At 42.3% G+C, this 1,080,539-nt stretch overlaps 2 protein-coding genes and 1 long non-coding RNA gene across 3 annotated transcripts; 2 read left to right on the top strand and 1 right to left on the bottom strand.

Annotated features, from left to right (window-relative positions):
- The first annotated feature begins 238,639 nt into the window (after nucleotides 1-238,639).
- On the top strand, nucleotides 238,640-261,441 carry LOC120515973. Its single transcript, XR_005630742.1, has 3 exons — nucleotides 238,640-238,745; nucleotides 239,494-239,599; nucleotides 260,381-261,441. It is a non-coding gene; the product is annotated as an uncharacterized LOC120515973 (long non-coding RNA).
- A 144,984-nt stretch (nucleotides 261,442-406,425) lies between these two features.
- Nucleotides 406,426-1,029,562, top strand: LOC120515751 (adenylate cyclase type 2-like). The gene is made up of 25 exons (XM_039737035.1): nucleotides 406,426-407,240; nucleotides 461,907-462,104; nucleotides 654,116-654,277; nucleotides 797,231-797,380; nucleotides 874,194-874,342; nucleotides 877,562-877,673; nucleotides 878,131-878,258; nucleotides 888,195-888,353; nucleotides 903,829-903,961; nucleotides 912,061-912,237; nucleotides 912,337-912,380; nucleotides 914,602-914,682; nucleotides 921,738-921,807; nucleotides 936,596-936,693; nucleotides 941,068-941,152; nucleotides 948,260-948,397; nucleotides 950,252-950,371; nucleotides 960,023-960,207; nucleotides 973,634-973,718; nucleotides 980,596-980,754; nucleotides 985,234-985,380; nucleotides 988,379-988,486; nucleotides 998,272-998,386; nucleotides 1,011,593-1,011,717; nucleotides 1,029,111-1,029,562. The coding sequence occupies exons 1-25, from the start codon at nucleotides 406,941-406,943 to the stop codon at nucleotides 1,029,261-1,029,263; spliced, it is 3,381 nt and encodes a 1,126-aa protein (XP_039592969.1). The 5' UTR covers nucleotides 406,426-406,940; the 3' UTR covers nucleotides 1,029,264-1,029,562.
- A 13,891-nt stretch (nucleotides 1,029,563-1,043,453) lies between these two features.
- c15h5orf49 (chromosome 15 C5orf49 homolog) lies at nucleotides 1,043,454-1,058,967 on the bottom strand. Its single transcript, XM_039737083.1, has 3 exons — nucleotides 1,058,756-1,058,967; nucleotides 1,048,482-1,048,598; nucleotides 1,043,454-1,044,239 (listed from the first exon to the last, which is right to left on the bottom strand). Exons 1-3 carry the CDS (start codon nucleotides 1,058,882-1,058,884, stop codon nucleotides 1,044,060-1,044,062), a joined length of 426 nt encoding a protein of 141 aa, XP_039593017.1. The 5' UTR covers nucleotides 1,058,885-1,058,967; the 3' UTR covers nucleotides 1,043,454-1,044,059.
- Between the last annotated feature and the right edge of the window lie 21,572 nt (nucleotides 1,058,968-1,080,539).

The following is a 1,080,539-nucleotide window of genomic DNA, read 5'->3' as shown; positions in this document are numbered from 1 at the left end:
ATTGTTCGGTTGTCGCTTTCAAGTGTACCGAAATGGCCAAATATTTTACACCTTTCGACAACCGCCAATGCCTCTTAAACATCTTAGATTCACAGGTGACGATTTCAGTAGTGGACACTTTGATGTTTATGAATGTTTAAACTCTCAAAAGCTGGATGTGATTTTATCGATGAAACCGGTTGTGTGCTTACAACGCTTGACAGATGCCAAATGTCACTTCAACACAACAAATCCTGCAAATACTGTCGTAATTGAAACCATGAAACTCAAACCGATTATGACAGCAGCAATCCAAGCTGTGAGATTTGAGACAAGATTACTGTTCACATGGCCGACTGTAAGTTACATGGTCAAGAGTAGGCTCAGCGCACAGCTTGGTCATGTTACAACCGGAGGGCCGAACTGACCACATGGTATACAAAGAGATCCTTAACAAATAATTATTGGCATATTGTCCCACAGTTTAAAAAGGTTTAATTTTCTTCTTAATAAAAATTTGAATGCAGTACTTCACCGCTGCGAAGCGCGGGTATTTTGCTAGTGCTCTATAACTGTGTGGGGAATATTTATAAACAGTGTGGGAGAGTTTATAAGGGCTTAAAATATATAAAAATAGCCATACAAACATATGGTTTCTATTTTGGATTTTCACCTATCGTGGGGGTTCTGGAACGCAACCCCCGCGATCGAGGAGGGATTACTGTAAAGCCTTAAATGGCCAAGGTCCGGCTTACTCGTCTGAACTTATCATGATTTACAAACCAGAGCGCACATTAAGATCTCAAGATGGCGGTCTGCTTATGATTCCAAGGATTCATAAAATAACAGTGGGAGGTCGAGCTTTTAGTTGCAGGGCCCCTAAACTATCTGCCTGCTACTATAAGAGATGCCCCTTCGGTCTCAGCTTTCAAATCCCGGCTAAAGATTCACAACTTCAGTTTAGCACACCCTGACTAGAGCTGCTGATTAACTGTACAGACTGCATCTCTGTTGTTAGTCATTAGCACTAAGACATAAGTAATATGATAGTTCTAATTTGTTACTAACCCTCACCTATTCTGTTTCTCTTCTCGGTACTCGAATGTGCCACTTGGTGCCATTGCCCACCTGCCAAGTTGTTCTACCTGCCTAAGGAAAAGTCATCTCTGATGGAGAATCGCAGGAATCATCGGTTAGAGGAGTCCTTCCATCGGGTTAGCTGGCCCAGTGCTGACTCAGCTGTGGAATGGCCAACAGGAGGAGGCAGCTTGATGGCTGAGGTCTCCAGGTCTCTGAACAAATCTGAATAGTATTATGTGATATCATCGACTGTTGAATTCTGCTCTGTACTTGTAATATTTCTATTGTATTGAGGAGGACTTGTGTTCTGTTCTTTATGGAGTGTTGTATTTACGCCCTATTTTTTTTTTTTACATCCTCTGCACGCCCAACCTACCTGGAAAGGGGTCTCTCTTGCAATTGTCTTTCCCCAGGTTTCTTTCATTTTTTCACTACAAGGGTTTTTTGGGAGTTTTTCTAGTTATCTTAGAGAGTCAAGGCTAGGGGGCTGTCAAAAGGCAGGGCCTGTTAAAGGCCATTCCGGCATTCTTTGTGTGATTTTGGGCTATACAAGAAATACATTGTATTGCATTGTATGTTTGCTACTACAATGCAGTTTGCACCCATGATAACATGTGTGTTCATACTGGGATATCGCTTGCGCGTTTGTGCTCATCAACATTTCGGCCGTCAGTCACACCAACAACTCCAGACCAACCTGCGACTTTCATGAATGCAGCTTGCTTTAACATTACCTCATGTGGAGTGATGCTGGAGAAATCTGTGTATTACTGTACCTCACGCATTGTAAGGGCATTCAAAATTTGGTGCAAAAATCAAGAAATTAGTGAGTTGAGACATATGCAATTCATTTTCTCTTGGTCAAAAAATTTATTTAAGATTTATCACAATTTTTATTCCACCTCTGTCAAAGGGATCTTTTCTGTCCAGAGTTTCAAAAGCATTCCACTTCCCCTGCATTGTGAGTGCCAGTCTCTTTCTTAACGCCATCTTCTGGCACCTCCTAGAGGGTTAGGACATTACACGAGCTCTCCTAAATCCTGGAGAAGTTTGGAGTAATTTTCTAAATTAGGAAAACTGATAAAATTAGTTTATTCCTACGCCTAAGCGTACAGCCAAATTTGCATTACTCTGAGATTTTTGAGCCAATTAGGACCGTGTTCCTTCTCTGATGTGCTTGATAAATACGGGCACTGGAGCCAAAAACCAGCATTCTGTAATTCAGCAACACCAAAACAATAGTTTATAGACATAGCCAAAGGGTGGTAACCAGAAAAAAAATCAAATCAAAAGAAAACGTGAGAAAGTCTTTGAGGTTTTATCCGTCAAAGTCAGATTTGGAATGGCTGCCTTGGATGATCTTTTAGTGCCTTTTTGAAATTAATGCTGGGGTTATGACTCCTGAAGCCACGCCCCTTGTTTCCTGACTCCTGTCATAAGAGCAGAAATACCAAAATGATGGCTTCCCAGTCCTGTCCAAAATGCCATTCAAAACACTGCCAAAATAATTAGCACATTGAGAAATATAAATTCTGATCACGAAATAATTGTGAAATTCCTCATAACCCCTAAAACAAAACTCTAAAGACAAGTAAATAAAAATCAAATTCCGTAAACACTCATAATAGACTTTTGGTCATTCTGCATATTTATGACCTGGCTGTGTGACGATGTGGGTTCTGGCTCCACACTCCCATTGCTGTTGGAAGCACTTGAACCCAACACCGTCGGTAATGTCACCGATGAGCTAGTCAATGGAGGCAAATTACTGAGCAAGGGGAAGGTATACAAAAGGTGCAGCAGTGCTTTTATTAAAAACCGTCAACAAAAAAAACAGTGTTCCATGTAAAGTGCAGTGCTCCAAATTCTTCATTAAATAATCCATAAAAGGTAAAACGTGGAGGTTAAAATAATAATAAGAAAAAGCAATCCTTTAAAACGAGGTAAAATGTTTCTTACAGGAAGCAGTTTTTTTAAAACAACAACAAGGACGACAAGCCTGGTGCATCTTTCCTGTTGGCGTTAGCGTCTCACCTGCTTATCCCGTTTGGGCTTAGCAGCAGGCAAGACGGTCTCTGCAGCTGCCCTCCTGAAACACACGCATGAGACTGGAGACCTCCCGAACCCTGGCTTCGTATGGCACTCATCCCAGTCTCGGAGAACTTGGTTTCCAACCAACGGCCAGGTCGCCCACGTTGGGGATTCCAGAACCAAGTCTCCCGACTTCCGCTGCCTTTCCGCGGCTTCTCTGCGGCCAGTCGCCTTCCCTCGGTCACTCCTGCTACATAATTGCTCAGCTGAAGCGACATCCAAATCAATCGCCTGGGTGTAGGCCCAACACCCCAGCTTCCTTACAGCTGCCCTCGATCAAGCGCCACCACACGCACGCACCGCCTGTCCGTCTCTCTTGCACCGCATGCTTCCTCGCTCCCTGTAACCTCCGTCCTCTTTTCCTTTCTTTCCTTTTTCTTTTCATCCCCCCACAACCGACTCGCGCTTCTTTATAAATAACGTGAGGGGCCATCACAGCTGTAGCATTAGCCACGGGAGCAATCACGAATGTGGGCAGTTCCTCACCTGTGCACACGGTGAGACACACCCACATCGACGACTGCCCTGCGGCTCGCTACAACATCGCCCCTCACGAAGCCGCCTCGGTGCGGTGATTATTTAAAAATGGCTTTTGCTCAGTGAGCTGTGGACCCTTAACACCACAGGCTGTAATGCCATAAGGGCAAATGGAAAGACCGGGAGATAAGCAGGAGTCAAAACAAACCAATGATCAAAGCCAGGAGGACAGGAGATCAAAGCAACAAAACCCAAAATGATCACCAAACCTGTAGTCAGAAACCAAAAAGAAAAAAAAAAAACAATCAGAGATACTAGAAACCATAATCAAATATTTACATTGAGAAATCCACAAACTAGGACACTTTAGTTCACATCAGGAAGTGAACTTTATACCTCATGACCCCTAGCAACTCCTGGAGTGGTGAGCTGTGAGGACCTTCTGATTAACCATCATAGAGAAGAGGAAAATTAATCTCCAAGGAACCATGTGACATGGAGGTAGTTTCTGGAGTCGAGTGCTTAGCTGTGAGGACCTTCTGTGTAACCCTGGTAGAGAACATTGAGTTGTTGGGGAAAACTGATCTCCAAGGAACCCTGAAGAGTGGAGGTTGTTTCTTGAGTGGTAAGCAGTGAGAACTTTCTGATTAACCCTCATAAAGAGTTGCTGGAGGTGAGCTGCGAGAACCTTTTGATTACACCTGGTAGAAAAGATTGTGTAGTGTTAGGAAAAGAGACCTCTGAGGAACCCTGAAGAGTTGGAGGAAGCTTCTGGTGTCAAGTATGAGCTGCAAGGACCTTCCGATTGACCCATATAGAGATTTTCTGGAGTTGAGTGGTGAGCTCTGAGCACTTTCTGATTACTCCTGGTAGAGAAGGTTGTGTAGTGTAACAAAAATCAACCTCCAAGGAACTATAAAGAGTGGAGGTGAGCTGGGAAGACCTTCTGATTAATGCTGATGAAGGAGGTTGTGCAGTGTCAGGAAAAGGGAGCTCCAAGGAGTACTGAAGAGCAGAGGTCGTTTCTGGAGTTGAGTGGTGAGTTGTGAGAACCTTCTGATTACCCCTAATAGAGAAGGTTGTGTAGTGGAACAAAAATTGACCTCCAGGAAACAATGAAGAGTGAAGGTAGCTTTTGCTGTCTACCAGTTAACTGTGAGGACCTGGTGAATAACCCTCATAGAGAAGATTAAAAAGTCAGAAAATTTGATCTTCAAGAAGCCGTGAAGAGTGGTGAGCTGTGAGGACCTTCTGATTAACTCTGGTAGAGAAGGTTGTGTAATGTTAGGAAAAGGGAGCTCCAAGAAAATATGAAGAGTGGAGGTAGCTTTTGGTGTCAAGCTGTGAGGAACTTCTGATTGACCCTCATAGAGAGTTTCTGGAGTTGAGTGGTGAGTTGTGAGAACCTTATGATTACCCCGGTAGAGAAGGTTGTGTAATTGTTTTGTCTTGGTAGAGTATTATTTTACTCTCCTTTCCCCTTTTGTATTATTAATGTGTAGACTTTGTCATAATGTCTCAAATCTCACAGACTTACCTCTGTTTATAAGGTATTATAGTATAGAATTTTTCCCCACCTTCCCTTCTACATCTATAACCTCAGGAAAGTTAGATATAGTAAAAGACAAGCAGGAGTTAAGTTACAATTTAAATAATGTATTATTGATAATATTCATAAATAATAACAATATGCAAAGTACATTGGAATATTGGCAAACATACAACCTGATAAATAGTGATGTGTAGCTTCACGTGGCACACAGACTTGTTAGTTACTTAAAATGTCTCTAGTTAAGGCATCATTTCTAGTCAGCTTTCTTCAGAACAGGCTGCATTGCCTGTCTCAATATGGCTGCCGAGCTGTGTTCTTCATTGTGTTGTCCTTTTCAGTTCATGGTGTGAGATGGTCATTCAGCAGTTTGGTAAGAGAGAGAGATTGAGGGAGTGAGCAAATTTATAGATTTTCTGTCCAACCCCTACAGCCAATAGGGCGTTGTGGTACTTAAAGGCTTCTGATACAAGCCAGGTCCAAACAGCCATACTTCAGACCATTGGGGTGATAGAATCCTTCACCCCTGCCATCCCCCAAAACTGTATGTTAAGGTAAAGCTTGGCAGTTAGGCAGCCTGGCTTTCCTATGGGGGTTGACTGAGAAACAGCAGAGAAACACTTGCCAAACTGGTTTCAGGCACTTCCCCCAAATCTATCTTGTCGTAAAATTCAAAAACACTTATTCCTAAAAGGGGGGATTGTAAACATGAATGCTTCTCACTAATGTAACACTAATATTGCATTGCTTTGCCTAAGTTACAAATAAAGATATACAAAATATTTATCAACTTATATGCGAAATCTCACATCACAACAGTAGTGTAACAAAAATTGACCTCCAGGAAACAATGAAAAGTGATGGTAGCTTTTGCTGTCTATCAGTGAGCTGTGAGGACCTAGTGAATAACCCTTGTAGAGAAGATTAAGAAGTCAGAAAATTTCATCTTCAATTAGCCCTGAAGAATGGAGGTAGCTTCTGTCGTAGAGTGGGGAGCTGTGAGGACCTTCTGATTTACCCTGGTAGAGAAGGTTGTGTAATGTCAACAAAAGGGACCTCCAAGAAAATTTGAAGAGTGGAGGTAGTTTTTGGTGTCAAGTGACGAGCCGTGAAGACCTTCTGATTGACCCTCTTTGAGAGTTTCTGGAATTGAGTGGTGAGTTGTGAGAATCTTATAATTACCCCTGGTAGAGATGGTTGTGTAGTGTAAAAAAAAAAAAGGACCTCCAGGGAACTATGAAGAGTGCAGGTAGCTTTTGACATTGAGTGGTGAGCTGCGAGGACCTTCTGATTACCCCTGGTAGAGAATGTTGTGTAGTGTTAGGTAAAGCGAAATCCAAGGAGTCCTGACGAGTGGAGGTAGTTTCTGGAGATGAGTGGTGAGCTGTGAGGACCTTCTAATTGACCCTCATTGAGAGTTTCTGGAATTGAATGGTGAGTTGTGAGACCCTTATGATTACCTCTGGTAGAGAAGGTTGTGTAGTGTTGGAGAAAGACACATCCTCTGAGAAGAGTGGTGAACTCTGGGATGATATGTTTGATTATTTTTACTTTTGTCGAATTGTTTTTCTTTGGAGATTGTCTTTTGTAGACTTGTCTTTCAGGAAGAACGATGGAAAGTAATCTGGAGGCTTTAAGTCTTTCTGTATTATGGTTTCATTGTGTCATAGCACATGAACTGTTTTTCGGAATGATTGCTTGCTTGGCAGAGAACTGTTAATATTTTGAGCACTAAAAAAAATCAAATTTTTATATTTTTCTATACTTTTTTTGTTTGTGATTCTCTCTACCACCCTGGGTTATCCTCAGTGCCAAAACTACAAGATGCCCAAATCAGCCATGCTAAACTTCTTTGCTGCACGGGACATTGTGAGAACTGATTTTTCTAATTTTCAGCTTTTGCACATTCCTAGCTATAGATCCACATCTTCTTCTGACCCGTCACTATTTGCCCATGTGGCAGTCACTTTGGATTAGAGTCAGTTAATGCAATGCTACCAGACTGTCTGCTATTTCTGGGTCAACTACTTGTTCTGTCCTCTTTTTTTTTTCTTCTTCTTCTTCTTTTTTCCTCACAGAAGTACAGTAAATCATTACACAGAGAATTGAAGCTGAAGGAATCCGCCTCAGACGGTCATTAAGAGAGTCGCGTTTCATCGTTTTCATAGTCTCCAACAGCCCTAATTTACGGCTAGGGGAGTCCAAAAAATCGCCGCTACCCGCCGCTGCCCACTTTAAATGATGACACAGGTAAGACACTGGAGATTTGTTAACCGCGTAGCCAAGCGGCCCTGCAATCTATCACTCTGACAGGCTCCTTAAAATGCCCCTTCTGTCTTTATCAGTGGATATGAAAAAATGGAAATTTAAACGGCTCATACTGTAGATGACATGGAAATCAAACAAGGGGACATGGAACAGATAATTCATAAAACTCCTTGATGTTCAGTTTCCTGTTTTACACAATTTTGTTTTTGTATGTACGGTACAAAAATAACTTTGCTTGACAGTTCAGTCCCAGATAGCAGACTGTTGTGGGCCAAATGTGATTGAGTTTGGGCATTTAAGGTTCAGTTATGGCAAATGTGTTTTGGCCCAGATGTATTAACGGTTTTCATGTCGTATGGATTGCAGGCCAAACACAGCCCAGACACAATCGCTCACATGTCAAGTATGGCTAACATTACTGTTATGGGCCAATTATGGCCCACTGGTAATCAGCCACATTTAGGAGTGTTCATGCAGTTTGCATACTGCACCAAATGTGGCCCATAAGCAACCAAGGGTATGTCATATATTTTATACTAGCTGCGCGTGGTCTACGGGACAAACAAAAACCCCACAGCTAACTCTTGGTAATATATTCCTCTACTTTCCCCTTTTGTATTATTAATATGTAGCTTTTGTCAGAATGCCTCAAATCTCACAGACTTACCACTGTTTATAAGGTGAGGAACTTCTGATTGACCCTCATAGAGAGTTTCTGGAGTTGAGTGGTGAGTTGTGAGAACCTTATGGTTACCCCGGTAGAGAAGGTTGTGTAATTGTTTTGTCTTGGTAGAGTATTATTTTACTCTCCTTTCCCCTTTTGTATTATTAATGTGTAGACCTTGTCAGAATGCCTCAAATCTCACAGACTTACCTCTATTTATAAGGTGTTGTACTTTAGAACTTCTCCCCACCTTCCCTTCTACATTTATAACCTCAGGCAATTAGGTGTAGTAAAAGACAAGCAGGAGTTAAGTTAAAATTTAAATAATGTATTATTGATCTTCTTCTTCTTTCGGCTTCTCCTGTTAGGGGTTGCCACAGCGGATCATCTTCTTCCATATCCTCCTGTCCTTGTTTTCTTGCTCTGTCACCCCCACCACCTACATGTCCTCTGTCACCACATCCATAAACCTTCTCTTAGGCCTTCCTCTTCTCCTCTTGCCTGGCAGCTCTATCTTTAGCATCTTTTTCCCAATATACCCAGGATCTCTCCTCTGCACATGTCAAAACCAACACAACCTCATCTCTTCCAACCTTCCAACTTGAGCTGACCTTCTAATGTCCTCATTTCTAATCCTGTCCATCCTCATCACACCCAATGCAAATCTTAACATCTTTAACTCTGCCACCTCCAGCTCTGTCTCCTGCTTTCTGGTCAGTGCCACCGTCTCCAGCCCATATAACATAGCTGGTCTCACTGCCGTCCTGTAGATCTTCCCTTTCACTCTTGCTGATACCCGTCTGTCACAAATCACTCCTGACACTCTTCTCCACCCTGCCTGCTTTCTCTTTTTCACTTCTCCTTCACAATCACCGTTACTCTGTACTGTTGATCCCAAGTATTTAAACTCATCCACCTTCACCAACTCTACTCCCTTCATCCTCACCATTCCACTGACCTCCCTCTCATTCACACACATGTATTCTGTCTTGGTGTTCCTACTGACCTTCATTCCTCTCCTCTTTAGAGCAGATCTCCACCTCTCCAGGGTCTCCCTAACCTGCTCCCTACTCTTGCTACAGATCACAATGTCATCAGCAAACATCACAGTCCACGGGGACTCCTGTCTAATCTCGTCTGTCAACCTGTGCATCACCATTACAAATACGAAAAGGGCTCAGAGCCGATCCCTGAAGTACTCCAACCTCCACCTTGAATGTATCCGTCACTCCTACATCAGAACTCACCACTGTCACACTTCCTTCATACTTATCCAATACAACTCTTACATACTTCTCTGCCACTCCTGACTTCCTCATACAATACCACAGCTCCTCTCAGTCACCCTGTCATCTGCTTTCTCCAGTTCCACAAAGATGCAGTGCAACTCCTTCTGGCCTTCTCTCTACTTCTCCATCAACACCCTCAGAGCAAACATCACATCTGTGGTGCTCTTTCTTGGCATGAAACCACCCTGCTGCTCACTAATCATCAATAATAATAATAATATTCATAATATTCATAAATAATAACAATAAGCAGAGTACAAGTGAACACTGGCAACCATACAACCTGATAAATGCTGATATGGAGTTTCAGGCGGCACACAGACTTGTTAGTTACTTAAAATGTCTCTAGTTAAGTCCTCATTTGTGGTCAGCTTTCTTCAGCGCAGGCCTGTCTCAATATGACTGCCGAGCTGTGCTCTTCATTGTGTTGTCCTTCTCAGTTCATGGTGTGAGATGGTCTTTCATCAGTTGGTAAGAGAGAGAGGGGGGTAAAGCAAGCAAATTTATGGGCTTTCTGTCCAAACCCTACAGCGAATAGGGCGTCGTGGTGGCTTCAAGCAACTTTAGACCAGTAGAATTCTGGTGCAACACAAATGGTTTCACAGCAGCCCCCAAAACCATTTGTTAAGGTGAAGCTTGCCAGCTAGATAGTTGGCCTCCATGCGGGGGCTGACTGAGTGAGTCCTGCAGAGAATCACTTGCCAAACTGGTTTGAGGCACTTCCCCCAAACCTGTCGTAAAATTACAAAGAGACTCAATCCTAAAAGGGGGGTCTTAACACCCAGTGGAGAGGACGTGGACCCTCCTGTGCTGGCTTTCGTAAGAAGACACTGGCGATACCATATCTTAGCCGTGTCGCTGGCATTTGAGTCCTATTAATCTTTGTCTGAAGAAAATACTTTCAGTAAATGATGGTTTTTAGTGAAAACTTCAAGCCTGGCCCTCCATTGCTGAGGTGTTTCACTTGCACGTTGTTGAGCCATGAGCCTCGTTTCGACGTTGAGTCTCTTCATCTGTGTCATTAGCACGATGTGCTGCTTGTTGTGTGGTGGCATTTGAGGCACACACACGTCTTTCGTAGTGAAAAGTGAGGTGAATACAAGCTCAGAAAAAATGTAAAAAGTGAATGCTTGCGCCATCTAGTGGCTGTGGCTGAGCGTGAGTGGAGCGGACTGCTCCAAATACACACAGCTCTTACCTTATGTACTGTATGTCTAATAGTAGGTCGAGTCCAGTGGCGGTTTGTAATGCAGGGTGCTAGGGCAGATATTTTAAAAACTCTACTTGAATTAATTGGGTAATGTGAAACAATCATGAAATAAATTTGTTTATTTGTACAATGTGCCGGGTGTCAGTGCATGTCAACTTCCATTAAAAATTGGTTCAAACTTGTGGGCAGTGTGACGTAGTGCTTAAAGCCTTGAACTCTAAACCCCGAGGTTGTGGGTTCAAATCCTGCTAGTGACACTGTGTGACCCTAAGCAAGTCACTTCACCTGCCTGGGCTCCAAAGGGAAAACCAAAAAATAAATTTCAGAAATAATAAATGTTGTAAGTCGCCTTGGAAAAAGGTGTCAGCCAAATAATTAAATGCAATTTGATTAATTTCTGTGTGGAAAAAAAAAATTCTGTGTAAATACCTATATTTGCAGAGTGAAGGATGTCAGATCTTTTGCCAAGCAGGTGACCTGAAGCTGCCCTTTAATTGGTTACTTTCAGATTTTTCCAGGGGCGCAGCTTTCTCCACCCTTCACACGCCCACATGTATTGTCAGCAAATCAGTATTGTTTCAGGTTTTTTTTTTTTTAATCTAATATGACTGGACAATCGTCAACACGCTATTTCAAGTTCACGTATTGAGAACCGGAAATGATGTCAGAAGGAGGTGGGGCCTTGAGAACCAGAAGAGGAAGTGATGTTGGCTTTAGGTTGAGGGTTCGTCAGCTGGTCTGCAGGGAAAGGGGAGAAAGAGATAGAGGGCAGCGCCAACCCCTGGTCTGGTGGGAATATACTGTATATACTCGCATATAAGAATCTTGTGTAAAAATCGATCATGAAATCAGACCACGACGTATAGGCCTGTTCAAAAATGCGACACTTAATTTTTTTTTTTTTAACATCTTCCTGCCTCCTCTAATCTCGCACCAGTTTCTCCGACACATCGAATTTTGTTGCAGCAGCGCAGTTACCAATTTCTTTTGCCATTTCAATGACATTTCTTTTAAATTTCTTCTGATCCACGCATCAAAAGAGCGACCTTACAAAGACAAAAGGCAGAAGGCGGCATGGCTCTACCTAACTTCCAGTTTTATTACTGGGCAGCAAATATACAGGCGATAAGAACCTGGACACAAATAGAAGAACATACACAGGCTTGGACCACAATAGAAGTAAAATCCTGCAGTACTTCTTTGTATTCCCTGCTATGCGCTCCAATAAACACACGTTATCGGCAATATACTAATAACCCAATTGTGCTCCACTCACTTAGAATCTGGAACCAATGTAGAAAGCATTTTAAGACGGAGAAGCTTCTTTCTGTGGCACCCCTGCAAAAGAACCACCTCTTTCAACCAACCCTCACAAACATATGCAGTTTTTAATATCTGGAAAAAATTTGGAATTAACTTGCTTAGAGATCTTTATGTAGATGTCTTTGCATCCTATGAACAATTACATTCCAAATTTAACATTCCAGCTACACATTTCTTTCACTATCTTCAAATGAGGAACTTTGTTAAACAGAACTTTCCAGATTTTCCTCATCTTGCACCCTCATCCATGCTGGAAAAAATATCGCTCAATCTCAAGGACTTAGACTCCATCTCTGCAATATATAAAATCATTTTACAATCCCTCCCTTTCAAAGATCCAAGAGGACACTGGGAAAAAGATCTCTCAATTAATATATCAGAAGAGGAGTGGAAAGTAGCAATGCAGAGAATTCACTCGAGCTCCATATGCGCAAAGCATACAATTATACAACTCAAAATTATATATCGAGCACATCTGTCTCGACTAAAAGTCTCCAAAATGTTTCCAGGGCATGATCCAGCCTCACTGGGTCACATGTTCTGGGCCTGCACCAAATTAACATTATTCTTAACAAACATTTTTAATTACCTCTCAGACAGCCTTGGACTCACAATCCCTCCTAACCCTTTAACAGCTGTGTTTGGGGTTCTTCCAGAGGGGCTTAAAGTGGAGAAAGACAAACAAACTGTGATTGCATTCACTACACTGTTGGCACGCAGACTTATTCTGATAAACTGGAAGAACCCAAACTCTCCTCTTTTAAGTCAGTGGGAAACCGAAGTATTATACTATTTGAAATTGGAAAAAATCAAATACTCAGTTAGAGGATCCGTACAGATGTTTTTCAAAACATGGCAGGATCTAATCAGTAATATTTTAAAATAAGTTCATGAAGCATAGAGAATTTATTAATTTAGGTATGTTTAAAAGCTGTAAAATTTTTATGCCGTTTGGCTTGCTCTCTCTCTCAAGGGTGGGGATCGATCTGATCTTAACTCATTTTTTCTTTTTGTAAAAACTTGATTGCTTTGTATGGAGTGAAATAAAATTAATAAAAAAAAAAAATTTCTTCTGATCGAATGCTTCATCGTAGATGAGGAACGCTCTTATGAAAAAGGTGTATGAGGGTGTGAAAACACAAAACAGTGCAAACATCACTTCACAATAGTTCAGGTATTACTGTCATGTAGGCTCAATACATAGAAATAAAAGGCCGTGTGCTCCGTGGTTACTCTCTCAGGTGGGCGTTAGCATATCATAATCTCTTGGACCAATAGCGGGAGTTTTCCGCTTTCAACTTATACGACCAACATTATAAAATATCTGGAAATTATACGGTAAAATCAAGCCCCGACTTATCAACGGGAGAACTTAAGCGTGAGTATATACGGTCCCTTTATTCAAGCCCATAAACTGTCTAACAAGTGCATGTGTGTGACAGCAGGTATAGAGGGCAGACAGGAACTGGAAGTGACATCATGCTGCATCTTCTTTGGAGAGTCTTTGGAGAGAGAGAGAGAGAGAGAGAGAGAGAGAGAGAGAGAGAGTACACATCGCCACCTCCTGGCCTGGCATAGAAGTACAAAGTGCCTTGAGTATGGGAAAGGTGCTATATAAATAAAATGTATTATTATTATTATTACTAATCACTTAATTACTTTGATTGCCTCCTAAGTCTTGAAAGAGATGTCACAAGGTATCAAGTGTGTTTTGAAGCAAATTCTCCATTTTGACTACTTTTACTTCAGTTGTGTCTCATTTGTCCTTCTTCTCTGAAGCTATGTCCCCTCTAAGGGATTTTAGGTGAGACATCTGTGACAACGTTGACTCTTAAAAGAAACATATAATAATAAGAATCTCTTTTAAGTTTTGTGAGCCATCAAAGATCAACCTTTGAGAAGTAAAATGGGATGGGACCCTCACAGAGTTCCTTTGCTTGCTCTTGTGCCCACGTCACATTTGATGACTGTACTTGGACTTTTAAGAAGAGAGATGCTGATACACCAGATTTATTATCCTGCAGCTACAGCTACGAGACCAGAACTAATGACTGGAATTTATGGATTTGCTTTTCCGTGGAGATGGAAAATGTGAGCATAATAAACTGTTGAGCAAGAAATGTCATTAATCTTACTGATGTTGTTCTTTTTCTGAAGTTGTTTTTGATTTGTTACTCATGATAGTGACACCATGCTGTAGATCTTTATTCACCGGGACATCACCAAAGCAAAGTATAGAAAGATCGTCAATAGCTGAAGACCAGTGGAGCAACAAGAACATTTTTTCTTACATTAAATGAGAAAAGCATCAACTGACTTCCACACCCACTTAAGCAGGTATTGAGCTGGAAAATAATAATAATATTAATTCTTTACATTTAAATAGAATTTTTCTCACTACTCAAAGTGCTTCAGTGAGTGGGGAGCCACCACTAATGTGCAGCAGGCACCTGGGTAGCCATTGTTTGTTGACAGTACGCTCACCACACTTGAGCTGTTAGGTGGTGAGAGACAGGGAATGATTAGGGGGCCAGAATGACCAGGACAAGGTAGGCAATGTGACCAGGACATCGAGATTCACCCTGCTCTTTAAAAACGATGCCCAGGGACCTCAGTTTTACATCTCTTATGTCTCGGGTTCTGGGCTCAGTTTTACCCTCTACTGGTTACAATACATACGTAAATATGTTTGTGTTTGTCTATATTTGTATATCTCTATCTATAATCTTCATTTGGATCTTGATCTTTGTTTGTCCGTGAATGAATTAGCAGAAGAAGCACTAGATGGCAGTAGAGAGACAGCTAAAACATAGGCATTGCATTAAGAATCTCCTCCAGGCTTATACTACTGAAGACTGTAGTACGCCAGTCACACCTCAAAAGACAGACATTCAAACTAAACAAATTGTTGTGCTTTAAATTAACTAAAGAGATCTTCATTTAGATCTTGATCTTTGTTTGTCCGCGAATTCCACGCATGCGTAGACCACCTTCCAGTTTAGTACGTTGTTGTTATTCACGGATGTCAACAATGTGCTGGAATAACGAAAGGGGTGGTGGACAGTGTTACGCTGGTTAGCTCCTGAAGAGAATGAGATTGCCGAAGATAAAAGGTACGTGCCTACGTAACATATGAATGAAAGAAAGACAGTGGGTACAATGAATGACAACGTAACAGCACGTTCCGGAAATTATTATTGTTACATTGTAGCCGGCGAGTGCTGCGCGTCTCACAGTTGTACCGTGGCTTGCTCACATGTCAGTGAAGTGATCTCTATTTATGCTTTAAAGAGCCTGGATACCTATGTGTCCCCCTTTAATAACCATTGCTCCGTGTATATTGCCTTACTCTTTGGATTGCCACAAAGCAACCTGCGAGATTGGAGAAAGGTTGAGAATGAGAGGAAATGATAGCATCGTGAAAATGAGACGGACTGTGAACGGACAGAAGCAGAAATGCTGCTACACCACCACATAATTACGATTCGGACAGTGATTCTGAGTAGGCCGTTCCTATCAAATCAATATCCAAGGGTTTTCTTTTGTAATTTTGTTTTCCTTATAAAAAATCATAATGCTGTGCGACGAAGGGCCCAGTTCACGACTGGCAGCCGCGTTTAAACAGGGAACTCTTCACAGACAACTTTAACACGTGCAACATAGTTGGGTGCACATGGCTAGTACATATATGTAATTCTTAGGTTTGAAACACAATCTGACTAATTGGGTGGTTACTTACAAGGCAAAAAATAAGCAAACCATCCAGCATGGCATAATGTCTGAGGTTTTGCCTCCGGTGCTGACGTCCAGGGTTTGATCCCCATAAGGGAATGCAAAAGTGCGTATGCCTTATGAACCTCAATTTACTGTATATATGTATGTATGTGTGTGTGTGTGTCTGTGTATTGTGGACGCAAGGGGGCACTACGGCTCTCCAAACACCTGACACAAAGGCTCGGACACAAGTATAAAATGAATGAAAGAGTTTTATTGTGGGAAACTCTTGTTGCAACCACATCAAAAGACACAAGCAGCACACAGCAATTCTTTGTTGTCCTCTTTCTTTCATCACTGCCTCCTTCCTCCCAATTCTGGCTCTTCAAACAGTGGCAGGTGGCTCCTTTTATGTGAGACCTAGCAGTATGTCTGGTGGTCCATAATTATAGTCCGGGCGCATTCCCGGGTTAGGCTGGGGCCTGGCAAGGTAGGGCTTGTTAGTGCCCAGTGCCCACAGAACTCTATAGAGCTGAGTCCAAGAACTCCAGCTCTCATGATGTCAGGATAATGTCCTATGTTTGCTGTCTTCTCTGGTCTTTCCTGGTTGAGGGCATCCCAGTCAGGCCAGGCCATCCCTCACAAATATATACACTCACCTAAAGGATTATTAGGAACACCTGTTCAATTTCTCATTAATACAATTATCTAATCAACCAATCACATGGCAGTTGCTTCAATGTATTTAGGGGTGTGGTCCTGGTCAAGACAATCTCCTGAACTCCAAACTGAATGTCAGAATGGGAAAGAAAGGTGATTTAAGCAATTTGGAGCGTGGCATGGTTGTTGGTGCCAGACGGGCCGGTCTGAGTATTTCATAATCTGCTCAGTTACTGGGATTTTACGCACAACCATTTCTACGGTTTACAAAGAATGGTGTGAAAAGGGAAAAACATCCAGTATGCGGCAGTCCTGTGGGCGAAAATGCCTTGTTGATGCTAGAGGTCAGAGGAGAATGGGCCGACTGATTCAAGCTGACAGAAGAGCAACTTTGATTGAAATAACGACTCGTTACAACCGAGGTATGCAGCAAAGCATTTGTGAAGCCACAACACGCACAACCATGAGGCGGATGGGCTACAACAGCAGAAGGCCCCACCGGGTACCACTCATCTCCACTACAAATAGGAAAAAGAGGCTACAATTTGCACGAGCTCACCAAAATTGGACAGTTGAAGACTGGAAAAATGTTGCCTGGTCTGATGAGTCTCGATTTCTGTTGAGACATTCAAATGGTAGAGTCAGAATTTGGTGTAAACAGAATGAGAACATGGATCCATCATGCCTTGTTACCACTGTGCAGGCTGGTGGTGGTGGTGGTGTAATGGTGTGGGGGATGTTTTCTTGGCACACTTTAGGCCCCTTAGTGCCAATTGGGCATCGTTTAAATGCCACAGGCTACCTGAGCATTGTTTCTGACCATGTCCATCCCTTCATGACCACCATGTACCTACCCATCCTCTGATGGCTACTTCCAGCAGGATAATGCACCATGTCACAAAGCTCGAATCATTTCAAATTGGTTTCTTGAACATGACAATGAGTTCACTGTACTAAAATGGCCCCCACAGTCACCAGATCTCAACCCAATAGAGCATCTTTGGGATGTGGTGGAACGGGAGCTTCGTATCCTGGATGTGCATCCCACAAATCTCCATCAACTGCAAGATGCTATCCTATCAATATGGGCCAACATTTCTAAAGAATGCTTTCAGCACCTTGTTGAATCAATGCCACGTAGAATTAAGGCAGTTCTGAAGGTCAAACACCGTATTAGTATGGTGGTCCTAATAATCCTTTAGGTGAGTGTATATAAATATTCTGTTGAATCAAAATTCTAAATCATTTTGTTAAATACAGAATAAACAGTGATGGGTGCCAGTTAGTGATGGTGTGAGCAGACTTTGATGGACATCAACCTTGGAGCTCAGCTTGTATCTCTTTGGAAGTTGTCCTTGGATTTTTTTGTCTGCCATTCTCGTTATCCTTCTGCTCATTCTTAGGTCGATTTTCCTCTTGTGGCCACATCTAGGGAGGTTGGCTACAGTCCTATGGACCTTCAACTTCTTCATAATAATTGCAGCTCTTGCCACTTGGAGGTGGTCTTCTAGCCTTTGCTTTTCACATGCTGGTCTATTGTTTTTTCTTTCTGATCTACTCAGATGACTCCTTTACTTTCTCTGGTCCATGTTCAGTGTGGGACACACGATGACACCAAACAGCAGAGTGGCGACTTTTCTCCATTTCAATTTGATCCCCCTGGTGTCTCTGTTTTTCCTTGTCCCTGCCCTTTTTGGTTTCTTCCCCTTCCTCCATGTCTCTGTCCTGAATGGCCTCATTTGAGACTAGACCATGCCCTGTAACACTCTGGTAGAGGCCTCACCCCTGGTCACCTGACATAATTGTCTTTATCTATTGTGCTGCAGTACACTTTATCATAATAATCAACACAAATGCAAAATAAGAAAAACAAATCCCAAACAAAGAGCTGCTGCCAGAGCCAGAAGAAGAATGCTAGTCAGAAGTGAGTCGTTTCCGATCTCGATCTGGGGGTTGATTTAGTCGCGAATGCCACTGCAGATCCTTCAGCTTGTAAGTCAGCTCAGAAATTGAATCAGAAATATTCATGTGTTTGACTGCCTGGGGAAAAGCAGGTCTTGGAAAAGCTTCTGACGTAACTAACGCGTTAGGATTTAATACTCCGGCTTGTCAGCAGCATCTTGACGCCGGCTCTGTTGGTGCTTATGGAGTATCGTTTAATGAATATCGTTAGCTTAATGGATGATTTATATTGAATTTGATTTCAATATTCAACAGGGGGAGAAAGCAAAATGAAATGGAAAGCAAATGGAAAAGCTCTCAAAAGTGACAGCTTGCAATCTCGCGTCCCAGACGGAGTGCTTCCTTCATGCGGCGACCTCGCCGTGATTAGAGGTCAGGAAAAGCCACCGCTAAAAAAAGAACTGAGAATGAAGTGCTGCTGCGGAGACATCGGTGAATGACGAAGGAGAAGGCTGGCAGCAGAAAGCTTTTAAAGGGAGCCTCGTTATTAGTTGGTGTCTGGCTTTGGGGGCCTCCAATCTTCGTTTCCTGATAAATTCAACTGCAAAGATTGTTTTCTATGGTGGCATCCATCTTTGGGTTAATGAAGTGAGCGCCCTGAGGCCCACCCTGGCAGCAGGAGGTGCATGGAAGGAAACAACTAAGGGTGGCATAATACACTCCTAATGGTGAGATTAGAGGCAGACAAGTCTGGGAGAAGTGGGAGAAAACCAGCAAAGAGACGGGGCAGACCCCTCATCAAAAGTGTCTTGAGCGACACGAACCTACATATGTGGAGGCAGCAGAAAAATACCTGGGCCGCCCTGCCACCCACCTACGGTAACATCCGTCCATCCATTTACTGAGTCTATCCATCCACTTATCCATCCATCTATCCTTCCTTCCATTTATATATCCATTTATTAAACACATCCATCCATCCATTTACAGAACCCATCCATCCATTTACAGAACCCATCCATCCATTTACTGAACCTGTCCATCCATCTGTCCATCTATCCATCTGTCCTTCCATCCATCCATCCATCCATTTATTGAACCCATCCGTCCATTAATCTATCCATTTATAGAACCCACCCATCCATCCATCCATTTACTGAATCCATCCATTCATCCATCCATCCAAACATTTGCTGAATCCATCCATTTATTCATCTATCCATTTGTTGAACCCATCCATCCAACCAACCATCCATCCATTTGCTGAACCCATCCATCCAGCCACCCATCCATCCATCCATTCATTAATTTATTGAACCCATCCATCCATTCATTTACTTAACACATCCATTCGTCCATTTACCGTACCTATGCATCCATCCATCAATCCATCCATACAACCATTTAGTGAACCGATCCATCCATCCCCTCCATCCATCCATTTACTCAACCCATCCATCCATCCATCCATCCACCTATCCATTTACTGAGCCTATCCATCATCCTATCCATCTATCCTCCCATTAATCCATCTATCCATTTATTGAACCTGTCCATCCATCCATTGACTGAACCTATGCATCCACTTATCCATCCATCCATCCATCCCCTCCATCCAACCATTTACTGAACCCATCCATCCATCTATCTATCCATCTTCTGCTGCTTATCTAGGACCAGATCATGGGGGCAGCGGACTAAGTAAAGATGCCCAGATGATCCTTTTTTCCACCACCATCTCCAACTCCTGTTTGCAGGCCAGCTGGGAGGTCTAATCCAGCATGTCCCAGGTCTTCCCACAGTTTCCTTTTGGTTTGGCCTGCCCGAAACACCTCGTCAAGGAGGCATCCTAAATGAGAAGTCTGACCCACCTCGACTGGCTGCTTTTGGTGCATTCTGAAAACTGGAAAAAGAAAAAAAGAAAAATGGACTCACCACGGAGCCGTTATTAATGTTCATGGTGCTCATTCACAGCAGACTGAAGGTTGCATTTGCATATTATGAATCAGTTAATCTAACAGATATGTCGAAAAAATTGGGGTATAAATGATGTTTTATGTTCTGTGGGAAATAAATGTCTAGTGGAAGAATGTGAATAGAAAATCCAGAAATGCATCCGCTCTGTCTACAGTGGATTCAGAAAGTATTCAGACAACACACTAACAAATCCCATACCAAATCCACCTTAATGAAAGGATAAGTGTCTGTCCATCTCTCTGTCTGTCTGGTTGCTATGTCTCTGTCATTCCAACAGATGGTGTATTACAAACATTTGTAGAAATGAAATTCTTTGCTTTGCAATTCCAACAGATGGCACATCACAAACATTTGTAGTAGCACAATGCATTTTTCATTCCAACAGATAGGTCATAAAAACATTTGTAGAAATAAAATTCTTTGCATTTGTCATTCCAACAGTTGGTGCATTACAGTCCTTAGCACTGCTTTTAGTAATTCCATACCAAGTTCACCTTAATGAAAAGATAATTGTCTGCGTGACTGTCTGTATATCCATCTGGTTGCTGTGTCTCTGTCATTCCAACAAATGGTGCATTACAAACATGTGCAATGGCATAATGCACTGCATTTATGAATCCCCTACCAAATTCACCTTAGTGAAGGGATACCTGTCAGTGCATCTATGTGTATGTCTGGTTGCTATGTCTTTGTCATTCCAACAAATGGTGCATCACAAACATTTGTAGTAATAAAATTGATTACATTTGTCATTTCTACACGTGGTGCATTTCATCCCTTAACTTTTCTTTATGAATCCCCTACCAAAGCCACCTTTACAAAAGGATAAGTGTCTTTGTGTCTGTGTACCATTTGGTCACTGTGTCTTTGTCATTCCAACAGATGGCGCATCACAAACATTTCATGCATCAATTCATGTATTAATAAAATGTATCACTATGTTGCATCGCAAACATTTGTAGTGATGCATTTTATTAATACAAATGTTTGTGATGAGCCATTTGTTGGAAAATGAAAGTGCAATGCGTTTTATTAAGACATGAATTAGAAAATCCATTCCCATAGATGGTGCACTGTAAATGTTAATGTTGAGGTCTACATTGATTACTTAGAGCAGGTAGCAGAGCTACAGGTGGCGCAGTGGTAGTGCTGCTGCTTTGCAGTAAGGAGATTGTGGGTTTGCTTCCTGTGTGGAGAGCACTTTGAGTAGTGAGAAAGGCGCTATATAAATGTAAAGAATTATTATCATTATTAGTGTGGGGGTATTGGCCGGGATGAATGGCCGGCAATATACCACAGACCTTATAAACCTATAAAATGATAGTATTAGAAAGAGGGGGCACTTACTTCTTCACACATCTGTAAAAGAAAATCCTCAGCTGAGAAATTTGATACCATCAAGAAAAAACTGAAAGATGGACCCAAAACATTAAAATCTGGGACATCCAGCAAGTGGAGAGTCAGTGTGGTAACCTGGTAAGAAGAAAATCACGAGACAAAGTGGGAGCGCAGAAGAAATGGACGCTAATGAAGAGGGACGTGGGTGCCGATGTTATCAGCATGGCAGGTGAGGAGGCGGGGTGGTGAGTTTTATTAAATTTCTCCAAAGCGTATTGCATCAGATTTCAAAACCACTGCATGGGAAGAAACTGATTCAAAGATAACTGGGGTACTTCAAATATACCCAACAAGTCTGATTTTTATATTTCAAGACTTGGCGACTCAAAGTTATTCTGTTAGTGAAGTTATCACACCTAATGGCAGCAGACAGGAAATCGCAGGTAATTTTCTTCTATTAAAAGCGCCGCTCATTTCAGGTATGTCAGAAAAATGACTAACTACCTGCTGCCATGGCTTGCTGTCCATTACTTCTTCATTAATGTCATGAACTTCTTCAGTTGGCTTAGTCCAAGTCAGATTCAGAAATACGTTTAATCGCCAGGGCTGAATGTGCCAGAATTTAAGTTGGTGGCTTTTGGACCCATCCACAACGTCACATACGAATCACATAAATGACCCAAGTTAAACAGCACACATTGTACACCGTTCTTTAATTAATCACAATTCCGCCTCCTGAAGTACAAGGTCCGAACGCCACAATCCCAAGTAGTACACGGTCGTTTTCTTTCACCTTTTGTTCCTCCAGGTGAGTGTTACCCTCCCGCCTCCCGACACACCTGGGTGGGTATGGCAGAGTTGGCAGCATTGGGGAAAAGAGAGTGGATGAGCCAGCCCGTTGAATGAGAGAGGTCAACGCGGTCAGGGGTCCCGCGTTAGAGCGAGTGATCGGCGCTCGAGGGACAGGATCGCGCCCACTGATTATTTTGAGGAGTGGGTTCAGTCGAGGTGGCGTCCTGCCTAGGGATTTGAGGGACAACTGCATGTGTGAGAAGTGAAGGTGGCGGACAACTGACCCCGAGGGGTCTGGCAGACACTGGAGAAGGCAGCCAAGATGGGGGCCGGTAGCTAGAGGAAGAGAAGTCTCTTCAGCTGAGCAAACCTTGGGTGAGCTGGAGAGATTGGCTGATTTGCCCTTATGTCTGCTGCAAGTGTTTTAGCCTTGTTTTAGATTTTTTTACTTATTTATGGATTATCTATTCAACTTTCAGCACTGCAATATTTATTTGGAAGCTGGTTTTGATTTTGGTTTTTAATAAAAGCACGGTTGCACCTTTCTGCACCATCCCCTTGCTCAGTTTGATTTGTCCCCATCAGACCAGCTCATCCGGCTCCAATACTGACGGTGTTGGGTTTGAGGGAGCATGGAGCAGGACCTGCACCGTCAAATGCTGACCTCCCAGTGCGGTCGTGCCGGACAAGAACGCTCTACCTGATGGAGTCTACTCTGAATGAAAAGTTAACAGGTATGGCGAGTTCAACCGCAGTCTCTGCCTTTTTCCATTCTGTCGTGGTACATAAAACACGTGACTTCGGGCAGATGAGCCCCTTTTCTGTTTGTGAGGTCCCAACGTCTCGCACTACTTACTGCCCATCACACAGCCCACCGCCACAACCAAAGACAAAGTCAAACCCGTGAGTCACAGACGTGTTGGGGTGAGTCGCCGGCTAGGTCACATTACTTGACCGACTTCACCGGCTTGTGTCGTCGATTGCCTCTTTTGTGGTTTGATATGTTGCATACAAGTTGATAAATATTTTCTTTCTTTGTAGAATTATCTATTTTACTTGTTGTAATGTTTAAAGAACAATGGAAGTTTTCTCTACCCCTAAAAACTTCAGGAATGTCGGTCCTTTATGATTGAATTGCTGGATGCCTCTAACAGAAAGGGCAAGTTTTATTGGTTTCTTGGTTGTTGTTTTTGAAGGATGCTGACAAGTTGGGGGGCTGTGCCTGAGCTACTCCATTGGTGAATGGTCTAGGAAGGTGTGTGTGTGTGTGTGTGTGTGTGTGTGTGTGTGTGTCGGGAGCTACACACAAGTGAGAGGCTTGCAAAGGCATGCTATCTCTGCCATGTTGTATCCTGATGAAAGCAGACCAGATGATGACCTGAAGAAGATGGATGTGCAGATGAGGAGCTGACCGAGGAGAACTGAGTGCAACTGTAAGTTAATGCACCATGTGTAGCGTTATCAGGTTTGTTAAGTCTTGGTTTACAAAGCCACATTCTATTTCTATGACAGTAGTTATAATAAAATGTATTACCTGTAATACACAGTGTAACCACCAGACACAGTAATGCCCAGCACAATTCTGGGATCAAATAAAAGATATTTATTTCTCTGCCACACTTTTCCAATAATCACACATCAAAAGATCAATAGCAAATACGATATTTTATTAAATTCTTCTGCCAAGAGTGTCACCTTCTGTCCCCTGATTCTATTTCCACAATGTGGGGTGGTGGGCTTCTTTTCAAGCAGGACCCAGGATTGCATCCACTGTCACCATACTACATGTTGCGAGAACTTCTGGGTAGCATGGAGACCAGCATTGTCCTCCACTGGCAGTGCCCTCTGGTGGCACCTGAGGACCCTGATGGGGCTGCAATCCAATCCCCTTGCAACGCTGTGGGTGTCCTGCTTGGAATGACCCTTGAGGATAGCTGCCACCTTCTGAGTGAGCGGGAATGAACTGCTCCTGGTGTCCACATTTACCTACTCCATTTATTACAGTTCGATCTCAGCCAGGATGAAGATCATAGGGTTGTTCTGGCTGGATTGTATCTCCAGTCCTGCAATCCTCCCGTTATGGCATCCTGTTAGGGCAAAAACTCAGTCCCCATTCTGGTCAGGATGCCTGTATGTTCTCCATTGCACTGACAATAGTTAAAAGTGTAGCTCTTTCTCTCCAAGTGCCTGAGGTTATATTGATAAAGAAGGGATGGGGAAGTGCTGCACTGAAGTAACACCCGAGGACCCTGATGGCTCCGCACTCCAAACCCCATGCAATGCTGCAGATGTCCTCCTTGGGATGACCCTTGAGGAACACTGCCACCTTCTGAGTTAAGAGTGGTGTTCCACAGGGGTCAGTGCTAGGGCCATTGCTATTTTTAATATATATAAATGATTTAGATAGGAATATAAGTAACAAGCTGGTTAAGTTTGCAGATGATACCAAGATAGGTGGATTAGCAGATAATTTGAAATCCGTTATATCATCACAGAAGGACTTGGATAGCATACAGGCTTGGGCAGATTTGTGGCAGATGAAATTTAATGTCAGTAAATGTAAAGAATTACACATAGGAAGTAAAAATATTAGGTTTGAATACACAATGGGCGGTCGGAAAATCGAGAGTCCACCTTATGAGAAGGATTTAGGAGTCATAGTGGACTCAAAGCTTTCAACTTCCCAACAGTGTTCAGAAGCCATTAAGAAGGCTAACAGAATGTCAGGTTATATAGCGCCTTGATCTGTGGAGTACAAGTCACAGGAGGTTCTGCTCAACCTTTATAATGCACTGGTGAGGCCTCATCTGGAGTCCTGTGTACAGTTTTGGTCTCCAGGCTACAAAAAGGACATAGCAGCACTAGAAAAGGTCCAGAGAAGAGCGACTAGGCTGATTCCAGGTCTACAGGGGTTGAATTATGAGGAAAGATTAAAAGAGCTGAGCCTTTACAGTTTAAGCAAAAGAAGATTAAGAGGTGACATGATTGAAGTGTTTAAAATTATGAAGGGAATCAGTACAGTGGATCGAGACTTGTATTTTAAATTGAGTTCATCAAGAACACGGGGACACAGTTGGAAACTTGTGAAGGGTAAATTTCACACAAACATTAGGAAGTTTTTCTTTACACAAAGAACGATAGACACTTGGAATAAGCTACCAAGTAGTGTGGTAGACAGTAAGACGTTAGGGACTTTCAAAACTCGACTTGATGTTTTCTTGAAGGAAACAAGTGGATAAGACTGGCGAGCTTTGTTGGGCTGAATGGCCTGTTCTCGTCTAGATTGTTCTAAATCGTAACCTGAGTGAGAGAATGAACTGCACCCAGTGTCCACATTTACTCATTCCATTTATTACAGTTTGATCTCAGCCGGGATGAAGATCATAGGGTGTTCTGGCTGGATTGTATCTCCAATCCTGCAATCCTCCCATTATGTCATCCTGTTAGGGCAAAAACTCAGTCCCCATACTGGTCGGGATGCCTGTATGTCCTCCACAGCACTTACAATAGTTAAAAGTGTAGCTCTATCTGCTGCCTGTTCTTTCTGTCCAAGAGCCTGAGGTTATACTGATAAAGAAGGGAAGGGGAGGGAGGAAGTGCTGCACTGAAGTAGCATATCTGACTGACCACAGAGCAGTAAGTGCATTTTAGTCAAGTCTACACATTAAAGCGGAAAATAAGGTCACCAAAGAAGCCTACAAGACATACAGTAAAGGCCTCTGACTCGCTAAGATAATTTAAATGAAGGCTACCACAGAAGACTGCAGGAGAAGTCACCCAATGTGACCTAGCCTTTTCTCATCGAGATTAATTCAGTTCAACATTATTCCTCTCTTTACTTTATACCGTCTTTTCTACGCTAGCACTTTATTCCCTGAAGAGACCACTAGGCTTCAGGATTTGCAAAAATTGTTTATCAGCTTACAAAGCCATCACCTGAATTTAAAATACGTTTTTTTTTTTTTTTATTATTTTTAATGAAGATACGTTATGAAAATTTCACCCTGCAACCCCTGAACTGGATTACGCCAGTTTGATCATGATTAGACGGGTAGATAAAATTGCAAATTATCCTCAACAGATGAGCCAAACACCAACAGTGGATGCCGCACGGAAAGTTGTTACATTTCCTAGAAGAAACTGCAGGAGAGGGTTTGTCTTTAAAAGCCGTGACCGACATTTATCTCACAACGAGCTGCCCAAAGACAGCAGCTCAGAACTCGGAATTGTGAGGGAAATGGGCTTATTTATAATGGCATCTGGAAGAGCCCTGGGACTCTGTTAGCAAATGATAAACAGCTTTCACAAAGCAGTGCCCAGGAGGTCTGGGTGTGCTGTTCATACAGATAAGGAGCCCTGCATGTGTAATGCGATCAAACTGGCGCCCCCCCCCCCACTCCCCCTGACGGATCAGCGGCATGGGCCGCCTTACCGGAGCATCGAGCTGTCACACTGCCTTTGCTGTTCTCGTGTTGTGTGTAATTAAAAGATTCAACCTCTTCTCTCCATTCTGTTTCTGACCTGTTTATCTAATTCAGAGTCATCACGAGTAACAAGGCAGCAGCCAGCCTTCCATTGGAAGCCTTCTTTACTTGAATTCACGGCGTGTATCAGAAAGATCTGAATTTGTATCATCCTCACTGCATTATATTTCCAATAGATGATGTCATCAGTGGCTTCACTAGGGGAGTGCTGGGTGTGAGGACCACCCCGGGTGACAACATCACAGAGAAATGGCTGTCTGTAAAATTTTGGCTGAAATCATCAAGGCCCCCATACCCCTCTCTACTTGATGAAATGATCGAATGTCTGCGGACTGAAATTTAAAAGACAGAGCCCTTCCCTAATTGATGAAATGATCAAGTGTCCATGGGCCATGGGTATGAAAGGGGAACTGATAAAACAATCAAGTGCCTTGGGTTAAAGTCTCCAAGGTGGAGACCCTTCCATCTCCCTGATTGATGAAGCAAGTTATTTTCTGCAGGAGATCGCGAAGGGTGGAATTACAAAATGACTGAGTGGCGCTGGGCTAAAAATCATCAAGATGGAGACCTCCCCATTCCAGGTGTCCATGGTCAGAATTCAACATGATGGAGGTCCCCAACTGCTCGATGAAACAATTGAGTGGCTACAGGCTGAAATCACAAAGGGAGACCCCAACAACACACCCAGAACCCCATACCCCAGATCCCACACCCCCCGCCACCGACTGAATCACACGATATCCAATGGGAAGTAAAAACTCGATAAAACAATGGATCGTCCACAGGCTGAAATCACTCCTGCTGCTAGATAATAATTGAGTTGCCTTGGGTTAAAGTCACCAGCTCTCCCAGCTCCTCCATCTCGATGAAACAAGTTATTTTCTGCCAGAAGTCCCAAAAGAGGTAATGACGAAATGACTGAGTGGCCTTGGGCTAAAAATCACCAAATTGGAGACCTCCCCATTCCAGGTGTCCATGGTCAGAATTCAATAAGATGGAGGTCCCCAACTGCTCGATGAAACAATCAAGCGGCCACAGGCTGAAATCACAAAGGGAGACCCCCTCCCTGCCACTGACTGAATCAAACGATCTCTAATGGGAAGTAAGAATTCGATAAAATGATGGATCATCCACAGGCTGAAACTGTCCCTGCTGCTTGATTAAAACAATTGAGTGGCGTTGGGCTGAAATCACCAAGATGGAGATCTCCCCGCTCGATGAAATGATCAAGTGTCCATGGGCTGAAATCACCAAAATGAAGGACTAACCTTTGCTTGATGAAACAATCAATTGTCTGCAGGCCGTCACAAATGGGGAATGATCACATAATTGAGTGGCCTTGTGCTAAAGTCACCAAGTCGGAGACCTTCCCATTCCTGTCTCAATGAAATGATCAGGTGTCCATGGTCAGAATTCAACAAGATGGAGAACCCAACTGCTCAATGAAACAATTGAGTGGCCACAGGCTGAAATCAGAAAGCGAGATCCCTCCACTGACTGAATAAAACAATCTCCAATGGCAACACACCCCCACATCCCCCAACTCGATAAAACAATTGGTCGTCTGCAGGCTGAAATCGCCCCCGCTGCTTGATAAAATAATTGAGTGGAATGGGGCTGAAATCACCAAGATGGAGCCCTCCCCACTCCCTGCTCAATGAGACGTTCAGGTGGCGCTGGTCTGAATTCAACAAGATGGTGGACCCAACCACTCGATGAAACGAATGAGTGGCCATGGGCTGAAATCATGAAGGAGGAATGATGGAATGATGAAATGATAGAGGCCTTTGTTTAAAATCACCAAGGTGGAGACCTCCCTGCTCGATGCTCGATGAAATGATCAGGCATCCATGGGCTGAAATCAGCAAAGTGAAGGACTGGCCCTTGCTTGATGAAACAATCGATTGTCTGCAGTCAATCACAAATGAGGAATAATAAAATAATTGAGTGGCCTTGTGCTAAAGTCACCAAGGTGGAGACCTCCCCACTCAATGAAATGATCAGGTGTCCATGGTCAGAATTCAACAAGATGGAGGACCCAACTGCTCGATGAAACAATTGAGTGGCCAAAGGCTGAAATCAAAAAGGAGATCCCCCCACTGACTGAATTAAAACAATCTCCAATGGGAAGACCCCAATTCAATAAAACAATTGATTGTCCTCTGGCTGAAATCACCAAGGTGGACCCAGCCACTCGATGAAATGATTGAGTGGTCATGGGCTGAAATCACAAAGGAAGAATGATGGAATGATGAAATGACAGAGAGGCCTTTGGATAAAATCACCAAGGTTGGGACCTCCCCAACTTCCTCTCAATGAAATGGGCCCAAAGGCAATGATTGGATACTGAAAGTCCTTCTGGTTTAGGTTGAAAAGGGAGAGCTCCACGAAGCCCAAGATTCAGACTTGGGAGGAGCTGGCCTGGTAGGAGTGGAAAATGAATGGACAAATTATGTATGGATTTTGATTAAAACAAACTTATGTGCATCCATCCATCCATTCATTTTCTACCACTTTTCCAATCTGTGTTGCAGGGGCAACAGTCTAGGCAAAGATGTCCAGACTTCCATTTTCTCCGCCACCTCACTCCAACTCCATAAATTCTCTCCAGTGTTTCCTAGGTGTGTGCTCTGAGATCTCCTCCTGGTTGGACATGACCGAAACACATCCATAGGGAGGAGTCCAGGTGGCACCCTAACCCTATTTTCTGCTCCATCTCAGCTGGCTCATTTTGATGAAGAGGAACAGTAGCTCTACTATGTGCTCCTCACCCTATCTCTAAGGCTGAACCTTATCATGGTGGAGGGAGTTTGTGTGTCACAATGACCCGAGGAGTTACAGTATGTCGTCTGGGGAAATTCCTTGTGGTAGGTTTCATCTAAAGCAAGTTGACCTTATTAGTAATAAAAAAATAGATTTTATTGCATTTAGTGAAACGTGGCTTAGCTCAGACGGCGCGGCTGTTTTAATCGAATCTGCGCCTCCGGATTACAGTTTCTCGTGCAGACCGCCAGGGAAAAAGGGGTGGCGGATTGGCGAAAATTTACTTGAGCCGGTTAAAATGTAAAGATGTCAGTTTTGGTAAGTTCAAGTCCTTTGAGTATCTCGCCGTTGTTATCCATGGAGATTCTCAAGTTCTAGTACTATCCGTGTATAGACCTCCTAAATATAACGCGTCTTTTTTTGAGGAATTCTCTGACTTAATGTCAATTTTAATTACTAACTATGACACACTCCTAATAGTTGGCGACTTTAATTTTCATATAGATAATCAGTGTGATCTAAAAGTAAAAGAATTTATGAACCTCCTGGATTCTTTTGATTTGAGACAACTCATAAATCAGCCTACACATAAAGCAGGTCATACGTTAGACTTAGTGATTACTAAAGGACTGAAAGTTGATATAAAACAGATCATTGATATTGGTCTATCAGACCATTTTCTTCTACTTTTTAATATAGAAATAATGATAAAAAACACTCATGAGAAGCATATTGTTAAAAACGCTTCTTTGACTCGGCAGCAGCTTTAAAACTTACAAACATTCTAAGCAATCAGTCCGTTTATAGTGCCAGCTATAATAGCGAGGACAATGTAAATAGTAAGGTGGAAAGATTTAATTCTAAAGTGAGAGCTGCTGTTGACATAGTTGCACCTGAAAAGACAGTGAAAAAATCTTCTAGCATTGTTATACCATGGAAGACCCAAAGAGTGTCTGATTTAAAGAGAACATGCCGTAGAGCTGAGCGTCAATGGAGGAAGACTAAACTTACTATCCACCATGAAATATTAAAAGTCAAAATAACAGAATACAATAACACTGTCCGTCTTGAGAGACGCTGCTATTTCTCTAAGATTATAAATAACAATGCTAGTAATCCCAGAGTCTTATTTTCTACAATTGATCGCCTACTAAACCCAGGTAACTCAAAGGAATGCCTCCTAAGTGCTTCCAGTGAAACCTGTGAGGCTGTCGCTGTATTTTCAATCAAAAATTAATGATATTAGAAATAACATAGTATATCCCTCCAACACTAAGGATCCTCCTAAACCCCAGCATCCTGTTATAAACAAATTAAACTCTTTCACTAGGATAGATTTACCTGATTTACAAAAATAATATCTCAATTAAAACCCTCCACCTGCGTCCTTGACCCAATACCAACAAGGTTTTTCAAAGGCGTGCTAATTGATAATGTTCTTGACATAGTAAATTCGTCATTAGATACGGGGGTCTTCCCAGACTGTCTTAAGACTGCTGTAGTTAAACCCCTACTTAAGAAACATAATCTTGACCCTCAGCTCTTGAAAATTTTAGACCCATCTCTAACCTGCCTTCTTAAGTAAAGTTCTGGAGAAGGCAGTCATTATGCAGTTAAATGACCACCTAAATAAACATGCTATTCTTGATAAATTTCAGTCGGTTTTAGAACAAATCACAGCACAGAAACTGCACTCGTTAAAGTAGTAAATGACTTGCGGGTAAATGCAGACAGAGGCCATTTATCTGTTCTCATCCTCTTAGATCTGAGTGCTGCATTTGACACCATTGATCACAACATTCTTAGAAATCGCCTTAGTCAATGGGTGGGCCTCTCTGGCAGTGTCTTAAATTGGTTTGAATCCTACCTGACAGGGAGAAAATATTTTGTTAGTTGTGGGAATTACAACTCAAGACACATGATATCCAATATGGTGTTCCACAAGGCTCTATCCTGGGTCCGCTGTTATTCTCAATCTACATGCTTCCGTTAGGTCAGATTATCTCAGGGCACAACGTGAGCTACCACAGCTATGCTGATGACACACAGCTGTACTTATCAATAGCACCTGATGACCCGATTCTATTGATTCACTAACACAATGTCTGACTTGTATCTCAGAATGGATGAATAGTAATTTTCTCAAGTTAAATAAAGAGAAAACTGAAATGTAGTGATCAGCAATAATGGATACAATGAGGCTATTAGAAATAAACTGGATACATTAGGATTAAAAGTCAAGACGGAGGTAAAAAGCTTAGGGGTGATTGTTGACTGTAATCTGAATTTTAAATCACATATTAATCAGATCATTAGGACAGCATTTTTCACTTAAGAAACATAAGTAAAGTTAGACCTCTTATATCACTGAAAGATGCTGAGAAATTAGTTCACGTTTGTTTTCAGTCGACTAGATTACTGTAATGCACTCCTCTCAGGACTACCCAAAAAAGACAGAAATCGTTTGCAACGAGTGCAGAATGCAGCTGCTAGAATCCTAACTAGGAAAAGAAAATCGAACACATTTCTCCAGTTTTGATGTCACTACACTGGTTACCTGTGTCATTCAGGATTGACTTTAAAATTCTGCTTATGGTTTATAAAGCCTTAAATAATCGCCCCATCTTATATATCGGAATGTCTGACACCTTATATTCCAAATCGTAACCTCAGATCCTCAAATGAGTGTCTCCTTAGAATTCCAAGAACAAAACTTAAAAGAAGTGGTGAGGCGGCCTTCTGCTGCTATGCACCTAAAATCTGGAATAGCCTGCCAATAGGAATTCGCCAGGCTGATACAGTAGAGCACTTTAAAACACTGCTGAAAACACATTACTTTAACATGGCCTTTTATAACTTCATTTAATTAATTTAACTTAATCCTGATACTCTGTATGTTCAATTCCTCATAATAATTACTCTTGGTGGCTCTAAAATCCGTACTGACCCCTACTCTCTTTTCTGTTTCTTTTTCCTACTCAAAGCTTCATGATGCTCCAACAATGATGGACGGATTAAAAGGCAGAAGTCTACGTGACCATCATCATCATCAAGCCCTTCCGTGAGAATCCTAAATCCAAAGAGGACTGTTTCATTTATGTTAGGTAGAATGCCCAGAGGGGACTGGGCGGTCTCATGGTCTGGAATCCCTACAGATTTTATTTTTTCTCCAGCCGTCTGGAGTATTTTTGTTTTTTCTGTCCCCTGGCCATTGGACCTTACTCTTATTCGATGTTAATTAATGTTGATTTATTTTGTTTTCTTATTGTGTCTTTTATTTTTCTATTCTTTATTATGTAAAGCACTTTGAGCTACTGTTTGTATGACAATGTGCTATATAAATAAATGTTGTTGTTGAGGTGAGGGTTCAGACAAAGCGCAGGTCACATGACCTTTAGGAGAAGAATTACCAAGGACCCCGTAACATTGCCTGGAAAAGAGATACTGGAGCCAGGCCGGAGCAGTGACGCTCATAAGTGGGTGCCTGGTGGCCGGACCTTAATTAAAGAGGGGCCCATCCAGGTACAGTTCAAATGAGCAACATGGGACCCTCCTTCAGTGGGCCCATCACCTGCAGGAAGAGCCATAAGGATCTGGGGCATTGTGGTTTGGGTGGCAGTCACGTGCAAGTGACTCTTTGCTCCTCTGCAACTCTGAGAAGCCACCCGTTGAGAGCACTTAAGCCCTGCCATTATCATTGGATCCCCGATCTTCTGGGTGAAGCCATACAAACCTAAAGATAAAAGTCATTTATGATTGAGATGTTGGATTTACACTCAAGAAAGCTGAAACTTTAGAAAAGGTTTGGAAGACATCTGATATGCCTCCTCCTTTCTGTTGGGCCACTGCACACTCACCTTTGTTCATGTCTTGGACCATTGCAGTAGACGCGGTGGCCAACGATTCTTAGGGACTCCTTTGTCTCATTTGCCCTTGAGAATTTTTAATACATTTGTAAATAAAATGCTGTTTTTGCTTTGCCATTATGGGATCCTGAGTGTTGATGGATTTGATGGGGAGCACAGCTGCAACATAACACAATGTGTAAAATGTGAAAAGGTCCGAGTATGGTCTGAAGACCACCATTATGGAGCGCTGTTATCTGGCTGTTCTCACTAAGAGAACTTCCACTCACTAAATGTTTTTATTTTCCACCCACTTTCTCTGTAACCTCTAGAGACCTGATAAGAAGGCAGCTGGGAGCACCACATCTGACACCAACATGGTGTCACGCGTGGGTGCCTGAGGATCTCCTTCCAGGATCAGTTAAGGTTTGCATTAACTTGCTTGGACAAGAGGGGGTGCCAATGCTAACAATACCATCTCTGTTCTCAGGCTACAGAGCCACGCCTCCCACCTGTCCCCACTCAGCTAAGCCACGCCTCTTCCAGGTGGGCAGATATAAATCCGAGGACTCCCAGAAGATGGCATCTCAATCACAGGAACTATGTCCTGTATGACTGATCCCCCAGACTCGGACCTGCTTGAGAGACCCAATAATTTAGAGAAGCCGCTGATGTTTAAGAGGCAGATATTGCATCTGTTTTCCATTGCACCACCGCAAGCTCATTTCTGCTCTTTGTTTTGGACACTGGCATTAAATAGGATGACCTGGTTGGCACCCCAACTTTTCTTTGGCTCTCCTCTCCCTGACTTGTCTTTCACAATGGTCGTCATCACTTAGACTGTGGAGTAAGTGCTAAGATCAGTCAGTAAAAACAAGCAGAAGCTGAGCTTTCAATTGAATTTGCACCTAAGTAAGTCTTCAATCACACATCTCATCCATCTTGGTGTTTGGATGAACCACAACTGAAGCTCCTGACCAGCTCTGCATGCTGTAGAGACGGAGGTGCAGCCTTGTGATTGGCTGTTTGGAAGGAGCAGGTGATTTGCATTGATAGGCAGGTGAACCTGATAAAGTGGGCATAGAGTGCATGTACTGCAAAGAAGGGAACAACAAAAATGAATCAGATCACGGAAAGATATAAGACGCATTGAGAGAAAAAGAAAACGCTCAGCGCATTCAATACACGCTGCCGTTGTTGACCTTTAAACAGGCAAACTGCTGAAAGGAGAAATGAATAAAGCGTGAGATGCTGTTGGCAAATAATGCAAAAATCTCCAATTCTTTCTAACACGTTAATTAAGAGTTTAGACGAGACCACTGATGTGCTGTTAATGTTTGAGTTACATAATAAGAGGAGGAAATTTTATGGAACAGCAAAACAAAATATTAAGGAGCGTATCATACAGACTACTTCTCCCTCAGGCTAAAACTCGGTATAAGCGCTCCTCTTAAATTACTTTTCACATATTCTCTGTAATCTTTTCATAAGGGTCTTTTCCGAAGACTGCAGAATCTTAATTTATTGCTTTTTAATTTTGTTAATCATAACTAATTGGGTAAAACTGACTCAGTGCTTTGAACTTGCGATGCACAATCACTTGATGATAGCAGAGGAGCCGTTCAGTGGAAATGCGTGGCTGTGTCTGTGTATGTGGACGGGGTGGTGACGACTCACATGTTAGACAGACAGATAGATAGACAGATAGATATGAAAGGCACTATATAATAGATAGATATGAAAGGTGCTATATAATAGACAGATATGAAAGGTGCTATATAATAGACAGATAGATATGAAAGGCACTATATAATAGATAGATATGAAAGGTGCTATATAATAGACAGATATGAAAGGTGCTATATAATAGACAGATATGAAAGGTGCTATATAATAGATAGACAGATAGATATGAAAGGCACTATATAAAAGATGTGAAAGGTGCTATATAATAGATTGATATGAAAGGCACTATATAATGGATAGATAGATAGATGTAAAAAGGCACTATATAACGAATGGATAGATTTAGATAGATATCTCTCACTCTCCAGTCTTTTACTTTTCTCTTCTCTCCTCTTCCACCTCGCGCTTCTCCTATTTATTATGGGGACGTGGCTCAGGTGTGGTGATTAGCAGCTCCGGCATCAATTACGGATACAGACGACTCCTCACCTGTGCACTTAAGTGAACCGCTCTGGCCACACTGCCATGCCCCTCGCAATGATTATTTATTTAAAAACTGGTCTTTTGATCCAAGCTGTGGACCCTGCTGGCGTCTGGATAAGTTGCCCCCAACATTTGGCCCCGGTAATTTTCAACCCATCTCCCCCCATCCAGATTTTGCCACCAGTATATTTTGCCCTGGTATTTATGTACTTATTTACAATTGCAATTAAAAATTTTATAAACCTTACCCAACATTGAAAATACAAAACGTTCTCTCAGGTAGTGTTCTTATACGACTCACAGATCAAGGTGTTCCACTGAAAATAGTAGGCGTGATTGCCTCCATAAAAGGTGAGTATTGTACTTAAAATTGAATCCGTGTTATGTGATATAGTATTGTACGATTGTACTGGATTTCGCACGTTTTTTTTGCCAGCACTACGGCCGTTTGAAGACGTGTGTTTCCGATTTTCGACGCCTGATTATCGGTGGTGCGTGGCCATGCTGAAGAACCATCAACACCTCGCAGACAGCACAATATCTAAATTGTTGCATCACCTCTCACCACATCGTGTATTACATTCTCACAGTAGTGTTAATTTTGCATTGTGACTAAACCTAATTGCTGGTAAACCAGGCAATCACAGAAACAAGAAGTATGCTGCTATTTCTCCTAGAATCAAAGGAATAGCCCAAAATTTTGAAAATCGTAATGTAATTGATTACCTTAGAGCAGGGGCGTCGAACTCCAGGCCTGGAGGGCTGCAGTGGCTGCAGGGTTTTCATTCTAATCCTTTTCCTAATCAGTGACCAGTTTTCACTGCTAATTAATTCCTTTTAATTAACTCCTTGTCCCCAGTTTTTAAGGATTCAGTCCTCTCCGTTGATTCATTTCTTCATTAAATGACAGCCAAACAGAAATTAGATGTTAAACAAGGCAACAGATGAGCAGCTAAATCGGGGCTTCAAACTCCAGCCAATTTCACTCCAACCAGTTTCTTAATGAGAAGCCGAGTCTTGTTGTTAATTAAGCCTGTTATTTAATTCCATGGCTTATTGCTGCTCTCATTCTGCCACTGCAGACATTCCCAAAACTGTTGATTTTCTGCTTTATCCAAAGAACATCCTCACAGTGTTTTGGTGACCTGAGAGATCAACCTTACTGAGGTTATCTTCACCTTTCTTCATTTTCAGATACTGTGGTTAGCTGGTCATGTGGCAGCTCGTTTTGTGTCTCATTATTGTTTGGCAGCTAATTAAGGTAAAAGAAGCAACTAAGGGGCCTGAGTCAAGTGAATTAAAACAAAAGAAGTTAATTAGCAGCAAAGAACTGGGGCCTCATGTATAAACGGTGCGTACGCACAGAAATGTTGCGTAAGAACTTTTCCACGTTCAAATCGCGATGTATAAAACCTACACTTGGCGTAAAGCCACGCACTTTTCCACGGTACCTCATGTCTTGTTGTACGCAAGTTCTCCGCTCGGTTTTGCAGACTGGTGGCACCCAGCATCAAAGCAGTGCTACTGTTCTTGTGTGATTACTCATTATTTTCATGATGCGGCTTTATAAATACACTGAAACTAACCGCATATTGTTTATTAGTGTAACGCATCTGATTGTAATTAACTCGTAACAATATAATGGTCCAGGGAACAGCCATAGTATTCCAAATACCATAACTGCTTTAGCGTTGTTACTCTCACTTCTTCTTCTTCTTCTTCTTCTTTCAGCTCCTCCCGTTAGGAGTTGCCACAGCCGATCATCTTTTTCCATATTACTCTCACTGCACCACTCGGAGTATTTATATCACTGTATCTGAGTGTGAATCACAGCAGCAGCTGATCGGAAAGAGAATTATCGATATACAGCTTTAAGGACACGCTGTCTCAGCCACTGCAAAACGTTTTAAAGTCTTTCCTGTACGGACCTCGCGGTTCAAAACAGTTTCATCCCAAGAACTTTAAACGCACTCAATCAATTGCTCCTTGTAGAACTGTTAGTACTTATAAGTACAATCACCCCACTGTAAACTTGCACTACAGTTATAATATCACACAACCTGAGACACTTTATAAAGCGCGTATTTACATATGATGACGATATCATTTTTAAGGTGAAATGCAGCAAAATATGTTTGTTAAATTATACACATAAAACTTTAACTTCATTTAAATAATCTATATTCTTCACTTGGAGTGTCTTTAAGGATAGAATAATTAAACATGTACTACGAAGATATTTCAATGTTCTTTAAACGTTTTGAAGAATCGGCGCTAAGCTTACAGATGGCTTAACGTCTATTACAGAGCTGATTGTATGGCGATTGGTTACTTGGGGAAAGAAAAGCAAGGACTGCAGTGACGGCTACGCCAATATATATTGAATATAAAACAGAAAGAGAAAATAACAACACAGCTAAAAACGCAGAGACAAATTTTGACAAAAGATAAATGCTTGTCATGAGCACGAGGCTCATGAAACTCATGTTTAATAATGTGCTTTAACTCCTATCATCATGAAAATGACATCACGTATACATCTCAGTATTTTAGTTATTCAGAGAGCTGTAATATCACAAATGTAATGGACTCTGTGTCCAGTTGGAGGAAGAGAGCCGGTTTAAGAAGCAAGTAGTGATTCACACACATAGACACATACGAGTAGAAGATCAAATACAAAACAAAGCATTTAACGTGCTACTTTAATTACGATGTGATTTGAGAAACTGGTTAATTAAACGATTTTAAGATGAAGTTTATAATGTTCTACTAAATGACAAAATAAACTACGTGATTAAAGTGGAAATGTCGAGATTGAAGTTGACATTTCGTGCTTTTTCCCCACCGTGTGCCTTTTTTCTCTGTACCCTAATAAGCTTTCATATGACACTCAGACGGTGGGCTACAACTCGGCTTTTCACGGCGACTTTGATATGCGACTTCTTTTTATTTCCGGCACTGTGCGATTTTGTGAATGTGAGCTTTCAAGTTTCTCCAACACGCTATGTCACTCGATCAACTTCATTTTGTTGATTACACCACGGCTTATTTGAACAAATAGTATGTTTTTCCTTTGCCTCCACTTGGTATTCGCTGAAATTCTTATATTTTCCCCCGTGCTTTTCCCATTGTCTTTTCACAGAAGGCTGCGCTTAAGGGCGATTTATATTGATTTGCATATTCAAAGAGGCGTAATTCTGGGAGGATTTGGGGCGTTACATAATGCGCGTGCACGGCGTTAGTTTTCACGCTGATCGGGATTTATGTAACGGAAGAACGTGGAAGTTGGAGTACGCACAGATTCCTGCATCTGGATTTTTCTGTGCGTAAGCACATTTCGGCTTTTGTGCTTACGCCATATTATAGTGTGAGTTCTACGAACAGCGTTATACATGAGGCCCCTGGTCACTAATGAAGAAGATGGTCAGAACGAAAACCTGCAGCCACTGCGGCCCTCCAGGACCAGAGTTCAACACCCCAGACTTAGAGGCATCGCATACAACTTCATCCATCCATATATCCTAACTACAGGGTCACGGGGGTCTGCTGGAGCCAAGCCCAGCCAACACAGGGCGTAAGGCAGGAAACAAACCCCGGGCAGGGTGCCAACCCACCGCATGGTACACGCGCACACACACACACGGGACAATTTAGGATCGCCGGTGCACCTAATCTGCACGTCTTTGGACTGTGGGATGAAACCCACGCAGACACGGGGAGAACATGCAAACTCCACGCAGGGAGGACCCGGGAGGCGAACCCAAGTCTCCTAACTGCGAGGCAGCAGCGCTACCCACTGTGCCACCCCGCATACAACTTTCTAATCAATAATTTTAGAAATGCAAATTATTTTTTGTGAACATTAAAATTACAAAGATATTAATGTAGTACATAATTATATTTCACGTATTTTTTCTGGCAACGGTATGTGATATTCATTGTTGTAAAATTGTTTGGATTCATTTAATCGAAATATATAAAATGTATATATGTATACGGAGCATTTCATTTAAGTGATGCTAACTTTTTTATCATTTTGCTACAAAAATGTTTAAGTTAGGAAAGTCAGTTTTGAACACTGAGAGCGATTATTCACTTTATTTTTCCTAGAAACTTCCAACACTCAACACGTCTGGGTGTGGGTATTAGAAGTTACTGGGGTGGGGGAGAAATATCATGGGGGCGAAATGTTGGGGGCGAAATTTCCATACACCGGACCCACTATACCACAAAGACCTACATTTGCTTGTGCTTGTGTCCCATTTGGAGGTATTTAAAATAGAAACCTTCTATTATTTGAACTCGGGACTGTACAGGTGTGTTCGTGTTGGGGTTTGGGGCTCACAACTGCTGATCTCAACACAGTCAATGATGAACCTGTGGGAAAGGCTTCACCGTGATGGAAACGAGGCAGCGGTGCAAACAGAAAGAATCGAAGATGGTTGACTATTGTAGGACACTAAAACGAGAGGCATGAGATGCTGAATACGAGCAGCAAGACATTTCAAGCTCAAATAAACAAATGCAACGCGTCAGAATTGTTAAATGATTAAACGAGCTAAACTCAATAAAAGTTCATTTCACATTTCTCCACATACCTATGTGACGTACACCATCTGAAATGATATTGGAGTTCAACTTCCATCCATCCATTATCCAACCCACTATATCCCAACCACAGGGTCACGGGGTCTGCTGGAGCCAAGCCCAGCCAACACAGGGTGCAAGGCAGGAAACAAACCCCGGGCAGGGCGCCAGCCCACCGCACTGGATTTCAACATGAAACTGTCAATTGCATTCACCTAACATTTTCAGGAAGCAAAAAAAACTTCCACTGTTGCCATCGAGAGACACTTGTGACAGTCGGTGAGCTGCTCACTTTATCGTGCTGTAGATTGAATTTGAAATGGATACGTTTGTGATTTTTACTCACCCGTCTACACTCCCTAACCCATTAAGTGAAAACGTGATCTCAGAAAGGTTTGTAAGTGGATTAAAAATTCAAAAAGTGAAACCTCTCAAGGGTGGCACAGTGGCGCAGTAGGTAGCTCTGCTACCTTGCAGTTCACTTCCCTGGGTCCACCCTGAGTGGAGTTTGCATGTTCTCCCCGTGTCTGCATGGGTTTCCCCCCCTCAGTCCAAAGACATGAAGGTTAGGTGCCTTGGTGATTGTAAATTGTCCCTAGTGTGTGCTTGGTGTGTGTGTGTGTGTGTGCCCTGCAGTGGGCTGGTGCCCTGCCCAGGGTTTGTTTCCTGCCTTGCGTCCTGTGTTGGCTGGGATTGGCTCCAGCAGACCCACCGTGACCCTGTAGTTAGGATATAGTGGGTTGAATAATGGATGGATGGATGATATCTCTCATTCCAAGAAATATTCAGACCCTCTGCTCTGGAGCTCCAAATTGTGTTCCTGTTTGCTTTAATTCTCCTTGAGATGTTTCTAGAACTGACTTGGAGTCCACCTGGGATTGACGGGACATCGTTAAGAGTGTCCCTGTGTGTAGAGGAGAGGTTGGGAGCAGGCGCTGATAGGGCGTTGCTGCACCACACTTGAACGGGGTGAGGCTTCTACCAGTGGCTGGAGTGCCAATCCTGCCACCAACCCTCAAGTTTTCCCTATAAATTGGAGGACCTACTGTACTTGCAGGGCTGGACGCAGATTAACGTCATACCCAGGACGGAGCAATGGCAGGTTCAGGGCCTCGCTCAAGGGCCCAGCAGAGTAGAGTCACTTTTAGCATTTACAGGATTTGAACTGACAACCTTCTGATCCCTAGCCTTCGAGCCACCGCTCCACCCTGTGTAGAAGGCCCCACAATTCACACTGCAAGTCAAACACTCAGCCGTGAAGTCCAAGGAACTCTCTGTAGACCTCTGTGATCAAATTGTGGTCATCCACAGGAACACAGTGGCCTGAAGATTTGTACAGCAATGGCCAAAGATTTTGTCAGTGACACAAATGTTGTGTTTTGCAACCTTTGCTGCTTCAGCATTTTCAGATTTTTTTTTTGTTGACATATTTCTATGGTATACTGAAGAACAATTATAAACATTTCAGAAGTTTCAAAGGCTTTTATTGGCAAATTCATCAAATTTATGTAAAGAGTCAATATTGGCAGTGTTGTCCCTTCTCTGGCGATCCTAAATTGTCCCTACTGTGTGCTTGATGTGTGTGTGCCCTGCGGTGGGATTGGCTCCAGCAGACCCCCGCGAGCCTGTAGTTAGGATATAACGGGTTGGATAATGACTGACCGGCTGACTGTCTGTCCCTTCTTCTTCATAACTCCTGCAGTTCACTCTGGCATGCTGGATATCCACTTCTGGATCAAATCCTGACTGATGGTGACCCATTCTTGCCTTTTTAGTGCTTGGAGTCGATCACAATTTGTGGGCTTCTGCTTGTCTTTTTGAGACTTGACCACAGGTTCTCAATGGGATTAACATCTGGGAAGTTTCCTGGCCATGGGTCCAAACTTTCAGCATTAAGACCTCCGAGGCACTTTGCTATCACTTTTTGCCCTGTGACATGGAGGCTCCATCATGCTGGAAAATACACAGATCATCGACACCAAACTGCGCCTGGATTGTTGGGAGAAGTTGCTCTTGGAGGACGTTTTGATCCCATTCTTTATTCATGGCGGTTGTCTTGGGCAGAGTTGTGAGTGAGTCCACCCTCTTGGATGAGAAGCAACCGCGCACGTGAATTGTCTCAGGATGCTTCACTGTTGGCAGAGTGACACAGGACTCATGGTAGCGTTCAGCTTAATGATAATGATAATAGATTTTCCAAATGTCCCAAATAGTTGTAAGGAGGATTGTGTTATCGTGGTATTTCCCTCTACTTACCCTTTACCTGTTTTCCTTAAAGGTAAGTGTACTCGTCAAGTTCGTTACCGGGTTGGTCTACTGTCGCACCTTAATAGTAACACACACATACCTAGATATACCCATACACACAGACCCTAACCACAACAGTACAGTACGAAAGACGTGTACATGGCACGTTATTCCCTAACACTTCAACCCACACAAGTCCTGTATAAATAACACAAGCACAGTCCGCTTTACCCTAGTACTCCAAGAGACTTACTTATCATAGGCTTGAACAACGTGCGATGTCTTAGATATATCTCAGACCTAAATATTACCTTTGGTCTCCAAGAATATATTCAAACATGCAAAGGCTCAACATTCCTGGCTAGAGGCCATTTATCAACCAGTGAATGTCTTACTCTAACGTGCTGTTCATTACTGGACAGAGCTCTTCATCTGCAGCTCAATAAACCTCGTGGCTTGGATCATATGGCACTTCCACACTGCTCCAGGTGCTCAAAGAAATTTACCTTATTACGTCAATCACTCTGAATATGAAGACAAAGAATAGAAAGTTAAAAGCAGCATGGTATTTATTACATGAATAATAAAACCAGTAGAGAAAAGCATAAAAGAAAATGTCGATAGCGAAGTCTGGCTATGTACAGTATATAGTCTTTAGAAAAAGCTTACGAAAGAGTAAAGATGACGAGGATGAATGTCGCAGGCGGCTTGTGATCTCGCAGTTGTTCATTAGATGTTTTTTTGAAGATCAGATGGTAATGGCTGCATGTTGCCGGTGTCCTCTGCTAATGTCGCACCGTCCTCTCCTGACGTTGCTCGATTCTCTTATGATGCCATTCTGTCCTCTCCTGAGGTCACTCTGTCCTCTTCTGACACTGCTCGGTCCTCTTCTGACGTCACTCTGTCCTTTCCTCATGTCGCTCTGTCCTCTCCTGACATTGCTCTGTCCTCTCCTGACGTCGCTCTATCCTTTCCTGACGTTGCTCTGTCCTCTCCTGACATTGCTCGGTCCTCTTCTGACGTCACTCTGTCCTTTCCTCATGTTGCTCTGACCTTTTCTGATGTCACTCAGTCCTCTCCTGACGTTGCTCTATCCTTTCCTGATGTCACTCTGACCTCTTCTGATGTCACTCAGTCCTCTCCTGACGTTGCTCTATCCTTTCCTGATGTCACTCTGTCCTTTCCTGATGTTGCTCTGCCCTCTCCTGACATCGCTCTGTCCTCTCCTAACGTCGCTCTGTCCTCTTCTGACGTCGCTCTGTCCTCTTTTGATGTCGCTCAGGGAGGTGACCAAGAACCTGACTCACATTCTGACAGAGCATTCAGGAGTTCTTCGCCTAGACAGGAAAACCTGTCAGAAAGACCACCATCTCAGCAGCATTCCATCACTCAGGGGTTTATGGCAGAGTGACTGGATGGAAGCTGCTCTTGAGTAAGACACATATAATAGCACTGAAAGAGCTCTGAGAGCAGGAAGAAGAATGATTTTCTGGTCTGATGAGACAAAATTGAACCCTTTGGGCTGAGCTCCAAGCACTATGCTCATCACATGCTGTGGTGGTGGTGGTGGTGATGGTGTAGGGACAGGGAGACTGGTCAGAACTGAGGGGTGGATGAATGCAGCCAAATACTGAGAGGTCCTTGAAGAGCACCTGCTGCATGGTGCACACCACCTCAGATTGAAGGTGATGGTCCACTTTTCAGGATGACAATGATCCAAAGTGTACAGCCAAGACAACGCTGGAGTGGCTTCAGGACGAGTCTCTGAGTGTCCTTGAGTGGCTCAGACTTAAACCTCATAGAACATCAGTGGAGAGACCTGAAGATGGCCATTCACAGACATTTCCCATCCAAAATAAATGAGATTGAGAAGATCTGCCTGGCAGAATGGGCACATCGAGGGATTAAGGATCCATACTTTGTTGTGTCACTTGTGTTTTGGTAATGACTCCTGTTCCATCTCGGCTGCAAAGCTTGTCCATCTATTTTCCTTCATTGTGACATCCTGGCTGGGTGAGGAATCATCCTCCATCCCCTTTGGGACGCATGTCCATCCCTTGTGGTGCTCACAAGAAGAACCCACATTATAAAGGGACGATCAGAAATTAGGACTGGATTACAGCTTTGACCGCTGACCCTCCAGCTCCAAGCCAGTTGCTCTTCTCTTTCATGATACGGCAGACGGTTGACCCACTGATTCAGGCTGCAAAAATGTAAACACAACAAGGGCAAAAATAAAAAGAAAAACTTTCAGTGAATTTAAAAGACAGAATCAGAGGATTTCCAGCACGAGGCCAGGACTGATCTAGCAGCATTTGTGCCCCGGGAAATGGATTTGAGGGAAGCAGCAGAACGATGAGGGGCAGGGAAGATGTGAGACAGGGAGAGAATATTAATAACGAAAGAAGACAGAGAGTCAGAAAAGGTGGATCAGATAGGAGATAGCAGAGGACATGTAAAGAAAAGCGTCAAGGCTGTTAAAGGGACAAAGAGGACAGCAGGGATTTGGGATTGGCAGCCGGGCCCATGGGATGCCACGTGCTGGGGGAGCTGTAGGCAATGCACAGATTTAAATGGAGCTGAAAGATTTCTTTAGAGGATGAGATGAAGTATTTTTTTAAAAATGGAGCTGCTGAATTTGGGCTGCAATGCAGAAAGATTGCACTGCCAGATTGGGCATAATAAAGTACAGTAGTTTACGCAGAGCTGCACATAGGGCTGCCATCATTTAGGACCTTAATTCAATTTCTGACCCAGACAGAGTTTTTTTTGCTAGGATATTTGTTTCTCCAACACTACATGAAGCCTCAAAAAATGTAAAAAATAAGAAAATAATCAGATCATCAAGTTCTTTGGGGTCTACTGATTAGTCTACATCCCCATAATCACCCATGGTCACAAGCTGTGGGTAATGACTGAAAGAACAAGAGTTGGGATGTGATGAGATGAGGGTCTTATGGTTAGCTAATAGTGCATTAGACTCAGTGTTTCATCTGCATCAACACTGGCTCAGGAGCGCAGTACAATTAGTGGCCATCCCTGTCAGAGTTCACGCCTGCCGTCTGCTCAGTCTGGTCAGGATAGGCTTTGTCCCCCTGTCATACAGACCATGGATGAGTGCTGGGGAGTATGTGAGTGAACTGCTAGAAAAGGATAATAATACAACGACTAAAATGAAACATGAAGTGCAGCATGGTGACACAGTGGCTAGATCTGCTTCCTCACAGCTCTTATGTAGCATTCCATCTGAATTGTCAACTTCCTAGTCAGAAGCAGTCCATGTGGAATGTCCCCAAAAGTCAGAATTCCTACTTGGAACTTCAGATTATGACATCAATCCAAATAAAGTGCTATCTGTCTATCTATCTATCTATTATATAGTGCCATTCATATCTATCTATCTATCTATCTATCTATCTATCTATCTATCTATCTATCTATCTATCTATCTATCTATCTATCTATCTATCTATCATATAGTGCCATTCATATCTATCTATCTATCTATCTATCTATCTATCTATCTATCTATCTATCTATCAATCAATTGTAGGAGATTAAGCTCTTAAGAGACACAAAAAAGAGTCGGGAAATTGTCCCATTATAATGTCTGGTGATCTTGCCTGAAAAAACGATTGCAAGAAGTGATCAAAAACATAACATTTGATGATAAATAGTAGTTGAAGGAGAGTATATATAGAAAATGGCGACTAGAAGGAAGTAATGGTGGAAATAACATCATGACTGTGCAACCAGAAGTGACATCATCGTGAGGTGACTGGAAGTGATGTCATCGAGGGGTTGACGGCATCTGATTGGGTCAAAGTGATGTCATCATAGGGTGAATGGAAAGTGACATCGTCTTCAGGAGTTGGAGGTGGAAGTGATGGAATGGAACAGGAGCCATTTTGGGAATCCAGGACTGTCGATGGTGAGTGAGTTAATTTATCGTTTTGGGAGGCATTAAAACCGGATATTACCCCCCTATCTCACAATCATTCACTCAACTCAGGGCTTGTTGGCTGCCTACTAAGTGCCAGTGTGTGACACTATCTATCTATCTATCTATCTATCTATCTATCTATCTATCTATCTATCTATCTATCTATCTATCTATCTATCTATCTATCTATCTATCTATCTATCTATCTATCTATCTATCTATCTATCTATCTATCTATCTATCTATCTATCCAGCATGGGTGTGGTGCCATCTAGTCAGTTTATTAGGTGCTCATACAGTGTCTATGTGTGAGGTGACAGTGCTAACCAGTGTGGCACAGCTTGTCACATCTTGTCTTTGCCCCAGAGCTAACAGTCATTTATAATTACTTTTTGCTGTAATCTGACTATGTAGCCTACACATAACAAGAACTCTGATGACACAACACTCTCTATCAAAGTGTTTCTTAAAGCTGAATGAATCAACTTTGAGTCATCTTTATAACATTTTTGAAGATGCCAGCTGGTGGTCTCTCCTGTAATGTTACAGAGACCTGCAGTGATGTCTGTGCACCCCAGACCCACCTATGCCCCCTTACAAGTAAATGTCTTCCACGATTCAGTTATTCAACACACCATCCAGTTTATTCATGTGGGATTAAACATCCATTCGTTAGACCAGGAAAATCAAAGAAGCATTCAAAAAATGGAATCTAATCAGACACAAAAAGGACAAACTCTGGACTCCTGAGAGCAGAGAAAGTGATGGAGAAGTAGTGGAGGGGACAGATGGGACAGGCGTTAACGTCAAAAGTGTTAATAATTATAGAAGACAAATAAATCTGGGAAACGGCCAGGCACTTCAACTAGTGTTACCTTCATCATCACCATCATCATTATCATCATAATTATTTCTAGGAACTATGATGTCTGGCAATAAGGTTCAAATAAAAACAGGTAATAAACAAAAACAACAATAATAATAATAACAATCATCACCATTTCTAGAAATTATGTTATCTAGCAATAAAGGTCAAATCAATAATAATAATCATCATCATCATTATCATAATTATTTCCAGGAACTATGTTGTCTGGCAATAAAAGTCAAGTAAAAATAAAAAATAAATAAACAAACAACAATAACCATCATAATAAAAATCATCATCATTTCTGAAAACTACCGTATGTTGTCTAAAATTAAAGTTCAGGTCAATAACAACAACAACAACAACAATAATAATAATCCTCATCACCATCATTTCTAGAAACTATGTTGTATTGCAATAATATTATTAGAAAATAGTAATAATTATTATCATCATTATTATCATCCCCATCTTCATCATTTCTGCAAACAATGTTGTCTGGCAATAATAAGAATAATAACAATAAAAATAATAAATCACCATCATCATCATAATTTCTTGAAACTATGGTAATGAAGTTTAAATTAATTAATTAAATTAACAACAACAACATCATCAGTCAGTCCTCATCCAACCTGCTATGTCCTAACCACAGGATCACAGGGGTCTACTGGAGCCAATCCCAGCCAGCACAGAGCACAAGGCAGGAACAAATCCCAGGGCAGGGCGCCAGCCCACCATAGGACACACACACACACACACACACACACCAGGGACAATTTACAATCACCAATGCACCTAACCTGCATGTCTTTGGACTGTGGGAGGAAATCCACGCAGACAACATGCAAACTCCACGCAGGGAGGAACCGGGAAGCGAACCCAGGACTCCTTACTGCGAGGCAGCAGCGCTACCACTGCGCCTCCTCATCATCATAATATTCCATCCATCCATTTTCTAACCCGCTGAATCCGAATACAGGGTCACGGGGGTCTGCTGGAGCCAATCCCAGCCAACACAGGGCACAAGGCAGGAACCAATCCTGGGCAGGGTGCCAACCCACCGCAGGACACACACAAACACACCCACACACCAAGCACACACCAGGGCCAATTTAGAATCGCCAATCCACCTAACCTGCATGTCTTTGGATTGTGGGAGGAAACCGAGCGCCGGAGGAAACGCACGCAGACACGGGAGAACATGCAACTCCACGCAGGGAGGACCCGGCAAGCGAACCCGGGTCTCCTAACTGCGAGGCAGCAGCGCTACCACTGCGCCACCGTGCCGCCCCATCATCATAATATTAAACAATAATAATCAGTAATTATTATCATAATTATCATCTCCACCATTATCAGTTCTGGAAACAATGTTGTCTGGCAAAATGAATAATAATAATAATCATCATCATTATTATCATCATCATTTTATTTTTTCATTTTTTCTCCAGCCGTCTGGAGTTTTTTTTCTGTCCACCCTGGCAATCAGACCTTACTCCTTGTCTATGTTAACAAATGTTGTCTTATTTTAATTTCTTATTTTGTCTTTTATTTTTCTTTTTTTTGTTATGTAAAGCACTTTGAGCTACTTTTTGTATGAAAATGCACTATATAAATAAATGTTGTTGTTATCATCATCATCATCATTTCTCAAAACTATGTTAATAAAGTTCAAATCAGTAACAACAACAACAACAAACAATAATGATCATCACCATCATCATCATCAACATCATTTCTAGGATCTGTATTTGTCTAGCAGTAAAGTTCAATCTGATAATGACAATGACGATGACGATGAAGTGGACCATGTAAGTGCGGCTCAGTGGCCTCGTGGTCCTCCTGCCATTGGTGCAGTGCCTCAGTTCCTGGCCCAGACGTTCTCTGTATTATTTTTTTAAAGATTTTATATAAAGAAAACAACATTCCATACAATCACATCAAACTTAACAAACCTGAGGTGCCATTTTTTCCTCGTGGTGTTTTTCTTCCTTCCCAAACACTCAGACAGCCTTGGTAAGCTGGCAGTCTGAGTGATGTCATCTTAAGAGTTTACTCCAGTCATGAGGGTCTTTTGGTTAGTTACTGTAATGGTTCGGTGGTCTCAGTGTTTCATTCCACTTTAAACTGGTGAAGTGTGGGATGATATACTGGCACCCTAACCTAGGTTGGTTGCTACCTGAAAGTGAATTTTGCCAACAAGGGTCCCTGTTACTGAGTTTATAATCATGAATGTTTCTGTGTATGTGCACACGTGTGTGTGTGTGTGTGCGCGTGTGTGTGTCTGTGTGTGCGTGTGTGTGTCTGTATTTCTGTGTGTGTGTCTGTATTTCTGTGTGTGTGTGTGCCCTGTGATAGACTGGCAGCTTGTCGTGAGTTGGTCCCTGCTTTACTGCAGAAGCCTCTGGTGTAGGCTCTGTCTTCCAAGTAGATGTGTTAATAAATGGACATGTTACTTGATAAATTAAAAATATTGAATAAAACAAAAAAAAGAAAAGGTCAGGTCAGAAGTTTGAGCCCCAGCTTGACAGCCTCAGTTTGTAGGGTTGAAGTCCTGATTTCTGTGTTCAGCTCGTGTCTGTGCAGGGTGCTCCCCTGGTTACCTGGTTTGACTGGTGATTTGGCACTTACCCCTAACCCCTGATGGACTGGCACCACCACCCCCCTCCCCTCCACCCATCCACAACTGGTTCATGCCTTGCACTTTATACCAGGATAGGCTCCAACCTACTCGACTTTAAAGTGGCTGGGTAAAGGAGGCGACATAATAAATGTCCCCTGCTTGAGAAAAGCTCAGTGCCAATTTATCAATTTCTCCACACTTCATCCCTGAGGGTTTTGTCGCATTTGCTGACTTGGCACCCCGGCGTCCTGCTCCAAATAAGAAAAAGCAGGAGGCAACTGAGCACCGGGGGCTTGTGTCTTGTTTTGTTTCTGGACTGCTAATTTTAGCCACCGGATCAATCTTTTTTTCCTTTCAGTCTTCAGCAGAAATATTTGCCTACCAGTTTTCAATGGCTTTTGTTGTGAATGATGACAAAACATTGAGTGTGTCTGAAACAATGAAGCCGTTTCCAAAAAAGAATTCTAGACGGCTGGAAATAGAAAATAATAATTAAACACAATTGGCATAATAAAATGTTCAAAAGTGATAATTGCTGCTGTCAGCTACGCATTTTTTCTTATAAAAAAAATTGTTAGATGAGAACAACTAATTATTTTTGTGGCCCTGTTTCAGCTTTGCACCAGAAGAACTCACTCTTGCAGACACAGGGAGCCACCTTACCCAGCTGCCTAGCCTTTTGGTTGGCACATATTGCTCTTATTTTCTTGATGTAGCCACTTAGTTTTGGCCATTCCTGAACCCAGAATTAAACTTTGGGACTGCCAAGCAAGTGACCTTGTGACAGATACCGGGGCATCAGCGAGCCCCAAATAGAAACACACAAAGAGTCCTGGGTTCAAATAATGGAAGGGTTTCTTATAGCTACCTCCAAAAGTAACAAAAGCACACATACACACACAGGTCTTCCTCTCCATAATACTTTCCTTCCCTCTACCGCACTCAAGTGTTGCTCCACACCCTCCCAGCTCCGACTCTTCTGGGTAAGGGAGTGCGGCCCCTTTAATTACAGACCGGGAGTACTTCCGGTGCCAGGGCGATTGCCCCGATGGAAGCACTTCCAGGTCACACAGAAGTCCATTATAACAGGGAGCTTGTCTCCCTTCAGCGTCCTCTCATGGCACCCAGTGACCACAGCATGGCTGCCCTGCCGGACTACATTTCCCAGCATGTCCTGCTGGCTTCCCACTGGGCATGGATATCTAGTGTGCTGGGGGAGAAAACAGAACCCAGTGACATCTTTCCTTTTTAGTGGACTGTCCATCCATCTCTTCCAGTCTTTCCTTTCTGGGTCTGATCCCTTTCTCCTCCCTATCTATTATATAGTGCCTTTCACATCTATCTATCTATCTATCTATCTATCTATCTATCTATCTATCTATCTATCTATCTATCTATCTATCTATCTATCTATTATGTAGTGACTTTCACATCTATCTATCTATCTATCTATCTATCTATCTATCTATCTATCTATCTATTATATAGTGCCTTTCACATCTATCTAGCTATCTATTGTCAGGGATGCCAGGGGCAACGACCCAGCCGGGACGCCATGAGGGACTGGAAGAGGGTCAGAGCCCACCTTGGATCACGTGGAGGTTGCCTTCCGGGTTGCTTTGGGGGCCACGGGTACAGGGCATGGAAGCTCCACCCTGTAGGGGCCCGTGGTCACTGCCAGGAGGCGCCCCGATGCCTTGGGGACCTGTTACCCCAGCACTTCCGCCACACCAGGAAGTGCTGGGGGGGAAGATTTAGGACGGCACCCAGAGAGCTGCCGGGAGGACAGCCGGCACTTCCGCCACGCTGGGGCTTGGCCAGAGGAGGAATGCAGGAAGCACCTGGGGCTCATCCGGGGGCCGTCTCCATTCATTCAGCGCTAGAGTCGGGTGGAAGGAGGACAAGGCACGAGGAGAGTGTGGAGGCGGCCCGAAGAGAAGGCATATTGTGGCCAGGACTTGTGTTTTTGGGGTTTGTGCACTATTTGGACTGAACTGGTCTGTGTGACCATTACTATTGTTGTAAATATTGTAAATAAACGTGTGGTGGTTTGATGAACAACGTGTCCGCCTGTCTGTGTCTGGGCCGCGTCCACACTATCCATCTATCTATCTGATAGGAACCTCCTGTCTGGGTAAGGAGCCATCCCCTCTTATGGCCAGGATGCCCATCCATCCCCTGTGGCATCTACAACCTGCTTCATTGAACAGAATAGCCAGAGTAATCAGCTGTGCTCATACCCACAACACAAACAGATTTTGTGGGTGGTTCCCTCAGGAGGCGGGGCCACCTATCCATCACCATTGAGGGACTACTTCAACCCTGTAAAGCCTTATGGGAAATGCAGTCCCTCGCCATTCATTGTGAATGTGCCCAGTGGTTTGGTGAGTTCTCATTTAGATTATTTGCTTCTTTGTATTTTCTGTTTTTTTGCTGCTGCTTTTTTCGATTTCTGGTTTTTGTGTTGGGACTTTCTTTTTGGATATTAGTTTGAGTATTTTGGGACTTGTCTCTGTTCGAGCCGGAGTTCCACGGTGCTCGCTCTTGTGAGACATATTTGGAGATATTTCAGACTCTCAGCCAGGCAGAGGAAGGCCTAAGAGGAGGTTAATGGATGTGGTGAGAGATGACATGCAGGTGGTGGGTGTGACAGAACAAGATGGAGAGGACAGAAAGATATGGAAGAAGATGATCTGCTGTGGCAGCCCCTAACGGGAGCAGCTGAAAGAAGGAGTCAGTCATTTTCTAAACTGAGTTGTCCTGAAGGGTTCTGGGGCCTATCCGAGGTACCACAGGGTGCAAGGCAGGAGCAAACTATCGTATAGGGTGCCAGTCCATTGCAGGGTGAACACACCCACCCCAACCAAGCACTTGAGCCAATTTAGTTTTTAGATTGTGGGAGGACACAGGGAGAACATGCAGACTCCATACAGGGAGGACACCAGATGTAAACACTGGTCCCCTTACTGCGAGGCAGCAGTGCTACTGTTGAGGTTCAGATCAAGGATCAATATGCCTATTAATTGATTTTAGAACTACTGGTTATTAGAAGGAGTTGCTTGACATCTTTTTAAGTGGCTTAGTGAGGAACTATTAATTATAGGCCTCTGCTTTTGTTGTTAATGTGGCCTGCTGCTTGCTTTTCATTTGCCTTGTTTTTTAAGAACCAAGGACGCCGTGTTTTTGAGGAAACTGAGAAAACAAATTGTTTGTTTTGGGACATGGCAGCTCTGCTGGGTCCTTTGACTCACTAAAGTCTAAAAAAGATTTCTGGAAAAACCTTCAACACCCCAGACTTAAAGAGAATTAAGTAAACTTGCATGCTAATGCATAAACACTTTAAACATATAAAGATTTTTTGCATTTAAATTTGTATATTAAGGCTCATAAACATTTCAGATAGGCAGATTGCAAGCACACTGTTTTGTGTTAGTTAGGAAGAATTATACAGGAGTTTTAAGAATTGATTATCAAAGTTAGCCCCCTGTGTTGGTAAGTCAGACCGTATGTGGCTGCATGTCACTGGCTGATGACGCAGCTGTCTTTGCTCACAGGCTGCAACATAGACATGTATACATACATTCTAGATATCATATACAGTAAGTTCCTATGTCAATGCTTCCTCATACATCAATATATTAATTAATCAAGGTAAAAAAAACATGCACTATCTCCGCTGGCGTTGAGCAATATAAAAATTTAAGGATTCATTAATAAAGGCTTTAGCACTGTGCTTGTTGACTCAAGGCCTCTCGCCTGCTTCCAGTTCCAGCAGCTTAGGTCTTATTAGTAAAGCTGTGTGCTGCACTTAACAGCACAGCTGCCTATGATTTTAGTCTTACTAGATGCTGGTGCATTGAACAGTTTAGTTTTTCATACAGTCATATGAAAAAGTTTGGGAACCCCTCTCAGCCTGCATAATAATTGACTCTCCTTTCAACAAAAAAGATAACAGTGGCATGTCTTTCATTTCCTAGGAACATCTGAGTACTGCGGTGTTTTCTGAACAAATATTTTTAGCGAAGCAGTATTTAGTTGTGTGAAATTAAATCAAATGTGAAATTCTGCTGATTTGAATGCCTGTCACTGCTCAATCCTGATTACTTGTAACACCAAATTGGTTGGATGAGCTCACTAAGCCTTGAACTTCATAGATCACAAGTGGTCAAAGGTATTTAAGGAGGTCAATCGCAAGTTGTGCTTCCTTCCCTTTGACTCTCCTCTGAAGAGTGACAGACAGCATGAGATCTTCAAAGCAACTCTCAAAAGATCTGAAAACAAAGATTGTTCATTCTCGTGGTTTATGGGAAGGCTACAAAAAGCGATCTCAGAGGTTTAAACTGTCAGTTTCAAGTGTAAGGAATGGAATCAGGAAATGGAAGGCCACAGGCACAGTTGCTGTTAAACCAACCCAGCAGGTGTGGCAGGCCAAGAAAAATACAGGAGCGGCATATGATCAGGATTGTGAGAATGGTTACAGACAACCACAGATCACCTCCAAAGACCTGCAAGGACATCTCACTGAAGATGGTGTATCTGTACATCGTTCTACAATTCAGAGCAATTTGCACAAAGAACATCTGTATGGCAGGGTGATGAGAAAGAAGCCCTTTCTGCACTCACACCACAAACAGAGTCGCTTGTTGTATGCCAATGCTCATTTAGACAAGCCAGATTCATTTTGGAACAAAGTGCTTTGGACTGATGAGACAAAAATGGAGTTATTTGGTCAGAACAAAAAGTGCTTTGCATGGCGGAAGAAGAACACCGTAGTCCAAGTAAAACACCGGCTACCTTCTGTCAAATGTGGTGGAGGCTCCATCATGCTGTGGTGCTGTGTGGCCAGTTCAGGGACTGGGGCCCTTGTTAAAGTCGAGGGTCGGATGAATTCAACCCAATTTCAACAAATTCTTCAGGATAATGTTCAAGCATCAGACACAAAGTTGAAGTTACGCAGGGGTTGGATATTCAAACAAGACAATAACCCAAAACACAGTTCGAAATCTACAAAGGCATTCATGCAGAGGGAGAAGTCCAATGTTCTGGAATGGCCGTCACAGTCCCCTGACTTGAATATCTTCGAAAATCTATGGGATGATTTGAAGCAGGCTGTCCATGTTTGGCAGCCATCAAATTTAACTGAACTGGAGAGATTTTGTATGGAAGAACAGTCAGAAATGCCTCAGTCCGGAATCCAGACACTCATCAAAGGCTATAAGAGGCACCTAGAGGCTGTTAGATTTGCAAAAGGAGGCTCAACTAAGTATTGATGTCCTATCTATGTTGCCCAAATGTATGCACCTGTCTAATTTTGTTATGATGCATACTGCATATTTTCTGTTAATCTAATAAACTTAATAGCACTGCTGAAATACTAGTTTCCATAAGGCATGTCATTTATTAAAAGGAAGTTGCTACTTTGAAAGCTCGGGGGTCTGCTGGAGCCAATCCGAGCCAACACAGGAAAAAAATCCCTGAGCAGGGTGTCAGCCCACCTCAGGACACACACACACACACACCAAGCACACACTAGGGACAATTTAGGCAATGCAATTTAACCTGCAAGTCTTTGGACTGTGGGAGAAAACCCACGCAGACACGAGGAGAACATGCAAACTCCACGCAGGGAGGATCCGGGAAGCAAACCCGGGTCTCCTACCTGCGAGGCAGCAGCACTACCCACTGCACCATCATGCCCAAAACTTAGAAGCAATAAGAATTTTAAAGAAATTTAAGAAAACTCTGAGGTAGATAAACAGGAACCTTAAATTGAAGTTACAAAGGAAAAAATAAGCTGTATGAGACGTAGTTAACTCCAGCACTAATGTGTATGAGAGGAAAGGTTAGAAAGGAAATTGGGAAAGTTAAAAGAGAGTGGGAGAGAAATATTGCAGAAAAGGTGAAGGATGACCCAAAGAATCAATAAAGTTAGGTCCATAAATATTTGGGCAGTGACACAATGTTCCTAAATTTGGCTCTGTATGCCACCACAATTGATTTGACATAAAGCAATCATAACCCTAACCTAACCTAACCTTATGTGATTGAAATGTACACTTTCAGCTTTAATTTAAGGGGTTTACCAGGCAGTCATTGACCGTAAAAGATTTTGAACCAAGTATTGAATATGATCATTATATGAATGGTTATGTTAGCTTGTCCAAATATGTTTGAGCCCCTGAAAATGGGGGTACCAGGTATAAAAATGGCTGTCTTTTCTAAGTGGCTCATACAATGTTTTTGTTAACCCCTTGAACTGAAACTGAACGTCTACACTTCAATCAACAACAACAACATTTATTTCTATAGCACATTTTTATGCAATGTAGCTCAAAGTGCTTTACATGATGAAGAAAGAGAAAAAAGACAAAATAAATCATTAAAATTAGGGAACACTAATTAACATAGAATAAAAGTAAGGTCACATAATGATTGTTTTATTTCAAATCCATTGTGGTGCTGCACAGAGCCAAAATTATGAAAATTGTGTCACTGTCCAAATACTTATGGACCTAACTATATTTTAGTACTAAAAGAGCAGGCAAAGCATTGTCTTGCACCAGGAGGAACCCAGGAGCAACTGCACCAGCATAGGGTCTGACAATGAGTCCAAGGATTTCATCCCGATATTTAATGGCAGTCAAGGTGCCGTTGTCTAGCCTGTAGAGGTCTGTGCGTCCCTCCATGGATATGCCTCCCCCTCCCCAGATATACCATCACTGACCCACCACCAAACTGGTCATGCTGAACGATGTTACAGGCAGCATAACGTTCTCCACGGCTTCTCCAGACCCTTTCACGTCTATCACATGTGCTCAGGGTGAACCTGCTCTCATCTGTGAAAACACCAGTGGTGGACCTGCCAATTCTGGTATTCTATGGCAAATGCCAATCGAGCTCCACAGTGCCCACTAGAAGACATTGGGCCCTCAGGCCACCCTCATGAAGTCTGTTTCAGATTTCAGTGGCCTGCCTGCCTGCTGCAGGTCATTTTGTAGGCTCTGGCAGTGCTCATCCAGTTCCTCGTTGCCCAAAGGAGCAGATACTGGTGGGACCTGCTGATGGGTTAAGGACCTTCTACGAGGGGCCCTGTCCAGCTCTCCTAGAGTAACTGCCTGTCTCCTGGGATCTCCTCCATGCCCCTGAGACTGTGCTGGGAGACATAGCAAACCTTCTGGCAATGGGAGGAACGTATTGATGTGCCATCCTGGAGAAGTTGAACTACCTGTGCCAGCTCTGTAGGGTCCAGGTATGGCCTCATGCTACCAGTAGCCAAATGCAAAAACGAGTGACAAAACAGATGAGGAGGGAAAAATGTCAGTGGCCTCCCAGCACCTGTTAAACCATTCATTCCTGTTTAGGGGGTCGTCTCATTGTTGCCCCTCTAGTGCACCAAAGCAGCTGCAACTGATTAACGAGCCCCTCTGCTACTTCACTGACCACATCAATAGCCCAGACGGTTCATTGACTTGATGCTATACTCGGATTAAAAAGAGTTCCTTTAATTTTTTGGAGCAGTATATAAACCCATGACACATATTTTTTAAACTGTCTGCACAATAGGGAATATCCAAGATGAGAGGTTAGCAAATATTATCTTGTTCTATAAAAAAAATGGATATAAGGCTGATGTAAGTATCAGTGAGCCAGCAAGTTTAACTTGCGTCACAGGTAATTAACGGAAGGAATTATTAAGGGTAAAGATTGAACAGCACATGTCTAGTACAGGAGTGTTAGCAAATAGTCAGCATGGGTTTAAGATGAAGAAGGTCGTGTTTCACTAATATACCGTCATTCTATAAAGAAACAACAAAGCATACGATAAAAGACGTGTCTATGATTTTATGTATCTTGGTTTTCAGAAGGCTTTTAATTAGTTACCACATAAAAGGTTAGTGATCAAATTAAAAGAAGGGTGAGGCAGCAGGGCTAACCACTGCACCAACGTGCTACCCTTACTGATTTATATGAGACCCCTAAGACACATAGCCCCCTGGCACACACAGTCATTATATAGAATATCTTTCCTTCCTGCTTGAAGTACATTTATTGTTTTTGTTGTTTCGCTTAATGTGCATTTGTTACTTCCCTACTCAATTCTGCATTCGCACGGTGTCCATGTCTATCGATTTAACTGCCTTCAGGGCATATCTGCTAACCCACTGACTTCAGCATCATCTACTGTATGTCTCTTTATATAAATCTTAAACAGCAATGAATTATTGAGTGACCGCCAGTCTGACATCTACCAAAGAAAAGACAAGAAAAAAAGAAAAGAAAGCTGAGTCTTATGCTTTGGGAGAGCTGGAAACCGCAGCTTGCAGTCAGATCATCTTTTATTGTTAAGGGACATCATCTTAGAATGGTGTCATGCGGCCTACTTAAGGAGGACATTCCCCGTCTAAACCCTCTCTCTGATTGTTGGTTAGACCAGATTGTGGCTTTTTGACTTCTTTGATAAGCTTGACCAGTCTGGTAAGGGGTAGCCAGGGGATCAGATACGGTGTTCTGGTGATTTGGTACCCCAGCCAGGAAAGAAGACATTAGGTGGTAAAGTGCTATGAGAGAGAGAGGGACAATCAGAGACAGGGAATGATTAGGGGGTCAGAAGGACTATTCCATGGGGGGCAATTTAGCCAGGAAATCGGGAATCACCCTACTCTATATGAAGCCTACTCAGGGAGCTTTTCGGACCTCAGTTTAACATCACATCCAAAGGACAGCAGCCATTTTTACAGCACTGTGTCCCTATTACTGCATCGGGACATTAGGATCCACATTAAGCACCCCCTTCTGGCCTCACCAACACCTTTTCCAGCAGCACCCCAAGCATTTCCTAGGTGGTCTTTCATCCAAGTACTGACCGGACTCGAAGATGCTTAGCTTCAGGAAGATGACTTGTTCTGAACTGCAAAGGACATTTTGGGGATCTTGTCTAAAGTGGACCCTTCACTGATAAGAAGGAAATGGAACTCTGAACTATTGGATATAAGGTCCAAGGGGATGGTTAAAACAACAGACTGCTCCATTGATCCCTCAGCTTTGCCTTGAAGGCATATGAAGGCATATGATTTCACTAAACAATGTTTTATTTGATGACATAGAAATAAGTATTAGTTCCCCAATTAACACTTTCAGGTCTGTTGTTGATTTTTGTCGAAATTCAGGGGTAGAGGATGATAACCGGCTGTAAACTGTGACAAAACTCGCCCTTATGTTTAGTTCGACTCTCTTTGCTTGAAGTAAAGTTACGTAGCTTTGTTGATTTGACCTCAATTCTCTGCACGTGTATGCAATACAATACAATACAGTTTATTTTTGCATAGCCCAAAATCACACAGGAAGTGCCGCAATGGGCTTTAACAGGCCCTGCCTCTTGACAGCCCCACAGCCTTGACTCTCTGAGAAGACAAGGAAAAACTCCCAAAAAAACCTTGTAGGGAAAAATGGAAGAAACCTCGGGAAAGGCAGTTCAAAGAGAGACCCCTTTCCAGGTAGGTTTGGCGTGCAGTGGGTATCAAAAGTAGGGGGTCAATACAATACACAGAACAGAACAAATCCTTAATACAGCATAATAATAATAATTTTAGAAGCACGGAGCAGAATTTAACTGTAGATGATATCACATAATAAGATTTGGATATTTTTAGAGTCCTGGAGACCTCATCCATCAAGCTGCCTCCCCATTTGGCCATTCCACGGCTGAAACGTTGCTCGCCAGCCAATCGATGAAAGGACCCTCTTTCCCATGATTCCTGTGATCCTCCATCAGGGATGACTTTACCATAGGCAGGCAAACAACTTGGCAAGTGGGCCGTGGCACCAATTGCCACATTTGAGTACCGAGAAAAGAAACAGAATAGGTGAGGGTTAGTGTTCAATTCTAACTATCATGTTACTTGTGTTTTAGTGCTAATGACTAACAACAGAGATGCAGTCTGTACAGTTAATCAGCAGCTCTAGTCAGGGTGGTCTAAACTGAAGTAGTGAGTCTTCAGCCGAGATTTAAACACTGAGACCGAGGGGGCATCTCTTATAGAAGCAGGCAGATCAGTCCACAGTTTAGGGGCCCTGTAACTAAAAGCTCGACCTCCCACTGTTATTTTATTAATCCTTGGAATCCTAAGCAGACCGGCATCTTGAGATCTTAATGTGTGCTCAGGTTTGTAAGTCATGATAAGTTCAGACAAGTAAGCCGGACCTTGGCCATTTAATGCTTTATATGTTAAAAGGAGGATTTTGAAATCTGCCCTAAACTTAACCGGGAGCCAGTGTAAGGATTTAAGAACTGGAGTTATGTGTTCATATTTTCTTGTTCTTGTAATAATTCTTGCAGCGCATTTTGGATTAACTGGAGGCTGTATAGAGAACAGTTTGACCAGCCAGTGAACACCGCATTGCAGTAGTCAATCCTACTAGAGATAAATGCATGAATTAATTTCTCAGAATCCTGTTTATTTAGAAAGCGCCTTAATTTCCTAACATTTTTAAGATGGAAGAAACATGTTTTGGACAACTTTGTAATATGTGCTTTAAATGACATGCTAGAGTCAAAGAGAACTCCTAGATTGTGGGCTGATTCAGTAAAATTAATGGTGATTCCAACTGAGTTAAATGACGACAGAATATTGTTGTGATCAGCGTCATTCCCTCCAACAATTAACATCTCTGTTTTATCTGTATTTAAAGACAAGTAGTTCTCATTCATCCACTCCTTTAATTCACTAACACAACTAATTAAAGACAACATCGGAGAAACTTCATTTGATTTAAATGAAAGGTATAACTGGGTGTCATCTGCATACGAGTGAAAATTAACATTATGTTTCCTAATGAGAGATCCCAGTGGAAGCATGTAAAGTGAAAACAGTAAAGGTCCCAGTACTGAACCCTGCGGGACACCATATTGAACTTCTGTGTATAATGATGGAGTACTGTCAGCACATTTCTGTACATATTGGAATCGATTTGATAAATAAGAACTAAACCAAGCGAGCATGGGGCCTGTAAGCCCAACATCATTTTCTAGCCTGTGCAGTAAAATAGAATGGTCAATGGTGTCAAATGCTGCACTTAAGTCCAACAACATAATTACAGTGGAGTTTCCTTCATCAGAGGATATCAGAATGTCATTTACAACCCATGTTAGTGCGTTTCTGTACTATGACCAGTGCGAAAACCAGACTGGAATTTCTCAAATAAATTGTAATGCGTAAGGTGTGACTGAAGCTGACTGGCGACTACTTTTTGATATTTTAGAGAGAAATGGCAAATTTGAAATAGGCCTATAATTATTTAGTATGTGTGGGTCTACCCCTCCTTGAACCGTCACCTTATCGTGTTGGAGGGGTTTGCGTGTCCCAATGATCCTAGGAGCTATGTTGTCCGGGGCTTTATGCCCTGGTAGGCCACCCAAGGCAAACTGGTCCTAGGTGAGGGATGAGACAAAGAGCGGTTCAACAAACCTCTGATGAAGAATAAAAACCTTGGACGACGTTTTCCCTTGCCCGGACGCGGGTCACCGGGGCCCCCCTCTGGAGCCAGGCCTGGAGGTGGGGCTCGATGGCGGCGCCTGGTGGCCGGGCCTGCACCCATGGGGCTCGCCGGGCACAGCCCAAAGAGGTACGTGGGTCCTCCTCCCCATGGGCTCACCACCTATGGGAGGGGCCAAGGAGGTTGGGTGCAGTGTGAGTTGGGTGGTGGCGAGGCGGGACCTTGGCGGTCTGATCCTCGGCTACAGAAACTGGCTCTTGGGACGTGGAATGTCACCTCTCTGAAGGGAAGGAGCCTGAGCTAGTGCGCGAGGTCGAGAGGTTCCGCTAGATATAGTCGGACTCACCTCGACGCACAGCTTGGACTCTGGAACCAATCTCCTTGAGAGGGGCTGGACTCTCTACCACTCTGGAGTTGCCCCGGTGAGAGACGCCGAGCAGGTGTGGGCATACTTATTGCCCCCACTCGGAGCCTGTGCATTGGGGTTTACCCCGGTGGACGAGAGGGTGGCCTCCCTCCGCCTTCGGGTGGGGGGAAGGGTCCTGACTGTTGTTTGTGCGTATGCACCGAACAGCAGTTTGGAGTATCCACCCTTTTTGGAGTCTCTGGAGGGGTTGCTAGAGGGCATACCTTCTGGGATTCCCTCGTTTTGCTGGGAGACTTCAATGCTCACGTGGGCAATGACAGTGAGACCTGGAAGGGCGTGATTGGGAGGAATGGCCCCCCCGATCTGAACCCGAGCGGTGTTTTGTTATTGGACTTCTGTGCTCGCCACGGATTGTCCATAACGAACACCATGTTCAAGCATAAGGGTGTTCATATGTGCACTTGGCACCAGGACACCCTAGGCCTCAGGTCGATGATGACTTTGTGGTCGTGTCGCCGGACTTGCGCCATATGTCTTGGACACTCGGGTGAAGAGAGGGGCGGAGCTGTCAACTGATCACCACCTGGTGGTGAGTTGGCTTCGATGGTGGGGAAGATGCTGGTAGGCCCAAACGTGTTGTGAGGGTCTGCTGGGAACGGCTGGCAGAGTCCCCTGTCAGAAGTAGCTTCAACTCCCACCTCCGCAGAACTTCAACCACGCCCCGAGGGAGGTGGGGACATTGAGTCCGAATGGGCCATGTTCCGTGCCTCTATTGTTGAGGCGGCTGACCGGAGCTGTGGCCGCAAGGTGGTCGGTGCCTGTCGTGGCGGCAATCCCCGAACCCGTTGGTGGACACCGCGGTGAGGGATGCCGTCAAGCTGAAGAAGGAGTCCTATAGGACTTTTTTGTCCTGTGGGTCTCTGGAGGCAGCTGATAGGTACCGGCAGGCCAAGCGAACGCGGCGGTTGTTGCTGAGGCAAAACTCGGGCATGGGAGGAGTTTGGAGAGGCCATGGAGAACGACTTTGGACGGCTTGAGGAGATTCTGGTCCACCGTCCGGCGTCTCAGGAGGGGAAGCAGTGCAGTGTCAACACCGTATATGGTGGGGATGGTGCGCTGCTGACCTCACTCGGGACGTTGTGGGTCGGTGGGGGGAGTACTTCGAAGACCTCCTCAATCCCACTAACATGCCTTCCAATGAGGAAGCAGAGCCTGGGGACTCTGAGGTGGGCTCTCCCATCTCTGGGACTGAAGTCACCGAGGTGGTCAAAAAACTCCTTGGTGGCAGGGCCCCGGGGTGGATGAGATACCGAGTTCCTTAAGGCTCTGGATGTTGTAGGACTGTCTTGGTTGACACGCCTCTGCAACATCGCATGGACATCGGGACAGTGCCTCTGGATTGGCAGACCGGGGTGGTGGTCCCCCTCTTTAAAAAGGGGACCGGAGGGTGTGTTCCAACTATAGAGGGATCACACTCCTCAGCCTCCCTGGAAAAGTCTATTCGGGGTTCTGGAGAGGAGGGTCCGTTGGATAGTCGAACCTCGGATTCAGGAGGAACAGTGTGGTTTTCGTCCTGGTCGCGGAACAGTGGACCAGCTCTTCACCCTTAGCAGAGTCCTGGAGGGTGCATGGGAGTTTGCCCGACCAGTCTACATGTGTTTTGTGGACTTGAAAAAGGCGTTCGACCGTGTCCCTCGGGGAATCCTGTGGGGGGGTGCTCTGGGAGTATGGGGTACCGGACCCCCTGATAAGAGCTGCAGTAAATCGAGCCCGTTTCCAGTGAGAGTTGGACTCCGCCAGGGCTGCCCTTTGTCACCGATTCTGTTCATAACTTTTATGGACAGAATTTCTAGGCGCAGCCAGGGTGTTGAAGGGGTCCGGTTTGGTGGACTCAGGATTGGGTCACTGCTTTTTGCAGATGATGTTGTCCTGTTTGCTTCATCAGGCCATGATCTTCAGGTCTCTCGGTTCGCAGCTGAGTGTGAAGCGGCTGGGATGAGAATCAGCACCTCCAAATCCGAGAGCATGGTCCTCAGCCGGAAAAGGGTGGAGTGCCCTCTCAGGGTTGGGGGAGAGATCCTGCCCCAAGTGGAGGAGTTCAAGTATCTCGGGGTCTTGTTCACGAGTGAGGGAAGAATGGAGCGTGAGATCGACAGGCGGATCGGTGCGGCGTCCGCAGTGATGCGGGCTCTGCATCGGTCTGTCGTGGTGAAAAAGGAGCTGAGCCGTAAGGCAAAGCTCTCAATTTACCAGTCAATCTACGTTCCTACCCTCACCTATGGTCATGAGCTATGGGTTACGACCGAAAGAACGAGATCGCGAATACAAGCGGCTGAAATGAGTTTCCTCCGCAGGGTGTCTGGGCTTTCCCTTAAAGATAGAAGCTCAGTCATCCGGGAGGGGCTCAGAGTAGAGCCACTGCTCCTCCGCATCGAGAGGAGTCAGATGAGGTGGCTCGGGCATCTGATTAGGATGCCTCCTGGACACCTCCCTGGTGAGGTGTTCCGGGCACGTCCAACTGGGAGGAGGCCCCGGGGAAGACCCAGGACACGCTGGAGGGACTATGTCTCCCGGCTGGCCTGGGAACGCCTTTGGGATTCTCCCGGAAGAGCTGGAAGAAGTGGCCGGGGAGCGGGAAGTCTGGGTCTCTCTGCTTAAGCTGCTGCCCCCGCGACCTGACCTCGGATAAGCGGAAGAGGATGGATGGATGGATGGATGTGTGGGTCTAAGTCCGACTTTTTAAGTAAAGGTTTAATGACTGACACTTTTAGTGCATCAGGTACGGTGCCATGCAGTAATGAACTATTGATAACGGCTAAAATAGGTGGTGCAAGAATATCCATGGCACTTTTTACTAGTTTTGTTGGCACTGGATCTAGGGAACAAGTAGTGGGCTTCATTTTAGTAATTAAAGTTAAGACTTCCTGCTCAGTTACAGGATTAAAATTACTAAAGTGCTGAATGCAATGTGAGGCAGGGTCTGCTAAGCTAGTATTTGGTTTGTACTGTGATGCTGAGATCTGGGATCTTATATTTTTAATTTTCTCATTGAAGAAGTTCATAAAGTCTGTACTGCTAATGTCTGTTGGTATTTTACACTGTTGATCTGAATTCCCATTTGTTAATTTAGCCACTGCTCTAAAAGTACCCGAGGATTTTTTATTATTGCTATCTATTAATGTAGAATAGTATTCTGAGCGAGCTTTAAAGAGGGCTTTTTATATTTATTAACACTCTCTGTCCATGCAATTTGAAAGACATGTAGCTTTGTTGTTCTCCATCTGCGCTCCAGTTTTCGACACTCTAATTTAAGAGCTCGAGTATTTTCATTAAACCAAGGAGAGTTTCTATGTGCTTTGATCACTTTTGTTTTAAGGGGAGCCACTGTGTCCAGAGCATCTCTCAAGGTCACATTATAATGTGATGTTAGCTGATCTAAATTGTTTTCCACGTTTACATTTGATGTTAACTGATCTAAATGGTTTTCCACAATTACACTCGACTTACTCAAGGTATCTATAAATTTTGAAGCAGAATTACAATCTAGATGTCGCACTGTCTTTGTTTTAATCTAGTGTGTTGGCATGGGCAGAACTAAATCAAATGTAATTAAGAAGTGATCGGAAATAACTACATTTAATGGAGTAATATTTAAATTTTGAATTTCAACTTTGTAAGTTATAATTAAATCTAATGTGGTTATGATTATGAGTTGGACCTTTGACAATCTGACAAAATCCTACTGAATTTAACAAATAAGTAAAACATTTGCTAAAAGTGTCAGTTTCCACATCAATGTGTACATTAAAATCCCCATCAGAACTACGTGATCATAATTTATAGCCAAATCAGACAGAAGGTTGCTAAATTCAGTCATGAACAATGAATATGGCCCTGGTGGTCTGTAGACTAGCACTATAATTGTGTTGGAATCTGTTTTAATATTTAAAATGAATGCCTCAAAGGATGTAAAGTTGCCTAAATTTTTAGGAGTGATTTGCATTTTGTTACAATGAATTATTCCAAGGCCTCCTCCTCGACCAGAATCTCTAGACTTATGAAGGAACGAGTATCCATCTGGTGACGCCTCAGCTAGGGGAACAGTGTCATATTTACTAAGCCAGGTTTCAGTAAGAAGACACAGATCAGATTTTGTACTTAATATGATATCATTTACCAAAACAGCTTTAGTGCCAAGAGAGCGAATGTTCAATAAACAGCATTTAAAACTGCATGTTTTTTTTCTGAACTGCTGATATATTTTTTGTTTTAATTTGAAGTAAATTTCTATTACAGATGCCCTGGTGGAGGGTCTGGTTTTATCCCTTGGTCTAATTATACACCTTATTTTTTGGTTATCAATTAATTTAAGGTTTGTATTAAGACTAAATTTACTGGATGCCCCACAACAGGGATTATGGGTAACAGCTTCAGGAAAATAACAGGTGGGATAAACAACAGCCTGTGATTTAAGATCACATAACTGCGGCCTGGATGGTGCTCTAATCAGTCAACCAGGCAGTTTTGCTGCCATATTTTGGGATAATAAATAAGATCCCCTCCAGTTAGGATGAAGACCATCTCTTTTGAAAAATCCAGGCCTTTCCCAAAAATCATCCCAATTGTTCACAAAACAGTGTATGAACAGTGAAGAGCAAACAGCCTCTAAAATGGCAGAGACACCTGGCAAGACTAAAGCAAATGTGCAACGCAAAATACTCCGTGGATGTTTTACGTGTTATTGCTGAATCAGGCTCTGACTTTTCAGACTCTGGAGTTTGATGCAAGTTATTTGGAGACGGAAAACGAAAGTGAAGTACCAGCATCAGCCTATCGGTCCCCAGCTAATTGTGGTGCTAAACACGTTCGTGTAGCGGAAACACCTACAGCAGCGTTGGCATAGGAGGACCACCACTTATGATGACAAGAGGTACAAACTATATTGCGTCAAACTGCAACTGCCACCGTCACCCACCTGCTGTGCGAAGACAGAGAGGTAGCCGCCCTGCCATGCATTCCTATTGACCATCAAGCTGCCCCTGCTGACAGAGATGCCGAACAGGCACCAACAGCAGCCACAGCACGTAGCAACAGATGTTTTATTTTAATTTATGTGTGAAACCAGTGCATTATGAGGTTTTTAGAAAAAATATTCAGCCCTGTATTTGTGATATACTTGAACATGAGTTTAAGATGCTAAGATTTGCATTAGGCGTGACAAGGATGGACAGGATTAGGAATGAGGACATTTAGAGGGTTAGCTCAGTTGGGACAGTTCGGAGACAAAGTCAGAGAGGCGAGTCTAAACGTTGGTTTAGACATGTGCAGAGGAGAGATGCTGGGTATATTGGGAGAAGGGTGCTAAGGATAGATCACAGAGAACAGAGGAAGGTCTAAGAGAAGGTTTATGGATGTGGTGAGAGAGGACATGCAGGTGATGGGTGTGACAGAGCAAGATGACAAGGACAGAAAGATATGTGCTATAATATGAAGTTTAATGTCTCTGTCTTTATGCACGCTGTTATGGATCCATTCATACAGGCAGACCAAGTATGGTACACAGGGACTAGGCTGCATTTAGAAACCATTAGCGTAGCAGTTTGGAGAATGGGACAAACTGCAGTGGGAGCATTGTGCTTTTCTTGTTGGAGGTGGGGTTTGAGTTTTCTGTCCTTGTTTGGAGACCAGAGAGGGGCATTGTACTATTCCTGAGATGAAACTGAATCCTTACTTTCCTTGTTTGGAGACCGGAGAGGGCCCTGCACGTGGAGAAGACAGTATAAATACATGGAACAAGCAGTCAAACCCTTTGAAGCTGTTGGGCGGAAGATTATGTCATCCGTCCAGAAAACCCTTTCAGCGTGGTGATGATAGATAGATAGATAGATAGATAGATAGATAGATAGATAGATAGATAGATAGATAGATAGATGTGAAAGGCACTATACTGTATAAGAGATAGATGGATAGATAGATAGATAGATAGATAGATAGATAGATAGATAGATAGATAGATAGATAGATAGATAGATAGATACTTTATTAATCCCAAGGGGAGATGGCAGACTGCGCAGATCAAGACTCCCACACCTTGATAAAGTCTGTCATAAGCTTCCCGTCTGTAACCGTCAGTAAAGTAAGCTAAAATGTATCTTTGTCTCTCATGTGATGTCTGTACCACCGTAATCACGATGGGAGGGATATTGCCTTTTATGCCATATTTCTATATTTTTTGGTTACTTAACATGCCACAATTTCAAAAAAACACATTTCTGGAGAGCTAATGCCTCCTAAGGAAACAATATGGAAGAAGAACCCCTAATGGGAGCAGCTGAAAGAAGAAGAAGATATACCTGAACATATTAAATAATTAGGTATAATACACAAACATCCCCAAAGTAATGTGAAAGGACAAATTTCCCCTCAGGGATCAATTAAGTATTTATTATTATTATTAAAAATTGTCAACCAATTCAAGCAGTGCAAGCAATTTGCTGTGGTTTTAGCGGTAAGTTAATCGTCACATTATTTAAACAAGATCAACCCGCATTCATTAAACACAATAGGTCCACTACCTCTACATTAGTTGCAACACATAGTTTTTTGGGGTTTTTTATCAACCTTTGGTCAGAGCCACATTAATATGAAATAATGTAGAAATGCGTCTTTAAAAAATGTAAATCTCCACACGTCCAAAAACTGTGCATCAAGGCATCATAACTTATGTGAAATAAACTAATATTACTTAGATGTTACCCTGGTTCCAAGCCCATGAACTGTAATGATGTAACGACATATTAACAGGTCATTTAAACAGAAGACAGCAGAAAGAAACTCTTTGTAAAATGTTGTCATACGTGTGCACATAGGAGGCAGTTAAAGAGCTTAACTGAGGGTAAGATGTCAGTTCAGTGCACTAACCTCTTTTCTCCATCTTCTACAGATCAACAGAAGGGAAATTCAGTTAAACCGGCACCAACTTCCACATTCCTGTCCAGACCACGCCCTCCTACTGACCTCACCTCTGCCACTCCCCTACCGGTCCTGCCTCTTCCTGCACACCACCTATAAAAGCCCACACCACTCCTCCCCTTCCAGTCTATTGGGACTCAGTCTTTTTTTTGAGCACTCAATTGCTTATTTGTTTTACCTTACAATATACGGGGTGGATCCCTAAACCTTTTTCTTTCTCTTTGTGTTCTTGTAACAGCGAGTAACAACTTAATATTTTGGAGCTTACGCAGCATTTTATGAACCAATCATTTTGAGATGTGAAATAATTCAGCCTCGGACAGCCACCCATATATTTTACTTGGCTGCAATGGTTTTTAAATAAACACCGAAGTGCAGAGGTTCAACTGAATCATTTAGTTAAAATGGCATCTTTATAGACCAGGTCCCAGAAATGATGTCGTCTTGGATGCCTGGACCGGAAGTAATGTTTCCTGATGGCGCTGGAGCCAAAAGCGATGCCTTTCGGGGCGCCGGAGCCAGAAGTGACATCTTTTGGGGTGCCGGAACCAGAAGTGACATCTTTTGGGGTGCCAGAACTGGAAGTGATGTCTTTGCAGAGAAATCAGGCAAGTTTTCCCATATCTGGTCTGCAGAGGAAGCAAATGAGAATTTATTGCACCCCACCACCCCTTGGCCTGGCGTGAAATTACCTTCTTTCGGTCCACTCAGCGTCCTCCTATTAGCACATGTGTGACAGGGAGGAAAACAAAGAAGTGCCTTGGCAGATCGAGTTAATCTCACAGGATGGGATGGGGCGACAAACTCCGAGACTCTCACTTCTAAATATGCAGATGCTGATAATGTTACTTGGACGGGATTGAAATCCTAACCCCACCTATTTATGTACACACCCCTCTGAGCTCTGCACCCCCATGATAGTTTGTTCATGCTTGACAATTTTCCTTTTGGGGTAACAAACTGTGGATCTAAGAACGAATTCAAAATAAAACGTCTCCACCTAAATACTGGGATCCCACAAATTCCAAATGTAGATTTAGGAGGTCAGGACACGCACTGTATGTTGAATTCCAAAAAGAAAATGTATCCTGTAAATGGATCAGGACTACATTTTTCATCGTTTTTTGGAATTGTTTTGGTTCTTCGGAGTTGTGTGGCACGTGGAGACTGGGCGGTTTTTTGAAAAACGCACAAAGCAATATTTTTCACATAAATCAACACAAAATGTCTGTTGCTGATTCTGTGGCCACTCTCACTTCATGTTCGCTGTCTGTGGCAGCACCAGCCAGTGGCGGGCAGAGGAGGCGGACCGCTCCGGGTAGCACATTTTTGGGGTGCGGTATTATTAGCCAAAAGGCTCAGTACAATTTGTGTGTAAGCTGCAGGGTTCGGAAAAATATCATTCATGAATGAAAAAAGTTAAATTCTCCGCCTTTTATCCACAAATGCTTCAATAATAATTCTGTGACGGCATCAGACACAGCAGTTGAAATTTATGAGGCAATAAGAAAAATAAACATAAACATTATACCGATAATAATTTCTAGGAAGACAAACAGCTAATTTACAATTTATAATTTCATTTTGTTATCAATCCGAAAGCATTCGTGCTCTGTGCAGAAAACATCCCCACCTATCACTCGTACACTCCACTGATTCTGGAGTTTAAACTAATAAGTCTAATAATTAGAACACGGCTTATCAGTGCGTCTATACTATATTCAATTCTAGTTGATGCTTATAAATAATTATATTTGAAAAATTATTGCTATTTCTCTATATATGAATAAATCTGTGCAAAATTGATCTTCATTTTTCTCTATACGTCATTTTAATTTTCTATTTAAATAGCTTAACATATTCAGATATGTTGGAGGGCGGCAAATTGAAGCAAAGCCCTGCCCCGAGTGGCACGAACTCGAGCTACGCCACAGGCAGCGGGTGTGCGGTGGGAGGCTGCAGTGCAAGGCAATCTGGTTTGTTCCTCTTGCCGGGCCATCTTAACGGCATTATAGGCCCCCATGCTAAGTACCGTGCTGGGGCCCCTGTTGTTTCTGATGTCCATTTATGTTTCTGTTTTACTGTCACATTGTGAGCCCCTATGCTCCTGGGGCCCTCCAAGTGCCCATATGTTAAGATGGCCCTGTCCTCTTATCATTGTAAGTTTTCCTCTCCTTTCCTTTGCTTTCTTATATTCTTGATGGCAGAGAGGACAGCGTTTTGTGGGAGAATAAACAGGTGTCGTCAAAAGAAGGTAATGATGGTGACATTTATTACGATGGCATCTGTGACAATAGCATTGACTCGACAGCACAAGACGTGAGCTTCTCACTAGGAACAGTGATGACGACTGTTCTTCCGGTTAGGTATACCTTTAGAGTTACATATTTTTTGATTGGGTAATAATTATTACCTATAGGTAGAGTTTAAAAACAAATTTATGCAATTTAAAATAAAATCTTGCAGATTATAAGTAGGGTGGCGCAGTGGTAGCGTTGCTGCCTCGCAGTAAAGAGACCTGGGTTCGCTTCCTGGGTCCTCCCTGCGTGGAATTTGCATGTTCACCCCGTGTTTGCGTCAGTTTCCTCCCACAGTCCAAAGACATTTGGGTTAGGTGCACCGGTGGTCCTAAATTGTCCCTAGGGTGTGCTTGGTATGTGGGTGTGTGCACCCTGCGGTGGGCTGGTGCCCTGCCTGCGGTTTGTTTCCCCCTTGTGCCCTGTGCTGGCTGGGATTGGCTCCAGAAGACCCCTGTAGTTAGGATATAGCGGGTTGGATAATGGATAGATGAAGATTATAAGCATCGTTGAAAATTGAATGCACCTGTTTACCTAATTTAAATAAAAACTGATTATCCATCCATTATTCAAGCCGCTATATCCTAACTACAGGGTCACGGGGGTCTGCTGGAACCAATCCCAGCCAGCACAGGGCCTACATTAGTTGCAACACATAGTTTTTTTGGGGTTTTTATCAACCTTTGGTCAGAGCCACATTAATATGAAATAATGTAGAAATGCGTCTTTAAAAAATGTAAATCTCCACACGTCCAAAAACTGTGCATCAAGGCATCATAACTTATGTGAAATAAACTAATATTACTTAGATGTTACCCTGGTTCCAAGCCCATGAACTGTAATGATGTAACGACATATTAACAGGTCATTTAAACAGAAGACAGCAGAAAGAAACTCTTTGTAAAATGTTGTCATACGTGTGCACATAGGAGGCAGTTAAAGAGCTTAACTGAGGGTAAGATGTCAGTTCAGTGCACTAACCTCTTTTCTCCATCTTCTACAGATCAACAGAAGGGAAATTCAGTTAAACCGGCACCAACTTCCACATTCCACACACAAGGGGGAAACAAATCCCGGGCAGGACGCCAGCCCACCGCAGTGCACACACACATCAAGCACACACAAGAGACAGTTTAGGATCGCCAGAGAAGGGACAACACTGTCAATATTGACTCTTTACATAAATTTGATGTATTTGCCAATAAAAGTCTTTCAATCTTATGAAATGTTTATAATTGTTCTTCAGTATACCATAGAAACGTGTCAAAAAATAATATGAGGGCGCACACACACACACACCAAGGACAATTAAGAATCGCCAATGCATCTAACCTGCATGTCTTTGGACTGTGGGAAGAAACCGGAGCACCTTGAAGAAACCCACGCGGACACGGGGGAGAACATGCAAACTCCACGCAGGGAGGACTTGGGAAGCGAACCCGGATCTCCTAACTTAGAGGCAGCAGTGCTATCCACTGTGCCACCGTGTCGCCTTCGATTATAATAATTATTACTTTGAATTTTGTTTGAAAAAAATGTCTGCAATTTTAAATAAAATCTTAAAGTTAAGGGTGTGCATTGTTTATGATTTTTTTTTTTACCTGACAATTGTGGGTTAAATCAGCATGTGTATTATACACAAGTGCGCATTATATACAAGATTTAACGGTATTCACAAAAGAGCAGCTCTCGTTTGCTAACATTAACACTTGTAGCGCCATACTAGTTGGATCTAATAGTGAACTTAATAGTTAGCCTCTCGCCATCACTCTGGTGAGGTTCATCGTTGTCTCTTCTGCCCACAAGACCTTTTCCCAGAATTCTGCAGGCTCTTTCAAGTCCTTAATCGCAAACTGTCATCTGGCCGTCCTGTTCTTGTGATTTGAATCTTGCAGTTTGGCCTCTGTGTTTGTGTTCATGAAGTCTTCTGCTGATAGTCATCTCTGACACGTCCACATCGGCCCCCTGAAGACTGTGTATGATCTGTCAGATGGGCTTTTTCTTGACCATAGGGAGGATTCTTCGGTGAGGTCTTGGCCTACCAGTCTCTTTGTGATCTCTGAGCTCACCAGTGCATCCTTTCTTCTTCATGATATTCCAAACAGTTGATTTCGGTCATTGTAAGGTTTCACCGATGTCTCCAATGGTTTTATTTTCATAAAGGTTTCTTTGACTTTCATTAGCACAACTCTTGTCCTCATCTTGAACAATGGCAACTGCATACTCCACAGGGTAGAAGCAGGCCGAGGAATCTTATGACGCAACGAAACCCACCTGAGGAATCAAAAACACTACGGTGCCCTGACATGGAGGGACCATGTAGTAAAACTGGCTGTGTGACTGAAATGTCTGCAAATCTTCTTCCATGAAATTCTGTCAATGTGCACTTTAATCACAAGGTCTGAATGGTTTGATTTGTCATATTAAACTGTGGAATGAACAGGAAATCGACGAAAAATGGGTCTTTGTCCCAAACATTATGGAGGGCAGGGTAGATACTATAGATGTCTTAAATTGTCTCAAGCATCGCCATAAAGAACATGTCACACATGTGTGCATGGGAAACAGCTAAAGAGCCTAAATAATAGTAATTCTATGCCAGACCAGGGGGCGACAGAGTGTGCTAACCGTCTCTCTCAGTCTCTTGTAGACCATTCTTGGGAAATCCTGCTGGGCTCAGGCGCCGACGATGACGACACTTCTGGAGCTTGAAGATGATGTCACTTCCGGTCACGAAGATGTCACTTCCAGTTCCGGTGCTGCTGAAGTCATTTCCCCGCCTATCTGTTAAAACTGCCATCTCGTCTCAATGCAAGTCAGTTCTGTTTTGGACTGTGAACATCGCTCATACTGTATAAGATCAACTTTTGCAGCCTGGAAAACAATATACGGGTGGCTGCCCCAAATCATCATGATGTCTGTGACTCGCTTGTTTGACAAACAACACTCGAATGCTTTTAAAAGTGTGACTGACTGACATTTCTCTCAAACATACACAAAGGTGACAAATTGATGTTTATTATGAGTCAAGGAAAAAAATTTGTCTTTGAGGCTTAGGAACAAAAAGCTACAGCTGAGCCAGCTGAATGAATTATAGAATTGTGACTCTATTTTTCTGAGGAAAAAGGGTGACATGTCTGCTCTCTGTGGATATGTTTGTTCAGGTGAGACTAAGCCTTGTGGAGCAGATTGATGATTGCATCCTCCACTGTAGTCTTTGTCAGATAGGAAACTGCAGTGGGTGCAGGTGGTCTACCACAAGAGGACTCAAACAGTTCAGGACCAGCCTCTCAAAGGTCCCCGTGATGTTAATTTTTGTGTTGACGTCTTTTGTAAGTCTCACAAGCTGCATTCTGCCCGACGGATAGTCCATCTTTCAGGACACCAGAGTCTCACACACCTGCATATCACTTACCAGGGATGGCTGGATAGTATTGAAGATACTGGAGACACCAAAACCCATCATCCTCACAGTGTGAATATGTTTGTCCAGGTGAGACTAAGTATAGTGGAGCAGATTGATGATTGCATCCTCCACTGTAGTCTTTGTCAGTCAGTCCAGGACCAGCCTCTCAAAGGTCTTCATGATGATGTTGAAGATTACGTTGACCTCTGTTCAAATAAATGTAGATTTCTATCATAGTGGCTGTTCATTTTCTTGTAGTACTGCAGACAGAATGAGGATTTCACTCCTGATCAGCTTTTCAGTGGATTGACACTTTTCTAATTTTTTGTTTCTACTTTGGTTGCCCTCATTCTAAATCTATAATCATTTTCTTCTGTTTGCTGCAATAAGGTCAATCTGATACTATAAATCAGCCATCTATTTTTAGTCACGTGTCACAGTCTTTTTGGATTATTTTTAATTGAAAGCATAAAGAAAGCCCTTTTTATCCCGTCTTCCGGTGTGCAGGATTCTTTTTTTTGGCTCCTAATTATCATCTAATACGTATTCTGATCACTAGCAAGTTAAATCAGCATTGTCTGTGTCCTACCGTGTTTGCATCCAAAAAAGCCAATTGACGTACTAATTGAATTACACTTACTGAAAAGTAGATTACGAGAGATGTACGCCGCAGTGAAAAATAAGCTGCATGTAGAGTCGGGTCACTGGAAAATAAGAATGTGTAATGAGAATATTTTTTATTTGTGAAAGGCTGAAAAATCAGATTGAAAAACTTTCCAAATTAGATTGAAGTGCTCTAGTGATACGGAAAAGAACTATGAATATATATGACAGTCGACAAACAGCAACATATTAAACAATACAAAACAGATTTTGTTTTTTACTGTTGCCGTTTTAAGGCTGTAAGGCCTGTAGTTCTCCTCTTGGGTTTGGCTTCATTAATTCATTCATTAAACTTAATCTTTAATTGTCCTCATTAAACCGTAGCTCTTATCAAGTAATTTTTAAATTTACTTTGGAAGGAAGAAAAGAGAAATGGGTTTTTCCGAGTTGTAATCCTTTAATCTGACTGGCTGTAGATTAATGATATTGATGTAGTGTTGTTCGGGGTGAGGAGGTTGTGTATGTGATGATGCCGGTCTCCTCACGACTCCCTCTTCTCACATAGGAGTCTGTAGAAACAACACCGTCGATAGTGTCACACACGTGTGCATGGGAGGCAGCTAAAGGGCTTGAGTAAGTGCAGTTCCGAGTCAGACCAGGTGGTGGCAGTGCACTGACTCTTTTTCATGCTTTCCTGCAGACCATCCATGGGAGATTCCACCTGGCCCTGTTGACGTCACTTCAGGGTCCGAGCCTATGGAGGAAGACCTTGTCGGCTCCGACCCCTTTGATGTCACGTCCAGGCTCGAGCTTATGGCTGAAGACCCTTATGAGCCCGACCCCTCTGACTTCACTTCCTGTCTTTTCCTTTAAAAGCCTCCACCTTTTCCTTATTCCCTCAGTTCTTTTTTGGACTCAGTTATGTGAACATCAGTAGTTTTCAGTGGTAGCGCTGCTGCCTCGCAGTTAGGAGACCCGGGTTCGCTTCCCGGGTCCTCCCTGCGTGGAGTTTGCATGTTGTCTGCGTGGGTTTCCTCCGGGCGCTCCGGTTTCCTCCCACAGTCCGAAGACATGCAGGTTAGGTGGATTGGCGATTCTAAATTGGCCCTAGTGTGTGCTTTGTGTTTGTGTGTGTCCTGCGGTGGGTTGGCTGGGATTGGCTCCAGCAGACCCCCATGACCCTGTGTTCGGATTCAGCGGGTTGGATAATGGATGGATGTCCCAAACCTTGCTATGGCTCTTTGTGGAGTTTGTGACAATAGTTATGACCGAAATGAGCTGACAAATGAGGACAAATCTCATTGAAGCCAGGGGAGGGTGGAAAGTGCTTGAGTGCTTTTATTAAAAACAGTCAAAAGTAAAGCCAGAAGTGTCCACTGTGCAGTACATAAATAAATCCATAAAACCAGGTGAAAAGTGGGGATAAAAATCAATAAATCAATCCATTAAAATAGAGGTTAAAATCTCGATCTCAGCTCACCTCCTTCTTTGTCTACCCGGCTCTGCCAGCGGAGACTCAGCAGCCACAAATTCCTTTCAGCCGTCTGAGGTTGGCTGTCCTCCCGTCTTCCCTCACAATCAATCGGTTGCCCCCCTGATCCATAGGGAGGTCTTCTGTTCTGCTCGCCCCACTCCATGCAAATATTTAGCGAGGCAAACCAGCCCCTAAGAGCAGAGGTGCCCAATGCGTCGATCACGATCAACCGGTAGATCGGAAAGGTAGTGCAGGTAGATCGCATTGCATTCGAAAATTTTTTTTTTAAATGTTAGTCTATCTTTAAATTGCACCACGGCGTGTGGTTTGTTTATTTGACAGCATGTAGATCGGGGTAATTACATTTATGGCATTCATAGTCTAAATCACAATCTGATTGTATGGGTGGTTATGTACCAACACTTGTGGTTGGTCTGCAAGTTGGCAAACATCCGCCACGGTGCCCTCTTCAGTTGCGAGACCAACCACAAGCGATACCTGGTAGGTAACCACACATATAATCAGATTGTGATTCAGACTACGAATGCCCTGAATACATATATACATATATATATATATTGTCACACATGTGCGATTAGGAGGCAGTCAAAGAGCCTAAAGGTGAGTGAAACATCGCGAGATAGAGGGTTGTCACGTGGTACTTACCCAAATCTATTTTGATCAACAGAAAACCTGAAGAAAAATAATCCTCCACTTCAGGGTTCCAAAATGGCCGCGACGACGTCACTTCCAGTCAACCATGATGACGTCACTTCCGGCTCCATCAATTTACCTCACTTCCGTCCAATCATAATGACGTTGTTTCCGGTTCCTGTTTTCAACGCCACTTCCTGCCAACCATTTCCTGTACCATAATCCTTTTCTGTATAAAGCCGGCATTTTGGTTAAAGAAAACTGTTCACTGTTTTGTTTTTGAGACTCTGAATCACTTACATTCATTATTGTCTGGGCGACAATATATGGGGACGGTCCCCAAAACTTTGTTTTTGTTTATGCTGTATTCTTTGGGGAAGAATAATCACCACAATATATATACCAAATACCAAATTTACAGGGTATGTTCCAAATTATGTGTTTATTTCTCAACATAATCACCGTCAACTTCGATGCACTTCTTCAGCCTGGGCACCAGCTTTTTTATACCTTCGTCGAATACGCTCCGCTCCACCTTCAAAAGCCACTTCTCCACTGTCTCCTTCACCTCCTCATCGTTGGAAAAATGTTTCCTACCCAATAATTCTTTCCATAAGTTTCCACAAGCTGACGATGGATCTCGGCCGCGGATTCACGACGCAAAGTGAGGAACTTGATGGCCGAACGAATCTCGCATGTGGAGCAAACGGCCTCAGCAGAGGTTGACGAACTCGCTTGCTGTGATGACATTTCACAACTGACTGACGCGGTCCCGGGCTTATTTTGACCGTTAGGACCACCCTACACGCAGGTATGCCAACCTTCGAAAAAAAAATTCCCTGCATCCTCCACGGGACTTGTAACCTTTTTTTCTGGATATCCCTTGTATATATATACATTATATATATAGCTTTTTTAATGTAGGTAGATAATTTCGACCTGGTCATTTTAAAAGTAGCTCGCAAGCCAAAAAAGTGTGGGCACCCCTGCCCTAGAGCACCACAGCTCGTGCTGCCTTCACCATCCAGGTGGCCAGATCGTCCGCCCATGACTGCCTATAACACCATTTAAACTCCTCTTCCTCAATCTCTTTATGTTTCTTTCACCTTTCTTCCCCCTTGTGACGGCCCATGGGCGCAGTACTTTAATTGCATGCCGCAGGAAGCCGATGAAGCAAATGAGAATGATCTCAACCACACATGCAGGTGTGACTCGCCCCAATTACCCGATTAACTCCCCATGGCTGTGCAATCGTGCCCATGGAGACAGACATGACTTTCTGGATTTAAAACTGGCCATATATTTTTGAAGCCGCCGACCCGCTATACTACAGTATGGTGCCCTGTGAGGAAAGAAAACACGCCAGATAACGTTTTGTCGATGCAGGAAAAAACTACTAACTTTTTATTGAACACGATGAATCTATATACAACTGTTGCGTATTCACTCATCACCCCACTTCCTCCCACACTGCAGTACGTGTGGATTGTGTCTTTATAGAGGTGGAGCGCTTCCTGCCGCTACACAGGCCGCCCCAGAATTCACATACACAAGCGATGCTAACTTTGTTGGGGTGCACACTATACTCCTCGTCTGAGTGCGGTTAGACAGGGTTGTGACCAGACCTGGAGAACTAGCATCTTCATGCCCGGTAGGTACAGGTGCGTTAGGGGAAGCAGGGGTCAGGTCACTGAGAGGTGCCGGAAAAGAGTCAAAAACCTCAGAGGAATCCAAATGTGCAGGTTTGAGGCGATCCACCGAGGCCGTCTGCTGTTTGCCACAGATGTCAAGACCGGATGTTTTGTCTCTGCGTTCCAGGACTCAAAAAGGGCCATCATAAGGTGGTTTCAGTGGGCCGCGATGTGCCTCATGCTGGACAAACATGAACTTTGCTGATTGTAGATGGTATGTGTATCCAGCAGGGGGCACTAGCTACCTTGTTGGAATAAGTTCTTTTGTAATTGTGGCATGTTACATAACCTAAAACTAAATGGATATAATATAAGAAGACAATACCCCTCCCATAGTGATACGGCGGTAAGAAAGCACATAGGAGAAATAACTTCGCTTTTTTTAATGACGGCTTACGCAGCATAACAGACAAAGGAAGCCATGACAAGAACTCAGTTTGGGAGTGGGGGCTTTATGTACAGAGTCTGCCATTTTCGTTGCTGCATTGGAAGGATTTTCCGGATCGGATGATGTTATTTCCCATTCGTCCGTCCGCTTCAATGGTGTTCCGGGCAATGGTCCAAGGCTTTATACTGTTTCTTCATGTGCTGACCTCCACTTAGGTGAATCATGCCATTCCAAACAAGGCAAAGAGAGGATACAACGTCATGCCGAGTTTGACATACAGAAATAGTATGCAATGGTCTTCAGTCTGACTGAACATTTTGCTGTTGTCCCTGTCTTGTCTTAAAATGCTTGCCTAGCAGTACTAAATGATGAGCCCCTGTGCTAAATCTGGCTTTGTGTTAGCTGTACATATGTGTAGAAAGAAAAGTAGATTTATAAAATATTTTGGTACAGAGCACAGTGATATGTTAAGCATATACACTTATTACAGCATGGGAACCAGGAGTGAGGAGAGCCATGCTGGACAGAAGGTACCAGCTGGAAGGTGACTGCTGTGTCCAGGAGCAGAGATTGGTATCAGGATACAGACCAGGGGACAGAACTCTGAGGGATAAAATCCCCGGGCACATGGAGAGGCTGGCCAAACACCAGTTCAGCGGAAGAGACCTGCAGATCCTCTTTCGGAGCTGTATTTAACCCCAACAGCACCCATAGCAGACTGTCGTTGGTAAGGGAGGCCTTGAGGAGTGACTTTAACGACCGGTGAAATCGCTCACAAAGGCCATTAGCCAATACTCCCGGAGCACCCCTCACAGGATTCCCCGAGGGACATGGTCGAACGCCTTTTCCAAGTCCACAAAACACATGTAGACTGGTTGGGCAAGCTCCCATGCACCCTCCAGGACCCTGCCAAGGGTGTAGAGCTGGTCCACTGTTCCACGACTAGGACGAAAACCACACTGTTCCTCCTGAATCCGAGGTTCAACTATCTGATGGACCCTCCTCTCCAGGACCCCCAAATAGACTTTTCCAGGGAGGCTGATGAGTGTGATCCCTCTGTAATTGAAACACACCCTCCGGTCGCCCTTCTTAAAGAGGGGGACTACCACCCGGTCTGTCAATCCAGACGCACTACCCCCGATGTCCATGTGATGTTGCAGAGGCGTGTCAACCAAGACAGTCCTACAACATCCAGAGCCCTGAGGAACTCCGGGTGTATCTCATCCACCCCCGGGACCCTGCCACCAAGGAGTTTTTTGACCACCTCAGTGACCTCAGTCCCAGAGATGGGAGGGCCCAACTCCGAGTCCCCAGGCTCTGCTTCCTCATTGGAAGGCATGTTAGTGGGATTGAGGAGGTCTTCGAAGTACTCCCCACAACATCCCGAGTCGAGGTCAGCAGCGCACCATCCCCACCATACTTAGTGTTGACACTGCACCGCTTTCCCCTCCTGAGACGCCGGATGGTGGACCAGAATCTCCTTGAAGCCGTCTGGAAGTCGTTCTATATGGCCTCCCCAAACTCCTCCACCACCCTCCAAACACCCAAGTTTTTGCCTAAACAACCACCAAAGCCGCATTACGCTTAGCCTGACGATACCTATTAGCTGCATCCAGAGTCCCAAAGGACAAAGGGTCCCGTAAGACTCTTTCTTCAGCTTGACGGCATCCCTCACCGCCGGTGTCCACCAGCGTCAAAAAACGTCAAAATCTCCACTTGCTGCAGGGACATCGAACTGTTGGCCGTAAGTCTGCGTTCCTATTACTTGCCAGAGAGTTTGGACACGTCATTGTTGTTATTGTTTTCATCAGTCCTCGTGCGGACGTGGAGATAGCGAGTGACGTCATCTATTCCGCTGTTGCTGAACTACAAACACAGCACCCTGAGGTGCTTGTTCTAATTGCTGGAGACTTTAACCATGTGATGCTGGACAAAACATTACCTGCCTTCTCCCAGTATGTGGACTGTAACACCCGGGGAAACAGGACTATCGACTTACTGTATTCAAACGTTAAAGACGTATACAGCATCACCCCGCTGCCTGCGCTTGGGAAAGCAGATCATAACCTGGTTCTGCTTCAGCCTCACTACAAACCAAGAGTGAAGGCACTACCTACAACCACACATTCATTAAGGAAGTGGTCCCCTGAGGCAGAGCCGGCTCTGAGAGACTGGAACTACAGACTGGGATATCCTACAGGGATAATATACAGTAGTGAGAACATTGAGGAGGTTGTTGACTGCACTACTGATTACATCAACTTCTGTATGGACATTGTAGTTCCAGTAAGAACAGTATGCTGCTATGCTAACAACAAGCCATGGATTACAAGTGACATCAAGGGCCTTTTGAACCAGAAGGAAAGGGCTTTTAAAGGCAGTGATCAGCATGAGCTCAAGCGCGTGCAGAAAGAACTCCGAGTCCAGCTCAGGGTGGCGAAGGAGCAGTACAGGAGAAAGCTGGAGCAGAAGCTGCAGAATAACAACATGAAGGAAGTTTGGGATGGGATGAAGATCATCACTGACTGCAGCTTGAAGCGGGGTGCCAACATCGAGAGAGATGTGGAGAGAGCAAACCAAATGAACAACTTCTTTAAGAGGTTTGATCACAGTAAACAACTCTCACCTCAGTGTACTGCACCCTCCACCCATCCTTCTGCTGACACCAGCATATGTGAGACATCCCCACCCACAATTACAGCAGCCCAGGTAAGCAGAGCACTGAGGAGACTTCATGCCAGCAAAGCAGTGGGTCCAGATGGAGTATTGCCACGACTGCTGAAGGCCTGTGCATTGGAGCTGGGGAGTCCTCTACAGCGCATCTACAACCTGAGCCTGGTACAGGGGAGAGTCCTGAGGCTTTGGAAAACATCTTGCATCACCTCAGTCCCAAAGGTATCACGTCCTAGTGAGCTGAATGACTTCTGGCCTATTGCTCTGACATCACATGTAATGAAGACCATGGAGCGGCTGCTGCTTCACCACCTGAGGCCACAGGTCCGCCACACCCTTGACCCTCTGCAGTTCGCATACCAGGAGAAGGTAGGAGCGGAGGATGCCATCATCTATATGCTACACCGATCCCTCTCCCATCTGGACAGAGGCAGTGGTGCTGTAAGAATTATGTTTCTGGACTTCTCTAGCGCCTTCAACACCATCCAACCTCTGCTCCTTAGGGACAAGCTGACTGAGATGGGAGTAGACTCACACCTGGTGGCATGGATCATGGACTATCTTACAGACAGACCTCAATATGTGCGTCTTGGGAACTGCAGGTCTGACATTGTGTTCAGCAATACAGGGGCGCCGAGGGGACTGTACTTTCTCCGGTCCTGTTCAATCTATATACATCAGACTTCCAATATGACTCGGAGTCCTGCCACGTGCAAAAGTTCGCTAATGACACTGCTATTGTGGGCTGCATCAGGAGTGGGCAGGAGGAGGAGTACAGAAAGTTAATCAAAGACTTTGTTAAATGGTGCGACTCAAACCACTTGTGGTGGATTTTAGCAGGCCTAGGCCCCTCATGGACCCTGTGATCATCAGAGGTGACTGTGTGCAGAGGGTGCAGACCTTTAAATATCTGAGAGTGCAGCTGGATGACAAATTGGACTGGACTGCCAATACTGATGCTCTAAGTAAGAAAGGTCAGAGCAGACTATACTTTCTGAGAAGGTTGGCATCCTTCAACATCTGCAATAAGATGCTGCAGATGTTCTACTAGACGGTTGTGGTGAGTGCCCTCTTCTACGCGGTGGTGTGCTGGGGTGGCAGCATAAAGATGAAGGATGCCTCACGCCTGGACAAACTTGTTAAGAAGTCAGGCTGTATTGTAGAAGTAAAGTTGGACAGTTTTAACATCTGTGGCAGAGCGACGGGCACTAAGCAAACTCCTGTCAATCATGAAGAATCCACTGCATCCACTGAACAGTGTCATCTCCAGGCAGAAGAGTAGCTTCAGTGACAGACTTTTGTCACCGTCCTGCTCCACTGACAGACTGAGGAGATCGTTCCTCCCCCACACTGTGCGACTCTTCAATTCCACCCGGGGGAGTAAATGCTAACATTAATTTTATTTTTATTTTTTCATTTTTTTCATTTTTATTACTATTTAATTTAATATTGTTTCTTTGTATCAGTATACTGCTGCTGGATTATATGAATTTCCCCTTGGGATTAATAAAGTATCTATCTATCTATCTAGAGGCACACCTGGTGCCATGGATCGTGGACTATCTTACAGACAGACCTCAGTATGTGCGTCTCGGGAACTGCAGGTCTGACATTGTGGTCAGCAGCACAGGAGCACCGTAGAGGACTGTACCTTCTCCGGTCCTGTTCAGCCAACATACATCGGACTTCCAATGCAACTTGGAGTCCTGCAAAGTGCAAAAGTTCACTGACGACACTGCTATCGTGGGCTGCATTAGGAGTGGGCAGGAGGAGGAGTATAGGAACCTAATCAAGGACTTTGTTAAATGATGCGGCTCAAACCACTTACACCTCAACACCAGCAAAACCAAGGAGCTGGTGGTGGATTTTAGGAGGCCCAGGCCCCTCATGGACCCCGTGATCATCAGAGGTGACTGTGCAGAGGGTACAGACCTATAAATACCTGGGAGAGCAGCTGGATGACAAATTGGACTGGACTGCCAATACTGATGCTCTGTGCAAGAGAGGACAGAGCCGACTATACTTCCTTAGAAGGCTGGCGTCTTTCAACATCTGCAATAAGATGCTGCAGATGTTCTACCAGATGGTTGTGGCGAGCGCCCTGTTCTACGCGGTGGTGTGCTGGGGAGGCAGCATAAAGAAGAGGGACGCCTCACGCCTGGACAAACTGGTGAGAAAGGCAGGCTCTATTGTAGGCACAGAGCTGGACAGTCTGACATCCGTGGCAGAGCGACGGGCGCTGAGCAGACTCCTGTCAATCATGGAGAATCCACTGCATCCACTGAACAGGATCATCTCCAGACAGAGGAGCAGCTTCAGCGACAGACTGAGGAGACCCCACACTATGCGACTCTTCAATTCCACCTTGGGGCGGGGGGCTAAACGTTAACATTGTACAATAACATAAATTATTGTCTGTTATACCGGCATTGTTATCACTCTTTCATTTATTGTTTTTTATCAGTATGCTGCTGCTGGAGTATGTGAATTTACCCTTTGGGATTAATAAAGTATCTATCTATCTATCTATCTATCTATCTATCTATCTATCTATCTATCTATCTATCTATCTATCTATCTATCTATCTATCTATCTATCTATCTATCTATCTATCTAAATTCGAGGGACGGATGAATTCAACCCAATATCAGCAAATTCTTCAGGATAATGTTCAAGCATCAGTCACAAAGTTGAAGTTACGCAGGGGTTGGATATTCCATCAAGACGATGACCCAAAACACAGTTGGAAATCTACAAAGGCATTCTTGTAGAGGGAGAAGTACAATGTCCTGGAATGGCCGTCACAGTCCCCTGACTTGAATATCATCGGAAATCCATGGGATGATTTGAAGCAGGCTGTCCATGCTCGGCAGCCATCATATTGAACTGAACTGGAGAGATTTTGTATGGAAGAACAGTCAGAAATACCTCAGTCCAGCAGCCAGACACTCATCAAAGGCTATAGGAGGACAGCGTCGAGAGGCTCAAAGGAGCAAAAGGAGGCTCAACTAAGTATTGATGTCATATCTCTGTTGGGGTGCCCATATTTATGCACCTGTCTAATTTTGTTATGATGCATATTGCATATTTTCTGTTAATCCAATTCTGTTAATCTTAATTCAAAGAATTAAGAGGGGTTCCCAAACTTTTCAGAGGGAGAAGTACAATGTTCTGGAATGGCCGTCACAGTCCCCTGACTTGAATATCATCGAAAATCTATGGGATGATTTGAAGCAGGCTGTCCATGATTAGCAGCCATCAAATTGAACTGAACTGGAGAGATTTTGTATAAAGAATAGTCAACAATACCTCCATCCAGAATCCAGACATTCGTCAAAGGCTATAGGAGGCGTCTAGAAGCTGTTAGATTACCAAAAGGAGGCTCAGCTAAGTATTGATGTCACATCTCTTTTGGGGTGCCCAAATTTATGCACCTGTCTAATTTTGTTATGATGCATATTTCATATTTTCTGTTAATCCAATAAACTTAATGTCACTGCTGAAATCCTACTGTTTCCATAAGGCATGTCGTGTATTAAAAGGCAGTTGCTACTTTGAAAGCTCAGCCAATGATAAACAAAAATCCAAAGAATTAAGAGGGGTTCCCAAACTTTGTCATATGACTGTACTTTTGACAACTAGTTTGATTCTTGAAAATCTGATCCTTTGCGGGTGACTGGCTGAAAAGAAATTGCAAAAGTTCAAAAAAACAACTTCTGCTGTGATTTCTTTATTTTTACTTACTTCTTTATCATGTACCCAAAAATCCTCACACGCTATTCCATACAATTAATTTATCTTAAATCCCAACTCGAATTGCAGCGTTAGGGGAGGAATTGCAGAGGGTAATTAAGTCCCTGGTGCAGCGCGCGGCTGCACAGCTCCTCGGGGTTCCTTTTCCTTTTATTATCTGTATTCCATCATTTTTTGTTTTTCTTACTCATTTAATTGGACAGGCTGCTGTAGATTTCATGCTGATCGAACAGACTGTTTCTTTTAGATTGTTACAAGCTAGTGACATCGATTCTACTGAAGCCTTTTTTTTTCCATTAATGGCCAGATCCGATGTTTCACAAAGTCTTTTTCTTGTATCTGTCTCGTGGTTACTAATTACAAGAAGCTAATTAGTCCTACACCATGAGCTGTTACACTTCAGTATGAGAATTCCTTTTTGTAGCTACATATACACCATGCTTATAAAATGTGATCACCACCTATGATTACATAGCTGCCAGAATGTCTTCTGTCACCTAATGAGTCTGTCCCTAAGGCTCCAGAAAAATGACTGAAGACCAAGTGAGGAAGCAACTGAGGAAGCTACGCTCAGGAAAAGCTGTGGGACCAGATGGAGTCAGTCTTTGAGTTCTTAAGGCCTGTGCTGACCAGCTTTGTGGTGTCATCTGTTCAGTCTGTCCCTAAGGCTCCAGAAAGGACCACTGCTGTGGAAAACCTAAAGTGTTCCTGTCCTGAAGAAGGCAGATGCCTCTTCACCTAAAGACTACACACCAGTGACACTTACCGCCCATACTCACGTACTTGAAACCCAAAAAATCAATCATAAAATCATCCCCTGACTTATACGCCTGTTCAAAAATACGACACTTAAATATTTTTTAATATTGCCTTCCAATCTCACACCAGTTTCTCAGACATATCGAATTTTGTTGCGGCAGCACAGTTACCAATTTCTTTCGCCACTTCAACAACTTTTAATTTAAAACCAGCTTCATATTTTCTTCTGATCGAATGCTCCATCGTAGGTAAGGGATGCTCTAACGATAAAGGTGTGTGAAGGTGTGAGTCGCAAAAAACACAAATCAGTGCAAACATCACTTCGGAATAGTTTGGATATTACCGTGTGGTCACGTGGGCAGAACAGAGAGAGAGAGGTTAGGAGCACACGCTGACACAGCGCATTGCCGCACCCACACTAAAGATAAAGGCCGTGTGCTCCGTGGTTACTCTCTCAGGTGGATGTTAACATATCATAATCTCTTGGATCAATAGCGTGAGTTTTCCACATCCATCCATCCATCCATTTTCTAACCCGCTGAATCCGAATACAGGGTCACGGGGGTCTGCTGGAGCCAATCCCAGTCAACACAGGGCACAAGGCAGGAACCAATCCTGGGCAGGGTGCCAACCCACCACAGGACACACACAAACACACCAAGCACACACTAGGGCCAATTTAGAAACGCCAATCCACCTAGTCTGCATATCTTTGGATTGTGGGAGGAAACCGGAGCGCCCGGAGGAAACCCACGCAGACACGGGGAGAACATGCAAACTCCATGCAGGGAGGACCCGGGAAGCGAACCCGGGAGTTTTCCACATTCGACATTGAAAAATACTGAAAATTATATGGTAAAACTTATCCACGGGAGAAGTTAAATGCGAGTATATATGGTCCCTTTATTCGAGCCCATAAACTGTTGTGGTGTATGGCCGGCCGTTCATCCCGGCCAATATCCCCAAGCCACCAGGTGGAACCCTCCTTGTAGTTTGGAGGTCCCCCGAAGACCAGCAGGGCATCACAGACATTGGAATTTTTATACACAGCCCTGCTGGCTACCATGGGGACCACTAGGGAGGAACGATGGGCATTTGCCTTATGCCCCGGAAGTACGTCCGAGTCACATGGACAAGGGGAATGATGTGCTTCCGGGGTGAAGAAAAGGACTTGTACCTGACCCGGAAGTGTTAAAGAATCACATGGACTGGGGATTGGGAACACTTCCGGGTCAGGGAATACAAAAGGACTGTGGCAGCTCCCAGACGGCGAGCTGAGCTGGGTGGTAGGAAGCCAATGCGTCTGGGAGTGGTGGAGAGTATTATTGTTATTATTATTGGTTTGTTTATGAGTATTGTGGAGGAGAGGGTTCTTTGTGCACTGTGCAGAATTAATAAAGTCAACATTTGGACTTTTATTTGGTGTCTGGAGTTCTGGACAGGGGTTCAAGAGAGCGATAGCGCCTCCTAACTGTCACACTGTCTAACAAGTACATGTGTGTGACAGCAGGCATAGAGGGCAGACAGGAAAGGTGTGCTTGAAGGGCAGGAACCAGAAGTGAAATCATGCTGGATCTTCTTTGGAGGTTCTGCAGAAGAGGGAAGAGAAAGAGAGAGAGAGAGAGTCAGTACACATCGCCACCTCCAGGCCCGGCATAGAAGTACAATCACTTAAGCCCTTCGACTGCCTCCCATGTGCATGTGTGTGACCAAGTGTTGAAAGAGATGTCACAAAGTATCACGTGTGTTTCAAGGCAAATTCTCCATTTTGACTCCTTTTACTTCAGTTGTGTCTCATTTGTCCTTTTTGTAGGAAGGTATTCCTCCCCTAAGGGATTTTAGGTGAAACATCTGTGACATTATAAAATACCAGAAATTATATGGTAAAATCAAGTCCTTATCTGTGGGAGAACTTATCTGCGAGTATATACGATACATCTCACATCATGAAGACCTTTGACAGACTGGTTCGGGACTATATGACTGCTCTTGTGGTAGACCACCTGCACCCACTGCAGCTTGCCTATTGGGCAAAGATTGGAATGGAGGATGCAATTATCTATCTGCTCCACAATGCTTATTCTCACCTGGACCAAGCTGGCAGCACTGTGAGGATTATGTGTTTTGACTTCTTCAGTGCCTTCAGCACCATCCATCCCTGTTTAAGGGGTCAGCTCAGAGATTTTCAGGTGGGTGAGCCTGTGGTGTCCTGGATGATGAACATGGTATCTGTCAGGCAGACCACAGTTTGTGAGACTGAAGGACTGTACACTGGAGCACCACCCGGAACCGTCCTGTCTCCTTTTCTCTTCACTCTGTATATTTCAGACTATAAATATAAAAGCAGGATATGTCACTGGTAGAAACTCTCAGATGATTCAGAACTTATGGGGAGTATTGATAAGGGGGATGAGGCAGAGGAGTAGAGTCAGGGGGAGAAGGTTGTTTCTTGGTGTAAAGAGAACGGTTTGCAACTTAACATCAGCAAAGCCACGGAACTGCTTATTGACTTTCACCACACCAAAGAGCCTCCATGTCCAAACACTCTTCAAAGATTGGATGTAGTGGTGGTCCACTCCTACAAGTACTTTTGGGTCCACATCACTGACAGCCCTGACTGATCTCAGAACACAGAGGAACTACAGAAGAAAGGGCAGAGCAATGAAAAGAGAAGTAGAGTAAAAGGTGAGCTTTGTCCTCCTTTCTCCTGACTCCGACTTGCCTGGATGTGGCAAAGTGGCTCCTTTCATCTTGGACATAGCCAGATGAAAAGTACTTTCAGATCATTTGGAAGTCTCAAAAACTGCAGAGCACAGCTCCTAGCAGCACCTCCTGGTGGAACCCAGGGACCTTATTAGGGCTGCCATACAGCACAACAACTCCCAGCATGCCCTGTGGGTGTCCATTGCTGTACCTGCCTCCTGGGTTGCTGTCACCTAGAAGTTTGGGGGAGCATGTAGCTTGAATAAATCCCCTGTCTTTCCTTCAAACTGGCCTCCCAGCCTTCCATCTAAACCTCCCACGTTGCCAGTGTACCCATTCTTCAGATGGCATCCATTGCCCAGATGCTTGTGTAGGTAGGGAGCCTCCTGCCTCTTTCCATGTCTATTTGGGTCTCCCAGGCAGGCACAGAAACGGAGTCCATTCTGGCAGAGATGCCAGTCCCTGCCTGCCATCCAGCACACATGCTTGGCAGTGAATTTTCAGTTTCCATTTAATATGTTGACATTTCTCTTTATATTTCTTGTCATATTTCCTGCGATTCTCTTTATTCTGTAGTACAGCATGAATATTTATTCCAAAATGTTCTTTGCCACCTACGAAGGAAATTGGCACTCCAATGCATTTAATTTTCCTGCTGTTACACTTTAATAAAAACTAAGAATCAGAAGCTGGAGTCAACCATTGAGAAACTGAAGGGTTCAGCCTTAAATATGAGTCAACCAAGGGGCTTTATTATATTTAAAAATCAGATGCTTGATCCATGAATAACCCGTTCAACATGCTGAAATGAAAGAATGAAGACACATTATACACGTCTGTAAGGCCTGATGAGATGTTACGCATTGGATCACATAGACTTGCAAACAGATAGGTTTTCAGATTGGAAAACCTTTCTTTTAGAGCATTTTTAGGAAGTTGAGTGTTTATGGACCTTGAATGCATAATATAGAGGCAACTCATGGTTGACGAACTTTCAGTTCCATTGCATTACGCACTGAAACCTCCATCAATCACCAGGGACCCGATGTATAAATGGTGTGTACGCAAAAAAATGTTGCATACACCTGTTTCCATGCAAACATCGAGATGTATAAAAACGAAACTTGAAACATTTTCACAGCAGCCTCACACCACGCGTACGCACATTTCTGTTTGGTTTTGGAAACGGGCGACACCCAGCATCAAAGCACTGCTACTGTTTCTCTGTGGTTTCCCTTTCTGTTTTAGATTCACATCAGTAAACCCCCCGATTCTTTAAAGCACAGGTGTCGAACTCCAGGCCTGGAGGTTCACTGCTAATTCACATTTTAATAGCCCTGTTAGAAGGATTCAGTCTTCTGAATTAATTCGTTTCCTCATTAAAATGCAGAAATGAGACGTGAAACTGGGGTTTCAAACTCCAATCAGTTTCTTAATGAGAAGTCAAGTCTTGCTGTTAATTAAACCCGTTATTTAATTCCATGGCTTGTTGTTGCTCTCGTTCTACCACAGCTGACATTTCCAAAACTGTTGATTTTCTGTTTTTCATAAGTACATCGTCAAAGTGTTTTGGTGAGTTGAGAGATCAACCTTACTGAGACCTTCACCTTTCTTTATTTTCAGATTTTGTGTGATGTGGCTTGTTTTGTGTTTCATTATTGTTTGGCTGCTAATTAAGGAAAAAGAAACAACTAAAGGGCCTGAGTCAAGTTAATTAAAAGAAGTAATTAGCAGCAGAAACTGGTCACTAATTAAGAAGATGGTTAGAATGAAAACCGGCAGCCACTGTGGCCCTCCAGGACTAGAGTTTGACACCCCTGCTCTAAAGAATCACAAATCCAAGAATGGCAATCACTTTTTGTTCCCTCCGATCATTGGAGGGATGAAAAATCATGGAGGGTGGGAGTGTCCTGGGAAAGTTTACATTTAATTAAATAAATGTGAATTCCGCTTCCTCCTCCAGTGTGGTTGGTGGGCTGCGATGTGCCTTTTCATGTTGACTTTGATATCTGACCACTTCTTTTTAATTTCGGGCACAGTGTGACTTTGTGAACTTAAACTTTTGAGTGCCTCCGTCACGCTGCGCCACTCCATCAGTTTCTTTTTGTTGCTTATACCACTGCTTAAGCCACCAAATAGTACATTTTTCCTTGCCTTCACTACACTGAGCAGGACCTCCATTTCACATTTGCTGAAATTCTTTTTTTACACATGCTTTTGCCATTTTCTTTTAACACTGAATGAATGGGGCTATTCACATTAATTTGCATATTCAAATAGGCAAAATTCTGGGTGGAGTCAGGGTGGGGCAGTTGGCTCGTGAATGTGTGTTACAGCTCACGTTGATTGGGATTTATAAAGTGAAAGTGCATAGAACTTTGCTTATGTACAGTTTTATGCATTTGAATTTTTTTGTGCATACGCACATTTCTAGTTTTCTCCATATGCTATGTGTAGCCGCCGATGTATAAGGCGAAATCAGGCACGGGTAAGACGCGTGACAAAAAAATCTCACAGTCCAAAAGTTTGTTTTTAGTTATTTAGTGAAAGTTAAAAGCAAATAATCCACACAAGAATAAAAAGAAAAATAGTTACACACATAGAATAAAGGCAAAGAAAAAAAGGAAAAAATGTATCTTCTATAAACTTAGCTTTTCTTAAGAAACTTTGGTTATTTCTATACTTAAAGGTTCTTAATTTCTTCTTCTGTATGCCTTAAACATACGGTTCAACACTTAAATCTTTTATTTTACAAGTTACTTCACACTCAAAAGGCCCATAGGCCGTTGGCACATAGACATGTGCCCAGGCACGGTCACGTGCGCAAACACGAACGCGGGCACAAACAAGAACACGGTTAAAAACCGTATGCCTCTGTACCTTACACAAGGCGAGGCTAGACACTAACTGTGGAACATTGTTCACTCGATATTGTTAGAAAATGACAGGAAAATACCAACTCAATTCTATTCGCGGGGGTTATAGGAACCTCCCATATTTTATGCATTATCATCTAGTAAAATATTCATGAATCTTATAGAACTAGGAAAATGGCTCTTACACTATGTTTTAGTGTGAATTCTATGCAAGGTGTTGTACATGAGGCCCCAGATCACAAACTTTAGACGGCCCATTCAATCTGCTGTTACTCCTTGGTAATGTTGGAATAAAATGGCTGCTCCAGAGCACAACTTGATTTGAACAGATTTGAACCAGCAACCTTCCAGATGCCAGCGTAGATCCTTCGCCACCACTCCTTCTATACACAGGTACACACGTGTGCCTTTCCAACTCCAATCAAGTTTAGAAACACGTCATGGAGAACGAAAGCAAACAGGAGGTATGGAATTTTTAATTTATATATAATCTTTTATATATAATCTTTTACAATCTATTACAAGTATTTAGCTGAATGATTAATAATAATATCTAATTTTTTAATTTAAATTATAATTATTATTAATAAATGTATTAAAACATAAGTTAAAGGACTGAATGTAACTGAAGAGTTAACTAAACATTTTTTAAGCTTAGGCACATGAGATCTGCCTCATCTTAGAGGAGCCACCAGCATAATTACTAAGGTTAAAATGAAGTAAATGAGTAATGAACACCCCCTTAAAAACTAGTGAGAAGGTCCAAACAAACCTATTTTGAAGCGGTGAGAAAATCAATGGGAAAACCCGCAGGACACCCCAGTTAACGAAGTGATGTTTAAAATAATGGAAGACTCGACATGTGTAATATGAATAAATCACACAGAAAACTGCCAAAAGAGTTTGGGAATTGCCCCGTGTAATATCCATGAAAAAAGCAAAAAAAAAAAAACCAAAACTTTTGACAGAATACAGGAGTGGAACAATCGTTTATATACAAAATGGCTGCAAGAAATGAGTTTTGAGGAAATGACGATAAAACTGGAAGTAACGTCATCAGAGATGGACCGGAAGTGATGATATCTTGGGGAGTTGGAAGTAACATCATCTTGACGAGCCGAAAAGTGATGTCATCACTGAGGGACCAAAACTGACGTCATCATGATGAGCCAGAAGTGACGTCATTTTGGGGAGCTGGAAGTGACATCATCTTGAGGAGCCATAAGTAACGTCATCAGAGATGGACCGGAAAAGTGACGTCATCACAGATGGAGTTGTCTGTAGGGAGCCATTTTCAGAGACTGGAAGTGTTGTCAGTGAGTGAGTGTATTTACTGTTTATCTTCTTTTGTTCTGTAGAGACAGAGAGAGAGGCATCAGTACCCCAAATCAACTGTTATCTTGTATTATATCACTCACCTTAGGGCTTGTTGACTGCCTCCTAAGCACACGTATGTGACACCTGTATAGGTAATTACTGGTGGCTGTAGTTGATTGGTTAAGATGATAGAATTCTTCATATTAAGAGCCAGATGACATGATGCCCAGAGGACACTGGGCGGTCTAATGGTCTGGAATCCCTGCAGATTTTATTTTTTTTCTCCAGCCGTCTGGAGTTTTTTTTTTGTTTTTCCTGTCCACCCTGGCCATCGGACCTTACTTATTCTATGTTAATTAATGTTGACTTATTTTATTTTCTTACTGTGTCTTTTATTTTTCTATTCTTCATTTTGTAAAGCACTTTGAGCTACATTTTTTGTATGAAAATGTGCTACAGTATATAAATAAATGTTGTTGTTGTTGTTGATGATATATTAAATAAGGTAATGATAACAGAAAAGTATTAAAGGGAATGAATCGTTTAATTAACTGCTCACTCCATGGACTGGGACATTTGCGCATTTCTATGTGCAAATACAGAATTGTTCTGGGTTCTCATCTGGTCTCCAAGAATGACTTCTTTGAAAATGGAGGAACGTTTTTTCCATAAAAGAGGCACCGGAGCACAATCTGTGGTGGCACAGCAAAGGATCTGAATACATCTAGGAATGTGGGATTTCCAATTTTGATTTGGGGATCATTTGCAAGCCTGTCTGAAAACATGTTTTCACTTCATCATTATAGGTTAAGGGTCCCCAACTCCGGTCCTAGAGGGCCACAGTGGCTGCAGGTTTTCATTCTAACCCCTTTTCTTAATTGTTGACCTGGTTTGGCTGCTAATTAACTTCTTTTGAATTCAGGACTGGAGTTGGGGACCCCTGTTATAGGTTATTGGTTGGAGGCTGATGGTCAAAAATGGCAAATGTATCCATTGTCACACGGGGATATTGGAGGACTCCTCCTCTTGTTCAATTCAGGTATGTAATACCCCAACAAGACAAGAGGGGGTCTACCACTAACTTTGTCGTTGTCTTCTTCTTCCTTCAACGCACTGAGAAACCGCCCAGAATGGGCACCTAGCCCCGCCCCCTTCTGTCCAACTACCATAAAACCCAGAAGTCCCAGAAGAAGGCGTCTTTAGTGAAGACCAGAGACTGCTGCAGGACAGAGCACCATCTTACTTTACTAAAAGAAGGTAACACTTTGGTTGTGTATGAGAAGTCCCAGTTTGGGGAGCAGTGCTAAGCTGCACATTTTCTTCCCATTCTTTCATACTTTTGGTTTTGTCTGGAGATGGATAAAAATTAGGGTGACCTGGTTGGCGTCCCAGAAAATCTTTTTGAGACTGCTTTCACCGCCTGACTACACCATTTATAATGAAATATACAACACAATAAAGTCTGTAGAAAGTGAAGGGGGCTGAAAATGTTCCGAATCTGCTGTAGGCCACCCTTCTCAAATACACTCGGCCTGTTTACAGTTGACAGTCAACCTGACAGAAGAAAGATGGACAGTGGATCAGGCGAAAAGCAAGAAAAATATATCAACCTCATCCAGGCAGCACCCAGATCTGAGATCCAAATGGGGTTCAAGTGGTACCTGCTGCCTTATTGTGGCGCATGGAAAAGGGAAGCAACAGCCACTTGTCATCTTAAAATCTAATCATCCTAAAGCTACAGGGCTTAAAAAGTCCATCACTGGAATAAAGAGCTCACGGAGACCTACTGCCTCGGCGCACTCAAAAGCCTAACAATTGTCACAAGGAAATTGTCAGCACTTGCGTCCATCTCTTTGAGAAATTGCCTACTTAGTGAGCACTTTCAGAATGAAGAAATGACCCAGGGTGCTTACTATTAGGTATTGTGGATTGATTGCTCCTCGACATAACGCATCCTGGTGGTGTAATCTTACTGGGCCTTGTAAGCAATAGAAAGAGAAGAAAGAAAAAAAACTGAAAAGCTGTAGAAAAAGAACTACACTGGCTATTGGAATACTGACATTTACAGTTTTATTTCAAATATGTGGCTCCTTGCGTTTTCTATTAAGTGTAATTTCATCTCAAATTGGCCTATCAATTTATGAATGCAAGCTGAAATTGTCTTTAATATTTATTGCACACACCCTAAGGCATCTGGAGTAAACGGCACCATACATGCTACGGCGTTTCAATGAACTCAAATTGCACTCCCAAAGTGATCATCAGGGCATAAACTGAGATGTTCTCCTTGTAAATGAACATCCATGCCATAACACTTACATTAATTCATTCACAAAGCTGGGCGCATTTGGGAGGATTATGTCGTTTGATTTCTTCAGTGCCTTCAATGCCATCCAGCCATCTCTGTTAAGCGGTGATCTCATTGTGACCCTGTGGTGTCCTGGATAATGGACTCTCTCTCTCGGGCAGATCGCAGTTGGTGAGGCTCAAGGACTGTGTCTCCAATCCACTAAACTAATTCCCTTCATAATTTTGAACACTTCACTCAGGTCTCCTCTTAATCTTCTTTTTACCTAAACTGAAAAGACTCAACTCTTTCAATTTTTCCTCATAACTCATCCCGTGTTGCCCTGGAATCAGCTGAGTCGCTCTTCTCTCTACTTTCTCTAGTGCTGCTATGTCTGGTGGGCCTAAAACTGCACCCAGCACTCCAGATGAGGCTTCACCAGTGTGTTATAAAGCTTGAGCAGAACCTTTTAGGACTTGTACTGTATACATCAAGGCACAATATAAGCTGATATTCTTACAAAATAAGATCAAATTGAGTTTTGAAGGTCCATAAAGTCCTACTGTCTACCACACTACTTGGACCTTCTCTAGAGCTGCTTTGTCCTTTTTGTAGTCTGGAGATCAAAACTGCACACAGGACTCCAGATGAGGCCTCACCAATCTAATATATAAAGGAGAGTCGATGGATGTACAGTTAGGTCCATAAATATTTGGACAGAGACAACTTTTTTCTCATTTTGGTTCTGTACATTACCACAATGAATTTTAAATGAAACAACTCAGATGCAGTTGAAGTGCAGACTTTCAGCTTTAATTCAGTGGGTTGAACAAAACGATTGCATAATAATGTGAGCCAACTAAAGCATTTTTTAACACAGTCCCTTCATTTGAGGAGCTCAAAAGTAATTGGAAAAATTAAATAACTGGAAATAAAATGTTCATTTCTAATACTTGGTTGAAAACCCTTTGCTGGCAATGCCAGCCTGAAGTCTTGAACTCATGGGCATCACCTCCTTTTAAATGCTCTGCTAGGCCTTTACTTTCAGTTGCTGTTTGTTTGTGGGCCTTTCTGTCTGAAGTTTAGTCTTCAACAAGTGAAATGCCTGCTCAGTTGGGTTAAGATCAGGTGACTGACTTGGCCATTCAAGAATTTTCCACGTCTTTGCTTTAATAAACTCCTGGGTTGCTTTGGCTGTATGTTTTGGGTCATTGTCCATCTGTATCATGAAACACCCACCGCCCAAACAATTTGACGTCATTTAGCTGGATTTGAGCAGACAGTATGTCTCTGAACACCTCAGAATTCATTCAGCTGCTTCTGTCCTGTGTCACATCATCAATAAACACTAGTGTCCCAGTGCCACTGGCAGCCATGCACGTCCAAGCCATCACACTGCCTGACTCCACCGTGTTTTACAGATGATGTGCTATGCTTTGGATAATGAGCTGTTCCACGCCTTCTCCATACTTTTTTCTTGCCATCATTCTGGTAGAGGTTGATCTTGGTTTCATCTGTCCAAAGAATGTTTTTCCAGAACTGTGCTGGCTTTTTTAGATGTTCTTTAGCAAAGTCCAATCTAGCCTTTCTATTCTTGAGGCTTATGAGTGGCTTGCACCTTGCAGTGCACCCTCTGTATTTACTTTCATGCAGTCTTCTCTTTATGGTAGACTTGGATATCGATATGCCGACCAAGCCCTGGAGAGTGTTGTTCACTTGGTTGGCTGTTGTGAAGGGGTTTCTCTTCACCATGGAAATGATTCTGCAATCATCCACCACTGTTGTCTTCCGTGGACGTCCAGGTCTTTGTGTGTTGCTGAGTTCACCAGTGCTTGCTTTCTTTCTCAGGATGTACCAAACTGTAGATTTTGCCACTCGTAATATTGTAGCAATTTCTCAGATGGGTTTTTTCTGTTTTCGCAGCTTAAGGATGGCTTCTTTCACCTGCATGGAGAGCTCCTTTGACTGCATGTTGTCTGTTCACAGCAAAATCTTCCACATGCAAGCACCACACCTCAAATCAACTCCAGGCCTTTTATCTGCTTAATTGATAAGACATAACGACGGACTTGAACACACCTGCCCATGAAATAGCCAATAGTCAATTGTCCAATTACTTTTGAGCCCCTGAAATGAAGGGATTGTGTTAATAATGCTTTAGTTGCCTCACATTTTTATGCAATCGTTTTGTTCAACCCACTGAATTAAAGCTGAAAGTCTGCACTTCAACTGCATCTGAGTTGTTTCATTTAAAATTCATTGTGGTAATGTACAGAACCAAAATTAGAAAAAAGTTGTCTCTCTCCAAATATTTATGGACCTAACTGTATGTGTGTGTATGTATGTATGTTTGTTTGTCCGCCATACAAATCTGCACCGGGTGTCCAATCGTCACCAAACTGGGGATGGGGCTCCTTTGTGACTAGGAGAAGGTCATGGGGTATGTTTGGTTGGGAAAAATGAAGCGCAGGGCACCTTTTCACTGACACAACATTCAACACACATCCCGTACTTATCATCAACAAGATGGCTGCACGTTGCAACAGAACTTCACTGTGGCGCCATCTAGCAGCAGCTTTGGCCCCTGTGCGTCGCTCTTTACCCATGTTTCTTTAAAAGGCTTACTGCTTTGAGCGGGTGAAGGGGAACTGCCGTATGGATGTAAAACGTGAACGATCTAGTGTGGGTGACTGGCTGACACACCCGCGTTTCCGCAGGTCACACTCCCACACGCACTGATAGTGCTGTATTTAATTCGCCAACGTCCATTATATGTAAGCATGTTTGAACAGAGACTCAGCTTAAAAAGACAGCATCCTTCCCCCACCATTTTGCCCAGACACAGCACCAGTTGTATGTCACTTCTCTCTGTAGTTACCATTGCCCACATCCGTTAGATTGCAGTGTGGTCCGACACAGATGCTCCTTACAAACGCTTTCCGACATATTGTAAATAAGGTAAATTCATCTCACTGTGGTGCTTATTCCATGCGTAATTACTATGTAACACAATATAATTGTCCTGCTTTTCACTAATATACCCATGCCACCGAAAAAAAGACGTAGAATTGGAAGGTCCACTTCAGATGCCAGAAGAAAGTCTATTTCAAAGTCGTCTGAAATGCCACAGCAGCGCAGTGACAGTGCAGGAACGTACAATAAAATCTGAATCAGAAAACTGCTTGTTCTATTTCTATGTTCTGTTTGTTTCATTTGGGAAATTCACCAGTTATACATTCCCGGGCAATGCCAGGTACTCCTGCTAGTGTGTTATAAAGACTTGAGTGGAACCTCCTGTGACTTGTACTCCACACATCAAGGCGCTATATAACCTGACATTCTGTTAGTTTTCTTAATGGCTTCTGAACACTGTCGGGAAGTCTATAGCTTAGAGTCCACTATGACTTTCTCATAAGGTGGACTCTCGACTTTCTGACCGCCCATTGTGTATTCAAACCTAACATTTTTACTTCCTATGTGTAATTCTTTAAATTTACTGACATTAAATTTTGTCTGCCACAGATCTGCCCAGGCCAGTCTGCTGTCAAGTGATAATTCAAAAGATTCTTGACTACCTGCTAATCCATCTATCTTGGTATCATCTGCAAACTTAACTAGTGTGAAAGGCGCCATATAGCGCCCGACCCGGCACAGACTTACTCAAAGGCACGTGTAAAATAAACAGTCTTTTTATTTTTCTTCAGCTGGAGGGCACGTCTTCCCCGTAATCCCTCCAGCCACAACACAGTCCCATAAGCACTTAATACAGCACAAACACTCTTTTCTCTCCACCTTGGCACCACCACTCCTCCCAGGCAACCTTGTCCTCTTCCTCCTGATTCTGGCTCCTGAGTGGTGGATTCTTGCCCTTTTTATAGCCCACCCGGAAGTGCCCTAGGTGCTTGATCACCTGTGGCTAATTGCACCTCCGGGTGGGGCTGCAGAGATGTCCAGGTGGGTTCCTGGCTCCATGCAGCACCCCCTGGCGGCCACCCCAGCTCCTCCACAGGGTTGTGGAGAACTCCATCTCCCATGAAACCCTGCGGGAAACAGAGGCACCATCGTCAGCCAGGGAGGCTGCCACCAAGCGTCCCGGGGGAGGTATTGAGATGTCCATAGCTGCTTCCCCGGAACATATACAGAAGGGGCGTCCCGGCTGGGCATGGGATCTGGCCGCCGGTCACACCAGCTTGTAATTTATATTCTTATCCAAATCATTTATAACTATTAAAAACAGCAGTGGCCCCTGCACTGCCCCCTGCTGGTCACCTCTCTTAACATCGGCCAATTCTGATGGGGCTCCTCACACCATCACCCTCTGCTTCCTGTGTCTGAGCCAATTCTGCACCCACCTAAAAACAACACCCTGAACTCCCACTTCTTTTAGTTTGATGCCCAACCTCTCATATGGCACCTTATCAAATGCTTTCTGAAAGTTTAGATAAATAATATCATATTTTTCACTTTGATTGTACCCTTTCGTTTCTTCCTCATAGAGTTCCAGCATGATAGTAAAACCTGACCTCCTCGCCTGAATCCATGCTGACTGCTCAGTAAAACTCCTGTTTTTGCCATTTGCTTCTCAATCTCATCCTCCTTAATAATTCCTTCCATGAATTTTCTTGTGATGCATGTTAAGCTTACTGGCCTACAGTTGCTCGGATCTTCTGTTCTGCATGAACACATGAGATTACATGTTTTTCTCTGCCTTCACTTGAAACTACATGAGGTAAGTAACATATGAAAACAATATTGTTTTTTGATTATTCCTGTAATATCTGTAAAAATGTTCAGGAAAACAAAAAGAAGAATTGTGGCCCGAGCGGGTAACCCATTTACTGCTCGTTGTTAAAGGACTGAAAAGCCTACAGTATATTTTTCATGTGTTAACTGTACAGTTTTTCTGCACCTTCAGTATAAATGTTAAAATTTCATCATTTTCTTCTGTTTTTAGTTATTAATTGAAGGACTTTGGCTGGTTATTGGTTTCCATTAGGAGATAATAGATCTTGAATGTAAGCCTAAAAAAACAGGTTAAAAATTAGCAATGGAAAGATCTAGGAGCGGAGAGATTAACTGCGCATCCGGTAGGATCTCTTTTACTTCAGACATACTGTAAATAAAGGCTCCGTTTGCAGCCATAGTAACATTTAGCAGTCATTATTTTGTTTTTAAGGGAAGAAGAACGTGTTTTGACATGCAGTCCTATTCACATTCAAACTGCCACCGTATTATCAGGTGCCATTTGTCACTGAAACATTTCAGTAGAATCCACTCACTCAGTGTGAGGCGTATTCGGCACATTTCTGAGGGGTTACAACAGCTTTATAATCTGAAATCGTAAAGAACTTCACAAGGTCACCTCCTCATTTGACGGATTGCCACATTAGTCAGCGGAGTGTGTAACAATAGATATTTTGATTCCTCTAGCTGCAAAATTTCCCTTAAAGATAGGGTGAGAAGCTCAGTCATCTGGGAGAGGCTCAGAGTAGAGCTGCTGCTCCTCCGCATCGAGAGGAGTCAGATGAGGTGGCTCGGGCATGTGATCAGGATGCCTCCTGGACGCCTCCCTGGTGAGGTGTTCCAGGCAGGTCCAACCGGGAGGAGGCCCCGGACACGCTGGCTGGCCTGGGAACACCTCGGGATTCCCCCGGAAGAGCTAGAAGAAGTGGCCAATGAGAGGGAAGTCTGGGCATCTCTGCTCAAGCTGCTGCCCCCGCGACCCGACCTCGGATAAGCGGAAGAGGATGGATGAATGGATGGATGGATAGCTGCAAAATTTCAACATTATCAGTTCTACCCTGTGTTATTTGGAGGCTCTCTACTGGTAACTGGTAACCACAATCTTACCTTTCTAATGTCTCTCAGTGTGAAGTCTTCTGTTTGGTTTCTTCTGCTCACTCCCCGTCTTTCCATTTTTACTTTACCTATTTGTCTAATACGAGAGTAGAAATGGGACACTGCAACCCCGGGCGCAGTTTACAGTGCACAGACTGGAGAATACTGGGGGTGGGTTTTATGTAAGAAAACCACTGGGTGTGGCCTTTTCAGCAGAGGATATTGCCTCTATCTTCTACAGACTTTCTAGTGTAAAGAATGACAAAACAGAAGGCATAAAGTTTTGGGGTTGTGAGCCCCGTATACAGTCAAAAAAAAAGTTTCACAGAAATAAATCATGAACCAAATACAAGACAAAATGGAGGGTTTGAGGGACAGTTTTAAAGGGAGGGACCGGAAAATCAGGCGTGATGGCTGCTGGGTAGGCATGGTGGTGCATGGAAAATTGATGTCACCATCGGGGGACCAGAGGGAAGAAGGGAATCCAGAAGTGCTGTTCTGTTTTCACGCTGGTTTATGGCAGCGTCGCTTCATCTTTTCTATGAGACAAGAGAGAGAAAGGTTAGTACGCCACCTTCATCCCCCGGCCGGCTGTTCGGCAATGCGCGTCAAATCCGTCAACTGCTCCCGATGCGCTCGTGCGTGACACTAGCGAGATGTCCCCAGATGGGTGTTTTCATTTGAGAATCACATGTGGTCACATGAGGCTAAATTTTGGTATGACAGATATTCTATTTTTTATTTTTTTCCTAAATGAACATTAGGCCCACTTGTGACAAATCTGGGCTCACCCTTTTATGAAACCAGTCATACTACTGGTGCCAGAGTCTGCATTCAGGCCCCCACTGGTTGTGCATGGTGTGAGTATTAAAACATCCTTTTACGGGAGGTGATTGCAAGTCAAATAATCTTTAAACATAAATAGAGGTTTAATTTAAAATCATCACCAAATGGGGAGATGGCTTGTAAAGAAGATACAGTCTCAGAAAAATAATAAAAGGAGCCATCGAGAGAATAATAGATTTATCACTTAATTAGTTAACCTCTCCCTTATGACGGCAAATCTGCTGCTCTTGCTTGAGTAGGGAATTTTCATTCTCAACATGACAACTGAAAATGAAAATTGGTTATTGGTTTTATGAAGTGGTTTCCTTCTTAGGCACACTGAGGGATTATTTAATATTGCTGTTAAATGTCTTGTTTAGTCTTATTAAAATGAAGATGTCAAAAATGTGGTGGTTAGCGAATTAGAGCCATTTGGGCACAAAGCACAGTTTTTGCATATTAAAGTTTTCCTCGTTCCTCTGCTGCTTAGCGATACCAAGATAATATGAAATAATTTAAAGAGTATTAAGTTGCTTTTATTCAAACATTACTGAGACAATGCGAAGTTGTAAATACACTTATCCATCAGTCCATTATGTTTGTGGTGGAAAACAGAAAGTTGTGGGGTGCTGCACCCTAATGTCCCCAAATGAGGACATTGAAGTACAAACTTGACCAAATCATGTAGGCAAAATGCATACAGAACATGAGGTTGACATACTGTTTGTGCCTGAATGTAGGTCCTCTCCATATCCCACTTCTGACACCAATGTAGCATCGGTGCAGAGTGCCACAATGGCTGGATTCTCTGCTCTTTACATGGCTCTTTGAGGTGACTCAGTATTCTTAAAAGGACTGCTTGCCTTTGCCACACTAGTTGGAAAAGTCAGGGCGACTGTGCAGCGCTGCCATTTTTATAGGCTCTCCTGCAATAGATGATGTAATGTCAGCTCATTCTTTCGGTGACTCATCCCAGGCTGTTTTAACTTGTCCAGCGCTAATACAATATTACAAATTTATTTGCAGTCATATGAAATCTTTTCTAAATCCCTCTCAGTCTGCATAATAATTGACTCTCCTTTCAACAAAAAAGATAACAGTGGTATGTCTTTCATTTCCTAGGAACATCTGAGTACTGGGGTGTTTTCCGAACAAAGATTTCTAGTGAAGCCGTATTTAGTTGTATGAAATTAAATCAAATGTGAAAAACTGGCTGTGCAAAAATGTGGGTCCCCTTGTCATTTTGCTGATTTGAATGCCTGTCACTGCTCAATGCTGATTACTTGTAACACCAAATTGGCTGGATGCGCTCGTTAAGCCTTGAACGTCATAGACCGGTGTGTCCAATCAGAGAAAAGGTATTTATGGTGGTCAATTGCAAGTTGTGCTTCCCTTTGACTCTCCTCTGAAGAGTGACAGACAGCATGGGATCCTCAAAGCAACTCTCAAAAGATCTGAAAACAAAGATTGTTCCGTCTCCTAGTTTAGGGGAAGGCTACAAAAAGTGATCTCAGAGGTCTAAACTGTCAGTTTCAACTGTAAGGAATGGAATCAGGAAATGGAAGGCCACAGGCACAGTTGTTGTTAAACCAAACAAGCAGGTCTGGCAGGCCAAGACAAATACAGGAGTGGCATATGAGCAGGATTGTGAGAATGGTTACAGACAACCACAGATCACCTCCAAAGACCTGCAAGAACATCTCGCTGCAGATGGTGTATCTGGACATCGTTCTACAATTCAGCGCAATTTGCAGAGAGATCATCTGTATGGCAGGGTGATGAGAAAGAAGCCCTTTCTGCATTCACACCACAAACAGAGTCGCTTGTTGTATGCAAATGCTCATTGAGACAAGCCAGATTCATTTGGGATCAAAGTGCTTTGGACTGATGAGACAAAAATGGAGTTATTTGGTCAGAACAAAAAGTACTTTGCATGGCGGAAGAAGAACACCACAGTCCAAGAAGAACACCTGCTACCTACTGTCAAATGTGGTGGAGGTTCCATCATGCTGTGGGGCTGTGTGGCTAGTTCAGGGACTGGGGTCCTTGTAAAAGTCGAGTTTAAACCCTTCAACCCAATATCAACAAATTCTTCAGGATAATGTTCAAGCATCAGTCACAAAGTTGAAGTCACGTAGGGATTGGATATTCCAACAAGACAATGACCCAAAACACAGTTGGAAATCTACATAGGCATTCATGTAGAGGGAGAAGTACAATGTTCTAGAATGGCCGTCACAGTCCCCTGACTTGAATATCATCGAAAATCTATGGGAGGATTTGAAGCAGGCTGTCCATGTTTGGCAGCCATCAAATTTACTGAACTGGAGAGATTTTGTATGGAAGAATAGTCAGAAATACCTCCATCCAGAATCCAGACACTCATCAAAGGCTATAAGAGGCATTTAGAGGCTGTTAGATTTGCAAAAGGAGGCTTAACTAAGTATTGATGTCATATCTCTGTTGGGGTGCCAAAATTTATGCACCTGTCTAATTTTATTATGATGCATATTGCATATTTTCTGTTAATCCAATAAACTTAATGTCATTGCTGAAATCCTACTGTTTCCATAAGGCATGTCATATATTAAAAGGAAGTTGCTACTTTGAAAGCTCAGCCAATGATAAATAAAAATCCAAAGAATTAAGAGGGGCTCCCAAACTTTTTCATATGACTGTATTATAGCTTTATCATTTTCCAGGGTAAAAGGTACTCAAATAAAAGATATTGTGGCGGACGGCCAGCTGCTCAACCCAGCCAGGACACCCAAAGAAGAGAAGGATGGGGAAGGCAGTTACTGTGGGACACTGCCTCCCCCAAGACAGCAGATGGCAAGTTCCCTGCAGCATTGCGATTCCCACAGAGCACCATGGGATTTGGAGTTTGGCTTCTCAGCCCTGCTGGATACCGTGGGTGCCGCCAGGAGACGCTGCCAGGGGACCTGGGGACTTGTATCTTTTCCATAGCTCGGAAGTACTATCGAGTGACGGAGACAGAAGCCCCAAAGTACTTCTGGGCCGAAGAAGAAGTTCAAGTTTAAGTTCACCATCTGACCCAGAAGTTCTGGCAAGTCGCATGAACAGGAGAGGATAAGCACTTCCGGGTCAAGGACTATATAAAGGACTGCTGGAGACCCAGCAAGCAAGCCGCAGTTGGGAGGTAGTAGGACAGAGCTTGCTGGGAAGAGTGGAGAGATTTGTGTGGATTTGTAGTATTTCTATTATAGCTTTTGCCTGTGTATGGTGGTGGAGGTGCTTTTGGGCACTACTACAAGAAGAAAAAGAATTAAAGACCTTCTTGGTGATTTTACCCTGTGTTCAGTGTGTCTGTCGGGTTGAAAGGGGCAACAGCGACCCTTAGCGTCTTACAATATATAATTCAAAAATGAAATACCGAAAAAAGGCCTAATTGCAAAGGATAGTTTAAGGCAGGGGTTCCTACACTTTTTCGGCTTGTGAGCTACTTTTAAAATGACCAGGTCGAAATGATGTATCTACATTAAAAATTATATATATATAATATATATATATATATATATTGTGATGGATGTCTGGCAAGAGCTTCCGGTCCTCACCCCCAGGCCGCCAGGAGCAGCTCTCCCGACAGCATGGACGTGCCCCGAGTGCCAGCAGGGCCTCATGGACTTTGTAGTTTTTTTACACAGCCCTGCTGGATACCTTGGGGACCACAAGGAGTCACTATAAGGAGGCTTGTGGACTCATATGTGCCCTATAACCTGGAAGTGCGTCATAATCCCATGACAGGAAGAAACGACGTGCTTCCAGGGTGAAGATATGGACTATTTACCCTGACCCGGAAGGGATAAGGACTTGTGGACTGTGGGGCTGGAACACTTCCGGGTCAAGGGGTATAAAAAGACTCTGGGAACGCCCAGACACTTAGCTGAGCTGAGCTGGGAGGAAGGGTAGCTAAGTGTCTGGGAGAGGAGGATTGTTTGATTATTGCTTAATTACTGTATGAATAGTGTAGAGGGGAAGGTGCTTGGTGCACTGTGTATTAAGAAAATAAAAGAGTCTTCGACTTTTACTTGGTGTTTGAAGTGGTACCTGAGGGTTCAAGAGAGGGATCAGAACCTCTACTGCTACAATATATATATATATATATATATATATATATATATATATATATATATATATATATATATATATACATATACTGAGTATATATGGGGTGCCAAACAGGCAAATATTATGATTTTTGGAATATACAAAGTCAGTCTTCGGAATACAGTATATAACACCAAAACCTGATTATATAAAGTCAGCGTCGGAATATATAAAGTCAAGTAAAGCTGACAGACAGTTTTCAATCTGCTCTGTGTAGCGTATGCTGTCAAATTGCGCACACACCTTCCATTGTGTCTCCAGCTCTGACGCCAGGTTTTGGATGTTCCCCAAATCAAGGCGCTGCAGCTTTGAGGACAGATGTTGTATTTTTCGTTTGAAAGCATTAACTGAGCTAATCATATTGACCATATTGGTTTTCTCTTGTCCTTACAGCTGTAAATTAAGCTCATTCAACATGTTGGTCAGATTGGAAAAAAATGCCAAGTCTAGCGGCCATTGATTGTTATTAAGTTGCTTGTATTCTGCATGTTTAATGACAACGAGAAACTCCTTTTTCTCCGGCTTCGGCTCTCGAAATCTCAGCAGGAATTTCTCCCTAGCCATCTGTCTCAATGAAGGCATCTTTTATCATCTCTCCATCTTGGAAGGACTTCTTATGCTTAATGATCGAGTGACTCAGCCAGAACGATGCTTCGGTGTGTCTGCCTTTGCTTTTGAATTCAGTCGAGTGAAAAATGACGGCTGTCCGACTAAGTGCGATTTGAGTTCCCTCTCCTTTCTCTTTCTCAGATCGCTTTTCGGAAGGAAGTCAGTTTCATAGTTATTATGAACAGTTCGAAAGTACCTTTCCACATTTTCCTTCTTTGGAATAGCAATGATAGATTGACAGATCAGACAAACGCACTTCGATTGTGACATTGTGAGAAGAAAAATCCTCTTCTAATTCCACATCCAGCCCATACCCTCCCCAAACAATTTTTTTTTTAAATCCCTTTAGTTGATATAAATTGGAAGGCTAACTAGATCACAGCCGGAGTTTTGCAGTAGATCGTGCGTGCGGGATGAGGAGTGTGTTAGAAGAAAAGAGATATCACTGCCACAGTAGATATTTCCCAATCTGCTTATTTTATTTTTTCTTATGAAAATCATGAAAATGTTTTGTAGACCTGAGCGGATGAACATCACTCTTCTTTATTTTCAGATATTGTACGATGGACACAGTTTTTTTTTTGCTGATGAAGTTGTGTGGTGTAGCACAAGAAAAGGGAAAGTGGAGAGGAAGTTGGAAAAATGGAGAAGAGCTTCGGAATTTTGAGGACTGAAGATAAACATGAAGAAGACGGAATGTATGAACATTAGAACACTCTGGACGAGAACTGGCCATTCAGCCCAACAAAGCTCACCAGTCCTATCCATTTATTTCTTCCAAAAAAAACAAGTTTCCAACAATTCACTCAGGTCTCCTCTTAATCTTCTTTTGCTTAAACTGTAAAGGCTCAGCTCTTTTTATCTTTCCTCAAAATTCAACCCCTGTAGTCCTGCAGTCAGCCTAGTCGCTCTTCTCTGGACCTTTTCTAGTGCTGTTATGTCCTTTTTGTAGCCTGGAGACCAAAACTGAACACATGACTCCAGATGAGGCCTCACCAGTGCATTATAAAGGTTGAGCAGAACCTCCTGTGACTTGTACTCCACACATCAAGACGCTATATAACCTGACATTCTGTTAGCCTTCTTAATGGCTTCTGAACATTGTCTGGCAGTCGATAGCTTAGAGTCCACTATGACTCCTAAATAAGTTTCATAAGGTGGACTCTTTATTTTAAGACCTCTCATTGTGTAATCAAACCTCACAATTTTACTTCCTATGTGTAATTCTTTACATTTACTGACAATAAATTTCATCTTCCACAAATCTGCCCAAGCCTGTATGCTATTCAAGTCCTTCTGTGATGATATAATAGATTCCAAATTATCTGCCAATCCACCTGTCTTGGTATCATCTGCAAACTTAACCAGCTTGTTACTTACATTCCTATCTAAATCATTTCTATATATTAAAAATAGCAGCAGCCCCACACTACCCCCTGCTGGTCACCACTCTTAACATCGGCCAGTTCTGATGAGGTTCCTCGCACCATCACCCTCTGCTTCATGTGCCTGAGCCAATTCTGCACCCATCTAAAAACATCACCCTGAGCTGCCACTTCTTTTATTTTGATGCCCACCCTCTCATGTGGCACCTTATCAAATGCTTTCTGAAAGTCAAGATAAATAATATTATCTGCTCCACTTTGATCGTATCCTTTTGTTGCCCCCTCATAGAATTCCAGCATGTTAATAAAACACAACCTCTCTCTTCGGAACCCACATTGACTGTTCCTAATAACTCCTGTCCTTGCCATGTGTTGCTCAATCTTATCCTTAATAATTCCTCCCATTAATATTTCTGTGATGCACGTTAAGCTTACTGGCCTATAGTTGCTTGGATCAGCCCTGTCACCCATTTTATATAATGGGATGATATTTGCCATTTTCCAGTCCTTCAGAATCTCTCCAGCGCGCAGTGACTTCCTAAAAATATGTGTCCAGGGTTTATATCTGTACTCACAGGTCTCCTTAAGAACTTGAGGGTAAATATTATCTGCTCCAGGGGCCTCATGTATAAACGGTGCATACGCACAGAAATGTTGCGTAAGAACTTTTCCATGTTCAAATCGCGATGTATAAAACCTACACTTGGCGTAAAGCCACGCACTTTTCCACCGTACCTGATGCCTTGCTGTACGCAAGTTCTCCGCTCAGTTTTGCAGACTGGCGGCACCCAGCGTCAAAGCAGTGCTACTGTTCCTGTGTGATTACTCCTTATTTTCCTGATGCGGCTTTATAAACACACAGAAACTAACCGCATATTGTTTTTAGTGTAACGCATCTGATTGTAATTAACTTGTAACAATATAATGGTCCAGGGAACAGCCATAGTATTCCAAATACCATAACTGCTTTAGCGTTGTTACTCTCACTTCTTCTTCTTCTTCTTTCAGCTCCTCCCGTTAGGAGTTGCCACAGCCGATCATCTTTTTCCATATTACTCTCATTGCACCACTCGGAGTATTTATATCACTGTATCTGAGTGTGAATCACAGCAGCAGCTGATCGGAAAGAGAATTATCGGTATACGGCATTAAGGACACGCTGTCTCAGCCACTGCAAAACGTTTTAAAGCCTTTCCTGTACGGACCTCGCGGTTCAGAAACAGTTTAATCCCAAGAACTTTAAATGCACTCAATCAATAGCACCTTGTAGAACTGTTAGTACTTATAAGTACAATCACCCCACTGTAAACTTGCACTACAGTTATAATATTGCACAACCTGAGACACTTTATAAAGCGCGTATTTACATATGATGACGATATCATTTTTAAGGTGAAATGCAGCAAAATATGTTTATTAAATTATACAGATAAAACTTTAACTTCATTTAAATAATACATATTCTTCACTGGGACTGACGTGAAGGATAGAATAATTAAACATGTACTACGAAGATATTTCAATGTTCCTTAAACGTTTTGAAGAATTGGCGCTAAGCTTACAGATGGCTTAACGTTTATTACAGAGCTGATTGTATAGCGATCGGTTACTTGGGGAAAGAAAAGCAAGGACTGCAGTGGCGGCTACGCCAATATATATCTATACTAATAAAAGGCAAAGCCCTCACTCACTCACTCACTCACTCACTCACTCACTGACTCATCACTAATTCTCCAACTTCCCGTGTGGGTGGAAGGCTGAAATTTGGCAGGTTCATTCCTTACAGCTTCCTTACAAAAGTTGGGCAGGTTTTATATCGAAATTCTACGCGTAATGGTCATAACTGGAAGCAGTTTTTCTCCATTTACTGTAATGGAGAGGAGCTTCAACGCCGTGGGGGCGGAGTTTCGTGTGACATCATCACGCCTCCCACGTAATCACGCAGTACATAGAAAACCAGGAAGACCTCAAAAAGCGCTCAAGAAAACATGCATTATATAATTGAGAAGGCAGCGAAACAATAAGAAGCGAGCGAGTGACATATACAACCATATTCATGAGTTCTGCTACTTGAAACAAAGCACGATGTAAACCTACACTTTAAATTAAGTTCATAGACAGGCTGCCGCTGGCGTTTGTAATTTAGTGCCTGCCCATATAAAGCCGTCCGTCAGTGGCAATCCAATAGCAAACTGCCACTGGTAAATATTCACGGGTGAAGGACTGTGCTTATGGAGAGGAAGATGAGATGGTCAGGGTGGTGTTTGACACAAACTCAGCGAAACTGCGAGAGAAAGTTTTAAGTGCCAGGACTAAGGTAACATTAAATACAGCCATGGACATAGCACGAGATGGCACCAGCACAGCTGGGAACCTTCGATGCATGTACACCGAGTGGCTCACGTGAACTGACGCAGTGCACAGATAAAAGCAACAGTTCCAAAGAGCTGAACAAAACCGAATTACACAATTGAAAAGGCAGCAAAAATATGAAGCGCCTGATAAGCATATTCATAAATGCAGCTACTGCGGAAACAAAGCACACGGTGGAAAAAGTCAATGTCCCGCTAAAGGAAGACAGTGTAAAAACCCGTGCATGCAGTGTGTCAGGTCTCAGATAAAGAAGAAGACGAGCTGTTTATTGATGCAGTAAGAAACGAATCGATGAATGAAACCTGTCATCTTTACAACGATTGACAAACACGGAATGTAACTTGAACACAACACATCCTACAAATACGAACCTGATTGAAAGAAATAATGATAATCAAATCCTTGATGACAGCAACACTCAGTAACACTCACAAAACAAATACTGTATATTGACAGTCATGTTACGTTATTTTTAAAATGTTACCTTTTCTTTTCTACCTTTTTAACACACTACTTCTCGCTGCGATACGCGGGTATATATATATGTATATATATATACCGATCTACATACTCGAATAATGGATACTTTATTCGCCATCAATGATTGTTTTGGTAAAGCCATACTCAGTGTATTCATTAGATGAACGGTAAAAAGTAAGAGCGAGGGAGGATGACTCATTGAGGCATGCAGGCTGTAGTCTTGCGTCAACTCTATCTGAATTGCGCGATCACATTTGAAAAATATATCTTTTCAAGTTCTATTTAGTCCATATGTGTCAAACTCAAGGGCGCGGGCCACATCCGCCCGCGTGTAATTATATCCGCCCCGAGATCATTTTATATACTGTATTATTGTTATTAATGGCCCAGGCATATGAAGCGCTGGTAACACAATAAACTACAGATCCCATAATGCAGCGCTTCAGCTGCCTTGCCAACACTTACCGCGTTAATCAAGTCTACCTTATGATGCTGCAAGTTATTGCGGCTAGAGTTATTGCGCACTGAGTTTGCACGGCGCTTTGGTGACTTTGAAGAACAAAAAAAGTCCGTCTACATACGGCTCGAACCTTGTGCATGTTTGGTAGCACATATCTGTGTGAGAAGCTCTTCTCAGTGATAAAGACTAACAAAACAGCACACAGGAGTCGCCTCACTGATGAGCACCTGCAATCCATCCTGAGAATCTCCACAACACAGAACCTCACACCAAACAGAAACGAACTTGTGGCCAAAAAGATGCCAGGCGTCCAGCTCTAAAATGACATATGAGCAAAGACAACTGAATGATTTGATTTGTTATTGCACGTAAGAGCGGGAGTCAACCGTTTTAACAAACAGCGTATTGCACTGATCTGAAATAGCTGTGTGTGTATATATGTAGATATGTATGTATATGTATATATATGTTTATATATGTGTGTGTGTATGTATGTATATATATATATATATATATATGTATTTGTGTGTGTATATATGTGTGTGTATATATGTAGATATATATGTATGTATATATGTGTATATGTATAGATATGTATATATATATATGTTTGTGTGTGTGTGTAAATATATATATATATATATATATATATATGACAACAACACTCATCACTCACAACAGTGACAAAACAATTACATTGACAATCAGGTTACGTTATTTTCAAAATGTTTCCTTTTCTTTTCATTGCTTCTTTAATACACTACTTCTCCGCTGCGAAGCGCGGGTATTTTGCTAGTTGAATATAAAACAGAAAGAGAAAATAGCAACACAGCTAAAAACGCAGCGACAAAGTTCGGCAAAAGTTAAATGCTTGTGTCATGAGCACGAGGCGGCTATGCAGTGTCTGCAACGGACGTGGCCATCCACCGTGCATAAGCTGCCTTACTGACATTGGCGGGCGAAGGAGCCACCGATTCTTCCTCTGCCCAGTGCCACCACAAGCCTAGAGCCGCCCCTGAGTACTGCTGCAATAAATTATTTCATCAAAGTGAAACATGTTTAATAACGTGCTATAACTCCTATCATCATGAAAATTATATCACGTATACATCTCAGTGTTTGAGTTATTCAGAGAGCTGTAATATCACGAATGTAATGGACTCTGTGTCCAGTTGGAGGAAGAGAGCCGGTTTAAGAAGCACGTAGTGATTCACACACATAGGCACATAGAAGATCACATACAAAACAAAGCATTTAACGTGCTACTTTAATTACGATGTGATTTGAGAAACTGGTTAATTAAATGATTTTAAGATGAAGTTTATGATGTTCTACTTTAATGACAAAATAAACTACGTGATTAAAGTGGAAATGTCGAGATTGAAGTTGACATTTCGTGCTTTTTCCCCACCGTGTGCCTTTTTTCTCTGTACCCTAATAAGCTTTCATATGACACTCAGACGGTGGGCTACAACTCGGCTTTTCACGGCGACTTTGATATGTGACTTCTTTTTAATTTCCGGCACTGTGCGATTTTGTGAACGTGAGCTTTCAAGTTTCTCCAACACGCTATGTCACTCGATCAACTTCCTTTTGTTGATTATACCACGGTTTATTTGAACAAATGGTATGTTTCTCCTTTGCCTCCACTTGGTATTCGCTGAAATTCTTATATTTTCTCCGTGCTTTTCCCATTGTCTTTTCACAGAAGGCTGAGCTTAAGGGTGATTTATATAGATTTGCATATTCAAAGAGGCGTAATTCTGGGAGGATTTGGGGCGTTACATAAAGCGCGTGCACGAGCGTTAGTTTTCACTCTGATCAGGATTTATGTAGCGGAAGAATGTGGAAGTTGGAGTACGCACAGATTCCTGCATCTGGATTTTTCTGTGCGTAAGCACATTTTGGCTTTTGTGCTTACGCCATGTTATAGTGCAAGTTCTACGCACGGCGTTATACATGAGGCCCCTGGTGATTTGTTTGATTTCAGCTTATTTAATCTGAGCACCTTTCTCCCTCTACAATTTCCAAATCCCTCAGTACCTCCTTAGTAGTCCCTGTTACCACTCGGAGGTTATCCACTTGTTCACTTGTAAACACCTCAGAAAAATGTAAGTTTAGGGCATCCGCTATTTCACTGTCCGTATCTTTTAATACCTCTTTCTGATGCACTTGACCTCCTCCTTGACTATTCTTTTACTACTAAAATACTGAAAGAATCTCTTAGGGTTGTCTTTCGCCTTATCTGCTATATTCCTCTACAACTGTCTTTTAGCCTCCCTGATATCCTTCTTAATGGTTGCCCTCATGTTCTCTTACGCTCAACTATTCACTTACAGTTATTAGTCTTGTATGCCTTATACGTCTGTTTTTTTCCTTTGCAACTTCTTTTTTAAATCTTTATTAATCCACTGTGGAGTTTTTCTTATTTCCTATTAATTCCAAATGTAGGTATGTACCTCTCCTGCATTACATGTAACACATTTTTAAAGCTGTTCCACTGCTCCTCGACTGTCTCCACACTTTAAAGCGTATCCCAGTCGATCCTCCTTAGACTTTACCCAACCAAAGTTCAACTTAACAATTTTAGTCTTTGCATCCATACTCTTACAAAATACTGAGAATTGTATTATATTATGGTAACTTAACCCTAGTGGTCCCAATACTTCCACACCCTCAATTCTCTCCTGATTATTCCAGAATCCTAAATCCAGACAAGCTTCACTCCATGAGGTTTATCAATGAGCAGGATTCAGAAGTTAGCCTACAGGGTTAAAGAGTGGAGATGTTTAGATATCTCGGTTCAGTGGTAGCCCAAGATGGATAGCCCATAGAGAGAAGTGTGGATGGAAAATGTGGAAGAAGGTATCAGGAGTATTGTGTGATCAAAGAATTAAGGTGCAGGATAAAGGTCAGGTATTTAAGATTGTGGTAAGAGCAGCCATGATGACATGAGAGAGAAGAACTTGGATTTGGCAGAAAGGAGAAGGCTGAGATGGATGTGTTGAGTTACAAAAAAGGAAAAGAATAAGAAATGAGACATTCAGAGGTACAATTAAAATGGGAGATATCTAAGAAAGTACAGGAAAGGAGGTTGAAATGTTATTGACTTGTGATGAGGAGAGACGAGGAATATGTGGACAAAAGAGTGGTGGGAATGGAATGACAGGGGAAGGGAAAGCATAAAATTTTTTGAACAACCTCCCAGCGTGGGGACGAGAAATGGCAGGCTGTGTTGATGCAGATTCCCACCTGGATAAAAAGTCTGTACATTTGCCTCCCGTCTGTAACTGCGTTATCCGTCAGTCAATGTAAGCTAAAAGATATTTTTTCTCATGTGATTCTTGTACCGCCGTAATCACGATGGGAGGGATATCACCTTTTCTGGTATATTACGATATTGTTTAGTTATTTAATATGCCACAATTTCAAAAGAACACATTTCCAAGAGAGCTAATGCCTCTTCAGGAAACAGTCACTCTGATCAATCCAAGCATCTCATTCAGCCTCGTAGTCTCTTTATCTCTCTTATGATGAGATCAGATCAGTTGACCATGTTAAAAGAAAAAAGGTGTAGATTCACTTGTGATTGGGGAGATTGAACCAACCACATACAGAGTTGGTGAGATGAAAGGCCATTTGCAACCGACGATCAAACCCCATAATCTTACTCTACAAGAGTGACACACACAGGTGAGGTGTCCCGTCAATGCGAATGCTCTTCTGGCACGATAGGGACACTGGAAGCGCATTAACTTCGATACTATATACAGTAGTGTCTCCTTTCATTTTGTTAGCGGTTGTTTTTCTAGTTGGCGGGTGACGTACATGGCTGGATAAAGTGAGATGATAGACAGTAGTTCAGGTTCCTATGGCGTTTGGACAGTGTGGCGACTCGTCTGCATTCTTATTCAGTGAGTTGTTACAAGGTCATGTGACTTGTCGAAATTCTCCAATGATTCTGCGTTTGTACATTGATAAGGAGGAAGAGAGGGAGAACAGTCCCTGAGTGGAGAATTTCGAGAATTGTTTGCAGCTCAACATCAGCAAAACTAAGGAACTGCTTATTGACTTCTGCTGCACCAGCAGCCTCAAAGTCTGGCCATTGTTCAGGGAGTGAATGTGAAGGTGGGCATCTGCTGCAAGTACTTGGAGGTCTACATCAATGACAGGCTGGATTGGTCTTGGAACACAGAGGAACTAGAGAAGAAAGGCCAGAGAAGACTGTTTTTATCTTAGGAGACTGAGCTCCTTTAATGCGGGAAGTGACATCCTGCACATCTTCTACAACTCTTCTCATGGTCATGCTGTGGTGCACTAAGCTGGTAATATCACTGAAAGAGAGGCCCACCAAATCATAAGATAATTAAAAGGGCAAGCTCAGTTATGAGACACACTCTGGACCCCAGTGGAAGACGTGGAAAAGGAGAGAATGGAAACAAAGCTGAGTGCCATTCTGAACAATGCTGCACATCCTCCCTGTGACACTCCAACACAAGGTCTTTCAGACAACAAATTATTCAGCAGAAGTGGGTCAAAAAACAAGATGGGGGCTTCTTTATACCCATAACAATATGCCTGTAATGTGCCTCACTACAAATATGACTGCCCTTTTTATCTTTAGCCAAGTCTAAAATTTTCTTTCCTTTTAGTAATTGTGGTGTGTATTTGAGAGGGATTGGTTTGCTTATATGTTTCTATAATATTTATCTATTTATTGAACTATTGTAAAAAGTAAAATTTCCCCCTTAGGACAAATATCAATCTATCTATCTATCATATTATATAGTGCCTTTCATATCTATCTATCTATCTATCTATCTATCTATCTATCTATCTATCTATCTATCTATCTATCTATCTATCTATCTATCATATAGTCCCTTTCACATCTATCTATGTATAGTGTGTGATAGATGGCCAGGGCCATTACCTGGCTGTGACACCGAGGGAGAGGCAAAACTTGTGAGGAGGAGTGGAGGTGACAGAAGAAGAGATAGAGAGATATAGAAAGAAAAGGAAGAAGGGCTGTATTATATTGTCTTGTGTTGGGTACTTTTTGAACTGTGCTGTGAAGTGGAGAGCAACAGACAACACATCCCCACATGAATAAAGTGTGTGCTGCATTGAACTTGGGTCTCAGCCTGTCTGTGTCAGGGTTTGGGGAGCGGTACGCCTCCTGGTGATTCACAAGTGCCATTCATATCTATCTATCTATCTATCTATCTATCTATCTATCTATCTATCTATCTATCTATCTATCTATCTATCTATCTATCTATCTATCTATCTATCTATCTGTTTATGTGTCCATGAGGAATGCAGGATTATCTTGCCTCTGTGGTTTCCCTGTCCTGCTGTTTGGTTTCCTCACACTGCCTCGAGGTCCCGGCAGCTCATCTTTTCAAAGGTGTATCTGCACACGAACAGAGCGTTTATTTTTTTGATCCCATCCATGTTTAATGTATTGGACTTTGTGATTGTTCACCGTCTGCTCCTGTGCAGAGCCCGACCGAACTGATTTTACAGAGTTACCCTACATATTCTAATCTAATTACACCACGCCATATTCTTCAAGAAACCTGATAGTCCTTGATTCACAATGACATTTGTCTTAAGGTGTTTTACTGGAAACATAATCATCTGATCATAATATAAAATGTACCAAAAGCCGCTAGTGCACTTAGAGGCTGACTGAACAGATTTCATGTGCCTTAGATTAAATTTAACTATTTCAAAAAGGCAACATTAAAGAGATGATCACACAAACACTTAGGAATATGGAAAGATGTCTACTTTCCTTTAGAAAATGAATTGGGCTTTGAGTCCAGGATTTTTTAAAAAACGAGCATGTCAGCATTAAGGCAACATTAAAAGCAAAGTTTGCTGCCTTTTGCAGCAAATTGCAAATTATGGATTAGTGCATTAAGTGCAGTTTCAGCTACTTTTTTAATGGCTGGCAGACATATTCTAGTCTGGTTATGTTTTGGCCAGGTTTCCTTCCTTGGCTTACGTTTATGTTCCTTTTTCTTGTCTTGTTCGTTCTTTTTTCAATATAAATTATTATTATTTCTGTTAGTATCCTTCTGTTATTTTCTCATGTAATCAATATGTTTAATTTATTATTGTATTTGTTATGTTTAAAAATATTTATGTACATACTGTATGAGTAAAGTGTTTTTTTAATTCCTTTATGTTTCATATATTTTGTGGGTGGGGCCACCTGTCAATCAGCCACTGAGGGACTGCCCCCAGTGTTACAAAGGCTCATGGGAAATGCAGTTCCTCTGCGGTACCTTTAGTATATGCTGGTGGTTTGGTGAGTTTCCTCTATTTTACCGTTGCTAATCATTTTGTTTACTATCTGTTTGACATTTTTTGCTCTGTTTATGGATTTTGACTTGTGATTTATGCATTTAGACTTGGTTTCGGTGCATTGTTTTTTTTTTTGTCTGTGAATTGATTTTTTTTTCAGATTATTGGCCTTTTTGAGAAACCTGACTATCGAAGGTAGATTCCTCCACGAAGAACCTGATTATCTGGCCATTATTGTTGTTATATTTGTTAAAGATTTTGTAGTTTGTGCCAGTTGTATTCTAGTAGTTTGGCAACCTCTTGTGGTTGTGCAAAAAACACGGTGTGTTTGTTCCCTCTGACTATCTGCTGCCATCCTTCTTAGTTTGCCATTGTGAAGACCTTCCCTGTAAGTTATTGTATTTTTTTGTCATATATCTTGTCACACACGTGCACTTAGGAGGCAGCCAACAAACCCTGAGATGAGTGAACTATCACGAGACAAAGGGATAATATCGGGTATTAACGCCTCTTTCCTTTTTTCACTAGAATTAATGAAGAAAAACAATAATGAATTCACTCATTGACAGTCCTGGATTCCCAAAATGGCTCCTCTTCTGTTACATCACTTCTGTCTCCGACTTCTGAAGACGACGTCACATCCAAATGCTCCCTGAAGACATCACTTCTGACCCTACCTGATGATGTCCCTTCTGCCCACATCAGTTCCAGTGACATCACTTCTGGTTGCTCCTTGATGACACTACTTCCAGTCACCTTATGATGATGTCACTAACAGTTGCTCCTTGGTGGCATTGCTTCCGGTTGCACAGTCATGACGTCATTTCCACCATTACTTCCTTGCGGTCACCATTTTTTATATGTACTCACCTTCAAATGCTCTGTATTGTCAACTGTTATGGTTTTGATCACTTTTTGCAACTCCAATTTTCTCAAGATCGCCGGACATTATACAGGGACAATTCCCCAACTCTTTACTTGTGTCTCTTGCAAAATTGATTTCCTACAATCTTTTATTTGAATAACCTTTAGTCAGGGAAATGTTAACACTAGAATCCCTGAAGCCTACGAAAAAAGTTGTAATCCAAGGCCCTTTTAAATTCCTTCACACCTCTCCACCAGCGTCTTTTGTTTTGTAAATGTGTCGATCAGCACAAGCAGCAAGCAGCCTGCTATCCCATCCACCCACCGCTGCAGCTCAAGTCGGACAAAAAGTTCTCAAGTCTGTTTATTTGGGTGTGAGGTGCATGGAGTTGTAGAGGGTAAATAATATATTGTTATTTGGAACACTAGGGGGCTCTGCCCCCTGCTTCCTTTGCTCGCCAACCCCTGGGTGGGTGCTAGGTGCCAGCCACTTAGCATCTCTGCTGCTCGCGTTTGTGGATTTCACTTTCACCAAACATCAACTCTTTTAATTCAGATTCATGTTGCCATCAGGGAAAAAAATTTGTGTTTCTTCCCAGTGAAAAGGCATATCCACGAGAATTTAAAGATTCCAATAGCATTGGCGCGGTACACATGCAGAGCAGGTTAGAGATAATGGAAGTACGAAAATATGAAAGACTCAAAAAAAGGATAGTAAAGATCGCATTAGAGCAAGCAAACGGAAATTATTACTCAGTGAAATAACGGAACAGCGAAAAGAGATTGAATATATTGTTGGGAGACTTGTAGATCGACTAATTTGTGTTGCCAGCGAGAATGAAAAGATTAGAAAAACGTTGACGCTGTATTTAGTCCCGTGAAAGGGAGACTTTTAACATGAGATTCTTTCAAGTCACGTCCTCTTTACAACTATTTTTAAACAAGACCACGGTAATCTAATTTCAGTCATGTGAATGCTTTTGGCAGACACAATCCCTGCGCTCCCAGCTCTAATAAATTTTATCAGAACAAGAATTTTATATATTCTAGATGACATGTCAATGACGAAGCGAAAATGAAAGAGCATGGACAAACATTAGAGAAAATCGTTTTATTTATCAGAGAGAAATTATTTATCATTATTTATTAAGCCCTACTTCTTCTTCTTTCAGCTGCTCCCATTTAGGGGTCGCCACAGCGGATCATCCTTCTATATCTCTCCCTGTCTTTCACATCATTTTCTGCCACACCAACTGCCTTCATGTCCTCCCTCACCTCCTCTTTGGCCTTCCTCTTTTCCTGTTGTTTGACGGTTCCATCCTCAACATTCTTTTCCCGATGTACCCCTCATCTCTCCTCTGCCTGTGCCCTGACCATCTCGATGTAGCCTCTGTCACTTGGTTACCAAGCTGTCATACCTGTGTTGTCCCTCTAATATCCTCATTTCTAATCCTGTCTACCCTCATTACTCAGAACGAAAATCATAGCATCTTCAACTGTAGCACTTCCAGCTCTGCCTCTTGTTTTTTAGTCAGGGCCACCATTTCCAACCCGTACACCATAGCTGGTCTCACTCCCGTTTTATAGACCTTTCCTTCACTCTTGCAGTTACTCTTCTATAACAAATCACTCCTGCCACTCTTCTTCTCCCATGTCCACTCTACCTGCATTCTCTTCTTCACCTCTCTGGTTCTCTCTCCGTTGCTTTGTATTGTTGAACCCAAGTATTTAAATGTGTCTTCCTTCACCACCTCTGCTCCTTGCAGTCACACCCCTTCATTCATGCACATGTATTCAGTTTTACTCCTACTGGTTTTCATTCTCTTTCTCTTCAGTGCGTATCTCCACCTCTCCAGGTTCACCTCCACCTGCTGTCAACTCTCCGTACAGATCACAATGTCATCCACGAACATCATAGTCCAAGGAGACTCCTGTCTGACCTCATCTGTCAACAGGAAAGGGTTTAGAGACGATGCTCGATGTAATCCCACTCTCATCTTTGACCAGGCTGTTATTCCTACTGCACACCTCACCTCAGTCACACTTACCTAATACAAATCCTGCACCACCCTCACATACTTTTCTGCCACTCCAGACTTCCTCATGCAGGACCATAACTCCTTCTCATGGCGTCCTGTCATACACTTTTTCCAGTCCACAATGACACACAATGCAGTTCCTTCTGACCTTAAGACAAACATCACGTCTGTAGTACTCTTTCCTGGTATGAAACATATTGCCGCTCACAGATTGCCATGTCTCCTCTCAGCCTAGCAATCATCAACTTTTCCCATATTTTCATGGTGTGGCTAATATCCGAATAATACCAATAAGAACAGTTTATTTACCTCCAACTAAATTAATAATACAAGACACCAGCATATAAACATCCCCCAAATGCACGTTCTTCTACTTTCTTCATCTCTTTCTGTCCACATCATCTTGTTCTGTTATGCCCGTCACCTGCATGTCCTCTCTCATCCCATCCATAAACCTCCTCTTAGTCCTTCCTCTTCTCCTCTTCCCTGGCAGCTCTATCCTTAGCACCCTTCTCTCATTATACCCAGCATCTCTCCTCTGCACATGTCCAAACCAACATGTCTGGCTTTGTCTCCCAACCGTCCCATCTGAGCTGACCCTCTAATGTCCTCATTTCTAATCCTGTCCATCCTTGTCACACCCAATGCAAATCTTAGCATCTATTAACTCTGCCACCCCCAACTCTGCCTCCTGTCTTTTTGTCTCCAAACCATACAGCATAGCTGGTCTCACTCCCATTTTATAGACCTTCCATTTCACTCTTGCAGGTACTCTTCTATCACAAATCACTCCTGCCACTCTTCTACACACAGTCCAGCCAGCCTGCACTCTCTTCATCACCTTTCTGCCGCTCTCTCCATTGCTTTGGATTGTTGAGCCCAAGTATTTAAATGTGTCTACCTTCACCACCTCTGCTCCTTCCAGTCGCACCCTTGCACCACCTTCCTTCTCAGTCACACATGTGTACTCCGTCTTACGCATGATGACTTTCATTTCCCTTCCCTCCAGTATGTACTCCAACTCTCTGCTGTCTACTGATCACAATGTCATCCGTGAACATCACAGTCCATGGAGACTCCTGTCTGACCTCATCTTTTCAACCTGCACTTTACCATTGCAAACAGGAAAGGACTCAGAGCTGATTCCTGATGTTATCCCACTCTCACCTTGAGTGAGACTGTCATTCCTACCACACGCCACCCCACAGTCACAGTGTCCTCATACAAATCCTGCACCACCCTCACATACTTTTCTGCCACTCCCGACTTCCTCATACAGGACCATCACTCCTTCTTGGCGCCCTGTCATACGCTTTCTCTAAGCCCACAACCACACAATGCCATTCCTTCTCTGTACTTCACTATCAACACTCTCAAATGGCCTAGCAGTCAAAGTGTTAAGGTGGATGTTAACATCTCGTATAATGAGATCGATATAAAAAAAAGACTTCACACCATCTCTTTTTACTCTATAAAGGTTTACATCTTCACCAGTGTAACATCTGAGGCCGTTTGTTCAGTGACCTTTTAAGAAAAGCAAGGAACTTTAATTTCATCAAGCCGTCTAATTGAGCTCTAGACAAATGATGGTTTTCCTAATGATCGGCCTAAAGGCTGCCTTATTATTAAATTGTCAGCTTGCTCTGCCGCTGTCAAAGAAAAGTAAAGATGCAGTGGGTCATTTAAAATGTAAGCTTAACACCTATGACATTTTATCAGTTTCTAATCATTTTTACTAATTGAGTTTCTCATGGAAGTGACATGCATTTACTTAAATGTAAGGCCTTGCAATGATCTTCTAATGCTCGAAATTCCCGTCATTTAGGTGACAATTGTGTAATAAAAGTAGGCGCTGAAACAACAGTTTTTTTTAAGCTTATAATCCAGATGGTGGTGTTTGTACTCTCTAACACACTGACTGCTGGACCATTTATTACCAGGGCTGGATTAACCACTAAGCACAATAAGCGCGCGCTTAGGGCATCAAGGGAAGGGAAATTCTCCATTTGCTGGATTTACCAAATGGTGCAAAACTGCAAATGGTGGAGCTGAACCAAGTTCTACAAAAAGGGGCTCCAACTTACTGTAAATTTTGTTTATTTGTAAAAAAGAAAATGTTATTTTACGGTTTATTATTGTTTAAATTCTGAATTAGATATACAGTCAGGTCTATAAGTATTGTGATAGACGGCTGCACAGTCAGGATGCCCAGAACGTGGAAGGGCCGGGAGAGTGCCAATACCTCCCCCAGGATGCAAGAGGGCTGCCGTCCTGGGGAGCAGGGGAACTACAAGATTGGAGCTGGGAGGCTCCACCCTGTTGGGGCATGTAGCCACCACCAGGGGGCGCCCAAACATTCCACGAAGCATGGACTGCAGCACTTCCACCACCGAACCAGAAGACAGATACACCTGGTGTGCTTCCGGGTGCTCATGCAGCACTTCCGCCACAACCGGAAGTGCTGTGGGAAGTTTGTCAAGAAGCACCTGGAGCACATCCGGGTACTGGATAAAAGGGGCCGCCTCATTCCATTCCGAGAGCCGGAATTGGGAGGTAGTGTGATGGAGCTTTACGAGAGAGGAGTGGAGGCGACCTGAAGAGAAGAAAAAGGACTGTGAGTGATTTGTGCATTGTGCTGTGTGTTTGTATAGAGAAAGCATGATAAACGTGTGTGTTTTTGGACTTAGCTGTCTTGGTGTCTGTTCGTGGTTGAGGCCGGCTTTCACAGTATCTAAACAGTGACATAATTTTCATAATTTTGGCTCAGTACCGCAGAGAAAGCATATGACAGGGTGCCTCAAGAGGAGTTGTGGTATTGTATGAGGAAGCTGGGAGTGGCAGAGAAGTATGTAAGAGTTGTATAGGATATGTGTAAGAGCCATTTTCCTAGTTCTATAAGATTTATGAATATTTTGCTAGATGACAATACATAATCTATGGGAAGTTCCTATAACCCCCGTAAATAGAATTGTATTGGTATATTCCTGCCATTTCTAACAGCTTTGAGTAAACAATATTCTTCAGTTAGTGACAGCCTTGCCATGTATAAGGTATAGTGGCATACGGTTTTAAACCGTGCCCATGATCATGCTCGTGCATGATGGCCTACGGGCTCTTTGAATGTGTGAAGTAACACGTAAAGATAACATGCTTATTTAAGCACGAAGCCGTGCACCTATAGCGTACAGAAGAAGAACTTTTAAGTTTAGAAATAACTAAAGATCCTCAAGAAAAGCTAAGTTTAGACAAGATAAATTTTTACGTGTGTAACTATTTTGTCTTTTATTCTTGCGTGGATTATCTGCTTTTAAATTTCACTAAATATTTTTAAAACAAACTTTTGGACTGAGAGATTTTGCCTTACGCTTCGATGGCTACAATATGTACGAGGGACATGTGACAGTGGTGAGGTCTGATGTAGGAGTGACGGATGAATTCAAGGTGGAGGTGGGATTACATCAGGGATCGGCTCTGCGCCCTTTCTTATTTGTAATGGTGATGGACAGGCTGACAGATGAGATTAGACAGGAGTCCCCGTGGACTGTGATGTTTGATGATGACATTGTGATCTGTAGCGATAGTAGGGAGCAGGCTGAGGAGACCCTGGAGAGGAGGAGATATGAGAAAATAGGAATGAAGGTCAGTAGGACCACCAAGACAGAAAACATGTGTGTGAATGAGAGGGAGGTCAGTGGAATGGTGAGGATGCAACAGTACAGAGTAACGGTGAGTGTGAAGGAGAGGTGAAAAAGAGAGCACAGGCAGGGTGGAGTGGGTGCCAGAGCCTACAGGTTCCACATTATCCAACTGATTGTCACTATCTCGATCACTATTATTATAATCAAAATATTCATCTTGTAATAAGCCTAGTTGTCTTAAAACTTCAGCAGCTTTTCTACCTTTTTGGCAAAATAACTACAGACTGTCTAATTATAGCACTACTCTCTGCAAGGTGTTGCTTCTATCGGGTGTCCCAAAATTCACGCAAGATTTGAATTTGGCGCCATTTGTGCGGTAAAGTGTTGGCAACAAAAAAAAAAGGCAGTGTGACAGCTCACACTTCAGGGTTATTAAAAATGGAGCGCTACACGAAAGAAAAACGCGTTTTCATTGTTGAGCAGGATTTTAAAAATAATGAAGGTTTCACAATTTTCGTACAAAATATGGTCGGAATAATTATTTAACTTCATCAACTTTTTCGAACAAATCATCTTCAGCGATGAGGCTCATTTTCATCTTAATGGCTTCGTTAATCGTCAAAATTGTCGCATTTGGGGTTCAGAAAATCCACGAGGGATTGTTGAGAAACAAATACATCCACAACGTATCACTGTTTGGTGTGGATTTTGGGCTGGAGGCATCATCGGACCATTCTTCTTCGAAAATGCGGCTGGTCAGGCAATAACAGTTAATGCTGCTCGCTATCGCAACATGATAATCCAGCTTTTTGTGCCTAAATTGCAAGATATGGATGTGGACGACATGTGGTTTCAACAAGACGGTGCCACATGCCATACAGCCTGAGAAACAATTCAATTACTGCATGAGTCATTTCCTGGTCGTGTAATTTCCCGTTTTGGTGATCAGAATTGGCCGCCCAGATCATGCGATTGGACTTTTTTTCTTTGGGATTTTTTGAAGTCTAAGGTTTATGCCAACAAGCCCATGACCACCCACGCCTTGAAGGAGGAAATTGAGCGCTGTATCAACGAAATTCAGCCACATTTATGTAAAACGGTCATGGAAAAGAGTGCGAATGTGCCAGCAAAGCCATGGAGGCCATTTACACGATATGCTATTCCATACATAACCCTATACTGTATACTTTATGAATCAATCAAAAATTTACAATTTTTAATTAAAAACCTGTGTTCTCTATCAAAATTTCTTCTTGCATGAATTTTGGGACACCCTTTAAATAAAAAAGAAAAGAAATTCTATGACTCTCCACTAGATGGCAGCACTAGAGTCAGTAACAGAGACTGTGGCAGCAAGCTGGCTGTGCAGTTAGTGGCTGTACACTGAGATACGAGTTCTGTTGTGTCCCGCAACCTTTCAGGCTCAATGAGATAAGAGTTAACTCGTACCTCGTGTTCAAAGTATTAACAGAATACTCCACCGAAAAATTATGTTTTTAAAATATTACTTCATGTAGTTTGTTCTGCTGACTGAGAAAAAAAAAAATTGATCTCAAGTTTTCATGCAAAACCAAGATGAAAAAAGTTTCTGATGCTATACAGCATAAGTGAATGTTAACCACAGTTGGAGAACAGAAACCAAAAACATCCATGAAAAAAATATTTCATTTTGCTCGAATCCAGATGTGAAGGCGTCCAGTTGTGTGCTCACAACATCCCAAACACATGCATTTTAACTAAAATTTTGTTAACATGTAGCACTGCCATATAAGGAGTTTTACCTGTGTGTGTGTTGTATTGTGTCCTGTCTGTCTTTTGTGTGCTTTTCATCACTACCAGGGTGGCTTCCACTCAGATTCAGGTGGTGGAGCCTTTCATGGTTCAGGATCGGGAACTGCGAGGCAGTAATTGACGGCAATACCTCCACGGGCAGGATCTGGAAGTCCGACAAACAACACTGTTCCAGTTGGACAGCCAATGAAGGGTTGGAGCAGCAAAATTAAAATCAGCAAGAAGGAAGTGATCAAGAAAGGAAAAGTCGCTTTTACGTAACAAGGGAGATAAGATGGATGCTATCGACGTTGAAGGAAAATAAAAAAAAAACAGAAATGTCTCACCTCAAACACTGGGGAAAGGTTAGTGAGGTGGCCACCAGCATACCTTTTTTGTCCTTTCTTTCTTCAAACTGTCCATTGGCTTTGGATTGCCGATTTTCGGAGGGTGAGATCTGTGACCTTTTTATTGTTTCGGGATAGCACCGTCATCCATCCTTCCTCGATCCTTCACAATCGCATTGGCGTTTACAGTGCACCATCTACTGGAATGTATTTTGCAATTCATTTTAAAAATAGTCAAAACAAGATGAAAATGAGTTGGGGTGCCAAAACAATCCCTTTATATTGAAATTGGCAAAGTAAATTGAAAGTAAACGCGAGTACGTCTTTTCCTAGTACAAGTCAAAAATGTGACTGATTGAATATGGAAGATGCGATGGTTTAAAGGGCTGCAGACAGCAGACCTGACTGAATATGACACTGTGAGAGTGCTGCTGTTAATGATTCTGTATGCAATAGGAAAACAAGGAGAGGAGTTAATTGACAGCGCCAACCCCTGCCCAGGAATAGAATTACAGTTGGCTGAGCCCTGGAGTTGTTTTCCCTATCATATGTGTGTGACAGTAAGAAGTAATAAAATGCATTGCATTTGTCATTCCAACAGATGGTGCTTTACTAAGAGAGAGAGAGGTTGGGAGCAGGTGCTGAAACACCACATGACAAACCAACTCAGGATCCCAGATTAGGGCTCGAGTACAGCTATGCAACGGGCGACACCTCAGTACCACACTAGATAGATAGATAGATAGATAGATATGAAAGGCACTATATAATAGATAGATAGATAGATAGATAGATAGATAGATAGATAGATAGAAGAGTAATAAAAATGCATGTAAAAGCAGACAATAACTTTGAATAATGTTAGCATTTACTCCCGTGGGTGGAATTGAAGAGTCGCATAGTGTGGGGTCTCCTCAGTCTGTCAGTGGAGCAGGATGGTGACAGCAGTCTGTCACTGAAGCTACTCCTCTGTCTGGAGATGATCCTGTTCAGTGGATGCAGTGGATTCTCCATGATTGACAGGAGTCTGCTCAGTGCCCGTCGCTCTGCTACAGATGTCAAACTGTCCAGCTTTATTCCTACAATAGAACCTGCCTTCTTAACAAGTTTGTCCAGGCATGAGACATCCTTCTTCTTTATGCTGCCACCCCAGCACAGAAGAGGGTGCTCGCCACAATGGTCTGGTAGAACATCTGCAGCATCTTATTGCAGATGTTGAAGGATGCCAACCTTCTAATGAAGTATAGTCAGCTCTGACCTTTCTTACACAGAGCATCAGTATTGGCAGTCCAGTCCAATTTATCATCCAGCTGCACTCCCAGGTATTTATAGGTCTGTACCCTCTGCACAGTCACCTCTGATGATCACGGGGTCCATGAGGGGCCTGGTCCTCCTAAAATCCATCACCAGTTCCTTGGTGTTGCTGGTGTTCAGGTGTAAGTGGTTTGAGTCGCACCATTTAAGAAAGTCTTTGATTAGCTTCCTGTACTCCTCCTCCTGCCCACTCCTGATGCAGCCCACAATAGCAGTGTCATCAGCAAACTTTTGCACATGGCAGGATTCCGAATCGTATTATCAATTAATCGTACTAGTTCAGATGGATGGAACACTGGGGTTTTTTTATGGTGGCTGGAGTGCCACCCAGGAATAGTCCTTCCCTGTCTTCTTCTGTTGTGGCCAGGAAAGGTATAAAGTTTATATCCATTTATTAGGGGCCTCCTGTCTGGGTATAGGATCATCTGGACTCCTGACTGAGCATCTCATCCATCCTGTGTGCCTCCTACACTTGGGTAAGTGCAGAATTTGCACAAATTCAAAGGAAGAACCATAGACACATGGAATACATGACCAAGTAGCGTGGTCGAGAGAAGGACCTTCATATCCCAACTTGATGTTATTTTGGACAATAGGTGAATAGGAACGATAAGCTTTGTTGGGCTGAATAGCCTGTTCTCGCCATATTTGTTCTAATTTTCTAATGTTGTGTCATAACAGAACTACAATCGTGAGTCTGAAGCTTCTTGATGATCTTGAATGAGGACCAGACAGCCATAGCAGAAGAAGAAGAAGCATCAGACAACCGTGCCAGCTCTTAACTCAGAGTGGAATTAATATTTGATGAGCCCACAAGTTGTGTCCCAATCACATGCATGTGACAATGGCAACAGAGTACTGCCCTGACCGTAATTAATGATGTACATCAGATCATAACAGCTAATTCCAAGACACACTCGGGATTAACCATTTTTACATATAACCTCAAGCCTGAGAAAGGCTCGGGGGTTAATGCCAAGGAGGTTCAAAATTCCAGTAATTTTTGAGTTCCCCTTCATTTGCTAGCATTTTCAAAAGGGATGTGTTCTTTCTCATTGATGGTATAGGCTTTGCCAGGATGGACCCCAGCTGTCTGTGAATGCTTGAAACTGGATGGAGAGATAAGTTATGATTCACTTCATTAAGCACTTATGCACTCCCACCAGCCAAGTGAGGCATTGCCTACTGAATATGGGGAAATGTGGGTGAAATGACTACATACCAGATCAAATGAACTGCTTTTATTAGTGAGAGATCACCACCATAGAGGTATACTTCATCATTGTGCTAGACAGACTCAGGAGATCTGAATAACTTGTGTCCTATTTAATTAGCACAGTTTTTTAAACATTGTTATGCATGTACATTCCTGGATCTGAGAAGGTAAACGATACCACCTGGGCACAAGAGGAGGTGCTGGCGCTAACCATTTCTTTTCTCTCCATGGCAGCACCAGAAGACATTTCAGCATGACTTTGAGTACACAATGGAAGTTCTGAAAATCAAAAGTATACCTTATGAGAAGGATTTAGGCGTTGTAGTGGACTTGACACTGTCGCCTGCCAGACAGTGTTCAGAAGCCATTAAGAAGGCTAACAGAATGCCAGGTTATATAGCGCCTTGATGTGTGGAGTGCAAGTCACAGGAGGTTCTGCTCAAGCTTTATAACACACTGGTGAGGCCTCATCTGGAGTCCTGTGTGCAGGTTTGGTCTCCAGGCTACAAAAAGGACATAACAGCGCTAGAGAAGGTCCAGAGAAGAGCAGCTAGGCTGATTCAGGGCTACAGGGGTTGAATTATGAGGAAAGATTAAAAGAGCTGAGCCTTTACAGGAATGAACCCTAAACCTAACCCTGACTGAAATGTTTAAAACTATGAACGGAATTAGTGCAGTGGATCGAGACGGTGACTTTAAAATGAGTTCATCAAGAACGCAGGGACGCCTTTGGAAACTTGTGATGGGTCAATGTGACACAAACATTAGGAAGTTTTTCTTTACACAGAAGACCACAGACACCTGGAATAAGAGACCAAGTAGTGTGGTAGACAGTAAGACTTTAGGGACTTTCAAAACTCGACTTGATGTTATTTTAGAAGAATTAAGTGGGTAGGACTGGCGAGTTTTGTTGGGCTGAATGGCCTGTTCTCATCCACATTATTCTAATGACTCCGAGCCCCACCCACGTCATCCCATGAAAGCTCCACCCTTCCAGCTGGGACACCATAAGAATGGGTGGTCCTCAGAAGAAGGTGTTCATTCTGGACCTGGAGCTTCTGCTGAAGTGTGGGCTGCTGCATGTCTCTGCATTTTTAAGCTACTAGTTTTCTGTATTTTCTGGTAAATAATTAGACAGGGATGCCTGGTTTGAACCCCAACCTTTCATCTGGCATCTCCTTGGTCTCTTTGCCCAGACATAGCTTGCACCCTTACATTAGCTAATCTGTTGATCTTTATTTAATTTTTTACTCAAGGTACACAATGTGGTGTTTGATTTAACATTCAAGTAGAATTAGAACAAAAAAAACAAAAACAAACAGATATATTGTAATTGGCACCTTTAGCTGGCACCATCACCAGTGATTGATGTGTGCTCTTAAGCCAATCACAGGACCTATTAAATTTGTTCAGTCACTCATGACTGGCAAATCGGCTGTCAGACCTAATTAGGCTGTTTGTTAAGGAAAGCAAGGCATCCAAAGGCAAACTGATCTTCAGATTTGTCATAATGTAAGTCACACAAAAGGAAACAAACGATGGCCATTCTTTAAGTTGGGGGCTTGCAGTTTGTGAAAGATTCCTGTATATGCTTTACATTGGAATAGTGGATTGTTTTCATTTGCTACTTCATGACCTGAAATTGGAGAAACTGGACTCACTAAATGGATGGATGGATGGATATTTTCTTTTAAATTGTTGAAATGTTATAAGTTCATCTGTCATCTTTACCTGCTTGGTCTAAGTCAGGATCACTAGGGGGTGTCGCAGTAGGGGGCAGTAGTGCTCCCTTGAACCCTCAGGTACCACGCCAAACACCTGGTAAAATTGCCACAATAATTATATTTATTATAATAATGTGCACCAAGCACCCTCCACTCCACTATATTCATCAAACACAATAACAATAATAAATCAGTAATAATCACAATCCTCCACTCCCAGACGCGTTGCCCTCCTACCACCCAGCTCAGCTCGGTGTCTGGGAGTTCCCAGAGTCCTTTTATTCCTCCTGACCCGGAAGTCTTTCTGCCCAACAGTTCCACAAGTCCTTACTCCTTCCGGGTCAGGGTAAACAGTACTTTTCTTCACCCCGGAAGCCCGTCGCTCTTCCTGTGACGAACTTCCGGGTCATGGTGCCCAAATGAGTCCATTGGCCTCCCGACAGCGACTCCCAGTGGCCCCCAAGGTATCCAGCAGGGCTGTGTATAAAAACTACATAGTCCATGAGGCCCTGCTGGAATTCGGGGCCCGTATATGCTCTCGGGAGAGCTCCTCCTAGCAGCCAGGGGGTGAGGGCCGGAGTAAAATGCCGGCAATCCACCACAGGGGGTGGGGGGCTTATTTGGGGAGCATTGAGTAGAACAAGGCAGAAAATAATCCAGGATGTCACATCATTCCATTACACAGCAGAGTCCCACTCACACCTTGAAATGGTAAGGAAGTTTTGGAAAGCCGATAGGTATGCTTACTACTAATAATAATAAACATTTTGACAATAATAATAATAATAATAATAATAATAAAGATCCAGAGTAAGGACTTAAAAAAAATGAATGAATAACTACATTATAATACACAGGCTGTAGCTAATGGTGCTTTACAAGATGTCAAAGAAAACCAAAACAAATTAAAATTAAATATGAATTATAATGAAAAATCAACATACAGAAAATAAATCAATACACACTTACATAAAACAAATATCTCTCTATTATAATAAAAAAAATCTTGGGACGACACATGACTTTCTGAAGAGACTTTTTGAAATGAAGTATAACAGGAGATTCTTTCAAGTCACGTCATACTTACAACCTTTGGAATCACGTCTCGGTCATCTCACCTCTTAGTCGTGTGAATGCTTTTGGCAGACACACTTCCTGCACTCTCAGCTCTTATAAATTTTACCAGGAGAATAATTTTATACGTTCTAGATGACACATCAACAACTAAGCGAAGAAGAAAGGGCAGTGCGTCGAAAAGAGACCCAAATGCGTTGAAGAGAAAAGAATGCAAAAAAGAAAGATAATAATCTATGTGCAAATTCAGAAAATAAGGAAAGTAATAGTCAGCCTGGACCAAGTGGAATTGAAAACCTCGCAGGTCCAATCGGGGTCAGAAATAAAAGACAAAAAGTAGAAGACAAAGTAGAACTTCATAAAGATGTTCAAAGACGTCAGTGCGATGCATGTGCAGAGCAGGTTAGAGATTATGAAAGCAGTGGAATTCGAAAGGCTCAAAAAAAAGTTGGAGCGATACACACGCAGAGCAAGTTACAGATTATGAATTAACATGAAAATTGTTGATCGGTTACATGGCAGATTGATTCAATGCATATCAATAGACTATGCTGAAGCAGTTGGTGGTGACTGTACGGAAGATGAAAACATCAATTTACAATATCACGAAGAATGTCTACAAACGTTAACACCGCCCGATCTCCCACCTGCTGAATTACTGTTAACAGAAGCATGTAGTGTAATGTTATTTTGTAATTTATGTCTGAGTGATGAACTATGCAATAGAATGAGACTAGTTGTATTCAAAATTTGTTGAAAACAATTCTAACATATAAAAGTTTAACAGGCGACATGAAAGGTAATGTAGTACATTAGACACCAAAGGAGATCTTGATATGCCATTTGTAACTTCTGCAAAGACAATTAACAAATCACAGGGACAAACATTTATTTTATTGATTTTATTGTAATCTTTCCATACAAATAGATCAATTTTTACAAAAAAATAGGATTTAAAACAAATCAACCCCCACCCCTGAGAAAGAGAGCATGGCCAACGGAGTAAAACTTAAAGCTAGTAAAAATAAATAAATTGATGAGTTTAATAAGCGGATAAAGATAAATGGAGAAAAAGTCGGTTTATTTATTAGAGAGAAAGAAATGATATTCACTCACGGCCAGTTATACGTTGCGTTGTCACAATCTAAGTCCAAACACGGAATCAAAATTCAATGCGATCTTGAAGAAAAGTTAATTTAAAGTTTAAATTGTATATTCGGGTAACAAAACCCTGGGGTTGTCGAGCGAAGCGAGCAGGGGGCAGAGCCCCCTCGTATAATTAATAGTAAAGTAGAGTCCTTATACATAGAATTATTTTTTAAGTCTCTAAAGATGAGTTTGATGAGGACATCAAAAGACCACTCAGCCCCAACGGGGCATTCTATCCAACAAAAATGTACTTAAGGTTTTCCTTATTTATTTTTGGGTAAATTTCTAGAAAAAGTCATTTTTCATCAGTTAAATGGTTATTCCAATGAAAATTCACTTCTTGATAGGTTTCAGTAGGTTTGAGAACAAATCAAAGCACAGAAGCTGTGCTGGTTGAAGCAGTAAACGACATGCAGTTTAATGCAGACAGAGACCACCGATCTGCTCTTGTTCTCCTTGGCCAGTGTGCAAAATTTGACACCCCAGACCACAGACAGTGTTCTTATAAATCACCGTAGACAATGGGTGGTCCTCTCGGGCAGCATCTTAAACTGGTTTCAGTTTTATGTAACAGGTAGAACATTCTTTGTTAGTTTTGCTGATTGTAGTTCATGGTTCCATGATATTGAATGATCCACTTATGTTGGTTCCTACTTTTCAGCTAATGCTGTCAGAACAGTCTCCATTACCTAGTACAATGGAAAAATACAATTAAATAATAGATCAAATTAAAAATTATTAATTAACTAATTAAAAATGGATGAATATATTAATATAATCTATACTAATAAAAGGCAAAGCCCTCACTGACTGACTGACTGACTCACTGACTGACTCACTCATCACTAATTCTCCAACTTCCCGTGTAGGTAGAAGGCTGAAATTTGGCAGGCTCATTCCTTACAGCTTACTTACAAAAGTTAAGCAGGTTTCATTTCGATATTTTACGCGTAACGGTCATAACTGAATCCTATTTACGTACATATATACATCCATAGCCTGCAGTTCAGTCGCCATGTGAGGCAGCATTGCGTCCCCCACCGTAATTGACTGCCTGCCCATATAAGGCTGTCCGTCGCTCCGGTCTCTTCTTTCCCTTCTTTGCTTCGCCACGGTATTTACGTCTCCCTGCTAATCACTGCAGCCTTTTTATTTAATCCACGGCTTCTCCACTGTTTTATTGTTCGTTTATTACGATGCAAAGTTATCGATGAAGCCGGCTGTATGCTTGTAACGCTTGACAGATGCCGAATGTCACTTCAACACAAGTCCTGCAAATACTAACGTAATTCTAACAAACCATGAAACTCAAACCGATTATGACAGCAGCAATCCAAGCTGTGAGAAAACAGTAAAAAGGAGGCGAGGCAGACGTCATGGTACATTTTCTGATGCAGCTAGACGAAAACAACTTCGTGACGCTGCCACCAAATACTCGCAGAAAAATTCACAAGTTAATAGACACGCTGTCGCTTAATACTCGCAGGCAAATCCACAAGTTCATAGAGACGCTGTCGCTAAATACTCACAGGCAAATCCTCAACTTAATACCGGGAATGCCTGTTAACCATCTTAGATTCACGAGTAGCGATTTTGGTAGTGAACACTTCGATGAATGAAACCTGTTATCTTTACAACGGTTGACAAACAGGCAATGTAACTTGAACACAACACGTCCTCCAAATGCGAACCTGATTGAAAGAAATAATGATAATCAAATCCTTGATGACAGCAACACTCATAACAGTGACAAAACAATTACATTGACAATCATGTTACGTTTTTTTTTAAATGTTTCCTTTTCTTTTTCATAACTTATTTAACACACTACTCTCTCCACTGCGAAGCGCGGGCATTTTGCTTGTAATAATAATAAAAGGATTTCGAACACTCGGCACCGACAGGAGTGTATCATAGGCACACCAGTCAACAGCAAATGCCATTTTGCGTGGTGAAGCTGAAGAGACCATGTGGTAGAAATTGACATCTTAATTAAAGAAAGAAATGTATCCTCTACCTAGATGAGTCTGATAAAAACCTTTTTGAGTCAGTAATCAGGCAGGAGAAAGCTTTTCCATCTGCTTCATTTATTAACACAGGCAGCACCACGCTGAAGAGAGAGCATCCATGACAGCAGTTACAGGTTGATCAGAATGAGCAGAGAAATAAGAGCAGAAGTCAATTTTATAACAAATGAGTTTGTGTAACAGTGCTGAATTAATGTTTCCATATCATACTCTGATTGGTTAAAACTCATGAGGTGTTTTTGGGGGTTATATTTATAGGCAAATGAATTTGCATAACACTGGTGAATTAATGCTTACATATTCTACTCTGATTGGTTAAAAGACATGAGGTGTTTTAGCACAGAGCACTGCCAGCTTAAAATAAAAGTCTTTCTCCATTATATCCTTGTATCATATTCTGTTATGAAGACTGTATATGTGCCAACTAGCAAGTCTTACGAGGTGCCTGAAAGAACGTTACATTAGCCAATGTTTTTTGAACTGTCCCCCTGCAACATTCTGTGTGTTTATTTGACCATTTCATTAATCTCTTTATGACATTCCTCAATAAATGCTTATATATCTGTGGTGGGCTGGCACCCTTCCCGGGATTTGTTCCTGCCTTGTGCCCTGTGTTGGCTGGGATTGGCTTCAGCAGACCCCCGTGACCCTGTGTTAGGATATAGCGGGTTGGGTAATGACTGACTGATTGCTTATATATTTCAAAATGCACTACAGACAAAAATACTTAACTACTGTTACCTCTAAATTATTCTCTCACAACCATCAAGCACATACAGTCTGGATGCCGTGTACTGGCGCTGAAGAAATATCTTGAATGTCACAACAAGGTCGGTATGTACCTGCACCAGAGAGTTTGCCAACAGCCTGGTGTTCCTGAAGATGGAAAAGTGATACAAACATACAGTACATCAGACGCGGCCGTTGACACTGGAGACTGTCATCATACAGGACAAGACCATTCCCTCAGACTGTACCATCACTACCAACATTGTGAATATACCGACATTGTGCTCTATGACAAGAAGAGCAAGTTGTGCATCTTCATCAATGTGACGATCACCAGATGACAACATGAGTTTAGATAGATAGATAGATAAATAGATAGATAGATAAATAGATAGATAGATAGATAGATAGATAGATAGATAGATAGATAGATATGAAAGGCACAATATAATAGATAGATAGATAGATAGATAGATAGATAGATAGATAGATAGATAGATAGATAGATAGATAGATAGATAATTCACATAATCCAGCAGCAGCATACTGATACAAAAAACAATATTAAATTAAATAGTGATAGAAATGCAGGTATAACAGACAATAACTTTGTATAATGTTAACGTTTACCCCCCGGGTGGAATTGAAGAGTCGCATAGTGTGGGGTCTCCTCAGTCTGTCAGTGGAGCAGGATGGTGACAACAGTCTGTCGCTGAAGCTGCTCCTCTGTCTGGAGATGATCCTGTTCAGTGGATGCAGTGGATGCTTCATGATTGACAGGAGTCTGCTCAGCGCCCGTCTCTCTGAAATGGATTTCAAACCGTCCAGCTCCGTGCCTACAATAGAGCCTGTCTTCCTCACGCCTGGACAATTTAATGTAGAAAAGAGCAAAGTGCCACGCGTGGGCAAAAAGAAAATCAGTTATAAACACAAGAAGGGAGACACTGAGCCACAGCCAGCAACCTCTGAAAAGGATTTGGGACCTAGGTTGACACAATATTTTTATTGTCTAAACGAGGGGTTCTCACACTTGGTCCTAGGGGCCCACTGTGGATTCAGGTTCTTGTTTCAACCAGATTCCTAATCAGTGTCAACAACTGATAACACTCTTCTTCTTCTTCCTTTTCTTTCGGCTGCTCCTGTTAGCAGATTATTTTATTCCACATCTTTCTGTCCTCATCATCTTGCTCTGACACATCCATCACCTCCATGTCCTCTCTCACCACATCCATAAACCTCCTCTTAGGCCTTCCTCTTCTCCTCTTCCCTGACAGCTCTGTCCTTAGCATCCTTCTCCCAGTATACCCAGCATCTCTCCTCTGCACATGTCTAAACCAACACAATCTCGCCTCTCTGACTTTATCTCATTTAATTAGCTAATATTTTTTTCTATTCTCTTATTCTACATTCAGAAAAGCACAGCAGCATGATTTTAATATTTATAAGACATTTAGAAATATTTCTATTTTTGCTATAGATTTAAATGCTTAACTCTCTTTTGTGATTTCATTATATATTTATTATATCTTAATAATGACAATTAAAAATGAACTGAGCAGACACCCAGGCAAACAACACAGAATCATGAAAGGCTGTATCTACTTTAGCTACTTTAGCATCAGATCCATTAATCTTTATATATAATACACTCCCGCCTTGGCTGTTTGTTTGTCTGTCCAGGATTTTAAAACACTTGTAGCTCACAAACCATTTGAACTATTGAAATTTGGTATATACTGTATATACCAAATGATTTTTATTCCTCTTTTTATTTTTATTTTATTTTATTGTAGAATCAATTCTCTTCAGTGGGCAGCCGGGCGACGCATGCTTACGGGCGTCGTTCTCATTCCTCTACCACCTTCGCTGTCTCTACCCCTACCTCTTCATATCTTAAATCATTCTTAAAGCAGATTGAAGACTTAAGTGCCAGCTTAAGTGAAAAATTTAGGAAAACGTATTAAGTAATTGCAACACAAACACTGAATTAATCAGTTTTAGCGTGAAAAGAGGCCGACGAAAGAAGAGAAGAAGCGGGCTGCTAGGGTGGAGAAAAGAACAGCTGCTCAGGAAGCAGCAAGCACATCAACCTCTGAGCAAACGAATGCTAAACGTACAGAGAAAGAGGATGAAAACTAGGAATACTCGAGTCAAGTGGATTCACTGCACGTTATCATGCAGTGCGCCGTTACTGGTTAGTAAATAATGCATTAATTAAACAATTAGAACACCTAGAAAAGTAGAATGAAAAGCAAGATGAAAATAGTGTTAGAAAGAAAAGAATTGCTACTTGTTACATTTCAATCATTTTTCTTACCAAACATAGTTTTCTAATTTCTATATTGTTCCCAAAATACAGAAATAACAGTTCACTTAATTAGCCCAGGAGTCCAATTAAAAACAGAAGCTGGTTGGAACAAAAACTTGCAGCCACAGGGGGGGCCACAGGACCGAGGTTGGGAAACACTGGGGTAAACAACTAGGGGGTTTTGCCTCCTGCTCGCTTCACTCACAATCACCCCCCATGCCCAGGACCTGTGCTACGTGCCAGCCACTTTGTGTCTCTGTCGCTCGCGTATGTGGGTGTCACTTTCACCAAACAACAAATCTTTTCATTCTCGCGGATACGCCTCTACATTGGGAAGAAACACTACTTTTCCCTGATGGCAACAAGATTTGGACGATCTACAAGTCTCCGACTTTAAGTTTAAATCTGAACAATATATTCAATCTCTTTTTGCTGTTCTGTTATTTCACCGAGTAATAATTTCCATTTGTAAGCGTTAATGCGATCTTTACTATCCTTTTTTTGAGACTTTTGAATTTTTGTACTTCCTTTATCTCTAACCTGCTCTGCATGTGTACCGCGCCAACGTTTTTGAATTCTTTTTCTTGTCCCTCTCTGTTTAACTTTCTCTCTCTCTGTGGTGAGTGAATTGGAGCTAAGAATGGCTGCTGTCACATCATCCATAGTCAGTGGTGGTTGAAGTGGCTCCCCACTCTCTGTGTAAGATGCTTTGAGTAGTAAAAAAGGTGCTACATAAATGTAATGTTGTTGTAGTCTTCTTCTTCTTCTTTTCTAGCTATCATGTAAAGTGTCTTATCTATCTAGCTCAGCGTTTCTCAACCTTTAAGTATTTGCGACCCGAGTTTTCATAGCAGTTTTAATCACGCCCCCCCCCAACATTTTTTTTGAAATTTAGATGTATATTTTCTTATACCTACTTAACTTTTATCGACATTTATCTAACTCTATACAGTATTTGTTGTTCTAGTATCAGAATGTAGTTTAAGTTAATTTGTTTTGGTTTCAACAGATGTTTTTTTCATATTTTTGATTCTTGTTTTCTTTTTTCACATCTTCGCACCCCCCTTTTTGTTACTTCATGCCCCCCTAGGGGTTGAGAATCACTAATCTATCTATCTATCTATCTATCTATCTATCTATCTATCTATCTATCTATCTATCTATCTATCTAATCCTACTAACTATGCTAAGTTATCTATCTATCTATCTCTCTGTCTATTGTGAAGGATGGCCCTGTGAATGAGCATCCTGGCCGGGACCAAACATGGATTTTCACCTGTCCAGGAGGCCATTATAATGGAAGAATAAGGGAAGACTGGTTATTCAGGTTAATGTCTTCCCCAGTACACCAGGTGGCAGCCCGCTTGGGTTACGGCACCGCTGTGGGTACCCACAGGTCATCAAATTGCTTTGTGTAATCCCCGTTGGGTTCTGTGCGTGCCTCCATGGGGCGCTAAGGGCATTTGTAAGCCCTGCTTTTGTGGGCTCCTGGCCTACCCAAAAGCACTCCTGAGCTACAGCGGTGGGACATTGGAAGTGTTTTCGGTATGTGCATAAAAGGAGTAGCCTTACTTCAATTATATAGGCAGAGTCGGGAGGAGGAGGACAACACTTGCTGTGAGGAGTGGAGGTGCTGAATGGAGAATCACAGGGATGCTTATTGTGGTTGTGCTTGTGTTGCATGAAACACTTCCTTGAAGAGTTTCACACAAATTAACCTTTGATTCTCATTGGAACTTGTGTCTGAACTATGTGTCAGGTGTTAGGGGAGCTGCAGTGCCCTTGGTGGCCACACTATCTATCTATCTATCTATCTATCTATCTATCTATCTATCTATCTATCTATCTATCTATCTATCTATCTATCTATCTAGCTATCATATAGTGCCTTTCATATCTATCTATCTATCTATCTATCTATCTATCTATCTATCTATCTATCTATCTATCTATTATATAGTGCCTTTCATACCTATCTATCTATCTATCTATCTATCTATCTATCTAGCTATCATATAGTGCCTTTCATATCTATCTATCTATCTATCTATCTATCTATCTATCTATCTATCTATCTATCTATCTATCTATCTATCTATCTATCTATCTAACGACAAAGAGACATCACAAAGGTTTGGGGCAGTCACCCATAAAATATGCCTTGGCTTCAAAATAGTAAGGTTGAGATATGTTCACAGGATAGAGTCCAAAATAGAACTGATGGTATGGAGGCAAGATGGCGGCTTTAAATGCCAGTACAGAAAGTGATGTCTTTGGGACCAGAAGTGATGTCATGAATAGCTCCGGACCCAGAAGTGATGTCTTCAATGGCGCCCGAACCTAGCGGAATTTCCCATGGATGGTCTGCAGAGGATTGAGAGAGAGAGTTAGTGCAGCTCGCCACCCTCTGGTCTGATGTGGTATTTCTATTCCTCAGGCCCTCTAGCTGCCTCCCAATCGCATGTGTGTGACACTATCTATCTATATAGTGCCTATCATGCATGCACGCACAATTGCTTCTCAGCCAGTGGATGAAGTGTTTTTGAGACGTTCTTTGCTAAGTTTCACTGGTGGCATCTTTGGCGTGGCACACTTTTAACCCCCTACTTTCAGTCTGGGCTTGTTTGCTTGATTTCTTACTAAAGATGGATTAGTTTTAATCCTGGTCTCCTTCCTTCACTGCACAGGTTAATTGCTCTCTGGGGAGTAAGACGCCAACCTTAAATTAAAGTGCTCGGATTTTTTCTCCCTTTTGTTTCTGTGTACGCATTCAGCTGTGTATGCTGTCCAATTAAAAACTCTCTAAATTCAGAATGCAATCCCTCCCAGTGGGATTTATATTTGACCAGCATGTGATACGCATGGCCACACCGATAAATACGGGGCACACTGTGCTGGAATATTTGAAACACAGACAGATTTGTTGGTGTTGTTAAATTTTGGAAGAACACGGTCATTAAAGTGCACAAAAAAGCTGCAGTGTTAGAAACTGATGAGGACTGGACATGCTAAAAAGGTGGAAAAATAGAAAAGTAAAGAGTGTGTGTATGTGTAAACAGTTTTCATCAATCTTCTTTTACATGAAAAGTTATATTTCTGTGTAAATTCTAGTTGGTTGAGTTTTATAGTTTGGTGTGTAAGTGTTGCGGCCTCATGTTAAGACATCTTTCACACTCATTATTTGTGGAAAAGACGTCAAGAGCATGAAACTTACACTGCAAGGCAAAAAATTCTCTAATTCCTATAAAAAGTATTCACTCCATTGGAATTGCAAACTTTATTTCCTGTACATTTTGTGACAGTGATGAGCAGAGGAAGACTCTTTAATTTCAAAGTGAAAACAGATCTCTGCAAAGTGGTCTAAATGAATTAAAAATTTAAATAAGACCATTAATTGACCTAATACATCCAGTTCATCCTCTTTAATATGAAACCCACTGGTGCAGCCCACTGGTTCCATTTAGTCAATGGAGCCCACCTGTCTGGGGTTTCACTTCACCGCAGTAGAAATGTACCTGAATGTGGACGGGCTTGTGGTGAGACAGTACAGTATGATGGGCTAAACTACAGTCGCGGCCAAACGTTTGGAGAAGGACACAAGTGTTGATTTTCACCAAGTTTGCTGCTTCAGTGTTTGTAGATCTTTTTGTCAGATGTTTCAAAGGTGTACTGATGAAGAATTACAAGCATTTCAGAAGTTTCAATGGCTTTCATTGACAATGACATGAAGTTTATGCGCAGAGTCCATATTTGCTGTGTTGGCCTTTCTTTCTTTTTCAAGACCCCTCTCTGCAGTTTACCCTGGCAGGCTGGCAATCAAGTTCTTGGCCCAATCCTGATTGATGGCTGCCCGTTCTTGCATAATCAGAATTGGTGGGTTTTTGTTTGTCCACCCGCCTCTTGACCACAAGTCTCAATGGGGAGTTTCCTGGCCATGGACCCCAAATTTTGATGTCGTGTTCCCCCGAGCCACTTAGTTCTCTCTTTCGCTTTATGGCCAGGTGCTCCATCATGTTGGTCACCAAACTGTTCTTGGATGGTTGGGAGAAGTTGCTCTCGGAGGATGTTTTGGTCCCATTCTTTATTCCTGGCTGTGCTCTTAGGCCAAATTGTGAGTGAGCCCACTGCCTTGGCTGACATGAATGGTCTCGGGATTCTTTACTGTTGGTGTGACACAGGACTGATGGTAGCATCGCTCACCTTTTTTTTTACAGTCAATTGGAAAGGGGATTCATCAGAGACTTGACCCCAGCAGTCCTCAGCGGTCCAATCCCAGAATCTTGGCTTCTTTGCTGCCCTTCTTGACACCCACCAGGCCATCCTCCAGAAGTCTTCACCTCACTCACACCTGCCTACTGCCATTACTGAGCCAGCTCTTACCTGCCGGTGCCCTCAGCTGAATCACCTTTAGGAGACGGTCCTGGTGCTTGCTGGACTTTCTTGGGCCCCTGAAGCCTTCTTCACCTCTTTGTTCTAACTCAGTCAGCATGACAGAGTGACCTCCAGCCTTGTCCTCATCGACACTCTCACCCGTGGATCACTGCAGTGATGTCAGCATGTCCTTTAGTGGCAGGGCTGACATGCAGTGGTTATTTGGGAATAAGTTCACTTTCATGGCAAAGAGGGACTTGGTAATTCATTGTAATTTATCTGATCCCTCTTAAGAACATTCTGGAGTCGATGCAAATTGCCATCATAAAAAGGCAGCAAACTTTGTGAAAATTAATATCTGCGTCATTCTCAAAACATTTGGCCACGACCTTTGGTACACAAAGACGACACAAGAACATGTCAAGCATCTCTGTGAAAAGGAGAAGATGGGATGGAGTCAAGAAAATATTCAAGACCCTCAACATCCCGTTAAATCGGTGCGTCAGGGCTGGAAACCTACCTAGAGCAGACCACCTACCAAAACTGAAGGAGACGACTAAGGGAGGCCACCAAGAGAGCTATGAAGGAGTTACAAGCTACACTGACAAGGCTGTGCCCAGAATCCCTCACCAGTTGCAGTTTTATGTAAGAGTAGCAAAAAGTACAAAATGCACATGTGAGACTCTGGAGTCAGCTGAAAGAAGGTTCTATGGTCTGATGAGACCAAAATCGAGCTTTTTGGTCAAGAGACTAAATGCCATGCTTGAACTCTGCACATTATTAAAAACACACCATCCCCAGCATGAAGCATGGTGGTGGCAGCATCACGCTCTAGGCATGCTTCTCTGCAGTTGGCCCTAAAACTGAACGAAGCAAAATATGGAAGAAAAGCTTGAGGCAGTCTACAAAAACCCTACGCCTTGGGAGAGAGAAGACTTGTTTTCCAATAAGACAACGAGTCCAAAGAATGGCTTAAAAAAATAAAAGATTGAAGGTTATTTCCATGCTGAGAAGGAAAGAAGGTTAAAGCCACAAAGTTTCGTCTGTCTAACCTTCATGAGGAGGCAACTGAAAAGTAAAGAGCAGATAACATAGAAAGCCAGGGCATGTGAATGGAGAAAGGGTGAAAGTAGGTGAGATAAAGCTGCCATTAGAGAAGATAAAGGGAGATTGGTTTGGACATGTGCAGAGGAGAGATGCAGAGTATATTGGGAGAAGGATGCTAAGGATAGAGCTGCCAGGGAAGAGGACAAGAGGAAGACCTAAGAGATGTGACAGAGCAAGATGACGAGGACAGAAAGATATGGAGAGAGATGATCTGCTGTGATGACTCCTAATGGGAGCAGCAGAAAGAAGAGGAAAAAGAAGAAGAGAAGATAAAGGGAGAGATTAGAATGTTAGTTGGTCATTGACACCTGGAGAAATCTGCGATTCCAGGCTGAGAATGGACTTAGCCTCTTCTGTTTTTCTTTGGAAAGTGTCTTTGAAGCCCTGTGAAAGAACACAAACAGAGAGGTCAGTGTGGCTGTGATCAAGGGATGTGTCAAGTGTTTGACAGTAGACTTGGTAAGGGCTTTGGTTTTAATGGCTCAGATGTTCTCCCTGAATCAGTCTGCTACCCATCTCCCTGCTTCAGCCATATACTGTAGATGGCTGGACACTTCCTACATGAAATTCCATAAATAGGATGGTTAGACTGTCAGGAGGCCTGTTATTCAATATTGAATTTATGAGAGGGTCCAGATACAAGGGTATTAGAACATTAGAACAATCTAGATGAGAACAGGCCATTCAGCTCAATCAAGCTCACCAGTCCTGTACATTTAAATCTTCTAAAAAAACATTGAGTTTTGAAGATTCCCTAAAGTTCTGTTGTCTACCACACTACTTATTTCAAATGTCTGAGGTTCTCAGTGTAAAGAAACACTTCCTAATGTTTGTTCAAAATTTATCCTTAACAAGTTTCCAACTGTGTCCCCGTGTTCTTGATGAACTCATTTTAAAGTCACCGTCTCGATGCACTGGACTCATTCCCTTCATAATTTTAAACACTTCAATCATGTCTCTTCTTAATCTTCTTTAAAGGCTCAGTTCTTATCATTTCTCCTCATAACTCATCACCCTGTAGCCCTGTAATCAGCCTTGTCGCTCTTCTCTGGACCTTTTCTTGTGCTGTTGTGTTATTTTTTGTATCATGGAGACCAAAACTGCACACAGGACTCCAGATGAGGCCTCACCAACTTGTTATAAAGCTTGAGCAGAACCTTCTGTGACTTGTACTCCACACATCAAGGCGCTATATAGCCGGACATTCTGTTAGCCTTCTTAATGGCTTGTCGGGAAGTTGGTAGCATAGAGTCCACTATGACTCCTAAATCCTTCTCATAAGGTGTACTCATAAGACCTCCCATTGTGTATTCAGACCTGACATTTTTACTCCATCCATCCATCATCCAGCCTGCTATATCCTAACTACAGGGTCACAGGGGTCTGCTGATGTCAATCCCAGCCAACAACAACAACATTTATTTATATAGCACATTTTCATACAAATAATGTAGCTCAAAGTGCTTTACATGATGAAGAAAACAGAAATAAAATACAAAGTAAGAATTAAAATAAGACAACACTAATTAACATATAATAAGAGTAATGTCCGATGACCAGGGAGGACAGAAAAACCAAAAAAAAAAAAAAACTGGAGAGAAAAAATGAAATCTGCAGGGGTTCTCTTTGTATTTAGGGTTCTCATGTTAACACAGGGCGCAAGGCAGGAAACAAACCCCGGGCAGGGTGCCATCCCACCGCAGGGCACACACACACCCACCTGCACACCAAGCACACACTTTAGACAATTTAGAATCGCCAATCCACCTAACCTGCATGTCTTTGGACTGTGGGAGGAAACCCACACAGACACGGGGAGAACATACAGACTCTACGCAGGGAGGAGCTACCCACTGCGCCATCATGCCGCCCCAACATTTGTACTTCCTATGTGTAATACTTTACATTCACTAACATTAAATGTGGATTGCTGGTGACATATCTGCAAACAACACAGTGGCTCCTCTCATAGCTCAGAGTACCTGCTGGGGAATGCGGCTGTATTCTGTGAAGTGAGCAGCAGACGAGAAGTTTGTGTATTTGAGGTGGTCAATGGGAAGGAGATGAAGGAAGGCTTAGGAAAGAAGGATCCTTCTGCAACATGAAGAAAGTTTGCTTGATGACCCATGGGAGAGACAGTGTTAGGGTGGAATGGGAAGACCAGCGGGGTGTAGGTTGTATGATTGGGGTTCCTCTTAGAATGGATGGCACAAGGTCTGATTGATTAATTCTGGTTGGACCCTAACTTGGCGGGGTGGATTGTGGACTTTTTAGCAAACTGAACACAAACTGTAAAATGCTAATGGCTAGTTTTTCTGATAGCTTAACTATATATCTATCAGAACCCCACCCCAAGGCTGCTGTTTATCACCTCCTTTGTTTATCGTATACACAAATGATGGCAGAACTTCACACAACGAAAGACAAATCCCAAAACCTACAGACGACTCTGTCATTTTGAGGCTCTTACATGATAAGGAAGACAGCCATGGAGCTTGCTGTCAGTGAGTTTGTTGCGATCGTTCTCTAAATTATGGGATTGGGACTTTGCTATTGGATTGCCTTTGTTATCGGCAACTTCTTTTGCCATGTATGCTCTATGGAGTTTTCTTTTGCTGCAGAGCAAATGCTCTTCAAAGAAAGTCAGCAATGTGCACTTTAATCACAATGCCTGAATTGTTTGATTTGCAATTTTAAACTGTCGCACAGAGGGGAGAAGCAAAGAAAAAAAAGTGTCTTTGTGTTAAACATTATGGGGGGCACTGCATCTTAATATTCATTTTGCTAATTATCTACTTTGGCTTCCGTGCTTCTGTTATGTGCCTTGCACCATGTAGGTAGTTCCCCAAGGGGTGGAGCCACCTGCCATCACCGCTAGGGACAGCCCCATGCCTGGGATTGGGACTTTGCTATTGGATTGCTTTTGTTATCGGCAACTTCTTTTGCCTTTTGTGCTCTATGGAGTTTTCTTTTGCTGCTTCTGTGCTTCTGTTATGTGCCTTGTGTCTGTGGTATAGCGGGTCCACAGTTCACGTCAAGAGGCCAATTTTAAATAAATAATCACCGCACTCGCGGTTTAGTGAGGGGGCGTGGTGGTTGTGTGGCTGAAGCAGTTCGTGATGTGGGCATTTCTCACCTAAGTGCACAGGTGAGAAATCGTCTGCATCCGTGATTTTGCTCAGGGCTGCTGATTTGCCACAGCTGCCATGTCCTCTTCATAAATAGAAGCGTGAGGCGGCTTAGAAGAAAAAGAAAAGAAAGAATGGAGGTTGCAGGAAGCAGCAAGGAGAAAAAGCCGGTGTGAGTGAGTGAGTGAATGAGTGAGTGTGTGAGCGAGTGAGTGAGTGAGCAAGCGAAGGCTCGCAGGCAGGCAGCTGAACAGTGAGCCCTAGCAGGGGTGTTTGGCCAACAACTAGGGCAGGTGGAAGTGGTCGCTCCCGCCGAGCATTTTAGGAAGGCATAGGAGTGACTGGCAGAAGGACGACTGGCCAAGTAAGGCCGAGAAGGCAGCAGGAGTCAGGAGGCTTGGGCAGTGAATTTCCTGACATGGCCGTCCTGGTCGCCAGGGAAGCCTAGTCTCGATGTATGTGTCCTGAACCAGAGCCAGGGATCGGAAGGCCATCAGATCAGTTGAGTGAGTAAGAAGGTCAGCTGCAGTTATGGCGTCTCTCCTATTGCAAAGCCCGATGGGAGAAGCAGGGGAGCCGCCAGGTAAAAAGGCACCGGGCTGTGTTTTTGAAAGAGACTGTTTCCAGCATTGTTTTAACCTCGCTGTTTTTAAAAGACTTTTTTTCTATTGGATTTTAACCTCCACTTCACTTCTGTTTTTATCGATTATTTATTTAATGAAGACTTTTTGAAACACTGCACCATTTATTTGAACACTGGTTTTTTTTGTTGTTGGTTTTAAATAAAAGCACTTTGCACTTTTGCACCATCCCTTTGCTCAGTTTGTTGTGCTTCACTGCCGTGCTCATCGGTAACATTACCGATGGTGTCAGGTTCAGGGCTCCTGGAAGTGAGATGGGAGCATGCAGCGAGCCCACTTCATCACATGCGTCATGTGGGTAGTTCCCCAAAGGGATGGAGCCACCTGCCCATCACCGCTAGGGACAGCCCCCTGATTGGGACTTTGCAATTGGATTGCTTTTGTTATCGGCAACTTCTTTTGCCTTTTGTGCTCTATGGAGTTTTCTTTTGCTGCAGAGCAAATCCTCTTCAATGAAAGTCTGCAATGTGCACTTTAATCACAATGCCCGAATTGTTTGATTTGTAATTTTAAACTGTCGCACAGAGGGGAGAATCAAGGAAGAAAAAGTGTCTTTGTGTTAAACATTATGGAGGGCACTGTATCTTAATATTCATTTTGCTAATTATCTACTTTGTCTTCTGTGCTTCTGTTATGTGCCTTGCATCATGTGGGTAGTTCCCCAAGGGGTGGAGCCACCTGCCCATCACCGCTAGGGACAGCCCCCTGCCTGGCATTGGGACTTTGCTATTGGATTGCTTTTGTTATCGGCAACGTCTTTTGCCTTTTGTGCTCTATGGAGTTTTCTTTTGCTGCAAAGCAAATTCTCTTCAATGAAAGTCTGCAATGTGCACTTTAATCACAATGCCCGAATTATTTGATTTGTAATTTTAAACTGTCGCGCAGAGGGGAGAAGCAAAGAAGAAAAAGTGTCTTTGTGTTAAACATTATGGGTTGGGGGGGCACTGTAGATACTCTAACATGAAATCATACTGACAGAAACTATAATGAGCACTGAGGAAACATTTAAATTCTACACTATAGCCATGAACATATAAAATATGAAAATGAGGTTTGGGTGCTAAAGCGTTTATTTGCCAATTATTACAACAGCATTAGCACGTTTTCATACACGAGATGGAGCTCAAACTGCTTTACACAATGTTAAATTAAAAGTTGCAAGAAATGAAAAACAAATTACTCTAAATGAGATACCAAAAATAGTAAATAAAAATAAATTAATCTGCACTTACAGTCCATAGCACAGACACACAAGTAATAGATAGAGTCCTTATTTCTAGATTTGTTTTAAACTCTCTAATGGTGACTCCAGTACAGTATGTACTAAAACGTTGTCATTACTGCAGATCCCACAGAAGAAACAGTTTCACGATTTATTATTAAAAAAGAAACCAGACCTCTTTTGAAAATATTGTGCGCTTTTGATTTTGCAGAAGCCCGCTGATTAGGCTCAGATATTTGGTAAGACGCTCAATATGGAACCTCTTTATAAAGCTGATTGCCTTCTATCAAAGTTTTCTCTCAGCCTGGCTCTAATTTAAAAGATGGAAAAGAAAATTAAACTTAAGAAATGTTTGCTGGCTCTGATCCTGTGTTCATTATTTGTGAAATATTTTTTTGAAAGCACTGAGAGGAAGCTGAGAACAAAGGTAACACGTTTTGCATCGTTGAATGATGTCGTGTCAGACGTTCAAAAAACAGAAAGCGTACAGCAGCCACCGCAGCCTTCAAAAGGCTTCTCTTCTTTTTAAAGTGAACATTTGAGAATTTAACTGTTCCATTTCTCTTACCCAGTCACATTGGAGTTGAGGAGTAGCCTCCTCAGCGTTATGTTTACCCCCAGAAAAATGAGCCAAAAGCATGGAATTGTTCACAACAACAAAAAATCTTATTAAGTGCAATCGGAAACCTGCAAATACAACAACGACGTTTATTTCTACAGCACATTTTCATAAAAATGATGTAACTCAAAGTGCTTTACAAGATGAAGAAAGAAAAGTTTATAAAAAAATAAAAATATAAAATTAGGCAATACTAAATAACAAAGAATAAAATAAGGTCTGAAGGCAGGGAGGACAGGAAAAAAACAAAATCTGCAGGGGTTCAGAGGCCACGAGACCACCCAGCCCCCCTAACATAGCATAGGAATATATAGGAATATAAGTAACAAGCTGGTTAAGTTTGCAGATGATACCAAGATAGGTAGATTAGCAGATAATTTGGAATCCGTTATATCATCACAGAAGGACTTGGATAGCATACAGAATTGGGCAGATTTGTGGCAGATGAAATTTAATGTCAGTAAATGTAAAGAATTACACATAGGAAGTAAAAATATTAGGTTTGAATACACAATGGGCGGTCGGAAAATCGAGAGTACACCTTATGAGAAGGATTTAGGAGTCATAGTGGACTCCAAGCTATCAACTTCCAAACAGTGTTCAGAAGCCATTAAGAAGGCTAACAGAATGTCAGGTTATATAGCACGATCTGTGGAGTACAAGTCACAGGAGGTTCTGCTCAACCTTTATAATGCACTGGTGAGGCCTCATCCTGAGTACTGTGTGCAGGTTTGGTCTCCAGGCTACAAAAAGGACATAACAGCACAAGAAAAGGTCCAGAGAAGAGCGACTAGGCTGATTCCAGGTCTACAGGGGTTGAATTATGAGGAAAGATTAAAAGAGCTGAGCCTTTACAGTTTAAGCAAAAGAAGATTAAGAGGTGACATGATTGAAGTGTTTAAAATTATGAAGGGAATTAGTACAGTGGATCGAGTCAGGTATTTTAAAATGAGCTCATCAAGAACACGGGGACACAGTTGGAAACTTGTTAAAGGTAAATTTCGCACAAACATTAGGAAGTTTTTCTTTACACAAAGAACGATAGACACTTGGAATAAGCTACCAAGTAGTGTGGTAGACAGTAAGACTTTAGGGACTTTCAAAACTCGACTTGATGTTTTTTTGGAAGAAATAAGTGGAGAGGACTGGCAAGCTTTGTTGGGCTGAATGGCCTGTTCTCGTCTAGATTGTTCTAATGTTCTAATGTTCTAATAAATGATCTCAATCAGTCCTCGTAGATTCCAGTCTTCCTGTGAAAGAATTTGACGATGATGATGGTTCTGTGGACCTCTGGCCTTCAATCCATCAATGTAAGGAGTGCATGGTGCCCTGATCAGGTGGTGGTGCCGCAGATCGCAGGCAAAAGAACAGCAGAGAATGTAGGGGTGAGTGTGGATTGCGAAGCAACCATGAATGATATTTAAATGCATATACAGAATATCAGGGTTATACTAAGATGAAGCTGTGAGAAAGCCATGTTAAAATAATGAGTCTGTATCAGTTTTGTAAAGAGCTCCACCGTATTAGCCTGGTGATTTTCTATTGGTCAGCTATTCCAGATTTGAGGTGCATAACAGGGGAAGGCCGTCCGCCTCACCACTTCTTTTAAGTTTAGCTCTTGGAATTCTAAGCAGTCCCTCATTTGAAGATCTAAGGATACGATTTGGAGTGTAAGGTGAGAGGCATTCCACAATATAGGATGAAACAGATTATTGAAGGCTTTGTAAACCATAAGCAGGATTTTAAAGTCAATTCTAAATGGCACTGGTAACCAGTGTAGTGACGCTAAGACTGGGGTGATGTGCTCAGATTTTCTTTTCCTAGTTAAGATTCTGGCAGCTCCATTCTGCACTCATTGTAATCGACTGATGTCTTTTTTGGGTGGTCCTGAGAGGAGTGCGTTACAGTAATCTAGTCAACTGAAAAAAAAAGTGTGAACTTATTTTTCAGCATCTTTCAAAGTTATAAGGGATCTAACTTTTGCTATATTTCTTAAGTGAAAAAATTAAATCTGATTAATATTTGATTTAAAATTTAGGTCAGAGTCAATAATTACCCATAAATTCTTTACTTCTGTCTTGACTTTGAAGCCTAGTGGCTTAAATACCAAAACTTCAACGTAATCAAAGTAGGAGAGTCCTGTCTGGTGTCCACCGTGTCAGGGACCACCATTGTGTATTCAACACTCAATTGTTGACTAGACCCCCTCTAGACGTTTCATAACTGAGATGGACCCGCGACTAGTGAGGAAACAAACAGTTTCTTAGTGTCAAAAGAACATAAGAAATTTGACAATCGAGAGGAGGCCATTCAATCCAATTGTCACCCGATTGTTTAGCTAATAGCCAAGCTGTCCCAACATCTCAGCCAGGTCCTTCTTAAAGGTTCTCAAGGTTTCTGCTTCAACTCCATGTCTCTGGACTTTGTTCCAGAGTCCCACAACTCTTTGCGTACAGAAGTACTTTCTGGCTTCAGTTTTAAGTCCACTTCCCCTTAATTACCTCTGATGCCCTCGAGTACTCAATTCACCCTTTCGTTGAATGAATGTTGGTGGATCTTCTTTATCAATGCCTTTCAGGATTTTACAGTAAATACCTGGATGAGGTCCCCACAATGTCTCTTAAACAGGTTGAATTCTCTGAGTTTGTCATGATAGGACCATGATGCTCTGCACAGCTGTGAGTGCTGCTATGTTGTATCATGGAGATCAGTACAGCACACAGAACTCTAGATGTGGTCTCACCAGTACATTATATTGTTTCAGCATATTGTCCATTGACTTCAATTCAATTTTATTACATAACCTGACATAACATTTTATTTGACTTTTTAATTGCTTCTGTACATTGCTTAGTCAATGAATACATTGCGTCAACATCAATCCCCAAAACCTTTTCAGAGACTGCATTCCTGTAGCTCAGTGTCTCCCATCTTGTATTTATATCTGATGTTTCTTTTGTCCACGTGTAGCACTTGGCACTCTTCCCCTTATCATTCGGGGTCATTTTTGCTAAATCGCTTGTAATTTGACCTCTCCAAATTAGAATCATTGCTGTTATTGAACTATCTGGAGTATAAACACATGTTTGGTCTCTTTGTAAAGGTAACATTCTCTAGTTTCACCCTTAGTAGTCAGAATCACTGTAGGTGTGACTGACCAAAGGTTATGCACATTAGAACTCACAAAAAAAACGAATTTTTTTGTTCTCGCCTAAGTTTTTTTATGAAAATAAAGGAAAATAAAGCTGCAGTAGGTAGGTGGGGACAGAAACACACTATGTACCAACAGAATAACTTGTTGACTACTCAAATTTCAAATTTGAAAAGAATACCTGTAAAATGACATTTTTACACCAGTTTTTATGTGGGCATGCCCAGGGGCTTTTTAGAGGGACCATTATCCACATTTTGGAACGTATGGAAAAAGTGTAATAACTTTGAATGCTTCAACCCACAGATATCAATGAGGGCTCTACTGAAAGCTTACACCTAAAGGAATCTATATCTACACACAGTGTCACTCTATTAGTTATGGAAATTCATGTTCCATAATAAAAACAATAAAAAATACACATTTCTATGTAAAAATAGTCAATACAAGTTATGGGCCAAAAATATATTTATATTTTTATTTTTACTTTTTTTATAAAATGCACACAAACTATATATATTTCTTTTACAAACTGTTACAACACAGCTCAGCGTTTTCCATGTGCCACTTGATGGCAGCAATCACTAGCAAGCAGAAAGCACAAGGGCGTGGCACGTCACTCTCCGCCATTACATGTCTCCTGGGCGGTTGAATACTTTCGCAACGCGTACATGCATCTATTATTTAATCGAGCGTTTATTTACGTTTAAACTTCTACTTTTATTCATATTTAAACTGCGAAAAAACTTGGCGAAATCACAATAAACAACCACGCACCAACTCTGCAGACTGGCACAAATGCCACCTTCACGCAGCTCCGCTCGTTTTATTTACAAGTTAACATAGCAAGTTACATATCAAAATGCTCGGCTGCTCATTGGCTGTAAGTTTTGAGTGTCAGTCACAGTGTCCAATCAAACTGGTAGATTCTACCAGAGTTCAGAGCTATACGTCACCCTGCAAGCTTTCTGTGACACTGGTTGGCTATACGAGGTGCCAGTCAACCCCAGACCCGTCGTAATTGGCCAACTTAGGTGTCTTTCGAAAGCTAACACTTCCGTGTTTCATGCGGTAGCATGGTTATCGCCGACAGAAACAAATTACATCTAATATGAGCAATATAAGTGAAAAAAAATTACTTAGGTGGTCTCAAGTTATGAAACGTTTTCTGGAGTTTTTGTCCCTTTGAGAATATATCGTGTGTTTTGGACCTAAATCGTTTTACTGGATTATATTCGCTGGAGCCTTACGGACACAATGGGATCAATACTGCTCGGAAATATTGATGTTTGACTTGCAGGGAGTCTTCAAAGGTAGGCACAGTCAACTCTTAAAAGTATGTACTTCTCTGTAAAAAAGGCTTTAGTGTCAGTGCTGTGGTTGTTGTGTGTCAAAATGGTTTATATCATCGGTAAGACGAGACTTTGAAGTTTCATTTGATGGGTAGGGTGTCGAGATGCATGGCAGATGGGCATGCACACATTACTGTAACGTTTTTGAACCGCTGTTTGTCCCGGGACCGGTACGTGTGCGCGTTAAGAGGCTAATTAAACTCCATTTTCCAGATGTTCACCCAGTCCTGAAGGTTTTTCAGGTTATTTTGGACCCTTTGCTGCCTCTTCAGTGTCTGCCATCTAACCAATTTAGTGTCATCTGCAAAGTAGACAAGTTTACTAATTACACCATAATCAACATCATTAATATTAATCAGAAAAAGTAACAGTCAAGGACAGACCCCCGAGGGGCTCCACTGATAATGTCACTCCATTCTCCTCTTATCTGCTCTCTTTGTCTCCTGCTATTCACCGACTTCACATGCAGTTCTGTAGGTCACCTCTGGTGCCTACAGCTTCTAATTTCAGAATTAAAATAATAAATGCCAGATTTATAACAAATAAAGTGACAAAGTGCACTTTATATAAAGCTTCATAGTGGATACTGTCATTAACAGCAGAATCAGTGTTATGAGGTCAATAATAAGTAATAATAAAATCAATCCAGTAAAATCAAGAATGATCAGAGTTCACAGTCCTCCCCCCACAACGAATACAAGTGTCCTCTTCATAAATGTTGTCACGTCACCACTATTGCCCACATTCCAGTGAAAAGCCAGGTGACAACTCCATTGCAGCATTTAGACCATATCATACAAGTTTACTCACGTAACCCCTGAGCCCATCATGCCATCCCCACCGATCTTCACATGCTGGCTGCCTTCAGCTACAATCCTCAACACTCACTGCGTACCAACAGTACAAGAGTTTGAAGCACTTCTCAGACAAAGTGTATGCCATTTTGATTATTAAAAGGCCCACCCTATGAAAAAAGCATCAGTTGTTAACAGTGTGTACCCATAACTCCAAAGTCTGTGTCCATAAACACTAAAGTTATAGTGAGCCCATAAGTCTAAATTTATAGTGTGCCCATAAGTCTAAATTTATAGTGTGCCCATGCCTCCAAAGTTACAGAGTGCCCATAACTCTAAATTTTTAGCATGCCCATAACTCCAAAATTATAGTGTGCCCATACCTCTAAAGTTATAGTATGCAAATAACTCTACATTTATAGTGTGCCCAAAACTCTAAAGTCATAGTATCACACATGCGCACATGGCAGGCAGCTAAAGGGCTCAAAAGAAGTTAATTCCATGCTGGACCAGGGGGTGGCAGTGTGCACTAATCCTTTCTCTTTTGTCTCTGTAGACCAACCACAGGAAGTTCCACCTGTGCTCCATGACGTCATTTCCAGTTCCTGCCCAGATGACGTCACTTCCGGCTTCAGGACCGATGACATCACTTCCAGTTCCTGCCCAGATAACGTCCTTTCCCCTGTTCATCTTTAAAACCCGTCATATTCCTTCTGTTATCTCAGTTCTTCTTTGGACTCTTGTTTGTAAAGACTGATTGCTCATTTTTGTCTTTTTTCAGCCAAACTTCAAGTATACGGGGTGGCTGCCCCAAACCTTTTTGTGGTGTCAAGGCATTTCATTTTAAACCATACTTCCAAAGTTATAAATTTATAGTGTGCCCATACCTCCAAAGTTACAGTGTGCCCATAGCTCCAAATTTATAGTGTGCCCATACCTCCAAAGTTATAGTGTGCCCATAGCTCCAAATTTATAGTGTGCCCATACCTCCAAAGTTATAATATGCCTGTAACTTTAAAGTTATAGTGTGCTCATACATCTAAAGTTATAGTGTGCCCATAACTCTAAATTTATAGTGTGCCCATAACTCTAAATTTATAGTGTGCCCATAACTCCAGTATATTAATTGTTGGTAACGTTCTATTGTGAATACCCCTTCCAGAGCATGTATTTATATGGATTATGTCATGTCTTATTGCAACATGTAATTTATTTATTTTTACTTCCCATTTTCTCTGGCGCTGGTGAAGGGGCAGAGTCCTAAAATGCGATGGCTGGATGGACAACAGTGTGAATATTCACAGACAGAAGTTTATGCCCTGGATACTATGGCTATATTGACCCTCTGGATTTGTTGCTTACAACACATACTGATGTGGTCCGCTTACAGGCCATTGAAAAAGTGCTGTGTGCCTCCTGAAAAGGAGTGACGTTAAAAGCAATTGTCTCATGTCTGCCTCCATGCCTTTGATACTGCAGGTCACTGAGTAAAGCAAAATAAGTGTGAGGCTGCTTTGTGGCGTCTGGCACAAGGCACCTCGAGTCTGTGCAGGGAAAAATGAAATCTCAAGACCATCTGTTTCATGTGTTGCATTTACCCCATTTTTTTGACATCCATTGCATACCCAATCTACTTGGAAGAGGGTCTTTCTCTATTTCTCTCTCTCTCTCTCTGAATTACCGCTCCCAAATTTGTTTCCTTTTTTTATTTTCCCAGTAAATTTTTATTTTGGGAGTTCTTTCTTGTCTTCTTAGGGAATCAGAGGTGGGGGGCTGACAAAAAAAACAGGGCCTGTTAAAACTCATTGAGGTATTCCTTGTGTGATTTTTGGCTTTACAAGAAATATATTGTTGCTGTTGTTATAAAGCCTTTTCATAGAATAAAAAAAAATACTTCACAAAGATCCTGCATTTGTACTTATATCCAGATAGGGTTTGATGGTAAATCAAATGCCTAGTGGGCATTTTTAGGAGTGCTTTGGAGCTCTTTAGATTAGATACAACTTTATTAATTCACGGGGAGATGCAAATGCATACAGCAGCAGGAACATAAAAATGAGAATACAGACTCACTGGACAGATAATACAGCCAATCAATCAATTGATCAATCGATTGATCGATCAATCAGTCAATCAATCAATCAATAAATAAATAAACAAACACTCAACAAGTCCATCATGTGGAAGCATTGAATTTCCTGATAGCAGTGAGCAGAAAAGACCCCCAAAGATGCTTCTTAGCTCACCGTGGTGGAACAAGCCCATGGCTAAAAGGGCACTGAGAGAGAGAGCGCTTCCTGGAGGGGAGTTTTCATGATGGCTCTCAATTTTGCCCCCATCCTCTTTTTCCACAGCAGCTTCAAGTGTGTCCAGGGTTGGCCCTCTGTGATGGCGCAGGCTTTCCTTATAAGTTTGTTCAGACATTGTGCTTCTTTTGAGTTCAGGTTGCCACCCCAGCAGATTACAGCCCAGAACACCACGCGGGCTACTATGGACTGGTAGAACATCTCCATCAGCTTGCTGCACACATCAAAAGCCCTTAGTCTCTTTAGCAAGTCCAGTCGGCTCAGGCCCTTCTGGTCCAGCACTACTGTGTTGTGGGACCAGTCCAGTTTGTTGGTCATGTAGATCCCCAGTTACTTGTAGCTCTGCACCACTTCTATGTCCTCTCCCTGAATGGTAACTAGTCTCAGAAGTTCCTTGGCATGCTGGTAGGCAGCCTCCAGCTCTTTTGAGTTGCTGATGTTGAGTTGCAGGTTGTTGTCCCTGAACCACAAGACAAAGTCCTCCACAACTTTCCTGTACTCTGAATCATCTCCAATTATTAATGCAGCCAGTGATGGAGGAGTCCTCTGAAAACCTCTGTAGCTGGCATGGGCTGGTATTGTGCTGGAAGTCTGTTATTTACAGGGTGAACAAGATGGGCAACAGGATAGTTTTCTACACACCACCATTTCTGACACATAGAAGTCCAAGTTCATAACACATCAGGTATCTCCACGGTTCTTATCACTTTACTAAGTAGGCCTGTACGTTTTGCACTTCCAGTGCACGTCTAGCTTGGGGGTGACAAAACTGATTGTCCTCAAATTAACCTGTCATCCCAAGAGAGACTGCTTGCTATGCCAAGCTAAGATGGTGACAATGTGGATGTGGCAGGTTTGTTTTTTTACTGCCTGCCATTGTGTCTGGCATGGCAGCAGTCATTTGAACAGAAGTCGGCCCCCTCAAGCCGCTACATTTTCTTGCCTTGATGTCACCTCTTATCACATTTCCTATCTTTCCCACCGCTGCTGCTAGAGCTGGCGCCCAATATAATATAATTTTTTTTATGGCTGAATGAGTGAATTTTCATTGTAATTCATAGGCCATGCCCTCTTATATTCATTTCAATGTGATCTGAATCGAACCTGACCCCAAACATGGGTTCGTTTTAGGAAGAATAACCGTAATTTATCGATGATGTTGGCTGTCTCTTGGCCACCCTTCATCATTAAATAATATAATCAAAGAACTCCAAGCATCAAGAGGAGTCAAGTAGACCCAGGCAAGTGTCATTTTCCCCTTGCAAAAAGCTTGCTGTTTCTCCAGAGGGATCAGATAATCTCATTAATTCAAAGTAAAAAATATTTAAAGCCAGTCAAAGCGTGGCTTTAGGCGAACATTCACGCAAGTTAAATTACATTAAACATCTTTACTTCAAAAGCTTGTCTGCCGCAATAAATTCTGCTCATTTGCAAACTTAAAATGAATTATCCTGGATTGGATTAAATGGTAGGGCTCGGAGTCAAAGCATTAAAAAATAAAGAAAGAAAGAAAAATCAGGGATTTATTTTAAAGACCACTGGGCCAGTAAGCGTTAATCATTCATTCTTTTCCCATCGTTTGTTCAGTTCTGGATGGGGCGTCAGTCCATTGAAGCTCTGTAGCTTAAAAACATTTGGGTTAGCAAAAAGGTATTTTAAAGAAGTGCACAACGTCCAGCTTCATCAGTTACTGAGACACAAACAACAGCGGAATATGCTGTAAGTGGGATGAATTTACACCCAAACAGGAACTGCCAAAACACCTTGCCCACACAGTACTTCAATTATGTTATTTCATTTATTGAATTAAATTAGAAATTCCAACTCAAAAAGAAAAACTGGCAATATTAATGAAATAAACTGAAGGAATTAAGAAAAGAAGTCAAGAAACTAAATATTTCACAAAGGACTGAAAGGAATACTCCACCCAGATACAATTGAAATATATACTGTATATATATATAATATTTGGCACCCCCCGGCTCGCTTAGCTCACCAACTACCAGTGCTACATGCCAGCTACTTCATATCTCTGCTGCTCGTGTTGTGAAGAGGGGGGCTGAACGCACCCCAAGGAGACGCAGCTGCTCTTCTGAAGCCCCCTTTTAAACGATGATTGAATGGGAAACAATAGTTTTTTTTTCTACCTCCTTTTTGCTCAATCAGCTGCTAGCTTGCTGATGCTGCCGTGTCGCATGATCTGCATCTCGCACAGTGCTTTGAACGTTTAAAAGACTGTACAGCAGCTGTACTACTCTTTGTCTTTTATTTCCGGCCCCTCGTGTGGTTAAATCTCTTGGCACTCTTGATTAAGTCTCGTCTCGCGGGACGTGAGTTCTTAATATTTTTTAGTTTTCAATTTAAAAACGGAATAAGAATCTGAAAATCTAACAACATCACATTAAAGTTTGATAAATTCTGAAAAGAATGATACCAAACATATATATGTAGGTTTTAAAATAAGCCCAACTTAAAGCGTGACATAAAAACGTACCATAAAATTGTTTCACTTTTAGGCTTAGGATTTTATATATATAGAGTATATATATATATATATACATACAGTGGAACCTCTAGATACAATCACCTCTGTATATGAGAAATTCAAGATAAGAGGAAAGTATGAGCGAAAAATTCGGATCTAAATACGAGCATTGGCTCGCGTAATGAGCCACAAGCCAGGCTGTGGTTCTGCATGACACACTTCCCGATCCACCTCGACTCAGGGATTCACCCAAGTTGACTCTGCCAGCCCGTCAGCTCACTCAGTGTTCCTTGTTCTCCCGTAGCGTGAGGATCTACGCGTTTGTGCGCTTGTGATTTCATTGTTTCGCTGTAGCAGTTCGCTGTATAAGCATATCCGAAAATATCGTGGACATTTAGACAGAGAATAGGAGACAATTTCCCTCAAGAGGAGAGAGAGAGAGAGAGAATGCTGCAAGCAGCGAAGCGAGATAAGGAGAGAGAGATGCGCACGAGAGAGAAGAACCATCAGCTCAGTTATGCTCACATGACGCTCAGCAGACAAATTGTATCCATACTACTCGTATTGCAAGACATCGCTCGTTTTATCAAGTCAAAATTAATTAAAAAATTTAGTTTGTCTTGCAAAACACTCGGAAACCAAGTTACTTGCAAACCGAGGTTCCACTTGTATATATTATTTATCAGTGTTATTTGTTAGGAAAATTGATTTTTATGTTGATATTTTTGGGGGTGCGGAACGGATTAACTGGATTTCCATTATTTTCAAAGGGGAAGTTTGTTCTAGAGACGAGAAATTTGCTATACAAGCTCAGTGCTGGAACGAATTAAACTCGTATCTCGAGGTTCCACTGTACAGTGGTGTGAAAAACTATTTGCCCCCTTCTTGATTTCTTATTCTTTTGCATGTTTGTCACACAAAATGTTTCTGATCATCAAACACATTTAACCATTAGTCAAATATAACACAAGTAAACACAAAATGCAGTTTTAAATGTTTGTTTTTATTATTTAGGGAGAAAAAAAATCCAAACCTACATGGCCCTGTGTGAAAAAGTAATTGCCCCCTTGTTTAAAAATAACCTAACTGTGGTGTATCACACCGAGTTCAATTTCCGTAGCCATCCCCAAGCCTGATTACTGCCACACCTTTTCAATCAAGAAATCACTTAAATAGGAGCTGCCTGACACAGAGAAGTAGACCAAAAGCACCTCAAAAGCTAGACATCATGCCAAGATCCAAAGAAATTCAGGAACAAATGAGAACAGAAGTAATTGAGATCTATCAGTCTGGTAAAGGTTATAAAGCCATTTCTAAAGCTTTGGGACTCCAGCGAACCACAGTGAGAGCCATTAACCACAAATGGCAAAAACATGGAACAGTGGTGAACCTTCCCAGGAGTGGCCGGCCGACCAAAATTACCCCAAGGCGCAGAGGCGACTCATCCGAGAGGTCACAAAGACCCCAGGACAACGTCTAAAGAACTGCAGGCCTCACTTGCCTCAATTAAGGTCAGTGTTCACGACTCCACCATAAGAAAGAGACTGGGCAAAAACGGCCTGCATGGCAGATTTCCAAGACGCAAACCACTGTTAAGCAAAAAGAACATTAGGGCTCGTCTCAATTTTGCTAAGAAACATCTCAATGATTGCCAAGACTTTTGGGAAAATACCTTGTGGACTGATGAGACAAAAGTTGAACTTATTGGAAGGCAAATGTCCCGTTACATCTGGCGTAAAAGGAACACAGCATTTCAGAAAAAGAACATCATACCAACAGTAAAATATGGTGGTGGTAGTGTGTTGGTCTGGGGTTGTTTTGCTGCTTCAGGACCTGGAAGGCTTGCTGTGATAGATGGAACCATGAATTCTACTGTCTACCAAAAAATCCTGAAGGAGAATGTCTGGCCATCTGTTCGTCAGCTCAAGCTGAAGCGATCTTGGGTGCTGCAACAGGACAATGACCCAAAACACACCAGCAAATCCACCTCTGAATGACTGAAGAAAAACAAAATGAAGACTTTGGAGTGGCCTAGTCAAAGTCCTGACCTGAATCCAATTGAGATGCTATGGCATGACCTTAAAAAGGTGGTTCATGCTAGAAAACCCTCAAATAAAGCTGAATTACAACAATTCTGCAAAGATGAGTGGGCCAAAATTCCTCCAGAGCTGTAAAAACTCATTGCAAGTTATCGCAAAGCGCTTGATTGCAGTTATTGCTGCTAAGGGTGGCCCAACCAGTTATTAGGTTCAGGGGGCAATTACCTTTTCACACAGCGCCATGTAGGTTTGGATTTTTTTTCTCCCTAAATAATAAAACCATCATTTAAAAACAGCATTTTGTGTTTACTTGTGTTATATTTGACTAATGGTTAAATGTGTTTGATGATCAGAAACATTTTGTGTGACAAACATGCAAAAGAATAAGAAATCAGGAAGGGGGCAAATAGTTTTTCACACCACTGTATATATATACTATACCTGTATATACAGTATATATATATATATATATATATATGTATTGTGAGACATGCCTGAAAAAGAGAACTGAGTAACTCTAACTAACTTTCTCTCTTTCTTTCCTAGGTGACGAAGCGGAAGCGGAAGTAGAAGCAGACAATGACCGACAGTGAGATGAATCGCGTTGCCGTGGTCGTCGAAGAACTCCAGGCACTCGACAAACAGATTCAGAAACTCCTGTCCAGACGAAGGTACCTCAGAGACTTGAAGACTCGGCTGCTGGACAAACCACACCAAACAACTGAAGTCGGCGTAACATCAACCCCACCTCGTGCCGCTCAAGTCCAAGGGCAAGTAAGCTTCACCCCCGGCCTCGTAGGAACAACGACAACGCTGATGAAGACCTCGACGGGTTTCAGCTTTGCAGGCGGGGGTTCAAGGCTAGAACACCTCCATCGGCACAGGCGAGCATTCAAATCCAGAACCGATTCGACCCTCTCCGCATCCCCAGTCTGCCTTCAACCCCTGGTGATATAATCGTGGTAGGTGATTCGATTGTACGAAACCTGAATATCACGTGCCCTAATCGAAAATCCTTTGTTTCTTGTTTTCCCGGTGCTCGAGTTCGAGATGTGATGAGGCGGGCGCCGACCTTCTACCAGAAGCACAAGAGGGCAATTGGATCCATCATTCTACGCCGCGTAAAACGACATAAGGCACCGAGAGTCGGAGGTTCTTAAGGCTGACTTCGCAGCACTAGTTGAAGACACGAAGGAGAGGACCCCATCCGCAAAAATCTTCATCTCGGGTCCACTACCACTCGTCAGATGATCGAATGAATACACAGTCGTCTGCTGGGTTTAAACAACTGGCTGAGAGGCTTCTGTGAGAATCAAGACATCGGGTTTATAGACAACTGGGATCTTTTTTGGGAAAGGCCGCGCTTCTTCAAGCGGGATGGACTGCATCCAAATAGATTTGGCGCCCGGGTCCTCTCCGAAAACATCGCTAAGGTAATTCGTCTATCTTGACTGTCTACTTCTACTGTTAACCCCTTCCATAATGCTACTGCTTTGATAGGACATAATGGCTTAACAGAGTCTTCCGTTAAAGTGCATATCATTAATAATCTAATAACAAATCTTAATGCACGTAAAAAATCTAGGCAGTGCGGCAAAAACACCAAAAATTTAATTGAAATTACTACTTCAGATCAACACTGCATTAAGACTATAAAAACAGATTGTAGATTACATAAAAAGTACACACAGAGCGGCGTTAACAAAAATAACTTAATTTTTGTTCCGATTACCTATAACACGCATAAAATTCAGCTCTGCCCTTCAGAAACATTAAATATGGCACTATTAAATGTTAGAGCTTTAACTAACAAGACATTTTTTATAAACGATCTTATTAGTGATAGAAAGATTGATTTTATTGCGCTAAATGAAACATGGCTTAACTCAATGGGGCGGCAGTTTTAATCGAATCTGCCTCGGATTACAGTTTTACTCGTGCAGACCGCCAGGGGAAAAAGGGGGGCGGATTGGCAAACATTTACTCGAGCCGATTAAAATGTAAAGATGTTAGTTTTGGTAAATTTAAGTCCTTTGAGTATCTCGCTGTTGTTATTCATGGAGATTCTCACGTTCTCGTATTATCCGTGTATAGACCTCCTAAATATAACGCGTCTTTCCTTGAGGAATTCTCTGACTTAATGTCAATTTTAGTTACAAACTATGACACTCTTAATAGTCGGCGACTTTAACTTTCATGTCGACAATCAGTGTGACCAAAAGGTAAAGGAATTCATGAACCTCCTGGACTCTTTTGATTTGAGGCAGCTCGTTAATCAGCCTACACATAAAGCAGGTCATACGTTAGACTTAGTGATTACTAAAGGACTTAAAGTTGATATAAAGCAGGTCACTGATATCGGTCTATCAGACCATTTCCTTCTACTATTTAATATAGAAATAAAGATAGAAAACGCTCATGAGAAGCATTTTCTTAAAAAACGCTTCTTTGACTCATCAGCAGCTTTAAAGCTTACAACTATTCTAAGCAATCAGTCCATTTATAATGCCAACTATAATACCGAGGATAATGTAAATAGTAAAGTGGAAAACTTTAATTCTAAAGTAAGAACTGCTGTTGACATAGTTGCACCTGAAAAGACAGTTAAAAAATCCTCTAGTATTGTTATTCCATGGAAGACCCAAAGAGTGTCTGATTTAAAAAGAACATGTTGTAGAGCGGGGCAGCATGGTGGCGCAGTGGTAGCGCTACTGCCTCACAGTTAGGAGACCTGGGTTTGCTTCCCGGAGGAGTTTGCATGTTCTTCCCGTGTCTGCGTGGGTTTCCTCCGGGCGCTCCGGTTTCCTCCCACAATCCAAAGACATACAGGTTAGGTGGATTGGCGATTCTAAATTGGCCCTAGTGTGTGCTTGGTGTGTGGGTGTGTTTGTGTGTGTCCTGCATTGGGTTGGCACCCTGCCGAGGATTGGTTCCTGCCTTGTGCCCTGTGTTGGCTGGGATTGGCTCCAGCAGACCCCCGTGACCCTGTATTCGGATTCAGCGGGTTAGAAAATGGATGGATGGATGTTGTAGAGCTGAGCGTAAATGGAGAAAATCTAAACTAACTATCCATTATGAGATATTGAAGGTTAAAATAACAGAATACAATAACACAGTCCGTCTTGAGAGGCGCTGCTATTTCTCTAATATTATAAATAACAATGCTAATAATCCCAGAGTCTTATTTTCTACAATTGATCATCTGTTAAACCAGGTAACACAAAGGAATGCCCCCAGAATACTTCCAGTGAAACTTGTGAGAACATTGCTGTATTTTTCAATCAAAAAATTAATGATATTAGAGATAACATAGTATATCTCCCCAACACTGCAGAACCACCAAAGCCCCGGTACTCCATTATAAACAAATTAAATGCTTTCACCAGGATAGATTTACCTGAATTACATAGTATAATAACCATGGATGTTCTTGCAGCGCCTATTCTAACCATTATCAATAGTTCATTACTGCATGGCACCGTACCTGATGCACTAAAAGTGTCAGTTATTAAACCTTTACTTAAAAAGTCAGACCTAGACCCACACATACTAAATAACTATAGGCCTATTTCAAATTTACCATTTCTCTCTAAAATACTAGAAAAAGTAGTCGCCAGTCAGCTTCAGTCACACCTTACGCATTACAATTTATTTGAGAAATTCCAGTCTGGCTTTCGCACTGGTCATAGTACAGAAACGGCACTAACACGGGTTGTAAATGACATTCTGATATCCTCTGATGAAGGAAACTCCACTGTAATTATGTTGTTGGACTTAAGTGCAGCATTTGACACCATTGACCATTCTATTTTACTGCACAGGCTAGAAAATGATGTTGAGCTTACAGGCCCCGTGCTCGCTTGGTTCAGTTCTTATTTATCAAATCGATTCCAATATGTACAGAAATGTGCTGACAGTACTCCATCATTATACACAGAAGTTCAATATGGTGTCCCAGGGCTCAGTACTGGACCTTTACTGTTTTCACTTTACATGCTTCCACTGGGATCTCTCATTAGGAAACATAATGTTAATTTTCACTTGTATGCAGATGACACCCAGTTATACCTTTCATTTAAATCAAATGAAGTTTCTCCGATGTTGTCTTTAATTAGTTGTGTTAGTGAATTAAAGGAATGGATGAATGAGAACTACTTGTCTTTAAATACAGATAAAACAGAGATGTTAATTGTTGGAGGGAATGACGCTGATCACAGCAATATTTTGTCGTCATTTAACTCAGTTGGAATCCCAATTAATTTTACTGAATCAGCCCGCAATCTAGGAGTTATCTTTGACTCTAGCATGTCATTTAAAGCGCATATTACAAAGTCGTCCAAAACATGTTTTTTCCATCTTAAAAATGTTAGGAAATTAAGGCGCTTTCTAAATAAACAGGATTGTGAGAAATTAATTCATGCATTTATCTCTAGTAGGATTGACTACTGCAATGCGGTGTTCACTGGCTGTTCAAACTGTTCTCTATACAGCCTCCAGTTAATCCAAAATGCTGCTGCAAGAATTATTACAAGAACAAGAAAATATGAACACATAACCCCAGTTCTTAAATCTTTACACTGGCTCCCAGTTAAGTTTAGGGCAGATTTCAAAATCCTCCTTTTAACATATAAAGCATTAAATGGCCAAGGTCCGCTTACTTGTCTGAACTTATCATGACTTACAAACCTGAGCACATTAAGATCTCAAGATGCCGGTCTGCTTAGGATTCCAAGGATTAATAAAATAACAGTGGGAGGTCGAGCTTTTAGTTACAGGGCCCCTAAACTGTGGAATGGTCTTCCTGCTTCCATAAGAGATGCCCCTTCAGTCTCAGCCTTTAAATCCCGGCTGAAGACTCACTACTTCAGTTTAGCATATCCTGACTAGAGCTGCTGATTAACTGTACAGACTGCATCTCTGTTGTTAGTCATTAGCACTATAACATAAGTAACATGATAATTATATTTGAATACTAACCCTCACCTATTCTGTTTCTTTTCTCGGTACCCAAATGTGGCCATTGTTGTCACGGCCCACCTGCCAAGTTGTTTGCCTGCCTATGGTAAAGTCATCCCTGATGGAGGATCACAGGAATCATGGGAAAGAGGGGTCCTTTCATCAGAGCAACATTTCAGCCGTGGCATGGCCAAATGGGGAGGCAGCTTAATGGATGAGGTCTCCAGGACTCTAAAAATATCCAAACCTAACTATGTCATATCATCTACTGTTAAACCGTACTTCTAAAATTTTTATTATTATGCTGTCTTAAGGAATTGTTCTGTTGTGTATATTGTATTGTATTGACCCCCTACTTTTGACACCCACTGCATGCCCAACCTACCTGGAAAGGGGTCTCTCTTTGAACTTCCTTTCCAGAGGTTTCTTCCATTTTCCCTACAAGGTTTTATTGGGAGTTTTTCCTTGTCTTCTCAGAGAGTCAAGGCTGGGGGGCTGTCAAAAGGCAGGGCCTGTTAAAGCCCATTGCGGCACTTCCTGTGTGATTTTGGGCTACACAAAAATAAACTGTATTGTATTGTAATCTCTCAAATGAAACCCTCCACCTGCGTCCTTGACCCAATACCAACCAAGTTTTTTAAAGAAATATCAGGCGTGCTAATTGACAATATTCTGGACATAGTTCATTCGTCATTAGATACGGGGGTCTTCCCAGACTGTTTTAAGACTGCTGTAGTTAAACCCCTGCTCAAGAAAAATAACCTTGACGCCTCTGCTTTTGAAAATTTTAGACCCATCTCTAACCTGCCCTTCTTAAGTAAAATTCTAGAGAAGGCAGTCATTTTGAAATTAAATGACCACCTCAATAAACCTGCTATTCTTGATAAATTTCAGTCAGGCTTCAGAACAAATCACAGCACAGAAACTGCACTCATTAAAGTAGTAAATGATTTGCGAGTGAATGCAGACAGAGGCCATTTATCTGTTCTCATCCTCTTAGATCTGAGTGCTGCATTTGACACCATTGATCACAACATTCTTAGAAATCGCCGTAGTCAATGGGTGGGCCTCTCTGGCAGTGTCTTAAATTGGTTTGAATCCCACCTGACAGGGAGAAAAATTTTTGTTAGTTGTGGGAATTACAACTCGAAGACACATGATATCCAATATGGTGTTCCACAAGGCTCTATCCTGGGTCCGCTGCTCTTCTCAATCTACATGCTTCCGTTAGGTCAGATTATCTCAGGGCACAACGTGAGTTACCACAGCTATGCTGATGACACACAGCTGTACTTATCAATAGCACCTGATGACTCTGACTCTTTCGATACACTAACACAATGTCTTACTGGTATTTCTGAATGGATGAATAGTAATTTTCTCAAACTAAATAAAGAGAAAACTGAAATTTTAGTAATTGGCAATAATGGATTCAATGAGGTTATCAGAAATAAACTTGATGCACTAGGATTGAAAGTTAAGACGGAAGTAAAAAATTTAGGGGTAACCGTTGACTGTAATCTGAATTTTAAATCACATATTCATCAGACCACTAGGACAGCATTTTTTCACTTAAGAATCATAGCAAAAGTTAGACCTCTTATATCATTGAAAGATGCGGAGAAATTAATTCACGCTTTTGTTTTCAGTAGACTAGATTACTGTAACGCACTCCTCTCAGGACTACCCAAAAAAGACATCAATCACTTGCAACGAGTGCAGAATGCAGCTGCTAGAATCCTAACTGGGAAAAGAAAATCCGAACACATTTCTCCAGTTTTGGTGTCACTACACTGGTTGCCTGTGTCATTCAAGATTGACTTTAAAATACTGCTTATGGTTATAAAGCCTTAAATAATCTCGCTCCATCTTACAGTATATATCGGAATGCCTGACACGTTATATTCCAAATAGTAACCTTAGATCTTCAAATGAGTGTCTCCTTAGAATTCCAAAAGCTAAACTTAAAAGAAGTGGTGAGGCGGCCTTCTGCTGTTATGCACCTAAAATCTGGAATAGCCTGCCAATAGGAATTCACCAGGCTAATACAGTAGAGCACTTTAAAACACTGCTGAAAACACATTACTTTAACATGGCCTTTTTATAACTTCTATTTAACTTAATCCTGATACTCCATCCATCCATCCATTTTCTAACCCGCTGAATCTGAATACAGGGTCACGGGGGTCTGCTGGAGCCAAACCCAACCAACACAGGAACCAATCCTGGGCAGGGTGCCAACCCACCGCAGGACACACACAAACACACCCGGGCCAATTTAGAATCGCCAATCCACCTAACCTGCATGTCTTTGGATTGCGGGAGGAAACCGGAGCGCCCGGAGGAAACCCACGAACACGGGAGAACATGCAAACTCCACGCAGGGAGGACCCGGGAAGCGAACCCGGGTCTCCTAACTGCGAGGCAGCAGCGCTACCACTGTGCCGCCCTCCTGATACTCTGTATGTTCAATTCTTCATAATAACTATTCACAGTGGCTCCAAAATCCATACTGACCCCTACTCTCTCTTCTGTTTCTTTTTCCGGTTTCTCTGTGGTGGCCCACCACCACCTACTTAAAGCATCATGAGGCACCAACATTGATGGACTGAAAGCCAGAAGTCTACGTGACCATCATCATCAGGTCCTTCCATGAGAACCCTAAATAAAAGAGGACTGTTTGACTTATGTTAGGTAGATTGCCCAGAGGGGACTGGGCGGTCTCGTGGTCTGGAACCCCTACAGATTTTATTTTTTTTCTCCAGCCTTTGGAATTTTTTTGTTTTTTCTGTCCACCCTGGCCATCAGACCTTACTTATTCTATGTTAATTAATGTTGACTTATGTTTATTTTTTATTGTGTCTTCTAATTTTCTATTCATTTTGTAAAGCACTTCGAGCTACATTTTTTTTGTATGAATATGTGCTATATAAATAAATGTTGATTGATTGATTGATGCCTGGACACCATCAGACTGAGACCACATCTTTATAAACCACAATGGCGCCCGAACAGGGACAGGCCGCTCCACCCAACGGGTCTTTGCTGGCAATGGGGCAGTGTCGCAAACGGTTGGGGGCCAGACCCACCCGGGACACCTGGAAGGACTGGCAGGTGGTATGTACGTCCTCTGGGCCACACGGCGGAGCCGCGCGACCCTGGAATCTCTAGCTGGAGGATTGTGGCGGTACAGGTGAGTGAGACTGGCACCGTACAGGAAAAAGGAGAAACGAGCGAATGTTTTCCGATATCGTGTGGTTCCGGTGAACGAGTCCCAGTGGCCTAATGGAGAAGGCATTGGCCTCCTAAACCAGGGATTGAGGGTGATTAGTGCTGGGAGCACTGTGTGCTGTGTGGGACTGTGCATTTTGGTTCTGAATAAAAGTGTGGCTTATAAAGATGTGGTGTCAGTCTGATGGTGTCCGGGCATGTCTCACAATGGCGCCCCCTGACGTGGCGCGATCCCTGAGTCATTTCTACAGGTAATACACGACCTTCGAGACTGTTTAGTCGAGCTGAAGAGGACGGGGATCGCGGTGGAGACTTTTAAATGTCAGGACAGGAAATGACATCAAAGGGGCCAGGATCATAAGGGTCTTCAGTCAGAGACTTGAGCCTGGACATGACATCAAAAGGGGCCGGAGCTGACAAGTTCTTCCATAGGTTCAGGCCCGGAAGTGACGTCAACAGAGCCTGGTGGAATCTCCCGTTAATGGTCTGCAGGAAAGCATGAAAAAGAGTCAGTGCACTCTGCCACATCCTGGTCTGACTTGGAACTGCCCTTACACAAGCCCTTTAGTTGCCTCCCATGCGCACGTATGTGACAAGGTCCCCCACTCAGCCCAGACCCATCGTATCAGGCGACCCTGACCGAGAAGTCGTGAACCTGAGAAAGACCATCGGCGCTGGCATGAAGAAAGCCCCAACGATAAACGAGGAAAATCTTGTACGGCTGGAGGTCTAGAAACCACCGGGTGACTCCTTGTGCAGGGCCATCCACTGTAAAGTTGCATAGTCCAATTCCCAGCCCAACAGGTAGTACCTCAGCTGCGTAATCACCCATTTAATCACCAAAGCCGTCCCTCTCACTGCCGCATGCCTGGTATCTCATTCTAACAGTTTCCGGCACAGGAACATGATGGGGTGTTCCACGCCATCGACACTTTGGCTCACCTATGTCCGAAGCATCCGTCTTATCAGTGCATGAGGGCCACAATGTTTGGGGCCCTCTTCTTCGTCAAATCAGTCAAGGGCTCCTCTCTCTCCGAAAATCAGGGCACAAACTGGCGGTAGCACCTCGCTAACCCGAGAAAGGCTTGTACCTGCCACTTGGTTCGCGGATGGGGCCATTTCAAAATGGCATCTACTTTGGAGCACTCTGGCTTCATGGTACCCCAACCCACCAGGTAGCCTAAATACTTGGCTTTGTTTAATCTAAAGAAACATTTCTTCGGATTAGCCTAAAGTCTGACTTCACCAAGTGTCCGCAATACTGCTTTTATCTGCTGTAGGTGTTCCATCCTTGTGCTGAAATAGATAACCACGTCATCCAGGTAGACAGCACTATATGAGTTTTGAAGCTTAAGCACTTTGTCCACCAGACGCTGGAAAGTTGTCAGAGCCCCGTGTAAACCAAATGGAAGGACACGATACTGCCAGTGTCCACTAGGGGTACTAAACACAGTCTTAACCTTTGTGGACTCTGTTAAAGGAACCTGCTAGTACCCCTTTATCATATCCAACATGGTCAAATATCTAGCTTGTCTTAGCCTCTCGAGGAGGTCGTCCACTCGTGGCATGGGATAAGCATCGAATTGGGAGACTTGATTAAGTTGACGGAAGTCTTGGTGTCTGTCCCCGTCGAGGGTGGTTCTCACAATATATATACATATATAAGAGAAAGAGTAACCATGATAAAGAGTTGGGGTACCACCCCAATAACCACATATAATTAAATGATTGCAAAACAAAAGAAAACCCGGCATAATTGGTAATTCATCATAAAACTGACTCAAGACAGCCGATCTTCCAGCTTTGGGTCCTTTCAGCAGGAAGAGGTGGATCCAGGTGGACAGACAGCGGAAGAAACAGAAAAGCCATATAACTTCTGATCTGCAGAGTAAGGAAGAGAAAAGGCAAATGCACACGGCGCCATCTCCTGGAACAGTGGGGAATTACAATCACTAGACACTCTCTCTCTTTTTCTCTCTCTCTATATATCTTTATATATAATACGCTACCGTGACTGTTCGTTTGTCTGTCCAGGGTTTTAAATCACCTGTAGCTCGCAAATCATTTGAACTATTGACCTGTAATTTGTTACACATATACTACGTGATGTCTACTATCTGCTTTCAGTTGATGATTGACCTCCAAAGTTATTCCTCTTTTTATTTCATTGTAGAATCAACTCTCGGCAGCAAGGAGCCATGCAATGCATGCATATGGGTGCCGTTCTCATCCCTACCACCTTTACCGTCACTTCCCCTACCTCTTCATATCTCAAATCATTCTTCAGGCAGATTGAAGACTAGTGCCAGCTTACTGAAAAATTAAAGGAACGTACTAAGTAATTGCAACACAAACACTGAATTAATCAGTTTTAATGCGAAAAGATGCCGACAAACAAAGAGAAGAAGTAGGCTGCTAGGATGGAGAAAAGAAGAGCTGCTCAGGAGCAGCAAGCGCATCAACCTCTGAGCACATGAATGCTAAACGTACAGAGAAAGAATGAGGATGAAAACTAGGAATGCTCAAGTCAAGGGTATTCACTGCATGGTGTTGTTGCTGGTATACAAGAAAAGCTGCGAATTGCATTTACAGGTTCACCTTCAGTAAACTGGAGCACAAATAATCAAGATCCAGCTGTGTGTATATTGTCACACACGTGTGCATGGGAGGCCACTAAAAGGCTGAAAAGCAGGTAATTCCTGATCAGACCAGGGGGTGGCAGAGTGTACTAATCCTTTCTCTTATCTCCCTGCAATCCAAATAGGGAAATTCCACTTCACTCCCCTGGCATTACTTCTGGTTCCATCCCAGAAGATGTAACTTCCAGAAAAGCAGAAGAGCCCACCTCCTAATGACATCATTTCCACATCCCAGCAAGTTGCTGCTTGATGACCTAATTTCCAGTTCCGGTTCCAAGACCCCTCCTCTTCCTGTTTTTCAACTAAATATTCGTCATGTTTCCAAACAGTGCAGTTCTGTTTTGGACTCTTAACTGTAAAGACAATTTTTCTCAACTCTTGCATCTGCAGCCATATATATATATATATTGTGATGGACGGCCAGCATTTCAGTCCAGCTGGAACATCCCTCAAATGAAGGCAGCAGCAATTACAGGACAATACATCCCCCAGGACGCTAGATGGATCCTCCCCTAGATGGAAATGGTTCCCCGGACTCCTGCAGGGCAGCACGGGACATGGAGTCCAGTTCTTCAGCCCTGTGGGGTGCCATGGGTGCCACCTGGTGGAGCTCACCAAGAACCTATTACGGTGACGTTAACCCGGAAGTACTTAAGAATCAGGAGGACGGAAACCCGCAGTACTTCCGGGACAACTAAAAAAGGTGTTTGACCTGGAGATGGAATACTTCGGCGTCAGAGATTTTAAAAAAGACTATGGGAAACCCAGCAGCTCGAATCAGAGTTGGGTGGTAGAGGACGGAGCTGCTGGGAGTGGAGGATTGTGTTAGTGACTATTGACAGTGTATTTATTGAAGAATGGTGGAATGTGTGGTGCTTTGTGCACTATTATTGAAGAAAATTATTAAAGAATCTTCTTGGCGTTTTACAAGTGTGTCTGGGACGTCTGTCTGGTGGGTTCAATGGGGCAACAGCGCCTCTAGCGTCCACAATATCTATATATTGTGAATGTTAGGTGGTACTGTTGCCCCTTTAAACCCAACAGACAATGAAGACACAGGGTAAAAGCACTAAAAAGTGTTTTAATTACTTTTCCTTCTTTAAACAGTGCCCTCAAAGCACCACAATCACAATAACACAAGTAAATACTATAATAAATGGAATTCTCTCTCTGTCTCCTCTACACCTCCCAGCAAGCTTCGTCCACCATCCGCCCGAATCTGGCTTCTTTTTATAATGTCTGACCCAGAAGTGCTTCTGCCCTTCCATCCACATGACTTTCCAACACTTCCGGGTCAGATGGAGAACTTGAGTTTTCTTCAGGCCAGAAATACTTCTTGATATCCCTCCTTGTGACTCACTACTACTTCTAGGCTAGGAGGAAAGTACGACTCCCCAGGTCCATTCAAAGCACCCCCTGGCGGCATCCACATCACCCAACAGAGCTGAGATACTGAACTCCAAGTCCTAGGATGCCCTGTGGGAATCCATGGCACTGCTACACTTCAAGGCAGATGACATCTAGCATCTTGGGGGAGGCAAGGTCCTAAAAAATCTGCTTTCCCCCATCCTTCCATCTCAGGGGCATCCCGGCCAGGTTGCGCTGTCAACCTCCTCGTAAAATATCTATCTATGAGGCAGGCCCCCCCCTAGGGGTCACGAAGTAGTGAAAAGGGGGCGCAAAGATGTGAAAAAAAGAAAACAAGAATAATATGAATATGAAAATATGAAAACAATCTGTTGAAACCAAAACAAATTAACTTAAACTACATTCTGATACTAGAACAATAAATATAGAGTTAGATAAATGTTGATAAAAGTTAAGTAGGTATAATAAAATGTTAGGGGGGGCGCGATTAAAACTGTTATGAAAACTCGGGTCACAAATACTTAAAGGTTGAGAAACGCTGAGCTAACGGGCTCGAAAGAATGTAGTTCCCGGTCAGACCAGGGGGTGGCAGAGTGCACTGACACTTTCTCTTTTTTCCCCGCAGACCAAATGCAGGAAATTCTGCCTGGGCCCTTGAACGTCACTTCCTGTTCCACCCCTGAAGATGTCACTTCCTCCTTCCATCTTTAAAACCCACCATGTCTGTACCAAACCTCAGTTCTGTTTTGGGCTCTTGTCTGTAAAGACCATTTGTTTTACACAACATGTTTTTTGAGCTTCTTTAATGTATTAATTACCCCTTGGGGACAAAATATACTAAAATGTAATCTAATCTATTGTAAATGGATGGACTGCTCCCAAGCAGGGACACCAAGATGTGGGATGTTCACAAATTACTGGGTATCATTCCCTTCCCCCAGTCAGGTGGCAGACATGGAACACCACAGTGTCAGCTGTGACGTTGGGACTGCTGTCCCAGCTACTATGAATGGGACTCTTTTAGCTGATGGATGGATGACCTCAAGGAAGAGGCATACTGGCCAGAGTGCTTGTTGGTCACCCCTTCCTGGGTGGGAGGACAGAAGGAAAGTTAGCCCCGTGGGAAACTGCTTATCCTGTGCAGGTTGTTCCCCCCATACACTAGGGGTCAGTACTAAGAACAGCAGGAGTGTTTCTTGTATCTTTTGTCTGATGTTGGTTTTATGTTCTGATGCTTTCTTTGTTGTCTGTTGTTTCCTATTGTGCCCCCGTCACTTGAACTTGAATTAATCTTGAATGGATATTAAATGGACAGGCTTGTAGACCAGCCTGCTGGTGGCCTGTCCACTAAACTGGGAAGCAGACTTCCACTCTCCAGTGAGTTGTGCCACCCTTCTTCCAGTCCTTCACTCTAATGCCCACTAAACTTTTATTTCATTCAGTGCAACAGGTCACACCCTCAGTGGCTCTTGCCTACTCACATTCGGCTACAAAACAGCTCTTCTTGTGCCAGCATGGGTTTCTATCCTTAAACCTATTTTGCTGTTTCTGAACAAGCTGATACAACTCACTATCATATCAAAAAGCCATTTCCGCCATTTTACCACCAGCAGCCTTACAACCTGCACTTCAGAACAGGTCACCCACCTGAAGCTAAGCATATTCAGGTCTGGCCAGTACTTGAGACACCATCCAAGCTTGGGTTGCTGCTGGAGGAGGTGTCGGTGAGGCCAGCAGGGGGTGCTTACCTTGTATTCTGAATGCGGATGCCAATGCCCCAATGCAGTGACAGGGGACATTGTGCTGTTAAAATGGCACCGTCCTTCTGATGAGAAGTAAAACCGAGGTCCTGACTCTCTGTGGTCATTAAAGATCCCTGGGCATCCTTCATAAAGAGTAGAGTGTATCACGACGTCCAGGCTAAATTGCCCACCACAGTCTGGTTGTTCTGGCCCCCTTCTCAGCCCTTATCTCTAATTGGCTATCTCTCTCACCATTTTACTACCTAATAGCTAATGTGTGCTGTGTATACTGGTGCAAAAAATCATCCAAGAGGGTGCTACATATTAGTGCTGGTTGAAGTGGCTCCTCATTCACTGAAGCGCTTTCAGCTGTGAGAAAAGTGCTATATAAATTGTTGCAGATGGACGGTACCCTTACCTAGCCGGGATGCCTTTGTGATGGTAGGACTTGGGGAGAAAGCATGTTCAGGGCATTATCTCCCCTGGATCACTAGATGGCACCAACCCTGGCTTGCTACATCACCCTGGAGTCTTACAGGGCACACTGGGACTTGGAGTTTTTGTTGGCTCAGCCCTGTTGGGTTCCAGGATGCCACCCGGGCGGGTGCAACACTGACTTCAGAGCCCTGCTTCGTTGGGCTCCCACCTTACCCAGAAGTGCTTCCGGACCAAGCCTATGGGACACTGGAAGTACTGTACTCCTGGGTATTACATAAAGGGAGAGGGAGAAGACTGAGCTTGCTGAAAGAGGAGTAGAGAGGTGGAAAGGGAGAGAGAGAAAGACAAAGACAAAGAAAGAAGAAAATCTGCTATACTGTGCTGTGCAGGTGGGAAGCAAGAGGGAAGAGTTTCCCACAGCTAAATAAAAGCCTTTGTGCTGTGCTGAACTTGTGTTTTGTGTCTGTCTGTGTTGGGTTTGGGGAGCTCAAGCAGCCCCTGCAGGCCACCAAAGGTAAAGAATTATTATTATTATTGTTATTATTATTATCAGGTGGGTTCACATTTGGTCAGAGGCATGTAATCTCTCAGACTTTATGACAAACAAGTCTGGCGAAATCCCACAACAGCTTAATTTATGTTGCATTTTCAGTAGACGTAGGGAAGCATAAGGACAGTCAGGACATCTTTGTAAACACAGCATCTGAAGCATTGTAATCAAAGGACAGATGGCCCTAATCCTTGGCAAAATAGGAACAGATATTTTAAAACTTCCATTTTTTTTCCTCTAGAGAAAATGGAAAATAAAATCAAGCAATGTGTGAGCTAGCTTTGTAGTCAATTGTGCATATATAGCGTTAGTCTTTGTTGATCTTGACATAAAAAACGAAACCTTTTCAAACGCACTTAACCCCATTTACTTTACCGCATCTGGAGCTTATGCAGGTGGCATTGAGGCTGAAGCAGGAATAAACACTGGATAGTGTGCCAGCCAATCATGGGCCTCACTCGCACATACGGAGCCATACAGGGTCAGATTAGCATTGTCATTAAAAAAGCCTGCACATTTTTGAGGAATGTCACAGAAGGTCGGCAGCATCAACCCGGCTGGGACACCCCTGAGATGGAAGGTTGGGGGAAGGCAGCTTTTTTAGGACACTGCCTCCCCCAAGACACTAGATGGCGGCTTCCCTGGAATTCAGCAGTGCCCCAGATTCCCTAACACCTATGGGACATGTAGTTTAATACCACAGCCCTGATGGGTACCGTGGGTGCCGCCAGGGGATGCTGCAGAAGAACCTGAGGAGTCATGTCTCACCCATAGCCCGGAAGTACTACCAAGTCACGGGGACGAAAACCCAGACGTACTTCCGACCTAAAAAACTTGAGTTCTTCTTCTGACATGGAAGTGCTAGTAAGTCACGTGAAAGGAAGGACAGAAGCACTTCGGGGTCGAGGACTATAAAAAGGACTGCTGAAGACCCAGCAAGGGAGCCAGAGTCGGGTGGAGGTGGACGAAGCTTGCTGGGAGGTGAGGACGAGATTTAGAGAGAGAATCGTGTTTATTAATATTGTGCTTTGTGATTACTTGCCTGTTTATTGGTGGCTTTGGTGCTTAGGGCACTATTTATAGAAGAAAGAAGAATAAAAATACTTCTCAGTGCTTTTACCTTGTGTCTTGAGTGTCTGTCGGTTGCAGGAGGAAACATCTGGAAAATGTGTTGTCACAAGAACAACCAAAAGACATTGAGAAGTTTTGGGGCACCCACCCGTATAATTTTTCCCGGCTGCAAAACTGATTCAAAAGAACAGACATGTTCACACGACTGAGTCCAAAACAGAACTGATTTAGTAGAAACAAGATGGCGGCTTTAAAGGCCAATAAGGGAAGTGATGTCATCAGGACCAGATCCGGAAGTGACAACAACAACAACAGTTATTTCTATAGCACATTTTCATACAAATAATGTAGCTCTTTACATGATGAAGAAAAAGAAAAAAGACAAAGTAAGAATTAAAATCAGAGAACACTAATTAACATAGAATAAGAGTAAGGTCCGATGGCCAGGGAGGACAGAAAAAACAAAAAAAACTCCAGACGGCTGGAAAAAAAATAAAATCTGCAGGGGGTCCGAGGCCATGAGACCACCCAGCCCCCTTTAGGGCATTCTACCCAACATAAGTGATCAGTCCTCATTGTATTCAGGGTTCTCATGGAAGGACTTGATGACGATGGTCACGTAGACTTCTGGCCTTTAATCCATCAATGTAGGGACATCACGGTGCTTTGATCATGTGGTGGTGGTATTGTAGGTCGCCACCACAGAAAACCGGAAAAAGAACAGAAGAGAGAGTAGGGGTCAGTACGGATTTTGGAGCCACCATGGATAATTATGATAATTAATTGAATATGCAGAGCATCAGGATTAAATTAAAATGAAGTTATGAGAAAGCCATGTTAAAGTAATGAGTTTTAGCAGTTTTTTGAAGTGCTCCACTGTACCAGCCTGGTGAATTCCTAATGGCAGGGGCATAGCAGCAGAAGGCCGCCCGCCTCACCACTTCTTTTAAGTTTAGCTCTTGGAATTCTAAGGAGACACTCATTTTAGGATCTAAGGTTATGATTTGGAATATAAGGTGTCAGACATTCCGATATATAAGATGGGGCGAGATTATTTAAGGCTTTGTAAACCATAAGCAGCATTTTAAAGTCAATCCTGAATGACACAGGTAACCAGTGTAGTGACATCAAAACTGGAGAAATGTGCTCAGATTTTCTTTTCCTAGTTAAGATTCTAGCAGCTCCATTCTGCACTCGTTGCAGTCGATTGATGTCTTTTTTGGATGGTCCTGAGAGGAGAGCGTTACAGTAATCTAGACGACTAAAAACAAAAGCGTGAACTCATTTCTCAGCATCTTGCAATGTTATAAGAGGTCTAACTTTTGCTATATTTCTTAAGTGAAAAAATGCTGTCCTAGTAATCTGATTAATATGTGATTTAAAATTCAGGTCCGAGTCAATAGTTACCCCTAAATTCTTTACCTCCTTGTTGTCTTTTAATCCTAATGCATCAAGTTTATTTCTAATAACCTCATTATATCCATTATTGCCAATCACTGAAATTTCAAGTTTTTCTTTATTTACAGTGCATCTAGAAAGTATTCACAGCGCGTCACTTTTTCCACATTTTGTTATGTTACAGCCTTATTCCAAAATGGATTAAATTCATTTTTTTCCTCAGAATTCTACACACAACACCCCATAATGACAATGTGAAAAACGTTTACTTGAGGTTTTTGCAAATTTATTAAAAATAAAAAAAACTGAGAAATCACATGCACTTAAGTATTCACAGCCTTTGCTCAGTACTTTGTCGATGCACCTTTGGCAGCAATTCCAGCCTCAAGTCTTTTTGAATATGATGCCACAAGCTTGGCACACCTATCCAAGGCCAGTTTCGCCCATTCATCTTTGCAGCACCTCTCAAGCTCCATTTTATGAAGGAATTAATAACCAGCCAGTTCTGACATGAATTCTATGAATATGTAATTATGTGAGTGTTTATAATGATGAGATCCTCATCATTCCTAGCTTCTGGATGGGACATCTGATTTGTCAGCATTCTCCCACTTGGCTGAGATGTCCCAATGCTTCTCTCCGGCCTAAATATGTATGTATACAGGGTCATGTGTTATATTTCTGGGAATGAATGTTACCTGTTAAAGCAAGTTAAGTACATATATCACTTTTTGTACCACATTTCTCTCTCTTGTAATTATCTTCTGCCTGGATACAAAGAGTATTTGGGTTCTTGTCAGTTCTGCATCAAGAAACACATTCCAGGGAGAAAGAGCGCTCTGTGCTGGATACAGAAGGGTGGTTTCTAAAATAGTAAGGTGAGTGTCCACTTGGGCCCTGTGGGTTTGCCTGTCACCGAGTCCAAAGCAGAGGAACCTGTAGCAGAATTTCATCAAGGCTGTGGTATCCCTCAGTGCATTGGTGCCATGGATGCATTTTTTGCATTTTCATGCGGATGGAGGCTTTTTAAAAAACAGTGTTTGTGTGGATGGGATTTTTTTTAAGAATGAAGGAATAAAACTGCCATTTTTAAAAATACCCAGTGCATTTGGGAGACAGGCTTACAGGCTTAAATAGATGCAGTTACCTGCCAAACCAGGAGTTGGCACTGCCCTCTAACTCTTCTTTGATCTCTCCCAGCAGAACTACTGAAGAATCCATCCAATAGCATCACTTCCAGTTCCCATCCTCAAGACCAGTGTTTCCCAATCTCAGTCCTGGGGACCCCCTGTGGCTGCAGGTTTTTGTTTCAACCAGATTCAACCAGACTCCTGGGCTAATTAAGTGATGTGTTATTTCAGTTCTGTGTTTTAGGAACAATATAGAAATCAGAAAACTAAGTGTATATATATATATATATATATATATATATATATATATTGTGATGGATGGCCGGCCATTTATCCCGGCCAATACCCCAAGTCGCCAGGTGGAGCCCTCCTTGCAGCGTGGAGGTCCCCAGAAGACCAGCAGGGCATCATGGACAATGGAGTTTTTATGCAAAGCCCTGCTGGATGCCGTGGGGACCACAGGAGGGAGTTGCAGGGAGGACCAAGGGCTTCTTTGTGCCCTGTGACCTGGAGGTTCGTCCTAGGAAGAGTGACGGACTTCCGGGTTGAAGAAAAGAACTTTTACCTGACCCGGAAGTGATTGAGGATCACATGGACTGGAGATTGAGAACACTTCCGGGTCAGGGATTATAAAAGGACTATGGGAACTCACAGACAATGAGCTGAGCTGGGTGGAAGGGTGGCAACGCGTCTGGGAGCTGGAGGATTGATTTATTGTGTAGTATTGGTGATTTATATGAGTATTGTGGTGGAGAGTGTGCTTTGTGCATTGTGGCGACAAAATAAAGTCAACTTGAGGACTTTTACCTGATGTCTGGAGTCGTGGACAGGGGTTCAAGGGAGCGAGAGCGCCCCCTATCGTTCACAATATATATTTATATATATATACTGTATATATATATATATATATATATATATATATATATATATATATATATATATACTGCTCAAAAGAATTAAAGGAACACTTTTAATCAGAGTATAGCATAAAGTCAATGAAACTTATGGGATATTAATCTGGTCAGTTAAGTAGCAGAGGGGGTTGTTAATCAGTTTCAGCTGCTGTGGTGTTAATGAAATGAACAACAGATGCACTAGAGGGGCAACAATGAGATGACCCCCAAAACAGGAATGGTTTAACAGGTGGAGGCCACTGACATGTTTCCCTCCTCATCTTTTCTGACTGTTTCTTCACTAGTTTTGCATTTGGCTACAGTCAGTGTCACTACTGGTAGCATGAGGCGATACCTGGACCCTACAGAGGTTGCACAGGTAGTCCAACTTCTCCAGGATGGCACATCAACACGTGTCATTGCCAGAAGGTTTGCTGTGTCTCCTGCACAGTCTCAAGGGCATGGAGGAGATTCTAGGAGACAAGCAGTTACTCTAGGAGAGCTGGAGAGGGCCATAGAAGGTCCATAACCCATCAGCAGGACCAGTATCTGCTCCTTTGGGCAAGGAGGAACAGGATGAGCACTGCCAGAGCCCTATAAAATGACCTCCAGCAGGCCACTGGTGTGAATGTCTCTGACCAAACAACCAGAAAGACTTCATGAGGGTGACCCAAGGGCCCCATGTCCTCTAATGGGCCCTGAGCTCACTGCCCAGCAGCATGCAGCTCGATTGGCAGTCGCCATAGAATACCAGAATTGGCAGATGCACCACTGGTGCCTTGTGCTTTTTACAGATGAGAGCAGGTTCACCCTGAGCACGTGACAGAAGTGAAAGGGTCTGGAGAAGCCATGGATAACATTATGCTGCCTGTAACATCATTCAGCTTGAGCAGTTTGGTGGTGAGTTAATGATTGTCTGGGGAGGCATATCCATGAAGGGTCACACAGACCGCTACAGGCTTGACAAAAGCACCTTGGCTGCCATTAGGTATCAGGATGAAATCCTTGGACCCATTGTCAGACCCTATGCTGGTACAGTGGCTCCTGGTGCACGACAATTCCTGGCCTCATGTGGTGAGAGTATGCAGGCAGTTCCTGGAGGATGAAGGAATTGATACCATTGACTGGCCACCACACTTTCCTGACCTAAATCCAATAGAACACCTCTGGGACATTATGTTTTGGTCCATCCAATGCCACCAGGTTGAACCTCAGACTGTCCAGGAGCTCAGTGATGCCCTGGTCCAGATCTGGGAGGAGATCCCCCACAACACCATCTGTCATCTCATTAGAAGCATGCACCGATGTTGTCAGGCATGTATACAAGAACACAGGGGCCATACAAAGTGCTGCGTACAATTTTGAGTTGCTGCAATTCAATTTGGGCAAAATGGACTAGCCTGCCACATCATTGTTTCACTCTGATTTTTGGGGCGTCTTTGAATTCAGGACTCTGTAGGTTGATCATTTTCATTTCCATCAAACAATGTGGCATCCTTTCGTTCCTAACACATTACCCAGTCTATATCAGTATAGATATCCAGGAGGATTTCTTTTTCCCATTGAGATCTGATGTGTTTTCAAAGTGTTCCTTTAATTTTTTTGAGCAGTTTGTATATTTATATATATTAAAATGTACCAAGCAAGTAGTTATATGGGAATAATGTATTTTTTTTTCTTTTTAGCAATATTTTCATCTTGATTTTCATTCTACTTTTCTAGGTGTTCTTATTGTTTAATTAATCCATTAATTTGTAATTAGTGGGTCTGAAGCTAAAGTATACCGTTTACAATAGAGTTTATTTTTGTATAGCCCAAAATCACACAGGAAGTGCCGCAATGGGCTTTAACAGGCCCTGCCTCTTGGCTGCAGCCTTTGACTATTCAGTGTTGTTTGCCAGCGTGTCTGCTCTGCTCATTTTTAATTGTCATTAATAAGATACAACGAAGGGGAAAAACTGCACAGCGAAAGGGCAGAATATAATGAAATCAACAAAAGAGAGTTACGCATTTAAATCGATGGCAAAAGCAGAAATATTTCTAAATGTCTTATAAATGTAGAAATCATGCTGCTGTGCTTTTCTGAATGTAGAATAAAAGAAAAATAATCCCAGCTAATTAAATGAGATCAGTGCTATCAGGTGTTGTCACTGATTAGGAATCTGATTGGAACAAAAACCTGCAGCCACAGGGGGTCCCCAGGACCGAGGCTGGGAAACACTGCTCAAGACCCACCTCTTCATGACGTCACTTTAGGTTCCAACCCTCAAGATCCCGCCTCTTCATAAGATCATTTCCTGCAAATCCGACTGTATATACCCCCCTCATTTTCTTTTGTATCGGTTCCGTTTGGAACTCAGTCTGTAAAGACGTCATTTCTTTTTCTCTGTGCGACAGTATATGGGGGAATCCCCCCAAACCTTTGATGGTGTTCTTGTGCTTATTTTATGTGCGTACTAGGCCTGGCAAACAAGGGGGCAAAGAGGGCAGTGGCGAGAGTCAAGGGACAGGCTTTGGAGGCGGTGTATGAAAAATTGGAGACAAAAAAAGAAGAGAGAGGAGGATTTGTAGAAGAGAGAAGGCTGGGATCAAAGTGGGGAAGGATTTTCATCAGAGAAAGCAGATGAAAGATGAGCAAGGTCTGGTTGTTAGTGAACATGATAAGCCATCGGACCTTACTTATTCTATGTTAATTAATGTTGACTTATGTTTATTTTTTATTGTGTCTTCTATTTTTCTATTCATTTTGTAAAGCACTTTGAGCTACATTTTTTTGTATGAATATGTGCTATATAAATAAATGTTGATTGATTGATTGATTGATTGATTGATTGATTGATCAAGAAGAGATTTAAGAGGTTATAAGTGATTTGACAGACCATGTTAAAAAGTTGGGTCACTACCCAGTGACCCTGTATAACTGAAGAGCAGAAAATAAGTAATAATTGCAAATAATGTCTTTTCAGACGCGAGTTCCACAGTGAAAATGGCCGTACGTCTGGTAATATGTCCTCCTGGCAGGAAAAGGCGAGTCCAGGTGGACGAACACCAGAAGTGACACCAGAGGTGTTACAGCTGTCAGTCATCCGGTCTGCAGAGGGAGGACGTGAGCAGACATTAGAACACAGCGCCAACCCCTGGAGTGGAGGGTAATCACAATCACCATTGCCGTCCCCTACATGCACGCAAGGTACTTTGAAAAGCCTTTGAATGAAGAAAATCCAAAGGTAGTATTTGTAGTATTCACCAAAAAGAAATCCCCTCGCCACATTTCAGTTAAGAGCAAAAAGCTGCTGAGATAATCATTTTCCTGGGATTTCTTCACAAAAGCAAAGCCCACCTGCCCAAGGGGTTCATTTGCAGGCACTAATTTCTGAAATGGGCTCAAATGGAATGTTTCTCTGTCAATACGGCCTTTGAGAATTTTATCGGCCTAGATAATACCTCTCCACTTTTGCTTTTTAGACATTTTCTAACCTCTTAGTCATTCTCTGATTTGACCTTTTTTCTAACGTCTCCAGGAGAATAAGAAGGCTGCCGAAGGATAAAACATAACGCCAATTATTGACAAAAGATTTCATTTTTCATCTTGTCCAGCAGCTCTTATACATTTAAAATGAGGAGTTTTTTTTTTTTCCAAACGGATCATGAAATAACAAAAACAGTAAGAGAAAAAGTACGAATGGGAAATAAATGGAGACATGCAGCGCCTTATCATAATCAGTCGTGCCAGTGCACACGTCTCAAACTCGCTTCTGAAGTGTCGCTCTTACTGCCATTGCAACTCATTTATTAGTTACAATCTGATTTGGGTGTTTTATAGAATAAACTAAAACTCCTTCAAATTCTTCAAGGTGTTGATAACACTGTGCACTTCTTTTATCTAAATAGTGTGTGTGATGGAAGTGATGGGTAGAGTGGAATCCCAACTTTGAGGAAGAGTGGTTCCTAACTCTGCCAGGAGGCCATTATGTAAGGACAGTGTGGACTGGGATGCTTTTGATTCTCTGTCCCAGTCCGGGGCGTAGATATAAAGGATGGACAGGAGGGGACTGACTGCCCAGAACAGTTCATCCTCGACTATGATAGGTGGCAGTACTCTGATCTATGCCTCACTGCAATAAGTGGTCTCCCAACTTTAAGTAGGAGTGGTCCCTATCCCAGTCCAGGAGGCCATTATGTAAGGACAACATGGACTGGGATGCTTTCTATTCTCTGACCCAGTCCTGGTAATAGATATAAAGGATGGCCTGCCCAGAGCAGTTCACCCCCCAGTATGACAGGTGGCAGTACTCTGATCTATGCCTCACTGCAAGAGGTGGTATCCCAACTTTAAGGAGGCATGGTCCCTATCCCGGTCCAGGAGGCCATTATGTAAGGACAGCGTGGACTGAGATGCTTTCTCTTCCCTCTCCCAGTCCTTGGCGTAGATAAAAAGAATGGACTGGAGGAGATTGCCTTCCCCGAACAGTTCATCCCCGAATATGATAGGTGACAGTACTCTGATCTATGACTCTCTGCAAGTGGTGGTATCTCAACTTTAAGAAGGAGTGGCCCCTATCCCAGTCCAGGAGACCATTATGTAAGGACAACAGGGACTGGGATGCTTTCTCTTCCCTCTCCCAGTCAGGGAGTAGATATAAAAAATGGACTGGAGGAGACTGCCAGGCCAGAACAGTTCATCCCCGAATATGATAGGTGGCAGTACTCTGATCTATGCCTCACTGCAATAGATGGTCTCCCAACTTTCAGGAGGAGTGGTCCCTAACCCAGTCCAGGAGACCATTATTTAAGGACAGCGTGGACTGGAATGCTTTCTATTCTCTGTCCCAATCCGGGAGGTAGATATAGAGGATGGACTGGAGGGGACTGCCCACCCAGAACAGTTCATCCCCCAGTATGATAGGTGGCTCTGGATTGAATACCCGCAGGACTGCATGTGAAACGTGGTTCTAATCGGCAGCCCTGTTCGATTCCCTGGGTGCCACCAGGAACCGCTGCCAGGAGAGAACTCCGTTGTTTTATTATAGGAAGTACTTCTGGGTCCAGCATAAAAGGGGCTGCTTCACTAAGATGAATGCAAAGACCCTTAAGTGAAAGTCTTCAATGTGCACTTTAGTCAAATATGAAGTGTTGGATTTGTTATTTTGAACAGTGGAGCAGAGGGGCACATTAAAGAAAAATGCTTCTTTGTCTCTAACATTATGGAGGGCTCTGTAGATGCCCTAGGCTGCCACCTGTTGGACTGGAGGACCTCTAACCCTTAACTAAGCCTTACCTTACCTTACTGATCCGATGTAAGTCATTCACTGTAAATATTCATATTAGTACCCTTCTGATAATATCAACCATATTTTGCTACCATAGTAACATACACTGTTTTCCCCTTTCACCATAATTCTACTTTCCATCCTGATCTTAGAAGGGTCATTCCCTGTCTCGTAGTGCCCCCTGTTGCCTGCAATTCCAGTCCCCATCCGACATTTTAAATTTCATTAATCATCCAAGAATGATTTTTTTGGTTTCATGCTGCTCCTGTTTCAGAGGGCTTATCAGAAGCACATTGTGCAGAACTATTTTCGGCTCACAGATTTTCTTGTTTTTCTCACCCTTTCTTGAATCTAAATCAGCTGGTTATCTTTTCCGCAGTTCACGTCACAAGTCTTTCTTGCACATCCTCAATTTGATATGAACTTAACCCCCAAATTAAAGAGTGAAGTAGATTATACTAAGTTGTCTACCTTAAAAATGTAAATGATGCAGAAAATCCTTTGTGTAGCCATTCGACAGATTACTGCTGACACTCATACAGGTTTCATTCGGATTCCTGCCAGATCTAGCTGTTTTAAATGTATTATTAGTAACCGAAGACCACCCTGTGGCACATGTTTAGCAATGTGACCACACAGGTAGGTCCAGGCATATGAATTCCCACCATCTCAGTCTGGTCAAAGTTTGAATGCAGTCTTTGTGTTCTCACCATCACTGTCCTCCCAAATACATTGAAACAATTTGAATTTCCCATGAAACTGGCACCAGTATGGTTGTGAACGTGAGTGTGCCTTGTAAGGTTAGTGACTATTGCAATGTTTTTTGGTCACACTGTTCAAATTGCTCACTTATTACACAACAATGAATTTCAAACACAACAGCAAAGGTCGTGACTAGAATTGGTAAGTATGACCATACAGTATAACCCCACTCCCTAAGTCACTGCACTTGCTTCCAGTTAAGTTTAGAGCTAATTTTATTCATGGATGTGCAGCCAACAGATCTGCAGCAACTGCATGATGCTATCATGTCAATATGGACCAAAATCTGAGGAATGTTTCCAGCACCTTGTTGAATCTACTCCATGAAGAATTACAGCAGTTCTGAAGGAAAAGAGGGTCCAACCTGCTGCTAGCACGGTGTACCTAATAAAGTGGCTAGTGAGTGTACATGTATATGGTAATCCTATTTACCCAGGAAACTTTCATTCACTATCGGTATCCTCACCTCGCCAACACATTAATAACACTTTAATTTCACTGCAGCTGCTGTCTTCCATCCTGCCCTGAGGGGCATGTGGGTGTCATGTGGCACTCCATTACCTCCCCTTGTGTGTTCTTCTAGCTTCAACGCTGTCAGCTTACCAGAGTCTTCCTCTCTCCACTTTCTAACTGTGTAAAAAGATCAAGTGCAGTTATAAATTAAATAAGAACAAAACCCAGAAAGCTCATGAAGGTTTGGGGCATCAAAGTAATCCACGTATAATAGTAAGAACTCAATTCAAAATTCTTCTTCTTTTGGCTGCTCCCATTAGTGGTTACCACAGAAGATCATCTTCTTCCATACCTTTCTCTCCTCTGCATCTTGTTCTGTCACACCCATCACCTGCATGTCCTCTGTCACCACATCCATAAACCTTCTCTTAGGCCTTCCTCTTTTCCTCTTTCCTGTCAGCTCTATCCTTAGCACCATTCTCCCAATATACCCAGTGTCTCTGCTCTGCACACGTCCAAACCAACGCAATCTCGCCTCTCTGAATTTGTCTCTCAAACGTTCAACCTGAGCTGATCCTCTAATGTCCTCATTTCTTTTTTATAGAAATTTTATTCATTTTATTGCAATCATTCCATACAAATCAATCATTTTTTACAAAAAGTAGGATTGAGAACAAGTCGACCCCCACCCCTGAGAGAGAGCATGGCCAACGGAGTAAAACTTAGGGCTTGTAAACACACCTGAATTGATGAGTCTGATAAACCAATAGAGATGAATGGAGAAGAAAAAGAAATACAGAAATAATTGCTTCCTCTGTGCTTTAAGAGCTTATTCTAAAATATTACTGATTAGATCCTGCCATGTTTTAAAAACTCCTCTACCTCTAACTGAGTATTTGATTTTTTCCAATTTCAAATAGTATAATACTTCGGTTTCCCACTGACTTAATTTTTTATCTTAATATTAATTAATATTTAATATTTTTGACTTAATTTTTTTTCATTTTTCATTTTTATTACTATTTAATTTAATATTGTTTTTTGTATTAGTATACTGCTGCTGGATTATGTGAATTTCCCCTTGGGATTAATAAAGTATCTATCTATCTATCTATCTATCTATCTATCTATCTATCTATCTATCTATCTATCTATTATATAGTGACTTTTTCTATCTATCTATCTATCTATATATCTATGTATCTTTCTATCTATCTATCTATCTATCTATCTATCTATTATATAGTGACTTTTTCTATCTATCTATCTATCTATCTATCTATCTATCTATCTATCTATCTATCTATCTATCTATCTATCTATCTATCTATCTATTATATAGTGACTTTTTCTATCTATCTATCTATATATCTTAAAAGAGGATAATTATGATTCTTCCAGTTCAGCAGAATAAGTCTGTATGCCAAAAGTGTAGTGAATGCAATCACAATTTGTTTGTCCTTCTCCACTTTAAGCCCCTCTGGAAGAACCCCAAACACAGCTGTTAATGGGTTAGGAGGGATTGTGAGACCAAGGCTGTCTGAAAGGTAGTTAAAAATTTTGGTCCAGAATAATGTTAATTTGGTGCAGGCCCAGAACATGTGACCCAGTGAGGCTGGGACTTGATTGCAGTGTTCACAGGTTGGATCTTGACCTGGAAACATTTTGGAGAGTTTTAGGCAAGACAGATGTAATGAGCTGACCCTCTAATGTCCTCATTTCTAGTCCTGTTCATCCTCGTCACACCCAATGCAAACCTTAACATCTTTAACTCTGCCACCTCCAGCTCTGTCTCCTGCTTTCTGGTCAGTGCCACCGTCTCCAGCCCATATAACATAGCTGGTCTCACTACCATCCTGTAGACCTTCCCTTTCATTCCTACTGATATCCGTCTGTCACAAATCACTCCTGACACTCTTCTTCACCCACTCCACCCTGCCTGCACTCTCCTCTTCACTTCTCTTCCACACTCCCCGTTACTCTGCACTGTTGATCTCAAGTATTTAAACTCATCCACCTTCACCAACTCTACTCCTTGCATCCTCACCATTCCACTGACCTCCCTCTCATTCACAAACATGTATTCTGTCTTGGTGGTCCTACTGACCTTCATTACTCTCATCTCATATGTCCCCCTCTCCAGGGTCTCCTAAACCTGCTCCCTACTCTTGCTACAAATCACAATGTCATCAGCAAACATCATAGTTTGCATTGTGTCTTTGTAGACCCGGAGAAAGCATATGACAGGGTGCCTCAAGAGGAGTTGTGGTATTGTATGAGGAAGTCAGGAGTGGCAGAGAAGTACGTAAGATTTGTACAGGATATGTATGAGGGAAGTGTGACAGTGGTGAGGTCTGTGGTAGGAGTGACGGATACATTCAAGGTGGAGATGGGATTACATCAGGGATCGGCTCTGAGCCCTTTCTTATTTGCAATGGTGATGGACAGGTTGACAGACAAGATTAGACAGGAATCCCCATGGACTATGAAAATCTCAAATTATAATGCAAAACAAAAAAGAAACACAAGTAATCTTCTTCAGACTTGAGTTGAGAACTGACTCTTCTCAAGAGATGGGAGGAGCCCTGGGAAGCAAAAGAGGTGTTTGGCTGGAAACAGGAAGTGACATCATTGGTGGGATGTCTATCAGTCATCCTTTTGGAAGTGAGAGAAGGAGAAGTTGTATTAAGGTACAGCACCAACTCCTGGCTCGGAGTGAAATTACACTCAGTTAATTCCCCTAATCGCACGTGAGTGGCAATAGTTTGAACTTACCCTCAAACAAATCTTGTGATGTGACCCGTCAAAGATCCTTTAAATGATAAAGACCTACATAAAAAAAGCAATTTGAAAAGCAAAAACCCCATTGGGAACTTTGTGCTGGCACTATAATGGTTATATCCATGCATTTTCGGAGTTAATTATTGATTTAAGTGTTGGTAGAATCTTAAAGTGGTTTCCACACCTTTTCACACATAGCACAAGGTGACAAGGGGTGGCAGTCTAGGCAAGGCACCGTCATACACACCCACACTGGGCAAATATGGAAGCAGTAATTAAACGAACACACTTGTATTTGGAATGTGGGAATGAATAGCTATCTGTTTAAAATAATAAAGCTTTAACTGTCAAAGGAAAACATGCAGAAACATTACACTCTTAATTATGCCTGATTCTATTGTGTGTGCATCTATACACATAGCAGCCAGACTTGGGGTGTTAAAAGAGGTTGAACGAGCCCAAGGAACACAGAAGCTATAATTAACAAAAGAGTTTTTATATTTTTGTCTTTCAGAGCCTTTTCACAGTCTTCTTCTTTTCAATGTTTTCAAAGGCTTTCAGCAGCACACGCATGATGTAACTTTATATTTCTGTATGTGCTTCCGTTCAGAGCGAGGATGGTCTTCACTTCTACCTTTACCATCTTGGTAATAGAAAAGAACAAAATTGGACTCTTTGTTATTCAGAAGAGAAAGTACAGGGTTCATAATTAGCAAACGCAGAATGTTCCATGAAGGATTCTTCAATGAGCGAGTGAAATAATTATATAACCAACTCCTTTATGGAGAACATGTATTTATTTTTTAAACCTGAGTAGAATATTTAATCCCCACTATCTATCCTTGTGTTGAGGACTTAGCCAACCAACTGATAGATAGATAGATAGATAGATAGATAGATAGATAGATAGATAGATAGGAAAGGCACTATGATAGATAGATAGATAGATAGATAGATAGATAGATAGATAGATAGATAGATAGATGAAAGGTGTTATACAATAGATAGATAGATAGATAGATAGACAGATAGATAGCTAGATAGATAGATAGATAGATAGATAGATAGATAGATAGATAGATAGATAGATAGATAGATAGATAGATAGATAGATAGAACCTTATTTATCCAGGGGGTAATTTATTTTTTTTACACCAGCTCATTAAATAAACAGATAAATAAATAAACTTCTGTCTTAAAAGACCCAGATCCAGTGAGGTGTGGTATCATTTCATGACCCACCTCTGCTGAATAATTTGTTGGCTGAAAGTCCTCACTTGTACTGTTTTAGAAAGAAGATGTGCAGGGTTGTTCATAATGGCACTCGGTTTTATTTTCATTCTCTCATTGTCTACTATGTCAAGGGAGTTCAGAGTGTGCACCATAACTTAGCCTGCCCTTTCATTAGCGTATTGATTCGGTGGTCCTCTCCTGATGTGATGTTACCTGCCCAGCACACCACAGCAAAGAAAATCGCACTGACCATCAGAAGAGTTGTAGAAGATGTGAAGGATGTCAGTACCCATATTAAAAGATCTTAGTCTCTTAAGAACTGTGGTGGGCTTGCACCCTGCCTGGGGTTTGTTTCCTGCCTAGTGCCCTGTGTTGGCTGGGAATGGCTCCAGCAGACCCCCGTGACCCTGTAGTTGGGATATAGCAGGTTGGAAAATGGATGAATGGATAGTCTCTTAAGAAATAAAGCATCTGCTCTGCCCTTTCTTCTATCGTTCCTCTGTGTTCTGAGACCAGTCCATCTTGTCATTGATGAGGACCACCAAGTACATGAAGGAGTGGACCACCTTTACTGTACATCTCCTCTCTGAATAGTAACCAGACACTTTGGTGCAGTTAAAGTCAATAAGCTAATTTTAAGTTGCAAACAGTTCTCAAAGTTCTCCCCCTGACTCCTCTCCTCTGTCTCATCCCCCTTATCAATACACCCCATAAGTGCAGAATTATCTGTGAATTTCTACAAATGACCTGACCTGCTGTTATATTTCTAGTCTGCGGTGTGCAGAGTGAGCAGTAAAGCAGACAGGCCTTTTCCTTGTGGTCCTCCAGTGTTGGTCACACAGTCCTTGAGTCTCACAAGCTGTGCTCTGCCTGACAGATACTCCATTATCAGGACACCATAAGCTCATCCACCTGCATATCTCTAAATTAACCCCTTAGCAGGAATGGCTCCATTTTTATACACGATACAGTAGCCACCCACCATTGTGATTCCAATGATACACTGTTTAGCATTCAACTAGCTGTGCTACCCGTCTAGGATGAGTTGAAATCTAAGTAATCAACATACAGTAGACCTCAGCATTAACAGTGTTGCAGTTCACCATCTGTTGGAATAGATTTCGTAATTCATGTAGTAGTGAAATGCATTGCATTTATCATTCCCACAGATGGCACATTACAAACATTTGTAGTACTGCTTTTTATTGCTTCATTTGTCGGATAACAGAGACATAGCAACTGGATGGCCACATAGATACACAGACACTCGTCCTTTTGTTAAAGTGGATAGGCTCTATTGGATGTATTCTGTGTTAGCGTCTGCAGTGCAGTGTGTTCATCTGGTTGCTATGTTTCTGTTACGTGCATTTGGCACAGGATTTGTAAAAGCAGAGCTAATGTATGTGATGCGCCATCTGTTGGATAGCAGAGACACAACAACCGGACAGACACACACTTATCCTGTTATTAAGGTGGACTAAGGAAAACAAGGATGACATATTTTTGCAACAAATAGTTTCATCCATCCATCCATCCATCCATCCATCCATCAGCACAGTTTAAACATACAATTTAATGACTGTTTAGATAGCACATTTGAATTGTAATAACTTGCAAAAACTATAACAAACATTTAAAGAATACTTAGGCTTCTGATACTGAATTCTAACGTGTGCTCCACAAGCCGTGCCAGTGCATTTTAGCCTTGGCCTTTCCATTTTGAATTATTTATTAGATATCCTAGGGCAATGAACAAATTTAAATAAACTTTAAATTCATATTTGTATGTAAAGTACAATAGGTACTAAAGGAAAAGAGGCTGTATATTCAAGATATCATTAATAACAGGTTGGAATAAACTGATGCCGTAGTCTGCTTCTGCTCTTTTTCCTCAAAACGCTTTGTTTCCCAAACCAGCCCTCCAGTTAGAGCACAGATCATGAATTAAATTATGTAAATCCTCATCAGCTTGGTCATTTATCGTATTCAGCAGTCTTATTTTACCAGAAATACCCCAAAAGCAACACAATGCATTGAACTGTCTACATTTGAATGATTTACATTTATTCACTGCTGAGTGTATGGTGTCTTTTGTAAACTAAAGAAGAACTGTGCAATGGTAGATGCGTATGTTCAAATAAGTTTATTTCTTGCTCCTAAACACGAGTATATATACACTGTGACCACAAGGGGGAGCCACGGAGCCCCAAATCCCAGACACAATCCGACCTGACACAATTCCAAGTTTAAATAAAAGTTCTTTTATTAGTAAGTCACTCACTGCCTTCTCCGTAGGCACAGCCACAAAACACAAACACAAGAAATACTCCGTTCCCTTCCCTCTCCTTCTGCTCATCCAGGTGAGTGTTGTTCGCCTTCTCCTGACTTTGACTCGAGACGATGTGGAAAGCAGGAGTACATCTGGTGCTATAACACTGCACAATAACAGAAGCAAGTCCAGGTCATGGGGAAGCTCTCCAAAACAGGGAGGTCTTGTGCCTGCAGTGCCTTCTGGCAGCAACCAGGGACCCCCAAAAAGACTGCTCATCAGAACTACAGCACTCAGGCAACCTTGAAGGTATCCAATCTAGGGCCATGCCTGAGAAGCACTGCCACCTATAGTACTGGAGGGTGAATTGTCTTTGGTAGACAAACTTCTCCAGGCCATCTATTAGACTTAATTATTAGATGTCCCTGATTAGAATTAGACATCATCCCGGCCAGGATGTCCTGCCATCCGTGTTGTCCTTCCATTATAGCCTCCCAGTCAGGTAAGATATTGTTCTTCCTCCCATTCAAAATACCTGTCATCTACTATATATATATATATACATACTAGGGAGCTTTGCCCCCTGCTTGCTTCGTTCACCAACCCGCTATGCGCTAGCCACTTTGAGGTTCAGCCACTCACGTATGGGGATGCGGATGTACAACTTAAATAGATTAATTAATGTTATTTTCATGGGAATTGTTACATATGCATAATAGAACTAACTATTTTACATTACAGCGAGTAATTAACCATATTAAAAAATAGTAAAACTTAATAATTTGAAAGTAAATTATGTTTCATATTGCGTTACAGTTATTCATTGCGTTATATGATTTTCTTCTGTTTGGCTTTGAAATTAACACAATAATACTTTTTAAACTTACAATTTTACTTTAAAACTTCAGTAAAAATAATTTTTTTGTTAAATTTTCGTCAATAGCAGCACAATGTATAACTGCCCGTGACTGAATTTTGTTTCTTTCTCTCTAATAAATATAATGACTTTTTCGAATGTTTGTCCCTGTGATTTGTTAATTGTCTTTGCAAAAGCTGTTCTAACAGGAAACTGTAAATGTTTTAATATGAATGGCATATCAAAATAAACTTTGTTGTGTAATGTTATCCTCTGAAGATGTACTACATAACCTTTCTTGGATACATCCTTCTTTCAACAGTAATTCGGCTGGACGGTGTAAGTTGATGTTTTCATCTTCCGCATGTTCACCACTAACTGTTTCAGTGTAGTCTATTGATATTCATTTAACCAATTTGCTATGTAAACAATCGACAATTTTCGCTTTAATTTGTTTGACTTCATTATTTCTCGGTGCTAGGATCGGTGCTCATTTCTTCTGTTGATAACCCTTCAGGATGAAATTCTTCAATAAGATTTGGACATAATACATCTTCTTTTATTGGGAACTTAAAGTGAGGAAAAAGTAAATAATTTATAAGAGCTGAGAGCACAGGAACTGTGTCTGTCAAAAGCATTCACAAGACTGAGAGGTAAGAGGACCTTGTGCGTGGTTGAATATGGTTGAGAGGAGAGTGTGATTTGAATAAAACTCATGGCCAAAGTCTCGTCTTGCGGGACTTGAAATTATTTCTTTGAAAAAGTCTTGTCTCAGGATTTCCTTTTATCCAACCATCCATTATCCAACCCGCTATATCCTAACTATAGGGTCACAGGGGGTCTGCTGGAGCCAATCCCAGCCAACACAGGGCACAAGGCAGGAAACAAACCCCAGGCAGGGCGCCAGCCCACCGCAGATTTCCTTTTATAATATATATATATATATATATACACACTGTGAGTGGAAAAAAAACACACCAAAATGTTTTTCATCACATCTTCAACAATAGTCGGCCGATTTTGATAAAATTTGGAACATTGTATAAACTTGTGAGTAATTAATACAACTGTTGTTGGAAAACATATTACATACACTTTGTATCAAACATTAAGTAAATCAGCCGATTATTGTTGAAGATGTGATGAAAAACATTTTGGTGTGTTTTTTTTCCACTCACAGTGTATATCCATCCATCCATTTTCCAACCCGCTGAATCCAAACACAGGGTCACGGGGGTCTGCTGGAGACAATCCCAGCCAACACAGGGAGCAAGGCAGGAACCAATCCCGGGCAGGGCGCCAACCCACCGCAGTATATATATATTGTCACACACGCGTGTTTAGGAGGCAACTAATGGGCTCGAATACATGTAATTCCATGCCGGACCAGGGGGTGGCGAAGTGCAGTAATTCTCTCTCTCGATCTCTTACAGACCATTCTAGGGAAATTCCGCCCGGCTCTGGGGCAGCCAATGACGCCACTTCCGGTTCCGGTCCTGATGACATCACTTCCTTTAATGGCCTTTAAAGCCTCCATCTTGTTAATACTGAGTTACTTCTGTCTTGGACTGAGTTGTGTGAACATGGATTTAATTATTAAGAAGTTTTGCAGCTGGGAACAATTATGCAGGTGGCTGCCCCGAGCCTTTGCAATGTCTTGTGGTCATTATTGTTACAGTGGCATAGTCGGCAGGATGGGAGCTTCCCGGGCGGTGGTGTAGGGGTTGCACCTCAGATTTCGGAAAGAACCGGTGCAGACTCCGCTCCCTTTTTCTAGTTCCGGGCCACATAAATAGGGAGAGTGTCAATGGGACACACAGACTTGGGCTGGTCTCTATGGGGGAAGTGAAAGGGACCTATTATGCTCTCTCGGAGGAGAGAGCTGTCCTCCCCACAGGGACCAACACCCCAGAACAAGATGGGGGATTCCTCAGACCAGCAGGTGAAGTCTTTGCAAGCTTGGAAGATAGATCCTGAGCAATCTACCCAAGAGCAGGTTGAGGCTCTATGGGGAAAAGTACTGACCTTTCCTAAAACGAAATTGGGCCTAGTAACAGACAGGAATTCTCCATCACAGGTTGTCTCCACACCATGTGCTCAGCCAGCAGAGAGACATAGGAGGGGCCAAGAGGAGGACGGGGAGCTTCCTGGGCCGTCGCAAACTGTTACGTCATCTGTCCGTGTCTCAGTGGAACGGGATGACTCTCCGCCCCTTGAGGTCACTCCTGACCCATTCTCAGATTTAAATTTCCAATTTAAACAAACACCAGCCTTGTTTAAAAGGGAACAATGGAATGATGATTCCCTTAAATTTGCTAAGAATACAGTTGTCCTAGTCAATGGCCAACGCACTCATCAGCCCATGCCACAGGGGCCCCACTTTGTAATTGAAAATGAGTTATTATATCAGGTTATTGAACACAAGGGGGGAGTGCAGAAGCTGTTGCTAATCCCACGAACTTTCCGGCGGCAGGATGGTGAGTTAGCACACGCCCACCTCCTAGGAGGCCACCTGGGCACCAAAAAAACATTAAAGCGTATCAAGCTCCAATTTTATTGGCTGGGAATTAACAAGGAGGTTCGTTGCTTCTGTATCTTGTGTCCTGAGTGTCAGCTGCGGCAAATTCCTAGGAAGGCCCATGCTCTTCTTGTTCCCCTTCCCTTAATAGAAGTCCCATTCGAAAGAATAGGGGTCAATATAGTGGGACTCCTGGAACCCTCGGCCCGAGGACATAAATATATATTAGTCCTAGTGGATTATGCAACCCGATATCCAGAAGCTGTTCCGTTGCGTTCAGCTAACTCTAAAGCTATTGCACGGGAACTAGTAGGAGTATTTGCGCATGTTGGAATTCCTAAAGAAGTTCTTACGGACCAAGGGACGCCGTTTACCTCCGAGATGTTCAAGGAAACAGCTAAGTTACTTAAAATAAAGCACTTAAAGACGGCTGTGTTTCATCCTCAAACCAATGGGCTAGTGGGGAGGTTTAATCAGACTCAAACAGATGCTTCGCAAGGTGGTCTGCAGGGATGGAAATATTTGGACCAACTCCTCCCCCTCGTACTCTTTGTCTACCAAGAGGTCCCCCAAGCTTCGACAGGGTTCTCACCCTTTGAATTATTATATGGATGACAACCCCGGGGCATATTGGACATTCTAAAGGAAGGTTGGGAAAGAGAGGCTCTTCCCTCAACTAATATTTTGGAATATATCGCTCAATTACGCGTTAGATTTGAGAAAATTCGATCCATATTAAAAAGTCACATGGAAAAGGCGCAAGCAGCTCAGGCCCGCTCGATGCTCCGGGAGTTCCAACTGGGGGATCGGGATAAGGTGTTGGTTCCCACCTCACATTCTAAATTACTTGCCCATTGGCAAGGACCATACAAAGTTAAGGAGAGGAAAATGCTCGTCGACTATTTGGTGAAACATCCCAATCATCGGCCATGCCCATATATCATGTCCATATATCATGTGAATCTGCTGAAACCGTGGAAGGAATGGGACCCTGATCCCTCTTTGCTCGGACCAACACACTTAACTTCGACCCTAATCTGAGTACCCGACAGAGGCGAGAGCTCGAAGCAGTTGTCTTGTCCATCCAGGAGGTGGTTGATGAAAAACCTGCAAGGACCTCTCTAATTGCCAACGACATTGTGACCAAACCTGGGGTGATAGTTCGAGAATGCCCATATTGGCTTCCTGAGGCAAAGAAGGCAGAAGTGGAACTTGAAATCAAGAGCATGCTGGACTTAGGAATCACAGAGGAAAGTTATAGTCCCTGGTCCAGCCCAATAGTCTTGGTTAGTAAGCCTGATGGAAGTTGGAGGTTTTGCAATGACTTCCACCGACTTAATCAGGTTTCACAATTTGATGCTTATCCTATGCCTCGAGTGGACGACCTCATTGAGAGGCTTGGACAGGAAGAATTTTTGACCACACTTGACATGACCAAGCGGTACTGGCAGGTTCCTTTAATGGACTCCGCAAAGGTGAAAACCGCGTTTTGCACCCCTAGCGGGCACTGGCAGTATTGTGTACTTCCATTTGGGTTACATGGGGCTCCAGCAACTTTCCAGCGTCTGGTGGACAAAGTGCTCTGACCCCATAACACGTATAGTACTGCCTACCTGGATGACGTCGTCATCTATTCCAGCACATGGAGGGAACACCTACAGCATGTCCGAGCGGTATTATGGACGCTGGGTGAGGCCGGTCTTCGAATAAATCCAAAAAAATGCTTTTTTGGGTAGAAAGAAGCCAAATATTTGCGCTACCTGGTGGGTCGTGGTACTGTAAAACCACAGTGCTCTAAAACAGATGACATTTTGAAATGGCCTCGTCCACGAACCAAGCAGCATGTCGAAGCATTTCTCGGTCTAGAGGGTACTACCGCCAGTTTGTGCCATGCTTTTCAGAGAGAGCTGTGCCCTTGAGTGATTTAACAAAGAAGAGGGCTCCTAACATTGTGGTATGAACTGATACGACGGAAGCTGCATTCAGTGACTTAAAAAAGGCTCTGACGTCAGCACCTGTTTTGAAAGCACCTGACTTTTATCCTCCAGATGAATGCTTCAGACACAGGCTTGGGAGCAGTGCTGAGCCAAAGCGTTAATGGTGCTGAACATCCCGTCATGTTCCTGAGCTGTAAACTGCTGGATCGAGAAACCAGGTATGGGGTGGAGGAGAGAGAGGCTTTTGTGATTAAATGGGTGATTACATAGTTGAGGTATTACCTCTTGGGTCGTGAGTTTAAACTTGTCACGGACCATGTACCTTTACAGTGGATGGCCCTGCATAAGGAGTCGAACCTGCGAGTCACTAGGTGGTTCCTTGATCTGCAACCTTATAAGTTCTCGTTCGTTCATCGGAAGGGTTCTCTCCATTCCAACACCGATGCTCTTTCTCACATTCACGACCTTTCGGTGCAGGATGCCCAACCCAACAGGTCTGGGCTGAGTGGGGGTTACTGTCACACACGCGTGTTTAGGAGGCAACTAAAGGGCTTGAATAAATGTAATTCCACGCTGGACCAGGGGGTGGCGAAGTGCACTAATTATCTCTCTCAATCTCTTACAGACAATTCTAGGGAAATCCTCCCCGGCTCTGGAGCAGCCAACAACGTCACTTCCGGTTCCGGTCCTGATGACATCACTTTCTTTAATGGCCTTTAAAGCCGCCATCTTGTTAAAACTGAGTTAGTTCTGTTTTGGACTGAGTCGTGTGATCATGGATTTAATTATTAAGAAGTTTTACAGCCGGGAACAATTATACGGGTGGCTGCCTCAAACCTTCGCAATGTCTTGTGGTCATTATTGTTACAATATATATATATATATATATATAGTAAATAAGAAGAGAAGGAGACTCAAAAGGAGGGTTCAGAGAAGGAAGGTGTCATCAGTTAAGGATGGAAGTGACATCATCAGGTGGAGGATTGGTGGTGATGTCACTGTTTAGCTCGTTCTTCTGCTGGTCTGCAGAGGGACTATGCACTGGGACAAAATGAGAGAGAGTCAGATGACTGTGCCAACCCCTGGCCCAGCTGAGAAACAACATTATTTGAGCCTAGCAACCTTCTCCCAAGCGCATAACTATATATATATATATATATATATATATATATATATAATATGAAGCATTTTATTTATATAGCACATTTCCCATGCTCAAGTCACTTAATTATTTTGATGAATTGCTCCGCTCTAACAATTAGTGTCTAGTTTTGAGCTGCAAGACTCTGTAAAGTAAACGTATCTTGATGGTGTCGCCTCAGTGACAGACGTAAAATCCCCCCCAAAAAAACCTTCGTTAGGAAAAAAATGGAAGAAACCACTGGTTCAAAGAGAGACCCTTTTCCAGGTAGGTTGGGCGTGCAGTGTGTGTCCAAAAAAGGAGGTAAACACAATACAATAAACAGAAGAAAACACAAGTCATCCTCAATACAATACAAAAGAACAATAGTAATATTACAAGTACAGAGCAAAATTCAACAGTAGACGATATCACATAATATGATTTGGATGCACAGATTATACTGTATATAAACTGCCTAATATCACATAGGTCCCCTAACTGCTGCTAAATCAGTTCTGATCAGTCCAGGCATGGATTCCATAAGACCCCAGAAGGTGTCTTGTGATGTCTGCCACCAAGTCATTAGCAGCAAGTCTTTAAGTCCAATGAGTTACAAGGTGAGCCTCTGTGGATTGGATTTGTTTTTCCAGCACATCCCACAGACGCTTGATCGGTTTGAGATCTGGGGAATTTGGAGGTCAAGCCAACACCTTGACCCCTTTGTCGTGTTCTTCATGTCATTCTTAAACACTTGTACTGTGGCAGAGCACATTATCCTGCTGAAAGAGGCCACTGTCATCAGGGAATGCTGTTGCCATAAAGGGGGTAGATGTGATGTGCATCAATCTTTATGCTGGTGGTACGTGTCAAAGTAGCATTGACATGAATGCCAGAAGCCAAGGTTTCCCAACAGAGCATTGCCCAGAGCATCACCCTGCTTCCATTGGGTTTGCTGTCTTCCCATACTGCGTCCTGATTCCATCTCTTCCCTGGGTAAACAACACACATACACCACATAATCCAAAAGAAAATGTGATTCATCAGACTAGGCCACCATCTTCCATTGCTCCATGGTCCAGTAAGGACACTCGCATGGCCATTGTAGGTACTTCCAGCGATGGACAGGGTTAGCATGGGCACTCTGAGTGGTCTGGGGCTACACCTCAAGCCGTGATGCATCTCTGTCTTCTTCTGACACTTTTCTCTCATGCACAACATTGTTTTTCAGAAATTTGTGCTACAGTAGCTCTTCTGTGGGATCGGACCAGACAGACTAGCCTTGGGCACCCATGATCCTGTCTTTGGTACACCAGCTGTCCTTCCCTGGATCACTTTTGGTAGGTAGAAGCCACTGCATACCTGGAATACCCCACCAGCACTGTCATTTTGGAGATTCCCTGACCCAGTCAACTAGCTATCACAGTTTGGCCCTCCCCAAAAGTCTCCCAGATCCTCATGTTTGCCCATCTTTCCTGCTTCTAACACATCACCGTTAAGACCTGACTGTTATCTTACTGCCTCATACATGCCATCTCTTGACAGGTGCCATTGTAATGAGTTAATCCATATCATTCACTTGACCTGTCAGTGGTTTGAGTGTTGTGGCTGATTGATATGTGTGTATATCATATATATATGTATAAGCAGTAATGTGGAAGCTTAATGATGAATATGTATGAGACTCTGTAACTGCGAATATAAATAATGCATTTCAAATCTCAATAGCTCAAATTCAGCATTTCACCTGTAAATGGAAAATTGTTAAAACTGAGATACAGAATCCGATGAAGTGCCAGTTACAAATGCCAATGCAAATGAAAAGGAGAAGTAGGTTATCTGGCTTCTTGTACTCACCTTCATTGCAATATTTGATTTTTTATTTTTTTCAAAGAAAGGAGGCACGGTGGCACTGTGTTTAGTGATGATGGATGCAAATCCAGAACTTGAGTCCTTGTCTGTGTTGGACTTATCCTGGTATCTCTTTGGCCAGCTGCTGCTCAGGTTTTCCTTCTGAATATCAGAGAAATGAGTGCCAAGTTCAGTGCCATCTCACTCACTCTACCCCATATCTGTATGGGTCTTCGCCGTTTACTTCACTTTCTTTCTAAATTCCACAGATACGTACACTGGGTTCAATTGAAACCTTTGGATTAGCTGTGGTGAATTCTGATGTGGACTGCATGCTCATATCGCTGGGTAGAGAGCTTTGGTAATGTTTACAGTGGATTTAGAAAATCTTGAGACCTCATTCACTTTCTGCAGACTTTATTGGGTTTTCAATGTAATTTTAAATGGATGCATTTGTCATCTGTGCCCAACAATCTGCACAACATGTTTTCAGAAAGGTATTAAAAATAAAAAACTGAAATCTCTCATTCCTATAAGTATTCAGACCCTTAATCCAGTACTTTGTAGTCTTGGCACCAGTTCCAGCTCTTAAATCTTCAACTCTCTACGAGCTTTGCACAACAGGATTTGGGCCGTTTATCCCATAATCTTCCTGGCAGATCCTCTCAAGCTCTTTTAGATTGAAGTGAATCTATATATATAATTCACTAAGGCAAGACAACCATGGAAAGCACGCCGGAAGGGGCGTGAATTCACTAAGCCGCCGACAAGTGAGACACCTATGGCGCACGCAGGAAGGAGCCACGCCCACCAACTCCAAGACCATTGGATACGACGACAACTCACAGAGCCACGCCCACCAACTTGGACGCGACGACACAGAAAAACCGGCGTCATTTATATTCGTCTGTCGTAGAGGTCACATGCAGCTCCGACCTACGTTGACTGTTAATAGAGGCATGTTTCTCGCGGAGGTGAATTGCCATATGCGGCGTGTAGAATGGTTTGCGAGGGGTATCCCATGGGGTCCTTAAAACAATCCTTTAAAACTGAGGTTAAAACACAATGAAGTGAGCAGTCTTTAAAAAACGAGTTTTCGGTTACAACGCATGACCGCGTGCACCATAGCAAACTGTTTTACACGCTACATACAGCAATTCGCATCCGCGACAAACATGCGTCTTCTTAGATACTCCTGCACTTTGTACACACCCCCCTCCCACCGTGGTCGGGTGTCTTGGTGGATTATATATAGAAAGGCAGCCAAAACCACACAGAGCAATGAAAAGTCTACGTGAGTCACAGGTGCATCTGGACTGTACAAAGACGACAACGACTCGAGCGATGAGTTGGAGGTGGGCACATGAGCAGGCAGTGTATACTGAACGAGAAATCAGCAGACTAGCATGACGGAGGGAGCGGAGTGGATGTCCTTCTCCTCTCCTCCCGTTCCACCCTGAGCGCCGCACGGACGATTGTGTGTTGGTTCGTTCCGTGCATTGGTTAAAACCCAATGAAGGAAGCAGTCTTTAAAAACCAATAAGCCCTGTGCCTCTGTTTCATTACCGTCTCACCTGCTTCACCAATGCAGGCCCCGCAACAGGCGATCCAACCGGGTAACCAAAGTCTTTGGGTTCAGGGGGGAGTATGGTTACAAAGCTGAAACTTAAAGGAATTGGCGGAAGGGCACCACCAGGTGTGGAGCCTTTTGCTTCATTTGACTCAACACAGGAAACCTCACCCGGCCCGGACACGGACAGGATTGACAGATTGATAACTCTTTCTCGATGGGTGGGTGGTGGTGCATGGCAGTTCTTAGTTGGTGGAGCGATTTGGCTGGTTATTTCCGAAAACGAACGAGACTCCCGCCTGCTAAATAGTTACACGACCCAACAGCGGTCGGCGTCCAAATTCTTAGAGGGACAAATGGCTTTCAGCCACGTGAGATTGAGCATTAACAGGTCTGTGATGCACTTGTATGTCCGGTACTGCACGCGCGCTACACTGAATGGATCAACGTGTGTCTACCCGGCGGGGGGAGGCGTGGGTAAGCCGTTGAACCCCATTCGTGATGGAGACCGTGGCTTCCAATTGTTCCCCACAAACGAGAAATTCCCAGTACGTGCGGGTCATACGCTCGCACTGATTACGTCCCCGCCCTTTGTAAAGCCCCCATGGTCGGGTGACTTGGTGGATTATATATAAAAAAGCAGCCAGAACCGCAAAGAACAATGAAAAATCAACGTGGAAACCGACTGAGGCGGTGTTTGGAAAATTAACAGTCAACGTGACTCACAGGTGTGTGTGTACTGTACACAGACGAAAGCGATTCAGGTAGAGAGTTGGGGGCGGGCAGTGCGTACTGAACGAGCGCCGTTCAACCCCGTCCTTCGCTTTGGAAGGAGAAAGCGCGACGGCGCTCCTCCGGTTTTCAGTCACGGACAATTGTATGTTGGTTCGTAGCGTGCATTGTTGCAATGTTACTTTTCTTGGTAGTTTATTAAATTACGGATTTTTCAAATATTTATTTTTTCCTCTGTGCTTAAAAATCATTTAAAAAGCGGCCTGATTATGCGGTGTATGCTACGCTGCGGGTTGGCTAGTGTGTCTGTAAACTGCCATCTTCGGGTCTCTCCGTTGATGTTCGATGGGGTTTAAGTCCGGGCTTTGGCTGGCCCACTCAAGAACACTCAGAGGCTTGTCCTGAAGCCACTTCAGCATTGTCTTGGCTGTATTTTTCAGGTCATCGTCATGCTGAAAGCGGACCCGTTTCCCCAGTCTGAGTCTGTGTGAACCCTGGAGTGGGTTGTCTTTATGAACGTCTCTGGATTTGGCTGAATTCATCCACCCCTCAGTTCTAACCAGTCTCCCTGCCCCTGCACCCTCAAAGCACGATGCTGCCAATACCGTGCTTCACTGTAGTCAGGTGATGAGCAGTGCCTGGTCTCCGTCAGACATAGTGCTTGGAGTTTTGCCCAAAGAGTTCAATTTTTATCTTTCAATCTTTTCTCTCATGTTCTCAGACTCCAAACGGGCTTTCATATTCTTAGTGGCATTCATCTACGCACTCTACCATAACCAAATGATTTATTGGTCTTTTATACACTGCACCAAATTATTTGGACAATGGACTTGTGTCTTTTTTTTTGGATTGATTGTTTTAATAAAAGCACTGATCACTTTTGCACCCACGCCTTACTATGTCTGTGTGTTGCGTCCTCCTCCACTGGCTCATCCCTTTGGTACGTTATCGGTGGTAGTGGGTTCAAGAGGCTCCTGGAAGGAATTGGAGGTGTTGAGCCATCCCGCACTGTTGCACTGTGGGACAGTGTTGCTTTCTGTGGGTGTGCTTGTCCATCACTACATTCTGATGTGTTTCTTCTCCGGACATGAGGGGCGGCTTCAAGATTCCTCTTCACTTTGAATGATTGGCTGCAAAGCCTTCCTGGGACTCTGTGCTAATGGCCAGGGCCTTCCTGTCCCACTTGCAGTCGTCCCTGTAGAGCGGTTGACGTCTTTGGGGATGTGACTGTCATTCTTGTGGTGGATGTGACCAAGCCAGTGCATTCTGCATTGCCTAAGCAGGGTGTACATGCATTAGATTGAATAGAAAATATCTGTAAACTGGCATCTTTACAGAACAGAACCTCAGTGTCAGTCACTTCGCCCTCCTGGGAGATGCCCTGTATGCGGCAGAGGCATCACAGATGGAAGGCGTTAAGTCTTTTCTCCTGCCTGGCATATGCTGTTCAGGTCTCGCTGCCATACAGGAGTGTGCTGATCACACAAGTGCTCTAGACAAGTGATGTCGAACTCCATGCCTGGAGGGCCGCAGTGGCTGCAGGTTTTCATTCTAACCATCTTCTTAATTAGTGGCCAGTTTTTGCTGCTAATTAACTTCTTTAGCCTTAGTTATGTGAATTTCCCCTTGGGATTAATAAAGTATCTATCTATCTATCTATCTATCTATCTATCTATCTATCTATCTATCTATCTATCTATCTATCTAGTTTTAATTAACAAGACTCAGGCCCCTTAGTTGTTTCTTTTTCTTTAATTAGCAGCCAAACAATACTGAGACACAAAACAAACCGTCACATGACCAGCTCACCTGTGCCCATCACACAGTATCTGAAAATAAAGAAAGGTGACAGTCTCAGTAAGGTTGATCTCTCAGGTCACCAAAACGTTTTGATGCTATTCTTAGAAAAAACAGAAAAATCAACAGTTCTGGAAATGTCTGCTGTGGCAGAATGAGAGTAGCAACAAGCCATGGTATTAAATAACGGGCTTAATTAACAGCAAGAATAATCAGCTTCTCATTGAGAGATTGGTTGGAGTAAAATTGGTTGGAGTTTAAAGACCAAGTTTAGCTGGTCATCTGTTGGATCATTTCACATCTCATTTCTGTTATTTAATGAAGAAAGGAATCAATTCAGAGGACTGAATCCTTAAAAACAGGGCTATTAAAATGATGGGAAAAGAAGTTAATTGGTAGTGAAAACTGGTCACTGATTAGGAAAAGGGTTAGAATGAAAACCTGCAGCCACTGAGGCCCTCCAGGCATGGAGTTTGACACCCCTGCTTGTAGACAGTCATCTTGGTCTGGATTGTCTTCTCCCAGAAACGTGTAGTGAGGCGGTCAAGAGTTGTTGTGACCTTCCCAATGTGTTTGTTGATTTCATCATCCAGGGAGAGGTTGTTGCTGATGGCGGAGTCCCAATAGATGAACTGATGAACAACCTCCAGTTTGTAATTGTTGATCGTGTCACACAAGTGTGCATGGGAGGCAACTAGAAGGACCAAAAAAGAGGGTGGTGTGGTGCACTAAACATCTATAGACCAAAACAGGAAATGCTACCTGATTCTGAGAATGTCATTTCTGGTCCCGGCCCTGAGGAAGTCACTTCTGGTCCCAGATCCCGAGGACATCTCTTCCAATTCCGGATCCCAATGACATCACTTCCGGTTCCAGACCTGATGACTTCACTTCCTCTGACCAACCTTAAAAACCTGCCATCTCCCTCTCTGTTAATCATCTCTGTCTTGGACTCAGTTCTTTACACAACTCTTGTCACACACGTGCGATTAGGGGACAACTAAAGGGATGAATAAAAGTAATTCCATGCCTGAGTGGGGGCAGCGAAGTGTACTGATTCTCTCTCTCAATTCCTTGCAGACGATTCTCGGTAAATCCCATCTGATTCTAGGGCAACCAATGACATCACTCCCGGTTCCGGCCCTGATGACATCACTATCTCTACTTGCAGCTAAAGGCCGCCATTTTAAGGCAGCAAGTCAGTTCTGTTTTGGACTCAGTTGATCAATTTTGCAGCTGGGAAATATATGCAGGGCCATTTGAAGGAATTTGGGGGCCCCAAGCAAAATGGACATGGAGGCCCCCCGCACGCACGCGTGTGCTTTTGTGCTTTTAAATATGCCGAGCACCGCAATAAAGCAGCATTTTTTTTAGAGGAGCGTCAGTATCTTTTAAGCAAACAGCCCCTGTGCAAACAGCCCCTCCATCGGGCGCAGAGAATGTCAGAGAGGGTGAGAGAGAGGCAGAGACAAGCAAACAATCGAGCTCCGCACGGGATGCATATCTTATAGCATTGAGGAGTTTTAGTTAATACTTAATACATGCTCTGATTGGGTAGCTTCTAAGCCATCCGCCAATAGCGTCCCTTGTATGAAATCAACAGGGTTAACAAACTGAGGAAGCGTGTAGCATAAATTAAAAGACCCACTGTCTGCAGAAATCAGTGAACCAGCGAAAAATCTGTGATATATATTTAGATGTGCTTACATTTAAAATCCGCGATAGAGTGAAACCGCGAAAGTCGAAGCGCGATATAGCGAGGGATTGCAGTACATATTTCTGTTAGCCTATCTGCTGCAAAATTGCACCATTTGTACAAGACAAGTAGAGCTATTTTATGTGTGTAATTTATCACTTACCACTGTCTTGTTTTTTCTTATCCTCCACTTCCTTTCTCTTCTTTCTTTTTTGGCTTCCTGAAGCATAATTCCGCTTCATGACTGCCGAGGAAGTTTTGTATTTTGCCGGCAGCAGAGATCGCGTGGTTGGCTGGCTGCTGTCAGCGAGGGGGGCCCCCTTGAGGGGGATCCTGATAACAGTGTCATTGCACTTTACTGCATTCACTATCAATGGGGCGCTCACACAGTTTGTCGCTGCATTTTATTCTTAACCAGTCGTTGTCTTGGGGCCCCAGGCCAGCTCGGGGCCCCAAGCAATTGCTTGGTTTGCCTGCCTTGTCGCGACAGGCCTGAATATATGGGTAGCTGCCCCAAACCTTTCCAATGACTCTTTGTTGTTCTTGTGACACTCTGTTTTATATTTGCCTTTTGCAGCTAGGAATTAAGTATACGGGTGGCTGCCCCAAACCGTTTTTCATGTGTTAAGGCTGTTCATTTTCACAATGGTTAATGACTGGTGGTACCTCAGCCATCCTGCACCATCACATTGGTCTTTTTCAGACTGATGGTACCAATCAGAGTTCTTGCAGGCCTGGGCAAACCAATCCATCTGGTTCTGGAGGGTCTGCTGCATCATCAGCGAACCGCATGTCTCTGATGATGGAAGGGACGTGTGGTCAGGGGAGGCAGGGGAGGCAGAGCCTCACCTTTCATCATGAAAAGTAAAAAAAATAATTATGACATAAAGTCAATGTGTCCACTGGTCTGTGCTATAAATTTGTTTTCTGTATGATTCCAATTATTTTGATCATTTTTATAGTCAAAATTGCAGAATTTGTGCATTTACTGTTCAAGTACAGGGGGGTTATTGTATTATTATGGTATTTCCCTCTACTTACCCTTTACCTATTTTCTTTAAGGGTAAGTGTACTCGTCAAGTTCATTAGTGGGTTGCCGTGAACATTCAGCCAGACTACAGACATACACCAGGATACATGGAATTCCAAACACATGCTTTTAATTTGTTTACTCCTTTACAGCATCTCACACAGTCAGCTATAATAATAACTCAGTCATTTTCTTTCTTTTCTTCTTCTTCCCTTTTGTTCTGCTGCCTCCACTCCTCTCTCGCAAGCTCTGTTCCCTGCCACCCAACTCCTGCTCCCTGAATGGAGTGAGGTGGCCCCTTTTATCATGCACCTGGATGTGCTCCAGGTGCTACCTGATGACCTTTCTGCAGCACTTCCGCCACACCATGGGTCCAGAACCATCCAGGTATCCCTTGCCGGTAGCCACGGGCCCCCACAAGGTTGAGCTTCCAAGCTCTGTGGCCCCCATGCAATCTTGCTTCCCGGGGAAGGAATTTCCCCTCTCCTGGGGCCTCATGTATAACGCCGTGCGTAGAACTCGCACTATAACATGGCGTAAGCACAAAAGCCGAAATGTGCTTACGCACAGAAAAATCCAGATGCAGGAATCTGTGCGTACTCCAACTTCCACGTTCTTCCGCTACATAAATCCCGATCAGCGTGAAAACTAACGCCCCAAATCCTCCCAGAATTACGCCTATTTGAATATGCAAATCAATATAAATCGCCCTTAAGCGCAGCCTTCTGTGAAAAGACAATGAGAAAAGCACGGGGAAAATATAAGAATTTCAGCGAATACCAAGTGCAAGCAAAGGAAAAACATACTATTTGTCCAAATAAGCCGTGGTGTAATCAACAAAATGAAGTTGATCGAGTGACATAGCGTGTTGGAGAAACTTGAAAGCTCACATCCACAAAATCGCTCAGTGCCGGAAATAAAAAAGAAGTCGCATATCAAAGTCGCCGTGGAAAGCCGAGTTGTAAGCCCACCGTCTGAGTGTCATATGAAAGCTTATTAGGGTACAGAGAAAAAAGGCACACGGTGGGGAAAAAGCACGAAATGTCAACTTCAATCTCGACATTTCCACTTTAATCACGTAGTTTATTTTGTCATTAAAGTAGAACATCATAAACTTCATCTTAAAATCGTTTAATTAACCAGTTTCTCAAATCACATCGTAATTAAAGTAGCACGTTAAATGCTTTGTTTTGTATTTGATTTTCTATGTGCTCTATGTGTGTGAATCACTACTTGTTTCTTAAACTGGCTCTCTTCCTCCAACTGGAAACAGAGTCCATTACATTCGTGATATTACAGCTCTCTGAATAACTAAAATACTGAGATGTATACGTGATGTCATTTTCATGATGATAGGAGTTAAAGAACGTTTGTGCTCATGACACAAGCATTTAACTTTTGCCGAAATTTGTTGCTGCGTTTTTAGCTGTGTTGTTATTTTATCTTTCTGTTTTATATTCAATATATATTGGCGTAGCCGTCATTGCAGTCAGTGCTTTTCTTTCCCCAAGTAACCGATCGCCATACAATCAGCTCTGTAATAGACGTTAAGCCATCTGTAAGCTTAGCGCCGATTCTTCAAAACGTTTAAAGAACATTGAAATATCTTCGTAGTACATGTTTAATTAGTCTGTCCTTAAAGACACTCCCAGTGAAGAATATAGATTATTTAAATGAAGTTAAAGTTTTATCTGTATAATTTAACAAACATATTTTGCTGCATTTCACCTTAAAATGATATCGTCATCATATGTAAATACGCGCTTTATAAAGTGGCTAAGGTTGTGTAATATTATAACTGTAGTGCAAGTTTGCAGTGAGGTGATTGTACTTATAAGTACAAACAGTTCTACAAGGAGCACTTGATTGGCTGCATTTAAAGTTCTTGGGATTAAACTGTTTTGAACCGCGAGGTCCATACAGAAAAGGCTTTAAAACGTTTTGCCGTGGCAGAGACAGCGTATCCTTAATGCCGTATACCGATAATTCTCTTTCCGATCAGCTGCTGCTGTGATTCACACTCAGATACAGTGATATAAATACTCCGAGTGGTGCAGTGAGAGAAATATGGAAAAAGATGATCCGCTGTGGCAACTCCTAACGGGAGGACCTGAAAGAAGAAGAAGAAGAAGAAGAAGTGAGAGTAACAACGCTAAAGCAGTTATGGCATTTGGAATACTATGGCTGTTCCCTGGACCATTATAATGTTACGAGTTAATTACAATCAGATGCATTACACTAATAAACAATATGCGGTTAGTTTCTGTGTATTTATAAAGCCGCGTCATGAAAATAATGAGTAATCACACAAGAACAGTAGCATTGCTTTGACGCTGGGTGCCGCCAGTTTGCAAAACCGAGCGGAGAACTTGCGTACGACAAGGCATGAGGTACCGTGGAAAAGTGCGTGGCTTTACGCCAAGTGTAGGTTTTATACATCGCGATTTGAACGTGGAAAAGTTCTTACGCAACATTTCTGTGCGTACGCACTGTTTATACATGAGGCCCCTGGTCCCCTGCTTCTCCAGGCCTCCTGGTGGGGCAAGGTCCCCAGTCAACTGTCAAAATGCACACACACAGACCCTAACCACTAAAGTACCGTATGAAAGACGTGTACACAGCACGTTATTCCCTAGCACTTTAACGTCCACAAGTACCATATGAGCAACAAAAGCACAGTCTGCTTTCCCTAGTACTCCAAGAGACTTACTTATCATAGGCTTGAACAACGTGCGATGTCTTAGATACCGTATATACTCGTGTATAAGTTGGGCCTTGAAGTCCAAAAAATCAGCCCAGCTGTACGAGTCTTCAGCCCCACCCGGAAGTGCAATTGGGAACAGGTGGTCAAGCACCTGGAACACTTCTGGGTGGGCTATAAAAGGGGCCAGCCGCCACCACTCGGAAGCCAGAGTCGGGAGGAGGAGGACTAAGCTTGAGAAGGAGTGGTGGTAAACGAGAAGAGAGTGTTTTGTGTTGTAATTGTGCTTTGGGACTGTGTTGGGCTATGTGGCACAGGGAAGACATGTCCCACAGCTGAAGAGCAATAAAAGCCTTTGTTAATCTTGTACGTGCCTCTACATCAGTCTGTGCCTATAAAGCGTCCTTATTCCTTATTACACATATCATTATCTCTTGGACCAATAGCGTGAGTTTTCCGCATTCGACTTATACGACCGACATTATAAAATACCAGAAATTATACGATAAAATCAAGCCACTTATCAATGGGAGAACTTATCTGTGAGTATATACGGTATATCTCAGACCTAAATATTACCTTTGGTCTCCAAGAATATATTCAAACATACAAAGACTTAACATCCCTGGCTAGAGGCCATTTATCAACCAGGGAATGTCTTACTCTAACGCTCTGTTCATTACTGGACAGAGCTCTTCGTCCGCAGCTCAATAAACCTTGCAGCTTGGATCATATGGCACTTCCACACTGCTCCAGGTGCTCAAAGAAATTTACCTTATTACATCAATCACTTGGAATATGAAGACAAAGTATTGAAAGTTAAAAGCAGCGTTGTATTTATTACATGAATAATAAAACCAGTGAAGAAAAGCATAAAAGAAAATGTCGATAGTGAAGTCTGGGTATATATAGTCTTTAGAAAAAGCTTACAAAACAGTAAAGATGACAAGGATAAATGTCGCAGGTGTCTTGTGATCGAGCACTCACAGAGATCTGTCAATAATAAGATGGAAGCAGACGCAAGTTGCTGGCACCCTCTAATGATGTTGCTCAAACCCTCCTCTGATGTTCTGTTCTCCTCTTCTTCTCCATCTTCTTCTGATGTCGCTCTTCACACGAGGCATATTTATTATAAAATTCTACCAGGGGGTTTCACAAGATGTGATTATTAGATATTCCGATTGAATGGCTGATGATATGAAGAATGAATTCACTCGTCCATTTTCCCAAATAATAAAACTTTCTGACGTTGCTTAGTACCTACTGCCACATCTTCCTTTCCCAGGCTGTAAACCCATTTAGCAACTTTTTTTCCCTGACGCCCATCCTTTTTTCAGGTTATAAAGTAATTGATAGCCTGCGGCATCGTCATGTCTTCCTCTTTTTGTCTGAACAGCTGTTTTAAAAGTGAGGTACAATTGGGAAGAGGATATGCTTTGATGTGTCCTGTTCTTAAGTTCATCTAATGTTGTCTTGAGCAAAATATAATGAAAATATAGACCAACATTTACAGATTTTGTACCCCACAACACAAGAGTGCAGGTTGATGGGCCAAAACGTCAAATGCATTCATTTAGAATTAAATCAATGGAACTATAGCGGGTGCAGAGCGTGAAGGGGTCCAAAGACTCTCTGAGTCCACTGTAGGTGAGTGCCTGAGCTTGTCCTGTCCATCTTGGATTAGTTCCTGCCTTACACCCAGTCCCACTGGGATAGGCGTCATTCCCTACAACCCTCGTAAATGTGAGTGTTTATTTTGTCTTTTGATTTCATTTTAGAGTTTGTTTGAAGTGTTTTATTGACAGCTTTTCTCTCATTTGAAAGGGTTTTGTTTTTTTTTCTCTTCTGCCCTGGAGCTACGCTTAAATTAAAATGTCCATGTAAGCGTGCCAAATGGTACTTGTGTTACTCCTTCTGCGGGTACTGAGTGACAACAGACAGGTGATAGAGCGGCTGATGAAACTGTTCATTAATTCAATAAAGAGAACAAAACATTCTCAAATTAATTCAGTGTCGGCAGCATTTAACTCAAAGTGACTACCAACCACTGTCCATGGCAGTGCCGACACTCACTCAGAGAGGGCCTGTTTGGAACTGACCACTGTCATTTGAGTGTGCTTGGGGAACAACTTGCAGGCTTAGTTGGTGACAATTTTACACCGGGACCACCTGAGGGCACTAAGCAATAGCAGTATTTCTTTTTCTTTCCCCTCAGTAGAAAGGAAGATTGACGTGCCACCATCTATGAAGTCACTTCTGGAAACAACCCAGCTGTATCCACTTCTTCCTCCCAGAAAACCTTATAACTGGAGCCACTGCCATCTTGGGGCAGACTCAATCACCACTACGGGATTACTCACAGTTTAAGAGCCTCCCGTGCGATTTCTTTTGCACCTTTTGTGTCTTTTTCAATACAGTCATATGAAAAAGTTTGGGAACCCCACTTAATTCTTTGGATTTTTGTTTATCATTGGCTGAGCTTTCAAAGTAGCAACTTCCTTTTAATATATGACATGCCTTACGGAAACAGTAGTATTTCAGCAGTGACATTAAGTTTATTGGATTAACAGAAAATATACAATATGCATCATAATAAAATTAGACAGGTGTATAAATTTGAGTACCCCAACAGAGATATGACACCAATACTTAGTTGAGCCTCATTTTGCAAATCTAACAGCCTCTAGACACCTCCTATAGCCTTTGACGGATGTCTGGATTCTGGATGGAGGTATTTCAGACTATTCTTCCATACAAAATCTCTCCAGTTCAGTTCAATTTGATGGCTGCCAAGCAAGGACAGCCTGCTTCAAATCATCCCATAGATTTTCGATGATATTCAAGTCAGGGGACTGTGACGGCCATTCCAGAACATTGTACTTCTCCCTCTGCATGAATGCCTTTGTAGATTTCGAACTGTGTTTTGGGTCATTGTCTTGTTGGAATATCCAACCCCTGCATAACTTCAACTTTGTGACTGATGCTTGAACATTATCCTGAAGAATTTGTTGATATTGAGTTGAATTCATCCGACCCTCGACTTTAACAAGGGCCCCAGTCCCTGAACTAGCCATACAGCCCCACAGCATGATGGAACCTCCACCACATTTGACAGTAGGTAGCAGGTGTTTTTCTTGGAATGCGGTGTTCTTTTTCTGCCATGCAAAGCGCTTTTTCTTATGACCAAATAACTCAATTTTTGTCTCATCAGTCCAAAGCACTTTGTTCCAAAATTAATCTGGCTTGTCTAAATGAGCATTGGCATACAACAGGCGACTCTGTTTGTGACATGAGTGCAGAAAGGGCTTCTTTCTCATCACCCTGCCATACAGATGTTCTTTGTGCCAATTGCTCTGAATTGTAGAACGATGTACAGATGCACCATCTGCAGCGAGATGTGCTTGCAGGTCTTTAGAGGTGATCTGTGGGTTGTCTCTAACCATTCTCACAGTCCTGCTCATGTGCCACTCCTGTATTTTTCTTGGCCTGCCAGACCTGCTGGGTTTAACAGCAACTGTGCCTGTGGCCTTCCATTTCCTGATTCCATTCCTTACAGTTGAAGCTGACAGTTTAAACCACTGAGATAGCTTTATGTAGCCTTCCCCTAAACCAAGATACTGAACAATCTTTGTTTTCAGATATTTTGAGAGTTGCTTTGAGGATCCCATGCTGTCTGTCACTCTTCAGAGGAGAGTCAAAGGGAAGCACAACTTGCAATGGACCACCTTAAATACCTTTTACCACTCATGATTGGACACTCCTGTCTATGAAATTCAAGGCTTAACAAGCTCATCCAACCAATTTGGTGTTGTAAGTAATCAGGATTGAGCATTGACATGCATTTACATCAGCACAATGACAAGGGGATCCACATTTGTGCACAGTCAGTTTTTCACATTTGATTTAATTTCATACAACTAAATACTGCTTCACTAAAAATCTTTGTTTGGAAAACACCGCAGTACTCTGATGTTCCTAGGAAATGAAAGACATACCACTGTTATCTTTTTTGTTGAAAGGAGAGTCAATTATTATGCAGGCTGAGAGGAGTTCCCAAACTTTTTCATATGACTGTATATGAGTGCCCCAGACTCTTTATAAACCTCTTTGTGTTCACTTTACACCATCAATCTAATAATTATACTCATGTTGGGGTATGTGAGTGGAAAGCCAACAGAGATGGGGAGAACATGCAGACTCCACTCACACAATGTCTGGGCACGGGATTTGAACCAAGGGCACTGGATCAGGGAGATGACTTTCACGACCAGGCTGTTCAGTTTTGATTTTATAGAATTTTCTTTTTGACCTCGATAAAATAATTTTCAACTGGGAAGAGATGACTCCAAGCTGAAGGTCTGAAAAGTCGAGTGGCAATAAGAAAGCCATTGCTATAATCCTCAAATGTGTTAGAAAGGACCCCATTTGTCCAGTTTGTATTGACATCTATGGAGTTTAATGCCTCAATGTACTCTGAAAAGGAAGCACAGAGAGTGATGTTTGCTTACTTGTACCACTGCTAAGCTGTTGTCCTGTGAAAGTGGTCAGTGGCGTAGCTTTAGTTCGTGCCGCTCGGGGCGGGGCGGGGCTTCAATTTGCCGCCCTCCAACATATCTGAATATGTTAAACTACGTATTTAAATAGAAAATTAAAATGACATATAGGGAAAAATTGAGGTAGATTTTGCATAAATTTATTCATATATAAAGAAACAGCAATCATTTTTATATATATTTATAAGCATCAACTAGACAAGAATATAGTATAGACGCACTGATAAGCCGTGTTCTAATTATTAGTTTAATATAATTATGCTACGAAAACCAGAACCAAAGTAAGGTACAAGTGATTGGTGGGGATGTTTTCTGCGCAGAGCAAGAACGCATTCAGATTGATAACGAAACGAAATTATAAATTGTAAATTAGTGGTTTATCTTCCTAGAAATTATTATCGGTGTAATTTTTTTTATTTTTGTTATTGCCTCATAAATTTCAATTGTTGTGTCTGATGCCGTCACAGGAGGACAGTCTGAACATTACTTTTCAAGCATTTGTGGTTAAAAATCAGAGAATTTGACCATTTTCATTTATGAGTGATATTTTTTCCGAACCCTGCTGCTTACACACGAATTGTACTGAGCCTTTTGCCCAATAATGCCCCCGCCAAATATGTGCCACCTGGGGCGGACCGCCCCCTCCTCCCCCCCCAGCTACGCCACTGAAAGTGGCCATCATGCAAGAAACTCGTCTTCTGATTCTGTTGTGGCTTCAGCTCTACCAGTCCTGGTCCTGTCAGAGTTTCTTCCAGTTTCCAAGGTCCTTTTGAAGGTGTAGTCAACCACACTCCCTGACATCTTAGCTTTCTTTCCAGTTTCTCTAAAAGAAAGGCCTGCACATTTAAGGATTGTAATGGTCTGCCTGTCTTCCTTTGTTAATTGCCTTTTTCTCACCATTATAATAGCACTATACTGTGCAATTATGTCAAAATGATGGTGGCAGCACCATGCTGTGGGCGAGCTTCCCAGTGCAAGAGTGAGAAAGGCAGGTCAGAACTGAGGGAAAGATGAATACAGTCAAATACAGAGAGGTCCTTGAAGAAAACCTGCTCCAAATTGCATGCCACCTCAAACTGGAGTAATGGTTCACCTTCCAGCACAACAGCATACGGTAAAGACAACACTGGAATGGCTTGGCGACAACCCTCTGAGGGTACTTTCGTAGCCCAGTGTTGTGCAAGTTCACACCTGACAGGAACTCGCTCAAAGTTCAGTTCACACAGATTAAAAGGAATAAATTCATGTTTATAGTTCACCATTTCAATTCTGAGCTACAGTAGTTCATGTTCAATTCATTTTGTATTTTTCAAGGAGTGAGAATAAATGACCCATGAGTTTAACTTTTTCAATCTTGCATACCTTATATTAGGCTATTACAGTGTTCTTGAATAAAATACAATAATTATGAAGAGTTTTTTATTTATATACACTTTATTGAGTTATACCAAAAAACAAACACGTAAAACCATTGTAAGAAAGAACAGACACAATTGTGAAGGTTTGGGGTTTTTTAGGCCCCGTATACTGTAAATCAAAAAGAAAGTTCGTCAGTGTTTTCAAATCTCAGATGGGAAAAAAATGGCTGCGTGGACAATTTATAATGGAGGACAGGAAGTGATGAAACAATGGGGAAGCCGTGGTGATCGATGGGTAAATGACGTCATCAGGACAGGACCAAAGGTAAGAAAGGAACCTGGAAGTGGGTGGAATCAACAGTCTTCCGGGAATAGTTATGGTGGCGGTGCTTCATTCTTTCTGGAGAAGCAGAAAAAGAGAGGTTAGTACCCCACCATTGTCCCCAGGCACGACTTGCCGCGGCGCCCATCGGGTCCTTAAGTCGCTCCTCATGCGTGACACCATATATACTAATATCCTCCCGGTCAAAAAATAAATGAAATCGATGCAAGTATATATATAAATTACCCCTCTATTTGCAACCATGTGACGCAAATGGTGACTGTGGGACCAGCGTGTAGGTGAACTAACCGATTACGCTGCCGGTCAAAATTCTCTTTACATATTGCATGTCCAACAGGGAAAAACATAAAGTGAAGTCCAACATTTTCCTAAAAGCGAAAGTGGAGCTTCACCGCGTGCTTGTGTCAGCGGGGGTTCAGCTTAAGCACAAACAGGCAAACACAGACAGGCCCTATTTGATTTGACGTAATTTTTTCCGAATACAAATAAATGGCGAAACATTCGTATGAAATAAATATTCGTAAAAATACATTTGTAGCTGCGTTTTCCCAAAATGACCAAAGTTCTGCAGCTTCAACTCAAAAAATGGGATTCAACAAAAGCCTGACGCGCAGAAATGATTCCACAGACAAAATATCTTCATTTTTGAAAGTTTAGTTAAGTTTTAAAGTAAGACAGATCATACAAAAAAAAAGAAAATTAAAATAGCAAAAAAGGAAAAATGAATGTTAAGAAAAGTTGAATTCTAAGCTTTAATCTTGTTACATCTCAAATCGTTACTATTTACTTAACATTTCTGAACCATTTCAAAACGGTCAGAAAACTGTATGCTTATCCCATTTCTAAGCTTAAAATGGATCTTTCAAGTCCCTCTTTAATGGGACCTGTTCCAAACAAACTGAGCTTACTATTACACTGTTATTCAGTTATAGTAAGAAGGTTCTATATCTTGTTAACTATAGGGGGAAAAGACTATACCATAAGCTATGACTATGAAAGACATTAATATTCTATTCAAATTAAGCAAACTTCAATATGAGTTTAACTCAAAACTTTAACTTTCTAAGATTGGCTCTTACAACATTATTTGTGCTTATCCAAATACTGTATTCGGATTTGGCTCCACCCCTACATTACACGGTAAGTCAAAACGCTTCATCTGGACACCAGAATGTCACCTAAAATTGAATTTGCTCCTGTTCGAGTTCTTCACTTGAAAATATGTTACGTTAAGTTGACCGTTCTTAGAAAAATGAACTTGTTCAATGAAGGCGCGCTTTTGAATTAGTTCATGCACAACACTGCGTAGCCCAGCCAAAACCCATAGCGCAACTGTAGAGAAACCTGAAGACGGAAGTTTGCACACACTTCCTGTCCAATCTAATAGAACTTGAGAAGCTCTGACAGGAACAATGAGATCGATTGCCCAAATCCTAGTGTGCAAAGTGTGTAGAGGCCTACCCAAGAAGACTCAAAACTGTATTTAATCCCACTTGGCTTCTATAAAGTAATGAATTAAGGGTCTGTATACTTCAGTGTTTTATTTTTATTTTTTTTTTTATAAATTTGCAAAAATTTCTGAAAACTTCCTTTCACTTTATCAGTATGGGTTATGGAATGTAACCTGATGGGTAAAAATGCCAAAAAACAACACAAAAAAGTAGGCAGAAAGTGAAGGGGTCTGAGTACTTTCTGAATCCATTGTAGGTTAGTGCGTGAATTTGTGCTGCCATGGACTTATATGCCATCCAGGGTTAGTTCCTGCCTTACACCCAGTCCTTCTGAGATAAGCATCATTCCCTACACCCCTTAAACAGATTAAGGGGGGGTTGTTAACAGATGGATGTTTTGAGTCCCTATTGTCAGATTTAATAGAATGCTGGCAGTTACCCAAAGACAAAGACAGCCGTGTACCGCTCACAAGTTCTAATAGCCACCGAGTTTCTGCTTCAATTCCGAATGAACGCCTAGAATTTCCCATTTGCGTGAAATCAACCGCTGACAAGTGGCAGCTTGCCCGTACTTGTTAGTAAACAGATCATCTTCTTCAAAATGTTATATACTTCAGTCAAAAAGAATGATAAGGATCTAACAGCGAAGCCCATATAAAGTAAACACTCTAAGAACTTCACAATGAGATTTTATTGAGATGGGGATGACACATAAAGTTCAACCTCAGAGGAGGTAAAATTAGACAAGCCGTGACTATATTTATATCATGATATTATTTATCTGGACTCTCAGAAAGCATTTGATAAAATGCCACATGAGAGGTTGGGCATCAAACTAAAAGAAGTGGCAGGTTCAGGGTGTGGTGTGTAGATGGGTGCAGAATTGACTCAGACACAGAAAGCAGAGGGTGGTGAGGTGACAAACTTCATCAGAATTGGTTGAAGCTAAGATTGGTGTCCAGCAGGGGGCAGCACAGGGGCTGCTCCTATTTTTCTGCTTCTTCTTTCGGCTGCTCCCGTTAGGGGTCGCCACAGCAGATCATCTTGTTCCATATCTTCCTGTCCTCTCAATCTTCCTCTGTTACACCCATTACCAGCATGTCCTCTCTCACCACATCCATAAACCTTATCTTAGGCCTTCCTCTTTTTTTATATATAAATGATTTGGATAGGAATATAATTAACAAGCTGGTTAAGTTTGCAGATGATACCAAGCTTGGGGGACCAGCAGATCATCTAGAACCTGGTGAATCATCACAGAGGGATTTGGACGGCATATGAAATTTAATGTCAAGAAATGTAAAGTATTACACATAGGAAGTAAAAAATATGAAACTTGGATACACAATGGGAGGTCTGAAAAACTGAAAGTCCACCTTATTAGAAGGATTTAGTAGTCATAGTGGACTGCACACTTTCAACTGACAGACAGTGTTGAGAAGAAATGAAGAAGGCTAACAGAATGACAGTTTATATAGCACCCTGATGTCTGGAATACAAGTCCAAGGAGGTTCTGCTCAAGGTTGATAACACACTGCTGAGGCCTCATCTGGAGTACTGTGTGCAGTTTTGGTTTGGTTTATTTATATAGCACATTTAAAACAATTTAAAGTTGACCAAAGTGCTATACATAGAATAAAGCTAATAACAGAAATAAAAGCCAGATACAAAAATGATAAAATATACACACTGTGGAAACGACCCGGACACAGACAGGTGGACATGTTGTAATTCACCACCACACGTTTATTTACACAATTATTTACAAATGATATGGTCACACAGACCCAGTCCAAAGTGCACAAACCCCAATAATCACACTCAGTCCTGGCCACAAATGCCTTCTTCGGGCCGCCTCCACACCTCTTAAGCCTTGTCCTCCTTCCACCCGACTCTAGCCCTGAATGAATGGAGACGGCCCCTTTTAAACAGTCCCCGGATGAGCCCCAGGTGTTCCCGGCATTCCTCCTCTGGCCACATCCCAGCGTGGCGGAAGTGCCGGCTGTCTTCCCGGCAGCTCTCCGGGTGCCGTCCTAAATCTTCCCCCCAGCACTTCCGCCACACCAGGTAACAGGTCCCCAAGGCATTGGGGCGCCTCCTGGCGGTGACCACGGCCCCTACAGGGTGGAGCTTCCATGCCCTGTACCTGTGGCCCCCAGAGCAACCAGGAAGGCGGCCCCCACGTGATCCAGGGTGGGCTCTGACCCTCTTCCGGTCCCTCACGGCGTCCCGGCTGGTTCGTTGCCCCTGGCACCCCTGACAACACACACACACAAATATTTATATACAGAGTGAGTCAAAATTATATTAACACTAATGGTACTGCTATGTATATAAAATTTTTGTGGGCAATTTATGTACCACTTATGGTACATGTGTTGAACATGATGGCGAACAGGCTGAGACATTCTTGTAAATCATCTTGCACATATGAAGTATGTTTTGTGAATAAATTGTTTCCACCAGTCAAATGTTTGACACACCCTTTATATATATATATATATATATATATATATATATATATTGTGATGTTTCATAACTTTTTTTGGACCCTCAACAGGATGGCATGCCGAAGCACGACTGACACATCTGTGGAGGACTGCTTATCCATTGCCGAGGCAACCACAGGTTTGCAGAGCAACAGCAGGGTGCCACAGAAACAACTACCAGCCAATTGAAATCGTGCTATACGCTCCTGGCACCGATGGGTGATGCATTATAAATTCAGGGAACAGCATAACTTGGCCATTGACCTGGCCCCGACTAGGTCTGTTTGCTGTGTCTGTGTATAGGAGTGGTATCTCCCCTTGCGATTAATAACCCTGAGGTTCCTGTTTTAAGTTGAATAAAGCTGGTTTTGTTAAAAGACTGAAACTCAGCCTCGTGTTTTGAGGTGCAAGACAGTAACTTATGTGTCACTATATATATAAGCTGTAAGTTGAAAAGAAAAAAAATGTAAACACAAGCATAAATAACTAATACATACATGCGTGAGGAATAAAATGGAATCAGCATAAACAATATAAAGAGAAAGATATAAACACTCAAACTCCTAAGCTAAAAATCAAGTGAATATATTTGCTTTTTTAGTAAAAATTTAAAACCATAAATTATGGGACCTGACCTTATTGCAAGGGGCAAACTGTTCCACAGATTAGGACCAGTGACTGCAAAACTTCGCATGTGGACAGTACAGTAGGCAAAAGCTGATCTGAAGACCTCAGCTGCCTGGCTGATGAGTATGGATAGAGAAGATCAGTAAGCATGGCAGAGCTGACCCATGTAAGGCTTTAAACACAAACACTAAATCTTAAAATTGTCTCTGTAACTAATAGGGAATCGACAAAGAGAAGCCAACACCAGAGCCATGTGATCCCTTTTTTTTGCTGCTGGTCAAAACTCTAGCAGCTGCATTCTGCACCAGGTGCAGGCAGGACAATGTCATATGTGATACCCAAACATGCAGGGCATTAGAATAATCCAGATGAGATGTGACAAAAGCATGAATGAGCTTCTGTAGGTCATTTAAACACAAAAAAGGCTTGACTTTGTTAATCGCCCTGAGGTAGAAAAAGCTACATTTTACCACAGCATTGATCTTTGTCAGTTTTAAAATCTGAATCCAAAATCACCCAGAGATGTTTAGCACATGGCTCTAAGTACATGACAAGTGGACCCAATGTGCTAGCAATATTTAGGTAACAGTGGGTTGGAAATAGAATGACTTCAGTGTTTTGACTCATTTCACTGCCAGAAGTTAAGTGCTATCCAGTGTTTTAAATTGTATAAGCAGTTAAAAAGCTTTGTCACAGACTCCATTTCACCTGATTGCAATGGAAAATAAATTTGGGTATCATATAACAATGAAACTGAATGTTATACAGTGGTGTCTCGGTATATGTCCTTAATCCGTTCCAGATCCTTTGACTTATACCAAACACGACGTATACCAAACAAATTTTTCCCATAAGAAATAAAGGGAAAATGATTAATCCGTTCCCATGAAAAAAACTCCTATTGTTATTGGCATATTATACATTGATAGGGTTGTATAAAATAATTTAAACACTGCTTAATACTAAAATACATAAATACAAAAGCAATTAGATGAAATAAATGAAAATTTAACCTCACTTTACTTTTTAATAACGTCTTTGTTTTTCACAATTGTAGATACCGTCGTTCTTGGCATACGGTATACAGCAGCCAAGTACCGGATACGCATGCCACCTACTTTTCGACAATCAATTCAAATCTACGTGAAAAAACACAAAATCACGTGAAAATTCACAGAGAGTTATAGCGCAGGTTGTTCACTGAATGCTAGCAACTGGCGTACTGACGCTCACGGGCAGTCATGGCTTTGTCTCGAGAGAGGTAAACAAGCGAGGCGTGCGGTGTTCTAGCACGCAAGTCGTATTCCAAACAAAGGTCGTATACCAAGCAAAAGTTTTCGCATCCAAACAAGACGTATACCAAGTTGGACTTATTCCAAAGCGGACTTATACTGAGGTATTGTATTTGTTTAGTACAGAGCAGAACGGTAACATACAGAATATAAAGAGAAGAGGACTGGACCTAACAGAGAGCTCTAGGATACCCACAGTAGCAAAGTTTTGGTCTTCAGGTTACAAAAAGGACATAGCAGCACCAGAAAAAGTCCAGAGAAGAGCGACTAGGCTGACTACGGGGCTACAGGGGATGAGCTATGAGGAAAGATTAAAAGAGCTGAGCCTTTACAGGAGATGAAGAGGAGACCTGAGTGAAGTGTTTAACATGATGAAGTGAATTAGTCCAGTGGATCGAGACGGAGAATTTAAAATGAGTTCATCAAGAACACAGGGACACAGTTGGAAACTTGTGAAGGGAAATTTTAGACAAATGTTAGGAAGTTTTTCTTCACACAGAGAACCACAGACCAGGGGTCTTCAACCGTTTTTCACCTGAGAGCTACTTTTACAAAATGAAAATGGCCGAGAGCTACTCATGTTTTCTAATGTTTATTCTCATAGCTTATTTCAACACAAACAAACTAAATAAGCTTCTTTTGCCTGAACATTTACAAAATGTCGGTGTCCACAACTCAAATCTTGAATAAAAACATCACAAAAAATATTTAGTTCACCTGCAAGTGCATTTTGTATGTCTGTATGCATTTTCTAGTGTATCTCACGCTATTGACTCAAAACATGAATGCTGTCAAAACAAAACAGTGCAATTCCAAATATACAGATATGACTTCTTCATTTGCATTTTGATCCATGTCAGTGTTTCACTTTATTCACAGGTCCAGTTGCATGTGTGATGTGTTTTTTAGTTAGTCAGATGACTGGCACTGAGGTGTATGGTGGAGTGGAGCCACTCAGGTTCACTCTTATGGAGTCATTTAAATGTTCGTCTGTCAGTTGTGTTCTGAACTTTGATTTCATGACATTCATGTCAGACTCATAGAGGTATGGAGACCCAAACAAAGCAGACATTTTCACAGCTGCTTGGTGAAGATTCATATAGTTATCTGACTCTACTAAGCTGCAGAAATGCTGAGAATGCTGTTGAGACTTTAACTGCACATTATTTTGAAGGTTTACTAATATATAACATATAAAAGCCAATGTCTGTCTGTATGTATGTCTGTCCGCTTTTCACGAGGGAACTACTTAACGGAATTTAGACGGGTTTTCTTCTATAATTTGCTTCAACATTCCGGCTGATTTTGTGACTTCTCTCATTCGCTGTGTATCAGAGTTCGTTTGCAGTACCGATGTATTTGTGAGAATCCGAAAAACACGCAACGAGTCGAGGGGAGGGGCCCTCCTCACTCACTCGCCAGCTTTGTGGGCGTGGTCCTTAACTTCGCTTAGCTAGTGAACGAGAGAACAATTGAATTCAACTTTGTTTGATATTTAAAATAAAGTGTTACTTAGGTCTTGATGAGTTTGAGTCCGGATATTCTCTTAAGTGTATGCCACATTGAAAAGAGAGATTGCAATTCAGATTGTGGATCGTGATTTTGTGTTAAAAGGATCGTGTTATGATTTTTTGGAAAGATCGTCCACCCCTAATTTGACCAATCAAGTTTTCAAATTTATGTAGGATTCATTAACCCTTTGGTGAGCTACTTGGAAAGGTGTGGCAAGCTACCGGTAGCTCCGTGAGCAACATGTTGGAGACCCCGACCATAGACACATGGAATAAGTGACCATTACTTGGCAGACGCCTTTATCCAAGGCGAGTTACAGCAATTATGATACAATTGTTTGCATTTCCAATTGGAGCACAGGCACATCAGGTGACTTGCTGATGGTTGGTCACGCAGTGTCAGCAGCAGGATTTGAACCCACAATCTCAGGGAGTGAGGCCCAATGCCTTAACCAGTACACCACACGGCCCAAGTTTTTTAAAACTCGACTTGATGCTATTTTAAAAGAATTAAATGGATAGGAGCTGCAAGTTTTCTTGGGCTGAATGGCTTGTTCTTGCCCAGATTGTTCTAATGTTCTAATAAAAATAAAATTCAAATAAATGGGACTTTTCCATATTTTATTGTATTCCAATACTAGCAGACCACGTGTGCTTCGCTGCAGTCGCTGTAGTTGGAAAAATTATGTATCTACATGCGACTTATAGAGCTTCTTTATATACAACACTAGCAAAATACCAGCGCTTCGCAGCGGAGAAGTAGTGTGTTAAAGAAGCAATGAAAAAGAAAAGGAAACATTTTGAAAGTAACATAACATGATTGTCAATGTTCGGATTCAGCGGGTTAGAAAATGGATGGATGGATGGATGGATGGATGATTGTCAATGTAATTGTTTTGTCACTGTTGTGAGTGATGAGTGTTGCTTTCATATATATATATATATATATATATACACACACACACACATATAAACATATATATATATTGTCAGGGATGCCAAGGGCAACGACCCGGCCGGGACGCCGTGAGGGACCGGAAGAGGGTCAGAGCCCACCCTGGATCACGTGGGGGCCGCCTTCCTGGTTGCCTTGGGGACCTGTTTCCCCAGCACTTCCGTCAAACCAGGAAGTACTGGGGGGAAGATTTAGGACGCAACCCGGAGAGCTGCCGGGAGGACAGCCGGCACTTCCGCCACGCTGGGGTGTGGGCAGAGGAGGAATCCTGGTAACACCTGGGGCTCATCCGGGGACTGTTTAAAAGGGGCCGTCTCCATTCATTCAGGGCTAGAGTCGGGTGGAAAGAGGACAAGGCAGAAGAGAGTGTGGAGGTGGCCCGAAGAGAAGGCATTACGAGTGTCACTGTGATATATATATATAGCAAAATACCCGCGCTTCGCAGCGATGTCGTGTGTTAAAGAAGTTATGAAAAAGAAAAGGAAACATTTTAAAAATAATGTAACATGATTGTCAAAGTAATTGTTTTGTGTATTTGGCGGCAGCGTGACAAAGTTGTTTTCGTGTAGCTGCATCAGAAAATGTACCACGACGTCTAACACGCCTCCTTTTTACTGTTTTCTCACAGCTTGGATTGCTGCTGTCATAATGGGTTTGAGTCTACATATATATATATATATATATATATATATATATATATATATATATATATATATATAGTGAACGCTGGCCTGGACACACACAGACGGACATCATATTGTTCATCACCACACACTATTTATTTACAATAATTATTTACACAAGTGCACAAAACCCCAGTGCCTTCTGCACCGATTCCCCAAAGTCCAAGCTCACAGTTCCTGTGCCTTTCTTTCCTGGCCGCCTGCAGTCCTCTCTCCAGCTCTGTCCACTTCCACCCGACATCCGCCAATGACTGGAGGGAGGCGGCCCTCTTATAGGAACCCAGATTGGCTCCAGCTGCTTCCCGGCACTCAGTCTTAGCCACACCCCAGTGTGGCGGAAGTGCCGGCTGCGCACCCGAAAGCCGTCCGGGTGTCCCCTGTCGTCTTCCCCAGCACTTCCTGGTGTGGCGGAAGTGCTGGGCTCCAGGGTTCCTCAGGCACCTGGGCGCCGCCTGGCGGTGGCCACGGGCCCCTACAGGGTTGGGCTTCCAAGCCCCCAACATAACCAGGACGGACGCCCCCTCGTGGTCTGGAGGAAGCACAAGCCCTCCTCTGGTCCTCCTGGGCGTCCCGGCCGGGCTCCTGCCCCGGTCGGGGACCACACGGGACATTCCGGCATCGGGGTGCCGCCTGGCGGTGGCCATGGGTCCCTACAGGGCTGGGCTTCCAAGCCCCGTACCCGAGGCCCCCAACATAACCAGGACGGACGCCACCTCGCGGTCTGGAGGAGGCACAAGCCCTCCTCTGGTCCTCCTGGGTGTCCCATCCGGGGACCACAATATATATATATATATATATATATATATATATATATATATATATATATATATACATATATACATACATATATATATACATACATATCTACATCATATATACACACACATACATACATACACACACACAAATTATATATGTGTGTGTGTGTGTGTATATATATATAATGTAGATAGGTGTGTGTGTGTATATATATATATATATATACACATACATACATATATATCACACATATATACAAACATACACACAGGTATATATATGTGTATATGTTTGTATGTGTCTATATGTGTGTGTATAGCTTTGGTCACTGAGTGCAAGGGAAAAATAATAAAATATAGTCTATAAGTTATTAAACAGTAAAACATTAACGTTTTAAGAAGTACAGGTACATTGAGCACTACTGGAGTGGTTGCGGGTAAACTACATTTTAAAGACGGTGTAACACAACAGGTAAGTAGTACTAACAGCAGCTAAAATGTATATGGATCATCTCTCGGTAGTAGATCCCTTTTGAAAGGCGCTACACGACGGCTGTGGTATAGAAATTACATTTTCTATGTGAACGTTCAAATTTCTGTCTCTGGTAATGTGCCTTACTGGCATTACCAGCAATTAAAGAAAAATAGTTTTGTGTTCTCTGCAGTGTTAAGAGAGAAAGGCTTTGGTTTGGGATAAAAGGTGTAAAGAAAGGAAAGTTGCCTTTTTCTTTTATATAGTATAGAGAGATGTGTTCGCTGACGTTATGATCGCCTTTTGGGGACAGTCGCGGTGGGTCTTGTGTAGACTGGTTAGACGTCCCTGGCATTAATCAGTTGTGATGGCACTGTCAGTCCTCCACTTGTGTGCGTGTCTTCATAATCCGAGCTGACAACCTCATAATCGTATACGTTGAAAAGAAAGTGCGAATCGCCTTAATATTAGTTTGCAGCGGTGTAGAAAAGGGGTCCCGTGTTTGCACTTGTCTGGGCTATAGCTCAGGGGGAGGATGAAAAAAATTAAAAGGGCTCACTTTGACTTAAGGCAGAAGCGCAATCAGCGTCTCAAAGGCCGGCACAGCTATGCGCGCGCGTCGGCTGCTCGACTTTTGCTGGGCAGGAGACCACAGTTTTTGCAGACACGTTCACGATATCAAAAGTCTCAGCGCTCTTTGGAGGTCATTCATATATACTGTATATATTTATATAGTAAAATACCTGCGCCTCGCAGCGGAGAAGTAGTGTGTTAAAGAAGTAATGAAAAAGAAACATTGTAATAATAACGTAACATGATTGACATTGTCATGAGTGTTGCTGTCATATATATGCCTGCCTAAATAAGTCACCCTCGCTTCGCTCTTACTTTTTTACTGTTCATTTAATCATGGCTAGTGGCGGAAAAATTATTAAATGGAAGGAGGATTACACTTACCTTTTGTAAGTAGTGCCTGGAGGATTCAGTGTGGAGAAACTCTACAGACAGCGTGTGTATTAACTTGTGGATTTTTCTGTGAGTATTTGGTGGCAGTGTGACGAAGTTGCTTCGAAAGACGGCGTTAGCCGCGGAGCTCAGCTAAGAGTGAAATGAGGTGAATGGGAGGGGAGATGATGACGTGACTCCCCCACCCGCCTTAACTGTCAATCCCCCACAAACACAGTCTCTCGGAATTTGCATAAGCACACCCCTTCACCTACTATTTTAACTTAGTTACAAAGTGATCAAAACTCTCGTTTATATCCTGCGTCCTCTCATTAAACTTGTATCCCGCATTACCCGTGGGCATGAGAAACGCCAGCGGCAGCCTGTCTATGAACTTAATTTAAACTTTAGGTTTACACCGTGCTTTCTTTCCGAAGTAGCAGCACTCATGAATATGGTAGTATATGTCACTCGCTCGCTTCTTATTGTTTCGCTGCCTTCTCAATTATATAATGCATGTTTTCTTCAGCGCTTTTTGGAGGTCTTCCTGGTTTTCTACGCATTGCATTGACAGTCAGTTCACGCGATTACGTGGGAGGCGTGATGATGTCACACGAAACACCGCCCCCCACGGCTTTCGAGCTCAACTCCATTACAGTAAATGGAGAAAAATATCTTCCATTTATGACCATTACACGTAGAATTTCGAAATGAAACCTGCCCAACTTTTGTAAGTAAGCTGTAAGGAATGAGCCTGCCAAATTTCAGCCTTCTACCTACATGGGAAGTTGGAGAATTAGTGATGAGTCAGTGAGTGAGTCAGTCAGTCAGTCAGTCAGTCAGTGAGGGCTTTGCCTTTTATTAGCATAGATTTTTGTTTTGTCCTCCTGGAGCCAAAATATATACATTTTCTCTATGACTAATTTCTGAACATGCTACATAAAAAATAGAAATGGGAAAAACGGCAACACCGCTGGGAACAACAGTAAATGAGATAAAGTAAAAGTCTACCAAACACTAAATGAGATAAAGTGAAAAAGGGCAACAGCGCCGGGAACAACAGTAAAAAACAACAGGAAATTAGATAAAGTAAAAGTCTACTAAACACTAAAGTACAAAAACGAAGTAGAAGGTAACAGTAAACTGCAACACCGCCGGGAACACCAGCACACCATGTCTACACTAAGAAACACTAAGTAGAAACACTAAAGGAAAAAATACTATTCAGTAAGTACTGCATCTAGTAAACAGTAAATCAGTAAAGGAGAGAGGACTAAACACTAAGGAAAAAGAACAGACCGCGTCAACTGCGGAGCTCAGCTCGGAGCGAAATGAAGTGAATGAAATGAGGTGAATGGGAGGGGAGATGATCACGTGACTCCCCTACCCGCCTTAACTCTCCATCCGTCCACAAAGACAATCTCTCGGATCTCAACTCTCCTTTATATAAATCCGTAAAGGAGAGAGGACTAAACACTAAGGAAAAAGAACAGCAAGACTGCGTCAACTGCGGAGCTCAGCTCGGAGCAAAATGAAGTGAATGAAATGAGGTGAATGGGAGGGGAGATGATCACGTGACTCCCACATCCGCCTTAACTCTCCGTCCCTCCACAAAGACAATCTCTCGGATCTCAACTCTCCTTTATATAAATCCGTAAAGGAGAGAGGACTAAACACTAAGGAAAAAGAACAGCAAGACTGCGTCAACTGCGGAGCTCAGCTCGGAGCAAAATGAAGTGAATGAAATGAGGTGAACGGGACGGGAGATGATCACGTGACTCCCCCACCCACCTTAACTCTCCATCCCTCCTCAAACACACAAACACAGTCTCTTGGATCCCAGCTCTCCTTTATATGTATAGATGAACATTATCTGGGATTTTCTTGCTTGCAATTTGTCTCAATACAAAAATACTAAAAACAAAGACAAATCAGAATTTGAGAGACCTTTTTATAAAATCCTTCAAATTTTCAGACTTTTGCAGGACATGGCTTGATCGAGGGAAGAACTGCAAGTCCCACAAAGAAATGTTTACGCACCAATCTTGTTGTCTCCGTCAAATCAAAATGAAAATAATCAAAACAAAAGAAGCCCCTCTTGGCGCAAAAAACAAAACACAAAAATTAAATAAAGGAGCCGTCGGTCTTTGCAGTGCGGTCTCTGAGTCACCAGGCAGGAGCTCTCCATTCACAGTGTGACGCCTCCTCTCAGTGGCTTCGAGATTTATAGGTGGGGGACCAGAAGAGGCGGGGTCACTTGCCCTCACTAGGTGTCTTCTGTAAGAGTTGGTCCAATGTGCATCTAGCATGTGTCTGAGTCTCATATCCTTCTGAGCTTATGCTTAAAAGCTTAGGCTCTTATTTTGTTATTCACTATGATAAATGCATTTTTTGTTATTTTTAAATAACCCTTAAGAGAAAATGTTATAAAGGGTGGCGCACAAAAAACCAAACCGTATACTAGCGGCTCGCTCGAACTAATAGACAGGTGGGTGCCGTCGCAATCCTGGAACCTCGTTGTCGCAACGGGGTCGGCAGCCCCAGCTGTGCAATAGTAAGAAAGCTGTGATCCAGTGGGTACAGACGTGTGTAAAAGAGATCCAGAAGAAGTATTCTCTGCAACAGAGGATTGGAATAGTGGAGGCGTATGTGTCTACCGGTTCTTTTAAGGAAATGCGGGACATTTTCGCACAGAGGTTTCCTGGTGTAAACCTACCAGCAAAGAGCAGTATTCATGAGCTGGTGAAGAAGTGCCGTAAGACTGGGTCAGCTGCAAACTGCAAAAAGAATTGGGCTCCGTTGCTTGCTTCGTGTATGGGCTAAGAAACATACGTCTATACGTGTATACGTTTCATGCACCACCCTGTATTTTAGGATATAATTGTTGTACTTTTTTATGTGCTAAAAGTTTCCTGTTGATGGAAAAACGAATGAACAAATGAAGCGAACGTGTTTCCTCTTACATGCACTGCACTTTTTCTCCTGGGAAGTCACGCACTCCCAAATCAACCTAGTGGACAGGGTTAAATTGTGGTCATTTAAAGTATCAACGTTTGTCATGTCCCGTTAGCAACTCTGTGTAACCAATCATGTTAAAAGTTTTCTGAATATTTTTTTGAGTAGTGACCTAACCAATGAATTGTATAAATATAGCGCAGAGGACACTTATTTCTTCGTGACACTTGATGATATGTTGTTTACCTCTTGCAAGATTTAGATAAAGAATAATGATTGGTCTGCGGTGGGCTGGCGCCCTGTCCAGGGTTTCTTTCCTGCCTTGCGCCCTGTGTTGGCTGGGGTTGGCTCCAGCAGACCCCCGTGACCCTGTAGTTAGGATATAGTGGGTTGGATAATGGATGGATGGATGGATAATGATTGGTGCTTTCTCCTGCCTGTGTTTTATTGCTTAAATTAGGGCATTCCAGTGAGGGGGGGTGTCCGTTTAAAAAATGTTCTTCTACACTTCTCTGTACTGTAGTGGGAACACAAGTGGACATAGTTAGTACCAGCTCCCCCTCTCGACCCAGGGAGGAAGTGCATGATGAGCCCAGAGAGTGGTCTACTAACATGAGAATGTGACAGCGGGCATTACCCATTTTGCTAGGCTTTTAGTGGAAAACGGGTCCTGCCAGCAATGTTGTAAGCTTCATTCCGTCAGCTTACCAAAACAGAAACTTAAAAAAAGAAATGTAAAATGCAACTGAATGGTTTTGATTGCATTAACATCATCAGTTACATCACATCTGCTAGTTCTTTCCCAACAACAGTGAATGTGATAACAGATTTGTCACGTATTGCCATATTTTTTAAAATGTCATTATTGAAAGCTTTTCAGAGAAAATGCTTGTCATCAACTCAGTGATTCTTAAAAATCAATGAAAATGAGAGCATTTGAGGCAGCCTGCTTAGTGTTAAGTTTGAGGTACTTAAGCAGCGTCATTAGGGAGATTATCTTGTTTTCCTGTCTATCAATGTCTGATGCTGTACCAGTCGTAAAGTGCCATTCTTTTTTTCACCTGCTCTTCTATTTTAATACTTAAAAACAAAACTGGACAGACAATTCTCCCAGTACCAGGCCCGATCTACAATTACATGTTGCAGCTTGCTTACTTCAGTCCAGGGTTGTTATGGTGGTTAGAACATTCAAACTGAGACGAGCCCAAAAAGCTTGCCAACTGCATTCACCCAATCTCTCCAGAATAAGATAGAGTGGAGATTTGAAGGTCCCTAAAATTGTACCCTCTATAACACTGCTTGTGTGTATTGTTGTGTGAAGAAAAATGATCTAACGTTTTTGAAAACTTTGGTTTTAGTAAGTTTGCCCCAGCTTGTTTTTTTGAAGGACACGGTTTAAAGTAACAGCTGAGGTCCCTTTCATAATTTTAAACACTTCAATCATGTCACCTCTTGGGGCTTCACCACATGTACCCAGTGTGGCGGATGGCCGGGGCCCTTGCCTGGCCGGGACACCTCTTCTTTATAGTGTCCGGGGGAACAAGCAGGGACTGAACAGTACCTACCCCGGGACGCTAGAAGGCAGCCCCATTGGGTGGCAGTGGTGCATTGGATTCCCGTAGGCCTCCATGGAAGATGGAGTTCTCTACAACCCTGTTGGGATCCGGGGGTGCTGCTAGGGGACACTGCAGTGGTTCCTGAGCCCATGTGGGCGGCTTTTCCGCCAAACCCGGAAGTGCAACCTGAAATAGGTCGTCAAACACCTGGAGCACTTCTGGGTGTGTTATAAAAGAAGCCAGCAGCCACCACTCTGGGAGCCAGAGTCGGGAGGAGAGAGACGAAGTTTGCCTTAGAGGAGTGGAGGAGAAAGAGAAGAAGAATTGTGTGGGCTTGTGCTTTTTGGGACTGTGTTGTGCCTGTGGGAATGGGGAAGGCATTGCCCACAGGCGAAGAAAAGAAAATAAAAACATTGATTTGTTTTATCAGTATGCCTCCTACGTCAGTCTGTGCCGGGTTGAGCGATGCTATAGTGGCTTTTGTTACACTGGAAATTTTTTAAAACGGGAGTTTTCTTCCTTCATTCTTAAAAAAAATCCTGTCCACACACGTACTGCTCTTTAAAACAAAAAATCTCTATCCACATGAAAACGCAAATATCTGCTGTCAAGAGCATGCCAAAACAACAGGAAGATATAACCTTAACCGTGACATCATCTAGGCCAATTAGAAGCATGAAAAAGGTTATTATTGGTTGAAGAAGGCTAACAGCAATGGCGCATTGAGGTAAGGGGAAATCGTATGTGTGGACTGAGAGTGAAGTGGAGTTATTTCTCAGTATCACACTCGAATATAAAGTTAGCAAAACTCTGGAAAACCTAGGGCCTCATGTATAAACAGAGCATATGCAGAATAATGTTGCGTACACCAGTTCCCACGCACATTTCGAGATGTACAAAAATGAAATTTTGCGTAAAGCCACGCACATTTTCACAGCAGCCTCAGACCATGCGTACGCACGTTTCTACTCTGTTTTGTAACACTCAACATTAAAGCAGTGCTACTGTTTCTGTGTCATTTCCCTTCTTTTTCAGATTTGCATCCCTGACACGGGATTTATCAAATATCATCAAATTAACTGCATATCGTTTTCAAATTTAATTACTTGATTGTAATCATTCTGTCACAATATAATGGTGCACAGAATGGCCAAACTATTCCAAATACCATAACTGATTTAGCGTTTTTAGAAGAAATGGAAGAATTAGAAGAGAGCGCGCATTTATAGATGATGATGAATGGCTTCTAAGTTGATTTCGATTTCTAAGAGCTATCCTCTTGGAGCTGTGTGCTGAACTGGCACTGGCTTTACAAAGGTAGACTTTGAGGAATTTTTCTGCCTGCTACTTTTCAAGTTCTGTCCACCTTTGGGTTTTTAGCCACATGAGCTTTTCAACATGAACTTGCTGACCAATCAGGTAGTTCACAATCATTGCTGTGTTGCTCCATGCCAGATGTATAAGACGGTATTATCCGCTTGTCATCCAGATATATAAGATTTCCGTACACAGTGGTTGAGCTGGGAAACATCAAAGTGCAATTCGCACCAACATCCAGTTTTCCAAATGCATTCGGAGCAGTCAACGGCACACAACATTGTTATTGCAACAACGTTTTTTTCCGAACTAGTGCGGCAAAAGGCAAGCAGTCCTTTTAAAGATAGTGAGTCACCTCAAAGAGCCATCTAAAGACCAGAGAATCTATCTGTTGTGGCGCTTGGTGCCAATGATACACCATAAAGGCATTTGCTTATGTAAATAGAAAGCATTCCTACTCTATTAATGTGCTGCTCTATTGTCCACAGAAAGTGTGTCACAGTGTGCAAGCATGTAATGTGCTGCATAATGTGGCACACAATTATGGCTTAAACTTGACCCTGACCCACCAAACGATCAGCGAAATCGCACAGCGTTACAACTTTGTTTGAATGTAATTAGCAGAATTTAAAAATAGGTAATCAGATGCAGCATTTATCCATCCATCCAACTATATACTAACACAGGGTCATGGGGGTCTGCTGGAGCCAATCCTAGGGCACAAGTCAGGAACAATCCCTGGGCAGGGAGCCAGTCCACCGCAGGGCACACACACACAGCAAGCACACACTAGGGACAATTTGGGATCACCAATGCACCTAACCTGCATGTCTGTGGACTGTGGGAGCAAACCAGAGCACCCAGAGGAAACCCACACAGACACGGGGAGAACATGCAAACTCCACACAGGGAGGACCCAGGAAGCAAACCCAGGTCTCCTTACTGCGAGGCAACAGCGCTACCACTGTGCCACCATGCCACCTGCAGCATTTGTTTTTTAACCAATTCATTTAATTTGTGGTTAGTTCACATAATGTAGCCTTTATATTCCTTAGCTCACTGGCCACATCTCTTACAGCATCACTGCGTGGATTCATGCTGGCATGGGAGTCAGCGTTTGTAATATTGTCTGAAACAGAATAAACAGATGGTGGGCTGCAACTGGCCTTTTCATGTCAACTTTGACATCTGAAAACTTTTTTATTTCATTTCATTTTTTATTTCATTTCATTGTGCGACTTCCTGAAGTTGAACTTTACAGTGTCTCTGCCACTCTGTATCACTCGATCAACTTCCTTTTGTTGCGTATACCAATGCTTAAGCCAACAAATAAGTTTGTTTTTCCTTGCCTCAATTTTGCATTCACTGAAATTCATCTTTCTTCCACGTACTTTTGCCATTGTCTTTTTACAAAGCACTGAACGGAAGGGGCTATTTAAATTTATTTGCATATTCAAATATATGAAATTTTGGAAGGAGTCGGGTTGGGACTGTTGGCGTGTGTATGTGCGTTAAGGGGAAATATGTGGAACTTGGCTTACACGCAGTTTTATGCATCTGGATTTTTTTCTGCGTATACATATTTCCGGTTTTGTCCATACATTATATTTTAGTGTGAGTTTTATGCATGGCATTATACATGAGGCCCCTAGACTGGGATTCTTGCCAATCATGCTGCAAGTTCCTCTACTTTGGACTCAGTGACAGGTAATTGTATATACACAGCATCCATGTGGACTGTAATTGCTTCACACATTCTCCTTACTATTTTAGAAACCACCTACCTTGACAACCCAAAGGCATCTGCCATCTTGTATAATCTTCCATTGTCTACTAAATTGTAGAGTGTGCAGACAACTTTTTCTGACAACACTGACAGGTGATCTCATTACAGTTGTCTTTCTTCGATGTGCGGGCAAAGCAGCTAACACAAAAACCACAGCAATGTTCTTGACTAACGAAAATTCTCTTGCCCTTCTTCATCCAGAACCACTTTGTTCTTAAAGTTGTCCCACCAACTAGAGGTCTGAACAAGTCTTGTCCAAAACTGGTGATGTTGGCGGCTGGGTCTGTGTCGTCAGATTGTTCAATGTAGCAGTGACCTTCGTAGTGCATTCTGACGCCTCTGTTGCTCATTATAGTGAAAAAGTAATTGTATGTTTAAATGTACTCATGTAAAAAGCTCCAGTTAACAAGGTTAACAACAGCACAACTTTAGCTATGACCGCCATTGCATGAAACTGCCTCATGTAAACAAAACAGATAATAAGGCACACACTGACGTCAAGCAAAGAAGATCCCGGGGCACACTCTGATGTTACAAGCCGAAAACTCTGTTTGGAATTTCTAAGCATTTTCAGTATGGAATGAATTTTTCAAAAGATCTGTTTTCAGGGATTTAAAATGCAGTTTGCATACGGACAAAAGGCCAAAACGCATACAAAAAGTTATGTTTTAAAAAATACCCAGGTACATGTGGACTAGGCTTTAATCTTCTTTTGTGTTAACCGAAAATCGTGAGCTCCTTCAGTCTCTCCTTAGAGCTCAAACTTCAGCCTAGTCATGCCGACTTTCTGTAGGTCCTTCTCATAAGGCGTACTTTCAAGTTTCAGACCTACCATTATATTTTCAAATCTAACATTTTAACTTTCTATATGTAATTCTTTACATTTACTTACTTTCAATTTCATCTGCCATAAATCTGCCCAAGCCTGTATGCTGTCCAATCCCCTTTGTAATACAGTAATTCAGCTGACATTACTTTATCTTCCCTTCCACCTAGTTTATGTATGTAATGAACGGAGCTTATCAACCAGCAACTGGCAGACGTTTAATGCGATTGTCTGCATGAGAATGGGGTATCTCCCCATGGGGCTCATGTACAGTAACTGGGACAAATTAATGCAGGTACTGAACAGGATATAGGAGGACAGCTGGAATCAAGAAGGACAGAGAGCTGGATTAGAAGAAAGAGAGCAGAGTAAGCCTGAATCTGAAGTGCTCCTGAAGGGTAGGGGAGCAGGCTACATGCGGTAAAGACTGAGTCAGGGTTTACGGTTTCCACCGTGCATGAAGAGTTGCTAGTGCGGAACACATGTAATAAGGACTGGGTTTGGGCTTGGGGTTTTAACCGTGCTTGAAGAGCCACTGGATTGAGCCTATAGGTGGCTGCCAGACACAGTGACGTGTGTCTCTAACCCCAGCTTCTCAGGGTGCCGGAAAGATGGCCGCTCTTTTGTGGTGACGAGTTGGACTTGCAACCAATTTGTTAAATGCTGTCTTTGGTTTCCCCATTGAAGCACAAAGATTCAAGCTCATTTCATATAGTTTATTATATTTAGATTTTTTTAAATAAACTTGGGGTTTTATTTTATTTTCTGTTTTAGTTGGGGAAATTAGTGCAGTTAATGCAATCCTCACCCCACTCCTCCCAGCTTTTGCATGGGTTGTTAAATATCTTGTTCACTTTATTTTAAGTTTTTTAATTTGCAGTGTTATCTACTCTATCTCTCTATTATAAAAAAAATCTTGGAAGGAGACAAGACGTGATTGTCTCAGAGACACTTTCATATCCCGCGAGACGAGTCTTTGTGCCAAGTGATGTAACCACATCCGGAGCAAAAAAAAGTTCTACGAGACAAGAGCTTATGCAAAGAAATGTCCTGCGTGGTTATGTTAGACACATTTCTTGCAGAGAGAAAGAAACGATATTCACTCACAGGCAGTTATACGTTGTGTTGTCACAATGTAATTCCAAGCGCAAGTCGCTTTTAAGGCGGGCTGTTTGTGCTCACACGCCAATCGGAAGTCACTTTCAAGGCGGGCAGCTTGAGCGGGCGCACCAATCGGAAGTCGTTTTCAAGGCGGGCTGCTTGCGATCCACAGCCAGACCCTTCTCTTGCGATCGCGCGCCAATCGGAAGTCATTTTCAAGGCGGGATGCTTGAGCGCGCGCGCGCGCGCCAATCGGAAGTTGCTTTCAAGGCGGGCTGTTTCAGCTTGTGCGGCTCGGCATTTCTTCCATGAGTAAGACTTAATGAGGCGCGAGCAGAAGCTGCTGCATGCATTCTTCCTCCTCCTCCTCACCTTTTAATCAATACCATGTAAGTCAAATGATCTTACTAGTTGTAAAAGTGTAAAATGCAAGCAAGTAAAACAAATAGTTATCTACAGTACATATGATTGAAGTAGCCTGTGGCGTGTAAGCCGCTGTGCACAGAGGAAGTAAATCATTTGTCTGTACTGTTTATCTTACACCACTGATTCCCAAACTCGGTCCTGGAGACCTCCTGGGGCTGCAGGTTTTTATACCAACCAAGTCTTTTGTTTTTATTGGACTCCTAGCCTAATTAAGTGAGCTGTTATTGTCCAGTTCTGTGTTTTGGGGTCAATGAAGAATACTTCATTGACTTACTTTTTAATAAAAATTAAGCAGTTATTGTGGATAATTTATTATTATTATTTAATTTGTATTTATGTTCATCCTGATTTCCATTCTGCCTTTCCATTATTGACTAATTAGTGAGTCTGAAACTGAAGCAGTTTCAGCCTTTCATTATTTAGTGTTGTTAGCCGGGGTGCCTGCTTTGCTTGGTTTAAATTGTCACTATTAGGATACAATGAAGGAAGAAGACTACACAGAATAAAGAAAAAAAGAGTTAAGTATTTAAAACTATAGCAAAAAAATACAACATATTTCTAAATGTCATATAATGTAAATGTCATACTGCTGTGGTTTTCTGAGAAGAGAAACAAAACCCATGCTTTGATGTTATTTTTATTAGATTTGTTTGATTTTTGTTATTTGTATGCTGTGAGTCTATGCTTTGTGTTCTCTGGGTGATACCCTAGGATGTGAGGCCACCCCGATGTCACCACTACTGAGACCTCCCCTTGCCTATTTAAGAGTCAGGGAAAAGAATCGTGGTGTGTTGCATTTAAACTATAGGAATTAATTGTAAGTATTTGTGTGTGTTTGTTTGGGGGTTGTTACTGGTTGTTTAAATGTTCTTTTGTTCTGTTCATTGGAGTTTAGCTTTATACAACAAATTGGGACTTGTTTTCCTAAGATTACCTTTTAGGCAACTCCTTTTTCTCTTTTTAGGTTTTTTTTTGTCATTTTCTTTATTTTTGAAGAAATATTTGCTGAATCAATTGGAAAAACTTAACTCTTGCAATGTTACTGTATTTATTCTCTCCTTTCATGTCATTTTCTAACCTGCGTAATCCAGACCAGGGTCACATAAGGTGCAGGAGCCTATCCCAGTTAGCATAGGGCAAGGAAAGAACACACATACATGGGCCATCGTTAGCTCTGTCTATGCAACTAACCTGAATGTCCTAGGATAGATGAAGAAAACCAGATCACGCAGAGGAAATCCGCACAGGGGAGAATATGCAGACTCCAAGCAGGGAGGACCCGGGAAGGGAACCCTGGTCTCCTTATTCCGAGGCAACAGCACTACCACTGCACCATGCTGCCCTCTTCTCCTTTCAATTATCTCTGTTATCAAGGTCTAGAAGTCTAAAGTCTTATTGTTAATAACTTTTGTACTACCATGAGGGTTTTGTGTTTCTGAATGGATCATTCTATTGTAAATAAGAGTCTTAGGCATGGTGGAAAGATTGTGATGCCTCTAAAAAGAGTCTAAAAGCAGACCAGGACTTTCACTAGCCTTTCCAGAAGAAGTTGTCCCAAAGTCGGCCAGTCCCAAACTACTACCTCTGGGCTGCTGCACACAAGGATGACTTTTGTAACCTTGGTAAGGCTTAACATAAGACATATGGTAAGAAAAGCCTCAATAAACAAAATCAAACTAAATGGACATCTTAAATATGAATGTCATCTTTTTCTAAGGCCTGGAAGTACAGTATAAACACTTTTGTTAAGCTGTTGTATTACAGCCAGAAGTTTATTTGTGAATGGATCGTGGTATTTTAAATACAATTATGGATGTGGTGCAAAGTGTACGAGGCCTCCAAAAGGAGCTACAAAGCAGGGCAGAACCTTCACTGTCTAGAAGAGTTTCTCTGAAAGCCAGCCAGTCCTCAACTGCTATCTTCAGGCTGCAGCCTGCAATGGTGATTTTCTAACCTGGGTAAGAGTTAGCTTAAGGCCTATGATAGCCTCAGAAACTACGTCAAACTAAATGGCCATCTAAAGTATGAATGAGTCAGCTTTTTAGAGTGGAAAAATACAAACTGATCCTGAAATCCTGAAACCTTTAAGAAACCCTTACTATGTTGCTGCAGTTCTCTTCTCATTTCAGTTATCTCTTTCATTAAGGCCTTAAAGTATAAACTCTTATTTCTAATATTTTTGCAAAGATCTGTTCTCAAAATAAATGCAGTCTGGTTGCATCCTAGGATATTTAATTCCTTTTTTTTGGTACAAATGTGTGTTTTACACAATTTCACACTGCAAATGCCTTTAGGTACTAAATTTGAGTATGATTATCCTTTTAATCTCAGTGAATGTATGAGCTGTTCAAATTTCATTCTACTTAATGTCAGGCATATTATGTTTTTAAATTAGCACTCTAAAACACATATTAATCAAGCAACTCTCTGTTTTGCCTTTAACCAGTTATTAGAAGCACATTTCTGAGATAAAATGTTTGTTGTTTTTGTGGAGATATTATTTTAATAATTATTGCTAGTGGGTGGCAAAATGTTATATTAAAGATTATTTATTCCAGTCAGTTACTGCAAAGTTAATAGCTTTATTATGTTGTCTGCATGTGACATATAATTTTATTAGAACAAATACAGTAGCAATAAGGACTATTCACCCATTAATTTTCAAAGCAGATTGGTCCAGTTAGAGGGTTCTAGAGCTTATCCTGGTAGCATCACGATCAAAGTCAAAAGCAGTCATAGATGGGCACCTGTCCATCTCAGAGCATATTTCACATGTGGTTACCAAAAGGGTCTAAAGTGCGTAAGGAAAGGAAGCTTACAGAGCTTAAACAGATTCATGCAGAATACCATAATAGATGTTTGGAATGGAATGAGAATAATTAGGCAACTCAAGAAATCCAGGGCTCGGGGAATATGGACAACGCTAATGCTCTTAACCGTGCTTGCTTTTAAATAGATCTTCTTTCCTTCTACCACTGCCATCTTTCTGCAATGGCCATTTTCTCCACACCATCTCTTCTACTTCAACAACTTCTTCCACTTCAGCTGGCATGGCCAGTTATGAGTCCCCCTCTGATCATCAGTGTGGGCTATACATAACTAATAAACCCATGAGGAAACAGCTAAAGAGGCTACCCGGGAAAAACCATGAGTCTGGATGGAGTCAGCCCTCAAATTTTTATTGGCCAGTGCTGACCAACTATGTGATATCCTGTGTCACCTGTTCAGTTTGTCACTGAAGCTCCATAGTACAGATGCTGTGGAAAACATCCTGGATTGTAAAGTGAGCACCTTTTAACTTAATGACTACAGGCCAGTGGCACTTATGTCTCATATTATGAAGACCTTTAAGAGTGTGATCCTGGACTATATGAGCCCTCTTGTGGTTAGACCAACTGGACCCACAACAGTTTCCCGATTGGACTGCTGGATGCAATTATCAATCTCCACAGGGCTTATTAACCATCTAGACAAAGCTGGATTATGTTCTTTGATTTCTCCAGTGATTCCATTGCCAACCTTCTAAGGAGTAAATTTAGGGATATGCAGATGGAAAAACCTATGGTGTCCTGCATAATGGACTATCTTTTGGGCAGTTTGTGAGACTCGGAGACTGTCTGTGATACCGATGTGAGCAACACTGGAACCCCACAAGGAATAGTCCTTTCCTCTTTTTCTGTTCACCCTGAACACCTCAGACTATAAGAAGAATCCTTTACTTGTTCTACAACTCTCAAGGCCAGTACAGTTTTCCACATTGTGGCATGATGGGCTGATAAAATCACTTCAAAAGAGGGCCACTGAATCAACAAGTTAACACTAGAATTACCAAAGCTTACAAAAAAAACTCGTAACTCTGGCCCACCTTAAATTCGCTCTCACCTTTCCATCAGTGTCGTTTGTCTTGTAAATGTGTCGATAAGCCTAAGCAGCCTACTATCCCATCCTCCCATCGCCACAGAAAGTGCAAATACCTCTCCTCGCTCAAGTTTATCAGGGAGTCAGTAACCTAGAGCTGTATAGGCTAAAAAATATATTGTTATTTGAAACACGTGCATTTCACGTGTGTTCTGTGTCTGTAAAGATCTATCATACCTCAAAGACAAACTTTATTCTTTGTTTGACATGAAGTGTATAATGTGTGAAGACTGAAGTCCAAATATCAAATACGCACTTTCTCAAAAGGTACAAATATAACAGAACAAGTGAGCTTTTATTCAAGACTATAACCGAAGAAAAAGAAATCGTTGTCACGACTGCTTTGGTAGTACAGCGGTAAGAACTGCTGACTCCTATTCAAAAGATCGCCGGTTCGAGCCATCCCACATGAGTAGTGAGCTGCTCGTATTGTTACTATTATACAATAACATAAATTTGATTTGAGTCAGTAACAGCCGGTGTAAATGTATGGTACTTATAAACGTTAGCATTTTATTTTTTTGGTTTTATTCTCTGTCACGCTCGCGCACACCTGACCTCAATCGAAGCAACTCAGCTTACAGAGCTTGCCAACATATCATGCAAAGACCTGTTTGTGATTATGTTTGGTGGTGGTCTTTACATAAGAAACATTTATATGTTACTTATATAAAAGCCAGATCAAATGTTATTTACCTTGATTTATTTACTTGTCTTCCTACACTGTAAAGTCTCAAGTAAACTGCCGAGCTTCCTGTGTTTGATAGACACTGGCACGCTGACAAACTACATTTGTACTGAAGTGACTTCAACTTCAGGTGGACGCTCCACGCAACTGTCTTTATGGTCCTGCCTTTGTCCAAAACGGTTTCATAAGCTTTATGACCTTAGTCTCGGAAAGTCTTTTTCCCATGGGGCGACTGGGATCTTTCCCTGAATAAGATCAACCACAGTTGTGTAGGGTGCATCAGGAGCTTCCACCTGCAGCTGAAGTCACTTCAGTGCACATGTACTTTGTCAGCGTGCCCGTGTGACTTTACGCTGTAGGAAGATAAGTAAATAAATCAAGGTAAATAACATTTGCCCTGGCTTTTATATACAAAGTACAGTGACGGCAAACGTGCGACGGCAGCTTCTACCTGCAGCTGTAGACTCTTCAGTACGCAAGCGACTCTCCACGCTAATGTTTAGATCTGGACGGTGTATGTGCCCAAAAAAGAAGTCTGACTGCATTCTCGTACCATTGCTCGCGTACTGAAGTGTCCGCAGGCATTTTTCATGGGATTGCACATGTAATTTGTGAGCATGCCCTTGTCGATCAAGCACAGGAATTTCTGCAGTCTACTTGTGACTTGATGCTGTAGGAAGACAAGTAAATAAATCAAGGTAAATACAATTCGGTCTGGCTTTTAATTTAAGTAAAATATAAAAGTTTCTTATATAAAGACCATCACAAAGCATAATCACAAACGGGACTTTGCACGATACGTTGTTGAGCTCTGTAAGCCATGCTGCTTCAATGGAGGACAGGTGTGGGGCAGACTGGCAGGATGATGCCCGACCTGTTGCTGAATCCTAACGTTGCCATCTTTAGCCTTTACGCCTGGTGCAGCTGAGTTGTTTTTATGTGTCCGTGGACGTTTCTCGTGGTGAGGTCTTCTGTTCTCTTTCTCCGATGTAGAACCCTCGTCCTCATTTGAGTTCTCCTCTGTTATAGCACATCTTTATTTGAAAACAGCAGTGTCAGATCAGGGGGAGCGTGAATGTGACTGGGAGAGTAAAATTGAATACAAAAGAACATTTACACCGACTGTTAGTGACTCAGATCAAATGTATGTTTTTATTGTATAATCGTAACAATAAGAGATGCTCTTTTTATGTTTGGATATCTATCTAGCTATCTAAGCTCTAAAAAATACATTTGAAAAGCCAAATAGTAAAATATAATGTGGTTGTAGTTGTTCCTTTTTTTTTTTTTTTTTTAAATGATTTACACCAGCAGTTCATTCTTTTAATAAAAGTTTTCCATCTGCTATAGAAGTGAAGTTTATCTAATTAACTATTGTTTTTCGTCTTTATATCTAGTGCATCTTTAAAAATGTACTCTGGAAATTTATTTTCACACTTTTTGTGGATCTCCATAATTAGCAGCCTTGATGACGACGGCTTTGGTTTATTAGCACAATTTTTGCAAGAGCGTTGCAGACACGTTGGCATTCTACGTTGTAAGTTTAGTTCATTTACACGATGCTAAGCCGCATGCTGATTACTGTCAAATTTGTGCCGCTGCAACACTCAGAGTCCTTAATTAAAGTCAAAAACACTGAGTTCTTCTGACAAAAGTCTCTGTTAAAGTTTTTTCTAAGTAACAGTAAAAGGCTTTACTTGTGGATACTACTGAGGTAACAAAGTCTTATTGATCGCAGAAATGCTTACTAAATGCTGTAATGAAGTATAGTACCTATAAAAAGCATTCACCCACTTGGAAATGATCATTTTTAATTGTTATATAAAACTTAATCACAGTGGCTTAAATTTAGCTTTTTTGACAATAATCAACAGAAAAAAAAAAGACTTTTTAATGTCAAGGTGAAAACGGATCTCTGCAAAGTGGTCTAAAATAACTGCAATTATAAACCAGAAACTAACTGATTTAAGTATTCACACCCTTCAAGTCACTATATCATTAATGTGCCTTTGGCGGCCATGACTGCCTTGAGTCTGTGTGGTTTTAGGTCGAGAGAGAGAGAGAGGAGATATTGTGGCATGTGGCTGGGGGTGGTACCCAGCCGGGACGCCCAAGAGGACCGGAGGAGGGCTTGCGCCTCCTCCAGACCATAACGGGGCGACTGCCCTGGTTGTGTTTGAGACCACGGGTGCAGGGCTTGGAAGCTCAACCATGTAGGGGCCTGTGGTCACCGCCCGGTGGCGCCCCGGTGCCTGGAGAGCCCTAGACCTCAGCACTTCCGCCACACCTGGAAGTGCTGGGGGGAAGAAGACCGGGGACACCTGGAGTGCTTCCGGGTGCCCAGCCGCCACTTCCGCCACACAGGGGAGTGTCAGTGGAGGAGTGTTGGGAAGCACCTGGAGCCCATCCGGGCATGTATAAAAGGGGCCGTCTCCCTCCATATAATGACTGGAGTCGGGCAGAAGTGGACAAGAGTCTTGCTGAAGGAGTGGAGGCGGCCTGAAGAAGGCAGGCCTGGAGAGAGAGAGGCCTGGACTTTGGGGGATTGGTGCAGAGGCACTGGGTTGTGCACTGAACTGTAAACTGTTTGACTGTTTCATTTATGTTAGGTAGAATGCCCAGAGGGGACTGGGCGGTCTCATGGTCTGGAATCCATACAGATTTTATTTTTTTCTCCAGCCATCTGGAGTTTTTTTTTTCTGCCCCCCCTGGCCATTGGACCTTACTCTTATTCTATGTTAATTAATGTGGACTTATTTTGTTTTCCCATTGTGTCTTTTATTTTTCTGTTCTTTATTATGTAAAGCACTTTGAGCTACTGTTTGTATGAAAATGTGCTATATAAATAAATGTTGTTGTTGTAAATATTATTGTAAATAAATGTGTGTATTAGGTGACAAAACGATGTCTGTCTGTCTGTCTGTGTCCAGGGCTCGTTCCACTATATATATATATATATATATATATATATATATATATATATATATATATATACACATACAGTCATGGCTGAAATTATCGGCACCCCTGGAATTTTCCCAGCAAGTGCACCATTTCTCCCAGAAAATTGTTGCAATTACAAATGTTTTGGTATGCACATGTTTATTTCCTTTATGTGCATTGGAACAACACAAAAAACAGAAAAAGAGCCAAATCTGATATCATTTCACACAAAACTCAAAAACGGGGCTGGACAAAATTATTGGCACCCTCAACTTAATATTTGGTTGCATGCCCTTTGGAAAAAATAACTGAAATCAAGCGCTTCCTATAACCATCAACAAGCTTGTTACACCTCTCAACTGGAATTTCCGACTACTCTTCTTTTGCAAACTGCTGAAGGTCTCTCAGATTTGAAGGGCGCCTTCTCCCAACAGCAATTTTGAGGTCTCTCCATAAGTGTTCAATCGGATTTAGATCCGGACTCTTTGCGGGCCACTTCAGAACTCTCCAGCACTTTGTCTTCAACCATTTCTGGGTGCTTTTCGAGGTATGTTTGGGGTCATTGTCCTACTGGAACACCCATGACCTCTCACGCAGACCCAGCTTTCTGACACTGGGCCCTACATTGTGCCCCAATATCTTTTGGTAGACTTCAGATTTCATGATGCCTTGCACACAGTCAAGGCATCCAGTGCCAGAGGCAGCAAAACATCCCCAAACATCTTAGAACCTCCACCATGTTTGACTGTAGGTACTGTGTTGTTCTTTTCTTCGTAGGCCTCATTCTGTTTTCTGTTAACAGTAGAATGATCAGCTTTACCAAAAAGCTCTACCTTGGTCTCATCTGTCCACAAGACGTTCACCCAGAAGGATTTTGGCTTCCTCAAGTACATTTTGGCAAACTCCAGTCTGGCTTTATGTTTCTCTGTTTTTTTTGTGTTGTTCCAATGCACATAAAGGAAATAAACACGTGTATACCAAAACATTTGTAATTGCAGCACTTTTCTGGGAGAAATGGTGCATTTTCTGGGAAAATTCCAGGGGTGCCGATAATTTCGGCCATGACTGTGTGTGTGTGTGTGAGTGTGTAGATATATACTATAGAGATATATAGATATATATCTGTCAGGTGTCATGGGAATTGTGAGTGATCAGCAATCCTTCCTCTCAATTATATGACACTCGGATCCTCATTCAAAAAAAAATGTTCATTGTAGGAACTTAATTCATTTAGGAGTAAAATTTCCTTTTAAATCTATCAAGTAGTTTAAATTCCATTTAAATTAGTTACTCTAACCAGACTGGAAGGAATTAGGTGACTGCGATTTATTTGAGTTACTCAGACTTATTGAAAACTTTAAAGTAAAACAGTTTTGTTAAACCAAATTACTGTTATCAAAATTTAAATATGTTGATTGCACACTTATACACTACATGATAATTATCAAGCAATTAAATCTTCTTCTTCTTTCAGCTGCTCCCTAAACCCCCGAAAAAAATCTTTGATTTTAGAAATGTTATTTTCTCATTTTAATTAAACTGGCAAGTCATCTAATCACTTCCCACAACCACATTATTATTAAATGACATTTCCAAGTAGCCAATCACACTTAAGTAATTAACACATTAAATCACCTCCTGTCGTCACAAGGAGAAAAGCCTGCTCATGTCATTAAGGGTGTGCAATAGATTTGAACCATCAATTGAAGACAATCTCACCCGAAGCCACTTTCATACCCGCACAAATCTTTGGCACTTAAATTACTGTTATGTTTAGTCTTTGTCTTTCCCTAATGCTAGACAGATGGATGAAATTTTCTAACACTGCACAATATCTTTACAAAAAAGGTGATCATTCAATGCAAATTAACTCAGCTTATGCTAACAAGACATTTTTGTCACCCAAAATGACCTGAAACTGCTCAAACATTCTGGAAAATGTGAAATCCTCTATTTCCCTCCACTGGAAATTTATCAAAAGAAAATCACCTGAATCTGCAATATTGCTTCCTAATATGATTGTCAGTCAGTGCTGGTTGAAGCCCATATGGAGCTCTAGATGGGGTTGACGGATGTTGCCCCTCATTCTTCATAACAGGGAGTTGGTATTGTTAGACTACTATGTTCTGTGTGTGTGTGCCCCTATATCAAATGGCAGCCCTTTGTGTATATACCTTGGACGTTGAGGTGCATGCGCCCCTTGACATACAAGACAGAAAAATAATTGGATTGGTAAAGAAATATATATATTTCTTGATAACTTACAGCATTCTAAACATTGTCACCTTCTATATACTCCCCCTCGTGATCTCTACACCGCTCCAGACATATCTTCCATTGATTGAAACAGTGCTGGAAGACTTCTTGCTTGAGGCTCTTCAACAGGCTTTTGTCTTCACTTCATCCATTGAAGAAAAATATGTTCCCATTAGATCACTTTTGATTTTCGGGAACAAGTAAAAAGGAATGTTTTTGTCATTCAAAGACTGCTTTACGGAAAAACAGAAAATTCGTGAGAAATTTGATGTTGATTCGCTGTTTTTGTTTTTGTTTTTTTTTTCCTGACATTATCGCGGCAACTTGTGTAGTGATTGTTGTGCAGATACTGACTGGGCTATTCACAGAATACACCTAGCCAGTTGGTGGTTTGAGAGGACGTGTAGAAGGGGATTTAGTTCTGTGATTCACGTTCAGCCGATCTCCAAACGGTTTTCCAAGAAAGCCCCAAGCCCAGTCTGGTTATTTTTGCATCTCGCCTCGTACACAGTGTGTACACTTTTACTTTCATAAACCTTGCCCAGTGGATAATGAAGCCCACTAAGTGTCATCAGAGTTTAATGACCCTGCCTTCCCTCGGGTTTACTTTTAAATAATGGTAATCACTGATTATCATCCTAGTATGTCGAGAGGGGTGGGAGGGGGTTGGCATCCCCCTCAGTGTCTGGACTGCACTCTCCTTCAGAAACACAAACAGTGTCCCTTTGTGGATATTATTTACATAGTTCTACACAGTGCTGATTTAAGCCCATTTGGTGCCCTAGGAAGAGTGGACAGATGTGGTCCCTCATTGTCCATAGAGGGTAGTTGATATTATTAGACTTAAACAACCTCCCTCTCGATGTCTGGCGTACATGCCCCTTAGCCTTCATAAATGGCACCCTTCTGATGATGGCGCCCTGGCTCTGTTGCCAGTAAAATTCATTTGGCTTTTATACACATAAATAAACCGAGTTCTAATGACAACCACATTATTTAACTCAGTTGTACTAGAAATAGAAATGTAAAGTCTACAACACATGCTCATTATAGGTTGAATCAACATGAAGCAGCTGCATGAGAACATATTCTTCTAGATTAAAGTCAACATAAAATGATTGAGCTATGGGAGTATACCCTAAAGATGATTTCTGTAAATGGTGCTCATAATTAAAGCACTGAAAGCCATTCATAATATTTGGGAACAAATTGTACTTCTGACACCCAATAAATTTGAGTCAGTTGTACTAGAAATGGACACTCCAAATACAAAAAGAGGCAGGCAAGATGAAATGTTGGGCTACCAAATGGTGAACCCCTTGTAATTGGCAAGACTGTTGAAGAAAAGGTTTTGGAAAAAAAACCAGCTTGGCTGTTGAGTAATGTCTTTGCATACGCGAGTCCAAATTGTGACTGCTGATTTATGGTGGTGATGCCCTACTTGAGAAGTCCCAGCAGGAAAAGGTGGGTTCGGAATCACCGGAACTGGAAGGGACATCAGCAGTCCTCATGCCATAGATTTTCTGGTCTGCAGATGGAAGGAAAAGAGAGGCAGTAAGTGAGAGCGCCAACCCTGGATTTGGGGTGGAATTACTGTATGATGAGCCTCGAGGTTATCTCATGTGTGGCAATATGAAACACCTTAAAACCTGTACATTCTGAGAAAAGTCCATTTGAGTTGGCTGATTAATAGCAACGTACCCAGAGAAAAAAAAAAATTTGTGCTGTCTGCATGGTTTTCTGTGGTGGACAAATGGTTAGGAGGTTCTTCTTCAAGGTTGTGATTGTCCTGTCAGAGGCCAAAAACAAAAATCGGTAAGTCATCTTGTTGTTGTTAAATTCATCCCCAAGTGCTCCCTGTTTGTATTGTGAAATTTTGCATACAAGTTGATAAATATTTTGTATGTTTTTATCTGTAGCTTAAGCAAAGCAATGTAATACTAGTATTTCACTAGTGAGAAGCACTCATGTTTACCCCCCTAGGACTAAGTCAGGATAGTGCATTTTATGACAGGGTTGGGGAAAGTGCCTCGAACAAGTTTGGCACATGATTTCTCTGCTGAAGTCTCTCAGTCAATCCCCACAGGAAAACCAGACTGCCCAACTGGCAAACTTCAGCTCAACAAATGGTTTTGGGGGAAAGTGTTGAAGATATTCTCTGCCCCATTGGTCTAAAGTATGGGTGTTTGGAATTGGCTTGTATCAGAAGCCTTTAAGTACCATGACCCCCTATTAGATGTAGGGTGTGGATAGAGAATCTATAAATTTGCTTGCTTTACTCCTCCCTAGTTCTCTCTCTCTCCCTCTCAAACATCAATGAAGAAGCATCTCATTGACACCCCATGAACTGAAAAGGACAACACAATGAAGGACACAGCTTAGCAGCCATATTGAGAAAGGCAATGCGGCCTGTTCTGAAGAAAGCTGACCAAAAATGAGGACTTAACTAGAGACATTTTAAGTAACTAACAAGTCTGTGTATCACCTGAAACTTCACATCAGCATTTATCAGGTTGTACGGTTGCCAATATTCAAATGTACTTTGCATATTGTTATTATTTATGAATATCTCTGTATAATAAAAAAAAAAAAAAACTTGGGACGACACTGCAACAAGACGTGATCTTCTGAAGAGAAATCTTTGAGAGACAGTGACAGACACTTTCACTTTCTGACAGGCAAGTCATGTCATACTTACAACCTTTGGAACCAAGTCCCGTGATACACATGCAGAGCAGGTTAGAGATAATGGAAGAATGAAAATTCGAAAGTCTCAAGAAAATGAGAGTAAAGCTCACATTAGCGCAAACAAACGGAAAAAAAATACTCTGTGACATAACGGAACAGCAAAAAGAGATCAAATAGTATTTGAGGAGTTCTGGGGGACAAGAGAGACAAAGGAGTGACTTTAAAACATTCAAAGCGCCGTAAGAAATGCAGATCACGCTGCACAGGAGCAGCAGCAAGCCAGCAGCTGATCGAGCAAAGAGAAGGTAAAAAAAAAACAACTGTTATTTGCTTCCCATTGTATCACCGTTTAAGAGGGGGTTTCGGAGGAGCAACTGCTTCTCCTTGGGGTACGTTCAGCCCCTCTGTTCACAACGGCATGTAGCCCCCTACTTATCAATAATACATTATTTAAAGTTGTAACTTGACTCCTGTTTGTCTTTTACTACACCTAATTGCCTGAAGTTATAGATGTAGAAGGGAAGGTGGAGAGAAGTTATAAAGTACAAGTAAGTCTGTAAGATTTGAGGCATAATGACAAAGGTTACATAATAATAATACAAAAGGGGAAAGTAGAGTCATATAATACTCTACCAAGACAAAACACCCTCTTAAAAATCTTACTGATGAGACACAGATTTAAACTGCGTGTTTCAAACCCTGCATCGCCATCACACTGACTGCAATGCTAGCATAAGCGCACAACTCACAAAGAATAGAGCCAACAATAAACTTTGAATCTTGTTTATAAATATTGTTCAAGCGTCACAGAAACATCCTTTTGAGATTTCTGAAAAAAATGAATATGCAAATTCATGTCCATGGACACCAACAAACGTTATCATAACTTTCAGAAAGCATTTCGTAAGGTGCCACATCTGAGGTTGGGCATCAGACTGTAAGAATTGGGAGTTCAGGGTGTTGTGTACTGATGGGTACAGAAGTGATTCAGAAACAAGAAGCAGAGCTTTTAAACTTTTCTCACTGTCCAAAATAAGAATATGCACTTGCCAAACATGAAAGTCAATATTTGCTAGCACAGTTCAGTTTTAAATAGCGCGCAGTAACAGCGGACCATTAATTAACCATCACCAAACAAGGAGCATGCCTGCCTGAGATATTCCATTTTTCTGTCCTTATTTCTGTTTCACCCTCTTCCTGTCAGCTCACTTTTGTTGCTTTCTCTCAATGAGAAAGTGAAAACAGGATTTTAGATACTTTTAACAATTTAGTAAAATTAAAAAACCAAAATACCCCATGTGGTGGGCTGGCGCCCCGCCCAAGGTTTGTTTCCTGCCTTGTGCCCTGTGTTGGCTGGGATTGGCTCCAGCAGACCCCCGTGACCCTGTAATTAGGATTTAGCGGGTTGGATGATGCATAGATGGGTGAAATACCCCATTGACAAGCCAACAAATACATTTCACTATAATTCCATAAAACGTCTTTCTGGGAAGGTGGTGGTTTTAGATTTTAGCCAAGTCTGCGCCCATCCATCCAGTGCTCCTCGATTTTAGGGTTTTTGTAGTCTGATCACTAACCTACCGTATCATATTTTATCAAATTTTTTTTGAAAAGGTAATATTTTGCGCTTCACTATAATAAATTGCTTTTTGCTGCTTCCTCATAAAACTTTACCACATTCAAGATAAGGTCTTGTAGCGTTTCAAATGAATTTTTCATGCTTGACTCACGTGGATTTCTCCCATACTTCCTCGAAGTTTAATATCACATTGCAGATGTCTTTTAGTTGTGTGACTAATCTTGAGCTTATCCCACAATAGAGGCCATTTTCTTTGGTAAAGCAGCGAGTATCTTTTGATTATCCTGAATGTCAATGAAACGAGGAGGGTACTGAGTGAATATAAAGTTGACAGACTTCATGTCTCGAAACAGAAAATTAAAATTCATACCGTAGAGGACATCAATACTTGATTTTCGTCTCTTTTGCAGCCTCATTACATGCTGTTTGTTTCACTACAATTCTCTCACCGTCACTACTCAGTATGCAGAGGTTTCAGTATGCTGCATTCGTCAAAGTGGGTTCAGCGGCTTATGAGGATGTGCTTCTCTAAATTCACAACTTAAAAAACGAGTGCAGTGTTCGGCGTGAGGTAATAACATTTCGATGTGTACAATATCTATGACACGCAATAAATTAGAATGGCATGATGCTCTCAATGTTTACTTTCCTTCAGAGTGTCAGCTTGCCTTTGTTTGCTTTATTTCAGGCTTTATGCACTCCATGCTGCATGAGTGATTCCTACTCCTAAATAAAACCTGTCCTATAAACCACAATCTAATGGTAGTAGGTTTTCATGACAAACTTTATTAAAATATGCTCTATTTGCTATGCGATCATAAAAAGATAATTGCATCATATATAATGCAGTTTATGTCCCCATTCCAATTATAACCCTTTTGTTATGTCTTTTTTTCTTAAAAAATGAACTATTTTCTGTTTATTCACAGAAAAGAAATGAGTCACCTTTGGTAAACACATTTTGGAATTGAAAAACAGTGAAATAGAGAAATGAGCTCCTTCAGTCGCTGAACAATTTTTTGGAGAGCACCTTGTTCATGCAATTATTATCTAATCAACCAATTGTGTGGCAGCAGTGCAGTGCATACAGTCCTGCAGGTACAGGTCAGGAGCCTCAGTGAATGTTCACATCAAACACCAGAATGGAGACAAAATGTGATCTCAGCGATTTTGACTGTGCCATGTGCAACAGAAAGAGATAGCAAAAAAGAGTCGGGGTGCCTGGAGATCATTTACCATGGCCTGAAGTAGGTCCGCCATGTTCTGTTGCTTCATCATCCTAGCAACTAATCCTGCCGACTGCACCATTGTAACAGAAAGTGAGGACAACAGTAAAGAGTTGGGGTGCAAACCTTTAGTGCCTGGAGTTCAGTTGCCATGGCTTGAAGTTATTCTGCCTTGTTCTGTTGCTCCATCAACCTAACAACTAATCCTGCCAACTATACCACAGTAACAGAAAGGAAGGACAACAATAAAAAGTTGGGGTGCCAACCTTTAGTACCCGGAGTTGAGTTGCCATGGTTTGAAGTAAGTCTGCCATGTTCTGTTGCTTCATCATCCTAGCAACTAATCCTGCTGACTACACCATTGTAACAGAAAGTGAGGACAACAGTAAAGAGTTGGGGTGCAAACCTTTAGTGCCTGGAGTTCACTTACCATGGCTTGAAGTTATTCCACCATGTTCTGTTGCTCCATCAACCTAACAACTAATCCTGCCAACTATACCACAGTAACAGAACGGAAGGACAATGATAAAAAGTTGGGGTGCCAACCTTAAGTACCCGGAGTTGAGTTGCCATGGTTTGAAGTAAGTCTGCCATGTTCTGTTGCTTCATCATCCTAGCAACTAATCCTGCCGACTGCACCACTGTAACAGAAAGAGAGGACAACAATAAAGAGTTGGGGTGCCAGGCTGGTCACTCTGTAAAATTGGTTGCAGCAAAATTTTAAAAATAAATAAAACAAGCAGTAGTGTTGATCAGCAAATTTCACCAAAATATTATTTGCAGAGAATTTGCTGCATTTGCCCTTGTTCGTCAAATAATTTACTGATAATTTGGCCGGCTTAGGAGAAGTTTTTGTTTTCAGTGTCCCATAATGCTTTGCAAGGCCAGTGTAACATCCCCCAGAATTGTAACAGCCAACACTGGATGGGACTGCCCCCCAGGGTCTATAATGCTGATCATTTGCACTACAGACTGGTTGCTAAGCTTGCGCATCTCTCACTACATTCTTTCCTGTTTGATCTCATGGAGGCCCAGTTATGCAGTGGTTGGCACTATAAAGAGCACACGAGAGCGCTCACAGGTAGTATTGCTAGTCTGTTGGCTGACACACTGCAGATGTGAACACTGGGAGAAGCACAAGGTTAGCAGAGAAAACTCCTGCAGATATAAACAGAACATGCAGACGTCATGGAAACCAGAGGTGCTAAGGCAGCTGGTGAGCTACTATAGCATCGGTGTTCAGGCCAGTTTTTTACATTTTCCATTAAAAAAAATGCTATAAAATGTAAAGCCATAAAGGCACATTAATACTGTGTATAATAGGTGAACTCAATTTAACACTAGAATCCCTGAAGCCTATGAAAAAACTCGTAAGACTTGTTTTTTGGGATGTTTCTTGCGGGGAGGGCTTCTATTCTCCTTATCTAATGTGGAACCCTCGTCCACATGTGAGTTCACCTCTGTTATAGCACGTGCTTATTTGAAAACTACAGTCTTATATCGGGGGAGTGTGAACGTGACTGAGAGAATAAAACTGAATTTAAAAAAAAAAAAAGATACCATAAATTTACACAATCTGTTACAGACTCAAATCAAATGTATGTTTTTATTCTATAATAGTAACAATAAGAGCAGCTCACTACTCAAAATGCTCGGTATCGCACCGGCGACCTCTTGATTATACGTCAGTACTTCTTACTGCTGCACCAGCCAAACTGTCTTGTTGTGTGGTGTTAGTGTCATACCCTAACCGGATTTCTTTTTCTATGGTTATATTCTTGAATAAAAGAACACTTGTTTTGTTATAGTTATATTTTTTGTGAAAGTGTTTATTTGATATTTGCACTTCAGTCTTCACACATTATACACTTCATGTCTATATTTTGCCAATTATTACCAAAATATGAAAAATGGTACTTTTTTAGTTATGTGTTCAATAATTCCAGCGTTGCATTCTTCCTACACTTACTCAGATGTTTGTAGACACGGAACAAACATGAAATGCATGTATTCCAAATAACGATATACTGTATTTTTTACCCTATACAACTCCAGGCACCTCGCATGCAGATAAGGAGCCTTGGCTTGAGGTGGGAGAACGTTTTGGCTGAGTTGAGCTTCGTCAAGAGTGCGGATGGTATAGCAGGCTGCTTGCTGCTTGTGCTGATTGACACATCTACAAAACAAAAGATGCTGAGAGGTGCAAAGGTTACGAGTTCTTTCGTAGGCTTCAGGGATTCTAGTGTTAAGGAGCTTAACAGATATGGATGGATTAAAGGCCAGAAGTCCACATGACCGTCATCATCAAGTTCTTCCATGAGAACCCTGAATACAATGAGGACTGATTGAGGTAATTTATGTTAGGTAGAATTCCTAAAGGGGGCTGGGTGGTCTCATGTCCTGGAATCCCTGCAGATTTGATTTATTTTCTCCAGCCGTCTGGAGTTTGTTTTTTTTTCTGTCCTCCCTGGCCATCGGACCATACTTTTATTCTATGTTAATTAGTGTTCCCTTATTTTAATTCATATTTATCTTGTCTTTTTTCTCTTTCTTCATAATGTAAAGCACTTTGAGCTACATTGCTTGTATGAAAATGTGCTATATAAATAAATGTTGTTGTTGATAAGTAAATAATGCAGGTTCTCAAATTTTATTTTTATGAAACATATGCAGAATAAATAGAGTTATTTCCAGTCATCACCAAATTTGCAGGTCGATTTTTGAGTTCCACGTCAGTATAAGAGAAGGATGCGCGTGGCCTATGTATGTGTAATTGGCCTATCTATGTGTAATTAGCCACATGGGGAATGAAATCAAACCTTGAAAGTACCTGATCCTAAAACATAGGAGGCTCTATGAAATAATAATAACAATAGCGAAAGATATATTACTATTCACAATACGTTTTTACCTTTTTGATGGAAGAAAAAGTTCAAAGCATCAGCACAGACAGTTTGGAGAGCCTTTAGTGTGTCTTCAAAAAAACAGAATGAGTCAGCGGCTTCAATCATGACACGCCACTTTGAATTTTCTGCCTTTTAACTCTTTTTCTTCCTTTTCTCCAAAGACTGAATGTTTTTACAAAAAATTTCAGTTTTCTGAAAAGCAAACAAAACAATAGTTTCTCACATAAATCAACATAAAACATCTCTTGCTGCGTGCATTGCTCTGTGCGCTACTTTAGCAGTGTGGGCTTTGAATGGTGAGCTGCTGCCCTGCTGTTTTCTGAAAAGCACACACAGCAATATTTTCTCACATAAATCGACCTATGTATTTTTTCTGTCTGTTGACTATGACTTGGGCATTTCTGCTTTGTTTTGATAAAATGTATTTTTTGTGTAACTGTGTTCTTCCTTGATCTCACTGAGGTACAGTGGTTAGCACTGCTGCTGCACAGCTCAGGTCACCTTTTTTGCCACAATAATCAGTCCAGTACAGTTGGCAGATGTTTCCCTAGCCCTCAGGGACACTTTAAAGATGATTGCACTTTGAAGATGAATGCACCTTTATAACCGAGTCAAATCAAGTTCAGTTAGTCCATCCCTATTGACTTCAATGCATTTCACCGAATTCGGCAATATTTACAAACACTTCTGTGATTTCTCCAAAGTTGAGGTGAAAAAAACACCATGGAGTTTGTGAATCAGTATTGCAGAGTTGTCCCTGCAAATGCGAGTTTGAAACAGAACTGTCCCAACCTGGAGGCAGGTCCAGGTTGATTGTCACCGGTGGTGATGTCAGAGGTGCTCTAGTCGTCAATCAGTTGGTCTGCAGAGGGAGGAAGAAAGAAAGGCATGAGGACACAATGCCAACCCCTGGAGCGGCAGTAGAATTTCAGTTAATAGAGCCCTTCAGTTGTCCTCTATGCACACACACATGATACATGATTGTTGAGATCTCAAGGTGATGGTTTACCTCATTAGTGGGAGTTGAAGTGGCTCCCCACTCACTATGTAATTCACTTTGAGTAGTGATAAAAGCACTATTTAAAAATAAAGAATTATTGTTGTTATTAATGCTCTAAAGATACTTAAGATTCCAAGGATTAATAAAATAACAGTGGAAGGTCGAGCTTTTAGTTACAGGGCCCTGAAGCTGTGGAATAGTCTGCATGCTAATGTAAGAGGTGCCCCTTCAGTCTCCGCTTTTAAATCCTGACTGAAGACTCACAACTTTTGTCTGGCCCACCCTGACTAGAGCTGATGATTAGCTGTGAATACTGCATTTACAGTGCATCCGGAAAGTATTCACAGCGCATCACTTTTTCCACATTTTGTTATGTTACAGCCTTATTCCAAAATGGATTAAATTCATTTTTTTCCTCAGAATTCTACACACAACACCCCATAATGACAACGTGAAAAAGTTTACTTGAGATTTTTGCAAATTTATTAAAAATAAAAAAATTGAGAAATCACAGGTACATAAGTATTCACAGCTTTTGCCATTAAGCTCCAAATTGAGCTTGGGTGCATCCTGTTTCCCCTGATCATCCTTGAGATGTTTCTGCAGCTTAATTGGAGTCCACCTGTGGTCAATTCAGTTGATGGGACATGATTTGGAAAGGCACACACCTGTCTATAGAGGGTCCCACAGTTGACAGTTCATGTCAGAGCACAAACCAAGCATGAAGTCAAAGGAATTGTCTCGAGGCACAAATCTGGGGAAGGTTACAGAAAAATGTCTGCTGCTTTGAAGGTCCCAATGAGCACAGTGGCCTCCATCATCCGTAAGTGTAAGAAGTTCAACACCACCAAGACTCTTCCTAGAGCTGGCCGGCCATCTAAACTGAGCGATCGGGGGAGAAGGGCCTTAGTCAGGGAGGTGACCAAGAACCCGATGGTCACTCTGTCAGAGCTCCAGAGGTCCTCTGTGGAGAGAGGAGAACCTTCCAGAAGGACAACCATCTCTGCAGCAATCCACCAATCAGGCCTGTATAGAGTGGCCAGATGGAAGCCACTCCTTAGTAAAAGGCACATGGCAGCCCGCCTGGAGTTTGCCAAAAGGCACCTTAAGGACTCTCAGACCATGAGAAACAAAATTCTCTGGTCTGATGAGACAAAGATTGAACTCTTTGGTGTGAATTCCAGGTGTCACGTTTGGAGGAAACCAGGCACCACTCATCACCAGGCCAATACCATCCCTACAGTGAAGCATGGTGGTGACAGCATCGTGCTCTGGGGATGTTTTTCAGTGTCAGAAACTGGGAGACTAGTCAGGATAAAGAGAAAGATGACTGCAGCAATGTACAGAGACATCCTGGATGAAAACCTGCTCCAGATCGCTCTTGACCTCAGACTGGGGCGACGGTTCATCTTTCAGCAGGACAACGACCCTAAGCACACAGCCAAGATGTCAAAGGAGTGGCTTCAGGACAACTCTGTGAATGTCCTTGAGTGGCCCAGCCAGAGCCCAGACTTGAATCCGATTGAACATCTCTGGAGAGATCTTAAAATGGCTGTGCACCGACACTTCCCATCCAACCTGATGGAGCTTGAGAGGTGCTGCAAAGAGGAATGGGCGAAACTGGCCAAGGATAGGTGTGCCAAGCTTGTGGCATCATATTCAAAAAGATTTGAGGCTGTAATTGCTGCCAAAGGCGCATCGACAAAGTATTGAGCAAAGGCTGTGAGTACTTATGTACATGTGATTTCTCAGCTTTTTTATTTTTAATAAATTTGCAAAAACCTCAAGTAAACTTTTTTCACGTTGTCATTATGGGGGGTTGTGTGTAGAATTCTGAGGAAAAAAATTAATTGAATCCATTTTGGAATAAGGCTGTAACATAACACAATGTGGAAAAAGTGATACGCTGTGAATACTTTCCGGATGCTCTGTATGTTTGTTGGTCGTTTGTACAGAAATATAAGTTTCATAATATTGTTTTTGGGCAGCATGGTGGCGCAGTGGTAGCGCTGCTGCCTCGCAGTTAGGAGACCCGGGTTCGCTTCCCGGGTCCTCCCTGCGTGGAGTTTGCATGTTCTCCCGTGTCTGCGTGGGTTTCCTCCGGGCGCTCCGGTTTCCTCCCACAATCCAAAGACATGCAGGTTAGGTGGATTGGCGATTCTGAATTGGCCCTAGTGTGTGTTTGTGTGTGTCCTGCAGTGGGTTGGCACCCTGCCCAGGATTGGTTCCTGCCTTGTGCCCTGTGTTGGCTGGGATTGGCTCCAGCAGACCCCCGTGACCCTGTATTTGGATTCAGTGGGTTAGAAAATGGATGGATGGATAATATTGTTTTTAAAAAGTTACTAACCCTCCTCTATTCTATTTCTTTTCTCCGTTCTCATGCTTATGGAAAAGTCATCTCAGATGAAGGAGCTTTGGAATCATCAGATGGAAAGATTCTCCCATCTGATTGGACAGCCTGCACAGACTTCACTATTTAAAACCCGGTTGGTGTACGTATGTGGCTGTTTGGCCAAGGTCTCCAGGACATTTTTCTTGACTTTCTTTTAGAATTTTCATCTCTCTTCCATTGTCAACTGCCCCTTTCTTTCATCAATTAATTAATAGAGCTGTTGACCGAGGGAACACACTGCTCACAGAAGACCAACCAGGTTGCCACTTTTAAGCTTTTGCGAAGTCCAAACAACTTAAACAGGCACTTTTCTTGTAGAATACCAACAAATGTAAAACAGTACTGTAAACCATTTAGTCATTTTCATTTCTTTGTAGTCTGGTCCATACTCGGATGTGAGCTCCATTCTGCGGTCTGCTCTCTCGGCAGATGATCCACGCTAAAAGCATGGAGGGATTGGAAGGGGCAAAGACAGTTGCCCTCAGTGGGCAGCTTCTCAGGACTGTGGGAGAAAAAGGAGATGATACTGTAAGAGACAGTGCCCTCTTGTATCCAGGAGTGGTAGTGCTAACCTCTGATGAGCCCAGGAGGCAAACCTCAGACATGCATCCGTGACAACAGATATTGTTCGTTTCAATTGATGTATAAATTTCTACCTTGTTTTCCTTGTGTTTTAACATATCTGTGTTTATGTACAGTATGTCAGTTCTGTATGTAGTACTGAGTACTGTGTGACTGAGGATTGATTGCTCTACACCTGCACTTAATGAAGGGTGCTATACAGAAAATGAGTTGTTATGTGTTGTATTTCTGTAAACGCCGATCCCCTAGGATTTTCATGCACAACAGTCTACAATTTACTCAGAAAGGTCTGATGAAAAAAACAAAAACATCTATGGAGCTCCAATTCCCCAGTCGGAAGTGCCTTGTTGATGAGAGAGGTCAAGGAGAATGGTCAGACTGGTTTGAGCTGACAGAAAAGTGATGGTAACTCAGATAACCAATCTATAAAGCTGTGGAGAGCAGAAAAACATCTCGGAATGCACAACAGGCCGAACCTTGAGGCAGATGGTCCACAACAGCAGAAGCCCACGTCGGGTTCCACTCCTGTCAGCCAAGAACAGAAAGCTGAGTATGCAGTGGACACAAATTCACCAAAAGTGGACATTTGAAGTCTGACGAATCTTGATTTCAGCTGCGGCACACACAGATGGTAGGGTCAAAATTTGTCAACAACAGCATGAATCCGTACACCCAAACGTTTTTGCGTCAACAGTCCAGGTTGGTAGTGGTGGCAGTTTAATAGCATGGGGAAAGTTTTCTTAGCTGTTAATAACAATCAGTCATTACTTAAAAGCCAATGCCTTTTTGAGTATTGTTGCTGGTCGTGTGCATCCCATAATGACCACAAATTACACAAATTCTAATGGCAACTTCCAGCATGGTGATGCACCATCTCACAAAGTACTTTCTTGAACATAACAATGGGTACAGTGTTCTTCAGTGGCCTTCACAATAACTGGATCTAAATAAAACAGAATAACTTTAGGATGTAGTGGAACAGGAGATTGATGGAATGAATGTGCAATCTACAAGAAACTGTGTGATACAATCATTCCAACATGGACCAGAATCTCAAAAGAATGTTTCCAACATTGTGGATTCCATACCTCCAAGAACTGAAGCTGTTTTGAGAGCAAAAAGGAGGCCATACTCGGTATTTGTATAGTGGTCCTAAGAATTTGCTCAGTGTGTGTATATTGGTGTTATGGTGCTGTAAAAGGGTTACTCTGTGACCCTGTATAGAATGGAATGAGAAAAACAAAGAAAACACACAGTAAATGCAGAGTAATCTTTTCAGACTGGATTTACAAATAAGAACCGAATCAAGATGGCCGATTTCCGGGTTATGAGTTCAAGTGGCAGGAAGGGAAGGGTCCAGATGAACAGACACGAAAGTGATTTCAGAGACGGACTGGCTGTCAATCTTCTGTTCTGCAGAGGGAGAGTTAGAGAAGGCATTAGTACACAGTATCCACCCCTGGTATGTCAGATAATTACCATCACCAAAGCCCATAAGCTATATTCCATGCGCACACACATAAATGCTCGATCAGCCAAGCATCTCAATCAGCCTCAAAAGCGGTTCGTGCATGTTCCCACATTCAGACAGCACCTGCCTTGAGCCTGTGCACCCTGGGACTTCCAATTACTTATTTAAAATGTATAGCATTTTCTTCAGTGAACCTTAAACTCTCACACCTTCCTAAAGGTCAGATCACGTCATGTCGGAGAGCAGGCACTGGTACAATGCATTGCCATTACCCACCACACAATGAAACAGCTTGGGATCCTAGTTGGAAAACAACTTCCAGACACGCAGTCCAGTCCTACCCTCCAGAAATGACCATCTATCTGCCACAGCCAGGTGTTACATGGGCATCCCCTTGGCCTGGACCAGCCACTCAGATCCTCAGAATTTAGGATCCTACAAGGGGAATTGTACCACATGTCCATAGTGCTGTAACTGACACTCTGATGCAGTGCAGGTAATGTGCCTTTTTTGAGACTCCATGAGCAACCTTTCAGTAGACACAAAGTCAAACCATTGGTACTCAAGAATTCTCTGAAGAGACACAGTACTGAAGGAGTCCAGTCTTCATCTCAGGTCACTGGAGAGCGTCCATGTCTCACTAACAGAAAACACCAGGAATCTAAAGACTTGGATCTTCGTCCTTTTGCAAAGATATCAGGAGCGCCGCACACCCCTTTCCAGAGACCTCATGACCCCCCACTGCTCTCCCAATCCATCTGCTGACTTCATAAGAATAGTCACCAGAGACTTGAGATAAGTAAACCTCTTGACGAGGTCCACACTCTCTCCGCAGACAGACACACTACTGACGGCCGTGGCCAAGACATCATTAAAGGCCTGGATCTTTGGTTTTTATCAGGACACTCGCAAGCCCAGACACTCAGACTTCTCACTCAGTCTCTTGAACAGAGCCTCCATTGACTCAACGAAGATCATAGCATTGTCGGAAAAGTCAAGATCAGTGAATTTCTCTTCCCCAACAGATGCCTCACAGCCCTGTCCAACACCTGGTCCATGCAAGTACTGAATAGGGTAGGAGCAGAACACACCCCTGACGAACCCCAGAATCAACTGGGAAAATTTCCTAAAGATAAAGATGGAAATGTTCAGTTGAATACAAATTGCAGTCTCTGTGGTCCTTATTTCTCTAATGCTGGTTGGTAAAATTGCATATGTGGACGGAGAATTTATGGTTAGGAGAAACCATGCAGAGTAGACTTGAAGACATAATTATGTCGCTTGCTAATTACATTCTTATTCAGCCCGGCATTAAATGATTATATAGTTGTATTAAAGGTCCTTCAAGGTTACTTTTGGTCTGTGTGTAGTTTGCATTAAATAAAAAGAGCAGTTTCATGTGAGCGTGACACAGAAAGCACTGGTCAGTATGATAGAGGATGAGGATAGCAGCTTATGTCAAAGGAATGTCAAACAACAACAACATTTATTTATATAGCACATTTTCATACAAATAATGTAGCTCAAAGTGCTTTACATGATGAAGAAAAGAGAAATAAAAGACAAAGTAAGAATTACAATAAGACAACACTAATCAACATAGAATAAGAGTGGCCAGGGAGGACAGAAAAAAAACTCCAGACAGCTGGAGAGAAAAAATAAAATCTGCAGGGATTCCAGGCCACAGGACCGCCCAGTCCCCTCTGGGCATTCTACCTAACATAAATGAAACAGTTCTCTTGGAAGGACTTGATGATGAAGAAAGGATGAAAGAAGAAAAGAGTTGAAATGTATAGCACCGTACCGTACATCTCTGCACTGAGCAGCACAATGTCACTGCAAAATAAGAGAGCAGATAGTCTCATTTCTGCAGCTCTGCAGGGATCGAGATGATGTATTGTTTCATCCATTTCCCTTTTTCTGGGTACTTTAGGGAACAGTTTTAAGTTAATATTTTATATGTCCTGTCACTCCTCCGATCAGTAAGCCTGAATGAACTAAAGCAGTTTTTTTTGTAAATTATTTGCAATATTTTTTCATACAGTTTTTTGTTAAAAACCTCTGAACCTGGTTTCAAGGAAAAAAAAGAATTGGTTTTGCTGCAGTTTTGACTGTTTTGAAGCAGGGCTGATTTCTTACGAATCTTCGTCTGTATAAAAGGAGCATTGGAACAAATGACGTCGCTACACCCTCTGAAGCAGGGGTCTCCAACACGTCGCTCGCAAGCTACCGGTAGCTCACAGCCCCTTTCCAAGTAGATCGCCAAAGGGTTAATGAATCCTACATAAATTTGAAAACTTGATTGGTCAAATTAGGGGTGGGCGATCTTTCCAAAAAAATCATATCACAATCCTTTTAACACAAAATCACGATCCACAATCTGAATTGCAATCTCTCTTTTCAATGTGGCATACACTTAAGAGAGTATCCGGACTAAAACTCATCAAGACCAAAGTAACACTTTATTTTTAATATCAAACAAAGTTGAATTAAATTGTTCTCTCGTTCGCTAGCTAAGCAAAGTTAAGGACCACGCCTCGAAGCTAGCGAATGACTGAGGAAGGCCCCTTCCCTCTGCATCTCACTTCGATTTGCGCTAATAAATCGGTACCGCAAGTGAACTGTGATACATAGCGAAGTGAGAGAAGTCACAAAATCAACTGGAATGTTCAAGCAAATTATAGAAAAAACCCGATCTGAATCTGTTAAGTAGTTCTCTCATGAAAAGCGGACAGACAGAGAGACATTGGATTTTATATATTTATATATATTAGTAACCCTTCCAAATAATGTGCAGTTAAAGTCTCAACAGCATTCCCAGCATTTCTGGAGCTTAGTAGAGCCAGATAACTACCTGTATAAGAATCTCCACCAAGCAGCTCTGAAAATCTCTGCTTTGTTTGGGTCTCCATACCTCTGTGACTCTGATATGAATGTCATGAAATCAAAGTTCAGAATGAGACTGACAGATGAAGATTTAAAGGACTCCATAAGAGAGAACCTAAGTGGCTCCACTCCACCAGACACCTTCCTCTCTTGTTGACAAACTAAAAAACACATCACACATGCAACTGGACCTGTGAATAAAGTGACACAGTGACATGTGACAAAATGACAAATGAATAAGTCATATCTGTGTATTTGGAATTGCATTGTTTTGTTTTGACAGCATTCCTGTTTTAATTCAATAGTTTGAGATACACTAGAAAATGCACACAGACATACAAAATGCACTTGCAGGTGAACTAAATTGTGTTTTAATGCAAAATGTGAGTTGTGGACACCAACATTTTGTAAATGTTCAGCCAAAACATGCTTATTCAGTTTGTTTGGGTTGAAATAAGCTACGAGAATAAACGTTAGAAAACATGAGTAGCTCTCGGCCATTTTCATTTTGTAAAAGTAGTATCCGGTGTGGCAGTAGGGGGCGCTAGTGCTCCCTTGAACCCTCAGGTACCACGCCAGACACCAGGTAAAAGTCCCAGACTGTTTATTATTTTTAAGCACAATGTACCAAGCACCTTCCACTCTACTCATAAATTATACAATCACTCAATACACTAACCAATCCTCCAACTCCCAGACACTTAGCTACCCTTCCTCCCAGCTCAGCTCAGTGTCTGGACTGAGCCATAGTCCTTTTATAGCCCCTGACCCGGAGGTTTTCCTGTCCCAGCAGCCCACAGTTCCTTATTCCTTCCGGGTCAGGGCAATCAGTCCTTTACTTCAACCCGGGAGCACGTTGTTCCTTCCCGTCACGTGACCGTGACGTACTCCCGGGTCATAAGGCATAAAAGAGCCCATAAGCCCCCCCACAGTGACTCCTGGTGGCCCCCAAGGTATCCAGCAGGGCTGTTTATAAATACTACAAAGTCCATAAGGCCCTGCTGGACCTCGGGGCACGATCCTGCCGTCGGGAGAGCTCCTCCTGGCGGCCTGGGGGTGAGGACCGGCATGAGAAGCCGGCAGTTCTCCACACCGGGTAGATATAAAAGGGGCTGCTAACCTCCATTCGATAGCTGGAGTTGGGTGGAAGAGTACGGAGCTCAGAGGAGAGCAGTGGAGGCGGCCAGAAGAGTGAAAGGCATTATTCAGAATCCTGGACTTTGATGATTGGTATGGGGTACTGGGTTGTGTGCACTGTAAATACTGTAAAATATGATTAAACGTGTGTTGGTTGGGGAACCATCGGTGTCCGTCTGTCTGTGTCCGGGCCAGCTTCCACAAGATATAGATAGATATAGATATATTGTCACAAAACTCACAATGAGACATAGCAAGGTTTGGGGCAGCCACCCGTATAATTTGGTATCCTGGCTGCTAATCGTCTTTTAAATGATAGCACTGCTGTGCTCAAAACAGAGTCCAATACAGAACTGAGGGAACAGGGAAAAGGTGGAGGCTTTTTAAGGGGAAGACAGGAAGGGTAGTCAAAGAGGTCAGGCTCATGTAGGTCTCCTGTCATTGGTGTGAACCCGGACGTGACATCACAGTGGCTGGAGCCGGCAAGTTCTCCTTCCATTGGCTCGGCCCCGGAAGTGATGTCAAGAGGACCAGGTGGAATCTCCCGTGAATGGTCTGCAGGCAAGGGAGAAAAAGAGTCAGTGCACTCTGCCACATCCCGGTATGTCTCGGAACTGTCCTTACTCAAGCCCTTTAGCTGCCTCCCATTCACACGTGTGTGACAATATATATATATACTGTAGATAGATATATATAGATAGATAGATATAATATAATAATATAACCCTTTCTTCTATAGGTACTGTGGCTAGTTTTAATAAATTAGCAGTAAATGTTTTGAACGAACCAAGACGTCTTTCCATGGTGTGTCTTGCAAATGCATTGTCAAAAAAAAAAAAGACAAAAGGCAGAGTGTGTGACAGAGCAGATTGAAGCACCACAAACCAGTAGAGCAAATCAATCCATTAGGAGACACAGGTGGCCACCTAGGGCAATTGTCACCAAAGGGGGGGTTGCACATTTCTCTAGATTTCTATCCTATGCTATATAGGCCGAGGGGTCTCCCCTTCCAAAAACCCGCCAGCTAGGTCTTCATAAGAACTTCGACTGGCACTGCAATCTAGTTGTCAATTTTTTTTTTTATAACAATAGGATAATAAAACAACTGCGCACAATGTTTTTGAATGTGTAAATTTACTGACACTGATGCCAGTCAGTCAGTAAATCTGTTTCTTTTTTTAAACACATTTGCAGAGGATGCCAAGGTGTCAGTGAGCGCCATCTCCTATAACATCAAGAGAAACCCTGGAAACTGCAAGAAACTTTTGACAGGAGTAGGTCTGGCAGACCCAAAGCCACAACTGAAGCTGAAGACGAGTTTGTAAGGGTGAGTGAGAATTAACAATATGTGTAGCAATTTAAAAGAAATGTTATTTTTATTTCAGTTTTCAGGTTTAGAAACAAAAATGATGATAAAACACATTGGAATGATTAGCACTGGTTGGAAATTGGGACCTCTGACTGATTCAGTTCTAGGCATTGTGCTGTATATTCAGGTATCTGCTTGATTTTCTGATCTGTATTGTAACACTATGGTAACTCACAGTATGTGGAACTTTAAGAGGTACTTTTTTATTTATTTAAGCTAAAAAAAACACCTTTTAACAAACTAATTAACGCTATTGAAAACCTTCTCATCTTTAATAAAGGGCAAGCTTAAGTTAAGAAAATGCTCAGGCCACAGAAAGACAGCGGACCTAATTAAAGAGGAAAGAGCTGTGCAGATGCCCTGCTGTTCCTGGCAATACACTTCACTGTTTCATGGACTTGGCTGCCAGTCACAGTAACACATTTACCAATCAGGAGGGTGTCCTGAAGGAGGCACTTGGGTTGGGGGGTTCATTCGAGGCATGACAGAGGGTTGCTGGCGGGAGGTAGATTACAGGTCAATTAACCAGCTCAGGCATGGCCAGGTTATTTTAACTGTAAAAAAAAAAATAAATAAATAACTGTCCTCACCTGGTGCTCAAAATGTATTTTTCTCTTTTTTGATCTATCAGTTACAAGTAATAAACACAACAGTAAGTCGTATTAAAATTTACATTTGATCGGTGCAGCAGGTATAAATTATTAGAATTAACTGTGTTTGTACAGTTGCTGTTATTTGCACTGTTTCATGGTGTGAGAGGGTGCCCAGCTGGTATGAGGTTGCCAGGGGCAAGGGCATCATGTAGATAGGACATGGTGGGTTTATGTAACACAGCAGACCACTGTGAATGAGTTGTGTGATATCTACCTTATGCCAGTGTGGGAACAGGGAATTGCAAGCCCTGCGTGGCATGTGGCAGAAACACCAGCCTGGGTCTCGTCGTTAGGATTCAGTGTATCTTACATTTTAATAAGCGCTCCTTTCAGGTTTTTTTTATGGCCGCAGTAGGGGTTTTATGTGGTGCTGCATCATATTCTGAAGACATTTGTTATTATTAATATTCCGAGGTAGGGTGGCACAGCGGTAGTGCTGTTGCCTCACAGCAAGGAGATCAGGGTTCATGTCCCAAGTACTGCCTGTGTGGAGTCTGCATGTTCTCCCTGTGCTTGAGTGGGTGTTCTTCTGGATGCTCTGTTTTCCACCCTCATTCCAAAGACATCTAAGTTAAGTGGATTAGCTAAACTGACACTGGTGTGCGTGTATGTGTGTGTTTGTGAGTGTGTTCCCCTTGCGATTGGCTGGCGCCCTGTCCAGGGATTGTTCCTGCTTTGTGCCCAATGCTTGCTACGTTAGACTTCATCTCCCATGCAACCCTGCTCAGGATTAGGTTGTCTTAAAAAATGATATGGTGTGGTATATTCCCAGGTGCAAGCCCATATGGCTACCAAATGGGTCCAAATTTAGGTCCCATGTGGGTTGACCCATATGAGAAGCATCAAAGTGTGCACCCACATGCGTTAGTACACTGTTACTGATTGCCGGGGAATGAGCAAAAACCTGGACAGTTTTGGTATCCCTGAGGACTGGGTTGGGAACCCCTAGTCCAGATAACATGTTCCTAAGTTTGTAGTACTAGGGTGCCGTACCATGTTAGCCATTATGAATGTAGCGAAAAGTCAAGCAAAATGACACCTTTTATTGGCAATGGGCTGTCGGAAAGATTTTATGTCAATGTGCATCTTAAAACCAATGTTGTATCTCCGTTACATAGATGACATCTTCATAATTTGGACTGCCAGTGAGAAGGACCTCCTCCATTTTCATAATGAATTTAATTCTTTTCACCCCAACATAAAGCTGAAGTTGAATTACTCAAAAACAGAAGTCGGCTTCCTTGACACCACCGTTCATCTGAAAGACAACACCCCTATAACTTCTATTTTTCACAAACCAACAGACAGACGGACCTACCTGATAAGTGCTTCCACCCCAAGCATATAAGGCACTCCATTATTTTTAGCCAACCAATATGATTCAATCATATTTGCTCAGACCCGATAGAGCCGGATAAACAACTGCAGGAGCTCAGACAAGATTTCATCAGACAAGGTTATACCCCCAAAACAACAGACACTCAAATAAGAAGAGCTACTGCCATACCCAGAGACAACCTTCTGGAATATAAAAACAAAGACAACAAGAACCACATCCCCCTTGTTGTCACCTACAACCCACATCTTGAAGCACTTCAAAAAATTATAAAAGAACTTCAGCCAATGCTAAACAATGACCAAACACTGAAAGATTGATGTCCTGATCCTCCTCTCCTAGCATACAGACAACCACCAAACCTGCAGCAACTAATTGTCCCAAGCTCCCTAAGTGAACCGAAAGAAAAGGGCACATCTCCCTGCCTACAGAAAAAATGTCAAACGTATGCCCACATTTATAATACAGACCGTATAGTTATAACACACTGTCGACTAGAACATCACATAAAGGGATCATTTTCCAGCAGATCATCTAATGTGGTCTACCTAATTCTCTGCATGAAATGTCCCGACACTGCAATCTATGTGGGAGAAACTGGACAAACACTCCGCCAGCGAATTAATTTCCACAGGTTCCACATTAAACGTGGCAACACAGATATCCCTGTAGTGGCCCACTTCAATAGCCATGGACACTGTGAGAGGGACGTTAAAGTCACAGGGCTTATGGGCAACTTCAGAACACAGCAAGAGAGAAAAGAATAGGAAGTGAAACTCATGCTAAACTTTAATACAGTGGTGTGAAAAATTATTTGCCCCCTTCCTGATTTCTTATTCTTTTGCATGTTTGTCACACAAAATATTTCTGATCATCAAACACATTTAACCATTAGTCAAATGTAACACAAGTAAACACAAAATGCAGTTTTTAAATGATGGTTTTTATTATTTAGGGAGAAAAAAACCAAACCTACATAGCCCTGTGTGAAAAAGTAATTGCCCCCTTGTTAAAAAATAACCTAACTGTGGTGTATCACACCTGAGTTCAATTTCCGTAGCCACCCCCAGGCCTGATTACTGCCACACCTGTTTCAATCAAGAAATCACTTAAATAGGAGCTGCCTGACACAGAGAAGTAGATCAAAAGCACCTCAAAAGCTAGACATCATGCCAAGATCCAAAGAAATTCAGGAACAAATGAGAACAGAAGTAATTGAGATCTATCAGTCTGGTAAAGGTTATAAAGCCATTTCTAAAGCTTTGGGACTCCAGCGAACCACAGTGAGAGCCATTATCCACAAATGGCAAAAACATGGAACAGTGGTGAACCTTCCCAGGAGTGGCCGGCTGACCAAAATTACCCCAAGAGCGCAGAGACGACTCATCCGAGAGGTCACAAAGACCCCAGGACAACGTCTAAAGAACTGCAGGCCTCACTTGCCTCAATTAAGGTCAGTGTTCACGACTCCACCATAAGAAAGAGACTGGGCAAAAACGGCCTGCATGGCAGATTTCCAAGACGCAATCCACTGTTAAGCAAAAAGAACATTAGGGCTCATCTCAATTTTGCTAAGAAACATCTCAATGATTGCCAAGACTTTTGGGAAAATACCTTGTGGACGATGAGACAAAAGTTGAACTTTTGGAAGGCAAATGTCCCGTTACATCTGGCGTAAAAGGAACACAGCATTTCAGAAAAGAACATCATACCAACAGTAAAATATGGTGGTGGTAGTGTGATGGTCTGGGGTTGTTTTGCTGCTTCAGGACCCGGAAGGCTTGCTGTGATAGATGGAACCATGAATTCTACTGTCTATCAAAAAATCCTGAAGGAGAATGTCCGGCCATCTGTTCGTCAACTCAAGCTGAAGCGATCTTGGGTGCTGCAACAGGACAATGACCCAAAACACACCAGCAAATCCACCTCTGAATGGCTGAAGAAAAACAAAATGAAGACTTTGGAGTGGCCTAGTCAAAGTCCTGACCTGAATCCAATTGAGATGCTATGACATGACCTTAAAAAGGTGGTTCATGCTAGAAAACCCTTAAATAAAGCTGAATTACAACAATTCTGCAAAGATGAGTGGGCCAAAATTCCTCCGGAGCGCTGTAAAAGACTCATTGCAAGTTATCGCAAACGCTTGATTGCAGTTATTGCTGCTAAGGGTGGCCCAACCAGTTATTAGGTTCAGGGGGCAATTACTTTTTCACACAGGGCCATGTAGGTTTGGATTTTTTTTCTCCCTAAATAATAAAAAACATCATTTAAAAACTGCATTTTGTGTTTACTTGTGTTATATTTGACTAATGGTTAAATGTGTTTGATGATCAGAAACATTTTGTGTGACAAACATGCAAAAGAATAAGAAATCAGGAAGGGGGCAAATAGTTTTTCACACCACTGTACATCACAACATGGTGTAAATAGAGACATGGGTCTTATGGCCAGATTTGAGGATTGTTTGCATCTCTCAGACTGACGCAGACAGCCTGACTATAGATCCGCATTGTATGGAAAAACTCAGAAACTTCAAAAGACTTTGTTGGACAGTTTTCTTATCCAAAGATCTTGACCATCCATTGTTCTTCTCTCTTGTTAAATGAATCTTAGCCTGAAGAGGTCTATACATTTTTTATATTTAAGATTTCTCAAATTCTCAAATCAGATTTCTTTCTTTAAATGGCGCGATTCACATTTCTCATACTGATAGCTGTAAAGCGTCTGCTTCTCCCAAAAGCTGAATGGAGTCTGCGCCAAGCCAGTAGAGGCGATTTCTTTTATATCATTGACTGGCTGGCTATTTTATCAAGTGACGGATGTTAAACAATGGCGTACTGTTCAGATGACTGAAGTTAGCTGATCTGAAAGATCTGGAGCATTTCATCTTTTTTATTTACTTCATCCAAGAGTCAGTCATTACATTTTTATTTATTAAGTAGTTTTGTAACAATGAGTCGTATTTAGAAGTAGTAATGATACAGAATGCAATTCCACGTGTTAGTAGACAACATTAAATCTGTGCTTTCGAACAGCACTTTACAATGGAGTTCAAAATTGGAGTACAGAGTGGTGGCTCAATGACTTTCGTACATAGCAGACAGAAATTCAAGTGACGTGATGGAGGGGCTGGTCTGTGACTAATTGATGATCAATTTTCTTAAACATAACATTTTTGAAAACATACCCAATAGAGCAGTATTCAATAATCAGCAGTTGAAAAATAACTATATTAATATAAATATGAAATCAAAGTCAAATTAAAAATCAAAATGAGCAATACCAGTATAAGATCAGGATCACTGTTACACTATGAAAGAAGAAATGGAACGTAGATTAGTTCCCCATCTACCTGTTAATATTAGTTAAAACCCAACAATGCGTTAAACTTACATCCTCTTTAATAAAACCCCTGTGTGCGTCCAGGTGTCCGTGTGTGTGTGTCTTCTGGTGAACTGCGCATGCGCGGGGCCACACGGCACGTGTTCAGTCTCTTCCTGTGCATTCCCTGTGTGTGCAGAGAGAGAGAGAGAGACACACACAGGTGCATGTGCGCGAGAGACAGACAGACAGACAGACACACAGGCGCACGCGAGACAGACAGACACACACACACACACACACACACACATACACATACGAGACAGACAGACACACACAGACGCATGCACGCACACACGCGAGACACACACACACACTCACACAGGTGCGCAACAGACAGACACACAGGCGCTAGAAAGACACACACACAGGCGCGAGAGAGACAGACAGACACACACACACACACACACAGGCGTGCGCGTGCATTGTTGCAATGTTACTTTTCTTGGTTGTTTGTTAAATTACGGATTTTTCAAATGTTCATTTTTTTCTCCTATGCTTAAAACTCATTAAAAAAAGTGTTTTTAGCAAGCGGGTAGTTAAGGCTATAGCGCGAACTCTTGCAGTGTTAGTTTTCTCTGTTGTTCAAGGTTTTCTTAGTGTTATTCAATGTTTTTACATTTAGTTTACTATTACGCTGTGCATTCTATGGTATAATTAAACTTAAAAAATAAATATTTACATACAGTTCATACGGTCTGGAACGGATTAATTGTATTTACATACAATCCTATGGGGGAAATTACTCTTCGATTCACGAACAAATTGGTTTACAACCAGAGTTTTGGAACGAATTATGGTCGTGAACCGAGGTTCCACTGTATTACTGTCAGATAAAATTACAGGCATTTTACGGAAATACAAACCAGTATTACTGAGAGAGAAAATTAAAGGCACACAATACAGTGACGCATATTACAGCCACATACAAGGCCCTTTGCCATTTAATATAGACTGTTCATACTAATGTTTATGCACTACTGTACTAGTGCCCGTTATTGTAACGGGCTTAATGTCTAGTAAATAAATAAGAACTTGGAATGGAACTGATTTATTGTATCATGGAATACAATTTCTACGCAATGGGCAAGAATATTAGAGGCTCGCCGTGACTGTTCATGTATATCTGGGACTGAAATATTAGGGGCTTTTTTTAACCCTATCCTATATTTATATCAGTTGCACCTTTCCTGTGTCATTAATTACTTCAAACTCCATTTAGCTGCAGGTCAATAATGTTGTTATTTTTAAAATAACTAGGGGACTTCGCCCCCTGCTCGCTTCACTTGCCTACGGGGGTTGGGGTTGGCTGTGCTATGCGTCGTTGTGGAGAGGGGATGAACGCACCCTAAGGAGACGCGGTCGCTCCTCCGAAACCCCCTCTTAAACGGTGATACAATGGGAAACAAATTCAGTTGTTTTTTTATCTCATCTTTGCTTGATCAGCTGCTGGCTTGCTGCTGCTGCGGTGTCGTGTGATCCGCAACTCATGCGGCGCTTTGAACATTTAAAAGCCTGTACAGCAGCTGTCCTTTTGTCTCACTGCCTTGTCTCCCTTCTCCCCCAGACATTCTCAAACACTATTCGATCTCTTTTCACTGTTCCGTTATTTCACAGAGTAATGTTTTCTGATTGTTTTGCGCTAATGCGATCTTTCGAGACTTTCAAATTTTTCTACTTCCATTATCTCTAACCTGCTCTGCATGTGTATCACCCCAATGTTACTGAACTCTTTAAGACGTTCTACTTTGTCTTTTTCCAGCCCTGGGCGTGGTTAAATCTCTTGGCACAAAGTTTTCATGGGACGGTCTGATTATTACTTTCCTTATTTTCAGAATTTGCACTTAGATTATTTTTGTTCTTTTTTGCATTCTTTTCTCTTCAACGCTTTTGGGTCTCTTTTCAACAACCTGCCCTTTCTTCTTCGCTTAGTCGTTGACGTGTCATCTAGAACGTATAAAATTTTTAAGAGCTGAGAGCACAGGAAGTGTGTCTGCCAAAAGCATTGCAACAACTGAGGGGTTAGATGACCGTGGTCTTGCTTGAAAATGGTTGTAAGTAAGGCGTGACTTGCAAAAGTCACCGTCTCATGGGAGTTGCTTCCAAAGGTTGTACAGTATGACGTGACTTGACCGTCTCGCGGGACGTGAAAGTGTCTCTCTGTCTCTCTTCAAAAGATCACGTCTCATCGCCAGAAAAAATGTCTTGTCTCGTCCCAAGATTTTTTTTTATAATAGAGAGATAATTTGCAGATAATATTAGTTCAATCATATTAAATGTTATACATGCTTATTTAATTGTTACCCCATCCATTTATTTCCAGAGAAGCAACCTTTTTTGTGCTTGATTAGTTAACTTACCTAAAGCACCAGGAGAGGGAGCTGCTCTGTTAGCTGTTTGCCTGGCATCTGATTGACTTGCCTTGGGCATCCGAGTGGCTGTCAGATGGATGAGTAAAAGAGGACAATATGAAAAATATACAAGTTCAAATTCAAGCAACCACTCTCAAGGTCAGATTGAAACAGTAAACTAATTTGCAATTAAAGTCGCAGAGAATGTTTCTACATTTTAAGGTGGATGAGTTTGCAAATTTGCCAATGATTTTGAAATTTTAAAACTTCATACAGCAACACTCTGTTTGAGGTATCTGAATGAGAATTGAAGTGTCTGAACAAATGTAATCAAAGAATAAGTGTGCTGCACCTCAACAAGAATATTCTATGGGTTACCGAGTTGTTTTTGTGCGGACAGGCAAACAGAGATGGGCCTTTGTGTATTCTGCGTGATCACATTTTAAAAACAGATGACCGAGAATATCCTTTGGTTTTACTACCTGTGATTTAAAGCTGATAGTGAGATACTGAAAAAGAATATGAGATGTGAAAAAGTAAGTGCACACTGTGGAAATTGTTGACTTTTCAACAATCAGCAGTTTTGGAAATGTCTGCTGCAGCAGAGTGAGAGCAGCAGCAAGTCATGGAATTAAATAACAACTGTAATTAATAGCAAAAATCGCCTTCTCATTAAGAAACTATATGGAGCAAATTTGGTTGGAGTTTGAAGCCCCAATTTAGATGGTCATATGTTGGCTCATGTTGCATCTCATTTCTAATAATGAAGAAAAGAATTCAGATGAATGAATCCTTTAAAACAGGGCTATTAAATGAAGGAGAAAGAAGTTAATTAGCAGTGAAAACTGGTCACTGATTAGGAAAAGGGTTAGAATGAAAATCTGCAGCCACTGCAGCCCTCCAGGCCTGGAGTTCGATACCCGTTTTAGGTGCTTAGGGCCTCTAAAGATCTTAATCCAGTCCTGGTAATGCCTTATTGTATGGTCTTCCAAACTCTGCTCTTAACAAACTGCAGTATGTTCAGAACTCTGCTGCCAAGTGTGGCCACCGGGGGGCATACCAGCTCCCCACACCCATCACAGACAGACACCAGGCACAAGTCCATCAACACACAAGGCTTTATTTCAGTGGGAAATGCTTTTCATCTGTTTCCCACAAGCACCAAGCATAGAACAATAAGCACAGCACTTTCTTCTTTCTATCTGTCTCTGTTGCTCCTTCTGCCTCCACTCCTCCTCTGACAAGCAGTGTCATCTTCCTCATCCTCCTGACTCTGGCTCCCTGATTGAAGGCAGGTGGCTCCTTATATGCTGCACTTTGGAGTTAATGAGGTCTAAAAGCACTCCCAGGTGTGATGGAAGCCCAATGAAGTAGGGTTCTGCAGCTCCCCCTGGTGGCCCCCACAGAACCCAATAGGGCTGTACCAACTTCCAATTCTCATGGAGCCCAGTGGGAATATGAGTGACCACTGCAACAACGGGTGGGGGTGCGGAGATGCCATCTAGTGCTCCAGGAAAGGCAGTGTCCTATGCACATCTGCACCCACGGTCCATTCTTCACAATGGCATCCCAACTGGGGAAATGGCCCCAGCAGTCCATCACACAAGGTTCTCACTTACATGACCAAGCCCCCTGGGAACACGTCACACCACATTGGCTCCCAAATGAATCTCATATTCATTGCAAAATACTTCTGTTAACTTACAAAGTCTTAAATGATCTAGCTCCATCTGATCTCTGTGACCTTCTACTGTACAACTCCAATCATCTCAGACGGGTCCACTGCTTACCATTCCTAGAACTCGGAAGAGTAAAATGAGTGATGGAGCCTTCTGTGTTTCAGCTCCAAACTTTTGGGATGCTCTTTCTCTGAAGCTCAGAGAAGTCAAGTCACTACCAGTTTTTAAAAGTACACTTAAAAATGTGTCGGTTTACTAAATCCTTTGTATAAGTCAGTTTTGTTATCCTTTATTAGTACCTTTTTATGTGTTTTTAACTAGTTTTGAGAACACAGAAGACTCTAGTTACGTCAAGTCCCCGTCGACCCAGTATGAATGAGCCGAAGCTCCTTTCTGGTTGGTCCCTTAATTGTACCCCCTCCTGAATAAATGGATGATGGAGCTCCTATTTATTGCAGGTAGTTCAGACATTTGTCATTAAATATACAGATATATTCACATTGTGGCACACAGTTCTCCTGCCAGAGAATTAAATTGGACCACCAGAAAACATTTTAATAACCTCATCAGTCTGGTGACAATGCAGTACGATACGCATAATAAATAAAATGAGAACATATAATAAAAACGACCTTTCTGATAAAATGGCAACCTTTCCACATTTCTGCTCAGGGTTCACTGAGGGCATCGACTGCTGCCCAGTGTAAAGCCTTTTATTCTCGTCGTATTTGTTAAGTGGACCTGAAAGCAGCAAAGCAAATGTATTCCTGTTTTCCAGTCCTTTTAGAAAAAATAAAAAAATAAATACAATTTGAAAAATACAGTCAGGCAGGCAAATTATATATGTGGCAGCAGCTAATTCTTCACACATACTGAAAAATCACTTGAAGAAGCTTTTAGGAAGTGTTGATGACTTCATAACTACAAGTTAAATGGTCGTCTGCACTTTTTGGAGATGCGTCTGTCAATAATAGCAGACGGGCTCTGGTTTTTAATGACTGCAAGGAAGAAGAAAAAAATCCTACAGATATAAAAAAAAAAAAATAGAATCTGTTAATGAAATTGTGAGTGGTAATGCTTGAGGTTCAGCCATTGTGAACGGAGACGCATTAAATGAGACGTGAGAGGGAGTCAGGTCTGAAACACACCAGGCAGAATTGGCGTATGCCATCAAAGACTTTATGCTGCCAACTGGGATAATCTTTCGAAATAAGCGGAAAGCCACATTCATAATATAACATGACATTCAACAACTCATCTAATCCACTTTAAGGGGTGCCAGGGGGTCTAGAGCCGATTCTGGTTGCATTGGTCCTGAAAAAGTGTGCTAGTGCATTGCAGTGCCTGCTCACATACACACATTTATTTCAGTTCCGTTTAGTTTTGCATGGCATGCTTCATGGAGTGCTGGTGCAGGGATCTGTGACAAGTTATCAGGGAAAATGCAAGTATAGATATTACAAATTATTAAATACAGAATTATTTCTGCATCGGTGCTGAGCCGCTCAATCCATTAGGCAACATAGGTGGCCCCCTAGGGTGCTGTCATCTGAAGGGCGTCATTTGTGAAAGTTAAGGAGCACATGCTTCAAATGCTACATCTGTGAAACTCAAGCAGTGTGCCATGCTATGGTCACCAAGGGGGTCTGTTTTGGTAACTCAAGGGACACATAAACCTGACACCAAGGGGAACTGGGAAGTGCGAAAAATGATATCAAAGCAAGTGGAATTTATTTATTTCATGACATTAAATCTGGTTTTCCTTATTGTGAGAATTATTGAACTATCCAAAAATTTGTATTTACGATTTCTTTGCTTACTTTAAGAAATCTTGTCAAGCAAATTTTGCTTACCTCATTGGAAGATATTTTTGCTAAATAAGAAGCAAAGCAACTCCTATTTAAAGTTTTGTTTTTCTAGTTTTTGTATTTGCATTTTTTCCAGTGTACTGAATGTGCGCAGTGCATACCAAGGTGTGCCATTTATGAAACCCAAGTGGTGCGTGTGCCATAATCCTCCAAATGCTACTGACACCAAGGGGTGTTATTTTTTGGCTATTCAAGGGGCATGTGATCTGAACACTAAGTGGACCCCCGCTGAGCTTTATCAAGAATACTGCATGTGCACCAAGGAGGGCCACTTATGAATCTCAAAGGGCGTGCACTCTGGACTTGACTGGCACTGCATCATTGTCATTATTTTTAAGCTTTAGCATGTTTGTCACATCAACACGCATTATTAACAGCTTGATGGTACAAATTCTTGTATTTGTTAGTCGTCATTTAGCTTCTTTAGCTGGATTTCCCTACTTTGTTAAAGGTGCCGTCGTTTCTCACTTTCTCCATAATGTTACGTACAGAAGAGTCGGAGTTCCCATAAATATATGCAAGTTTTCCCATCAAGTTTTCTTTTATAAATCCCAACTGTTGCGTGGAAAGTTGTGTACGCACATTTCCTGCCTCTTTTTAGTGCATACACTAGTTTTCTAAGTCTGACCACAACTGCAACTGTGTCAGACAGAATATATGAGGTTTAACAATGATCAGAATTCAGAAGTTAGGCAACAGAGAGAGCCACTGAAAAGTGTGGATATGTTTATTAATTATCTAGGATCAGTGGTAGCCCATGATGGAGAATTAGATGCAGAGATAACCCGTAGAGAACAGTGTCGATGAAGGCATCAGAAGAATTAATTTAAAGGTTCAACGTCAGGTTTTTAAGACATGGGGGTGAGACATGGACAGTGAAGAGGGTGCAGGAGAAGAAGTGAAGAGTTGTGTTCAAAAAAGCAGCAGTGCATTAAAGAAGAGTGAATAAAGGGAAATATTTTGTTTAATAACTTTTATTTCCATATTTCAAATGTAGTGGAAACATTTGCTTTCCTTCTTCTTTCATAAAGGACACCTGCTTTTTCACAGAATGAATGAATTTTGTAATTCATCTCCACACTTCTATTATTTTGAACAGTGAATGTTGAACAATCAGTTACTCAGAACAAGCAGCGTGCCAGTCGTGACAGGTGGGTGTGTTGGTTTTCTGTTATACTACTACATCAACAAGTGCCATACACAAATATCACTACTATAAATAATGGTGGTTCACCAGATTACTGATCTTGAACTTCTATGTTTTTAAACACAACTGTAGATGTGGCAGAAATGAGAAGGTCAAGATGGATATGTGGAGTTACAAAAAATGACAGAATAAGAAAAGAGACCACCAGAAGTACAACAAAAGTGGAAGAAAATCTACAGGAGGGGAAGTTGAAGTAGTATGGACATGTGATGAGGAGAGCAAAAGAGTGATGGGAAATAAAGGGGAAGAGAAAGTGAGGGAGGCCAAAGTAGAGGTGGACAGATAAAGTCAAAGAAGACCTGAAGGAAAAGGGCCTGACTGGCGTGGAGGTGCAGGATTGAGCTGTTTGGAGAAGATTGATCAATCACATCGACCCCTTTTAGAACTAGGGAAAGATGAAGAAGAAGAAAAAGATCTTCATCAGTCAACAGTTAGATAAGCTGGTTGAGGTTTGTGGATGTGTGATAAGGAGAGACAATGAAGATGTGAGAAAAAGAGTGATGGGAATGGAAGTCCAGGTGAAGTGAAAGTGAGAGAGGTCAAAGTAGAGGTGGATGGATAAAGTCAAAGAGGATCTGAAGGGAAAGGGCCTGAATGGCAAGGATGTGCAGGAAAGATCTTTATTGAGAAGGTTAATCAAGCACATTGACCCCTCAATTTAGTCTGAAAAGAAGAATAAGAAGATCTTCATCAGTCCACAGTTACATAAGCTGGTTGAAGTGTGTGCATGTGTGATGAGGGGAGACAATGAAGATGTGGGAAAAAGAGAGATGGGAATGGCAGTGCAGGGGAAGTGAAAGTGAGAGAGGCCAAAGTAGAGGTGGATGGATGAAGTAAAAGAAGATGTGAAGGAAAAAGGGCTTGACTGGTGAGGAGGTGCAGGACTGAGCTGTTTGGAGAAGGTTGATTAAGCGCATTGACCCCTCATAGAAGTGGGAAAAGATGAAGTGGAAGAAGAAGAAGTAGAGTGAAATGTCACAACACCTTATTTGGAATCCATCTTTGATGAAACTAATCGATTAGACTGTTAGGAAAGGGACACACAGGTCTATAGAACGTCCCAAAGGTGAGCAAAAACTAATAGATAATATCCAGACTGGAATGGGTCGGGGTGTGTCCCACCATTTCCATTACAAAACAGTGACATATGGCAATAAATCCTCTAAACGTTTATTTTAAGGTCGTTAGCCCCCTATGCTGCAGTGTGCAATGAAAGTAAAGGCGTTTTCATGCTTCGAGTATGTTAGCTTTGTTCCAAATCAGTAGATGATCTGCTCCTTTGGTTCAGTTTCCACTCAGTTTGGTTGCATTTTGTACTGTAAACTTTTTAAATGAACTAAACATGTCGGTAAGCATCGTGTGGGCATGATGAGGACTTCCTTCATTGGGCAGAAAAAAATCGGGAGGTTTCAGCAGCAATTTTTTAAGTATTTGTACACCGCTGTGTTTTCTATAATTGTGACTTAAAAATGATTTGCTGCAATGTTTTTGAAGTCAATCGACAAATGAACTCGGATGTCCTTTGGAAAAGTTGGGGTACCAGATGGGGCACCCTGTTTAATGTCAAAGTCCAAAAAGGGGAGCTTAATTAGGTGTTCGGTGGAGGAAGAACATAAGGTACACAAAGTCCTTAAGTTTCTATCAAGCTATTTAATGTCAGGGATGCGGGAGGTCTCCTTCCCATTCCTTCTGGGGAAGTTGATATTTATAAGGCTTGACCGGAAAGGGGCAGGGCTCAGTTGCCCATACTATGCATTTTGTTGGCACTACAGAGGGAAAAAGAAATAATAAAGTTAGAGACAGTGCCCCTTCTCACCTTGGGGTGGTACTGCAAGCATCAGCAGTATCTGAAAGGTGATCCTCTGATGTCCGTGCATGGCAATGCCCTAAAAAGACGTTTCAAATAGTCAAGTCTACAACAGAAGGCTGACAGTATACACTGATGTAAACTTATTGTGTACTTGTTTTTTAACTGAATGATGTTGTGTATTTACTCTCCACAAGCCACCATAAAAATGTAACCTCAGTTTAAGTTCATCTCAAATGGCATGTCTTTTGTGCATATTTGGTAATGACTTTAATTTGGAATGCTGATTACATATGTCAAGTATGTATGTACATTAAAAAGATGCCCCACCTGAGCATATCAAGTTTGCGTTCTGAGAATCGAGCTTTTGATGCTGCTGCTATTCGTTTCTCGTCGCCTCTGAATGTGTTTTGATTGAGCCGATCACAAATTAATTTGAACTTTGTTTTTTCTTAAGGGCCAATTGTTTCAAGGCTATAAGCCAGAATCAGGTGCTGCTCTGAATGGCAGTTAATTGTATAAGTCGTTTGTGCTTGCACAATTTCACCCATAATGCATAGTATTTCATGTAGTTTGATCGGTTCCATGCCGGATTACGTTCATAACTAAGGCAAACTGCTCCAGAGTTAGGTTAGGGTTAGGTCTGTTCACATCTGCCTAAACAAACCGAGCATTCAGGAAATCACACCAGAGTTGAAAACACCTCAACAAAGCAAACTAGGTGTCAATATGCTGTAAGTCCATCTGGAGTCCCCCATTCACTTTGTAGACCAAAAGGAAAAACTCACAACCTCAACAGGTGATTGTAATAAGAATATAAGTTTAATGTCACTGTGCTCTGTACAAAAAATATTTTATAAATCCACTCACATGTACAGGCCAGATTTAGCACAGAGGGGCTAAATTTAGAGCTGATAGGCAAGCATTTGAAGAGGGAAAGGGAAAACTACGAAAATGGGCATTGTACTATTTCTGTGTGCATGAAATTGAATCCTCTCTTTGCCTTGTTTGGAATGGCATGATGTACCTAAGTAGGGGTCTGCACATGGAGAAATAGTATAAAGCCTTGGAACATTGCCTGGCACACCGGGGAGCCCGGACGGATGGGAGGTAATATTGTCCAATCGTGAAAAGCCTTCCATCGCAGCGACGAAAATGGCAGACTGTATACATTGAACTTCCACTTTGGTAATTGTCTTGCCATTGGCTTCCTTTCGTCTGTTATGCCGCGTAAATCATCATTAAAGAAAGCTAAGTTCTTTTCTCTTATGTGATTTCTCTGTATCACTATAGGAGGGATATCGCCTCATTATATATCTCCTTAGGTTCAGGTTACTTAAAAGGCCACAATTAAACTTATTCCAACCAGGGAGTTATCACCCACTAGAGGAAAACAGTGAGCCATCCAGGCGGGCAGTACAACCAGAGTCCAGTTAGTTGCTGAGCCACTCTACCACCCGAAATTATGAAGATTAAAATAAAATTGCTCTTTAGGAGGGCCGTCTAGTTGACAGACAAAGGAATTAAGGTTCGTCTCAACGGTGATTTACAACTTTACTTACAATATCTAACACTTGGACATAAAGCAGATGATTTATCCACACCCTAAAGACTGTAATGTCTGCTATTCAACACATTATTCTTATCCTCATGTAGATTTATCTCTGCTCTTCACCTGCCTTTCCTTTTATGATAATTAATCGCTACCTAATTACTTTTTCTAACTCTGATCTTTCTGGAGTGAAGGAAACTTTAAATCAAAGCAGCATGAGGGCCACTAGATACCAATTTATGTCCCTGCACCCGCATGAAGAATTCTGATCAAGTAATAAAGAGAAGCCGTATGAATTTCTGTCAGTCACTTATGGCTCAGCTGGAGGTCCCAGCACTCGGTAGAAGGCAGTCAAGCATTTTATCTAAGATTGAGCTTTAGCTATTGTATTGATGTTGAGTTTTCGATTTTGGCCTCTATGTATTTTAAGTTTTATTGTGCCTCTCTCTCTCTCCATACATACATATATATATATATATATATATATATATATAAATATATATACAGTATATATGAACCCCACCCTGTGGTTCTTTACATAATAAGCTCACCATAATAATACACAGAGTTTTTCAATTTAAAGCAGGAGCTCATTACATCAAGTGCACCAGGGATGGGAATTGAGCCCCCCCACCTTTACCTTGTCTGGTTCAATTTCTTTGTCATCAGATCACACTTGGGAGCACTTCATCAGTCTGTTTGCTTCCAAGACCCGGTATACATTCTCACCTCACGTTAGTCTTTTCATTAAAATCGAGCAGTAAGGCAGATGTCCTGATTTGTGCCAGAGTGATGGCTTACTGCTGCTAAATGTGAGCACAATGCATGCTTCTGTACTTTAATCAGACCAGCAGAGCTTCACAGAAGGGTACTTCATGCAAAATTATGACAAGCAGCTCTTCTTAAACTTGGTGTTGGGGGCAAAAATATGTCTTTGAAAAGAGTAGGTACAGTACCTTGGTGGAAAATCAAATTTAAGCTTATCTTAAAAGGTATTGTAATGAGTGACCCATTTAAAAAATATTCAGTTACTGTATATAAATAGATATATAGCATGTACATTTATGGGAGAATTAGGAAGTATTCATACCCCTTTATTTTATTGCGTATTGTGTTAATTTTAAATTAGCTGTGAATTTCATTTGTCATTCCAACAGATGGCACATCACATTGGTGGTAAGAAAACACATGGCTACAAATGTTTGTGAAGCATTATCTGACATATGCAATGATTATGTTTCTGCCACATGCCATTTGGTATGGGATTTGTAACAGCAGTTTTAATGTTTGTGAAGCACCATCTTTTGAAATGAAAAGTACAATGCACATGTCTGTGTTATATGCCATTTGGTACAGAATTTGTAAAAGCAGTTTTATTCTTTGTGAAGCACCTTCTGTTGGAATGATAAATGCAATGCATATGTCTCTATTATATGTCATTTGGTATGGGATTATTAAAACCACTTTTAACACTAGAATTACCAGAGCCTACGAAAAAACTTGTAGATCCATCCCACCTTAAATCGCTTCGCACCTCTCCGTCAGCGTCTTAATTGTCCTGTAAATGTATTGATAAGCAGCAAACAGTAAGCAGTCTGCTATCACATCCCCCACCGGCGGACAGTTTTCTCAGCTCAAGTCTCTTTACCTGCGTGTCAGTTGCTTGGATTTGTATAGAGTGAGAAGTCAAGCAAAATCACACCTTGTATAAATACTATATCGTTATTTGGAACACATGCATTTTTATGTGTGTTCCGTGTCTACAACAATCTATGTACAGTAAACACATTGTTAAAACAGAAACGTTTTTCATGTTTTAGTAATAATTGACAAAATGTAGACATGAAGTGTATAATGTGTGAAGTCTGAGGTCCAAATATCAAAGAAACACTTTCACAAAAGATACAAATATAACAGAACAATTGCGCTTCTATTCAAGAATATAACTGCCGAAAAAGAACCCGCGTTAGGGTGCGACACTGACACACCTTTACTACGACCCCTTTCGGTGGCGCATCAGTATCAAATGTTGACTGGTAAACTAAACTTCACGTGTTCGATCCCAGACAAGTCAGTTTTGAGAAGTGAGTTGCTCTTATTCTTACTATTCTAGAATAAAAACATACATTTGATTTCAGTCTGTAATAGCTAGTGTAAATCTATGATACTCGTAAAGGTTAGCTTTGTTTTTTTTTATTTTCAGTTTTATTCTCTCGGTAGCATTCACAATCCTTAACCCCCCACCCCACCCCGCATCTGACACTGCTGTTTTCACATAAAGACGCGCTATAGCTCTGCAATGTACTTGTGACTTTACGCTGTAGGAAGTAAGTAAATAAACTAAGGTAAATAAGTAAATAACATTCAATCTGGCTCTTATATACAAAGTACAGCGATGGCAGCTTCCACCTTCAGCTATAGACTGCCCACTCTAGTGTTTAGATCTGGATGGTGCATGTGCCCAAATCATTAACATTTATAGGTAACTTACATCTTGCCTGAAGAAGGGGCCTGAGTTGCCTTGAAAGCTTGCATATTGAAATCGTTTTAGTTAACCAATAAAAGTGGTCATTTTGCTTGACTTTTCACTATGTTACTTGCATAAAAGCCAGATCGAATATTATTTACTACACGGCTGTTCTCAAATAAAGAAGCGCTATAACAGAGGTGAACTCAGATCGGAGAAAGAGAACAGAAGCCCTCCCCGCAAGAAACGTCCCACTCACATATAAGAACAACGCAGCTGCACCAGGCGTAAAGATGAAAGATGGCACCGTTTGGATACAGGACAAAATCCAGCGTCATCCTGCCAATCACCTGTCCTTTAAAGACACAGCACTTAACGGGTTGTTGCTCTGGGTCAGGGTATGGTGCCCTTTTAGCGTACGTCCATACACCAAGCCGTGAGCAAATAACCACAAACATGCGCATTTACTGTGCCTGACAACCAAGATAACTCACCACGTGTCACCCTGAACATAAGAGTAGTTAAAACCACAGCCCTTATATTTTTCTGGTTGCTACAATATTTAAGCAAGAAGAGAACTGCTGAAATGGTTAAGTAAATAAAAAAGAAGAATGTACTGTACTTGGAGAATGATTGATGTCACACATAAAATGTTCTAAGGGATAAGTAAGAGACCAGCAGATGTCCTGGATCAGCAGATTTCAGGGATAATAGTTGAAACTAAGAGAAATGAGAAGAACTAGAATGCACTTATTTCAGTAAGTTATTTGGGTGTAAGCCAACGAACCAATCTGAGTAAATGTATGCATTAATCTGCACTGTTATGCAAATTCACTTGTTTATAATAATATACCTCTGCATTCAATCCAAAATCCTAAACATATAAAAAATATTACAAGAACAAGACAATACAAACACATCACTCCAGTTGTTACATCCTTACACTGGCTCCCGGTTAAGTTTAGGGCTGATTTCTAAATCCTCCTTTTAACATTGTTTAGTGACCAGAAACAGTTCAGGGCTGTTGTTTTAACTACTCCAATGTTCAGGGTGACTTTGACATGTAGTGAGTTATGTTGTTGTTATGCAAAGTAAAAGAGCGTGTTTTTTGGCTGTTGTTTGCTCACAGGCTTGGTGTATGGACGCACACTTACAGCGATCCGTACTCTGAGCTAGAGCAACGACCTGTTAAGCAGCATCTTTTTCATTAAATTCAATGCAAATGCATTGCTGAATAATTCTGGATAACGTTTAGTTAATTATTAAAGGCTTCCTGACGGAAATCTTTGTCATGGACCAGTTTTTTTACCCACAGCGCACAGACAGCATGACAATATAAAGTCTTAAATGACCAAGATCCGGCTTACTTATCTGAACTTATCATGACTTACAAACCAGAGCGCACATTAAGATCTCAAGATGCGGTCTGCTTATGATTCCAAGGATTAATAAAATAACAGTGGGAGGTCGAGCTTTTAGTTACAGGGCCCCTAAACTGTGGACTGGTCTGCCTGCTACTATAAGAGATGCCCCTTCAGTCTCGGCTTTCAAATCCCGGCTGAAGACTCACAACTTCAATTTAGCACACCCTGACTTGAGCTGCTGATTAACTGTACAGACTGCATCTCTGTTGTTAGTCATTAGAACTAAAATATAAGTAACATGATACTTATAATTTGTTATTAACCCTCAACTATTCTGTTTCTCGTCTCGGTACTCAAATGTGGCACTCGGCGCCACGGCCCACCTGCCAGGTTGTTTTGCCTGCCTAAAGAAAAGTCATCTCTGATGGAGGATCACAGGAATCGTGGGGTAGAGGGGCCCTTTCATCAGATTGGCTGTCCTAGTGCTGAATGGCCAATAGAGGGATGCAGCTTGATGGACGAGGTCTCCAGGACTCTGAACAAATCTAAATCCTCTTATATGATATCATCTACTGTTGAATTCTGTTCTGTACTTGTAATATTTCTATTGTATTGAGGAGGACTTGTGTTCTGTTCTGTGTATTGTGTTGGATTTACCACTTTTTTGACACCCACTGCACGCCCAGCCAACCTGGAAAGGGGTCTCTCTTTGAAATGCCTTTCCCAAGGTTTCTTCCATTTTTGTCCTACTAGGGTTTTTTTGGGAGTTTTTCTTGTCTTCTTATAGAGTCAAAGCTGGGGGGGTGGGGGTCTGTCAATTTTGTGCTATACAAAAATAAATTGTATTGTATTATATTGCTCTTGTTTTTTATTTTATTAACTAGCAAAATACCCGCGCTTCGCAGCGGAAAAGTAGTGTGTTAAAGAAGTTATGAGAAAGAAAAGGAAACATTTTAAAAATAATATAACATGATTGTCAAAGTAACTGTTATGAGTGTTGCTATCACATATATATATATATATATCACATATATATACACACACACACACATAAACATATATATATATGTATACACATATACATATATACATACATATCTACATATACACATATATATATATACATACACACATCTACATATATACACATATGTATGTATGTATGTGTGTATATACACTCACCTAAACGATTATTAGGACCACCATACTAATACGGTGTTTGACCCCCTTTCGCCTTCAGAACTGCCTTAATTCTACGTGGCATTGATTCAACAAGGTGCTGAAAGCATTCTTTAGAAATGTTGGCCCATATTGATAGGATAGCATCTTGCAGTTGATGGAGATTTGTGGGATGCACATCCAGGGCACGAAGCTCCCGTTCCACCACATCCCAAAGATGCTCTATTGGGTTGAGATCTGGTGACTGTGGGGCCATTTTAGTACAGTGAACTCATTGTCATGTTCAAGAAACCAATTTGAAATGATTCGAGCTTTGTGACATGGTGCATTATCATGCTGGAAGTAGCCATCAGAGGATGGGTAGGTACATGGTGGTCATGAAGGGATGGACATGGTCAGAAACAATGCTCAGGTAGCCCGTGGCATTTAAACGATGCCCAATTGGCACTAAGGGGCCTAAAGTGTGCCAAGAAAACATCCCCACACCATTACACCACCACCACCAGCCTGCACAGTGGTAACAAGGCATGATGGATCCATGTTCTCATTCTGTTTACGCCAAATTCTGACTCTACCATTTGAATGTCTCAACAGAAATCGAGACTCATCAGACCAGGCAACATTTTTCCAGTCTTCAACTGTCCAATTTTGGTGAGCTTGTGCAAATTGTAGCCTCTTTTTCCTATTTGTAGTGGAGATGAGTGGTAACCGGTGGGGTCTTCTGCTGTTGTAGCCCATCCTCCTTAAGGTTGTGCGTGTTGTGGCTTCACAAATGCTTTGCTGCATACCTCGGTTGTAAAGAGTGGTTATTTCAGTCAAATTTGCTCTTCTATCAGCTTGAATCAGTCGGCCCATTCTCCTCTGACCTCTAGCATCAACAAGGCATTTTCGCCCACAGGACTGCCGTATACTGGATGTTTTTCCCTTTTCACACCATTCTTTGTAAACCCTAGAAATGGTTGTGCGTGAAAATCCCAGTAACTGAGCAGATTGTGAAATACTCAGACCGGCCCGTCTGGCACCAACAACCATGCCACGCTCAAAATTGCTTAAATCACCTTTCTTTACCATTCTGATATTCAGTTTGGAGTTCAGGAGATTGTCTTGACCAGGACCACACCCCTAAATGCATTGAAGCAACTGCCATGTGATTGGTTGATTAGATAATTGCATTAATGAGAAATTGAACAGGTGTTCCTAATAATCCTTTAGGTGAGTGTGTATATATATATATATATATATATATATATATATATATATATATATATATATATATATATATATATATATATATATATATATACACACACACATATCTACATTATACACACACATACATACATACATACATACCCTATTGCTCTTATTTTATTGGATTCTTCTGTAACAGACTGCTGTGATGAATGCTCCCTCTTCAGCATTTACTGTGGAGTCAATAAAAGACGCAATGGACAAGTTTCCTCCTGCCTGGTTCCTGACTCAAAGAGGTTTGGTTCAAGCTTGTCCTAGTATTTAATTAACATGTCAGTTTCTTCCACTGTAGTGCTGCAGGATAACAGTGGAGTTCACATTTCCGGGCCTGCCCTGTGTGGAGTTTACATGTTCTCCCCGTGTCTGCATACGTTTCCTCTGGGTGTTCTGGTTTTCTGGTGTCCAAAGACACACAGGTTAGGTTAATTGGTGACACTAAATTGTCCCTGGTGAGTGTTTGGTGTGTGTGTTTGTTGTTCATGCAATGAAATGGTGTCCTGTCCAGGGTTTACTCCTGCCTTGTGCCCTATGCTAGCTGGGATTGGCTCCAGCCACCCTCATGCCCCTCATCTAGATTAAGTGGGTTAGAAAATTAAATGGCATGATGTGACTGTTCTTGACTTTGGTCTAATGCAGTTTAGACAAGTTCTGGCTCGCATACAAAAGAAAAGAGTTAATAAACTTGGATACATGTACAGTATATTAACTGCTTTATGTAAGCCTTTTATAATAATTAGGTGCAGCCTATGGACCCAGATATGGCATCATCGTCATTAGGCTTTTCAGAGTAAAGCTTATATCCCCCTGAGTTTTTGTCTACATTCATCCTAAAAAGCGTATTCTTTTTTTATTCTTCTTTTCTGAGCAGAACATTATGTGGGTCTTTTCTCCATTTCTCTTTGTTTAGCTGTGATTGCTAACCTGCTGAATCTTCTGTATGTCAATAAATCATTCTCCGCACATGCATCCCTTCCTGAACAAACACCGCTTCTCTATTTACTAGTAACTCAAGTGCTTCCAAAGGGCAGGTAATTAAACAAGGCAACTAAAGGCCATTCAGAGTTTTTTAAATTAACATTGAAAAGTAGACCAAATAAATTGACATGTGACTGTAAAACAAAATTGAGAAGGACAGGCTGGCTGAAATGAAAAGGCCGTCTTTCACTTTTAATTATAACTTTCTTGGGGTCCTAAATTTTAGTAATTAAAATATCTCAAGGCTGTGACCACATGCCTTTTTATTTTTACTAATTACATCTTATCTTAAACTGTATAGTCACTACTGCCGCAGAAATTCTAAAGTGTATTTCCTTCCAGCTGGGATTCTTTGTGCAGTCAGTCAGTCAGTCATTATCCAACCCGCTATATCCTAACAGAGGTTCAAAGGGGTCTGCTGGAGCCAATCCCAGCCAACCCAGGAACAAATCTCTGGGCCGGGCACCAAACACACACTAGGGACAATGTAGAATCGCCAATGCACCTAACCTGCATGTCTTTGGACTGTGGGAGGAAACCGAAGCAGACATGGGGAGAAGATGAGAACTCCACGCAGGGAGGACCCGGGAAGCGAACCCAGGTCTCCTTACTGCGAGGCAGCAGCGCTACCACTGCACCACCTTGTTTTAATGGATCTTTAATTGACTTGTTTTTAACCTTTGCCTTCACTGTTTTATTGGATTATGTATTTATTGAATAACATTTTGTAACAAGTTTAACAAGAGACAAAAACAAGATGAAGATTTGGGGATTCTACCCCATATAGTGTAGGTTTCTCAAACAAAACGAGTAGAAATTCAAGACTGAGTCCTAACAAAAGACTTCTAAAGAAGAGGAATGCTCAGGTTTTACAGATGAAGGGGAGGAAGTGGCGGGTCTTCAGGCGGAAGTGAAGTCGGTAGGGGTGGGAACTGTTGCTGGAAGTGGGAGAAGTTTTAGGTGGACTTTCCTCCTGGAGGTTAGTGCAATGAATCAACCCCAGACTCTGCGTTTTACTCCCACCTACGCCCTTAGACTGCTTCCCATACGCACGTGTGTGACACAAGGCACACTATTTTTCGAACACTGTTTTGTAATGATTTTAATAAAAGCTCTTGCACACTTTTGTACCTACCCTTTTGTTGCATGTGTGTGTCCTCATTTGCCCGGCTCATCTTGGTTCATGACTGTTGACGGCTCAAGTTCAAGAGGCTCTCAGAGCAAGATGTGAGTATAGATCCGTCCCGGACAGTCACATGTTGGGGTCCTTCAGTGCCGCAGATATTTCCCCAGATCTGTGTTTCGACAGGTGTAGTGGCTTTAAAATGGTTGCTGATGCTTTGAAGAAAGACAGAGAGACACACCAATATCCTGATTCTGCCATTTATTCTGCAACAGCGTCATCCAGCTATAAGACAAGCAGTAAGGGGCACGGTCAACACATGCAGCGACAGTCTCCTCCAACAGTGTTGTCCGGCTTTTATATATATATATATATATATATATATATATATATATATATATATATATATATATATATATTGTAAAAAGGCGCTATATAAGCACCCGACCCGACACAGATTCACACTGGAGGCACATATAAAATAAAAAGACTTTTATTTTTCTTCCCCTGTGAGGCACATCTTCTCCGTAATCCCCCCAGGCACAACACAGTCCCAAGTGTGCAAGCACCACCAAACACACTACACTAATTCTTTTCTCTTCTCTTCTCTTCTCTTCCACCACCACTCCTCTTCCAAGCTTTGTCCTCCTCCTCCCGACTCTGGCCATCGAGTGGTGGCTGCTGGCCCCTTTTATAGTTCACCTGGAAGTGCTCCAGATGCTTGATCGCTGAGTTCCAGCTGCACTTCCGGGTGTGATGAAAACACTGCCCATACGGGCTCAGGAGTTCCAGCTTCAGCCCCCCCCGGTGGCGCCTGCGGGACCCAACAGGGCTGCCCCCAACTCCAATTCCCATGGAGCCCTGCGGGAAACCGAGGCACCGCTCCGACCCTGAGGGGGGTGGCCATCTAGTGTCCAGGGGGAGGTATTGCACCGTACCTGGCCGCTCCTCCTGAGCATATAACGAAGGGGCGTCCCGGCCGGTCATGGACCCCAGCCGTATGCCACAATATATAAATACAATGAAAACAAAATTACACAAAATAAATAATGAAATTAACACCAAATGAAACAAATGCATTTTGACAGAAATCAAATCCTGGTCAAACAAGTGCAAAATATCTCCTAAACAAAATTAATGTTCCATTAAAAGAAATACTTTTTTGTTATCCAAATTAACCTTTTTAAAACCATATAAATTTAACAAATGCATATGAACAATAACAATGTAGGACAAAGTATAATTAACGTAACGTAACTATAAGACAAGCAGTAAGGGGCACAGTCAGCACACGCAGCGACTGGCGCTCTCTCAGGCTCCTGTAACAAGCCAAACAATATGCTAATGAGGCCGGATCTCCGTCAAATTAAACACTTTTAAAATCCCTTTCTGCCGACCAAACGTGACAACAGAACCTCAAGATTCATCAATAACCACATGACGTGATGTTTCTATGCAATTTGAGACAGAATACTCTTTTTCAAAACTTGTTAGCTTACATGAGAGATGGAGAGCATTGAGAAGCGTCTTACCTGCAACAGCGTCGTCCAGCATTTGCCAGGAGTCTGCTGTTACGCTGCGTGTGCGCCCGATGGTGTTTCATTAATTAAAGCCCCCCTGCTACAACAGGTAAACAAGAACTATAATACAAAAGATACACTAATTGCATTCATATTAACTCTTTAAGTGCTGATAGATAGATAGATAGATAGATAGATAGATACATAAATAGATAGATACTTCATTAATCCCAAGGGGAAATTCACATACTCCAGCAGCAGCATACTGATAAAGAACAATATTAAATTAAAGAGTGATAAATGTCGACTTTTGTTAAAATTTAGGAGTTAATGTTAATTAATTTATGTTAATTAGTGTTCCCTAATTCTATTTTCTTATTTATTTTGTCTTTTTTTTCTTCATCATGTAAAGCACTTTGAGCTACATCACTTGTAACAAAATGTGCTATAGAAATAAATGTTGTTGCTGTTGTTCATTAACTCTTTGAAATTATATGTTGACTTTTGTCAAAATTCAGAGGAAGAGGATTGTAATCAGCTTTAAACTAAGGCTGTGTATTAGCAAGAATTTTACGATACGTATCATAATACAGGGGTTACGATTCAATATATTGCGATATATTGCAATACTGTAAGCAAGGTGATATATAGTGATCCCTCGCTATAATGCACTTCGACTTTCGCGGCTTCACTCCATCGCAGATTTTAAATGTAAGCATAGCTAAATATATATAACGGATTTTCCGCTGGTTTGTGGATTTCTGCGGACAATGGGTCTTTTAATTTAATGTACATGCTTCCTCAGTTTGTTTGCCCAGTTGATTTCATACAAGGGACGCTATTGGCGGATGGCTTAGAAGCTACCCAATCAGAGCAGGTATTAAATATTAACTAAAACTCCTCAATGATATACGATGTGCTTCCCTGAGCGGATTGTTTGCTTTTCTCGGTCTTTCTCTGACATTCTCTGCGCCTGACGGAGGGGCTGTTTGTACAGAGGCTGTTTGTTTAGAAGATACGGAGGCTACTAAAAAATGCTGAAAGACTACCTTCACATTGCTCCCTTCTTTGTGGCTGCTTTATCGCGGTGATCATACTTAAAAGCCCAACAGCACGTATTGATTTTTTGATTGTTTCTTTTTCTGTCACGCTCTCTCTATCTCTCTGATATTCTCTGCTCCTGACGGCGCTCGTTTGAAGAGAAGATACGTTTGCATTCTTTTAATTGTGAGAAAGAACTGTCATCTCTGTCTTGTCATGGAGCACAGTTTAAAGTTTTGACTAAAGGGTGTTATTTCATGTCTAGAGGGCTCTAATAATGTTAACAGTGTGGGAGAGTTTATAAGGGCTTAAAATATATAAAAATAACCATACAAACATATGGTTTCTACTTCGCGGATTTTCACCTATCGCGCGGTCTGGAACGCAACCCCCGCGATCGAGGAGGGATTACTGTATTGCAATTTTTTTAAAACTAATTTTTGGAAAACTATCATAGTACGAAGAACACACCACTATATACACAAAATCTGAGTAAAAAAAAAAAGTTTACTTTTGTATGCAATCAGAACAGTGGGATCTGCAACTGCATTTATCACAGTCCTTATAACTTCAGACGTCATAGCTATACCTTTGGTGCAATCTGAGGAAAGGAATTAACATGTTCCTATATCACTAAAAAAATTCACTGTACTTATTAATCCTGCTTTAAAGGTTCACAGTATGCCACACTACGTTTCAAGTAGTTTATAAGAAAATGCACAACATCATAGCACTGTAATCTGAACAAAGGAATAAACAGTATATCAGTAAAAAAAATGAAAGTGCTTGCAGGATTGTTTAGGTAAAGAAATTGAGAAAATAAAAAAATCAAACAGTGTTACATATAAATTCCGACAGTATGCATATTAAATTCTGCTTTAAAGGTTCACATTCTATTGTATGTAGGCCATTTTTTAATTTTTCAATCTGAAGTGGTTAATAAATGAAAATGCATTGTCCCTGTAACATCCAGTATCATAACACTATATTTTCTGCAATCTGTAAAAAGGAACTATATTTGCCTATATTAGTGAAAATTAAAAGTGCTTACAGAATTCCTAAAGAAAATATTAAACAAATGTAAGAAAATGCGAATATATTGATTGTGAACATTTTCAGATCTTGAACTTCCACATGTTATTACAGTTTTTATGTATGTCCGTGCTTATTTTTTAACGTCAAGGTTTTTGTGGAGAAAGATGAGCTGGTCAACATGCCCAGCTTTCAGAACACTTCTCTGCGGTAACAATGTCTCCTGCGGTGGACTGCGGTACTCAAATGTGGCAATTGGTGCCACGGCCCACCTGCCAAGTTGTTTGCCTGCCTGTGGTAAAGTCATCCCTGATGGAGGATCGCAGGAATCATGGGAAAGAGGGGTCCTTTCATTGGATTGGCTGGCCCAGCACTGTTTCAGCCGTGGAATGGCCAAATTGGGGAGGCCGCTTGATGGATGAGGTCTCCAGGACTCTAAAAATATCCAAATCTTATTATATGATATCATCTACTGTTAAATTCTGCTCCGTACTTCTAAATTTTTTATTTTTATGCTGTATTGAGGATTTGTTCTGTGTATTGTATTGTATTGTATTGACCCCCTTCTTTTTTGACACCCACTGCACGCCCAACCTACCTGTAAGGGGTCTCTCTTTGAACTGCCTTTCCCAAGGTTTCTTCCATTTTTCCCTACAAAGGTTTTTTTGGGAGTTTTTTCTTGTCTTCTTAGAGAGTCAAGGCTGGGGGGCTGTCAAGAGGCAGGGCCTGTTAAAGCCCATTGCGGCACTTCCTGTGTGATTTTGGGCTACACAAAAATAAACTGTATTGTGTTGTATATTCCAGTACCTTCATTTTTACCTCCTCGTACAACTTGGGCGCAGCGATGGCAGTGATGTGTTTGTCAGGAGGGTATGGTGTAACGAGGCTCCATATTTCAGAAGCCTTCACTCTCTACAACACTCAGAGGGCTCATATCTTTGCAAATGAAATAGCGTATTGACTTGTGTTATTTTGTTTGCATGAGTTGAGGTCTGTTTGCTGACTTCGGTGTGTGAACTTGTGCCATTAGTGAGTTCAGAGGGACCCACTTTAACGCTTGCCGTTTGCTGCTCCTTTATCTGTACATCAGAATCTTGCTAAGTGTGCTCTCAGATTCGTTGTGTTTCCCGAATATTTGATTTTGGCTTGGCACAATTTGCAGATGGCATGGCTCTTGTCAATCTCCCTAGTGCCTTCTTTATTGTGAACGCCAAAATGAGCCCACACTTCCCCTTTGTTACGCATGCAGGAGCCGCTCTAACTCCTCTGGATTCAGCCATTGGTTGTCGTGTTACTAGTCAGCTCGGTTTGTCACTGATGATGATGATCCGCACGCATGAGTATTGAAAGCCTACATACGTCAACCCTTACGCTATTTCCTGACTCAATTTATGCTGTTACGTTAGCTGCTATCTTGCAATCGGGGGGTTTAAACACAACGCAAAATGAACCGTTTGCCTTAAATCTTTGCATGTAAACTAGTCATTAAAAATCGATACTGCATAATATTGCAATACTCAGGTGTATCGATATTTTTTTACACCACTACTGTAAACTGCAGCAAAACTCACTCTTACGTTTTAGTTTGACTCTCTTTGCTAGAAGGAAAGTGGCATAGCTTTGTTGATTTCACCTCGATTCCCTACGCATGCATGAGTAGCGAAGAGCAAACAAGCTCTAAAATGGCACAGACATCTGGTGAGACACCAAAGCGAATGTGCAAAGCAAAATACCCCATACTCCGTTTTACGTCATTTCGTTGAACAGGACTCTGACTTGTCAGAATCTGAGTTTGATGCAAGTGATCTGGAGATGGATATCAAAAACAAAAGTGAGGTGCCAGCATCATCTGATCGGTCCCCCGCTGATCGTAGTGCTGAACACTTTTGTGAAGCTGATGCCTACACAAATGTTTGCCTGGTAGATGATGTTAAGAGGTACAAACCACATTGCAACTACCACCTCCACCCACCTGCTGTGGTAAGACAGCCAGGCAGCTGGCCCACTGTGCATTCCTTCTGACCGTTAAGGTGCCCCCACACACCTAATGCCACCAAAGAGGTGCTGAACATGCACCAACATAGGCCACAGCACATAGCAACAGACGTTTTATGTTGACGTATGTGTGAAACCATTGCTTTGTGTGCTTTTCAGAAAATTGAGTTGTTTGGGCCCTCAAAGAGTTAAACAAAACTCACAATGTATAAGACAGAAGCATTTCATACCTCCATCCATCATCCAACCCATTACATCCCAACTACAGGGTCACGAGAGTCTGCTGGAGCCAATCTCAGCCAACGCAGGGCGCAAGGCAGGAACAAATCCCGGGCAGGGCACCAGCCCACCACAGGGCACACACACACACACACCCATGAGACAATTTCAGATCACCAATTCACCTGACCTACATGTCTTTGGACTGTGGGAGGAAACCCATGCGGACACTTCAGAACATGAACACTCCACACAGGGAGGACTCGGGAAGTGAACCCAGGTCTCCTTACTGCGAGGCAGCGGCGCTACCCACTGTGCCACCGTGCCGCCAGAAGCATAGTTTTCAGAATGTTCAGTAAAATAAAACATCATAAACCGACTCAATTCTTTCAACCTCATGCTTTGGTGTTTTGCTCACGTGTGGGACCTCCTAAAGACAGGTGTGTGGCTTCTCAGTCAACTGAATGGACCACAGGTGAACTCCAAGCAAAGCGCAGAAACATCTTAATGACGATCAAAAGAATGGAACGCACCCGAGAAATTTTTGTGTGTCATAGCAAAGGGTCTGATTACCTTGTTGTTATTTTTAATACATTTGCAAAAAATTCCTAAAATCCTGTGCTGCTGGATGAGGGAAAAAATGAATTGAAATGATTTTAGCACAAGGCTGCAACATGAAAAAAATGTGAGAAAAGTGAAGAGGTCGGAATACTGCCTGAGGGCACTGAGTATTTTTTTGCAGTCATTATGGTAATATTTAATATTCTTCTTCCTGGGTTCTTGTACGGTTACCAGTGTTCCTATTTGGGTCCTCAGAGTTAAAAGTTTAGGACCCCCCTGAGTTAGTTGGTGAGCTGCTGCCTCCTTTGTCATTTGCATTTCATTATTAATTTGCAGCTGCTTAAAACTGCAAGAAGCAATTAAAACAGAGAATGCAGCTGCTTCTACTAAAGAAAGCAATTAAGGGAATTTTATAAAAGTGAGTTAACTGAAATGAAGCACGAAAAATCCGTTGGGGTAACAATTGGCTTCAGTAGCAACAATAGCCTCTAATTAAGCAAATGTGTTGGAACAAAAACCGCAGCCAACGTGGCTCCCCAGAACCGAACTTAAGGGTTTCTGGCTTACAGCCTCCCGAGGTGCCGTAAGGACCAGTTTGTGGCATTTGGAGCACAAGAGGGCTAAGTGACTTGTATGGGATTGTGGCAGTGCAGGTCCTGCTCTATGTTCCCTCTTCTCAGTTATGGGAACTTCTTGAACCTGACACCGTCGATAGTCATAACCGGGATGAGCTATACAAAGAGGACACCACACGAAACAAGGGGAAGGTGCAAACCGAACAGTGTTCAAATAAAGAGTGCAGTGGGTCAAACTTCAAATCCATAAATAAATAATCCTTAAAAATGAAGTGACAAGTGGAGGTTTATACGGAAGCCGAGAGAGGACATGCAATATTATTTTTTAAAATTGTTTCCTCAAGATAATGGACTAATTTGATAGAGATTTCAAGAAAACGACCTTTGTTTTCTTGAGATAACGGAATAATTTTATCAAGATCTCAATAGAACAAAAGATCTTGTTTTCTCAAAATTATGAAATAATTGTATCGAATATTTAATGTTTAGCTTATTGAAGCCACATCCTGTTTGAAATGGCAGAAGAGCAGAACTGTATTGATCAGCGCGTCACATTTTTGTTCAATCAAGGGCTGACGCTGGCTGAAGTATGTTTGTGCCTTAGTTTAGAAAATAATAACGTTAGTGTCCGTCATTTAAGAAGACGGTTAGCAAGGCTTAAGCTGTTTAGGCGTCGCAATCTAAGTGAGCCTGATGCCAGGAGCGATAAAATGAATCTGTTATCTCAAGAAAACAAATTTTCGTTTTCTTGACATCTCGATAAAATTATTCCATTATCTCGAGAAAACAAAGTTCGTTTTCTTGAGATCTCAATAAAATTAGTCTGTAATCTTGAGGAGACAATTTTAAAAAATAACGATATTGCACATCCTCTCTCGGCATCCATAGGATTAAAATCCAATAAACGAGGTTAAAATCTGACAGGCTACAAACGGTCCCTTTTTCGAAAAACCCAATGCCTTCTCCATTCAATTGGTGGCTCCCCTGCTTCTTTCATAAGTGCCCCACAACAATGGAGTTGTCCTATCTGCAGGTACAGCTGACCTGACTTGTGGCCCGGTTGCCTTCCATCCCCTATTTAAGTTCAACTCCCTTGCTGGACCAAGATTCGGGTCTGGCTCCGTGCTCCCTCTTCTGATTTGGTTGCCTCTTGAACCCGACACAGTCGGTAATGTAACTGAGGGAGCTGTGCAATGAAGACAAATCAAACTGAGCAAAGGGATGGTGCAAAAGGTGCAAGAGTGCTTTAATTAAAAATAAACAATCACAACAGTGTCCATAGTGCAGTGCTCAAAAATCCATTAATAAATAATCCATAAAAACAGAGTGATCGAAATTAGATATCCCTGTGGGACACCCTGAGGGTTCGCAGGATCTCCTCAAGATTGATGGACATCATGGTCGCCTGTACACTGGTACTGTGAATGCTGTGCAGAGTGGAGGCAGGACCTCTGTGTTTTTCCCAGTTGATTCTGGGGTTCATCAGTGGTGTGTTCTGCTCCTACTCTGTTCAATGCTTGTATGGACTGGGTAGTGGACATGATCGTGGGGTCCAGTGGCTGGGGGGGCATCTGTTGGTGGAGAAAGACTCACTGATCTTGACTTTGCTGACGATGCTGTGATCTTAGCGGAGTCAATGGAAGCTCTGATCGTGGCGCTCAAGGGACTGAGTGAGGAGTCAGAGTGTCTGGGCTTGTGAGTGTCCTGATAAAAAACAAACATCCAGACCTTTAATGACCTCTTGGGCATGGCCATCAGCAGTATGTCTGTCTGCGGAGAGAGTGTCGACCTCGTCGAGAGGTTTACTTACCTCGGCAGTGACATTCATGTGACTCATCCTGTGAAGCCAGTTGATGGATTAGGAGAGCATGGGGTCATGAAGTTGCTGAAAACGGGTGTGTGGCACTCCCGATAACTATGCAAAAGGACAAAGGTCCAAGTCTTTAGAGTCCTGGTGCATCCTGTCTTGCTATTTGGTTGGGAGACATAGACGCTATCCAGTGACCTGAGACGAAGACTGGACTCCTTTAGTACTGTGTCTCTCTGGAAAATCCTTGGGTACCATTAGTTTGACTTTGTGTTGCTCATGGAGTCCCGAATGAGGTACATGACCTGCATTGTGAGTGTCAGTTACGGCACTACAGCCATGTGGTGCATTTCCCTAAGGATGATCCAACTCATAAGATCCTCATTGTTGGGGACCCGAATGGCTGGACCAGGCCAAAGGGTCGCTCATGTAACATGTGGCTGTGTCAGATAGAGGGTCATTTCCGGAGGGTGGGACTGGACTGTGTGTCTTCCTGGGAGGTTGCAAACTGGGATCCTGAGTTGTTTCTTCATGTAGTGGGTTTGGCAATGCACTGTACCAGTGCATGCTCCCCAACTTGACTTGATCGAAAGTGGAGGTTAAAATGATCTAAATAAAATGAGGTTAAAAAACAATGACTGGAAACTGTCCTCTCAAATCCCGGTACTTTCTTCCTGTAGCTGGCAGCCCCCCTGCTTCTCCCATACAGGCCATGCATCACTGGAGTCGCCCTACTTAACTTACTGGTCCGGTAGCCTTCTCTCCCCTGGCTACATACAACCGTCATACCAGAATAAGACTCGGGTTCCCCAGCGACCAGGGGCTCTCCTTCCCAAGCCTCTTTAACTCCCACTGCCTTCCGCGGCGAGTCATCCACACTGCCGGTCACTCCAACTCCTTGAAAGCACTCAGCTGGGGTGACCACTTCCGACTAATACCGAATGTCAGCCACATACTGCTCTTTAGGGGCTCTCCTTCCAGCTGCCTGCATTCTTCAGCGATCCTGCTCTCTCATGCTCGCTCGCGCCACACCGGCTCTTAATGTCTCCAGCAATTCTTCTCCCTTAACCTCCGTCCTGTCCATTTTCTTTTTTCTCTCCTTCCGCACTTGCGCTTCTCCTTGTTTTATATGGGGACGTGGCACAGGTGTGGCGATTAGCATCTCCAGGCATTCGTTACGGCCACGGGTGATTCCTCACCTGTGTACTTAAATGCGGAAAAGCCAGTGTCGTGCCCAGGGACCACTCCTGCCACGCTACCCCATGGCGATTAATTATTTCAAAAGGCAATCAGCCGCAGACCTCACTTTACCACAGGGGTCACAAGGTGAGTCAGACTTGGGGTTGATTTAATAAAGGTTGTAAAAGAATACACAAACACAGCATTAAGTTTTGGGGATCCATACCCATATAGTGAAGGTTGTGCAAGGTTCAACAGAAGTATCAAAACTGTAAACATCTACAAGCCGCCTTCTAATGGACAGGCAGCGTATTTATGGAGGAGGGGACTGCGCAGAGGCTGCCGGGAGGAGCGGGGTATTCTGGAATGGTGGTGATGTCATCAGGGATGGAAATGTGGAAGTAGCCCGGCCGTCTGAATGGAAGGCTGGAGGTGAACTCACGGTCCCGGGCTCTTTTGTGGTTCGTCTTTCCTATGAGAGAATAAAGAGAGTGGTTAGTTCACTGTTCCTTTCCCCTGTCTTGCGGGTTCACGAGGCACATTGAGTCCTTTGGCTGACCCCTAATCGCTCGTGTGTGGCACAGTGTATTTGTGCTTAGCATCAAGCCTACTGTATCCAAGATGGTGCCAATAAGATCATATGATCACCTGAAAGCTTTTAACTCCTTCATTAACTATATTATCCATTGTGATGGATGGCCGGGGATATTGCTCGGTCAGGACACCCTTTTCAGGAGAAGACCGGGATAGTGGACATATCACCAGCAGTATCTCCCCTGGGACACGAGAGGGCAGCCCCGCTGGTTTACAACTGGAACTATGAAGCTCAACCCTGCGGGGGTCCATGTTCACCACCAGGGGGCACCTGGACAGCTCCGGAGCTTTGGTATGCAGTACTTCCTCAACACCCGAAAGTGCTGATGGATGTTGATCAGGAAGCACCTGGAGCACTTCTGGGTGAGGTATAAAGGAAACCGCGTCACTCCACTCAGGGAGCCAGAGTCGGGTAGAAGAGGACAGAGCTTATGAGTGAAGAGTGGAGGTGGCAAAAGAAAAGAGTAAAAGAACAGAACAGCATTTATTTATATAGCACATTTCCATACAAAAAGTAGCTCAAAGTGCTTTACATAATGAAGAAAAGAAAAATAAAAGACAAAATAAGAAATTAAAATAAGACAACATTAGTTAACAGAAAAGGAGTAAGGTCCGATGGCCAGGGTGGACAGAAAAAAACAAAAAAAACTCCAGACGGCTGGAGAAAAAAAATAAAATCTATAAGGGTTCCAGGCCACGGGACCGCTCAGTCCCCTCTGGGCATTCTACCTAAAATAAATGAAACAGTCCTCTTTGTAGTTTGGGTTCTCATGGAGTCACTTGATGTTGATGGTCATACAGACTTCTGGCTTTTAATCCATCCATCATTGTTGGAACATCACGGGGCTATGAGTAGATGGTGGTGGTGCGAGCCACCACCAAAAGGATACCAGAAAAGGAAACAGAACAGAGAGTAGGGGTTAGTACAGATTTTAGAGCCACCATGAATAGTTATTATAATGAGTTGGATATACGGAGTATCAGGATTTTAATTACAGTGAAGTTATGAGAAGGCCATGTTAAAGTAATGTGTTTTCAGCAATTTTATAAAGTGCTCAGAAGGGACTTAGAGCTTCATTGGTGGTGATTTGTGCACGGTTTTCATTGTGTTGTGCAGAGAAGGAATTAAAAGTGGCGTTTGTGCCCATCTGTGTCCGGCTTCAAGTTCACACCATACAAGGGTAGCTCCAACCCAAACCAGGTATTGTTGTAATTCTTCTGGCAATATAAAATAGAAAAAGGGTCAGGCCTCCAAAACAGTCCATAAAACAAGTCTCGCCCCAGGGCAGCCTGAACCTAAGAAAAGGTCCGGCTAAATCTCAGAAGGAAACTCAGGCTTTTAAATTCAAAAAGAGTCTCAAAGTCTTGAAATATCTGCCAGCCAGAGGGAGAACTGTGAAAACTCTGGCTGGAGCAGAGACAAGTCCGGACAAAAATTTTCATAAATGAGGTTTATTAACAAAACACCAAAAAAAAAGAGGGCAACAAAGGAAATCCAAAGCAAAAGATATTCAAAAAAGCACAATCCGTCACAGAATCTGAAAGAGAGCAAAAAGGTCAAAAACCAATACAGTAATCCCTTGTTTATCGCGGGAGATAGGTTCCAAGGCCGGCCGCAATGATTGAATTTCCGTGAAGTAGGGACACCATATTTAATTACTTAACGTGTATTTGGACGTTTTTAAACCTTCCCTGTTCTGTTTACAACCCACCCTTTACTCTATTAATAACAGGAACAACTGTTAAGCAATATGAAATCGGTAGATAAGTTTACAGTTACTTTATAGCGAAGTACGCGTACTTATATATGACGTGATGATGGTGATGAATATGCTGTGCAGTAAAAATGATGACGATGAAGGTGATGATGACATTTACTGCGCAGCTGATGACTGTATTTTACGTCTCTTCAGACGCCGGTGCCATTTCCTGGGGCACCTCTTCCACGGTTTCCGAAGGTGTATCCGTAGTAGTAGTAGGAACTGGCTCTTTTTTGCGAGGCTGCAAAAACATTGTGATCGGCAGTTGCTGCCGCTGCTTCTTTTTCCGGTCGAAGAGCAGCTTGTAGGCAGTCATGACGTCGTCAACCTTGTTTCAAAATTGGACCGATTGAATCATATCGTCATCCCATTCCTGTGACCGCTCTTGCAGATCCTTAGCCAGTCTGCAGCCACAGCCGCGAACGTTCTCCCTTCCTTCAACATATCCAGAAGTTTCACCTTCTCAGCGATCGTCATCATTCTTCGTTGCCGTTTAGGCTCAGCACCAGCCTTGGAAGAAGGAGCATGTTTGGGAGCCATTTCAGGGGCTGAAAATTGAAGCAAAGTTCAACACAAAAAAACCACAAAAAAATGACACACAGTACAGTGTAAAGTAAACCGCTTGGCGAGAAAGCTTGAATCGAAATGGCCGCTAAAGAGAGACAAGGGGAGGTGCTGTGCGATCTGGGCATCAGTCAAAGCACCAATCACGGGCCCGATTAGAAAGCGGGAAGCTGTGATTTGTCGTCTCCCTCCCATGTACCAATCACAGCCCGTGTTACAACGCACTTAGTTTTGTTGTTCTTAGACTAGGAACTACTACTACTATATTTAAAAATCCGCAAAGTCGTGAATCTGCGAAAAGTGAACCGCGAAGTAGCAAGGGATTACTGTAATCGAAATTCAGAAGATAAAGAGTAAGATGCTTGCAAAAACCACCAATACCAGGGCACATTCAAAATGTGCTATCAAGTCACTGCAGATGGTCCAGAATGCAGCAGCCTGTCTTTATTTAACCAGCCGAGGTGGGCACAGGTCACTTCTCTCTTCAGGTCGCCACATTGGCTCTCTGTAGGAGCACACATTACGTTCAATGAGTTATGTTTATCTTTTATTGTGTCTTCTATTACTCTATTCATTTTGTAAAGCACTTTGAGCTACATTTTTTTTTGTATGAATATGTGCTATATAAATAAATGTTGATTGATTGATTGATTGATTGGTTCAGAGTAGTCCTTGGGTCAGCACCTGAGCATATGGAGACAGAGGCGGCCTTAGGGGTGTGTGGGGGCCTCGAGCTGACCAAACCCACACGGGCCGGTTACGCCAACGCCAGTGGCCCCGGCCGGGCTGGAGCCCGGCGGACGCCCAGGAGGACGTGAGGAGGGCTTGTGCCTCCTCCAGACCGCGAAGGGGTGTCCGTCCTGGTTCTGTTGGGGCCACGGGTTGAGGGCATGGAAGCCCTTCCCTGTAGGGGCCCGTGGTCACCGCCAGGCGGCGCCGATGCCGGTTTATCCCGCGCGGTTGCCGGTTGGGGCTGGAGCCCGGCCGGGACGCTTGGAGGACCGGAGGAGGGCGAGTGCCTCCTCCAGACGGAGTGGGGGCGTCCGTCCTGGTTAGGCAAGGGGCCTCGGGTACAGGGCTTTGAAGCCCAGCCCTAGGGACCCGTGGCCACCGCCAGGCGGCGCCCGGTGCCTAATTATCCGGGAGCCCGGCACTTCCGCCACACCAGGAAGTGCCGGGGGGAAGACTTTGTGTGGCACCCGGAGAGCTGCCAGGAAGACAGCCGACACTTCCGCCACGCTTGGGCGTGGCTAGAGGCAGAAGCACCTGGGGCTCATCCGGGGCATTATTTAAGGGGCCGCCTCCCTCCAGTGATTGGTGGAAGTCGGGAGGAAGAAGGACTGAGCTGGAGAGCGAGGACAGGAGGCGGCCAGGAAGGCACAAGAGACTGTGGGCCTGGACTTTGGGGAAATCGGTGCAGAGGCACTGGGGTTGCGTGAGTGCACTGAACTGTAAATAGTGTCAATAAACAGTGTGTGGAGCAAAATATGCTGTCCGTCTGTCTGTGCCGGGGCCAGCCTTCACAGCTGTTACCGGTATGTGTGGACTGTATAAACTGGCACGGAAATTTCATAAAAATAATGTTAACATACACCGGATTTTCTCATTACAGTATTTAGCTAAACTTTTGCAAGATAACACGTGGACTTTATCAAAATATATGGATGTAATCTATTAAGAAAGTGCAATTTATAATTTATGAAAATGCCACAACAATGCGACATGCAGAAATTAGCATGGCCTCTTCTAGAAAAGGACCAGTTATCATGTTTTTGTGCATTCATATTCGGACATGTTTATGGCCTACAGATAAAATGTGAGTTTCAGTGTTTCGACAGGAAGTGTGAAATTAACGTAGAGGTATCGACAGGCGGATCGGTGCGGCATCCGCAGTGATGCGGGCTCTGCATCGGTCTGTAGTGGTGAAAAAGGAGTTGAGCCGTAAGGCAAAGCTCTCAATTTACCAGTCGATCTACACTCCTACCCTCACCTATGGTCATGAGCTATGGGTAGTGACCGAAAGAACGAGATCGCGAATACAAGCGGCTGAAATGAGTTTCCTCCGCAGGGTGTCTGGGCTTTCCCTTAAAGATAGGGTGAGAAGCTCAGTCATCCGGGAGGGGCTCAGAGTAGAGCCGCTGGTCCTCCGCATCGAGAGGAGTCAGATGAGGTGGCTCGGGCATCTGATCAGGATGCCTCCTGGACGCCTCCCTGGTGAGGTGTTCCGGGCACGTCCAACCGGGAGGAGGCCCAGGGAAAACCCAGGACATGCTGGAGGGACTATGTCTCCCGGCTGGCCTGGGAACGCCTTGGGATTCTCCCGGAAGAGCTGGAAGAAGTGGCCGGGGAGAGGGAAGTCTGGGCCTCTCTGCTTAAGCTGCTGCCCCCGCGACCCGACCTCGGATAAGCGGAAGAGGATGGATGGATGGATGGATGTCGTCATGAAATCTCTTACCAGTTTCCAGGTTCAGAGACGAAAATCCACTTTTCTTGCCTCCCAGTTGGAAAAGTCGTTGATGACATCTGCGTAGTCTAATCAGGATCTGCAATGTCTTTTTCTATAGATAGGAGAAGCCAACCCAGCAACTAATGGGCTAGACCTATTTTAGGAAGGGATTATACTGGCACCCGGATCCTCCCTGCGTGGAGTTTGCATGTTCTCCCCGTGTCTGCGTGGGTTTCCTCCGGGTGCTCTGGTTTCCTCCTACAGTCCAAAGACTGCAGGTTAGGTGCTTTGGCAATTCTAAATTGTCCCTAGTGTGTGCTTGGTGTGTGTGTGTGGGTGTGCGCACCCTGCGGTGGGCTGGCGCCCTGCCCGGGGTTTGTTTCCTGCCTTGCGCTCTGTTTTAGCTGGGATTGGCTCCAGCAGACCTCCGTGACCCTGTAGTTAGGATATAGCGGAATGGATAATGGATTGATGGATCATACTGGCAACCCTTTTCGGGCGATGAAATATTTTCAAAGACATACATGTATAGTATTTGATCTTGAAGATGGATTTTAAAAGGGTTCCTCTTAGAAATATCTCAAATATAACATATACTGGAGAATGTAACTTGACAAATCCGCTCGAACGGGACACACAAACCTCAAAAGTGGGGCCCCCTCAGGCACAGGGCCTGGGGGGGGTCGCCCCACTTGCCATCCCCAAATGCCACTCTTGTATGGAGACACGGGTGAGGTGCTTTGCACCTTCTCGCCCACTGCCTGGTGATGCCACCTCTGCATGGTATCAAGTCTCCAGACTTGTGTAGCTTTTGGTGAAGAGGTGCCCACCTCCATCCAAACTGCTGACTTCCTCATTGTTGAACTGGTTGAAAAAATCTTTTGCTCTGTGATCTTTCCTTTTGTGGGTTAATTTGTTGTTTAAGTGTAATTGCTTTATCGATTATAATCTATGATTGTAAGTAATTAGTTATTACATCTCTTCACTTGTAACAATCAACTTTTATCCCACTACACTTGCTGAACAGACACACCCAAACCTAATTTTACTTGATTGTTTACATCTTTTGTAAGTCACTTTGGATAAAAAGCGTCTGCTAAGCAAATAAATGGCAATGTAATTGTAAAATAAGCTGCACTGGACTTCAGTTCCCAACCTGGCATTATAGGGCTAGGGGCAGTCCTTAAACGGTGATGGACAGGTAGCTCCGCCTTTTGGGAGATCAACACACGAAATAAAAGGAAAATGAGAGAACTGCAAAACATGGACAGATACAAAATAATCAAATAGAAGGAAAACAAAAGATAATTCAACAAATAATAAATTAACAGGACATTATTATAAAAAGTAATAGAAAACAATGAACATGAATTAATTTAGGACAGAGATTGTAGAAAGAAACACTTTAAACAAGAGCCAAGTGAGGAAACCTGGCTTTGCCATGACAGTAATATGGTGCGAGATGGACAATACTATTCTCTTTATCTTGATTGGTATAATATGATGTAATGTGAATTATTCCATTTTAATGATTTAAATGCACAAAAAAGGCAAAGATGTGCGAGTCCTTTTAAAGACCCATAAAGCAGACTTGGGCCTTCCCTACCCTGCCTGAACCTAAAACCTGTTAGAATTTTTGCAATTCCAATGTGTTAGATAAACATTTAATTAAACTGTATGTTTATTCTGTGAATGACAAATGGATCTATATGTTGCTGAAAGATGTCTTTCTGCCTCTTCCTTAGTTGCCTGCTAAGCAATTTATCATTGAAATCATAACGGTGGACGGTCAGTGTGTGAAATCCCAATTTGTAATCGGTTGCCTCTTTGGTGTTCCAGTATTGGCTGAATACTGAAGTCTTACTCTGTGATTGAGGAATATAGTATTTCTTCTTCATCTTCTATATGGAGTTGATGTGCCTGATCAACCTTCTTCATCCAACTTGGTCCTGAAATCCTTTCCCTTCAGATCTCCTTTTACGTTTTCCATCCACCTCTGTTTTGGCCTCACTCACTTTCTCTTCACCTGTACTTCCATTCCCATCACTCTGTTTCCTACATATTCCAGTTCTCTCCTCGTCACATGCCCATACCACTAGGTGGAGTAAAAGACAAGCAGGAGTTAAGTTACAACTTTAAATAATGTATTATTGGTAATATTCATAAAATAACAATAAGCAAAGTACAAGTGAACACTGGCAGCCATACAACCTGATAAATGTTGATGTGGAGTTTTAGGCGACACACAAACTTGTCAGTTACTTAAAATGTCTCTAATTTAAGGCATCATTTCTAGACAGCTTTTTTCAGAACAGGCCGCATACCTGTTTCAATATGGCGCCGATCTGTGCTCTTCATTGTGTTGTCATGGTTCATGGTGTATGAGATGCTCCTTCATCATGACGGTGTGAGAGAGAGAGAGGGAGGGGTAAAGCAACCAAATGTATAGACTCTCTGTCCAAACCCTACAGCCAATGGGGCGTCACAGAGATACAAGCCAATTCCACTGTGTTCTTGGAAACCATTAGTGCTGCATTAGATATCCTCTAGTCTTGTTAGGGGTCCCACTCCCGAGGCGTGCCCATAAGAAGAGAAAGATTTTCTATTCTTTTAATTGAGAGATGACATTGTCCCCTCCGACTACACATGGAGCTAAATTCACTCCTGAAAGAGACTTATGGTTGTTTGAAATGCCTGAATAACGTTTCTGTTGCTAAAATCTCCTATGTATCTCCGCCACTCTGTGACCCAAGCATGACAGCATATGTGGATTTCATTTTCACCAAATAACAAATCTTATAATTCTCGCCAATACGTCTCTTCATTGAGAAGTAACACTACTTTTCCTTGATGGCAACACGAATTAGACAATCTGCAAGTCTCTGACTTAAAGTTTAAATGCGAACAATACATCCGATCTCTTTTCGCTGTTCCGTTATTTCACCGAGTAATAATTTTCATTTGTTTGTGTTAATGCAATCTTTACTATCATTTTTGGAGACTTTCGAATTTTCATACTTCTGTTACCTCTAACCTGCTCTGCATATGTATCATGCCAAAGTTTTTGAATTCTATAGGACATTCTACTTTGTCATCAACTGTTTGTCTTTTTTTTCCGACCCCAGGCATGGTTAAATCTCTTGGCATAAAGTCTCATCTCACAGGAAGTGAAAGTGTCTATCCTAGAAAGTCACGTCTTGTCTCTCTTCCTAAGATAATTTTATTATAATCTTTATATATAATAAGCTACCGTGGCTGTTCATTTGTCTGTCCAGGATTTTTAAAATCACCTGTAGCTCACAAACCTTTTGAACTATTGATCTGAAATTTGGTACACATTATCTACGTGACGTCTACTATCCACTTTTGGGGTGATGATTGACCTCCAAGGTTATTCCTCTTTTTATTTTTATTTTATTTTGGCAGCGGCCAGCAGGGCGGCTGTTCAGTGCATGCGTACGGGTGCCGTTCTCATTCCTCTACCACCTTCGCCATCACTTCCCCTACCTCTTCATATCTTAAACCATTCTTGAGGCAGATTGAAGACTTAAGTGCCAGCTTAAGTGAAAAATTAAAGAAAACATACTAAGTAATTGCAACACAAACACTGACTTAATCAGTTTTAATGTGAAAGACGCCAACGGAAGAAGAAGAAGAAGAGAAGAAGCAGGCCGCTAGGGTGGAAAGAAGAAGAGCTGCTCAGGAAGCAGCAAGCGCATCAACCTCTGAGCAAACGAATGATAAACGTACAGAGAAAGAGGAGGAAAACTAGGAATACTCGAGTCAAGTGTATTCATGGCACGATATCGTTCAGTGTGCTGTTACTGGTTTATTTCTAGAGCACGTTTTCATACAAATGATGTAGCTCAAAGTGCTTTACAGGATGAAGAAAGAGAAAAAATATAAAAATAAAATTAGGCAATATTAATTAGCATAGAATAAAAGTAAGTTCTGATGGGCAGGGAGGACATAAAAAAAATAATCCGGACAGCTGGAGGAAAAAAAAACAAAATCTGCAGGGGTTCCAAGGCCACAAGACCACCCGGCCCCCTACTAGGCATTCTACTTAACATAAATGATCTCAATCAGTCCTCATGGTCTTCACGCTCCACATGGAAGTATTAGATGATGATGGTCATACTGTAGGCAAGTCCTTTGACCTTGTGGGTTAGTTTGTGCTAAACTATGGGACCTTCTATAGACGGATGTGTGACTTTCCTAATCAGTCCAAGTCATTGAATGGATTACAGGTGGACTCCAAACAAGGTGCAGAAACATCTCAATGACGGTCAGCGGAATGGGATGCACCTGAGCCACATTTCAAGTGTCATAGCAAAGGGTTTGATTACTTGTGTCAATGTGCCATTTCAGTTTTTTATTTTTAATACAAACTCCATTTTTGCTTTGTCATTCTCTTGTTTGTTGAGAGCAAAGGTAATTTAAATGATTTTTGAACAAGGCTGCAACATAACCAAATGAGAAAAAGTGACGGAGTCTGAAGACTTTCTGAAGGCATTTTTATTACTTGAATTTTTTATTTATTTTCAACCAGCCGAGGCAGACTGCCATCAGCCACGTTCGTTCTGCATGATGTGCTCTGGCTGGTTGATTCCCATCTTATAAGCAAGCATACTTGATAGATAATTAAATATTGAAAAGCTTATATATAAATGCATAAAGTGTGAGAAAAAGAGCATCTGACAGTCTGAAGCAAGCAGCAATTCCTGTGAGATGTGCCAAGAAAACAAACCCAGCCTCTGCATTGGCAAGTCACATTCGGCTGTGTCTACACAGGCAGCTACTTCAAACAGATCCTAGCGAAACTTCAGAACGCTTCCAGTCGCTTCAAGATGGATCCGCCAGCAATGTTTCTGCAGCTGCTTCGGGAGTCACGATGAGTCACTTGTATCTAAAGTCAATGTGAAAAAGACTGACTGCAAGGGCAGAGTTGACGTCCCAGAGATCAGTGTCTGAGATGGCTTTGAAATATTCAGCGGGATGGTATAAAACTCCGGACTGGAACTTTCACTTTTAATTTTCCCCGGAGGGACTTCATCCTGCTTTCATAGATTTGAAAAGATTTTTTCTTTCTTTTTTATCTATCTCTCTATATATATTAAAAAAAATCATCTAGCAGAAAAGAAATATTAAGGCTTGCAACGTGTCCGTGAGTGAGGAATTTGATATATCTTTAAAATGGGGAGCAGCGTCACGGGCTGCTTATACATTCATTATAAGTCATCAGGTTTCAAAAGCAGGAATAGACGTCTGGACTGGCAGGAAATGGAAGGCCCACAAAGAGCTGGAATTGGCAGGGACTCGGTTGAGGCACTACTGGGAGCATTGGCAGCTGGGTAGTTCCCCAAGGCCTCAGTATGAGAAGACCCGGGTTAAAGAAAGGGGGCAACTCATCCAGGAGGAAGTGAGAGTGGGCGTGGAGGAGACACGCATAAGTAGAATGGTTGGGATGAGGCAGCAGGGGGCTTGGACTAGGTGGGAGAGTGTGCTAGAGTGGAAGGTGACCTGGTCTTGACGTCTGGTAAGCAGACCCCTAGCGCATAAAATTCCTATTCCAAGCAGTGTATGATGTCTTACCAAATTCCAGCTGACCTTCTGCTGTTATGCACCTAGAATCTGGAACAGTTTGCCAATAGAAATTCGCCAGGCTAATACGGTGGAGCACTTTAAAGCACTGCTAAAAACTCATTACTTTAACATGGCTTTTTCATAGCTTCATCTTAGTTTAATCCTGATGCTCTGTATATTCAATTAATTATTATTATTATTATTCATGGTGGCTCCAAAATCCATACCAACCCCTCCTTTCTCTTCTGTTCTTTTTCCATTTTTCTGTGGTGGTGATCTGTGCCACCACCACCTGATCAAAGCACCGTGATGTCCCTACATTGATGGATTAAAGGCCAGAACTCCACATGACCGTCATCATCAAGTTATTCCATGAAAACCCTGAATACAATGAGAACTGATTGAGGTCATTGATGTTAGGTAGAATGCCTAGAGGAGGCTGGGTGGTCTCGTGGCCTCAGAGCCCCTGCAGATTTTATTTTTTTCCAGCCGTCTGGATTTTTTTTTTTTTTTTTCTGTCCTCCCTGGCCATCGGACCTTACTTTTATTCTATGTTAATTAGTGTTCCCTAATTTTAATTCTTATTTATGTTGTCTTTTTCCTCTTTTTTCTTCATGTAAAGCACTTTGAGCTCCATTGTTTGTATGAAAATGTGCTATAGAAACAAATGTTGTTGTTGTTCACTCCTTGGTCAAGAGTGAGACACCTACAGTACTTGCTCCTTATGCTCAGGAAGGGGGTTGTTAAAACACAATGCTCAACGACTGCCCAAAAGCCCTGAGAGACAGACGCTATTGTTGGCCACATAACTAGGAGTTAAGAGCAGCGACAAATACTGTGTTCTCTGCCATCCTCGCCAGTAAGCATCACTTATTATTACTTACGTATAAACTGGAGCATGCATTAAGATCTCAAGATGCTGTATCTACTAAAAAGTCAAAGAATTAATTAAAAAACAATGGGAGGCCAGTCCTTCAGTTAGAGTTTCCCGATGACATGGAATGATCTGCCTGCTAATGTAAGAGATGCCCCTTCAGTCTGACGGCAGAAGACTCCTGACTTTAGTCTGGCATACCCTGACTAGAGCTGCTGATTAGCTGTACATGCTGCATCTCTGTTTGTTAGTCATTTCTGTAAAAATATTAGTACACTCGTCTCTTGTAATCTATAGGGGGCTGGTTCCAGATAAAACACACACACACACATATACTGAAATCCAAAGTGCTCAAGTCCCTTATATACAATGGTGTGGATTTTGCATATAACTTACGCACATCCATTTCTTGATTACTTATAATACCTAAAACAATATAAATACTATTTGAATAGTTGTTATACTTTATTGTTTAGGCAATAATGTTAAGAAACATTTTCTGTACATTTTCAGTACAGTCGAATCCATCATAACCTACCAACACAGTAAACATCAACAACTTTCTTTTAACTTTCAAATTTTCTTTCTTTCATTACTTACAGATTACTTTACTTTATTGACCTGAAAGAGAATTACACATAGAAAAACACAGAATATATGACAGCAGTTCTCAAACTGTGGTGCGCGCCCCCTGGGGGGTGTCGAATAAATGAACAAGACATTAAAATTAATTTTTTACATTTTTATTTCAAATTTAAATCTCCAAGCGTATAATCACAACCAATGCATTGTAACTAAAATTAAAATAAAACATTTGTAAGGCATAGATCTAATGACTAACTGACGAGCGGCGCCGCTGCTGCTGCTTTTCTAGTCGCGTATTTTCAATCCAGAAAGTTCGAGACGTATCGGTATCTATCGCGAACATTCGGGTAACAGTAGATCTGGTGATAATGCGGCGCAACTGCACCACATTGGCAGCGTAGCCAATATTGCTAAATTGAGTTAAATAATTTACTGCGTATTGAGTTATTTTCATGATACAACATCCATCCATCCATTATCCAACCCACTATATCCTAACTACAGGGTCGTGGGGGTCTGCTGGAGCCAAATCCAGCCAACACAGGGCTCAGGGCAGGAAAGAAACCCAGGGCAGGGCGCCAGCCCACCGCAGATGATACAACTAACAGCGGTATAATATTTGTCAGATGAAAATACGTTCGTCTTGCGCAGAATGACTTCATTGGTGTCCTCGTTTATGAGATTTTTAAAAATTAAAACATATTTAATCATTTCTTTACATAAAAAAATAATTAAATAAGAAGAAATAATTTATTCTTTGTTTTTGGGATTAGAATTACTACCAAAAACCACACAAGGCACTTGAAAAAAAAAAAAAAAATGCAAATATTTCATCGAAGTTAGCCAAACAGGTGCAAATCTTACGGAAATAAAAATGATCGGATACCGCGACACCGCACGAGTATCATACCTTTGTTAGTTATATCATGGGCTATTCTCATCTATCTTATATTATGCAGGGGGCGCAGAATTATTCCAGGTAGAAAAGGGGGGGCATGAAATACGAAAGTTTTAGAACCGCTGATATATGAAATATAATTACGTTTAGAAAATATACATTCACAAGCTACTTTATTAGGTAAACCTTACAAGTATCAGGTTGGACCCCTTTTAGCCTTTAGAACTGCCGTAATTCTTCATAGCATAGAATCCACAAGGTGCTGGAAACATTCCTCAAGTATTGTGGTCCATATTGACATGATAGCATCATGCAGTTGCTGCAAATTTGTCAGCTGCACATCGAAGATGAGAATCTCCCATTTTAGCACATCCCAAAGGTGCACTACTGGATTAAGATCTGGTGACCATGGAGGCCAATTGAGTCCAGTGAACTCCTTGTCAGGTTTAACAAACCAGTTTGAGATGATCTGAGCTTTGTGACATGGCATGTTAGCCTGCTGGAAGGAGCCATCAGATGATGGCGGTCATAAAGAGATGGACATGATCAGCAACAATACTCAGGTAGACTGTGGCATTTAAACGATGCACAACTGGTACTAAGGGGCCCAAAGTGTGACAAGAAAATATCCCCTACACCATCACACCACGAGCCTGAACTGTTGATATAAGGCAGGATGGATCTCTGCTTTAATGTTGTTGGTACAAAATTCTGACCCCAGCATCTGAATGTTGCAGCAAAAATCGAGACTCAGCAGACCAAGCAACATTTTTCCAATCTTCTATTGTCCAATTTTGCTGAGTCCATTCGAATTGTAGCCTCAGTTGCCTGTTCTTAGCTGACAGGGGTGTCATCCGGTGTGGTGGTCTGCTGCTGTAGCCCACCTGTTTCAAAGTTTGACATGTTGTGTGTTCAGAGATGCTCTTCTGCACACCTCAGTTGTAACAAGTGCTTATTTGAGTTCCTGTTGCCTTTCTATCAGCTCAAACCAGTCTGGCCATTCACCTTTGACCTCTGGTATCAACAAAGCATTTTTGCCCAGAGAACTGACGCTCACTCACTGGATATTTTCCCTTTTTCAGATTATTCTCTGTAAACCCTAGAGATGATTGTGCGTAAAAATCCCAGTAGATCAGCAGTTTCTGAAATCCTCAGTCCAGCCCATCTGGCACTAACAGCCATGCCACGTTCAGAGTTACTTCAGTCAGCTTTCTTCTTCCCCATTCTGATGCTCAGTTTGAACTTCAGCAGGTCGTCTTGATAATGTCTAGAAGGCCGAAATGCATTAGGCTGCTGACGTGATTGGCTGATTAGATGATTTGTGTTAACAAGCAGTTGGACAGGTGTGCCTAATCAAGTGTCCGGTAACTGTAATTACAAATAGAGTAAATATAAATTCTTTTTCTCTCTCTCGTTCACATACACACAATGTGTTAATACTCACCTAACCCTGGTTCTTCTGTCTTGGTAACCCTCGTATGATGATGATGATGAAGAAAATGATTATTGCTGTATGGTACCTACCTGTATAGTGCGAGGGTGGTGTGGCAGTGAGATGTGTGGCACTGCAGGATGTCAACATTGGCGTCTATTTTGGAAGAACCAGTGTTCAATTGCAGATGTTGATGCTTTGGGGAGGCTACAGCAGGGTATGCCTACACATCATTTAATTCACGGGGATTCAGAGTCGTACTCCGCACGCTGCAAATTTAAGTTTTGCTTTTTGGAAATTTTTGGATGTTTGTTTTTTCTTTTTTAGAATATTTTTGTATCCTCTGTTGCCTGAATCTGCAGCTGCAGAACCTACGCCTCTCTTGTGTTCTTAAGAATTACTTTGCAATGCTTTGAAATCACTTTTTTGTCGGGCACAACCTGACTCACCAGAATGAGAAAACACTTATGGTGTATCATTTGACTTCCATTCATCTCTAGTCCTGTAAAACTTCAAGCTTTTGAGGCCCCTCTTATTTTTGACCATTTAGACCCCCCCAAAATAAAACTTCATTTTTAGGCAATTTCTGCCAAAGATTACACTCCTGTGATAAAGTGTAAACCAATAGGTGACTTCAGCAAAAGGGTAGGCAGGCCACATCAGCTGACCACAGCGGGTCAAAGGTACTCCTTTTCACAAAACTTTAAAAATGGCAATTAGTAATATGGGCATGTGGAGTGTCATTTCTTGCTATTTTGAGGTTGCTGAACAAGAATTTTTAATATCTGATTCTTTACCGGTGGACTTAGCCCTCTGAGAGACACTCCCAGAAGGCTAGAAATAACAAATGTCAAATTCAAGCATGTGGGGTATGTGAGACTGTTTTTAAATATTTGATTTGTCTGTGATTATGAATAGGATTTTATTTTTGATTCTTTACTAGGGAGCTACCCCTCTATAGACCACTTTTTATTTTACGAGTGATGTATGAGAGACTTATTTTTTACTTTTTAGTACACTTTTTAACTTAATATAAGCGTGTTTTTTAAAAAGTATTTTATTATATATATGTTATTTTCATTTTAATCCTTGTATATACCAGTTGTTTTTGTTTTTGAATGGAAATCTTAAATTTGAAGTAACACGTTATGTTACGTATGTCTGTATTTTCTATATTTTTTTGTGTCTGTCTGATGCTATTTTGTTTTCATATTGGGCACAGTGCTACATGGTTTATGATTTCTTACGGGAGCCAACAATAGAAGTGCGATGAGTGACGTCAAAAAGACGAACATACTAAGGTCGGGCCATTTGATTTCTTGATCATCCAAGATTACGGATTAAGGATTGAGCCCTGTGCTTGCTGGGATGGGCTCCAGACCCCCTTACCCTGCTTGGGAGTAGGCAGTGCTTGGAAAACGTTAAGGTATGGTAAGGTACAATGAACATGAACTACACGACTATTAAACCAACAAATACCAATATACAATCAGAGCAGCAGTGTGTATTATATTAATATTGTAAAAATGCATATACAGTAAAAATGATAAATTAATAATAATATGCATGCATATACATGACATGAGAATTGACAATAGGGAATCATGTAGCTCTACACCCTTAAAAATAAAGGGGCCACAGTGGCTCTTTAGGGCAATGCCATATGGCAGGGGTCCGCAGCCCACTAGATGGCCATGGCCATCTGACTGCCTGCGACGGAGACTCGCTCAGTGAAAGGCTTGAGCAAAATGGCTGCCTTCTTCACTGAGGACACTTTTCAGAACGCTAGGCGTGCGGGGCTTTGCAGTGGTGCAGAGAGAGGAGAGAGACCGAGCTGAGGAGAGATACGAGCACATACTACAGGTAAAATCCCGTTACAACGAATATCTTTACAACAAAGTATTTTTATGGTCCCGACAGTATCCCCATATGACACGAGTCTATAGAAATCTTGTTACTACAAAGTACATTCAGCTGATACTTTCATTACAACGAAGTGACCTTGAAATGCCTGAATGAATCATCCACAGAGCAGTTAGTTCTGTGGCCGTAGCTCAGTTGTGCACAACGATCCCCAAACACAAACACTGTAAAAAAAAACGTTCCTCGTACTGTTTTTTTGCTGTTTTGTTTTCGGTGGTTTTCAGTGATACCTTTTGCTTATTGCTCGTCAACATTTGAAAAACATCCATTGGAATTTAACCCTGCCTTGCGCCCTGTGTTGGCTGGGATTGGCTCCAGCAGTCCCCCGTGACCCTGTAGTTAGGATATAGCGAGTTGGATGATAGATGGATGAATGAAATTTAACTCATCGTCACCCTCCTATTGAAACATCAGACACGAAAAAACGATAACAGTTCATATTAGAAAAAAAAATCAGCTCTCGATTGCGGCAAAAGAAAAAGACGTTGCCAGTGAATTTGGAATTTTGCCATCGACACTGTCAACTTTCTTGAAAGACCGAGCAAAAAAAGAAGAAAAATATTGGGTTGCAAACGTATGCGAACTGCAAAAAAGCGTTTTTTTAATGTGGTTCAGTGACGCTCGCTCAAGAAACATTCCTATTAATGCGGCACTCATTCAAGAAAATGTGAGGTTTGTAAAGTCTCTTGGGACCTCCGTCAACTGGATAACACGGCGAAGAACGTCCCGCAGTGCGATCACCACGTCTGTGGAAGACTGTTTATCTGTTGCCAGGGCAACAGCAGGCTCACAGCTCAGCTGCGTCTCTCCGCCAAAGCAAACAGAAAAGATCTCGATGGGTGATGCAAAGAACATTGTAAATGAAGGGAACAGGATTACTTGGCCACTAACCTGGTCATGACCCTGTCCGACTGCTGTGTCTGTGTATAGGACAGCGGCAGATCACGCTACAATAAATAACCCTGCTGTTCCTGTTTCAAGCTGAATAAAGCTGGCTTTGCTAAAGTACTGAGACTCAGCCTCGTGTTTTGGGATGTAAGACAGGGACTTATAGTGTGACCCTGATCTTTTAGGATTCGCTTCTGTCGCACTTCACTGCACTGCTGTTAGCCTGCTGTTGCCCTGCCCTGGCAACGGACAAAGAATTTTCCACAGACCTGGCAATCGCGCTTCAGGACACAATTCGGCGTTTCACCCCATTGGGTATGGGGTGGATCCCAAAAGAGTTCAGAAACCTCACAATATGAAGAAGAAGAAAAGGATGATTTGGCTTCTGATTGATAACTGTGCTGCCCACAACATGCATCCACATTTAGATAATGTTCGTGTTGAGTTCCTCCCACCCTATTGCACAGCAGTGCTTCAGCCATTGGAGTTGGGCATCATTCGTACCCTGAAAGTGTATTATTGCAAGGAAATGCTGAGAAAAATCCTCGTCAGCATAACTTGTAGACGGTAGAAGATTAAAATTAATGCGAAAGAAGCTATTGAAATGATTACAAATGCCTGGACACAAGTTAAAGAAAGCACTATAATGAAAAATGCAGAATTTCATTTCAACAAAATATTTTTACGTCCCTGGCAGTTTGTTGTAATGTCATTTTCCTGTATTTGCACTACAGGCACTATTGGGCACCCCACCTTTACCCACTCTGCAGACTCAGTATCCGGCACATGGGGTAGAGGCAGAAGATACCCGTTGTTCAAGTTGGCAGATAAAGTGACTGCATTCAAAGCCAAACTTGATTTATGGTGGCCGACGAGTGAACATTGGGATTTTTGATATGTTTCAAACATTAGCAGAGGTTGTTAAAGATACCAAGCCAGGGCCTTCTTTCTCCCAGCTGGTCTATAATCACCAATCTCAGCTTTCAATAGAATTTGAGCATTATTCCCAATTAAAAAAGACACCCAAAATGGGAAGGAATGGATCCATGACCCATTTGTGAATAAGCCAGGTGAATCAACTTTGTCTGTGCTTGAAGAGGATCAACTGCTTGAGGTTGCAAATGATGGTGGCCTTAAAAGTATGTTTGAGACAACTTCGAATCTCCATACGTTTTGCATTAAAGTCAAGGCGGAATATCCTGAGGTTGCCACAAAAGCACTGAAAAGTCTTCTTCCATTTCCAACATCCTATCTTTGTGAGGCAGAGATTTTCTGCAGTGGCAGAAACCAAAACGAGATTACGGTGTAGACTGAACATAAGCAACACACTTCACGTGTAACTGTCTTCCATCATCTCCAGATGGGATCTTCTGGTTGCAGAAAAACAAGCTCGGGGCTCCCACTGATTCTGCATTATGGTAAGTTGTATCGTTTCTATTACGATATTATAGCTTAATAGAAATGTAATGTAAATTGTGTATAAAACTGCCCTGGAAGAATTTGCTTCTATAAAAGAGGTCCTTGGTGTCAAAAAGGTTGGGGACCACTGCCATATGGCATAGGTTCTTGAAAATTGGGTGCATCACATGTTGTCTGAATTTGGGTCAAATTTGAGTTTGCTTTTGGAATAATAAGCAGGATCTAAGGTTATGACTTGGGGTGCAGGGAGACGGGAGCTCCAACATATAGGAAGGAGCAGGATTATTTAAGGCTTTGTACACCATTCTAAAAGTCACGCAGTAACCAGTGTAATGATGCTAGCACTGGTGTGATGTGCTTTGGTTTTCTTTTTCTGATTACAATTCCTGCTCCTGCATTCTGAACTACCTGCAACTGATTGATCGACCAGTTAGGAGTGCACTACATTAATCTAGTCGACTAAACACAAATGCGTGATGTGAAAGATACCCGGACACAGACAGACACTGAGACCGCCAAATGTCCAAACACACGCTATTTATTTCAGTTCTTCACAACACATCCACCATAACTCACACGGCTCAGTCCTTTTCCTTTTCTTTCCTTCTGCCTCCTCCTTTCTTCTTTCGCAAGCTCTGTCCACTACTATCTGAGGCGGCCCTTTTATACTGCGCCGGATTTGCCCCAGGTGCTTCCTAATTAACCTCCTGCAGCACTTCTGGGTGTGGCGGAAGTGCTCTATACCAAGGCTCCGGAGCTGTCCAGGCGCCCCCTGGTGGTGGCCACGGAACCCCACAAGGTTATCCGTGGTCCTGATGCTATCCAGGGGTGCTGCCCTCTTGCGTCCCAGGGAAGATATTGCCCTCTCCCGGTCCTTCCCTTCTCTAAGTGTCCCGGTGGGGCAAGGTCCCTGGTCGTCTGCCACAGTGAATTAATTTAGCATCTTGCGGTGTTATATAAAGTTAAATGGAAAATGCAGTTTGGTTAATATGTGATTTAATGTCCAAGACTACATCTAAACTCTTTACTTCTGCCTTGACTTTTAATGCTAAGAGGTCAAGATTATTTCTAATTCCCTACTTATTTCCATTTTAATAACAACTAAGATTTCTGTTTTTTTTTTCCTTATTCAGCTTGAGAAAATTACTACTCATCCATTCAAACCACACTTGATGATCATTATTCCATTTAGGTGGACCTTTCAGGGTGCTCTTTAGTTCTTTTCTAGCCTCTGTGACTTAAAGCGTTCGTCTCCCATGATACAATGCAGAGCACATGCTACATTGGTTCATTCGTGATGGACACCTGATACATCTCCGGTTATCAGACTTTCAGCCTGGGCTGTTATCCAATCAGCTTTACTCATCTTCACACTTGGCTGTTTTATTTTGTTTATCGCTTTCTGCACATCCCTCTGCAGTCCCTCAGCATGGAGATTTAGATAAGACAAAGGCATCGCATCAGCGAGGCACCCGGGGGTTTGGGATTCTGACATGTCTGCCTCTACTTTCTGATATTGAAAAAAGAGAAATGGATATTATCTTCATTTTGAGTATACTATATCACATTATATATTAGATGATATTTTGTTTAAAAAATATCAAAAAAAAAAAAAAAAGAGAATAAAGCAAAAAAGGTTTTTGCTCTTTTACTTTTACTCTGGCTCAAGTTTCTTTTAATTTCATCTTTTTGTGCCTGTCGATTTATTATTTAATTTTTAAAATTATTTTATCACTTGATTATGTCATACATTGTTATTATTGCAGTTTATTTCATTTTTCTGGTTAGGGTCCCTCAATTCATGGTACATTTTAAAGTAAGGAATTTGAGGAGGACACAGACCGTGCCATGTGATTAGCAGACCGGGGGTACTCAAAATATTCTGGTTGAGTTGGAGAACGTGCTTTGTGGTCTGCTTATTTACAAATATTAGAATTCTGTTGTGTTTTTGAGTTATTTATTCTGTTCTAATATATAATATGCCTTGTGAGTGTAACCGCTCAGCCAATGGACACCCAAGGGCTCATATATGCTGGGCTTAGTGTTAGTGTCCCTCGTGTCACACCTCGTGACACTCCTGTGATTTATTTAGGTGCAGATTTTTCTCGTAAGAGCTTTTTTTTGGATTATTTCTTGTTTTAGACTTTGGCTCTTGTTTAGAGTAGTGATGGGTGGGCCAAACCCTGTACAGCTTTTGTGGATATATATATCTATCTTTCATGCCTATCTAATCTGCCTCTGCGATTTGCTTGATGCTCAGCAGATTATGGTGTTCTTCATCATATAATCAGCCTCTGTAATTTTCTTGGTGATCAGCAGATGCTGCTGCTCTTCTTCTTCTTCTTCTTTTTCCTCCTATTATGGTGTTCTTCATCATATAAACAGCCTCTGTAATTTTCTTGATGCTCAGTAGATGATGTTCTTCTTCTTATTATTATAGTATTCTTCACCACATAATCAGCCTCTGCTATTTGCTTAATGCTCAGCAGATGTTGCAGCTCTTCTTCTTCTTCCTATTAAGGTGTTCTTCATCATATAATCAGCCTCTGTGGTTTTCTTGATGCTTAGCAAATGGTCATGTTCTTCTTCTTATTGTTATTATAGTGTTCTTCATCACATAATCAGCCTCTGCAATTTGCTTGATGCTCAGAAGATGCTGCTGCTCTTCTTCTTCTTCTCCTTCCTATTATGGTGTTCTTCATCATATTAACAGCCTCTGTGATTTTCTTGATGTTCAGCAGACAGTGATGCTCTTCTTCTTCGTATTATTATGGTGTTCTTTGTCGTGTTATCAGCCTCTGCGATTTGCTTGATGCTCAGCAGATGTCACTGCTCTTCTTTTTCTTTCCTCCATGCCATTTAATTTTGCAATCACCTTGCCATAATAAACCCACGGCCAGCGGTCACTTTGCCAAGGTTGCTACTACTTCAGATTTTTTTGAGTTCCCAGAACATATCAGGTCATAAGCTTTTTAGTTAAGACTAATATCAAGGTTTTAGCCTCAGTAGTTCATCAGTAGATGGACAGACCTTAGCATTTTCATACATGGATTATTTAATAGTGTAGATTTTGGTTCAGAAAAAAAAATCAACTAGCAATAAATATTTTCTCCAAGTTTTAAAATAGCGATTTCAGTGTTACTTCCAATAGCAGATTCTGTTCCTCTTGTCAGACATATTTATTTATATGCTGCGGTAGTGGCATGTTGAGCAGTCCTTTCTGGAGATCATCACCTTACACAGAACATACCCTTGTCAAGATCTACCTTTAACATTTCCCCATGTAAAGTAGAAATTTGTTGCACCTAAAATAGTCCTGTCAGGGTTCATTTTCTCTGTGCTTATTCTTGTGATGAAAGCAAGCAGCAGAGGTCATTGTTACATTATCATATTCATCCAAGAGTGCACAGTTCTGTCCTGGATGACTGACCTTACAAGTCCAGGTGGGCTGATAATTATTTGATTATGAAGAGTATGAAGCTCAAGGGAATCTAATTCTGGATTCAAGTTACGTTGCTGTACAGTTAAATGTAGTCTTGTCTGACCTTAAAAAATGTCTTTTGATTGGAATCACTGTGAAAATCACCAAGCTGAGTGGTGATGATCAGGCTTAGAAGGTGAAGCAGTCGCCATCTGACTGATGCTCTTTCAATGGGGTGGGGCCTCCACACTCACATCTGATTGGCTCCAAATTGATGATTTCTCTCCCGTGTCAGCCAGCATTTCTCCCATTGGTCGGGATTCACAATTGTGTTTCCTGTTGTCTTTGTGTTTATTTGTAACTAGAAAATGTCTGGGTTACGTCCCTTGTGTTTTGTGGGTGGTCCTTCTAATCACCGCCAGGAACAGCCCAACCCCACCCATAAATTGGAGGGCCTTCCATAGTTCCTGGCAGTTCATTTCGAATGCGCTAGGGCAGCGGTGGGCAAAGTCAGTCCTGGTAGGCCGCAGTGGTTACAGCTTTTTGTTCCAACCCAGTTGCTTAATTACAAAAACAATCCTGTCCAATGATTTCATTTCATGGCTTGTTAGCTCTGCCATGTCAAGTCATTCTCATATCCTGGATTTTGTTTTTCCTTTCTAAGGATATCATCCAAATGATCTGAAGTCTAAAACAGATGAGTAATTCTCGGTCCTTCACTTTATTCTCTTCACTCTCCTTCCAAGTATTTAATTAAACCAAATAGTGCACGATAAATACACACAGGTGTAAATGGAAACACGCTAAATGGAGAACTGCTGGTGTCTTTGGTCATTTGCATCTTATTACTAATAAGGAGCCATTACAAGCCAAGAATACAGCTGTTTAAGACTAAAATAAGTAATGAGGGTTCAAAATCTTAATGAGCAAGAGAACTAAAATGAACCACAATAAGCGCTTCTTATTAAGCAGTTGGGTTGGAACAAAAACCTACAGCCACTGCGGCCCTCCAGGACTGACTTTGCCCAGCCCAGCGCTAGGGAGTTTAGTGTGTTGCTTTGCCTTATTGTGCTTTCCTGGATTTTTGAATGTGTGCTCTTTTTTGACTTTACAATACAATATAATCCATCCATCCATTATCCAACCCGCTATATCCTAACTACAGGGTCACGGGGGTCTGCCGGAGCCAATCCCAGCCAACACAGGGTGCAAGGCAGGAAACAAACCCCAGGCAGGGCACCAGCCCACCGCAGGGCACACACACACACACCAAACACACACTAGGGACAATTTAGGATCACCAATGCACCTAACCTGCATGTCTTTGGACTGTGGGAGGAAACCGGAGCACCCGGAGAAAACCCACACAGTCACGGGGAGAACACATGCGGGCGGAGCGGTGGCTCTGAGGATAAGGATCTGCACTGGTATCCCGAAGGTTGCCGGTTCGAATCCCTGTCACTGCCAAAAGAGATCCTACTCTGCTGGGCCCTTGAACAAGGCCCTTAACCTTCAATTGCTCCAGGGGCGCTGTACAATGGCTGACCCTGTGCTCTGACCCCAAGGGGTATGTGAAAACTAACAAATTCCTAATACGAGAAATTGTATAAGGCGAAATAAAGAACAAAAAAAAAAAACATGAAAACTCTACACAGGGAGGACCCAGGAAACGAACCCGGGTCTCCTAACTGTGAGGCTGCAGCGTTACCCACTGCGCAACCGTGCCGCCCATAATACAATACAATTTATTTTTGTATAGCCCAAAATCACACAAGAAGTGCCGCAATGGGCTTTAACTTGTCTCTTGACAGCCCCCCAGCCTTGACTCTCTAAGAAGACAAGAAAAAAACTCCTAAAAAAACCCTTATAGGGTAAAAAACAGAAGAAACCTTGAAAAAAGGCAGTTCAAAAAGAGACCCCTTACCAGGTAGGCTGGGCGTGCAGTGGGTGTCAAAAAGAACGGGGTCAGTACCTTTGCTTTGGGATTCTGTGTTGGGACAGTGTTCACTATGGGCTGTTTCCTTTTATGCTCTTAATAGCTTCTTGGACTGCAGAGCCTTTTGTTTAAATACATTTTTCTTTTAATGAAGACTCTTCTACACCCCTTTTGTATCTAGCCGGGGTTTGGATAAGGGTAAGGGTTTTGTTTAAGTCAGTCATTGTCCAACCTGCTATATCCTAACACAGGGTCACAGGGATCTGCTGGAGTCAATCCCAGCCAACACAGGGCGCAAGGCAGGAACAAACCCTGGACAGGGCGCCAACCCACCACAGGGTTTTGTTTTATTTCCTAGTAAATGGAAATTCGGTGATGAGCTCACAAATTGGTTATCGAGTTAAGTTCAGATTCTGATTCTACGATGTTCAAAATGTCGTAAAAAGTTGATTTCAACATGGTGTCTGTGTGCTGAGGTTAGGGATCGGCAGCTGCACTCACAAGGTTGCCGGTTGGAATCCTGTAAATGACAGAAGTGTCTCTACTCCTAGAAGTGTACGCCCTTAACCTGCCATTGCTCCATGCCTGATATGACGTTAATCTGAGTCCTGATCTGCAAGCAGGTCCTCCAATTTACAGGGAAAACTTGGGGCTGACCACAGGATTGGCACTTCAGCCACCATAAAAGAAATCCTCACAATGTCCCAGTGCACAAGTCCAGCACACAACACACGTTTATTATTTACACCTCGCTTCTCACCACTCCAGCACAGTACCATCGAGCACCAATACACCAAATACATCGTCCCTTTCTTCTTCTTGTCTCTTCCCTCTCTTTCTTCCTCCTCCACCCCTCCTTCAAGCTTCATCCACTTCCTCCCAACTCTGGCTCCCCAAATGGAGTGAGGAAGCCCCTTTTATAAAGCAATCGGAAGTGCTTCAGGTGTTCCACAATCTACTTCCGGGTGTGGCGGCAGCCCTGCAAAGGAGGGTTCAGCCATTCTCTATGCGCCCCCTGTTGGTGGGGAGGCCCCATGCTCCCACCAGGGGGGCTGCCCTCGGTCATCTCGGGGTAAGTATTATCCCATGCCAGCTCCTTCCTCCAGTTCTTCTGTTATAAAGACATCCTGGCCGAGTAGGAGTACCGGCAACCCATCATATTAACAAATGTAATGAAGCTGAACAGACACAACATGAAATATCTTGGAGTCACCCTGTCTGCAATGAAGTAAAAGTCAAAGTAAATTTAAGAATTGCGGCATTGGCAGGCAGAGTGGTGTCGTGATTAAGGCTTTGGACCTCAAAATATGAGGTTGTGGGTTCAAATCCTAACACTGTGTGACCCTGAGCAAGTCATATGACCTGCCTGTGCTCCAGTTGGAAAACCAAAAAGAAATGTAATCAAATTGTATCATAAATGTTGGAAGTCACTTTGGATTAAGGGGTCAGCCCAATAAATAAATGTACTTATTATTATTATTATTATTATTATTTGCATTTTCCATACCATCCCAACTTTTTTCTGATTTGGGGTCGTAATCAAGAATAAAACCTGCAGCCTGTGCAGCCCTGCAGGGACCTGAGTTCGACACCCTGGCTCATACCATTCTTAATGGAGTGACTTTAGAGAAATCGTAAACCACACAAAGTTTGTTTAAATTTAGGAGATTATAGAAAGTATTCCCAATTAAGAGTGGAAATGGTGCCTTTAACGTCAGGCGTTTTTAAATAGAAGTGAGATCGGATTTCAGCCTGTGATTAGACCTTTTAAAAGGCTCTTTTTATTTAAATTTGCGTTTCTTGACCTAAAGCGTTGTATTTTTTGTCTTTCTTGCTCTTTAACTCAATCACAAAGTGCTTAATAGCGGTAATGACCATCAAAACAAACCTGCAATGAAAAGTTGTATTGATTCCTGGCGTGAGAGTTGATAAACGAGCCATCACTTCCAGCCCCTCTCAGATACGCCTTTTAGGATCCACTTAGTAAAAGACAGTGCGGACTTTTTTTCCGTTTCAAATTCTACTAATAATGACAGCAGACGTGTAATCTGAGCGCGTCAAAGCACCGGGGCGCGTCACTTCTGCCTGCCCATCACCAATGTCGCTGTGCGCGGGAGTCTATAAATAGGTGGGCTTCTAAAGGATTGTGTTTCTCCACACTAATTTGCAGCTATTAGTGTCTGAAAAGGATAATTCTTGGACGAGGTTAGGCATACAATGGGTGTCGTTTACCGCTTTCATTATTAAGAGCTGCTGCGCTTGAAACTGTTTAAAAGCTCCCACCACAGCTGCGACGCTGCAGCACCCGGCCAGTTGACTTTGGCTCCACTGTGTGTTGTGTACAGCCGATCCATTTTACTTTCCAGAATGTTATAAGAGCCGCACCACCGTCTCACCGCATTAAAAAATTCATATTAGTACTTCAAATAGAATAATTAAACATTAAAATAAGCAATAACTGTTTTAAGTTTATGTCTTGTGGACTGATGGAGGGAGTGCAGGATGCCCGTAGTGTTGTTGGAGGGGGTGTGTGCGGTCATCCGGGTCCGCCCTTTTCATTTGTGGAAAATAAAAAACAAAACATGCGCTCATGGATTAATTAATTAATTAATTTATTAATTAATTAATTACACGGTGGCGCAGTGGTAGCGCTGCTGCCTCGCAGTTAGGAGACCCCGGGTTCGCTTCCCGAGTCCTCCCTGCGTGGAGCTTGCATGTTGACCCCGTGTCTGCCCGATTTCCTCCGAGTACACCGGTTTCCTACCACAGCCCAAAGACATGCACGTTAGGTGCATTGGCGATTCTAAATTGTCCCTAGTGTATGTGGGTGTGTGAATGCCCTGCATTGGGCTGGCGCCCTGCCCGGGATTTGTTTCCTGCTGGGATTGGCTCCAGCAGACCCCCGTGAACCTGTAGTTAGGATATAGCGGGATGGATGATTGGATAATAATAATAACATTTAACAAAACACAGATTGCCTCTCTGGTTCTTATAACACGCATGAATATCGGAGCTCCGTCCTAAAGCCGTCGGGCTTTTATAGCTGTCCGGGTGAGTCTTCCCGCTGCTGAGGAAGAGAAAAAAAAGACAACACTGTTAGTGGTCCCCCCACCCCCGCCATTCGCCCCCACGGGGCATCGCATACCTTGCATGAGCTGAAGGTGTCCCTCAGATTCGGGTGCTTGACTGTGTTATACTCATGTACAGTAACTTCAGAAGATAGCCAGACCCCATAATTTTTTTTTCACAATTGGATACATTGCAGCGATTTTTCAGTCGTAGCCTTCATTTGCATAATTTTAGCCAGCTTGGGGGGCAGTCGGTGGCACGATGCCTCGAAGACAAAATGCCTAATGTGACATACCTAACGACTGACTCCGTCTAGTCTGTGACTGGCTACAGTACAATCCAACAGGTTTAATTGGCTCTTTGTTCGGAGGGGCGGGCCCTCTGAATGCGCAAGAGAGCTGACAACCAATGAACGCACAGACGGTAGTGAAGAAGAGTAAGAACCCGCGCATCTCGAACCTCACGAACAGAAGAGCAGCGGGTCTCTCTCTATTTCGATTGTTGTTTTTGAACTCAACCCTGTGAATAAAGAATCTGCAGTTGTTTCATGTTTAGAACCTTCCATTTGTGTCTTGGTCCAGGCTAAAGAACTCACCACTCCACTGACCTCACTCTCTTACATATATGTATTCTGTCTTGGTGGTCCTACTGACCTTCATTCTTCTCCTCTCCTCTCATATCTCCACGTCTCCAGCGTCTCCTCAACCTTCTCTCTACTATCGCTACAGATCACAATGTCATTAGCAAGCTCTTGAAGACTCAAACCCCTTATTTTTTTCTTTTTCTATAATTAGCAGCCAAACAATAACGAGGTACAAAATGAGCCAAAACATGAGCAGCAAACTGTGACCATCATACAATATCTGAAAATAAAGAAAGATGAAGGTCTCAGGAATGATGATCTGCTCAGGTCCACAAAGCGTTTCAGTGGTGCTCTTAGAAATGTGAAAATCACAATTCTGGAAATGTCTGCGATTACACAATGAGAGCAGAAACAAGTTGTGGAGTTAAAGAACAACAGGTCTCGCCGCCTAATTAAGCAACTGGTTGGAGTTTGAGGCCCTGACTTAGGTGGTCTTCTACTGGCTCACTCACCTCACATTTCACTTCTGTTTGGGTGCCATTTTAGGAAAGAAATGAAGCAAATCATAAGAATGATGAAGCAATTCAGAGGAACAATGAAACTGAAATGAAATTCAGGGGAGCAAATCTTGAAAAACAAGTCAATTGAAATGAAAACAAAAGGAGTGAATTAGCAGCAAAAACAGGTCACTGATTAAGAAAAGGGTTAGAATGAAAACCTGCAGCCACTGCGGCCCTCCAGCACTGGAGTTGGGGACCCCTGGTTTAGACCATTTCACAAAAATCTCTTTTCTCTTTGACATTAAAAAGTTTGTTTCTTTTGACTGAGGTGGGCTGGCGCCCTGCCCAGGGTTTGTTTCCTGCCTTGCGCCCTGTGTTGGCTGGGATTGACTCCAGCAGACCCCCGTGACCCTGAAGTTAGGATATAGCGGGTTGGATGATGGATGGATGGATGTTTCTGTTGATCAATGCTCAAAGAAGCCAAATGAATTGCTGGGTTGGCAAATATTTTTATTAAAGGCACTATAATCCCAGAAGCTCTGTCTTGAAGCTGGGTACTTCACCATCAGAAGAGTTGCTCTGGTAATCACCACAAATAGTTTAATCGTGTAATAAAGGACCGGGTAGAGGGATGCTGACCTTCAGGTCTCTCGAATGAGATTTTGCATTTAAATTCGTATTCGTGTTTATGAAAGCGACAAAATGACAACAGCATTGTTCTTGCACATTCAAAACACTCAAGTAGAAGAAGTCTTCAAGAGCAAGTTAGATAAAATACATTCAAAAGGAGTTGATTAGCAGCAAAAACTGGTCACTAATTAAGAAAAGGGTTAGAATGAAAACCTGCAGCCACTGCAGCCCTCCAGAACCGGAGTTGGGGACCCCTAATCGGTAACACCGATGGCTGCTGGCACAGGTCATCACACAGACACACACAAGTCCATTCACAGCCGGAAATCTCAAGAAACTAAAAATCTTCTCTGCGTTTCTCCAGGCAGAACCCGGGTAGTCATTTTGCTGAGAATCCTGGAACACGATAATGAAAACGAAAGGCGAGCGGCGTATAATGATAAAGGCAAAGCAAGCACTGCAGCACCATGAGGACGGTAATAATAAAGAGTTTATGAAAGAGCACTGTGTCAGAAGCAGCCTATTTATATGAGTTCAAGGCTTATTGAGTACGCAGACCACCGCGACCCACTCGTCACTACAGAATGCCCAGCCAGTGCCATGTCTGCCACTCTTTGGCCTCAGCGTACCTAATAAAGTGTCCGCACTGATTTACATTAGCAGTACGCCATTAAAGTGTCCAGTAGTATAAAATAATATTTCATTTCACCACACTGATGCGTTGTTTTTAAAAACATTAATAAGGATGTGCGACTGCATTGATTTCCAGACTCGTCATACTGAAGCTCAGAATAGCAGAACGCCTGTACCTGCGACATTAAACCCAATCTGAGCAGATTTGTTGATTTAATAATGGCCATATCTTGTAGTAGACACAATCTGCCGTGTTTATTTAGACAGAGAACAAACTCGGTGTTGTCATAGTAATGATCATTCACCGAAAAGCACTGACCGCATGCTCAGGAGACTTTATTGCTGCAAAATCATTAACTGTTTTTGCAAGGACCAGTAAAGAAGGCCCGTTCATGTTAGTTTTTGTCAATTCAGCTTCCCCCTAAGGTAGTTGTGATTATGGAGTCAGTGCCTGCGGCGTATTCTCCATAATGCACAGACACTTTACATATTTATTACTATGCAGTATGCCTTGTTAACCATGGACTCGGCCATTGATGTGCAAGGCTGAATCCTCATCATTAATTCACTGTGTGACCCTGACTAAGTCACTGAATCACTCCGTGTCCCCTAAGTCACTGAATCACTCCGTTTCCCCTGTCACTGAATCAGTCCGTGTCCCCTAAGTCACTGAATCAGTCCGTGTCCCCTAAGTCACTTAGTCACTCCATATCCACTAAGTCACTCCGTGTCCCCTAAGTGACTGAATCACTCTGCGTCCCCTAAGTCACTGAATCACTCCATGTCCTCTAAATCACTGAATAACTCCATGTCCCTTAGGCCACTGAATCACTCCATGTCTCCTAAGTCACTGAATCAGTCCATGTCACCTAAGTCACTGAATCACTATGTTTCCCTAAGTCACTAAGCAACACACTTCACGTGTAACTGTCTTCCATCATCTCCAGATGGGATCTTCTGGTTGCAGAAAAACAAGCTCGGGGCTCCCACTGATTCTGCATTATGGTAAGTTGTATCGTTTCTATTACGATATTATAGCTTAATAGAAATGTAATGTAAATTGTGTATAAAACTGCCCTGGAAGAATTTGCTTCTATAAAAGAGGTCCTTGGTGTCAAAAAGGTTGGGGACCACTGCCATATGGCATAGGTTCTTGAAAATTGGGTGCATCACATGTTGTCTGAATTTGGGTCAAATTTGAGTTTGCTTTTGGAATAATAAGCAGGATCTAAGGTTATGACTTGGGGTGCAGGGAGACGGGAGCTCCAACATATAGGAAGGAGCAGGATTATTTAAGGCTTTGTACACCATTCTAAAAGTCACGCAGTAACCAGTGTAATGATGCTAGCACTGGTGTGATGTGCTTTGGTTTTCTTTTTCTGATTACAATTCCTGCTCCTGCATTCTGAACTACCTGCAACTGATTGATCGACCAGTTAGGAGTGCACTACATTAATCTAGTCGACTAAACACAAATGCGTGATGTGAAAGATACCCGGACACAGACAGACACTGAGACCGCCAAATGTCCAAACACACGCTATTTATTTCAGTTCTTCACAACACATCCACCATAACTCACACGGCTCAGTCCTTTTCCTTTTCTTTCCTTCTGCCTCCTCCTTTCTTCTTTCGCAAGCTCTGTCCACTACTATCTGAGGCGGCCCTTTTATACTGCGCCCGGATTTGCCCCAGGTGCTTCCTAATTAACCTCCTGCAGCACTTCTGGGTGTGGCGGAAGTGCTCTATACCAAGGCTCCGGAGCTGTCCAGGCGCCCCCTGGTGGTGGCCACGGAACCCCACAAGGTTATCCGTGGTCCTGATGCTATCCAGGGGTGCTGCCCTCTTGCGTCCCAGGGAAGATATTGCCCCTCTCCCGGTCCTTCCCTTCTCTAAGTGTCCCGGTGGGGCAAGGTCCCTGGTCGTCTGCCACAGTGAATTAATTTAGCATCTTGCGGTGTTATATAAAGTTAAATGGAAAATGCAGTTTGGTTAATATGTGATTTAATGTCCAAGACTACATCTAAACTCTTTACTTCTGCCTTGACTTTTAATGCTAAGAGGTCAAGATTATTTCTAATTCCCTACTTATTTCCATTTTTAATAACAACTAAGATTTCTGTTTTTTTTTTCCTTATTCAGCTTGAGAAAATTACTACTCATCCATTCAAACCACACTTGATGATCATTATTCCATTTAGGTGGACCTTTCAGGGTGCTCTTTAGTTCTTTTCTAGCCTCTGTGACTTAAAGCGTTCGTCTCCCATGATACAATGCAGAGCACATGCTACATTGGTTCATTCGTGATGGACACCTGATACATCTCCGGTTATCAGACTTTCAGCCTGGGCTGTTATCCAATCAGCTTTACTCATCTTCACACTTGGCTGTTTTATTTTGTTTATCGCTTTCTGCACATCCCTCTGCAGTCCCTCAGCATGGAGATTTAGATAAGACAAAGGCATCGCATCAGCGAGGCACCCGGGGGTTTGGGATTCTGACATGTCTGCCTCTACTTTCTGATATTGAAAAAAGAGAAATGGATATTATCTTCATTTTGAGTATACTATATCACATTATATATTAGATGATATTTTGTTTAAAAAATATCAAAAAAAAAAATAATAATAAGAGAATAAAGCAAAAAAGGTTTTTGCTCTTTTACTTTTACTCTGGCTCAAGTTTCTTTTAATTTCATCTTTTTGTGCCTGTCGATTTATTATTTAATTTTTAAAATTATTTTATCACTTGATTATGTCATACATTGTTATTATTGCAGTTTATTTCATTTTTCTGGTTAGGGTCCCTCAATTCATGGTACATTTTAAAGTAAGGAATTTGAGGAGGACACAGACCGTGCCATGTGATTAGCAGACCGGGGGTACTCAAAATATTCTGGTTGAGTTGGAGAACGTGCTTTGTGGTCTGCTTATTTACAAATATTAGAATTCTGTTGTGTTTTGAGTTATTTATTCTGTTCTAATATATAATATGCCTTGTGAGTGTAACCGCTCAGCCAATGGACACCCAAGGGCTCATATATGCTGGGCTTAGTGTTAGTGTCCCTCGTGTCACACCTCGTGACACTCCTGTGATTTATTTAGGTGCAGATTTTTCTCGTAAGAGCTTTTTTTTGGATTATTTCTTGTTTTTAGACTTTGGCTCTTGTTTAGAGTAGTGATGGGTGGGCCAAACCCTGTACAGCTTTTGTGGATATATATATCTATCTTTCATGCCTATCTAATCTGCCTCTGCGATTTGCTTGATGCTCAGCAGATTATGGTGTTCTTCATCATATAATCAGCCTCTGTAATTTTCTTGGTGATCAGCAGATGGCGATGTTCTTCTCATTATTATTATAGTGTTTTTCATCACATAATCAGCCTCTGTGATTTGCTTGATGCTCAGCAGATGATGTTCTTCTTCTTATTATTATAGTATTCTTCACCACATAATCAGCCTCTGCTATTTGCTTAATGCTCAGCAGATGTTGCAGCTCTTCTTCTTCTTCCTATTAAGGTGTTCTTCATCATATAATCAGCCTCTGTGGTTTTCTTGATGCTTAGCAAATGGTCATGTTCTTCTTCTTATTGTTATTATAGTGTTCTTCATCACATAATCAGCCTCTGCAATTTGCTTGATGCTCAGAAGATGCTGCTGCTCTTCTTCTTCTTCTCCTTCCTATTATGGTGTTCTTCATCATATTAACAGCCTCTGTGATTTTCTTGATGTTCAGCAGACAGTGATGCTCTTCTTCTTCGTATTATTATGGTGTTCTTTGTCGTGTTATCAGCCTCTGCGATTTGCTTGATGCTCAGCAGATGTCACTGCTCTTCTTTTTCTTTCCTCCATGCCATTTAATTTTGCAATCACCTTGCCATAATAAACCCACGGCCAGCGGTCACTTTGCCAAGGTTGCTACTACTTCAGATTTTTTTGAGTTCCCAGAACATATCAGGTCATAAGCTTTTTAGTTAAGACTAATATCAAGGTTTTAGCCTCAGTAGTTCATCAGTAGATGGACAGACCTTAGCATTTTCATACATGGATTATTTAATAGTGTAGATTTTGGTTCAGAAAAAAAAATCAACTAGCAATAAATATTTTCTCCAAGTTTTAAAATAGCGATTTCAGTGTTACTTCCAATAGCAGATTCTGTTCCTCTTGTCAGACATATTTATTTATATGCTGCGGTAGTGGCATGTTGAGCAGTCCTTTCTGGAGATCATCACCTTACACAGAACATACCCTTGTCAAGATCTACCTTTAACATTTCCCCATGTAAAGTAGAAATTTGTTGCACCTAAAATAGTCCTGTCAGGGTTCATTTTCTCTGTGCTTATTCTTGTGATGAAAGCAAGCAGCAGAGGTCATTGTTACATTATCATATTCATCCAAGAGTGCACAGTTCTGTCCTGGATGACTGACCTTACAAGTCCAGGTGGGCTGATAATTATTTGATTATGAAGAGTATGAAGCTCAAGGGAATCTAATTCTGGATTCAAGTTACGTTGCTGTACAGTTAAATGTAGTCTTGTCTGACCTTAAAAAATGTCTTTTGATTGGAATCACTGTGAAAATCACCAAGCTGAGTGGTGATGATCAGGCTTAGAAGGTGAAGCAGTCGCCATCTGACTGATGCTCTTTCAATGGGGTGGGGCCTCCACACTCACATCTGATTGGCTCCAAATTGATGATTTATCTCCGTGTCAGCCAGCATTTCTCCCATTGGTCGGGATTCACAATTGTGTTTCCTGTTGTCTTTGTGTTTATTTGTAACTAGAAAATGTCTGGGTTACGTCCCTTGTGTTTTGTGGGTGGTCCTTCTAATCACCGCCAGGAACAGCCCAACCCACCCATAAATTGGAGGGCCTTCCATAGTTCCTGGCAGTTCATTTCGAATGCGCTAGGGCAGCGGTGGGCAAAGTCAGTCCTGGTAGGCCGCAGTGGTTACAGCTTTTTGTTCCAACCCAGTTGCTTAATTACAAAAATAATCCTGTCCAATGATTTTATTTCATGGCTTGTTAGCTCTGCCATGTCAAGTCATTCTCATATCCTGGATTTTGTTTTTCCTTTCTAAGGATATCATCCAAATGATCTGAAGTCTAAAACAGATGAGTAATTCTCGGTCCTTCACTTTATTCTCTTCACTCTCCTTCCAAGTATTTAATTAAACCAAATAGTGCACGATAAATACACACAGGTGTAAATGGAAACACGCTAAATGGAGAACTGCTGGTGTCTTTGGTCATTTGCATCTTATTACTAATAAGGAGCCATTACAAGCCAAGAATACAGCTGTTTAAGACTAAAATAAGTAATGAGGGTTCAAAATCTTAATGAGCAAGAGAACTAAAATGAACCACAATAAGCGCTTCTTATTAAGCAGTTGGGTTGGAACAAAAACCTACAGCCACTGCGGCCCTCCAGGACTGACTTTGCCCAGCCCAGCGCTAGGGAGTTTAGTGTGTTGCTTTGCCTTATTGTGCTTTCCTGGATTTTTGAATGTGTGCTCTTTTTTGACTTTACAATACAATATAATCCATCCATCCATTATCCAACCCGCTATATCCTAACTACAGGGTCACGGGGGTCTGCCGGAGCCAATCCCAGCCAACACAGGGTGCAAGGCAGGAAACAAACCCCAGGCAGGGCACCAGCCCACCGCAGGGCACACACACACACACCAAGCACACACTAGGGACAATTTAGGATCACCAATGCACCTAACCTGCATGTCTTTGGACTGTGGGAGGAAACCGGAGCACCCGGAGAAAACCCACACAGTCACGGGGAGAACACATGCGGCGGAGCGGTGGCTCTGAGGATAAGGATCTGCACTGGTATCCCGAAGGTTGCGGTTCGAATCCCTGTCACTGCCAAAGAGATCCTACTCTGCTGGGCCCTTGAACAAGGCCCTTAACCTTCAATTGCTCCAGGGGCGCTGTACAATGGCTGACCCTGTGCTCTGACCCCAAGGGGTATGTGAAAACTAACAAATTCCTAATACGAGAAATTGTATAAGCGAAATAAAGAACAAAAAAAAAACATGAAAACTCTACACAGGAGGACCCAGGAAACGAACCCGGGTCTCCTAACTGTGAGGCTGCAGCGTTACCCACTGCGCAACCGTGCCGCCCATAATACAATACAATTTATTTTTGTATAGCCCAAAATCACACAAGAAGTGCCGCAATGGGCTTTAACTTGTCTCTTGACAGCCCCCCAGCCTTGACTCTCTAAGAAGACAAGAAAAAAACTCCTAAAAAAACCCTTATAGGGTAAAAAACAGAAGAAACCTTGAAAAAAGGCAGTTCAAAAAGAGACCCCTTACCAGGTAGGCTGGGCGTGCAGTGGGTGTCAAAAAGAACGGGGTCAGTACCTTTGCTTTGGGATTCTGTGTTGGGACAGTGTTCACTATGGGCTGTTTCCTTTTATGCTCTTAATAGCTTCTTGGACTGCAGAGCCTTTTGTTTAAATACATTTTTCTTTTAATGAAGACTCTTCTACACCCCTTTTGTATCTAGCCGGGGTTTGGATAAGGGTAAGGGTTTTGTTTAAGTCAGTCATTGTCCAACCTGCTATATCCTAACACAGGGTCACAGGGATCTGCTGGAGTCAATCCCAGCCAACACAGGGCGCAAGGCAGGAACAAACCCTGGACAGGGCGCCAACCCACCACAGGGTTTTGTTTTATTTCCTAGTAAATGGAAATTCGGTGATGAGCTCACAAATTGGTTATCGAGTTAAGTTCAGATTCTGATTCTACGATGTTCAAAATGTCGTAAAAAGTTGATTTCAACATGGTGTCTGTGTGCTGAGGTTAGGGATCGGCAGCTGCACTCACAAGGTTGCCGGTTGGAATCCTGTAAATGACAGAAGTGTCTCTACTCCTAGAAGTGTACGCCCTTAACCTGCCATTGCTCCATGCCTGATATGACGTTAATCTGAGTCCTGATCTGCAAGCAGGTCCTCCAATTTACAGGGAAAACTTGGGGGCTGACCACAGGATTGGCACTTCAGCCACCATAAAAGAAATCCTCACAATGTCCCAGTGCACAAGTCCAGCACACAACACACGTTTATTATTTACACCTCGCTTCTCACCACTCCAGCACAGTACCATCGAGCACCAATACACCAAATACATCGTCCCTTTCTTCTTCTTGTCTCTTCCTCTCTTTCTTCCTCCTCCACCCCTCCTTCAAGCTTCATCCACTTCCTCCCAACTCTGGCTCCCCAAATGGAGTGAGGAAGCCCCTTTTATAAAGCAATCGGAAGTGCTTCAGGTGTTCCACAATCTACTTCCGGGTGTGGCGGCAGCCCTGCAAAGGAGGGTTCAGCCATTCTCTATGCGCCCCCTGTTGGTGGGGAGGCCCCATGCTCCCACCAGGGGGGCTGCCCTCGGTCATCTCGGGGTAAGTATTATCCCATGCCAGCTCCTTCCTCCAGTTCTTCTGTTATAAAGACATCCTGGCCGAGTAGGAGTACCGGCAACCCATCATATTAACAAATGTAATGAAGCTGAACAGACACAACATGAAATATCTTGGAGTCACCCTGTCTGCAATGAAGTAAAAGTCAAAGTAAATTTAAGAATTGCGGCATTGGCAGGCAGAGTGGTGTCGTGATTAAGGCTTTGGACCTCAAAATATGAGGTTGTGGGTTCAAATCCTAACACTGTGTGACCCTGAGCAAGTCATATGACCTGCCTGTGCTCCAGTTGGAAAACCAAAAAGAAATGTAATCAAATTGTATCATAAATGTTGGAAGTCACTTTGGATTAAGGGGTCAGCCCAATAAATAAATGTACTTATTATTATTATTATTATTATTATTTGCATTTTCCATACCATCCCAACTTTTTTCTGATTTGGGGTCGTAATCAAGAATAAAAACCTGCAGCCTGTGCAGCCCCCTGCAGGGACCTGAGTTCGACACCCCTGGCTCATACCATTCTTAATGGAGTGACTTTAGAGAAATCGTAAACCACACAAAGTTTGTTTAAATTTAGGAGATTATAGAAAGTATTCCCAATTAAGAGTGGAAATGGTGCCTTTAACGTCAGGCGTTTTTAAATAGAAGTGAGATCGGATTTCAGCCTGTGATTAGACCTTTTAAAAGGCTCTTTTTTTATTTAAATTTGCGTTTCTTGACCTAAAGCGTTGTATTTTTTGTCTTTCTTGCTCTTTAACTCAATCACAAAGTGCTTAATAGCGGTAATGACCATCAAAACAAACCTGCAATGAAAAGTTGTATTGATTCCTGGCGTGAGAGTTGATAAACGAGCCATCACTTCCAGCCCCTCTCAGATACGCCTTTTAGGATCCACTTAGTAAAAGACAGTGCGGACTTTTTTTCCGTTTCAAATTCTACTAATAATGACAGCAGACGTGTAATCTGAGCGCGTCAAAGCACCGGGGCGCGTCACTTCTGCCTGCCCATCACCAATGTCGCTGTGCGCGGGAGTCTATAAATAGGTGGGCTTCTAAAGGATTGTGTTTCTCCACACTAATTTGCAGCTATTAGTGTCTGAAAAGGATAATTCTTGGACGAGGTTAGGCATACAATGGGTGTCGTTTACCGCTTTCATTATTAAGAGCTGCTGCGCTTGAAACTGTTTAAAAGCTCCCACCACAGCTGCGACGCTGCAGCACCCGGCCAGTTGACTTTGGCTCCACTGTGTGTTGTGTACAGCCGATCCATTTTACTTTCCAGAATGTTATAAGAGCCGCACCACCGTCTCACCGCATTAAAAAATTCATATTAGTACTTCAAATAGAATAATTAAACATTAAAATAAGCAATAACTGTTTTAAGTTTATGTCTTGTGGACTGATGGAGGGAGTGCAGGATGCCCGTAGTGTTGTTGGAGGGGGTGTGTGCGGTCATCCGGGTCCGCCCTTTTCATTTGTGGAAAATAAAAAACAAAACATGCGCTCATGGATTAATTAATTAATTAATTTATTAATTAATTAATTACACGGTGGCGCAGTGGTAGCGCTGCTGCCTCGCAGTTAGGAGACCCCGGGTTCGCTTCCCGAGTCCTCCCTGCGTGGAGCTTGCATGTTGACCCCGTGTCTGCCCGATTTCCTCCGAGTACACCGGTTTCCTACCACAGCCCAAAGACATGCACGTTAGGTGCATTGGCGATTCTAAATTGTCCCTAGTGTATGTGGGTGTGTGAATGCCCTGCATTGGGCTGGCGCCCTGCCCGGGATTTGTTTCCTGCTGGGATTGGCTCCAGCAGACCCCCGTGAACCTGTAGTTAGGATATAGCGGGATGGATGATTGGATAATAATAATAACATTTAACAAAACACAGATTGCCTCTCTGGTTCTTATAACACGCATGAATATCGGAGCTCCGTCCTAAAGCCGTCGGGCTTTTATAGCTGTCCGGGTGAGTCTTCCCGCTGCTGAGGAAGAGAAAAAAGACAACACTGTTAGTGGTCCCCCCACCCCCGCCATTCGCCCCCACGGGGCATCGCATACCTGCATGAGCTGAAGGTGTCCCTCAGATTCGGGTGCTTGACTGTGTTATACTCATGTACAGTAACTTCAGAAGATAGCCAGACCCCATAATTTTTTTTTCACAATTGGATACATTGCAGCGATTTTTCAGTCGTAGCCTTCATTTGCATAATTTTAGCCAGCTTGGGGGGCAGTCGGTGGCACGATGCCTCGAAGACAAAATGCCTAATGTGACATACCTAACGACTGACTCCGTCTAGTCTGTGACTGGCTACAGTACAATCCAACAGGTTTAATTGGCTCTTTGTTCGGAGGGGCGGGCCCTCTGAATGCGCAAGAGAGCTGACAACCAATGAACGCACAGACGGTAGTGAAGAAGAGTAAGAACCCGCGCATCTCGAACCTCACGAACAGAAGAGCAGCGGGTCTCTCTCTATTTCGATTGTTGTTTTTGAACTCAACCCTGTGAATAAAGAATCTGCAGTTGTTTCATGTTTAGAACCTTCCATTTGTGTCTTGGTCCAGGCTAAAGAACTCTTTCTTTCCCAAAGCCATTAGACTCCTAAATAACTGACTGGAGTTTATAACCCTGGGCCACCTCATTCTGTCTACCTCACACAACTGTATTTGACTTGTCCATCACACACTTACCTGCACAATTACACTTTATACTTCTATTCTGATTTTATACTTTATGCTGCCTCTGTTACTTTTTATTGTTTCTAAATTATTGTGAATTTCCCCTTGGGATTAATAAAGTATCTATCTATCTATCTATCTATCTATCTATCTATCTATCTATCTATCTATCTATCTATCTATCTATCTATCTATCTATCTATCTATCTATCTATCTGTCTGCTACTTATTATTTATGTTTATCTTTATATGTTGGTTTTGTCATTTGGTGTGGACAGCAAAGAAAATATTTCATTGTACAGGGAAACGTGTTTCCTTACTGTGCACATGACAATAAACTTGAACTTGTACTTGTTCCCCCTCTCTTTCTCTCTCTCTCACTGGTTTGATCTGCATGGTGCCCAGTATTCAAAGTGGCACCATTGTCTGTTACCATAGAGGATTTCTGTTTTCTTTTTATGAATAGTTTTCTTTTCTTGTTATTGTTGTTGAACTGAACACAGTAATCTGCAATGTTTTCAATGATATCTTTTTTTGGTTTGTGTCTCAGTCTCTGCATCACTGGTTGATCTTGGTTATGATCTGCCCGATGCCCAGCGTTCAAGGTGGTATCATTTGCTGTGATATAGATGTATTGGTTTTTTTTTTTTTTCTTTTTGTGAATGTTTGTCCTTTTTTGTTGAATTGAGCCCTGTAAATAAAGAAGTCATGATTTTTCATTTTTAGAATGTTTGACTTCTGTCTCTGTCACTCTCTATCACCAGTCCGTCTTGCTTATGATACGCTTGGCGCCCAGGGTTCAAGGTGCTACCATTGGCTGTGTCATAGACGATTTGTGTTTTCTTTTGGTGAATATTCTTCTTTTATTGTTGTCATTGAACTGAACCCTGTAAGTAAAGAATCCACAATTCTTAAATTTTTAGTCTGTGGCTCTGTCTCTCTATCACCAGTCGATTATGAACTGCATGGTGCCCGAGGTCCAAGAGGGTACCACTGGCTGTGTCATATAGATGATCTGTGTTTTTCTTTTTGCCAGTATTTTTCTTTTTCATTGCTGCTGAACTGAACACTGTAAGTAAAGTATTGACATTTTTTTCAGTTTTATAATTTTTAGTTTGTTTCTCGGTCTTTCTATTGATGGCCAGTCTTAGTCATGATCTACATAGTGCCCAGGATTCAAGGTGGCACCTGTGTCTGTGTCGCAGAGGATTTCTGTTTTTTTTTTTTTTTGTGAATATTTTTTGTTTTTTTTGTTGATGTTGAATCGAACACTTTAAATAAAGAATCCGCAATTTTTCAATTTTAGAATTTTTGATTTGAGTTTTGGTCTTTCTACCACTGGTCGATCTTAATTATGATATGCTTGGTGCCCAGGGTTCAAGGTGGTACCATCGGCTTCATCATAGACAATTTGTATTTTTCTTTTTCACTGTTGCTGAACTGAACACTGTAAGTTAAGAATTCACATTTCAACTTTATAATTTTTCATTTGTATCTCGGTCTTTCTATCACTGGTCAGCCTTCGTCATGATCTACATAGTGGCCAGGATTCAAAGTGGCACCATTGGCTGTGTCACAGAGAATTTGTGTTTTTCTTTTTTGTAACTGGTTTTTGTTCTTGCTTATTGAACAGTGTAAATAAAGAATCCGTGATTTTTCATTTTTATTCTTTTTAGTCTGTGTCTTGGTCTCTCTTTCCCTAGTCAATCTTGTTATATGATCTGCAGGTGCCCAGTATTCAAGGTGGCACCATTGGCTGCATGTGAGATGATTTTTGTTTTTTCTTATTTTTGACAATATTTTCCTTTTTCGTTGTTGGTGAACTGAACAATTTAAGTAAAGACTCCAAGTTTTTTCGCTTTTATAATTTTTAGTTTGTTTCTCTGTCTTTCTGTCACTGGTCAGTCTTACCCATGATCTACATAATGCTCAGGATTCAAGGTGGCACCACTTACTGAGTCACAGAGGGTTTGTATTTTTCTTTTTGTCAATATTTTTTATTTTTGTTGTTGCTGAACTGAACAGTGTAACTAAAGAATCTGCTATTTTTCATTTTAATCATTAATCATCATCAATTCTTTTTATTTGTGTCTCAGTCTCTCTATCACTGGTCGTTCTTGGCATATGATCTGCATGGTGTCCTGTGCTCAAGGTGGTACGACCAGCTGCATCACAGAGCATTTGTGTTTTCCTTTTTGTGAATATTTTCTCTTGTTTGTTGTTGCTGAAATGAACACTGCAAATAAAGAATCTGCAATTTTTCATTTGAATCTTTGATTTGTGTATCTGTCTGATTATCACCAGTCAATCTTGATATATGATCTATACCAGTGGTCTCAAAGTCTGGTCCTGAAGGGCTGCAGTGGCTGCAGGTTTTCATTCTAACCCTTTTCTTAATCAGTGACCTGTTTTTGCTGCTAATTAACTTCTTTTGAATTCATTTTATCTAACTTGCTCTTGAAGACTTCTTCTTCTTCTTCTTTCGGCTGCTCCTGTTAGGGGTCACCACAGCGGATCATCTTCTTCCATATCTTCCTGTCCTCGTCATCTTGCTCTGTCACACCCATCACATGCATATCCTCTCTCACCTCATACATAAACCTTCTCTTAGGCCTTCCTCTTCTCCTCCTACCTGGCTGTTCTATCCTTAACATCCTTCTCTCATTATGCCCAGCATCTCTCCTCTGCACATGTCCAAACCAACACAATCTCGCCTCTCTGACTTTGTATCCCAACCGTCCCACCTGAGCTGACCCTCTAATGTCCTCATTTCTAATCCTGTCCATCCTCGTCCCCCCAATGCAAATCTTAGCATCTTTAACTCTGCCACCTGTAGCTCTGTCTCCTGTGCCACTGTCTCCAGCCTACATAACATAGCTGGTGCCATTACCATTTTGTAGACCTTCCCTTTCACTCTTGCTGATACCCGTCTGTCACCAATCACTCCTGACACTCTTCTCCACCCACTCCACCCTGCCTGCACTCTCTTTTTCACTTCTCTGCGACAATCCCCATTACTCTGTACTGTTGATCCCAAGTATTTAAACTCATCCACCTTCGCCAACTCTACTCCGTCCATCCTCACCACTCCACTGACCTCACTCTCATTCACATATATGTATTCTGTCTTGGTGGTCCTACTGACCTTCATTCTTCTCCTCTCCTCTCATATCTCCACGTCTCCAGCGTCTCCTCAACCTTCTCTCTACTATCGCTACAGATCACAATGTCATTAGCAAGCTCTTGAAGACTCAAACCCCTTATTTTTTTCTTTTTCTATAATTAGCAGCCAAACAATAACGAGGTACAAAATGAGCCAAAACATGAGCAGCAAACTGTGACCATCATACAATATCTGAAAATAAAGAAAGATGAAGGTCTCAGGAATGATGATCTGCTCAGGTCCACAAAGCGTTTCAGTGGTGCTCTTAGAAATGTGAAAATCACAATTCTGGAAATGTCTGCGATTACACAATGAGAGCAGAAACAAGTTGTGGAGTTAAAGAACAACAGGTCTCGCCGCCTAATTAAGCAACTGGTTGGAGTTTGAGGCCCTGACTTAGGTGGTCTTCTACTGGCTCACTCACCTCACATTTCACTTCTGTTTGGGTGCCATTTTAGGAAAGAAATGAAGCAAATCATAAGAATGATGAAGCAATTCAGAGGAACAATGAAACTGAAATGAAATTCAGGGGAGCAAATCTTGAAAAACAAGTCAATTGAAATGAAAACAAAAGGAGTGAATTAGCAGCAAAAACAGGTCACTGATTAAGAAAAGGGTTAGAATGAAAACCTGCAGCCACTGCGGCCCTCCAGCACTGGAGTTGGGGACCCCTGGTTTAGACCATTTCACAAAAATCTCTTTTCTCTTTGACATTAAAAAGTTTGTTTCTTTTGACTGAGGTGGGCTGGCGCCTGCAAAGGGTTTGTTTCCTGCCTTGCGCCCTGTGTTGGCTGGGATTGACTCCAGCAGACCCCCGTGACCCTGAAGTTAGGATATAGCGGGTTGGATGATGGATGGATGGATGTTTCTGTTGATCAATGCTCAAAGAAGCCAAATGAATTGCTGGGTTGGCAAATATTTTTATTAAAGGCACTATAATCCCAGAAGCTCTGTCTTGAAGCTGGGTACTTCACCATCAGAAGAGTTGCTCTGGTAATCACCACAAATAGTTTAATCGTGTAATAAAGGACCGGGTAGAGGGATGCTGACCTTCAGGTCTCTCGAATGAGATTTTTGCATTTAAATTCGTATTCGTGTTTATGAAAGCGACAAAATGACAACAGCATTGTTCTTGCACATTCAAAACACTCAAGTAGAAGAAGTCTTCAAGAGCAAGTTAGATAAAATACATTCAAAAGGAGTTGATTAGCAGCAAAAACTGGTCACTAATTAAGAAAAGGGTTAGAATGAAAACCTGCAGCCACTGCAGCCCTCCAGAACCGGAGTTGGGGACCCCTAATCGGTAACACCGATGGCTGCTGGCACAGGTCATCACACAGACACACACAAGTCCATTCACAGCCGGAAATCTCAAGAAACTAAAATCTTCTCTGCGTTTCTCCAGGCAGAACCCGGGTAGTCATTTTGCTGAGAATCCTGGAACACGATAATGAAAACGAAAGGCGAGCGGCGTATAATGATAAAGGCAAAGCAAGCACTGCAGCACCATGAGGACGGTAATAATAAAGAGTTTATGAAAGAGCACTGTGTCAGAAGCAGCCTATTTATATGAGTTCAAGGCTTATTGAGTACGCAGACCACCGCGACCCACTCGTCACTACAGAATGCCCAGCCAGTGCCATGTCTGCCACTCTTTGGCCTCAGCGTACCTAATAAAGTGTCCGCACTGATTTACATTAGCAGTACGCCATTAAAGTGTCCAGTAGTATAAAATAATATTTCATTTCACCACACTGATGCGTTGTTTTTAAAAACATTAATAAGGATGTGCGACTGCATTGATTTCCAGACTCGTCATACTGAAGCTCAGAATAGCAGAACGCCTGTACCTGCGACATTAAACCCAATCTGAGCAGATTTGTTGATTTAATAATGGCCATATCTTGTAGTAGACACAATCTGCCGTGTTTATTTAGACAGAGAACAAACTCGGTGTTGTCATAGTAATGATCATTCACCGAAAAGCACTGACCGCATGCTCAGGAGACTTTATTGCTGCAAAATCATTAACTGTTTTTGCAAGGACCAGTAAAGAAGGCCCGTTCATGTTAGTTTTTGTCAATTCAGCTTCCCCCTAAGGTAGTTGTGATTATGGAGTCAGTGCCTGCGGCGTATTCTCCATAATGCACAGACACTTTACATATTTATTACTATGCAGTATGCCTTGTTAACCATGGACTCGGCCATTGATGTGCAAGGCTGAATCCTCATCATTAATTCACTGTGTGACCCTGACTAAGTCACTGAATCACTCCGTGTCCCCTAAGTCACTGAATCACTCCGTTTCCCCTGTCACTGAATCAGTCCGTGTCCCCTAAGTCACTGAATCAGTCCGTGTCCCCTAAGTCACTTAGTCACTCCATATCCACTAAGTCACTCCGTGTCCCCTAAGTGACTGAATCACTCCATGTCACCTAAGTCACTGAATCACTATGTTTCCCCTAAGTCACTGAGTCACTCAGTGTCCCTTAGGCCACTGAATCACTCCGTGTCCCCTAAGTCACTGAATCATTCCCTGTCCTCTAAATCACTGAATAACTCCATGTCCCCTAAGCTACTGAATCACTCCATGTCTCCTAAGTCACTGAATCACCCCACATCCCCTAAGTCACTGAATCAGTCCGTGTCCCCTAAGTCACTAAGTCACTCCACGTCTCTTAAGTCACTGAATCAGTCCGTGTTCAGGGCAGGTTCAGGAGGGCAGAAACCCGGAAGTGATGTCAGAGATGGCGGAGCTGTCAGTCATTCTTTCTACAGAGTGGAGAAGAGAGAAGGCCTTAGACAACAGCGCCACCCTCTGGCTAAGAGTATAATTGTTACTAAATGAGCCCTAAGGTTGTCTCCCAGACGCGCACATCTGTGACAACAGGTTTCCCCCACTGTTTTCAGAAATAGAGCATTCCTATGAAATCTGCAAAAAATACCCATAAACCAAAAATAATACTAACATAGAGATGTGGTTTTGAGAACAACACAACTATTGCTTTTCACAAAATTTGCTGCTTCAGTGTTTTGAGATCTTTTTGTCAGATGTTTGAAGTTGAATTACAAGCACTTCATAAGTTTCAAAGGCTTTTATTGACAATGACATTGAGTTTATGCAAAGAGTCAATATCTGAAGTGTTGGCCCTTTTTTCTTTTTCAAGACCCCTCTCTGCAATTCGCCCTGACAGGCTGTCTGTCAATCAACTTCTGGGCCCAAATCTGATTGATGGCAGCCCATTCTTGTATAATCAATGCTTGGAGTTTGTCAGAATTGGTGGCTTTTTGTTTGTCCGCCCGCCTCTTGAGGATTTGACCACAAGTTCTCAACGGGGAGTTTCCTGGCCATGGACCCCAGATTTCGATGTTGTGTTCCTTGGGCCACTTAGTTCTCACTTTTGCCTTATGGCCCGGTGCTCAATCATGCTGGAAAAGGCATTGTTGGTCACCAAATTAAAACTGTTATGAAAACTCGGGTCGCAAATACTTAAAGGTTGAGAAACGCTGCGCTATTACATTCTGTTTCGGTTAGCAATTTGAATTGCATCAACTCTTCATCTCTCAATTCTTAGTTGATGCCAGAACCTCTTCAGCATCATCTTCATCACCTACCATAAAATGAATCGAGATACTGTGTCACGTACGTGCGAGTAGGAGGACGTTGTATGGACCAAGTGAAGGTAATTCCACACCAGGCCAGGGGCCTACGATGACGTCACTTCTGGTTACGGGGCCTACGATGACGTCAGACAAAGGTCACTTTCGGGTCCCCTACGTTACTTCCGGTCTTGTCAGTTAAAACCGCCATCTTCTCAGACCTCAAGCAGTTCGTGTCTGGACTCCATCAGAAACATTTCTGTCTACAATAAAACAAACCCATTTCAGCCAGAGATAATATACAGGTGGCTGCCCCAAACCTCTTTAAGTGTGTCGAGTCTGATCCTTTCACAACTGTAAAGCACAGATGTTCACAAACAGTGTTCAGCACTATGGTGGATTGAGGCCAAGATGCTGAGTCTCCTTCCAGGGCAAAGGAGTTTGACGCACATCTGTGTGTCCGCCGAGGTCCAGTTTCGCTGCTCAAGGTACGCGGGACCTTTTTCCGTAAAAGCAAAAATCCTCTTCGTTTCGTAAAAACAGGTAATTAATGGTGGTCTTTCTGTAAAGCGAAAAGGTGTATGGAGAACCTTCGAAAAGTGAGGGATACCTGTAATAAAGACTTCATTTGTATTTGTTTTATGGCCTTATGCTTTAATAAATTAATGCCCTCCATCTGTGCATCTGCTAATGTCTTTGAAATCTTCTTGAGTGGGCAAAAAAAAGTTACTTAATGACATGATCTTTGACAATGTTTTAAAAATAACACCTAATGGGCTTTTAGATGAATTGTATGAGTAACACAGGCTGATATACAAAACCTGTTATGGATCGTCGGTGCATTCAGATGAAATAATCCACCATTAGAGTCATTATTGCCATCGACTTTATGAATGATATCAGTAAGCACTCAAATTCTGCTAATAGTTACTCACTTAAACTGTTCTCTTTTTCTTTTTTTAATGTGATCAATTTATCAATTAATCATTTCATTAAGGATCTGGTAACAGACTCTCATCTTTTTCTTTCAGATTTATTGAGAATAAATGATTTGTGATACAAGGGCTGTTCTCAAAGATTGTCTTGTTCAATCCAAATGGACAGAGGAGTGCGGCACCCTGGGAAACGCTGGCTCAGGTAATCCGGGGGACCTGCGGGGGGCTACACATGTAAAATAAGAATCTCTTGGCAGTTTGCATGAAATTTCCAATGAAAAATAAAAACTTTGTACATGTCTGTTTAGTGTACGGCATGAATCTGTTTGGTTTTCCACCTGGAGGTTGGCACAGTTGTTCTTTGAATGTTTTTCTTGGGTTAATTGCTTTCACATTCAATTGCCTTAGCATTCTACCTGTCTTCTTCTTCTTCTTCTTCTTCATTCAGCTGCTCCCATTAGGAGTCACCACAGCGGATCATCTTCTTCCATATCTTTCTGTCCTCTGCATCTTGTTCTGTTACACCCACCACCTTCATGTCCTCTCTCAGCACATCTATAAACCTTCTCTTAGGCCTTCCTCTTCTCCTCTTACCTGACAGCTCTATCCTTAGCATCCTTCTTTCAATATACCCAGCATCTCTCCTCTGCACATGTCCAAACCAATGCAATCTCGCCTCTCTGACTTTGTCTCCTAACCGTCTAACTTGAGCTGACCCTCTAATGTCCTCATTTCTAATCCTATCCATCCTCATCACACCCAATGCAAATCTTAGCATCTTTAACTCTGCCACCTCCAGCTCTGTCTCCTGCTTTCAGGTCAATGCCACCGTCTCCAGCCCATATAACATAGCTGGTCTCACTACCGTTCTGTAGACGTTCCCTTTCACTCTTGTTGATACCCGTCTGTCACAAATCACTCCTGACACTCTTCTCCACCATTCCTGCACTCTCCTTCTCACTTCTCTTCCACACTCCCCATTACTCTGTACTGTTGATCCCAAATATTTAAACTCTGCCACCTTCGCCAACTCTACTCTCTGCATCCTCACCATTCCTCTGAGCTCTGTCTCATTCACACACATGTATTCTGTCTTGGTGTTCCTACTGACCTTAATTCGTCTCCTCTCCAGAGCAGATCTCCACCTCTCCAGGGTCTCCTCAACCTGCTCCCTACTCTCGCTACAGATCACAATGTCATCAGCAAACATCATAGTCCATGGGGACTCCTGTCTAATCTCGTCTGTTAACCTGTCCATCACTATTGCAAATAAAATTCACTCCCTCACGTACTGACTCATTATTCACTGACTCACCCCCTAACTCACTCCCACCCTCGATCATTATTACCTCTTTAGTTAAACAGCTGACTTGTCAGGAATGTGCAGTGTATCTGGGGTACTTGGTATCCACTGAAAAAGAATGTTTTCATATATCAATATTTAGGGTGTCACACACGTGCGATTGGATGGCAGCTAGAGGGCCTGAATAATAGTAGTACCACACAAGACCAGGAGGTGGCGAGCTGCACTAATTCTCTCTCTCAATCCTCTACAGACCATTCAAGGGATATCCCGCTAGGTTCTGGTGCCATTTAAGACGTCACTTCCAGTACCTGCGCCATTGAAGATGTCACTTCTGGGCCTGGCACTATCAATGACATCACTTCCAACCAGGGGGGAACCCCCTAGTAATATAATAATAATATAATAAACATCAGTAAAACATCAGTAACATGATAGTTATAATTTGTTTCTAACCCTCACCTATTCTGTTTCTCTTCTCGGTACTCAAATGTGGCACTTGGTGCCAAGGCCCACCTGCCAAGTTGTTTTGCATGCCTAAGGTAAAGTCATCCCTGATGGAGGATCGCAGGACTCGTGGGCTAGAGGGGTTCTTTCATCAGATTGGCTAGCCCAGCGCTGTTTCAGCTGTGGGATGGCCAATAGGAGGAGGCAGCTTGATGGCCGAGGTCTCCAGGACTCTGAACAAATCCAAATCATATTATGTGATATCATCTACTGTAAAATTCTGCTCTGTACTTGTGATTATTTTATTTTTATACTGTATTGAGGATTTGTTCTGTTCTGTGTATTGTATTGTATTGACCCCCTTCTTTTTGACACCCACTTCACGCCCAACCTGCCTGCCTTTGAACTGCCTTTCCCGAGGTTTCTTCCATTTTTTCCCTATTCGGGTTTTTTTTTGAAGTTTTTCCTCGTCTTCTTAGATAGTCAAGGCTGAAGGGGCTGTCAAGAGGCAGGGTCTGTTAAAGCCCACTGCGGCACTTCTTGTGTGATTTTGGGCTATACAAAAAATAAATTGTATTGTATTGTATTGTGTATAATGATAATGAATAATAGTATTTCCACGGCAGACCAGGGGGTGGCGAGCTGCACTTACTTTCTCTCTCAGTCCTCTGCAGACCATCCATAGGAAATCCTGCACGGTTCCGGCGCCATTGATGATGTCACTTCCGGTTAAAGTCCCAATGACGTCACTTCCTGTACTGGTCTTTAAAGCCGCCATCCTGCCTCCATACCATTAGTTCTGTTCTGGACTCTAACCTGTGAATATTTCACAACAATTTACCCATTTTGCAGCCAAGGCATATTATATGGGTGGCTGCCCCAAACCTTTTTTGATGTCTCTTGGTCGTTTTTGTGCCCCCTTTACAGTAGAAAACTAAATATCTCAAAAATGCCTTGACAGATTTGCTTAAAATTTGTTGATGCTACAAAAAACATATGTATATACAGTATATATTTTAAATCTGTCAACATTTGTTGATTATAATGTTGTAGTGAGGGGGCCCTACGTTACTTTTTTTGTTACAGCGCTGAGAGGGGAGCTCCCAGAGAAATGGGCCTTGCCTCCTGAATCATTTTTGGGTCAAATGGAAACCAGGAAGGTTCTTCCCTGACAGCTCCCTCTAATGACACTCAGGGAGTCCGACAGGGCTGCACTTTCAGACACCAATTCCCATCTACCCCTGCGGCAGTCCAAACTGGAACACCACGAGAGGAGCACTGCCCCATGTCTCATGGCGGATGTTACTGCCCCTGGCCTCTCTGGCTTCTGCTGGTCCATCAATTATATGATTACAGCTTGGTAAAAAGCCATGCCAGCTGGTGTGCTCATCTCTCCTTCCACTGTGGCCTCCTTTTTGGGCAAGAAGTTATCCTCCACCCTCGGGGTGCCTGTCCTTCCTCTTGGACACTTACTCCAGTTTATTGGTTATATTCCTATCCAGATCATTAATTTACACTAAAGAGAGCAGCAGTCCCAGCAATGACCCCAGATGGGCACCTTAAGGTTCCTATTGTCTTAACCTTTTGCTTCCTTTGCTTGAGTCAATAAATTTTTTGCCCACCTAATGCTATGTCTCAGTGTATTCAAAAATGGCAAAGGAGCGAGGACTCCAAAATCAAGCCAAAAACACAGGCCACAAACCCATCCGACAAACCTAAAAAAGCAAGTCGCACCCTAATGAAACTGGGAGTCTTCGGTCTACTAGACCCCAGATAATTAGAGATTGGAAAGTGATTAGAAGTGTCCCAAAATACAAATATATCTTACTATGGAGAGAAAACTGCAAAAAATACAACTCTGGATGTGTGAGATAAATCCAAAACAAGATATTTTTTGCTTTGTGCACACACACAGTAACCTATCGTCTATAGGGAAGAAGAAGAGCTAAAGCTTTAGATTCATAAAAAATTTCAAACTTCAGTTTTCGACAGATCTCGACATTTTAGGGTCCTCTGATACTGAAAACATTGCTATCTCGATTATGGGTCTGTGTGTCTGTCTGTGTGTCACAGTTTCTTGAGGACGGTCGAGAGGAGAAACGGCTGGACAATAAAATACCAAACTCGAAACTTAAGCCTTGTGATATAAAGAGAATTTCCACAACGGAAAAGAGTTGGGGACCATCCCTGTACAATGTCCAACGGACAAAATGAAAACGAGTGGTCAAAACTGGTGATCAAAACACTTTACAGCACATCACACAGAAGTTTTACAAACAGTGGCATTTATATACAACAAAAATGGTGGAACGGATATGAGTTGGCAGGAAATGACGTCGAAACAGGCAGACGGATACGACTTCATCAAAAAGGGACCGGAAGTGACGTAGTGAGGAAGTGACGTCATCTTCGGGAGACCGGAAGAGTCGTCACGGGTCGGAGCCGGAAGCGACATCATCAGAGAATGCTGGAGGTGACGCTTCGGTGGCCATTTTGGAACCCGGAAGTAAGGTGTGCATTTTGGTTTTCTTCTTTTTGGCTGAAGAAAGAGAGAGAGAGGCGTTAGTATCGCAGATTAACCCTTTGTCTTGCGATCGTTGACTGCCTCCTAATCACACGTGTGTGACAGCCTGTTATGAGATGATGATGTGCTGATGTATTTTTGAGCCAAATGGTGCAAGAGTAAGAGGAACCCTCAAATACTGTAATTCTGCAATTAATTATACATTTTTCTCATTGATTGATATCGTAATGACCTATTTTATGATCAGAAAGATCAGCATGATCAGCAAGATTGCAAAAAAATCAATAGTGCCAATGTGACAGCAAAGTCCCAAAACAAAATTGTTAATCAGTCATTTTCTACCCCGTTTAGTCCTGAACAGGGTTATGGTGGTCTGCTGAAGCCTATCCCACCTAGCATAGGGTGCAAGGCAGGAACAAAACTTTGCAGGGTGAACACACACACACCCCAGTCACACACCAGGGCCAATTTCGGACCACCAGTTCACCTAACCTGCATGTCTTTGGACTGTGGTAGGAAACTGGAGCACCCAGAGAAAAAACCCATACAGACACAGGGAGAACATATAAACTCCATGCAGGGAGGACCTGAGATGAAAGCAAAGTCCCAAAACAAAATCCTTTATCGACATCTTAAAAAAAGAGGCAAAAAGAGTCAATAGAACCAGTAAATCCAAAGGAACAAAGCAATACTCACCAAGAAGATCCAACGCTCCACCAAAGAGCATTCAATGAACCACAAGGAACGAGTTTCACGCAGTGAGGTGTTGACAGCCCTTAGCAGTCCACCCATAAGTTCCAAAACATAAGATGTATTCGTTGGTTCTGTCCAATTGTGTTCTTTGTTCTTTGCTTAAGTTCCTTTTTTCTATATTCTTTGTGCAAATTAAACTATGTTTCATTTGTTTTATTATGTATAGTTATGTTTCGTTTATAAAATTTCGTTTTTGCATACTTAAGCTTCCATATCTGGTCACTTATTCTGTTATGTCCTTTCTGCTTTTGTCTCATTTCTTACTCTGCCCCTTTCTTTTAACTCCACACATCCATCTCAACCTTCTCATGTCTGCCACATCCATGTTTTTCTCCCGCTGTGTACCCTTTACTGCCCATGTCTCAGCTCTGTACATCATTTTTGATCTCACCACTGTCTTTAAAACCTCACTTTTAACCTTCACCTTAATTCTTTGCTCACACAACACTCCTGATAACTTCTTCTAATTGTTCCATCCACACTGCACTCTGTGGGTTATCTCTCCATGTAATTCTCCATCTTGGACTACCACTGATCCTAAATACGTAAATATCTCCACTCTTTTCAGTAGCTCTCCCTGTAGGCTAACATCTGAATCCTGATCATCATTATATCTCATCTATTCTGTCTTCTTCATCTTCTTCCTATTTATCTTCAACCCTCTATCTTCCAGAGCCCTTCTCCATTCTTCCAACTTCCTCTCCACATCCTCTTTTCTGGTGCAGCACAACACAACGATATCAGCACAAAGCAACACCAGGGGGATTGGTCTTGTATTCCTTGACTCAACACATTCATGACCATTTCGAGGAGATAAGGACTTCAAGATGACCCCTGGTGCAGACCTCCTATAACTGGAATCTTCTCTGTTACCCCAACACTCCTCTTTCAAACCAAGTCCTCATTCCCTCATACGTATCCTGGACAATCCTCACATACTCCTTTCTCTCTTGTGCATCTCCAGACATTTTGACGTCTTCTCTAAATTGATAAACACCATATGCAAACCTTTCTGTTTTTCTCAGTGCTTCTCTATGACTGTATCTAAATGCAAAGACTGCATTGGTTGTTAATCTCCCTGTCATAAAACTGAACTGCTCCTCCTCTATGGTGGTCTCCTCCCAAAGCCTTACATTGTGTGTGACTTCAGCTTTTCCTCCCATAGTTTCCACAATCCTGAATATTGCCCTTCTCCTTATAAAAGGGTACAATCAGGCTGTTCCTCCACTGCTCTGGTCTTCTTTCCTGTCCATAGATGTTCTGCATTTGATCCCACAATACTCTACATCTACTCCCTCTTTCTCTAATCTCTCCCACACTTCCGCTTGTATTTCATCCAGTCCTGATGCCTTTCCATTCTTCATTCTTTTCACTGCCTCTTTTACTTCATCCCTTTTCGTTCTTGGTACTCGCCCTTCATTTCAGACTCCCTCCCCAAACACTACTCTCGGATGTTCTTCTTTTAATTCCAAAAGATCACAAGTTCGTTATATTGAACACAACCCGATAAAACGAGGGAGTAAGTCATCGCCCAACATAACACAGATTGATCGAGTGTTTCAGAGTCGTGATCTTGGTAGAGTTCTCTATTCCTCTATTTTCAACAAAAAAGATAACAGTGGTATGTCTTTCATTTCCTAGGAACATCTGAGTCCTGGGGTGTTTTCCAAAATAAGATTTTTAGTGACGCAGTATTTAGTTGTACGAAGTTAAATCAAATGTGAAAAACTGGCTGTGCAGAAATGTGGGTCCCCTTGTCATTTTGCTGATTTGAATGCCTGTCACTGCTCAATGCTGATTATGTGTAACACCAAATTGGTTGGATTAACCTGTTAAGCCTTGAACTTCATAGACAGGAGTGTCCAATCATGAGTGGTAAAAGGTATTTAAGGTGGTCCATTGCAAGTTGTGCTTCCCTTTGACTCTCCTCTGAAGAGTGACAGACAGCATGGGATCCTCAAAGCAACTCTCAAAAGATCTAAAAACAAAGATTGTTCAGTCTTGTGGTTTAGGGGAAGGCTACAAAAAGTGATCTCAGAGGTTTAACCTGTCAGCTTCAACTGTAAGGAATGGAATCAGGAAATGGAAGGCCACAGGCACAGTTGCTGTTAAACCCAGCAGGTCTGGCAGGCCAAGAAAAATACAGGAGCGGCATATGCGCAGGATTGTGAGAATGGTTACAGACAACCCACAGATCACCTCCAAAGACCTGCAAGAACATCTCGCTGCAGATGGTGTATCTGTACATCGTTCTACAATTCAGCGCAATTTGCACAAAGAACATCTGTATGGCAGGGTGATGAGAAGAAGCCCTTTCTGCACTCGAGCCACAAACAGAGTTGTCTGTTCTATGCAAATGCTCATTGAGACAAGCCAGATTCATTTTGGAACAAAGTGCTTTGGACTGAGAAGTCAACAATGGAGTTATTTGGTCATAACAAAAATCTCTTTGCATGGCGGAAGAAGAACACTGCACTCCAAGAAAAACACCTGCTACCTACTGTCAAAAGTGGTGGAGGTTCCATCATGCTGTGGGGCTGTGTGGCTAGTTCAGGGACTGGAGTCGGATGAATTCAACCCAATAGCAACAATTCTTCATGATAATGTTCAAGCATCAGTCACAAAGTTGAAGTTACGTTGGGGTTGGATATTCCAACAAGACAATGACCCAAAACACAGTTCGAAATCTACAAAGGCATTCATGCAGAGGGAGAAGTACAATGTTCTGGAATGGCCGTCACAGACCCCTGACTTGAATATCATCGGAAATCTATGGGATGATTTGAAGCAGGCTGTCCATCAAATTGAACTGAACTGGAGAGATTTTGTATGAAGAATAGTCAGAAATACCTCCATCCAGAATCCAGACACTCATCAAAGGCTACAGGAGGACAGCGTCTAGAGGCTTAACTAAGTATTGATGTCATATCTCTGTTGGAGTGCCCAAATTTATGCACTTGTCTAATATTGTTATGATGAATATTGCATATTTTCTGTTAATCCAATAAACTTAATGTCACTGCTGAAATCCTACTGTTTCCATAAGGCATGTCGTGTATTAAAAGGAAGTTGCTACTTTGAAAGCTCAGCCAATGATAAACAAAAATACAAAGAATTAAGAGGGGTTCCCAAACTTTTTCATACGACTGTATGTGTATATTTTAAAATAAGCCCTGATTTAAAGTGTGACAAAAAAATCATCACATAAAATCGCTGCACTTTAAGGCTTATGATTTTATATATAGACAGTAGATAATATTATTCCTTTAGCTGCCTCCCAATCGCACGTGTGTGATAAGGATGACTTGTGTTCTGTTCCATGTATTGTGTTGTATTGTCCCCTTTTTTTTGACACCCACTGTATGCCCATCCTACCTGGAGAGGGGTCTCTCTCTCTCTCTGAATTGCCTTTCCAGAGGTTTCTTCAATTTTCTTTTCCCTACAAGGTTACTTTTCTTGCCTTCTTAGAGAGTCCAGGCCGGTGGGCTATCCAAAAGCAGTGTCTGTTAAAGCCCATTGCGGCACTCTTTGTGTCATTTTGGGCTCTACAAAAAAAAATAAATTGCAATTGCAATTGTAAGTGGTATTTATTTTTAATCCTTTTTATCGTCTCTCTGCCTGAAGAGACGCTCCAGTCATAACCAAGCGCATTGTCTGTCCTAAGAGCACTTTACGACAAATAACCGAGGGTTCGGGGTTCAAGAGCAAACTCAAGCCATCGTCAGCCCTGCTGTCATTAATTTGTTGCCTGTTTTGCAACAGGAATTTAAAATGCTGTCGAAAAACTCTTAAAATAGTTCAGTGTTTGTTATTAGTAGGTGCACTGTAGGAGTTTAAAAATTCTGATGATGTGTGACCCCGGGCCCATTCTGTATGGATGTTTGTTTTTCCTCCTTGAATGAATATTAGCCATTAAAGCACTTCAAACAAATGTGTTCCTACCTGACAAAAGTGTTACATTCAGGAATGCGCTTAAAGGTTACTCTCATTGTTCTACCTCTTTTATTCCATCACAAGTGAAATGAGTGATTTTGATTTTCAACACAATGTGCTCATCAACAACTGACTGAAAATTCCTCTTTCATAGACTCGCTTGGCACAAAGCTGAGAGCACAAAGTTTTCTGAACTAATTCAGTTTCAGCTTATATAATAATAATAGGACTATACAGAGCCCCCATAATGTTTGGGACAAAGACACTTTTCTCCTTGATGTCCCCCTCTGCTCCACAGTTTAAAACGACAAATCCAACAATTCAGACATTAAAGTGATTAAAGTGCACAGTGCAGACTTTCATTGAAGGGGATTTGCAGACATTTCAGAAACGCCACACTTTTTCTACACGTTCCCCCCTTTCAGGGCACCATAATGTTTAGGACAGTTGGTGTCCCAGGTGTTTGTGATTCCCCAGGTAGGTTTCATGGCTTCATAAAACACTTCGGCCTGCTTCTACCCTGTGGAGTCTGTAGCTGCCATTGATCGACATGAGGACAAGAGCTGTGACGATGAAAGTCAAAGAAGCCATTAGGAGACTGAAAAACAAGAAGAACACCATCAGAGAAACCTTAGGATGACCAAAATCAACTGTCTGGAATATCATGAAGAAGAAAGAACACACTGGTGGGCTCAGTAATCACAAAGGGACTGGTAGGCCAAGGAAGACCACCACTGCTGACTGATAGTCAAGAAAAAGCCCCCAACGCCTGTGTGACAGACTAGAAACAGTCTTCAGGGGGACGATGTGGACGTGTCAGAGACGACAATCAGCAGAGGACTTCATAAATACAAACACAGAGGACACACTTCAAGATGTGAACCACAAGAACAGGGCGGCCAGATTACAGTTTGTGAAAAAAGGACTTCAAAGAGCCTGCAGAAATCTGGGAAAAGGACTTGTGGACAGACAAGACAAATATGAACATCATCAGAGTGACGACAAGAGCAAAGTGTGGAGATGACAAGGAACTGCCCGAGATCCACAGCAGACCACCTCATCTGTTAAAAATGGCGGTGTTGGGGGTGTTCTGGCTTGGGCATGTATGGCTGGCACAGTGACTGGCACGCTTCTCTTCATGGCACTGCTGATGGCACAATGAATTCTGAGGTGTGTAGAAACATCTGATCTGCTCAAGTTCAAGTAAAGGCCTCCAAACTCAAAGGACAGCACTTCATTCTACAACAAGATAAAGAGCCAAACACACTGCTGAGGACACACAGGAGTTGATCAAAGATACAAAATGGAAAACTCTTGAATAGCCAAGCCAGTCACCCAATTTAACTCCAACTGAGCAGACCTTCCATATGCTGAAGAGACAACTTAAGGGGGCCAAGCCCCCCGAAACAAGCAAGATCTGAAGATGGCTTCATTAGTGGAGTAGCAGAGCACCACCAGAGAAGACCCTCAGCACCTGCTGATGTCAGTGAATGGCAGGCATCAAGCAGTCACTGCATGTCAGGGACATGCGACAAAGTCCTAAATTTGACAATGGCTTTAACAGACCTGCCATTGCTGCATCACAAACATTGTGGTGCCCTGAAATGTATGAAACCTAGAAAACACTGCACAGAAATAACTGTAGGTGTTCTGCTTTTAATATCTTTTGCTGGAGCATTAAAAGAATGGTGTGAGTCTCAAAATCACTTCCAAAAAAGCCTACTAGAGGTGAATATCAACATCAACCTCCAACTAGTAATACGACAAATACAGGGTCTTAATAAATAAATAGATTTATTCTTCACAAAACTACTTGTGATGAGAAAGAAGTTCCATAGGAGCCCAAATGGCAAAATAAGGAGTTGTCTGTAACACCAAATGTAATCTAAAGCAAACAAGGCCCAATACAGATACTCAAAGATAGACAGATAGATAGATATGAAAGGCACTATATTATAGATAGATAGATAGATAGATAGATAGATAGATAGATAGATAGATATAAAAGGCACTATATAATAGATAGATAGATAGATAGATAGATAGATAGATAGATAGATAGATAGATAGATAGATAGATAGATATGAAAGGCACTATATAATAGATAGATAGATAGATAGATAGATAGATAGATAGATAGATAGATAGATAGATATGAAAGGCACTATATAATAGATAGATAGATAGATAGATAGATAGATAGATAGATAGATAGATAGATAGATAGGAAAGGCACTATATAATAGATAGATAGATAGATAGATAGATAGATAGATAGATAGATAGATAGATAGATAGATAGATAGATAGATAGATAGATAGAACTTTAAGTAGCCAAAGTCTTTTAAATCACATGCCTCAGGATATGTCATTGCATTTCAATCTTTGAAAAAATGTAAATTCTTTTAAAAAATTCCAACAGAAGTGTACGGTGATAACACAGCAGTGTCAAGTGTGTCTTGTTATCTCTGATCTTCAGCCTCAGGTAGGCCTGCTGTGTTGGTTTCAGACAAAAAGAGAAGTCTGAAGAAAGAAATCAAGTCGCTAGTGTTAACTTTACTTTTTTTTGGCATGTTGACCCTGAGGCAAAAAAAATATCCTGTCGACCTTGAGGGATCCTTGAAGATCTTCCGAATCGACAGTTCTGCCTTTGAAGAACAGCATCATCTTTTTATGAACCGCCTTTTGAAGGAGTTTTATTTTCATGTTTCATTAAATGGTGTAGGCTGGTGCAGTTCTGTTTTTGGAGGTACTTTGGTAAAGAGCAAGAAGGGAGAACACAAAGGTTTGTGGTCCCAAGTGGACTCTGAAAAAAATAAATCCCTGTTTCAATTGTAGCCAAACTAACGTTTTACCATTTGAGACTCCATTTATATTCATTTCTGCTGTCCTTGGACTTATTTTTTTCTGTTTTTCATAATTTTTTCTTATTGTTATTCTGGTAATGCTATTTTGTAATCTTTCTTTTGATCTTGCATAGCTGTGGCATATTGTTTTCGGTTGCCTGTAACATGAGGATTAAACTGACTGGGAGATTTTGTAGGTTTAGATTGAATGCTCAGGTAGATTAACACCAAGTATTCTGTTAATGACAATCTACTAAATCATTACACACTAGCGACTTATCTCTAGGGGACGTTGTTCTCAAAGTGCTGGATTACTGACTGACGCATCTGTTGGCAAAGTGACGAGCCTCAGCCCATTCTTGCTCAATCTTCTCCCATCTTAGCTTTGAACCCAACCTCCTCACCTGCCTCACGTCACCTTTTTATTTCAACTTCCCACACCGGTGTTCATCCTGTTCCAAGTCTTTTGGAACATCAATTTCAGAATAAATGTACATCTTCCATAAGCAATAATTGGGTAAAAATCCCCTGTCTTTATACTGTTTTTAAAAGAAATCAAGCTCAGTTTGTTTTTATGAGCATTTTCCATACTTTCCTTACTTTTTCTGGAGTTGGGGTTAGAAGTTGTCGTGATATCTCATCCTGACACGGGCAGGGGTCAGGCCTTTATTATGCGCCAGTTGGTTGCATGGCACACAAAGCACAGCGCAGGCACAGGAAGAACATGAAATCTCCACACCAACTGTGCCTGGGCTGATGGGAACCCGGTCAGCTGAAACTGTGAAGCAGCAGCACTAACCCCTGAGCCACCAGACCACCCTATTTAATACTTAATGATCCAATCTGAAACAGTGTTTGAAATCTCAAAAAAAGTCAAGGCACCTTTGTGCCATTATTCTCTTTTCACATGTCTCTTTCTGTCTTTGATCAATACCGCCGGCTGTGTCTTCGCCCTCAGATGTTTCTTGCCATTTAAAAACCTCTTCCTGACAACGTGCTGTTTTTCTCAATTTGCGCCTTGCGTTGGGGGGAGTGGGGGGCTCGCCGCACTTGACACAAGGCAAATTTAGCTCATTCTAAACAAAAAAAAGGCACCAGTCGAGAAGTGCCTCAGATGTGTAAGTCTGGGACAGCAGGTGGACCCAAAAGGCTGTAAAAATGTGGGCAATTTTTGTCATTAGCAAATCTGAAATTTGACTTAAAGGGTAAAGAAAAGAAGTTTTGCAATATTTACCCATCTATCCGTTATATGCTGTGGTGGGCTTGTGCCCTGCCCGGGGTTTGTTTCCTGCCTTACGCCCTGTGTAGGCTGGGATTGGCCCCTGTGACCCTGTAGTTAGGATATAGTGGGTTGGTTAATGGATGGATGGATCCGTTGTATGCACCTCTTATTTTATTACAGGATCGCAATTAAACTAAAGCCATCCCAGTTGCACTGGGTACAAAGCTAAAGCCAGCCTTGAATGCGATGGCAGCCACAAGGGGGTCTTTTAGTCACAAAAAGAGACTTGAAATGTGTGCAAGTAACGTCTTACTGTACATAAACGTGAGGATTTATAAAAAAAAACTTAATGGGGGAAACGTGTGTATATTTACAGCAACTCCGACCCATGCGTACGCAACTTTTTGGGGAAACTGGGAAGAGATGACCCCCTTCGATCAAAGTAGCTAAATGATGACTCAAATGCATAATAATTCATGTCACCAAGCCGTTATTATAAATGTGCATTGATGTGACAAACAAATTACAATTCAAAAAAGATGAATATGATGCCCAGACTCTATTCTAGTTCCATCTTAAGAGGGCCAATGCTACGTATTTGCACTGAAGAACTGGTCAGTTTATATCGACTACTTCTTGTCACTTCTCAGGGAACCCGGTCAATAGGTCAGGAATAAATCAGCCAACCTTCACTCCATCAGGCCCGCTGTGCTGGAAGCCATTAACAGAGGTTCTACATCCAGTTTTCATGTGGTGTTGGCCAGGGTCGCTTCTGGGCACAGGTGGGCTAGTCAAGCTCCCTCTAGTGGTCAGGGTGCATTCCTGCATCCCCGTGTAGAGATTCCTGTCTTTATTTTGTTCAGAAAACTTTGTCCAGACCGGACTGGAACACAAAGAAATGTTTAAGCTGCACTGTCTGCACTCTGCACAGAACAATCTGCTGCCCAGAAATGGCCCTGAGCGACACAACATTACCGACCTACAAACACTAGCACTCAAAGCGAATGTCAACAACAAAACAACAGAAAAATTTAACTGAAAAAATGAACTTAGCAACAAAAAATAGACTACGCTCATGCTCACAACTTGTAATTCTTGTTGCCGACTGATGCGTTTTTTTTGGGGGGGTTTTTTGCGGTGGGACATTGGATATTACAGAATGTTGGATAAGCGAAGGTTGGATAAGCGAGACTCTACTGTACCGGAAACATTTAGTTGCAGTTATTGCTGCAAAGGGGGGGTCACACCAGATACTGAAAGGAAGGGTTCACATGCTTTTGCCACTCACAAATATGTAATATTCAATCATTTTCTTCAATAAATAAATGACCAAGTATAATATTTTTGTCTCATTTGTTTAACTGGTTTCTCTTTATCTACTTTTAGGACTTGAGTGAAAATCTGATGATGTTTTAGGTCATATTTAGGTAGAAATATAGAAAGTTCTAAAAGGTTCACAAACTTTCAAGCACAACTGTATGTGTATATTATAAAGTGCCGGTGTCTGTCTGATGGAGTTCGGACCAGTGCACACAATGGCATCCCAGATGGGACTCTCCGCCTGTTCCAAGGCAGGGACCCATCCTAAAAATAATTTTGTGAGTGGTCCGGCACCTTAGACCACCGCACCCACACGCCGCATGGAAGCGGCCCGCACACACACCGCAGATGGGCTGCGACTCACCCTGTGACCGCCAGTGGTTCATCACAGCGCTGTCTCCAACCTGATGGGGAAGAGGAATGCCAGTCGAGGCAGGAGAGCTGCGGACTTTCTAGTGTCTAGTAGTGAAGACCACGGTTGGCCCATCCATGGATGCGGCCGGTAGGAGGCGAGGAGCTCCAAGAGACGGGATCCAGGAGTTGAGTCCCAGGCCCTATGGCAGTCGGCCCTCAGGCGTCGCTTGTGCCAGGCGCTGTATTTATATTGAAGGAGGGGACTGCCTGGATCCACGTCGCTTCCATATAGCGAAGTTGTGGTGGTGATGCTAAGAGAAAGGTAAGATCCGCTGTGTCTTGAGAAGCCGCGGCAGAGGAGCTGCCATGAGTCTCACCACCCACTCGAGAGAAGGAAGACGACGACGGCGGTGAACCAGAGGTCCCTCCCTGTGACAGGCGAGGGACTGGACGGTGTGTGTTGTGTTCCCGTCGATGATTGGTCAGAGGCGGGACCGGCAAACGTCCATCCCGAACTGGGGGAGGGCCCGACAAAACATGGAAGAAAGCTTCACGGTGCGTAGCCGGCGTGTATGACCAATCAACAGGTAAATCCTCCGCCGGCTGATGCTCTGTTTGTGTGTGCAGCTCGGCGCAGCCCAGAGGTTTCCCTTTGTTTTGCTGAGTCGATTTTGCAGGTGTTACACGGCCTTCCAAACTGGATAGTTGAGCTGGAGGGGAAGGCGATCGCGCCTCTGAAAACGCCATGAGAGTATCTGAATCTGAATGGATTCAAGTAGCATGGGCTCCGATAATGGATGCAATGTGGAGGGCGTATGGTGACAGGCAGTCCTCTGCGGTGGCATTGGGAAGCCCCGAGGTTAGCGGGGAAGACGATAGTGCGATCAGTCGCATTGGACAACGCGAGGAATGGGGCACAGAGGCAGTGGAGAAGGGTGGCAAGGTTTCGGCTGCCAGGGTGTTGGCCGAATAGGGGAGCGTTGGCCCTTTGGCTTGAAAGAGGACTCCAGGCAGTGGCGTCAGGGCAACGTCTCTGCCCCTGTGTCTGCATTATGCGACAAGCATGATTTAGACCCGCTTCGTGGGAGATCTGCCCTCGCAGGACGGGCCGCTGTGCCCGACGGGTTTCCGCTGTCGATGGGGCAGTGTCACAGGAGGCTAGGGGGCCACACTCAGCCGGGATGCCTGGAAGGACGGGGAGGCAGTCAGTACGTCCTCCGGGCCATGAGGGGGCAACCACCCTGGATAAGCAGGGGACCACGGGGATGAAGCAAGGAGGCACAAACCTGTGGGGGCCCGTGGCTTCCGCCTGGGAGCTCTGCACTTCTGCCACACCTGGGAAGGTAGGGGAAGATCCTTCCAGCGACTCCTGTAGTGCATCCAGGTGCTCATGTGGCACTTCCACCACACCACGAAGTGCCACCGGAAGAAAGTCATCAAGCACCTGGAGCACATCCGGGTGAATATAAAAGGGGCCGCCTTCCTACAGTAAAAGAGCTAGAATCGGAAGCTGGAGGTGGATGAAGCACCAGAGGCAGGTGGAAGAAAGGCGGCCCACGGACACTGAGAGAAACCTGTGATGGGGGTGTTTGGTGCAGGAGCACTGTGTGCTGTGTAAACTTTATTATTAATAAACGTGTGTTTTATAAAGTGCTGGTATTCGTCTGATGGTGTTCGGACCAGCGCTCACTATATCTATACTAATAAAAGGCAAAGCCCTCACTGACTCACTCACTCACTCACTGACTGACTCACTTATCACTAATTCTCCAACTTCCCGTGTAGGTAGAAGGCTGAAATTTGGCAGGCTCATTCCTTACAGCTTACTTACAAAAGTTGGGCAAGTTTCATTTCGAAATTCTACGTGTAATGGTCATAACTGGAACCTATTTTTCGTCCATATACTATAATAGACTTCTGCTTTCGATGGCGTGGGAGGCGGAGTTACACCTCCCACGTAATTTAGTGCCTGTCCATATAAGGCCGTCCGTCAGCGGCAATCCAATAGAAACTCTGAAGCTAAATATTCACGAGTGAAGGACTGTGCTATTGCAGAGGAAGATGAGATGGTCAAGGAGGTGTTTGGCACAAACTCAGCGAAACTGCGAGAGAAACTTTTAAGTGCCGGGTCTCAGCTGACATTACATACAGCTGTGGACATCGCGAGATGGCACCAGCACAGCTGGGAACCTTCGATGCATGTACACCGAAGCGGCTCACGTGAACAGGCGCAGTGCACAGACAAAAAGCAACAGTTCCAAAGAGTGCTGAACAAAACCGAATTACACAATTGAGAAGGCAGCAAAAAATATGAAGCGTGTGACACATACAAGAATATTCATAAGTGCAGCTACTGCGGAAACAAAGCACACGGTGGAAAAAGTCAATGTCTAGCTAAAGTAAGACAGTGAAAAAACCCGTGCATGCAGTGTGTCACATCTCAGATAAAGAGGAAGACACTAATCGATGAATGAAACCTGTCACCTTTACAACGATTGACAAACACGGAATGTAACTTGAACACATCCTACAAATATGACCCTGATTGAAACAAATAATGATAATCAAATCCTTGATGACAGCAACACTCATAACACTCACAAAACAATTACTGTATATTGACAATCATGTTACGTTATTTTTAAAATGTTCCCTCTTCTTTTTCATAACTTCTTTAACACACTACTTACATACTCTCAAATAGACAAACCACACGCCATGGCGCAATGGAAGAGGCTTCGCCTCTAGCTCCGACGTCTGAGGTTCGATACCCGAGATGGGCTGCACTGAGTATGTACGCCTGATGACCCCAAAATTAGGACGAAACACGTGTCGTGTACTCTGCATTTTTTCACATAAAACTATTTCAATATATACACATACATATATATCAGCGCTGCCTGATTCATTTTACCCTCGCATCCCCTTGGTTTGAGACGTATGAAACAATATGCGGTTAATGCAGAAAGACAGATCGCCAATTGAAGCTTCATGAATAATGGATACTTTATTCACCATCAATGATTGTTTTGCTAAAGCCATACTCAGTGTAATCATTAGATGAACGGCAAAAAAGTAAGAGCGAGGGGAGGGTGACTTATTGAGGCACGCAGGCGAAACCACAATAGCACATGGGCTTGATGTAGTGCGCATCAACTCAATCTGAATGGCGCGATCACATTCGAAAAAATATATCTTTTCAAGTTCAATTTAATCGACACAAATATCTTTGGTTGGAATGTAAGGCGAATTTACTCTTTACATTTCTATGGTGAAGAAAAATGTATGCAATGATGCCTACATTTAACTTACATTCCTAACAAAGATATTTCTGTCGACTAAATAAAAATTCCTTCTATTTAAAATTTAAATAGAACTTGAACAGATACGATAGTTCATAATATCCACGCAGACTTGCACGTAAGAGCGGGAGTCATCCGTTTTAACAAGCAGTTTATTGCACTGATACGAAATAGCCTGCCCATTTAATTATTTAAGAATCCTTCTATATAAAAGCGGTCGGGATTGTCCTTCCATCCCGTGAGTGCTACGCAGGCGTGGAGTTTCACACACGCCCCGTCCATTTTGCAATGCGATGGGATTTTTAGTTTTGTTTTTCCAGGTAAAAGATGATTTTCTACTCCAGACTGTGCGATATCTTCTTCTTCTTTCTTACTATATAAAAGCGGTCGGGACTGTCCTTCCATCCCATGAGTGGAAAGCGTAGCGGTATTCCGCTTATCACAGACTTACTACTTGCAGCTTGCGATACGAAGCGACATGATGTGAGCAGAGTTCTGGTGCTCCCATCATTCCCTTGTTTTTGTGCGCGATGCGCTGGAAAAATAGACAAAATGATGTCTCTGGAAATAATTAATGTTGATGGAGTAGAAATGCCTCACCGCGTAGTAAATATCAGGGGTTCAAAGGGCAACCTCAATATAGAAAAAAGTTTAAATTTCATCACAAAAATAACAGAAACTACGAGTATTAAAGTAATACCGCTCAAATGCAATATAACCAAATGAATGAGTTTGTATAAAATATCAAATTGATCTGTATATTGAATTGCCTTAAGAAGTGGTCAACTTAAAAGTCGGTCGCCTTAAAAGGCGGGTCAGCCTAGTGGATAAATAAATTAAGATTTTGTACAAATAATGTTTTTCATTTTTCTTCCTTGATGGATTCTGGCACCCCCAGCAACAGTTGTTGCTCGCACCCCAAATGGTATATATATTTATTGTCACACACGCGCATGGGAGGCAGCTAAAGGGCTCGAGTGAAGGCAGTTCTGAGCCATGCCGGGATGTGGCAGAGCGCACTAACTCTCTTTCTCACTTCCCTGTAGACCTAACCCGGGAGGTTCCACCTGTCTCTCTGGACGTCACTTCTGGGACCGAGCCAATGGAGACAGACCTTGCCAGCTCCGGCCCCCCTGATGTCACATCCGGGACTAAACCAATGAACAATGAACACGTGCCCGACCCTTATGACCTCACTTCCTGTCTCCCCCTTTAAAAGCCTTCCCTTTTCCCTTCTGTGTCAGTCTTGTTTTGGACTCTGTTGTAAGCACTTCAGTGCTGGTATTTGAAAGAAAACGAAGTTGCAGCCAGGATACCAAATTACATGGGTGGCTGCCCCAAACCTTTTTCTGTCTTTGACTCGTTTTGTGACAGTGGCGTAGTCGGCAGGATGGAGAAGTCCCAGAAGAGAAGGGGACAGGACCTGCAAAACACCCAGGTGGGAGCGTACCGGGGCCGAGTATTCAGGCGGGGAGGGTGCCCCGTGGTTCGGCGAGACCCGGTGCGGGCTCCGCTCCCAGCACGCAGAACTAGGCCGTCTAGAGAGGCCAGGGAGTGTGCGGGTGGGGCTCACCAAGTGGGCTGCCCTGGAGGGGGTAGACAAGAGGGACTCAGTATGCTCTCTTGGGGGAGAGTGCCTGCCCCCCAGTGAAACCACAGCCCCTTTACCACCTTGGGGTGCCCCAGACTGGCAGGTGAGTAAAATAACAAGTGGAGGTTGGACCCTGAGAGGCCGACCAGTAAACAAGCCTGGTCCTTATGGGCAAAAGTATGGCAGTGGCTACGGCCCTTGGAAAACAAGCCCCACCAGGTCATTGAGCAGGTAGCGTGCTATCTGCTCCTGAAAGCACTTCCCCAGGGCTTCACCCAGCCGGTCTGGGGCGTGCAGTTTAAGAACATGTCTGAGCTCATAGAGCTTCTGGAAACACAGAGGGCGGCCTCACACTCTGGGAGAGCAGAACCGTCCTTCTGCCAAACTCAGCCGGGGTATGTCCCAAGACCTAGCCCCTCCCTGGATAACCCGGAGCTTGCATCGGCGTCGCGGCGCTGGCACGCAAAACCGCTTGGAGGCGAGGAGGAATGCAGGTGGAGGGGAGGAGGGCTTGGTGTGCTCTGACAAACCCGTTGGACGGTCCCGCATACAGGCGTGGTGATCGTTAACGGGTTTAAAACTTCCGCTCTGCTCGATTCCCGCAGCAACATTTCCATTGTTGCCCGCCGCTTTGTGCTACGCGACAATGGCTAAAATTCAAGACCAGTATAACCTGTGTCCACGGGGAAACCCGCTGGTACAGCACCGCCGCTTGTGTCATTAGCTACGGAGGATCAGTCCAGAAAGTAACCGTGGCAATCCTTCCTGATCCTCCGCACCCGGTGATACTAGGGCGGGACTGGTCTGACATTAAAAGCGGTGAGACACATACCACTCCGGGGTTAAGTGGGGCCTCGTTATGGACTGGAGATGAACCGTCCCAAGCTGCCCCCACGCCGTGTAATCAGCCGGCAGAGAGGTGAAGCAGCCGTCCTGGCTGGCGTGGCAACTCCCGGGCGTCGCAGGCTGACACGTCATCCACCAACGCCGCGCGGAGCGGAGGAAACCACGCCCATTGAGGTCGGCGCTGACCCTCTCTCCGTGTTGCGGTTTCAATTTAAAAGACGCCGGCTTCTTTCAAAGGGAGCAATGGAATGACGACTCCCTGAAGTTTGTAAAAAATGCAGTGGTCCTTGTCAATGGCCAGCGCACTAGTCAGTCGATGCCACAGGGCCCCTACTTTGTGTTAGATAATGACCTCCTTTACCGTGTAGCAATGCATGACGGGCAGGAGACGAGGCTGCTGCTAGTGCCGCGTACCTTCCGGCGGCAGGTCTGCGAGCTAGCACGCCCACCTCCTAAAGCGCCACCTGGGCACCGAAAAACTCTGGAGCGGATCAAGCTCGGTTTTACTGGCCAGGAATTAATGAGGAGGTTCGCCGCTTTTGCGCTTCCTGCCCGGAGTGTCAACTGCGACAGATTCCTAGGAGGGACCGTGCTCCTCTTGTTCCTATTCCCTTGATTGGCGTTCCCTTCCACAGAATCGGGTCGACCTGGTGGGACCTCTAGAGCCCTCAGCCGAGGACACAAGTACATTTTAGTCCTCGTGGATTATGCTACACGATACCCGAAGCTGTTCCGTTGCGCTCAGCTACCTCTAAAGCCATCGCGGGAATTACTAGGGTATTCGCGTGGGGATCCCCAAAGAAGTCTTGACAGACCAGGGGACCCCTTCACCTCGGAGACGTTCAAGGAGACTGCCAGATTACTGAAAATAAAGCATTTAAAAACCTCGGTGTATCATCCTCAAACCGACGGATTAGTAGAGAGGTTTAATCAAACTCTCAAGCAAATGCTACGTAAGGTGGTCAGCGAGGATGGAAGGAACTGGGATCAGCTCCTCCCCTCGTCCTTTTGCCTATCGGAAGTCCCACAAGCCTCCACGGGGTTCTCCCCCTTTGAACTACTGTATGGGCGACAACCTCGGGGCATATTGGATATTTTGAAAGAAGGCTGGGAAGAAGAGGCTCTTCCCACCACTAACATACTGGAGTATATCGCGCAGTTACTGCGATAGATTTGGAAAGATTCGCCTGTCCTTAAAAGTCACATGGAGGAGGCTCAAGCAGCACAGGTTCGCTACTACAACCGCTGCACGTCTCTTGGGAGTTCCACCCGGAGATCGGGTCATGGTCCTAGTGCCTACCTCCCACTCTAAGTTGCTTGCCCACTGGCAGGGCCCCTACGAAGTTAAGGAGAGGAAGGGACTGGTCGACTATTTGGTGAGTCAACCCAATCGTCGGCCAAAGGAGCGGGTATATCATGTGAACCTGCTGAAACCGTGGAAGGACAGGGACCCTGATCCCTCCTCCGCCAGCCCGCGCCACTCTTCGCTCACACACACGACCTTAACTTTGGCGCAGACTTGAGACCCAGGCAACGGCAGGAGCTGGAAACAGTTATCCGGACCGCTCGAGAGGTAGTCAGTGAACACCCGGAAGGACCTCTCTGATTGAGCACAACATTGTGACAGAGCCGGGGTTGTTGTCCGAGAACGCCTGCACCGTCTTCCCGAGGCAAAAAGGCTGAAGTGGAACTGAGATCAAGCGCATGCTGGAACTAGGTGTAATTGAGGAGAGTTATAGTCCCTGGTCCAGCCCCATTGTGCTCGTCGGTAAGCCTGACGGGAGTTGGAGGTTCTGCAATGACTTCCGCCGGCTTAACCAAGTCTCCCAATTTGATGCCTATCCAATGCCACGCGTGGACGACCTCCTCGAGAGGCTTGGACAGGCTCAATACCTGACCACACTTGACATGACAAAGGGTACTGGCAGGTTCCTTTAACGGACTCCGAAGGAAAAACACGTTTAGTACCCCTAGCGGACACTGGCAGTATCGTGTCCTTCCATTTGGGTTACACGGGCTCCAGCAACCTTTCAGCGTCTGGTGGACAAAGTGCTTGCCTCATAACTCATACAGTGCTGCCTACCTAGATGGCGTGGTCATCTATTCCAGCACATGGAAGGAACACCTACAGCATGTCCAAGCGGTATTACGGACACTTGGTGAGGCCGGGCTCCGGATTAATCCCAAGAAATGTTTCTTTGGATTAAGCGAGGCCAAATATTTAGGCTACCTGGTGGGTCGGGGTACCGTAAGGCCACAGTGCTCCAAAATTGATGCCATTCTGAAATGGCCCGTCCATGAACCAAGCGGCAGGTCCAAGCCTTTCGGGTTAGCGGGTACTACCGCCGGTTTGTACCCCGGTTTTCGGAGAAAGCGGCGCCCTTGACTGATTTAACAAAGAAGAGGGCCCCGAACATTGTGGTATGGACTGCAAAACAGGCGCTGCATTTGGTGACTTGAAGAAGGCCCTTACGTCCGCACCTATTTTGATGGCACCTAACTTTTCTTTGCCTTTCATCCTCCAGACGGACGCTTCGGACACAGGCCTGGGAGCCGTGCTGAGCCAAAGTGTCGATGGTGTGAACACCCGTCATGTTCCTGAGCCGGAAACTGTTGGACCGGGAGACCAGGTATGCGGCGGTGGAGAGGGAGGCTCTGGCGATTAAATGGGCGATCACTCAGCTGAGGTACTACCTGTTGGGCGTGAGTTCACCCTTGTCACGGACCATGCACCTCTACAGTGGATGGCCCTGCACAAGGAGTCGAATCCGCGGGTCACCCGGTGGTTCTTGACCTGCAGCCCGTACAAGTTTTCGCCGTTCATCGTCGGGTGCTCTCCATGCCAACGCCGATGCTCTCTCGGGTTTACGACCTCTCGGTTAAGGTCGCCCGACCCGACGGGTCTGGGCTGAGGGGGCCTTGTCACACACGCCGCATGGGAGGCAGCTAAAGGGCTCGAGTGAAGGCAGTTCTGAGCCATGCCGGGATGTGGCAGAGCGCACTAACTCTCTTTCTCACTTCCCTGTAGACCTAACCCGGAGGTTCCACCTGTCTCTCTGGACGTCACTTCTGGGACCGAGCCAATGGAGACAGACCTTGCCAGCTCCGGCCCCCCTGATGTCACATCCGGGACTAAACCAATGAACAATGAACACGTGTCCGACCCTTATGACCTCACTTCCTGTCTCCCCCTTTAAAAGCCTTCCCTTTTCCCTTCTGTGTCAGTCTTGTTTTGGACTCTGTTGTAAGCACTTCAGTGCTGGTATTTGAAAGAAAACGAAGTTGCAGCCAGGATACCAAATTACATGGGTGGCTGCCCCAAACCTTTTTCTGTCTTTGACTCGTTTTGTGACAATATATATATATATATATATATATATATATATATATATATATATACTAGCAAAATACCCCCCTGCAGCGAAGAAGTAGTGTGTTAAAGAAGCAATGAAAAGAAAAGGAAACATTTTGAAAATAACGTAACATGATTGTCAATGTTATTGTTTTGTCACTGTTGTGAGTGATGAGTGTTGTTGTCATATATATATATATATATATAAATATAAATATAAATATATATATATATTTACACACACACACAAACATATATCTATACATATCTATACATATACACATATATACATACATATATATATCTACATATATACACATACATATACATACACACATAAATAGATACACACATACATACATACACACACATATATACACACAAATACATATATATATATATATACATACACACACACATATATAAACATATATATACATATACATACATATCTACATATATACACACACAGCTATTTCAGATCAGTGCAATACGCTGTTTGTTAAAACGGATGACACCCGCTCTTACGCAAGTCTGCGTGGATATTATGAACTATCGTATTTGTTCAAGTTCTATTTAAATTTTAAATAGAAGGAATTTTTATTTAGTCGACAGAAATATCTTTGGTAGGAATGGTAAAAACAGACAGGAATATTATTCCTGAATAAATCAACTCAAACCTTAAACAACTTATAATATTTTGCTCTCCATAAAAATATATCCTGTCTAAATTATACAAGTTAGAAATAAAGTAAACGTTAAAAGAACAAACATTCAAATTTCTTTACTCTTATGTAATTTTATATTTTATAAAAAATAAACTTAGATTTTAAATATCCCAAAAGATTTTGCTCTCCATAAAAATATATCCTGTCAAAATTATACAAATTCAAATATGAACATGCTGCATAACAAAACCTGGAAATATAAATGAAATGTGTTCCTTTCAGCAATAACAAATCAAATCATTCAGTTGTCTTTGCTCATATGTCATTTTAGAGCTGGACGCCTGGCATCTTTTTGGCCACAAGTTCGTTTCTGTTTGGTGTGAGGTTCTGTGTTGTGGAGATTCTCAGGATGGATTGCAGGTGCTCATCAGTGAGGCGACTCCTGTGTGCTGTTTTGTTAGTCTTTATCACTGAGAAGAGCTTCTCACACAGATATGTGCTACCAAACATGCACAAGGTTCGAGCCGCATGTAGACGGACTTTTTTTGTTCTTCAAAGTCACCAAAGCGCCGTGCAAACTCAGTGCGCTCAGTTTATCAGCAAAGTGCGTATTTGGGAACACCGTAGTGACGACTTGGTTTAACATTACTTGGTAATAGGGAAAGTGGGGCAAGGTGAACTGGTGCATTTGTGTCTCCCATAAAAGCAGCTTCACTTGAAATCACTTTGTGATTGTGCACGGGTAAAACGTCCGCTGAAGTGTCAGATTCTTATTTAATTCTTCTTCTTTCTGTATCTTCTGCATTGCATTCAGGTCTTTCAGGTTACCCTGATGTTTTGTTTTATAGTGCCGTCTTAGATTAAATTCTGTAATTACAGCCACATTAGCTCCACAAATGAGACACACGGGTTCAGTAAACATATACTCAGCCTCCCATCGGTTTTTAAAGGCTCTATTTTCAGAATCAACTTTTCTCTTCAGCATCGTGTGAGCTAGCTTCGCAATAACTTGCAGCATCTTAAGGTAGACTTGATTAACGGTAACTGTTCGGCAAGGCAGCTGAAGCGCTGCATTATGGGATCTGTAGTTTATTGTGTTACCAGCACTTCATATACCCGGGCTTTAATAACAATAATACAGTATATAAAATGATCTCGGGGCGGATATAATTACGCGCCGGGCCGGATGTGGCCGCGCCCTTGAGTTTGACACATATGGACTAAATAGAACTTGAAAAGATATATTTTTCAAATGTGATCGCAATTCAGATAGAGTTGACGCCAAGACTACAGCCTGCATCCTCCCCTCGCTCTTACTTTTTTACCGTTCATCTAATGAATACACTGAGTATGGCTTTACCAAAACAATCACTGATGGCGAATAAAGTATCCATTATTCGAGTATGTAGATCGGGTTTTATATATATATATACATATATATATATATACCGCCGTATCGCAGCGAGAAGTAGTGTGTTAAAAAGCTAGAAAAGAAAAGGGAACATTTTAAAAATAACGTAACATGACTGTCAATATACAGTATTTGTTTTGTGAGTGTTACTGAGTGTTGCTGTCATCAAGGATTTGATTATCATTATTTCTTTCAATCAGGTTCGTATTTGTAGGATGTGATGTGTTCAAGTTACATTCCGTGTTTGTCAATCGTTGTAAAGATGACAGGTTTCATTCATCGATTCGTTTCTTACTGCATCAATAAACAGCTCGTCTTCTTCTTTATCTGAGACCTGACACACTGCATGCACGGGTTTTTTTTACACTGTCTTCCTTTAGCGGGACATTGACTTTTTCCAACGTGTGCTTTGTTTCCGCAGTAGTTGGATTTATGAATATGCTTGTATGTATGAGCGCTTCATATTTTTGCTGCCTTTTCAATTGTGTAATTGGTTTTGTTCAGCTCTTTGGAACTGTTGCTTTTATCTGTGCACTGCGCCAGTTCACGTGAGCCGCTCGGTGTACATGCATCGAAGGTTCCCAGCTGTGCTGGTGCCATCTGGTGCTATGTCCATGGCTGTATTTAATGTTACCTTAGTCCTGGCACTTAAAACTTTCTCTCGCAGTTTCGCTGAGTTTGTGTCAAACACCACCCTGACCATCTCATCTTCCTCTCCATAAGCACAGTCCTTCACCCGTGAATATTTAGTGGCAGTTTGCTATTGGATTGCCGCTGACGGACGGCCTTATATGGGCAGGCACTAAATTACAAACGCCAGCGCAGCCTGTCTATGAACTTAATTTAAAGTGTAGGTTTACACGTGCTTTGTTTCAGTAGCAGAACTCATGAATATGGTTGTATATGTCACTTTCGCCGCTTCTTATTGTTTCGCTGCCTTCTCAATTATATAATGCATGTTTTCTTCAGCTTTTGAGGTCTTCCTGGTTTTCTATGTACTGCGTGATTACGTGGGAGGCGTGATGATGTCACACGAAACTCCCCACGGCGTTGAAGCTCATCTCCATTACAGTAAATGGAGAAAACTGCTTCCAGTTATGACCATTACGCGTAGAATTTCGATATAAAACCTGCCCAACTTTTGTAAGGAAGCTGTAAGGAATGAACCTGCCAAATTTCAGCCTTCCACCCACACGGGAAGTTGGAGAATTAGTGATGAGTCAGTGAGTGAGTGAGTGAGTGAGTGAGTGAGTGAGGGCTTTGCCTTTTATTAGTATAGATATATATATATATATGTGTGTGTGTGTGTATATGTATATATGTAGATATGTATGTATATGTACACTGCTCACAAAAATTTAAAGGAACACTTTAAAGAAACACATTAGATACATCAGATCTCAATATGAAGTTGCATATCTATACAAATAACGACAGGGCAATGTCTTAGGAACAAAAGGATGCCAAGTCTTTTAATGGAAATAAAACTTTTCTGCCCACAGAGGGCTCAATTGTGTAGACACCCTAAAATCAGAGTGAAATGAAGATGTGGCAGGCTAGTCCATTTTTTCAAAAACTTAATTTCTGCTACTCAAAATGCTTTTCAGTATCTTGTGTGGCCCCACGAGCTTGTATGCATGCTTGACAGCGTCGGGGCATGCTCCTAATGAGACGACGGATGGTGTCTTGTGGCATTTCCTCCCAGATCTGTATGAGGGCATCCCTGAGCTGTTGTACAGTCTGAGGAGCAACCTGGCGGCGCCTAATGGACCGAAATATAATGTCCCACAGATGTTCTATTGGGTTTAAGTCAGGGGATCGTGAAGGCCATTCAATTGTTTCAATTCCTTCATCCTCCAGGTACTGCCTGCATACTCTTGCCACATGAGGCCGGGCATTGTCATGCATTAGGAGGAAACCAGGACCTACTGCACCAGCGTAGGGTCTGACAATGGGTCCAAGGATTTCATCCTGATACCTAATGGCAGTAAAGATACGTTGTCTAGCCTGTAGAGGTCTGTGAGTCGCCCCATGGATATGCCTCCAAGATCATCACTGACCCACCACCAAACCAGTCATGCTAAACGATGTTACAGGCAGCATAATATTCTCCACGGCTTCTCCTGACCCTTTCATGTCTTTCACATATACTCAGGGTGAACCTGCTCTCATCTGTGAAAAGCACAGGACGCCAGTGGTGGACCTGCCAATTCTGGTATTTTATGGCAAATGCCAATTGAGCTCCCGGTGCTGTACAGTGAGCACAGGGCAGTAGACATTTGGGCCCTCAGGCAACCCTCATGAAGTCTGTTTCTGATTGTTTGGTCAGAGACATTCACACCAGTGGCCTGCTGGAGGTCATTTTGTAGGGCTCTGGCAGTGCTCATCCTGTTCCTCCTTGCCCAAAGGAGCAGATACCAGTCCTGCTGATGGGTTATGGACCTTCTATGGCCCTCTCCAGCTCTCCTAGAGTAACTGCTTGTCTCCTAGAATCTCCTCCATACCCTTGAGACTGTGCAGGAGACACAGCAAACCTTCTGGCAATGACACGTATTGATGTGCAATCCTGGAGAAGTTGGACTACCTGTGCAACCTCTGTAGGGTCCAGGTATCGCCTCATGCTACCAGTAGTGCCACTGACTGTAGCCAAATGCAAAACTAGTGAAGAAACAGTCAGAAAAGATGAGGAGGGAAAAATGTCAGTGGCCTCCACCTGTTAAACCATTCCTGTTTTGGGGGTCATCTCATTGTTGCCCCTCTAGTGCATCTGTTGTTAATTTCATTAACACCACAGCAGCTGAAACTGATTAACAACCCCTCTGCTACTTAACTGACCAGATTAATATCCCATAAGTTTCATTGACTTTATGCTATACTCTGATTAAAAAGTGTTCCTTTAATTCTTTTGAGCAGTATATATATATATATGTGTGTATGTATATATATATGTATTTGTGTGTATATATATGTGTGTATGTATGTATGTGTGTATAGTATATGTAGATATGTATATATATGTATATATGTGGATGTATGTGTATATATGTATATATATATATATGTTTATATGTGTGTGTGTGTATATATATATATATATATATATATATATATATATATATATATATATATATATCACAGCAACACTCATCACTCACAACAGTGACAAAACAATTACATTGACAATCATGCTACGTTATTTTCAAAATGTTTCCTTTTCTTTTTCATTACTTCTTTAACACACTACTTCTCCGCTGCGAAGTGCGGGTATTTTGCTAGTATATATATATTGTGAACGCTGGCCCCAGCACAGACAGACGGACAACATTTTAGCACCCAACACACTTTTATTTACACTATGTACAATAATATAAAAGTCTCGTGCACTCACACACCCCAGTGCTGCTGGCACTGATTCCCCAAGTCCAGGGCCCACAGTCCCTGTGCCTTCCTGGCGCCTCCAGTCCTTCCACAAGCTCAGTCCTTCTGCCTCCCGACTTCCACCGCTGACTGGAGGGAGGCGGCTATGGGGAGCGGATGGGCTCCAGCTGCTTCCGGCACTTAGCGGCCACACCCCGTGTGGTGGAAGTGCCGGCCGTGCACCTGGAAGCCATCTGTATCTCCCGTCGTCTTCCCCGGCACTTCCTGGTGTGGCGGAAGTGCCGGGCTCCCGGATAAACAGGGACTGGCCACGGGTCCCTACAGGGCTGGGCTTCAAAGCCCCTACCGAGGCCCCCTGCATAACCAGGACGGCGCCCCACTCGGTCTGGAGGAGGCACTCGCCCTCCTCTGGTCCTCCAAAGCGCCCCGGCGGGCTCCAGCCCCAGCCGAGGACCGTGCGGGATAAACCGGCATCGGGGCGCCGCCTGGCGGTGACCACGGGCCCCTACAGGGTAGGGCTTCCATGCCCTCGACCCGTGGCTCCCCACAGAACCAGGACGGACGCCCCCTCGCGGTCTGGAGGAGGCACAAGCCCTCCTCACGTCCTCCTGGGCGTCCCGGCCGGGCTCCAGCCCCGGCCGGGGACCACAATATATATATATATATATATACTCAGCAAAAAGAAACGTTCCTTTTTCAGGACTGTGTATTTCAACAATAATGTTTTAAAATCCAAATAACTTTACAGATCTTCATTATAAAGGGTTTAAACAATGTTTTCCATGCACGTTCAATTAACCTAATCAATTAATTAACATGCACCTGTGGAATGGTCGTTAAGACCTTAACAGCTTACAGAAAGTAGGCATTTAAGGTCACAGTTCTAAAAACGCAGGACACTAAAGAGACTTGTCTACCGACTGTGAAAGACACCCAAAGAAAGATGCCCAGGGTCCCTGCTCATCTGCGTGAACGTGCATTAGGCATGCTGCAGGGAGGCATGAGGACTGCTGATGTGGCTAGGACAATAAATTGCCATGTCCGCACTGTGAGACGCCTAAGACAGCTACAGGGGAGACAGGAAGGACAGCTGATCATCCTCGCAGTGGAAGAGCCCGGATCTCAATCCCATTGAGCACGTCTGGGACCTGTTGGATCGCAGGGTGAGGGCTAGGGCCATTCCCCCCAGAAATGTCCAGGAACTTGCAGGTGCCTTGGTGGAAGAGTGGGGTAACATCTCACAGCAAGAACTGACAAATCTGGTCCAGTCCATGAGGAGGAGATGCACTGCAGTACTTCAAGCAGCTGGTGGCCACACCACATACTGACTGGTACTTTTGATTTTGAGCCTCCCTTCATTCAGGGACACATTGTGAAACATTTTTAGTTTATGTCTTATGGTGTTGACTCTTTTAGTGTTCATACAAATATTTACACATTAAGTTTACTGAAAGTAAAAACAGTTGAAAGTCAGAGGACATTTCTTTTGTTGCTCCCCCGGAAGATTTGTTAGGCAGAATGTGAAGTGGGGACTGGGTGGTCTTCTGTCCTGGAACCCCTTTCAGATTTTGTTTGTTTTTTTTTTTCTCCAGGTTAACTAGAGTTTTTTTGGGGTTTTTTTGTTCTTCTCTCCACCCTGGTCATCTGACCTTATCATTGGGCCATCATTTGGTGACTTAAAAAGTCTCATTATATTCCTCTTAATTATGTCAGGTCAAGGTCAGGTTAGGGAGCATGCACTGGTACAGCACGTTGTTGCACCCACCTTATGATGAAATACCACACTTGGCAACCACCATGGCAGACACACGGTCCAGTCCCACTACCTGGAAATGACCCTCTATCTGTCACAGCCAGGTGTTGCGTGGTGCGTCCCCTTGGCCTGGTCCAGCCGCTTGGGCCCTCAACAATGAGGATCACGTTAGCCTGATCATCCTCGGGGAATCACACCACATGGCCATTGTGCCATAACTGTGTTCCCTAACAATATAATGTGCCTCATTTGGGACTCCGTGAGCAACACAAAGTGAAACCAGTGGTACCCAAGGATTGTCCAGTCTTCATCTCAGGTCACTGGAGAGCATCCATGTCTCACAAAACAGGAAGCACCAGGACTCTAAAGACTTGGACCTTCGTTCTTTTACATAGATATTGGGAGCACCACACACCCCTTTCCAGTGACCTCATGACCCCCTAGGCTCTCCTAATCTGTCTACTGACTTCATAGGAAGAGTCACCAGAGGCACGAATGTCACTACTGAGGTAAGTAAACCACTCGAGGAGGTCGACACTCTCTCCGCAGACAGACACACTGCTGATGGCCATGTCCAGGAGGTCACTGAAAGTCTTCTGTAAGTGTGTATTATTTTTTTATATGCGTTATTATTCTTATCTGATTTTAATTTGTTTTTCTTTACATGTAGATACTGTCTCAAAACTCACACAGAGTCATAGAAAGGTTTGGGCCAGCCACCTGTATAATTTGGTTTCCTGGCTGCAAAAGTTAAATGAATATTGCACTGATGTGCATACAACTAAGTCCAAGACAGAACTGGGGGACTAGGGAGAAGGTGTAGGTTTTTAAAGGGGAAGACAGGAAGTGAGATCATAGGGATCGGGCTCATGGTCTTCAGCTATTGGTTCGAGTCCAGACGTGACATCACAGGGGCCGGCAAGGTCTTCTTCCATTGGTTCGGTCCCGGGAGTGACATCAAGAGAGCCAGGTGGGATCTCCCGTGAATGGTCTACAGGTAAGGGAGAAAAAGAGTCAGTGCACTCTGCCACATCCCAGCATGCTTCAGAACCTCCCTTACTCAAGCCCTTTAGCTGCTTCCCATGCGCACGTGTGTGACACTACTTCTTCGAGATCTTCATGCTTTGTAGGAAAATGTGCTCTAGAAGTACGCGTTGTCATTGAGTAAATAAGCAACATCTTCATACACATTTAGAAACTTTCTTTGGAAATGTGTTATTTATTTTTCTTACATAATGGTATGCCTACATAGACAGCAGGACTTTTACTGTTGTGTAGCATTAAAGACACACCTACAAGAATGAAAGTTGGCGTGACCTCCTACCAGAGGGACCAGAGAGTCTAAATGTGGAGCGAAATAAACTCCTACAGTATGATCCATCATGGGTTTCAGAGGTCGTTGACCAGCATCATGAGACCTCGGCTGTGACACAAAAGATATCAGTGTGTGAAAAAAGGACTTTATTCAGAATGGCTTTAGAATCTCCACTGTAACATAAAGAAAAGGAAATCGAAATGGAAGTGGGAAGTTGTCCTACTGTGGCAGTCATGTGCCATCACTCCACTGAACTTGTTATATCATTTACTTCATTGCTCAGCTTGCATAACAAGCCATTCACATTTTTAAGGATTAGGCCTTGAACTCACATGTTGCTGCCCCTTCTGAGAGTTATCTTCAGCTAACTGATATTTCATGGATTCCAATATAAACTTCTAAGGAAAAGCCCAGCGCAAATTCAACAAAAGCATAGGGGCGGTCGAGTTCATTTATGAGAATTAAAAAAATTGGGAGACCTTAACGTAACTTGAAGGTAACACTTCGCTGTTTAGGGTGGCAGCCCAGGGAATGGCACTGTTGCCACATGAATTCTGCACCCAAGTTATTGCTTGAGTGGAGTCTGCACGTTCTCCTTGTGTCCGCACAATGAAGGTGCCAATGTTGTTCTTCAGAATGATGCCATACGGGAAATGTGGAAGGAAAATGAGACTAAGGGGTCATGTAGTCAATTAGGGGTGTGGCAGAAGACCAGGGATCCTGCCCCACCAGGACACCTGGAAGAAGAACGGACCAGGAGAGGGGCACTATCTTACCCTGGGTGCAAGAGGGCAGCCCCCCTGGATTCCATCAGGGCCATGGATATGGAGCTGGACTGTCCTAGAGCCCTGAAGGACAGCATTTCGGCCACACCAGGAAGTGCTGCCAAACCAGGAACTGTGTACACACGGAGTGCTTCCAGGTGCAAAGGCAGCACTTCCACCACACTAGGAAGTGCTGCCGGAAGACCATCACCAAGCACCTGGAGCACATCTGGGGCAGGATAAAAGGGGCCGCCTCACTCCATTCGAAGTGCTTATGAGGAGGAATGGAGGCGGCCTGAAGAAAGAGAAAGGACCGAATAGAGTGTGGTATTTTTGGGCACTGTGTTGCCGTTGTGTGTTGGGGTGCATGTTTTGTACATTTGGAGTCCGCGTCTGTCTGTGCCAAGGATGATCTTTCACATGGGTAATATAGTTATCTCTATTGTGAGAGAATAAATTCAACTCCAAGTCGTAAGAAAGATTTGGGGAATCGCCCCGTATAATGTCCAATGGACAGGTCAAAAATAAACGCTAAAACAAAAATGGTTCAACCAACATTCGACAATCAAATAATAAACAGGGGCGGTATTTATACAAAAAGAAACAAAGATGGCTGCAGGAAGTGGCGTCATGTCCACAGGCTTGGAGGTGACGTCATCATGTAAGGGACGGAAGCTGCGAGTCGGCCATTTTGGCTTCTGGACTGCAGTGCGTGGCTTTTATTTCTCATCTTTGCTTCTGAGAAAAAACAGAGAGAGAGACATTAGTACCCTTCCGTAACCCTTCATCACGCGATCTTTTACTCACTGTAGGGTTTGTTGACTGCCTCCAAAGTGCGTGTGCATGACACTATATATATAAAATCCAACGTCTGTCTGTCCACTTTTCACGAGAGAACTACTTAACGGATTTAGATTGGGTTTTTTTCTATAATTTGTTTGAACATTCCGGTTGTTTTTGTGACTTCTCTCATCGTGCTAAGTATCATAGTTCACTTGTGGAACTGATTTATTCGTTCGATTCTGAGAGACATGCAGTGGGCTGAGGGGAGGAGGAGGCGGGTACCTCAGGAGTAGGGGGCTGAGTGTGGCCCTCCTCACTCACATGCCAGCCTCCGTTTGACTCATTCTACCTCTCGCCATGTGTTGGAGCGTATCTCGCCTCTGCTTAGCTAGTGATACCTGTTTGTTCAGCAGACATTATCATCTAGAGATTGTTAAGGAGTAACGTTTGACATTTATGAGAGAGAGATCGCAGCTACGTGTGTTTTAGAGGGTAGCTGCTCATTGGCAGAGATATCACGGCCACGTGCTCTTCTCCCCACACGGTGGACGCTCTCCCGTCAGAGTTGAACACGATCAGATACGGTGCCAGCATGTGACGATGGAGCGTACCTACCTTCCGTTTGTCCAGAGATACCTTGCCAACCATTTACATTTTAGGCAAAGAGATCACAGCTACATTCTCGCCTCTGATAGCAAAACCAAAAATATTGTATATCAAGAGGCCCTCGGATATGAAAGCTATCAATATAAATTCTTCTCAATACAAATTATTATATCCATCCATCCATCCATTATCCAACCCGCTATATCCTTACTACAGGGCCATGGGGGTCTGCTGGAGCCAATCTCAGCCAACACAGGGTCCAAGGCAGGAAATAAACCCCGGGCAGGGCACCAGCCCACCGCAGAAATTATTATTTATTTTTTAAAATTTTTTAATTGATTTTTAGAGTTTGTCCTGTTTCACTACTATGCGGGTGGAGCCGCGGGACGGGTTGCAGCTAGTTGTGTATAAAGTGTTTTGATATGCTTTCCATATTAAAATATAGCATCTAACTTAGAAGTAGTATAAAAGGGTTAATAAATAGCAGGAGCCAGATAAACAGTCAAGTGAACAACAAAGAAGAAGAAGGTTCTGGGAGATGGTTCAAGAAAGATGGCTGACTATCTTGTACCCATTAAGACTTGACAGTTCACAGGAACTCAAAAAGTACTGAAGAGTATTGTAAGGACCAAGAATGTACCAGAAATAAGACTTTTAATTTGGGGTGTGGAAGCTGGTTATACTCTGTGCTGGCAACATCTCGTGTCTTTTAACCATCCAGAGTAAATATTCAGATGGTGCAAGCCAACGAACCAATCAGAGTCAATGTCAGATGAATATCTCAGCATTAATTTAGCAGTTTATGTAAATTCGGTTATCTATAAATCCAGCTCTCTGTCTTTACTTTGTGGCCATTCTGTCTGCTGACATGGAGTGTATCTCCCCCTTCATGATGAGAAATAAAAGACGCAATGGACAAGCTTCCTCCTGCCTGGTTCTTCAGGGTGATTATTAATAGATACCATATATACTCGTGGATAAGTCGGTACTTGAATTTATCGTATAATTTCTGGTATTTTATAATGTCGATCATATAAGTTGAATTTGGAAAACTCACACTATTGGTCCAAGAGATTACGATATGCTAACGCCCACCCTTTTTTTGTATGTATTGTGCCTACTTGACCACACGGTAATACCCGGGCTATTACGAAGCAATGTTTGCACTGTTTAACAGCTTCATGAATCCTTTCTTTGTCTGGGTTATTTTACGCCATCAGTGTTCGCCTTACCGAGTGTTCATTATGTTAACTGTGAGACGAGGAATTGTAACAGCAGAGTTTGAGTTCTCATATGTTTTCTGTTTTAACTTGAGTCTACAAGTCACAATGCCGACGTTTTGGAGGTTAACCAGATTCGAAACCAGAGCGCAGCAGTACAGTGCATGTGGTTAACACCGGTTACAAAGGGATAACTTAAAGTTACATGCAACCGCATCCACTTTCTTTCCTCCCTCATACTGCTTGATTAACTTAATTTTTGTTTTGAGATCAATTGCCTTTTTTCCTGTAACTGTAAGACAAATATATCTGTCAAAACTGCCGCATGTAATAAACTGAGAAGTAGCGTGATGAAACTTCAAATAGTCGTAAGACACATAGGCTGTAAGTCGACGACTACAACATTGGAATACAAATAATATTGCCATAACACACTAAATAAAGGAAAATACAGAATATACAATGCATGGAATAAGAATAAGTGACAATAACAAAATAAAGCTACAAAATACTACAAGAAATCTCTAAACACATAGCATAATTTATGATACAAAAGCTTGCTTATGCCAAGAAAGGTTCATGGAAAGCTAAAGCTTACCCTGGCAACATTTGGCACAAGGCAACCTTGGATGGAATGCCATTCTACCACAGGGCACCCTCTTTCACAAGCCCCAAATCTCTCAGAACTATTTCACTTTAGTATCACTAATGTTCCAATGGTGCATGGTTGTACAGTACATGTATTTTGCATTATTTTCTTTTTACCATGAGGAATCTATTTATGGAGATTTCTAGCCATTGCAAAGAATTTTGGAAAAACGGATGGATGGAAGGATGGATTACTGTATATACTCGCGTTTAAGTTCTCTCGTGTATAAGTCGGGGCTTGATTTTACCGTATAATTTCCGGTGTTTTAGAATATTGGTCGTATAAGTCGAATGCAGAAAACTCATGTTATTGGACCAAGAGATTAGGAGAGAGAGTAACCACAGAGCACACAGCCTTTTTTTAATATGTATTGTGCCTACGTGACCACAAGGTAATACCCAAACTATTCCGAAGTGATGTTTGCACTGTTTTGTGTTTTTTTGTATCTCACACCCTCATACACCTTTATCGTAAAAGCATCCCTTATCTACAATGGAGCGTTCGATCAGAAGAAAATATGAAGCTGCTTTTAAATTAAAAGCTGTTGAAGTGGCGAAAGAAATTGGTAACTGCGCTGCTGCAACAAAACTCAATGTGTCTGAGAAACTGGTGCGAGACTGGAGGAGGCAAAAAGAAATAAAAAAAAACTAAAAAATGAAGTGTTGTATTTTTGAATGGGTGTATAAGTCGGGGTCTGATTTTATGATCAATTTTTCGGGTTTCAAGACCTGACTTATATACGAGTATATACTATATATATTTAAGGTAACAATTTCTACCACAGGCAGTAGAGATTTTTGATATGGGCGACATGGGCCGTTGCCCAGGGTGGCATTGTGGTGGGGGCGGCATCTTGGGAATCTGCAAAAAAATTTTGTTTTTTGCACACGCCCATGCTGCCCAGACATCATGCCAGCGCATTTTTGGGATTGAATGGGCACCGATCGGTTTTTCTATTGCCCATTTGTGGGGAGTAAGGGCGCCCTCCATTTGCGAGGTGCGCCTGCTGCTTGCTGCTTGATGCACAGGGAGGAGAGGGGCGGGGGATTCTCCAGCTGGCTGGCGCGGCATCTAATAACCAGCTCGCAAAATAAAACAAAATAAAAACAAACAAACAAACAAACACAAAAGCACCAGACATTACGATACAGACTTATAATTTGCACCGATGTGTTTTCTAAATTCTGTCATACCCATATATGCGGGAAGTGAGCGCGAGGGCCAACCGAGCGCCTGCTTGCTGCTGTTGCTGTGCTGAAGTCTCACACACAACCTGTCGAAAGGAGAGGGGGGCGGGGTGCTTCCAAATAAAGCACATTTCATTCATAATACAGTGGAACCTCGGGTCACGAACGTCTCTGAACACGTACAAATCGGTTTACGACTAAAAAGTTCGCCAGACTTTTGCATCTGTTCACGACCGCACACTCGGTATACGAACAAGCCAATTTCCATTTTGGTTTGAGCGCACCGATGATTTCCGCACGTGTTCAGTCTCTCCCTGTGCAGTGAGAGAGAGCGAGAGTAAGAGAGAGACACACACACATGCGAGAGAGAGAGAGAGACACACACACATGCGAGAGAGAGAGAGACACACACACACGAGAGAGAGACACACACACGAGAGAGAGAGAGAGAGAGAGAGAGACACACACACACGAGAGAGAGAGAGACACACACACACGCGAGAGAGAGAGAGACACACACACACGCGAGAGAGAGAGAGACACACACACACGTGAGAGAGAGAGACACACACACACACACGAGAGAGAGAGACACACACACACGCGAGAGAGAGAGAGACACACACACACATGAGAGAGAGAGACACACACACGTGAGAGAGAGAGACACACACACACGCGAGAGAGAGAGAGAGAAGGCTGGACACATAAAGTAGAGAAGGCAGTTAATGAACGCACTGGGCTTGTTTTTGTTTTCACTTCTGTGTACAGCGATCGGTTCGTAGCGTGCATTGTTGCAATGTTACTTTTCTTGGTGGTTTATTAAATTATGGATTTTTCAAATGTTCATTTTTTTTCCCTGTAATTAAAACTCATTAAAAAAAGAGTTTTTAGCGAGTGGTTCCTAGCGCTATAGCGCGAACTCTCGCAATTTTAGTTTTCTCTGTTGTTCAAGGTTTTCTCAGTGTTATTCAATGTTTATACATTTAGTTTACTATTACGCTGTGCATTCTATGGTATAATTAACTATGTTTGTGCTTAAAAACTTTAAAAAAATATATTTACATACAGTTCGTACAGTCTGGAACAGATTAATTGTAGTTACATACAATACTATGGGGGAAATGACTTCGGTTCACGACCAAATTGGGTTACAACCAGAGTTTTGGAACGAACTATGGTTGTGACCCGAGGTTCCACTATATTTTCAATCCAAGCCCATTCTGTCACGATTCATTTTTCCTGGGTTGTGCGAAATCGCAGAAATCGTTAGATTGGCGCTCCTTGCACGAGCAGCATAGAGCAGACTACAGCAAACAGGAAGAATAAATCCTCCTGTGTGAAGCTGACGCCACCTCAATGCGTGTGCTTTCTCTATTCTTTATCAAAGGTTAGTAAATTCGCCATAATTGGAGTGCACATTACAGGCTTTAAAACGGTAAAATATCATCAATGAGATTTTGAACATGTTGATAAAATGATTTGAATTAGTAAGAGTTTTTTTGTATGGATATATATGTTTGCATGGTAACTTACTAATGCAATTGACTCGCGTAGTGGAGAGCGGTAGGCGGGGAAGGTTAAAATAATAGGCCCGAAATAATAAACTGACTGCAGCTCTGAGATAAAAGGTTTATGTAGTTGTTAGTGACCTGGGGCCTCATGTATAACGCCGTGCGTAGAACTCGCACTATAACATGGCGTAAGCACAAAAGACGAAATGTGCTTACGCACAGAAAAATCCAGATGCAGGAATCTGTGCGTACTCCAACTTCCACGTTCTTCCGCTACATAAATCCCGATCAGCGTGAAAACTAACGCTCGTGCACGCGCATTATGTAACGCCCCAAATCCTCCCAGAATTACGCCTCTTTGAATATGCAAATCAATATAAATCGCCCTTAAACTCAGCCTTCTGTGAAAAGACAATGGGAAAAGCACGGGGAAAATATAAGAATTTCAGCGAATACCAAGTGGAGGCAAAGGAAAAACATACTATTTGTTCAAATAAACCGTGGTATAATCAACAAAAGGAAGCTGATCGAGTGACATAGCGTGTTGGAGAAACTTGAAAGCTCACATCCACAAAATCGCACAGTGCCGGAAATAAAAAAGAAGTCACATATCAAAGTCGCCGTGGAAAGAAGAGTTGTAGCCCACTGTCTGAGTGTCATATGAAAGTTTATTAGGGTACAGAGAAAAAGCACACGGTGGGGAAAAAACACGAAATGTCCACTTCAATCTCGACATTTCCACTTTAATCTCGTAGTTTATTTTGTCATTAAAGTAGAACATCATAAACTTCATCTTAAAATCGTTTAATTAACCAGTGTCTCAAATCACATCGTAATTAAAGTAGCACGTTAAATGCTTTGTTTTGTATTTGATCTTCTATGTGCTCTATGTGTGTGAATCACTACTTGCTTCTTAAACCGGCTCTCTTCCTCCAACTGGACACAGAGTCCATTACATTCGTGATATTACAGCTCTCTGAATAACTCAAATACTGAGATGTATACGTGATGTCATTTTCATGATGATAGGAGTTAAAGCACGTTTTTAAACATGTTTCACTTCGATGAAATAATTTATTGCAGCAGTACTCAGGGGCGGCTCTAGGCTTGTGGTGGCACTGGGCAGAGGAAGAATCGGTGGCTCCTTCGCCCGCCCGTCAGTAAGGTAGCTTATGCTGAGTAGAATGAGATTTTAATTTGGGTGTGTAAGTCAATGGACCAATCATAGTGGAGGAAAGCTAGTGAACCAATCAGAATAAACAATAATTCAGCACTGTTATGCAAATGTAGTTATCTGTAAGAAGAACTCTCTGTCTTTGCTCTGTGACCCTTTGCTGACTCCTCTGTCCAGGGCACCATCCCTTAGTAGACTGCTTCCAAAGGATGCTCCACCTTCAGCATTTTCAGCTGAGAAAATAAAAGACGTAATGGACAAGCTTCCTCCTGCCTGGATCCTGACTCAAAGAGGTCCTAGATTTGTTTCTTTGATATATTTCCAATTTATTTCTTCCACAAATTTTCTCAAAAGAGTGTTTTATCTATTTCGATCCATAACAGGCCCCATAAGTAACTATTAACATTCTGGTCCATATTGACGTGATAGCATCACACAGTTGCTGCAGATTTGTCGGCTGCATGTTCGTGATGCGAATCTCCTGTTGCAGCACATCCCAAAGGTGATCTGTTGGATCGAGATCTGGTGACTGTGGAGGCCACTTGAGGCCAGTGAACTCCTTGTCATTTTTGAGATGATCTTAGCTTTCTGACGTGGCACGTTATCCTGCTGGAAGGAATCGTCAGAAGATGGCGGTCATAAAGGGATGGACATGGTCAGCAACAATACTCAGGTAGGCTGTGGCATTTAAATGATGCTCAGTTGGTACTAAGAGGCCCAAAGTTTGCCAGGAAAATCTCCCCCATACCATTACACCCCAATCAGCATCAGTCTGAACTGTTGATACAAGGCAGGATGGATCCCTGCTTTCATGTTGTTGATGCCAAATTCTGAGCTGGAATGTCGCAGCAGAAATCGAGGCTCTAGCAGGTTTACAGCTCTGCCATACTCCTTCTATCTCTTCACGATTGATTTAACTGGTGTAAAAAAAAAATGGGCAGCAGACAGAAAAAGGTTTGGGGATGGCCACCCCGTTTACTGAAAAATCAGCAAAGTAAAGAAAACACTTTTTTATAAACCCAACTAACTAACTAACAGGATGGGTCTGAGCTATAAATACGGTGCATTAGAGGAAGGGGTGGAGTCAGGGAGGCCGGAACAGGAACTGATGTCACAGGTAGGTGGGATTTGAGTATCACAAGTGACATCATCAGAAGGTGCCGGAAGTGATGTCATCAGGGGGTGGACCGGTGGTGATATCACTGAGTGGCACACAAGATAAGAAGAGAAAGGATCAGATGACAGCGCCAACCCCTGGTCTGGCTGAGCAATAACACTATTTGAGCCTGTAAACCGTCTCCTGTACACAAATGTCTGACACTGGATGCTCAATCACATGGATGTTTTCTTCTCTCCATCTCTTTGACTTGTGCTTTTCATGGAGTTTCTTGTGTTCTTTTGTCTTCATTGTGTAGGTTAGTCCACCATATTGACTCACAGGTTGGTCCTTTCACCTTCAGGTGAATTTACAGGACAATCAAGTGAAACCCCAAACAGGTGACCTCCATTGAATTCATTCTCATGGGATCAATTATTTTGTGTTTTATATTTGTAATTCATGTAGACCACTTTGCAGAGTTGGCACTTTGACATTAAAAAGTCTTCATCTCTTGACCTGTGTTAAAAAGTCAAATTATATTCATTGTGATTCAACATCGGTGCCAGGCTGTGTCACTTAGCTAATGGTTTACAGTATAATTTCCCACATTTCTTTATTTATAGCCTGAGAATTACTTTGTAAGTAGGTAAAGGAAGGCATTTATCTGTAGAAATGGGAACAGCAGGGTTTCTTGTGTTTCATTGCAAGCGGCTCCTTTGTGGCATTAGGAAGTGCTTTGGATCTACAAACACACGCATGCCTCTGGGTAAAATGGGACAGACACCCCGGCAGTAATCTGCCCTTATGGAGGAGAGAGTGTGAATGGCTGTTAGCACACATGGAGTAACGTCCTACGTAGTAGATAAGACTCAGGAGAGATAATCCTCCCACAACTCTAATTGTAACTGTAGGGTGACAGGACATTCTATCGGTGTTTCATGGCGGACATTGTGGGCATTACGTGACTGACCTCATAGGTACTGCAGGCTGCAAATAGATCCATCTCAACATATGTAGTAATAAAATGCATTACTATAAAAGTTTATTGATGCGCTGTCCGCTGAAATGACAAATGTAGTGCATTTTCTTACCACAAATAGTTGTTATGCAGTATCCATTGAAATTACAAAGACATAGCAACCAGGCGGCACACAGATAGTCAGACACTTTTTCGTTTATTAAGATGGACAGCTCATATGTCTCTGTTGTACACCATTTGGTATGGGATTCATTAAAGAAGCATTAATGTTTGTAATGCACCATCTGTTGGAATGACAAGTGCAATGCATTTCATTTTGACACGTGTTCGTGATGCACCATCTGTTAGAATGACAAATGCAATGTACAAATCTCTGTTTTATGCTGTTTGGTATGGGATTTTTAAAACACTGTTAATGTTTATGATGCACCATCTATTGGAATGGCAAATGCAGTGCATTTTATTACAACACGTGTTTGTGAGGCACCATCTGTTTGAATGTCAAATACAATGCAATAAATCTCTGTTTTATGCCATTTGGTATGGGATTTGGAAAGGCAGTGTTCATGTTTGTGATTTGCCATCTGTTGGAATGACAAATGCAATTCATTTTGTTGCTATAAATGTTTACGATGCGCCATCTGTTGGAATGACAGAAACTTAACTCGTTGAACACACATACACCGATATTTTTCATTTCATTAATATGAACAGCTCCTATGTCTCTGTTATATGTCATTTGGTATGGGATTTATTAAAGAAGTGTTAATTTCACTTTTATTTATTTGGCGGACATGTCAAAGTTGACATAAAATATTTATGATACAATTGGTTACATTTCTTTTGGTTTTCCAGTTGGAGCACTGACAGGTCAAGTGACTTGCTCATGGTCACACAGTTTCAGTAGCAGGATTTGCACCCACACCATCAGGGTCTAAAGTCCAAAGCCTTAACCAGTACTCCACACTGCTTGCCATTGTTTGCACCACAATGCACCATTTGTTGGAATGGCAAATGCAGTGCATTTTATTATGAGACATGTTTGTGATGCGCCATCTGTTGGAATGACAAATGCAATATTTTATATCTCGGTTATATGCAATTTGGCTTGGGCTTCATAAAAGCATTGTTAATGTTTGTAATGCACCATCTGTTGGAATGAACAATGCAATTCATTTTGTTACTACAAATGTTTTTGATGTCCCATCTGTTGGAATAACAGAGACATAGCAACTGGATAAAAACACAGACAGACACCCAGACACTTTCCCTTTTACTTTGTATTAAGATGGATAGCTACTGGAAGGTGCAAATAGTCCTTTATTGTTCATTTTTGCATGTCATTGCTAATTTGACTGTATTTGAAAGTAGTGCAGGGCACTGGTTTTTGATAACTGTTGTGTTGGCTCTTGATGCAACAAGGTATAGCTAACTTTTGGCACCTTATTTCTCGTCTGTGTCCGTCCCTCACTATTGGTTTCCTATCAGTCAAGAACTACAAGATGTCCAGGGCTTAATCTGGGCAGGTGTTCAAATGCAGGGGGCATCAACTGTACTTCTGTCGGCTGGCTTTGCATGCCCCTATGGCCGATCAGGTCAGCTCGGAGTATTGCTCACCAGATATAAAGGAGAATTCTAATGATGATAAAGATTTTTTTTTTTAATGTATACAATAATTTTCAAGAGACTTCACATTTTAAGCAGACGAAACTGTCAAAGGGCCTGACTGTAAACCTTTTCGGCTAATGTAACCCAAGCACAATTTCCTTGAGCAATTTCGACCTGACGCTTTTCAGCGCAGCACCTCTCTTGCAATAATTCATGTTGCCTTAGGGGGTCTGCGTGTTAAAAAATACAAGTCGTTAGATCCGTGAGGCACACATGGCAGCTCACCCTCGCTACACGCCTCGCACGAATGGGAATATAAGACAAGCAATCAAAGAGTTTAAAATACCGAGAAAGATCCGAAGCCACGCCCCTCAACCCCAAGGCACACCACGCTTCCGACAATTGGCAGATAGAAGAGAGAAAAATGGGAAATCGTCCACAACTCTTTAGCGCAGAGTATGCCCATGGCACAGGAGAAGCTGGCACCCAGGAGCAGAACTGTAGATTTAACCCGAGTTTCCTGCTCCGTCTATTCTCACTCACTGCCTTTCAACAGCTGTTCATAACTGGGTCTGGCTGTGACGAATGCCGGCCAGATGTATAAAGAAACGCACCTCACTAAAATAAAACGGCAAGCGCGGATCACGAGCGTGCGGCTTGTGAAAAGAAATTAATTAAAGCTCCAGCACTACATTTAATTGGCACTCTGGAGACGGCAGTCACATATGCTGTCTTTCTCCCAAAAGGAATGACGCCCTTTTTTTTTTTTTTTTTGGATAAATCCTTTGGGCATGGAATTAATAGTATCAGGTGCTCACATTAATTAGCGAGGAGGGAAACGTTTGGCTCTGCCATGCTTCAGAGTAATAAAAGCACAATTTAAATGCATTGTTTCTACAAAGTCTTTGTTTTTAGATGAACTTTGAAAAAGACGGTCCAGTATCCAGTCGCCAAGAATAATGAATTCAGGAGAACTTGAGTAAATAATTACCTAATACCCACTGTGGAGTATCAAGATGGACTCCAGGGAGAAGAGAAGAGAAGAGAAGAGAAGAGGGGCATCCTCCTAAGTTGTCTTTCCTTGGCCTCCATGCCTGCTCCATGTAATGTGTACGGTAGGCCCATGAACAGAGATGTTCACCCCTTCCATTCATTCCTTCGCGCCTTCCACTTTTAGTTTTACTTCATTGTGCCTTTCGAGTCTACTCTGTTGGGTATTCACTTCTAGGAAGAGGTGCAAAAGTATTAAATCATTTCTATTAATACACATTTTGTCCAACTGTGGACTGTTGAGTATTTAAACTCTTTGAAATTACTCTGGAACTCTTTCCAGCTTTGTGTAAATCAGCAATTCTTGCTCATAATCTTTTGAGCAGGAACGTGCGGTCAGGAGAGGCTCTTCCTCATCTGTCATCATAAAAAGTAAAAAAAAAAAAAATCTTCTTCTTCTTCTTTCTGTCAGGGTTTGCCGCAGTGGATCATCTTGTTGCATATCTTCCTGTCTTCTGCATCTTGCTCTGTCACACCCATTACCTTGCAGACCTTGCATGCTACTGGCATGTGCCTGCTGCTGTCTCTCTGTATATAATGTTTGCAGACACGTTTATTACACACCCTAACTTTCCACAGTCTGGCTAATATCTTTAATGAATGTGTGAGACATATTTAGTCTTGCTGGTCGGACATTAAACTGCAGTGAAAAGGCCCAATGTGAGTGAGGCATGCAGTACCGTGCTGCCCTGAAGGGGGCGCATGTGAGCTCAACTGGTGCTCGTTGCTTCTGTTCTTCCACGCCACGGGTGTCAAACTCCAAGCCTGGAGGGTCGCAGTGGCTGCAGGTTTTCATTCTAACCCTTTTCCTAATCAGTGACCAGTTTTAACTGCTAATTCACTTTTTTTCCCTTCAATTGAATAGCCTTGTTAGAAGGATTCAGTCTTCTGAATTGATTCGTTTCCTCATTAAATGACAGCCAAACAGAAATAAGGCATGAAACGAGCCAACAGATGACCAGCTAAACTGGGGCTTCAAAGTCCAACCAGTTCCTTAATGAGAAGCTGATTCTTGCTGTTAATTAAACCCATTATTTAATTCCATGGCTTGTTGCTTCTCTCGTTCTGCCACAGCAGACATTTCTAAATCTGTTGATTTTCTGTTATTAATAAAAACACTGTCAAAGATGTTTTGGTGAGTTGACAGATCAGCCATACTAAGACCTTCTTTATTTTCAGATATTGTGTGATGTGGTGGCTTGTTTTGTGTCTCATTATTGTTTGGCTGCTAATGAAGGAAAAAGAAATAACTAAGGGGCCTGAGTCAAGTTAATTAAAAGAAGTCAGTAGCAGCAAAACTGGTCACTAATTAAGAAGATGGTTAGAATGAAAACCTGCAGCCACTGTGGCCCTCCAGGACTGGAGTTCGACACCCCTGCTCTACGCAGAGGCGTTAATAAGTTAGCGAGATCAGAAAGTCAAGTGCACTTCCACAGTCTGTTTATTTTTATTTTTTGATCTGACTGATTGCCAAAATGGAAGATTAAAATTTTTAAAACTAAAGGAAAATAAGGAGGACTTGAACAAGAAAGTGATGGAGATTTTCGTGGAGAAGGGTAGTGCATGGACTTTTACAATTACAAATAAAGGTAAGACCATAAACGGTTTTCAATTTTATACAAAATGGGATCAGACTAAGAAAAAAAAACTATCCAATATTTTAAAAATTAAATTTTGAACTTAAATAAAATATTCTTTTGTTTTTCTTGTTATCCTTCTGTTGAACAGTCTGAATTAAAATTGATTAAAGCATCCAAATTGAAAGTTTTTAAAAACAACCAAATATTTCAACTAAAGTCAAAATTGAAATCTTTTCAATTTGTATTGAATGAGTGTGAATTGTGGAATTGCAACTGCAAATTTAGAACACATGGAGGGTGAGCAGCACACGCGCTCTCTCTGCTCTCGCCGTAATAAACGTAACGTTCTTTCTTAGCCAAATATAAACCTCACCTGGCTATGTGTGTGTAAAGAATGCCGACGAGATATGAAACATAAGCAGTAGTCAGTGTGCATGCTGGCTGCCATTTGAATGGTGAATCAGCTAATCTTTTGGGTTCATATATTTGTAAATCTGACTCTGAAGGAGTCACCAGCCATGAACCTCACCGCACGTCACAGCTTTCAGATCTGATTTTAGTGAGACATGGTTGACACCCGAAGATGCTTCTAAACAGCAAGCTCAAAATGTCTGAGTCTTTTTTATTGGCCAAATAATCTCCAAAACCACACCTCCAATCTCGTTTCATTGGTTGGACTCTGCGAAACTCCTGACTCTGATTAGCTTTTCTTCAAATCATCAGCTTATATTTTACACTTTTGTTTTTCAACCTACACTGTGAATTTTGTTTCAATCTTCTTTTTTGCTCTTCATCTTTTCCCACTTCTATGTGGGGTCAATGTGCCTGATCAACCTTCTCCAAACAGCTTGGTCCTGCACCTCCGCACCTGTCAAGTCCTTTTCCTTCAGATATTCTTATTCTTTATTCATCCACCTCCGCTTTGGCGTCCATCACTTTCTCTTTGCCTGGACTTCCACTCCCATCATTCTTTTACCCACATCTTCATTGTCTCTCCTCATCACATGCCCATACCACTTCATCCTCCTGTCGTCTACTTTTAGATATCTCTCCCACTTTTGTTGGACCTCCAGTCATCTCATTTCTTATAACTCCACACATCCATCTCAACCTTCTCATGTCTGCCACAACCAACATCTTCTCCTGCTGTGCTCTCTTTACTGCCAGTGCATTCGCTCCAGACACCATTGCTGGTCTTACCACCATCTTAAAAACCTGACTTTACACCTTCTTTGCTCACATAAAACTCCTGGCACCTTCTTCTAATTGTTACAATACAATACAATTTATTTTTGTATAGGCCAAAATCACACAAGAAGTGCCGCAATGGGCTTTAACAGGCCCTGCCTCTTGACAGCCCCCCAGCCTTGACTCTCTAAGAAGATAAGAAAAAACTCCCTAAAAAAACCTTGTAGGGGAAACAGAAATGGAAGAAACCTTAGGAAAGGCAATTCAGTGAGGGACCACTTGTTCGGTATGTTGGACGTGCAGTGGGTGTCAAAAAAACTGGGTCAATACAACACAATGCATGGAACAGAACACAAGTCATCCTCAATACCATACGATAGGACAATAGAAATATTAAAGAGCAAAATGCAAGAGTAGATGATATCAGATTTGTTCAGAGTCCTGGAGACCTCGGCCATCAAGCTGCCTCTCCCTATTGACCATTTCACAGCTGAGTCAGTACTGGACTGGCCAATCAGATGAAAAGACCCTTCAACTCAAAGATTCCACGGCTCCTCCATCAGAGGTGCCATCCACACTAAGTTTCCATTTTGGGCTACCACTGATCCTAGATACTTAAATGTCTCCACTCTTTTCAGTAGCACACCCTGCAGGCTAACTTCTGAATTCTGATCATCATTAACCCTCGTCTCTTCTTCTTCTTCTCCTTCCTATTTATCTTCAGCCCCCTTTGTTCCAACGCCCTCCTCCATTCTTCCCACTTCTTCTCCTCTTCTACTTTTACAGTGCAACACAACACAATGTCATCAATAAAATGCCTGCACCCGAGGGATTGCTCTTTCATCCCACAACTCAACACGTCCATAACCACATCACAGAGGTTAGATAGATAGATACTGTATGAAGGGTACTATATAATAAATAGATATGAAAGGCACTATATTATAGATAGATAGATAGATAGATAGATAGATAGATAGATAGATAGATAGATAGATAGATAGATAGATAGATAGATAGATGATAGATAGATAGATAGATAGATAGATAGATAGATATGAAAGGCACTACATTATAGATAGATAGATATAAAAGGCACTATATAATAGATAGATAGATAGATAGATAGATAAGGCACTATATAATAGATAGATAGGTATGAAAGGCACTATATAATAGATAGATAGATGGATAGATAGATATGAAAGGCACTATATAACAGATAGATAGCTGGATAGATAGGAAAGGCACTGTATAATAGATAGATAGATGGATAGATATGAAAGGCACTCTATAATAGATAGATAGATAGATGGATAGATACTTTATTAATCCCTAAGGGGAAATTCACAAGGACTTTAGTGAGAAGTCCCCTGGTGCAGACCTCCTCCAACTGGGATCTTCTCCGCTACCCCAACACTGCTCTATTAACCCGAGTCCACACTCCCTCATACGTATCTTGGATGATCCTCAACCAATTCTGTGGTCCTTCTTTTTCTTTCCTGACATCTTGACTTGTGAATGTCTCAATGATGTAGTCAACATTTACAGGAATTTGTGCATTTTAAGTGAAAACAGATTTTCTCAGTTCATGATTATAATTTACATAAAGATCACATCATATGTTAAGACACATTTACACATAAATGTCTGTTCCTAAACTTTTTCTTGCCATTGCTGTCTCTCATGGTGACCTTGACTGAGTTAATTGACCCAACGAGGCCGATGTTGTAAAATACAAAATCAATTGTACTCTACCTGTAAAGTGACTGTGGTCACCGTGAAAGGCACTATATAACACACTGAAAGTATGCAGACGCCCTTCCAAATGATTGAGTTCAGGTGTTTCAGTGTTAACAGGCTCATCAAATCCAACACACAGCCTTGCAATCTCCATTGGCAAACACTGGGGTTGTACTGAAGAGCTCGGTGACTTTAAAGATGGCACGGGCATGGGAATGCCACCTTGGTCACAAGTCGGTATGTGACATTTCTGTGGTGATTTTACTGTGAATGGAAGTATTGAGGAGCAACCACAGCTCAGCTATGAAGAGATGAAGCACACAGCACATAACAATCGCCCATCTCCTGCTGCTTCACCCGCCACAGAGTTCCAAACTGCCTCTGGATGCCACATCAGGACATGAATTGTGTGTCGGAAGCTTCATGAAGTGCTATTCCTTTTTCATCTTTTTAACATTTTACTGAATTAATGAAAAGCAAGTAACATTCCATACAAGTAAGTGAAACTTGACAAAACAAGTTCAGATCATGAGAAAGAGAGCAAGACCAACAGCCATAGGAAAAAAGGGGGAGAAAATCCTTCTCCCCAATTTAAATGCTTATTCTAACATGTTATTTATCAGATCCTGCCAGGTTTTATGAAAATAATAATTTGCACAGATCCTCTAAGTGAGAATTTGATTTTTTTTCCAGCTTCAAATAATATATGAGGGGTCCTCAAACTTGGTCCTGGGACCCTGTCTGGCTGCAGGTTGTCGTTCCAACCATCCATCCATCCATTACCCAACCCGCTATATCCTAACTACAGGGTCACGGGGGTCTGCTGGAGTCAATCCCAGCCAACACAGGGCGCAAGGCAGGCAACAAACCCCAGGCAGGGCGCCAGCCCACTGCAGCATACACACCCACACACCAAGCACACACACCCCAATTCAGGATCGCCAATCCACCTAACCTGCATGTCTTTGGACTGTGGGAGGAAACCCACACAGACACGGGGAGAACATGCAAACCCCATGCAGTGAGGACCCAGGAAGCAAACCCAGGTCTCCTAACTGCGAGGCAGAACCGCTACCCACTGTGCCACCGTGCCGCCCTTTAAAAAGCTATGTATGTTGTAAATAGTTCTCTCTGGAAAATCTGCGTAATTTTTTGTAAATAGTTTAATATGTAATGTGTTTATTGTGTCATTAAAGAAACGAGAGGCACGGTAGATGTTGTTGGGGTCATAGGGGAGAAGCCGCTTACGTGACGCCCTGTTCTTTTTTCCCCGTTTTGTTTTCTTGGAAAGGAAAATAAAAACTTCTGTGTCGACCCTACGTGCCTCAGACTTGGCTGTCGTTTATAAGACACAGAGAAAGTCAAATTGCAATCGGCTACGTGTTCAGTATCGATGACAATACAATAATCTGTCAAAACCGATGCAATTACGTAACAGATTTCGCCGTAATTAATGGATATGCGATTCCAATTAACGCACACACAACACGGCACGGTGGCGCAGTGGCAGCGCTGCTGCCTCGCAGTAAGGAGACCTGTGTTCGTGGGTGTGTGTATGTGCCCTGCGGTGGGCTGGCATCCTGCCCGGGAATTTGTTCCTTCCTTGCGCCCTGTGCTGTCTGGGATTGGCTCAAGCAGACCCCCGTGACCCTGTGTAAGGCTATAGCCGGTTGGGAAATGACTGACTGACTGACTGACAACAATGACGGTGAGATAACAGAGCGTGACATAGGAGCATACAAGTGAGAGACGCAGCCGATTGCCCGCACTTGCCTCTTCCAGTGAGTGGAGTCGGTAAATATGCGCGCTCACTTTATTTGCTTACTCTTGTGAAGGAGCCGCCTTGATGATCGCGGTGACGAAGTATTGTCGTACGCGTGCCGTTCTGTCGCCGATATTTTTTTTTTTCGTAGCCACCGAGCGCTATTCCCGTAAGAGACTGAATAGAAAAATACAGGGTGGTCCAGATCTAATTATGCAGATCCAGATCGTTTGGATGATTTTGATTTATGTGGGGACGATTCCAGTTCGGCGCGAAGACGATTCTTCATGTTGTCAGTTCGCACACATTTCTCGATGGTCCGGGATTTTTCGGGTGATTTTCTATGTAATAAACTTAATAAGTTATAGCGTAATGAAAATTGCATAATTAGATCTGGACCACCCTTTAGAGACCAAAATATAATCGTTTTCAGTATTCAGATAAATCTGCAAAGAACATATATTATATCTAATACTTTTAAAGAAGCTTCCCGTTCATACAAAATGTTTAAAGAAAAATCATTTGAGAAATACTCAAAAACTAACAAGCAAAAAGTAAAATATATACAATTTTTTTTAAGTAAAACGGTTTTATGTAATTTAGTTATAAATGCACTAAAACCGAAACACAAGTTTTTTCTTTAACCACAATTTTCGTTGTTATTTGTGGCTAAATAAAATCGTGGGGCGCACATAAATTAATTAATTCATTCAATCAATTAATAGAATAGCTACTTTCATCATAAAACAAGTATATATATAAAAAACAACAACAACAACATTTTAATTCCGCACCATGCTAAACAAGTTTCAAAATTTGTTTGAATCAATTAACGTATGTGCGTTGTTTGGACATCGTTTAGAAAGGCACACGTGTGTATGAAGCTCCCAGAATTCACACTGCATATTAAAAGAAAAATAAAGCCATGAAGTCCAAGGAGCTCTCTGTGAGTCAAGTCAGTTTTATTTATAGAGCACATTGAAAAACAAGAGAGGTTGACAGAAGTGCTGTACAGCTTCCATAACTACACACACACACACACATATTATATATATATATATATAGGTCTGATCATAATCTAATATTTAGTGGTTACCTACCAGTTAAGACACGTGATTGGTCAGCCACCCAGCAGACATTCGCCATATTGTCTCAGTTGCGAGACGCAGATCTTTGGCATGTTATAGAGTACCTGCCAAATAATACAAAGAGTTCACGATACGTGTTTCACCCTTATTGGGGCTCACCAGGCTTCCTCTTGCAGGGATCGAACCTCGGACAAGATTGTGAGCTGACCTATGCATGTAATACTCCGAACTTCACTATGTCAGTTAAGCAAACCAGCTGCCATGTTGCAACATCCGAGGCTTCACCTTAGGCGCTGACGTCTGAGGTTCGACCCCCACAAGGGGAAGCAAAAGTGTGTACACCTGATGAGCCCCAATAAGGGTGAAACACGTGTCGTGAACTCTTTGTATTATTTGGCAGGTATATATATATATATATATATATATATATATATATATATATATACTAGACATTAAGCCTGTTACAATAACGGGTGCTAGAACAGTAGTGCATAAACATTAGTAGGAACAGTCTATATTAAATGGCAAGGGACCTTGTATGTGGCTGTAATATACGTCACTGTATTGTGTGCCTTTAATTTTCTCTCTCAGTAATACTGGTTTGTATTTCCGTGGAATGCCTGTAATTTTGTCGGACAGTAATACAGTGGAACCTCGTTTCACGACCATAATCCGTTCCAGACCGTATGAACTGTATGTAAATATATATATTTTTTTTAAGTTTTTAAGCACAAATATAGTCAACTATACCATAGAAAGCACAGCGTAATAGTAAACTAAATGTAAAAACATTGAGTAACACTAAGAAAACCTTGAACAACAGAGAAAACTAAGACTGGAAGAATATTCGCTATAGCCTTACGACCCGCTCGCTAAAAACACTTTTTTTAAATGAGTTTTAAGCACAGGGGAAAAAATGAACATTTGAAAAATCTGTAATTTAATAAACAATCAAGAAAAGTAACATTGTAACAATGCACGCGCGTGCCTGTGTGTGTGTGTCTCTCTCTTGCGCGCCTTTGTGTCTGTCTGTCTCTTGCCTGTGTGTGTGTATGTCTGTCGCGCGTGCCTGTTTGTCTCGCGTGTGTGTGACTCGTGTATGTATGTGTATGTGTGTGACTCGCACGCGCCTGTGTGTGTGTGTGTGTATCTGTCTCTCTCTGCACAGGAAGGCCCCGCGCATGCGCACTTCTCCAGAAGACACACACGGACTGTGCGCGCCTGTGTGTGTGTGTGTGTGTGACTCGCGCGCGCCTGTGTGTGTGTGTGATTGTGTGTGTGTGTGTGTGTGTGTGAGAGTGAGTGAGACTCGCGCGCGCCTGTATATGTACATATACACACATACACAAGGTGAGTCAAAATTATGTTAACACTAATGACACTGCTATGTGTATACTTATATACAATTTTTGTGGACAATTTATATGCCACTTATGGTACATGTTTTGAACATGAAGGCAAGCAGGTTGAGACATTCCTGTAAATCATCTTGCACATATGAACTATGTTTTGTGAATAAATTGTTTCTACCATTCAAATGTTAACATAATTTTGACTCACCCTGTATATTGTGGCAAGTGTCTGGGGCTGGTACCCAGCCGGGATGCACAGGAGGACCAGAGGAGGGCTTATGCCTCCTCCAGACAATGAGGGGGTGACCGCCCTGGTGGTTTTGGGGACCACAGGAATGGAACTTAGAAGCTCAACCCTATAGGGGCCCGCGGGCACTGCCAGGGGACGCCCCAATGCCTGTGAAGCCCTGGCCCTCAGCGCTTCCACCACACCCAGAAGTGCTGAGGGGATGAAGACCAGGGACACCCGGAGTGCTCCCGGGTGTGCAGTCGGTACTTCCGCCACACCAGGAAGGGGCAGTGGAAGCTCATCAGGAGGCACCTGGAGCACGTCCGGGTGTGTATAAAATGGGGCGCCTCCCTCCATTCAATGGCTGGAGTCGGGTGGAAGAAGAACAGAGCTCAGGAGGAGAGGAGTGGAGGCGGACCTGAGAGGCAAAGGCATTATTGAGAGGCCTGGACTTTGGGGGAGTATTGGGTTGTGTGCTGCCCTGTAAATAGAATATGTACAATAAATGTGGGTTGGGTGTTCAACCTCTGGTGTCTGCCTTTCTGTGCCCGGGCTGCTTCCCACTATATATATATATATATATATATATATATATATATATATATATATATATATATATATATATATATATATATATATATATATATATATATATATATCTCCACAATCAAACTGTGGTTAGACACAGACCAAAAGAACAATAGAATAAAACCATTTGTAAAGCACTGAGTGTTCTCTGGAGCACAGTGGCCTCAAGAATTGTGGGTTGGTGGAAGTTTGGAACTACTGGCACCCTTCCTAGAGGTGACCATCCCATCAAACTGAATAACCTGGGCAAGAATGGCTTAATTACAGAGGTGAGAAAATACCCAATAAGTCACCTGAACAGAGATTCACAAGTCTTGAGTCGTCCTCCTAACAGGTCCTTCCATGTCAGCAGCACTCCATCAATCGTTTGTTTGTGTTTGAGTGGCTAGATGGAAGTCACTCTTGCCAATTGGTATTTGAAGGGCTCTGAGCTGGAGGAGAAAGATTCTGTGGCTGGATGAGAGAAAAACTGAATTATTATGACGCCATAACTTCTAGCAATATGTCTAGTGAAGACAAGACACTGCTGATCACTTGCCTCATAGATAGATAGATAGATAGATAGAAAAGGCACTATATAATAGATAGACAGATAGAAAAGGCGCTATATAATAGATAGATAAATAGACAGACAGACAAGTTGCTGTGAACACTCAGCAGAGTGAGTGAGTAAAAATAAACAAAATTAAAAAGAAAGAGTTGATGGTCCCAGTCCCAGTGAAGCTCTATACTGGCATATTGCTGTTGGTATAAAGGAGCCCCAGTAACGATTCCTAACATACTTCTGGTGAAGAGTAATCAGGGTCATCTTAACACATGGGCATGCTGGGTAGTTGCCCGGAGGTCCCATGCTAATCTATGTATGCTGTGACTTGCTGTCAATAAATAAATACTACACTATACTAAACTAAAAATAATTGTTATTGTGTCACAAGTGGACATTCGCCTCTGATTTAGTATCATGGCCACCTCTGCCACCTCACATGTCTGTATGTGTACGGATCTCACACACTACATAACGTAAAAGCGTATATGTTAACTTCAGCTCAATTCTCTGCAAAGAAATTTCACAAATATTTGTGTTGAACACTTGATTAATAATAAATAATTCATAGTAATTTCATACTGGGCCATCTCCATCTGAGTATGATTTATATGTTGAAATTTGTGTTTTTCAAGGCTCATGTTATATTGTTCAAACTTTTGTGTTGATTAATCTTTGCTGTACAACACGTTTTTTAATGTTTAAACGCTGACTTTGTTGGAAGTACCAATACAATAAATATATGTTTAATTTTATCAACAATTTACATTTTTATTCCTGTGAGTGGTTGTGTAGATAGGGGCTCCAGTGCACTGCTTTGCCCGGGGGCCTATAATGCTATTAAGACGGCTCTTATAATAATGCCAACCCAAGGATGAAGCAATGGTGGTCAAAGATGTGACCAGTAATCCAATGGTCACGCAGTGAGCGATTCACAAGTCCTCTGGTGAGACTGAAGACCTTGTCAGAAACGCAAGCATCCTAGCAGCACTCGTGAATCATCCGCTGAATGGATGAATTTGGTTTGCTTGTCTCAATGAATTCTGGTTTTCTTGAATTAAAGTCTTCGCAGGTTTTTCTTGCACTCGCGTCCGATACGCACAATTAAGACTCTGGGCATGCGCATGAGCCACACGCTTCCCAAGTTCGGCAAAGCGGATATACCCGCTTCAAGGACTATTCACCAATCAAAGCACAGTACTCGCTAGAAGCCGCCCTCTCAACTTTGACGAGTCAAAGTGACAGTTCTACTTACAGGGCTTAGTGCATATTGAGTGCAATGGCACTGAAATAAATACATGAAGAATTAAATAAACACACGAAGAAATACACAATACAATTACATTTGGGACATATTTATTAATACTCAAATTTCATATAGATACAGAGGACAAAAAGATATGGAAGAAGATGATCTGCTGTGGCATCCCCTAACGGTAGCAGCCGAAAGAAGAAGAAGAAGACTTAATGAATTAATTTTGTCCGAAATAGCCCTTTCTAAGTGAAGAGCGCTCTACAAAAATAAACTGAATTGAAAACCAGGTCAGGTTTGACACGATGACGTTGTAAGTTTTAAGAAAACAAAGCTCTAGCTTGTTGTAAATATTTCATAATAAGTTCAATAACCGAGGGGTGCGACTCACTTTTTTTGCCCCACCGGCTCTTACCGCTCAAACGCCACCGCTGCCCACTTCTTGCCGCGCCGCTCACTGGCCCACGACGACCCCGCACAGACGGGCATGTCGCCACTACCTTTGCCTGCCATCTCTTGGCGTTAATTACACAGTCGTCATTCCGTTTGTCCGTTTCACCTCGGGGTTAGGAGACGGTTAGCTCAGCTAATTTACGTGCTTTGCAATTACACCTCTCAGTGGGTGGTGGCGGGCTACATGTTTATTAATTTATTACTCTGTTTTGCTTCATTCATTCCGGGTGGCGGGGTTGGGATTTGGGTATTACTTCTTGGCTTTGTATAGGCAAGGCAACGGAATGAAGAAGGAGACGCCGAGGTGGAAGTCAATAGCAGCGGTGGTCCCTCAGGAGCTTGTGCCCGGTAATTAAAACTGAAAGAGTGGCGAACTGTATGGTAGACGCGCGCTTGCGCGCGCACGCACAGAAACACGCGCGCACACACACACACACACACACACACACACTCAGAGCCAGTCCTCCAAGTCCGCCGAGCGGCGCACACACGTGTCCGCAGTTTGCCGGTTGTCTCGCTCGCTCGCTCCTGCCGACTGGTATGACTTAAACAGCGCTGGAGAGGACTTTCTACTGCCTGATGCATTAGGGCTGCTAAAACTCCCTCCCTCCCTCTCCCTCTCCGTCTCCGTCTACCCCTCCCTCCCTCTCTCCGTCTTCGTCACTCACTTTATTCCAGTCCAACATGTTTCCTGAACGATGCTACAGCCTACATGCCAAGCTCTTCTCCCAGTACATCGGCTGCGTGCAGCTTCTGTGAATTTCAAAGAGGAGCTACGGACGAGGAGCGGGCACAGCAGTCCCACTCCGATTCCATGTGGCGAGGGGCAATGCGAGGGAGACGCTATCTGCAGAACAGGACTGAGAGCGCGGCCGGGAAACAGAAGTCTACGGACTGGCTCTACGAGTCGTACTACTGCATGAGCCAGCAGCATCCCCTGATTGTGTTCCTGCTTTTGATTGTGATGGGTGCCTGCTTGGCTTTACTGGCGGTGTTCTTTGCGTCTGGACTGGTAAGAACCTTAAAGCTGTCATAAAATCGCAGAAGTGAATTTGTGATGACCGCTGAGGTGTGCCTGCCGGGCTTTGGATCGTGTATGTAGAAGTGTTGAGTCCAGAGTGTCATGAAAGTGGAAGGTCAGCAAACGGAGAGATTAAAAAAAACGGGGTCTGAGGGGGTGAGCTGTACCTACAAATGCGGGACTCCTTAAACAGTTAAATGATAACCTGTTCCTGCTCCAGGTGTGCACACACTGAACAAATACAATGAAGAAAAGCACCACCCGACCCGTGGGTGACATGTCTAATCGTAAAGGGCGGAGGGGTGAACAAGTTCTTGGAACTTTCAGACTGGACACGTTGTATGGTGGTGTCCTCCCTTCCGTCTTTTTCAGGACATTTTTTGCAGGGTCTTCTCAGAGTGCTTGTCATTCATCTTGGGCTTTCTTTTTCCTGTTGTCTTGAGTAGCCTTCTGTTACTTGTTCTTTCTTATTTTATGTTGGTTTTTTTATTATTATTTATTTACTTGACTGACGCTTTTAGCCAAGGTGATTTGCAACATCTGAGATGCAAGTGGATCCATTTCTTTTGTTTTTATCCAGTTATAGCAGAGAGAAGTGAAGTGAGCTCATCATGGTCATATTGTGTCAGTGGCAGGATTGGAACCCACGACTTGGTGGGTTTAAAGTCCAATGTGTTCACCACAATACCACCCTGCCTGTTATGAAGGGCATTCAAATAGTGGAAGACTGATGAGAACACCTGGATGGAAACACTTGTAGTGGGTGATCTTTACAGGGCAACGTCTTCTACCCATCCATCCATTATCCAACCCGCTATATCCTAACTACAGGGTCACGGCGGTCTGCTGGAGTCAATCCCAGCCAACACAGGGCACACGGCAGGAAACAAACCCAGGGCAGGGTGCCAGCCCACCACAGGGCGTGCGCGCACACACACACACACACACACACCCCAAGCACACACTAGGGACCAAGTAGAATCACCAACTGAATGTCTTTGGACTGTGGGAGGAGACCCACGCAGACACGGGGAGAACATGCAAACTCCACGTAGGGAGGACCCACGAAGCGAACCCGGGTCTCCTAACTGCGAGGCAGAAGTGCTACCCACTGCGCCAGCGTGCCGCCCTTTCAGACTTCTTGTATTCATGAAATGACAAACTTCTCCTAATATAAAACAGTTTACAATGTGTACAACATTCTAGAACTACTGGAAAAGTTTATATATAAACATATATTGGTAGCACTTTAGAAAAGAGGCTTTATGGGCCACCTATACTGTATCTTTTAGTCATGTTTTGTTGTGCTGCCCAAGCAGAGCCTTTGATAAATACTGTAGATAACAAGTGGATATATACTCTGTGTGTGTGTGTGTGTATTTATTATGAGTTTCAATCCAGCTTTCTGGCTGCCTGTGTGGACTTTGCATGTGCTCCCCATGTCTTTCGTGTATTTTGACTGTTCTCCTTGTGTCTGATGGTATTTTTCTTCAAGGATTTCTTTTTGCTTTCCTGCCATATCCCTAAGGTGTGTGTGTTAGTGTGTGTGTGACATATGTCACCTGGCGATTCTAAATTGGCACCTGTGTGAGCACGGGCAAGTACAGTTGAGTGGGCCTGTGCAGGAACTGTCCCCCTGTCCAGAGCCAGTTCCTGCCTGATATGCGCTGCTGCTGGGATGAGCTGCTGCACTCTGTCAGCCCTAAACTCGATTAAGCTGGGCTGCTTATACCACGTTGTATGTTGTATTTTTTGCGAGCATAGGGTGACATGACGACCCATTTGTTTGCAGTCAGCATGCTGGTATCAAATCCTGTCGCCCAGTTGTTGCTTGTGTGGAGTCAGCCTGTTCTTCTCGTGTCTCTGTGAAGTTTCCTCTGGGTACTTGGGTTTTTGTTAAAAATTGTACATGATGGGTTATTTGGGAGTTAAATGGCATTTGGATAGGTATGAGTGGACTGGCACCCTCTCCGTGTCCGTTTCCTGTCTTATGCCCAAGTTTAAAGAATTTGTTGTGATGAAGAAGGTCTACAAGTAATGTACTATACAGAAAAACATATATAATATGCATGAACATGTATATAGTGTGTGTGTGTGTGTGCGCGTGTGTGTGTTCAGCTCAGTTTGTTTTTCTATAGCACTCTCCACCGAGCGCAGGCTCCGAGCTAACCCAATGGCTCATTGATAATATATCTCATTCAAATAAACACAGGGCTGGGCAAAAGTAGGTTGACAGTTGTTTGAATGGAAAAATGACGCGCAGGTTAAGATGAGTACAGTAGCTTTATTAACTTTATTAACTCAAAAGAATACACTTGTAATCTTAGGTGCCATCTTTTAAGGGCTCATATTGCCGGTTTTCATTATTTACACATTCTTGTAGTCTCCTTGCTACACTCAAGCACACCTTAATAGCAAGAAGATAATACAAATAAATAATACAATAATAAATAAATAATAATACAAGAATAAACAATGCATTTCACATACTCACCATTTGTAAACCTACTTTTGCCCACCCCTACACTATATACACTGTATCTCTACATACCTATCATTAAAAACTCGGGTCAGTTTTTAGAAGCCCAGCCCTGTAGGGACCCGTGGCCACCGCCAGGCGGCGCCCCAGTGCCAGAATATCACGTGTGGTCCCTGGCCAGGACGCCCAGGAGGACCAGAGGAGGGCTTGTGCCTCCTCCAGACCGCAAGGGGGCAATTGCCCTGGTTGTATTGGGGGCCACGGGTAGAGGGCTTGGAAGCCCAACCCTGTAGGGGCCCATGGCCACCGCCAGGCGGCGCACAGGTGCCTGAGGAATCCTGGAGCCCAGCACTTCCACCACACCTGGAAGTGCTGGGGGGAAGAGAACAGGGGAAACCCGGACGGTTTCCGGGTGCGCAGCCGGCACTTCCGCCACACTGGGATGTGGCCATGACTGATTGCCGGGAAGCAGCTGGAGCCCATCCGGGTTCCCATATAAGGGGCCGTCTCCCTCCAGTCAGCAGTGGATGTCGGGTGGAAGAGGACAGAGCTGGAGTGAGGACGGGAGGCGGCCAAAAGAAAGGCATAAGGACTGTGGGGCCTGGACAATTGGGGGAACGGTGCTGGAGGCACTGGGAAGTGCACTGAGTTAAAATATTGTAATAATATTGTAAATAAAAGAGTTTGTGGGTGAACTTACGATGTCCATCTGCCTGTGTCCGGGTCCCAGTTCACAGTGGCGTAGTCGGCAGGATGCTCCGCCTGGTACAAGGCGGGGACCTGCATTCAACAAAATGTCTGTGGACGACCCGGCGCAGCAGCGGACCCCACACACTCGCCACGGGAGCGGCTTGTACACAACCCCGCGGGAGCGGTTAGCCCCGGCCAGGGACCACAATATATATAACAGCGCTGACGTGCACAAAACTGAGTCCAAAACAGAACTGAGGAAATAGGGGGAAAGGTGGAGGCTTTTAAAGGGGAAGACAGGAAGTGAAGTCAGATGGGTTGGGCTTATAAGGGTCTTCAGCCATAGGCTCGAGCCCGGACGTGGCATCAAAGGGGCCGGAGCCGACAAGGTCTTCTTCCATAGGATCGGACCCGGAAGTGACGTCAACATGGCCAGGTGGAATCTCCCATGGATGGTCTGCAGGGAAGCATGAAAAAGAGTCAGTGCACTCTGCCACATCCCGGTCTGACTCAGAACTGCACTTACTCAAGCCCTTTAGCTGCCTCCCATGTGTACGTGTGTGACAGTATATATATTTATATAATATATATACTAGCTGTCCCCCGCGGCTCCGCCCTTGTAATAGTGAAACAGCACAGTGAGGAGGGCCTGCCCAGCTGCTCACTCCTGACGTCACGCTTCCCTCTCCCCTCGGCCCGCCGCCTCTGTCTCAGATTAGCGGGAATATATCACTCCTGCAAGTGAACTATGATTCTTAGCGCGATGAGAGAAGTCACAAAATCAACTGCAATGTTCTAGCAAATTCTAGAAAAAAACTTGATCTAAACCCATTAAGTGGTTCTCTTGTTCGCTGGCTAAGAGAAGGTAAGGTACATGACCCGAGGCTGGCCTTCAGTGACGATGTTACTAACCCCCCCCACCCCACCCCGGGCCACTGTGTGTCTCTTGGATTTGTGCAAATAAATCGGTACCACAAGCGAACTATGATACATCACGCGATGAGAGAAGTCACAAAATCAACCGGAATGTTCAAGCAAATTAAAGAAAAAAATCCGATCTAAATCCATTAAGTAGTTCTCTTGTGAAAAGCAGACAGATAGACATTGGATTATATATTATTCTATATATATAGATATAGATAGAGATATATATATATATATATATATATATATATACAGTATAGATAGTTATAGGGTGGTGCAGTGGTAGCGCTGCTGCCTCGCAGTTAGGAGACCCGGGTTCTCTTCCTGGGTCCTCCCTGCGTGGAGTTTGCATGTTCTCTGTCGGAAGGATTGGTGGCGCCAGTGTTCGGCAGCCTCGCCTCTGTCAGTGCGCCCCAGGGCAGCTGTGGCTACAAAGTAGCTTATCATCACCAGCGTGTGAATGTGTGTGTGAATGGGTGAATGACTGTTGTGTTGTGAAGCGCCTAGGGGGGTTCTTGAACTCTGCTATATCAAATACAGGCCATTTCTCCCCGTGTCTGTGTGGGTTTCCTCCCACAGTCCAAAGACATGCAGGTTAGGTGGATTGGCGATTCTAAATTGGCCCTAGTGTGTGCTTGGTGTGTGGGTGTGTTTGTGTGTGTCCTGCGGTGGGTTGGCACCCTGCACAGGATTGGTTCCTGTCTTGTGCCCTGTGTTGGCTGGGATTGACCCCCATGATCCTGTGTTCGGATTCAGCGGGTTGGAAAATGAATGGATAGATCGCTAGTTATATAATTCAAAATTCCATTTTTTTTATTTTTCTTTAGACAGGTAAGATAGTTGTCCACCTTAATCATGGTGCCACATGCTGAATTAGCACATTCAAGTAAGAGTTTCACTATACTGCATATGTAATCCACCTTACTAAAAGGACAAGTGTTTGTGCATCTGTCATGTGTCCATTCTGGTTGCTATATCTTTGGTATCCAACAGATGGTACATCACAAACGTTTGTAGTAATACAATGCATTGTGTATATCATTCCAACAGATGGCGCATCACAAATATTAGTATTGCTTTTATGAATCCCATACCAGATGGCGTACAACAGACACACTGCACTGCAAATGTTAGTGCTGAATCCATCCAACAGAGAGTAACTGCCAGATGGACAGAAATCAGCTTATTCACCTTAATAAGTGGACAAGCGTCAGTGTGTGTGTGTGGGTATCTGTCTGGGACTATGTCTTTGTTATTTTCCATTTGGTATGGGATTTGTAAAGACTGTGCTAATATTTGTGATGCACTATCTGTTGCAATGAGAACCACAATTAATTTTGTTCCTACATACAATATAAAATAAATTCCAATAGATGGTGCACTATACGTATTAACTCTGAAGCCTATAGTGATTATGTAGATTTCAACCTGTCATAGATGGGTAGCACAGCTAGTGACTCTTTAATGTATTACCTAGCATAATCAAACCAAATTCAATCTAGTCCTGCCATGTTTATATACATTCAGTACAATACATGTACAGTATATGCAGTATACTCATGAGTGTGTGTATATTTTTATATGTGTATAGACTATATATTGTAGAAACCAAAAAAGATGATCAAAACAAATAGTTGGGGTACTAAGATGGCAACCCCATTTAATGATGGTGATAATAAAGGCCTAGAAGAAAAATGGTGCAAAATATGCAAGGAGCCACTATATAGATATATATACATAGATAGATAGATATACAGTATATATATATATATATTGTTATATAGTTTTGAATGTAATTACTCCGATCTCCAGGCTGTCAAATAAATGAACGACATGCCATGGCGCAGCGTAAAGGGGCTTTGTCTCTAACGCCCGTGTCCGAGGTTCGACCCCCGTGGAGTGTGTACCCCTGATGAGCCCAAGTAAACTGTGTAACATTCTACGATCTGCTTCTCGCAACTGAGAGGGCCCGTGGCAGATGTTTGCCAACTTGCAGACCAACCACATGTGTTAGCTGGTAGGTAACCACCCATACAATCAGATCGTGTTTCAGACTACGAATGTTATGAAAATATAATATATATATATGTGTATATACATATGTGTGTATATATATATATGTGTATATACATATATATGTGTGTGTGTATATTTATAATATATATATATGTGTACACTAGGGGGCTTCGCCCCTTGCTCACTTTACTCGCCAAACCCCCTGCCTGCGCTACGTGCCAGCAAATTCACATCTCTGCTACTCGTAAACAACAAAACGTTTCATTGGGAAGAAACACTGCTTTTCCCTGATGGCAGCACGAAGTAGACTTAAAGTTTAAATTCGAACGATATATTCAATCTCTTTTTGCTGTTTTGTTGTTGTTGTTCACTTTGTCTGTTTGTTTGCACTAATGTGATCTTTACTATCATTTTTTTGAGACTTTCTTATTTTCATACTTCCATTATCTCTAACCTGCTCTGCATGTTTATTGCACCAACACTTTTGAATTCTTTACAACGTTCTACTTTGTCATCTACTCTTTGTCTTTTATTTCCAGCCCCGGGCCTGGTTAAATCTCTTGGCACAAAGTCTCGTCTAGCTGGACGTGAAAGTGTCTTTCTGAGAAAATCACGTCTCATCGCAAGCTTTGGGACTTCTGTGTGCCCTGGTGTCTGCCTGTGATCCGGGCTGGAATGTTCACAATATCTATTGTGTGGGTTTATATATATATATATATATATATATATATATATATATATATATATATATATATATATATGAGGTGTCTCTTTAATCTGTGATCACAAGAAAAAATACAAAATAAATGGCATCACTTAGTTATTGGCTAAATCTTGTGCCAGCCTCTCTGTAACTGCAGTTTCTATAAGAGAACTGATTCACAGTCCTTCCTCTTTGTTTGAAGTGGGGTCTCCAGCTCTGGTCCTGGTGTGCTGCAGCGACTGCAGGTTTTTAAGTCAAACCCTTTTCTAAATTAGTGACCACTTTTAGCTGCTAATTAACTCTTTTCCCCTTCATTTTAATTGCCTTTTTTATGATTCAGTGCCTCATTTTTCCTTACTTGGCACCCAAACAGAACTGCGATGTGAAGTGAGTGAGCCCACAGATGACCAGCTAAGCCAGGACCTCAAACTCCAACCGGTTTCACTTTAACCAGTTTCTTGATGGGAAGCCGATTCTCATTGTTAATTAAGACAGTTTTATTTAATTCCATGGCTTGTTGCTGCTCTCATTCAGCCAAAGCAGACATTTCCAGAACTGCTGAGACCACCGTCAAAATGTTTTATGATCCTGAGCAGATCAGCATTACAAAGACCTTCACCTGTCTTGACTTTCAGATATTGTGTGATGGACGCCGGTCAGCTGGTGATGTGTTGGCTCTTTTTGTATCTCGTTATTGTTTGGTTGCTAATTAAGAAAACAAGAAATAATTAAAGGGGTCTCAGTCTTAAGCAGCAAGTCAATTACAATTAAAGCAATGGAAGTTAATTAGAATCCACTTTTCACTGCTAATTAAGAAAAGGGTTAGAATGAAAACCTTGGGCCACAGTAGTGCTCCATGACCGCATGTCGGAGACCCCCTGGCTTACAGACATCTTAATAAGTCTGTGGAATTTGTATTTTTTTATGCCATCCGGTTGCAGGTGTGTTAGAAAGCCAGTGTCGGTCTGTGAGTGGGCATTGTGATGCATTGGCATTGTTGGGCGGTGCCCGGTCACTCGTGACGTTCTGCCATCTCCCTGTAATGTTCTGTCTCGACTTTCTTTTTTCCCTGGCGTTGTAGTAGCATGGCGGTTGTTAGCTCTGTTGTCTGCCAGCCTTCAGAAGCCTGGGGTTTCCACGCCAGCCTGGCCACCCTCCTTTGTGAAGAATTTGTCCATCCTCCGGGTGGATCTTCTTTTTTTCCTTCTATCGATTGGGTTAAATTAGCCACTGGAAGTGACGGTTGGCTGCTGTGCGCACCTCATGTTGCTGAGATTTGCTCCGATCCTTGGGACGTCTGAACTGGATTCAGTGGTTTTGATGCTGGGTTTGAATTTCTTGTTTATCATGTGAAGATACTTCTTGTACATGCGACCATTTAACATAAAAAAAATTGAAGTTTGTTTTATTTTTTACCCGAGAATTGTAATGCAGTTAGGGTAGTCTGCTATTTTTAGGAAGCCCCTCTTATATTGCAGGCCATTCCAAAGTCTTTTATCCAGAAGCTGATGTGGACACAATGACTTAGCACTGCTGCCTGGGTGATCAGGGTTCAGTTTCAAGGCAGATGGTGGTCACCAGGCAGTTTGCGTGTTCTCGCTGTGTCACAGGGGATCCCCCTCTTGGTTAGTAAAGACCTAAGTGTCTCTGCGTTTGTCCAAGTAGGAGCGAGTTGAAGGATGGTCCCATTTTTTGTCCAAGACTGGTTTATGTTTTGCGTCCATCGCTGTCATCATAGGCTTTATTGTCTAAGAGTTCTTTGTAAAATGAGTGAATGAGTAGGCCTTGTAGGATCATTCAGTGCTGCACGCTCTCCATCTGCACTGAACATCCAACAAAGGAAAGCGGCAACTGTTAAAAAAGAGCAGCAGACACACATGTGAGACTTAATATAAATTTAAGAAACCTCCTCAACTTATGGTACCATCAATAAATCAACCAAGCTTTACATCCTTTACTGCAAGCATCTTTATGAACGGCTTAAAGGAATGAAGAATTACACTCACCGGCCACTTTATTAGGTACAACTGCTTGTCTCATCAGCCAATCACATGGCAACAACTCCATGCATTTTGACCTGTAGACATCGTTAAGAGGACCTGCTGAAGTTCATACTGTGCATCAAAATGGGGAAGAAGAAAGGGGACTGAAGTGACTCTGAAGGTGGCATGGCTGTTAGTACCTGATGGGCTGGTCTGAGTGTTTCAGAAACTGCTGATCTACTGGGATTGTCACACACAACCATGTCTATGGTCTGAAAAAGGGAAAATATCCGTTGAGCGGCAGGTCTCTGGGAGAAAATGTCTTGTTGATGCCAGAGGTCAGAGGAGAATGGCCAGACTGGTTTAATAGAAAGGCGACAGGAACTCAAATAAGCACTTGCTACAACCGAGGTGTGTAGAAGAGCATCTCTGAACACACCACACGTCAAACCTTGAAGCAGGTGGGCTACAGCAGCAGGAGACCACACCGGGTGACCCTCCTGTCAGCTCAGAACAGGAAACTGAGACTACAAATCACACGGGCTCACCAAAATTGGACAGTAAAATGTCACATCCTCCAGGTGGATGCTACACATTGTTGCGGGTTAAAGTGACTCCTCACTGTCTGTTAAAGGCGCTATATAAATGTAATCGATTATTATGATTAGAATTTAGCATTGACAATGAACGTCGCAGGCATGTCTTTGGTTTGTGAGATGCTGGTGGGACATCAGTACTCTGAGGATGACATGACGTTTAACTTCAGAAGACCAATAATAGGCTTTTCGGAAAGTGGGCTTTACTCGCTTCAGATGGAAACTCCAACGATTCAGTATCTCAGCATAATCTCCATTGACTGTGTCCGCTGATGTTTACTCTTCTTATCCTAATTAGATCCGCTAGGGGGCGCAAACACCCATCCAGCCACTCCTTGGCTTCTTTTTGCTTTTTGAGTCACTCGTCCTTCTTTTTGTTTTCTTCATTTATTATTTATGGAGACCTTCAAGTCCGACAGCTTGGGCTTTCTTTTCAGCTCGGATATCCCACCTACGTAGTGAATCTGTTTCATTAGCTTGATAGGCTGGTCCGAGTATTTCAGAAACTGCTGATCTACTGGGATTGTCACACACAACCATGTCTATGGTCTGAAAAAGGGAAAATATCCGTTGAGCGGCAGGTCTCTGGGAGAAAATGTCTTGTTGATGCCAGAGGTCAGAGGAGAATGGCCAGACTAGTTTAATAGAAAGGCGACAGGAACTCAAATAAGCACTCGCTACAACCGAGGTGTGTAGAAGAGCATCTCTGAACACACCACACGTAAAAACCTTGAAGCAGGTGGGCTACAGCAGCAGGAGACCACACCGGGTGACCCTCCTGTCAACTAAGAACAGGCGACTGAGACTACAAATCACACAGGCTCACCAAAATTGGACAGTAGAAGATTGTAATATCATTGCCTGGTCTGCTGAGTTTCGATTTCTGCTGCTGGGGTCAGAATTTGGTGTCAACAACATGAAAGCAGGGATCCATCCTGCCTTGTAGCAACAGTTCAGGCTGGTGTTTGGGGTGTAATGGTGTGTGTGCGAGGGGGTATTTTCTTGTCACACTTTGTGCCCCTTAGTACCAACTGAGCATCGTTTAAATGCCACAGCCTACCTGAGTATTGCTGCTGACCATGTCCATGGATACCAACTGAACATCGTTTAAATGCCACAGCCTACCTGAGTATTGCTGCTGACCATGTCCATCCCTTTATGACTGCCATCTTCTGAATGCTCCTTCCGGCAGGATAACACGCCATGACAGAAAGCTCAGATCATCTCACACTGGTTTCTTGAACATGACAATGAGTTCACGGGACTCAAATGGCCTCCACAGTCACCAGATCTCAATCCATTAGGGCACCTCTAGGATGTGCTGGAGCGGGAGATTCGCAACATGGGTGTTTAGCCGACAAATCTGCGACAACTGCACGATGCTATCATGTCAATACGGACCAAAATCTGAAGAATGGTTTCAGCACCTTGTTGAATCGATGATCTTAAAAAAAGTTCTGAAGGCAAAAGGGGGTCCAGCCTGGTACTAGCAAGATGTACCTAATAAAGTGGCCGGTGAGTGTATAGAATACTAGCCACGACAGGTAATTGAATAAACTTATGCATATTTGCTATCTCTTGCTCTATGTGTAACTTCAGCGCCATCCCTTGGTATTCATGCCCTGTGTTGACTGGCCTTCCCTTTCTCATGCGTGTTTCCGTAAAGCCTGCTTCTCCGACTCGCCCATTTTGCTCGCCTCCTGTCTGCTTTTGCACTTTCTGTCCCCCTCAGTGTGGCTCCTGCACCTTTACTCCTTCCCGTGTGTCTCACTCTCACACTTCCTCTTTCGAATGTGTCACCAAAGCATTTCATTAGCTTGCTGGAGTTCTAATTCCACACACAGTCGTGTGAAAAAGTAAGTACACCCCACTAAATGCATTTTTGTTTTTCTTTTTAACATACACTCACCTAAAGGATTATTAGGAACACCTGTTCAATTTCTCATGAATGCAATTATCTAATCAACCAATCACATGGCAGTTGCTTCAATGCATTTAGGGGTGTGGTCCTGGTCAAGACAATCTCCTGAACTCCAAACTGAATGTCAGAATGGGAAAGAGAGGTGATTTAAGCAATTTTGAGCGTGGCATGGTTGTTGGTGCCAGACGGGCGGTCTGAGGATTTCACAATCTGCTCAGTTACTGGGATTTTCACGCACAACCATTTCTAGGGTTTACAAAGAATGGTGTGAAAAGGGAAAAACATCCAGTATGCGGCAGTCCTGTGGGCGAAAATGCCTTGTTGATGCTAGAGGTCAGAGGAGAATGGGCCGACTGATTCAAGCTGATAGAAGAGCAACTTTGACTGAAATAACCACTCGTTACAACCGAGGTATGCAGCAAAGCATCTGTGAAGCCACAACACGCACAACCTTGAGGCGGATGGGCTACAACAGCAGAAGACCCCACCGGGTACCACTCATCTCCACTACAAATAGGAAAAAGAGGCTACAATTTGCACAAGCTCACCACAATTGGACAGTTGAAGACTGGAAAAATGTTGCCTGGTCTGATGAGTCTCGATTTCTGTTGAGACATTCAAATGGTAGAGTCAGAATTTGGTGTAAACAGAATGAGAACATGGATCCATCATGCCTTGTTACCACTGTGCAGGCTGGTGGTGGTGGTGGTGTAATGGTGTGGGGGATGTTTTCTTGGCACACTTTAGGCCCCTTAGTGCCAATTGGGCATCGTTTAAATGCCACAGGCTACCTGAGCATTGTTTCTGACCATGTCCATCCCTTCATGACCACCATGTACCTACCCATCCTCTGATGGCTACTTCCAGCAGGATAATGCACCATGTCACAAAGCTCGAATCATTTCAAATTGGTTTCTTGAACATGACAATGAGTTCACTGTACTAAAATGGCCCTCACAGTCACCAGATCTCAACCCAATAGAGCATCTTTGGGATGTGGTGGAACGGGAGCTTCATGCCCTGGATGTGCATCCCACAAATCTCCATCAACTGCAAGATGCTATCCTATCAATATGGGCCAACATTTCTAAAGAATGCTTTCAGCACCTTGTTGAATCAATGCCAAGTAGAATTAAGGCAGTTCTGAAGGTCAAACACCGTATTAGTATGGTGGTCCTAATAATCCTTTAGGTGAGTGTATGTGGACATGTCAAGAGGTGGTATCTATAGGTAAAGGTGATACAATCTAGAAAACATCCGGCCACACTTCCATTTTGTAATGCATTGCAGAATGAAGTTTAAGACAATCAGCTTAATGTGTAGGTACCATCCTGGTTTGTGAGACGCTGGTGGGACGTCAGTACTCCGAGGATGACGTGGGGAGAACATTCAACTGATACTTAGTGTTTTGTGGTCCAACGTTTAATTAAAATGAACTAAAATGTAAACATATAAATGGATCTCAATGCCCCCCCCCAGTGCTGTGATGGGAACCCTGTGCTGTAAACAATGGTGACATAAAACTGAAGTCCGGACTATCTGTGGTCATAAAATGGGCATCTTTCAAAAGAGAACTACCCAACATGGCCCCGTCACTCTGACCCCCTAATCCTCCCATGACCGTCTCTGTCACCGTCTAATAGTTAATGTGTGGTGGGCGTATTGGCGCAAGCGTGGCTGGCGTCATATCCTCCAGGTGGATGCTACACATTGGTGCTGGTTGAAGTGGCTGCCCACTGTCTGTGAAAGGCGCTATATAAATGTAATCAATTATTATGAGTATAATTGAACTTTGACAAACAACTTCACAGAGGGGACTGGGTGGTCTCATGGTCTGGAATCCCTACAGATTTTATTTTTTTTTCTCCAGCCGTCTGGAGTTTTTTTTTGTTTTTTCTGTCCCCCCTGGCCATTGAACCTTACTCTTATTCGATGTTAATGTTGATTTATTTTGTTTTATAATTGTATCTTTCATTTTTCTATTCTTTAATATGTAAAGCACTTTGAGCTACTGTTTGTATGAAAATGTGCTATATAAATAAATGTTGTTGTTGTTGTTATTAATCTCTTTGGTTTGTGACATACTGGTGGGACTCCGAGGATGACATTGGGGAGAAGACCTAGCGTTTTGTAGTTTATTGTTTAATTAAAATAACCAAAAATGTGAATTTGTGGGAAAAAGTAAGTCCACCCCTCCATTGATCACTACCTTAAATTAGCAGGTGGTGCAGGTGATTAGAACACCACTCCTCTGCACCCGTCTTATGCAAACGTCAGACATTTTGTTTGGTCTGAAGTGTGTGTGTTCTCACCGTGTATAGGTCAATGGAGCTCACTGACCCATCACAAAGAAAGTTCTAGATGCCTATGATGCTGGCAAAGGATTTAACAAGATCTCCAAACATTCAGGTATCTGGAAGATCATCTACAAATGGAGAAGATTTCAAACAACTCCCGTCTTTTTCAGGCTGGGACATTACAGCAATTTCACGATGAGAGCAGAACACGAGAAGCTGAAAGAAGTCGCTAAGGAGCTCAGAATGTCGTCACTGGACCTGCAGGTAGCTCTTGCCACTGATGACGTCAAAGTACAGGTGTCTACCGGTCACACAAGTTGAATGGTGCCAGGTGGAAGCCTCTGTTGCCTGGGTCAAGACCAACGTTGACATATGAACATTGTCACCCACGTGCGTTTTGGAGGCAGCTAAAGGACCTGAATGGTGACAATTCCACACCAGACCAGGGGGTGGTGAAGTGCACTAATCCTTTCTCTCTTTCCACTGCAGACCACTTACAGGAAATTCCACCTGGTCCTGGTGATGTAACTTCCAAGGACGTCTCTTCCTGTTCCAGGAACGACGGCGTCACTTACTCAGCAATTCAGTTCTGGTTTGGACTCTAACCCTTTCACATCTGTAAATGAATTCAATCCATTTTGCAGCCAGGAACAATATACAGGTGGCTGCCCCAAACCTTTCTGTGGCTCCTTTTGTTCGTCTTTGACAACATCTAAGCAAAGTTTGAAACTGCTGGAACAATGAGCTCTGTGGAGATGAGATAAAGAAAGAGCTGTCTGACCCCACAGTACAAGTAGACCTGTTTGGTGATGGTGCTCGACCAGAACATCCTGATACCAACTGTAAAGCAAGCTGGTTTGGAGAGTGGGCAGCTCACCATCTTAGAATCCAATAGGAAATCTTCATTATAGCAGAGGGTGCTTGAGGATCAGCTGAGACCATCTGACAGAAGTTTGAAGCTCAACTGGAAATGGACCCCCGTAACACAATGCCCTCCAGAAATACAACTGTGGGTGTCAAAACAGGAGCTACGCCCGAAGTCACATACTTGAAGTATTTTTTCTTTTTGATAGTGAGTATTCTGATAGGCACTATATAACATAAAAATGAGTTAATCTTTCTACTGACTGATTGCTAATTTAGGTCACATGAGTATTTTTTTTTACCAGTTTGGTAGTCGGCATTCTGAAAGGCGCTATATGACATAAAGGCTGGTTAATCGTTCCATTGGCCGATATCTAATCTGAAGTTACATGCTCGATTTTTTTTTTGCAGCGTCCATTGTGTAAGGCGCTATATGACCTAAAGTCTGATTAATCATTCAGTGTTGGGCTAATCTGAAGTTACACAAGTACTTTTTCAGCAAGGTAATTATATTGGTTTTGTAGAATTCATTTTGCAAAGGTATTATATGACAAAGATTGATTCCTCATTTGAATGGTTGCAAGGTGCTATATGACACAAAGATTGATTTCTTATTTGAATGGTTGCAAGGCGCTATATGACACAAAGATTGATTTCTTATTTGAATGGTTGCAAGGCGCTATATGACACAAAGATTGATTTCTCATTTGAATCATAACAAGGCACTATATGGCACAAAGATTAATTTCTTATTTGAATGGTTGCAAGGCACTATATGACACAAAGATTGATTTCTCATTTGAATCGTTACAAGGCGCTATATGACACAAAGATTGATTTCTCATTTGAATGGTTGATGGCTTACCTGAAGCTACATACTTGAAGCACTTTTTATTTTTGGTAGTGGGTATTCTGAAGGGCGCTATATGACATAACCATGAATTAATTGTTCTACTGACGGATTGCTAATTTAGGTTACATGAGTGTTTTTTTTCTGTTTGGTGGTGTGCGTTTTGAAGACGCTATATGACATAAAGACTGATTAATCATTCCGTTGGCTGATACTGTATCTAATCTGAAGTTACATACTTAAAGTACTGTTTTCTCTGTGATACTTGCTTTTGAAGTGTCCATTCTGTAAGGCGCTATATGGCATGAAGGTTGATGAATCCATGCTGGCTGAAGGTTAATTTAGGTTGCACGAGGACTTTGGCAGCATCCTTAAGACGCTATATAACATGAAAACTGATCAGTCATTCAATGTCTGGCTAATCTGAAGTTACACGAGTACTTTTTCAGCACGGTGCTTTTTTAGTTTAGTAGTGTCTATTTTGCAAGGCGCTATATAACATACAAATTTAATCAGTTGATGGCTTGACTGAATTTACATACTTGAATTACGTTTTCGTGTGGTAGGTGGTATTCTGAAAGGCGCTATATGACATAAAGGCTGGTTTATCGTCCCATTGGCTGATCGCTCAGTTTTTGTTTTGCGCCCGTCCACCCCCCATCATAACGTATCGTCTATGGCGGAAGAGCGAAATCTTTAGCTGCGACAAAAATGACGATCTCCGGTTTTCGACGGATCTCGATGTTTTAGGGTCCCCTGATACCGAAACCATCGATGTCTCGATGATGGGTGTGTATCCGTCTGTCTGGATGTCACAGTTTCTTGAGGATGGACTCGGGCTAAAAAAAATTCCCAAACTCGAAACTTAAACCTGTTATGAGAAGACGATGTTCTGATTAGTTTTTGTGCCAAATCGTGCAAGAGAAAGAGGCACTCGGGAAACCCTCAAATACCGAAATTCTGCAATAAGTTAGGAATTCTTCTCGCCAATTGCTATCGTAACGACCTATTTCATAATCAGAAAGATCAGCATCAGAGTGGTAAATAATGACTGGAATGTTCGAGAAGAGGTCGGGTAACTTGGTTCCTGCTTACTGATGCTCAAGTCCGATTTTTTTTTTTTTCCTCTATGATATTTTTTAGCTTGGCGATTCTAAATTGGCCCTAGTGTGTGCTTGGTGTGTGGGTGTGTTTGTGTGTGTGTCCTGCGGTGGGTTGGCAACCTGCCCAGGATTGGTTCCTGCCTTGTGCCCTGTGTTGGCTGGGAATTGGCTCCAGCAGACCCCCGTGACCCTGTATTTGGATTCAGCGGGTTAGAAAATGGATGGATGGATGGATATTTTTTAGCTTTTGCAGCGTTCATTCTGTAAGGCGCTATATGACTTCATGGTTGACTAATCATTCTACTAACTGAAGGCTAATTTAGGTTAGTTACTGTTTTGTATTGTCCTTTCTGTAAGGCGCTATATGACATAAAAACTGATTACACTGGTCAACAAAAAAAATAATTTGTTTGCTACTGGGAACTTCGGAGCAGCACTTTATTATTTTTTTTTTTACAGAATTAAGCTAGCACGTCAGGTTTTTGAAATACACATCATTGACGTTTTGACACTTTTGAATATCAATCTAATATATCAACACGACATCTGGAGTTTGGACTCTGTCCCACCAAAATTGTTTTGATGTGTTTATTCTGAAAACAAACCAGAGGACGATACCAGAGACACGTTATTGTATATTTATGTCAATTTACCTCAATATAAAAGTGAGGTCAGCGTGCCCAAAGATGTTGGAGGCACTCGCTTTTGCGCTTGTACTGCACAATCGTCTCTCTTTGCAAAAACCAGCAATCGTCACCCATCATGCTCGGAGTGAATTTTCCCCGATATCGTTTTTCCATCACCTTTATATCTTGATGAAATCTTTCCCTGTGCTCATCACTGACATCGCTTAGATTTGGTGGGAAAAAGTCGAGATGAGAATGTAAAAATGCGTCTTCGGTGACATTCTGGCTCCCGTAAGCTGATACGCTTTCAGCAGGTTCTCCACAAGCTCAGTATTATTCTCTGCTCTGTGACTGCCAAGAAAATTCTGGACACCCCGCACGAACGAGGGTGCTGATTCAGTGGGCTTCAGTTTCCTTTTGAACTCATCGTCAAGCATCAATTCACGGATTTCAGGGCCAACAAAAACACCTTCCTTAATTTTGGCTTCACTTTTCTCGAGACCAAACTTATTTCTTAAATGCTGAAACGCTTTACTGTCCAGTCGCCCTAGTTGTCCAAGATCTGGAACATCATAACTAAAAAATGGGATTTGCTGGACGAAAACGGTTTTCAGATTTGGAATCAGCAAGAAAAATTCGTTTAGGTACAGATGAAAGAATCCCAGTAGTAGAATGCTTGTTGACCAGTGAATTATTCATTCAGTGTTTGGCTAAGCGGGCGGCACGGTGGCGCAGTGGTTCGCTTCCCGGGTCCTCCCTGCGTGGAGTTTGCATGTTTCCTCCGTGCGCTCCGGTTTCCTCCCACAGTCCAAACACATGCAGGTTAGCTGCATTGGAGATCCTAAATTGTCCCTAGTGTGTGTGTGTGTGTGCCTGCGCCCTGCCCGGGGTTTTATTCCTGCCTTGCGCCCTGTGTTGGCTGGGATTGGCTCCAGCAGACCCGTCAACAGCAGCAGAATGTCATGTTTTCTAAATTTGGGGTCACAGGGTGACCTTCTAAATGACAATGATATATGAGATATGGCACAATGCAGTGGGAGAAAAACTGGCAGACCAGTGTATAGAAAGATAGATATGAAAGGCACTATAAATGAGGCCAATAGATAGATAGGTAGGTAGATAGATGGACTGATGTGAATGGCACTATATAAGGCACACCAATAAATTGGCAGATATGAATGGCACCATACAATCAGACCAATGAAAAGATTGATAGACTGATGGATATGAAAGGCACTATATGATAGGTAGCTAGAGAGATATGAAAGGCACTATATAAGGCAGACCAATCGATAGAATGATAAATATGAGGAGCACATGATGCCACTATACTGTATAATCAAGACATCTGTCTTTCTATGTAATCACACCAAAACGGTGAATAGATACGAAAGGCACTATATGATAAAAAGGTAGATAGATATGAAGGGCATTATATAAGGCAGACCAATAAATAGACAGAGATGAAAGGCACCATATAAAGGAAATCCATAGATATTGCTTTTTACATCTAACATTCTATGTAATCAGAACAGAAGAACTGAATAGATATGAAAGGCACTATATGATAGATGGGTAGATAGATATGATAAGTGCTATCAAAGGCTGATCAATAGATGGAAAATAGATATGAAAGGCACTTTATGATCCATAAGAAGACAGGTATGAAACAATTAATAAGGGAAATCAAAAAATTGATTGAAATACAAAGCACTACATGGATGGTAGACAGGTACTACATGAAAGGCACTAAAAATAGAAAGATATGAAAGACATTGTGTAATAGATTTGAAAGGCACTATATTGAAAATGGGCAGCACGGTGGCGCAGTGGTAGCTCGCAGTAAGGAGACCTGAGTTCGCGAGTTTACAGGTTTCTTCCCGTGTCTGCGTGGGTTTCCTCCCACAGTCCAAACACATGCAGGTTAGGTGCATTGGTGATCCTAAATTGTCCCTAGTGTGTGTGTGTGTGTTTGTGTGTGTGCCTGCGCCCTGCCCGGGGTTTTATTCCTGCCTTGCGCCCTGTGTTGGCTGGGATTGACTCCAGCAGACCCCCGTGACCCTGTAGTTCGGATGTAGCGGGTTGAATAATGGATGGATGGATGGATGGATGTTTAGCTAAGCTGAAGGTGCACGAGTACTTTTTCAATAAGGTGCACTTTAGGTTTTGTAGTTTCCATTTTGGAAAGCGCTATATGGCATGGCGGTTGATTGGTTCATTAATTGGGCGATGGTTTTTCTGAATTGTGTTCTGTTTAGTAATATGCGAACTGTAAGGCGCTATATGATAAGGAGTCATGTGCTTACAGTGACTGATGTGAAGTTCCTGTACACGAGGATGAATCACGCAGGTTAGGACGCACATCGAGATGCTTAAAATGCATTAACGGGGAGGCGCAGATAATAAGGTCGCCAAACGCTCCACTGAGCAGCACAGCGTAAACGTCTTTTTTTTTTTTTTACATTTAGTGGTTCATTGAGCTGAACTGAATAGAGCAGCACTGGTTTTAAAAGCATGTTTGCTCTTGAGTGATACAGTCGTGTGGGAAATCCATGTGCCGTGTGGGGCTCTTATCATAAAAACTGCACGTGTATCTGAGCAAGTTTGGGATCGTTAACTCTTAGAGGTGCCTGTTGGAAATGTTTAAGTGCCTTGAAATTTGTATCATTTTTTTTTTTTGTTTGCCTGCGAGTCTGGTTGTGAAGCATCTATCTGTTTTTGAAAAGAAAAAGAAAATGGTGTTCAAATGCAAAACTTCATCTGAATAAACAGAGAACACCAAGTGTGTCTTACCTGACGAACTCCAAACGCAACACGCACCTGCGCTCCGTTCCGACAGAGTCTTTCAAATTTGCCAGTCCAGCGATCCCATTGTTTAGAGAGGGACTGCAGTGACAACGGATGTGCAGGTGACTAGAATGAGCCGATGTACCTTCAAGCACGACATTCACTGCATGACCTTCTAGAAACGAACGAAGCAATAACCGGAAATATCAGTTTGAGGAAAATTAGAATCCATTGAAAAACCGCCTTCCATAGCCCTAGATATTGCGTTCACCACATCACATTCTAGCAACGAATAAATCAGCAGTCAGAAATGCAATGATGATGGTGGTGCAGTGGTCGCTGACCGGGATTGGGGTTTGCGTCTTGGCAGCTCCCAGCGAGCAGTTTGCACCTCCGGGTGCTTCAGTTTCCTCTCACAAGCCATCAACGTGCAGGTTACGTGAACTGGTGACGCCAAACTGGCCCCTAATGTGTGTGCGTTCGCCCTGCGGTGGACTGGCGCCCACTCCTACTGGTGTTCCTGCCTTTCACCTCGAGGTTGCTGGGTTTGGCTGCGGCTGCCGCACAAACAAAACCCTGGATGAACGTATCAATGATGATGATGGTTATGATGATACGTTTTAATTGTATGTATAAACGTTACACTCAGTGCCTTGCGCAAGGGAACGGCGCTATATAAATGAAATGTATTGTTATTACATTCTACAATGAATACAGCAATAAGTGAGAATATAATTTATTTATAGGGCACCTATGTATAAACATTATATTCTAGCAATGAGTAAAGCAAGAATAAAGAATATAATGATGACATTTTATGTATATAGTGCCTTTCCGGTCTATACTACATACGTTCTATCAATGAATAAAGCTGTAATCAGGCATTTAAGTATTGTGATAATGATGATACAGTTTATGTACGATATGTAGTGCTTTACCAATCTACAAATATTACATTTACTACAATTGTATTCTAACAATAAATTAGGAAGGGATCAGGAATAAAATGATGATACATTTTATTTACATAGCGCTTTTCCCATCTGTCAATATTATGCTCACTTTACATTCTATAAAACGGTAATCAGGAGTATAATGATAATGATACATTTTATTCATATAGTGCCTTTCATAAATAGCCAGTACGTTTCATTATATTACCTTCTGTTACAGTAAATTACACTGTACCAATAAATAAAGCAGTCATCCAGAATATAATGATGCTGATGATGATTTTTATGCGGCATCGTTCCTATCTCTAATATCTCATCCAGCACATTGTACTGCAGCAGTAATCCTTCCATCCCTCCATCCTCCTCCTAACTCAGATATCCAGCGCAGGGGCCGCTGGAGCGACACCTGCACAAGGGCGCCGGTCTACCGCAGTAATCAGGAACGCAATGGCGGAGAAGCCATCTGAGATCATGTAGCGAGTGCAGACGAGGAAGGCTGACATTAATAATCCTAACAACAATACCCCCACATTTGACTATATTACATTCTAGCAACGAATAAAGCAATAGTCAGGAATGTGAATAATGCATTTTTATATAGTGCCTTTCCAATCTATAAACATTGCGTTGAATTACATTCTAACAATGAATAAAGCGATCATCTGGAACTTAATAATAATACGCTTGGTTTATATAGCGCCTTTCCCATCCATAAATGTTCACTAAATTACATTCTAGCAGCGGGTATGGCAGGAATATGAATGGATGGATGGATGGATGATGTATTATTTATTTAGTGCCTTTCCAATCAATAAATATTACATTCACTTACACTACATAAGTGGAGTGGTGGCTCAGAGGCTAGGGATCTGCGCCAGCAATCGGAAGGTTGTCGGTTTGAATCCCGTAAACGTCACAAGTGATTCCACGCCTGCGACTGCTCCGTCCTGGCTAGGACGTTAATCTGCAAGCAGGTCCTCCAATTTACAGGGGGGTTGGTGGCAGGACTGGCACTCCAGCCACTGTCAAAAACCTCACACGGTCCCATGTGGTGCTGAGGTGTCACTCGGGTCCCAATCCAGGTGGCTCGGCATGCGGTGGGTGCGGCAACGAGCGCTGTTATCCGCGCGTGCTTCCAACCTTACACTACATTATATTATAGGAAAGAATAAAGCAGTAATCGGCAATGTAATGCTAATGATGATACATTTTATTTATATGGTGCCTTTCCCATAACTATTACATTTCTCTATATTATATTATACCAATGAATTATATTATAGCAATGAATCTGTAATTTTAATAATGAAGATAATGGTAATGCATTTTATTTATGTAGCACCTTTTCCCTCTAAGGGCGGCACAGTGGCGCAGTGGTAGCGCTGCTGCCTTGCAGTTAGGAGACTTGGGTTCGTTTCCTAAATCCTCCCTGTGTGGAGTTTTCATGTTCTCCCCATGTCTGCATGGGTTTCCTTCCTCAGTCCAAAGACATGATGGTTAGGTGCAAATGCAATCCTAAATTGTGCTTGGTGTGCGTGTTCCCTGCCCGGGGTTTGTTTCCTGCCTTGCGCCCTGTGTTTTCTGGGATTGGCTCCAACAGACCCTGTGACCCTGTGTTAGGATATAGCGGTTGGCTAATGACTGACTGACTGTCTTTTCCATCTATAAAACTACATTTTGCTAAATGATATTCTAGCAGTCAATATGAAAATTATCGGGAATATGATAATTCATTTGTATATAGCGCCTTTCCAATCAAAAACATTGCATTCACTTACACTACTTTAAATTCTAGCAGTGAAAAAAGCAATAATCAGGAATATAACAATAAATGTTGATATGTTTTACTTATATAGTGCCTTTCCCATCTATAACCATTACATTTCATTATATTACATTCTAGCAATGAATAAAGCAATAATTAGGAATATAACAATAATGGTAAGTTTGTACTGCAATGAAATAATACTACTAATAATAATTCTATATATTTATATTGAAATTTTCTCACTACTCAAGGCACTCACTTTACACAGTGAGTGGGGATCCACTTGAACCACCCATGTGCAGCACCCACCTGGATGATGCGACGGCAGCCATTTTTGCACCAGTAAGCTCACCACACATTAACTGTTATGTGGTGAAGTGGTGAGAGAGAGTTAGCCAATTAGAGACAAGGAATGATTAGGGGGCCAAAATGATGTATTATTTTATATAGTGCCTTTCCCATCAAAAATTACATTCATCACATTACATTCTAGGAATGACTATGGCAATTATCCGGAATTTTTTATATATTTATATAGTGCCTTTCTCATCTATGACCATTACATTTAATTTTATTACTTTCTATTACAGTACATTACATTGTACCATTAAATAAAACAGTAATCAGGGAATATAATGGTGATGATAAGGATAATACTTTTTATTTATATAGTGCCTCATTACATTCCATTATATTACAGTTTGTTACATTATATCAATAAATAAACCAGCAATCTGGAATATAATGATGATGATAATGATGGTGCTCTTTATTTGTGTGGCTTCGTTCCCATCTCTAATATCCCATCCAGCACATTGTGCTGCAGCAGTAATCCTTCCATCCCTCCATCCTCCTCCTAACCCAGTTATCCAGAACAGGGGCCGCTGGAGCGACACCTGCACAAGGGTGCCGGTCTTACCGCAGTAATCAGGAACGTCAGGACGGAGAAGCCATCTGAGATCATGCAGCGAGTGCAGACGAGGAAGGCTGACATTAATAATCCTAACAATAACTCTAACCGTAGTTTTCCCCCACTGCTCAGTGTTCATGGTGGGGGCGCCTGCTCTTGACATTGGTCACAGCGCCCCCTAGAGGTTTTCCTTCTATTCCCTTAGCTTTCTGTTTGCCTGTTGCTGGTCTTTCCTCAGGTTTTCTTTGGGACAGGAGAGGGTAGGATGTGCTCTGATGGCGAGTGGACTGCCTGACCTCAATGCTCACTTCAAACTCTGACGGGACGCCATGACTGATGAACTGCACACGTAGCGAGTCTGTCTTTGGCTCAAGAGCACCCTAAAGGCTCCAATTAGAGGTGTGAAATAATCCCATCCTATCCGAAAAATATAGTGTGTGTGTGTGTGTGTGTGAAGTGGCGCCTCTCGGGTGCCTTGTAATCTTACTAATCCAGTGACGGTGGCCTGAGAGACACAAACAGCCAGCTCTGCAGTCAAATGTCCCCTCTCAGTGAAGATGCAGGTTTGTGTGACGTTTTATATGACACAGTCAGTAGGTACAGTTGACATGGTTTACCCATAGAAGATCAAGGCTCTGGACTTTAAACCCCCAAAACTGCTGGTTCAATTCCCTCCTCTGCATCTTTGTGTGGGCAAGTCCCTTAACGTGTCCGTCCTCCAACTGGCAGTAAACTTGTCGTGACTGTGGACACGAGGCAGATGATACCCAGGTGGCACAGTGGTTAGCACTGCTGTCCTGGGTTCAAATCTGTCCTGAATGAAGTGTGCCCGTTCTCCCCGTCACTCATCTCAAAGATTGGCGGGCCCCATGATGGACTGGCCTCCCACTCAGGATTGGTTCCTGCCTTGCACTCAGAGCTGCATGGATTGGTCCTGGTCTCCTACCACCATGCTTTGTAATAAATAGTCTGAGAATGTCATGTTTTCTAAATTTGGGGTCACAGGGTGACCTTCTAAATGACAATGATATATGAGATATGGCACAATGCAGTGGGAGAAAAACTGGCAGACCAGTGTATAGAAAGATAGATATGAAAGGCACTATAAATGAGGCCAATAGATAGATAGGTAGGTAGATAGATGGACTGATGTGAATGGCACTATATAAGGCACACCAATAAGTTGGCAGATATGAATGGCACCATACAATCAGACCAATGAAAAGATTGATAGACTGATGGATATGAAAGGCACTATATGATAGGTAGCTAGAGAGATATGAAAGGCACTATATAAGGCAGACCAATCGATAGAATGATAAATATGAGGAGCACATGATGCCACTATACTGTATAATCAAGACATCTGTCTTTCTATGTAATCACACCAAAACGGTGAATAGATACGAAAGGCACTATATGATAAAAAGGTAGATAGATATGAAGGGCATTATATAAGGCAGACCAATAAATAGACAGAGATGAAAGGCACCATATAAAGGAAATCCATAGATATTGCTTTTTACATCTAACATTCTATGTAATCAGAACAGAAGAACTGAATAGATATGAAAGGCACTATATGATAGATGGGTAGATAGATATGATAAGTGCTATCAAAGGCTGATCAATAGATGGAAAATAGATATGAAAGGCACTTTATGATCCATAAGAAGACAGGTATGAAACAATTAATAAGGGAAATCAAAAAATTGATTGAAATACAAAGCACTATATGGATGGTAGACAGGTACTGCATGAAAGGCACTAAAAATAGAAAGATATGAAAGACATTGTGTAATAGATTTGAAAGGCACTATATTGAAAATGGGCAGCACGGTGGCGCAGTGGTAGCTCGCAGTAAGGAGACCTGAGTTCGCGAGTTTACAGGTTTCTTCCCGTGTCTGCGTGGGTTTACTCCCACAGTCCAAACACTTGCAGGTTAGGTGCATTGGAGATCCTAAATTGTCCCTAGTGTGTGTGTGGGTGTGTGTGCCCTGCAGTGGGCTGGCCCCCTACCCGGGGTTTATTCCTGCCTTGTGCCCTGTGGATTAGCTCCAGCAGACCACTGTGACTCTGTGTTAGGATATAGCGAGAATGACTGACTGACTACACTGAAAACAGCTGGGAAAGGTCCTATATAAAAGACAGATAGATGGATAGATTGGAAAGGCACTATATAGACGATAAAGACTCTATGACAGGTGCTATGCAGAGATAAATAGAGAGATACACAAATGCAGTAAATGGATAAGTAGATGGAGAAAATGAACTATATAGAGATTATGAATGTGAAAAATGATCTATAGAAAGAAGGTGGATGTAAAAGGCATTATTAAACAATGAAAGATATGAAGTAACAGATAGATGGACCTGAAATGCAATATTTAAAAGACAAGAAGATAAATGTGACAAAAGAAGAAAAGAGTGCACTGTGATAGGTAGAGATGTAAATTGATTTTGTTATATGTAAGAAGTTGAGTGGGATGGCAACGTCCAAAAATAAAAGAAAAAAGTCAGGTGTAGAATTTGACCCAAAGAGACATTCCCATCATAGTCTGATGTTTGATCACCTCTTATTGGACCAATCAGGTGGCAATCGCATATGTGTGCTTTAGAAACGAGCCAAAGAAATGTGGACAGTGTCTGTGTGTGACACATTTATCTATCTATCTATCTATCTATCTATCTATCTATCTATCTATCTATTATATAGTGCCTTTCATCTATCTATCTATCTATCTATCTATCTATCTATCTATCTATCTATCTATCTATCTATCTATCTATCTATCTATCTATCTATCTATTATATAGTGCCTTTCATCTATCTATCTATCTATCTATCTATCTATCTATCTATCTATCTATCTATCTATCTATCTATCATATAGTGCCTTTCATCCATCTATCTATCTATCTATCTATCTATCTATCTATCTATCTATCTATCTATCTATCATATAGTGCCTTTCATCTATCTATCTATCTATCTATCTATCTATCTATCTATCTATCTATCTATCTATCTATCTATTATATAGTGCCTTCATATATCTATCTATCTATCTATCTATCTATCTATCTATCTATCTATCTATCTATCTATCTATCTATCATATAGTGCCTTTCATCTATCTATCTATCTATCTATCTATCTATCTATCTATCTATCTATCTATTATATAGTGCCTATATCATCTGTCCACCTGTCTGTCTGGTCCCCCCCCATAGACCCCCCAACCTCACACATCTGTGACTGTACGTTCTTTTCGTGTCCTAATGGGTTCCAGTTTTTCTGATCTTGTTTTAAATTCTGAAGCTCTTTGTTCATTTTTGCACGACCAGTAAATCCGCTTTTTATTTTCATTCAATGTGATTTTTAGTTTGGTGGGAGTTAGCGGACTTTGCCCCCTGTTTTTGTGCGTTAGGCCTTTAATTTGTCTTTTGGAGCTTATGGACACATTAGTTAATCTCTCATGTTTCATTAAATATATTTTTTTGTTTTTTTTGGGACTCTTTTTAGCCACTTATTCCCAGGCTGAATCATCCTCTTGGAACTGCTCTGTTACATAATGAAAATGTTTTAATTGGAAGATAAAATCTTATTTTCAGGTGTTATTTGTTTTTCACATTCACAGGCTAGCTTCCTATTTTTAATATTTAATTTAAAAATAAATCTGCTTTATATCACAGTTGTTCCAGTATTCAGTGCATCTGTTAAAGGCCGCCTGTCTGCCAAGTGTTAAAGAAAGAGTTTTTAAAAGATGCCGTTTCACAATTTGGTGAATTAGTAGTGAATGTGTTTCAAAGACACGTTCAAAGATGGATGTAAAATGTCTTAATTTAACATGGGTGGGATTCCAGTCGACCTCGAGGCTCTCACCTACATTTTCTTGAAGTGGGAAGTTGTGAATTATCAACTAATTAAAGGAGCATATGGAGGAAAATCCATGGGGAGAAAGAACATGCAGACGCTACCCCGTCAGGTTTTGATCCCCCCGTTCTTGGAGCTCTGGGGCAGCAGTTTGCCTCTTCAAAGAAAAAAGAAAGAAAGAAAGAAAAGTCAGATTAGAAAAACTTTGTTAATCCCAAAGGGAAATGTAAAGTGTAAAGTGAGGGCCGTCAGGCATACAAGTCGATCAACAGGCACTCCAAAGAGGGGCGGGGCTACAGGGCTGATTGACAGCCAAGATGTTCACAGCTGTGACAGCCAAGATGTTCACAGCTGTGCTGAGCTCTGCATTCCAGGAACTTCTGGAACTTTCTCACTTTACCTTACAAGGAGTGTTATACCTGTTAATTAAACTAAAACCTAAAATGACGTTAACGAGAAAGTAATCATCTCATTAACTAAGTAAAAAGGAAGAATTATTTAAAGAATTAGAATGAAATGAAAACAGGAAAATTAAATAAGAAAATCAAACTAGATTTTGTCATTTTAATTTTGATTTTCACTCCACTAGTCCTTGGGCATAATGGACATGTGAGCATGCAGTTGCTGGTCGTGTCCACCAGGCGGTGTTGCAGCATCCTGGACACCCAACATAACAACACAGACAAGTTTTGGTGGATTCCATTTCAACTCTTTACAAAAGACTTGCACAATAATGCGCACTCCAATCGCTCGGCACTCCTTCCTTCTCTATTCTTCACTCCTCCGCCAAGCTTTGTTTTCTTCCTCCCGACTATATAAAATCCAGGAGCATGACAGTGTGGCTTGAGAGTATTTCCAGGTGAGGCTGAAGCCCCACAATTTAGGGATCACCAATCCCCTCAGCGCCCCCTGGTGGCCACCATGGAAGCCAACAGGGCTGAGCCACAGGAACTACAACTCCCGTGAAGCCCTGTGGGTATCTGTAAGGGTACTGTAACCCAGGCAGGCTGCCACCTACTGCGTGGCAGAAGACAGTGACCTGAATACACTGTTCTTACCCTGTCCTTCCATTGTACTGGCGTCCCGGATGGGTAAGGATCCTGGTACAACTACGACTGGGACGCCAGTCCCGATCGCGATGTCTGTCACATGGTATATTTATATATTATTGAAAATGGTTCACTCGTAAATTTGGTTAGGAGCGAGCATTGATTTGTGCGCATGTGTGAGTACCCCTCACTGTTGGCATCTGAATCTGTGGCTTTCATTGGTCACTTCATCTCCCAGTCAGCTTTCCCCTCTAAAATGGAGATTGAATACCAAAGCCTCGTCACTTGTGTGTTGACCATCAATCACAAATATTCTGTTGTCAGCAAATGGCAGGCAACTCTCACTAAACTTCAATGAGAGGGCGCTTGAATTAAAACGTGCCACCTGTTTATTTGCAGAATAAGGCTAATTAGTTTCAAAATTAGAGCATTTAGAGCTGAAATAGAAATGCTGTCTCTCTACACCAAAGAAGGGTAGGAATTTCTGCCCTTTAACTTTTCTTCACACAGATATTGCTCGTTTATTGACGGTACCTTTACAATACAATACAATCCAATTTATTTTTGTTTAGCCCAAAATCACACAAGAAGTGCCGCAGTGCCGCAGAAGAGGCTCTTGACAGCCCCCCAGCCTTGACTCTCTACGAAGGTGAGGAAAAACTCCCCAAAAAAACCCTTCTAGGGATAAGAATGGAAGAAACCTCGGGAAAGGCAGTTCAAAGAGAGACCCCTTACCAGATAGTTTGGGCGTGCAGTGGGTGTCAAAAAGAAGGGGGTCAATACAATACAATACACAGAACAGAACAAATCCTCAATACAATATAAAAATAAAAAATATTACAAGTACGGAGCAGAATTTAACAGTAGATGATATCACATAATATGATTTGGATTTGTTTCGAGTCCTGGAGACCTCAGCCATCAAGCCGCCTCCTCCTATTGGCTATTCCACAGCTAACATAGCGCTGGGCCAGCTAATCCGATGAAAGGACCCATCAATCAATCAATCAATCAATCAATCAATCAATCAACATTTATTTCTATAGCACATATTCATACAAAAAAATGTAGCTCAAAGTGCTTTACAAAATGAATAGAAAAATAGAAGACGCAATAAAAAATAAACATAAGTCAACATTAATTAACATAGAATAAGTAAGGTCCGATGGCCAGGGTGGACAGAAAAAACAAAAAAAAATCCCAAAAGCTGGAGAAAAAAAAATAAAATCTGTAGGGGTTCCAGACTACGAGACCGCCCAGTCCCCTTTGGGCAATCTACCTAACATAAGTCAAACAGTCCTCTTTGTATTTAGGGTTTTCATGGAAGGACCTGATGATGATGGTCACGTAGACTTCTGGCTTTCAGTCCATCTACCTTTACATTAGGCAGGTAAAACAACTTGGTAGGTGGGCAGTTGCACCAAGTGCCACATTTGAGTACCAAGAAGAGAAACAGAATAGGTGAGGGTTAGTAACTAATTATAAATATCATGTTACTTGTGTTTTAGTGCTAATGACTAACAACAGAGATGCAGTCTGTACAGTTAATCAGCAGCTCTAGTCAGGGTGTGCTAAACTGAAGTAGTGAGTCTTCAGCCGAGATTTAAACGCTGAGACCAAGGGGGCATCTCTTATAGAAGCAGGCAGATCAGTCCACAGTTTAGGGGCCCTGTAACTAAAGGCTCGACCTCCCACAGTTATTTTATTAATCTTTGGAATCCTAAGCAGACCGGCATCTTGAGATCTTAATGTACGTTCTGGTTTCTAAGTCATGATAAGTTCAGATAAGTAAGCCGGACCTTGGCCATTTAAGGCTTTACAGTGATCCCTCGCTATATCGCACTTCGACTTTCGCGGCTTCACTCCATCGCGGATTTTAAATGTAAGCATATCTAAATATATATCACAGATTTTTCAAGGGATTTGTGGATTTCTGCGGACAATGGGTCTTCTAATTTATGGTACATGCTTCCTCAGCTTGTTTGCCCAGTTGATTTCATACAAGGGACAGTATTGGCGGATGGCTTAGAAGCTACCCATTCACAACATGTATTACATATTAACTAAAACTCCTCAACGATATACGATATGCTTCCCGCGCGGTGCTTGATTGTTTGCTTTTCTCTGTCTCTCTCACTCTCTCTGCGCCTGACGAAGGGGGTGTGAGCAGAGGGGCTGTTTGCCTAGAGGATACGGACGCTCGCTCCTCTACAAAATGCCGCTTTATCGCGGTGCTTCGGCATACTTAAAAGCACAAAAGCACGTATTGATTTTTTGATTGTTTGCTTTTCTCTCACTTTCTCTCTCTCTCTCTGACATTCTCTGCTCCTGACACGCATTCTTTGAAGATAAGATATATTTGCATTCTTTTAATTGTGAGAAAGAACTGTCATCTCTGTCTTGTCATGGAGCACAGTTTAAACGTTTGACTAAAGGGTGTTATTTCATGTCTAGGGGGCTCTAATAATGTTAACAGGGTGGGAGAGTTTATAAGGGCTTAAAATATATGAAAATAACCATACAAACATATGATTTCTACTTCACTGATTTTCATCCCATCGAGGAGGGATTACTCTATATGTTGAAAGGAGGATTTAGAATTCGTCCCTAAACTTAACCAGGAGCCAGTGTAAGGATTTAAGAAATGGGGTTGTGTGTTCGTATTTTCTTGTTCTTGTAATAATTCTTGCAGCAGCATTTTGGATTAATTGGAGGCTGTATAAAGAACAGTTTGAACATCCAGTGAACACCACATTGCAGTAGTCAATCCTACTAGAAATAAATGCATAAATTAATTTCTCAGCACTCCACATAGTTAAAAAGACAGCTTAAATTCTCCTCTTGAGGGCAATTGTCTCCTATTCTCCGTCTAAGTCTACGTGCCTATATAGTGCATATAGTCATCATCCGTACGAGCGTATACTGTTTACTACAGCATTGTGACTGTGTGTGTGTGTGCGTGCGCACACGTGTGTGCTGTGAAGTGCGAGTCCCCGTCTTGCACCCCAAAACACGAAGCTGAGTCTCAGTACTTTAACAACACCAGCTTTATTCAGCTTGAAACAGCAACAGCGCAGTTATTTATTGTAGCGGGATCTTTATAATGTTCCTTGTATCACCCATCGACAGCAGGCGCTTATAGCATGTCCGCGATCTTTTTGGATACGCTTATACGGCGAACTGCTACAGCGCTGGGAGACTGCGATTACTTTGGGACGCTCTTCCGCATGTCGTCCCGTTGGGTGGAATCCCACAAGAGTTTAGAAACTCACTCACACCAGCCATGATTCTTTTTAAAGGTAAAGTGCAGGTTAATTTGTTTTTACTTTATATTTTGTATTAATCATTTTTATATGAATAGTTTTGGGTTGTGGAACAAATCATCTGAGTTTCCATTATTTCTTATGGGGAATTCACTTTGATATACGAGTGCTTTGGGCTGCGAGCACGTTTCCGGAACGAAATATGCTCTCAAACCGAGGTTCCACTGTATACAGAGAGAGGAAATTGCGAAACCCAGGGTCCCCAGCATAACAACATGAAGTGCAAATAAAAAATTAAAATTAAAAATAGAATTAAAATTTAAATTTAAAATTAAAAATTAAAATTAAAGATTACATTTAAAACACAAACAAGAAAAAGACATTGTGCAAAGACAAGACTGATGCAATGTATGGTATTATGCAATCCAGATACATAAATATAGTCAATAAATATGTAATATAATAAATAAATATTTATTTTTTATAACAATAGGCCGAGCCGGGTCTAGGATTTCTGCTGTCCTAGGTGAAGTTGTAAATGGTGACCCGTCACCCCCTTTGCTTTGAGAGGAATCATCACTGCCAGAGCTGTACATTGAGACCTCGATATCACAATTTCAAAATGTCAAGTTATAGCAACGTCTGTTTACAAGACTGTCTCAGACAAATACGCTCTTGATGAGTGCCATTTCAGAAAATAAGTAGTCTTGATTTGTTGCTTTTAACATTTTTAAATTAACAAAAGTTAAACTACACTCTGGCTATTGCTACATCTATACTTGCCTATTTAAACCATCAGCTAAGTGTTCATCCTTTGATGATGGTGACATTCTAAATATAATTATTTTGTGTAACTAACACACATACATGTCATTTAATTTAATAAAATAAATTGAAAACTTAGCATATTGACAACATTCAGTGAAACTGAGAATATAATGATTATCTTTAAACAGGAATCTGTACCCACAATTCCTATTCACTGTATGCAAATAATGTAAACTACTGATCCAAAAAAACGCACATCTGCTTTATTGTACCCAGAGCGACTCTCACAAATGGTGGTGAATAACAGAGGGCAAAATTAGCTAAATTTTAACATCGAGTTTTAATGGATGTACATTTGGGTCAGTTTAGCACGATCGTAGTTTGGGTTAAATCAGCTTTTAGCAATTTACTCAAGAGCTACAGTCCTGTTACCGTTTTGATTGTTTAATTTTATTTCACCAAGCCTGTCTCTTCTATGCAACAGTTTGAGGATTATTAATATTATTATTATTGGCATCATCATCATTGTTTTTGTTCGTGTTATTTTTGTACTGTGTAGGTCATCAGATGTTAAGACCAAACAGGGAGATTCACTTGAAGGAAGCCCTGAATATTCTGTAGTAACTCTCGCCAGGACAAAGCAATCAGAATGAAACAACGTGCAATGTGCTCCTCAGTATATGGAGCGTCAAACATCGCTTCGGTGCGATGATGTGGGCGTCGGACAGCCAGTGCGACCTTTAACCTCCGTTTGCAACTTCTGGGTGCCTATCGCCCGTACCCCTTCACACAGTCACTCGCCTTCTCATCAAGTTGGTGGTCTACAGTATTGAGCAGCACATCTTCATCAAGCGAACCTATTGGGTCACCAATTCGTTTAAGCGATGTCAGAATCAACTGGATGATCGCGAGTTAACGGAAGGTTACTTCCAACAAGATGGAGCAACGTGTCACACATCAAGGAGCATGGCAGACATTGAGTCCTTCTTTGCCAACAGGGTCATTTCAAAGGGGCTTTGGCCACCACGGTCACCGGATCTGAGGCCACTAGATGTCTTCTTTTGGGGTCTGTTCAAAGGTAAAGTCTATCGGAAACAAACCTCTCACTGTGGAAGATTTGAAGGAAAAAATCTAACGTGAAGTTGCTGCTATTCCTCCCCGAGACTTTCAGGAACATGGAGAGTGCTGCGTCGAAATGTGTCTGGCAGACAAAACAGAAACCACTTCCAGCATCTCATGTAATGCAATTGATTACACATACGTCAAGGGATAGAGCGTATTTGTTTGGTTCAGCTTGCAGAATATTCGGGGTGTCTTTCGAGTGAATCTTCCTGTAGAAAACAATATAATCAGACATTTGCTTTGAATCCAAGTGTTCGTAGGTCTGTATCGTTTACAAAAAAATGTTGCGCCATCCAGAGCCGTTTCAGTGCGAGCCAGGTTGGACCCCAAATCTTTTTCATTGTCTTGTCAAACTCCTTCAGTGTTATATGTTGTGGCCTGCAGGGGGTGCTCCAGCCCCCCCAAACCCGACTCAGACAGACACAGACACAAGGGGCTTTATGAATGTACCTCTGATGAGTCCTGGAGGAGACCCTCCAATGCGCAAGTGTGACACCACACAGATACATGGAAAAGGGGCAAAATCTTCAAAGGCAGTGTCTATTATTGCCTTATATTATTACCTTAAAAAATACATAGAAGATTTAGTTTACAACAACAAAGATAACATTTATTTCTATAACATATTTTCATACAAATGATGGAGCTCAAAGTGCTTTACAGGATGAAGAAAGAGAAAAAGAAAAGGCAATACTAATTAAAATAGAATAAAAGTAAGGTCTGATGGCCAGGGAGGGAAAAAAAAAAAAACTCCAGACGACTAAAGAAAGAAAAAAAAAATCAAATCTGCAGGGGTTCCAAGGCCACGAGACCACCCAGCCCCCTCTAGGCATTCTACCTAACATCAGTGACCTCAATCAGTCCTCATGGTATTCAGGGTTCACATGGGAGAACTTGATGATGACGGTCATTGGACTTCTGGCCTTTAGTCCACCAATGTAGGGACATCACGGTGCTTTGATCAGGTGGCGGGGGCGCAGATCGGCACCTCAGAAAAACGGAAAAAGAACAAAAGAGAAAGTAGGGGTTGGTATGGATTACGGAGTCACCATGAATGATAATAATAATTAAATGAATATACAGATCATCAGGGTTACACTAAAATGAAGTCATGAGAAAGCCATGTTACAGTAATGTGTTTTCAGCAGATTTTTAAAGAGCTCCACCATATTAGCCTGGTGACTTTCTGTCGGTCAGCTATTCCAGATTTGAGGTGCATAACAGCAGAAGGCCTCGCCACTTCTTGTAAGATTAGCTCTTGGAATTCTAAGCAAACAAACATTTGAAGCTTTAAGGTTAAGATTTGGAGTGTAAGGTGTAAGACATTGCACATCATGTTAATTTTCACTCGTATGCAGATGACACCCAGTTGTACCTTTCATTTAAATCAAATTAAGTTTCTCCGATGTTGTCTTTAATTAGTTGTGTTAGTGAATTAAAGGAGTGGATGGATGAGAACTACTTGTCTTTAAACACTGATAAAACAGAGATGTTAATTGTTGGAGGGAATGACGCTGATCACAGCAATATTTTGTCGTCATTTAACTCAGTTGGAATCACCATTAATTTTACTGAATCAGCCCACAATGTAGGAGTTCTCTTTGACTCTAGCATGTCATTTAAAGCACATATTGTCCAAAACATGTTTCTTCCATCTTAAGTTAGGAAATTAAGGTGCTTTCTAAATAAACAGGATTCTGAGAAATTAGTTCATGCATTTATCTCTAGTAGGATTGACTACTGCAATGCGGTGTTCACTGGCTGTTCAAACTGTTCTTTATACAGCCTCCAGTTAATCCAAAATGCTGCTGCAAGAATTCTTACAAGAACATGAAAATACAAACACAACTCCAGTTCTTAAATCCTTACACTGGCTCCCGGTTAAGTTCAGGGCAGATTTCAAAATCCTCCTTTTAACATATAAAGCATTAAATGTCTGAGGTCCGGCTTACTTCTCAGAACTTATCCTGACTTACAAACCTGAGCGCACATTAAGATCTCAGCGGGAGGTCGAGCTTTTAGTTACAGGGCCCCTAAACTGTGGACTGGTCTGCCTGCTACTATAAGAGATGCCCCTTCAGTCTCAGCTTTCAAATCCCAGCTGAAGACTCACTACTTCAGTTTAGACCACCCTGACTAGAGCTGCTGATTAACTGTGCAGACTGCATCTCTGTTGGTAGTCATTAGCACTAAAACATAAGTAATATGATAGTTATAATTGAATTCTAACCTTCACCTATTCCGTTTCTGTTCTCGGTACTCAAATGTGGAACTTGGTGCCACGACCCACCTGCCAAGTTGTTCTGCCTGCCTATGGTAAAGTCATCTCTGATAGAGGATCACGGGAATGATGGGAAAAAGGGGTCCTTTCATCGGATTGGATGGCCCAGCACTGTTTCAGCCGTGGAATGGCCAAATGTGGAGGCCGCTTGATGGATGAGGTCTGCAGGACTCTAAAAATATCCAAATCTTATTATGTGATATCATTTACAGTTAAATTCTGCTCCGTACTTCTAAAATGTTTATTTTTATGCTGTATTGAGAATTCGTTCTGTTCTGTGTATTGTATTGTATTGACCCCCTTCTTTTGACACCCATTGCACGCCCAACCTACCTGGAAAGGGGTCTCTCTTTGAACTGCCTTTCCCAAGGTTTCTTCCATTTTTCCCTACAAGGTTTTTTTTGGGAGTTTTTTTTTTGTCTTCTCAGAGAGTCAAGGCTGGGGGGCTGGGGGGCTGTCAAGAGGCAGGGCCTGTTAAAGCCCATTGCGGCACTTCCTGTGTGATTTTGGGCTACACAAAAATAAACTGTATTGTATTGTATTGTACTGTATTCTGAATTATAGGATGGAGCAGATTATTGAAGGCTTTGTAAACCATAAGCAGAATTTTAAAGTCAATTCTAAATGGCACAGGTAACCAGTGTAGTGATGCTAAGACTGGGGTGATGTGCTTGGATTTTCTTTTCCTAGTTAAGATTCTAGCAGCTCCATTCTGCACTCGTAATCAATTGATGTCTTTTTTTGGGTGGTCCTGAGAGGAGTGCGTTACAGTAATCTAGACGACTGAAAACAAAAGCTTGAACTAATTTCTTATCATCTTGCAGAGTTATATGTGGTCTAACTTTTGCTATATTTCTTAAGTGAAAAAATGTATGTTTAGTATGACAGAAAATGTCTTTAATTTTTAAATCTCAAAAAAGAGTATCCTTTTACACTTGTCCCTCTGTGTATTTTAATGTAAACGGGATTTCTGGTATTAAATACGGTGAGATATGTAAAGTCTGCTATTTGCAATGTAGGATCATTTCTATGGCAGTACTCTTCTTGCAGAAGATTAAACTGTCAGCCAGATGTTGAGGAAGCAACACCATCTGGCAATGGAAGCTGAGGGGTTAGTGTGGGTGATTCAGGCAGCTCGCTGATCGAAATGTCTGCCAGTGTAAGCCATGTCAATATTTACAAAGCTTCAAATGAGGGTCCAAAGAGCTGCTAAGGAGGCCCTGCAGACCTGGAAGTGAAGGCACAAGTGGCTACGTTTGAGATCAGCTGCAACCCTTGAAATATCTGCAGATATCTGTCATTTTCTAACCTGCTTAGTCCAAAGCTGGGTCACGGGGGTCTGCTGAAGCCTATCCCACCCAGCATAGGGTGCAAGGCAGGAACAAACCCTGGACAGGGTGCTAGTCCATCACAGAGAAAAACAAATTCTCAGGTAAAATACCACTGTAGATTACACTGATGATTAAATACAGAATTAGTACATATAAGAGATAGAGATTTGCTAAAACACACAGAAAACAAAGTAGACGTAAATGGAAACTAAACAGCATCGGTTGTGGACCACCAGGGGGTGTACATCCGCCCTAACCCGACACAGACAGGCAGAGAGATGAGTTCAGCCCAGCACACATTTATTTACAGCTGGAGAAGTGCATCTTCCTCACTCCCCAAAGCACAGCACAGTACATACAGCACAATTCCCAGTCCTTCCACCTCCACTCCTCCCTCACAAGCTTCGTCCTTCGTCCTCCCAACTCTGGCTTCCTGACCCTGGCAGCTCCTTTTATACTACACCCAGAAGTGGTCCAGGTGTTTCTTTTTTTTTTATTTATTAATTTTATTATAATCAATACATAGTAATCAAGTTTTTACAAAAAAAAAAGAATTATGCTAAGAACAGATCCAGGTGTTTCTTGAACTTCTTCTGGCTACACTTCCGGGTGTGGTGGAAGTGCTTCCTCTAAAGACTCAGCTGCACATGCAGCACACCCTGGTCGTGCACACAGAACCCAAAAGAGCTGCTCCAAATTACAACTCCCAATATGCCCTGCAGGGATCCGTGGTGAATTAGCAAGCCAGTGGGGCTTCCCTCTTGTGTCTCGGGGAAGATAACTCCAATGTGGTCTCTCCCTCTGCACCCAGTCGGCATCCTGGCCGGGTAGTACCCTGGCCATCCATTACACGATCCATTCATTAATTGCTGAACTATGGTTAAATGGAGGAAATTAAAATTGTAAAAGAGAAAGTCAAAGATAAAGTCAGAGACCGTCCAGTCCTGGTGACCCACCGTCCCATCTGATGAGTGTCTATGCACCCGATAAGTCCAAAGTTCCTTTATCTGAGATGACTTTTTACATGCACAGAGGAACAGCTTGGCAATAGAGCAGCGGCCCCAAATGCCACATCGAGATGCAGAGAAGAGAAACGGGATAGAGGAGGGTTAGTAACCGTTTATAAATATCGTATTATCTTAATCTGGTTAAGATTTTTACAGAGAATAAGATTTATCTGGAGAACATCGGGTACAACATGGGAAAGAAACATTTACATTTATTTGCGTGGCAGACACTTTTATCCAAAGCAACTTACAAAAGAGGTAAACCTAATCGAGTCGGCAAAACGAAATCGCCGACTCTGCAATTCAATTTTTTTTCTGACGATTTGAATAGTTTCTAGGAGGTTGGGCTTTTTACAGCACGGGCTTACACAGCTTAGTATATACTGTACATAAAAGACACTGTCTGTTTGTCTGTCTTTGTCTGTCCACTTTTCACAAGTGAACTACTTACTTACTTTTTCTATAATTTGCTTGAACATTCTGGTTGATTTTGCGACTTATTTCATTGCGTATTATACGTATTATGTTCGGTTGCGGCACTGATTTATTCATGCAAATCCGAGAGAGAGAGGCTGCAGGCCGAGGGGAGGGGAGGGGGGCGGGTCTCTTCCTCACTCACGCACCAGCCTCCATTCCAGTCGCTCTACCTCTCGCCATGTGTTGGAGTGCACCTCGCCTCTACTTAGCTAGCGATACCTGTTTGTTCAGCAGACATTATCATCTAGCTGCAGTGGCCTGGCACCCTGTCCAGGGTTTGTTTCCTGCCTTGTGCCCTGTGTTGGCTGGGATTGGCTCCGGCAGACTCTCGTGACCCTGTAGTTAGAATTTAGCGGGTTGGATTTATCTAGAGATTGTTACAGAGTAACGTTTGACGTTTTTGAGAGAGGAACATCAGAGCTACGTGTGTTTTAGAGGGTAGCTGCAGATTGCCAGAGATATCACGGCCATGTGCCTTTCTCCCCACGTGGGGTATGCTCTCCTGTCAGAGCTGAACACAATCAGATACAGTGCCAACGTGTGACATTGGAGCGTTCCTACAGTACCTTCTGCTTGGCCGGAATTACGTTTTTGAAAAAATTTTCATTGATTTGTAAAGTTTGTCCTTTTTCACTACTACGTGGGTGGAGGCGTGGGGGACAACTAGTAACTAATAAATTTACAATCCTAGATTATAATCGATAAAGCAATTAAACTTAATTTAACAACAAATCACCAACAATATGAAAGATCACAGAGGTAAGCTTTTTATTTTTTTCTTTTCAATCAATTAGATTGTCACTGTACAGATGGTTTTCCAATTGCTTACAATGAAGGAGTCAGCAGTATGGATGGAGGTGGGCAGCCCGTTACACCAATTAGGAGCTTCACAGGAAACGGATCTGGATTGAGACTTGATACCACACAGAGGTGGCATCACCAGACGATGTTCACTGGCAGACCGGAGTGGGTGAACAGGCGTATAGCACCTCACCATTGTCTCCGTATACTCAGGTGCTGACCTATTGACTACTCTGTAGGCAAACATCAGGGATTAGTGCCTAATGCGTACTGCTACAGGGAGACAATGTTGAGACCTGAAGAGAGGAGTGACCTGTGCCTGTCTCAACTGGTTAAATACAATGCATTCTGGACCATCTGCAGTTGCTTGATGGCACAAGCGGGTAGTCCTGCCAGAAGTGAGTTGCAGTGGCCCAGACGTGACAAAACCAAAGTCTGGACCGGACGTTGTGCTGCATGCAACGTCAGATAAGGTCTGATCTTGCAGATGTTGGACAGTGTCAACCTGCATGAACGAGAAATGGTATAAATGTGGTCCTGACTGACCTGGCAGATGTTAGCGACAGTGAGCCAAGCTGTACAGAGATGGGGAGCTGAGCAGACAGGCTGGCCGGAATCACAGGAAGCTCTTTTTTTTAACCTGGTTAAGCTGTAGATGTGATGCCAGGCCCTTGCAGGACCAACTCATGTACGCCAGCACAGGGCCCATGAAGAATTTCCCATTAACTTAAGACAGATCTATGGAATGAATAAGAAATACAGAGAGACTCCACAAAGGCAGCATGAGGCTTCAGTCCAAGACCCTGGAACTGTGAATGAGCAGCGTTGCACCCTATGAGACCCTACTCGTGATTTGGACACGCAGCACTTCAGTCCACGGCTGAGCAGAGCATTAATGTTCTGTGATGCTACTTGTTGTCTTCCTTCATCGACAGATGGCACAGAATGTTTGTTGTCTGTCCAGACTCATAATTACTCTTCACTTCCGTTTACCAGAGCAGATGTCTACGGAAGGCCCTTTTGAGTGGAAATTGGGTACAAAGGTCAAAAAATCATTACCATCACGCACTCTGAATTACCATAAAGTGCAATGGAAGTCAGTGTGGCAGAAATTAAGTATAAGAGAATCTCTTGATGACTTTACAGATGAGGTTAACATGGCAGAAATTAACTACAAGAGAATCTCTTGATGGCTTCACTGATGAAATCAATGCCACTTGTCATTTTAATGGCTCTTCTCCCTCAATGTGCTCCTCTTATCATCTTATCATACCTGGAGCGTTGGCTTCATTCCTTGTCTTCTCCCTTGGTTCAGATGTAAGCGTAAAAAAATGTCACTGGCAAGCACCTTGCTTTTCATACTGGCAGGACGCAAACCAGTTCAGTGGCTAAATCAGCAGCTTTGTGCACTGTGGGCCGCAGACGGGCAGCCACAGGCGTTTTTGAGGAGGGTGACGTGTCCGCTGACTTTGATTTGATGCTTACCTCATTCATTAGAGTTGTCTTCACTAGTTGTACTGTTACTGTTGATGGTGTCTGAATTTCTCTGTATGGAACTTCTAAATGCTTTAAAGCAGGGGTCTCCAACTCCAGTCCTGGGGGGCCTCAGTGGCTGCAGGTTTTCATTCTAACCCTTTTATTAATGAGTGACCTGTTTTATCTGCTAATTAAATTAATTTTATCTGACTTGCTCTTGAAGACTCGGACCCCTTAATTGTTTCATTCTCCTTAATTAGCAGTCAAACAATAACGAGATGGGCGGCACGGTGGCACAGTGGTAGCGCTGCTGCCGAGCAGTAAGGAGACCTGGGTTTGCTTGTTCTTCCCGTGTCTGCATGGGTTTCCTCCTACAGTCCAAAGACATGCAGGTTAGGAGCATTGGTGATCCTAAATTGTTGGTGTGTTGGTGTGAGTGTGCCCTGCGGTGGGCTGGCGCTCTGCCCGGGGTTTGTTCCTGCCTTGCGCCCTGTGCTGGCTGGGATTGGCTCCAGCAGACCCCCGTGACCATCTGTTAGGATATAGCAGGTTGGAGAATGACTGACTGACAATAACGAGATACAACATGAATCAAAAACATCAGCAGCAAACTGTGTCCATCATACAAAATCTGAAAATAAAGAAAAGTGAAGGTCTCAAGAATGTTGATCTGCTCAATTCCCCAAAACATTTTAAAAGGACTCTTAGAAAAGAGAAAATCAGCATTTTGGAAATGTCTGCTAATGCACCATGAGAGCAGCAACAAGCCATGGAATTAAAGAACAACAGGACTCGGCGCCTAATTAAGCAGCTGGTTGGAGTGAAGTTGGTTGGAGTTTGAGGCCCTGACTTAGTTGGTCTTCTGCTGGCTCACTCACTTCACATTTCATTTCTGTTTGGGTGCCATTTAAGGAAAGAAATGAAGCAAATCAGAGGAACGATGAAGAATTTCAGGTGAACAAATCTTAAAATGAACTCCAAAGAAGTTAATTAGCGGCAAAAATAGGGTTAGGGTTAGGGTTAGGGTTAATCACTAATTAAGAAAAGGGTTAGAATGAAAACCTGCAGCCACTACGGCCCTCCAGGACTGGAGTTGGGGAACCCCTGCTGTAAAGCAACCAGCTTCATGTTGGTCTCCACAAGAGAAGAAGCAATGGAAGGAAGAACCTGCTCAACGAAGGTAGTGAGTGTGTGCAATCCTTCACATTGCTTCACCTTCAATTCCTGTTCGGGACACCACGTGGCAAGCCATGTGCAGGACGATTTGGGATGGCAATTGCACCACTTTGGATGGAACCATTTTGGTGGTGGTTGAGTCCATCTTAGTCAGGACCTCACCTCTGACCCTGCCAGAAGTACACGACGGCATTACCCAGGGGATCATTGCCACGTTAAGGCGCTAACTCCGTGGAGGGGCACGCAGTATTCTGTACAGAGGATTCAGACCCTTTCACTTTTTATACATTTTGGAAATGTTGCAGCTTTGTGTTAAAATCATTTAAATTTGTTTTTTCACCACATTAAGCAACACTCAATACCCCAGTATGACAATTTTTGGAATTTTTGTGAATTTATAAAAAATAATGCAAAAAAAAAGAAGAAATATCACATTTGCCAGAAGTATTCTATTTATACTGCGGTGGGTTGGCACCCTACCCAGGATTGGTTCCTGCCTTGTGCCCTGTGTTGGCTGGGATTGGCTCCAGCAGACCCCCGTGACCCTGTATTCGGATTCAGCGGGTTAGACAATGGATGGATGGATTCTATTTATATGGCACAGTTTAAAAACAAGCAGTTGTTGACCATAATGCTTTACAATATTAAAATTAAATGAATAGAAAATAATTAAAACATGCAACAATAAAGGGGTAATTATAAAAAAACAGAAATACATTTAACACACCTGTAAAACACCTGAAAAGCCTGAATAAACAAATGAGTCTCTATCCTGAATATTAAAGCATTCGATAATGGCGGCTAATCAAACATGGAGAGAAAGACTGTTCACAATTTGGGCCCAACGACGGAAAAAAACACGGCCATCTTTATGCCTCAACGGTCTGTTAGGGACAGAAAGAAACAGCAGCTTATCTGTCGAGAGACCTCAGAGATCTATGAAGACAGTACAGGGTGTATGAGGTCCATGAGGTCAGCCTGAGCGAACCCTTTCAAAACTTAAAAAAACAAACAGTAACATTTTAAAACTGACTCTAAACTGCACAGGTAGCCAGCCCAAAGATGATAAACCTGGGGTAATATGACCCGATATCTTTTAATTTGTTAGCAGACGTGCAGCTGCATTTTGCACAAGTGGAAGATGAGACAGAGTATTCGGACTAACCCCAAAATATGGCCTACTGCAAAAATCCAGACGAGAAGAAATGAAAAGCATGGATTGATGTCTCAAAATCTCTAAAAGGAAACATGAGCCTTACTTAACTTAAAACTCTCGGGTGATAAAACAGCATTTACTGGCTTATCAAATATCAAGCCAGGATCAGATAAGATGCCAAGATTTTTCGCATAGGGTTTAACATAACCAACTGGACAGTGACCCAAAGTCACAGGTTATGTTATTAAAAAGAGATGGAGAACCACAAATTAAAATTCATTTCTTGCTCTCATTTAAAAAAAAGTGTCTAGCCATCCATTGCTTCATGTCAGTCAGGTAGTCGAGCAAGCGATTCAGTGCACCCGGGCTGCCTGATCTCAAAGGAAGGTACAACTGAGTATCAGCGTAACAACAGTAGGGCACTCCATGCTTTTATATAATGTGGCTTAGGGGGTAACATACAATGAAAATAAGAATTAACGCTCATTACTCGGTACTTAGTTGAAGCCCCTTTGGCAACGATTCTTGTCTGGGGTCTTCTTGGGTCTGATGTCACAAGCTATGCAAACCAGGATTTGGGGATTTTCTGCTAGTCTTTCCTGCAGATTCTCTCAAACTCTGTCATGCTGAATGGAGACTGTCGATGGATATCTCTTCTCAGGTCTCTCCAGACATGTTTGATTTGAGTCTGGGCCAATCGGGGATAGTCCAATTGTTGTCCCTAAGCCACTCCTGTGTTGTCTCTGCTTTGTGTCCTGTTGGAAGGTGAACCCTCAGCCCAGTTTGAAGTCCAGAGTGATCTGGAGCAGGTTTACATTAACCTCCTTAGCATTAGACCCGAGCATCACTTGGGCTGTAAAAAAAAACAGCGCTAAAAGTGTTAGCCCTGAGTGTTACTTGAGCAGTGGTATAGACGCGTCTCGCGTAAGACTCGAGGATTACTCAAGGTGTAAAAACAGTGCTAAAAGCGTTACTCCCGAGTATCACTCAGACAATGGTATAGAAGCGTCTCGTGTAAGACCTGAGCATCACTTGGGCTGTAAAAATAGTGCTAAACGCGTTAGTCCCGAGTGTCACTTGAGCAATGGCATAGATGCGTCTCATGTAAAACCCGAGAATTACTCAGGGTATAGAAACAGTGCTAAACACGTTCATCCCGAGTATCACTCGGGCAACGATATATAAGAGTCTCGTGTAAAACCTGAGGATTACTCAGAGTATAAAAACAGTGCTAAAAGTGTTAGTCCCGAGTGTCACTCGAGCAACGTTATAGATGCGTCTCGTGTAAGACCTGAGCATCATTTGGGCTGTAAAACTGCCAACAGCATTAGTGCTGAGCTTTACTTGAGCAACGGTATAGACACATCTGTAGAAACTATGTAGAAATGTAACATCTTATTAAAGAAAGCAACCTATCCTCTAACAGGACAAATCAGTTATCAGGCGGGAAAATAGCTATTCGTTGTATCTTTTAATTACTCCTCGGCAAAAATGCGTTAGAAGGAGCATTCATCAAAAGCCGTCTGTTACAGCCTGGTCACAATGATCAGAGAAGCAAAGAATAGAGATTCATTTATAAACTACTGAATTTACATACCGTGTCAATCAATGCATACATTTTACTCTGGTTGGTTTGTTGGTGTACACCCAAATGACTTAAATAAAATAAATGTCTATTATATTATATTCTAGTTCTTCTTATAAATTTGAGTTGAGCCACCACCCTTGAACTTTCTGTGTTTATAACATCTCTCCATTCTGGTTGTTTTACAGGACGTCTGCTGACTTCTTAGTCATCTCAGTCATCTTTCAGTTCATTTTGTTGTCCACTTGACCTTTATCTGGTTTCCTGATGTGCCTGCAAAGGCGTCTGACATTTATTAAACTTTTATGATATTTCTTTAAGATGAAAGTTATGTTACTCTAAAATTATTCTTCCAACAGCGTTCATACCAAGCATTACTTGTGCAGCAGTGTAGGTGCGTTTTGCGTAAGCGTCAGGTCCAAGCGTTAACCTGGGCAACAATGTAGACACGTCTTCTCCTAGCCTCATAATGGCGTCTCATAAGAAACGCTTCTTTATCAGTAGTGACGACGAAGTGAATCTGTCTTCAGGCAGTGAAACTGAAACAGACAGTGAAACCGAAAGGGATTCTGGGAATTTGAAAGTGACACTTGCGCCACTTGCACATGTGTAGGATGCTGTTCATATTATTATTATTATTATTTTTATTATTATTCATCTTCATTATTAATTTTTTCACCATTATACTTTCTACACTTCTGACTTTGTACTTTTAGTGTTTGGCACGTTTTACAATAGAAAGATAAGATTTAATAAAAATGTCATTTTTCAAGCCAAAGCATCTAACCATCCATCCATTATCCAACCCGCTATATCCCAACTACAGGGTCACAGGGGTCTGCTGCAGCCCATCCCAGCCAACACAGGGCGCAAGGCAGGAAACAAACCCCAGGCAGGGCGCCAGCCCACCGCAGAGCCAAAACATGCAATGCTTTTTACATGTTTGTTTGATAAAAAAATGTAACGCTAAGGAGGTTGAGGATATCTCTGCACTTTGCTCCATTCAGTTTCTCCTCAACTCTGTCTAGTTTCCCAGTTCCTGTCACTGTAACACAACCCCACTGCATGATGCTGCCACCACCACCACCACCATCACGCTTCACCGTTGGAATGGTGTTGCACAGGTGATGAGCGGTTCCTGGTCTATTCCAAACAGGACTCTTGAAATAATCAGAAAACCAATAAATCCAGTCACATCTGCCAACTTAGCCAGCTTGTTTTTTATATTCCTATCTAAATCCTTATATAGAAAATCATGTTAACATTTGAATGGTGGAAATCATTTATTCACAAACATACTTCATATGTGTAATATGATTTACATAAATGTCTCATCCTGTTCGCCATCATGTTCAACACACAAAAACCAACGAGTGACAGTACCATTTAAAGCCTGGGGACTAGATGATACCACAGTCCTCATTCTGACCTCCTTCACCATATCCCATAACCAGAAATCACAGGGTGTCAAATCAGGGGACTATGGAGGCCATGACAATGGTCCACCATAACCTGTCCATCGACCTGGAAAGGTGTGGTCGAGATAAAAAATAATCCATTAGTGTTAACATAATTTTGACTACTTCTTCTTTCGGCTGCTCCCATTAGGGTTTGCTACAACGGGTCATCTTTTTCCATATCGTCCTGTCCTCGTCATCTTACTCTGTTACACCCATCACCTACATGTCCTCACTCAATACATCCATAAACCTTCTCTTAGGTAATCCTCTTTTCTTCTTACCTGGCAGCTCTATCCTTAGTACCCTTCTCCCAGTATACCCAGCATCTCTCCTCTGCACATGTCCAGACCAAAGCCATCTCGCCTCTCTGACTTTGTCTCAAAACCGTCAGACCTGAGCTGACCCTCTAATGTCCTCATTTCTAATCCTGTCCATCCTCATCACACTGCCACCTCCTGCTTTCTGGTCAGTGCCACCGTCTCCAGCCCATATAACCTAGCTGGTCTCACTACTGTCCTGTAGACCTTCCCTTTCACTCTTGCTGATACCCGTCTGTCACAAATCACTCCTGACACTCTTCTTCACCCACTCCACCCTGCCTGCACTCTCTTCTTCACTTCTCTTCCACAATCCCCATTACTCTGTACTGTTGATCCCAAGTATTTAAACTCATCCACCTTCACCAACTCTACTCCCTCATTCTTACCATTCCTCTGACCTCCCTCTCATTCACACACATGTATTCTGTCTTGTGGTCCTATTGACCTTCATTTCTGTCCTCTCCAGAGCAAACCTTCACATCTCCAGGGTCCCCTCATCCTGCTCCCTAGTATCGCTACAGATCACAATGTCATCAGCAAACATCACAGTCCACGTGGACTCCTGTCTAATCTCATCTGTCAGCCTGTCCATCACCATTGCAAATAAGAAAGGGCTCAGAGCCAATCCTTGATGTAATCCCACCTCCAACTTGAATGCATCCGTCACTCCTACCGCAGACCTCACCACTGTCACACTTCCCTCGTACATATCCTGTACAACTCTTACATACTTCTCTGCCACTCCCGACTTCCTCATACAATACCACAACTCCTCTCAAGGCACCCTGTCATATGCTTTCTCCAGGTCCACAAAGATTCAATGCAACTCCTTCTGGCCTTCTCTCTACTTCTCCATCAACACCCTCAGAGCAAACATCGCATCTGTGGTGCTCTTTCTTGGCATGAAACCATCCTGCTGCTCACTAATCATCACCTCACTTCTTAACCGAGCTTCCACTACTCTTTCCCATAACTTTAATTGTGGCTCATCAATTTTATCCCGGTCACCCTGTATATATTAAAAATAGCAACACTGACCCCTGCTGGCCACCACTCTCTTAACATCGGCCAATTCTGACGAGGTTCCATGCACAACCACCCTCTGCTTCTTGTGTCTGAGCCAGTTTTGCCCCCATCTGCACACCACACCCTGAGTCTTTAAGTCTGAGGCAGCAGCGCTAAGCATAATCCCCCCCCCCCCACCCCACTATTGTTTATGACGCCCATTATTTCCTCCCACAGTGTCTGGCAGGGCCCAGTAGATCATCGGTGGTGGCCCATCCCACTGCCACTTTCTGCGTTGCTACTTTCCGCCTTCCTTAATCAGCAGATGACACAGAATGTCTGCTGATCTTCCAGACTCATAATTACTGGGCACTTTGATTTGTGTTTTCTGGCTGGCTTGTTAAGTGCACGTATAGACCCATAAACACCCCACGTTGGGTTTTATTTTATTTTATTTTTTTTATCTCCTTGCCACCCTGCTGGCGTTAACTGATTATACAGCTTTAAATTCCCGGGATGTTTATAGCAGAGACATGTTGTGTAACGTTATGAGGGCTCAGCTCCTTGAGCCTCTGGTGTCACTTCTAGCTCAGGGAATGGCATGAGAGACGTCATGGTTTGTGATTTCGGCTTTACATCAGTTGACCTCCCTTTTCAGTTATTTTTAGTTACTGTTACGTTCGCCTGGCTTATATTTATCTTGAACGCACAAACAACAAACAAATCAAATCCACATGAGAAATCCTACGGAAGCATCGGCAGCCTTTGCTGTGTGCCGTGCTCGACACAGAGGCAGATTTTCTTCTCTACTGTAATAGGATAGCTTCAAATTTATAGAATAATAAACAAAACTGGCAGGAAGAGAACAATGTTTAGGACAGCATGTTGGCACAGTGCCTCACAAGTCCAGTGCCCTGGGTTTAAATCCCATCCTGGTGTCTGCATATGCTTCCTGTGTCTGTGTGGGAAGAGCAGAATTTAATTGAATTTTCAGTTTAGGTCTATAATACCCTTACAGTGGATATCAAAATTCTACATACCCCTGTAATAAAAAATGAAACCAAGAGGAATCCTCTCCGACCTGTTTTCACCTTTATTGCAAAATTGCCATCAATACAAAAACAAATTGGAAACTGTTTAGTGAAAAAGGGACAAAAAAAGAAATCCAACCAAAAGCCTGATGTCCTTATTGTGCAGACCCCCTCTAATAATCAAGGATGGGGCTGCATTTAAAATCAGCCAATCACAATGCGTCTCATCATCTCAAAGAGTCTGCGTTCAGAATTGGCCAATCGCAATGCATCTCATCATCTCAAAGAGTCTGCTTTCAGAATCAGCCAATCGCAATGGGTCTTATCATCTGAAAAAGTCTGCATTCCGAATCAGCCAATCCCAAGCATCTCAGTCCACGTTGGGCGGAGTTCAGTTGCCCTCAAGGAGGGGTGTTACTCGGTCCTGCAGAGACAAAAAGAGATGACATGGTTAGCGACGTCGCCCTCTCTTGTCCTGGAGTGGTATTACGTATCTTAATAGCGTCTGCATGGTGATCCTCAGATGTCCATGCATGACACAGCCTTGTGATAAAATCATTTAAATTAATTTTCTTTTTCTCTATATCAAGCAAAATTCAAAACTCAATTGACATTTTTGCAAATTTATTGAAAATAAAAGACTGACACAAATATTCAGATGCTTCATACTTCGCACTTCATTGAAGCCCCTTTGGCAGCGATTCTGGCCTGGAGTCTTCTTCAGGTTGACATAACAAGCTTTACACACCTGCATTTGGGGGCCTTATTTGCCATTGTATTCTCTCAGGCTCTGTCAGGTTGGATGGAGAGAGCTCTTTCCTGGTCTTTCCAGGGATGTTACACTGAGGCCAAGTCCAGACTTTGGTTGGGCCACTCCAGGACATTCTCAGGGTTGTCCCTAAGACACTCCTGTGTTGTCTTTGCTTTGTGTCCTTTGGAAGATGAACCTTTGGTCCAGTCGGAGGCACAGAGGGCTCTGCCGTAGGTGTTCATTATGGATATCTCTGTACTTTGCTTTGTTCAGGTCTCCCTCAACCATAGCTAGTCCCCTTCAGTCCGCACACTGCATGACACTGCCACCACCATACTTCCCAGCTGGAATGGTGTCACATGGGTGATGAGCGGTGCCTCGTTTCCTCTGGACGTGACGTTTGGAGTTGAAACCAAACCGTTCATTTTTGGTTTCGTCAGACCAGAGAATCTTGTTTCTCATAGACTGAGAGCCCTTTAGGTGTCTTTTACAAATTACAAGTGGACCTTCAGGTGTTGTCTGGCTTCTCCACCATCAAACCCAGATCGGTGGAGTATTGCAGCGATGGTTGTCCTTTATGGAAGTTCCTCCCATCTCCATATAGGGTTTCTGGAGCTCAGCCCCTGTGGTCATTGGGATGTTGGTCACCTCTCTTACCAAGGTCCTTCTCTCTTGATTGCTCTATTTGGCCAGGTGGACAGCTCTAGGAAGAGTTGTGTTTCTTCCAAACGACTTCCATTAGAGGATTATGGAGGCCGTTGTGCTCTCGGGAACCTTCAGCGCTACAGATTTTCTTCTGAAGCCTTTCCCATATCTGTGCCTCGACACAATCCTGACTTTATGCTCTCCTGGTAATTCCTTTGACCTCCTGGTTAGGTTTTTGCTCAACTGTTGGACCTTCTATACACAGATGTGTGACTTAATTATTATAATTAATTAGTCCAATCCATTGAATTGACCACAGGTGGACTCCGTACAAGGTGTAGAAACACCAGTTGAATGGGACACACCTGAGGGACATTTCAAGTGTCATAGCAAAGGGCCTGAAATCTTGTGTCTGTGTGATATTTCAGTTTTTTTATTTTTAATTCTGGGGCGTGGAGTTCTATTTGATGAGAGGATAATAAATTTAAACGGCTTTAGAATAAAGGCTGCAACATAATAAAATGTGTAAAAATTCACGGGGGTCTGACTGCAGAGCTCTTTTTTGAATGCAAACAACAGTTTCCTAAAGTATTGAAAGGGTTTCACTTTAAGATCCGCCATCCTAGGTCAGCCGCTCTCGAAAATGGATCACAGCACAAGCAAACAATTAATATTAAAGCAAAATGCCACAAGGGTCTGACGATAAGAGCAAGAAGGATTTTTTTTTAACAGTAGCTGTCCCTAATCTGTCAGGATGATGAATTGAACACAACAGCGGTTTTATTATTGGCATTGTGCTGGGCCAACGCTGCACAGCTCTCTTATTCCTTAACTGTCCCACAATGGCCCAGGTTTCATTAAGTAATGGACTTCCCTTCAGGAATTGACTGTGCTGCTCTTTAAGTTAGAATAGACAGATGGTCCATAGCTTTATATTTCATTCCACTCAAAAGATTGGGTGGGTGAAAATAAAACATCATATTTCTACCCCAAAAATGTAGGGCAGGGGTCTCCAACTCTGGTCCTGCTCTGCTACAATGGCTGCAGGTTTTTCATTCTAATCTTTTTCTTAATTAGTGACCAGTTTTTGCTGCTAAGTAACTTCTTTTGCCTTCATTTGAATTGGCTTGATAATTAAGACTGACTGCGGTGAGCTGGCGCCTGCCCAGGGTTTGTTTCCTGCCTTGCGCCCTGTGTTGGCTGGGATTGGCTCCAGCAGACCCCCGTGACCTTGTAGTTTGGATGGATTAAGACTGAGATTATTGTTTCACTTTTCCTTAATTAGCAGCCAAATAATAATGAGGGACAAAAATGAGACAACACAAGACTAGATGACCTGTGTCCACCCATACAATATCTGAAAGTAAAGAAAGGTGCAGGTCCACGGAACCCAAAAGGGCTGCACTCTGGGTCTCCAGTTCCCAGCATGCCCTGTGGGTATCCAAATGGGTACCAAAGTCCAGAAATGTTCCCATCTAGTGTAGTGGGGGAGAAAATATTCACCAGTTGTCATTTACCCCGATCCTTCCCGGCTGGGTAAGGGTCCCTGTATGTGAGAAATCTATTACTATATACTATACTGTATATATGCACGACTGCTCAAAAGTTTTAGTACACCCCAGTTTTTTTTTCAAATGTAATCAGTTGAAATGCAATAAATAACCTCAAATGGTGAAAAGGTAAGCAGTAAACTTCCAGAGGTTAGCAAAAACTAAAAAAAAAAAAAAATCATAGTATTCCAAATGGGCCTTCTTCAGGGAGCGACTAATAGGTTACAGCCTACAGATGTTCTGCAGAAATTAAAGGAAATGAAGCCTTGCATGTTGAATCAAACAGTCTGCACAGGTGTCCCAACCCTATGAAGTACTTTATATATATATATTGTCACACACATGTGAGTAGGAGGCAGCTAAAGGGTCTGAGTAAGTGTAATAAAACCTCCGACATGGGGGTGGTGGAGTGCGCTGACAGACTTTCTCAGTTCCCTACAGACGTTTCCCGGGAAATCCTGCAAGGTTTTGGTGCCTCAGAAGACATCACTTCCGGAGCTGGCCCCTTTGCTGACATCACTTCCAAAGCCGGCCCCTGTGCTGACATCACTTCCGGAGCCGGCCCCTTTGCTGACGTCATTCCCGAAGCTGGACCCTTTGCTGACGTCATTCCCGAAGCTGGACCCTTTGCTGACGTCACTTCTGGTTCTGGCCAATTTGATGACATCTGTTCCTCTACTGGCCTTTAAAGCCTCCATCTTGGGCTACTCTAGTCAGTTCTGTTTTGGACTTTGTTATATGCAGATGATGCTACTTATTTCAACCCTTTTGCAGCTGAGAAAAACAATATACGGATGGCTGCCCCAAACCTTTATTTTTACTTGGACTCTTGATTGTCACTATATATATATATATATATATATATATACTGTGGCGTGGTGGCTGGGGCTGCTGCCCAGCTGGGGCCAGAAGGACCGGAGGAGGGCTTGCGCCTCCGACAGGCCACGAGGGGGCGACCGCCCTGTTTGCTCTTTGGGGGCCACGGGTACAGAGCTTTGAAGTTCAACCCTGTAGGGGCCCGTGGTCACCTCCAGGGGGTGCCCCGCTGCCTTTGGAGCCCTAGACCTCAGCACTTCCGTCACACCTGGAAGTGCTGGGGGAAAGAGGACCGGCGAAAGAGTGTCGGGAAGCACCTGGAGCACGTCCGGGCATGTGTATAAGGGGCCACCTCCCTCCATTCGATGGCTGGAGTCAGGTGGAAGTGGACAGAGTCTTAGAGGAGAGGAGTGGAGGCGGTAAGGAAAAGAGAAAATGCAGTTGGAAGAGGCCTGGACTTTGGGGTGATTGGTGCTGTGGCACTGGGTTGTGTGTGCCAGAACTGTAAATATAATTGTAAATAAACGTGTGTTGGGTGACAAATGATGTCTGCCTGTCTGTGTCCGGCCTGGTTCCCACTATAATATATATATATATGTATGTACCTGTATATATACACACACTAGCTGAGTAAGCCTGTGCTGTAAAAAACCCGGCTCCTAGAAACCATGGATTCTGGCACTTCAATCAATCAGTTACCTCGCTTATGTATTAGCGGCTAAGTGAGTTTATCTTTTATCAATGGTTTCACTTTGGTGACAGAGTTGCTTTCCTTGAGCTTCATGCTGTAGCCTTGCAGTTCTGGGCCGGGCAGACAGACACACACACTTCCACGTGTAGATGTTTTTATATATGTTTTATAGATGTTTTATTGTGGACACCAGGGGGTGTTCCATCTCCCCAAACATCCAACACAAGCAGGTTTAGATACAGGTATACAAGGCAAAGAGGTTTTATTGTGGGAAACTCTTCCCCAAGTGTTTCTCACCACAGGTACAAGTACAATTAAGCACAAGCACAATACAGCAAAACTTTCTTCCCTCAATGTCACTGCCTTGTCCACTCCTCCATGAAAGCGTTGTCCTCTTCCTCTTTGCTCTGATTTGTCCACGTGAGGCAGGCAGCTCCTTTTATCTAATCTCTGGGAGTGCTTCCAGTGATATGATGCAGCAGCTCCGAAGAAGTTCCAGGTGACGTTGAAGCCCTGGAATAGGGACTCCCAAATCCTGCAGCTCCCCCTGGTGTCCCCTGTTGGCCAAACAAGGCTGTCCCCCAGGACTACAGTACCCAACATGCCTTGTGGGCACCCTTGCAGGGATCCAAGCCTGGGCTTGCTGTCATCTGGTGTCCTTGGGGAAACAAAGCCCTCCGTAAGCTTTCTCCCCCTGTCTTTCCACCTCAAGGGCATCATGGCTGGGTAAGAATGCTGTCCTTCATTATATATATCCCAGCCTCCTTCTTGTTTCTTGACACACTTCCGCTGAATGATTCCTTTTCTGAAAGTCCTTAGTGTCTTAGAGTGAGGATGTGCAGCATTGTTCATAATGGCGCTCAGTTTTGTCCCCATTCTCTGCTCCACTATGACCTTCAGGGGGTCCAGCATGCATCTCATAACTGAGCCTGTCTTAATAATCAGCTTGCTGATTTGGTGGGCTTTAGCCCAGCACACCACACTGGCCATCACAGAGTTGTAGAAGATGTGAAGGATGTCACTTCACGCATTAAAGGAATGCAGCCTCCTAAGTACAATGGAAGTATCGAGTTTTGCTTGGTGGGGTAAAACAAATTAAAAGGATTTGAGCACAAAACTGCGGCATAACAAAACGTGTAAAAAATGAAGGGGTCTGAACGCATTTTGAATCCACTGCCCATTTAGGTTACGTAAGTTACTGCTGTTGATGGGTTTGGTTTCCATTTGGAGCAGAGACAGGTGTGTCGGCTCGCTCTGGGTCACACAGTGAAGTCAAGGTGGGGTATTGAACTCGGCACTCCGTGGGATTTGAAGTTCAGGGTCTGATCCCCTACTGCCTACTGCACAGAATGTACACATTTTTACACTTTCTTTGTTAAAGCCGACGCTCATTAGGCTTGTGGGCCTGTCACTTGAATTTCTCTTTAGCAGATTAAGCTTTGACATGCAATTGATGAAAAGAGTCTTTGGAGGATAAAAATCGCCAAAGTCTCTGAGAAAAGCCGCAGCAGTGCTTGCTTTGCTAATGCACTCCTCGTTTCTCTCCTCAGGATATTGAAGACCACGTGGCGTTTGTAATCACCGTCCCCACGGCCCTGGCGATATTCCTGACCATCTTCGTTCTGGTTTGCATCGAGTCGGTCTTTAAGAAGCTGCTGCGACTTTTCTCTTTGGTAATCTGGGCCTGCCTTGTTGCCATGGGATACCTGTTCATGTTTTTTGGAGGAATCATCTGTCCTTGGGACCAGGTAGGACAAATGATATGTCCTTCAGAACTTCTCCGAAAACTCAAAAGAAGGTGTTTTCTCTGTGGTCTTTGAAATAGTTAATGCAATACTCTTGTCATTTAGAAAATATTTTGTTCATTTTAATTCTGTTTGTGGCTGAAATATTACACAGCAAGAATGGGTGTCACACTTCAAACTGTCTCTAACAATACCCTGGCCACTAGAGGGCACTTGGAAAATCAGGTGGCAGTTGTCATGATTTCTAGAAGTTTCATTTTGCTTTTTTATTCAAAATGGTAGTAAATAGTTAATACAAGGTGAGACACAAAAATAACTGGATTAATAAAAAAAAAAATATTTATCAATGAATTACAGCATTCTAAGCATTGTCACCTTCTATATACTGCCCCTCCTGATCTCTCCACCACTCCATACGTATCTTTCATTGATTGAAACAGTGCTGGAAGTCTTCGGGAATGAGTAAAAATCACAGGGAGCTAAATCGGGCGAATATGGAGTGTTTTATCTTGTTAGAGTAATATATTGCTGTACCTTCTCCTTTTGCATTATTAATATGTAGCCTTTGTCAGAATGCCTCAAATCTCCCAGACTTACCACTTTTTATAAGGTGTTGTATTTTATAACTTCTCCCCACCTTCCCTTCTACATTTATAATCTCAGTCAATTAGGTGTAGTAAAAGACAAGCAGGAGTTACGTTACACATAAAATAATGTATTATTGATAATATTCATAAATAATGCAAAGTACATTTGAATATTGGCAACCATACAACTTGATTAAATGGTGATGTGTAGTTCAGTTGGCACACAGACTTGTTTGTTACTTAAAATGTCTATAGTTAAGGCATCATTGGTGCTCAGCTTTCAGCCACATGTCTGTTCAATATGGCTGCCGAGCTGTGCTCTTCATTGTGTTGTCTTCTTCACCAGATGTTAGTAAGAGAGAGAGAGAGTGTGAGGTTATGCAAGTATATTTATAGATGTTCTGTCCAACCCCTAGAGCCAATAGGGCGTCATAGTATTTAAAGGCCTCTGAGACAAGCCAATTCCAAACAGCCATACCTCAGACCAATGGGGAAATAGAACACCTTCACACCTGCCATCCCCCCAAAACCATTTGTTGAGCTAAAGTTTGCCAGTTAGGCAACCTGGCTTTTATGTGGGGGTTGAAAGACTTTAGCAGAGAGACACTCACCAAACTGGTTTAAGGCACATCCTCCCAACTCTGTCATAAAATTACAAAGAGACTCAGTCGTAAAAGAAACATGAATGCTTCTTACTAAAGTAACACTAAATTAAATTTTTTTGCCTAAATTTCAAATAAAGACATACAAAATATGTATCAAGTTATATGCAAAATCTAACATCACAACAGGGAGGATGATCAAGGACAGGGATGTCAGTCAAAAACTGCCTTACAGAAAAAGAGAAAATTTGCAAGAAATTTTGATGTTGATTCGCTGTTCAAATAATTTTCACCCGACATTATCGTGGCACCCTGCGGTGGGCTGGCGCCCTGCCCAGGGTCTGTTTCCTGCCTTGCGCCCTTTATTGGCTGGGATTGGCTCCAGCAGACCCCGTGACCCTGTAGTTAGGATATAGAGGGTTGGATAATGGATGAATGGATGGATTATCGTGGCAACTCATGTAGCGAATGTTCTGCAAATACTGACTGGGCTATTCAGAGGTTATACAGTTAGGTCCATAAATATTTCAACAGAGACAACTTTTTTCTAATTTTGGTTCTGTACATCACCACAATGAATTTTAAATGAAACAACTCAGATGCAGTTGAAGTGCAGACTTTCAGCTTTAATTCAGTGTGTTGAACAAAACGATTGCATAAAAATGTGAGGCAACTAAAGCATTTTTTTAACATAATCCCTTTACTTCAGGGTCTCAAAAGTAATAGGACAAATTAAATAACTGGAAATAAAATGTTCATTTCTAATAATTGGTTGAAAACCCTTTGCTGGCAATGCCAGCCTTAAGTCTTGAACTCATGGGCATCACCAGGTGCTGAGTTTCCTCCTTTTTAATGCTCTGCCAGGCCTTTACTGCAGCGGCTTTCAGTTGCTGTTTGTTTGTGGGCCTTTCTGTCCGAAGTTTAGTCTTCAACAAGTGAAATGCACACTCAGTTGGGTTAAGATCAGGTGACTGACTTGGCCATTCAAGAATTTTCCACTTCTTTGCTTTAATAAACTCCTGGGTTGCTTTGGCTGTATGTTTTGGGTCATTGTCCATCTGTATCATGAAACGCCTGCCACCCAATCAATTTGATGTCATTTAGCTGGATTTGAGCAGACAGTATGTCTCTGAACACCTCAGAATTCATTCGGCTGCTTCTGTCCTGTGTCACATCATCAATAAACACTAGTGTCCCAGTGCCACTGGCAGCCATGCACGCCCAAGCCATCACACTGCCTGACTCCACCGTGTTTTACAGATGATGTGGTATGCTTTGGATAATGAGCTGTTCCACACCTTCTCCATCCTTTTTTCTTGCCATCATTCTGGTAGAGGTTCATCTTGGTTTCATCTGTCCAAAGAATGTTTTTCCAGAACTGTGCTGGCTTTTTTAGATGTTCTTTAGCAAAGTTCAATCTAGCCTTTCTATTCTTGAGGCTTATGAGTGGCTTGCACCTTGCAGTGCACCCTCTGTATTTACTTTCATGCAGTCTTCTTTATGGTAGACTTGGATATCGATACGACCAAGCCCTGGAGAGTGTTGTTCACTTGGTTGGCTGTTGTGAAGGGGTTTCTCTTCACCATGGAAATGATTCTGCGATCATCCACCACTGTTGTCTTCTGTGGACGTCCAGGTCTTTTTGCATTGCTGAGTTCACCAGTGCTTGCTTTCTTTCTCAGGATGTACCAAAACTGTAGATTTTGCCACTCGTAATATTGTAGCAATTTCTCAGATGGTTTTTTCTGTTTTTGCAGCTTAAGGATGGCTTCTTTCACCTTCATGGAGAGCTCCTTTGACCGCATGTTGGCTGTTCACAGCAAAATCTTCCACATGCAAGCACCACACCGCAAATCAACTCCAGGCCTTTTATGTGCTTAATTGATAAGACATAACGACGGACTTGAACACACCTGCCCATGAAATAGCCTTTGAGTCAATTGTCTAATTACTTCTGAGCCCCTGAAATGAAGGGATTGTGTTCAAAAAATGCTTTAGTTGCCTCATATTTTTATGCAATCATTTTGTTCAACCCACTGAATTAAAGCTGAAAGTCTGCACTTCAACTGCATCTGAGTTGTTTCATTTAAAATTCATTGTGGTGATGTAAAGGAGCAAAATTAGAAAAAAGTCGTCTCTGTCCAAATATCTATGGACCTAACTGTACCTAGCGGTTTGTGAGGGCGTGAAGGAGGGGATATAGTTCAAGGATTCACATCCGGCCGACCTCCAGACGGTTTTCCAGGAAAGCCCCAAGCCCAGTCTGGTTATTTTTGTGTCTCACCTCGTAAAATGTTATGAAGGTGGTTACAGAATTTTGGACTTTGATTCAAGAATTGTTTCCTTTTGTTTATGTATTTTCTCATTCTCCAGTAACGCTACTTTGTTTCTAGTACGGAGATGCAATGCAGAGAAGTTTTGTTGACGGTTGCTAGGTATCGCTGTAGGAAACTGCAGAGGTCATCGTTCGAGTGGCATCTGGGGTCATGGGGTATTGTTACAGTTTGTCAAAGGGGATCAGCTATAAAAATAATAGAGGTGACCAGAAAAGAAACACCAGGGAACACAAAGATCAAAAAAAGAAAGGCCATCCATCTTTCAGAAGAACCGAATCGCTTATCAAGTCTAATAATCAGAAAAAGGGGTCAGAAATAACGTCACCTCAAAATGACAAAAGGTTCTCGTGATTTTTATTTTATTTTTTTTTTATTTGTCCACAAACTCAGATATCGAAGAAACAAATAGAAGTGAACTTTATACGTTTGACCTCAGAAGTGTAAACATGTGATTTCTGGGTCGACTGCCTAGCAACCTGGCCACGTTAATACACAACATAGTGACTCTTAAAATTCCAAAAATGGCATTGAAATGATGCAAAAAATAATAAAACACACCTGAAATTATCACAGGTTCACTCCTGGGTGTCACTTTCTTGTCTGAGTTTACGGATATCAAAAGACTAAGTTGTTCATGTTCTTCTTAAGAGTCTGTTTGTTTTTATTAATTCTTTTGTTTGTCTTGACTGCGATTTTGGTTCTTGATATCAAAAGTCAAAACAGTTTCTAAGTTTGTTTGTGTTCTTCTTAAAGTCCTGGCTTTTCTGAATTCTTTTGTTTCTTTCGACTACGATATTGGTTCACGTTTAAGCTTTGTTCTGTTGATTGCTTGGTACTGCCTTTGTTACTTTGACCTTCTGTTTATCTCCTGGTCTTTTCATTGCTACGAGGCACAACAATGGGCATCAAAGTTGTGCTGAGAGTCTTCAAATCATTTGCATTTCTGGCAAGAAGGTCAAGTGGTTTGAAACTTACAGTGATTACTTCTATTGTGACCTTGCTAATTTTGCATATTTCTGCTCAACATTTAAATCTTTATTAATTTAAACTTGTTTTATAACAAATCGAGACCCACTGCATTGAATCCTGTGTGACAAAGCCTGGAGATATTGAGCCATGACTTAACAAGATCTCATCACTGTGCTCCTGTCGTATCTTAAGCTGGGTTCCTCCCCTGGCTGGGGCTCATATTCATGTTTTATATCCCCTTTGTTCATTTTGTATTCTTTGATGTATGTTTATTAGGTGTATCATTCTTTATGTTTGGCTTTGTAAATGTAGATAAACTGCCTTTGTTATATTCCATGTACTCCAAGAGGCGGGGTCACCTGCCAATCGCCACCAGGAACTTCCCTCCACCCTATAAATCTGGCAGTTCATTGTGAATTTGCTTTGGAGTGGTTAAGTGTTTCACTGTGATTGGGTCCTTTGTATATTTTGGAAATTTGGCCTCCTTGCTGTTTTCTCCACTACTCTGTTTGGATTCTGTATTGGGACGTTGTTTGTCTTGGATTACATTTGTTACAGACAATTCCGTTTTGTGTTTGTGCTCCTTATTTGTCATTGTGACATCGCATAATCCTTTTTGTGAAGAATAAGTCTTTTATTTTAAAAAGATTTGGTGTTTGCCTTTATTACTAGCCCGGGTTTGACGGTGATATCCCCCTCTAGTGGGCATTATTGGACATGCTTTGAGACAATGTACTTGGAACTCTTTAGTGATTGAGACTCCTTGTACACGACAGATTCTAAACATGTGTTCCATTTATCCTGGTGTTTGATAGTGCACAACTCCCTTTTGACTGTGATTAGGTTGCTTACCTTGAAGCTTGGGCTCTTTGCTGTCATTTTGATTTGTTATTAAGATGTTATAACTTTGTTAGGAGCACCTACTGCAATAGTCCTGTCTGTCTGTCTGTCTGTGCATGCCTTTCTGTATGAAACAACTCATCTCCCAGTGGAGTGATTTTTGATGAAATTTTTGCACACTAGTTCTTCAAGGACAGTTGTTGAGAACAAATTAAAATTATAAAGCTTTGTGCATCACAAAGTCTCCCATTGAAAAAAAATGGTTGAATCGGCAAACTCGACATAAATAGAGAAATATGCAACTTCAAACACGGATTAGTTTATTGTTTCAATTTTTCCTTGACTGCGGTTACAGCAGCATGTATGTTTTTGTATGTTTTTCTCCTTTACTCTTCCACCAACCTCTCAAATCTTCAATACAACGCCAGGGAAAAGTCACATGTGCACAAACAGCTCATGTTCTCCAGCATCTTTAGGTATGTTAAGGATAATAATGAGGAAAGCGATTACAGTCAAATGAAAAAGTTTGGGAACCCCACTCAGCCTGCATAAGAATTGACAAAAAAGATAACAGTGGTATGTCTTTCATTTCCTAGGAACATCTGAGTACTAAGGTGTTTTCTGAACAAAGATTTCTAGTGAAGCAGTATTTACTTGTATGAAATTAAATCAAATGTGAAAAACTGGCTGTGCAAAAATGTGGGTCCCCTTGTAATTTTGCTGATTTGAATGCCTGTCACTGCTCAATGCTGATTACTTGTAACACCAAATTGGTTGGATGAGCTTGTTAAGCCTTGAACTTCACAGACAGGGGTGTCCAGTCATGAGTGGTCAAAGGTATTTAAGGTGGTCCATTGCAAGTTGTGCTTCCCTTTGACTCTCCTCTGAAGAGTGACAGACAGCATGGGGTCCTCAAAGCAACTCTCAAAAGATCTGAAAACAAAGATTGTTCAGTACCCTGGTTTAGGGGAAGGCTACAAAAAGCCATCTCAGAGGTTTAAACTGTCAGTGTCAACTGTAAGGAATGGAATCAGGAAATGGAAGGCCACAGGCACAGTTGCTGTTAAAACAAACGAGGTCTGGCAGGCCAAGAAAAATACAGGAGCGGCATATGCACAGGATTGTGAGAATGGTTACAGACAACCCACAGATCACCTCCAAAAACCTGCAAGAACATCTCACTGCAGATGGTGTATCTGGACATCGTTCTACAAATCAGCGCAATTTGCACAAAGAACATCTGTATGGCAGGGTGATGAGAAAGAAGCCCTTTCTGCACTCACACCACAAACAGAGTCACTTGTTGTATCAAATGCTCATTTAGACAAGCCAGATTCATTCTGGAACAAAGTGCTTTGGACTGATGAGACAAAAATTGAGTTATTTGGTCATAACATAAAGTGCTTTGCATGGCGGAAGAAGAACACCGCAATCCAAGAAGAACACCGGCTACCTACTGTCAAATTTGGTGAAGGTTCCATCATGCTGTGGGGCTGTGTGGCCAGTTCAGGGACTGGGGCCCTTGTTAAAGCCGAGGGTCGGATGAATTCAACCCAATATCAACAAATTCTTCAGGATAATGTTCAAGCATCAGTCACAAAGTTGAAGTTACACAGGGGTTGGATATTCCAACAAGACGATGACCCAAAACACAGTTCGAAATCTACAAAGGCATTCATGCAGAGGGAAAAGTACAATGTCCTGGAATGGCCGTCACAGTCCCCTGACTTGAATATCATCGAAAATCTATGGGATGATTTGAAGTAGGCTGTCCATCAAATTGAACTGAACTGGAGAGATTTTGTATGGAAGAAGAGTCAGAAATTCCTCCATCCAGAATCCAGACACTCATCAGAGGCTATTGGACAGCATCTAGAGGCTCAAAGGAGCAAAAGGAGGCTCAGTTAAGTATTGATGTCATATCTCTTTTGGGGTGCTCAAATTTATGCAACTGTCTAATTTTGTTATGATGTATATTGCATATTTTCTGTTAATCCAATAAACTTAATGTCACTGCTGAAATCCTACTGTTTCCATAAGGCATGTCAGAGATTAAAAGGAAGTTTCTAGTTTGAAAGCTCAGCCAATGATAAACAATAATTCAAAGAATTAAAAGGGGTCCCCAAACTTTTTCATATGACTGTATAGTCAAGATGGTGGCTTTAAAGGCCAGTATAGGAAGTGATGTCATTGGGGCTGGAAGTAGAAGTGAAGTCATCAGAGGCAGGACTGGAAGTGATGTCATCACAGGTGCCTGGACCAGAACTGACATCATCAAAGGCACCAGAACCCAGTGGGATTTCCCAAGAATGGTCTGTAAGGGATCAAGAAAGACATTAGTGCACCCCACCGCCCCCTGGTCGGATGTGGAATTGCCATTATTCAGGCCTTTTAGTTGAGTCCTACTTGCACGTGAATTAAAAATTAAGAGGGGTTCCCAAACTTTTTCATATGACTGTATGTATGAATACTCTACATAAAACTGAACCTTTAGTGATATAAACATAGTATGGGTTTAGAAAGATGTCTACTTATTTTCTGCTGCTGGACATGTAACAAGGGCCATGCCGTAGTATCCTGTTGCTGTGGTGCATAAGGTACCCCAACGCTGGACTCTATGTAATTGAAACTGGGCAGACACTGCGCCAGCAAATGAACTTACATAGATTTCATATCAATCAGAACAGTGTTGATCTTCCAGTGGCAGCACACTTTAACAGTAATGGCCACAGCATAATGGATCTGAAGGTCACTGTGCTTATGGGTAATTTCAAGACCCAACAGGAGTGGAGAGAATGGGAATACAAACTTATGCTTAAATTCAATACTCTGCAAAATGGTCTTAATAGAGACAAGAGTTTTAGGACCAGATATGTGGACTTACAGACTGACTGACCAGCTGACTACATCAGAGGCCTATCTTACAGACAATGCACTTCAAAATAAACCTTACAGGACTTTGTCTAGTGATGGTTATCTTATCTCTACATTTTATTAGTTCATTGTTCTCTTCTTTCAGGGTTAATTCATCTAAGGTTTATTAATTTTGCTAACATTTGAACAAAAAGGTTGTTAAGATGAAAGAAAAAATCACTTTGCTGTCCCAATATAAGCTACAGTATTTGTCAGTTTCTTTCTTACACCTTGTGTGATGAAGGGGCCTTAGCTGCCTCGAAAGCTTCCATTTTTAATCTATGTAGTTATCTAATAAAAGGTGTCATTTCACCCTGCTTTCTCCTGTATCAATCTATGGCTAACACGGTACAACACTCTACTGCTAGAGTTACTTGGCCATATAATATACAATAGACTAATGGTGCGTCATGCTTTATTTGGACCCAAAGAGCTGGTTTTGCTTCTTTGTATCTTTGGACTTTAGGTTCTGCTTTGGGGCTTGTCCTTTTAGTACTGCCACCAAGGCTGCTGTGTGTCAGGAAAAGAAAAGACTGGGAAAAAGAGAAAGAAAGTGTGGTGTCGGGAAAACAGATACGAGACTGATCCGAGAGAAACAGCAAGGCCAAAACACGAACGGGGAACTGTAACTCAAAGGAGTCTGTGGTCGTAACCTGAACAATTCGATTGTGTAACAAAATACTGAAAGGTTTTTATGTTTAGGTGTTTGGGAAAAACTTCTGGGTATTTGGGGGGTTCAGAAACAGTTGTGCTTAGTGATGTTAGAACAGTGCAACTGCTGGTAAATACCCTCTAGCAACCTGTGACTATATCTAGACGTTGAGAGTTTAAAAGACCATTACGGCAAAGGGGCAAATAATGCCTAATTAATTCATTACAGAACTTTATGACACTTTCCAGCCAAATGGTGCCTTTCCCAAGAGGGGCATTTTTGTGTATTTTTTTATGTATTTGTTTGGAACTTTTTAAATATATAGGGGTGGAGTAGTGGCTCTGAGGCTAAGGATCTGCACTGGTATCCCGAAGGTTGCCTGTTCAAATCCCCGTCACTGCCAAAAGAGATCCTACTCTGCTGGGCCCTTGAACAAGGAACAATTGCTTCAGGGGTGCTGTACAATGGCTGACCCTGCACTCTGACCCCAAGGGGTATGCGTAAACTAACAAATTCCTAATACGGGGGTCCTCGGGTTACAACATCTCGACATACAATGTTTTGAGTTTACAACACTCACTCCCTTAAAAGCTTAAAAAAATTGAGACATGAGAAGGAATAAAGGTAAGGATCTTTTTTACACTTATTTATTCTGTTACTACGGTACAGTGTACAGTACAGTATATTTATGTCATTTTTCTGTGGCTTAGTTGTGTTTTTATGTTCTAGATTATGATTTTGCAAATGTATTAGAATAGGTAAGTGTCTTAGGCTAGGTTGTTTTCATCTTGCACCAAAGTTCGGGTTACATCACTGTCACAGGAACAGAACTGCATCGTAACCCGAGGACCCCCTGTATAAGTAAAGAACAAAAAAAAAAAAAAATCACTTCCTTATTTTGTGGGCTGAGTAGGCCGAGTCCACTCTGCAGAGTCAGGAGGTCAGACATTTTGGGGTGAGACCATTTCTAAGCAAACTGGGAAGATCTGACCTGACGTGTGGAGCCTTTAAGGAGGTCTTTGCATCCTCTTTACTGTGGAAAGACGCTTAGAATTGGAATACTGGCGAAAGATGGGTTAGAGCTGTTGGTAGTGCTGGATTGTTATTACAATTTCAACTTAAGTACTGTAATCAGAATGGGGCGCTTGCTCCCTAGGAAGAGGTTCATTAGAGATTGCAGCCTTTACTATACCACTAATAAAAAAATACAAAATAAAGTATTGGATTATTCCCTAGTGGTATGGCAGCGATTATAAAATGAAGAAAGAGTCAGTAACACTAAAGGAAGATTATATTTTAGCTTTAATTTAATATCAGCTTAACACTCACAATAAACAATAGACAAAGGAGAGCTTAACTTAACGAAAGCATGATGCAGCTGAGGTTTCCTGCGATCGGCATGTCTTCTTCCTATCAGCTGTCTTACCTTAATGTGTCTGGATTCTGAATAAAAATCAGATACACTGAAATAAACTTTACAGATCAAAGTGACATACTTTAAACATTAGCTGCACTACAGGTACGGATACCAGCTTTCGCACCTCAGTGCCAGTGTCGAGATGGTACCTGGCTGCTTCGTTCTCTCAGTCAGCGCACATGCCCACATCCCTGCTCTGCCATACCCTGCATATCATAACAAAGTATGGGAAGCTCTGCCTTGAAGTTTATTGCCCACCATTACACAAATATTGATTTGGAGAGGGGGTTTGTTCCTCTTTGGTGATTCGAGTATGACAATGTACATACAGCATATTATAATGAAGAGCAAGGCAATTGAAGATCCCTCTTGGAGTTCCAGGCACAGCATGATGTTCTTACATGTAACAATTTAATTCCGGTACTGAAGTTAACATAAAGCTGGTATAGCATCGGAATAAAAATTATAGGCCGGTCTTTAATTGCTGCGTCTGCACAGGCCTTCAGGGCTGTACGGTGCAAGTGACATCAGACGTGGAGACACGTTTTCACCATGCACTCCGCACAGCAATTTTTCTAACTACACGCCAATGCAGACACGGCAGCATTGTATCCAAAATAGTGAATGTCAAGGAGAGGTGACGAACAAAGGGGCTGAATATGACGCAACAGGTCATCAAAACATGCAAATAAAATCTGAAATGTTCATTGTCATGTTACAGCCAGGCTGGGGTTCAAAGTTGGGCGATTTGTATCAGTATTTCTTTTGTATATTATTCTTTGTGTTTGATTACAGCCCATGTGTTTTGTGGGTGGTTCCTCAAGGGGCGGGACCACCTGCCAATCACCGGTTCATTTTGAACGCTGTAGCAAGTTTTTCTTGCATCTGCTGTCCTATTGCTTTTTGTGATCTTCTGGATCTTTGAACCCGTGCTCTGTTTTTGACTTTGCCTTTGGATTCCGTACTGGGACTTTGTTTGCAGTGGTTTGCCTTGCCTTCTCTGGAAATTTCTTTTTTCTCATTGGAGCTTTGTGCATTGCAGAGCCTTTTGTTAAAATCACCCTTTTTTTAAATAAGGGTTCTTCAAGACCCTTTCTTGTATCTTGTCGGTATTTCCCCACCTAGAGGGGGGACTTCTGTGCTTCAGGGACTCCTGACTCACAACACTCATCATGAAGGTCACATTGTTAGCTAGGTGGACTGTGATGAGGTGAGCCCACCCAAACAATGGACCACATTCTCCATGAATTTTCCCGAGACTCTTCATGTACTGATGAAGATCTTAATTCTTTGAGGGCTGAATATTTTTTGTAGGCAACTCTGTTTTCTGAAAAGCACACAAAGCAAAGGTTTCCCATGTAAATGAACGTAAAACATCTGTTGCTGTGGCTGTTCAGCGTCTCTAGTGGCTGTGTAGGGGCAGCTTGATAGCTGGTTGGAAGGGTTGGCTGCCTGGCCTGTCTTCACATGTCAGCCCAACACAATCTGGTTTGTATCTCTTGTCATCGTAAGTGGCGGTCCTCCCAGGCGAACGTTGCTGTGGGCGAATCGGCTACACAAGCATATCCAGCACCACGATCAGCTGGGTACCGATCAGCTGAAGCCAGTACCTCACTTTCGTTTTCAATCTTCAAATCACTTGCAACAAAATCGGAGTCCGACAAGTCAGAGTCCGATTCGGTGATAACACGCAAAATGTTTTCCACTGAGTATTTTGCTTTGTACGTTCTCTTTGGTCTCTTGCCAGATGGCGATGCCATTTTAGAGGTTCTTTACTCTTCGCTACTCACGCATGCACAGGTAATTGAGGTCAAATCAACAAATCTAACTTTTCCTTCTAGCAAAGAGTTCAAGCACTTTATTGTCATTGTGTAACACAACAAAATTACTTTTGTGACAGCCTCAAGGTGCATTTAAAGAAAAGTCAAATAATTCCAAATATGTCGTATACAGTGTTAAGTGATCAAGTAACCAGAGCAAATTATTATTGCTCAAAGTACAGCAGCATAAATTGTTATTGCACCTGTTTTCCCTTTGGGATCAATAAAGTATCTATCTATCTATCTATCTATCTATCTATCTATCTATCTATCTATCTATCTATCTATCTAATGAATAGTATGTTACATATTCTATATTGTAATACGTTAGTATATCGCCATTACCAATATAGCTTATTGCACATGTTCAATTAAAAATGATCTCAGACTGAGGAGATTCAGAGTTCAGAAAGTTTATGGCAAATGGGAAAAAGATATTTTTTAGTCTGTTTGTGCGTACCTAAAGCATCTTTCTGACGGGAGGAGCTCAGACAAAGAATTTCCAGGGTGAGTTTTGTCCTTGAGAATGGTTGTTGGCCCTGCTCACACAGCAAGTCTTATACGAGAGTTCAAGTGATGGCAGTTCAGTCCCAATAATGGCCTCTGCTGTTTTTACGACCCACTGCAGGGCAGGGCTTCTTTAGCAGCCTTGGTGCAGCTGTTATACCATCGCGTTAGGGTGTGACATTGACACACATTTGCTACGACCGCTTCGGTGGTGCAACGATATCAACTGCTGACTCATAATCAAAACTTCACAGGTTCAATCCCGGCGGGTCCATTTTGAGAAGTGAGCTGCTCGTATTCTTACTATTTTAGAATAAAAACATACATTTGATTCCAGTCTGTAACAGCCGGTGTAATTTATGATACTTGTAAAGGTAAGCTTTGGTTTTTTTTTTTATTCAGTTTTATTCTCTCAGTCGCGTTCACGATTCCAATCCCCCCCCCCACCTCTTGCACATGTTCAATTAAAAATGATCTCAGACTGAGGAGATTCAGAGTTCAGAATGTTTATGGCAGATGGGAACAAGCTATTTTGTAGTCTGTTTGTGCGTACACGGAGTGACCTAAAGCGTCTTCCTGACGGGAGGAGCTCAGACAAACAATCTCCAGGATGAGTTTTGTCCTTGAGAATGGTTTTTGGCCCTTCTCACACAGCAAGTCTTATACAAGAGTTCGACTGATGGCAGTTCAGTCCTGTGACAGATACGGGGTGCTTTCGTCCCCGTGAACCCTCAGACTTGACTCCAGACACCAGGTAAAAGTCCAAAGTTTGGATTTATTATAATAATTCAGTGCACAAAGCACCCTCCACTCCACTATATTCATAAGCAATAACAATAATCAATAAACAAATCAATCCTCCACTCTGCCAGATGCGTTGCCACCCTTCCACCCAGCTTAGCTCGTTTGTCTGGTATTTCCTTTATAGTCCTTTATAGTCCTTGACCCGGAAGTGCTTCTGAACCCTCAGTCCATGTGACTCCCTAGCACTTCTGGGTCAGATCAAAACTCTTCTTTTTCATCCCAGAAGCACGTCATGTCTTCTCTCCATGTGAATGGGACGTACTTCCGGGGTGTAGGGAAAATAGTCCTTACTCCTCCCTGCAGCATCCTCTGGTGGCCCCCATGGTATCCAGCAGGGCTGTGAATAAACACTCCATTGTCCATAATTCCCTGCTGGCACTTCCACGCTACAGGGAGGGCTCCACCTGGCAGCCTGGGGGTATTGGCCGGGATGAATGGCCGACCATATCCCACAGTCCCAATAATGGCCTCTGCTGTTTTTACGACCTGCTGCAAGGCTTCTTTAGCAGCCTTGGTGCAGCTGTTATACCTGCAGGCCGTCATGCAGTTAGTTAAGAAGCTCTCTATAGAAATTAACCAGTAGCTTCTGGGGGAGGTCAGTGCTCCTTAGGAGTCGAACTAAAACATAACGGCAAGTTTTGTCTGCATTTATGGCCGAATACCTCTGAATTTTGACAGAGGTCTGGCTAGTGTCAATGTCAATGTCAGTTTATTTCTATAGCACATTTAAAACAACATAGGAATGCTGTGGCCAAAGTGCTTTACAATAAAAGAAGAAATAAAAAACATACAATTAACATAAATAACATAAATAGAAATAAAATAAACGAACATAAATAAAATAAATAATAAATAGAAGTCAGATTACATAATCACAATGAGGAAACCATCAGCATTACTGAAGATCATGGAAAGCAAGTGAGTAGAAATGAGTCTTTAATCTCGTTTTGAATGGTCGACAACTCCTTTATGTGACGAGGTAACGAGTTCCACAGGCGAGGAGCAGCAGCACCACAAGTCCTGTCTGTCCCCCTTGGTTTTATATTTGGTACGAGGGAAAACAAGAGACAACTGACCAGAAGATCTAAGCACTCTAGATGGCTGGTGTAAAACACACAATTCGGATAAATAGGCAGGAGCAAGCCCATGTAAAGATTTAAAAACAAGCAATAAGACTTTAAAATCAATTTGAAAACTGACAGGCAGCCAGCGTAAAGAAGCTAATATTGGAGAAACTGAATCAGACTTTCTTGCCCCAAACAGAAAGCGAGCGGCAACATTCTGGACCAACTGTAACCTGCGTATCAGAGATTTGCTAATCCCACAATACAGCGAGTTGCAGTAATGGAGGCGAGAGAAGATGACATCATGAGTAGCTTTCTCAAGATCCCTAGAAGATAACAAAGGCTTGATCTTACTTAACAGACGAAGCTGGAAAAAGCAACTCTTGACTACAGAATTTACTTGTTTCTCAAAAGAGAGGTTACTGTTAAAGATAACACCAAGATTGTGGACTTGAGGTTTGCAAAAGACAGAGAAAGAGCCGAGAAATCCAAGACCAATTTGGGCTTTAGCTGATGGACCCGCTATAAGCACCTCCGTTTTATTTTGATTCAGAACCATCCAGGATCTTAGTTCAGACAGTTAGTTGTGCAGTTGATTTATTGCAGAGTTGCAGACAGGAATATAAACTTGAGTATCATCAGCATAGCAGTGAAAAGAAATGTTAAATTTCCTAAAAAGATTTCAAATAGGGTGAAGATATATAGAGAATAAAATAGGACCCAAAATGGATCCCTGAGGAACACCACATTTAAGAGGAGCAGTAGACGAAAAAGAGGAATTTAAAGTCACTGAAACGTGTCTACCAGTTAGATATGACCTGAACCAGTTAAGAGCAGCCCCTTTAAGCACAACAAGTGATTCTCTGCAGGACTTTCTCCCCCCCGTATGGAGGCCAACTAACTACCTGACTGGCAAGCATCAGCTCAACAAATGGTATTGAGGGCTTCTGTGAAACCATCATGTCGCACCAGAACTCTACTGGTCTAAAGTTGCCTGTATGGTTTTAAATCAGAAGTCATTAAGTACCACAACGCCCTATTGGCTGTAGGGTTTGGACAGGGGGTCTATACATTTGGTTGCCTTCCCCCTCCATCTCTCTCTCACACCATCATCATGATGAAGGAGCATCTCACCCACCGTGGACTGAAAAGAAGACCACACTGAGAAGCACAACTCAGCAGCCATACTGTGTCCTGTGCTGCAGAAAGCTGACCAAAAATGATGTCTTAACTAGAGACATTTTAACCATCAAACCATTGCTGTTATTATCAATAACGTAACATGTAATATTTCATTGCTTTGTCTAAGTTAGAAGTAAAGACTGTGGCAGTAGGGGGCGCTAGTCCTTCCTTAAACCCTCAGGTACCACGCAAGACACTGGATTAAAGTCCAATATTCTTTATTATTCTTTAGCACAGGGCACCAAGCACCTTCCACACTACTCATATATTTAATTAACAACCAAATAAACACAATAATCTCTCCTCCTCGCCCAGACACTTCACCCTCCTACCTCCCAGCTCAGCTCAGTATCTGGACTGGCCCATAGTCCTTTTATAGCCCCTGACCCAGGGGTGTTCCTGCCCAATTAGTCCACAGTTCCTTATTACTTCCGGGTCAGGACAAACAGTCCTTTTCTTCAACCCTGGAGCACGTTGTTCCTTCCTGTCACGTGACCGTGACGTACTCCCGGGTTATGGGGCACACAAGAGCCCACAAGCCCCCCTACAGCGACTCCCGGTGGCTCCCAAGGTATCCAGCAGGGTTGTGTAAAAACACTATATAGTCCATGAGGCCCTGCTGGAACTCGGGGCACGATCCTGCTGTCGGGAGAGTTCCCCCCGGTGGCCTGGGGGTGAGGGCCGGAACACAAAGCCGGCAGTCCTCCACAAGACATACAAAACATTTATCAACTTATTTACAAAATTTCACACCACAACACTGCACACGTTATTCTGTCCGACTCTGTCTGGTGCCTTCGTCATGCATGCCCAGCTCTTACCGCTTGATAGCTGAATTCTGCTGCTAATCTGATGATCTACCAGTGAAATATCAGGTAGCCGTGTGTAGCGAGGGCCACTGGTACTTTTGTCCTTTTCTTAGTTTGCCCTTTCCTTCAGTGTATACCTGGGAAAATGGGTTGAATTGGGTTTGCCTCATAATCAGGATCTCCTCCTTCAAGGAGGAGACATGGCATGGATGGGACAGTTAGCCTAAAAAGGCGGTTTAACCCGGGAAGGTATGAGGAGAGGGAGAGAGACATCTGGAGGTGAAGCAAAGGAGCAAAAGGCCTTTACCGTCAAGGACCCCTTGGTGCGCACCCAGAACACCCTAATCTGGCCATGATCTCCCAGTTTCGACTTGGACTCGTCATCACTATTACGTGCTGTGCTACTAAAATCTACTGATGCCCAGTGCAGTCATTACAGTATCTTGAAATTAGTTGTCTTTTTTTTGGAGTTTCTCTTTTTTTCCCACCCAGTTTAATTAATACATTTTTTAAACTCATTAAAGCTTTAAACAGTCAGGACTTTTGAATTTTTTTTGTTTTGAAGTTGGAGTCATAACAATTGGGGGCTTATTATTTAGTGTGGTGGGTGACACACAATAAGAGTTTCCGATTATGCTGTCATCAAATAATGAACGTTCAGCACTTTCCCTTTACACATAATGACTGTAAAGTAGTGTGTGTGCCTCTAAAGTGTCACTTTGAGACCTGATACACCTTAGTTACCATTTATGCTTAAAACATGTAATTATCTTTGAGGTATGATTCATGCATATGTACTTAACTTAAAAACAGGTGTTTAATGATGGGTGTGCAGTGCCTAAAACCCCACAGTGTGTTAATTTAAAGGATGTCAGAATTACCACCAAAACATTAATAATAAATAGAAAATATTTTAATCCACTTTAGTAAAAAGGTAAGTTTCTGTGTGTCTGTGTTTCTCTGTGCCCATCCGGTTACAGTCTCTGTCATTCCAACAGATGGTGCTTCGCCAATATTTGTAGCAATAAAATGCATTTCATTTGTTATTCCAATAGATCGCACGTCACAAACATTAGCACTGTTTTTATGAATTTATTACCAATCGGCATATAATAGGGACATATGCATTGCATTTATCATTCCAACAGATAGTGCCTCACCAATATTTATAGTAATAACATGCATTTAATTTGTTATTCCAACAGATGGCACATCACAAACATTAGCACTGCTTTTACGAATCCCATACAAAATAGCATATAAAACAGATGTGCATTGGATTTTTTCATTCCAACAGATGGCGCATTGCAAACATCTGTAGTACTACAAACAGTAAATGGGTTGCCAGTCCACATGCAAACTTAAGAGCAGTCAGTGTCAAACTCAAGGCCAAAACCTGGACATTTTGAAAGCAGTCCTGTTCATCAAAATTGAAAACTTAGTAATACATGTATCTAGTTAGGCTGAATTATACCTGACATTTAAACGCCTCTCCATTGTTCACACTCATTTAAAGTGCCATAAAATTTGTTCACCCTCTTGAGAGTTACCGTATTTTCCACATTAGTAAAAGGATATGTGTTTGTGTGTCTGTGTATCTGTAATTCCAACAGATGGCACATTAACATGGACACTGCTTTTACAAATCATGTATCTAATGGCATACAGCAGAGATATATGCATTGCATTTGTCATTCCAACAGACGGTGCTCCCATGGAGCCCTGCAGGAAGATGAGGCACCGCTCCAACCCAGGGGGACAGCCATCCAGTGTCCAAGGGAGGTATTGCATCGTCCAGGGCTGCTCCCCATAAATATACAGTGAAGGGGCCTCCAGGCCGGGCATGGGACCCAGCCATCCACCACAATATATACTTTTTTTTTCTGCATCAGTTATACAGGGTTCACCATTGATGCTCCAACTTTTTATGGTTGTCTTGCATTTTATATTACACCAGTTAGAAATCCATTGTCACACATTCACATCAGAGGAGCACCTTCCTGGCTCACAAGTATGTAATACCCCCTTGAGGCCAGAGGGGGCGCTCTTGCTAACAGCCTTGTCTTTTAGTTCTCCTCCTCTGAAGCAGCGAGAAGACGCCCCTTGAGGGAAACAACAACAACAACATTTATTTATATAGCACATTTTCATACAAACAGTAGCTCAAAGTGCTTAAATAACTCTACCCCCCACCCCCACCCCCCCCCAGCTGTAGGATTATAAAGGCCTGACACCTACTGATGTGGCCATCTCATTTGGTCCCGGACTTGGCGAAAGGGTGGCGAAGCTTCCTGTGACAGACCTGCTCTCAAGAGCTGAAACCTTTTTTCTTGAAGACAGGAGGGCTGTTTCTTGTTGTTTCTGTTTTGTGCCCTCGAGCACTGATTGTGACGTTTGTGGGGTGTTTGGCACCCCAACACATATGGGACTTGCCGTGCAATTATTCCCCTGTCCACACCATCCATTTACTTTCTGAACCAGCTTAATTCAGATTCAGATTTACAAAAAGCCAGTCCCCCTTTACACACCGCATAAACCAGCCCTGGATGGAAGGACAGTTAATCTCAAACCACGTTCACTTATAGCGGGTAAGTTAACCCAGCATGCACATCTTTTTGGGATGTAGAAGGAAGCTGCAAACCAGTTACACAAATCTAAGCACCTAAAGAATTGAATGGTGCACCTAGGAGCTTCATTCAAGGAAACACACACCAAAAGGTAATCCGCAATAATACGGGATATGGAAAGAAAATTGGAGTACCCAGAAGAAAACCCTATCCGGACAAAGGAAGAACATACAAACTCGACACAAGGTGATGAATGGGAGTGGAATTCAGTGCATCCAGGAGGCAACAGCCCTAACTGTTGTGCCACCAAGCCATCCCAAAGGCATGCATGAAAGAAATGACCGATCAGATCATATAGTGTGAACGGAACCCGGGCACAGACAGGCAGACATGTTGTTTTTCCACCACCACACGTTTATTTACAATATTTACAAAGTCTTATGTGCGCACAAACCCCCCAAAGTCCTGGCCACACAACGCCTTTCTTCGGGCCGCCTCTACTCTCTTCTCCTGCCTTGTCCTGCCTCCACCTGACTCCAGCCTCGAATGAAGGGAGGCGGCCCCTTTTATCCACACCCGGCTGTGCTCCAGGTGCTCCCCGGCAATCACCCGCCGACACGCTCCTGTGTGGCGGAAATGCCGGCTGTACTCCCGGAAGCACTCCGGGTGTCCCTGCTTCTCTTCCCGCCAGCACTTCCGCCACACCAGGGCTCCCAAGGCATCGGGGAGCCCCCTGGTGGTGACCACGGGCCCCTACATGGTTGGGCTTCCAAGCCCTCAACCCGTGGCCCCCAAAGCAACCAGGGTGGCAGCCCCCACGTGATCCCAGATGGGCGTACGCCCTCTTTCGTCCTTCACGGCATCCCGGCCGGGTCGTCACCCCTGGCATCCCTGACAATAGGCAAGGTTTACTCTTTTCATCTTGTATTATTTTCTTTTTTATTGTGGAATGAGACAAGTTCTCGTCCATCATCAAGCACAAGTCTGAAGAGGGTGGTGGAGATTTCAATTAAATGTCAAGGACTTGACTTCCAACTCTAGTTACTACCCCAGTTCTCTAAGCCTTTTTGGATTAATCGAGCGCTGTAATATACATTGGAAAGGCTTACTGGCACTGCAAATCATCCACCTTGAATTTATTGTTGGCACTTAAGACCACCAACGCAATTTCATTGCCGTCTATTTTTTAGTGCCCCCCCCCCTTTTAAACGCACAGTGATGGCATTCAGCCTGAAAACCACTCTAGGATAAAGTCTTATTGATCGTTCAAACCACATTGCTTAGCGTGACCAAATGTTTTCCTTGGGCATAGTTTGGGAGTGAAATGCTCGAGACGTTTGTGTTTTATTAAGGTCAGCGTGCATTGTTTGAGGTCTCTGGAGCGTGCAGAGCTTTGGTTACACTATGTACTTGGTTGTTAACATGCTGTTTAACCACCTGAAAGAAGTTTCACTGGGGCCACAACGGATGTCTGAATAAAAAAAAAAAATATTCAATCCATAGTATTGTGTAGTAAAATTTCGAATGCATATTTTTCTAGAACCTGCTGTGCGATAACAGATTTTTATAGATGTTTCGAAAAGCAGTCGGGTCCTATCACTCTCGGCACACTTTATTTCATTTGAAATGATTGCATTTGTTATTTTTCCTCATCAATCTACACCCAATAACACATAAGGAGAAAGTGAACACGTCTTCAATATATTAAATATCAAAAACTGAAATCTTTCATTCCTTAGAAGTATTCATACCCTTAACTCGGTACTTTATAGAAGCCCTTTTGTCTGCAATTCCAGTTTCAAGACTTTTTGGGCTTTGCACACCTGGATTTAATAATAATAATAATAAGAAGAAATGTTATTTACGTAGCACCTTTCATATACTCAAGGACACTTTACAATTCAATAAACACATTAACAAAACAATAGAAATCACATGCAAGAAAATGAATAATACTCATTGAGAAGATGTGTTTCTAACAAGAGTTTGAAATGAATAATAGATTTTTAGATAGTAGATTTGTCCAGCTTATGGTAGATCCTCTCAAGCTCTGCTACATTGGATGGGGGGCGTCTGTGACCTGCCATCTTACCGTTTCTCCAATGATGTTCTATGACGTTTAAGTCTGTGCCGCTCAAGAACACTCCGAGACTCGTCCTGAAGTCACTCCAGTGTTAATTTGTCTAAATGCTTCAGGTCATTGTCATGCTGAAAGCTTTGTACATTTATTACAAATCCAAAAACTGAAGTCTATCACTCATAGGAGTATTCAGTTCCTTAATTCAGTAGTTCAGATATTCCAGTTTCAAGTCTTCATAGAGACGTCTCTACAAGCTTTGCACCCCTGGATTTGGGCAGTTTATGGCAGATCCTCTCAAGCTCTGTTACATTGAATGGGAAGTGTTTGTGAGCGGCCATCTTCAGGTATCTCCACTGATGTTCTATGAGGTTTAAGTCTGGGCCACTCAAGGACATTCGGATACTCGTCCTGAAGCCACTCCAGTGTCATCTTAGCTGTAGGCTTTGGGTCATTGCCATGCTGAAAGGTTAGTAAATTTATTAGAAATCCAAAAACTGAAATCTCTAATTCATAGGAGTATTCAGTCCCTTAATTCAGTAGTTTATAGAAGCTCCTTTGGCAGATATTCCAGTTTCAAGTCTTCTTAGATAAGTTTCAACAAACTTTGCACTCCTGGATTTGAGCACTGTATCCCATTCTTACTGGTAGATCCTTTCAAGCCCAATAAAACTGGATGGAAAGTGTATGTAAACTGCCATCTTCAGGTCTCTCCATTATGGTCCTGAATACATCATGGGTCAGGTAATAAGCCGGAAATTTAAGCAAAGACTTCAACCATCTCTTTAGTTACTATCATCATGGAAAGTTGTCCACCTGCCACTCACTCTGTTGTCTTGGTTGTATGCGTTAGGACATTGCTGAAAGGTGAAATTTTACCCAGGGCCGTCTTAATGTATGGGCACAATGGGCATTGGATGGGGGGCCCAGGACCACAGGGGTCCACAATGTTTCTGATGCCTATGCATGTTTCTGTTTTGCTATCAAAACAGGGACCCCAGCGCACTACTTTACCCAGGGGCCTGTGATGCTGGTGAGCTTGCCCTTCAGTTACACAGTCATAGATGCCCTGCACGCTGAAGCAGGTTTTCTTCAAGGACCTCTCTGCATTTGGCTGCATTCATCTTTCCTTCAATTCTCAGCAGTCTCCCTGTTTCAGCACCTCCATAGATTGATGCTGCCACATTCATGCGTCACCATAGGGATGGCATTAGGCAAGTGATGAACAGTGCCTGGTCTTCACCAGACGTAGTGCATGGAATTCTCACCAAAGAGTTCAGTTTTTGTCTCATCAGACCAGAGAGTCTTTTTCCCTCCGGCTGTCCGATTCCTTTTACTGAAGAGTGGCTTCCACTTTAAACACCTGATTGATGGAGTGCAGCTGAGATGGTCGTCCTTCTGACAGTTTCTCTCATAACACTTCTGGACTCCTCAAGCTCTCTTAGAGTAAACATTTGGGTTCTTGGTCATCTTCATGTCCAAGGTCCTTCTTGCCTAGTTAATCAGTTTGGCCAGACAGACAACTCTAATTCTCCTTTTACAGAGCCCTTTGAGGATTTTGAAGATCTTGGGTTCCCATGTAGCAGGGCCACCTTAACAGCATTATAGGTCCCTGGGCAAAGCAGTACAATGTGGCCCCTACCTACACAACTACTCAGCAAGTCACAATATACATTGATTAGCATGGGGGCCCCTATGCTCGTGGGCCCCCCCAGGCAACTGCCCAGCCATGTAATCTCCTCTGCTCAGACTAAACAGTTTTAGTTCTCTGAGTCTGTCACAGTAGGTCACGTCCTTAAGTCCTCGCGGGGTCAAACCTGGCTGTCATGTATTCCTTTTACTTGGAGAGTGGCTTCAGTTTAGCCACACTACCACAAACGCCTAATTGATGGTAATCGGCTGTCCTTTTGGCAGGTTCTCTCAGCTCATGAGAGGACTTGTGAAGTTCTGTTAGAAGGAGCATTGGCTTCTCTGCAGTTGCGGACTTGCATTTTAGGGGCCTTAAAACTTGAACAGTTATGAGGGACCCTTCCCAACCAGCAATGAAGTCTGGGTAATCACTGCTTTCCATAACACAGCACCACAATTTTTTTTAAAATTTTAACCACTACAGCTCAGATTTTGATTACAAGTGCTGTACTGAATTACCTTATATTATTAGTGTTATGATTTTCCTAAAAAAAAAACTCTCATAGAGTAGACATCCAATTTTTCTAAGCAATGTGGACTAAAGTCACTTCTGTGCCCCCTAAGGATTAGGTGTCCTGGAGTTCATAGTTCAAACCAGAGCGCACATTAAGATCTCAAGATGCCGGTCTGCTTATGATTCCAAGGATTAATAAAATAACAGTGGGAGGTCGAGCTTTTAGTTACAGGGCCCCTAAACTGTGGACTGGTCTGCCTGCTACTATAAGAGATGCCCCTTCGGTCTCAGCTTTCAAATCCCGGCTGAAGACTCACGACTTCAGTTTAGCACACCCTGACTAGAGCTGCTGATTAACTGTACAGACTGCATTTCTGTTGTTAGTCATTAGCACTAAAACACAAGTAACATGACAATTATAATTGGTTACTAACCCTCACCTATTCTGTTTTTCTTCTCGGTACTCAAATGTGGCACTTGGTGCCCCTGCCCACCTGCCAAGTTGTTTTGCCTGCCTAAGGTAAAGTCATCTCTTATGGAGGATCGCAGGAATCGCGGGGTACAGCGGTCCTTTCATCAAATTGGCTGGCCCAGCGCTGTTTCAGCTGTGGAATGGCCAATAGGGGGAGGTGGCTCGGTGGCTCTAGGACTCTAAATAAATCCAAATCATATTATGTGATATCATCAACTGTTAAATTCTGCTTCGTACTTGTAAAAGTTTTATTTTTTTACTGTATTGAGTATTTGTTCTGTTCTGTGTATTGTGTTGTATTGACCACCTTCTTTTTTGACACCCACTGCACAACCAACCTACCTGGTAAGGGGTCTCTCTTTAAACTGCCTTTCTTGAGGTTTCTTCCATTTTTTCCCTACAAGGGTTTTTTTGGGAGTTTTTTCTTGTCTTCTTGGAGAGTCAAGGCTGGGGGGCTGTCAAGAGGCAGGGCCGGTTAAAGCCCATTGCGGGACTTCTTGTGTGATTTTGGGCTATACAAAAATAAATTGTATTGTATTGTATCTGACCCCTGGTTCTCAATCACCACCCTGGCCAAGACCCTTCTTTTCTGCTTACTCAGTTTGGCCCAACGTCCAACTCTAAGAAGAGTCCCGGTGGTTCCACACTTCTTCCATTTTACAATTATTGAGGCCACTGGGCTCCTGGAAACACTCAAAACTTTAGGAATGGCTTTGGTCCCCCACTGCCATGATTGGTACCATACAACAATTTGATCGTCAAATCAAGCCAAGTTGGGGAGCGTGCACTGGTACAGCATGTTGTCGTACCCACTACACGACGAAACAACTCGGGATCCCAGTTTGCAACCACACAGGCAGACATGCGGTCTAGTCCCACCCTCTGGATATGACCCTCTATCTGCCGCAGCCAGTTGTTGCGTGGGCGACTCCTTGGCCTGGTCCAGCCACTCAGGTCCCAAACAATGAGGATCTTAAGAGCCGGATCACCCTTTGGCAAACGTGCCACATGGCCGTAGTGCCATAACTGACACTCACTCACAATGCAGGTAATGTGCCTCATTCAAAGTCAAACCATTGCTACCCAAGGATTATCCCGAGAGACACAGTTCCAAAGGAGTCCAGTCTTCGTCTCAGGTCACTGGATAGCGTCCATGTCTCACAACCATATAGCAAGAGAGGAAGCACCAGGACTGTAAAGACTTGGACCTTCGCCCTTTTTCATAGATATCAGGAGCACCACACACCCCTTTCCAGTGACCTCATGACCCCCCCCCATGCTCTCCTAATCCGTCTACTGACTTTATAGGAAGATTCACCAGAGACATGAATGTCACTGCCGAGGTAAGTAAACCTCTTGACCAGGTCGACACTCTCTCCACAGACAGACACACTGATGATGGCCGTGCCCAAGAGGTCATTAATTTGATCATGGGGGTCTGCAAAGAATTCCTTGGACTTCATGGCTTGGTTTTGGTCCTGCCATACAGTGTGAATCGTGGGACCTTCTATACACAGGGATACACATGTACCTTTTTAAATCCGGTCCAATCAGTTCAGCTTAACACAGGTGGGCTCCAATCAAGTTCTAGAAACATCTCAAGGAGAATTAAAGCCAACAGGATGAAACTCAACACAATCTGGAGTGTCACAGAAAAGCATTTGACTATGTCTAGGAATGTGACTTTCAGTGTTTGATTTTTATATAAATTGCAAACTTCTGAAAACATGTTTTCACTTTGTCATTATGGGTTATTTATGGGTTATACAATAGTGTATATATTTATTTGCTTACAGTATCTATCTGTTTATGTTTTTATTTATTTAAGGAGCTTCTGTAAAATATCAAATGTCCCCCTGGAGACAATATCTATCTATCTATCTATCTATCTATCTATCTATCTTATCCTGACTACTATACTAAAGTCTATCTATCTATCTATCTATCTTGTTATATAGTGCATTTTCATATCTATTGTGGCAAGCAGCTGGAGGTGGCACACAGCCGGGATGCCTGGAAGGACCGGAAGAGAACTTACGCCTCCTCCAGACCACAAGGGGCAACCGCCCTAGTGGCTTTGGGGACCATGGGAACAGGGCTTAGAAGCTCAACCCTATAGGGGCCCGTGGTTACTACCAGGGGGAACCCTGATGCCTGAAGAGCCCTGGCCCTCTGCACTTCCACCACACCCGGAAGTGCTGGAGGGAAGAAGACCAGGGACACCCAGAGTACTTCCGGGTGCACAGCCGGCACTTCCGCCCCACACCTGGGAGGGCCAGCAGAAGGTTATTGGGAGGCACCTGGAGCTCATCCGGGTGAGCATAAAAGGGGCCACCTCCCTCCATTCGATGAATGGAGTGGGGAGGAGGAGAGACAGTCTTGGAGGAGAGGAGAGGAGAGGAGAGGAGTGGAGACGGATCTGAGAAAGGCAGTGTAAGAAAGGCCTGGACTTTGGGGGAGTGCTTGGGTTGTATGTGTGTCATCTTTGTAAATAGTGTATAATAAACGTGTGTTGGGTGAACTATCGGTGTCCACCTGTCTGTGTCCGGGCCATGCTCCACACTATCTGTCTGTTATATGGAGCCTCAAGTACATCTATCTCTCTATATACCATACTAGCTGTCCCTCGCAGCTCTGCCCGCATAGTAGTGAAACAGGATGTTCTGTCTTGATAGAGTATTATATGACTCTACTTTCCCCTTTTGTATTATTAATATGTAGCCTTTGTCAGAATGCCTCAGATCTCACAGACTTACCACTGTTTATAAGGTATTATAGTATATAATGTCTCCCTACCCTCCCATCTAAATTTATAACCTCAGGCAATTAGGTGTAGTAAAAGACAAGCAGGAGTTAAGTTACACTTTAAATAATGTTTTATCGATAATATTCATAAACTAGCAAAATACCCGCGCTTCGCAGCGGAGAGGTAGTGTGTTAAAGAAGTTATGAAAAAGAAAAGGAAACATTTTAAAAGTAACGTAACATGATTGTCAATGTAATTGTTTTGTCACTGTTATGAGTGTTGCTGTCATATATATATATATATATACACACACACACAGACACAGACACACACAGATATAAACATATATGCATATACATATAAACATATCTACATATACACATATCTACACATACACATATCTATATATATATATATACATATACACATCTACATATATATATACATATATATATATATACACATACATACACATACATACATACATACACACATTATATATATATATATATATATATATATATATATATATATATATATATACATATCTACACATATATATACATATCTACATATATACACATATACTCAGCAAAAAAAGAAACGTTCCTTTTTCCAGGACTGTGTATTTCAACAATAATGTTTTAAAAATCCAAATAACTTTACAGATCTTCATTGTAAAGGGTTTAAACAATGTTTTCCATGCATGTTCAATTAACCATAATCAATGAATTAACATGCACCTGTGGAATGGTCGTTAAGACCTTAACAGCTTACAGAAAGTAGGCATTTAAGGTCACAGTTCTAAAAACGCAGGACACTAAAGAGACTTGTCTACCGACTGTGAAAGATGCCCAGGGTCCCTGCTCATCTGCGTGAACGTGCATTAGGCATGCTGCAGGGAGGCATGAGGACTGCTGATGTGGCTAGGGCAATAAATTGCCATGTCCGCACTGTGAGACGCCTAAGACAGCGCTACAGGGAGACAGGAAGGACAGCTGATCATCCTCGCAGTGGAAGAGCCCGGATCTCAATCCCATTGAGCACGTCTGGGACCTGTTGGATCACAGGGTGAGGGCTAGGGCCATTCCCCCAGAAATGTCCAGGAACTTGCAGGTGCCTTGGTGGAAGAGTGGGGTAACATCTCACAGCAAGAACTGACAAATCTGGTCCAGTCCATGAGGAGGAGATGCACTGCAGTACTTCAAGCAGCTGGTGGCCACACCACATACTGACTGGTACTTTTGATTTTGAGCCTCCCTTCATTCAGGGACACATTGTGAAACATTTTTAGTTTATGTCTTATGGTGTTGACTCTTTTAGTGTTCATACAAATATTTACACATTAAGTTTACTGAAAGTAAAAACAGTTGAATGTCAGAGGATGTTTCTTTTTTTGCTGAGTATATATATATATATATATATATATATATATATATATATATATATATATATATATATATATATATATATATATATATACTGTATATAGCAAAATCCCTGCACTTCACAGTGATTTATATTAAGAAGAAAAGAAAACCTTTTTAAACTGAGGGAAAATATACCAATAGCTATCTGTTGAGGATCTCTTTGTATACCACGTTGTCAGTTCAGCAGTCTGAGTGTAATATGACCAAGCTGTGCACTGAGATTACTTTTGAGAATGCAACATATAGTTTTGTCCAGGAGGAAAGCAATGTTGCCTTAAATCAATGGCAAACTTTTGTAAGGCGTGACCTAAAGACTTATTAATTGTCATCACGAAGCAGAGCCTTACTGGAAATTTGAGGCTTTTGAATTGAAATGGGAGATCAGAGGGTATAACGGTGGTGTGAGGAATACATTCAGAGTGTGGCGCTCTGCTGTTTTTTTGTGTAGCTGCCTTCACACAGCTTCCCCGCTGCTTTATAAACGAACGCCATATAAGGCCGTCGTTTCTCTTTGCTTTTGCGGTTCTGTACTGTTTTATTGTTCGTTTATTACGATTCTTATAGTTATTGTGTAGCTATTCGAGACTTACTTTACTGTTCAGATACTCATTTCCTTTATTTAATCCGCGGCTTGTACTCTATTTTTTGTTTGTTTATTACGATTATAGATATGTATTGATTCCCTTCTTTAGCTGACTGCCTGCTCATATAAGGCGCTCCGCTGGTTTTTTGTGAAGCAGCCTTTACACAGCTTCTCCGCTGTTTTATAAACGGACAACATATAAAGCCATCTTTTTTCCTTGCTTTGCCAAGGAAGCTGCCTTTTTATTTAATCCACGGGTTCTCCGCTGTTTTATTGTTCGTTTATTACGATTATTATAGTTCTCTTTATATATCATGTTGTCAGTTCAGCACTCGAGCTCACTCTTGAGAATGCAAAGTATAGTTGTCCAGGAGAAAAGCAATCTTGCCTGAAATCAATGGCAACCTTTTGTTGGGTCTGTCCCTGAGACTTCCTACTTCTCATCGCGAAGCAGAGCCTTACTGGAAATTGCAGGCATCTGAATTGAAATGGGAGATCAGAGGGTATAACGGGGATGCGAGGAATACATTGAGTGTGGAGAAACTCTAGAGACAGCGTGTGTATTAACTTGTGGATTTTTCTGTGAGTATTTGGTGGCAGCGTGACGAAGTTCATGCGCTGTGCGCTGTGGCGCTCAGCTCGGAGCATATTCTTTTCCCACCTTGTCAATTGTGTAATGTGTTTTTTGAACAGGTTTGATGCATGGAAGTGATCACTCGTACTGCGTTCAGTCAGTTCACGTGAGCTGCTCTCTTGTGTGATGTTTCGATGTCCAAGGCTTTATTTAATGTTAGCTAAGACCCGGCACTTAAAAGTTTCTCGCTACAGCAATTTTAACTCCGTTACAAAGTCTCGTTTATACCTCGTGTCTTCTCATTAAACTTGTATCTCGCGAATAAAATATTTGGCGTTTTTCTTCAGCGCTCTTTGGGAGCTCTTCCTTCTTTTCTACATACTGCGGTCACAGTCAGTTCACGTGATTACGTGGGAGGCGTGATGATGTCACACGCAGTTCCTCCCCCCCACGGCCATCGAGCTAACGTCCATTACAGTATATGGAGAAAAATAGGTTCCAGTTATGACCGTCACGCGTAGAATTTCGAAATGAAACCTGCCCAACTTTTGTAAGTAAGCTGTAAGGAATAAGCCTGCTAAATTTCAGCCTTCTACCTACTCGGGAAGTTGGAGAATTAGTGACAAGTGAGTCAGTCGGTCAGTCAGTCAGTCAGTGAGGGCTTTGCCTTTTATTAGTATAGATAATAACAATAAGCAAAAGTACCGCCCTTTCATAGAATCCTTATAAATTAAAAGATTTCTTTTTCACAAAAAAAAAAAAAAGTTCTTCAATAACAATGAAGCTCCATGGAGCATAAAAGAAAAATGGAAATGCTTGTAATCTCTATATACTGCATATAAAATCCAAATCTGTCTGTTTGTCTGTCTGTCCGCTTGTCATGAAAGAACTACTTCACGGATTTAGATTGTTTTTTTTTTTCTCTAGAATTTGCTTGAACATTCCGGTTGATTTTGCAACTTCTCTCATCACGCTAAGAGTCATAGTTTGCTTGCAGGAGTGATTTATTCGTGCTAACCCGAGACACAGGCTACGGGCCGAGGGGAGGGGAAAGCTGGACCACAGGAATGGGGAGCCAGACAGGGCCCTCCTCACTCACGCGCCAACCTCCATTCGAGTCGGTCTACCTCTTGCCACATGTTGGAGAGTACCTCGTCTCCGCTTAGCTAGCGATACCTGTTTGTTTATTGATTTTTAACGTTTGTCCTGTGTTGTGATGTGAAATTTTGCATACAAGTTGATAAATATTTTGTATGCTTTTATTTGTAACTTGGACAAAGCAATGTAATACAGTGGTCACGACCATAATTCATTCCAAAACTCTGGACGTGACCCGATTTGGTCATGACCCGAACGTAATTTCCCCATAAGATTATATGTAACTACGATTAATCCGTATCGAACCGAGTTTTGAGCACAGGGAAAAAAATTAAAGTTTGAAAAATCCTTAATTTATACAAAAACTAACCATAAACATCCAAGAAAACTAACCTTGCATGAGTCAAGTTCTGGCGTGAAGGAAGTGAGGAGGAAACCGCATGTAGACAAGGTTACAGTTTTGAGTTAGAGTCCGGCTCTGCGACGGAGGGGTATTCTCCTTCAGGTGTCTCCTCTCTTGAGATTTCTTCTATTTCAGGGATTTCTGGTGTTTTTAGCCGTTTAGCTAATAGAAATAGAGCACAAAGAGTTCACAGCGTCTGACCGAGAACAATGTACAGGGAGGGACTGAACACGTGCGTCGACTTTGTTAGGCCCTGTATACACAAACAAACAAAAGAAAATGGGAAACGGAGAATGGGAAATCATTGGTGCGTATGAACCGGAAGGGAAACATGGCCGCCAGTGTTTTTGTTCGCCACCAGAGCGTGTGGTCATGAAGAGATGCGAAATTTTGGTGAACTTTTTGATCGTAACTGTATGTGTTTTGGAAACGTTTGTGACCAGAGGTTCTACTGTATTAGAATTACATGATTGATAGTTTAAGAACCCCTTCCACCCTTTTAGGATTGAGTCTCTTTGTAATTTTATGAAAGGGTTGGGGTTAGTGCCTCAAACAAGTTTGGCCAATATTTCTCTGCAGGACTCTCTCAGTCTGCCCCCGCATGGAGTCCAACTACCTAGCTGGCAAGCTTCACCTTAACATATGGTTTTGGGAGCAGGTGTGAAGGTATTCTGTCCCCCCATTGGTCTGAAGTATGGCTGTTTGGAAGCCTTTAACTACAATAACGCCCTATTGGCTGTAGGGGTTGGACAGAAAATCTATAAATCTGCTTGCCTTCCCTCAATCTCTCTCTCTCTCTTACCAAACTGCTGAATGACCATCTCACACCATGAACTGAAAAGAACAACACAATGAAGAGCACAGCTCGCTAGCCATATTGCGACAGGCAATGCGGCCCACAAATGATGACTTAACTAGAGACATTTTAAGTAACTAACAAGTCTGAGTGCCCCTGAAACTCCACATCAGCATTTATCAGGTTGTATGGTTGCCAGTGTTCACTTGTACTTTTGCTTATTGTTATTATTTATGAATATTGTCAATAATACATTATTTAAAGTGTAACTTAACTCCTGCTTGCCTTTTACTACACGTAATTGCCTGAGGTTATAGATGTAGAAGGGAAGGTGAGGAGAATGTTATATACTATAATACCTTATAAACAGTGGTAAGTCTGTGAGATTTGAGGCATTCTGACAAAGGCTACATATTAATAATACAAAAGGGGAAAGTAGAGCAATATAATACTCTACCAAAACAGAACATCCTGTTTCACTATTATGCGGGCGGAGCTGCGAGGGACAGCTAATATGGTATATAGAGAGATAGATATACTTGAGGCTCCATATAAGACAGACAGATAGATATGAAAATGCACTATATAATAAACAGATAGATAGATAGAGCTGTATTTGTCTCCAGGGGGACATTTGGCATTTTACAGAAGCTCTTTATATAAATAAAAACATAAATAGATAGATACTGTAAGTAAATAAAAATATACGTGTAGTGCTGCTGCCACATTCCTCCTGTGTCTGCGTGGGTTTCCTCAGGGTGCTCCGTTTTCCTCCCACAGTCCAAAGATATGAAGGTTAGGTGCACTGGCGATCCTAAATTGTCCCTAGTGTGTGCTTGGTGTGTGTGTGTGTGTGTGCTGGCACCCTGCCCAGGGTTTGTTCCTGCCTAGTGCCCTGTACTGGCTGGGATTGGCTCCAGCAGACCCCCGTGACCCTGTGAAAATGACTGACTGACTGACTATGGTCTGAACATACACCAGAATGGCAATAAAACAAAAAAATTAAAAAAACAAAAAACTTCTGACTCAACAGTCCCCACTCCCAGTGAGGCACTATGCAGGCTTATTGCTGTTGGTATAAAGGACCAGCTGGGGGAGTCGTGTTGCTTGACCCAGTTCTGCAAAATAATTCATTAGCTGAAAGTCCTCAGTGTTCGTGTGCCAGAGAGGGTATGTGCAGCATTGTTCATAATGGCACTCAGTTTTGTTAATATTTTAATAGTCCCCTCCACTATGAGTTCCAGGGGGTCCAGAGTGCATCTCATAATTGGGCCTGCCATTTTAAGTAGCTTGTTAATTTGGTTTGCCTATCTTGAAGTGATGTTACCACCCCAGCACACCACAGTGTAAAATTTTGCACTGACCATCACAGAGTTGTAGACAATGTGAAGGATGTCACTTCTTACATTAAAGGAATGCAGCCTCCAAAGGAAGAAGAGCCTGCTCTGCCCTTTTTTCTATTGTTCCTCAGTGTTCTGAGACCAGTCCAACTTGCTATTGATGTAGATCCCCTGGTATTTTTAGGAAAGGATCACCTCTACATCAACTTCCATGAATAATGACTGGACTTTGAGGCTGTTTGGTGTGGCAAAACTCAATAAGCAGTTCTTTGATTTTGCTGATGTTAAGGTACAGACAGTTCTGTCTGAATCAGGACACAAAGTTCTCCCCCTGGCTCCTCTCTTCTGTCTCATCCCCCTTACTAATACACCCCATACGTGCAGAATCATCGGAGAATTTCTGCAAGTGACATGACCTGCTGTTATATTTATATTCTGATGTGCACAAAGTGAAGATAAAAGGTACTGCTCCTTGTGGTGCTCTGGTTTTGTTCAAATCTGTATCAAAAACACAATCCAAATGAAACAACTCCCACTACAGATTCCAATAGTAAAGCCGAAACAAACAAAACAAAACAAAACACACAAAAACCCAAGATCTCACTGACTCCAGAGTGCTTTCACCATGAACCACCAGGAACTATGGAAGACCCTCTGGATTTGCCGGGTGGAGGGACATTCTTGGTGGTGATTTGGGGACCATCCATTAAACACATGGAACATTACACAGGTTTAGATACAGATACATAAACTGTAAAGAATACTGAAAACCATAAACAAAAGAAATAGTGACACATACAAATAAAGCAAACATGTGCAACAAAGAGGCAATGGAAACATTTGAAACGCAGCCCAGGATGAAATATGTTTCTGTTATATGTCATTTGGTATAGGATTTGTAAAAGCAGTGCTAATGTTTGTGATGCACCACCACTTGTTGGAATGACAAATGCTGCGCATTTCATTACTACATATGTTTGTGTTGCACCACCTGTTGGAATGACAAATGCTGTGCATTTCATTACTGCAAATGTTTGTGATGCTCCGCCTGATGGAATGACAGAGACATTAAAACCAGAAGGATAGACAGATATATTTATTCTTTTTTTTACGGTGGATTATATTTAATGAACAATAAAAATGTTAAATTAAAGAAAATATTACTTGAGCCAGAGACAAAACCCTGGATTAACTGTTGTATACCATTATCTTTTGTTGAGCAGAGGCAATTGATTTTCCCAGGCTTTCGTTGTTTTCTTTTCAAATATTTTATTGCTAGAAATACTGCATACTTTGGTTGGCTGCTGTGTCTCATTATTTTGTAGCTGCTGGTTAAATAAAAATGAAAGAATTAAAATGCAAGTTAAAAATCGACACAGCAGCATGGGACGTTGCTGAACCGCTGGTCCAGGCCAATTCACCGTTGTTTATTAGAAACAACCTTTTTGAACATTTTTACAGCAGACTACAGGCATTAATTGTAAAGTGTTAGCCCTGGTGAGATCTGTCTGATTGCTGAGGACCAAAGCCAGACCCAGAGCTGATGCACACAGTGGGCACTTTGGACTTGTGAGGCATCAAGGGAGCGGCGTTATGAAAGCTAGAGGTGGTATCAGCTGCGGCATTAAATCGATTTCTTTCTCTGACAGGCCTGTGATCAAACTGGATGTGTTTTCAGGTTATCAAGCAGCCGAGAACCCACCAAGCAGAATACTAATAAACAGTGAAAAGGTCGCTTATCCAACAGCCAACAATGTCCTGCTCTTCTGTGATGTTTTCAGAGGGGCTGCCTAAATACTGTCTTCAAATGCTCCCCTTGATCAAAGAAATAAATCAGCTGTGAGAGAGCAGGCAAACTTCAAAGAGACCACGGGCAGAGAGAGAACTCGAACCCTCAGCGCAGCACCAACGTGTTGTCCTGCACTGTTCATTGGCCCCATTTATAACAAAGAAAAAAAGAAAGAAGCAAATACTCTCAGATGAATCCAAAGCTGCTCAAACATATTAACACATATTATTATTGGTGGATTGCTTTCCATTTAGCTGTACTCCTCAGTCATTTATAATCAAAAACATTCCTGAACTTTGAGTGAATATGAAGTCTACATAAAGACAGGCTCTTACCGTGTGTCCACCTCAACCTTAAAAGCCGAAATAAATAAAATATGTAAGTGATTGGTATGGAGGCACAGTGGTTAGTACATCTGTTGTCTTATGATTCCAGGAGGATAGGTAATTTGAACCCGGGTCTCTACAATTATTATTAAGCAGTCCTAACCACTTTAGCCTGCTGCTGCACCTAGAAATCTCAATTCTATTTAAACGAATGTGGTAACCAGTGCCGTGTGAAGCCCATTCAGAGCCCTAGGGGGCGACGTTATGATTCCCCTCAGCATCCAGAGTGACCATCCCTTAAGTTACGAAAATTGCACCACTCTGTGTACATAACGCAGACTTTATGAAGCAGGCGCCCCTTAACTTTCGTAAATGGCACCCCTAATGGATTGACTGCTTCTGTTGATTGGCGGTTCGTGAACAATTCATTCTTTTCGAACGACTCTTTTAAGTGAATCGGGTTAATCGATTTGTGAACATTCAGTGGAGTACAACGGATCTATAGTGCTAAAGTCTATGCGTACCCTGCGTGATGTGATCAATGTCCTCACTTTCATTTACCCCGCCACTGATGGATGTGTAAAGCGCATGTGCAAAAACCACCTGGCTCATGACGCTCGAGTCATTTGATTTGTGAATCAGTCACTGCCCAAGAATCAGTCTAGCAGTAGTGATTGGAAGTTCGGATAATTTTACCGACTCGGACCTTTGAGTCTGGTTCTGCAAAATGAACGAATCATTTTTCGAGTCATTTCGTTTAATTCTGTTTCCGGCTCAGACTGCATACTAGGTTAAGCTTATGGGGCTGTCACGTGATGAACGAACGACTCGAAAAACCCGAAGACTCGAAACAGGTGAATCAATTCCAATACAGAAACTATGGGGCGTTGCGCAAATGCGCATGCGCGACTGAACGAATCACTCCCACGAGACGACTCGTTCTTCCCGAGTCACATTAAAGATTCGTTCAAAATGTAGTGATGGGCGGAGTGAAGCCTCATGAAGCATCAAAACGTTTGAAGCAATTGTGTCGGAAATCGTATCGAAGCTTCGAAGCATTTGACACTCACCTCTTTAGTGACCCCTCCTGGCCATTTTCATTAACATTACACAAACTCATGATCCACTTCAATGACGTCTGTTATAACTCTTATTGCTTTTATTTTTTCGCTGCTACAGACTGACAACGAAGAGAAGGGTTCGTCAGCAACTTCTAGTGTCTGATGTCTAAAAAATATAAATATATATATATAACTAACGCCGACAAGCAGAATGCACTATACGATAGCAAGAGTTAAAATAAGACGCCTCACGCATGGATTCCCGGCTCTTTCAATTAGTATTTACCTTTGCACTGTATCATTATAATCGCTCCTGTTATTAGTATTAGAATTAACCCTCATCTTTTCTTGAGATCACATTTAATAGCCTTAAATGTTTTCCTTGGTTTGACTTAATTAAAATGGAGTAGACGGAAAATAATGGTTTATCCCTGTACTTTGCCATGATATAGGTAAGCACATTTGAGAAAGAAAAGGTGAAATCCTTAAATCAGTTGTTATTATTCGATCAAGTATTGAAATATTTCATTTATTAGTACTTTACAATATTTTGTGGAGCACGAAAGTAACGAATTAGCTACAACGAAATGACGCCGTCAATGGCACAATTAACTAAGGTGGTTGCTTTTCAAATTCTGAACGTAGTGCTAGCCCGAGTTCGATCCCACTTAAAGACTCATCAAAATTAACAATAATAAAAAATGATCAGAATTGAAATCTTTATAACCAATTTGAACTAAATAATTTTGAGAGATACTGTGGAAGGATCGCATAAGAGATCTGTTCGGGAATCACCAAAATCACCATCAAAATGCGATGTCTAATTGCGGATGGCAGCTCACATATTTACATTAATGCATTTCTATTCATTGCCATTTGACATCCATGAACCCTCCATTGAATAAGGCAGTGGTTCTCAACCTGTGGGCGCGAAGTAACAAAAAGGGGGACGCGAAGATGTGAAAAAGAAAACATCTGTTGGAACCAAAACAAATTAACTTAAACTACATTCTGATAATAGAACAATAAATACTGTATAGAGTTAGATAAATGTCGATAAAAGTTAAGTAGGTATAATCAAATATGCATCTACATTTCAAAAAATGTTGGGGCGCGATTAAAACTGTTATGAAAACTCTGGTTGCAAATACTTAAAGGTTGAGAAACGCTGGAATAAGGTGATAACAAAGCCACTGTGGTAGATCAGGTTGAATTTGCTCTGCTGCACCAAACATTCAAAGGTGTCAATCCAGAGCACATCAGAGAGGCTGAGAGACACGACGCAGATCAGTCACCGGCACAGACACACACGGGCACTCCAAGGTGAGCAGTGCACATATCAAGGTCGGCATTAAAGATTGAGTGCTGAGGCAACAAAAGCAGCGGATAAACACATCTGGACCTGCTGTTGAAAAAGCATTTGCTTTTAACAGCAGCATCCCTCCCTGGTGAACACATCTTCAAGGTCCGGACAGGTGATCAGTAAAAGTTTTTAGTCACAGCACAGTGCAATAATAAAACATTTCCTAAAACACATAGTTGTCCAGTCTGTATCATTCCTAAGCAATCTTCCAGTAATAGAGGCGCAATCCCAGTTACTAACACATTAACACTCAAAGCAAGAACACATTCCACCTTATCAATTTAATATTTAAAAATTTAAACCGCTAAACCCGCCATCAACAACTACAAAAACAGTTGAAATCGTTACTCAAATATTTTTTGTTATAGACATAAAACAAGATGCACGTTTCCATTTGATATATCTTTACTAGTGTTCTCGCCTTGTTCGCTCCCGGTCCACGCTGGAATTTGCTGTTTAATAAAAAAGAAAGAAAATCAGACTCTTTTGGGTCATAATTTACAGGGAGTGGACGTGGGACCCGAACCCACGTATGCTTTAGTATGAAGCGGTAACGCTACCGCTGCACCACTACTATTTTCAGGAGGATGGTATATAATGTATGTTTTTTAATGTATACATGTATGTATGTAGTGAAGACGAAAACAATTATATATAGATGTATACTATATGACATACCTTCAGTGTTGCATGAAAACGTTGAGGCGAAGAATGGATATTTAGGAGAGTATTATAGTGAGAGATGTGTCGTCACCCGTATTGCTAAAGCTCTTCTTTGCAGCATTATGCATTCAACAAGTCGGCGTTTGTATGATGTATAATTTATAATTTTATTTTTTGCCACAACGTATAATCGGGCACGATCATTTAACATGTATTGATCATCTACAAACTTTCATTTCAATGGGAATTCTGTTGAGTTTTTTAACTCTGTTGATGCCATATGTAGCCTACTTCAAACGGGAGCTCGTTGAACAAATAATGAGTGGAAGCTTTGCGCAGAGTACTGAGATTGCGTCATGACGAGCTTTGAACGGGTCTCCGAAGCCTCAGACATGCGTACTAGTTAGATGATGACGGAGCTACCGAAGCCTCAGACATGCGTACTACTGAGATGATGACGAGGCAACTGAAGCCTCAGACATGCATACAAATGAGATTGCGTCATGACAGGCTTTGAACGGGCACGAAGCCTCAGACATGCGTACTACTGAGATGATGACGAGACAACTGAAGCCTCAGACATGCGTACAAATGAGATTGCGTCATGACAGGCTTTGAACGGGGCACGAAGCCTCAGACATGCGTACTACTGAGATGATGACGAGGCAACTGAAGCCTCAGACATGCGTACAAATGAGATTGCGTCATGACAGGCTTTGAACGGGCACAAGCCTCAGACATGCGTACTACTGAGATGATGACGGGCTACTGAAGCCTCAGACATGCGTAGTACCGAGATTGGATCATGATAGGGCTTCGAGCAGACATGGTCACTGGTTACTGAATCTTTGTAAAGCCTCAGCACACTGAAAGGCATTGACCTCTTAATTTTGAGAGTCTATCTGACACTTAACTCTCTAGTTATATTTTGTAATTCGTATTGACATTACACATTTCAGTTGATATGGTTAAGCTACAATTCAGGTAGTTGCTGAGAATTAATTATTGTTCTTGTGGATTGCTGTGATTTCCTTTGTCTGATACATAGTGTCAAAGATATATTGTCATATATTAACTTTATATATATATGAAAAGATTAGGTAAATCGTTCAACCTTTTATGGAACACTTAATTTTGTTCAAAACCGTACGTCATATAGTATACATCTATACATATAATTTTTCGTCTTCATTAGGAGAATACAACAATGATACTCTCGTATCAATTAAACCATTTTAACGTGCATATGTCAAACAACATATTTCATCCGCCGCAGTAAGAACAGTAGTAGTAGTTCAGTTGTGCAGAGCTCGTTAATTATCCGGATTAGGTGGCTCAGTGGTGTTGTCGCTCAGGTTCGTGTCGCTGATCCTCCTCTTGTGAAAGTTTTTTTTCTATTCCTCCATTTAACAAGCTTGGACGGATAGTGAGCGAATCGAGCTATCGAGGGAAGGTTGGGCCACCGTAGTCGGGCAGGTGGCACACGCCCCTAATTATATTGTGTATGTAAAGAGTTTCACTGTAAAATGTAATAAGCTTCATATTTGTGTGTTTGGAGACCCAGGTGTCGTACTGAATTTGTATTGTAGAAAAATATACTACTGTCCATTATGCCTAAATGTGTCTTTTCGTGTCTGATCGCTATATGGCACTTCCAACTTGGGACAATTCGCTATAAACAGTTTCAGCCAACCTTCTAAACATGCAGAACGACAGTGTGAACCTTAATTGTTGCGGCGCAGCATCTTCGTTTCAGTCAGTCATTGTCCTGTTAGACTATTTACTGTTAAGTGCTGCTTGAGCTACCGTTTATAGTACAACAGGTGGCCTACGTAGTTCTTAAATCGATATTGAAATGCACACACAAGTCTCCTAAATTATTTATTGAAATGCCTACATTTACAGTGTCCGTTTTAGGAAGTCGTAGTTTTACTTGTTCCCGTTATTAGGAATTATAATTTCTCAGTGTCACATATTATTCGTTACTACTCATGAGTCCCATATCATTGAGATTCTGTTTTATATTCTGTATAAGGAAACTTTTTAAAAGTAGCGTTGATTAAACTGACTATAGCAGACTTGTCATCTTCTTAAAATGATTTTATCGATTTGATATTGACAATTAATCATTAGGTCAAACATCAAGGAGGATTTGAGTTAGCATGGACTGCACTGTTTCTTTTTTTTCGTGACATCGTGTCAGTAGAGAGTGCGTCACGTTAACAATGCATTCTGTCCTAAGTGACAGCGCACACACTTTTTTATATTTCCTAAAGGCCAATGTGTCTCAATTTTCTCATTAATATATTTTGACAGTGTCTTTTAGTGAGAATGATTATAAACATATTACCTGTGTTCATTTCCCATGTAGATCTGTAACGTTTGGTGAGTATAAATAAAAAGTAACAACACATATAATAGTTATGTTGCATTGTTTATGATTAACAAAATTCATCGTTTATCTGAAATGTTCTACGTATACAGTCGATTTATTCCACTTCTGAAGGTGTACATTGTCGGTATTACTTTATTACATGTTATTACTTTAACATGGCCTTTTATAACTTCACTTTAACTTAATACTGATACTCTGTATGTTCAATTCTTCATAATAACTATTCACAGTGGCTCCAAAATCCATACTGACCCCAACTCTCTCTTCTGTTTTTTTCCGGTGGCCTGCGCCACCACCACCTACTCAAGCATCCTGATGCACCAACATTGATGGACTGAAAGCCAGAAGTCTACGTGACCATCATCATCAGGTCCTTCCATGAAAACCCTAAATACAAAGAGGACTGTTTCATTTATGTTCGGTAGATTGCCCAGAGGGGACTGGGCAGTCTCGTGGTCTGGAACCCCTACAGATTTTATTTTTTTTTCTCCAGCCTTTGGAGTTTTTTTTTTTTCTGTCCACCCTGGCCATCGGACCTTACTTATTCTATGTTAATTAATGTTGACTTATGTTTATTTTTTATTGTGTCTTCTATTTTTCTATTCATTTTGTAAAGCACTTTGAGCTACATTTTTTTGTATGAACATGTGCTATATAAATAAATGTTGATTGATAGATTGAATGATATTCTCCATTGCATTTGCTCCCGAGTGTAACGTGTGCCAGTGTAACCGAGGGATGGCAGACGAGCTCACGTACCGGGTGACAAGGCACATTCTCATCCTGATGTCCAGGCTCTTGTCATAAATATTCCCATCTTGTGCTTTTCTCGTTCCTGCAAGTTTACTATTATTATTGGACATGTAGAGGAAATGTGTTTTATTTTATGTCTATGAAAGGAAGGACGGTAAAGCCTTGAATGAAACTGAGTGTTGATGCTTTGGGTAACAAGACAGGTTAAGGAGCAGAGAACATTGAATGTGATATTGACTGCGGGGGATTGTGTAACTGGAAGATGGTTTAAGAATACAGAAACGGCAAAAACTTAGTCTTTCAGTAATTCTATTTACATCAATTATTTACTCTGTTGTGCTGCACTTCGGAAGATTACTTATTTACCCCCCCAGCGCAGCCTTTGATAAGATGAATTCACAACTAAAGGAATGTTCATGACAAAGTCAGGTGCTTTTTTGAAAGTTTGGCTCCAGATGTGCTTATCCAGCTTCTCCTTCTTCTCAGTACTTGAGTGATCTTTACGTTCACCTTTGGATGAATTTGCAAAGTTTCTTTACAACTTTTTTGTCTCATTAACGCAGAAATCCCAAGGCTTTCCTAAAATTGCAGAAGACACTGTTGATGGCGCTGATTCTGTTTTAAAGACAATTGTGATTAGTTATGCAGAACACGCTTTTACTCACATTGCTTTTTGGAAATCAATAATACAAATCGGCAACAGATCTGGGAATCACTGAATAGTAAAAACGTTTAATGAGGAATGTCTTGCGCATATACTGGTGTAATGACCACGTCGGCTTTAGTGAAGCATTTCTTAGCCTCTGTGATATGATCGACATGGGGTAGAATAGATTCTGGATTGTTACAATACGTGCTACCTTACGCAAAATATGCTCATCGATTTGTTACAGATTCTTGGTGGACACAATTCCACACCGAGGAAAAAGGTGCCCCATGTAAATCGTTCATAATGTCTCCAAAATATATTTGTTAACTTTCAAACAAGTACTACTTAACTGTTTTATACAAAATCCTTATTTCAACATATGCGAGCCCCAACTAGGATTTGAACTCGGGTTAGCGTATTTTATCAATATAACACAGACAACCGCTATTTACGCTTTGAGCCAAAGCACTTCAGCAGACTAGTTACTGACCAAATCGACTGCTGACTGCGCGGATATCAATGACGTCATTACGCTAGCGTGCTCAAAATCACGTGACGGGCGCATTTGAAGCAAGCCTCGAAGCGGTGCTTCGATCTCCAGTGCTTCGATAGCTCGACACAGTGTCGAAACCTGAGTATCGAGCGGCCCATCACTATCAAAATGAACGAATCGTTCAAGAACAACCCATCACCATCTAGCAGCTGATTTGATTCGAGTCAGTACTCGAGAGTCAGTCGAACGATTCTCGTTCATTTGATTCGTGAACAAGGGACTACCCGAGAATCACTCCAGTAATTCTCATTCATTTGATTTGTGAACGAGTCAGTACGCGGGAATCAGTCTAAAGATTCTCATTCATGTAGTAACTAGGGTGTTATACCGTGTTAGCCATTATGGATGCTGTGAGAAGTTAAGCAAAATGACACATTTTATTGGCTAACTAGAAAGATTATAATATACAAGCTTTTGAAGACGTCTTGCCTGTAGAAGGGGCCTGAGTTGCCTCGAAAGCTTGCATATTGTAATCTTTCTAGTTAGCCAATAAAATATTCCCATTAATCTGAATCGTGAACGAGTGATTACCCGAGAATTATTCCAGTAATTCTCATTCATTTGAGTTGTGAACGAATCAGTACGCGAGAATCATTCCAACAATTCTCGTTCATTTGACTCTTATTCGTTCAATTCGTGAACGAGTCAGCATACGAGAATCCGTCTAACGATTCCCATTTATCTGAGTCGTGAGCGAGTGATAACCGGATAATCAGTCCAACGATTCTCATTCGTTTGATTTCTGAACGAGTCAGTAAATGAGAATCAGTGTAATGATTTGTGTTCATTTAATTTCTGAACGAATCCGCGCGAGATGTACAATTCTCATTCGCTTGTGATTCTGTAATGTAACGTCTTATTTTAGTTTTAAAGTTGTTAACGTGCTTTGTGGATGGAAAACGGGCAGTGTCAGATGAATCATAACATTGACGGTTTGTATTGCGGGGTGCTGGGGCGCCGATCCCACTAAATATTTTTAAAACTCAATTTAATTAGGTATTACGAAACAATAATGAAATACATTTTTTATATGTACAACGTGTTTAGTGTCAGAGCATGTCAACATCCATTAAACATTTACTCCGATTTGTACTTATTACATTTCTGTATGAATAATCTATATTTCGTGTGGCGCAAGCCAAATGACAATTTATGTAAATCTTGCGCTTTTGACAAGCAGGTGACCTGAGGCTGCCCTTTAATTGAGAAGGGTCTGGCAGCAGCCACTGTAAGGTATTGAGCTCCGCAGTAAGTGGGTGAATATAATTAGGACCTACCCAATCACCAGCCCTGACCTTAAAAACACTGGTGAAGGCAGCAACAGTGAAATAGCATGCCTAAACTTAAGATTGTGGGTGAGGGGCATATACCTTCTTTAGCATATAAAATAACCGTTCGCGGAAATGTCCATCCCGTACAACAAATTACACGAGGCAGGACAGGATCCAACTGAAAAAGTTATTTCTTCCGCAAACTAAAAAATCCTTCTAAAAACACACATGGATGAACACCTTTCCAGAAAAAAATACGATGAAAACGGCTTCTTTTAACTAAATGAAGCCAACCCGAACAACCGGACGTACAAGGCAGGATAAAATTAAAAACACTAAAAGGGACTAACTAATATAGGACCTACCCAATCAACAGTCCTAACCTTAAAAAACACTGGGGAAGGCAGAAACAGGGAAATAGCACACCTAAGCTTAAGATAGTAGGGGAGGGGCGTTTTCCGTCTACTGTGGCGGTCACGTGTTTCCGCTTACTGTGGAGCTCAACACCTTACAGTGGCTGCAGCCAGATGCTCTTGCTTTAATTGGCTGCTTTCAAATTTTTTCCGGGAACACCGCTCTCTCCGCCCTGGACACGCCCACAAGTAGTAGCGTTTTAGGCTTTTTAAACTAATGTGATTGGACAATCGTCAACGCGCTATTTCCAGTTCACGGCTGTGGTGCACAGTTTACACCCGGCATTTTAGCAAAACTGCAGTCGAGGGAGCTTTACGGAGATGGAAACTTCAAGTTTTAAAGAAAATTCGGTTATTTCTTCAATGAAATTCTCTTTTGTAAGAAAGAAAAAAAAAGGCAAAGGAGTTTCAGCGAATACCAAGTGGAGGGAAGGAAAAACATACAATTTGTTGGTTTAAACAGTGATATAAACAACAAAAGGAAGCTGATCGAGTGACATAGAGTGTCAGAGAAACTTGAAAGCTCAAGTTGACAAAGTTGCACAGTGCCCAAAATAAAAAAGAAGTTGTCACATATCAAAGTCGCAGTGAAAAGGCGAGTCGTAGCCCACCGTCTGAGTGTCATATGAAAGCTTATTAGGGTACAGAGAAAAAAAAGGCACACAGTTTGGAAAAAACACGAAATGTCAACTTTAATCTCGAAATTTCCACTGTAATCACATAGTTTTTTTTGTCATTAAAGTAGAACACCATAAACTTCATCTTAAAATCATTTAATCTACTAGTTTCTCAAATCCCATTGTAACTAAAGTAGCACGTTAAATGCTGGATGTGCTCTATGTGTGTGAATCACAACGTGCTTCTTAAACCGGCTTTCTCTTCCATTCCATTACATTTGTGATATTACAGCTCTCTGAATAACTAAAATACTGAGATGTATACGTGATACTATTTTCATGATGATAGGAGTTAAAGCACGTTATTAAACATGGGAACACGGTGGCCCAGTGATTGTGCGCGACCTTCGATGAAATAATTTATTGCAGCAGTACTCAGGGGCGGCTCTAGGCTCGTGGCGGCCCTGGGCAGAGGAAGAATCGGTGGCCCCTTCGCCCACCAATGTCAATATGGTATCTTATGCATGACGGATGGTCACGTCTGTTACGGACACTGCATAGCCGCCTCGTGCTCATGACACCAGCGTTTAATTTTTGCCGAAGTGTTGTTATTTTCTCTTTCTGTTTTATATTCAATATATATTGGCGTAGCCGACCCCTGCAGTCCTTGCTTTTCTTTCTCCAAGTAACTGATCACCACACAATCAGCTCTGTAATAGATTTTAAGCCATCTGTAAGCTTAGAGCGCCGATTCTTCAAAACGTTTAAGGAACATTGAAATATCTTTGTAGTACATGTTTAATTATTCTATCCTTCACGCCACTCCCAGTGAAGAATATGGATTATTTAAATGAAGTTAAAGTTTTATCTGTATAATATAATCAACATATTTTGCTGCATTTCATCTTAAAAATGATATCGTCATCATATGTAAATACGTGCTTTATAAAGTGGCTCAGGTTGTGCGATATTATAACTATAGTGCGAGTTTACAGTGAGTTAATTCTACTTATATGTACAGACAGTTCTACAAGGAGCAATTGATTGAGTGCGTTTAGAGCTGTGACCCGACATTTGCGCGATAGACATATGAGCGCCGACAAAATATCGCCGATTAAAACGCGGCGTCAAAATCGCGCTGACAAAATCGCGAAAGTTTCATTAAATATGAATTGCTAGTTTAAAGCATATATAATAATGTTTATTTTAGAAGTCAATATTATGTGACGCGGCATGCCATCAGCACGGCACGCAGATAGTCCTTAAGATCACGCCCTGCATATGTAGGAAGAATTGCAGCAAGACGTCTTGATAGTTGAGCGTACTTGCTGGCTGCCTGACTGCTGGTAATTCCGCTTTGTATACGACGCGTTATGCCAACCCTCGATTGAGTTATTTGTTCGCGGCATGCCATCAGTAGTTATAACCTAGCGCATAATGTGTACATAATGCGCACGTACTCGTCCACTCTCTTGGCCTCTCTTGCGATTTTGTCGGCGCGCATTTGTCGAAAACCAGTTTCTCGGTGCTCATTTGTCTGTCGCGGTTTTGTCGGGGCTCATATGTCTATCGCACTTTTGTCGGTGAACCGTTTAGAGCTCTTGAGATGCAACTCTTTCTGCACTGCGAGGTCCGTACAGGAAAGGTTTGAATCGTTTGCTGAGTGAGAAGCAGTTAAAAAAGGTAGCATGGCTGAGGCAGCCTGTGCTTGATGCTGTATACCGATAATTCTCTTTCCGATCAGCTGCTCCGAATGGTGCTGTGAGAGTAATTTAGAAAAAGATGATCTGCTGTGGCAGCCCCTAACAGGAGCAGCTGAAAGAAGTAAAATAAGGTGCAGTGAGAGTAACAACGCTAAAGCAGCTATGGTAGTTAGAATAGTTTGGCCATTCCATGGACCGTTATATTGTTACAGGTTAATTACAATCAGATGCATTAAACTAATAAACAATATGCGGTTAATTTCAGTGTATTTATAAAGCCGCGTCAGGAAAAGAAAGGATAACCATACAGCACTCCTTTGACGCTGGGTGCCGCCAGTCTGCAAAACCGAGCGGAGAACTTGCGTACGACAGGGTATGAGGTACCGTGGAAATGTACGTAAGTTTAGGTTTTATACATCACGATTTGAACGTGGAAACGTTCTTATGCAACATTTCTGTGCGTACGCACCGTTCATACATGAGGCCCCAGGTTGGGTGTGTGGACACCAGCGAGTCTCACAGGGCTGGTGGATAGCGGGTATATGAGTTGCCTTTGAGAGGGGGGCTTGCAAAGGTGCAAAGCACCAGGTCGATGTCACCAAAGTGCTCACTAAGTGCTGTGTATTTTTTAAAAGTGGCTTCGCCAGTAGTCCTGCTCCTTCGGACAGTTGAGCAGATGTGTATGAGAGAATGTGTCTGTGGTTTGTTAAACAGTGGTGTGCCTTGGGATGTTTTGGGTTACAGAAAGTGTGTCACTACAGAAGGGGGAAAAAAGCTTCGGAAACTCTGATCTAGACAATAGAACGAAGCTAATGTTTTTGGCAGGCTTAGTAAAATGAGAATTTTTTTTATTGAGAAATTTTCAGGCCTGAATGAAAGGAGGGTAGAATGTATATTCAAGGAAATCAAGGTATCATAATTGTAAAGGTAGAATAAGATCTAGGTTGGAGTTGTCCTGTGGGTGTAGCACAAGACCAGTTGGGGGCGAGTTATGGTTTAAGATGGTGGGCTCTGAGGATCTTACAATGTGAATTTGTGCCCATGTGAGGTAAGTCTGGTAATCTTACATAGGACTGAGCAAACTACCAGCAAGTTTAGAATAAAATTAGGGTGGGAATCTGGGACTCTGTGCATGTGGCAAATGATGCAAGACTTGAGAATAATCTGAGAACTAGTGATTGTATGATGTGAATTTATGGAATTACAGGGCAGAGTGGCATGCACTGGGCACTCTGTTGGCAGAGGCAGGGCAAGATCTGGATTGCATTTATACTCTGGATGTGTTGTAGGACAGACAGAAGTGCAAGTTATTGGAAGGTTATGGAGATGGAGGTGTGGGTTTTGGCAGAATGGGGAACTGGGCAAGTTGGCAGAGGACTGGGCAATTTAGAGACTGCTGTAGTATACAATCTGGGTGACAGGTATACCTGTTCCTTTTCACATCTATAGGGCAAGCTATGGGAAGAATAAGGGGATTGTGGATGTCGCAGTAGAAATGGGAAAGCTGGCATCACATTGGGCAGCATGGTGGAGAAATTCTCATACATTTTAGCCTTGATTTTTTTTTTGGACAGGCCAAGATCTGCATTGGCATTATGGTGAACATTAGAACAATCTATAGATGAGAACAGACCAATCAGCCCAACAAATCTATTCTTTTAATTCTTCTAAAGGAAAAAAAAAAACAAGTTTTGAAGGTCCTTACTGTCTACCACACTACCTGGCCGCTTATTCTATGTTTCCCTGTGTAAAGAAAAACCTCCTAATGTTTGTGCGAAATTTGCCTTTAACAAGTTTCCAAAGGTGTCCCTGCGTAACTAGTGAGCGCCAAAAGAGCACGTGGAATGACTACATAGATATGAAAGGCACTGTATAATAGATAGATGTGAAAGGCAGTAGTAATAGATAAGTGCTGCTTCAGTTTGTGCTCCCCCTGCCATCACTGCTTGACACTACAACAGTCTTCTTTGCACATTGCTTAGTTTATATAAAGGTTACGGTCCCTGTTGCATGGTGGGTATACAACACATGAAAGTGGCACGCGACCTCAAATGGCACAGGGTCTGCATTGTAGAGGAACTCATTGGTTCCTGCAAACAACATTCCTATGGTGGGGAAGCTTTGGAGTTTATGTGAGCCTTTAAGTCATACCCCGGAGGAAAGCTATTCATTGCCTAGCTGACAGGGACAGGTTAGGACTTAGGGATAGGGGTTGTACTGGAGAGATTTCATTGGTGAATGGCCCACAAAAGGCCTGTGTCATGCAAGGACTCATTGGTTGCTGAAAGAAAATGTTTTTGTGACCGGAAAACATCTAATGTTTTAGCTGAGCTACAGGTTTAAATGTAGATAATCAACGTAAACCTTTGAGTTGACATTTTCAGTACACTACCAATTGGAATGTACTGTATTTAATAATGTAGTTATAAAATGTACTGTACTTGTCATTTCGACAGATGGCACATCTCAAATCTTTATAGTAGCAAAATGTATTACTGCAGTGTATATATAAAATATATATATAGAAAAAAGGCGCTACATAGGGACCTGACCCGACACAGACTCACACCGGAGGCACTTATAAAAACCAAGAAGTTTTATTTTTCTTCACCTGTGGGGCACGTCTTCCCCATGACCCGCACAGGCACAACACAGTCCCAAAACACAAAGCAATAAAACAAAACACTCTCCTTTGGCATCACCACTCCTCCTCCTGACTCTGGCCATTGAGTGGTGGCTGCTGGCCCCTTTTATAGTCCACCCGGAAGTGCTCCAGGTGGTTGACTGCCGAGTTCATGCTGCACTTCCGGGTGTGGCGAATATACAGCCCGTACGGGCTCAGGAGTCCCAGCTGCAGTACCCCCTGGCAGCGCCTGCGGAACCCAACAGGGCTGCACACCAACTCCAATTTCCATGAAGCCCTGCAGGAAACCGAGGCACCGCTCCAACCCAGGGGGGTGCCCATCTCGTGTCCATGGGGAGGTATAGCACAGTCCATGGCTGCTCCCTCTGAACATATAAGGAAGGGGCGTCCCGGCCAGACATGGACCCCTGCCTCTCTATATATACAGTTAGGTCCATAAATATTTGGACAGAGACAACTTTTTTCTAATTTTGGTTCTGTACATTACAATGAATTTTAAATGAAACAACTCAGATGTAGTTGAAGTGCAGACTTTCAGCTTTAATTCAGTGTGTTGAACAAAACGATTGCATAAAAATGTGGGGCAACTAAAGCATTTTTTGAACACAATCCCTTCATTTCAGGGGCTCAAAAGTAATTAGACAAATTAAATAACTGCAAATAAAATGTCCATTTCTAATACTTGGTTGAAAACCCTTTGCTGGCAATGCCAGGCTGAAGTCTTGAACTCCTGGACATCACCAGATGCTGGGTTTCCTCCTTTTTAATGCTCTGCCAGGCCTTTACTTTGAGTTGCTGTTTGTTTGTGGGCCTTTCTGTCCGAAGTTTAGTCTTCAGGAAGTGAAATGCACGCTCAGTTGGGTGAAGATCAGGTGACTGACTTGGCCATTCAAGAATTTTCCACTTCTTTGCTTTAATAAACTCCTGGGTTGCTTTGGCTGTATGTTTTGTGTCATTGTCCATCTGTGTCATGAAACGCCACCCAATCAATTTGACGTCATTTAGCTGGATTTGAGCAGACAGTACGTCTCTGAACACCTCAGAATTCATTCAGCTGCTTCTGTCCTGTGTCACATCATCAATACACACTAGTGTCCCAGTGCCACTGGCAGCCATGCACGCCCAAGCCATCACACTGCCTGACTCCACCGTGTTTTTCAGATGATGTGGTGTGCTTTGGATAATGAGCTGTTCCACGCCTTCTCCATACTTTTTTCTTGCCATCATTCTGGTAGAGGTTGATCTTGGTTTCATCTGTCCAAAGAATGTTTTTCAGAACTGTGCTGGCTTTTTTAGATGTTCTTTAGCAAAGTCCAATCTAGTCTTTCTATTCTTGAGGCTTATGAGTGGTTTGCACCTTGAAGTGCACCCTCTGTATTTATTTTCATGCAGTCTTCTCTTTGTGGTAGACTTGGACATCGATACGCCGACCCCCTCGAGAGTGATGTTCACTTGGTTGGCTGTTGTGAAGGGGTTTCTCTTCACCATGGAAATGATTCTGTGATCATCCACCACTGTTGTCTTCCGTGGACGTCCAGGTCTTTTTGCGTTGCTGAGTTCACCAGTGCTTGCTTTCTTTCTCAGGATGTACCAAACTGGAGATTTTGCCACTCGTAATATTGCAGCAATTTCTCGGATGTGTTTTTCTGTTTTCGTAGCTTAAGGATGGCTTCTTTCACCTGCATGAGGAGCTCCTTTGACCGCATGTTGTCTGTTCACAGCAAAATCTTCCACATGCAAGCACCACACCTCAAATCAACTCCAGGCCTTTTATCTGCTTAATTGATAAGACATCACGACAGACTTGAACACACCTGCCCATGAAATAGCCTTTGAGTCAATTGTCCAATTACCTCTGAGCCCCTGAAATGAAGGGATTGTGTTAAATACTTTAGTTGCCTCACATTTTTATGCAATCGTTTTGTTCAACCCACTGAATTAAAGCTGAAAGTCTGCACTTCAACTGCATCTGAGTTGTTTCATTTAAAATTCATTGCGGTAATATACACATATATTGTGGAACGGGCCTCGGACACAGACAGGCAGACATGTTACTAATCACCACCACACGTTTATTTACAACAAATATTTACAAGTCTTAAGTGCCACACAACCCACAGACTCCCCCATAGTCCAGGCCAACACCACACTATGCCTCTTCTTCAGGCCACCTCCTTCTCTCTCCTCCAGACCTCGTCCTCTTCCACCCGACTAGCCCTGAATGAAAGGAGGCGGCCCCTTTTATGTCCCCCCAGATGTGCTCCAGGTGTGCTTCAGCACTCTTCCACTGACACGCCCCAGTGTGACGGAAGTGCTGGCTGTATCCCCAGAAGCACTCTGGGTGTCCCTGCTCCTCTTCCCCCCAGCACTTCCTGGTGTGGCAGAAGTGCTGAGGTCCAGGGCTCTCCAGGCATTGGGGTGCCCACTGGCATTGACCACGGGCCCCTACAGGGTTGAGCTTCAAAGCTCTGCACCCGTGGCCTCCAAAACAACCAGGGTGGTCGCCACCTCATGGTCTGGAGGAGGCGCCAGCCTTCCTCAGGTCCTCCTGGGCGTCCCGGCTGGGTACCACCCCAGCCAGCGTGCCACTATATATATATATATATATATATATATATATAAAATGTGTGTCTGTTATTTGCCGTTTGATACTAGACTTGTAAAAGCAGTGCTAATGTTTGTGATGCACCATCTGTTGAAATCACAAATGCAATGCAAATCTCTGTTATATACCATTTGGTATGGGATTTGTGAAGCAGTGTTAAGGTTTTTGATGCGCCCTTTGTTGGAATGACATAGACATAGCAACTGGATGAAAACACAGATCCAAAGGAAAAAAAAAAAGACACTTCTCCTTTTATTAAGGTGGAAAATATGCCAACCCTCAAGGGATTGAATAATTTTTATTGGTACCATAATTGAGTGTGGACACTGGAGATGCATTTTAATGCCAGCTGTATTAATTATATACTGATACAATCTAAATTTGAAACATGCATAACAGGGAGTCTTTGGAACAATTAAAGATCATTCATTGCCAGTCAAAGACTGTGTAGCTCTAGGCAAGCTGGATGGATGTCACCCCTCATTGTTTATAGCAGGTAGTCAGTGTCATTAGACTTTGACCATCTTTTATAGGGGGGGGGGTTCCCTTTGTGTCCGGAGCACCTGCCCCTTCAGGAGCACAAATGGCACCTCTTTTGTGTTTATACTGCAGAATTAAAGGAGCAATTCCCTTTTTGTGTACAATTTGTGTGAACTTTTACTTTTGTGCCCACTCCGTATCATCAGGGTTCAATGACCGGGTTGAGGTTCCCCTCTACTTTTATAAATGGTGATTCTGAGATGACGACACCCTATGTCCTGTAATGGAGTGACCATCTCTGGCTGTATTAAAATGCTTTGAATACTCATGAAGTGGGCTGCTTCAAAAATACCTGGGTTTGGCCTTGAGTTTGACACTGACTGCTCTTAAATGTGCATGCCATGCAGTGGACTGGCACCCCATTTCACTTTTAGCTCCTGTCTTGCCTCCAGTGCCACCTGAATAATTTACAGTACCTATAACTTCAATAAAGTTGAATTAAGCAGGTTGATAAAATGGATGAATGGGTCATCCTGCGGTCTCCTATTACTGGCACCTCATATGGTCGTTCCTGGGCAAGGCAAATGTTTGTTACACTGCAGGATTTTAATTTAAACATTGAAATTCTAGGAATAAAGTACTTCCCCTTGAGAACTAATATGATTTCAACTTGTCGACTAACATTCATCTCAATATCACCATATGGATCACATTCAGATAATGATTTTAAAAATAACCTGACATGAGATTTTTATTTCCAGGAAAAGAGTTTTAGTTGGCTTTTGAAATTGTTTGCACTGCTGCCGAGCAAACACAATCTACAGTATCATAATTAAAGAAAAACAAAGGGTGCATTTGGGAAATAGCATATCAGTCAGGACTTTACAGGAAGGTTCTTCTACTTTATATTTGTTTATATTTTATTTGATTAGCAAGGCATTCTTATTATTAGATGAATAGACCGATGTGGTCAAACTCGGGGCCTGCAGGGCTGGCTTTTGTTCCTGGCATACATATATATATATAAATATATATATATACTTTTTTAATTATTAACCAATTACTGCTATTGGCACACACAACTCTTTTTGTTTTGCTTTAACTGACTTGGCTTTTAATATTCTGAACCTTTCATCCATCCATTTTCCTAATGCGCTTATCCAGGGCAGGGTTAGTGGACAGCTGGAGCCAGTCCCAGCAATCATGGGGCGCCAGGCAGGAATAACACCTGGAGGGGTGCCAGTCCATTGCAGCAGTGCCCATGTGGAGCTGTCAGCAAGGATTGCCACTGGCCAAGAAATAAAAAGACACACCATGCCAAAGTAAATGCCCAGACATAAAGAGCACAGGAACCTTTTGTTGAATAGAACAGACCAATGTAATGGCAGAGTAAACGTGCAAAGTGCAGGCCGGGTCATTTTAAACAACGTACAATTGAAGACGGGTAATGGAATAATTTTAAAAAATATGTGATGCCTCTTGTCCTACATGTACCTTCAGGGCGTTTTCTAAAATATTCCAGTGTATCTGAACCTCTCCTGCTCTTGAGTGTGTTCCCATTAAGCCTGCTTCACAGACTCTCTCATTTTGAGACTCCTTCCTCACCTCCTGTCTGCTTTTATGCTTCCTTTCTTTGAAGGCAACTCTCGGCGTGCCTCCTACGCCTTTACTCGTCCTCATGTGTTTGCCACTCACACTCCCCAGAGCCCAAACGGACCAATCACACCAAAGACAATCTGACCAATCAGATTGCTCAGAGGAACCAGGCCCACATACATACCTTAGCATTTTATTACAGTTGCAGATGTTCCCGGAGGACAGTTGGGTGTCATTGCCTAGGATGGAGGTGGAAACCATACCCATCCAATGAACAGGCAAGAGAGGGCAGCAGGCAGCAGCTCATCCCGCACTCTAATTGATGGTATTGTCCCTCAAATAGAGTCCCAGTTTGTACAACTGCGTTGGAGATGGAGTCTTGAGGTGCAGCCCTGTACTGATCCGTGGTGGACAATAGAGGGTGCTGCCAGGGGAGGACCTCCCTGGCTTTCTTATGACCTGTATGTACCTCCAAGTGGCCATGTCATGTCTTCGGAAGTGCTCCTGGTTCCAGCATCAAAGGAGCCTGCTTCCATAGTTTGAGGAGAATGATCTGGGAGGAAAGAAGGCAACAGTCATCTTGGAAGAGTAATAGTGTGGGGAGAGGAAGGGGAAGAGAAGAGACAACCTGTTTTATTGTTATACAAGGTATTTGTGTAAGAAACCTTTTTTTTTTTTTGAACCCGGGACTGTTTTGTACATTGGGGTTTGGGGCTCAGTGATGCCCCCTAGCTTTCACACAGTTTATAGTAGATAATAATGAGGAGGAGGATTCTGCATGATACACCAGATAATGTTACACTAATCAGACACTGGAGACCAACACAACATCCATGATGCACATAAGACAAGGCGGGTAGAATCACTTAGACCGCTCAACACACCATCTAATGGATTAAACAAGGTACAGTATGGCTACAAAATCAAAAACCAACACCAACATTACAGCCCACCATGCTTATTCTATATGGATGATAAAAAGATCCACGTCGGAACAAACAATTTACAGCAGCTGCTAGAAATAATTGAAACTAGTGATGCACCGATATGGAAATTCTGGGCGATAACCGATATGTTTTTGTCCATCTTTGCCAATACCGATAACCTATGGCCGATATTGTTTTTTATTTACTTCAGGTTTGAATGTTTTAGTTATGCTGAAAATGTATTATGCATTATCAAAGAAACATCAGTAGCATGTGAAACACAGATGAGCTTATTTTTATTAACTTGCTGACTTTTACCCTCTTCTTTGTTATAGATATAGGCGACCAGTACTTTCTGTGGGGGCAAAAAGAGCGATAGATATGGCCCTTCTCTATAGAAAAAATACTCCAGGTCATGTACAAAAATCTGCTTAACATACACATTCCGGGTAACTTAAGCACATCAAGACACCATGCCATTACAGAACATGGCATTGGGTATTTTAGCAAAAAAGTGAATGCATATACTTTGTGGCACAATCAGTCATACAGTATATTACTTTAAGTATAACTAAAATTAAAGGTACAGTGAGACAGTAACACTAGTCTTAGGTTGGCTTCTTGAAAAGCACAAATGGTAGGTTTTTCTTAACAAAAAGAAGCATTTCTGCCTTATCACCAGCATGTCTGCTTTTCTTTTCATTTACTTTATGTTTGACACGGCTGAAAAAAGGCGTTCACTGTCTACACTGGTCCAAAGTGCAGATAGATACTTGATCGCTGCATTGCTTTTCCAATACTGGAGGGCGCAGTTATTTCTGGAAATAGGGGACTTGCTGAGATAGTGATTCAGCTGAAAAAAAAAACAAGTTTACAAAGGTTTACCTGTTGTGGTCCCCGGCCGGGACGTCCAGGAGGACGTGAGGAGGGCTTGTGCCTCCTCCAGACCGCGAGGGGGCGTCCGTCCTGGTTCTGTTGGGAGCCACGGGTCGAGGGCATGGAAGCCCTACCCTGTATGGGCCCATGGTCACAGCCAGGCGGCGCCCCGATGCCGGTTTATCCCGTGTGGTCCTTGGCCGGGGCTGGAGCCCTGCCGGAACGTCCAGGAGGACCAGAGGAGGGCGTGTGCCTCCTCCAGACCGAGTGGGGGCGTCCGTCCTGGTTATGTAGAGGGCCTCGGGTAGGGGGCTTTGAAGCCCAGCCCTGTAGGGACCTGTGGCCACCGCCAGGCGGCGCCCCAGTGCCTAATTGTCCCGGGAGCCCGGCACTCCTGCCACACCAGGAAGTGCCGGGGAAGACGACCGGGAGACACGGACGGCTTCGGTGCGCAGCGGCACTTCCGCCACACAGGGGTGTGGCCACCGTTAAGTGCCGGGAAGCAGCTGGAGCCCATCCGCTCCCCATAGGCGCCTCCCTCCAGTCAGCGGTGGACGTCGGGAGGCAGTGTTGGCGAAGCTTGAGAGAGGACAGGAGGCGGCCAGGAAGCAAGGCACAGAAACTGTGGGCCCTGGACTTTGGGGGATTCAGTGCCAGCAGCACTGGGGTTCGTGAGTGCACGTACTTTGAATATTGTGTAAATAGTGTAAATAAACAGTGTGTGGGTGCAAAATATGTTGTCCGTCTGTCTGTGCCGGGGCCAGCGTTCACACTGTATTATAATAAGACTAGACGTTAAGCCTGTTACAATAACGTGTGCTAGAACAGTATTGCATAAACATTATTAGGAGCAGTCTATATTAAATGGCAGGGGTCCTTGACCTCATTCTGTTTGTTGTCTTAATTGTTTTCTTAAAAATATTTTTGCAAGAAGCCTAAAGTAAAATAATATTAAAAATAAAATAGAAACGTATATGACAATACAGTAAGTATAATTAATATTGCCTTAGTGTAAAACTTTATAACAATCTGTAATACACAATATCTGAAGAAGATATTTAGGAAAATGTTTTTATTTTTTTACCTCAGGAAATTTTTCAATAAAATTTCATTATAGACAACATTTTTTGTAAACACTCTCGTTCAGGACCATCTACAACGTTGACAACAACATCTGTAAAACTTCTAACTCTTGATAATGCAACATATAACTGGCTGTGGCTGAATACTGGCTCTGGAAAGTAAATGGCAATTTTTTCTAAGGTTTGCCTTTGAGCTTTATTAATTGTTATGGCAAAGACTAATGTAACTGGAAATTGTCGCCTTCTTATGGTAAAGGGTAAATTAGTAGAGGATAGAGCCAAATCAATACGGGGAATATTCTTGCGCTCATTTTCTTTTTTTACAATCAATCTATTTGCTCGTATTTTTCTTTGTCTTTCAGTCTTTCTTTTGTCGATGTTTACTTGCTGAGCTGACCGTTCCTCCAGGAGATGTTGCTTATATACGATTTGATTGTCTGTGTCTTTTGTCCTACTTGACGTGTCCTTTTTTTTGTGTGGCATGTTGTTGGTAGATAGTTAGTCAGTAAACATGCACGGGGCAGTTTGTGTGGCGTCTCCCCAGCAATGGATTTTATGTGCGCGGCCGCGACTACCCAATCAACACTCTCCTCAGCAATGCTGTCCTTTATTTGCTTATCATGCGCGGCCGCGGCTACGCCATTCACTGTGTGCTCAGCTTCCAGTGTGTGTGTGTCTGCGATGCCGGTCGTGCGTGTCACACCGATCCTCGCGCATGCGCACTTCACCAAAAGACACACACATACGGACACCTGGACGCACACAGGGGTTATATTAAAGAGGATATAATAAATTATTATTAGGTTGACCAGATATGTGGTAAAAAAAATAGGACAACTGCCGGTACCAACCACCGCCATTAATAAACACTTGTGACGTTGAAAGCTTGACGTATAATGATTTGGGTTATAGAAAGGGCATTCTGTATAAAGTGTGATGCAGCACAAGCTGTTCCACCGTGAAACACTTTCTAACACAGGGTGTGCCTTGAAATATTAAGAGACCGCTGTATATTTTAGGGCAATCGTTTTAAAGTAATGCTTACATTAAAATTGGAGTAGATCTTGCTTGTGACAGATAGGGGGTGCTGTCGTCCCCTTGAGCCCTCAGACCAGACGCCAGACAACAGATACAAGTCCAAATATTTCTTTTCAGACAATAATAATGTGCACAAAGCACCCTCCACTCCACAATACTAATAAACAATACAATCACAATAATCAATTCTCCACTCTCCCAGACACGTTGTCTCCCTGCCACCCGACTCAGCTCGCCCATCTAGGATCTCCCACAGTCTTTTATACTCCTTGATCCGGAAGTGTTTCTCTCCACTTTGGCCATGTGTCTGGGAACACTGGGAACACTCCCTGGTCAGATAAAAGCTCCTTTTCTTCAACCCGGAAGGACGTCATTTCCTCTCTCCACGTGACTAGGATGTACTTCCGGGTTGTAGGGAAAATAATCCTTGTTCCTCCCTGCAGCGCCTTCTAGCGGCCCCCATGGTATCCAGCAGGGCTGTGGATAAAAACTCCATTGACCATGATTCCCTGCTGGCATTCGGGGCACCTCCATGCTGCAGGGAGGGCTCCATCTGGCAGCCTGAGGGTATTGGCCGGGATGACTGGCCAGCCATATACCACATGCCTTAAAATCTTTTGCAGTTTATAGCAGGGGTGTCGAACTCCAGTCCTGGAGGGCCGCAGTGGCTGCAGGTTTTCATTCTAACCATCTTCTTAATTAGTGACCAGTTTTTGCTGCAAATTATTTCTTTTAATTAGCTTGACTCAGGCCCCTTAGTTGTTTCTTTTTCCTTATTTAGCGGCCAAACAATAATGAGACACGAAACAAGCAGCCACCTGACCAGCTCACCTGTGCCCATCACACAGAATCTGAAAATAGAGAAAGTTGGAGGTCTCAGTAAAGCTGATCTCTCAGGTCATCAAAACATCTTGATGGTGTTCTTAGAAAAAAACATAAAATCATCAGTTTTGGAAATGTCTGCTGTGGCAGAATGAATAATTAAATAACGGGCTTAATTAACAGCGAGCATTGGCTTCTCATTAAGAAACTGGTTGGAGTTTGAAGCTCCAGTTTAGCTGGTCATCTGTTGGCTCATTTCAAGTCTCATTTCTGTTTGGCTGTCATTTAATGAGGAAACGAATCATTTCAGAGGACTGAATCCTTCTAACAGGTAAATTAAAATGAAGGTAAAAAAGCGAATTAGGAGTGAAAGCTGGTCACTGATTAGGAAAAGGGTTAGAATGAAAACCTGTAGCCACTGCGGCCCTCCAGGCCTGGAGTTCGACACCCGTGGTTTAGACACAGGAGACACATTTTTCACAAGGTACAAAACTTGAAGCTGTATTCAAGCATGCAGGCGAACCTGTTCCTCCTCTTTAAGTACCCACTAAATTAAATTCCTCTGATATTTTCCCACAGCAACTCACCTAAAATGGAAAAAACCCCAAACTGCGCCGCTGCAATAACAGTTTTGTAGGCAATCTAGCAAATAAAGTGTAAAAACCTGACGACAAAGGCGAGGTAATGCCATTAACGTGTTCCTTTTTTTCTCAGCTGTTTGCCCCACACTCGTGCACCGGCCCAGCAAGCCGCCTCTCAGTGCCGGCTGCGTGTTTCCAGAAAATACATAAGGATACTGATTGGATATTAAGAAGCTGCAGTGTATGGCTTGTTTTTTTTTTAATTAAACCTGTAACAAAGTTTTTTTTATTGTTAATAATTTTATGATTCTGTTATTTTAATTCGGCGGCAGTGGAATGTGATTTTGCAGCCGCATACGAATTTTCTTCATACATCTCCATCAATGAAGCAGCAACATCTCTCCGAGTGCAGATCTTTTTCTCTTGTGGTTCGCTGTTGCTCTTTGCATCTCCTTCACCAGCTGACTTCTCGACCAGTTATTTCTCAAGTTCTTCGTGTACTTGTTTTTGGTATCTCGGGCTCCAAAATTGATCGTTGTACCTTGGATCAAGGACAGTAGATTGATAGTATAGTGGCTCAGAGAATGCACCACTGAAGCGTTTTGTGCCGTTCTCCAAAAGTGTGATTTTCGCCGTCTGAACTCCGGAATCTGTCACACTTGCTAAGCAGACTTTTAAGCGCTTCAAAAGACAGAATCGCATCCTCAATTATAAATGAATGCGCGCTTGTCGCCACGTCCTGCTGAAGGATTCTTGCCGGGGTACCAAGGTGTGTTTGTATTTCTCTCAGCCGCGTGCTTAAAATGAGTAACTATCGGCCTCCCAATGGCAAAATAGTTGGAGATGCTTCTCTGGCTCAATAATCCTTCATTTACAGCAAGCTACAAAATGTGAGCCTTGCAGCTTAAACTGTTAATGCCACTTTCTTCTATAGCATTTGCCATATCGTGAGCGTTGTCACGTAGCACTACGTGCACTTTACTTTTCACTTCGTTAACATGGAGTTGGTAGCTTGTGCAAGGAAAGTTGCAGAATGAGAACTCTTTTTTTTTGCCTCAGCATTTTCGTCAATCCACTGTGCCATAAGACTCCACTGTAAAATGAAGCCACTCGACACACGTATAAAAGGTTTGGGGCAGCCACCCATATAATATTCCTAGCTGCAAAGGAGTCTTTTAAGTTTCAGCACTGATGTAATCAGTACGGAGTCCAAAACAGAACTGCTCAAGGGTTGAAAAGATGGCGGTTTTAAATGATCAAACCGGAAGTGACATATTAACAGGAAGTGATGTTGGTTGACCGGAAGTGATGTCTCTCTGACATCAGTCTGGGAGTCGGGACAGGAAGTACAATCTTCTGGGCGCCGGAACTGGAAGTGACGTTCTTCTGGGCGCCGGAACTGGAAGTGATGTTCCTGATTCAGATAGGCTTTCCGCGGCTGGTCTGCAGAGATAGCAAGAGAAGGTTTATTGCACCCGCCTCCCTGGCCTGGCGTGGAATTACCATTACTTGGTCCACACAACGTCCTCCTATTCACACGTGTGTGACACCACGTACTCATGAGACTGACTTCTGAGCTCCAAATATCTATAGTGAAGCTAATGCTGGTGACATTGTTTCTTAACTCTTTGAGGGCTGAATATTTTTTCCAAACAAAAGCACACAAAGCAATTGTTTCATGCATAAATCAACATAAATCGTCTGTTGCAATATGCCGTGGCTGTTGTTGATGCCTGTTCAGCATCTCTGGCAGCAGTGGCTGCGTGGGGCGTCTCGATAGTCTGTAGGAATGCACGGTGAGCCGACTGACTGCCGGTCTTTGCACAGCAGGTGGGTGGTGGTGGCGGTTGCAGTGTGACGCATTATGGTTTGTACCTCTTATCATAAGTGTCTGTCCTCCCAGGCGAATGCTGCTGTAGGCACATCAGCTACACAAAAGTGTTTCTGCACCACGATCAGCTAGCACCCGATCAGATGATACTGGTAACTCACTTTCATTTTCAGTATCCAGATCACTTGCATCAAACTCTGAATCCGATAAGTAAGAGTCCTATTCAACGAAATGACGTAAAACATCCATGGAGTATTTTGCTTTGTACATTCGCATTTGTCTCTTGTCATATGTTGATGCCATTTTAGAGGTTGTTTGCTCTTCGCTACTCATGCACGTGTAGGGAATCGAGGTTAAATCAACAAATCTATATAACTTTCCTTCTAGCAAAGAGAGTCGAGCTAAAATGTAAGGGCAAGTTTTGCCACAGTTTACAGCTGATTACTGTTCTCTACTGCTGAATTTTGACAAAAGTCGACATCCGCCCTGAAAGAGTTAAGAGCTCGTGGATAAATCCTTAAACTGGCTCCTGGTTAAGTTTAGGGCTGATTTCAAAATCCTCCTTTTAACATATAAAGCATTAAATGGCCAAGGTCCGGCTTACTTGTCTGAACTTATCATGTCTTACAAACCAGAGCGCACATTAAGATCTCAAGATGCCGGTCTGCTTAGGATTCCAAGGATTAATAAAATAACAGTGGGAGGTCGAGCTTAGGGTTACAGGACCCTCTAAACTGTGGACTGGTCTTCCTGCTTCTATAAGAGATGCCCCCTCGGTCTCAGCGTTTAAATCCCGGCTGAAGACTCACTACTTCAGTTTAGACCACCCTGACTAGAGCTACTGATTAACTGTACAGACTGCAGCTCTGTTGTTAGTCATTAGCACTAAAACATAAGTAACATGATAGTTAGAATTTGATAGTAACCCTCACCTATTCTGTTTCTGTTCTCGGTACTCAAATGTGGCAATTGGTGCCACGGCCCACCTGCCAAGTTGTTTGCCTGCCTATGGTAAAGTCATCCCTGATGGAGGATCGCAGGAATCATGGGAAAGAGGGGTTCTTTCATTGGATTGGCTGGCCCAGCACTGTTTCAGCTATGGAATGGCCAAATGGGGGAGGCAGCTTGATGGATGAGGTCTCCAAGACTCTAAAAATATCCAAATCTTATTATGTGATATCATCTACTGTTAAATTCTGCTCCGTACTTCTAAAATTTTTATTTTGATACTGTATTGAGGATTTTGTTCTGTTCTGTGTGTTGTATTGTATTGACCCCCTTCTTTTGACACCCACTGCACGCCCAGCCTACCTGGAAAGGGGTCTCTCTTTGAACTGCCTTTCCCAAGGTTTCTTCCATTTTTTCCTCACCAGGTTTTTTTGGGGAGTTTTTCCTTGTCTTCTCAGAGAGTCAAGGCTGGGGGGCTGTCAAGAGGCAGGGCCTGTTAAAGCCCATTGCCCATTGTGATTTTGGGCTACACAAAAATAAACTGTATTGTGTTGTATATGTGTAGCAATCACATCATATAATGCAGGCAGTGAGACATCTGCAAAGTATCCCCGTCTTGGAAGAATGTACCGAGGTTCTGAATGATGTAGAAGCTGGCGAAATCCCTCGTCCTCATCTTGGGGGGAAAAAAGGTTGGTCAGTAGTTATGCCTTTAGCTCTGGTGCTGTCTTGAGAAAATGTCTTCACGTTCAGAAGGCAGTGGCGTAGCTAAGGGGGAGCAAGGGGGGACATCTGTCCCCGGGCGCAGCATCCAGGGGTGCGCCAAATTGATGTTAAACAATTTTAGAATGAAATGTTTTCCATTCTTAAATGTACCAAAAAGTAAATAAAAAACATCTGCACACTCAGTCCATCACTCCATCAGTATGAGGGTATCTTTGTCCTGTTTTTTGTCTCTTTCTGATTTCGAAGCACGTATTAGTTCTATATACCCAACAGACAATAGTTTATCCCCTGCACTACTCTAACATGCTTGACTCCCACCCAGAAACATTTCTGACGTTATTAAACAGGTCGCGCGACTGACATGAGGCATTAGTGTATCATTGTCTAAGTTGTTGCAAACGCCATTTCTGTGTGCCAAGTGATTTGTGTTTATGAGTTTGATAGAAAATTGATTGGGCTCTGGTGAATTATTCTAGTAGATGGCTGCAAAAGTCTAAATGTTTCCCCATCATATTTTGTATGAATAAATTGTAAGTAATGCACTTTTTATAAATATATAATTATTTTGCTTTATAATTTGCTATATGGTTTCATTTTTAAATGCGGCAAACTGTTTTTTCTTACAAAAACTAATGACGGATTTAGATTTTAAAGAACACAAGGCAGCGTTATAATTTTTGGAGACTTATATAAATTTTTTTTCTTAAAATACTATTATTTTAAATAAATTAGTTTAAATTTTTTTTCCATTCCCCATTTTGGCAAACAGGAGGGGGCGCGAAATCTTCAGTTGTCCCCGTGCGCTGAAAACCTTAGCTACGCCTCTGTCTTAAGGGTTTGCTGTAAGAGGCTTGCGTCTGATTTAACTTTGGTTTTGGTAGCATTAATTGCTAAAAATTCCGTGTACGAATTCGTTACGGTGGTTCTTCAGATGGATAATTAAATTTTTGATAGTGAAAGATTTAATTCTAAAGTCTCACATCATGTCATTTTTGCAGGCAGAGCAGAAAGAACTATGTTGGCTTCATTTTTCACAGAAAAATATGACCACACGGCTGACATGTTGCTTTACTAACGATATCAGCCCAATGAGTAAACAACGCGTGTAGTGCTCCTGTCAGCAAGACTAGGAACCTCCATTTTGTTTTTTGTTTTGTGAGCGCAAGGGGCTGCGATTGCATGCATGTTTTTCTGCAGCGTAATGTCTGCCTCAGCAAACAATAAAAACAACATTTAATTATTTAGTGAACTGACAATGTTGACAAGCCTGAATTACAGTGGAACCTCAGTTCACGACCGTAATTAGTTCCAAAACTAATTTTCCCTATAGGATTGTATCTAAATACAATACAATACAATTAATCCATTCCAGACCGTACGAACTGTATGTAAATATATATATTTTTTCATTTTTAAGCACAAATATAGTTAATTATACCATAGAATGCACAGTATAATAGTAAACTAAATGTAAAAACATTGAATAACACTGAGAAAACCAGCCCAACCGTCCCCGTTTTACTTAAAGGAAAGAACAAAAACAAATGCTCGAAGGTGTGAAAACTAAATAAAACGGTTGTCTGCCAAGTCTTTAGAGTCCTGGTGTTTCCTGTCTTGCTATATGGTTGAGAAACATGGACGCTAACCAATGACCTGAGACAAAGACTGGACTCCTTTGGTACAGTGTCTCTCCGGAAAATCCTTGGGTACCGTTGATTTCACTATACAGTGGTACCTCTGGTCACGACCGTAATTCGTTCCAAAACTCTGGATGCGACCCGATTTGGTCATGACCCGAACTTAATTTCCCCTTATGATTGGATGTAAATACAATGAATCCGTTCCAGACGGTACGAACTGTATGTAAATATATATGTTTTTTAAGCACAAAAATAGTTAATTATACCGTAGAATACACAGTGTAATAGTAAACTAAATGTAAAAACATTGAATAACACTGAGAAAACCTTGAACAACAGAGAAAACTAACATTGCAAGAGTTCGCACAATAGCGTTATGAACCGCTCGCTGTAAACACTTTTTTAAATAAGTTTTAAGCACAGGGTAAAAAACTAACATTTGAAAAATCCATAACTTGATAAACAACCAAGAAAAGTAACATTGCAACAATTCACGCTACGAACCGAAAAATGCTTGTTTGAAAAATCTGTAATACAAAAACTAACCATAAACCACCAAGAAAACTAATCTTGCATGAGTCGAGTTCTGGCATGAAGGAAGTGAGGAGGAACTGGGTGGAAAGGAGGTTACAGTTTTTCCACCTCTTCCAGCACTCGAGGCCTCTGCCTGGTTAACGCTGTAACTCCTTTTGCAACATCAGCGGCTTTAATGGCCTCTTTCTACTTTAGAATAGTCGAAATCATAGATTTTGACTTCTTCTACTCGGAGGCAAGATCAGTAACATGAACGCCATGCTCATACTTTTCAATAATTTCTTTCTTTACTTCGATTTCAATTTTCATCAAACCTTTCTTCTCACCACTCTTCACTTGCTTAGAAGCCATCGTTAATTGCAAAAGCATACGAAATACTGTAGAGCACAAAGAGTTCCCAGCGAAAGCACGCATGTCTGACTGAGAACAATGCACAGGGAGAGACTGAACACGCGCTTTAATACAGTAATCGGCGCGCATGAACCGGAAGGGAAACGAAATAGAGCACAAAGAGTTCACAGTGCAAGCACGCATGTCTGACCGAGAACAATGCAACACGTGCGGAAATCATCGGCGTGCATAAACCGAAAGGGAAACTGGCTTGTTCGTATACCAAGTGTGTGGTCGTGAACAGATGCAAAAGTTTGGCGAACTTTTTGGTCGTAACCCGATTTCTCTGTTCCGAGACATTTGTTAAACCAAGGTTCCACTGTATATCGGTTGGCAGTATCAGTTTCAATGTACACATCTGAACGAATTCAATGTCATTTTTAATGAACATCGGCCGATAACAATACAGTTTCCGGTATATCGTGAATCTCTAAGTGAAATATATTCATAAGTCATACAGTACACATGGAGTTTGGACTGGACAATGTAAAATGGTGACTTTTCCTCTTCATCTTTTCCCACTTCTGTGTGGGGTTGATGTGCTTGATCAACCTTCTCAATAAAGCTCAGTCCTGTACCTTCTCACCAATCAGTTCTTCTTTGACTTTATCCATCCATCTTTGCTTTTTGCCAGTCTTGCTTTTTTTTTTAACCTGGACTTCCATTCTCATCATTTTTTGCCCACATCTTCATGGTCTCTTCTCATCGTATGTCCATACCACAGTTTGGAGTGCCATAGCAATGGGTCTGAATGCTTATTGGAAGTTGTTGATTTTTAATAAATTTGCTGAACTTTGTGAGAATGTGTGCGGAGAGACCTGAAGATGGCAATTTACAGACTCTTCCCATCCAGTCTAATGGAGATTTAAGAGAATCGGCCAGGAAGAATCCTAGTGTGCAAAACTTGTAGAGACTTGTGAAGCTGGAATTGCAGCAAAAAGGGCTTCTACCAAGTACTGAACAAAGGGTCTGAAAACGTCTAGGAATAGGAGACTACAATGTTTATTATTTTTCAGAAATTTGCAGTCCATTTTGAGAATGTGTGGAGAGAGACCTACGATGGCAGTTTGCAGATGCTTTCCATCCAGTCTTCCGGAGCATGAGAGGATCTGCCAGGAAGAACTGGATAAAAACCCAAACCCAGGTGTGCAAAGCTGGTACAGACTTACCCAGGAAACTCAAAGCTAGAATTGCTGCCAAAGGGGCTTCTGCAGAGTACTGAGTTAAGTGTCAGAATACTTCTAGGAATGAAAGATTTCAGTTTTCATTTTTTTAATAAGTTTGCAAATCTTTCTGAAGATAAGTGTTCAGTTGGTCATTTTGGATTATTGAGTGCCAATTGATGGATAAAAATTGCAAATGTATCAGTTTAGAATTAACTCTAGAACATGGTAAAGTGTGCAGAATGAAGGTGAAGGGGATTGAATATGTTTGGAATCTGCTCTAAAGTAATGTAACAACAAAAATTACATAAATACAACAAAAAAAAGAAAAAATAATTCATAAACCGCAAAAAATTAAAAGTAATACACTTTAGGCAGGGGGCAATCACTTGCTCAAATGTAACAAAGGTTTTAGTAGATGATAGTAGTTTTGGTTGGTGGGCAGATCTGCCATCAGGGCATTCTGGGTGTGTGCCAAGAGGTCCGTGATGGCACAGAACCTTTTCACCACTTAGTGTTCCCCTGCTGCGCGCCACTAATCACCACCAGTGACCACCCCTTCCATAAAGATGGAACAACCGCACACTAAAATCATCAAGCGAGTACTCAAATCTTCACCGCTCTAGTTTCTGGATACATTAACTAATGCATCACGCAGACACCCTGCCATTTAAAATTTCATCAAGTCTCTGCTTAGAAGCTCCATTCATTCAGTCAATCAGGGGCCTGTGGGGGTCCTAATCCGGCCTTGTGTTGGTTTGACTTTTGGCTTGGGATTTCTGTGCTTTTATTTTTAACTACGAGTTTGATTTGTGTCTGCGTATTGTTCACTCAGTAAGTCCTAACTTGCAGTTCTGACCCGTGTTCTGCGTTTTGACATTGATTTTTGATTTGCCCGTTTCCTGATCCACTTTTCTTCTTGCTGCCTTTTTGTCATCTGGCAGAACAACTTCATTGTTTTACCTCATTTTCTCACCACTATCCTAATGCTTCCCACTTTTCTAAAAATTTGATCCTCTATTTCCTGTTCATTCTCCACATCTCTTTCCTTCTCCATTTTCTTTCTACTATCTGATGGCTCTTGAATTAACTAAATCTTTTTTCCTCTGGGTTTCACTACCGGCAAAATCTTGTTAGCCTGCAGCTTGAGGTCATCTGAGAAGATGAATTTCATCACGTTATCCTTTTATAATTAATCCACCTGGAGTTGTTCACCCTCAAATAAATAATTCCTGTTTGAGGGATTTCAGTCGATTTTGTCAATCAGAGAGCAATTTTGAAAGCTGAATGCTTTATTTATGTTGAGTATTGTTTATTATGAAAGGCATAATTTTCTTTCTTGGTAAAAAGCTTGGGTTGCTACTAGAAGAGTTGTCAGTGAGGCCAGCGCTTACCCTGTGCTCTGATTGTGGATGTCATTGGCCCAGTTCAGTGACGGGGGACACTACGCCGTTAAAATGGTGCTGTCCTGCTGGTGAAATGTATAAATGAAGTCCTGACTCTCTGTGGTTATTAAAGATCCCTGGGCATCCTTCATTAAGAGTCATTCTGGCCCCGTAATCATCAAGTCAAGTTGGGGAGCTTGCACTGGTACAGTTCATTGCCGCACACACTACACGACAAAACAACTCGGGATCCCGATTGGCCAGGCAGACACGCATTCCAGTCCCACCCTGCGGAAATGACCCTCTATCTGCCGCAGCCAGGTGTTACGTGGGTGACCCCTTGGCCTGGTCCAGCCACTCGGGTCCCCAACAATGAGGATCCTATGAGCCGGATCACCCTCTGGGAATCGCACCACATGGCCATAGTGCCATAACTGACGCTCCCTCACAATGTAATGTGCCTCATTTGGGATTCCATGAGCAACACAAAGTCAAACCAGCGGCACTTAAGGATTTTCCGCAGAAACACTGTAATGAAGGAGTCCAGTTTTTGTCTCAGGTCACTGGATAGCGTCCATGTCTCACAACCATATAGCAAGACAAGAAGCACCAGGACTCTAAAGATTTGGACCTTCATCCTTTTTCATAGATATCGGGAGTGCCACACACTCCTTTCCAGCGACCTCATGACCCCCACATGCTCTCCCAATCTGTCTACTGACTTCATAGGAGGAGTCACATGAATGTCACTGCCGAGGTAAGTAAACCTCTCGATGAGGTCGATACTTTCTCCACAGACAGACACACTGCTGATGGCCGTGCCCAAGAGGTCATTAAAGGCCTGGATCTTGGTTTTTATCTGGACACTCAGATTCCTCGCTCAGTCTCCCGAGTGCCCCGATCAGAGCCTCCATTGACTCCGCGAAGATCACAGCATCGTCAGCAAAGTCAAGATCTGAAGAATCTTTCTTCACCAAGAGATGCCCAACACCTAATCCGTACAAGCATTGAACAAAGTAGGAGCAGAACACACCACTGACGAACCGCAGAATCAACTGGGACAAACAGAGGTTCTGCCTCCATTCTGCACAGCACCCACAGTACCGGTGTACAGGGCGGCCTCGAGGGGATTCCGCAAACCCTCAGGATGTCCCACAGGGCAGCTCGATCAACAGAGTTGAACACTTTACGAAAATTGACAAAGGCTGCAAAGAAACTCTGCTGATATTCATGTTTGCACTCCATGAGAACCCCTCAGTGCCAGGATGCGGTTGATAGTAGACTCCTTCAGAACAGTCTGGTTTTACGCCTGTCGCTGGTAGGTGAGCAAGTGATCACGGATCCTATTGAGGATGACCCTAGCAAGGACCTTACCCGGCACCGAGAGCAGTGTTATCCCTCTGTAGTTGCTGCAATCAAAGCGATCACCTTTCCCTTTCCAGATAGGAACGACAAGTTCCATTTTCCATTCAGTTGGGACAATGCCAGTCTCCCAAATGGAAGCAAAGATTGCTTACAATGCCAGAATGACCACCAGCTTGGAGAAGTTCATTCCGGATACCACAGAGCCCTGCAACCTTTTACCCCGTCAGCTGGTTCACCACCTGTGCAATCTCAGTGAGACTGGGAGGTTCACAGTTAATCATCCCTTATCTCTATTTGACTCCACTTCACCACCTAACAGTTTGTGTGGTGGACGTACTGATGCAAAAAAAAAAAAATGGCTGTCATCGCATCATCCTGGTGGATGCTGCACATCAGTAGCTGGAAAGACAGAGGAGCAGAAGGTCTTTTGTTTACAGTATTTATGAGTTTTGTTTTGCTTATTCGCAATATGGAAGACTCCACTTTATGACACGCTGAATGTGGTGTGGGTTAAGCCCCTAGGAAAGGTGTAACAGTTCCTGACAACACAGCCAATAAATGTTGGGGAGTACAAAAAAAAAGTGGTATATATGCAAATAATACAAATAAGAACATTTTACTTGCTTCCTGCTAAATTAATACAAGATACCAGCATATGAACATTTCTCTGATGATCAAAGCATCTAAAAAGACACAAGCAGCAGGAAAAAATGTCTCATTACAGGCTGCATTTACTGCCAATACTGATGCTCTGTGTAAGAGAGGACAGAGCCAACTATACTTCCTTGGAAGACTGGCGTCTTTCAACATCTGCAATAAGATGCTGCAGATGTTCTATCAGACGGTTGTGGCGCCCTCTTCTATGCGGTGGTGTGCAGCATAAAGATGAAGGACGCCTCACGCCTGGACAAACTGGTGAGGAATGCAGGCTGTATTGTGGGCATGGAGCTGGACAGTTTGACATCCGTGGCAGAGCGACGGGCGCTGAGCAGACTCCTGTCAGTCATGGAGAATCCACCGCATCCACTGAACAGGATCATCTCCAGACAGAGGGGCAGCTTCAGCGACAGACTGCTGTCACCATCCTGCTCCACTGACAGACTGAGGAGACCCCACACTATGCGACTCTTCAATTCCACCCTGGGGTTAAACGTTAACATTATACAAAGTTGTTGTCCGTTATACCTGCATTGTTATCACTCTTTAATTAATATTGCTCTTTATCAGTATGCTGCTGCTGCAGTTTGTGAATTTCCCCTTTGGATTAATAAAGTATCTATCTATCTATCTATCTATCTATCTATCTATCTATCTATCTATCTATCTATCTATCTATCTATCTATCTATCTATCTATCTATCTACTTATTTGTAGAGCCCTGTAGCCCTGGGCTGAGCAGGTGCCATGCCAATGCAGTCAATAAGAATGGAGTTCACTGCAAGCTGGTAAACGTGGCTGACACATCAAATTTTTCTGCATACAGCCAACAAATTATGGGCCTTGGTGAGGCACCTTGATCATAGCAGAGATGTCTTGTGTCCATTTTAGATCATCAGTCACAGTGACTCAAAGAAATGTGAAGCTGCCATTGTCGATGGAACTGAAGTCTTCCTCCTGCTTTGTTCTTCTGACTTTAAGGTAGACTTTTATTAACAGACTTTATTAAAGGATTTATTATCTACTGTAGACAAAAGGTTAGGACCTTTGAATAGTTATGTAAGAAAACTAGAAGTCCTGCAAGAGATGTGGGCAATGCAGAACAGTAAGATGTGACTGTTACGAGTATTAAATGTTAACCCTGGACTCCCAACTCAGTAATGCGCTGAGCTTCTTTGTGACTCCATTCCTGCCATCGTAATTTAAGCGATGATTTCATGTGAACCTTTCAAGGCTAACATGCTTATTTGACAAAGTCAAGAATGTTTTATTTTTCATTGTGTGGTATCACTTGGGCCATTTTTGAAGTTCAATATTTACATGCTTTGTATAAAACTGATTTTAATGTGCTGCCATTCCTGAAAAACTGGGAAGTGAAAGAAGTGACACCTGGAGTGGATCGACAAAGTCTTCAGAGCCTTTCACTTTCTGCAGTTGATTGTATTGTAAATTTTAATATTTTTTTTGCTCATCAATATACAGTCAGTAATGTTAAAGTGTGCAGAAAAGTTTGCAAATTTATTAAAAACCAAATTCCGAAATCTCTCATATTGCAGAAGTCCTTGTTTATTATGGAGTTATTGGTGCCATGGGAGGCAGCAGTTGAATGCAAAATTCTTAGGTATGCAGACAGTGCAGCTGAGGCAGAACAACACGGCTGGTGTACCCTGGGGCTCCCGGTACAGTAGGGTGTAGAGGGCTTGTAGATCATCAGCAATCAGACTTCTGAAGACCATGGGAATATGAGGGTAGACCTTCTGACAGGCCATCACATCACTTTCATAAGCTGACGAACGAAGCAGCAACTGGGATTTGGCTGAAGAGAAAGGATCCCAACTGGGAAGCAGAATAACAAGCAAGGGCTAAAAGCAGAGGGGAACACACCTGGGACTGCAGCATCTGTGGAGGTGTTGTGGGCATATCAATGAAACACAGGGTGTCCACCTGATGACCCCAACAAAGCGATTTCCCTATACCCATTCAAGAATCAAGTGCCGAATATTGGGATTGTAATATCAAGTTCTATGAGCTTGACCGACAGACTCTTAATTCAGTGTGTCGTATGAGGCCCTTTGGCAGCAATTCCAGCTTTGAGCCGCCTTCTTGTTCAGTCTCTATAAGCTTTGCACACCTAGGTTTGGGGAGTTCATCCCATTCTTTCTGGCAAATCCTCTCAAGCTTTGTTACACTGGATGGAAAGCATCTGTGTAAGCTTCCATGTTTAGGTCTCTCCACAGATATTTGGCAGGGCCACTCAAAGACACTCAGAAACTTGTCCTGACGTCATTCCAGTCTAGTCTTGTCTGTATGCCTCGGGTTGTTGAAAGGTGAAACTGACACTCCAGTCTGAGATATCATGGTCTATGGTGCAGGTTTTCTCTGTAATTAACTGTATTTTATCCTTCCTTCTCTCCCTGTACCCCCATAGCATGATGCTGCCACCCCCAAGCTACAGTGGAGGGTTGGTATTAGGCAGATAGATACTTTATTCATCCCAAGGGGAAGTTCACATACTCCAGCAGCAGCATACTAATAAAAAAACTATATTAAATTAAGGAGTGATAAAAATGCAGGTATAACAGACAATAATAATAGTGTGGTGGAGAAACGATCTCCTCAATCTGTCAGTGGAGCAGGATGGTGACAGCAGTCTGTCGCTGAAGCTGCTCCTCTGCCTGGAGATGATCCTGTTCAGTGGATGCAGTGGATTCTCCATGATTGACAGGAGTCTGCTCAGCGCCCGTCGCTCTGCCACGGATGTCAAACTATCCAGCTCCGTGCCTACAATAGAGCCTGCCTTCCTCACCAGTTTGTCCAGGTGTGAGGCGTCTTTCATCTTTATGCTGCCTCCCCAGCACACCACCGTGTAGAAGAGGGCGCTCGCCACAACCATCTGATAGAACATCTGCACCATCTTATTGCAGATGTTGAAGGACGCCAGCCTTCTAAGGAAGTATAGTCGGCTCTGTCGTCTCTTGCACAGAGCATCAGTATTGGCAGTCCAGTCCAATTTATCATCCAGCTGCACTCCCAGGTATTTATAGGTCTGCACCCTCTGCACACAGTCACCTCTGATGATCACGGGGTCCATGAGGGGCCTGGTCCTCCTAAAATAAACCACCAGCTCCTTGGTTTTGCTGATGTTCAGGTGTAAGTGGTTTGAGTCGCACCATTTAACAAAGTCCTTGATTAGGTTCCTGTTCTCCTCCTCCTGCCCACTCCTGATGCAGCCCACAACAGCAGTGTCGTCAGTGAACTTTTGCATGTGGCAGGACTCCGAGTTGTATTGAAAGTCCAGTGTCTGCTCAGATTTCTTGTCATCAGACCAGAGAATCTTATTCCTCATTCTCTCAGAACATAAGAAATTTGACAAACGAGAGGAGGCCTTTCAGTCCTTCAAGCCTGTTTTTACATAGCTAAGTTCTTCCAACAGCTCATCCAGATTCTTAAAGGTTTCTGCTTCAGCTCCATGTCTCGGTAGATTGTTCCACAGTCCCACAGCTCTTTACATGAAGAAGTGCTTCCTGACTATAGTCTTAAATGTGCTTCCCCCTCATTTCCACTGATGTCCTTGATTATGTGATTTACCATTAAGTGGAAAGAATTCTGCTAGATCTCCTTTTACAGTGCATTTTTGAGGATTTTGAAAATCTTGGGGTCCGATGTAGTCTGCTCTGCTCAGGGTTTAGTTCTCAGAGTCTGACACAGTAGAGCGGGAGAGAAAGAGAGGGGTTAGGAGCACACGCAGATACAGCACGTTGCTGCACCCACCACATGACAAAGCACATTAGGACCTGAGTGCAGCCTTGCAACAGGTGACGCTTCAGCATCACACTAGTTCAGATGGTATGGAACAGTGTGAGGTTTTTTATGGTGGCTGGAGTGCCAATCCTGTCTTCAACCCCCAAGTTTTCCCTGCAGATGGGAGGGCCCACTTGCAGGGCTGGATGCAGGTTAACGTCATACCCAGGACAGAGCAACTGCAGGTTAGGGGCCTTGCTCAAGGGGACGTGTCCTTAAGTCCTCTCGGGGTCAGACCTGGCTGTCATATATTCCTTTTACTTGTGTGGCTTCAGTTTAGCTACACTACCACGAACGCCTAAGTGATGGCAATCAGCTGCCCTTTAACGGGTTCTCTCAGCTGACAAGAGGACTTGTGAAGCTCTGTTAGAATGAGCATTGGCTTCTCGGCAGTGGTGGACTTGCATTTTAGGGGCCTTAAAACTTGAAGAGTTATGAGGGACTCTTCCCAACCAGCAACAATGTTTAGGTTATCACTATTATTTTCTTCAGTCAGGTTCCACGACAGAGCACCACAAATTTTTAATTTAACCACTATAGCTCAGATTTTTATTAAAATTTCTGTTCTGAATTCCATCCATCCATCCATTATCCATCCCGCTATATCCTAAATACAGGGTCACGGGGGTCTGCTGGAGCCCATCTCAGCCAACACAGGGTGCAAGGCAGGAAACAAACACAGTGTTCTGAATTACCCAATATTATTATTACAACAACAACAACATTTATTTCTATAGATAGATAGACAGACACTTTATTAATTCCAAAGGGAAATTCACATTTAGCACATTTTCATACAAACAGTGTAGCTCAAAGTGCGCTACATGATGAAGAACGAGAAAAAAGACAAAATAAATAATAAAAATTAGGGAACATTAACATAGAATAAAAGTTAGGTCCGATGGCCCAGGGAGGACAGAAAAAAACAAAAAAAAAAACTCCAGATGGCTGAAGAAAAAAATCGAATCTGCAGGGGGTCCGAGGCCACGAGACCACCCAGCCCCCACTTGGCATTCTACCTGACATCAAGGACCTCAATCAGTCCTCATGGTATTCAGGGTTCACATGGAAGAACTTGATGACAAGGCTCATGTGGAGTTCTGGCCTTTAATCCTTCAATCTAGTATCAGCCCGCATGCTCCGACGAGCCCAAAGGTGCATAGACGTAAACGGGGACCACTTTCAGCATCTGTTCTAACTTTTGGGTAAGTGAATAAAAACAATCCACTTGCTCGTTCATCTTGTCTTACTATCGCCGGAGGTGGGCTACTTTTCTGTGGCCCATCCTGTATTTTTAATAAATCTCACCTTTCTACTCTAAAACATGCAAAACACTAAATGTACAAAGTCAGAAGTGTAGAAAGTATAATAATGATACAAATAATAATAATAATATGAACTGCACATGTGCAAGCATCACATTTGGATTCCCAGAATCCCTTTTGGTTTCACTGACTGTTTGTTTCACCACCTTCAGACTGATTCACCTCGCCATCACTGCTGTTAGAGGAGGCGTTTTCTTCCTATGAGGCTAGGAGAAGACACGTCTATAGCGTTGCCCAGGTAATGCTCAGGCCTGATGCTTGCACAAGACACACCTATACTGTTGACCGAATAATGCTTGGCACTAACGCTGTGGGCACTTTTACAGCTCGAGCAAACTCTGATCTTATGCGAGACGTGTCTATACTGTTGCTCGAGTGACACTCGGGACTAACGCTTTTAGCACTGTTCTTACAGCACGAGTTACGCTCGGGTCTAACGCTATAAAGGTTAATACATGGGCAAACCCTCACAGGAAAATTTAACTTCTCGAAGGGTGATCTTTGATGGCTCATAAGACTTCACAGAGATCCTCATTTGTCACAGATGTTTCTCCTAAAATTCCTTAAGAGACATAGCTGCAGACATAAAGGAGACAAGAGTTACAACTGAAGTAAAAGGAGTCAACATTGAGAACTTAGTTTGAAAAGAGTACAGTGGTGTGAAAAACTATTTGCCCCCTTCCTGATTTCTTATTCTTTTGCATGTTTGTCACACAAAATGTTTCTGATCATCAAACACATTTAACCATTAGTCAAATATAACACAAGTAAACACAAAATGCAGTTTTTAAATGATGGTTTTAATTATTTAGGGAGAAAAAAATCCAAACCTACATGGCCCTGTGTGAAAAAGTAATTGCCCCCTGAACCTAATAACTGGTTGGGCCACCCTTAGCAGCAATAACTGCAATCAAGCGTTTGCGATAACTTGCAATGAGTCTTTTACAGCACTCTGGAGGAATTTTGGCCCACTCATCTTTGCAGAATTGTTGTAATTCAGCTTTATTTGAGGGTTTTCTAGCATGAACCGCCTTTTTAAGGTCATGCCATAGCATCTCAATTGGATTCAGGTCAGGACTTTGACTAGGCCACTCCAAAGTCTTCATTTTGTTTTTCTTCCGCCATTCAGAGGTGGATTTGCTGGTGTGTTTTGGGTCATTGTCCTGTTGCAGCACCCAAGATCACTTCAGCTTGAGTTGACGAACAGATGGCGGACATTCTCCTTCAGGATTTTTGGTAGACAGTAGAATTCATGGTTCCATCTATCACAACAAGCCTTCCAGGTCCTGAAGCAGCAAAACAACCCCAGACCATCACACTACCACCACCATATTTTACTGTTGGTATGATGTTCTTTTTCTGAAATGCTGTGTTCCTTTTACGCCAGATGTAACGGGACATTTACCTTCCAAAAAGTTCAACTTTTGTCTCATCAGTACACAAGGTATTTTCCCAAAAGACTTGGCAATCATTGAGATGTTTCTTAGCAAAATTGAGACGAGCCCTAATGTTCTTTTTGCTTAACAGTGGTTTACGCCTTGGAAATCTGCCATGCAGGCCGTTTTGCCCAGTCTCTTTCTTATGGTGGAGTCGTGAACACTGACCTTAATTGAGGCAAGTGAGGCCTGCAGTTCTTTAGACGTTGTCCTGGGGTCTTTCGTGACCTCTCGGATGAGTCGTCTCTGCGCTCTTGGGGTAATTTTGGTCGGCCGGCCACTCCTGGGAAGGTTCACCACTGTTCCATGTTTTTGCCATTTGTGGATAATGGCTCTCACTGTGGTTCGCTGGAGTCCCAAAGCTTTAGAAATGGCTTTATAACCTTTACCAGACTGATAGATCTCAATTACTTCTGTTCTCATTTGTTCCTGAATTTCTTTGGATCTTGGCATGATGTCTAGCTTTTGAGGTGCTTTTGGTCTACTTCTCTGAGTCAGGCAGCTCCTATTTAAGTGATTTCTTGATTGAAACAGGTGTGGTAGTAATCAGGCCTGGGGGTGGCTACGGAAATTGAACTCAGGTGTGATACACCACAGTTAGGTTATTTTTAACAAGGGGGCAATTACTTTTTCACACAGGGCCATGTAGGTTTGGATTTTTTCTCCTTAAATAATAAAAACCATCATTTAAAAACTGCATTTTGTGTTTACTTGTGTTATATTTGACTAATGGTTAAATGTGTTTGATGATCAGAAACATTTTGTGTGACAAACATGCAAAAGAATAAGAAATCAGGAAGGGGGCAAATAGTTTTTCACACCACTGTATTTTATTTTGTGACATCTATTCCTAGTCTTGTTTTACTCTTGTGTTGGACGGCTGGGGGTCCTGCCTAGCCGCGATACCTGGAAGGACCGGGAGAGGAACAATACCTCCCCTGGGCCATGAGAGGGCAGCCACCCTGGTCTACATGTGGGCTGTGGGAACCAAGCTTGGAAGCTCATCCCTGTTGTGGCCCGTGGGAGTGCCCAGACAATTTTGGAGCCCTGGTATGGAGGAAGGAGTGCTACTAGGAAAAAGAGTACAGGTACGCCCGGAGTGCTTCTGGGTGCAAGAGCAGCACTTCTGCCACACCAGGAAGTGCTGCCGGAAGATGATCAAGAAGCACCTGGAGCACATCTGGGGTGGGATAAAAGGGGCTGCCTCCCTCCATTCGAGGAGCCGGAGTTGGGAGGGAGAAGATGGAGCTTGTGAGAGAGGAGTGGAGGTGGCTGAGAAGTAAAAAAAAAGGACTGAGCCTTGAGATTTGTGCACGGTGTTATTGTGTTGTGTATTAAACAGTGCGTGTTTTTGGGACATCTGGAGTCCGTGTCTGTCTGTTGCCAGGCTGATCTTTCACACTCTCTTTCAAACTTCATATTTTTATGTATTATTGGACTGATGCCTTTATCCAAGGTGACTTAACAACATTTGAGACCTGTCTGGTTACATTTGTTTTCCTAATTAAAGTACAGGCATTTGAAGTGACGTGTTTGTGGTCAGACATACAGTGGTGTCAGCAGTGGGATCTGAACTCGTAACCTCAGGCTTTGAAACCCAAAGTCTTAGCCACTACGCCACACTGCCTTCTTTTATTCTTCTAGAGTGACCATGAGCTAACTGGAGCACAGCAATATAAATTAAAGCAATTAATAGTACTATTCAGAAACAAGGAGTACAGTTTTGTAATCGGAGTGAAGTGTTTTATTACTATTGTCCATACATTTCACAAGATATTACTGAGCACACAATGCAAATACTAAAGTTTCAAAAGACGCTACTTGGAAGATCTGAGCCCATTGTGTGACTTTGTTGAGGACTCTGCTGAAACGCAAGAGAAAACCCTTGTAAGAATACCTGAGGGATTTTATCTCCGTGGTGTGACAGACAGCCGGGTCCCATGCCCGGCCGGGATGCCTCTGATGCATACGTCCCGGGGGAGCCATCATGGACTTTGCAATACCTCCCCCGGGGCGCTTGGGGGCAGTCTCCCTGGCAGTGGATTCCTCCTCAATCTCCCCCGTGGCTCCATGGGACATGGAGTCCACCACAGCAGCCCGGTTGGGAGATGGGGTGGCCACTAGGGGGTGCTGCAGAGATCCAGCCACCACACTGGACGGTTTATCAGCCCCACCCGGAGGTGCAATTAGGACCAGCTGGTCAGGCACCTGGATTACTCCCGGGTGGGGCAGAAAAGGGCCTGCCTCCCAGCAATCGAGGCCAGAATCGGGAGGAAGAGGACGAGGTTGCCTGGGAGGAGTGGTGGAGCAGGAAAGTTTGGTTTTTTGTGTGTTTGTGCTTTGGACTGTGTTTGGGCTGTGTGGCACGGGGAAGACGTGTCACACAGCTGAAGAAAAATAAAAAGCCTTTGAGTGTGAACACGTGCCTCTGCGTATTCTATGCCGGGTCGGGCGCTATAAAGCGCTTGTTTACAGTGGGAAGAAAAATCTGAGAAGCAGGAGACAAAAGACAACATCCCCTTTTTATTTCTTTCTGATCACACTGTTGTCAAGGATAAGCCAAAAATTGATTATTAAGGAGATCATTTTTTGGATGTTTCATTTCTATGAGCCGTTCTTTAAACCTGTGTTCACGTTTTATCATTATGGGTTATTGTGTGTAGATTTCTGGGCAAAAATGTACCACCTTAATAGTGAAAACTGCAGTCCAAAATACAGTAGATAAGTAGGTAACATTTATAAAATAAAATTCCAAATGAAAGATAGCTAGCGTTGGGTTCACAAGGTTCGGTGTATAGCTGACTTTCATACACGATAATAAAATTAGAACATATGACCTGCCTTTCTTAGAATTTGTAAAAGATGTTGGATGAGGTTCTGCTGAGAAGACTAATCCTGAAGTAAGAAGTCATTGGCATCAGCTGTGATTTTAAAAAATTGAGAGTGTAATGCGATTAAAGGACAGGAAACTCAAGGAGAAAAATAAGAATAATCCATATTAGACAAGGACATCATAAGCTGTAATTCTTAATTTGTGTGGTTAGAACAGACTTAGAAAGCCATGTGAAAATGGAAATGCACCCCTTGAAATATTTTTTTTCTTTTCACATACATGGAGATTTCAAGGTTTGATTTTCAGTTAGACAGTATGTTGAGATAAAGGGGATACGAGATAACAAACATCATGGCAGATTTTCATTTCTAGTCTGTTCCAGCGATTCTCAAACTTTCGTATTTCGTGCCGACCCCCATTCTACCTGGAGTAATTCTGCGCCCCCTGCATAATATAAGATAGATGAGAATAACCCAGGATACAACTAACAGAGGTATGATACTCGTGCGGTGTCACGGTATCCGATCATTTTTACTTCTGTAAGATTTGCACGTGTTCGGCTAACTTCGATGAAATATTTGCAATTTATTTTTTTAAAGTGCTTTAATAACTGTTAAAATGCCTTGTGTGGTTTTTGGTAGTAATTCTAATCCCAAAAACAAAGAATAAGTTATTTATTCTTGTTTAATCATTTTTTATGTAAAGAAACGATTAAATATGTTTTCATTTTCAAAAATCTCGTAAACAAAGACACCGATGAAGTCAATCTGCGCGAGACGAACGTATTTTCGTCCGACAAATATTATACCGCTGTTAGTTGTATCATGAAAATAACCCAATTAACAGTAAATTATTTAACTCAATTTGGCAATATTGGCTACACTGCCAGTGTGGTGCGGTCGCGCCGCATTATCACCTGATCTACTGTTATCCGAATATTCGCGACAGATACCGATACGTCTCGAACTTTCTGGATTGAAAATACGCGACTAGAAAAGCAGCAGCGGCGGCGCCACTCATCATAGAAACAAACTTCAAATAGAAAAGGAGCTCAGAGTGTCGTATCTTGAATATCAAACCAAACCTGGACAGGCTGTGTACTTGAAAGCAGGCACATATCAGTCATTAGATCTATGACTTAGAAATGTTTTATTTTAATTTGAGTTATAATTCATTCATTGTGATTATATGCTTGCAAATTTAAATGTGAAATAAAAATTTAACAAATTAATTTTAATGTCTTGTTCATTTATTCTATGCCACCCTGGCGCACCCCACAGTTTGAGAACCGCTGGACTATTCTATAATTTAAATACATCACAAATGAGGAGTCCCAAAAACTTTCAAAACTGGCCACTAGAGGGGGATTTACCGTCAAATCCCTGGCTAGTAATGATGGCAAACACAGGGTCTTAAAAAATGTGTTCTCACAAAATGCTCAGTTACACTGTGAAGCACCAATGACAATAAAAGACAAAAAGAAGTTGCTAGCAATCCAAATGACCCTTGTCCCAAACCAAAGTCCAAGGTGTTGTCAAAAACTAGAGCATAGGATAAAATATCCAAAAAATATCACAAGCACAGAAAACATGTCATCCATCCATTTTCCAACCCGCTGAATCCAAACACAGGGTCACGGGAGCCAATCCCAGCCAACACAGGGCAGGAACCAATCCCAGGCAGGGGGCCAACCCACTGCAGGACACACACAAACTAGGGCCAATTCAGAATCGCCAGTCCACCTAACCTGCATGGACTTTGGACTGTGGGAGGAAACCCACGCAGACACGGGGAGAACATGCAAACTCCACGCAGGGAGGACCCGGGAAGCGAACCTGGGTCTCCTAACTGCGAGGCAGCAGCGCTACCACTGCGCCACCGTGCTGCCCAGAAAACATGTCATTAACTTGTTAAACACTCCTAAGCGTTTTCAAAGTGAACCACAACCAGGAACAGTGGGAGGCCCTCTTGGTTTATATTAGAACATTAGAACACTCTAGACAAGAACAGGCCATTCGGCCCAACAGAGCTCGCCAGTCCTATCCACTTATTTCTTCCAAAAAAGCTTCAAGTCGAGTTTTGAAAGTCCCTAAAGGCTTACTGTCTACCACACTACTTGGTCGCTTATTCCAAGTGTCTATCATTCTTTGTGTAAAGAAAAACTTCCTAATGTTTGTGTGAAATGTACCCTTCACAAGTTTCAACTGTGTTCCTGTATTCTTGATGAACTCATTTTAAAATAACTGTCTCAATCCACTGGACTAATTCACTTCATAATTTTAAACACTTCACTCAGGTCTCCTCTTCATCTCCTGTAAAGGCTCAGCTCTTGTAATCTTTCCTCATAACTCAACCCCTGTAGCCCTGAAATCAGCCTAGCCGTCTCTGGACCTTTTCTAGTGCTGCTATGTCCTTTTTGTAGCCTGGAGACCAAAACTGCACTCAGGACTCCAGATGAGGCCTCACCAGTGTGTTTTAAAGGTTGAGCAGAACCTCCTGTGACTTGTACTCCACACATCAAGGCGCTATATAACCTGAAGTTCTGTTAGCCTTCTTAATGGCTTCTGACCACTGTCTGGAAATCGATATCTTAGAGTCCACTATGACTCCTAAATCCTTCTCATAAGGTGGACTCTCGATTTTCTGACTGCCCATTGTGTATTCAAACTCACATCTTTACTTCCTATGTGTAGTTCTTTACATTTACTGACATTAAATGTCCTCTGCTACAAATCTGCCCAAGCCTGTATGCTTTCCAAGTCCTTCTGTAATAATATAACGGATTCCAAGTTATCTGCTAATCCACTTATCTTGGTATCATCTGCAAATTTTACCAGCTTACTTATATTCCTATCTAAATCATTTATACACATTAAAATAGCAGCAGCCCCAGCACTGCCCCCTGCTCGTCAGCACTCTTAACATCGGCCAGTTCTGATGAGGTTCCTCGCACCATCACCCTCTGCTTCCTGTGTCTGAGCCAATTCTGCACCCATCTAAAAACATCACCCTGAACTCCCACTTCTTTTAGTTTGATGCCTAACCTCTCATGTAGCACCTCATCAAATGCTTTCTGAAAGTCAAGATAAATAATATCATAAGCTCGACTCTGATCATATCCTTTTGTTGCCTCCACATAGAATTCCAGCATGTTAGTAAATATGGTGGAAGGTGGTTTCTGGCGGTGATTGACAGGTGGCCCTGCCTTTTGGGGCACCATTCACAAAACATATGGAACATAACCCATGCTTAGATACAGATAAGGTAAAAGAACATTGCAAAATCATAAACAAAAGAAACAGTAAAACACACAAATAAAGCAAAAATGTACAACAAAGACATGAAACACTTGAACCCCAGCCAGGGGAGGAATCCTAACTGAGACATGATATAATAAACATATAGGCAAATTGTACATGTGGAAATGGTAAGTCCACTCTTTTATTTCATTTATCACTACCTCAACTCCTCTTTGTCCGGTCATGATTCAGGGAGTGGATGTAGAGGTGGTCCACTCCTACAGGTACTTGGGTGTCCACACCAATGACCAGTTGGACTGATCTTGGAACACAGAGGAGCAATAGTAGAAAGTGCAAGGCTAAATCTTTTTCCTGAGGACACTGTTTCATTAATGACCCTTCACATCTACTACAACTTTCTCTGCTGTGATGTGCTGGACTGGTAACATCACTTCAAGAGAGCCCCGCTGAAACAACAAACTTTTTAAAAGGGCAGACTCAATTATGGGGCACATTCTGGACCCCCTGGAGGTCATAGCAAAGGAAAGAATTAAAACAAAACTGAGTGCCATTATGAACAAAGCTGCACATCAGACAATGAATTATTCATCAGAAGTACGTCAAGAAACGAGAGGGGGATCCTTTATACGAACAGCAGTATACCTGCATAGTGCCTCACTGGGAATGAGGCTGCCTAGGCAAAAGTTTCCTTTCTTTTTAATTTTCTTGCTTTACAGCCATTCTTGTGTATGTGTATATTTATCCATATATCTTTTATAAAGTGTGTTTCACATTTATTTATTTATTTATTTATTTAAATAGCTTCTGTAAAAAGCCAGATTTCCTCCTGGGGACATATAAAGTTGTATCTATCTTGTCTGAACCTTCTCATTGAAACCTCATAACTTTTAGTTAATAGACTCCTTCAGGCTAAGATTCATTTAGCAAGAGAGATGAACAATGTATGATCAAGATCTTTGGATAAGATAACTGTCCAAAAAAGTCTTCTGAAGTTTCTAATGAGTTTTTCAATGCAATGTGGATCTGTAGTTGGGTTGTCTCTGTCAGTCTGAGAGAAGCAAACAATCCTCATACCTGGCCTTAAAACCCATGTCTCTATTTACACCATGTTGCAATATGTTTAATTTTAGCATGAGTTTGACTTCCCATTCTTTTCTCTCTTGCTGTGTTCTGAAGTTGCCCATAAGTACTGTGACTTTAACACCCCTCTCACAGTGTCCATGGCTGTTGAAGTGGGCTGCTACAGGAACATCTGTGTTGCTACATTTAATGTGGAACCTGTGGAAATTCATTCTCTGGCAGAGTGTTTGTCCAGTTTCTCCCACATAGATTGCAGTGTCGAGATATTTCATGCAGAGAATTAGGTAGACCACATTAGATGATCTGCAGGAAAATGATCCCTTTATACAATGTTCTAGTCGACAGTGTGGTATAACTATACGGTCTGTATTATAAATGTGGGCATACGTTTTACATCTTTTCTTTAGGCAGGGAAATGTGCCATTTTCTGTTGGTTCACTTAGGGAGCTTCGGACAATTAGTTGCTGCAATTTTGGTGGTTGTCTGTATGTCAGGAGGGGAAGTTCGGGAAATACATTTTTCAGTGTTTGGTTACTGTATAGCATTGGCTGAAGTTCTTTTATAATTTTTCGAAGTGCTTCAATATGTGGGTTGTAGGTGACAACAAGGGGGATGCAGTTCTTGTTGTCTTTGTTTTTATATTCCAGAAGGTTGTCTCTGGTGTGGAGACTGGCCCGGCCACAGACAGGCAGACATGTTGGTTTCACCACACACACGTTTATTATACATTCTATTTACAGTTCAGTGCACCACAAAACCCCACAAGTCCCCCAAAGTCCTGGCCTCTTCACAATGCCTTACTTTCTCTTCAGGCCGTCTTCATGCGTCCTCTAGCAAGCTCAGTCCACTCCACTCCCGACTCACGCCATCATATGAAGGGAGGCAGCCCTTTTTGTACACACCCAGATGTACTCCAGGTGCTTCCCGGCAATCTCCCACCGACATACCCCCGTGTGGCGGAAGTGCTGGCTGCGTAACTGGAGGCACTCCGCGTCCCCCAGTCTTCTTCCCGCCAGCACTTCCTGGTGTGGCGGAAGTGCTGAGGTACAGGGCTCCAAAGGCATGGGGGCACCCCCTGGTGGTGACCACGGGCCCCTACAGGGTGGAGCTTCAAAGCTCTGTACCCGTGGCTCCCAAAGGAACCAGGACGGTTGCCCCCACATGGTCACCCCAGCCATCTCTGACACTGGGTATGACAGTAGCTCTTCTTATTAGAGTGTCTGTTGTTTTGGGGGTTTAATCTTGTCTGATGACATCTTGTCTGAGCTTCTGCAGTTATTTATCCCGGTCTGTCGGGTCTGAGCAAATACGATTGTATCGTATTGCTTGGCTGAAAATAATGGAGCGCCTCATATACTTGGGGTAGAAGCTATCACTTCTTAGGTAGGTCCGTCTGTCTGTTGGTTTGTGATAAACAGAAGTTACAAGGGTGTTGTCTTTCAGTTGAACGGTGGTGTCAAGGAAGCTGACTTCTGTTTTTGAGTAATTCAGCCTTTATGTTGGGGTGTAAAGAATTAAATTCATTATGAAAATGGAGGAGGTCCTTCTCACTGGCAGTCCAGATTATGAAGATGTCATCTATGTAACGGAGATACAACATTCATTTTAAGATGCACACCGACATGAAATCTTCCTCCAATTTTGCCATAAATAGGCTGACACGGACAACCTGACTACAGATCCACATTGCATTGAAAAACTCATTAGAAACTTCAAAAGACTTTGTTGGACAGTTATCTTATCCAAAGATCTTGACCATTCATTGTTCTTCTCTCTTGTTAAATGAACCCTAGCCTGAAGGAGTCTATTCATTTTTTACATTTAAGATGTCTCACTTAAAGATGTACCAATGTTGTTTCTTGTCCTAGTGTGTAAATAAACACAGGGAACTCCAGTTTCTGTATTACATCTCGCCTGAAGAAGGGGCCTGAGTTGCCTCGAAAGCTTGCATATTGTAATCTTTTTAGTTAGCCAATTAAAAGGGTCATTTTGCTTGACTTTTCACTGAGAGTTATTAAGACCTGGATTAGGTGCCCCCATAGTCCCCTGTTCAGGGGCGAGCAACTAACTGAGTCACATTCATCTGGAGCTCTGTGCGTACAAGAGAGGCAATCCACAGCACTTTAAAAGGCGTCATGTCTACGGTGCTCATAATGTAAGCATGTTACGGCTCACGGGCACTGTGACATTAGAACTGGGACCTCCTTAGCAAGTTCATTCACCCCAGAATAATATCTTAGCCATGCTTCAAAAGTCAGCCTGTTAACCTGAAAAAAAGACCCGCTAACTAATAATTCTTTTAGCGTACCTACCCCTGCCTGCCATGCTGAGCCAATACACATTTTTTTTTCTCTCCCTTTCAGGTGCTTCAGTGTTCATTGAAGGGCCGCATTAGGATACTTAAGTACCCCCTTCACGACTGATTTCCTTTCCGACCAGTTTATTTGTCAGATGTCTGCTCCTGCAGTTAACAGCACTTCTGGTTAATTCATTTTTTTTCCCCCTCTCTCAGAGCAGTTTTTGCATCTGTAACAGGGGTCTAACAATACTCATTTTAGTTATTTGGTGCATCGCCAAATCCTGTTTTTATTTAAGTTGTATGTATTCCTGTTGTGTTTCACTAATCCATTTACTGTGTTCTGTTGAGTCGTCAGCGTGAGCCTCTCCCAGTGCTCATTGTGTTAAAACTGTGAGGGGAGATAAGTACTCTGTATGGCAGGATTAATTAAAATATTTTAAATTGCTTGAGTTACATTTTTTGTATGGGAAAGTGTAATGAGAAAAAAACAGAGCCAAGGATAAAGGTTTGGGATTCACCCCGTATACTTGCAACCTGCTCAATTATTTTTGAAGTAAATTAAAACAAATTGAGTAGTCTGTCCAGACTGAGTCCAAAATGTGGCTGACTAGATAAACATAAGTGGTGGTTTTATAGAGGGTAAGCAGGAAGAGGAGTGGCATCAATGGTGATGGGGCCGGATGGGAAGTCTGTATAGGATCCAGAAGTGACGTCAGAGATGGAGCTGGAGGTGAGGTTGGTGGAGGAACTGCAAGTGACGTTAGGTGGACTTGTAACGGCCGACCCCTTGTTCCCAGCCGGCAGCTACACCTCCAAGACCTGTGGCCTGGATAATTTACTGAGAAACCTTTCCTGTCAAGCCGTACACCTACACAGATAAACTTTCCCCACAATCGACGGTTTGAAATGCAAAAACACAGTAGGCAGAAAGTAAAATGAAACAGGAATAAATGTATTAAATGAGACAAGACACGCCACAAGACAAATGCACACCCAAATATTCCTCCACCCCAACAATCCCAAAGCAAAACTGAAAATATATATACAAATCCCCTCCCTTGTCCACGTAACATATAACACACACCACACAAACGACAAATGAACTCCTCCCATCACCCGTCCTCCTTTACGGGGACAACATTAACTGCTACACATACACCCAGTCAATGGGACAATGAAACGAGACACGCACAGAACTGACATTTAAACACTAACTACGTGGCACCGCTACAACTTTTCTTCTGAGGATATGTAGAGGATGGAGAGAAGGTGTTACAGTGGACTGCCAACCCTCAGTCCGGTGTATCAGCACATTTTGTTAAGCCCATTGACTGCCTCCCATGTGCACGTATTTGTGTGTGTGTGTGTGTGTGTGTGACAACAGTAATTATAATAAGACCAGTAACGGCACACTGCACTTTCAATCAATCAATCAACATTTATTTATATAGCACATATTCATACAAAAAAAATGTAGCTCAAAGTGCTTTACAAAATGAATAGAGAAATAGAAGACACAATAAAAGATAAACATAAGTCAACATTAATTAACATAGAATAAGAGTAAGGTCCGATGGCCAGGGTGGACAGAAAAACAAAAAAACTCCAAAGGCTGGAGAAAAAAATAAAATCTGTAGGGGTTCCAGACCACGAGACCACCCAGTCCCCTCTGGGCAATCTACCTAACATAAATCAAACAGTCCTCTTTGTATTTAGGGTTTTCATGGAAGGACCTGATGATGATGGTCACGTAGACTTCTGGCTTTCAGTCCATCAATGTTGGTGCATCATGATGCTTTGAGTAGGTGGTGGTGGCGCAGGCCGCCACCACAAAGAAACCGGAAAAAGAAACAGAAGAGAGAGTAGGGGTCAGTACTTTGTACACTTGACTTGAGCATTCCTAGTTTTCATCTTCTTTCTCTGTACGTTTATCATTCGTTTGCTCAGAGGTTGATGCGCTTGACGCTTCCTGAGCAGCTCTTCTTTTCTCCTCTCTAACGGCCCGCTTCTACTCATCTTTTCAAGTTAAAACTGATTAAGTCAGTGTTTGCGTTGCAATTAGTACGTTTTTCTTAATTTTTCACTTAAGCTGGCATTTAAGTCTTCAATCTGCCTCAAGAATGATTTAAGATATGAAGAGGTAGAGTGACGTTAAGTGACGGCAAAGGTGGTACGCATGCGCCGCACAGCCACCCTGCTGCCCGCTGCCGAGAGTTGATTCTACAATAAAATAAAAAGAGGAATAACCTTGAAGGTCAATCATCACCCCGAACACGGATAGTAGACGTCATGTAGTATATGCGTACCAAATTTCAGGTTAATAGTTCAAATGGTTTGTGAGCTACTGGTGATTTATAATCCTGGACAGACAAACGGACAGCCACGGTAGCGTATTATATATAAAGAACTTCTCAAGAACGTATAGTTGAAGTGTTTTGAGTGATTTTATATTCATTTTGATTATGAGCTAATGTGTGCATCCAGCTGCCTTTCCACATGTTTTTTTTTTTGTTAATAAGAGTTGTATCAGCAGAGGTGGAGAAACTCTTATTTTCTGTCTTAACATTTCAAGTATGTTACTTTTGTTTTGTATTTGAATACTAAGCACTGCATGAATATTTATGCTGTTGTAAATTAGCATCACATCCAGTGTTCATTGTGTGTTTTATCTTGGTAGAGTAAAATATATATTGCTCTACTTTCCCCTATTGTACTATTAAGATGTAGCCTTAGAATGCCTAATCTCACAGACTTACAACTGTTTATAAGGTATTATTGTATATAACGTATCCCCACCTTCCCTTCTATATCTATAACCTCAGGCAATTAGATGTAGTAAAAGACAAGCAGGAGTTAAATTACACAGAAAACAATGTATTATTGATAATATTCATAAATAATAACAAAATGCAAAGTACATTTGAATATCGGCATCCATACAACCTGATTAAATGGTGATGTGTAGCTCAGGTGGCACACAGACTTGTAGTTACTTAAAATGTCTCTAGTTAAGGCATCATTGGTGCTCAGCATTCTTCAGAACAGGCTGCATTGCCTGTCTCAATATGGCTGCTGAGCTGTGCTCTTCATTGTGTTGTCTTCTTCATCAGATCAGTAAGAGATGTTAGTAAGAGACAGAGATTGAGATAAAGCAAGCAAATGTATGGGTTTTCTGTCCAGCCCCTACAGCCAATAGGACATCATGGTACTTAGAGGCCTCTGAGACAAACCAATTCCAAACAGCCATACCTCAGACCAATGGGGGAAATAGAACATCTTAACGCCTGCCCCCAAACCATATGTTAACGTAACCTGGCTTCCTTGGGGGTGTTGAAAGACTTTAGCAGAGAAATACTCATCAAACTGGTTTAAGACACATCCCCCAAATCCATCCATCCATCCATCCATTTTCCAACCCGCTGATTCCGAACACAGGGTCACGGGGGTCTGCTGGAGCCAATCCCAGCCAACACGGGGCACAAGGCAGGAACCAATCCTGGGCAGGGTACCAACCCACCGCAGGACACACACACAAATACACCCACACGCCAAGCACACGCTAGGGTCAATTTTTAGAATCGCCAATCCACCTAACCTGCATGTCTTTGGACTGTGGGAGGAAACCGGAGTGCCCGGGGGAAACCCACACAGACACGGGGAGAACATGCAAACTCCACGCAGGGAGTACCCGGGAAGCGAACCCGGGTCTCCTTACTGCGAGGCAGCAGCGCTACCCACTGCGTCACTGTACTGCCCCCCCAAATCCTGTCGTAAAATTACAAAGAGACTTAGTCGTAAATGGGGGAGCAAACACGAATGCCTCTCACCAAAGTAACACTAAATTACATTGCTTTGCCTAAATTACAAATAAAGACATACAAAACATTTATCAAGTTATATGCAAAATCTCACATTACAACATTGTGTTAACTGTGAGAGGAGGAAATTATATCGGCAGAGCTTGAGCACTCATATTTTCTGTGTTAACATTTCAGCCTGTGAGTAATAAATGTTCACTCCTTCGAGGCGGTTTATACGGCGCAGCACACTGTGAGTCACAACGTAGAAGCTTCAGAGGTTAACCGGATTCAAAACCAGAACGCCGCAGTACAGATTTGCAGGAAACACCGTTTACACATTACAGCTTCTTGTGCGGGTAGATCCTTCAGTTTTTCGTTTATTGATTTATTTTAGGTGGAACGGTGGCGTAGTTGTACGACTGCTGCCTCGCAGTAAGAAGACAAGCATCCGTGTCCCGGATCCTCCCTGCGTGGAGTTTGCATGTTCTCCCCATATTCCCATGTCTGGTTTCCTCCCACAGTTCGAAGACATGCAGGTTAGGTGGATTGGCGATACTAAATTGAACTCTGTGTGTGTGTTTGTCCGTCCAAGGTTTCTTCCTGCCTTGCTCCCTATGCTAGCTGGGATAGGCTTCAGCACCCTACCGGCCCCTGTTCAGTACTATGCAGGTTAGAAAATGACTGACTGATTTTATTTTTACCGACTGTTAAATGTATTAATGGGTCAGGGGCCTTCTTGTGAGTTGTGTGATTAAGGAGACCAGAACCAATCCAGCAGATGACTTCTGAAGCTCTGTGAAAGTGAGCAATGGGTTCTTGTTTTTGTCCAGTTTTGTGACCAAGGCCCATATTGCTTGGTTACTCAGTTTAGCTGGATGGACAACTCTAGGAAGGGTCCTGATGGGTTCCAAACATCTTCTAAATTGCACAATTATGGAGGCCACTATGCTCCAGGGAGCACTCAAAGCTTTAGAAATGGTTTGACCCCACTGTCCTCATCGGTGCCTCACATCAGTTTGATCTCAGGGGTCTTCAGAAAGTTCATTGGTGTTGTGTTCTGATCTACACTGAGAATTGTGGACCTTGGTTTCGCTTCCCGGGTCCTCTCTGCGTGGAGTTTGCATGTTCTCCCCGTATCTATGTGGGTTTCCTCCGGGTGCTCCGGTTTATTCCCACAGTCCAAAGACATGCAGGTTAGGTGCATTGGCGATCCTAAATTGTCCCTACTGTATGTGTGCCCTGTGGTAGGCTGGCATCCTGCCCAGGGTTTGTTCCTGCCTTGCACCCTGTGCTAGCTGGGATTGGCTCCAGCAGACCACCGTGACCCTGTAGTTAGGATATAGTGGGTTGGATAATGGATGGATGGGCCTTCTTGTGAGTTGTGTGATTAGGCACCTGCTACCCTGGGTCATGTTGACTGTTTTGGCCCCATTAGAACAAAACCAGTTACAGTCAGTGGCCACTTAATTAGGTACAGGTGCTCATTAGTGTAAACTGGCTACATGTGACTGCCATCTGTTCGCTATAGCATGTCAGTCTGGTCAGGAGGTTGATTTGTTGTTGTGTTCTTATGTTAGAATGACCAACACGCAAGATCTAAGGTAGTGGATCTCAACTTTGTTTGGCCTTGTGACCCAGTTTTATCTATTTTTGTGCAGTGACGACCCACTTTATTGTTAAAATGTCCGAATTAACATACGCCACCCTCAATCGGGATGTTCATAAGAAATAGAATGATTTACTCCATGACGCAGAAGTACGTAATAAACAAGAATGGTTACGTTGGATGTTTGAAATGTTAATATTTTTTGATCTGATATACTTTGTTAATCCCTGAGGAGAAATTGCCTTTTCACATAACTTTTTGATGATCCAAGTTCGAGGAATTTTCAAGTTAAGTGCCTTCCTTAAGGGCCCAAAGCCCTTCTGGTACTAACAGGATTTGAACTGGAAAAACTTTCCAGATACTACCGCAGGTCACTAGCCACAGAGCCATTACTCCTCAGCATCTGTAAAACTCTGTGCTTCAATTGTAATGTTTAAATATTCTCGATTTGTGAAATAAATTTACATTTTTCAGATAAATGTCCATGGAGTGCTAGATCCTTGGTAAAGGATCAAAAATCCAAAATGACCTTATATTCATAATTACTAACCTTGAAATAGCCTAAAATGATACCCCTAACATGACTTATGTTTGGAATTTGTCATTTGTAACCTTCTGGGAGTGGCTATTAGAGGGCTAGATAAAGAATCAAATATCAAAAATATGATTAATTCGTGATCAGCAACCTCGAAATAGAATAAAAAAGCACTCCATATGCCAATATCACTGATCCCCATTTGCTTGAAGTGTTGTGTAAAAGGCCTAACTTTGACTCATTCGTATCCCATTATGGGGTAAGCCCTCAGGGTCAGTTGATGTGGCTTGCACAAGTTAAAGTCCTTCTGATCCTTTTTGCTGCAGGCACCTATTGGTTTACTTTTTATCATTAGTGTGTAAACATCTGCACAAAATGGCCTAAAGATGAGGGGTTTTTAGTATCTAGAGGGCTAAAAATTGGAGGGATCACCAAAAACTTTGATGTTTTGCATAACTAGACATCCATACAAGTCTAACAGTGTGTCATATGAGGAGGTTTTCTCACACTGGTGATTTAGGGGGTGTGGGATTAAAAATAAATGTGATTTTTAGATAGAAAGATGTGAAAGGCACTGTATACAGCCTGTATACATCACACTTCCAATACAACTCTGAGTCCCGCCACGTGCAAAAGTTTGCTGACGACACTGCTATTATGGGCTGCATCAGGAGTGGGCAGGAGGAGGAGTATAGGAAGCTAATCAAAGACTTTATTAAGTGGTGCGACTCAAACCACTTACACCTGAACACCAGCAAAACCAAGGAGCTGGTGGTGGATTTTAGGAGGCCCAGGCCCCTCATGGACCCCGTGATCATCAGAGGTGACTGTGCAGAGGGTACAGACCTAGAAATACCTGGGAGTGCAGCTGGATGATAAATTGGACTGGACTGCCAATACTGATGATCTGTGCAAGAGAGGACAGAGCCGACTATACTTCCTTAGAAGGCTGGCGTCCTTCAATATCTGCAATAAAATGCTGCAGATGTTCTATCAGACGGTTGTGGTGAGCGTCCTCATCTACGCGGTGGTGTGCTGGGGAGGCAGCATAAAGAAGAGAGACGCCTCACGCCTGGACAAACTGGTGAGGAAGGCAGGCTCTATTGTAGTCATGGAGCTGGACAGTCTGACATCTGTGGCAGAGCGACGGACTATCTATCTATCTATCTATCTATCTATCTATCTATCTATCTATCTATCTATCTATCTATCTATCTATCTATCTATCTATCTATCTATCTCTCTCTCTCTGTCTCTATATATCTATCTATATATCTATCTATATCTCTCTGTATATCTATCTCTCTGTTTCTGTCTCTCTATCTCTCTCACTCTCTATCTATCTATATCTCTCTATCTCTCTGTTTCTGTCTCTCTCTCTCTCTCTATCTATCTGTCTCTCTATCTCTATCTGTCTCTCTCTCTGTCTCTATATAGCTCTATATATAATCTTCATTTGGATCTTGATCTTTGTTTGTCCGTGAATGAATTAGAAGAAGAAGCACTAGATGGCAGTAGAGAGACAGCTAAAACATAGGCATTGCATTAAGAATCTCCTCCAGGCTTATACTACTGAAGACTGTAGTACTCCAGTCACACCTCAAAACACAGACATTCAAACTAAACAAATTGTTGTGCTTTAAATTAACTAAAGAGATCTTCATTTAGATCTTGATCTTTCTTTGTCCACGAATTCCACGCATGCGTAGACCACCTTCCAGTTTAGTACGTTGTTGTTACTCACGGATGTCAACAATGTGCTGGAATAATGAAAGGGGTGGTGGACAGTGTTACGCTGGTTAGCTCCTGAAGAGAATGAGATTGCCGAAGATAAAAGCCTTACGTAACATATGAATGAAAGAAAGACAGTGGGTACAATGAATGACAACGTAACAGCACGTTCCAGAAATTATTATTGTTACGTTGTAGCCGGCGAGTGCTGCGTGTCTCAGTTGTATCGTGGCTTGCTCACATGTCAGTGAAGTGATCCCTATTTATGCTTTAAAGAGCCTGGATACCTATGTGTCCCCCTTTTATAACCATTGCTCCGTGTATATTGCCTTACTCTTTGGATTGCCACAAAGCAACCTGCGAGATTGGAGAAAGGTTGAGAAGACATCGTGAGAGGAAACGATAGCGTCGTGAAAACGAGTCGGACTGTGAACGGACAGAAGCAGAAATGCTGCTACACCACCACATAATTACTATTCGGACAGTGATTCTGAGTAGGCCGTTCCTATCGAATCAATATCCAAGGGTTTTCTTTTGTAATTTTGTTTCCCTTATAAAAAATCATAATGCTGTGCTATGAAGGGCCCAGTTCATGACTGGCAGCCGCGTTTAAACAGGGAGCCCTTCACAGACAACTTTAACACGCGCAACGTAGTTGGGCGCACATGGCCCTATAGTCTATCTATATCTCTCTATATATCGAAGCGCGGGTATTTTGCTAGTCTCTCTATATATCTCTCTATCTCTCTGTTTCTGTCTCTCTAACTCTATCTGTCTCTCTCTCTGTCTCTATATATCTATCTATATCTCTGTATATCTCTATCTAAAATAGATATACACATATACACTATGATCTGAACACGCACCAGAATTACAAAACAAGGAAGAAAATTAAAAAGAAAACTTCTGACTTAGCAGTCCCACTCCCAGTGAGGCACTGGTGTATTGCTGCTGATGTAAAGGAGCCCCCGTCTCATTTCTTGACACACTTCAGCTGAATAATTCATTGGCTGCTAGATCTCAGTGTTGTTGTGTCACAGAGAGGATGTGCAGCATTGTTCATAATAGCGCAAAGTTTTTTTAAAATGTTCTCCTCCGCTACGACCCGCAGGGAGGTCCAGAGTGCGTCCCGTAACTGAGCTTGCCCTTTTAATTAGCTTGTTGATTTGGTTTGTCTCTCTTGTAGTGATGTTACCGGCCCAGCACACCACAGTGTAAAATCGCACTGACCATCACAAGAGTTGTAGAAGATATAAAAGATGTCACTAATCGCATTTAAGGAATGCAGGAAGAAGAGCCTCATTCCCATTCTTATATAGTTCCACATTATTATGAGACCAGTCCAGTTGGATTACATTTAATGTTGACATGAGTAATCTACCACACCTGAATGGACACAAATTTCATGCCACTCTCAATAATGAAGAACTTGAATTCAGTAATTTGGAAGGTTGGTTGCCTTTGGCCTTCCAGTATCTATAGAAAGATAGACATGTAGGCATGAAGGTACTATATAGCAAGATAGGTATAAAAGGCACTATATGATGAATGGATGGATAGATACATAGGCATGAAAGGTACTATATAGCAAGATAATTAAATATTAAAGGCAGTATATGATAGATAGCTAGATATGATTGGCACTATATGAGATAGACATAAAGGGTACTGTACAGCAAGATAGATGTAAAAGGCACCACATGATAGATAGAAAGATAAAAATGCTACCTCCCTTCAAAACAATAATCTGAATTATAAAATGTGTGTATTCAAAGTAGTCCCATCTGTTTCCCTCGCTGGCTCTATCGAGTGTTACTTTAAGAGGCCTGCTAAGAGAAACGGCTGCGTCTCTTCAGACTACTAAACACGATTCGAGAAGCTACAGGGCATTCTCCGATAAGCAATGTCACTCCCAATAAACTGCTCCCTTCGGATTTCTAACTTCAATTCTCTGTCTCATAAAATTGCTTTGTGACCCCTTCATTCTGCCAGATAACTTCAGCCCCAGCGGAGGTCCTTTTTGGTCAAAATCTAATCACTTCAGGATTGGTTGATTTCTTTATTTTTAACAATCAAAAGGCAAGTTCATTCTGGTTGATAAATATTCCTGTCCATTTTACAAGCATTTATCTTCATACAGCCGAAATATGCTTTGAAAAATGTAGCTTTTTCTTTTTGTTTTTATATCAGTAATGTAATCTTTATAAATGTTATAGTTCCAATTAGAATAAATTAGCCTAATTTATCTTTATAATATAAATATATTTACCTGGGAGGCTGAAATATTGGCATGTTAACAGATTCTGGCAGGAAAGTCTGATGAGATATTCATGGATAATGATGATCTTCTTTAGCTGAGCTGCTCAGGCTCCCTGTGTCTTTGGTTAGTAAGAATGAGAGTGCAAGGACCAGGGTTCAAGTTGATGATTAGTGTTGATTGCCAAAATTTCCCAATACGTTTCTTGCAGAGAATATGCAGTGTTTGCTGGTGACTTTTGTCAATGAATATTTTCTTGTAAATTCACCTTGTGACTGGCTTAGATGAACATTTTTTTTCCTAGCCCCACCAGAATGCTTTCTGAGGCCAACAAGGCCATGTTTACAACTTTCACACTTGTTATACTACGAGATTGTTGCAATGCTGCTTCAGGTATGCGTGATGTCACCATCTGATCAGCGTTCCAGCTTACAGTATTTTCATGTGAGGTGTACATTATCTGACCACAACAAGAACATTATGAGCCCCGCCACCAGATATCCAACACTGACAGTAACACTGTGGCTTGGCAGTGAAGCACCGCATGGCTGCTTTGTATACATAATTAGCCATGTGCCACAGCTACTGTATGTGCAACACAAGCATTAAAGGAAACCCAGCCAGAAATAAAACCCAGGTAATCTTATGATGTAGTAATAATAACGAAAAATGTATTACTGTTTGCAAGGTGTTTCTGTCTTCTTCACTAAATCCATAACAGTAGTGATAAAATTGGAGGTTAAAAGTCACAGTACATAAATAAGTAATCCATAACAAAATGAAGGAAAAACACACATTAGGGACCAGTTCATTAAAATTCCTCATGAGCCTTGATGCCTCTTTGTTAAATCGATGTCTCTGCTGCTTTACCTTTACGGTTTCCTCAGCACAAAGAAATGTCCACCAACTGTCGTGGTCATCCCTTATACTATATCTGACTCACATGCCTCACCACCATCCCTCGGCCTTTAACGGGAGGCCCTGTGATCCCTGATTCTTGCCTCCACTGCCATTTCTAGTCCTTCCAGGACAGTCCGCATGTGAAGTCATTGGTCACTCCAGCTCTTTTGGATGCGTTCCACTTACTCCAACTAGGGCACATTCCTAACCCCCTGCCTCCTTCACTATAGCTGCAGCTCTGCCTCAATTCAGACTCCAATATTTCAAATACAATTGGTTATATTTCTTTTCATTTTCCATTTGGAGCATGGGGAGGTGAAGTGAATTGCTCAGGGTCACACAATGTCATTGGTGCGATCCAAACCCACTTAATCACTGTGCCACACTTGTTCATTTCCTCTCCATTTAACCTCCAGTCTCTTCTCTCATTTTGTTTGTACCATCTTTTTTTTCTTTCTTTCCTTTCACTCTCTGTTTCAGCTCAGGCTCCTTTTATCCCCCAGGGTGCAGATACCTTAATTGTAAACCCCAGAGCACTAATGAGGAAACCGGCTGAACTGCATGTGTCTGCATGTGACTGCAGATCCAGCAAGTCTCCTCATCAACACCCTAAGGCTGCATGCCTGAGCGCACTGTTATTAATTAAAAACTTGTAAACTGCCATAGACGTGCATCACCACATTGCCTCCACCAGCAAGCTACCAGTTGAGTACTTAGTGTGGCCCTCCCACATTTGCACTTAACAACAACAACAGCAACATTTATTTATATAGTACGTTTTCATGCAAATGAAAGGTGAAGGAAGAAAAAATATAAAAATTAGGCAATACTAATTAGCAAAGAATAAAGTAAGGTCCAATGGCCAGGGAGGACAGGAAAAAAAACCAAAATCTGCAGGGGTTCCAATGCCACAAGACCAACAACATAAATGATCTCAATTAGTCCTCATGGTTTTCAGGCCTTGCGTTTAAAATTAGACGATTATGATGATGGTCATGTGGACCTCTGGCCTTCAATCCGTCAATGTAGGGACTGCACGGTGCCTTAATCAGGTGGTGGTGGTGCAGATCACCACCGCAGAAAACTGGAAAAAGAACAGCAGAGAAAGTAGGGGTTAATATGGATTGTGGAGCCATGATGAAAATGATAATTCAATGCATATACAGATTATGGGGGTTACACTAAAAGATATGAGAAAGCCATCTTAAAATACAGTGGGATGCAAAAGTTTGGGCAACCTTGTTAATAGTCAATATTTTCCTGTATAAACCATTGGTTGTTACAATAAAAAATGTCAGTTAAATATATCATATAGGAGACACACACAGTGATATCTGAGAAGTGAAATGAAGTTTATTGGATTTACAGAAAGTGTGCAATAATTGTTCAGACAAAATCAGGCAGGTGCATAAATTTGGGCACTGTTGTCATTTTATTGATTCCAAAACTTTGAGAACTAATTATTGGAACTCCAATTGGCTTGGTAAGCTCAGTGACCCCTGACCTACATACACAGGTGAATCCGAGTATTTAAGGGGGTCAATTGTAAGTTTCCCTCCTCCTTTAATTTTCTCTGAAGAGTAGCAACATGGGGGTCACAAAACAACTCTCAAATGACCTGAAGACAAAGATTGTTCACCATCATGGTTTAGGGGAAGGATACAGAAAGCTGTCCCAGAGATTGAAGCTGTCTGTTTCCACAGTTAGGAACATATTGAGGAAATGGAAGACCACAGGCTCAGTTCAAGTTAAGGCTCGAAGTGGCAGACCAAGAAAGATTTCGGATTGACAGAAGCGACGAATGGTGAGAACAGTCAGAGTCAACCCACAGACCAGCACCAAAGACCTACAACATCATCTCGCAGCAGATGGAGTCACTGTGCATCGTTCAACCATTCGGTGCACTTTACACAATGAGATGCTGTATGCGAGAGTGATGCAGAGGAAGCACAAACAGAGCCGCTTGAGGTCTGCTCAAGCACATTTGGACAAGCCAGCTTCATTTTGGAATAAGGTGCTGTGGACTAATGAAACTAAAATTGAGTTATTTGGGCATAACAAGGGGCGTTATGCATGGAGGAAAAAGAACACAGCATTCCAAGAAAAACACCTGCTACCTCCAGTAAAATATGGTGGTGGTTCCATCATGCTGTGTGGCCAGTGCAGGGACTGGGAATCTTGTCAAAGTTGAGGGACACATGGATTCCACTCAGTATCAGCAGATTCTGGAGACCAATGTCCAGGAATCAGTGACAAAGCTGAAGCTGCGCCGGGGCTGGATCTTTCAACAAGACAACGACTCGAAACACTGCTCAAAATCCACTAAGGCATTCATGCAGAGGAACAAGTACAACGTTCTGGAATGGCCATCTCAGTCCCCAGACCTGAATATAATTGAAAATCTGTGGTGTGAGTTAAAGAGAGCTGTCCATGCTCGGAAGCCATCAAACCTGAATGAACTAGAGATGTTTTGTAAAGAGGAATGGTCCAAAATACCTTCAACCACAATCCAGACTCTCACTGGAACCTACAGGAAGCGTTTAGAGGCTGTAATTTCTGCAAAAGGCGGATCTACTAAATATTGATTTCATTTCTTTTTTGTGGTGCCCAAATTTATGCACCTGTCTGATTTTGTTTGAACAATTATTGCACACTTTCTGTAAATCCAATAAACTTCATTTCACTTCTCAAATATCACTGTGTGTGTCTCCTATATGATATATTTAACTGACATTTTTTATTGTAACAATCAATGATTTATACAGAAAAATAATGACTATTAACAAGGTTGCCCAAACTTTTGCATCCCACTATAATTGGTTTTTAGCATTTTTTTTTTTTTAAAGTTCTACACCGTATTAGCCTGGCAAATTTCTATCGGTAAGCTATTCCAGATTTTAGGTGCATATCAGCAGAAGGCCGCCTCACCACTTCTTTTAAATTAAGCTCTTGGAATTATAAGCAGACACTCATTTGAAGATCAAAGGTTATGATTTAGAGTGTAACACTAGAACACATTAGAACACTTAATACTAGAATCCCTGAAGCTTACAAAAATATTCGTAATGTCAGTCCACCTTAAATTCTAGCACCTCCTCATGAGCACCTTTTGTTTTGCCAATGTGTCAATTCTCACTGGCAGCAGGCGGCCTGCTCACCCATCCGACACTGAGGCAGCTGAGGTCAGACACAAAATTCTCACAGCTGAAGACTGTGTATCTGAGAGTGAGGTTTCTGGAATTGTATAGGGTAAATAATATAGTTATTTGGAATACATACTTTTCATGTGTGTTTGTTGTCTACACTGATCTGTGTAAATGTGGGATGACAAGAAATGAGAGGCCAGAAAAGTTGAACACATAACTAAAATGGAAACTTTTTTCATGTTCTAGTAATAAAGACAATATGTTGACGTGAAGTGTATAATGTATGAAGACTAAATTCCAAATATCAAAAGACTTTCACAAAAGGTATAACAAAACAAGTGCACTTTTATTCAAGAATATAACTGAAGATAAAGAAATTGTTCAATTTTCATGATGCTGTCAATATGTAAAAACCGAAGCCCAAATATCAATGGATATGAAGCAGAGATGCCCGCGGTTTTCAGTAATGCGAACTGATGATCAGTACTCCCACCTCTAGTATATGTGCTCAAACTACAGGAGTACGCTCAGTCCGCTTGACATGCCATGACATGGGTGCTCAGACTGTACATTGTGGTCATCTGAGTGAATGAAATGCAAGGCAGAAAATAAATTTTGGGACTCCAGCCCAACCGTTCCCGTTTTACTTAAAGGAAAGAACAAAAACAAATGCTCGAAGGTGTGAAAACTAAATAAAACGGTTGTCTGCCAAGTCTTTAGAGTCCTGGTGTTTCCTGTCTTGCTATATGGTTGAGAAACATGGACGCTAACCAATGACCTGAGACAAAGACTGGACTCCTTTGGTACAGTGTCTCTTCGGAAAATCCTTGGGTACCGTTGATTTCACTATACAGTGGTACCTCTGGTCATGACTGTAATTCGTTCCAAAACTCTGGATGCGACCCGATTTGGTTATGACCCGAACTTAATTTCCCCTTATGATTGCATGTAAATACAATTAATCCGTTCCAGATGGTACAAACTGTATGTAAATATATATGTTTTTTAAGCACAAAAATAGTTAATTATACCGTAGAATGCACAGTGTAATAGTAAACTAAATGTAAAAACATTGAATAACACTGAGAAAAGCTTGAACAACAGAGAAAATTAACATTGTAAGAGCTCGCGCTAGACCCTTATGAACCGCTCGCTGTAAACACTTTTTTTAATGAGTTTTAAACACAGGGAAAAAAATGAACATCTGAAAAATCCGTAACTTGATAAACAACCAAGAAAAGTAACATTGCAACAATTCACGCTACGATCCGAAAAATGCATGTTTGAAAAACCCGAGTTTTAAGTACAGGGAAAAAAAATTAAATGCCACTTCTTTTGTGAAACTTTTCAAACCATCCTCTACTAGGCTTAAATTCCTCACCTTCGCCACTCGAAGGAGGATTTTTTTTTCAGCAAATCGCCATGAATCTTCCTGGCTTTCTCGCATATGATCGCCTCGCTTACGCAATCCCCTACAAGATACTTCTCATTCAGCCACACTAGGAACAGTTTTTCCACCTCTTCCAGCACTTGAGGCCTCTGCTTGGTTACCGTTGTAACTCCTTTTGCAACATCAGCTGCTTTGTTAGGCCCTGTATACGCAAACAAAAGAAAATGGAAAACGGAGAATGGGAAATCGTTGGTGCTTACGAACTCGCGTAGGGAAACTGGCCGCCAGTGTTTTTGTACGCCACCAGAGTGTGCGGTCATGAACAGATGCAAAATTTTGGCAAACTTTTTGATCGTAACCCGATTTGTACGTGTTCGGAAACGTTCGTGACCAGAGGTTCTACTGTACGTCAAATGAGCAGTTGCTGTTGGAGATCCGAATGAGGCGCATTACCTGCATTGTGAGGGAACGTCGGTTATGGCACTCCGGCCATGTGGCGCGATTCCCCAAGGGTGATCTGGCTCGTAGGATCCTCATTGTTGGGGATTCGAGTGACTGGACCAAGCCAAGAGGTCACACACATAATACCTGGCTGCGACAGATAGAGGGTCTCTAACCCCTCTGCCTGAGGGGTTGCCAACCAGGATCCTGAGGTGTTTCATCGTGTGGTGGGTGCAGAACCACACTGTACCGTTGCATGCTCCCCAACTTGACTTGACTTGTGTATATAATGCTTGGTTTGACAGAATATAGGTGTTCTTCATCTACAGTGTGGCTAATAAGTATTTTGAGGCTAAAAAGTTTTGAAACATGTCTATAACCAGTTCCATTGATGTCGTTTGCAACAATCTGGTCGCAAAGTTCTTGGGAGAGCTCTTTGGTTTTACCCATCATGAGATGTTTTTTGTGTGACACCTTGGTAGCAAAACACCTTTTTATAGCAATATGAACTAACCCAGCGGATATCAATTAGTTTCTAACTACTTTCGAATCTCGGCTGCTTCCTTGTCTTGTATTATAATACATTTTTCTTTAATATTTAAGGTTAATGTCACTGTCTCTGGAAAACACTGTTAACTCTTTGAGGGCTGAATATTTTTTCCTATAAACTTACTTTTCTGACAAGCACACAAAGCAATGGTTTCACACAGAAATGAACATAAAACCTCTGTTGGCTCCCAGGCTGTCTTCACGTGGCAGGGAATTGGGGCAGCAATGATGGTCGTAGTGCATTGTTATCTGGTTTGTACCCTTTGTCACTGTTGCCATAGGCATGTCAGAAACACAAACCTGCTCAGTGCCACGATCAGCTGATGTGGGCACCTCACATTCATTTTCAATCACTTGAGTCTGAAAAGTCAGAGTCCAAATCAGCGATAAAGTATTTTGCTTTACTCATTTGCTTCGATCTCTCGCTGGATGTCGCTGCCATTTTTGCCGTTGTTCACCCCTTTCTACTCACGTGAGCGTGCGGAATCTCGGTCAAACCAATGAATTTAACATTCCTAGCAAAGAGAGTCCAACTAAAACATAACGGCCACCATTTACAGTTGATTACACCTCCTTTTGACAAAAGTCGACATCCGCCCCGAAAGAGTTAAAGGATCCATTCACATGTGCATACTAAGTTTGGCGCACAGGGGCTCAGCATTTAGAAGTGCTAGCCAAGCATAGGACTGGATAGCCAAAGACAACTGGAGGATTGTATAGTCAGCCTAAAGACAGAATAGTATACGCCTGTGCTCTTTCAGCACAAAATCTTCTTTCCTTGTTAGGAGAATGAGAACGGCATGTAGGCATTGTGCTATTCCTGTATTTTTTGGAGGTGGAGTTCAGTCCTTTCCTGTCCTTGTTTGGAGACCAGAGAAAGAGCCTGCATGTGGAGCAACCAGTATATAAGGATGGACCTACTGCCAAGACACTTTGAAGCTGTCGGGCAGAAGATTATGTCCTCCGTCAGGAAAACCCTTTCAGCGTGGTGACGAAAAATGGCAGACTGCGTAGATCAAGACTCCCACCTTGATAAAGTCTGTCATAAGCTTCCCGTCTGTAACCGCGTTACACCGTCAGTAAAGTAAGCTAAAGTATATTTTTCTCATGTGATTCTTATACCACTGTAATCACGATGGGAGGGATATCGCCTTTTCTGTCATATTTCTATCTTTTTTGGTTACTTAACATGCCGCAATTTCAAAAGAACACATTTCCGGAGAGGTAATGCCTCCTAAGGAAACATCTTGGTGTTCTGCTTTTTTCCTGGTGTCATTCCACTTTATTATACTAACCTTTATTTATGGCCGTTAATGTTGTGAATTCTTTATATTTGTGGATTTCTTGAGTTAGTGTCTAGAGAGAATTTCATGTGAATAGCCTCGTTGGAAATATACGTATTTATCCATCCATCCATTTTCTAACCCGCTGAATCCGAATACAGGGTCACGGGGGTCTGCTGGAGCCAATCCCAGCCAACACAGGGCACAAGGCAGGAACCAATCCTGGGCAGGGTGCCAACCCACCGCAGGACACACACAAACACACCCACACACCAAGCACACACTAGGGCCAATTTAGAATCGCCAATCCACCTAACCTGCATGTCTTTGGATTGTGGGAGGAAACCGAGCGCCGAGGAAACCCACGCAGACACGGGAGAACATGCAAACTCCACGCAGGGAGGACCCGGGAAGCGAACCCAGGTCTCCTAACTGCAAGGCAGCAGCGCTACCACCGCGCCACCGTGCCGCTCTTATATGTATTTACTGAAAAAGATTTTGACGCCTTCAATACTTATTTCCCCCCACTACATGTAACTGAGGAGCTCCTTCCGTCTGTTTGCTTGGTCAAGAAGTGATGCCTTCTGCTGGGCGGTCGTGTTTTCATGGCCCATGGACTGAAAGGGGTGGAGTCAGTTGCCCTCACTGGGTGGTTTCTCCATACTGTGGAGGAAAAGGGAAGACAACGCAGTTGGGTTCAGTGCCCTCGCTCAGTCCGGAGTGGAACTGCATACCTGGTAGGAACTCTGAGGGTGACCCTCTGATGCACATGCATGCCAGCCTGTACAAGGCACCCTCACTACGGTCACTGCACAATACATTTTGGGAAATTTGATAGCAACATCAGAACATCAGCTCACGAGAGTGCTCACACTACAAGTTAGACGAGTGAAATTTCTAACATGACAGAATTTGTTCTGATTATACAACAGCCCAATTGTTACATGCCATCAGGCATCGCAACCCCCATCATACTGCATGTCAAACAATGGCCGATGAAAATGAAATTTTGGCTGGCCCAGAAAATCAGTCGGCGACTATAAATCAGGGTTACGATCATTTCAAAATCGCCTAGTGTATGCCAAATTTAAGATGGCCATACATATTCTCGGTGGATGACTACGTCTTATGTAGTTTTTAGTCATTTTAGTGCAGATGAAAATGCTAGTGTGGATGGAGATAATGTTTTATCAAAAATGCTATTTTTAAATGTGAACATAGTAGCGAAGACGTAGCCTGGACTACCTGAGGATACTTGGGTCTTTTGATGTGTGCAGCAAGCTGCTGGAAATGTTCTACCAGTCCATAGTAGCCAGTGTGGTGGTCTATGCTGCTGTCTATGGGGGAAAGCAACTTGAGCAGAAAAGATGCACAGTGCCTGACAAACTCACCAGGAGAGTCTGCTACATCACAGGGCCATCCCTGGACACACTGGAAGCTGTTGTGAAGAAGATAATGGGGGCAAAATTGGATGCCATCATGAAAAATTCCCTCCATTCTCCTCAGGAGGGGCTCACTCTACCTCTCTCCGATCAGTTTTAGCCACAGGCTGATTCCACCACAGTGTGCTAAGAAGCGCCTCTGGGGGTCTTTTCTGCCCACTGCCATCAGGCAATTCAATGCCTTTCCCTAAAGTACCCCGTTAAGTTTATTTATTTGCTTATTTATTGTTTGGCTGTATTATCTGTCCTGTGAATCTGTATCCTTGTTTGTTTTTTTGTAATGCTTCTGTAACTGTACCCATTGGATTAATATTTTTTTTTCTAATCATCTCTTTCAGAATTACAGGATGATCCTGGTTGTACTGGTGTGAAAAGCCACATTGATTGTTTTTGTTTCTGGCACAAAGTTACAATATTTAAATCTTAAACCTTATTGAACCTGCTTTCTACATTCTGTTCTGCCGAGAGTTGGAAAAAATGAATCTTTTTCTCCGCTAGGTCAATAAAGAGTATAAGAAATAAGCTAAAGTGACAGTCATACCCGGGTGAACAACACCACTATTTATTTCTGTAGCATATTTTCAAATGCAGGATGTAGCTCAAAGTATTTTACCAGACATAATGAAGTCTGGAACTAAAGGACTGTAGTCGTGGGTTTCAGTGCATTGACATTGTGAACTTTATATCCCTAACGGTTGGTTAAGTTTATGAATAGAGGAATGAGAGTAGTGACAGAAGTGTGACATATAACTGTAGACTACAGAAAAAGAATTTGTTCGTTGAATTAAAGGTTTTTAGAAATGATGTCTTGAGATGGCTTCCCACGACAAAACTAAAGGCTGCCCCATGTAATTGCCATCCTTTGGGTTTTTGTTGGGTTTGAGTTTGGGTTTGTCATTGTGTAATATTATGCCTAGCAATTAGGAGACCAGGGTTTTCTTCTCGGGTCCTCCCTGTGTGGAGTTTGTATGTTCTCCCCATGTGTGTGTGGGTTACCTTTGGGTGCTCCCACACTCCAAAGACATGCAGGTTAGGTGGATTCACAATGGTAAATTAGTCCATGTGTGAGCGTGTTTGTTTGTCCTGTGATGCACTGGTGCCCTGCCCAGGGTTTGTTCCTGCCTTGTGCCCTATGTTTGTTAGGATGGACTCCAGCAGACCACCATGACCCTGTTTAGGACTAAGTTGGTTAGAAAATGACTGACTAAATGACTAAGTAATTAATATTGCACATTCATTTATTCATTCATTCCCTAAATCTCCTTATTTCTTCATTAAGGTAAAATATGACTGGGAGAAAATGGTCAACCAATTGATGTTTTTGGGTTTAAACTGTGCAGTTTATCCACTTTGACAATATCGAGCTTAGCTTCTCACAAAGAAACGTTGTGGTCCGTAGGGAGCATTGCAGCTCCCCAAACACCCAGCACAACAGGCTTGGACAAAAGTTCCAATGAAAAGAGGGTTATTGTGTGAAATTCTTACACATGTAATCGTTTCCCACAGCACAATCTGCACTCTGACAAATAGCACTCTCTTTTTATTCCTCCTCTCCTCTCGTCTCAGCAAGCTTCGTCTTCCTCCTCCAGACTCTGGCTCTTAGATTGAAGCGGGGCTGCTCCTTTTATATACGCTACCAGAAGCACTTCAAGTGTCTCAAAGCTGGGGCTTGAAACCACTTCCTGGTGAGGTTGGATCCTAACAAAGTAGGACACACTACTTCCCTCAGCACCTCCTGGTTGCATCCATGGAAATCAATAGGGCTGAGCAGAAACTCCAATTCTCAACATGCTCAATGATGCAAGTTGTCTCCTCCTGTCCTTCCACACTGTGGGCGTCCCGGCCGGGCAAGATTCCCAGTACAGCTCTGGCCCGGTTACCACTCCCCGCCTGGCGTCCCTCACAATGTATTTGAACAAAATCTTATGGAACCAGAAAAAATAAAAACCCCTTCAAGTGGTACAGTTTAATGGCCCTTTCCTTGTAAAGGCCCTTTAAGAACAAATTAAAATGAACATTAGGAATAATTTTTAATCTTTTTTTTTTTTTTTAAACCTTAAACATCAGTTAAGTTTAAGATGTTCTTTTTAATATTCAGGTGAACACAGCAGGTATCCCCATTACTTAGTCAGTGATCTTTAAACTTAAAAGAGAGGGTCACTCACTCAGAAAATGAGAGAAATAGCAAGCATTCCTTTATTATCTATTCTTACCAAGTGTCGAGTGCTAATGAGGATGGCATTTGATCATCCTGCTTTTAAAATCGCATTTAAATTTGTTGTACAGCTTTACCTACACACATGGAATCATGGAGTGTCTGTGGTCATAATGGTCCAGTTTTGATTTTCATTGGTAAGATTCTTTTTCAAGAAGCTAAACTGGCATCTATCTATCGTATACTGCTTTTTTCTGTCTGTCTCTCTACTGTATACTGTCTTTTCCTGTCGGTCTGTCTGCCTGTCGTATACTGCTTTTTTCTATCTGTCGTATACTGCTTTTTCCTGTCTGTCTCTCTACTGTATACTGCCTTTTCCTGTCTGTCTGTCTATCGTATACTGCCTTTTCCTGACGGTCTGTCATATACTGCCTTTTCCTGTCTGTCTGTCTGCCTGTCGTATACTGCTTTTTCCTGTCTGTCTGTCGTATACTTCCTTTTCCTGTCGGTCTGTTTTATACTGCCTTTTCCTGTCTGTCTGTCTGTCTGTCTGTCTGTCTGCCTGTCATATACTGCCTTTTCCTATCTGTCATATACTGCCTTTTCCTGTCTGTCATAAACAACAACATTTATTTATATAGCACATTTTCATACAAACAGTAGCTCAAAGTGCTTTACATATTAAAGAATAGAAAAATGAAAGACATAATTATAAAAAATAAATCAACATTAACATCGAATAAGAGTAAGGTTCAATGGCCAGGGGGGACAGAAAAACAAAAAAACTCCAGACAGCTGGAGAAAAATAAAATCTGTAGGGATTCCAGACCATGAGACCGCCCAGTCCCCTCTGGGCATTCTACCTAACATAAATGAAACAGTCCTCTTTGGATTTAGGGTTCTCACGGAAGGGCTTGATGATGATGATGGTCACGTAGACTTCTGCCTTTTAATCCATCCATCATTGTTGGAGCATCATGAAGCTTTGAGTAGGTGGAGGTGGCGCAGGCCACCACCACAAAGAAACCGGAAAAAGAAACAGAAAAGAGAGTAGGGGTCAGTACCGATTTTAGAGCCACCATGAATAGTTATTATGATGAATTGAACATACAGAGTATCAGGATTAAGTTAAATTACGATTAAAATGAAGTTATAAAAGGCCATGTTAAAGTAATGTGTTTTCAGCAGTGTTTTAAATTGCTCTACTGTATCAGCCTGGCAAATTCCTATTGTCAGGCTATTCCAGATTTTAGGTGCATAACAGCAGAAGGCCGCCTCACCACTTCTTTTAAGTTTTGTTCTTGGAATTCTAAGGAGACACTCATTTGAGGATCTGAGGTTACGATTTGGAATATAAGGTGTCAGACATTCCGATATATAAGATGGGCGAGATTATTTAAGGCTTTATAAACCATAAGCAGAATTTTAAAGTCAATCCTGAATGACACAGGTAACCAGTGTAGTGACATAAAACTGGTGTGATGTGTTCTGATTTTCTTTTCCTAGTTAGGATTCTAGCAGCTGCATTCTGCACTAGTTGCAAGCGATTTATATCTTTTTTGGGTAGTCCTGAGAGGAGTGCGTTACAGTAATCTAGTCGACTGAAAACAAACGCGTGAACTAATTTCTCAGCATCTTTCAGTGATATAAGAGGTCTAACTTTACTTATGTTTCTTAAGTGAAAAATGCTGTCCTAATGATCTGATTAATATGTGATTTAAAATTCAGATTACAGTCAACAATCACCCTAAGCTTTTTACCTCCGTCTTGACTTTTAATCCTAATGTATCCAGTTTATTTCTAATAGCCTCATTGTATCCATTATTGCTGATCACTAAAATTTCAGTTTTCTCTTTATTTAACTTGAGAAAATTACTATTCATCCATTCTGAGATACTAGTCAGACATTGTGTTAGTGAATCAATAGAATCAGGGTCATCAGGTGCTATTGATAAGTACAGCTGTGTGTCATCAGCATAGCTGTGGTAGCTCACGTTGTGCCCTGAGATAATCTGACCTAACGGAAGCATGTAGATTGAGAATAACAGCGGACCCAGGATAGAGCCTTGTGGAACACCATATTGGATATCATGTGTCTTGAGTTGTAATTCCCACAACTAACAAAATATTTTCTCCCTGTCAGGTAGGATTCAAACCAATTTAAGACACTGCCAGAGAGGCCCACCCATTGACTAAGGCGATTTCTAAGAATGTTGTGATCAATGGTGTCAAATGCAGCACTCAGATCTAAGAGGATGAGAACAGATAAATGGCCTCTGTCTGCATTTACCCGCAAGTCATTTACTACTTTAACGAGTGCAGTTTCTGTGCTGTGATTTGTTCTAAAACCTGACTGAAATTTATCAAGAATAGCATGTTTATTTAGGTGGTCATTTAACTGCATAATGACTGCCTTCTCTAGAACTTTACTTAAGAAGGGCAGGTTAGAGATGGGTCTAAAATTTTCAAGAGCCGAGGGGTCAAGATTATGTTTCTTAAGTAGGGGTTTAACTACAGCAGTCTTAAGACAGTCTGGGAAGACCCCCGTATCTAGTGACGAATTTACTATGTCAAGAACATTATCAATTAGCACGCCTGATACTTCTTTGAAAAACCTTGTTGGTATCGGGTCAAGGACGCAGGTGGAGGTTTTAATTGAGATATTATTTTTTGTAAATCAGGTAAATCTATCCTAGTGAAAGAGTTTAATTTGTTTATAACAGGATGTTGGGGTTTAGGGGGATCCTTAGTGTTGGGGAGATATATTATGTTATTTCTAATATCATTAATTTTTTGATTGAAAAATACAGCGACAGCCTCACAGGTTTCACTGGAAGCACTTAGGAGGCATTCCTTTGAGCTACCTGGGTTTAGTAGGCGATCAATTGTTGAAAATAAGACTCTAGGATTACTAGCATTGTTATTTATAATCTTGGAGAAATAGCAGCGTCTCTCAAGACGGACAGTGTGATTGTATTCTGTTATTTTGACTTTTAATATTTCGTGGTGGATAGTAAGTTTAGTCTTACTGCTTTTTCCTGTCTGTCTCTCTACTGTATACTGCCTTTTCCTGTCTGTCTGTCTACTGTATACTGCCTTTTCCTGTTTGTCTGTCTGTCTGTCGTATACTGCCTTTTCCTGTCGGTCTGTCTATGTAGCCTTCAGTCGCATACATGGACCACAATGGTCAAAAAGGTAGCAGCATGACCACAATTCCAGCCCATTCAATGTTTTGTGAGTAGAAGGAAATGGGACCAAGCTGGTTGTTAGATCAACAGCAGTAATAACTCATGCAGAGAAGATGCATCAGAATCCTGAACATTTATTACAGATCATTCTCAAATAAACCTATCATTATGATAGGTTATTATTATTATGTGACAACTGTCTTTTTTTTATTGATACACAATAGAAGATATTGTGACAGTAGTGTCCCAGTGTGGTGTGGAAATTTGCTGCATCTACACAGGACAGAAAAAAGCCATTTAGATACGGGTGTCTTCTCCTGAAAAAAATCACAAGAATTGTGATTAAAGTGAAATAATGTTACATTTTTGGTAAGTGAAGTGGGATGCATTTCTTTATTTAAGACAGACACTACTTGACAGTGTAAATTGTTTCTGAACATGGCAGGGCTGAGAACCGTTTGTGCCTGGGACAGGCATTTTGTTACTTTGGCAGCTTTTGAAGTTGTCTTCTGCAGCTGATCTGTTTTTAAAGGAGTAGAGGTAACAATATTTATGAAGAATGTAAGTGTATTATTCCTTGTATAATTTATAATATTTTCATTTATAAGTGCACATTCTTAAGGAATAAGTGTTACACATAAATATCTGAGGTATAAATTAATGTCATTAAACACATTACAAGACTTTTCATCTTGAGATAAAGTCCAGCATAATGACAATAACATACAAGGAGTGATCCAATAGTTTTGAATCTGAACCTGCAAAGAGTACAGTACTCTATTTTAATTTTGTGAAATGGCTGAAGATTAAAGATAAGATTAAAAGGTTTTGTGATTTATAGCATACGCTTCTTGTTTTAGAGACCAAGTCAATATGGATATCTGATTAGTGGGTGCTTTAACCTTTTCAAATGTAAGATTTCATGTAGACGGCTGAGGTGTGATAGACATTTAAATTTATTTGCCGAGATAAGATGTCAATGTAATCGAGTAACACAAGTGTGAGGGAAGGTTTAGGAACAGGTGTGTCAGGATGAGGGTACACAATTGATTTCCACAAGTGAAAAACTCAGAACAAAACACACAAGAGTTACAATTCCCAGATTTACAAAACTTAATAGTTGATATCCCTTAGACAGAAATGATCCAAATAAGAGGGTCTTCAATCACTTCTTGATTGAAGAGTCAGAGTTATGAAAGGAGGTGGTCAGCTCATTCTGCCAGCTAGGAGCTACACAGTCCGGACTGAGATTTGATACCATGCAGAGGTGGCAATACTAGACACCATCCAGCAGCAGATCTGAGTGGTCAAGAAGGAGCATAGGACCTCACAAGAGTTTCCCTATGTATAAGTGCAGACCCTCTGACTACTCTGTAGGCAAGCATCACAGATTTGAACTTTAATATATGCTGCTACTGGAAGCCAGTGTTGTGATTTGAAGAGTTACATGTCTCCCACCATGGTTCACTGACCACCAGATGTGCCACTGCATTTTGAATCATCTGCAGATGCTTTGCGATGCGTGCTGGTGGTCCTGCCAACACAGAGTTACAGTAGTCCAGCCACGAGAAGGCCAAAGCCTGGACCAGGAGTTCTGCTGCATACTCAGATACAGTCTAATCTGAAAGACTTGCAAAGCTGGACAGAAATGAGGTGTAATACTTTACATTTACTTACATATTTCATCTGCGACAAACCTGTCCAAACCTGTCTGCTGATTAAGTCCCTCCGTGATGATTCAACAGATTCCAAATTATCTGCCAGTCCCCCTGGCTTGGTAACATCTGCTCACTTAACCAGATGTTATTTACATTCCTATCCTATTGTGTTATATATTTATATCTCTCTTTTATAAAAAAAAAATCTTGGGAGACTAGGCAGACAAGACGTGATCTCCTCGGATGACATTTTGAACTTCTGCGAGAGACACTTTAATAACATCACGCGAGACAAGGCAGTGAGACAACATTTGAAACAAGTTCACAGGCATCTAACCTAGCAATTGTTGGAATGCTTTTGGCAGACACACTTCATGTGCTCCCAGCTCTTAAAACAACGACAAGCAACAAGCAGAAGACACAGCTCACCAGCAGCAGCAAGCCAGCAGATGATCTGACTGCTACTCCTTAGCATGCGAAAAGCCAAAACACAAGAGAGTGGCAGAGACGCGAAGTGGCAAAAGTACAGCTGCTGTACAGGCTTTTAAATGATCGACAGACAGTGCGACAAGCAGAACACGCAGCAAGCCAGCAGATGATCCAACCGCTTCTCCTTAGCGTGTGCTCAGCTGCCTCCCCTTCACAATGCGAGCAGCGTCATACGTCCTGTGAGAAAAAGATTTAACCACACCCGGGCCTGGAAATAAAGGACAAGTACAGTATTGTTTTTACAAAAGTTTTAAAGTAAAAGTGAAAATAATGCATATGTAACAATTCCCCTGAAAATAACAATCTCTTTAAATTGTACATGCGGTAAACCAAACCCGGGGTGGGCAAGCGAAGCGAGCAGGGGGCAGAGCCCCCTAGTATATATTCAAAATAGTAATAGCTACAACACTGGCACCTGTTGGACACCACTCTTAACATCAGCCATTTCTGATCAGCTTCCTCGCACCATCAACCTCACCTTCCTGTGTCTCAGCCAGTTCTGCACCCATCTTCACACCACACCTTGAACTCCCACGTTTTAGTTCGATACCCAACCTCTCATGTGGTGCCTTATCAAATGCTTTTTGAAAGGCAAGATAAATCATTTCATGTGCTCCACTTTGTTGTTTCCTCACAGAATTCCAGCCTGTTGAACCCATGCTGACTGTTCAATCAAACTCCTGTCTGGTGTTTCTCAGTCTCCTCCTTAATAATTCCTTCCATTAATTTACCTGTGGTGCACATTAAGCTTACTAGCTTATAGTTACTTGGTTCTGCCTGGTCACCCTTTTTACGTGAATAAATATTTGCCATTTTCCAGTCCTTCAGAAATTCCCCAATGTGTTGTGGCTTCCTAAAAATATGTATCAAGGGTTTATATCTGTGCTCACTAACCTCCTGAAGAACTTGAGAATTAATATCATCTGGTCCTGGTGATTTGTTTGATTTCAGCCTATTTAATATAAACTGCTCTTCTCCCTCTACAATTTCTAGATCCCTCAGTACCTGTTTAGGTAGTCCCATTCACTGCTAGGATGCTATCTACTTTCTCACTTGTGAAGACCTCAGAGAAATGCAAATTAGAGCATCCACTGTATTTTTTAATTATCCTTTACTTTGCCTGATGCACTTCATCTCCTCCTTGACTGTTCCTTTACTACTAAAATACTGAAAGAATCTCTTTGGGTTGTATTTCACCTTATCGGCCATGTTCCTCTCTTACTGTTTAGCCTGTTTTACTGCTAATTTTAGCCTCTCTAATATCCTTTTTAATGGTTGCCCTTCATGTTCTTATATGCCCTTTGATTTGCAATGCAGTTATTACTCATATATGCTTTATTCATCTGTTTTTGCTTTTATAGCTATGTTTTTTTTCCCCCAACTCCTTATTAACATTCTACTAATTCCAAATTTAGGTATGTACCTGTCCTGCATTACATGTAAGACATTTTTAAACCTGGTCCACTACTTCTCGACTATCTCCTCACTTAAAAGCTTAACCCAGTCCATCCTCCTTAGACTTTGTCGCATCTGCTCAAAATTTGCCCGACCAAAGTTAAATTTAACAGTTTTAGTTTTTGCATTTATGCTATAATATCCCCCTGTAAACTTGTCTTTTTAGTATTACTAAAATATGCACATTGATATTACACCCCTAAAGCAAGGCCTCGTTTCTTAATGCTTTCCAGATGAATCCAGACGTCCTCACTAAGATGGGGGTTTTGAAGAAGACTTTCATTTAAATTTTGTTTGACATAAATGTCAGCCTCTCCTCCTTTTCTGTTCAGTCTAAGTCTTCCTCTATGTTATATCCCCATCTTTATACACTCACCTAAAGAATTATTAGGAACACCTGTTCAATTTCTCATTAATGCAATTATCTAACCAACCAATCACATGGCAGTTGCTTCAATGCATTTAGGGGTGTGGTCCTGGTCAAGACAATCTCCTGAACTCCAAACTGAATGTCAGAATGGGAAAGAAAGGTGATTTAAGCAATTTGGAGCGTGGCATGGTTGTTGGTGCCAGACGGGCCGGTCTGAGTATTTCACAATCTGCTCAGTTACTGGGATTTTCATGCACAACCATTTCTAGGGTTTACAAAGAATGGTGTGAAAAGGGAAAAACATCCAGTATGCGGCAGTCCTGTGGGCGAAAATGCCTTGTTGATGCTAGAGGTCAGAGGAGAATGGGCCGACTGATTCAAGCTGATAGAAGAGTAACTTTGACTGAAATAACCACTCGTTACAACCGAGGTATGCAGCAAAGCATTTGTGAAGCCACAACACGCATAACCTTGAGGCGGATGGGCTACAACAGCAGAAGACCCCACCGGGTACCACTCATCTCCACTACAAATAGGAAAAAGAGGCTACAATTTGCACGAGCTCACCAAAATTGGACAGTTGGAGACTGGAAAAATGTTGCCTGGTCTGATGAGTCTCGATTTCTGTTGAGACAATCAAATGGTAGAGTCAGAATTTGGCGTAAACAGAATGAGAACATGGATCCATCATGCCTTGTTACCACTGTGCAGGATGGTGGTGGTGGTGTCATGGTGTGGGGGATGTTTTTTTGGCACACTTTAGGCCCCTTAGTGCCAATTGGGCATCGTTTAAATGCCACGGGCTACCTGAGCATTGTTTCTGACCATGTCCATCCCTTCATGACCACCATGTACCCATCCTCTGATGGCTACTTCCAGCAGGATAATGCACCATGTCACAAAGCTCGAATCATTTCAAATTGGTTTCTTGAACATGACAATGAGTTCACTGTACTAAAATGGCCCCCACAGTCACCAGATCTCAACCCAATAGAGCATCTTTGGGATGTGGTGGAACGGGAGCTTCGTGCCCTGGATGTGCATCCCACAAATCTCCATCAACTGCAAGATGCTATCCTATCAATATGGGCCAACATTGGTAAAGAATGCTTTCAGCACCTTGTTGAATCAATGCCACGTAGAATTAAGGCAGTTCTGAAGGCGAAAGGGGGTCAAACACCGTATTAGTATGGTGGCCCTAATAATCCTTTAGGTGAGTGTATATCCATGCTTCTGTTATTGGTATGATATCATAATTATGGTATGCTACATATAACTCCAACTCACTTGTTTTATTTTTGATACATCTTGCATTAAGGCAAGACATTTTTTTAATGTGTTACTGCTTTTACTTTTGGATTTAAACATTGGGTAAGAATTTACATTACTGTGCATTTTTATTTTTAAGGTATTATTTGTTCCTCCATGTACAGTTCTAAATCTGGCCTGTCCTAATCTCCCAATCCCAACACCCCCAATACCCTAATTGAAACAATCCTTGACTAACATACTCGTAGGTCTCCCCAACACATTGGTGCCCATCGTGGTGAAACAGGTTCTGTCTGTTCCAAAAGGAGTCCTAATGCTCCATAAACCTATACCCTTCTTCCCTACACCAAGATTTGAGCCACATGTTAAGCCTTCTGATTTCGTCAACCTTACCTGCATTGGTGTGTGACACAGGCAGAACTTCAAAGAAGACTACATTGTCTGTTCTGCTCCTCACCCTGGCACCTAACCCTTTAAAATTGAATTGCAAAACTGACTTACTACCCTTATGTCTGTTATTTGTTCCAACATGGACAGTGACCACTGGATCTATCCCCGCTCTGGCCAAGAGCCTATCAACCCTTCCAGGGAGGAATCCCACCTGTGCACCCTGAAGACAATACATTGTGCAAGACTCTTTGTCTCTGGAGCAAACTACACTTCAATTCCTCTAATGATTGAGTCTCAGACTATCACAACCTCTCCCTTTCTGGAGACTGGTTTTGAGGCAGTCCTTTGGGGTTCCTCATGCCTGCTTACCACCCCAGAATTTTAAAAAAGGCATTGTCCAGCTCTGCAAGGACCTGGAAATGGTTTAACACTTCCATTTCTGGGGTTGATGCCATCTGGACAGTGTGCACAATTTATTTTGCTCTTTGTGACAATGACCCACCTATCTCTACCTGTCTGGTCTGGTCTGGTGTCCTCCCACTGTGCTACCTGCGTTTGGATGCTGAAATGATAGACTCAAAAAAGGTGAATTTTGGGACACCAACCAGGTTTTCACCTTCATTTGTCCAAGGAGGAGGTAAAAATAAGAACAAATAAAACGTAAATAGCATGTCTTGGTGCTTATCCCATCACACAGGTACCAAGGAGTTTTAAGGTGGTCTGGCTTTGTATAGTCTGTATAGTTGGCACTGCTCAGGTATACGACCACCTAATGTGTCAGGGGAGCATGTAACCCCAAAAGGCTGTTTCCCCCCTATTTCTTCCATCACACTGTCCTCCTGACCAGTGAATACTCTTTGATTCATGTCAGCCAGGACGCCAGCGTATCCACTTTGATACTGGCATCTTCTGACTTAGACAAGGAACCCTAACCCTGTCATTCTTCTTGCCTACTTGCCACTGGGCCTCTTGGCCAGGTAAGGTAAATGAATTTTTCCTGGCAGGGACAACAGACCCTGCATACCATCCATTACAAAATTTTGAAAATACCTGCATGGTTCTTTAGTGGCAACTATGGAAGAAAGTTTTCAGGATCAAAATTTGTATTTTAATTAACTCTCACACCTTAGCACGTCCTACTGTTCCTCTTCTTCTCCATCTCCAATCCTTGAGTTATTTAAATTAAAAAAAAAAGAGCCCATAACGTGAGAAAGGAAGGATTTATTCTTATATAACTGAAAAATGTAAAGCAAGGCTGAACACAGTACTTGGACAAAGAAAAAGAATCATAAACCAAAAAATCTGTAACAAGTGACCCATACTTACGGCTTCAGAGAAAAACAAAATACTTGGCTGCCGAATCATCTTCTTTTTCTTCTTTGTCGTCTTCTCCCTCTGAGTTTTTCTGGTGGTTGGCAGACCAGCGTAAAAGTGCATTACTGCCACATAATGATCAGGGGCCTCATGTATAACGCAGTGTATTGAATTCACATTAAAACATGGCATACGAACATGTGGCTTTTGGGGATGTTCCCAAAAATGAAATAAAAAGCTGGATGGATACAAGGACCTCTTCCTCCATCCACCTCCGGATTGTTACAGCAAACATTACAGAGGAAATAAGGATTCAGAAAGGAGGACAGTTCAACAGTGAATCAGTATGGAATTCCCCAGAATTTGCAAAAGACAAATTGTTACAGCACTCGGGGGGCATATTTACTGTATTCTCCCAAGCAGGAGCTTGTCAGTTCACTTAGTGTGTATTCCATATATGCTGCAGCTCACTGAGTGCAATAATAGCAATTATATGCCAGTTACTGTCAAGGCGCCAGTCAGACTAATTAAGTGAGTGCAAGGAAGGCCTATGAATATACATTTGGGATACGCAAAGCGGTATAAATACTTATGTGCTAACAAAAGGCAATGGTTGCAGAAATATTAACTTATTTTATTACATTTTAACACGCTAGAGACCAATAGTCGCTAATTGGTGATGAATGCTTACAAGCCTGATGAAGACAGTTGTCAAAAGTCATTAACTTTTAGAAAGGCAGCATAAATATTATAGCATATGATTCTGTCACAGTATGCAGCACAACTCCTGGTCCAGGCCCTGGTCTTGTCACAGTTGGACTACTGCTACTCTCTGCTGGCAGGAGCACCAGCATGTGTCACCAAGCCGCTACAGATGATTCAACATGCATTGGCACATGTGGTGTTCATCCACACCTCACTCCTGTCCTCGGATCACTACAATGACTTCCTGTAATGGCACGTGTTAAGTTCAAATCCTTGATGCTTGCCTACAGTGTAGTCGAAGGGTCTGCACTTATGTGTATGGAGACACTTGTGAGTTCCTATGCTCCTTCTTGACCACTCAAATCTGCCAATGAATGGTGCCTTAATGATGCCACTTCTGTGTGGTATCAGATCTCAGTCCAGACTGTGTAGCTCCTAGCTGGTGGAATGAGATGCCCACCTCCATTTGTAACTCTGACTCCCTCAATGTGGTCAAAACGTGTTCAAAGAACTTCTTGTTTGGTGAATTTCTGTCCGACTGATATCAGCTGTTAGGTTTTGTAAATCTGGGAATTATGTTTTGTTTGGAACGTTTCACTTGTGGAAGTCGGTTGTGTACCCTTATCCTGACACACTTGCTCCCAAACTTTCCCCAGACTGATGTTACTCAGTAGTCAAGTAGGTCTGCACCTACCTACAAGTGGAGACACTTGTAAGATCCTGTGCCCCTTCTTGACCACCCAGATGTAGTAATGAATGGTGTATGGTGATGCCACCTCTGTGTGGCATCAAATCTCAATCCAGACTCTTTGTTAACCTCGTGGCTCTCAAAATGACCTGCCCACCTCCATTCATAATTCTGACTGCCTCAATGTGTTCACGAAATTATAGAATGCACTCTACACCCCCTGAAGGTCATTGCAAAGGAGAGAATTAAATAAAAACAGTGCCATTATGAACAATGCTGCACATCCTCTGTCTGACACATCAACACTGACGACTTTCAGCCAACAAATTATTCAGCAGAAATGTGTCAAGAAAAGAAATGGGGGCTCCTTTATACCGACAGCAATGTCTGTATATCACCTTACCAGAATTGGGACTGTCAAGTCAGATTTTGACTTTCTTTTGAATTTTCTTGCTTAATTGTCAGTTTGTCGAAGTGTGTATATGTATTTATTTAAATAGCTTCTGTAAAAAGCCAAATTTCCCCCTGGGGACAAATCTATCTATCTATCTATCTATCTATCTATCTATCTATCTATCTATCTATCTATCTATCTATCTATCTATATAGTGCCTTTCATATCTATCTATCTATCTATCTATCTATCTATCTATCTATCTATCTATCTATCTATCTATCTATCTATCTATATAGTGCATTTCATATCTATCTATCTATCTATCTATCTATCATATAGTGCCTTTCATATCTATCTATTATATAGTGCCTTTCATATCTATCTATCTATCTATCTATCTATCTATCTATCATATAGTGCCTTTCATATCTATCTATTATATAGTGCCTTTCATATCTATCTATCTATCTATCTATCTATCTAATAGTGCCTTTCAGATCTGTCTCTCGATCTGTCGTGTTTTGAAGACTCTCCGCTTTGGTAACATTTCTTTGTAAATCTAGGAATTGTAACTTATTTATATTTTGTTTAGAGCTCTTTACTCATTGATATCAATTTTATACCCATATCCTGATATACTTGTTCCCAAACAGTCCCCTGGACTTGTGTTATTTGATTATGTTGACCTCTTGCTAGGCAAATAAATTTAAATCTGAGCAACACTGGAGCACCTCAAGGAACAGTCCTGTCTCCTTTTCTCTTCACTCTGTACATCTGACTATAAATATAACTGCAGGTCCGGTCACTTGCAGTAATTCTCCAGTTATTCTGCACCCCGTATTAATAAGGGGTATTGAGGCAGAGGACAGAAGTCAGATGGAGAACTTTGTTTCTTGTGGCAACGAAAATTGCCTGTATCTTAACATCTGTAAAACAATGGAACTGTGTATTGACTTTCACCGCACTAAAGATCCTCTGTGTCTGGTTCACTGTTCAATGAGTGGATGTAGAGATGGTTCACTCCTACAAGCACTTGGGGGTTCACATCAGTGACAGGCTGGACTGGTCCTGGAACACAGAGGAACTACAGAAGAAGGGCCACAGCAGACTCTTCTTCCTTAGGAGACTGTGTTCTTTTAATGCAAGTAGAGACATCCTTCACATCTTCTACAACTCTTCTGATGGTCAGTGCGATTTTTCTACACTCTGGTGTGCTGGGCTGGTAGCATCACTTTAAGAGAGGCCCAACAAATTTAATTGCATATTATAGTATGTTTTTTAAAGCGCACTCCTGATGTAAAAATGATCTTGGTTGTAATTGTTCACCTGGCGTGTTAAAATTGCCAAATAGGGCGTGATAAGTCTCATACGCTGCATGAAAAAGATAGCACTAAAACCATTATTTTCTATTTGTAACGTCTGCAGCAATTTTGCAGCTAACAGTCCAATTCCACTGTTTTTGTGTGTCAGTACCTGCGGCCTGAGTTTTTATGTTTTTATGAATGAGACTAATTTTTCTCAAATGGATCTAAAATTACTCTACAAGAATGACCCCTTTCTTTTAGTTTGGGGTTTTTTGGATGATTCATTTTTACTGGATGCTATTGGACTGTCACAGAACTCTAATTAGGGCTTGTGGCTAACCTGGAATTTACCTCCTGGAACACAGTATTTAAAGGAGAGAGAGTAGTATTCTATGGATTTTCTATGGATTTAGGTTTGACTGAGTCATATTTTCCATGAATAACAGGGACATTCTGGATGACATTTTTTTTTTTTTTAAACTGGATGCTATTTGGATTGTGTTTGAACTCTAAAGGTGGATTAATTGAGGCCTTGGCTCAACTGGATCTTACCTATTGGAGCACAATATCTAAAGCAGGTGTGTCTGACTCTGGTCCTGGTGGGCCGCAGTGGCTGCAGGTTGTCATTCTAACCATTTTCCTAAGCTGCAAGCAGTTTTCAGTGCTAATTAACTCCTTTTTCCTTCATTTTAATATCCCTGTTTTTAAGGATTCAGTCCTTTGAGTTGATTTGTTACTTTATTAAATGGCAGCCAAACAAAAATGAGACCAGCTAAACTGGAACGTCAAACTCCAGCCAATTTCATTCCAACCAGTTTCTTAATGAGAAGCCAGTTCTTGCCGTTAATTAAAGCCATTATTCAATATCAGGACTTGTCGCTGATCTCATTCTGCCACAGCAAACTGTTGATTTCTCATGATTGGACACTCCTATCTATGATGTTCAAGGCTTAGCGAGCTCATCCATCCAATTTGGTGTTGTAAGTAATCAGCATCGAGCAGTGACATGGATTCAAATCAGCAAAATGACAAGGGGACCCACATTTGTGCACAGCCAGTTTTTCACATTTGATTTAATTTCATACTAAACTAAATACTGCGTCACTAAAAATCTTTGTTTGGAAATACCCCAGTACTCCGATGTTCCTAGTAAATGAAAGACATGCCACTGTTATCTTTATTGTTGAAAGGAGAGTCAATTATTATGCAGGCTGAGAGGGGTTCCCAAACTTTTTCATATGACTGTGCAAAGTACAATGATGGCAAAAGTGCGACGTGCATTCTTTTTCTGATGTAGAACCCTCGTCATCATCTGAGTTCACCTCTGTTATTGAACGCCTTTATGTGAAAACAACAGCGTCAGATTGGGGGAAGCGTGAACGCGACTGAGAGAATAAAATAATGAATAAAAAAATGTTATATTCTTGAATAGAATTGCACTTGTTCTGTTGTGTTTGTACCTTTTATGAAAAAGTTTACTTGATATTTGGACTTCAGGCTTCACATATTATACACTTCATGTCTAAATTTTGTCAATTATTACTAAAACATGAGAAAGGTTTCTTTTTTAATGATGTGTTTACATAGATTGTTGTAGACACGGAACACACATGAAATGCATGTGTTCAAAATAACGATATAGTATTTTAAAACATGTAATTTTGCTTGACTTGTCACTCTATACAACTCCAAGCAACTGACACGCAGATAAACAAACTTGAGCTGAGAAAACTGTGTGGCAGTGGGGAGATGTGATAGCAGGCTGCTTGCTGCTGATTGACATATTTACAAGACAAAAGACGCTGACGGAGAAGTGCAAAGGGATTTAAGGTGGGATGCATTTAATTTTAATTTAATTAATTTTACTGAATCAGCCCGCAATCTAGGAGTTATCTTTGATTCTAGCATGTCATTTAAAGCACATATTACAAAGTTGTCCAAATCATGTTTCTTCCATTTTAAAAATGTTAGGAAATTAAGGCGCTTTCTAAATAAACAGGATTCTGAGAAATTATTTCATGCATTTATTTCTAGTAGGATTGACTACTGCAATGCGGTGTTCACTGGCTGTTCAAACTGTTCTCTATACAGCCTCCAGTTAATCCAAAATGCGGCTGCAAGAATTATTACAAGAACAAGAAAATACGAACACATAACTCCAGTTCTTAAATCCTTAAACTGGCTCCCGGTTAAGTTTAGGGCAGATTTCAAAATCCTTATTTTAACATATAAAGCATTAAATGGCCGAGGTCCGACTTACTTGTATGAACTTATCATGACTTACAAACCTGAGCGCACATTAAGGTCTCAAGATGGCGGTCTGCTTATGATTCCAAGGATTCATAAAATAACAGTGGGAGGTCAAGCTTTTAGTTACAGGGCCCCTAAACTGTGGAGTGGTCTTCCTGCTTCCATAAGAGATGCCCCTTCAGTCTCAGCCTTTAAATCCCGGCTGAAGACTCGCTACTTCAGTTTAGCACACCCTGACTAGAGCTGCTGATTAACTGTACAGACTGCTTCTCTGTTGTTAGTCATTAGCACTAAAACATAAGTAACATGATAGTTATAATTAGATACTAACCCTCACCTATTCTGTTTCTGTTCTCGGTACTCAAATGTGGCAATTGGCGCCACGGCCCACCTGCCAAGTTGTTTGCCTGCCTATGCTAAAGTCATCCCTGATGGAGGATCGCAGGAATCGTGGAAAAGAGGGGTCCTTTCATTGGACTGGCTAGCCGAGCACTGTTTTAGCCGTGGAATGGCCAAATGGGTGAGGCCGCTTGATGGATGAGGTCTCAACAACAACAACAACAACAACATTTATTTATATCGCACATTTTCATACAAACAGTAGCTCAAAGTGCTTTACATAATAAAGAATAGAATAATAAAAGACACAATAAGAAAACAAAATAAATCAACATTAATTAACATCTAATAAGAGTAAGGTCCAATGGCCAGGGGGGACAGAAAAAACAAAAAAACTCCAGACGGCTGGAGAAAAAATAAAATCTGTAGGGATTCCAGACCACGAGACCGCCCAGTCCCCTCTGGTCATTCTACCTAACATAAATGAAACAGTCGTCTTTGGACTTAGGGTTCTCACGGAAGGGCTTGATGATGATGGTCACGTAGACTTCTGCCTTTTAATCCATCCATCATTGTTGGAGCATCATGAAGCTTTGAGTAGGTGGAGGTGGCACAGGCCACCACCACAGAGAAACCGGAAAAAGAAACAGAAAAGAGAGTAGGGGTCAGGTCTCCAGGACTCATCCAAATCTTATTATGGGATATCATCTGCTGTTAAATTCTGCTCCGTACTTCTTAAATGTTTTATTATTATGCTGTCTTAAGGAATTGTTCTGTTCTGTGTATTGTATTGTATTGACCCCCTACTTTTGACACTTACTGCATGCCCAACCTACCTGGAAAGGGGTCTCTCTTTGAACTGCCTTTCCCGAGGTTTCTTCCATTTTTCCCTACAAGGTTTTTTTGGGAGTTTTTCCTTGTCTTCTCAGAGAGTCAAGGCTGGGGGGCTGTCAAGAGGCAGGACCTGTTAAATGCGGCATTGCGGCACATCCTGGGTGATTTTGGGCTACACAAAAATAAACTGTATTGTATTGTATTGTATTGTATTGTATTGTATTGTATTGTATGGATTTACAAGTTTTTTCGTAGGCTTTGGTAATTCTAGTGTTAAGCGTCCCCAGGGGTTTCTCGTGGACCTACCACTTCCTCTTCTAACAGCTGTCACTACCACTGACAGGTCAGGTAATACACATCACAGTCTGTGATTTAATATTTGCTCCATAAGGTGCACAGGTACCTCAGATTGTTTAAAAGAAAAATTTGATTCCTTAAATCTTGTGCAAATTATTAATACACAAACAAGTTTAAATCCTAAAGCACAAAATAAATCCACCTTGTTTGATTTAATTATAACAAATATACCACATAAGTATACTGAAATGTTGTCAGTGATCATTGTGCAATCACTTGTGTAAGAAATACAAAAATGTTTAAGATAAAACCCTGTGTCATCTTTAAGAGAAATTTTAAAAACTTTGAAGAGCAATCTTCCCTGCATAACTTGTATTACAGTGGTCTTAGCAGAGTTACTGTACTTTGATTCCGGATGTTGAACTGGCATGGGATTATTTTCATTCAGTTTTCCTGACTATTTCTACTAAACATATTCCTGTTAAGAGGTTTAGGATCAGTGTTAGGGACAATCCCGGGATTTCAGATCGTCTTTCAGAGTTGATTCATTTAAGAAATAAGTCACTGGCCCAAACTCGATTTTCAAACTGATTGGGCTACTTTTTGAACCTTAATGAATAAGCGCACCTTAATGGTACGGAAATCCAAATCAGACTTTTATCTTAAGTCAGTTATAGAAAACCTAAATAACTTCTCAACATTTTGAAATTTCAGTTAAGTCCTTGTCAGGTAGCTATGCTGCTTCAAGCCTCCCTGATCATATACAGGCTGGTTCAGATTAAATAAGTGACAAGGCTGCCATGGTTAGTCCGTGTAATAAACATTTTATTAGTTCTTTGTATGTATTTGACAGCGTAAGTGTAAATATATCTACTCCATGTCCTTCCACTACTGTAACTAATGGAAACTACGATTTGTTTCATTTGAAACCCATTCAAATTGCTCAAGTATATAAAGCTCTAAAAGACATTGATCACAAAAGTCGGCAGGTCCAGATAATTTAGCTCCTTATCTCTTAAAGGTGGCAGCAAAAATATTCTTGCTGATCCCATTGCTCACATTTTTAATCTTTTCTCCAGTTCCATACCTAACGTTTCGAAAGCTGCTTATGTTCTCCCCCCTATTTAAAAGTGGAGACCAGTCAGATATAAATAACTACCGTCCAATTTCCAAACTTTCAGTCTTGTCTAAGATCCTTGAATCTGAAGTAAATGTGCAGTTAAAACAGTTTCTACTTGATAATAAGATTTTAAGTGACTCTCAACCTGATTTTAGGCCTGGCCACAGTACTATTATTGCTGCTATGGCTGTGACAAATGATTTTATTGGTGCCTTGGATAGAAAACAGCATTGTGCGCCCTTATTTGTAGATCTGTCTAAAATGTCTGATTCAGTGGACCATAAATTGTTGTTGAACAAACTCTGGAATATTGGTTTCGGTCCTAATGCTGTTAAATGGTTCAGATATTATTTTGTAGATCAAACGCAGTGCATTTATGCAGTGGGCCACAAATCCAATATTATTTATTTATTTTAAGAGATAACCAAAGGTGGACTGCAAGGCTCCATTCTGGGTCTTATTCTGTTTTCTGTTTTTATAAATTATCTGGGTAAGGACATTGAAGCAAAAATACATCTCATCGCTGATGAAACTTTTTATTTTTATGTATGTTTCTTCTATAATGCAGGCATTGAAAGAGCTTCAGAGTACGATTTGGTTATTGCAGGCTGCTTTGTTGAGCCTAAAATTGGCTTTAAATGCTCAGAAAGCAAAGTGAAAACTCATTTACAGTTGTTTGACTTCATATACGTATTTGTGAATGTAAATTGATGATAAACTTCTGTTTAAAGATAGATAGATAGATAGATAGATAGATGAAAGGCACTATATAATAGATAGATAGATAGATAGATAGATAGATAGATAGATAGATAGATAGATAGATAGATAGATAGATAGATAGATACTTTATTAATCCCAAGGGGAAATTCACATACTCCAGCAGCAGCATACTGATACAAAACAATATGAAATTAAAGAGTGATAACAATGAAGGTGTAACAGACAGACAATAACTTTGTATAATGTTAACGTTTAACCCCCGGGTGGAATTGAAGAGTCGCATAGTGTGGGGTCTCCTCAGTCTGTCAGTGGTGCTGCTCCTCTGTCTGGAGATGATCCTGTTCAGTGGATGCCGTGGATTCTCCATGATTGACAGGAGTCTGCTCAGCGCCCATCACTCTGCCACGGATGTCAAACTGTCCAGCTCCGTGCCTACAATAGAGCCTGCCTTCCTCACCAGTTTGTCCAGGCGTGAGGCGTCCTTCTTCTTTATGCTGCCTCCCCAGCACACCACCACGTAGAAGAGGGCACTCGCCACAACTGTCTGATAGAACATCTGCAGCATCTTATTGCAGATGTTGAAGGACACCAGCCTTCTAAGGAAGTATAGTCGGCTCTGTCCTCTCTTGCACAGATCATCAGTATTGGCAGTCCAGTCCAGTTTATCATCCAGCTGCACTCCCAGATATTTATAGGTGTGAACCCCCTGCACAGTCACCTCTGATGATCACAGGGTCCATGAGGGGCCTGGGCCTCCTAAAATCCACCACCAGCTCCTTGGTTTTGCTGGTGTTCAGTTGTAGATGGTTTGAGTCACACCATTTAATAAAGTCCTTGATTAGCTTCCTGTACTCATCCTCCTGCCCACTCCTGATGCAGCCCGCAATAGCAGTGTCATCAGCGAACATCTGCACGTGGCAGGACTCCGAGTTGTATTGGAAGTCTGATGTATGTTGGCTGAACAGGACCGGAGAAGGTACAGTCCCCTGCAGCGCTCCTGTGTTGCTGAACACAATGTCAGACCTGCAGTTCCCGAGACGCACATTCTGAGATCTATCTTTAAGATAGTCCACGATCCATGGCACCAAGTGTGAATCTACTCCCATCTCTGTCAGCTTGTCCCTAAGGAGCAGAGGTTGGATGGTGTTGAAGGCACTAGAGAAGTCCAGAAACATAATTCTTACAGCACCACTGCCTCTGTAATATAGCTACATATATATACATATAGTATATATAGCTACATTAGTTAGGAAACTGAAAGTGAAGATTTGGTTTTTATTTTAGTACTAGATCTTGCTTCAGTTTCAATGCCAAGAATAAACTAGTGGAATCTAATTTATTGGCTGTGATTGATTACGATGACATATTGTGTGTATATATATATATATATATGCATGCATCCTCCTCTGTTTTATGGAGCCTTGATTCAGGCTACCATATATATCTGTGTTTTATTACAAATTCAAAGTCTCTTACTCATCATTGTGTTCTTCATGGTTGGGTGGGTTGGACATCATTGACTACTCGCAGATAACAACATTAGTACATTTTTACCTATAAAGCAATTTTGGGTAAACTTCCAGCTTGTCTTAGTTCTGGTAGTTACCAGTTACACTCCTCCAAGTGGTTACATTTTACTGCACCCCGGGTTTGGACTGATCCTGGGAAAACTGCATTTTCTTTTTATGCACCATCAACATGGAATAATTTGCAGAAAGATCTGAAATTAGATACATTTTTTTCTATTGATGAATTTAAGGGTATCATAAAGAATGTAGTGAGGGAGATACGTAGTTGTTTTTCTTAACAGATTAGTGTTTATGTACAGTAATCTAATTTTGGAGATTGCATATTGTATCTACTGTATTTTTCATTATATGTGCTTACATTGAATATATGTTTACATTGTATGTGTTGGACTTTAACATGTTGTGACTGTGTATGGCTGCTACCTTGGCCAGATCTCTTGTAAAAGAGATTTTAATTTCAATGGGACTTCCTGGTTAAATAAAGGTATAAAAAAATATATTTTATGGCCATCGCTTCAATATTTTTATTATTAATTATTGGTTTTTGTACTCTTTGCATTGTGAAAAGTAGCTTATTTTTTAAGAACATCCATACATTCACAAATCTACTTTTTAACCCCCTAATCCAGAAGACACACTGGTGCTCATGACATCGCATACCATTCAAGCTCAATGCACAAAATCGCTGCCACTGTGACACGGCAATGTGATGCATCATGGTCAACAGTTATTATCCATGTTTGTTTGTTTATCCATTTTCCTGACCTGTATTTTCAACAAATGTTATCTTTATGTAAGTTATAAGTCTTTGAATTCATTTATATATATAAAAGTCAATGTATATATATATATTGTGAACTGGGACCCGGACACAGGCAGACGGACAACATAGTTCACCCAACACGTGTTTATTTTTACAATATTTACAATGCACGAACCCCAGTGCCTCTTGCACCGATTCCCCAAAGTCCAGGCCTCTCCGTCACTGTGCCTTTCTCTTGGCCGCCTCCCGTCCTCTCTCCAGCTCTGTCCTCTTCCACCCGACATCCACTAATGACTGGAGGGAGGCGGCCCCTTAAATGGGAACCCGGATGGGCTCCAGTTGCTTCCCGGCACTCTCCTTTGGACACACCCCTGTGTGGCGGAAGTGCCGGCTGTGCACCCGAAAGCCATCCGGGTGTCTCCTGTCTTCTTCCCTCCCAGCACTTCCTGGTGTGGCGGAAGTGCTGGGCTCCAGGGTTCCTCAGGCACCGGGGCGCCGTCTGGCGGTGGCCACGGGCCCCTACAGGGTTGGGCTTCCAAGCCCTCTACCCGTGGCCCCCAATACAACCAGGGTGATCGCCCCCTTGCGGTCTGGAGGAGGCACAAGCCCTCCTCTGGTCCTCCTGGGCGTCACACATGGGATATTACGGCACCGTGGCGCCGCCTGGTGGTGGCCACGGGTCCCTACAGGGCTGGGTTTCCAAGCCCTGTACCCGAGGCCCCCAACATAACCAGGATGGACGCCCCCTCGCGGTCTGGAGGAGGCACAAGCCCTCCTCTGGTCCTCCTAGCGTCCGGCCGGGACCACATATATATATATATATATATATATATATATATATATATATATATATATATATATATATATATATATATATATATGTATATATGTGTGTTCCAGCATCACTTCCGAGCAGCTGGAGCAATTTTCATGAAACTTGGTACACATGGTTCTCATTGGTCAAGTAAAAATACTGTAGCGTGAAATCAACCCAAACCCACCCCCTTCTGTGATGGATAGATAGATAGATAGATGTGAAAGGCACCATATGATAGATAGATAGATAGATAGATAGATAGATAGATAGATACTTTATTAATCCCAAGGGGAAATTCACATGGGTGATGTTGCACTCTTGTATGCATGTTATCATCCAGGTGACACTCGGAATGACCACCAGAGGGCGAACTGGAGCTGACTGCCAGCATTCTTTGTTTGAGCTCCACTGCCTCCGCCTGCTGCTTTTGAAATGAAATAGAGTTGGCCGGTTCCGAGCGCCAACTGGGTGATAACATACATACAAGACCGTAACACAAGCACATTAGTGAGTCTTCATTTTTTGTTATTTTTATTTGTAGTGTTTTTTTTATTATATTTTTCTCTATTAAAAAAAAATAAAATAACGTATTTTCCTCCCGGGCAATGCTGGGTATTTCAGATAGTTTATGATAATAAAAAGAATGCTTTAAGTCATTTTCGATATGTTCATGTTTTTTTTTTTTTTTCCCTTGGAGCATAAACTGACCACAACTGAGCGAATAAGTCCAATTTGTTTATTTCTCCTTTGTTTACATTCGAAAGCTGCTTGAATTTGTACAGAATGTTTCTTGTCTTTTTATTTCCCAAATGTGTAAAAATGTTTGAATCTATAGAGGTAGTTTTTTTTTTTGTTTTTTGAGATTTTATTTTATTAATACCTTTTGAGTTGGAGTCGGGTGAGGAGGACAATGCTCGCCTTGGAGAAGTGGATGAGAAGACAGCAGAAAATCTTTATTTGTGTTGTGAATTTGATAAAAAAAAGGCCTGTCTGGAATATATTTAGTTGTAATAAATCTCTTATTTGAACCTGGAACTTGGGTCTATGAGGTTTTGTCTGTTGTTTGGGCTACTGTTACACTTACTATAGGTCACAGCAGCTTCAGAGCCTGTGGCAGGGGTATATATAAAAATGGCAAGCCTGCAATGTCTCAGACAGAACTGCGAAACGTCCTTTTTGACAAATAGCGAGCCACCATAAAGAGGTCAGGGGAATGGTCACCTGAAACAACAAAGTAGAGAGCTGGGGAATTCATATTGGCATTCTGTGTGTTTCCTGATGTGGCATAAAAGTTTACCTTGACTTCGACCTCAGTCCTCAAAGCTCTCCTGTGTCACACTTTTTTTTGCAAAAAAATATGGTAATGCTGAGAATGTGTGCACCCAAAGCAAAGTTAGTCAAGCTGTTGTTGAAGGTGGATCAAAGCAATTTAAAAGCCTGTGAAGAAGTCCGAGAGACATGTTGTTTTTGTGTTTTTTAAATGATCTTTTATGAGACGCCTCTTGATGGAAAGAGATGTGGTAGAAATTAAATTGGAATTATCATCATAGAAAGAAATCTTGTCCTTGACTACGATCTCTAAGTCAGGAACCAGGCAGGAGGAAACTTGTCTACTGTGTCTTTATAGTCTCTTCAACACATGCTGAAGAAGGAGCATTCATCACAGTCGTCTGTTACAGAATGATCAAAAAATAAGGGCAGAAGGCAATTCTTATAAACAATTGAATTTACATAACAGTGCTGATTAATGCATATTTTACCGGCAATGTATCAAAAGCCGGCATTCTATGCGCCGGGTTTCAAACTTTGCCGGTAACACATACATTTACCCTGATTAGTTCACTGGCTTACACCCAGATAACTTATTGAACTTATTTTCTACTACACTGTTGTTCTTCTCATATCTGTAATGTTCAGCTATTACCCTTAAAATCTCAGTGTATGTGACAACTGTCCAGTCTTCTTGTTAACAAGGACATCTGCTGATTTCTTAATCATCTCTTAGTACATTTTGTGTGTGTCATCACCCTTTGGTACATTCTTGTCTTTAATTTACGTAACCATTTCAGTAGTTCCCTTCATGACATTTCTAAACCAACTGTTTATATATTTAAATTTGCACTGCAGATGAAAATACTTAACTGTTTTAGGGAAGATGTCGACATTTTGTCAGCATGGAACCCTGAGGGAGGAATGTCGACTAAAGGGTCAGAGGGTGAAAAAAGCCATAAACGGCGATAAAACTCACTGTTACATTATAGTTAGACCCTCTTTGCTCGGAGGACTGTTAGACTCGTTGACCAGATGTCGAATCCGTGAGTGTTTGTGAGTAGCACTGAGTAAACAACATCTAGAATGGCATCGACATCGGGCGAGAGAGCGATGCGAATGCACAATACTCTGTAAGTATTATTTATTTATGTATTTATTGTGTATGATTTCTGAATTGCACTCTGACTTCTCATACTCCGATTTTGATGGAAGTGATATGGAGATCGAAAACAAAAGTTGGGTATCGGCATCAGCTGATTGTCCCCAGCGGCTCATGCAGCAGATGCTCCTATGGCAACGTTTGCTTGGAAGGACTACACAGACACTTATCAAACTCCGAATTTGATGCAAACAATCAGGAAATCGCCAACAAAAAGTCTGGTACCTTTTTATTGCTCTGCCAGGCCTTTACTTTCAGTTGCTGTTTGTTTGTGGGCCTTTCTGTCCGAAGTTTAGTCTTCAACAAGTGAAATGCACACTCAGTTGGGTTAAGATCAGGTGACTGACTTGGCCATTCAAGAATTTTCCACTTCTTTGCTTTAATAAACTCCTGGGTTGCTTTGGCTGTATGTTTTGGGTCACTGTCCATCTGTATCATGAAACGCCACCCAATCAATTTGACGTCATTTAGCTGGATTTGAGCAGACAGTATGTCTCTGAATACCTCAGAATTCATTCGGCTACTTCTGTCCTGTGTCACATCATCAATAAACACGAGTGTCCCAGTGCCACTGGCAGCCATCACACTGCCTGACTCCACCATGTTTTACAGATGATGTGGTGTGCTTTGGATAATGAGCTGTTCCACGTCTTCTCCATACTTTTTTCTTGCCATCATTCTGGTAGAGGTTGATCTTGGTTTCATCTGTCCAAAGAATGTTTTTCCAGAACTGTGCTGGCTTTTTTAGATGTTCTTTAGCAAAGTCCAATCTAGCCTTTCTATTCTTGAGGCTTATGAGTGGCTTGCACCTTGCATTGCACCCTCTGTATTTACTTTCATGCAGTCTTCTCTTGATGGTAGATTTGGACATCGATACGCCGACCAAGCCCTGGAGAGTGTTGTTCACTTGGTGGGCTGTTGTGAAGGGGTTTCTCTTCACCATGGAAATGATTCTGCGATCATCCACCACTGTTGTCTTCCGTGGACGTCCAGGTCTTTTTGCATTGCTGAGTTCACCAGTGCTTGCTTTCTTTCTCAGGATGTACCAAACTGGAGATTTTGCCACTCGTGATATTGTAGCAATTTCTAGGATGGGTTTTTTCTGTTTTCGCAGCTTAAGGATGGCTTCTTTCATCTGCATGGAGAACTCCTTTGACCACATGTTGTCATCTTCCACATGCAAGCACCACACCTCAAATCAACTCCAGGCCTTTTATCTGCTTAATTGATAAGACATCACGATGGACTTGAACACACCTGCCCATGAAATAGCCTTTGAGTCAATTGTCCAATTACTTCTGAGCCCCTCAAATGAAGGGATTGTGTTAAAGAAATGCTTTAGCTGCCTCACATTTTTATGCAATCTTTTTGTTCAACCCACTAAATTAAAGCTGAAAGTCTGCACTTCAACTGCATCTGAGTTGTTTCATTTAAAATTCATTGTGATAATGTACAGAACCAAAATTAGAAAAAAGTTGTCTCTGTCCAAATATTTATGGACATAACTGTAGCTGTTTATGCCAGTGTGCCTATGCTTTCCAAAGTTAGTTTGGATTATCCCCGAACCTAACTTTAACCCAATACCCTGTCTCTCTCTTGATGAAACTATTGATTATCCACAAGTCCAAATGAGCAAGGGGGGCTCCCCGTTTTAATGAAAGAATTTAATATCAGCACACCGAAATGACTAAGGGAAAGATCCCCTGTGTGAAATAAAAGGATCCGGTGTCAGCGTGCTACATTTTTAAAAGTCTGATCAACTATCTGTTCTGAAGAGCAAAGTCACCCAGTGCCAAGTCATGTGTCATGTCAATTTCCTGCCTGGTTGATCCAGACCAGGGGCATGGTTAAGTAGGCTGGAGCCTATCCCAGCTGGCATAGAGCTCAAGGCAGGAACAAACCATGGACAGGGTGCCAGTCCATCGCAGGGCAAGCACCCACAAACTTCACAGACATAAATCTCAGGTGTGTGTGTGTGTTATGTCTGGGGTTTGGGGGGGTGCTTTTATCCCCAACACTGGTCACAGCAGCTTCAGAGTCTGTGGTAGGGCCATCTATAAAAAAAACAAGCCTACAGTGTTCACAAATGGAACTCTTATCTGTTGCGACATTGGCGACGGGTCCTGTAAAGGACAGTGAGCCACTGAAAAAAGGACATGGTGCCCGTCCATTGCAGGGCGAACACTCACTCTAGGGCCAATTCATCTAACTTGCACGAGGAAACCCACACAGAAACTGGGAGAACATTCAAACTTTATTCAGGGATAACCCAGGACACGAACACTGGTCTTGTTACTGGGAGGTAGCAGCGCTTCCACTGCAGGTGTCAGTGAGGGTTCTTAATCTGGCCTTGGATTCCCGACAAGTCTTGTAAACAATTGACTTCCTACCATTGTCAGGTTCACAGGTTCTTGTGGATTTTAATGTTACCATTTTCAGCATGTTTTCCAGATTCAGTCAACCACTTAACACCCGCATTGTTTCCTTGAATCCCACGTACATCAAACAGCAGATCTGTCCAATAAGTCAAATCATTGGAGCAAATTAGTTAACAAGAAAAACAAGGTGGGAGATAAATTAAAAAAAAAAAAAATTAAACAGTTCTGCAAATCGAGGTTCTTATCTTATTGCAGGAAACTAAATAGTAAAAAAGTATTACCTGATAATAAAATTGTAAGGTAATTCAATAAAGATAACAATGGCATATTACATCATCCTTATTCGGGTTAATTAATTAACTAAAGGAAAAGCTTGCTGGGAAAAATGCCAGTTTTCTGCAGGCAGCAAAATGAGCTAATGAAATAGAGATGAGAATGCTGCCTCAGCAAGAGCTATAAAAATATATTAATCACTTCTTAAGAGAGGAGAAATCTCTCTTGGCACCGAAAGAAAAATGAAAACCAAAAAAGGAGAAGGTTTTAATAGGTTTGACATCTTAAAAGCGATGTGGGTACTGTGCATGAGCTAACAGTTGCCCAAGGGGCTGAAGATGGTGTTTTGTCTTGGTAGAGTATTATATTGCTCTCCTTTCCCCTTTTGTATTATTAATATGTAGTCTTTGTCAGAATGCCTCAAATCTCCCAGACTTACCTCTGTTTATAAGGTATTATAGTATATAACTTCTCTCCACCTTCCCTTCTACATCTATAACCTCGGGCAATTAGGTGTAGTAAAAGACAAGCAGGAGTTCAGTTACAATTCAAACAATGTATTATTGATAGTATCCATAAATAATAACAATATGCAAAGTACATTTGAATATTGGCAACCATACAACCTGATTAAATGGTGATGTGTAGTTTCAGGCGGCACACAGACTTACTTAAAAATCTCTCTAGTTAAGGCATCATTTGTGGTCCGCTTTCTTCAGCACAGGCCGCATTGCCTGTCCCAATATGGCTGCCGCGCTGTGCTCTCAATTGTGTTGTTCTTGTCAGTTGATGGTGTGAGATGGTCATTCAGTAGTTTGGTAAGAGAGAGAGAGATTGAGGGAGTGAGCAGATTTATAGATTCTCTGTCCAACCCCTACAGCCAATAGGGCGTCATGGTACTTAAAGGCTTCTGATACAAGCCATTTCCAAACAGCCATACTTCAGACCAATGGGGTGATAGAACATCTTCACGCTTGCCCTCCCCCAAAACTATATGTTCAGGTAAAGTTTGACAGTTAGGGAGCCTGGCTTTCCTGAAAGAGAGACTTAAGCAGAGAAATATTTGTTTCAAGCACTTCCCCCAACTCTGTCGTAAAATTCACTTTCCTGACTTAGTTTTGCCTAATTTACAAATAAAGACATACAAAATATTTATCAACTTGTATGCCAAATATTGCATCACAACAGATGATAAATAAAAAACAGACAGACATCTTGATTTCCTTTTGAACTACCTATTTAAGTAAATTCATCCATTTAATTTGTTTGATTTATCAATTGAATCATTGGCTGGCGATCTTTTGGGGGATGAGGTACCCTCCTTAAATGAATCACATCTCAAATATATACTCAAATAATTCATAAGTTCTTATATACAAGGTGTCACACATGCATGTCAGAGGATCCCCCTCATATGATATATGCACTGTAATACCACTCTAGGATGAGCGAGGGTGCTGGCACTGATCTTGTCCTCCTCCATTCCCTCCACAGTGGCTTAGAAGACACCCAGTGTGGGCAGCTGATTCTGCCCCTTCCGGTACCTTGGCATACCTTGAATCAATATCAGCAGCCATACCACCTGTGATTCAGAACAGGTCATCCAACTGAAGATAAGCATGTTTGGGCCTGGTCACTACATGGATTACAGACCATCTAGGAAAAGCTTGGGTTGGTGCTGGAAGAGGTATTGGTGAGGTATAACAGGGAGTGCGCACCCGGTAGTGTGTATGTGGCCTGCGCCACCACCACCTACTCAAAGCTTCATGATGCTCAAACAATGATGGACGGATTAAAAGGCAGAAGTCTACGTGACCATCATCATCGTCAAGCCCTTCCGTGAGAATCCTAAATCCAAAGAGGACTGTTTCATTTATATTAGGTAGAATGCCCAGAGGGGACTGGGCGGTCTCATGGTCTGGAATCCCTACAGATTTTATTTTTCTCCAGCCGTCTGGAGTTTTTTTTGTTTTTTCTGTCCCCCCTGGCCATTGAACCTTACTCTTATTCGATGTTAATGTTGATTTATTTTGTTTTCTTACTGTGTCTTTCATTTTTCTATTCTTTAATATGTAAAGCACTTTGAGCTACTGTTTGTATGAAAATGTGCTATATAAATAAATGTTGTTGTTGTTGTTGTTGGATCACAATGCCCCAGTGTAGTGGTGGAGTATACTGTGCCATAAAAATGGGGCCATCCTTTAGATTAGACATGTCTACTCTCATGTAGTCATTAAAGATCCCTGGGCATCTTTCGCAAAGAGTAGGGTGTATTCCGATGTCCTGGCCAAATTGCTCACCATGGCCTGGTCATTCTGGACTCCAAATCATCCCCTGTCTTTATTTGTCTAACTATCTGTCACCACTTCACTGCCGAACAGCTAATGTGTGGTGAGTGTACTGGCGCATCATCCATCACCCATCATCCAGGTGGGTATTACACATTGGTGGTAGATGAAATGGTTCCTCACTGTCTATGTAAATCAGTCAATCAATCAATCAACATTTATTTATATAGCACATATTCATACAAAACATGTAGCTCAAAGTGCTTTACAAAATGAATAGAAAATTAGAAGACACAATAAAAAATAAACATAAGTCAACATTAATTAACATAGAATAAGAGTAAGGTCTGATGGCCAGGGTGGACAGAAAAAACAAAAAAAAAAACTCCAAAGGCTGGATAAAAAAAAAAAAAATCTGTAGGGGTTCCAGACCAAGAGACCTCCCAGTCCCCTCTGGGCAATCTACCTAACATAAGTCAAACAGTCCTCTTTGTATTTAGGGTTTTCATGGAAGGACCTGATGATGATGGTCACGTAGACTTCTGGCTTTCAGTCCATCAATGTTGGTGCATCATGATGCTGTGAGTAGGTGGTGGTGGCGCAGGCCGCCACCACAAAGAAACCGGAAAAAGAAACAGAGAGAGAGTTGGGGTCAGTATGGATTTTGGAGCCACTGTGAATAGTTATTATGAAGAATTGAACATACAGAGTATCAGGATTAAGTTAAAGTGAAGTTAGGAGAAGGCCATGTTAAAGTAATGTGTTTTCAGCAGTGTTTTAAAGTGCTCTACTGTATCAACCTGTGAATTCCTATTGGCAGGCTATTCCAGATTTTAGGTGCATAGCAGCAGAAGGCCCCGCCTCACCACTTCTTTTAAGTTTAGCTTTTGGAATTCTAAGGAGACACTCATTTGAAGATCTAAGGTTGCGATTTGGAATATAACGTGTCAGGCATTCCGATATATAAGATGGAGCGAGATTATTTAAGGCTTTATAAACCATAAGCAGTATTTTAAAGTCAATCCTGAATGACACAGGCAACCAGTGTAGTGACATCAAAACTGGAGAAATGTGTTCGGATTTTCTTTTCCCAGTTAGGATTCTTGCAGCTCCATTCTGCACTTGTTGCAAACGATTTATGTCTTTTTTTGGGTAGTCCTGAGAGGAGTGCGTTACAGTAATCTAGCTGACTGAAAACAAAAGCGTGAATTAATTTCTCAGCATCTTTCAGTGATATAAGAGGTCTAACTTTAGCTATGTTTCTTAAGTGAAAAAATGCTATCCTAGTGATCTGATTAATATGCGATTTAAAATTCAGATTACAGTCAACGGTTACTCCTAAGTTTTTTTACTTCCGTCTTAACTTTCAATCCTAATGCATCAAGTTTGTTTCTGATAACCTCATTGAATCCATTATTGCCAATTACTAAAATTTCAGTTTTCTCTTTATTTAGTTTGAGAAAGTTACTATTCATCCATTCAGAAATACAGAAAAGCGCCTCAAGTAGGTTAGAAAAATGCTCTATACATGTAATTATTATTATAATATAAATTGAATAAAGTAACAGTCCAAAGACAGACCCCTGAGGAACTCCACTGATGGCCTGACTTCATTATCCTCTTATCTGCACTCTCTGTCTCCTGTCGGTTAACCAACTTGAGTTTCAATTTCATAGCTTACCTCTGATGCCTACAAATTCTAGGTTTAGGATTAATCTTCGGTGTGTGTCAATTGTGTCAAAGGCTTTTTGAAAGTAGGTTATAGTAGGATATATCTTATATTTTATTTTTGTCAACTATTCCAGTTGTTTCTTCAAAAAAATCTAAAAGATTGGTTTGGCAGGTCCTTCTGCTCATAAACCTATGCTGGCTATTATTTAGAATATTTTCGTTTTGTTAATTTTCCAATTTATTTCTAATTATGGTTTCCATAATTTTGCATGTGACAGAAGTAAGGCTTAATGGTCTTTAATTACCAGGGTCCACTTTGTCCTAAAGATTGGAGTCTAGTGTTCCAGAATTTCTCCTTTCTCAAGTGACTGCTCAATGGTGCCACATACAGGTTTGTAGGTGACGTCTTCTGTTTATTTCAGTGCAACTGGTAGAATCCCATCAGGTCCACATGTTTTACTAGTCTTACTGGTCTGTAATTTGCTGGATCCATTTGGTCTCCATTTGTGATTTTGGAGTCACATTTGCAACTTTTCCAGTGCAAATGCCTAATAAGCGTTTACAGGGGACATCTTTCATTTCTTTCAATACAATTGGTAAAATCCCATCAGGTCCATGGGTTTTGGTAGTCTTCACGGGGTCACAGGCTTTGAAATCTTATTGGTCCGGAATTTCCTGGATCCATTTTGTCTTCCATCTTGAAGACTTTAGTCACACTCTTCAGTACTCCAATACGTCTCCTTTCTCAATTGCAGTTCACAGATGACATCCTTCATTTGCTTCAATACATTTGGCAAAATCCCATCAGGTCCGGGGGATCTTTTAGTCTTCAAGGTATCAAGAGCTTGAAGCACATTTGATCCTTCTATTTTCAAATCTATAAATTCTGATTTTGTTTTTACTTCTGCATGGGACGTTTAGTTTGTTTCTTCCTTTACAAACACTTGGGTGGAATATTTGGTTAGTTCATTTGCTACTCTCTTCTCATTGTCAGTAATTTCTTCTTTTGTTTCTGTGAGCTTTCTTAAATTTGCTTTAACTAGGGCCAATTTAGAATCGCCAATCCACCTAACCTGCATGTCTTTGGACTGTGGGAGGAAACCGGAGTGCCCGGAGGAAACCCACGTAGACAACATGCAAACTCCACGCAGAAAGGACCCGGGAAGCAAACCCGGGTCTCCTAACTGGGAGGCAAAACAAAAATGGCTTGCTGTTTGTTCTTGGTTTGTCTTTTGAACTTTTGAACATTTTTTTCTTTGTACTCTTGCTGTAGTGTGTGATGTTCCTCTAAGTTGAATGTCGTTTCATTTTCTTGTACGGAGAACTTTTCAGTTTTCCCTTTTTTCTTTTTATCTTTCCAGTTTTGTTTTATTGGTTGGTTTATTGGTTACTGGCTTTCTGATGTGACACCATCTTTCATTTATAGTTTCCGAGTTTTTCCCATTCTTTGTTTTCTAGAGGCTTCCTCGTCCCCTTGCCTTCCTAATAAAGTCTGGTGTACCGATTTAAACTGGCAGCTCAGGAACGATTACTGTTCAAAACTTTATTTTAGACGGGTTGAGGGTAGTTTATGATGATAAAAGACTCCTCATGTAGCCAGTCATGAGTTTATTTTAGAAAGGCCCCACATCTGTTACCACGATAAAAGCCTCATCGTATGCCAAGGCTCATCTTAAATTACGCTTGTAGCATTCTGCTAAATGGCTGCCTAATGTCTTGATCATGAAGCAATGTTACCTCTTTATTGTGGACCATCTAATAAAAGCCATAGCATCTGTCTTCTGATATGTCAATTTTATCCTCGTACTTCGATGCTAATTTATTACATTATAGTAACACAATTAGAGTGATTATCATACAAAAGAGCAAGACTCACTGACTGCATCCATCTCCCGAAACAGAGGCTGTTACAGGCTCGCATTTGTGCGATTCTCCCTGACCTTTTATTTGCAATCCTTCAGGCAATGTTATACAATTTGCCGTCTTTTTACTGACTGCCATGCCTTAAAAAAAAAAAAAGGAACAATATGTGGAGTAAAAATGAAAAAGTAGATGCGGCAAGGCATATTAATAGAGCCTATCCTCACTTCTTCAACATCTCTTTCTTATAAAAAAAACAATGTGTTTTTTGCTTGTTATTATTATCTGGGAATTGCGCCTACAATTCGTCTCAGAAGACAAGGCGGCTTCATGTGGTTTGGGGGTTTTTCTACATATAACTGTCTTTTAGCATTGAATAAATCCTCCATCAGCCTCAGGCGAAGAAATTGTACAGTGCAAAAAAAAAAAATGATGTGAAAAGCCTTTCCTTGTGTATCTCGGAGATGCTCAGTGGCATCCTAAATAATCTGCCAAAGTTGGTAACAGTAAGAGATTCAGTTTCAGTCGTACACCCAAAGGGATGCAAGTGTGAAGATGAATTCAATATGGAAAAAAAGTAAAAGGCAGCAAAGGAGAGAGAATGGATGCTGCGAGGAAGAGGGCCGCTAACAAGCCGGTTTGTTGTGCAGATAATATTTAGAGCGGCCTAATTCAGTTAATGTCTGATGGGTCTGGATGTGGGAGCCAAATTGCTTACTGCTGCTTTAAGGAGGACACACTTTTTATTTAAAAAATAAATAAATAAATAAAATGAATAATAAAAGGATAATCTCCATTTCACAATCTTTGCAATGCCTTCATCGTTAGGCAGTATGGCTTAGTGGCAGAGGAATTGGACTGAAAAATAAGATTTTTGCTGCCAGTTCAGTTCTCGATCCCAACTCAGTGTGTGTCCCTGTATGAGTCACTTCACTCGTCGGCGCTCATAGTGCAAAAAAAAAAAATGTTAGTAAGCATGGAAAGCACATAGTGATGGTCCTTGTGGTGAAAGGTGTGACATAAAAGTACAAGGCTTTAGTTTTAATGCCCACCTCTACTTACCTGTGTGAGCAGCTCACTTAATAATTCTTTATATTTATACTAGACATTAAGCCTGTTACAATAACGGGCGCTAGAACAGTAGTGCATAAACATTAGTAGGGACAGTCGATATTAAATGGCAAGGGACCTTGTATGTGGCTGTAATATACGTCACTGTATTGTGTGCCTTTAATTTTCTCTCTCAGTAATACTGGTTTGTATTTCCGTGGAATGCCTGTAATTTTGTTGGACAGTAATACAGTGGAACCTCGGTGGAATCGAAGTTATTTCCCTCATAGGATTGTATGTACAGTAAATACAATTAATCTGTTCCAGACCGTATGAACTGTATATAAATATATATTTTTTTTAAGATTTTAAGCACAAATATAGTTAACTAGCAAAATACCCGCGCTTTGCAGCGGCGAAGTACTGCATTAAAATTTTTATTAAGAAGAAAATAAAACCTTTATAAACTGAGGGAAAATATGCCAATAATTATTTGTTAAGGATCTCTTTGTATACCACATTGTCAGTTCGGCCCTCCGGTTGTAATATGACCAAGCTGTGCACTGAGCTTACTCTTGAGCATGCAACGTACAGTTGGCCATGTGAACAGTAATCTTGTTTCAAATCTCACAGCTTGGATTGCTGCTGTCATAATCGGTGTGAGTTTCATGGTTTGTTTCAATTACGACAGTATTTGCAGGATTTGTTGTGTAATTATCTCCTGTACCGTCATCAGTCCACACCTTGAACCTGTGCCAGTCATTCAATACATAAGACACAATGTTCCTCCAGATATCAAGAGTGAGCCTGATATGGCCATGCAATATGTAACAAAGAGAATGGAAAAGGTAGGTGCTATTTCCGGGCATGGAAACAACTCGGTAAGTGACTGTTCTTTGATCGATGGTGATTACCTCGATAGACATGTTAATGGGGGTTGGAATGATAAAGAAAATGGGTACCTGAGCAATGTAAATTAAGTGTAAAATACCTATACAATAACTATAATTGTAAAAAACAAACAATAAAACAGCGGAGAAGCCGTGGATTAAACAAATAGGCTGTAGTTATCAGTAGGGAGACGTGAATCCCGTGGCGAAGCAAGGAAGGGAATGTAGAGACTGGAGCGACAGACGGCCTTATGTAGGCAGGCAGCCAACAACGTGGGAGGCGATGGGATGGGGGACCCAACGCCACCTCACACGGTGACCGAGCTGCAGGCTATGGACGTACTGTATTTATGTAAGTAAGTAGGACTCAGTTAGCGTTGGGAACCCGTATACCAAATTTCTTGAAGATGGGCCCATAAGTAACAAAGACTGTTGAAAAGTTCAATATGGCGGCCGACAGTGGCATCATACCACCAAAATAAGTACGTACATTGGTTTCCGTTAGCGCAGGGAAGCCGCCTACCAAATTTCGGGAAGATGGGGCCATGAATAAGAAAGTTCAACATGGCGGATGTTGTTGACCGTTATGACCGTTACGCGTAGAATTTCGAAATGAAACCTGCTTAACCTTTATAAGTAATCTGTAAGGAATGAGCCTGCCAAATTTCAGCCTTCTACCTACACGGGAAGTTGGAGAATTAGTGACGTTTGGAAAATTCAATATGGCGGCCGACAGTGGTGTCATACCACAGAAATAAGTATGTACATCGGTTTTGGTTAGCGCAGGGAAGCCACCTACCAAATTTCGTGAAGATGGGGCCATAAATAAGAAAGTTCAACATGGTGGACGTTGTCGACCATTATCGACCGTTATGACCGTTACGTGTAGAATTTCAAAATGAAACCTACCCAACTTTTGTAAGTAATCTGTAAGGAATGAGCCTGCCAAATGTCAGCCTTCTACCTACACGGGAAGTTGGAGAATTAGTGATGAGTCAGTGAGTGAGTGAGGGCTTTGCCTTTTATTAGTATAGATTATACCACTGAATGCACAGCGTAATAGTAAACTAAATGTAAAAACATTGAATAACACTAAGAAAACCTTGAACAACAGAGAAAACTAAGACTGGAAGAGTTCGCGCTACAGCCTTACGACCCGCTCGCTAACAACACTTTTTTAATGAGTTTTAAGCACAGGGGAAAAAAATGAACATTTGAAAAATCTGTAATTTAATAAACAACCAAGAAAAGTAACATTGCAACAATGCACGCGCAGCCTGTGTGTGTGTGTCTGATTCTGTCCCGGGCCTGCGTGCGTGTGTGTTTGTGTGTGTGCGTGTGTGTGTCTGGGCGTGTCTGTCTGTGTCGCGGGCCTGCGTGCGTGTGTGTGTCTCTCGCGTGGGCCTACCTGCCTGCCTGCCTGCGTGTCTGTCTGCCTGCGTGTCTGTCTGTCTGTCTCTCGTGCGCACGCACCTGTGTGTATCTCTCTCTCTCTCTCTGCACACACAGGGAATGCACAGGAAGAGACTGAACACGTGCCGTGTGGCCCCGCGCATGCGCATTTCACCAGAAGACACACACACACGGACACCTGGACGCACACAGGGGTTTTATTAAAGAGGATAGCGTTTTTCCCACTACTCAAAGCGCTTTGCGAACTCCACACAGGAAGGACCCGGGAAGTGAACCCATGTTCTCTTTACTGCGAGGCAACAACGTTGCTATTGCCCCTTCACCTGGCAAGTCATATAAAGTTTATCGCCATGTGCACTGTGAAATTCTTCCTTGTCTCCTAACAATACTAACGATGATGAAATAACTCAATGACGCTCACAATTGCAGACATATAAGAATGAATCATATGCATAATATCCATCCATCCATTTTCCAACCTGCTGAATCCGAACACAGGGTCACGCTGGGGCCAATCCCAGGGCACAAGGCAGGAACCAATCTAGGGCAGGGTGCCAACCCACCGCAGGACACACACAAACACACCAAGCACACACTAGGGTCAATTTAGAATCGCCAATCCACCTAACCTGCATGTCTTTGGACTGTGGGAGGAAACCGGAGTGCCCGGAGGAAACCCACGTAGACAACATGCAAACTCCACGCAGAAAGGACCCGGGAAGCAAACCCAGACCTCCTAACTGGGAGGCAGCAATGCTACCCACTGCACCACTGTGCCGCCCTATTGATAATATACATTTATTTATTTATTTATATATATACCTAGTATACACACGATGAGGACTTGAAATTTAGAATATAGGTTACCCTTCGCCTATAGGTGCTCGCTAAGAAAAGTTTTTTAACAGTTTCATGGTCCAATTGCAAAATTTCTTATAGTTTTTTTAGACCCATTTGTATGTCTGTCCGCTTTTCACGAGAGAACTACTTAACGGATTTAGATCGGGTTTTTTTCTATAATTTGCTGGAACATTCCGTTTGATGTTGTGACTTTCTCATCGCGCTAAGCATCATAGTTTGCTTGCAGGTACCCATTTGTTGCTAGTGGCGACGTAAAAATCTAACCGCTAGTCGTTTACCAACTTGAGAACCCTCGCGCTTTCAAGCAGCACAATGTAAATAGAGCCAGACTGCCTGTGATGTGGAGGGGCAAACACGAAGGGTTGAGTCACAAGGACCTTGTTTTTGGAATGGCTGCATGAGGCTTTTGCTCCCTTCGTGAAGTGATATCTTGACAAGAATAATCTGCCTAAAAAATGCCTTCTTCTGATGGACAATGCTCCAGCTCATCCTCCAAATTTGGTTGACTATACGGTCGAGGAGTACGACTTTATTAAGGTCGTGGTCCCCCCCCCCAGCACGACTCCTCTTCTGCAGCCCTTGGACCAGCAGGTTATTTCAAATTTTAAGAAGCTGTACACCAAAAGACTATTCGCCAGGTGTTTCAATGTGACCGAGGAGATGTCTTTGACCCTGAAAGAGTTCGGGAAGAACCATTTTAATATCGTTCATTGCATTAACCTCATTGATAAAGCTTGGTAAGACGTCACATACTGGACCTTGAACTCGGCCTTGAAGAAACCTGAACAGGATTTAGAAAAGCTTTGAGCCTCCTGTTGTGGATGAGATTGTGTCCATGGGCAAGAGCATGTGTCTTGAAGTGGACAATGAGGACATCGAGAAGCTGGTCCTGGATCACAAGGAGGAGCTGACGACAGAGGAACTCGCTGAACTTCAGCAGGAGCAGCATAAGTTGCTCACCGAGGAGCAGTCCTCAGAGGAAGAAGAGGAGAGGGCGATTATAAAAAGGGATGCGATAAAAGCCATCATGAAAAAAAATGGAACGAATGCCAGGATTTTTTTTGGAAGAACCACCCTGACAAAGCGGTTACGAACAGAGTGATAAACATGATGAATGACAATGTCGTCTCGCATTTCCAAAAAATTCACAGGCAAGTCACTTTAGTCCGCTATTTCGTGAAGTCTGATCCAACAGCTGAACAGCTAAAAACACCAGAAACCCAATAAATCACAAGAGAGAAAACACCTGAAGGAGAACATCCCTCCATCGCACAGAGGGACTCTCCCTCAAAACTGTGATCTCCTCTCCACCCAGTTACACCTCACTTCCTTCATGCCAGAACTCGACTCACGAAAGGTTAGTTTTCTTGGTTGTTTATGGTTAGTTTTTGTATAAATTACGGATTTTTCAAATGTTCATTTTTTTCCCTGTACTTAAAACTCACTAAATAAGTGCTTACAGCGAGCGGTTCGTAAGGCTGTAACGTGAATTCTTGCAATGTTAGTTTTCTCTGTTCAAAGTTTTCTCAGTGTTACTCAATGTTTTTACATTTAGTTTACTATTACACTGTACATTCTATGGTATGATTAACTATTTTTGTGCTTAAAAATCTTTAAAAAAGAATATACTTACATACAGTTCATACAATCTGGAACGGATTAATTGTATTTACATACAATCCTATGGGGAATATTACTTCAGGTTGCGACACCAGAGTTTTGGAACAAATTACGGTCGTGACCCGAGGTTCCACTGTATAACGTCAAGTAAGTTAGCTCCACCTACTTGGAGCTCAAGTGTGGAGGCTCCTGGCTCCAATGATACCAGACTCCAAATATTTGTGATGCGCCATCTGTTGGAATTGAAAATGCAATGCATTTTATTACTTACATGCATTACGACATGCATTCCAGTAGTGGTGCACTGAAAATGTTTACGCTGAAGTCTACGTTGATTAAATAGATTTCAACTTGTCTCAAATACTGTAGGTAGTACAACCAGTCTTCAATTTAATGAATTAGCATGGTGGTGCCTCAGCTTTAACATTTGCCATGCACCATACAATGCATATGTCCCTGTTGTAATCCATTCAGCATGAGATTCGTAAAAGCAGTGATGATGCTTGTGATGCGCCATCTAATGGAATGATAAATATAATGCATTTCATTACTAAAAATATCTGTAATGTGCCATCTGTTGGAATGACAAATGCAATGCATTTTATTATCACATGCATTACACAAAACATTCCATTAGATGGCATACTGCAAATGTTAACGCTGAGGTCTATGCTGATTATTTAGATTTCAACCCATCTCAGACAGATTGTACAAATCTCATATTAAATGAACAAGCATGGTGGTGCCTCAGCCTTAATGTTTGCAGTACACCCTGCAATGCACATGTCTCTTTTCTATAGATAGATATGCCATTTGGTATGGGATTTATGAAAGCAGTGATGAAGCTTTTGATGCGCCATCTGTTGGAATGACAAATGCAATGCATTTTATTGCCACATGCATTACAAAATACACTCCAGTAGATGGCACACTGCAAATGTTAATGCTGAGGTCTACGCTGATTATTTAGATTTCAACCCATCTCAGACAGATCATACAAATCTCATATTAAATGAACAAGCAGAGTGGTGCCTCAGCCTTAATGTTTGCAGTACACCCTGCAATGCACATGTCTCTTTTATATAGATAGATATGCCATTTGGTATGGGATTTATGAAAGCAGTGATGATGCTTTTGATGCGCCATCTGTTGGAATGACAAATGTAATGCATTTTCTTACTACAAATGTTTCTGATGCACCATCTGTTAGAATGACAAATGCAAGGCATTTTATTACTACATACATTACGACATGCATTCCAGTAGTGGTGCACTGAAAATGTTTACGCTGAAGTCTACGTTGATTAAATAGATTTCAACTTGTCTCAAATACTGTAGATAGTACAACCAGTCTTCAATTAAATGAATTAGCATGGTGGTGCCTCAGCTTTAACATTTGCCATGCACCATACAATGCATATGTCCCTGTTGTAATCCATTCAGCATGAGATTCGTAAAAGCAGTGATGATGTTTGTGATGCGCCATCTAATGGAATGATAAATATAATGCATTTCATTACTAAAAATATCTGTGATGTGCCATCTGTTGGAATGACAAATGCAATGCATTTTATTATCACATGCATTACAAAATACACTCCAGTAGATGGCACACTGCAAATGTTAATGCTGAGGTCTACGCTGATTATTTAGATTTCAACCCATCTCAGACAGATCGTACAAGTCTCATATTAAATGAACAAGCATGGTGGTGCCTCAGCCTTAATGTTTGCAGTACACCCTGCAATGCACATGTCTCTTTTATATAGATAGATATGCCATTTGGTATGGGATTTATGAAAGCAGTGATGATTTTGATGCACCATCTGTTGGAATGACAAATGTAATGCATTTTCTTACTACAAATGTTTCTGATGCACCATCTGTTAGAATGACAAATGCGATGCATTTTATTGCCACATGCATTACAAAATACACTCCAGTAGATGGCACGTTGCAAATGTTAATACTGAGGCCTACATTGAATACTTTTCAAACTGCTTTAGATGGGTAGCACAACTAGTACCAACGATAGAAACAAAAAGATGCTAAAGATAAAGCAACAACAATAAAACATATGTTCTAATTTTGCACTCGATTTCGAAGCAATTTTTCCTAAAAGGGCCACTTCAATAAATTTGTATCATTGTGCCTATTTTTAGACATGACGTGGACAGTCTTTCAAGCTCCACGTCTGAAGCTGACTTGTTTAGAAGCACCAAAGGTTAATGCTGTTTACTTTGAGGAAAATAACAGTGGCAGGCGCTTTCTGCCATCATTATCATAATGTAAAGCTTTATGAATAAATTAAAGGTAGTGCATTTGTTTGCTCATCAGAAGGAGGAGGAGGAGGATGATGATGATGATAATGATGGGGTTTTGAATCTTGTTATCGCTCCAGTGTGTGTTTCCATAAGGGAAAAAAAAAGGGATTAGTATAGCAAATCTCTTAGAAAGTATCACTTGTTTAAATTTCTGTGGAGAAATCCTTAAGCCGACGGGCATACTGCTGTCCTGTAATTTATTTAAGGAAGACCAGCGTCACGATTGTGTCATCACTTCTATGTCACTGCATCAGCAGATTTCTGACACCTCTGTGTAGTGGGAACGTGGACACCAAACTACACACTGGGCGTCCTTGTAGTTCAGGACAGAGGAGGAGAGATTTAAGACACAGAGCCACATACATTGGGTCTCAACACAAAGGTGCAGTTTATTTTTACAGGTGCAGGGTGTCACACGCGTGTGCGTTGGGGACAGCTTGAAGGCTCGGGTGGTGGTAATTTCTTGCCGGTCCACTGGGTGGTGCTGTATTCTAACACACATTCCCTTCCAACCCTCTACAGAGGGGATGAATGACAACCTCACCACCTCTGATGTCACGTCCGGTGTCTGCCCACCTGGACCTTCCTCTTCCTGCCACGTTGGCCTTTAACCGGAAGTGTGGCCATCTTGACACTCAAATCCTTGGGGACCTTTTTTTTTTGATGAAAAGCTGCCTTTATTTTGTTGCTGTTACTGGACCGCATGTCTGCCTGGGGGGGTTGCCAACCGGGATCCTGAGTTGTTTCATCGTGTAGTGGGTGCGGCAACCCACTGTACCAGTGCATGCCCCTCTACTTGACTTGACTTGACAATATACAGGGTTGCTGTGTCGCCCCCACATCAAGCTTTGTCTTGTCCTTTTTTTTCACAAGGGACAAAATACTTATGCCATCTCATAGGCAATGACACCTAAAAATCAATAAGGAAAACAATGATAATTATTTACAGTAATTACAGTAAAATCCAATGTCCCCAAATGAAAAGGAAAAAAATATATATACTGTACACTAGAAAGGGCGATCTATTTCTACTGATATGATTGATATAAATATATAAAATAATTCAGTCCCAAAAAAATTATTCACAAAAATATTTGTAAAAAGAAGTGTAAATACAAAAAAAAATGAACCAAATTCCAGTGAATTTACAGTGGTGTGAAAAACTATTTGCCCCCTTCCTGATTTCTTATTCTTTTGCATGTTTGTCACACAAAATGTTTCTGATCATCAAACACATTTAACTATTAGTCAAATATAACACAAGTAAACACAAAATGCAGTTTTTAAATGATGGTTTTTATTATTTAGGGAGAAAAAAAAATCCAAACCCACATGGCCCTGTGTGAAAAAGTAATTGCCCCCTGAACCTAATAACTGGTTGGGCCACCCTTAGCAGCAATAACTGCAATCAAGCGTTTGCGATAACTTGCAATGAGTCTTTTACAGCGCTCTGGAGGAATTTTGGCCCACTCATCTTTGCAGAATTGTTGTAATTCAGCTTTATTTGAGGGTTTTCTAGCATGAACCGCCTTTTTAAGGTCATGCCATAGCATCTCAATTGGATTCAGGTCAGGACTTTGACTAGGCCACTCCAAAGTCTTCATTTTGTTTTTCTTCAGCCATTCAGAGGTGGATTTGCTGGTGTGTTTTGGGTCATTGTCCTGTTGCAGCACCCAAGATCGCTTCAGCTTGAGTTGACGAACAGATGGCGGACATTCTCCTTCAGGATTTTTTGGTAGACAGTAGAATTCATGGTTCCATCTATCACAGCAAGCCTTCCAGGTCCTGAAGCAGCAAAACAACCCCAGACCATCACACTACCACCACCATATTTTACTGTTGGTATGATGTTCTTTTTCTGAAATGCTGTGTTCCTTTTAAACCAGATGTAACGGGACATTTGCCTTCCAAAAAGTTCAACTTTTGTCTCATCAGTCCACAAGGTATTTTCCCAAAAGTCTTGGCAATCATTGAGATGTTTCTTAGCAAAATTGAGACGAGCCCTAATGTTCTTTTTGCCTAACAGTGGTTTGCGTCTTGGAAATCTGCCATGCAGGCCGTTTTTGCAGGCCAGTCTCTTTCTTATGGTGGAGTCGTGAACACTGACCTTAATTGAGGCAAGTGAGGCCTGCAGTTCTTTAGACGTTGTCCTGGGGTCTTTTGTGACCTCTCTGATGAGTCGTCTCTGCGCTCTTGGGGTAATTTTGGTCAGCCGGCCACTCCTGGGAAGGTTCACCACTGTTCCATGTTTTTGCCATTTGTGGATAATGGCTCTCACTGTGGTTCGCTGGAGTCCCAAAGCTTTAGAAATGGCTTTATAACCTTTACCAGACTGATAGATCTCAATTACTTCTGTTCTCATTTGTTCCTGAATTTCTTTGGATCTTGGCATGATGTCTAGCTTTTGAGGTGCTTTTGGTCTACTTCTCTGTGTCAGGCAGCTCCTATTTAAGTGATTTCTTGATTGAAACAGGTGTGGCAGTAATCAGGCCTGAGGTGGCTACGGAAATTGAACTCAGGTGTGATACACCACAGTTAGGTTATTTTTGAACAAGGGGGCAATTACTTTTCACACAGGGCCATGTAGGTTTGGATTTTTTCTCTCCCTAAATAATAAAAACCATCATTTAAAAACTGCATTTTGTGTTTACTTGTGTTATATTTGACTAATGGTTTAATTGTGTTTGATGATCAGAAACATTTTGTGTGACAAACATGCAAAAGAATAAGAAATCAGGAAGGGGGCAAATAGTTTTTCACACCACTGTAAATACCCCACCAAACCTTCACAATGACTTGGAGAAATCTATAATAAAGCAAAAAGAAAAATATATTCAGAAATAGGTACAAGCCGTTAGCAACTATAACACTCCAACATGCTCTGCAGTGCTACCCTCTTGCTACTTTCTATTCGGTCAAAAGGCAAAGAAAGAAAGACGATCCCTGCAGACAGGAAGTGTCTTTTACTACTGGGGGAGTGTTACATGAAGACGTGACGGGAAAGAAAGGGGAAGAGACAACAAAGGAGCCCAAAGCCAAGATGGATGGATAAAATAAAAGAAGATCTGAAGGAAAAGGGTCTGACTAGGGAAAAGGATAATCAAGCATCTCGACCTCTCATAGAGAAGTGGGAAAAAATGAAGAGGAAGAAGGAGGCATGGCACTAACTCACACTACACTTAACGTTCTTGTTCATACTTAACCCCTTTTGGGCTTTGCTCTTTTTGGGCGTCCAAGGTGCTACTCCGCTTTTGAAGATTGCTTCGAACTGTGAGGGTCAGGAAGGAGCAAATGTGCACACGGAACATTAGAGCATCAGACCATTAAAAAATGATAATGAAAACAGACCATCGTGTCCACCTAATCCCTCCAAAACAACATCAAGTTGAGTTTTGAAAGTCCACCTGTATACCACGCTACTTGGTGACTTACAGTATTTTAAGTGTCTGTGGTTCTCTATGTGAAGAAAAACTTCCTAATGTTTGTGTGAAATTTACCCTTAACAAGTTTCAAACTGTGTAACTCATTTTAAAATAACAATCTCCAATCCACTGGACTAATTTCCTTCATAATTTTGAATACTTCAGTCAGGTCTCATTCAGTGTTCCCTCTAAGGAGTAGCATATAGTGAGCAAAAAACATTGTTTATGAGCGACATTTTGTTTAAGCCAAAAATTTATGAGCACCAATTTTCGTGATAAGTACGAGCGAGGTAGTCGGAATGAGCGATTGTGCGGGAAGTATGAGCGACGCTCTGAATTCGTGTGAGACATCGCTCACACACTTAGCTTAGAGGGAACATTGGTCTCATTTTATTATTCTATTACCTAAATTGTGAATGCTCAGCTCTTTTAATTTTTCCTCATAACTCATCCTCAGTAGCCCTGGATTTAGCCAAGTCACTCTTCTCTGGACCTTTCTCTAGCTTAGCTATGTCCATTTTGTGACCTGGACACCAAAACTGCACACAGGACTCCAGATGAGGCCTCACCAGTGTGTTATAAAGCTTGAGCAGAACCTTCTTGGACTCATTTCTCCTCTTAATCTCCTTTAAAGGCTCAACTCAACTTTTGATCTTTCCTGATAACTCATCCTCTGTATCCCTGGAATCAGCCGAGTCGCTCTTCTCTGGACTTTCTCTAGAGCTGCTATGTTTGGTGGGCCTAAAACTGCACCTAGGACTCCAGATGAGTCCCCGTGATCATCATGGGTGACTCTGTGCAGAGGGTACAGACCTATAAATACCTGGGAGTGCAGCTGGATGATAAATTGGACTGGACTGCCAATACTGATTCTCTGTGCAAGAGACGACAGAGCCAACTATATTTCCTTAGAAGACTGGCGTCCTTCAACATCTGCAATAAAATGCTGCAGATGTTCTATCAGACGGTTGTGGCGAGCGCCCTCTTCTATGCAGTGGTGTACTGGGGAGGCAGCATAAAGAAGAAGGACTCCTCACGCCTGGACAAACTGGTGAGGAAGGCAGGCTCTATTGTAGGCACGGAGCTGGACAGTTTGACATCTGTGGCGGAGTAACGGGCACTGAGCAGGCTCCTGTCAATCATGGAGAATCCACTGCATCCACTGAACAGGATCATCTCCAGACAGAGGAGTAGCTTCAGCGACAGACTGCTGTCACCATCCTGCTCCACTGACGGACTGAGGAGACCCCACACTATGCGACTCTTCAATTCCACCCTTTGGGGGGGGAACGATGTTAATATTATACAAGATTATAGACTGTTACACCTGCCTCACACTCTCCACCTTGCATTTTTTAACTTGTATTGAGTTTTTATCACTCTTTAATATTGTTTTTATCAGTATGCTGCTGCTGGAGTATGTGAATTTCCCCTTGGGATTAATAAAGTGTCCGTCTGTCTGTCATTGAGTTATAAAGCTTCAGCAGAACCTCTTCAGATTTGTATTCCACACGTCAAGGCGCTATATAACCTGACATTCTGTTAGCCTCCTTCATGGCTTCTGAACACACAGTCTGGCACTTGATAGTCCACTATGACTCCTAAATCCTTCTTATAAAGGGTACTTCCGATTTTCCGACCACCCCTCCCGACATCAACCTGTGGATATTTTTCTACCATTTCAGAGCTGCAGGTAAGCCCATCAACCACCTCCTAAAAGGTTTCCCTGTAGAAACCTTGCAGCGTGCATGTTGTCTTTTATAAAGTCTGGCCATAAACTAAATAAATGTGTTCTTAAGCTATTTGCTTTTAAAGCCTTTGTAGATCTTATGTATACACTAAATAAATATGCTTTTAGTTTTTCACTGGAAAATTGCTCCTTTGCATTCTGTTACTTAATGGAAGTCTGACCCTGTGTGCTCCCTTTTAACATGTCGCAACTCTTCCTTCAGCCCCCTTCACCCTCTGCCCACTTTATTGTGTTGTAGATTGAGATTTAAATGGATGAATTTGCCAGTTCTTGCCCATTGGTCTACAGTCAATAACCCATAATGACAAAGTGACAAAAACGGTTTTCAGAAAAGGTTTGCAAATTAATTTGAAAACTGGCATCTCTCATTCCTACAGGTACTCAAATCCTTGTACTATGACACTCCAAATTGTGCTCCGGTGCCTCCTGTTTGTTTGAATTCTCTTTGAGATGTTTCTAGAACAGGATAAGAGTCCAACTGTGGCCCACTGAACTGACTGGACGTCGTTTAGAAAGGCACAGACGTCTACCGGTGTGTAGAATGTCCCACAATTCTCAGGGTAGGTTAAAACACAACACCAAGGAACTCTCTGCAGACCCCTGAGATCAAACTGATGTGAGGCACCGATGAGGGCAAAGGGGTCACGCCGTTTCTAAAGCTCTGAGTGCTCCCAGGAGCACAGTGGCCTCCATAATGGTGCAATTTAGAAGATGTTTGGAACCCACCAGGACCCTTCCTAGAGTTGTCCATCCAGCTAAACTGAGTAACCAGGCAATTTGGGCCTTGGTCATGGAACTGGACAAGAACCCAATGCTCACTTTAACAGAGCTTCAGACATCTTGGTTAGAACTTTTTGGAAGGGCGGCCACCTCAGCAGGAGTTAGTCATCAGAGGCCAGACAGAACCTACTCTTAACTCAAAAGCATATGACCGCATTAGGTAAAGAAGGAAGACCAGAATTTTCTAGTCTGATGAGACACAAATTGAATTCCTTGGGCAGAACTCCAAGCATTATGCTCATCACCTGCTCTGGTGGTGGTGGTGGTGGTGGTGGTATCAGCATCATGCTGTGGTGGTGCAGGGACAGGGAGACTGGTCAGAATTGAGGGATGGATGGATGAATGCAGCCAAATCCTGATAGGTCCTGATCCACTTCCGACTCGCGTATTGTTTCACCTTTCTGCATGACAATAACCTGAAGCTTACAGCCAATATAACACTGGAGTGGCTTCAGGGCAAATCTCTGAATGTCCTTGTGTGGCCCAAAGTTAAACCATATATAACATCAGTGGAGAGACCTGAAGATGGCAGGTCACAGACACTTCCCGTCCATTCTAGCAGAGCTTAAGAGGATCTGCCATAAACTGCTCAAATCCAGGGGTGCAAAGCTTGTAGAAACATCTCTAAGACTTGAAACTGGGAATATCTGCCAAAGTAGCTTCAATAAACTACTGAATTAAGAGACTGAATACTCCTATGAGTAAGATACTTCAGTTTTTGGATTTGTAATAAATTTACAAACCTTTCAGCATGACAATGACCTGAAGCATTCAGCCAATATAACACTGGAGTGGCTTCGGGATGGGTCCCTGAGTGTCCTTGAGTGGCCCAGATTTGAACCCCATAGAACATCTGTGGAGAGACCTGAAGATGGCTGTTTGCAGATGCTTCCCATCCAACCTAATTAAGCTTGAGAGGATCTGCCTGGAAAAATGGGATATACTGCCCAAATGAATGTCTTACTTTCATGAAGGTGGACTTGAAGTTGAAACCGCGGCCAAAGGGGCTTCTACAAAGTACTCAATTAAAGGTTTGAATATGTCTATGAATGAATAATGTCAGTTTTTGATTTTAAATAAAATCTTTCTAATAAAAAGTTTTCACTTTGTTGTTAAGTGTAGACTGGAATAATAGAGGACAAAGACAGTTAAAGTCAGGGGGGGGGCAACACCCCAACTCTTTATATTACGAGGGGGAGTCAAGCTAGAAAATGGGATTTATTAGAAAATGGAATGAACCTTCACAAAACTGATGCTGTCATTTCTCAGTGTCATCTCCACCCTTCTCAATGCACTGGCGCCACCTACCGGGCAGTAAAAGGTTTTGTCTCGTCCTCATAACCCCTCGTGCACTGCTTTTTTCACGTCGTCATCTGTCTTGAATTGACGACCACCCAGATTTTTTTTTTTAGTGGTCCCAAAGAAAGTGGAAATCACACGGTGCCAAATCCGGCAAATAAGGAGGATGTGCCAGTACCTCACACTTCAGTTTCTCCAGACAAGCCTTGGTGTTCTTAGCAGTGTGCGTGTCATTGTCTTGTCCTCTGAGTCAGCAGTCCCTGCCGCTTGGATCAAATAGCAGGCTTCACATCGGCCTCCAGCAAGGCACAGTAACTTGCACTGGTCACTGGCGTGCCACTCGGCATGTAGTGTTCGACAATAACTTGGTGTACAAGTGGGTTGCAAGGACAAGACAAAACCTTTTCTTCTGCTGGCATCCAGGCAGGTGGCACAAGTGCATTGAGAAGGGTGGAGACGACATTGAGAAATAACATCAGCTTTATGAAGGTTTGTTCCGTTTTCGGGTAAATCCCATTTCCTAACTTTACCTTGACTCCCCGTCGTATAAAGGCAAAACAGTTAAGGGCTTTTCAGCAAAAGTCTGACAATGGGCTGTCCAAAACGGCAACACTTCCAGTTAAACACAGGCCAGGCAGGAAGCAGTGGGTCCAGGTGGACGGACACCGGAAGTGACATCAGCGGTGGTGAGGTTGTCAATCATCCTGTCTGCAGAAGTGTTCTTATGCAGTGGCAGTCTGTGGACCACCAGAGCCTTTGAGCTGTCCCCAAAGTGCATGCGTGTGACACCCTGTACCTGTAAATAAACTGCACCTTTGTGTTGAAACCCTTTTGTCTGTGGCTCTGTGTCTTGACAACACAAAGTGTGCAGAAAGTCCCGAAGTCCGGACCAAACGTATTTAATAAGGAATGTTCCACTGTTGTTTTATTACTTTAATGAAATGGTTTTGTTCTGATGGTTTTCTGTCATTTGTTTTCGAGCCCAGACCCCCTGTGGCTTTACAAGCAATGGACTGTCTCCTTTTTTGCAATTTATAAACTTCCTGACATTAGAAGCATTAATGAACAATAAAGGCTTTCCGCTTCTAATGGTTTTGTAAAGCACTTTCTGATAGTGCTCATCGCTTTTTACCAATAAAAATAAAAAGTGATGGATTGGTTAACATTTGGAATGTTGGGCACTTTGTTTTTAATGTTGGCATCTCTGCAACTAGAAGACTAGTTAAGAAAATGAAGAACTTCTGGTTTGGGGAAGCCATAGTCATGCGAGAGGCAGACTGTGACGATGAAATTGAGAATGTCAGGCAGTTGTGCAGTTTAAAAATATAACAGGCATAATTTAACAACCTCAAACTGGCTCAGTCCAATTCATGTCTCAGTAGGGAGCAGTGCCAGTGAGTGCGTGTGTGTGTAGGACACGGCCCCGTAGTGCACTGCCATCACCTTGTGTTCCAGTTGCATACTCAAAGAAGAGAACAGGAAAACATTCCATACAAGCAAGTCAAGTTGTACAAAACCAAATCAATCCGCACTCATAAGAAAGAGAGCAAGGCCAACAGAGAAAAACAATTTTAATAGTAACCTATCTCTCTCTCTCTCTCTCTCTCTCTATGTATATATATATATATTGTCGCATGCGGCTGGGGGTGGAGCCCAGCCGGGACGCCCAGGAGGACCGGAGGAGGGCTTGTGCCTCCTCCCAACCGCGAGGGGGCGACCGCCCTGGTTTTGTTGGTGGCCTCGGGTAAGGGGCTTGGAAGCCCAACCCTGTAGGGGCCTGTGACCACCGCCAGGCAGTGCCCCAGTGCCTGAAGAACCCTGGGGCCCAGCACTTCTGCCACACCCGGAAGTGCTGGGGGGAAAAAGACTGGGGATACCCGGAGGGCTATGGGGGCGTGTCCGCGGAGGAATGCCGGGAAGCAGCTGGAGCTCATCTGGGGTGCTATAAAAGGGGCCACATCCCAAAAGTCGAGAGCTAGAGTTGGGTGGAAGAGGACGGAGCTCGAGAGTGGAGTGGAGGCGGCCAGAAGGAAAGGCATTTGGTGACTGTGAGGCCTGGACTTTGGGGGATCGGTGCTGGAGGCACTGGGACGTGCCTTATAGATAGATAGATAGATAGGTGGACTGACGTCCCAGCTAAGTTGGTTCCTGCTCCCTTTACTTTCCAGGAAGCTAAAATGAAGGATGTTCAGGAAGTGAGTTGTGCAATGCCCCCTCCGAGTCAGTAAGTGGATGTTTCAAGACACTACAGCAGTAGGCGCACCAGGGCTAGCATCCCAGTTCACAGTCCCTTTCCCAGTCAAAAGGCCAAACGTATGGGACGGTGGGAGACTGCCTGATTTGGGCAAATTATAAAGAAAAAAAAAAAAAAGCTGGGTGGCAGCATCCCCTTCCATCATGTCCCTTTGCAGCTGCTGGGACATCTGGTGCACCTACTGTCACAGTGTCCCTCCATATCCACGTCCTGGCATGGAGGGGGGAATATTGCATCTCTCTTTCTGACCATCTGTATCTGTGCATGCTTCCCAACCACCACCACCACCTGATCAGGCAAGGAAGCAGGGTCTATCTCAGTGGGGGCGCTATTCCATCCATTACAGAAATGCATGATAGATGGGCATGAAAGGCACTATATTGTAAGATAGATAGATGCATACACATTAGAGGAAGAAAATTAAAACAAAAGAAAAACTTCTGATTGACTAGCAACTTCAGACCCAGTGAGGTACTATTGCTGTTGGTATAAAGAAGTCCCCCACCATCTTGTTTCTTGACACACTTCAGCTGAATAATTCATTGGCCGAAAGTCCTCAGTGTTCTTGTGCCATAGAGATGATGTGCAGCATTGCTCATAATGGCACTGAGTTTTGCTCTTATTGACTGCCCCTCCATGACTGGCAGGGGGTCCTGACTTTCTCCCAATACTGAGCCTGCCCTTTTACTTAGCTTGATAATTCGGGGGGGGCACTCTTAAAGTGATGTTACCAGCTCAGCACACCACAGGGCAGCAAATCGCACTGACCATCAGAAGAGTTGTAGAAAATGAAGGATGTTACTACCGAAGAAGAACGTAGCCTCCTAGGACAAAGAACCCACTTTGCCCTTTCCTCTATAGTCATATGCTCTTATTTAGTTATATATGCTAATGTTTCATGGGTTGTATTGCTGAAGTGCACTTTAAGAACTTTCTGTTAATAAGAACTGGAAAGGGATTCGGTAAAATGTCGGAGATAGCTGGAATTAGTCTCGTATGAATAAACCAGCAAATTAAATAACTCGGCGGCGGTGTGTAAAGACCAGACTTGTTTCTGCACTTCTCAGCTAAGCTTCACTCTAATTCCCTGTTTTTCTGGTCGCGCTTTTAATTAACATAAAGATATTGTGTTATATCTTCAGGAACGAATTAGCCTGCATATATTTCCATTTGAAACCTTGAAGTGATTTTTGCCCGTCGGTTAAAAAAGTTATGATAACAATATTCATTGTAAACAAATTCAGTTGGTCAGAGTGCCAGGCTTCCTGCCAAGATGTGCTGAAGTCATTAGGAAGCAGCAGAGGGGGCTTCAGATGCTGCATGTGAGCTCGGAAATGATAAAGTGAGCGGTGCCATGATCCAGTCAGGTGAATCAACATTTCTTTAAAGACCCGCTGGGTAGATATTGGTTTATGTGAGGGCTAGAGATCAAATATAAAAATGGCAGAGAAAATCGCAGACTGAAATATAAAAAAAAACAAGTTCTTGTGTCACCTACCTGGGGGGCACTCTCCATCAGGATGCACAGTTTGGTTGACCACTGCTACTCAGATATGCATGCCGCTCTGGACTGGCATTAGTGAGTCAGACACAATTAAGGGCACCTAATGGAACTGTTAGAAACCTGGGTGTCATTAGAACCCCTTCAGAACTAAAGGCAGGCCAAGGTAGCACCTGCACTCCAGCCACAATTCCTCAGGATTGGTGTGGCTACAGTAGCTGTGTGTGTGTGTGTGCACTATATGTATAAAGTTTTAGAAACACCATAATGGGACACACACACAAAGTACACAAAGGGGTCCAAATAACAACTCGCCCCGTGTGGAATTTGCCCATATTTGCTCACTACACCTTAGTTAGGATTGCCAATTCCGAAGTCATCCACAGTGTTTGAATTCGATGCGTGTGATTTTTGCTTGTGAACTCTGCGTTCGGAATACACGTCACTGCTTTGTTCGCACACTTCCAAAATGAGCATCAGTTTGCTAAATTGCGTTCATGTTAACTGGGCTCCCATGTGCCATGTTTTGGTGAGAGTGGTGCAAAAATATTGAAAAAACATAGTGGGGCTCGTAGCCTTCACTGGTGCGGCACAACAGTGCACACAAAAGGTGGACACAATTTAACAAATATCCAGCATGCTTTGTGGTCCAGATTGGTCCTGGCACCACAGTATGTGGTTCGGATTGGTCCTGGCACCAACTGCATTTGGTCTGGATTGGTCCTGGTATTGTCGTGGTACCACTGTATGTGTTCCTGATGGGTCCTGGTATTGTCCTGGCACCACTGCATGTGTTCCAGATTAATCTTTGCACCACTGTATGTGGTCTGGATTGGTCCTGGTATTGTCCTGGTACCACTGTATGTGGTCCTGATGGGTCCTGGTATTGTCCTGGCACCACTGTATGTGGTCCGGTTTGTTCTTTGCACCACTGTATGTGGTCTGGATTGGTCCTGGTATTGTCCTGGTACCACTGTATGTGGTCCTGATGGGTCCTGGTATTGTCCTGGCACCACTGTATGTGGTCCGGTTTGTTCTTTGCACCACTGTATGTGGTCTGGATTGGTCCTGGTATTGTCCTGGCACCACTGTATGTTGTCCTGATGGTTCCTGGTATTGTCCTGGCACCACTGTATGTGGTCTGGATTGGTCCTGGCACCACAGAATGTGGTCCAGATTGGTCCTGGCACCACTGTGTGTCATCCAGGGTTTGTCATGGAATTGGTTTCAAAGTCTAGAAAGTGTATGCGGAGGACCTCTGACAGGTCACTTTACTCTATGGCCTGTCCCTTACTGTCCTGTCATCGATGTGTTTGCTAGGAGTTACAGCAGCAGCAGCACAAGTGTCAGTGGTAAAACAGGTGGACAGTTCTTATGTGTTTGTCCTGCTGTGGTGTAGTCACTCAAGACGACCACACCTTGGGTAGTCTTCTGTCCTACTGGCCTGCTGAAAACTTGAGTACATTTGGAACACAGTGGAATGGCTTGATCCATAATGTCTAGCAATTCTGACAAATGACATGTGGGCCTGTTCTCCCACCAGCTTCTGATGACATCTGAGGCATTGTGGAATGAAGAGAAAACTGACTTTTTATCTTGCTGTGACCTAAGGCCTTGTGAAAGGTGGCCACATCAAGAGACTTTGTTGTTATCTGTCAGCGTTAACTTATAGTCAGTTTTTGTTATCTGCGGTGGTTGTGTTCCTGAAAAACCTCAAGGGTATGGAAAACACAGATACTGAACTATTGGTCCTATGGGAAAAATTAAGCTCAGTTCCCATGGGATTCCAAATTGTTATGGGGTTGGGGACCGGCAGGGGAAGATGGGTTTAGATTGACACACACACCTTTTAACGTTTAGTAATGGTCCCTCTGCAGGTTCATGTATGGAAACCTTGTTATGACTTTGGCTTCATCTATGATCAAGTTCAGCCATCTTCTAGGTGCTCCTCCGATACAAGGACCTCACTAAACTATCCAGTGGGTAGCAGTGGTTGTATCTCTCGGAATGACAGGGAACTCTCCAAGAAGAGCTCGGGTCTGTAGCTACAGACAGGAAGGTCTGGGTTGGGGTGACCTGCTTGGCCTGCTGCCACCGTGATCCTCAGCTGGAAAAGCTGAGATGAGGATCGTTGTTAAAATTTTTTTATTCTTTAAACGGCATGCTGAAGCAAAAAGGTTGTGTTTTCAGCCCACAGGGTGGGAATTGAATTACTGTGAGCACAGGAGGCCATCAGCAGTTTTTGTATAATTCATTATGGACTGAACTTTACAAGACGATAGCAATATTTCTCATTATGTTTTGAAATAAGTTCAAGTTTTAATGCAGCTCTTTCTACTCCAGGGAGACACAATCTAACTTTCTCAATGCAGCTTTCTATTTTTAAAATAACTGCCCACAGCAAAATGAAAAAGCTGATTCATCTTGAAGTTGAAATCTATTAATCTTCTAGATCCTTTGCACTTTGGGGTGTAGCAAGAGAGCTACCGGTAGTCATTTGAAGAATCATCTTCTATTTGGCACTGTTGGGCCTTATTGACGATAGCCGAGATGACCTTGATACTCACTCCTGGTCATCAATGATGACAACTTCAAGAAATTTAAAGGTGCTGACCCTTTCACAGCATCCCTTTTGGTGTAAAATGGAGTAGGAGGTCCACCTTCTGCTTCCTTAACCCTTCAACCCGCTGCTTGGTTTTGTCTGACATTCAGGGCAAGATTATTATCCTGGTGCCACTGAGCCCTTCTCTCTGTGAGCTGCCCCATTGTTGATGGTGTCCTTTCAGTAAATTTAATGATGGAGGCCAAATTGGGAATGGACACATCATCATAGGTGACAAAAGACCGGGTGCAGGAATGGCAGATGATTTACTCAAAATTTGGGGAGCCAACCGGGTCGTCCTATTTAAGAAGAGTGAAAAGTAAATGTAAGTAATGCCAGTCTTGGCGGGATTGCCCAGGCTTATGGGTCAAAAGAAAAGAATCAAAAATGACTAAGACACAAACAGTCACTGCAGTCGGTGCTTTAGGAGCTCTGTCTCATGGGTCATCTGTCAGCCAAGTGACCCCATCTTCTTGGAGTCGAGGGACCTTATAGCCAGCGGACCAGAAGAGCAGAGTCAAGTGCCCTCACTTGGGCAGCTTTGCGTTGCTTTAGGATAAAAGGAAGGGAAGAGAAGACCATTAGGGTCCCTCTCTCATCTTGGTGGGTTATCATGTCCCTTGACGGAGCTCAGGAGGAGGAGATCCTCAGATGCACAAGTGTGACATTGGTAATTTGAGATCTTCCTGTGATCATCAGTCCCTTGTGGGCTTCAGTTTAATCCCTCCACGCTTTTCACCTCCCTCTAGCTGATATAGTTCTGCCATGATCAGGGCTGAATTTTGGGGTCTTACAAGCCTCATCCTATAATGGAAACTATTTTGCTTTTTGCATTTCTAGGATTGTGGTCTTAGGGGTCGTGACCTCAAGTTCATTAGCAGACAGGATTAAAGGTCAGTGTTTGCTTTGAGCTTTAATTGATCTGCAGATAAATCATTCAAAACCTCTTTGTGATTTATTTTCGTGTCTTGCCTGATTTTTGACTTGATTGTGATTTTATCTGTTTTTGGGCGGCATGGTGGCACAGTGGGTAGCACTGCTGCCTCGCATTTAGGAGACCCGGGTTCGCTTCCCAGGTCCTTCCTGCGTGGAGTTTGCATGTTCTCTGCGTAGGTTTCCTCCGGGTGCTCCAGTTTTCTCCTACAGTCCAAAGACATGCAGTTTAGGTGCATTGGTGATCCTAAATTGTCTCTAGTGTGTGCTTGGTATGTGTGTGTGTGTGCGCCCTGCGGTGGAGTAAAATTGGAGAACTTAGAAAGAGCATCAGCGTACCCTGCACCCCACCCCACGGGCAGATGTATTATCAGTCCTCTCTAAGCCCTTCAGCTGCCTCCTATGCACACGTGTGTGACAATATATATAATACGGTAATCCCTCCTCGATCGCAGGGGTTGCGTTCCAGACCCCCCGCGATAGGTGAAAATCTGCGAAGTAGAAACCATATGTTTCTATGGTTATTTTTATATATTTTAAGCCCTTATAAACTCTGCCACACTCTTATAAACATTTCCCGCACAGTTGTACAGCATAATCCCTTTGTATTCTCTTAGATATTAGGTAAGATTCATTGAAATTATGTATAGAAACACACTGTTTATATACAGTAAAACCTAAATATTATTTTAAAGATATTGAGTGTCTCCGATATCACATATGTTACAGCCATTACGATAGACAGGCCACCAGCAATAAATACGTACAACGCAAGAAAAATAGTATACAGTAAATGTGTGTGTACAGTGACACTAAACGTACGTACATGTACTAAGTACTGTAAGTAGAAAATTAATTATGGTTACTCACCAACAATGACACGATGACTTGTCCGATAACAATGAATTTTATTTTACTGCACAACAAAGGAGATCGTTACAGCCCTTAAAGGAGCCACTTCAGGCGATTGTGTAGCACCGCCGTTGTTCTTCTTCAATCCAAATCCCTAAAGCAGATTCCATCCAGACTACTGCCTTATTACATCCACTTACAACTCATTTTGCACCCTGGTTGAAAGGACACTGTGGCCGTAGATCTTACTTTTTTAAATAAAAAGAATCGTAGCCTTCAACAAATCCAAAACGTTTCCCTTTTCGGCAATCGTTAACATCTTCCGTTTGCACTTGGGCATGGCCCCTGAAGCAGTAGCAGATCGTTTTTGAGCCATAATGAAGGGCTTGACTAGGCACAAAGATAAACACAAAAGAGCACAACTCTTTACACAGAGAAACACGTTGATGCTGAATGAGCGAGACAAGACTTCCTGGTTAACACTGCATTCAGCAGGCAGGAACTTAACTGCGTGATCTGATTGGTTAGCTTCTCAGTCATCCGCCAATAGCGTCCCTTGTATGAAATCAACTGGGCAAACCAACTGAGGAAGCATGTACAGGAAGTAAAAAGGACACATTGTCCACAGAACCCGCGAAGCAGCGAAAAATCTGCGTTATATGTTTAGTTATGCTTTCATATAAAATCCGCGATAGAGTGAAGCCGTGAAAGTCGAAGCGCGATATAGCGAGGGATTACTGTATATAGTAATATAGAGAGAGATTTTAAGTGTCCTGTATTTCTAATTCTGCAGTGGGCTGGCGCCCTGCCCAGGGTTTGCTTCCTGCCTTGCGCCCTGTGTTGGCTGGAATTGGCTCCAGCTGACCCCCGTGACCCTGTAGGTAGGATATAGTGGGTTGGATAATGGATGGATGGATCATTTTCTAATCTGGCAACCCTACATTAGTTGAATCATGTGATAGTGATGACTGTCATAATCAGGTTGAATTTTTTGGGGTTATGCTCACTTATAATTAAAGTTAATATATTTAACCTTCTTCAATGACAAATTTTGGGTTTGTCATTAGGGTAGTATCCTACATTTCTAGGAGTGTGGCTTACAAGGCCATGACTTCTGGTTCATCAATGTGACAGGATAAAATATTAGCTAGATGCTCCTTTCTTTAGATAGATAGATAGATAGATAGATAGATAGATAGATAGATAGATAGATAGATAGATAGATAGATAGATAGATGAAAGGTGCTATATAATAGATAGATAGATAGATAGATAGATAGATAGATAGATAGATAGATAGATAGATAGATAGATAGATAGATAGATACTTTATTTATCCAATCTACAGATAAATCACTGTTTTAAAAAAACCTCAAATTGTTACTCTTTTTATTTGTGTTTTTCTTGATTTTGACTTTTTGCCTTGTTTTTCTGTTCGAGTCTTGTCTCTTGTGTGGGTTTTGGATGACATTTTCATTTTTTATTTGGTTTGTTTTGCTTTTACGTGTATCTCCTCGTTCTAATCTGAATAAGGTTCACGTGTCAGTTCTGAGGCAAGACAATGACAATGTGAATTGGTCAACAGATGTCAGCATGGATAGTGAAACTGATGTATACGGAACTCTGCGACCGAACCGCTGTGATATGTCTGGTGAATTTGGTCGCCTGAAGTTTCACCGTTGTGCTAGTGTCTTGTTTCAGCCAGCATTTTCCTCCTGGCTGGTGTTCACAGTTGTGTTTCTTGTCTGCTTTGTTTATTTATGTATCACTTATTTGCATTAATTTTTTAATATTGCTGTATGTTTTTGAGTATTCTGCGCCCAGGGTTTGTTTCCTGCCTTGCGCCCTGTGTTGGCGGAATTGGCTCCAGCAGACCCCCGTGACCCTGTACTTAGGATATAGCGGGCTGGATAATGGATGGATGGATGGTTTTTGAGTATGTGTTGGGAAAGGGGCGTGGCTTAACCCTTGTACTTTGTGGGTGGCTGACTAAGGGGCCAACCACTGACAGGGACGGCCCCTTCATGCTATTTAAGGGAGGGCCTCCCGTATTTTCTTGTGATTCATTAAATGCACTAGGAGTGGAGAGTGTTTTGATGAGTTACTGTGCCTTGGCATTGCTTTGTGTTTTACCACCCTGTGCTTTTTGCTTTTGACTTCGCCTCTCGGATTCCGTTTTGGAACTCTGCTTTCTGATTTTTTGTAGTCCCACTCTATCTTGACTGTGATTTTTTTGGATTTTGAATTGGGACTGTGTTATTTGATCATTTTTGAACCTCTGGTCTGTTTTGATCGCCTTTTTGGATTCTGTGCTGGGACTTGGTTTTCTGTGTATCGCCTTGCTTTTCCAGGCATCTCCTTTGTGCTCTTAAGAGCCTTGTGCTTGCACAGCCATTTTTACAAAGTAAACCTTTTTACTTTTGTCAAGCTTCGTCTTGGCCCTTTGAGTTTCTAGATGGGGTATTTTTACAGTGTTTTCCCACTCTAGTGAGCAATTTTGGAAGTGTTTTTGACAGCTCTGCTTTCAGGATTCAAGCAACTTATGACAGCTTGAAGCTTTGTGGCAAAAAAAGGCCAAATGATTGCAATAAGTAGAAGGACAAGCGAGAGGTTAGCCCCCTTAGCCCTGCTCACAATGCAGCCTCCGTCTGTGTTCATATCAATATATGGTGGTAGCCTACAATAACACAAGGGGCGCGTCGATGGTGAGGGTCAGGCACTAAAAAGTTGAAAATAATATATATTTACATATATTAAAAACTATACTAAAAAGTAAAAAAATAAGTCTCATATATCACTCGTAAAATAAAAGGTGGACACTTTTGCTTAGATTTTAAGAAGTGGTTTTTTTTTTTTTTCGGGTGATTTTCTATGTAATAAACTTAAGTTACAGCATAACGAAAATTGCATAATTAGATCTGGACCACCCTATAGGGTGAAAAAAAATCCCAAAAGATCAAGATCAACTAATAACAATATCTTACTTAAAAAGTATATAAATAAAGGTTATTACAAGATGCAGGATAAAAAGGCAAAAAAGAAATGTTTCTTCTAGACACTTTTTCTTGTTAAACTTTCTACAGTTACTTTCTATACTTAAGGGCTGTGTCATTTCTCTGTGGCAGAATTACATACGCTTTACTTAATATCTTCAGTATATTCTATATTAAAATGGTCAATACAATATGTTACAGGATACAGTTTGAAAACTGTTTGCCCTCCGTGCCCCTCTAACTGCAAGGCAGATCATAAAATGAGAGTAATCTGTAGTCAGAACGACAAGAAATAACTGCAACATTAAATATCAGCTTACCTTGAGGGAGATACAATAGAATCTCCCATAGATTATTTATTAATATATAGACACATATTTTAATATAACTATGAAAATACTTTTATCAACTTATCAAAACCTTACTAACTAGTAAATGGCTCTTACAGTTGAACTTTTTTGTATCAATATGAATTCTATGTGATGGGGCCAAACACTCCCTGTCAAGTTAAGGTCAGAGTCTGAGTCCTTGATGATGAAAATAACAAGTTTTTAAGTATGATGTCTGGTTGTGTGTGTGTGTGTCTAAGCAAATCACAGGTTCATTTTCACATCTTAAAATGACAGGTTTTGTCAGAAAATGATGCGTTTGTTTGAGCTGTGCGAAGCTCCTGGATGGCTACATCCTAGCACACTTACTAAAATTTAGAACAAATGGTATCTGAGATCTCCTCCCTTAAACGGCAAGAAAAATGTACAGTGATAGCTTCTCAGAACATCTTCTGCAAACCAGTTGCATCATGTTTGTCTTTTTACATGCTTCAGGTCTGATGTTTTTGGTCTAGTAGTTATTTTGAAATCCTTCAAAACCCATTTGACCTGTGCCCAATGGTAGCTGCCATTGTAATGGTTTGATTTAACTGGGAGTTTGGCAGTCTGCTTCGTTTTGCATGAAGGGTTTTTGAGACACATCACATCCTTTACGTCTTCTACGACTCTGCTGGAGGTCAGTGCACTTTTTTTTTTTCTTCTGTGGTGCAATGAGCTGGTAAGCATCACTTCAAGAAAGGCCCACCAAATTAAATTAAAAGGGCAGGCTCAGTTATGGGACACAGTCTATACCCCTGGGATGTTCTAGCGAAGTAGATAATGAATGCAAAACTGAGTGCCATTATGAACAACGCTGTACATCCTGTATATGGCACAACAACATTGAGGATTTTCAGCCAGTGAATTATTTAGTAGAAGTGAGTCAAGAAATTAGAGGGGGGTCCTTTAAAGCTCTATCTGTCTGTCTGTCTGTCTATCGTATAGTGCCTTTCATATCATCTATCTATCTATCTATCTATCTATCTATCGTATAGTGCCTTTCATATCAGCTATCTATCTATCTATCTATCGATCTATCCATCTATCTATCGTATAGTGCCTTTCATATTATCTATCTATCTATCTATCTATCTATCATATAGTGCCTTTAATATTATCTATCTATCTATCTATTGTGGTCCCTGGCCGGGGCTGGAGCCCGGCCGGGACGCCCAGGAGGACGAGAGGAGGGCTTGTGCCTCCTCCAGACCCGAGGCGTCCGTCCTGGTTATGTTGGGGGCCTCGGGTAGAGGGCTTGGAAGCCCAGCCCTGTAGGGACCCGTGGCCACCGCTAGGAGGCGCCCCAGTGCCTATTTATCCCGGGACCCCGGCACTTCCGCCACACCAGGAAGTGCCGGGGGGAAGACGACAGGGGACACCCGGACGGCTTCGGGTGCGCAGCCGGCACTTCTGCCACACAGGGGTGTGGCCAAGATCAATTGCCGGGAAGCAGCTGGAGCCCATCCGGGTTCCTATAAGAGGGGCCGCCTCCCTCCAGTTATTGGTGGATGTCGGGAGGAAGCAAGACAGAGCTAGAGAAAGGACTGAAGGCGGCCAGAAGAAAGGCACAGAACTGTGAGCCTTGGACTTTGGGGGAATCGGTGTAAGAGGCACTGGAGGTGCACGTGAGCACAAATTGTAAATATTGTAAATAAACAGTGTGTGGTGATGAACAATATGTTGTCCGTCTGTGTGTGCCCGGGCCAGCGTTCACACTATCTATCTATATATCATATAGTGCCTTTCATAGTATCTATCTATCTATCTATCTATCTATCTATCTATCTATCTATCTATCTATCTATCTATCTATCTATATATCATATAGTGCCTTATTATAGTGCCTTTCATATCTATCTATCTATCTATCTATCTATCTATCTATCTATCTATCTAAATTGTGGTCACTAGTGGGTGTCACAATCACTCCAACTGAAAAGGTTTGGTATGGTTTGTTTTCCTCACAATCCATATAATCACAAAACATACATGCACACGCATAGAAACTTATTAGTGAAGATAGCTGACAGCTTGTTTGCCCTACCAGAGTAATAATAAAAATAATAATTCTTTACATTTATATAGCGCTTTTCTCACAACTCAAAGTGCTCAGCAATTGCAGGTTAAGGGCCTTGCTGAAGGGCCCAACAGAGCAGAGTCCCTTCTGGCCTTTACGGGATTCGAACTGGCAACCTTCCTATTGCTAGTGCAGATCTCTAGCCTCAGAGCCACCACTCCACATGTTTATTGATTAAGAGAAAGAACTGAACCGACAGACACGAACACAAACAGAGACAGCACGTTAGATGTCTGCAGGTCAATATGCAGAGTCCTGCTGCCAGCCCTGTGCCAGTCTATCTGTCTGTCTATCTTCGCAGCTTTGTTTACTTCATTTGACCCGATGTGTTGAGTTTCAAATTAAATATTGTTGAAGCCGTTCATTTGATTTAATTTCCTGTTAATTTTACTCTGCATTTATTTGTGTACATCATGAATATTACATAAGTTAATCTACTTGATTCTGTATTATTCCATGTTACAATCAGTTGTATTGTAAAATCTTCCATTAAAAGTGGTTTCCTGTGGCATCACTAAAGTGTAATTTGCATGGAAGTACCAGATGGAGCACTCCATACTGATTTTTTTTGTGCTTTTTTGGTTAATTTTCCTGCTTATTCAAAATTGTTGTGATTTTCAAAAAATAACCTAAAATGATGATTTGAACAAACACTTTAAACCAACAAATGAGACTACTAAGATTGAGACCCAGTTTACAAAGTCAAGTCAGGAAAAGGCTAACATCAACTCTCCTAGCAGCAAAAGTGCAGTGCGATTCTGTGGCATCCTATAACATCGACATGGACGTGAGAAACAGTGTGGAGGACAACAGAGCTTTTCCAGGAGATAAGACACACCAAACAAAAAAATAATAGAACAATCTAGATGATAGCAGGCCATTCAGCCCAATAAAGCTCACCAGTCCTGTTCACTGAATTTTTCTAAAATAACATCAAGCCGAGTTTTGAAAGTCCCTAAAGTCTTGCTGTCTACTACACGACTTGGTCACTTATTCCATGTGTCTGTGGTTCTCTGTCTGAAGAAAATACTCCTTCATTTGTGTGAAATTTCCCCTTAACAAGTTTCCAACTGTGTCTGTGTTCTTGATGAACTCATTTTAAAGTCACCGTCTTGATCCACTGCACTAATTCCCTTCATAATGTTAAACACTTCACTCAGGTCTCCTCTTCATCTCCTGTAAAGGCTCAGCTCTTTTAATCTTTCCTCATAACTCATCCCCTGTAGCCCTGAACTCACCCTAATCGCTCTTCTCTGGACCTTCTCTTGTGCTGTTATGTCCTTTTTGTAGCCTGGAGACCAAAACTGCACCCAGGACTCCAGAAGAGGCCTCACCAGCGTGTTATAAAGCTTGAGCAGAACCTCCTGTGACTTGAACTCCACACATCAAGGCGCTATATAACCTGACATTCTGTTAGCCTTCTTAATGACTTCTGAACACCGTCTGCCAGTTGATAGCTTAGAGTCCACTATGACTCCTAAATCATAAGGAGTTCTTTATTTTATGTAGCGGCAGTATGCAAATGTAGATTGTTCAGCTACACATTTTCATTTTTGCCATAAATTGGCATGGCCCCTTGAATGATGTTAGATGTTTGATATTCACAGTTTCAGGAAAAAGTCGGATTTCTAGTAGATGTGGTGTTGCACTTATCAGTTACTTTCTTATGTTCATTGTATACATTAATGAACAACAAATAAAGGTGATATTGACGTGGTGTAAGGTTGTGTTGATAACACTTACCTAGGAACGCTTTTTGAAATCATTTAATTTTTTTTTTTTTTGGTCCTGCACCTCTGGACTTACAAGTACTCCCACATATAATAACCATTCAACTCATCTTCATGTCTCCAATTTGTGGCTCTCTAGACCCTCATTTCTAGGCCATTTTTTGGACCGTGTTTTGCATAGTAAATCACACCTTTATGATAAAGACCAAACCCAATAGCAAAAATGATGAGAAGGAGTTGAAGTTGTGCAGGCCGTGTCAACTGACCCCAGGGGGTTCATCCCCTAATGGGATGCGAGGGGTTAAAGTTACTTCTTTTCACAAAACTTCAAACATAATTTTGGCATGTGGAGTCTTGTTTTATGCCAATTTGAGGTTGCTGATTACAAATATGATCATATTTTTGATATTTGATTCTTTACCGGTGGTCCTAAATCTCTAAGAGTCACTCCTAGAAGAGTACAAATGACAAATTTCAAGCATAAGCATGTGGGGTATCGTTTTAGACTATTTCAAGGTCAGTTATATGAATTTGATGTTATTTTTGACTTTTAATCCTTTACTAGGGACGTAGCTCTCTGGGGACCTCCGTCAGTGGGTGAAAAATGATAAATGTCTCTTACAATTGAGAATATGCAGGCTTTAAACATTTAAACTGAAGCACATATCTTCTCCTTTTGGCTGCTCCCGTTAGGGGTTGCCACATCGGATCATCTTTCTCCATATCTTCCTGTCCTCGTCATCTTGCTCTGTCACACCCAGCAACCTGCATGTCCTCTCTCACCACATCCATAAACCTTCTCTTAGGCCTTCCTCTTATTTATTAGCTCTGTCCTTAGCACCCTTCGCCCACTATACCCAGCATCTCTCCTCTGCACATGTGTCAACCAACACAATCTCGCCTCTCTTTGACTTTGTCTCCCGACCGTCCCATCTGAGCTGACCCTGTAATGTCCTTATTTCTAATCCTGTCCATCCTCGTCACACCCAATGCAAATCTTATCATCTTTAACTCTGCCACCTACAGCTCTGTCTCCTGTTTTCTGGTCAGTGCCACCGTCTCCAGCCCATATAACATAGCTGGTCTCACTACCGTCCTGTAGACCTTCCCTTTCACTCCTGCTGATACCCGTCTGTCACCAATCACTCCTGACACTCTTCTCCACCCACTCCACCCTGCCTGCACTCTCTTCTTCACTTCTCTTCCACAATCCCCATTACTCTATACTGTTGATCCCAAATATTTAAACTCATCCACCTTCACTAACTCCCTGCATTCTCACCATTCCACTGACCTCCCTCTCATTCACACACATGTATTCTGTCTTGGTGGTCCTACTGACCTTCATTCCTCTCCTCTCTAGAGCAGATCTCCACCTCTCCAGGGTCTCCTCAACCTGCTCCCTACTCTCGCTGCAGATCACAATGCAGCTGCAGCTGCGCTGCAGACTCCTGTCTCATCTCGTCTGTCAACCTGTCCATCACCATTGCAAACAAGAAAGGGCTCAGAGCCGATCCCTGATGTAATCCCACCTCCACGTTGAACACATCCGTCACTCCTACCACAGACCTCACCACTGTCACACTTCCCTCGTACATATCCTGTACAACTCTTACATATTTCTCTGCCACTCCCGACTTCCTCATACAATACCACAGCTCCTCTCACTCACCCTGTCATATGGTTTCTCCAGGTCCACAAAGATGCAATGCAACTCCTTCTGGTCTTCTCTAAACTTCTCCATCAACACCCTCAGAGCAAACATCGCATCTGTGGTGCTCTTTCTTGTCATGAAACCATCCTGCTGCTCACTAATCATCACTTCACTTCTTAACTGAGCTTCCACTACTCTTTCCCATAACTTCATGCTGTGGCTCATCAATTTTATCCTCCTGCAGTTACTGAAGTTCTGCACATCCCTCTTATTCTTAAATATCGGCACCAGTACACTTCTTCTCCACTCCTCAGACATCCTCTCGCTTTCCAAGATTCCATTAAACAATCTGGTTAAAAACTCCACTGCCATCACTCCTAAACATCTCCATGTGAAGCACATGTTTTAATATTTTAAATATACTATATGATGCAACTCTTCTGGTCTGTTGTGTATTTCTACCTCATGAAGTTAATCATTAGATTTCTTATGAACTCCCCGAATTAGGGCGGCTTAGAGCAATTCAGACTTTTTTGTATTTGAATTCCATTTCCTGAGTTATTATTGGCAGTGATTTTCATAATGTGTGAATATATGACTGTGCTTACAGTGGGGTAATGTGGTCAGGTGAGGGGGGCCTTTTGATAGCTTAGACACCCTGGGGCACCATGGGGGTGTTCATCCGGCTTAGCTAGCACCCATAGTGGTTGAAACATCCCCCTTTTTGCATTTTGATCATCACTTTAAATCGACCCGGCATAACTACCGGGTTTGTTACTCGATACACTGCTAGCTGACATTAATAAACCAAAGAGTGCTGGGCAGGAGATGCCATCTAATCCAGGGTTTTGTCCGATGGTGCTGGGTAGGTCCTGCCACCCCACAATTCTGAATTGTATTAGCCGGCTTTGATAATGTTGTGTTTGAAATGTTACAGCTGCCATATTCTACAGAAAAAGTTTATGATTTTGAAGGAAACAGCAAGGAGCAAACTCAATAAATCATGAGATCTTGCTGTATATTCCAAGTGGCTGTGCGTGTCAGGCCTTAAGAGGATCACAATGCAGCATCTGTAGTGTGTTGCCTTGCACCTCGCGTATGCCTGAGGTCTCTTAGCACCTCATGCTCCTCACCTTAGGAGAACATGTTATCAATAATGAATGGCCAGATGTAGAAGATGGACAGAGGGGGCAATACGTATCCTGAGCCGTGAGCCTTAACTTATTTGGCAAAACAAGGTCATGCCGTAAATGAAATCCTCTTCTTCATTTATTTATCTCTGGGCCTCCAGCACACAAAGAGAAAGGAGACACAACTGTGAAATGTACACACGCTAGGAAATCCTTATAGCCTTCCCTTTGAAGCAATTAGCTTATCCAACGTTTAAAAAGGAGTTTAATCTCTGTGGCAGGTGGGGCCAAGTTAAATAAACCTCTCGACAAGGTCGACATTCTCTCCACAATCAGACACGCTTCTGATGGCTGTGCCCAAGAGGTCATTAAAGGCCTGGATCTTGGTTTTTATCCAGGACACTCCCAAACTCAGACACTCGGACTACTTGCTCAGTCTCTCGAGCTCCCCGATTAGAGCCTCCATTGACTCTGTGAAGATCACAGCATCATCAGCAAAGTCAAGATCTGCACCAACAGATGCCCAACAGTTAAGAGGTTTACTTACCTTGGCAGTGACATTCATGTCTCTGGTGACTCTTCCTATGAAGTCGACTGATTGGGAGAGCATGGGGTGGTCATGAGGTCGCTGGAATGGGGTGTGTGGCACTCCCGATATCTATGCAAAAGGATGAAGGTCCAAGTCTTTAGAGTCCTGGTGCCTCCTGTCTTGCTATATGGTTGACCTGGGACGAAGACTGGACTCCTTTGGTACTGTGTTTCTATGGAAAATCCTTGGGTACCGTTGGTTTGACTTTGTGTTGCTCGTGGAGTCCCGAATGAGGCACATTACCTGCATTGTGAGGGAGCGTCAGTTATGGCAGTACGGCCATGTGGCGCGTTTCCCCAAGGGTGATCCAGCTCGTAAGATCCTCATTGTTGCAGACCCGTCACTTAAAGGGGTCTATCTTACAAGGCATCTTCTATACCCTTTCAAAACTCAGTAATATAATTGAAGCTGAGATTTGTGAAGTATTCAAGGTGAGATGGGGTAACCTTTGTAAGATGAATTAACAACATCAAACTGAACACCTTCCCTGTAATGGAAGGATTTTTCTCTGTAAAAAGCAAAGGTGAAATAAAGAGACCAGATGGGCGTTGGTCGCTTCAGCACAGAATCAGCTATAGAAACTAATGTTTTGGGAAAAACAGCCGGGAATGTTCTAAAGATACAGCCAAGGCTATGTAAGGAGTTGTTTTTCACTTCGAGAGGCTTTTTCACATGTAAGCATATTACTGTGTCTTCTGGTATCAGGCACTAGTCTCAAGGCCGAGTAGAAGAAAAACATAGCGCCGTGTCCCGTGGAAGGAGGGGGTAGGCTGAAATTGATCACTTCTGCATACACTGCTTCCACGTAGGCCGCTTTTGGGCAAGGACACCTAATTAGTATATAAGGGAAGGTTCCGCCCTCAGTTTCTTTGGACGCTCAACCGTGGGGAAAGGTGCACACCGCCCGGTCTTATCTGATAAAAGGCACATGGGTTGATCCTCTGACGAGACTGACATGCGGGCTCCCTCAGTCTACTGGTCTAGGATGATGGCTCTGGGTCTTTTGATGTATGTTACTGTATGTATGTATGTTATTGTAAGTATAAGTTTGTCTCTTTAAGCATATATATTTATTTCTATAACCCATTCATATGTATTTATATGTTATAATTGAAAAAGTAAATTTTATTGAAGTATCGGACCTCTCTGATTTTTGCCTACTTATGTTTTAATCCCTTGAACCATTTTCCGAAAATCAAAACACTCCCTAATCTATTAAATCTTTTCCAGGGTCTTACTATACATAAGCAAGTCATTCTTTAAGAAATTAGACTCAATTGTATCATTGTTTTACTGGAATTCAAAACAACTGCACATTTAAAAGGCAGTTCTACAAAGACAGTGGCATGGCACTACCTAACTTTAAGTTTTACTACTAAATAGCAAATATTTATCGATTGTTAATGTACAGTTTTCAGTTTAATTTACTTACATTTCATCAACTACACTCAGTGGCCACTTTATTAGGTACAGCTTGCTAGTACCAGGTTGGACCCCCTATTGTCTTCAGACCTGCCGTAATTCTTTGTGGCATTAATTCAACAAGATCCTGGAAGCATTCCTCAGGGATTTTGGTCCATATGGACATGATAGTATCATGCGGTTGCTGCAGATTTGTTGGCTGCACATCCATGTTGCGAATTTCCTGTTCCAGCACATCCCAAAGGTGCTCTATTGGATTGAGATCTGGTGACTGTGGAAGCCATTTGAGTCCAGTGCGTTCATTGTCATGTTCAAGAAACCAGTTGGCAATGATCTCAGCTTTATGACATGATGCGTTATCCTGCTGGAAAGAGCCATCAGAAGATGGGGACACTGCGGCCATAAAGGGATGGACATGGGCAGCAATCAGACTCAGGTAGGCTGTGGCATTTAAATGATGCTCAGTTGGTTCTAAGGGACCCAAAGTGGGCCAAGAAAATATCTCCAACATTAATACACTACCAACAGCCTGAACCGTTGATAACAAGGCAGGATGGATCCATCCTTTCATGACGTTGACGCCAAATTCTGACCCTACCATCAGAATGTTGCAGGAGAAATCAACACTCATCAGACCAGACGTTTTTTCAATCTTCTTCAGTCCAGCTTTGCTGAGCCTGTGTGAATTGTAGCCTCAGTCGCCTGTTCTTAGCTGAAAGGAGTGTCACCTGATGGGGTCTCCTGCTGCTGTAGCCCACCTGCTTCAAGGCTCAACGTGTTGTGTGTTCAGAGATGCTCTTCTGCATTTGTAATGAGTGCTTATTTGAGTTCCTGTTGCATTTCTATCAGCTCAAACCAGTCTGGCCATTCTCCTCTGACCTCTGGCACCAACAAGCCATTCTTCAGACAGAAAACTGCCGCTCACTGATATTTTCCCTTTTTCAGACCATTTTTTGTAAACCCTAGAGATGGTTGTATGTTAAATCGCAGCAGTTTCTGAAAGACTCAGCCCAGACGATCTAGAAGCAACAGCCACGCCACGTTCAGTCACTTCAGTCCCCTTTTTTCTTCCCCTACAGGTCTCCAGTTTCGAAATGCATTGAGTTGCTGCCATGTGATTGGCTGATAAGCAATCAAACATGTGTACCTAATAAAGTGGCCAGTGAGTGTATTTTTCATATGTTACTTGGTATGTGTAAGGTACCATAACAATGTTCACATGTATGTCCCTACACGTAATCCCAAGTAAATGCTCAGAAACAGCTATTAATGGAATAAAGCAGAATTTCACTGAGTTCTGTTCCAATTCAGTTCCGACTCAGTTTTCTGTAGTTCTTGTTGAATTCCAATCCCATTTCCTTGTTTGAATTGGAATTGTTGATTGTATTCCTGAATTGACCCCAACCCTGCCAGCCTGGGTTGATCAGACCCTGGCTTGTGCCCCAGCAGCAATAGCCCACGATTCGGACCTTCTGATCCAAAGCCACCTGCAGGAACTCTGTGCAGCCTCTATGGTGGACTTTATGGCTCGCCAAGCAGTGTGTTGACCTTACTAATGGGCGGCCAGAAAAGCTTCTACACCCCCCTCACCTCAATGGGCTCACAACAATCATTCCAGCTGCTCCTATGGCAGTGCTCCACCAGCTCCTGGTACTTGGACCACATTTGTTCATTAGCCTCTTCACCGATCCTCCCAAGGGACTGTCAGCTCTACTATGAGCACTTGCACCTTTGAAGAGGGAGATGTTGACACCATGTCTGGCCTCAAAGAAGTTGGTGTAACATGGTCTGGAATCTTGAGCTCCCTGCCCAAGTCTACTCGCAGCTCCCAGTCCAACGCTGAGGTGAGCAGGCCAGCTACTCTCCTGCAATGACAAAGGTGATGTCACCCTGACTGCGGATGAGCCTGTTGTTAGCCATGGCTTTAGATTAGATAAACTTTATTAATCCCAAAGGGAAATTAAGATGCATATACCAGCAGAGACATTAAAACAAGGACAAATAATAGCCAATCAATAGATCAAATGATATGTAAATAAGAAAAAATAAATAAAATGAATGTGTATTGTTCAGATATGTCAAAATGGTATTTCAGAATAAACTTAATGAATATCCTGGGAGGAATTAGTGAAATGTCCGATAGCATTCGGTATATCATATATCATATAAGAATGAGCCTGTGGCTAAAAGTGCTCAGAGAGAGTGCCTCCTGGAGGGGATTCTTCATAATTTTGCTCCCATCCTCTTTTCCACAACAGCTTCCAGTGTGTCCAGGGTTTGTCCTGTGACGGCGCATTCTTTCCTGATAAGTTTGTCCTTTGACTTCCTTTGATCTCAGGTTGCTTCCCCAGGAGACTGCAGCATACCACAGTGCACTGGTTGAATATTTCCAGCAGCTTGCTGCACACATCAAAAGACCTGAGTCTCCATAAGAAGTCCAGTCTGCTCTGGCACCTCTTGTCCTTTGCCACTGTGTTGTCAGGCCAGTCCAGTGTGTTCTTCATATGGACCCCCCCGAGGTGCTGGAAACCTTGCACAACTTCCACATCCATCCATCCATCCATTATCCAACCCGCTATATCCTCGAGCAGGGTTGCCACCCCACCGCAGGGCAACTTCCACATCCTCACCCTGAATGATGGCTGGTGTCAGAGGCACCTTGGCAAGCCAGAAGTCCACCAGCAAGTCTTTTGTGTTGCTAATGTTGAGTTGCAGGTTGTTGTCCCTGCACTGCAAGACAAAGTCTTTCACAATCTTTCTGTACTTTGGCTCATCCCCATTATTACCGTTGCTAAATGCGATAACGCTGTTGTTAACTTCGGTCTGCTGAACATCCACTCACTTACGAGCAAGGGCCCTCTCATCCATGATCTCCTCACTGATCGCAAGTTTGACTTTTTCTGTCTAACTGAGACATGGCAACAACCCCATGACTTTTCCTAACTTAACGAATCCACTCCCTGGGGTTTGTTTACATCTCTCAACCCCGTGGCTCTGGCCGAGGTGGAGGTCTCGTGTTAATGTATCGTGAGAATTGGAAAGTATTGCCGTTGTCTGTTCCTGCCTTCAGTTCTTTTGAATCTTTTGTGTGTCAATTAAATGGACCTTTTCCTACTAGTATTGCTGTTTTGGTCTCCAGGCTACAAAAAGGACACAGCAGCACTAGACAAGGTCCAGAGAAGAGCGACTAGGCTGATTCCAGGGCTACAAGGGTTGAATTATGAGGAAAGATGAAAAGAGCTGGGCCTTTACAGTTTAAGCAAAAGAAGATTAAGAGGTGACATGATTGAAGTGTTTAAAATTATGAAGGGAATTAGTCCAGTGGATCGAGACTTGTATTTTAAAATGAGTTCATCAAGAACACGGGGACACAGTTGGAAACTTGTTAAGGGTAAATTTCGCACAAACATTAGGAAGTTTTTCTTTACACAATGAATGATAGACACTTGGAATAAGAGACCAAGTAGTGTGGTAGACAGTAAGACGTTAGGGACTTTCAAAACTCGACTTGATGTTTTCTTGAAGGAAACAAGTGGATAGGACTGGCGAGCTTTGTTGGGCTGAATGGCCTGTTCTTGTCTAGAGTGTTCGAATGTTCTAATGCAACTGTTTACCAGCCCCCTAAACCAAACAATGACTTTCTGAACGACTTTGCTGTTTTCCTTACACACTTCTCTACTGTTTCATCAAACATAATACTTCTGGGGGATTTCAATATACATATGGATAATATCAATGTCCCTATTACTAGAGACTTTACATCCTGCCTTGAGAGTTTTGGATTCCAGCAGCTCACTGATGTTCCCACTCATTCCAAAGGGTATGTCTTGGACTTGATTTGCTGTTCTGGAGTTACCCCGCTTGATTATACTGCAGATGAACTCCCATTAACTCATCATTTTCTTATTTCATTCAATGTTAAATTTGCACTTTCTAACACTAAGCTTTCCCGTCTCATGTCTTTCCGTAATATTAAGAATATTAACTTAGACTCTCTTTCCTCTAGTATTGATTCCCTTATGGACATTGATAATTTATCTACTCCTGAAGAACTGGTCTCGCACAATAACACTGGACTTAATGGTATTCTTAACTCTGTCGCTCCGTTAAAAACTAGATCTGTTTCTTTCTCCTTTTCTGCTCCCTGGTTCACGCCTGAACTTTGGCTTTTGAAAGCCAAAGGCCGGAAACTTGAACGGTTATATAAAAAACTGGACTCTTTTAGAATTAGAACAATCTAGACGAGAACAGGCCATTCAGCCCAACAAAGCTCGCCAGTCCTATCCACTTGTTTCCTCCAAGAAAACATCAAGTCTAGTTTTGAAAGTCCCTAACGTCTTACTGTCTACCACACTACTTGGTAACTTATTCCAAGTGTCTATCGTTCTTTGTGTAAAGAAAAACTTCCTAATGTTTGTGCGAAATTTACCCTTAACAAGTTTCCAACTGTGTCCCCGTGTTCTTGATGAACTCATTTTAAAATACAAGTCTCGATCCACTGTACTAATTCCCTTCATAATTTTAAACACTTCAATCAGGTCACCTCTTAATCTTCTTTTGCTTAAACTGTAAAGGCCCAGCTCTTTTAATCTTTCCTCATAATTCAACCCCTGTAGACCTGGAATCAGCCTAGTCGCTCTTCTCTGGACCTTTTCTAGTGCTGCTATGTCCTTTTTGTAGCCTGGAGACCAAAACTGCACACAAAGAACTTTCTTTGTTCACAAAGAAATGTACAAAAACCAAATACTTTATTACAAGGACTGTACTGCCCAAACTAAACCTAACTATTATACTCACATCATTTCTTCCTATGAAGGAATCACCAAGTCATTGTTTTCACTACTTAACAATATCACACAACCCCCGGATTCTTTACCTTCTCACCTTTACTCAACTGAATTTTGCAATTTCCTTATGTACTTTTTTATTGAAAAAATCCAGAAGATTCACCAGTCTCTCTGTATGGATTTCTCCAGCACTTCATTTGAATTTCACCCACCAACTCACTCATTCTCCTCTTTTCAGCTTCCTTTTTTCTCAGAAATCTCAGATCTTGTCTGTAAGTCTTAGCCATCCTCCCCTCTCTGGTCCCCCTTATCTCTGCTATAATCGACTCTTCTCTCACTACTGGTACTGTTCCTTCATCTTTTAAAACTGATGCGATAACCCCAATATTGAAAAAACCTGGTGCCGATCCGACTAATTTCAGTAATTTTCGTCCTATTTCTAATCTACCCTTCATTTACAAAATTCTTGAAAAAATAGTGACTATTCAACTTCATTCTCATTTATCTCAAAATAATCTGTATGAACAGTTCCAGTCTGGGTTTCGTCCCCTCCACAGTACAGAAACGACACTTATAAAAATTACTAATGACCTCCTTATGGCAGCTAATTCTGTTTTAATTCCTATTCTCATCCTTCTTGATCTGAGTGCGGCCTTTGACACTATTTGTCACACGACTTTTCTCAATAGAGTATCTTCGATTGGCATTACCCACACTCCACTAGACTGGTTCAGATCCTACCTCTCAGGCCGCACTCAGTTTGTTCAGCTTAAAACTTTCACATCCCAACCCACCTTTTCATTATTTACCTCTTTCCCCTTCGCAATATCTTTCGTAAATATAACATTAGCTTCCACTGTTATGCTGATGACACCCAGCTCTACTTCTGTAGCAAACCTGCTGCTTCCTTTCCACCCTCCTCACTTACTGATTGCATAGCAGAAATCAAGTCCTGGTTTTCTTCAGATTTTCTTAAATTAAATAACAAGTGACAAAACTGAGGTTCTCCTCATTGGTACAAAATCAACATTATCCAAAACTGATCATTTTTCATTTGTTGTTGATAATTCCTCTGTCTCCCCTCTGTCTGGGTGTCATCCTTGACAGTACTTTATCCTTTCAGTCCCACATCAATAACATCTCCCGGTCTGCATATCTCCACTTGCGTAACATTAATCGTATTCGCCCCCTCTTCCCTCACTCCCCACGCCACTGCTATCCTTGTTCATAGCCTTGTCACTTCTCGTCTCGATTATTGCAATTCCCTTTTCTTTTGGTCTTTCCCGCAAATCTCTTTATAAGCTTCAACTGGTCCAGAATTCAGCTGCCCGTCCTCATCATTACTAGAACCCCTTCAGTTCACCACATCACTCCCGTTTTTGCAGCAGCTTCATTGGTTTCCAGTTCAGTTCCAAATTCAATTCAAAATTCTCCTACTAACGTTTAAAGCTCTCCACAGCCTCGCCCCTTCATATCTGTCTGACCTCCTCCATGTTGCCACTCCCTCCTGCACCCTCAGATCCTCTTCCTCCATCCACTTGACTGTCCCCTTCATCTGTCTTACCACTATGGGGAGCAGAACATTCAGTTGCTGTGCTCCCCAGCTTTGGAACTCACTACCACCTGAGCTTAGAAATATTGAGTCATTTTCACTTTTCAAATCTAAACTTCAAGCTCATTTGTTTAAGACTGCTTTTTCTCTTTGATTACAATAACTGTCTGATTTTAACTTTTGTATTTTACTTTTGTCTATTGTTCAGTGTCCTTGAGTGTTTAGAAAGGCCTACAAATAAATAAAATGTATTATTAATATTAAAGTGGCCTGCCATGGACGGGTCATCTGAGGATTTCTGCAGATGGCACTTGCTGGTGTTGTGCTGGAAGTCTGTTGTGTAGATTGTCAACAGGAAGGGAGACAAGACAGTTCAGCCCGAGGTGCTCCAGTATTACACACCAGCATTTGTGACACACACAGTCCCTTAGCCTCACAAACTGCTGTCTGTTGGTCAGGTAGTCCATGATTCAGGAGATTGTGAAGGCATCAAGATTCAAAGCCTTGAGCTTTTTCCTCAGTTGATGAGGCAGAATGGTGTTAAAGTTACAGGAAAATATAAAAGGACACAATTAAGACTGTAGTGCCGGCTTTGTCCAAGTGACAGTAGGCTCTGTGGAGCATGGAGACCGGAGCCTCCACACCTACGTGTGTCTGATAGGCAAACTCCAGAGGATCAAGATGTTCTGAAACCAGGGGCCATAACTGTTTTGGGACCAGTTTTAAAGAGAGCCTCAGCCACTGACTCCATACTCCATGCGTATTAGTTAACAATACATTTATTATGTATAATGTATTTATTTATTTTGCGTATAATTGCTGAATTAGACTCTCATTTCTCAAACTCCGATTTTGATGCAAGTGATCTGGAGATGGAAAACGAAGGTCCAGTACCTGCATCAGCTGAACATGCAGCTACGGCAACATTCGTCTGGGAGGGCTACACAGACATCAGTATCTGTGGGAGGCAAGCTGGCTACTGGACTTCATCAAATGACACGGCGTGCTGGTTGACACTTCTGATTACTCGAGCTGTTTTATTTTATTTTATTTTTTTTTTTACCAGAAAATGCCTTTCAGCTTATACAGGGTGAGGCTGAAAGGATGGACGTTTTTTACAAAATCACAAAATTGTTAATTTTTTCTTACAAAGAAATTTACTGAAATATTTAAGTTCACATTGAAATAGCATTTGACAATTTGTAGGGGTGGGAATGCAGGTCTAAATGCAAAATACGCCTTACCGAACGATTACTGAGGCCAAGTTCAGAAGAATGCTTCCGAGCAGATCGACTTGGACTGCGCAGCAGGGCTAGTCGTACGCTTTCCACATTTTCAGGGCTACGTGCCGTTTGTGTAGGGGCGTGTACTGCTGTCACCAGTAGGGGGTGCCACCGAGCCCCCAAACCCCATGAGACTGAATATCACTCTGGGGTCAAATAAATCCACTCAGCTCAAATATAACAATTAACACGGCCAATATACAGATTTGAATTTCTCTCTGCTGCTCTCCTCCCATGAGAGTCGCCCCCTGTCTACCGACTCTTGACTCCGTGGTCTTTTGTTCATTAGTATACCTCGTGTACGAAGTGCTTTAACCCAACGTAGGATAGTGTTACGAGCGGGAACAGCTTTATTTCTGTGGAAATTGAAATGGCAACGTAACTCACGTTGAACTGTGGTGAAAGATTGGTTGTTCTTGACAAAACAGTCGTACGCAAAAACGCAGTGTTCTACCGCCAACGGATCCATGGCTTCAACTAAAAAGAAAATAAAAAAATGCTAAGACTTCGCAAAACTAACGCCACCTACCGCACATCTGTCACTCCACCTAGTGGTGAGTTCTAGCCATTTCAAAGACGTTCGTCCTTTCTGTCTCACCCTGTATGTGATGAGAGAAACCGGTATGTAAGTTTACATACTGTGTGTGAAATGAAGAGACAGTATTTTTGAGGAAAATAGGCAGGAAATTACTGTGGGTCAAAACACCAAGCAGACGCCCTACAGTCAAATTGCAAAACAAGATGGCAAATCTGTGGTTGAGAAACTGTCCTGGGACCTCATCAGTAAAACATGCTGTCACCAGTAGGGGGTGCCACCGAGCCCCCAAACCCCATGAGACTGAATATCACTCTGGGGTCAAATAAATCCACTCAGCTCAAATATAACAATTAACACGGCCAATATACAGATTTGAATTTCTCTCTGCTGCTCTCCTTCCATGAGAGTCGCCCCCTGTCTACCGACTCTTGACTCCGTGGTCTTTTGTTCATTAGTGTACCTCGTGTACGAAGTGCTTTAACGCAATGTAGGATAGTGTTACGAGCGGGAACAGCTTTATTTCTGTGGATATTGAAATGGCAACGAAACTCACGTTGAACTGCGGTAAAAGATTGGTTGTTCTTGACAAAACAGTCGTACGCAAAAACACGGTGTTCTATCGCCAACGGATCCATGGCTTCAACTAAAAAGAAAATACAAAAATGCTAAGACTTTGCGAACCTAACGCCACCTACCGCACATCTGTCACTCCACCTAGTGGTGAGTTCTAGGCATTTCAAAGACGTCCGTCCTTTCTGTCTCACCCTGTATGTGATGAGAGAAACCAGTATGTGAGTTTACATACTGTGTGTGAAATCATTGGTTTGCATGCTTTTTAGAAAACCAAGTTTTCTGGAAAAATATTAGGGTTAGGGTTAGGGTTAGGGAAACTAAATAATTAGCCCTGAAAGAGTTGACCTAACACTGTGCAACCACCACACAAATACAGGGTGGTCCAGATCTAGTTATGCAGATCCCGATTGTCACGATGACTTGGATTTATTCGGGGACAATTCCAGTTCGGCATGAAGGCGATTCTTCATGTCATCAGTTCGCCTACTTCTCGATGGTCTGGGATTTTTCAGGTGATTTTCTATGTAATACCTTAATAAGTTATGAAATGCGTAATGAAAATTGCATAATTAGATCTGGACCACCCTATAAAACAATTTCTTGACCAAAACATTTGAGCATTTATAAAGTATTTACGAATACACAAACAGCACAGTTACGGTTTATATGTTGCAAAAACAGTTAGGAGTAGCCCTGCATAAGTTGGAGGAAAGAAGCTGCGGAGATGGCGTGTAGTACAGTTGATGGTTGTCCTACATGTTTTAGTTTCATATACTGCAAAGATTGGGAATTTTATTGTACAAGCTGCATGTTGTCTTCGGGACGAAACCACAACAAAAGGACTCGTCAGCAGTTTTACTATATTTGTGAAATTGGAGAGACGTCCACTAACTCATTACTCAAGAATTACCCAATGTAGAGGACGTGAACCCACCCGTGCTTGATGCCCCAATGGCTTTCGTAAGAAGACACTGGCGATGCTATATTTTAGCCATGTCACTAGCATATGAGTCCGATTAATCTTTGTCACGAGAAAATACCTCCAGATAAACCATTGTCGGGCAACCGGCAGTGCGCCGCGGAATGTTCTAGGGGTGCCGTGAAAACTTTTGTAAAATATTTAAAATTGCTAGTGTTTTTGAACTTTTGGTTGATTAAAAAGATAATATTTAAAAAATATATTTTATGTTGGAAAAACAGATAACGGAACACTTACGGAAATGAAGTCTAAGAAACGCGAGAGACTTCAAATGATCGACAAGGAAATGCGCGTCTGTCTTTCGAAAATTGATCCTCGCATCAATCTCACATGTGCTGAAAAACAATCCAAACGTTCACATTAATTAAATTTAAGATTTATCCTTTGATTCCTTTATTAATAAAATGTCTATCAAACGTGTAAAATGACCTGTTTTTATTGGCAATTGTCCATAGATTGTGTCGTCACGACTTTATTTATGGGCAATCCCTCAGGTGCGACGAGAAAGAAAATTTTTGAACTTACTGCGCCGCAAACTCGAAAAAGGTTGCCTTTCACTGAGATAGACGATGATTTTTAGTGAAAACTTCAAGCGTTGCCCTCCGTTGCTGAGGTGTTTCACGTGCATGTTGTTGAGCCGCAGCATTTGCTTCATTTCAATGTTGCGTCTCTTCATCTGTATCATCAGCACAATGTTGTTGTCGTATGGTGGCATTTGCTACACACAAGTCTTTCGTAGTGAGAAGTGACGTGCATGCATGCGCCATCTAGTGGCCGTAGTTGAGTGTGAACAAAGCGGACTGTCCCCCGTCTCCCCCCACCTCACCCTCCCACACTCACACCCCCACACTCACACCCGTGTCTTTCATAGTGAGAAGTTAGGTGAATGCAAGCCCTGAAAAAATGTAAAAGTACATGCATGCGCCATCTAGTGGCTGTGGTTGAGCGTGAACAGAATGGACAGCTCCATACACACACACACACATGCACAGAGACAAGTCTTTCGTTTATATATTTCTAACATTACAAACAACTAATACATTTTGGATTTATTAACACATGCTGAGCATCAGAAAGCCTCACTTTAAGTATTTCAGAACGGATCTGCTTCATTTCGGGCTCCCTAGCTCCATTTTCTCAGTGTTTCATTAATGGATGGCATTTAGCTGCTGATGTCTCGTTTTTTTTCTGCTCACTTTCCCCTCACTCAGGACTGTGACATTTAAGTCCCGAAGGACTCTGTCGCTCCACTTGTCAGCCAGAGAACATTTTTTTCCCCTTCCAGACTTATTCACATCCCAGAGTGTGGTGTGGCTATGTTGCAAAAAAAAAACAAAAGCTGAATAGGATCAAAGGTGGGATTGTTTCTGCGGGGTCTGCATCATGTGCCCTTTGGATTGATAAATCACTTAATGCTGACTGGGAGCTCAGTAGTAGATGAATAATATTTAATAAATGCAGGCGCGCCACATTAAAAGTGTCTGGAAGATGCAAAGTCGGATATTTGATGCGTTTTAAGCAATACCTACTGAGTAGGGGGGTAATTGTATAGTGGGCAGCATGGTGGCTATTGGGCACGTAAGTGAGAGAGAGAGTGAGGGAGCCAAATAGCTGAAGCCGGTAAAATAGAACGGAAAATGAAGAGACAGTATTATTGAGGAGAATTGGCAGGAAATTACTGTAGGTCAAAACACCAAGCAGACGCCCTACAGTCAAATTGCAAAACAAGATGGCAAATCTGTGGTTGAGAAACTGTCAGTAAAACATGCTGTCACCAGTAGGGGGTGCCACCGAGCCCCCAAACCCCATGAGACTGAATATCACTCTGGGGTCAAATAAATCCACTCAGCTCAAATATAATAATTAACACGGCCAATATACAGATTTGAATTTCTCTCTTCTGCTCTCCTCCCATGAGAGTCGCCCCCTGTCTACCGACTCTTGACTCCATGAGGTTTGGCGGTGGGTGCCTGGTGGTACGTTATGGACTGTTGGAAGCACTTTCAGGTCATAGAGAAACTAGGGAGGTCACCTATGGACCCCTACAGGGCTGCGCTCCTGTACTCCAAATCCCATGCAGCCCTGTAGGGGTCCAAACTTGGACTACTTTGTGAGGAACACTGCCACCTGTTAATTTGAGGGATGAACTGCTCCCAGCTTCCAGCTCTGACCAGTCCATTCTTCCAGCATCCCAGCCAGGATGGGAATTATAAGGCACACCAAATGGGTGATGTCCGCAATTTGGCCACCCTTACATTACATTATGTCTTCCCGGCCGGGTTAGAAATCCTCCTTGATTCTGGCCGGGATGCTCGTCCATCCTCCTGGGCACTTATAGTGCTCACACTCCAGAGACGTGCAACTTGCATGTTGTTGAGCCGCAGCATTTGCTTCATTTCGATGTTGTGTCTCTTCATCTGTGTCATTAGCACAATGTCATTGCTGCGTGGTGGCGTTTGCAGTGGGAAGTGAGGTGCATGAAATCACCAAATACATTTAAAAGTGCAAGCATGTCAGAAATCCTCCTTAATTCTGGTCGGGATGCTCGCCCATCCTCTTGGGCACTTCTAGTGTTCACACTCTAGAGACGTGCATAAGACCCATCTTGTGCCAAAATAAAATACAGGTTTGCATGAAAATTGTCTTGACGTTGTCACACCCTTGGTCTCGTTCTTACACGTGATATTTCAGTTAATAATATTGATTAATGCAATGTTTCTTTCACTGATCACTTTTCTATAATGATGGATATAAATATTACTGTTGATATCCCGACTAATAGTTGTCCCCCACGCTGCTCTCGCTTTTTAAATTCTTCTATTAAATCCGATTTTAAAGCCATATACTCTAGTGTTGATGTGCATGTCCAAAATAATTGTAACGATGATTCTGTCTTAAAATGTAATTCTTCTTGAAAAATGGTTTTAGACTCAATTGCTCCACTCAAAGTGGATCTTATGAGATTATTTATCTGGACATTCAGAAAGCATTTGATGAGGTGCCACATGAGAGGGTGGGCATCAAGTTAAAAGAAGTGGGAGTTCAGGGTGATGTTTCTAGATGGGTACAGAATTGGCACAGACACAGGAAGCAGAGGGTGATGGTGTGAGGAACTTCATCAGAATTGGCCGATGTTGAGAATGGTGACCAGCAGGGGGCAGTGCTAGGGCTGCTGCTATTTTTAATATATAGAAATGATTTAGATAGGAATGTAAGTAACAAGCTGGGTAAGTTTGCAGATGATACCACGATAGGTGGATTAGCAGATAATTTGGAATCTGTTATATCATTACAGAAGGACTTGGATAGCATACAGGATTGGGCAGATTTGTGAGAGATGAAATTTAATGTCAGTAAATGTAAAGAATTACACATAGGAAGTAAAAATGTTAGGTTTGAATACACAATGGGCAGTCGGAAAATCGAGAGTACACCTTATGAGAAGGATTTAGGAGTCATGAGGTACTCTAAGCTATCGACTTCCAGACAGTGTTCAGAAGCCATTAAGAAGACTAACAGAATGTCAGGTTATATAGCGCCTTGATGTGTGGAGTACGAGTAACAGGAGGTTCTACTTAAACTTTATAACACACTGGTGAGGCCTCATCTGGAGTACTGTGTGCAGTTTTGGTCTCCAGGCTACAAAAAGGACATAACAGCACTAGAAAATGTCCGGAGAAGAGCGACTAGGCTAATTGCGGGACTACAGGGGATGAGTTATGAGGAAACATTAAAAGAGCTGAGCCTTTACAGTTTAAGCAAAAGAAGATTAAGAGGTGACCTGAGTGAAGTGTTTCAAAATTATGAATGGAATCAGTACAGTGGATCCAGTATTTTAAAATGTGTTCATCAAGAACACGGGGACACAGTTGAAAACTTGTGAAGGGTAAATTTCGCACAAACATTGGGAAGTTTTTCTTTACACAAAGAACGATAGACACTTGGAATAAGCGACCAAGTAGTGTGGTAGACAGTAAGACGTTAGGGACTTTCAAAACTCGACTTGATGTTTTCTTGGAAGAGATAAGTGGATAGGACTGGCGAGCTTTGTTGGGCTGAATGGCCTGTTCTCGTCTAGAGTGTTCTAATGTTCAAGATATGCTGTAATAAGGGAAGACCTGCTCCCTGGCTAAATGAAACTACGTGATCGCTGCGCCGCGCCTGTCAAGCTGTGGAACGGCGTTGGAAAAAAGATGGACTGATTGTTTCCAAACAGATTTTTAGGACTTCTAATATTCAACTTCCAGACTGCAGTTAACAAAACTAATCAAGATTTCTTTGCTGATTTAGTATCCCATCATTCCAACGAATCATAGGGTCTTATTTAATTCAATTAATGCAGCCATTCTCTGATGGGATTAAATAGCATTGTTCATTCATGTGAGCAGTTTCTTTCATTCTTTGTCAGCAAAATGGATACAATTCGCTGTGGTATTGTTCCAACTGGCTATGAACTTCCTACTGTTAAACAGGGCATTGTCTTGGAATCTTTTGATCTTGTCTCACTTTCACAGTTAAAAAGAACTATTGACACCCTTAAACCAGCTCTCTGCCCTCTTGATATTATTCCACCACACCTTGTAGTGGAAGCCTTTCATGTTTTGGGTCCATCTTTACTAGCCATTATCAATGATTCTATTAGTGAGGATTTTGTGCCCTCATTTTGTAAACATGCTGCGGTGCGTCCTTGTCTAAAAAAGGCAGAATTAGATTTCCCAACTGCCATTTCTGGCTAAAATTCTAGAAAGAATTATTTATAATCAATTGATTGATCAGCTTAACTCCAATAATTTATTTGAGATCTACCAATCTGGCTTTAGGCGTTTTCATGGTGTTGAGACGGCCCTCCTGAAAGTATTCAATGACATCTCTATTATTGGTGACGCTGCAGTCCTTGTCCTCCTTGACCTGTCCACTGCCTTTGACACCATTGACCATGAGATATTGCTGTTGCGGCTTGAACATCTTGTTGGGCTTAAAGGGGCTGCTCTTAACTGGTCCAGGTCATATCTAACTGGTAGACACTTTTCAGTGACTTTAAATTCCTCTTTTTCGTCTACTCCTCCTCTTAAATGTGGTATTTCTCAGGGATCCATTTTGGGTCCTATCTTATTCTCTATATCCCTTCACCCTATTGGAGCTCTTTTTAGGAAATTTAACATTTCTTTTCACTGCTATGCTGATGATACTCAGGTTTATATTCCTGTCTGCAACTCTGCAATAAATCAACTGCACAACTGTCTTTCTGAACTAAGATCCTGGATGGCTAATAATTTTTATTGATCTGAATCAAAATAAAATGGAGGTGCTTATAGCGGGTCCATCAGCTTAAGCCCAAATTCGTCTTGGACTTCTCTGCTCTTTCTCTGAATTTTGCAAACCTCAAGTCCGCAATCTCGGTGTTATCTTTGACAGTAACCTCTCTTTTGAGAAACAGATGAATTCTGTAGTCAAGAGATGCTTTTTCCAGCTTCGTCTTTTAGGTAAGATCAAGCCTTTGTTATCTTCTAGGGATCTTGAGAAAGCTACTCCTGCTTTCATCTTCTCTCGCCTCGATTACTGCAACTCACTGTATTGTGGGATTAGTAAATCCCTGATACGCAGGTTACAGTTAGTCCAGAATGCTGCCGCTCGCTTCCTGGTTGGGGCAAGAAAGTATGACTCTGTTTCTCCAATATTAGCTTCTTTATGCTGGCTGCCTGTCAGTTTTCAAATTGATTTTAAAATCTTGTTGCTAATTTTTAAATCTTTACATGTGCTTGCTCCTGCCTATTTATCTGAATTGTGTGCTTTACACCAGCCATCTAGAGTGCTTAGATCTTCTGGTCAGTTGTCTCTTGTTGTCCCTCGTACAAAGTGTAAAACTAAGGGGGACAGGGCCTTTGCAGCTGCTGCTCCTCACTTGTGGAACTCGTTACCTCATCATGTAAAGGAGTCGTCTGCAACTGAACTGTTCAAAACGAGATTTTTTATTCACTTGCATTCCGTGACCTTCAGTAATACTGATGGTTTCCTCATTGTGATTATGTAACATTACTTCTATGTATTATTTATTTTCTTTATGTTCATATATTTTATTTCTATTTATTTTATTTGTATGTTTCCTTTCTATTCTATTATTGAAAAGCCACAGCATTCCTGTTGTTTTAAATGTGCTATATAAATAAATTGACATTGACATTCTCATGTTTATGCCGATAACTGAGATCAAATCAATCAAGCCATCTTTCCATCTAGCAAAGAGAGTCAAACTAAAACATAACATCGAGATTTGACGCCGTTTACAGCCAATGCTACCCAGATACATGATATATCTGCATGGTTTGGGTGAGCAAACCGAGCTCTAATGGCAACAATTTCTGCTTAAACGTTGTACTGATGTCACAGGATCACAGAAGCTTACTCAGGCAGTATGGCGTATTGGTTAAAGCTTTGGACTTCAAACCTTGAGGTTGCGTGTTTAAATCCTGCTACTGACACCATGTGACCATGAACAAGTCACTTGACCTGCCTATGTTCCAATTGGAAAACCAAAAAAAATGTAACCAATTGGATCGTAAATATTGCAAGTCACCTTGTATGTACATTTGTGCTCTGAAATGTATGTCATTGACATGACAGGTTAAAAGATCAGCGTTGCCGTCTTTCTCTCATCCGAGATTGTGGATAAGCACATCCAAATTGTTAGTGATTATCTCTTTAAAAGTTTGATCTTTTGGCCACAATTATTTTTTTTTTTTTTGCTCTTTATTTTGCCTTATACAATTTCTTATATTAGGAATTTGTTAGTTTTCGCATACCCCTTGGGAACAGAGTGCCGGGTCAGCCATTGTACAGAGCCCCTAAAGCAATTGCAGATTAAGTGCCTTGGTCAAGGCCCAGCAGAGTATGATCTTGAGTTAAATTTTGGTGATGGTATTTTAATCGTATTTTGATCCTGTCGGTTACAACTTTAACTTTGTTTTGACTGAGGGTTTTCTTCTGGTCCAACTTTAAAAAAAAAATGCTAGTTGTCCATCTCTAGCAGAATGCAATGGAACATTTGGTTATTGAATGGCATGTGGCCAGTGAGAATTATTTATCATTTTTACGTGAATTTCCCAGTACCCATCTAAATCTAACTGTTTTGTTCCTCGTCCACAGGTCTCCTTCTTCTTGTTCATTATCTTTGTGGTCTACACCATGCTGCCCTTCTCCATGCGGGATGCTGTAATTGCCAGTGTGCTGACCTCTTCTTCCCACACCATCGTGCTCAGCATCTGTTTGTCAAGCACATCTGTGACAAAGGAGCACCTGGTATGGCAGGTCAGTGTCACTAACAGTTGTTCTTTTTAACCCTAGTGTGGTTTAAGATTATGTAAGGTGGTGGTCTCTGTTCAAAAATTATTGCTGAGATAATATTTAAGTATCGTCCTGCATGGCTCTTTGGAAGTAATAGCCCTGACCATATGCAAAAGTATGGATTAAAGAAGAAGAACTAGAAGGTTTTTATGGATGGATGCACTAAGTGGCCTGTAAAATAAGGAATAAGAAAGAACATGTGTAGCCCGGTGGAGGACCTTTTGGAAAGAGTTTGGGATAAGTAGCAGGAATAGCTGTGCTACAATTTTGGGTTTAATATGAAGAGATAAAAGGTAAACCATGATTGCAAAATATCTCAGAAGTGTCTGCCTGCAAACCTCCAGTGGCAGACCCCTCTGTGACATCTCCAGCCAGAGGACCCTATGGTGTTGATAAGGGTCTGGCTTCAGACCTCCTGCAGCAGAAGCTTCTGTAGCTGCTCCAGCAACAGGACCTTGTGATGTCATTCAAGGTCCTGTGACTGGAGGCAAAACAAACTCAATCTTTTAATGTATTTATTAAGTAAAAACTTGAATGGATTCATCAAAATACCAGGCCAAAATATATCAAAAGGCCCATTGTTTATTGATTTGTTTTTTCTTTTTTGTTGTGAGTCATTTCTTAGAATTTTCTTAGGTGTCATCTTGGTTCCATTTTGTACTCAGTTTGCGTGGAAGCTGCCATATTATTTATCAGTTGCTAGGTAAACTGCTGGTCATGTGATATGAAGGTAACTTGGGTTACGAAGTCCTCTTGCCACACCTACATACTAGCATTTGTATATCTCTACAGAAACCTCCTGCATGCCAAGTGCTTTGTTTAGTTAATTTTTTTACTTCCATATAAATAGGTAAATGGAAGTTTGGTGATTGTATCAAGTTCAGATTCTGATTCTGTGACATTCAAAACGTCAAGAAAGGTTGATTTTAGCATAGTGTCTGCATGTGTGTGTGTGTGTCCATAGTGAGCTATGACCAATGATAACTTCAGAAAAAATGGACTGATCTTCTTCAGACAAGTTATGTTGTGTGTGTCTTTTTACAGATTCCAGACCTTTTGTTTTTGGCCCACTACTTATTCCCTCACCCTTCAAAAACCTTTTAACTCAAGTCCACCAATAACTGCCATACAAAGTTGTTTAACACTAGAATTACCAAAGCCTATGAAAAAACTCGTAGATCCATCCCACCTTAAATCACTTTGCACCTCTCCATCAGCGTCTTTTGTCTTGTAAATGTGTCGATAAGCAGTAAGCAACAAGCAGCCTGCTATCACATCCCCCACCTGCGCACAGTTTGCTCTGCTCAAGTCTTTTTACCTGCGTGTCAGTTGCTTAGAGTTGTATAGAGTGAGAAGTCAAGGAAAATGACACCTTTTGTAAATACTATATCGTTATTTGGAACACTTGCATTTCATAAGTGTCCTGTGTCTACTGCAATCTATGTAAACACATCCTTAAAACAGAAACGTTTTTCATGTTTTATTAATAACTAGCCGAAGCCCGGTGTAGCATACGACAGTGTAAGAATAGGAACGGAAAACAGTGAGAAAGGAATTCAGTATAACAAAGGCTTAGGAAACCACTGTCGCAGTATAAAGAAAATAGCAAGGATCGAAACCAATGCCAATGGTCGAGAGAGTACCATCCTGTAGCAGGCTACGGAAAACATAGACATATATAGATAGACGCCACATTCACCGTGTTGCCCAGTTGACACGATAAGTCAGCGGGTCTGCCCTATTGCGAGTTGTAAAAGTGCCATTTAAACTAATACAGGTAGACGTGGAAACCGGGTTTTCTGATGAAAAAACAATAACGTTTTAAACAGTATTGTTTACATACAACAGATTTTGGTGAATCGTTTATATGCAATTATTTATTTCCATTTATACGCTAATAATGGCAATTATTAAATAATAAGTCCTCCCATATAAGTAACATTTCTCAGACTGCCTTCTTCCATCTCCGAAACATTTCTAGACTTCGTCCTGTTCTTACGCAACGCAGTACTGAAGTATCGGTTAATGCCCGAGTCACCTCACGTATAGATTACTGTAATGCTATTCTATCTCTCATCCCACAAAAACGTATCCATCGCTTACAACTTCTTCAGAATTCTGCTGCCAGGATAATAACCTGCTGTTCTAAATCCACTGAGCATACTACACCTATTCTCTCTCAACTTCACTGGCTCCCTGTTCACTACAGAATACAATACTAAATACCACTCTCAACATTTAAAGCTCTCCGCAACCTCACTGATCTCCTACAGACGGACACTTGTCTCACTCACTCTAATTCTCATCTGCAGCCATACTTTCTGTACCACACATCAGACTGTGCTATGGGAGCTCGAGCGTCTATCCTGGTGCTCCTCAACTCGGGAATTCTCTTCCCTCTCATATACGTCAGCTCGATTCAAATACACATTTTAAAACTACCCTCAAAACTTATCTTTTCAAACTGGCCTACCAATTGTGAATTTTGCACTGTTACTGCCAGTTATCTTTGTTTGTTTGCTAATTATTGCTGTATGATCGAGAGCGATGGTGGACCCGGAAGTAGGATCAGAGATGGCGGGCGGGGCTCTGTTGTGCGTATCCCATGGTCTTATAGTTGGTGGGCGGGGCTTTGTGAGTTGGCGGGCGTGGCTCTCTGTCTTGCTTGCCCTTAGTTAGAGTTGGCGGGTGGGGTTCTGTCGAGTGAATCTCATGGTCTTAGAGTTGGTGGGTGGGGCTCTGTGAGTTGGCGGGCGTGGCTCTCTGTCTTGCGTGCGCTCTCTGTCTTGCTTGCCCTTAGTGAATTATATATATAGATTGACAAAATGTGGACATGAAGTGTATAATGTGTGAAGCCTGAAGTACAAACATCAAATAAACACTTTCACAAAAGGTACAAATATAACACAACAAGTGCGCTTTTATTCAAGAATATAACTGCAGAAAAAGAACCCACGTTAGGGTGCGACATTGACACCTGTTTGATACGACTGCTTCATTGGCGCAATGGTATCAACTGTTGATTGGTAATCCAAACTTCACGGGTTTGAAACCAAAAGAGTGAGCTACTCTTATTTTTACTATTTGAAAATAAAAGCATACATTTAATTTCAGTCTGTAACAGCCAGTGAAAATTTGCTTTGTTTTTTTTATTTTTTTTATTCAGTTTTATTCTCTCAGTCGCGTTCACACTCGCCTGATCTGACACTGATGTTTTCAAATAAAGAAGGGCTATAACAGAGGTGAACACAGATCGGAGAAAGAGAACAGGAATGGCTGTGCTATATAGTTTTAGGTTTAAGATGAAGAGAGAAAGGGGTAAACCATGATTGCAAAACAGATGAGAAGTGTCTATCTGCAAACCTCCAGCAGCAGACCCCTCTGTGACTTGTCCTGCCCCAGGACCAAATAGCGTTGAGAAGGGTCTGGCTGCAGACCTCCAGTAGCAGACCCTTCTGTAGCTGCTCTAGCAATAGGACTCTGTGATGTCATTTAAGATCTTTTGTACTCTGATAACAGTTTACATATAAAAAGTCACATTTCTTTTAACCAAGTATCCACCTTCAACTCTTAATATGTTTAACTAGCTTGTGAATTTACATAATGCTTAATGACATAAGGGGTGTTTGTGGAGTATACCATTTACAGTGGACCCTTGACTTATGAACTCAATTTGTTCGCGAGGGCCTCTTGTAACTCAAGTTGGTTGTAAGTCCAGACTATTTTTCCCATAAGAAATAATGGAAATACCCATAATGCGCTCCGAACCTCCCACAGCAACACTTACTTAACCTTTTCATAATAAAAAAGGGTTGTATAATGTGCATAATTTACCAAAACACCAATAATTTTTCTAATGTACTAACCAAAAAAGTTAGAAAAAGTGCCTAGCCTACCAGAAACAACAATTTCATACTGTACTCGTCATTTAATTTGACATCTTTGGGCTGCAGGAAGGGAGGAGGAGGAGGAGAATGAAATGGAAGGTGGTTATTGTTTAGAAGGAGCCTCCTTATGCAGATCTTTTCTTTGTAAAATTGTCGAGATGGTGGATTTCAACATGCTGTACATATTAGCGAGATCGGTCACATGAACGCCACTCTCATATTTCCGCACAATTTCCTTCTTCATTTCGATTGTGATCGCTGTTTCTCAAGTTAATAATGACAGTAGTCGAGCACTCAGTCCAAAGCTGGTCGTGTTGTGAACTGCTGTAATAATACACTCCAAAGCACGTCGGTGCTGACTCAGCCTGATGACATCATCATATACCGCGCCAGCCCGCTAGCTAACATCTCTTAACAATCGCTTTCTTTACCTTCGTTACCTTCTCTTCCTTCCTTAGCAATTTTGCATCTTGCTTGCCATGGTCTTAGTGAATTATATACACTCACCTAAAGGATTGTTAGGACCACCATACTAATACGGTGTTTGACCCCCTTTCGCCTTCAGAACTGCCTTAATTCTACGTGGCATTGATTCAACAAGGTGCTGAAAGCATTCTTTAGAAATGTTGGCCCATATTGATAGGATAGCATCTTGCAGTTGATGGAGATTTGTGGGATGCACATCCAGGGCACGAAGCTCCCATTCCACCACATCCCAAACATGCTCTATTGGGTTGAGATCTGGTGACTGTGGGGGCCATTTTAGTACAGTGAACTCATTGTCATGTTCAAGAAACCAATTTGAAATGATTCGAGCTTTGTGACATGGTGCATTATCCTGCTGGAAGTAGCCATCAGAGGATGGGTAGGTACATGGTGGTCATGAAGGGATGGACATGGTCAGAAACAATGCTCAGGTAGCCCGTGGCATTTAAACGATGCCCAATTGGCACTAAGGGGCCTAAAGTGTGCCAAGAAAACATCCCCCACACCATTACACCACCACCACCAGCCTGCACAGTGGTAACAAGGCATGATGGATCCATGTTCTCATTCTGTTTACGCCAAATTCTGACTCTAACATTTGATTGTCTCAACAGAAATCGAGACTCATCAGACCAGGCAACATTTTTCCAGTCTTCAACTGTCCAATTTTGGTGAGCTCGTGCAAATTGTAGCCTCTTTTTCCTATTTGTAGTGGAGATGAGTGGCACCCGGTGGGGTCTTCTGCTGTTGTAGCCCATCCGCCTCACGGTTGTGCATGTTGTGGCTTCACAAATGCTTTGCTGCATACCTCGGTTGTAACGAGTGGTCATTTCAGTCAAAGTTGCTCTTCTATCAGCTTGAATCAGTCAACCCATTCTCCTCTGACCTCTAGCATCAACAAGGCATTTTCGCCCACAGGACTGCCGCATACTGGATGTTTTTCCCTTTTCACACCATTCTTTGCAAACCCTAGAAATGGTTGTGCATGAAAATCCCAGTAACTGAGCAGATTGTGAAATACTCAGACCGGCCCGTCTGGCACCAACAACCATGCCACGCTCCAAATTGCTTAAATCACCTTTCTTTCCCATTCTGACATTCAGTTTGGAGTTCAGGAGATTGTCTTGACCAGGACCACACCCTAAATGCATTGAAGCAACTGCCATGTGATTGGTTGATTAGATAATTGCATTAATGAGAAATTGAACAGGTGTTCGTAATAATCCTTTAGGTGAGTGTATATACTTAGATAAATCACTGCACTGACCGAAATTACGTCCACAAACACATGTATCTGGGCTACGACTGACGCTTACGAACGCTCTCGGCTGTTTGTCTACAATCGCACATTCGGGTCGTAACGCAAGATGTTGGTCGTAAATCAAAACAAAAATTTTGGTCGTAAATCAAGTTGTTTGCATGTCAGGCCGGTCGTATATCAAGGGTCCATTGTACTTGTAGGCTGATTGGTGAAAACTGAAATGTTAAATGTGTTATGTGAATGCACCTAAATGAAAGGCAGTGCTCTGTTAGATTTCTTCAGTCTGCTAACCTGCTTTTACAAGAGTACATCAGTTGGTGTAAATTAAGGACGTCCCTGTTTAGATTTTATATATATGATGATGGCTTAAGACCACCTTTTCCCAATCACTAGTCTTTCCACACCATACAATTTTCCATCATCAGTCGGTGCACCTCTAATGCCCAGCACACCATAGCATAGAAAATCACACTGACCATCGCAGAGTTGTAGAAGATGTGAAGGATGTCACTTCCCACATTAAAGGAGCCTACCCTGCTCTGTCTTCTACAGTTCCTCTGTGTTATGAGACCAGTCCAACCTGTCATTAATGTGGACCCCCCTCTTCATCCACTTCCTGAATAGTGACCGGGCACACAGGCTCTTTAGTGCAGTGAAAGTCAATAAGCAGTTCTTTGATTTTGCTGATGTTAAGTTGCAGACAATTCTCTTTGCACCAAGTTCTCCTCCTGTCTCCTCTCTTCTGTCTGATCCCTCTTATCAATACACCCCATAAGTGGAGATTCATCTGAGAATTTCTGCAAGTGACCTGACCTGCTCTTATATTTCTAGTCTGAGGTGTACAGAGTGAAGAGTAAAGCAGACAGGCCTGTTCCTTGTGGTGTTCACACAGTCCTTGAGTCTCTCAAACTGCAGTCCTGGACACCACAGGCTCATCCACCTGCTTATCTCTGAAATGAACCCTTTATCGTGATGGCTGGATGGTACTGAAGGTACTGGAGACACCAAAACACATCATCCTCAAAGTTCTGTCAGCTTTGTCCAGGTGAGAATAAGCCTTGTGGAGCAGATAATTGATTGTGTCCTCCACTCCAGTCTTTGTCTGATTGGCCAACTGCAGTGGGTCCAGGTGGTCCACCACAAGGGACCACATATAGTCCAGGGCCAGCCTCTCAAAGGTCTTCAGTATGCAACCAATCCAAAAAAGAGTGGCAGCAGACTGTATGGGCCACCAAGATGAGTAACATTCATAAGTGTTAGTGTGAAAATCAGCATGTAAATATAATCTAAGAGTAAGGACTTTTTTTTACCTGCCATTCCTGTTTAATGTTAATTGTTTTTTGTTGTAATGTAATGTGATGTGATCCATGGACAAATAAGTAAGTCCTTTCTAAGCACCCTGGCACTGCAACTTTGATGTAGAGCAAACGAAATTGCTATTGACTTAGTGGGTGCGGAAAACCTTTCAAAGTGATAAAACGAGAAAAAAATAAAATAAATAAAAAATAAGGACTCCACACAGCGCAGGAAGGGACTTGGCAGCGAAGTGCAATCTGTATTCGGCAGAGCCATTTCTGAAATCAACTGATCCATTAACCAGAGCATCGCCTAATCTTGCAGATGATGATTTCAAGTGGAAGTGAAACATTAGAAATGCTTTAAAGACCGAGCGAGGAAAGCCTGTAGAAGCAGATAAGTGTCCTTTTCCGTGCGATTCAGCTTTTACTAAGCTTCCTGAAGAACATCACAATTTAAGAAATTGCATAGAATGTCAGGGCACTTCATTCTAGTCTCGTTTTCTGATGGCTGCTGCTTCGGCTATCACAATTCTTGTCACTTGGACTGCAGAGTGAAACGCTGGGCTTGAAGCTTCCCTGTACTGGGGTGGTCTATCAGCTATTGATTATTCTGTAGATTTCATACATTAAAAGGATTTGCAGGGAAAAATCTTTACTAAGACTGTGGTGGGTTGGCACCCTGCCCAGGATTGTTTCCTGCCTTGTGCCCTGTGTTGGCTGGGATTGGCTCCAGCAGACCCCCATGACCCTGTATTCGGATTCAGCGGGTTGGAAAATGGATGGATCTTTACTAAGAATGAGTGCAAATTTATTTAGTCTTTGGTGTATTGAAAAAAAAAAAAATAACAAGGCAACTAACTGAAGAAGAGGTGGGGTTCTAGTCAGTGAGCCCCGATATGTCATGATAAAAATGTAATGAAATGAAAAAAAAGTTGAGGAATAATGCTTTTCCAATTTGTGAGTCCATAACAAGATGTAGTTGTGGTCATTTTGTATGGGTACTATACTGGCAGGGAAGTGGGGAGGGTCTTGGTCTACCATTGAGTTTTGGAGCCTCCAGTCTGTGGGTAAAAGAAGAGATGATGTGAGCGACAGCGCCCTCTCACGATCCGGAGTGGTATTGCGATCTGTACACAAGCCCTGAGAATATCCCTTACTCACATCTGTGTGATAGTATGCACTGCGCTACGTTTTGTGTTCTGCATTCCATCTTTTGGAGACTGTGTTCGTTAGAATGTTAGAACAATATAAGGCATTATATAATAGATAGATAGAAAGATAGACGTGAACGATACTATATGATAGATTATGCACTCTATAATAGAAAGGCACTATATGATTGATAGATAGAAAGTGCACTACATAAGAGATTAATTAATAGATAAGGAAATGCACTATATAATAGATAGATAGGAAATGCACTACATAAGATATTGATTGATAGATAAGGAAAGGCACTATATAATAGATAGATAAGAAAGACACAATGTAATAGATAGATAGATAGATAGATAGATAGATAGATAGATAGATAGGAAAGGCACTATATAATAGATAGTTTGACAGATAGATGTGAAAGGCTTGGGACTGAGGGTGGTCTCTTAACTGTGATGGACAGGTGGCCCCACCTTTTGGCGATCAACCCACATAATGAATATAATATAAGAAAATTATGAGATACACATAGACAATAAATAATAATCAAACAGAACAAAATTAACAGATAATTTTCAACTCAACAAATAATAAAGGAACAGAACTATATTAAAAAATAAAGAATAATGAAGGATAACAAAGTAAGAACGAAGAAGTTAAACAGAAGCACTTTAAACAGGAACCCTCGCTTGACTCTAACACATTAGGGGTGTGACTTCTGTGACTCCTCCCCTAAGAACCACTAAAGTCACCTAGCAATGAGCTACCATTGAGTTTTGGAGCCTCCAGTCTGTGGGTAAAAGAAGAGAAGATGTGAGCGACAGCGCCCTCTCACGATCCGGAGTGGTATTGCAATCTGTACACAAGCCCTGAGAATATCCCTTACTCACATCTGTGTGATAGTATGTACTGTGCTACGTTTTGTGTTCTGCATTCCATCCTCTGGGGACTGTGTTCGTTAGAATGTTACAATATTAGAACAATATAAGGCATTATATAATAGATAGATAGAAAGATAGACGTGAACGATACTATATGATAGATAATGCACTCTATAATAGAAAGGCACTATATGATTGATAGATAGAAAGTGCACAACATAAGAGATTAATTAATAGATAAGGAAATGCACTATATAATAGATAGATAGGAAAGGCACTATATGATAGATAGATAGATAGATAGATAGATAGATAGATAGATAGATAGATAGATAGATAGATAGATAGATAGATAGATAGAAAGGCACTATATGATAGATAGAACATTAGAACAATCTGGATGAAAACAGGGCATTCAGCTCAAGAAAGCTTGCTAGTCCTGTCCACTTAATTCTGGATAAAGGTGTCAGCTAAATCCACCTTAATAAAAGTGTCTGTGTGTCTGACTGCATGTCCATCTGGTTGGTATGTTTCTGCTATGCTTGAGCATTAGCGCAGCTTTTATGACTGCCACACTAAATGAGGAGGTCCTCACTGTGTGTGACGAGATGGGGGCTGGGACCGAGCACTAGGAGGGCATGGATTAGACACCGTCAGACCATCTTAGATGGATCAGATCTTAAAGAAGTTAATGCATTACAGTCCAGAACTTCACGTGTAGAAAACTGTGCAACAAAGCACCATAACTTATTTGAAAGAAAGAAACTTGAATTAGGAATTTCCTTGGTTCAAAGCCCACAAACTATGATGATGTTTTGGCAAGATAACACTTACATGTACATTTCAACAGAAGGCAGAAGAAAAAAACTGATTGTTGAATGTGACTTGAAAAATTATTCAATCACTTAATTGATGCATGAACAACTGCTGTTTTCATATGGCAGGTTTGGAGCTTATGTAGCATTTTATTAACCAATTATTTTGAGAAGAAAACCAAGAAATCCTTTGGAAGATCGAGTAAAGCTCCTCGCAGTGACAAGCAGGATGGGATGGCTAAGTATGAAATCCTAACCCCAACCTTGCCTCTCCACACCCCCCTGAACTCGATGCCCACCCCCTGAGCTCCAGCTCCGTCCCGTCCCATGTCCCACTGCGTGGGCTACTTATACTAAATTGCATATAACAGAGATTATCACAAACATTAGTACTGCTTTTATGACTCTCAAACCAAATGGTATATAACAGACATCACAAGCGTTTTACGAATCCCATACCAAATAACATAAAACATAGACATATACATTGCATTTGTTATCCCAACAGATGGCACATCACAAGCATTAACATTTCATTTACGAATCCCATACCCAAAGCATATAACAGAGACATATGCATTGCAATTGTCATTCCAACAGATGGCACATGACAAACATTAGCACTGCTTTTATAAATCCTGTACCACATGGCATGTAACAGAGACATAGCAACTGATCAGACACAATGCACTGCAAATGTTATCACTGAAGTCTGTGTTGATTACTTAGATTACAACGCATCTTAGATGGGTAGCACAGCTAGTAAGGTAATAATACCATAAAAAAACACTTTCTTAATCCTGATCAGGGTTTTGGGAGCGGGGGTTCTGAGCCTATTCCAGCAATTAAAGGGTACAAGGGAGAAACAAACCCCTGGACAAGACGCCAGTGTGTTGTAAGGTGAACTCACTCACAACCATTCTCCCACTATGGCCAGTTTGGTGTCTCCAGTCCACCTAACCTGCATGTCCATGGACTGTGTCAGGAAACTGGAGCAACTGTACACAGACATTGGGAGAACATGCAAAATCCACGCAGTAGAGAATGTAAACCCTGGTCAATTTACTTTGAGGCAGCGGCAGTACCACTATGCCATCTCCAGCAGAAAAGTATCCATGGAGTCAGACTGGTCTTGTGTGAGTTCTTATGTGTTTGTATAAATGTGCCCTGCAGTGATCTGGTGCTCTATGCCCTGAGCTCAGTGATGACATAATAGTTTCCTCTTCCTATGGCTCTCCATCCCACACTGTGACCCTAAAACAGGGATCCCCAGCTCCGGTCCTTGAGGGCCACAGTGGCTGCAGGTTTTAATTCCAACATTCCGTTCTGTTTTTGCTGCCCAGTTAACTTCTTTTGAATTAATTTTAATTGACTTGCACCTGAAGACTCTGACCCCTTAATTGTTAATTGTTAATTGAGCCAAAACGTGACCAGAAAACTGTGTCCATCGTACAAAATCTGAAAATAAAGAAAGTTGAAGGGCTCAGGAATGTTGATCTGCTCAGATCCACCAAACATTTTAACAGAGCTCATAGAAAAGAGAAAATCAACATTTTGAAAATGTCTGCCATTGCACAATGAGAGCAGCAACAAGCCATGGAATTAATTAAAGAACAACAAGACTCGACGCCTAATGAAACAACTGAAAATGAAATTGGTTGGAGTTTGAGGCCCTGACTTAGCTGGTCTTCTGTTGGTTCACTCACCTCACATTTCATTTCTGTTTGGGTGCCATTTAAGAGAAGAAATGAAGCAATTCAGAAGAACGATAAAAAAATTTGGAGGAACAAATTTTAAAACCCAATTCAAATAAAATGAAAGATAAATAAGCTACTATATAATAGATAGATAGATAGATAGATAGATAGATAGATAGATAGATAGATAGATAGATAGACTGCGGTGGGTTGGCACCCTGCCCGGGATTGGTTCCTGCCTTGTGCCCTATGTTGGCTGGGATTGGCTCCAGCAGACCCCCATGACCCTGTGTTCGGATTCAGTGTGTTGGATAATGGATGGATGGATAGATAGATAGATAGATAGATAGAAACCTGTAGCCACTGCGGCCCTCCAGGACCGGAGTTAGAGACCCCTGCCTAAAATGTAATATGCAGTTATAGAAGCTGACAGAAGGAGCTGATATTCAAATGAGACAGACATTTAATCCATTATGTTTATGTGGTATGTTAGTATATCTGCGACGGACTGGCACCTTGTCCATGGTTTGTTCTTGCTTTACACCCAATGCTAGCTGGGATTGGCTCCAGAACCCAAAATGTCCCTTTTCACGACTAAGCAGGTAAGTTCATGACATGATATGTTAGTATATGAAAACTGACAGCTGCACGGAACTGAATAAATTTACAAATCCAGATGAGCTGTGCTTGGACAAAGCCGGACAGACCCCCTGCCATGGCAGTGCTGCTCACTGCGACTGTAGCTTTCTCCTCCTTTGCTGGCCTAACAAGAGAGGGATGTAGAGAGGCGGCATGCCAGACTGCGGTTGCCTGTAGTTACTCGCATTGAATTTCAGACGTCTCTGTCCCAGTTTGAAAGACGGCACTCATTTATTTTCTTGCTTTTATCTCTAAACCTTTTTTAACTCTGGATTAATACGCTGACATTTTATAGAGAAACGTTCCATCTCTTTGATTGGAGATATGCTTGGTATTTTAAAATAGACATCAAAATGGAGCTTCCGGTGTTTTGTTCTGCCTTGGTTAACACACTTTCTGAATAATTGGTCATTAACTTAGAATTTTTCTAGTTTAGTTCTGAAATAGTGTTTTTCGAAATCGAATGAGTGAGTGGCAGAAGTAAAATATTAAAACACTCGGTGGTCTGTCAGGAAATCAGCCATTTGAAGGGGGCAGGCAGAGGACAGGAGAATGACTCGGTCAAAGGCCAGAGAGAGATTTAAACATCAGACTGTAGTACTAGGGTGTTGTACCGTGTTAGCCATTATAAATGTAGTGAGAAGTCAAGCAAAATGACCCCTTTTATTGGCTAACTGAAAAGATTACAATATGCAAGCTTTCGAGGTAACTCAGGCCCCTTCTTCAGGCGAGATGTAATACAGAAACTGGAGTTCCCTGTGTTTATATACACACTAGGACAGTGGTGGCAAACCTATGGCACGCGTGCCAAAGGGGGCACTCAGAGCCCTCTCAGTGGGCACGCGCGCCGTCGCCTGAGCACAGAGTTCGTTACTATAAAGCCAGAGGAATGCGGGGCCGGGCTGCTCCCCTCACCGCTCCCCCTCTTCACGCGTGCCGGAGGACTTTTCTCACATCACCCGCCCCTCTGCCCAGCAGCCCAATGGGAGCGCGTCCTTCCTCTCCTGTCTGGGGTAAGGCGGGCGGCACACATGCTGCTTGAGGGTGCGGCACGGACTGCAGCCTTTTGAGCCTGTGATTCCCGTGGTGGGGTTGGAGGGGATGTGGTATAGCGGGTCCACAGCTCAAAATTGAAAAGGCCAGTTTTAACAGATAATTGCCGCACTCGCGGCTTAAAGGGGGTTATGGTAGAGTGGCCGGAGCGGTTTCCGGGAGCTTTGTGATGCGGGCAGTCCTCGCTTAAGCGCACAGGTGAGGAGTCGTCCGCATCTGTAATTATTGCCGGAGTTGTTAATCGCCACACCTGATCCACGACCCGTAATATATAATGGAAGCTTTGGGGCGGAGCTTAATAGGGAAGACCTGCGTGAAACACTTGAGAGGATCGAAGGGATGACAAAGGACAGCACAGTTAGTTATGAAAATGAAATCTTTAAAGTGTGGAATTCTCTGCCAAATAATCTTAAGTCAATGAAGGCACTTGAGATTGCTTTCCTTACTTTGTTTGGAATATCTTATGCTTGTGCGCAGCTGTTTTCAGCTTTGAATTAAATCAAATCTGACACCAGAAACAGACTAACAGATGACCTGAGTGCTGCATGTGTTGCTCTCAAACGTACAAAGTATGAGCCAAGGTTAGACAAATTATCAGCATGCATACAACAGCAAAAAGCACATTAATTGTTCAAAAGCATACCGAATGCAAACTTTTACCTTTCAACAAAAAGTTGTTTGTATCATCGAAAGCTCTGTTATTATGTTTTTCTTTTAAGACAAAAGATGTTAATGTATGAGTGGCTTTTCTAAACTAAAAGCTCAGTAGATAGACAGACAGACAGAGCATCAGTAATGGCAGTTCAGTCCAATTTATCATCCAGCTGCACTCCCAGGTATTTATAGGTCTGCACCCTCTGCACACACTCACCTCTGATGATCACGGGGTCCATGAGGGGCCTGGTCCTCCTAAAATCCACCACCAGCTCCTTGGTTATGCTGATGTTCAGTTTTAGGTGGTATTCAGGTTAAATTGCCATGTTGGCACTTTGCGATAAATAAGTGGGTTTTGGATTGCAGTTTGGGCACTTGGTTTCTAAATGGTTCGCCATCACTGCACTAGGACAAGAAACAACATTGTTAAATCTTTAAGTGAGACATCTTAAATGTAAAAAATTAATAGACATCTTCAGGCTCAGATTCATTTAGCAAGAGAGAAGAACAATGGATGGTCAAGATCTTTGGATATGTCCAACAAAGTCTTTTGCAGTTTTTTAATGAGTTTTTTAATACAATGTGGATCTGTAGACATGTTGTCTGTGTCAGACTGAGAGATGCAAATAATCCTCATATCTGGCCATAAGACCCATGTCTCTATTTACACCATGTTGTAATTTGTTCAATTTCGGCATGAGTTTCACTTCCCATCTTTTCTCTTTTGCTGTGTTCTAAAGTTGCCCATAAGCCCTGTGACTTTAAAGTTCCTCTCACAGTGTCCATGGCTGTTGAAGTGGGCTGCTACAGGAACATCTGTGTTGCCAGTTTAATGTGGAGCCTGCGTAAATTCATTCGCTGGCGGAGTGTTTGTCTAGTTTCTCCCACATAGATTGCAGTGTCAGGACATTTCATGCAGAGAATTAGGTAGACCACATTAGATGATCTGCAAGAAAATGATCCCTTTATGTGATGTTGTAGTCGGCAGTGTGGTATAACTCTATGGTCTGTATTATAAATGTGAACACACGTTTTACATCTTTTCTGTAGGCAGGGAGATGTGCCATTCATTGTTGGTTCACTTAGGGAGTTTCAGACAATTAGTTGCTGTGGGTTTGGTGATTGTCTGTATGCCAGGAGGGGAGGTTCAGGAAATCCATTTTTCAGTGTTTGGTCATAGTTTAGCATTGGCTGAAGTTCTTTTATACTTTTTCGAAGTGCTTCAAGATGTGGGTTGTAGGTGACAATAAGGGAGTTGTGATTCTTGTCTCTGGTTGTCTCTGGGTATGGCATTAGCTCTTATTTGAATGTCTGTTGTTTTGGGGGTATAACCTTGTCTGATGAAATCTTGTCTAAGCTCCTGCAATTGTTTATCCGGGTCTATCGAGTCTGAGCAAATATGATTGTATCGTATTGCTTGGCTGAAAATAATGGATTGCCTTATATGCTTGGGGTGGAAGCTATCACTCCTCAGGTGGGTCTGTCTGGTTTGTGATAAATAGAAGTTACACGGGTATTAATATCAGACTGGAATGCAAAGGTGAGCTGCTCTACAAGCTTGTGGGAGAAAGCCCAGTTAGGAGGCCCTTCAGGAACATCACATGGAGTGAGAGCACAGTACAATCTTGGATGAAGACTTGATTATTTTGTAAGGATTCTCCATATCACATGGCTCGCCATCTTACATCCCTCACAAGAACACTGGAGAAACAGCAGGCAACTTTACCAACCTCCAAACCTGACATTTGAACACCAAGACTTCCAATCTTTATAACTTGAGCTTATCAGCTTCCATACAAAGTATTTACCCTGTGTGTCCAGGTGCAGGAATGAAATTTTGGGGCGCCAACTGGGTCGCCCCATTTTATTGTCCGAGGACAAAGCAAAAACAAAATGAAAATGAGCTTATGACCCACATGTGGGAAAACTCAGGCATAATTTGCTAGCAAGGTGGGCTGGTAGCCCAGTCATTTCTAGTAGAGCTCTGGCCGCTGGGTCCAGTAATGGCACCTCTTTCCGGGATGCCCAGAGTTTTATGGCAGCTGGACCAGTAGGGATGAGGTCAAAAGCCTTTAATGGGCGGCTTCTCAGCTCTGTGGAGAAAGAAGGAGATGACAATCTTTATAATAATAGTTCTTTACATTTATATAGTGCTTTTCTTACTACTCAAAGCGCTTCAGTGAGTTGGGGGCAACTTCAACCACCATGAATGTGTAGAATCCACCTAGCTAATGCGACAGCAGCCATTTTTGTGCCAGTATGCTCACCATACATTAGCTATTAGGTGGTGAAGTGGTGAGAGAGAGACAATTAGAGACAGGGAATGGCAAGGAGGCCAGGATGGACAAGGCCAGATACCCATAGAATAAACCCTACTCTTTTGTGAAAGATGTTGCAAGGATCTTTAATGTCCACAAAAAGTCAGTACCCTATTTTTACAGCACATTGTCCCCGTCACTGCGCTGGAACTCTGGGGTCCATATTTAGACCACAGGGTATGCATCTCCTGCTGGCCTCACCTACACCTCTTCCAGTAACAACCCAAGCTTTTTCCTAGGTTGTCTCCCGTCCAAGTACAGGCCGAGCATGAACATGTGTAGCTTCAAGTGGATGACCTCTTCTGAAGTACAGGTAGTATGGCTACTGGAAGCAGTGACAGTTCCCCCTCTCTTTTCCCAGGTGGGTTATTATATACCTAAGACTCAGCCTCTAACATGGTCCTCCGATGCACATGTGTGACATATCACCAAAGCCGTAATGTCTTTCATACTGCAATCAGAAGGTATCTAAGTTTCAGCATCATCATATACTTAAGGCTGACGCGTTTCGGAGTCACCCCTTTCTCTGGGAAAAGCATTCTAAATTGTTATCATCTATTAAATAAAATTCACGGCCAACATATAATACTCATTGTTATGTAACACATTCTGTAACACGACTAGCTAGTTTTGGAGTCTGTGGCCTTGTCCTCCAATGGTTTTCTTCCTACCTCTCAGATAGGAGGCAATTTGTTCAAATAAAGGGCTTTAAATCTGAGAATGCAGTCGTTGCTCAGGGAGTCCCGCAGGGTTTTGTTTTGGGGCCGCTTCTTTTTCTCATTTATATCTTCCAAATAGGTAATATCTTCTGGCACCATGGTATTAAATTTCATTGTTACTCTGATGACACACAGCTTTATCTATCCACTTCTGTTTTCCCTCCAGATACTCTTATGGCATGTCTCCAAGACATAAAGACATGGATGACTTACAATTTTCTCCAACTAAACAGCAAGAAAACTGAGGTGCTCCTCATTGGTTCTAAATCCACACTTGCTAAGGTTAACTAATCATCTGTTTTAATTCACAACATTAACACAAACATCTCTACCCAGGTGATGAGCCTGGCCGTCATTCTTGACAGTACTGTCTCTTTTTCCTCCCATATAAGTAACATTTCTCAGACTGCTTTCTTCCATCTCCGAAACATTTCTAGACGTCGTCCTGTTCTTACGCATCACAGTACTGAAGTATCGGTTAATGCCAGAGTCACCTCACTGTAATGCTATTCTATCTGGCATCCCACAAAAACGTATCCATCGCTTACAAGTTCTTCAAAATTCTGCTGCCAGGATAATAACCCGCTGTTCTAAATCCACTGAACATATCCCACCGATTCTCTCTCAACTTCACTGGCTCCCTGTTAACTACAGAGTACAATACACAATCCCGCTCTGAACATTTAAAGCTCTCCACAGTCTCGCTCCACCCTACCTAACTGATCTCCTACAGTCTTACACTCCCTCAGATCCTCATCTGCATCTCCACTTTCTGTACCACACATCACACCTGATTGTTCTCTCATAGGAATTCTCTTCCCTCTCATATTCGTCAGCTCAATTCAATTTCACATTTTTAAACTGCCCTCAAAACTTATCTTTTCAAACTGGCATACCAATTGTGAATTTTGCACTGTTACTGCCTGTTATCTTTGTTTGTTTGCTATTTATTGCTTTTTGATTTTTACTGATGTTGTTTAATTTCATTGTAAGGGGACCTTGAATGCTAAGAAAGACACATATTAAATAAAATGTATTATTATTACTCACTCTGAACTTGTGACACCGTGTCTCTCAGACTTCAAAAGTAGAATTCTGAAGCAGGCTTTTGGCAAAATACTACTGATGTGCCGCTGTTGTAGGGGGGCATTTAATTTCTTTACAGGTCTGTCCTCTTTGATGTTTGTTAAATGTTAATAACAGCACTGGGCGCGCAAATTCCCGTTTGTAAATATGGGGTCTGTCTCTTTAAACAGGTTTGCATGGATGCAGATGGACTTGTGGGATATGGAGATTGGGGTTTTGTAGGCACTGCACACATAAAAACAGAAGAGAAGGATGTGGCGGGACTTTTTAAATTGTTCCTTTTTTGACAAGTTCTCTCATGGCGCTAAGTATCATACATGGGACATAACAAAGGCAGCTTATATATGAGAGATAAAACCAAAAGTGAAGAATGATGCACATAATCGACACAAATAAAAGAATAAAGAATGAGCATAAGAGACGTAAAACATGAATTTGAGCCCCATCCACCAGAGGAGGAATCCTGGGTGAAACATAACAATACCATTGACATGAAGGGGTGTACCTTGTCTGCTGTGATGTTTAGCTCAGCGTTTCTCAACCTTTAAGTATTTGCGACCCGAGTTTTCATAACAGTTTTAATCGCGCACCCCCTAACATTTTTTTGAAATGTAGATGCATATTTTATTATACCTACTTAACTTTTATCGACATTTATCTAACTCTATATTTATTGTTCTAGTATCAGAATGTAGTTTAATTTAATTTGTCTTGGTTTCAACAGATGTTTTTTTCACATTTTTGATTCTTGTTTTCTTTTTTTCACATCTTCGCGCCCCCCTAGGGGGGCCCGCCCCACAGGTTGAGAACCACTGGTTTAGGTGGGTGGTACACATCACACTTGACATCCACAGGAATGCTCGGATCCAGGGTTTCCCAGCAGAACATTGCCCAAAACATCACACTCCCTTCCACTGGCTTGTCTTCTTGTCACAGTGCATCCTGATGCCATTTATTCCCACCGTGTGTTTGGCCATCTGCAGAAAATGGAGAGGCTAAAGAAACAGAGCAAGAGGGTCAAAAAAATCCAGAAATTCACAACAACACTAAGCACAAAAAAAAACTGGTAGTGGTCTCCCTTCAACTCTCTTGTATACTTAGATATGGGGATGGATATTTGAGGAGTAAACCACAAGACAATGATTATATTTTCATTTTATGTACATGAAAGAACCATCAACAACAAATCAAATTAAATCTCTACTACTAAAAGGCAAAGCCTTCACTGACTCACTCACTCACTCACTCACTCACTCATCACTAATTCTCCAACTTCCCGTGTAGGTAGAAGGCTGAAATTTGGCAGACAGCTTACTTATAAAAGTTAAGCAGGTTTCATTTCGAAATTCTACACGTAACGGTCATAACGGTCGACAACGTCCGCCATGTTGAACTTTCTTATTTATGGCCCCATCTTCATGAAATTTGGTAGGCGGCTTCCCTGCGCTAACCGAAACCGATGTACGTACTTATTTCGATGGTATGACGCCACTGTCGGCCGCCATATTGAACTTTCCAACGTCACTAATTTTCCATCTTCCCGTGTAGGTAGAAGGCTTAAATTTGGTACTTATTTCAGTGGTATGATGTCACCGTCGGCCGGCATATTGAACTTTTCAACAGTCTTTGTTACTTATGGGCCCATCTTCAAGAAATTTGGTACGCAGGTTCGCAACGCTAACTGAATCCTACTTACGTACATATATACGTCCATAGCTTGCAGCTCGGTTACCGTGTGAGGCGGCATTGGGTCCCCCATTCCACGTTGTTGGCTGCCTGCCTTTATAAGGCCGTCTGTCGCTTCATTCTCTACATTCCCTTCCTTGCTTCGCCACAGGATTCACGTCTCCCTGCTGATAACTACAGCCTTTTTATTTAATCCACGGCTTCTCCTCTGTTTTATTGTTCATTTATTACGATTATAGTTATTGTTCAGGTATTTTAGACTTACTTTACATTGTTCAGGTACCCATTTCCGTTATCATTCCAACTGTACCCCCATTAACATGTCTATCGAGGTGATCACCATCGATCAAAGAACTGTCACTTACTGAGTGGTTTCCATGCCCAGAGATAGCACCTGCCTTTTCCATTCTCTGTGTTACATATTGCACGGCCATATCAGGCTCACTCTTGATATCCGGCGGAGCATTGTGTCTTATGTATTGAATGACTGGGACAGGTTCAAGGTGTGGACTGATGACGGTACAGGAGATAATTATACTACACAGGAGCACTAGAAGAGTGAAATGCTTAAGCCCTTCACCTATGCATCTACATGTGAGTTGATGGCTGCCGCTGAATTCGGTTGTCGCTTTCAAGTGTACCAAAATGGCCAAATATTTTACACTTTTCGACAACCGCCAACGCCTCTTAAACATCTTAGATTCACAGGTGACGATTTCAGTAGTGGACACTTTGATGTTTATGAATGTTTAAACTCTCAAAAGCTGGATGTGAAGTTATCGATGAAACTGGTTGTATACTTACAACGCTTGACAGATGCCGAATGTCACTTCAACACAAGTCCTACAAATACTGTCGTAACAAACCATGAAACTCAAACCGATTATGACAGCAGCAATCCAAGCTGTGAGATTTGAGACAAGATTACTGTTCACATGGCCAACTGTACGTTACATGCTCAAGAGTAAGCTCAGCGCACAGCTTGGTCATATTACAAACGGAGGGCCGAACTCACAATGTGGTATACAAAGAGATCGTTAACAAATAATTATTGGTATATTTTCCCTCAGTTTAAAAAGGTTTAATTTTATTCTTAATAAAAATTTTAAGGCAGTACTTCACGCTGCGAAGCTCGGGTATTTTGCTAGTTAATAATATATTGAACAATTATTATGAAAGTAAAGTAAATCGGACTCTGCAACTGCATAAATAAAAGGTAAAGTACCACTTCTGGTTAGCAGAAATAGCCCAAAAGTTGATATAAATCTACATTTTGTACCTAATACTTGCATGCAAAATTTGGTTGACCTAAGTGAACGCGTACTCAGGTTATCGTGTTTACACACACAGACATAATTCCGGAAATGACATTTTCAGACTCGGGGAGGTCTAAAACATCGAGATTCATCAAAATCTCAAAATAGAACTTTTGGAGGATTCCAATACTTTCAAAATAGAACTTTTGGAGGATTCCAATACTTTCCCTATACTTCGTATACAGAAAGTCAGGGAAGTCTAAAACATCGAGATTCATCAAAATCTTGACATCGAGTCTTTGGATTACAATACTTTCCCTATGCTTTGTATATGAGAATGTAAAAAGACACAAAAACTCACCAACTCCAGAGCACATTCACAATAAATCACCAGGAACTGTGGGAGTCTTCATCTCACAGTACATCCTGGTGCCATCTGTCTCCCCCGCGTGTCAGGTCATCTGCAGAAAATGGAATTCATCAGACCTGCTGACCTTCTCATGATGCAGCATGTGTTCAGGTTTATAGGATGGAAGGCAATTTGTGGCGGTGAATGGCAGGTGGGACTACCCACAAAATACATGGAACATAACAAAGGCAGCTTATATACAGAGATAAAACCAAAAGTGAAGAATGATGCACATAATCGACACAAATAAAAGAATCAAGAATCAGCATAAGAGACGTAAAACATGAATTTGAATCCTAGCCAGAGGAGGTATCCTGGCTGAAACATAACAATACCATTGACAGGAAGGGGTGTACCTTGTCTGCCGTGATGTTTAGGTGGGTGGTACACATCCACATGAATGCTTGCATCCAGGGTCTCCCAGCAGAACATTGCTCAAAACATCACACTCCCTCCACTGGCTTGTCGTCTTCTCAAGGTGCATCCTGATGCCGTCTATTCCCCAACATGTGCCTGGGCATCTGCAAAAAATGGAGAGGCTGAAGAAACAGAGCAAGGAGGTCAAAAATTCCAGAAAATCACAACAGCACTAAGCACAACAAAAGACACAAAAATTCACCAACTCCTGAGCGCATTCACAATGAATCACCAGGAACTATGGGAGTTTTCTTCTTACAGTGCATCCTGTTACCATCTATCCCACTCCCTGCCACGTGTCTGGCCATCTGCAAAGAATGAAATTCATCAGACCAGTTGACCTTCTTCCATTGATCCAAGGTCCAGTTCTGACGCTGCACATTCCCATTGTAGGCACTTTCAATGGTGGACAAGGATTAGCATGGGCACTCTGACTGGCTTAGGGTGGAGAAGTCCCATATACAGCAGGGTGTGTTGTGACACATTACCCCCGTGGCCATCATTAAAATTATCCATAATTTGTGTCACAGTAGCCCGTCTGCTTGTTTGCACCAGACGAGACATCCTTTGTTGACCTCTCGCACTTTCAGCTGTGGACCCCAATATTTGTGGGTTCAATGCCAAGAAGAGGCAAAGAAATTTCCCTGGATCATTTAAGCAGCCCAGGACTGGGTCCAAGTGCTTGGCATCATAAAAGAATACCACCAGGGTGCCAACATGAGCCAACAGAAAGCATTGTAACTTGTTGGTCTTCTAGATATGATGTGTCTGCTCTGCCGCCAAGGAGGGAAAACCCAGAAATTTACCCTCAGATGGGGTTTAACATGTCAGAGAGAGTTGATTTCAAAGTTGGTAGGAAGACGGTGACATGGAATGGTGGCAAGATGGAAGAGGCCAAAGAGACGGAGATAAAAGGAAAGAGAGGAAAGAAAAAAAAAAACATGTCTGATGAGGCAAGAAGAAAGAAACCCAAAGGGGAAGCAAACTAACTGCCCGTCTATGGCATCTGCCATACCACCTTACTCCAGACTGAAGGCCTAATGGCTGCTTATTTTATGTTTGTCACTCATGTTAAGGGTCTTTCTGTCAAGAGAGGAGATGAAAACGGGCCTTTTTCTTTGTAGTGAGTGGCAGAGATACTTCAAAAGATGAATGGCTTTCATGGGTCAAAATGTAGGCAGGGATTGTTACACTGAAAAGATGAAAGACTGGTAACCAAACACTGGTGGGCAGAAAAAACACTCAAGAAAATAAAAAAATAGAAGTAAACTTCTCCTTAAATTTAATTCCTGTAGAAACTAAATTTCTCTCCTTGATGAACCCTTTTTATTTTCACAAAATACAATTACTGAGCATGCAGACGTCAATAAAGTGCCTTCCAAAACCATGTGATTGTGCCTCCATGATGATACGTCTTCAAATAAAGAACAGACTTGCATGATGGAGGAATTGGGGGACAATGCCACTTACTAAACGTAGCCATCTTGTGTCTTCGAAGCCCAAATGCTTAATAGCTGACCAGATGAACACACTTAGGGAAACCAAAAGGAGTGTTGGGGCACCTGATGGGCAAACCCCATTTAACTGGCACAAAACAACAAGAAGAAATAGTGTTCTTGGCACAAAAGAGGGCTGACCCTAAACAGTTTTGCAAAAGCAAGGCTCTGTTTTTATTGAGGGCACGGTCCAAAGTGAGACACCACTTTCAGCGGACTGGCCGTTTTATGGTGTTCAAGGTGGAAGGGGCGGGACCAGTTCTGGGTGCTGTGGGTGGGGCTAGGCGCCCACCTTGAGCGTCTTCTCGGAACAGGCAGGGTAAGGAGGTGATAGTTAGTTAGTGCCAATGCTGCCTTTAATTCCCCGACTGGTATTTCTTAACCTTATCAGATCCAGGAAGGTGGTTTCTAGGTGCATGCGTGACAGTTATTTTTAGAAATTGACACGTGACACAGGGGGGAAGCACACCACATTTTAAGAGCTTGTCACAGTTATTGGATTTATCATGCATGTATGCCTAGGGATCACCTTCCTGGAATAGTTGAGGTAGAAGAGATGGGGGGACGCTGTCGTTACACTGTCTTCTTTATCAGCCGTCGCTCTGAGAGGCGGCCCCAGGATGCATGCATTCAGCCCTGAGCTAGCCCCGCCCCTTTCAGTTGGGACACTATAAAGAAGATGGTGGCTTATTTCTGGAAACCCTGGCAATGGAGACGGAGCTCCCACAGATGAGACCCTCACCTTCTGTGCTTGTAGTAATTGTCGGACTAGCTAAGGTTTGCTCAGTGAAGCTCGAATATTGAGCGTCATACTTTTTGGTTGTGTTCAGTTCTGTGGGGTAGCCCGGCTGCTGCCCCAAATATTTTTTTGGCTGCATCACAACCTGTCCACCAGTCACAGGATATTTGAAGAAAAAAATGAAATGGGAACCCCAAATAAAGTGTTGTTGTAGTGTTTACAGTACAGTATGACTACACTGTTTAAATGATTAGGTCAGGAAAAGCTTCAGGTAAAGAATAATTGTCATCTCCAGGAAACTATAAAGCAAAGCCTGTACCATGGAAGGTGTTGTCTAGGGCAGTGTTTCTCAAGCGCTTTTGGGTAGCAGGCTTCCACTGGACGGTTGTGAGTTGCTATTGTTTATTACGGTAATGGGTTGTGATGTGGGTCACACAGTGGGTATGTCGCCACTCAAATAAATTGCACTCGATCTCCCCCCCTGCTCTGATAGTGGTGCACAATTCACCCTGGGGGTCACAAAAACACTTACATGGTGTAGGTTGCAGGCAACAACAAAGGGTTAACAAGAAAAATGTCACTGTACCAGTGCAAGCAGCTGTCACAGAGAACTTGAGCCCATTCTAAAACACCTTCACCCATAAAGGACACAGGCATTCTTAAGCAGGCTACACTAAGAAGAGACGGTTTGATCTAAATCAGTCACTGTGTGCCTTCCAGTAACATGCTGCACATGCTGCTCCAAGGTTGGGTGAAGTGCCTGGCTGGTTATGCATTCACGTGCAGACGCGAGAGGTTTGAGGCATGTGCTTCGCTCACGTCTCGAACTTGGTGATTGTGGCTCCGGCGCCTGGCCACAGCTTTAAAAGGAGCCTGAGCAACAGAAACAGAAGACGAGACTGGAGGTTAAGAGAGAAGCAAGAGGCAGGTGTTCTGGGAGTGAGCCCCAGAGTGAGGAGTGCCTGACGGGGCTGAAGGTTCCCCCACTGAAATACTGAGGACCGTTATGCGGCGTCTCCTGTGGTTGGCGAAGGACCGGAGGGGGGGAGACATGTATGTGTGGGGCTTGGTGTGGCACCCCATGGACACCGAATGACTGGCGATGGCCACTCGAGGCAGGATTAATGTTTTGTCTGCACGTGTCGCCGGGCATCTCCTCTCGCTGCAAAGATCCTGATGGGATGAGCCAAGGGGACGCCGTGTTTTTATAGAGTTGCACTGGGGCTCATGTTTTTAAAGGGAGACATGCCAGAGTTTTAACTTTATTTTAATGGAATTACTCGTTTGTGACTATTTGCGTCTTCATTTGCTTGGCTTATTCACGGGTTATGACTCTTGACGGTTATGGGTTCAAACTGCCTAAGGAGTGTGGAGCCAAGCCAGATGGTCACAAATATTAGAGAAGGCATATGTATTGTAAAGAAATGTCCTATATAATGAAAATGGTACGAAAAAATTAAATAATTGTTCTTTTGTGAGTTTACATAATCAAACTTATCCGTTCTTTGGATGAGAAATTAAACTGAGGTCAAGACTGTCTGTGGTCATAAAAGATCTCTGGGTATCCTTTGTGAAGAGTAAGGTGTATCGGGATGTCATGGCTAAAATGTCCACCATGGCCTAGTCATTCTGGCCCCCTGATCATTCCCTGTCTCTAATTGGCTGTCTATCTCTCACCCCTTCACCACCTACCTTAACAGCTAATGTATGTTGAGTAGTCTGGCGCAAAAATGGCTGCCGTCACATTATTCAGGTGGGTGTTGCCCATTGGTGTTAGCTGAAGTGGTTCCTCTTTGTCTATTGTGATGGATGGCATCCTGACCGGGAGTGAATAAGGACCCTTACCCTCCCAGGAGACCAGTACAATGGAATGTGCCGAGGTAGATGAGCACTGCTGAATATTACAATACAATACAATACAACATTTATTTATATAGCACATTTTCATACAAAAATGTAGCTCAAAGTGCTTTACATAATGAAACATAAAAAAAAAGTAAAAGACATAGTAGGAAATTAAAATAAGTCAACATTAAATAACATAGAATAAGAGTAAAGTCCGATGGCCAGGGAGGACAGAAAAAACAAAAAAACCTCCAGAAGGCTAAAGAAAAAAAAAATAAAATCTGCAGGGGGTCTGAGGCCACGAGACCGCCCAGTCCCCTCTGGGCATTCTACCTAACATTAATGAAACAGTCCTCTTTGTATTTAGGGTTCTCACGGAAGGACTCGATGATGACGGTCATGCAGACTTCTGGTTTTTAGTCCATCAATGTTGGAGCATCAGGATGCTTTGAGTAGGTGGTGGTGGCGCAGGCCGCCACCACAGAGAAACCGGAAAAAGAAACAGATGAGAGAGTAGGGGTCAGTACAGATTTTAGAGCCACCATGAATAGTTGTTAAAATGAATTGAACATACAGAATATCAGGATTAAATTAAAGTGAAGTTATGAAAAGGCCATGTTAAAGTATTGTCTCCTGCTTGGGTTAGGATCTTCACACCGATGCCCGCAGTGCATGCTGGGACCTGTAGTCTTTTTGACGCTGCCCTGTCCATGGCTGCCCGGGGTTGGGCCATCTTAATGTATGGGCATAATGGGAGCTGGCTGGGGGCCCCAGAAGCATAAGGGCCTACGATGTTTCTGATGTCTATGTATGTTTCTGTTTTGCTATCAAAACAGGGGTCTCACCTCAGTGCTTTTTCTGGGGGCCAGTAACACTGCTAAGATGGCCCTGGTGGGAGAGCTGATGGAATTCACAATCCCTGCTTGTTGGGAATTCTAGCTGACCCAGAAGTCTTCCATCGGGGGTTATGCTCTAGCACCAGAAGTACACCTGGGCCCAAGATAAAAGAGAGACCACTCTACCTGATCCAGGCAACTCAGAGTCGGGAGGGGAGAAGAACAAAGCTCACCTGGAATTGTGTGGTTTATTTTCTTTTGAAGCCTTTGTGTTAGGTACTTGCAGGGAATAAACAGTTTACTTATACTGGATCTGGCATTATTGAGGTTGTGTCTGAGGTTTGGGGTGCTGCAGCGTCCCTTACTGGTCACACTATGTAACGTGCTCTTCGTAGCGATAAAAGCACTATATCAATGTAATTAATTTTTGTTATTTATTATTATCAACCTGAGTCATATGTTACCGACCCAAGTTGTTTTTATTTTTATTTTTTACTTGTTTGCTTGATTCAAACCACAGCTTGGCACAGAGTAAATATGAATGAATGCTTGCAGCCAGTGTTTTGGCTATTAATCAGAGAAAGCTGTTTTTTCGAGAGCCATAACAGCAATTATAGCAGCTGCTCAGAGGCTGAGTCAGTCCACCCTAACTGTCACTTTGGCAGCACTGCTGACTGAAGGATTTCTTTCAATAGTCCCGGAAACACGGGGAGTAAGCAAGTGATTTATTAACCATTTATCTGTGACAGTTTAGTTACCGTATGCGACAAGGGAGGAAAGCCCCAATGTCCCCTGATGCCCGCTGAATAATATCAAGGCGTCTAAAACTATCAAACCTAAATTGGGTATGGATGTTACAAAGCATCAGAATTGAAGAACAGCAAAATACAACGTCTGCCTCTCCTCATGGCCTCCCTTTATATTATTTTGACATGTTCATCTGGCTGGGTGCCTTGTCCATCTCCAAATCTTCTTTTTTCACATTCTTCCTCTCATTGTCTGCCTTCCTCATCAACCTCTCATTCAACCAGCCACCAAACCTTGGCTGTAACACTCCCCCCAAACCTGTAAGACAATGCTCATCATACTGTGTTCATAAAACATTCCAGTGTTATATAAGAGACTAGGGGGCTCTGCTCCCCTGCTCACTTCGCTCGCCAACCCCCGGGCGGGTGCTACACGCCAGCCACTTCACAGCTCTGCCACTCGTGTATGGGGAAGCGGATGTACAATTTCAACAGATTGCTATTTTCATGGGAATTGTTACATATGCATAATAGACCTAACTATTTTACATTACAGTGAGTAATTAACCATAGTAAAAAATAGTAAAACGTAACAAAGTGAAAGAAAACTATGATTCATATTGCGTTAGAGGTATTCGTTGCGTTATAAGTTTTTGGTCTGTTTGGCTTTGAAATAAACATGCAAGTACTTTTTAAACTTACACTTTTACTGTAAAACTTCAGTAAAAACAATATTTGGAATCAAGTTTTCGTCAATATCGCATTGAATTTTGATTCTGTGTTTGGAGTGACATCGTGACAACGTAACGTATAACTGCCTGTGAGTGAATATCGTTTTTTTTTCTCTCTAATAAATAAACTGACTTTTTCAAATGTTTGGCTCTGAGATTTGTTAATTGTCATAGCAAAAGCTCTTCTAACGGGAACTGTAAACATTTTAATACGAATGGCGTGTCAAGATCTCCTTTGGTGCCTGTTATCCGCGAAAGATGTACTACACTACCTTTCTTGTTGCCTGTTAAAATTTTTCATGTCAGAATTTTTCATCCAATTTTGAAAACATCTAATTTTGTCTTATTGCATAGCCCATCACTCAGATATAAATTCCTGCTGTAACATCACGATACATCCTTCCTTCAACAGTAATTCGGCCAGTGGAAGACCGTATGGTTTTAACACTTGTAGATATTCTACGGGATATTGTAAGATGATGTTTTCATCTTCTGCACTATCAGCACCAATTGTTTCAGCATAGTCTATTGATACGCATTTAACCAATTTGCCGTGTAACCGATGGACAATTTTCACGTTAATTTGTTTGACGATGAACGGTTGCCCATGTACTCATTTCTTCTGTTGATAACCCTTCGGGATGAAATTCTTCAATAAGATTTGGACATATTACGTCTTTTATTGGGAACGTAAAGATGAGGAAAACGTAAAAATGTATAAGAGCTGAGAGTGCAGGAACTGCATCTGACAAAAGCATTCACACGAATGAGAGGTGAGAGGACCGTGGGCATGGGCTGTTAACCTGAAATGGTTGAGAGGAGGGCGCGACTTGAAAAAATCTCTTGGCAATAGTCTTGTCTCGTCTCAAGATTTTCGTTTATAATAGATAGATGCGCTTCTAGTTATTACTTATTGTTATTATATATTATCAGTAGCACTAGCAGCAATTTTTATTTTTCTAGTTGTTATAAGGGGTGACACTCATGGACTGGAAATCCTGGTCTGTACTGAACAAGGATCCTTATCCAGCCGGAAGGACTGGGGGAGCCAAGCATGGATAAATATTTTTCTCCCAATATATGTGGATGTATAAATGTCCCCCAGTACACTAGGTGGCAGCCTCCCTGGGTAAGGAATTCCACCCAGATGCACACAGGGCATGCTGGGACCTGTAGTCGTGGGATCTTTTCTTTGGTTATATTTTTGAATAAAGTTGCACTTGTTTTGTTCTAGCTTTTGTGAACTTCAGTCTTCACACATTATACATTTCATGTCAACATATTGTTATTTTTTGCTATAACATGGAAATAATTTCAGTTTTAGTTACTATATGTGTTCAACATTTCTTGCCTCACATCTCCTGTCATTGTACATTTACCCATAGACACGGAACACACATGAAATGCATGTATTCCAAATAACAATATATTATTTATTCCATATAACTCCAGGCACCTCACACCCAGATAAACAGACTTGAGCTGGGAGAACCTTGAGCTGTGTCGGTGGGGAATATGGGATGGCAGGCTGCTTGTGCTGATCGACACATCTGCAAAACAAAGACTCTGATGAAGAGGTGTGAAGGAATTTAAGGTGGCTCTGGATTACGACTTTTTTTGTAGGCTTTAGGTTCTTTAGTGTTAATGTCTACTCTGTGGGACTTCTGATTGACCCGGAAGTACTCCTGGGTCCGACATAAAAGAGACCACTCAACTTTTAAAACTGAACTTAGATGTTTTTATAGAAAAATTAAAAGTGGATAGAAGTGGCAAGCTTTGTTTGGCTGAATGGCCTGTCCTTGTCTATATTGTTCCAATGTTCTAATATTCATCCAGGTGAGTTAGTTGGGTGGAAGAGGACAAAGCACACCTTGGAGGTGTGCAGGAGGATAAGAGAGTGAAAAGAAGAATTGTGTTTGGTTTATGGCACTTTTGAAGTCTTTGTACAAGATCAATTGTGTGAATAAACCTTTCATTTTTACCAGAACTTGTGTCTGTGAGGTTGTTGTCTGAGGTTTAGTGTGCTGCAACACCCCCCGGTAGACACATTTTATATATACGCTACGTGTGCTACCCATTTAAGCTACAATGAGCAGTGCCAGGATGAAAGAGAGTCTGGCCAGCTCAGTCCAGGCAGTGCTTATCTGAATTTGTACATTTATTCTATTAGTTGTTGTTCATTTATCAGTTTTCATATACTGACATGCCACACCTAAATTATGGATTATGTGTCTCCCTCTCAGACAAGGAGGTCCTGTTTTACCAACATGCTGGAATTCTATGAGGAAGCAATATAAGGATATGATCAGAGTGGAGCATACAATATTATTTATCTTGAATTTCAGAAAGCGTTTGATAAGGTGCCACATGAGAGGATGGGCATCAAACTAAAAGAAGTGGCAGTTCAGGGTGTGGTGTGTAGATGGGTGCAAAATTGGCTCAGACACAGAAAGCAGAGGGTGATGGTGTGAGGAACCTCATCAGCTGGGGCCGCTGCTGCTTTTAATATACAGGGAGTGCAGAATTATTAGGCAAGTTGTATTTTTGAGGATTAATTTTAATATGGAACAAACACAGTGCTATCAGTCAATCCAAAATATTAATAAACCTGAAACCTGAATGTTTCACAACGGAAATGTGAGTGTGAACATCATCAGGGGAATACATATGTGCGCACAATTATTAGGCAACTATTAGTGTGCAGATTTATTATGCAACTAAAGGAAAAATGAAAAAGTTTCCCATCTCACTTGTTTATTTTCATCTGTTATAGTGAGAATAATAAACAAACACCTCAAAATTTACAAATAAACATCTCTGACATTTCAAAAAAAATCAATCAATCAATGAATGACCAATATAGCCACCCTTCTTTCCAATAACAGTCATAACCCTTTCCATTCATGGAGTCTGTCAGTTTCTTGATCTGTTGACGATCAGCTTTTGTGGAGCAGTGACTACAGCCTCCCAGACACTCTTCAGAGAGGTGTATTGTTTTTCTCCCCGTAAATCTAGCGTTTAAGAAGTGCCCACAAGTTCTCGATAGGGTTTAGGTCAGATGAGGAAGGGGGGCCATGTCATTATTCCTTCATCTTTAAGGCCTTTACTGGCTGGCCACGCAGTGGAGAACTTCGATGCAAGTGATGGAGCATTGGCCTGCATAAAAATCATGGTCTTTTCCTGTATCACTGTTTGAAGAAAGTGTCTTGAAAAACTGGCAGTAGGTTTGGGAGTTGATTTTGAGTTCATCTTCAATGCAAAAGGTCCAACTAGCTCATCTTTAAAAATACCAGCTCATACCAGTACCCCACCTCCACGTTGGAGTGGAGCTCTGTGCCCATTACTGATCCACAGGTCCATCCATCTGGTCCATCAAGAGTCACTCTCATCTCATCGGTCCATAAAACCTTTGAAAAAATCTGTCTTCAGATATTTCTTGGCCCAGTTTTGACGTTTCAACTTATGTTTCTTGTTCAGTGGTGGTTGGGTTTCAGCCCTCCTTACCTTGGCCATGTCTTTGAGCACTGAACACCTTGTACTTCTGGGCACTCCAGGTAGGTTGCAGCTCTGGAATATGAAAGTACTGGAGGATAATGGGTTCCTGGTAGCTTCACGTTTGATTCTTCTCAAATCTTTGGCAGCTAATTTGCGTCTTTTGTTCTCAACACGTTTCTTGCGACCCTGTTGACTATTTGCAACAAAATGTTTGATGGTTCTGTGATCACACACCAATATCTTAGCAATTCCAAAAGTGCTGCATCCCTCTGAAAGACTTTTTACAATTTTTGACTTTTCAGAGTCAGTTAAATCTCTTTTTTGGCCCATTTTGCCTGAGGAAAACTAGCTGCCTAATAATTCTGCACACCTTGATATAGGGTGTTGATCTCCTTAGGCCACACCCTCCCTCATTACACAAATACACATCACCTGACGTGCTTAAATCCAATAAGCATTCAAGTTAATACAGCTTGGAGTTGGAATATACGCATTAAAATGATATGGTCAAAATACTCACTTGCCTAATAATTGTGCACACAGTGTATATACGAGAGATGTTCAAAACATCCTCTCTTTTTCTCCATAGTCACCTTCCTTTGTGAAGCAATTTTCAGAGCTTCATACCAACTTTTTAATGCCATCAGCAAATAATGTTTTTGCCTTTACAGTTTCCAACAAAAATATAAAAGTGCGTAAACTTTTTCAACGTCCCTCGTATAAATGATTTGCCTCATCTGGAGTCCTGTGTGCAGTTTTGGTCTTCAGAGTACAAAAAGGACAAAGCAGCATTAGAAAAGGTCCAGAGAAGAGCGACTAGGCTGATTCCAGGGCTGCAGGGGCTGAAGTTTTATAAGGAAAGATGAAATGAGCTGAGCCTTTTCAGTTCAAGCAAAAGAAGATTTGCTTGAAGTGTTTGAAATTATGAAGGGAATTAGTCCAGTGGATTGAGACAGTGACTTTAAAATGAGTTCAACAAGAACACGAGGACACAGTTGGACACTTGTTAAAGGTAAATTTCACACAAACATTAGGGAGTTTTTCTTCACACAGAGAATCACAGACACATGGAGTAAATGACCAAGTAGTGTGGCATACACAGGACTTTAAGGACTTTTACAAGTTGACTTGATGTTATTTTGAAAGAAATAAGTGGATAGGACTGGCAAGCTGTGTTGGGCTGAATGGCCTGTTCTCATCTAGATTGGTCTAATTTTTTGAAAAGGGAAGTGGAACTGCTAAAATGAAGTACCTGACCACAGCGTGGTATGTGTATGGGATCTGAGGTCTTTTGGTAAAGTCTACCTAGAGAGAGAGAGGGAGAGGTTAGGAGCACACACTGAGACAGGGCATTGCTACACCCACCTCATGACAGACCAACTCAGGATCCCAGATTAGGACCCAAGTGCAGCCATGCAACGGGTGACACCTCAGCACCACACTAGTTCAGATGTAATGGAACAGTGTGAGTTTTTTATGGTGGCTGGAGTACCAATTCTGCCACCAACCACCAGGTTTTTCCCTGCAGGTCGGAGGGCCTACATGCAGGGCTGGATACAGATTAACGTCATACCCAGGGGCAGGTTAAGGGCCTTGCTCAAGGACCCAATAGAGTAGAGACACTTTTGGCGTTTATGGGATTCGAACTGACAACCTTCTGATTGCCAAGTGCAAATCCCTAGTCTCACAGCCACACCACTACATAGTAAGGAGTATAAATTTGATTTAAAGAAGGGTCAAATAAGACCCTATATGACAAAACAGCTCTACTTCTTTCTTTCTTCCTTCATCATCATCATCTTCTTCTTCCATAGCTATTCCCATTTTTAAATGGGGCCATTATTTATTTATGATTATTTTTGACTAGACTTTCCCAATAGAGGTGTCGGCATGATTTTTTTGGTTGAATGGCTTTCCAGACACCAACCCTCCTCACATATCCATATTTGATAATAATGACCCTTTAAACCCATAAACCGTGTGCATTTTTTTTCATTAGATTTTATAGGTTTCATAGTTACATTTTCTTCTTTTTACAATTTTTTCTCCTGTGGAAGTATCTCCATCAATTACATTCAGGCAGCTGCAACTGACAGAAAGCTGACACAAATGCAAATGACAATAAATGCTCCAGAGCGGCAGCTGCTTCCGTGACATATCTGCTGCTGGGATCATTAGCCGTCAACCAAGAGAGTTCAAAATAAATAAGAAAGCACAGTCGTCAGGTCAGGTCAGGGAGATGTGAACTCATTTAGATATCCGGGTATTTTCATAACTTCCTTTTTCTGGATTTGATGATCTCAGGGCTGACGTTCATCCCAGACACATCAGGGACAAGGCAGGAGTCGGGCGAGATGCCAGTCTATTGAGTAGAAGAGTCATTTATCCATGCTTTTTAATTCTTATGAAAAGTGGACGAACGCAATTTGGAATTTCTGGATGGACAAAAAAAGGATAAAAACACAGCATGCGTAATTGAGACAGGATTGCAATTAAAGGCAAGGGAATCGGCCCACCTTCGGCAATTAAGAAATAATGTAACTGAGGACACTGCTAAAAATTCTGGAAATAGCAGATCTTATTATGTTATATCAAGAAAAAAATAAAATATCTGAGTTTTATTTGTGTCATACACCGTTATACAGATACAGTGTGCAATGAATTGAAAAATCTGGCCTACCCCAAGATTGTGCCAAACAAAAGCAAACACACAATAGAATAAATAATAAAATTAAGAAAAAGATAATGAAATTAACTACATTAAATTAAATTAACTAAATTAAGTTAAAGTAGATTAAAAATAGGTTAAAATCTGAAACAGTAAAACATATAAAGTGAGTTTTAGGTTCAAATGTTTGTTGGCATGTCAGAGGTCAGGACCCTGAGGGTCAAAGCTCTTCTTGAGTCTCTTGGTCTTTGCCATGAGGTTGAGCAGGCTGAACAGTCTGTTGCTGGGCCGGGTCGCGTCCATCGTTATTTCAGTTGCCCTGGTCCTGCAGCACTTGGTGTGGATGTCCTGCAGAGTGGACAGTGGTGACCTTAAGATGCACTCTGCCGAACGCAGCACTCTCTGCAGGGCTTTGCAGTCTCAGTCTGAGCAATTCCCAAACCACGATGTGCAGCTCCGGCGTTCGGAAACTGTCTATGGTGTTGGTGTAAAAAGTTTTCAAAGTAGGTGGGGAGAACTTGAGTTTCCTCAGCCGCCTCAAGGGATAAAGGTGAAATCTTTGATATTTTATTACTTTTAATTAAAAACAAATAACAATCCTATTTTGTCTTTGTAGAGTATTATTTTACTCTCCTTTCCCCTTTTGTATTATTAATATGTAGCCTCTGTCAGAATTCCTCAAATCTCACAGACTTAGCACTGTAAGGTATTGGACCATTTAACTTCTCCCCACCTTCCCTTCTACATTTATAACTTCAGGCAATTAGGTGTAGTAAAAGACAAGCAGGAGTTAAGTTACAACTTTAAAAAATGTATTATTGATAATATTCATAAACTAGCAAAACACCCGCGCTTCACAGCGGAGAAGTAGTGTGTTAAAGTAGTTATGAAAAAGAAAAGGAAACATTTTAAAAATAACGTAACATGATTGTCAATGTGATTGTCATAGGCTTATGTTAGTATTGAGAGTGAATCTGATGATTGTAACGAAAAGGCAGGAGCCACCAGCAGGAAGACTGGGAAAGCAAGGAAGTGAGTGAGGAGGCACATGAGCGCAGGATGTCGTTAATGTATATAGGCAGGGAGCCAACCCCGTGGTAGGTGCGCGGACAGCGGCCGTGCAGAAAAAGGAAGGGGGACTGCGGGCGGCCCTTGTGCGTATCTGCCATGAAATAAATCCTCTGTTAACGGAAATAAGGAATGAAACCGCCAAAAGGAGAGGTCAGTTACGAAAGTTCCTTACGGCATAATGGTGAGAACCGCCAAAAAGAAGACATTATTTTTGAAAGATTGTTACAGGGCACGGTGTGAAATTGAACATACTTAACGTTTGTAAGTACAGTGTAAAGGATGAGCATGGGAAATTTGGGCTTCCTACGTATATTGGAAGTTGCAGACATAGTGAAGAGGGATTTCCCCTATCTATTTGTACAGTTTAGGGGGTACACCCGTTTCCCCCACTTGGGTGTTGCAATAGGACATGAAACATACCTAACTTTTGTAAGTACACTGCAAGGAATGAGCACACGAAATTTCAGCTTCCCACCAATATGGAAAGTGGGAGAATTAGTGATGAGTCAGTGAGGGCTTTGCCTTTTATATGTTTATAGTAGCAAAATGCCCGCGCTTCGCAGCGGAGAAGTAGCATGTTAGAGAAGTTATGAAAAAGAAAAGGAAACATTTTAAAAACAACGTAACATGATTGTCGATGTAATTGTTTTGTCACTGTTATGAGTGTTGCTGTCATCAAGGATTTGATTAGCATTATTTCTTTCAATCAGGTTTGTATTTAGAGGATGTGTTGTGTTCAAGTTATATTCAACCGTTGTAAAGATAACAGGTTTCATTCATCGAAGTGTTCACTACCCAAATCGGTACTCGTGAATCTAAGATGTTTAACAGGCATTCCCGGTATTAAGTTGTGGATTTGCCTGCGAATATTTAGCGGCAGCGTGTCTATGAACTTAATTTAAACTTAAGCTTTACACCTTGCTTTCCTATTTATATGTCTACAAAGGCTTGTTCAGCGTCAGAGGGTTGTTCCTTTCTTACTGCATCAATAAACAGCTTGTCTTCCTCTTTATCTGAGACATCACACACTGCATGCATGGGTTTACCTTTCCCAGTCCTGCAAAGTCAGTTCACGTGAGCCGCTCGGAGTACATGCATCGAAGGTTCTCAGCTGTGCTTGTGCTATCTCGTGTGATCTTGCGATGTCCACAGCTTTATTTAATGTTAGCTCAGACCCGGCACTTAAAAGTTTCTCTCGCACTTTTGCTGAGTTTGTGCCAAACACTATTCTATCCCTGACCATCTCATCTTCGTTTGAATAAGCACAGTCCTTCACCAGCAATTTTAACTCCATTACAAAGTGATGAAAAGTCTCATTTATACCCTATGTGCTCTCATTAAACTTGTATCTCGCGAATATCGTATTCGTCTTAGGCATGACAAATGCCAGCAGCAGCGTGTCCATGAACCTAATTTAAAGTTAAGCTTCACACCTTGTCTTCCCATTCGTTTGCATAAACACAGTCCTTCACTAGCAATTTTAACTCCGTTACAAAGTGATCAAAAGTCTCGGTTATATCCTGCGTCTTCTCATTAAACTTGCATCTCGCGAATATCGTGTTCGTCGTAGGCATGACAAACACCAGTGGCAGCCTGTCTATGAACTTAACTTAAGCTTAAGGTTTACACCGTGCTTTGTTTCCACAGTAGCTGCACTTATGAATATTCTTGTATGCGTCACTCGCTTCATATTCTTTTGCTGACTTCTCAATTGTGTAATCCGTTTTTTGAACAGATTTCATTCATTGAAGTGATCACTACCCAAATCGGTACTCGTGAATATAAGACGTTTAACAGGCATTCCCGGTATTAAGTTGTGGATTTGCCTGAGAATATTTAGCGGCAGCGTGTCTAGGAACGTAATTTAAACTTAAACTTTACACCTTGCTTTCCTATTGATATGTGTACAAAGACTTGTTCAGATTCAGAGGGTTGTTCCTTTCTTACTGCATCAATAAGCAGCTCGTCTTCCTCTTTATCTGAGACATCACACACTGCATGCACGGGTTTACCTTTCCCAGTCCTGCAAAGTCAGTTCATGTGAGCCGCTCGGAGTACATGCATCGAAGGTTCTCAGCTGTGCTTGTGCTATGTTGTACAATCTTGCAATGTCCACGGCTTTATTTAATGTTAGCTCAGACCCAGCACTTAAAAGTTTCTCTCGCACTTTCGCTGAGTTTGTGCCAAACACTATTCTATCCCTGACCATCTCATCTTCGTTTGAATAAGCACAGTCCTTCACCCATGAATATTTAGCGGCAGCATGTCTAGCACTCAATTACGTGGGAGGCGTGACGATGAGGGACGCAACTCCGCCTCACACGGCGACCAAGCTGCAGGCTATGGCCATATATATATACGAAAGCAGGTTCCAGTTATGACCGTTACATGTAGAATTTCAACATGAAACCTGCTTAACTTTTGTAAGTAAGCTGTAAGGAATAAGCCTGCCAAATTTCAGCCTTCTACCTACACAGGAAGTTGGAGAATTAGTGATGAGTCAGTCAGTGAGTCAGTCAGTCAGTCAGTGAGGGCTTTGCATTTTATATGTATAGATAATAACAGTATGCAAAGTACATTTGAATATTGGCAACCATACAACCTCATAAATGGTGATGTGTAGGGCCCACGATTTACCGCGGCAAGAAATGGTAAATTCAGTGCATGTTTTTTTACGGCGCGGCAAATGCAGTACCAGAACTCCGTAAGACTAATTCGGAACCCAAGCAAAATAAATGTTTCTTATTCTTAATCCCTAATAATAATCAATCATAATTCGTAATACTAATCAAATAGGTATATCAAAGCGTTCACATCCGCACATTTTAATCCACAGATTTGCTTTAGGCAAATTATGCTGAAACATATGTAGGCATAATATTATTCTCAACAAACGATCAGATAATGTTTCTAAAGTCATTGTTTATTTATTTTTGAAGAAAACGACACTGTAAGATCGTAGGTTTTCTTGTGATAGAGAATATCACAGTGGTGACAACACCGATCCATATTTTGAGAAGGAACGTTCTACATCAACAGAAGAGATCAGCAATGCAATGTAAACGTTAGCAAGAGCTGCTAAGCGAGGCAGTCTGTCCTCTAAGGCACACCAAAAAGCAGTGATATCAGCTGGAATTACTTCACAAGAAGCTATGTCCAGATAAGCTTGCCATTCATCTGCTGCAGCCATCATTGTTGGTACTGATGGTGCATGATCAGCAAAATTCTTCGGTCACTACCCATAGCTCATGACCATAGGTGAGGGTAGGAGCGTAGATCGACTGGTAAATTGAGAGCTTTGCCTTACGGCTCAGCTCCTTTTTCACCACGACAGACCGATGCAGAGCCCACATCACTGCGGATGCCGCACCGATCCGCCTGTCGATCTCACGATCCATTCTTCCCTCACTCGTGAACAAGACCCCGAGATACTTAAACTCCTCCACTTGGGGCAGGATCTCCCCCAACCCTGAGAGGGCACTCCACCCTTTTCCGGCTGAGGACCATGGTCTCGGATTTGGAGGTGCTGATTCTCATCCCAGCCGCTTCACACTCAGCTGCGAACCGATCCAGAGAGAGCTGAAGATCACGGCCTGATGAAGCAAACAGGACAACATCATCTGCAAAAAGCAGTGACCCAATCCTGAGTCCACCAAACCGGACCCCTTCAACACCCTGGCTGCGCCTAGAAATTCTGTCCATAAAAGTTATGAACAGAATCGGTGACAAAGGGCAGCCCTGGCGGATATATATATATATATATATATATATATATATATATATATAGTAATATAGAGAGAGATTCTAAGAGTGTCCCGTCTTTCTAATTTTCTAATCTGGCAACCCAATGACAGAGCTTCATTGGTTCCATATTGTGAGTGAATGATGGACAGTTGGATTATTAGTGTATTGATGATAATTTGTATTTACAGGGGCACAGAGCAGGGAAATATGTGTTGACAGTGATAGTGTTAGAGAAAAAGTTACCTACCTAGTTTGAAACTCCAGCACCCAGCCTCAGAAGGAGATGTTCAGCCCCAGGTCTTTAAGCTTTGTGGCCTTCTTTGCTTCCAGCTCTTAACAAAAAATATATAACGGATACTAAAAAATATTTATCTGGTATTAAATTAGATCAGAAATGTTCCTAATTAAATTCAGAAATGTGTCTTCTCATTAACAGCATTGCTCCACACTTGTTAATTTGGGACAGTCTTGTCATTAATCTTTTAGGATAGAACGGTTCTTATTAAAGTGAATAATAAATATAACTTTCACATATAGACATAAGCAAATTCAGTTTATGTATTGTTGCTCTTCAGGCATGAGAACCATAAATAGCCAAATTAATATGCATTTATTCATAACTCTTTGTGACATAGTGGATTAAAGATCTCTAATACATCAGGAGCCTTGACTGTAAAACAAAATGTGTTAAAGTACTCAAGAAATCAGATATTTAGTTTCAGGAAGACATCTGTATCCATAGACTGTGGTGAAAAGAAATTTGGTTCCATAGATTTGTATTTATCCATGCTAAGTCTATTATTTGAATGCATTTTAAGCCATGTTGTGAAAAATGCATTGACTGTTGTTGCACACGTAGCCTTGGTGAATCTCTGACATAGAATTTTACTAAGAGAAAATGTAGGTGTAAATTGGAAGTTGAGTGTTATATTTCCTAAATATCCATTCCCCTCTTTAGTGTGGTGAAGCCTGACATCACTTCCTCTGCAAGCTCCGCCCCTTCCAGTTTAGTAGGCCAGAAGCAAGCAGCTGTCATTTGACCGAATGAGCCAGTTGAGAGCAGAACTTCTGTATTTTCTTTCAGGACACACCAGAGGGCACCAAACCCTCAACTTCCCTCAATGGTGTGTTTTCCTTTAATTGTGTAATACTGTGTGTTAAGTTGAGCATTTGTGAATGGAGCCTCAACATGTCTGTTAACTTCATTGTTTATTTTTAATGTCAAAAGATATTCAAAACACGCTTGACAATACAGATAAATCAAAAAACGGCATAATAGTAGTTGCACCTGTCACAGTTTAGCAGCTACTAATTAAAAAAAGTAAAAAAATAAGTAACTGTTTACACAAAATTATATTCACAAAAAATTCATGAAACAAATGGTGCTTCGTTTCTGGTGAAATCCATGCCTGTTATGTTTCATTCAATGTTCCTCCCAAGGCTGGGGTTAATATTCTTATTTTTTGCTCACTTTTGGTTCATTGTTTTATGGTAGTGTTTCTTTCATGTATTATGTGCTTTGTGTATTATGCTTTGGTTGTGTTCCATGTGTTTTGTGGGTGGTCCCCCAAGAGACAGGGTCACCTATTCCTTACCACCAAGAACTTAGTGGCTGAGGATCTTTGCTGGTATCTGAAAGGTTGCCAGTTCAAATCCTTTTAGCGTCAGAAAGGATCCTACGCTGTTGGGCCTTTGAGTAAGACTCTTGAAAATTGCTCTGCTGGCAGTGCTCAATGGCCGACCCTGTTCTCTGTTCTGATCTCCAAATGTCATGCGAATAGACAGTATCCCCTCAGGTATTGGCAAAGTATATGAAACAAAAACAAACAAAACAAAACTGCCTTCCACACAATACATCCAGAGGGTCTCCTAAAGTTCCTGGTGGTTCATTGTGAACGTACTCTGAGAGCTTTTAGTGACTTCTTGTTCTTTTCATATGCGTTGATGTTTGTTGGGATTTGAACCTCTCTTGCTCTGTATTTTTGATGATGTTTCTGGATCAATGTATTGGGAATTGGTGTGCACAGGATTGCCATAGTGTTTTGGGGGCAATCCCCTTCATGGAGCTTCATTGTATTGACCAGCATTATGTGAAGAATAAAGCTTTTATTTTATAATTATTCTTCAAGGCCCATTTGTATCTAGCCAGGGATTAGGATGGTGTTTTCCACCCCCAAGTGGGCATTATTGGAATTCTTTTGGAACCTTTGTGCCTTAGATGCTTTGGAACTCTTTAAGTTCAGGACAGTACCGTTGACACAAGGAAAAGGAATACATTTCCTATCTGGAAGTGTTTTAATGCATTCATTCCATATGCATTTGTCTGTTATTTAGAATTTAAGTAAAGATTAAGTGAAAGCAAAAAAAAAAAAAATGGCAAACGTATTCCCAGCCATGTGTAGACATTTAGTTGAGGCCTGAGACATTCATTATGGTGGTTCTGGTAGTACGATAACCGCTTTGCCAATTACATTGACAATCCTTGCTGACCACAATCCTAAAGATGCATCAGAGACAGAAATTAAACTTGATGCTATGATTAAGTCCCAAGTGCCAAAGAGTTGCAAAGCATATACAGTAATCCCTCGCTATATCAAGGCCGACTTTCGGCTTCACTCTATCTGGATTTTAAATGTAAGCACATCTAAATATATATCACAGATTTTTCGCTGGTTCGCCGCTTTCATGGACAATGGGTCTTTTAATTTAGGTTACATGCTTCCTCAGTTTGATTGCCCAGTTGATTTCATACAAGGGACGCTATTGGCGGATGGCTTAGAAGCTACCCAATCAGAGCATGTATTACATATTAACTAAAACTCCTCAATGCTATAAGATATGCTTCAGCGTGGCGCTTGTTTTGTTTGCTTCTCTCTGTCTCTCTCACTCTCTCTGCCTGACGGAGAGGGTGTGAGCAGAGGGGGCTTTTTACACAGAGGACACGGACGCTCTTCTACAAAATGCCGCTTTATCGCGGTGCTTCTGTATACTTAAAAGCACGTATTGATTTTTGATTGTTTGCTTTTCTTAGCGAGCTCTCTCTGACATTATCTGCTCTTCACGGTGCTCCTTTGAAGATAAGATATGTTTGCATTCTTTTAATTGTGAGAAAGAACTGTCATCTCTGTCTTGTAATGAAGCACAGTTTAAACGTTTGACTAAAGGGTGTTATTTCATGTCTAGAGGGCTCTAATAATGTTAACAGTGTGGGAGAGTTTATAAGGGCTTAAAATATATAAAAATAACCATACAAACATATGGTTTCTACTTCGCGGATTTTCACCTATCGCGTGTGGTTCTGGAACGCAACCCCCGCGATCGAGGAGGGATTACTGTATTTAGAAGGTCGTAAACAGGTTTTCTATGCTCTAACTGTGAAAATATTCGATTTATAAATAAAGAATCCTACTTCGCGGAAATTCATTTATCGCGGCAGAGTCTGGAACGGATTAACCGCGATAAACGAGGGTTGACTGTAGTCCCAATAATGCCCACTAAAGGGAGAAACCCAGCTATTAACAAGGGCAAACAAAGACTCCTTATATACAAAAATATTTATTCCTCACAAGGAGAATGCTCTGTAATACTGAGAAGCCCCACAGAGCACAAAAAACATACAGTGCCTGTTAAAAGCAAATCTCAAAGCATGTAAAGTCTCAATACAGTGTAAAAGACCAAAAGAAAATGGTCAAAAAATCCAGCAAAACCACAAGAAACTCACCAACTCCTTAACACATTCGAAATGAAGCACAGAATTGTGATTTATTTTTTTCATTTTCTATATGACAATATTGTTTTGACATTGATTTAGGAAACGCACAAGTCCACCAACGCAATATTAGGATGTCAACCGGAATTGTCCCTTTTAATAACTAAATTGTTTAAAAAAAAAAAAAAACAGGCACTTAGCGACTAGAAAAAAATAAACAAAATCCACGTAGGCCATATTGCCTTCTCTGTCAATGTGAATTAAGCTCTTCAGAGTGATCACGGGATCAGGTCAGAGCTCTGTCTGGCAGTTTGCTCTTCCCAGTAGAACATCTCAGTTGCCCTCACTGGGTGTTTTCTCAGAGCTGTGGTGGGGAAAACGAGACAGTACCCTTAGCGCCACCGCCCCCTTGTGTCCCGGAGTGGTGGTGCTTACCTTCAATGAGCCCTGAACGTGACCCTCTGATGCGCATGCGTGACAGACAGTATAAATGTTCATACATCTTTATCCAATGAGTTGCTGTAATAAAATTAGTTACATGAAATAAAGAAAATTAACAGATTGTTTTCAATATGTTTTGTGTAAAGTTTTAAGAAAATCTGCCAGCCGGCGTGGAAAATCACATCTCATATCTGTTTCATGTGGCTTGACAAGCCGAGTTCATTTGTCTTTTCTCCTCTACACATCGTGTCCTAGCAATATTCACTTATTTCAAGTGAGCTTGTCGTAAACAAATGTATATGAAGGGCTCTTCAATGACAAGGTTTGGAGATTTGGTTGTAGCCGTGGATAGTTTACCTAAAATAGGAAGTAAAAGGAAGAAGAACGCTTAAAAACTTGGAGGTGCGTGTGATCAACGGGTGTTTTAATGACCGAATCCCTTCTACTCATTAGTAAAGTAGGTGAGCTTAACTTGATATTATGTAACAGTTCCATGTGGTAGCCATGATCGTGCGGCTAGAACCAAATGTCTATGATGTTACGCAGTTCAGAATTTTTTAAAATAATGTTCGATGTTCTATTACTGACTTTCTTACAATTTCTTCTTATCCTTTTGTAATTATATGTATTTATATTTTGACACCGCAGGAACTGCACCTAATTTTGTGGTATTTGTTACAATGACAATAAAGATATTCTGATATTCTTTCAGATATCAGAGGGTAGTGAATTGAGACTTCTGGACTGGAACACAGCACTTTACTGTTTAGTATATCCAACACCTTCAGAAAGTATTCAGACAGTTACAATTGCAATTTATCTTATGTAGAATGCTCTTCACTGAATACAGACACAGAACGCTTCTCAGTTAAAATACAAGTCTGGATCATACTGAAGAACTGGGCACATAGGGCCTGTTCTCGCCTAGATTGTTCTAATGGAAGATTTTAGTGAATAGGAATAGCAAGCTTTGTTGGGCTGAATGGCCTGTTCTTCTTCAGATGTGTTTAATCACACAGAGAACAACTGATTAAACACAAATCGAAATCAACAATAGCTGTCCATTAATCAATTGATAAACTGGAGGAAAGAGAAACTCAAAAACAAAGCGACAGTGCATGAGACTTCGGCCAACTGTCCGTCTATCTGCTCCTGGATTTTCTATAGTGAAGTCTGTGCTGGCCATCCAATCAGATGAGAGAATCTTTCCATCTGATGAGTCCAATTCACCTTTATCTGAGATGTATTACTTCTGTCTTTGGGTTTTTGATTCTTGGATTACAGATATGGACTACTTTTACAGTGGAGATTGTCTCACTTTATGTTTTCTACCATGTTTGTGCATGTTTTGATTATTACAAATATCCTCTTTTTTAAAGATTCTTTGTTGGATGTTCTACTCAAGCCAGAGGTCTTTGTAATTCCTCTTCCTTGAGGGGTTTTTATTTGATATAATTTAAAACATTTAAGGTAGTTTTGAACATTTAAAGCCAGCTCTACATTTTGGGCCGATGTAGACTAAAGCATACCTGTGGAGTCTGGGGTGAGGCCAATACCAGACAGGCTAGTGAAGATCTTGGCCTTTTGTTTGGTTTTAGGGTACATTTAGATCATAACAGTAATTGATACCGGTGTCTTCTTCAGGATTGGTTCCTCTCTTGTGTCTGATGTGGACACTGCACATTATAGAAAATGGAGACCCTAAAATTACTTTTAAATCGAGATCCCAGAGATCTCGGCCAACTGGCCCCGTATCCCGCCGTGTTTTCTACAATGGATTCTGTGTTGGCCAACCAGTCAGATGAGACAATCTTTCCATCTGATAATTCCATGGGTCCTTTATCTGAGGTGTGTTTTCCATACGCTTGAGATCAGCCTGGTAGTAGAACAGTGGCACATCCAGATACTGAGAAGAGAAACACAATAAACGAGGGCTAGTAACGGTTAAAAAACAAATATTATATTTCTGTATCACTAACAAACAGAGATGCAATATGCACAACTAATAAGCAGCTCTAGTCAGGGTATGCCAGACTAAAGTTGTGAGCCTTCCACCCTCAGTCTGAAGGGGCACCTCTTATATCAGCATGCAGATCATTCCAAAACTTTGGGGCCCTGTAAGTAAAAGCTCGATTTCCCATTGTTATTTTATTAATTCTTGGTATCTTAAACAGGCTGGCATCTTGAGATTTCAATGGATTCAAAGGTTTGTAGGTAATAAGTTCAGATAAGTAAGCAAGTCCTTTGCTATTTAAGCTTTATAAGTTAAAAAGACGGTTTTGAAATCTTCCCTAAACTTAACTGGGAGCCAGTGTTAGGACTTGAGGACTGGAGTTATGTGTTCATACTTTCTAGTTTTTGTAATAATTCTTGCAGCAGCATTTTGAATGAACTGAAAACTGGATAAAGAACGACTTGCACAATAGCTATATTGTACTAGTCAACCCTACTAGAAATAAATGCATGAATTAATATCTCAGTATCTTGCATATTTAGAAAACACCTTACTATTCCAACATTCCAGGGGCATTCCTTGTAGGGCAGATGTAGAAGAGCAAAGATTACATGTAGTGACTTATGACAAAGGTGGCATCCTATGACAGTGCAATATTTAAAGTCACTGAACTCTTTAGTATGACCAAGTGTTTGTCAATGGAGGCTTCATGGCTATATGTTTGATTTTATTACACCTGTCAACAATGAAACTCCTGAACTAAGTCGTTTGGAGAGGCGTCCACATAGTGTTTAATAAGGTGACGGGCTCCACAGAGCATAGATTTTCACCCTCATGACCGCCAAATGTAATTCTTTTCTTTTGGATCAATGCAATGACAGCTGATATTCTGTTCTGCTTTGTAGGGAATTCAAATGTTTTAGTGTTTGGAACAAAAAGAGCTCAGTCAGAATGCTGCCAAGTCCTGATCACAGTTGGCACCTTGGCAGCGGGCGACTGTAGAGTCTGACAACCTGACTGAGCTTCAATAAACCTTAAACAGTAGCACTTGGGGATTGGGCACATGCCAGGGATGGATGTTTACCTGTCGTGAAACAATTTGGGAGCGTGAGTGATGAGTAAATTTTTAAATCAGCAAACATAGCAGTCACGTCCTCTAGAGTTGTGTGTGTTGTTATTTAAATAAACTCTAAAAGTGAGTTTAGAACATTCATGGAAGAATTGTCCATGTTTAGGTTGACTATAGCTTTGGCTCAGTGGTCGGTACCTCACAGATTTACCATCTGTAAATCAAATCCCAGTTTGTGTGGAGCTTGCACGCTTGTTTTATCTCTGGATACACTGGTTTTCTTCCTATATACAGAAGACATGCCGTTTTAAGGGTGGCATCACACTAATAATAATAATTCTTTATGTTTATATAGTGTTTTCTTGCTACTCAAAGCACTTTTCACAGTAAGTGAGGACCCACTTCAACCACCACTTATGTGCAGCATCCACCTGGATGACGCAACGGCAGCCATTTTTGCACTTGTACACTCAGCACACATTAGCTGGTAGGTGGTGAAGGGCTGAGAGGAAGATTAGAGACTGGGAATGATTAGGGGGGCAGAATGACCAGACTGAGGTGGGCAATTTAGTCAGGACATCGGGATACATCCTACTTTTTACTAAGAATACCCATAGAGAGTAGAGGCCTCAATTTTTAAGTCTCACCCGAAGGATGGCATCATTTTTACAGAACAGCATCCTCATCACTTAACAGGGGCATTGGGACCCACATTCAGACCACAGCGTAAGTGCCCCCTGCTGGCCTCACCAACACCTCTTCCAGCAGCAACCCAAGCTTCTCCAAAATTGCCTCCCATCCAAGTACTGGCCAAGTCCAAACATGCTTAGCTTCAGGTGGGTGACATGTTCTGAAGGGCACGTGGTATGCACGACTTTGAGTCAGAGATGATACCACACTTGACGACTGCACATGCTGGATTTTGTCACCTTGTGGATGACGGATTACATGGCTATTGATCGCAAGGAATGAGGGATTAAGCGACTAACTCATGACTTCAAACCACAGTTTAATACTTAGCAAGTCACCTCCCTTGAACGCTTCGCTAATGTTCTGCAGGTATGGTCAGTTCAGCCACAATCCTGGACTGTCTTTTTTTTTTGTTTTTCCATTCTATCATGGTATGAGAAATACAAAACATCATATGGTCTGGCATCTCTTCTGCTTTCACGGACCCACTTTTCTTGTATGTATGAGAGCATGTCAATCATTATGTGCACTTTTGTGATACGTTTGTTTGCTGTACAGCTTTTCTCACATCCATGTGAAAACATGGTGTGTCTGTGGTCACACTGGTCAGGTTTCAACCTCGGTCAGTCAGGCATCTCTTGTTGTTCAATGGGACTAACCATGGCCGCGCTGTTCTAGGAGTAAAAATGACCGCTCTGTTCTAGGAGTAATAGTGGCCGCTCTGTTCTAGGGGTAAAGATGGCCACACTGTTCTAGGAGTAAACGTGGCCGCTCTGTTCTAGGAGAAAAAATGTCAGCTCTGTTCTAGGAGTAAATATGGCCGCTCTGATCTAGGGGTAGACATGGCCACTCTGTTCTAGTAGTACATATGGCCGCTCTGTTCTAGGAGTAAAGATGGCCGCTCTGTTCTAGGGGTAAACATGGCCACTCTGTTCTAGAGGTAAAAATGGCCTCTCTGTTCTAGGGGTAAAAATGGCCTCTTTGTTCTAGGAGTAAACGTGGCCGGTCTGTTCAAGAAGTAAACATGGCCACTCTGTTCTAGGGGTAAACATGGCAACTCTGTTCTAGGAGTAAATATGGCAACTCTGTTCTCCAGTTGCACCAAAAGAAGAACATTGATCCATTTTTTATGGACTGAAGGTGTCCTTGTGTTGGATTGGTGCAAAAATTTTGACTTCAGCATTGATGCCAACTTTTAGACCTCAGGACCAGTGTGATGCAAAAAACTGATGACAACTCCCAATCTGTTGTGTTGCACCATTATGCTGCACTCCATCTCAACACAAATAGTAGCAGCTCTGTCTTGGTGCATCCAATGTGTTGAAGCAAGGAGGGGCTCGTTGATAAGACTACAGCATGTCAGACCACATGGCCCATGGAGTCAACATTGTTCCCCTGTGAAGCCTTCGCAGTGTCAAAGCTTTCCACCGTATAGTTGTTGGACATAAATCCCAATAATTTCTAAATGCATTGCCAATAAAAGGGTAATTCCATGTCAAACCATCCCACTTTTGGACCTCATTGTCACAGATTTTAATGAAACTAGGCATGCTGAGTAACCCATGGAACTGAAATTACACGTGTTTTAGATCAATGGAGATTTAAGCTAACAAAGTTTGAAATTGTTGAGGGGGGATCATGACTTTGACTGGCTATATCTCCTGTGGAAGACAGCACCCCATGCATGCACAGACAGAAAAACACACTATTTATTGTCCTGCGCACAACACAGTGCTCTAATCAGCCCTAACTCAGTCCCTTCTTTCTTCACTCTTATTCTCTTTCTGCTCTGTCTCCTTCCTCCCTACTTCGGCTCATCTACTGGAGTGAGGCGGCCTTCTTTATAATGCCCCGGATGTGCTCCAGGTGCTTCCTGATAGTCTTCTGATGGCACTTCCTGGAGTGGCGGAAGTGCCGTATGAGCACTCCGGGTGTTTCTAGAATAACTTCCGGTATTCCAGGGCTCCTCAATCTTCTAGGTGCCCCCTGGTGGTGGCCACGGGCCCCAACAGGAATGAGCTTCCCAGCTCTGTTCCTGTGTCCCCCAATGCGGACCATGGCGGCTGCCCTCTCGGTGTCTTTGGTTTTTGTGTCATCGCTGAACTTTCATTACTTATACGTGGCATCACATGGTTTCATATCACTAATGGACCTTATTCACAGCAGCAACAACACCAACAATATTTATTTCTAGAGCAGATTTTCATACAAACAATGCAGCTCATATGATGAAGAAAGAGAAAAAAGACAAAGTAAATAAGAAAACAGAATTAGGGAATACTAATTAACATAGAATAAAAGTAAGGTCTGACGGCCAGGGAAGACAGAACAAACAAAAAAATAACTCCAGATGGCTGGAGAAAAAAAAATCTACAGGGGGTCCGAGACCACCCAGCCCCCTTTAGGCATTCTACCTAACATCAATTACCTCAATCAGTCCTCATGGTATTCAAGGTTCATATGGAAGAACTTGATGAATGACGGTCATGTGGACTTCTGGCTTTCAGTCTATCAATGGTGGGACATCACGGTGCCCTGATCAGATGGTGGTGGTGCAAATCACCACCACAGAAAACCGGAAAAAGAACAGCAGAGAAAGTAGGGGTTAGATAGTTAGATAGATAGATAGATACTTTATTAATCCCAAGGGGAAATTCACATAATCCAGCAGCAGTATACTAATACAAAGAAACAATATTAAATTAAATAGTAATAAAAATGAAAAAAATTGAAGTAAAATTAATGTTCGTGATTTACTCGGGTGGAATTGAAGAGTCGCATAGTGTGGGGGAGGAACGATCTCCTCAGTCTGTCAGTGGAGCAGGACAGTGACAAAAGTCTGTCACTGAAGCTACTCCTCTGCCTGGACATGACACCGTGGATGCAGTGGATTCTCCATGATTGACAGGAGTTTGCTTAGTGCCCGTCGCTCTGCCACAGATGTTAAACTGTCCAACTTTACTCCTACAATAGAGCCTGCCTTCTTAACAAGTTTGTCCAGGCGTGAGGCGTCTTTCATCTTTATGCTGTCACCCCAGCACACCACCGTGTAGAAAAGGGCACTCGCCACAACCGTCTGGTAGAACATCTGCAGCATCTTACTGCCAACCTTCTCAGAAAGTATAGTCTGCTCTGTCCTTTCTTACACAGAGCATCAGTATTGGCAGTCCAGTCCAATTTGTCATCCAGCTGCACTCCCAGATATTTATAGGTCTGTACCCTCTGCACAGTCACCTCTGATGATCACAGGGTCCATGAGGGGCCTGGGCCTCCTAAAATCCACCACCAGCTCCTTGGTCTTGCTGGTGTTAAGGTGTAAGTGGTTTGAGTTGCACCATTTAACAAAGTCTTTGATTTGCTTCCTGTACTCCTCCTCCTGCCCACACCTGATGCAGCCCACAATAGCAGTGTCATCAGCGAACTTTTGCACGTGGCAGGACTCCTAGTCATATTGGAAGTCTGATGTATATAGATTGAACAGGACCGGAGAAAGTCCAGTCCCCTGCGGCGCTCCTGTGCTGCTGACCACAATGTCACACCTGCAGTTCCCGAGACGTACATATTGAGGTCTGTCTGTAAGATAGTCCACGATCAATGCCACCAGGTGTGAGTCTACTCCCATCTCTGTCAGCTTGTCTCTAAGGAGCAGAGGTTGGATGGTGTTGAAGGCGCTAGAGAAGTCCAAAAACATAATTCTTACAGCACCACTGCCTCTGTCCAGGTGGGAGAGGGATCGGTGTAGCATATAGATGATGGCATCCATATTGACATAAAATAGTATGGCAAGCCCAGGCTTAAGTAATGACATTAAATAAGGTTACATGGAAATTGAACAGAAGCTTCATTAGTGTCATTAGTGACACCCGTGCCTGCCATACTATTTCATGTCAAAATGGCTGCTGTGAAAAGGGGCCATTAGTGATATGAAACCATGTGATGCCACCCATATGTAATGATAGCTCAGCAAGGACTTAAAAACCAAAGACCAAATTTTCTGGAGATGTTTATGACATTATAGGTTAGCATTAGGAAAAAAAACTGACCAATTTTAAAATATAGTTTTTTTTAACTATTCAGTTTTAAACATTATAATCACTCATAACATGATAATGTTTCATTTTGGGGATAGCATAGTACTTGTGCAAAGACCAAATGTTCTGGAGATGTTCATGACAGGAACAAACTGACCAATTTTAAAATAGTTTTTTTCGATATTCACTTTTTAATATTATAATCACACATACAGTAACATGGTATTGTTTCATTTTGTGGATATTTACACAATGTATAGAGCTGGAAAAGAGATTTTAAACAATATGGGAAACATTTCTGTGCAACATATGTTTAGGGAGATATAGCCAGTCAAAGTCATGACCTCCACCCGAATAAGTTCAGACTTTGTTAGCTTAAATCTCCCTTGATATTGATCCAAAACACGTCCAATGTCAGTTCCATGGGCTACTCAGCATGCCAAGTCTCGTTAAAATCTGTGACAATGAGGTCCAAAAGTGGGATGACCTGACACCCATGAGAGGGGGATTTCACAGTCAGAAGTGCTCTTCAATAACAATAAAGCTGTGTGGAACACAAGAAGCGAAGGGACTGTCCAAAAAACACAAAGGCAGTACAATGCAAACCAGTCCCAAAACAGTCATTTAGAAATGTCAGTCATTTACCAACCCGCTATATCCTAACACAGGGGTCTGCTGGAGCCAATCCCAGTCAACACAGGGCGCAACGCAGGAACAAACCCTGGGCAGGGTGCCAGCTCACCCCAGGACACACACACACACACACACACACACACCAGGGACAATTTAGGATCGCAAATGCACCCAACCTGCATGTCTTTGGACTGTGGGAGGAAACCCATGCAGACACGTGGAGGACATGCAAACTCCATGCAGGGAAGCGAACCCAGGTCTCCGTAATGCGAGGCAGCAGCGCTACCCACTGCGCCACCACGCCACCCTAATTTAGAAAGGTGAAAATAATAATCCAGAGATCATGAAATAAAGACACGAGATGTTCAAGCAGGGATAGCCACACTGTAATTAAACCCATTTCATTTTCAAATTTGTATTAAAACTTATCAGACTAAGGGGTCTTAATAAGCTTCTAATTTAATTTAATTGATGGAATTGATGGAATGAGCACCCGAAATTAATGAGATCAGCTGACTCCATTCATTCTTTTACAAAACAACTTGAGACTCATCTGTTCAGGAAGGCTTTTACCGTCACCTAACTCTCTCTGCCGCTACTTTCAGTTTACCTCTCTGTCCAGATGCTCAGGAGAATGTGTGTGTTTGTGTGTTATACAATAAATTATGTGATTTGTTCAGGCATTTCTTTATAGCATAGAATTTAGTATTATAGTCTGGTTTAGGGCAGTACGGTGGCACAGTGGGTAGCACTGCTGCTTCTCAGTTAGGAGCCCCGGGTTGGCTTCCCGGGTCCTCCCTGCGTGGAGTTTGCATGTTCTCCCTGTGTCTGCGTGGGTTTCCTCCAGGTTAGGTGCATTGGCGGTCCTAAATTGTGCCATGCGTGTGTGTGTGCGGGCCCTGCGGTGGGCTGGCACCCTGCCCGGGGTTTGTTTCCTGCCTTGTGCCCTGTGTTGGCTGGGATTGGCTCCAGCAGACCCCCGTGACCTTGTAGTTAGGATAATGGATGGATGGATAGTTTTATTATCAATAGTAACTCAGTGTGCTGCTTTACCCAGAGGGCCTATAATGCTGTTAAGACAGAAGGATTCAGGAGGTCATAATGGCTGGACTTGGTGAACGGGCTTACTGGGAGCGTCTCATGTCTTTATTTCATCTTCTTGTCCTGCCTGCCTGGGTTCTCCGCATGTCCTCCCACAGACTCTGTGGGTGAGTGTGCCCAGGACTGGGGGGCTTGACGTTCGCCTGCATTAAATATAACCAGGTGATCTCAGTGCACTAGTGACTGTGTCAGAAAGCCATCTGTATTTATGTATTCTCATCACAATCTTCTCCTGAGGATTGACTGCCACGTTTTGCACCATCTGCAGTTTGTTGATGAAATGCGCAGTAATTTTAGAAATCTCCAACAGATTCCATGCATGCATTAGAGAGACTGAGAACTTTGGCATCTGCAACAGCAAGATAAAGGAGATGGCTTGCTGATTTTTTTTTTTTTTTGGTTTAGTTTTTTTGAAAGCGTTAAGCTAATTGGCAGAGCTTAGATGAACCTCCATGTTCTAGACAAAGATCAAAGAAGGTAGCCAATAGGCTTCAGGTGGCGCGTATTCTGTTTACACACAAAAACACGGAGAATTGCCATTTCGTTCGTTATTATGCAGATATAAATCAATAGATTTATTGAACATCCAAATCCTCCACCCAGCCATCCATTTCTTCAACTTTTTTTATCCAGTGCCAGATCGTGGAGAAGCTGAAGCCTAACCCAGCAAGCACTGGTTGTAACATGGGAATAATTCCTGGACTGGGCCCCAGCCCATCACACACACATATTAGGGCCACCAATTCACATAAACTGCATGTCTTCAAATTGTGGGAGGAGAGCAGAGCATGGGGACACTTTAGACTTCGCACAGGGAGGGAGCACCTTGGACTTGACCCCAGTCTCCCTGTAGTATGACATAAACCTGTATACATATAAATTCAAACCATTGCTGGGGGGCCACAGCACTCAGCAGTGGACCACTGCACCCCATTAATCTAACCACAGACATCCATCCATCCCATATTCAGTCTGCTGAATTCATCCATCCATCCATTATCCAACCCGCTGAATCCGAACACAGGGTCATCCCAGCCAACACAGGCGTGCCACCATGCCGCCCCTGCTGAATTCAGTTCAGGATCATTTGAATATTCTCTCATTTGCATTAATACGTAAGAATACTATCAGATGACCCTCTCAAAAATTCAAAAGTAATTTTAGGGTCTCCATTTTCTTTTCTTTTTTTAAAATTTTTACTTATTGGGTAGCACTCCTGCCTCGCAGTAAGGAGACCCGGGTTCGCTTTCCGGGTCCTTCCTGCTTGGAGTTTGCATGTTCTCCCCGTGTCTGCGCCAGTTTCTTCCCACAGTCCATAGACATGCAGGTTAGGTGCATTGGCGATCCTAAATTGTCACTAGTGTGTGCTTGGTGTGTGTGCCCTGCGGTGGGCTGGCGCCCTGCCCAGGATCTGTTCCTGCCTTGCGCCCCGTGTTGGCTGGGATTGGCTCTAGAAGACCCCCGTGACCTTGTGTTAGGATATAGCGGGTTGGACGATGGATGGATGAATTTTTTTTTTATTAATTTTATTGTAATTATTCCATACAAATCAATCAATTTTTACAAAAAGTAGCATTGAGAACAAGTCGACCCCCACCCCTGAGAGAGAGCATGGCCAACGGAGTAAAACTTAGGGCTTAAGAATGTAGAAGAAAAAGAAAAACAGAAACGATTGCTTCCTCTGTGCTTTAAGAGCTTATTCTAAAATATTATTGATTAGATCCTGCCAGGTTTTGGAAAATATCTGTACAGATCCTCTAACTGATAATTTGATTTTTTCCAATGTCAGATAGTATAAAACATCGGTTTCCCACTGACTTAAAAGAGGAGAGTTTGGATTCTTCCAGTTTAGCAAAATACGTCTGCGTGCCAAAAGTGTAGTGAATGCAATCACAGTTTGTTTGTCCTGGATGGATGATTTTTTACTTATTTAATTTGAAAAAATAACATTGCATATAATCAATTATATAACAAATGGCTTCACAGTCAAACTAGAAGAAAAAGAACAAAATGGAAAAAAAAAACATGCTTTATAGGGTCTCAGCTTTCTGTATGGCGCAGTATTCACATCAGGCACAAGAGAGAACCCAATCCTGGAGGGGGCATTGGCCCCATTGCTGTTATGATTTGAATGTACTTGTACTTAGTGAAGGAGTTTTAGATCTCTAAAAAAATAAACCCTAAAGCAGGCCAGGATCTTCACTAGCGTGTCTTGAATTGGCCTCATATCAGGCAGCCTGACCCCAAACTCAGGCCTAAAATGTACAGCTGGCATTAAAAGTTCAAAAGTACTTTAAATGTTCCAAATGATATCAAAAATGCCACCTGAGGGAGAGGAACAATGAAAACCTCTGGCTTAAGTAAAAAGTCCAACAGAAAATCTTTACAAATTGTAATCATCAAGCACAAAAATGGTACAAAAACACAACATGAGACAACCCATAGCAACACTAGTCCATCACGGTAATCCAAGAATCAAAAGCTCAAAGTCAGAAGAAATGAATCCAGAAACTCCAGTACAGTAAATCTGAACTCTTTGTACCTTAACAAACTACTGAATGTACAGACTTACAAGGGATAGAAAAGAAAAGAAAAATGAACAGGAGAATCATAGTCAAAGCAGGGAAAAAGTCAAACCTGGGGGACAGAATGATCGAGCATCAAAAACAAAAACGAGATCCAAAAATTGTAGTTTAAAAAGAACAGTAAATCAGTAACCGAGAAAAGGAAAACATAATCTTCTTCTTCGTAAGTGAAACGTAGGCTTATCCATCAAACTCGATGCATACCTCTGCACTGTTGAGGAGGATCGTGATCGTGTCTCAACTGAGCGTGTTGCAGTGAATTGTGGTAACTGTTGCGAAGGAAACGACAATTACATAAGGCTTTAAAATAGCAGCGGTGATCGAGAAAACAAAATGGCATCGCAGAAAAACATGAACAAATTACATTTGGCCTTTGTGATTTGCAGGTTTGCGAGTTGCTGATCTGCCAATTTTCAGGTTTGTCATTAATAATTAAGTCAAAGTTATTTTGCAGCCTTCTGTGGAAAAACCACAAATGACGTATGGGTTAGAAAATGTACAGAAAACTAAAAAGGTCTAGTAAGTCAAAAATGCATAAATAAAAAAAAAATAATTTTAATCATTTATGTTGCTTACTATCATAAATATGCACACACATTTATTATAATACATTCAATTTTGTTAGAACTTAAAATTCACAAAGAACTGCAGAACTACACACTATATGTATATGTATATATATATATACTGTTTCTATCTATTATATCAAAAAATCACGTGATCAAGACATGACCATTTTGGAGAGACACTTTGAAGTCCCGCGAGACTTCTTGTACGTCATGCCTTACTTACAAACAATTTCTTGAATACACTTTAAAGTCCCATGAGACAAGGAAGTGAGATAGAAGGACAGCTGCTGTACAGGCTTTTAAATGATTGACGCGCAGCGCAACATGCACAACACGCAGCTCGCCAGCAGCAGCTACAAGCCAGCAGCTGATCCGTCCTTAGCGTGAGTTCAGCACCCCCTTTCAGAGCGCGAGTGGCAAAGAGGCGAAGTGGCTAGCGTGAAGCGCGGTTTGTGGGGTGGTCGAGTGAAGCGAGTAGGGCACAGCCCCCTAGTCTATTATAAAAAAAAACTTGGGACGAGACTTTGTTCCTGCAATGAGACGTGATCTTTTGAAGAGAGACAGAGAGACACTTTCACGTCATACTTTGTAAGCAAGTCCTGTGATGCACATGCAGAGCAGGTTAGAGATAATGGAAGTAGGAAAATTCGAAAGTCACAAAAAAATGATAGTAAAAATCACATTGGTGGAAACAAACTGAAAATATTATTCTGTGAAATAATGGAACAGCGAAAAGAGATCGAATAGTGTTTGAGGATGTCTGGGGGAGAAGAGGGACAAGGCAATGAGACAAAAGGACAGCTGCTGTACAGGCTTTTAAACATTCAAAGCGCTGTGCGAGATGCAGATCACGCGACACGGCAGCAGCAGCAGCAGCAAGCCAGCAGCAGCAAGCCAGCAGCTGATCGAGCAAAGAGGAGGTAAAAAAAACAACTGTTATTTGTTTCCCATTGTATCACCGTTTAAGAGGGGTTTCGGAGGAGCGACCTTGTCTCCTTGGGGTATGTTCAGCCCCCGTCTTCACAATGGATCATAGCACTTGGGGTAAAGGGGTTAGTGAGCAACGCGAGCAGGGAGCGAGGCCCGTTTGTAGTCCCCAGGTTACAGACATCCGACCTATGACATATGAACGGGGCCGCAACGTATACGCCTCTTTAACTGCTGCTTCGTCATCTTCGGCCTGGGGATGCTGCAAGTGGTGGCTGGACGGAGGCTGGAGGGGGGGGCGATTTTGCCGTGTTCGTTCTCGGTGGGTGGACGCTGCAGGCAGCATATTGTGTGGTGGGCTGGTGGTGAACCGCCCCTCGCTGCCCCCATTCATTCTTAATAACAAGCCTGCTTGTACTGTTACACACATAGCAGGAAGTCATCTCTTGTCAGAAACATCAGACGTGTTGACGACGGGTGCCTTCCTGCTGTGATAACAGAAGAGCTCATCTTAACCTTTTGTCTTCCCTCCTTAACAATGTCTCTAAAACACAAATCTGATGCTGTGTTGATGATACAGTAAAGAAGAGAAAAACAATCACCATGGAAAATAAATTAGAAATAATAAAAAGGTCAGAGAGGAGTGAAACTCCATCATTCACTAGCAGAGCACTTGGTTACAGTTGGTCAACAATAGCATTTATTATATACTCGCAAAATACCCGCGCTTCCCAGCGGAGAAGTAATGTGTTAAAGAAGTTATGAAAAAGAAAAGGAAACATTTTAAAAATAACGTAACATGATTGTCAATGTAATTGTTTTGTGACTGTTATGAGTGTTGCTGTCATCAAGGATTTGATTATCATTATTTCTTTCAATCAGGTTTGTATTTGGAGGACGTGTTGTGTTCAAGTTATATTGTTTGTCAACCGTTGTAAAGATAACAGGTTTCATTCATCGAAGTGATCACTACCCAAATCGCTACTCGTGAATCTAAGATGTTTAATAGGCATTCCTGGCATTAAGTTGTGTATTTGCTTGCAAATATTTAGCGGTAGCGTGTCTATGAACTTAATTGAACCTTTCCCAGTCCTGCAGAGTCAGTTCATGTGAACCACTCGGAGTACATGCATCGCAGCTTCTCAACTGTGCTTGTGCTATCTTGTGCGATCTCGCAATGTCCACAGCTTTATTTAATGTTAGCTCAGACCTGGCACTTAAAAATTTCTCTCGCACTTTTGCTGAGTTTGTGCCAAACACTATTCTATCTCTGACCATCTCATCTTCATTTGCATAAGCACAGTCCTTCACCAGCAATTTTAACTCCGCTACAAAGTGCTGAAAAGTCTCGTTTATACACTGCGTCTTCTCATTAAACTTGTATTTCGCGAATATCGTATTTGTCGTAGGCATGACAAACGCCAGCGGCGGCGTGTCTATCAACCTAATTCAAAGTTAAGCTTTCCTATTCGTTTGCATAAGCACATTCCTTTACCAGCAATTTTAACTCCGTTACAGCAATTGTAACTCTGTTACAAAGTGATCAAAAGTCTCGTTTATACCCTGCGTCTTCTCATTAAACTTGTATCTCGCGAATATCGTATTTGTCGTAGGCATGACAAACGCCATCGGCAGCCTGTCTATGAAGCTAATTTAAACTTTAGGCTTACACCGTGCTTTGTTTCCGCAGTAGCTGCACTTATGAATATGCTTGTATGCATCACTCACTTCATATTCTTTTGCTGCCTTCTCAATTGTGTAATGCGTTTTTTGAACAGGTTTTTATTCATCGAAGTGTTCACTACTCGTGAATCTAAGATGTTTAACCGGCATTTCCGGAATTAAGTTGTGGATTTGCCTGCGAACATTTAGCGGCAGTGTGTCTATGAACGTAATTTAAACTTAAGCTTTACACCTTGCTTTCCTTTTGATATGTCTACAAAGGCTTGTTCAGCGTCAGAGGGTTTCCGCAGTAGCTGCACTTATGAATATGCTAAGCACAGTCCTTCACCCGCGAATATTTACCTTATATGGCCAGGCACTCAATTACGTGCGAGGTGTGATGATGCGGGACGCAACTCTGCCTCACATGGCGACCGAGCTGCAGGCTATGGCTGTATATATGTATGTAAGTAGGTTCCAGTTATGACCGTTACACGTAGAATTTCAAAATGAAACCTGCCTAACTTTTGTAAGTACGCTGTAAAGAATGAGCCTGCCAAATTTCAGCCTTCCACCTACACGGGAAGTTGGAGAATTAGTGAGTCAGTCAGTGAGGGCTTTGCCTTTTATTAGTACAGATATAATTGACTACAAGGGGGCACCAGAGAACCCCAAACCCAAGACGCTGTACTACTACAGCACACATTATTAGGATAAAGGCTTTTTGTTCTCTTTTTTCCAGGCACTTGTTCACAATCCTTCCTCCAGTAATAAGCCACAAGTATAGAATAAAACAAACAATTCTTCCTCCTTCTCACCTTCACTGAGTGTTGCCTGCTGCCTCCCGACTCTGATTCAGTTCAAGTGAGTCAGCGGGTTTCCTTTTAAACCAAACCCAGGATCTGTTTCCAGTCTCTTGTCCAGGTCGTCCAGAGCATTTCTGGGTTGTGTGGAAACCAGGTCAGTCTTACCCTTTGTAGCTCCCTCTGGTGGTCACCAAAGACCACGCAAGGCTGCATTTCTGGACTCCAACACTCTTGCCACCCAGCGGTGTCCTGATCAGGTTTAGTTCAGAGTGATAATGTCATCTGTCTTGTGAGGGAATGATTTGCTCCCGCTGATCCTGTTTGCCTGCTCCTTCCATTATTGCCTCCTGGCTGGGCATGAATCCTTCCATTATCCTGTCCAGGATGCCTGTCCTTCCACTCGGGCACTTACATTAAAAATAAGACAACAAAAAGATCATAAAAGCCATATAATTGGTTGGATGATAAAATAAAGAACAAACAGTAAACACTTTACAGATGTGAGTTTTCAACTGTGGGGCCGGTTATGAGGCTTTTCAGTCATTTAAATGGACATGTTCTGATGATGAGTTCATTCAGTCAGTTGTGACCAACCCAACGACTAGAACATTATGACAACCTCGTCGAGTACAGGCCGTTTAACCTAACAAAGCTTGCCAGTTATGTTCGCTTAATTTTTCTAAAATAATATTAAGTTTCTTGAAGGTCCCTAAAGTCCTACTGTTCATAACCCTACTTGGTCACTTATTCCGTGCGTCTGTGGCTCTCTGTGTGAAGAAAAACCTCCCAATGTTTGTGTGAAATTCACTCTTAACATTTTTCAAACTGTGTCTTTGTATTTTTGTTGAGCTTGTTTTAAAATAACAGTTGCCTTTGTAATCGATTTAAACACGCAACCTCAAGGTTTGAAGTCCAGAGATCCTGTGACTTCAGTACTATGTTTAAGCAGAAATTCGCTGCAAGTTGCCATTAGAGCTCAGTTTGGTCACCCGGACCATACAGATATATCATGTATCTGGGTAGCATCTTGATTGAACCATCCCATACAAATGGCATGCCACGAGTCAGTAATGACTGCAAGACTGCCCTGTCTCAATCTCTCCACCAACTCCATGCAGCCGTGTGAGTCATCTGTTTATTAATTAGGCTAAAGGACCCTTGCTGCTTAGCCGCAGACCCACCATTTGCCTGGCAGGCAGATAATCAAACCACACTACATTGTCACTTATTCCATGCATCTGGGGTTCTCTTTTTTAAAAATAATTTCTTAATATTTGTGCGAAATTTCCCCTTAACAAGTTTCCAGCTGTGTCCCTGTGTTCTTGATGAACTCATTTTAAAGTCCCCGTCTCGATCCACTGGACTAATTCACTTCATAATTTTAAACATTGCATTCAGGTCTCCTCTTCATCTCCTGTAAAAGCTCAGCTCTTTTAATCTTTCCTCATAACTCATTCCCTGCAGGCCTGGAATCAGCCGAGTCGCTCTTCTCTGGACATTTTCTTGTGCTGTTATGTCCTTTTTGTAGCCAGGAGACCAAAACTGCACACAGGACTCCAGTTGAGGCCTCACCAGTGTGTTATAAAGCTTGGGGAGAACCTCCTGTGACTTGTACTCCACACATCAAGGCGCTATATAAACTCACATTCTGTTAGCCTTCATAACTGCTTCTGAACACTGTCTGGCAGTTGATAGTGATGAGACCACTACAACTCCTAAATCCTTCTCTTAAGGTGGACTTTCGATTTTCAGACCGCCCTTGCCTATTCAAAGCTGGCTTTAGCCATTTGGTCTCTAGTGACCAATCAGAATTTCCACTGTATGGTTGGTCATCTTCTTTTCATAGCAGGTTTTCTCTGTTGCAGCCTCACTACATTTTCCCCTTTTGGTACTGACAAATTAAGAGTTTTGATTGGCTAGTCAACCCTGAGATCATTTCTTGCGTTAAAACAGAGAAGGGGTCTCATATCCACAATTTTGAGACAAGCTGCAATATGTCCTTTCCTGCCCCTTCCCTTGTAACAAACGCCGACAGTTCAACTGTGGATCATGATGTGTTGCACTACAGGACTGTAGATCCAGCCATAATAATAATAATTCTTTACATTTACATAGCAATTTTCTCATTTCTCAAAGTGCTGTCCATGCAGGGAGGACCCGTGACTCATCTTAAAAACACTTGGAGCAAGACATCAACTACGGGAGCCAAGCAAACATCAATGAAAGTGTCAACCACAATCTCTGCCAAACTCTGCATATACAATACAGTGAGCGCAGTTAAAAAGATGGAACAGGTTGGCACCATGCCCTCCTCAGGTTGGTTCCCTCCTAGACTCAAACTGACAAGCTTTGGCTGATTGGCAGAAAACCAAATGACTTGTGCCAAGCTATAGGAAATGATTTTGTGGCCCGGTAGCCGTCTGCTTCTTATTTGCAGCAGCAGCGGCGGTGGTGGTGGTGGTGGTGATGATGTTTTTCACTCCTTTTGTTCTAACAGAATGTCTGACCACCAGAACAGCAGTGTTACAAGGAGTGGGAAGTGGAATCACAAAGTCAGTAGAAAGATAAAAGTCTAAAATCGTGGGTGGGATCAAAACAAATATTTTGTCAAAACCAAAACACTAAGTAAAAATCAAAGTCTTGCTACAAGCAGACAGGAAGATGTGCTTAAAGAAATACTCCTTATAAAAATGATATTTTCTAATATATGTTAAGTTATATTATGATATGGAGGTCTGAACAAATGAAGACCTCCAAAAAGGAGCTATAAAACAAACAGTCCAGAACCTTGACTAGCCTGCCCAGAAGTGGCCCCCCCTAAACTTCGCCAGGTCCTCCTAAATTCAAGTCTTCAGCCAAAAAAAACTCCAAACAAATGAGCTGGCAAAAGAACTCGAAATGTCTACAAATCTATCAAAAGCCCCACAAGAGGGAGGATAACTGTCAAGCCCTGGCTGTTCTGTCAGTTGAAATGACAGATAAACCTTTTGGCAAAAACCAGGAGATGCAAGTTAAAATATATACTCAGCAAAAAAAGAAACGTCCTCTGACTTTCAACTGTTTTTACTTTCAGTAAACTTAATGTGTAAATATTTGTATGAACACTTAAAGAGTCAACACCATAAGACATAAACTAAAAATGTTTCACAATGTGTCCCTGAATGAAGGGAGGCTCAAAATCAAAAGTACCAGTCAGTATGTGGTGTGGCCACCAGCTGCTTGAAGTACTGCAGTGCATCTCCTCCTCATGGACTGGACCAGATTTGTCAGTTCTTGCTGTGAGATGTTACCCCACTCTTCCACCAAGGCACCTGCAAGTTCCTGGACATTTCTGGGGGGAATGGCCCTAGCCCTCACCCTGCGATCCAACAGGTCCCAGACGTGCTCAATTCCTTCGACGATAAACACGAATCCGTCCATCACCCCTGGTGAGACAAAACCGTAACTCATCAGTGAAGAGCACTTTTGCCACTCCTGTCTGGTCCAGCGAAGGTGGGTTTGTGCCCATAGGCGGCGTTGTTGCTGGTGATGTCTGGTAAGGACCTGCCTTACAACAGGCCTACAAGCCCTCAGTCCAGCCTCTCTCAGCCTATTGGGGACAGTCTGAGCACTGATGGAGGGATTGTGTGTTCCTGGTGTGACTCGGGCAGTTGTTGTGGCCATCCTGTACCTGTCACGCAGGTGTGATATTCGGATGTACCGATCCTGTGCAGGTGTTGTTACACGTGGTCTTCCACTGCGAGGATGATCAGCTGTCCTTCCCGTCTCCCTGTAGCGCTGTCTTAGGCGTCTCACAGTGCGGACATGGCAATTTATTGCCCTAGTCACATCAGCAGTCCTCATGCCTCCCGGCAGCATGCCTAATGCACGTTCACGCAGATGAGCAGGGACCCTGGGCATCTTTCACAGTCGGTAGACGAGTCTCTTTAGAGTCCTGCGTTTTTAGAACTGTGACCTTAAATGTCTACTTTCTGTAAGCTGTTAAGGTCTTAACGACCATTCCACAGGTGCATGTTAATTAATTGATTAGGTTAATTGAACATGCATGGAAAACATTGTTTAAACCCTTTACAATGAAGATCTGTAAAGTTATTTGGATTTTTAAAACATTATTGTTGAAATACACAGTCCTGAAAAAGGGATGTTTCTTTTTTTGCTGAGTATATATATTATATATATATATAATATATTGTCAGGGATGCCAGGGGCAACGACCCGGCCGGGACGCCGTGAGGGACCGGATGTGGGTCTGCGCCCACCCTGGATCACGTGGGGACCGCCGCCCTAGTTGCTTTGGGGGCCAGGAGGTGCCGTAATGCCTTGGGGACCCTGGACCTCAGCACTTCCGCCAAACCAGGAAGTGCTGGGGGAAGAAGAAGAGGGACACCCGGAGAGCTTCCAGGAGAACAGCCGGCATTTCCTCCACACTGGGGTGTGTCTAGGAGGGAATGCCGGGAAACACCTGGAGCTCATCCGGGAGCATATAAAAGGGGCCGTCTCCCTTCATTCGAGGCTGGAGTCAGGTGGGAGCAGGACGAGGCAGAAGAGAGTGTGGAGGCAGCCCGAAGAGAAGACATTGTGTGGCCAGGACTGTGTTGGGGTTTGTGTGGCACTTAAACTTGTAAATATTGTATATAATAAATGTGTGGTGTTGACTTTTAAAATGTCTGCCTGTCTGTGTCCGGGCCGGGTCCACAATATATATATATATACATATATCACAATATATATATATATACATATATATATATATATATATATATATATATATGTGTATATATATATATATATATATATATAAACGAAACCAAAGGTCAATACAAGAGAGAATAATCATGGTCGAGAGAACAAGAGGGTATGGCAAACGGCCAGGGTCCTTACCTGGCCGGGACACCTCTACATGGGAAGGGTTAGGGGAGAGAGCTTTATTAGGACATTACACCCCTCGGAGCGCTAGATGGCAGTAACCTGGGTTGCATCGGTGATGCAGACTCCCACAGGGCTCCATGGGAGTTGGAGTTTGGCACAACCCTTTTGGGTTCTGTGGGCACCACCAGGGGGTGCTGCAGGTACTTCTGAGCCCTTTTGTAACAGCAATAAAGCCATACCTAGAAGAGCTGCTGGAAGTACCTCACTGGACACCTGGGGGACTTCCGTGTGCCCTATGAAAGGGGCCAGCAGTCACTGCTCCGGAAATCCAGAGTTGGGAGGAAGAGAGACAATTTTGTGGAGTGGAGGCGGACAGAGAGAAAGGGAAACGAAAAGATGAAAAGAGTGTTTTGTGCTCTGAACTGTGCTGTACAGGTGCTAAACGGGGGAAGACGTTTCCCATAGAAAGAAAAAAAATAATAAAAATTGTGTGCTGAAGTTGCGTCCTGCGTCTGTCTGTGTCAGGTGTGGGCGGCCGGAGTGCCTTCTGCAGGCCACAAGGGTCAAAACTGAACGGACATGCGAGAAAAGGCAACAAAGACAAACATTGAATATATCACAGATGTGGTATCCGCAGATTGGATTGAGGATTTGCACCCATAGCAGTCCTTTTATCCCGTTGTGTTGATTACGTGTGAACCCTGACTTCAGAGACCACACCCCTTACAACGCTGGAAGCAAACCTAACGACGGAAAAAACACTGGCGACATTTGATGGACCCAAAATCATACCAAAATTATGAAGGAGCGCAGCTTTTGAATAAAAAGAGCAATAAAGGATCTTCATAAATCAAGGATTTAATTACACAAAAAAAAAGAATAGAGGTGAATGCTCAACAGAGTAAAAGAAGACCATAGGAGTTATCCATAAAAGGAAATGCACTGTCCAAAAACACAACCAGGAAATCAGAATCCTTAAGAATTTTTCAAAGATCAGGAAACCCAAACAGAAATAGCAGTAGTCACAGAACACCTCAGAAAACAATGAACGTTCTCTCTGGCTTGTGGCGTCAGGGTGGCCCTGCCTCCTGGGGCTCCACTCACAAAGATCAAGGAACATAAGCTGAGTTAAAGAGACAGTACTTACAGTAACAAGTCTCTTTAGTGTTACGTTTACTCCTGGAATATCAAGGCTAAAACTTTCTTCAGCAAGAAAATATGCTGTTATGTTTAAGTGGAACATGCTGGGACCACTAGGGGCAATTGCAGCACCCCAAAACCTCCACACACAAATACAATACACTGCCCCAGGTTCAAGTAAAAGGTGTTTCATTCAGTGCAATGCCCTGACAGGTGTCCAGTTCCCACCTTTAAAGGCAGCTCAATAAAATGAAAGGTTTTCCTTCTCTTTCCACACCTCCCATGTCGTGGCATCCACTTCCCCTCCAACCCTGCCCACTCATGCTTCCTTTATGCTGGGCATGGAGTATTCACAATGCCACAGCATTGAGTACTGGAAGCACTCAGGTCAGGTGGAAGCCCATCAAAGAGAGTATAATGATCCCCTTCAGCTCGCCCTGGTGGCACCCAAAACCCTGACTGGGACTACAATTCCCAGCCTGCACTACAGATATCCATATGGGTGTCCTACCAGTGGGATGCTGCCATTGTTTGTATGGGGAAGCCGACATCCTCACTCCTTCTGCGCAGACCTTCCTTTCGGGAAAGACAGCCACATCCATCCTGGTTGGGATGGCAGTCCATACTTGTCCTTCCATTGGTACCTCCCATCACGGCAAAGAGCCAACTCCCATCCTGTTTGAGACACTCACAATGTAATACTATAATATTTCTACATATTTGTAGTCGGAATGGTCTGACGATTGTCCACTGCTGCAGATTTCACACACAGTCTTCGTGTGATGTGCTTAGAAACTGTCACCCACACACAGCCAAGTGTCACATTTGGGACAGTAGATGCATGTTTCTTTATGCACTTCTCTTTTAATATTTGTTCTGTTGTTTGCACATGAGAGGGTAGAATTTCAGTGCCCAATCTGCACAAGCAATACCACCCTTATTGCAGGCTACCACATGGCAAGCCTTAGTGACTTCCACATTTCCCCTGACATGAACATTGACAGTTGGCACATTGTGAATAGGGCTAAGTGGTGTAACAGAAAGAAGTAAGTACAACAATATAAAGAGTTGGGGTGCCAAGCCGGCCACACCGTATACTTGGTTTAAGCAAAAGTTCAAGAATCGTGCAATTATCGCGGAGTCGTCTCTGCAGATGTGAGTTCAAAACAGAACTGTCCAAAGATGGTGGAGCCACTGGTTTTGGCCTTTTAGACAGGAAGAGGTGAGTCCAGGTGGATGGACACTGGAAGTGATGTCCGAGGTGTTTGATCCATCAATCAACTGGTTTGCAGTGGGCAGAAATTAGAAAGGCATTAGAACATAGCGCAACCCCTGCAATGGAGGTAGAATGCACATCACAGGGGGCTAATGTCTTTCTTTTCCTTACATCGTAATTGCAATCACTTTGCCCTTTTGCCACACCACATGACCGAATTCACCAGGCATATCATGGTGGTTCAGTGCATTCAGTGCCGTCTGTATCAGTTTCACTATCCATGTCAACGTCTGACGAGCAATTCACATCATCATCGTTATCGCTTCATTCAACTAATGGTTCAGTTGCAGTTTGTTCTAAAATTGGCTTTACAGCTTTTCATTAACACTCCATTGTGTGATTTGGTACATTTTTCTTTTTGAAAAAAATTCAAATTTTCGGCTTGTTTTTCTAGGAGTAAACAAAACACTAAAGAGGTTAAAAGTGTACAGTAGCTGAGGGCAGCTGCTGCCAGGCAGTTTTACTCCCTTGCCAACCTTTTGTGGCATTAATTTCTTTTCAAACACAGGCTTAGACTTCCCTCAAGTATCTTGCCGGAATATGACTTAGATTCTGTTTAATTCAACCATAGGCGTGTGAAATAAGTGACCCAGAAATGTATTGAGAGGTAGGACAATAGGGACCTTCAAATATTAACTTGATGTCATTTTAGGGAATTGAGGTGAATAGGATCGGGGAGCTTGGTGGGCTAAATAACCTGTTCAAGTCATAGTTGTTCTAGTGTTCTTATGAAGTGCCCCCTGGTGATGTATTTCTTCATGAAATGTATACCACCACTGCCTGGTGGACTAAATAGGCCATTAATGTCACAGTTGTTCTAATGCTCTCATGAAGTGCCCCCTGGTGATGTATTTCTTCATGAAATGTATACCACCACTGCCTGGTGGACTAAATGGCCTGTTCTCATAACAATTGTTTTAATGTTCTCATGAAGTACCACCACTGTCTGGTGGGCTTGAAGGCCTGTTCATGTCATAGTTGTTCTAATGTTGTCATGAAGTGCCCCCTGGTGATGTATTTCTTCATGAAATGTATACCACCACTGCCTGGTGGGCTAAATGGCCTGTTCTCATAACAATTGTTTTAATGTTCTCATGAAGTACCACCACTGTCTGGTGGGCTAGATGGCCTGTTCATGTCATAGTTGTTCTAATGTTGTCATGAAGTGCCCCCTGGTGGTGTATTTCTTCATTTAATGTATAGTGCCACTGCCTGTACTTTATGTACAAATTTTTATGTACAAATGTACACATTTTCCATTCTCAGGACTGTGCCCCATTTACATGCCTGTTGTCTCATGGGCACCATGTCACACATCATTCTTATCCCATATTAATTTTCAATTACCTTTTGCTGAGACAGAAATTATACCTTACCAAATAACAAAAATAAAGTCAAAGCCAAAAATAAATACATAAGTTGACTCATTTATATGCGCAGAAAACATTCTTGCATTTCTTGCAGCCTCTTGGAAAAATGATTTCTGTTTACTTCAAGCACAGGAGGGCCCATTCATAAAATTCTTTAATCATCGCTGTCATAGGGATACTTTGTAAGTTAAGATAAAGGAAGACTTATTTACTGACTGCCGACACGTGTGAGGTATTATAAGCAGCTCCCCATTCCTCAATGGAGACAAGCAGAGACAGCTGTGCCAATTTGGAGAGAGTCAACGTTGATCCGAGCGTTTCTGTTGCTGCTTGCCGTCGGCATTGGCACCGGCTCTGGGTGACTAATGACATTACAAGGGAGCTTTCCGGTCAAACTACAGTTCCTGTGCTTCTAAATAAGACACATATATGAAGTGCAGTGACAGTCACCTTCTATAACAGAAGACAGAGCCTTTAATTAACTGTACTGAGTCGTTAAGTCTGTTTATTCTAGGCTGTACCAATTACATAGGAAATTTGACAATCGAGATGAGGCCATTCAGTCCAGCAGGCTTGTTTGTTTAGCTAATTGCTACGCTGTCTCCTTATATCATCCAAATCCTTCTTAAAGGTTGGTCAGGGTTTCTTCTTCAACTCCATGTCTTGGTAGTTTGTTCCCAATTCTCACAACTCTTAATTAATTAAGTGCTTCCTGGCTTCACTTTTGAATGCACTTTCCCTTCATTTCCACTGATGTCCTTGAGTTGATAACTCATCCTTCATCTGAAAGAATATTGCTGGATCTCCTTTATCAATGCCTTTAAAGGTTTTAAATACTTGGATTAGGCCCCCACGTTCACGTCCAAACAGTCTGTCACAGTAGGACATGTCCTAAAGTCCCATGATGCTCCTGGTTGTTCTCCTTTGTAGAGTGCCACCGTGTCCTTTTTGTACCGTGGTGACCAGAACTGCACACAGCACTCCAGATATGGTCTTACGAGTGCATTGTATAGTTTGTTCATAACGTCCCTTACTTCAATTCAACAGTTTTTATCACATAACCAAACAACTTATTTGCCTTCTTAATTTCTTCTGCGCATTGCTTAGTCAATGAAAAGGTTGTGTCAACACAAACCCCCAAAGCCTTTCCAGAGGTTGCTACCTGTAGCTCAGTGTGTCCCATCTTGTATTTATAATTGATGTTCCTTTTGCCCAATATGTAGCACTTTGCACTTTTCTGCATTGCACTGCATTTTTCAAGCTTTTCCGGTCTTTTTGAATTCTTTGGGATGCCTCCTTAGTGTCTGCCATCCAACCAATGTTAGTGTCATCTGTGAATTCCACAAATATATCACTATGCCAGAATCAATGTGATTAATATAAGTCAGAAGAAGTCATGGTCCAAGGACAGACCCTTGAGGGCCTCCCCACTCCATTCTCCTCTCCTGCTGGTTCACCAACTTGAGGTCCAGTTCTGCAGGTCACCTCTGATGTCTACAACTTCTAATTTCAGAATTAATCTTCGGTTTGAGACGATTGAGTCAAAGGCTTTTTGAAAGTCGAGGTAAGTTATGTTGTTTGCTTTGTTTTTTTAATCAACTGTTCCGGTTGTTTCTTCAAAAAAATGTAAAAGATTGGTTTGGCAGGACCTTCCTATCATGAACCCATGATGGCTGCAATTTAGAATATTATGTTCATTTTGGTACTTTTCTAATTTATTTTTTATTATTATAGTTTCCACAATTTTGCATGGCAGAATGTCAGGTTATATAGCGCCTTGATGTGTGGAGTACAAATCCAAGGAGGTTCTGCTCAACCTTTATAACACACTAGTGAGGCCTCATCTGGAGTCCTGTGTGCAGTTCTGGTCTCCAGGCTACAAAAAGGACATAACAGCACAAGAGAAGGTCCAGAGAAGAGTGACTAGGCTGATTCAGGGCTACAGGGGATGAGTTATGAGCAAAGATTAAAAGAGCTGAGCCTTTACAGGAGATGAAGAGGAGACCTGAGTGAAGTGTTTAAAATTATAAAGTGAATTAGTGCAGTGGATCAAGACGGTGACTTTAAAATGAGTTCATCAAGAACACGGGGACACAGCTAGAAACTTGTTAAGAGTAAATTTCGCACAAACATTAGGAAGTTTTTCTTTACGCAAAGAACTATAGACACTTGGAATAAGTGACCAAGTAGTGCGGTAGACAGTAGGACTGTAAGGGACTTTCAAATCTCGACTTGATGTTATTTTTAGAAGAATTAAGTGGATGAGATTGGTGAGCTTTGTTTGTTTGAATAGCCTGTTCTCGTAGAGATTGCTCTAATGTTCTAGTCATCGTTGACTACCTGATGACCTTGTCATCAGAACATGTTAATTTAAATGAATGAAAAAAACACATAACCGGCTTCACAGTTGAAGACTCATATCTTCATATCTGTGGCAGATGGCAGAGGCCCTTGCCCGGTAGGGGTGCCTCCACACTGGAAGGACCCGGGTATCCAGAGCATTATCTCCCCCAGAGTGCTAGGTGGCAGCCCCCGTGGGTTGTAGCGGTGCCTCGTACCCCTGCAGGGCTCAATGGGAGTTAGAGTTGGGTGCATCCCTGTTGGGATCCATGGGCTCTGCCAGGGGTGCTGCAGCAGCTGCTGAGCCCTTATGGGCAGGTCTTCTGCCACACCCAGAAGTGCTGCCGAAATGCTTCAACAAACTCCTGAAGCACTTCCGGGTGACTTATAAAAGGAGACACTACTCTGAGAGCCAGAGTTGGGAGGAGGGAGATGAAGCTTGACCGGAGTAGTGGAGGAGTAAAAAGAGAGTGGAGAAGAAGAGAGAAAGAAAGAAGAAGAGTATTGTGCTGTAACTGTGTTGTACTTGTGGGAAACGGGGGAAGGCGTTTCCCACAAGGGAAAAGGGAAAAATAAACACTGTGTGCCTTGATCTTGTGTCCCACGCTTGTCTGTGTCGGGTTGGGTGGCAGTGTGCCTGCCTGGTGGTCCACACTGTAAAGATGCTCTGCATAACTGTGTGCTATTTGTTCTCTTTTTTTTTTTCTTCCACACATTACGGCTGAAATCCCCTTGTAATGAAATTTATGGGACCACAAAAATATTTTGTTATAATAGAAAGTTTGTTATAACGAATATGAAGAAAATACATATGCTATTGTGACCAGTGTCACTGGCAAATCGCCATCTCTAATGGCAGTGGCACAAGGACAGTTCAGCATAACTTGCTTGTCACACAACATTTAACACGTAACCTGGACTCGCCTTTCTGTCTCTCTTGCAACTAACGCTGTGACCCAAGCTTGTCAATAACTTTATTAAAAAAACAGCACTTCTTAAGCTGCAAAAAAATATTTTATTTGAAAATGAGATACTAGATCTTGTATCCAGCAGGGGGCGTTAGCTCCCTTGTTGGAATAAGTTCTTTTGTAATTGCGGCACGTTACATAACCTGAAACTATATAGATATAATATAAAAAGGCAATACACCTACCTTAGTGATACGGCGGTAAGAAATCACATAGGAGAAATAAATTAATGACGGTTTACGCGGCATAACAGATGAGGAAACCATGACAAGACCTTCACCAAAGTGTGGGCCCGATGTACAGAGTCTGCCATTTTCATTGCTGCATTGGAAGGATTTTCAGGATTGGATGACATTATCTCCTATCTGTCCATTGGCTTTAAAGGTGTGCCGGGCAATGTTCCAAGGCTTGATACTCTTTCTTCATGTGCAGACCCCACTTAGGTGAAACATGCCATTCCAAACAAGGCAAACAGAGGATACAATGTCATGCCGAGTTTGACACCCAGATATAGTGTACGTTGTCTTGTCTTATCTTGCCTAGAAGTTCTTATATGGTGAACTCCTGTGTTCTAAATCTGACTTTGCATTAGCTGTACATGTGATTAGAAAGGAAAAGTAGATTTAAAATATTTGCACAGAGCACAGTGACATATTAAACTTACATTCTGATTACAGGTGTAGCGTTTTTGTTTTTATAGAAATGCAAGTGTGAATAAAGAATGAAAACGAGACGTTAGATGTAACTTTTTTTTTTTTTAGAGAAATACACAAGCGCTTCTAATTTTTTTCTCGTTCAGGTCCCAATGCCCGATCTTTAACTTTGCTTTCTGTTTTTTTTTTTTTTGGATCCTTCAAAGTTTTTGACAGTTGAAGTCGCAGTTCTGAATGCTTTCAAGACATCATTTTTTTTCATTCTGCAATCAACTTTTTCCAGGATTGTTAATTTTCCTTTCGGTGTAAACTGACACCGTTTCTCACTTATTTTCAAAGAAACTTGGAGAAGCGCCTATGAAACTAGAACAGTACGGTATCCACACACAAACAGCACAACCACCCACACGGACGCCCAGTGGAGCACAGACTCAGAATTCGGCTATGTGTACGGTGTCATGATGACACTCTCGCCAAAATGGAAATTTCACAACAGACTGTCACTTTCTTTTGGTCTAACAAGAAATAGACAGCCGGTTGGAGGTTTCCTCAAAACTCTGTGAAAGTGTAGCTATGGCATTACTATTTTGGGCATCACATTATTATCTTTGATGGCCATTTGTGGTAGAAAAATGTTCATTATACTGAAATTTCTTACAATTAAATTCTTTCTTTGCTGTCCACACGAAATGACAAAACCAACATATAAAGATAAACATAAATAATAAGTAGCAGATAGATAATAAGTAACAGAGGCAGCATAAAGTATAAAAACAGAATAGAAGTATAAAGTGTAATTGTGCAGGTAGGTGTGTGATGGACAAGTCAAATACAGTTGTGTGAGGTAGACAGAATGAGGTGGCCCATCGTTATAAACTCCAGTCAGTTATTTAGGAGTCTAATGGCTTTGGGAAAGAAAGAGTTCTGTAGCCTGGAAGTCTTGCATTTCATTCTTCTATATCTCCTGCCTGAGGGTAGAAGTGTGAACAGTTTGTGTTGGGGTCCCTGAGGATCGAGGCAGTTCTCCTGCGGACTCTGCAGTTGTAGATGCTCTGCAGAGAGGGCAGTGGGGTCCAGGTGATCTTCTCGGCAGTCTTTACGACTCTCTGCAGGCGTTTGCGGTCCATAGCAGTAGTGGTGCCGTACCACACGGTGATGCAGCTGGTCAAGATGCTCTCAACAATGCAGCTGTAAAAGTTGCCGAGGATCTCAGTTGACATACCAAACTTCCTCAGCCTACTCAGAAAGTACAGCCGCTGTTAAACCATATTGACCAGCTGTGTGGTGTTAAGTGTCCAAGTGAGGTCCTCACTGATGTAGACGCCCAGGAATTTAATGCTGCTCACCCTCTCCACTTCAAGCCCTCGGATGAACAGTGGCCGGTGAGGTCTCCTCTCCTTCCTCATGTCAACTATCATCTCCTTCGTCTTGTCTGTGTTGAGGGTGAGGTTGTTGTCCTCACACCATAACGCCAGACTGTCCACCTCCTCATCCTCACCAGTGATGCGTCCAATCACTGCTGTGTCATCTGCGAACTTTGAGATGATGTTATCTTTCTGGGAGGTACAATACAATACAATACAGTTTATTTTTGTGTAGCCCAAAATCACACAGGAAGTGCCGCAATGGGCTTTAACAGACCCTGCCTCTTGACAGCCCCCCAGCCTTGACTCTCTGAAAAGACAAGAAAAAACTCCCAATAAAAACCTTGTAGGGAAAAATGGAAGAAACCTCGGGAAAGGCAGTTCAAAGAGAGACCCCTTTCCAGGTAGGTTGGGCGTGCAGTGGGTGTCAAAAGAAGGGGGTCAATACAATACAATATACAGAACAGAACAAATCCTTAATACAGCATAATAATAATAATTTTAGAAGTACGGTTTAACAGTAGATGATATGACATAATTAGGTTTGGATATTTTTAGAGTCCTGGAGACCTCATCCATCTAGCTGCCTCCCCATTTGGCCATGCCACGGCTGAAACGTTGCTCCGATAAAAGGACCCCTCTTTCCCATGATTCCTGTGATCCTCCATCAGGGATGACTTTACCATAGGCAGGCAAACAACTTGGCAGGTGGGCTCAGTGGCACCAATTGCCACATTTGGGTACCGAGAAAAGAAACAGAATAGGTGAGGGTTAGAATTCAAATATAATTATCATGTTACTTATGTTTTAGTGCTAATGACTAACAACAGAGCTGCAGTCTGTACAGTTAATCAGCAGCTCTAGTCAGGGTGTGCTAAACTGAAGTAGTGAGTCTTCAGCCGGGATTTAAAGGCTGAGACTGAAGGGGCATCTCTTATAGAAGCAGGAAGACCAGTCCACAGTTTAAGGGCCCTATAACTAAAAGCTCGACCTCCCACTGTTATTTTATTAATCCTTGGAATCCTAAGCAGACCGCATCTTGAGATCTTAATGTGCGCTCAGGTTTGTAAGTCATGATAAGTTCAGACAAGTAAGCCGGACCTCAGCCATTTAATGCTTTATATGTTAAAAGGAGGATTTTGAAATCAGCCATAAACTTAACTGGGAGCCAGTGAAAGGATTTAAGAACTGGAGTTATGTGTTCATATTTTCTTGTTCTTGTAATAATTCTTGCAGCCGCAAGACACAGTCGTGTGTGAACAGGGTGTAGATGATGGGGCTGAGGAATCCATTTAACATGATATTGTATGAATGTTTTTCCAGGCCAACAAAAAATATTTGCTATTTGGAAAATTTTGTGATTTTGATATTCACTATAACAGGATTTGACCTGCGTGTGGTCTGTTCTAAGGTATCCATATTATGTTCCCAGTTTGCCCAGCTGTGACAGTTACTCGTATAAAATGTGATTACAAGCTTCTTTAATCACATGATGAATATGAAAGGACACAAAGTAGTTTGAAACTGTTTAAAATAAATGGCGCCCAGCACTGTCTGTCCATGAATTCATTGTTAAACCATGGTCTTGTTGACATCGGGGGGAAAAGAACAGAAGAGAGTCCAGTCAGCAGCATTCCTGGATAAGATAAACCTCTGTGGATTTCACAGTCATTTAGAACCTAGTGCACAAATTCAGACTCCACATTTTACCTTGCTGACATATCTTTAACACTCTGGAAGAAAACCAGACTGCTGAAAAAATATCCAGAGAATGTGCAAACTTCATGGTGTGATTAAATGTAAGAAGTCGTACAATTCACAGAATACACAGATTCACAAAATATTCAGACCTTAATATTCACTTTCTGCACACTTTATTTAATTTTAAATGCATACATTTGCAATTTTCGGCCAACAGTCTACATGTGATAACCCAATGAATTGATTCAATTAGTGCTTGGGTTTCATTTTATTCTAAAACTGACTTCCCAGCTTCTCATTTACATGCCACTTTGTTTGGATTGAAGGCTCCGCCCCACTCATGAATATTGACGAGTTATACAGTCATATGAAAAAGTTTGGGAACCCCTCTCAGCCTGCATAATAATTGACTCTCCTTTCAACAAAAAAGATAACAGTGGCATGTCTTTCATTTCCTAGGAACATCTGAGTACTGCGGTGTTTTCTGAACAAAGATTTTTAGTGAAGCCGTATTTAGTTTAGTATGAAATTAAATCAAATGTGAAAAGCTGGCTGTGCAAAAATATGGGGCACCTTGTAATTTTGCTGATTTGAATGCATTTAACTGCTCAATGCTGATTACCTGTAACACCAAATTGGTAGGATTAGCTCGTTTTTCAGGTGGTCCATTGCAAGTTGTGCTTCCTTCCCTTTGACTCTCCTTTGAAGAGTGACAGACAGCATGGGATCCTCAAAGCAACTCTCAAAAGATCTGAAAACAAAGATTGTTGAGTCTCCTGGTTTAGGGGAAGGCTACAAAAATCGATCTCAGAGGTTTAAACTGTCAGTTTCAACTGTAAGGAATGGAATCAGGAAATGGAAGGCCACAGGCACAGTTGCTGTTAAACCCAGCAGGTCTGGCAGGCCAAGAAAAATACAGGAGCGACATATGAGCAGGATTATGAGAATGGTTACAGACAACCCACAGATCACCTCCAAAGACCTGCAAGAACATCTTACTGCAGATGGTGTATCTGAACATCGTTCTACAATTCAGCACAATTTGCACAAAGAACATCTGTAAGGCAGGGTGATGAGAAAGAAGCCCTTTCTGCACTCACACCACAAACAGAGTCGCTTGTTGTATGCAAATGTTCATTTAGACAAGCCAGAGTCATTTGGGAACAAAGTGCTTTGGACTGATGAGACAAAAACTGAGTTATTTGGTCATAACATAAAGTGCTTTGCATGGCGGAAGAAGAACACCGCAATCCAAGAAGAACACCTGCTACCTACTGTCAGATTTGGTGGAGGTTCCATCATGCTGTGGGGCTGTGTGGTTAGTTCAGGGACTGGGGTCCTTGTTAAAGTCGAGGGTCGGATGAATTCAACCCAATATCAACAAATTCTTCAGGATAATGTTCAAGCATCTGTCACAAAGTTGAAGTTATGCAGGGGTTGGATATTCCAACAATGACCCAAAACACAGTTCAAAATCTACAAAGGCATTCATGAGGGAGAAGTACAAAGTTCTGGAATGGCCGTCACAGTCCCCTGACTTGAATATCATTGAAAATCTATGGGATGATTTGAAGCAGGCTGTCCATGTTTGGCAGCCATCAAATTTAACTGAACTGGAAAGATTTTGTATGTAAGAAGAGTCAGAAATACCTCCATCCAGAACCCAGACACTCATCACAGGCTACAGGAGGACAGCGTCTAGAGGCTCAACTAAGTATTGATGTCACATCTCTGTTGAGGTGCCCAAATTTATGCACCTGTCTAATTTTGTTATGATGCATATTTTCTGTTAATCCAATAAACTTAATGTCACTGCTGAAATCCTACTGTTTCCATAAGGCATATCGTATATTAAAAGGAAGTTGCTACTTTGAAAGCTCAGCCAATGAGAAACAAAAATCCAAAGAATTAAGAGGGGTTCCCAAACTTTTTCATATGACTGTATTAGAGGGGCAAAACTCTAACATTTTTGTAGCATTATTTTATTTTACCCACTAGATACAGTGGCATGCAAATGTATTTAATCCCCTTGAAAGTCAGTGACAAAAGACTTGTCCACATATTTATCCATTCAGTATCTTTACTGTGCTGTAATAATACATTTCCAAAGTCCAAATAAGCCATTTTCCAAAGACATTTACCTGAAGAAGACAAACTCCGCAGTCAGTATTTAAAACTCTGAGCTTTGGAAGTTCCAGGTTTAAACAAAAGACAAATGAATCACAAACAACACAAAGGTATGTCTCGCGAGTCCTTTCTTTCTCTCTGGATATAAAAAGTCCCCCTTTGTGAGGCTGTGGTCTTTGCTGGACAATCACTGCAAAAATGTAGAAAAAGGAGCAATCTGCCAATGTGAGAAACAAAGCCATTGAAAATCATAAGCTAGGAAATGGCTACAAAAAAGATAGAAGACTCTGAATTTTCCGTTAAGCGTTGCTTGATCCATTATCAGGAAGTGGAAGATTCTTCAGAACACCCAGATGCTTACTAGAACAGGCCGTCCATCAAAACTGAACATCAGAGCAGGACATTGACTGGTGAGAGAGGCCACTAAAAATCCAACCGTCACTCTCAGAAGTCTGCAATGTTCTTGGGCAGAAACTGGAGTGAAGGTGCAGGGAAAGGGTGCACAATTTCAAGAGCTTTGTCCTACACCTCCCCTACAGTGGATTTAGAAAGAATCGTTTCAGAAAGCTGGTGGGACAGGCGTGTGCCTAATCAGTGCAATCAATTGAATTGACCACGGGGGGTTTTCATACAAGGTGTAGAAACATCTCAGTGATGATCAATAGAATGAGATGCTCCTGTGCCAGGTGTCATAGCAAAGGGTCTGAATAAGTGTCAAATAAATATGTTCACTCAGCCAGCCATTGTCCAACCCGCTATATCCTAACACAGGGTCACAGGGGTCTGCGGAAGCCAATCCCAGCCAGCACAGGGCACAAGGCAGGAACAAACCCTGGGCAGGGGGCCAGCCCACTGCATAAATAGGTTCACTATCGGTCTAAAGTTTCTTGAAGCTAATGTTCTGTGTGGTGCCTATCACGTACGCTGGTGACCCTCAGTTACTTGTCTTCTAATTGGATTGTGACTTTGGGTCTGCCAGACCTCTTCTTATCAGAGTTTCATCCATTTTCCAATTTTCTTTGAACTGTGTACGACACCGCTGGACTCGCTCAGGTCAGGTTTGGGAGCATGCACTGGTACTGCGCGTTGCTGCACCCACCACATTACAAAATAGCTTAGGATCCTGGTTGGCAACCCCCAAGGCAGACCTGCGGTCCAGAGTCACCCTCCGGAAATGGATATCTATCTGTCGCAGTCAGGTGTTACGTGGGCATCCCCTTGGCTTGTGTGTCATGATCCTGTGAGCTGGATCACCCTCGGGGAATTGTGCCACATGGCCGTAGTGTTGTAACTGACGCTCCCTCACAATGCAGGTAAGGTGCCTCATTCGGAATTCCATGAACAACACAAAGTCAAACCAGCGGTACCCAAGGATTCTCTGAAGAGACACACATGAAGGAGTCCAGTCTTCATCTCAGGCCACTGGATAGCGTCCATGTCTCACAAACAGGGAGCACCAGGACTCTAAAGACTTGGACCTTCATCCTTTTGCTGATATCAGGAGCGCCACACACTCCTTTCTAGTGACCTCATGACCCCCACATGCTCTCCCAATCCGTCTACTGACTTCAGCGGCACCCAAGGATTTTCCGGAGAGACACAGTACCAAAGGAGTCCTGTCTTCATCTCGGGTCCCTGGATAGCGTCCATGTCTCATAACCATATAGTAAGACAGGAAGCAACAGGACTCTAAAGACTTGGACCTTCATCCTTTTCCATAGATATCGGGAGCACCACACACTCCTTTCCAGCGACCTCATGACCCCCACATGCTCTCCCAATCCGTCTACTGACTTCATAGGAAGAGTCACCAGAGATATGAATGTCACTGCCGAGGTAAGTAAACCACTCGAGGAGGTCGACACTCTCTCTGCAGATTGACACACTGCTGATGGCCGTGCCCAAGACGTCGTTAAAGGCCTGGCTCTTTGGTGTTTAGCAGGACCCTCGCAAGCCCAGACACTCAGACTCCTCAAGAGCCTGGACTCACTGACACTTTGATTCATTTTGCAGTTTCTCTAAATGAAAAGCCTATACTTCTAAGGGTAATAACCATCTGTCTCATTTAATTTGTTAATTGCCATTTTCTTGCTATTGTCACTGGAATATTGTCCAAGTAACACTTCAAGAGGGTGTAGTAACACAGTCTGCTCCAACTCTGCTTTAAGACACACAGAAGGTTTTTAAGTAATCAACAGAAATTGGGACACCTGTTCAAATTGTTTGCTTCAACTTGCAAGGCTTCATTATAATTTAATTGCTCCAGAACATCTGTAGGTTGTAACCTATTAGTTGTTCCCTGATGAAGGCCCATTTGTAATATTCTGAATTTTCCTTTTTATTTCAGTTTTTGCTAAACTAAACTTTAAAGTTAAACCTCTGGCAGTTTACTGCTTACCTTTTCACCATTTTAGGTCTTTCATTGCATTTCAGCTGATTAAATTTGAAGAAAAACTGAGGTGTTCTAAAACTTTTAACTATCCATCCCGCTACATCCTAATACAGGCTCACGGGGGTCTGCTGGAGCTAATCCCAGCCAACACAGGGCACAAGGCAGGAAACAAACCCCGGGCAGGGCGCCAACCCACCGCAAGGCGCGCACACACACACCCACTAGGGACAATTTAGGATCGCCAATGCACCTAACCTGCATGTCTTTGGACTGTGGGAGGAAACCCATGCAGACACGGGGAGAACATGCAAACACCACGCAAGGAGGTCCTGGGTCTCCTAACTGTGAGGCAGCAGCACTACCACTGCGCCACCGTGCCGCCCACTTTTAACTAGCAGTGTATATGTTTAATTATAAAATCCTCTTATCGCTTTGTTATTCTGGGATATTGAGCGTTTTTTGATGAGGGGAAAAAAATATTTCAATGATTTTTAACAAAAGGCTGCATCATAACTGAATATGAAGGGGACTGAACGCTTTCTTTTATGGTGGGATGAAGCTGTAAATATCAGATGAAATCCACAAGAACAAGTAGAGAACATGCACACGATGACACTCCATCCGAGAATCAGATGACACTCCTTTGTGAAGGGTGCCGCCCAGGAATCTTACCCAGCCGGGACACCTACAGCATGGAAGCATACGGGGAGACAACTTGTAGAAGGCTTTGTCTCGGGCAGATAGAGGGGTTTTTAAGTAATCAACACAAGTTGGGACACCTGTGCAAATTGTTTGCTTCAAACTGCAAGGCTTCATGCACTTGAATTGCTGCAGAACATCTGTAGGTTGTAACCTATTAGTTGTTCCCTAAATGAGGCCCATTTGGAATAATCTGAAATCACCTTTTTATTTTAGTTTTTGCTAACCTAAACTTCATACTTAAACCTCTGACAGTTTGCTGCTTACCTTTTTACTATTTAGGTCATTTATTCAAGTGGAGAACATGCAAAATGTCACACAGATGATACACAAAGCCTCCCACATCATGAAGCGAAAAAGGGGGAGACAACTTGCACAAGGCTTTGTTTTCACCAGGGTGCTAGATGGTAGCCCCTTTGGGTAGCAGCATAGCCACGCATTCCCACAGGGCACCTTGGGACTTGGAGTTTGTCGGTTCAGCCTTTGTGGGTTCCGTGGGTGCTGCAGGGACTGGAGAGCCACACCTCGCGGGGCTCCAGCCTTACCCAGAAGTGCTCCTGGCCCAAGCTTTGGAAACACTTCCGGGGACGATACAGTATAAAAGGAGCTGCCTGCCATAGCCTCGGGAGCAGGACTTGGAAGGAAGATGAAGCTTGCTGGTTGGAGTGAAGGAGGCAGAGAGAGAGAAGCTGAAGATAGAGAAGAAGCCCAAGAGTTTCTGGGTGCTGCTGGGTGTACAGATTGCTTTGGCTGTACTGTGTTGGTGCTGTGAGAAACTCTTGGGAGAAGTGTTCGACACAAATCTTCTTTGTTACTGCACAGGCCCAGAGCCTGTCCCTGTCGGGTGCTTGGGGGAGCCGGCGCGCCCCCTGGTGGCCACACCTTATAGAACATCTCACTCTCATCCCCTAAAGCCATCGGTGGACTAAGCAGCTATCTACAAAAACACAAGTTTATTTTCCAAACAAGTGTAATTTCCAATCCCCGTTCACTGTTGCCTTCTGAATAATTTATTAGAAATGATTCGACTCCGAGGTCTTAACATAAGGGCGGCCACATTTTTGACCTTAATATGTGCACCTTTTTAAAGAGCGAGGTTGGGGAGTTTAATTTTAAAATGCATGACTGGGTGCAATTTTTTCAGCTTAAAGGTATTGAATAATTAATGTTCAAAAGAGCTTGGCAAAGAAAATGTTTTAGTGAAATGCAAGAAATATGCTGACTTGATGAAGACGAAACTCTTTAGAGGAGCTCTCGGTTTTCAGACGTTAAAACCTAAATGACCAATAAAAACAAACTAATAATGACTAAAACGCTGACTCCAAGACCCCTGGCTCTGGACCAGATGTAATTTAACACACCACTGAGACGCCCGTGTTTTGCCATTATCGAAATAGGCCATCGAGAAGACGGTAATTTCACAAAAAATAGGAAAGGCAAAGCGTGCAGAGTTTAGAAACAGGAGGGTGCAACATCAGTGAATCATGGTTCACATACAGCGCCTTCAGAAAGCATTCACGCTTTATTATAAAGTCAAAGTGAACTTTATTGTCATCTCAACCATATACAAGTATACAGATAGACGAAATTGTGAAGTTCAGGGTCCACAGTGTAACAACATGACGTGCAAATAATACATTAAAAATAGAATTTAAATTTAAAATTAAAACACAAACAAGACAAGACATTGTGCAAAGAAAAGACAAAGAAGTAGCAGCAATATTGATGTGTAGTTAGCAATATGAACATTGATGGAATGTATGGTATTTGCAATCTAGATACATAAATATATACGTGTATATATATATATATATATATATATATATATACAGTGTGATGGACAGCTGGGTCCCATGCCCGGCCGGGACGCCCCTGCTGCATATGTTCCGGGGGAGCCACCATGGACAGCTCAATACCTCCCCCGGTATGCTTGGTGGCAGCCTCCCTGGCCGATGTTCGTTTCCCAGTCTCCCGCGTGGCTCCATGGGACATGGAGTCCTCCACAGCCTGGTTGGGAGATGGGGTAGCCGCTAGGGGGTGCTGCCGAGACTCAAGAACCCGGCTGGACGAGTCATCAGCCCCACCCAGAGGTGCAATTGGGACCAGGTGGTCAAGCACCTGGAACATTTCCAGGTGGGCTATAAAACGGGCCCGCCTCCACCTCTAAGGGGCCAGAATCAGGAGGAAGAGGTTGCCTGGGAGGAGTGGTGGTGCAAGGTGGAGAGTTGTTTGTGGAATTGTGTAAAGTGCTTTTGGGTATGCCTGTGAGTCATGGGGAAGACGTGCGCCCACGGGTGAAGAAAAATAAAAGCCTGTGTGATTTTTACACGTGCATCTACGTAAGTCTGAGTCTGTTCCGAGTCGGTGGCTCCATAATCCATTTTGGAATAGAGAGACTGATACAGTTATAGAAATATTCAGACCAATCCATCTGCCATTGAAAATCTGCCACAGTTGTAATCAGATGACATTTTGTCCCCATTCTGGTGTTTGACCTGAATCTTCATGATTGGATGCTTTGCACTGCTGTCACATGATTGGCTCATTAGAAAATGGCATTGATTTGCCGATGTTCATATGTGCCTAATAATTTGCTCAGTGACTGTATGTGTATATTACTAATAAAAAGCTTCCAACTTTGCTTATTAAAATGAATAATGATGTGCTTCTACAGTATAATAACATAGCTTTAAATTTTTCAAGAAGACATTTTTTTTTTTCGGGGCAGCATACACAAGACGCTCCATGAGTTTGCTTGTTGTCTTGTCTGCCTGTCCTTTATCTTCATTAGTATTAATTTAAACGACTCGTGACCTTTACAATGTGAATGACCTTTACATCCTGCTTCCAAATGTCTGCCTCCATATTATTAGCTGTGTCTAATGGCAGCAGACACTCCTGCATGTGCTCCGCTCTGCGACAGACTCTGTAAAGCACTGATCCGCAGAGCGTAGCGCTCCTTCAACTAACATTTTTTGTTTCATATAAAGGTCCAGAACTCCACATATTTCACCCTAAAAAATAATAACATGACATTGTCGATTCCTTTTTGTTTATTTTGCATTTGAGATGCCATTGGTTCCATTTCGTTTCTATATGCCATGGAGCACAGGCAGGTGAAGTGACTTGTTCGTGGTCACACAGTGTCCTTAATGGGATTTGAACACACAACCACACGATTTGAAATCCAAAGCCTTTACCAGGTGGCCTGCCTGCATTGTAGAACATCTAGTCTAAAACCCAATTCAGAGTCATGGGGGTCCAGAAGTATCAAGTAATATTTTTTTTAGAAGAATGAAGTGGGCATGGTTGGCAAGTTTGGTTGGGCTGAATGGCCTGTTCTTGTCCAGATTGTTCTGAAACTGCAAGCCGGGAACCGAGCCTGGACAGAGCTTTAAGTCCATTACATGGTCCAGTGATGCAGACACCCCCAGTCACACCCAATTAGTCAGATTTGCTGATAGATAGATAGATAGATAGATAGATAGATAGATAGATAGATAGATAGATAGATAGATAGATAGATAGATAGATAGAATACCTTAGTAATCCCAAGGGGAAATTCACATACTCCAGCAGCATACTGATAAAAGAACAATCTTAAATTAAGGAGTGATAACAATGAAGGTATAACAGACAGACAATAATTTTAATGTTAACATTTACAACCCTGGGTGGAACTGAAGAGTCACATAGTGTGGGGGAAGAACGATCTCCTCAGTCTGTCAGTGGAGCAGGACAGTGACAGCAGTCTGTCGCTGAAGCTGCTCCTCTGTCTGGAGATGATCCTGTTCAGTGGATTCAGTGGATTCTCCATGATTGACAGGAGTCTGCTCAGCACCCATCGCTCTGCCACGGATGTCAAACTGTCCAGCTCCGTGCCTACAATAGAGCCTGCCTTCCTTACCAGTTTGTCCAGGCTTGAGGTATCCCTGTTCTTTATGCTGCCTCCCCAGCACACCACCGCGTAGAACAGGGCGCTCGCCACAACCGTTTGATAGAACATCTGCAAGATCTTATTGCAGATGTTGAAGGACGCCAGCCTTCTAAGGAAGTATAGTCGGCTCTGTCCTCTCTTGTACAGAGCATCAGTATTGGCAGTTCAGTCCAATTTGTCATCCAGCTGCACTCCCAGGTATTTATAGGTCTGAGCCCTCTGCACAGTCACCTCTGATGATCACGGGGTCCATGAGGGGCCTGGTCCTTCTAAAATCCACCACCAGCTCCTTGGTCTTGCTGGTGTTCAGGTGTAAGTGGTTTGAGTCGCACCATTTAACAAAGTCCTTGATTAGGTTTCTATACTCCTCCTCCTGCCCACTCCTGATGCAGCCCGCAATATCAGTGTCGTCAGTGAACTTTTGCACGTGGCAGGACTCCGAGTTGTATTGGAATTCCGATGTATGTTGGCTGAACAGGACCGGAGAAAGTACAGTCCCCTGCGGTGCTCCTGTATTGCTGAACACAATGTCAGACCTGCAGTTCCCGAGACGCACATACTGAGGTCTGTCTGTAAGATAGTCCACAATCCATGCCACCAGGTATGAATCTACTCCCATCTCTGTCAGCTTGTCCCTAAGGAGCAGAGGTTGGATGGTGTTAAAAGTGCTAGAGAAGTCCAGAAACATAATTCTTACAGCACCACTGCCTCTGTCCAAGTGGCAGAGGGATCGGTGTAACATATAGATGATGACATCCTCCACTCCCACCTTCTCCTGGTATGCAAACTCCAGAGGGTCGAGGGCGTGGTGGACATGTGGCCTCAGGTGGTAAAGCAGCAGCCGCTCCATCACATCACATGTGACGTCAGAGCAACAGGCCAGAAGTCGTTCAGCTCACTAGGACGTGATACCTTTGGGACTGGGGTGATACAAGATGTTTTCCAAAGCCTCAGGACTCTCCCCTGTTCCAAGCTCAGATTGAAGATGCACTGTAGAGGACTCCCCAGCTCCAATGCACAGGCCTTCAGCAGTCGTGGCGATACTCCATCTGGATAATTAAAACTTAACACAAAAATCCCACAGAGCATTCAATACAGGGTTATGAATATGGCACCTTTAGAAAGTATTCCGACCTGTCACTTTTTAATTTTTACACATTTTCTTATGTTGTACCCTTCCCTTGTGCTAAAATCATGAAATTCATTTTTTTCCCAACTTAACCAACACTCACTCAATACCCCAGAATGACAAAGCGAAAACAGGATTTTAGAATTTTATTGAAGACAAGGGGGCTTTGTCCCCTGCTCGCTTCGCTCGCCAACCCCCCTATCGGTGCTACATGCTAGCCTCTTCGTGGCTCTACCGCTTGCGTATGGGGATGCGGATGTACAATTTAAACAGATTTTTATTTTCCTAGGAATTGTTACATATCCATAATAGAACTAACTATTTTACATTACAGCAAGTAATTAACCATAGTAAAAAATAGTAAAACGTAATAGTTTGAAAGTAAATTGCATTTCATGTTGCGTTAGAAGTATTCATTGATAATACATTTTTGTTCTATTCGGCTTTGAAATTAACATGCAAACACTTTTTAAACTTACACTTTTACTGTAAAACTTCAGTAAAAACAATTTTTTGAATAAAATTTGTGAATATCACATTGAATTTTGATTCTGTGTTTGGACTTACATCGTGACAATGCATCGTATAACTGCCCGTGAGTGAATTTAGTTTCTTCCTCCCTATTAAATAAAACAAATTACATTTTTCGAATGTTTGGCTTTGAGATTTGTTAATTGTCTTTGCAGAAGCTCTTCTAACAGGAAACTGTTAACATTTTAATACGAATGGCATATCAAGATCTCCTTTGTCCTTTGTTGTGTAATGTTATCCTCTGAAGATGTACTACATTACCTTTCTTGGATACATCCTTCTTTCTACAGTAATTCGTGCGGTGGAAGACCAGACGGTGTTAACGGTTGTAGATATTCTTCAGGATATTGTAAGTTGATGTTTTCATCTTCCTCACCATCACCACCAACTGCTTCAGTGTAGTCTATTGATACGCATTTAACCAATCTGCCATGTAACCGATCAACATTTTTGACGTTAATTAATTTGACTTCATCGTTTCTCGGTGCTAGGATTACCTGTTGTCACGCTTGGGTCACAGATTTGCACAGAGACACAGAAGGTCGTAGAAAAAAAGAAGGATTTTTATTCAGACACCGCAAACACATGAGCTTAAACGTGCTCCATGACAAGTCAGATATAACAGTTCCGCTAGGAGCAGAGAGAGATAAAAGCAAACAATCAATTCCAAAAATGACAGGCGCTGCACAAGGCTTATAAGTCGGCGGAGTGCCGCGCGAGGCTTGTATTACGCGTTATAGTGCAAGGATAAGGAGCAATGTGTAGTCAGTGTTTCAGGGTTTGTGGTTTTCCCAGGGGCGTCTGTCTCTATTTGGGGTGCGATCAGCCCTCCAGCTCACACTGTGTACTCATTTTTTCTGTTGATAACCCTTCTGGATGAAATTCTTCAATAAGATTTGGACATGATACGTCTTCTTTAATTGGGAACTTAAAGTGAGGAAAACGTTAAAGTTTATAAGAGCTAAGAGAGCAGGAACTGCATCTGTCAAAAGCATTCACATGAATGAGAGGTGAGAGGACCGTGGGTGTGGCTGAAAATGGTTGAGAGGAGGGCGGGACTTGAAAAAATCTCATGGCCAAAGTCTCGCGGGACTTGGAAAAACTCTCTTCAAAAAGTGTTGCCTCTTCGCAGGTTCTATACTAATAAAAGGCAAGCCCTCACTGACTCACTCATCACTAATTCTCCAACTTCCCGTGTAGGTAGAAGGCTGAAATTTGGCACGCTCATTCCTTACATGTTACTTACAAAGGTTAAGCAGGTTTCATGTCAAAATTCTACTCTTAACGGTCATAACTGAATCTTACTTACGTACATATATACGGCCATAGCCTGCAGCTCGGTCGCCGTGTGAGGCGGAGTTACGTCCCCCATTCCCACGCCTCCCATGTTATTGACTGCCTGCCCATATAAGGCCATCCGTCAGCAGCAATCCAAGCTGTGAGCAAACAGTAAAAAGGAGGCGTGTCAGACGTCGTGGTACATTTTCTGATACAGCTAGACGGAAACAACTTCGTGATGCTGCCGCCAAATACTCACAGAAAAATCCACAAGTTAATAAACATGCTGTCGCTAAGTACTCGTAGGCAAATCCACAACTTCATAGAGACGCTGTCGCTAAATACTCGCAGGCAATTCCACAACTTAATAGAGACTAGTGAGTTCCTCTTAAGTTGAATGAGGAGCCCACCACACACAAAAATCTCCTAATCTTAGGAAAATGAATTCTATTAAGAACAGAAACCGACAGAATCTTAGCCCCAATTTCATATCCTCAGCTGTAGTTGGATTTTGTGAATTTATAGGAAAAAAGGAAATAATCACCCCAACAATTCTTTAAACAATCAAAAAAATAAATATATATATTATAAATCAAACAAAACAATAAACACCCTTTAAACAATCCTTTACTAATCTATAATAACTATACAAGTCCTAAATAATCTGCCACCCCCTTAAACACTTTATAATATATTACCCAGAAAACGGCGAAAAAAGAAACAAAACGAAGGAATGCAAGAAAGCAAGAAAGAAAGAAAGCAAGGTAAAGAAATGGAACGAATATCTTATTTATAAATGGTGCAAATATATTTACATTTACTTAACCTATATTACAGATATATACACATATAAATTAGACAGCCAGACACACACAATCCCCACACGTTCCCCAGTCCTTTATCTGAACTTTGTTTTAAAAGTTTATAATCACACGGCCTGGGAAGTCTGCAGTGAATCCAGCGACAATCCTGAAGTGCGCCGCGGACACGTTTACTTAATTTACATGTAAAGAAGCGATCTCACCAGCTCGGTGACAGTTCCTTTATTGAAGAATGAAGTCCGTCTCACCCGGGTTACTCAACGTTAGCGTCCATCCATGGCCGAAGCCCGCTCCACAACAGACAAGTAAAGCCGTCAGCTCCGAATATCCCTTTTAGGTTAGCAGGCACCCCTTCTACGTGCACCCAACCGCCCTTATTACAGAGTCTTCCTTGCTTTACCGCTGGCTGTTTCTTTCCATTCACCTTCCCAGCTCTTTATTTAAACCGTTTTCCTTCTCACTTTTCCGCTCCTTCTCTCTCTTCTCCCTTTTCCTTCAAAATACGCGCCTCCTTTCCTTTCTACAGTCAGTTCCCCTTACCTCACACCATGGCACGTTTAGCAAGGACCCACAGGCGTAGTTTGGCCCCCAATTCTTCTTAAAGAGATATCCCACAGACAGTTAATTACTGGGACATAATCTCTAAAAGGAAGCACACAGCAGAAACAGTTACAAGCACACGATAAAAAAATATGTGACGACCGTTACATCTCGCAAGAGATTCCACAAGTTCATAGACACGCTGCTGCTAAATATTCACAGGCAAATCCACGACTTAATACCGGGAATGCCTGTTAAACATCTTAGATTCACGAGTAGCGATTTGGGTAGTGAACACTTCGATGAATGAAACCTGTTATCTTTACAACGGTTGACAAACACGGAATGTAACTTGAACACAACACGTCCTCCAAATACGAATCTGATTGAAAGAAATAATGATAATCAAATCCTTGATGACAGCAACACTCATAACAGTGACAAAACAATTACATTGACAATCATGTTACGTTATTTTTAAAATGTTTCCTTTTCTTTTTCATAACTTCTTTAACACACTACTTCTCCGCTTTGACACTCGGGTATTTTGCTAGTTTTTTAATATAATAGAGAGATATGAAGTGTCACAACCATACAATTTAATGAAGATACTACATAAGGGAGAGCACGGTCATTTTTCAAAAGCATTTTTAGTTCACTCAGTCTCTGTTACACAAGGCGTTTCCTTAGCTATTAATAGTTTATCCCACCCTGATGAAGGGGTAGAGTCCTGAAATGCGTCGTCCTGATGGACCACAATATGAATATTCATTGTTAGAACTTCAAATCCTGAATACCATGGCTTTGCTGACCCTCTGGACTGTGTTACTTGTAATTAAGGGTTGTTTACCTGACTGTTATATTTGTATAAAAAATGTTTAACTTGTGCTCAAGTATAAAGCTAGAAGCTGGTGTTTTCAAGTTAGAATGTTAAAAAATGTTTATATTTATAGTTAGAGAAACTACTTGTGTAATAGAGGATCGGTGAGCAAAGAAATGTTTTTAAAAATTCAGCCGTGAGAGTCAGTAGGCCTTGTGCCCTAAGAACCAAGTTACCCGAACTCTTTTCTAACATTTCAGCAATTATTTACAGTTCTGATGCTGATCTTTCCGATCATAAAATAGCTCCTTACGATAGCAATTGATGAGAAGAATTCCTAATTCATTGCAGAATTACGGTATTCAAGGGTTCCTCTCGAGTGCCTCTTTCTCTTACACGATTTAGCACAAAAACTAATAGGCACATCGCCATCTCATAACAGTTTCGATTTTGGCATTTTTCCGTCCAGGCGTTTTAGCTCTAGACCAGTGGTTCCCAACCTGTGGGTACGCGGTGGACCGGTTTGGGGGTACGCGAAAATAATATCGGTTATTACGGAAAACACCAAAAAAAAGGAGTTAAAATAAAAGCACGAAAACAAAGTTACCGAATTGTGGTTTACAAAGAGAGACTTATGTGAAACTTGTCACTAGCCAAACCCACCACTATTCATATCGTGCGACTGCGCATGTGTCCTCCCCCTCTTCGCCAGAACTGTCACTGTCAATTATTTTAGTGTTCGATTGGGCATCAAGGGAGTAACGTGTATTAATAGGCTTAGATCGTTCCTTTTTTTATGAGTGCTTAATTTGAAGTGTTTAGCTGTTGTTTATTGTTTTGAGTGACTTTCTACTGGTATTGTTTTGTGCCCCAAAATGGATAAGTGGTTGAAAACTGGAACTCTTAAGAGAGCTGCAGTTAGCATTGAAATTCAACCTGCTGAGTCAGCAGCTGCAAGTACTTTGAAGCAGTCCGATGATTTACAAGTGCAAGGGGACCAGGGTGCAGCGACTGATAGGCCTGTTCTTGCAAGAGATAAAGTTAACACTATTAAAAAAACTCAAAATATCAGTGCTCCACTAAAGAAGAGAAAATACAAAGTTTAAATACTTGAGATATGGATTCATATATTAAGAATAAATATCGTAATAAGCTGATTTGAGGTTATATCTGTCTTCATTTGAACCTGATATTAAAAACTCAGATCCATGAAACAAGCTCAAGGATTGCATTAAAATTGTTAAGAGCCGCGTTGGAAGACTTGTATATCAAGATGAACAATTGTTATATACTTTCATCATAAGTTAATGTGGATAAAAATTATTTTAATGCTCTTTTTATTTGTTTTGATCTTATGTTAGGCTGCTATTATTAAAAAACTGAAATAAAGTGCTGCTCCCGTTAGGGGTTGCCACAGCAGATCATCTTCTTCCATATCTTTCTGTCCTCGTCGCCTTTTTGCTCTGTCACACCCATCACCTGCATGTCTTCTCTCACCACATCCATAAATCTTCTCTTAGGTCTTCCTCTTATCCTCTTCCATGGCAGCTCTATCCTTAGCATCCTTCTCCCAGTATACTCAGCATCTCTCCTCTGCACATGTCCAAACCAACACAATCTCGTCTCTCTGACTTTGTCTCCCAACTTGTCCTCATTTCTAATCCTGTCCATCCTCGTCACACCCAATGCAAATCTTAGCATCTTTAACTCTGCCACCTCCAGCTCTGCCTCCTGCTTTCTGGCCAGTGCCACCGTCTCCAGCCCATGTAACATAGTTGGTCTCACTACCGTCCTGTAGACCTTCCCTTTCACTCTTGTTGATACCCGTCTGTCACCAATCACTCCTGACACTCTTCTCCACCCATTCCACCCTGCCTGCACTCTCCTCTTCACTTCTCTTCCACACTCCCCATTACTCTGTACTGTTGATCCCAAGTATTTAAACTCATCCACCTTCGCCAACTCTACTCCCTCCTTCCTCTCCATTCCACTGACCTCCCTCTTCTTCACACACATGTATTCTGTTTTGTTCCTACTGATCTTCATTCCTCTCCTCTCTAAAGCAGATCTCCACTTCTCCAGGGTCTCCTCAACCTGCTCTCTACTCTCGCTACAGACCACAATGTCATCAGCAAACATCACAGTCCACGGGGACTCCTCTCTAATCTCGTCTGTCAACCTGTCCATCACCATTGCAAATAAGAAAGGGCTCATAGCCGATCCCTGATGTAATCCCACCTCCACATTGAAACCTATAAATGTCATTAGGTTAATTTGAGTCATTTGATTATTTAGCCAACCTAAAAAAATTCAAAGAAAACTTTTTTTGAGGGATGGGTGGGGGTAATGAAGTGAGGGGATACTCATAAATGAAAAGCCTAATCAAGGGGTACAGAAGAGAAAAAAGGTTGGGAACCGCTGCTCTAGACTGTCATCACAAAGACAGGCGTACACAACAATCATCGAGATATTAATGTTTTCGGTATCAGGGGACCCTAACACGTCAAGATCCGTTGAAAACCAATCCGAATACAGGGTCACGGGGGTCTGCTAGAGCCAATCCCAGCCAACACAGGGCACAAGGCAGGAACCAATCCTGGGCAGGGTGCCAACCCACCGCAGGACACACACAAACACACCCACACACCAAGCACACACTAGGGCCAATTTAGAATCGCCAATCCTGCATGTCTTTGGAATGTGGGAAGAAACCGGAGTGCCCGGAGGAAACCCACGCAGACACGGGGAGAACATGCAAACTCCACGCAGGTAGGACCCGGGAAGCGATCCCGGGTCTCCTAACTGCGAGGCAGCAGCGCTACCACTGCGCCACCGTGCCGCCCCGTTGAAAACCAGAGATTGAAATTTTTGACAAATCAAAATTTCCCCTTGGGATTAATAAAGTATCTATCTATCTATCTATCTATCTATCTATCTATCTATCTATCTATCTATCTATCTATCACATAGTGCCTTTCATATCTATCTATCTATCTATCTATCTATCTATCTATCTATCTATCTATCTATCTATCTATCTATCTATCTATCTATCTATCTTTTGATTCTCCTCCATAGATGATAGGTTATGGTGCAGGGAGAGCACAAAGCAAAACATCACCTTGCTGTTGCTTATGTAATAACATTGACACAAGTATTCAGACCCTGTACTCAGGATTTAGCTGAAGCCATTTCAGCAGGGGAGCCTTTTCTGAGTTTGACACGCCAAGCTTTGCACACCTGGATTTGTGGATTTTTCTGGGTTCCTAAGGTACGTCATGCGGTGGGTGCGGCAACACACTGTATCCTTGCATGCTCCCAAGCTCTCTCTTCTCTGTAGCTTTGTTGGGATGAATGGCCTGTTCTTGACTAAATTGTTCTAATGATCCCCTCAAACTCTGTCAGGTTGAATGGAGTGCTATTTTCAGGTCTCTCCTGAGATGTTCCGTTAAGTTTAAGTCCAGGCTTGGATTGATCTGGATGATCCATCAAAAAACATTCACAGAGTTGTCCTTAAGCTACTTCTGTGCTGCCTTTGCTTTGTCCTGTTGGGAAGTGAACTTTCAGCAAATTCCATGGTCCACAGCTCTCTGGAAATAATTTCATTTCATTCCGTGGTTTATTTATAGTGCATGTTTAAAACAACTGGAGTTGGACCCAAAGTGCTGTGCAAACCATGTACCAATAATACAATTAAATTAGAATTTAAATAACAATAAATAAAACAAATGAATAAACAATGGCAGACAAAGAATTTTAAAATCAGGGCAAGGGCAAAACAAAACAGCTCTCAAATTGAGTTAAAAGCCAGGTAATACAAGTAAGTTTTAAGATGTGATTTAAAAACAGGCAGTGAGGGGGCCATCCGCACATTCCACAATTTCAGAGCCCGCACAGAGAAGGCCCAGTCTCCTGTCTGTTTCGGGATTGCCTTTTGAACAGTCAACAAAAACAGATCAGCAGACCTGAGAAACCTTGCTGGGGTGTGCGGAATAATCAGATGGTTAAGGTAGGTGGGGGCCATTCCTTTTATAGCATTAACAGTAAAGATGAGAACCTTGAATTTTATCCTAAACTATGTTGGACGCCAATGGAGGGATGCGAGTGTTGGGGTGACATGGTCACATTTCTTAGTGCCTGTTAAGAGACGTGCTGCAGCGTTCTGTACCAGCTGAAGGTGGGAGAGGGAAGCCTAGCTGACCCCTGAATACGGGACATTACAGCAATCGAACCGTCATGAGATAAAAGCACGTATAGCATTTTCAAAAATAATAAATGGTAAAAAGAGCTTGACTTTAGACAAAAATCTCAATTGGAAAAACACTTGACTTTATCACCGAGCTAATTTGATTGTCCATTTTAAAATTGACATCCATAATCGCACCCATATTCTTTGCGGAGGACTTAGCCAAAGGTTCCAAGGTACCTAGTTTAGAATGGGGGCAAAACCTATTGCCATTGAGTCGAAAAATGAGGAGCTGTTTTACCTTCATTAAAATGTACACAATTTATGGCTATCCAGGCTTTGACATCCTCCAGGCAGTACAACAATGTCCTCCAGTGGGTTGTCACCACTGCCCATCAGATCCATTATCAGATGGCCTCTCCCATCCTTGGCAGATCTTTACAGTTCCTACCTGCCTGATTAACAATCCATCCCCCCCCAGTCACTCTCTGTTTGAACTGCTACCCTTGTGCAGATGCTTCAAGACAATAAAAACACAGACAAATACATTAAAAAATATGCTGCTCAAAAAAATTAAAGGAACTCTTTTGAATCTGAGTATAGCATCAAGTCAATGAAATGTGTGGGCTATTGATATGCTTAGTGAAGTGGCAGAGGGGCTTGTTCATCAGATTCAGCTGCTTTGGTGCACTAGAGGGGCAAAAATGAGATGACCCCCGAAACAGGAATGAATGGTTTAACAGGTGGAGGGAGGCTACTGACATTTTTCCCTCCTCATCTGATTTGTCACTCGTTTTCCATTTGGCTACAGTCAGCGTCACTACTGGTAGCATGAGGCCATACCTGGACCATACAGAGCTGGTACAGGTAGTCCAACTTCCTCAGGATGGCTCATCAATACGTGCCTCCCATTTCCAGACGGTTTGCTGTGTCATCTAACACAGTCTCGAGGGCATGGAGGAGATTCCAGGAGACAGACAGGCAGTTACTCTAGGAGAGCTGGACAGACCCCCTCGTAGAAGGTCCTTAACCCATCAGCAGGACCCACCGGTATCTGCTCCTTTGGGGTAAGGAGGAACTGGATGAGCACTGCCAGAGCCTACAAAATGACCTCGAGCAGGCCACTGGTGTGAATGTCTCTGACCAAACAATCAGAAACAGACTTCATGAGGGTGGCCTGAGTGTCCGACGTCCTCTAGTGGAAACTGTGGAGCTCGATTGGCATTTGCCATAGAATACCAGAATTGGCAGGTCCACCACTGGTGCCCTGTGCCTTTCACAGATGAGAGCAGATTCACCCTTTAGCACATGTGACAGACATGAAAGGGTCTGGAGAAGCCATGGAGAACGTTATGCTGCCTGTGACATCCTTCAGCCTGACCGCTTTGGTGGTGGGTCAGTGATGGTCTGAGGAGGCATATCCATGGAGGGACGCACAAAACTCTACAGGCTAGACAATGGCACCTTGACTGCCATTAGGTATCGGGATGAAATCCTTGGACCCATTGTCAGACCCTATGCTGGTGCAGTGGGCCCTGGGTTCCTCCTGGTGCATGACTTTGCCCGGCCTCATGTGGCAAGAAGATGAAGAAATTGATACCATTAACTCCCCAACTCACTCACCTGATCTCTGAGTGGGACATTATGTTTCAGTCCATCCAACACCTCAGTCTGTCTAGGAGCTCAGTGATGCCCTGGTCCAGATCTGGGGGGAGATCCCCCAGGACACCATCGTCGTCTCATTAGAACGTTGTCAGGTATGCATACAAGCATGTGGGGGTCATACAAACTACTGCGTACGATTTGGAGTTGCTGCAATGAAATTTCGGCCAAATGGAATCACCTGCCTGCCTGCCACTTCACGAGTTCGCTTTGATTTTCAGGGTGTCTTTGAATGCAGCCCTCAGTTGGTTGATCATATTCATCACCACCCTTTCGTTCCTAACACATCACACTATCAGTCCATATCAGTAGAGATAGTCAGCAAGAATTTTTTTCCCCCATTGAGATCTGACGTGTTTTCGAGCAGTATAGATTTACCCAAAGGCGGTGACTGCACTAAATGATGCCCATACTGTGGAACTTTAATGGGAACAAATTAGGCAATAAATACCAGCAGAATGTGAAAAATGTCTTGTCGTGTAGCATGATGTTTGTTTTCCTTTTCCACTTTTAGAATCCTTTTTATGAATCTTCACAGTCAGATGTTGTTGTAGGTTTTCATTTCTTGCTGTTTTGCACTGATAGGATGGCATACAATTTTTTGTTGTACTTGTGTAGTGACAATAAAGATATTCATTCAAGTAGATTTGGGTGTCATCTAAATAAAAATGAAAAGAAATCTCGTATTTTCTTAAAATGGATCCCAGGGGAGACGGCCAGCAGTCCAACCCAGCCAGGACATCCAAGAGATGGAAGGATGGGGAAGACGACTTCTTTAGGGTACTGACTCCCTCAGAATGCTAGACGGCAGCTCCCCGGGATTGCAGCAGTGCCCCGGATTCCCATAGGGCGCCATGGGATTTGGAGTTCCATATCTCAGGCCTGTTGGGTACCGAGGGTGCTATGAAAGTGGAAGAGCTGTATAGTATGAGGTTACCACCTAACCTGGAAGTGCTTGCAGACAATGTGGGCGGAAGAGCAGAAGCAACTTCCGGCTTGGCCAATATAAGAGGACTTGACCGACTTCACAGGGACAAGCCAGAGCTGAGTGGAAGGTGGGCGAAGCTTGCTGGGAGAAGCAGAGGAGAAAGAGAGACAGAACAACACATGTGTGCGGCGCCTATTATTTACTTGTAGCTGTGATGCTGGAAAATGCTTTGGGAAGAGTCTCCTCAAAATAAATAAGCTCTTTGTGCTTTTAACTTATGCCCTGTGGCTGTTGTGTTGAGTTTGAGAAGCAACAGTGCCCTTTAATGTCCACAGGGAGGAGCGTACAGTGAAAAAAGAAGAGGCCCGAGTATAGATCTCTGGGGGACTCCACAGTGGAGAGATGATGAGGAGGAGGTACAGTCACCAAGATTAAGAAAGCAACTTCTGACAGACAGGCATGATTTGAACCACTCCAACACGGTGCCTTCACTGCCTCCACAAAGCTTCAGGTGGGAGATGATTATGCTGTGGTCTATTGTATCAAAAGCAGCTGTGAGATCTAAATAGAATAGGGATGGCATGATCACAAGACTCAGTATCTAATAGGAGGTGATTCCAAACTTTTAGGAGAGCAGACTCGGTACCATGAAGTTGTAGCTCACCCAAACTTCTAGTGTGTGCGGATGTTAACACCAGATTTATGTAGCAAGGAAGCCGCTACGCTTTTAAAATGAGGGATGGATAGAATCAGGCCAACACCTAAGGCCAGAGTTATACTTCACGCAACGCGACAGTAAGTGTGAGTTTCATTGTGCTATAGACGCATGGCTAAAAACTTGAACTTGAACACAGACTTTACTTTCCTGCCTTTCTTCCCTGATTAGCTGTTTATTAGAAGTGCCATTGTACACATGCCGTACCAGTAAGGCTTAAGCCCACTGGTTTGATACCCTCTTTGTTCCTGCTCATTGCTTGAAAATTAAGCCTGTTATTTGCAAACAATCTTTTAAGTAAAAATGTTAAAATGTTCCAATTCAAGCCCAGGCCCTGTCCTTCTGTTTAGTTCTCTTTTCTACCCAATTCCTGCGTGGCTCTGCTCGCTGCGCTGTCTTATTGATTCTGTCATTTGACTCCTCTGTACATTCAGTTCATCATTTTCTATTCTGACTTGATGCCAGGACTTCTTCTCAGCATATTAATATTTCTCTCTGATTTATCTTCGCTACTGAATCATCTTTAATCTTGCTTTTTATTTTGTTTTGCTTTGCCTTCGCATTCTTGTGTGTCTACTGATCGTGCCCCCTGAGAAATACAGAGTGATTGCTTGAAAGCATCATCCCAATTACATTGACTAATAACATTCAAATATAGCCAACCACAGTGTTCACAGATTTTTATTTATTCATCATAACTTGGGTAACAGATTCTTTTTTTTTTACTTCTTATATTAGAAGCTGTGAAAAATAATTGGCAAACATTTATCTGGCGAATGTAGCTTTACGTTTCCCATATGCTCACGATACTTAGTGGTCTCAGCTGTGAGGTTCTGCAGGGTTACGGATCTGGAATTCGAAATGTCTGCCAGCGATACCACCCGCTGATTTGTCAATTATTCTTCTTAAACACAATCTTGATTCAACATGGAGCTTCAGCTTCAGCTTGCTGTGGTTTTTCATTTTGAAAATGATGACAGTGTGCGTAATTTAATTAGTGCCAGCCTGAAAAACTTTGAACAAAGGTACCATGACTTTCATGGGAAGAGGCGGGTCCAGGTGGGCGGGCACCAGAAGCAGCATCAGTCTTCCAGTGGAATGACAGAAAGTTAACACCACCAGAGCACTTAAGCTGCCCCGTACATGCACGCGCATGATGATAGACAGATAGATAGATAGCATTATATAACCAAAAAATAGATAGAAAGAATGTGTTACAGATAATGGGTGTCATGGAGCCCCAAACCCTGGATACAACCAACACAAATACAGTCACAGGTTCAAAACAAAGAGTTTTGTTATGCCAATACCTCACAAAGGTTTCTTGACAGGTTGCACAAACACAATCTTGAACAAATGATTCTTCCTTTCTTCTCTTCTCTCTCCATCCATCTCCCTCTAGTGAGTGTTGTCTTCCTTCTGCCTGACTCAGACTCAGCTGAAGGAGGCTGGATGGCTTCCTTTTATGTCAGACCCGGGAGTACTTCCATTGCCAGGGCATAACTCGATGGAAGTGCTTACTGGTCAAGCGGAAATGCCAAAAAGTAGAAGATCGTGAATCTTCATAGCATCTCCTGGCAGCACCCATGGGACTCAGCAGGGTTGACTCGCAGCACTACAACTCCCATCATGCCCTGCAGGGTTCTACATGGTTACTGAGGTTTTGGGATGCTGCAGTGTAATGAATGGGGGGTAATAATACAAAGTATTCAGAAATAGGAGTTGCCATACTGCTCCTTTGTCTTTTCGGGTAAGGGTCCCATACTCATCCTGGACTTGATGCTAGATAATCCTGCCTGGCACTTAAGTTAAGATAGATAGATAGAGAGCTACATAGATGTGATAGGCACAATAGAATAGAATAGATAGACTGGTGATGTGTTAGGAACAAAAGGATGGCACATCGTTTGATGGAAATGAAAATGATCAACCTACAGAGGGCTGAATTCAAAGACACCCTGAAAATTAAAGTGAAAAAATGATGAGGCAGGCAGGCGAGTCCATTTGGCCAAAATTTCATTGCAGCAACTTCTAATTGTACCCAGTAGCTTTTATGCCCCCCACATGCTTGTATGCATGCCTGACAACGTCCTAATGAGATGACAGATGGTGTCCTGGGGGATCTCCTCCCAGATCTGGACCAGGGCATCACTTCTCCAGCCTTTGGAGTTTTTTTTTTGTTTTTTCTGTCCACCCTGGCCATCGGACCTTACTCTTATTCTATGTTAATTAATGTTGACTTATGTTTATTTTTTATTGTGTCTTCTATTTCTCTATTCATTTTTTAAAGCACTTTGAGCTACATTTTTTTGTATGAATATGTGCTATATAAATAAATGTTGATTGATTGATTGATTGATTGACTGAGCTCCTTGACAGTTGGAGGCGTCAGATTGACCGAAACATAATGTCCCACCCAGAGGTGTTCTATCGGATTGAGGTCAGGCGAGTAAGTGTGGGGGCCAGTCAATGGTATTAATACCTTCATACTCTCACCACATGAGGCCGGGCATTGTCGTGCACCAGGAGGAACCCAGGAGCCACTGCACCAGCATAGGGTCTGACAATGGGACCAAGGATTTCATCCCGATACCTAATGGCAGTCAAGATGCCATTGTCTAGCCTGTAGAGGTTTGTGCGTCCCTCCATGGATATGCCTCCTCCCAGACCATCACTGAGCTACCGCCAAACCGGTCAGGCTGAACGATGTTACAGGCAGCATAACGTTCTCCATGGCTTCACCAGACCCTTTCACATCTGTCACATGTACTGAGGGTGAACCTGCTTTCATCTGTGAAAAGCACAGGGCGCCCGCCAGTGCTTGACCTGCCAATTCTGCTATTCTATGGCAAATTCCAATCGAGCTCCACCGTGCCCACTAGAGGATGTCGGGCCCGCAGGCCACCCTTATGAAGTCTGTTTCTGATTGTTTGGTCAGAGACATTCACACCAGTGGCCTGCTGAAGGTCATTTTGTAGGCTCTGCCAGTGCTCATCCTGTTCCTCCTTGCCCAAAGGAGCAGATACCAGTGGGACCTGCTGGTTGGTTAAGGACCTTCTACGAGGAGCCCTGTCCAGCTCTCCTCGAGTAACTACCCGTCTCCTGGAATCTCCTCCATGCCCTTGAGACTGTGCTGGGAGACACAGCAAACCTTCTGGCAATGGGAGGTGCATATTGATGTGCCACTCTGGAGATGTTATATTACCTGTGCCAGCTCTGTAGGGTCAAGGTATACCCTCATGCTACCAGTAGTGACACTGACTGTAGCCAAATGCAAAATGAGTGAAAAAACAGATGAGGAGGGAAAAATGTCAGTGGCCTTCCTCCAGCTGTTAAACCATTCATTCCTGTTTTGGGGGTCGTCTCATTGTTGCCCCTCTAGTGCACCAAAGCAGCTGAAACTGATGAACAAGCCCCTCTGCTACTTAACTGACCAGATCACTAGCCCAGACGTTCCATTGACTTGATGCTACACTCTGTTTCAAAAGGGTTCCTTTAATTTTTTTGAGCCGTATATAAACAGACACTATGATATGAATAAAAAGGAAGAAAATTAAAAAGAGAGAAAACTTCTGACTTGGCAGTCCCACTCCCAGTGAGGTGCTATACAGACATATTGTTGTTGGTATAAATGAGCCCCAGTAAAGTTTCTTGACAAACGTCCGCTGATTGATTCGTTGGCTGAAAGTCCTCAGTGTTGGTGTGTCATAGAAAGGATGTGCAGCGTTGTTCATAATGGCATCCGATTTTGTTTTCTTTCTCTCATCTTCTACGACCTCCAGGCGGTCCAGTGTGTGAGTGTGTGTGTGTGTCCCATAACTGAGCCAACCTATTTAATTAGTTTGCTGGTTTGGTGGTCCTGTCTTAAAGTGATGTTACCAGCCCAGCACACCACAGCGTAGAAAACTGCACTGACCATCAGAAGAGTTGTAGAAGATCTTTAGGATGTCAGTAACTACATCAAAGGAGTGCAGTCTCCTAAGCATCTCCTGCTCTACCCTTTCTTCTGCATTTCCTCTGTGTTATGAGACCAGTCCAACTTGTCATTGATGTGGGACCCCCAAGTACAGGGTGAGGCAGAAAGGACGGACGTCTTGTAAATGGCTAGAACTCACCACTAGGTGGAGTGACAGATGTGCGGTAGGTGGCGTTAGGTTTGCGAAGTCTTAGCATTTTTCTATTTTCTTTTTAGTTGAAGCCATGGAGCCGTGGACAGTGGAACACCGCGTTTTTGCGTACGACTGTTTTGTCAAGAACAACCAATCTATTACTGCAGTTCAGTTTCGTTGCCATTTCAATATCCACAGAAATAAAGCTGTTCCCGCTTGTAACACTATCCTACGTTGAGTTAAAGTACTAATGAACAGAAGACCACCGGGGGCTACACGAACGGCACGTACCCCTGAAAATGTGGAAAGTGTACAACTAGCCCTGCTGCGCAGTCCAAGTCGATCTGCTGGGAAGCATTCTTCTGAACTTGGCCTCAGTAATCGTTCGGTAAGGCGTATTTTGCATTTAGACCTGCATTTCCATCCCTACAAATTGTCAAATGCTATTTCAATATGAACTCAAATCTTTCAATAAATTTCTTTGTAAGAAAAAATTAACAATTTTGTGATTTTGTAAAAAATGTCCGTCCTTTCTGCCTCACCCTGTACTTCTAGGAGTGGACCGCCCTGAATAGTGGCCGGACAATCGAGGCTCTTTAGTGTGATGAAAGTCATTAAGCATTTTGTTGGTTTTGCTGATGTTGAGGTGCTGACAGTTCTTCAAGTTCTCCTCCTGACTCCTCTCCTGTGTCTCATCCCCCATATCTATAGACCCCCATATTTTCTGTTCATATTTCTGTGTTAGCTGATCAAAGTCAGTTCCCTGTAAGCCTGTAATATACGTGGCATGCAGATCCTGGCTGACAACATTCTTAGCTTCCAGTCTTACATTTTTATCTTTGATTTGTCACAGGAGTTTGTCAGATGTACGCCAGCCTGCAGTCACAATTGATTTTTGGATTTTTCCAAGACATAGCAAGCAGTGCCACGGAAGGTGCCAGGCATTTTGTTTGTTTTCTCTAGCTCTGTGCTGTGGTTGTTCTTTTGTGCAGTAGGCAAAGTAAGCATTTTAGGATGGAGGGATGAGGACAAGGAAAGATCTGGTACAATGCAATTCTGAAATTATAAAAGTGATTTTAGGACCGGATCTGTGTTGTTAATTAGCATATGTGTGCAGAAAAAACATAAATAAAACTGGTTACGACAAAGCTGTTAAAAACTTATATGCTAATGTAACTAATTAAAGTGTATTAACAACTTTAAGGAGGAGCTCAGAATGTACTGATGCAGTGTGACAGAGAGGCAGTGACAGAGAAATAGGGGTCAGGCTGCCTTGGGCTTTGACTGGACCGCCCAGGGACTCATAGTGACTTGTCCCAATGCCACTGCAGCATTGTCCTGGCTGTAGGCTTCAGGTCATTGTGTTGCTGAAAGGTGAAACGTTGCCCCACTCTGAGGTTGTGTGTGCTCTTCAGCAGTTTCTCTGTATTTGGATGCCTTTATCATCCCCTCGGTACTGAGCAGGCTCCCAGTTCCTGTTTTGACCAGCCTTCCTCTAGAAATTGTATCGGGCCAGTAATGAACAGTGTCTGGTCTTCACTCGACATGGTGCTTGGAGGTCTGTCCAAAGAGGTCAATTTTTGCCTCATCACACCAGAGAATCTTATTCCTCCTCCTCTCAGAATCCTTTAAATGTCATTTGGAAAACACCAAACTGAAGTTAGCCACTCTACCATAAACATCTGATTGACGGAGTGCCGCTCTGAGGGGTTATTCTTTCAACAGGTGCTCCCATCTCAGCAGAGGACTTCAGAACCTCTATTAGAATAGCCATTGGGTTCTTGGTCACCTTCATCCTTGCCTGGTTACTCAGTTTGGCTGGATGGCCAACTCAGGGAAGAGTCCTGGAGGTTCTTATTGTCTTCCATTTCACAATGTTTGAGGCCTGGGAACAATCAAAACTTTAGAAATGTTCTGATCCTGTTGCTCTGATCTATTCCTCACCACAAACTGATTGTGAGGGTCCGCAGAGAGTTCCTTGGATTTCATGGCTTAGCTTTTGACATGCAGTGTAAATTGTAGACGTCTGTACACAGGTGCATGTGTGCCTTTCTAAATAATGTCGAATCAGTTCAGTTTGAACTTCAGAACGTTAGAACAATCTAGATGAGAGCAGGTAATTTAGCCCATCAAAGCTTACCAGTGCTATACCCGCTTAATTCTTCCAAAATAACATCAAGTCGAGTTTTTAAGGTCGCTACGGTCCTGCTGTCTACCACACTACTTGGTCACTTATTCCACTTTTGCTTCTCTGTGTAAAGAAACATTTCCTAATGCTTGTGCAGAATTTACGCTTTAAGAAGTTTCCAACTGTGTTGTTGATGTCACTGTCTCGATCCACTGGACTAATTCCCTTCATAATTTTCAACATCTCAACTTTTGCTCAATCCCCTGTAGCCCTGAATCAGCCTAGTCGCTCTTCTCTGGACTTTTTCTTGTGCTGCTATATTCTTTTTGTAGCCTGGAGACCAAAACTGCACACAGGACTCCAGATGAGGCCTCACCAGTGTGTTAGAAACCTTGAGCAGAACCTCCTGTGACTTCTACTGTATGCCACACATCAAGGCGCTATATAACCTGACATTCTCTTAGCCTTCTTAATGGCTTCTGAACACAATCTGGAAATCGATATCTTAGAGTCCACTATGACTTCTAAATCCTCCTCATAAGGCGTACTCTCGATTTTCAGACCTCCCATTGTGTATTTAAACCTCACATTTTTTAATTCCTATGTGTAATACTTTACATTTACCGACAATTCAACTTTATCTGCCATAAATCTGTCCAAGACTGTCTGCTGTCCAAGTCCTTTTGTAATGAATCAGTGGATTCAAGATTATTTGCCAATTCACCTATCTTGGTATCATCTGCCACCTTAACCGACTTGTCATTTATATTCCCATCCAAGTCATTTCTATATATTAAAAGTAGCAGCTGCCCCAGCACTGACTCCTGCTGGACACCACTCTGAATCAATATCCCAGGCAAAGTGAAAAAGTAGTGGATAGTATGAGAGAATTGGTGCGTCAAGAGCAGTTCCTACCCCAGTACAGTAGATGGCAGTGCTCCTCTGGCACGGACACCTGCAGGGATTCATGGGAATCGCAGTACAGTAATCCCTCCTCGATCGCGGGGGTTGCGTTCCAGAACCGCGATAGGTGAAAATCCGCGAAGTAGAAACCATATGTTTGTATGGTTATTTTTATATATTTTAAGCCCTTATAAACTCTTCCACCCTGCTAACATTATTAGAGCCCTCTAGACATGAAATAACACCCTTTAGTCAAACGTTTAAACTGTGCTCCAATACAAGACAGAGATGACAGTTCTTTCTCACAATTAAAAGAAAGCAAACATATCATCTTCAAAGGAGCGCCGTCATAAAGGAGCGCATCAGGAGCAGAGAATGTCAGAGAGAGCGCTCGCAAAAAAAAGCAAACAATCAAAAACTCAATGCGTGCTTTTAAGTATACAGAAGCACCGCGCTAAAGTGGCATTTTGTAGAGGAGCGTCCGTGTCCTCTGTGCAAACAGCCCCTCTGCTCACACCCCCTCTGTCAGGCAGAGAGAGTCAGAAAGATAGAGAGAAGCAAACAAGCACCGCGCGGGAAGCATATCTTATAGCATTGAGGAGTTTTAGTTAATATTGTAGCGACCCGTGGTCGAGTCTTGAAGTTTTTTAAAGCCGATCTCTGCCGTGCACCTCTCCCAAGCTGTCGGCTAGCGGATTGCCAGCGGATTGCCAGCGTTGTGCACGCAGCTGTACCCAGCTCTTTAAGTAACGAGCACTCGTGTCCCATACACCGCACGACTCCGAGTGTCTCGGAGAATGAATGAATACAGCTCTGTCCTGTTGTATCTCTTTATTCACAGATAGCCAGTAAACAAAGCTCGACATTATTGCACTGCCGGTACTTTTTACAAAATAAATAACCCCGGACGGCGATGACCCAAACCCACCCAACTAATTGAACACAAACACAACAATTATTTACAAGTTAAGAAATTAATAAATACAACAGGAAAAACATTAGAAAAATCAGTGAACGTACAACCTTCCCACAATGCATCACTCCAGCAGCGCTGACTGCCGGGTCGCTACAATATGTAATACATGCTCTGATTGGGTAGCTTTTAAGCCAACCGCCAATAGCATCCCTTGTATGAAATCAACTGGGCAATCAAACTGAGGAAGCATGTAACCTAAATTAAAAGACCCATTGTCCGCAGAAAGCAGCGAACCAGCGAAAAATCCATGATATATATTTAGATGTGCTTACATTTAAAATCCGCGATAGAGTGAAGCCGCGAAAGTCGAAGCGCGATATAGCGAGGGATTACTGTACTGAGTGGTGACCCTGTCGTGATCCTTGGGTGTCGCCAGAAATTGCTGCAGGGTGAAGGTCTCCCTGTTTTAGGAGGCTTCATCTGACCCTGAAGTGTTCTGTCAGGCAGTGCTCCAGTAGCAGGTCTAACATAAACGTGAGCCGTCAAGCCTCCTCCAGTAGAGTCAGCGTTTAGCTCACCTGGAGGAGGAAAAGGACGAGTATTTATTGGAAGATTATGCAAGGCATTTTGTGGAAATAAAACCTTTATTTTGCACTTGGGACTGTTTAGTGTGTTGTGTCTGGAGGTTCTGTGCCTCAGTGGTGCCCTCTGTCTTTTACATTATCTAACATTGCGTAACAGTCAACTCCATGTATTGATAATTCATGTGAATGTTAATCTTAAATAGTATCTATACATCTTAGCTGGTGTAGTGGAGCGGACAGTGCTAACATAGAGGAGAAGGGAGAAGTGTAGAGGGTTTTGATGATAATGCAGAACATGGCTGGGTTAAGACATTTAGAGGCCCTATAAGATTTTGTTGTCCCCATATATATGAGCTGCAATCACTCTCAGTGGACGACTGAACAGGACAGTCGAACTGACCAAGACAAGAATGATCACGTGAGCCTCGGTGGACCGTGTGGCAGTTACCAGATTCTAATTGTGTTGTATTCCTAAGATTAATTTATATCATTAACTTCTGTTATTACGATTTTAATATTACTGTTATGGTTGTGTATATACAGTGGGTATAGAACAGAATCCCCCCCTTTGAAATATTTCCATTTTCTTTGCTTTACAGCCTTAACTGAAAACACACAAACCAATATTTTTTCCAGCTTTACTTACTCAATGCAGTCTATAACATCCAAGTGAAAGATATTACAACTACAGTTCATAAGAATTAAAAAAAAATCAAAAACAAGAAATACTGAGATGAAAAAAGGATCACCTCCCCTAAACTCAATCAGGTGTCAGTGCCCACCATTTCCATTGCAGACCCTGGTTACTGGCTGTGATCAATTGTAATCAGTGTGATTAGTGAAGCTCTTCCTGGAGCATTCATTCCCTTGCTTGGTAGTGCAACTGACTATGGGTGGCAAGCCACTTTGAAAAGATCTGAAGGATAGAGTTGTGGACAGACATAAGGCAGGAGATGGAGACAAACAAATCTCAAAGGCTTTGTCAATCCCAATGAGCTCAGTAAAGTCCATCATAAAGAAGTGGCGAGTGTTTGGCCCTACCCTGGATCCTCCAAACTGGATGGAAGAGCAAGGAGGAAACTGGGAATAGAGGCTATCAAGAGGCCAATGGCCACTTTGAAGGAGTTACAGGATTTTATGGCAAAGAGTGGTCATTGTGTGCAGGTGACAACAATTTCACAAGCGCTCCACAATTGTGGCTTGTTTGGGAGGGTCGCAAGGAAAAGGCCACTTCTCAAGAAAGGCCACATTAAGGCTCATTTGAGCTTTGCCAGAATGCACCTTGAAGATTCTAATGCCAAGTCGTAAAAGGTCTTATGGTCAGATGAGACTAAAACTATTTGGCCTCAGTATCAAACGGTACACCAATGCAGCTCACCGTCCACTACACACCACATCTACAGTAAAGCATGGAGGTGGCAGCATCCTGTTGTGGGGGGGTTTCTCTGCCACAGGGCCTGGGGCTCTCGTTAGGGTAGAAGGAAAAATGGATGGGGCAAAATACCATCAAATTCTTGAGGAAAACCTGCTACCCTCTGCCAGAAAGTTGAAGATGTGCAGAATGTTCACCTTTCAACGCGGCAACGACCCGAAGCACACAGCAGAATTGACCACACAGTGGCTGACGGAGAAAAACGTGAATGTCCTCGTGTGGCCAGTCAGAGCCCAGACCTAAATCACACTGAAAATCTGTGGAGAGATCTGAAGATAGCAGACCACCAACGCTCACCATCCAATGTGACCGAACTTGAACAGTTCTGTAAAGAAGAGTGGGGGGCAAATATTACTCAATCTAGATGTGCAAAGCTGATAGAGAAGAATCCCATCAGACTCAAGGCTGTCATTAAAGCAAAAGGTGGTTCAACAAAATGACATTGACATGGGGGTCCTTTATTAATCTCAGTATGTCTTGTTTTGGATTTTTTATAATTTTTCTGAACTGTAGCTGTGATATCTTTCACTTGGATGTTAAAGGTTGCATTAAGTGAGTAAAGCAGGGAAGAAATCCATCCATCCACTAACCAACCCACTATATCCTAACGACAGGGTCACGGGGGTCTGCTGGAGCTAATCCCAGCCAATACAGGGCGCAAGGCAGGAAACAAAACCCCGGGCAGGGCACCAGCCCACTGCAGGCCAGGAAGAAATAGTTTTTGAAAATATTTTTTCATTTAAGGCTGTAAAGCAACAAAAGGGGGGATTCTTTTCTATACCCACTGCATATATAACCCCTTACCCAGACTGGCAGCTACACAACAAAGACCTATGGCTTGGCTAAAACTGAGGAATCAACACCAACACCAAGACAACACCAAGCCGGACCCCTTACAAGCAATCTTTTAAACAGGCAATGCAAGTCAGAGTGTAAAATTAAGTGCAAATATATTGAAAAGTAATAACAAATATATACATTGTGGAGCCCGGCCAATACCCCCAAGCCACCAGGTGGAGCCCTCCTTGCAGCATGGAGGTCCCCAGAAGACCTGCAGGGCATCGTGGACAATGGAGTTTTTATGCACAGCCCTGCTGGATGCCATGGGGGCCACTAGGGGACACTGCAGGGAGGACCAATGGATATTTTCCCTGCGCCCCGGAAGCACACGTAGACAAGAGGAATGAAGAAAAGAACTTGTACCTGACCCGGAAGTGATTGAGAGTCACATGGACTGGGGATAAAGAACACTTCCGGGTCAGGGAATATAAAAGGACTGTGGGAGCTCCCAGACGGCGAGCTGAGCTGAGTGGAAGGGTTGTAACGCGTCTGGGAGTGGAGGAATTGTTTATTGTAGTTAGTGTGTTTAGTATATGAGTATTGTGGAGGAGAGAGTGCTTTGTGCACTGTGGCATTTGAACAGTGCGGGATTTACGTACAAGCTACACAAGCTATAGCTTAGGGCCCCCAAAACAAATCATATTTGGCACGTACGTAGAATATCTGGACTTATAAAGGGCTCCATGTCACAAATAGCTTAGGGCCTTATCAAGTCTAAATCTGGCCCTGCATCTGAATAAAGTCAATTTGAGGACTTTTACCTGGTGTTTGGAGTCGTGGACAGGGGTTCAAGGGAGCGGGAGCGCCCCCTATCTACCACAGCATATACACAATTCCCCACCATCCCAAAGGCACAAGTGAAAGATGCTATATATATATATATATATATATATATATATATATATTGTAATAAATCAAGAGTCTTTTCACACTAGAAAAAGGTTTGGGGTATGTCCCCATATATTGTCGTCCAGACAGAGAATGAAAAAGTTGATTCAAAATGACTTTTCAGTACAAAGTGAATACATGACTGCAACAAGATGGCGTTTTTATAACAGATGGGATGATGGGAAAGGAAATGGTTGTCAGGAAGTGACGATTGGAGGCGGGACCATGGAACCAATGTCACCAAGAGTAGACCAGAATAATCGAGTGTGGAACCGGAAATGACGCCATCAGACTGGAACCGGAAGTGACGTCATCGCGCCATTTTGGATTTAAACTGGAAAGTGTTTTATTTTTCTTCCGGTTTTCTGTAGATAGAAAGAGATTCAGGTAAGTACCACGTGATAAACCCTTGTCTCGCGAGATTTCACTCACCTTTAGGCTCTTTGACTGCCTCCTACCGCACGTGTGTGACATGACCCCCTCAGCCCAGACCCATCCGGTCGGGCGATCTGCACCGAGAGGTCGTGGACCCGGGAGAGAGCATCTGCGTTGGCCTGTAAGGAACCCCTACGATAAGTAACGCTAAAACGGTATGGTTGAAGATCCAAAACCACCTAGTGACACGAGGATTGACTCCGATGAAGGGACATCCACTGTAAAGCGGCATGATCCGTTATCAGAGTGAACTCTCCCCAATAGGTAGTACCTTAATGATGTAATAGCCCACTTAATCGCCAGAGCCTCACGCTCCACCGCAGCATACTTCATCTCCGGTCCAGCAGTTTCCGCTCAGATACATAATGGGGTGTTCAGCACCGTCGATACATTGGCTCAACACGGCACCCAATCCTGTGGCGATGCATCGGTCTGGAGAACAAAGGAAGAGAAAAATCAGGAGATTTTAATACAGGTGCTGACGTAAGGGCCAATTTTAAGTCACCAAATGCTTTATCTACTTTATCATCCCATACCACTTTAACAGGTGCTCGCTTCTTTGTCAAATTGGATAAGGGCGTAGCAATTTCTGAGAAATGAGGTACAAAACGACGATAGTATCCAGCTAATCCCAAAAATGCTTGTACTTGCCGCTTATTTATCGGACGGGGCCAATTAATGATGGCATCAATTTTAAGACATTGTGGCTTCACGACACCTCCCCCCACTAGGTAGCCCAAATATTTGGCTTCTTTCAATCCAAAGAAACATTTCTTTGATTAATACGCAGCCCTGCTGCTGCCAGTGTGGAAAGCACCGTTTTCACCTGCCGTACATGATCCTTCCATGTGCTGGAATAGATGACAACGTCATCTAGGTAGGCGCACAAAAGGAATTGTGGGGCCGTAGCAGTGTGTCTACCAGACGCTGGAAAGTAGCTGGCGCCCCGTGCAAACCAAATGGAAGGACCCTATACTGCCAATGTCCACTGGGAGTGCTAAACGCGGTTTTTTCTTTTGCAGAATCCGTTAAGGGAATTTGCCAATACCCTTTTGTCATGTCAAGGGTAGTTAGGAATTGAGCGCTTCCTAGCCGATCGAGCAGGTCATCTACTCGCGGCATCGGATACGCATCAAATTTAGAGACCTGATTGAGTCGCCGGAAGTCATTACAGAACCTCCAAGACCCATCGGGTTTAGAAACTAGAACAATTGGACTAGACCAAGGGCTATAGCTTTCTTCGATAACCCCTAAATCCAGCATTCGCCTAATTTCTAACTCCACTTCCGCTTTCTTTGCCTCCGAGTCTGTAAGGTCTCTCCCTGACAATCACTCCAGGGTCCGTAATAATATCATGTGCAATCAACGCAGTACGTCCAGGTAATTCGTCCACCACCTCAGGTACAGACAAGATAGCTTTTTCGAGATCTTGTCTCTGTTCGGGTGTCAAATCGGGACCAAAATTAAGTTTGGCACAGGACATAAAAAGTGAACTAGGCTGTCCGGAGGAGGGATCAGGCTCCCTTTCCTTCCACGGTTTCAGCAAGTTAATATGATATACTCTTTCACTCGGTCGACGATTAGGTTGTTTAACTAAATAGTCAGAGACCTTCTTTCTTTAATTTCATAAGGTCCTTGCCAATGAGCTAATAATTTATAATGGGAGGTTGGGACTAATACCATAACACGATCACCGGGACAAATTCCCGAATGGTGGTGTTTCTATTATAATAACGTGACTGTGCTGCTTGCGCTTTTCTAAATTATCTTTTAGGATAGGTCGGATTTTCTCTAGCCTATCGCGTAACTGCGCGATATATTCAAGAATATTTGAGGTAGGGAGTACCTCCTCCTCCCAACCTTCTTTTAACATGTCCAAAATCCCCCTGGGTTGTCTTCCATATAATAATTCAAAAGGAGAAAACCCTGTTGAGGTTTGAGGGACTTCCCTGTAGGCAAACAAAACGAGGGGAAGCAACTGATCCCAGTTTCTCCAGTCCTCGCTAACTACCTTGCGTAACATCTGTTTTAACGCCTGATTAAAACGTTCAACCAGTCCATCAGTTTGAGGATGATAAACTGATGTTTTAGATGTTTTATCCTGAGTAATTTGGCCACTTCCTGAACGTTTCTGAAGTGAAAGGAGTCCCTTGATCTGTTAAGACCTCTTTGGGGATCCCAACACGCGCGAATATCCCTACTAATTCCCGTGCGATATTTTTTGAATTTGCTGAGCGCAAAGGAACAGCCTCTGGAAAGCGAGTGGCATAATCTACTAGAACTAAAATATATTTAAAACCTTTTAACGAGGGTTCTAATGGACCAACGAGATCTATACCTACTCGTTCAAACGGGATGTCAACAAGGGGAAGGGGAATAAGAGGAGCTTTAGACCGTCTGGGTATCTGGCGAAGTTGACACTCCGGACATGAAGCAAAATCGCCTGACCTCCTCATTAACTCCCGCCAAAAAATCTGAGTTTTATTCTCTCCAAAGTTTTTCGAGCCTAGATGAGCTCCTAGAAGGTGGGCATGTGCTAATTCACATACGTTTAGCAAACGCACGTGGAATTAACAGCAAAGCCCGCACTCACCCTCGTGTTCTGCCACTCTATATAATAATTCATTTTTAATTACAAAGAACGCATCGGTGGCATGGGATCTAGGTTTGTATAACCATCGGTAGATACTATTGCATTTCTTGCATTTTTTAATGAATCATCATTCCATTGTTCTCTTTTGAATGATGATGGGGTTAACCAAATTGAGTTGCTAAGTTTTGAATAGGGTCTCTTTCGAGTTCAATGGGAGGGGCTATCGCTCTACGCCTTCGCGCCGACTGTATCAGTTCCCGCAGAGGACGATGGGACATCAAAATTTTCGCACTGGGTACCCGTATGGATCCGTGCTACTGAGGGACACGGCGTGGAGGCAGTCGGAGCATTATTCTCCATTACTAAGCCTAAATTCTTTTTAGATGCAGTTACGTTCTTACCGCTGTTGATGTTATTCCAATCTCTTCCTAAAATGACTGGAAAAGGGGGATCGGGTAACACTGCCATAGCCATACTGGTTATTTTATGTTCTAGCGATATTACACACCTGGCAGTTCTGTAATATTTAATATCCCCATGAATACATTTTAGACTAGTTTTCCCCTTAGTCCACTGTCGCGGTAATACGTAACGGGCAGCAACAATGGAAATGTTACTCCCGAATCAAACATTGCCCTTACCTTTCTACCATTTATTATAACTGCACCTGTATATGGAAGAGACAGAGGGTTATTCACTGCGGCACAGTACCTTTCTCCCTTCACTATCGAGCAATCCATAGGCTCGTAGGCACAGCTCGGGGACAGATGTCCAATCTCCCCGCACTTGAAACAGCGAGGGGACCGCTAGTCTGTCCCTTCTACGGACGGCAGGTTCGGGAGTTTGTCGGGGGGGCTCAAGGGCTGCTCCACGATCTGTTGGGTTCGGCGAGAAGACCGTTCCGACGCCCGATTTATAGGCTGCCCAATGACGCTCTGCTATTTGTATTAGGGTGTCCATATCCTCGAGCGTGTGCTTTCTTATTTGTTGGGCGATGTGGTCAGGAGGGCATTCACGAAGGTTTCGCATGCCAGGAGCTCAGCCATTTTGTGGGAGGAATTTATATCGGGCCGTAGCCAGCGACACACCTTACCCCAAGCTTCAAAGCCCTGAGTTCTTAGCGGCCTTTCTGGATCGAATTGCCACTCCCTCCACTCTCTCGCCTGTTGTTCTGCTGAAACGCCGTAGCGCTTGAACACCTCCGTTTTCAGAGCGTCATAATTGGCCGCCTGCTCCTCGGTTAAATCGTAATAAGCCCTCTGCGCCGTTCCCTTCAAATAGGGAGCCAGTAGGTATGCCCACTCCGACTTCGGCCACGCGTTCCGCTTAGCGCACGCTCAAAAATCAAAAAGTAAGACTCGATGTCATCTTCTTCAGTCAAAGGAGTTAACTGGATTGGCTGTGGCCGAACCACCTCGCCGTGCACCAGCACGAGAACGAGCATCGGACTCTGCCAGTTGAGTCCTGGTTTCTCCCATCTGTATCTTCAATGTTTGGAGATCTCCCATGATGGTGTGAAGTACTGTATTGAGGTCCTGTTCTTCGCTCATGATGAACAATATCCTGTTGACTACGCCAATTGTAATAAATCAAGAGTCTTTTCAAACTAGAAAAAGGTTTGGGGTATGTCCCCATATATTGTCGTCCAGACAGAGAATGAAAAAGTTGATTCAAAATGACTTTTCAGTACAAAGTGAATACATGACTGCAACAAGATGGCGTTTTTATAACAGATGGGATGATGGGAAAGGAAATGGTTGTCAGGAAGTGACGATTGGAGGCGGGACCATGGAACCAATGTCACCAAGAGTAGACCAGAATAATCGAGTGTGGAACCGGAAATGACGTCATCAGACTGGAACCGGAAGTGACGTCATCGCGGCCATTTTGGATTTAAACTGGAAAGTGTTTTATTTTTCTTCCGGTTTTCTGTAGATAGAAAGAGATTCAGGTAAGTACCACGTGATAAACCCTTGTCTCGCGAGATTTCACTCACCTTTAGGCTCTTTGACTGCCTCCTACTCGCACGTGTGTGACAATATATATATATATATATATATATATATATATATATATACTATTTACAACAAGCACACGAATATAAAGCAATCAAAACAATACGAAGCCCTCCCTTGTCCTGAAACAATAAACGAATAAACACAGAACACAGATCAAAAACAATCTGCAATGAATAGTTGAAATAGAATGAGTCCAAAGTAATGAATGTCCCGAATTAAATGAAATACTGTTCGATATGATATATTTGCTCCTTCCCAAAATAAATCAAAACGATCTCACTGTGTGAGTTGTTGGCAGTGGTTGAAATTAATCCAAACCCCGGGGTTTCTCCGAACTGGCTGACGTACTGATGATCCAGTCAATGAGAAAAGCAGACGGTAAGGTTGTATAATGAGAAGTCAACTCAGATTTTGTGAAATCGATGCAAAATGGCCACTCTCTCCTCTTGATCTCCTCCTTGATCCTTCCCTCCTGTGGTCTAAATAAAAATATCCCGGATGAAATTGGTGTGTCAACAGGAAATACCAGTATTGAGGTCGCTGCTTCCCGGATTCCTCCTTCCCCTTTTGTTTCCCGGGGACGACATTTACATAGACACATAACCGACTTAAAACGGGACCATGCAAAAAAGACGTGACTCGGCAGAAGACATACATAAAATATTTACAATTATGTAGCCCCGTTACATCTATATATTATAATTATTATATTATAATTTATGAACCTCCTGGATTCTTTTGATTTGAGACAACTCATAAATCAGCCTACGCATAAAGCAGGTCATACATTAGACTTAGTGATTACTAAAGGACTGAAAGTTGATATAAAACAGATCATTGATATTGGTCTATCAGACCATTTTCATCTACTTTTTAATATAGAAATAATGATAAAAACACTCATGAGAAGCATATTGTTAAAAACGCTTCTTTGATTCGCAGCAGCTTTAAAACTTACAAACATTTTAAGCAATCAGTCCGTTTATAGTGCCAGCTATAATAGCGAGGACAATGTAAATAGTAAGGTGGAAAGATTTAATTCTAAAGTGAGAGCTGCTGTTGACATAGTTGCACCTGAAAAGACAGTGAAAAAATCTTCTAGCATTGGTATACCATGGAAGACCCAAAGAGTGTCTGATTTAAAGAGAACATGCCGTAGAGCTGAGCGTCAATGGAGGAAGACTAAACTTACTATCCACCATGAAATATTAAAAGTCAAAATAACAGAATACAATAACACTGTCCGTCTTGAGAGACGCTGCTATTTCTCCAAGATTATAAATAACAATGCTAGTAATCCTAGAGTCTTATTTTCAACAATTGATCGCCTACTAAACCCAGGTAGCTCAAAGGAATGCCTCCTAAGTGCTTCCAGTGAAACCTGTGAGGCTGTCGCTGTATTTTCAATCAAAAAATTAATGATATTAGAAATAACATAGTATATCTCCCCAACACTAAGGATCCCCTAAACCCCAACATCCTGTTATAAACAAATTAAACTCTTTCACTAGGATAGATTTACCTGATTTACAAAAATAATATCTCAATTAAAACCCTCCACCTCGTCCTTGACCCAATACCAACAAGGTTTTTCAAAGAAGTATCAGGCGTGCTAATTGATAATGTTCTTGACATAGTAAATTGTCACTAGATACTGGGGTCTTCCCAGACTGTCTTAAGACTGCTGTAGTTAAACCCCTACTTAAGAAACATAATCTTGACCCTCGGCTCTTGAAAATTTTAGACCCATCTCTAACCTGCCCTTCTTAAGTAAAGTTCTGGAGAAGGCAGTCATTATGCAGTTAAATGACCACCTAAATAAACATGCTATTCTTGATAAATTTCAGTCAGGTTTTAGAACAAATCACAGCACAGAAACTGCACTCGTTAAAGTAGTAAATGATTTGCGGGTAAATGCAGACAGAGGCCATTTATCTGTTCTCATCCTCTTAGATCTGAGTGCTGCATTTGACACCATTGATCACAACATTCTTAGAAATCGCCTTAGTCAATGGGTGGGCCTCTCTGGCAGTGTCTTAAATTGGTTTGAATCCTACCTGACAGGGAGAAAATATTTTGTTAGTTGTGGGAATTACAACTCAAGACACATGATATCCAATATGGTGTTCCACAAGGCTCTATCCTGGGTCCGCTGTTATTCTCAATCTACATGCTTCCGTTAGGTCAGATTATCTCAGGGCACAACGTGAGCTACCACAGCTATGCTGATGACACACAGCTGTACTTATCAATAGCACCTGATGACCCTGATTCTATTGATTCACTAACACAATGTCTGACTAGTATCTCAGAATGGATGAATAGTAATTTTCTCAAGTTAAATAAAGAGAAAACTGAAATTTTAGTGATCAGCAATAATGGATACAATGAGGCTATTAGAAATAAACTGGATACATTAGGATTAAAAGTCAAGACGGAGGTAAAAAGCTTAGGGGTGATTGTTGACTGTAATCTGAATTTTAAATCACATATTAATCAGATCATTAGGACAGCATTTTTCACTTAAGAAACATAAGTAAAGTTAGACCTCTTTATCACTGAAAGATGCTGAGAAATTAGTTCACGCGTTTGTTTTCAGTCGACTAGATTACTGTAACGCACTCCTCTCAGGACTACCCAAAAGATATAAATCGTTTGCAACTAGTGCAGAATGCAGCTGCTAGAATCCTAACTAGGAAAAGAAAATCAGAACATATTACTCCAGTTTTGATGTCACTACACTGGTTACCTGTGTCATTCAGAATTGACTTTAAAATTCTGCTTATGGTTTATAAAGCCTTAAATAATCTCGCCCCATCTTATATATCGGAATGTCTGACACCTTATATTCCAAATCGTAACCTCAGATCCTCAAATGAGTGTCTCCTTAGAATTCCAAGAACAAAACTTAAAAGAAGTGGTGAGGCTGGCGGCTTCTGCTGTTATGCACCTAAAATCTGGAATAGCCTGCCAATAGGAATTCGCCAGGCTGATACAGTAGAGCACTTTAAAACACTGCTGAAAACACATTACTTTAACATGGCCTTTTATAACTTCATTTTAATCGTAATTTAACTTAATCCTGATACTCTGTATGTTCAATTCATCATAACAACTATTCATGGTGGCTCTAAAATCGGTACTGACCCCTACTCTCTTTTCTGTTTCTTTTCCGGTTTCTTTGTGGTGGTGGCCTGCGCCACCTCCACCTACTCAAAGCTTCATGATGCTCCAACAATGATGGACGGATTAAAAGGCAGAAGTCTACGTGACCATCATCATCATCAAGCCCTTCCGTGAGAATCCTAAATCCAAAGAGGACTGTTTCATTTATGTTAGGTAGAATGCCCAGAGGGGACTGGGCGGTCTCATGGTCTGGAATCCCTACAGATTTTATTTTTCTCCAGCCGTCTGGAGTTTTTGTTTTTCTGTCCCCTGGCCATTGAACCTTACTCTTATTCGATGTTAATGTTGATTTATTTTTTATAATTATGTCTTTCATTTTTCTATTCTTTAATATGTAAAGCACTTTGAGCTACTGTTTGTATGAAAATGTGCTATATAAATAAATGTTGTTGTTGTTGTTGTTGTTGCTCTGTAATAAGAATACAGTAATCCCTCGCTATATCGCGCTTCGACTTTCGCGGCTTCACTCTATCGCGGATTTTAAATGTAAGCACATCTAAATATATATCACGGATTTTTCGCTGGTTCGCCGCTTTCTGCGGACAATGGGTCTTTTAATTTAGGTTACATGCTTCCTCAGTTTGATTGCCCAGTTGATTTCATACAAGGGACGCTATTGGCGGATGGCTTAGAAGCTACCCAATCAGAGCATGTATTACATATTAACTAAAACTCCTCAATGCTAAAAGATATGCTTCCCGCGTGGCGCTTGTTTTGTTTGCTTCTCTCCGTCTCTCTGCCTGACGGAGGGGGGTGTGAGCAGAGGGGGCTGTTTACACAGTGGCTGTTTGCCTAGAAGATAGGACGCTCCTCTACAAAATGCCGCTTTATCGCGGTGCTTCTGTATACTTAAAAGTACGTAATGATTTTTTGATTGTTTGCTTTTCTTAGCGAGCGCTGCTCCTTTGAAGATAAGATATGTTTGCATTCTTTTAATTGTGAGAAAGAACTGCCATCTCTGTCTTGTAATGAAGCACAGTTTAAACGTTTGACTAAAGGGTGTTATTTCATGTCTAGAGGGCTCTAATAATGTTAAAAGTGTGGGAGAGTTTATAAGGGCTTAAAATATATAAAAATAACCATACAAACATATGGTTTCTACTTCGCGGAAATTCATTTATCGCGGCAGAGTCTGGAACGGATTAACCGCGATAAACGAGGGTTGACTGTATAAGTTTAATGTTACTGTGCTCTGTACAAAAATTATTTTATAAATCCATTCACGTGTACAGGCCAGGCCAAAGTTAGCACACAGGGGCTGTCAGCATTTAGAATTGCTGGGCCAAGCATAGGACAAGATAGACAAAGACAGCTGGAGGAATGTATAGTCAGCACAAAATCTTCTTTCCTTGCTTGGAAATGGACTATTTGCTGACATGGCGGCCTGCACGTGGAGGAACCAGTATAAAAGACTTGGACATCAGCCAAATACTTTGAAGCCGATGGACGGATGGGTGATAATGTCATCCATCCTGAAAATCCTTTCAGCGCAATGACAAAAATGACAAACTATACACAAAGTGTTGCCATGATTTCCTCATCTGTTATGCCGCGTAAATCGTCATTAAAGGAAACTAAATTATTTTCTCTTATTTGATTGTTATCGGCGTATCACTATGGAAGGGATATTGCCTTTTTTTTTTTTTTTTACATTATATCTATATAGTTTTGGGTTACTTAAAACGCCACAATTACAAAAGAACTTATTCCAACTGGAGACCTAGCGACCCCCTAAAGGAACAGCCTCCACCATTACCCAGCCGGGACTCCAGCAGGATGGAAGGACCAGGGGAGAGAGCATCTCCGAGGCACTACCTCCCCAGGGACACTAGAGGGCAGCCCTCCTGGGTAGCTGTGACACCCCGGATTCCCGCAGAGGATGCTGGGACTTGGAGTCTGTTACAGCCCTATTGGGTTCTATGGTGGCCACCTGGGGGAGCTGCAGAGCCCTACAGTGGACTTCCATCACACCTGGGAGTGATTCCCGGTAATATTAATGAGGCACCTGGAGCACTCCCTGGAACGTAATAAAAGGAGCCGCTTCACTCCATTCGAGGGGCCAGACACAGGAGGTGGAGGACAAAGCTTGCTGAGAGAGTAGTGGAGGCGACAGAGAAAAGGAAGAGGAGGAAGAAGAAAGAAAGGACTTACTGTGCTGTGCTTTGTTGTTCTGTGCTGCGGGAGCAAAGAAAGAGTGCTGCACCACTGAAATAAAGTGCGTTGTGTGCTGGAACCCGTGTCTCTGCCTGTCTGTGTATGCACCCTGGTGGTCCACAGTACACACACACACACACACTGAATGTATATGTGTATGTGTGTATATATATTGTGACCTGCATAAGGTGCTTCAACTGCCTAAGTTGGACAGAGATGGATGCAGGACACAAGAGCAGCACAAGTTTTAATTTTTTTTCCTGTGGGAAACGCGTTCCCCCCATTTCCCAAGTGCACAGCACAGTTAAAGCACAAAGCACACTTCTTCTCTCTTCTTCTCTTTTCTTTTTCTCCTTCTCCCTCTTCCACCCGACTGTGGCTACCCGAGTAGTGGCGGCTGGCTTCTTTTATTGTGCTCCAGGTGTCCGGTGATCTCCTTCCAGCAGCACTTCCTGGTGTGGTAGCATTCCTGCAGTGAAGAGCTCTGCCAATCCCACAGCTCCCCCTGGCGGCATCCACAGAATACAACACCACACCCAGAGTGCCTTGTGGGAATCTGTGGTGCCACAGCAACCTTAGGGGGCTGCCTTCTAGTATCTCAAGGGGAAATAATGTCCTGGGCCCGTTTTCTCTCCCTACCCGCACCGGTCCTTTCACAATAATTGTGTTCTGAATGGGCAAGGGTCATGTTCGTCTGCGGTTCTACCGTATTTACACGTATACCACACGCACATTTTTTCCCGAAAATTAGCATTAGAAAATCAGGTGCACGTCATACATAAGGAAATGTAATTCTGTAATATTTACTTCTTCTGCTTGGGCTCGCTCGCTCGTCTCTCTCCCTCGCTTGCTCGTGCACTCGCGCTCTCTCTCTCCCTCGCTTGCTCGAGCATTCGCGATCTCTCTCTCGCGCTTGCTCGCGCACTGGCGCACTCTCTCGCTCGTGCACTCGCACTCTCTCTCTCTCTCGCGCTCTCTCTCTCTCTCGCTCGTGCACTCGCACTCTCTCCCTCGCGCTTGCTCGCTCACTGGCGCACTCTCTCGCTCGCACACTCGCTCTCTCTCTCTCTCTAAACGCTTCCTACACAATCACAACGTGTGTCGTACATGGAGCAAAATGATTTTCACGTATTTTCTTTGTAAAAATTAGGGTGCGCGTCTTACACGAGGGTGCGTGCTACACGAGTAAATACGGTACATACTGTATGTGGAATTTTTTCATTTAATGTGTGATGCCCCCCTTTTTTTGGAACCTGGCTGAGCTGCACCATTTGTAGTTTTGCACCACATGGTCCACGGTCTAACCTTTTTGATGCCCTAAGCACGTGCTTATTTTTGCTTTAAGTGTTAATCCAGCCCTTGATGCAGAAGCTGAAAAACACGACCAGACCCGTTTAATAGAACAACAAGTGAGTGATCTCCTCCACAGTTTGAAAGGAAGATGTTGGGACTTCCAAAAACATGTTCTTTGAAAAGAAGGCTCCTTCTGAAACGGGAGCAGCAAGTGAGAGAAAATGAAAATTCTCCAAAGCAAACAATGGCAAAAGTCAATTACTTTAACAAAACAGAATCACACAGAAAGTCGGAAGAACAATTTTGTTTTCCTCTCCAAGTTTTAATTTTCAATTTGGTTAAAACTGTTGACTTTGCAGGTCATTAGTCCATGGTTTAGGGGAAGCATAGAAAAAAACAATCAAGTGCTTAATGAAATTTTAATAAGAGCTCCACTGTAACATGGCCCTCCCGCCAATGCGTGGACTCCGTGTTGTGACTGGTGTTTCTCAAACATTTTTTTTAGGTTTTATTCTGAATGAATTCTGGCAAATTCTAAGTCTCTTCTGAGGTTTCAAAACTAAGGAGAAATATTTCAGACAAAACCAAACAAATGTGAGCATAAATAAGTAAATGTGTGATGAAAAATGTTATGCTTTATCCTGTTTGCCGCTGATCAGAGCTGTAAAGTTGCTTGAAAAAGTAGCTGCGAATGGATGCATCTGACTTTAGACTCGTAAAACACGGGTCAAATATTCAGTTCAAAAGATGAGTTGGCGCTGCTTTGGGCTTTCCGTGTCTGAAGTGGTACGGCCGGTGCAGCTCACAGTATCTCTCGCCGCAGGCTCATTCGCCCTGTGATTGTATTTTCTAATACCCCATTGAGATCTGCAATCTGTCAAACTGCATAAAAGAAAGCGTTCTATTGACTCAGCTGGCATGTCAAAGGATGGGGGTCCAGGGCAGGCCAATTGGTCACCTGAACTGGCATGTAGCCTCGTCCATTACAAAGCTTCTTCGATGTTTTCAAAAATAGTTTTGTCGATATCGTAGTCTAAACAGGGCACCAACATTGTAATTTCTTCTGATAAATCTTTGATTTTCTCTCCGAAATGCATGATAACTTTGGCAGAATCCATTTCGTTGACAGTACTGAGCATTTTTCTAATTATTTTCTCATTTGCCTCCGTCTTCTGTTCTAAAATGTTGAATTAGGCCTAAGCAATCGACAATGGAGGACTCACCAATCAAAACGCAGAATGTGCGAGAGCCCACCCTCTCAACTTTGACGAGGGAAAGTGACAGTTTTATTTCAACCCATAGTTCATGATGCGTTTTGTAGGAATATTACAAACAAAATGAAATAAATAGATACGTAACCAAAACATTTATCGTGAAACATTTATTTATTTATGCTCACAATTCACAGTACTTTTATTTATTTATTGAATTTATTGACCTGAACTCATCTTAAGGGACAGTAAGTAGTCGTGAAGCACAATTTACAAAGAGAGTCCTGCTTCAATGGCGCCGATTACACTCATTCGCAATGATTTCTACTCTCCCAGGAGCTGAGGGGGCACTTGAAGTGTCACAAACAATGCGAGAAGAGAGGACGGCGCCTGAAACTGTGAAGCTCTCGACCCGGCAGACCAGCCCGACATTCTGCGCCTTCGAGCGTCCACTTTGTTCTCATTAACCCCTCGCCGCTGAAGGCGGTGTCCTCTTCACGCAGTTAAAAAGTGAAAGACGCAAAGCTGTTTTCCTCATCTCTTCTACTATCAAGTACTACATATTAAAAAAAGTTATAATGTGGCAGTTTACGCGACAGTCACGTGGACAAATAAATAAAATATCTCTGTCGGAATGCACCAGGGGGCAGACGGCTCAGCGCTGGAGTCCAGAGAGGAGGACTGGGAGAGGGCGACATGGGGAGCACTTCTATGGGATAGATCGGCGTGTTTGTGTTTACTTCTTTTCAATATCAGTAAAGTAACTCTCACACAAATAATAATTCATAAAGACAATATGGTGTCCACATACGAAGTAATTAGTTCCTGTATTATAATATGTTCTGTGGTCATACGTAATTTCCATTTCACGTGGCCATACGTAATTTCCGTTTCAAATGCGAAAAGAATTTTACATATATATATATAGATATATATATATATATATCTTTTTTTACCAAACTTAGTTTTCTAATTTCTAAAATGTTCCCAAAACACAGAATCTGGCAAATGACAGTTCACTTAATTATCCCAGGAGTCCAATTAAAAATAGAAGCTGGGTGAAACAAAAACCTACAGCCACAGTGGGCCCCCAGGACCGATGTTGAGAACCCCTGTTTTAGGGTATGTCGATTCGTTTGGTGCCTGTCGGTTTGGACTTCGGGCATTTTTTAACTTCTTGTATTTCCTAGTCCTCTTCATAAAAAAAATATACTGTCTTAGCATCAGTAAATCTGTATGCACCCATCTCGTTTACCAGGGAAACATGAATGGAATGATTAGCGTGCAAATCCTTAAACAGAATCCAAGTGCGTTCTTCAGACCTGCAGTCTCACCAATAGACCAAGTATTCAACAGTTGAGCCACGGTGCCACTAACCAAAAGATATGTCATACCTCACACTCATTTCACCTCCTTCAACCTGAACACCAGCTGGTGGTGAGACAGCATCTACTGCAGGGGCTATCAAAGGCAGACTTCAGCCTGGGTCCATGAAGTACTGGGGTGTGTAAACTCTGTGGCTACTTTTCTTTGGCAGATGCTTCTGTCTGCTTTTGTTTTTCTAATAAATTTTTGATGATAACGACAGAATATCATCACGTGAGAGAGTCTGGGTAGACAGGCAATTCATCTGAGGTTTATTGGTGTCGTCTGCTAAAATCTGCTAAGATAAATGATTGCTCCCAGTGACTCTGTGATGGAGAAATCAGCTGAGAAAAATTGTTAGATGATTAATAATAACATTGTGTGACAATTCATTAATGCATTAAATACACTCACCGGCCACTTTATTAGGTACACCTTGCTAGTATCAAGTTGGACCCCCATTTGCTTTCAGAACTGCCGTAATTCTTCATGGCAGAGACACAACAAGGGGCTAGAAACATTCCTCAGGGACTGTGGTCTATATTTACATGATAGCATCACGCAGTTGCTGCAGATCTGGCGACTGCACATCCATGATGTGAATCTCCCGTTTCAGCACATCCCAAAGGTGGTCTACTGGATTGAGATCTGGTGACTGTGGAGGCCATTTGAGTCCAGTGAGCTCATTGTCATGTTCAAGAAACCAGTTTGAGATGTTCTGAGCTTTGTGACATGGCGCTTTATCCTGCTGGAAGGAGCCATCAGAAGATGGGCACACTGCGGACATAAAGGGATGGACATGGTCAGCAACAATACGCAGTTGGTAGTAAGGAGCCCAAAGTGTGCCAAGAAAATATCCCCCATACCTTTACACCACCACCACCGGCAGCAGCCTGAACCATTGATACAAGGCAGGATGAATCCATGCTTTCATGTTGTTGACACCAAATTCTGACTCAACCATCCGAATGTTGCAGTAGAACTTGAAACTCATCAGACCAGGCAACATTCTTCCAATCATCTATTGTCCAATTTTGGTGAGCCTGTGTGAATTGTAGCCTCAGTTGCCTGTTCTTAGCTTACAGAAGTGGCACCCGGTGTGGTCTCCTACTACTGTAGCCCACCTAATTCAAAGTTCGATGTGTTGTGTGCTCAGAGATGCTCTTCTGCACACCTCGGTTGTAACGAGTGCTTATTTGAGTTCCTGTTGCTTTTCTGTTGAACTAGTCTGGCCATTCTCCTCTGACCTCTTGCATCAATAAGGCATTTTCACCCAGAAAACTTCCGCTCACTGATGTTTTCCCTTTTTCTTACCATTCTCTGTAAACCCTAGAGATGGTTGTGAGTGAAAACCCCAGTAGATCAGCAGTTTCTGAAAGGGCACCATCAGCCGTGCCACATTCAATGTCACTTTAATCACCTTTATTCGTCCCCATTCTGATGCTCAGTTTGAACTTCAGCAGGTCATCTTGACAATGTCTGTGATGATGCCGGTCCCCTACAGACTCCTGCTTCCATACATGGGAGTCTGCTGAACCAACATCGTCGATAGTTATGACCGAGATGAGCTGACAAATGAGGACAAATCTCATGGACGCCAGGGGATGGTGTAGAATACACAGATGCTTTTATTAAAAAATAAACCCAAACAATCCAAAACAAAAGTAAAACCAAATGTGTCCATTCTGCAGTGTCCAAATAAAAAACAAATCCATAAAATCAGTGAAACGTGGAGATAAAATCCATAATAAATAATTCCGTTAAAATAGGTTAAAATGCAGTCTCTCCTCACCCGATCGCAACCCATCACCTTCTGTCTCCCCGGCTCACCCATCACTGGTGTGGCCACTACTGCATGAACTCCTTTCTGCCGACCCCCATTTTGGCTGACGCCACACTGTGCAGCCAGACCGTCCGAGGTCGGCACACCTCCTGTCTTCCTTCAAGCTCCCTCAGTCACTCCTCGGATCCATTGGGAGGTATTACTTCTCACTCACCCCACTCTCTTCGCTTAGTCAGAGGGGTGAACCAGTCCCTAGAGCACCTCAGCCTGCGCTCCCTCACGGAGCCCCAGCTCGTGCTACCCTCTCCAAACCGGTGTCTGGATCATCTCCCACGACTGCCTTTTTCATTCTTTAACCTCCTTCTATTCTTTTCCTTTCTCTCTTTTATGTCCGTCTTATCCCTCTGTGCCGGCCCGTATATATACACCCGTCTCCGTGGGCGCAGCACCTTAATCACACACCGCAGGAAGCCAATGAGGCAATTGAGAATGATCGCACCCGTACGTGCAGGTGCGACTCACCCCAACTACCTCATTTAACTCTCCGTGGCTGTGCAATCGCGCCCACAAAGACTGACACGGCTTTATGGATTTAAAACTTGGCCATATTTTGTTGTAGCCACAGACCTGCTATACCACAATGCCTACAGGCCGAAATGCATTGAGTTGCTGGTAAGTGATTGGCTGATTAGATATTTGTGTTCAGAAGCAGTTGAGCAGGTGTACCTAATAAAGTGGCCAGTGAGTGTATGGTACAACATTGACTACGTTATGCAGTTTACTTACAGATTAGCAATGCACCTAGGGAGCTAACAATAAAGTAAGGCCTGCAGAAGGTTATGTATTATTATTTTCTCTAAAACACTGGGCCATAGATTTAAAAATAACCCTAATCCTAACCCTAATTGCGTAAACAGCCAGGGTCAATATGGCAATCAATATTCTATTAAATTATTGCGACCCCTGGAACACATCAATTTATGGAAGGGTGAAACATGACTCAGGTGAACCTTCAATTTGACTTTCCATTCATCCCTTGCCAGACATAAATGGAGGCATATTTTCTTCTCCTGGTGTAGCGTGCCCTTTGGCTGACACAGCTTTTGTCGGATAACCGTGCTGTGTGTGTGTGTGTGTGTGTGTGTGTGTGAGTGTATGGCAGGGGGTGTCATGGGAATCTTCCATTAACGGTGCTTTATTGCGTTCTCATTCCGCTGATCTATCAGAGACTCTGTCTGCTTGTAATAATAAGTCCACCACCCAAGTGAGCAATTATCTTCAAGATCATTACAGCTATGATTATATGGAGCATTCAGTCAGTTTCCATTTTTCACTAAACATACTGTAGTCATATCTAGGGGAATATCATGGGGGGGGGGTGGTCAACATGTCGAACTGGAGTTTTCAATTGGTTCACACGTTTCATCCATACCTCATCAGAGACTGACATCGTTTGGAGTGACGTCTGTGTGTGCAAGGATGCGAGTCTGTGGGCACAGGTTAGAAAATGTACACATGGCCTGACATGCAGGTATGCTCAAGCACTGTGGACCTCCACAGCCTCAGTTCAGAAAGTTGCTTCTAGAATCTTCTCAATGCATTTTCAAGGTGGCGGGGCCAAAGTCCATCTCACCAGGATTGGGTGAAATGCTGAAAGCAGGCCTGGACAGGACTCTAGTCCATCACAAAAAACACTCTCATTCACACACACACACACACCCATATTCACACACAGTGACAATTTGGAAGTTCCGTCAGGTTGGATAAGAAGCGTCTGTGAACTGCCATCTTCAGGTTTTCTGGGCTTTGGCTCGGCCACTCGGGAATACACAGAGACATGTCCTGAAGCCACTCCAGCGTTGTCTTAACTGTTTGCTTTGGGTCGTTACTGTGCTTTAAAGGTCAACCATCACCAAAGTCTAAGGTGGCCTGAACTCTGCAGCAAATCTTCTTCAAGGACCACTCTGTATTTGTCTGTATTTAGCCTTCTCTCAGTTCTGAACAGTCTCCCTGTCCCTGCACCCCCAAAACATGGTGCTGCCACCACCATGCTCCACTGTAGGGATACCATTAGGTAGCGGATGAGCAGTGTCTGGTCATAGTGCTTGGAGTTCAGCCCAAAGAGTTCAATATTTGTCTCATCAGACCACAGAATTTCTCGCTTATGTGAGCCATTCGACAAACTCCACGTGCCTTTTTTCTCAAGTGTGCTGCTGAGATAGTTGCGCTTCCTTCTCCCATCTCAGCAGAGGATTTCTGCAGCTCTGTTAGAGGTACCACTAAGCTCTTGGTCACCTATCTTGACCAATGCCCCATTTTGCCCAGTTTCTCAGTTTAGCCAGACAGCCAACTCTGGGAAAAGTCCTGGTGGTTCCAAACTTCTTCCATATCACAATTCTGCTTTCCAGGAAACACACAGAGCTTTAAAAGTGGTTGTATCCCCTTGCCCTGATCTATGATCCACCACATTTTAATCACGGAGATCTTTTGGCCAGTTGGGGGCGTAGCAGCACCCCAACTTCAGACACAAGTCCCAGGTTCATTTGAAAGGTTTGTTTTATCCACTACCTTATAGTTTGCACAACCACAATTCTCTCTTCTATCTCACTTTCTTCTCCTCCATTCCTGCCAGATGAGCTTTGTCCATCTTCCATAAGCCGACTTAAACTCCCGAGTGTGAAGCAGAGCATTCTCCACCAGGCTGCATTCAGGAAGCACTTCCAGGTCAGGTGGACCCTCCCCACACTGGGGACAGCTTCTGTTACCAATTTCCCACGGCTGCTCCAACACTTTAGAACATTAGAACACTCTAGACGAAAACAGGCCATTAAGCCCAACAAAGCTGTGCCAGACCTCTCCACTTATTTCCTCCAAAAACGCATCAAGTCAAGTTTTGAAGGTCCCTAAAGTCCGTCTGTCTACCACACTACTTGGTCGCTTATTCCAAGTGTCTATCGTTCTTTGTGTAAAGAAAAACTTCCTAATGTTTGTGTGAAATTTACCCTTAATAAGTTTCCAACTGTGTCCCAGTGTTCTTAATGAACTCATTTTAAAGTCACCGTCTCGATCCACTGGACTAATTCATGTCATAATTTCAAACACTTCAATCAGGTCACCTCTTAATCTTCTTTTGCTTAAAATTTAAAAGCTCAGCTCTTTTCATCTTTCCTCAAAATTAAACCCCTGTAGTCCTGCAATCAGCCTAGTCACTCTTCTGTGGACCTTCTCTTGTGCTGCTATGTCCTTTTTGTAGCCTGGAGACCAAAACTGCACCCAGGACTCCAGATGAGGCCTCACCAGTGAGTTTATAAAGCTTGAGCAGAACCTCCTGTGACTTGCAGTCCACACGTCAAGGCGATATATAAACTGACATTCTGTTAGCCTTGTTAACGGCTTCTGAAGACTGTCTGGTAGTCAATAGCTTAGAGTCCACTACAACTCCTAAATCCTTCTCATAAGGTGGACTCTCCATTTTCTGACCGCCCATTGTGTATTCAAACCTCACATTTTGACTTCCTATTTGTAATTCTGTACATGTACTGACATTAAATTTCATCTTCCACAAGTCCGCCCAAGCCTGTCTGCTATCCAAGTCCTTCTGTAATGATATAACAGATTCAAATTTATCTTAGCATCCACCAATCTTGGTATCATCTGCAAACCAGCTTGTTACTTATATTCCTATCTAAATCATTTATATCTATTAAAAATAGCAGCAGCCCCAGCACTGACCCCTGCTGGTCACCATACAATATCATCTTTAAAGATAAGTCTGCTGATGGCCAGGATGACAGAAAAAAAAGCACAAAAAAAAAATCTGCAGGGGTTCCAAGGCCAAAATACCACCCAGCCCCCCACTGACCATTCTACGTGACATAAATGTTCTTAATTCACTCCTCTTTGTTTCCAGGCTTCGTCTGAGAGGATCTGGTGACTGCTGGGGCACCCGCCATCATTCCCACATCACATGTGGCAGCACAGAACTTTGATCAGGTGATGGCAGCATCAAACCACAAAAGAACTAGAAAAGAAAGATAGATAGATAGATAGATAGATAGAAGGGCACTATATAATAGATAGATAGATAGATATGTGAAAGGCACTGTATAGATAGATAGATAGATAGATAGATAGATATGAAAGGCACTATATGATAGATAGATAGATATGAAAGGCACTATATAATAGATAGATAGATAGTTAGATAGATAGATAGATCTATCTTTCTTTTCTAGTTCTTTTGTGGTTTTATGCTGCCATCAACTGATCAAAGTTCTGTGCTGCCAGTAGAGACCCGCTGAGATTACTAAAGATCACAAATCCCTCAACAGTTTGATAATTCTGGTCCTATATAGTCTATTAAGAATAATACAAAAATGTAGCACTGGAACTGAAAAATTAAACAAGTGAGTTTTTTAAAAGCCTATTTCTGTAGTGGCCGTCATTTACTTCGAAGCTCAGCTTTAAATGTATTCTGCTGGATCTGCGATGTATTTGGCTCTCTAAATTATAAAAACATTATTTCATTTTTCACATGCTGCAGGTTCACCAAGAGTCGTGTTCTGTAGTGTAGAACTTCAGTGCCTGAGTGACTGACTGCTTGCTCAAGTCAGGTGGGCTCCATCACATCCTTCGTAAACATCTCACCTGTTCTATCCCAGCATACCGCCTTTCATTTTCTGTTGCGCCGCCCCACCACAATCCCCTTTTCTTAACCATGGCCATTCTGCAATGTGAAAACTCTGCTTGTGCCAGTCTGGGGAGAGCCAGCTGTCACAAAATGGCACATCCTGCCAAGCCGCTGACCCAAAATGCCCCGTCCCCTTCAGGTTGAATGCACTCAGTGAATTTGCTGCTCTTCTTCTCCTCCTGTCAAATCTAAATGGAATAGTGAAGAGTGCACTCATTTCAGTCTGAAAGGAAGCATTAAATTGTTCTTTTATAACCTTTCATTAATTCAGTTTTCCCCAGCTACTAGTAACAGTCATACAATCGATCATTGTAACATCATTTTTATTTTTCCTAATAAAACACAGAATGTTATTTCTGTAATAATTACAATTTATCTTGCAAACCTGCAGGATGCTGGAGCCTCTCCCAGCGAGTATTTGATATAAGACAGGAACAATCCCAGAATGGGACGCCAGTCCACCATAGCCAATAAAAGGTGTCGTTCTGCTTTACTATTGTGGTCGTGCACGGTATGATACTGGATCAAGATAAACAATGGGCTGCCAGCCAGGGCCTTTATTTAGTTAACAGATAGATAAGCTTTAACTCTTTTAGAGCAGATGTCAAATTTGTCGATACAAGGGTTTAAGGATGGATATCAGGGGCAGAAGGTGAAAGAAAGATGTACATTTTGATAAATCTCACCATTACATTATAGGTAGACCCTCTTTGCTCAGAGGACTGTTAGACTCGTTGACCTGCCGTTGAAACCCCTCCGTGTGTGTCAGTAGCGTAAAGTAAGCAATGTCTAGAATGGCATCGACTGAAGACTGAAGAAAATGCACAAAGCAAAATGCTCTGTGTGTGTTATTTCTTTCTTTATTTATTTTTTGCGTATTATCGCTGAATCTGACTCTGATTTATCAAACTCTGATTTTGATACAAGTGATCTGGAGATCGAAAACAAAACGACTCAGCCTGCTGGTGGACAGTATGGATTATCGGCCACTCGACTACTTGAAGCCATTTTTTTTCCAGAAAGTCCCTTTCAGCTTATGAGCGATGGGATAAACATGTATGTAATAAGAATGTGAATACGCATACTGTAGGGGCTCCTGGAACATAAAACAGAGTGATATTCGTGATAAGTATTTTATGTTGATTTATGTGTGAAACCATTGCTTTGTGTGCTTTTGGAAAAATATTTAACCCTGGGACAAAAGGAAGAAAAAATAATTAGCCCTAAAAGAGTTAAACAGTACTAGCACACAATGACACAGTTAAAGCAAAATAAAGAGTCGCTGTTGCTATTTAGTCTGGGTTGGAGCTCCGTCTCTGTCGAGTGTCAGACCAGAATGTGAGTACCTCTAATACATAACCCTTTGACCAGAAGGGGTGGAGTCAGTTGCCCTCATTGGGCATCTTCTCTGGGCTGTGGCAACAGAAAAAGACAATACCGTTAGCAACAGCGCCCTCTCTCAACACTTTGGGGATTGCTTACCAAGGATGAGTCAGGAGGTTGATCCTCAGAAACACATTTGTGACACCAGATACATGTGAAAAGCCCCAGATTTGACAAACACGAAAGACATTATGTTAAATAGATACTATGGATAAGTTGATTATTTAATTAGCTAGATGGATGCAAAAGGCACTATATGATTGAAAGATAGATGAGAAAGGCACTATATAATGGATAGAAAAGGCAATATATGATAGATAGATGTGAAAGGCACTATATATTAGATGGATAGGTAGATAGAAAAGGCACTATATGATAGATAGATAGGTAGATAGATAGATATGAAAGGCACTATATAATAGATGGACAGGTAGATAGAAAACGCACTATATGATTGATAGATAGATAGATAGATAGATAGATATGAAAGGCACTATATAATTAATAGAAAAGGCACTATATGATAGATAGATGTTAAAGGCACTATATAATAGATGGACAGGTAGATAGAAAATGCACTATATGATGGATGTATAGATAGATAGAGAGATCTGAAAGGCACTATATAATTGATAGATGTGAAAGGCACTATATAATTGATGGATAGATGTGAAGGGCACTATATGATAGATGGATAGTGTAACCACAAGGGGGTGCCACTAAGCCCCACACTGCAGACACAATCTCACACAACTTTTCTATGCAAGCAGCTGCCACAATACACAAAAAACAAAATACTCTCCTTCCACTGCCTCCCAACACTGACTCTCTAAAGTGAGGCTGCTTCTGGTGTCATGCCGAGGGCACGCCTGGGCTGTGTGAAAACCAGGACAGGCCTCGCCCGTTGGCACCCTCTGACAGCACCCAAAGACCCTGACAGGGCTGTGTTTCCAGATTCCAACTCCTCAGGACTGGGCCTGGAACACGCTACCTAGACTCACTGCGAGTTTGTCTTGTGCGCTATTGTGGCCTTCGATGATTCAAACAGCGGCTGTTCCTGTGTTGTTCCTCGGTGGAGTCACTCCTTCAACATACAGACACTGTGGGGTGGTCAAATGAGTGGTGGTATCTTCTGGGTTTTTCTCAATGTTTCACAGATAGGCCCCTCTCACCTTCAGAGGGTTCAGCAGTGAATTTCAGTGTATTAGGCTCACTTTCAAGATGCCTGAAGACCCAGTTGGAGTTTCTTCCTCTTCATCCAGAGCCACTGACTACCCTGCCCAGCAGCTCTGGAGTGGTCCTTAACAGCTATACCAGTGGGGCCTTGCCCTCACACCCCCAGTTCCCAGAGTAGCCTTCATGTTGATGTGATAATGAATCCTCTGCAGTCTGCTTCGACTGGTCAGACCTTTGCTTTCCAGCTATGTTGTTGCACATCGGCTACAAGCTCAGCATACCTCAGCTTCTTGTGCTCATAAGCCCCCTCTACTGTATCCTCCCAGGGCATTGCAAGCTCCATAATGTAAACGAGATCGAGTGAGGATAACCGAACACGGGGTCTGGTCTGAGGTTGGTTGCGACGATTTCAGCTGGAAGGCAGAGCCTTTGGCCTAAGTCTGCCACCATCTTCCTGCCACGCGCCCCACCTAGCTGCCCAGTGACTACCAGTCGTGATGTGATGAGCCTCACTTCCCGGACTTACTTTAGGAGGGTGAAGGGAAAGGAAGGACGTTGACGCTTATGTGATGACTTTCCAGCACTGCTGCCAGACACTGAAGCACCTGCTTGTGCCGCCAGTTGTATCCGATGCCTTGAGTGAGGGTGGTCTTGCAGCCCACCACCTTGTGTTTTAATGCACTGCAAAAATGCATATATGAAAACTAGACAAAAAAAAAAAACTTCAAATTTGCTTTTATTTAAGAAAAGTCTGCAAATGGGACTTGACAAGTTTTCTTAAAGTAAGCTAAAAATCATAAATACAAATTGTTTGATAAGTCAATCATTCTTACAAAAAGGAAAATGAGATTTAATGTCTTGATATAAATACTTGCTTAGATTTCATTATTTTGCAATGTGCTGCTGGACTATGGAAGGGGGAGCATTTGGGGTCTTCTCCGTACCACAGACTGAGATTTTTGTGTGATGGCGAGACATCATAAGCAGCCTGGATGATAATAGCAAATAAATATAAAGAAAATTCTTACATACAAGAGAATCAAAAATGAAACCTGAATTTGAATTCCAGCTAGAGGTGGAACCCTGGCTAACATATAGTGCCCTCCATAATGGGTGGCACAAAGACACATTTCTCCTCAATGTCCCCCTCTGCTCCACAGTTTAAAATAACAACTCAAAAAAGCTAGACAGTGTGATCAAAGTGCACAGTGTAGACCTTCAGTGAAGGGGATTTGCAGACATTTTGGTCACACCACACTCCTTCTACATGGTCCCTCCATGTCATGGCACCAGAATGTTTGGGGCAATTGGTGTCACAGGTGTTTGTGATTCCTCAGATGGGTTTGTTTCATGGCTTCCTAAAACACCTCAGCCTGCTTCTACCCTGTGGAGTCTGTAGTTGCTGTTGTTCAACATGAGGACACGAGTTGTGACAATGAAAGTCAAAGAGGCCATTATGAGGCTGAAGAACATGAAGAAAACCACTGGAGACATCGGTGAAACCTTAGGATGACCAAAATCAACAGTCTGGAATACCATGAAGAAGAACGAACACACTGGTGGGCTCAGTAATCACAAAGGGACTGGTAGGCCAAGGATGACCACCACTGCTGATGACAGAAGAATCCTCACTGTGATAAAGAAAAAGCCCCCAACACCTGTGTGACAGGCCAGAAACAGTTTTCAGGGGGCTGATGTGGACTTGTCAGGGACGACTATCTGCAGAAGACTTCATGAACAGAAACACAGACGCCACACTGCAAGAATCAAACCACAAGAACAGGACGGCCAGATGACAGTTTGTGAAAAAGGACTTGAAAGAGCCTGCAGAATTCTGGGAAAAGGTCTTGTGGGCAGACGAAACAAAGATGAACCTCATCAGAGTGACGGCAAGAGCAAAGTATGGAGATGTAAAGGAACTGCCCAATATCCACAGCAGACTGCCACATGTGTTAAACACGGTGGTGCTGGGGGTGTTACGGCTTGGGCATGTATGGCTGCCACAGGTCCTGGCACACTTCTCTTCATTGATGATGGCACTACCGACGGCACAATGAATTCTAAGTTGTGTATAAACATCTGATCTGCTCAAGTTCCAGTCAATGCCTCCAAACTTACCGGACAGCGATTCATCCTACAACAAGATAAAGAGCCAAACACACTGTTGAGGACACTGGAGTTTATCAAAGATACAAAATGGAAAACTCTTGAATGTCCAAGCCAGTCATTTGATTTAAATGCAATTGAGCAGGCCGTTCTTATACTGACAAAACATTTAAGGGGACAACCCCCCCGAAACAAGCAGAAGCTCAAGATGGCTGCATTAGAGGCTTGGCAGAGCATCACCAGAGAAGCACCTGCTGATGTCAGTGAATCGCAGACGTCAAGCAGTCATTGCATGTGAGGTACATGTGACGAAATCCTAAATATGACAACAGCCTTAACAGACCTGCCATTGCTGCGTCCCAAACATTATGGTGCCCTGAAATGGGGGGGACCGTGTAGAAAAAGTGTTGTGTGACCGAAATGTCTGCAAATCCCCTTCAATGAAAGTCTGCCACTTGCACTTTAATCACATTGTCTGAATTATTGGATTTGTGATTTTAAACTGTGACGCATACGGAGAAATCAATGTAAAAATATGTCTGTGCCAACCATTATGGGGGGCTCTGTATAACACCTTCTCGATGAGGGCTCAGAGATGGACGCAGAGTGAGGCAAAGCACGGGGACTCGTGTCACTAATGAGTCTCTCGCAGGCCCTAAATGCATGAATGGTGAACATCTTTTGAAAGAGAACCATGGAAGCTTTTAGAAGCTGCCACTCAGCCGCTAGATAATGAGTATACAAAGATAAGAAGCTGAAATTGTGTGATTCATTAAAAAGATTTATGCATCCTGCATCGTGTCTAATAGAACATTAGCCCTGAATATGTAAATGGAGTGCATTTCCAAGTGAACAGACAGTCTGTACTGGACGAGAACATTCTTGTAATGTGAATACCAACAGATGATTAGGTTTTGGACGCCTGCACTAACGGTTGTCATTCATCATTCCGACACCTGGCTCGCTGCACTCCCTTGACACGTGTCTTGCCCAGAATGAACGCTTCCTTCAAGTGACTTGGTGCTCCTGAATATTTTCTGTTATAGTATTTTTGAACTGCATCTTGTGTCTTCATGGTGTTTTATCCCAGTACTGGGGTTTGTTTCCATTTCCAGTGACAAACTCACACTTCTTAGGTTAACTGGAATATTGAAACTGGCCTGGTGTGAGCGACGGTGAGTTTATGTGTGACGATCCCTTGTTATAAATTTTTTATTGTTTGTTCCTACTTTGCGGTGACAGGACCAGGGACAAGTAGCAACTCTTGATGGCTCTTTAGTGGAAAAAGCAGGTTCTGAAAAAGGAAAGGTGGACGGGAACCTACAGTAGATGATGGAGCAACCCCAAAAGCATCTAAAAGCCACTGTGCACAACCCACTGGTTACAAATAGCTTGATTTCTTCTCTTAAATGTAGTCTGTCCTGGGGGATCTCAGGAAGATGTTCCTTAACCCCCACATTTTTAAAAAGGTTTGTAAATTTATTAGAAATCAAAGACTGAAATCTCTCATTCATAGTGTTTAGATTTTAATGCGGTAAAAAATGAGGCAGCTGACAGAAAAAAGGTTTGGGGATGGCCACCCCGTATACTGAAAAATCAGCAAAATTAAGAAAACGCATCTTTATGGAAGCGGAATTCACAACTGACCTGACTAACAGGTTGAGTCTGAGCTATAAATATGGTGGATAGGAGGAAGAGGTGGAGTCAGGGCTGCCAGAACAGGAACTGATGTGGCAGCAAGGTGGATTCTGGGTTCCAGAAATGATATCATAAGGGTTTGCCGGAAAGTAGCATCAACAGAGGGTGGACCGTTGGTGATGTCATTAGTAGGTTGGGTCTTTGGGGCAAACTGCAGAGGAACAAGTGGATCAGGTGAGAGCGCCAACCCCCGTTCTGACTGACTAATCACACTATTTGAGCTTGTAAACTGTGTCCCCCACGTGCGCACATGTGTGACAACTCTTAATACCAAACTTTGTGAGAAGAGACTTTGGCAGCCTGTCCACACTTGTTCTACGAGGTTTAAGTCTGGGCTTTGGTTGGGCATTGTCTTGGTTGTATGCTTCAGATCATTGTTGTGCTGAAAGGTAAACCGTGGCCCCAGTCTGAGGTGGCCTGCTGTCTGGTGCTGGTTTTCTTCAAGGACCTCTTTGTTTTTGGCTGCATTCATCCTTCACTCAATTCTTCCCAGTCTCCCTGTCCCAGAACCTCCATAACATGATGCTGCCACCACCATACTTCACTGTAGGGGATGGTATTAGGCAAGGTGATGAGCAGAGCCTGCTGTTCAGACACAGTACTCGGAGTTGCCAAACAGTTCAATTTTGGTCTCATCAGACAAAAGAATCTTTTTCCTCATGGTCTTAGTGTCCTTTAAATGCTGCCATATACCTTTTACTCAAGAGTGGCTTCTGTCCAGCTGCTCTACCATAAACATCTGATTGATGGAGTGCTGCTGAGATGGTTCTCCTTCCGACAGGTTCTCCCATCTAAGCAAAGCACGTATGAAACTCTGCTAGAGTGACCATTGGGTTTTTGGTCCCCTCCCTGACTAAGGCCCTTCTTGCCTGATTACTCAGTTTGGCCAGACGGACAACTCTAGGAAGAGTCCTGGTGGTTCCAAACTTCTTCCATTTCACTATCCTTGAGGCCACTGGGCACCTTGGAACACTCAAGGCTTTAGAAATGGTTTGATCCCCCTGCCCTGATCTGTGCCTCACCACAAATTTGATCTCATAGGTCTACAGAGAGTTCCTTATACCTCACGGTTTGTTTTTTTTTTGTCCTGATTTGTCGCTTGAATAGTCCCAGTGGTCCCAAACGTCTTCCATTTCACAATTCTTGAGGCCACTGTGCTCCTGGGAACTCTCAAACCTTTAGAAATGGTTTGATCCCCTTCCCTGATCTGTGATTCACCACAGTTTGACCACAGATGTCTACAGAGATTTCATTGGACTTCATGGTTTAGTTTTTCTTTTGATACGCAATTTGAATTGTGAGACCTTCTATATATAAACAGGTACGTGTGTCGCTTTCTAAATGACGTCCAATCTATTTAATTGGTTACAGGTGGACTCCAGTCAAGTTCACATGTGAGACTGTGGACAAAGGTTAGAAAATGTACACACGGTGTGACATGAAGGTACGTTTGAGCACTGTCGACCTCAATGGACTCAGTTCAGTAGCTGGGTTGTAGTACCTCAACTTCTATGTGTGTATTTTGGGGGTGGTGGAACCAAAGACTATCTCACCGGGATTGGGTGAAATACTGAAAACAGGCCTAGACAGGACTCTACTCCATCACAAAGACCATTCTCATTCACACACACACACCCGTATTCACACACTGTGACAATTTGGAAGCTACGTCAGGTTGGATAAGAAGCGTCTGCGAACTGCCATCTTCAGGTTTCTCCATGAGATTTAAGTCTGGGCTTTGGCTGCGCCACTCAAGAACACTCAAAGAGTTGTTCCGAAGCCACTCCAACATTTGTCTTGGCTTTATACTTTCGGTTGTTGCTGTGCTAAAAGGGTCAACCATCACCAAAGTCTCAGGTGGCCTGCACTCTGAAGCAGGTTCTCTTCAAGAACCACTCTGTATTTGGCTGCATTCATCCTTCCCTGTTCCTGCTAACACCACCATTATTCACCGTACAGATGCTGTTAGGCCAGAGATGAGCAATGCCTGGCCATGGTGCATGGATTTCTGCCCAAAGAGTTCAATTTTTCTCTTATCAGAACAAATAATCTTTTCCCCCATGGTGTCAGAATCTTTGAAATGCTTCCAGATGCCTTTTGTTCAAGAGTGGCTTCTGTCCAGCCACTCCACCATAAACATCTGATTGATGGAGTGCTGCTGAGATGGTTCTCCTTCTGACAGATTCTCTCATCTCAGCAGAGAATTTCTATAGAGTGACCTTTAGGTTTTTGGTCACCTTTCTGGCCAAGACCCTTCTTTCTTGGTTATTCAGTTTAGCCAGATAGTCAACGCGAGGAAGAGTCCTGGTGGTTCCAAACTTCTTCCATTTCATAATTCTTGAGGCCACTGGGCTCCTGAGAACACTCAAAGCTTTAAAAATTGTTTTATTCCCTTGCCCTGCTTCATGCCTCACCACAATTTGATCATGGAGGTCTACAAAGAGTTCCTTGGACGTCATGGATGCAATGTGAATTGTGGGACCTTCCATACACAGGGGCACAATGTTTGCCTTTCTAAATGAGGTCCCATCAATTCAGTTGGCTACAGGTGGACTCCAATCCAGTTCTGGACACATCTCAAGGGGAATTGAAGCAAAAAGTATATACCCGACCACAGTATGACAAGTCACAGCAAAGGGTCTGAATATTTCTATGGATGAGTGATTTCAGTTTTGGATTTTTAATAAATTTGCATATCTTTACGAAAACATGTGGTCCCTTTGTCATTATGCGTCATTGAGTGTAGATTGTTGTACAAAAAGGATACATTTATCCATTTAAAACTAAGTCTTCAACACAGTAAAGTGTGCGGAAAGTGAAGGAAAGGCTCTTGAGACTTACTGAAGCTCTTGGACCAAATCACTGGGGGATGCCACACTATGACAGTGACAGCCATACACTTGTGTTACGACTGTCCACAACTCTCTGTGGTGTTCTAAAGATCATGGAAATTAAGATTTACGGATTAAAATTAATGGAAAAGTCACACAGTGTTGTTCGATTAAGTAGTCCTATCTGAGTGTGTGCTTGAGTGTGGCCTAAAATGGCATCCTTCCCACCCCAGGTGGGCTAGTACGTATTGTGAGATCCTGACAGAGCATTCCCCTCACTTCCGGCAACCCAGACTTGGAAAAACTGGTTAAGAAATGGATTTGTCTTCTTCTTTTTTTTGTTTTCCTGCCCAATAAGGGTTCATAGATGATATCTTAATTTTCATCCTTTACAATCGGTAAGGCCTTTAATGACATTTTGGGCACGGCCATCAGCAGTGTGTCAGTTTGTGGAGAGAGTGTTGACCTTGTTGAGAGGTTTGCTTACCTTGGCAGTGACATTCATGTCTCCGGTTACTCTTCCTGTAAAGTCAGTAGACGGATTGGGAGAGCATGGGGGGGTCATGAGGTCGCTGGAAAGGGGTGTGTGGCACTCCCGATATCTATGCAAAAGGACGAAGGTCCAAGTCTTTAGAGTCGTGGTGCTTCCTGTCTTGCTATATGGCTGTGAGACATGGACGCTATCCAGTGACCTGAGACGAAGACTGGACTCCTTTGGTTCTATGTCTCTCTGGAAAATCCTTGGGTACTTGTTGGTTTGACTTTGTGTCAAATGAGCAGTTGGTCATGGAGTCTCGAATGAGGCACATTACCTGCATTGTGAGGGAGGGTCAGTTACGGCACTACGGCCATGTGGTGCGTTTCCCTGATGGTAGTCCGGCTCATAAGATCCTCATTGGCTGCGGCAGATGGAGGGTCAGTTTCAGAGGGTAGGACTGGACCGCGTGTCTGCCTGGGGGGTTGCCAACCGTGATCCTGAGTTGTTTCGCCGTGTAGTGGGTGTAACTGTAACAGGGCATGCTCCCCAACTTGACTTGACTTGACAATCGGTAAACTCCCACCTGGTCCGGGGGTTTTCTTTGCCTTCAACATATTGAGAGCTTGAAGCACATCTGATTCTTCTGTTTTGAAATTTGTGAACTCAAAGTTTCTTTTATTTCTTCTTTGGATTTGTCTTCTAACCTAATAAGTTTTCTTGCCTTGCTAAACAAATTCTCCATTTTAAGAACTGGAGTACATGGCACAATGTGCTGACGCGGTGCTGTCCTCTCTGTCCCAGCATGCATCTATTTAAAGCCAGAGAAACAAGTGACAATTATTCATCACATGCATAGTAATGTGATTTTTTAAATGCCTTGTTTCAAAACTTCACGTCATTGCTTTTCCCTTGTGGGACCACAATATGCTTTGTTTGCAAGTGAGCGAGCAGATGCCGAATGATAAGTCGCATGCAGGACGCCTCCTCATCAATCAGTGGCCCACAATTTGCATTTGTTTGGCCTGTTTGTCAGGCTTCTCTCTATCAGACCTGCTCACGTTTTTCTGAAAGGAAACTGGACTGTTGTTCAATTCAAACTAATTCGGTTGTTTTTTTTTTATTGCGCCCTTCATTGAGTGCAGGCTGTTTTGTCATACAGTATCCCAGGTGACCCTATTTTCTCCATTATACTCTTTATTATGTAGACTTTACCAAAATGCCTCTAACTCTTTGTGGTCAGCTACTTTATTTTAGCACTTCCTCCCCCATTCCCTTCTTTATCTGTATAACCACTGGCATTTAGACAGAGTTAAAGATCAAGCTACTCATTTAATTATGTATTTTAGATAATTTACACAAATTATAAGCAATGTTAAATGACTATTGCAGACTAAGTGTAGCTTTGCACTTTGCGTCCATTGGCGCCTCTCAGTCTTATGTTCTGTCTGACTTGGTCTTTGCTACCACATGACTTTTGAATGGAGGATTGAAAAATAAGACTGCTGAGATAGAGTTTATCGTGGAGAAATGGCGAGAGAGAGAGAGAGAGAGAGGTAGTCTTCTCATCACGTGCAAAAGTTCACTGACGACACTGCTATCGTGGGCTGCATCAGGAGTGGGCAGGAGGAGGAGAACAGGAACCTAATCAAGGACTTTGTTAAATGGTGCGACTCAAACCACCTACAACTGAACACCAGCAAAAACAAGGAGCTGGTAGCGGATTATAGGAGGACCAGGCCCCTCATGGACCCCGTGATCATCAGAGGTGACTGTGCAGAGGGTACAGACCTATAAATATCTGGGAATGCAGCTGGATGATAAATTGGACTGGACTGCCAACACTGATGCTTTGTGCAAGAGATTACAGAGCCGACTATACTTCCTTAGAAGGCTGGCGTCCTTCAACATCTGTTCTACCAGACAGTTGTGGCGAGCGCCCTGTTCTATGCGGTGGTGTGCTGGGGAGGCAGCATAAAGAAGAGGGACGCCTCACGCCTGGACAAACTGGTGAGGAAGGCAGGCTCTATTGTAGGCACGGAGCTGGACAGTCTGACATCCGTGGCGGAGCGACGGGCACTGAGCAGTTTCCTGACAATCATGGAGAATTCACTGCAGCCACTGAACAGGATCATCTCCAGACAGAGGAGCAGCTTCAGCGACAGACTGCTGTCACCGTCCTGCTCCACTGACAGACTGAGGAGACCCCACACTATGTGACTCTTGAATTCCACCCGGGGGTTAAATGTAACATTATACAAAGTTATTGTCTGTTATACCTGCATTTTGATCACTCTTTATAGATCTATCTATCTATCTATCTATCTATCTATCTATCTATCTATCTATCTATCTATCTATCTATCTATCTATCTATCTATCTATCTATCTATCTAAATGGCAAGGGAAGACACAGAGGGAAAGTCGGAGTCACCAACTTATTCCGTTCCTATCACAAATCCTAGATTAATGGGTGCTGGCAAATCTGTTGGTTCATCAAATCCTCTCAGTCGTGAATTGGAAGTCCCAATAAATTCAAAAGGGTGTCATTTCCTTTACAAAATATGCTTTAAAATGGACTGAACATGAAGTTCATTTTGGAGCTAGAGGACCACAAACTTTGGGAGAATCCACAAAATCCATATGTCTTGCATAACTAGACATCAAGACACATTGAACACTGCATCATATATGGGGGTGTGTGTTTGTCATACCGTTAAGTCAGAAGGCTCTGGACAAAATAAAAAGGTGAAGTCATTCCGAACCGGGCATACATAATTCTTTTGAACACAATAAGAAAAAACAATGCAACATCAACAAATGCCACAAAATTACAAAATGTACATCAATAAAAGCAATTAAAGCGTTCACAAGGGATAAAAAAGATATGAAAAAGGAACTGAGACATAAGCCAGGGGAGTAAAAAATGACATGCAGCAGGATAAGACCTTCACTGGCTGCACTGACACCACACCACACCTGGGCATGGATTGGTGGGCCACACCAAAGGGTCTCAATACTTTTAGAAATGACAGATCCCAGCTTTTGATTTTTAATACATTTGTGGCAAATTTATCAATTTAAAATTAAATCTATGACACAGTAAAGTGAGCAGAATGTCAAGGAGTCTGAATAATTTTCAGACCCCACTGTGTGTAGAAACACAGATAGGAACAGCACTCTAAGATTGATAGATGTGAAAGACAGTATATAGTAGGATAGATACACTATTGAGAGTTGGAGGTAGCAGCCTTATTAATATTTAACAGTGAAAATCTTTCAGTGTTGTAGATTCATTGCCTGCTGAATCAAAGATGGCTTTCATCATGTACCTTTTTTATCCTTTTAGTCACATGAATCTCTAGCAGGGTAACAAGGCGATGTGAACTTGCCCACTTACTGCTTTTCTCTTTTTAGGCTTACTTGCCTAAAGGAAAGAATCTTGTTTCTTTACCCTTTGAGATTTTTGTTTGCCTTTTTTAAAACAGAGAAAAACACACACTTCTTTATAAAAAAAAAAAAAAATTGAGAAAATTCTTTACCGTTTAATGAGCCCTGTCTGATCTGATGACGGAGACTGAAATGGTAAATCAATACAAGTAGAGCTAAAAAAGAAGAATCTGTAATTTGGATAAGGAATAATGCACTTGCAGTGAGTGAGTATATAATGATAATCTGCTAACTAATGAGTGCACCACAGAGATAAAGGAAATGTTTCAGCTATAGACATTACCATTACACAAAATCGATGAGAAATTCAGCAGACACCGCAGTTTGTTTATTGCACAGCCAGATTATGAGTGTGCTATTAACCACCTTTATTTTTTAGTATAAGATATAAAGCTAGGATGTCACTGGGGCACAGAGAGAAGTTTTGTTGCTTCATGGATCTAATGACCTGCTTTTGATTCCTACACCTGATGACGGCCTGTGTTATATCTGTGTGGTCCTCCGCTGACTGTGTAGATTTACCTTCTTTTCTCCTTAAAATATATTTTTGTTTTTCCAGATCCTGGCAAATGTTATCATCTTCATTTGTGGAAACCTGGCAGGTGCCTACCACAAGCATTTAATGGAGCTGGCTCTGAAGCAGACCTACCAGGATACCTGCAACTGCATCAAATCTCCTATCAAACTCGAGTTTGAAAAACAGCAACAGGTTGGGGTTTTTTCTGTTTTAATTACGCTGTTCTTGTATTGTTCAACAACGACAGGCATTTTCAAGATTCTTCTTATCTCCTATATAATTAAACACTAAGGTCTGTATGTGCAGTCTCTAAGAGCAATCTTATTGGTCAGTTTGGCCTTGGTCTGATTGGGCAGTTTGGCTTTGGTCTGATTGGTCATTTTGGCTTTGGTCTGATTGGGCAGTTAAGCTTTGGTCTGATTGGTCATTTTGGCTTTGGTCTGATTGGGCAGTTAAGCTTTGGTCTGATTGGTCAGTTTGGCATTGGTCTGATTGGTAATTTTGGCTTTGGTCTGATTGGGCAGTTAAGCTTTGGTCTGATTTTAGTTTAGTTTTGTTGATGCCATCAGAAGAGGAACTGAAAGTGTGAGACAACTAAGTTAGTTGTGTACATAATAAATATTATATAAGTTAATGTACTTGATTCTGTTTTGTTGTTCAGCACAATCATTTTTATTGCTTTGTAAAATCGCCATTAAATATGATTTGATGTGGATGGACCATTCAATACCGATTTTATATGATAATAATGATAACAATAAAGTTGAATTCTATTGGTACATTATAATTATGAAATAAAAAGGTATGTTCCTATTTTCAAGTGATGGTTATAATTATTACTATTTATTTATTTATTTTAGATTAAACTCAATTAGTTTAGATACACTTTTATTTGTCCCCAAGGGTAACTTAAAACTTTGCAGAAGCTCAAGAGAAGAAAAAAATGATATATTTTGGTCAAATGAAGATGTAAGAAAGTCTATATATATATATATATATATATATATATAGTGGCGAGTGGCTGGGGCTGTGCCCAGGAGGAACGGAGGAGGGCTTGCGCCTCCTCCAGACCACGAGGGGGTGACCGCACTGGTGACTTTTGGGGACCGCCAGGGAGTGCCCCGATGCCTTTGGAGCCCTGGACCTCAGCACTTCCACCACACCCGGAAGTGCTAGGGGTAAGAGGACTGGGGACACCCAGAGTGCTGCCAGGTGCGCAGCCGGCACTTCCGCCTCACTGGGGAGTGCCGGTGGAGAATTACCGGGAAGCACCTGGAGCACATCCGGGTGTATATAAAAGGAGCTGCCTCCTTCCACTTAAGGCTGGAGTCGGGTGAAAGAGGACAGAGCTCGGGAGGAGAGGCAAGGAGGTGGCCTGAAGAGTAAAGCATTGTGAGGGCCTGGACTTTTGAGGGTGATTTGGTGCTGTGGCACTGGGTTGTGTGTGTTCACTATTGTAAATAGTTGTAAAATAAACGTGTTGTGGTGCATATAATCATGTCTACCTGTCTGTGTCTGGCCTGTTCCCCACTATATATATATATATATATATATATATATAGTGACAGGTGGCAAGGAAGCAGTCATGAGACGGAAGTAACATTAGGCACCACCCCGGCAACCCCATTTAATTGTTACAAAATAAGAAACAAATAACTGAAACAGTGCTGATGCTGCTATTAGTCAGCTGTGCTCTCAGCGATTCCTTCTTTCTTATTTCTGTAGCTCTTCACAGATTTGGGTCTTTGTTGGCAATCAGATGCCACCTTTCTGGTAGTTGTAGACTGGAAGGGGCGGGGCTGGCTCAGCAGTCACAGCCAGTTGGGAGGGGCCTCACTAGGCATCGTCTCAGGGTTGTAGAGAAAGGAGAGGATGCCATTAGTGACAGAGCCCCCTGTTGCCCAAGAGTGGCAGTGCTTACCTCAGTTGAGCTTGTCGGGGACCCTGAGACACCCATGCGTGTCAATATATAAGTATTACAAAAAAGGACAGAATAAGAAGTGAGACAATCAGAGGTACAGCAAAAGTGGGAGAGATATCCAAGAGAGTCCAGGTAAGCTAGTCGATGTGGTACGGACATGCTGTGAGGAGAGACAATGAATACGGTAAATGGCTTTCTCAATTTTTGGGAATGGCATGCATTTCACTGAAACACTAAATTTCACTGTGAATTCAATTCTGTGTAAAACGTTTGTGCAAACTCTGGCTGGGGTGTCAATTCATTGTGGGACCCTCTGACACACTAATCCACTACCACAACTCACAAATCTTTGGAATGTGAAAGAAAACTCAACATACCCAAAGGAAAACCTCATGAGAATGTGCAGGTTCCACACAAACAGTGACCACTCTCCTGAGAATAAAGGTGCCAGGGTGATCCTTCAGAGCGATGCCACAGGGGAGCCATTTTTGGGTGGCAAAAGACCCAACCACATGAAGTTTCCAGATAGAACCTGTAATCATCCAATGGATTGACAGTCTGATCCTGTGACAAATTTTTGGGGTATCAACCCAGCTGTCCCTGCTTACTTGCAAAATTCAACCAAAACAGCACGCAGTGGAGTACAAAATTGCTGCCCCGAAACACTCGGGCTAATTGAGTGAACACGACTAAATCAGCTGTGAACAAGCTATGGAGCTCCTCTTCTTAGGTGACTTGAACCAGAGCTGGCGCCCCCTTCCAGGTGGTCTCGCTTTTATGGCCCAGGGAATGAAAGGGGTGGAGTCAATTGCCCTCGCTGGGTTGTCTCTCTGCACTGTGGAGGAAGAAGAAGACGAGAAAGTTAGCAGCAGCGCCCCCTCTCAACTCGGAATGGTATCACATACCTGGGAAGAACTTAGAGGGTGACCCTCAGACATGCAGACCTTAACTTATTTAGATCTGAAAATAGTAAGTAACCAAGAACAGAGGGTAGCAGATTTGTGAAACTGCAACAAGTCCTGATTTTAAAAGGACTCTTACTGCATTCAGTCACACAGGCTAAGTGCAGGTTGTCTTAATCTGTCGGTGACCTGCTAGGTAACTAATCAAACATTAATGCTTTCTCGTTTTTCTACATATTACAAAGTTTTTCAAAGCAAAAAGAATCAACTTTATATGCAAAGAAACCTTCCCACAATGAAATGGTGCTTCATCAAGCAAGGGCTCAACAAGGAACAACACAACCTAGTAAAGAAGCATAAAGTACCATTAAAGAACCAGTGCAGGATCCACAATGAAACAGCAGTATCCACTGCGTCATCCTTCACATCACAGCATCACACATTGAAAAGCTGGAAAGAAAAGGCCTCTCTGTTTATTCAGATATTTAAGAAATAAAAAAAAATCAATATTAATTGAACCCAATTTCCTGGCAAAGGAGCTCGCTTTTTCTAAAGGAATTGACAGGACACTGCGGTTCTTACAGATGTGCCCTTTGCATTATTCCTTTCCAGTGGTAATCTACATACTGTTTATATCTTACATAGTTTTATTAGATTCTGCCAGTAATTTGTTTGCACCTGAGTCACTTAGGATATTCAGCGTCTGCTGCTCCCTTCAAATTGTAAAGCCTGTCAGGCTGCCAGTCCTTTCCACAGACACACAGAAGACGTCTCCCAGATGTTTTTACAGGGCCAGCTGTGAATTTTTTTCCAACTGCAGCTTTTATTTGAGACATGTACATTCAAGTCTGGGCATCTTCTTTTAAAAACAGACATTTGTGTATTCAGCGTATACCGTGTCAAGGCGCTATACAAGTGCAGATCGACAGTGGTAAGAAAAAGTATGGAAAGCCTTGGTAAATAACTGCATTTATGTGTAAATTTACTCTAAAATAATGTCTGATCTTTATCTAAGTAACATTAATGGGAGACCTATTTTTATATAGTGCCTTTAACATCTATCTATTGTGGATTATGGTCGGCTTGTCATCCCGGCCAATGCCCCCAGGCCACCAGGTGGAGCTCTCCCTGCAGCATGGAGGTGCCACAGATACCAGCAGGGAATCATGGACAGTGGAGTTTTACTTTACAGCCCTGCTGGATACCACAGGGGCCAACAGAGGACGCTGCAGGGAGGCCCAGAGAGTCGTATGTGCCCTATAACCCGGAAATACATCGTAGGCAAAGTGACAGGGGAAATGACGTACTTCTGGGATGAAGAAGAGGACTTTTTATCTGACCCGGAAGTGATAGGAAGTCACATGGACTGAAAAATTGGAAACACTTCCGGGTCAGGGAATATAAAGGAAAATGGGAAATCCCAGACGGCGAGCTGAGCTGGGTGGATGGGTGGCAACGCGTCTGGGAGTAGGAGGATTGTTTATTGTATTGATTAGCGATTGATTATTATATGAGTATTGTGGAGAGGAGGGTGCTTTGTGCACTGTTTATTAATAAAAAGTCGAATTATTGGACTTTTGCCTGGTGCCTGACGTATTGTCTGAGGGTTCAAGAGGACGACAGTGTGACAGATAGAGGACGCTATCTATCTATCTATGTGTATATTCTAAAATAGTGCCTTTAACATCTATCTATCTATATTTATATAGTGCCTTTAACATCTATCTATCTATCTATCTATCTATCTATCTATCTATCTATCTATTATATAGTGCCTTTAACATCTATCTATCTATCTATCTATCTATTATATAGTGCCTTTTACATCTATCTATCTATAATATAGTGCCTTTAACATCTATCTATCTATCTATTATATAGTGCCTTTAACATCTATCTATCTATCTATCTATCTATCTATCTATTATATAGTGCCTTTAACATCTATCTATCTATAGTGCCTTTAACATCTATCTATCTATCTATCTATCTATCTATCTATCTATCTATCTATCTATCTATCTATCTATCTATCTATCTATCTATTATATAGTGCCTTTAACATCTATCTATCTATCTATCTATCTATCTATCTATCTATCTATCTATCTATCTATCTACCATATAGTGCCTTTAACATCTATCTATCTATCTATCTATGTATCTATCTATTTATCTATCTATCTATCTTAAATGATACATTTTGGGCAGAGGCAGGTTACATGGATGCCACAGTGATGAACAAAGAGCTAAATATGACTTAACTTGGTCATCAAAGCACAAGGAAAATATCCAAAGTTCATCTCTTCATCAGGCAGGTCCGCCACTCACGAGGATGTGATGCTTGCCCTCCATTCAATGGTTTTGGCTGTTTGGTCTGACCCTCCACCTTCTCGTTCTCATCCTCTTAAAGTCAGTAATTGTCTGTACAAGTCTTCAAAAAGCCTCTGCTGTGACCCCGTTAGTTTTGTGACATTGACTTACTGACTGGGAGAATCTCAACGCACCGTTTTTTTTCTCTTAAAGTTGGTGTTAGCAGGCACAACTATTCCTCCATCAGAAGTCTCGCTTTCTCTGCTGTGAAATTGTTAGGAACACAACACTGAGCAAAAACTGTCACCTACTGACTAGGAGAGTATTGACTTGCCGATCAAAGGGGCCGCAGTGAGTGTGCATGTGTTTTGTCACTGCCCACCCCCCAGCATGTGCTCTGTGTCTCATGGTAAGTGTAATTAAGGCTTTAACCGCACAGTTTTTAGAACTGTCCTGCACCCGCTCTGGTACAACATGGATCCTGAACAAGGTACACCACAGAAAACATACTCACAAAATAACACACGTGAACTTTGACTCAAGCTAACTCAAGTTAGGAGTCAGCAAATGTGGAGTTCCACTGATGAAATGAGATTGGGGGTGTGGTTCAGAGCTACTTTCGACCAATAAGAAATAATTTTGAGTTTGCTCTTCACAAGAAGCATCTGCTGATGTGAAGCATGCCCAACAAAAAATGAGATCTCAGAAGATCTACAATCAAGAAATGTTGATCTGCATAAAGCTGGAAAGGGTTACAATGTCATTTTAAAGAGTTTGTGGTTAGTCAAAGTGTTCAAAGTGGAGGTAATTTAACAGTGTGCCTACTGTCCCTGGACATGGATGTCCACTTGAAAGAAACAACACAGAATACTTACTGAGGTAAGAGAACCCCAGAGTCATACTTAAAAGTCTTAAAGGACAGGGACGCTACCCACTACAAGAGTTGAGACATGAGAATAGAAAATCCGCTGACACTTATCAGCTTAGGAAGTCCTTTTAAGAGCCATGTCATTGATGACAAGCCAGAGAGAGAGACTGAGAGGCATACAGCAGGAAGGCAAACGATGAACAACAGAGTAAAGTGCTGCAGAGTGACACTTCTGATGCCATCAGATCCTATCAGATCCTGAATGTTCTAGGCAGAGAACTGCAGAGGGACAGAGCTTAGACAAGAAGGAGGAGGTGGAAGCTGAAAATTCAAAGTGAACTTTGTCATCTCAACCATATACAAGTACACAAAATTGTGTAGCTCAGGGTCCACAAAGTAACAACATGACGTGCAAATAATAAGATAATAATAGAATTAAAATTTAAAATTAAAATTAAAACACAAACAAGACAAGACAAAGAAGTAGCAGCAATATTGACGTGTAGTTAGCAATATGAACATTGATGCAATGTATGGTATTTGCAATCTAGATACATAAATATAGTCAATAGATATGTAATATAATAAATAAATAATAGATATAGATAATACAGAAATGCTCAGTGTATGATAACAGTTGTTTAAGACGTGTGAACAATGACAGGTCAGAATGTTTCACAGCAGAAGGATATCAGGAGTGTCCAAATACTTAGAGGTCAGTATTGGATTTTCAGTTCTTTTCTACATGCCCACTCGTCTCGTCTGAAAGTACTTCCAGTCTTCCATACATTTGGTCCACAGTGTAGCCAAGAGCAGGTTGAACGTTTCAGAACTTTCAAATGCTTGGCTGTGTCTGACTGTGTTCCATTTCCATTCATGAGGGCATTTTCTGGAAGTAGTTTGTTTGACAGTGTTCTTGTATAAATACATATGATCGGCACATTGTGAGCGTGCGACTGCAGGACTTGACTGAAATGAGATTTTTTTCATGTGTGCCACTGATATCGTTTGCTGTTGTCCACCTTTAGTCACCATAGACGCTGTGACTAGTAGAGAGCCCTATATCCTAGACACAATTCCCAGGTTCAAATAGTAATTTCTTGGACCAATTACTTTCAACAAGTTTCCACAAGTTATGCCAAACGCCATTCTCTTTTTTTCTTCTCCTCCTCCACTCCTCCCAGCTGAGCTTTGTCCAACGTCCATACACGACTCTGATTTGCCTGAGTGAGGCACAGCAGCTCCTTGTATCTCAGACCTGGGAGAACTTCAGGTGCCGGGGCATTATTCGTAGGAAGCGTCACAAAATAGGGATCACGAATTTCTGCAGCAGCACCCACAGAACCCAACAGGGCTGCTCTATGGGACTACAACTCCCAGCAAGCTCTGTGGGTGTCCATAAAGGTAGTGTAGCCTATTGATGCTGCCACGTAGGGTGTCGGGAGAGCCAATAGTCTGAATAGGTTCTCCATATCCCTCCATTACACTGGCCAGGTTAAGGTCTTCAGTCCATCCTTGCCAGGACACCAGTGTACCTACTTTCAAGGTGACATCTGCTAATCTTCTGGCTTTCCGATTGTTGCCCAGGTAAAGGAGTCGTGTACCATCCAGGTCAGGACACCAACCCCAGTCACAATACTTCATCTTTCAGTAGCTTTGCTATCTCCATTCTGCATGAAAAGCATGACTTCTATCTAGCCATTCTGTCCTAGGCACCTGATTGATGGAGGAGGCCATCACTACAGACTGCAGGGTGGGAAAGTAAGACATCAAAAATAAGTTTGGGTGGAGTATTGCTTTAACGTGGTGTCATTTTTAGACTTTCTGACATTGTACAGGTCTTCATATTTGCTACCATCCTTTTTCTTGGCATCCTCCATCGTAGCTATGAAAACCATTCAGTAACATCTGATATGCCGTAAAACTATCTCTTTGAAGCCATCTTGTGCTTTCACTCGAGCATTTCAAAGTAGGCAGAGAGTTACTGTACCAGTTCTTCCAAAACTGCTGTTTGCACATCTCTTGGATTTTATTATTTGTAACCTTTATGACATTTTAATTATTTCCATCATGCTAAATTTGAACTTCTTTGAAACAATTATCTAATAATTTAACATCGTATAATCTGTGAGGCTTCATGCTTAATTATTTGTTAACACAAATGTATAAGGAGTTTCTCATGGTTCACTCGCTGATGGCATTTTTTCATGGAGGCTATGAAATCAAGCATGAGACACTAATGATTAAAAATTAATTCACTGGTATCTTCTGCAGCAATCCAGCTAATCTTGACTCTGCACTGCTAATGTAGGAAAGGTATGAATAGATAAAAAAAAAAAAACGTATTCTTTACAGGAAGACATGAGGAATGTAATTATGTAGGGCAAGGGTCTCAGACTCAGTCCACGGAGAGCCACGGGGGGCTGCAGCTTCTCAGTTCCAGCCACTTTCCATAATCGTAGCCAAAGCCTGCTGCTAATTGAACATTTCTGTGGATTCAGAAACTACGCAGACCCCCTCACTTTCCACACACTTTATTTTATTAATTGTGACTGCATACATTTGCCATTTATGCCCACCTTTAGCATGGGAAAGAAATTATATATTTATTATAAAATAGGGCAGCAGTAGCTCAGTCGGTAGAGCGGGTGGTCCAGCAATCGGAGGGTCGCAGGTTCGATCCTGGCTCCCGGCATGAGAATGCAGCTGTTGTGTCCTTGGGCAAGACACTTAACCTACCTTGCCTGCTGGTGGTGGTCGGAAGGATTGGTGGCGCCAGTGTTCGGCAGCCTCACTTCTGTCAGTGTGCCCCAGGGCAGCTGTGGCTACATAGTAGCTTATCATCACCAGCGTGTGAATAGGTGAATGACTGTTGTGTTGTAAAGCGCCTAGGGGGGTTCTTGAACTCTAGTTAGGCACTCAAATACATAATATCAAATACAGGCCATTTACCATTATACAATACAATATAATGTATTTTTGTATAGCCCAAAATCACACAAGGAGTGCCGCAATGGGCTTTAACAGGCCCTGCCTTTTGACAGCCCCCCAGCCTTGACTGTCTAAGAAAACAAGGAAAAACTCCCAAAAAAAACCCAGTAGGGAAAAAATGGAAGAAACCTTGGGAAAGGCAGTTCAAAGAGAGACCCCTTTCCAGGGAGGTTGGGCGTGCAGTGGGTGTCAAAAAGAAGGGGGTCAATACAATATAATACACAGAAGAGAACAAATCCTCAATACAGTATACAAATAAAAATTTTAGAAGTACGTAGCAGAATTTAATAGAGGATGACATCACATAATAGGATTTGGATTTGTTTAGAGTCCTGGAGACCTCAGCCATCAAGCCGCCTCCCCATTTGGCCATTCCACGGCTAAAACAGTGCTGGGCCAGCCAATCCGATGAAAGGACTCCTGCGATCCTCCATCAGGGATGACTTTACCATAAGCAGGCACAATAACTTGGCAGGTGGGCCGTGGCACCAAGTGCCACATTTGAGTACCGAAAAGAGAAACAGAATAGGTGAGGGTTAGTATCAAATTATAACTATCATGTTACTTATGTTTTATTATTATTATTATCATCATCACCAAATTATTGGGGGGTTTAGCACATGATGGCTTGTGATGCAACTGTCAATGACTCTGTGATTTTTGGAAATTAAAATTAAGACTAAAAATTCATGTTAAATTCACACAGTGTTGTTCAATTAATTGGTGGGTATGTCCTACAATGGCAGGTTTTCATTCATTGGGTGGGCACCTACCTCATACATCATCCTGCTACTCACTATTGGGAATAGATGAGAAAAAAAATAGCAAATTTGTCCACTTAAAATTAAAAGTTTCAGACAGTGAAGGGGTCTTCTCAATACTTTCTGAATCCAATGGTATTCTCAATTCGCAGCAGGAGAGGGTAGCTAATATGGAAAGTGGGTGGAATGAAAAACTGCAGCCCCTGTGGCTCTTCACAGGATGAGTTTGAGACCGTTGATGGTCAAAAATGGCAACTGTTTGCCATTAAAATTAAATCTACAGCACAATAAAGTGTGCAGACAGTGAAGGGGTCTCAGTACTTTTTAAGTCCACAGCCGTTAGAATGATCAGGAAGTACACAAGTCATGGCCCACTGGGTGAAGATCATGGACACACAGTGGAATTGATGTACCTTATCAGGCCTGGGAAGTGTTGGGAACGTTTAACACCATAAGGGGTCTCAAAGCTTTGCTGATAATAGGGTGGCCTGGTGAGGCCCAGCTGAATGTGTCACTAAGGTGACCCTCATCAGGATAAATGAAATAACAAAAATAATTATAAATGGCGAATGACTATGTGACAGGTTAATATTTGGCCTGGCCCTTCTTACTTTGTGTCTGATACAACTCTTACGTCAATACGTTCACATTTTGTAAAAATAAAGAGTGAGCGGGTCTCCTTGAGGGAAAACACTTTGGGGAATTTTACAGACTGTTAGTTAACTGACATCTCTGTCACTACATTCTCAAACCTATTATCGTCGTGGGAAATCATCATATTCTAGCATCCATATGGAGACTTTGAATATTCAAATATCTAAGAGGGAAAAGAAAAAAAAAAAAACAAAGGTGAAGTGATTTCTTTAGGGAAAATGAGTCATTCTTCTGCATCATTAAACACTTTTCATTCTTAGCAGAGCCAGCTGATTCTGAGCAAACAGCTCCGAAAACTAAGCAGAAATTGAGATCTAAAAATAGCCCGCCATCAGCAACCTTTTGATTGCTCGTAATGTGGCGAGACGGTGGAAACAGTAAAAATGTGAGCAAATTGCTAAAAGCCCTCCTGTCCCAACGCACACACACCCACACACCAGACCCCCCGATCACTAATGTCACTAGCAATGCTGGCCGTGATAAGCATACCTTATATTAAGTCACGTCAGGTGGCTTTATTGTCATGCCATCCATACACTGTATTGCAGCATACAGTGGCACGACATATACATAAATACAGGACAAGTGCAGGGCAGGTAAAGAACTATACTGTAAATAAATAAATAAATAATAGGCAGGTGAATAGATAGTGTGGACACCATTGGGCGCTCCAACTCCCCAAACACCCAACACAAACAAGCAAGTTAAAAGGCAAAGAGTCTTTTATTGTGGGAAAACTCTTCTTTATAAGCGTTTCCCACCACTTCAGCCTCAAGAACAGTAAAGTGCAATAAGCACACTCTTAGTCTTCCTATCTCTCTCTGTCTTTTACTGGTCACTGCCTTCTCTACTCCTCCTCGTAAGCTTTGTCAACCTTCCACCCAACTCTGGCTCGTCCATCTAAGGCAGGCAGCTCCTTTTATCTTCCACCTGAAAGTACTTCCAGTCTTCCATACATTTGGCCCACAAGCCCTTCTGGGTGAGACGGAAACCCCATGAAGTAGGGCTCCCCAGTCCCTGCAGCACCCATGGAACCCAACAGGTTTTAGTCAAAGAACTCCATGTCCCATGCTGTCCTGTGGGGATCTGAGGCACTGCTGCAACCTAGGAGGGCTTCCATCTAGCACTTCGGGGGAGATAATGCCCTGTGCACGTTCTCTCCCCTGGTCTTTCTATCTAAGGCTGTCCCTTACAATAGTCATAATTTGAAATAGACAGTAATGAATAAATAAATTATAACAATAAAACTAATAATAAAAAGCAGCAGTGGTGACAAGTATAACAAATGTACAGTGTATGAATACACTACTAGGAGCAGATCTGAGGCTAAGGGGGGCAGCACAGAGTTCAGGGTCTGAACAGCCAAGGAGTAGAAGATCCTGGCAGGACTGGTTTGGATGCGACATCACCTTCTGCCAGATGGAAAGTGGGACAAAGAGACCCTGAGAGGGGTGGATGTGGTTCTTCACAATGCTGTGCAAGGCTTTACAGAGATGTCTTCAATCCCAATGATCCTTTCTGCAGTGTTCACTGTCTTATCGTAGGACCTTATGGTCAGAGACACTTGCAGTTCCCAAACCAGGCGGTGATACAGAAGATCAGAATGCCCCTGTAGAATGTTGCAAGAATGGAGAGAAGTAGTCTTGCCTTCTTCAGCCATACGGTGCATAATCAGGCCGGTTTTTAATGATTTTTAAGCACAGGAAGAAAATTAACATTTGAAAAATTGGTAATGTAATAAATCAGCAAGAAAAGCAACATTATAACAATGCACGGAACGAACCAACACAGTAAAACAGTTTGCTATGGTGCACGCGGTCGTGAGTCGTAACCGAAAACTCGGTTTTTAAAGACTGCTTACTTCATTGTGTTTTAACCTCAGTTGTAAAGGATTGTTTTGAGGATCCCATGGGATACCCCTTGCAAACCGTTTTACACGCTGCATATGGCGATTTACCTCCGCGAGAAACATGTCTCTATGAACAGTCAACGTGGTGGAGTTGGTGGGCGTGGCTCCTTCTGCGTGCGCCATAGGTGTCTTACTTATCGGCGGCTCAGTGAGTCCACGCCCCTTCCGGCGTGCTTTCCATGGTTGTATTGCCTTAGTTAATTATATATATAGATGGACCAGAAGGGGCGGGGCCTCTCTTCCTTTGTTGCCCTCATTGGGTGTCTGCTCAGCACTGTGAGGGGTAAAAGGACATGAGACTGTTGCTAGCGTCAGCGCCCCCTCTTTTCCCAGAGTAGTGTTGCATAATTCAAGTGATACCGGAAGGCAATCCTCTGACGGGCATGTGTGATACTTCATTGACACCAAAGCCTGGAAAGCTGGAAATAACGTCAAGGTGAACTGTGGGACCTTCTATATGTGACACGCTCAAATATATTATGTGGCCACAATGTTGTTTTTTTTTTTTGTTTTGTTTTGTTATTCCAATAAATAACCTACGTCATGATATGTGGGAAACAATCGGTTCCAGTTGTGGAGTGGACCGTGAAAAAGGATTGTGGAATGGAGCAGTAAATGCACAGTAAATTCACACTAAGTGGTTCCGTTGGGGATGCATTAAGGGGATAAAAGTCTGCCCGCCCCTCACACACAACTTGGATGACGGACTGGAAGCGGCTTGATCCCATTGCTGCTCCACTTTACCTGCATTCCCAAGGTTAGTACGTGATAAATTAGAAGTTGTTAACTTTTAACCGTGAGTCAAGTTATACTCCGATGTGAATCTCAGGAAGCTACGGCGGTGGGTTGACGAGTACCGCTATGTAGATGCAAAGTTTAAAACTCGACAAATGCGGGCGGCAAGATCCTCCATTGCAAAGACCGCCACTTTGTGTTAGATAGATGGCAGTGACGTGAATAACACTCTCCAGGCGAGAGTCCGGCTTTGTAAATATTTGCTTGGCTCCTGAACTCTTGGTACTCCTGTTAAATGTATATTTTGTAAACTGTATTAGGTGTAAGTAAGTTGTAGAATGACTGAGATGTTTGTGATGAGTGATTACTACTGTGTTATTTATACATGTGTGAATATGAAACGGTTAGTTTATGAAGGTATTTGAAACATGATAGAGTAGCTTTAATACTGTTGTGTCCTGCCTTTAGAAATGTTATTGGAAAAAAAGAGTCCTACAATGAAGAAGCTAGTTGTGCCTGTGCATATAAGCTAATCAGGGGCAAATGTTCTGGCCCAGAGTTTTGCCAGACAGATAACATAGCATGCTTTAAGTACAGTTTTTCTGTAATACAGTGCATCCGGAAAGAATTCACAGCACATCACTTTTTCCACATTTTGTTATGTTACAGCCTTATTCCAAAATGGATTAAATTCATTTTTTTCCTTAGAATTCTACACACAACACCCCATAATGACAATGTGAAAAAAGTTTACTTGAGGTTTTTGCAAATTTATGAAAAATAAAAAAACTGAGAAAGCACATGTACATAAGTATTCACAGCCTTTGCCATGAAGCTCCAAATTGAGCTCAGGTCCATCCTGTTTCCCCTGATCATCCTTGAGATGTTTCTGCAGCTTCATTGGAGTCCACCTGTGGTCAACTCAGTTGACTGGACATGATTTGGAAAGGCACACACCTGTCTATAGAAGGTCCCACAGTTGACGGTTCATGTCAGCGCACAAACCAAGCATGAAGTCAAAGGAATTGTCTGTAGACCTCCGAGACAGGATTGTCTCGAGGCACAAATCTGGGGAAGGTTACAGAAAAATCTCTGCTGCTTTGAAGGTCCCAATGAGCACAATGGCCTCCATCACCCGTAAGTGGAAGAAATTCGAAACCACCAGGACTCTTCCTAGAGCTAGCCGGCCATCTAAACTGAGCGATTGGGGGAGAAGGGCCTTAGTCAGGGAGGTGACCAAGAACCTGATGGTCACTCTGTCAGAGGTCCTCTGTGGAGAGAGGATAACCTTCCAGAAGGACAACCATCTCTGCAGCAATCCACCAATCAGGCCTGTATGGTAGAGTGGCCAGACGGAAGCCACTCCTTAGTAAAAGTCACATGGCAGCCCACCTGGAGTTTGCCAAAAGGCACCTTAAGGACTCTCAGACCATGAGAAAGAAAATTCTCTGGTCTGATGAGACAAAGATTGAACTCTTTGGTGTGAATGCCAGGCTTCACGTTTGGAGGAAACCAGGCACTGCTCTTCACCAGGCCAATACCATCCCTACAGTGAAGCATGGTGGTGGCAGCATCATGCTGTGGGGATGGTTTTCAGCGGCAGGTACTGGGAGACTAGTCAGGATAAAGGGAAAGATGACTGCAACAATGGACAGAGACATCCTGGATGAAAACCTGCTCCAGAGTGCTCTTGACCTCAGACTGGGGCGACGGTTCATCTTTCAGCAGGACAACGACCCTAAGCACACAGCCAAGATATCAAAGGAGTGGCTTCAGGACAACTCTGTGAATGTCCTTGAGTGGCCCAGCCAGAGCCATGAGAGGTGCTGCAAAAAGGAATGAGCGAAACTAGCCAAGGATAGGTGTGCCAAGCTTGTGGCATCATATTCATAAAGACTTGAGGCTGTAATTGCTGCCAAAGGTGCATCAACAAAGTATTGAGCAAAGGCTGTGAATACTTATGTACATGTGATTTCTCAGTTTTGTTATTTTTAATAAATTTGTAAAAACCTCAAGTAAACTTTTTTCACGTTGTCATTATGGGGTGTTGTGTGTAGAATTCTGAGGAAAAAAATTAATTTAATCTGTTTTGGAATAAGGCTGTAACATAACAAAATGTGGAAAAAGGGATGTGCTGTGAATACTTTCCGGATGCAACATATTTTCTTATACTACCCTAACGGCTATGGATTACTTATATGTATGTGGGTGTTTGTATGTGATCCTGTCTAATGGGACTTTTGGTGAAATTAGCTATTGAGGACACACCTGAGAATGTGAATGTAGAATTCTTCTGCTTCTTTCGGCTGCTCTAGTTAGTGGTCGCCACAGCGGATCATCTTTCTCCATCTCTTTCTGTCCTCTACATCTTGCTCTGTCACACCCATCACCTGCATGTCCTCTCTCACAACATCCATAAACCTTCTCTTAGGCCTTCCTCTTTTCCTCTTCCCTGGCTGCTCTATCCATAGCATCCTTCTCCCAATATACTCAGCATCTCTCCTCTGCACATGTCCATTCATCACAATCTCACCTCTCTGACTTTGTCTCCCAACCATCCAACTTGAGCTGACCCTCTAATGTCCTCATTTCTAATCCTATCCATCCTCGTCACACCCAATGCAAATCTTAGCATCTTTAACTCTGCCACCTCCAGCTCTGTCTCCTGGTTTCTGGTCAGTGCCACCGTCTCCAGCCCATATAACATAGCTGGTCTCACTACCGTCCTGTAGACCTTCTCTTTCACTCTTGTTGATACTCATCTTTCACAAATCACTCCTGACGCTCTTCTACACCCACTCCACCCTGCCTGCACTCTCTTTTTCACTTCTCTTCCACACTCCCCATTACTCTGTACTGTTGATCGAAAGTATTTAAACTCATCCACCTTGACTAACTGTACTCCCTTCATCCTCACCGTTCCACTGACCTCCCTCTTCTTCACACACATGTATTCTGTCTTGGTGGTCCTACTGACCTTCAATCCTTTCCTCGCTAGAGCATATCTCCACCTCTCCTCGGTCTCTTCAACCTGCTCCCTACTATCGCTACAGATCACAATGTCATCAGCAAACCTCATAGTCCACGGAGACTCCTATCTAATCTTGTCTGTCAACCTGTCCATCACCACTGCAAATAAGAAAGAGCTCAGAGCCGATCCCTGATGTAATCCCACCTCCACGTTGAGCACATCCGTCACTCCTACCACAGACCTCACCACTGTCACACTTCCCGCGTACATATCCTGTACAACTCTTACATACTTCTCTGCCACTCCTGACTTCCTCATACAATACCACAGCTCCTCTCAGTCACCCTGTCATATGCTTTCTCCAGGTCCACAAAGACGCAATGCAACTCCTTCTGGCCTTCTCTATATTTCTCCATCAACACCCTCAGAGCAAAAATTGCATCGGTTGTGCTCTTTCCTGGCATGAAACCATCCTGCTGCTCACTAATCATCACCTCACTTCTTAACTGAACTTCTACTACTCTTTCCCTTAACGTCTTGTTGTGGCTCATCAATTTTATCCCCCTGTAGCTACTACAGTTCTGCACATCCCCCTCATCCTTAGAATTGGCACCAATACACTTCTTCTCCACTCCTCAGGCATCCTCGCATTTTCCAAAATTCCATTAAACAATCTAGTTCTCCTAAACACCTCTGTGCTTCCACAGGTATGTCATCTGGACCAACGGCCTTTCCATTTTTCAACCTCATCCACATTGTGATCTCATTGCTGTTTCACTTTACCTGTATTCCACAGACTAGGCCAAAGACCCGGATAACAGCAAGGTCGGCGGAGTTCAGTTTCAGACTTACATGTTTAATGTAGCGCATCCTCTGGTGGAGGCGAAGCTCACATACACTTCAGGATTTGCTGCTTTATCATTTCTGTTGTTGTGGCCTATTCATGGGGCCAGTGACATATACACAGGTACGCCGCATGTGCCTTTCTAAAGGATGTCCAGTCAGTTCAGTTTGCCACGGGTGGACTGCAATCGAGTTCTGGACGCATCGCAAGGAGAATGAAAGCAAATGGGATGGACCTGAGCACAATTTGGAAACAGGGTGTAATTGCAGACTGCAGTTATCTACGAGGTCAGTCATGTAATGCCCCAATATCACGAAACGCCCTCAACGTCCGTCACGTAACACCAATCACATTAGACTATGATTAACATTAAGGCCCCATTACACTATAGTTAAGATTAGAATAGTAGAAGGGTTATCTGAGTCAAAGGGCATTTTCTGACTGACGTTGTGGGCATTACCTGATCTATGTCATAGGTATTGCAAGCTGCAGCTAGACAATTCTCCAATTTGGAGGTCCACAACTCAGAGTCTGAATACTTCAAGAAAGGAGAGATTTCAGTTTTTTAAGTTTAATGCATTTGCAAATCTTTCAGGAAACATGTTTTCCATTTTGTCAGTATGGGTTACTGTCATCCATCCATCCATCCATCCTCTTCCGCTTATCCGAGGTCGGGTCGCGGGGGTAGCAGCTTAAGCAGAGAAGCCCAGACTTCCCTCTCCCCGGCCACTTCTTCCAGCTCTTCCGGGAGAATCCCAAGGCGTTCCCAGGCCAGCCGGGAGACATAGTCCTTCCAGCGTGTCCTGGGTCTTCCCCGGGGCCTCCTCCCGGTTGGACGTGCGCGGAACACCTCACCAGGGAGGCGTCCAGGAGGCATCCTGATCAGATGCAACACAGTAATTCTGAAGCACATGATAAACACGTCGCTGCTTTAAGGGAGTTCTTATCATTTGTACATTGACACCAAAGTATAGAACCTTGGAAACAACGTTTTGCGTAAGCAGGTTTGGGATCCAAATAAAAACAGAAGGCAGTTGGAACAAAACCCTGCAGCCACAGGGGGTTCCCAGGACTGAGTTGGAGGAGCAGTGCCCCATGGGAAGGCATCTAGTGATGTCTGGATTTTTGGTGCTTATTTTAACTTTTTCTCTTTACAAATATTGCTTTCACACAAAAAAATCTAAACCCATACGCTCCATTAGTCGATAGAATTGGAGTTTTGTGTCTGTTACAAAGAAATCAATACCAGAAAATGACACACATTATTTTTTTTCTGACAGATACAAAAGAAAAGTAAAGCCAAATGTTGATTTAAAACATGTAAGGCCTGATGGCCGATTATCCCGCTCTCACACTGAGTTCAGGGTGCACGCAATGCCCATCTCTGTCAGGTTTTGATTTCTTTTTTTTTGAACAGTCGTTCACAATGAGGTAGTACTGGCAGGGAAAAAAGCAAAAGCAGCCTGCTGGCTAAATGAGACCTCCGACTGTGTAAAATAAAGATGTCTTACTATACGAAGATGTTAATGGGGGAAGAAAGAGGACTTGCCATTTTAATAAAAATAACGATGAAGCTTGGCAAATTTTTTCTTTTACATCTTTAATAATACAGCATGCAATTAAGCATTGATTACATGATATACAGTACAGCCACCCATCCTTGTTAGGTGCGTTTGCATACAATATGTGACGCGATTAATGTTAAAGCCCATGTCCGTCTGTCCTACCGCATGAAACAACTCGGCTCCCTGTGAACCTATTTTTGTTGAGCTGTGGAACACATTTTCTTCAAAGAAGTGCCTCAAGACACTTTGATTTTCATTCAGATATCTCAAGCAGATTGCGCTGTACAAAGCTTTTAAATTTCAGAGTCTCCCTTTGAAAAGCATCGGCAAATTTGCAGACTCGTACATCTTGAAACGGAGAAACATTCGGTGCAACTTCAACTGGGAGCCAGTTTACTGATTAAATTCTACCGTGAGAACAATTGCTTGAACTTGTAGACAAGATTGAGAGACGTGAGACGTGCAAGCTAAGAGAGCGCTCTTCGTGGAAGCTTCAGGAAGATGACAGAAGGTGGGCGGAGCCTCTCTCTCTCTGTATGTGTGTGTGTATAGTGTGACAGATAGGGGGCGCTATTGCTCCCTTGAACCCCTGTCCAATACGCCAGACACCAGATGAAAGTCCAAAAGTAGACTTTATTCATACAGCACAGTGCATAAACCACTTTCCACCCCACAATACTCATCAAATGCAATACAATAACTAATCAATAAACTCTCCACCACTCCCAGACGCGCTGCCACCCTTCCACCCACCTCAGCTCGCCGCCTGGGAGCTCCCACAATCCTTTTATATTCCCTGACCCGGAAGTGTTCCAATCCAAAGTCCATGTGATTCTTTATCACTTCCAGGTCAGATAAAAAGTCCTTTTCTTCACCCCGGAAGTACGTCATTCCCCTTGTCCATGTGACTCGGACGTACTTCCGGTAAGAAAATAGTCACTGCTCCTCCCTGCAGCGCCTTCTATTGGCCCCCATGGTATCCAGCAGGGCTGTAAAGGAAAACTACAATGTCCATAATTCCCTGCTGGCATTCGGGGCACCTCCATGCTGCAGGTAAGGCTCCACCTAGCGGCGTGGGGGTATTGGCCGGGGTGAACGGCCAGCCATCTATCACAATAGATATATATATTTGCATACAAGGGGATACCCATAAATTACTGGAATTGAAAAAGCAAATTGTTTTAATAAATTTTATTTACTGAATCTTTAGTCTCCTTCAAAGTACTCTTCATGTCCCAACATTTTTCCCAATGGTGGAAACATTTTTGTCCAAGGTCTGTAGCGATTTTTCTTTGTCTTCCCTTTGCGGTACAAAAACGCTTTCCTTTGAGTTCTTTTTTCATATGTGGGAACAAGAAAAAGTCACACGGATCAACGATCAAGTGACGGTTCCCCTTGTTTGAAATGCAAAACCCACCCGTAGACCAGTGTTTTACTTAAAGCTTCCTCTTTGAAAGCAGTTTCAAGCATCATTACAGTTTCCGTACCAAACACAATTTAATTCAGACTTGCTGGTTTTTTGTGATGGGTGATCATAAAGAACAGCGAGTCTCTGTTAAATTTGTGTACACATGTACAGAAAATTAACTTTATCAATCAATCAATCAATCAATCAATCAACATTTATTTATATAGCACATATTCATACAAAAAAATGTAGCTCAAAGTGCTTTACAAAATGAATAGGAAAATAGAAGACACAATAAAAAATAAACATAAGTCAACATTAATTAACATAGAATAAGAGTAAGGTCAGATGGCCAGGGTGGACAGAAAAACAAAAAAAAAACTCCAAAGGCTGGAGAAAAAAATAAAATCTGTAAGGATTCCAGACCAAGAGACCGCCCAGTCCCCTCTGGGCAATCTACCTAAATTTTTTCTAAAATTACCTAAAATTTATTCTGAGAGTGCAATTAATAAAAATCCATGAAACATTTGCAGAAGGACAATGCCACTCTGGCAGCACGTTGGCACAGTGGAAGCACCGCTGCTTCACAGTAAGGAGACCTGAGTTCACATTCCGGGTCCTCCCGGTGTGGAGTCTGCATATTCTGCCAGTGTCTGCATGGGATTCCGCTGGGTGCTCCAGTTTGTTCCCACTTCTAAAGATATGCAGGTTGGTGTATTGACAATGTGAATTTGGCCCTGGTGTGTGTGTGTGTGTGTGTGTGTTTGCCCTGCGATGGACTTTATGGCTTTAGAACACACTGGTGAGGCCTCTTCTGGAGTACTTTGTGTAGGTTTTGGTTTTCAGGCTACAACAAGGACATAGCAGCTCTAGAAAAATCCAGAGAAGAGCGACTCGGCTGATTCCAGGGCTACAGGGGATGAGTTATGAGGAAAGATTAAAAGAGCTGAGCCTTTACAGGAGATGAAGAGGAGACCTGAGTGAAGTGTTTAAAATTATGAAGAAAATAAGTGCAGTGGATCGAGACGGTGAATTTAAAATGAGTTCATCAAGAACACGGGGACACAGTTAGAAACTTGTGAAGGGGAAATTTCACACAAACATTAGAAAGTTTTTCTTCACACAGAGAATCACAGACACATGGAATAAGTGACCAAGTAGTGTGGTAGACAGTAGCACTTTAGGGACTTTCAAAACTCGACTTGATGTATTTTTAGAAGAATTAAGTGGACATGACTGGCGAGCTTTGTTGGGCTGAAAGGCCCGCTGTCATCCAGATTGTTCTAATGTTTGCAGTGTTGGTTAAAATGTGGATTTTTATTTTACTAGGCATATTTTCTGAAATATACAAATACTCATTTGTTAGCAGAGCCCAAGAAGAGTACACGAGTTACCACTGATGGTAGATACGCACATGGTTTCCGCCATCTTGTGACACAGGGAATTGAGGCTGTTCGGAGAGCAAAAGGAGCCCCTACTCAGCATTAGTGCGGTGGTCCTAAGTGTTTGTTTCATCAGTGTATATCCTAACATGCATACTGATAAATCTGACATCTTGGGTTTGAATCACACAGCTGATTGCTATGTGTGTGAAGTTTTCTTGTTTTCTGATTGTCAATGTTGTTTTTTCTCCAGATATTCTGATTTTCTTCACGAATCCCCAAAGTTTGATGGGTTGTTGTAACTGAAGGGCTCACATACCATAGGGCCGGGGCCCTCATGACACTAAACTGGATTTAGGTGCTTTGAAAATTTCATTTTATAGCATCTCTGTAGCATAGCATTGCAGTGTTCCTACAAAATATAAAGATTTACTTCATGAGGTAGAAGTACATAATTAACAAGAATAGTTGCATCAGATTTTTGATATATTATAATGTATAAACCATTTAAATTTTTCAAGTCTGAATACTTTCTTTTTATAAAAATTTGTCATTTTTTAGCCTCTGACTGATATCCATAGAGGGTTAGGTCCCTTGTAAAGGATCAAAAATAACATCATATTCCTATTCATTAATCTTGGAATAGTCCCAAATGATACACATTGCACGTGCTTATAAATTGACATTTTCAACCTTCTGGTAGTGGCTCTTAGAGGCCTAGGACCACGGTAAAATCAAATATCGTAAATATGATCATATGCATGACCAGAAACCTCAAAATTGCATAAAGCGATACTTCACATAAAGGTAAAAATCCAGATAGACTTTTTTTTTTATCCTATTAGTGATCGGTATCCTCGAAATTGCATAAAAAAAACACTCCACATAAAGTTAAAGATTCAAATATAAAAAATTGATCATATCCATAATCTGCAACCTCAGAATTGCATCAGATAACGCTCCACGTAAAGGTAATAATTCAGATGTAAAAAATGTTATATTCATGATCTGCAGCCTCAAAATTATGTTAAAGAGCACTCTACATAAGGGTAAAATTTCAAATATAAAAAATGTCTTCATGTTCATTATCAGCATACTCAAAATTGCATAAAACAACCCACCACGTTAAGATAAAATTTAAATATAAAAATGTTATCATGTTCATTATCAGCAACCTCGAAATTGCATAAAACAATACTCCACAGAAAGTTAAAAATTCAAATATAAAAAATGTATCATATTCATGATCTGCAACCTAAAAATGCAAAATAGCGCTCCACATAAAGAAAACAATTCAGATATAGAAAATGTTATTGTATTCATGATCTGAAACCTCAAATTTGCATCAAATAACATTCTACGTAAAGGTACAAATATACTATATATACATATATATATATGGAAGAGAGGGTCTGTGATACGGTTTGCATATTAGCAGTTGGAGATCCACAACGGAAGAAAATGAATCACGTATCATAAAGTAGTTTTTATTCCTGAGCTTTCAACCCCTACCAGGGGTCTTCATCAGAGGATACACTAAACACTATACAGAAACACTAAACACAGTGTACAGCATTCCATGCAGTTCGTGCTCAGCGGTATACATTGGACAAACTTCAAAAAGAATCGCAACACGTATACAGGAACACCATACGCCGTCAGAAGAAAGGACGCACTGTCATTGATCTATAAGCATACTAAATCAACAGGACATACATTTAATTGGGACGATGTACAAGTAAAATTTAAAGCCAATAATAAAAGTGCTAGAGAGCTGGCTGAATCCTGGTTATCAAATGAGAACGCCATCAACAGACACTTGGACATAAATCCAGCATATGCAAATTTAACAAGAACTTATTCTTAATAAACAAGACTTTACTTCCAACAACCTCAAACCCCCAACCAACCCCCCAACACGGACCTAGCTATAACCCCTGTAAGGTATTGCTATATATTGCATTTGATTCTTGTAAGTCTAAGCATTATCCTCTGATAAAGACCCTGGTAGGGGTTGAAAGCTCAGGAATAAAACTACTTTATGATCGTGATTCATTTTCTCCTTTGTGGATCTCCAACTGCTAATATATATATATATATATATATATATATACAGTAATCCCTCCTCGATCGCGGGGGTTGCATTCCAGAACCCCCTGCGATAGGTGAAAATGCACAAAGTAGAAACCATATGTTTGTGTGGTTATTTTTATATATTTTAATCCCTTAGAAACTCTCCCACAGTTTATTAATATTCTCCGCACAGTTATACAGTAAACCCTCGTTTATCGCTGTTAATCCGCTCCAGACAGATAAATGAATTTTCACGAAGTAGGATTCTTTATTTATAAATCTAATATTTTCGCAGTTAGAGCATAGCAAACCTGTTTACGGCCTTCTAAATACGTTTTTTAACATTATTAGAGCCCAATAGACATGGAATAACACCCTTTAGTCAAAAGTTTAAGCTGTGCTCCATGACAAGACAGAGATAACAGTTCTTTCTCACAATTAAAAGAATGCAAACATATCTTCCTCTTCAAAGGAGTGTTCGTCAGGAGCAGAGAATGTCAGAGAGAGAGAGAAATGTAAACAATCAAAAATCAATAGGGCTGATGGGCTTTTAAGTATGCAAGCACCGCGATAAACCAGCCGCAATGAAGGGATCAATGTGAAGGTAGTCTTTCAGCATTTTTTAGAGGAGCGTCCGTATCTTCTAAGCCAACAGCCACTGTGCAAAAACCCCTTCTGCTCACACCCTCTTCGTCAGGAGTAGAGAATTTCAGAGAGAGTGAGAGAGGCAGAGAAAAGCAAACAATCAAAAATCAATACGGGCTGTTAGAGCTTTGAAGTGTGCGAAGCACCGCCCGGGAAGCATTTCGTATATCATTGAGGAGTTTTATTTAATACGTAATACGTGCTCTGATTGGGTATCTTCTCAGCCATCCACCAATAGCATCCCTTGTATAAAATCAAATGGGCAAACAAACTGAGGAACCATGTAGCATAAATTAAAAGACCCATTGTCCGCAGAGGGGTTTAGGGGTTCCTAAACCACCAAACCATTGCTGTTATTATCAATAATGTAACACTAATATTACATTTCTTTCTCCATGTTACAAATAAAGACATACAAAATATTTATCAACTTGTAAGCAAAATTTCACATCACAACAACTGGCCACACATGTCTTTGTTTTCTTTTCTGACGTCGCTCCTCCGTCGTCGCAGTTTCTTTTCTGACGTTGCTTTCAGATGAGGCATATTTATTATATTGTTGCATACACCTGATTGGCTGACTGTCACTATGATGGATGACCTTTGCTCCCCAAATAATAAAGTTTTATGATGTTGCCTGAGGTATCGGCAAGTCTTCCTTTCCTAGGCTGTAAAATCAATTTAGCACTATGTTCTGAACAACTGTTATAAAAGTGAGGTATAAGGGAAGAGGATTTCCCTTTTATATCTTAATGTCTATACAAGTGTCCTGCATCTGATTTCATCTTGTCAGGATTGAGCAAAATATAATAAAAATATAGGGAATAATTTGTAGATTTTATACATCATAACAGTCAGTAAGGAGGTGCCGGACAAAACAATCTGAAGTGATTTCAAAGCCTTCATAAGTCATTCTCAATACATCAAAAGGCATACGGCAGTTTTATCGAATGTGTGACAATTTCATGTATTGACACTTCTTGATGCCAAGGTGTCTTTATATTGTATCAGTACCTCTTTCACTGGCATAACACCATCGATTTTTTTTTTTATTTGGAAAAAGGCCACTAGCAAATAAATTATAGCTGAGAGTGTAACCTAGACTGAATCTTTGTTTTTCATTGCATGGTTTATTGAGGGATTTATTGAGCAGAAATTACTTTTGATTATAAAAAAAGTAAAATTTTTGCAGTTAAGCACATTATACCCAAAAGTACATTTATTGTCATTATTAAAGAACACGTATTATGTAGTGTGTAATCTGGGTTCAGTTTCATTTTCCTTTTGATTAAACTGTCTGATACTCCATATACTCCACGCAATGAGAATAAAGGAAAATGACACACGCTTTTCAGAAGAAACATAATGTTCCTTTTAAGAAGCTTCCATTTCATTTCATATCTTCTCTATTCTCCTTTTTTCCATCTGAACATTTCCTATTTTGGGCTACTGTTGTATAATACTCTTAGGATTTATTCATCCATTCATTTTCAGACTGACTTAATCCAATTCAGGTCTGAGGAAGTTGGTGCCTATTTAGGGGGCACCGCAGGGCACCATTATAATTTCTCACACCTGTCAACCCAGCCTTCATGTCTCTGGGATATGGGGTTTGGGGGGGAGGTAAACCCAAGTACCTGGAAAAAGACCCCCACACAGAGACAAAGGTAGAACTTGCAGACTCCACACTGAAACTGACTGGCCCTTGAATTTGGAGCTGTGAGACGGCAGTGTGAAATGGTGTGGCATCAGGCTGCCCACTCTGAGGTTTTTAAGACTTTGCACTGTGAATGTATTTTTTGAGGATATTTTTTGCTCATCATTTATTCTAGTTATGCTAACAGAGTGAAAAGAAGTAAGGGAGAAAAATACTTTGGATTCAGAAAGTCTTCAGACCCCTTCTCTTTGTGCACACTTTTTTGTGTTATAGATGTAATGGATCAATTTGCCATTTGTGCCCATCAATTAACACTCAGTAATCCATAATGACAAAGTGACAACATATTTTTCAGAAAGGTTTCCACATTTATTAAAAATCAAAAACTGAAGTCTATCATTTATGTACAGTAAATCCCCTTTGCTGACGCACTACATATTGTGCTCAGGTCCATTCTGTTTGCTTTAATTCTCTTTGAGATGTTTCTAGAAATGGATTGGAGTCCACATGTGGCCAACTGAACTGACTGGACATCGTTTACAGGGTGTAATAAGAGAGCAGAGGTTTACAAAGTGTTGGGGCACCTTTGGACTTTCAAATTCAAAGAAAGGGGCATGAAACACAACATCAAGTCTTCTCAGACTGGAGTACTATTGTGACTGTCCAGAATGGTGGTTCTTTTGGTCAAGAAGAGGAGGGTCCAGGTGGACAAGCTCCGGAAATGTCATTAGTGGTGTTGAGCTGTCAATCTTCCGGTCTGCAAGAGGGTGGAAAAGAGGGAATATTATCATACAGCGCCATCCCCTGGAAGTGAGCGATGAAGAATTACCATCCCCTAAACCAGGGATCTCAAACTCCAGGCCTGGAGGGCTACTGTGGCTGCAGGTTTTCATTCTAACCCTTTCTTAATGAGTGACCTGTTTTTGCTGCTAATTAACTTCTTATGAAATAATTTTAATTAACATGTTTTTTTAACATTTGTTTCCCGAAATTTCTTCATCGTTCCTCTGAATTGCGTCATTTTTTTCCTTAAACAGAAATGAAATGTGAAGTGAGTGAGCTGACAGATGACCAACTAAGTCAGGTACACAAACTCCAACCAGTTCCTTATTTAGACACTGAGTCTTGTTAATTAAACGCGTTCTTTAATTTCACGGCTTGTTGCTGCTCTCATTGTGCAATAGCAGACATCTTCAAAATTGTTGATTTTTTTCTTTACTTTTCTAAGAGCTCCGCTAAAATGTTTTGTGGACCTGAGCAAATCAACATTCCTGAGACCTTCATCTTCCTTTATTTTCAGATATTATATGATAGTCACAGTTTGCTGGTCTTGTTTTGGTTCATTTTGTGCCTCATTATTGCTTCTTCTTTCAGCTGCTCCCATTATGGGTTGCCACAATGGATCATCTTCTTCCATATCTTCCTGTCTGCATCATCTTGTTCTGTCACACCCACCACCTGCATGTCTTCCCTCACCACATCCATAAACCCTCTCTTAGTCCTTCCTCTTTTCCTCTTGCCTGGCAGCTCTATCCTTAGCATCCTTTTCCCAATATACTCAGCGTCTCTCCAAACCAACGCCATCTCGCCTCTCTGACTTTGTCTCCCAACCGCCAAACTTGAGCTGACCCTCTAATGTCCTCATTTCTAATCCTGTCCATCCTTGTCACCCCCAATGCAAATCTTAACATCTTTAACTCTGCCACCTCCAGCTCTGTCTCCTGCTTTCTGGTCAGTGCCACCATCTGCAGCCCATATAACTTAGCTAATTAAGGAAAAAGAAACAATTATTGGGCCTGAGTCTTCAAGAGTAAGTCAATTACAATGAATTCAAAAGAGGTTAATTAGCAGCAAAAACAGGTCACTCATTAAGAAAAGGGTTAGAATGAAAACCTGCAGCCACTGCACCCCTTCAGGACCGGAGTTTGAGATCCCTGACCTAAACTGTCTCCCATGCACACACACGTCACAAGGGGTAAATAAAATAGTTAAAGGCATCTTTGGGTTGAATGGGTAGAAACGGAGGCAATTCAGGACATTTGCGGCATCTTATGGGTTGTAGCTAATGGTAGGTAAGGCAGGATCAAGCATGAGTTAAACGCGTGCCAAAAGAAATCACCCAGCCCAAAAAAGTTTGTTTTAAAAAGGTTTAGTGCAATTTCAAACACACACACCTATAGAATTAAAGGCAAAATGGAAAAATGTCTCTTCTTTAAACTTAACTTTTCATGTTACACTCCAGTTATTTTCTATTCTTAAAGATGAGTTATTTCTCTACGCTTTACTTCACATTCAGTACATTCTAAACGTACGGCACTGCACACGCAACTGAGCACGTTAAGACACGGTTTGAAACCTTACTTACGGCAAGGCAGGTCACTAACTGAGACTAATCTGCAATCAGAGTGACAAGAAACAAGTAGAATATTCCATTTCATTTTCACAGTTTGGGGGAGTTTAGAATTAGAATTAGAATTAGAACAATCTAGACGAGAACAGGCCATTCAGCCCAACAAAGCTCGCCAGTCCTATCCACTTGTTTCCTCCAAGAAAACATCAAGTCAAGTTTTGAAAGTCCATAACGTCTTACTGTCTACCACACTACTTGGTCTCTTATTCCAAGTGTCTATCGTTCTTTGTGTAAAGAAAAACTTCCTAATGTTTGTGCGAAATTTACCCTTAACAAGTTTCCAACTGTGTCCCCGTGTTCTTGATGAGCTCATTTTCAAATACAAGTCTCGATCCACTGGACTAATTCCCTTCATAATTTTAAACACTTCAATCATGTCACCTCTTAATCTTATTTTGCTTAAACTGTAAAGGCTCAGCTCTTTTAATCTTTCCTCATAATTCAACCCCTGTAGACCTGGAATCAGCCTAGTCGCTCTTCTCTGGACCTTTTCTAGTGCTGCTGTGTCCTTTTTGTAGCCTGGAGACCAAAACTGCACACAGTACTCAAGATGAGGCCTCACCAGTACATTATAAAGGTTGAGCATAACCTCCTTGGACTTGTACTCCACAGATCAAGGCGCTATATAACCTAACATTCTGTTAGCCTTCTTAATGGCTTCTGAACACTGTTGGGAAGTTGATAGCTTGGAGTCCACTATGACTCCTAAATCCTTCTCATAAGGTGGACTCTCGATTTTACGACCGCTCATTGTGTATTCAAACCTCACATTTTTACTTCCTATGTGTAATACTTTACATTTACTGACATTAAATTTCATCTGCCACAAATCTGCCCAAGCCTGTATGCTATCCAAGTCCTTCTGTAATGATATAATGGATTCCAAATTATCTGCTAATCCACCTATCTTGGTATCATCTGCAAACTTATCCAGCTTGTTACTTATATTCCTATCTAAATCATTTATATATATTAAAAATAGCAGCGGCCCTAGCACTGACCCCTGTGGAACACCACTCTTAACATCGGCCAGTTCTGATGAGGTTCCTCGCACCATCACCCTCTGCTTCCTGTGTCTGAGCCAATTCTGCACCCATCTAAAAACATCACCCTGAACTCCCACTTCTTTTAACTTGATGCCCAACCTCTCATGTGGCACCTTATCAAATGCTTTCTGAAAGTACAGATCAATAATATCATCTGCTCCACTTTGATCGTATCCTTTTGTTGCCTCCTCATAGAATTCCAACAGGTTTATAAGAACCTTCCATATACTTTGCACTAATTTATAGGCAAACATTTCTCATAACTAAGAAAATACTTCTATCAACTTAACGTGACCTAAATAACTGGCAAATGGCTCTTACCTGGGTAGTTCAAACACGTGCAGCACAGCACTCTGCCGTTGAAGCCAAGGCCAGATGAACACAGACGTGCCACAGTGGGATTGCAGTATTGTTGAACAACGTGCCATAGTGAGATTTCTTTGGGCAGAAGGAGTGAAAACTTTTGAAAGTCAGCAAAAAATGTTGGCTCAGGATAGAAGTGAAACCAGCACGACTCAGAGGAAAGTTTAGGAATGGGTAGAAAGGTTTAAAGCAGGAGGAGCAATTGTAACTGATGAGGCTCGATCTGGTTGGCCATCTACATCGCACCCACAAGCCCACAACGATGTAGCGAATGCCTTCATCAGAGAATACCATCTGTGGCTACACATTTGGATATCAGATGTGGATCTGCATGTCCCATGGTGCATGATGACTTAGAGTACAGTAAAGTTTGCACAAGATGGATACCCAGACAGCTTGTTGATCTGCACAAACCAACGTCCTTTGGTGAATTTTAGTAGGTTTCAATCCCTCTGCCCAAAGAAATCTCATTAATTATTATTAATCTCACTGTTCAACATTGGTGCAATCCTGCAGTGGAGCATTCATGTTCATTTGACCTTGTCTTCAACTAGACTAACGGTAGAGTGCGTGTTTGAATTACCCATAAGCCATTGCAAATGTGGTATATTGCGTCAGCTTCTATCCATTGCGGTTACCTCATAATTTTCAAATTACCTTTCATTTTTGATTTACCCTCATACAGTAGAAAGGCACAAGTGTACCTGTGTATAGAGGGTCTCGCAATTCATACCGCACGTCAGGACAAAAACCAAACCATAGCATCCAAGGAACTCTCTTTAGACCACTGCCATCAAACTTTGTGGAGGCACAGATCAGAGCATGGGGAGCAAAACATTTCTACAGCTTTTGAGTGTTCCCAGGAGCACAGTGGCCTCAAGAATTATGAAGTGGAAGAAGTTTGGGACCAGCAGGAAGTTGGCCGAACTGAATGAGCAGGCAAAGAAGACACACATAGATACTAAACAATAGCATAACTGAATAATAATAACAAGTATTGTTATTATTCTTATTGCTATTATTATTATTAATCATCATCATTCTTTACATTTATATAGTGCTTTTCATATTACTCAAAGCACTTTGCATAGTGAGTGGAGAGCCACTTGAACCACCTCTAATGTGCAGCAGCCATTTTTTGCTCCACTATGCTCACCACACATTAGGTGTTAGGTGGTGAAGTGGTAAGAAGGAGAGCCAATTGGAGACAGGGAAAGATTAGGAGTCCAAAATGACTAGACTGTGGTGGGCAGTTTAGCCAGGACATCGTGATACTCCTTGCTCTTTATGAAGATTGCCCAGGGATCTTGTATGACCACAGAGAGTCAGGACCTCGGTTTTACGTCTCATCCGAAGGACGTCATCATTTTTACAGCACAGTAATCCCCATCACTGCGCTGAAGGGATTTGAGATCCACATTCGGACCACAGGGTAAGCGCTCCCCTATACTCTTCACCAACACCTCTTCCAGCAGCAACCCAAGCTTTTCCTAGATGGTCTTCCATCCAAGTACTGGCTGGGCCTGAACATGCCTAACTTCAGGTGGGTGACCTGTTCTGAAGTGTAGGTAGTATGTAACACACAGTTAAGCAAATAATAAGTGAACAGAATAATATTATAAAAAAAAAATAGAAAACAAGAAACAATACTGAAAAATGTAAAAGAAGACACAAAAAATGAACATACACCAGAGGAGTAATCCTGGCTTCACCATAATAATAAGCAAGAAAATGCTTCAGCAAAGCAGCAATTTGCAGCAGTGGTCTTAAACAGACCTCAGGTGACTGCATTAGTAATGACTGCAGCACCTGAGGGTTCTCACCTAATTTGAGGTCCAGACCCCTGACCATCACTAACAAAGGGCAAATTCCAAGAACAATTACGTCAATACACTACTCCCTGTTAAGTTCAAATCCTTGATGCTTTCCTACAGAATAATCAATGGTTTAGCACCTACAATACTGTATATGGAGACACTCATGAGATCCTGTGGTCCTTTTCAGTCGCTCAGGTCTGCTAGTGAATGGTGCCTGCTGATAGCCCCCTCTTGCGTTGCATCAAAACTCAATCCAGACTCTTTCCATGTGTAGCTCCTAGCTGGTGGAATGAGCTGCTCACCAAGCTTGTTTGGTGAATTTCTGTCTAACTGATGATGGCTCTGGTAGGTTCTTGTAACCCTGGCATTGCAACTTGCTGGTATTTTGCTCTGAGCCCTCCACTTGTGATGATCAATTTTGTACCTTTGTCTTGTCACAATTGTTCCAAAACAGGTCCCTAGATTGATATTTACACAATTATGTTGACCTTTTTTTGTAAGTTTATGTGGTGTAATATGACACAAAAAACACAAGATAAAGATTTGGGGTACCACCATGGTAACCACATATATTATGACAGTTGTGAAGAATAAACTTGCAGTTAGTTGTAGTAATGTCTTTTCAGACAGGAGTCCAAATAGAACCAAAGCAGGTACCATATGTACTCACAGATAAGTTCTCCCGCGGATAAGGCAGGAGTTAATTTTACCGTTTAATTTTTTGTAGTTTATAATGTCGGTCATATAAGTCGAATGTGGAAAACTCACGCTATTGGACCAAGAGATTATGATATGCTAACACCCACCTGAGAGAGTCACGGAGCACACTATGGGTGTGGCAATGTGCTGTATCAGCGTGTACTCCTAACCTCTCTATCTCTCTCTCGCTATGGTGCCTACGTAACCACACGGTAATACCCGAACTATTTTGTGTTTTTTGTATCTCACACCCTCATACACCTTTATCGTAAGAGCATCCCTTATCTACGATGGAGCATTTGATCAGAAGAAAATATGAAGCTGGTTTGAAATTAAACATCGGTGAAGTAGCGAAAGAAATTGGTAACTGCGATGCTGCAACAAACCTGGTGCAAGATTGGAGGAGGCAAGAAGATGTTAAATAAATAAATAAATAAGTGTCGCATTTTTGAACGGGCGTATAAGTCGGGGTCTGATTTTATGATCGATTTTTCAGGTTTCAAGACCTGACTTATACGTGAGTATGTACGGTAACAGGTTTGCCAGTTTATGAAGGAAGATGGTAGGAAGGGGCGGGTCCAGGAGGGATGGACACTGGAGATGACATCAGTGATGGTAGGGCTGTCAATCACCCGGTTTGCATAGAGAGAGAGAAAGAGAGAAGGGATCAGAAAACATCGCCAACCCCTGGCTGGGTGGGTGATTACGTGTACTAAAGACCGTAAACTATCTCTCGTGCACACGCGTGACGGTGGATAAAAGCACCAATGTAAGCAAACAGAGGTAAATGTGTGGGACATCCCCTGACAGTTGTTCTTCTTTTTAAATTGTCTTACAGTTAGGGCTTTGCCTGCCATTCCTGACACTGACCCTTCTCCCCACTACATTATCTTCATCTTCCTGTCCAGACGTTTTTTTTTTAAATGTTTTATGTTTTTTTTTAATTAGGTAATATTGTGTATTTGCAGTAGATGCATATTTTTTTTTTTTGCTTCGGTGCACATTATGCATGGCTGAGTCGCCAAGATGTTGAATGAATTATTAACTTTTGCCTAAATGAAAGGATTAAACACACGGCAGTATTTCTCATATCAGGACCTAATGTGAACATAATAGCTCTGCTTGGATTTAGAGACGTGATTGAGTTAATTGCTATAACTACTACAATAAAGAAAATAGAGCATATCATAATGTGCGCTTCGACTCGATGGCCTGTTTCATGTACGCTCCTCTGCAGGGCGGCCGAAGCTATTTACACCTCTGCGGTGTAAAGTAAATTGGATTAATCTTTTTAGCATTGCCAGCGTACTAACATAGGCAGCCATGAGAGAGGAACTGCGGCATCCTGCTGCGTCGGCATGTAAACAATGTGTTATAAAGTAGAAACTGATGGGAGGAAGGCTGTAAGGTGCTGAAGAACATCACTAGACAGTAAAGCAGAATCATCGTTGTAACTTCTCAGACTAAAAAGTGAGAAATGAGCACAGTACAGTTCCTATGAGGGCCTTTTTAATTAATGTTTTTTTAGTGCACATTTGTATCAATTTAATGAGTCAAAGTTCACGTGTGTTATTTAGTGTGTGTGGTTTCTGTGGTGCACTTTGTTCAGGGTCCATGTTGTACCAGAGCGGGTGCAGGACAGTTCTAAAAACTGTGCGGTTCAAGCCTTATTTACACTTACCATGAGACACAGAGCACATGCTGGAGAGTGGGCAGTGACAAAACACATGCACACTCACTGCGGCCCCTTTGATCGGCACGGCAATACTCTCCCAGTTGGTAGGTGACAGTTTTTGCTCAGTGTTGTGTTCCTATCAATTTCATAGCAGAGAAAGCGAGACTTATGATGGAAGAAGAGTTGTGCCTGCTAACACCGACTTTAAGAGAAAAGAAAGGGCGCGTTGAGATTCTCCCAGTCAGTAAGTCAATGTCACAAAGCTAACAGGGTCACAGCGGAGGACATGAGACTCTGCTGATGGAAGAAGACTTGTGCAGGCCATTACTGAGAAGGAGAAGGTGGAGGGTCAGACCCACCAGACAAAAGCATTGAAAGACATCACATCCTCATGAGTGGCGGACCTGCCTGATGAAGAGATGAACTTTGGATATTTTTGCATGTCTTCCTTGTGCTTTGATGACCAAGTTAAGTCATATTTAGCTCTTTGTTCATCACTGTGGCATCCATGTAACCTGCCTCTGCCTAAAATGTATCATTTAAGATAGATAGATAGATAAGGCACTATATAATATATATATATATAGATAGATAGATAGATAGATAGATAGATAAGGCACTATATATATAGATAGATAGATAGATAGATGTGAAAGGCACTATACTGTACGATAGATAGATAGATAGATAGATAGATAGATAGATAGATAAGGCACTATATATATAGATAGATAGATAGATAAGGCACTATATATATATATATAGATAGATAGATAGATAGATAGATAGATAAGGCACTATATAGATAGATAGATAGATGTGAAAGGCACTATACTGTACGATAGATAGATAGATAGATAAGGCACTATATATATAGATAGATAGATAGATAGATAGATAAGGCACTATATATATATATAGATATAACAACAACAACAACATTTATTTATATCGCACATTTTCATACAAACAGTAGCTCAAAGTGCTTTACATAATAAAGAATAGAAAAATAAAAGACACAATAAGAAAAACAAAATAAATCAACATTAATTAACATCGAATAAGAGTAAGGTTCAATGGCCAGAGGGGACAGAAAAAAACAAAAAAACTCCAGACAGCTGGAGAAAAAATAAAATCTGTAGGGATTCCAGACCATGAGACCGCCCAGTCCCCTCTGGGCATTCTACCTCACATAAATGAAACAGTCCTCTTTGGATTTAGGGTTCTCACGGAAGGACTTGATGATGATGGTCACGTAGACTTCTGGCTTTTAATCCGTCCATCATTGTTGAAGCATCATGAAGCTTTGAGTAGGTGGTGGTGGCGCAGGCCAGAAAAGGAAACTGAATAGAGAGTTGGGGTCAGTATGGATTTTAGAGCCACCATGAATAGTTATTATGAAGAATTGAACATACAGAGTATCGGGATTAAGTTAAATTGAAGTTATGAGAAGGCCATGTTACAGTAATGTGTTTTCAGCAGTGTTTTAAATTGCTCTACTGTATCAGCCTGGCGAATTCCTATCGGCAGGCTATTCCAGATTTTTCAGGAATTGTGAGGAGAAGTGTTTTGGTCTCCAGGCTACGAAAAAGACATAACAGCGCTAGAAAAGGTCCAGAGAAGAGCGACTAGGCTGATTCAGGGCTACATATGATGAGTTATGAGGAAAGATTAAAAGAGCTGAGCCTTTATAGTTTAAGCAAAAGAAGATTAAGAGGAGACCTGACTGACTGAAGTGTTTAAAATTATGAAGGGAATTAGTACAGAGGATCAAGACTGTTATTTTAAAATGAGTTCATCAAGAACACGGGGACACAGTTGTAAATTTCGCACAAACATTAGAAAGTTTTTCTTTACATAAAGAACAATAGACACTTGGAATAAGCGACCAAGTAGTGTGGTAGACAGTAAAACTTTATGGACTTTCAAAACTCGACTTGATGTTTTTTTGGAAGAAATAAGTGGATAGGACTGGCGAGTTTTGTTGGGCTGAATGGCCTGTTCTCGTCTGGAGTGTTCTAATGTTCTAAAGTGAATTGTGATACAGATTGCTTGTGCTTTGTTGTTTTTGAAGTTTATTTGGTTAATAAACCATCTTTTATTTGAACCCGGGACTGCATTTGTGCATCCATGTTTGGGGATCACTGGTGGCCTAGTTCCATCACAACTGATAGACTGAACGAACAAACAAACTTTATTTGTCCTCAGGGGTCAATTTGGCTTTTTATAGAAGCTCTTTAAATAAATAAGATAGATAGATAGATACTTTATTAATCCCAAAGGGAAATTCACATAAAACATCTATATATATATATATATATATAATTCACTAAGGCAAGACACCCATGGAACGCACACCGGAAGGGGCGTGGATTCACTAAGTCGCCAACAAGTAAGACACCTATGGCGCACGCAGGAAGGAGCCATGCTGGAGGTGAATCGCCATATGCAGCGTGTAAAACGGTTTGCGAGGGGTACCCCATGGGATCCTTAAAATATTCCTTTACAACTGAGGTTAGCAGTCTTTAAAAACCGAGTTTTCGGTTACGACGCACGACCGCGTGCACCATAGCAAACTGTTTTACACGCTACATACAGCAATTCGCATCCGCGACAAACATGCGTCTTCTTAGACACGGAACGTCTACGTGAGTCACAGGTGCATCTGGACTGTGCAAAGACGACAACGACTCAAATGACGAGTTGGAGGTGGGCATATGAGCGATGGCGGTCCGCCAGTTTTCAGTCACGGACAATTGTGTGTTGGTTCGTTCCGTGCATTGTTACAATGTTGCTTTTCTTGCTGATTTATTACATTACCGATTTTTCAAATGTTAATTTTCTCCCTGTGCTTAAAAACCATTAAAAAACCGGCCTGATTATGCGGCGTATGGTACGCCGTGGGTTGGCTAGTATAAATATATTCACATAATACAAATAAATACGTAAATAGAAAAATTATTTAGTATATACACACACACTATGGTCTGAACACACACCAGAAAGACTAAAAAGGGCAGAAAAACTGAAAAAGGAAAGAAAAGTAGACTTCTGGCTTGGCAGTCCCTGTCCCCGTGAGGTATTATACAAACATATTGCTATTGATTGAGATGCAAACAAAAAGGGAGAATACAATAAAGTTGACAATAAAGTTGAACATGAACTGGTGAAATAATGCTGGATTTATAAATAATAAATGTGAAGCCCTGTAAAGTCTAGTTTATACTTTATGTAGCCATGCTGGCCACACAATGAAAAGGACGTCAGATTTGGAGACTCGCTCCCTACGCTACACATGGACAATTTTACTCACCCATGTTTCCAAAATGATGAATTTCAAGGAGAGCCTGGTTACGTTGGTACCGGAATGATGAACAAATGGCTCAGTATGACGTAACAGGTCATCAAAATGCAATGGAAGACGCACAAGAACACTTGCAAAGCATCTGCTCATCATGTGGGTCCCCCCAGCTCAGGTGAATATTACGCTCGGCATTCCTTCACCACTGTTGGTCGATGGGTCTGATGTTCCAGCTTCTCCTTTTCTTCTTCGTAAAGTCAGTCATGGCCGGCACAACTCTTCCTCCATCAGCAGAGTTTCACATTCTCTGCCGGGACATTATTAGCTATGTGACACTGACCAAACACTGTCACTTACCAATTAGACTATCAACATGCATATTGGATGTTTTTGGTCAGTTGCCGCATTGTGGTGTGGTCTGTGCGCCGACTTCACATGGTAAGTATAAACTAGGATTAAGCCTGTTGTCCAGGCATATATATTTTCAAAAATATCCAATTACCATTATCGAGGCGTCATTTTTCTGTTTCAATATTGAAAATAAACATTGTGATAACAAAATACTTGATGCTCATTATTTCTATCCTATAAAATTCCACCCGGTAATACGTTTATCAACCCAATAGAAACACTGATATTGAAACATCTATTCATTTTATTATAATTCAACCTCCATACATTTAAATGGCTAATTATGTCCTGAGACATTTCTCAGCGGTTTAACAAAACCATTGTCTAGTATTGTGAGAAGCAAATTTATTTGCACAATAATAACGCATTAATTCTTCATTGTTGAGCATTTTATTTTTCCGTATGGAGGTTATTTATATTTCAACCATTGAAAAAATAACTCTCTGGTTCCAAAATGTGACAAATATTCCAGCCTCACTCTTACAAGATAATGATTTTCTTTAATTTAACATAAAATGTCAAACCTGTGTACTCTAGGTTTTGGGTTACAGAGCCAGTGAGGAAGCAGCAGTCCATCACAAAGGTGAAGGAGAAATGTTGTCAACACGTAACAGCAGGCTAGGGCCACCAATCTGTCATCAGTTCTCATCTTGCTCAATATCTCCTCAGCCTTTGTGACATCAGTCAACCATCAGATTCTCCTTGCCGCCCGCTCTGTCCTTGGCATCACTGGGATTGCCCACAGGTGGTTTGAGTCCTACCTCTTGAGCAGATCGTACTGTGTGTCCAGGTTGTGGAGGGACGTCAAGAGGTGCACCAGGCAAGCACCCAGGGTTCCCTAAGTACCAGTGCTGCACCCTCTTCACTTCTTCCAAAACATCTTATCCCTGGTCCTCATCATCCCAGTCCCATTGTTTCTCTTCTCAGTGCTATGCTGATGATATGCAACTGTAACTGTCACTCCCTAAAGAGGACCACATGGTGTCATCTACAATTTCTGCATGTCACACTGATATTGGAACCTGAATAAAGGAACAACATCTACAGCTCCTCTTTACAAAGATGGACCTTCTTGATGTCCTATCCCACCCCTCTATTCAGCACCTGATCTCTGGTCAGCTGGGCTAATTATCACTATCATCTGCCAAGTGGGTACACAATCTTGGGGTGGTGGACAATGAGCAGCTGTCCTTCAGGGGCCGCCTCTAAGTCTGGCAGATTCACTCAATAGAATGTCCACAAGATCAGACCTTATCTGAAAGAGTATGTCACACAACTCCTGGTCCAGGCTATAGTCTTGTCACGGCTGGACTGCTTCTACTGTCTGCTGATGGGAGTACTGGCATGTGTCACCAAGCCACTGCAGATAATTCAAAATGCAGCGGCATGTCTGGTGTTCAACCAGCCAAGGTGGGCACATGTCACTCCTCTTTGCAGATCACTACATTGGCTCCTTGTAGTGGCACACGTTAAAGTCAAATCCTTGATGCTGGCCTAGAGGATAGTCAGTGTATCAGGACCTATTCATATGGAGACCCCTGTGAAGTCTTATGTACTTTCAGGACCACTCAGGTCTGCTGGTGAATGATGCCTGGTGATGCCACCTCTCCGTGATGTCATAGCTCAGTCCAGACTCTTTTCATGGGGTAGCTCTTAGCACAGCGGTTCTCAATCTGTGGGGTAACAAAAGTAACAAAAAAGGGGGCGCAAAGATGTGAAAAAAAGAAAACAAGAATCTAAAATATGAAAAATACATCTACTGAAACCAAAACAAATTAACTTAAACTACATTCTGATACTAGAAAAATATCACATCACAACGTCCAAAACACACTTCTTTATTAATATTTTTTCTGCACCACAATGCCTTCAACCACCAACTCTCTTCACTCTCTTCTTTCTTTTCTTTTCTTGACCTCCTGTCCCCTCCTCACAAGCTTCGTCTCCTTCCTCCCAACTCTGACTCGTCTACTGGAGGAAGATCCAGATGAGCCCAGATGAGCCCCAGGTGCTCCCCTTGACGTCACTTCCTGGTGTGGCGGAAGTGTCAGGAAAGCCTCCGGAAGCACTCCGGGTGTCCTTGGAACTGCTTCCGGCAGCACTTCCTGGTGTGGCGGAAGTGCTGCCATCCAGGATTCTCTAACTGTCCAGGCGCCTCCTCTCATAATGAGTGTCCTAACTCCGTCCCTGTGACCCCCAAATAGACCCGGACGGCTGCCCACTCGTAGCCGAGGAGAAGTATTGTCCAACTCGGGGACTATCCAGGCGCCCCGGCTGGGCAGTGTCCCCGCTCATCTGTGAAAGCCCCCTCTTCCTCAGTCTCTCAGATTTTGCTCCTCTTTCTCCGCCTTTATACCTCAACTCAAAACTTTCCTCTTCGACGAACTTGTTTTCTGTGTGATCTCCCCCCTCCCCCCATATGTAAAGCGACCTATTATTATTATTATTATTATTATTATTATTATTATTATACTCTGGGATTTGCCAATATTAGGAGAATTAATGACCCAGGATGGACTGATAGAGCAAAAGATAGAGGCTGGACATGCAAGAAAACCGACAAAGATCTCGTAACTGAAGGAATTTTGGATGTTAAAGTGGTCTCAGATTTCACCAAGTTGATTTCAGTTATGTAAAATGCCTACATGGTCATTTCTTGTAAAGGTGGGCAGTGCTAGCTTCTGATCCCAAAGGTGGACTTACTTTTTCCTAAGTAGACCATTACATCTCTTGATATTTTGGTCAGAAAGGCAAATTTTCTTTGTGTTTTTATTCCAGTGTATCCCCTTTATCTGTAGGCACTGATGGAAAGAAATTCTACTGTCTGCCTGCTCAGAGAGGTTGAAAGAGGAGTCAACCATTTCCATTGGGCGCATTTACTATTTTAGTGTTGATTGTATATACTGTACTGTAAATAATAATAATGGCTCATTGGATGCCTTTATCAGAACCAACTTCCAACATCTGAGACATAATTGGTTACATTTGTTTTGTTTTTAGGTGCATTTGAATGTATTGTGTGAATCAACAAGGCAAGAGCCCATGTCTGTCGCTCTGTCAGTCTGTCCGCATGAAACAACTCGCCACCCCAGTGGATCAGTTTTGTTGAAATGTGGCACACCTATTCTTCAAAGAAATTTGTTCAATCAATCAATCAGCATTTATTTATATAGCACATATTCATACAAAAAAATGTAGCTCAAAGTGCTTTACAAAATGAATAGAAAAATAGAAGACACAATAAAAGATAAACATAAGTCAACATTAATTAACATAGAATAAGAGTAAGGTCAGATGGCCAGGGTGGACAGAAAAAACAAAAAAAAAAACTCCAAAGGCTGGAGAAAAAAATAAAATCTGTAGGGGTTCCAGACCACGAGACCGCCCAGTCCCCTCTGGGTAATCTACCTAACATAAGTCAAACAGTCCTCTTTGTATTTAGAGTTTTCATGGAAGGACCTGATGATGATGGCCACGTAGACCTCTGGCTTTCAGTCCATCAATGTTGGTGCATCAGGATGCTTTGAGTAGGTGGTGGTGGCGCAGGCCGCCACCACAAAGAAACCAGAAAAAGAAACAGAAGAGAGAGTTGGGGTCAGTATGGATTTTAGAGCCACTGTGAATAGTTATTATGAAGAATTGAACATACAGAGTATCAGGATTAAGTTAAATTGAACTTATAAAAAGGCCATGTTAAAGTAATGTGTTTTCAGCAGTGTTTTAAAGTGCTCCACTGTATCAGCCTGTGAATTCCTATTGGCAGGCTATTCCAGATTTTAGTTGCATAGCAGCAGAAGGCTGCCCGCCTCACCATTTCTTTTAAGTTTAGCTCTTGGAATTCTAAGCAGACACTCATTTGAAGATCTGAGGTTACGATTTGGAATATAACGCGTGAGGCATTCCGATATATAAGATGGAGCGAGATTATTTAAGGCTTTATAAACCATAAGCAGTATTTTAAAGTCAATCCTGAATGACACAGGCAACCAGTGTAGTGACATCAAAACTGGAGAAATGTCTTCGGATTTTCTTTTCCCAGTTAGGATTCTAGCAGCTGCATTCTGCACTCGTTGCAAATGATTGATGTCTTTTTTGGGTAGTCCTGAGAGGAGTGCATTACAGTTGTTGGGACAATTTATGTTTTGTTCAGGCCGTGCTGTACAAAGTTTGACATGTTTAAAATTTCCCATTGAAAAGCATTGGCCAATTTGCAAACTCGTCCATCTTAAAACGGAGACGTTCGGTGCAACCTCAACTAAGTCTGAGTTTACTGTTTCAGTTTGAGCTTGAGAGTGGTTGCTTGAACTTGTATATGTTTTATAGATTTTCCTCTTTTACTTGTCTGACCGCCGATCGGATATCCAATGCAGGTCAGTCAGACGCCGGGGATACCGCTCACACAGCAGCGCCCTCTCCTGGTGCTTTAGGGAAGTTAACAAATAGAACACGAAAAACTTACTTCTCTGAACATTAATGGAAGGGGAAAGCAGTTATACAGGGTGGCCGACGAAAAAGGTGGCCCGTCTCCACCGAGACGACTGCATTACGTGGTGAAGAGAAAAAAATGATCAAATGTGGTACTCACATTTACAGAATATGCTGAAAGTGATCTCCTTGCGCGTCAACACATCTCTGTGCCCGTTTCAGCATGTTCGTGTACACTCTTTGCCACGTCATGGGATCGATTCTCTATATCGCATTTTCAATGTTCAACTTCAGTTCATCTACAGTCCGCAGACTTGTCTCGTACACACAGCCTTTTAAATGACCCCACACGGAATAGTCACACGTTGTTAAGTCGGGCGATCATGGTGGCCATAAACCCTTGCTAACAATCCTTTCATCAGGGAAATGCGCCCAAATAGTCGCCATAGATATGAGGAAGTATGGCAAGTACACACTGACCACTTCAGTACACTGCCACCACAAAAGTGGTTTTCGGGGGTCAGATGGCAAGGAAACGAGGTAGGCAGCAGACGAGATGGGAGTTGTCTTGGTGGAGGTGGGCCACATTTTCATGGGCCCCCCTGTTTAAGCAGAAATAAGACTGAAGTGATTAAACTCATTTTATCTGCAAATTACACTCACCTAAAGGATTATTAGGAACACCTGTTCAATTTCTCATTAATACAATTATCTAATCAACCAATCACATGGCAGTTGCTTCAATGCATTTAGGGGTGTGGTCCTGGTCAAGACAATCTCCTGAACTCCAAACTGAATGTCAGAATGGTAAAGAAAGGTGATTTAAGCAATTTGGAGTGTGGCATGGTTGTTGGTGCCAGACGGGCCAGTCTGAGTATTTCACAATCTGCTCAGTTACTGGGATTTTCACGCACAACCATTTCTAGGGTTTACAAAGAATGGTGTGAAAAGGGAAAAACATCCAGTATGCGGCAGTCCTGTGGGCGAAAATGCCTTGTTGATGCTAGAGGTCAGAGGAGAATGGGCCGACTGATTCAAGCTGATAGAAGAGCAACTTTGACTGAAATAACCACTCGTTACAACCGAGGTATGCAGCAAAGCATCTGTGAAGCCACAACACGCACAACCTTGAGGCGGATGGGCTACAACAGCAGAAGACCCCACCGGGTACCACTCATCTCCACTACAAATAGGAAAAAGAGGCTACAATTTGCACAAGCTCACCACAATTGGACAGTTGAAGACTGGAAAAATGTCGCCTGGTCTGATGAGTCTCGATTTCTGTTGAGACATTCAAATGGTAGAGTCAGAATTTGGCGTAAACAGAATGAGAACATGGATCCATCATGCCTTGTTACCACTGTGCAGGCTGGTGGTGGTGGTGTAATGGTGTGGGGATGTTTTCTTGGCACACTTTAGGCCCCTTAGTGCCAATTGGGCATCGTTTAAATGCCACGGGCTACCTGAGCATTGTTTCTGACCATGTCCATCCCTTCATGACCACCATGTACCCATCCTCTGATGGCTACCTCCAGCAGGATAATGCACCATGTCACAAAGCTCGAATCATTTCAAATTGGTTTCTTGAACATGACAATGAGTTCACTGTACTAAAATGGCCCCCACAGTCACCAGATCTCAACCCAATAGAGCATCTTTGGGATGTGGTGGAACGAGAGCTTCGTGCCCTGGATGTGCATCCCAAAAATCTCCATCAACTGCAAGATGCTATCCTATCAATATGGGCCAACATTTCTAAAGAATGCTTTCAGCACCTTGTTGAATCAATGCCACGTAGAATTAAGGCAGTTCTGAAGGCGAAAGGGGGTCAAACACCGTATTAGTATGGTGGTCCTAACAATCCTTTAGGTGAGTGCATTATTGTAAAGAACCAACGTTATCAACCTGCAGCTCAGTGGGATTTGGACTAAAATTAATAACACGGGGAAGGCACAGCTGCCCTAACTGATAGAAACGCAGGACGGGTTTAGAAATGGACATTGGCGTTGGGAGATGGGGGGCTTCAGTGGATTAAGCCCCTGATCTCCATCGTTAAGCCCCTGATCTTTCAGTCCCAGATGTACATGCACAATCGCGGCGAACCCCTGATCTTCTTGTACTTTACCATTTGTATAGGGTGGTCCAGATCTAATTATGCAATTTTCATTACGCTATAACTTATTAAGTTTACTACATAGAAAATCACCTCAAAAATCCCGGACCATCGAGAAGTGTGCGAATTGACGACATGAAGAATCATCTTTGCGCTGAACTGGAATCATCCCAGCATAAATCAAAGTCATCCAGACGATCTGGATCTTGTAATATATGGCCAGCCATTCATCCCGGCCAATACCCCCATGCTGCCAGGTGGAGCCCTCCCTGCAGCTAGGAGGTGCCCCGAATACCAGCAGGGAATTATGGACAATGGTGTTTTCATCCACAGCCCTGCTGGATACCACGGGGCCACTAGATGGAGCTGCAGGGAGGAACAAAGAATATTTGCCCTATGCCCCGGAAGTACGTCCGAGTCACATGGACAACAGGAATGACATACTTCTGGGATGAAGAACAGGACTTTTTATCTGACCCGGAAGTGAGGAGATCACATGGACTGGGGGATTGGAAACACTTCTGGGTCAGGGACTATAATAGAGACTGGGAAACACCAGAGCATCGAGCTGAGCTGGGTGGAAGGGTGGCAACGCGTCTGGGAGTGGAGGATTGGTTTATTGTAGTGTATTGTTTAATTTAACACTAGAATTACCAGAGCCTACGAAAAAACTCGTAATTCCGTCCCACCTTAAATCGCTTCTTAAATCCCTTCACACCTCTCCGCCAGCACCCTTTGTCTTCTAAATGTGCTGATAAAGAGAAGCTCGGAGCAGCCGGCTATTCCATCCCCCCACCAATTTAGAACGTGCACAAACTTACTGCTAGGCAGCAGCGCTACCCACTGCGCCACCGTGCCGCCCCTAGTGTGATATTGATGCTGATTTTATGCTCATTTTGTATTAATAGATATTTTTCAATTGCTAATTATTGGGTACGACTCTACTGGGTATAATTTCAAAAATGTAACGTTTAAGAGGATTGAACAACAATTAGTGACAGACCCTCCACCACTGACACACACCAGTCAATGACGTTGTCCCATCTCTTGACTTGCAGTCTGCTGTGTATGAAGGCCATTTGTGCTCCGGTTTTTTCCACTCCATTATAAAGTGCTGTTAAAAAGCATGGATTTAATGTTGTCTACTAACATCTGGAATTGTATTCTATTATCGTTATTACTTTGAATATGACTTATTACAAAACTATTTAATAAACATAAATGTAATATCTGACCCTTGGATGAAGTGAACAAAAATATGAACTGCTAGAACTTTCATATCGGTTAATTCGGTCTTGTGGCATCGGGACGCCCAGGAGGACCGGAAGGAGGGCTTGTACCTCCTCCAGACCGCGAGGGGGCGACCGCCCTGGTTACGTTGGGGGCCACGGGTAGAAGGCTTGGAAGCCCAGCCCTGTAGGGACCCGTGGCCACCGCCAGGCGGCGCCCCGGTGCCTGAACAACCCTGGAGCCCAGCACTTCTGTCACACCAGGAAGTGCTGGAGGGAAGAAGACAAGGGACACCCAGAAGGCTTCCGGGTGCGCAGCCGGCACTTCCACCACACTGGGGCGTGTCTGCGGAGGAGTGCCGGGAAGCAGCTGGAGCCCATCCGGGTTCCTATTTAAGGGGCCGTCTCGCTTCAGTCAGAAGCGAGAGTTGGGTGGAAGAGGACGGAGCTGGAGAGAGGACTGGAGGCGGCCAGAAAGGCTAAAAGAGCGTGTGCCCTGGACATTGGGGGAACGGTGCTGGAGGCACTGGGAAGTGCACTAAGTGTAAATATTATAAATAAACGTGTGTGTTGGGTGAAACAACGATGTCCGTCTGTCTGTGTCCGGGTTCAAGTTCACAGTCTCTAAATGCACCTGAATGTTACGCCAGGCCGACGTTGTCAAATGTGTGCTGGTTGGATCAACAGCAAGTGAAGAGACTTGCTCAGGGTCACACAGCGTCACTAGTGGGAGTTAGGCTCACGATTTTAGGGTTTGAAATCCAACATCCTAAACTAGACTCAAACAATTGGTAATTGGTAACTGGTATAAACTGATTGTTTGACTACTGCTACTATTATTATTATTATCATTATAAACCTAAGGTTGAATAAGAAGAGCAGTACGGTGGCACAGTGGTAGTGTTATTGCCATGCAATAATGAAGCTGGAATTCAAGGCACTGGTGCTCTCCGCGTGGATTTTCCAGGTTCTCCCCATGTCATGGTGGGTTTCCTCTTGTTGCTCCAGTTCCTTCCCACAGTCCAAAGAAATGCAGTTAAGGTGGACTGGCATTGGCGTGTGTGGTAAGCTTGCGATGATCTGGCCTCCTGTCCAGGGGCTGCCCCTACCTTAAGCCCAATACGTGCTGGGTAGGCTACAGCTTCCCTGTGACCCTGCTCAGGGTTTACAAATTGGACGTATGGGTAATAATAATTTGATTTTTTTTACAGGTAGTCTGATTGCACTGAAAGAAGAAAGAGTGGACATGACATCCATGACTCCAGAAAAGGCATAATAGACAATTAAATGTAGCAATGCTGATTTTTCACAAATGCAACAAATCTGTTTAAGAAACAAACAGCTCGGCTCAGACCCTCAAATGTGGTAGGAGTGTGCAGCATACCAAATGGTTTGTGTTCACAGCCGCCCTGTCGTCATCTTGGTAGCCGGTGTATGATTTGTTCACTGCTCTCTAAGGTGAAAAACTTCAAAGCAGACATTCATCTGGTACGCTGTCACAGCGCTCTGTGATCATAAAAGCCCCCATGGCACATTTCTAAGGGACTTAGTAGCCCTCGCATCCTGGCAGAATGACAGCTCTGACATACCTCTGTACATCTCGGAGCCAAAGAAAGAAGATAATCCTGCATAAATCAAATAAAATTATTTAAAAAAAAACAATCAGAGCTGTAAAAAAAAACAAAACTGGAACAAACAATTTAATGAGCTTTAAAAAATCTGGAATTCTACCCGGTCTCCTCTTTTTATAAGATCAGCAAAGGATCAGCTATTGTACTAAAACCACTAAAAATGAATTTTTATATCTACGGCTTTACAAGTCAGAGGGGCCTCAGCCGTCAACAGTGTGTCAAATCACATCAGGCGATAACACAATACGTTAAATAACAAGAGGACTGGGAGGGACAGAGCCTGTTCTAACAGCGCTGGGTGGAGAGCAGGAACCAGTGCTGGACAAGCTGTCAGTCCACTGAAGATAGACAGACAGGTGTGAAAGGCGCTATATAATAGATAGATTAATATATAGATAGAGAAGGCACCATCTATCTATCTATCTGTCTGTCTACTAGATGGATAGAAAGGCACTATAGAATCGATAGAAATGAAAGGTACTATAGATAGATAGAAATGGCATTATGTAATAAATAGATAGAAATGAAAGGCACTATATAATAGATAGATAGATAGATAGTTATGAAAGGCACTATATAATAAATAGATAGATAGATAGATATGAAAGGCTCTATATAATAGATAGATAGATAGATAGAAGATAGATAGATAGATATGAAAGGCTCTATATAATAGATAGATAGATAGATATGAAAGGCTCTATATGATAGATAGATAGATAGATATGAAAGGCTCTATATAATAAATAGATAGATAGATAGAAGATAGATAGATAGATATGAAAGGCACTATATGATAGATAGATAGATAGATAGATATGAAAGGCTCTATATAATAGATAGATAGATAGATAGATATGAAAGGCTCTATATAATAGATAGATAGATAGATAGATAGATAGATAGATAGATAGATATGAAAGGCACTATATGATAGATAGATAGATAGATATCCCTCTTCCTCCCGACTCTGGCAGCTGGAGCAGTGGTAGAAATCTCCTTTTACCCTGTACCTGGGAGTACTTCTGGTGGTCCGTTAGCGTGGTCTGCAAGCACATCCAGGTGATATTGAAAACCCAACAAAGTAGGACTACGCAGTCTCCACAGCACCCCCTGTTGGCACCCACGGAGTGCACAGGGATGTGTTGCACAACTTCATGTCCCATGGTGCCCTGTGGGAATATGATACACCACTGCAACCCAGGGGGATTGCCATCTAGTGGTCCAGGGGAGATAATGACCTGAGCATGCCCTCTCCCCTGGTCCTTCCATTAAGAAGCCGTCCCAGCCAGGCAGGAGTGCCGGCCGTCTGCCACAATAGAGTCAAACACTTAGAGAGAGATCAAATAAAATCAGCGCCTTAAAAATCAGAATTAGACAAAGGGTCTTCTGGTCTCTTTGAAGCATATTATGGTATTGACCCAGAGCACCTCTAAAAGCTCCGTCCCTCACAGGAGATCAGGATGAATGACAGGTTTTGCCCCAACAAGTGCAAAACTCTATGCCATTTTCATATACTTTACCTTCCTTCTTAAATTATCAAGTCAACTCCACTGCTAAAGTCACCAAAAATATCTGAAAGGACAATCAATGGCTCTCAGCAGAAAGACATGATTCTCAGGATTTTCAAACACACTAAGCACATCCTGACAACAAAAGACACTTTATTTAGCTGTAGAGTCAAAACAGACATTGTTTGAAAAAGAAGGGCTCTGATCAGAACACCACACTGAGACGCTATTGATCAAGACTGTGTGCTCAAGGGCCACTGGTGTGTGACATCAATAAGGCATCTAAGGGACACCTGGGCTCCAACAAGCTGTGTATGTTCATGCCCACACAGACAGGCTGCATGGTTAGACGGCGGCAGGGGGTACAGTGACTATCATTTCAGACTAACAGCTCCAGAGTCTGGAGAGGGGTCAGGTCGGTGGCACTTTGGAGGTTACACATTTGCTTGTAATGCTGTAGTGGCCAGGGATTGCCAATGCACCTAACCTGCATGTCTTTGGACCGACACGGGGAGAACATGCAAACTCCACGCAGGGAGGACCCGGGAAGCGAATCTGGATCTCCTAACTGCGAGGCAGCAGCGCTACCCACCGTGGCACCATGCCGCCTACAAGATGTTATCTAACTAGAAATCCAGAGTCCATTACTTTTAATGTTCTTTTCCGCGTCACTCCGACTAGTGAGGGTAAGCCTTGAGTGAACTTGTCAGATTTATGCTGCTGTAACGAGTGGTGCGCTTTATGAAACACCAATGCCTACTTGAAAGGGCAGTGCATTGAAATTATTTATTCAGCATTTCTCCTCAGTGTGAACTGGCACGTCTCCCAAGCACACGCATGTAGTGCTTTTCAAGTGTCAGAAGGGAGAAAGAAATCGACTTCCATGGACCCTTTAGCGGCAGCCGGCACGAGACACGGTGTGTGAGACGGACCTGAAATGTAAATACAAAGTGATCGATGATGAGCTACTGAAGACAGCAAAGGCCAGACTTCGTTATAGACGGGAAATTTTAATAATCCCGATGAAACCAGCCTTGACTGCGGCGCACTGACTTTTCCCACACTGACGGCTGTCATTTTGAATGCAAAGACACATAGTGGAAAGAAGAAAAAAAAAATGTTCTTTAAAGCAGGGGTCGCCAACTTCAGTCCTGGAGGACCAACATGGCTGCAGGTTTTCATTCTAACCCTTTCTTAATGAGTGACCTGTTTTTGCTGCTAATTAACTTCTTTTGAATTCATTTTAATTCACTTGCTCTTGAAGACTCAGACCCCTTAATTGTTTCTTTTTCCTTAATTAGCTGCCAAACAATAATGAGATACAAAACCATCATAACAATATCTGAATATAAAGAAAGATGAAGGTCTCAGGAATGTCGATCCACTCAGCTCCACAAAACATTTTAACAGTGGGCACTCAGATAAGAGAAAATCAGCAATTTCGGAAATGTCTGCTATTGTACAATGAGAGCAGCAACAACCCATAGAATTAAAGAACGAGTTTAATTAACGACAAGAATCGGCACCTCATTAAGCAACTGGTTGGAGTGAAATTGGTTGGAGTTTGAGGCCCTGACTTGGTTGGTCTTATGTTGGCTCCCTCGCTTCACATTTCATTTCTGTTTGGGTGCCACTTAAGGAAAGAAATGAAGCAATTCAGGAGAACAAATCTTAAAAAACAAGTCAATTAAAATGAATTCAAAAGAAGTTAATTAGCAGCAGAAACAGGGCACTCATTAAAAAAAAGGGTTAGAATGAAAACCTGCAGCCACGGTGGTCCTCCAGGACCGGAGTTGGCGACCCCTGCATTAAAGCAAAGTCATCTGTGCTTCATCGTCTCTCCATGAATCCACAGAAACACAGTGCAACGGCGTATCTTTACACAGCCAACACAAACCCCGAGAGGTGCTTTACTTGGCAATGCCAGTCTGAACACTAAAACACTTGTGCATCGGCTCAGTGGGCATGCAGAGTTAATTGTGAAGTAAGATAACGGCTTTGGGGTTGGCACACAGGCCATGTTAGTGACTTGAAACAAGCTCTTTAATGGCCTGCGTTCAACGACGGCCTTTTCATGCACAGACAGATTCATTTGTTATTCCCTTTGAAGAACTAATGGAGGTGTAAAAGGAAAGTCTTTAACCTGCATGATGAATAAGACTGGAAACTTCAAACCCAACTTGGATTTTTCATATTCTTATTTTTTTTTTCATTTCCAAAGGTTAAGTAAAAATATTCTGCAATAGCAGCTCACCCCGACATGACATTTAAACAGAATTAGCTGTTATAATGACATGCTTAGCTCACTGAACTCAATCCTAATGAAAAGCATTAGCATAGCATTCTTCTTTTTAAAATTTGTTATATAAAAGTTCTAGTTCTGACAGACGGGCATCAGCAAGAGGGAAAGGGATGTTCTACAGGACGGTAGTGAGACCAGCTATGTTATATGGGCTGGAGACGGTGGCACAGGAAACAGAGCTGGAGGTGGCAGAGTTAAAGATGTTAAGATTTGCATTGGGTGTGACGAGGATGGACAGGACTAGAAACGAGGACATTAGAGGCAAAGTCAGAGAGGCGACATTTGGACATGTGCAGAGGAGAGATGCTGGGTATAATGAGAGAAGGGTGATAAGGATAGAGCTGCCAGGGAAGAGGAGAAGAGGAAGGCCTAAGAGAAGGTTTATGGATGTGGTGAGTGAGGACATGAAGGTGATGGGTGTGACAGAACATGATGACGAGGACAGAAGATAATCCGCTGTGGTGTCCCCTAACAGGAGCAGACAAAAGAAGATGGTGACTCTTGATAGAAAATGTATGATATGTTAAAAGGACCAGAATAGAATGTAGTGCAATTGCAATGAAAATTCGTCATGCAATCTTTAGTTGACAGCAAATAATGGTGTGTACCATCACAGGGCAAAATCAATTAAAATGCAAAAAGTATTAGCGCGGCGTTTCTCAACTTTTATGTATTTGCAACCTGAATTTTCATAACAGTTTTAATCGCGCCCCCCTAACGTTTTTTTTTTTAAAGGAGCCCACTAATACCAATTTGTTCTTTTTTAATTAATGATATATCATAGATGCATATTTTATTATACTGTACCTACTTACCTTTTATCGACATTTATCTAACTCTATATTTATTTTTCCAGTATCAGAAGGTAGTTTAAGTTAATTTGTTTTGGTTTCAATAGATGTATTTTTTATATTTTCGATTCTTGTTTTCTTTTTTTCACATCTTCATGCCCCCCTTTTTGTTACTTTGCGCCACCCTAGGGGTGCCCGCCTCCCAGGTTGAGAACCACTGCAATAGCGTAACTCACCCTAAGGGTTTAATATTTTAATATTGTAAAATATTTGCCTTAACCAATCTCGAACTAAGGCTGATTTTGTTACCTCTGCAATTAGCATACGGCGTAGAACCGGCGTATCCCGATGAGCAGCTGATCAAAGATGTCACATCGATGCAGACCCTCACGACTCTGATTGGCCAGTTTGGTAGCAATGTATTTCCTGAAAAGCATTTCTGTTCATCTTCTGCTTTTTAAGATCAGCGAATTTATGAAAAACTGAAAAAATGTGAGAGATAATTCCATTTGTATGGAAGAAAACGAGTATCAAGAGGAGCGGTGATCCTCTTAGGCCTGCACTTTGATGGATCGTTCGCTTTTCTTGTGTGCTACAAACACCACCAGCTAACATTCAGGCATGAAGTAACACAGAAGTATTAACTGCTTTTGATGGCATAGACCAGGGGTCGACCAACTCCGGCCCTGGTGGCTGCAGGTTTTCATTCTAACCCTTTCCTTAATTGGTGACCTGTTTTTGGTGCTAATTAACTCCTTTTCCTTTCATTTTAATTGACTGTTTTAAGGTTTGTTACCCTAAATTTCTTCATTGTTCCTCTGAATTGCTTCATTTCATTCCTTAAATGGCACCCAAACAGAAATGAAATGTGAAGTGAGTGAGCCAACAGAAGACCAGCTAAGTCAGGGCCTCAAACTCCAACCAATTTCACTCCAAGTAATTTCTTAATAAGGAGCCGAGTCTTGTTGTTCTTTAATTTCGTGGTTTGTTGCTGCTCTCACTGTGCATTAGCAGGCATTTCCGAAATTGTTGATTTTCTCTTTTCTAAGAACTTCATCTTTCTTTATTTTCAGATATTGTATGATGGACACAGTTTGCTGCTCATGTTTTGGCTCATTTTTGCATCTCGTTATTGTTTGGCTGCTAATTAAGGAAAAAGAAACAATTAAGGGGTCAGAGTCTTCAAGAGCAAGTCAATTAAAATTAGTTCAAAAGAAGTTAATTAGCAGCAAAAACAGGACACTAATTAAGAAAAGGGTCAGAATGAAAACTTGCAGCCACTGGGGTCCTCCAGGACCGGAGTTGGGGACCCCAGGTATGGGCTATGTGCGTAGGCTTGATGCAGAAGTATAAATCAGCCAGCAGACATTCTATATGCACTTCAGAAGAGGTCACCCACCTGAAGCTGAGCATAAGCCAGAAGTTGGGTCGGAGACCAATCAGGATAAGCTTGGGTTGCTGCTGGAAGAGGTGTTGGTGAGGCTAGCAAGGGTGCCTACCCGGTGGTCTTAAAGTGAATCTCAATATGCAGTGACGGAGATGCTTTTCAGTAAAACTGGTGCCGTCCTTTGGGGGAGACGTAAAACTGAGGACCTGACTCTCTGTGGTTATAAAAGATCCCTGGGCATCCTTTGTAAAGAGTGGGGTGTATCCTGAAGTCCTGGCTAAATTGCCCACCACAGCCTGATCATTCTGGTCCCCTAATAATCCCCTGTCTCTAATTGACTATCTCTTTCACCACTTCTCCACCCAACAACTAATATGTGGTGAGCCATACTGGTGCCAAAATGGCTGACGGCACATCATCCAGGTGGATGCTGTATATTGGTTGTGGTTGAAATAGCTCCCTATTCACTGAAGCACTTTGAATAGTGAGAAAAACACTGCATAAATGGAAAAAAATATTATTATTATTAATTTCAAGATTAGTTAAGATCAAATATTAGAAATTTTAAAATAAATACTTCAATTTCAATGTTAAAATTCTAAATATTCTTGATTTTAATAGAAATGTGTCATTTTTCACTCTCTTTAGAAGTCTAAATCCCTAGTAAAGGATCAAAAGTCAAAAATAACCTCATATTTGTAATCACTGACCATAAAATAGTCTAAAACGATACCCCACATGCTGATGTTTGAAATTTGTCAATTCTGTCTGTTATAGAGTGCCTTTCATAGCTATCTATCTATTTATCTATTATATAGTGTCTTTCATATCTATCTATCTATCTATCTATCTATCTATCTATCTATCTATCTATCTATCTATCTATCTATCTATTATATAGTGCCTTTCATGTGATCTATCTATCTATCTATTATATAGTGCCTTTCACATCTATCTATCTATCTATCTATCTATAGTGCCTTTCATGTGATCTATCTATCTATCTATCTATCTATCTATCTATCTATCTATCTATTATATAGTGCCTTTCATGTGATCTATCTATCTATCTATTATATAGTGCCTTTCACATCTATCTATCTATCTATCTATCTATCTATCTATCTATCTGTTATATAGTGCCTTTCACATCTATCTATCTATCTATCTATCTATCTATCTATCTATCTATCTATTATATAGTGTCTTTCATGTGATCTATCTATCTATCTATTATATAGTGCCTTTCACATCTTTCTATCTATCTATCTATCTATTGTATAGTGCCTTTCATTATCTATCTATCTATCTATCTATCTATATAGTGTCTTTCATATCTATCTATCTATCTATCTATCTATCTATCTATCTATATAGTGCCTTTCATATCTATCTATCTATCTATCTATCTATCTATCCTTTCTGTCTGTGGAATCTCTGTCTGTCGATTACTCTGGTCTGGGTGGGCGTGGTTGTTGGTCACAGGTTCGCTCCGTTCGTTTGGGTATCTGTGAGTATTTCTCGTTTTCTTTTTCTAACTTTCTTTACTATTAGTTTTATGTATAAAGATTTTTTTACTGATTTGCCATTTATTTGAAAGTATATAGTTTATTGTCAGTGGTTGTTGTAATAGTCGGACGCGGCTGCGGCTCGCCATGGCGCGTCGAGCAAAGCCTCCAGGGCTTAACCCGCGAAATTTTGAAAATCTTTCAAGGAAAAATGGAATTAAAGTGGTTGTGGACCCGATGGTTTCTGTTGAGGCGTGTGTTATTGAGGTAGCGAAAAGAGTTGGCTGTAAGAATGTGAAGTCAGCATCCCGAATGAACAAAACTATTGTAGTTTTTCTAAGCGACGAAGCTATGGTGCATACTATAGTGCAGGAAGGCCTGGTGATAAACGGCTCGCTAGTCCCGGTTCTGCCTTTATCGACTCCTGCTAAACGAGTTATTATTTCAAATGTTCCACCATTTTTGAAAAATGAGGCTTTATTAAATGAACTTCGTAGATATGGTGAAGTCATATCTGATGTGGTTATGATACCGCTTGGCTGCCGCTCACCGGATTTAAAGCATGTCGTGTCTTTCCGGAGACAGGTGTACATGATACTAAATAACTCGCGTGAGGAGCTTGATGTGGCCTTGAAATTTAAAGTAGAGGGTTACGAATATATAGTTTTTATCACTACGGAACAAATGAAATGCTTTAAGTGTGGTCAGACAGGGCACAAAGCGAGTCAGTGTAAGCGGGTGAGATGACGGAGAGCTCGGATATGCCGGGACCGTCTGGTGTGCACAGAGAGCCCGTGATAGAACTTCGGACAACGAAGAGAATGAGTCGGTGATCAGTGATTCGGAAATGGAGGATCTGAGTTACGATTCAGATGAAGCGGCTGAAGATCAGAGTGAAATTACTGTAGTTCAAAGTATCACAGCTGGCCGGGACATGAAGCAGGGGAGCTGGAAGTGTCCAGCGGAGAGCCTGCGTTAGGAAAAAACCTGAGGGCTGAAATGATCACGGCCGCAGCGGCTAATGCCGGGCAGATTAGTAAAAGTAATGGGAACAAGAAGGCTGAAGTCAGCCATGAAGAGGAGGAGATGGTGGCTAAGGTGATACCAGGGGTCGAATATTATAAAGATGACCCTGCAGCGCTTCTCCAAAAAACACCCACCGAGAGTATTGCCGCTCTAGAGACGTGCCCAAGAGATGCGCCTTCTCAAGGGGCGGAGAAGAGCGCTGGCTGTGCAGGCATTGACTGAAGAAACAACGCATGAGACGGGGCCGATGGAGAAATGCTCGTTGAAGACAGTAACGATGAACACGGTTATGTTAAGCCGGTAACCAGAAAAGAAAAGAACAAATAACCAGTGGTGGGCGCGCCAAGAAGAGCACTAAGACTGAAAGTGCAGAGGCCGCCGCTAGTGATCAGCAGCAGACAGACGGCACTGAAATCAAAGCGAGAGAGGAAGGAGGGGAGGACGGCAATGAATCTGACCCGTCGATAAGAGTTGATCTGTCATCTCACTCGAGCTTACACGAGGCTTACAGCACAGAAAGCATTTTGCGCTTTTAGAGTTTTAGAAGGGAAGCGGGGGGTCAGTATAGTCGAACACTTTCCTGATCTCCATCAGTTTCTGAGCTCGGCGAAGCAAGTGCGGCGGCGGGCTGCTGAATTAGGTATGACCTCCAAAGAGAGAGTCCGATTAAAGAATATCATAAGCAAAGTGAAACGTTCACTAGAAGCACAATCATGATGGCAGTTTTAATGCGATTACCCGTTTCTTTGGTTAATGTAGTGTTGTTGACCGCCACCTTATTTTCTTTTAAAATGCCTGTCTATTCCTGTGCTCTTTCAATATAAACGGCTGCAGAGATCTAGTAAAAGAACGGCGCTATTTGAGCACTTAGCGCAAAAAGAATTAACGTGGTTTTCCTTCAAGAGACCCATACTGACGAGGCTAATCAGTCTGACTGGCACAGAGAGTGGCCAGGGCTGGCACATCTTAGTCATGGCTCAAATCTCAGTGCAGGAGTCGCGATCTTATTTTCTAAGAGTTTTGTACCTGACAGTGTTGTTTGTACTGAGTTAATCCAGGGGAGGCTGCTGAAGGTAGAAGCGCAGCTGGGAGAGAAGAAGTGGGTGTTCATTAACGTGTACGCCCCAAATGTAGGGATTGAGAGAACTCACTGCTTCTCAGTTTTAAATGATGTCCTGGGGACATGTGACAATGATGAGCTGGTGTTTGTTGGGGGCGACTTTAACTGCACAGAAAATGCGCAGCTGGACAGGAATGGGCTAGAACCGCACCGGGTCCGTCCAATCACTGAGGTCTGTGGTCACCAATAATAATCTCCTTGATATTTGGAGGGATTTTTATCCGGGGGTCCGGCAGTATACGTGGGTGAAGAGCTCAGCTGGGCTGCTGTCTATGGCTCGACTTGACAGAATTTACATCCAGAAAAATCACAGGAACCTCATAGCTAACTGCTCCATTCTTCCAACTAGTTTATCTGATCACTGTCTTGTTTCCCTTCAAATCTCTTTTCTCTCTGCTCCTTCTGTTAAATCCTACTGGCACTTTAATAATAATCTACTGAAAGACCCCCACTTCATCAACTGTTTCAAATACTTCTGGACACAATGGAGATACAAAAAGAAGACCTTCTCTTCACTGAGGCAATGGTGGGATTGCTCAAAAACTGAGATACGCGTATTGTGCCAACAATACACCGAGCACACCACCAGGGATGTGAATGCGGCCATTTCTGAACTGGAGAAGGATATTGAGGAACTTCATTCAGTTTTATGTAATAACTTTGACGGCAGCATTTTGAGTCCCTCAAAACTAAGAAACAATTATTGATGGACCTTATAGACAAGAGAGTCAACGGCGCACTCGTCCGCTCGAGAATGCAGTCGCTCACCCAGATGGACGCTCCTACGCAATTTTTTAAACTGGAAAAACAATTGGCCAAAGTAAGACCATCAACTGTTTAAAAATGACAAAGGTCAAGACCTGCTGGAGCCTGAAGCCCTTGATCCTGGGCACACCAATTTTACCAGCGACTGTTTTCTGCAGACATTGAAGAGGTACATTTAGAGTCGTCAGTTTTCTCCAGGACTTACCTCAGGTTCTAGATGGAGAGAAAGACTTCATGGAAACTACGATCTCTCTAGATGAGTTGACCACAGCGTTGAATGGGCTGAACATTGGGAAGTCCCCAGGAATTGACGGTTTGCCTGTTGAGTTTTTTAAAGCTTTTTGGTGTCACCTTGCGCTGATCTGGCAGAGGTTTTCTGTGAAAGTCTGCGAGTGGGTGAACTGCCCCTTTCCTGTCGCAGGGCGGTTATCACACTACTCCCAAAGAAAGGAGACCTCACGGAGCTAAAGAACTGGCCCAGTAAGCCTGCTGTGTGCGGATTACAAAATCTTCTCCAAGGCCCTGGCTAACCGGTTAGGAAGAGTCATGGCAGTATCGTGAACCCGAGCAGACATACTGTGTCCCCAGCAGGTGTATTCTGGACAACATCTTCCTGGTTCGGGATGTGATTGATGCTGCCAGGCTCTTTGGGTTTGATGCTGGTCTTTTATCACTGGATCAGGAGAAGGCGTTTGACAGGGTGGACCACAATTACCTTTTAGCAGTGCTGAAGGCCTTTGGCTTTGGACCTTCATTCATTAAACACATTGGACTTTTATATCACAACGTTTTTAGTGTCGTGAAACTCAATGGAACACTAACCGCCCCGTTCAAGGTCACCAGAGGGATACGTCAGGGTTGCTCTCTGTCCGGTATGCTCTTCTCGCTCTCCATCGAGCCGCTACTACAACAAATTCGCATCCGCCTTCAAGGTCTGAACATCCCTCAGTGCCCGAATTTACAGCTCAAGGTGGTCGCGTATGCTGATGATTTAACCGTGTTCATCTGTCATCCTGGAGACATCACGGAGCTGAAACATTGCCTGGATGAATTTGAAAAACTGTCATCGGCAAAAATTAACTGGGACAAAAGTACCGCATTTTTAATTGGCAACTGGAGGGATGGAGACCCACCGGGCCTACCTGGTGGCCTTAAGTGGAACAGAAGAGTCTTCAGATACCTGGGGTGTTTTAGGACAAGGAGGAGTAGCTGAAGAAAACTGGGCAGACTGGGCGGAAAAAGTTCAAGCCAGACTGAAGAAATGGAAGTATCTTCAAAAGGAGATCTCCTGTCGAGGCAGGGTCCTCATTATTAATAACTTAATAGCCTCCATGTTCTGGCATAAGTTACAGTGTATAGACCCTCCAATATCGGTCATCAAGAACATCCAGGCAATACTTTTAGATTTCTTTTGGGATGGCCTGCATTGGGTAAAGCGCAGTGTCCTGTATCTGCCTGTAGAAGAGGCGGTCAGGGACTCATTGACTTGGTGAGCAAGATGGAGGCCTTTAGGTTACAGGCATTACATCGGCTCTTATACGGCCCTGAGCACCTACCATGGAGACAGCTGGCCTTTACCTTATTTCGTGGGGTAAGGAATTTAAATTTTGCTGAACATTATTTTTATTACATTCTGCCAACGTTGTTGGGTCTGACCTGCCGAATTTTATAAATCTGCACTTCAGGTTTGGCACAGAAAGTTCAGAAGGACCAGGCTAAATCTGGAAAGTATTTTTGGTTCTTGGAAGAACCTTTAGTCTGGAATCCTCTTTTAGATTGTTCGTTATTATTTTCTGACTCATTCGTATCAATTCTTTTAAACAAAAGAATTTTAAAAATAAGACATTTATTTAATACAAATATGAGGTGCTGGCACACCCCTGCCCACCTAGCGACAGTCCTGGGGATCAGATCAGTACGCTTGGTTGACATTTTTCTTAGTCAAGTACAAACAGCACTGCGGAGGTCAGGAGCGAGTTCACTGTGTGACGAGTACTTCACAGGTGAGGGACACCAGAAGCAGAGATGACATCACCCACCATCATTGTAAGACCACACGTCACTGACCACACTGACAGACCTGGACACCTTCTCAGATTTGGGACTCTGGTCGAGAAAGACTTTGAACTGTTTAACAAAAAAGAACTTTATAAACTGTGTGTCAAAGTGACATTTTATAACCAACTGAAAGGGTTGCCAGATACTTTGTGGAGGAAAGAACTGCAGGTCTCAGAGAACATAACACCTTCATGGAGAGCTTTTATAAACTCCGTTACAGAAAAGACTTGGGGATCTGCAGTGGAGGATAATGCACTCGGCCTTGGCCACAAACTCATTTCTGAATATAATTAACGCTTCAGAGACTGACCAGTGCCCGTTCTGTGACACAAGGGAGACCATCTTTCATATGTTCATTCACTGTGAACGGCTGAGGCCTTTGTTTATTTTCTTGGATTTAATTCTTAGTGGTTTTGGTTTTGGTCTCTCAAAAATTAACTTTATCTTTGGTATTAACTATAATCAAAAAAATAGGAATAAGTCTGTTCTTGGGAATTTCCTCTTAGGACAGGCCAAGTTGGCAATCCTAAAACAAGGAGGAATAAAGAGAAAACCTCATGGGGACCGGCGCTCTGCTGCTGTTCAAAGTTTTAATTAAAAGTCGACTAAAACTCGAATTCATGTACCATAAACTAACAAACAATTTAGAAATGTTCAGCGACATGTGGGGGACACGACAGGTACTGTGTGCTGTGGAGGGGCGAACTGGTGATCAACTGGGAATGAAAAGCATTGGTGGGCTTCAACAATATGCTTTAATTAATGGCGGAGTAGGAGGAGTGTAAAGGAGGATTAGTGGTGGTCTTTGTATTATAATGAATTGTTAATTTTTTATTAATGTGCGGAGTAGGAGGAGTGTAAAGAGGGGAGTAGTGGTGGTCTTTGTATTATAATGAATTGTTAATTTTTTATTTATGTGCGGAGTAGGAGGAGTGTAAAGGGGGAGTAGTGGTAGTATTTGTATCATAATGAACTGTCAATTGTTTTGATTTTCTTATTAATGTGCGGAGTAGGAGGAGTGTAAAGGGGGAGTAGTGGTAGTTGTCTGATATTTACTTTTTGTTAATCTTGAATATTGGGGCTGTTTATCTTATGACTGTGTATATTGTTAATGTTCATAATAAAGGTCATTTTAAAATTAAATTATCTATCTATCTATCTATTATATAGTGCCTTTCATATCTATCTATCTATCTATCTATCTATCTATCTATCTATCTATCTATCTATCTATCTATCTATCTGTTATATAGTGCCTTTCATATCTATCTATCTATCTATCTATCTATCTATCTATCTATTATATAGTGTCTTTCATATCTATCTATCTATCTATCTATCTATCTATCTATCTATCTATCTAGTGTCTTTCTATCTATCTATCTATCTATTATATAGTGTCTTTCATGTGATCTATCTATCTATCTATCTATTATATAGTGCCTTTCACATCTTTCTATCTATCTATCTATCTATCTATCTATCTATCTATCTATCTATCTATCTATCTATCTATCTATCTATTATATAGTGTCTTTCATATCTATCTATCTATCTATCTATCTATCTATCTATCTATCTATCTATCTATTATATAGTGTCTTTCATATCTATCTATCTATCTATTATATAGTGTCTTTCATATCTATCTATCTATCTATCTATCTGTTATATAGTGCTTTTCACATCTATCTATCTATCTATCTATCTATCTATCTATCTATCTATCTATCTATCTATCTATCTATCTATCTATCTATCTATCTATCTATCTATCTATCTATCTATCTATCTATCTATCTATCTATCTATCTATCTATCATAGTGCCTTTCCTATCTATCTATCTATCTATCTATCTATCTATCTATCTATCTATCTATCTATCTATCTATCTATCTATCTATCTATCTATCGTTGTCCACTGCTGTTCTCAGTGTCAGCTGATTGTCTTTCACAACGGCCTTATGTCTTTTTCTTCTTTCCTTAAGCCCTTTTCCTGTCTCTTTATCATTTATTTCCTGATTATTTAGTATATGCCTTCTAAACGGTTCATTTGTAACCACAGAACTGACCTCCTGAAGGATAAAACAAAGCTGCTCCAACTGTATGATGACTTTCAGGGAGGAACCACAAAGAAAACTAAACATCTGATAAGAGCAGAGTTAATAAGGCCTTAAAAAAACATGCAGAGAGCTTGTTTAGAAATAAAAACCAACTCATAATAAGAAGCCAATTGTGGCCCAATATTTATTGCTTGATTTACATTTTAAATGTGATTGCCTTTCTCTGCTTTAATTCATTTAAATCTTAAGTATTAAATGGGTCATTTCATTCTAATTTATTTATGCCTGAACTGAGAAATTTATATTAATAGAAGGTTAACCCCCTGTGAAATCGTTCTCTGCCTGGTCTTTCCTTCTACTTCCAGCTCCTTGTCTAAATTTTCAGCAGTCACATCTGCATTTCTTAAGGGACTGCTTTGTAAGATAACTTGTGTACTGGACCCCCATCCCCACCACACTGGTTAAATCCTGCCTTCATGCCAGAATCCCGAATGTTATGACAATAATAAATCCATCCCTTGACTTCCGGCTTTGTGCCAGCCACTTCTAATATAATCGCTTTTGTAACCCTATAAAAGTCTGGTCTTGACACTGACAGTCTTAACAACATTCGGCCTCATTCATCTCTCACTTACCTTCTCTGTCAAAAGTTGTTGGACATGTTTGGGCCTCCCAGCTCACCGGTTAGTTAACTTCTAATAAATTGATGGACTCCTTTCAGTCAGAAATTCAGAGGGCAGCACGGCTATTAAACTGCTCTGCTTCAGGTAGCCAATGATTTGCTGATGGCCGCAGACTCTGGACAAAGCAGCATATTCATTCTGTCAGACTGTCCAGAGTGGAGAACATCCTGGGTACCTCGGGCACTGCCCTCCAGTGGTTCAAGTCCTATGTGAGTGATTGGCAGGAGTTTGTTAGTCTTGGCAAGCGCAGGCCCAGCTCAGTGCCAGTCACTGCAGCAGTTCCTCAGGGCTCTGTCCTCGGCTCCTCTGTATTTGTATGATTCCCCTCGGCCATCTCGTTCGTAGCTCTGGACTGGGTTATCATCTTTATGCAGATGATCCTCGACTATTTCAGTGATAAAAGTGAAACTTCATCAGATGTTTCTCAGCTCATTTGTCTCAGTGAAATTAAAACATGGATGGAGCAGAACTCTTTAGAATTAAACTGCAATAAAACTGAACTCCTGCAAATTGATATTAAAGAGCGACTTGAGAGAATGAGCTCCACTTCAGTCCCTCTTGACGGTGATCTCATGTCACCTTCTAATGTGTGGAATCTCGTGTCATTTTTGACTCTCCCCTTTCTTATTCCACCAACATGAATTAACAACATTAAGAAAAGTGTCTTACTTCCACCTCCGTCACGTATCCCGTGTTCGCTCATTCTTCTTCTTTTCTAAAGCTGATAAACTTCTTCCTGCTTTTATCACATCCCTCATCGATTATTGTACCTCCCTAGCGGCAGGTGTCCCTTCTAATCTTCTATCACAACTCCAGTTGACTCAAAACTCTGCTGCAAGAGTCCTGACAACAACCAACAACAGCGAGCACATCACAGCCATCCTGCTTCACCTTCACCGGCTCCCTGTGTCTTACAGGACTGAATTTAAAATTCTGTTAATAACTCACAAAGCTTTAAATGGCCTTACAGTGGAGTACATCAGCGACCTTCTCCATCACTCCACTCCTGATCGCCCACTGAGGTCCTCTGATTCTGTAGTTAAAGTTAAAGTTTTACCTGTATAATATAATAAACATATTTTGCTGCATTTCATCTTAAAAATGATATCGTCATCATATGTAAATAAGCGCTTTATAAAGTGGCTCAGGTTGTGCGATATTATGACTGTATCGCAAGTTTACAGTGAGGTGATTATACTTATAAGTACAAACAGTTCTACAAGGAGCACTTGATGGACTGATTGAGTGAATTTAGAGCTCTTAGGGTTAAACTGCGAAGTCCGTACAAGAAAGGCTCTGAAGTGTTTGTCATATGAGAGCAGTTCAATAGACAGCATGGCCGAGGCAGCGTGTGCTTGATGCTGTATACCGATAATTCTCTTTCCAATCAGCTGCTCTAGATCTGTGATTCCCACTCGGATACAGTGATATAAATACTCCGAGTGGTGCAGTGAGAGTAATATGGAAAAAGATGATCCGATGTGGGATCTGAGGTGCAGTGAGAGTAACAACGCTAAAGCAGTTATGGTATTTGAAGTAGTTTGGCCATTCTGTGGACCATTATATTGTTACAGGTTAATTACAATCAGATGCATTAAACCAGGGGTGCCCAATGCATCGACCGGTAGATCGCAAAGGGAGTGCAGGTAGATCGCGTTGCATTCAAAAAAAAAATTTTTAAACGTTAGCCTATCACATATCCTCCCTATGGCATTTGCTACTTGATTGACATGCAGGGCGGCCAGTCTGAGATCTCTTTTCTTCAAATACACTGGTCATCCCGCACGCACGATCAAACGCGCAAGCTACTGCAAAACTCCGGCTAAGTGATCGAGTTAGCCTTCCAATTTATATCGACTAAAGAAGGGATTTAAAAATAATGTTTGAGGAAGGTATGGGCTGAATGTGGAACTGGAAGAGGATTTTTTTCTCACAATGTCACAATCGAAGTGCGTTTGTCTGACGTCCAAGGTTCAATCCCCGATGAGGAATGCAGTGGAGAGTGTACACCTGATGAGCCCAAAATAGGGCGAAACACGTGTCGTGTACTCTTTGCATTATTTGACAGGTAACTATGTAACATTCTATGATCTGCTTCTTGCAACTGACAGGGCACCCATGGTGGATGTTTGCCAACTTGCAGACCAACCACACGCGTTACCTGGTAGGTAACCACCCATACAATCAGATTGTGATTCAGACTTCGAATGCTATGTGTATATGAATATATATATATATATATATATATATATATATATATATATATATATATATATATAGAGCATTTTTAATGTAGGTTGATCATTTCCACCAGGTCATTTTAAAAGTGTAGCTCGCAAGCCGAAAAAGTGTGGGCACCCCTGATCTAAACTAATTAACAGTATGCGGTTAATTTCAGCGTATTTATAAAGCCATGTCAGGGATGTGGATCTAAAAAAGAAAAGGAAACCACACTGGAACAGTAGCACTGTTAAAAACAGGCCATCATTAGGCATGGAAAAAAAAAACCAAACCCATCCGAGAGACAACGGAAACACCAGGGGCCTCATGTATAAATGGTGGGTACGCACCATAATGTTTCCACGGTCAAATCGCGATGTATAAAACCTAAACTTGGCGTAAAACCACGCACATTTTCACAGTAGCTCCAACCTTGCCGAATGTAAGTTCTCCTCTCGGTTTTGCAGACTGGCGGCACCCAGCGTCAAAGCAGTGCTACTGTTCCAGTGTGGTTTCCTTTTCTTTTTTAGATCCACATCCCTGACACGGCTTTATAAATACGCTGGGGTACGCAGGGGTGCCCACACTTTTTCGGCTTGCGAGCTACACTTTTAAAACGACCAGGTTGAAATGATCAACCTACATTAAAAATGTTATATATTTATATATATATATATATATATATATATATATATATATATATATATATATATATATATATTCATATACACATAGCATTCGAAGTCTGAATCACAATCTGATTGTATGGGTGGTTACCTACCAGGTAACGCGTGTGGTTGGTCTGCAAGTTGGCAAACATCCACCATGGGTGCCCTGTCAGTTGCGAGAAGCAGATCATAGAATGTTACATAGTTACCTGTCAAATAATGCAAAGAGTACACGACACGTGTTTCGCCCTATTTTGGGCTCATCAGGTGTATACACTCCACTGCATTCCTCATCGGGGATTGAACCTTGGACGTCAGACAAACGCACTTCGATTGTGACATTGTGAGAAAAAAATCCTCTTCCAGTTCCACATTCAGCCCATACCTTCCTCAAACATTATTTTTAAATCCCTTCTTTAGTCGATATAAATTGGAAGGCTAACTCGATCACTTAGCCGGAGTTTTGCAGTAGCTTGCGCGTTTGATCGTGCGTGCGGGATGACCAGTGTATTTGAAGAAAAGAGATCTCAGACTGGCCGCCCTGCATGTCAATCAAGTAGCAAATGCCATAGGGAGGATATGTGATAGGCTAACGTTTAAAAATTTTTTTTCTGAATGCAACGCGATCTACCTGCACTCCCTTTGCGATCTACCGGTCGATGCATTGGGCACCCCTGGTTTAATGCATCTGATTGTAGTTAACCTGTAACAATATAATGGTCCACAGAATGTTCAAACTATTCCAAATACCATAACTGCTTTAGCATTGTTACTCTCACTGCACCTCGGATCCCACATCAGATCATCTTTTTCCATATTACTCTCACTGCACCACTCGGAGTATTTATATCACTGTATCCGAGTGGGAATCACAGATCTCCAGCAGCTGATTGGAAAGAGAATTATCGGTATACAGCATCAAGCACACACTGCCTCGGCCATGCTGTCTATTGAACTGCTCTCATATGACAAACACTTCAGAGCCTTTCTTGTACGGACTTCGCAGTTTCATCCTAAGAGCTCTAAATTCACTCAATCAGTCCGTCAAGTGCTCCTTGTAGAACTGTTTGTACTTATAAGTATAATCACCTCACTGTAAACTTGCGATACAGTCATAATATCGCACAACCTGAGCCCTATTGGCGTTTACGGGATTTGAACCAGCTCCCCAAACACCTGACACAGACAGGTTCTGGACACGAGTGTTGCCACAAACAATGGTTTTATTGTTTTTTTTTTTCGTGGGAAACTCTTTAGGAAGTGTTTCCCACCTCAGCCACAGTCACAAAGCACAGCAGTAAACACTCCACAATAATAAAGCAGTTTGCAACTCTTCTTTCTCTCTGCCCTCCTCCGCTCCTCCCACCAAGCTTTGTTTTCATTCCCCCCAATTCCTGGAGCTCCTGGAGTTGGGGCAGTCAGCTCCTTTTATGCAGCATCCAGGAGTACTTCTGGTGCACTTCCTGATGAGGGAGGAGCTTAACAAAGAACCTGCAGCACCCCATAGTGGCACCCCTGGAAGGCAACAGGGCAATGCCTACAAACTCCAAATCCCAGTGAGCCCCTGTGGGAATCCGTGGCATTGTAGCAACCCGTAGGGGGCTGCCACCTAGTGATCTGGGGGAGATAATACCCTGAGCATGCTCTCTCCCCTGCTCCTTCCATTATGGCCGGGTAAGGATCCCCTCAATCTACCTCACCTTATACAGAAATAAACTGCTGGTGTGATGAGCTGTACATTCAGACGCAGTTTTCACAAGTGAACCCCAACTTCTGACGCTGAACCTCTTTTAGGTGGAAGGTGTGATACTGCATGTTGTGAACATGACCCGGACACAGACAGACGGACATCGTTTCTTCCACCACACACATGTTTATTTACAACTATTTACAAGTTCAAAGTGCAGACAAACCCAGTGCCTCCAGCACCGATCCCCCAAAGTCCGGGCCTCTCACAGTCCTTTAAGCCTTTCTTTGGGCCGCCTCCAATCCTCTCTCCAGCTCCGTCCTCTTCCACCCGACTTCCGCTTTCGAATGCAGGGAGGCTGCCCCTTTTCTCACACCCCGGATGGGCTCCAGCTGCTTCCCGGCATTCCTCCGCGGACACGCCCCAGTGTGGCAGAAGTGCCGGCTGCGCACTCGGAAGCCCTCCGGGTGTCTCCTGTCTTCTTCCCCCCAGCACTTCCTGGTGTGGCGGAAGTGCTGGGCTCCAGGGTTCTTCAGGCACCAGTACGCCACCTGGCGGTGGCCACGGGCCCCAACAAAACCAGGATGGTCGCCCCCTCGTGGTCGGGAGGAGGTACCAGCCTTCCTCCAGTCCCCTCAGGCGTCCCGGCTGGGCTCCATCCCCAGCCGCCTGTGACAATGTATGTTTTGACTTTTGTTCCGTTTCTGGCCTCCACGCTGTATCCTGCTGTTCAGGGTCATGAACCGCAGCTCATTGTAACTACGAGGCTAAAAGGTTGCCCAATTTACCGCAACCTCATCCCAGCTGCAGATTAAGAACTTTGTTTTGTGACTTTCGGAAGTATCTTTTTTTTTCAATCTCCGGTTTTCTGAAGACTCCTTGGTTTGGTTCTGATTCTCGGGATTTCTCAGTCTCCCGGGTCAAACTCTTCTTCTGTCTTTTCAATTTAATAAAGGGTTTCCATGATTTGCACATCTGATTTGTATTTACATTTTCTACAACGTCCTGACTTTTTTTGAAAATGGAGTTTTATCTATTGCAGGGTTTTATCATCAGGATCACGCGCCCTGCCATACTGCAAAAGGTTGTTCAGGGACGGGACAAGGAGTTGAAGGTGTTGACTTGGCCTTCAAACTTCTAGGTGGAACATATGATATATTTTGACTTTTATTTCATTTCTGGTGGCCATGTTGTATCCCTCTGTCCACGGCCAGGTTACTGCAAGTTGAAAATGGCCGATTCACCTTGCCTAAACTTTGCTTCATGTCTTTCTAAAGAATCTTTATGTTTTGTTACCTGGTTTTCCAAAGACTCCTTGTTTTGGTTCGGACGCTTTGGTTTTCTCACTCTGCCAGGTCGGACCCTGTATCTGTCTTTCGTCTTTCCTCCCGGTTGCCCCTCTAAAATAAATTGATGTGCCAACACGACGGTAGGATGTTCGGTTCAATAGCAGGGGACATTATGTCTGTGGTCTGGAGGCTGGGCTACTCCGGAGCTAAAACAGGAGAAGGTATTACAGACAGTGCCCTCTCATGCTCTGGGGTGGTATTGCCCTTATTATTAGAGCCCGTCTTTTTGGCAGTTCTCAAAATTATGTCGTAAGGAACTTTCGGAACTGACCTCTCCTTTTACCGGTTTCATTCCTTATTTCCATTAACAGAGGATTTATTTCATGGCAGAGATGCACAAGGGCCGCCCCCAGATTCCCCCTTCCTTTTTTCCGCAAGGCCGCTGTCCGCACACCTATCACGTGGTTGGCTCACTGCCTATATACATTAACGACATCCCGCGCTCGTGTGCCTCCTCACTCGCTTCCTTACTTTCCTCAGCTGTTCATCGTGCTCACTGCTCCCTTCTTCTTTACTCCACCACTTCAATCCTGTTATTGTTCTCCTTCCTTCACATCTTCCTGTTGGTGACTCCTGCCTTTTCGTTACAATCATCAAATTCACTCTCAATACTAAAATAAGCCTATTACATTGACAATCATGTTACCTTATTTTTTTAAATGTTTCCTTTTCTTTTTCATAACTTCTTTCACACACTACTTCTCCGGTGCGAAACGCAGGTATTTTGCTAGTTATACTAATATTTATGTTCTTGGACCCTAGTATGGAATCGATCTTCTTATCTGCGTCCTCCGATTAAAGCATTTAAGAACCTTTCAGTTAAAATTAAAAACCCATTGTCAAGAGGGGTCCTCCCCCCCATCACCATCAAATGAACTCGGCAGCCACTGCTTTTTATGGAAATAAAATTAAATTGTGACAGCTCCCCAACTCCACCATAGAAGAGGAATCATCCTGAAAGACCCCCATACGTTTAGCTGATCAGCAGTGTCCCTTTCTTCCAAGCGGATTTGTCCGCATTGGTCCGGCTACTGTACTTGTACCTCGGGCTAAGCTTTCCATTATTCCATTATGAATTCTTTTTTTCTCTACTTGTTCGCTTCTTGTTATAGAACGGGTGAAAACAAAGCCAGGCAGCTGAGCAGCCTAAGAAGAGAATGGCAAAAAAAAAGTGCTTATGAAAATACCCCCTGAAAACAGAAGCGAGACTCAAGGTGTCTTTTGAATACGTCTTATCAGAAATACAGCAGAAAGCACAGGGCCTTTAGCTTCATTCTTATGAGAAAACCCTTGTGCAGCATGGCACCCTATTAGTCGGCCAGCTCCGTCTACTGCTCTTTAACTTGAAGGCTGCTTTCTCCTGTGGTCTTTATTGGATTTGTGTTATTTGCATGTTAAGGAGATGTTGGTGGAGCATAACAAAAGAGATTAAGAATAGAATAGTGTTTCAAAATGTCCTGCTTTTCCTCTCCCGGAAATGATTGGCTTTTGTTTTCATCCACCATTCCATTTCAGAAACTGTCTTCACCCATTACATGGACCTGGGGTGTCCGAGTATCGTCATAAATTTTTACTTTTATTTGTATTTTTTTGCGTGAACCGTTTACTTTGAATTCCATTAATACGTTTAAAATGAAGACGCTTCAATCTAAAACTTGCTCTGCGTTATAAAGAGTCCATCACAATTTGTGGTCCTTGACTTGTAAAAACAAATACTGAATTTTCCTGTAAAGGCTGTAGTAAGGGGTCAGTGAGAGTTCTTTGGCGTCATATTTGTTATTGTAAATTTCAGCATTTCCAAATGCCGGAGCAACTGATGCCAGACATACGTGTGGCATTTTAACAGGGGCACATTGATTGAACTAAATAAGAGAAAAGGATTGGATTGGAATTTTATTTTTTTTGTTGCTGATTGAATCATCAAAGCATTACATTATTTTATTGTCTGAACTCAGTGTGACCGCCGTAAGGCTCACATACAGTACAGCATATCTGCATCAGAACTGGCACCGTAAGGTCAAAAGCTTAAGGTGAAGCAGATGACAAAGATAACAAATAGTCTCAGGTCCCTGAGTATTAGGAGCTTTTAACGAGTCTAAGATATGAAGTCATGAGTTTAAGACAATCTTAATGGGGGTCTGAAGAGTTACTTACAGTATGTCTCAGAATCTGATGTAAGAGTCTGGAAAAGAAGTGACAAGAATTAATCCAGTGTGGGCACCCTGTCAGGTGGCAACATTGTGTTTAAGGATTAGACAATTCCCGGCAAATGGATGCAACTAATAGTGTCACACATGTGTGAGTAGGAGGCAGCTAAAGGGTCTGAGTAATGATAGATAGATAGATAGATAGACATGAAAGGCACTATATAATAGATAGATAGATAAGGCACTATATAATAGATAGATAGATAGATAGATAGATAGATAGATAGATAGATAGATAGATAGATAGATAGATAGTGTGAACTGGGACCCGGACACAGGCAGACGGACAACATACTTTCACCACACACCATTTATTATACAATAATATTTACAGTTTGTGTTCACGTGCACCCCCAGTGCCTCCAGCACCGTTCCCCCAACTGTCCAGGCCTCACAGTCTCTGTCCCTTTCTTTTGTCCGCCTCCCGTCCTCTCTCTCTCTCAGCTCCGTCCTCTTCCACCCGACTCTCACTCCTGACTGGAGGCGGCCCCTTAAATGAGAACCCGGATGGGCTCCAGCTGCTTCCCGGCAATCAATCCTAGCCACACCCCAGTGTGGCAGATGTGCCGGCTGCGCACCCAGAAGCCGTCCGGGTGTCTCCTGTCTTCGTCTCCCCAGCACTTCCTGGTGTGGCGGAAGTGCTGGGCTCCAGGGTTCCTCAGGCACCGGGGCGCCACCTGGCAGTGGCCACGGGTCCCTACAGGGCTGGGCTTCCAAGCCCTTTACCCAAGGCCCCCCACATAACCAGGGCGGACGCCCCCTCACGGTCTGGAGGAGGCACAAGCCCTCCTCTGGTCCTCCTGGGCGTCCCGGCCGGGGCTGGAGCAAACAGATAGATAGATAGATAGATAGATAGATAAATAGACAGACAGACAGACAGATAGATAGATACTTTATTAATCCCAAGGGGAAATTCACAAATGGTAATAAAACATCCGACCAGAGGGCGGCGGAGTGCGCTGACTGTCTTTTCTCAGACCTTTCCCGGGAAGTCCTGCAAGGTTCCGGCGCCTCAGAAGACATCACTTCCGGAGCCGGCCCCTTTGCTGAAGTCATTTCCGAAGCCGGCCCCTTTGATGACGTCACCTCCGAAGCCGGCCCCTTTGCTGACGTCACTTCCCAAGCAGGCCCCTTTGCTGATGTCACTTCCGAAGCTGGCCCCTTTGCTGATGTCACTTCTGAAGCCGGCCCCTTTGCTGACGTCACTTCTGGTTCCGGCCCTTTTGATGACATCATTTCCTCTATGGGCCTTCAAAGCCTCCATCTTTGTCTATTGTAGTCAGTTCAGTTGTGAACTATATATGTCTGTCTGTCTACTATATAGTGCATCTCATACTATCTATCTATCTATCTATCTATCTATCTATCTATCTATCTATCTATCTGTCATATAGTGCCTTTCATATCTGTCTGTCTAGGTGCTTGATGCAGAAGCGGTCGTGTCTTCACTTATCCTTTCCTCTTGGCCCTTCTGGTCTGCAGATACTGTAATAAGATAGATAGATAGATAGATAGATAGATAGATACTTTATTAATCCCAAGGGGAAATTATAAATAAAGGAGAATGTGTAAATGATAGCACCCTCTTCCATCCTGAGCCCAGAGACTACCCTCACCCTCACCTGTATGACTGTTCGTAAAGCTAATTTAATCAGGTTTGAGAATGTTATGTAACACTATGAATGAAAAACAATTACTTAATCAAACCTTATGTGATCCATTTAGCACATTTACACTTGTCCGGTAAATGTGCATTTTCTCTCAAGTTGCAGCTCTTTACGCCTTCTTGAACACCGAGGATGCGGCTTTTCCTCCACACTACATGCATGAGTGCAGTCATGGCTCTGGTCAGTGGGCTGCCTAAAATGTATCCTCAGATAGATGGCATCAGGGGCAAAAAGTGTGGCTTCCTTCACAAAAGAGGGATGCTTTTGAATTTGATTAACAAAGGGATCTTTCTTTAGCTGCATTACAAGCGTTCTGAAATATGACTGTATTAATGAGCTAATATGGAGAGATGACAAATAAAGCAGTCTTTTGTGCTGCACGCTTTTCTACCCTTAATTTTAAAAAAAAAGAATTATAGAGATTGATGTCTCATGAGTTGACTCAGTTGGGCTGAGGCTCTGCAGGGAGCCAGGCAGACGATGGAAATTAATTCAGCCGGTCTGGGTAGCTTATTAAAATAAATGTCTTTGGAAAAAAAAAAAAATGATACACCGCCAGTTGTTAGTTTATTTCTCGACTGCTTAAGCTCAGGACGCTGTCCTCATTCTCATAACTCCCATTACATTTGTCAAAACCATGTACAGCATATGCTATGGCATAACAGTGCAGCCCACATGCAAAAGTAAAACTTTCATGCAAAACTCTTAACTCTTGCTTCAAAATTAAATTATTCTGTCAATGCAGAAGTCACAGACAGGTTCTTTTCACATTGTGTTACCACCATGGTGGTCAAAATATTTAGATGTTTAGCCCGTAGGACAGTGGACTGACTCTTTGTTCCAGACAGTCTTGTTGCACATTTTCCACTCATACTGGATGTCTAAAACAGCACCAAACTGCAATTGTGTAATAATAATAAAAATAACAATATGTCTTATTTATTGGGCGTCTTTCAGAACACTCAAGGTCACCTTAAAACAATAAGATATAAATAATAATAGATAAAAATGAAAACAACAGCAATACAGCAAGAAAGAAGTAGCAAACTTACAACGATTTCATTAACAATCATATTTAATTTGCCAATTTGAAAGGGTGTTGTTGTGGGGCACAAAATCTGTACATTTTGGTTTATATTTCCATTATATTTTATTCAAGACAAGACAACACGTGAACTACATTCAGGACAAATCAAAGTACGTCCCTTTCCCAGTTATACCTCACTTTTAAAACAATTGTTCCAACAAAGAAAGGAAGACATGTTTTTTAATTAAGGCGGCTTAATTACTTTATAACCTGAGAAAGGATTGACATCTAATTATTTTACAGCCTGAGAAAGGAAGACATAGCGCCACCTCAGAGAACATAAAAAAAAAAGTTTTATTGTTTGTGAAAACGGACAGTGAATTCGTTCATCATATTGACAGCCAGCCAATCAGAATATTTAACAATAACATCTTGCAAAATCCCCCGGTAGAATTTTAGAATAAATATGCCTGGTCTGAGGATCGATATAGTTAGGAAGGACGGAGGAAGAGGAAGGGTCGAAGATGTCAGAAGAGAACAGAGCAACAGCAACATGCGTCCGTTTCCATGTAATTGTCGTCAAAGCATCTTGTGAACAACTACGAGTGCTCGATCACAAGGCACCTGCAACATTCATCCTTGTCATCTTTACTTTTTTGTGAGCTTTTTCTAAAGACTATATATATCCAGACTTTACTATCAGTCCTATTTTCTATTATTCTTTGTTCTAGTGCTGGTACAGGAGATAATTATACTACACAGGAGCACTAGAAGAGTGAAATGCTTAAGCCCTTCACCTATGGTTCTGCATGTGAGTTAATGGCTGCCGCTGAATTGTTCTGTTGTTGCTTTCAAGTGTACCGAAATGGCCAAATATTTTACACCTTTCGACAACTGCCAGTGCCTCTTAAACATCTTAGACTGACAGGTGACGATTTCAGTAGTGGACACTTTGATGTTTATGAATGTTTAAACTCTCAAAAGCTGGATGTGAAGTTATCGATGAAGCCGGTTGTGTGCTTACAACGCTTGACAGATGCCGAATGTCACTTCAACACAAGTCCTGCAAATACTGTCGTAATTGAAACAAACCATGAAACTCAAACCGATTATGACAGCAGCAATCCAAGCTGTGAGATTTGAAACAAGATTACTGTTCACATGGCCAACTGTACGTCGTATGCTCAAGAGTAAGCTCAGCGCACAGCTTGGTCATATTACAACCGGAGGGTCGAACTCAAAATGTGGTATACAAATAAGATACTTAACAAATAATTATTGGTATATTTTCCGTCACTTTAAAAAGGTTTAATTTTCTTCTTGATAAAATTTTTTTTTTATTAAAAGGCAGTACTTCGCCGCTGCAAAGTGCGGGTATTTTGCTAGTTATTAATATTCCTGTAATAAATACCATACTGCTTTTAACTTTCTATGCTTTGTCTTCATTTCCAGAGTGATTGAAGTAATAAGGTAGATTTCTTTGAGCACCTGGTGCAGCGGAGGTTTGTCATACGCTCTGTGCTGCGAGACTTATTAAGGCTGAGGGTGAGAGCTCCACCCAATATTAGGGAACAGTAATTAAAGTAAGACATTCTTGTCTGATAAATGGCCTATAGTCAAGAGTGCCAAATCTTTGTATGTTTAAATGTATTCTTGGAGACCAAAAGTAATATTTAAGTCTGAGATATCATTAAAACATCGCATGTTGTTCGTGCCGATACACTGGTCTACAAAAAAATATTTTTGGTTTGCTACTAGGAACTTCTAGGATCAGTTTTTTACACTGATTTCATATATGAAATTGGAATTAAGCTAGCACGTCAGGTTTTTGAAATACACATCACCAGCGTGTGAATGTGTGTGTGAATGGGTGAATGGGTTCTTGAACTCTAGTAGGTGCTATATCAAATACAGGCCATTTACCATTTACCATTTACACATCATTGACGTTTTGACACTTTTGAATATCAATAAAATATATGAACACGTTATCTGGAGTTTGGACTCCCACCAAAATTTGTTTGATATGTTTATTCTGAAAACAAACCAGAAAACGATACCAGTGACACGTTAAAGTATATTTATATCAATTTAACTCAATATAAAAGTGAGGTCAGCGTGCCCAAAAATTTTGAGGAACTCGCTTTTGTGTTTGTACCGCAGATCTGTCTCTCTTTGCAAGAACCAACAGTAGTCACCCGTCATGCTCGGAGTGAATTTTTCCTGATATCGGTTATCCATCACCTTTATATCTTGATGTAATCTTTCTCCATGCTCATCACTGACATCGCCCAGATTTGGTGAAAAAAAGTTGAGATGAGAATGTAAAAAATGCATCTTCAGTGATATTCTGGATCCCGTATTCTGATACGCTTTCAGCAGGTTCTCCACAAGCCCAGCATAACTCTCTGCTCTGTAACTGGCAAGAAAATTCTGGACAACCTGCACAAATACTTCCCATGCTGCTGATTCAGTGGGCTTCAGTTCCCTTTTGAACTTATTGTCAAGCATCAGCTCACGGATTTCAGGACCAACAAAACCACCTTCGTTAATTTTGTCTTCACTTTTCTCGAGACCAAACGTATTTCTTAAATGCATCGCCGTTTCAGTCCATCGCCTTGACAACGTTTTGAAAGTAATGGTGAATCTAACAAACAAAATGTCCTGAAATGCAATGTTATGTTTAACAGTAAAACCTTCATCTACTGCACCATCATGTCTGAGTTGTGTCATTATGCTTTAGAGTCATAGAATGTACTCCAAAGTTTTTGTTTCATCCTGGCTGAGGCACAGGCCGATGCATGCAATCTGTTACACTATATAAAAAGCGATAAAACACCCGGCGTCAATGCTCAAGTGTAATATCATCCTGCGTCCACAAGAGGGTGGCGATGTCTGCTAAACTGAGGAAACACGGTGCACAGAGACGGGTGGCCATAACAGCTGGAATGTCTGAAGAAGAAAGGCACCAAGATGCACAAAGAAAGATGGCTACAAGGCATACCTTTTCTATCGAACAGAGCCTGGCGTGATCGAAACAGATTGTACCTCCAAGCCCATTTTAAGAAACAAGCTTTTAGCTATGCTAGCTAATAAATGTTAGGTATTCACCACCATTAGAACAATCTGGACGAGAACAGGCCATTCATCCCATCAAAGCTCACCTGTCCTGTCCACTTAATTCTTCTAAAATAACATCGAGTGGAGCTTTGAAGATTTCTAAAGTCCTACTGTCCAGCACACTACTTTGTCACTTATTCCACATGTCTGTGATTCTCTGTGTGAAGATGTTTTTGTGAAATTTCGACTTCACAACTTTCCAATGTTGTCTCTGTGTTCTTGATGAACTCATTTTAAAGTCACCGTCTCAATCCACTGGACTAATTCCCTTCATACTTTTTTCTAGTGCTGCTATGTCCTTTTTGAAACCAAAATTGCACACAGGACTCCAGATGAGGCCTCACCAGTGTGTTATAAAGCCTGAGCAGAACCTCCTGTGACTTGTACTCTGCCATTCTGTTAGCCGTCTTAATGGCTTCTGGACACTGTCTAACACTTGATAGTCCACTATGACTCCTAAATCCTCCTCATAAGGTGGACTCTCGATTTTCAGACCGCCCATTGTGTATTCAGACCTCACATTCTTACTTCCTATGTGTAATACTTTACATTTACTGACAGTAAACTTCATCTGCCACAAATCTGCCCAAACCTGTCTGCTGTCCAAGTCCCTCAGATTCAAGATTATCTGCCAATCCACCTATCTTGGTATCATCTTCAAACTTAACCAGCTTGTTACTTATATTCCTATCCAAATACTTTCTATATATTAAAAATAGCATCAGCCCTAACACTACCCCCTGCTGGTCACCACTCTAACATCAGCTAATTTCAGATAAGGCTACTTGCACCATCACACTCTGAGCCAATTCTGCCCCCACATTCACACCCCACCGTAAATTCCCACTTCTTTTAGTTTGATGCCCACCCTCTCATGTGGCACCTCAGAAAATGATTCTTTACACCCCAAAATCCTAACCACCCCACCAGCTTCTTACTACCATTTTCTTTGATTATTTTTCTACTGGAGCTTTTTCACCTCAGGGTGTAGCCATCAGCAACCTGTGTTTTTCTTAATTCATCTTTAAAGCTTAAAGAGATTAAAAATATCACCTTTGATTTCCATAAAATCCCATCACAAGTACTTTAGATGTTATTTAATGTCTCCATCTTTCTGTTTTTTTAGGAACGCCTCTTGCTGTCTTTGCTTCCAGCCCACATTGCCAGGGTGATGAAAGATGAAATCATTCAGAGGCTGAAGGGCCCTAATTGTGGTCAGCTGGAAAACACAAATAACTTCCACAACCTTTATGTGCAACGGCATACAAATGTCAGGTAGGTTAGTTTTTTTTCGAAGATTTCCTGAAAATTTGCTTGAATGTTCTTTTTTTTTTTTTTCTTCAGTGACCCTACCACAACTATTACTGTAATGTTAACGAATGACAAGAAGCAAAACAGTTGTGTACTTCTGCTATTTCTTACCAGATGAGAGGTTCAAGCAAGCAGTGATCAAATACTTAGAGTACAATGCAATGAAATAATTACAACAAAATAAGCGATTAATGGTCCTGCTGAACAGATCTACTGTCCTGGGTTTGAATCTTACGCTCAGTCCCAGTGTGGAGTCTGCATGGGTGATCCCCTAGTAAAGAAGTCTTTTTAGGTTTTCACATTTTCTTGTTATACATCATTGAATCACAGTGGATGTAATTTGGCTTTTTTTAAAACTGATCAACAGGACAAAGTTCAAACAGATCTCCGCTAAGTGGTCTAAATGAATTACCCTGTTAAACACAAAATAATTCATTGCAAAAGTATTCACTCTTGTCAAGACAGTATTTAGTAGATGGCAGCCATGACAGCCAGTTATATAGTGCCTTTCACATCTATCTATCTATCTATCTATCTATCTATCTATCTATCTATCTATCTCTCTGTTATATAGTGCCTTTCAAATCTATGTATCTATCATATAGTGTCTTTCATATCTATCTATCTATCTATCTATCTATCTATCTATCTATCTATCTATCTATCTATTGTGGAGGACTGCCGGCTTCCCATGCCGGTCCGCACCCCCAGGCCGCCAGGAGGAGCTCTCCCAACAGCAGGATCGTGCCCCAAGGTCCAGCAGGGCCTTATGGACTTTGTAATGTTTATACACAGCCCTGCTGGATACCTTGGGGACCACCAGGAGTCGCTGTGGGGGGGCTTATGAGCCCTGTGATGCTGTATGACCCGGGAGTACGTCACAATCACGTGACGGGAAGAAATGTCGTGCTCCCGGGTTGAATAAAAAGACTGGTTGCCCTGACCCGGAAGGAATTAGGAACTATGGACTGATGGGACAGAAACACCTCCAGGTCCAGGTGCCTCCATCCAGACACTGAGCTGTCCTGGGTGGGAGAGGAGCAAAGTGTCTGGGTGAGGAGGAGAGTATTGTTTTTTGGGATTGTGAGCTTATTGTTTATGAGTAGTGTGGAAGGTGCTTGGTGCACTGTGGGAAAAGAAAATAAACAGTCTTGGACTTTTACCTGGTGTCTGGAGTTGTACCTGAGGGTTCAAGGGAGCACTAGCGCCCCCTACTGCCACACTATCTATCTATCTATCTATCTATCTATCTATCTCTTTGTTATATAGTGCCTTTCATATCTATCTATCTATCATATAGTGCCTTTCTTATTTATCAATCTGTCTATCTAATATATATTGCCCTTCATATCTATCTATTAATCTTTTATATAGTGCCTTTCTATCTATTTACCTATCCATCTATCTATGTCTGTCTGTCTGACTTGTAGATAGATCACATCTATTTAATAATCAGTATTTTTTTTATGCATTATATAAGTATGTCTTCCATCCCGCTCTCTTTCTTTCTGTTGGTCTGGTTATATAGTATCTTACACAGTAATCTCTCTGTCTGTTGGTATGCCTTATAGAGTGTTGTCTATCTATCTATCTATCTATCTATCTATCTATCTATCTATCTATCTATCTATCATAACTATAGCATACTTCTATTAATATGAAAAAAATGTGTGCATATATATATATGTATACTGTATGTGATATATGTAACATAAACTTTTAAATTCCAATATGATGAGAAGTCAAGCAAAGTTGATTAATGTCTAACACGGTACGACACCCTATTACTAAATTCCAATATGACGAAATGTTTTCAAGAATATTAGCTACTAAGTTGAAACTGGGAATTTGTTTGTATATAAGTGGCAAGTGTTTCTAATTTGTGTAACCTTGGGAAACCTAAAGGGGATAACAATGAGGAGAATGCGTCTCTACACCAACTTCTGTTATGTAAGCAGCAGGTAGAATGGAGCCCCCGTCAAAGAGCCCCTCTGACTAACCGAGGACACTCAGGGTGCTAAAACCCTTTAAAGAAAATTGTAAGCAGATTCTATGAGATTAAAGAATACACACATTGGAGAATAATTTGTGAAAGTCATCTCATCTCCTGAAACAGCCCGGACTGCTAAACAGGCTTTTATGAAAGGAGGTTTCATTTGAAGAGACCTTTTTAGATTATCTCAGAATGAAAAGTATTCGGAGTAGCATTAAAGGCTTTGAATTAATAGAACATGAAAGGATGAAGGCTTTCCAGATCATTAAAAGAATTCAGCTGCACCAACTCTGAAATATGTACTTTACATCTGGTGAGAAAATTGCAATAATGACCTAAATATGCTACCATTCACAAAGTAATATAACCATCCAGCAGCTTAGCTGGCGCCCAAGTAGGACTTGTTCATTTGATGATTACTCCAGGCTCCTCTTACTGCCTGCGTGATTGCCTTGTGCTTTGGTGTGTCCCTGTGCTCACGGTAGAGAGACCAGCCATAGGACTGGCTCATCCTCAGACGCCATACAGGGTAGGTTTCATTGTCTATCCATTCATCTTTATAAACATTTCTGGTAATTAAGGAGCAATGGCCCAATGGGTAGTGCTGTGGCCTCATTGTTCCTGAGAGCAGGGTCAGAATTTGTGAAGCCAATTTAGAGTCACCAATCAACTGTTTTCTATTGGCAGTTATGAAACCTATGAGTGCTTAAACAGGCACAAAATGAGAAACAACCCAGGATGGCATGCATGGCACACACACTGACAGCCACACTCAACCAGCTTAATTCTGCAATTTAACTAACACTTTTAGGATGTGGAAAGAAACTTTGTGAAAGCCCACTGTTACCCACTGTGTCCACAAAGAAGATGTATTTGTAGACAGACAGTGTGATCAGCAAACTCGCTTTATCCCGGTTCTGTAAATGTACTCATTAACACATTAAACATATCAACTCATTGATAAATTAACAGAATAGTTATATCAGAAATAATAAAAAAGTCCAAATAGGAAAATAAATTAAAAAGAATGTGAAGGAATATAAGCATATTTCTGGGATGGAACCCTTGCTAAACCTTAATACTGGTCACCTGTGTCCATGTGTTGGAATAACTGGGTTCTGCAATCTTGATAAAGGATCAAATCCCTGTAATCCTTAATTTTTTCTCCTTTTTTTCTCCTATCCAAATAGTATTTTGTACGCTGACATTGTGGGATTTACACGCCTGGCTAGTGATTGTTCACCAGGAGAGCTGGTTCACATGCTCAATGAGCTGTTCGGCAAGTTTGATCAAATCGCAAAGGTAAGCTATCCAACTAAAATGGAATCCCAAAGTTATCAAGTTATCTATTCTGTGTTCCCATGCCTTTCCCATGGAAAACAAATGAAAAATGTGAATAATAGTTGTTGTTCTCAGGTTCCATGTTTTACAGTCAAATGTCAATAAAGAAATGGGTCTTCTTAGCAATAACATATTGACTAGAACCTTCCAGGTGGTGTTGATTTCTGGGAAAAAAAAACTTTAATGCTGTTCAGGGTAAAGCAGAAGTTTCCCTACTTCACGTCATTTTCCTTCTGGTGATGGTCCCGAGTGGCAAAACACCAAACTGGACACACAAGGCCAGTCTGTGCTCAGCAACATTCTCAGGCTCATACTGGGGAGTTCTACAATGGCATTCATAAGATGTAATCCATAAAGCCATGAAAAACAACTCTTGTTATGACAATATATATTTTTTTGCTTTTGTTTCTTATCACAGGAAAATGAATGCATGAGAATCAAAATTTTAGGAGACTGCTACTACTGTGTATCTGGCCTACCAGAATCTCTACCCAACCATGCTAAAAACTGCGTGAAGATGGGCCTGGATATGTGTGAAGCCATCAAGTGAGTGACCTGGTCTATTAGAGCTGCTGATTTTTGACCCACACTGCAATGCACTAAATAGTCGAGAGTAACGCGTTGTTCCAGGTAATGACTAGTTCATCGAGTTGTCTCTCGTTATTTGCTTATGGGTTTGAGGGTATTAAATAAAGATATGTCAAATAAATACCATTCTACAAAATTGCCTTGCTGTTTTTCGAACTGATGAATTATGGCCTAAAGCAAAAATTGCCTCATTTACTAGCTTGTAGATGCTGTTTATTCCTGGACATTTCCTTGTGATTTCTTGACTGCTCTGCTTAACTCTTTTTAATACTGGGTGCTAATCAACTATGAGGAGTATGGCAAGATAGAATGTAGAAATCACTAGGGCTGGGCATGAGCGAGTCTACACCACCTATGTAATTAAAGGCCCAATCAGCAGCATCTCCATTGTTATTTTAAATAGGAGGCCGAAACCAGTGGCTCATGTGAGTGTGCAACACAGTGGGAGTGCGTGGTTAAGACAGAAGGTTTGACTGGCTTTGAATGTACTGTGAATGTGTGGTAATGGAAGCATTGCTATGAATGTATTGAGTATAATTCTGCTTCTGCTTTCACACATACTGGTGCAACTGGTGTATCAAGTATTGGATAAACACCTACACACAACATACTCAAAACAGCATACAGTGATCCCTCACTATATCGCGCTTCGACTTTCGCGGCTTCACTCCATCGCGGATTTTAAATGTAAGCATATCTAAATAAATATCACGTATTTTTCGCTGGTTTGTGGATTTCTGCGGACAATGGGTCTTCTAATTTATACTACATGCTTCCTCAGTTGGTTTGCCCAGTTGATTTCATACAAGGGACGCTATTGGCAGATGGCTGAGAAGCTACCCAATCAGAGCACGTATTACACATTAAATAAAACTCCTCAATGATATACGATTTGCTTCCCGCACGGTGCTTGATTGTTTGCTTTTCTCTGTCTCTCTCACTCTCTCTGCTCCTGATGGAGGGGGTGTGAGCAGAGGGGCTGTTTGCCTAGAGGATACGGACGCTCCTCTACAAAATGCCGCTTTATCGCGTGTGCCGCATACTTAAAAGCCCAAAAGCACGTATTGATTTTTTGATTGTTTGCTTTTCTCTCACTTTCTCTCTCTCTCTCTGACATTCTCTGCTCCTGACACACATACTTTGAAGAGTAAGATATGTTTGCATTCTTTTAATTTTGAGAAAGAACTGTCATCTCTGTCTTGTCATGGAGCACAGTTTCAACTTTTGACTAAAGGGTGTTATTTCATGTCTAGAGGGCTCTAATAATGTTAACAGTGTGGGAGAGTTTATAAGGGCTTAAAATATATAAAAATAACTATACAAACATATGGTTTCTACTTTGCGGATTTTCATCTATCGCGGGGGGTTCTAGAACGGATCAAGGAGGGATTACTGTAATTCCCCTGCAACATGAACAATGGGTAAAATGCGATCAGCAATGTTCATCACACTCTTCCAAATCACTGAGACCATAGCAGTATTAAAGCTTGTGTGGGTTATCTATCTATCTATCTATCTATCTATCTATCTATCTATCTATCTATCTATCTATCTATCTATCGAAGAGGCAGGTCCAGGTAAATAGACGCCAGATTTGACATTAGGCGTTTGGAAAACATGTTCTGGTTTGTGGAGGAAGGAAAAGAGAAGGCATTATTACACAGTGCCAGCCCGTGGAGCTGGAAGAGAAGCACCTTCACCAGTGCCCTTAAACTGCCCTTAAATGTCGTCCGTGTGTGACAACACATGTATTATACATATATATACTGTATATATATTGTGGACACCAGGGGGCACTCCAGCTTTCCAAACACCGAACACAAACAGGCTGAGAGACAATTATAAAAGGCAAAAGATTCTCTTATTGTTTGAAACTCTTCGTTTCCCATCACCACAGCCACAAGTACAATTAAGTATAATTACAACATAACTCTGTCTTTCACTGCCTCCTCCACTCCTCCTCACAAGCTTTATACACCCAGCAGGCAGCTCCTTTTATCTAATCTCCATTAGTGCTTCCAGTGATATGATGCTGCAGCTCCAAAGCACTTCCACGTGAAGTTGAAGCCCTAGGGACTCCCAAATCCCGCAGCCCCCCCCCCGGTAACCCTCACAGGACCCAACATTGCTGTCCCTCAGGACTACAATACCTGGTTTGCCTTGCGGGCACCATGTGGGGATCCAAGCCTGGACTCGCTGCCATCTCATGTCCTGTGGGACATAAAGCCCTGACTGCTCTGGCCTTTTGTGTACACTGGTACACCTTCTGGTGTTGTCAGACCAGTCCAGTTTGTTGTTCATATGGACCACTCAGGTACTTATAGTTGTGCACCGCTTCCACAATTCCATCTTTCCCTTGATTATTGTTCATGCAGTGGTTTCCCAGCTCTCTGCTCACTTGATCAGCAGAGACACACAGTCCAGGAAGTGGAGGGGGCAGGAGACCATAGGTGTGATTAGATGTCATTGTATGGGTAAGTCATACAAGGTGCAGATGGCAGTTGGGATTCCAGAAACCTCCTCAGCTTGCCACACAGATGCTAGCAGTGCTGAGGTAGGGCTGGATGGACAAGAATAAGTCAAACCTATGGAGGAACTGGTTCAGTTCAGATTGCGGGAGCATCAAGATTCAAAGCTTGAGCTTATTCCCGAGTCAATTAAGTCTATAGACTCGGCTCCTGCTTCACCAGAACTGATCAGTACCATGTCCATAGAACAGCTGCCGTCACCCCAGTCCGCTTGTCATTCTCACGATTCCTTCTTCTATTACTTGTGAGTGAGATTCAGAGATACCTGAACTCCTCCACTATGGGTAGCTGTCACAACCTTACCTAGAGAGAGCGATTAACTCTTTTCTGAGAGAAAACCATGACCTCAGACTTGGAGGTGTAGATCCTTATCCCTGCAACTTCATCTTCTCTTGGAATATGAAGCTCATGCTTGGGTTTTTGACCATGACTTTTGTCATTTATGTTTCTGTTTTTTTTTAACTCCTGGTCCTCGCTGGTTTCTTGACCTCAGACCTGTTTTCTGACTTCATTTTCAGTTTTCTTCTTGTGGCTGGGAACGGTAATGACACAGTTTTCAAGACAGCTAAAAAAAAGTTTGAGGTGCAAACTGAACAACGAAAATGAAAACAGAAACAAAATAACACCGTGTGGTGTGTGTCGTGTAAATGGGGCTTTGAAAACAAGTATTGTAAGGCAGTGGAGCTCCATCTGGCGGTTCACTATTGCCAATCAATGACTCAGCTTTCTTGGATGCCTGAGGTTTTATGGTGGCTGAAGCGGTATCGACGGGGTCAAATGTCTTCAATGAGTAGCTTCTTGGTGCTGTGGGGTAAGAAGGAGAAGACAATGTTAGAGGTAGCGCCCCCTCTCATCTCGGAGTGTTACTGCATACCTCGATTGAGCCTATGAGGCGGTCCTCCAATGCGCTTGCGTGATGATTTTCTAGACCAGGCATCTCCAACTCTGGTCCTGGAGGGCCTCTGTGGCTGCAGGTTTTCATTCTGACCCTTTTCTTAATCAGTGACCAGTTTGTGCTGATCACTAACCCTAACCCTCACAAACTTCTTTTCCCTTCATTTTACTTGATTTACTCTCTTTAAGACTCCCTTAATTAATTCTTTTTTCCTTAATTGGCAGCCAAACAATAACCGGATACAAAAACGAGCCGACACACAACCAGTTAACCTGCATCAGTCACACAATATCTGAAAATAAAGACAAGCAAAGGTCTCCGTGATGTTGATCTGCTCAGGTCCACAAGACATTTTGCCGGTGGTCTTAGAAAAAAAAAAGAAAGTCCACAGTTCTGGAAATGTCTCCTGCGGCAGAATGAGAGCACCAAGAAGCCAAGGAATTTATTAACAATGGGTTTAATGAACAAAAAGAATCAGCTCCTAATTTACGAAACTGGTTGCAGTGAAATTGGTTGGACTTTGAGGATCTGACTTCACTGGTGGTCTTTTGGCTCATTAACTTCACATCTCATTTGTTTCAATTCAGAGGACTAAATCCTAAAAGACGAGTCAATGAAAATGAAGTTAAAATGACTTAATTAGCCTCAAAAACTGTTCACTAATGAAGAAAAGAGTTAGATTGAAAACCTTGTAGCCACTGTGGCCCCCCCAAGACCAGAGTTGGACACCCCTGTTCTAGTCTTTCCTTCTGCTCCTGCCAATGGACACCTTTGTGCTTTCTAGCAATAATCTCAATATTTGGGTTTTTAATTGACGGGACATAAAGAGTTCTGTTTGGTCAGGTTATTTGAGAGTTTTCTCCATCTTGAGTTTATTATTTTGTTGCTGTTGTTAATTTTGATTAATGTAAGACACTTTTAATGGAGCTTTGGTGTTCATTTGAGAGTGTGGTCTTTGGCCGGTTTGTCATCCCGGCCAATATCCCCAGGCCTCCAGATGGAGCCCTCCCTGCAGTATGGAGGTGCCCCGAAGACCAGCAGGGAATCATGGACGATGTAGTTTTTATACACAACCCTGCTGGATACCACAGAGGGGACTGCAGGGAGGACCGAAGAATCATTTGTGCCCTATAACCCGGAAGTGCGTCATAAGAAGAGCGACAACAGAAGTGACGTGCTTCCGGGGTGAAAGAAAAGGACTTGACCCGGAAGTGATAACGAATCACATGGACTGGGGATTGGGAACACTTCCGGGTCAGGGTGTATAAAAGGACTGTGGGAGCTCCTGACGTGTCAGGGAGTGGTGGAGAGTATTATTGATTTATTATTGTGATTGTTATATGTGTATAGTGGAGGAGAGGGTGCTTTGTGCACTGTGGCATAAAAATAAAGTCAACTTGTGGACTTTTATCTGGTGTCTAGAGTCGTGGACAAGGGTTCAAGGGAGCAATACTGCCCCCTATCTGTCAAAAGAGTTAATGGCATCTTCAGAATATTCATGTTTAAATATACACAGGTAGGCCGTTAACATCACAATCACCATCCCGGTGAAATCAACGATTCCTGCCGTTTGTTAAGTACAGAACTGTTTACAGCGTGCAAGGAAACTGAAAAAAGGAGAAAGCTGCTTTGAAGGCCCAGGTGTTTGCAAAGGACAGCTGAAATCGCTGGCTTTCATTCTCTACTCGGTTTCATTGTTCATCTTGAGTGCAGCCACTCTCTAGTGTTGCTTTTTATAGCTACTTGGTGATTGGGAACTGGAATGAGATGAAAGAGACAGAAAAAAGGAGACGGCAGGAGGAACAGTCCATGTTGGTCCTGTGATGGCCATCCATTTTTAACAATCTGTGCTTTTTACGAAAATACTATTATGGGGTGAGTGGGATGATGGTGCAGTGGTAGCAGTAAAGAGACCAGGAGGGTTTGCATTGGTTTTCCTTGCACATCCCAAAACGTGTGTCTATTGTAAGTGCCAGGAAGGAAGCACAGGATTCTACACTGGCCAGGAGTCCATAATGGAAGGACCAGACAAATGGGCTTACCTGGAGTTCATTCCCCCACAGGACAGGTGGCAGTGTTCCTCAGGGCTGAACCTGATTAGGACACCTGCAAGGTTGCATGGGAGTTGGGAGTCTGGAAATGCAGCCCTGTTGAGGTCTATGGAGAGCACCAGAGGGCACTGCTGGCAAGAGATTGGCCTGGTTTCTGTACAACCCAGAACTGCTCCAGACAACTTGGGCAGCAGACTGGAGGCAGTTCCTTGGTCGACTTTTTGTGGGATTGTTTTGGGGACTTGCGTGCTTAGGAATTCTCTAGTTCACAACAATGGGGAACACCAGACTGGCACTCCAACTCATTGTGCTGTCTGTCGTCTTTGTATTACACTACCTACCTATTGTCAATGGGTAGAAGGAAGATTCTTAGCCCTTGCAATCTGTTGGGGTGCCAACAGGGTTGTCCCCTTTATTTTTGTAGTGTACAAAGCAAATAGGTGCTCGCTGATAGTGAAAAAACCAAACATTGCCTCTATGGTTATAGCAGTCCAAATGAGATGATGGCATTCAGGGGTGTCTCCCTTTTTATACACGTACCATCAGAACGGGCATGGCTAGTTACCCTCAAGAGACAAGTCTGTTGGCAACAGCACCCCCTCTCACCACAGTGGGGTATTACATACATGTGATGAGTCTTTGAGGTGTCCCTCAGACACACATTTGTGACACTATCTATCTATCTATCTATCTATCTATCTATCTATCTATCTATTATATAGTGCATTTCACATCTATCTATCTATCTATCTATCTATCTATCTATCTATCTATCTATCTATCTATCTATCTATCTATCTATCTATCTAACCGGGTGCTCCGGTTTCCTCCCACAATCCAAAGACATGCAGGTTAGGTGCAACGGTGATTCTAAATTGTCCGTAGTGTGTGCTTGGTGTGTGTGTGTGCCCTGCGGTGGGCTTGCGCGCTGCCTGGGGATTTGTTCGTGCCTTGCACCCTGTGCTGGCTGGGATTAACTCCAGCAGACCCCGGTGACCCTGTAGTTAGGATATAGCGGGTTGGAAAATGAGTGACTGACTGACATCTATCTATCTATCTATCTATCTATCTATCTATCTATCTATCTATCTATCTATCTATCTATCTATCTATCTATCTATCTATCTATCTATCTATCTATCTATAGGGTGGTCCAGATCCGATTATACAATTTTCATTATGCTATAACTTATTAAGTTTATTACATAGAAAATCACCCGGAAAATCCCAGACCACCAAGAAGTGTACGAACTGACAACATGAAGAATCGTCTTCACACTGAACTGGAATCGTCCCCACATAAATCAAAGTCGTCCAGACGATCTGGATATGCATAATTCGATCTGGACCACCCTCTATCTATCTATCTATCTATCTATCTATCTATCTATCTATCTATCTATCTATCTATCTATCTATCTATCTATCTATCTATCTATCTATCTATTATATAGTGCCTTATCTATCTATCTATCTATCTATCTATCTATCTCAAAAATGCTCTAATACTATAATGTATCCTAATTCTATAATCTGTTCTGCTTAAAGCAACTCTCACTTTCACACCCCTAAAACTAATAGAGAGAAATAAATCTTCTGTGCAGTTTCAATTACAGGTTAGTTCACTCTTTCAGATGTAGCTTGAGGAGGTGATTACAGCTTGTTCTCTTTTCCCAATAGACACTCATGTCAGCAAAACAGATTGCCAGTCCAGCTCTCTCTGTGCCATTTCAACGGTAGCGCGCATGTCCGTGACTTATGCCTGTCCATACAAACAGCGCTATGGCAGTATGAACAAATGCCCATCACAAGTCGCACATACCACTGGGACAAAATATTTCAAAAACAAAAATGTGATATCTGTCTCTTTGATGAAGCAAATAATTAACATATAATGCTGTGACTTTCGAATCAGTTAGCTAAGTCGCACTCGAATGTTGCACTATGTCTTCATTTTCGAACTTGTAAAAATAAGAAGGTGCTTATTTTTCCACATTTACAATACGTAGATGAAGAAACATAAAATCAGAACATGTTCTGCCATTTAAATATCATTAATGGTATTTGTGTCCTATTTCATGACGCTGATTTGTTGCCAACACTACAGAGAACGTCACGCAGAAGTCATGCGCTTCCTGCTCCTTTACATGTTTAGAACAAACGGGTTTAGGAAAACAGATGAATGGATGGGCGAACGTCAAGGTTTGACTGAGGCTATGAAAGGAGATTTTCTGTCCTGCTGCCTGGAGTCGCTGAAGCCAATGTGGCACTCGCAGATCTCGTTGCTGCACCGTGTCCAAGGAGATAATGCTGAAGATTTATAACTCACCGGTGAGGCCTCATCTGGAGTCCTGTGTGCAGTTTTGGTCTGCATCTTACAATAAGGACACAGCAGCACTAGAGAAGGTGTGTTATAAAGCTTGAGCAGAACCTCCTGTGACTTGTACTCTACAGATCAAGGCACGATAGATAGATAGAAAGATAGATAGATAGAAGGGCACTATATAATTGATAGATAGATAGATAGATAGATAGATAGATAGATAGATAGATACTTGATTAATCCCAAGGGGAAATTCACATAATCCAGCAGCAGCATACTAATAAAAAACAATATTAAATTAAAGAGTGATAACAATGCAGGTATAACATACAATAACTTTGTATAATGTTAACGTTTACCCCCCCGGGTGGAATTGAAGAGTCACATTGTGTGGGGTCTCCTCAGTCTGTCACTGAAGCTGTTCCTCTGTCTGGAGATGATCCTGTTCAGTGGATGCAGTGGATTCTGCGTGATTGACAGGAGTCTGCTCAGCGCCCGTCGCTCTGCCATGGATGTCAAACTGTCCAGCTCCGTGCCTACAATAGAGCCTGCCTTCCTCACCAGTTTGTCCAGGCGTGAGGTGTCCCTCTTCTTTATGCTGCCTCCCCAGTACACCACCGTGTAGAACAGGGCGCTCGCCACAATTGTCTGATAGAACATCTGCAGCATCTTATTGTAGATGTTGAAGGACGCCAGCTTTCTAATGAAGTATAGTCCGCTCTGTCCTCTCTTGCACAGAACATCAGTATTGGCAGTCCAGTCCAGTTTATCATCCAGCTGCACTCCCAGGTATTTATAGGTCTGAACCCTCTGCACAGTCACCTCTGATGATCACAGGGTCCATGAGGGGCCTGGTCCTCCTAAAATCCACCAGATGAGGAGCCCAGCTCACACGAGAACCTCCTACTCTTAGTAAGAGACTAATTATATCAGGTACGGAAACAGACAGAACCTTAGCCTTAATTTGATCCCCTTTGATGGAGGTATCCTTTATGTATTGCAGAAATTAACCACCGGACCAATTAAGACGATTAAACAAACAATAGTATATTTTACGAAAACCCAAACAGAACTATAAACACATTCCCCTTAAGAAAATCGTACACAAAAAACTAAAAGGCAGCGTAGTGCACACCGGTGTCCTCCCCTGATCAGCCAGCACTTATTTTTTTTCCTGCGCCCAAACCAATCTACAGTAGATACGGAGCATTTCGTGCCTTACAGATCGCTCCCTTTCCAATCCTCTTGCCCAGCTCCTTCTCAATCCTTTTTCAAAATGCGCACCTCCTTGTCTTTTTGAAGTCCTCCATCCTCTTACGACACACACTAGCACGTTTATGCAAGGACCCACAGGCGTGGTTGGGCCCCCTGTTCAATCCCTAGGACATGCAGTATATTCTAGAGGGAACAAGGGGCAGAAACAAAGCACATAAAATATGTAGCAACCATTACAGTGCAGTGCAGCAAAGAGGTGGCGGTAAAGAGTGATGCTGTGAAGTGTGGAATGGCATCTTCACTAATAATTCTCCAAAGTCCAAACTAGTAAAGGATTGTAAGATGGTGCCAGTGCTTGTGGTCAACCATTGTCTTGATGGAGGTAGCGATGAGTCCACTATAGATGCTTTCCCACCTCAGGAACTTGCTTTTCAAGAAGCAGTGAGTTGTACAATAGAGACCCTGCTAACAGATTTGTAAGGTGACAACAAGTGCTCGTGGACAACCAATCTGCACAATTCATCACCTGAGCATAACCCACAATAGTTCCTGGTTAAATGTAAAGTACATACCCTTGAGGTTTTAGATGAAACTAATAAGAATAACAAATGGCGTGGGTCTCTGTGGTGAGAATGTTACAAAAGTTCCTGAGTTTCTAAAAAGTCCCTGGTTCCTGAAAAAAGCTCCTGTAGTGGAATAACGTCTGTTATGATTGAACATGAGCCTAGCAATGGAGTAACATTCAAACCAAAGTTGTCTTCTGACTTGTGTTGTTTGCTCCTAATGCACCAGATTTAGGAAAGTGTTGTACAACATGAATGGACGTGCTGCTGCTCTAATAGTGTTTCACTAATAGTGTTTCTGTATTATTTTTTTTTACAGAAAAGTAAGGGATGCAACAGGAGTTGACATAAATATGCGAGTTGGAGTGCATTCTGGAAATGTGCTTTGTGGAGTCATTGGACTGCAGAAGTGGCAGTATGATGTGTGGTCACATGATGTTACATTAGCCAATCATATGGAAGCTGGTGGAGTGCCAGGGTAAGACGTCCTCCATTTGCTTGTTTTCTTGTATTTATTTTTTTCTTATATTTTAAAAGGAATCTTCTTCTTCTTCTTCTTTCGGCTGCTCCCTTTAGGGGTCACCATAGCGGACCGTCTTCTTCCATATCTTCCTGTCTGCATCATCTTGCTCTGTCACACCCATCACCTCCATGTCCTCTCTCACCACATCCATAAACCTCTTCTTAGGCCTTCCTCTTTTCCTCTTCCCTGGCAGCTCTGTCCTTAGCAAAATACTCAGCATTTCTCCTCTGCACTTCTCCAAACCAGCGCAATCTCGCTTTTCTCTGACTTTGTCTCCCAAACGTCCGACTTGAGCTGACCCTCTAATGTCCTCATTTCTAATCCTGTCCATCCTCATCACACCCAATGCAAATCTTAACATTTTTAACTCTGCCACCTCCAGCTCTGTCTCCATCGTTTTGGTCAGTGCCACCATCTCCAGCCCATATAACATAGCTGGTCTCACTACCGCCCTGTAGACCTTCCCTTTCACTCTTGCTGATACCCGTCTGTCACAAATCACTCCTGACACTCTTCTCCACCCTGTCTGCACTCTCTTCTTCATTTCTATTCCACAATCACCGTTACTCTGCACTGTTGATCCCAAGTATTTAAACTCATCCACCTTCACCAACTCTACTGCCTGTATGCTCACCATCCCACTAACCTCCCTCTCATTTACACACATGTATTCTGTCTTGGTGTTCCTACTGATCTTCATTCCTCTCCTCTCTAGAGCAGATCTCCACCTCTCCAGGGTCTCCTTGACCTGCTCCCTAGTCTCGCTACAGATCACAATATCATCACCAAACATCATAGTCCACGGGGACTCCTGTCTAATCTCGTCTGTCAACCTGTCCATCACCATTGCAAATAAGAAAGGGCTCAGAGCCGATCCCTGATGTAATCCCACCTCCACCTTGACCGTCACTCCTACTGCAGACCTCATCACCGTCACACTTCCCTCGTACATATCCTGTACAACTCTTACGTACTTCTCTGCCACTCCTGACTTCCTCATACAATACCACAAATCCTCTCGAGGCACCCTGTTATATGGTTTCTGCAGGTCCACAAAGACATAATGCAACTCCTTCTGGACTTTTCTATTTTTTCTTTTGCTTATAAATTAGTCATTAAATTTAAGGTAATTATTAATTAAATATTGCCTAAATTAACATCTGATAAAATATATTGTAATTTGTATTGATTGTGATTGTTATCTGAGCAGTGACATTCATGTCTCTGGTGACTGTTCCTTTAAAGTCAGTAAATGGATTGGGAGAGCATGGCGGGGTCATGAGGTCGTTGGAAGAGGTGTGTGGCACTCTCGATATCCCTACAAAAGGACGAAGGTCCATGTCTTTAGAGTACTGGTGCTTCCTGTCTTGCTATATGGCTGCAAGACATGGACATTCTCCAGTGACCTGAGATGAAGACTGGACTCCTGGTTTGATTTTGTGTTGCTCACGGAGTCCCGAATGAGGCACATTACCTGCATTATGAGGGAGCGTCAGTTACGGGACTACGGCCATGTGGCGTGACTCCCTGAGGTTGATCCGGCTCATTGTTGAGGACCTGAGTGGCTGGACCAGACCAAGGGGACGCCCATGTAACATCCGGCTGTGACAGATGGTCATTTCTGGAGGGTGGGACTGGACCACGTGTCTGCTAACTGGGATCCTGAGCTGTTTCGTCGTGTGGTGGGTACAGCAACGGCCCGTACCAGTGCATGTACCCCATCCTTACCTGGGGTTTGTTATCTATATTTTTCTATTAAAAACTTCTATTTATTATCTGAATAACTACATTTAATAGTTTTTGGTTGTCAGTTCACTGGATTATATTAGAACACTCTAGACGAGAACAGGCCATTCAGCCCAACAAAGCTCACCAGTCCTCTCCACTTATTTCTTCCAAAAAAACTTCAAGTCGAGTTTTGAAAGTCCCTAACGTCTTACTGTCTACCACACTACTTGGTAGCTTATTCCAAGTGTCTATCATTCTTTAGGTAAAGAAAAACTTCCTAATGTTTGTGAGAAATTTACCCTTCACAAGTTTCCAACTGTGTCCCCGTGTTCTTGATGAACTCATTTTAAAATACAAGTCTCGATCCACTGTACTAATTCCCTTCATAATTTTAAACACTTCAATCATGTCACCTTTTAATCTTCTTTTGCTTAAACTGTAAATGCTCAGCTCTTTTAATAATAGGATTTAGAAATTTAATTATAGGAATACAAGGTTAAATATCCATAGTCAGAAATTCCAAAATCCAAAACTTTTTGAGTGCAGATACAACACAATCTAACTTCCCTCAAATCCGTTGAGTGGCTGCGGATTCCAAACAGACTTATTTATCCTGAACCAGGAGGAGTGGGTTGTCCTCCATGAAACACCATGAAGCTAGGACACATGATCGACTACATGATCGACCCCTGTGAAGCAGTGAGGGCCATGAAGCACCATCACTCAATCGTTTACCTGGGAAGGGGAACGTCCCCCATGAAGTTCCATGGCATTGGATAAATGCGCAGGATCCACTGGTGCTAATGGTGGAGGAGAGAATGAAGACAGAGCTGACGGCCAGTATGAACAACAGTGCCCATCCAGTCTCTGACACTCTAGCACTGAGGACTTTCAGCCAACACATGATAAGGCAGAAGTGTGATGCTAGCAGTTTTAATATATTTTGTGGAGTGAAACGATAACACCTACACATGCACTAATGTCACCGCTTACGTTCAAATTTCATTCTCGTTATTGTTGCAATACGAGTACAGTCAGTTGATCCAATCACATTCCGAAAACTAGACATGGCTGCAAAGTTTTTTTGTGCGTTGGCAAAAACACGTTATGTTTAATGCATGTACACCCACACCATTGTCATGCATGCGTGTCAGAGGATCTCCTCAGGGTTTCGATCGAAGTATGTGTTAACCTACCACGGTCAGAGGGGGCGCTGCCACTAACATTCTCTTCTCCTTCTCTCCATGCAGCTCTGAGAAACTGCCCAGTGAGGGCACTTAGCCCCGCCCCTTCCGGTTCAGGCAATATAACAAACCCGGTTGCCCGGAATGAGGCGTCTTTTACAATCAGAGCGACCTGCCGGATGGACCTCCAGTAAATGACCCTCAGTTCTGCGGCAATGAGCCAAATACTGTACTTGTACAAACGCCAAGAGCTGTGTTTCTATTGGACTTCATTCAATTAAACGGGACGACCCAGTTGGTCTCCCAACTTTTCATTCTTTCCGCACCCTGTCACTCCTGCTACACCATAGCACCTCGCCAGTCGGTTAACGGCTTTCAGCACAGCGGGCATGATGGAGTGAAGCTTGGCTGAAATATTTCTAACCTGTCGGCCAGTTCCCTGAGAAGTGACAACAGGTAGCCGATACAAACTGACGAATGAACAAAAAAAAGTTCTTCAGTGCAAATACGCAAAAGTGGTCACCATAAAAGGGAACTGAAATAGAGTCTCTGCGTCAAATTCAACACTTTTAAGGTTAAATATGTTCACCAAGTGAACGCACCTTCTAATAATGGCTCATTGATTTGAGTTATTATTCACGTGAGTCATCATTTAGCTGGTTTGGCTGCATTTCCCTAATCGATCAAGTTGGCCCCAAGATACCTCATTACGTATATCGAAATATTCCAAAATCCAAAATGCTTCTGGGTTCAGGCAATTTGGATTGGGAATACTCGACATGTATTAACATTTTGATTTATCAGTGAATCTATTTACTGCAGTGGGCTGGCACCCTGCCAGGGGATTTGTTGCTGCCTTGCGCCCTGTGCTGGCTGGGATTGGCTCCAGCAGACCCCCGTGACCCTGTGTTAGGATATCGCGGGTTGGACAATGACTGACTGACTGACTGACTCAATTCATTTAAAGGTATAGGCAGCCCTACTTGTCTTTGAATAACCTTTTGGAAACTTTGTGAAGCCTTTTTGATTTTGAAGGGGAAAGATACAAACTAGACGTGCAAACACTGACACCACCAAGGACACGGATGGTTTCAAAGAATAAAAGTGACCAGGGGGTGGACGTTACATACAAAGCTAGGTTTGTTGCCAAGGAACCCGTCCAACTTTTGTCTGAGGTCAGAAAGCGAGAAAACAAAACAAACGTCAAAAATCCTTTTAAAAGTGTTTTTCTAAAAGATACCAGCCTTTCATCTGCCATACAGGCTACCGTCACACAGCATCCAATACTTTAAGAACAGCACATGAGGGCGACTAAAATTAACACAATATTGTGTCCAAGACTCACACATGACATTCAGTAATAATTTTACTGCATGGATAACAAATTCCTTGATGCTGATAGATTCACATTATCGACAAAAACCATAAATGGACCAGAAGTAACGCCAAGATAATGCTGTCGGGACTTAAAAAATTAAATATGTGGTCATAACAGATTGGTAACTTCATTGGTTGATTGATGTAATGACTTTTTGATTGATTGATTGATTAATTGATCTATGCTAAATGAATGAGGTCTTGTTACATATTCATTTTTTAACTACAAATATAAGCCAAAATTATCCTCTAAATATTATATTAATATCACCCCAAAATTAAACAAGATCATCAGGAGACAGTATCCATCCATCCATCCATTTTCTAACCCACTGAATCCGAATACAGGGACACGGGGGGTCTGCTGGAGCCAATCCCAGTCAACACAGGGCACAAGGCAGGAACCAATCCTGGGCAGGGTGCCAACCTACCGCAGTCAGGAGACAGTAAATATACATAAATTAAATCAAACTTCATGAAAAAACAGATTTCTGTGCAGATTACTCTTCTGAACACTGTTTTGAAAAATGTCTCCATCATGCATGCTGTAAAAGGCTAAATGAGGCTGGTGATAAGACGGCGTCTCGCTGTAACAAATGTCTGCTAAACTGGCTAAATGGCCATCACATTGGGATAGATAGATAGATAGATAGATAGATAGATATGAAAGGCACTATATGATAGATAGATAGATAGATATGAAAGGCGCTATATGATAGACAGATAGATAGATAGATAGATAGATATGAAAGGTGCTATATGATAGATAGATAGATAGATAGATATGAAAGGCACTATATGATAGATAGATAGATAGATAGATAGATAGATATGAAAGGCGCTATATGATAGATAGATAGATAGATAGATAGATTACATTGTAAGAAATATTCTTACGACCATCGTGGTCTAATGTTAAGTTCGTCTATAGAGTAGGTGTTTCTGAAGCTGGAGCTCTGCCTCCTTCAATTGCAGGATTAAATCTCTGTCAAGGTGGAAGGGGCACAACTTCTGAGTCTGAGGAGGAAATGACATCAGAGGTCTTCCAATCATTTGCCTCAAATCATGTGGATACACAGGGGAAAGGAGTCAATGGTCTTGTCGGCCCTACTCTCTGATCCTGTTTGTTCTTCCCTCATTAGATCCTTGAAGTTTCCCCTTAGATGTGCTACTCTAAAAACGTATCTATGCATACAGCAAGAAAACGAAATGAGCAAGGTGAAGATCTGGGGTACCACTGTAGTAAGCCCAGTTTAATGGCCTTGTTAGTTCAAGAAGTGAAAATCTAAATGAAAAGTAAACAAGAACCATTTAGGTCCAGGAGTGAGCTTTCCTAACAGAAAGAATTGTCTGCGGCAAAACGTTTAGACCAGAGGAGGAAGTTATGTCTGTAGTCATCTGGTTGTTGGTCTTCTGCTCTGTTAGCCAAAAAGTGGAAGGAGTTAATGACAGTGCCAGCTCTCTCTCAGGAGTGGTATTGTTTACCTCTCAGGACCCCTGAAGATGCCCCCTAAGTTCACATGTGTGTTTATAAAGATTGTTAACTGCACTTTGTGTGACTAGCCGAGTTTTGACAGTTTTGCTCCCTCTAGTGGGCATTTTTGGGACTTGGTGTGCTTTGAGACTCTCTAGGTCAGGGGTGCCCACACTTTTTCGGCTTGTGAGCTACTTTTAAAACGACCAGGTCAAAATGATCTACCTATATTAAAAATGTTATATATATATATATATATATATATATAGAGAGAGAGAGAGAGAGAGAGAGAGAAAGATGGAGATGAATGGTAATACATCTGCCCAGGGGGTGGCAGGGTGCACTGACGCTCTTTCTAAGTTCCCTGCAGATCTTTCCCAGGAAATCTCACCAGGAGCCACCGCCTTGACTCGAGACACCCCAGTTCCGGTCTTGGCCCCGATGACAACATCACTTCCCCCAGACTTCCTATAAAGCCTCACACATTTTCCCTGGAATTCAGTTCTGTTTTGGACTCTGTCTTGTAAACTTGACTAAAACTAAAAAGCTTTCACTTTTGCAGCCAGGATACTGAATTATACGGGTGGCTGCCCCTAACCTTGCCATGTCTCTTGTCCTTTCTTATCACAGTATATATATATATATATATATAAACTGCTCAAAAAAATTAAAGGAACACTTTGAAAACACATCAGATCTCAATGGGAAAAAGAAATCCTCCTGGATATCTATACTGATATAGACTGGGTAATGTGTTAGAAACGAAAGGATGCCACATCGTTTGATGGAAATGAAAATGATCAACCTACAGAGCCCTGAATTCAAAGACGCCCCAAAAATCAGAGTGAAAAATGATGTGGCAGGCTAGTCCATTTTGCCCAAATTGAATTGCAGCAACTCCAAATTGTACGCAGCACTTTGTATGGCCCCTGTGTTCTTGTATACATGCCTGACAACATCGGTGAATGCTTCTAATGAGATGACAGATGGTGTTGTGGGGGATCTCCTCCCAGATCTGGACCAGGGCATCACTGAGCTCCTGGACAGTCTGAGGTGCAACCTGGTGGCATTGGATGGACCAAAACATAATGTCCCAGAGGTGTTCTATTGGATTTAGGTCAGGAAAGTGTGGTGGCCAGTCAATGGTATCAATTCCTTCATCCTCCAGGAACTGCCTGCATACTCTCACCACATGAAGCCAGGAATTGTCGTGCACCAGGAGCCACTGTACCAGCATAGGGTCTGACAGTGGGTCCAAGGATTTCATCCTGATACCTAATGGCAGCCAAGGTGCCTTTGTCAAGCCTGTAGCGGTCTGTGTGACCCTCCATGGATATGCCTCCCAGACAATCATTAACCCACCACCAAACTGCTCATGCTGAATGATGTTACAGGCAGCATAATGTTCTCCATGGCTTCTCCAGACCCTTTCACTTCTGTCACGTGCTCAGGGTGAACCTGCTCTCATCTGTAAAAGCACAGGGCACCAGTGGTGCATCTGCCAATTCTGGTATTCTATGGCGAATGCCAATCGAGCTGCATGCTGCTGGGCAGTGAGCTCAGGGCCCATTAGAGGACATGGGGACCTTGGGTCACCCTCATGAAGTCTTTCTGGTTGTTTGGTCAGAGACATTCACACCAGTGGCCTGCTGGAGGTCATTTTGTAGGGCTCTGGCAGTGCTCATCCTGTTCCTCCTTGCCCAAAGGAGCAGATACTGGTCCTGCTGATGGGTTATGGACCTTCTATGGCCCTCTCCAGCTCTCCTAGAGTAACTGCTTGTCTCCTAGAATCTCCTCCATGCCCTTGAGACTGTGCAGGGAGACACAGCAAACCTTCTGGCAATGACACGTATTGATGTGCCATCCTGGAGAAGTTGGACTACCTGTGCAACCTCTGTAGGGTCCAGGTATCGCCTCATGCTACCAGTAGTGACACTGACTGTAGCCAAATGCAAAACTAGTGAAGAAACAGTCAGAAAAGATGAGGAGGGAAACATGTCAGTGGCCTCCACCTGTTAAACCATTCCTGTTTTGGGGGTCATCTCATTGTTGCCCCTCTAGTGCATCTGTTGTTCATTTCATTAACACCACAGCAGCTGAAACTGATTAACAACCCCTCTGCTACTTAACTGACCAGATTAATATCCCATAAGTTTCATTGACTTGATGCTATACTCTGATTAAGAAGTGTTCCTTTAATTCTTTTGAGCAGTATATATATATATACACTGAGTATCAGAGGTGGGTACTAACGAGTTACATTTACTCCATTATATTTACTTGAGTAACCTTTTTAAAAAAGCTGTACTTCTAAGAGTAGTTTTACTGCACCATACTTTTTACTTTTTCTTGAGTACATTTGTGAAGAAGAAACGCTACTCCTTACTGTGCTACATTGGGCAACACTCGAATTGTTACCTTTTTCCATTAGATAAAGTCTGACAGACGATTTTCAATCTGCTCCGTGTAGCGTATGCTGTCAAGTTGCGCACACGCCTTCCATTGCGTCTCCAGCTCTGACGCGAGGTTTTGGATGTTCCCCAAATCAAGGCGCTGCAGCTTTGAGGACAGATGTTGCATTTTTCGTTTGAAAGCATTAACTGAGCTAATCATATTGACCATATTGGTTTTCTCTTGTCCTTACAGCTGTAAATTAAGCTCATTCAACATGTTGGTCAGATCGGAAAAAAATGCCAAGTCTAGCGGCCATTGATTGTTATTAAGTTGCTTGTATTCTGCATGTTTAATGACAACGAGAAACTCCTTTTTCTCCGGCTTCGGCTCTCGAAATCTCAGCAGGAATTTCTCCCTAGCCATCTGTCTCAATGAAGGCATCTTTTATCATCTCTCCATCTTGGAAGGACTTCTTATGCTTAATGATCGAGTGACTCAGCCAGAACGATGCTTCAGTGTGTCTGCCTTTGCTTTTGAATTCAGCCGAGTGAAAAATGACGGCTGTCCGATTAACTGCAATTTGAGTTCCCTCTCCTTTCTGTTTCTCAGATCGCTTTTCGGAAGGAAGTCAGTTTCGTAGTTTTTATGAACAGTTTGAAAGAGCCTTTCCACATTTTCCTTCTTTGGAATAGCAATGATAGATTGACAGATCAGACAAATGCACTTCGATTGTGACATTGTGAGAAGAAAAATCCTCTTCCAATTCCACGTCCAGCCCATAACCAACAATTTGTTTTTAAATCCCTTCTTTAGTCGATATAAATTGGAAGGCTAACTAGATCACTTAGATAGCCGGAGTTTTTCATCGTGCAGGCGGGATGACCAGTGTGTTAGAAGAGAAGAGATCTCAGACTGGCCGCCCTGTATGTCAATCAAGTGACAAATGCCATAGGGAGGATATACAGTATGACAGACTAACATTTAAAATATGTTTTTGAATGCAACGCGATCTACCTGCACTACCTTTCCGATCTACCGTCGATCTCGATCGACGTATTGGGCACCCCTGCTCTAGGTCCTAACAACTACACCCTTCTAAAACACAGGCCTGCAGCTTTCCCCCTGTTAAGTCATGTGCATATTCTTTCACATTATAATATTTCTTTGGCTTCATTTGCAGTCCAGACACGTGAGCGTCAGTTTCCAGGCTCGCTCCTGAGGTCCACATGTTTGTGGCTCTCATCGTAAGCAGTTTCCTAATTGGACGCCCATCCCAGCCGCTAAACAGTTTGTTGGTCCCAGCTGTCAGCTTGCTATTTCGGGATTTCCCTGCACTGCGGTGTTTGCTGTCACTCCTGTCATTTCACAGGAGCTTTTCTGTAGTTGACTTCCATTTTTAGATTTGGAAACCTGTCTGCTTTTCAATTAAAATGTTTCTTTCTTTTTTTATATCCAGCAGCCAATTATCTATGAGCCGGCCGCATTGGAAAAGGACAAGGCAACAGCAGAGGAGCTTATTGTCCTTTCTCAGTCTCACTCTCTAACCAACCCATTTACATCGTGATGTAGCGCTGGCACCGGGTGCCACAATGGGCTCTCTTTTCTCTTTACTTGGCTCTGTTAGGTGGCTTGCTGTTCTTAAGACGACTGCTCTCTGTTGCCACACTAGATGGAATTCTGTTTTACGACATTTCTGACTTTGCCCACTTGCCATTTGGCCGACAATCATTAATTAGCACTACCACACACCAACATGAGCACGACCCGAACCAACATTTGTTAACATCGGGATGTGTTGCCGCTTAAAGGGATTAACAATTAAATCATCCAACGCCCCTCACTCATTTCACCACACTGTGACATAGCAGGTCTGTGGCACTTGCTTTTCAAATACAGTAATCCCTCGTTAATCGCCGGCCGCCCGGCCGCAATAACTGAATTTCCGCGAAGTAGGGACACCATATTTATTTAATCATTTAACGTGTATTTGAACGTTTTTAAACCCTCCCTGTACTGTTTACAACCCACCCTTTACTCTATTAATAACAGGGACCTACCTAACATTTCCTGGGGCACCTCTTCCACGGTTTCCGAAGGTATATCCGTAGTAGTAGTAGGAACTGGCTCTTTTTTGCGAGGCTGCAAAAACATTGTGATCGGCAGTTGCTGCCGCTGCTTCTTTTTCCGGTCGAAGAGCAGCTTGTAGGTGGAGCACGTCTGGGAGCCATTGCAGGGGGTGAAAATTGAAGCGAAGTTCAACACAAAGAAACCACAAAAAAATCACACACAGTACAGTGTAAAGTAAACCGCTCGGCGAAAGCTTGAAGCGAAATGGCCGCGACAGAGAGACGAGGGGAGATGCTGCGGGATCTGGGCATCAGTCAAAGCACCAATCACGGGCCCGATTAGAAAGCGGGAAACTGTGATTTGTCGTCTCCCTCCCATGTACCAATCACACGCACCTAGTCACCAAACTTGTTTTGTTGTTCTTAGACTAGGAAATACTATTACTATATTAAAAAACCCGCGAAGTCGTGAATCCGCGAAAAGTGAACCGCGAAGTAGCGAGGGATTACTGTAATAATAATAATAATGATAATAATAATTATTCTTTACATTTATATTACACTTTTCTCACTACTCAAAGCACTTTTCATAGGGAGTGGGGAGCCACTTCAACTGCCACTAATGTGTAGCTTTCACCTGGATGATGAGATGGCAGCCATTTCTGTGCCAGTACACTCACCACAGAAAGTCAGGACATCGACTTTATATCTCATCTGAAGGACAGCATCATTTTTAGAGCACAGTGTCCCCGTCACTACACTGGGGCATTGGGACGCTCATTCAGACCACAGGAAAGGTGCCCCCTGCTGGCCTCACAAACACTTCTTCCTGCAGGAACCCAAGCTTTTCCTGGTTGGTCTCCCTTTCAAGCACTGGCCAGGCCTGCACATGCTTAGCCTGAGGTGGATAACCTCTTCTGCAGTGCAGGTGGACATATATATGTCAAAATATGTGTTTTCAGGTGGGCAACAGATAGTGTGGTGGACTGATTCCCGAGGCAGATGTGGGTGTGGGTGATCCTGCGTGCATCTATGACCGACCCATTCCCTCACTGGAGCTGGAGCCATGATTGCCGCACCAGCGTCCCACAGGGTTTTTACAAGAGAACGGAGGAGCGAGAAACAGAAATGGAGAAAAAGAAAAATCAAATTGCGAGGGAGCGCAGTATCAGGTACCAGACAGCGAGAGAAGAGTAGAGGCTCTGATCAGTGCACTAGCGGTAGATCATCATTTCCCACTGATTTACTGGAGGAATGAATACGATGGTAGTGGAGTCCTCCTTAGGGATCCATAGGACACCAGGAAAGCATGATGGAAGGCAGTCTGTCAGACACCAATGGATGTAGCCAAGACAGGGGACAAAAGGGAGGACCACAGCTGCTGGTGTCCCCGCCGGCTGAACAATCCATTGGGGGAGCTGAAGGAGACAGGAGAGAAGAAGTTACTCTGGGCTCAGTTGAAGGAGAAAGATGAGTAAGGACCCGACGACAGAGTTTTTATTACGGTTTTATCTTCAGATTGTTTGACTTTTAACTCTCAGACTTTCAACTTTGAATTTCTGGATTATTTATTTATTCGCATATCTTTTGATGCCCTGCACTTTGGACACTTTGTTTAGTTTTTCAATGAAAGGACTTCAACACTTCGCGCCAATCCCTTGTTGACTGTGTGTGTCCTCATTTGCCCAGCTCATCCTCGGGTACGTTCAAGCAACCTGGAGTGGGGAGCCAACCCGTAACATCACACACAGGCAGCCACTACGTTAGGAGATAAACCAGAGTACCTGACTAATTTTGACCCCAAGAAGATGGTGAATGAGCCAGGACTGTCGATCAAACACCTTTGGTGTATATTGAACTACGTACAGTGGATTCAGAAAGTATTCAGATCCACTCATTTTCAGCAAACCTTATTATGTTGTTATAATAAGTTTATATGTTGTGAACTAAGCCCCAGACACAGACAGGCCGACATGTTATTAAGCACCACCACACGTTTATTTACAGCCATATTTACAATTAAAGTGCCAAACAGCCCCCAAGACTCCCCAAAGTCCAGGGCTCACACTGCCTCTTTGCTTCTTCAGGCTGCCTGCTCTCCTCTCCTCTCCTCTCCTTCTCTCCCAACTCCCGCCCCTTAATGGAGGGAGGTTGCCCCCTTTATAGCCACCCGGATGTGCTCCAGGTGTCCTCCAGTAACCTTCTGGCGACACGCCCCTGTGTGGCGGAAGCACCGGCTATGTACCCGGAAGCACTCTGGGTGTCCCCGATCCTCTTCCCCCCAGCACTTCCGGGTGTGGCAGAAGTGCTGAGGTCCAGGGCTCTCTAGGCATTAGGGTACCCCCTGGCGGTGACCACGGGCCCCTATACAATACAATACAATACAATACAATTTATTTTTGTGTAGCCCAAAATCACACAGGAAGTGGCGCAATGGGCTTTAACAGGCCCTGCCTCTTGACAGCCCCCCAGCCGTGACTCTCTGAGAAGACAAGGAAAAACTCCCAAAAAAACCTTGTAGGGAAAAATGGAAGAAACCTTAGGAAAGGCAGTTCAAAGAGAGACCCCTTTCCATGTAGGTTGGGCGTGCAGTGGGTGTCAAAAGAAGGGGGGTCAATACAATACAATACCGTATAGGGTTGAGCTTCCCAGCTCCCTACCCGTGGTCCCCAGAGCAACCAGGGCGGTCAACCAGGCGTGAGCCCTCCTCCAGTCCTCCTGGGAGTCCCGGCTGGGTAGCAGCCCCAGCCACTCGCCACAATGCTTAATATGTCACCGTGCTCTGTACAAAAAAAATATTTTATAAGTCTGCTTCTTCTCACATGTATAGCTAACACAAGGCCAGATTTAGCACACAGGGGCTCATCATTTAGAACTGCTAGGCAAGCATTAGAAGACAAGACAGGGACATCTACTAAAATCGGCATTGTACTATTTCTGTGTGTCAGAGTCAGCATGACATTGGATCTTCTTTTCCTTGTTTGGAATGGCATGATTTACCTAAGCAAGGGCCTGCACATGGAGAAAGAGTATAAAGCCTTGGAACATTGCCTGGCACACCTTTGAAGCTGACACACAGATGAGAGATAACATCATCCGATCCTGAAAATCCTTCCAGCGCAGTGACGAAAATGGCAGACTCTACACAAAGGTCTTGTCATGGCTTCCCGTCTGTTATGCCACATAAATCGTCATTAAAGAAAGCTAAGTTATTTTCTCTTATGTGATTTCTTACCGCCGTATCACTAAGGGAGGGGTATCACGTTTTAATATTACATCTACAGTAATCCCTCCTCGATCGCGGGTATGCTCCAGAACCCCCGCGAGACTAAAATCCCAAGTAGAAACCATATGTTTGTGTAGTTATTTTTATATATTTTAAGCCCTTATAAACTCTCCCACACTGTTAACATTATTAGAGCCCTCTAGACATGAAATAACACCCTTTAGTCAAAAGTTTAAACTGTCCTCCATGACAAGACAGAGATGACAGTTCTTTCTCACAATTAAAAGAATGCAAACAGATCTTCTTCTCTTCAGGGGCAGAGAATTTCAGAGGGAGAGAGAGCGCGCTCGCAAAGAAAAGCAAACAATCAAAAAATCAGTACGTGTGCTTTTAAGTTTGCCGCGGCATTTTTAGAGGAGCGTTAGTATCTTCTAAGCAAACAGCCTCTGTGCAAACGGCCCCTCTGCTCACATCTCCTCTGTCAGGCAGAGAACGCCAGAGAGAGAGCGAGATTAAAGCAACAATCAAAAAATCAATACGTGTGCTTTTGTGCTTTTAAATATGCCGAGCACCGCAATAAAGCGGCATTTTTTTAGAGGAGCCTCAGTATCTTTTAAGCAAACAGCACCTCTGCTCACAGCCCCTCCGTCAGGCGCAGAGAATGTCAGAGAGGGTGAGAGAGAGGCAGAGACAAGCAAACAATCGAGCACCGCGTGGGATGCATATCTTATAGCATTGAGGAGTTTTAGTTAATATGTAATACACGCTCTGATTGGGTAGCTTCTAAGCCATCCGCCAATAGCGTCCCTTGTATGAAATCAACAGGGCAAACAAACTGAGGAAGCATGTAGCATAAATTAAAAGACCCACTGTCTGCAGAAATCCGCGAACCAGCAAAAAATCTGTGATATATATTTAGATGTGCTTACATTTAAAATCCGCGATAGAGTGAAACCGCGAAAGTCAAAGCGTGATATAGCGAGGGATTACTGTATATAGTTTCAAGTTACTTAAAACACCGCAATTACAAAACAAATGTACTTCCAAGGAGCTAGCAACACCTAGAGGAAAACAGTTATAGATTTCATTCTAAATGTGCATACATTTGCCATTTAAGTCCATCAGTCTACACACCATTACCAATATTAATAATAAAGTGAATTTAAAGTCTTCAGGAAAGTTTGCAGATTTAATAAAAATCAAAAGCTGAAGTCTCTCCGTAGTATTAAGACTTTTTGCTGTGGCACTCCAAACTGTGGTCAGGTGCCTCCTGTTTGCCTTAATTCACCTTGAGATGTTTCTAGAACTGATGTCCTCAGCTCCACTTATGGAGGTCCACCGTGTCTGCAGGTTTTCATTCCCACCCAGTTTTGTAATTAGAAGTCTGGCCTAGCAGATCATGCAACTTGGTGTTTAGTTATATGGTTTGTTAGTGCTGCCTTTCTTCCAAGACAAATCTATTGTTGATGTTTCCTTTTCCGAGGACATTATCGATATGTTTTGTGGTCCATAATGGATTTGTAACTCTTGGTCCTTCCATTCTTTCTCATTCATTTCAGAATATTTTATTAACAATACAGATACTTTATGACCGCATCTACACAAGTTTAAATGGAAGCACGTTAGCCGTTTGTCATTTGCACCTCATTATTAGCTGAGGGCTGGTGAAGAAAACAGGAGACAACTAAAACCCAGATGGAGGATATAAAAATTAAAATAGGCAATAAAACGTTCTGAATTGTAAGAAATTAATTAGCTAAAATTACGCCCAAAATACATATAGCTTTAGTAGTAAATAAATGGGTTCTAAATAAAAGTTCAGGTAATGCAAACACCTGCAGCCACTGTGAACCTCCACGACCGGAGTTTAGAACCCCTGTCTAGAACTTGATTGGAGTCCACCTGTGGACAACTGAATGGATTGGACGTCGTTTAGAAAGGCACACATTGTATATCTCATTGTCTTCATATTCCTTTGCAGGCGAGTTCACATTACGTCTGTTACGCTAGAGCATTTGAATGGAGCTTACAAAGTTGAAGAAGGACACGGACATATCAGGGACCCCTATCTGAAGGAACACGGTGTCAACACATTCCTGGTCATAAATCCAAAAGTAAGCAGAAACCAGCATTTTTACTTGCATTATTTTTTTTTTTTTTTAATTTTAAAAAAAGGTGGCTAGTTGTGCCCATTGATGGAAAAAGTGAAAAATGGGTTCTTCTGCTAAATGGTGAAAAATGCAGAGCAAATTATGCTTTGTTTAGGAACTGAGATGGCTTTCTATGAAAACACATTGACCACATTCATTTTCAGTCCTGGAAAGTACTCGTGCTTTTAGCCCACTCCTATAAAGTGTTGGGCTTTTATAGCTGTTCTTCTGGAAGGGTTGGGGTTAGTCTCCCTCAAGGAACGTCTTCTTGCTGCTTAGGAAAGAAAAAACAAGACCACACTGTTAGCAGTAGCTCCTCGTCTCACCCCAGTGGGTCATTGCATATCTTGGATGAGCTGTGATGGTGTCCTTTAGATGCGTATGTGTGTCAGTGTGTAAGTATGTATATACATTGTGATAGATGGCTCTTTTGTGGAGAGGACTGCTGGTGATACGTCCACTCCCCCGGAACACGAGAGGGCAGCCCTCCTGGATAACATCAGGGCCACGCGACTGGAGCTTAGAAGTTCCAACCTTCACGGGCCCTTGGCCACCAACAGGGGGTGCATGGACAGTACGGGAGCCGAGGTCTACAGCCACACCCGGAAGTGCTACCAGTAGAGGATTCTCTTGCAGCACTTCCACCACACCCGGAAGTGCTGCCGGAACGTGATCAAGGAGCACCTGGAGCACTTCCGGGTGTGGTATAAAAGAGGCAAGAAAGCCAGAGTCGGGTGAAGGAAGAGGAGGTTGCGAGTGAGGAACGGAGGTAACAGAAGAAAGATCTGAGTTAGGTATATTGGAGCGTGGTGTTGTGTGCAGGACTTTTACATAAATAAAATGTGTGTGTTCTGGACAATCTGGGTCTGTGTGTCTGTCTGTAGCCAGGCTGATCTTCTACAACATATTGTCAAAGAACGACAAAAGCACCACAAAAAGGTTTGGGGCAGCCTAATAAATAGATAGTACAGTTGTGTACAGATTGGAGTCCGAAAAAGAACTGCTTGAGGTAAAGATGGTGGCTTTAAAGAAAGGCACAGCTAGTGATGTCATCAGGCCTGGTGTCATCAAACTTAGAAGTGACATCATTGGGCCCAGGGCAGGACATGACATAATCAGACCCCAGAAACAGAAGTGACATCATCAGGGCCAGGAGGAATTTCCTGTAACTGGTCTGCAGTGGAAAGAGAGAAAGAAATAGTGCACTCCGCCACCCCCTGGTCCGGCATGGAATTACCCTCCTTTGAGCCCTTAAGCTGCCTCCCATGCGCACGTGTGTGGCAATATATACAATAAAACCTCATTTACCCATCAGAGGTCAGGACCAAGGCCGTGATAGATAAAAGAAAAGACAGACAACAAAGCAGTAGTTGTTAGTGAACTAAACTATAGTAAAATTTAGTATATTAATAATAAAATTAATTTATATAGTATTGTAACACCCAGCGTAATAAGCAAATACAACCCAGAGATACTGGAATTTTACTACGTTTTACTTGGAGTCTTTGTTCCGTAACAAATGGTGCCCAGTCTTACGAAGTGAGCTTGGGGCTTTCCTGGAGGTCGGCCGGAGGTGAATCATAGAACTATATCCTCTCCTGTACGGCCTCTCAAACCGTCGACCGGCTAGGTGTATCCTGTGAATAGCCCAGTCAGTATCTGCACAATAATCGTTACACGAGTTGCCGCAATAATGTTGTGTGAAAAAAATCGAACATCAAATTTCTTGCAAATGTTCTCGTTTTTCAAAAAGTTTTTGACAGTCAAAAATATTCCTGTCTTCGATCATCCTCCCTAATTGCCCCACTTTGGCTCGCTGTGATTTTTTACTTGTTCCTGAAAATCAAAAGTGACCTGAAGTGAACACATTTTTCTTCAATGGATGAAGACAAAATTGGCAAACCTGTTGAAGAGCCTCAAGCAAGAAGACTTCCAGCACTGTTACAATCAATGGAAGATACGTATGGAGTGGTGTAGGGGGAGTATATAGAAGGTGACAATGTTTAGGGTGCTGTAATTCATCAATACATTTTTTTTTTTTTACCAAACCAGTAATTTTTGTGTGACCTCGTCTACTGTGTTACGTGGGTTACAGAGCACATCTCCAAAACAAGAAAAGAAAGCTTTCCATACCAATCAGTTTATCTCCTACCACTCAGGTTCTGTCTTTCTCTGTACCTCAAACACTCCTGCTTATTGACTCTTCACTCCCTACTCACAACTTCCTTTTTCTCCTAACTTCTCCTGTCACTCATGTCCACCCCTCATAGAACTGAAGCCCTTCACCCAGTCCCATCATTTACACCATTCATTACTCACTTTCTGCTCCCACACAGCCCATCGCAAGCTGCATGCATGTCACAATATATTAACAAAGCATACGATACAGAAGAACATTTCCATTTTCGACACGTTTTTCTAAACTGCTCAAAAAAATTAAAGGAACACTTTGAAAACACATCAGATCTCAATGGGAAAAAGAAATCCTCCTGGATATCTATACTGATATAGACTGGGTAATGTGTTAGGAACGAAAGGATGCCACATCGTTTGATGGAAATGAAAATGATCAACCTACAGAGCCCTGAATTCAAAGACGCCCCAAAAATCAGAGTGAAAAAATTATGTGGCAGGCTAGTCCATTTTGCCAAAATTAATTGCAGCAACTCAAAATTGTACGCAGCACTTTGTATGGCCCCTGTGTTCTTGTATACACGCCTGACAACATCGGTGCATGCTTCTAATGAGATGACAGATGGTGTTGTGGGGGATCTCCTCCCAGATCTGGACCAGGGCATCACTGAGCTCCTGGACAGTCTGAGGTGCAACCTGGTGGCATTGGATGGACCAAAACATAATGTCCCAGAGGTGTTCTATTGGATTTAGGTCAGGAAAGTGTGGTGGCCAGTCAATGGTATCAATTCCTTCATCCTCCAGGAACTGCCTGCATACTCTCACCACATGAGGCCAGGAATTGTCGTGCACCAGGAGCCACTGTACCAGCATAGGGTCTGACAATGGGTCCAAGGATTTCATCCTGATACCTAATGGCAGCCAAGGTGCCTTTGTCAAGTCTGTAGCGGTCTGTGTGACCCTCCATGGATATGCCTCCCCAGACAATCATTAACCCACCACCAAACTGCTCATGCTGAATGATGTTACAGGCAGCATAATGTTCTCCATGGCTTCTCCAGATCTTTTTACTTCTGTCACGTGCTCAGGGTGAACCTGCTCTCATCTGTAAAAAGCACAGGGCACCAGTGGTGCATCTGCCAATTCTGGTATTCTATGGCGAATGCCAATCGAGCTGCATGCTGCTGAGCAGTGAGCTCAGGGCCCATTAGAGGACATGGGGCCCTTGGGTCACCCTCATGAAGTCTTTCTGGTTGTTTGGTCAGAGACATTCACACCAGTGGCCTGCTGGAGGTCATTTTGTAGGGCTCTGGCAGTGCTCATCCTGTTCCTCCTTGCCCAAAGGAGCAGATACTGGTCCTGCTGATGGGTTATGGACCTTCTATGGCCCTCTCCAGCTCTCCTAGAGTAACTGCTTGTCTCCTAGAATCTCCTCCATGCCCTTGAGACTGTGCAGGGAGACACAGCAAACCTTCTGGCAATGACACGTATTGATGTGCCATCCTGGAGAAGTTGGACTACCTGTGCAACCTCTGTAGGGTCCAGGTATCGCCTCATGCTACCAGTAGTGACACTGACTGTAGCCAAATGCAAAACTAGTGAAGAAACAGTCAGAAAAGATGAGGAGGGAAAAATGTCAGTGGCCTCCACCTGTTAAACCATTCCTGTTTTGGGGGTCATCTCATTGTTGCCCCTCTAGTGCATCTGTTGTTAATTTCATTAACACCACAGCAGCTGAAACTGATTAACAACCCCCTCTGCTACTTAACTGACCAGATTAATATCCCAGAAGTTTCATTGACTTGATGCTATACTCTGATTAAGAAGTGTTCCTTTAATTCTTTTAAGCAGTATATTTTGTCGGCATCACACTTTATAATATATCGTTCACTGTTGTTCTTCCTACTCTGTAAATTGAAGCAATACTTGTAGAACATTTGCCGTTTCGTAAATGCTGAATAATTTCAATTTTTTATGACAATTCTAAAACCACACACATATGTTTATCAGCCATAACAATGTATAGTACATGGTGCCCACAAATACACTCCTTGATTTTAAATCGTTACAGAATCAAAACTTATTGGAATCTTTATATATAATACGCTACTGTACGCAAGCGACTCTCCACGCTAGTGTTTAGATCTGAACGGTGTATGTGCCCAAAAAAGAAGTCTGACTGCATTCTCGTACCATTGCTCGCGTACTGAAGTGTCAGCAGGCACTTTTCATGGCATTACATATGTACTGTGTCAGCGTGCCTGTGTCGATCAAACACAGGAGGCTCTGCAGTCTACTTTGTGACTTTACACTGTAGGAAGACAAGTAAATAAATTTGGCTTTTATATAATTAACATATAAGTGTTTCTTGTGTAAAGACCATCATAAAACATAATCACAAACTGGACTTTGCACAATACCTTGGCGAGCTCTGTAAGCGCTGCTTTTTCTTTGAAGGACAGGTGTGGGGCAGACTGACTGGCAGGATGACACCCGCCCGACCTGTTGCTGCATCTAAACGGTTCCATCTTTCACCTTTACGCCTGGTGCAGCTGCGTTGTTCTTAAGTGTGATTGGATGTTTCTTGCGGGGAGGGCTTCTGTTCTCTTTCTCCAATGTAGAACCCTCATCCTCATCTGAGTTCACCTCTGCTATAGCACGTCTTTATTTGAAAACAGCAGTGTCAGATCGGGTGGGAAGGTGAACGCTAACATTTACAAGTGCCATACATTTACACCGGCTGTTACTGACGCAAATCAAATATATGTTTTTATTGTATAATAGTAAAAATAACAGCAGCTCACTACACAAAACGAGATCGAACCAGCAACCTTTTGATTACCAGTCAGCAGTTCTTACCGATGCACCACCGAAGTTGTCATGTTAAAGGCGTGTCAATGTCGCACCCTAATGCGAGTTATTTTTCTGCAGTTATATTCTTAAATGAAAGTTCACTTGTTTTGTTATACTTTTATGAATGTGTTTATTTGATATTTGGACTTCAGGCTTCACACATTATATACTTCATGTCTACATTTTGTCAATTATTACTAAAACTAAAAAACGTTTCTGTTTTAACGATTTATTTACATAGATTGTTGTAGATACGGAGCACACATGAAATGCACGTGTTCCAAATAACAATATATTATTTACCCTTTACAACCTCCGGGCAACTCACACACAGGAAAACAGACTTGAGCCGAGAGAACTTTCTGCATTTTTTAGCTGACTGCTTGCTGCTTGTGCTGATCGATACATTTGCAACACAAAAGACGCTGACGGAGAGGTGCGAACAGATTTAAGGTGGGTCAGGATTACAAGTTTTTTCATAGGCTTTGGTAATTCTAGTGTTAACAAATCCTTGAAAGTTGATACAAACAATTCCTGCAGGAGTCCCAACTTTTATCGATTACTTACAAACCCTCTGTGTGTATAAAAGAAGAAACTGTGTCGCTACGCCCTCTGAACTGTATTGCATTGTATTTTACTATGATAAAGTTGAGAAGAAGGCAGTCAATACAGGAAGCCAGACAAAACAGTATACCCTTAAATATTTAGGTCTTTCCTTTTCTCGAAATTGCAGAGACAGTCAAGGTGTCAGTGAATCCAATTTTCTACACCACGAAAAGGAATTTGGAAACTTAAGGAAACTCTGAATGGAAGCAGGTCTGGTAGAGCCAAGGCCATCACAGAGGTCAACAGCTTGTGTGATGGGCACCTCACTGGACAACAACTCCAGGAACAGCTCAGCAGTGGTCCAAATAAGCAAGTGCCACTGCCAACTAACTGTGAAGAGAAGAACTGCAAGTCTAACCCTAACTCTAACCCTAACCCTAACTGCTTGAGTGGCATCAAGAAAGCCATTGCTAAAATTACTAAAGTAGAAAAAGTGGCTGGCCTAGGAGAAAACATCCCCATCAGCTTCAATTGACTCTGAAATTAAAAGCACAAAATGAATAAACAATTGTAGATATGGACACTACATAGCTGTTAAACTGTGCTTGAAGCTGCTGTCCTGAACAGATCGGCATGTATGAATCAGTGAATCTTCAGATTGTTTGATGTTGAAGGGTTATATATACTGTTTAAATTAAAGATGGCACAAAATGTCAGTTTTCCTTGATAAGAGGATTAGCTGAAAGCTGCTGGTGTTAGTGGGCCCACTGAAGCATCAGGCGTAGTTGAGCATCAGTGTGCAGCACATTGAAACATTTTAATTGGTATCAACTTTTACCAGAGATAAAAGTAAATATGAAATATTTATAGAAGATATAAAACTCCCCAAAGTACAGGAAAATGGGCAAGAAGAAGTAGTGGTCTTATTCATAATATTTAGTAGCATTAGTCGTACGCCTAGATGATCACCCAGTCAGTGAGATTCTTACTTGCTTCTGCTACCAGCAGGCAACTTGTCGCCCCACTCTAATTGTTTGATTGTTTTTTCTGCAGCAGGGAACTGTGTGACCAGTCAGGATTGATTATAAAGCTGACTGAAGCAAAGTACAGAGATACCCTTCATGAAAACCTTCTCCAGAGTTCTCTTGGCCTCATACTGGGCCAACAGTTAATCTTCTTATTACAGAATGACCCTAAGCACAAAGCAAAGACAACACAGAACTGGCTCAGGGACAACTCTGGGAATGTGCTTGAGCTGCCCAGCCAGAACACAAACTTGAAAGCAATCAAACATCTCTGGAGAGACCACTGATGGTCTCCATCCAGCCTGACAAAGCCTGAAAGGATCTGCAAAGACGAATAGCAGAAAAGCCCCGTATCCAGGTGTGAGAAGCCTGTCATGTCAGAGCCAAGAAGACTCCAGTGCTGTAATGCCTGCCAAACTGGCTTCAACCTAATTCTGAGTAAAGGGTCGGAATACTTGTGTCAATTTAATGTTTTATTTATTTTTGATAAATGTCCAAAAATTCCTAAAATCTTTTTTTGTTGATTTGTCATTCTGGGTTACTGAATTTTGCTTGATATGTGCAAAAATGAATTTAAATGTTTTTAACACAAGACTGTTATCATATGAGGTTTCTTCATAGAGGAAGGTTGAGGAGCACAGGCATTCAGGAAAAGGCTCAAAGTAGAGCTGCTGCTCCTCCACATCGAAAGAAGCCAGCTGGGGTTGGTTGAGTATCTGATTAGGATGTTTCCATGTGAAACAATCAAGAAAACGTAATAAAGAATTCGCATTTTCAGGTTTCCAGCTTCTTCCGACTATTATTTACCTCTTGCGGAAGTTCAAGTGATTGCTTGACCTCTACCTGTTTTACTGTTCAAGGCTGAAGACTTCCGCTTCTCGGCAGCATGTCAAGTTGTCTTCTTATCTCATAAGACTGTAATTATACCAATCAGTGGAGATTGTTTAATGAATAGCTGAGTTATCCAAATATTCTGACCTTCTTGAAAGTTCACCACATTGTCTACACAGCGCTGTAGCTTTTCTGACGCTCCATTGTCCTTTTGTGTGCAGATGTGTTTCCTCTTTCTCAAAAGTCCTTTCCCTTTAATACTCCTTGAGTATAAGACTAAATGGTGCTGTTGAGAAGAATCAGGTGATCATGTCAACACAATACAATACATTACAATACAATTTATTTTTGTATAGCCCAAAATCGCACAAGAAGTGCCACAATGGGCATAAACAGGCCCTGCCTCTTGACTGCCCCCCAGCCTTGACTCTCTAAGAAGACGAGAAAAAACTCTCAAAAAATAAACCCTTGTAGTGAAAAAATGGGAGGAACCTTGGGAAAGGCAGCTCAAAGAGAGACACCCTTTCCAGGTAGGTTGGGTGTGCTGTGGGTGTCAAAAAGAAGGGGGTCAATACAATGTACAGAACAGAACAAACCCTCAATACAACATAAAAATAAAAAAGTTACAAGTACGGAGCAAAATTTAACAGTAGACACTCTGTTTGTACCATGCAGGGTGAAAGACGAAGTCCACCGTACCATCACAGGCCGAGACACACGATGGATGGAGCCAAGATGAGAGCGTCTGTGAGGATGACGCGATATCTGGAGTCTTGGGGAGCGGCCAAGCCCTTTGCTCACTTGCATCATCGAGACAGCATGACAACGGAAAATGGAAAAATCAACACCTCTGTAAGCAAAAGTTTCGATTTGATTGCATATTACTTTATGACACTCAATTTACAAATCCTTATTATTTTTTTTTTTTAATAAATTCTTTGTACTTTTTAGGATGTACCTATGGGCCAGTACCACTTTCAGAGACGTTCAGAAAGGTAAAATCCACCATATATCTTTGTGGAAAATTCAAAAACTATCTCAAAATCTTCTTCTTTTGGTTGCTCCAATTTAGGTGCCGCCACAGAGGATCATCCATCTCCATATATCCCTGTCTTTTACATCATTTTCTGCCACACCAACTTCCTTCATGTCCTTCCTCGCCACATTATCCTTAAACCTCTGCTTTGGCTTTCCTCTTTTCCTCTTGCCTGGTGGGTCCATCCTCCACATTCTTTAACTGATGTTCCCCTAATCTCTCTGCTGCACGTGCCCAGACCATCTCAGTCTATCCTCTGTCACTTGGTCACAAAGCTGTCTCACCTGTCTTGTCCCTCTAATACAATCAATCCTAACTCTGTCTACCCTCGTTACTCCGAGTGAAAATCGTAGCATCTTCAACTCTGCCACTTCCAGCTCTGCCTCTTGTGTTTTTGTCAAATATAAAAACAATTTCAAAATGTTATGTTTTAATTTGTAGTCTGTGTATTTAAAACACTTTAGCATTTGTCAAACCTTTTTAGTATCGTGACCCACTTTTTCCCATATTAGTGCCGTCCAGGTATACCCCGGCTAATTGTGCATGATTGTCACAGTCCCTCCTTGGTGAACTGATTGCATGCAAGTGTGTTCGTCAGAATGGAGGTATCCCCCTTTGTTAAGCAAACACGATGGTCAGAGCAGGATGAGAATCAACTCACCTGTGGTAGCTCACGACCTAACCCAGTGGTTAAGAAACACTGTTTCTGAGGCGACTGAGAGATTTCCGGATGACTGCTGCAAGTTTCACTGAAGTCAGACATATATATTATACATCTGGAGACAACCATGCCTGAATTGTGTTTAAAACTGGATGGGAACAATTAGACATCTCTGTGAGTGACACATTTCTAAGCCAATCCAATGCTTCATGAAGGCGGTGCTTAAAGTAGGGGGTGGGGATTTAAAAAAGCAACGCTCACAGGTGCTCCTGTTAAGCTGTTTCGACACGCAGCAAGCTTCTGTTTACGATGAACCATCTCCAGTCGAAAAAGTCTCCTAAAAACACCCTTCATAACTATAAATGTGTATCATGTGTCCAGAGAGTATATTGCATGTGATAAAAAATAAATATAACGTGATGCAAGAGAAAATTCTTTCTGTAGCATAAGATTATACATTGGTATTTGACTGTAGGAGTCGATGTAAGCTTGGAAGAACTGGCAGTTAATATTCATGAAAGTATGAGCTGCAAAATATGCATTTGAAGTAAGCAGACACAAGTCCCTGGTTCAGATAATAATTTCTTTGACCTAATACCTTCAACAGCTTTCCTGAAGTTATGCCAAACACCATTCTCTCTTTTCTTTTCATCCTCCAATCCTCCCAGGGGAACTTTGTCCTTCTTCCACACACAACTCCAACACGCCAAGGTGAGGAAGAGCAGCCCGTTTTTTTTATCTCAGACGTGGGAGTACTTCTGATGTCAGGGCATTACCCGTAGGAAGGACTTCTGGGTCAAGCAGAAGACCTACAAAGTAGGATCACAAATTAATTAAATTAACCCATGGAACCTAACAGGGCTGCTTGATGGGACTACATCTCCCAGCAAGCCCTGTGGGTATCCATATGGGTACCATAGCCCAGGGATGCTGCCACTTAGCCTGTTAGGGGAACCAATGGTCCAAATAGGTGATCTCCTCCTGTCCATCCATTACACTGGCCTCCTAGCTGTGTAAAGATCTTTAGTCCATCCCTACCCGGGATGCCAGTGTACCCATTTCCAAGGTGGAATCTGCCATTCTTCTGGCTGAGGAAGAAATACCCTGCCATTCTTCTTGGCCATTCAGTACAGTGGTCTCCCAGTCGGGTGAAGGTGTCATGCACCATCCAGGTTGGGACGCTAGCCTCTGCCTGCCACCCATCACACCTAATATGCTTGATACTGTTTTAATGACAAATTACCCCCTGGAGAAAAATAAATTTTAAAATCTATCTATCTATCTATCTATCTATCTATCTATCTATCTATCTATCTATCTATCTGTCTGTCTGTCTGTCTAGAAACTTTCACATCTTTTTATCTATCTATCTATCTATCTATCTATCTATCTATCTATCTATCTATCTATCTATCTATCTCTATCTATCTATCTATCTATCTATCTGTCTATTATATAGATTTAAAGTATGTTTAAATTATGCATTTCAGCTCATTATATCTGTTTTTATTTTTCACAGAACAAAATCTCAGAAAAAGAGATTTGAAGAAGAGCTGAATGAACGAATGATTAGAACTATTACTGGAATAAATTCACAAAAGTATGTTGTTTTAAAAGCTAAGTATATTTCATTAAGGATGTTTGTTTGCAATTTCCTTCATAGGAGTTGGTAGTGTTGGTATCCAAAAATGTTATAAAGGATTCAAAGCTGATTCATTTAATGTTGATTTCAAAAAATAGCTACAAATGACAATGCTGGATTGGCATCAAAGCCTAAAATTATGCAAGTCTCTTCATAAAATGAATTTGAGTAAATGTTTACCATCCAGAAGCAGTAAATGTTACAGTAAACGGTACTAATGCTTTCCTCGGTCATTTTCTTTCTAACATTTTCTGAGCAGCAACTTGGTATGTGCTAAAAATCGTGTTTCATTCAGTTTCATCGAGGATCCTCTCTTTCAGACTTGGTTGAATAAATGCATGAATTCATTTCTCAATACCCTGCATATTTAGAAAACAAAAACATACAAGGCTTCTCCTTTAACACTAGAATCCCTGAATACTATGAAAATATCCGTAATGCCAAGCGACGTTAATTTTACTTGCACCTTCTTTTTGCAAATGTGTCAGTCAGCCGCAGGTAGGTAGCCTGCTATCCTAACCCCTACAGAGGCAGCTGAAGTCAGAGACAAAATTCTTACAGCTGAAAAAGAAAATTGCACATAAGTTAGAGTCTTACAACATCCATCCATCCATTATCCAACCCGCTATATCCTAACTACTGGGGCATGGGGGTCTGCTGGAGCCAATCCCAGCCAACACAGGGCGCAAGGCAGGAAACAAGTCTTAACAGCCTGTGTAAAGTTATGGTACTTGTAAAGGTTAGCATTTTTGTTTTATTCAGATTTATTCTCTCAGTGACGTTCACGTCCCCTCTGATCTGACAATGTTAGTTTTCAATTAAAGACATGGTATTATGAAACAAGTGTGCTTTTATGTGCAGATTTTTTTTGTTCAGTTTTATTTCTGAATAAAAGCACACTTGTTTCATTGATTTGTTAGATATTCAAATGAAAGTATGTTTTTTATTATATAATAGTTACAATAATAGTAGCCCACCACTCAAAACACAAAATGCCGGGATTGAATCGGCAACATCTCGATTATGAAGCAGCAGTTCTTACTCCTACACCAGCGAAACAGATATCTGTGAGACCGCCGCATTTCCACTGTGAGACCGCCGAGTTTCCACGGTGAAACACGCAAACACACACATGTATGCAAGCGTCTTCGTATCGATTCACAGCACACATTCACAGCAACATGTAAATTCAACAATGATTGAAGAGTTAAACCGAAGAAAAAGAAAAAGCACACTTGTTTTGTTATACATTTTGTGAAAGTGTTTATTTGACATTTGGACTTTGGTCTTCATACATTATACACTTCACGTCAACATTTTGTCATTATTACTATAACATGAAAAAAGGTTTCTGTTTTAGTTACTGTATGTGTTTGAAGTTTCTTGCCTCACATTTCCTGCCGTCCTACATTTACCCAGATTGTTGTAGACACAGAACACATAGGAAATGTATGTACAGTAATATGAAAAAGTTTGGGAACCCCTCTCAGCCTGCATAATAATTGACTCTCCTTTCAGCCAAAAAGATAACAGTGGTGTGTCTTTCATTTCCTAGGAACATTGGAGTACTGCGGTGATTTCCAAACAAAGATTTTTAGTGACGCAGTATTTAGTTGTATGAAATGAAATCAAATGTGAAAAACTGGCTGTGTACAAATGTGGGTCCCTTTGTCATTTTGCTGATTTGAATGCCTGTGACTGCTCAGTGCTGATTACTTGGCTGGGTGAGCTCTTTAAGCCTTGAACTTCATAGACAGGAGTGTCCAATCATGAGTGGTAAAATGTATTTAAGGTGGTCAATTGCAAGTTGTGCTTCCCTTTGACTCTCCTCTGAAGAGTGACAGACAGCATGGGATCCTCAAAGCAACTCTCAAAAGATCTGAAAACAAAGATTGTTGAGTCTCCTGGTTTAGGTGAAGGCTACAAAAAGTGATCTCAGAGGTCTAAACTGTCAGTTTTAACTGTAAGGAATGGAATTAGGAAATGGAAGGCCACAGGCACAGTTGCTGTTAAACCAAACCAGCAGGTCTGGCAGGCCAAGAAAAATACAGGAGCGCCACATGAGCAGGATTGTGAGAATGGTTACAAACAACCCACAGATCACCTCCAAAGACCTGCAAGAACAACAACAACAACATTTATTTATATAGCACATTTTCATACAAACAGTAGCTCAAAGTGTTTTACATATTAAAGAATAGAAAAATGAAAGACACAATTATAAAACAAAATAATTCAACATTAATTAACATCGAATAAGAGTAAGGTTCAATGGCCAGGGGGGACAGAAAAAGCAAAAAAACTCCAGACGGCTGGAGAAAAAATAAAATCTGTAGGGATTCCAGACCATGAGACCGCCCAGTCCCCTCTGGGCAAAAGAACATCTTACTGCAGATGGTGTATCTGTACATCGTTCTACAATTCAGCGCAATTTGCACGAAGAACATCTGTATGGCAGGGTGATTAGAAAGAAGCCCTTTCTGCACTCACGCCACAAACACAGTCGCTTGTTGTATCAAATGCTCATTTAGACAAGCCAGATTCATTTTGGAACAAAGTGCTTTGGACTGATGAGACAAAAATTGAGTTATTTGGTCAGAACAAAAAGCACTTTGCATGGCGGAAGAAGAACACCACATTCCAAGAAAAACACCTGCTACCTACTGTCAAATGTGGTGGAGGTTCCATCATGCTGTGGGGCTGTGTGGCTCGTTCAGGGACTGGGGCCCTTGTTAAAGTCGAGGGTTCGGATGAATTCAACCCAATATCAACAAATTCTTCAGGATAATGTTCAAGCATCAGTCACAAAGTTGAAGTTACGTGGGGTTGGATATTCCAACAAGATGATGACCCAAAACACAGTTCGAAATCTACAAAGGTATTCATGCAGAGGGAGAAGTACAATGTTCTGGAATGGCCGTCACAGTCCGCTGACTTGAATATCATCGAAAATCTATGGGGTGATTTGAAGCAGGCTGTCCATCAAATTGAACTGAACTGGAGAGATTTTGTATGAAGAACAGTCAGAAATACCTCAGTCCAGAATCCAGACACTCATCAAATGCTACAGGAGGACAGCATCTAGAGGCTCAACTAAGTATTGATGTCACATCTATGTTGGTGTGCCCAAATTAATGCACCTGTCTAATTTTATTATGATGCATATTGCATATTTTCTGTTAATTTAATAAACTTAATGTCACTGCTGAAATCCTACTGTTTCCATAAGGCATGTCAGATATTAAAAGGAAGTTGCTACTTTGAAAGCTCAGCCAATGATAAACAAAAATCCAAAGAATTAAGAGGGGTTCCAAAACTTTTTCATATGACTGTATTTCAAATAACGATATATTATTTTCATATACAACTGAAGACACCTCGCACCCAGATAAACAGACTTCAGCTGTCTTGGTGTGGGGTGGGATAGCAGGCTACCTGTCTGTGGCCGATTGACACATTTGCAAAACAAAAGACGCTATCAGTACACAACTAACGTGGTGATGAGGAGGTGCAAGTAAAATTAAGGTGGCCCAGCATTACGAATATTTTTGCAGGCTTCAGGGATTTTAGTGTTAAGGAGATGAGATCAGAGGTGTGGGTGCCATGGGTGCCTCACACTTTCAATAAAGGAACACAAAGCCTGGTTCCTGACATATCTGTTCTCATCAAGACAGACTAGTTAGCATGAAGCACTCCTCCATCAAACAACCATCCCAGGACCTTAGGAGATGCTGTTTGGAGATGCATGAAGCAGAAGAAGGCTACCAAAGCCTTGCCAAACACTACAGTAAGACAAATTGTCTAAAAATTAAGAAGCTGTAGGACTGTGGATGTCCCTGGATGTGGGTCTCCAGTGAAGATCACCCCAAGAGCACAAAGGACAATCCTGAAAGAGGTGCAGGAGAACTCAAGGGTAACAGCAAAAGACCTCCCGGAAAGTCTACAAACTGCGAAAGTCTCTTGTTCATGTGTCCAATTACACTGGTCAACAAGCATTTTGTTACTGGGATTCATTCACCTGTACTTTAACAAGTTTCACTTGCTGACTCCAAATCTGAAAACTGTTTTCCTCCAGCAGCACGTCCCATTTTTTAGTTATGATGTTCCAAGTCTTGGACAACTAGGGCGACTGGACAGTAAAGCGTTTCAGCATTTAAGAAATAAGTTTGGTCTCGAGAAAAGTGAAGCCAAAATTAAGGAAGGTGTTTTTGTTGGCCCTGAAATCCGTGAATTGATACTTGACGATGAGTTTAAAAGGAAACTGAAGCCCACTGAATCAGCACCCTCATTCGTGCGGGGTGTCCAGAATTTTCTTGGCAGTCACAGAGCAGAGAATAATACTGAGCTTGTGGAGAACCTGCTGAAAGCGTATCAGCTTACGGGAGCCAGAATGTCATTGAAGACGCATCTTTTACATTCTCATCTCAACTTTTTTCTACCAAATCTAAGCGATGTCAGAGATGAGCACAGGGAAAGATTTCATCAAGAGATAACGGTGATGGAAAACTGATAATTCACTCCAAGCATGATGGGTGACTACTGTTGGTTCTTGCAAAGAGAGACGGATGTGCAGTACAAGTGCAAAAGCCAGTGCCTCCAACATCTTTGGGCACGCTGACCTCACTTTTATATTGAGGTAAATTGACATAAATATACGTTAACGTGTCTCTGGTATCGTCCTCTGGTTTGTTTTCAGAATAAACACATCAAAACAATTTTGGTGGGACAGAGTCCAAACTCCAGATGTCGTGTTGATATATTATATTGATATTCAAAAGTTTCAAAACCTGACGTGCTAGCTTAATTCTGTAAAAAAAATTAATAAAGAGCCGCTCCAAAGTTCCCAGTAGCAAACAAAAAATATTTTTTGTAGACCAGTGTAATTAAACACCAGTAACAGCGCACTGCACAGCAACGTGCAGTGAATACACTTGAAATACTCGAGTATTCCTAGTTTTCATCCTCTTTCTCTGTACGTTTAGCACTCGTCTGCTCAGAGGTTGATGCGCTTGCTGTTTCCTGAGCAGCTCTTCTTTTCTCCACCCTAGCGGCCCGCTGCTTCTCTTCTTCTGTCTGCATCTTTTCACGTTAAAACTGATTAAGTCAGTGTTTTTGTTACAATTACTTAGTAGGTTTTTCTTAATTTTTCACTTAAGCTGGCACTTATGTCTTCAATCTACCTCAAGAATGATTTAAGGTATGAAGAGGTAGAGGAAGTGACGGCGAAGGTGGTAGGGATGAGAACGGCACCCATACGCATGCGCCACACAGCCACTCTGCTGGCCTGCTGCCGAGAGTTGAATCTACAATAAAATAAAAAGAGGAATAATCTTAGAGGTCAATCATCACCCCGAAAGCAGATAGTAGACGTCACATAGTATATGTGTACCAAATGTCAGGTCAATAAGTCAAACGGTTTGCGAGCTACGGGTGACTTAAAATCCTGGACAGACAAACGAACAGCCATGGTAGCGTATTATACAGTAAATAAACACTGAAAAAGAATGGTGATCATGGAAGGACAAAACATTGCAGCATAGCTGATGATTGCCCAAAACCAACTGTATGTTCCACCATGCTTCTGGGAAAATGTTCAAATGAGATAAATGTTGCCCTTTTTGACCCAAATGGAGGAAAACACCAAAACCTCATCCCGACAGTGAATTTGCTGCCTCGTGGTTCTGGACTTCTTGCAGTCATTGCGACAACGATGAAATCAAAGGTGTTTCAAGACATTTCACAGGTGAACATAAAGGCAGCAGTCCATGACCTGAAGCTTAAGAGAGGCTGGGTGATACAACAAGACAATGACCCAGAGCACACCAATAAATCAATTCAAGAATGGTGGAGAGAAGATTGGAATGGCCAAGTCAGAGTCCTGACCTTAACCCAATTGAGATGCTATGGCATGACCTGAAGAGAGGTACACAATCAAGACAACCAGAAATATTCTTGAACTGAAGCAGATTTGTGGGGAGCCATGGTCCAAAATGTGTTCTCAGCATTGTGTAACTCTTATAAGAAGCCACAGGAAACGTTCGGTGGAGGTTGTTGTTGCTTAAGGAGGATCTACAATTTGTTCAGATCACGGGGTCGCCGCACTGTGAATGATTGTTGATGTGCTCAACGAAGACATGACCAATGTAACTGCGTGTGTGTGTCTTGGTAATTTAGTCAGATTGTGTTTGTCTAGAATTGTGACTTAGTTGAAGAACAACCATATGTTATTAGTTATCCAGGGAATTCCGAAGGGTTCACTTCAGGCTTATTTAAATTTAGCACGTCACCACGAAGGACCACGTGTGTCGTAAATCTCGTCAGCAGTCATGGTGTGTGGACTCTTGCACGCCTCCAGAATTTTGCGTGTCAACTACACTAGACAATAAAATCTGGGCGCATTCGAGGAACAGTATGGTGATGTGATTTGTCGCTTCCCGCACCTACACAATCTAACGCACACAGAGATAGCCAGATGTGCACAAATTCATGGTGAGAAATCATTCATTCACAGGGTAGAGATGAAAATTTGTGAAAGTCAAAATTTGAAATGTCTACGAGATCGATATGTAAAGGCAAGGAAAAAATCTTGTGGGAAATCCAGAGGATCCTGCAACCGCACGCACACGGAACTCTTGTACTACAAAATCACCGCGGCTCTAGTTGTCTGCTCGTGAGTATGAATGGGCCTTTGAGGTACCTTGAAACACTTTTTTCAGTTATAAATCACCAAGAAGCCATTCTGAATCTTCCAACATCCTAGTATGACATTGCAAAAGGTAGCAAAAATCTTAACGCTTGCTATAAGAACATAAGAAGTTTGAGAAACGAGAGGAGACCATTAAGTTTGTTTGATTAGGTGATAGCTAAGTTGTCCCAGGATCTCATCCAGACACTCCTTAAAGGTTGTCTTGGTTTCTATAAGGGGGTTTCTTCATCACTCCCTACCATAGGCTTTTATTTTATTGGCATTCATGTGGCAATGTTTAATAGATGATTGTTTCCTTTACTTCTAGGCAATGGTTGAAGTCTGAGGACATACAAAGAATATCTCTGTTTTTTCATAATAAGTCCCTGGAAAAAGAGGTAAGCAAAATGGAGACCCTGGAATGAAACAAACGTCTAGGGGTTTCTGACAGTAAAAAAAAAAAAAAAATCCTTTGGAGTTTGAGGGGCTAGGGTTTGGTCTCTACTGAATGAATCACAACAAATATAATCAAATAATGAATAGATTATTATATATACTAAATTATATATAACATTGTCTTGTTTGAAAGCACAAGAATCATAAGTGAGCAAGAATTGTACCTCGTGTTCAGGGGTAATGGTTCGGTTCATGAAACAAATAAAGGAGAATCATGGACCTCATCCTCGGGTAATGATTCAGTTGGCAAATTAAAATCGACAAAACTTGTGTGACTCATTTGTTGTACAATGACTCCATTTTGTAAATCAAATGAAAAAGGATCATGTGACTCACCCATGGCTGATGATTAGGTTCACAAATCAAATGAACGGGAACCGCATCACTTGCTCGTGGTTAATAGTTCACTTCATGAATCAAATGAACAAGAATCGTGCACCATATTCTCAGGTAATGATTGATGATCGTGCAACTTGATCATGGATCATGATTTAGTTCACTAATCAAATGAATAAGAATTGCATGACTCGTTCTCAAGTAATGACTCACTTCACAAATCACATGAATGAAAATTACGTACAGTGGTGTGAAAAACTATTTGCCCCCTTCCTGATTTCTTATTCTTTTGCATGTTTGTCACACAAAATGTTTCTGATCATCAAACACATTTAACCATTAGTCAAATATAACACAAGTAAACACAAAATGCAGTTTTTAAATGATGGTTTTTATTACTTAGGGAGAAAAAAAATCCAAACCTACATGGCCCTGTGTAAAAAGTAATTGCCCCCTTGTTCAAAAATAACCTAACTGTGGTGTATCACACCTGAGTTCAATTTCCGTAGCCACCTCAGGCCTGATTACTGCCACACCTGTTTCAATCAAGAAATCACTTCAATAGGAGCTGCCTGACTCAGAGAAGTAGACCAAAAGCACCTCAAAAGCTAGACATCATGCCAAGATCCAAAGAAATTCAGGAACAAATGAGAACAGAAGTAATTGAGATCTATCAGTCTGGTAAAGGTTATAAAGCCATTTCTAAAGCTTTGGGACTCCAGCGAACCACAGTGAGAGCCATTATCCACAAATGGCAAAAACATGGAACAGTGGTGAACCTTCCCAGGAGTGGCCGGCCGACCAAAATTACCCCAAGAGCGCAGAGACGACTCATCCGAGAGGTCACAAAAGACCCCAGGACAACGTCTAAAGAACTGCAGGCCTCACTTGCCTCAATTAAGGTCAGTGTTCACGACTCCACCATAAGAAAGAGACTGGGCAAAACGGCCTGCATGGCAGATTTCCAAGACGCAAACCACTGTTAAGCAAAAAGAACATTAGGGCTCGTCTCAATTTTGCTAAGAAACATCTCAATGATTGCCAAGACTTTTGGGAAAATACCTTGTGGACTGATGAGACAAAAGTTTAACTTTTTGGAAGGCAAATGTCCTGTTACATCTGGCGTAAAAGGAACACAGTATTTCAGAAAAAGAACATCATACCAACAGTAAAATATGGTGGTGGTAGTGTGATGGTCTGGGGTTGTTTTGCTGCTTCAGGACCTGGAAGGCTTGCTGTGATAGATGGAACCATGAATTCTACTGTCTACCAAAAAATCCTGAAGGAGAATGTCCGGCCATCTGTTCGTCAACTCAAGCTGAAGCGATCTTAGGTGCTGCAACAGGACAATGACACAAAACACACCAGCAAATCCACTTGTGAATGGCTGAAGAAAAACAAAATGAAGACTTTGGAGTGGCCTAGTCAAAGTCCTGACCTGAATCAATTGAGATGCTATGGCATGACCTTAAAAAGGCGGTTCATGCTAGAAAACCCTCAAATAAAGCTGAATTACAACAATTCTGCAAAGATGAGTGGGCCAAAATTCCTCCAGAACGCTGTAAAAGACTCATTGCAAGTTATCGCAAACGCTTGATTGCAGTTATTGCTGCTAAGGGTGGCCCAACCAGTTATTAGGTTCAGGGGCAATTACTTTTTCACACAGGGCCATGTAGGTTTGGATTTTTTTTTCTCCCTAAATAATAAAAACCATCATTTAAAAACTGCATTTTGTGTTTACTTGTGTTATATTTGACTAATAATTAAATGTGTTTGATGATCAGAAACATTTTGTGTGACAAACATGCAAAAGAATAAGAAATCAGGAAGGGGGCAAATAGTTTTTCACACCACTGTATATTGATCGTAGGTCATGATGTAGTTCACTTAATCAAATGAGTTAAAATTGCACAATTCGTTCTCGGGGAATGAATCGCTTCACAAATCAAATGAATGAGAATCGCCTAACTTGTTCATATTTAATAATTCACTTCATGAATCAAATGAACAAAAATTGTGCACTTCGTTCTCAGGGGAATCAAATGAACGAGAATCATGTGACTTGTTTGTGGTTAATGATTCAGACTCTTTTGACTCTAAAATCGATCTCAGGTAAGTGTGGGCGTGGCATTGGAATAAAATGGCTTGATTCCTGCCTGGACTGGATGTTTCCCAACATCCTGTCATCCTGAATTAGAAAAAATACATGGATGGCCTTGAATGTACAGTGAGGTGGCAATACAGCTCACTGCTGTTAGTCCTTAAGTTGTATTTTAAGACCCTATGTATACTTTGAAAGAAAACAAATGGTTTTTCATCAACATTTAATTTTACACTTACAACTGTCTAAGGCACATATTGTAATATTATATTTTTATTATCCTCATTTGAATATTACTTTTCATACTTATTTAGCATTTAGTGTCTAACACTGCTGTCTCGTAGCTCATGAGCTCATGGTTTGAACATTAGAACAATTGTGATGACAACAGGCCATTCAGTCAACAAGCCTGTCCACCTTATTAGATTGAGATTTGAAAGTTCATCAACTCCTACCCTCCACCATACTATTTGGTCATTTATTCCAGGTGTCGCTAGTTCTCTGTTTGAAGAAACACTTCTGAATGATTGTGTGAAATTTACCTTGAACAAGTTTCCAGCTGTGTCCCCGTGTTCTTGATGAACTCGTTTTAATGTCACCGTCTTGATCAACTGCACTAATTCCCTTCATAACTTTAAACTCTTCTGTCAGGTCTCCTCTTAATCTCCTTGAGTCTCCAATGAAAGCTCACACCTCTGAGGCGCTCCACTTGAATCATAAAAATAGTTGAATATAATTATGCTTGGACTGTATAACGCACTTGAGAGAACACATCTGGAGTGCTGTTTGCAGTTCAGGTCACCACACTACAAGAAAGACATAGCAGCACATGAAGCGGTGCAGAGCAGAACAGCCAGGTGCATCCCAGGACTTCAAGACATTTCCTAATCCAACAGAGTCACAGGATTAAACCTGTTAGTCTCATGCAGAGGTGACTGCATGAGGACCTAATCCAGGTCTTCAAAATCCTCAAAGGCATTAATAAGGTAGACCCAGCAGAATTCATTCAACACATATTCAAGGACATCAGTGGAAATGAAGGGGAAGTGCATTTAGGACTGAAGCCAGGAGGCGCTTCTTCGCTCAGAGAGTTGTGGGAATCTGAGATAAACTACTGAGACATGGAGTTGAAGTAGAAACCTTGCCAACCTTCGAGAAGGATCTGGACGAGATACTGGGACAGCTTAGCTATTAGCTAAACAAACAAGCCTGATGGATTAAATTGTTCCTTTTCATCTGCCGAATGTATTATGTTCTTAGCTCTTTATTTTATCTGGTGTAGCTATGTCTGTTTTGTAATATGGAGACCAAAGCTGCACACAACACTCCAGGAGACGCCTCGTGCTATAAAGCTTAAAAGTAACCTCCCTTGACTTGTACACCACACCTCGTGATATATCATCTTAACAGTCTTCATAGATAGATAGATAGATATGAATGGCATTATAGATAGATAGATAGATAGATAGATAGATAGACAAATAGATAGATGGACAGACAGACAGATATATAGATAGATAGATAGAGAGATAGATAGATAGATAGATAGATAGATAGATATGAATGGCATGATAGATATGAATGGCTAGATAGATAGATAGACAGACAGACAGACAGACAGACAGACAGATAGATAGATAGACAGACAGGCAGATAGACAGACAGATAGATAGATAGATAGATAGATAGATACTTTGTTAATCCCCAAAGGGAAATTCACATTCTCCAGCAGCAGCATACTGATTGATATTTAATATTAAATTAAAGAGTGATAAAAATGCAGTGCAAGTTAAAATAATTGCAAGGTGGAGAGTGCCAGGCAGGTATAACAGACAATAACTTTGTATAATGTTAACGTTTACCCCCAGGTGGAATTGAAGAGTCGCATAGTGTGGGGTCTCCTCAGTCTGTCAGTGGAGCAGGACGGTGACAGCAGTCTGTCGCTGAAGCTGCTCCTCTGTCTGGAGATGATCCTGTTCAGTGGATGCAGTGGATTCTCCATGATTGCCAGGAGCCTGCTCAGTGCCCGTTACTCCGCCACAGATGTCAAACTGTCCAGCTCCATGTCTACAATAGAGCCTTGATCGCTTCCGTCCTTTGTCTCAATGTTGGTAGTGACGAGTAGCTTTTCCACCACAGGAACTTTCTTATCAAGAACCAGTGAATCCCTGTACTATGTAGGCCGAGGTCCAATTGTGGTCCCTGTCCACTTTTTGTGTGTTCACCCCGCACAACGGGAAATGTAACCTTAATGCACAACATGTGACATGTCAAGAAGAGTGATCCATTGTGAAGTGTGGTGCAATTGGGAGTTTTTTTTTTTGCTTCGCTGCGGTGTGAAGTGTATTCATATTCCAATATTCGCTGATAACTCGCCAGAGTCCAAACTTCTAACAGATTTGTAAGAAGGTGCCAGCGCTTATGATCAACCAATCAGCATAATTCAGACATCGTGATCAAAGTGCATGTGGCAGACTTTCATTGAAGGGTTTGCAGACTTTTTCTACACAGCCCCCCCATTTCAAGGAACCATAATGTTTGTGGCACAGCAATTGCAGGCCTGTGAAAGCCGTTGTTATATTTAGGACTTTGTCGCATATGCCTGGCATTCAATGACTCCTTGAAGTCTGCGATTCATAAACATCAGCAGGTTTTGAGGATCTTCTATACTTGATGCTCTGCCAAGCCTCTAATGCAGAAATCTTCAGCTGCTGCTTGTTTTGGGGGGCTTGGCCCCCTAAGTGTTCTCTTCAGCAAATGCAAGTTCTGCTCAGTTGGATTGAAATCGGGTGACTGGCTTGGCCATTCAAGAATTTTCCATTTTCTATCTTTGATAAACTCCTGTGGTGCCTCAGCAATCTGTTTGGCTCATTATCTTGTTGAAGGACGAAACGCCATCCAGTAAGTTTGGAGGCATTTACTGGATCCTGAGCAAATTAGATGTTTCCACACACATCAGAATTCATTGTGCCGTCAGCAGTTCCATCGTCAATGAAGGGAAGTGTGCCAGTCACTGTAGCAGCCATACATGCCCAAGCCATACCACCCCCAGCACCACCATGTTTAACAGATGAGGTGGTCTGCTTTGGACCTCAGGCAGTTCCTTGTCATCTCCACACTTTACTCTCGCCATCACTCTGATCAGGTTCATCTTTGTCTCGTCTGCCCACAAGACCTTTTCTCAGAATTCTGCAGGCTCTTTCAAGTCCTTTTTCACAAACTGTCATCTGGCCGTCCTGTTCTTGTGGTGTTCATCTTTCAGTGTGTCCTCTGTGTTTCTGTTCATGAAGTCTTCTGCTGATCGTCGTCTTTGACACGTCCACATCAGCCTCCTGAAGGCTGTTTCTAATCTGTCACACAGGTGACATGGTGAGGATTCTTCTGTCGTCAACATGGAGGTCTTTCTTGGCCTACCAGTCCCTTTGTGATTACTGAGCCCACCAGCTTGTTCTTTCTTCTTAATGATATTCCACGCAGCTGATTTTGGTCATCCTAAGGTCTCACTGATGTCTCTGATGGTTTTATTCTTGTTTTTCAGTCTCATGATTGCTTATTTGACTTTCATTGGCACAACTCTTGTCATCATGTTGAACAACTACAGACTCCAAAGGATAGAAGCAAACCAAGGGTGCTTTATGACACCACGAAACCCACCTGAGTGATCACAAACACCTGTGACACCAATTGCCCCCAAACACAACAGTGTCCTGAAATGGGGGGACCGTGTAGTAAAAGTGTTATGTGAACAAAATGTCTGCAACTCCACTCAAATGAAAATCTGCCCTATGCACTTTACTCACTTTAATGTCTGAAAAATTTGGATTTGTCATTTTAAACTGTGGAGCAGAGGGGGACATCAAGGAGAAAAGTGTCTTTGTCCCACACATTATGGAGGGCTCCATATTTAACTTGCTTTTAAATGCAGCTTTCACTCCTAATATACATTGCAGGGTAATCTTTACACTGTGTGCACAATTATTAAGCAAGTTGGATTTTTGAGGATTCATTTTAATGTGGAACAAATGCAGTGCTGTCAGTCAGTTCAAAATTTTAATAAACCTGTAACTTGCATGTTTTACAAAGGAAATGTGAGTGTGAACATCATCAGGGGAATACATAAGTGTGCACAATTATTAGGCAACTATTAGTGTGCAGAATTATTACGCAACTAAAGGAAAAACGAAAATGTTCCCATCTCACTTGTTTGTTTTCATCTGTTAAAGTGAGAATAATAAACAACTCCATCCATCCATCCATCCATTATCCAACAATGCCAAGCCACGTTAATGTTACTTGCACCTTCTTTTTGCAAATGTGTCAGTCAGCCGCAGGTAGGTAGCCTGCTAACCTAACCCCTACAGAGGCAGCTGAAGTCAGAGACAAAATTCTTACAGCTGAAAAAGAAAATTGCACATAAGTTAGAGTCTTACAACATCCATCCATCCATTATCCAGCACGCTATATCCCAACTACAGGGTCATGGGGGTCTGCTGGAGCCAGTCCCAGCCAACACAGGGCACAAGGCAGGAAACAAACCCCAGGCAGGGCGCCAGCCCACCGCAGGGCACACACACACACACACACACACCAAGCACACACACTTGGGACAATTTAGGATCGCCAATCCACCTTACCTGCATGTCTTTGGACTGTGGGAGGAAACCGGAGTGCCTGCAGGAACCCACGCAGACACGGGGACACCATGCAAACTCCATGCAGGGAGGACCCGGTAAGTGAACCCAGGTCTCCTTACTGCGAGGCAGCAGTGCTACCCACTGCACCACCGTGCCGCCCATAAACAACTCAAAATTTACAAATACTGTAAACATTTCTGACATTTCAAAAAAATAAAAATAAATAAAAATCAGTGCCCAATATAGCCATCCTTCTCTTCAATAACAGTCATAAGCCTTCCATTCATGGAGTCTGGTCAGTTTCTTGATCTGTTGACAACTTTTTGTGCAGCAGCAACCGCAGCCTCTCCCAGACGCCATTCTCTTTTCCTTGCCGTTTAAGAAGGGCTTTAGGTCAGGTGAGGAAGGGGGCCATGTCATTTTTTTTTTTTTATCTTTAAGGCCTTTACTGGTTAGCCACACAGTGGAGTACTTTAATGCATGTGATGGTGCATTGGCCTGCATAAAAATCATGGTCTTCTAGCAAGATGCAGACTTTTTCTTTTACCACCGCTTGAATAAAGTGTCTTTGTCTTCTAAAAACTGGCTGTAGGTTTGGGAGTTGATTTTCAGTCCATCTTAAACCTGAAAAGGTCCGACTAGCTCATCTTTAATAATACCAGACCATACCAGTACCCCACCTTCATCTTACTGGTGTCTGAGTCAAAGTGGAGCTCTGTGCCCGTTACTGATCCAGCTATGGGCCCCTCCATCTGGTCCATCAAGTGTCCCTTCTCATCTCATCAGTCCATTAAACCTTTGAAAAATCTGTCTCCAGATATTTCTTGGCCCAGTCTTGTTCAGTGTTTGGTTGGGTTTCAGCCTTCCTTACCTTGGCCATGTCTCTGAGCACTGAACACCTTGTACTTCTGGGCACTCCATAGAGGCTGCAGTTCTGGAATATGACAGCACTGGAGGATGATGGGTTCCTGGTAACTTCACGTTTGATTCTTCTCAAATGGATGGATTAGCAGATAATTTGGAATCCATTATATCATCACAGAAGGACTTGGATAGCACACAGGCTTGGGCAGATTTGTGACAGATGAAATTTAATATCAGTAAATGTAAAGAATTACATATAGGAAGTAAAAATGTGAGGTTTGAATACACAATGGGCGGTCAGAAAATCGAGAGTACACCTTATGAGGAGGATTTAGGAGTCGACTTCCCGACAGTGTTCAGAAGTCATTAAGAAGGCTAACAGAATGTCAGGTTATATAGCGCCTTGATGTGTGGAGTACAAGTCACAGGAGGTTCTTCTCAAGCTTTATAACACACTGGTGAGGCCTCATCTGGAGTCCTGTGTGTAGTTTTGGTCTCCAGGCTACAAAAAGGACATAACAGCACAAGAAAAGGTCCAGAGAAGAGCGACTTGGCTGATTCCAGGGCTACAGGAGATGAGTTATGAGGAAAGATTAAAAGAGCTGAGCCTAACACTTACATTAGGTTTAGGTCTTGTTAGGTTTTAATTCACAATTGGAGGTCTGAAATTGAGTATTCACCTTATGAGAAGGATTTAGGAGTCATAGTGGACTCTAAGCTATCGACTTCCCGACAGTGTTCAGAAGCCATTAACAAGGCTAATAGAATGTCAGGTTATATAGCGCCTTGATGTGTGGAGATCAAGTCACAGGAGGTTCTGCTCAAGCTTTATAACACACTGGTGAGGCCTCTTCTGGAGTACTGGGTGCAGTTATGGTCTCCAGGCTACGAAAAGGACATAACAGAGCTAGAGAAGGTCCAGAGAAGAATGACTAGGCTGATTCCAGGGCTACAGGGAATGAGTTATGAGGAAAGATGAAAAGAGCTGAGCCTTTACAGGAGATGAAGAGGAGACCTGAGTGAAGTGCTTAAAATTATGAAGGAAATTAGTCCAGTGGATCGAGACGTGGCTTTAAAATGAGTTCATCAAGAACACGGAGACACAGCTGGAAACTTGTTAAGAGTAAATTTCGCACAAACATTAGAAAGTTTTTCTTTACACAAAGAACATGAGACACTTGGAATAAGCAACCAAGTAGTGTGGTAGACAGTAAGACGTTAGGGACTTTCAAAACTCGACTTGATGTTTTCTTGGAAGAAATAAGTGGATAGGACTGGCAAGCTGTGTTGGGCTGAATGGCCAGTTTTCGTCTAAAGTATTCTAATGTTCTAAATCTTTGACAGTTAATTTGCGTCTTTCAAAACACGTTTCTTGTGGCCCTGTTGACAATTTGCAACAAAACGTTTGATGGTTCTGTGATCACGCCCCAATATCTGAGCAATTTCAAGAGTGCTGCATCCCACTGAAAGACTTTTTGCAATTTTTGACTTTTTAGTGTCGGTTAAATCTCTTTTTTGGCCCATTTTGCCTAATAATTCTGCACACCTTGATGTGGGGCGTTGATCTCCTTAGGCCACACCCTCCCTCGTTATGCAAATACACATCACCTGAAATGCTTAAATCCAATCACTATTCAAGTTTGTACAGCTTAGAGTCAGAATACATACAGTAGATAAAAATGATGATATGGTCAAAATACTCACTTGCCTAATAATTGTGCACACAGCGTATAACAGCCGAAGTAAAGCCACTGCAACAATGCAATTGTCATTCTTTTCTTCAGTGGGAGTCTTTGTCGACTGTGGTCTCATTTTTTGGTTGTGTGCAGGAGGTCTGGTTCTTGGCGCAGAGTCAGTGTCACATTTGTGCTGAGGGTCTTCTGTCCAAAGCAGTGTTTCCCAAACCCAAACTCGGTCCTGGAAGACCCACTGTGGCTGCAGGTTTTTGTTCCAACCAGCTTCTGTTTTTAATTGGACTCCTGGGGTAATCAAGTGATGTGTTATTTCCCAAGTTCTGTGTTTTGGGAACAATACAGAAATTACAATACTAAGTTTTGTAAAAAAAATATATATATATATTGTGGTCGAGAGGAGGGCTTGTGCCTCCTCCAGACCAAGAGGGAGCGTCCGTCCTGGTTATGCTGGAGACCTCGGGTAGAGGGCATGGAAGCCCAGCCCTGTAGGGACCCGTGGTCACCGCCAGGTGGCGCCCCGATGCCGGTATATCCCGTGTGGTCCCCAGCCGGGGCTGGAGCCCAGCCGGGATGCCCTGGAGGACCAGAGGAGGGCTTGTGCCTCCTCCAGACCGAGAGGGGGCGTCCGTCCTGTTTATGCTGGAGGCCTCGGGTAGAGGGCTTGGAAGTCCAGCCCTGTAGGGGCCCGTGGCCATCGCCAGGCGGCACCCCAGTGCCTTATTATCCCGGGAGCCCGGCACTTCCGCCACACGGGGGTGTGTCCGCGGGAGATTGCCGGGAAGCAGCTGGAGCCCATCCGGGTTCCTATAAAAGGGGCCGCCTCCCTCCAGTCAGCAGTGGAAGTCGGGTGGAAAAGGACGGAGCTGGAGTGAGGACTGGAGGCGGCCAGGAGGAAAAGAGGCACAGGACTGTGTGGCCTGGACATTGGGGGAATCGGTGCAAGAAGAACTGGGGTTTGTGAGCATGTACATCTTGTACATAATAGTTGTAAATAAACAGCGTGTGGTGACAATATGATGTCCGTCTGTCTGTGTCCGGGTCAAAGTTCACAATATATATATATATATTGTCACACACGTGCGCATGGGGGGCAGCTAAAGGGCTTGAGTGAAGGCAGTTCGGAGGCATGCCGGGGTGTGGCAGAGTGCACTGACTCTTTTTCTCCCTTGGCTGTAGACCATTCCCGGGGGATTTCACCTGGCAGTCCTGACATCACTTCCGGGACTGAGCCAATGGAAGTCGGCCACACCAGCTCCAGTCCCTCTGATGTCACGTCCGGCTATGAACCAATGGTGGAAGACCACGTGCTGAATCCATATGACCTCACTTCCTGTCTCCCCCTTTAAAACCTGCCCCTTTTCCTTTGTTTCCTCAGTCTTGTTCTGGACTCAGTTGAATGCACTTCAGTGCTGATTATTTGTTAAAACGACCTTTTGCAGCCAGGATACCACATTATACGGGTGGCTGCCCCAAACCTTTATCTGTCCATGTCTCGTTCTTGTGACAATATATAGTGGCGGACAGCCAGGACCCATGCCCAGCCGGGATGCGTAGAAGGTCCAGGAGAGAGATTATATCTCCTCTGGGCCACAAGAGGGCGGCCACCTTGGTCTGTATAGGGACCACGAGAACTCCTGGGCCACAGGAGGGCGCCCGGAGGATTGTGGAGCCCTGGGTATCAGCACTTCCACCACACCCGGTGGAAGAGATTCCAGGAACATCTGGAGTGCTTCCGGGTACACATGCGGCACTACCGCCACAACAGGAAGTGCCGCCGGAAAATCATCAGAAACCACCTGGGGCACATCCGGGTAGTTATAAAAGGGGCAGCCTCCTCCAAGTGAGAGATCCGAGTTGGGAGTAAGAAAGCAATGCTCGGGAGGAGAGGTGGAGAGGTGGCAAGAGAAGTCCGGAAAGGGAGAGAAAAGGACGGAAAAAAGGTGTTTAGTGCAGGGGCGTTGTGTTGTGTGCTGGACTTTATAAAGTAAAGAGTTTGGTTTTTTGGGAACATTGTGTCCGTATCTGTCTGTGCCGAGGCTGGACTACCACAATAGATATATTAAAATATACCCAGCAGTTATATGGGAATAATGTATTTTTTCTTTTTAACAATATTTTCATTCTACTTCTCTATGTGTTCTAATTTTTTAATTAATCCATTATTTACTAATTAGTGGGTCTGATGCTAAAGTAGTTGCAGGCTTTGATTATTCAGTGTCGTTAGCCTCGGGGTCTGCTCTGCTCATTTTTAATTGCCTTTAACACTTTGAGGGCTGAATATTTTTTCCAAAAAACTCAGTTTTCTGAAAAGTACACAATGCATTAGTTTCACACATAAATTAAGACCGCTGTTGGCGCCTGTTCGGCATCCCTGGCAGAATTGGCTGTGCTTTGGGCTCGATGGCCAGCAGGAATGCATGGCGGGCTGGCTACCTTATCTTTGTCTTCGCACCGCAGGTGGGCAACGGTGGCAGTCGGAGTGTGACGCAATATGATTTGTACCTCTTGCCTGTGGTGGTCCTCCTAGGCCAACGCTGCTGTAGGCATGTCAGCTACACGAACGTGTTCAGCACCACAATTAGCTGGGGACCGATAGGCTGATGCTGGTACCTCACTTTTGTTTTTGATATCCATCTCCAGATCACCTGCATCAAACTCCAAGTCCGAAACGTCAGAGTCCGATTCAACAAAATTACGTAAAACGGAGTGTGGAGTATTTTGCTTTGCACATTTGCTTTAGTCTCCCCAGATGTCGATGCCATTTTAGAGGCTGTTTGCTCTTCACTACTCCTGCACGTCAAATCAACAAAGCTAACTTTCCTTCAACCAAAGAGAGTCGAACTAAAACGTAAGGGTGAGTTTTGTCACCGTTTATAGCCCATTACCGTCCTCTATCCCCAAATTTCAACAAGAGTCAACATCAGCCCTGAAAGAGTTAATAAGATACAACAAAGGGGAAAAACTGCACAGAGAAAGGGCAACATGTAATGAAATCAACGAAAGAGAGTTACGCCATTAGATAGATAGCAAAAGCAGAAATATTTCTAAATGTCTTATAAATGTAAAAATCATGCTGCTGTGCTTTTCTGAATGTAGAGTAAAAGAAAAATAATCCCAGCTAATTAAATGAGCTCAGTGCTGTCAGGTGTTAGGATTAGGAATCTGATTGGAACAAAAACCTGCAGCCTCAGGGGATCCCCAGGACCGAGGTTGGCAAACGTTGTTCTAGAGCAGTAATGGTCGAACCATTTAGAAACCTAGTGCCCAAACTGCAATCCAAAACCCACTTATTTATCGCAAAGTGCCAACATGGCAATTTAACCTGAATACCACCTAAAACTGAACACCAGCATAACCAAGGAGCTGGTGGTGGATTTTAGGAGGCCCAGGCCCCTCATGGACCCCATGATCATCAGAGGTGAGTGTGTGCAGGGGGTGCAGACCTATAAATACCTGGGAGTGCAGCTGGATGGTAAATTGGACTGGACTGCCAATACTGATGCTCTGTCTGTCTGTCTATCTACTGAGCTTTTAGTTTAGAAAAGCCACTCATACATTAACATCTTTTGTCTTAAAAGAAAAACATAATAGCGGAGCTTTCAATGATACAGACAACTTTTTGTTGAAAGGTAAAAGTTTGCATTCGGTATGCTTTTGAACAATTAATGTGCTTTTTGCTGTTGTATGCATGCTGATAATTTGTCTAACCTTGGCTCATACTGTACTTTGTAAGTTTGAGAGCAACACATGCAGCACTCAGGTCATCTGTTAGTCTGTTTCTGGTGTCAGATTTGATTTAATTCAAAGCTGAAAACAGCTGCGCTCAAGCATAAGATATTCCAAACAAAGTAAGGAAAGCGATCTCAAGCGCCTTCATTGACTTCAGATTCTTTGGCAGAGAATTCCACACTTTAAGGATTTCATTTTCATAACTAACTGTGCTGTGCTGTCCTTTGTCATCCCTTCGATCCTCTCAAGTGTTTCACGCAGGTCTTCCCTATTAAGCTCCGCCCCCAAAGCTTCCATTATATATTACGGGTCGTGGATCAGGTGTGGCGATTAACAACTCCCGGCAATAATTACAGATGCGGACGACTCCTCACCTGCGCTTAGCGAGGACTGCCGCATCACAAAGCTCCCGAAACCGCTCCGCCACTCTACCATAACCCCCTTTAAGCCGCGAGTGCGGCAATTATCTGTTAAAACTGGCCTTTTCAATTTTGAGCTGTGGACCCGCTCTACCACATCCCCTCCAACCCCACCACGAGAATCACAGACTCAAAAGGCTGCAGTCCGTGCCGCACCCTCAAGCAGCATGTGTGCCGCCCGCCTTACCCCAGACAGGAGAGGAAGGAAGCCCTCCCATTGGGCTGCTGGGCAGAGGGGCGGGTGATGTGAGAAAAGTCCTCCGGCGCGCATGAAGAGGGGGAGAGGTGAGGGGAGCAGCCCGGCCCCGCATTCCTCTGGCTTTATAGTAACGAACTCTGTGCTCGGGCGCGGCGTGCCCACTGAGAGGGCTCTGAGTGCCCCCTTTGGCACGCGTGCCATAGGTTCGCCACCACTGCTCTAGAGGAACCCTGAATACCCCCACGTTTACTGTGCTTGGTGAGCTGTTTGTGACAAATGCCAGGTATGGGTGTCTGCCAGTGGAGCTCTTTGAATTTGCTATCCATTATATGGACGGTGCTCTTCTAAGACCCCAATACAGCACATACTTTTCACTGTCTGTGAACTGTGCGTCTCTTCTAATCACTGAAGGCCCCTCCAGAAGCAACTTGCCCTTCATTCAGCTGCAGGCTTGTGTGCTGAGCACAGTTAGTCTCGTAAATCAGAAAACCAAATCACTATTTTATAATTCTGGCTACACCGTGTCAATGGAGAGAGTGAGAGTGGGACTTCTGTCGAGCTCACAAGTAATTCTGACAAACGGTGAATAAAGATTTATTAAAAGGGCGAGAGGGAAGCATAGGCACCTTTGTGGGATGTTTGCATGGCTACTAAGTTCATTTGTCCGACTGCTGGGACGCCTGGGGCTCCTAAATGTGTTCATCAGATAAGGCCCCGTGCCATCTTGTTAACAAGTTCCCTTTTCTTTTCTCAGTACAGAGCGATGACGCTGCCAGCCTTCAAGTATTACGTCACTTGCGCTTGCCTGATATTCTTCTGCGTCTTCATTGTACAAATTCTGGTGCTGCCCAAGTAAGTATGCCTGTGTCACAGAAAAGACATGTATCCATATTTCTAAGAAGAGAATCTGAAGCAACGCAATTTGATTTCCATTATGGTTACTTTTACAGTCGTGTGAAAAAGTAAGTGCACCCCAAGACATTTTTATTTTCTTTTGTAACCTATGTGGACAAATAGATAAAGGTGATGTGATTGGGGAAAAAAAATGAATTTTTGCCCTTGCAATAATTTTGTTCCATGAAATATGAAAATATGCTGTTTCCATCTGTTGAAAAAGTAAGCCCCCCTTTGACTCTGACAGCTGGCACTGGCCCTTCAAGTCAGCATTTCCTCTAACTGTGTAGCAGCCTCTCACTGGGATAAAGTATTCCCCGCTCCTCTTTGCAGAATTCAGTCAGCTATGTGATGTCTGAGGGGTCTCCTCCATGCACAGCCGATTTCAGATACACTCTCTCAACCCCCAAAAGCATCTAACTGGCATAACCAGTTCCAAATACTGTCCTGAATTGCAATATGAGTTGCCATCTCTCTGATCGTGTTTTTGACGTTGCTGGGTGAAACTCAACTGCAGGTCTTGTAATATTAAAATATTGTTCTCAGAGGAATTACGCATCAAAATAGAGATCTCCTTGATATCTTTTTGGTTTCTCCTTGACAAACATGAGAACAGAAAGAAATAAAATGGAAACGCTTTCTTTTGTCTCTTGCTTCTCAGATTTATTTCCACAAGTGCCTGGTCTAGAGTTTCAGCAGTGAGAGCTCAGCAAAGTCACCCAGTGGGCCTAGATTTTACAAGTAGCATCATCACATATTTTGGCCAATTGAAAGTATTTGCATTTTGTACTCAGTAATATGCGGTGACATGTATGTAGTTCTGTGGTGGGTTGGCACCCTGCTCCAGGATCGGTTCCTGCCTTGTGCCCTGTGTTGGCTGGGATTGGCTCCAGCAGACCCCCGTGACCCTGTATTCGGATTCAGCGGGTTAGAAAATGGATGGATGGGTGGATGTATGTAGTTGATCGTGGTAGTAATTACAAAATTACAATAATTACTATAATTACAAAACTGTAGCCTTTCTTCTTCTTGTGGCTGCTTCCATTACAGGTTGCCACAGTGGATCATCTTCCATATCTTTCTGTCCTCGTCATCTTGTTCTGTCACACACATCATCTTCATGTCCTCACTCACCACATCCATAAACCTTCTCTTAGGTCTTCCTCTTCTCCTCTTACCTGGCAGCTCTATCCTTAGCACCCTTCTCCCAATATACCCAGCATCTCTCCTCTGCACATGTCTAAACCAACACAATCTCGCCTCTCTGACTTTGTCTCCCAACCGTCCCACCTGAGCTGACCCTCTAATGTCCTCATTTCTAATCCTGCCCATCCTCGTCACACCCAATGCAAATCTTACCATCTCTAACTCTGCCACCTCCAGCTCTGTCTTCCGCTTTCTGGTCAGTGCCACCGTCTCCAGCCCATATAACACAGCTGGTCTCACTACCATCCTGTAGACCTTCCCGTTCCTGGGTGATGTCGTCAGATTCTTTCATTTTGCTAATGGATGTTTAAAATGCATACGCAAAGATCCGCCTTGTGTCTCAATTCGTGCGATTCCAATATCCGAGAATCATTCTGGCGAGTCTCGCTCATTTGATTTGCAAGCGAATCGTTAACGAGTTTTACATTCTCATTCACTTGAAAATCTGTGACAAAGAGTCTTGTTTTAATTATGGATCTTACGTGTGTTTTTATGCTTTGTGAATGGAAACAGGAGTATGAATTATCATGTTAACTAAATCATTAATTATATATTTATATACAAGTAAGAAATACATTAAGAAAACTATGATATTATGGATATACACACATATATGCTATGACCAGTGGCTAGGAGGTAGTTGGGAGTTGGGAAAAACCCTTTTTAACCAAACCAAAAACCTACAAAAAAACCGGTAGAATAACGTTGAACTTGAAAGGCGAAATCACGTCAGTCTGCTGAGGTTTTTCTAATGTTGCATGCTCTGCTCCTCATCGGGATGAAGCCACCATCTTTCAGCCTTGTCCCTTTTAATTGCAGGCAAACCGACCGGGAGGGGTGGGATTTGAGAACGATGTCATGGCCGGTTGTGTGTACATATGATGGATCTCTACTCTGAGCGGTATCGCTTACCTTGTTTGAGTCTGTCAAGGGACACATATGAGTGACAATGCATAATATAAAAGAAAAATGTGTGAAATTTCCAATTAAATATTTGTGATGCAATCAGAGGGGACCCCCTCCCTGGGACTACCCATATATGCCTAGTGGTGGATCTACTCACGCACGCTGGGCATTTGCCCAGGGGCCACATACTAATCAATGTATGTTGTGACTTGCTGAGTGGTTGTGTAGGTAGGGGTCCCAGTGAACTACTTTGCCCGGGGGCCTATACTGCTGTTGAGACAGCTTTGGATCTACTCTGCGTAGAGTAGTGAGAAAAGCGCTATATAAATACAAAGAATTATCATTATTAATATTATTATTATTAGTAGTATTATTATTATGCAACTAATGAAGCTTAATCTACAGGGCCTGTAACTCCGGACGGGCCCCAGAAGCAACTTTAGTACACATTGCTTTCAGGTGTCTACTGAATGGAAAGGAGCTTTTTAAAAAATAATATTAATTATATAGTGTAGTTCAGAACAGAAAATTGAATCGAAATCTGAGATATAGTGGTTGAATTTTGTAAAAATATGTGGTGATCTGTCATGGAACAATCCAATTGGAGAAGATAAGGCCTTCTTGCCAGTTGCAAATCGGGTCCCTATAACCAGGGGCGGTCCTAGCCTGTTTGGTGCCCGGGGTGAACACCCCTCTGGCGCCACCCTGCCCCCTCTGCACCCCCCGCACCCCCAGCGTTCTAATAAACAATGAAAAAATACAGTGCAATAAAACAAACTATTGGAAATGTAATGTCTAACAGAGACAAAATCAAATTTTACATTTATTCAGCACCAAAATATATCGTTACAGTGTAAAGAATTTTCACTTTAGTACCATCTACAGTCGTCAGTTCACCAGGTCACTAACAACTACATAAACCTTTCCTCTCAGAGCTGCAGTCAGTTTATTATTTCGGGTTAAATTTCCCCGCCTACCGCTCTCCACTACGCGAGTCATTGAATTAGTAAGTTAGCATGCAAACATATATATCCATACAAAAAAACTCATACTAATTCAAATCATTTTATCAACATGTTCAAAATCTCATTGATGATATTTTACTGTTTTAAAGCCTGTAATGTGCACTCCAATTATGGCGAATTTACTAACCTTTGATAAAGAATAGAGAAAGCACACATTGAGGTGGCGTCAGCTTCACACAGGAGGATTTATTCTTCCTGTTTGCTGTACTCTGCTCTTTGCTGCTCGCACAAGGAGTGCCCATCTAACGATTTCTGCGATTCCGCACAACCCAGGACAAATTAATTGTGACATAATGTGCTTGGATTGACAATATTATGAATGAAATGTGCTTTATTTGGAAGCCCCCCGCCCCCCTCTTCTTTCGACAGGTTGTGTGTGAGACTTCAGCACAGCAACAGCAGCAGAAAGCAGGCGCACCGTTGGCCCTCGCGCTCACTTCCCACATATATGGGTGTGACAGAATTTAGAAAACACATCGGTGAAAATTATGTCTGTATCGTAATGTCTGGTGCGTTTGTGTTTGTTTGTTTGTTTTTATTTTATTTTTCCGAGCTGGTTATTAGATGCCATGCCAGCCAGAGAATCCCCCACCGCCCCGCCCCTCTCCTCCCTTTTCTGCAAGCAGCAAGCGTACCTCGCAAATGGAGGGCGCCCTTACTCCCCGCAAATGGGCAATAGAAAACTGATCGGTGCCCATGCAATCCCAAAAATGCACTGGCATGATGTCGGGGCAGCATGGGCGCGTGCAAAAATAAAAAAAAAAAAATTTTTTTACCAATGCCCAAGATGCCGCCCCCACCACGATGCCACCCTGGACATCGGGCCATGTCACCCATATCAAAAACCGCCACTGCCTATAACAATTCAAGCTTTGGGGTCTCAAAAATGTAAGTCCAAACTCAAAAGGAATCACACAAGTCAAAAGAATCGATTCTCCTAAACAGGTAGTTTGAAAGAATCGAGTTGGTAAAGTGAATCGAAATGCCCATCACTAACACACACTCACCTCCCAGTACATTTCCAATAATCTGAGTCACTTCCAGGTGGAGTAAGCCAATGACAAGCAGGTAAATGAAATCAAAATGGTGTCTAAAACAGAAGAATGAATCCAGAAGTGTTGTTATTCGTGTTGTCATTATGTTTGTTGCGTACTGAGTATTCAAGATTTAACAGTTTCTTCATGATATTTTCCAGAACTCCAGTTCTCGGAATTTCCTTTGGAGTCGCCTTCCTTTTGCTGTCATTTATTGTCTTCATTTGCTTTGCCGGCAGTCTCCTGGTAAGTACCCTGTAACTGTATTTTGGTAGCCTGGTGGCACAGATTTGTTCATATTCATGATGGGCGGTTGATTGATTGTTTTTTCTAAGAAGACTAAGAGATCATATTCGTGAATACGAATTATTGAATGTATAAATTTGCTAGCACAAAATTGAAATACGCATTCAAATAGAGTACAATACAATTTATTTTTTGTATAGCCCAAAATCGCACAACAAGTGCCGCAATGGGCTTTAACAGACCCTGCCTCTTGACAGCCCCCAGCATTGACTCTCTAAGAAGACAAAAAAAAAAAACGCTTGTAAGGGAAAAAAGGAAGAAACCTTGGGAAAGGAAGTTCAAAGAGAGACCCCTTTCCAGGTAGGTTGGGCGTGCAGTGGGTGTCAAAAGAAGGGGGTCAATACAATACAATACAATACACAGAACAAATCCTCAGTACAGTATAAAAAAATAAAAATTTTAGAAATACGGAGCAGAATTTAACAGTAGATGATATCACATAATAAGATTTGGATATTTTTAGAGTTCTGGAGACCTCATCCATCAAGTGGCCTCCCCAAATTGGCCATTCCACAGCTGACATAGCACTGTGCCAGCCAATCTGATGAAAGGACCCCTCTTTCCCATGATTCCTGTGATCCTCCATCAGGGATGACTTTACCATAGGCAGGCAAACAACTTGGCAGGTGGGCCGTGGCACCAAGTGCCACTATTTGAGTACCGAGAAGAGAAACAGAATAGGTGAGGGTTAGTATTCAGTTATAACTATCATGTTACTTATGTTTTAGTGCTAATGACTAACAACAGAGATGCAGTATGTACAGTTAATCAGCAGCTCTAGTCAGGATATGCTAAACTGAAGTAGTGAGTCTTCAGCTGGGATTTAAGGCTGAGACCGAAGGGGCATCTCTTATAGTAGCAGGAAGACCATTCCACAGTTTAGGGGCCCTGTAACTAAAAGCTCGACCTCCCACTGTTATTTTATTAATCCTTGGAATCCTAAGCAGACCGGCATCCTGAGATCTTAATGTGTGCTCAGGTTTGTAAGTCATGATAAGTTCAGACAAGTAAGCGGACCTTGGCCATTTAATGCTTTATATGTTAAAAGGAGGATTTTGAAATCTGCCCTAAACTTAACTGGGAGCCAGTGTAAGATTTAAGAACTGGAGTTATGTGTTCATATTTTCTTGTTCTTGTAATAATTCTTGCAGCGCATTTTGGATTAACTGGAGGCTGTATAGAGAACAGTTTGAACAGCCAGTGAACACCGCATTGCAGTAGTCAATCCTACTAGAAATAAATGCATGAATTAATTTCTCAGAATCCTGTTTATTTAGAAAGCCTTAATTTCCTAACATTTTTAAGATGGAAGAAACATGTTTTGGACAACTTTGTAATATGTGCTTTAAATGACATGCTAGAGTCAAAGATAACTCCTAGATTGCGGGCTGATTCAGTAAAATTAATTGGGATTCCAACTGAGTTAAATGATGACAAAATATTGCTGTGATCAGCGTCATTCCCTCAACAATTAACATCTCTGTTTTATCTGTATTTAAAGACAAGTAGTTCTCATTCATCCATTCCTTTAATTCACTAACACAACTAATTAAAGACAACATCGAGAAACTTCATTTGATTTAAATGAAAGGTATAACTGGGTGTCATCTGCATACGAGTGAAAATTAACATTATGTTTCCTAATGAGAGATCCCAGTGGAAGCATGTAAAGTGAAAACAGTAAAGGTCCCAGTACTGAGCCCTGCGGGACACCATATTGAACTTCTGTGTATAATGATGGAGTACTGTCAGCACATTTCTGTACATACTGGAATCGATTTGATAAATAAGAACTAAACCAAGCGAGCACGGGCCTGTAAGCCCAACATCATTTTCTAGCCTGTGCAGTAAAATAGAATGGTCAATGGTGTCAAACGCTGCACTTAAGTCTAACAACAGAATTACAGTGGAGTTTCCTTCATCAGAGGATATCAGAATGTCATTTACAACCCGTGTTAGTGCCGTTTCTATACTATGACCAGTGCGGAAACCAGACTGGAATTTCTCAAATAAATTGTAATGCGTAAGGTGTGACTGAAGCTGACTGGCGACTACTTTTCTAGTATTTTAGAGAGAAATGGTAAATTTGAAATAGGCCTATAATTATTTAGTATGTGTGGGTCTAGGTCTGACTTTTTAAGTAAAGGTTTAATGACTGACACTTTTAGTGCATCAGGTACTGTGCCATGCAATAATGAACTATTGATAATGTTTAGAATAGGCGCTCCAAGAACATCCATTGCATTTTTTACTAGTTTTGTTGGCACTCGATTTTGGAACAAGTAGTGGGCTTCATTTTAGAAATTAAAGTTGCTCAGCTACAGGATTAAAATGACTAAAGTGCTGAATGAAATGTGTGGCAGGGTCTGCTAAGCTAGTATTTGGCTTGTACTGTGATGCTGAGATCTGGGATCTTATATTTTAAATTTTCTCATTGAAGAAGTTCATAAAGTCTGTACTGCTTTACTATGCAACAAATGTTTTTTTTTTTAAATATTAGGGTGGTCAGGTGCTCATAGGATTAAAATTTCGGCGAATTTATGAAACACGTTGAGAAGTGTAAACACGAGGGAAGCTCAGCAATCAGCAGTTTTGCTGAAGGGCGAGCCAAAAATCAATTCTCAACCTGATCAATGTGTTTAGCAAAGTCAAACCGTACCTCGAGAAAACCCATCTGTTTCCTTCATGCTAGCATCAATGGCAGTGAGAAGTTCCAGCTTTTTCTGTACAGTAAATTGGTTTAGTTGCATAAGCAGTGACCCTCGGCGTCCATAGTGCACAGTCAGTATTATTATAATTCAAGGTCCGAGGTCTGGGCTACCCCTCATTGTCCAGAACACAAGCCCCTTTAGTTACCAAAACTAAGCTCAGCGAAGTCAAACCATACCTCGAGAAACCTGGAAATAAGCGACAGAGTCGATCTGCGGCGGTCCTCCAGAGCAACTCAAGTCCAGCTCGAGTCAGATTGGATTGACGGTTACCCTGACAGTGCAAAAACCTGGTAATGGTTTGATTAGCATAGACCAGAAATCCATAAGAAATGCCCCCAGTACTTTGTTGAATCCATGCTTTCTGGAGACAAAAAGGGGGTCATACCTGATACTATCACCCAGATAAAGTGCCCACCCGGGTATATATCAGAGAAGAAGGAAACAATGAGGCGGAGCATCTGGTCCTCCGAAAACAAATTAAGCTTTATTGTGAGGCTGTCATGATTAGTGTGTGGTCTCCTGTGAAGGATTCATCACAGTCTTAAGGCAATCCTAAAACATTCATGGAAGTAAAATGTAAAATATAAAAAACAACACCCATCCAGAGGTAACCTTCTGGGACTGATTACCTTCGGCTGGAAGTCTTTTTTTAGAGAGACGCAGCTGTGTGAAAGTAATTAGTATGCGCTGAAGCATGCGGACATTTTACACTTAACTATTCCCTCCGGTTGATTTTTCGAACATGTTAATAACATTGAAATGCTCCGTTGATTTTCAAAGAAAAATCATTCATTACGCATCACTGATTCAACAAAATGTTTTTATTCTTTCGCCTTTTTATTAACTAGTGTCTGTTTGAGATTCACATGAAGCACAAATTCGTGTGGCTTCTTACATCAGCAGGGTTCTTCTTGAACTGGATATGAATCTTTTATTGTGTGGTTCAAAATTTGACTTATTTTATGAAAAGTCGGATGCTGTTGCAGCCTGTCATGGATCACAGCATTTTGGGTTTTTGCTTATGTTTCCCAGACAAACATCATTAAATGATTATCAATTAAATTTGACTCTTGCGATGGACGGCGCACACGGGCGGGCTTCCCAAATGGGATGGGACAGGATTCCTTACTTGGACAGGAGGCCAGCCCTTTGGATGCATGGGAATTTGAGTGAAAAATCATTCTGCCTCAGCTAGGAGACAGACAAAAGGTGCCAGTGTGACAGTGGGTACACTGGTGTCCCGGCAGGTTTGGACCAAAGAACAATACCTGGCTGAGAGGCTGGTATGATGCAAGGACAGGGGGTGACAACCTGTCGGGACTACATGCTCCACTGATACACATCCCTGGACGACGCTACCTGTACACACATTCACAAGGCATGCTGGGAATTGTAGTCCCAAGATTCAGCCTTGTCGGGTTTCGTGAGTACTACTAAGGGGATTCTTCTGTATTCAGCAGTGGAGGTCTTCCTTGGCCTACCAGTCCCTTTTGCAAGTGCGTTCTTTCTTCTTAAAGATGCCAGTGCTGCATAGGGTAGACTGGTGTCCCAGCGAGGTTGGACCAAGGCACAGAACCCAGCTGGGAGATCAGTGTGCTGTAAGGACAACCTGTCCAGACTACATGCCCCCCTGATGTGCTAGGTGGCAGCATCCCTGGGCAACACTACCTGTACGGACACCCACAAGGCGTGCTGAGAACTGTAGTCTCATGGATCTGGCCTTTTTGGGTTCTCTGGGTGCTGCCAAGGGGCTTCTTCTGTGATCAGCAGTGGAGGTCTTTACTTGGCCTTCAAGTCCCTTTGTGATTACTCAGCTCACCAGTGCTTTATTTCTTCTTAATGATATTCCAGACAGGCAAAAGATCCCAGTGCAGCAGTGGGTACACTGGCGTCCTAGCCACGTTGAACAAAGGAACAATCCCCAGCCATTAGGTCAGTGTGCTGCAAGGAGAGCAGGCAGATATCCTGTCAGGCTGACGTGCTCCCCTGATATACTAGGTGGCAGCATCCCTAGACTGGGAGTTCAGTGTGCTGCAAAGACAAGGGAGAGACAACCTGTTTGGACTGTATACTACCCTGATGCACTAAATGGCAGCAACCTTGGCTGACGCTACCTGTACGGACACCACAAGTCATGCTGGTAACTGTAGTCCCATGTATGAAACCTTGTAGGGTTCCATGAGTACCGCCAGGGGGCTTCTTCTGTGATCGGCAGTGGAGGTCTTCCTCGGCCTACCAGTTCCCTTGCGAGTATGTTCCTTCTTCTTAATGATATTCCAGACAGGCAAAACATGCTAGTGGAGCAGTGGGGTATCCTGGCCGGGTTGAACAATGTAACAATTCCCAGCCAGGAGGTCAGTGTGCTGCAAGGGCAACAAGAAGACATCCTGTCAGGGTGACATGCTCCCCTAATATACTAGGTGGCAGCATCCCTGGATGACCTACCTGTACGGACACTCACAGTGCATGCTGGAAATTGTAGTCCCATGGGGAACCCTTATCAGGTTTCATGGGTACTGCCAAGGGGGATTCTTCTGTCATCAGCAGTGGAGGTCTTCCTTGGCATACCAGTTTACTTGCAAGTGTGTTCCTTCTTCTTAATGATATTCCAGACAGGCAAAAAATGTCAGTGCAGAAGTGGGTACGCTGGCATCTCAGCAGGGGAACAAAACCCAGGTGAGAGGTCAGTGTGCTTCAAGGACAAGGGGGAGACAACTTGTCTAGACTGTTACTCTGATGCACAGGTGGCAGCATCCCTGAGTGACACTACCTGTACGGACACCCACAAGGCATGCTGGGGACTGTAGTCCCATGAGGGCTGACTTTTCGGGTTCCGTGGGTTGGTCCATCTTAACGCATTGACTCAATGGACACTAACCGGGGGCCCCAGGAGCATAGGGCTGACGATGTTTGTGATGCCTATGTATGTTTCTGTTTTGCTATCAAAACCGGGTGCCCCCGTGCATTACTTTAATTGGAGACCTATGACGCTGTTAAGACAGCCTTTTTCATGGGTGCTGCCAGCATGATTGGACTACTACCCCAATGCACTAGATGGCAACAACCCTGGGTAACGCTACCTGTACGGACACCCACAACTCATGCTGGGAACTGTTCTCCCATGGGGGAAACCTTGTCGAGTGCCACCAGGGGGCTTCTTCTGTGATTGGCAGTGGAGGACTTCCTTGGCCTACCAGTCCCTTTGCAATTACTCAGCTCACCAGTGCTTTCTTTCTTCTTCATGATATTCCAGATTGGCAAAAGAGGCCTGTGTGGCAGTGAATACATCCTTGAGTTGAACCAAGGAACAATAGCCAGCTGGGAGATCAGTGTGCTGCATGGAGAACATGAAGACAACCTGTCAGAGCAACATGCTCCCCTGATTTGCTAGGTGACAGCATCCTTGGGTGACACCACCTGTGTGGACACCCACAAGGCATGCTGGAAATTGTAGTCCCATGGGGGCAGCCTCATCTGGTTTCTGTGGGTACTACAGAGGTCCATGATCCCTAATTTGTGGAAATTCCATTTGGCCTGAAATTACTGTGCCCTAACACCAGAAGTGCTCCCGGGTCCAAGATAAAAGAAGCCACTTGACCTCACCCAGGTGAGCTGGAGTCGGGTGAAAGAAGGACAAAGCCAGCCTGGAGGAGTGGAAGAAGAAAAAAAAATTGTATTTTTTTTTGTGATTTGTAAAACCTTTTTCTAAGGTGTTTGTGACGATAATCCTTTTTTATTGTTTTATTGACTTGTGTCGTGGTGGTTGTGTCTGGGGTTTGGTTGCGCTGTAATGCCCCCTAGTGTTTCACACTCTCTTCACACTTTGAAGAAACAGAAGCATAGGAAATGAGATGCAGATAAAGAAAGTCATAGATCCAAACTGTACGATACATACAGCACCTTCAGAAAGGGCCCGTGTTGGCCCGGTGGTCTAAAGCTGGCACAGCGTGCAGCACTCTGCAGTCCTCCATTAAAAGCATATCTTAAAACTTAAAGACAGCTCAGCACCGGCACAGAATTCGGATCTTCAGTTCTGAAGATAACAGCGCCTGAGTATTCACAGCCCGTCCGTCACAACTCTCTTAATTAAAGCGCCACTTCCATGGGAGGGGAAGATAAATCTGGCATGGAACCTTTGAAGGTGGTTTTCCCTAATTAGATACAGTATGTAACACAGATTGTCTCTCCTCCGCCTGTTTAATCGTTCACTTTTGCTACTGTTGGATTTGATGAAGCAGCTGTGCCGTGTGCCATAAATGCTCTCCAATTAGGGTGCCGTTTGTCCCCCTGGGACTGGAAGATGCTGATGAGGATTTCTTCTGTTCTTTGTCTCTAGCAGTGCAGCAAAAAGGCCTCGGCCTCCCTGATGTGGATCCTGAAGTCATCTGGAATCATTGCTAATAAGCCCTGGCCGAGAATCAGCCTCACGGTGACGACGACAGCTCTGATATTAATCATGGCGGTTTTCAATATGGTAAGTGCTCTCGGCAGTTGATGGCTTTTCACCTTGTCATGGTTTCACATTTTGTCCTTGGCCTAAGGAGAGTTTCATGGAGTTGAAGCAGACAACTTTTACGAAATATTTGGAGTAGGTTTTGAGACAGTTTATCTATTTGATAAAAAAAACGAACTTCCAAACACACTTCAGAAGAAGTCATCCACCTGAAGTTAAGCACACAACTCCCGTTGCCAGACAGGATGCTGCCTCCCACCCGGTGCACAGGGGGAGACACTCTGCCCACAGCAGGCAATAACCCACTGTGCTGTCCTTCCCTGTTCCTGGGTGTGGCTCAGTGGCTGCTAGGATGCCAGCCCCGCTGTAGCTGCTGTAACATCCTTCCACATCTGGGTCCTGGCACGGAATGGAGATATTGTCATTCCATCCGTGACCCTCTGTTATCAAGGGAGTGGGGGTCCACACCAGCTGGGGTCATCCCTCACACTTCATAGACACTGACCGGCCCTGTGGATTTTCATCCAATTTCAATTTGAGCCTCCATTCTGAATTCTACACTGGACGCTAATCCTGCTGTATATTAAGCACATGATAAATGGACAATTATACTACGTTATTAAACTGCAACTGTTTTTAAGAATAAGGGGGATGTGCAGGACTGCGGTAACTACAGGGGGATAAAATTGATGAGCCACAGCATGAAGTTATGGGAAAGAGTAGTGGAAGCTCGGATAAGTAGTGAGATGATGATTAGTGAGCAGCAGGATGGTTTCAGGCCAAAAAAGAGCACCACAGATGTAATGTTTGCTCTGAGGATGTTGATGGAGAAGTTTAGAGAAGACCAGAAGGAGTTGCATTGCATCTTTGTGGATCTGGAGAAAGCATATGACAGGATTGTGGTATTGTATGAGGAAGTCGGGAGTGGTAGAGAAGTACGTAAGAGTTGTACAGGATATGTACGAGGGAAGTGTGACGATGGAGAGGTCTGCGGTAGAAGTAATGGATGTGGGATTACATCAGGGATCAGCCCTTTCTTATTTGCAGTTGTGATGGACAGTTTGACAGACGAGATTAGAGAGGAGTCCCCGTGGACTGTGATGTTTGCTGATGACATTGTGATCTGTAGCGAGAGTAGGGAGCAGGTTGAGGAGACCCTGGAGAGGTGGAGATATGCTCTAGAGAGGAGAGGAATGAAGGTCAGTAGGAACACCAAGACAGAATACATGTGTGTGAATGAGAGGGAGGTCAGTGGAATGGTGAGGATGAAGGGAGTAGAGTTGGTGAAGGTGGATGAGTTTAAATATTTGGGATCAACAGTACAGAGTAATGGGGATTGTGGAAGAGAAGTGAGAAAGAGAGTGCAGGAATGGTGGAGAAGAGTGTCAGGAGTGATTGGTGACAGACGGGTATCAGCAAGAGTGAACGGTAAGGTCAACAGGATGGTAGTGAGACCAGCTGTGTTATATGGGCTGGAGATGGTGGCACTGACCAGAAAGCAGGAGACAGAGCTGGAGGTAGCAGAGTTAAAGATGTTAAGATTTGCATTGGGTGTAACGAGGATGGAGAGAATTAGAAATGAGGACATTAGACGGTCAGCTCAGGTGGGATGGTTGGGAGACAAAGTCAGAGAGGTGAGATTGTGTTGGTTTGGACATGTGCAGAGGGAAGATGCTGGGTATATTGGGAGAAGGGTTCTAAGGATAGAGCTGTCAGGGAAGAGAAGAGGAAGGCCTAAGAGAAGGTTTATGGATGTGGTGAGAGAGGACATGCATGATGATGGTGATGGGTGTGACAGAACAAGATGACGAGGACAGAAAGATATGGAACAAGATGATCCGCTGTGGCAACTTTTAATTTTGTTTTTCTTCTCAGTTTTTCTTAGAGGATGACCTGACCTATGCTGTTCCTGCTTTTAACTCTTCTAACTTGACTGTAAATTATTCTAATGGGCAGACTCAGACCTTTTTGGAGAAAAACAACTTCTATCTTCCAGTAAGTATTCACATTTTTATTTTGTCTTTTTTTTCTTTTTTGCATCCATTGGAGTCCCTGAGGGTGCATGGTGTACAGGAGGGGGGGATTGCGTTTGTCAAAGCATTAAATAGTTGTGCCCACACTGGAATGGGCCCAATTTACATGCAATCAAAATGGAGATTATGAATTACTTTCATAATTTTTGTGAAAAAGAAGATGGCTGTGAGCTCTTAAATAGAGTAGATGGCTGACTAATTTAATTTTTACTAGACAGTACTGCGGTGGTTAGCGCTACGGCTTTGCTGATACAACGACCTGAGTTCGGACGTATACTTTTATGAACTTGCCAGTATCTATTTTTGAAGAGGGCAGCTGTGTACGTGAAATCAAACCACTGCTGCCTGTAGGCAGAGATCGAGTAGGCACTAGTTTAGGGGGCACCAGATCCCCTCCTTGACCTCCACCCCCCCTTCTGTTTCCGAAGATGTGTAGTCATCCTCCCCCTGTCCTGCTCATCAAAACCGAATGCCATTATGAACAATGCTGCCCATCCTCTCTCTGACATACTGACACTGAGGACTTTCAGCCAACAAATTATTAAGAAGAAGTGTGTCAAAAAATATGATGGGGGCTCCTTCATAACAATGGCAATACGCCTGCATACTGTCCCAAAGACAAAGAGGCTTCAGTCAGCCTTCAAACCGATATATGGTTAACAAAACAGCTGGAGATCTGTCCTTCTTGAATGCCAGGTCAACATGTGACGCCACCTCCCCGGAGCAGCTCTGTTTTATAGTGTCTGTGCCGGAAAGGGTGGGGCATTGTGGGCGGGGCTAGGCATCCTCCTTGAACATTTTTTTCAATGCTATGGCGGAAAGAGAAGATACTGTTAGTGTCAGCGCCCCCTCTAATCCTGGACTGGAACTGCTTACCTCTTCAGAGCCTGAAAGGTGGTCTACAAGAACACTTGTGTGACATAATAATAATAATAATAATACATTTTATTTATACAAGGCGCCTTTCAGAGAACTCAAGGACACCGAACAAACAAACAGATAAATAAATAAATACAAAACACAATTATAAACAACTTAAAACATCAGAAAATCTAAAAATTAAAACCAAACAAAACCACTATAATTAGGAGGAAGAAGAAAAAGCCATTTTAAACAAATGTGTTTTAAGTTTACATTTGAAAGATGAATATGATTTGATATTTCGGAGATCCGCAGGTAATGAGTTCCAGTGCTTGGGAGCAGAACGGCTGAAAGCTCTGCTCCCCATGGTGGTTAGACGGGAGGGAGGAACGGTCAGATGGGTGGAGGAAGAGGATCTAAGGTTACGGGATGGAATGGCAACATGTAGAAGGTCAGACAGATATGGAGGTGCGAGGTTATGGATGGCCTTAAAAGTTAGTAGCAGAATCTTAAAATCAATACGAAACTTGATCTGGAGCCAATGAAGCTGCTGCAAGACCGGAGTAATATGGTGAAAAGATGGGATTCCAGTGATGATACGTGCTGCAGAATTCTGGACTAACTGAAGCTTGTGAAGAGATTTATTAGGGAGACCAAAGAGGAGTGAATTGCAGTAGTCCAGCCGAGAAGTGACAAGACTATGAACAAGAATGGCAGTAGTATGAGGAGTGAGGGAGGGACGAATGCGATTAATATTACGTAAGTGGAAGTAAGCAGACCGGGTGATGTTATTAATGTGACATTGGAAAGATAGAGTACTGTCGAGGATGACACCCAGACTCTTGACCTGAGATGATGGGGAAACAACAGAGTTATCAATAATAAAGAAAGATTATTGGTTTTGGATAATGATGATTTTGAACCAATGAGGAGAACCTCAGTTTTGTCACTGTTTAATTTAAGAAAATTTGAAGAGAACCAGGATTTAATTTCAGAAATGCAATCAATAAGTGAGGGTGGTGGAAAAGAGGAGGTGGGTTTACCAGCAAGGTAGAGCTGGGTGTCATCAGCATAACAGTGAAAATTAATGTTATATTTGCGAAAAATATTGCCAAGGGAAGAAGGTAAATAATAAAAGAAGAGGCCCCAGGACAGAGCCCACCAGAAGTAACAGCGGTGGGTTGGGATGTGAAAGTTTTAAGCTGTATGAACTGAGTGCGGCCTGAAAGGTAAGATCTAAACCAATCAAGTGGAGTGTGAGTAATGCCAATCAAAGATAATCTATTAAGGAGAGTGGTATGACAAATAGTATCAAAGGCCGCACTCAGATCAAGAAGGATGAGAATAGTGATTAGACCAGAATCAGCAGCCATAAGGAGGTCATTAGTAATTTTAACAAGTGCGTTTCTGTACTATGAAGGGGGAGAAAACCAGACTGGAACTTCTCATATAGATTATTGTGAGACAAGTGGGTGTGAAGTTGGATAGCTACTATTTTTCAAGAATTTTGGAGATAAAGGGCAAGTTAGAAATGGGGCGAAAATTATTGAAATTAGTAGGATCACAACCAGGTTTTTAATATTGGGGTTATAGCAGCAGTTTTGAAAGATGAGGGAATAATACCAGTAGTAAGAGAAGAGTGAATGATGGCAGAAATAAGAGGGACTAGAGAGGGAGGCAGGCTTTAACCAAAACTGTAGGCAGGGGTCCAGCTGACAAGTAGATGACTTGGATTTGCAGATGAGATCTGAGATTTCAGAGGAAGTGGGAAGCTGGAAAGAAGAGAAAGAGTGAATAGGTGAGTGTAGTTCAGAAGAAATACAGAAAGGATCTGGACCGAGGTGCTGATGTATCTTTTGGATTTTCTCATTGAAAAAGACATAAGAGAATTACAGAAGGCAGTTGAGTGAAGGTGAGATGGTAAAGAGTCTGGAGGTTGTGTAACATTATTAAGTAAAGAAAACAAAGACTTGGTGTTACCTGTATTACTAGTAATTAACTGAGTGTAATAATTAGATTTGGTTTGAGCTATACAATCCTTGTAGTAGAGTAGATGATTTTTATACATCTCTTTGTGGACAGAGTCTGGTTTTTTTAAACAACCTTTCAAGTTGCCTGCCTTTAGCTTTCAGAAGCCGAAGTTCAGGCGTAAACCAGGGGGCAGAAAAGGAAAAGAAACAGATCTGGTTTTAGCGAAGCCAGAGAATTAAGAATACCATTCAGACAAGTGTCATAATATGAGACCAGTTCTATGGGAGAGGATAAATTATAAAAGTCCATTTGCGAATCAATTCTAGAAGACAGCAAATTCAAGTTGATATTCTTAATGTTACGAAAGGCTATGAGACGTGGACGCTTAGGAACAGAAAAGGTAAGTTTAGCATTGAATGAGAGGAGAAAGTGGTCGGTTATAGTGAGTTCATCTGCTGTAAGATCAAAAGGAACAACACCAGAGCAGCAAATCAGGTCCAAGATATGTCCTTTACAATGAGTAGGAAGTCTCTAGTGAGAGGGATATTGATATTGTCCAGATGTATATTAAAATCCCCCAGCAGAATTATATTTGGAGTAATTACAGATAGATTGGTAAGGAAGGTAGCAAGATCGTTCAAAAAAATGTTGTTAGACTTAGGAGGACAGTAGGAAGTTGCAGTGATGGTTGGAACTGGCCCAGACAGTTGACACACAGTCGATTCAAAAGAGCTAACAGCAGGAGCAGGCAACGGCAGGACTTTCCACTTCTCGCGATAAATTATCGCGACACCTCCTCCACGGCCAGATGCACAGGGCTGACAAGAGTGAACAAACCCCGAGGGGGTGCATTCATTAAGTTGTGAAAAGTCTTGAGGTTGCTGCCAAGTCTCAGTTAAACAGAGAAAGTCAAACTTACGGTCAATGAGGAGATCCTGAATGAGATGTCCCTTGCTCGTAAGTGAGCGGATGTTCAATAGACCAAAGCTGACAATGTTGCTGTCGCATTTGACAGTGGTGTTAGTCGACCGAGCTAAGCTGGCCAACACGCTATGGTCAGCGTTCCTATCTGTGTTATGTGGAGGGTGCCGAAAATCAGACCAAAAAGAGTTAAGTCCTTTCGAGGCGTCCGTTCGGAATCTCCGGCGGGACCCACGATGGATGTATCTCCGACGAGGAGAAGTATGACGTCCGGGTCGAAATATAGCACCGACAGCAAAGGCACAGACTGGAGAAGACGCAGTCGAAGCAACTCAGCAGCTGGGTACTGGAGGAGGCCAGTCGCAGGTTGAATAACGAGCGACAGAAGACTCCAAACAAACAACCAAGCAAAATCCTACCAGTCCACATTGTAGGCGAGGAGGCGCAAGGAGCTCAGACATGCAGAGAATAAATCGGTAAGTTTCAAACGAAACGGAGGTTAGGCTGAAGCTAAATCCTTCACATGTTCACTTTTTTCACATTTTGTGGTCTTGCAGCTTTAAATTCGTTTTCTCGCATTGTGTGAACAACGACAACAACATTTATTTCTAAAGCACATTTTCATACAAACAATGTAACTCAAAGTGCTTTACATGATGAAGAAAGAGAAAAAAGACAAAATAAATAATTAAAATTAGGGAACACTAATTAACGTAGAATAAAAGTAAGGTCCGATGGCCAGGGAGGACAGAAAAAAACAAAAAAAAAAACCCAGACGGCTGGAGAAAAAAATAAAATCTGCAGGGGTTCCAGGCCATGAGACCACCCAGACCCCTCTAGGCAATCTACCTAACATAAATGACCTCACTCTGTCCTCAAACCTACTACCCCAGAATAGCAAAAATATATTTAATATAAATATATTAAAAATAAAAAACACTGAAATGTCACATTGACTCTAGTATTCAGACCCTTTACTCAGTACTTAATTGAAGCCCCTTTGCCAGCCATTCCAGCACTGGAGGCTTCTTAGGTTTGACGCAATAAGCTTCACCCACTTGGATCTGGGGATTTTTCTGCCATTCCTCTCAAGCTGTGTTAGGTTGGACTGCTACCTTTAGGTCTCTCCAAAGATGTTTAGTTGGGTTCAAGTCCACTTTTGGAGTCTTCTTGGATGTGACATGACAAGCTCCACACACCTGGATTTGGAGAATTTCTGCCATTCTTCTCCGCAGATCCTCTCAGGTTCTGCCAGGTTGGATGGAGACGTTCAGTGGAGAGTGATCTTCAAGTCTCCCAGAGATGTTCGACTGGGTTCAAGTTCAGGCTGTGTCTTGGAGCATTCCCAGAGTTGTCCCTAAGTCACTCCTCTGTTGTCTTCGCTTTGTGATTAAGGTTATTGGTTGTGAACCTTTGACCCAGTCTGAAGTCCAGAGTGCTCTGGAGCATGCATTCTTTCATTTCCTACTGGGTCGCAAGAGCAACAGTCTTAGTGGTGAGGCCCATAAGTCCCTTTCCCTTCTACACTTGTCAACTCATACTGTCTTTCCCAGGCCATCTGTGAGATATAATCCTCCCAAATAGTTCTTCCCTGGGATCTCCTTCCAGCTGGGTTGTCCATTAAACCTCCACAGGAAGGCATCCAGAAGGGTCCCATATCAGATATCCAAACCACCTCAATTGGGTCCTCTCAATAAGGAGGGTCAGCAGCTCTAGTCCCAGGCTTTCTTTGGTGTCTATGCTTCTCACCCTGTCCCTAAGGGAGAGCCCAGCCACCTTGTAGCTCCTTTCGGCTGCTTGTATCTGCAGTGTCATCCTCTCAGTCATTACCCAAAGCTCATGACCATACGTAAGGATAGGGACAGAGATCAATTGGTAAACGAAGAGCTCTGATAGCCTGGTAAATTTGGAGTAGGTTCTGATAAAGCATATCTCCATACTGTGTTTTTCCTCACAGTCCCCAGTCCCACAACATGATGCTTCCCCCACCAGGCTTCATCTTTTGAGTGGTCTTGTGCAGGTGATGAGCGCTGCCTTGTTAATGTAAACACAATACTTAGAATTGAGGCCAGATAGTTCAATCTTGGTTTCATCAGACCAGTCATAGTCTTAGGGTCCTTTGGTTTCCTTTTTTGTAAGGTTTTCTATGGGTTTTCATGTATCATCTGGCCACACTGCCATAAAGCTCAGATTAGGGGAGTGTCGCATTGGTGGTTGTCCTTCTAGAAATTAGTGACAGAGACGAAGAACACAAAGACTTCTTCCTGTGCTTGTGCTTTATTTTACTTGTGGCTGTAGCGGTGGGAAACGCTTGATAAGGAATAGTTTCCCCCAACAAAAAGACTCTTTGCCTTTACACTTGTGTCCATGTCTGGATGTGTTGGGTATTTGGGGACTTGGAGCACCCCATGGGGTCCACACTATCTATCTATCTATCTATCTATCTATCTATCTATCTATCTATCTATCTATCTATCTATCTATCTATCTATCTATCTATCTATCTATCTATCTATCTATCTTCAGAAGGCACTATTTGCTTACGTATTGTTAGTCTGAGCAGCACCAGGGGTGGCAGACTCCGTAGGTACTGATGGTGCCTGTAGGGGGTACACTAGAGACTGGCATGACTGTACAATTCCCACAAGGTGACAGAAATCAGAAGGTAAGCCATATCCGAGTTTGCTATGACCTGCTTAGATTAGATAAGAAGAACAGGCAGTGGTGAAATAAACATGGAGACCATGACCTGCATACCCAATGACTATCCTTGTAAATACTTCAATCAATATGATGGGTCACAGTGGCTTTGTCATCCTAATTATGGAGAAGTGCAACAAGCTTACAGCTGAATCATTCTTTTTTTTCTTCTTTCTTCTGTCAGGGTCAGTAACCTGTGATCATGTTAACTTCAGACTTTATTGATGGGGAAATTTTATTGACTGTGCAGCCAGCTCAGTGTATACAGCAAGAGGCTCCACAGGGAATATCTGCATAAACTTAAGGTTATAATGAATAGGCGTGGAGACTCAGGAGTGTGGCTGATGGGACTGTTAGAGTCTTAGTGTTGAGGGGTCTGTCATGTCTGAACAGACGTCAAACTGGACAAATGAGCTATCGTTTAGCCTACAATGTATTTAAAAGCAGACTTCAGTGAGGACTCCTATTACTTTGTGATTAGATTTGCCATATGGTGCTCAGGTATGTTGTGAATCGATCTGAAATTAATAAAAAAGAATAAAAATAATATTAACAGATAATAGATATAAAGTTGAATTTTTCTCACAATAATACACCTGCTGTAGTTCATTCATTTATCCACTCATTTATCACAGCTTATCCGAGACCAGGTAACAGGGGCAGCGGTCTTAGCAGTGAGGCCCACATCTCCCTCTCCCCAGCCACACATGCCAATTCAAAAGGCGATCCCGAGACACAATCCTCCTCATGAGCCCTGGGACTTCCCCAGGGTGTCCACCTAGCCGGTCATGCCCCCTAAAACCTCTGTTTGGGGGCATCCGTATCAGATGCCTGAACCACCTCAAATGGCTCCTCTCAATGCGAAGGGTGTGCGGCCGTACTCTGAGCCTTTACATTTACTCACCTAGCACTCTCTTTTATCCAAAGTGACTTGCAAAGGAGATCAACCTAATTGAGTCAACATCCGTCTGAGGGTCTATTTGAGAACAAGTGTTATAGGACAAGGGTACAAAACTGAGCATCACAAGTGAAGAGCAGAGAACAAAATGAAAGCCATTTCAGCTTCATTAGTTACAAGAACCTAACAGCCATTAACAGCTACATAGAAATTCACATAACACCCGCCATCTCGTGTGTGTGAAACAGTATAAAGAAACCATTGCAGTCTCACAAACGTCTAAGTGGCAAGTGAAGAGCAGCACACCAAGAACAAAATAGTTCAGCAACTGATTTTAAATTATAAATAGCAATACATAACAGTCAAGTTTTACATATTGTAACCAGTAGGGGGCACCACTGAGCCTCAAACCCCAGACACAGTAATGCCCAACACAGCCACAGGTTCAAAGAATGGAATTTTAATCCACCAAGCACTTTTTTACAATGACGCCCGGCTCAAACCATAAAAACAATGAGAGTCTTTCCTCTCCTTACACCTCCAGTTGAGAGTCACATCTGTCTATCTATATGTTATATAGTGCCTTTCACATCTATCTATCTATCTATTAATCATATGGTGCCTTTCCTATCTATTTATCTATCTATTGTCACAGGTGGCTGGGGGGGTGACCCGGCTGGGACGCCCCGGAGTTACAGGAGGAGGGCTTACGCCTCTCCCAGACCACGTGGATGCGACCGCCCTTGTGCCTATGGGGACCACGGGCACAGAGCTTTGAAGCTCAATCCTTTAGCGGCCCGTGGTCACTGCCAGGGGGCACCCCAATGCCTTGGGAGTCCTGGACCTCAGCACTTCCACCACATCCGGAAGTGCTGGGGGGAAGAGGAGCAGGGACACCCAAAGTGCTTCCGGGTGCGCAGCCGGCACTTCCGCCACAATGAGGAGTGCCGATGGAAGATTGTCGGGAGGCACCTGGAGCACATCCGGGTGATTATAAAAGGGGGCCGCCTCCCTCCATTCAATGACTTGAGTCGGGTGGAAGAAGGACGAGGTCTTGGAGGAGAGGAGTGGAGGTGGCCTGAAGAGAAGTGAGGCATTTGATTGGTGGCCTGGACTTTTGGGAACTTTGGGGTTGTGTGGCACTAATTGTAAATATTAGAATGTATAATAAATGTGTTGTGGGTGACTTGAACGTGTCCGCCTGTCTGTGTCCGGGCTGGCTTCCACACTATCTATCTATCTATCTATCTATCTATCTATCTATCTATCTAGCATATAGTGCCTTTCATATCTGTCTATCAATCATATAGTGCCTTTCATATAAATCTATATATTAATTAAATAGCACCTTCCATATCTATCTATCTATCTATCTAGCTATCTATCTATCTATCTATCTATCATATAGTGCCTTTCATATCTATCTATCTATCTATCTATCTATCTATCTATCTATCTATCTATCTATCTATCATATAGTGCCTTTCATATCTATCTATCTATCATATAGTGCCTTTCATATCTATCTATCTATCTATCTATCTATCTATCTATCTATCTATCTATCTATCTATCTATCTATCTATCTATCTTTATAGTGCCTTTTCTATCTATTTGTCTTATCTATCTGTCTAAAACCCTAACTACAGAAAAATCATTTTGCATTGTGATGGAAGTCAATGATGGGCTGGCATCTCAGGTGGGGTAGATGATTGTTCCTTGGTTGGAAGGCCCTCACAACTGATGAAGAACAATGGAAGGACTTGTTGCCTCCTGGGGCCGTGTGTTCCTCTAGTCCACTGGATGGCAGCATCCCTCTGGCACATCATCCATTTGATCATTCGGAGGGCTTCATGTGAGTTGTAGTTCTGGATGGCCACTAGAGGGTGCTGTTGAGTGGAGGCTCCACCTCACCTGGAGGTTTTTTCCCCACTACAGCCCTGATGTATCATAAGTACTCCCGATGTGATTTAAAATGAGCCCTCCACCTCACCCAGGCACATTGGAGTTTGGAATGGAGGAAGAACACTCACCTGGGGACACTTGAAGGAGACGTGTGCTTGTGATGGTATAATGGGACAAAGAAGCTGGGAAAGGTCGATTTGTTAAATAAAAATCAGTCTTTTTGAACCCAGAACAGGTGTATGGCGCAGTTGTACCTGGGGTTCTAGAGTTTTCCACCACTTTTTACACAGAGTATTGTAAAGTCCGTTTCTGAATGAGACATTCATTTTTTTTTTCTTTTTTTTTTTTTTTTGTCAGTATTTTATATACAGCTGCATCCTGGGCTTGATATCCTGTTCGGTGTTCCTGCGGATAAACTATGAACTGAAAATGCTGATCATGCTTGCAGCAGTCGTGGGCTACAACGTCATCATTCTTCACAGCCACTCTTCTGTTTTGGATGAATACAGCAAGTTTCTGTATAAAACACAAATAATGGAAAGGTACGATATGACACCTGTGCACCATCTCATTGTACAGGATATATTCTAGCTGTGCTGCATCTAAGACGGCCTGAAAACTAAATAATCATCATGAACCTAAGTGTTAATGATTGCAGTGCACCATCTATTGCAATATATTTTGTAATGTACAGTATATAGTAATAGCATCATTGCATTTGTCATTCCAACAGATGGTGCATCACCAATATTTGTAGTACTAAAATGCATCACTACAAATTTGTGTGATGCGCCATCTGTTAGAAAGACAGATGCACTTCACATGCCTCGGCTACATGCCACTTCATACGATGATATCTAATTGCAGAGCTACAACACCATACGTCACCACAGGTCTAGTTTCACGGTGGAAGTGAAGGTTAGGAGTTAGCGTAGTCAGCATGTAGTATAAGCAGTTAAGATTAGGGGTAATTTAAGATTAGTGGATAGTGTAGTTAGCGTGAAGTATAGACGTGCAGTGACGTCACTTCCACAGTGAAACTGCTGGTGTAGACCTGCGGAGACATATGGTGCCACAGCTCTGCAGTAGGATCCTTCTCATTTGGCATGGGATTCATAAAAGCAGTGGTAATATTTGTGATGTGCCATCTGTTGGAATCACCAATGCAATGTACATATTATTACTAGAAATGTTTATGATATGCCATCTGTTGGAATAACAAATGCAATCCATTTGTCTCTGTTATACGCCACTTGGCACAACAATATCCAGTTTCATGGCCGCAGCACCTTACGTCACCACAGATCTAGGCCTGCAGTTCTACATCAGCAGTTTCACAGTGGAAGTGAAGGTTAGAGGTTAGTGTGGTTAGCATGTAGTATAAACGGTTAATATTAGGGGTAACTTAATGTTCAGGGTTAATGTGGTTAGCATGTAGTATAGCGTGCAGTGAAGTCACTTCCACGGTGAAACTGCTTGTGTAGACCTGCAGTGATGTATGATGCTACAACTCTACAGTTGTATCCTTCTTATTTGGTAGGGGATTTGTAAAAATAGGGCTGATGTTTGTGATGCACCACCTGCGGGAATGAAAAGTGCAAGGCATCTTATTACTACAAATGTCTGTGATATGCCATCTGTTGAAGTGCATTGCATTTCTGTTATACATCACTTGGTAGGGGATTTGTAGGAGCAGTGCTTATGTTTGTGATGAACCATCTGTTGGAATGACAAATGCAATGCATATGTCTTTTTTATATGTCACTTGGTCTGTCAGTTGCCAGCAGTTTCATGGCGGCTGTTAAGGTTAGGAGTTAGAGTAGTCAGCATGTAGTACTGTATAAACAGTTAAGATCAGGGGTAACTCAAGGTTAGAGATTAGTGCGGTTAGCATGTCACATAGACCTGCAGTGATATCACATCCACAGGTAAACTAGCAGTTGTATGTGGTGCCGTGGCTCTGCAATTGGATCCTTCTCATTTAGCATGGGATTCATAAAAGCTGTAGTAACATTTGTGATGCACCATATGTTGGAATGACAAGATGAGTTCAAATCTAAGTAATCAACATAGACTTTGGTGTTACCTTTGCAGTGCACTATCTATTGGAATGTATTTTGTAAAGCAAGTAGTAATGAAATTGTTGCATTTTTCATTCCAACAGATGGGGCATCACAAATATTTTTAGTAATAAAATGCATTATTACAAATGTTTGTACAGTCGGTTCCGGTTAATTGGACCACCGACTAATCGGACTAGCCGCTTATTCGAAACCGAATCCTAAAGAACCGAAACAGATCATATTTCATAAGCCTAACATTGTTCGCTTATTTGGACCAAAATTCCGTTTAATCGGACCAAAGAACGTGACGGAGAATAAGAAAAAGAAGCCACAAGTCACCCGTGGAAAGTGGACGTAAAGCAGGTCAGCGACATCGGGAGGATCCCTGGGCTCCACAAGAGAATTTATACTTTTCTCAAAGGTCAGGAAGTCGGAAAATTTGTATCAAATGCAAACCAGTGGAGGTGAACATGCCTGCCCTTTCTTTCCTAAAACGGACCGCCAGTAGTCGGCGGCATGAAGTCGAGCGTAAACAAGTGCAGTGCGTCCACAGAATGCGTCAGATCACACTAGACAAGTTCTTCAAACGTTGACTGGAATTTGGTAATGTAACCTTTTTTATTGTGCTTCGCATGCTGAGTGTCGAGTAGATTGTTTCGAAGAATTTGTAGATTTATTTTTCAATAAACAAAGTTGTAAGCAACCGTACATGTACATGTACGTAGTTCTTGTTTGTACGTTCGTCATACGCGTGTGCAGCACAATAAAAGTCATAATGACATTTTAATATGTTACTTATAGCACGTCCCGCCTTGGTTGCACATGTATAGGGCATGTTCGTGTAATCGGACCAGCCGGTTATTAGGACCAAAATGATCGCGTCCCGATGTGGTGCGATTAACAGGAACCGACTGTAGTGTGCCATCTGTTGGAATGAAAAATGCAATTCACATGTCTCTCTCATATGCCACTTGGTACAATAATATCCAGTTGCAGAGCCGCAACATACAGTGGTGTGAAAAACTATTTGCCCCCTTCCTGATTTCTTATTCTTTTGCATGTTTGTCACACAAAATGTTTCTGATCATCAAACACATTTAACCATTAGTCAAATATAACACAAGTAAACACAAAATGCAGTTTTTAAATGATGGTTTTTATTATTTAGGGAGAAAAAAAACAAACCTACATGGCCCTGTGTGAAAAAGTAATTGCCCCCTGAACCTAATAATTGTTTTGGCCACCCTTAGCAGCAATAACTGCAATCAAGCGTTTGAAATAACTTGCAATGAGTCTTTTACAGCGCTCTGGAGGAATTTTGGCCCACTCATCTTTGCAGAATTGTTGTAATTCAGCTTTATTTGAGGGTTTTCTAGCATGAACCGCCTTTTTAAGGTCATGCCATAGCATCTCAATTGGATTCAGGTCAGGACTTTGACTAGGCCACTCCAAAGTCTTCATTTTGTTTTTCTTCAGCCATTCAGAGGTGGATTTGCTGGTGTGTTTTGGGTCATTGTCCTGTTGCAGCACCCAAGATCGCTTCAGCTTGAGTTGACGAACAGATGGCCAGACATTCTCCTTCAGGATTTTTTGATAGACAGTAGAATTCATGGTTCCATCTATCACAGCAAGCCTTCCAGGTCCTGAAGCAGCAAAACAACCCCAGACCATCACACTACCACCACCATATTTTACTGTTGGTATGATGTTCTTTTTCTGAAATGCTGTGTTCCTTTTACGCCAGATGTAACGGGACATTTGCCTTCCAAAAGTTCAACTTTTGTCTCATCAGTCCACAAGGTATTTTCCCAAAAGTCTTGGCAATCATTGAGATGTTTCTTAGCAAAATTGAGACGAGCCCTAATGTTCTTTTTGCTTAACAGTGGTTTGCGTCTTGGAAATCTGCCATGCAGGCCTTTTTGCCCAGTCTCTTTCTTATGGTGGAGTCGTGAACACTGACCTTAATTGAGGCAAGTGAGGCCTGCAGTTCTTTAGACGTTGTCCTGGGGTCTTTTGTGACCTCTCGGATGAGTCGTCTCTGCGCTCTTGGGGTAATTTTGGTCGGCCGGCCACTCCTGGGAAGGTTCACCACTGTTCCATGTTTTTGCCATTTGTGGATAATGGCTCTCACTGTGGTTCGCTGGAGTCCCAAAGCTTTAGAAATGGCTTTATAACCTTTACCAGACTGATAGATCTCAATTACTTCTGTTCTCATTTGTTCCTGAATTTCTTTGGATCTTGGCATGATGTCTAGCTTTTGAGGTGCTTTTGGTCTACTTCTCTGTGTCAGGCAGCTCCTATTTATGTAATTTCTTGATTGAAACAGGTGTGGCAGTAATCAGGCCTGAGGTGGCTACGGAAATTGAACTCAGGTGTGATACACCACAGTTAGGTTATTTTTGAACAAGGGGGCAATTACTTTTTCACACAGGGCCATGTAGGTTTGGATTTTTTCTCTCCCTAAATAATAAAAACCATCATTTAAAAACTGCATTTTGTGTTTACTTGTGTTATATTTGACTAATGGTTAAATGTGTTTGATGATCAGAAACATTTTGTGTGACAAACATGCAAAAGAATAAGAAATCAGGAAGGGGGCAAATAGTTTTTCACACCACTGTAATACATCACCACAGTATTTTGAGCACAATAATTAAAATTTAAAATAAACAGTTTGAGGTAAAAATGTGAAGATTTTTAGAGCAGCCTATATGCCGGCCAGCCAGGTTATGATGGTAGACAGGTGCAGCGGCCTTTTGGGAATATGTCTTTACAGCAACGGACTGCAAGATTTAAAGAGCAGCATTGTATAAAAGCTATGTATGGGCCATTATTCATGCCAGAAGGGTTATGACAGTAGATAGGTGGGCCGTTATGCCAACCATTCAGGTATTAACTGCTATGTGGTTGGCCTGAAAACCGGCCTAGTGGATTTAGAGGGTTAAAGAATTCAAAAAAGAAAAGCAATGCGTGTCAATGAATTTAGACAATGCTTAAAGGCAAACAAATCCCATCAATCATTCAAACAAGAACAGTAGCTTAAACAACCTCAGGGGTCGAAAAGCCAGAAGATCCAATCACTCAGAACGCACTTCACTCCTGTCCAGACTGATATGTTATTTTAGGCCTCAGCCATTTACCTGCAATCTGTCAGTCGGAAAAGTTCACGTATCTCCCAAACACGCCATTTAACGCTGTCAGTTTTTCGTATGCATCATCAAGGTCTTCTTGGTGTACCCACAATGCCACCATGATCTAACCCTGTCCCACTTCTGCCTTTTTAATGACATGGCTGACATGAGCCCTTGTAGTGGTGGTCATGAGCAAAATTCCTCCCCCAGCGTAAATATCAGATCAGACTGGGCCTGTTTTGGGCCTTCTAGTGTGACGGGGGTGCTTGAGGTGTGTGTGGACAGGTTGACACCATCAGAGTGGGTGACACTCAAATCACTGTCTGTGAACGTTTTGTCTGAAATCCCCTTCAGCCACTCGATGAAACTTTTGACTTCCATGAACTGAAATCACTGAGTGGGAATGATGGATCAATCGAGTGTCTGTGTGCCTTTGATTAACAACACTAAATGGCCGGCTGTCCGCATGCTGCTCTGTGTTCAGGAGCTAATATTCCTCAAGTCAATCAGGGGGCCTGTTGGGGGTCTTAGTCAGTCTCTGGTTACCATCTTGGGTGACACCAACCCTGGTGATGCCACTGCCGGTTTCCTCAAAGACGTTCATATCAATTGGCCACTCTGATTTGGCCTAGTTAGGCTGCCCTGCTGTGAACCTGGTGCTCCGTTGCTGCCTTCCACACAGTATGACCAGAATTGATTCAAGACCCCCTGACCCCATATTGAAATAATAGGGAGGATTTCTGAAAATAAATGAGATTGATTGGGATGCACTTTTTTATTTTTCCAACAGATTATCTTTACAATAAGAAATAATAATAATGTTCACTAATCCTTGGAGCACAACGACCCAGTTAAACTGCATATAACAGCACATTCTAACAAAATCTCATTATGTTACTGCTGCTGCGGTTGGACCTAATTTGTAGAAAAGGCTATTACAATTATAATTCTACTTTAGACGTGATTACATGAATAATTGTGTCGGAATGCCAGAGAAAGAGCAGCAGAATCTTTTACACGCTTGATGGGAGTAATTTTAGGACAATTCAGGCCAGCAAAATCGGTCTGCTAGAGGGCCTTCATTCTGACCTTGAGAAAACAGATGGCACTTTTTTGGTACCACCAGAGAGCGGTATTATCTTGAGGAAGTTTAGACCCATTCTGTGGGACAGCCTTAAGGTCATTCCCTAAGGGAATGTTATCTATTAGAAAATAGGATAGAGACAAAAGATTTAATGCACATTACACAAATAAAAGGGAGAGGATAGAAATGTCCTAAGAAGTGAGACTAAAATCAAGGAAAACTCAAGCGAATATCTTTCAAAACTTCGACATGGAGAAAATCCAAGGAGAGGGTCTGAAGATGGTTTAGCAAATGAGAAGGGTACATCCATAATAAACAGGAAAGAAGTCAGAATGGTTTTAAGGAAAATGAAAAATGGAAAGTCTATTATTGCACCTGACAGGATACCAGCCAAAGTGTGGAAAAGTCTGGGTAAGGAGGTAGTGGATCTACTATGGGACCTACTGAGTAACAAAGGATGCCAGAGGAATGGAGAGAGTCTGGAGAGGGTTTAGTAAATAAAAAGGAAACTTCTGGAATAAATAATAAAGAAGTCAGAATGGTTTTAATTGAAATGAAAGATGGAGAGTCTATTGGACCTGACGAGATACCAGCCGCAATATGGAAAAGTCTCGACAAGTAGGTGTTTGATCCAGTATGGGACCTACTGAGTAAGATTTATGGTCAACAAAGGATGCTAGATGAATGGATAGAGTCTGGAGAGGGCTTAGTAAGTGAAAAGGAAACTTCCAGAATAAATAGGAAAGAGGTTGAAATGGTCATAATGAAAATTAAAAATGGAAAGTCTACTGGACCTGACGGGACACCAGTCGAAATATGGAAAAGTCTGGGTGAGAAGGTGTTGGATCCAATATGGGACCTACTGAGTAAGATTTACGGTCAACAAAGGATGCTAGATGCATTAAGAGAGTCTGGAGAGGAATTAGTAAATAAAAAGAAAACTTCTGGAATACATAAAAAAGTAGTCAGAATGGTTGTAAGGAAAATGAAAGACGGAGAGTCTGCTGGACTTGATGAGATACCAGCCGCAGTATGGAAAAGTCTGGACAAGGAGGTGGTCAATCCAATATGGGACCTACTGAGTAAGATTTACAGTCAACAAAGTATGGCAGATAAATGGAGAGAGTCTGGAGAGAGTTTCATAAGTGAAAAGTAAACTTCCGGAATAAATAGGAAAGAGGTTGAAATGGTTGTATGGAAAATAAAAAATGGAAAGTCTACTGGACCTGACGGGATACGGGCTGAAATATGGAAAAGTCTGGGTGAGAAGGTGTTGGATCTACTATGGGACCAACTGAGTAAGATTTACAGTCAACAAAGGATGCCAGATGCATGGCGAGAGAATGTGCTCACCTCTATTCATAGAGATAAAGGCGACATACAGGAGTGTGGAAACTACCATCGCGTAAAACCCACAATGAAGAAAAGAAAGTATTGAGAGAGGAAACAACAGTCGTTGAAGAGCAGTTTGGCTTTATGTCCAGAAGAGGAACAAGTGATGTTGTAATCATTTTGAGGCAGGTGATGCAAAAGTATGAAGAGAAGGACAAAGAACTGCATATCACATTTATAGATCTGGAAGAAAGCAGAAGACAGGGTGCCACAGCAAGAGTTCTGGAGGTGTATGGGGGGAAAAAGAAGCCACTGTGAAGTATGTAAGGCTAGTAAAAGATATGAATGACAAGGCTACGACCAAAGTCAAGAGTAGCGCTGGATCTACAGAAAGCCCTGGTGGGACTGCACCAGGGATCACCCATAAGCCCTTACAACTTTGATATTATACTGGATGTCCTAAGTAACAAGATCATAGAACAAGCACCTAGGACCATGCTCTTTGCTGATGATATGGATCTAATTGTGAGGACCTGCAACAAAAGCTCAATCTATGGAGAGATATGAAGAACCGGGGATTTTAGATAAGTAGAAAGAAGATGGAATATATGTGGGTTAGAGGAGAACTTCAAGAAGAAGTCACTCAGATGCTTTCAGAGTGAATAAATGGGGTACATGAATTTAAATACGTTGGTTCCTATGTGACAGCATATGGTGGATTATATAATGAGGTACATCATAGAATCCAGGAAGGTTGGAACACCTCTGCTACTAAAAAATGGGAATAGCCAAGGAAGAGGAAGGAAGTGGGAGAGCTGAACGATTGAATTTGGTGCCAATGAAAAAGATCCAGAAAATAGAGGTCTGTGTTATGGAACAGCCAAGGATTCAACTCTGGCTCAAGTCTGTCATTCTTTTTGTGGTCATAGGAATTACTGTACTTTGAAATCAGTTTTGTTTTATTTTGTCCGGCACCCCCTGACTAAGCAGTAGGAGAAACCTCCTCACATATGATATTCCGCTCAGCATGTCTTGATGTCTAGTTATGCAAGACATTGAGCTTTTTCAGGTCCCCCCTTATTTTTGGCTCAATAGACCTGAAACAAAAGTCATTTTTAGGCCATTTGTGGACCATATTCTGTGCAGGAAATGACGCCCTTATGATAAAGAGTAAACCAATAGGTATCTTCAGCAAAAAATAATCAGAAGGATTTGAAGCTGTGTATGCCTCATCAGCTGATCCCAGGGGGTTCACCCACTAATGGGGTGCAAGGGGTCACAAAACTTTAAAAGAATGTGGATCAGTAATATCAGCATGCTGGGTATCGTTTTGCGCTGTTTCTATGTTGCTGATCATGTATATGATCATATTTCTGACATCTGATTCTTTCCTCTAGGACAGCGCTGCGAGCAACTGTTGCTGGGGGTGCCAGAATCCATCGAGGAAGAAAAATGAAAAACATTATTTGTGCAAAATCTTAATTTATCTATTCATTCCTAAAAAAATAAATGGGCAGGCTATTTCGTATCAGTGCAATACGCTGCGTGTTAAAACGGATGACTTCCGCTCTTACGTGAACTTAGTGCTGCGTGGGTATTATGAACTGTCGTATCTGTTCAAGTTCTATTTAAATTTTAAATATAAGTAATTTTTATTCAGTCGACAGAAATATGTTTAGTAGGAATGTAAGTTAAATTTAGTCATCATTGCATAAAGTTTTCTTCACCATAGAAATGTAAAGACTAAATTCAACTTACATTCCTACCAGATAGATATAACTAGATCAATATATAGATATATATACAGTAAGATATTTCTGTCGACTAAATAGAACCTACTTATATCCAAATAGAACTTGAAAAGATATATTTTTTCGAATCTGATCGTGCATTTTAGATCGACTTGACGCGCACTACATCGAGCCCACGTGCTATTGTGCTCTCGTTTGCCTGCCTGCCTACCTCAAAAAGTCACCGTCGCTTCGCTCTTACTTTTTTACCGTTCATTTAATCATGGCTAGTCGTGGAAAAAATTAGAAAATGGAAGGAGGATTACACTGAGTATGGCTTTACCAAAACAACTATTGATGGCGAATAAAGTATCCATTATTCATAAAGCTTCAATTGGTGATCTGTTTTTCTGCGTTAACCTCATATTTTTTCATACTTCTTCTCAAACCAAGGGGGTGCGAAATCGGCCTCGTACGTCACAAGGGGTGCGAGTGTAAAATGAATCGGGAAGCGCTCGCTGCTCTAAGGTTAAAAACGACAAATTTCAAACATACACATGTAGGGTGTCGTTTTAGACTATTTCAAGGTCAGTGATTATGAATATGACGTTATTTTTGATTGTTGGCCCTTTACTAAGGATGTAGCCTTCTCTGGACCCCCATCAGAGAATGAAAAATGGCACTTTTATCTTACAATTGAGAATATTCAGAACTATTCTCATTTATTTTTATTAGTGCTGTACCTCATGAAGTAAATTTTACATTTATTATGAACCCCCAAATGAGGGCGGCTTTCACTAATTCACACTTGTCATAGCTTGCTGTACTGTTTAGAACATTAGAACACTCTGGACGAGAACAGGCCATTCAGCCCCACAAAGCTCGCCAGTCCTCTCTACTTATTTCTTCCAAAAAAACCATCAAGTCGAGTTCTGAAAGTCCCTAACGTCTTACCCTCAACCACACTACTTGGTTGCTTATTCCAAGTGTCTATCGTTCTTTATGTAAAGAAAAACTTCCTAATGTTTGTGCGAAATTTACAACTGTGTCCCCGTGTTCTTGATGAACTCATTTTAAAATAACCGTCTTGATCCACTGCACTAATTCGCTTCATCATTTTAAACTTGTATTTCTTAAGTTTACTGTTTTTTGTGCTTTCCTTTGTGAATGATGTTTTTAAAAATGTTTGCTCCTCTCTCATTTTTGTACTTTATTTTGTTGTTTATACAATTCTTTGAGACTTTTTTAGCCGTTTCTGTTGTGAAAAGAAACAGCTTGACACCACAAAATGATTTGGGGCTGCCACCCCGTATACTTGGAAGTTTTGGCTGAATAAAGCAAAAATATGAGCGGCGAATCTTTACAGACAAGAGTCCAACACAGAACTGATAGGCAGAAGGGATATGGCAGTTTTTAAAGTCGGTTAGGGAAATGACGTCATCGGAGTCAGAAGCGACATCATCGGGCCCTGAACCAGAAATGGTGTCATCGGGCTCAGGCAGAATTTCCTGTGTTTGCTCTGCAGGAGTAAAAGAAAAGGGATTGGTGTACTCTGCCACCCCCTGGCACAGTGTGGAACTACCTTCTTTAGTTGCCTCCCCTGCCCCAGTGTGTGACAATGTATTTATGATGTTTCGCCATTCAGTTGATCCTTTGAGGTCCTTCTGTGTTCCTCACCACATACATGAAATGGCTGCTCTGGCATTGCTTTGGAATTTCTGTCCAACCAGCTCACTTTTACAATCCAAATTTTGTAATGGCTATTGTCTTTTTGTATGGATTAATTGAGTTTTTCATAGTTTCTAGATTATGGGCTGGATTTGTTACTCCACCAAGAAATTCAATTTGATTGTATGTTACTTACCCCACATACAGTAGCTTGTAGTGATGAGCAAGAAAAAAATGTAATTTCATGTTTCGAGAAAAATGGATGTAACAATGCTTCTGATACAATGGGAGCAAATGACGACCAAAGCTGGGTAACAGTAAATAATATCGAAACACCCATGAAAAAACTCTCATATTACTCATATTCAATAATCCACATTTCAAGTTGTCCAGTTATATGCTTGCAATGTGTAAAACACATGTATTCTTTGCTAAAATATTCTAAAGTTAATACCTCTAGAAAATAAAAGTAGTACACAATAATAAAGCCACATGTCCTCATGCTCACAAGCTTTGGAATTGAAGACAGGAGTCTTGTCCAATGAATGTGCGAGAGAGGCGGGTCTTCACCTTAAAAGTACAACTGCAGAGCAGACAGAAGCTGAAGATGGTGAGATTGACTACTGCATGCGTTGCAACTGTCGTCACCAGGCCGAGAACTCAGCGACTTGCGCACAAAGTTCTTAGACACTTAATTATAATGGATAAAGGCTAAGAAGATAACGTTTATTAAGCACACCGGAGGAAGATGCACTTATCTGCCTGCTATACAAGGCTTGTTTCCATCTGGACAAAGCTTCCTGCATTCTGAGAATTGTGAAATTCACAACACCAAAGAGCATCTAAGCCTGGTCACTATTCATGGAGTGAGGGTAGAGGTGGTGCACTGCTACAAGTATTTGGGGATTCACATCAATGACAGGCTGATCGTGTCAAGTGACACAGAGAGACTAGATCAGAAAGGGCAGAGCAGACTCCTTTTCTATCTTAGGAGACTGTGTTACTTCAATGTGGGTAGTGATATCCTTTACATCTTCCACAACTGGTGACTTCAGACTGGTAACATCCCTTCAGAAGAGGCCCACAGAATCAGCAAGCTGATTATAAAGCCAGGCTTAGTTATTGGCCACACTCTGGACCCCCTGGAGGTCGAAGAGGAGGAGAGAATTCAAACAAAATTGAGTGCCATTCTGAACAATGCAGCACATCCTCTCTGTGACACACCAACACTGGGGACTTGCAGCCAACAAGTTATTCAGCGGAAATGGGTCAAGAAACGAGACGGGGGCTGCTTCAGACCTACAGAAATATGCCTTTATAGTGCCTTATTGGGAATGTGACCAGCCTCTGATTAGACAAGTCAGAAGTTTTCTTCTTTTTTTGTAATTCTTCTATGTATTTGATGGGGTTGTTTTTGTTTGTTTCTTATATTGTCTTCAGCTTTTGTAAAACAAAAAAAAAAGATATAGTATTTCATGTTTGGAAGAAATAGAAATCTATCTATCTATCTATCTATCTATCTATCTATCTATCTATCTATCTATCTATCTATCTATCTATCTATCTATCTATCTATCTAACAACTTTGTCACTGATCAGAGCTGTTTGAAAAAGTAGCTGTGAATATGCACCTGACTTTATACTCGTAAAACAAGGGTCAAATACTCAGTTCAAAATATTAGTTGGAGCTGCTTTGGGCATTCCATGTCAAAGTACCTAAACTAATACAGCCGTTACAGCTTACCGTATATCAAACTGGCTCATTCGCCTTGTGATCGTCTTCGCCGATACACTGCATAACAGAAGGTGTTCTATTGACTCAGCTGGAATGTCAAAGGATGGACGTCCAGAGCAGTGAACTGCATCACCTGAACTGGAGTGCAGTCGAGTCCGTTCCACCTGTTCTTCGATAATTTCAAAAATAGTTTCATCTATATCGGAGTCTAAAAGGGCCGCCAACATTGTAATTTCTTCCGATAAATCTTCAGTTCTCTCTCTGAAATACGTAATATCTTCGGCAGAATCCGTTTCATCGGCAGTTTTCTAATTCATTCTTGTGCTGTCGATTCACCAATCAGTAACTAGAGGGCGTGTTAGAGCCCACCCTCTCAACTTTGACGAGTGACAGTGACAGTTTTACTTCAAGTCGTATTTCATGACGGTTTGCAGGAATGTTACGGACAAAATGAAATAAATAAATAAGCAATGAAAAACATATTTTGTGACACATTATTTATTTATGCTCACATTTCACAGTACTTTTATTTATTTACGCATTTATTTATTTATTTATTTAATTTTGTCCGAAATATTCCTCCATTACCACAGGGCACACCCACACATCAAGCACACACCAGATACAATTTAGAATTGCCAATGCACCTCACCTGCATGTCTATGGACTGTGGGAGGAAACCGGAGCACCTGGAGGAAACCCACACAGTCACAGGGAGAACATGCAAACTCCACACAGGGAGGACCTGGAAAGTGAACCAAGGTCTCCTAACTGTGAGGTAGTATCTCTCTATCTTATAGTGCCTTTCACATGTATCTATCTATTATATAGTGCCTTTCCTGTCTATCTATCTATCTATCTATCTATCTATCTATCTATCTATCTATCTATCTATCTATCTATCTATCTATCTATCTATTATATAGTGCCTTTCATATCTATCTATCTATCTATCTATCTATCTATCTATCTATCTATCTATCTATCTATCTATCTATCTACCTATCTATCTGTTATATAGTACCTTTCACAACTGTTTATTTATTATATAGTGCCTTTCATACCCATCTATCTATCTATCTCAAAATATATGTGACAATTTTGATCTTTCACATCTTTTTTGTCAATCCTGTAAGTAAAATGTATGATGTTCATTTATTTATTAATTTTTACAGTTGTTGCCACCAAATTAATTGTTTTATTCTGTTCATAATTACTTTTCCAGGCCAGGTGTCCTTAAGGATCTCAAAACGATGGGCTCAGTCTCTCTTTTCATATTCTTTGTTACTCTCCTTGTGCTGGCAAGGCAGGTGAGTACAAAAAGTTCTTAGCTAATAACCAGAAATGACTTGCCTGTTGCCTTTGCTATAAAGTGTAGATGTTCCAGGATGCTCCCAAGTATTTCCTGAACCCAAAGACCCAATGAAGCTAAAAGTTCAAGAATACAAAGGTTTTTATTAAAGAGAAGGTTAAAAACAACATGGCAAATATAAAGGACAGCAGAAAAAGTAAACCAATAACTGACCTTTACCCCCTCAGGGCCCATCAGGCCCTAACTATTACACAGGGTGGATGGTCCAGTGCCCATAGTACCAAATAGGCACATGCCACTATCCCCCAATCCACATTGTGGCCTTTTAGTTGTTCACACCAGATGAGCTCCCTTCCTGGTTCCAAGCTCAACACTTGTTCTGTGTGTGTGGACAGAGCTTTTAATCCCAGGCACTGATAATCATTTCTGGGCTCCTTGACAATGCTGTAATGTCAGAGTTCCTTCTATAATTCCTAGGTGTTTCTGAATACATGCCATAGACAATAGATAGAGAGATAGAGTCTGCCTCCAGACTCTCCTTTCTCACTGTCATGGTGGTGACAGGTTGCCACCTAATAACAGACTTATAGGTGGGAGTACAATGTATGAGACTGTGGTCAGATCTACCCATAGGTGCCACAGGTTTCCACCTAAAGGAATCCTTAGCATTTGACTAGAGAACTTGACAATCATAGGCAGACAAGTCCCAAAGCTCTATCCAGGAATTAGTATCCCATAAACTGAAGCAAAAGAATCTAAAAGCCACTAAATTGTAACAGCAAAGAGGAAAACTCACCACCTACCAAACACATACCATGTACTGCAGGCAGATTTCATGCAAAAAAATAAAGAAAATTGTAAACTGTAACACCTTGTTGCAAGAGAAGTCAAGAGGCCTGCTTGGTCAACTGAGTCAACTGAGCAAGGGAAGATCTCTTTAGCTCAACTGGATGAGCTACCACTTGTTACTGGGGGGCTCTGGGTTCACGACTGTAATATTTTTGAATTTTAGTCCTTCTGGCAGGTTTCTCAGGTGCTGGTTATTCCAGTTTCTGTCGTTGGTGCTTCACCTGCAGGCAACTGTAGCTGTGGGCTTAACTAGCAGTCTCTTTATTCGAGGTGCAGATAAAAAAACAACAAAGAAATAATTAATACGATGCCAAACATATCACAAATATCTTTTTATTTTATGAATGGATGTCTTGGGTTTCTGACTTGTGTTTTGTCCTTCTTACCTCGATTTTCATCTTGCCCTTTGGCTTTGTTGTTTCGCCACTTATCAGTCTCCGTGTTTTAACCCTTTACTGTTTCGCGTCTCTCTCTGTCTCTCTTCAGTTTTCAGACACAACGACAACCCACCTTTAGAGGGTGAGGATGTGAAACGGAGGGGTGGGGGACCCTGAGTGATTTCCATCATCTGTGCCATATTTTCTTTTTCCTATTAGCATTGCCATCACTATTTTTGTCTCCTAAATTTCAGTTGTTGTTTCTTTCCAAATCCATCTTAAAATAGATCCTGAAAATGTTAATGATGTCCTAGCGCACAACGCGCATCAGTTTATTTGGGTTACCAGTTTTTTTATTTTCCCACACTCGATCATCTTGACAGTCAGCAGGCGCCTTGTATTTCTGAATAAACTCGAGCTTTGATTAATCACCAGGAGATTATTAACCCAGTTTAATTTTTAATTTAATAGCCGTTGCCAAATATGACTCAAGTGCCCTCTGCTGGCAATAAAACAAAATAACAGCTGGCTATCCAGTTCCAAGAGGCAGCAGGTGAGCTCAGCAGTGAGCGCTACGGCCTAACAGCTCGGGGGACTTTGGTTCCAATTCCAGACTAGTCACTTTTCATGTAGATTTTGGATGTTCTTGCTGTGTTCCAGTGGGTTTGCTCAAAGAATGCACCTTTGGTTCTTTGGAAAGGCCAGATACAGCATCTTCAAGAAGTTTTGAGACCCCCTTCATTTTATTCACATTTTGTTTTGCTGCAGCCTTATTCTACAGTCATTTACATTTATTTTGTTCCATCGTCAAACAACACACAATACTCTAAAATGACAAAGCAAACCAAGAAGTTTATCAAAAATAAAATCTGTCACAAGCATTCAGACCTTTTAATTAGTACTCAGTTGAAGTACCTTTGAGGTCTTCTTGGATATCATGTGACAAGCTTCATGCATCTGGATTTGAGGGTGTTTTGCCATTCTTACCCTGCAGATCCTCTTAGGCTTTGTCTGCCATGTTGGATGGAGACCATCATTGGTCTGCTATCTCTGGGTCTCTCCAGAAATGTTCAGTTGGGGTCAAGTCCACATTTGGAGTCTTCTTGAGTCTGACATGACAAGCTTCACACACCTGGATTTGAGATTGTCCTGCCATTCTTCCCCTGCAGATCCTCTTAGGCTTTGTCTGCCATGTTGGATGGAGACCATCATTAAACTTACATTTTTCTGAGGTGTTTACAAGTGAGCAAGTGGATAACCTGCCAGAGGTAAACGCAACTACTAAGGAGGTACTGAGGGATTTGGAAATTGTAGAGGGAGAAGTGCTGCTCAGATTAAATAAGATAAAATCAAACAAATCACCAGGCCCAGATAATATTTATCCTCGTGTTCTTAAGGAGGCTAGTGAGTACATATATAAACCCTTGACACACATTTTTAGGAAGTCACTGTGCACTGGAGAGATTCCAAAGGACTGGAAAATGGCAAATATCATCCCATTATATAAAAAGGGTGACAGGGCAGATCCAAGCAACTATAGGCCAGTAAGCTTAACAAGCATCACAGGAAAATTAATGGAAGGAATTATTAAGGATAAGATTGAGCAACACATGACAAGGACAGGAGTTATTCTGAACAGTCAGCATGGGTTCAGAAGGGGAGGTCGTGTTTTACTAACATGTTGGAATTCTATGAGGAGGCAACAAAAGGATACGATCAAAGTGGAGCTTATGATATTATTTATCTGGACTTTCAGAAAGCATTTGATAAGGTGCCACATGAGAGGTTGGGCATCAAGTTAAAAGAAGTGGGAATTCAGGGTGATGTTTTTAGATGGGTGCAGAATTGGCTCAGACACAGGAAGCAGAGGGTGATGGTGCGAGGATCCTCATCAGAACTGGCCGATGTTATGAGTGGTGTTCCACAGGGGTCAGTGCTAGGGCCGCTGCTATTTTTAATATATATAAATGATTTAGATAGGAATATAAGTAACAAGCTGGTTAAGTTTGCAGATGATACCAAGATAGGTGGATTAGCAGATAATTTGGAATCCGTTATATCATTACAGAAGGACTTGGATAGCATACAGGCTTGGGCAGATTTGTGGCAGATGAAATTTAATGTCAGTAAATGTAAAGTATTACACATAGGAAGTAAAAATATTAGGTTTGAATACACAATGGGCGGTCGAAAAATCGAGAGTACACCTTATGAGAAGGATTTAGGAGTCATAGTGGACTCCAAGCTATCAACTTCCAGACAGTGTTCAGAAGCCATTAAGAAGGCTAACAGAATGTTAGGTTATATAGCACGATCTGTGGAGTACAAGTCCAAGGAGGTTATGCTCAACCTTTATAATGCACTGGTGAGGCCTCATCTTGAGTACTGTGTGCAGTTTTGGTCTCCAGGCTACAAAAAGGACATAGCAGCACTAGAAAAGGTCCAGAGAAGAGCGACTAGGCTGATTCCAGGTCTACAGGGGTTGAATTATGAGGAAAGATTAAAAGAGCTGGGCCTTTACAGTTTAAGCAAAAGAAGATTAAGAGGTGACATGATTGAAGTGTTTAAAATTATGAAGGGAATTAGTACAGTGGATCGAGACTTGTATTTTAAAATGAGCTCATCAAGAACACGGGGACACAGTTGGAAACTTGTTAAGGGTAAATTTCGCACAAACATTAGGAAGTTTTTCTTTACACAAAGAACGATAGACACTTGGAATAAGTTACCAAGTAGTGTGGTAGACAGTAAGACGTTAGGGACTTTCAAAACTCGACTTGATGTTTTCTTGGAGGAAGCAAGTGGATAGGACTGGCGAGCTTTGTTGGGCTGAATGGCCTGTTCTCGTCTAGATTGTTCTAATTCTAATTCTAATTCTAATTGGTCTGCTATCTCTGGGTCTCTCCAGAAATGTTCAGTTGGGGTCAAGTCCACATTTGGAGTCTTCTTGAGTCTGACATGACAAGCTTCACACACCTGGATTTGAGGTTGTCCTGCCATTCTTCCCCTGCAGATCCTCTTAGGCTTTGTCTGCCATGTTGGATGGAGACCATCAGTGGTCTGCTATCTCCGGGTCTCTCCAGAAATGTTCAGTTGGGGTCAAGTCCATATTTGGAGTCTTCTTGGGTCTGGCGTGACAAGCTTCACACACCTGGATTTGGGGATGTTCTGCCTTCTTCTCTGCAGATCCTCTCCAGTTCAGTCAGGTTGGATGGAGACCATCTGTGGTCTGACATCTTCAGATCTCTCCAGAGAAGTTCTTTTTGGGTTCAATTTCGGGCTTTGGGTGGAGAGCTTAAGGACATTCCCAGATTTATCCCCAAGCCAATCCTGTGTTGTCTTTGCTTTGTGCTTCGTGTTATTGAGTCAGGGGTTCCCTTCGTGTGTCCAGAGCCACACAACTCTTTAGTTATAAACTGGCACCTCATGGTGTACATAACATAGACTTTCCGGAGTGATCACTGATCATAAATGGTGTCTCTCAGTGTCTGGTGTGCACGCCTCTTAACTTTCATAAATGTCACACCAGCTGACAGCCTATGTCACCTAATGAAGCATTAACCCTAATGATTGAGCCTGATTCACCGTGGAAGAACTGTAGGTGGGCCGTGGACGACCTGCCCCGATATGACAAAAGCGCACGACTCACCGAGAGAAACAACACTCTGATGATCGCGCTTGATTCACCATTGAAGGTTGACCTCGGTCATTCCCAGATGACCTCCCCCAATCCTCGCTACAACGATCACGCTCGATAGCTATGGACCTCCAGAGCTCCGCAAGTAGAGCTCATCTTCAATTTGATTGACAGTTACCCCACTCTCTAGATCCGCCCACTATGTCTTGGATCAGCTGAAGTAACCGTTCCCAAGCTCCACTCCACTGCAAGAGTGTGATGAATGTCGAGCAAACTAAGTGATGTAAACATGCAAGCCAATCGGCAGTTCAGCGGAGATCCTGAATCGTAGCTTTTCAGCTTTTTTTTTTTGCTGCCTTTTTCATAGAAAATGACTTCATTCTAATGAATTTTGCAGATAAAATGGACTTCGCTCTAATGAGGTATTTCCTTTTTAATATTAGTTCTATAGAAAATTGACTTTGCAGTCTGCTCGGGGCTCTTGAGAGTCTAATGGAGGAGTCTGGAGTGTCTGGACTTGCGAGTGTCCTGATAAAAACTAACATCCAGACCTTTAATGACCTCTTGGGCACGGCCATCAAAAGTGTGTCTGTCTGCGGAGAGAGTGACGACCTCGTCGAGAAGTTTACTTACCTCGGCAGTGACATTCATGTTTCTGGTGACTCTTCCTATGAAGTCAGTGGATAGATTACGAGAGCATGTGGGGGTCATGAGGTCACTGGAAAGGGGTGTGCGGTGCTCCTGATATCTCTGTAAAAGGACGAAGGTCCAGTCCTGGTGTTCCCTGTTTTGTAAGACATGGACGCTATCCAGTGACCTGAGAGGAAGACTGGACTCCTTCAGTACTGTGTCTCTTCAGAGAATCCTTGGGTACCAATGGTTTGTGTTTGTGTTGCATACAGAGTGCCATATGAGGCATGTTACCTACATTGTGAGGGAGCGTCAGTTACGGCACTACAGCCATGTGGCGCGATTCCCCGAGGGTGATCCTCATTGTTGAGGACCTGAGTGGCAGGACCAGGCCAAGGGGTCACCCACGTAACACCTGGCTGCGGCAGATTGATGGTCATTTCTGGGGAGAGGGACTGGACTGCGTGTCTGCCTGGGGTGGTTGCCGAGCTGATTGGTCTTGTGGGGGGTATGGTAATGTGCTGTACCAGTACTTGCTCCCCAGCCTGACTGACCTGATCTACAGAACATTGGATTTTGTTAAAACGCAGCTGGTTCTAACGAAATTTGACCTGTATAAGTTATACCGTCTACACACTCACTGAGCATATTCTTAGGCACACCTGCTTATCCATGCAGTTATCTATTTAGCCAATCATGTGGCAGAAGCACAATGCATCAGATCCTGCAGATTCAGCGAATATTGACAGCCGACACCAGAATGGAGATAAAAATACAAATCTCAATGATTTGGACCGTGGTGTGATTGTTGGTACCACACGGGCTGGTTTGATTATTTCCGTAACCGATGATCTCCTGGGATTTTGATGCACAACCGTCTCCGGAGTTGAATGGAAATGGTGTGAAAAACTAAAAACGTCCAGTGAGTGGCAGTCCTATGAACTTGTTGATGAGAGAATTCAGAGGAGATTGGCCTGACTATTGAGTAGTACGCTTTGTGTCAGCCTGGCATCACTGCCACTTTCAATTACAGTGTAGTCACCAGCTAACCTGACCACCATGTTGGTGTATTCTCCCACGCACGTGCGAATTGTCTACTGGTTTATTATGCTGTCCCGAAAACATGCTGTTTGGTCGTTGGGAAAGTCTAAATTTCTCTGATGTCATTAGGTACCCCTTCCAGAGATGATTTCTACCAGGGATGCTGTCAACTTCCAGTGGCCGGGACCGTGTAAATCGGTTGACAATTATTTGGTAAAGGAGACGGTTTGCAAGGGATTGTGGGTGCGTGGGCGTCATATTAGTCATACTGATTTTATTCTTCATGCACCAAGGTGATCAGATGCCTACTGTTTCTTTACCTCTGTGTCCTCTTGTAACAGAATGAATATTACTGTAGGTTAGACTTCCTCTGGAAGAACAAATTCAAAAAGGAATGTGAGGAGATCGAAACCATGGAGAACCTGAATCGAGTCCTCCTGGAGAATGTGCTTCCTGCCCATGTTGCTGAGCATTTTTTGGCACGGAACTGGAAAAACGAGGTAAGGAGATGACCTTCTCTGCAGCATATAGCTCTGTGAAAAAGTATTTACTTCCATGTGGAAGTTCTGAATCTTTCTGGTTTTGACAATTGTACTGTTACAAAAAGATTCTGACAGAATTATCGACACCTAAACGTGATAGATAGATAGATAGATAGATAGATAGATAGATAGATAGATAGATAGATAGATACTTTGTTAATCCCAAGGGGAAATTCACATACTCCAGCAGCATCATACTAATAAAGAACAATATTAAATACTTGTCTTAAGTCATTTATTTCAGAACTAAACTACCTCAAGGTCTAGTTTTCTTATACAAAATCCCAAAGTTAACCGTTTTTATCATTATAACTAAATGTTTCCTGTCGTTCAAGTTTCATTTGCTGCTTGTAGCAAACATGGAGCCCTCACTGTGGGACGGGGGTTAGCATGGTTGTGTCACAGATGCATGGACCAGCGTTGAACTTCTGACATAATCTCATCCCAGAGATGTTCATGTCAGGTTATCCAGAAACTCTAAATTGGTCCTACATAAATAATGTATGGATGTGTGTGCTGTCAATGACGTGACCATCAACTTACTTAACTCATCTACCATTTCATGACTTGCTTTACGCATTCTCTCTTTATCTACTTTTCCCTCTTATCCGCACACTCTTTCCATCTTCCCCACATTATTCTGTCTTTCTCATTCCCCTTGTTTTTTGTCCCGGCCCACGGGAATTCCCTGTGATCCGGTGGGGAGTCCAGTGCTGCCTCTCAAATTATTGAAGGGCTCATCCAGATCGTTTGGATCCCAGTCTCTCCAGTCACCACATAAAATTGATAGAGAATTGTGGGAAGGGTGAATGCAGCCAAATGCATAGAACCTGCTGCAGAGTGTACGCCACCTCAGACTGGAGTGATGGTTCAATACAGCTGAGCACACAGCCAGGACAACACTAGAGACAAGTCTCCTTGAGTAGCCCACCCAAACCTCACACTTAAACCCTACAGAACATCACGTTGAGGAGAGACCTGAAGATGGTACTTTACAGGCACTTCCCAACCAATCTAACGGAGCGCGATAGGCCAGGAAGAATGAGACAAACTGCTCAAATCCAGGTATGAGAAGAAGACTTGTGGCTCGAATTTCTGCCAAAGGGGCTTCTACCCATACCCTTAGCATATAAGCTACTAAAGGTCAACAGTCATCATTAAATCTTTGTGAAGTTGTAAGAATATTAACTACATCAACCTTTTCATTCCAACATCAAGAAGGCAGGCATGTTAGTGACAACCGTGCAGTCACCGTGGGGCCCCATTGGACCCTGGTGTGACTCCCTCTCCTTGCATTGCCACTGTTTGAAGGGCAGTGCTTGTCTTCCCATACTAGCAATGCAAAATAAGGTAAATACTTTTTAGAACTTGAAAGTTCACTCTTGGCCACTTAGGACACTGCTAAAGAAATGTAGAACAATCTAGACAAGAACAAAGCTTGCCAGTCCTATCCACTTATTTCTTCCAATATAACATCAAGTCGAGTTTTGGAAGTCCCTAATGTCCCTTACTGTCTACCACACTACTTGGTCACTTATTCCAAGTGTCTATCGTTCTTTGTGTAAAGAAAAACTTCCTAATGTTTGTGTGAAATTTACCCTTCACAAGTTTCCAACTGTGTCCCCGTGTTCTTGATGAACTCATTTTAAAATAACCGTCTCGATCCACTGGACTGATTCCCTTCATCATTAAACACATCACTCAGGTCTCCTCTTCATCTCCTGTAAAGGCTCAGCTCTTTCAATCTTTCCTCATAACAACAACAAGAACATTTATTTCTAGAGCACATTTTCATACAAACAATGTAGCTCAAAGTGCTCTACACGGTGAAGAAAGAGAAAAAAGACAAAATAAGAATTAAAATCAGAGAACACTAATTACCATAGAATAAGAGTAAGGTCAAAAAACAAAAAAAACTCCAGACGGCTGGAGAAAAAAATCAAATCTGCAGGGGGTCCGAGGCCATGAGACCACCCAGCCCCATCTAGGCATTCTACCCAACATAAATGATCAGTCCTCATTGTATTCAGGGTTCTCATGGAAGGACTTGATGATGACGGTCATGTGGACTTCTGGTCTTTAATCCATCAATGTAGGGACATCACGGTGCTTTAATTAGGCGGTGGTGGCGCAGATCAGAACAACACAGAAAACCGTGAAAAGAAACAGAAGAGAGAGTAGGGGTTAGTATGGATTTTGGAGCCACCATGAATAGTAATGATAATTAATTGAATATGCAGAGCATCGGGATTAAATTAAAATGAAGTTATGAGAAAGCCATGTTAACACGTTATATTCCAAATTGTAACCTTAGATCTTCAAATGAGTGCCTGCTTAGAATTCCAAAAGCTAAACTTAAAAGAAGTGGTGAGGCGGGCGGCCTCCTGCTGTTATGCACCTCAAATCTGGAATACGAGTTTACTGATAGGAATATACCAGGCTAATACGGTGGGGCACTTTAAAAAACTGCTAAAAACACATTACTTTAGACACTCCAATATATAAGATGGGGCGAGATTATTTAAGGCTTTGTAAACCATAAGCAGAATTTTAAAGTCAATTCTGAATGACACAGGTAACCAGTGTAGTGACATCAAAACTGGAGAGACGTGTTCAGATTTTCTTTTCCTAGTTAAGATTCTAGCAGCTGCATTCTGCACTCGTTGCAGTAGATTTATGTCTTATTTTGGGTGGTCCTGAGAGGAGTGCATTACAGTAATCTAAATGACTGAAAACAAAAGCGTGAACTAATTCCTCAGCATCTTTCAATGATATAAGAGGTCTAACCTTTGCTATAACTCATCCCCTGTAGCCCTGGAATCAGCCAAGTCGCTCTTCTCTGGATCTTCTCTTGTGCTGTTATGTCCTTTTTGTAGTCTGGAGACCAAAACTGCACACAAAACTCCAGATGAGGCCTCACCATTGTGTTATAAAGCTTGAGCAGAACCTCCTGTGACTTGAACTCCACACATCAAGGCGCTATATAACCTGACATTCTGTTAGCCTCCTTAATGGCTTCTGAACACTGTCGGGAAGTCGATAGCTTAAAGTCCACTATGACTCCTAAATCCTTCTCATAAGGTGTGCTCTCGATTTTCTGACTGCCCATTGTGTATTCAAACCTCACATTTTTACTTCCTATTTATAATTCTTTACATTTACTGACATTAAATTCCATCGTCCATAAATCTGCCCAAGCCTGTCTGCTATCCAAGTCTTTTTGTAATGATATATAATGAAATCGGCTCTATGCACCTGGCACTGCTGATGTTCTTCCATTGAAATTTCGGCCAACTCAGTCACTTCCATTGTCCATTCTGCAGTTGTGATTTTTGTTTAGTGTTGAGAATGTCTGAGAAAAAGAAGTTTAAGTTTCAGCGTACAGATGGCTCTACAGCTGAACATTGTATTGTAGATTTACAAGTTACAGCTTCCAGTAAGTACAACAAGGCTATCTAGTTTTAAAACATTCCCTTCTGATGTGGAAACCCGACCTAAAAGGATCATCACTATCTGGAGAGAGCTTTACAGTTAGTCCTCATACCCGGGTTTGCAGCTGGCATTTAAAAAAAAAGAGGATTTTCGCGAGCCAGGGTTTGGCGGCTGCTGAAGAAGGGTTTGGTTTCTGTGTTAGTTTAGTGGAACAGTTTCTCTGTTCCACTTTCAAGATCAGGGAATTTGGGAGAAGAGAAAGCGACCAACAGAGGATGACGCACTGGGTGAGGAGGAGGATGACAACATCAGGCGAGGAAGAGGATGACACACAAGGTGAGGTGGAGGATGATAAAATCCTAGAAGACCACCACTACACTTCGGCTCTGGATCCAGCAGTTGTCGACCTAGCGCTTGATGAACACACGTCTCTCAGAGAGGAGATCCTCCAGCTGAGGAAGTAAATTGAGACCCTTTATAATGGAAGCAACGGTTTGGCTGGCTCAGACAGAGACATTCGCTTTTTTACAAAGTAAGATGGCCAGCAGACTCGTGTTTTTATGCATTCACCTGTCGCTGAATAAAGTGTAATAACTAATTATTGAAATTCTGCTTTTTCTTTTAACGTAATCACATATTTGTCCCATGTAAGTTCATAGTAGACACAAGTTTTTAATACGTCCGGTTCTTACCTTCGTAATTGTGGATGTAGCTTGAAACACAGAGTTTGAAGCCCTTCTCCTTTTTAGCTCCTGACATTTGACACAACGTTTGAGTCATGCGACTTACCTCATTTAGCGTTAGTATAGGCACGTCTTGAAGCAATCTGGTGAAAAACGCCATAGCCAGTCTGGTTTGATATCAGTGAAGAAGCTGGTTGATGCATATAGCCTATTACTGGCGTGAAAGCAGAGTAACACAAATTCCTGCAAAGTTCATTTCCTTGTGTAAAAGTGACGTCATTTACAAACTTTTTTTTTTTATCTCTTTCTTTCTGTCCATCAGGATTTGTATCACCAGTCGTATGATTTTGTCTGCGTTATGTTTGCTTCCATCCCGGACTTCAAAGAATTTTATACGGAATCGGATGTCAATAAAGAAGGTCTGGAGTGCTTGAGGCTGCTGAATGAAATCATTGCAGACTTTGATGAAGTGAGTATCCCGCAGTTGTACCCCTACTGTCTCAAACAGTTGCCTAAACGAGGAGCCCGAGTTGCCTCAACAGCTTGCATATTGTAGTCTTTTTAGTTAGCCAATAAAAGGTGTCATTGTGCTCGACTTCTCATTACATCCATAATGGCTAACACGGTACAACAATTGAAATACAGGTAGTCCCCAGGTTACAGACATCCGGCCTACAACTTACGAACGGGGCCACAGCTGTGACGCATGCGCCTCAGTAACTGCCGCTCCATCATCTTTGGCCTGGGGACTCTGCAAGCAGTGACTGGATGGAGGTAGGAGGAGGGCGATTTCGCTGCTTGTGCAGTGTAGTGTCCCTCGGGCAGCTCCAGGCAGCAAACGGTTTCACTGCCCGCCCACCACACATGGCTGCCCTGTTTGCTCCCGGTGGGCAGCTGGTGATGCTGCAAGCGGTGCATGGGATGGCTGCCTATTGAATGGGGGTGAATCACTACCTGACTTTGGCCGCACCCTGTTCATTCTCAGTGGGCAGACGCTGCAGGCAGCATACTGTAGTGGAGGTGACTGTGAGGTGGGCTGGTGATGAACCGCCCCTCACCGCCCCCATTCATTCTCAATAGCAAGCCACCTTGTACTGTTACGTACATAGCAGGAAGTCGTCTCTCGTCAGTACGTTAGACGTGTTGACGACGGGTGCCTTCCTGCTGTCATCGCGTGAACAGTGCTGTGCAGAAGAGCTCATTTTAACCTTTTGTCTTCACCCTTCAACAATGTCTCTGAAACACAAATCTGATGCTGTGTAGATGATACAGTAAAGAAGAGAAAAACCATCACCATTGAAAATAAAGTAGAAATAATAAAAAGGGACCCCTCACCTAATATTTTGTCGCACAACCTGTAGAGTTTGCAATCCTTGCACACGTGCGATTCGTGGAGCTCTCCATGAGACTTCTTCACCTTCCCCACAGGTCATGTGGCCCATTTATATTAAGGAAAAAGCTGGGTCACATTTTGAAGGGGGTCTTCTCTAGACTGTATGTTTCAGTTCTTTCCATAGATGTTTGATGGAATTCAGATCAAGGTTCCTTGAAAGCCACTTCAGAATAGTCCAATGTTTTATTCTTTACTATTCTTTGGGGCTTTTTGCTGTGTGTTTTGGTTCATCATCGTGTTGCAGGGTCCATGACCTGTGACTGACACAGAGCTTTCTGACGCTGGGCAGTATGTCTCACTCCAGAATGTCTTGATGGTCTTGAGATTTCATTGTTCCCTGCACAGACTCAAGGCCCCCCATGCCAGACACAGCAAAGCAGCCCCTAAACATCACTGAGCCTCCTCCATGTTTCACAGTAGCTGTGGTGTTCTTGTCTTTAAAAGCTTCACTTTTTTGTCTGTGGACATGGAGCTGATGTGACCTGCCGGAAAGCTCCAATCTTTTGTTATTTGTCCAAAGCACATTCTCCCAGAAGCACTATGGCTTGTCAATGTGCATTTTAGCAAATTCCAGTCTGGCTTCTTTATGTGAAGTCCTCCTGGATCTTCTTCCATGGAGCCCACTGCCACTTTGGAAGTTCTCCTTGGCTTTTTGTCTACCATTCTTGCTATCCTTCTGCCCATTCTGGAGTTGATTTTACTTTTTCAGCCATGTCCAGGTAGGTTGGCTATAGTGCTACGGACCTTCAACCTCTTCATAATATTTGATGCTGTTGTCACAGGAACATCAAGCCACTTGCAGATGGTCTTCTAGCCTTTGCCTTTAACATGCTGGTCTATCATTTCCTTTCTGATCTCCTCAGACAACTCTCTGCTTTCTCTGATCCATCTTGAGTGTGGGAAACACGATGACACCACACAGCAGATTGACGAGTTTTCTCCAATTAAATCTGCTGAATGACTGATTACACTATTGGAGACGTGTGTGTGTGATACAAATTAAGGACAACAAAAAGTTTGAAAAATCACTCAAATCGAAGTATTGAGGATCTTTTCTATGGGTCCCAACAAATGTGTCCCGGCCATTTTAGAAGATATTTGTAGAATAAGCAACACTTGACCTCTTGTCACACTTGGCTTTGTTTCACTCAAGGACACATCAAAGGCATGCAGGTACACACAGGGGGGACAATTGTGTTCATCGAATCACTTGTAAGGGGACCAACATATTTGTCCATGTCTGGTGCTGACCCATTTACTACTCTATAGGCAGGCATCAAGGATTTGAAATGAATGTGTCCTGCTACCGAGTGCCCATGTAGTGATCTGAAAAGAGAAGTGAACTGTGCCCGCCATGGGTTGTTGAACACCAGACATGCCACTGCATTTTGAATCACGTTGATCATGATGACCTCTTTTGTAAGTTGCTTTGGATAAAAGCTTCTGCTAAGCAAGTAAATGTAAATAAGTGAATCATCTGCACAAACCGGTACTCCTGCCAGCAGAGAGTTGTAGTCCAGACGTGACAAGACCAAAGTCTGGACCAGCAGTTGTGCTACATACTCTTGTCAAATATGGTCTGTTCTTGCAAATGTTGTACAGTGTGAATCTGGAAGACCAATAAACAGTTGCATTGTAGTCAGTGAAGGTCAGTTGGTCATCAGTCCCCACCCAAAGGTTGCATACCAACTTGGGAGATGTTAGCACAGAGATGGAGGGCTGAATAGTTGGATGAGCTTGAATAACAAGGAGGCTGAGCTGGTTGCCAGGTTGAGCTGAAGATGGTGTTCCCCCATCTTGGTTGAAATATCAGTGAGGTAGGTGTACAGAGATTCTATCTGATACCACATGGTCCCCTGGAGGGAACGACGGGTACAGCAGCTTATCATCAGCAGAGCACTGATAAGAGAAACCATGGGAATGGATGATAGTCCCTATTGAGGAGGTGTACAGAGAGAAGACGAGAGGACTCAGCACAGGTCCTTGTGGCACCCACATGCTTGTACTTGTTGGAACCAAAAAATTGTAGCCATTGAGATTTTTTTTTTTTTTTGTTTTTTTTTGTCCCCCACAGTTGCTATCCAAGCCAAAGTTCAGCGGAGTGGAGAAAATCAAGACAATTGGTAGTACGTATATGGCAGCCACAGGATTGAGTGCATCATCAGGATCTGAATATATCCAGGTAAATACCCGGTGGATGTCAGTAAGACGATGTTTTCTTCTCTGTTGAAGTTTCTCCCCCTCCACCGCCACTTTTGTGTGGCCCCTTTCCCTTTGTTGTCTTCTTCGATTGAAGGCTCAAGGCCTCTAATTAATTCACAGCTCTCAGATGCTGCAGTCATTATGGCTGCAGTTACTTGAAGGCTATCTAACACATTGACTGCTAAATACTAGTTAACTCGTGACAGACAATCTACAGGTTATCTCATAGACTGTCTTTGGAGTTGTAGAGCCACACGAGAACATAAAAAAAAGAAAAGTTAACACAGGTCTTTTGTTTTGTTATTTGAAATGTGCAGATCTACAGTTCCTTCAGAAAGCCTTCAGATGCCTTCACTTTTTACACGTTTTGTTTTGTCACATCTTTGTGCAAAAATCATTTCAATTCATTTTTTTTTCCTCATCAAACAACACTCGATAGCCCAGATTGACAAAATAAAAAAGGAATTTTGGAAATGTTTGCAAATATTTTAAAAGATATTTTACAAAATCTCACATTGACACAAGTATTCAGACCATTTTCTCTTGTTGGATATGACGTGACAATCTTCACACACCTGGATTTAGGAATATTCTGCCATTCTTCTCAGCAGATTCACTCAAGTTCTTCCAGATTGGATGGAGACAATCAGTACACTGCTATCTCCAGGTCTCTCCAGTGATGTTTGACTGGGTTCAAGTCCACCTTTGGAGTCTTCTTAGATATTACATGACAAGCTTTACAAACCAGGATTTGGAGATTTTCTGCCCTTCTTCTTAGCAGATCCTCTCGAGCTCTGTCAGGTTGGATGGCGACCATCCGTGGTCTGCTATCATCAGGTCTCTCCAGTGATGTTTGATTGGGTTCAAGTCCACCTTTGGAGTCTTCTTAGATATGACGTGACAAGCTTCACACACCTGGATTTGAGGATTTTCTGCCATTGTTCTCATGAGATCCTCTTAAGTTCTGCCAGGTTGGATGGAGACCACCAGTGCACTGCTATCTTCAGGTCTGTCCAGCATTGTTCAATTGGTGTCAAATCTGGGCTCTCTCTCTGACTCAAAAACATCACAGAATTGTTCCTAATTCTTTATTGTCTTTGCTTTGTGCTTATCGTCATTGTCTTATAGGCAGGTGACCTTCTGGCCCAGAGTAAGGTCCAGTGTGCTCTGGGGCAGGTTTTCATTAAGGATAACTCTGTAATGTGGTCCATTCAGCTTTCCCTCAACCCTGTTTAGTCTTCTAGTTCACTCCAGTGGAAAACAACCTTACATTGAGATGCTGCCACCACCAGGCTTCACTATTGGAGTGCTATTGCACAGGTGATGAATGGCATTTCCTCCAGAAATCTCACTAAGAAATTAAAACCAAGCAGTTCAGACCAGTGAATCTTCCTCCTTGCAGTCTTGAGAGGCCTTTTTACAAACTCCACGTTGGCTTTCATGTATCGTCTGCACACCCTGCCATAAAGCCCTGACTAGTGGAGTGTTGCAATGCTGTTAGTGTTTCTGGGAGTTTCTTGGAGTAGAGTGTTGTACCGTGTTAGCCATTTTGGAAACAATGAGAAGTCGAGCAAAATGACACCTTTTATTGGCTAACTGAACTGATTACATTAGCAATATTAAAATGTGCTGTCCCTACATTAATGGATTGAAAGCCAGAGGTCCACATGATCATCATCTTCAAGTTCTTCCATGTGAAGGCTGGAAACCATGAGGACTGATTAAGATCATTTATGTTAGGGGGGCTGGGTGGTCTCGTGGCCTCGGATCCCCTGCAGATTTTTTTTTTCCCAGCCGTCTGGAGTTTTTTTTTTTCTGTCCTCCCTGGCCGCTAGACCTTACTTTTATTCAAGGTTAATTAGTATTGGCTAATTGTATTTTTATATTTTGTCTTTCTTCTCCTGTGCTGTGAAAAACTATTTGCCCCCTTCCTGATTTCTTATTCTTTTGCATGTTTGTCACACAAAATGTTTCTGATCATCAAACACATTTAACCATTAGTCAAATATAACACAAGTAAACAGAAAATGCAGTTTTTAAATGATGGTTTTTATTATTTAGGGAGAAAAAAAATCCAAACCTACATGGCCCTGTGTGAAAAAGTAATTGCCCCCTTCCCTTGTTAAAAAATAACCTAACTGTGGTGTATCACACCTGAGTTCAATTTCCACTGACACACCTGTTTCAATCAAGACATCACTTCAATAGGAGCTGCCTGACACAGAGAAGTAGACCAAAAGCACCTCAAAAGCTAGACATCATGCCAAGATCCAAAGAAATTCAGGAACAAATGAGAACAGAAGTAATTGAGATCTATCAGTCTGGTAAAGGTTATAAAGCCATTTCTAAAGCTTTGGGACTCCAGCGAACCACAGTGAGAGCCATTATCCACAAATGGCAAAAACATGGAACAGTGGTGAACCTTCCCAGGAGTGGCCGGCCGACCAAAATTACCCCAAGAGCAGAGACGACTCATCCGAGAGGTCACAAAGACCCCAGGACAACGTCTAAAGAACTGCAGGCCTCACTTGCCTCAATTAAGGTCAGTGTTCACGACTCCACCATAAGAAAGAGACTGGGCAAAAACGGCCTGCATGGCAGATTTCCAAGATGCAAACCACTGTTAAGCAAAAAGAACATCAGGGCTCGTCTCAATTTTGCTAAGAAACATCTCAATGATTGCCAAGACTTTTGGGAAAATACCTTGTGGACTGATGAGACAAAAGTTGAACTTTTTGGAAGGCAAATGTCAAATGTTACATCTGGCGTAAAAGGAACACAGCATTTCAGAAAAAGAACATCATACCAACAGTAAAATATGGTGGTGGTAGTGTGATGGTCTGGGGTTGTTTTGCTGCTTCAGGACCTGGAAGGCTTGCTGTGATAGATGGAACCATGAATTCTACTGTCTACCAAAAAATCCTGAAGGAGAATGTCTGGCCATCTGTTCGTCAGCTCAAGCTGAAGCGATCTTGGGTGCTGCAACAGGACAATGACCCAAAACACACCAGCAAATCCACCTCTGAATGGCTGAAGAAAAACAAAATGAAGACTTTGGAGTGGCCTAGTCAAAGTCCTGACCTGAATCCAATTGAGATGCTATGGCATGACCTTAAAAAGGCGGTTCATGCTAGAAAACCCTCAAATAAAGCTGAATTACAACAATTCTGCAAAGATGAGTGGGCCAAAATTCCTCCAGAGCGCTGAAAAAGACTCATTGCAAGTTATCGCAAACGCTTGATTGCAGTTATTGCTGCTAAGGGTGGCCCAACCAGTTATTAGGTTCAGGGGCAATTACTTTTCACACAGGGCCGTGTAGGTTTGGATTTTTTTTTCTCCCTAAATAATAAAAACCATCATTTAAAAACTGCATTTTGTGTTTAGTTGTGTTATATTTGACTAATGGTTAAATGTGTTTGATGATCAGAAACATTTTGTGTGACAAACATGCAAAAGAATAAGAAATCAGGAAGGGGGCAAATAGTTTTTCACACCACTGTACATTATTTGTATAAAAATGTGCTCTAGAAATAAATATTGTTGTTGTTACTACAATATGCATGCTTTCGAAAGGAAACCCCCTGAAGGAGGGGCCTGAGTTACCTCACAAGCTTGCATATTGTAATCTGTTTAGTTAGCCAATGAATGGGGTCCTTTTGCTTGACATCTCACTGGACATTATCTCCCATCTGAATGTGGGTTTCTCAGAAGCTCAGCCAGATTGACCATCAGGTTCTTGCTCACCACTCTTACCATCATGACCCTTCTCTACCCTTAATTGCTTAGTTATTCAGGCAGCCAGCTCTAGGAAGAGTCATGGATGTTCTAAACTTCTTAAGGATTGTGGAGGTCACTGTGCCCGTTGGATCCTTCAGTGTTTCAGAAATCTAATTTGCTGCCTTCCCCAGATCTGTTCCACAACACAATCCTGTCCCTACGCTCTGCAGGTGATTCCTTCAACCTCATGGTTTGGGTTCTGCTCACCTGTTGGACCTTCTATGGACAGGTGTGTGTGTGTGTGTGCCTCTCCTAATCAGACCAATCGATTGAATTTACCAAAGTTGGACTCCAAACAACGGTGCTGAAACATCTCAACGATGATCAACATAGCGAGTTTCACCTGAGCCAAATTTGAGCTGTCGTAGCAAAGGTTCTGAATACTTGTGTGAATCTGAAATTTGGAATACATTTGCAGTCATTTCTAAAACCTTGTTTTCACATTTTCAGTTTGGGGGGTTGAGTGTCGTTTGCTGAGAAGGAAAAAAGAACTGAAACGATTTTAGCCCAAGTCAAGTTGGGGAGCATGCACTGTTACAGCGTGTTGCCACACACACCACATGACAAAACAGCTCGGGATCCCAGTTCTAATAATTTTTTATTTATTTATTTGTCACATACATAGTTATACAGGACAGCACGCAGTGAAATGCATCTTTTCGCATACCCCTTGGGGTCAGAGCGCAGGGTCAGCCATTGTACAGCGCCCCTGGAGCAATTGAAGGTTAAGGGCCTTGCTCAAGGGCCCAGCAGAGTAGCATCTATTTAGGCAGTGACGGGATTCAAACAGGCAACCTTCGGGATGCCAGCGCAGATCCTTAGCCTCAGAGCCACCACTCCGCCCGGCTGGCAACGCCCCAGGCAGACATGCTGTCCAGTACCAGCCTCCGGAAATGACCCACTATCTGCTGCAGCCAGGTGTTACGTGGGCGACTCCTTGGCCTGGTCCAGCTACTCGGGTCCCCAACAATGAGGATCCTGTGAGACGGATCTCACGCGGGGAAACGCAGCACATGGCCATAGCGCCGTAACTGACACTCCCTCACAATGCAGGTAATGTGCCACATTTGGGACTCCATGAGCAACTGGTCACTCGACACAAAGGCCCTAGCCCTAGGCTGCAACGTAACAAAGTATTAAAGAAAGCAAAGAGGTCTGTATGCTTACTGAAGGCACCGTCTGAAATGACATGCCTCTCACGGACCACATCTCCTAGGATCTCCTCCGCCATTACAAAGCGCATTTCTTTTGGCCCCTTTCTTACTGCTTCCTTCTGCTTCTTTTGGGATTATGGAGTTAAACTGTCTACTTATAAAGATACTTTGCTTCGCATGGTCTCATCTAGCCAGTGATTTTACAGTTCCTCTCCCTCGAAAGGCATTTTTACATTATGTGCCATGTCTGGCCCAAAAAAGTTGGATTTAACTAAGCAAATATGTAAGAGCCTTCTATTGGGCAAGTACTGCAGTGATGGGTATGTTTCAGCTGGCAGCACTGATGCCGTGAGCAGCTTCTCGTTTATTAAATAAGCCTGTCAGATGGCATATCCTGGGGTCGTGAAAAAGACGGTTCGCTGTTTCAGAAGGGTCAAATAATTGGCCTGCATCAAGCAAAGGAAACAACAAAAGAGATAGATAGATAGATAGATATGAGAGGCACTATATGATAGATAGATAGATAGATAGATAGATAGATAGATAGATAGATAGATAGATAGATAGATAGATAGTGTCGAAGCTGGCCCGGACACAGAAGGCGAACACGTTCATGTCACCCAATACACATTTGTATTTAAGTGCTCCATATTTACAAGTAGTGCTCACAAACCCCACAAGTCCCCAAAGTCCTGGCCTCAACACCAATGCCTTGCTTCTTCAGGCCGCCTCTTCCTGACCTCCAAAGCTCCGTCCTACTCCACTCCCGACTCTTGCCCTTGTCTGAAGGGAGATGGCCCCTTTTATGTCCCAACGGATGTGCTCCAGGTGTGTTCTGGCAACCTTCCACCGACACGCCCCAGTGTGGCAGAAGTGCCGACTGCATCCCCGGAAGCACTTCCAGGTGTGGCAGAAGTGCTGAGGTCCAGGGTCTCCAAGGCATTCAGGCGCCCCCTGGCGGTTACCACGGGGCTCTACAGGGTGGAGCTTCAAAGCTCTGTACCCGTGGCCCCCAAAGGTACCAGATTGGTCGCCCCCACATGGTCTGGGGAAGGCACAAGCCCTACTCCGGTCCTCCTGGGCATCCCGGACGGGTCGCCACCCCAGCCATCTCTGACAATAGATAGATAGATAGATAGGCACTATATAATATAATAGATAGATAGACAGATAGATAGATAGATAGATAGATAGATAGATAGATAGATAGATAGATAGATAGATAGATAGATAGATAGATAGATAGACACTTTATTAATCCCAAGGGGAAATTCACAAACTCCAGCAGCAGCATACTGATAAAGAACAATATTAAATTAAAGAGTGATAAAAATGCAGGTATAACAGACATTATTAAAATTAATTAAAATATTAACGTTTACCCCCCCGGGTGGAATTGAAGAGTCGCATAGTGTGGGGTCTCCTCAGTCTGTCAGTGGAGCAGGACGTTGACCGCAGTCTGTCTGTCGCTGAAGCTGCTCCTCTGTCTGGAGATGATCCTGTTCAGTGGATTCTCCATGATTGACAGGAGTCTGCTCAGCGCCCGTCACTCTGCCACGGATGTCAGACTGTCCAGCTCCGTGCCTACAATAGAGCCTGCCTTCCTCACCAGTTTGTCCAGGCGTGAGGCGTCCCTCTTCTTTATGCTGCCTCCCCAGCACACCACCGCATAGAAGAGGGCGCGCCACAACCGTCTGGTAGAACATCTGCAGCATCTTATTACAGATGTTGAAGGACTCCAGCCTTCTAAGGAAGTATAGTCGGCTCTGACCTCTCTTACACAGAACATCAGTATTGGCAGTCCAGTCCAATTTATCATTCAGCTGCACTCCCAGGTATTTCTAGGTCTGCACCCTCTGCACAGTCACCTCTGATGATCACAGATTGCTCAAACTACAGTAAAACCTCGATTATTCGTCTTTCGATTAACCATCAGTCTCCATTAACCATCATGGCCAAAAAAAAGCAAACTGCATGTGCCAGCGCCAGCCTATTACTGTAATACTTACTGCTGTGCAATACACTGTGAACTTTTCATTTTGGGACAATTCTCCCTTGTGCCAGCGCGGAGTGTTCTTCCCCAGCACCACAGTGTCAGTCACATACCTTCAGTTTTAATACTTTATTCTACTATATATTGTTATGTCTGATAAATGTATGCGTGTGGTGTTGAAATTGTCACAAAAATTTACATTTTTAAACATTTACCAAAATGCGAAAGAATTTCAAGTATTGTTTCAATTTAAGGAGTAAGAACAGCGAATGATATAAAGCATGATGCCGACAAAATTGAAAAAGTTGTCGAGAATGGATGCCACTGACGGTAATATTATTCTGTATTAATGTTAATGTTCTTCTGTATTGTAATTTTCTTTTTAAATTCTGTTATGTTATGCTTTGTTAATATATTGTGACATGCAGGCAGCTTGTGAGGCGCTGTGTGGGAACAGAAAGAGTGGAATGAAGGCTGTAAGTGGTGGGACTGGGGTGGAAATGAGTGACAGGAGAAGTTGTGCCACCCTCTGAGCCGGCACGATTGTGATATGCGCTGCCATCCTACACCACCACAAGTACAGAAACACCAGTGATGGCAGAGTTGAGTTAAAAAAAATGATTATTATAAGAAATTGGACACAACTAAAAACCCCTATATGCATAATATCGCGCTGCAGCAACTCCCATCCACACAAATCACAACTCAAAACACTCAACCACATATGCCACTAATACATAAATATGGGAAAAAGAAAAGAAAAAATGAATGCAATCAGAGTCCTTTAAATGTCCACTGATAGAGATGGACACCTACAGCCGGGACCTCAAACTCAAGTCCTGGAGGGCTGCAGTAGCTGCAGGTTTTCATTCTAACCCTTTTCTTAATTGGTGACCTGTTTTTGCTGCTAATTAACTTCTTTTCCTTTCATTTTAATCGACTTGTTTTTTAGATTTGTTCCCCTGAACTTCTTCATTTCTTTCCTTAAATGGCACCCAAACAGAAATGAAATGTGAAGTGAGGGAGCCAGCAGAAGACCAGCTCAGTCAGGGCCTCAAACTCCAACCAATTTCACTCCAACCAGTTGCTTAATTAGGCGCCGAGTCTTGTTGTTCTTTAATTCCATGACTTGTTGCTGCTCTCATTGTGCAATAGCAGACATTTCAGAAACTGCTGATTTTCCATCGTCAATACAAGATACAACTCTGAATGGAAATAAATGCTGTGACATTGCATAAGCTTATTGAAATGATACCACGGTGAATGTGTGCCATATCCAAAGCATGAAATATTAGAGTGTGTGACTTTTTGTTTAGCCAGGCAGGGTATTTCAAACTTCCAGCAATCTATTTTCTGTACCCACTTATCCAGAATTAGGTTGCAGGGCAGCTGAATTCTATCCCTTGAGGCAAGAACAATCCCTAGACAAGGGGGCCTGTCCATCACAAGGTGAACACACACACACATACAGCACGTGCACAACTGGGCCAATTTACCATCACCTGTCCACCTACCCTGCATGTCTCTGGACTGGGGGAGAAAGCCTGACCACCTGGATGAAACCCACGCAGTCACAGGGAAAACTTGCAAACTCCATATAGGAAGTACCAAGGATGCAAAGCTTGGTCTCCTTACTGCAAGACGGCAGTGTTACCACTGTGCCACCCCAAGCCTTAAATCCCAAAGTCCCCAGCCTTGACAAAAAGCCACTGTGGCCTTTTTTGTATTTCGAACATTTAAAGATAGCTTCCATCCATCCATTATCCAACCCGCTATATCCTAACACAGGGTCACGGGGGTCTGCTAGAACCAATCCCAGCCAACACAGGGCGCAAGGCTGGAACAAACCCTGGGCAGAGTGGCAGCCCACCGCAGTGCACACACACACACTCACCCACACACCAAGGACAATTTAGGATCGCGAATGCACCTCACCTGCATGTCTTTGGACTGTGGGAGGAAACCCACGCAGACACGGGGAGAACATGAAAACTCCACGCAGGGCAGACCTGAGAAGTGAACCCAGGTCTCCTAACTGCAAGGCAACAGCGCTACCCACTGCGCCACCGTGCCTAAAGATAGCTTCTAATTCCTTTTTTGCTCCTTTGAGCCTTTTCTTTTATTTTTTTTATTTTGTTCATAATAACATTTTTTATGTCTGCCCTTTCATTTACAAGCTATGGGGTTTACAGTCATCCTTCCTCTTGTGAGGTTTGTGGAACATCTCTTGTGATTGTTGGACTTTATAAGCCTGTTCTTTATAATGAGGCCTGGACCCTCTAATTTGTCCGAGGTTTATCTGGCCTGTTTTAGTGGGTCTTTTTGCAGACCCCACATGTATTTCGATGAGAGAATTATAACAGGCCACAGCCTGCCAGTGGTCGTTGTAAGCTGAAGGGAGGTCCATTTCAAGGGGTGTCCTTCAATAAGGGCGTGTAAATAAAGGCAAGCTTCAAAAGGGCGACCTCAATTGGGCGCAGCGAATAAAGGCAAACTCAACAAAATTATTACAGAAAATTTATTAGATAAAGGCAATGATTGAACATATAAAAAGGTGAAAGCAAAAATATTTTATTCGCCGCACTCAATTGAGGTCGCCCTTTTGAAGCTCGCCTTTATTAACACGGGCCTTTATTTGCCGCGCCCAATTGAGGTCGCCCTTTTGAAGCTCGCCTTTTTGTGCGCGCCCTTATTGAATAGAGCCATTTCAAAGAAAGCCATTGGAAGTCTTAGGCTGTTTTTTGAATCTTTTTGGAAGCCTTACACCTTTTCTGTTGCTTACAACAAATGGAAGTTTCCGTCTGTACTGTCATTTAACTTGTGCGTCTTTTTTCATTTCAGGAGCATGACAGACAGTATATGCATATCGGGACTTTGGTAGAGTTTGCTTTTGCCCTCGTGGGAAAACTCGATGTCATTAATAAACATTCCTTCAACGACTTCAAGCTCAGAGTAGGTAAGTGCAGCACTAGCCTCAGGTCTAAGTGGCCTAATATTTCACCATATTGTATCAAGCTGCCCACTTTGCAGTAACTAATAAATGTGAATGAGGAACGTCTAGCAGCTTAATTGATGTAACCGAGGAGCTCGAATATTTTATTAGCAAAGGCTGCTTCATCATCAGTTAGGGAGATCTGGTTGGAGACACAAGTGAGTGAGATGGAGAAGATCTGGATCAACCGAAGACGACGATAAATTCTGCTAACCATGCAGAAACAACAGAAACACACAGCCTGTAAAAGGAAGATGAGTTATAGATTGTTATCTGCGTGTTTGCTCAATGTCATCCATAGGTCTGTGCTGTGATTCCCTGCCACGTAAAAGTATCACAAAAGGGGTACAGGTATCAAAAACAATCCATAGCAAAATGTTACTTCTCAAAGGTTTACCTCTGATGGCCCATGAGATTTCTCATTTATCCCTTAAGAGTCAAAGCTTTAAACAAAATGGAGACATGAGGTAAAAGGAGTTAAAAATTGAGAATTGGTTTTAAATTGTTATATTTTCTGAGATCTCTATCTAGTCAGCATCAAAGCAGGGCTACTGTTCCTGTGTGGTTATCCTTTCTTTTTTAGATCCACATCCCTGACGTGGCTTTATAAATACACTGAAATTAACCGCATATTATTTATTAGTTTAATGCATCTGATTGTAATTAACCTGTAACAATATAATGGTCCACAGAATGACCAAACTATTCCAAATGCCATAACTGCTTTAGCGTTGTTACTCTCACTGCACCTCAGATCCCACAGCGGATCATCTTTTTCCATATTACTCTCACTGCACCACTCGGAGTATTTATATCACTGTATCTGAGTGTGAATCACAGATCTACAGCAGCTGATCGGAAAGAGAATTATCGGTATACAGCATCAAGCACACGCTGCCTCAGCCATGTTGTCTATTGGACTGCTCTCAAATGATATACGCTTCAGAGCCTTTCCTGTACGGACCTCGCGGTTCATAAACAGTTTCATCCCAAGAGCTCTAAACGCACTCCATCAGTCCATCAAGTGCTCCTTCAAGAGCTGTCTGTACTTATAAGTACAATCACCCCACTGTAAACTTGCACTACAGTTATAATATCGCACAACCTGAGCCACTTTATAAAGCGCGTATTTACATATGATGACGATATCATTTTTAAGATGAAGTGCAGCAAAATATGTTTATTATACAGATAAAATATTAACTTTAACTACACGGTGTTGCAGTGCTAGTGAGGAGCTGGCACTCCGTTCACGTATTGTTCCTGCCTCGCACTGTATTCTTGCTGGTGCTGACGCGACAAGGAAAGGATAGATGGATAGAATAATTAAACACGTACTATGAAGATATTTCAATGTTCCTTTAAAGTTTTGAAAAATCGGCGTTCTAAGCTTACAGATGGCTTAACGTCTATTACAGAGCTGATTGTGTGGCGATCGGTTACTTGGGGAAAGAAAAGGAAGGACAGGAATTGGGGGTTTGTATGTTTGAAAGAGACAGTACTGCTACAATAAAGTATTTCATCGAAGGTAGCACACGGCGGAGCAAACACCTTGCATGAGACATGAACAATCACTGTGCCACCGTGTTCCCATGTTTAATAACGTGCTTTAACATTCATCATGAAAATGATATCACGTATACTTCTCAGTATTTAAATTATTCAGAGAGCTGCAACATCACGAATGTAATGGATTCTGTGTCCCGTCGGAGGAAGAGAAGGCCCGGAAGCACGTAGTGATTCACACACATAAAGCACATAGAAGATCAAATACAAAACAAAGCATTTAACGTGCTACTTTAGTTACGATGGGATTGAAAAACTAGTAAATTAAACCATTTAAAGATGAAGTTTATGATGTTCTACTTAGTGACAAAATGAACTACGTGATTAAAGTGGAAATTTCGAGATTAAAGTTGACATTTCGTGCTTTTTCCTCACTGTGTGCCTTTTTTTTGTCTGCACCCTAATAAGCTTTCATATGACACTCAGACGGTGGGCTACGACTCGCCTTTTCACGGCGACTTTGATATCTGACAACTTCTTTCTTATTTCGGGCACTGTGCAACTTTGTGAACGTGAGCTTTCGAGTTTCTCCGACACGCTATGTCACTCGATCAACTTCCTTTTGTTGTTTATATTACTGTTTAAACCAACAAACTGTACGTTTTTCTTTGCCTCCACTTGGTATTCACTGAAATTCTTCTATTTTCCCCCGTGCTTTTGCCATTGTCTTTTCACAGAAGGCTGAGCTTAAGGGCTATTTATATTGATTTGCATATTCAAAGAGGCGTAATTCTGGGAGGAGTTGGGGCGGGGCAGCAGGCGCGTGCACGTGCATTACTTTTCATGCTGACCGGGATTTATGTAGTGGAAGAACGTAGGAGTTGGCGTACGTACAGATTTATGCATCTGGATTTTTTTGTGCGTATGCACATTCCCACTTTTGTGCTTATGCCATGTTATAGTGTGAGTTCTACACACGGCATTATACATGAGGCCCCTGGTCATTTTGAATTCATTTTGCTGCCTCCTTAGTTTCTGCCATCCCTCCAATCTAAGTGTCATCTGCAAATTTCACAAGTTTACTAACTATACCAGAATCATTGTGATTAATAATAAATCAGACAAAGTAACGATCCAAGGAGAGACCCCTGAGGGACTCCCATGATGACCTCACCCCATTCTAATCTTCTCTGGACTCTTTGTCTCCTGCCGGTTCACCAACTGGAGGTTCAGTTTCACAGGTTACCTCTGATGCCCACAGCCTGTAGTTTCAGAATGAATCCTAGGTGAGGGACGACTGCATCAGAGGCTTTTTAAAAGTCTGAGTAAATGATGAGGTATGCTTTGTTCCAGTTGCTTTACTGATTTTTGGACTGATGCCTTTAATCCAAGGTGTCTTACAACATTTGAAATCTGATCAGTTACGTTTCTTTTGTTTTTCCAAGTGGATCACAGGCGGATGAAGTGACTTGTTCATGGTCACACAGTGGTGTCAGCCTCAGGATTTGAAGTCTTAAACACTGCACCACCCTTTTCTTCCAGAATGATTACAATCTAAGTAGAGCACAGTAATATAAATTAGTAAGGACTACAGCAATCAGAGTACTGCTTTAGTATTACGACATACAGTTCACCATATACAGTGGAACCTCAGTTTGCGAGCATAATTCGTTCCGGAACGTGCTCGCAATCCAAAGCACTTGTTTAACAAAATGAATTTCCCCATAAGAAATAATGGAAACTCAGATGATTCGTTCCATAACCCAAAACTATTCATATAAAAATGATTAATACAAAATATAAAGTAAAAATACATAAAACAAATTAACCTGCACTTTACCTTTAAAAAGAATCACGGCGGGTGTGAGTGAATTTCTAAACTCTTGTGGGATTCCACCCAACGGGACGACAGGTGGAAGAGCGTCCCAAAGCAATCGCAGTCTCCCAGCGCTGTAGCAGTTCGCTGTATAAGCGTATCCAAAAAGATCGCGGACATGCTGTAAGCGCCTGCTGTCAATGGGTGATACAAGGAACATTATAAAGATCCTGCTACAGTAAATAACTGCGCTGTTGCTGTTTCAAGCTGAATAAAGCTGGTGTTGTTAAAGTACTGAGACTCAGCTTCGTGTTTTGGGGCGCAAGACGGGGACTCGCACTTCACAGCACAGATGTGTGCGCGCGCACACACACACACACAGTCACAATACTGTAGTAAACAGTATACGATCATACGGATGTCGACTGTATGAGTGAGGCACACAGACTCAGACGGAGAATAGGAGACAATTGCCCTCAAGAGAAGAGAGAGACGTGCTGCGCACGAGTAAGAGAGATAAGGAGAGAGAGGCGAGTGCAGCCAGCGAGCGAGATAAGGAGAGAGAGATGCGAGTGTGATCGAGCGAGCGAGATAAGGAGAGAGAGAGACGTGAGGGAGCGAGAGATAAGAAGAGAGAGAGAGAGACGCGTTGTGAGAGCAAGAGAGATAAGGAGAGAGAGAGGCGAGTGCGAGCCAGCGAGCGAGATAAGGAGAGAGAGAGACGCGAGGGAGCGAGAGATAAGGAGAGAGAGAGGCGAGTGCGAGCCAGCGAGCGAGATAAGGAGAGAGAGATGCGAGTGTGATCGAGCGAGCGAGATAAGGAGAGAGAGAGACGTGAGGGAGCGAGAGATAAGGAGAGAGAGAGACGTGTGCGTGTGAGAGAGAAGAACCATCAGCTCAGTTGTGATCACATGACGCTCAGCAGACAAAGTGTATCCATACTACTCGTATTGCAAGACATCGCTCGTTTATCAAGTCAAAATTTATTAAAAAATTTAGCTCGTCTTGCAAAACACTCGTAAACCAAGTTACTCGAAAACTGAGGTTCCACTGTATTACTGAGTGCGTACTTTGAAATTGCAAGCAAAAAAGAAAATGGCAAGACACCACTTGAAAAAGCTGAGCTGATTGTGTGACTTCGATGAGGTCTCTGCCGAAACTCAAGTGGAGCCACTTGTGAGAATGCCAGGGGTATAAAAATCTGAGAGACGGGAGACAAAAGACAATGTCTCCATTTTATTTCTTTCTGATCTCATTGCTGTCTAGGAGACACCCAAAAGATATTCACGAGATCTCTTTTTGGATTTTTCCTTCCTGTGTGAAAAGCCAGACCTGCATTGCCACACGGGTCAAGGTTGAAGGTTTCTTTATTTAGTCGTGTTTGCACAAGAAAACTGGAAATTTGCCTTCTCGGTTCCATCTAATAAGAGATGGAATGAAATAAAACAACACAAACTGAGACAAGACAGGTATTGGCCCAAAAATTGTCACCTTATACATATCAAACTTCTACGATTTTCTTCGATAGTCCTTACTAAAAAGTCATATGGAAGTAGGAAGTAAGGAATTCCTGGAGCAACTTGTTTGGGTTTTCCCTTCCTGATTTACTGAAGTGAAATTCTAAGTGTAATGGATGTCTGTCATCAGGTGAGATGATTTCCAGTTTCTTCAGCATTCTCCTCTGACACACATTTGCCAGATCATCTCCATCAGTTCTGGTAACTGTAGCCGCATGCTTAGTAATCTGCTGGAGTTTTCTTTCATTTTGGTTAGTCAGAGTAATAAACCAGGCAATAAAACTGAAAAGTGATAACAGACTACGATAAAAGGACAACATGAGGTCCTTGTACACTTTAAATAGTTTGAGCTTAAGGAGAAGAAATAAGCGCTGATTGCATTTAGAGAATATTGGTTTTTTTGTATTTGCATTCCAGTTAAGATTGTTATCTAGGTTAGTTCCTAAGTATTTATATTCATTCATTATTTCTACCTCATCCTCCAAAACAACAATGGGTGAACATACAGATTTTTTTGGTCTTTTTTACGTTCAGAGTGAGAGAGTTTTTTATTACACCAGCTTATTATACAGTCCACTTGATTTGATCGTCCCCAGATATGCGTCCTATGAGCCTGGTGTCATCAGCATATGTGTGATAATAGAGCGGTGCTCCTCATTGTTCCTCGTCAAGCAGCTTAGTCCTAACCTCTATGTGCAGGCTTATGGCCTACACAACCCTGTAAATGGGGCAGAAGGAAAACTGTAAAACGTCAAGCCTACAAACATAAAGCAAAGTTGTTTTAATATTTAACCCTCCGTAGCAATTTAAAATTCTGAAAAACAAAAATTTTAAGTAAAATGATATTATACAGTATGATGATAAGTCACAAAGTTATACTCACAGATTGATGCTACTAAAGTACAGGCCTTATCACTTATAGTCTCACGGTTTTCATCATTTTCTACCGTCCATTGTACAGACCTGACGCCCAAACTGCACCTTTGAGTGATTTGCTTCAGAGCAGTTTTCAGTGGCAGCAGCAGTGCACAAGAAAGAGTACGTCACAGATTTACACCATTTTAGAGCACTTTATCAGTTCCTCCTGGGCTCCCACATTCGTTCTCTTTGCCTCTTTGCTTGTATTTCTCTATTCTCTTCCCTGCGCCGTAGCAAATCTCTACATTTTTAGCTGTAGTTTCTCACCTGAACCTTCTAAACTACTGCCAGGAATGGGAGCACTTGACTGCTCAGTTTGCCATTTTGTTTTTTGTTTTTTTTATTAATTTGATTCTTCACCACCTACTACTTTTTTGGCCTTACTTGACTGATTCTTACATTTTGTTCTGATGAGATAAACAAAACTACGTCAAAGCATTACTGGATTCTTGTCTATTTTTGATAAACCTATGAGCAAAAAAAATTCAGACGTGAGTGTCAGTGGGCTTTGCGTTCTAGCAGCCAAGTTACCCGAACTCTTTCTTCTCTAACATTTCAGTAATTATTTACTGCTCTGATGCTGATCTTTCTGATCATAAAATATTCATTATGATAGCAACTGAGAAGAAGAATTCTTAATTCATTGCAGAATGACAGTATTTGAGGGCTCCTCCAGATGGCCTCTTTCTCTGGCACAACTTGGCTCAAAAACTCATCAGAGCATTGTCATCTCATAACAGGCTTAAGTTTCCAGTTTTGTATTTTAATGTCCACCCGTTTTAGCTCTGGACCGTCCTCAAGAAACTGTGACACACAGACACACACTTGTCATCAAAATATCAATGTTTTTGTTATTAGGGGACACTAAAACGTCGAGATCCGTCCAAAACCGGAGATGGAAATTTTTGATGAATCTAAAGCTTTCGCTCCTCCCTCATAGACGATAAGTTATGTTGGTGGGGGAAAACAAAATAGCAACACAACATACCACCTACACTTCAGCAGAGGTCATCCACCTGCAGCTAAACCTGTTCCGGCCCAGTCAGCTTGGGTTGCTGCTGGGAGAGGTGTTGGTGAGGCCTCAGGGGGCACTTACCCAGTGGTCTGAATGTGGATCCCAATGGTCCAGTGCAGTAATGTTGACACTGTGCTGTAAAAATGGTGTTGTCCCTTCAAATGAGATGTTAAAACCGAGGTCCTGACTCTCTGTGCAGTTAATGTTAAAGCAAAGTGCGTTCGTACAAATCACTTCTGGTGTGATTGATGGCACGCATATAATGATCATTGCTCCACGTGTCAGATGAGACATAAAACCAAGGGCCTCACTGTCTGTGGTCATGGAAGGGCCCTGGGCACCCTTTGTAAAGAGTGGGGTTCCATGGCCTGGTCATTCTTGCCCCCTAATCATCCCCTGTCTCCAATTGGCTAACTCTCTCTCACCACTTCACCACATAACAGTTAATGTGTGGTGAGCATGCTGGCGCAAAATGGCTGCCGTCGCATCATCCAGGTGGATGCTACCAATTAGTGGTGGCTCACGTGGCTCCCCACTCACTTCAGCTCTTTCAGTAGTGAGAAAAGCACTATATAATTGTAAAGATTATTATTATGTAATTAGCACAAATAGCATAACCACACAGAGGTATATTATGTGATATTGAGAAGGCCTTTGGGAATAGGCCAAAAGGCCTCAAGGGCAGTGGGCTGCAAGATTTAGAGTATAGCGTAAGAGTAGCATAGGCCATTGTGTTATCGCAGTATTTCCCTCTACTTACTCTTTACCTGTTTTCTTCAAGGATAAGTGTACTCGTCAAGTTCATTACCAGGTTGGACTATTGTTGCACCTTAAGATTAACACACACATACACAGATATACACATACACGCAATAACTCAACAGCGCCCTATGAATGACATACACACAGCTGGTTAACTTTTAGCACTTTAAACCTCACAGGTACCTTAGGAATAACACAGCCAGACCCTCTCTCAGCAAGAGACTTACTTATTATCAACATGAACAATACACAATGTTTTAATAATATCTCAGACTTAAATATTACTTTTGGTCTACAAGAATACATTTAAACATAAAAAGGCTCAGCACTCTTAACTATAGGCCATTTATCAGCCAAGAATGCCTTACTTTATGTCCTGTTCCCTAATACTGTGTGGAGATCTCACCCTCAGCCTTAATAAACCTCGCAGCACAGAGGTAACGCCAAACCTCCGGCTACACCAGATGCTCAAAGAAATCTACCTTATTACTTCAATCACTCTAGACATTAAGACAAAGCATAGAAAGTTAAAAGCAGCATGGTATTTATTACAGGAATAATAATAATACCAGTGGAATAAAGAATAATAATTTAAATAGGGCTGATAGAAACGTCTGGATATACAGTATATAGTCTTAAAAAGCTTACGAAAAAGTTAAAGATGACAAGGATGAATTTTACAGGCGGAAACGGCTGCACGTTGCCGTCGCTCTGTTCTCTTCTGATGTCTTTGTCCCTTCTTCTTCCTCCCTCCTTCTTCACTATATCGCTCCTCAGACGAGGCATATTTGTTCTGAAATTCTACCGGGAGGTTTTGCAAGATGTGATTTTTAGATACTCTGATTGGCTGGCTGTCAATATGATGAATGAATTCACTGTTCGTTTTCCCAATCAATAAAACTTTTTTACGTTCTCTGAGGTATCGGCAGGTCTTCCTTTCCCAGGCTGTAAAATAATTAGATGTCCATCCTTTCTCAGGTTATAAAGTAAAGTAAATGAGGACACACACATGAAGCAAGGGGTTGGTACAGAAAGTGTCAGTGCTTTTATTACAAATACAAACAAAAACCGTGTTCAGAAAGTGCAGTGTAACAGTTCTTCCATATTAATAAATAATTCAAAAAAATACAGTGATATGTATGTGGAGGTTCTAATAAGTAAATCCAATAAAACTTTTAAATCCAGAGACAGTTCTTTATCCAAAAAATATGAGCCCCAGTGCTTCCTTCTAAAACCTGGCGTCACCTCCGCTTATCCTGTCTGGACCTTGCAGCCAGAGGAGCCACCCCCTGGCTCAGGTTCTCAGTGCCAGTCCTTTGGCTTCCAATGAGGTGGCATGGTGAGCCGCACACAGGTCTCCCGCTGCTAGTCCCTTGACGTATGAGGGAGACAATGCATAACGGGCTGCTCCTACTCCCCATCATTGCTCAATAGGAGTGCCCCTTCTCTCCCTGAGGCTCACGCCCGACCTCTTTAGGACTGGCTTTCCCAGTCCTACCTCTCATCTCTGTTTCCTTCTTTCATGTTAACCGCCATTCTTTCATTTTCGATCTTTCTGTCTTTCTTTCCTCCTCCCCCTCTGCCATACAGACTCCTTTCTACGGCCTGATTGGGTGCAGACGCGATTTTTCCTACTCCAAGGTGTGAATGAGGCACCTGACTGATGTGCTCTCATTTGCACGTGAGTGTGCGATCAGCCAGGCACTGCAATCATCCCCAGAGTGGCGCCGTCTCATACACACCCACACCCGTTCTGATCCTGCACACTTTCGGCAACTCGATTATTTATTTAAAAACCTATGCAGTGCCACAGACCAACCACTCATCACAGTTCTCTTAGTATTTCTTACCCAATCTCCCCTTTTGCAGACCACTTTTTTGTCCTAATCTTCCTATTCCCAGACTGTATGATTGACTGCTTGTTTCATTGCACTTAAGCAACCTCTATGACTTTTGGGGCATTTTGCATATTTAGGAAAATGGCTTGTGAGGGTTGGAAATTTAAGCAGGGTTGTAAATTGATTCTGGCCAATCACATCTGTGCCCAATATCCTCAATCTCATCACTAGATCTCCTGTCAGTACAGAGACAGACTGTTCCACAAATACCATTAACCTCCTTTCTGCTTTAATTCCACTGCCTTGCTAATAGGCTCATGTAACAGCCAGTGCAGTCCCCCGGTAATCTGGATGGCCTAATGTTTTCTATTTTTTGACTTGTATGGTGCCTCATTAATGCAATGAGGTTATCTGCAATGGCGAATACCCAGTTCATAAAATTTGAAAAGATCCTAAAATATAGTATCACTGTCTCTTATAAACCAGCTGGAGACAACTGCACTTGCATCTCAAAATTTCTCTCTTGCTCTCAAATTCTGATCCTGAAGGACCACCATGGCTACAATTTTTCATTTTAGCCGATTCCTTAAATAGCAGCCAATTACTGTTGCTAATCTGACATGCCTTATTCCTTGATTTTAATTGTCTCACATTTCACAATTTGTAAACCTAAAATGCTTATTTTTTTTCCCTTAACCAGCTACCCATTAACGATAGGTATTGAAGTGCCCCGTGGCAAAACCATGGGATGATATTCTTAAAAAAAAACAAAATATCTGATGTGTCAAAGTGAAGGGCCTGCCAGGCTCCAATTCAGGATCTCAAACAGTGGAGGGCCATAAGGCGTGACATTTTAATTAAGATCTTGTCACATCAGCTCCCAGCAAGGTGTCCTGAGCCATGAGCTCAGACTCTGTTATGAAATCTTTAGACCTTGATAGCACAAATTCATACCGGAAAGTCACAGAAAAGTACAAACCTGCCCTTAATTTAGGTTCCTGACCCTGATATGGTCTCACTCCAGGCAGCCTAACCCTTACCCAAGTGGCAGACTTCAGCCCGCACTTTGCCCAACATCTGGCAAAGTCTTTTAAAGTCACGGATATCAAAAATGAGGAGAGAAAAAAACATAAAATCGTTTCCTTTAATATTTGATTATTGTTACAGCACCTTCAGAAAGTATCCAGACACCATCTGTTTCTTCAGGTTTTGTTATGTGGCTGCCCTGCACTAAAATCTCACATTGACGCACTTTGTTTGAAGCCCACCTGTGGTCAATTCAATTGACAGGACTGATCAGTCAAGGCACACTCCTGTCTATAGAAGGTCCCATAGTTGAGCAGAACCTAAACCTTGAGGTCAAAGGAACTGCATACAGAATGTGGACACCAGAGGGCGCACTCGCTCCCCAAACCCGACAGACAGACAGAAGGCACAAGTTCAACAACACACACGGGTTTTTATTCGGCTGTGGGAAACGCTTTCCCAGAATACAACCAGCACCAAGCACAGTATTTACAGCTTTGACCTCTTTCTCTCTCTGTCTCCTTCGCCTCCATTGTTCCTCCCAGCAAGTGTCATCCTCTCCCTCCTGACTCTGGTTCACTAAATGAAGTGAGGCGGTCCCTTTAATGCTACACCAAGGAGTACTTCAGGTGGTCCATCAGCATGATCCAGAAGTAGTCCCAGGTGTGGTGGAAGCCCAATGTAGTAGGAGTCTGCATCTCCTGCAGGGCCCAACAGGGCTGTGCCGAACACCAGCTTCCTGTGGGAATCTGAAGCACCACTGCAACCCAGGGGGCCTACCATCTAGAGCTCTGGGGGAGGTTGTGCCCTGTGCATGTCCACTTCCCCAGTCTTACCTTTAAGGAGGCGTCCTGGCTGGGAAAGGGTCCTCTCTGTCCGTCCATCACAAACGCTTACTGACAGGATTATGTTGAGACAAAGATCTGGGGAGGTCTGCAAAAAATGTCAACAGCATTGAAGGTTCCCGATTAGCACAGTGGCCTTCATAATTCTTACATGGAAAAAGTTTGGAACAACCACAATTCTTCCCAGAGCTGGCCACCCAGCAAAATGGAGTAGTCATGGGGGAAGAGCCTTGGTTAGAGAGGTGACCAAGAAGCAATGGTCACTCTGGATGAGCTTCAGAGTACAGTACCTGTATGGAGATGAAGGAAAACTAATCACGGCAACAGTCCACTAACCTGGGCTTTATTGCAGAGTGGACAGACAACACATAAATGTCCATTTGGACTCTGAGATAATGAAAAACAAGAGTCTCTGGTCTGATGAAACCAAGATGGAACTGTTAGGCTTTAATTCTAAGGATCACATCAGGATGAAACCTGCCACCACTCATCACCACACATCACAATACCATTCCAATAGTGAAGTATGGCGGTGGAAGCATCATGCTGTGAGTTTTCTGCAGCGGGGATGGGGAGAATGATGAAGGTTGAGGGAAAGATGAGCAGAGCAAAGTACAGAGATATCCTTAATGAAAACCTGCTGCAGAGTGCTGTGGACCTCACACCGGGGTGAGGGTTCAACTTCCAACAGGACGCAAAGCAAAGATAACACAGGAGGGCAACTCTGGGGAGTTGAGAAGGATCTGGAGGACATATTGGGTCAGCTTAGCTGTTAGCAAAACAAACAGGACTGAATGGTCTCCTCTCATTTGTCAAATTTCTTATGTACATGATAACATTATGTACTGATCTCAGTAAATTGAGGGCTACAATGCCTACATGGCCCACAAACACACCTGAATGTTATGCCCTGCTTACAGTTTATAACAAATACAATACATTTTATTACTACAAATGTTTGTGATGCACCATCTGTTAGAAAGACAAATGCAATTCATCTTATTACTACGACTGTTTGTGATGCACCATTTGTTGGAAGGACAAATGTGATGCATTTTATTACTTCAAATATTTGATGCACCATCTGTTGGAAAGAAAAATGTGATGCATCTTATTACTACAAATGGTTGATGCGTCATCTGTTGGAATGACAAACGCAATGTATTTTACTATTACAAACGTTTGTGATGCGCCATCTGTTGAAATGACAAATGGACAGACTTGCAAACACTTATCATTTTATTAAGTTGGATATTGTAGTAAAAATACAACTGCTTAGAAAGCATACAACTGGATAACCTAATATGTGGACTGTGCGACACAAGTAATGTAAGGTTTTTTCACAGACGTTTCTTATAATGTTGATTGTCCATCTTCGGTCACTATAGAACCCTTTTACATCAGAGAAATTATTATGTCATTTTTGCACAAAAATACAAGATTAAAAAAATTTTCTTGGCCATCACTCCAAACTCTTGAAGTAAGTGGAGTATTATTCTTTTAAGTAGATGTTTTGAGCATGGGACAGGTACCATATAAATAAAATGTGTCATTATTAAGTGTTCATTTAATGTTCAATTTGATGTTTAATGGTTCACTTTTCTTACATTATAGTAAATGTATGCAAGTGCTGAAAGCCTATAGTCAAGTAACACCATAAAAATGAAATTGAAATGAATTGTTTATTTCAATGATGCTATCCATTTATTCATTCATGTGCACGTTAACTTATTTTATTTTTCAGATTTTTCTCTGCTCATGGACTATAAAAGCAGATAAATAAACCTTTGTGTTTTCTTGTCCTTTTTTTATTAAATTTATAGTGACCGCTAGCGGAGCTCAAATTAATCCCATTCTAGGGAAGTCTCTCACCCGGATATTTCATTCGCTGAATGTCTCACATCTTGTGCTTTAATATGCCTGACAGGGATTAATCACGGCCCTGTGATCGCCGGTGTGATCGGAGCGCAGAAGCCGCAGTATGACATCTGGGGAAACACAGTCAACGTTGCAAGTCGGATGGATAGCACTGGGGTGCTCGGGAAAATCCAGGTAACTATTATTTATTTATGCTGTTTGGAGCTTTTCAAAGTCAAATGTACCCAAATAAAACCTGATGTGTGGCGTTCTATTTCATGGTATCACAGTATTAAGCAGGGAGAAGCACAGAGAGTGTTTCACTGCCACCTCCATAACCCGGGTAGGCGGACAGCTGGCATCTTCAGAATGCTTGATGGAAGGATGGCTTGCCTTTGAATCACCAGCCTGTCCCAAAATAAACAAAACTGGGGAACACACTGAACATGGGAGAGTGCCCCCCCACCCCAAGTCCTTACATACCTGGAATGATAGAGTGGGGTGCAAAAGTATTCAGTCACCTTGAACGTCATCCTCATTTCCTGCATGACAGATGTTTTGTCCCCATGTTTATCCATTCAGTATTTTTAATGTGCTGTAACAACACATTTCCAGTCCAAATAACTCATTTTCTGTAGATATTGAGCTGAAGAAGACAAACTCCACAGTTTGTGAGTATTCAAGGCCTACACATTCCTACTTGTCGAGAAGCCTTGTGCCGCAGTAACAGCCCTCATTCTTTTGGGTATGTAAGTACGTCCCAGTTCTGCCCTTTGTTCAGGTGGGATTCTTCCCCATTCTTCTATCTAGAGACCCTCTCGGTTGGTGGGCTGGCACCTCTGGACAGCAGTCTTCAAATCTTGCCACCGATTCTCAGTAGGAAGAAGATCAGGGCTTTGACTCGGCCATTCCAGAACATTCACCTTTCTGATTCTGAGCCATTCCAGTGTCGCTTTGGCCTTCTGCTTCGGTTCATTGTCACTTCCACTCCGTTCGATTTGGGCGGTTTATAACGGCCATCAAAACTTGGATCAGCAAAGTAAATGACGCTAGGAAGGACCGGCAAGGTCCATCCTTCAAAAGTGGAGCCACCTGTAGGCACCGGCCCGTCGGGGCACTTTGTCATTAATTTATGGAATTTAAGTTGTCCATTGCATTGCTAAAGACAAAGTTAGCGTTATGTTGTGTACAGATTTCTTGTTACGGCTTCAAACTGGCAGTTCTAATACGCATGATGACCACTGGGTCTTAAAAACAGGCAGCTGTGGGATCAGGCAACGCTTTCACGCTTCACAGTGGCATGCAAAAGTATTCAGGACCCTTGGAAGTTGTCCTGATTTTCTGCATGACAAAAGATTTGCCCACATATTTATCCATTTGTTATTTTGAATATGAACTCTTATGTTATAACATTTCCAAAGTTCAAATAACTCATTTTCTGTAGATATTGCGCTGAAGAAGACAAAGTCCACAGTTCGTGAGTATTCAAGGCCTACGCATTCCTACTTAGAATTAGAACAATCTAGACGAGAACAGGCCATTCAGCCCAACAAAGCTCGCCAGTCCTATACACTTGTTTCCTCCAAGAAAACATCAAGTCGAGTTTTGAAAGTCCCTAACGTCTTACTGTCTACCACACTACTTGGTCGCTTATTCCAAGTGTCTGTCATTCTTTGTGTAAAGAAAAACTTCCTAATGTTTGTGCGAAATTTACCCTTAACAAGTTTCCAACTGTGTCCCCGTGTTCTTGATGAGCTCATTTTAAAATACAAGTCTCGATCCACTGTACTAATTCCCTTCATAATTTTAAACACTTCAATCATGTCACCTCTTAATCTTCTTTTGCTTAAACTGTAAAGGCTCAGCTCTTTTAATCTTTCCTCATAATTCAACCCCTGTAGACCTGGAATCAGCCTAGTCGCTCTTCTCTGGACCTTCTCTTGTGCTGTTATGTCCTTTTTGTAGCCTGGAGACCAAAACTGCGCACAGTACTCCAGATGAGGCCTCACCAGTGTGTTATAAAGCTTCAGCAGAACCTCCTGTGACTTGTACTCCACAGATCAAGGCGCTATATAACCTCACATTCTGTTAGCCTTCTTGATGGCTTCTGAACACTGTTTGGAAGTTGATAGCTTGGAGTCCACTATGACTCCTAAATCCTTCTCATAAGGTGTACTCTCGATTTTCCGACCGCCCATTGTGTATTCAAACCTCACATTTTTACTTCCTATGTGTAATTCTTTACATTTACTGACATTAAATTTCATCTTCCACAAATCTGCCCAAGCCTGTATGCTATCCAAGTCCTTCTGTAATGATATAACGGATTCCAAATTATCTGCTAATCCACCTATCTTGGTATCATCTGCAAACTTAACCAGCTTGTTACTTATATTCCTATCTAAATCATTTATATATATTAAAAATAGCAGCGGCCCTAGCACTGACCCCTGTGGAACACCACTCTTAACATCGGCCAGTTCTGATGAGGTTCCTCGCACCATCACCCTCTGCTTCCTGTGTCTGAGCCAATTCTGCACCCATCTAAAAACATCACCCTGAACTCCCACTTCTTTTAACTTGATGCCCAACCTCTCATGTGGCACCTTATCAAATGCTTTCTGAAAGTCCAGATCAATAATATCATCTGCTCCACTCTGGTCGTATCCTTTTGTTGCCTCCTCATAGAATTCCAACATGTTAGTAAAACACGACCTCCCTCTTCTGAACCCATGCTGACTGTTCAGAATAACTCCTGTCCTTGTCATGTGTTGCTCAATCTTATCCTTAATAATTCCTTCCATTAATTTTCCTGTGATGCTTGTTAAGCTTACTGGCCTATAGTTGCTTGGATCTGCCCTGTCACCCTTTTTATATAATGGGATGATATTTGCCATTTTCCAGTCCTTTGGAATCTCTCCAGTGCACAGTGACTTCCTAAAAATATGTGTCAAGGGTTTATATCTGTACTCACTAGCCTCCTTAAGAACACGAGGATAAATATTATCTGGGCCTGGTGATTTGTTTGATTTCATCTTGTTTAATCTGAGCAGCACTTCTCCCTCTACAATTTCCAAATCCCTCAGTACCTCCTTAGTAGTTGCGTTTACCTCTGGCAGGTTATCCACTTGCTCACTTGTAAACACCTCAGAAAAATGTAAGTTTAGGGCATCTGCTATTTCATTGTCTTTGTCGAGAAGTAACAGCCCTCATTCTGTTGGCTATGTAAGTACGTCCCAGTTCTGCACATTGGGATTCTTCCCCATTCTTCTTTCTAGAGACCATCTCGTTTGGTGCGCTGGCACCTCTGAACAGCAGTATTCAAATCGTGCCACCGATTCTCAATATGGTGAAGATCAGGGCTTTGACTTGGCCATTCCAGAACATTCACCTTTCTGATTCTGAACCATTCCAGTGTCTTTTGCATTGGCCTTCGGTTTATTGTCGTGTTGAAAGATGAATCTTCTCCCAAGCCAACCGTCAAGTTCTCCTGCAATATTGTGCGGTGTTTGTGTCCATCCATTGTCCTTTCAACTCTCCCAAGATTCTCAGTCCCAGCACATGACAAGCATCCCCAGAGCCTGATGCTGCCACCACCAGATTTCACTGTAGCTGTGGTGTTTCTTGAGGCCTGGCAAGTGTTAGTTTTATGCCACACACACACACACAGCTCTTTGAAGTTTTGCCAGAAAGTTCAATTTTGGTCTCATCTGACCTTCTCCCACATCCTAAGTGAGTCTTTGCCATGCTTTGTAGCAAATGCCATACGTGCTTTTAAATGGGCCTTACTAAGGAATGGCTTCTTTCTTGCTCCCCTCTGTGCTTTGAAGACTCCAGATTTACACAAATGACACAAAGGTGACAGTCATAATTAAACATAATGAAGTACGACTTGTGAGTCCTTTCTATCTTTCTGGATATAAAAAGCCCCCTTTGTAAGGCCGTTTTCGTTGTTGGACAATCACTGAAAATAACAACAACAAGAACATTAATTTCTATAGCACATTTTCATACAAACAATGGAGCACAAACAAAGTGCTTTACATAATGAAGAAAGAGAAAAAGACAAAATAAATAAGAATTAAAATAAGGGAAAACTAATTAACATAGAATAAAAGTAAGGTCCAATGGCCAGGGAGGACAGAAAAAAACAAAACTCCAGACAGCTGGAGAAAAAAAACAAAATCTGCAGGGGCACCAAGGCCACAAGACCACCCAGCCCACTCTAGGCATTCTACCTCATGTAAATGACCTCAGTCAGTCCTCATGGTGGAAGAATATGGTGATGTTGGTCGTGTGGTCTTCTGGCCTTTAGTCCATCAATGTAGGGACATCACGGTGCTTTGATCAGGTGGTGGTGGCGCAGATCACAACAACACAGAAAACTGGAAAAAGAACAGCAGAGAAAGTAGGGGTGAGTACGGATTTCAGAGCTACCAGGAATAATAATCAGGATTAAACTAAGATGTGGCTATGAGAAAGCCATGTTACAGTAATATGTTTTTAGCAGTTTTTTTAAGTGCTCCACTGTATTAGCCTGGAGAATTTCGATCGGTCAGCTATTCCAGATTTGAGGTGCATAACAGCAGAAGGCCGCCCGCCTCACCACTTCTTTTAAGTTTAGCTCTTGGAATTCTAAGCAGAAACTCGTTTGAAGATCTAAGGTTACGATTTGGAGTGTAAGGTGAGAGACATTATGAAATATAAGATGGAGCAGATTATTGAAGGCTTTGTAAACCATAAGCTGGATTTTAAAGTCAATTCTATATGGCACAGGTAACCAGTGTAGTGACACTAAGACTGGGGTGATGTGCTCAGATTTTCTTTTCCTAGTTAGGATTCTAGCAGCTCCATTCTGCACTCGTTGTAATCGACTGATATCTTTTTTGGGTGGTCCTGAGAGGAGTGCGTTACAGTAATCTAGTCGACTAAAAACAAAAGCGTAAACTCATTTCTCAGCATCTTGCAATGTTATAACTTTTGCTATAATTCTTAAGTGGAAAAATTCTGTCCTAGTAATCTGATTAATATGTGATTTAAAATTCAGGTCCGAGTCAATTGTTACCCCTAAATTCTTTACCTCCGTCTTGACTTTTAATCCTATTGTATCAAGTTTATTTCTAAATGAAAAAAAGGAGCATCTGCTGATGTGAGAAATAAAGTCACTGAAGTGCACAAAGGCAGGGAATGGCTACAAAAAATATCAGAGTCTGAATGTCTCGTTGCACACTGCAGGGTCCATCATCAGAAAGTGGAAGGTCCATCATCATCAGCACCCCGACTCTCACTAGAACAGGCCGTCCATCAAAATTAAATATCAGAGCAGGACGGCGACTCAAAATCCAAGCGTGCCTCTCAGAAGTCTGCAGTGCTCTTTGGCTGACACTGGAGTGAAGGTGCAGGGGTCCACAATTTCAAGAGTTCTCCAGAAAACAGGCATTTACTGGAGGGGAACAAGAAAGAAGCCATTCCTTAGGAAGGTCCACATAAAAGCATGTATGGCATTTGCTACGAAGCATGACAAAGACTCAATTAGGATATGGGAGAAGGTTTTAAGGTCTGATGAGACCAAAATTGAACGTTTTGGCCCAACTTCAAAGAGCTGTGTGTGGTGTATAACTAACACTGGCCAGGCCTCAAGAAACACCAGAGCTACGGTGTGTGAACACGCTGAACGCAGCCCCAAGGGGTTGTGGCCGCTCCTCTGAAACCCCCTCTTAAATGTTAATTCAATGGGAAACAAACACAGGTTTTCATCTCCTCTTTGCTGGATCAGATGCTGGCTTGCTGCTGCTGCCGCCATGCCACGTGTTCTGCATCTCGAACATTTAAAGGTCTCTCTTCCCCCAGACATCCTCTGCTTTATTCTTTATGCTTTATTATGCTGTATTCAAATAATATTTCTGACTCTTGAAAACCCTGAATGAACCTTTGCAACTTTGTGACCCGTTGAAATATGATGGTGGCAGCATCAAGCTATTGGGATGCTTGTCATGTGCTGGGTCTAAGAATCTTGTCATAGTTGAAGGGACAATGGATGGATACAAACATCGCATAATACTGGAGGAGAACTTGACAGTCGGCTTCGGAGAGGATTTCAACATGACAATGAGCCTCAGCAGAAGGCCAAAGTGACACTGGAATGGCTCAGAATCAGAAAGGTGAATGTTCTGGAATGGCCGAGTCAAAGCCCTGATCTTCCTATTGAGAATCGGTGGCAAGATTTGAAGACTGCTGTCCAGAGGTGCTAGCCCACCAAATGAGAGGGTTTCTAGAAAGAAGAATGGGGAAGAATCCCAATGTGCAGAACTGGGACGTACTTACGTAGCCAACAGAATGAGGGCTGTTACTTCTCGACAAAGTAGGAATGTGTAGGCCTTGAATACTCACGAACTGTGGACTTTGTCTTCTTCAGCTCAATATCTACACAAAATGGTTCATTTGGACTTTGCAAACGTATTGTCACAGCATAAGAGTTCATATTCAAAATACAAAATGGATACATATGTGGACAAATCGTTTGTCATGCAGAAAATCAGGATGCCTTCCAAGTGGACTGAATACTTTTGCATGCCACTGTGAAGCGTGAAAGCGTTGCCTGATCCCACAGCTGCCTGTTTTTAAGACCCAGTGGTCATCATGCGTATTAGAACTGCCAGTTTGAAGCCATAACAAGAAATCTGTACACAACATAACACTAACTTTGTCTTTAGCAATGCAATGGACAACTTAAATTCCATAAATTAATGACAAAGTACCCCGACGTGCCGGTGCCTACAGGGGGGCTCCACTTTTGAAGGATGGACCTTGCCGGTCCTTCCTAGCGTCATTCACTTTGCTGATCCAACTTTTGATGGGCGTTATAAACCGTCCAAACCGAACGGATTGGAAGTGACAATGAGCCTCAGCGGAAGGCCAACGCAGAAGACACTGGAATGGCTCAGAATCAGAAAGGTGAATGTTCTGGAATGGCTGAGTCAAAGCCCTGATCTTCACCATATTGAGAATCTGTGGCAAGATTTGAAGACTGCTGTGAAGAGGCACCAGCCCACCAACCGAGAGGGTCTCTAGAAAGAAGAATGGGGAAGAATCCCAATGTGCAGAACTGGGACGTACTTATATACCCAAAAGAATGAAGGACTGTTAATGTAGCATAAGGCTTCTCGACAAAGTAGGAATGTGTAGGCCTTGAATACTCACAAACTGTGGAGCTTGTCTTCTTCAGCGCAATATCTACAGAAAATGAGTTATTTGAACTTTGGAAATTTATTGTTACAACATTAGAGTTCATATTCAAAATACCAAATAGATAAATATGTGGGCAAATCTTTTGTCATGCAGAAAATCAGGACGACTTCCAAGGGGACTGAAAACTTTTACATGCCACTGTGAAGCGTGACAGTGTTGCCTGATCCCACAGCTGCCTGTTTTTAAGACCCAGTGGTCATCATGCGTATTAGAGCTGCCAGTTTGAAGCCGTAACAAGAAATCTGTACACAACATAACGCTAACTTTGTCTTTAGCAGTGCAATGGAAAACTTAAATTGAAAACTTAAGTGTCCCAACAGGCCGATGCCTAGGGAGGGGGCTCCACTTTTGAAGGATGGACCTTGCCAGTCCTTTCTAGCGTCGTTCACTTTGTTGATCCACTTTGTTGAAAGAAAGAAAGAAAGAAAGAAAGAAAGATATTTCCATCGTTGCGTGGAAAGCTTTTTGTCTGCCACTTTCATGCATCAGCAGGCTTCCCTAAAACTGGGGTACAATTGGACAGTTTTAAGTTAGGGACTACGAAAGGAAAAAATATATATATACTGTATATATCCCCTTCTTCCTGCACCATAGCGTTTTAAATTTAACTTTCTATTATGGACCTGACACGCTGCAACCATTAGAAAATTACAGCTCAGCGCCCAAAAATCCATCAAGCCCCCCTGGATGCCTTGCTTCTAATTTGAATTATACTATCATTACATTCATTAACATTATTAAAGCTTCAAACTCTGGCAAGAAAGAATAAGCCATCAGACGAGCCGCTAATTAGCGCGTCCCTTTGTACCTTCCTTTTATCTGCAAGTGAATTCCTCATTCTCATTTAAGATTTTCTTTCTTAGACCCTCAGCGAAGGGCTAATTGTAAAACTATTGTGCCATTCTCCGATATCTCGCATGATGGCATGGCAGCTGTCAAAACAGAGGCGAAGTGAAAATATTAATAGCACGATCTGTGCCACGCATATCCTCGTCCCATTTGTTCCTGCTGTGTGTTCTTGGAATTTTATGAATGATTGTCTTTATCACCTCCGGCTATTCTGGGAGATGGTGGTGTGGGGCTGAATCTACTGGAACAGAGGATCGGGAGATGACAAGAGTCAAAAAAGGCAAGGGTCGAAGTACCGTCAAGCAAGATAAATCCGAGCAGCTCCAACCAAAGGGGCGAAACAAAGACGGAGCGCCAAACCAAAAGAGCAAAACCTGACACTGAGGTTCTACTACCGCTAATGAAGGAAGGGCTTCTGTATCTAGTGAGGGATACCCAGAATGCACAGTTGCCAGCATTTTTACAGCCCCTCGGTGTTTGTCCTGCTTTATCACATGAATTATAATCTGGAATGAAAATGGATTTTCATTTGGCTTTTATGTTATGGACCTAACAGCATACCAGATATACTCGTGTATAAGCAGGGTCTTGAAAGCCGAAAAATCAATCATAAAATCAGACCCAGATTTATATGCCCATTCAAAAATGTGACACATTTTTTTTTTTACATCTTCTTGCCTCCTCAAATCTTGCACCAGTTTCTCAGACACATTGAATTTTGTTGCAGCAGCACAGTTACCAATTTCTTTCGCCACTTCAACGACATTTAATTTCAAACCAGCTTCATAAACTGCTCAAAAAAATTAAAGGAACACTTTGAAAACACATCAGATCTCAATGGGAAAAAGAAATCCTCCTGGATATCTATACTGATATAGACTGGGTAATGTGTTAGGAACGAAAGGATGCCACATCGTTTGATGGAAATGAAAATGATCAACGTACAGAGCCCTGAATTCAAAGACGCCCCAAAAATCAGAGTGAAAAAATTATGTGGCAGGCTAGTCCATTTTGCCAAAATTGAATTGCAGCAACTCCAAATTGTACGCAGCACTTTGTATGGCCCCTGTGTTCTTGTATACATGCCTGACAACATCGGTGCATGCTTCTAATGAGATGACAGATGGTGTTGTGGGGGATCTCCTCCCAGATCTGGACCAGGGCATCACTGAGCTCCTGGACAGTCTGAGGTGCAACCTGGTGGCATTGGATGGACCAAAACAATGTCCCAGAGGTGTTCTATTGGATTTAGGTCAGGAAAGTGTGGTGGCCAGTCAATGGTATCAATTCCTTCATCCTCCAGGAACTGCCTGCATATTCTCACCACATGAGGCCAGGAATTGTCGTGCACCAGGAGCCACTGTAGCAGCATAGGGTCTGACAGTGGGTCCAAGGATTTCATCCTGATACCTAATGGCAGCCAAGGTGCCTTTGTCAAGCCTGTAGCGGTCTGTGTGACCCTCCATGGATATGCCTCCCCAGACAATCATTAACCCACCACCAAACTGCTCAAGCTGAATGATGTTACAGGCAGCATAATGTTCTCCATGGCTTCTCCAGACCCTTTCACTTCTGTCACGTGCTCAGGGTGAACCTGCTCTCATCTGTAAAAAGCACAGGGCACCAGTGGTGCATCTGCCAATTCTGGTATTCTATGGCGAATGCCAATCGAGCTGCATGCTGCTGGGCAGTGAGCTCAGGGCCCATTAGAGGACATGGGGCCCTTGGGTCACCCTCATGAAGTCTTTCTGATTGTTTGGTCAGAGACATTCACACCAGTGGCCTGCTGGAGGTCATTTTGTAGGGCTCTGGCAGTGCTCATCCTGTTCCTCCTTGCCCAAAGGAGCAGATACTGGTCCTGCTGATGGGTTATGGACCTTCTATGGCCCTCTCCAGCTCTCCTAGAGTAACTGCTTGTCTCCTAGAATCTCCTCCATGCCCTTGAGACTGTGCAGGGAGACACAGCAAACCTTCTGGCAATGACGCGTATTGATGTGCCATCCTGGAGAAGTTGGACTACCTGTGCAACCTCTGTAGGGTCCAGGTATCGCTTCATGCTACCAGTAGTGACACTGACTGTAGCCAAATGCAAAACTAGTGAAGAAACAGTCAGAAAAGATGAGGAGGGAAAAATGTCAGTGGCCTCCACGTGTTAAACCATTCCTGTTTTGGGGGTCATCTCATTGTTGCCCCTCTAGTGCATCTGTTGTTAATTTCATTAACACCACAGCAGCTGAAACTGATTAACAAGCCCCTCTGCTACTTAACTGACCAGATTAATATCCCATAAGTTTCATTGACTTGATGCTATACTCGGATTAAAAAGTGTTCCTTTAATTCTTTTGAGCAGCATATTTTCTTCTGATCGAACGCTCCATCGTGGATAAGTGATGCTCTTACGATAAAGGTGTATGAGGGTGTGAGATACAAAAAACACAAATCAGTGCAAACATCGCTTTGGAATAGTTTGGGTATTACCGCATGATCACGTAGGCACAATACCTAGAAAAACAAAGGCTGTGGTCTCCGTGGTTACTCTCTCAGGTGGGCGTTAGCATATCGTAAGCTCTTGGACCAATAGCGTGAGTTTTCCACATTCGGCTTATACGACCGACATTATAAAATACCAGAAATCATACATTAAAATCAAACCCCGACTGATACGCAGGAGAACTTAAACGCGAGTATATACGGTAATTCAAAATTGTTGACGTGGAGTTCAAATAAAATTCTTATAAAATAAAATTATAATTTGTATATACACCATTGGTCAAAAGTTTTAGAACACTTCAGTTTTTCTTGAAATGTAATCAGCTGAAATGAAACAAATGGTCTTAAATGGTGAAAAGGTAAGCAGTAAACATCCAGAGGTTTAAACTTAAAGGTTTAGGTTAGAAAAAACTGAAAAAGAGAAATACCAGAACATTTCAAACTAGCTGTGTGTGGTCATCAGGACAAAAAATACAACCCAAAGACCCCCTAGCAGTCAGATTTACTATATTGGTGAACTTGGAAAGGCGTCTGCTAACTCTTGGGTGGAGGATGTGGACCCACGTGTGCTTGCTGCCCCGATGGCTTTTGTCAGAAGACGCTGGCCGTGCCATATCTTAGGCATATCATCCTATTAACCTGTGTCTCGAGAAAATACCTCCAGATAGACGATGGTTTTTAGTGAAAACTTCAAGCCTTGCCCTCCGTTGCTGAGGTGTTTCACTTGCATATTGTTGAGCCGCGGCATTTGCTTTGTTTCGACGTTGTGTCTCTTCATCTGTGTCATTAGCACAACGTCGTCGTTGCGGTGTTTGCTGCACACACCTGTCTTTCATAGTGAAAAGTGAGGGGCATGCAAGCGCCATCTAGAGGCTGCCGTTGAGCGTGAGCAGAACGGACTGCTTCATACACACATAAACACACACAGGTCTTTCGTAGTGAAAAAGTGAAGTGCAGGCAAGTGCCATCTAGTCGCTGTGGTTAAGGATGAGCAGAGCGGACTGCTCCGCACACACACACACACACACACACACACAGGTCTTTCGTAGTGAGAAGTGAGGTTCATGCAGGCACTGAAAAAATGTGAAAGTGCCTGCAAGCTCCATCTAGTGGCTGCCATTGAGTGTGAGCAGAGCGGACTGCTTCATACACAAACACACACACGTCTTTCATTTATATATGTCTAATGGGCCTTCTTCAGGGAACGACTAATAGGTTACAATGTCTCATCTTGTTGAGTAATGTTTCATTTTAGCTACTTCATTTATGGTATTAATATCGGCAAATGGGAAGCATGTGACACTATTGAGTTTTTTTTTTTTTTTATACTCCCACTAATTCAAATTTACCATTTATACATTTTTTTTAACTATTGTTTGAAAGCTTTAGATTTGTTCACATTGTCCCATGCTACTATTTTTATTTTGGTAAAAATTGGCAAAGGTGTCCCAACTTCTGTTGATTACTTAAAGCCCCTCTTGCCTGTCTTAAAGTAGAGCTGGAGCAGTCTGTGTTGCTATACCCTCTGAACTGCAACTTGGGCAATAGTCCAGTGATAATGGCAAGAAAACGGCAATTGGCAAACGAATTTAAGCAGAGCATTATTACTCTTAGAAGTGTAGGCCTTTCGTTTTGAGAGATTGCAAAAAACAAAAAATCAAAGGACGTTCAGTACTGGCCAGTGAGTCCAGTGGTGTGCAACACAATCCAAAGGCACTTAGAAACTGGAGGAGATCTGGCAAAGCCAAAGTCAGGAGCCAATCAGAGGACACGTTTCTGAGGGTCATCAGCTTGAGTGACAGGCGCCTCACAGCACAACAGCTTCAAGCACAGCTTAACAGTGCAGGTCGACAAAAGCAAAGTGTCAGTTTGGACTGTGAAGAGGAGACGTTGTGCTGCGGGGTTGACAGGGCGAGTGGCAGATAAGAAGGTCATTCCTTAAAGCAGGGGTCGCCAACCCCAGTCCTGGAGGACCACTGTGGCTGCAGGTTTTCATTTAACCCTTTTTCTTAATTAGTGACCTGTTTTTGCTGCTAATTAACCTCTTTTGAACTAATTTTAATTGATTTACGATTGAAGACTCAGACCCCTGAATTGTTTCTTTTTCCGTAAAAAACAGCCAAACAATAATGAGATACAAAATGAGCCGAAACAACTGGTGTCCATCATACAATATCTGAAAATAAAGAAAGGTGAAGGTCTCAGGAGTGTCGATCTGCTCAGGTTCACTAAACATTTGAACAGTCCTCTTAGAAAAGAATAAATCAACAATTTCAGAAATGTCTGCTAATGCACAGTGACAGCAGCAACAAGCCATGGAATTAAAGAACAACAAGAATCAGCAAGTCATTAAGCAGCTGGTTGGAGTTTGAGGCCCTGACTTAGCTGGTCTTCTGTTGGCTCCCTCACCTCACATTTCACTTCTGTTTGGTTGCCATTTAAGAGAAGAAATGAAGCAATTCAGAGGAACGATGGAGAAATTCAGGGGAACAAATCTTAAACAAGCAGTTCAATTAAAATGAATTCACAAGAAGTTAATTAGCAGAACAAACAGGGCATTCATTAAAAAAAAGGATTAGAATGAACACCTGCAGCCATGGTGGTCCTCCAGGACCAGAGTTGGGACCCCTGCCTTAAAGGACTAAATAGGGCCTTGAAATGCTGGCTGTGGATGACTGCAGACTGGAAAAAGTCTTATGGGCCAATGACTCCAAATTTGAAATCTTCAGTTCATCACGCTGGGTGTCTGTACGCGGATGAGTTGGTGACAGGATGGTCCCTCATTGTGTGACGCCAACTGTCAAACATGGAGGAGGAAGTGTAACGGTCTGCATGGAGGCAGAGTGGGTGACTGGCATTGTGAATCAAAAGGGCTACCTCAGTTTGTCTGTTACATGAGCAAAAGGTGCAGGCAACTTGGATGAATGAAAAATTTGAATACCCTTTTGTACACTTAATGATTCCTTGAGTTATCTTTGCCATTTGCCATTATTTATTTCTTCTATGCCTTGATTTCATGAAACATTAATGAATTGCCTTTTCATAAAAACTGAGGTGTTCTGAAACTTTTGACTAACACTGTATATATATTTTAAGAATGCTAGGGGTCACTGTTGCCCCTTAACACTAGAATTACAAGAGCCTATGAAAAAACTCGTAGATCCGTCCCACCTTAAATCGCTTCGCACCTCTCCGTCAGCGTCTTTTGTCCTGTAAATGTGTTGATAAGCAGCAAACAGCAAGCAGCCTGCTATCACATCCCCCACCGGCGCACAGTTTTCTCAGCTCAAGTCTGTTTATCTGAGTGTCAGTTTCTTACAGTTGTTTAGAGTGAGAAGCCAAGCAAAATGACCCCTTTTGTAAATACTATATCGTTATTTGGAACACTTGCATTTCATGTGCGTAACGATCTATGTAAACACATCCTTAAAACAGAAACGTTTTTCATGTTTTACTAATAATTAACAAAATGTAGAAATGAAGTGTATATAATGTGTGAAGTCTGAATTCCAAATATCAAAGAAACATTTTCACAAAAGGTACAAATATAACACAAGTGCACTTCCATTCAAAAATATAACTGCAGAAAACGAACCCACGTTACGGTGCGACATTAACACACATTTACTACAACAGCTTCGGTGGCGCAACGGTATGAACTGTTGACTGGAAATTAAAGCTTCACGTGTTCGATCCCCAACGAGTCTGTTTTGAGAAGTGAGCTGCTCATATTCTTACTATTCTTAGAATAAAAACATACATTTGATTCCAGTCTGTAACAGCCGGTGAAATTTATGGTACTTGTAAAGGTTAGCTTTGTTTTTTTTTTTTTATTCAGTTTTATTCTCTCAGCCACGTTCACGATCCCAACTCCTCCGCATTTGACACTGCTGTTTTCACATAGACGCGCTATAACAGAGGTAAACTCAAATCATGACAACGATTCTACATCGGATCAAAAATGCACTTTTGCCATCGCTGTACTTTGCATATGTACATGGGAATCCCTGCACTCTACGTGTGGGTGTAGGAAGTAAGTAAATGAATAAAGGTAAGTGGGTAAATAGCATTCGATCTGGCTTTTATGTAAGTAACATATAACTGTTAATGTTTTGGGCACATGCACCACCCTTTGTATGTAAGAGCCAGATCGAAGGCTCTGGTAATTCTAGTGTTAAATCCAACAGACAGACACTCTGGACACAAGTTAAAAACACCAAGAAGTTTTCTTTTAATTATTTCTACTTTTCCAGTGCCTCCAAAGCACCACAGCCACAATAAACACAATATTCTCTCCTCTCCACCACTCCTCCCAGCAAGCTCTGTCCACCTCCTCCTGACTTCGGCTCGCTTGCTGGGTCTCCAGCAGTCCTTTATATAGTCCTTGACCCGGAAGTGCTTCTACTCTTCTGTCACTGTGACTTGCCAGCACTTCCACGTCAGATGGAGAATCTGAACTCTTTAAATCAGCCCAAACGTACTATGGGGCTTCAGTCCTCATGACTTCCAAGCACTTCTGGACTGCAAGGGAAGCATGACTCCGTCAGGTCCTTTCAAAGCCCCCCCTGGAGGCACCCACAGTACCCAACAGGGCTGAGAAACCAGACTCCAAGTCCCAGGATGCCCTGCGGGAATCAGGGGCACCACTGCGCTCCAGGGTAGCTGTCGTCTAGCGTTTTAGGGGAGGAAAGTGTCCAGGAAAAGCTGCCTTTCCCCCATCCTTCCATCACAGGGGCGCCCCAGCCGGAATGAGCTGCCGGCCATCCGCCACTATATATATATATATATATATTACTTATTGCTAGTTTGTGGTTGCAGCATCAGCACAGGAAGGAAGACAAACAAGAGTCTGCTACCTCAGCAGTACCACCATTGCTTCTCTCCCTGCTTCTGTGCAGAGTGTGTCATGATGTAGCTGGCAGTGCCGCAGCACGTATGTGACAAACAAGGGGTGTACAGCCTTGGCGGCCTCTAGTGGCTAGTTTTGGCAATGTCTAAAACACCGTTCACCCTGTTGCTTTCCTTTGGCCCTCATCTGTAAGCACGAATGGCCTCAAGTTGTTTGGCTGTAAATCTGTACACGACTGTATAAAACACAAACTGATTCAAGGCAAATTCGGTATAGCCCGGTGAATACATGAGTAAACAAAAAAAGATGACTTTTTCCCACCACGATTCAAACACAAAACACCCCTCATCATGCAAATAATCATATGTACAGTAAACAGAATAAATACATTGATACTAAGCTTGGACTCGTCTCTACTTAAGATGGTGGCCATTTCTTTCAAGTGCCATTCTCAATCTATAAATCTATTTTGTTGTCTCTCCAAGTCAAGTGTCTTTATTGTCATAATATTCCTACAACATATTGCAGCATAGAGTGCTGAATTATGGTGTGCGGACGAGTACAATGCATTCCCCAGGCCGGCTGTGCGACATCTACAAAAACACGGGACAAGTACAAGGCAGGTGGAAAGCTGTACTATAATACAGATCAGTGGCTGCGCCATGACAGTTACAAAAATGTGCTGTGGAAATACTAGCGTAGCGCCCTTGGGTCTCAACCCAAGTAGGAGGAGCTCAGCCAGGGGTCAAGACTTGTCTCAGGAGGACACGACACAAAAGCAGCTCCGTGATCGCCATCTTGCGGACACAGCACTTCAGATGCATCTCCTGGCTACTGGAGTCCATCTGGCTGGGTTTGTGGTCACCAGCAAGTCTCACTAGGCCGGTGGGTTAGTGGGTAGTATGTGAGTTGCCTCTGATGCAAAGAGTGGTGGGCAAAGGAACGGAGCATGTGATGGTGATGTGCCCAAAGCACTCCTCAAACACCATGTGTGTGAACGCTGATTTTGGAGCTTTTCCAGTGGTCCTGCCCCTCGGGACAATTGAGGATGTGTGTGAGATGGAATGTGTCTGTGGTTAGTAGAACATTGCTGTGCCTTGGAATGTTTTTGTGCGATTAACCGTTGTGTGCATGTTGAATATGTAATTTATTGGAGAGTCACCCAAACTGGAGTCAGATTCCTTGTATGTATGTATACTTGGCTGATAAATTTGACTCTGAAAGAGTGCGCCACCACAGAAAAAAGAAACACTGATATAGATAGATAGATATGAAAGGAACTATACAAAATTGATGGATAGATAGATAGATAGATAGATAGATAGATAGATAGATAGATAGATAGATAGATAGATAGATATGAAAGGCACTATACAGAATGGATAGATAGATATGAAAGGCACTATATAATAAATAGATAGATAGATAGGCACTTTCAGGCACTTCCCAAACCAGACAGTGATGCAGCTGGTCAGAACCTTCTCGATGATGCCCTTGTAGAATGTGATGTGGTAGGCTTGTCCTCTTCAGCCACTGAAGGGAGCTGCTGCATATCTTGGCTATGGAGCTGGTGTTAGTTGACCAAGTAGGGTCAGCTGCCAGGTGCATACCAAGGAATTTGGTGCTCTTCAACAACAGAGCCCTCAATTTTCAGTGAGGTGTGGACAGCACGGGCCTTCCTGTAGTCAATAATCGTCTCTTTCGCCTCGTCCGCATTAAGAGGCAGATTGTTGCACCCCTGTCCTTGACTGTGTCATACTATTCAGTAATATGGTATTAAATTACATTAAAAACTTGTACAATTTAAAATGATTGTAATAGTTTGTACCTCACAGCATGCATACACACAACCATTTTAAAGTACTTATGAGGTGAGAGGTGGTGCGGGTAGTTGAGCGCCTTACCTTTAATCTCCATTTTTTTATAAGGTGTTATCTATTGATACCTCAGAAGGCATGGAAGGTCAAAATTGTGGTGTAACCATTGCATGGAAGAAGTAAGTCTGCTGTGTTAGATGACCAGGACTCCCCTCCATGTTAAGTGATGTTGATTACAGAAGCCCCCTCAGACCTCCTTATTACTGCCTTGTGTGTAAAATGGGTTTCTGAGAACAACTCCAGGGTGACAGCCTTCCATTTTTTTTTTTTTGAAGGTAACAGAGGAAACCAGCAAGATTCTGCAGAACCTGGGATACGTGTGTACGTGCCGAGGAATCATCAACGTCAAAGGAAAAGGAGAACTGAAAACCTACTTTGTCCACACAGAGATGACCAGGTCACTTTCACAAGGCAACGTAGTGTCCTGAGGGTCACACGTGCCCACCCTAGCTGGCCAGATGTCCCAGAGACTAGCCCACCATCTGTACATTACTTCGCTCTGTCCTTAGATGCACGAATTTCAGATATGTTGTGCCAGTGGTATCTTACACCGAGAGGGGGCCTGTATTCGAAGGCAAACCGTGATCTGCACTGGAAGACAAAGACGTAGACAACAAGAACAGTTTTGTATGGCAAAGGTTTACAGAGGGTGGGGGGAAAAAAATGTGTTTTCATGTTTTAATGCCATTGTTTTGTAAATTTTATTCATTAAAACTTTCTATGTATATCATGCTGTACGGTGATATTCATATAATGAGGGTGACCTCAACGATAAGATGGACACTGAAGGTCACGTCAGCAAAAGCATTCGAATGATAAGAAACTGAAGAAACATCAAGATGGATGGCAGTGATACAAACAAAGTAAGAGGAAATGAGCGGACGTCAACTAAATCTACTGACCACTTCTTTACAAAATCCCCATTGATGGGGGTCTCGGGTGACACTAGTGCGTTACACACTGGACTGAGAGACTTTCTGCACACTTTACTGTGCTTTACAGTTCATTTGCCGTTTGTTACAATCCAGAACCATTCGTTGACGATTTTAATTTTAAACTGAACACTTGGGGTTGAGTTCTCTCTTGTGTTCTTAAATGGCCATCCATTAATAATGAGGAGCAAAATGACAAGGAAACCACCGGCTCTCCAGCGAATGCAGCTCCGCTTCAACAAGAGTATCTGCAGCACGAGGAACCTGCGCTAGTAAGAGGGGACACGACGGGAGGCTAGAGATACTGGATAGTCGCTTCAGAACGGATACTGGTAACGGGACTGGGACTGGGACTGAGCTCTGGAAGCTGCTGATGATACTAAAGTCACACAATCGGACACTAGTAGATAGATAAAGAGTGAGATATGAAAGGCACTACATAATAAAATGAATGAGTGAACTAACTAACCTGCTTGTTTAGCTGTTCCCAGAGTGAAATTTGATTTTTAAAGAAATTCAATAGATAGAAAGAAGTGAAAGGCACTATATAATAAATATATGTGAAAGGCACTATATAATTGATATATAGATAGATGTGAAAGGTACTATATAATAGACAGATAGGAAAGGCACTATATAATAGATAGATGTGAAAAGCACTATATAATAGATAGAATTAGAATTAGAACAATCTAGACGAGAACAGGCCATTCAGCCCAACAAAGCTCGCCAGTCCTATCCACTTGCTTCCTCCAAGAAAACATCAAGTCGAGTTTTGAAAGTCCCTAACGTCTTACTGTCTACCACACTACTTGGTAACTTATTCCAAGTGTCTATCGTTCTTTGTGTAAAGAAAAACTTCCTAATGTTTGTGCGAAATTTACCCTTAACAAGTTTCCAACTGTGTCCCGTGTTCTTGATGAGCTCATTTTAAAATACAAGTCTCGATCCACTGTACTAATTCCCTTCATAATTTTAAACACTTCAATCATGTCACCTCTTAATCTTCTTTTGCTTAAACTGTAAAGGCTCAGCTCTTTTAATCTTTCCTCATAATTCAACCCCTGTAGACCTGGAATCAGCCTAGTCGCTCTTCTCTGGACCTTTTCTAGTGCTGCTATGTCCTTTTTGTAGCCTGGAGACCAAAACTGCACACAGTACTCAAGATGAGGCCTCACCAGTGCATTATAAAGGTTGAGCATAACCTCCTTGGACTTGTACTCCACAGATCGTGCTATATAACCTAACATTCTGTTAGCCTTCTTAATGGCTTCTGAACACTGTTTGGAAGTTGATAGCTTGGAGTCCACTATGACTCCTAAATCCTTCTCATACGGTGTACTCTCGATTTTCCGACCGCCCATTGTGTATTCAAACCTAATATTTTTACTTCCTATGTGTAATACTTTACATTTACTGACATTAAATTTCATCTGCCACAAATCTGCCCAAGCCTGTATGCTATCCAAGTCCTTCTGTAATGATATAACGGATTCCAAATTATCTGCTAATCCACCTATCTTGGTATCATCTGCAAACTTAACCAGCTTGTTACTTATATTCCTATCTAAATCATTTATATATATTAAAAATAGCAGCGGCCCTAGCACTGACCCCTGTGGAACACCACTCTTAACATCGCCAGTTCTGATGAGGTTCCTCGCACCATCACCCTCTGCTTCCTGTGTCTGAGCCAATTCTGCACCCATCTAAAAACATCACCCTGAATTCCCACTTCTTTTAACTTGATGCCCAACCTCTCATGTGGCACCTTATCAAATGCTTTCTGAAAGTCCAGATAAATAATATCATAAGCTCCACTTTGATCGTATCCTTTTGTTGCCTCCTCATAGAATTCCAACATGTTAGTAAAACACGACCTCCCCTTCTGAACCCATGCTGACTGTTCAGAATAACTCCTGTCCTTGTCATGTGTTGCTCAATCTTATCCTTAATAATTCCTTCCATTAATTTTCCTGTGATGCTTGTTAAGCTTACTGGCCTATAGTTGCTTGGATCTGCCCTGTCACCCTTTTTATATAATGGGATGATATTTGCCATTTTCCAGTCCTTTGGAATCTCTCCAGTGCACAGTGACTTCCTAAAAATATGTGTCAAGGGTTTATATATGTACTCACTAGCCTCCTTAAGAACACGAGGATAAATATTATCTGGGCCTGGTGATTTGTTTGATTTCATCTTATTTAATCTGAGCAGCACTTCTCCCTCTACAATTTCCAAATCCCTCAGTACCTCCTTAGTAGTTGTTTACCTCTGGCAGGTTATCCACTTGCTCACTTGTAAACACCTCAGAAAAATGTAAGTTTAGGGCATCTGCTATTTCATTGTCTGTATCTTTTAATTCCCTTTACTATTCCTGATGAACTTGACCTCCTCCTTAACTGTTCTTTTACTACTAAAATACTGAAAGAATCTCTTGGGGTCTTCTTTCGCCTTATCTGCTATATTCCTCTCCAACTGTCTTTTAGCCTCTCTGATATCCTTCTTAATGGTTGCCCTCATTTTCTCATACGCGCTACGGTTCTCTTTGCAGTCATTAGTCTTATATGCCTTATACAGCAGTTTTTTCCTTTGCAACTTCTTTTTTAAATCTTTATTAATCCATCGTGGAGATTTTTTAGTTTCCTATTACTTCCAAATTTAGGTATGTATCTGTCCTGCATTACATGTAAAACATTTTAAACCTGTTCCACTGCTCCTCGACTGTCTCCACATTTAAAAGCTTATCCCAGTCTATCCTACTTAGACTTTGTCGCATCTGCTCAAAATTAGCCCTACTAAAGTTCAACTTAACAATTTTAGTCTTTGCATCTGTACTCTTACAAAATACTGAGAATTGTATTACATTATGGTCACTTGACCCTAGTGGTTCAATCACCTCTACACCCTCAATTCTATCCTGATTATTACAGAATACTAAATCCAGATAGGCTTCACCCCTTGTTGGTGCTTTAACATGCTGTGTTAAAAAACAGTCGCTGATTACTTCTAAAACTCCTGCTCTTGTGCTCCTCCATCTGTAAGGTTATCCCAGTTAATATTTGGATAATTAAAGTCCCCATGACTATAATATCCCCTGTAAACTTGCCTTTTGATATTACTAAAAGATGTGTGTTGAAATTACTGTCTGAATTGGGTGGTCTATAACACACTCCTAAAATGAGACCTTTTTCCCTAATATTTTCCAGGCGAAGCCACATGTCCTCACTAAGATGGGGCTCATCATCCAACTGAAGATGACTTACATTTAATTCCTGTTTGGCATAAACAGCAACCCCACCTCCTTTTCTGTTCTGTCTATCCTTCCTAAAAATGTGTATCCCTCTATGTTACACTCATCCCCATCTTTGTTATTTAGCCAGGTTTCCGTTATTGCTATAATATCATAATTGTGCTCTGCTACATACAACTCCAACTCACTTACCTTATTTTTGATACTTCTAGCATTAAGGCAAGCTATTTTTAATGTGTTAATCCTTCTATCTTTACGTGTTTGCTTAAAATTTACATTACTATGCATTTTTATTTCTACACCATTGTTTGTTCTTCCATGTATAGATCTAAATCTGGCCTGTCCTAAACTCCCTGCCCCCATTCCCTCGACTAGCCTACACATACGCCTCCCCAATACATTGGTGCCCCTCCGGTTCAGATGTAACCCGTCACGCGGAACAGGTCCCATCTGTTCCAAAAGGAGTCCCAATGCCCCATAAACCTATACCCTTCTACCCTGCACCAAGATTTGAGCCACGCGTTAAGCCTTCTAATCTCCTCAATCTTACCTGGACTGGCGTGGCACAGGCAGAACTTCGGAGAAGACTACCTTGTCAGTTCTGCTCCTCAGCTTGGTACCTAACTCTTTGAATTTGGATCGCAGAACTGACAGACTACCCTTATGTATGTCATTTGTTCCAACGTGGACAATGACAACTGGATCCACCCGCTCTGGCCAAGAGCCTATCCACCCTTCCAGGAGGTCTCCCACCTGTGCTCCCGGAAGGCAACACACCGTCGAGACTCTCTCTCTCTGGAGCACACCTGCGCTTCAATCCCCCTAATGATTGAGTCCCCAACTATCACTACCTCTCTCTTTTTGGGAACTGGTTTTGAGGTGGCCCGTTGGGGCTCCTCAACCCTGCCTACCACCTCAGAATTATCAGAGTCACCGTCCAGCTCCGCCAGGACATGATAACGTTAGACACTTCTAATTCTGGGGTTGATGCCCCCGGACAGTGTGCACCCTTTACCTTACGCCTTGCGACCGTGACCCACCTATTCCTACCTGTCTGGTCTGGAATCTCCTCAGCGCCACCTTAGGGGTGCACACTATCTCTAAAGGACACCTGGGCCAAGTCCGCCAATTCTCTATTACAACGCAGGTCAGCCAACTCCTCCTCCAGTTCAGCGACCCTGAGCTCGAGGTGCTGGATCAGCTGGCATCTCTTGCAGATGTAGCCCTCATAGACAACTGGCTCTTCCAAACCATCATCTAAAAGTCCAACATCCAACAGGACTTGCATTGCACTGGCCTCATTATTAAAATTTGATTTGGGATTACTAAGCTGCCTTAACTATATATTTTTTTTTTTCTTAAAATTAAATTTCTTCTTAACTTAAATGGTAACACTAAGATCTGCTACAGATATTTTACACCTTTTCCCCTTAAGCTCCTGTACTGTTCTCCCTCTCAGCTGCCTGCTGTTTGCCTTTCTATGAGGTTAACTTTACTTTTCTCTGTCTCTTCTAGCTTTGCGCTCTTCTTACTTATAAGCTCTTCACTCGCACTGTTTGTATTCCCCCGTATTAATGAACCAATACGCTGTCGCCCACTTAACTGTTCTGCCTCTGGACGGCTAAGGACTGTTTAATCTAAAATAAACAAATAAATAAAACTTTACTACCTTATTTGCTCCTTGTGCCTGATCGGTGTCTTAACGCAGGCCGCTTACCTGCGCACTACTGAGTTTCCACCTTTTACTGCTTTGAAGTCAGCCGCGGCCTTTTTTTCTTTTCCTTTAAACTAAGGAATCGCTGTTACGACGACGCGGTTATTTATTTACAAATGCCGATATCAGTTACTTCTGCTTTCTACCCTGCCGCCTCGATGCTAATTCAAATACAGATAACAAGAAAAAGAACAAGTACAAATAACTTTTCCAAGCGCACTTCCAAACACCCAGCTACTTTTGCTCTTGTGCGGGCAAAAAAAAACCCTTCTAAAGGGAAAAAAGCTTTAAAAATTCCCACACGGTTCCTTAGAGGCAACCAAAACCCAAGTTTTTAAGAGCAAAATGTATTTTTTTAATGTAAATCTCACACCACAGAACAAACCAACACTCTCAACAGACTCTAGCGTTTGCAAAGCACACGTCAGCACAAAGCACACGTGACTCTCAGCTCTGAGCACCCTCCAGCAGTAAGAGGTATCACTCTGATAGATGTGAAAGGCACTATATAATAGATAGATAGACAGATGTGAAAGGCACTATATAATAAACAGATAGGAATGGCACTATATAGATAGATAGATAGATAGATATGAAAGGCACTATATAACAGATAGATAGATAGATAGATAGATATAGATAGATAGATAGATAGATATGAAAGGCACTATATAATAGATAGATAGATAGACAGATAGGAAAGGCTCTATATAATAGATAGATAGATAGATAGATAGATAGATAGATAGATAGATATGAAAGGCACTATATAATAGATAGATAGATAGATAGATAGATAGATAGATAGATAGATAGATAGATAGATAGATAGATAGATAGATAGATGTGATGTTTGTGACGCAGCAATGGCAGGTCTGTTAAAACCGTTGTCATATTTAGGATTTTGTCACATGTCCCTCACATGCAGTGACTGCTTGACATCTGCCATTCATTGACATCAGCAGGTGCTGAGGGTCTTCTCTGGTGTTGCTCTGCCAACCTCTAATGTGGCCATCTTCAGATCCTGCTTGTTTCGGGGGGCTTGTCCCCTTAAGTTTTCTCTTCAGCATATGGAAGGTCAGCTCAGTTGGAGTTAAATGGGGTGACTGGCTTGGCCATTGAAGAGTTATCCATTTTGTATCTTTGATCAACTCCTGTGTGTCCTCAGCAGTGTGTTTGGCTCTTTATCTTGTTGTAGGATGAAGTGCCGTCCTGTGAGTTTGGAGGTCTTTACTGAACTTGAGCAGATCAGATGTTTCTACACACCTCAGAATTCCTTGTGTGGTCAGCAATGCCATCCTCAATGAAGAGAAGTGTGCCAGTCACTGTGGCAGCCATACATACCCAAGCCAGAACACCCCCCAGCATCACCATGTTTAACAGATGAGGTGGTCTGCTGTGGATCTCGGGCAGTTCCTAATGTCATCTCCACACTTTGCTCTCGTCATCACTCTGATGAGGTCCATTTTTGTCTCATTGGTCCACAAGACCTTTTCTCAGAATTCTGCAGGCTCTTTGAAGTCCTTATTCACAAACTGTAATCTGGCCATCTTGTTCTTGTGGTATTCATCTTGCAGTGTGGCTTCTGTGTTTCTGTTCATGAAGTCTTCTGCTAATTGTCATCTCTAACACGTCCAGATTAGTCCCCTGAAGACTTTATATGATCTGTCAGACAGGCATTGGGGGCTTTTTGATTGCCACAGTGAGGATTCTTCTGTCCTTAGCAGTGGTGGTCTTCCTTGGCCTACCAGTCCCTTTGTGATCACTGAGCCCACCAGTGTGTTCTTTCTTCTTCATAATATGCAGGATAGTTGATTTTGGTCATCCTAAGGTTTCCCTGATGTCTCTGATGGTGTTCTTCTTGTTTTTCAGCCTCCTAATGGCTTCTTTGACTTTTATTACCATAACTCTTGTCCTCATGTTGATCAATGGCAGCTACAGACTCCACAGGGTAGAAGCAGGCCGAGCAATGTTTGCTGCGTCACAAACATTGTGGTGCCCTGAAATGGGAGACCGTGTAGTAAAAGTGTGGTGTTACCAAAATGTCTGCAAATCCCCTTCAATGAAAGTCTGCACTGTGCACTTTAATCACTTTAATGTCTGAATTGTTAGATTTGTCATTTTAAACTGTGGAACAGAGGGGGACATCAAGAAAAAAGTGTCTTTGTCCCAAACATTATTGGGGCTGGGCTCTGTAAAAGCAGATTTGCTAAAACACAATTGGCAAAAGTCGTATCCAGCAGCCACACCACCTCCACTTCACTCCAGCAGAAACAAATCCTGTTTGAGCCCTGCCAGTCCTTGGATGGGAGACCACCCAGGAAAAGCTTGGGTGTGGGTGAGGCCAGCAGGGGGCACTGACCCTGTGGTCTGTGTCGGGATCTCTGTGCAGTGGCTGGGACGCCATCTTTCAGATGAGGTTTTACAAACACAGCTGACCACCAGCGGCCCCCAACCAACCTGACATGGCCTGAGGGGGTCTGCAGAAAAGAACGGCAGAAAATCCGCAAATCCAGGTGTGTGAAGTTTGTCAAGTCAAACCCCAGACAGCTCCAGGCTGGAACCGCGGTAATGAGGTCTGGAGATTTGTGTCAGTGAGAAATTTCAGTTTTTTATTTTATAACTTTTCTAAATTCCTGCTTTTGTTTTGTCATTCTGACAAATTCTGAATTTAAATTATTTTAGCACAAGGCTGCAACAGAGCAAAATGTGTAAAAAGAGAAGGGGTCTGAATACTTTCTGACAGAGCTGTACAGTACCACCTGACCAGAGGACAGCTGTGTACCACTAATACTCTGTGCCAACTCTCTGTAGTGCCCTGTGGCCCTGAACTGAGCAGGTGCCATCCCAGGTGGTGATGCACAGCCACTGAGGACGCACTCTACCTGTTACATACAGTAGAAAGGCTGATGAGAAAAGATGGAGACATCCGGACTTTACGAAGATCTCTGGAAAAGTAATTGACTTGCAATTATAGCTGATCTGCTCAAAATAAAGTGGAAATAAGGCATCATTTTAAAAGAGTCTCCTGAAGGCACTCCATACAGGAGAAGTTTGGTATTGTTTATGCCAAAATTATTTCTTCACAAACATGATAGATATGCATTTGCCAGAAGGAATTGTGCTCTATAGTTAAAATATTTATATTATTTTAACAAAACATCATCTCAGCTCTGGCACTTTGGAATGGTAGGTATGGGGCATGGAGTAAAAGCTTAAAAAACCATACCAGATATGTCCATTTCTCAAACCATGATAAGAAAAGGTCTATCTATCCATTATATAGTGCCTTTATCTATCTATCCTGCCAACTACGCTAAAATACGTATCTATCATATAGTGCCTTATCTATCTATCTATCCTGACAACTACACTAAAATATCTATCTATCATAGTGCCTTTCATATCTATTTATCCTGCCAACTACACTAAAATACCTATCTATCATATAGTGCCTTTCATACCTATCTATCTATCCTGCCAACTACGCTAAAATACCTATCTATCATATAGTGCCTTATCTATTTATCTATTCTGTCAACTATGCTAAAACTAGCAGAATACCCGCGCTTCGCAGCGGAGAAGTAGTGTTTTAAAGAAGGTACGAAAAAGAAAAGGAAAAATTTTAAAAATAACGTAACATGATTGTTAATGTAATTGTTTTGTCATTGATATGAGTGTTGTTCTCATATCTATCTATCTATCTATGTTGTTCTCATATCTATCTATATATATATATCTATCTATCTATATATATCTCTATCTATCTATATATATCTCTATCTATCTATCTATCTATATATATATATATATATATATATATATATATAGAAAAATACCCGCGCTTGGCAGCTGAGAGGGAGTGTGTTAAAGAAGGAAAGAGAAAGAAAAGGAAACATTTTGAAAATAACGTAACATGATTGTCAATGTAATTGTTTTGTCACTGTTATGAGTGTCGCTGTGATATATATATATAGCAAAATACCAGCTTCAGCGATGTCATGTGTTAAAGAAGTTATGAAAAGAAAAGGAAACATTTTAAAAATAATGTAACATGATTGTCAAAGTAATTGTTTTGTGTATTTGGCGGCAGCGTCACAAAGTTGTTTTCGGTAGCTGCATCAGAAAATGTACCACGACGTCTGACATGCCTCCTTTTTACTGTTTTCTCACAGCTTGGATTGCTGCTGTCATATATATATACACACACACACACATACATACATACATATATATACACATACATATCTTCATATCTACATATCTATATACATATCTACACACACAAATTATATATATGTGTGTATGTATGTATGTATGTATGTGTGTGTGTGTGTATATATATATATAATCTAGATAGGGGTGTGTGTGTGTATATGTATATATATATATATATATATATATATATATACACATACATACATATATATACACATACATATACTTGTGTGTATGTTTGTATGTGTCTATATGTGTGTGTATAGCTTTGGTCACTGAGTGCAAGGGAAAAATAATGAAATATAGTCTATAAGTTATTAAACAGTAAAACATTAATGTTTTAAGAAGTACAGGTACATTGAGAACTACTGGAGTGGTTGCGGGTAAACTACATTTTAAAGACTGTAACACATATCATATATATGCCTGCCTAAATAAGTCACCCTCGCTTCGCTCTTACTTTATTTACCGTTCATTTAATCATGGCTAGTGGCGGAAAAATTATAAAATGGAAGGAGGATGGCTTTACCAAAACAATTATTGATGGCGAATCGATTATTCATAAAGCTTGAATTGGTGATCTGTTTTTCTGTGTTAACCTCATATTTTTTCATACTTCTTCTCAAACTAAGGTGGTGCGAGGGAAAAATGAATCGGGATGCGCTGATCAAAGTAATCGGGTACCAGGAAATCATGCATTGACAAAGCTCCCTTGCTTGTAATGCAAAGTGTGATTAAATGCATTATTTTTCAACGCGTTATGGAGCACATGCATCGAAGCTTCTCAGCTGTGCTTGTGCTAAGAAAAGGAAAGATTTTAAAAATAGCGTAACATGCTTGTTAATGTGACCTTTTGTAAGTAGTGCCTGGAGGATTCAGTGTGGAGAAACTATAGAGACAGCGTGTGTATTAACTTGAGGTAAATGGGAGGGGAGATGATGACGTGACTCCCCCACCCGCCTTAACTGACAATCCCCAACAAACACAGTCTTTCGGAATTTGCATAAGCACACCCCTTCACCTACAATTTTAACTTAGTTACAAAGTGATCAAAACTCTCGTTTATATCCTGCGTCCTCTCATTAAACTTGTATCCCGCATTACCTGTAGGCATGTGAAACGCCAGCGGTAGCCTGTCTATGAACTTAATTTAAAGTTTAGGTTTACACCTTGCTTTCTTTTCGAGGTAGCATCACTCATGAATATGGTTGTATATGTCACTCGCTCGCTTCTTATTGTTTCGCTGCCTTCTCAATTATATAATGCATGTTTTCTTAAGCGCTTTTTGTAGGTCTTCCTGGTTTTCTACGCACGCGCTGACAGTCAGTTCACGGATTACGGGAGGCATGATGATGTCACACGAAACTCCGCCCCCTACGTCTTTGCAGCTCTACTCCATTACAGTTAATGGAGAAAAATACCTTCCAGTTATGACCATTAGGCGTAGAATTTCGAAATGAAACCTGCCCAACTTTTGTAAGTAAGCTGTAAGGAATGAGCCTGCCAAATTTCAGCCTTCTACCTACACGGGAAGTTGGAGAATTAGTGATGAGTGAGTGAGTGAGTGAGTGAGTGAGTGAGTGAGTGAGGGCTTTGCCTTTTATTAGTATAGATACCTATCTATCATATAGTGCCTTATCTATCTATCTATCTATCTATCTATCTATCTATCTATCTATCTATCTATCTATCTATCTATCTATCCTACCAACTACACTAAATATCTATCTATAATATAGTGCCTTATCTATCTAGTTATCTATCTATCCTGCCAGCTACACTAAATATCTATCATATAGTGCCTTATCTATCTATCTAGCTATCTATCCATCCAACTATGCTAAATATCTATCTATCATTATAGTGCCTTATCTATCTATCTATCTATCTATCTATCTATCTATCTATCTATCTATCTATCTATCCTGCCAACTATGCTAAAATATCGATCTATCATATAAAGCCTTGCCTATTTCTCTAGCTACAGTACTTTAGTCAGTAATATCTCAAGTTCACATTCACTTTAGTTTCATTTCTGTGTTCTCTCATGGTTTGTAGTAAATGCATCACATGGCCAAATTTCTAGGGTGATCAGATCAGGAGTATTCAAGAAAGACTTTTTTAGCTATACTTGGTTATTGGAAGGAGATGACATGGAGTTGATCAATGACAAGTTGATCTGAGATTTTATAAAGGAACTTGGTGAGGCACAAGGCATGTGTATGGTTTTATAAAAACAACTTCTTTTTTGTGCATACACCGTTTTTGCCTTACAACCGTAAGCAAAGTGTTAGCATGAAATCAAAGCCAGATCTTATACTTGAAGTCCCAGGACAGGAACTTGTAAGCAAGTCAGAAGTTGAAACCAAGAACCAAGCCTATCTTTGGTCTGATCAAAAACCGTAAGCCAAGAATCAAAGAAAGAAAACAAAAGGCAAAGGTGAGGAGCCAGGAAATCCAAATCGCATGAGTTCACACACACGCTCAAAGGGTTTTCATTTAATTATCTGCAAAACTAAAATGTCGATGAATCTAAAGTGACATGATACTCTAATAACGTTAATTGTACAACGTCTGAGACTGCACACCATAGAGACGGGCGTCTTGACAGCAGAGTCATAAAATGGAATCAATCCTGGAAAAAAACAATACGGTCATGAAAACCATACAAAATAATTGTCACAAATCAAGACAAACCTTGAGGATGAGTCAATAATTATCTGCACTTTTGCATTTATTTTGTTTAGGTTGGCTGTTCAGCTTTCCTCACACAGATGTAGAAACATGGAGTGTCTTTGGTCAGATGCCGATCAGTCAGTTTCTCTTGTTGTTTTCGAGGAGTAAAAACGGCCACTCCATTCTCCTTTAGCACCACAGAAGAACAGCAAGCAGCATTCATTTCAGGGGCCAAAATCCACAGAAAGCTTTCTGCACAACGTGGAGACACAGTGGAGTGTTTATGGACAGAATGAGAAGTTACAAAATGAGTTAAGCATGAAGAAGAAGGCGGACTTCCTTCTATGTCCTCTACCAGCGATGACACTGAGCAGGTCTGTACCAAGATTCTGACAAACTGACGAGGACATTTTCTTCAGCAGTGCCCTCATAAGCCTAAATTAACAGATACAGAAGCCACTGATTGACTCCACTGCCGCCTTGTGGTTGGTGCTTATGTACACTGCTATATGTTGATGGAGTTGAAGGGCTCGTTTATACTTCACGCTCAGAACGCTTATGTGCACGTATCATGGCTGCCATTCATTCCCAGCATTCATTTGAATTAAATGAAATTAACGCGGCGCGTGCGCGATTTGCAGTACCAGCAAAAAATCGGGGGGCGCAGTGTGCCAAAAGTCGGAACGTGACGTCAGAGTCTCTGTTTACTATCTACCTGACAGAGGATCGATGTGTGCGCTTCGATGTTTGATGAATGGTTCGATGTGGTGAAGCAAAATGCCAACATACAAATGCATTTGTGGTGCTTTTTTATTCAAATGTCGCATATTCCCAATCGTAATGACACGATAGATTTTAAAAGACTCACATACCGTCTTCTGTGCCTTCTTTTTTATTCTCGGGGGCTTCCTCCTGACCTGACAGCGATAGATTGCAACACAGAACACATTAAATGTATGATATTCCAACTCTCTGTACATTTACAATCTTTACATTTATGCTTGATATCACTTTCATGATGAAATGCATTAAAGTATGTACATTACATTTTACAGATAAATCGTTAATTCATTTAAATGATGAATACTCTTACTGATTACACACATGGGGATGACATGGTGGCGGAGGGGTAGCACTGCTGTCTTGCAGGGAGTCACGTCCCTTCTGTTCCCTGCCTGGAGTTTGCGTGTTTTCCTGCTGCGTTTCCACAGTGGGCTCTGGTTTCATACCAAAGATATGCAGATTTGGTGGCACTAAAATGACGCCAGTGTGTGTGTGTGTGTATGTGTGAGTGCTTGTATTCACCTTGTGATGAGCTGATGCCTCATCCAGGGATTGTTTTTGCCTCGTGCCCAATGCTTGCTGAAACGGACAAATCCCTGGACTGATGGATTTAATCATTAAACATTCTTTTCAGAGATACTGTGGCAAGGTGTCATCGGAATTTAATGGATGTTTCAGGCAATTCACAAGACAGCGAAGCCGAACCTGTTCTCACGGTGATGATATCTCGCACTGCCACCTGCTAGATTCCTCGAGATTTACGTAAAATGTGCATCAGGAGTGTCGCGTCTCGTGAAGTATAAACCCGGCCTAAGTGTCAGCTCCTCTTTCTTGATGTGACCCCTGGCAGACCCTTCCCTGGTCTGTTACCACCTTTTGCCAGGCAGGTAACGCTCAACAACATACATCCACAAAAATATACAGTAGATGATTTTAAACATTTCATACATTTGAGATAATTAATTAAAAGAAACATTTCACAGTGATAAATACTAAGCACATTAAGATTAGAATATATGTGTTTTTAATCTAAATCATTTGCAAAAATATTAATCCAGTATAATTTTCCTTATAAGTGCTTTTTGTCTTAGAAATCCAGCATAATACAGTAAAACAAATTGTGTAAAACAAAATTACCGGCACCAAAAGTAGATGAATATTGTATGGTTCATGTAATATGCATCGTACAATGTGCCATTCATGGTATTCTGGTGTCAGCTCTCCAGTTTTCTCCATCCATCCATCTGTTTTCTAAAGCCAGTCATTCCTGTTCAGTTTCGTGACCCATCCTGGCAGGTTCTTTGCAAGATGGATGAGGCTGTCATGTCTCTGATACCTAACTAAGTTTGTTCTCCGATTTACTTCCTCATCCCAAAGCCCTGAAGGACAGATGGATTGAGATCTCCAAACCATTCAGTGCTCATTCAGCACCAGTCACCAATCCAGCTAACCTTCACGTCTTAGGAACGAGGAAGGAAATTCATCAACCTGCAGAAAGACCTAAGCAAACACAGCAATAATGCACACGCTCGACATCATTTTAATTCTTTGTTTTAATCACCATGCTGAACTTTGTTTGATGAATACTGGTGCCACTTACAAGGCTCCAAATCAACTAGATATTATTCTCCTTCAGCCAAATTTCCACTTAGGCTGGAAAGACGGATCCATATCCTTCTTCAACAGAGTGATAAATCCCATTTTTCCTATAAAATTCGGAGCGTACGAGTCCAACTCTCACGTGCTGTCGGTCTGTTTTATCCAGAGCGTAGGCCTGGTGTCTCCCATAGTCTGATGAGGACAGGACAGGCACAGGTCTTGACATTTCCTGCAAAAATTCAATTTGGTTGGTTATGTGTGTATCCAGCAGGGTGCGCTAGCTTTTGTAATTGTGGCGTGTCACATAAACCATATGGATATAATATAAAAAGGTGATACCCCTCCCTTAGTGATACGGCGGTAAGAAATCACATATGAGAAACAACTTAATGATGGTTTCCGTGGCATAACAGACAAAGAAAGCCATGATAAAGCCATCACCGAAGTGGGGGCCTGATGTGCAGAGTCTGCCATTTTCGTCTCTGCGTTGGAAGGATTTTCTGTATTGGATGATGTTATCTCCCATCCGTTCGTCGGCTTCAAAGGTGACATATTAAACTTATATTCTGATTACAATGTGCAATTTTTTTTTTTTAGCACTTTTTTTGATGGACCAGCAGCACGGACAACAAAAACACAGCATTATGTTGCCATTTTCATTGAAGGCCAGAATCTAATAAGTTCTGTAGGTACATCAGGTGGCTCCATGCATAATTAGAGAGCTAGCTGTGTTATCCAGCAATGTCCGCTGTAACTTTAAAGTAGGAAACATGTATTGTGTTTAGACTAAATCTGAACGATGATCTGAATTTACTATGAGATTTGACTCAGCTGTGGGGTAGGACTATGGGATGTCCTAAAAGTTCACATTGTCACATCAATAACATGATACCGCTGTGCAGAGGGGCTGTGCATTTTAACTTGTGGCGCAGTAACTTTGTTGACTCACAGACTACAACCCTGCACATGTAGGGGTATTCAGTAATCTTAACATTATGATTCAAAGGTGATTTGCTCCAAGTTCATTTAAAACTGCAACAAACCACAATGTCAAATTGGCATGCGTGGAGGACAGCTGGGACCCTTGCCTGGCCGGGACGCTTGGAGGGGGACAATACCTCCCCTGGGACACACAGCTGCCCATGTTTGCATTGGGGCCACAGGATCGGAGCTTTTGAAGCTCAACCCTCTTGGGGCCTGTGGCCACCGCCAGGTGGTGCCCAGATGGTTCTGGAGTCATGGAAATGCAGCACTTCTGCCACACCAGGAAGCGCTGCCAAAACAGGAAGTAGATACATCCTAGTGTGGGGCCTTTTGTGATGTGAAATTTTGCATACAAGTTGATAAATAATTTGTATTTCTTTATTTGTAACTTACGCAAAGCAATGTAATATTAGTGTTACATTACTGATAATAACAGCAATGGTTTGATGGTTAAGACCCCGAATTTTAGAATTGAAACTCTTTGTAATTTTACGACAGGGTTGGGGGAAGTGCATCAAACAAGTCTGGCAAGTGATTCTCATGCTGCCAAACTGCCAAGCTTAACCTTAACAAATGGTTTTGGGGTTGGGTGTGAAGGTATTCTGTCCCTCGATTGGTCTGAAGTATGGCTATTTGGAACTGGCCTTTAAGTACAACAAAGCTCTATTGGCTGTAGGGGTTGGGCAGAAAATCTATAAATTTGCTTGTTTAACCTCACACTATCTCTCTTACCAAACTGCTGAATGACCATCTCACACCATGAACTGAAAAGGACAACACAATGAAGAGCACAGCTCGGCAGCCATATTGAGACAGGCAATGCGGCCTGTGCTGAAGAAAGCTGACCACAAATGATGCCTTAACTAAAGACATTTTAAGTAACTAACAAGTCTGTGTGCCGCCTGAACTACACATCACCATTTATCAGGTTGTATGGTTGTCAATATTCAAATGTACTTTGGATATTGTTATTATTTATGAATATTATCAAAAATACATTATTTAAATTGTAACTTAACTCCTGCTTGTCTTTTACTATACCTAATTGCCTGAGGTTATAGATGTAGAAGGGAAGGTGGGGAGAAGTTATAAAGTACAATACTTCATTAAGGGTGGTAAGTCTGTGAGATTTGAGACATTCTGTCAAAGGCTACACTTTAATAATACAAAAGGGGGAAGGACAGTAAAATAATACTCTACCAACACAAAACAGGGCCCATGCCTAAGGTCATCATGGATCACCTGGAGCACATCCAGGTATAAAAGGGGCCACTTCACTCTATTCAAGGAGCCGGAGTCGGGAGGCAGAGGACAGAGCTTGCGACTGGAAGAGTGGAGGTGGCAGAAAAAAGAAAGAAAGAAAGAAAGACAGAAAGAAAGATAGAAAAAAGAATTGTGAGCAATACTGTTAGTGATTCTGTGCACTGTGAGAGGAAAAATAAATTGTGTGTCCTGTATCTGACTGGGGCCGGCCTGAACTTCCACAGATGAAAAATCGAAAACTAGATCTGCCTCACCCTAAATTGGATTTGAATACATGTCTACCAACAGGAATCTACAATTTGTTTCAGGAAACTAGAAATGACTAATTAAACACTTAATTAGACACGACATCCTCAATGGTTCTCTTTCTACGATTTTCTAGACAAACGACCTTGGTAATTAGAAGTTACTAATAACTTTTACAAATCACTCAATTTTGACATCCTCATTGATTTCTATCAAAAATCTTCTAAACAAAACAACTCATAAACACTCAAACAAGATGTCCTAAGTTGTTCTCTTTCTATCATTTTACCAAAAAAAAAAAAAACTTTTTCGTGGCCCACCCTGTTAATAAATGATATGGATAGGAGTATAAGTTACAAGCTGGTTAAATCTGAAGATAATACCAAGCTGGATTGGCAGATAGTCTGTTAATTATTAGAGAGGGACTTGGACAGCACACAGCGTCGGGTAGATTTCTGGCAGATGAAATTTAATGCAAGTATACAGTATGTAAAATATTACATGTAGAAAGTAAAAATGTAAGGTTTGATTAAACAATCAGGTGTTTGAAATTTGAAAGGACACCTGGTGAGAAGCATTTAGGAGACGTAGTGGACTCAACACTATCAACTGCCAAACAGTGTTCAGAAGCCATTAAGAAGGCTAAGGGAGTGTCAGATTATATAGTGCCTTGATGTGTGGACTACAAGTCACAGGAGGTTCTTTATGACACACTGGTGAGGCCTCATCTAGAGTATTGGGTGCAGTTTTAGGCCCATCAGACAGAGCAGCACTAGAGAAAGTCCAGAGAAGAGCGACAAGTCTGAGTCCAGGGCTACAGGGGATGAATTATGATAGAAGATTAAAAGAGCTGAGATTAAGAGTAGACCTGACTAAAGTGTTTACATGTATGAAGGGAATTAGTCCAGTGGGTTGAGACTATGACTTTAAAATGAGTTTAACAAGAACACGGGGACGCCATTGGAAACTTGTTAAGGATAAATTTTGCACAAATAATAGAAGGTTTTTCTTTACACAAAGAACGAAAGACATTTGGAAAGAGTTACCAAGTAGTATGGTAGACAGAAAGACTTTAGGGACTTACAAAACTCAACTTGATGTGTTTTTAGAAGAATTAAGTGGATAGGACTGGGGAGCTTTGTTGGGCTGAGTGGCCTGTTCTCTTCTAGATTGTTCTAATGTTCTAAAATACTTGAAATGTTGTGCAATAACAAACATTACTAGTGTAAGATTTGGTATTGTAATAATTAATCGAATTCAGGGTTACAGGGCAGCAAAGTAGTAGGGCCCACTCACAAACTTGTAATTCACATTAGAACAAGGTAAGCTAACCTGGCCATCTTTTGAAATTTTCAAGATCAAATTCAAGTTTGTGTGTACAAGTACACATTGGGAAAACACAATGGAGAACACATACACTTCACATGGACAACATCTCAGTGCAATATTCTAACCCCAGACACTGGATCCATGAGGACTCATTGCTACCCACTGAACTAAAATGCTGTCCAGTATTATAATAATCTCACCAAACTTAAAGCTCTTATTAAAGTGTTCTTCACTTAATCATGAAGGAAATGAAAATGGTAGATTCAGAGATAGATAAGTACGTAACGGAGAACAAAAGTGTCAAAGGCCATCCGATGGTTTAATATGAGCCTGACTACTGTATACTTTTCATTCTCTCCTTTATGTGAACTCCAGCATTCAACTGCCTATCGACATATGAATATTCTCGAATACTTCTTAAATCAATATTCTTGTTTGGAAATCATTGTCTTGGATAAACTGTCAAAATAATTTTGATTCTTTGACTCTTGAACAAAACTAATATACTCTATTTATCTAAACTTGAGATAACATTATTCTCCATTTTATAGATTTGAATTCTTTAGAGTGTCAAAGTAAATTTTTACATGATTTGTTAAGAAAAACATCCATCTTAAAGCAGTGAAAATCTTGGGCTTTTATATTTTACCTCACTGTGCACATCAAGTCCTCTGCTCTTAGCGTGTTCTCTGTCATCACGGTGAAGCTTCTCATTGTAGCCTTCAGATTTTCTGAAATGGCAGTCAAAAGCTGAAATATGTTGACCCTTCACATTAACATAGAGAGAAAGAGAATATAAAAATTAACATTCATATTGCTGCATGAAGTACACTTTAAAGCAATGAAAAATAAATATATCCATATTCAATATTTAATTGCATTATAACTGAAATTATTCAATTTTGAAAAATCTAACACTGATAGGAAAGCTACAGCAATAATAAAATATTTGTATAATAATAAAATGTCATACTAATTATGTATTTAATAAATTAATTATTGTATGCATTATTAATTATTAATAAACTATTAATTTAATAAATTAGTTATTTTATTAAATGAAAAATTTTATAAAATTTAATAAAAATTATTTTAACACATTATTTTATTTATTAATAATTATTAATTACTTTGATTAATTTCATACATTATTTTATTAAATGAAAAATTGTACAAATGTAATAAAAATTATTTTTAATACATTTTATTTATTACTAGCAAAATACCCGTGCAAAGTACTACCTTAAAAGTTTTATTAAGAAGAAATTTAAATCTTTTTAAACTGAGGGAAAATATACCAATAATTATTTGTTAAGGATCTCTTTGTATACCACATTGTGAGTTCGGCCCTCCGGTTGTAATATGATGAAGCTGTGCGCTGAGCTTACTCTTGAGCATGTAACGTACAGTCAGTCGCCATGTGAACAGTAATCTTGTCTCAAATCTCACAGCTTGGATTGCTGCTGTCATAATCGGTTTGAGTTTCATGGTTTGTTTCAATTACGACAGTATTTGTAGGACTTGTGTTGAAGAGACATTCGGCATCTGTTAAGCGTTGTAAGTATACAACCGGTTTCATCGATAACTTCACATCCAGCTTTTGGGAGTTTAAACATTCATAAACATCAAAGTGTCCACTACTGAAATTGTCACCTGTGAATCTAAGATGTTGAAGAGGCATTGGCGGTTGTCCAAAGGTGGAAAATATTTGGCCATTTCGGTACACTTGAAAGCGACAACCGAACAATTCAGTGGCAGCCATCAACTCACATGTAGAACCATAGGTGAAGGGCTTAAGCATTTCACTCTTCTAGTGCTCCTGTGTAGTCTAATTATCTCCTGTACCGTCATCAGTCCACACCTTGAACCTGTCCCAGTCATTCAATACATAAGACACAATGTTCCTCCGGATATCAAGAGTGAGCCTGATATGGCCATGCAATATGTAACACAGAGAATGGAGAAGGTAGGTGCCATCTCCGGGCATGGAAACCACTCGGTAAGTGACAGTTCTTTGATCGATGGTGATTACCTCGATAGACATGTTAATGCGGGTACGGTTGGAATGATAAAGGAAATGGGTACCTGAACAATGTAAAGTAAGTCTAAAATACCTACACAATAACTATAATCGTAATAAATGAACAATAAAACAGCGGAGAAGCCGTGGATTAAATAAAAAGGCTGTAGTTATCAGCAGGGAGACGTGAATCCCGTGGCGAAGCAAGGAGGGAATGTAGAGACTGGAGCGACGGACGGCCTTATATAGGCAGGCAGCCAACAACGTGGGAGGCGTTGGGATGGGGGACCCAACGCCGCCTCACACGGTGACTGAGCTGCAGGCTATGGACATATATATGTCTGTAAGTAGGATTCAGTTAGCTTTGGGAACCCGCATGTCAAATTTCTTGAAGATGGGCCATTAAGTAACAAAGACTGTTGAAAAGTTCAATATGGCGGCCGACAGTGGCATCATACCACCGAAATAAGTACCAAATTTCAGCCTTCTACCTACACGGGAAGTTGGAGAATTAGTGACATTGGAAACTTCAATATGGCTGCCGACAGTGGCATCATACCACTGAAATAAGTACGTACATCGGTTATGGTTATCGCAGGGAAGCCACCTACCAAATTTCGTGAAGATGGGACCATGCATTCCGGGGGAGATGATACTTTATCCACACTTGCTCCCCTGGTCCTTCCAAGGCAGAGGTGTCCCGGCGGGCAAGGGCCCCAGCTATCCATGACACCACCACCTTGGGCACTGTTCATGTTGAGTTTTCACATTGCCCTCTGTTAGGGTGAGCTTTCTGCTGGGCTGCAGTTCTTCTCCCACATCCCCAGCCATGCCTATTACATTAATTTACAGTTCCAAATTAAAACTTTATGGGTGGGTGTGTGTGTGAATGGGCCCTGTGACTGACTGTGGGGCACCCACTCAAATAGGGCCAGGACAGGCTCCAGCTTCCTGTGGCCCTGAATTAGTCAGGGTTTGAGAATGGTGTTGTTTAATTGTACAAAAGGTGTAGAATGGGTGGAACAGTGGTTAGTGTCATGCTCACAATGTTTAATCTAGTGAGATCTCTCTTAAATGGTAACGTTCATGTCTGAAATGCATGTCAGGTAATAAAAAATGAATCCATAAAAATGGATTGCAACACATCTTTGCCAATATACATATTAATAAAAATATCTAACACGAGAATACAGCATGGTGGCAGAATAAAGGGTAATACTTGCTGAGTTATAGTACAGATGGATCTTACCGTCATGCCTGCTCCATAGATGGCCTGGCAGTCATCCTATTTGCCTGAAGTCTGGTTGGTGTTTTCAGCAACACGTGGAGTTGATGTTTAGCGGACCACTCAGAAATAAACCTTAGACGGAAAAATGCAGCGACCCACTTTAGTGGGTCACTGAAAAAGGATGGGATGTCTTCAATACACGGACCTTGTCAAGAGACAAATCCCAGACAATACAAATATACAACAATAAATGTTTATAGCGCATCGTGTCGAAAACTAAACCTTTAACATTAGTTCAGTGGATCAAAACTGTTACTTTAAAAGGAGTTTAACAAGAACACGTGGACACATTTGGGACCTTGTTAAGGGCAAATTTTGCAGAAACATTAGGAAGTCTTCAGGGAGAGAATCATAGACATGTGGAATGAGTTACCAAGTAGTGTGGAAGACAGACAGTAGGACTTTAGGGACCTTCAAAACTCAGCTTGCTGTTATTTTGACAGAATTAGGTGGATAAGACTGCCATGCTTTGTTTGGCAGAATGGCCTCTTCTCATGTCCTGTAAATTCTTATAATGTTCTTATTAGGGCTGTGTATTGGCAAGAATTTTGGACAGAGGGGTACAGATGAACATCTGAACAGAAAATGTATTCACAATGCATAAGAAATTAATACACAGACTCGTAGGGTATGGAGGCGATACAGCAGATGTGAGGGGCACTTGGGAGTTTAGGTGCAAATACAAAATTGGGAATTCTAAATCAAGAATACAAATTCCTCACCAGTCCTAGGCCTTAGGATGTGCCTTGCCATGGAGCTGAATAAACTAATCACGTCAATCAATAAAACCCCATTTGAAGGCAGCAGCATTTTGGAGGAATTTTTCAATGTTTTTCAGGGCAATGGTCACTTTCCAGAGGAGTGCAAAATTTACCTGAAACCTGAATGTAGTGGGAAGTCAAGCAAAAGTACCCCTTTTATTGGCTGACTAAAAAGATTACAATATGCAAGCGTTTGAGGCAACTCAGGCCTCTTCTTCATACAAGATGTGTGTCATTTTGCTTGACTTCTCACTACATTCATAATGGCTAACACGGTACAACACCCTAGTAGTACCTGAAACCTGAAGCAATTCCTGTTGTATGCTCACCTAGAAATATCCCCTTGGTGCTTTGTGACCATTTAAAGCCTAAGGCAAGAATTAGAGGACATGGAACAAGCCAGAATGTACTGGTAAAGTCATTGAAAAAAACAGAATGGGCAAACTTTTAAGCATTGGTATAGAGAAAGTTTTGAATATGCCTAGACCCACATGATCTTAATTAAGCCATCCAGAGACCTCGTTTTTTTTTTAACTGCCATCTTTGGAACAAGTTATACCCAAGCTGGTTGGTGCACAGTTTTTTAGTGTCCTAGATGCTAGACCAGCATACTGGGTTCATGAGACGGAGTCATCGGGGATCCCTATTAAACTACCTTTAGCACTCTTTTTGATAGGCATAGGTTCCTAAGGCTACCCTTTGGGATTGTTTCAGCACGAGAAGAGTTTCAGAGGAAAATTAATGAGGCATATGAAAGCCTGGATGCTGCTGTTGATGACACACTGATATATGGCTGCACAAAAGAAGAACGTGACCAAAATCTCAGAGGAATGCTACAGCAATTTAAGAAAAAAGGGGATAAAGTTAAACTTAGAAAAGGACACTATCTGTGTGTCAGAAGGGAACTAGTTAGACCACAAACTTATCAGAGACGGCTTCAAGCCCGATCCAGAAAATATCAAAGCGATTGAAGAAATGAAAGCATCAGGTAACAAAGTGGAATTACTGTAGGAATAATAATATACCTCCTCCTTGAACTGTCACCTTATCGTGGTGGAGGGGTTTGCGTGTCCCAATGATCCTAGGAGCTATGTTGTCCGGGGCTTTATGCCCCTGGTAGGGCCACCCAAGGCAAACTGGTCCTAGGTGAGGGATGAGACAAAGAGCGTTCAACAAACCTCCAATGAAAGAAAAAACTTTGGACGACGTTTTCCCTTGCCGACGCTGGTCACCGGGCCCCCTCTGGAGCCAGGCCTGGAGGTGGGGCTCGATGGCGAGCGCCTGGTGGACGGGTCTGCACCCATGGGGCTCGGCCGGGAACAGCCCGAAGAGGTAACGTGGGTCCTCCTTCCCATGGGCTCACCACCTATGGGAGGGGCCAAGGAGGTTGGGTGCAGTGTGAGTTGGGTGGTGGCCGAAGGCGGGACCTTGGCGGTCTGATCCTCGGCTATAGAAACTGGCTCTTGGGACGTGGAATGTCACCTCTCTGAAGGGGAAGGAGCCTGAGCTAGTGCGCGAGGTCGAGAGGTTCCGGCTAGATATAGTCGGACTCACCTCGACGCACAGCTTGGACTCTGGAACCAATCTCCTTGAGAGGGGCTGGACTCTCTACCACTCTGGAGTTGCCCCGTGAGAGCGCCGAGCAGGTGTGGGCATACTTATTGCCCCCGACTGAGCCTGTGCATTGGGGTTTACCCCGTGGGCGAGAGGGTGGCCTCCCTCCCTTCGGGTGGGGAAGGGTCCTGACTGTTGTTTGTGCGTATGCACCGAACAGCAGTTTGGAGTATCCACCCTTTTGGAGTCTCTGGAGGGTTGCTAGAGGGCATACCTTCTGGGATTCCCTCGTTTTGCTGGGAGACTTCAATGCTCACGTGGGCAATGACAGTGAGACCTGGAAGGGCGTGATTGGGAGGAATGGCCCCGATCTGAACCCGAGCGGTGTTTTGTTATTGGACTTCTGTGCTCGTCATGGATTGTCCATACGAACACCATGTTCAAGCATAAGGGTGTTCATATGTGCACTTGGCACCAGGACACCCTAGGCCTCAGGTCGATGATCGACTTTGTGGTCGTGTCGCCGGACTTGCGCCATATGTCTTGGACACTCGGGTGAAGAGAGGGGCGGAGCTGTCAACTGATCACCACCTGGTGGTGAGTTGGCTTCGATGGTGGGGGAAGATGCCGGTCAGACCTGGTAGGCCCAACGTGTTGTGAGGGTCTGCTGGGAACGGCTGGCAGAGTCCCCTGTCAGAAGTAGCTTCAACTCCCACCTCCGGCAGAACTTCAACCACGCCCCGAGGGAGGTGGGGACATTGAGTCCGAATGGGCCATGTTCCGTGCCTCTATTGTTGAGGCGGCTGACGGAGCTGTGGCCGCAAGGTGGTCGGTGCCTGTCGTGGCGGCAATCCCCAACCCGTTGGTGGACACGGCGGTGAGGATGCCGTCAAGCTGAAGAAGGAGTCCTATAGGACTTTTTGTCCTGTGGGTCTCTGGAGGCAGCTGATAGGTACGGCAGGCCAAGCGGACGCGGCTTGGTTGTTGCTGAGGCAAAACTCGGGCATGGGAGGAGTTTGAGAGGCCATGGAGAACGACTTTGGACGGCTTCGAGGAGATTCTGGTCCACCGTCCGCGTCTCAGGAGGGGAAGCAGTGCAGTGTCAACACCGTATATGGTGGGGATGGTGCGCTGCTGACCTCACTTCGGGACGCTAGGGTCGGTGGGAGGAGTACTTCAAGACCTCCTCAATCCCACTAACATGCCTTCCACGAGGAAGCAGAGCCTGGGGACTCTGAGGTGGGCTCTCCCATCTCTGGGACTGAAGTCACCGAGGTGGTCAAAAACTCCTTGGTGGCAGGGCCCGGGGTGGATGAGATCGCCGAGTTCCTTAAGGCTCTGGATGTTGTAGGACTGTCTTGGTTGACACGCCTCTGCAACATCGCATGGACATCGGGACAGTGCCTCTGGATTGGCAGACCGGGGTGGTGGTCCCCTCTTTAAAAGGGGACCGGAGGGTGTGTTCCAACTATAGAGGGATCACACTCCTCAGCCTCCCTGGAAAAGTCTATTCGGGGTTCTGGAGAGGAGGGTCCGCCGGATAGTTGAACCTCGGATTCAGGAGGAACAGTGTGGTTTTCGTCCTGGTCGCGGAACAGTGGACCAGCTCTTCACCCTTAGCAGAGTCCTGGAGGGTGCATGGGAGTTTGCCCGACCGGTCTACATGTGTTTTGTGGACTTGGAAAAGGCATTCGACCGTGTCCCTCGGGAATCCTGTGGGGGTGCTCGGGAGTATGGGGTACGGACCCCTGATAAGAGCTGTTCGGTCTCTGTACAACGGTGTCAGAGCTTGGTCCGCATTGCCGCAGTAAGTCGAGCCCGCTTCCAGTGAGAGTTGGACTCCGCCAGGGCTGCCCTTTGTCACCGATTCTGTTCATAACTTTTATGGACAGAATTTCTAGGCGCAGCCAGGGTGTTGAAGGGGTCCGGTTTGGTGGACTCAGGATTGGGTCACTGCTTTTTGCAGATGATGTTGTCCTGTTTGCTTCATCAGGCCGTGATCTTCAGCTCTCTGGATCGGTTCGCAGCTGAGTGTGAAGCGGCTGGGATGAGAATCAGCACCTCCAAATCCGAGAGCATGGTCCTCAGCCGGAAAAGGGTGGAGTGCCCTCTCAGGGTTGGGGGAGAGATCCTGCCCCAAGTGGAGGAGTTCAAGTATCTCGTGGTCTTGTTCACGAGTGAGGGAAGAATGGAGCGTGAGATCGACAGGCGGATCGGTGCGGCATCCGCAGTGATGCGGGCTCTGCATCGGTTGTCGTGGTGAAAAAGGAGCTGAGCCGTAAGGCAAAGCTCTCAATTTACCAGTCGATCTACGCTCCTACCCTCACCTATGGTCATGAGCTATGGGTAGTGACCGAAAGAACGAGATCGCGAATACAAGCGGCTGAAATGAGTTTCCTCCGCAGGGTGTCTGGGCTTTCCCTTAAAGATAGGGTGAGGAGCTCAGAGTAGAGCCGCTGCTCCTCCGCATCGAGAGGAGTCAGATGAGGTGGCTCGGGCATCTGATCAGGATGCCTCCTGGACGCCTCCCTGGTGAGGTGTTCCGGGCACGTCCAACCAGGAGGAGGCCCCGGGGAAGACCCAGGACACGCTGGAGGGACTATGTCTCCCGGCTGGCCTGGGAACGCCTTTGGGATTCTCCCGGAAGAGCTGGAAGAAGTGGCCGGGGAGAAGTCTGGGCCTCTCTGCTCAAGCTGCTGCCCCCGCAACCTGATCTCGGATAAGCGGAAGAGGATGGATGGATGGATAATAATATACATTATTTACCCTAATAAAGTAAATTATTTACCCTAACCGTAATGGTTAATTATCTGTCCAAAATTACTCCTAAGCTTTCAGACGTAAGAAAGCTCTTGAAGCAGAACAACTTTTTCGGGGATGCGCAGCATGACCAAGCAATTAAACAGGTGAAAATAACTGAGTCACCAGACACACTGTTTTCTTTTCTGGGACAGTCCCATTTTAAGCATTGCACTTCCATTTTATGAACCCCATCCTGGAATTGTGTCCCATTTTTAACTAGTCAAAACATGAAGGGGAATCCAGCTCCCCTGTTTCCACTCTTGAAACTCCATGGGGGAAACTCTTCGATTTAATATTCACTTAGCATACTCACTGGATTAATGAGTCGTGCCCCATTTTGGAACCATGAAAATCTGACAAGCCTACTAATAACAGAGGGACCAGGTCAGATCCTCTCCTATTATGATAGATAGATAGATAGATAGATAGATAGATAGATAGATAGATAGATAGATAGATAGATAGATAGATAGATAGATAGTTTATTACCGTAATCCCAAGGGGAAATTCACATAAACAAAGAGCTCCTACTTCAGGTGGATGCATTGCAGCATGGTTTAGGTGCTGCCATCCTCCAAGAAGGCAGGTCAAGAGCCTATACTTCCAAGTACCTGAATCCAAGTGAACAAAATCACACGAAGATTAAGAAAGAGCTATATGTGATTCTCTCCAAATGCAAAAGGTTTCATGAAGATATATATGGCTGCAGCGTGGTGGTTGAATCTGACCATAATCCTTTGGAATTAATAATCCACAATCTCTTCTCAGCGGAGACCCCGAGAGTGCAGAGAATGAAATTTTAACTACAGAGGTATGCCACTGCCATCGTCCACAAATCTGGAATGGAAATTCCTGTTGCAGGTACCCTTTCATGGATGCCCATTCTGGGCAATGAAAGAAAGCATGGATGCAGGGAGTAGATCACGGCCTATCAAAGAAATCTGTGTTTAACTCGAACAATGTTTAATGCAAGCTAAGATTTTTTTTTTTTTTTTGGGTCAATAAAAGTTTGAAGCATTTAAATTATGCCATGACAAAAATGTCCCAGTGTTACATGCCTTTCTTTTGTCAGATGTCAGTTTATTATTCATCTTATGTGCCTATGTTTATTATATACAGTATGAAGCATGCTGTTAGGATCATTGGTGGCTATATAATGCTAAACCCACCATTAGTTTTATTTGTTTGTTTTAGCAGTTTGAGAACGTTCTGGATATGTAATTTTGCAGCCAATGCCATGCAGCCAGGTAATTTTAATAGAGGTCACTTGTTTTGGAAAAAGGGAAATGTATGTTTATAATGTTGGATCTTGTGTGATCTGACTGAAATGGTAAACTTCATATGTGAAAGCCATGCTGGATGATAAAAAATGTAATATGTAAAAATGGAGCCTCTGTCATAGCGACTGCCATAGTTGTCAATATTAAAATATCTAACAAGAGAACATGACACTTAGCATAGTTGTACCACTGCTTCAGAAGGACAGGACAAGAATTCAGAAATCTGGCCACCGTACCTTGAACTAATTGCTACAATGAACTTAGAGAGCACTTTATTTTTCCCCCGGTGGGAATTTGAGTTTAAACAGAAGATCAATAAATAAATAAATGCATAGAACAATTTAGCACTGCCAATGAACTGCTTCACACACAGGTGACACAGATGTGCAGTGGTGGGCTTCCCAGAACCTCATCGTTGTCTGTGTGACGTTTGCATGTTCTCCCATTGTGTTTTTTTATAGGTTTCCTCCCACATCCCAAATGTTGTGAACTGACATATCTTGGAAGGCTGCTGGTTCAAATCCCGTAAATGCCAAAAGGAACTCTGATCTGTTGGGCCCTTGAGCCAGGCCCTTAACCTGCAATTGCAGAGCGCTTTGAGTAGTGAGAAAAATGCTATATAAATGCAAATAATAATAATAATTATTATTAATTGGGTGGCACGGTGGCGCAGTGGTAGCACTGCTGCCTCGCAGTTAGGAGACTTGGGTTTGCTTCCCGGGTCCTCCCTGCGTGGAGTTTGCATGTTCTCCCCGTGTCTGCGTGGGTTTCCTCCGGGTGCTCTGGTTTCTTCCTACAGTCCAAAGACATGCAGGTTAGGTTGATTGGTGATTCTAAATTGGCCCTAGTGTGTTTGTGTGTGTCCTGCGGTGGGTTGGCACCCTGCCCAGGATTGGTTCCTGCCTTGTGCCCTGTGTTGGCTGGGATGGATGGATGGGTGTTTGTGTGTGTCCTGCGGTGGGTTGGCACCATGCCCAGGATTGGTTCCTGCCTTATGCCCTGGATTTGGCTCCCGTGACCCTGCTTTCGGATTCAGCGAGTTGGAAAATGGATGGATGGATGGATTTTTATTAATTGGTCCCATTGTAGGAATATGAATGGACACAACCTTCTCCATAACTATTTCCGACCCTCCAGGCCCCTAAATTGGAGTTTACGAGTCCGTGAGAAGATCAAGTTACTTTACAGAAATAACGCGCGTTACTCACTTATGCTTACCTTTCCTTCAGTATTGAAATAACTAAGGTCCTTCGAATATTTCCGTCCGGGAGGAATGTAGCTAAACGATGAAAGCGATGAGATCGGCGCATTATCAAGCATTTGTGTCTCTGACGTCGTTTGTTCCATCTTGAGAAGTATAAAGAAAAATACAACAAATAAATGAAATGCTGCTGCTGTGCTCGCGCCAATTATGGACGCCGCGTCCCTTGGTTGCCAAGAGACGCGCGCTCCCGCGAAGTCCCGCCCTCTGTCTTAAACGTCATTGGCTGTTGGAATCAGCAAGCGATTTATTGGCAGAAAGGTAGACGAGCCGCGGTGTTCGGAGGCTGCAGTTTGGAAGAGGAGCTTCGCGAGGAGCGTGTGTGATGCTGTTTTCTTCTCGAATAACAGGTTTTCTTTTCTATTATAACAATGAAACAACCCATATAAAATTCTGTTTCCTATATGGTAATTAGAAGTATCGGGGTCAGGACGTGCCTTATTAATAGATGAATTGCTAACCAACACATGCAGAAAGCTATACGAGTTTGAGATTGACGGTACTGCGTGTTACGTTGATGGGTATCTTTAAACGTGCACAGACCGTTCGGTAGCCAGTGGCTCACAAAGGGGAAAAGGGACACTTTAGGAGACAGAATTTCCTAAAATTTTATCCTGAACACGAGTGCTGTCTTTTATTTTGTGATTTTAATTTCATAGGGGCATTTGGATGTCACTTAAAGAGCATTGAAATATTCACAAACTTGGCAAAAAATGTTTGTCTATAATTGCTGTTCATGTCAGACTATAAAAAAGGCACTACAACCCCTCTGCTGCACAAACACTTAAATATTTATGGTTTAACATATCTTAAGACAAAACAGCATATTTAGTTAAACATACAGTAGTGATGTTTGTTTAATTAAACAAAATACCAGGTGGACCTTAACAGCACATCGTAGCACACCGCCGTAATTTAAAGGCTACAGTATGTATGAACACTTTCATTTTATGCAGCATGATTTTTAACTTGAAGCCAGAATAAAGACAATGTTGTGGAATACCATAATTGTATGATTCTACAGAATAAACACCATATCCTGTTTCCTAACATGTTCTGAAGTTTACAGAATTTCAGAAGTGCATAATTTTTTAACATTACATAATTATGCCAAGACAAGTACTCTGTCACTGTTAACTGTAAATCAATATTACTAAAATTAAAATTACTATTAAATGGAAAGAAAATACATAGTAAGTAACAAAAAACATAATCTCCATCTATAGTTCACTCCTTAACGTGAACAAGTACTTTTATTATCTAGTCACCTTATCACTGTTTTTTTATCCTACCCTCCTCCTGATACATCACCCCTGAATTATGCCCCCAATATCAAGTGGTACAAGACAAGAAATGCCAGTTGTCTCATCTACTTACCAAACAAAATAAAAACCTCATTCTTGATCTCCTACAGAATTGTAACTTTAGTAGCAATAATTAAATAATTCAGTGCAAACTGTGTCATGCTTGGATTCCAGAAACCATAGATGAAGACAAAGTGAGCCGTCAATAGATAGATAGATAGATAGATAGACAGATAGATAGATAGATATGAATGGCACTATATAATAGATAGATAGATAGATAGATAGATATGAATGGCACTATATAATAGAGAGATAGATAGATAGATATGAATGGCACTATATAATAGATAGATAGATAGATAGATAGATAGATAGATAGATAGATAGATAGATAGATATGAATGGCACTATATAATAGATAGATAGATAGATAGATAGATAGATAGATAGATAGATAGATAGATAGATATGAATGGCACTATATAATAGATAGATAGATAGATAGATAGATAGATAGATAGATAGATAGATAGATAGATAGATAGATAGATAGATAGATACTTTATTAATCCCAAGAGGAAATTCAAATATATGAGCATACTTTGCAAACACCTGAGTAAATTCTCTTTAAATCTCTGATTTCATCATGTCCCCTGATTGCTGACTCATTTTAGATAATCTGCAATTAAAGAAACAAAAAAAACAAACTTTTTTTTTTTACAGGAAAAACATAGTCAAAAGTTTACATTATTTTCACGTTATTCCAAATAACTGATATCTTCTTGTATAAAAACCATATTGAACTGCAGTTTAACATTTTCTTTGTTATTTAGTAGATTTTGTCCATCACCAAAATATACAAATATCTCCCCTTTTTTAAAGGAAATCATATCCTTTAGCAATAGACCGACTATCATAAACTGCTCCAATGAACGTCATAGAAAAAGCCTTCCTCCCCACAGCCATCAGACGACAGAACTCCTCTTCCGGTCACTCATCCACAAAAATAAGCAGCTAACTCTATATTTAATGGATCTCCTAGAACATTTTTTCAGCTGCTTAGATGTCCAATAACTCGTATTTTGCTTGTAATGTAAATAACTTTTTTTTTTGTTCTCAGAATGTGCAATATTTCACCGATATGTGCAGTATTTTTATGTGAAATACTTCTTGCTCACTGTGCTATTCTGTTCAGTAAACTAAGGATTTGGTAAGAGACTCAGATGTATTTTATGTGTTATATTTAATTCACCTGTAGAGCATAGTGAATGAATATTTATTGTAGTTTATTTTGATATTTATATTCTACTAGGGCTTCACTTCGCTCGCCAACCCCCGCAGCCTGTGCTTACACACCAGCCACTTTGCGTCTCTGCCGCTCGCGTTGTGAAGAGGGGGGCTGAACGCATCCCAAGGAGACAGGGTCGCTCCTCTGAAACCCCCTCTTAAACGGTGATACAATAGGAAACACATACAGGTTTTTTTTACCTCCTCTTTGCTCGATCAGCTGCTGGCTGCTGCTGTTGCTGTCGTGCCACGTGATCTGCATCTCGCACAGCGCTTCGAACATTTAAAAGCCTGTACAGCAGCTGTCCTACTCTTTGTCTTTTATTTCCGGCCCCGTGTGGTGTTAAATCTCTTACCACAAAGTCTCATCTTGTGGGACATGAGTTCTTGATATTTTTTAGTTTTTACTTTAAAAATGGAATAAGAATCTGAAAATCTAACAACGTCACATTAAAGTCTGATAAATTCTGAAAAGAATGATACCAAAGATATATATGTAGGTTTTAAAATAAGCCCGATTTAAAGCGTGACAAAAAAGTCACATAAAACCATTGCACAAAATCGTTGCACTTTTAGGCTTAGGATTTAATATATAGAGAGTCGATTTTACTTTGTATGCTTATTTGTTATATTTGCTCTTTGTGTTACTTGTGCCCTTGTCTGTCTGTACAGTTGTAAAATAAGGTAATAGAGTCGTTTCTATTATTTTACTAACTATGATGAACTTACATGGTAATTTTGCTCAACTCTTCTTATCACTAAAACGTTCATGTTGAGGTGTGGTCGCTTCCATGGATGGTCTGGCACAAGTCCACCATTCTTTTTCAATTTGTGAATTACTTTCGCTACTGTATTCTACATGATAAGCGATGCTTTACTAACGTTCTTGTAGCCTTGACCATTTTGTGTAAAGAAATGACTTCTCAAGTTTCTCAAGTCTTGTGACATTTCTCTTCCATGCGGTGCCACTATTGTCATCAATGAATGGGAGGGGATTTTACTTGTGAAGTACCCCCCTAAATTGTCAGTTATCTGGTGTGATGATTGATTAAATTTAATCTTTTATTACATTCCTGTTAATTAGCATTTTATCAAGTTTTATTCCTAAGACCTTCACTGGGGAGTGGGCTCATTCTTGCCGTGTGGCCTTAAATCTTATTTGCAACCAAAAAATCAGATTTGTTGGACTGTTTTATCGTATGGGATCCCATAAAAAGTGTTGATTCTACAGATGGCTTTCTCAAAAATCTTTTGAGTTGTACTCCTTTAAGCTGTGTACTGTAAAATGCTGAGTGTGTTTGTGAGCTTCTCCAGAATGCAAATCCCCAGAGCTGAACTTATTTCTGTATAATTTTACACAGATTTCCCTTTTACATGGAGTAAGACCAAAGGCTGAATTTCATTGCAAAACTTTGCTCCTGGGGAAAATAATCTAGTTGATATTTCATTCAGTTTATTTAGGACTAGCTGTGTTACCCGTCTAAGAATAATCAAGGTAGACCTCAGTAGAGACGTGTGCAGTGCACCGTGCAATTCATATGTCTCTGTCATATGCCATTTGGTATGGGATTCGTAATGTTAATGTTTGTGATGCACCTTCTATTAGAATGACAAATGCTGAGATGTGTTTAAAAGCAGCCTGCAATACCTATGGCATAGGTCAGGTAATGCCCACAGCACCAGTCACCAAATGCCCTGTGAGTCAGAAATCCCCTCACACAACCCTAATCTTAACCATAGAGTAACCGATGGATGTTGTGACCATCTCATAAAGCTGGTGCATAACGTAACTGACCTCATAGGTACTGCGGCCTTATTACACTCTGTTGCAAATGCAATGCATTTTATTAGTAAAACAGTTTGTGATGCGCCATCTGCTGGATTGACAGAGACATAGCAATTGGATGAACACATGGATACACAGTCACTTCTTCTTATGTAAAGGTGAATAATATTACCATTATGAACATAAGCTTTCATGAGTAAAGGATAACTGAATAGTAAGGTGGAATAGATGACATTATAACAGAATTGTGGTTAGTACATTTGATCCAAAAGAGTGGAATAAGAAGTGTGACGGGCGGCCACGGCCATTACCTGGAAGGACTCGGGGAGAGAGCATCAGCAGCACAATACCTTCCCCGGGACGCTAGAGGGCAGATCTCCTGGGCGGCTGTGGCACCATGGATTCCCGCAGGGCATGCTGGGACTTGGAGTTTGGCACAGCCCTATTGGGTTCCATGGGGACCACCAAGTGGAGCTGCTGGGAGTGATTCCAGGTCCGATTAATGAGCCACCCAAAACACTCCCAGGGCCATCGTAAAAGGAGCAGCCTCTCTCTATTCGAGGAGCCAGAGTCGGGAAGAAGAAGGGCGAATCTTGCAAATCCAAATCATATTATGGGATATCATCTACAGTTAAATTCTGCTACGTACTTCTAAATTTTTTATTTGTATACTGTATTGAGGATTTGGTCTGTTCTGTGTATTTTATTTTACTGACCCCCTTCTTTTTGACACCCACTGTACGCCCAACCTACCTGGAAAGGGGTCTCTCTTTGAACTGCCTTTCCCGAGGTTTCTCCCATTTTTTTTCCCTACAAGGGTTTTTTTGGGAGTTTTTCCTTGTCTACTTAGAGAGTCAAGGCAGGGGGGGCTGTCAAGAGGCAGGGCCCGTTAAAGCCCATTGCGGCACTTCTTGTGTGATTTTGGGCTATACAAAAAATAAATTGTATTGTATTGTGTATTGTAGGAGTGGAAGCGGAAGGACTGTGAATTGGCAGTTGAAGAAAGGACTGTGTTGTGGTGCTGTATGGACTGTGTTGTACTTTGGGGGAGCCAAGAAGGAACGCTTCCCTGGTTTTAAATAAAGGCATGCTGTGTGGCAGTTTGTATCTGTGCCTGTCCGTGTTGGGTTAATGCGGCTGTATGTGCCCCGGTCTTCCACAGAAGACATTCCCTGTCCAGGAGATTTAAAGGATAAGAAAGAGGTGGGATTTGAATGAGTCTGCTAATGGAGCTTCACAAACTGGCTTAAGAAGAGGATTCCAACAGTGTTATTAGCCATAAACTGCAGCTGAATGAGTGCTCACCAACTGTTGCAAAATGAGACTTTTTAGAGGACAACATGGGCGTCTGGCAGGTGGAGGGTGCACATCACGATGACCGAGAATCTGCTTATGAGCAAGCAGGAAAGCTTTGAACACAGTCTTCTAATACCGTACCAGTAGTCGGTATGATGGTGCTGGGTGAGTCGAAATGTGCTCATTAGGTTTTGTTCCTGTCAGAACTCTGGCAGCAGCATGTTGAACTTGTTGCAATGAGTTGATACTTTGAGCAGGAAGCCCCCATTAAAAACTGACTTGCAGTGGTCTGCTTGAGAGGTAATAAAGGCATGACAGTGTGTTTGTGCACCAGAGGAGCAGAGGAAAGTTTTGTATGATAAAAATAGAGCTTGACAGTAGCAGAGATGTCATTTTAATAACTTGGTAGAGCTGTTGACATTGACCCCCATGACTGAGGAGAGGGGGGTGAAGGGAACAAAAGTAGAAGTTTGTAGGAGAAGAAAAACAGTGAGAAGAACCAGGGCTTTTTGAGTTGAGTTAGAGATAAAAATTTAAGGAATGAAATAGACCTACATACACATAAATATTTTACTAGAAATACTTTGCTCATATTTTACTTTATGGACTTAATATAATGTGATGTGTTCACAACTCATGAACATGTCATATCATTGTGGATTACAGGGAGTGCAGAATTATTAGGCAAGTTGTATTTTTGAGGATTCATTTTAATATGGAACAAACACAGTGCTATCAGTCAATCCAAAATGTTAATAAACCTGAAACCTGAATGTTTCACAACGGAAATGTGAGTGTGAACATCATCAAGGGAATACATATGTGCGCACAATTATTAGGCAACTATTAGTGTGCAGATTTATTATGCAACTAAAGGAAAAATGAAAATTTTCCCATCTCACTTGTTTATTTTCATCTGTTATAGTGAGAATAATAAACAAACACCTCAAAATTTACAAATAAACATCTCTGACATTTCAAAATAAATCAATCAATCAATGAATGACCAATATAGCCACCCTTCTTTCCAATAACAGTCATAAGCCTTTCCATTCATGGAGTCTGTCAGTTTCTTGATCTGTTGACGATCAGCTTTTTGTGGAGCAGTGACTACAGCCTCCCAGACACTCTTCAGAGAGGTGTATTGTTTTTCTCCCCGTAAATCTAGCGTTTAAGAAGTGCCCACAAGTTCTCGATAGGGTTTAGGTCAGATGAGGAAGGGGGGCCATGTCATTATTCCTTCATCTTTAAGGCCTTTACTGGCTGGCCACGCAGTGGAGAACTTCGATGCAAGTGATGGAGCATTGGCCTGCATAAAAATCCTGGTCTTCTTCCTGTATCACTGTTTGAAGAAAGTGTCTTCGAAAAACTGGCAGTAGGTTTGGGAGTTGATTTTGAGTTCATCTGCAATGCAAAAAGGTCCAACTAGCTCATCTTTAAAAATACCAGCTCATACCAGTACCCCACCTCCACATTGGAGTGGAGCTCTGTGCCCATTACTGATCCACAGGTCCATCCATCTGGTCCATCAAGAGTCACTCTCATCTCATCGGTCCATAAAACCTTTGAAAAAAATCTGTCTTCAGATATTTCTTGGCCCAGTTTTGACGTTTCAACTTAGGTTTCTTGTTCAGTGGTGGGTGGGTTTCAGCCCTCCTTACCTTGGCCATGTCTTTGAGCACTGAACACCTTGTACTTCTGGGCACTCCAGGTAGGTTGCAGCTCTGGAATATGAAAGTACTGGAGGATAATGGGTTCCTGGTAGCTTCACGTTTGATTCTTCTCAAATCTTTGGCAGCTAATTTGCGTCTTTTGTTCTCAACACGTTTCTTGCGACCCTGTTGACTATTTGCAACAAAATGTTTGATGGTTCTGTGATCACACACCAATATCTTAGCAATTCCAAAAGTGCTGCATCCCTCTGAAAGACTTTTTACAATTTTGACTTTTCAGAGTCAGTTAAATCTCTTTTTGGCCCATTTTGCCTGAGGAAAACTAGCTGCCTAATAATTGTGCACACCTTGATATAGGGTGTTGATCTCCTTAGGCCACACCCTCCCTCATTACACAAATACACATCACCTGACGTGCTTAAATCCAATAAGCATTCAAGTTAATACAGCTTGGAGTTGGAATATACGCATTAAAAATGATGATATGGTCAAAATACTCACTTGCCTAATAATTGTGCACACAGTGTATTAAAGATTAGCAGACATACCCGCTGTTGTCCGGGTGTCCACCTTAATAAACATGTCTGAGTGTGTCCGTCTGGTTGCTATGTCTCTGTCATTCCTAAAGATGGCACATCGCAAAAACTTTGTATGTGGCAGCACTCCTGTTATCCCGATGAGACGTAAAACTTTGGTTTGAATAATCTCTGCGGTCGTTAAAGATCCCTGGGCATCCTTTGTGAAGAGTAAGGTGTGTCCCAATATACAGGCTACATTGCCCTCCACAGCAGTCATTCTGGCCCCCTAATCACCTCCTGTTTCTAACTGGCTAACTATCCCTCTCAACCTATAACCACCTAATAACTAATGTGTGGTGAGTATACTGGAGCAGTAATGGCTGCCGTTTCATCATCCGAGTGTATGCTGCACAATGGTGGTGGTTGAAGTGTCACCCCACTCTCTATATAAAGTGTTTCGAGTAGTGTGAAAAGCACTGTATAAATGTAGAGAACTATTATTACTAGCTGTGTAAGCCTGTGCTGCGCTGGGTCCTAGGAGCCATTGAAATCGTCAGAAAAAAAATTGAAATGTACAGATGTCAGGTAATTGAAAGGAACTACTCTGGGCATCTCTCTCCTAGGAGGTTTTGTGTTGCCGATGTGCTTGTGTCGCTTGTGCATTAGTGGCTAAGCGACTTTGTCTTTCTTCAGAGGTTTCGTTTTGCCAACGTGCTCACCTCGCTTGTGTATTAGCGGCTAAGCGTGTTTGTTTCCTCTGAGGTGGAGCCATTAACCGACTACAGCTTTCACTTCCGGGCCGGACAGGCAGACACACACACTTCCATGTGTAGACATTTATATATAAGATTAGTAGTAGTAATAAAATGCATTGCATTTATCTTTCCAACAGATATGTCATCACAAGCATTAACACTACTTTTACGACTCCAATACCAAATGCAATGTAACAGAGACATATGAATTGCGTGGTTTACTGCAAATGTTAATGCTGATTTCTTGATGTTGATTTTCTGTTGATTACTTAGATTCCAGCCTGGAGTGGTGGCTCTGAGGCTAAGGATCTGCACTGGTATCCCAAAGGTTGCCGGTTCGAATCCCCATCACTGGCAAAAGAGATCCTATACTCTGCTGGGCCATCGAGCAAGGCCCTTAACCTTCAATTGCTCCAGGGACGCTGTACAATGGCTGACGCTGCACTCTGACCCCAAGGGGTATGCGAAAACGAACAAATTCCTAATACAAGAAATTGTATAAGGTGAAATAAACAAACAAACAAAAAAAATCTTAGGTGGGTAGCACAGCTAGTATTTGTTTAATAGGATAAGGAAAGAAAGCAAAAATGTATATCTCTCTATTATATAAAAAAATCTTGGGTCGAGACGCGATTTTCTCGGAGACGCTTTAACGTCCCGCGAGACAAGGAGGACAGCTGGTGTACAGGCTCTTAAATGATCGAAGCGCAGCGCAACATGCAGATCACGCAGCACGACACAAGCAGCAGCAGCAAGCCAGCTGATCAAGCATAGAGGAGGTAAAAAAAATGTACTTGTTTCCCATTGTATCACCGTTTAAGAGGGGGTTTCGGAGGAGCAACCGCGTCTCCTTGGGGTGCGTTCAGCCCCCCTCTTCACAACGAAAGAGGCAGAGACGCGAAGTGGCTGGTGCGTAGCGTGCCCCCAGTCAAGCAAAGTGAGCAGGGGGCAAAGCCCCCTAGTGTTTTTAAATGTTGACTCTTTTGTCATTGCTCCCTGTCCCATCCGTCATCTACACTTCCTTGACATTCTTGAGTGGAGAATTTGTTCTTTTTATGTCTGATTGGATTTCTTAACTGTGGTCATTTCTCCCTCCCATGAATGCTTCTGTGGTTTTACAAATATACTGTATATTTAATCCCACAGTAATAAACTGAACAGGTTGCTAAATAATTGAGCCCACGGAATGCAGAAAGCATCTATAGTAGATTGCATCATTGGGAATGGGATTCACGGACATCACCACAGGTCTTTGTATTATTGCAGGACACAGCTGCAGTGGCAGTATTCAATAACGTTATAAAGATGATTCAAAGTTGATACGGTCAATGCTGATTTAAAATTACCACAAAAAAAAGGATCAGAAAGCTGTATTGGCATGAAGGCCTAAAAGTTTAACCACCTCATCATAAAATGGACTTGAATACATGTCCACCATCCAGAAATTATGAAAGTTACTAACAAATCATATTTTATTCTGTTTCATCGTGGCTTTTCTCTGTCGCATTTAGTAGTGATTTATAGGTGTACAACAGTCAGTGGAAAGATTCTCAGCCCAGAGCCCAGGAGCGGGTGTGAAGCAACCAGTTTGCCGAGGTCTCCAGAACAGTGACTTTCTCTTTTTCGATTCTTGTCTCCTCTGCTGTCAACTGGCCATAGTTCATCAATTATCTTTTCAAGGGCTGAATATTTTTTTCTCCTAAACATAGTTTTCTGAAAATCATACAGAGCAATAGTTTCACTCCTAAACCAACATAAAACATCTGTTGCTGTGGCTGCCAGTTTACTGTCTCTTGTGGTTCGATCTCAGTCGGTCGGCAGGTTGGCTGCCAGGCTGCCTTCGCATGGCAGGGGGCAGGAGCAGCAGCAGCAAGCAAGTTTGCACCTCTTGTCATTATAAGCGGTGCTCCTCCCACCCGAACATTGCTGTAGACACATCAGCTACTCAATTGTGTTCAGTACCACGATCAGCTGGGGGCTGATCAACTGATGCCGGTACCTCAATTTCATTTTCGAGCTCGATCTGCAGATTAGTTGCATCAAAATTGGAGTCTGAATAGTCAGAGTCCAATACATCGATAATATGCAAATCATTGTCCACAGAGTATTTTGCTTTGCGCATTCGCTTCGCACTCTCACCAGATGTCAATGCCATTTTTGCCGTCGTTTGCTCTTCACTGCTGACACAACCGCAGGGTATGTCGGTCAGACCAACGAAGCTAAGATCTCATGTTACTTGTGTTGCATAATCCATACGTGAAGTCATCCAGTCGTGTGGTCATAACGTTCCTGTAATGCTGTTGGAAAATTCAGCTTTTATAGCATGCTAAATATGACTCATAATATGTAATTTGTCTGTTTTATTTCAGTCTGTTTTTATTTTAGAATTATTTAGAGCAGGGGTCGCCAATTCGGTTCACGGAGGACCACCGTGGCTGCAGGTTTTCATTCTAACCCTTTTTTTTTAACGAGTGCCCCATTTGTGCTGCTAATTATCTTCTTGTGAATTTGCTTAAATTTAATTTCTTTTTTAAGATTTCTTCATCATTCCTCTGAATTGCTTCATTTCTTTTCTTAAATTGCACCCAAACAGAAATGAAATGTGAAGTGAGGGAGCCAACAGGAGACCAACTAAGTCAGGGCCTCAAACTCCAACCAATTTCACTCCAACCAGCTGCTTAATGAGGTGCCTGATTCGTGTCGTTAATTAAACCCGTTCTTTAATTTCGTGGCTTGTTGTTGCTCGCAGTGTACAACAGCAGGCATTTCCGAAATTTTTGATTTTGTCTTTTTTAAGAGCTCTGTTAAAATGTTTTGGGGACCTGACCAGATCGACATTCCTGAGACCTTCATCTTTCTTTATTTTCAGATATTGTATGATGAACACCAATTTGGTAAGACAATTGTGTGAGCTCCTCCATGTATGACGCCTTTATGTTTGTTTTGACTCATGTTTTATCTCGTTATTGTTTGGCTGCTAATTAAGGAAAAAGAAACAATTAAAGGGGCTGAGTCTTTAAGAGCAAGTCAATTAAAATTAGTTCAAAAGAAGTTAATTAGCAGCAAAGACAGGACACTCATTAAGAAAGGATTAGAATGAAAACCTGAAGCCACGGTGCTCCTCCAGGACCGGATCTGGGGCCTCATGTATAAACGGTGCGTACGCACAGAAATGTTGCGTAAGAACTTTTCCACGTTCAAATCGCGATGTATAAAACCTACACTTGGCGTAAAGCCACGCACTTTTCCACGGTACCTCATACCCTGTCGTATGCAAGTTCTCCGCTCGGTTTTGCAGACTGGCAGCACCCAGCGTCAAAGCAGTGCTACTGTTCCTGTGTGATTACTCATTATTTTCATGACGCGGCTTTATAAATACACCGAAACTAACCGCATATTGTTTATTAGTGTAACGCATCTGATTGTAATTAACTCGTAACAATATAATGGTTCAGGGAACAGCCATAGTATTCCAAATATCATAACTGCTTTAGCGTTGTTACTCTCACTTCTTCTTCTTCTTCTTCTTCTTTCAGCTCCTCCCGTTAGGAGTTGCCACAGTGGATCATCTTTTTCCATATTACTCTCACTGCACCACTCGGAGTATTTATATCACTGTATCTGAGTGTGAATCACAGCAGCAGCTGATCGGAAAGAGAATTATCGGTATACGGCATTAAGGACACGCTGTCTCAGCCACTGCAAAACGTTTTAAAGCCTTTCCTGTACAGACCTCGCGGTTCAGAAACAGTTTAATCCCAAGAACTTTAAATGCACTCAATCAATAGCACCTTGTAGAACTGTTAGGACTTATAAGTACAATCACCTCACTGTAAACTTGCACTACAGTTATAATATCACATAACCTGAGCCACTTTATAAAGCGCGTATTTACATATGATGACGATATCATTTTTAAGGTGAAATGCAGCAAAATATGTTTGTTAAATTATACAGATAAAACTTTAACTTCATTTAAATAATCTATATTCTTCACTGGAAGTGTCGTTAAGGATAGAATAATTAAACATGTACTACGAAGATATTTCAATGTTCTTTAAACTTTTTGAAGAATTGGCGCTAAGCTTACAGATGGCTTAACTTCTATTACAGAGCTGATTGTGTGGCGATCGGTTACTTGGGGAAAGAAAAGCAAGGACTGCAGTGACGGCTACGCCAATATATATTGAATATAAAACAGAAAGATAAAATAACAACAAAGCTAAAAACGCAGCAACAAATTTCGGCAAAAGTTAAATGCTTGTGTCATGAGCACGAGGCTGCTGTGCAGTGTCTGCAACATACGTGGCCATCCACCGTGCATAAGATACTTTGCTGACATTGGCGGGCGAAGGAGCCACCGATTCTTCCTCTGCCCAGTGCCACCACAAGCCTAGAGCCGCCCCTGAGTACTGCTGCAATAAATTATTTCATCGAAGTGAAACCCGTGTTTAATAACGTGCTTTAACTCCTATCATCATGAAAATGACATCACGTATACATTTCAGTATTTTAGTTATTCAGAGAGCTGTAATATCACGAATGTCATGGATTCTGTGTCCTGTTGGAGGAAGAGAGCCGGTTTAAGAAGCAAGTAGTGATTCACACACATAGATCACATAGAAGATCAAATACAAAACAAAGCATTTAATGTGCTACTTTAATTACAATGTCATTTGAGAAACTGGTTAATTAAACGATTTTAAGATGAAGTTTATGATGTTCTACTAAATGACAAAATAAACTACGTGATTAAAGTGGAAATGTCGAGATTGAAGTTGACATTTCGTGCTTTTTCCCCACCGTGTGCCTTTTTTCTCTGTACCCTAATAAACTTTCATATGACACTCAGACGGTGGGCTTACAACTCTTCTTTTCACGGCGACTTTGATATGTGACTTCTTTTTTATTTCCGGCACTGTGCGATTTTGTGGATGTGAGCTTTCAAGTTTCTCCAACACGCTACGTCACTCGATCAACTTCCTTTTGTTGATTATACCACGGTTTATTTGAACAAATGGTATGTTTTTCCTTTGCCTCCACTTGGTATTCGCTGAAATTCTTATGTTTCCCCCCGTGCTTTTCCCATTGTCTTTTCACAGAAGGCTGCGCTTAAGGGCGATTTATATTGATTTGCATATTCAAATAGGCGTAATTCTGGGAGGAGTTGGGACGTTACATAAAGTGCGTGCACGAGCGTTAGTTTTCACGCTGATCGGGATTTATGTAGCGGAAGAACGTGGAAGTTGGAGTACGCACAGATTCCTGCATCTGGATTTTTCTGTGCGTAAGCACATTTCGGCTTTTGTGCTTACGCCATGTTATAGTGCGAGTTCTACGCACGGCGTTATACATGAGGCCCCTGGTGACCCCTGATTTAGAGAATGACTCTTAATTTATAGGCACAGCTATGAGCCTATAAGTGGGAAATGTTTTGTAACCAGAATAGCAGGCTGGTACAAATGACTAGGCCAGTGAGCGTTTACTGATTTGGCATCCTGTGTTAAGAGTATTCTTCTGTTGCTAAACCTCTCTATTGTTTCCTGAGACCAGTAAGTCGAGTGTCTGTGCTCTGTTTTGTGAGGCCCCTGAGGCTGTTGCCCAGCCAGTGAAAATGCATCCCACCGATCCCCATAGGAAGCAATGGAATCGGTGCGTTGACCTTGTGTGAATAAATAACTAAAACAGAATGTCAATCAAACCTGTAAATGATTTCAAAGGGTAAAAAAATCAATTTCCAAAACCAGGATGAAATGCTAATTATTAATATGAGAAAGATGGGCAGAAGATAAGAATGATCAGAGAGTCTAGGAAGTTTTTTTGTGAGGTGTTGCCTTGGCAATCTTAAAGCTTATTGCTTGTAATAATTGCTTTCCTTTCACCGCATGTATGCTCTAAGGATTTGGATTGTGAGGCTGCTGTAGATGAGACTCACATCTGCTTATTAAATTGGTGTCCTTGAAATGTTTTTAAAAAAACTTGCAGAGAATTCAACAATTCAGCAGTGCAGAGGTAAGGAAATTGTTATTTTTTAGGGAAGTTAAATCCTTTTTTTGGAAAGACAATGGTGTAGCTCCTCCATGTATGACGCCTTTATGTTTGTAGTTATAACTTCTTTATTTTCTAGATCCGGGATTGCAATTAAAGGATAAGTTTGGTATTTTTCAGGTCAAAGGTATTTCTTCATAAACATGGTGTCTAAAGTTAAGCATTTTCTATAAATTTTACAAAAGACCTAGCCAGTCCTGCCATTTTATAATTGGAGGCTATGGGGCACAGAAAAGCTTAGCAAATTCATTGTGAAGTTGGAGTCGGAAGCAGTTAATGAGTTCCAGGAGCTGGAGTCAGCGTCCAGTAAAAATGTACCAACTCTGACTAAACATAAATTGCAATATAATATGTTAAAGTTTCCATATTCTATTTTTTCTTCTAGTCTTTTGATAAAAATATAGCCTCTCTTTAATTTTGTAAGTTTTGTCTTACATTTAACATTACTCAATGTAACTTTTTTAATAAATAATATTAACTATTTTAGGACAAATGTTGATTTCTGTCGAAAAACGGGGCCGAGGGCGGATGTCGACTAAAGTCGATATCCATGAGTAGAGGGTGATAATCGGCTGTAAACATCAATAAAACTCACTGTTGCCTTACAGGTAGACCCTCTTTGCTAGGTTAGACTCGTTGACTTGACGTGAGTAGCGTAACCAATGTCTAGAATGGCATCGACATCTGGCGAGAGGGCGCAGCGAATGTGTAAAGCAAAATACTTGGTGGACGACGTTTTGTGTATATTTTATTATTTTGATTTGGACCCTGACTTGATTTCGGTGCAAGTGATCTGGAGATCTAAAACGAAAATGAGGTACTGGCATCAGCTGATCTGCCCCCACTGCTCCTGCACAGCCACTGATGCTGCCGTGGCAGCCAGAGACAGCTAACACGCAGCGACAGGGCATTGCACACAGCAATAGATGACTCATGTTGATTTACATAAGAAACTATTACTTTGAGTGCTTTTCAGAAAACTGAGGTTTTTAGAAAAAATATTCAGCCCTGGGAGAAATGGATAAAAGAAAGAGTTAAAAAGCCATAATGGCATCGCTACAGCCTTTAAACTCAAATAAATTAGCTGTCTTGTGCGGGTCTCAGTCGGGGAGCTCTGTCATGGGCTTGAATAAAAGAGGCGTGGTTTAGCTGATGGTGGGTGTGGCTTAGGTGACCTCACTAGGGCAGCTTCTCCGAGCTATAGAAGTGAAAACAGATGATTTTGTTAGCATTGGTACCCCCTCTTGCAATGCGAGGTATTGCATGGCTTCTCTGATCCTGGAAGGCAGAGGTGGGTAGAGTAGCCAAAAATTGTACTCAAGTAAGAGTTGCTTTACTTCAAGATAAATATTACTCAAGTACAGGTAGTCCCCAGGTTATAGACATCCGACCTATGACTTACAAACAGGGCCGCAGCTGCGATGCATGCACCTCAGTAACTGCCACTTCGTCATCTTCGGTCTGGGGACGCTGCATGCGGTGGCTGAATGGAGGCTGGAGGAGGTGATTTCGGTGATTTCGCTGCTTGCGCAGTGTAGTGTCCCTCGGGCGGCTCCCTGTGGCAAGCGGTGACCCGTGGTCCATAGTCACCGGGACCACAGCTATCACTCGTGTGCAGGACGAAGGCCTGATGGGGCGGTTCACTGCCCACCCACTATGCCGTCACAGGTACTGCTTCTGACTGGACGCAGGCTGGATGGAGCGGAAGGGGGCATTTCACTGCCCGCCCACCACACACGGCTGCCCCGTTCATTCTTGGTGGGTGGCTGGTGATGCTGCAAGCAGTGGCCCAGTTGTGGCTGAACGGAGGCCATTGAGGGTGAACGGGGTGGCGGGGGGTAGCATTGTAGTGTGCCTCGGGTGGCTGCCTGTTGAATGGGGGCGGTGGTGGGTGATTCACTACCCGCCTTTGGCCGCACCGTGTTCATTCTCGGTGGGCGAACGCTGCAGGCAGCATACTATAACAACAACAACATTTATTTATATAGCACATTTTCATACAAACAGTAACTCAAAGTGCTTTACATAATAAAGAATAGAAAAATAAAAGACACAATAAGAAAACAAAATAAATCAACATTAATTAACATCGAATGAGAGTAAGGTCCAATGGCCAGGGGGGACAGAAAAAACAAAAAAAAAATCTAGACGGCTGGAGAAAAAATAAAATCTGTAGGGATTCTAGACCATTAGACCGCCCAGTCCCCTCTGGGCATTCTACCTCACATAAAGGAAACAGTCCTCTTTGGATTTAGGGTTCTCACGGAAGGACTTGATGATGATGATGGTCACGTAGACTTCTGCCTTTTAATCCATCCATCATTGTTCGAGCATCATGATGCTTTGAGTAGGTGGAGGTGGCGCAGGCCACCACCACAAAGAAACCAGAAAAAGAAACAGAAGAGAGAGTTGGGGTCAGTACGGATTTTAGAGCCACCATGAGTAATTATTATGAGGAAATTGAACATATAGAGTATCAGGATTAAGTTAAATTGAAGTTATAAAAAGGCCATGTTAAAGTAATGTGTTTTCAGCAGTGTTTTAAATTGCTCTACTGTATCAGCCTGGTGAATTCCTATTGGCAGGCTATTCCAGATTTTAGGTGCATAGCAGCAGAAGGCCGCCAGCCTCACCACTTCTTTTAAGTTTTGTTCTTGGAATTCTAAGGAGACACTCATTTGATCTAAGGTTACGATTTGGAATATAAGGTGTCAGACATTCCGATATATAAGATTATTTAAGGCTTTATAAACCATAAGCAGAATTTTAAAGTCAATCCTGAATGACACAGGTAACCAGTGTAGTGACATCAAAACTGGAGAAATGTGTTCAGATTTTCTTTTCCTAGTTAGGATGCTAGCAGCTGCATTCTGCACTAGTTGCAAACAATTTATGTCATGTAGTATGTAGTGGAGGTAACTGTGGTGGGTGGGTGATGAATTGCCCCTCACCGCCCCCATTCATTCTCAATAGCAAGCCTGTTTGTACTGTTACGCACATAGCAGGAAGTTGTCTCTCGTCAGTACATCAGACATGTTGACGACGGGTGCCTTCCTGCTGTGATAGCGTGTACAGTGCTGTGCAGAAGAGCTCATGTTAACCTTTTGTCTTCACCTTTCAAGAATGTCTCTGAAACACAAATCTGATGCAAGTGCTGGTGATACAGTAAAGAAGAGAAAAACCATCACCATGGAAAATAAATTAGAAATAATAAAAAGGTCACATAGAAATGAAACTCCATCATTCATTGGCACAGCACTTGGTTACAGTCGGTCAACAACAGCATTTATTAAAATAATCTACCTGTTCTGAGTTACATACAAATTCAACTTAAATACAAACCTACAGTCCCTATCTCGTATGTAATCTGGGGACTGCCTGTAGAAGTAAAAAGTAGTCATCCAAAAATTGACTCAAGTAAGAGTAAAAAAAAAAAAAGTATTTGGTGAAAAGACTACTCAAGTAACTGTTGGATCATAATAAATGGTTTATTTTTTAGAAATGTTGTAATAAGACAGACAAAAATATAAAATAATGTGCAAATTCTGCTATTTCCAAATAATAAAAAATGAGTAAAAATAAATAACATCTTTACAAAATAAAGATGCACAAATAACGCAAAGTTCCAAATCTCAGTTTTTCACAACAAAGCTTTTGAGGCCAGTACCTGCAGTAGGTAACATGGATGTCTGAACAATGCAAACTACTTACAGTGACAAGATATCCTGTGTAAGAGCCATTTTCCTAGTTCCATAAGATTCATTAATATTTTACTAGATGACATAGTCTATGGGAGGTTCCTATAAACCCCATAAATAGAATTGTATTGGTATATTCCTGCCATTTCTAACAGCTTTGACTAAAACAATAATCTTCAGTTAGTGACAGCCTTGCCTTGAGTAAGGTATGGAAGGCATATGGTTTTAAACCGTGCCGGGGCACATGCCTATGTGCCAATCGGCTTACGGGCCTTTTGAGTGTTTGAAATAAATATGTAAGAAAACAGTACTTAATTCACGTGCTGTGCCATATGCTTAAAGCATACAGAAGAAGCAGCTAAGAATTTAAGAATCTTTAAGTAGAGAAGAAGAAGTAAAGAACTTTTAAGTACAGAAATAACTAAAGTTTCTCAAAAAAAGCCAAGTTTAAGACAAAATACATTTTTCCTTTTTTTTGCCTTTTATTCTACATGTGTAACTATTTTTTCTTTTATTCTTGTGTGGATTATTTGCTTTTAACTTTCATTAAATATTTTCAAAACAAACTTTTGGACTGTGAGATTTCTTTAGACACGTGTTTTACCCGTGCCTGATTTCGCCTTACATTCTGTACACTGACAGTATAATACTGTATATGCCCTCCAGATAGCACAGCTGATAGAAAATAACATTAGAAGAAGGCAGCTTGTGTACGTACAAGAAGTCTCACTTTACCTCGACAGTCTGTGTCTGTGTATGTTTGGTTAACACAAGCTTGTTCTTCACTCAGTGAAGTGATGGTTAAGCTTCATCAGGAGTTGGCTCTCAAGGTTCTTACAGTGAAGCTGTGACTATTTAGCAGTGAATAGGAGCCCTGCATGACTAAAAAAGTCTCTCACAGGCTGCAGACACAGGAAGTTTGTGTATGGTCATGTGACTGCATGGCTACATCTGATTAGTGGAATGGAGTCATGTGATTATTGTTGCTACGTCTGATTGGTGAAACAGTCATGCAGTAGATCCACTGGCGGTTTCTCTCTGGCAAAAATATAGCGTATCTAATATGTAAATGGGATAAAAAGTAATGAGTCGAGTGTTGCCCAATGTAGTGGAGTAAGAGTAGCTTTTCTAAAACGTAAAAAGTATGGTGCAGTAAAACTACTCTTAGAAGTGCAATTTTTTTAAAAAGTTACTCAAGTAAATGTAACTCGTTACTACCCACCTCTGCTGGAAGATCACCTTCTGGTTCAAGAGGTTCAAGCTATGAGTTGCATTTCTGAACACATTCCCAGGGAGCATGTGCCCCCTGCTGGACACAGAAGTACTCCCGGGTCTGGTATAAATGACCCAGGAGAATTAGAGTCAGGTGTGGAGGACAATTAAAGCTTATCTGGAAGGAGTGGAGGAATATAGGAAGAAGAGATGAAAGGTTGGAATTGTGAAACTGTGAAGACAAAATCCTGTACAGGTATTGTGATTAATAAAAACATTCATTTTGAACCTGAGACTTGTGTGTCAGCAAAGGTTTGGGGCTTAGTTGCTCCCCCTAATTGCTAGAATGGATTTCCTCACAAAAATTATTAACTCTGTAACAAATTGTTAAATTATCTGACTCCTAACAACATGATGTCGTATTATTATTTATTTATTTTGTCAGGTGTTCGTATTGTACCACCATCATGAGTGTCAAGTGCCGTGTAAGTAAAAATGTTTTTTACTGTATACACATAACAATAGATCCATCCATCCATCCATCCATCCATTTTCTAACCCGCTGAATCCGAATACAGGGTCACGGGGGTCTGCTGGAGCCAATCCCAGCCAACACAGGGCACAAGGCAGGAACCAATCCTGGGCAGGGTGCCAACCCACCGCAGACAATAGATCCGAGCTTGTTAAACAAAAAGAAAACTTGTTGTTTTAATTAAGTAATGCCCAAAGTGAGGCATCTTATTAAATGGAGTTATTTTGTAAAAAAAAAAAAATTATGGAAAAATAGCCCACTAGTCAGTATGAAAGCATTTCCATTAAGCAGGCCGAATTTACATTTTCAATTTTCATGGGCTGGGTGAAGATGATTGTTGCTTTAGAATGTCTTAAGAATCTAGGACACCGAATTTAAATGAGGGGAAAATTTTTTTTTTGGAAGCCTAGCAGTGTAAAAAATAGAAAAAGAAAAAACTTTCATCTTTATACATAAAAAAATATTTTAAGATCAAACAGAATGGCATATAGAGGAGACAGACAAAAGTGTGCACTGAATTTAATTTGAATTCTTATTTCTGCTAATAAATATCTACACAAGTACACGCATGCAAACTGACAATCTTGTACTTTAAAGAACGTCTTTTACTAACTAATAAGAAATTAACAAGTCTGTTTCTGAAGTAAGACTGGCTGTTTTAATGTGGACATTGATCTTCTTTAATGTAAAGTGTGCCTTCGGCCTGGAGCCTTCTGATGCCCAGGGTGCCCACAGCTGGCATACTCTTCTTGAACCCCAGGGCATCGATACTCAGGATGGACCAGGGCGAGTGAGGACACAGAACAACAGAAGGAGCTGCTAACTGTGCTTAGTGTTTGTATTCCTCACTTCAAAGTGCTAACAGTGCCTTGCAGTCTTCAATTAATAAATAAAGTTAATAAATAATCCACTATAAAATCAGTGACTTTGTGGAGATAAAAAAAACAGCAATAAATAAATTCCTTCCATACATTACGAATTAGGGTAACTACGCAGACATCGGATTTCTTTTCCTAAATCTTTTGCCAGCCCAGTGCATCTTTCTCCCTCTGTCTCCTCAGTTCACCCTTTGGGTCATGCAGGAGAGCTGAGATGCCAACAGCGAAGGTCCCTCTCTCCAGCTTTCGTCCCAGCCAACGTCCTTTGGTGTCCATTGGTATCTCCATCCTTCTGCCACCTATCTGTGGTCCAGCAGGACCACTGGAGTACTCGATTGCTCTCCATTCATCTGTGGTGCTAAAATGAAGGTACCCACTCCTGGAACATCATTCTCCTCATTCTCTTGTGGGACTGCTGACCACTTTGCCTTCTTGCCACCATGCTAGCTCACACTCTCGATTCTCCCTCTCTCTTGAGCCTTGGTTTCTCATGATCTCCCCTCTAAGCTACTCAGGCTCATGTTATGCCATTGTGGTTGCAGGTGCCTTAATTACGCCCCGTTAAGTGTTAATGAGGAGGCTGGCTCAACCGATCACAACCTCACACACACACAATTTCTCCCCTCCAAACACCCTTGGAGGCCGCGGAGCTTTACCACTGCGTACACCTGAGTGCACTGGTTTTATTAGACGCTAATACGCTGTAATGGACACCTACTGTGCACCACATGCCTACAGCATGTATTTTTTA

Source organism: Polypterus senegalus, chromosome 15 (assembly GCF_016835505.1).
Source record: "Polypterus senegalus isolate Bchr_013 chromosome 15, ASM1683550v1, whole genome shotgun sequence".
Classification (NCBI taxonomy): Eukaryota; Metazoa; Chordata; class Cladistia; order Polypteriformes; family Polypteridae; genus Polypterus; species Polypterus senegalus.
Note: the sequence above shows the minus strand (reverse complement) of the source record. Positions and strands in the feature narration are given on the sequence as shown.

Coding starts and splice junctions, on each gene's coding strand:
- LOC120515751 (XM_039737035.1), top strand. CDS start 406,941: ATGCCAAGCTCTTCTCCCAGTACATCGGCTGCGTGCAGCTTCTGTGAA. Junction 960,208..973,633: donor AAAACACAAATAATGGAAAG/GTACGATATGAC, acceptor TTACTTTTCCAG/GCCAGGTGTCCTTAAGGATC. Junction 980,755..985,233: donor CACGGAACTGGAAAAACGAG/GTAAGGAGATGA, acceptor TCTGTCCATCAG/GATTTGTATCACCAGTCGTA.
- c15h5orf49 (XM_039737083.1), bottom strand. CDS start 1,058,884: ATGGAACAAACGACGTCAGAGACACAAATGCTTGATAATGCGCCGATC. Junction 1,048,599..1,058,755: donor ATTTCAATACTGAAGGAAAG/GTAAGCATAAGT, acceptor GTTAATGTGAAG/GGTCAACATATTTCAGCTTT. Junction 1,044,240..1,048,481: donor GACTTGATGTGCACAGTGAG/GTAAAATATAAA, acceptor GAATTTTTGCAG/GAAATGTCAAGACCTGTGCC.